We start from the raw sequence: 1,153,433 nt of genomic DNA, 5'->3' as shown, positions 1-1,153,433 counted from the left end.
AATAAAAACATTAGAGACAGACAGAGAAAAAAACATGTTCACAGAGCAACTCTAAAACTGACTTTGGCCTTCTCAATAGACAAGAAGGCAGAGGGAAATGAAATGTCTCGTCAAAGGTGGGAAACAAAATAACTGCAGATCTAGAATTCTATATCCAGCAAAATTCTTCTATACAAATTAGTGTTAAATCAGGAAATTTTGATATAAAAATGAGATAATCAGCAACATAAAAGTAATAAGAAAATACTAAACACTTTTGTCATCAAAAGGAAAATATTTCCAGATTAAAGCAAGAATATGAAGAAAGGAATGAAAGGGGTAAATATGATAAATAAAGAATAATAATTTATGACATGGTAGAGGGTATGATTATGTATTCTTATGCATAAATGGAAAGAGAATTACTACATGGTAAAATTGCATAAAATTTGGGAGACAATGTATGAATTAAAAAATTTTAAAGTCCTTATATTGACTGGGATTAGTAAAGTAAAATTTTCATTATGCTTTAAGAAATCAATAATATGTTGTAATAGATATGGAACTAGTTGTGTATATATTTATATATATTCAAGTTTAGTACAAATACAGAAAAGTATAAAAATCAGAAACATACAGTTTATCAAAAATGGACACAACTGTGTTACCAACTTATAGACAGTTTCATATATACGTATGTAATTGTATATATATATGTGTATGGTTTTCTTGGTGGACATAACTGTGTTACCAACTTATAGACAATTACATATATATAATTAGATATGGTTTTCTTTCTTTTTTTTCTTTTCTTTCTTTTCTTTTCTTTTCTTTTCTTTTCTTTTCTTTTCTTTTTCTTTTTCTTTTTCTTTTTCTTTTTCTTTTCTTTTTCTTTTCTTTTGACTCCACACCCAGTGTTGGGCTTGACTCACAACCTTAAGATCAAGAGTTGCATACTCTAATGACTGAGCCAGTCAGGAATCCCTATATATGTATATGTTTAACATATACATGCTGTTTTTCTCTAAAATGATGTTTTCTGTTTACTGTGTTTAGATTGGGCATGTTATATAAAAATAGGATATATCTCAAAAAAATTCATTTATGTTCTCCCACTTTTTATGCAATTTTACCATGCAGTAATTTCTCTTCACTTTAAATCTAAAACTAATTATTATACCTGTAGTGTGTCATAAATAATTATTTTTATTTTACCTTTTCATTCCTTTTCGTCTTTCATATTTTTGCTTCTATCTGGGATTATTTTCCTTCTGATGGCAAAACTGTTTAGTACTCTCTATATGTATATATATGTTCAAGAGAAACACTAAAACTGACTTTGGCCTTCTCAATAGACAGTAAAAGACAAAAGGAAGTGAATGTACACATTATATCCATGTATAGATGTTCTCCAAAAGCATGGGGAAGATATTCAAGTTATTCATAGTAATGATAGTCACAACAGCCCCAAACTTTAAACAGTTCAAATATCTTTTAATAGTAGAATGAAAAAAAATTGTGGTAGATGTAGATATATAAAATAGGATATTGTACATAAGTTAAAATCAGTAAATATAGCTCCATGCATGGAATAACCTCACCAACATGGTGCTGGTACATGAAGTTTTGTTTTGTTTTGTTTTGTTTTTATAAAGAAAATATATTATTCAATTTAAATAAAGTTCAAAATCAGGTCAAAAATAATCTATAGTGTTATAAATTAGAGTGTTTTCCTGTGAGGAACAGATTAGGGGTAATACATGAAGTGATTTGAAAGGGGCTACTGGTATGCTGGTAATGTTCTATATCTTGATCTGTGGTAGTAACACAGTGGTGTACATTTTCTGATCATATAAGCCACATGCTTATGAAGTTTATACTTTATGTGTATTAAACTTGCATAAGAGTTAAACTTAAAAAGTATACATGCTATTTTCCTGGGCATCTAACATAAAAAATAAAATGGGACATCTCAATAAAAATTCATGGCATGGGCGGCACAGATAAAATCAGCAACTGGATGGTACATCAGAGAGGTATCTAAATTGAAAAGGTAGTATCTTGTTTCATAATCTTTGCTCTATCACTAATTAACAGGAAGACTTGGCATGTCACGGATTCATGAATTAGCAAGTTCTATGTGCCTAAAGTGAAGTGGGGTGGAGGTTGGAGGGAAGTGGAAAGAAAAGTAGAAAGTTCTGATTTATGAGGCTGGGCACTGGATCATGTCACACTTAATGAGAAATGTTCAGGAACTTGTAATTTATCCAAAAAGTCATAAGAAACAGTAAAGATATATATAGTTTTTGTTTTTTTATTTGAGTATAACAATTAAAATATTTTTTTTAACTCTGATGTTATCAGTAACATAATTTAAAAGATTTTCTGACCAGACTGTCAAAGATAGTTAAGATTCTATGTGACGACAAAATAGTCAATATGCTAAGGCAGAAAGCCAAGCAAGAAATAGACTAAGTCAGTAGTAGTAGAAACAATGCAGGAAATGGTAGAGATCTGAGGCATTTTAAGAGATTTAAACTACTGGATTCAATGGTTAAATGTAGGAAGATAAGCAATGGAGAAAATGAGATCAGATTCATAGATTTTTTATTTTTGTGGGCTGAATGATTTTGTAATTCACGGAGTTGGAAAATACAAGAGGAGGAAAGCAATGACTCAGAAACAGAGAATTTCCCTTAATTACTTAACAAACTAGGAATTCCAGTTTGAGGTCTTATATTTTTTTTTCTGAAATGTTCTGATATTTATTATATTGGTCCAATAGAGCCAATCAATTCAGATTTGGAAGGGACTTGTGATGTATTAATGCTTTACAGAAATCTCCATGAATGGAGGAGAGAGCTTCTTAGGAGAATCGAGTGGTTTAAACTAAATATACTAATTTCACAGCTGATGACTTGAATAATCTAACCAGGTTCTGTATGACAGCCTCTTGTTTAACATTTCAAGGGGATCCTATAACTAAAATAAATTTTCTAGAGGCAAGCCGTCAATCTTTCAGTTTTTTTGGCTCTAATCTGTAGAGGGAATCTGATAACCAGAAACACAGGATTGAAAATGATGCATGAAATAAAATGTTCAAAATATATTGAAAAGTGAAAGGGATGATGAGATTGGATGTGCTTCCTAGTTACCAATTTGTTTCCCTTTCTAAAGAATCGCATTCTGTTAGAGGTCTTTCAATGTTCCTTCCACTGTACCTATACTGCCCACCCTAATTCTCACATGCACCTAAAACAAAAGCAATTTTGATTGTTCCAACTCTATTTATGAAAAAAGTTCCATCTTAACTAATTTTTAATTTTCTCTGTGTCTCTTGCGCTGCAGATTTCATGGACACCTGAATATGAGGGGACTCTAATATAAATGTCTGTAAAGAAAGTGTGAGCTTAATTGAGGGAGGCAATTCATCACGATGGAAAGAGTATGGAATTCCACATTAGACACATCTGGGTTCAGATCTACACTTTGGATTTTTGTGGCTGTGTGATGATAATCCTAAATTGACCTTAGTTTCCTTATGTGTAAAATGGAACTAACATTAAATCACTCTAAGAATTAGTGGGTTGTTGAAATTAAACATATACCCTAAATTTAATGATATTAAAATGAAAATAATCTAATTAGAACATTATTAAATGATTGATCTAACACAAATGCTAAGTCAATGTTTTGAAAATTGTATTGTTTATCAAAATGTTAATACCATTAAGCACTTTTACTTAATTCATACTTTTTAAATATAGCATAACTTTATTAGTTTAAAATCTTACCTTAAATGACAAAGAATAATTATAGAGTAAGAAAGTTAAAAGGAAGTTGTTAGAGAAAGTATCAATAATTTAGAACAAATATCATTCTAAATCTTAAATGGCCAACAATTAAAATTACTTTTAACTTTCTTTTTAAGAATAACTATCTAGGTTTAATACATAAGTGAGTTTTGATGTGTATTTTATTTAGAAGTATTGAATAAGAAGTAAAAAATTTCTTAAAAATTGGAGTTATACTCACGTTTCTTTTGCTCTCTTTCAAATCGCCTGCTGTCTATACTATACACCTTCTATAGAAAGCTAATTTGAATTTGTGTGTATTTATGTATGTGTGCTCATGTCTATATATATGGGAAAGAATTCTCTTTTCCCCCAAAATATGTATGCATTTTTCCATTTCCACTTGAAAAATACAAAGATTTGAAAACATACTAGTAATATATCTTAAGTTTGGAGTGTTTCATGCTGCTGTCATTGTTTTTGAAAATTATTATTTTGATGTCATCATCACCTATTTTTTTTTAGTACTGTTGCCCATTAAATAGATATTAAAGAAAATATAACAGGAGAAAAAAATAGTTAAAAAGGAATACAATCACAAGAAAATCTGGAAACTGGATGTAAATAAATCCCCAGGATCAGATGGAATTTCCCCGAGTTTTAAAAGAACTGAAGGGCGAAACTGTGAAATTGTTAACCAAAATGAATTACCTGTTGGAGCAAAAACTGCAGTGTGAGAATACAAGAAGTCTGCCAATGTGACCGATATCTAGAAGATACTCTGCAAACACAGTTGTTGAGATTTGATTCTTTGGTGCCCAAGCTGGTGGAATATATAAAAAAGAGTAGATCATAGATCTTTTTACATTTTGAAAAACAACTTGAATTCTGTAAGCAACAATAAATCATACTAAAATGTTATTTTATTTTAGTTTAGTTTTATTTTAGTTTTTTAAAGATTTGTTTTATTTATTTTAGAGAGAGAGAGAGTGTGTGTGTGTGAGTGTGAGTGGGGGAGGGGCTGAGGGAGAGGAAGAGGGGAGAAGCAGGCTCCCCACTGAGCACAGAGCCTGCAGGTCCAGGGCTGGATCTCAGAATCCTGAGATCATGACCTGAGCTGAAATCAAGAGTCAGATGCTCAACTGGCAGCCACCTAGGTACCACTATTTTATTTATTTTTAAAGATGGACTAGTTTCATTCAAGATCATATTCATTGTTAATAAAATAGGTAACATCAGGGGCGCCTGCGTGGCTCAGTCGTTAAGTGTCTGCCTTCGGCTCGGGTCATGATCCCAGGGTCCTGGGATCGAGCCCCACATCGGGCTCCCTGCTCAGCGGGAAGCCTGCTTCTCCCTCTCCCACTCCCCCTGCTTGTGTTCCTGCTCTCGCTGTCTCTCTCTGTCAAATAAATAAATAAATAAAATCTTTAAAAAAAATAAATTAAACAAAATAGGTAACATCAGGATCAAGGACAGAGGTCTCCTGAATGAACTCTAGGCCTTTACCATTAGCACAGGCATTTCTTGGAGTTAATGTGCCTTTTCCCAGACCCACCTTTAAAAAAAATAGAACATTTTTTTGGTTTGGTTTTAATGATACTTTGATTATTTTCAATTCTTAATTTTTTTTTTGAATAGAGTTGACACACAATATTTGTGGTTAGCATAACATAATGTATACATTTGTTTAATCACTATGTTGTATACCTGAAACTAAAATTTTATTGTAAATTTAATTATCTATTTTGCCAAAGATAATGAAATACTTCTATTTAGGGAGGATTGTTTTTATCATGTATATTCCTTAGAGACAGGAATTAAAAGATTCATATATCTAGATATCAAAATGTCAGTAGTGATGCTTCACAGTAAACCATGTTTTCTTGCCTTATCTATATTTTAAACATTAACAGGAAAATAGACTACAAGTAGTAAAAATTCCACATATTTAATAATTTTAAAAATATTGGTGGCTAGATTTTCCATTAAGGTCGTAAAAGTCATTGTCAAATGAATTTACCCCCACCCCCTACAGTACAGATTAGTAGAACTAAAAGCTCACACTGAAATAAGTACTTATTAGCTAAATAAGACAATAGCAAGTAGCAACCTTAATACTATCAGTATCCAAAGTGCTACTGAAGGCTAAAATATAAACTGGAAAACACTGAAATTAATTCACAAGTTACTTTTTACACAAAGCCGAGGATGCTTGAAAATTATTAAACCATGTAAATTTCCTGGTTAAAAGTAATCACTGATTGAAAACAGGATACCATTAACTGATATATTTATATGGTCAGACAGATACATTTTTCTAATAGTTAATTTTATCACTTCATCACAAATACAAGCATACCTCAGAGATCCAGGAGATTTGGTTCCAGACCACGGCAATAAAGCGAATACTGCAATAAAGCAAATTAAATGAATTTTTTGATTTTCTAATGCATATAAAAGTTAGGTACTACATCTATATAGTTATCTACTATAATCTATTAAGTGTGTAATAACATCATTTCTAAAAAATTAAATATCTTAATTAAAAGTACTTTATTAAAAAAAACTGCTCATCATCATCTGAGCTTTCATTGAGTTGTAATTTTTTTTTTTTTGGTAGAGGGTCTTACCTCAATGTTGATGGCTGCTGATTGATTAGGGCAGTGGTTGCTGAAGGTTGGGGTGTCTGCGGCAATGTCTTTTTTTTTTTAAGATTTTATTTATTTATTTGACAGAGAGACACAGCGAGAGAGGGAACACAAGCAGGGGGAGTGGGAGAGGGAGAAGCAGGCTTCCCACTGAGCAGGGAGCCTGATGTGGGGCTCGATCCCAGGACCCTGGGATCATGACCTGAACTGAAGGCAGACGCTTAACGACTGAGCCACCCAGGCACCCCTGTGGCAATGTCTTAAAATAAGGCAACAATGATGTTTGCCTCATCTGTTGATTCTCTTCCTTTTGTAAACAATTTCTCTATGGCATGCCGTACCATTTGATAGTGTTTTACCCACAGTATAACTTCTTTCAAAATTGGAGTCAGTCTTCTCAAACCCTGTCCCTGCTTTATCAACTAAGTCTATGTCATATTCTAAATCATTTGTTGTCAGTTTCCACAATCTTCACAGCATCTTTAACAGGAGATTTCATCAAGCAAAAAGACCACTTTCTTTGCTCATCCATAAGAAGCAACTTCTCACCTGTTCAATTTTCATCATGTGTTTGCAGCAATTTAGCTACATCTTCAGAGTCCACTTCTAGCTCTCTTGCTATTTCCACCACATCTGCAGTTACATCCTCCACTGAAGTTTTGAACCCCTCAAAGTCAACCATGAGGGCTGGAAAAACTTCTTCTAAACACTTGTTAATGTTGATATTCTGACCTTTTCTCATGAATCATATGTTCTTAATGTGCATCTAGAATGGTGACTCCTAGAAGGTTTTCAGTTTACTTTGCCCAGATCCATCAGAGGAATCACTATCTATGGCAGCTACAGTCTTACAAAATGTATTTATTGAATAATAAGGCTTGAAAGTGAAAATGACTTCTTGATCCATGGACTGCAAAATTAATGTTGTGTCAGCAGGCATGAAAACAGCAGTGTCTTCATTGTCCATCTCCATCAGAGCTCTTGAGTGACACGGTGCATTGCCAATGAGCAGTCGTATTTCAATAGAATCTTTTTTCTGAATAGTAGATATTAGCAGTGGGCTTAAAATATTTAGTAAACCATGTTGTAAACACATGTGCTGTCATCCAGGCTTTGTTGTTCTATTTATAGAGCATGGCCAGAGTAGCTATGTTCTTCAGAGCCCTAGAATTTTCAGAATGGTCAGTGTATATTGGCTTCAACTTCAAGTCACCAGCTGCATTAGCTTCTAACAAGAGGGTCAGGCTGTTCTTCGAAGTTTGAAGCCAGTCATTGACTTCTCCTCTCTAGCTATGAAAGTCCTAGAAGGCATCGTTTTTTTTGTTGTTGTTGTTGTTGTTGTTGTTGTTGTTTTTAACAGAAGGCTCTTTGTCTACATTGAAAACCTCTTGTTTAGTGTGGCCACGATTGTTAATAATCTGAGCTAGATCTCCTCTCCTAGACCTCATGAACCAACCTCTGCTAGCTTCAGATATTTTCCTGAAGCTTCCTTACCACTCTCAGTCTTCACAGAATTCAAGAGAGTTAGGGCCTTGCTCTGGTTTAGGCTTTGGCTTAAGATTACATTGTGGCTGGCTTGATCTTCTGTCCAGACCACTAAAACTTTTTCTGTATCATAAATAAGTCTGTTTCACTCTTATCATTTGCACGTTCACCAGAGTAGCACTTCTAATTTCCTTCAAGAACTTTGCCTTCACAACTTGGCTAACTGTTTGGCAGGAGAGGCCCAGCTTTTGGCTTATCTTGGATTTTGGCATGCCTTCCTCACAATCTTAATTTCTAGCTTTTGATTTAAAGTGAGACATGTGACTCTTCCTATCACTTGAACACTTAGAGGCTATAGCAGAGTTATTAATTGGCCTAATTTCAATATTATGTCTCGTGGAACAGGGAGGCCCAAGGAGAGAGATGGCAAAGGGGTTGGTCAGTGCAGCAGTCAGGATACACACATTTATCAATTGATATGATATGCCAACCTATATGGGTACAGTTTGTGGTACCCCAAAACAATTACAATAACATCAAAGATAACTGATAACAGATCACCCGAACAAATATGACAATAATGAAAAAGTTTGAAGTATTCCGAGAATTACCAAAATGTGCCATATAGATACAAAGTGAACAAGTTCTGTTGGAAAAATGGTGCCAACAGACTTGTTTGATACAGTGTTGCAACAAACCTTCAATTTGTAACAAATGCAATATCTGTGAAGTGCAATAAAACAAGACATCCCTGTATTGTGGAAAGGGAAATCAATCTTAAGGTTTGCCATAATATTGAATATTTAAATAATAGTGTGTTTAATAATAGTTTAGTGTGTTAGTCACTACAGATAAGAAGGAAAGAAAGAGCCCTGTTTCTCAAGGGTCACATATTCAGACATTATAATGGGAACAGATGTGCAAGTATGTATTACTTCTTTCCTTTTATTCATGGCTTCACTAATAACATGGGTCTACAGATACTGAAATGTGAACGAAAGCCCCAAATTACATTTTACCTAGTGTCATCTGGAAGGGAAGAGTAATCTGAGTCACTAGCAATCTGGATCCACTGAAGGGAGAGTCTTGGGCTGGATTTTATCTAGGGCTCATCCAATTCTTGATCTTATACCTTGATTTATCTTTAATCTTAAAGAAAAAGGCAAGCAAAGAGGGCATAAAATAAATTTTGCTGATATAAATGATAAGAGAATGGCATGTTAACAGCTGTCCTCTCTTCTGAACAGAATTTTCTCATAGAATCAAGTAAGGAAACATATTTCAGGGAAATGGGAGAATTCACATACAGAATGAATTTTGGATAAACCTGAGATGGGTACATGTAGTGAAATGTAGCCAGACTGGAAAAAAAAATGGCTTTGTCAGGAGATATGATGGAAAATGATAAGAAAAGAAAATGAAAAGTGAAGCAGATTCATTTTTCTATTATTTTTTGAGAGAAGTTAAATTTCAGCAAGTTGTTTTGTTTTCAAAACATCTGCCTGATTTTGTTCTCCTGTGATTCTTACAATCATTTTTGTAGTTAGCAATGCTTCTGGGTTTGCGTATATGCAACTGATTATTTGTCACAGCAGGAGTGGGTGCATTTAAATTTCTTCCTGGCTGTGGAGAAAAAAATGTGCTGCTTTATTACAGTACAAAGAGGGGTCAAAGAGATCCAAATATTAGAGAGAATCATTTCCAAACACATAGTGCTAGCTGTTTCTTAAATAGCAGGGTGACATTTATTTTAATGCTATTTAAATGCATCTAGATTCTATTACACTGTTTTGCATGCATGTATTTATGAGAAAGTCTACATTTTGTGCATAATGCATGGAATTTTGAGCTAATCATGATCCATTTTTACATAGTTCTTAAGTAGAAAAATATGTTTTCATTAATCATCTGGCATTTAATTAATGTAAAATATCCATTTGATTAAATCTCAATTAGATGTCTATTCAAAACAGTGACATTTCATGTGTTATTGGACAACCTTACTGCCCACACAGATGGCATGCAATAAAAACATTAGCCAAATATTTTACCATGACTGGTTGAACAAACTAAAGCACATCCATCTTAATAAAATACATTATAGACCAGGCCTCTGCAATACAGCCAACAATGAAATTATTACCATAACAGATTGGTGTTCACTCTAACATATGCTGCCAATCGAACATATTTTGCAATTGTGTGTGTAAACAAGCAGATGCAGATGTGTAATGTTCTGACTTTGATCTTGAGCACATTTTACTTAGTATTATGTAATAAACACCAAAACAGATGGGTTATGGTGTTATGAACTTGAGCATATCTGATGACCACTTGGGTCATCAGAATAGCATCTAATAGCATCAGAAGTATTTTATCAGAATTATTTAAATGAATTTTTAATCACATGGATATTCATCAATAGAAGGATTATATCTTTTTTATTAATAGTTAGACATTTGGACAAAAATATATCCAAAACAGAACACAATAATTCTTATTAATAAAGTAAACATTATTTATTAGACTACACAGGTATTATTCTAAGAGTTTTACCTAGATTATGTGATTAAATACCTCAGACAAGCTGAAGAAGTATTAATGTTACACCCATATTTTACTAATAGAGAAAAATAAGTGTAAAGATATGAATTAATCTCCCCCAATATTCAACTAAATTTAGGTGATTATGCTGGTGGGATTCAGATCTAGTAGTTTGGCTTTAAAACCCATAAATTTAAACAATCTGCTGTATTTTCTCTTCAAATACATTCATTCAGAGTCGTAACATCAGTATTGTTCACTGAACTTTGGTGCCACAGGGAACTACTTTATAGAATAGAATGTGAGATAATCAAGTAAAGGGATAATTCTTGTTGATTTCTGTAGTCTAGAGATCTAACCTGGTGCTTAAAATAAGAGTAGACATTCAATATGCTTAAATGGTTAAATGATTAAACCAATGATCTATTGATTGTTGAGTAGCTGATATGCATGATGATATATATGATGATGTATGTTTCCTGAGAAACACTAACATTTTGTTCTATTTAATTTTTTAAATTAAGACTTTTTTAGAGCAGTTTAAGGTTTATAGCAAAATTGAAAAGAAGGTACAGAGATTCCCCATATACCCTCTGACCCCACACATGTGTAGCCTTTCTCATTATCACTGTGCCCCACTAGAGCACTTTTTTTACGTTGATGAACCTACACTGACATATCATAATTACCCAAAGTCCAGAGTTCGCATTAATGATTCACTCTTGGTGTTGTAAACATTGACTTTTTAAGACGTATTTGTTGATCATATCCTCATGCAAATGTGTTGTTTAGATGGGTTGAGACGTGAATAGAAGACTTCTCAGAATCACACATATAAAAATGTATGCACCTACACAAATATTCATGTACATATATACATATATGTATATGTACATATAGATGAAAATATATTTGCTTAGAGGCATTTTACACAGTGTTGCAATGATCACAAAGCTAGATTACACTGTCTACTTTTTGCAAAGTACTCCTGTTTCCTTGGTGAAAGGAAAAACTCTGCTTTGGAATATAAGTTGAGCCTGGGTGCACTTTGGTGAATGAGTGGGGGCAGTAATTGCTGACTCATCACCTTCTTTGTGACAGGAATCTCTTTCATCCATTAGCTGGCATGACAGTATTTGTTTTTTATTTTTCCTTTAATGGTGCAGCCCGATTTTCCTATTTTAGATACTAAGGGTGAGCTGGTTAACATTCATGTAATCATATCATTGTTTTGGCAATGAAAAATTACATGGTACAGTGGGAGATCACATACTAACACTCCATGCATTGTTTTTTAAACACTCAAAATTATCATAAACCTTAAAATTAATTTCCATTTTATTTCCACTTTTTTTTTAATTAGTGGAAAATATCAGGCACAATGTGTCTGATGGCAATGGGCTAGGATGTCCACCAAAACACACTATTCACTGTAGCATTTCTCTAAAATATGATTTGGAAAAATTATAATTTTCTTAATTCTTTGTCATTCAGTGTGTTGTTAAGTCAAACAGTTCCTTCATAAACAGAAGCATTTATTTGGTAGGTACTAGTCTTTCTGATTCCATTTTCCTCCAACCCTGTCTTCTAATTCATTTTCCATATCACCTCTAGATTGACTTGGTTTATTAAATATCTCATTAAGGAACTCCATCTTTCAAAACTCTCATTATTTTATTGCTATAAGAATTAAGTTATTTCTCAAGGAAAGAAATATTCGACAAAGTTGGATTCCCTTTCCCATCATTCTACTTCTGGTCCATTTCTTACGTTTGTTCACTCCGGCTGCAAGTTTCTTCCCTATCAAAGATTGGGGTCTGAGACAAAAAGACCAGTTTAATGGGCTTCACCTTCATTTGTGACTTGGAAGTTCACAGGGGATAAATTCAGATATGGAGTAGCTTCCCAAAATAAAATCAAGAGTGTTATTTCTGAAAGAAAGACATGAAGCTATATTCAAGAGATCTGTGTTCAGAATCAGAAGACAGTTAAGTACAGAGGCTGGAAGGAGGGCAAACAGCAGAATAAGCAGTGAGTGGAGTGCTTTGGAAATATAAGAACACAGGAACAAGGGCAAGGTATGAATCCTATTGAGCAAAATTTGAGTCATTCATCCAGTAGAGATATATCATAGGATAGCTTTTTATAGCATGTCCATGCACTGGATTTCAGTATAGATAGGTCAGTACAATATTTAAACACTGAGTTGGAGTGAGCCATGGAAGGCTGTAGCACATTTCAAAATCCTTTAAGAATGCAAAGTGAGCTGTCCATGATGATGACATCTGTGCTAACATGAGGCAAAAACCACCTATATGGAGCACTCTACTTCTTTCTTATTTTTTATCTTGATTATCAAGACAAGACTGTCAAAACAGAGAATTAGAAAATCTGGGTTCAGAAGAGATTAGTGAAATAAAAATGAATGTACTTGAAGGTAACTATGAGTTCTGAAATTGGAATTGACAGGATAAGATGCTTGGAATGGAACAAAGTGGCATGGTCCAATACTGGAATGGGCTCCTTAGCAAATGATTATTTCACAGAAAGTTCTGGTAGCAGGTTTGGCCTCCTGGAAAGGGACTTTTAGAGTTTTATAAACCTAGAGTTGCTGGCTGTAGGAAACTTTTACCATCATTTAACATTTTAGGACTGTTGGGATAATAATTTCCATAGAGGTGATTTGCAATTTATGAGGGGATTTTCACAGGCAGACTTGATCATGGGGAGAGGGTTACATGATTATTTTGTTGGGAGAAGACATATCATTTAAGGACCTTGCTCAAAATCTTACCAGCATCTTTTATCTGGATTTTGATTTGGAAGTTTTAGAGGCACTTGAAGAGGACTATTAATTGAGAAAAATGTCTAAGAATACAAGAATGCTACAAAAGTTCCATTTATATTTTAAATATTATATTCTTAGTTCTTGAAAATGTCTTTTGTATTTTAAGTTATATTTTTTCTAGATATTTATTCTTATGTTTTAAAATGTACCGGCCCGAAGATTTTTGTACTATTGTCCCAATTTGGCTTATCTCTGCCTTCAATCATTCAGCAATAACACCAGACCCACCTGTTTCATGTGCTTTTGGACATCCATTTCATGCATTCAATTTTATAGTTGTATTGACCTGATGAATGATGCTTTTTAAACATTTTGTACATGTGATATTATTCATGCTAAATTCAGAGAAATAAGAGAAAATGTACACATATGATTCAATGTTATAAATTTTTGAAAAATACATGCATATTCAAAGACTTTAACACTTAGAGTGGATGTAAATGGGAAGAGTAGAAATTAACAGTGAAAAACATTTAACTAAAAACAAGTAAATAAAGTGGGAATGGTACCTCACCCAAACTGATAAATTACCATAAACTGAGAGGTAAGATTGTCTTTCGGAACTATGTGGCTCAAGCGATAAGAAGAGAGAGAAAGGATTATTCTCAGAGAGAATGGTTAAAGCCTGTGACCCTTTAGCAAAGTTAAATTCTTGCGGAAATTCTTGAACATTCTGAGCATTTGTTTAAAAATTTGAAAAGGAAATTGAAGTGCCAAACCAAACACAAATAATAATGCAATAAAATATTTTATTTTGAAATTAGAAAAAGCAATTAGCCAAAAATAAAAAGAAAGTAGGAAATCCCTTTGTTAATTTTGGAAAGCAAAGCACACACTATTCCTCTCCACCCAAAGGAAAGATAACATAGAGAATTCCTTTATGTTAAGCATACTTTCCAGGCTTGTAAATAATTACCTATGCATTCAATTATCAATTTATTGATAAATATTTTCTTCAACATAAACAAAACAATGAAATTATGTAAAATTTTGCATACATCTAAGAGGAGGATAGTGGTCTTTATTACCATCAGATATTATAAATTATTTTTGGAATAGCTTTCTCATTATAAAAATAATACATGTTTATTTTATAAAAAATTAAGATACTCATAGATAATTTGAAACAGTGAAAAACATCTTTAATTCCCAGGGCAGAGATAATCGCAGTTGGTATATATAGTACAGATTATCCTTGTGTGTGTGGAGAGACAGGTCATGTCTTTCCATGTCAATGAATATTAATGACCAAAATAATTTTTATTAAGTAAAAAGTATCCCACAGTCAGGTGATTTATTTAATCTGGGCATTTCTGTTGTTTTTTATTCATCACATGATTACCATTACCATCCTACATTATTTTGGGGGAATTCATTTTCAGAAATGGTATTACTGGAGTGAAGGAAATGAATATTGTTAAGGATTTTTAAAACGATTTGCTAAGGTTGGACTAAATCACACTTCCAAAAGCAGTTTAAGAAAACTCTTTCTCTGTGCTCTTATCAACATTGAGTTTTTTTTCTTGAAATTGAAATTCTAAGAATTACATGTAAATGGATAGATAAATAGATTTCTTTATTATTGCACAATTACCTGTTTGAATGGAGGTTTTCATTATTAAATAAAATATCTTTTTATTGCAATTTAAGAAATTATTAGTCATAGAAGGCAGAATGCTACTGTCATCCCTCTAAAATATGTTTTTCCCTCTGAAATATCTTTTACATATATTTGATTCACAAGTAGGTTTTTCTGTCATAAATCTATGAAGTAGTTCTTTGATTTTTTTGTTCAGTAATTTTTATTTTAACTTTATGAATGTAAGAATTATTGGTTTCCCAGCAATGAATAAATCAGAGTTTACTGAATGATGGTTAAAATAAAGAAATATATTGTAAGCAAGAAGATTGAAAATGCTTCTTATTTTTCAGGATTTGAATTAAGGCAAATCAAATCACGTTTCATTTAATTTAAGAAAAAATCTGTTTTTTTTTCTAGGAATATTATAATAAGATGGAATAAATTTTAGAACTGTATCAAAATTTTAAAATATTTCCCTTATTAAAATATTATTAGAGTTCAAACATAAAGATCACTAAAAATTAGCTTTTAGATATCAAATTTGACATTGTTATTAATCATATTGTTTGTAATATTACATTCATTTGAGATTCATAAAAAGTATCCCATTTAATATGGAAATTAGTAATTTTATATTTCATATTTCTGATTTCAAACCTTTTAATTTTCTAAGGCTAGAGATTAAGGGGCTTGTTGGAACTGCAGTCTGGTGCTTGCTGTAGTTAATCTTGGTACAACAGTTTTATGTTCATGATATTACTAAGTAATTTTATAAGGCTTGATATTCTCTACTCCTGGGGGCAATCATCTCTTCTGAACTACCCCAGCTAAATGAAGGCAACTAACACTCCTCCCATTATATTTCAGCACAGCACTTGTTTTTTGCTTGTTCGTCTTTTATAGGAATTATCACTATTGTAACCACTGATTTATCTTTTAACCATGAATAACTCACTAAACTCTCCGAGGCCAAAGGCATATCTATTTTGTTCACTCTAGAATTCAGTGCGAACAACATACTCTTGTTGTTTAGACTGAGGAAACACTAGAACCATGCTTACCTTTATTTGAAATTATTTCACACTTCTGCAAAAATGAGACCGGAAGTCAAGCTTTCTTTCAAAAACAGTACTGGAAATCATTCTGTCATTTTGATAACTTAAGTGGGACAAAGAACCTAGTGTTATTGTAGGGAAAAACAAACACATTATTGAAAGTTTATTTTAATTACATCTAAAGTCATCAGCTATATAGGTGATTGCCCAGGAAGGAATCAGCCAAAGAGTCTTGACTGAAATTTTTGAAGTCATTATTTTAAATTGTGGGAGTAGAAGAAAAGGTGGGAAGGCAAATTTCTTTTCATATCTGCTGGTGTGGGCACTGCTGAAAGTAGTTGGAAAAGGGGTAGCACAATTTCAAAACACTGGAATGTACTACTCACATTAAGAGGTATAAATGTGGCAATAAAATGGATCTTTAAGGTCTCTGACTGCTCTTATGCTTTTATTTTTATAGCTCTTTGGCCCTTGCAATATTTTCTTCTTAATGCTTATCTTGGAGTTATTGTTTAAAGATTTTCTGCTTTGAAATCAATATTTATAATACACCTTGAAAAAATATAGATACTATCTTGCATATTCATTAATTTAGATATTATCTTATGTATCATCAGTATCATGAATACCTACTGAGGTCCTAGTTTTTTCAATGATGTGATTTGATTAATATTTTTCTTAGTAAACCTTAGTTATCCATGTTAATTTTCTTTAGTAATTACAGAACACAGATGGACTGTAATACTTCACTTAGGATTACCGTTTTCTGTAATTTATTTAATAATAGTATATACAGAATTAATATCTTTAAAATATCTGAAAGCCTAAGACAGATATGAGGTAATTTTGTTAAAAGCAGTCTTTTTTTCTTTTTCCTTTCTCTCTCCTCTCCTTCTATTTTCCCTTCACCCACATCAAATTACCTATGTTAATCATCTAGTATGTACCTTAATGCATTTTTCTACTTGCTCATATAATCTTATTAAGCATTTTATAAATGCAGTGGATTTGGATGTCAGTGCTTAACAAAAATGAGTTAATTATATGAGTTGTTCTACATTTTGTTTCTCTCATTCAGAACATATCAAGCCTTGTAAAACTAAATTATTTTTCGTGTAGTCTCTCACTGACTTCCAAATATTGTTTTATTATTTTGGTACATCATGTGAGCGATGGACCCAACTTTTCCCCAAGATGAATCATCAATTATACCAACACTACGTACTGAGTCATGTGTGGCTGATGACTTGAAATGAAGGGAACCCATGGGCAGGCTACTATTCCTCCATGGAGACATCTGGAGGAAGTCCTACTGCCCCTCAGTCTTCTAGGATTTTCCCAGCCTTCCTGGGGTTCTTGGTGGTCCATGTGACCAGACTTATTCATGTTGAGCAGTGCCAACTTTACCCACAAAGGGTGATGGTCTTATAGGCCAAACCCTTTCCCAAATCCCCAGCATTCCAATCTTTACGTCAGGCTTCCTTAATAATGGAATGTTTTCTTTTTCTTTTAAAGATTTTATTTATTTGTCAGAGAGAGAGAGCACAAGCAGGGGGAGTGGCAGGCAGAGGAAGAAGCAGGCTCCCTGCTGAGCAAGGAGCCCAATGTGGGATTCGATCCCAGGATCTTGGGATCATAACCTGAGCCGAAGGCAGATGCTTAACCAACTGAGCCACCCAGGTGTCCCAATGGAATGTTTTCTAAGCAATTATTTGCTAACCCAGAGGGAAGAAAGTGCTACGTATTTTTTCCCACTGGAATTTCTGCAAAATCCTAGACCTTATTATAGAACAACAGCCAGCAGTCAGGCCCAATAGTTTATTTGGTCTGGAGAGGAATACAAATTAAGAAGGGAGGGGAATGAGAAAAACTCAAGTTTGCCATTGTCGCAAGGATTCTCACCCATGATTCCACTAATTAGAAAGAAAACAATATGAGACAGGAAAAAACTATGTGTTATAATCAAATAATATTTTAAAAAATAATAACAGTTTACTTAAAGTTGGGAAATGTGCCTTTTTCCTTTTTGGGGACTGTATAAATAAGGTGGTGTTATTTCAAAGTATGGATATGTATACACACAGACATAATCCATATATATATATATATATATATATATATATGTGCTGGTACACATCTTATTTTGGTTTTAATGGTTACCATGCTTCTTACAGCCATCAGTCCCAGTGTACTAATGGAATGTAACAAAACAATCTGTACTTGTGTTTGAAATTATTGCCCCATAAACACAGTTGTATGTTCTCTAGAAATAAACCTTTTTTTATTGATTCTTTCAGATGTTTTCTACTGCAAGTTATCAGAAACATTTTTACTAGGCATCTGCATCAAAATTCATGTGCAACTAGTCTGCCTAGTCAAGCATTGTATTCTTTACTTTATATTCAAGACAGTTGAATGATTCTACTTAGTTTGAGTGGCACTCTGCCACACGTATATTACAGCACAAGGAGAAGTCGGAAGAATCACTGAAGCTAACCATACATTACATGCATGGTGCACACCAGATGTCTCTTCTTACATTGTTCTGGTTTCATAAGCTACACTGACACTGTCATTACGTTCAGAAATTTGATTCTGCTTACTTTGCCATCCTTAAAATAGATGACTCTGAAGGTTGTTGCTTTAACAAATAGAATTTGTACACAAAGAGAGTTCTTTCACCAACATGTAAATAATTATGTTATTCCCTTTATTCATAGGAAGTGATGAAACAGTCACTTCAGAACTAAGAAATCATACCAACCAAGAACATGAAGAAATTCTAAAAATTCTATCACTGAGTTTTCTCCCCTACAGTATTCTAATATAAAATAACACTTTCCTATCTCTTACTCACTTTTGAAGCCATTTGTTTTTTATGGTGTGTACTAACATATATGACTGAGACAGATTGGATAAGAATGAAACATTCTCCTCATTGAAGTTTATGTAGCTTGGTTATATAGCTGAATTTGGCTTTGTGGTAAAAGCTAAAAATGCTGATCTTCCCTTAATTATGCCATTGATGGCTTCCTGACATGTGGACCTAATGTCTTAGCCCATATAATGTCTGCAGCATGGGGAAATGCTCCTGTGCTTAGAGCATTGGTTTTCCATCAGGCTATAAATGCTGCAGATATTTCAACTAGTGGCATTTTACAGTAATAAAAAATTCACTTAGATGAAAACTTTGCTGTTTTTAGAAAGAAGCATTGTATAGAAGGGTTGTGTGTTGGGATAATTAAAGGGTTCATATATATTTTTTTCATTTATGTGTTTCTGAATAAATTCACTTTGGGCTTAAATTACTTAATAGTTTCTATATTTATTCCCAATGCTCTGATAACTTTTTTCAAGTAAATTGTGAATTAAAACATACAAGTATTATTTAAATGTGTTTCAGTCTAATTGAGTTATTGCTAGTGTCGCTTAGTTAATTTTATTCTCCTGTACTTATTTTTAGAGATAAGCATCCCAGAGAGTGTAGTTCTTTATTACTAGCCACTAACACTTCTCTTTTTCCCTTCAATATATATTTCTCTGGCATTGGGATGCATTTGAATGATGATTTCTCTTCATGACCAGATTAATGATTGAGTCCCATAGAAAGCGGATAAGTTCATTTGTTTCTATTAATATGTTTTGGTAAATTGCCAATCCTAATTTTTATAGAAGAATAATTTTTATGTGATCTAATATTGATCTCAATCACATCTATTTTTTTAAAAGACTTATTTATTTACTTGAGATAGATAGAGAAAGAGAGAGAGAGCACATGAGTGGGGATGAAGGGTAGAGGGAGAGGGAGACTCCCCACTGAGTACAGAGCCTGACAATGTGGAGCTGGATCACAGGACCCTGAGATCATGACCTGAGATGAAATCAAGAGTCTGACACTTAACCAACTGAGCCCCCCAGGCACCCCTCAATCACTTCTATTTCTTATTGTATTATCTTGCTTCAGTTTGCTTTTCCTTTAGAAGTCACAAATATTTAAAATGTTTAAGATAGGTTGACTAACGCATTTTCCACTTATTTTAATTATCTTTTGAAAATGCTAAAGAAAACCTCTTATTCTTTATCATGATTTATTATTGTAGTATTTCAACTGTACTCACAAATAATAGTATCATATGTAAAAAAGGATACCTAAAACTTTTGATAAGAATTTCAAATCCTCTGTAGATGGCCAAATTGATATTATATTCATATGATGAGGTATACATTTTTAAGATTTTTTTCTACTATCCAATTTTTTTCCCATATAGATAACCTGCCAGATGAAATAATATAGTCATCTTATTTTTTGTGTCTGACTTCCCTTTTATTTTGAGTAAAGAGTTCTTTCTCTGCCCAAAGTCCATGATGCCCTAAGAATCACTGTTCAGTAATAAAGAGTTGCACTTCATTTTGAATCAGAAAAAAAAGTTCAGTTCAATAATTAAAATGTCTACTTATATATATTGATCAAAATTTCCTTTTTGGGGCACCTGGGGGCTCAGTTGCTTAAGTGTCTGACTCTTGGTTTTGGCTCAGGTTGTGATCTCAGGGTGGTGAGATCAAGCCTGCACATCTGCTCTGTGCTCAGTGGGGAGTCTCTTGAAGATTAGCTCCCTCTACCCCTCCCCAACAATGTACACATGCGAGCTCTCTCTCTTTTTCTCTCTCTCTGGATCTGTAAAATAAATAAATAAATCTTTAGAAAAAACAAAAATCAAAGTAAAATAAAACAAAAAAAAAAACCCAAAAATTCCTTCTCGATTTAAAATGGTTTAAAATGGAGGCCTCTCTCATCCCTCAGCATAGAATGCTGCAGGTCAGAAGACTGTAGCTGGAGCAAAATAAGTCAATCAGAGAAAGACATGTACCGTATGACCTCACTGATATGAGGAATTCTTAATCTCAGGAAACAAACTGAGGGTTGCTGGAGTGGGGGGTGGGTGGCAGGGATGGGGTGGCTGGGTGATAGACGTTGGGGAGGGTATGTGCTATGGTTAGCGCTGGGAATTGTGCAAGACTGTTGAATCACAGATCTGTGCCTCTGAAACAAATAATGCAATATATGTTAAGAAAAAAAAAAAGAAGAAGATAGCAGGAGGGGAAGAATGAAGGGGGGGAAATCGGAGGGGGAGACGAACCATGAGAGACGATGGACTCTGAAAAACAAACTGAGGGTTCTAGAGGGGAGGGGGGTGGGGGGATGGGTTGGCCTGGTGATGGGTATTAAAGAGGGCACTTACTGAATGGAGCTCTGGGTGTTAAACAATGAATCATGGAACACTACATCAAAAACTAATGATGTAATGTATGGTGATTAACATAACAATAAAAATAAAAATAAAAGACTAGCTAAAGGCAGGACATGGTTGAATTTTGCTTCTCTAGTGTTTAGACTTATGTTACTTGAAGAAGGAAGGATTGAGGGGAGGAAGGATGGGAGAAGAATAGTTCTTTCCTGGTGAATGTCAAGGTAAGCTGGTATTAATGCCCTCTGAACTTAGCAGATGCTGAAAGATGACATTTTAGGTACTACTTGTTGTCTTCTGATTGCCAAACATTCATTTTTCATCCCTTCTAAACCAGCTTTTGGGTGGAAGTAAGAGGTCATCTAAAGATTAACAACCTTCTTTTCTACTACCTTCTTTTTGAATATATATATATGGAGGAATCTGATATCCCTGTTTGTAACCTGGTATCTATTTTGTTAATGTCTCAGCAGGAACTGGAGCAGAAAGCATCCACTTTTGACATCCTGTTCCATAAATATTTGACTACACCTCTAACTTGTTAGTGTTGTTGCATTTGTTTTATTTCTCCCCTTGAGGGTAGACTTAGAAAGGGTCACTGCCTTAGACAACAATGGATATTTTAAAACTCACAAGATAAATTGGAAGATAATTTTTCAGAAAGTTGAGCCAATTTATAATCCACTAACCATGCTCGAAAGTGCACCTATTAGTAAATCCTAGCCTCCAACATTTCATTATTATTCTTTTGATGATTCCATGAGTGAAAAAAAATGGATTGTCTGGATGCTTTAATTTATGTGAGTTTAATTATGCAAGCTTGATCCCCTGTGCATATGTTTACCAGATGTCTGTCTTCTCTCAGATTTTATCTACCCATGTCACTTGTCCATTTGCTGAGATAGCAATTTCACTTAGTGCTTTAAATACATATGTGCAATATAATGTATAGTACAGTATAACTAACAGTCATAATGTGAAATATAATTAGTAACTAATCTAACCATGACTTAACATAAGAACTAAAGCATGATCTACACATTTGGAGCCCATCTGGTGTGAACCTTCTGCTTTAACAAGACAATTTTTATTAACAATATTTTTATAAGTATTCTAAGTTGTTGCTTTTATTAAGTATTTTTATGTATACTTTTTTAATTATTAGGTTGAAAAAATTAATATATATTGAGCATGTTGTGTGCAAATGAGTTGGAAATATAATTATATTAATAATAATTTATATCTTTGTAATTTCAATCTTACCATCCAGAGCATCTTTACATTTATTTAAATGTTCTGTAATATCTTTCTGTAGTTTGTAATTGTTCATTCAAGTCCTCGATTTTTACTTAAGTTTGTATATATAGAATGTATCATTTATTGTTATAACTAAGAGTTTTATTATTTTTTTAGCTGTTTTGTTCTGGTGCATTTGAAAGCAATTGATCTTTCCAAGTATATTTAGTGATCGTCCTGCTAATTAAAATTTGTTTCATTTCTCAGTGATATGACTTTGTCTCATATTTTACAATAGCTATTCATTTTATTATTGTGTCTTGTCATATTATAATGGGTAAGCTTTCTTTTGATAATATAATCTTATGCCCATAATTTGAATGAAATAGTTTGTATTCCCTATTAATGTTGTTTGTATTATTTAAGGTATATTATTTTCAAAAAGCATCTTTCTTCTTTTGTTATTGAGTATTTTATTATTTTGGTTTTTATCAGAAATGGATGTTTATTTTTTAATAAATATATTTTCCATCTTTCTGCCAATCATTTATCTGCCATTCATGTGAAATGGTGCTGCTATATAAACACTGTTACTTACTTTCTCTATAAATTGGCTTCCTAAAGAATTACAAAAAACCTTTGACAAATCTTATTTTGTTTCCAGATTCTGGCTCACACAAAAGTGGACCCAGGATAGAGGACCACTCATCCATCTTCTGGAAGATAGACCTTCAATATCTAATCTGACAGACACTGTAGAAGGTAGGAAGAGATTTTCTTTTTATTTTCAAGCATGTTTTTTTCTGTTTTATAGCACATAGGGATCTATAATTCTATTTTTTCTTCCACTATTATTGGCTTTGGAATTAGTAAAAAGTCCCTCAGATTATGGAAAAGGACTAATGTTATTCTGAAAATACAAATGGATTTTTTCCAGTGGGACTTGAGTACTTTCACAGAATAATTTTGATTATTGTTTTCTTTTGGAATTAATTTTCCCATTATCAAATTATATTTTTTCTTTTTTTATTATTTATGTTAATCACCATACATTACATCATTAGTTTTTGATGTAGTGTTCCATGATTCATTGTTTCCATATAACACCCAGTGCTCCATTCAGTACGTGCCCTCTTTAATACCCATCACCAGGCTAACCCATCCCCCACCCCTCCCTTTAGAACCCTCAGTTTGTTTCTCAGAGTCCATAGTTTCTCATGGTTCATCTCCCCCTCCAATTTCCCCCCCTTCATTTTTCCTTTCCTGCTATCTAATTTTTTTTAACATATAATTTATTATTTGTTTCAGAGGTACAGGTCTGTTATTCAACAGTCTTGCACAATTCACAGCACTCACCGTAGCACATACCCTCCCCAATATCTATCACCCAGCCACCCCATCCCTCCCACCCCCTATCACTCCAGCAACCCTCAGTTTGTTTCCTGAGATTAAGAATTCCTCATATCAGTGAAGTCATATGATACATGTCTTTCTCTGATTGACTTATTTCACTCAGCATAATTCCTCAAATTATATTTTTGATTAGAGTAGGAACAATGAGGGTATTTCATTTTAAGCGTTTTATGAAATCACACTATTTCTCAATAAATAAATTTATAGGAAAATGAATTATTGTAATCACTATATAATACTCAAGAGGGACAAAAATAATCATACAACACGATGCCAGAAATGAACCAATGATTTTTACCCATTAGGATGTTTCTGACTGTGAATAAAAGAAAACCCAAAGTTTCTTAAATAATAATATGATGTAGTGTTTCATATAAAATGTAGAATGGGCTTCTTGATTGATTGATCTAGTGACCCAAAATAGTATTAAGGGCTCAGATTCTGTCAATCTCTCTGTCTGTTGTCCATATTGTAAATTTCCTTAGCATATTTCTATATCTATTTATAGAAAGATTGTCACTTGCCAGGGATTACAGGTTGCCTAGTTCACCTCTGACAGAAGAGAAATTTAGAACTCCTCATTCCCATTCCTTTCCTTTGATTTAATTATGCCAGCCAGGCTCACATGCCCTACCAAAACAATAACCAGTACTCAGAGAAATTTTTGCACTGATTCTGTGTACTGTGCTAGACCTGGATTCCTGGACTAGCAGTGAATTTGGGATTGCTCGTGATTTTCACTAATCAAGACCCACATCAAGCCCCACTACTGCTAGAAAAAAGGGAGAAACACAGAGTATGTTGGGATGTTGCATGTTGTGTGCTTCCCTAAACTTTATCGTTCACTATCTTATATTGAAATTATCTTTGTGTGTATGCCCGTCTTCTCTTCCAGTGGAAACAAAGCTTTTTAAAAGTAGGAACCATTTCTTATCTGTTAGTGTCCTTTTAGGACTTAAAGTGTTTTAGAATAGCTATTTCATGAAGGGCATAGTTTACTACTTCCCATTTTAATTTATTTTTTTAGTATTTGGGATATAGACCAAGCATTGCTCCTGGCTTTTTTGGGGGGTCATAATCATAGTTTCATTATTTTTTGCTTTGAAATCTGCTTATTCATGGACCGCATTTTTCTATATGATTTTCCTAAACATGGTTCTATAGGTAAGTGCCCTACTTATATTCATTTCTGTAGTAATAATAGGCAAATATAGTATCTTTAATTTTATAAAACTTGCCCTGATGTGCTCTGTTACTTTCAAATGCCTTGCTACCACTGGAAATATAATGTTTCTATATTTCTAAAATATTTGGTGTTTATGAGAGTCTATACTCATATAAAATCCTTAAAACAGAGTTTGTGTTTTCTTTGGACTCAAAGTCATTTTCTCATGATGAAAATAAAAAATATGATTTTTTAAATTTCCATGTGATGCAGGGTGCCTGGGTGACTGTCAGTTAAGCATCCAAATCTTGATTTCAGCTCAGGTCATGATCTCAGGGTCATGAGATTGAGCCCCAAGTCAGGTTCTGTGCTGGGTGTGGAGCCTGCATAAGATCTCCACCCACAAAAAGAATATTCTCTCTTTCTCTCTCCCTCTGTCCCTCTACCCTGCTTTTTCAAATAATAAATAATAAATAATAATAAATAAATAAATAAATAAATAAAAATTTATATGTGATATTAAACTGATTTGTAATAACTTAGGTACTTCATAAAATTATATTTGTGAAGAAATATCCATTTTGTTTTCTATCTGTTGTGGAAATGGATCTACTTGTCTAAGACTAGGGTTTATAAGTTCAATTAGAAATGGCTTATACTTATCGGCATGTTGGTACCTGTATATCCTGTGAGGTAGAGCATGGCATAATTAATTAGGCATATACATTGCTATAGAATTTGTAAGTCATCATGTTTAATTTTATTATTGTAAAATAAATGAACATCATCTCATAAATTCTCTTCAGTTTAATTCTTATTAATTTAATTTATAACAGAGATATGTGAACTATAAGAAATTTTTTATCAGATATCAATTTACTCAATACTTATTAAGCATCAGCAGCAAATGCTCCACATACCAAGCACCATGTCAAGCACAGGGGATAAAAGATGAATGAAACAGTCTCCATATTAAAGGAGATCAAAGTCTACTCATGCAAATGAAAATAATGAGAAAATCTCATACACTAGAGTCATTGCAAAGCTCTAATGATGTGGAAAACCTTACTGAAACACTGAGAAATCTTTGTACAATTCTGGGGGAGTTTGGAAAGCTTTCCAGATGATAAAACCTAAGTTGAAACTTAAATATGTCTGTTTTTTCTTTATACTTTATATTCACTTCTTAAACTAAACAGAGTTTGAAACCACATGACTATTCTGCAGGAAAGACAGTATAAAGTATGCTGGTGAAATCTTGTCACAATGAGACTACAGAGCAAGAGATGGGTTAATAGATTTTCATTTTGTGCAAGAACTCAGAAGCAAAATAATTTCCTAATTTTCAAATTTGTTTGATATTTAGATAAAAAGTCAGACTAACTAATAAATATAAAATGTTAGAATCAGCCAGAAGCAGAAACAACATGAAAGTTCACAAATTCAAGGTGAAATTTCAAAGTGTTATAAAAAAAGACTTTTAGAGTTGAAGAATATTTCCTTTGAGGAGGAAAGGACGCCTAAAATGAAGACAGAGCTGAACAAGAAAAGGCAAATAAATATAAAATAACTAACTTTTAAAATACCATTGGTTCAAGAAATAAAATATCTAAATTGCTACAAAAATCGTTACAAACACTGCATGCCAACTTTGTTTCCTTGGTCTCATTAACTATTCCATGCTTGATCCAAAAAGTTATTTCTATCTTTTGAGGTCAGTTCCCCTATGCTATATTACCATTCATCTACATGTTATTTTGCATCTGTTTTCCTCAAGTCTGCTCAACTTTATTTTAAAAAATCTTTTTAAAAACATTTATCTATTTTGGAGAGAGAGAGAAAGAGACAGCGCGTGTGCATGAGTAGGGGGAGAGGCAGAGGAAGAAGGAGACAACCTCAATCAAATTCCCTGACCAGCTCAGAGCCTGACCTGGAGCTCCAGGGGGAGTTGGAGGCGGAGCTCGATTCCATGACCCTGGGATCGTGACCTGAGCCAAAATCAAGAGTCAGCCACTTAGCCACCTGAGCCACCCAGCTGCCCCAGGTCTGCTCAACTTTAAAGGCAGCAGGTTTGTTGACATCCTGTAAAATATTTCATGTAATGATATCACAGCTCTCAATATGTTCTATATTTAAGTACTTGCTTATTATTGCTGTTATCTTTGATAATCACTATCTTTTATATTTTGCAGAGTACTTTGACTTATGTTTTCTAATTTTACCGCTAAAACATATTCAGAAATTATTAGAACAATTTCAAATGAATGTAGTGATCCATTCACTACATTATACTGCCTCTTATATAGATGATACAAGCAACTTTTCACTTCTGGAACTTTAATTATATTACTTATTATTTATAACCATGTTATCAAGCAACCACGCTTATCACATAAGTACCATATGTTTATTAACTTTCTTCAGGCATGTAGTTCATATAACTCCACAATATAACTTCTTTTGGGGCTGAGTCTGGAAAGACCTAAGAAAATGGGATGGGTGGAATCAAGCTGAACTAAATACTGGTAGGAAAGGAGTAAATGAAAAGAACAGTGAAAATTATATTCTTAGTTTAAAGTAGAAGATTCATTTTTGTTTAACTAAAATTAATTTGAAAGCTCTGGTGATAATTCCAAAAGAGCACTTCTGAATGTTTTAAAATTTGGCAACATGGTTTGAATACGGGATTTCTACTTTTTCGAGTAATTCTCAGCACTCAGGTGGATGGGTACAATTTGATATTATTATTAAAAGAGAAACCCTAATATTTAAAATTCTTATTACAAAGAAAAAATTGTGTCATAGAAATGATTGAGTTACTTTATTAAAAATATCCACATATAAGTATTCTTAATATATTTTAAATATACCTCTGGCTGAGATGGAGACATCTGATTTATTTTTTGTCAGAATGGCAGTTTATAATTTTAAATTATTTAGCCAGCATTGGAAACAAATATGAGATGTTTCAACAATAAAATAAGCAACTTTACACAGGATCAGATAAACAGACCTTTAGGGGAAGTAAAGATTTTCAAGGATTTTAACAGCAGGTGAATTCTTATCCTTTACCATTATAAAATCCCAAGAAGGAGAAACATGTTCTATTCTGTGCCAGTCATTACAGTGGTCAATAAATTAAACTCTATTGCCTGTACTATCATAGGAGAAATTCACAAAATAAAAAAAGAGATCAACAGAAATCTATGAAACTTTCTTTCTCTTTTTTTTGACATCTTTATTTTATTTTTCAAGTTTTTATTTAAATTCTAGTTAGTTAACATATAGTGTAATATTGGTTTCAGGAGTAGAATTTAGTGATTTATCACTTACATATAATACCCAGTGCTCAACACAAGTACGCTCCTTAATACCCATTCATGAAACTGTTTCTAAGTAGCTAACCATTAACCCACCTTGTTTTTTCAAATATCCTTGAGGAGAACAGTTAATGTAAAGAGTTAATTCCTTTAAATACAGGACAAATTATAGCACCTATATCGTGCAGTTTTGTGAAGACTAAATGGGATAATCCTCTATATCTCAAAGAGCTTAGCATATTTCCTGGCAAATAACTAGGTATTACTATTATTATTCCAAAATATTTACCATATGTGCATGTGCATGTATGAGTGTGTGTATTTATAAACATAGAAATGCTGGGATGCCTGGGTGGCTAAGTCAGTTAAGCGTCTGCCTTCGGCTCAGGTCATGATCCCAATGTCCTGGGATTGAGCCCCACAGGGAGCCTGCCTGCTCATCAGGGAGTCTGCTTCTCCTTCCCTCTCCTCTTGTGCTCTCTCTCTCCCCCTCTCAAATAAATAAATAAAGTCTTAAAAAAAACACATAGAAATGCTACTGCCTTGTTTTGACATGTATATTTATAGACATATTTAAATGGAAAACTTAAATTTGGGGTGCACATGCTGGGTGTAAAACTCTTCAGCTTGATTAAACCAAGGCTCACTTAGTGCCATCAGGGTATATGGAAAGAATCATGGGCTAAGGCTTCTGAAATAGCAGCCTTGTTTACAAAGCTAATCGGGGTCACTGCATACAATAGGATGTTTTGCAATGAACAACGATAGGTAAATTTTAATTTTGTAATGAAAAACAGTTATTGATAATATAGTGGTTTTACAACACTTAGGTGATAGTAATCTCAAAATAATTAGATTTGAAATCAAAAGATGGAGATGAAAAATGTTATTAGTAAGATAAAAATGCAAATGGTAGAAAGTGCAATGTTTTTGTATTAAAGGAACTATAAAGGTTAATTGGGAGCAAGAACTGAAGAAAAACTATTAGTGAGAATTTGGAACATAGAATTTGAGTCAAGTACCTAAGTCTACTAAAATTCACATGTGGATCTCTTCCCTGATAATAAACTTTGTGAATATTTCAGAAGTATTTATAATATGCATGTTTTATGGAGAAAGTTAAGAATTTAATAACAGACAATTGAAAATTTAAAGCACAAAAAAGCATTTTGAATGAGTAAGCGTTTGATGAGAATTGACCATAGATACATATCTTTGGTAAGATTAGATTACATTCCCAATATATATTTATCCAAAGCTATACAGGGATTAAAATATCTTGCTTTTTCTTTTATAGAAATGTTCATAAAGATTGGGCTCTCACTCATCTATATGAGAGGAGAAAGCCTTGTCAGGCCCTAGTCCTTCCAGAACAATGTATCTGATATTAGCTTTCTAGCTCTCCAGACAAAATGAGACAAAGAGTATGGACTAAAATATGCCTTTTACTTATTTTTCTCAGATTCTTAAATACACTCTTGTTTGAAAAACTAAAAAATTGTTTTAGTGAAATAGTATACTCTGATAAGAAAAGATCTGTATTTCATTGATTCACCTACCTGAAGTGTGACTCTATGCATCTTATTTATCAAATCAGTCACAAGTAAAATATTCTTACTTTTTCCGTGTAATTTTATAAGCTTTGTGGTTTTCAATAGAAGATGTCAAAAATGAACCAGCTGTTATAATCCTCTATTAGCCTTATTTTTTCTTTAGTGGTAAATAAGTGATAGGAATTTTTTTCCTACAGTATAAAATTCATTATTTTGTTGTTCTAATATGCTACCAACAGGATATATGACTATGAAGATAAAGGAACTAATTTGATGGTTGAATTCTTATTTTCTGAAACAATGTACATCCATATTTAGGTAAAAAAATTGATTTAAATGAATTATAACTGGCTAAATAGCCACTCTGAATTTTTAGGTGAATTTTAATTTTCCTTGTATCCTGATGTTTTCATTCATTTGAATAATTTATTGATTGAAGAAGAATTGAACTAAATTTTGCTATTGGACTTCTATTAAAAGCCCCAAGCCCTATCTTTGACAGTTCCTAGTCATGTGACTTAGAAAGCCACTTTCTAAATCATTATTAAAATTTCCAACATACTGACACCCTGACATAAATTTCTAGCTCAGTTTTGAAATTATAAAAGATTATTTTTCTTTAATTTTCCTTTAAAAAATTTTTAACTGTGATATTTTACATCAAGTTAAAAATATGAATACCCTAAGACCCACTGATTTCGTTAGGTAATATTGTACAGCAGGATACAAGTACAAGAGTGTTGGTAACAGTGCTACTTGTAATTGACCCATACTGGATACTATTCGTATGCAATCAGTAGTAGAACAGATAAAGGTATTGATGCATGGTTCTTCAATTCTAGACAACAATAAGAATGACCAAAGTAGAGATAAGTAGGATAACATGTATAAATCTCTAACAATATTTTAATGCAGTTTTTCATCTATAAAATAAATAATAATATTGCACAAATACAATAATTTATGACACTTTTACTAAATCACAGAGCACTTGATTACAAGAAAACAAAATGATTTCCAATGAGATTAGTATGTGTATTTAGAAAGACTGTAATACCTAAGATGTGTCCATTAAATGTCCTTTTACAAAGATTTTAGAACTATTAGAAATAGTTAAAAATCCTATGGTTATACAAAAGGAAATAGAAACTTAGTCTTCTTAGTTACAGTTAGCAAAATTGGAACTGTTGATTTTACAAACATGCTTTCCTCTCTGGTCTTTGAACAGGTATTGCCTGTACCTGGTATGTTCTGACATTCTTTCTGATTTAATTCAAATGCTTTTTCATGGGATTCTTTATTTATTAAAAATCAATTTCACATGATAATTATATTTTGTTAAAATAAGGCTTACCACTGGTATGTTAGATAAACCCGCATCCATAGGAGTTAATGTAATATCTATTTTGAAATTTCTTCATTGAATCTCATCACATTTCTAGTGCAGAACCATAGTTCTTTTAAGATACTGAATTTGAATTGATCATCAGATTAATAGGAGAGAAAAGAATTCTTAAAATATAAAATTCCTAATTGTTATACATTTCCAGCATGTGAAAGATAGGACTAAAAAATCCTGGTTTTATTTAGTTCCAGAATTTACCAAGTGAGTATAAAGATGTATCTCCAAAATCAGGGACTTGTTTTGCAGAAGGCAATTTTTCTCCCCCCAAAATAATTTATGGAGAGGTACACTGTAGTTTCCCAGAATTTACAAGTATCCTGAGGTTTAACCAGTAGATCTTTCCTATAGAAGTTGAAGCAACTCATGAGATGACCAAACAGTCAGCAGTCTAAGTCTTAAATCACAGATAGGGTCAAACCACATTTACATGGGCATTATCTGCCCTCATACATTATTTTAGAGCCTGGAGGCTACAGGGAGAACACCTTGAATCTTGGATGGCAATTCATGATATTCCCCACTAATCTTGACATTTCTCAGGCCATATGCAAGCTTTTCTTCTATCTTCATGATGGAGCAATGTATTAGAATAATTCTAAACTGGACACCCCTTCATCCTAGTCCCACTTCAGGGTACTCATCTCTTCCTTTTAAGCCCATTCCTCTAATGATCTGTCACAATAAACTGGAAAGTCCATCAAGAGCTTTAGAAAATACAAAAGTACAACCTATCCAGGCAGTGAAAAGGGACACAGTCATTATAAACTCAAGGACAGACTGTCCCTCCCTGCAAATATGCAGAAATCACTATATAACTTCTTTTTGATTCAATCCTCCATCATCCTCTCTTCCAGATTAGTTGTTGACAATGTCAGCAAGAGGAGATAAAAATTCTCAGTGCCCCTGCTGCTAATTAAGCTTTGGAGAGGCGACCGGCTATAAACTCTCTCAGTGTTATTAAGTGATTTTTTGCTTTATCATTTAAAAATTATTTACTTTTGCATGACTACTCCATAATTCAAACAAACTACATCATAAAGTTGGTTCTATAAGGTTGAGATTATTAAAAATATAAATAATGAAATAGATAATAAAAACCCAAAGGACATCTTTAACATCATTAATTTTTTATTTTTTAAGTGTTAAACCCTAGAATTGTGGATAATAGATAAACTATAAAAAACAGATGAATATGAAACAAATATCTATGTATCCAAACAGAATTAACAAACAGTAATAGTTTTACAGTTTTCCTTATAATTATTTCTTTGATTTTTTTTATGTGATAGAAATAAAACATCACAGATAAAGTCAAAGACCTAATTTTTACCTTCCCTCCCTCCCCAAGGCATTCACTTCCCTTTTTCTATAGAGGAAACCACTATCATATATTTGCTATACATTTTTCAGTCCTTTCTATAAATTTTACTTTATATAAATGGGTCTGTGAAAAATATAGTAGTTCTGTGTGTTTAATTTACCTAAATGCTATGATACTGTGAATTGTGTAAATTTTCTTTTTTTATATTTGTCATTTAACAGGATATTTTCAAGATCTATCCAAGTTGGTAAATATAAATCTAACTTCTATATATTATTTTATTGTTTGACTAAATCATAATTTATTAATCTATTTTCCTAGTATATACCTTTGGATTATTCTAATTTTGCCCTATTATAAACAATTCTGCATTGACCTCAGTTGTATTTGTGTCCTCATGAGGACACATCTTAGAGGACCCCAGGCTCCTTTAAGATATATACCCAAGAGCAGTTATTACCCAGTCCTTCACCATTTCAAGGGTATTAGATGACATCAAATTATTTTTCAAAATGGAAATTCGTTTACTTTCCACAAGTTGATTAAGAAAGTTTTTGTCTCCCATATTCTAGCAGATGTTTTCTGTTAAGAAAATTTTGACTTTTGTCTGCAAATGTGGTTTCTTTGATCATTATCTTCGTTGCAACCTATTTCTTTCAAAGTATATTTGCACTGATTTAATATTTTCTAAAAATAGCTCATTAAAACTGTCCAGTGTTGTTGACATAAAATTTGCTACTCTTTCAACAGATATGTATGAAGTGCCTGTCCCATACTGGGCAGTATGCAGAAAGGATAAGCAACTGTTCATAGCCCTGTTTGCAAATATTTCCTCAGGGTTTTTGTTTTTGTTTTGTTTTGTTTTGTTTTGTTTTTGATGGCTCTTTTCTTGGCCTCAAGTATTTTCTTCACATGCATGTACTGATCACAGTATTCAACAAAGTAATTTATTATTAGAAAATTAATAAACTACAGCCACACATAATAAAATAGATTAATTTCACAAACATTAAATGAAATAAACAATAAAGAAAATAATATATGTTACAAGACACAAATTTGTTAATTTCTGAATCAGATCTAAGTAATATTTGTGGTTAAAAATTGTAATATTATTTACATAAGAAGAATTAATGATGGGAAGGGGGTACAATCAAGACTTCTGAGTTGGGAGATATATTCTAGTTATTGGTCAGCATCATAGTTCCCAGGTGTATTTATTTTGTGAAAATCCATTAACATATACCCTTATGATTTATGAATTATTTCTTATTTGTGATACATTTTACACTGTGATTATATTTTATATTGGTTAATAAACCAATAGAAACATTGGAACATGAAGTTGAGAAACAAGTTTTAAAAAATGGATGAAGTAGAAAAGAAGAAAACAAAGAGATTCGAGGAATCAATCCAGGAGGAAAAAATCAGATTAATTGAAATTCTAAAAGAAGTACAAAAAAACTTGAGAAAATAAAATTGTCAAAGATATTACAAAAAGGGAAATTTCCAGAGCTGAAGGAAATAAGTCTTTGAATTAAGAGTCAACCCAGAACCTTGTGTAATGAGTGTGCATTTTGTGAAGTTAAAATTTAAAAAGTTAAAGAGACCACATGAAAGGTCTGTAAATGAAACTTAAAGTACTAAAAATAAGTAAACTAAAACATAAACAAAATAAAAAAATTTAAATACAAATGAACTAGAATAATAATATCAGATATCTCATCAATAGCACTGGACATTAGAGAACAATGGATTGATGTTTTTAATTTTCAGCAAGAAAACAATTTTCTACCTAGATTCTGTCCAAAACGAAACAATTAATTGTAAAGGAAGAATAAAAGCATTTTTAGTCATGTAATATTCACTAAGCTTACCACGACTATATTTGATTGGAAGATTTATTTGATTGGAAGATTTATTCACAACAAAATAAGACACTAAACCAAGAAAGAAGATATGAGAACAAACTTTGGATCCAACCTAGAAAAAAATAAAGAAAAGCTCTAAAACCCCATATATAAACAGCAGCTATTGAAAAGGAATGGCAGGATGAGAATTTAGAAAAACCTAAACTTATGATAAAGACAATTAATAGATAATGAAGATGGAAATTTACTTGAACTTGATGCAATGCATACTCTCTGTTGAATAATATGGGAGTTCAGAATTAGGGTCACAGTAAAACACAATACGATTATATTTTGGAACTACATTGGCACTACCTTGGAACTTACCTTGGAACTACCTTAAAAAATCTTATTTTTGTGGTGAAATTATCTATATAATGTTATTAGTTTTAAGCTTTTATAATCAGTCTCAGAAAACTATGTTTACAAAAAGAAGATATGAAAGTAAAGGTATTGGTGACAATTTAGGAGATGAAAAAATGTGAGAAGTAGAGGAAATGAAGAAGGTGTTAATGTTCTCATCTAATAATGTAGAGAGTCAAAAGATAGTGTTTATAGAACAAGAAATGTTTGAAGTTACTTGAAGTGGTAGAGGTAATTAGAAGAGGGACTATAGATACCAGTATAACTCTTAGGGGAGGTAGGAGTAGAGAGAGTTTAAATCCTGTCTTTTGTCATCAACACCTGCATCACAATTCATACGCACAGAAAAATATGTATCTTTATGACTTCTTAAAATATTGCTTTTACTATAGTTTTACAAAGCTTTTTTTTTTTTTTTTTTACAAAAACCATTGTTTTTATTCCTGAGCCTCCACCTAGCTTCTGATGGTTGTTCGGCCCTTGACAGGATTCTACAGCCATTGAAATGTAGAGTCTGCTTTTTCTATCTCAGCTTGTTCAGAGTCTGGTACTTCTTCCTGGTTGATATGACTTCAGTTTGGGTCCCTCTGGCTGAAACCTCTGAGACACAGCTACATTATGTATGTTTCCAGCTAATTTGGCATACTCTGCCTAGACTGTGGTGTGGATTAGCTAATTTTGGAGTTCTTATGGCAGCAGGTCCATTACATCTCTAGCAGTGGGCTTGGAAAGCCTAACTTCAGACTCCCATCTGCCTGAACAAGATCGTGCAATGTTAAGGTAATATGGTGGGAGGGTGGCCTATAGTCACTTGGGAGGGTTCTGGAGAGATTTGTGTTGGTATCCTATTGCTGCTATAACAAATTGCTGCATACTTAGTGGTTTAAAACAACATAGTTATGGTCTTAAAATTCTCAAGGTCAGATGTCTGAAATATGTTTCACTTTATTAAAATCAGGGTGTCAGTAGGTATACATTTGTTCTGGAGGCTCTCAGAAGAATCTATTTTGTTACCTTTTCTACATTTTCTGGATTATTTAGCTCTTGGATCCTTCCTCTGTCTTCAAAACCAACAGAATAACATTTCACATCTCTTGCTTTCTTCTCTCTGCCTTCACTTATAAGGACCCTTGTCATTACATTGGGTTCACAAAGATCATCCAGGATAATCTCCCATCTCAAAATTTAGCCACGTCTGCAAAGTCCCTTTTACCATTGTAAGGTAACATCTTCACAGATTCAAGGGATTAGAGTATGGACATCTTTGGGAGACCATTTTCCCTGCTAAGGAGCCAAGGCTAAAAGTCCATTCTGTACTAATTGTCTCTACATTTTTCCCTACTAAGGAGTCAAGGCTAAAAGTCTATTCTGTACTAATTGTCTCTACATTTCTAATGTAACTCCTTCCCAGGAAGCATAGTTATCAGACAACCTTGCTTTCCTGCCACCTCCTCAATGTCCCCCTTCTTTAATTCCCAGAATCTAAAAGGGAGATTTCCCAAATGTCATTTGCTCCTTCTTCCTGTCTTCACCATTACTGCTGAATGATTATGATGAACAGGCATACTTTCTTTATGCATTTGGAGAACTCTATATTGTCATGTTAAAGAATGCAAAGGTAGGACAAGAAAGATGTTAAATTTAGGATGTTTTTAGAGACAATGGCATGGATCTCAAGATGATAGTCTTTTTAGATAATCCTATTTGGCAGATAGGGAGCTGATTTTTACCTTAGTCTTTGCTATTTTTTTCTGCAAGAAATCCTCATCTTCTCTATGTTGGATAGATGTCTCTCACTTAATAGCGAGAAGGTTAGATAAGAGGAGGCAAAAAAATGTACAAAAATATCCATATAGTAATGTTAAAAAGTCATTTTCATCTATTATATAATGAGTAGTGGCAAATGTGAAAAAAATATTATTTGATATGATGTTACTTATTAGAAGTGTCAAAAAAACCCACAAAAAACAAAAAACACAAAACCAAACACAGTGATTTAAATTCTCCAGAATTGTAGGGATAGGGAAGAGAATTTCTGTATTATTTGATTCTTTATCTATGTATGTATATGATTTAAGTAGGAAACAAAAAGTTGAAAAAAATCTTAATAAAGTACTGGGTGAATTTTTAAGAAAACTGATTTGGAGAAAAGTGGAAGTTAAACTCTCTTAGTTACAAATACTCAATTAAGGGAATATTTGTACAAAGCAGAAAATGTTACTCCCTCCATGTAAATGCAGCTCTATGGGATACACCTTAAGAAAACAGATATCTTTATGCTAATTCATAAAATGTGCTACTTTTAGGGCACCTGGGTGGCTCAGTCCCTTGAGCGTTGGAGCATCCTTTGCTTGGTTTCAGCTCAGGTCATGATCTCAGGGTCCTGGGATCAAGCCCTGGCACTGCCCTCAGCGGGGAGTCTACTGGAGATTTTCTCTCTTCCTCTCCCTCTGCCCCTCCCCCCCACTCTCTCTCTCTTTCTCTAAAATAGATAAATCTTTTTAAAAAATGTGCTATTTTCTCTGGGCATATGCAGTCATATGCATGAGCTCATAGCTCGCCAAGCAAAATGTCCGCTAGATTTTATCCTTCACGGGCCATCAGCTGGATACCCTCCTAAAGTCTATGGTCAGCCAAACCATATGAGGCATTCCTGCATGGATAATTCAATTGTCCAATATTCCTAGTTATATTACAGCAAATTGGAGAAAAAATGCAATATATGGAGCCTCGGAATGCAAATTGTTGGTGCTTATATTTGCCGTAGTTGAGTTTTGATATTAAAAACATTTATAATTTCAATGGCATTTTTGCTGTTTTCAAAAGTTTCCCTGTTGTATAGCCAATAGCAGTATTGCATTTTTGCGCCAACAGCAAGGCAGTCAAAGTAGCATATCTTGGTGCAAAGAGATGGTCCCTTGTCTGTGGAGAATTTGAGAATAGTCAAATCAACTATAAGTCACTTTGCTTTTTATTATGACCATAAACTGGAATTTTTTTCTTTTTTAGGAACTGGAAGTTCTAAATAATATCCATGAAAAAATACTGCTCCCTGAAAAAAATAATTTTTTAATTCAAGTTATAAAGACAATTGCTACAGTTACTATTGATTTTTAGTGGTATATATACACAATATCAAAGTAGTTTGTTAAATTCTTAAAACTTAATTTTATTATCAATTTATTATTTTATATTTCATTTATTTTTTTATAATTACTTTCACATGTTACCTACTAAGAATCACTGTATCCTATGTGAAAGGTAATATGGAGAATTTGTAGTTGTACATATATTCAATCCCTGACATGCACAGATTCAGCTACATGCATTCATTTCCAGAGCATATTTGGAATTATTCCAGCTTGATTCTAATACACTTTATATCTTCAATTGCTGTAGTACTACCACATTTCACTGAATTTAATTAGTAGTTTTGGAATTAAAAAAACGACTTTCAAGACAGAAAGAAACTGATATGGCAATTCTATCACTCAGTACCATCACTCAGATTTTATATGTTTAAAACAATGAAACAGATTAAAGCTGTAAGATGTAATATTTTTGTTTGATATACACAAATTTTAGGTTATCTGAAAACTTTTACTGAATTTGTGCCTAAACTGTGGTCATTAAAGCAAGAGGGAAGTCTGATACATCAGGCAGGCTAATAGTGTAGGTTTATACCATGCTATGTGTAGGAAGGAATTAGTGCCTTTCTGGAAAAGAACTGATTAAAAGGGAAGAACGAGTTGAGGTGTATAACTTGAGATCAAGGTGAACTGGCAGGAAATAGAAATTTGGATCCAACATTATTAGTGCCTATCATTTAAATTATGGGTTTGTTTTATTCCAGAAGCCCACAGTTGTGTGCTGTAGCAAGGATTTCACAATTGGAATGTATGGACAAACTGAAACATTTATGGGCTGAGCTAAAGTACTTATCTACAATTGCACATGATATTTAAAAAGAAAAAGTAGCAGAATGTGTGGTAGCGTTGTCAGCTGCACTGATTATAAAGGCAGTGGAAAGCTTGATCTTGGCACTGAACACTGGTACCCTTGGCCTGTGTCTCTGGCCCTGGGGATCGATCTCCTCAGCCTATAGCTCTACAGCCATTATCTCAAATAGTATCTCAAATAGTATTCCTTTGTTACTAACAGAAACCATAGATTTCATGTGAGTGAACCAGAGTGGGAAGAAAGAAGTGAAAGTCAGATGCTGTGGTGTCAACTAGTTTCCTTTACTCAGGTAAGGTTCTTCCAGATAACTACTATTTATGTAGAAGTTGGGAAGGGAAGAGAGTACCCAGGTGAAGATAGGGATGGAGAAAATCAGATATTTGAATCCTTATTTTTCTCTTTTGTGCATTTATAGTGATAGGAAACATGTTTTCAGAAAGTTTTATCTCTTTTGATTATTTTAATCATGGGGTAGTTTCCTCTATGTAATAACTACTATATTCTTTAAGGCAATTAAGAGATGTGAATTAATGCTTTAGCACTGTCTGCTTTGTGAGATCCATTACAACAAAGAGTTCTATTTACCCATACCACATTTTTTTCTACTGATTAATGGTTAATTTTATAATTAATGAATCTGAAGAGAACTTTGAATATTATCTAACTTTGAATATCATTTATATTATAAAAATGTAACTAGTCTAAGGTACTTCTAATCAAAGTGAGCTCATTAAGATTCCAGTGTTCAACCCATTTTTTTTTTTCTTGAAGAGAAATGAAAACAGACAAGGTTAATATCCTGTGATACTACAGGTTAAGAAAAAGCAAATAAACATAGCACTGTACCCCTGTTTTTTTAGGACAGCTGGGGCTGGAAGCTTCACAAGTCTTGCAAGAAGAAAATGGTCATGAATTGTTTAGAAGGTTGGCTTAAGTGAATTACAACAGAAGGAATATTTAATCTAAGAAGTGTATGCACATTAAAGTTTCAGCAAAATCAAGTTTATTCCAAAATTCATCATAAAAATGGACCTTCCAGGGGTGCCTGGGTGGCTCAGTCAGTTGGGCGTCAGACTCTTGATTTAAGCTCAGATCTCAGTCTCACGGTTGTGGGTTCAGGCTCTGCATTGGGCTCGTGCTGGGCACTGAGCCCAGTTAAAAAAAAATGGGCCTTCCTTTTTCTTTTTAACCATAGATTCTCCAAATATATGTTTTGATTTTTTAATTTAAATATAGTTGACATACAATGTTATATTAATTTCACGTGTACAACATAGTGATTTGACATTTCTATACATCATGCAGTGCATCACATCTAGTTGCCATTTGTCACCATACAACATTATTATAATCTTATTGACTATATTCCCTATACTATACATATATTCTGTTTATTAATATATTATTGATATTATAGTGCAATATGAAAACTCAATTGGTATAATATATTCCTACCCTCACATTTAGGTCCCTTGGACCCTAATTTAATATTTTGATTAAAATAATATCAAGTATAGACAGGAAATATACACAAAGCTTGCATCTAGAATTCTGGGATGCAATATTAAGTTCAATCCTGACCTAATACACAAGTTTTGTTAGCTTTATCATTATCTTTTTTTCCAATGTGCACTTCTTGCTAGTCATCTGTTTGGCACCCTCTGTCTCTCTGTTTGGGGTCTCTGTTAGTATAGACTAATTTATGCTGTGGAAAAAAAACAATAAAAAATATCAATGGCTCAACACTATGGAAGTTTGCTCTACCATGCTACAGGTTCCACATGGGTGAGGTGGTGCTTAGGTCAACAGAACATTCAGATCCCCAAGAAGTTAGCAGCACCTTATAGACAGGTGATTATGGAATAAGCAGCTTTCTCTGGCATGTAGACATGGAAAAATAAACCTGGAAAACCATGCACAGGATTTTCAATGCCTTACTTAGCTAGGAAGTGTCAAATCACTTTTCCTCATGTGTCATTGGCCAGAACTGTCTACATGACCCCAATCTAATTGCCAGAGAGGCTGAGAGAAGTGAGGGAGGAAATGAGATGTTTGGTGAACACCATTGTCACAGTGCTCTTCCTTATTCTTGCTGGCAACTGAATTTTTGTCTTTCAATATGAGTGCAGTATCTTGGAAGCTGCTCTCTCATATCTCTCCATTCTTGTTTGGATTTTCAAACATTGTCTGCATCTGTATTCTCTAACTCAAAGTTTTGAATGCTCTCTTGATAACCATGAATGGATGTAGGAATTCCTTATTGCCTGTTTTTACAAAATGGCTATACTCATTGAGCATCCCTAGGCTTTTTGAAATGAGGAAAAATCTCAAAATAGGCATTAAAATCAATTTTTAAAATGTGACTCCATTCTAAAATTTTGTCAACTCCCTATTACCAACTACTGCCTCTTGTCTCTATGCCCCAAAGCCTCAGAAGATTTTGAAGTCCTCTACCAATAGATACTAGAGAAATGAATGGTTAGAAAAAGACTGAGTTAACTCCTTTCCCTACTTTTTTTCCACCCAATTTTTCTATTCACAGACCTTCCTAACTGCCCAGAACATTGCTTCTCTATTATACAAAATTTTAAAGTACATTGAGGAAAAAGACCAATGAAATAAGGCAACATACAGGTAGAGAAATGTAGAAAATTTGGTTTGTTGGTTGGTTGGTTGTCCTTAAGGAGATTTGCTCCTGGGATTTGCATAATACATCATGTAATGAAAACTCAGGAAAAATATAAGACAGAGAGATGTACTTTTGAAGCTTACATCATGGGGGATTTCGGAATATGGGTATGCTCCAAAGATAAGCTATTAGGAAAAGAATAGGAAAAAAGAGGTTTGAGTCCCAGCACCTAAACTTATCAATGAAATAATGACCCCTCAAACACTGAGGAAAAGACTGACCTGGAGAGAATGGCAAGGAATTCTATCCTGATGGAGAGCCCTCCATATGAAAATATGAAAGTAGAAATAATATTCCTTACTTTTTCTATTTTTAGTTGTTTACGGTTAGCCATTAAGTCTGTGATGAACTGGGGATATGGTTTATACCTCATGAGACATTCCTTCCTTCAAGAAGCCAACCTCCTTCAACAGCCATAGCCTCTTGTGTGTATTATGTAAGAAAAATAGCAGAAGGCTTAGAATTTTACCTCAGGAGATGCTGAATGACCTAAATAATAAGAGATTAAATTAAATTCAAGAATACCCTGCCCATAGGCAAAATGGATTCCTTTTTTTTGTTTTCTGTCTCAAGTATGACCAGAAAACTTTTCTTTTCACCATGATGGGGTAAGAAGAACTGGATTTACCTTGCCTGAAACAACAACAGCAACAACAACAAAATAGCAAAGGAATAGAAAAAAATGAAATAATTATTTTTAAAATACTGGACATTAAACAATGAATAAAAGGGAAATGTGAAACAAACAGGGTAAACCCTATCATTGCCCAACTCACTGCACTGAAAGAGTTTCCAGATCACAGTGCAGGGAGTGGAAACTGAGGTTGAGCCCAGCATATTCCTAAGGCTGAAGAGAGAGAGCTGAGGGTCTGGAGAGATCAAGGATACTAGAATTCACAGGACAAATTAACAGAGAGGAGAGACAATCATGGAGGGAGAGTCCAAGAGACTTGCAGGGAGTTCTCCTAAAGTATTAAGCAAGCATTTAGTCAGCACATGCATGTGAGGAAAATCCCCACAGGAAAATAACTATCTAATAATAACAAAATAGGAGAACAGTGCCTGATGTTCAAACAAGGCTATGAATAGTGTCCTTTCCTACCAACTAAACTGGAAAAAAATCATTAAGTGATGGAATATTGAACAGAGTATGAGGGAAGGTTTTCATTCAGATGTGGGTGATAAGCCCTAGACTGACCACTGCTCCAGACTCACATAACAAATCATAAAAGCAAAACACAAAAGAACAAACCATTCCCAAGTAACTTAACTACATCTCAGAACAGAGCTTAAGAAGAATTTTAGGAATAAAAATTATCGAGCATGAAACAAAATAAAATTCACAATGTCAGGAATCCTTCAAAGATTATCAGGAATGCAAAAAGGTAGGAAAAGACAACCCAAAATGAGGAGAAAAATCAATCAATCAAGACTCAGAAGTGATACAGATGTCTGAATTATCAGAAAAAGTCATTAAAAATAATATTCAAATTAGCTTATAAAGTAGAGATATGGAAGATATTTTTAAAAGATCAAAATCAAACTACCAAAGATGAAAACAATATCTGAGAATAAAAAACTCTGAATAGGGTAAATGCCATATCAGATATTACAGGTGAATATATTAATGATTTGTGAGGATATATCAATAGAAACTACTCAAAACAAAGTGCAGATGGAAAAAAATGTGAAGTTACTTGTAGGATAACTTCAAACAGATTGCTATATATGCAACTGTAGACTTTCAGTAGGAGGTAAAGGAAGGACAGAAAAAAATTGAATAAATAATGGCTGGTGAATTCACAAACATGATGGAAATTATAAATGTATATATCCAAGAGCCTCAATAAACCCCAAGCATGAGAAATATGAAGAAAACTATACCATCTCATGTCATAATCAAAAGCAGCAATGAAAAAAATTTCTTAAAGCATACAGAAAAAAGATGCTGTATACAGAGAAACTAAGATGCGGATGAGGGACTATTTCTCATGAGAAATAATACAAACTAAATGACAGTGATAAAATGTCTTTAAAACACTGAAAAAAATTTAGGAATGGGGAATAAAGTTGTTTATAAAGACACAGCCTTTATGATGGGATCATTGTTAAAGTGAATATGGTGGTGATAAGGGATTCTACCCATTTGTCAAAGCCCATAGAACTATTCACAACAGAGTAATTTTTAGTATATGCAAACAGCAATAAACACAATAAAAATAAACCAGGCTGTGACAAATGTATCTAACTGCATCACAAATGAATCACATATCAACACTGAAGTGTATGAGGAAGAAAGTAGGTATCTAAGTAACTTTAGAAAACAGTATTTTGACTGCACACTATAAAAAAATAGTAAAAACAAAACAAAAAAATACTGTCTACTTCTGTACTTAATATACAAAGCTTGGCTTAAGTACTCAATAAATGATCACTAATTATCTCTGTTTATGCTTTTTTGATTCTGTTTCATAAAAATGGCTATAAAATCTTCCCAGATTTAAAGGGTATTTGGGGCTTGGTCCAACAAAATAGACTATGAGATAAGTTGCACCCAAAATTATTTTTGAAGAATCCTAGGAAGCTCCCGAACCGAGATGGAGGTGATACAGTTGGGATACAATCTATTGAATGGTAGTTAAGATGGAGTAGAGATGAGATCATTGGTAGTGAGGAGGCCCAGTAATTGAGAGGTTGAGCTATTGGAGGGATGGCTTTAATCACAGTACTATGACATGATTATGACAACAAAAATAAGCAAATGTAAAAACATGTGTAAGTATTAATTGAATAGCTTCAATATATCTTGTTAGTCTTGAGATTTACTTCTTGACCTCTGTTGAGAAAGAGGCGTCAAGTGTTAATATGGTTGTAGTGAAAAGAGGGACCTGAGAGTTAGTGAAGCCTAGGGAAGGAATAAAAAGAACAAGCGACTTGGAAAGATGGAAAAGAGTTGAAGTTATCCAAACTGGATTTATTCATATAGAAAAATGTTACAAAATGTTATTTATTTAAATATAATCAGAATATTACTTTGAACAGTCCTTCTGTTGTCACTATTGGATGATTCTATAGGATATAATTAAGAATTTCTTAGCAAAGCAAAATCTTCAAATCCTGTTGATAAAAGACTCTCTAAAGGAGAAATAATATTTACTTAAAGAGCATAAAATCTGGCTCCAAGGAACACGGTTAACATCCTTGGATATGGAGTTTACCTGAACAGATGCTCTGCTACTTTTATTTGAAGTAGCAAATGAGGCCACATGTATTTGCAGAATTAGCACATATAACAGATGAAAATTGGACGTTGTACCCATTTTCACCGTTATGGGGATTGTGCTATGAGACATCCCAGATGTTACTTTTTGGCAAACAGTTGTTATTTTTTTTGTTTGGGGCTCAGAAGACTATCTTATGATTCTGGATATGTACCAAACTCACTCTCTAAGCATCTGGCCTAATTTAGCCAAGCAGGTAATATAAATGGACTTCCTTACTAACAAGGTAATGTGTAAATGGACAGTTCACTTGGTTTGGGAATTCTTCATGAATAACACTATCTTTCCCATTCAATGTGAGGCACTTCACTATTTAATGAATGATAGTTGTTGGCTGAACAGAAGGCTCCGTGTTCAACATGGAGACAAGTTTCTTAATTTATATTGTGTGTTACAACTTCCTTTGGACTCTACTTGCTTTCATTATAGTATGAAATTTTAATAGATGCTGAAAAGCAGACTGCTACAAATCAGGTAAAAATTGTTAGTTTTATTTTTCTTTATATATTTACAATGTTGCCTCCCTTTTCATAACTTCACTTTGTATTTTTGACATTACTTATTTTTTCATTTATTCATTTAGAATCCAAACTGGTCCTGCATCTTGGCAATGAATCAGATAGGTGATGTCAATATATATGTGTTCCATTATTTTTCTATCTTGGTGAGATGTCCAAAGTTGATTTAATCTAGTCAAAATATGTCAGATGTGGAAACCTTTCTTTTTGCTTCCATTAGTGTCCTAGGTAAATGAGGACCCACTCTTTTGTTGCTTTGCAAATGTGGGAGCCTCCTGTGTGTAATCTGAACCAGCATCTTTATGCAGAAGGCAAGGAGAGACTAAAGAAAGAGTCAGACCACTCCGAATTGGGGTAGGTGGCAGTTTTCATAAGCAAGGGAACTTACATATCAGGCTTGTCTGGGGCAGTCACAAGACAAGTACATCTCGGGCGTGCCTGCCAAATCTTAAAGATTTATATAGAAGCCTTGACTGGACTCAGTCACATATACTTTCTAGAAGGCCTCCACCTCACATCATCATCCAAAGGCTATGCCCTTAGGGCAGCTTCTGGGAGCTGAAAAGGCAAGTGGAACACCTTCCAAGGACAGGGGAGGGAGTCAAGAGCCTCTAGTTGCGTGGGTCAGGTGCGTGGATCAACCATTTTTCACCTCCTCTTAATGGTCTGCCCCCACATCTTCATTCCAAGGACTTAATTTCTCTGGGCTATTGGATGAATGTTTCTTCACTTGGGTCAGATGGGGGGTATTTCCTCCAATCAATAGTCACATTAAAAGAGCCGGAGGGAAATCACAACCAGTGAAATATTCATCATTAAGGCTACCACTCAACATCATACTAGTCCTTCTTAGTCTATCATGATCTATCTATTTTTGCAGAGACCATGCGGGTAAAGTGAACAGGGATATTCTGGGAACAATCACTCTGTATCCGAGCTGTTGAATGTGGCTCTAATCTCTGCAGTGCCACCCCACATGTAGTGTATCTTCTCTTGGAGGAGGAGAAACAAGTTTCAGGCATTTCCACCTAATTCTTAATGTTCTTAATGTTTCTTTTTCTATAGGTCAGGGAAACAAAGTGAGGGTTCTGTTAGCCGCAAAGTATATCTATTCCAATTCCATATTCAGAACACAGATAAATAACCACAGAATGGAGCTACAGGGGTGCCTGGGTGGCTCAGTCGGTTAAGCGTCTGCCTTCGGCTCAAGTCATGATCTCAGGGTCCTGGGATGGAGTCCTCCATCGGGCTCCTTGCTCAGTGTGGAGTCTGCTTCTCCCTCTACCCCTGACCCCTGCTTGTGATCTCTCTCTCTCACACACTCTTTCTCTCGAATAAATAAATTAAATCTTTTAAAAAAGAAAGAGAATGGAGCTACAGATTGATTGGATTCTCTATCAGACAAATTTTGGCAACATACTTTTATTATTCATATTTCACCAGTCTAATTTGGTGGTCACCATAGTGTTTCATATGGTGGATTGGAGTCATTTTGTACATTGTATGCAAAGACTTTCAAAAGATGTGAGTACTCTCTCTGCCCTAGTATACACAGTCTGATAAATAACAGCAAGTACATTTGGAGAAGGATTGGGAGAATACTAACTTGTAGTGGTATTATAAGGTTCTTTTTTAAGGGAAGTCAAATTCCCTTTTAATTCATGTGCTCTGACTCAGAACTGACCAAAACTTGGAAATAGATGGAACTTCTATTCACTAGTTTTTGTTTTTTTTCCTGGTTCTACAATTAAGCTTACACTTGTTGACTATCCACTCATCTTGTACCATGCTTATTAGGGATCTTTGGTTTTCATTTCACCGTTGGTCCAATGATAGCAATTATATTCACCTTGCCTCTGCAATATTAAGTAATTTAAATGCTTTCATTTATTCACTATTCTATGATTCACATTGAACTAATGAGATCTATTACAAGGTATCATCTCATTCTGGGTTACAGGATGCAACCACCACAAAGCTTTGCAAATATGCTGTCACATTAATTTGTTCATTATCGATTTAATAAAGGGAGTGTTCTCTGAGATCTTCTAGTATCTGGTGGATTCTTTGGTCTCAAATAAAAAAATAATTCTAACATATTCACTACCATGAAGCTTTAGATTCCCCCCACCCTATTTTTATTGAAGTGTAATTAACTTACAATGTTAATTAGTTTCAGGTGTACAATATAATGATTCAACAATTCAATACATTACTCAGAGCTCATCACAATAATTATACTTTTAATCCCCTCATCTATTTCATCCATACCCCCACCCACCTCTCCACTGGCAACCACTAGTTAGTTCTCTGTATTTAAGAGTCTGTTTTTTTTCATTTGTCTTTTTTTTTGTTTGTCAGTTTGTTTTATTTCTTAAATTCCACATGTGAGTGAAATCATATGGTATTTGTCTTTCTCTTTTTGACTTATTTCACTTAGCATATAGCTCATAGATCCATCCATATTGCAAATGGCAGGATTTAATTCCTTTTCATGGTTGAGCAATATTCCATTATATATATATATATATACATATATATATATATATATACTACTTCTTTACCCATTCATCTATGGATGGACACTTGGGTTGCTGCCATATTTTGGCTATTGTAAATAATGCTGTAATAAACAAAGGGGTGCATATATTTTTTTTCAAATTAGTATTTTAGTTTTCTTTGGGTAAATACACAGTAGTGAAATTACTGGATCATATGGTAATTTTATTTTTAAGCTTTTGAGAAACTTCCATACTGTTTTCCACAGTAGATGTATGAATTTGATTTGCATTTTCCTGATGACTACTGATGCTGAGCATCTTTTCATGTGTCTGTTGGCCATCTGTATATCTTCTTTAGAAAAATATCTATTCATGTCCTGCCCAATTTTAAATTGGATAATTTGTTTTTGTTTTTTTTTAGTTTTTTTTTTTGGTATTGAGTTGTGTAAGTTCTTCATATATTTTGGATATTAACCCCTTATTTGATATCATTTACAAATATCTTCTCCCATTCAGTACGTTGTCTTTTTGTTTTGTTGATAGCATCCTTCCATGTGCAAAAATTCTTTATTTTGATGTCGTCCCAATAGTTTTTTTGCTTTTGTTTCAGTAGCTTTAGAAGACATCTTTAAAAAATGCTACTTCTGATGACAGAGAAATTACTGTCTGTGCTCTCTTCTAGGACTTTTGTGGTTCCAGGTCTCAAATTTAGGTCTTTAATCCATTTTGAGTTGATTTTTGAGTATGGTGTAAGAAAATGGTCCAGTTTCATTCTTTTGCATGTAGCTCTCCAGTTTTCCCAATACCATTTGTTTAAGAGACAGCTTCATTGCATATTCTTGACTCCTCTGTCATAGGTTAATTAATCGTATAAGTGTAGGTTCATTTCTGGGTTTTCTATTCCATTCCATTGATCTATGTCTCTATTTTTGTGACAGTACTAGACTGTTTTAATTGCTACAGCTTTGTAGTATGTCTTGAAATATGGGATTGTGATACCTCCAGTTTTGTTCCCCTTTTTCAAGATTGCTTTGGCATCTTTTGTCCGTACACATTTTAGTATTATTTGTTCTAGGTCTGTGATAAATGCTGCTGGTATTTTGGTAGGGATTGCATTAAATCTGTAGATTGCTTTGGGTAATGTAAGATATTTTAACAATATTGGTTCTTCCAATCCATGAACATGGAATATCTTTCCATTTGTGTCATCTTCAGTCTCTTTTATCAATGTTTTATAGTTTTCAGAGTATAGGTCTTTCACCTCTTTACATCTTTAATAATACACTAGTGATTAGCACCACAAACAAGGCAGTACTTATTGTCATAATGATGAGTGATACATTTCTAGAGCCCCATCACAGATATTTTCTAAAATAATTTCTTGTGCCAACTCTCTTGTTTTGAGTTTTCCTTAAAACAGAAGCAAGATAAGCACTTAAGTGCAGTTTAAATTATTTGGGAAGTGATTCTGAAAGTTGGAAGGAGTAGGAAGAATGATTAGGGAAGTAGTTAAAGCCTAAGTGCATAATTGAGATAATTCCATTATATAGTCTTTCCTACTATATATATATATATATATATATATATATATATATATATATATGAAAATGTTAATGTTAAGAAATGCATCAAAAGGTAATTTGATTCATTTTCTTACCATAAACATGATAAATATAGCAATGTTACTATCCTTAGCTCTTGGTCTACTCATTTTATGTAGTGGAAAATATTCTTTTTGAAAAAAATTGTAGACAGAAAAGATTTTGAGCTATCAATTATAAGGCTTTAAACATTTACCAAATTTGTTTTTAATCAAAGGATTGTGAACTCCCTAAGAAATCAATATTATGGGCAATATTCAAAGTAAGATAAATAAGTGTTATCTTTTAAAATCTATTTAGTATTATTCCTCAATTTCTGACATTACTTTTACCTTCAGTGATTAAAACATGATTTTCCTGTATGATTTGTGCAATACATTAAGGTTTTAGTATTTTCTATTTATTTTTGTGAATTTACTACGTACATTACTATGAGTCTATTAACTCATAAAGCCATTAAAAACATGAACTTGGTATTTGACATAACTCCTTTGGGACCAGTCTCTGCCATTTATAACCTTGTTTATTTTCCTCTTAAAGCCTCATTTTTCTCATCTGTAAAATGATGAGAATAATATTACCTTGATCATAGCTGGTTAGTATTAAGTGAACATTTTCATGCAAGACACACAGTATAGTATTTAGCACATGTACACACTCAGTAATTGTAAGATATATATAATTATCAGCAGTTACAAGGACATTATTTCTATGCTTATAGTTATAATTTAACCAGTTTACAAATATCCTCATTCTTAGTTCCTTTAAGGTATCAGAATATTTGATAATTCTCACCTGTTACCTGCAACAGATGCCCATGTCTAAACAGATAGCTGATGTAAAACAGTTGTGCAAGACAATTAATTAAAGATTAATTTTAAGTCATTCAATTTTTCCCTTGCTGCCTTTTCTAGTTATTGACCACTTGAGTCTCAGATTACACCAAAATTTCTGATCATGTATTGGGCACTAGGAAGAAGGCTATTCCTAATTGTTGGACTGTAGTTAATTAAGGCAAAACATACTCTTAGAGTTGGAAGTAACTTCTGCTAATTGGAACAGGAACTCTTGTTACTCAGGAGTACACTTCTACTTCCTTCCTTGTCTTCAGGTGAAGCCTACTTTCTCCTATTCCTACCTGGACTTATTACTTGGAACCAAATTTCTTATTTTCTATACTTTTTATCACTCTGACCATTTATCCTGGCTAATCCATTCATGCCTACCATCTCAGTTTGGAGTTTCCTTGCCTGTCCTCCAAAAAATAAAAACTTGAAGTGGCCTAGGCTAACCCAGAATTTATATACACACGTATAATGGTGTGTGTGTGTGTGTGTGTGCATGTGCGTGTGTGTGTGTGTGTGTGTTAAAATAAGCCTCACAATACCAAAGAAACTGGCCTAAGCTCATAGAATGTTGATGGAGGAAAAACTAAGGATCTAAGGCTAGTGTTCAGGTCTACTTCTTTGTGGTCTAGCACTGCATTTCTCTGTGTGATGCTCTGTGATGCATTCATTTCCCACATAACTTTTAGCCCATTGGGCTTATAATAATAGATTTTGAATTATGATAATTTAATTTGAATAGAAATTATAACCACAGAATTTGATGCGGGGGGGGGGATTTCCAGAGATTATTTGATCCGTCTTTTCTGTCGATGCAGGAACTCTATCTAACATGAGATAATTTAAACTTTTGTTTATAGTCCTTAAAAAAGAAGCCCCTCCCCCACCCAAACCTCATAAGTCAGCACATATACTGGGAAAAAATTCTATTTTTAAAGAAAAGTACTTCCCTAGTTTTAATTGTTCTCATTTTTTCTCAGTATATCTGTTATGGGTCTAACTTTTATTTATATATGGGTAATTTGCTAGTACATATGACAGTGAAAGAATATTAAATTATCTATTTATCTATCATCTACCTGTATGATCAAATTAGGTAAGAAAGATGGAAAAGACTGAAAACCCATATCAGTATTAAGCAGACAAGATTCCAAGAACATTAGAAGAAAATGCATGAATTCAAAATTTAACCACATTTACATCAAAAGCCTCATAAACTAGTTTTGTCTCACAGCCTAAATTTGACATACCTAAATAGCTATTTCCCACCTGAAAAATACCAACAAACACCTTTTATATTCTTAATTCTTTCTCCTACATGAGCTTTGAGGTGTTCTCAGCTGTAACAAATAACATTTTGGTTTCTGCCTTGTAATATTTGGAGACATGCTATCAAGGTTGTGCTATTTCCCTTAATTGCTGAAAAATAATAAGCTATGGTGTGTGTATGTATTTTCCCCACAATTTGTAAGACATATTCCTGTCTTTATTATTCCCAAACACAATCTGTTACAGTGTTTATGTTTATCATTCTTATGGCTGTCAATCCTTCTTGCTATTATTACATATTTACCTCAAAAATTTTGAGGCATCACAGACATAACATTCCTAATAGGCCAGCATCAGATTACAAGTATGAAAAGAGAATAATAAAAGATGTGTGTTTTGTTAATGATTTTAAATCAAACCAGACAATGTCATATGGCCTACTATTTTAGAAGTTAAAGAATGCAAAATATATTTTACAAAATGGGCTTACATTTTGCCATTAGGATTCTGAAATTATAGGAATCACTAAGTGAATGCTAGCTTTTCTATTCAAAGAGCACACCAGTTTTTCTGTTCAGATGGTATATTCAGTATAATCTACTCTTTCCTCAGCATATCTAAGGTTTTAAACTTAAAACAGCTGCAATAAAGAGGTAAGGAGACAGGGGAAGAATTGGACATTTTGCCCACACCATGCTAGGGAAGGCAGATAAGAATATAATGGATTTCCTTGCTGCAATTGCATCTCCTCTAAATAATGGAAAAGAAGATCTGATATATTTTAGTTATAAGCATTTTACTTCTTTATTTAAAAATCTCAGCAGGAGATTTTTATATAGTCCAGAATAAAACATTCCCATCAATACTTATAACACTGAATAGAGTGAAGATGTAATGTAATACAATAAATAGTAAGTTAAAGAAAAGATTGCCTTTGTCACTGTTTCTTCCTTTAAAATAATTTTGGTTCTTCTCCAATTGTGTCATCTGCTGAACATATTTCATATGCATAAATAGAAGCTGTTGACCTCCCTTACCCTAAGAATGTTCATTCACTATCTAGTCAAAGCTCCCTTGATGCAATTTATTTTATTTGTTTCTTACTATTTGCAGTTTGTACTTACTATATGGTATCTCAAATAAGATTCTTGTAAAAATGCATATACTATTAAAACTCTATTTGCAAAACAGGCAATATTAATTTGTGGAAACATTCATTTCATTTATATGTTTCAACGAATCAGAGGGACTGAATGCCATGAAACATTTAAATTTCAAATTATTTATAGTTAAAATTGTTTAATTATAAAGTTAACATATTATTGTCATAAAAATAAAACATACAATCTGACCAATGATAGGACTTAATTTATGTCCTTTCATGCCTTTCTCTACTCATACAAACATACTCAAGCCATGTATACTTATATGGGACTTTTGTTTGTGGATTTTTCTCAGAATTGAATTATACTACAAACATTACCTGAATACTACTTTTTTCTGAAAAAAAAATTACCTATTTGAGAGAGAGAGCATGAACAGGAGGAGTAGAGAGAGAGGGAGAGAGAATCTCAAGCAGATTCCACACTGATCGTGGAGCCTGACTCAGGGCTCGATCTCACAACTCTAAGATCATGACCCGAGCAGAAACAAAGAGTTGGACCATTAACCAACTGCACCACCCCAGCGCCCTTGAATACTATTTTTTATCTTAATATGTTTTTTTTATGAATCCCCTTACAAGTTAGTAGATATAGATGTAATCTAGTGTTTTCTTTCTTTTTTTAATTTTATTTATTTGTCAGAGAGAGAGAGAGAGGGAAAGAGAACACAAGCAGGGGAAGCAACTGGCAGAGGGAGAAGCAGGCTCCCCGCTGAGCAGGGAGACCAATGTGAAGCTCAAACCCAGGACCCTGGGATCATGACCTGAGCTGAAGGCAGACGCTCAACCTACTGAGACACTCAGGCACCCCAGTAACTTAGTTTTCTAATTCCTCATGCATGTAATAGGTATATAGGGTATTACATACATTGATGATTTTTTTAAACTTTTTGAAATGGCTCCCCACTTCTCTCTTTCTTGGTCCTCCTTTAAGCCAATTAACTTGAGTTAACAATTTAGTGTAGGGGTGCCTGGGTGGCTCAGTCAGTTAAGTGACTGCCTTCAGCTCAGGTCATGATCTCAGGGACCTGGGATCGAGTCCTGCATCAGGTTCCCTGCTCAGTGGGGAGCCTGCTTCTTCCTCTCCCTCTGCTGCTCCCCCTGCTTGTGCTCTCTCACTCTCTGTCAGATAAATAAATAAAATCTTAAAAAAAAATTCAGTGTATATTCTTTGGTACATTTCAACACACTCATATATCTACACACATAGATACAAACACACTTACTTCTATTCTTTACTGTATAATACCTTATATAAAACAATCTAAGCCCCTATTAATGGGTATAGATTTTTTGGTTAGTTCTACAATAAGGCTAACATATTTCAAGCATAACTTCTTTTTTTAAGATTTTATTTATTTATTTGAGAGAGAGCAAGAGAGCCCAAGGTGGGGAGGGGCAGAGGGAGAAGCAGACTCCCTGATGAGCAGGGAGCCTGATGCGGGACTTGACCCTGGGACTCCGGAATCATGACTTGAGCCGAAGGCAGTGGCTTAGCCAACAGAGCCACTCAGGTGCCCCAAGCATAACTTCTTATAATGAAGAGGCTAAAGAGCTAACACTGCATTTTCCTGAATTCTCTGTAGCTAGTTTTCTGAAATGGGAGAGAAGCTGTGTGTAAAGCAACCCTCTTGCTGACATGTTTCAGGGCAGCGGCAGTGAGCTTTTGGAGTTTGCAGCTTAACAACACTGTCCTGATTCCTCAAGTACTTGATCATGGCTCTCTGGTCTTGCCATTTGAATTGCATAATTTGGGAATCAGTGATGTGCTGGAGCCATCTCACATTACCTGAGCAGGGCTTATTGTGCCTATTTCTTCTCTACTTTATCATGTTGGTGATCGAAACTGGCCATGGTAGGATTGTTTGTATTGCTGCCTACATTGAGCAAGTTACATTAAGGAAATTACTAGACTTGGAGTTATAATTTCTTAGCTTACTATGGGCACAGAGCAAGGAGTTTTTGTTTTGTTTTTAATTACCCTGAATGAAACTAATCACTGGAACTAAAATCAGAAGGAGAGTTTGCTTCTTCCACACACGAAGTTTAATTTCCAGCTTCTGTTTCCTTGTGTGAAAAAAAGGGAAATGAATAAGAAATATTGGAACTCACAGAAATAAAATCATGACACTTGGAAAAACATAATTCTGGATACCTCATATTCCATTACTCCCCCATTAGTGACAGAAGTAGCCCTTCCTCACCCATCTGAGGATGTTAGTCCTTTCTTGCTGGGAAATCAGACAACCACACCTGAGTCAGTAACTTTGCAAGAAGGTAACAACTTTCTTTATGCCTCCCTGACAACACCTACCATTACCTCCAAATTTATAACTGGAGTCAGATGTTTGCATGCCTCAGGAACAAACTACAAGGTATACTTACTTGCAAGGAGGAAAACTCAGGTTCTGCTAACTTAAATCACTCTGACACTGAAGAATATGTACAAAAATGTATTATTTACTAGACAGAAGAGGATGGAATACATGTTTGTTTAGACTGAATTTATTGATATGAATAACCAAATTATAATTACATTTATAAATATTTATTAATATCCAAGACTCTGAATTAACCTAGCTTGTAAAATGGGTCTCATTATTTGTTTTGTTGTTTAGTCAAATCTATACTTATGGTGGTATAGGATGAATGAATTTGAGGTTATAGAATTATTTGGTTTTGTTTTAGTGTAGAACACAAGTCTGCTTCTGTTAAAATCCAGGTATACAAAGATATTGATCCCCTCAGGCCACAGAATGGGAGTGAAGGTGAGATTTAGGGTGGCTGGAGCCCAGTGTGACAATATTATTTTCTATTTGTGCTACCATGATGCGAGAAAGGTTATGAATTGCAAGCTGAAGAATGGATTTACATGGGAATGTTACACTGGATTTATCATGAGTACCTCTGTCCACACTGAACTCTATTCTTTGGAAAACTCAGAGAAAACTTTTCTGTACTAAACCTTTAAAAAATACACTGGAGAAGCATCCTTGAAAGGATCTTCAATGACTTGGAAAAGTGCATTCATCCTCTATCATCTGGAAATAAAGATGGGAGGTGATGCCATTGCAATCAATTTACTGATTCTAACTTGAACAAAGGATGCAGTGTAGGAAACCATCAGATCTTAAGATATAAAGATCCCTTTGAGCAAAGGGGAGGCCAGTTACGCTTGAGATATAACCTTAATAACAACATATCTGCATTCTTTAAATGTTCTTCTTACTCATCTTCAAAGGGAGCTGTGATCTTTTTCAAAGTAACTATGCAAGGATGTAAGAGAAATAAACAAAATTTAGGGGACAGTTAGAGAGGTTATGAATGCCGTGGTGATCTATTCAACCAAGAGGGGGCTTATGGAATTTAAGTAAGTGTGGTTTTAATCCAAGCTTGTCTCACATTGGTTTCATAGTATAAATGAGACTATGAATCCATCCTGTTTATCCTGTTACTGAGTTTTTTCCTCAGTAACAAGCATTATGCATATAGATTTACAATAAATGGCAGAGTACTCACCCTGTCTCCCTGAACCATGGAGTAAGACTCAAGTGGAAATCCCTGGATCATTTCTTTCCTATCATAATAATCATTCAGCATATATATCATGTTCTGTTAGAGAATCAAATAATCATTCAGCATATATATCATGTTCTGTTAGAGAATCAAATCAAAGGGATCACCACTAAAGCAATGGAACATGCAAGTGTTGTGATTCTTATCATATCTATATTTGTCTGTATCCCAGATGTGTTACCCTTATTGGAGCAAAACAACACAACCAGGCTGTCGGTTTCCTACCAAGGCACCAGAAGGAAGCCTCTCTGCTTCCACAGCCCCTCTGGGCTGAAGTAGACTCAACCAGCTTATTTGGTTCTTCCTCGGCTAGTTGGGGAAAGAAAAAGTGGACTTGGTCACTGAAAATAGTCTTTATTTTCCCCAGAAATTTCCCAGGGCTGAGTTCTTCATAGAATCTACCATGTTCTGCTCCTAGTCATTGCCTCCCTGATGTACACCCCTCAATCCCTTTATAACACCTCCTGGGGGCTTATCTGCCCAACAGGGGGAAAGATCTTGTAATAGTTCTCTACCTATACCAAGTGGTCACAGGCACAAAAGTTCTTTTACACAGAATGGGTGAATATGTTGGGTTGGATTTGTGATTGGAATGAAGGAGTTTTGTTTTGCTCCCATACTGCCAAAGTTCATGTAGTATAATAAAGAATCTTTCCAGTCTTTATCCTGAGTTCCTGGGGAGAAACCTCAAACCCTTGGACTTTCCTGAGTGATAGGAGTACTTCTGTTATTGTTAGGCCCTAGGAGTTAATTCTTAGGCTATGAGATGACTCTTGGTTGGCTTTTTGTTAGTTATGCCAAACAGATAACTCAGGGGTGTCAAGTCATGTCACAAAGACCAACCATGTGATTAGAAAATTGAGACTTTGAACAATGTGATATCAGTCTGACCTCCCCACCTCTGGAGAGGGAGAGTATGGGTTAGAATTTGAGTTCAAATACCAGGTCAGTGATTCAAGTCAATCTTACCTGGGTAATGAAACCTTAATACAAATTCTGGACATTGAAGCTTGGCAGAACTTCCTGAGGGTAAATACAACAGTGTACCAAGAGGGTACTACTCCCTGATTGCACAGGGAAAGAACATGGAAGCTCTGTGTTCAGGACCCTCCTAGATATGCTTTTTGTGTCTCTTTGTTTGGCTACGCCTGATTTGTATCTTTTATGATAAAATTGTAATAATAACTGAAGTACTTCCCTGCATTCTGGAGTTGTTCTAATGAATTATAGAAACTGAGAGGTTGTGGGAACTTCTGAGATTTGGTAACAGTTGGTCAGAAGTGCATGTGCCTTTCATTTAGAATCTGGTGTGAGGGAAGTCTCATTGGAAATTTTACTCTTTAACCTGTGGAGTCTAATATTAATTCTTGGTGATTAGTGTATGAATTGAATTGCCTTAGTATTTTATCCTCCCATACAACGTTTTAACCAAATAAAAAATAGTTTTCCCTGCTTGATGCAGAAAATATTTGTGTTGTGATTAATGTCAAATATCAGTTTGTCAAATTATCTCTGTACTATTTAATTTAGTTGGTTCTACTGCCATTCAATGAGACCAAGAGTTTAATTTTGCATGCAACTTTAGGTTTATGATATTCTAATGGTCACATATTATAAATAAGCTAGAAAAACACCTTATGGATGCATCACTATCATGATTTTGTTTACCATTTTAATTCCAGTGACTAGCATAGGGCCTAGCATATAGCATGTAAAGACTCAAATACTTATTTAATGTTGAAAATTGGTAGAATAAGAATGCTTTCTAAGACTATTCAGTTCAAATTGACAATAAATAAATAAAAACAGTTCAGAATGCAGTTGATCTATTGATAAAGTGTAACTGGAATCATTATTTCCTATAGGTTATCTTCTCTTCCATGATTGACTTGCAGTGGACAAAGATAAATATCTATAGAGGTAGATAAATATTATACTGTGAATCAGAGCTTCCCCATTAAGATGCCACAAATATATTACAGGGTTGCCTCTCTTCAAGAGTAACCATAGACCTCGGCAAATTTCTTCTAGCTTTATCAGGAACTTCACAGAGGGAGCCTCAAGCAGAATTTATCACACACATTACCTATAGGTAGAAAATACCTGTAGGCAGCAAGAAGCAACAAACCAGTGCCCACCACTTTGATGCATGGCCAAGGAGGTTCTATGAATTGAACACCTACCTCATCAATGAGTTGTAGATGGTCTCTTGCTTCTCATGGGCAAGGAGTCTACACTACTACCAGAGAAGATATTCCAGGTCCTAAAAACATGAAAAACATGGTGCACTAACCAACTGACTGCCAATGGGATTGAGAGGAGACTAGGGGTAGGAGAACAGGCAGGTATTTAGTGGTACTACTCTACAAATATATGCTGATTCCTTAAGTTAGGTCACCATTATTACTTTTAAAAACTTGATATAAAATACTTTTATTGCATTCAAAGTCTAACCATACTACCAGTATTTAATATTTCTAACTGAATAATAAAAAGAAATGATGTATTTTTATGTACCATTTTTCATTATATTTTCAGATGGTGGCAAAAATTGGATGATAATTTTTTTACCATCTACTTATGCGGAGTTTCTTGAGGGTAGTTACTAGTAAGCATCACTTAAAAATCTGGGTAGGCATTGAATATAACCACTTCAAGCATAAAACCAGATGTAAAAGGTTTATGTTTGCATTGATGACCATTCCAATATGTTTGTATTTTATTTAAAAAATTATTTAATATATCCAAAATGAAATGAATTTTAATGCCAACCACATGTAGACAACTCTTATGGTTCAAGCCAGAGTTAGATACTCTTAGTCATTTTCTCTGTGTGCCGTAATATTTAAAAGTTTGGGAAGCACTGCTGTAGGGAAACTGAAAAACTAGTTTACCATATAAGAGATAGTATAAATTTATGCATAATTAATTTGTTTCATCATGATATAGAGTGGTAATTTATTATTAAAAGGTGTGTATCAAAAATTCCTTGACAACTATTAGATAAGATTTATCAGTGATGAACACATAAAATTATAGGTATATATGTGTGTGAAAATTATATGTAAAATTACATGTGTATATATGTGCATGAATATATATATATATTTACTTATTTTTAATAAATGAATACCTAAGATACTTCACAGGAAAGTAAAAATATTGTCACGATTATGTTTAAAAAAAAACATTAAAAAATCAACCAGAGGCATAGCTTAAGGGCAATAGCACTCAACTTACTGACAATTGAAAATGAATGCTTAATTATTGTATACAAAGACTAAATAAAAACTAATTTATTAATGGTTGCTAGTACATAGCCTGGAGAGAAGGAATCCAAAATAATACTAGGATAATATTAATCTACTTCACCTCAATTGATTATGTAAGATTTGGGCCAGCATAAGGCATGCCTCAGGACTTGCTTAACATGTAAGTTATAGAAGTAAGGTGTTCTTATGTCTGATGAATGCATTAATAAACTCTGTATTTCCTTTCATTTCACAACTTGCTATAATACTATGGCATTTATTAGTCTGATAAAAAAGAAAAGTGATAATTGAAATAGTTATCTACGTGATTCTGGAAAATACATGTATGTGGATATGTGTGTATATTTTGTTTTAGTTTTTTAAATGATTATATTAAAATCCTGAATAATAAATTAGTAATTTACCAGTGGATAAAAACTTAGTGATGGAATAATGGAATCTGAGAACTGAGAGAAATCATCTATCTCAATTCCTCATATGGCTAAAGAAAGCAAGCTGAAAATAGGCTATATAACTTTCCAGAGTCTTTAGTCTAATTTTTATACAGCTTCCCTCCTCATAGCTGAGAATATCAATGAGAACAGATTTAAACCTTTTCCAGTATAAGAACAATAAAAACAAGAGCTAATATTTATTGAACACCATCATATGCAAGACACTGCTCGAGATGCTTTTATCTCATTTATCTCTTTGATATATTTTATCTCATTTAGTGCTAGCAACAATACTACATGTTGAAAATACCACCACTATTTTATAAAAGAGGAAACTCAGTCATTGAAAGGTTGTATACAGTCACTGATTATGTAGCTATTAAGTAGTGGAGACAAAATTTGAACCTAGGTAGTCTAGTTCTCTAGATCTTACAGACTCTCACAACAATTAAACCCCTTTCCATAAGCACAATAGAGTATTAGTGATACTAATATATATATATATATATGTCCCTTTCTATTCCACTGAAGGAAGCATGTCTGAGTATGCATGAGCAAAAGTAAAGTTGTAAGAGTGTGTGCATGCCCACCTGTGTGTGTGTGTGTGTGTGTGTGTGTGTGCTTGTTCATGTGTGTATGTGTGAAAGAGAGAAGGAGAGAGAGAGAAAGAGGGAGAGAGATCCATGATTTGACTTAAAATCTGGGTCTATTTATCAAAATCATTCCGGGTATCTGTTTAAAAGTGAGGAATGTATTTAATTAGAGATCATTGGTTATGCCTGAGTATTTAAAGAACAGGGTTTTAAGGACAGATGTCCTTCTCAAGAGGTGATCTGGAACCTGAATTTTTATGAAAGCTGGGAACTTCTCCCATTTTCACTGAATAACAACTTTTACCTTAGATATCTAAAAGTCTGGTTCCTTACATTTCTGTTCACTTTTGCTATAATCAGAAGCAGGAGTTTCCCAGATCATTCATATCAGAAGGACACTTATTACCATATTGTTTTATATATTATCTAATCTGGTTCTATTAAATTTCATTTTCCATTAGCCTAAATCTTTTCACTCTAATCTCTGAAGTGAATGGTCTCTCATCATTAAAGGCACCATGTGCCCCCAATTTCTTTTCTAAAAGTTTCCTTCACTGTTGGGTCAATTGAACCCTGGCTGTGTTGTGGGTCTCTTTTTCACTGTAGCCCCCTGAAGAGGAGGATGCATTTTCCTACATTCTAGTCACCTTAGAATCTAGTGGTGGAAGATGTGTCCTCGTTTACCCTGTTGCTATTTGCAAATCATCAGGTATTTTGGCACCATAGTTAAGAAGTGCTTCCACAAAGGAGAATTTCAGATGTTTGATGAATGTGACTACATGATAATTAAATGGAATCTCTTTGTTATAAGGCAAATATTTCCAACCACATAGCATGAATTTACCCATAAAATGTAACTCATACTTTTTCATATTGATGTCTTTATACACAAAATATTTGTCCAGTTTCCTCTTCTGTTATGGTGATAGCTCACATCATAACACAATAGGATCAATACAATGACAATTAGTTATAGGTAGTACTATTCCATGCAGACTTACCAACTCACACTTTTTTTTAAAGATTTTATTTATTTATTTGACAGAGAGAGAGAGAAAGCGAGAGAGGGAACACAAGCAGGTGAAGTGGGAGAGGGAGAAGCAGGCTTCTCGTGGAACAGAGAGCCTGATGCAGGGCTCGATCCCAGGACTCTGGGATCATGACTTGAGCCAAAGGCAGATGTTTAAGGACTGAGCCACCCAGGTGCCCCCTCTTGATGGGTCCTAGAGAAATATGTCACTGTAGAGGAAGAGCATTGCAACATAAAAGTAGGATTCTCAATTGTAAATTCCCTAACCCCAAAATGATGGTTTTTTGTTTTATAATGGTAAAAGAGAAATTTCTAAAGTTTTTCTTTCCATATACAATGAAAACTTTGGCAATTATAGAAGAAAACATTGTCCTAACTAAAATATGAATTTCTAATGCCCCCAAATAGTCAAATTGGTCAATCCAAAATTTTATTTTAAGGATTGGCACTTTTTCATGTTCTAACTCTGTCCCATTTTGTGTACACATACACATTCTATTATTTATAGTCAATATATATTTTATATGTTACATTTAATATCATTTTATGTATATTATAAATGAATTATATATATATGTATTTTAGCTATTTGACCATTTAATTTTACTTCCCTCTAGCCTACACAACTGGTAGAATAATAGATCCTGTTATCATCCAAAATTGTTTCATCCCTAAAATCTGTTTCTAAAACTATTCTTTCCATTTAATTTTATCTATCAGTCTCATCCTCATTCCAATTGTACCTGTATACTATCCCCTATATTCTACAAATGGACTATTTTTCTTCCATATCTACAAAAGGCCCAGTGTACCATCAATTTAATGGCTATTTTGATAATAACCTATTCTCCTTAACTCTCTAGTCTTCCATTATCTTGCCAAGGAAAACTTTATCCCTGATTGATTCAAGTTTTATCACTTCTACTTTTACACATAAATATAAAATGCAGCCAGAGACAATTACACATTATCTTTACTTGGTATTATAAAAAATATGATTTCTAATGCCAAAGGGCAAATAGTAAAGAAGATAGGTAAAAACAAATAATCTTGCCTTTGGAAACAGGAAACCACGTTAGTGTTCTCAGTTGCCCATTCATTTCTATATAAAATAGGAGCCAAATTATCTGCTGCAAAAGTGGAAAGAGTGTGAGAAATGTCATAAACAGAAAATTAATATGGGAGAAATAAAAAATATATTTTTATTTTTATAGAAAATAGAAATTTGACTATTTTTATCTCTATTTCAACATACATGTATGTATGTGTATGTGTGTTTTACTGTGTACCATATACTGCTATTTTCTGAGAACACAGCAGAACAAGAAAGACTGATGGCATTTACCCTCAAGAAGCTTAGAATTTATGAGGAGAGATAGATATTGTAATGATAGGAATTATACAAGTAATTATTCACTTATAGTTGTGATAAGTATCTCAAGGGAAAGGCAGAATGTATAGTGAAAGCATGAAATATAGATACTTGTCATTTCCTGAAAACTGAAAAGGTTGGCAGTTATTAAAAATAGAATATCATGGAGTAGGAGAAAATAATATTTCAGCAATAAAGGCTAGCATGTAAGAAGGCAATGAAATAGAAAGGAATTTGTCTTCCGATAACTTAAACAGAAAAGTCTCATGAGGATAGTAAGCAAGAGGAAGATTGTTTCATGATGAGACTGGGGTGTTTGGTAGGAGGCATGATTTAAAAATATGTTTAGACCTTTTAAGAATTTGGAAGATCAGATAAGAAGGCATTTAAGGACTGCAAACAAGTGAGTGAGATGGAAATATCTGCATGTGAGCAATTTAATCTAGTTGTTCTATGGAGAAGACAGCATCATATAGGTAGGCACTAGTTAGTAGGTTATCGAAATACTCCAAATAAAAAAGTGTTGATGGATTCCTTAGAGATAGTGCAGGTAAAGATGGTCTTTCTTTTTCCCCCCGGTTGTGTCAGGATGTAATGCCTGAAATAGTTGCAGTTATCTTGCAACCAGCCTGAGGGGGAAGCCACACCATGGATGGCAGAGGAAGAGTTGGAAAGAACCACAGTCTTTGATAACACATCACTGAATCCTTGAAACAAATAAGTCTGAAGCCAAACCAGTATTTCCTGTTATGAGAACTGAGGCCCAGAGAAAAGACTTCTATGGTAGAGAAGGGACTGTAGTAAAAGGTAATTTCTCAGAGAACAAGATTTCTTCAGGACTTAAGATTCTTTTTTTCCTTTTTTTTTTTTTTTTTGAGTGAGGAAAAGGCCTTGAACAGTTTAAGCAATGCCTTTAAAGTTTAAAGAATAAGAGATACTTTCCAGAGAGTGGGATGTTTTGATTAGCAATTTTGTGGGTGACAAGTTTTGAATACTGATAGAGTGAAAAAGGGTAACTTCACTCAGGACAAAGTGGTCAAAGGGATGAGAGATTTGAATTGAATAAATTATCAGTGTGAAATGTGAACAGACCTAAGATGATAGCCAAAAAAAAAAAAAAAAAAAAAAATGTGGTAAGAAGGAAGAGAATGTGAGTTCAGGATGGAAGTCTTTAATGAGGAAAAGTGACAGAAACTAAATGACAGAAATAAGGAGAATGTAATTGTATAACCACAAGTCTCTATGGAGGAACATTAATATAATTGGAATGGCATTAAAGTCAAGACCTTGATGTATATGAGATGTGAAAGAATGCACTGCTTACACTTGAAAGAGCACAAAGTAAATGATGTTAGTGAAAACCAGTTGACATTTGAGGCTCAGAGATAGAAATAAAATTCAGAGGTAGAAAAGAAAGGGAAGTTTTTAAAGTTCTTTGCAGCAGAAAATCTGCAACACACAAGAGAAGATTTAGCTAGGATGGGGAAGATACAAAAATTGGATACAAAGCAAGAAAGATCAAATCTTTCTAAGGATTACAGTAGACTAGGATATAAAAAATAGGAAGGGGTGTTACTACATTAGTCATTGACTCACGATAGATGCATTAGAATTGTGGTAGATTTCTTCTTGATGATGACTTGGAGGGTTTGATTTATGATAAATTGTCTGCATTCTGAGAAAAAAAGTTCTGCCGTTTGTTATGGAGCAAGGTATCATTTTCTTCTGCAGGAGTTGGCATCTGCCAGTAACTGTGAGTGGCTGGGAAAATATGTGTTTTGTTGGTCACTGGAGGAAATGAAATGTTTCTAAGAATATTAGCCTTAGATAGCAAAATAAATTAAAATGAGATTGTTAGCACTTTACTGTTAGAGGTCTATATACTAAATATTACTGATATGATTGACAAATCATTATATTTCAGTGTAGAATTTATTAATCCTGTCTTGGTGTCTGCTTGTCAGAGGATGAAGATAACAAAGGCATCAATTTCCAATAACATAATTAGACAAAAAGAATCATAGATTCTAAAAATAATGCCATGGACAACATGCCAATAAATTTTAAAATTTAAGTGAAGTTGATAAATTCACTGAAAAAAAATTTTCTCTTACATAAATTGAATTCATGCTTAAAAACTTTCCCATAAATTTAATTCCAAGTCCTCACACCTTCACAGCTTGATCCCAAAAATGTAAAGAAAACCTAATATCAATTTCAAACATTTTTTTTCCAGAAAGTGAAAAAAAAAATCCTTGTGTTTGATTTTATGTGGATTGAATAAACTTGGTACCAAAACTTGAAAAAGATTTTTATGTGAAAACAAAATATATGCCAGTCTCTCTGATAAATTTTAATGCAAAAATCCAAGCAAAATATTAGCAAAAAAAAGCCACTGATAATAAAATACAATTATTTTGGAAATACAAGGTTTGTGTTCATTATGTTAACAGAATATAGGAAAAATTGAATGGTAGCCACAATAAACACAGAATACCCATTCATGATAAAAACTCAGCAAACTAGGAACAGAAACATTTTAACCCCATTACAAATATCTACAAACATCTATAGCAAACATCACACTTAATGATTATTGTAAACTTTCCCCTGGAGAGTACTGGAGTGATATATCATATTTATGTTGGCACAATCAATATTAAAATGTAATTATCCACCTAATTATATTAATCTATAAAATTTATGCATTTCTGTTTTAAAACATATAGGGTTATTTTTTCGGTGGTAAAATTTTTAAAAATTCAAAATTTATACAGAAATTCAAACTGGCCTAGAATATCCAAGATAATCTTGAATACAAAAAATAAAACTGCAGAATAAAATACATTAAAAAGCTAGAATAATTAAGATTATGTCATGAGTGAAGGATAGATAACAAATTGTATAGAATAATCAATCCAGAAACAACACACTCACTTGATATATCACTTATAACAAAGAGAACACTAGTACAGTAGGAAATACATAATTTCTCAGTAATTTTGCTGAATAACTTGCATATTTACTTGTGTTATTACCTCACACCATATGCAAAAATCAATTCCACATAGCTTGTAGATCCAAATGTGAAAGACAGTACAGTAACTGGTAAGGCATTACAAGCCAACTTCAGGACTTTTAAAATTCTGACTCTAAATGAAACTAAACTACAGTGTTAGAAGAGTATTTGCAACATGCATATATTTGCATATATTGCCTATGAAATTGGTATTTATCTGCAATAAATTAATTTTAACTGGAATATATGAAGAACTACTAGGCACTACACAAGAGGGGATATCCAAATAGCCAAAAAAGAAAAAGAAAAAAATGGTGTTCAACATTAACATTTTTGGAAAGAAAATCAAATTAAACTCTCTGTACAACTACCAAAATGGCCAAAATTGGAATAAATTAAAGATACCAAGTTTTGGTAAGACATGGAGAATGATAAGGAAATGTGAAAATAGAAAACTTATTCATGTATGTTTTGTAGAACATGTTTGAATAGTATTATTTGCTACTTTATTCATAATAGCCAAAATCCCATCAACAATGGACTGGATATATTAACTGTGGTATGTTAACAGAATAAAATACAACTATGGGAATGAAAATTTAAAAAAGCCAACAATACAAACCAAAACCCAAAACTATCGTTATGTTCAAAAACATGCATAAATCTCACACTGTTAATCAAAAGAAGACAAATACAAAAGAAATTTATTGTATAAACCTACTTATATAAAGTTCAAGCATAATCAAGACTAATGTATAGTGTTAAAAGTTTAGTTTCTATGTGGTAGTAACTGGAATGAGGCAGAGAAATGACTTCTAGAATACTAGTACTGTTCTAATTTTTGATACAGATGGTAATACCTGGGTTTGTTCTCTTTATGAAAATGCAATCTACTAACCTCATGAATTGTGAACATGTTGTATGTATATATTAATTCAATTTTTATTTAAATTAAAATGAATTATTAGAGCAAAAATTTCCAGAGCTACTTCTAGAGTGAGAGAAATTTATCAGAAGATTCTAACAGAATTACTGTCATCTATAATTGGCCAACATGGTTTTTTATAAGCATTACTAGCCTTGTGAAGGGAATGGATTTATCAGATTAGCTTGGGCTAATCAAAATTCATTCCCTGGGGAATATGTCTAGATGACACAAAAACAATATTAAGGTTCTGTTAACAAGGAAAAATTACTGTAATGGGTTTTCATATATCAAATTTTAAAAAGTTCTTTAATCTCTCTTGGGCAATTTTGTAATAAGACACTAAGCTTCACTCTGGAGACAAAGATCATAAGGCATATCTTAAAGCGATGATCTGATTTAGGAGCATTCACCCTTTACTATTCTCTTTTATAAAATAGCACCCTCTTTATATGATCCCTTGTCTTTGTCTCAATAATCCTTCTTGGAAGGTTGTTTAAAAATGTATTAATATATGTATTTGAATGGAAAAGTGTGTTTGTATTTCTGAAATGAAATTATATTGCCCTGCCTGTACCACAGTTTATTTGTAATACTTTTATAGCTATAGAGATTAATGGCTTACCTATCAGTTAACTTGGTTCCATTTGACTATTTTTCATGTTATGCGTATTTGCTACTTTATTCAGTCAGAACAGACTCTGTTATACACAGGACCAGGTTTGATTCACTTGAGTGGTTACTGAGTGGTTTATCACAGGTTACTAGTTCATTACACACTCAGAATAATTCCAGTATGTTTGCATGGAGATGTATTAACAAAATATAATTTAAAGAAATGTATATTTGTATCTGCAATTCTGATCTAGAACTGAGGATACAATTACTTTTAAATTTTTCTATATTTCATTTATTCAGCAAATACATTGAAATACATTTAGCAAATACATTAAGCAGCTAATACATCCAGGTCCTCAATTAGGTGTCTACGATAGAATAGTGGACAAAAAACAAAAATATCACTGTCTATGTAGAGTTTATCTTTCGATGGAAAAAGGCAGAAAATAAAAATACAAGAATAACACAAAATAGAAATTAGGTAAACATATTACGTCAATAAATGCTGTAGGAAAAGGAACAGGTAGAGTAGGGTAGAGAGCATTTGAGAACACTGGAGAGGGAGTAGAGAGCAATTTTCAAAAGGGTGATCAGGAGAAGCTTTATCAGAAATATGGCATTTGAACTAAGAATTAAAGAAAGTTATAAAAGTAGACACCAAAGTGAATGAGTGAAGAAAAATCAGTCAAAGGAAACAGTGTGGACTCCTCTAAGGCTGGACCATTTCTGCTGTGTTAAGGGAGGGACAACAACAATGCCGTTTTAGATGAAGTGGAGTGATCAAGAGGAAGAGTAGTAAACTATGAGTTTAGAGAGTAATTGGGGCCATCACAGGCCATTATTAGAAATTTGACTTTTATGCTGAGTGAAAGTAATACAGTATTTTGAGCAGAAGAGTGAGATAGATTGAACTCCACTTAAAAATGATCAATTCACCTGCTGAGTTTCATAGAAAGCATGAAGGGAAAGGCAAACATAGGAGGAGCTGTAAGATTATTTCAGTAAATCCAGACAAGTGAGGATAACGGCCTGGAGAAGGATAGGTGGTACTAGGATAAGGAACTGACACATTCTACATGGAGTATTTAGGATAAGGAACTGACACATTCTACATGGAGTATTTAGGATAAGGAACTGATACATTCTACATGGAGTCTTTAGGATAAGGAACTGATACATTCTACATGGAGCATTTTAAGGATAGAGCCAGCAGAATTTCCTAATGGATTGGATATGAGGTGAGAGGAAAAGAAGGAATAAGAAATTTGGGGTGGTAGACCATAAGCTGGGAAAATGAATATATTGTCAAATGAAGTATGGAGTGAAGTATTGGCAGTAAAGTATGAGCTGGAAAAAAAATGGATATAGTCATTGGCCTATAGATGGCATTTTACAATATGATCATGAATTAGTTCATTGAGAACGTGAATGGAGCTTGCTTCCTTTAGTGAATGATTTTTCTGTAGCATGCAATGCTCTTTGATAGCCTTTTACCCACAGTAAAACTTTTTTCAAAATTGGAGTCAATCCTTTGAAACCCTGACACCACGTTATCACTAGTTTTATGTCATATTCTAAATCCTTTGTTGTCATTTCAATAATCTTCATAGGACCTTCACCAGGAGTAGAGTCCATCACAAGTAACCCCTTTCTTTGCTCATCTATAAGAAGCAACTCCTCATCTGCTTGATTTTTATCATGAGATTGCAGCAATTCAGTCACATCTTCAGGCCCCTCTTCTATTTCTCTTGCTATTACCACCACATCAGCAATTACTTCCTCCACTGAAGTCTTGAACCCCTCAAAGTCAACTATGAATGTTGGAATCAACTTCTTCCAGATTCCTTTTAAGATGGATATTTGACCTCTTCCCAGAATCACCAATGCTCTTAATGGCCTGTAGAACGATGAAGCCTTTCCAGAAAGTTTTTGATTCTCTTTGCCCAGATCATCAGAAGAATCACTATCTATGGCAGATATGCCTTACAAAAGTATTTCTTAAATAATAGACTTGAAAATTGAAATTACTTATGATCCATGGGCTGCAGAATGAATGTTATTTTAGGCATGAAAACAACATTAATCTCATTGTACATTTCCAACAGAGCCTTTGGGTTGACATTGTCAATGAGCATTAATATTTTGAAAGAAATCTTTTTTCTAATCATATCTGATTTCTGTCATCCAACACATCTAATTTAGCATAATTCTTAAGGGCCCTAAGATTTTCAGAAAGGTAAATGAGCATCGGCTTCAGCTTCAAGTCACCAGCTTCATTACCCCCTAACAAGAAAATCAGCCTGACCTTTGAGGCTTTGAAACCAGGCATTGACTTTTCCTCTCTAGGTATGAAAGTTTTAGATGACATCTTCCTCCAATACAAGGCTATTTCATCTACATTAAATATCTGTTGTTGAATGTAGCCACCTTCATTGATTATCTTAGCTAGATCTTCTGGAAAATTTGCAGCAGTTTCTACATCAGCACTTCTTCACCTTTCACTTTTATGTTATGGAGAAACTTTCTTTCCTTAAAACCCATGAACAAACCTCTGCTAGCTTCAGACTTTTCTTCTGAAGCTTCTTCAGCTCGCTCAGCCATCATAGAATCGAAGAGATTCAAAGTGATATTCTGGATTAGGCTTTGGCTTAAGGGCATGTTGTAGCTGGTTTGATCTTCTGTCCAGATCACTAAAACTTTCCCCATATTAAAAATTAGGCTGACATATCAGATAAAGGGCTAGTATCCAAAATCTGTAAAGAACTTATCCAACTCAACACCCAAAGAACAAATGATCCAATCAAGAAATGGGCAGAAGACATGAACAGACATTTTTCCAAAGAAGCCATCCAAATGGCCAACAGACACATGAAAAAGTGCTCAACATCGCTCGGCATCAGGGAAATCCAAATCAAAACCTCAACGAGATACCACCTCACACCCGTCAGAATGGCTAAAATTAACAAGTCGGGAAATGAGAAGATGTTGGCGGGGATGTGGAGAAAGGGGAACCCTCCTACGCTGTTGGTGGGAATGCAAGCTGGTGCAACCCCTCTGGAAAACAGTATGGAGGTTCCTCGAACAGTTGAAAATAGAGCTACCCTACGATCCAGCAATTGCACTACTGGGTATTTACCACAAAGATACAAATGTAGGGATCCGAAGGGGTACGTGCACCCCACTGTTTATAGCAGCAATGTCCACAATAGCCAAACTGTGGAAAGAGCCAAGATGTCCATCGACAGATGAATGGATAAAGAAGAGGTGGTATATATACACAATGGAATATTATGCAGCCATCAAAAGGAATGAGATCTTGCCATTTGCAACAACATGGATGGAACTGGAGGGTGTTATGCTGAGTGAAGTAAGTCAATCAGAGAAAGACATGTATCATATGACCTCACTGATATGAGGAATTCTTAATCTCAGGAAACAAGAAGAAGAAGATAGCAGGAGGGGAAGAATGAAGGGGAGTAAGTCGGAGGGGGAGACGAACCATGAGAGACGATGGACTCTGAAAAACAAACTGAGGGTTCTAGAGGGGAGGGGGGTGGGGGATGGGTTAGCCTGGTGATGGGTATTAAAGAGGGCACATTCTGTGTGGAGCACCGGGTGTTATGCACAAACAATGAATCATGGAACACTATATCAAAAACTAATGATGTAATGTATGGTGATTAACATAACAATAAAAAATTATTTAAAAAATTAGGCTGTTTTTCTTTCTTATCATTCAGTGTTCACAGGAGTAGCACTTTTAACTTTCTTCAAGAACTTTTCTTTTGCATTTACATCTTAACTAAGTGGCACAAGAATCTTTGGCCTATCTTAGCTTTTAAAATTCCTTCCTCACTAAGCTTAATCAGCTCCAGCCTTTGATTTAAAGTGAGAGGTGTGTGACCTCTCCTTTTATTTAGAGGTCATAAGAGTGTTATTAACTGGCCTAATTTCAACATTAGGCCAATATGTCTTATGGAATAGGGAGGCCTGAGCAGAGGGAGAGAAATGGGGGACAGCTGGTCAGTGGAATACTCAGAACACACACATTTATTAGCGAAATGTGCTGTCTTATATAGGTGTGGTTTGTGATGCAATTACAATAGTAAATCAAAGATCACTAATCACAGATCACCAAAGTAAATATAATAACAATGGAAAAAAGTTGAAATATTGCAAGAATGACCAAAATGTGACTCAGAGACACAAAATGAACAAATCGTGCTTGGAAAATTGACACTGTTCGGTGCAGGGTTGCTACAAACCTTCAATTTGTAAAAAAAGAAAAAAAAAAAAACCCTCAGTATCTGCAAAGCAAAATAAAATGAAGTATGCCTGTAACTTCCTAGTATGGAGTTGCATAAGTAAATAGGCACACATATAAATATCTGTGTTCAACATCTACACTTCTTCGAACAGATGTGTTTAGAATTGACATGTTTGGCTTTTTATTACTTTCAGTTTATTTAGGGTTAACCCATTTATGAAGATATATAATTTTCAATGTGAGTCTATAAAAAGAAATAAACGGAAGCAATGTAATTAAAATTTACTGTAGAGATTTTTTCGATAAGGAGGAATTAATCATTTATATTTGGATATAAACAAGTTAAATCCATTTTGAAAAGAAAGGTGTGGAAGGTTTCCTTGAGATTTTTTTTATGCATGGTCAGTTCAGTTACAATAAAATATGTATTATACTTTAAGAAGACTTAACTATATTTGATATTATTTTATTAGAGAATGTTGTAGATTAAATTCTAGGAGCCTAGATAATTTTTTAGCTCTGCCTTTTCTTCATGCACCAGATAGAACGAGACCACCACAGTGGTGCCATTGTTCTTGATTTCTTCTTTTACTTGTACTAGGTTAGTATTTAAACACTCTTCTATTCCTGAGACACACAGGATTAATTATAGGGATTGTATTTTCTTTTCTATAGTCAGACACATAGATTAGAAAGTCCTCTTAAATTGATATACACCTACTATCTCAATGCTGGATTCTAGTAAAGCTAGTTATCCAATCTTGGCATCTGTGAAGAGAGATGTATGTCTGGAAAGCAATCTGCATAAAAGTGATCTTTGCTGCTACTAAGCTACTAAGAATTGTGTATTCTGGGAGTTTCAAGATCTCAGAACTTTCAGGACAATGTGTGTTAGTCATAAATTGTCGACTCCAGTTCCACTTCCTTTCCTATATTGGTGTGTAGAACTTGGAAATATTTACAGCATTCTGCAGGTGCTGAGACGGCCCTGAGGGATGTTCTTATAGATTACTACAGTACTTAAGGATGAACTGGAAGATCCTTTTAAAGATTGCATAAATTGGTTGTTGTTTTGTTTTTTTTAGGCCATTCCTTAAGAATCTACATTGCCACCAAATAAATATCATATCAGCTCCAATTCCAGTGATTTTCCTGACATGCAATAGATGCTTTGAGTTTTTTGTTTTTTGTTTTTTGTTTTTTGTCTCACCTGAATGGCAGAGTAGAGGGATTTTTTTTTTTTTTTTTTGTAGAGAACACTTGTTTCAATATTATAAAAGAAGTCTGTTCTTCCAATGAAAAAAAAATGAGCCAAAGAATGAATAAAATATGGCATTTATTTGTTACATGCAGGAACAAGTAATAGTTTTAGCAGAAGAAGGTGACATATTGGAATTGATTTTCTTTTTCTAAAAATACTTCAGATCAATTTTGAAACAGAAAATTATCTGGTGAATTTTACTATCAGTTTGATCCAAAATCACCATAGTTTTCCTAACCCTTGAGTTACCACAGGGGTTTTAAAAACTACCATAGAGGTTTCAAGGGCCAGTGATTTGGAAAGTATTCTGCCATACTGCACGTGAAGATCATGGATATACTGCTACTCATGACAGAAAAGTAATAGACCATCCTAATGACCCTCTGATTTTCCCTGTTGTTCAATCAGCTGATTCAATCCCCAACAGCTATAATTAAACAGAGCAATCTGTCAAGGAAGATAGAAGCTCTTGTTAATTCTATAAACCACCATGTTGGCTTTTCCTATCGTGCTCTGTGGCTGACACATAATCTTGAAAGATTTTGCCAAAGCAAACTGCCAGGGGATAAAACTCTAAACAAGCATTCTATGGAATGAAGCTGAAGTTGCCGGTGACAGATGCTTTAGCATTTTTTTCTTGAAAATTATTATCAGGTACATCAAATTCTGTTGCTAAATGAAGACTTCCTATTCTTATGTGCTCTCCTGGCTTCCCTTCTTACTGGATTGCAGCCCTCACTTATAGTCCATTTTAGTCCGACAGCTTCCCCATGTCTCCTCCATGAGAACCAATTTATATTAAATACAGAAATAGTTCAACTTTATGTGCATATTTCTTAATATATAGCAAAACACTATAAAGCACAGTTACTATGAAATGTTTGTGTTTGGTTCAGGATGGGTAAATAGCACTGGAAATCAGAAAGAAGCTAAATCTCTCCAAGTAGGATAACTTCTAAGAATTCACACACTGTACATATAAATAAATTGCTGAGTTGAGTTTGCAGTTAGTGATTTTATGATATCCCTATATTTCTGACTGAGGACATCACAAATAAAATGAGAATTATAAAACCTGCCTCTTTCTGAGTTCACATAGTTTTAAGAATATGAAATTATTGTGGTGCCTGGGTGACTCAGTTGGTTAAGTGTCTGCCTTCAGTTCAGGTCATGATCCTAGAGTCCCAGGATCAAGCCACCAGGATTGAGCCCTGCATTGGGCTCCCTGCTTAGCAGGGAGTCTGCTTCTCCCTTTGTCCCTCACCCTGCTCCTGTTCTCCTCTTTCACTCTCTCTCATTCTCAGATAAATAAATAAATAAAATCTTTAAAAAATAAAATTATTATTCATATTAATTTACATAGGTTGAGTTAATTTCCATTGTCATTTTCTTGCCCTTCCTTCTCCATGATATTTCAGCTTCCAGGTGATGACAAGTGGAGTGTGATTTAGTCTCCATTTTTCCTTCTACTACCATTGTTTGTCCTCTAACTACCTTTACTTTTGGCTATCTTTAAAATAAAGAGAAACAGGGAATTATTGGATATAAAATGATACTCCACATCTCTTGAAAGATTAGAACTCACAAGCAGAAATTCCATACATTTCTCTTTATCTGTGCAAAGATTTTTGTTCAATTTCTGTGAAAAATCAGAACTTTTTGCCTTGTCCCATTTTAGGGATATTGTCTTATTAAAAAACATATTATTAAGGGCATTCCATTATAGGAAAAGAAAACTGGCCCTCTAAATAAAATATGTGTTTCATAGTTTCACTAGCAATGTAACTGGACAGAAAAATCAATTTTAACGAATATTTTCAGGGCTTTTTTGGGTCATTTTGACCTCACTTTAGTTGTTAAAGCTGGAAAGAAATGTTGGCAGACACAAAGTGACACATGAATTCATTTTTCATAAATAATTTTAGAAATGCTGTGTAAACTTTCATCTTTAGTAAGATAAATCCCTCATAAAACAATTTTATACTATCTGATATCCTGACTGTCCATGCAAAGATTTGTATGAGTGGTGAGTGGCTTATTAGTTATGTCAGTGTGCACTTTAATGTTTCTTAAGTATTCCAGATGAAAAGAAATTTTTTAGATAAATTTCTCCAGAGGGAAAAAAAATATCTGGGAAACACTTGAAAATTATGTGTATACAGCATCTATTTAAAATCCAAACCTGAGCATCTTACATTGCTTTCTATGACCTTTTGAACAAACTCCAAAAGTGAGGATACTGCAGCATTCAAAACCATAATCAATCCAAGTGGTTTACTTGTTTTTCTATATCTTCAATTGTGTTTCAATTTGTTTTCATCATTTTTAGACAATCTTTTCTTTCATTGCTCCAATTTATGGTCATTGTTATGTTATTAATCACTTAAAACTACTCTTTTCACTTCATGATAACCACAAAGCAAACTTTCAGTAGATACACAGAAGAGAAAGAGAAGGGAATCAAAAAATAACTGCTATGGAAAAATCATCATTTCACAAAGGAAGGCAGGAAGAGAGGAAGAAAGGAATAAGGGAACTACAAAACAGCCAGAAAACAATTAATAAGATGGCACTAGTAAGTCCTTCCTTACCTGTCAATAATTGCTCTAAATGTAAATGTTTAAATTATCCGATCAAAAGACATAGAACGACTGTATGGATTAAAAAAAAAAAAAAAAAAAAAAAGACCCACCTATATGCTGCCTGCAGGAGATTCCCTTCAACTAAAGACACATGTAGGCTCAATGTGAAGGGATGGAAAAAGACATTCCATGCAAGTGAAAACCAAAAGAGAGCAGGGATAGCTATATTTATATCAGACAAAATAACCTTTAACGCAAAAGCTGTCACAAGAGATAAACAAGGCCATTATATAATAATAAAGAGGTCAATTTATTAAGATGACATAACAATCATAAACATATATATGCACCCAACATGGGAGCATCTAATTATATTACAGAAATACTCAGAGACCTGCAGGGAAAAATAGACAATGTAATAATAGTAGGGGGTTTCAGTACTCCACTTTTAACAGTGGATAGATCATCCAGGCAGAACACCAATAAGGAAATATAGGACTTGAATTATACTTTATTATTTTTTTTAGTAAGCTATACACCCCATATGGGGCTGGAACTCACAACTCCAAGATCAAGAGTCACATGATCTACTGGTTGAGCCAGCCAGGCACCCCTATGAACTATACTTTAGACCAAAATAGACCTGACAGACATATATAAGATATTACATCCCATAGCAACAAAACACATATTTTTCTCGAGCACACGTGGAACTTTTCCAGAATATATCATATGTTAGGTCACAAATCATGTCTTAGCAAATTTAAGAAGATTGAAATCATACCCAGTATCTTTTCTGACCACAATGATATGAAGCTAGAAATCAAATAACAGGAGGAAACATGAAAAATTCATAAACATATGGAAGTTAAATACACTCCCGAACAACAAAGGGGTCTAAAAACAAATAAAAAAGGAAATCAGAACATATCTTGAAACAAATGAGTGGAAACACAACATACCAAAATTTATGGAATTCACAAAAGTATTCTAATAGGGAAGTTTACAGCAATAAACACCTACATTAAGGGGAAAAATAATCTCAAGGAAGTAGAGAAGTAGGAAGTAGTTCTTCAAGGAACCAGAGAAAAGGGCCAACTATCTGAAATTTAGCAGAAAGAAGGAAATAACAAAGATGAGAAGAGAAATAAATGAAATAGAGACCAGAAAAAAAAAAAATAGAAAAGATAGATGAAGCTTAGAGCTGTTTTTTGGAAAGGTTAACAAAATTGAGCGACCTTTAGCCAAGCTAACAAAGAAAAAGGGATGACTCAGAACAAAAATCAGAAATAAAAGAAGAGATATTATAACTAACAGAAATACAAAGGATCATGAGAGACTACTCTGAACAAATATATGCCAATAAGTTGGATAACCTACAAGAAAGGAACAAATTTCTGGGAACCTACAACAAACCAAGACTAGCTCATGAAGAAATAGAAAATGTGAACAGATCAAAATGAAGAAGGACATTAAATTAGAATAAAAAACCTTCAAACAAAGTAAAGCTCAGGACCAGATGGTTTTTTCATTGGTGAATTCTACCAAAGATGTAAAGAATTAACATATTTCTTTATAAATTCTTCTAAAAAGTTGAAGATGAGAAAACACTTCAAAATTCATTTTACAAATCAGCATTATCCTAACACTAAGGACAGATAAGGATGCTATAAGAAAAGTAAACTACAGGGCAATAGTCCTGATGAATATAGATGCAAAAATTTTCAGCAAAATATTCGCAAACTGAATTCAACAGCACATTAAAAGGATCATACAGCAGGTCAAGTGGGATTTATCCTTGGAGAGCCAAGATGGTTCAACATATGCAAATGCAAATGTGATATTCTACATCTAGAATAAAAGATAAAAATCATACAATTATCTCAATAGATGAAGGAAAAGTGTTTGACAAAATATAACATCTTTTTTATGCAAAACCCCTCAACAAATCGGATATAGGAAGGAACATGCTTTGACATAATAAAGACTGTATACAACAAACCTACAGCTAATATCATGCTCATCAGTGAAAGGTTAAAAGCTTTTCCTTTAGATCAGGAACTCAAGAATAGGGTACCCACTCAACACTCTTAGTCAGCATAGTACTGAGGAACTAGCTAAAGTAATCAGGCAAGATAAAAAAATAAAGCCACCCAACAGAAAGAAAGAAAGAGAAAGAAAGAAAGAAAGAAAGAAAGAAAGAAAGAAAGAAAGAAAGAAAGAAAGAAAGAAAGAAGTAAAATTATCATTATTTGTAGGTGATATGATCTTATACATAAAAAATCCTACAGGCTCAACCAAAAACTGTTGGAACTAATCAACAATTCAGTGAAATTGCAAGATATAAAATCAACAAACATACAGTGTCTCTATACACTAGCAATGAAACATCTGAAAAAGAAATAAAGAAAATGATATTCAAAATAGCATCAAAAATAACAAAATACTTCAGAATAAATTTTATCAAAGAAGTGAAAGATTTGTATGATGAAAACTACAAGACTTTGGTGAAAGAAATTGAAAAAGACACAAACAAATGGAAAAGTATCCCATGTTAATGGATTGGAAGAACTAATATTGCTAAAATGTGTTTACTATCCAAAACTATATATAGATTCAGTATAATCCTTATCAAAATTGCAATGGCATTTTTCAGAGAAATAGAAAAAAAATTCTAAAATTTGTATGGAACAAAAGACCTTGGACAGCCAGAAGAAGTTTGAGAAAGAACTTAGCTGGATGTGTAACATTACCTGATTTCAAAATATACTATAAAGCTATAGTAATTACAACAGTATGGCACTGGCATACAAACAAACACATAGACCAATAGAATAGAATCAAGAGCCTAGAAATAAACCCTCCATATATGTTCAATTAATATTTGACAAGGGAATCAAGAACACACAATGGGGAAAAGAAAAGAATGAAATAGGACTACTATCTCACCATATTCACAAAATTTAACTTTAGATAGATTAAAGACTTAAATGTAAGACCTGAAATTTTAAAACTCCTAGAAGAATCATAGAAAAAAAAAACTATTTGACATTGGTCTTGGCAAGGATTTTTTTAAAGATTTTATTTATTTATTTGACAGAGAGAGACACAGCGAGAGAGGGAACACAAGCAGGGCAGTGGGAGAGGGAGAAGCAGGCTTCCCGCTGAGCAGGGAGCCCAATGCTGGGCTCGATCCCAGGACCCTGGGCTGTGAGCTGAAGGCAGACGCTTAACGACTGAGTCACCCAGGCGCCCCTTGGCAACGATTTTTTAGATGTGACACCAAATGCACAAGTCACAACAGAAAAAGTAGATAAATACATCTAATAAAAATATTCTACACAGCAAAAGAAACAATCAACAAAATGAAAAAAACAACTTATGTAATGGGAGAAAATGTTTTCAAACCATCTATCTAATGGAGGTAATAGTCACCAGAGGTCTGTTAGTGACTTATATATTGCATGACGTTTTGTATTTGAGTTTGACATGTAGAATCATTTTTAATTTTGTGGCAATTGACAGTCCTAATAGTCCAGCTAATTTGAAACTAACAATATTGCTGTGTAAAAGGAAAAAAATGGTGTTTGTGTTCAGTAAATATTTGAAAAAATATATATGTAAGGAACTCATACAACTCAATAGCAGAAAATCAAGCAATCTAATTAAAAAATGGGCAGATTACTTGAATAGACATTTTTTTTCCACAGAAGATATATAAATGGTCTACAGGTGCATGAAAAGATACTCAATATCACTAATCATCAGGGAAGTGCAAATCAAAACCACAATAAGCTATCTCTTCACACTTGTTAGAAGGTCTATCGTCAAAAAGACACAAGATAAGTTTGATGAGGCTGTGAGAAAAAGGGAATATTGTGCACTGTTGGTGGGGATATAAATTGTTCAGCCACTATGGAAAACAACATAGAGGTTCCTCAAGAACTAAAAATAGAACTATTACCTGATCCATTAATTCCACTTCTGGGTATATATCCAAAGGAAAGGACAGCAGAATTTTGAAGAGGTGTTTGCCCTCCATTTAATTGCAGCATAATTCAGGATAATCAAGGCACAGAAACAACCCAAGTGTTTTCTATGGATGAACAGATAAGACGTAGTATGTATATACAAAGGAATATTAGCCATAAAAAAGAAGGAAAACCTATCATTTGCAACACTATGAATGGAAATTAAAGGCATTTTGCTAAGTGAAATAAGTCAGACAGAAAACAGAGAAATGCTGGATCATCTCACTTGTATGTGTTTTGTGTTTTTTTTTTTTCCTAACAGAAACGAGTAGAATGATGGTTCCCAGAGGCTGGTGGTAGCAGAAATGGGATGATGTTGGTCAAAATGTACACATTTCCAGTTATAAGACGAATAAATTATGGGGATCCAATGTATGACCTGGTGACTGTAGTATTGTTAACTACTTTCAAATACTTGAAAGTTGCTAAGAGTGTAAATTTTAAATGTACACCTATATTTAATTGGAATTATGTGAGGTGATGAAGGTATTAACTAGTCTTATTGTGGTATAATTTCACAATTGATGCATATATCAAATTGTCAAGTTGCAGACCTTCACAATATATGTCAATTTTATCTCAAAAGAGTGAAAAGAAAAAAATTTCAATTATAAAATAAATAAAATTACCAGCTAAAGTAATCTTTGATATGTTAACTTAAAAAAACCTATATTTTTTAAACTTAAGTTATCAGGGTGAAACTTCAGAGAATGGATAAAAAGGTTATGGGACCAACTGGGGCAGATTTGGCACAGGAACACAGGTATCTTGAGGAATTTAGACAACTGTTAATTTCCCAACTGCTTCCTCCAATTCTTGCATTATTTCATTCTATAAAAACAGTATTAGGAAAAACAGTCTATTTCACTAATGTCATGTGCCTCCCCCTGGGCTTGGGATGGAAAGGTATCTCAAATATGAAGTTACCATATTTTGACAAGATGAAATTAGAAAAGAGGTGTGATATAAGGCGTCTCAAGGGAATGCTCTATGACCAAATTATCAACAGCAGCGTCCATCAGCAAATATTCACAATATTCTGTTTTTGAGGTGTTGAGCTTACAAATGTCAGATTAAAACACTTAAGAAAAAACACTTTTTGTTTGTAAGGGTGAGAAATCTTTTTCTATTCATTTCTCCATTGGTAGAGCATTAAGCCTAGAGAAGACAAACATCCTTTCCCATTACCCTCAACAAGAATCAGCAAAATACTCTTCAAAATGCATTGGTTGTATGTAGAATGTTTTACGATTTACAAAACATTTAGCATCTATTGTTTATTTAAGTTTCATTGCAACCATAAGTTTAGGAGTAAAGGCATTGTTGTTGTTGTTTTTTTTAATTTTATAGATGAAAATGACTTGAAAATCAGCAAAATACATGAAGGGTGGAAAGGGCAAACTAAGAAGCAGGAAAAATACCATCTCCTTTCCACAGCAGTAGGAAAAAAAATAGCATAGCAGTCGCATCACTTGGCACTCCATATGCAGCTAACATACTATGTACATTTACTAAACTGTTCATGCAAAGACAAATCACAGTTGAATAGAAACTTTTAGGGTGGTTTAGCAAAAAATCAGGACTTTAAATAAAAAAAATATTATGTATTTACCCATTAAATCTCCTAGATACATGGCACTGTGATCCTTTTTCTTAGTCCATGAAGTTCTTGGCCAGGGTTCATTTAACTAACTCTCTGTGTGCTTGATATATTGTGTAGTCTTTCAGCAACTTTACATTTTGTATATTATTCAGGTCATGACACAAAACTTATTTATTTTAAATTTTTTAAATATTCAGTTAAAGTATGTTCCTGGAGAATATTTTCCGTGTGTTAACACGAGTCAATACTCATCATGCTGTTGTGAAAATGTAAGTCCAGTTTACTCTTGAACAATTTGGGGGTTAGAGGTGTCAACCGCTGCACAGTTGAAAATTCACATATAACTTTTGACTCCCAAAAGATTTAAATTAACTACTAATAGCACACTATTGACTGGAAGCCTTACTGATAACAGAGCCAATTAACATATTTTGAATGTTATCTGTATCACATGCTATATTCTTACAATAAAATAAGCTAATAAAAAGAGAAAGCAAAAAATTATTAAGAAGATCATAAGGAAGAGAAAAAACATTTACAGTACTGTACTGTATTTATCAAAAAAAATCTGCATATAAATGGACCCATGCAGCTCAAACCCATGTTGTTCAAGAGTCAACTGTAGTTCCAGATGTCAAGCCCAAACTCAGATGCAATTACTTACCTTTCACTGATTAGTAAATGAGAAAATCTTCCTGTAATATAGAAATGACATCAAAACATTTGCCAGCGTTCATAGAAAACTCATTTTTCATTGATCCTACATAATATAGAACTAAATATAAAACTTTTAAGCATATATGGAACAGATTTTGTGTAGAGAAACTACCTTTCTGATTATAAAGTTTTACTTTTAAAAGTTTTCTAATTTCAATATTATGTCAACACAAAATATTATTTATAAAATTTGTATAACTTAAAAATAATAATGAACAACAATATACTTGCCATCCAGTTTAAATTAAAAGATTATCTTCATCTTCGAAGATACTTTATGCCCTATTCCAATCCATTTCCCTCCTCCCTCAGAAGTAGCCATCATCCTAAATTTCACATATTCTATTCTTTCATTTATCCTTATAGTATTAATATATTACTGTATACAGTAATATTTAGTATTATCACGTTAGTATTCCTAAACACTTTTTTATTTGCATGTTTTTCACTTCATGAAAAGAGAGTCATAATGCATTTATTCTTTAAAATACTTTTTTTCTCTGAACATTTTGAGATTTTTACTTCATGCCATTTACATTTATAATCTGTTAATTTTTACTGGTAGGTAGTATTACATTGTATGAAGGTACTAATTCATTATCCTTCCTTTGTCTGCAGTTATTTGCTAATACAAAGAGGGATACTATGGACATTTTTGTAGATGTCTCCTGTTGCACGTGTGCAGTAGCTCTTCCAAGGCAAATTCCTAGGGGTGCAGTTGCTGATTCATAGATTTGCACATCTTCATATTTATTTGAAAAAGCCTATATAATTTGTGTTCCTAAAAAGCAGACTGTGAGACAAGGAATCAATTACAAGTAGTTTATCTGGGAAGTGATCTAAGAAAGAATTGAAATAAAAAGAAGGCAGCCATAAAGGATGAATTTTTAAGCAAGTTTACCATTGATTGGCAACTGGTGTTTAATTCTGCTGAGAAGCTATGATAACTGGTGTAGAATGGGGTTGGATCTCAGAGCTATCCAGCCTTAAGTGTGAGGGGGCTGGTTGAGGGCTGCTCCTAGAGCCATTAATTCTCTAGCACTTCTGGCCTGCCCTGCATGCATGCTATGCATGCCTGGGGTAAGTGTGGGCAGAGAAAGGACTCTCAAATAAAAACATGGAGATGTTGGCAGCTGAGAGCCAGGCTTACTTATACTATAATGGTGAAGCCAAGGAAAATAGTACATCTGCTAAATGTTAATCTTCACTTTCTCCAAAGCATTGTATGGATTTACATAGCTGCTAACATGTTAAAAATATTCAAGTTATGCCATGTTGTCACCAACATTTGATATTATCAGACTTTTTTTTTCTATGTTCAACCTGTAGAAATGAAATGGAATCTAATTCCTTGATTTCCACTATCACATAAAGTTCTATGGTACAGCGCTGGTACAGATGTTTTCAAGGTTTTCGGTGAAGGGAAGGAACGCTGTGCGCAATCAGGAGAAAGGGATGTGAAGATTTTTATTTAAAGTACAGTCAAACAGGGGAGCCTGGGTGGCTCAGTGGGTTAAGCATCTGACTCTTGATTTCGGCTCAGATCATCTCAGGGTCCTGGGATGGAGCACCCCATCAGGCTCTGTCCTCAATGGGGTGTCTGCCTGGGATTCTCCCTCTCCGTCTACCCCTCCCCACCAAAATAAATAAATAAATCTTTAAAAAAAATAGAGATAAACAATAGTATCTTTGTGTGCTATGAAGAATGACCTAGTAAAATAGGAATATTTATGATGCATAAAACAGAGGAGTCTTAGTGACAAGTTTCCCTTGATGTATTGAAAAGGGGGTATCTAGTGCACTAGCAGAGATTTTTTGTCCTTAGCTAGGAGCACAGACAATTCACCCTTAACAATGGGAGGAAATTCCCCAGTGAAGTAATCTGTGCCTTGATTTTTCATTTTGGGTAAGTTTTTAACTACAAAATCAATTTTAACAAATTTAGGGTTATTCAAGCTACCTAACTCTTCTTGAATGAGCTTTGCGGTTTGTCCCTTTTAAGGAATTTTCCACCAATATGGACATACTATAGTACTATTCAGCTGCAGCTGAATCTTACAAATTTTGCTATTTTGTTTTCATTTTCATTCAGTACAGAGTTCTTTTTAATTTTAATTTCTTTTTGACCCATGTCTATTTAGAAATGTGTTGTTTCCAAATACTTGAGTAATACCAGAGATCTTTCCATTATCAATTTTATTATTAGTCCTGGTTTTGCTTAGAGAATTAATTTGTATGATTTGAATGCTTTGAAATTATTCAGTCTTTGCTAGTGGCCTAACATATGGTCTGTCTTGATAAATGTCCTGTGCCTGTTTAAAAAGATTGTGTATTCTGTTTCAGGGAAAGTTTATGCAAAGACGGATTAAGTTAGGGTCATTGAAACCCTGGTTCAAACCTTCTATATCTTAATTTTCTGTTTATTTTTCTATCAATCATTGAGATGGTGTTGTTGAAATCTCGGACTATAATCAAAGTTTCATCTATTTCTCCCTCCAGTTCTATCAGTTTTTGCTTTGTGCATTTTGAGGATATTCTTTTACATGTTTAAATGTTTAGGATTATGATGTCTTCTAGATGAAATGATCCCTCTATACTTAGGAAATGACTCTCTATGTTACTATACAATTTTTTGCTCGGAAATTATGTTGTATAATGCTAAAACAGCTACTCCAGCTATTTTGATCACTGATTACTGTTAACATAGTATATATATATTTTTTTTCCTTGCATTTTTCAGTATTCCTAAGCCATGGAAAGTCATATACTATAATAGAGCATGTTTTCTTTCTTTTCCCCAGAAATATTTGCTTTTCACAGGGCATTTGTATTAAACCTGTAGCCATTTGCTTTCTTCATGGTGGAGACATTTGCTCCCATTCAGAAGATCAAAAAACAAAGAAACCCACCCACCCCCAAAACACACAGACACACACCCTTCCCTTCCCTTATCTCCCCTGTAACCAAAAGTTTACATTCCAGGTTCCTGGGTTAAGGGACAAGTTTTGAAAATAACCTCCATAGGGATGTATGGACATATTTCCCTCTGTGCTTATATTTCAAAGAGGGATAAAACTCTGTGTTGTAGACTTAGAAGATCTTATCTTCCCCTTAAAGGCATTTATTTAAATTACAAAGGGTAAGAAGCCAGGATCCTCCCCTTTCTCTTCCTGAAGAGAATTTGTTTATATTAGGGAGCAAAGGCTTCTTTGGTTTTATCAGGAGGGGGAGGTGTGAACAGTTGCCCTTCTATCAGAGAGTCATATTTACATTATCTATTATTTCCTATAGTTAAATTCCACCATACAGGTAATTTTATTCCCTGGCTCTCATCATATCACCTTCCTGGTACTAGGCATGGAGGATCAGTTTAATAAAGCTCTGTTCTCTGACTTAGATACCTACAGTTTCTGCCAGTATCTATCACCTATCTATCATCTATCTATCATCTATCTATCATTTCATCTACCTGGTACATAATTTTGCAAATATAGTAACATTTCAGTCCGTTCACAACTTTTGATTTAAAATTAACCTATTTGTTTCTCTCTATTTAATGGGCATTCTAACATGCAGCATATAGTTGGGTTTTGCTTTTTCATCTAATCTGATAATCACTGTTTATACCATCAACATGATACCATATTTTTGCAGCCTAAATCTCTTTGATAAACATTTTTTTAATAATGCAGGTTTACTAGTGTTAAATTTCTTCAACATTTGTATGTGTGAGAAGTATTTATTTTATCTTCATTTTGAAAAGTATTTACTCATGTATGAATTGACAGATTTCTTTCAGTTCTTTAAAGATGCTGCTCCAATATCTTCTATTTACCTCTTTGTTTTCCTGACAAAACACTGCCTATTACCCTTATCTGGGTTCTCTGAATGTAATATATATTTTTTCTTCAACTTCTCTTAACATGACATCTTTTTCTCTCATTTTAAGCATTTTGCTTGTTATGTACCTTATGTAGTTTCCTTCTTATTTCTTATACTTGGGGTTTGTGAGCTTTCTTATTTGTGGCTTTATAGTTTTTTTATCAAATTTGGGGGAAACTATCTGCCATAAGTTTTTCACATTTTTTATCATTCCACTTTTTTTTAGACTTGCCCCCCTTTTAAGGGAATCCTATTACATATACATTAGACGGCTTGATAATTCCGCCCAGCTCACTCATACTCTATTCGCTTTTATTCACACTCTGTTTTTTTCTCTATATTTTGTCTTGGGTAGTGTCTATTCATATGTGCTCAGGTTCACTAAACTTTTTGTTTTTTCTGTAATATCTTATCTGCTGTCAGTACACCTAAAAAATTTTTTTTCTCTCAGATATTGTAGTTTTCATCACTGGAAGTTGGATTTGGGTCCTTTTTTAAATATCTCCTTTTTTTTCCTCTTTAGTTTTTAAATTTTTCTTCTAGCTTCTTAAGCATATAGCATGCATTTATAATAACTCTTGGTATGTCTTTGTCTACTAATCACATCATTTGCATTATTTCTGGGTCTGTTCTAATTGATTGGTTCTTCTCCTCACTATGTTTGCATTTTCTTGCTTATTTGAGTTCCCAATAATTTTTTTGATGATAATAAAGTAGTAATTTATTTTGTGCATAATATGTAACAGGTGCAGTGTCTTTTCATCTTAACAAATCAATGGGGTAAATATTTAGCTCTAATTTTGCATGCAGAGACTGCAACACAAGTTATTCAGTCTTTCATAAAGATCATAAACATTGTAACAAGTAATTTTTGGGATTTGAACAAGTAATTTGGAGGGATTTTCCCATGCTTTTCCTATTATGCCACTTTGTCTCTTTAAATGAAAAAATAACAAATGTAAATGAAGAAAATAGTAGAGGTAATGCTAGTTACCTGCCTAAAGCAAATTGTTTTTAGAACACTAAAAATGGTTACTTTTTCTAATTTTACTTTATTTAAATTCAGGTTAGTTAACATATAGTATATTATTAGTTTCAGGGGTAGAATTTACTGATTCATTAGTTGCACATAACACCCTCTTACACTGTTGGTGGGAATGCAAACTGATGTAGCCAGTTTGGAAAACAGAATGGAGGTGCTGCAAGAAGTTAAAAATAGAACTATGCTACAACCAAGCAATCTCACTACTAGGTATTTACCCAAAGGTACAAAAATACTGATTTGAAGGGGCACATGCACCCCAATGTTTATAACAGCAATGTCCACGATAGCCAAAATATGAAAAGAGCCCAGATGTCCATCGACAGATGAATGGATAAAGAAGAGTGGTATATAGATACAATGGAATACTACTCAGCCATCAAAAAAGAATGAAATCTTGCTATTTGCAAGGATGTGGAGGGAACTAGAGGGTATTATGCTAAGTGAAATAAGTCAGCCAGAGAAAGACAAAGACCATATGATTTAACTCATATGTGGATTTTAAGAACCAAAACAGATGAACATAGGAGAAGGAAAGGAAAAATAAAATAAGATAAAACCAGAGATGGAGGCAAACCATAAGAGACTCTTAACTATAGGGAACAAACTGAGGATTACTGGAGGGGAGGTAGGTGGAGGGATGAAGTAATTGGGGGGATGAGCATTAAGGAGGGCACGTGATGGAATGAGCACTGGGCGCATTCCTGATAATTTTTCATTGAATGTTGGGTAATAGAAAACTTGTTGATACTGGATTATTTTTACTCTAATAAATGCTCCTAAACTTTATTCTAGCATGCAGTTAAGTTACTTGGAAACAGTATGATCCTTTCATGTCTTGTTTTTAAGCACTGCGAGGTAAAATAAGAGCAGCATGTAGTGAGTACTAATTTTCCTTATTACTAAGGCACTACCCTCCTGAGTACTCTACCCAATGCTCTGTAAGTCTTTCCAATTTGACTTGTGGGAAGTGGTATTATTTCTAGCTCTCTGTTGGTTCTGCAGACTTTTCCCTTTAATGATTGTGAGTGGTTCTTCCCTTGGGTGGTTGTTTCCTCAAATCCATAGATGTATTAGTACTCAGCCAAAGACTCCAGGGGGCTGCTCTGCAGATTCCCAGAGTCCTCTATCTGTGCAGCTCACTCTTTATACTCTGTCCTGTGAACTTTAGCCCTTTTGGATTCTCAGGACCCTCAGCTTTAGCTCCTCAACACATATCTCTTCTTAGGTTACCCTGTCTTTGCCCCAGGTGGAAATTTTCTTTAGGCAGTAAGCTAGTGCAATCATAGGACTCACTTCCTACTTCCTATCTCTTAAGTATCACTATCTTTAATTCCCTGATGTGCATAGGCTTAAAAACTATACTTCTATATATTTAGTGGGTTTGTTTGTTTGTTTGTTTCATTTATGAAGGTAAAGTCAGCCCCTGTTACTCTAGCTTGGCTGGGAGTAAAAATCAATGCTCTATTTTTAATAAATATTTTCATTTAAATTAAGAAATTTCATACGATCTATGTAACATGTGGAAATACAATAGAGAGGTCTCTGTTAATATAACTTTCTCTAAAAATTAGCAGAACCTGACTTTAGGTAATCAGGTCCTTCTGTTACTATTCTGTTGTAACTTTCTTATTGGTCATTTTGAACCATCACCATGTTTGAATATGAGACCAAGACTGTTTAGGCAGAATGAATTGATGACTTGTAGGACTGTTGACAACACTAACTCCATCTTGGGCCTCCATCTTGTTCATAACCACACAATGACCTCCCTTGGGGCTAGGTGTTCCGGGTCTCATGGAAGTTAATGTTAACCCTGACAAAATGCAGAAAGGCTTATTCTGATCTTCCCTACAGTGGCACACAGAAGGTGCCACTTTAGATAACTAGTAGAGATCCTCTGGTGCACGGATGGTGCCACATTAGATAACTACCCTTAGACCTCACCACAATACCCCTAGCTGGTAATACCAATACCAAAAATACTAATCCCCCCATGGGTAAATTACCCTGGATAAATGTCTACATAAACGGTATACAGGTAACTTACTTTGTTTTTCAGTCTCAAAGTGCCTTTTCAGTTGGGAAGATACTTTCCTGTCCCTCCTCCAACTTCTAACATGACTAAAGAGTCAATTTTTTGGAAAACTCTTCTCTTTTGGCTTATCAAACAATCACAGTTTTGTAACACTGTGGGATATTTATGTGCACAATAAAGAAAAAAAAGTGATGAGAATTTTCAGACCTGAAATTATATTTCCAATGAAAGGAAAGGTTGGCTTTAAACAGAGATATTATTGCTTAAGTTGCTTCATAACACATTAAAAAAGGTCTTTAAAATGTTAGCCCAAGAGTAATAAAGTATAACTGATCCTTCTACCAGGCACTGCTTGAAATTTTCTTTGCAGAAAAGAACTGAATAATAAAAAATATACTGATGTGATATGTTTTCATTTTAGAAAAGTGTATAAATTAAGCAAATTCATTCTGAAATTTTAAAAGGGTTAAATAATTATTTATTTAATTATATTTTCCTCATAGATCTAATAATAATGCTCTATCTTCTCTCTTAATGTATAATCCAATGCCACAATGTGGGATTAGTTGGCATGATGATATGATTTAAGGAAATGACTGATTTACAAAATATGTTCAAAAAAACCTTTTAAGTATATGTACTAGATGGAATTAGACCCTTCATTAACATACCCAATATTTATTTTGAAAGTCCTAAAAACTAGGATAATATATTACATAGTTTAACTATTTGGATAAAACTTTTATATTCAGAAAAAAAAATAAACCTTAGGAAAACCCAAATTCTAAATTACAAGAATCTATTTCATTTGAGAGTCAACCACAGATAATTGAGCCTTGGGCCACTTGTAATTTTATTAATTTGGAAAAATATTTATCCAGCCATCAGTGAATTAATTATAACTGGGACAAACAGTCCAACAGGACACTTATAAATTAATATGAAAAATATTCTAGCTGTAAATAATTTTACACATTATTCATTCATATTATGCTTATAAAATGGAAAATTTAAATCTGGATATTCAAGAACACATTTCTTGGAAACAGAAATCAAGAAAAAACCAAACTCACATAAAAGTCATATCCCCAGGAATCATTGCACATCCCAGAGTCCAGGGTTTCTTATCTCCAGGAACACAGGGCAATGAATTTGTTATTCTCTGGAGGCAATATTATTTGATAAATGCTCCTATTAATTGATTCCACAAATTAACTACTAATCCAGAGCTTTTGATTATGAGTACAGCTAATCAATTTATTTGATAGCAAGCTTTCAGCAGTTTGTAAATTAAAAATTGCCTACATTTTACTGGGTTGGCTTAATTAACAGATTTACCCTAGTTGTGAGAAAGCAGGATCTTCACTTTTAATTTCCTCTTGACCCGCTTTCTCTCTCCACAGGGCCTCCTTCAGAGGTTCTTCAGAAAGAGAAAATTAAAATGCTGTCAACAGATTAAAACACTATTTAGCCCAGAGGAATTTTTTTCATGGTCTGCATATTATCTGGAGCCATTTTAAGACTGCTTTCATGAGGAAAATCTTCTTTCAGATAGCCAGGTTGTGTCAGGATGGATGAAAATTGTCTTTTGTGCCAGGTCAAAATGCTGACATCATTACTGCTGACTGCATTATCTGTTAGAGAACCAAAGAGCCTCTGACAAACACGCTGATTCTCTGGTTGTTTATTCTTGTGGTTAACACACCTTTATCTACATGGAGGGCCGCCCAAGAACAAAATGTTAGCCTAAATTTTTATTAAATTGTTCAGAGTCATTTGTCTTCAGGAGAAATAAGATTTTAGACACCAATAATTGTGCATCTGTATCTATCATTTATATCCATCACAGAGCTATTTTTGCCTGATTCTTTTGCCATTTAAATCAGCGGAACCTAAGTGTTTCTTATTTATTGAGTGCAAATGACATTTAGAACTTATAACTAGTCAGCATATACTCAAAATTTTATGTGCAGTATAGTGCATGCATACTCACTTTTATCATAAATATTAAAATTTTACATAATTTTAGATGGATGATACTTGAGGTGCTTGCACCAAACATAAACACCCTTGCTATAGGCTTCTCTCTGAAATCTGAAACATAAATAGAAGAGAAATTACTATGAGAGGAACTAAAACATTTTTAAAAATTTACCTTTCTAGACTTTTCAATGTACACAGAATTCTAAAATGATCCAAGATTCCTGTCCCCTGTAGTACATACACCTTCTCTCAGTTATTCAATGGCACACCAATCTAGGGGTTTCTATGAAGTAATTTGAGATAAAAATAAGTTCCCAATTTAAGTGACTTTAAACAGGGAGATTTCCTCAGTGGGCCTAACCTAATCAGCTGAGACCTTAAAAGGTGCTAGGGCTCTTCCTAGTGGAAGAGACTGAGTGACAGACTCAATGAAAAAGAATTCCATTTCTGGATCTGAAGATGGAGGGGGCCCTATGGCAGAGAAGAATGGGTGAACTCTAGCAACTGAGAGCAACACCTGGCTGATATCCCACAAAAAGATAAGGACCTCAGCTCTACAAGCTGCAAGGAACTGGATTCTGCTAACAATCTGAATAAGCTTAGAAGCGGATTCTTTTTTAATCAAGCCTCTAACTGTTAACACTGCCCAGCCAACATCTTGACTTCAGCCCCAAAAATCCTGCACAAGGAAGCTAACCACATCTGTCCCAAACTTCTGACCTACAGAATGTGACCCAATAGATGGATGTTGCTTTAAACCACTAAATTTGTAGTAACCTGTTATGCATCCATAAAAATTCAACACAATATATAATATCTATCATCCTGGAATATTATGAAGGATCTTAGTGGCATGCTACAGAAATAGATGTAAAAAAATTTATAAGGTTGTATTGGAATTATCTGATATTGTCAGTGTAATAGTTTTTCTATAGCTACTGTAACATTTTGCCACCAATTTTGTGCCTTAAAACAAGAATGTATTAGAGCAGAATTTTATATGGGTCTTACCAGGCAAAAACCAAGGTGCTGAAAAAGCTGCTTTTTTTTTTTTTCTACAAACTCTAAGGGTTTCCCATTTCCTTGCTCGTTCGGGTTTTTGGCAGAATTATTTTTTTTTGCAATTGTAGGACCGAAACCCCATTTCCTTTCTGCCTGTAATTTGAGGTCCAATTCCAGTTTCCAGAAGCCACCTGCATTCCTTAGCTATGGCATTAACTTCAACTTCAAAGCCAATAATAGCATGTTGAGTCCCTTTCACCCTTAGAATGTCTCCTTTTCCTTCTGTTTTATTTCTCTCACTCAGTCAGGAAAATTTCTCCACTTTTGAAGACTTGTGTTATTAGATTAGGCCCACTTGGATCATCTAGGATAATCTCCCATCTCAAGGTTTATATCATTAATCACGTGGGCACAGTTCATTTTTTTCATGGGTTCCACAGATTAGTTTGTAGACATCTCTGGGGGGCATTATTCTTCCTACATAGTCCTCCCTTGGGTCCCCAAAGATTTGTGTTTAACCCAAATGCAAAATATATCCACCCTATTCCCAGGTCTCTAAAAATCTCGGTCCATTAAAGATCAACTCAAAGTCCAAAATCACATCTAAATATCTTCAACACAAAAGTACCAATTTTCATTATCTAAATAGTTTAGATCAGATATTGGTGAGACGCTGGGTATAATCTACATTGGTACACAAATCCTTTCCATTTGTAAACATGTGAAACAAAAAAAAACAAGTTCTGTGTTCCCTAAATACAATGATGGGGCATAATATACCATTTGCAGATATTCAGGTTCAAAAGGGGAGAACATTAGAAGGAAAAAGGAGTCATTAGTCCTAAGCAGTTTTGAAATCCTGACAGGCAAACACCATTAGTTTTCAGAGTTTTCAAACTGTTTGGTTCCTTGTTCTGTGCTTTCAGCTAATAGCTCTGCTCTACTTTCGGGGCTTTGTTCTCAGAGTTACCATTCCTTTTTCCTAAAAGGTAGCACATGTTTGCTGCTGAGTGTTTTTATCAGCCTGTTTGCTGCCTGTAAAATTTTCAGAGTTTGAAATTTATCTTTCCCTTTTGATCCAAGCTGGCAATGTCTTCGCTGTGTATAAAATTCTCAAGAGTCTTTTAGATCTCCTGTGTATGTCATAGTGTTCACTAATTAGACAAGAGACTCCTTAACAAATCTTTCCTATTTTTGTCTTTTGCTCAGATAACTGAAGGACAATGCTTTTAAGTTTCTGAGATGCTTTCTGCTTTAATTGAGGAGATTTGTGTGTCATATCCTTAACATCCTCAAAGAACATCTTATGAGATTGGATACCTTGACAATACAAATTTGTTATCTTATAATTCTATAGGTCAGGAATCTGACAGAGGTCTCGTGGGGCAAAATTCAAGGTGTTGGAAGGACTGTGTTCCCATTTTGGAGGATCTCAGGGAAACCTGGTGTCCTTGTCTTTTTCAACTTCTAGACTCCATCACGTTCCATCACGAAAACAGGGCACATGGCCCCTGTTTTCACTTTACGATCAGTATTGAATATAGTTCAGGATACAGTAAATTCCACTGTGGTTGGAGAAACAGTACATCCAAAAAGAGACTTTTAGTTAACAATGTAAATAAGACTTGGGATAAGAAAATCAAGTTAGAAAATCTCAGGAAGAGGCAATTGTTATGATACTTTGGAACAGGATTCTATAGGACTTAGTGACTGATTTAATATAATGTGGAGAAGAATGAATAAAACTGCAGTTTAGGAAATTTATGTTGCTATTAACAATAAACAAGATCATAAAAGGTAACAGATTTGGAATGAGATGAGTGCATTTTTTCATTTTAAGGTGACAGCAAACCACCTAGCAGGCATTTGGATAAATAGTACATTTTGACATTTGAGAGAGATACACCACAAAATCATAATCCTCACATTTGTGAATACCATGATGATACAAATGTCATCTATTTGACTATATTAACCAACACTAGAATATTACAATGTATTTAAATTGTAAATTGCAAGACGGCTATATAGGAGCAAGTCATATTTCTTCAGAATGTGTGCCTGGGTGGCTCAGTTGGTTAAGTGACTGCCTTCAGCTCAGGTCATGATCCTGGAGTCCCAGGATCGAGTCCTGCATCAGGCTCCCTGCTCAGCAGGGAGTCTGCTTCTCCCTCTGACCTTCCCCCCTCTCATGTGCTCGCTCTCTCTCTCATTCTCTCTCTCAAATAAATAAATAAAATCTTTTAAAAAAAATTCAGAATGAATCAGATTATACACGTTAAATCTTGAATTGCCAAAGGAATACTGTAGTGAATGAAAGTATCAATAGGTTCACAAACTTACACATAAAGCTGCTTGAAGTGAACTATGATAAACACATAGTTAAAAAAATATTTTGAATTAAACCTCAACAAACCTATTCTTGATATAAGGGTTAAAATTTTATTAATTTAGAAATATAAAACCTAACAGAATTTTCCCTATATGTTTAATATAAAACTATAGACATAAAAACAAGATAATTATATTACTTTGTCTACCAAAATATTAATATTGAAATACTATCATGTGAATAAATGTATATGCCCCCAAATCCAGTCATGTTGTATGACAGAGAAAGTTAGATTCCTATTTTATAAAACTCTGTTCCTTTAGAAGATTTGAAGGCCTGTTTACCATTTTACTATACTAAATTGTATTTTTTCCATTAGCATAAAATTGGGAAAGTGGGAAAAATCTTTTGGGTACTTTCTTTCTGCATAAATCACCTGAAGGGAATCCTCAGTAATATTACTAATATGAAGATCAGAGTTTGTTTTTCCTAAGAGTCCTCAAAACATTCATAAAGAGCGGGTCAATTGTTCAATATCCTTCTTAAATTACTTTTATATTCTCTCAACAAATTTTTATTATTTTTATTTTTTAATTTTAATTTTATTTTTATATGTTATGTTAGTCACCATTAGTTTTTGATGTACTTTTCCATGATTCATTGTTTTTTATATCACCCAGTGCTCCGTGCAATACATGCCCTCCTTAATACCCATCACCAGGTTAACACATCCCCCCACCCCACCCCCTCGAAAACCCTCAGTTTGTTTTTCAGAGTCCATTGTTTCTCATGGTTCGTCTCCCCCTCCAATTTCCCCCACTTAATTTTTCCCTTCCTTCCCCTAATGTCCTCCATGCTATTCTTTATGTTCCACAAATAAGTGAAACCATATGATAATTGACTTTCTCTGCTTGATTTATTTCACTTAGCATAATCTCCTCCAGTCCCATCCATGTTGATGTAAAAGTTGGGTATTCATCCTTTCTGATGGTTGAGTAATATTCCATTGTATATATGGACCACATCTTCTTTATCCATTCGTCTGTTGAAGGGCATCTTGGCCCTTTCCACAGTTTGGCTATTGCGGACATTGCTGCTATGAACATTGGGGTGCATATGACCCTTCTTTTCATTACATCTGTGTCTTTGGGATAAATTGTTGGGTAGTGCAATTGCTGGGTCATAGGGTAGCTCTATTTTTAATTTTTAGAGGAACCTCCACACTGTTTTCCAAAGTGGCTATACCAACTTGCATTCCCATCAACAGTGGAAGAGGGTTCCCCTTTCTCCACAACCTCCCCAACATTTGTTGTTTCTTGCCTTGTCAATTTTTGCCATTCTAACTCGTATAAGGTGGTATCTCAAAGTGGTTTTAATTTGAATTTCCCTGATGGCTAATGATGATGAACATTTTTTCATATGTCTGTTAGCCATTTGTATGTCTTCTTTGCAGAAGTGTCTGTACATGTCTTCTGCCCATTTTTTGAATTACTTGTTTTTTGGGTGTTGAGTTTGACAAGTTCATTATAGATCTTGAAAATCAACGCTTTGGGCGCCTGGGTGGCTCAGTTGGTTAAGCGACTGCCTTCGGCTCAGGTCATGATCCTGGAGTCCCGGAATCGAGTCCCGCATCGGGCTCCCTGCTCAGCAGGGAGTCTGCTTCTCCCTCTGACCCTCTTCCCTCTCGTGCTCTCTATCTCTCATTCTCTCTCAAATAAATAAATAAAATCTTTAAAAAAAAAAAAAAGAAAAGAAAATCAACACTTTGTCTGTAACGTCATTTGCAAATATCTTCTCCTATTCCGTGGGTTGCCTCTTTGTTTTATTGACTGTTTCCTTTGCTGTGCAGAAGGTTTTTTTTTTTAAAGATGTTATTTATTTATTTGACAGAGAGAGAGAGAAAGAGAGAGAGCACAAACAGGGGGGCGGCAGGCAGAGGGAGAAGCAGGCTCCCTGCTAAGCAAGGAGCCTGATGCGGGACTCAATCCCAGGACCCTGGGATCATGACCTGAGTCGAAGGCAGGCACTTAACTGACTGAGCCACCCAGGTGTCCCTGTGCAAAAGCTTTTTATCTTGATGAAGTCCCAAAAGTTCATATTCGATTTTGTTTCCCTTGCCTTTAGAGATGTGTCTTGAAAGAAGTTGCTGTGGCTGATGTCAAAGAGGTTACTGCTTATGTTCTCCTATAGGATTTTGATGGATTCCTGTCTCACATTGAGGTCTTTCATCCATTTTGAGTTTATCTTTGTGTATGGTGTAAGAGAGTGGTCGAGTTCCATTCTTCTGTGTATAGCTGTCCAATATTCCCAGCACCATTTATTGAAGAGACTGTCTTTTTTCCATTGCATATTTTTTCTTGCTTTGTCGAAGATTAGTTGACCATAGAGTTGAGGGTCCATTTCTGGGCTCTCTATTCTGTTCCATTCGTCTATATGTCTGTTTTTTGTGCCAGTACCATGCTGTCTTGGTGATCACAGCTTTGTAATAGAGCTTGAAATTGGGCAACGTGATACCCCAGCTTTGTTTTTCTTTTTCAATATTTCCTTGGTGATTCAGGTCTTTTCTGATTCCATACAAATTTTAGGATTGTTTGTTCCAGCACTTTGAAAAATGCCATTGGTATTTTGATCGGGATGGCGTTGAAGGAATAGATTGCCCTGGGCAGCATAGACATTTTAACAATGTTTATTCTTCTGATTCATGAGCATGGAATCTTTTTCCATGTTTTTTGCATCTTCTTCAATTTCTTTCATGAGTGTTCTGTAGTTCCTAGTGTACAGATCCTTTACCTCTTTGGTTAGGTTTATTCCAAGTTATTTTATGGGTTTTGGTGCTATTGTAAATGGAATCAATTCTCTAATTTCCCTTTCTATAGTTACATTGTTAGAGTATAAGAAAGCAACTGATTTCTGTGCATTGATTTTGTATCCTGCCACATTACAGAATTGCTGTATGAGTTCTAGTAATTTGGGGGTGGAGTCTTCTGGATTTTCCACATAAAGTATCATGTCATCTGAGAAGAGGGAGAGTTTGACTTCTTGTTTGCCAGTTTGAATACCTTTTATTTCTTTTTGTTGTTTGATTGCTGTTGCCAGGACTTCTAGTACTATGTTGAACAATAGTGGCGAGAATGGGCATCCTTGTCGTCTTCCTGACCTTAAGGGAAAGGCTCTCAGCTTTTCCCCATTGAAAATGATATTTGCTGTGGGTTTTTCATAGATGGATTTTATGAAATTGAGGAATGTTCCCTCTATCCCTATACCCTGAAGAGTTTTAATCAGGAAAGGATGCTGTATTTTGTCAAATGCCTTTTCTACATCAATTGAGAGGACCATATGGTTATTCTCTCTCTTATTAATGTTTTCTATCACTTTGATTCCTTTGTGAATGTTGAACCATCCTTGCATCCCGGGGATAAACCCCACTTGATGATGGTGGATGTTCCGTTTAATATACAGTTGGATCCTATTAGCTAGGATTTTGTTGAGAATTTTGGCATCCATATTCATCAGGGATGTCAGTCTGAAATTCTCCTTTTTGATGCGGTCTCTGCCTGGTTTGGAGATAAAGGTAATGGTGGCCTCATAGAATGAGTCTGGAAGTTTTCCTTCTATTTCTATTTTTTATTTTCCTTCAGGAGAATAGGTATTATTTCTTCTTTGAATGTTTGGTAGAATTTCCCAGGGAATCCATCAGGCCCTGGACTCTTGTTTTTTTGGGAGGTTTTTGATCACTGCTTCAATCTTGTTACTGGTTATTGGTCTATTCAGGTTGTCAATTTCTTCCTGTTTCAGTCTTGGTAGTTTATAGGTTCCAGGAAGGCATCCATTTCTTCCAGGTTGCTTAATTTATTGGCATATAGTTGTTGATAATAATTTCTAATAATTGTTTCTATTTCCTTGGTGTTAATCATGCTCTCTCCCCTTTCATTCATAATTTTATTAATTGGGCCCTTTCTCTTTTCTTTTGGGTAAGTCTGGCCAGTGGCCTATAGATCTTATTAATTCTTTCAAAGAACCAGCATCTAGTTTCATTGATCTGCTCTACTGTATTTCTGGTTTCTAATTCATTGAGCTCTGCTCTAATCTTAATTATTTCTCTTCTAATGCTTGGCTTAGGCATCATTTGTTGTTTGTTGTTGTTGTTGTTGTTGTTTTTTCCAGTTCTTTAAGGTGTAAAGTTAGTTGGTGAATTTGGGATATTTTCTATTTTTTTGAGCGAGGCTTGGATGGCTATCCATTTCCCCCTTATTATTGCCTTTACAATATCCCAAAGGTTTTGAATGGATGTGTTTTCTTTCTTATTGGTTTCCATGAATTGTTTAAGTTCTTCTTTGAGTTCCTGGTTCACCCAAACATTCTTGAGCAGAGTGGTCTTTAGCTTCCAAGTGTTTGAATTTCTTCCAAATTTTTTCTTATGATTGAGTTCCAGTTTTAAAGCATTATGGTCTGAGAATATGTAGGGAATAATCTCAATTTTTTGGTATTGGTTGAGACCTGATTTTTGACCCAATATGTGGTCTGTTCTGGAGAAAGTTCCATGTGCATTTGAGAATAATGAATATTCTCTTGTTTTAGGGTGGAATGTTCTGTATATATCTATGAGGTCCATCTGGTCCACTGTGTCATTCAAAGCTCTTGTTTCTTTGTTGATTTTCTGCTTAGATTTGTCTATTGCTGAGAGTGGAGAGTTGAGGTCTCCTACAATTAACATATTATTATCAATATATCTCTTTATTTGGGTTAACAGTTGGCTTATGTAGTTGGCTATTCCCATGTTGGGGGCATAGATATTTAAAATTGTCAGATCTTGTTGGATGGACCCTTTAGGAATGATAGAGTGGGAAAAGTCTCAGGGGACAGCAAGATGGCGGAGGAGTAGGAGACCTGGATTTCGTCTGGTCTCAGGAATTCAGCTGAAGAGGGATCAAACCATTCTGAACACCTACGAACTCAACAGGAGATCGAAGATAATAAGAGTAACAATACTCTGAACAGAAAAGCGACCACTTTCTGGAAGGTAGGACGTGCAGAGAAGTGAATCCGAGGGGATATTCGGGAGGATAGACGTCGCGGGAGTGGGCTTCTGTCGGCCGCTTCTGGCAAGTGATAGAGCCGCGGAGCACAAAATCGGAACTTTTAGAAGTCGGCTCCGCTGAGGGACGTCGCTCCAGTGGCTAAGCGGGGGGTGGAAACCTCGCGGGACAGTGTGGTCACAGAACTCTCGGGGTCACAGAAAGACCGGGGGTGCCTGAGTGTGGCAGGGCTCTCAGGTATCAGAGCATGGAAGCCGGCTACAGAGACGGAGACGAGGCGCGGGATCTCAGCTCGGGGTTGCCATAAACTGTGATCTATAGTCCAGTCAGGCTACTGCTCCTCCAGCAGGGACCCAACAAGCAGCAGAACCGGGGAGACTCCCCTTTCTCCCCCGGGAGGAGTGGCACGGAAGCACACCGCAGGGATCTGCTGGGTTTGGAGACTCCACACGGGGTCCGATGCCAGACATAGAAACGCTCCATCACAGGCCGGGTGAGCACGGTGTGCGGCCAGAGACCGGGGAGACGGGAGTGACTGCTTTTCTCTGGAGGCACACTGAGGAGCAGGGCCCCGAGTTCTCAGCTCCTCCGGGCGGAGATTGGGAGGCCACCATTTTCACCCTGGTCCTCCAAACCTCTACCGAGAGCTTGCAGGGAAAAAAAGCTCCTGAGAGCAAACCGGAGCAGCTTGCTTAGCCCGGACTCACAAGGGCGGGGCAATTCCACCTCCAGCAAAGACATTTGGGAACCACGGCAACAGGCCCCTCCCCCAGAAGATCAGCAAGAACAGCCAGCAAGCCAAGACCAAGTTTACCGATCAAGGAGAACGGGAGAACTCCAGCGCTAGGGGAATACTGCACATAGAATTCATGGCTTTTTTTTGCCATGATTCATTAGTTCATCAAAGTTAATTTTTTAACTGTTTTTTTTTATTTTTATTTTTCCCTTTTTAAACCAACATCTTATCAATCTGGCCAACAGGCACATGAAAAAGTGCTCAACATCGTTCGGCATCAGGGAAATCCAAATCAAAACCTCAATGAGATACCACCTCACACCCGTCAGAATGGCTAAAATTAACAAGTCAGGGAACGACAGATGTTGGCGGGGATGTGGAGAAAGGGGAACCCTCCTACACTGTTGGTCGGAATGCAAGCTGGTTCAACCACTCTGGAAAACAGTATGGAGGTTCCTCAAACAGTTGAAATTAGAGCTACCGTTCGATCCAGCAATTGCACTACTGGGTATTTACCACAAAGATACAAATGTAGGGACCGAAGGGGTACATGTACCCCAATGTTTATAGCAGCAATGTCCACAATAGCCAAACTGTGGAAAGAGCCAAGATGTCCATCGACAGATGAATGGATAAAGAAGAGGTGGTATATATACACAATGGAATAGTATGCAGCCATCAAAAGGAATGAGATCTGCCATTTCCAATGACATGGATGGAACTGGAGGGTGTTATGCTTAGTGAAATAAGTCAATCAGAGAAAGGCATGTATCATATGACCTCACTGATATGAGGAATTCTTAATCTCAGGAAACAAACTGAGTGTGACTGGAGTGGTTGGGGGTGGGAGGGATGGGGTGGCTGGGTGATAGACATTGGGGAGAGTATGTGCTACGGTGAGCGCTGTGAATTGTGCAAGACTGTTGAATCACAGATCTGTACTTCTGAAACAAATAACGCAACATATTTTAAGAAAAAAGAACAGGAAGAACATAGCAGGAGAGGAAGAATGAGGGGAGTAAGTCAGAGGGGGAGATGAACCATGAGGGATGATGGCCTCTGAAAAACAAACTGAGGGTTCTAGAGGGGAGGAGGGTAGGGGGATGGGTTAGCCTGGTGATGGGTATTAAAGAGGGCACATTCGGCATGGAGCACTGGGTGTTATGAACAAACAATGAATCATGGAACACTACATCAAAAACTAATGATGTAATATATGGTGATTAACATAACAATAAAAAATTTAAAAAAACTTTTTATTTTTCATTTTTAGAGTCATATTTTATCCCTTCATAGTATTTACTCTTATTTTTGATATATATATATATATATAAGTGGTTCTCCCTTTAAAATTTTGAGATACAGTTTCTTCTAACAGATCAAAATATACCCTAAATCACTAGTGTATGGCTTTGTTCTATTCTCCTGCCTGATCACATTCTCTCCTTTTTTTTTTCTTTTTCCTTTTTCTTTTTAAATCTTCTTCTTTCTTTTAAAAAAACAACTTCTTATCAATTCCTTTTATAAAATCTTTTATAATTTTCATCTTTACAGTCATCTTCCATCCCTTCATTGTGTCAACCCTTATTTTGTACATATATAAGTCTTTCTTCCTTTAAAATTTTAGCAGGCACTTTTTTCTAACAGACCAAAATATGCCCAAAAGCTAGTGTGTGGCACTGATCTATGCACTAGCCTGATCATATTTGATCATATTCTGCTTTTTTTTGTTTTGTTCTGTTTTTGTTTGTTTTTATCTTTTTCTTTTCCCTTTCTTTTTCTCTTCTTTCTTTCCCTTTCTTGTCCCCTGGTTTCAGGTCTTTTCTGATTTGTATAGAGTATATTTGCTGGAGATGTTGTTAACCTGTTAGCATTCTGTTGTCTCATTCATCTATTATCCTCTGGACAAAATGACAAGACGAAAAACATCACCTCAGCAAAAAGAAGAAGAGGTAGTACCGTCTGCCAGGGACCTACTCAATACTGACATTAGTAAGATGTCAGACCTAGAGTTCAGAATCATGACTTTAAAGATACTAGCTGGGCTTGAAAAAAGCGTGGAAATTATTAGAGAAACCCTTTCTGGAGAAATAAAAGAACTAAACTCTAACCAAGTCGAAATGAAAAAGGCTATTAATGAGGTGCAATCAAAAATGGGGGCACTAACTGCTAGGATAAATGAGGAAGAAGAGAGAATCAGCGATATAGAAGACCAAATGATGGAAAATAAAGAGGCTGAGAAAAAGAGAGAGAAACAACTACAGGATCACGAGGGCAGAATTCGAGAGATAAGCGATATGATAAGATGAAACAACGTTAGAATAATTGGGATCCCAGAAGAAGAAGAAAGAGAGAGAGGGGCAGAAGGTATATTGGAGCAAATAATAGCAGAGAAGTTCCCTAATGTGGGGAAGGAAACAGACATCAAAATCCAGGAGGCACAGAGAACCCCTCTCAAAATCAATAAAAATCGGTCAACACCCCAATATCTAATAGTAAAACTTACGATTCTCAGAGACAAAGAGAAAATCCTGAAAGCAGCTCGGGAGAAGAGATATGTAACCTACAATGGTAGAAACATTAGATTGGCAACGGGCCTATCCACAGAGACCTGGCAGTCCAGAAAGGACTGGCATGAGATCTTCAGAGCACTAAACGAGAAAAATATGCAGCCAAGAATACTATATCGAGCTAGGCTATCATTGAAAATAGAAGGAGAGATAAAAAGCTTCCCGGACAAACAAAAACTAAAGGAATTTGGAAACACGAAACCAGCCCTACAAGAAATATTGAAAGAGGTCCTCTAAGCAAGAAGAGAGCCTAAAAGCAGCATAGATCAGAAAAGAACACAGACAATATACAGTAACAGTCACCTTACAGGCAATACAAGGGCACTAAATTCCTATCTTTCAATAGATACCCTGAATGTAAGGGGCTCAATGCCCCAATCAAAAGACACAGGCTCTCAGATTGGATTAAAAAACAAGACCCATCCATATGCTGTCTGCAAGAGACTCATTTTCGACCCAAAGACACCCCACATTGAAAGTGAGGGGGTGGAAAACCATTTACCATGCTAATGGACACCAAAAGAAAGCTGGGGTGGCAATCCTTATATCAGACAAATTAGATTTTAAAACAAAGACTGTAATAAGAGATGAAGAAGGACACTATATCCTACTTAAAGGGTCTATCCAACAAGAAGATCTAACAATTGTAAATATCTATGCCCCTAACGTGGGAGCAGACAATTATATAAGGCAATTAATAACAAAAGAAAAGAAACACATTGACAACAATACAGTAATAGTGGGGGACTTTAACACCCCCCCTCACGGGAATGGACAGATCATCTAAGCAAAAGATCAACAAGGAAATAAAGACTTTAAATGACACACTGGGCCAAATGGACTTTACAGACATAGTCAGATCATTGCATCCCAAAGCAATGGAATACACATTCTTCTCTAGTGCCCATGGAACATTCTCCAGAACTGATCACATCCTAGGTCACAAATCAGGTCTCAACCAGTACCAAAAGATTGGGATTATTCCCTGCATATTTTCAGACCACAATGCTTTGAAACTAGAACTCAATCACAAGAGGAAAGTCGGAAAGAACTCAAATACATGGAGGGTAAAGAGCATCCTACTAAGGAATGAATGGGTCAACCAGGAAATTAAAGAAGAATTTAAAAAATTCATGGAAACAAATGAAAATGAAAACGCAACTGTTCAAAATCTTTGGGATACAGGAAAGGCAGTCCTGAGAGGAAAGTATATAGCAATACAAGCCTTTCTCAAGAAACATGAAAGGTCTCAAATACACAACCTAACCCTACACCTAAAGGAGCTAGTGAAAAAACAGCAAATAAAGCCTAAACCCAACAGGAGAAGAGAAATCATAAAGATCAGAGCAGAAATCAATGAAATAGAAACCAAAAGAACAGTAGAACAGATCAACGAAACTAGGAGCTGGTTCTTTGAAAGAATTAACAAGATTGATAAACCCCTGGCCAGACTTATCAAAAAGAAAAGAGAAATCACCCAAATCAACAAAATCATGAATGAAAGAGGAGAGATCACAACCAACACCAAAGAAATACAAACAATTATAAGAACATATTATGAGCAACTCTATGCCAGCAAATTAGATAACCTGGAAGAAATGGGTGCATTCCTAGAGATGTATCAACTACCAAAACTGAACGAGGGAGAAATAGAAAACCTGAACAGACCCATAACCACTAAGGAAATGGAAGCAGTCATCAAAAATCTCCCAACAAACAAAAGCACAGGGCCAGATGGCTTCCCAGGGGAATTCTATCAAACATTTAAAGAAGAATTAATACCTATTCTCCTGAAACTGTTCCAAAAAATAGAAATGGAAGGAAAACTTCCAAACTCATTTTATGAGGCCAACATTACCTTGATCCCCAAACCAGACAAAGACCCCATCCCATCAAAATGGAGAATTACAGACCAATATCCTTGATGAATATGGATGCAAAAATTCTCACCCAAATCCTAGCCAATAGGATCCAACAGTACATTAAAAGGATTATTCACCATGACCAAGTGGGATTTATCCCTGTGCTGCAAGGCTGGTTCAAAATTCTCAAATCAATCAACGTGATACAATACATTAACGAAAGAAAGAATAAGAATCATATGATCCTCTCAATAGATGCAGAAAAAGCATTTGACAAAGTACAGCATCCTTTCTTGATCAAAACTCTTCAGAGCATAGGGATAGAGGGTATATACCTCAATATCATAAAAGCCATCTATGAAAAACCTACAGCAAATCTCATTTTCAATGGGGAAAAGCTGAGAGCTTTTCCCCTAAGGTCAGGAACAAGGCAGGGATGTCCAATCTCACCACTGCTATTCAACATAGTACTAGAAGTCCTAGCCACAGCAATCAGACAACAAAAAGAAATCAAAGGCATCCAAATCGGCAAAGAGGAAGTCAAACTCTCTCTTTGCAGATGACATGATACTGTATGTGGAAAACCCAAAAGACTCCACCCCAAAATTGCTAGAACCCATACAGGAATTCAGTCAAGTAGCAGGCTATAAAATCAATGCACAGAAATCAGTGGCATTCCTATACACCAACAACAAGCCCGAAGAGAGACAAATCAAGGAGTCGATCCCATTTACAATTGCACCCAAAACCATAAGATACCTAGACATAAATCTAACCAAAGAGGCAAAGGATCTGTACTCAGATAACTATAAAATACTCATGAAAGAAATTGAAGAAGACACAAAGAAATGGAAAAACTTTCCATGCTCATGGACTGGAAGAACAAACATTGTGAAGATGTCGATGCTACCTGGGGCAATCTACACATTCAAGGCAATCCCCATCAAAATACCATCCACCTTTTTCAAAGAAATGGAACAAATAATCCTAAAATTTGTATGGAACCAGAAGAGACCCTGAATAGCCAGAGGAATGTTGAAAAAGAAAAGCAAAGCTGGCGGCATCACAATTCCGGACTTCCAGCTCTATTACAAAGCTGTCATCATGAAGACAGTATGGTTCTGGCACAAAAACACACACATAGATCAATGGAACAGAATCGAGAGCCCAGGAATGGACCCTCAACTCTATGGTCAACTCATCTTTGACAAAGCAGGAAAGAATGTCCAATGGAAAAAAGACAGTCTCTTCAACAAATGGTTTGGGAAAATTGGACAGCCACATGCAGAAGAATGAAACTGAACCATTTCCTTACACCACACACAAAAATAGACTCCAAATGGTTGAAAGACCTAAATGTGAGACAGGAGTCCATCAAAATCCTAAAGGAGAACACAGGCAGCAACGTCTTCGACCTCAGCTGCAGCAACTTCTTCCTAGAAACATCGCCAAAGGCAAAGGAAGCCAGGGCAAAAATGAACTATTGGGATTTCATCAAGATAAAAAGCTTTTGCACAGCAAAAGAAACAGTCCACAAAACCAAAAGACAACCGACAGAATGGGAGAAAATATTTGCAAATGACATATCAGATAAAGGGCTAGTATCCAAAATCTATAAAGAACCTATCCAACTCAACACCCAAAGAACAAATGATCCAATCAAGAAATGGGCAGAAGACATGAACAGACATTTTTCCAAAGAAGACATCCAAATGGCCAACAGACACATGAAAAATGCTCAACATCGCTCGGCATTAGGGAAATCCAAATCAAAACCTCAGTGAGCTACCACCTCACACCCGTCAGAATGGCTAAAATTAACAAGTCGGGAAACGAGAAGATGTTGGCGGGGATGTGGAGAAAGGGGAACCCTCCTACACTGTCGGTGGGAATGCAAGCTGGTGCAACCACTCTGGAAAACAGTATGGAGGTTCCTCAAACAGTTGAAAATAGAGCTACCCTACGATCCAGTAAATGCACTACTGGGTATTTACCACAAATATACAAATGTAGGGCTCCGAAGGGGTATGTGCACCCCACTGTTTATAGCAGCAATGTCCACAATAGCCAAACTGTGGAAAGAGCCAAGATGTCCATCGACAGATGAATGGATAAAGAAGAGGTGGTATATATTCACAATGGAATATTATGCAGCCATCAAAAGGAATGAGATCTTGCCATTTGCAATGACGTGGATGGAACTGGAGGGTGTTATGCTGAGTGAAATAAGTCAATCAGAGAAAGACATGTATCATATGACCTCACTGATATGAGGAATTCTTAATCTCAGGAAACAAACTGAGGGTTGCTGGAGTGGTGGGGGGTGGGAGGGATTGGGTGGCTGGGTGATAGACATTGGGGAGGGTATGTGCTATGGTGAGCACTGTGAATTGTACAAGACTGATGAATCACGGATCTGTACTTCTGAAATAAATAATGCAATATATGTTAAGAAAAAAAAGAAGAAGATAGCAGGAGGGGAAGAATGAAGGGGGAGTAAGTCGGAGGGGGAGACGAACCATGAGAGACGATGGACTCTGAAAAACATACTGAGTGTTCTAGAGGGGAGGGGGGTGGGGGGATGGGTTAGCCTGGTGATGGGTATTAAAGAGGGCACATTCTGCGTGGAGCACTGGGTGTTATGCACAAACAATGAATCATGGAACACTACATGAAAAACTAATGATATAATGTAGGGTGATTAACATAACAATAAAAAATTATTAAAAAAAAGAATGATAGAGTGTCCTTCTGTGTCTCTAACTACAGTCTTTAGCTTAAAATCTAATTTGTGTGATATGAGAAGGGCTACCCCAGCTTTCTTTTGAGGTCTGTTGGCATCAAAGATGGATTTCTATCCCTTCATTTTCAGTCTGGATGTATCTTTAGGTTCAAAATGGGTCTCTTGTGGACAGCATATGGATGGGTCCCGTCTTTTTATCTAATCTGCAATCCTGAGCCATTTTATGGGAGCATTTAGGCCATTCATGTTGAGAGTAATTATTGAAAGAAATGATTTTATTGTCATCATTTTGCCTGTGAAGTCCTTGTTTCTATAGATTGTGTCTGTAAATTTCTTTTCTATGTCACTCTTGGGGTCTCTCTCCTTTATAGAACCCCCCTTAATATTTTTTGCAGAGCCAGCTAGTGGTCACATATTCTTTCAGTTTCTTTCAGTCTTGTAAGCTCTACATCTCTCCATCCATTCTAAATGACAGCCTTGCTGGGTAAAGTATTCTTGGCTGCATATTCTTCTCATTAATACCCTGAATATGTCTTGCTAGCCCTTTCTGGCTTGCCAGGTCTCTGTGGATACGTCTGACATTATTCTGATGTTCCTCCCTCTGTACGTAAGGAATCTCTTCCCCCTAACTGCCCTTAAGATGGTTTCGTTGCTTCTAAGATTTGCGAGTTTTACTATTTCATGCAGGGATGTTTGTCTGTTCTCCTTGATCTTGGGAGGGGTCCTCTCTGCCTCTAGGACACGAATACTTGTTTCATTCCTCATATTAGGAAAGTTCTCAGCTACAATTTGCTCAAATATATCTTCTAGTCCTCTCTCTCTCTGCACCCCCTCAGAGATCCCAATAATTCTGACATTGGAACACTTCATGGTGTCAGTTATTTCTCTAATTCTGTTTTCATGGATTTTAAGCTGTTTGTTCCAGGCCTCCTTCTGTTCCTTCTTTTCTATCAGTTTGTCTTCTAGATTACTAATTTGTTCTTCTGCCTCGTTTACCCTAGCTGTTAGAGTATCTAGATTAGATTGGATCTCATCGATAGCATTTTTACGTTCTGCCAGATCAGCTCTCATTTCTGCCCTTAGAGCCTCTATGTTGCCATTAATCATTTTCTCCATTCTAGCTATTGTCTTCATAAACTTACCCTGAAGTCTATTTCCAACATCTTGCTTATATCTATATCCATTTGTTCTGTGGCAGGAGTCACAGTCTCTGAGTCTTTCCTATTTTGGGTCTTCCTCCTGTTAGTCATTCTGTTGATGGGTGGTTGAGGGAATGTAGAGAGTCTAAATTATTGACCACAACCCAAGCAAGATGCACTTGTTTTATAGCGAGTGACCTTAGGGTTGTTGCCCTCTTGTTCTTCCAGCCTGTCTTCTGGGGGAAGGGCCTGCCGTGCGGTTACTCAGGCAAAACTGTTTGGGTAGAGTTGCCCTGCCCCCTCTAGGGGGGGATGGGCTCAGTGAAACTGTTTTTTGGGGGCTTTTGTTCTCTGGCAGCTTTCCCTGGCAGCTTTCTGCATCGCTTCTGAGATTCAGAGCAGAAGTGACCATTTCCAAACCCTGCCTCAGAACAGAGAGATCACAGCCTGTTCTTCAGTGAGCTCTCCAGGCCACACGGTCTCCATTTCTGTTTGTGCTGCTAAAACTGCAGCAGCCTGGGTTGTGCACCCCACAGCGGCACTCCCAGCCCTCCCCTCCAGCTCCAGGCACTTGTCTCTGCTGTTTGTGCTTCTAGAATTGCCAGCCACCCCCAGTTTGCACATGTGCCCCCCAAGCTCCAGGTTTCAGTCCAGGGAGCTGTCCTAAAGTCCTTTCCCCCCAACTACTGGTCTGCGAGTCTGTGCCTGGTCCCCAGAGTGGGAGGCTTTTGTGCTCCTGTGTTATTTCACCTTCCAGCTCAAGTACTTATGGCAGCTCCCTCCCCCTTCCATTTATCTTCTGATATCTGCCTGCGGAATTAGGGCTCCTTGTTTCATACCTTGAGACCAACCGCCAGAGATACTCTTGTTTGTAGAGCTCCAGATATATCTTCTTACATCTCAGGCTGATTTCCTGGGTATTTAGAGTGGTCTCGTAGATATCCAGCTCAATTCAGGGGACCGGTTGAAATACGGTTCCCTATTCCTCCGCCATCTTTGCCCCTCTCTCATCAAGTTTTTAATAGATAATTTTCCATTTACCCAGAGATCGTAACCTAGGGCTACAAAATAGGAGATATAGTATAGAAAAACACTTATATTCCAATCCTTTTAGGTTGAGGATAGAGTGGGATGTCATGGGGGATGTGTAAGGAAAATATTGGTACAAATTGAATAGTACTAAATTACAATTTAGTGGGCCACTTCATCTCAGTAATTTTTTTCAAATCATATTTTATATGTGACAGTATAATTGTATTTCCCACTTATAACATTCCATTCTGAAATTAATTACCTCCAGGGGATTTGAATATCAGCTTGAAATTAGTATTGAATTATGTATTTTTAATTTATAAAGGCATCTTTTAAAAAATGCTAATACCTAGTTTGGGGTTGAAAATAATTTTATGGAAGAAAGTCTTCATTTTTATCCCCTATTTTTATTAATTGTAGATAAAACTTACTAGAATTAATTGTTATGACTATTGACCACCTTCTCTTAATTTTTGCTTATAGAAAAATAAGCAAAGAAATACATGAGATCAATAATATTCAATATACCACTTATTTACTAATCAGTCAAAAACATGAGGGATTACTGTACTTATATTAGGCTAAGATATATAGCACAGTGAAAGTTTGTAGTGTATTCTCACTTGCATGTAGAATTAGTAGAACAATGAAAACAATACACAGGTGCCCCTTGTTAAAAATGGAACCACTCATGGATGCCAGCAGTAATTTTGCATAGACATTAAGGAAATCATATTAACTGTATGAATGACAAATATATCAAAACCCTGGAATGAGTGTTTTAAGTTTTCCCCTAGAGATTTTAGTCTAGATTAGAAAATCAAAGAATTGTAAAAGTGAAGTTACAAAAGAAATTAACAAGGAAAAGAGGAGTTGGTAGTCAGAGAAACCTGCTTAAAATTGAGATTTTTATTTATTTATTTTAAGATTTTATTTCTTTATTTGCCAGAGAGAGAGAGCACAAGCAGATGGAGCATCAGAGGGAGAGGGAGAGGGTCTTGGGATCATGACTTGAGCCAAAGGCAGACACTTAACAGACTGAGCCATCCAGGTGCCCCTAAACTTGAGATTTTGGAGTCAATTGTATAAACAAGAGAGTGTGCAGATGAGAATGGCTGAAGTATAAAGTCATTGGAATAGATGGTTCCTTCTTCAAAACTTCCTCAACCCTTTCTCTTGTTTAATGTGTAGTTATCCTTCAGCAAGTGCCAGGTCTTGTTCATTTCTCACCTAGACTGAGCAAAAATATCCACATTTCTTTCCCCTGGTTTAGTCTCTAAACTCTTATTTATCATCCATACTTCTTCCACAGAGATACACACTTTAAGGAATTGTTCCATTTCATCTAAGTTTTCAAATTTGTAGGATAGAGTTTATTCATAGTATTCTTTCAATATTCCTTTAATCCATGGGATCAGTAATGATGACCACTCTTTCATTCCTGATGTTGGTAATTTGTATACTCTCTCTCTCTTTTTTTTTTCCACCTGTGTTAGCCTGGCTAAAGTTTTATCAATTTTACTGATTTTTTCAAAGAATCAGTTTTTTATTTCATTGATTTTCATTTTCGTTTCCTTTTTTTTTTTAATAATTCCACTTCTTTCTGCACATTGGGCCAATCTTCCTGATGAAAATAATGAAAAGTAATGGATAAAGTATTTAAAAAATATTAAAAGTATTGACTAGCTGACAAGATAGTAAGGAAGTCCCAGGACAAACCTGAAGGGATTGTAGGAACCCAGAAAGATAAGAGAAGCAAGAAAGGGCTTTTGCCCTAAAATTTTTGCTAATAAAGGTAATTTCAACTTTGGTTTTTATGGCTTCTCCAGATAAGAAGGATAGGAATGAAAACCCAGGGCCCAGCAAATGTGTGTGTGGGGACATCTAAGAGGAGACTCTCCCCACATTGAGCTGTGACTGGAAGGACCTGGAACCACATCTAAAGAACCAGTATGAACCATAGGAAAATTGGCCCTGAGTGGATTTTCAGTCCTTATTAACATTATGTACGCAACCCCAAAACAAAAGAAAAAAATTTGAACTATGCATTTCATTCAAAATGGTGAATGTTCCAAGTGAGAGTGAGAAAAATGTGCATTCTGCTGTCATTTGATGAAATATTCTATATATGTCAATTAGATTGAGTTATGGTACTGCTTAAGTAAATTATTACCTTATTAATTTTCTGCCTGCCTGACCTCTATCAGTTACTTAAAGATGGGTGTTGAAGTTTCCAACTATAATTATAGATCTGGCTATTTCTGGTTTTAGTTCTATTCATTTTATCTTTGCATATTTTGACAAACTGTTTTAAGTGCATGCATGCTAAGGATTGTTATGTATCCTTGGAGAATTTATCACAATGTAATTCTCCTCTTTATTCTTGATAACTTTCCTTGTTCTAAAGTCTGTATAGTGTGAAATTAATATAATTACTCCCATTCTCTTCTGTAGTGTTAGAGTAGTGTTTGAATGATACAACATTCTCTTTTTACTTTGTTTAGTTTTTTCTTTTAAATTAAAGTATAGTTGACACAATGCTACATTAGTTTCAGGTATACAACCCAGTGACTCTGCAAGTCTGTACATTATGCCATGCTCACAAATATAGCTACCATCTGTCACCATACAATAGTATTGCAATGCCGTTGACTATATTCCCTATGCTGTACCTTTTATTCCCATGAATTATTTATTCCATAACTAGAAGCCTGTATCTCCCATTCCTCTTCACCCATTTTGTCCAATCGCCCACCCTTCCCTCTGGCAACCATCAGTTTGTTCTCTGTATTTATTCCATCCCTTTACTTTTAAATTCTTTGTGTCTTTATACTTAAAGTGAGTTTCTTGTTGGTAAAGTATAATTGTTTTTTATCTACTCTAACGATATATATTTTTAAGCGGTGTACATAGATCACTAACATTTAAGAGATTTTGAATTAAGGGGCACCTGGGTGACTCAGTTGGTTAAGCGACTGCCTTCAGCTCAGGTCATGATCCCATGGTCCTGGGATCGAGCCCCGCATCAGGCTCCCTGCTCCGCGGGAAGCCTGCTTCTCCCTCTCCCACTCCCCCTGCTTGTGTTCCCTCTCTCCCTGTGTCTCTCTCTGTCAAATAAATAAATAAAATCTTTTTTAAAAAAGATTTTGAATTAATATCTACCATGTTCATAAAGCTTTTCCAGTCTTCACAATTATTGTTTCTTTTTTTCTCTTTTTTTGCATTCTTTGGTTTTATTTGAATATTTTATATAGTTAGATTATCTCTCCTCTCAGCATATCAATTATGCTTTTTGAAATGTTTTTAGTAATTGCCATAGATTTTGATAAATCTATGATGTATCTATGTCTTTTTATAGACTTTAATTTAAATTTTATATGTGTGTAATATACATATAATTAATCTAAATGCATTTTCAGTTAACACTATACCACTGTAAATGTAATGTTAGTACCTTTTAACAGAATATTAATTCTCCTTCCTGTCCCTTATGACATTGATGTCATTCATTTAACAAATCTGTGTCCTACAATTATCTAATACATTGTTACTATTATTGCTTTAAACAGTTACTGGTTAGATCAAGCAAGAATAAGAAAATCAAATAAAACTAGTAAAATATTTTACTTTAACTTTATTCCTTCTCTGATGATCTTTTCTCTATGGTAGATTCGAGTTTATGAGCTATATTATTTTCTTTTGTCCTAAATAAATTTTTAAGCTTTTTTTTTTTTTCACAGCAGATTTCCCGGCAATAAACTCTATTTTTCTTTGGAAAAGTTTTTATTTATCTTTTCTATTTTTTGGAATAATTTCACTAGATGTAAGTATAGAATTCTAGTTGGTGGGAAGATTTTTTGGTTTCTCAACACTAAATATTTCACTGCGCTCTTGTTGATTTTGAATTCTGACAAGAATTATAATTGTTATATAATTGTTATCCTCTTTCCTCTATAGGTAAAGTTTTTTTTTGTTTGTTTGTTTGTTCTCTGACTTACTCAAGATTTTCCTTCTGTGTTTTGCTTAGTGCAATTTAAATGTGATATGTCTAGGGGTACTTTTTTTTATCTTGCTTGGTGTCTCTAAGCTTACTGGAAATAGGGTCTGATGTCTGAAAATAATTCTGGAATATTCTCACTATCATTACTTCAAATGTTTTTTCTGAACCATTTGTTCTTTCTTTTCCTCCTGGAATTCTAATTATGCATATATACACTCTGAAATTGTCCAACAGTTCTTGGATATTCTCTATTTTTTTTCCACTTTCCTCCCTCTTTTCACTTCAGCTTAGGAAATTTCCATTGGCAAGTTTCTATTGACATTTTTTTTAAGATTTATTTATGTATTTGAGAGAGAAAGAGAGAGAGAGAGAAAGTAAGAGAATGCACCCATGTGTGTGTGAGTGGGGGGAGGGAGGGAGAGAATCTTCAAACAGACTCCCAGCTGAGAATAGAGCCCCACATGGGGCTTGATCCCATGACCCATGAGATCATGACCTGAGTCGAAACCAAAAGTCAGATACTCAGCTGACTGAACCACCCAGGAATCCCTCTATTGACATGTCTTTATTGATTACTTCCTCTACTATGTCTAGTTTACTGATATATCCATTAAAGGATTCTTTTCTTTTACAGTGTTTTTTAAAATCATTATTTCTAGCATTTCCTTTTGATTATTCTTAGTTTCTCTCTTTTTACATCACTTTTGTTTTTGAATGTTGTTGACTTTTTCTATTAGAGGCTTTAACATATTAATCATAGTTATTTTAAACTCTGATCATTCTAAAACATCTGTCATCTGAGTCTGATTCTGATGCTTGTTTTGTCTCTTCAGACTATTTTTTTCTTTCTTTTTAGCATGTTCTGTACTTTTTTTGTGGAAACACAGACATAATGTATTGGGCAATAGAAATTGAAATAAAAGCCCTTTAGCATGAGGTTTTTGTATTAAGACTTGGCTCAAAGTTGGCTGTGTTTAATATTTGCAGTAGCTGTAGATATCAGAAGTTTCAGTTTCCTCTAGTCTTCTCTTTGTCTCTCCTGTGGTCTTTTTGTTTTTCCCCAAGAATTCTTTTTTAAATGGAGTCTGAGTCTTACAGATCTTTCATCTATAACCCAATTACTATCCTGGATCCCTGTTGATGTGATGGTAATGTGTGCATTCTATAATCTTCTGATTAAATTATAGTCCCTTAATCGTCATTTGTCCCTGAGCTGTGACTTCTCAAGTTTCCCAAGGCTCCCTTCACCTGCTTGGGTGAGGCAGGAAGGCCAGAAATAGCTGGAGTTGAGGAATTTCCCTCCCACATAGGAGAAATACAGCTCTGGTAAAGCTTTTCTTTTGAAGAGTAGGGCTTTATCACTAAGAAGTCTCTTGTCTATTTCAAAATTATTCTTTTTGCCCTCCCTTTTCCCAGAACCAAAGGAGAAGTTTTCTTGGCTTATCTCTCTGAAATCAGGAGGTAAAACCCAAGTAAGTTTTGGGGCCTCCTAAGATTGTGGCACTGAAGAGTTTCTCACACTTGCACTAACACAAATGAAGCCTCCAGAAGTTCTCAAAATTACCATCTAAGTTTTTGGAAAGTTAATGGCCTAATGACTTTTGTTCCTGGTAAGCATATTTCAATTGCATTTTCTGTATTCTCTCTCTCCAGTGTTTAAGGTGCCACTTCATACTACAATCTCAAATCTCTGATAAGTCCATGAAAGTCATTGATTTACAGTTTGTCCAATTGATTGTTTGTTTGTTTGAAGGATGACAGAGAAGACTTTCAAGGTGTTTATGTGTCAGAGGTGAAACCAGAATCGGTTGCAATAACTATGTCTAGATACAAATTCCATAATTTTAATACATCTATTTAAAATTCTTCAAAAACTCCCCATTATGTATGGTGTACATATAAAAGTCCTTAATATATTATGTACCTATTTAAGATCTGAGCCTTGTTTACCTCTCCAACTAATGTTTTCACCCATAAAGGGCCACTTACACCCTAACCTAATGTACAATTTACAGTTCCATGAATGGTCCATACTATCTCATGCCTGCATAGTTAGATTATATACCATTCTTTTTTCTTCAAACACTTCCACAATCTTTTCACTTGCCTACTTTAAATGCATCTTTTAACTCCAATAATATATTTCAGAGCCTCTAAACTTCTTTGATCTTCAGGTTTTTTCTCTATTATTTGTTCCCAGAGCATTTTGTGAATATTTGCATTGCAGCATTCATTTCCCTACTGTAGTTGACGAGTTAATCTCTCTGTTCATGTCAGAGAATAAGAATCTTGAGGGGAGGCATTCCTAACTTTTAATCTCTGTACCAGAGTAGTAGCTGAATTAGAGCTAATGTGCCAAGAATATATTTTAAGTGAACCAACTGGGAAAGAGCTGCATTTAATTTGGTTATGGAGTTGAGGATTAATAATTAAAGAGCAGGGATTTTGGCTTTTATTCCAAAGTCTAGAAAAGTATAAAGTACATAGTCCTTTCCTCAAAATATGTATTGACATACATAAAAATATACTTTGTTTATTCTGATTGATAAGGCTTGTTTAATCTGGAAAAATAAGTGAAAATCGAAGATTACAATCTTGACACATCAAAGTTAGTGAAGATATTTATGTGTTTTTTTTTCATATCATGGTTCAGCATGACTTGCAAAAAAAGTCTTAAAAACTCAAAGAAACAATATTTTTCTCAGTGTTTTTTCTTAATTACTTTAGCCTTTTTAGCAGTTTCCCATTTCTCTACATTGATTAAAATGGTTTCAGAAATAAATTTTTTAATAATTTGCAGTGTGCATATTAGTATTATTTATCATAGAAAGATTACTTTTTTTTTTCTCTTAGAGCAGAGCAAGTGACTGTGCATAGATTCCTGTAATCCATGTTTTTTATTCAATGGTCTAAATGTAAAGTCCTTTAGGGAGTATAGTGAATGCCCATGCCTTTTCTGAGTTGGGGATTTTGCATTTGACTTACTGAGTCAGCTAGAAGATGTGTTGAATCAAATTGAACATGATTACTTTCCATTGACTATGTATCAACATATGCTCTTACACACCATTTATTCTAGCAAGGACCGCAATAAATTATGTATGGAAGAAAAGTTTCTTATACATTTATTTGAGATGTTTTGGATACTAGTCATGGAGTAGTTTAGCTATTGTGTTGGAATGACTCCAGCAGTGTGACAAGGACCTTATTGTCATTGCTATAAAAGGATATTCTCTTTGGGATGCTGTTTATACAGACGGTTTGAATTCATTTATACATCAGGAGTAAGTTTTAAAAAAGTCTATTTATAGAGATAATATGCTACTACATTTGGTATCACATAAGGTATTATTCTTTTAATTTTTATAAAATCACCACCAATAAGGAAGCATATTCTTTCATGCATATGCATCCACCTTACACTCAGAATTAACCCCAAACCAAGTTTCTGTTTGACATTTCATTCATCTATCTCCCTTTACACCTTGCCTCCTTTGCTAAGCTGCTATTTTACCACTACTCCCTTTTTCTTGTCTTTTCAGAAAATGGCAACTGTTAGATTATGCTCTCATGTTGCTCCTTCAGTATCAAGGTTCTTTGTTAGAGCATTTTTGAAAATGGGGACCTGTTCAGAAAGATGTATTTGTTTGATTTTCATCAGTACTCTTATTATTTACACTTACAGGTCCTTTTCTTCCTTCCTCTCAGACGTTCTAAGGTAGTATTTCAAAGGTTATTTTGTGAATTTGCTTAACTAATCCATGAACTTAATTTATGAGTGGTTTTCAACACTGGGTAAACATTAAAATTATCTGTAGAGATTTGAAAATTACTTATGCTTAGATCCTATTCTATAAATAGATTTTAATTAGTCTAATGTGTTAAAGAAGCATCCAGTTAAAAAAAAAAACTAATCAGGTGTATTATAGAGAGAATAATTTGTACCCCTAACCACCTCCCATCCCTGCCCCACACAAATTCATATGTTGAAACCTAATTCCCAGTGTGATGATATTTGGAGGTGGACACATTTAAGAGGTGATTATTAGATCATGATGGTAGAGCCCTTATAAATGAAACTCCTAAACCTATAAAAGGGACCCTAGAAAGCTCCTTTGTCCTTTCTACCGTGTGAAGATGCAGCAAAAAGACAGCCAACTGTGAATCAGGAAGCAGGTCCTCACTAGACACTGAATCTGCTAGTGCCTTATCTTGGAAACTTCAAAACTGTGAGAAATAAGTTTTTGTTGTTTATAAGCTAACCAGTCTATTGTGTCCTACTGTAGCATCTTGAATGGACTAAGATGAGGTGATTCTAATGTATAGACAAAGTTAAGAATCACTTAACTAATATAACACATCAGACAAAGGCACCCAGTTTGGTCCTTTTTTTTTAAATTAATAAGATATCATTTAAAATATGCCTTATAAAATAATATATAAAGAATTACTATTTTATTTTGCTATTAGAAGTTTGGGCCATGATAGAATTGCTGATATTTTACATGGTTTCCTGTGTTAAATAAAAATAAGACCTGAACAAAATATATAAAACAATTGTTTTGGGGCATAGACCATAGATTCACCCTGGGTTTCTCACTTAGGACATTTTTCAAACATACTAGTGCAGGAAAATAAAGCCCAAAGAGAGAATGACAATTTTGCTGGGCAATGGAAACAGAGATGATAATTCAGGACTACTAAAGCAACTGGAATTTGGGGAACAGGCATTAGAGAGGAACATTGCAAATGAGTGCAGAAATTGCATCAAAATATTCCTTGGATCCTTGGAAAATTCCTAAGCTGTACATGTACAGGACAAGAAGAGCTGCTGGAAAGCTGAGAATGAAATGGAGGTTTTAGAGGTCACAGTGTTGGGGTAACACTAGAGTTCTGATCCAGGCAGGAGTTTGGTAACTATTCTGGATTTTAGTCAATATCTCAGAAAGTCCAAACCTCAAGAAAGGATCACATGCTACCTAGATAGAACTAAATTAGATTCACCTGAAGTAAGTCTGAAAAATGTGTTAGCACAGATAAGGAGGTAAACTTCATGGCTTATAGAAGCAGAGAGCATATATAGCAGAAGTAAGCATATAATATGTAAGAAAGGACTCATTAGAATACCTGCAAATATTTCTTCAGATGAACCACCACAGATATAAAGAAATTTACCTAAGTGTACATAATTAGAAAGGTCTATCATCCATCTATCATCTACCTAATCTATCATCTGAGTTTACATGTTTATACATGCATACATAGACATATAGAAATATACAGAGAGAAAGAATTTTCCATCTACTTCATGTGATAGTCAAAACCTGATCAGACAAAATTAACAATGGAAAGTTGATTTATAAATTTAAATTATAATTCTTATGTGTGATGAATGACCAAAGGGGAGATATATTTATCCAAGAATAAATTCAGTGAATTCAGTTTACCAACAATAATTCCTTAAGTAATTGAAGAAATTAAATAAGAAAGTATACTCAGGGCACCTGGGTGGCTCAGTTGGTTAAGTGAATGCCTTCGGCTCAGGTCATGATCCTGGGGTCCTGGGATCTCCCACATCGGGCTCCCCCTACTCTGTGGGGAGCCTGCTTCTGCTTCTGCCTTTGCCTGCCACGCCCCCTGCTTGTGCTCTCTCTCTCTGCCAAATAAATAAATAAAATATTTTTAAAAAATGAATAAAAATAAAAAAGTATACTCAGCTACCAAATTCCACATTAATAAGTTTTTCCACTTAGGTCCATTTTATATTTTAAGTTTATCAAAGATAAGAATGAAGAAAATAGCTACCATAGGGTGCTCAGTGGGGACTCTGCCTCTCCCTCTCTTTCTGCCTCTTCCCCAGCTCATGCTCTCTTTTGCTCGCTCTCTCTTTCAAATAAATAAATTCTTTAAAAAATAAAATAAAAACCAAATGTACTATAAGTCACGATTTGACGTATACATGTATTTGTGTAGAGACCTCACTGGCTACTATCTTTTCATATATGGTTAGAGCCAAACCTACACTATCTACTTAAATCTGTATGTAAAAAATGGGAGCAAATAAAAATCCTGCCTTTCTATTATTAATGCCACTCTCAGATTTTAAGGTGATCATGTGGTTATAACTAATATCTTCCTTTATGACCTTTATTCATCATTTACTTTTAATAAAGTAACAAAGTGTATCCCAGTGATTGAGCTGCAACTTCTAGAAATAGTGGTACATTCTTTTTATTTTTATTATTTATTTATTTATTTATTATTTATATTTGAGAGGGAGACAGAGAGAGGGCGGGGTTGGGGACAGAGGAGAGGGAGAGAGAATCTTTTTTCTTTCTTTTTTTTTTATTTTATTATGTTATGTTGGGAGAGAGAATCTTAAGCAGGCTTCACACCCAGCTGGAGAGATCTAGTTCGGGCTCAATCTCACAACCCTGACATCATGACCTGAGTCAGAATCAAGAGTTGGACACTTAACCAAACGAGCCCCCCAGGCCCCCCAGTGATATATTCTTTTCTGCAACTTTTTAAGCTTTTCTTCAGCAGATTGATATGTTGGGTCTATTTCCCATCTATATGGCCTAGCTGTGCCCAAGATGTACACCTCCATCTCTGGAGTTACAGGTCTGTGTTCACATAGTCCTTTATTTCCTACAAATGTGGATAAAAGTCAAACTGTCTCATTTGAACATTAGACTCATATTTTCCCATTACAAAATATTTATTAAGTTGTACTCAATACTATACACAATTAATTGTAAATGTAGAGGTAAAAAACTATGCTAGATTCTTGAATTCTGCTGGGGAGGAACAGGTAGGGAGATAGGTAGTCCAGCCCTACTTAAACACTGGGATGGGTAGAAAATGGAGTTAATCACCATTCTTAACTTTTCTAAGTGTACATTATCAAGGTAAATTTCTTTATACCTTACATGAAAATGGGAATGGCTTTATTTTAAAATAACCTGAGTTCTGGCTAGCGGTTGCTGTGATATATATTCAGTGTATGAATTGTTAGATCTATTACTGTGGGCTACTTCTCTGCCCCTCAGTTTTGTGGTTTAAGTTTTATTTTTTAGAAATTTGGCCTATTTTTTGGCTAAAATGTAATGCTTTGACATATTTTTCAAAAGACTTTTTCCATAAGCCTGGCTCCTCCTTCTTAGCTTTATTTCTGTCTCTTAACATAGTTTATTGCACAAGATGCCTAATTATGGATCTTAACATAATTTTTAAGTATCTACTTGTACTCTTCACAGGCTAATTGGCTTTGGGCAGATTATATAACTTTGGTGAAAATATCTCTTTGTCTGTCAAATGGTGGGACTGGATAAGAAAGCTAAGAAGCTTTTCCAGTTCTAGAGTTCAATGATTCTGTTTTCTTCTCATTTTTGGCCAGGCCAGACTCTCTCTCTCTCTTTTTTTTTAAGATTTCTACATGAATACACATCTGTCTCATTAATCATTTAAATTGCTCTTCAGTGGATTTGCTCCAATATCTCTGCACTATTTTGCCTGAGGTGTCTGAGGTTGGTTGCAGAATTGTACATATGCTTGTTGATTTCTAGGAGAATGAGCTCCTAAATTGAATCAGAGGTAACACAAAATAAATATTTTGATGGGAATTGTCACTATAAGCTTGGTACTGATGTTTTCTCCTTACTAAAATTATGACTTCATTAGCATTTTCTTTCTTAAGTTTTTCTCTACCACTTAGATTTAGGTTCTATGAAGTCTAAATAAATATAAGATCTTCCCATCACTTCTATCTATATAACATGAACTTTACTTCCTCACAAGATAAATCAATTTTTAAAAATCCATCACAAGGAGTAAAACTTTTGTCAAAAATTTTCTTCCAATATAAAGAAATTTGCCCTTTTATTATTACTCATGTTTTTAATCCATGGAAAATGGGTTATATTCTGCTTATTTTAAATTAATTTAAAATTAAACACACAGTTTATTGGCTATATAGAATTAACTTGATCAGGAAGCAAGACAAGTATTTTTTCTCTTTTTAAGAATTAAACACAAAATATATGAGAGAAAAAAATTACTTGAAAGGATCAACTGCTTATTAAAAAGTGGAAATTGGTATTAACATGAGATATTAAAGTAGGGCCGAAAGCAAGCCAGAAGAGAGTGGCATGATATACTCAAAGTGCTATTCTTCTCTAGCCAGGAGTATTCTATCCAGCAAGGCTATCATTCAGAATAGGAGACATAAAGAGTTTAGTACACAAACAAAAACTAAAGGAGTTCATGACCACTACACCAGCCCTGCAAGAAGTATTAAGGGAACTCTTTGAGTGCAAAAGAGAGACCAAAAGTGACAAAGCCAAGAAAGGATCAGAGAATTCTCCAGAAACAAAGACGGAACAAGTAACAAAATGGCACTAAATACATATCTATCAATAATTACTTTGAATGTAAATAATGCTAAATGCTCCAGTGTAAACACATGGGGTGTCAGAATGGATTAAAAAAAGACCCATTTATATGCAGCAAGTAACTCCTTTAAGACCTAAAGACACCTACAGATTGAAAGTGAGGGGATGGAGCAACATTTATCACACAAATGGATATCAAAAGAAAGCTGGAGTAGTAATACTTGTATCAGCAAACTAGATTCTAAAACAAAGATTGTAACAAAAGACAAAAAAAAAAGACACTATCTCATAATAAAGGGAACAATCCAACAAGAAGATATAACAATTCTAAATATTTATGCACCCAAAATGGGAGAACCCAAATATATAAAACAATTAATAAGAACTAATTGAAAATAATATAATAATAGCAGGGGACTTTAACACCCCATTTACAGCACTGGACAGGCCATGTAAATAGAAAAAAAAAAAGGTCATGTAAATAGAAAATCAACAAGGAAACAATGGCTTTGAATGACACACTAGACCAGATGGATTTAACAGATATATTCAGAACATCCCATGCTAAAACAGCAGAATACACCTTTTCTTTCCTCTCCTTTTCTTTTTTCTTTTTTTTTTAAGATTTTATTTATTTATTTGTCAGAGAGACAGAGAGAACAAGCAAAAGCAGGGGGAGCATCAGGCAGAGGGAGAGGGTGAAGCACTCACCACTGAGCAAGTAGCCCGATGCAATGCATGGGACTCAATCCCAGGACCCTGGGATCATGACCTGAGCAGAAGGCAGACACTTAACCAGTTGAGGCACCGAGGCATCCCTACACCTTCTTTTCAAGTGCAAATAGGACATTCTTCAAAATAGATCACATATTATGTCATAAGTCAAGCCTCAACAAATACAAAAAGACTGAAATCATACCATGCATCTTTTCCAACCACAAAGCTACAAAATCAGAAGTCAACTATAAGAAAAAATTTGGAAAGACCATGAATACATAGAAGCTAAACAACATGCTACCAAACAATGAATGAGTCAATCAGAAAATCCAAGAAGAAATAAAAAAAAATACATGGAAACAAATGAAAATGGAAACACAATAGTCCAAAACCTTTCAGATGCAGCAAAAGTTGTCCTAAGAGGGCAGTATATAGCAATCAGGCAAGAAAAATCTCACATGAAAAACCTAACCTTAGAACTAAAGCAGCTAGAAAAAGAATAACAAACAAAGCCTAATGCCAGCAAAAGGAAGAAAATACTAAAGATTAGAGCAGAAATAAATGATATAGAAACTAAAGAAAACCAACAGAACATCAATGAAAACAGGAGCTGATTCTTTGCAAAAAAATAATAAAATTGATAAACCTCTAGCTAGACTTATCAAAAAGAAAAGAGAAAGGACCCAAAAAATAACATCACAAATGAGAGAGGAGCAATAACAACCAACATCACAGAAATACAAACAATTATAAGAGAATATGATGAAAAACTATATGCCAACAAGTTGGACAACCTGGAAGAAATAGATAAATTCCTAGAAATATTTAAACTACCAAAACTGAAACAAGAAGTAATAGAAAACTTGAGCAAACTGATAACCAGCAAAGAAATTGAAGCAGTAACCAAAAATCTCGACCCCCCTGAAAAGAAGTACAGGATCAGATGCCTTCATAGGCAAATTCTATCAAACATTTAAAGAAAAGTTAACACTGATTCTTCCTAAACTCCTAAAAATTCGAAAAGGAAAGGAAACTTCCAAATTCATTCTATGAGTCCATCATTATTCTGATATCTAAGCCAGACAAAGACTCCTCTAAAAAAAGAGAACTACAGGTCAATATCCCTCATGAACATGGATGTAAATGGAAATTAGAAATCATGAAAATTATACATTGGTTATAATAAACATGGGATCCATCTGATAAGAACTGCAAATACATAGAATTACAGAAAAATGTTTCATGAAGATTGGATAAGGCCATGTGATGTTTCCCACAATTACATAATTACTAATCATCAAGATTATAGTCAAAGAAGAGGCAAAAAGTTAATATTTCTAGATATTCTGGACTTGATCCCATATATCATTCTTAGAAATCTCTCTGAAGCTCATATGTAAATACTAAACTACAGAAAGTATGAATTTAGCAATGCCATTCTTTAGGGTTTACTGAAATTTTTGTGGTCCTGGAGATGTTACCATACTTTAGGTAACTAGATTATTGGCCAAAATATATCTCAAACTTAACATATTAACACTAAACTCCTATTATTCACCAGCACATCCCTATTCCCTTTTTTACCTAAATGGTCACAGTCTTCTTTACCTCAGTAAGTGAAAACTCTATACTCCAAATGCTCAGGCCAAAACCTCGGTATCATACTCCTCCTTATGTTTTTATCACATCCCCTCATCTGCCCCTCAGAAAATCCTGTTGGCTCTACCTTCAAATTACATCCTGTGTTCACGGGCTTCTCACACCTACCATTAACTTTCACACATACAATCAATACCTATCTAGTCTAGATTGTAGCAATCTACTCTAATTAGTCTGTCTACATATGACTTTGACCTCCTCCTTCCCCAGTAGATGTGAATAAAAATTCATTCTAATATATATAACAACCCCTTACGGCAGGTGATAAATGAAAATTCAGAGTTTAAATAAGTCAGACTGGGAAAGACAAGTAATATATGATTTCATTAATCTGTGGAAATCTAAAAAACAGATGAATAAACAAGCAAACAAAAAGCAGAAGCAGACTTAAAAATACAGAGAACAAACTGATGGTTACCAGAGGGAAGAAGAGGCTGGGAGGATGAGCAAAATAGATGAAGGGGAGTGGGAGATACAGGCTTCCAGTTATGAAAGGAACAAGTCACAGGGGTGAAAGATACAGCACAGGGAATAGTCAATAATATTGTGATAGCATTGTGTGCTGACAGGTGGTAGCTACACTTGTGGTGAGCATGGCATAACATATAGTGATGTTGAATCACCATGTTGAATGTTGTATGTTGTATACTAGGAACTAATGGAACACTGTGTGTCAACTATACTCAAATAAAAAAGTTAAAAAAAATAAAATAAAATAAATAGCTAGTAAGTGGTCAAACCACATAGTTTACATGCAGAGCATGAACTCTGTATCATTACTCTGTATAGTTCTACAAAAAGATAAAATATCAATTCAGTCAACTCAATAAACCCTAACAGAGCAACTGCTATGAATATTTGGCAGAGTGTGATTGAATACTGAAAGCTATATAAGGCAGGTGGGAAGAATCAGGGACCTAATTTTAGACCAGATTAATGATTTGGAAAATATAATATATAAGAATGTTAAATGAAGCATTCTAGTTGCTGAACACCATATGATCTCTGATCTCACTTAATTTAGGCTGACAAGTTGGATCACACAAAGCCATCAGTATACCAGATCTTTTAGGAACAAAGAGAAGTGATTGGAAATTCTGTTCACAATTAGAAATTGTGAACTATGGAGAACATTAAATGAGCTGAGGCAATTTAATCAAAAGAAAAGTGGGTTAATATCTCAGGTCATAACTTATCACACATTTTGGAAACTGGTTGAAAAATCATGCTGCAAATTCTTGGCACAGCCAGAGAGGATGACAGGTGTAGAAAGGAGCTATTGTAAGGCATGACATGTAAGTGGCTGGGGGTCAATCAAAGACAGGCCAGATAAAAGCCATGTAGTTAGTTAGCTGGTTTAGGTGTTAGTCAAGGTCAGGCTGGAGTCTGAGAAGATGGCTCATATCATGCCACAAAGGTCAGAGTTCAGATTTCAAGGTAGCCAGAGCAGTATTCAAGCCCGGCACAGAATTACAGAGAAATTTTTCTAAGAGAAAATATATGCTAAATTAATCAGAAACATTTATTTTATGAGAAGTAAGGTTGTCACACCCTCTCCCCCACCACCCAGAGAGATGTTTACTGAATAGCTATTCAAACCACATGGTTTTCTAGCATTAAAGAATTATATGGAAAAAAAATGTAAATGTTATGAGATAGACTTTCCATTAAAAATTTCAGAGTTGATCAATATACACAGAATCCAAAACAATCAAAATGAAACTTGATAGAAAGAAGCAATATTAGAATTAGGGGGAAAAAAGTACAAAATTTTAAAAAGAGCAACTAATTGGTGAAATTAGGATAAACACAATATTGAAGGATAAATGGGCATCTAATCATGGTTATTTTGGAAAAGGACTATCCAGAGAAAGGAAAGAAAAAGCACAGCAGAGAAAAAAGCATAGGGCATATTTGCAAATTTGAGAAACTCATATTTTAAGTAGATGAGACAATAATTTCTTTCAGAAGCTTTGTTTATTTCTATACAGAGCCCATTTTGAATCTAGTCTATCTTTGAATTCACTTCAGTCTCAGAACTTGTATTGGACTGAGAGGAAGAGTATTTCTCATGACAAGCCAATGGTTCTAAATAAGCCACACTGGGGTGCCTGGGTGGCTCAGTTGGTTAAGCGACTGCCTTCTGCTCAGGTTATGATCCTGGAGTCCCAGGATCAAGTCCCGCATCGGGCTCCCTGCTCGGCGGGGAGTCTGCTTCTCCCTCTGACCCTCTTCCCTCTTGTGCTCTCTATTTCTCATTCTCTGTCTCTCAAATAAATAAATAAAATCTTTAAATAAATAAATAAATAAATAAGCCACACTACTGGCCAAGAAGAGTAAATTTGAACACCTCAGTGAGAACCCAAAGGACTTGTGTTCTGTGCAAATTCTGTCACACAACATAGACAGAAAGGGATTAAGGATTTGACAATGAAAATATGGAGTGATAACATATCTTTTCCATTGCTGTAGAATGAACTAATTAGATTCTAGAAGCTTCTGCATCTGAGACACTTCTTTGATGTCTTTAATCCAGCAGAGGCTTTGAGTTTCCCACCTATGTTTGAAGCCTGCCTGATCATTATGTCTTTAACTTCAGTATCTTCTATACTGCCATACTCCATTATATTCATTTTTTAGGAATCACCAAATTTTTATGATGCTGTGGTGGTATCTTGGCCATTATAGGATGATGCCTGCATCTACAGTGTTAGTTCCTTGAGTGTACCTGAAACCATACTACTTCACAGCCAAAGACTGACACTTAGGATGCTTAATGGGGCATGTTTTGAACTAGTGAGTTTATTACAGAAGTAGTGAAAGCAAAGTTTTGAAATGAAAACCCCATAAAGGGTTACTTGCTCTTCCTTTTCCAATATCCTTTCTTATTTACACCTGCGCATGATTCTAAAATGTTTGATAATTTAAGTAGTTGTAAAAAATACCACTCATTTAGTGTCTATGTAATACTTATGTGGCAGGTAGTTTATCAACAAATTTACATAAATTTGCTGCTCTGATTTGAAATTTCTAAACCAGAATTGTTATCATTTAGAGTAATTCTAGAAGATCCCACAAAATGAATCTCAATATTTGCTGAGAGGAAAATAAACATGCAGTTCAATTGTTATCTCCCCTATGGACATTATTTTTGAGCTTTTACAAATGAATAATGGCATCCCTCAGATATAGGAATAAATATGTTTCTATCGCTGTAATAATCATTTTACCGCTAAAAAGAAAAAAATGACTTTGCTTCAAAACAAAGTTAATAGGAATTAAATAAATATTCATGAGTATTCATCTTCTTTTTTTAAGACTTTATTTAATTATTTGACAGAGAGAGAGAGCGCACAAATTTTATTTAATTATTTGACAGAGAGAGCAAGGGGAGTGGAAGAGGGAGAAGCAGATGCCCTGCTGAGCAGGGATCCCAATGCAGGGCTTGATACCAGGACCCTGGGATCATGATCTGGGATGAAAGCAGACGTTTAACTGACTCAGCCACCCAGGCACCCCATGAGTATTCACCTTCTAGTTAATGAGGCCTCCTCTTTTCAATTATGAGTTTTTGGTTTTTTTTTTTCTGGAGTGACTTAAAGATTGACCTATAAATAGTTTCATTGTTTTATTGATTGTGGGCATTTGTAAATTCCAATTTTAAGCCAGCTGTACAGTTGTAACATTGCTTGGTATTTCATGTTTTTAAAGTGTTTGATTCATGTAATTTTAGAATTTCATCTTTATTTTCATGGTTCCTGTTTGTTTTTAAAGGCCTTCCTCTACCACACTGAGCCACTCTGTAATCCAATTTCTGGATTTGACTCGAGCTTCTTAATCGGTGCTCTCAATAACTCAGCCCATTCTTTCAACACTCTTACTTTCTCTAAGATAAATGTATAGAAGTTATTTTTAGTCCAGATCTTTCTACTTTTCTTTGCATTGACGGTGAATTTTTCTCTACATGACGGTTTCAACTGAAATGTTTTCTTGTAAAAGGGTATAATTTGTAGTCATTATAAAAATTATCTTTTGCTTTCCACTCCATCCTTTATTCTTTTCTTAAAATGCAACTTATTTCAAATTTCAACACTTTTGTATACTTCTGCTAAACAATGGTAGGAAAGAGTATGTGCTTCATATTCTCTTTAGGTCTCACTCATAATTTTATAGAAAGAATCAAGTTACAATTTAAGAAGAAAATATCACCCAAAGATGACAAGAAAACTATTCTTTTTTTAAAAAATTTTACTTATTTATTTTAAAGAGAGAGAGCCAGCAGGGGGAGGAGCAGAGGGAGAGTAACAAACAGACTCTGAGCCGAGCACAGAGCCCAACACAGGGCTTGATCCCATGACCCCGAGATCATTACCTGAGCCAAAACCAAGAGTCAATCAACTGTCTGAGCCACCCAGGCTCCCCTATAAGAAAACTATTCTGTCATTTTAATAAATATATGATGACATTCCAATCTTTGGAGATTATAAAATATGTGCAATTTTACTGGAAAGTCTGCAATTATTCCTATATATTTAAGTATGAATCTATGTATACATGATTGCCCAGAGAAATATGAATTCACACCCACATTTTATAGAAAGTGGCTTATGTACTTGATAGGAAGACCCAATGCTAAGACCTGTAACTGTGAATATCTCTTGTGGAGAATCATATACATCCCTTAAAACACAGGAATAAGGGAAATTTGCAGGTCAATATAAAGAATATGATATAATGTTCGGTAAATAAATGCCCTGTGTATTTGCATATAGCTGTATAAATATAGCATCTATTTGGAAAGATGAATTCTGAGTCATTGTGTTTTGCTTTTGAGTGAACTTGGGATAAATGTGATCACATTTATCTTAGGGTAAAACATAGGCCTATTTTTGTTGCTTAAATCTATTGCCATAAATATGTTTCTTTTGACATTTGAAAAAAGATAAAATATTATAAAAAACTCATAATGATTATTTATGTATTTCACATTCATCTCATTTTTTATGATGTTCCTGGTTATTCTCTACTAAGAATTCTAAAATCTCAGTGGTCTTTTCATTGGGGCGCCTGGATGGCTCAGTCTGCCAAGCATCAGACTCTTGATTTCAGCTCAGGGCATGATCTCAGGGTCATGAGATCAAGCCTCATGTGGGCTCCGCATTCAGTATAAAGTCTGCTTAAGATTGTCTCTCCCTCGGGACCCCTGGGTGGCTCAGTTGGTTAAGTATCTGCCTTTACCTCAGGTCATGATCCCGGGGTCCTGGGATCTAGTCCCACATCCAGCTCCTTGCTCAGCAGGGAGCCTGTTTCTCCCTCTGCTTGCCACTCGCCCTCCTTGTGCTCTCTCTCTGACAAATAAATAAAATCTTAAAAAAAAAAAGATTCTCCCTCTCCCTCTGCCCTCCTCTTGCTTGTACTCTCTCTCTTTCAAATAAATAAATCTTAAAAAAAAATTTAAAAATCTCAGTGGTCTTCAAAACCAAAAGAATGTCCCTTTCCCACACTGTGTGTCTGCTATACATTTTCCAGGATGATGGAATGGTTTGGGGCTGCAGAATATACAATTTTCTAAGCAGAGGACAAAGGAATAATAGCAAATACAGATTTTGTTTCTTAAAACTTCTGACAAGAAGTGACACACATGGGACGCCTGGGTGGCTCATGTTGGTTAAGCTCAGGCCATGATCTTAGGGTCTTGGGATTGAGCCCCTTATCGGGCTCCCTACTCATTGGGGAGTCTGCTTCTCCCTCTCCCTCTCCCTCTGCTGCTTTCTCACTCACGCCCTCTCTCTCTCAAATAAATGAATAAAATCTTAAAAAAAAAAGTGACACACATCACTTCTGCTCATATTTCATTAAAACACGTTATTTTTTCACACCTTAGTTAAACACAGTTGGGATGAATAATCATCCTCTAGGGCAGGACTGTGGATATGGACGTGGAAGTGGGTCCTTTTCTGTATTGCTTCCTTACCCTCTCAAATAAAATGGCTGCTCCTCAAAGGCAGCAAATAGCAGTTGATATTTTTAGCCCCCACTCCCAAACAAAACTTAGTGATTAATTTATTAAATGGGCTCACAGTGTGATTTAGAGTTATTGTGTATGTTTATGTGCATAGTATATATGGCACACTATATGTTTACCATAAGTACATGTAGAATTTCCATTTGCTAACAATTTATTTAGCCAATTAAGAAAAGGTTCTGCTTTAAAACTGATATTTTGGTGTTGTTTAAAATATGTTTATTTAGTCCTAAATTATAACCATTGTTATATAACAAAAGACATCAAAATATACTTTCATTTAGGTAAAATCAGAATGTGGTGAGAACACATCCACCACTCATAATCACATCTTGGATACTGAGGAATGTGGACAAAAGCAAGAGATATATTTTACCCTGAGTAAAGCATATCCAAATTTATGGGTAATTTGTGATATTGTTCCCTAATTTAACATTTCCCCTTTATGGATAATTTTATTCCTCTCAGTATATTAAACAACATGATGAGTTTTAAAATGTACTGCTTCAAAATTTCAAAGGACCATTTTATAACCTATCCTAATACTTATCGAGCACCGAGGCATGAGAAAGTCTGAATTTTTCTACAGTAAAGCTGCCATAATATTGAGGAGCAGTGTATGCACAGCAAAAACAATCACTAAGATGCAGAAATCTAGCTCTGTAACCTAGCAATATTTATATGCTTTTAATAAATTGTTAGTCTGTGCAGATAGAAATTTCTATTTATTAATGCCTTAATTAGTTTTTTCTAAGCTTAGTACATAAAAACTTTTATTGAAATAAAGGTTAGAATGATACTTCCTTTTATTTTCTCCTGCTAAATAAAGTGATTGCTATAGCTAAGGAAATTTTTAGACACCTAGTGATAGACAAACATGGAGGGATATATTTAGAACTGACTGCAAATATGTAACACATGATATAATGGCCCAATAAATAGGGAAAATGTACTATTAAATAAAAAAGCATACGTTCTAAAGCATATTATTATAAGTAAGGAATAAAACACAGTTTACCAACACTTTTCTGGAAGATGATAATCAGAATGAATATTTATAGGGAAGAGACAACCCGTGCTATTTTACATGTTTTGCCAAAGGATGGTAGACTGTGAACTTTGGTGACCCATAGCTAAGTTCATCTCTCATTATGTAAACCTATGCATTTAACTGAGGAGTGCATAGGAAATATACCCTACAGGTAAACTAATACTGAGGTGAGACAAAGAGAGGAATAATACACTTAAAAAGTTTTTCTCATATATGTTCAATAACTCTCTTGAGTGCCTCATGTGCCAGACTTTGGCCAAAGTGTACAACAATGATCACACAGACACGTGACCTGTCATGGAATGCAAATTCTGGTGGTTAACATTTACATAAAAAAACCATAGCCCCCTAAAATTAGTATTTGAAGTAAAAAATAAAGTCTCATGGTTTCCCAATGTAACACAAAATAATAGGATAATGGAGGAATGTTATTTTTATTATATTTTGTTATTCACAAGATTGAAGAGATGGAGGAGAATAAACTGGATTAAAAAAAGGTCAGATTCTTTCAGTATGTATTACATTGATGGTAGGAATGCAAAATGGCACAGTTATGTTAGAAAGCCATTTGGATCGTTCTTGTATAATTAATCATCAATTTAACACATGACCTAGCAACTCTATTCCTGCGTATCTACCCTAAAGGATGCAACTTCTATTCCAACAAAAGCTTATAAGCAAATGTTTGTAGTAGCATTATTCATAATATTTCCAAACTGGAAACAATCCAAATACCTCTCACCTGGAATTTAAAAAATAAAATACAAAATATTCAAACAATGATATACTCTTCAACAATAGAGAGGAAGAAATTATTGATAGTTGCTACAACAAGGATGAACCTCAAGACATTATGGTCAATGAAAGAACTCAAACACAAAAGACTTCATATTATATGATTCCATTTATTGGAAATGTCCAAAAAAAGTAAATCTATAAGAAAATCTATAAAGAAAACTAATTAGTGGTTGCCAGTACTGAGGATGGGAATGGGCATTGATAGCAAAAGGTCATGAGGGATACTCTGGGTTGATAGGAAGATTTTAAAACTGTATTGTAATGATGGTAGCATAAGTCTTTAAATTTACTCAAAAGTTATTGATTTTTTCCACTTAAAATGGGTGAATTTTATAATATGTAGGTTACACCTTATACTTTAATAAATTTGTTTAAAAAAGGAAGTAGGAACAAAAAGTAAATCTATTTTTTAATTACATAATGTAATTGCCATAATATAGGATATTAAATATTTTCAAATATAAAGGTCTATAAAAAACAATCTTACAATTAAATATATCATTGGTATAAAATACAAATAATAAAGTAAATAGCAAGTGGAAAATTCTGATGGCCACAGAATTTGATGATAATTGTTTAAATATTTATCTGGATATTAAATACTATATGTTGCATTTAATTTATAAGATTTAATACTGTTTTTTTAAATTAGTGGCCAAACACAGATTTATTACAGCAATTAATTTTGTTTTTCTCCTAGCTCTTATATATCCTTTAGTTGTTGTAAGAAGTTAGGTCAATAATACTAAACAAGAAAGGAAATGTCAAGAAGCACCAAACTTCAAGTTTGTGATGATAACACATTGACTTGAATAACAGTTGAGGATATGTTGCTACCTGTTTTAATAAATTAAAATTGTTGTCAAAATGCTTTGCTTTTATATTTTTATACCTAGAAAATATCACAAACTATGAGTTTTTCAAAGTCGTTCAATTTAACTCACTCTTCTAGTTTATACTAGTAGTATAAAGACCCAATCTAGTGGTCATTCAAGGTAGTAATTACACTGCTTACAATACTCATCACATAGAATATTTATTTACTTATCTACTAGGTGCCAATTAGAAAGCTCAGTGCTTTATATGAAATTATTCACTTAACTCTCATAACATCTTTGGGAGGTAAACGACAAGATAAGAAAAATGAGGATCAAGTATCTTAAATAATTTGCTCTTGTCCCACAGTTAGGAAATCCAAATTTAAATATTCAAAATCCAAGTGTGTTGATTCTAAAACCTGAATTTCTAGTTAACAGATTGAATGACATATCTACTTCCTGTTGAAATCAGTATTCCTCTGAATTAGTTAAGGTCTAAAATAACATCCCCATTTTAGAAAAAGAGAAGCTACGGTAGATAAGCACTGGAGTGTTTGTGCCATATTTGTGTTATAGCTGATTCATACAAAAGAATAAATGTGATATCTGGGCATATTATGAAGCATAATGATAAAGTCAATGGCAAAACAAACTCAATTAAGAAGTAGAAAACGAATAACAGCTGAAGTTATTGCCCATGTGCTTCTCTCTCACCTCCACCTCTGTATCTTTCTCTTACCTATTAAAATATCTAGAGTTATATGTAACTACATTGCTTAGTTCTTGTGACTGAACTTTATTAAAATGTTACAGGAGAGTAGGTATTCTGCAATTTCTTTTTATTTTTATTTTTTTTAAAGAATGTATTTATTTGAGAGAGAGAGAGAGAGCATGAGCAGGGGGAAGGGTAGAGGGAGAGGGAGAAGCAGACTCCCTGCTGGGCAGGGAACCAACTGTGGGACTTGATCCCAGGACCCTGGAATCATGACCTGAGCCGAAGGCAAACGCTTAACCAAATGAGCCACCCAGGCACCCTGCAATTTCTTTTTAAATTGAACTGTCCATTTCAGAGTACATCAAAGTTGTTACTTATAACTCTATTTTTTCACCATTTAAAAATATTTTATTGTTAGAATAAACCACATTTGATATGTCCATTTTCCCATCACTGGATATCTGAGATGCTCCCAGTTTTTGCTATTATAAAAATGCTGCTTAAAATATACTTGCTGGTTCCTATATTCAAGAGTGTCTCTATATTCCTAGAAGTGAACTACAGGTTGAAGAATAAGCACATTCAGTTTCACAAGATGATACCAAATTGTTTTCCACAGTGCTTACATAAATTTACATTACCACCAGCAGTGTGTAAGAACACCATTTGCTTATTCTCTTTACAAAAGTTTGTAATCTTCAGACTGCCTTCTCTCCCATATATGGTGGTTTTCTTTATGACTTCAATCTACATTATAATGAGGTTGAATATATTTTCATAGATATAGTCTCTATTTCTTTTCCCTCTTCTGTTAAATAATTGGTCATATTTTATCTATTTTTCTTTTGGGGTATTTTCTTCATATTGATATTTGATTTACTTATAAATCCTGAATATCTATTATATTAGTTAAATATTTTCTTCTTTGTAGCTTGAGGCTTTACTTTCTTTATCAATACTTTCTTAGCAAAGTATTTTTTATTTATTTATTTTTTTAAAGATTTATTTATTTGCGAGAGAGCACGTGAACACAAACAGGGGGAGGGGCAGAGGGAGAGGGAGAGAGAGAATCCTCAAGCCGACTCCCTGCTGAGTGTGGAGTTCACCACAGGGCTGGAGTCTAGGACCCTGCGATCATGACCTGAGCTGAAAAAGAGTTGACTACTCACGGTGCCTGGGTGGCTCAGTCGTTAAGCATCTGCCTCCAGGTCAGGTCATGATCCTCAGGTCCTGGGATCGGGCCCCGCATCGGGCTCTCTGTTCCGCCAGAAGTCGGCTTCTCTCTCTCCACTGCCCCTGCTTGTGTTCACTCTCTCGCTGTGTCTCTCTCTGTCAAGTAAATACATAAAATCTTAAAAAAAAAAAAAAGGGTTGACTGCTCAACCGACTGAACCACCCAGTTGCCCCAAACATTTTAAAAATTAAATTTAATAATATTTTCTTCTATGATTTTCCACTTTTACAGATTTAGAAAATCTCTCATTATTATAGATGATATGTCTTGTATTATTTTCCTAAGAATTTTAAACTTAACTGTAAGTCTCATTTCATTATAAGAATGGAAAACATGTTATACTTTTTGCAACATTTTATTATAAAAATGTATAACATTAAGAAAAGTTGAAAAAAATGTAGTTAACATCCATATACAGCATATATCCACCACCTGAATACTATCATCATTATTTTACTTTTGCTTTATCACTTATCTATCCATTAATTATTCCTTTATTCATCCATCAAACCACCTTATTTTTAAATAAATTTCAAAAGTTTCAGGAATCAGTACACATTTTCCTAAATAACTTCACCATCAATACTGTTAACTAGAGTTTAATATTTATTTACAAGTTTTTTTCCTTCAAGTTAAAATTGACTTACAATGAAATTAGCATATTAAAAGTATATTAGTATATTAAATAATTTGGTGAGGTTTGACAAGTGCATATACCTATGTAATAAAAAAACACTTTTTTTTGAGAGACAGAGAAAGTGCATGTGCAAGTGGGGAGGGGTTGGGGGGGAGAGAGAGAAAGAGAGTCTTAAGCAGGCTCAATGCTCAGCATGGAGCTAGACACAGGCCTCGATCTCATGACCCTGAGATCATGACCTGAGCCAAATTAAGAGTCAGATGCTTAACTGACTGAGCCACTCAGGCACCCTATTAAAAAAAATACTTTTAAGATAGACAATATAAACAATACCCCAGAAAATTCTCTCTTGCCTCTTCCTTGTCAATCTTCACTCCTAACATCAAGAAACAACCACCATTCTGATTTTTTCCACCATATATTAGTGTTGTTTGCTCTGGAACTTTATATGAATGGAATCATACAGTATGGAGCGTTTTGTGTCTAGCTTTATTTGCTCAACATAGTACTTTTGAAATTCATCCTATACTGCATAAATCAATAATATTCTATATTTTATTGCTGAATAAAATTCCATTGTATGGATATATCACAATTTGTTTATCCATTCACCTAGTTTTGTCCATGTGGGTGTTTCCAGTTTTTCAATATTATGATTTAATCTCCTAAAACAATTCTTATATAAATCTTTTAGTAGACAAGTTTTTACTTCTTTTGAGTAAATATCCTTGTGTAGAATTTCTGTGCTTTAGGGTACCTGAATATTTAGTTTTATATAAAATTATGAAACATTTTTCCACAGGGGTTGTATCATATTATACACTCACCATCAATATCTGAAAAGTTCTGGTTACTCCACGTGATTATATTAGATCTTGAAATTAGGCAATGCAAGTCCTCTTATTTTTCAGGATCATTTTGGATATTCTAAGTCCTTTGAATTTCCATTAAATTTTAGAATCAGTTTGATAGTTTCTTACAATATGCCTCTGGCATTGGGATTGGGATTGCACTGAACATAGAGATCAGTTTAAGGTGAATTGAGATAATAATAAAACTGAATTTTCTGATCCATGAAAAATTGTATATCTCACAATTTATTTGAGTCTTTAAATTTTATCAGTAATATTTTGTTGTTTTAGTGTACAGGATTTTATATTTTTTCTAAATGTTTTGGGTTTTGATGTTATTGTATTGGAATTGTTTTAACTTTCATTTTCTAATTTTTATTCCTAGTATATAAAATTACAGTTCATTTTTGCATCTATCAGTCTTTCAAAAATGCTGTATTAGTACACATGGTTGTTTTGTAGATAGATTCCTTAGGATTTTCTATGTAAACAATCATATCAGTTGGAAAAAACAAACAAACAAACCAATTTTGATGCTTATTATTTCTTTTACCTGACTCATTGTAAGGCCAAATATAAATGAGATGAGTGAGTGTAGGCATCTTTGTTCTTTATCATTTTTTAAACAGCTTATTAAAGTATAATTTATAGATATAGAACTGCACAGATTTAATGTGTACAATTTGATGGGCTTGGACATATGTTAATATATATGATACTATTATCACAGTCAAGGTAATAGACATATCCAATACTTCCAAAGATTCCTGTGCCTCCCCACCATTCCGTGTAAATACTTAATGTGAGACTTACCCTCTTAACAAATTTTGAAGTGCACAATAACATATTGTTATTATAGGCACTCTGTTATACAGCAGATCTCTAGAACTTATGTTTTATGCATAAACTAAAACTTTATACCATTGAATAAAAACTCTCTGCTTCACCCACCCCTTGGCAACCATTATTATATTTTCTGTTTCTATGAGTTTGACTATTTTATATACTTCATATAAGTGGAATCATGTAGTATTTGTCTTTCTATGGCTGGCTTATTTCACACAGCATAATGTCCTCCAGGTTCATCTGGGGTGTCAACAATGGCAGAATTTCCTTCTTTTTTAAGGTTGAATCATATTCCATTGTATGTATATGCCACATTTTCCTTATGCATTCATCTGTTGATGGAAATAGGTGTTGTTTCCACATTGTGGCTATTATAAATAATGCTGCAATGAACATGGGTATGCAGATATCTCTTTGAGATTTGATTTCAGTTCTTTTGGATAAATGCCCTGAAGTGGGATTACTGGATCATATGGTAATTTTATGTTTAATTTTTTTATGTTTAATTTTTTGAGAACACATAGTTACTACACCATTTTGCATTCCTATCAGCAGTGTAAAGGAGTTTTAATTCTCCACATCCTCACCAACAATTATTATATTTAGCTTTTTTTTTGAATAGTCATCCTAACAGATATGAGGTAACATCTATAATAAGATAATAGGTTTTGATTTTCATTTCCCTGGTGATTAGTCATGTTGAACATCTTTTCATATACCTTTTTGTCATTTGTATGCCTTCTTTAGAGAAATGTCTATTCAATTCCTTTGTCCATTTTTAAGTTGGGTTAATTAATTATTTTTTTGCTATTGAGTAATAGCAGTTCCTTATATATTCCTGATATTAACCCCTTATCAGGTGTATGGTTTATAAGTATTTTCACCAAGGAGATAAAAGCCTTGTATGTTGAAAACTACAAAACACCAATGGAAGAAATTATAGAAGACACAAACAAATTATAGAAAGACATGCTATGTTCATGTATTAGAAGATAATATTGTTAAAATGTCCATACTACCCAAAGCAACCTACAGATTCAATGCAATTATTATCAAAATCCCACTATCATTTTGCAAAGAAGCAGAAAAACAATGCTAAAATTTATATAGGACCACAGAAGACCCCAACTAGTAAAAACAATCTTGAAAGATAAGAACAAAGCTGAAGATATCATACTTCCTGATTTCAAAATATATTACAAAGCTACAGTAAGTAAACAGGATGGTACTAGCATAAATATAGACATATAGATCAGTGGAACAGAATTGAGAGCCCAGAAATCTACTCACATTTATATGGTCTACTGATTTTTGACAAGGGTACCAAGAATACAAAATATGAGGAAAATATCATCTCTTCAACAAATGGTTTTGGGAAAACTAGATATCCACATGCAAAAGAATGATATTAGACCCATTGTTATACATACACAAAAATCAACTCGACGTGGATTAAAATTTTAAATTTAAGATCGAAATCTCTAAAATGCCTAGAATAAAACATTGAGTAAAAGCTTCATGACATTGGTTTCCACAATGATTTCAGGATATGACTCCAAAACTGTAGTCAATAAAAACATAAATAAACAAGTAGAACTACATAAACTAACAAATTTCTGCACAGCAAAAGAAACAATCAACAGAGTGAAAAAGCAATCTATGGAAGACTAGTGTACATCATTTTGGTAACTACAAAAGAAAAATGAAAGAAAATAAACACATACATAACAAGAAAAGGACCAGGCTCTCTGCTCCTTCCCCTTCAACAAACAAACAGACAGATTGTTTCTGAAGCAGAACATTCCACTATACCTGAACAGGAGTGACCCAGGGATGCATACAAGTTTGTATTTCTGTGGCACTTCTTAAGTGGAACATGCCACTCAGATTCCAGGAAAGTAGAAATTTAGAAAGAAAAGACATAGCAGGGATTTAGGAAGGAGTTAATGGGAGCAGAAAAGACCTGGGGAGTAAGTGAGTAAGTCCTATTAAGCAGACACTAGCCTTTGGAATTGGATACTCATCAGAGAATAGTATAGGTAGGCCTCTGAGAGGGAAGAGAGTAATGGATTAAGAGAAAATGAAACTGGCTCTGAAAGGAAAACAGCTCTTGAGAGAGAAGGCCAAGCTCTGAGAAAAGACACAACTAAAGGAAGTGGCAGGAATTCGGAGTTGGTCCCAAACCTGCTGCTTTCCATCAATTTTGAGCCTCCATTGTCCATTAGAGAATTATGTATGAAAAATAGAGAAGCAGGGAGCTCACTGAGGTATTTCACTGAATTCATGGACTGATATTAAAATTTCCCAGGTTAAAAATATGAAGAGAGGATCATTTTCATCTAACTTGCTTCAAGAGTACCACACAATGCTAAACAGAAAAGAACCCATATTTTTAAATTGTGAAAAATTTGTAGATATGGACTAGTTTATCATTTTCCTAAGCATTATTGGTCAAATACAATGTTCAGATAGTCCTAGGTTTCTTCATTAACGTAATGTTACCACATATCTTTTACCAAAATAAGATTATTTACAAATAAACAAACAAACAAAAAACTGGAGTTAAGCCAGTAAACTGCTATATGTCTCATCCAAATATAATTATTTATATATCTGCAACTGGCTGAGAACAGTGAAATAAGGCATTAAAATTTGTTAAACACAAAAATTGAAAGCAACTATATCTTAATTCTATGTAATTTAAAAAATTATAGGTACTTTTGATAAATATGTATTAAGAAGATGTCTTACAAAATAATAGTGCATGAAAAGAAATAATCTGGGGGCACCTGGGTGACTCAGTTGGTTGTGTCTGCCTTCAGCTCAGGTCATGATCACAGGGTCCTGGAATTGAGCCTCACATTGGGCTCCCTGCTCAGCAGGGAGTCTGTTTCTCCCTCTCCCTGCCTCACCCCCTGCTCATGCTGTCTTTCTCTCAAATAAAAAATAAAATCTTAAAAAAAAGAATTTCAAGGTTTAAGAATTATAGAAACAGAAAAAATAAATTTAATAGGTAAGAGAAAATAGCTTTTCTTAAAAGCCATGATTCTGTGGAATATGGATAATAAAAAGTAGTAGAGTTGTGCTTCCTAATTTTGTTTTTTGAAGTCAAAAAGGACTTTGGAAAGTCAAAAAGATATCCATGACCATATGAGCTTAGCAACTGTTGAGTTGAACCAAATCAATAGTCTTGAGTACTTTTCAGAGGCTTTAATGAACAAACTAGCAGTGTATATGATCAAAAACAGATGAAAAAGAATAAGAATGCTTTATCCTTATTTATCTACATAAGTTATGCATTAATTCATTAAACAGCATGCCAGTTAATATTCTTATTATTAGATAATTTTTGCTGGAATCACAATTTGAAAAGGACTGTTGTGAAAAGTATGAATCACCACAGATAACAAACAGAAAAGAACAGGAGTTGGCAAACTTTTTCTGTAAAAGGTCAATAGTAGGGGCACCTGGGTGGCTCAGTCAATTGAGTGTCTGCCGTTGGCTCAGGTCATGATCTCAGGGTCCTGGGATCAAGCCCCACGTTGGGCTCTCTGCTCAGCAGGGAACCTGCTTCTCTCTCCTTCTGCCACTCCCCCTGCTTGTGCTCTCTCTCTCTCTCAAATAAATAAAACCTTTAAAAAAAAAGGTCAATAGTAACTATTTTAGGGTTTGCAAGCTGTAGGTCTTTGTCTCAACTACTCAACTCTGCCTGCTGTTGCAATGCAAAAGCAACCATGGCAATATGTAAACAAAATGAACATGGCTGTGTTTCAATGGAGGTTCGTTTTAACAATAGGGTGCAAGCCATATTTGGTCCCCAGGCTATAGTTTGCTGACACCTGTTACAGAAGATAGAATTTCAATTAAAATTTCTCAATATCTATTTTAGTAAATCTTTAGTTTTTGTATTGGGTTGTGATGATCTAGTTGAAATGTCATCAGTCATATGTGAACATTATAAAAGTGTTCATTGACACAAGGTACTATAAATAATTGGTTGCATAAAAGCAGCCATAGAGAAAACTAACAAAGTTGAATGTTAGTTATTTGAAAATGTAATAAGATTGAGTAACTCTATAAAAAGTGAAAGAGAAAAAAGAAAGGAAATGACAGTAACAAGAATTAAATTGGGGATATCACTGTATGTGAAAGGATAAGAAGAGATACCAAGTACCTTACAGCAATAATTAAGTGAAATAGAAAAATCTCTTAGAAAAACCCAGATTAACAAAACCACAAAAATAAATGGAAAGGTTGAATAGCCTTAATAGCTTTACATCTAACAAAAGACTAGTAAATAAAAAAAAATTCTTACACAGATTTCCACATATGGATACTTTTGCTGGTGAAATGTATATGGAAGAAAAAATGCCAACTTTTAATAAACATTCTTAGAAAATAAAGGACAAACCCCTTTCCAGTAATTTTTTAAAATAAATATGAAAAATTTTTCTTTAACAACTGTCCCTCAATAATCTCTGTTGAACCCCTACTTTTCACTACATGTTGGGAGCCTTCATCACACCATTTTGACACATTCCATAAGATTTCAGTTACACTTGGTTACTACAGTGGTATAGTTTTTGTATTTAGAACTCAGTTTTTTCTATTAAAAATTTCCAATCTTGAGCTTTATTCAGAGATTATCCCTTATTCTCTACTACAGTATGGGTCATTTATGCTTGTAATAAGTTGGTAATAAGTGGTAAATAGGTGGTGTGAACTGGGAGAGATGCCCCTCACCCCCGACTGAGAGCTGGGTTCTTTGCTCTTGGGCTCTGAAGGGGGATATAAGAGGCAAAAGTCTCTCTTCATAACTGGTCAGTCAGTGGTGGGGAAGTATTCCAGAACTCACATGGCTCTGTCTGCTTGGCTGGTAGCCTCTGCTGAAGTAATTGTTTCTACAAAGATGGTGGCGGTGGGTGCCTTTCTTGGAGAGGTACTCAATTTCAGCTCCACCTCTGAGAACTGTTCAGCTTTGCCAGTCCCAATCTCTTTCCTGGATTGGTTGTCCTACTGATTTTGAAGTGTCTTTGACTCCTGTCCCTTCAATAACCTTTGTGTTTCTTCACATAAATGACAGACACCACTAGACTTCTCTTCCACAACCTCTAAGATACATGAAGAACTTACATTTTTTTCCCGTCACAGATTATATTCCCCAGAAAGCAGACACTGAGGAGGGTACTTGTATGCAGGAAATCTACTGGAGAGGGTTTCAGGATCATCAACCAAGATGAGAGAGCTGGTAGGTGCTGACACTATGATTTTTATAATTATCTGACAATAAAATTTGTGCTTGTTCATTTCTACTATGCCCTACTGTTTCCTCAAGTCTCACTCCTTTTTACAGCAAGCTAAGCACTTCCATGTTGTTGGTGAAATCTGTAACGTATGGCCTACAAGGTCTGTTCAGGGGGAGAGGCACCTCTCAATAATATTTACAAATCAGAATATATTTGATACTAAAGCCTGTCATTACAAGACAAGAATCTTATAGACCAATTTTCCTCAGAAATACAGTCTCAAAAAATCCTTGGCAAAATATTGGCAAATAGAATCCAGCAAAATTTGTAATGAAAAATATATGATGACCACTGGAATTGAATCCAAGACATCAAGATTGTTTAATCGTCAAAAATTTAATCAGCATATTTTTCCACCTTAACAAAATTAAGGAGAAAAAATAATTGCTCATCACAAAATTTGGACAAAAATCATCTGATAAAATTAATACTTTATTCATAATAAAAATTTTCAGCAAAGTTGGAGTTGAAAAAAATTTCCACAATCTAAAAAAGTACATCTTTAAAAACAAACAAAAAGCAGCTAACATTGTATGTAATGGTGAAATACTGAATATTTCCCCTTTGTGATTGAAAAGAAGGCAAGGGTGCCTAATATTGTCACTTTTATTAAATATTGTTTTGAAGGGCATTAGCTAGTGCTACAAGGTAAGGATAAAAACATAGAGATTAGAATGAAAGAATTAAAACTGTTTTTATCACAGAAGACATTGTTTTTTTGCATTGAAAATCTTTAAGGAACAATCAAACAAAAAGAAAATCTTTAAGAAACTTATAAAACCACTACTAGAATCAGAGTAAGGGACATTAGTAAGAATATAGGATAAAATCTAATAGAGATTCACCTAGCAAAAAAGAAATGTATTTTACAGAGTTGCAACCATCCAAAAGCAGAGGAACAGGTGTACATCTTTGTCTTTCACCCAAATGGAGAGAGAAATATTTCAAAATTTCATTATTAACCCTGATGTTTATCATAGTTTTGGGGTTTTAGTTTATCAAGTTAAACAACTCACTTTCTATTCCTATTTCTTTATGAGTTTTTATAATAAATAAATACTAAATTTTATCAAATGCTTTTTCTAATTCTAGAGAGATGATGTGATTATCTTCCTTTATTTTGCTTATATGTTGAATTACTTTTATTAACTTTCTAATGTTAAACCGAACTTGAATTTCTGGGGGAGAAAAACAAACTTGGACGTGATACATTATCATTTTTATACATTGATGAATTTGGCTTGATAATACTGTGTCTATGATTTTCCATATATACTCAGTGCATCTCCAAGATTAAGATCAGGCTTTTCCTTTCTCATGCTGACTTTATTGGGTTTTGGTATCAAGTTTATGTTTATTTGATCATATCTCCACCCCCATTTTCTATTATCTAGAAAAGTTTCTGTAGGTTTAGAATTCTTATTTTAATTCTGTTAAATTTACCCTAAAATCCCACTTGTACTAGGGCTTTATGACTACTCAATTGACTATTGAGTTGACTACTCAATTTCTTGAATATTGACTATATAATTCAGTTGTCAACTGAAGACCTAATCACACATTCATGGAACCCAATAAACCTCAGGGAAGACTGAGAAAAATTCTACCCCTAGAAGCATATAGTGAAATTGCAAAAAATGTTAAGATACAAAGAAATTCTCTAAAAGTATCCAGAAGAAAGAAAAGAAGAAAAAAGCCCCTTCAATTGCCTATTGACTATTCAATTTCTTTAATAGTTATAATATTATTCATGTTTTCTATTTCTTATAGGCATTTTTACAAGCAGTATTTGTTCCAAATTTAAAAGGCATGGCATATATATTTGCACAATACATAAGAATGATATTTAAAATATTTCAGGACTATAAAAATAACAAATATATTTATAAATAAATGACACTGAAATATTCAGTTTAGGTAACACGGTAATTTAGCTCCATAATTTAATAATACTTAATATATATGGAACTACTAACCCAGTCATGTAAGTTATTAGTGTAAATTATTGATCAAATCATTCTAATATAATCCAATTCATTTGTTGATTTTTGGAAATATTAGTGTCATCTTTTGTTTACTATGGCTGTTATTAACTAATTCATGAGCCTCATTAAAATGATATTCATACTATCATTTGTAGCCTCTACAGTAGGAATTTTTACTAACAACATTAGTGAAGTAACAATTCCATTTTATAATAACAAAATCTCTTAGAGCTGTAAGAGATATTCAATATCACATCTCTGTAACTGACTACATTACTGTGTTTGTTTGCTAGGACAGCTCTATAAAGTATCATCAACTAGATGGCTTAAAACAACAGAAATTTATTGTTTCATGGTTCTGGAGATCAGAGGTCCAATATCACGGAGTGAGGAGGACCATGCTCTCTCTGAAAACTGTAGGAGACTCCTTGTCTGCCTCTCCCTACCTTCTGATGATTTGCTGGCAAACTTTCTCATTTCTTGGTTTGCAGCTGCATTACCTCTATTCTCTGCCTTTGCTTTAGTATTTTCCTTGTGTCGCTGTATCCTCACCAATGTGACCTCATTTTTACTAATGACATCAGCAACAACCATATGTGAAGATGTCATTGTATCCTTTTTAGGCAACATAATTCAAACCATAACAGTTACCAAATTATTTTTTGGAATGTTTTATGAAATTTGTTTAAACCTAATTCCTCAGCTAGTTGAGATGCACTGTGCTATGGTTTAGATGTGGTCACATTGACTTCTGGCTTCTACCTTCCATTCTGACAGCCAAATTGTCATTCCTTTGAAGGTATTTTTGTCTTTTTTCCCTTCTGAATACTTTTAGAGGTTTCTTTTTTTGTATCTTATCTTTTTGCAGTTTTACTATATGCTTCTAGAGGTAGAACTTTTCTTATCCTTGCCTGAGAGTCACTGGTTTTCATGAATATATGATTAGGTGTCTTCACAGATTCTGTTTTGTTCTTTTTCTTTTCCAGAATTCCTGTTAGACATATGTCAGATGTTCAAACTCCTTCCTCCATAGTCCTTAGTTCACAAAATAGTTCCCACTTCTCCCCTCTATGCTGCATTTTTACATAATTTTGATCAATCCTCCAATTCTTTAATTCTCTCTTCAGCATTTTCTGATCTTCATATCTTTAAATAGAGGTTTTAAAATTTAAATTTAGTTCATAAATTTATACTTGTGATACATTTTCATTTCTAGAAATTGTATTAGTTTCTCTTTAAAATCTGATGATTTCCAGCATTTTCATCTTCCTGTTAATGTTCAAAAGCATGTATATTATTTCTTTAAATGTAGTGACCATGATTATATTATGGTTATCTAATTATTTCTAAAATACCTAAAACATTTTGCTGGTTTATTAGTCCTATCCATTGTTTCTCTGCACTTACCACAATGCTTTGTTAAGAATGTTTATTGAACTTTTTGCTTCCCTTGTAACAATAGTTGTGGAAATTCACCTAGGTACACAATAGGAAATGCATTTAGCATAGACACGCATGCCTTCAGTGTAGAACGACAGGATCACCTTCTAGAAAACTTTAGATTACATTTGTGGCTTAAGGTTTTTAAATGCCAAGGTAATGGCAATGTGGGTGGCAAGTCCTTGTGAGGGCTGAATAGGGGTTATAATTTCATAGCATTTTTCCTCTGATTTTCTTAGCACCTAGACAATTTTCCTTGCAGTCATTTGGAGTATGACTTGTATGGCAAGTTCACTGTCAGATCACCCTTGACCAGAATGTGCACTCCTTTGTACTTCCTATGTAAGCACCTTTGGTTTTTAATCTGGGCACTCAAACTAGTGATTTCTAGGTTCTGAAAATGTTCTCAGGTTAAAGGAGTTTAATACTCTTCCTTACTTCCTAGAACCCTACTTTACATTAGATACTGACACAATTATTTCTTCCTTTTTTTTTTTTTGAAGATTTTACTTATTTACTTGAGAGAGAGAGAGCGAGTGAGAGAACACAACAAGGGAGAGTGGCAGATGGAGAGGGAGAATCAGGAAGCCCTACACGGGGCTTGATCCTGGGACCTTGAGATCATGACCTGAGCCAAAGGCAGACCCTTAACTGACTGAGCCACCCAAGCACCCCTAGTTCTTCTACCTTAACTATAATTTGATGTTGTAAGAAGCTGTTAAAATATATGTAGTTCAGTATTTTAGTTGTTTTCAGAAAAAGGATTAGTCCAAATACTATTTCAGTCTTATTACTAAACATAGGATTCTTGTTTATTTTATTTTTTAGTATATGTGCTGCTGAAGCGAGCACATTGTTTATTTTTTATTAGATAACAATTTTATCTGAAACAAAAAAGTAAATGCATCTGTACCAAGCCATAAACCGTCATCTACATGAGCCTTATTTAATCATTAACCTTTGAATAGTCATACAAGACACCAAACATAACAAAGCTGTAGCTAGATCACACATTTTAATTATTTATATCATTTGTAATAAATAATTTATTTTAAACATACTGAAAGAATGTTTTAAGGAAGATGGTTAAATTTATATATAGAGTTGGCAACAAAGCTAAAATAAAAAATACTCTGACCTTTTATTTAGATATTTCTTCTAACTGTAAATTATAAAGAATATTTTAGCTACATTAGTCATTCATTATATTGTGAAGAGCATTAGTATTTCTAGAGAATGAAAGATGTTTAAATGGGAAAGAACTGAGATGTGGAAGAGAGAAACTTAATGAAAGTAGTTATCCCTTTGAAATATTTTTAATATCATCGACATTAAACACTCACTATATAAATAGCATTGTGAAAATTTTCTGTGAATGCCTTCAATCCATCATTCACCTATTCCAAACACATTTTTTAGATATCCATTTAAGCATATTTTTCAGGACGTTTTCTCTCATCAACCCCTCTGTCTCTCCCACTGTGTCATTCTTTTCTGGTGTTCCTATTTTCTTTCTTTTTTTAAAAAAAAATTTATTTATTTACTTAGAGAGAGCATGCAAGTGAGGGGAGGGGCAGAGGGAGAGCATCTCAAGCAGACTCCATGCTGATCACGGAGTACGAAGAGTCAGACGCTCAACTGACTTAGCCATCTAGGAGCCCTGTTGTTACTATTTTTTTTCATAAAAAACAATCAACAGCCAATAATAACTATTATTGCCTTACTTTTATTATGTCCCAGAAATTTAGTAAGCATTTCATTGCATTATTTCATTTAAAACACAAAGGAGGTCTGAGAGTTAATCCCTTATTAATTAACCCATTTTAAGGTGAGGGAAATGAGTTAAAGAACCAGTCCAATGTCACACAGTTAATGAACTGCAGATATTAACTGAGTCTTGTCTGACTTCAAAGACAGATGCCCTGCTGCCTCCAAAGTAATAGATGTATGGTACCTTTAAGGAGAATTAGAAAGTAAAAAATGAGTTTAACAGCATCACACCAATAAGTTCTCCCTCCTACACACATACATATTCACAAAGATCTGTTTTTCACAACTGTCATCCAATTGAAGCCACCAACCAGTGATCAATGATTCTGTTTTAAGTGGCGTCACATTCCAAGAAACATAGTGCAGAAGCCAGAAAGTAATTTAAAAGGAATTTCAATCTTTACTCACACCTGCCAAAAACATTGTTGGGACTCTTCAGTCCTAATACTGCTAAATACTTCCAATATTCTCTTTTCTCGTCTTCCAAAATTCTCTCACTTTTCAGAGTGTTTCTCCCTTCTTCTCCTTTATTATACAGATTAGCAAAATTTCATTTAGCATTTCCTTGTGAACCCTCCTTCCATCTCTATGGTCTTTATTTTCTCTTTTGTTTTCAAATTCTGAACTGGAATACTTAGCACTAGGCTGTTAGAGAAGGTCTACCTTCTGAGAAATGAGAGAAGCTAGAAAAACATGCACATTTGTGTGTGTGTGTATGTGTGTGTGTGTGCGTGTGTGTGTGTGTGTGTGTGTGAAAGAGAGATATAAAACAGAATTTGGGTGTGCTAATGACTAAAATAGAAAAAAAATCTAGGGTAAAAAGATGAAAAAAATGAGCTTGAAGTTGCTGTGGCCATTTTTCTTATTTTACAGGGAAACCTTATGAATAAATGGAGTAACTGAATCTAAACTACAATTACTTCTCTGCAGAAAGATGACCATGGCAATGGGAGATATGTTCTTTAAGGCATTCTCTTCTGCTAAAACCCTAAAGTATTCTTCCCTCATATTTAACTGAGTAAGCAGTGTCAGAATATGTACAGTTGATTCATAGATATTAAAATGAATATTTTTATTTTGCAATACAGCCACTTCAAAAAATACATTATGGCATTGGGTATTAAGTTAAACATTTACTCACCAAAACCCAGCAGTATCTCTCCTAGGTTTTTAACTAAAAAAGAAAGGAAAATCATTGTCACACTCAAACATATTTATAAATGTTTATAGCACCTTTATGAATAATGTCCCCAAGCTAAAAACAATCTAAATGTCCAACAAATGATGAACAGATAAATCTTAATACTTCACACATTAGAATACTCAGTCATTAAAAAGAATAAGCTACTGATGCATACAGTGATATGGATGAATCTCAAAAGTATCATGTTAAATGAAAGAAGTCACTTAGTCACAGAAAATAAATAACTATATGATTCCATTTAATGACATTCTAGAAAATTCAAAATTATAGAGACATAAATTAGATCTGTATTTCCCAAGGGCTGGGGTTAGGAAGGAGATTGACAACACAGGGACCCAAGGGAACACTTTGGAGTCATAGGAATATAACATATCTTGATAGTAGTGGTGGTGACATAGTTTACATTTGTAAAAAATAAAAGTAATGAATATTTTAATTTGTCACATATATAAATGTGTGTATTAATGTATATGTTCAAACTATGTAAAAATATTTTTGCATGCTATTTCTAGATATATTATAACACACTTGGGAAAATAACTATCAACAACCCCAAAGTTTTCCAAATTCTATGCTATTCCCTGGGATTAACAGTTTAGGAAGCTACATTAGTTTTCTGGTCACTGGGGTTTCATTTAACATATTGTTACTTTAGCGCCCTACTGCTGTGAAACTCTTTTCTTACATAAATTTTTACCATGGAGAGCCCCAATCCACTCTGTGGTGCCTCAGTGGAAGGGTGATCTCACCACACAGGGCTACTGGGGCTTTCCCCTAATGAGCGAAACTGTAGCCATGAAGTAGGATTTGAGGAAAGCGGAAGGCCCTGTCTACTTGGTGAAACTCACTTAAAGTAGAGCAACTGGGAGTTTATTCAGTAACAAGGATCTGGGACATGGGAGGGCTGGGTGAGGAGTGAACCAGGTTGTGGCTCAAATGTTACAGATTCACTGTTCTTAACCAGATTTCATAGGTTTCTTGAATAAATCAAATTGTTTCTCAAATTATTGTATGCACATAGGACAATTTCCAGAGACTTTATATGGCTATTATTATTGTTTAAAATAATTTTCACACACACACACACACACACACATATAGACACACACACACACACACACACACACAAATGGCTGTTTGCTAGGGAAAGGGTTTACTGAGCTCCTCACACTGTCATTCCAGATGTCCAGGGCAAATTTTTACTGATCTTCAGAGACTTCAAAGTTTCGTAATTTGTCTTGTTTATATAGTCCTAGGGGATAGTTGTGGGAATGATTCTAACTAGTTGGCACATATATAAGGAGGAACAGTACTTCTCAACTCTGGTGGCACATGATTCCTACAGGGGGAGGTTTTAAAAACACTGTTGAACACGTCTTACCCCAAGATAGTCTAATTCAACTGTTCTGGATAGGACCTAAGTATCAGTAATTTAAAAATAATTCCTGCGATGATCCTAACTGGAGCCAGATTTGAGAACCACAGAATTAGACATTTTAGAGGGAACTCATGGATTGGATTCATAGTTGAAACTATGTGACTTTTATGCTTTCCTCCAATGCTGAAAATTGAGATTACAAACTTTCTGAGGGAATCTGTGTAGTAAGGAGTTATCCCTTCTTTACACCATTATAAATAAATAAATAATGAAAATAACTCAGAGCATAAAATTTTAATTGCTTTTATTTGATAAAAGCATGACTTGCACAAAATAAAAATTTCTTTCTCAGCCTTCTGATATATATAGTCATCTATGCAAATATGCTATTATTTATAAACCTATTCAGGGATTATAGTTATTACAGCAAGGGACATATGTTGGTAAAATTTAGTAAATTTCATGTCTGCACAATATGGCAATCAGGTATCTTTTGGTTACATCATGACAAGCATTGCCTAAAAGAGATCTAGAAGCATATAAAAGGTTTAAGGGGAAGAATATAGGAAAGCCACACCACAATCCTAGGTAGAATTATTTTCCTGACTTTCTGTAGGAACTCCTATTATCACCTAAAGTGGATTTGACTAAGAGGCTTCCAAAGATTATGGTCTTCATGTATCCAAAATAAAAAGAAAATTAAAAGCAATATTTTTAGAAACCTTGCTGTAATGATTACACCATTCCTCTCTAGAGGATGGGCATTTCATTTTACAATTGCAGCAATTGTTAGTTTCTCCTATGTGATTTTACCTAATTATATAAGTGGACTATGTTTTGTACAAGATTATTATCATTAGTGTGACAAATTTCTTTCCAAGTTTCAGTTTGTGAAGAATTTACTAGTAAAATCTATTGTTTTTTTTATTCTTCAGTCCTTTTAAAAGTGTTAATCAACACTGTGACAAGACTGTACATGAATACCATTTTCTTTTAATATTTGAATAATTACCAGAAACGATTTAATTAAAGTTTAACAAGAAACCAACACATTGTGATCTACATTGTAAGAAATCATTAAAAGTTAGTGTCAAAGGCAAAATATTACTCATCATTCTTGCCACTGTCATTTTGAAAAGGAGGGTAAGGTATTTAATGTGCTGATATCTTGAGGACACATTTTCACTGGGTCTTTTTTCATGTCTCCTAACCATCTCAGGTATGTTGGTAGAATAACTAAGTTATAATAATTTAAATGATATCAAATGTGAAATAAAATAAAAATTTCAATTACAAAGACAGTAGTTTTAAAACAAAAACAAAAACAGAAACAAAAGTAAACAAGCCCACCCAAATTTTAACAACTTGCAAATTTCCTGATAACATTAAAGTCATAAAGTCTCGGGCCAAACGCAACTTTAAGAGGTTGCCTGTCTTCATTCCCTATATGCACATTGTTAAAACATTAGTATGTTTTGATTTCTTGCCTTTTTTCACCCTCACATCCCAAAATACTAGCAAGTTCTTTTGACTAATTCTCCAGAATCTCTTCTAATCTTCTGCCCACTGCCATTATAATTCTTTCTTGATATAGCAGAGTTAACATATGAAAAACAAGAACTCAAATAATTGATTGCTCTTTTTATAAGTTCCTGATGTTGAATTGATCTTTGACAAAGAAGCAAAGACAATTCAATGGAGAAATTTTTCTCAGTAAATAATGCTGGAACAACCATCTATTCACATGCAAAAAAAAAAATCTTGGTACAGACCTTGTATCTTTCACAAAAATTAACTCCAAATGGATCATAGGCCTAAATGTAAAATGCAAAACTATAAAACAGGTAGCAGATTACATAGGAGAAAATTTAGTTGACTTTGAGTTTGATGATGACTTTTTTAGATGTAACAGCAAAAGCATAATCCATGAAAGAGAAAATTTATACATTGGACTCCATTAAAATTAAAATTTTTGTTCTGCAAAAGACACAGAAATAAGAGAATGAAAAGAATCCACTGACTGGGAGAAAATCTTTGCAAACACATATCCAATAAAGGGCTAGTATCCAAAATACACTAAAAGCTCTTAAGTAAGAGTAAATACTTACTCTTAAGAATAAGAGCAAGAAACTAAACGATCCAATTAAAAAGTGAACACAAATTTGAATGGATATCTCTCCAAAAAAAAAATACAGATGGCATATGCTTATGAAAAGATGATCAATATCATATGTCATCAGAGAATTATAAATTAAAACAACAAGATACCACTACACATTTATTTATTTTTTAAGATTTTTATTTACTTGAGAGAGAGAGAGAAAACATGAGTGGGGGAGGGGGCAGAGGGAGAGAGAGAGAGAGAAAGAGAAGAAGACTCCCTGCTGAGCGGGAAGCCCAGACGTGGGGCTCGATCCCAGGACCTGGAGATCGGGACCGAAGCCGAAGGCAGATGCTTAACTGACTGAGCCACCCAGGCACCCCACCACTACACATTTATTAAAGAGGCTAAAATCCAAAACACTGAGAACACCAACTGCTGACAAGGTTATGGAGCAATAGCAATTCTCATTTATTGCTGGTGGGGATGCAAAATGGTACAGCTACTTTGGAAGGCATTTTGACAGTTTCTTATGAAATTAAACATACTCTTTTTTTGAAATTAAACATACTTTTAATGTACAATCTAGCAATTTAACTCCTTGCTATTGAGTTAAATGAGTTGAGGACTTTTGTTCATGCATAAACCTGCCCAAGAATGCTTATAGAAGTTTTATTTATGATTTCCAAAATTTGGAGGTAACTACAATGTTATTCAATAAATAAATGGATAAATAAACTGTGGTACATCAAGAAAATGGAATCTTATTCAGCAATAAAAAAGAAATGAGTTATTCCATGAAAAGATATGGAGGAAACTTAAATGCATATTGCTAAATGAAAGAAGCCAACCTGAAAAGGTTATATAATGTATGATTCTAACTATACAGCATTCTGGAAAAGGCAAAACTATGGAGACAGTAAAATGACTAGTGATTGCTAGGGGCTCTGGGCAGGAGGAAGAGATGAATAGGTAGAGCCTGGGATGTTTAGGCACATGAAACTATTCTATATGACACTATAATTGTGGATACATGCCACTATACATTTATCAAAACACATAGAGTATACAACAAGTATACAACACAGAGAGTGAACCTGAATGTAAACTATGGAATTTAGTTAATAATAATGTAACAATTTTGGCTCATCAATTGTAACAAATACAGCACATGAATTCAAGATGTTAATAAGGCAAACTGTGGGTGGCAGGGGGATTTGAGAGGATATAGGAAAACTCTGTTACTTTCCACTAAATCTTTCTGTAAATCGCAAGCTGTTCTAAAGTCTATTAATTGTTTTGCAAAAAGTTCCTGATGGCTTTTTACTGCTTTAGAACACAATTTAAGCTCTCCACTTTCCTTTAAAGTCCTCCATGCTGTGCTTCCTATCTCTCTTTCATCTTCTACTGCATTTTACTTGTCCCAAATATCCTCCGTTGTGTTAATCAAATATAATAAATCTTTCCAATTCAGCACTTCTATGATAGCTATCCCCTTGGTGATGTTTTTACCATAAATCTTCATGCCTTCCCTTCATTCATATGACTTCAAATAAGACTTTAATTACCAATTTATCTGCCGTTCTTTTTGCATAGGACATCAGTAGATGATATGTTCTTATGTATGTTTCTCATGTTTCACCTACATAAGAATGAAATTTTATAAAACCCAGTGCCTCATTTGTCCTGTCTACAGCTGTCACTTTAGAACTGTTTCACCGTCTATAAAAATGGTCATTTTGTAATATTCACAAAATTAATACTTGAATCAATTAATTATTGCAATTTTATAGGTGAGAAAAATAAGAAATTGAAAGTTTGATGACTTGTTAATGTCTATTCAGTTGGAATGTCATAGGAAGGGACCCTTATTTCCTGCTATCTCTTTGAGCAATGGATGTTCCTCTATAATAGACTGTGAGGCAGTGCTGCATAGGCTATTCCTACCATCACTGGCATAATTTTAGGGAAATAGAGTGGTTTTCATGAAGACTGGCATGAAGTTTTGGTTAATTGGGATGTAATAAAAGCTTAAGTAAGTCACAGTGAGGATGATATTCAATAATATATATTAGGTTAAAATATATGGATTTTTCCTAAAATACACTGTATATTGATTTTCATTTACATACTTTACACATCAAAATAGAATCCCATCATTATGGTCTATAAGTACTAGATCTCCACATTTATTGCTCTGGGTAATGAGCCTTTCCCTATAGCCTCCTAGGTCACCTCTAATCTCTGATGTCATTAGTTAAAATGTATTTTAACAAGAGAAATTAAATGCCCAGAATTTTTTGATCTGAGGATTGAATGGTGCTACATATCAATCAAAAGATATTTGAGACCTCTTGTGGATAAAGTTATTAAACTCTGGGCTATACAACAGAATGAGTGATTCACTTCTTTCTCATGTTTATGCACATTTAGGGCCATTTATTTAATGTTAGAGTGAGATCACAAATTCAAGGGAAAGCATAAAATATATAGTAAAATTATTAGATTCATCCTTAATTTGGTGGGTTTGAAAACTTTTTGTATAATTTTTGCTTTCCTTTAGATTAAATGCCCAGAATTGCCCCTTTTAATAGGTCTAAAATAAATGAAAAATTGGGAGCGTATTTAATTAACTTTAAATCAGTGTTTTCAACAAAATTGAACTATGCATAAATACAAAATGTCAGCTTAAGTGATATCATTTACAGCAAGATAATACATATGGGTAAATTATCATCTGTTACCTATAGTATAATATAGTTCTGTTCCCCCAAATAATTGAAGTTGATTTTATTGAGGTAATAAACATTTATTGATGAAATGAGTGGCCTGTCATACATAGTGGCATACAATTTTAGACTCTTTAAAACTTGTTACTGCTCTAAATCTTCACAATGACATTTGAGTGTCATTGTCATTTCATTAACATTGCATAACATTTTATACTTCAATTAGGTCTTAATGAGATTTTAGTAGTAACAATACCCACTATCATAAAATTTGTGAGCTCTTATGGTGAAATTAAGCTCCAGTGCTTGTATGGAGTTTTAAACTTCCTGAGACAGCTCAAGTAATGGAGACTGGTGCCCATGGCTGACTTAAGGCAAAATTTATCTCATAGAGTTTCATACACTCTTTGGATTCTCTTCTCGTTTCTGTACAATCAATGATCACATCAGTACTTGAGCCACAGGGCATTTGGTGTCCAGGGATCTCCTTTCAGGTTTAGAGGGAGTGGTAATCCCTCAATAATCTAATCTATTTTCCTTGCTTTGTGTAAAAAGACATTGAAGCTGAGAGAGGTTCTGATCAATGACATACAGCTAAGGTGGTACAGAAATAGGCAGAGAAATGGGCTTTGTTGATTCATATTGCCTGTGTATTTGTGTTGTGACTGTTTCAAATCAAAAGTAAGCAATCTGTAACTATATTCCGGAAATTCACTGGCCAGAGGTCAAATGAATGAAAGTTAAAGATATTAAGTCCAATGCCATTTTATAAGGGAGAGAAAGAAATTTTCATGAGATCACTATCAGCAGTGATTATATAACACAAAGAAAGAAATTGGATGATGTGTGTTGGAAGTGATATGTGTATGTTGGGATGGGGGGAGGTCATATGCTTTGTCAAGCTTACCAATATCTCCATATTACTCTATCAATATTAAATATTCATTAAAAACATCATATTACTTGACCTATCAATAACAATTGACAAAACTTATCATTCCCACCCTTAGTTTTCAGGACTTCATACATACCTGATTTTTCCTCTTACTTAAGTGGTTATTTCTACTTAATCTCCTTTGATCTCTCCTCAACCCCCTCATTTCTGGATATTGGAGTGCCCAGGGCTCAATCTTTGGACTTCTCATTCTCTTGGTGCTCACATTTAGTATGGAACTCCTGATTGCTTCTGCCACCCAAATCTGTTCCATCCATTCATCTCAGTCTGTTGAAATAATATCTTTCTAGATGTTTTGACCAAAATCTTCGACATGATAGTCAACTTTTTGTTCTATAAATTACTTCCAATCTCTTAGCAAAAATATACACAGATGTTAAGCACCTCATTGCTGTCTCTAAAGCTCTCAAGTTGGTCCATGCTACAAATATCTCTTCCCTACATTCATACCTTCTTTCCCTGCATCCCCAATTACTTTCTTTTAGGCTGTTGTACACAATACATCTAAGTTATTACATCATCCCTCCACTTAAAGCCCTCCATTCATTTACTTATTTCTTCATCAACTATTTATTCATTCTTCATTCATTCATTGATTTAGTCCTCAAATATTTTCATGTGGTAGACACTCTTTAGATGCTTGGTATCTATCACTAAACAAGCAAAAGTGATGCCTGCCTTCATAAACTCACATTCAAGTGTGGAAGAAACACACAATAAACAACATATATGACTTAGAACATAAATTTTTAATTTTATGAAGAATAGTAAAAGTAGATCAGAGTAAGGGGGATCCAGAATGTTAGGTTGTTAATGGTGGAAAGAGGCACAAGCAGGCTGCAATATTAAAGTGGGTGGTTAGAGTAAGCCTCATTGAGAAGGTGAGATTTGAGCACAGATTTGAGGGAGACAAAAACTTAAGTGTACATCAGGAGGAAGAGTGTTCTGGGCAGAGGGAACAATAGGCACAAAGTCAAAAGGTAGAAGCCTGCCTGGTGTGCTCTAATCATTTTGTTCCTGTAATACTACTCCCTGATACTTGAGTTTTCTTCTCATGCTCTTGCAAGAGGGTCTTCATTTCTGGGGCTCCTTCTTCCTGGAATGTGCTTTTCAGGGTATTTGCAAGGCTCAAGTATGAAACTCTTCCATATCTTTGCTCAACTTTAACATCAGAGAGATCTTCCCCTGACCACATTACTTAATACTGCAACTCCTCTTACCTGGCACTATCCATCTCCCTTCTCTGCTTTAATTTTGACAATTCTCTTCAGCATAATCTATTATACTGTATAATTTATTTGTCTAATCTGTTGTCTATCTCTCAGTCCAAAGGGTGATTTCCACGAGTGCAGGGATTTTGTGTATTTTGTTTATCGTGCTATCCCCAGCACCTAGAACAGTGCCTGGCTCTACTTCTTTGTACTAGTCTCTATTTTTCATTTTTTAAATTTACATTTATTTTTTATTTAAATTTTTTAAAATTTTATCTCCAGTATCATTACTAAAATGTGTTGTATTAGTTTTAGGTGTACAATACAGTGATTCAAAAATTTTATACACTACTCAGTGCTCATCATGATAAGTATACTTTTACTTCCCTTCACCTATTTTACTCATCCCCCACATGCCTCCCCTCTGGTAACAATCAGTTCTCTATAGTTAGAAGTCTATTTTTGGTTTGTCTTTTTTTTCTTTGTTCATTTGTTTTCTTTCTTAACTTCCACATATAAGTGAAATCACATGGTATTTTTCTTTCTCTGACTGCCTTATTTCACTTTGGGCTACTCTCTATTTTAATCTAGTGAATGGAATTATCAAAGCATTGAATAAATATTCAATGAATGAAAAAAATGGATGCTTGGGGCACATGGGTGGCTCAGTTGGTTAAGCATCTGCTTTAGGCTGGGGTCATGATCCTGGGGTCTTGGGACTGAGCTCTGAGTCAGGGTCCCAGCTCAGCAGGGAGTCTGTTTCTCCCTCTCCCTTTTCCCCTCTCCCCTGCTCCTGTATGTGCTCTCTCTCTCAAATAAATAGATAAAATATTTTTTTAAAAAGGATGCTTATTTTAGAAGCCCTAAATCCTCCACTAACATTGCCTATCAAAATAAAACAAACAGATAAATACTATGGTTATATAAGATACTAACATTAGAGGAGGCTAGGTTAAGGGTATACCAGACCCCAACTCATAAGGTTGGTTAAAGTCCTTGCATCTTTAAATATTTAAATGGTAATACTAGATTTATCACAAACTGCAGATCAGCTGGATGGGTAAACTATGACTTCTTGGAAGGGGATTTTTATGTCATTAAAATGTATTGGGATGCTGATCAAACATTTTTTAAAAGATGTTTAATGCTTGGGGTGCCTGTGTGGCTCAGTCAGTTAGGCGTCTGCCTTTAGCTCAGGTCATGATCCCGGGGTCCTGGGGCTGAGCCCTGCATCAGGCTCCCCGCTCAGAGGGGAGTCTGCTTCTCCCTCTCCCTCTGCCACTGCCCTTGTTTGTGCTCTCTCTCCCTCTTTGTCTCAAATAAATAAATAAAATCTTTAAAAAAAGATGTTTAATACTTTATAAAAGTGGCTGCTAATTATAATCACACAACAAAGTTCTGTCCAGCTCCCTTTTCAAATTTGAGACACTTCTTTTCCCCCTAAAGTTTTATAATTTTTTAGGTGGCATTTGTAGTCTTGGTGAAGTACCAGCCTGCCTAGATAGAATGAAACTTCAGGCACTTTGGAGTCCTTTGGCTTGGTGCAGTCCAATCTGCCAGACTATGGGTTTCATGCTAGGACAGTACCTCCCAGAGAAGGTCATTTAACAACTGTGTGGTTATGGTCGAATAAGGGGTAATGCTACAGATAGTACCCATCTTGAATTGATTTTTGTACATGGGTAAGGTAGGGATCAAACTTCATTCTTTTGAATCAGTTGTCCCAAACCCGATTTTCCTAAAACACCCTACTCTTTCTCCTATCAACGTATCTTGGCATCCTTGTCAAAAATCAATTGTTCAAAAATGTAAAGGTTTATTTCTAGATTCTAAGTACTATGCCAGGACCATACTGTCTAGAACACTTTGTAGTAAGTTTTAAAACTAAAGAATTTTGAATATTCCAACTTTGGTCTTATATTTCAAGACTGTTTTAGCAAATTTTTGTCTCTTGTATTTCCACATAAATTTTAGAATGAGCTTGCTAATTTCTGCTACAGATCTAGATTGGGTTTTATTAAGGATTATGTTGAATTTGTAGATCAATTTGGGAAGTATTGCCATTTTAACAATATTAAGTCTCACAGTATATGAACATGGGGTGCCTTTTCATTTACTTAGATCTTTTTAAATTTCTTTTAACAATATTTTGTAATGTTCAGTGTGCAGATTTTATGCCACTCTTTAATTGATTCTTATGTATTTTATTCTTTTTGATGTTGTTGTAAACTAAATGATTTGCTTAATTTTTGGATTCTTCATTGCCAGTACATTGAAATACAACTAATTTTTATATGTTTATCTTCTATCCTGCAATTGCTGGACTTGTTTATTAGAGACATTTTAAGGGCAAAAGTACAATGGGGAGTCAACCTTAACATGTTTACAATGTTTCCTTATTCTGAAATATTATGTTGTGAAAGCATGCAGAGTGTGTCTAGATACAGACATGGGCAGGCTGAATAATGCAAGAAGCCATGCCAGATTCTTATATCCTGAGATCTGGAGGACAAGGAGCCCTCTCCTGCAAGGTCCAAGGCAGTCCTTGAGGGAGACCAAACCCCTGTACTGCTTGTAGAGAAAGTCTTCCAAGTTCCTTGGGGAGACCACAGCTATAAGCACAGACCCTTTGGAAGCCAACAGACTCACTGAGATAGTTGGGTCAAATCAAGTGTTGAGATACTGGTATGGAGGAAGATGAACTAAATAATTCCAGAATCAACAAAATTCCATAGGTATAAAAAGTAAACAAGACAAGGACCTGACTACATTAATTAATAAATTGTAATAAAATTAGTGACTATTGACCTAAATACACACACATTAGATGATGATTAGTATAAGACAAACTTGTCTATGATATTTTAAAATATATCATATAGAAGGACATTTAATTCAACAGAAGGCTTTATAACCTATCTATTCTCTACTCTGAATGACTCTGCCACTTATCAGTTCCTTACTAAAGCATCGGGCATCTAGTGATATATTCTCCTGTACTTTCCCTTATTCATTAGTCTTCAAACTCTTGATAGAGGAAGTCTCTTTTCAAAAATTATTATTCAAAAGCCCAATACTCAAAATACATAAAAACAGATTGAACTGAAAAGTTAAATAAAACTAAAATTTTATACTTCTGTATATAAATGCCATTAGCATGACAATTGAGAGGCAATAGAAATATTACATTTAAAGAAGGAAAATTTTACTGTCATTAAGACATTGTTTCAATCTATTGGAATAAAAATATTCATATATTACTTCTGTAATAAAAATACATTTTGAAAAAACATTATAATACAGTGTGATAAGTATTATAAAATGGGCAGAGATACAAAGTGTGAAAAAGCAAAAGCAAGAGTACCCACCTCAGTCTTGAAGGTTTTCCACAAGTAACATATATATTGTGGCCTGATGACTAAGAAATAATTTGTCAGGTGATTTCTTTGTGGAGGGAAGAGCTGTGCTTTCTCTCAGTAGTCAATGATCACTTCTGCAGATGCATCCTTTTAACATCACCTTTTTGGAAAAATCTCTGTCTTATTTCTTCCAAGGAATTGCAATTGGAACTGGCTGCCAAATAGAGACAGTATTAGTATCTTCCAGAACTTCACCCAGCTCATTCCAATCTCCTCTATTTTTGCTCTACTTGGCAAAATTCTGGAGTTGTTCTGGAAATAATTTCACAAGTAACTCTAGAACAGAGAGAAACAGTCAACTATCAAGATATATGGTATGATAGCTAAGTGGGGAACCCGAACAGAAAAGGTTCTATAAATCATAGTAAGGGATTGGACATTTCTTGAGGAGAAAGAGTAAGATTTTGAATGCTTCAAGCAGGGAAATGTCATCATCATATCCATGTCCTTAAAAAAAAAAAAAGATACTCAGAATGTATAGCCATTTAACAGACTGTGGCATTGAGAGATGATGGTAAATAATTTGAGTTATACAATTTACTATGAGAAAACAAAGGGTGATTTCAAGAAGAAAAATTGTAAGTCAGTTTAAGTGAAAAGTATAGATATTAGTAAAAGGAAGTGAAAAAGACCAGCCAGTTCTCTACAGGACCCAAGAGTAAGGTAATTTTGTCCTTAGCCACACAGTGATAGTCTGATCTGGGTGACTATAAATATTAGTTGTCTGGAACTGCACAAAACATTAATAATAATTAAGTGAGTATAATTATCTTCTTTAAGACTTTTTAAAATTATATTTTTATGCAAATTTGATATTTACCCCAATACCTTACATACTCCTAAATCTTTTGGAGGTTTGAGAGATTTCTGATTTTTTTTTATTCTAAGAAATTATCGCTTACATCAATGAACTGTCATTTCTCAAGGACTACATTAAATTCCAATCAAAAGGCCTGGGGAGTAGAACTATCAATATGGTGTTTTAAGTGATAATCATAGATAGTGTCTTCATATCCAGTGAATAGAGTTACTGGATTATATAATTTAAAAGTGTAAAAATGATGATAAATTTAAAATTTGCCAAATGACATAAAATAACATGAATATTGAAATATTATTTTTACCAATAATTCTGCTTTTCTTTGATTATAAATAGAATCAGAGTGACATACACTAAAATTAATATTTTATTTTTAATTTAACATTTTAAAAGTTATTTAAAATGTAACTCTAAACTCTTCTTTGCATGCCACTGGAAAAAACTGTACTATAACAATTTGCCAACATAGATATTTTAGAAAAACCTTTAGTTATACATGAATTGGACTTTTTGTTTTCATGGAAATCATTGTTCAAAGATAATTCTAGCATTTGTTTTTACAGCATTTCTGAATAACTCCTTTTCCTCAACAGATGGCTATGTACAGATACAGTTGTAAATAAGACATAGATACAGTTATTGATGTGGATATAAATTGTTACCAGAGTTTAATCATATTCAATTATTAGAGTAAATAACTCTATTTCCAAATACCCTAGGTATTTTCACAGAAAAAAGATCATAAAAGATACTTAAGTATGCTTAGAGAATTGTCAAAAGAGCTTGGAGAACATGAGTCAGGGGAATATGTCCTTTTTGGAGATTAGGGGGCTGCAGAAATTACACAAAACTGGTTCTAATGAGTTCCCCTTTCTGCAGTACCAAATTGAGTGAGTGATTCACTCACATAGGAACTTGGGAGTTCATACAAATTTTGTATTGCCCACCACTGCCAGAGGAGGTTAATGGCTTCTCATTTACTTGTCTTTCAAATATTATGTGAGTACTTCTCATTGGTATAATCTAACCCAGAATCCTGCTGACAAGAGATTCTGGGAAATACAATTCCAAGGTTTTTCCCATGCAACGTAGGAGAGAATAATACTGATTTGACAATTCACAATGACACAAAAATATAGAAAAATAAAGTATGGGTATCTACAGATATAGAAAAAGTTAAGTGACAAAGGTTTATATATTTGAGAGATATTATGGCCAAAAAATTGATTTTATTTATTCAACAGCAAGGAATCTCTCAATACACATATATGGAGTAAAAAAATACTAAATATTATTCTTAGGACAACTGCCCAAAGAATTGGCAATTCAGGAATTTTTAATCTTAAAAAAAAAAAACAAGATTAGGAAGAGAATCAAGATTTTTTTTTACTATTTACTAAAAGGGAATAATTAAAACAACATATTCAGGTAATAAGGAAAATAACTGTATTATGTTATACATTTTATTTATTTTAAAGATTTATTTACTTATTTTAGAGAGAGAGAGAGCATGCACACAAGCAGGGGAGAGGCAGAGGAAGAGGGAGAGAGAGAGAATCTCAAATAGACTCCTTGTTGAGCGCGGAGTGGGGCTTGATCTCAGGACTCTGTGATCATGACTTGGACCGAAATCAAGAGTCAGATGCTTAACTGACTATGCCACCCAGGCACCCCTCATGTTAAACATTTTAAATTGGTAATGATGTTTAGTGTTTTCCATTATTTGTTTGCTATACTACCTTTTTATGATAATTTTTCATGCTCTTAATTCTAAAATAATTTTATCGTGATTTAATAAAATTGAAGTCATGTTTACTTAACACATTTTCTGTTACTATGGTCTTTAAAACTATCCTTTTAAGGCAGCATTATATTTCATTGAATTGAATTGTAAGTTACTTTTTTCTGCTATTCAACATTTAGGCTCTTTTGACACTTTTGCAGAATAATAGATTCTAGGCATATAGCTTTTTTTTATTGCTTAGATTGATGTGTTACAACAAGTTCCTAGGAATAGAAAACACAAATATTTTCATGGCACTTGATATATATGACATTATTTTAATTTATATTCACTTTATTACTAGGATATGTTATCTGACTCATTGACATCATGTAATTTAAATTTATCTTTATCTTGTAATTAATATAACAAATGATATTCTGCTTTTTATTATGTACATTACTCACACCTTCACATATATTTTATGGTTCCTGCCTCATCTCAAGGTTCTTGTAGTTAGGATCTTTGCCTTGTTCATTTTTTTACCATACATGGTGATTAAACTGCAAACACTCAGTAAATATATATTAATCCATTTAAATTATGTGATCATAAAATATGAGAAGCTAAAAAGAAAAATTCAGATTATTTGGATGAAGAAATATGCCAAGGAACTCTTTCCTGCTCATCATATATTTCCACATTCTTCTTTTTTTTTTTTTTTAAAGATTTTATTTATTTATTTGAGGGAGAAGGAGAGAGAGAGAGAGCTGGGGGAGGAGCAGAGGGAGAGGGACAAGCACACTCTGTGCTGAGCGTGGAGCCTGACATGGGGCTCAATCATATGACCCTGAGATCACGACCTGAGCTGAAATCAAGAGCCAGACACTTAACTGACTGAGCCACCCAGGTGCTCCTCCACATTATTCTTTTTATGTATTCTTCTAGGTTTTTAGTGGCTTATTTTCTAATATATTTACTTCCATTTTATTGTATTAGGAATCAAAAAATGACCTGTAAACCTTACCTTCTAGTACTCAAATCTGGTAAGATAAATAAGCATTTTAGAAAAGTTAAAAAGAATATTGCTTTAGATAGATTACATTTGAATTTGTTGGAAAAGAAAGGAAAGGAAAGGAAAGGAAAGGAAAGGAAAGGAAAGGAAAGGAAAGGAAGAAAGAAAGAAAAAGAAAATTTGCTTTGTGGTATCTATGAGTATTAATGGCTCTTCCATTTAGATATGAAAGCTAGGTGCAAAATATGACTATTTTACCTTGAAAGTTAATCTATATGCCTATGCTCTCTTCTGCTACTGAAATGCACAACATTTCAAACCTACTTCTCTGATAACCTTATAAACATTAAACTTTTACCACAAAGAATAAAGAGACTATTTTTTAGAGGGGGGAGAGAGCATGAGTGGGGGGAGGGGCCAAGGGAGAGAATCTTTAAACAGACTCCCTGCTGATCCCTGTGGAGGGGGTGTTGCAGACAGGGTGGCTCCATCTCAGAACCCATGAGATCATGATCTGAGCCAAAACCAAGAGTTGATGTTTAACCGACTAAGCCACCCAGGTGCCCCTAGACTTTTAACTATAAAAATTACAATCAGGGTGCCTGGGTGGCTCAGTTGCTTAAGCCTCAGACTCTTGGTTTGGCTCAGGTCATTATCTCATGGGTGGTGAGATTCAGTCCCTCTTCGGACTTGTGCTCAGAAAGGAATCTGCTTAAAGATTCTCTCCCTCTGCCCCTCTCCCAATTCCTTCACAAGTGTTTTCTCTCTAATAAATAAATAAATCTTTAAATAAAATTACAATCTTTTCTTTATGAGTTATTGCCTATGACTGCTTTTTGTTACTTTTCAGAGCTTAAAATTGCAGGTTCATTGCGTAAGTTACTTGATAATCCTAACATATCTAATTTAATAGCCAAACTGTCCTTGAGTTCCATGTGCACCCAAAGTCTGTAATTCATTTCATTCCATTTCATTTCTTCTTAGAGATAAAGAGAAGTTTAAGATTATCACTTTCTGTGACTACATGGTTTTAAATGGTATTAGTCTCTCAGAGCCATATAGCAGACCTTAAAGCCTCTTCTGTGTCTTTAAGGAAATCTCAAAGATATGGACATTTCTGGGGAAATCATTGAAATTCAAGCAAGGAGTTGTTGAGCCATTTTAAAAATGCTTAGATGAAGTCCGGAAATTAGAGTGGACATAATTGACAACTCAGAGAGCCCCACAGATGATTCCGAAGTCTGAAGAAACAGAGGAAAAGACTAGACTAGCATAAAAATGGTTAGACACAGGGGCGCCTGGGTGGCTCAGTCAGTTAAGCGTCTGCCTTTGGCTCGGGTCATGATCCCAGGGTCCTGGGATGGAGCTCTGTATCCGGCTCTCTGCTCAGTGAGGAGCCTGCTTCTCCCTCTGCCTGCTACTCCCCCTGCTTGTGCTCTCTCTCTCTGTCAAATGGATAAATAAAATATTTTAAAAAAATGGTTAGGGTGCCTGGGTGGCTCAGTTGATTAAGTGACTGCCTTCGGCTCAGGTCATGATCCTGGAGTCCCAGAATCGCGTCCCACATCGGGCTCCCTGCTCATCGGGGAGTCTGCTTCTCCCTCTGACCCTCCCCCCTCTCATGCTCTCTCTATCTCATTCTCTCTCTCAAATAAATAAACAAAATCTTTAAAAAAAATGGTTAGACACAAAAAGACTATAGAAAAATTGAAATATATATGGATGACAGGTTACTTCAAGAACAAAGTCTGTGACTATACTCAGTTTCCTGAAGCCTCATTCTTTTGCATAGTTTGCCATCACTAATCTGCATAATTTTCAGAAAGGTGCAAAGCACTTTTTTTCTAAATATATAAAAAGGGAAACCATATTGTATTTCATTTTTTTTAGGGGGTGTAGGGGAAGAGGGAGAGGGAGAGAAAGAATCTTAAGCAGGCTCCACACTCAGTGCAGAGCTGGATCTCACAACCCTGAGATCAAGACCTGAGCTGAAATCAAGAGTCAGGTGCTTAATCAACTGAGCCACCCAGGTGCCCCCCCAAAAAGAAATAATATAAATATCATCCTTATATAACATTTTAAAATGAAACATGTTTATCTAAATTCAACCAGAAGATACTCACAAATTGCATAATATATACTTCCCCTTGTCTATTTTCTGGAATATTCCATTGGAAATTAATTGATACCCCCCAACCCCTTATCTGATTACCCTTATCCGAAAAGCAACTGCTTCATTTTTAGACCTTATTCTTATTTTGTCTGCTGAGAACTTCCTTTTAAGCCACAGTATTATCATTCTACCAATTTTCTTGGGAAAGCACAAAGTTTAATTAGGTGAAAAAAAAAGAATATTTTGGCAACCAGTTTATGTAAATCTGGTCAGTTATCATGAGAGAATGAGGGGTGGAAGAAGACAGAAGGATATAAGATTTATAAAAAGAGCCAAATACTTGCTATTGATTTTCAAAGGTTATCATGTTGATTTTCCTGGAGAGTAAATCAAGGAGAGAGTCAGAAATATCAGACCCTAACATTTTCAAATTCAATATTTACTAGGTGATTTCTCTATTTTGTTTAAATATTGTAATATCTTATAACCTCACATTTATAACATGGGTAAAATCACAAACATATTTAAAGGTAGACATTTATGGTTTGAGTGTTCACATACCTCAAAATACTACTACCCAGGGAATGGCAAAGACTAAAAGAGAAAACTTTTAAATATTTTCATATATTTTAGAATACATTTCTGCTTTTTGTTTTCCTTGATAGAATAAATATTGGAATGGTATCAATAAAATTCTACAAATTATTATTTATTATAATTCCGTACTTTAACTGGAGCAAAAGCTAGCCAATACTTGTACAACTTATTTGTGTCATTAAAAAAAAATTCTCAAGATAAACTTATTAGAATCAGCCTAAGAATTGGATCCTTATTGAGTGGAGGCTAATAATATTCTGTTTAGTGGATCATCAATTCAACAGATTCTTGAGAAATGACATTTACTAAAGTCAAAAATCAAATCAAAACAATTGCTTTGTATAGATAATCAAGAATTGTCTAAGTCATTAAATGTCAGACCAGTCTAACTTTAAGTCTAGATGGATTCCTATTTTAATTCTGAAATAATTTAAAACTTCTTTCAAAAGACCAACATATCTATAGTTGTCAGAAAATTATCCAAGGAAAATTCTCCAAGGGCTTCTCGCTTTTTGCACGTCTTCCAAACAGGCAGTAAGAGCTTCTGTTCTGCATCATTTTCTCATGGATGTTTGTAAAGCAAACCACATTGGAAGATAGAGATAGTGCCTCCTCTGGGGCAAAATTCAGAATTGTTTGCTGTCCAAGATAGTAAAGATAATGTCTTTCCTCTGAGGCAAAGATTGAACAGATTTACCAGTGGTCCCCTTTAAAATATTGGTGTTTCCTCAGTTTAAGTCCCTTCGGCTAGAATGTAAACCCACTTTATGTGCAGCATGCTCCTGAGCCTTCCTCTCCATCACCTTCATGGGATATGAGAAGCAAAGAGAACAAACATTCACATAATGCTCAAATTGCTTGCTGTGCCATGAGTAATAAAGTCCTTTATTTCTGACCTAGAAAACTTAGGACCTCTGCTAATATCCATGCAACTATGGTAGGCCAACTTGTAGCATAGAAGCAGGGTAAAATTTCAGACCCTTTACAATTATTGACAATGGGTAAAATCCAATCTTGTGATTATGGAGATGGACTTTTGACTTTAAGAAATTAGAGTTTTGAGGCTTTGTCCATGATAGTTATTTACCTGTTTCCTACACACACATACACACACACCTATCTTCAGTATAAGAACTTGATAGCATACAGTCTTAGCTGATAGGCAATTGCTCCCAGTGATCTGCCCTTTCGCAGCACCTACCTGATGCCCACAGCTTCATCTGGTGCCTTGCAATTTGCAAATAAATAAATTCACCTAATATATATCGATACTTTAATTTCTCATAATGTTTCTATCGCCTAATTCTATCACATGTATGTTTCTATAAACATGCAAGTTTCTATGAAATGCATCTATATGTATTTCAGTGAGTTTCTAGGAATCATTTTAACATATATTAAATTTCTGTCCATATTGTAGAAAGTTTTTGATTAGTATAGATATTTCTATTTATTTAGAGCAATTTGGGTCTAGTCCTGTACAACAATATATATGTATATTAACAATAATATTTTTTGCTCTCTTTCCAGTAGGAATGAAAACAACTTTTGAACATCCTACAAAAAGCTGATGTAAATCTGTTAGTCTGGGCTTCACCATGCCAAAGCCTGTTGACCTGGCACTGACTTATGCAGTAAAAAGTCTTAGAAATAAATCTTCCTGTGTTAGCATGTTTTCACTCCTACTGCAGAATTATATTAGTCCTAGAGAGTATTTTGAAATCCTATCATGATATCATCAAGCTGTCTTTAAATCTGGTTATGGATGCTTTCTGTGATAGAGATAATTCTATGCCAGGCAATAGTGGCTTCTGCAGAAAAGTTCAGCTATGAGTTTAGAACTACATAATTTCCTCATATTTGCTTCCTTTTTTTGTGATAAAATAATTCTAATAAGAAAAAATTAACTTGTGTTTATATAACAAAGAATAATTTAAAGAAATGTAGTAATTAACTTAATTTTTTATTCAGATGTAACTGACATATGACATATTAGTTTCAGGTGTGAAATATAAGGATTTGATATTGTGAAATGTACAGAATGGTGGCTAATAATGCTGCATTATATATTTTAAAGTTGCTAAAAGAGAAACTTTTAATTCTTGATTGATATTAGCCTTTTTAAAAAAGCTTGATACATTCAAGCTTATATTAAAATGTCTCTCTAGGAGAGACTAAAACGTATGAATTAATGATGCACATAAATATTGTATTCATAAGATCCATCATTTAAAAAACTAAATTGTCTACTAATAGTTAAGGAACTTTTAAAAAATTAAAATGCTAATAACAAATATTACAACCTTACTTCCAACTTTTCACTGTTAATGGTTTCTTATATATCCTATGCTCCAAGAAGAAATCAAGCATTTATATATGCCTTTACTGTAATAGTTGCTACAGCCTAAAATAGAAACACTTATTCACTTACTCTTGTAGAGAGTATGCATGTCTGGCTTACCAAGTGACCCTCAAAACTGCCTACTCAGATCCTGAAAGGATTCTAACATTTTATGTGGATATTAAAAATACCAATATATAATACAAATGATTCCACATCTTGTTTTCTCCCCTCTTAATAATATAACTTGGATGTATTTATTGACTGCATAATAATTCTTTGTGTAAATGTATCATAACCTACCTAACCTATTATATTGCTAATTTCAGTTTTTTGCTGTTCATTCCTTTAAAAAATAATGCCGTAGTAATTTCTCATCTATACTCTCATGAATGTATATTTACATGTACATTCTTCTCTCTGCCCCCCAACCTCATGGGCACATGTGCAAATATTTAGTTATCTTTCTATTATATGATATAATTCCCATTTTTGGTAAAACATACAGTCTCCAATTTTGAGATGTGGGGTTTTAGAATATGTAACACAAGTAAAACTTTACCTTACATTATCTATGTAAAAATATTTAACAATCATAAGATAATCTGTCCATTTTAATTGATTAGTGTGTACTGTTTCATATTGCGTACTCTGCACTAAAGTTCACCCTATTCTAAATTCACTTTCCAAAATCATTATCTGCTCTTAAGAGTATCACCCACATTTCTAATAAAACAGCTTACATGCTTTTTCTTTTAATTAGAAAAGCAAAATTTTGGTGTTGTGATTCTCTGGAAATGTTCTTAATTAAAGTGCAATATGGTGCCAAAAGTGAACAAAATTAGCTATGTAGTGCAGCAAGTGATTTCATTTTATATAGGATAAATTATAGTTACTTTAAATATAAGAGGTAAAAGATTTAAATAAGGTGTATCACAGTTAAATTCTTATACTTTGTTTTAAACATGACAACCATCAAATTCCATCTTTTTTTTTAAAGATTTATTTATTTATTTTGAGAAAGTGAGAATGAGAGAGAGAGAGAGAGTACATGAGAGTGGGGAGGGTTAGAGGGAGAAGCAGGCCCCTCGCCGAGCAGGGAGCCCGATGCGGGACTCGATCCTGGGACTCCAGGATCATGACCTGAGCTGAAGGCAGTTGCTTAACCAACTGAGCCACCCAGGCGCCCCTCAAATTTCATCTTTAAAAATAATAATATTTTTAAACCATCACACTTAACTCTGTTTAAATAAATGATTATATATCTAATTTATTAATCTAGTATGAATATAGTGAAAATAAATATATTCTAAAGTACTTCATATCAAAACATTACTGAAAATGAAAATGTTTCAAATTCACCAGAGGGGCTCACAGTTTCAAGAAATCTAATTTTGTTTTGATTTAAAAGCAAAAATAATTTCACATGTGATAGTCATTGAGGACTTACTACATGCTTGCCAATCCACATTATTTCATTTAACAAGACCATTATCTTCAAATTATTTTTAACATACCCTCTTATAGGTGAGGAAAAATGGTAAATCATCCAGTGTCACATAGATAAAAATATCAAAGCTGATATTTCAATGTATTTTTTTTGAATTAAAAAAATCTATACTCTGAAATAAGCTTCAGGTCTTTTTTGTGGCATTAATTTTACATTTCATTTTTTATCTTTACCCAGCAAGTTGCTTTACAATGCAACTATATTATGATTATAATCTTTCGTGAGTCAATGATAGTCTTTATTCGATTTTCTAGCCTTAATTCATTTTATTTTTTATTTTATTTAGGCAGGGGCAGAGGGAGAGAGAGAGAATCTCAAGCAGACTCCACACTGAGTGTGGAGCCTGAAGTAGGGCTCTAGCTCATGACCCTGAGATCATTACCTGAGCAAAAATCAAGAGTTGGATGTTTAATTGACTGAGCCATCCAGGAGCCCCTAGCCTTAATCCAAATGTCAGTGTCTGGGGCTCCTGGGTGACTCAGTTGGTTAAGCGACTGCTTTCGGCTGAGGTCATGATCCTGGAGTCCAGGGATCGAGTCCCACATGGGGGGGGGGTGGTCCCTGCTCAGCAGGGGGTCTGCTTTTCCCTCTGACCCTCTTCTCTCTCATGCTTTCTCTCAAATAAATGAATAAAATCTAAAAAAAAAGTCAGTGCCTTTATATTATTCTTCAGGCAGTACTAGAACTTGAGATATTTATTCTAGTGAGCAAGTTTTCATTTTTCTGTACTTTTTTAGGTCAAAGCAAATTAAGTTCCATTTAGTAATGCACTGGATCCCAGAAAACATAACTATAATTTTCAGGTGAGCAGCGAGCTAATTTTTTTTAAAATGACAGAGAACAAATGTATTTCATCTCCTGCTCTTGTTATTGGGTAGTAGAAGAATCTACTGACTGATTCTAACAAGTAGTTTGATTGTGAATATATTTCTAAATACATAGAGTGCTAATAAGTAGAGAAAGTAGCCGTTATGTATAAAATGGATAGCACCATTTTTCTTTTATAAGGAAGATTACAAGATCATCTCATTATACAGCACATGAGAAACTAAGGAACCTGTTGCAGAAATGATTGTTTAACGGTTGTTAATATCTAATTCTACCATGTCATTTAGTTGTGTTTTTTTTTTTTTTTTCTGAACTCCCTCTACGTTTACAACTCTAAATCTCCAAACCTGTTAACTTTAAAACTGGTGCATTCTTATTGGCTTGAGGAGAAATACTATTCATCTATGAATAGTTATAGTAGATTGGGAAGTGCTAAGACCATACATATATATATATGATATATGTATTTCTGAGACAGTGTGGATGCTGGAAACAACCATCAGAGTTTTCTTAGTACTATTTCCCCCCACTCCAGGTCACAGGAGTGGACTTAATCATGTAGAGAGAGAACACATGTCAGAATGGAGATACGGGGTTGTCTGTTCACACATTCAGAAAGCAATTAAGAGGTTGTAAAAAGAAATTCTTTTTTCTCTCACGTTTATTCTATTTGGAGCCAAAATTGTTTCCGGACATAATCAATAACAATGATCAAGAGTTTCTAAAAAAAAAAAAAAGCGTTTCTTGTGAGCATGATGTCCTGGAGCACATAGGAAAAGACAAAAGGTAGAAGAAGTATAAAAGAAATAAAAAAGGAAGAGGAGGAGGAGGAAAAAGAGGACAACAGGAAAGAAGAAAAGAGGGAGGGCGCCTGGGTGGCCCAGTCAGTTGGGCGACTGCCTTCGGCTCAGGTCATGATCCTGGAGTCCCGGAATCGAGTCCCGCGTCGGGCTCCCGGCTCAGCGGGGGGTCTGCTTCTCCCTCTGACCCTCTTCCCTCTTGTGCTCTCTGTCTCTCATTCTCTCTCAAATACATAAAATCTTTAAAAAAAAGAAGGGAAGAGGAGGTACAGAAGGGGAAAGAGAAAAGGGAGAGGAACAGGAGGAAAAAGAAAGAGTAGCTTAAAATACACTATCAAAAACCATACATGGGAGCGCCTGGGTGGCTCAGTCGTTGGGCGTCTGCCTTTGACTCAGGTCATGATCCCAGGGTCCTGGGATTGAGCTCCACAGCTGGCTCCCTGCTCAGCGCGAAGCCTGCTTCTCCCTCTCCCACTCCCCCTGCTTGTGTTCCTGCTCTCGCTCTCTCTCTGTCAAATAAATAAATAAAATCTTTAAAAAAAAATTACCTTAAAAAAAAAAACTATACATGGGAGTGCCTAGGCGGCTCAGTCAGTTAAGCATCAGACTTGATTTCAGCTCAGGTCATGATCTCAGGGTCCTGAGACTGAGCCCCGTGTCAGGCTGGGATGTGGAGCCTGAAGATTCTGTCTTCCCTTCCTGCTCATGTGCAAGCTCTCTCTCTCTCTAAACAACAACAACAACAACAAAAAGCCATACATCAAGTAGGTCCATTCATGTAATAAAAATGAATAAATATGGGTTAAACTCATTTATTTTAAAGAATACTTATCAAACAAAATGGAATAAAGGGCTGGCAATAAAGGAAGGATAAAATACATAATGGCACAAAGTAAACAAAAAGAAAGAAGAGATTGCCATATTGCTATCATATAAAAAGAATTGAGATCCAAAGCATTAAATGGGAAAAGGAGTTATTTTATATTGGTAAGAATGCATTTACAAAGCAAAGAGAACATTTTGAATTTGTATGTATCAAATAATATGGGATTGAAATACATTTTTTAAAATCCAGGAGCAATGTGCAGATAAACTGATAAATTACAAATTATACTATGGATTTTAATATAACATTTTAAGCAAAATAATGAAAAAATGAATTGAAGTTTTAAACTATAGCATTATCATTCCTGGTTTAAAATGTATGTAGCATAATTTGTTTTGAAAAATAATTTTAAGCATCTGTAGGGGCATTGTTTATCATAGCAAATATTAGAGGAAGAACTTGAAGTCCAAAAATAGAGGAAAATTTATAAACATTACAATACAACATGCTGGAATAACAGCTTCCTGGAGACCTAATAACATGGAAAAAACTTGCATTTTATTTTAAGAAAAAATGTCAGGTTACTGTTTGATATCCCATTGTGTATTAATAGTATGTTAATACTTTGTAAAATGATTGAAATCCACAGGTAACTTTCAAATTATTTTTAGTCTTTATGTTTTTTTAATTTCTTTTTCTTTTTTTTAATTTTTATTATGTTATGTTAATCACAATACATTACATATTAGTTTTTGATGTAGTGTTCCATGATTCATTGTTTGTGCATAACACCCAGTGCTCCACGCAGAATGTGCCCTCTTTAATACCCATCACCAGGCTAACCCACTCCCCCCACCACCCTCCCCTCTAGAACCCTCAGTTTGTTTCTCAGAGTCCACAGTCTCTCATGGTTCATCTCTCCCTCCAATCCCCCACTTCATTTTCCCTTCCTGCTATCTTCTTCTTCTTTTTTTTTTTTTAACATATAATGTATTATTTGTTTCAGAGACAGGTCTGTGATTCAACAGTCTTACACAATTCACAGCACTCACCATAGCACATACCCTCCCCAATGTCTATCACCAAGCCACCCCATCCCTCCCACCCCCACCACTCCAGCAACTCTCAGTTTGTTTCCTGAGATTAAGAATTCTTCATATCATATGATACATGTCTTTCTCTGATTGGCTTATTTCACTCAGCATAATACCCTCCAGTTCCTGAAAGAGAAATTAAGGGGTCAATCCCATTTACAATTGCACCCAAAACCATAAGATACCTAGACATAAATCTAACCAAAGAGGCAAAGGATCTGTACTCAGATAACTATAAAATACTCATAAAAGAAATTGAGGAAGACACAAAGAAATGGAAAAACGTTCCATGCTCATGGATTGGAAGAACAAACATTGTGAAGATGTCAATGCTACCTAGAGCAATCTACACATTCAATGCAATCGCCATCAAAATGCCATCCCCTTTTTTCAAAGAAATGGAACAAATAATCCTAAAATTTGTATGGAACCAGAAAAGACCCCGAATAGCCAGAGGAATGTTGAAAAAGAAAAGCAAAGCTGGTGGCATCAAAATTCTGGACTTTAAGCACTATTACATAGCTGGAATCATCAAGACAATATGGTACGGCACAGAAATAGACACATAGATCAATGGAACAGAATAGAGAGCCTAGAAATGGACCCTCAACTCTATGGTCAACTAATCTTTGACAAAGCAGGAAAGAATGTCCAATGGAAAAAAGACAGTCTCTTCAACAAGTGGTGTTGGGAAAATTGCACAGCCACATGCCGAAGAATGAAACTGGACCATTTCCTTACACCACACACAAAAATAGACTCCAAATCGTTGAAAGACCTAAACGTGAGACAGGAGTCCATCAAAATCCTAAAGGAGAACACAGGCAGCAACCTCTTTGACCTCAGCTGCAGCAACTTCTTCCTAGAAACATTGCCCAAGGCAAGGGAAGCAAGGGCAAAAATGAACTATTGGGACTTCATCAGGATAAAAAGCTTTTGCACAGCAAGAGAAACAGTCAACAAAACCAAAAAACAACCGACAGAATGGGAGAAGATATTTGCAAATGACATATCAGATAAAAGGCTAGTATCCAAAATCTATAAAGAACTTGTCAAACTCAACACCCAAAGAACAAATAATCCAATCAAGAAATGGGCAGAAGACATGAACAGACATTTTTCCAAAGAAGCCATCCAAATGGCCAACAGACACATGAAAAAGTGCTCAACATATCTTGGCATCAGGGAAATCCAAATCAAAACCTCAGTGAGATACCAGCTCACACCAGTCAGAATGGCTAAAATTAACAAGTCAGGAAACGACAGATGTTGGCGGGGATGTGGAGAAAGGGGAACCCCCTACACTGTCGGTGGGAGTGCAGGCTTGTGCAGCCACTCTGGAAAACAGTATGGAGGTTCCTCAAAAAGTTGAAAACAGAGTTGCCATGCGACCCAGCAATTGCACTGCTGGGTATTTACCCCAAAGATACAAATGTGGGGATCTGAAGGGGTACATGTACCCCGATGTTTATAGCAGCAATGTCCACAATAGCCAAACTACGGAAAGAGCCAAGATGTCCACTGACAGATGAATGGATAAAGAAGAGGTGATTTTATATATATATATAATGGAATATTATACAGCCATCAAAAGGAATGAAGTCTTTATGGTTTTTTAGTTTCCAAATGACCTACAATACAGTGCTTTGGTTAACAAGAAGCCAAAAATGCCAATTTTAAAAATAAACTTAATTTTTTAAAAATAAAATGTCATTTACATACTTCAACATATGATGTAGGGAGTTTTATAAGAGCCTTTTGTTGAAATTTTAATTATATAGATATGAGATACAAAGAATTTAACAAAGTTGTACTAGTTTCATCTTGGTCAGTGATATCTAGCTCTTGGGCAAATCTATTCAAGCAAAACATCTCACACACACATCCCATTATGCATTTCACATTTGGGTCTGGTATTTTTGCTTTAAGCTAAAAGTGAATTTATTTTTTCTTTTCTTGTTTGGTTAGTTTGGGAGAACCCTTGAAATGGATATTTACAAACATTGCTTGACTTGCTTGAGGACCTAGCTATTATTTTAAGAATGGGATTCCTGTTGTTGCCAGATTGAGTTGCTGTGAAGATCAAGGATGAGAGGCAAAATTGCAGCTTTTAAATATTTTTAGAAAAGATGGTGTCGACTTGCTGTCATTAGGCACTGTAATCAATCCCTATCATCTCTTCATTCTTAGGAGTAAGTGGGGAAAAAGACCATTTCAAAGCTAAATTGATGTTTTGCTATTGAACAGGACTTTAAAAGCTATTTGCAGACCAGATTTTTGTTTCTTTTATTTATCTTGGATACTAACAGTAGAGTCAATATAAAGTTGTTTAATGTTTTTTTTAGATTCCCTTGATTAATTTTTCTCCCTGATCTCTTAGAATGCTTTCCCTAAGGATTCTCAATCATCTCCTTCTATTATATTGATGTGGTTTTGGAATATCGGTGAGATTTGGTGGGGTGGGGTCCAGAGCCCACGGCCATGAAAGAATTCCTGAGACATCTATGTGCAGAAAGGTGGTTTTTTTAAAGCATGGGGACAGGACCCTTGTGTAGAAAGAGCTGCTGTACCGGGGTTGTGAAGGGTGGCTGATGATATACTTGGGAGTTGGGGCTAGGGAAAAAGGTTTTCAAAAGAACTTTCATATGCTAAAGAGGACTTATAAGAGGCCTCACCATTGTCAAATTAAGGTTGTTTTTCCCTCTAGTAAAGCAATAACATTAAGACAGTTGGGAGCTTCCTGGAAGAACATCACACATATCCCACCCAGGAGTGGGGCAGGGGGGTGCGGGTAGAGGGAGGCTGCAGGGTGTCAGCTTATGCTTTGTCTTCGGCTAGCCTTCTGCTCCCCACAATGCAATAACCATGTCTATCTTATATGACCATAATAATAATCAGTCTTCCAGAGAGTCATATACTAGTACCATAGTGATCCGGTACTAGATGATAATAACAATAATAATAATAATAATGGTACACCTTTTGGCTAACATTAAAGGAGATATTTTTCATATCAAGAGATTCAGTCTTCACAATAAATGAAATATTTTAAAAATAATGTGTACATGCACTGTAGTGAGTTACAATATCATAAATTAAATCACTAAAGAGCTAATAGTTCTAACCTGGATATATATACTTTTGACTGAAAGTGGCTAATGTGAAAATCAAATGATACCAACAAGAAAGATTTTTAGTATCATCAAAATACATCCTTTTACAGTTGAGTTTCTAGAATGATTAAGCATTGTCATTACCAAGCTGATGGAATGGGGGTTAGGAATTTTGATGAGATGCAAATTTTTACTTAATGGTAAAATATGTAGTAAAGACATTTTGGAAATATATGAGTGTTTTAGGAAGTTATGGTATCTACTGGAAAAAAAACTGTACAGATGTAATTGGAATCAAATGCATAGCAGACAAAATTGAGGGAAACACCATCCTGCTCAAAGTAATTGTACACATTGACTCAGCCATGAAGCAAGCTTTGTTTAGCATTTTGCATGTTTATTTTTTATATATATTCAGTGGGTAGTGGGTAGTTCCTGGCAGTTGGTGATTTCTGGCAGATGGAATAAGTTAAGGTTACCTACTCAGATGACTTAAACTTTTTACCAGTATTTGTGGAGAAGACTTTTTTTTTTTTAAAGATTTTATTTATTTATTCATGAGAGACAGAGGGAGAGAGAGAGAGAGAAGCAGAGGGAGAAGCAGGCTCCCAAGGAGCAGGGAGCCCGATGTGGGACTCGATCCCAGGACCCTGGGATCATGACCTGAACCGAAGGCAGACGCTTAACCATCTGAGCCACCCAGGCGCCCCTGTGGAGAAGACTTTTAAGATTTTTTCATTCACCTAGTTTCCAAATAGGTCTTTCCTCCCTTTGTTTCCTTCTGACAGGAAACCTCCCTGAAATTCATATTCTGACGAGATGGCCCTCAGTTTCTAGAGAAGACTAAGTAGAACATTCACATCTTAAGGGCACAGAGAAACAAGGCAAGTTCCTCCAAGAAGGTCTATTATTTCCTAAATCCAAAATTTTTACAATAGCTATTAGCCTTTTGAAATGAATAGGTAAGATTCTGGAATTGGTAAAAAGGATTAGGTGGGCTTTTCTTGTGAAGGCTCAGTTTGGAGGACAGTTGTTTTTAATTCCTCAAAGAATTGGGTCACAACCTGAATGCTATGAAGGGACTGAGCCAGTCATCCCACTATATTATCTTCAATTTGTTTCTTTATATCAGAGAGAAGATCTTCAACTATGATAGAAATCAAAAGATTCCTATGTTCTAGATCTAGAGCTGTTTGTGTTTGGAATGTTTTTATTTCCCTCTGGGTAAATTGTTTCATTCAGCTAAGGAGAGAAGGCCTAAAAAAAAAAAAATCCTTAAGACTCTGAATATCAGCTTCCAATTTGGTCAAATTTTGACCATTGAGTTCCTTAAAAAATCCTCTCAAATATCTTGTTAGGTTTCAGCTAGAACAAACAGTAAATATTCCTGGCAGTTTTGAATGACCACTTGGATGCAAGAGACATCCCCCCAAAAGGATACAAAGGATACTACCTTCCAAAGATCCAGAGCTACTCCCAAAAAGAACCAAAAGAAAGTCTTAGACAATTCCCCTGAGAGCTAGCAACAATCAGCAGGACCTGATAAAGTTAATTTGTATATCAGGATCCACAAAATGGAGGACATGCCAGTAGCCCTGCCCCACACCACAAATCTAAACCCAAGTCAGCCTGCATTTATGGGAAACACCTGTCAAGGAATCCTAACACTCGTCATAATCCTCTAACTCAGCTTTAGCTAATTTACCTTAACCTAGGGAATAGAGCCTGCTTAGCCTTAAATGGAAATCCCTGACTTGCTAGCCAATCATGCCTTTTTTCTTGTTGCCTTTTCTAAGGTCCTGTAAAATTTACTCGAACAAAATCTCTCAGGAACAGTGTCCTGCTGCCTGTGAAGTGCCATACTCCTCCAATCCATGGATTCTTTTCCCTTGAGTAAAGGGAAACTCATTAGTAAGTTGTGTTCGTTTTGCCATTTGACAGACCCTAGCCACAAACGGGGTGCAGCTCACATTTCTGTCCAGACACATTTTGGACCTGAACCTGATGGTTGAGCTGCCTCCAATACAAGAGAATCAATAACCTACATGCTCCTGACAGAAAGCCAAACCATGTTTCAGGATGAAAAACAAGAAGGCATGGCTGTCCCTAGGAGAGAAAAAGGCGGATAACCAATAAGGAACAATGTGACATTTTACTTTCTCTACGGGGAACAACTGAGATCCAAGGGAGCTGACTCTGGTAAGAATTGTTACCCTTCACAGGCTTCTGTCAGTTTTCCCAGGATCGATGCTGTAGGCTCCAGGGAGAGTGAGGTTTAAGGTAGAGTGTGTAGCTCCAGTATCTCCCAGAATTTGGCAAGGTTCTCCATTAATTTTAATTTTAGTTTCCCCTCTGCTGTTTAAGGGAATAGTTCATGGCAGTTTACCAGAGAATCCCTCAGTGTCTCGTCAGCCCTACAAGGAGGAGGCCATGGGGCCCTTCTTTGAGATATGGGAGCATTCAAGTTGGTATGGAAGGATTTGTATAAAACTTTTGAGGACAATCTTTTTTCCATTGTCCCACTTGATTACAAATGAGACCCCAACTTCTGGGCCAGTGTTTTGATGATGGACCCCTAGCAGGGTGCAAAGTAGGAGGCGCGGGTGTTGGTTTAGGTTTCTGGTCCTAGAGCTTCTGCAGTTTTAAGGCTACTAACTTGGTGGACTTTTGTTTATGGTCTTGTAGTCTCTGCAGAATGGAACGGAAATTCAAGTAGAGTTTTAATAAACTGTGAATACTCAGGTAAAGGAGGCTAGAGAGGAGGAGGAGTCACATCAGTCTTACAGTCATTTGTGTTGGGTGCCTCTTGCGGCTTTAACTTTTCATTAGCCTTTCGCAATATATCTCTTAATGAAGCTCTCTTAGAATCTTGAAGCCTTTTGCAGGCTTCTGCATAGCAATAAAAATAGGTATCCCATTCTATTTGTTTGATTTGGGAACAGTTGCTTTTGAGTGTATTTCTCTAAAGAATGATTTTGGCTAATTGGAATATTTCCCAAAATGGCCATGGTAATTCTAGATTGTCTTAGTAAGATTTTACTGTTTTTGTCAGTATTTACAGCTTCCAGGGAAACCGTTCTTAGACATATAAAGAGGTATGCTGGAAGGAGGAAGGCTCAATTCTTTGAAACTTGAAGATTGCTTCTTTTAGCTAGGCCTTGGGTCTCTTACTGCCAAATTAATGCCTAAGAGGAATGCACCACTGAGTTGGGGATTTTGTGGTGCTTTATGGTGTGCCTTGTTGCATGGAAATCTTCTTGAGGTTGAGAGATGACAGTATCAATTTAACCTTTTCTGCAATCAACTCATCCTACCATAAAACTCCAGGATTAGGTGGCTTGTGCTCTAACAGCTTTTAATGCTTGATTCATGCCCACAAACGTTATGGCTGTGGCTTCCATTAGCAATAGATCTATTGTTCTTTTCATGAGAAGTTTTCTTTATAGTATGGACGACCTGATGGCTTGTAAAAGTGTGACTTGATTCTACTTAGATTTTCATGTGCCATTGGTCAGACATTCTGAATTTCTTGTCTTAATTTATTTCCTCAAGCCCTCCAGTGGTTTATGCTGTGGACTTACCTTTGTAATCCCCGTGATGGATACCACACATTACAGATGTTGGAAGTCCTTCCTCTTAAGTCTCCTAATGGCTACCACTCACTGTGGACTTCTAGTATAATTATTCCAGAGCCTTTCCAGGATCCCAGAAGTTTTCTGGGAACTTTAAAAAACCCTGAACTCTAGGTAGCATTGACATCTTCGCAATGTTTGTTCTTCCAATCCATGAGCATGGAACGTTTTTCCATTTTTTGTGTCTTCCTCAATTTCTTTCATAAGTATTTTATAGTTTTCTGAGTACAGATCCTTTGCCTCTTTGGTTAGATTTATGTCTAGGTATCTTATGGTTTTGGGTGCAATTGTAAATGAGATCGACTCCTTAATTTCTCTCTCTTCTGTCTTGTTGTTGGTGTATAGGAATGCCACTGATTTCTGTGCATTGATTTTATATCCTGCTACTTTACTGAATTCCTGTATGAGTTCTAGCAGTTTTGGGGTGGAGTCTTTTGGGTTTTCCACATAAAGTATCATATCATCTACAAAGAGTGAGAGTCTGACTTCCTTTTTGCTGATTTGGATGCCTTTGATTTCTTTTTGTTGTCTGATTGCTGTGGCTAGGACTTCTAATACTATGTTGAATAGCAGTGGTGAGAGTGGACATCCCTGCCGCATTCCTGACCTTAGGGGGAAAGCTCTCAGCTTTTCCCCATTGAGACTGATATTTGCTGTAGGTTTTTCATAGATGGCGTTTATGATATTGCGGTATGTACCCTCTATCCCTATACTCTGAAGAGTTTTGATCAAGAAAGGATGCTGTACTTTGTCAAATGCTTTTTCTGCATCTATTGAGAGGATCATATGATTCTTGTTCTTTCTTTTGTTAATATATTGTATCACATTGATTGATTTGTGGATGTTGAACCAACCTTGCACCCAGGGATAAATCCCACTTGGTCATGGTGAATAATCCTTTTAATGTACTGTTGGATCCTATTGGCTAGTATTTTGGTGAGAATTTTTGCATCCATGTTCATCAAGGATATTGGTCTGTAATTCTCCTTTTTGATGGGGTCTTTGTCTGGTTTTGGGATCAAGGTAATGGTGGCCTCATAAAATGAGTTTGGAACTTTTCCCTCCATTTCTATTTTTTGGAACAGTTTCAGGAGAATAGGTATTAATTCTTCTTGAAATGTCTGATAGAATTCCCCTGGGAAGCCATCTGGCCCTGGGCCTTTGTTTGTTGGGAGATTTTTGATGACTGCTTCCATTTCCTTAGTGGTTATTGGTCTGTTCAGGTTTTCTATTTCTTCCTGGTTCAATTTTAGTAGTTGATACATCTCTAGGAATGCATCCATTTCTTCCAGGTTATCTAATTTGCTGACATAGAGTTGCTCATAATATGTTCTTATAACTGTTTGTATTTCTTTGGTGTTGGTTGTGATCTCTCCTCTTTCATTCATGCTTTTGTTGATTTGGGTCATTTCTCTTTTCTTTTTGATAAGTCTGGCCAGGGGTTTATCAATCTTGTTAATTCTTTCAAAGAACCAGCTCCTAGTTTCGTTGATCTGTTCTACTGTTCTTTTCATTTCTATTTCATTGATTTCTGCTCTGATCTTTATGATTTCTCTTCTCCTGCTGGGTTTAGGCTTAATTTGAGGTTCTCTCTCCAGCTCCTTTAGGTGTAGAGTTAGGTTGTGTATTTGAGACCTTTCTTGTTTCTTGAGAAAGGCTTGTATTGCTATATACTTTCCTCTTAGGACTGCCTTTGCTGCATCCCAAAGATTTTGAACAGTTGCGTTTTCATTTTCATTTGTTTCCATGAATTTTTTAAATTCTTCTTTAATTTCCTGGTCGACCCATTCATTCTTTAGTAGGATGCTCTTTAGCCTCCATGTATTTGAGTTCTTTCCGACTTTCCTTTTGTGATTGAGTTCTAGTTTCAAAGCACTGTGCTCTGAAAATATGCAGGGAATAATCCCAATCTTTTGGTACTGGTTGAGACCTGATTTGTGACCTAGGATGTGATCTATTCTGGAGAATGTTCCATGGGCACTACAGAAGAATGTGTATTCCGTTGCTTTGGGTTGGAATGTTCTGAATATGTCTGTGAAGTCCATTTGATGCGGTGTGTCATTTAAAGTCTTTATTTCCTTGTTGATCTTTTGTTTAGATGATCTGTCCATTTCAGTGAGGGGGGTCCCTCTATTAAGGTCCCCCTTAAAGTCCCCCACTATTATTATATTGTTGTCAATGTGTTTCTTTGCTTTTGTCATTAATTGCCTTATCTACACATTCAATGCAATCCCCACCAAAATACCATCCCCTTTTTTCAAAGAAATGGAACAAATAATCCTAAAATTTGTATGGAACCAGAAGAGACCCCGAATAGGCAGAGGAATGTTGAAAAAAGAAAAGCAAAGCTGGTGGCATCACAATTCCAGACTTCCAGCTCTATTACAAAGCTGTTGTCATCAAGACAGTATGGTTCTGGCACAAAAACAGACACATAGATCAGTGGAACAGAATAGAGAGCCCAGAAATGGACCTTCAACTCTATGGTCAACTAATCTTTGACAAAGCAGGAAAGAATGTCCAGTGGAAAAAAGACAGTCTCTTCAACAAATGGTGTTGGGAAAATTGCACAGCCACATGCAGAAGAATGAAACTGGACCATTTCCTTACACCACACACAAAAATAGACTCCAAATGGTTGAAAGACCTAAATGTGAGACAGGAGTCCATCAAAATCCTAAAGGAGATCACAGGCAGCAACCTCTTTGACCTCAGCTGCAGCAACTTCTTCCTAGAAACATTGCTCAAGGCAAGGGAAACAAGGGCAAAAATGAACTATTGGGATTTCATCAAGATAAAAAGCTTTTGCACAGCAAAAGAATCGGTCAACAAAACCAAAAGACAACCGACAGAATGGGAGAAAATATTTGCAAATGACATATCAGATAAAGGGCTAGTATCCAAAATCTATAAAGAACTTATCAAACTCAACCCCCAAAGAACAAATGATCCAATCAAGAAATGGGCAGAAGACATGAACAGACATTTTTCCAAAGAAGCCGCCCAAATGGCCAACAGACACATGAAAAAGTGTTCAACATCGCTTGGCATCAGGGAAATCCAAATCAAAACCTCAGTGAGATACCACCTCACACCAGTCAGAATGGCTAAAATTAACAAGTCAGGAAATGACAGATGTTGGTGGGGATGCGGAGAAAGGGGAACCCTCCTACACTGTTGGTGGGAATGCAAGCTGGTGCAAGCACTCTGGAAAACAGTATGGAGGTTCCTCAAAAAGTTGAAAATAGAGCTACCATATGATCCAGCAATTGCACCACTGGGTATTTACCAGAAAGATACAAATGTAGGGATCCGAAGGGATACGTGCACCCCGATGTTTATAGCAGCAATGTCCACAATAGCCAAATTGTGGAAAGAGTCAAGATGTCCATCGACAGATGAATGGATAAAGAAGAGGTGGTATATATACACAATGGAATATTATGCAGCCATCAAAAGGAATGAGATCTTGCCATTTGCAACGACGTGGATGGAACTGGAGGGTGTTATGCTGAGTGAAATAAGTCAATCAGAGAAAGACATGTATCATATGACCTCACTGATATGAGGAATTCTTAATCTCAGGAAACAAACTGAGGGTTGCTGAAGTGGTGGGGGGCTGGGAGGGATGGGGTGGCTGGGTGATAGACATTTGGGTGGGTGTGTGCTATGGTGAGCGCTGTGAATTGTGCAAGAGTGTTGAATCACAGATCTGTACCTCTGAAACAAATAATGCAATATATGTTAAGAAAAAAAGGAAAGAAGAAGAAGATAGCAGGAGGGGAAGAATGAAGGGGAGTAAATTGGAGGGGGAGACGAACTGAGGGTTCTAGAGGGGAGGGGGTAGGGGGATGGGTTAGCCTGGTGATGGGTATTAAAGAGGGCTCGTTCTGCGTGGAGCACTCGGTGTTATGCACAATCGATAAATCATGGAACACTACATCAAAAACTAGTAATGTATGGTGATTAACATAACAATAAAAATATTTAAAGAAAGAAAAACAAAAACAAAACCCTGAACTCTTTTTGGGAAGTAGTTTTTTTTTTTAATAAAAAAGGTAGAATTAATATTTATTGTAACCTAATCCGTTGACAGTTGTGTCTATAGTATTCATGCTTGATCTTTCTGTTTTGTAAGTAAAATATATGTATATATAGTTTTAAACAGCCCATAGCTGGTTATGCTTTAGAAAACATAATGAGATTAATTCTTTAATAGTGGCTTCAAATTTTTCCTTGTTGGCCCTAGAAAATTCACCCACCTTTTTTCCCTTTTTTAAAAACTGGAAAGTTTAGCATTTGATTTCACACTCTGAAAGCAATATATGAAGCCAAAAAATATGTATTTATATAAGAATATAATATTATATAAATATATAAATTAAAAAAATAAAGTTTGTTTGGATCAGAAAGCTGAACATAAGCGAGTGGAGCTTAAATCTCAGAGTGACTGACCCATAGTTCCTGGTCCTGATGAAAGGAACAGTAAGCTCAAAGGATTCAATGTGCATCTCATCATGTCGCAGATAGTTAGCAATCAACTTCTGATCCTACTGCTCATCGCCAAAGACTGTTAAGAAATGATAAAAGAAGACAATTTAGGTGATACAAACAAACTTTAACACTCCATGAATCGGACAGTCTTCATTCACAGAACTGCTGAGAATGTAACTGTCCTCACTGAAGACTGTAAATGGGTAAATATAGAAAAATTATATAATTAACAAATTAGCAATTTACAGACACTAATGTAAAAAATTGATTTAGGCAACTATCTGTAAACAGACACTGAGCCATTGTGTGAATAGTTACTGGGAAGCAGAGATTCGTATAGTTGGAAAGCCTCATGTGAGATTAACCAAGTAGCATTCCCATTAACCATAAAAACTGACCTTATATCTTCCGATATAATGTCAAGGAATGTTTACATTCCTTGTAATATGGTTTAAATGGTTTGTAAATGGTGTAATCTAACTATGATCATGAGATCCCAAAAAGACAGTTAGATTGTAGAGCATTTTATACAAGTGGCCTGGACTCTTCACAAGTATCAATGTTATGAAAGACAAGAAAGTCAAGAGAATTAAAGACGAAAGATACATGCAACCAAATACAATGTATAATTCTTGGTGGAATCTCGTATTAAAGCAAGACTGGCAGCTAATTTTATGAACTATTAGATAATTTAAATATGGATTACATTTCATAAACTATTATTGAATCCAAGTTAAATTCCTTGGTGTGAAAATGGGATTGTGGTTATGTAGGAGGCTGTCCTTGATCTTAAAAGCAACTAGATGAAATATTTAGGAGTGAGTATCATCATGTCAGTGATTTACTTTTGAATATTTAGCAAAGGAGAAAGAGAAAACTAATTTGTCAAATGTTAACAATTGATAAATCCTAGTAAGGGGTGAATGGGTGTCGTTAAAATGACTTTTACTATAACTTTTCTGTAGGTGTGATATCTTTCAAGACAAAAAAATAGGGCAAATAATCTAAAACAAAATACAGAATTTTATACATTTCAAAAAGTTGTATCTTCATGAAACCTATCTATTTTGTTACCAAAGCCTTAGCTTTTATGATTTTAACATAAGCAAAGACCTTATTGGAGTTAAAAAGTTTTAGAAGACATTTAAGTATCTTATTTTCACAACAATCATAAAACAAATCGATTTTCACAAACCCAGAATAACCCCCTCCCCTCACAATAGCCTTTACAAATTACCTTTGCCTGTCTCATCTGAATATGAAAAAGGTTATGGCATCATGCATAATTCCTTTCAATCTTTTAACTCAATTTAAGAATATACCCACTGTTTTTTTAAATTATATGAAAACAGTTCATTCAATAATGAATTAATATTTTCATAGTAGTTTTGGTAATATATGACTGAAATTAGAATTTAGCTGAGAGGGGTGGGAGACAATTCCCAATCTATACTCAGAATAACATATTATTTCTTGGAGTAACAGAAAATAAGAAATGACAAAGAGGAAATAGCTATAAACTTCGAACCATGACACCTTTGAAAATGGCATAACAGTGTTAAAAGTGTAAGGAAAATTGTAATGCTCAGATGTACAATGATAAGTCATTACTTATACCCTTTTGAAGACAGGAAGAGGAGCGGAAAGTTTACTTTGTGTTATGTTTGAAAGAGAAAAACTGGCACTAACCTTTTGCTTACAAATTGAGAGCAAATAATACTCGTTTTACTCACAATTGAGAGATTACTCTGTGAAAAAGTTTTACATGCTCACTTATTTGGACCATTAAAATGATGAAAATATCATCCTTTCTTACAAAACATGCATACACTTGAAGCCACAACTTTTTTTTCCTTCTCTTCAGAGTGGCATAATTCTTAAAAATAGTATCTCTTTCAAAAAGGTAAGTAATGCATCCAATTTTTAGAAAGTACTCACATCACAGAACTGCAATCAAAGTCAACAATTATGTACTGATTGGCAAAAAAGTTTGTGTTAAACTGATTCTCCTGTTGGAATCTTTTGATCACAGCACCACTTGGCTCTGTCAGGCTTTCAAATGAAATGGTCGTCAGTACTATCCTTACTATCTCGCAAAATTCACATTAATCTATTGAAACTAAATATATGCTCATTTGGCACCTGCTGGAGCAGTGCTTTTAAAACTGGGGGTCACAGTCTGATGGCATCAACTTAATGCCTTGAGACTAGTATTTATAAATTATAAAGCAGGATAAGCTAGGACGGGATAGAACAGACCATAATACTTCTACATGCATCACAATAGTAGGCATAGATAGCGTTAGTGAATGACTGTGTATTTATGTGTGTAGTGTTGCAGTATAAATAAAATGTGTTACTCTTGGCCTCAGTTTTTTTTTTTTTTTTAAAGATTTTATTTATTTGACACACAGAGAGACAGCGAGAGAGGGAACACAAGCAGGGGGAGTGGGAGAGGGAGAAGAAGGCTTCCCGTGGAGCAGGGAGCCAGATGCGGGGCTCGATCCCAGGACGCTGGGATCATGACCTGACCGGAAGGCGGACGTTTAACGGCTGAGCCACACAGGCATCCTTTGGTCTCAGTTTAAAAAGTTGAGAGCAATGACTTGAATTTTCATAGGGTAAATAGAGACTGCTACATCCAGGGATTGTAAAATACAATAGCAACTTTTAATGAGAAAAATTTCCAAGTATAGCAAGAATTAAGTTATGTGTTAATAAAATAAAAATCATGTTTGTATAGATATTTTAGTAATATTTTCTCATATTATGTGGAAAGTATACACTTATCACAAAACTAGAAGAATTAGAAAATCTGATTAGGAGTCATATTGAACATCTTATATTCATAAGGTATTTGTATTTTACTCTGGGCTCTTTATGTTATTTAAATATTTTTCTATTAGGTGGTCATTACTTCTCTTACGGATTTGTAAAAATTTAGATATTTATCTATCCTATATTTTGCAAATATTTTCCCAATTTGTCTACCTTGTTTGAGTTTGTTTAGTCAGATGGTTTCAAAGTATATGTAATAAAATTTATTATTTCAGTTGCTTCTGGGTTTCTCTCTTTAGGGCCTTTTCTATGTTCAGATTGTGTATTTTACTTTCCCAACTTACCTATTAATACTTACTATTCAGTATCTATGTTCTGTCTTTCTTAACTTGCCAATATCATACTAGTATAAACCCTATTAAATCATGGTAGATTTATAGGATATTTTAATAACACATAAGGCTAGTCTTTTAGTACACTACAATTTTAAATATATTTCTGGTTAGTCTGCTTATTTTTTTATTTTCTAATAACTAAAAAACAAAATGTTTTTGGAAGTTTAGCTTAAAAAGTAGATAAAATTAAAGATGTACAGTTTTTTGAATGATTAGTCTAAAACGATTCCAGTAATAGCTCAGTAAAGCTTAAATAAAAATAATCAAACCAAGATCAAGGTATAAGTCATACCTTATCCTTATCAGCCCACATGAGAAACAAAAATTCTAATACCTATAATAGTTTAGTTTTGGCTGCACATGAACATTATAAAAATGGAATAATACAGTGTGAATTGGTTGTCTTCTGCTTAACAGGATGTCTGTGGAATCTATATAAGCTGTTGTATCTTGCATGATTTTGCTCATTTTCATTGCTTTATGATACTGCATTGACTATACCAAATGTGGAATAGCCTATGGATTATTTCAATGTATGAATTTCACGAATAATATTGTTATGGACATTTTTGTATATTTTATATTTTCAGATAGTTTCTCCTTGTGTTAATTTTGATAATTTGTGTTTTTCAAGAATGTGTCCTCTTCATTTAAATATACAAATATAGTGGAATTTAGATAGCATTTTAATTTTCAAATCCCAGTGTTCATTACTTGGACCTGTTCTAATCTTCCTCTTCACTCATTCTCCTTTGGTAGTAACTCCCAAATTCTTCTCTAGCCTTGGAATCTTCTTTGCATTCCAACCTCAGATGTCCATCTGCTTATTCTAAATCTTTACTTGGACATATAAGAATCTCAGACTTAACAGCTCTGAATTTAAACTCTGCTATTTCCCCCAATTTTTTTTTTTTTTTTTCCTTTCTGGGACTTCATCTCAGCAAATGGCAACTTCCTTGCAGTTGTTCAGACTAAAACCTTGACGTCATCTCCCCCCCGCCCTGCCCCCTGCCAACTCTTAGCAATCTCTTGGCAATTTCTATTGACTATTTTCAGAAAGTAACCACTACTTCCTCTCTTGCAGCCACTCTGGCCCATGTCAAAGTCCCTTTGGCTGTGATTACTGTGACAGCCTCTTGGCCATTTGTCATCGTCCTTCTCTTTCTTCCATTCTTTTTCTTCTTCACCTTCTCCTGTTCTCCCCTTCCCCTTCTTCCTCTACTTTCTCCTCCCCCTTTCTTATTCCCCCCATTTACATTTAAGCAGCTAGATTAATCAACAAAATGCAGATCATGTATTTCAGCCTTCTACCCAAAACCCTTCAAAGCTTATTATCTTAATCATCTGAAAAGCAAAAAACCTTACAGTGGTCCACATCACGATGATTTCTGAACTTCTTTACTAGTTGTCTGTATCTCTTCTAATGGTTCTTTCTTACTATTCCTCAAAAGACAGGATATGTACTTGCCTTAGAATCTTTTCACTTGATTTTCCTTTGCTCAAAATACTTTTTTTTTATCCACATGAATCAAATGTTTCTTGATGAATTTCCCTATTGGGTTTAAATCATAATCCCACACCAGGCACTCCATATTTCCTTCTGATTTATTTTTTTCATTATATTACATGCTTTAACATACTATATAATATGCTCTATATTATGTGTGTATGTATTCATTTATTTTTTTACTTATTTACTTATTTATATTTTTGTTTATCTGCATCACAAGAATGTGTCATAATAAGAAGGATTTTGGTTGTATTTTCAGGACCTAGAATGGCATGTAATTAATACATAGTAAACAATAAATATGTGGCAAATGATCATTTTGGATTAATGAATAAATTAACTCTTTTAGAATGGTCTGTGGTATAAGGCATTTATACTAAATTCTCTATATTTGAAATCTAGAAATGTCCTTGTTTTACCCTAAATTGTGAAAGAGCATTTCTTCATAGACAAAAAAAGATTGGAATTTACTCTCAGTACTTTGAAGATTTTATTCTACTCTCTTCTAGATTCCTTTTTATATTTTGGAGTTTTTGTGAGTCTGGTTTTTGTTTGTTTTAAGGGATCTATCTTTTCTCTCCAGGTACTTTTAAGATCATCTCATTTAATTGGAAATTTTGTAACTCCATGTCAATATGTTTAAGTACAGATTTTATTTTTTAATACACTTTGCTTCCCAATTTCCACTTATCCATGTCTTTATTACCTAAAAAATGCACATCTATGATCACTTTAAGTTTTTCTTCTGCTCATTCTGTATCTTCTGTTCCTTCTACGTATTTTGATTAAATATACATTAGAATTTTTAGTTCAATACTTAATATGTATTAAAATGACCTTAATATTTTACACCTCTATGTCTCCATATACTGCATTCTGTGGTAGCATAGCACAGAATTGTTGTATCTGGCTACTCTTTTAAGCAAAACAATGCACAATGCCTGGGGGATTTCTCTAGATAATGGGGGCAACATGTTCCTCATTTAGGTGTGTTATTCTGGCCTATTTACTGAATAACCTGAAAAGCTGCTCTATTACAGTGGGGCCCAGAAACATAAGAAGGCTCTGTTAACAGGTCCATCCTGCCTTACAAGCTGCTTCGCCACTTGGGCCCTGTGATCCAGTAGATTCAATGGTGCTTGAAATGTCAGTGGCAGAAAGGGAGGCTCTTGTCGCTTCACTCATTCTGAGTGAACATGGGAGGCTATTCATAGCTTTTGGCAGGCCCTCATAGGTTAATTGCACCACAGGCCCTTAGGATTTTAGAGTGAAGTCCTACTATCGGATAACTTTTCTCCTTTTGAGAAACATTTCTTGACCTGCTACTGGCTCTTAGTAGAGACTGTACGCTTAAACTTAGGCCACCACATTACCATGTGACGTGAGCTGTCCATCATGTACCGGGTCTTATTTCACCTCCTAAAAGCTGGGCATTCACAACAGTGCTCCATCATCAAACAGAAGTTGTATATAACATGATCTGGCCTGAGTAGGTCCTGAAGGCACAAGTAAGTTATATGAAGAAGTGGTCCAAATGTCCATGACCTCCACTTCCACTGCACTACATTTTCTCTCTTGGCCTACACCCATAACCTCCTGGGGATTTGCCTATGATCAACTGACAGAGGAAGGGAAGACTTACATGTGTGTGCTGCATGTGAATGTTCACCACAGGGTGACTTCAGCAGAGGAGGATTTTAATGATCAAGGGAATAGGATGGCCCATTCTATATATACCAGTATCATATCTCTCCAGCCACCTCTGTCATTGACCAATGGGCTCAAAAACAAAGTAGTCATGGTGGCAGGGTTGGAGATTATGCGTGGCTTCAGCAGCACAGACTTCCACTCACCGAGGCCAATCTGGTTGTGGCCACCACTGAGTGCCCAATCTGCCACCAACAAAGACCAATACTGAGTCTTCTACATGGCATCATTTCTTAAGTAGCTTAAGTAGCTACTCAGTGGTGGGTTGATTTATCAGACACTTCTGTCATGGAAAAGGTAGCATTTTGTTCTTATTGGAATAGACACTTATCCTGGATATGGATTTGGCTTCCCTGCCATTCATGGACTTACAGAATGACTTACTCACTATCATGGTATATCACACAGAATAGTTTCTGATTAAAGAGCTCACTTCATAGCAAAAGAAGTGAGGCCATGAGCTCATTATTGTGGAATTTACTGGTCATACCATATTCTCCAACATCTGTAGCTGGTTGAATGGTAGAATAGCTTCTGAAGACTCATTTACAGTCCTAGTTAGGTGCCAATACCTTGGGTAAGATTTCCCAGAAGATTTCCCAGAAGACTTTCCATCTAGTATATGGTGGTGGTTCTCCCAAAGCTACGACTTACAGGTCTAGGAATCAAGGAATGGAAATGGGGAGTGGTACCACTCACTATTTTCCCTAGTGACCCACTAGCAAAATATTTTGCTTCCTCTTCCCAGAATCACAGGCTTTACTGGCCTTAGAGGTCTTAGTAATAAAGGGGTGAATGTTTTCACCAGAAGACACAACAGTGATTCCCTTGAGCTAGAAATTAAGACTGATATCTGGTCACTTTGAACTCCCCATGCCTCTGAATCAACAGGAAAAGAAGGGAGTTACTATGCTGTCTCAGATGATTGCTCCTGACTACAAAGAGGGAATTGGACTACTACTCCACAGTGGAGGTAAGAAAAAATATGTCTAGAATACAGGAGATCCCCAAGGGAATCTCTCAGTATTTCGATGCCCTATGATTAAGGTCAATGGAAAACTACAACAACCCAATCCAGGCAGAACCAATAATGGCCCTGGCTCTCCAGGAAAGATGGGATGGGTAGGTCACCTTACCAGTTAAAGAATCCCACTCAGCTGAAGTGCTTGCTGAAGGCAGAGAATAGCATATCCATATGACAAATTATGGAAATAAAGACTGGAATTTTTATAAGTATTTCATCATTTTATTATGAATGTGTGTATCCTATATCTCTGTTTTCCTCACTCTCTTATTCTCTATCAGGTAACATAAGATGTATTGACTTTATATCATAGTATTGTTAATTTTATAATACTTGTTATGGTTTATCAAGGAGAAGAGTAAACATCACTCAAGCACTTTACCTCTTGAGAATTAGTGTTTTTGGTTGTACGCAGGATAGTATCATGTTACTGTCATGTTAAGAATGGACTTGTGATGGTTAATTTTATTTGTCAACTCACTGAAGCATGGGGTGCCCAGATATTTGATCCAACATTATTACGAGTTTGTGAAGGTGTTTCTTGATGAGACTAACATTTGAATCAGTGGACTAAGAATGGGCTGACTAGAATAAAAAGGCTGAATTTCCCATGAGTAATAGGAAACTCTTTCTGCCTAACTGCTATGAACTGGGGTTTTGGACTTGAACTGAAATATTGGCTTTTTCTGCCTTTGGACTTGAACAGAAATATCAGCAATTTCTGGTTGTGAAAGGGAGTGCGAGCCTCCTCTCACTCAGACTGGAACCACCACATAGGGTTTCTGGGTTGTCAGCTTACTGAGTACAGGTCTTGGGATTTGTAGCCTCCATAATTGTATGAGTCAATTCCTTATAATAAATCTCTTTCTCTCCATCTCTGCTTGTTCTGTGTCTCAGGAGAACTCTAGTAATTCCAATTACAGGTATTTGGGTCATGTGATATTGTTCCACAGGCTGATGATATGCAAGCACAAATATATTTATTTTATATATTATATATATTTATATCTTATATATGTAAACATATTCACCATATATACATATATATATATTCTCCATATTACACAATTTCTGTTGAGCTATCCTCAACTTCAGGGACTCTTTCCTCAGTCATTATTATTGTTTTCTCATCCAGTGAGATTTTCTTTTTAAGATTTTATTTGTTTGAGAGAGAGAGCAAGAGAGAGCATGAGCAGGGGTTGGGGCAGAGGGAGAAGCAGATTCCCCACTGAGCAGGGAGTCTGATGGACAAGGGGCTAGATCCCAGGACCATGGGATCATGACCTGAGCTGAAGGTAGACGCTTAACCTACTGAAGCACCTAGGCACCCCATCATCCAGTGAGTTTTATGTCAATATATTTTGTTCTGTTTTATAATTTCCTAGTGGTTTGACTTTTTCCTTTATACCTTTAAACATAGTTATAATAGTTCCTTTATTAACCTCTGCAAATTTCAACATCTAGGTCACACAGTGTTATCTTGTTTGTTCTTTCTTTTTTGAATTATGTCATCTGATTTCTTTAGATATCAACCAATTTTTTATTGTTTCTTTGGGCATTGCAATGGATATTTTTTAGAAACTACAGATGATTTTATGGCCCTCTGATGACTATTTTTAAAATTTATTTTCAAAGACCTATAACTTGGCTGAACTTGAACTATAAAACTCCATTTTCCTTTTTAGCCTGTTTGGGGTTTTCCCTATGCACAATGTTTCAGAGATTAGCCGGAGATCTGGGCAGAAACTGTACAAAAAATTTAGGGATCTACTCTCACTTTTCCTTGTGGTATTGCTCTGTTACTTTAAGTGGTTGCATTTATATTAAATCTAGCCCTATGTTCCCTCATGTCAGTTGGACTGCAGGGCTCTTGCGAAATTTTAGCTGCATTGAATAGTGAAGGCTTGAGGCTTCTCTCTGGATGAATCATAAATACTTTGACCCCATGTTGTTCCCTTCCTCTGTGCGTCAACTTTCATGGAATATCTGCTTCTGTCCCTCTCCAGTACCTTAAGGAAATTGCTTATGTTTTGTTGAGTTTATAATTGTTATCTGCACGAGTGTTGGTCCAATGGGAGTTTACTTGGCCATGACAGGAGCAGAACTCTATAGGGAATGACAATTATAGGAACCTGAAGATTGTTTGAACATAAAATAACATGATCTTATTAGATCAAAAATGAAATCAATCTTATTTCATTTTTTGCAATGTCTAGGTCTACATCTGAAAGATTTTTTTCAACATGTATTCTTTTGAACATTTCTAAATTTTACTACCACTTTTTACATTTCCTTAACCTAAGATTTAATATATATTGTGAGAAGAAGAATTTTAGACCAGGGAAAGAGGTCTTTAATAGCATCTAGAGAAAAGCTGTCAAGGATTGAGGTGTTATGCAAGTCATAATACATTGTCCAAACAACTTTGAGCCTAACTTAAAAGGAGCTTTGCTTTTTATGTTACTAATATAAGCCACTTAATTGAAAAATCCCTGTGTTCATTGCAAATTCACATTATTGGCACCAGTTAGGCAAGAAAGAGTCATATACTATACATACTATAGTTCTACAAAGAATAATGTACTTTTGAGCCATATTATTTATTTTGCTTCATCTATATTGTTATTTGGGCTCTAACCTTTGACTTATGATTCTCATCATAATCATAATGAATGACTACAGAAAATAACCAGTACATTACAATAATATTTAAAAATAATTTTATTAATGATAAATATTGAATAAGTACCAAATGTACTGATTATGTTGTTTACTGTACATGCATTAGTTTTAGCTATCCTAAAGTATACTCTGCAGGTATATCAATTTATCAACTTCTCAAAGTCAAACAAAACAAAACAAAATACCAACAGTCACAGAATTTTTTTTTTAATTTTATTTATTTATTTGAGAGAGAGAGAGAGAGAGAAAGCATGAGTAGAGGGAAGGGCAGAGGGAGAAGCTGACTCCCCGTGGAGCACGGCGCCCGATGTGGGGCTTAATCCCAGGACCCTGAGATCATGACCTGAGCCAAAAACAGATGCTTAACTGACTGAGCCACCTAAGTGCCCCACAGTCACAGAAATTAAGTAACCTGCCCAAACCATGTAGCTAGTAAGTGGTGAAATCTTGTTCAAGCCAAGCAGTTTACCAGATTTTATTCCCAGTACATTTATTTTCCTTTTTTTTCTTCTTTTGGTGGGACAAGGATGAATGAAGTGCAAGAATATAAAAAAAAAGAGCATAAAATTTAACAATTTATAAGAAACTGACAGACTGAGTTTCTAAACATTATATTTTAAACTGCTAATTTCAAATCAACAAAATGCCCAAATGTGTGTCATTGATAATAATACTTTCAATATTAATGCAGTTATCTTGAATTGGGGGAGTGTATACTTTTATACTTTTTGATTTCCCATCTTTGTACAGCATATGCAGATTTATGATGGATAGCTTCAGGACTGAATATAAAATTCAGAAATTTTAGGATTTAGTGAATTTTGAAGATTGAGAACGTAATCTTTCAACTCAGCAGTTTTACTGCTCATTATTTTATGATAAGGTAGTATGATAATGACTCTTTACACTGGATTATATTCAATTTTTTTCAACTTGATAGTTTACCAAAATAAAAAACAAAGACTTCATTTTATTAAAGGAACTTCGTCTTCTGGGGAAGAATTTGCCCACATGTCCTCTGGCTGTATTTGTGGGTATTGCTTGGGATAATTTTCTCTCTATGGCCACTTATGTATCTCATTAATTTTATGAAGCAACTTTCTAAATTTACTTATGTAAAACAAAAAATTTCTGTTGCCAGAGTTGCCTCTCAGGAATTGAGCTTAGTCCCTCCCACCCTCCTGGTGCCTAACTGCCCAGCTCTGGCATCACTCCATGCCCTGAGGGTCCTGTTCACAGTCACACTGTCACAACCACCACTTCCCCCTCCCCCCCGCCACACACACACACACACACACACACACACACACACACACACACAACTCAGATGAAGTGAACTATTAGGGCCAACTTCAGCCACATGCAGATCAGGATTTATGTGGAAATCTAGCCATCTAGCCGAGCGATGGTTCCTTTTGGGGGAAATGTTTAATGTCACTTTCTTGGGGTGTAGAGTGACACTCAACCAGGCTTGGAAGCAACTTTTATTGTAAAGGACCATATGCATGGAAAGAGAGAGAGGAAATAAGAACAAATTCAAGGCCCTAACTAGCGATCCTAAGTATATCAAGCAATGGTAACATTTTTAAATGAAAATAGTGAAAGTACTACTGTTGAATGGATAGAAAATGGAGATACAAAGGACAAAGATATTGACCCGGAGAGCATCTTTTCACTCAGCTGTGACTCTGTTCCCGATGAAGAAATTGAATCCAGTCCAGAAACACCTCTACCTCCAGCATCCTCAGCCAAAGTATACAAAACTGTAAAGAATCGTCAGACTTCTGATGGTTTCTGTTTAGAATGACCTTCCTCCAACAGATAACAAAGTGGTTGGCTCTGCGTGTTCACGACCTAGTCAACTTCCTGAATAGTCTTCCTCTGCACAACAGAATGCACATAGAAATTCTCACTGTGTGAAAAAAGTAGAAAAAATATGAAAAACAAAAGACAAAAAAAAAAAAACGACTACAACAGAAAAAACTTAAGAGCCCAGGATGTTGATGCTACAAAACCAAATTATGAAATTCTGTGTATGATCAGAGACTTTAAAGGAACTGTAGACCATTGACAACAGCGGATCCTATTGATGAACATAGGATACATGTTTGTGTAAGGAAATGACCATTCAGCAAAAAAGAAACTCAAACGATCTTGATGTCATCATAATCCCTAATAAAATTATTGTGATGGTCTACTTTTAGTTTTGTAAAGAACCAACCATTGGGTTTTGATTCTGCCTTTGATGACTCAGCTTCTAACTGAAATGGTTTACAAGATTACAGTTAGACCACTAGTGGAAACTATATTTGAAAGGAGAATGGCCACACTCTTTGCTGAAAGTGGAAAAACTCAAACAATGGGGCATGACTTCTCAGGAAAGAACCAGGATTGTTCAAAGGAAACATAAAAGACTGTTCAAAGGAATTCATCCATTAGCAGCCAGAGAGGTTTTTTTAATGCCAAAGAAGCCAAATTATAAGAAATTAGAACTTCAAGTAAGTGCAACCTTTTTTTTAGAAATTTATAGTGGAAATATGTTTGACTTGCTAAACAGGAAAGCAAAAGTAAGAGTGTTAAAAGATAGAAAACAGCAGGTTCAAGTGGTGGGATTACAGGAATAGGAAGTCAAATGTGTTGAAGATGTACTGAAACTCATTGACATAGGCAACTGTTGTAGAACATCCAGTCAAACATCTGCCAATGCACATTCATCTTGGAGTCATGCAGTGTTTCAGATTATTCTTAGAAGGAAAGGAGAACTACCTGGTAAATTGTATCTCATCAGTTTTCCTGGAAATGAAAGAGGAGCTGGTACTTCCAGTGCAGACAGGCAAACAAGGCTTGAAGGTGCTAAAATTAGTAAAAAGCCTTATGTAGAAACAAATCTCCTACTCCTTTCCAAGCAAGTAAACTCATTTAGGTTGTAATAGATTCATTCATGGGTGAAGACTCTGATGCCTACACCATAGCTACAAACTCTCCAGGGATGGCATCCTGTGAAAATACTCATGATACATTAAGATATGCAAATAGTGTGAAAGAATTTGTGGATCCAGCTGCTGCTGGGATATTCATCCAATAATGCACCACCCACCAAATCAGATTGATGACTTAGAGGCAGAGTGGGGTATGGGCAATTCCCTTCAGAGAGATGATGTAAAATTTCCTTGTGAACAAAGTGAAGAAGAGGTTTCTCCACAATTGCTTATTTTCCATGAAGCTATCTCACAAAGAGGTAGAAATAGAAGAATAAGGTGTAGAAGATCACAGGAGGACAGTGTTCTATGACTCTATTCAATGGTTAGAAGATGAAAAGGCTCTCTTTGAGATGACTGAAGTAGATTATGATGTAGATTCATACGCTACTCAACTTGGAACTATTCTTGAGCCAAAAAAAAAAAAAAAAAAAGACATTTTTAACTGAGCTATGGGATAAAGTGAAATCTTTCTGTGTAGCTCTGCAAGAACAGGCCAGCAAGCAGATCAACCCCAAGAGACCACCCCATGTCCTACTGAAGGATCCCCAGAACCCCCACTACATAACATATAATGTTTGTGCTATAAGAACCATTTGAAAGTTTGAAATTTTTAAGTGTCTGTGGAAAATATCTTTCCTTCATCTGAATGACATTTCAATTTTGTGAAACACTCCTTTGTCTACAAAATGCTTCTGATCCAGGAGATACGACCAAAATTTGGGAATAATGAGGATTTTGTTTCATTTACCCAAATTGTAATTTACTTTTGGGGATCCTTGCCAATTTTATTTTCTAGATGATGAAATAAGATTGTGGACCTGATCCAGAAGTGAATGGTAGGGGGAAGCCACAGCACTTCCTTTTAACTCTGTTCAGTTTTCAGAGCAAGACTGAGCAGTTTTAAGTCCTTTGTGTGTATGGATACCTCATCAGTGATCGTACATACCTTGCCCATTCCTAGGGACGGCTGTGCTCACCTCTCCCTACTTTGTGCCTTGACAAAGGATATTTAAAAAAAAAAAAGATTTATTTATTTATTTTTAGAGATTGACAGAGAGCAAGAGAGAGCACAGTGGGGAGGAGCCGAAGGAGAGGGAGAGAGAGAATCTTAAGCAGACTCCCTGCTGAGTGCAGAGCCCTAAGCAGGGCTTGATCTCACAACCCTGAGATCATAACCTGAGTCAAAACCAACTGTCAGATGTTCAACAGACTGAGCCACACAGGCGCCCCATGATTAAGCCTACTGATCCTAAATTTCTGAAGCACAGCCAAGATAAATGACATTTCTTATTTGGCATTGTGAATTACCTGTCTTATATATATACGTTTTTACTATATTTGAGACATTTTTGTTTGTGACTGTTTTGTTAATTTTGCACGATGTGCCATATCACTGAATAGAACTAAAGTCTGTGATAGTGAACATAGTTGCTGAACTAGTCCATCTTATAAGTATAGAAATCTGGAAGTATGATTTTAAAACCATATAATACATGGTTTTAATTTTCTTAGCATTTTCTTCGTAAAGAATGAAATTATAAACTAGTTGGTGTGTTAAAAAATGAAAATTTTAAAAATTTTCTAAAAGTACATGTACCTAAATAATGCTCATTTAACATTGAAATGATTTGATCTGTTCACTTTACAGAAAAAAAAATACCATTACAAAGTTGATATAAAAGTTTCTTTTAGGGCATGCAAGCAGATGAAGTATCTTATTGAAAATAAAATATAAAAGCTATCAAATTGTCCTGTAGATTTATTATTTTTTACTTATGCCCCTACTACAAAGTCTAATATGCAATGGTTATTTTGTGATTAATTCTCTGAATTGCAATTTTTGAAAAAATCATATTTGATTCCCTATTATGTACTTGACAAGAATTGATGGTAGAAAGGATGAGTTGAAGAGTTTGAAGTAAAATGATTTTGATCACTACATGTAGGAAGAGAAGATACCCTGTAATTCACATATTAACATGACCTTTCTTCAAAATTTTATTACTTCAGTATTTTATTCACATAGAAATTAAGCCACTTTACTATTCTAAAAATAATAGGTGTTTGGATAATTTATGTAAGAAAATGAAATAAAAGATGTCATATTTGACTGAAGATAAAATAGTTTTTAATAGTTTAGTTTAAAATTAAACACTAAGAAAACACATTCAGTATATTTTATTTTATTACAAAGTGTCTTTACAGTATTGTATCCCTTCATTATGTTAGCTTAAACTTTATCCGTAATTCCTATTTTATTAAACTTAATCAGTAAGAAAAATGAAAGTAACTAGGAAATAATAGTTGTGAATCACATCATTAAAATAAAAGCTAATTCATGAAGAGATTAGATAAAGGAAATGAATGCTATAGTAATAACAGTTGTGTCATATTATTTATCACCAAACCTGAGCCCAGCCCAGCCATTTATCTGTCAGCTGACTGCACATGGAAAACTAAACTGAGCTCTACACAATCAAACTATTGTTAACAGATTCATGAAATCCGTTCAAGCATAATATTTTTTCTAAATTTATCAATTTTTCTGTCCTGAAAAAATTTTGATGAGTAATATTGATCTGACAATATTTGTAATGCTATATTTAATAATCATGTTCATGACAAAATAATCTTCATTAAGGAAAACATAAATATATAGATTAGATCATACATGAAGAATGATGAAAAAATGAGAGAAAACAATTTTCTTTCTCCTATGTTCAGCATAGAAGATAGAAAATAATTTGAACATAGGAAAAAACACGTGCAATAATTCTCTTCACAGATAAAAGAGGCTCTGTGGAAAAATACAGAAATTCTATCAGGAAAGAGATTTGTTGTAAACTCCACATCTTGGAGCCTTTTCTCATTCTGAAATACCATGTTAGTAAAGAGAAAAATATGTGATATACTTAAAAGAACATCTGGATAGTTAACCTGATTGGCAAAATAATTTTTTATATTTTAATTGTCTTCAAAGAAAATGTTTGTGTTATTGTGCATGTGTGCGTGTGCACATGCAAATTAGAGAAACCAACTGAAAATAACAACAATGATCTAGCTATAAAGCAGTCCTTCAGGCTGAAGGAAAATGTGCTCTTAGGGACCAATTTCCTAATTAAGAGCTTTTATTAGGTTTCTATCTCATTATTTTGTTTGTCGAATTTCAGGATCTGTCAGTTAAAGAAAACATCAATTATTAATTATAAAGTTATTTAGTGACTACGACTGAGATAGTGAAAGCAATGTATATTAGGGCGTCGTAACATTTATTTGTGAGAAGGTAGCATTCAGTGAGCCTAGAGAGAATAAATTCTTTTTATTTCCAGATTCTCCAGTGATGTCTTGCATGTAATTTAGGATCTCCATCTCTCAAGCTACTTCTAAAATCTCTTATTTTAGCTGCTGGCATAAGGAATAAAATACCTTATAAACATTTTCCTGTACTCTTCTAAGAGACTACAAAATAGGAAACACTGGGTATTTTTTGTCCTGTTGATTAAAGTGCATTCATAATGATAAAGTAATTAAGGACATTAAAGTAATTATTTAAAACAGATAAATGTCATCTTGTGCCCCAAGAGGAAGGCTCTCACTGTATTACTTGTGCTGCAACTATTCAAGTACAATCAACTTGAGTTTTCTAAATCCTTGCTTCAGGAAAAGTTTTTAAAAGTTAACTAGGTAGTGATTTCTCTGAAATTTGCAGTTTAAAGGCATAAGGACCATGTTTACACAAAAAAATAAGGGCTTCCTTCAGCCTCAGAGACTATCCCTAGTTGATATAAATATGTTGTTGCATTCTTCAAAATTACCACAAAATAAGCAATTTGTGTAACTCGGTAATGTAACAGGAGCTGAACCAAATCAACTGTGTAGTGATCTCAATAACTGTGTGGCAACTGCATAGAGGATAAAACCTGAAAATCACCATAAAATGACTCTTTCCTTTGTGCTTTTTAGACATTGTCCAAAAGTTGTTAACATTATTCCCTGTTTTCATCTGCCACCTCGACTTTCTAGGATATTGGTATAACCTGTTTAGTAGTAAATAGATATTTTTCTATTAAGCAAAAGTTTGGACTCATTGTCTGCTATTATGTAGAAATCTGAAATTCAAACTTGTTTGTTTCCGTATTTCCCTAAATTGTACACCTGAAATGAATATTAAACTGTCTGTTAGCTAACTGGAATTTAAATAAACTCTTTAAAAAAATGGGCAGAAGACTCCAATAGGCCCACAGCTTAAATATGGTGCCTCAGTAAAAATGTAATCATCTTGATGGGCCGCTAGAAAGCGAGGGATCATTCCAATAGCTTTCTGTCTCTTATTCTAGGATTTTTCTCAGTGGCTGTTGTTGGCCCCAAACCATGTCCCTTGCTTCTTTTTATTTTTAATTTTTTTAATTTTTATTTTTTAATTTTTTAAATTTTATTATGATAGTCACCATACATTACATCATTAGTTTCTGATGTAGTGTTCCATGATTCATTGTTTGCGTGTAACACCCAGTGCTCCAGTATGCCCTCTTTAATACCCATTACAAGGCTAACCCATCCCCCCACTCCCCCCAGAACCCTCAGTTTGTTTCTCAGAGTCCATAGTCTCTCATCGTTCATCTCCCCCTCCGATTTCCGCCCCCGATTACCCCCCCCTTCATTTTTCCCCTCCTACCATCTTCTTCTTTTAAACCAGTGGGATTGGGGAGTTTGGATTGAATCAGGAGGCTCACCATGCAGTGCAAACTGGGAACTGCTGTTTGGATAAAGGTTATCATTGCATCCCTCACCCTGCCTTCTTCTCCCTATAAATATGGAAGATTATACAGGAGTAGCCTTTTTCTGTATGATATTTCTCTCAAGGCATTCAGGCCAGCACTAAGCAAAATGTGAGGTAGACCAAACCTGTTCTCAGACTCCTAGCCACCACTGTTGATATCTTTCCTGCTCCACCTTCAGCTCTTGTTTTTAATTTGAGGCCCCTCCTGCAGCTTGGGCTCAGCTGTACTGAGATAATCATACAACAATAAACTTACTACTCTAGATACTGTGTTTTCCCCTTCTCAAGAGTTCTTACATTTTACACAGAACCACACAGGACAATGCTTCATCAAAAGGAATAACTTTCTAGTTGAGAGCTGATAAATGTGACTGAAAGATACTTGGGTCGGTGGGCCACACACACACACCCTTGACTGCTGACGCATATTCTAATGGCTCTCAATGCTGACCTTCTAAAACTCCCATGGTTTCATTTATTTTTTTCTGACTATTTAAGTATAACTTTGGAAATTATGTAAAACAGAATTTTTAAATTCTGCACATCTAAAATTAAAAAAGTGACAAATCACAAGTGAGGGACCATGTCTTTTTTGTATTCTTGTCAAAAATATGTTTTGACAGAATTTATAAAGAATCATACAATGAAAAAAGTACCCATTAGTGTAGCAGAAGTATATGACTAGTTTTATTAGAGTGCCATGTCCTAACCCTTTTTTTATATCAGAAATCATAGTCACACGGGAAAAATGAAACCTGAATTAATATACATTTGGAAAAGCTGCATAACTTAGACATACTATTTCCCAATCTTATATGTTTCCCAGACTAAAGCCTTATGTTTTTCTCCTGGAGGTATTGCCTTATACTACTGGGAAAATCTAATCCAAATTTGCAGTTAATGAGAGTTGATAGAGTCCAATGCCCCACTGCTATTATTTTAAACACCCACCTTTTTTATTAGTATGGTGTAATAGTGTTCAGTCTTTAAATTTAGATGTAGGTCATGTCAAGTTCATAATAAAAATCAGTTTATGGAAACAGATTCATTCTTTTTTTTTAAGATTTTATTTATTTGAGAGAGAGAGAGAAAGAGTGAGCAAGCATGAGTTGAAGGGGCAGAGGGCGAGAGAGTGAGGGAGAATCGGAAGCAGACTCCAAGCTGAGCACAGATCCCACGACACTGAGATCATGACCTGAGCTGAAATCAAGAGTCAGTCAATGACTGAGCCACCCAGGCTCCCCAGATTCATTCTTATTAAGATTATTTTCTTTTCTCTTTTTCCTTTTTGTCTTGTTTATTTCCATGACTTCAGGGTGTTAGTGTACTGATATCTACCGAATTGAACTAGAGATCAGTCATTGAATAATTATCCACTAATTCCCCTTTTTTTAGTTTAATTATTTAAGCCCTGTTTGCAGATCAAAACAAAACCTCAGTGTATGCACTGGACAAAAGTGAGTCAATTTTAATAAGTTCAAATTTTTATATTTATTTACAAAAGGAACCATGAGGCAGTTTTCATTAGCACCAAATTTTGAATGGTGATTTCAGAGGAGAGCAGCACTACTATCTGCCTCATTGTCTAATTTGTCATTGTATTTTTTTGTTGTTGCCAAGTACAAAGAGAATCTTTGCATACATAAGTGCTTATAAATAGAAATTTTTAACTGCATTATATCTTGGAAATATTCTTCTAATTAACATCTAATGAGATGTGTAGTGATACTGGGAAGTCTTGTAACAACAGGTTTGATAAGAGCAGCAAACTCCATTGTTGCTGTGCCAATGTATTGTCTCCCCTGCCATCACTGTAGACCGGTCCCGCACAGTGGAATTACACCCAAAAGACAAATGGGGCTATTGAGTATATGAATGCAGCTAGTCTGAGTTGAAATGTGCTGTCAGTGCTAAGTACACAATTTTATAACTTAGCATAAAAATGTAAGCTCTCTTACTATTAAATTTTTGAATGATTACATTTAAATAAGCATTTTAGATAATTTTGGTTAATATATACTATTATATTTTGTTCATTTCTTTTTATTTTCTTAATGGGACTACCAGAAAAATTTTAACACTTGCACAAATATTATTCTCAACCAAGGTAAACCACCGTGGTAAATATTCTTTCAATTTTTTTTAAATTAAAAAAAATGTTATTCAAGTATAATTAACATATTTTAGATTAATTTCAGGTGTACAATATAATGATTCAGTAATTCTATTCATTACTCAGTGTTCACATCAAGATAAGTGTAGTCTCAATCTCCTTCACCTATTTCACCCATCAACCTACCCACCTCCTCTTTGGCAACCATCGGTTTTTTTCTGAGTCTTTTTGTTTGTCTCTTTTTTCTTTATTCATTTGTTTCTTAAATTTTACATATAAGTGAAATCATACGGTATTTGTCTTTCTCTGACTTACTTCACTTAGCATTATAGCCTCTAGAGCCATCAATGTTGTTGCAATTGGCAAGATCTCATTCTTTTATATGGCCGGGTAATATTTATATATATTCCAGAGGTGTGTATATTCCAGAGGTATATATATGAGATGATGTGTGTGTGTGTGTGTAGTTTATATATATGTATATACATATATACATACACACCACCTCTTCTTTATCCATTCATTTGTGGATGGACACTGAGTTGCTTCCATATCTTGACTATTGTAAATAATGCTGCAATAAACATAGGGGTGCATATATCTTTATTTATTTATTTATTTATTTACTTATTTATTTTTTATTATGTTATGTTAATCACCATATATTACATCATTAGTTTTTGATGTAGTGTTCCATGATTCATTGTTTGCGTGTAACACCCAGTGCTCCATGCAGTACGTGCCCTCTTTAATATCCATCACCAGGCTAACCCATCCCCCCAACCCCCTACCCTCTAGAATCCTCAGTTTGTTTCTCAGAGTCCATAGTCTCTCATGGTTCATGTCCCCCTCCGATCGCATATATCTTTTTGAATCAGTATTTTCATTTTCTTTGGATAAATACCCAGTAGTGGAATTACTGGATCATGTGGTAATTCTATTTAATTTTTGAGGAAACTTCATGCTCTTTTCCACAATAGCTACACTAGCTTGCATTCCAAGCAACAGTACACGAGGTTTCCTTTTTCTCCACATCCTTGCCACTGCTTGTTGTTTCTTGTGTTTTTGACTTTAGCCCTTCTGACTGGTATGTTTTGATTTGCATTTCCCTGATGATTAGTGATGTTGAGTAGCTTTCAAGTGTCTGTTGACCATCTGTATATCTTTGAAAAAATGTCTTTTCATGTATTCTGCCCATTTTCATTAGGTTATTTCTTTTTTGTCTGTTGCATTGTGTAAGTTCTTTATATACTTTAGATATTAACCCCTTATTGGATATATCATCTGCAAATATCTTCTCCCATTCAGTGGGTTGCCTTTTTGTTTTGTTGATTGTTTCCTTCACTGTGCAGAAGCTTTTTATTTTGATGTAGTCCCAATAGTTTATTTTTGGTTTTATTTCCCTTGCCTCAGGAGACGTATCTAGAAAACTGCTTCTATGGTTGATGTCAAAGAAATTATTGCCTATGTTTTCTATGGTTTCAGGTCACACATTTAGATCTTTAATCAATTTTCAGGTTATTTTTTTGTATGGTATAAGAATTAGTCCAGTTTCATTCTTTTGCATGTAGCTGTCTAGTTTTCCCAACACGACTTGTTGAAGAGACTGTCTTTTTCCCATTGTATATTCTTGCCTCCTTTGTTGTACATTAACTGACCATAATATTGTGAGTTTATTTCAGAACTCTCTGTTCCATTGCTTGATGTGTCTACTTTTGTGCCAATACCATACTGTTTCGATTACCACAGCTTTATATTATATCTTCATATCTGGGATTGTGATACCTCTAGTTTTGTTCTTTTTCAAGATTGCTTTGGCTGTTAAGGATCTTTTGTGGTTCCATACAAATTTTAGAATTATTTGTACTAGTTTCATGAAAAATATTGTTGGTATTTTGATAGGGATTGTATTAAATCTGTAGATTGCTTTGGAGAGTATGGACATTTTAATAAGAAAACTGGGGTGGGTAGCAATACTTATTTTGGACAAAATAGACTTTAAAACAAAGAGATAAAGAACACTACATAATGATAAAGGAACAATCCAACAAGAAGATATAATGATTATAAATATTTATGAACCCAACAGGAGAGCACTCAAAACATAAAGCAACTATTAACAGCCATAAAGGAAATCAACAGTGATACAATAATAGTACGGAACTTTAGGACTCCACTTACATCAATGGATAGATTATCCAAACAGAAAATCAACAAAGAAACAGTGGCTTTGAATGACACATTGGAGCAGTTGGATCTAACAGATATATTCAGAACATTCCACCCTAAACCAGCAAAAAAACCACATTATTTTCAAGTACACATGAAACATACTGCAGAATAGATCACATTTAGGCCACAAAACAAATCTCAACAAATTCAAAAAATTTGAAATCATATCATGACTCTTTACTGACCCAAATGCTATGAAACTAGAAAGTAATCATAAGAAAAAATACAGAAAGAACACAAATATATGGAGGCTAAATAACATGCTACTAAACAATGAATGAGTCAACTGAGAAATCAAAGAGAAAATTAAAAAATACATGGATGCAAATTAAAATGAAAACACAATGGTCCAAAATTTTTGAGATGCAAAAAAAGCTGTTCTAGAAGGGAGGATTATAGTGATAGAGACCTACCTCAAGAAGCAAGAAAAATCTCAAATAACTTAACCTTGCCCCTAAAGTAGCTAGAAGAATAAGAACAAAGTCCAAAGTCAGTAGAAGGAAAAAAAATAATAAAGCTTAGAGCAGAAATAAATGAAATACAGGCTAAAAAATTAAAAAATATATATATAACAATGAAACCAGGAGCTGCTTCTTTGAAGAGATCAATAAAACTGATAATCTTTTAGCCAGACTTACAAAAAAGGAAGAAAGAGGACTCAGAATCAGAACTGACAGAGAAGTAACAACAGATAGCACAGAAATACAAAGGATTATAAGAGCCTAATATGAAAGATTATATGCCAACAAATTGGATGACCTAGAAGAAATGGATAAGTTCCTAGAAATATATAACCTCCAAGACTAAATCAGGAAGAAATAGAAAATTTGAACAGACTGATTATTAGCAATGAAATTGAATCAAAAATCAAAAAACTCTCTACAAAAATCCAGAACCAGATGGCTTCACAGGTGAATTTTACCAAACATTTGAAGAGTTAATACCTATTCTTCTCAAACTATTACAAAAAATAAAAGAGGAAAGAAAGCTCCCACATTCTGTGAGGTCAGTGTTACCCTAATACGAAAGCCAGATAAAATCACTATGAAAAAGGAGAACTATAGGCCAATGTCTCTGATGAACATAGATACAAAAATCCTCAACAAAATACTAGCAAACTGAATCCAACAATACATTTAAAAAAATCATTCACCATCATCAAGTGGGATTTATTTCAGTGATGCAAGGGTGATTCAGTATTTGCAAATCAATGTGATGCATCACATCAATAAGAGAAAAGATAAAAACCATATGATCATCTCAGTAGATGCAGAAAAAGCATTTGACAAAGTACAGCATCCATTCCTGATAAAAATTATCCATAAAGTAAGTTTAGAGGGAACATACTTCAACATGATTAAGAGTGTATATGAAAAACTCACAGCTAACATCATTCTTAATGGTGAAAAACATAGTTTTTCCTTTTCCTTTAAGATCAAGAACAACACCAGGATGTCTACTCTCACCACTTTTATTCAACATAGTACTGGAAGTCCTAGCTATAGATAGCATTAGACAAGAAAAAGAAAAAAGAAAGGCATTCAAATTGGTAAGAAAGAAGTCAAACTTTTACTATTTGCAGATAACATGATACTATATGTAGAAAACCCTCAAGTCTCCACCAAAAAACTACTAGAACTGATAAACAAATACAGTAAAATTGCAGGATACAAAATTAATATATAGAAAATGGTTTCATTTCTATACACTAATAATTCAGTAGCAGAAAGAGAAATTAAGAAAAATCCATTTACAATTTCGCCAAAAATAATAGCTGAGAATAAACGTAACCAAGAGGTGAAAGACCGGTACTCTAAAAACTATAAAACATTGGTGAAAGAAATTGAAGATGACACAAACAAATGGAAAGGTATTCCATGCTCATTTCAGTTTCTTTACGTGTGAGGTATGCTATTTTAATTTGTATATTGTTGTCAATATAATTCAAATCAGTTAAAGTATTACTGAGAATAATGTAATGTGTCACATCCTTCCAGCTTAATCAACAATCTAGCTCTTCCCTGCTGCTCTCAAGATATTTCTTTATCTTTAGTTTCAGTATTTTTTTCAAAATATCAATTTTTTTCTTTTTATTAACTTATAATGTATTATTTGTTTCAGGGGTATAATTTCAGTATTTTAATTATGATGTCTTGTCATGAATTTCTTTGGGTTTATTCTGTTTGGAATTTACTCAGCTTCTTGAATTTATAAGTTTAAGTCTTCTGCCAAAATTGAGGAATTTTCAGTCATTATTTCTTGTACTTTTTCAGCCCTTCCTTCTTTCTTCTTTCCTCCTGGGTCTCCAATGACTATAATATTAGATCTTTATTATAGTCCTTGAGGCATTCTTGTTCAGTTTATTTTCTCACTTGTCTGAACAAGTTAGGTAATTTCAAATTACCTAATTTGTCTGAACAAATTAGGTAATTTCTACTGTTAATCTTCAAATTCACAGATTCTTTACTCTGTGCTCCCTATTCTCCTACTGAGCCCAAACTTGAGGTTTTTCTTTCTTTTTTTTTATTTGGTTATTATACTTTTCAATTCTAAAATTTCATTTTGACTCTTTTCGATATCTTCTATTTCTTTGTTGAGACTTGCTATTTTGTTGTTGTTGTTTGAACTGTGTTTGTAATTGCTGGTTGAAGCCTTTTATGATAGCTGCTTTAAAATATTTGTTAGATATTTGTAAATCAGGTTGGTGTTTATTGTCTTTTCTCATTCAAGTGAGATGGTCCTGCGTTTTGGTATGACTTGATTTTTAATTGAGTCTTGGACATTGGGTATTATGAGATTTGGGATCTTAGGTACATCTTTCCTTTAACAGGCCTTTTCTGAAACTGTGATACTCACATTAGAAGGCCAGGGTCTCACCTCATTACTGCCTCATGGGAGTGGAAGTCCAGGCTTCCCACTAGGCCTCAACACTGACATCAAGTCCAGTGGAGACTTATAACCCAGTGGAGGCAGTGAATGCCCAAGGTCCCCACTAGGTTCCTTCTGGTACCTTCCCAGCAGGGAAGCAGGGAAGGAAAAATTTTATTTTTCCTTCTCTTCCCCTGTGTTCATTTGTTTTGTTTGTTAAATTCCACATATGAGTGAAATCATATGATATATAACACCCAGTGCTCATTATTACCAGAGGTGGGAATCTAGGCTCTCCACTAAAAAGAGGGTGGGAGGGGCTAAAGTTTTTTCTGTGGTGTTTGGCTGGAGTGGAGCAATTATAGTCCTGATGTTTTCTGGCTTCCCAGGCAGCAACTTTCTTGGTCCTTTGTCCTTTGGCTAAGGAGTGCAGGCTTTCCTTGAGGTTATTTTTTCTTTTTGTCTGTTTTTTTTTTTTAATAGACTTTCTATGAGGAAAAAATGCATAGTAAACACAACTGAAAATTTAAAAATCCCTTATCAAAAACTGGGCTGCCACTTGAGTATATTTTCTTTTATCTCACAATCAATATCCAGTTTCAAAATGTTCTCCAAAGCCCCCTTCCCCCTTTGAAATGTTTTTATTATTGTTCCTTTACCCAGATAACACTTCAGTTTAGTGTTTGTTTTCTATTCCCCTTCCTGATTAATGTTTGAAAAGCACATTTTGAATATGTCATCCATTTGCCAATAGCAGCAGCAAGCATAAAACCAACCATTTTCCGTTACAATCCCTTTCTTTTATAACCATGCCTGATTTCTGATTTTCCAAGCGCTTGAGGTTCCTTCTTGTCCCAATCTTCCCATAAGAGCCCTTCATTTAGTGGAAATGTGTATAAAGCCCTGAAAATGTTTTGGCATTTATATCCCTAATTGCTCAAGCAGTTAAGCAGGTGTGTCACGAACTCTCCACTCCTCTCTGAATGGTCACTTCTACGTAATTCTGAAAAGTCAGTTCAAATTTCCGTATAGTCTTTCATGCTCATTCTAAAACCACAGCAAGTTTCTCTGCTCTGGAGTTGTAAGGTACATTGTCTCTAAATGTAATTTTTAGTCATATGAGGCTCAAAGCCTACTTTTACAAAAATTATTTCATACCTCTTTCCCTATGTTTTATACATAATATAATTAAGCTACAAACATGGGCGCCTGGGTGGCTCAGTTGGTTAAGCAACAGCCTTCGGCTCAGGTCATGATCCTGGAGTCCCGGGATCGAGTCCCGCATCGGGCTCCCTGCCCGGCAAGGAGTCTGCTTCTCCCTCTGACCCTCCCCCCTCTCCATGTGCTCTCTCTCTCATTCTTTCTCTCAAATAAATAAATAAAATCTTTAAAAAAATAAGCTACGAACATATTTCAAAAGTTAATATAATATCCTAGTTGAATTATATAGAAGAAATAAAATGAGTATAAATTATTTTAAAAATATGATCTCTATGTAATATGTAAGTATTTTGATACTTCAATGCCAAAATGTACTATGAAACTATTAGAGCTGCATAAACTTACTCAGAATAAGAGAGCAAAAATTGCAGACCAGTATAGATGTTTTACACTGGTGGCCCAAATAAATTAAGCCATAATTACAAATGGCTTTGTATTCAGTGACAAAGTTATCTAATATAGTGAACAAGTCTTTATAACATTATAGCTGAAATATGTCTTTTTTTGCCAATTTTTATAGCAGTATGATTCTTGAGTAGTAACTCATGCACAAAATATTTTATCCATTAAGTAAATTGGAGTTAGATTCTAGGCTCAGGTAACTGTAAACAGATTTTGTTTCCCTACCATCCCTGGTCCTTATCATTTAAGTATGCTACACTCTAATAATCGAAAACCGTAGATCGTCCTGCAAATATCCCAAAACCTCTAAGGCGAATCATATTGTAGGTTCTATAATCACAAATGGACTAACAATTTATAATTTTGAATCTTTATTAAGTAATATGTTACTTTTAATTTTGCTCAATGTGTGAGATCCTGTATATAAGTTTTTGGAATGCCTTGTGAAAATGTGCCTTCACAGTGTCTAGTACCATGCTTTCGTGAGCATAGATTTTCAATGCAGAGTTGCCAATTTAAAAGTTGCTAATATTGATGAATTTACCTTCAGAGGAGATGGTATTTATTTTGAAACTGTTCTTAATTATTGGCAAAAACTATTTAGTTTTTTTTATTTAAAATCAATTTAATTAACACATAGTGTATTATTAGTTTCAGAGACAGATTTTAGTGATATAACACCCAGGGCTCATTACATCAAGTGCCCTCCTTAATGCCCATCACCCAGTTATCTCAACCTCCTACCTACCTCCCCTTCAGCAACCCTCAGTTTGTTTCCTGTAGTTAAGTCACATATGGTTTGTTTCCCTCTCTGATTTCATCTTATTTTATTTTTCCTTCTCTTCTCCTGTGTTCATTTGTTTTGTTTTTTTAGATTCCACAAATGAGTGAAATCATATGATATTTGTCTCTGTCTGGCTGACTTATTTCACTTAGCATAACGTTGTTGCAAATGGCAAGATATCATTCTTTTTGATGGCTGCGTAAGATTCCATTTTGCGCACGCGCGCACGTGTGTGTGTGTGTCACACCTCATCTTCTTTATCCATTCATTTGTCAATGGATATCTGGGCTCTTTCCATAGTTTGGCTATTGTGGACATTGCTGCTATAAACATTGAGGTGCATGCACCCCTCAAATCACCATTTGTAACCTTTGGATAAATACCTAGTAGAGCAATTGCTGGGTCACAGGGTAGCTCTGTTTTTAACTTTCTGAGGAACCTCTATACTGTTTTCTAGCGTGGCTGTACCACTTTGCATTTCCACCAACAGCATAAGAAATTCCCCTTTCTTTGCATCCTTGTCAACATCTGTTGTTTCCTGAGTTGTTAATTTTAGCCATTCTGACTGGTGTGAGGTGGTATCACATTGTGGTTTTGATTTGTATTTCCCTGATGCCAAGTGATGTTGAGCGTTTTTTCATGTATCTGTTAGCCATTTATATATCCTCTTTGGAGAAATGTCTATTCATGTCTTTGGCCCATTTCTTGACTGCATTGTTTTTTGGGTGTTGAATTTGATAAATTTTTCACAGACTGTAGATACTAGCCCTTTATCTGATAAGACATTTGCAAATATCTTCTCCCATTCTATAGGTTGTCTCTTAGTTTTGCTGACTGTTTGCTTTGCTGTGCAAAGGCTTTTTATTTTGAAGTCCCAATAGTTAGATATTTCATTATGTATTAATTCTCCTTTAAATGTCTGGTAGAAATCCACTGGCAGGCCATCTGGCCCTGGACTCCTGTTTGTTGGGAGATTTTTGATTATTTATTCAATTTTTGTGTTGGTTTCAGGTCTGTTCAGGTTTTCTATTTCTTCCTGTTTCAGTTTTGATAGTTTATATGTTTCTAGGAATGCATCCATTTCTACCAGATTGCCTAATTTGTTGGCATATAATTGCTCAAAATATTCTCTTATAATTGTATTTCTGTGGTGTTGGTTGTGATCTCTCCTCTTTCTTTTATGATTTTATTTATTTGGATCCTTTCTCTTTTCTTTTTGATGAGTTTTGCCAGGGGTTTATCAATCTTATTAATTCTCTCAAAGTACCAACTCCTAGTTTTGTTGATCTTTTCTACTGTTCTCTTGGTTTCTATTTCATTGATTTCTGCTCTAATCTTTATTATTTCTCTTCTCCTGCTGGATTTAGGCTTTATTTGCTGTTCTTTCTCCAGCTCTGTTAGGTGTAAAGCTAGGTTGTGTATTTTGAGACTTTTCTTGTTTCTTGAGAATTGTATTGCTATATACTTCCTTCTTAGGACTGCCTTTGCTGCATCCCAAATGTTCTAAACTGTTGTGTTTTCATTTTCATTTGTTTCCATTAATTTTTAAAATTTTTCTTTAATTTCCTGGTTGACCCATTCATTCTTTAGTAGGATTCTCTTAAACCTCCATCTATTTGTGTTCCTTCCAAATTTTCTCTTGTGATTAAGTTCAAGTTTTAAGTATGGTGATCTGAAAATATGCGTGGAATAATCTCAAGTTTTTGGTACCAGTTTAGACCTGATTTGTGACCCCATATGTGATCTATTCTGGAGAATGTTTCATGTGCATTCAAGAAGAATGTGTATTCTGTTGCTTTAGGATTAAATGCTCTGAATATATCTGTTAAGTCCATCTGGTCCAGTGTGTCATTCAAAGCCCTTGTTTTCTTATTGATCTTCTGCTTAGATGATCTGTCCACTGCTGTGAATGGGGTGTTAAAGTCCCCTACTATTATTATATTATTATCAATGTGCTTATTTAATTTTGTTATTAATTGGTTTATATAATTGGCTGCTCCAAAGTTGGGGCATAAATATTTATAATTGTTAGATCTTCTTGTTGGATAGACCCTTTATTATGATATAGTATCCATCTTCCTCTCTTATTACAGTCTTTGGTTTAAAATCTAGTTTTTCTGATACAGAGATTGCTACTCCCACTTTCTTTTGATGCTACTAGCATGATAAATAGTTCTCCATCCCCTCACTTTCGATCTAGAGGTATCTTTGTGTCTAAAATTAGTCTCTTGTAAACAGTATATCGATGGGTCTTATTTTTTTTTTTATCCAATCTGATGTCCTGTGTCTTTTGATTGGAACATTTAGTCCATTTACTTTCAGAGCAATTATTGAAAGATATTACTTTGAAAACTATTTAATTTTCTTAAGCACTCATTAAACAAATAATATGGTGGAACTTAGGGATTATTGAAAAATTGATGAGTAAATGTACTTACACATTATAATGGGAACGCTGCATACAGAGACTCAGAGAAATTAGGGATAGAAGCTTACTTAATTAAAATACAGTCGTTTTTCTTAGGTCAATTTATAATTTCAGAATATGATAACAATACTAACAAAGTGTTCCATTAAAATACCAATTTATATGTTCTAAAACATTTTTCTAACATTATCAAATTATAATACTTCTAAATCCAAGTGTCAACCAGCAAGTAGTCAATAGTCAAAGATTTTAAAATAAACAAGAACTGTCTACCCTCAGAAAGTTTGTATCTTTAAAAGTACTGATCTTCAGTACAGCTTTTGTGGCTGTTTTAACAAATGACACACAAGCTGGAGTTGATTTGTCCATGAAAAGAACTGTTGCTCATGAATTGAGAAAAATTATTGGCTCAGTCATGTGTTGGACATGAGAGTATGATCATTACTCCTTGAACAGAGTAGTTCCAGAATAACATTAGTGTACTTTGTAAGAATCAATGTAGCATATTAAAAGGGAATATAGACTTTGGGATTAGAAAATATTGTCTTTGCTTTAATACTGTGCAACTTCCTGATTTGACCTTTGGTGATTTACTTTGCTCTCAACCTGTTTCATCAATTATAAAATAAGAACCAAGTATATTCATGGTTAATAAGAGCATGAAGATGCTTGGAAGCAAAATACTAATATTATCCATGATATGTCTGAAGAAATCCCACTAAAGGTAGAGTGTAGTCAATGATAAAATTATCAGCAGGCTTTACATATTTAATACACATAAAACATCTGTGACAATAATAACCATTATGTAGCACCCGTTGTAAAAATCTGGTGATATCTTACCCTTTAGGCCTCTGACTTTGTGTAGTCCAGATGTCTGCAAATATTTCTGGAAAAGATCAGATAAGCAAATATTTTAAGCTTTGTGATCAATGTGGCAATGATTCCACTCTGCTCTTGAAGCACAAAAGCAACCATAAACAATATGTAAAATGATGAATGTGCTGTGTTTCAATAACATGCTATTTGCAGATACTGAAGTTTGAATTTTATGTAGCTATTATATTTCACTAAATAATATTCTTTTTAAAATTTATTTCAAACATTTAAAAATATAAAACCATTCTTAACACATGGGCCATACAAAAATAGGCAGTGTGCCAAATTTGGCATACAGAACAGTCTACAACTTGGTGTAGACTGAATCAGTAAGATTCAAGAGAAATACATAGATCTGGCTTTGTAAAAAAATGTTCTGGAATCTTTCATTTAAAAATTATTAATAAGACTAAAATAAGTCTCTAATCTTTAAGTTCATTAGCATCTTCATCTCTAGTGAACCTTTTGCTTATTCTACACCAATATCTTATTGTGTGGTCACACTTTTGAGTATGGTCATTACTGAAAACTATTCTTCAGAAATCTGAACTTTAAACACTTTATTCTCTGGTCATTATCATCTGTCTTTCTTATTTCATTATGATCTCTTATTTCATAGGTTATTTCGATGCCTCCACATTTTAATTATCAGCAGAATTATGTCTCTATTTCCTTTTATTAATTTATATCCCATGTTCCATCATTTCAACTAGTCTTGCCTCTTCCCCATTATCCTTTTTCTGAAATTATGTAGAAAATAAAGACCCAATCTTTTACTGATACAATTTTCTTCTTTCATTTACCCATCAGCTAGCCTGCTAAGAGTACTGAGAAAAAAATGAACTGCAATTTTAATGGAAGAAGCATAACAAAAAATTATCTTTAAAAATTTTTTCCAAGATATCCACAATGTAATTAATATGCATAAGAAACTAGTTCTTCCTTGGTTGAGGTAGACAGAAGTGGTACACTCAATGCTTTCCTTTCAATTCTCTATTGATGTAGGTAGATAACACTGATGGAATAGTTGAATAGAATCCTGTTAATTTACAAATGGGTTTACCTTTAAAAATGTACTATTTTACACAGTTTCTATTTTCCTTGTTTTGATGGCAAAAAAAAAAATTCCAGTTATGTGACATTGTTCACAAAGCATAGATATAGTTTACACTTTGCTGCCTTATGGTTGGTAGAAAATAAAATGTTAGTATTGCAATTGCTAATAACTGCAATCAAAATGTTAACCCTCCTAGGTCCTTGATAGTAATTTTCTGTTTAGAGATAGCATATTACTATCAAAAACTCCTCATTTTCTTTTTTGTAAAGACTCAAGAGCCATTTAATTTTTTAAAAATCACCTCATTTAGTTCAGTTTATCAGTTTATCATACTCCCATTTCTTTCTGAGATAAATTTCACAATCTGTTGTATGTAACTGTCAGAAACCTTAAGCTAAAAATGAATGTCAAAGATTTAGCCTAAGGTTATCTTGGATCATTTCCAAAGGAGAGTTATTATTTATGAAGCTCTATTCCAATTTTTTCAAAAAAAAATCCCCAAAATATAACTTGTTTAACAGAAAGATGCCAGCAACCCTTGTATCTTTGTGCAATGTAGGACTTTATTCCTTGGAGCATGGTAAATACTTATTTATAGGGAATTACTTTTTTCCCTTCACTTTCCATGAGAGTCTTAAACATTTTATTTGAGCCAGTTATAAAAAACAAAACACTATACAAATCTTTTAATAAACAAAGTTAACATTTGAATAAACAATGATTAGTGATATGAAAGTCTGTAAAAGCATGAACATAAGAATTCTAGATGGAATAATATAGTTCCTCTGTTATTAAGAATTCTTATGTTAATATTTGGGGGATGATTATGACCATTTATACACCTTTACTTACTTACGTCATTGGAGATAACATTTAAATGGGTGAAATTACTACTTTTTTTGAACTGCTTCTAACTAATCTCCTAAACCTGTCTCATCTATCCTTAAGAATATATCTGAAGTCTATCCCTATCCATGAGGGTTTCCTTATCTGAGCATTCTGGGGTATATTTATCTCTCCCATATTTTCCCTTTCAACATTGTATCATGTCAAACTATATTTTTGTTCTTAAGTATGCTTAATTGTGTTTTATATTGTTCTTTATAGTTTCTACATATGTAAGTCTTTCTCTTTGACTGGATTGTTAGCAACTTGAAGTCAAGGATGGTGTCATCATTCATAATGTCAAACATAGTTGAAACACAAATACTTTTTTGAATTAAATTATTTCATGTTAATGAAGTACAATGATAGGTAAAATAAAACAGCATTCTCTAAAAATCTCAATTTATGAAGTCAATACTTTCATCACTTGTAGCAGTTTATCTTTAATGTAAAATTTATCTTCTTAAACAAAAACATACACATTTAAGTTTGTCTTACCAATATGGCACATCTACAAATAGAATCTTGATTTTTTTTCTTTTTGGCTCTGATACTTATGTTTTATCTAAAATTTTATTGGACTTCTGATCATTTTTACAATAGGGTAATAATTATGCATTATTTATTTATTTTTATTATGTTATGTTAATCACCATACATTACATCATTAGTTTTTGATGTAGTGTTCCATGATTCATTGTTTGCATATAACACCCAGTGCTCCATGCAGAACATGCACTCTTTAATACCCATCACCAGGCTAACCCATTCCCCCACTTCCCTCCCCTCTAGAACCCTCAGTTTGTTTTTCAGAGTCCATAGTCTGTCATGGTTCGTCTCCCCCTCTGATTATGCATTATTAAGTATATTATTCATCTAAATGAAATATTTTTAATTTAGAAAGCATTCTACATATTTACAGTCAGATCAGTTAGAAAAAGTAAACTTTGATCACATTTTAGTTTTGAAGTAAATCTTTTCTTGATTTATGTAAAAAATAATCCTGATATGCACATGATAATAATTATGAACTCTGTCTCTCTAGTATTTTCTTTTGTATTCCATTCCATGTGTTATACTTTTGGAATTCTAGACATGTTGCATATATTTTAAATGATGGCATTGGGATACTATAACATTAAAGAAAACGATAAGCACAAGAAATATACTTCCAACTTGTTTTATGAATGTTTATTTGATATAGTAAAAGTTTTCATACTAAGGAATCAATTCCTACCCTGAAGCTTATGATGGTCACAGGGCACTTACTCTTTGTACTACAAATCTTATAAGTTTAGCCAAAATTCAATATACTCTAACTTGATCAGAAGAGAAAAAATCATTACCCTTTATTTAACCCGTTATATTAAAGTTTATTTTTTACATCTAATTAAATAGTCCTAGTGCTCGTTATTACATGTGTTGCTCAACAAATGTTTATTTTGACATAAATAGTAAAACTTGGTAATTTGTTTTTCTCATTAGAACATGAATTGTCAGGACCCCTGGTTGACTCATTCAGTTAAGCATCTGTCTTTGGCTCAGGTCATGATCCCAGGATCCTGGGATTGAATCCCACATTGGGCTCCTTGCTCAGCAGGGAGCCTGTTTCTCCTCTACCTGCCACTCCCCCTGCTTGTGCACTCTCTCTTTCTGACAAATAAATTCATAAGATCTTAAAAAAAAAAAAGAAACATGAAGTTGTCTTTTTGGTTACTCTAGAACCCGAGACTCTATTTTTCCATGTAAAATAGCAAAATGATGATATCTGCAAAATTTTTATTTATACTAGTGTCTCAGATTCAATAACAGGGGATTAATGTTAAGTTCATTTTATTTTTTTTTCAAAGTTTCAAAGTTTATTGAAAAGATTTTTACAAGTCCATGGTATAATTTAAAAATTGAGGAAAATTTAATGCTACCTGGACACCTTGAAACATTAAAAGAGATGGTCATGATATTGACTTATTAAGTATTATAATTATTTTTTCAATTTCTTTGTTTATTTTTAATGTTTTTTTAAAAAGATTTTATTTATTTATTTGAGAGAGCAAAAGCGAGAGAGATCACAGAGGGAGAGGGAGAAGCAGACTCCCAGTGAAGTGGAGAGCCCAATGTGGGACTTGATCCCTGGACCCTGGGATCACGACCTGAGCTGAAGGCAGATGCTTAACTGACTGAGCCATCCAGGCGCCCCTATTTTTAAATTTTTATTGAAATTACAGTCAGTTAACATACACTGCTATATTCTTTCAGGTATATGATATAGTGATTCAACACTTCCAGAGGATACCCAGTGTTCATCACGGCAAGTGCACTTCTTAATACCCATCACCTATTTCACCCAACCCCCTACCCACCTCCCGTCTGGCAACCATCAGTTTGTTCTCTATAGTTAAGAGTCTGTTTCTTGGTTTGCCTCCCTCCCTCTCTTTTTTTCCTTTTTTTCATTTATTTTGTTTTTAAGTTCCAACACATGAATGAAATCATATGGTGTTTGTCTTTCTCTGATATATTTCACTTAGCATAATACTCTCTAGTTCTATCCTTGTCATTGCAAATGGCAATATTTCATTCTTTTTTATGGCTTCTTTACCCTCTTCTTTAATTTCCTGGTTGACCCATTCATTCTTTTGTAGGATGCTCTATAGCCTCCACATATTTGAGTTCTTTCTGACTTTCCTCTTGTGATTGAGTTCTAGTTTCAAAGCATTGTGGTCTGAAAATATGCAGGGAATGATCCCAGTCTTTTGGTACCGGTTGAGACCTGATTTGTGACCTAGGATGTGATCTATTCTGGAGAATGTTCCATGGGCACTAGAGAAGAATGTGTATTCTGTTCCTTTGGGATGGAATGTTCTGAATATATCTGTGAAGTCCATTTGGTCCAGTGTGTCATTTAAAATCTTTATTTCCTTGTTGATCTTTTGCTTAGATGATCTGTCCCCCACTATAATTGTATTGTTGTCCATGTGTTTCTTTGCTTTGGTATTAACTGCCTTATATAATTTGCTGCTCCCATGTTAGGGGCATAGATATTTGAAATTGTTAGATCTTGTGGGATAGACCCTTTAAGTAGGATATAGTGTCCTTCTTATTACAGTCTTTGGTTTAAAATCTAATTTGTCTGATATAAGGATTGCCACCCCAGCTTTCTTTTGGTGTCCATTAGCATGATAAATGGTTTTGCACCTCCTCACTTTCAATCTGGGGGTGTCTTGGGGCCTAAAATGAGTCTCTTGCAGACAGCATATCGATGGGTCTTGTTTTTTATCCAATCTGACAGCCTGTGTCTTTTGATTGGGGCATTTAGCCCATTTACATTCAGGGTAACTATTGAAAGATAGGAATTTAGGGCCATTGTATTGCCTGTAAGGTGGCTGTTACTGTATATTGTCTGTGTTCTTTTCTGGTTTATGTTGCTTTTAGGCTCTCTCTTTGCTTAGAGGACCCCTTTCAATATTTCTTGTAGGGCTGGTTTCGTGTTTGCAAATTCCTTTAGTTTTTGTTTTTCCTGGAAGCTTTTTATCTCTCCTTCTATTTTCAATGACAGCCTAGCTGGATACAGTATTCTTGGTTGCATATTTTTCTCATTTAGTGCTCTGAAGATATCATGCCAGTCCTTTCTGGCCTGCCAGTTCTCTGTGGATAGGTCTGTTGCCAGTCTAATGTTTCTACCATTGTAGGTTACATTTCTCTTCTCCTGAGTGGCTTTCAGGTTTCTCTTTGTTTCTGAGATTCATAAGTTTTATTATTAGATGTTGGGGTCACCTATTTTTATTGATTTTGAGAGGGGTTCTCTGTGCCTCCTGGATTTTGATGTCTGTTTCCTTCCCCACGTTAGGGAAGTTCTCTGCTATTATTTGCTCCAATATGCCTTCTGCCCCCCTCTCTCTCTTTCTTCTTCTTCTGGGATCCCAATTATTCTAATGTTGTTTCATCTTATGGTATCACTTATCTCTCAAATTCTGCCCTCATTATCCAGCAGTTGTTTATTTCTCTTTTTCTCAGCTTCTTTATTTTCCATCATTTGGTCTTCTATATCACTGATTCTCTCTTCTGCCTCATTTATCCTAGCAGTTAGCACCCCTTTTTTTGATTGCACCTCATTAATAGCCTTTTTGATTTTGACTTGGTTAGATTTTAGTTCTTTTATTTCTCTAGAAAGGTTTCTCTAATAACTTCCATGCTATTTTCAAGCCCAGCTAGTATCTTTAAAATCATCATTCTGAACTCTAGTTCTGACATTGTACTAATGTCCATATTGAGTAGGTCCCTGGCAGTCGGTACTGCCTCTTGTTCTTTTTGTTGAGGTGATTTTTTTCCATCTTGTCATTTTGTGCAGAGGAGAACAGATGAATGAGAGAACAAAATGCTAACAGGGTAACAACGTCCCCAGAAAATATACTCTAAACAAATCAGAAAAGACCTGAAACCAGGGGAAAAGAAAGGGAAAGAAAGAAAAAAGAAAAAGAGAAAAAAAAGAAAAAGAGAAAAACAAACAAAAACAGAACAAAACAAAAAAGACAGAATATGGTCAAATATGATCAGGCGGGTGCATAGATCAGTGCCACACACTAGATTTTGGGTGTATTTTGGTCTGTTAGAAGAAAGTGCCTCCCAAAATTTTAAAGAAAGAAAAACTTATATATGTATAAAAATAAGGGTTAATACGATGAAGGGATGGAATATGGCTGTAAAGATGAAAATTATAAAAGATTTTATAAAAGGAATTGATAAGAAGTTGTTTGAAAAAAGAAAGAAGATTAAAAAAAAAGAAAAAAAAGGAGAGAATGTGATCAGGCAGGAGACTAGAACAAAGCCATACACTAGAGATTTAGGGTATATTTTGATCTGTTAGAAGAAACTGTATCTCAGAATTTTAAAAGAGAGAACAACTTATATATATATGCCAAAAATAAGGGTAACTGCTATGAAGGGATAGAATATGACTCTAAAAATGAAAAATAAAAATGTTTTTTTAAAAAATAAGATGGTTGAAAAAGGGAAAAAGAAAAATTAAAAAAAACAGTTAAAAAAATTAACTTTGAAAGACTAAAGAATCATGATAAAAAAGCCATGAATTCTATGTGCAGTATTCCCCTAGCGCTGGAGTTCTGCCATTCTCATTGATCGGTAAACTTGGTCTTGGTTGGCTGCTCTTGCTGATCTTCTGGGGGAGGGGCCTGTTGCCATGGTTCCCAAACGTCTTTGCGGGAGGCAGAATTGCCCTACCCTTGTCCCTCTGGGCTAAGTAATCTGCTCGGGTTTTCTCTCAGGAGCTTTTGTTCCCTGCAAGTTTTCCGCACAGCTTTGGAGGATGAGAGTGAAAATGGCGGCCTCCCAATCTCCGGCCCCGGAGGAGCCAAGAACTCGGGGCCCTGCTCCTCAGTGCACCCCCAGAGAAAAGCAGTCAGTCACTCCTGTCTCCCTGGTCTCCAGCCGGACTCCATGCTCACCTGACCTGTGACCAAGTGTTTCTATCTCTGGCACATGACCCCATGTCGAGTCTCCAAACCCAGCAGATCCCTGCAGTGCATTCTCGCGCCACTCCTGGGGGAGGAAGGGGAGTCTCCCCGGCTCTGCCGCTTGTTGGGTCCCTGCTGGAGGAGCAGTGGCCCGACTGGGCCGCGGATCACAGTTTATGGCAACCCCGAGCTGAGAGCCCGCGCCTCGGCTCCGTCTCTGCAGCCGGCTTCCCCTCTCCAATACCTGAGAGCTCTGCCACACTCAGGCACCCCCGGTCTTTCTGTGACCCCGAGGGTCCTGAGACCACACTGTCCCGCGAGGGTTCCACCCCCCACTTAGCCACCAGAGCGACGTCCCTCCGCGGAGCCAACTTCTAAAAATTGCGATTTTGTGCTCCGCGGCTCTATCACTTGCCAGAAGCGGCTGACGGAGGCCCCCTCCCCCGCCGTCTATCCTCCCGAATATCGCCTCAGATTCACTTCTCCGCACGTCCTACCTTCCAGAAAGTGGTCACTTTTCTGTTCAGAGAGGTGTTGCTATTCTTTTCTTCTATCTCCTATTGAGTTTGTAGGTGTTCAGAATGGTTTGATCCCTATGCAGCTGAATTCCTGGGACCAGACGAAATCCAGGTCTCCTAATCCTCTGCCATCTTGCTCCACCCCCTGGATATATGTTTTCATTTTGAGGAGTAGATAACTAAAATTAGACTGTGGGTCATATGGTAACTACATGTTTCTTAATCTTTTTAATGATTGCTAGGCTGTTTCCCGAAGTTGCTCCATCATACTACATTTTTATCACGTATGTAAGAAGGTTTCTTCTCCCCTCTATCATCAGCAGCATTTATTTTCTGTCATTTTAGTGAGGATAAAGTGGTATCTTAGTGTGGTTTTCATTTGCCTTTCCCTAATGACTAATGATATCGAGAATATTTTTGTGTACTTACTAGCTATTCATATATCTTATATAGTTAAATGTTCAAAACTTTTGCCCATTTTTTAAATTGGGTTATTTTGTCTTTTAAAGTTTAAATGCCTCTTTGTATATTCTGCATACAAGCCCTTTATCAGTATTTTGCAAATACTCTTTTTCACTCTGTTGGTTGTCTTTTCATTTTCTCCTAGGGCCTTTAAGAACAAAAGTTTTGAATCTTGATGAAGTTTAGCTTATCAATTTTACTTTTCACAGACCATGCTTCTCATGTCATGTCTAAGAAAGTTTTGCCTAACCCAAGATCTGTTTTCTTCAAAAATGTTATCGCATTAACTCTTAGAATTAAGTCTATGATCAATTCTGAGTTAATTTTTATACATGCTATAAGGTGGGAGTCTAAGTTCATCTTTTTGCATGTGAATATCTAATTGTTCCACTATTATTTTTAAAAAGACACTACTTCCTCCAATTACTTGCCCTAGGACTTTTATTTAAAATCAATTGATCACAAATAATAAGGATTTCCTTATGGACTCTCAATTGTTCCATTAATCTCTATCTAATGCCAGTAACACTCTGTCTTAAAACTGAGGATGTATAGTAAGTTTTGAAATTGAGAAATGAAAGTCCTCCAACTTTGTGATTCCTTTTCAAAGTCGGTTTGGCTATGTGAGATCTTGTACTTTTTTATATAAATTTTAGGATTGATATGTCAATTTCCACACACACACCCACTCAAAAGTCTGCTGGATTGTAATAAGGATTTCATTGAATCTGTAACTCAGTTTTGGTAGAATTGCCATCTTAATGATATTGAGTCTTCGAATTCATGAAAAGGAAATGTGTCCCCAGATATTTAGATCTTCTTTAATTTCCTCATCAGTGTTTTGTAATTTTCCATGTACAAGTCTTCTTGCATTTCTTTAGATAAACTTCTTCCTAAGTATTTTATTCTTTTTGACACTATTGTAAAAGAACTTATATTCTTAATTTTATTTATCGATCATTTTTTATATGTAGAAATATAATTGATTTTTGTATGTTGCTCTTGTAACAGGCAACCTTGTAATTGCTTATTAGTTCTAACAATTTTCTTTTGTGAATTTCTTTTCTATGTGGGATTATATCATCTATAAGCAAAGACAGTTTGTTTCCAATCTAACGTCTTTTTTTTTTCCCTCACATGATTGTACTAGCCATTTCTCAGTACAGTGTTGAGAATAATGGCAAGAGCAGGCAACTTTGCCTTATTCCCAAATGTAGAGGGAGGGCCTTTGTCTTTCATCATTAAGTGTGTTATTTTCTGAGGGTTTCCATAGATATCTTTGTGGGGGTGAAAACTTCCCATCTATTCCCAGTTTCTTGCCTTTTTTTTTTTTAATCATCAGTACATGTTGGATTTTGTCAAATGTTTTGTTTGTATCCATTGAGAACATCATGTTTTCTCTTTATTAAAATGGTTTATCATATTAATAGCTTTTTGAAATCTATCTTGCATTCTTGTGATAAATCTCACATAGCCATGGTATGTAATTCTTTTTATGTGTTGTTAGATTTCTCTTGCTAAAAATTTTTTGAGGATTTTTGCACATTGTTCTGTAGTTTTGTTTTTCTTGTGATGTCTTCTTCTGGCTTTGCTATTAGGGTGAAAGAGGCCTTATGAATGAGTTGTGAAGTGTTCCTTTCCTTCTCTATTTTCTGGAAGAGGTTTTAAGACATTGGCATTATTTCATTTTTAAATATTTGATAGAATTCATGACTGAATGCATCTGGGCCTGCACTTTACTTTCTGGGGAGCTGTTTAATTACTAATTCAATTTCTTGTTACATGTATATTCTGATTTAATCAGTTGTAATTTTACTTCCGGATTGATTATTGAGCCCAAATCCTAAGGTTCAGGCAAATTTACTCTGAAGGCCCTAAAAGTACAGAAACATAAGTAGTCACATAGACCTTATAGAAGCTGTGTGGAAGTAGTAAGGGATGATGTCATAGGAAGTTAGTGATGGACCTTGAAGCCATTTGATAGATTTGGCTTTTACTCTGAATAAGATAGAAAGCCATTGAAGGGCTTAAAGTATAGATATGATATGATAACATTTGGTTCTTACAGTTTATATATAATTACATATATTTTAAAAATACATATTATCATTGCTAATGTGCACAAACACAATTGATTTTTAATACTAAAATTTTAACAATGATTATAATAAAATACTTAGATTGCCAATATATTTGCCAATTGCATTGCTCACCAACCATATTGGATTCCTATGCTATCCTTCTAGGTTCTTTTTCCATCTAGGAGCGGGAATTACTTTATGTAGTTTATCTGCTAAAAGGTCTAAGTTATAAAACTGTCAGTCTTTATGGTTAAGTCCTAAACCTGGTTTGAATTCTGTCTGCCCTGCAGATAAGCTACAGAACATTAGGACTTCCATAAGTGCTATCAAGGAATCCTTTGGGTTTAGCATTTGTCTTGCATTAGTGACTAATAAATATGAGTTTGTCATGATCTCTCTTCACTTAATCAGTGCATACAAGGGAAGTCACTGAACTCTGCAGCCCTTTTAGTTACCATTTCCCTCTTACCTCTCAATTACCTAAGATATTACACAAGCCAGTATATCCCTTTCTACCTTTGTCATTTGCCAGTTTATCACAAATGGAAGTTTTAACCATTGTGACTAATGTGTTGTCCCAGGGGTTAGTCATACTCCACCTTCTGAGAGTGTTTTGGGTTTCTCACCTTCAGCCAGCTAAGTGATCAATCTCTAATATGCCATCTAAGAATCTGTTTTAAAGCTCCACTCCTGGTACTAGCTTTCTTGAATTTGGTTTTGTGATGATAGACTCGGCAAAAAAGGGTTGTGTGCAGAATTTTTCCACATGAATGCTCTAAGGATATGACCTATAAAGAAGCTGGGAAGGCAGGATTAATCAGAGAAGAAAGCAGACCTGCAATGCCTTAATCTATTTGCTAAAAAGAAATGAAGTATGAATAATCAAGAGGGCAGCCACTTCAGTAAAGACCCATGTTCCAAACCTGTTCAGTTTCTGGACCTTAACCCTCTTTAGTTCTTCAGTATCCATCCTACAGCACTGGTCATATTAGATTCAGAGGGATTACAGTAGTATTGTTTACTAGGAATTACTTAGTCCACCAGGTATTGGCTCATCTGTTTCACCTCGTCCGAGGGAGGCTTAAGGTTAATGAGTGACTAATCAACAAATACAAAGGCATATCCTTGTGCCTTAATTTGGGGCAACTTGGTCATCCCAGCTCCAAAGCTCTATGTACAACTGGATGAAGCCTCTCACAACTACATTCCAGGTTAATTTTTCCTGCTGCCCAGTTTTGCTTCTTTTATTTTATTTTACAGTTGTATCTCCAAAGGGCATTCCACAATGACCCGTCTGTCTACAGTTGTCCATCTCAGAATATCTATATCAAGTGAACATAATCTAAAATAAGTGGCATATTCCAATAGAAGTCAGGGTGAGTCATTCTGAACAACTTAAGGGCAAAAGACAAAACAATAGCAGTTCTCATCTTCTACTTCTGGAAAATCTGTAGCATTGAGTTTCTTTAGTACACTGGATACCCTAACCTACCTCACTAGTTTTGTTTACACTCATCTCTCTTTTTCCTACCTTAACATGCTTAATTTTCTTCTTGATTCAAGGGTCATGCTTTGTTTCCTTTGGTTGCCTTAACACTTTAGAATCTCATTTGGAAATTAGAATATAGCAAAGAAATCAAAGGAAAAAAAATCTTCAATCCTCTACCATTTTTGTTGTAGCTTTGAATTCTTTGGGGGTTACTCAATGCTTTAGATCATGGATATTAAGTAGAACGATTATGGTTGTAATTGAGGTCTTCGTCTAAAAGATTTATGTAATAGTAAATCTCCCGAGAACTAGCTATCAAGTAGTGCTTATCATAATATACACTTAGAAGCTCTTATGAAGATGATATGAGCAAGGGCTGGGACACTGTAGAGAAATACTGAATGTTCCTTATGCCTCTCTTAATAATTATTCCACTTATTAATTATTTTAAATCCTTTGGTGGTGAGACAGAGGTTAATTAAAAAGGGATTAAAAAGTATGTTGTAATGTTTTTAGGAGAGTAGTAGCTACAAACTTCTGGGAATGTTCAAACCACTGAACTTGGCTTGAGTTTCTGCAGCAGGCTCACACAATGCTGGCAGGCAACTTGAGGTCAGTAGTCTTAATTTTCTATACCAAATTGGTTTTGGTCTCCTGTAAGTTATCTGAGAACCTAAAGGAGGTTGCTGGCAGATGACTGTTATTAAGGTATGTGGTAGAAAGGAGAATGGAACGGTCTTAAAACCCTAACACACAACCTTGGTCGCATTTAACAATTGTGAATTGCCCACAAGATATGTGCGAATCACTTCAAAATAAAATGAAAAAATTAAACACTATGAATTCAATAGGCTATTATTTTTGAGTTTTATAATAAGTATGCAGATTTTTCTAGGCCATGGGTGTGAGTTTGTTGTTGATGAAGATTATGGTGTTTTGTTTTCTTCTTACAAAAGAAAAAAAAAGCAAAGCAGATAATCTCAAATAGTGAAACAAATCAATATAGTTTTCTACTTGCTTAGCAGAAATTCTGACTAACCTTAAGAAAGTTAACTATTTAGAAGGTTAATTTAAGGTCCTGTACTATTTTAGAAAGTCATCATAGTAAAGTGGAAAGGTTGATTGGGAATCGGGAGTCCTGTAGTTTAGTTTCTACTTTGTCACTAACTAGCTGTGTGACCCTGGGCAAATCACTTAACCTCTAAGATCTGTGTTTTCTCGTGTGTAAAATGAGGAGGTTGAACTACATGATCTCTAACAGTGTTCAACTAAATCTTCAACTAAATCAAAATATAGAGAACCTGATAGAAATAACGTCTATAGAACTGCTGTACATAGAAACTAATGGTGAAGACCAGAAACACGGAGTTAGACCAGATCCTTTATATGTGCACATCTCTTCTAAGCCTGGATGTTCTTTGTGGGCCATTCCTAATCATTTCTCCACTGGGGAAGGTCCCATGGAAATAAATAAAGAGCTATTTCTTTTGCATATTTTTAATAGGATCAGAAGACACAATGATATTTTACAAATATTTATTTTATTTACATCTGTTTGACAAACTTAGAGTGCCTTCCTCACATGTTGGTCTTATATTTTATTTCTTTCTGATATCCCATTGATAAAATGCTACTCTAATAGGCAAAAGTGAAAACAACAACAACAACAACAACAACAACAACAACAACAATATGTTGCTTGCTTGGCAGCAGGTAACCAAATAACAGTGTGTCTATATTAGAACCAAGAGATGAAATTTATGTATTTAATCTATCTCTGGGGCCATGTATTGAAAATTGTTACTCCAAATGTTATTAATAAGCAGAGAAAATGGGAGAAAGCAAATGGACACATTCCAAGTTAGCTTTTCTACTCAAATAAAGGTCACTGAGAGTGGTCAAATGCATCCCAAATGTGTGATTAAAAATTAGATAAGCTTCTCCCTGGGTGGCACAGTGTCTCTTCCTCTGATAATAAAGGGCTATAACTAGAACATTCTGAGATTTTAGGACTATCACATCTACTGCTTCATCTAATAGCTAAATTCAGACATGTTGATCCCCTTGGTTGTATACTTGCTAACAAATTGTTTGCTTGTAGAAAATTTCCTTCCACTTGAGTTACTTAACAGAGGCTTATATGCATCATCTTAATCAGCACCATTACAATTTCTATTCTAACCATACATTTTTTTTTTGCTATTCCACTATATGAAATGGTGTCTATTATACACTGAAATGTTTCTTCCATCAAGAAGTTAAACTTCCTCAAATATATTCTTATTTATTATAATGTAAAATGAATTTTCCCCAATTGTGACAGGGTTTTATTTTTTTCCCCAAAGCTTAATTTTACCAAGTAACTGGCAAAGCAATTCAATGACAAAATGCTACCCTTGAGCTAAACTCTCAACCTAGTCATTAGAATAAAGACACAGATAAATGAAAAGGAAAAATGACATATACTACCAAGAGATTTAGTGCAAGGATTTGTACAAGAGCAGAAAAAATAAAATAAAAAACTTCTCCTTATGGAACATTTTTAATTCATGTACAATGATTTATATTTTAAATAAATAATTAAAGTTTTTACCAATTAAAAAGACTTCTAGTAGAAAATTTAAAAAGACCATGCAGTACATAAAAGAAGGAACTTAAATAGCTGACAAACACGAAGGCTCACTAATAAATGAGGCTCACTAATAAATCAAGAAAGAAATAAAAAATGTTAATAAGCCACCAGTCTTTAATGATCAAATCATCAAGAACTTTATAAGTGATAGTACTCAGTGTTGGCAATGGTAGAAGAAATTGGAAAATCTTATATACTACTGACTGGAGAATAAAATAGTATAAGCTTTCTGTAACACAGTTTGACAAAAACACCAAAAACTTTAAAAATGGCTCTATATATCAATTCTCCTTCTGGGAATTAACCTAATGGGTTACTACAGAAATGAACAAAGTTTTAGTTTTAAGGTTATTTATTATAAACCAAAAGCAATATAGGAAACAAACTTCATGCACCAAAAATGATGGTGACTGCATATATACATATATTAATATTTTACATATATTCTTTTTTCACACATATATATTCATATTTCACAAAAAAACTATTAAAACCATAGTGATATACTTATAAACATGGTAGGATAGGTATAATGTATTCAGTGGAACAAGATTATGAGATTACATAGTAGTATTCAGGTCTGATTTATTCCTGTATGGTATTCCAGTATCTAGCAGGGTACTTTCCCAAAAGTGTATATCACACATTCATTGAATGAATGGTGAATAAAACTTTTAAACCTTTTGAATGGATTCTTTATGCATTTATGCAGTGTGATACTTAGATAGCAGTAGATGTCATGATATGAAAATTCCTTCTACTATTTATATTTTTGTTAACCTTCTTGGGATTATGTCCAGAATCAGTATAAAGAGTGTTATTTTTGAAGTCACTTTAACTCTCCTTTACTTATATATTCCCTCTACTTGTATTCATAGACTATTGTACGGTTTTCTTCCATGCTTTATTCTTTATAATTTTTAAATATATTCTATGTTTAAGTTAAATATTGTGGTAATCACCAAAGAAATGATTAAATGATTAAAATTTAAAAGGACACATTTTTAACGTTCTCTAGAATTCACCTTAAGCCATCATAAAATAAAGATTTAAAGGGTTCTAGAAAATGGCAAAGCCTCTTTGTCTTACAAAAATTAAATACCTCTCATTTCTCCTCATTAATAGCTTCTCCATTTGGCTACCTTGGGAAAACCAAAATAACCATAGATGATAATTTCCTAGGCCAAGTAGTCTCAGTCTGGCAATCCCAGATCTGGAGCATTTCTTGGTCACTAACTTCTGGGGCTGTAATTAGTTGCTGTTTTTATGATTTTATACAGCTGTTTGTGTGTGTAATGGTCCTGCATAGGATCTGGTTGATTTGGGGAGAAATATATCTATCTGACTCTTTAATGATGCTGTTATTTCAGTTCCCTTGACAAAACAGATAGGTGGGAGGGACAGAAATAAAATCTGTAATGAGTAAATCAGTGAGCCGAGGTTGCTCTGTTCTCGAAATGCAGACTTTAAGTTTTTCTACACTGAGTGTGATGTCAGCCTTCCATATGGCAGATTGCTGTTGGCACTAGAGAAGGATGGAGTAGGAATCAGGGCTGTGAAGAGGCGTCACTGTGTATGGGCATTTAAGGATATGAACAGGGGAAATTGTACATCCAGCCCTCGAAGAATGTGCATATTGCTATAGAAGAATGTCAGGGAATCATCAGAGTTTATCTTACGATTCCTCACCTGTCTTCCTTTCCATGTTTCCCAACTGCTTATCACCCCCGACCACCACCTTTTTTTTTTGATCTCATGTGTCTTCCAGTGTAGCCTGTAATTTATGGTCAGCCTGGCCCCCAACTGGTCTGTCCAATGCCTAGAAATGTTTTACTCCCTTTATGTCCTACCTCACCTGCCATTCTACTTTTCAGCCCTTGTCATGCTCATGGTTAGAGTTCTTTTTCTTTGATTTCGGCTGTTGAGCATTGCTGGTGAGTGTCACAACAGAATGGTATATAGGTTCTCTGAAAACTTTGTCATCCAACCTCTAATGAGACTTTTCATTAATTCTTTGATAACTATCATATTCACTTCATTCATTCATTCATTCATTCATTCATTCATTCATTCATTACCCCTTTTGACATTTATGGTGTGTGACTGTAATATAGCAGACCAAAACTGCCCATTGACAAAGTAGAAAATTCATGTAAATTTCTGTTTTAATTTTTTGTATTTCTTTATCTTGCTTTCTTCACTATCACAAAATTTCTCTAACCCCTTTCTTCGTTCTCTGGTCTCTTCCTTCTTTCTTGATATACCGTTTTCTTTTGGCATCACTGACCCTCTGCTGGTTGTCCTACTACCTCTGGGATCCAACCCAATTTGTTGACTCCTTTACCTCCTTTCACGTTATCAGTGTGGGAATTCTACATGGTTGGGTCTTTGCTTTTTTTTTCCTTTTCTTTTTTTTCTCTTTACTCTTTTCCTTGAGAACTTATTCAGTCTTATATATTCAGTTCTTACTTTTATATGGATTACACACAATTTTATTGTCAATCTATACTTCTTTCCATACATCCCATCCCATATTTCCCCTGGACCCTCACTAGTATCTAAAACTGTGAAACTGTGATCATCTATTTTCTCTACCCTCACAAATCACATGTCCAGTATACCTGTTCTGTTGTAACTCAGTAACCCTTAAAATAACTAACCTCTATTAAGTGTTTTCAGGAACTACCATGTACCATAGATAAATAATTGAGGTTCATACCTGGGCACAGAGAAACGTCCCATTGTTTTCTGCTCACTCTCCACTTTACACATAAATACAATGTGTATTAAAAGAACTTATCTCCAGTGTCACATTTTGTATTTTAGGGTCTAAAGTCAGTAAGAAAGCTCATCTACCCTCCTAAAATGTGATTTATTAACATTCAATATTCCTCTCATTTTATAAGCATGAATTAAAAGTATAAAAATACAAATTTCCTGGAAGATAAACTTTCTGATTGGATTTCAAAGTAAACAGGGTAATACCAATATTAAGAAGAGGTTACTACTCAATAGGTACTGAGTACTTTGAAGGGTGGAGGATGCCCAGGGACTTCAAAGGTGACACCAAGGGGAGACTGAGACACTGATAATTAATATCTGAACTATTCCAAGTGCTGGTCTTCAAGAACTTCATGTGTACAAAGAGAGAGAACTTTTTGTATAGGTTTTAGTCATGTGCCTTAGCAGAAACTCTGGTGAAATCCCCTAAACACACATTTATGTGACCTGAGGAAGTCTTGCATTATCAGGTAACATAGGCTCCTTTTGAAAGCCTTACTGGGTATTGAGGCTAGTTTAGGGCTTTATAATTATGCAAGACTTTGTAGAAACTGAGACACTCAGAATACCAGTGAATATGATACAACATGACAGAAAATAGTGGTGGTTCTATTATTCATGAAAGTCACATACTTCCTCTGTTTTACTACTCCTGCTGGCATTCTACTTTTATCTACCCCGGTCTACTTATTCAGTCTCAATTGACAGCTTATCCTAATTCAGTCTCAACTCATGTCTCAGGTACCTCTTACTCTAAGTGATGATCCATCTGTTTAAACCATGTTGCAGCTTACACATTATGATGATATTATGTTGATTTTTGTTGTTTTTATATATTTGAGGAACCAAATAACTCTATACTTTTCATTCATAATGAGAACATTGCAACATCAATGATTCTAGTACATATTATCATCTCTATAATCACAACATCAGTGATTCTAGTACATATTATCATCTCCTTAATTACAATTTTCTTCCCATTTTCTTAGTTCTCAGAATTTCAGCCACAACACTGGATACAAGAAAACAATGGAGCAAAAAATTTAAAATTCTGAGGGAAAATGATTTCAAATTTAGAGTTTAACATTTAGCCAAACTGTCATTAAAGTGAAAGCATTTAAAACTTGCTTGAGATTCACCAGAATTTCAAGTGCGTAGCTCCCATACTTGATATTCACCAATATGGATAAATAGTCAATGTCATTTTCATTTTCATACTTGCACTCTTGAATATAGCAATTCTGAGTTCTTAACAGCCCCAAATAACAAGTTAATATTTTCTTGCCCTCTGCCCCATCTCTTAACACCTGATTCTTTCAAGGCACTTGTAACTGTCTAGTCAGTCACATTCTTCCACCCAATGAGCTAATGGAATAAATCTCATATCTCATCTATGCCCACAGAATAATCCCATGCCATTGGCTAAATGGTTGATAGAACAAGAAGTTCCCTACTGGGTTTCAGTAGAGAGATAAATGAATCATAGCTCCTTCTATGTGTCATATTTGCCTGACAGGAGGAGAGGAGTTTAAGGAATGGGGTTGGGGACTAAGAAGTACAAGATGATGAAAGTAGTAGACTGAATGTCGAAATTAATTTTCTTAAGAGTAAACCTTTGAAGTGTGTCGTCCCTGTAATGAAACTGTTCTTGCTCTCAGCACTATTCCTAGCCAGGTCCCAAACCCTGATTCACAATTGGGATATTATTATTATTATTATTATTATTATTATTATTATTTAACATTCACTCATCCTGACAATGTTGTTGCTTCAACTCTTGAAACCGGAGTATTAGCATCAACCTAATGGACTGCCAACAGTTTATATAAGTGTGACACCAGTTGTGTCATTTCCCCAGTGGGTCTCGCTATGTCTGGAGGTACTTCTTTGAGATGTGAGAGAAGATGCTCCTTCCTTCTTGTTTCATCACATGAGACCTTTTAGGCTCGCAGTGGTTGCATTATAATGTAGGGTGATGACTTTTGGACTTGCTCACAGAACCATCTTCCTTGGGCCTTGGTCTATATGCAGGATGGCTAGGGGTAGGCAGGTGCAGAACTGGCTTCAATGCTCTTCTGAAACCTTATTTCAGAGTGTAGTCCTGGCCCCATTTCCTACCACCTCATTGTAAATTATTTTTCAGGGGCCCAACTGCCCTTTCAGTAATCTGCTCTTGGCTAGGTTCCTTCAGTCCCTTTCTGTGATTATGATTGTTTCCCAAATCTGTCCCTGCTCCCAGCTTTGCTGTAGAAACACACAGCTGGCATGAGAGATTGCCACAGTAAGACTTATCTTTTTAAGTAACTAAATGTTTGATTTTCCCCTAAATGTTCTCTGCATTCTTTGAGCCCAAATAGAACTTTACTTTGTACTCTTAAGTAGAAAGGGAAAGGGGAAAAGTGAATTTTCCACATTTTCCTTGTTGACTTCTTTACTGGAAAGGGAATTGGCCAGAAGTTTCTTTTACATCTTCTAATATTAACGCATGCCAACCTTTAATTCTAACCAAATGGCAGGAGGTAATAACTGACTATTCTACCTTCTAAAGCTATCAATCTAGTTTGCTTCATCTTTACAAATTCACATAAAAGATGTATAATTTTCACTGCAAAAGGAATCTGAGACCAGTCGGTGGAGTCAACTTAATTTAAAAATGAGAAAAGGAAGTGCAGGTCCAGTAATGGATTATCAAAGATCATATTAGCTTATAGAAGATGGGACTAGAATACAGTCCTCTATATTCTACAGCAAAATATTTCCCCTTTTTTATTAACTTGAAAAATATTTGAGTATATTTTAATAATTGTACTTAATATATGTCATATTGTCATGTGGGCTATTTGATGTGGCCAAGAATCATGTTGAGTTTTAGGTGATAGTTACTGTCAGTTCAGTTAAGGTGAAACTCAGAAGAATTTTGCTCTAATACTTGTCATAAAAGTTTCAGTTTTAAAAGGAAGAGTATTGTTTCCAAATCCTAATGGAACCACTAAGATTTATGTATTTTTTTAATTTCTAAAATTAGTAGAGAAGAGCTTTTAGATGCTTTTAGAATTCAGGGGAAAAATAGCAAATATAACAATGGGCAGAGTAGGAGTCTGCTTACATATTATAATTTAAACAGAATACAAGGGCCTCTAGCCTGAATACAAATAGCTCCTGCACTGGCCAGCCATGTGTCATTAGTTATAACTTAAGGCACTGCCCTCAGAAAGTCCTTGCTAAATACAGTCCTATTACCCAGGAAGTATACAAAATATGTTGCCTTATCTAACTCATTACTACCTAGCATCACTTTAGCAACAACATGTCATGAAGAGAAGGGGACAAAAAGTGTCTATTTTATTATAGGAAAGTAAAAGTTGCAAAACCTCTTCCATGTGGGATACCTGCCAGTGAGGGGGACCAATTAGAATGCTGCCTTGAGGGGCCTAAAGCAGGAAGAGAAGCTCAGGCCAGCAGAGGAATACTGAAAGGGAGACTAAAATCAAACAGCTACCCAGATCTGCCAATGGCAAACCCATTGAAAACAATGGCATGCTAAGTTGAAAACAGTCAGTGGAAAGGCATCTATGCAACAATTACAAAATTACGCAAAACATTCTTAAAGGAAGTAGGAGTGACAACAATCACTAAACTTGCCTTTAAGGTCGGAGTGCAGCTTTCTCATTCTGAATTCCAAGCTCCATAATGATTAACAAAACACACAGATGGGTATTTCAAAAAACTACCCTAATCTCAAGTGCTAATAATTAAGTGGTAGTCAGACTTCTTAGTTGAGTGCCAAATCTCGGTCAAATTTGGGCCTCACAGGGAAGAGTGGAAAGTACAAGTGGGCTGTGGGCACACTTACTGTGAGGAGCACCACAATAGGATATTTATATTCTAAAAGACCTATAATTTTAATATCTCATTATTTTGCAAAAATCACATAAATTGCATGATTACCCGAGGAGATTTAGAAGATTATATAATTAATATATCAATATAAATATGTTTCAAAATCAATGACTCCACTGCTGATCAAAGTATGCCACATAATTAATATTGGGATCAAAATTACGTTTATGTAATTCTAAAAATGGTATACTAAAAACTGGTTAATCTATTATTTAACAAAACTACTGAACTTCACATTTTTCTAACCTGCAAATACATTCTTGTGTGACTTTTTTTTTTTTAAGATTTATTTATTTGAGAGAGAGAGCGTGCTTGCATGTCCAAGTGGGTGGAAAGGCAGAGTGAGAGGGAAAGAGAATTTCAAGCAGACTCCCCGCTGAGCGGGGAGCCCTACACTGAGCTGGATCACACAACCTTGAGATCATGACCTGAGCTGAAACCAAGAGTCAGATGCTCAACCAACAGTCACCCAGGTGCCTCTGCAACTATATTTCTTGAAGATTATGTAGTGAAAGTAATATTTTTGTTCTTATTGATGAGGAAAATTTCTGATACTCTGTATTAGGATGCCAGTTTATATATATCATATTAATAGTTGTATTTAAAGTCAGAGAAGTTGGGGAGATTGGGGAGAAAGTGTACCGAGTCTCCTCTTGAGATTAAATAAAAGCCTTTTTTATATGTGTAGCTCTGCTGAGCTCATCTTGGGCAGTGTCTCCAGTGTCCCTCCTTAGAGCAGGGACATTCCAAACACATGCTTACAACCTTGCAAGTCTAAGAGCTGTTCTTTCTTACTTCTAACAAAGATCAAAATACAACTATTAATCAGACAAAGCTAAAAGTCCCTTTATGCCAGATCAATAAACAGTTTCCCAAAATGACAACTTACTATTTTTTTCCTTTACTTTTCTCTTCTACTTAATAAAGGAAAAGTTTATAGAATACAGAAGACCTCAACTAAGAATGGTTTCATTCTTGACGTCTCCTTAGGATGACATTTCCCCATTTCTCTGCATCCTTTAAGAAAAGTACAGCAAACTGACTTCACTATTCTCCAAAGCAATTTATTTTCATATACTGCAAATTATTAATTTATTTTAATATAGATTTATTTTCCTAAAATTTAAGACATCTTAAACTGCAAATTCTCTTTTTATTTTTTCACTGCAGAAGTCAGTTACTTATTGAAATATTTCAATCTCTCATACTTTCTGCAGAGGGATTAGCAGAATTCTGCAGAGTGATGCGTAGTGGCATTATCAAACCAAATTGATCTGAACCCAAGAAAGGAGAAAGAATTTTATGTAGGATGCAATTTGCAATTTGGAGCATACAGTCAAATAGCAGTCTCATCAGGATGGTCTTCCTGGAGCCATTGTGCTGATCAGCCACAATGAAAAATCCTATCTGAGCAGTATTCAAAGGATTAGCATATTCTAACATGAGCACACTCTGACTCTTCCTCAGTTCATTACCACAGCTGAAGGGCATGGGTACTTTTCTATTTCCATATATTTTTTCCTAAACTCTCTCTTCAATCAGGTTGATAGTGAAGTTTCAAGCTTTCACTTGTAATTATAGTCAGAAATATAGCTATGCAAACTTATTTTAAAAAATACCAAGTGTATTAAGCAATAAAAGAGATTTTCATTGCTTTAGTCGATTAAGTAATATACATATTCAGTATACATAATATTACTTTTTTTTTACCGTGAAGTCTTCTTATAACTGTGTTTTTGACTACCATAAATAATAAACTGAAATGGAGCTCAAATTACAAGTTTACTATAGTCATCAGATTTGTTTATATTTTATATATTATCACAAATGTGTAAGAATGAAGTTTAATTCATTTGTATTCCTTAATCTGAGGGATGTAAATGTAATTATGTTGATAGAAATTAGGGTATATCATCTCATGAGGACATATTTTTCTGTATTTTTAACATATATATTTTTTTAATTGGGAAAAGCCAAGAACAATTCTTAAAAATAAGAAAATGACCACATTTTGATTGAAACTAATTGGAAAATCAGTGTCATTGCACAAACCATGAAGAAAATGACATGGCAAATAACTCAGTTCATCCCAATGAATAGCAATCATTGGGTGGAAAGAAAGAAAGAAGGAAGGAAGGAAGAAAAATAAAATAGGAAGAGGATGGAAGAAAGGAGGGGAAACTAACCAGGAATTAATATACTAACTGGTAATTGCGGGAGGAGAGCTAGACCTCAAACAAATTCTGATCAAGACATGTAATAAGAAACTGAGAAGGAAAATACGTAGAGATGAGTGGTTAATTATTAACTGACTATGATTTCAAATTTCTAGAGATCAAGTTCTGTGTCCACTTCATCTTTGAATCTTAGGATCTGGCTCAGGTGTTCAAAAATGTTAGTTAGAAAGGAAAGATTACAAAGTAACATGAAATCCACTTTAGGATTTAGGAGATTTTTAATATCTAATGCATTTACATGGGAAGACCTACAACCACTGGCTATGAATGTAGCTCACTATAAAGAAGAATTTTCATTCCTACCCAAAGGTAAAAGAATTTACCTTAGGAGTAGTAAGTTTCTTATCCTAAATTGAGCAATAGGTGTAAAAAAAAATGGGGGAGGTGAATAATGAACATCCAGGTTTATTCAAAGTTGGGATTATAATTCTGTGATTAAAAGTTACAAACAAAAGTCACACACAAAATATAATAAAAGAAAGTTTACAAGTAGTATACCAAAAACAAATTATATCTGGAATGTAAACATGCAGTGTGGTAAAATGTGGGTTTAAATATCTCTCTAAAATCAGTGTTCTAATTAGATTTCAAAAAATTCAAATAATTTTAGCATAATCAATTCATTTTTGACAGTTCACATCCATTTAATATATTTTCCCTTTATTAACAAAATCACAGAAATATATTTTAAGGAGAAATAATATGTATCAAAGAGCAAGTTAGAAATATAACAGCTGTATGATTGAAATGCATGTTGAAAGTCATTAGTTTCTGCTAATTAGTTTCTATAGTTTTAGTAATATTCACTTCATTAAAGTGAAAATTCTTTTCTTTAGCATAACACCAGTCCACACAATATTACAGTATCATATATTGGATTCTTGCATCATAAACACTGAAAACAAATTTTCTTGTATCTAGTTGAAGAGAAAGTTCCATTTTTCACCCAAGGCATCATATTTTCAGAAATATAGTTTTACATTACTAGACTTCATAAAGGTCATCCTCAGGCTAAGCTGCAATTTTGGGACTTAATGTTCTCTGCCATTATAGGTTTTGTAAAATTTCCATAATATGAATTCTCAGAGAATCCTGCAATACTTCTTGGGTCATATCTCTAACTAAAAATTTAAAGTAAGATAAGTAATTTGTTCATTTACACCCAATTAATTTTGTAACTGCAGAAATACGTGAAGTGTAAGAATTCATTAGAAGATAATTGATTTTCATCTTGAGTCCAAGAGGTCCAGTAATCTACCCACTTAAAACCACTGCAGAAAACAAATATGAAAAAAAAATACAAATACCTAAGAATGATAAGAAGCAACTGAGATGTTTTGAAAAATCAAAGACACATACATAGAGTGACATGAATGTTAGGGCAACACATTGCCTCTAACAATCAGTAAATATGTCTTTCATTCACAATTTCTTGATTATTCCAGTTTATGTTCAAAGTGCTTTGTACCCATGCTGTTGTCTTCAGTTTCTGAAGTTCAATGTTTTCTCAAAGTTCAAAAAACTTAACTTTGGTAGCAAAATGATAGCAGCAGGGAATGGAAGGACACCAAAGGCTTTTCTTTTCCTGGGGGGACCAGAATAATTGCTCCAATATTTCAAGAAAAGTGCTTAAATGTTACAAAAGTAAATTTCAATGTTTTATTCCTCAATTTCCCATGCATTCCTATTGCTTCCATTAGAAGTTGCTATGATGGAAACCTTTGCTATTAAATAAATTTATCTATGCAGAATTGTGCCCCTAAAGCAAATTAGAAATCTATACAATGTATTTGAAAGGAAAAGGGAAGGGAAAGGTAAAAAAAGGGAGGGTGGGAGAAAAATTTAAAAATAGATCCCTCTCCCTCAGAGAAACCATAAAAAAAACTTAAAAACATCTGATTAGAATAAAGTAAAACCATTGGTACTTTATAAACCAAATCCTTTTTAGCAATAATTTATAACCAAAACTTCCAAATGGGCTGCTTATTCTTATTGTTCTTGATCATGTATTTACCCAGTGGTCTTCAGTGGAAAGAAAGCTACAAATGTGTGTTTCATACTCTGAAGAATGAATATTTTCACAACTGAACTTCTGCATATGCAATCTCAAAATACGCATTTGCAAAATAAACATTTTTAATATATTGATATTCAGAACTTCCCAAATATTCAGAAAGCAAACATTTTTTTCAAAACATTCACTCAATAATTGATATATAAGATGAACTTTCTATAAAATATGCATTATTTAAACAGAATTAAATGTACCTAGGTATATATATTTATATTTTATTCTTGAACTACTTTATTTAACACTTAACATTGTTTTGTAGAACATAATAAAGTAAAATATCAATACATATATTTGTAATTAATTGCACATTTTCTAAATCTCAATTGTTTTATGCACTCTTAATTTGTTAATACACTAAATTTGCACTAAAACAGCATTGCCCAAAACTGTGATGATGGAAATGTCCTAGCAACATGTGCTATTGAGTATTTGACATGTAGCTAGTATGACTGAGGAAATGAATTTTTTTTTTAATTTAGCTACTTTATATTTAACCACCATGGTTAGTGGCTGCCATATTGGACAACATAGCTCTAACATATTTGAAAGTAATCTAAGGACTATTCTCTTTATCTTCCATAAAATTTCATATACCATTGTCACTTGTTCCTTCACAGTAACTGTGTACTGAGAAATTTAGTGACTTTTTTGTCTTGTTTCATCAGTGAGTGTCAACCCAAAGTATATACATCCACATTTTTAAAAGGAATGAATAAGCTGTGCTTTCTGAGAACCAGAAGAATCGCTGCCATTAGCTATACAATTATAATGGCAGAATGTCTTATGACTCCAAGGAGCTCTCAGCACTACCTGGTGTTCCCAAGCAGAGTGGGGCAGGGCCCAAAGCTCCTTTCCCTGTGGGCCTCATTAAGGAGAACTAAGCATTCAGAAAAAAGGACATTTAGGGAGCCCTCTGGCAAGGGGTGCCAGAATTAGTCCTTAAGGCACAGCTAGGGGCAGACAAGGCACCAAGGCACAACTGGTGGGGGGCAGAGGTAGCCTCCAAGCCGAGTTCCTTACCTCCTCAGAATTCACCTTGCTTACATCAGTTCTCATCTTAAAAAATCAATTTCAAAGACTTCCCCCACTATAATATTTTTTAAAGATTTTATTTATTTATTTTAGAGAGAGAGAGAGTGCATGCACGCACTGCACACAGACACACACAGGTGCATGGGGGAGCGACAAGCAGGCTCCCTGGTGAGTGTTGAGCCCCACACACCCCTGTGGGGCTCCATCCCACAACCCTCAGATCATGACCTGGGCTGAAATCAAGAGTTGGATGCTCATTTCACTGAGCCATCCAGGTTCTCCACCCCACTATAAAAACTTTAGAGCTCAATAAATAAGCAATAGAATTTGTGCACTCACTTCCTCTTCAGAGGCCTCATTTCAGAATTATCTCATTTGCATAAAAGATGAAATTCAAATTTCCTAAGTTTAAGTCACAATTTCTCAATTTTATTGCCCTCATCTACTCTTTACATGAGCCAAACAAACCTCACTGTTCTTCATAGAAGCCTCACTTTTTTCCTTCTCTCTGTTTTCTCATGCTGTTTCTTTTTCTTGGAATTAAAATCTATTTGACAATTCAAAACCCAACACAACTGTCATCTCCATCACAAATCCTTCCCAAATATTTCAATTCACACTAAGAGATCTTTCCTCAGAATTCTGAAACTATACATGGTTTTTTTTCAATGTTTATTGCTATTATATTTTATCTTGTCTCATTATACTCTGTATGTATATCCTACTTCCTCCTCTGGAAAATAAGTTCTGCATGAATATTATCCAGCAACACATTTGTTTTGTACATTATATGTCAGGTTCATATGAATTGACTTGGCTGCAGGATTAGGGTAATATCTTTTAGCCAAGGGTAGAAAAGGTACTGCAAGAAGCGAAGGGCTAATATGGACTTATAACGGGTTTGTCCTCAAGAAGTTGTACAGATTCTTTGAATATAGAGGGAAAAGATAGACCCTGATGTATTAATAGACAATCCTGAGTGCAATTGCCATCAGCCATAGCCATCCACAGGAAACTTGTAATGTTTGTAAAGCCTATTTTGGTTGCCTTTATAATCTACATCCCCCCCCCTTTTTTAATTTCCCGTGATTCTCTGTAATTTCCACCAACACACTTTGGACATTGTGAAACCCTATAACTCCATTCAGTACTTTAACATTTCTCTTTCACAATGTTTAAGAAGAGGAAATTTACTGAAAACATCTACTTAATTTGATAAATAACTTGTACTATTTCTTTAATATGATTATAATCAGGTATTATTTGAAAATTTTAGTCTTCTCCTTGTGGAAAATTTTCACAGAAGTTACCATCATGTTTGGAAGTAGATATAATAGTGTAGATCAGTCCTGAAATATTTGGGAAGTTCTTACCTTTTAGAAACCTTTGGAAAGGTATTTGATATCTTCACTTATTTTTTTCCTCTCTGGCCATTTTTGACATGTATGCAGTCCCTGATTTAAGGGGAGCAGGATTTGCCACATGATCAGCTTCTTGAGTTGTGGATTCTCTACAGGAAACACAAAACACCTATGGTGGATAGGATTGAGCAAAAGTGGAGGGAGGGTAGCCATTATGAGCTAAATTTTGCCCCCCCCACCTTATTTCATCTGTTGAAGTCCTAGCCCCCAGTACCTTCAAATGTGACTGTATTTGGAGATAAAGTTTTAAAAAGAGGTAATTAAGGTTAGATAAAATCATTGCAGAGGGTCCTAATCCAACATGACTGGTGTCCTTATAAGAAGAGGAGATTAAGACATCAAGACAAATGGGGGAAGATGGCCAAGGTGTCTTTCTGCTGTTTAAGCCACCTAGTCTGTGGTACTTTGTTATTAAAGCCCTAGCAAAGTAATACAGTAGCCTTTTGGAGTTAAGTATTAAAATAGAATTAGAATTCTTTTTTAAATAGGTAGTTTACAATTCCAATAAACTGCTGCTTTTATGTACAATAAATACACAGTTGGTGAACCTAGGTTTGAAATAGACAATAAAATGACTGTCCAGAAAAGGAAGCAGTTAGGCAAACAGGCATCTTTATACATGAAATCTAAATAGGATTCAATGTTTTCGTTTAGCCTGACATTGTACCTACTTTTCCATTTACTAGGCCTTGAAAATAAGTCTCACCAATAAAAGTCTTGGAGAAATATCACTGTCCTTCTTGTTGACACCGAGGTCATATGAAATTCAAACACTAGTACTGTTAAGGAACATTCTATCTCTTGGTTCATTCCTCATCTCCAATCATAAATCTGCATTCAATAAACATTGAGTCTTTCACAGCCTGCAAAGCAGACAATCAATGAAGCACAATACAGATTTAGTCATATACTAATAAGGAATTAGGTTAGGCTGATAGGACTTGATTTTTGCAGTTCCTTAGATATGAATTACATATCCTGCAAATTTACCAGGATCTCATTTACTCTTTAGATTCAAACAACAGCAATAACAATGGCAACAACAAAACAAAAATAGCATCATATCGAGATTTTTAAAGATGATGATTACAAAGTTAAACTGGCATAAATATGCTTTATAGCCATGTAATCTTTTGTGTCTATTACCTAAAATATGTGCTATTTAGCATGTTCTTAATTGTTCATCACAAGACATATTGTCTCTGGTACTACCTGAATTTTTTAATTGTAGTAAGAACACTTAACACGAGATCTACCGTCTTAGATATTTAAGTGCAAAAATGCTCAGCATCACTCTTCATCAGGGAAATACAAATCAAAACCACAATGAGATACCACCTCACACCAGTCAAAATGGCTAAAATTAACAAGTCAAGAAACAACAGGTGAGGGTGCCTGGGTGGCTCAGTTGTTAAGTATCTGCCTTCCCCTCAGGTCATGATCTCGGGGTCCTGGGATCGAGCCCCGCATCAGGCTCCCTTCTTAGCAGGAAGCCTGCTTCTCCCTCTCCCGCTCCCCCTGCTTGTGTTCCTTTTCTCGCTGTGTTTCTGTCAAATAAATAAATAAAATCTTAAAAAAAAAAAAAAAGAAACAGAAACAACAGGTGTTGGCAAGAATGTGAAGAAAGGGGAACTCTCTTACGTTGTTGGTGGGAATACAAACTGGTGCAGCCCCTCTGGAAAACAGTATGGAGGTTCCTCAAAAAGTTGAAAAGAGAACTGCCCTATGACCCAGCAATTACACTATTGGGTATTTATCCAAAGGATACAAACATAGTGATTGGTTGGGATACATGCATCCCAATGTTTATAGTAATAATGTCCACAATTTCCAAAATATGGAAAGAGCCCAGATGTCCATTGATGGATGAATGGATAAAGAAGAGGTAGCATATATACACAATGGAATATTACTCAGCCATCAATAAGAATGAAATCTTGCTATTTGCAATGACGTAGATGGAACTAGTGGGTATTATGCTAAGTGAAATAAGTTAGAGAAAGACAAAAACCATATGATTTCACTCATATGTGGAATTTAAGAAACAAAATAGATGAACATAGGGAAAGGAAAGGAAAAATAAAATAAGATAAAAACAGAGAGGGGCAAACCATAGGAGACTCTTAACTGTAGGGAATCAACTGAGGGTTGCTAGGGGGGAAGTGGGTGGGGTGATGGGGTAATTGGATGAAGGGCATTAAGGAGGGCACTTGATGTCATGAGCACTGGGTATCACATGCAACTGATGAATCACTAAACTCTACCCTGAAATTAATAATACACTATATGTTAACTGACTTAAATTTAAATAAAAATAAATACATAAAAATAAATATTTAAGTGCATAATACAGTATTCTAAACTGTAGACACAATATTATACAGCAGATCTCCAGAACTTATTCCTCTCGCATAACTGAAACTTTATATCTGTTGAAAAGCAACTCCCTATTTCCTTTTCCCCCAGTCCCTAGCAGCTATTGGTCTACTCTATGTTTCTATGAGTTTGACTATTTTAGATACCTCATATAAGTGAAATCATGTAGTATTTGTCTTCCTGTGACTGGCTTATTTCACTTAGCATAAAGTCATTCAGGTTCATCCTGTTGCATATGACAGGATTTCCCTCTTTTTTAAGGCTGAATAATATTATAAATATATATGTGTATGTGTGTGTGTATATATCACATTTTTTTGTGTATTTTCCTTTAATCATTCATCCACTGATGACTGATGGGCATTTAGGTTGTTTCCATATTTTGGCTATTGTGACTACATGAATTCTCAAAAATTAATACTAGCATTTTGTGATGGTTCAATTAATTTTAAGAGAGTCAGAATATTTGTTTTAAATATTATTATATTTATATGGCACAATATACATTGCTTAAGTATACATACTGCCTTAGAACTAGGCTGTCTTTGTTCCAAGCCTGACTTTCCTACTTACCAGTTGAGCAAGATACTGAATTTTTCTGTGCCTCAACTGCTGGAGTGATTTATATAGAGACTACTGGATGGCTCAGTTGGTTAAGCATCCAACTCTTGATCTCAGCTCAGGTCATGATCTCATGGTCATGAGATTGAGCCCCATGTTGGGCTCTGCACTAAGCATGGAGCCTACTTAAGATTCTTCCCCCCTTCCCCCCCCGCTCTCTCTCTCTCTCTCTCAAAAAAAGTGTGATTTATATAAATACATGCTATTATTACTTTACTGACATTATTATTCATTCACAGATTTATTTCCTGTGTTCCTAGACAAAAAAGTGCATCACCATAAAAGTAAAGTTATAAAACCTAAAACCATAATGAGAATTCATTTCCTATCAATAATCTTTGCAAAAATATTAAATACTATTAAGGGGCATTGCTATAGATACTTTAATAGAGACATGATTAAAAGCAGAATTATACTCAGATTAACCTGAGTTGAAGCTCTTTCTTACTTCTTACTGTGTGACTGTTAGCAAGTAGCAAGATTTCTCTGAACCCACAATTCCTTTTTATTGAAATTATGGTATACATGGCATAGGGTTGCTGGAGATGAAATAATGTTTATGGAGTCCTTATCATGCCTGGGGTATAGTAAATCTTCAATACATTTTTGTTTTTATTGTTGCTTTATGATTACTATTTTCTGGTTACCAGTGTTTTATCTTCCTTTTTTTTTTTTTTTGTATTGGCTGAGCTCAATGGAGCAGTTCTCACTTGTGGTCCCACATGTGATTGCAATCAGTTGACAGCTGAGCTGGAATTATCTGAAGGCTCAACTGGGCTGGATAGCTAAGATAATTTCTTCTAGATTCACGTGTTTTATACCTCATCTACAATATCGGGAATAGCTTGGTACTATCCAGGCCTCTCTCCTTCCATTTGACCTTTTCACTTGGCAGCTTGACATTCTTGCAACATGGCAGTCTCAGGATAAATGGATTTCTCAAATGGACACCAGCTTCCCACAGGTTAAGTAACCTGCAACCAGGGGATAAGCTATAACAATATTTTAAACTAGCCATTGAAGTCAAACAGCATCATGTGGAATGGATTCTCTTTGTTACAAATGAGTCATAGAACCACCCTAGATTTAAAGAAGGAAACTATATAAGAGTGTGAAAACTCAGGGTGTGACTCTTGAAGGGTGGGCAATCTTGGAAGTAGAGCTGCTGCAGTATTATTATCTCTGTGATTGATATCACAATCCACATAGTCATTACTATCATCATCTACTCTTAATTTAACTACAACTTGTTTCAATCTTTTTGGGAAAGATATAAGGGAAATTGCTAGTACCTTTAAACGATCAATTACCTTTAGCCAAATAATTCTACTTTTGAGAGCTATTCTAAGAGAAAATCCAAGTATTGAAATATAATTTATTCATAGAGATGTTGTCCCTCAGATAAAGTTGGAAAAATGAAAATAACTCAGTAAAAAGAAGTAAATTAAGGCATTTATTTAAGAAAAATATTAAGTAAACATTAGAAATGATGTTTTAAAGGAAATTGTGTGTGTGTGTGTGTGTGTGTGTGTATACATGCACGTATATTATAAATACCTTTAGAATGATATAATACATTGACATTATAATGATACATTTAGAAGCAACTGAGAAATATATACATTGAAGTGTACTGGAGGGAAATAACCAATATAGCAATATTGGTAAATTATTTAGTGAAATTATGAGGTATTTTTTCATCCCCTTTTCAATTCCTAGTTCTACTGTCTTATTTTGGGGGCCAAACTGTTTGTCCCTTTATATCTTATTGCACTGTCATTCAAAACTCTTTCCCACACTATTTCTATCTCATACCCAGTGCTTTAGCTATACTAAACTCTTACACTAAATTCTTATAGCTATACTAAATTCTTGAATGTACCTTATTGTTTTAATCTCATTTGTGATCATTTTTGGTTCCCCACTTCATATCCCTTGGTTCACCTCTAATTTCATCTGCAGATGCCATGGACAATTTTGTCTGGCATTGTTAATAGATTAGGCAAAATGACTCATCTTCCCATCTTACTTCAGTACTTTTTATAGTACCATAGGTGCCACCTTAAGCCTCAAGCCAGCACAGGTGGAAACCCAAGAGGACTGAACACCCCTGCAGCAATTCTCTCTTACTGAGGTCACAGAGGAAGAAGATAAATGCTCCAGCTTCCCAACAAGTAAACAATTTGGGGAGGCATTCTATTCTTTTCTAAGAACCTAGCAGAATCAAACTCCCATTTCTCATAGCAGTTATTTAATCATTGCATTCTTATAGCTTCTTTCTCATTCCCAGTGCCTTGCTTCTGCACCTTGGAATGACTGCCCAAGTAACATGCCTCCTCAAAATTCTTTATCTCAGTCTCTTTTTCTTGGGAATCCCAATTTATGACTGGCTCCCATGCTTTGGATATCCTGTTTTCTCCACTCAGCTTGAAGATTCATCACTGCAATATAACTTTTCCCTTTACCTCCATTGAATGTTGATTGATCCTTAAGAACCCAAGCCAATACAACTTTTCCAGCAAGGACTTTCCTGATACCAAAGGTTTTTAATATTTTCCTCCTTTGTGCCATCACAAAAACTCCTCCATTATAATATGCAAGAGAGTGCATTTTAATTGTGTCCTTACATTTAGCAGACTCTGAGCTTTTGAGGATAATGACTCTTATTGTACTCATATTTGTATTTTAACATTTGATAGTTGATAATATTTAAAGAAATAATTGAATTGATAACAAAAAATACCATTAAGAATCAAACATTTTTTTATCCTAGATTGATAAGAATTGTTAATAACTAAATTACTTAAAAGCTCAAGATCCTATGTTTTTAACTTTGGTGTCAGTTATTTTCTCTGTATGTCTTCTAATCTTTAACAAGATGATGGCATCAGCTATAAAAATTTCTTAAAAATTATCTAAGTTCTATTATTTAAAAATAACTGTACATCTATGTGATAGACATATCCTAAGATGACCCCTTAATGCATCACACCCTTTGTAGTCTTGTATAATCCCCTCCCCTTAGAAATGGGCAGAATCCATAAACTATTTCTACCCAAAACATTAAAAAATGGCAAAGGTGATGGGACACCACTCTCTTGATTAGTTTACATTATATAGCTAAGATGTCATGACTGTGGTTATATTACTGTAGGTAAAATTCATTAGGAGTTAGAAATTCTCCTGCTGGGATTAAAGAAACAAGGAGCGACTTTGTAAACAGTGTCTAGAAAAGGCCACACGACAGAGAACTGAAGACTACCTCTAGCATTTGTGAGTTGCTTCCAGCAGTTGGCCAATAACGATCAGGAACCCTTAGTTATACATCCACAAGTAAATATATTCTGCCAATAATCAGAATGAGTGTATAAATGAATTTTTCCCCAGGAAAGTCATCAGATAAGAACACATCCCAGCTGACACCTTGGTTGCCTTATAAGACCTTGAGGATAGGACCACAATAACTTTCCCAGACTCTTGACTCATGGAAACTATTAGATAATAGATTCAAGTTGTTTTAAGACTTTAAGCAGTTTGTTACATGGAAATAAGAAACTAGTGAAATATAAGTTTAGCGATTATAATTAAAACATTACACTTAAAATTTGTTACCTTAGCTGTTTTTGTGACCCAAATATTGGTTTATCAAAGCAGTTCTCATCCCCTTTCACTCTTAAATACTTTCCCTTTAGTTCTCCTGAACATTTCAATCATTCTCTCTTTCTTCTACTTCCCAACAAGATTTAGAAATGGCAAGATTTTTATACCAGTGAGTCTAATGAGGTGAACATAAAAATGGCAATGAAAAAGATGATGTAGTAACACACAACTCAGAAAACAAGCCTTACTATTGATAAGAGATTGGTATGGTAAGCATGAAAATGGCTCCCCAAAGATTTCCAATGTCCTAATCCCCCCACATCTGTGGATTTGTTGCCTTACATGGCAAAATGGACTTTTGTAAGTGTGACTAAATTAAGGATCTAGAGATGGGAAGATTATCCTGGACTATCTAGGTGTGCTCAATGTAATCACAAGGGTCTTTATAAGTGGAGGCAGAAAGCAAGAGAGATGTGAAATGTTACTCTGCTGGCTTTGCAGATAGGGGAAAGGCAAGAGCCAAAGAAATTCAGGCAGCCTCTAGAAGCTGGAAAGGCAAAAAAGCAGATTCTCCCCTAAAACAACCAGAAAAGTGCAGCCCTACTGACTCATCTTAGACTTTCAAATTATGGAATAACCAAATACTTTAAGACTAATCTGTTAATATATTGATTTAAAAAAACACATTTTTAACTCTATCTATACATTTATGCTTCTCAATAACCATTTTCCCTAGGATAATCTGAATTATTCATATTAATTATAATTTTCAACCAAAGAAATAATATCAATATTTTTAAAAAGGCTCAGTGGTGGTTCATTGAGGAATGGTTATCACATTCAAGCATCTTAGTAGGCTATCAAAATTCATGAAAATTCATGAAATTCATGAAATACATGAATACATATAACACAATTTCCCACTACTACATACATTTATTTTGTATCTGTTTATATATTACCCACTGATATGCTGCAGGGTTACTTAATGTTTCTATTAGAGATGGAAAGTGAGATTTGTTGGTTGACTGAAAAAGATGTAGCAAAGGGTACATTCTTCCTCCATTTTTCTTCAGATCTAAAAATAATATGTTAATTTATATGGCAAATACCTTACATAGCACATACCTTACTGACTTACTCGATCCTAAGTGGCAAATGAAACAGGAAAATGGGGTTGCTATCCTTCCAATTGTGACCATAAAAGACAAGGAAAATGGCTTAAGTATCTGTTACTCTAACACTAAACATCTTCAGATTCTAGACATTATTTTTATTTCCAAGGGGGAAGAAAGGGAGCAGAGCTGTGGGGGACTGGCAAGAGAATATATTACTAAACCCCCATACTTGCTTATAAAGAGCTGAAAAATCCTTTTATGTGAGGAATCCCAAGTGACCCAATAAAATTGACATTAATCTAAACCATTGATTATATATTTTCCTGCACTAAGAATGAAGTGGCCAGGTTGGCCTCTAAATGCTTCTATTTTATAATTAAACCTGTAATTCAGGCTGCTATCGTCAGAAAGCGATAGTCTTATCAGAGCTACATAGCCAGAAAAGTGAATCATTCAAGAAGTTGAATGTTGGATCACTTATTTGTGAATCAGATACCTGATTCTCTTTCTTTTCAAATAAATTTTAAAGAAAACAGTGCATTAAGTAATTATCTAATGAGACCGGCAATCAGACTAATGGTAGCAAGATAAGAGCTTCCTCTATTACTCCCTTTCTGAGTCTTTTCAATATATTTGAACTTGTAGAACAGAACAATTTTTAAACAGTTGCATAGTAGCTCATCCACAATAACAAGTGATAACAATCTTTTTCACTGATTTATTGATTAAATGGATATGTCTGAGAAGAATATATATACTTCACATTAGGGATGTCTGACCTTCAGAGTCCTGATAGTAACATGCTCTAATTCATAGAATTTGTAGTAATTAATTTTTCTTGTAAAAGTATGCCCGTACAGTCACACACACACCTACACATATGAATTGCTGTATATGCAGAACAAGGCAGGCCACTCAGCTACATTATACTGATTGATGAGTGTAAGAGAATAGAATAAGGGGATTATGAGTGTTTGTACTTAATTTATTCTACAAAATCAATCATTGAATTTTGAAAGTTGTTTAAAAATTGTTAGAAAAACTATCAAAAACTTAGAAGACAAAAATGTGGGTGGCACCTCCTTGCCATGTCATACAAAGGCAAGGCTCCCAAAGGTTATCTAGTTAAATATACATAGTGCATTTTTTATTATTGACTGAAGGTCCTATGCCTAGTAAACTTACAACTCAACTAGTAGAATTTTGTCAAGTAGAGATGCAAATAACTTCTATTCAGTAAAATAAATATTACCAAAAAAACAGTTTACGGTCTAATTGACATAAAACAGTTACATTTAGCCTAGCTATCTTTTCCAAACATTTCTTTATTAAATCATATATCTGTACCTCTACCTCCTTAGCTATCTATTGTTCTTTGTTTCTTTCGTTCATTCTATCATCTATCTATCATCTATAATCTGACTTCTCAAACGCTCTTTGGACCAGTTTCAATTTATTCTGGTTCCCTTATTAATTAACACTAAGTAAAATATGTGAAATGTGTTCATTTTATATTTACATGGCAGTCGTGTTATTGAACCATTTGAAAATTAGAGTTTAGCACTTTTGTAGATTCCCTCACTGAAATATGTAAGTGGACTCACCTGATGGGCCAAGTAAACTGCCTTGCTGGAGAAATATATGTACTTAAAGGGATATTTAAACTTGAGAATTTGTTTTTGTTTTTGTTTTTGTTTATGGAATATAATCTGAGTGTAACAGAACTTAAATTTTGCTGACCCTGGGCATCTCAAGGTTTGCTGCTATTGTTTCTACTAACATTATGGTTTTTGTTTGTTTGTTTGTTACTGATTCATGCAGACTGAAAAATTATTTTCCATTGATGGGAACCATGGGTGGAAACTGAGTATGATGGTTTGATGATCTCTATTAGGGGAATAATGGAGATTAGTCCTGTAACATGAAAGATGATCAAGAATCTAGTCTTTATTTTTCTTTGTATATTTGTTTGTTTATTTATGACTTCAGATGAATTAAGACTTTTATAACCACTACCAAGGAGAGCAGTTTTCTTAGTCTAGACTAGGTTTATCTCTTATTTGTGGCTGAATCTGCAGCTCTTCCATGTATCTGGGTCTCTGGCAGAAAACTTTACCTTTTTCTGGTGAGTGTAAAGTATTTTGCTATCTCTGGAGTGAATTAATAAATTAGATTATAACACCTTTTAAATTAAATGGACTATATTCAGATTAACATATAAAGAGTATTACTAAAATTGACAGAAATTAAGGAAATGATTTTTAATATTATAAAATGCTTGGCTAAAACATAAATTCTTCTCACTGAAACTGCTTCCTCAGAACATTTAATGAATCCAGAGTACTATAATTAAAATGGATCTCTGAAAAAATCAGAATGGTTTAATAATTTTTGTCTAAGAAAATAAAGCAAAATTATGTATTCTCTTTATCATTGTGAAGAATAACACAAGAATACATTTCATTTTCATAAGATTTAAGTTTGTTTTATCATACTTTCCTCTTTAGTCTGAACTTCCTATATGTCTTAGATAGGTTTATTTATCAAATAAGCAGACAATACTCATCTAAGTAATATTTAAGAATTTTTAAAGGTGAATTAGTGTTCAACAAAATTGAATAACAATTCTGATGCACGTTTTTATAGCACTAATTATATTTGTTGTGTATCAGCTCAAACATTATTTCTAAGATTTTAAGTAATGTAAAAATGTGAATAAATATTAAATAAAATTAGTATATTAATATTATTTGGATATCTGTTTAATTTCTCAGTAATTGTGAATAGTAAAACATTGACTACTAAGCATAATTTTAAACTTAGACATTTTACTTATTTTTATATGTTTCAAGAGACTATACTTTTGGGTAACGCAATACTATTAATGTCATTTCACCACCTTAAAAAGATAAAAAAATAAATGTATGTAGTAGTGGGAAATTGTGTTATGTGTATTCATGAATTTTGATAGTCTACCAAGATGCTTGAATATGATAGCCATTTTCAATGAACCAGCACTTAGCATTTTTTAATTTATATGATTTCTTTTGCTTAAAAGTTATAACTCATATGAATAATTCAGATTATCTAAGGGAAATGGTTATTGAGAAGCATAAATGTGTAGACAGAGTAAAAAAATGTGGTTTTTTTAAATCAATATATTAATAAAGTAGTCTTAAAATGTCTGGTTATCCCATAATGCGAAAGAAAGCAAAAAGCAAAACTTGAATGAATGATTATGAAAATATTTGCAATGCATGCAGACAGGAAAATTTTACTTGTCTTGGCTTTTTATATCTGCAAATACTGGATCCATATGGACACAAAGGGTCGTATAAATATTTTTGCCAAAGTTGGCTCAGTATGATGTGTTTATTTTTAAAATGTTATGAAGCATTAACTGCCGAATATTAAAGCCAAACTGGAATTTGACTTTCTCACTGTTAAAATGATAAACGATCATCTTTCACCTTCTGTGCAATCTGCCCAGATAGCAGAGTTTCCATGGCCCACTGAAATGATTTTCTCTTGAGATAACTTTATCATGCCCTTCATTAGTAAAAATAAAACAAAGTTTCCTCACATGTGCAAGAACTCAGCTTTCTTTAAATTGTGTTGCTCAGGCATCCATGTCTTAATCTAGGGGCCAGATATCTTATAATAAATATTTTGATTTTGCTATTCCAATATCAGAGCTTCCATTTAGAAAAAATAAAAAAATTATAAGGGAAATATTTATACCTAACACTATCTTTTACGTTTCCCAGAAAGCCTCTGGAAAATCATATGTTTTTTCCTTTATAAAAAGAGGCACTAGAGATAGACTTGCCTGGTATGTTCCATATTTTCAATAAAATCAATACAATTGTAAGACCTGCAGAAGAGTTGTCAAATCAGAAAAGATGCTTAGATTATCCTAGGTTAAGAATAAAATATATGTATTTTTTATTATTTGTTTAAGATTTATTTATTTATTTATTTGAAAGAGAGAGAATGAGAAAGAAAGAGAGAGAGAGAGCACATGAGAGGGGGGAGAGTCAGAGGGAGAAGCCGACTCCCTGCTGAGCAGGGAGCCTGATGCAGGACTCGATCCTGGGACTCCAGGATCATGACCTCAGCTGAAGTCATCACTTAACCAACTGAGCCACCCAGACGCCCAAAAAATATATATTATTAATAAAAATATTTCAGGGTTGGTACACTCTACAAATACCTGGGAGATTTGTCAATGACTGTGCATTCCATTGTTTATTCTTATTCTCATGGAAAACATTGACCAATTTCTTAGGAAATAGTTATATGCTGTACCTCAACAAAGAATTTTACTCTTCTGTATTCTGATGTGGTTAGTGAATATAATAAATTGACCACAGTCATTTAGTATAATTATCAGACAGGTTTTTGCTTCCCTCTGATGGTTGCCTGAAGTCTCTGCTTTAAGCTGCATCTAGGATTTGTATGTTAACCAACAAAAAAACAATCACAATGCATTGTGGAAAGAACTGTATCAGGTACTTTGAACTACTGATAACTCAAAGAATTGACTGCAGTGTATAGGCTCTGAAGCTGATTTCACTTAGGTAACTTTAAGACTGTACAGTGGATTCAGTCATTATATCTAGGTTTCTTTATGGTCCAGAAACAGATGTACACCATGAGAGCACATTGCTGACCCATAATCCAGCAGAACAAAATTAATTAACCAGGACTAAAGAACTGATGAGCAAAATGTAACTATGGTTATCTGTGTGGAATACTGCCGACAAAATTTTAATTCTAACTCTCTATTTTTATGAATATGTGAAGGAGCCACTATCTCTAACCCTCATTTTAGTAGACAGACTATATTTTTAAACTGAAATAAAACACTTTTAATGGTATCTGGTTTGTCACTGACCCTCTTTGTTCTCTTGCCCTTACCCAGAATTTAAAGACAGTTTTTTGATCCTTCTTACATTTTAAGGAAATAGAGACATTTGCATGCATCTAATAAAAACTTTCCTTCCTATTTACTAGTGTGTAATTGGGCAAATGGATTGTGTAGCCAAGGCCTTATCTGAAGCAACATATTTGAGAATGATTCTTATTTAATTAGGCATGGCAAGCTCACTATTAAGAAACAAGGATTGACTTCATATGAGGAGATGATACTTTCAGACAATACTCACCAAAGATTTTGTGAAATGCTTTGCCATGTGGCATATGGCAATGTCACTCTGGTGGCTCAAATAGCTCTGGCTTGATACCTGATTTGCAGAGTATCATTTTTACAAGAGAGAAAAGAAGTTAATTCTTGACAGGTAAGGGACACATATGAGGGACCTCAAGAAAATAGTAATTTACCCAAATTTATGAGTACTGCACATGAAATCTGGCAGAGAAAGTTTCTTGAGTTTGGTTTTCTAGGTTTGAAATAGAAGGGCACATAAGAGAGGTTTTTCCAAGCTCAATCTGAGATTTGGTATAAAAATTTCCAGACAGAAGTTAATTCTTGGACATTTGTATTTGCTCAATACTGAATGGCTCTAGATTTATAGGCATACCTTGGAGATATTGTGAGTTTGGTTCTAGACCACCACAATAAAGCAAATATTGCAATAAAGTGAGTCAAATTAACTTTTTGGTTTCCCAGTGCATATGAGGTCTATGTTTACACAATACTGTAGTCAACTAAGTGTGCAATTGCATTATGTTTAAAAATATATAAACATACCTTAATTTAAAAATATTTTATTGCTAAAAATGCTAACTATTGCCTGAGCTTTCAGTAAGTTATCTTTTGCTGGTGGAGGGTCTTGCCTGGATGTTGATGGCTGCTGACTAATTAGCCTAGTGGTTGCTAAAGGTTGGGCGGGCTGTGGTAATTTCTTCAAAAAAGACAACAATGAAGTTTGCTGCATTGATTGACTCTTCCTTTCACAAACAATGCTCTGTAGCATGTGATGATGTTTCATAGCATTTTTATCCACAGTACAACTTCTTTCAAAATTCAAGTCAATCCTCTCTCTCAAACACTGCCCCTGCCTTATCAAGTAAGTTTATGTCATGTTCTAAATCCTCTGTTGTCATTTCCACAGTCTTCACAGCATCTTCATCAGGAGTTGATTCCACATCAAGAAACCACTGTCTTTGCTCATCCATATGGAATAATTCCTCATTTGTTCAACTTTTTTCATGAGACTGCATAAATTCATTCACACCTTTAGGCTCCACTTCTAATTCTAGTTCTCTTTCTATTTCTACCACATCTGCAGTTACTTCCTCCACTGAAGTCCTAAATCCCTCAAAGTCATCCTGAGGGTTGGAATCAATTTTTTCCAGACTCCTTTTAACGTTGATGTTTTGACCTCCTCCCATGAATTATGAATGTTGTTAATGATATCAAGAATGGTGAATCCTTCCTTAGAATATTTTCAACTTACTTTGCCCAGATTATCAGAGGAGGACAGAGGATCTCTAGGGAAGCTATAGCTTTACAAAATGGATTTCTAACTAATAAGACTTGAAAGTCAAAATGATTCCTTGATCCATGGGCTGCAGAACAGATATTGTGTTAGCAGGCATAAAAACATACTATAGTTGTACACTTCCATCCAAGTTCTTAGGTGATACGGTCAATGAGTAGTAATATTTTGAAAGGAACATTTTCCTGATTAGTAGGTCTTAACAGTGGGCTTAATATAGTCTGTAAACCATGTTGTAAACATATGACTGTCATCCAGGTGTTGTTGCATTTATAGAGCAGAGGTAGAGTAGACTTAACATAATTCTTAAGTGCCCTGTGATTTTCAGAATGGTCAATGAGCATTGGCTTCAACTTAAAGACACCAGCTACTTTGGTCCCTACAATAGAGTCAGCCTGTCCTTTGAAGTTTTGAAGCCAGGCATTGACTTCTCTTCTTTAGCTATTAAAGTTCTAGGTAGCATCTTATTCCAATAGAAGGCTGTTTTGTCTACATTGAAAATCTATTTTTGAGTGTAGCCACCTTCATTAATTATCTTAGCTAGAATTTCTGGATAACTTGTTATAGCTTCTATATCAGCATTTGCTGCTTTACCTTGCCTTCTATGTTATGGAGATGAGTTCTTTCCTTAAACTTCATGACCCAAACTCTGCTAGCTTCAAATTTTTCTTTTGCAGTTTCCTCACCTTTCTCAGCCTTCATAGAATTGAAAAGAGTTAGGGCCTTTCTCTGAACTAGGCTTTGGCTTAAGGGAATATTGTGACTCCTTTTATTTTCTATCCAGAGTACTAAAACTTTTTCCATATCACAAATAAGTCTGTTTTGCATTTTTTAATCATTTGTATGTTAATTGGAGTAGCACTTTTAATTTCCTTCAAGAACTTTTCTTTGCATTCACAACTTGGCTAACTGGCATGAGAGGCCTAGCTTTTGGCTTATCTCAGCTTTTGGCTTGCCAAAGCTTAATCATTTCTAGTTTAGATTTCAACTAAGAGAATTGTGACTCTTCCTTTCACTTAGAGGCTACGGTATTGTTGTTAATTGGCCTAATTTCAATATTGTGCCTCATGGAATAGGGAGGCCCATGGAGAGGGAGAAAGGTAGGGGAGTATCCAGGTGGTGTAGCGATTAGAACACACACAATATTTATTAATTTCACTACCTTATAAGGGTGCTGTTAGTGGTGGCCCCAAATATTTATAATTGTAACATCAAAGATCACTGATCACAGATCACCATAAAAAATAATAATGAAGATTAAAAATTTTGAAATATTTCAAGAATTACCAACATATGACACAGAGACATGAAGAGAGCAAATGCTACTGGAAAAAAATGGTGCCAATAGATTTGCTCTATGCAAGGTTGCCACAAACCTTCAATTAATAAAAAATGCAATATCTGTGAAGTGCAATAAAGTGAAGTACAGTAAAATTAGATGTGCCTGTACAGAGCAAACTCAAGATTTGTATGGTTAATGAATACTCTTGTAATACAGGTCAGCTCACAATCACATTCATGAACACAAATCACATTTTTATGAACAATAAAAATCTTTTCAGATTACTTATGATCACAAGGTGATAAAAAGTCAAAACATATCTGAAACTTATTGGAAAAAGTATATTTCTACTGCTATATAATGAAAAACAACTCAAGAGTTATCTTGGAGATTAACTTAGTATGACATTGTATACTACTGATTTACAGTCCCAGACATTACAATGCTACATGCTAACTTACAGAGTTTTCCATAGTAAAGATGTAATTGATTCCTGTAAGGTGGAACCAGTAATCCCAATGGGTATAGATTATGGCCTTGTTGGACTTTAACCAGTTTTATATCTAAAGGAGCAGTCATACACTGAGTTTTTCATTTACTAATGAAACTGAATACTCACATTCTCCCTCATTATTTAATTAATTGAGCACATTTTAAAATTAATCCATTGTATGAGAGACATGTTTCTTAATATATTGAAAATTATAGTTTAATAAATATTAATATTATATATATTAAAACATCGCCAATTATGTCAATTTCCCACCACTAGCTCTCAGTGGAATGTGATTTTAGACATTTTCCCAGCTGTATGTCTCACAGCACAACAAATAGCCCCACTGAGATATAGCATAGAAGCAGCAGTTTGGAAAATGCCTAAGGCATACAAGAAAGAGGTATGTTTACTAATCTAGAGCATGTGCTAGAGGGGCAGGGATCATTGGAAAACTTCTGTAAGAGTGAAAGAGCTGGTAGGCACAATTCCCTTCCCATGTCCCCCACTCTAGATACATAGACACTGGTGGGAGCCAGCTCAGAATGAACACTCTCCACCTAACTTGTTAACAGCATGCTCCACCCCCACATTCTTCCATGGACAGGCTCCCTTGATCCAAGCCTAAACAGGAGTTTTCCCAGGAAGCTGCAGTTCCCCTCTTTCAGCTGACCAGCACAGACCTTGCTAACAGCATACACCCTGCCCCCCTTCTTCTGAAGACTCCCCAACTTCCAATATACTCTTAGCAACAGCCCATTCAAGGAGGTACCACAATCCTGGTAATGCACAAGCAGCCCTAACAGGGACCAGCACCACTCCAAAGTGATCCTGCCCTGGGGAGAAGGGAAGATAACCATACACAACAGTCCAACTGCTGCCCCAGCAGTGGACTGGGGGCATATATCTTAGTCTAACTGAGGGCCCCACCAACCAATTAAAGCTTCTCAAGGGACAACACAGGGAAAATACCTTGTAATTTAGTTCTATTGCACTACTGGCAAATAGCTGATCTGACTCAAATCAAGCCCAAGGCTGCTTCACTGAAGTTCAGTCAGACTGAACACTAACAACACAAGGACCAAACTCTGCCCACAACAGGCAAAGAGAAACATTACAGAGAACTGCACTGAAGACAAACATGATTCAACCACAACAGTAGGGCACATGTAACATAGTTAGGAGATACCTCTAAAGTACCTGGTTCAGAGCACATTGCACTAAAGGCCACCACAGAACCTTCTTCATAAGGCACTGTTTTCAAGAACAGGAGATGTAGCTGACTTTCCTAAACACAGAAACAGACACAGAGAGTTAGACAAAATGAATGGACAAAAAAATGTGTCCCATATGAAAGAACAAGACAAAATCACAAGAAACCTAAATGAAATGGTGATAAGTAACATGCCTGATAGAGAATTTAAAGTAATGGTCATAAAGATACTCACTACTTAAGAAAAGCGGAGGACCTCAGGGAGACCCTCAACAAAGACATAGAAAACATAAAAAAGAACCAATCACAGATGAAGAACTCAATAGCTGAAATTAAAAATTCACAAGAGGGAATAAATAGTAGACTAGAGGAAGAAGATAAATCAGTGACCTGGAGGACAATGTAATGGAAAGCAATCAAGCTGAACAAGAGAGAGAAAAAATAATAATAAAAAATGATAATAGACTTCAGGAACTCAGCAACACCACCAAGCATAATGACATTTGCATTTTAGGGATCCCAGAAGGAGGAGAGAAAAAACGGTCAGAAAATTGATTTGAAGGAATAATAGCTGAACACTTCCTGAATCTGGGGAAGGAAACCAAAATCCAGATCCAGGAAGCACAGAGAGATCCCACAAAATCAAACCAAGGAAGCTGCACTAAGGCACGTAGTAATGAAAACAGCAAAAAGTAGTGACAAAGAGAATTTTAAAAGAAGCAAGATAGGGCGCCTGGGTGGCTCAGATGGTTAAGCGTCTGCCTTCGGCTCAGGTCATGATCCCAGAGTCCTGGGATCGAGTCCCGCATTGGGCTCCCTGCTCTTTGGGAGCCTGTTCTCCCTCTGCTTCTCTCTCTCTCTCTGTCTCTCATGAATAAATAAATAAAATCTTAAAAAAAAAAAGAAGCAAGATAAAACATTTATATATGAGGAAAACCTCATAAGTCTATCAGCTGATTTTTTTGGCAGAAACTTTGCAGGCCAGAAGAAAGTGGAATGACATATTCAAAGTGCTGAGAGAAAGAACTTGCAGCTAAGAATATTCTATCCAGCAAGGCTATCATTCAGAGTAGAAGAGAGATAAGGTGTTTCCCCGAAAACCAAAAGTTAAAGAAATTCATGACCAATAAACCAGCCAGCCCTTCAAGAAATGTTAAAGGAGACTCTTTGAATGGGAAGGAAAGACCATAAGTAGGAGTAAGAAGAGTGGGAAGCACAAAAGAAGTAAAATTAGGTATATCTATTAAAATCAGTCAAGGGATTCACAAAATAAAAGGATGTAAAGTATTATATCATGTACCTAAAATGTGGGTGAGGGGAAGAAGTAAAAAATGGATTTATACTTAAGCAACATTCAACATAATATAGATGACTGCTATATGCATAAGGTGTTACATATATACTTAATGGTAACCACAAATTAAAAACCAGTAATATATACACAAAAAATAAGGGGAAAGGAATCCAAATATATCACTAAAGAAAGTGAGCAAACTGAGAGAAAAGAGCAAGAGAACTATAAAACAATCATAAAACAAGTAAAATGGCAATAAATACATACTATCAGTAATTACTTTGAATATAAATGGACTAAATGCTCCATTTGAAAGACAGAGGGTAATAGAATGGATAAAAAAAATGTATATAAAAGTAAATCCTATCTGAATGCTGCCTATGAGACTAATTTCAGATCTAAAGACATACACAGATTAAAAATGAAGGAATGGAAAAGCATTTATCATGCAAATGGAACTGAAAAGGAAGCCAAAATAGCAATACTCACATAGACAAAATAGACTTTAAAACTAAGAGACAAAGAAGGACACCATATAATCATAAAGGGGACAATCCAACAAGAAGATATAAAAATTGTAAATATTTATGCACCCAACATGAGAGGACCCAAATACGTAAAGCAGATGATAACAAACATAAAGAAAGTAATTGATAGTAATACAATAAGAGTAGGGACTTTGACACCCCACTTACATGAATGGATAGATCATCCAAACAGAAAATCAAAAAGGAAAGAGTGGCTTTGAATGACACATTGGACCAGATTGATCTAACAGATATATTCAGGAATTCCATCCTAAAACAGCAAAAAAATACATTATTTTCAAGTGCACATGGAACATTCAGATAACATATTGGGGCACAAAACAAGTCTCAACAAATTAAAAAAGATTGAAGCCCTATGATGCGTCTTTTCTGACCAAAATGCTAGTAAGTTAGAAATCAACCATAAGAAAAAATCCTGGAAAGAACACAAATACATGGAGATTAAATAACATGCTACTAAACAATGAATGGGTCAGTCAAGAAATCAAAGAGGAAATAAAGGAATACATGGAGGCAAATGCAAATGAAAATACAATGGTCCAAAATCTTTGGGATGCAGCAAAAACTGTCCTAAGAGAGAAGTTTATTTTGTTATTTATTTATTTTTTTATTTATTATTCATTTACTTTTTTTATTATATTATGTTAATCACCATACATTACATCATTAGTTTTTGATGTAGTGTTCCATGATTCATTGTTTGCAGCAAAACAGGCCTACCTCAAAAAGCAAGAAAAATCTCAAATAAACAACCTAACTTTACACCTAAAGGCACTAGAAAAAAAGGACAACAAAACCCAAAACCAGTAGAAGGAAGGAAATAAACATTAGAGCAAAAATAAATGAAATAGACAATAAAAAACAATAGAACAGATCAATGAAACCAGGACCTGGTTCTTTAAGAAGATCAACAAAACTGATAAATGACTTAAAAAATAAAATCAGAAATGAAAGAGAAAAAACAATCAGCTCCCAGAAATGCAAAAGATTATAAAAGAATATTTGAAAAATTATATGCCAATAAATTGTACAATCTAGAAGAAATGGATAAATTCCTAGAAACATATAACCTCCCAAACTGAATCAGGTAGAAATAGAAAATTTGAACAGAATGATTACCAGCAAAGAAATTGAATCAGTAATCCAAAAAACTCAACAATCAAAAGTCCAGGACCAGATGGCTTCACAGCAAATTCTACCAAACACTTAATGAAGAGTTAATACTCATTCTCTCAAATTGTTGCAAAATATAGAAGAGAAAGCAGAGCTTCCAAATTTATTCTACAAGGCCAGCATTACCCTGATATCAAAATCAGATAGACACAACCAAAAGAGAACTACAATCCAATATCTCTGATGGACATAGATGCAAAAATCCTCAACAAATATTAGAGAACCAAATCCAACAATGCAATGAGAAAATTAATCCCTGCAATCAAGGCAGATTTATTCCAGGGATGCAAGAGTGGTTGATGATTCACAAATCAATCAGCATGATACATTACATCAGTAGGAGAAGGGATAGAAACCATATGATTATTTTAATAGATGCAGAGAAAACATTTGACAAAGTACAATATCCATTCATGATAAAAACCCTCAACAAAGTAGGTTTAAAGGGAACATGCCTCAATATAATAAAGGCCATATATGAAAAACCCACAGCTAACATCATACTCAATAGTGAAAAACAGAACTTTTCCACTAAGATCAGGAACAAGACAAGGATGTCCACTCTCACCACTTTTATTCAACATGGTACTGGAAGTCCTAGCCACAACAATCAGATAAGAAAAAGAAATAAAAGACACCCAAATTGGTAAGGAAGTTGTAAAACTTTCACTATTTGCAGAATACATGATATTATAGATAGAAAATCCTAAAGAGGTCACCAAAAAGCTACTAGAACTAGTAAATTAATTCACTAAGGTCACAGAAGAAAAAAATCAATGTACAAAATCCCTTGCATTTCTATACACTAATAATGAAGTAGCAGAAAGAGAAATTAAGAAAACAATTCCATTTATAATTGCACCAAAATAATAAAATACCTAAAAATAAACTTAACGAAGGAGGTAAAAGACCTGTATAACAAAAACTATAAGATACCTAGGAATAAAGCTTACCAGAGAGGTGAAAGAACTATGCTTTTAAAACAATAAGACCTTGATGAAGGAAATTGAAAATGACACAAACAGAAAGAAAGATATGCCATGCTCATGGATTGGGAGAACAAATATTGTTAAAATGTATACTACCTAAATCAATCTACACATTTCATGCAATCCCTATGAAATTACCAACAGCATTTTCCACAGAACTAGAATAAACAATCCTAAAATGTGTATGGAACCACAAGAGATCCTAAATAGCAAAGTAGTCTTGAAAGAGAAGGACAAAAGTGGAGGCATCACAATTCCAGATTTCAGGATCTACTATAAAGCCACAGTAATTAAAACAGTATGGTACTGGCACAAAAATAGACACATAGATCAGTGGAACAGAATAGAGAGCCCAGAAATAAACCCACACTCTTATGGTCAATAATCTTTAACAAAGGAGGCAAGAATATGTAATGGGAAAATGTCTCCAAAATGGTGTTGGGAAACTGGACAGCTACATGCAAAAGAATGAAACACCAAACACAAAGATAAACTCAAAATGCATTACAGAACTAAATATAAGACATGCAACCATAAAAATGCTAGAAGAGAGCACAGGCGGTAATTTCTCTGACGTTAGCCTTAGAAACATTTTTCTAGATGTCTCCTGAGGCAAAGGAAACAAAAGCAAAAATAAACTACTGGGACTAAGTCAAAATAAAAAAGCTTCTGCACAGTAAAGGAAACTATCAACAAAACTAAAAGATAACCTGCTGAATGGGAGAAGATATTTGCAAATGACATATCCAATAAAGGGTTAGTATCCAAAATATATAAAAAGCTCATACAACTCAAAACAAAATAACAAATAATCCAGTTAAAAATGGGCAGAAGACATGAACAGATATCTCTCCAAAGAAGACACACATATGTCAACAGACATATGAAAAGATGCTCAACATCACTAGCTTACACCTGGCAAAATGGCTAAAATCAACAACACAAGAAACAAAGGTTGTATACACACACACAAACACACACACACACACACACACACATAATGGAATATATGAATAATGAATATATATATTATATATAAAATGGAATATTATTCAGTCATAAAAAGAATGAAATATTATTTGCAACACATGGATGGATCTAAAGGGTATAACGCTAAGTGAAATAATTCAGAGAAAGACAAATATAATGTGATTTTATTTATACATTAGAATTTAAGAAACAAAACAAATGAAAACAAAAAGAGAAACCCCCCAAAACCCAGACTCTTAACTATAGAGAATAAACTGATGGTTACCCAAGGGGAGGTAGGTGGAGGGATGGGTGAAATAGGTGAAGGAGGTTAAGAATTACACTTGTCATGATGATCATTGAGCAATATATAGAATTATTGAATCACTGTATTGTACACCTGAAATAATATAACACTGTATGCTAACTATACTAAAATTTAAAAAATTATGGAAAATCATTTGGGTGGGGAAAAAACCTTTTAGATAAGGTTCTAATTCATAATTATATGAATTGATACATTTCTAAGTGATTTATATTTGTTAAACTTTTCTTCTTTATGCTTGAGAGGATTGTGCTTATTCTCTAGAATTTTTTTCAAAAAATTTCTTTATTTGAGAGAGAGAGAGAGGGAGAGCACAGAGGGAGAGTGAGAGACAGAAGCAGAATCCCTGCTGAGCAGAGAGTCTGATGTGGGACTTCATCCCAGGACCCTGAGATCATGACCTGAGCAGAAGGCAGACGCTTAACTGAATGAGTCACCCAGGTGCCCTATTCTCTAGAATTTTAGGTTCTGGAGATATAATTGAAACTTGAAAACTAGCATAAAATGTTAATTATTATTATTTTATGTTACCAAGTTGATAACTGAAATCTTTTTCTATAATAATATGCTGATCTAGGGCGCCTGTGTGGCTCAGCTGGTTAAGCGACTGCCTTCGGCTCAGGTCATGATCCTGGAGTCCCGGGATCGAGTCCCGCATTGGGCTCTCTGCTTGGCGGGGAGTCTGCTTCTCCTTCTGACCCTCCCCCCTCTCATGTTCTCTCTCTCTCTATCTCATTCTCTCTCTCAAATAAATAAATAAATAAATCTTAAAAAAAATAATATGCTGATCTATTTTTCCATTGCATTGCTAGTAGATTGGTGTTATACATACTCAGAATTCAGCTACTTGAAAGACTGTCATTAATTTTGGGTCTATTTCCAGATATCCAAGAAAAAGTTTTCAACACTAATCTCTAAAGGCTTTTATCTTAACAATGAAGTGAACTTATCCTATATTTAGTCCTTGAGCCTTTAGAAGAATTGCTGTAAAAGATCATTTCTTCAACCATTTGGAGTCTATTTTTGTGTGTGGTGTAAGGAAATGGTCCAGTTTCATTCTTCTGCATGTGGCTGTACAATTTTCCCAACACCATTTGTTGAAGAGACTGTCTTTTTTCCATTGGACATTCTTTCCTGCTTTGTCAAAGATTAGTTGACCATAGAGTTGAGGGCCTAGACCTCAATGTGAGACAGGAGTCCATCAAAATCCTAAAGGAGAACACAGGCAGCAACCTCTTTGACCTCAGCTGCAGCAACTTCTTCCTAGAAACATTCCCAAAGGCAAGGGAAGCAAGGGCAAAAATGAACTATTGGGATTTCATCAAGATAAAAAGCTTTTGCACAGCAAAAGAAACAGTCCACAAAACCAAAAGACAACCAACAGAATGGGAGAAAATATTTGCAAATGACATATCAGATTAAAGGGCCAGTATCCAGAATCTAGAAAGAACTTATCAAACTCAACACCCAAAGAACAAATGATCCAATCAAGAAATGGGCAGAAGACATGAACAGACATTTTTCCAAAGAAGCCACCCAAATGGCCAACAGACACATGAAAAAGTGCTCAACATCGCTTGGCATCAGGGAAATCCAAATCCAAATCTCAATGAGATACCACCTCACACCAGTCAGAATGGCTAAAATTAACAAGTCAGGAAACGACAGATATTGGCGGGGATGCGGAGAAAGGGGAACCCTCCTACACTGTCGGTGGGAATGCAAGCTGGTGCAAGCACTCTGGAAAACAGTATGGAGGTTCCTCAAAAAGTTGAAAATAGAGCTACCCTACGATCCAGCAACTGCACTACTGGGTATTTACCCCAAAGATACAAATGTAAGGATCCAAAGGGGTACGTGCACCCCAATGTTTATAGCAGCAATGTCCACAATAGCCAAACTGTGGAAAGAGCCAAGATGTCCATCAACAGATGAATAGATAAAGAAGATATGGTATATATACACAATGGGATATTATGCAGCCATCCAAAGGAATGAGATCTTGCCATTTGCAATGACGTGGATAGAACTCGAGGGTATTATGCTGAATGAAATAAGTCAATCAGAGAAAGACATGTATCATATGACCTCACTGATATGAGGAATTCTTAATCTCAGGAAACAAACTGAGAGTTGCTGGAGTGGTGGAGGTGTGGGAGGGATTGGGTGGTTGGGTGATAGACATTGGGGAGGGTATGTGCTATGGTGAGCGCTGTGAATTGTGCAAGAGTGTTGAATCACATATCTGTACCTCTGAAACAAATAATGCAATATATGTTAAGAAAAAAAAGAAAAGAAGATAGCAGGAGGGGAAGAATGAAGGGGAGTAAGTCGGAGGGGGAAACGAACAATGAGAGATGATGGACTCTGAAAAGCAAACTGAAGGTTCTAGAGGGGCGGGGTTGGGGGGATGGGTTAGCCTGGTGATGGGTATTAAAGAGGGCACGTTCTGCATGGAGCACTGGGTGTTATGCAGAAACAATGAATCATGGAACACTACATCAAAAGTAATGATGTAATGTATGGTGATTAACATAACAATAAAAAATTTAAAGACAAAAAGATCATTTCTTCTTTTTTACCAATTTCATCTTTGCCCTTGTTCTTTTTAATCTTGCATTATAAATTTTGACTTGCATTATAAATTATGTCTACAGTGATATTATTTTAAATACCAAAGAGATATGAATATGAAGATTATCATCTTTGTTTTAATAATAAAGTATGTATATTCACTTTGAGATTGGTAATGGCAAAAATATTTATTCCATACAGTCAATGTTCACTAACTCCATAATTCCATAAATATTTTTTATAAGAAAAGAATATTTAAGGGGGTCCTGCGTGGCACAGTTGGTTAAGTATTCGACTCTTGGTTTTGGCTCAGGTCTTGATCTCAGGGTCCTGAGGTACAACCCCAAATTGGGCTCTGTGTTCAGTGTGGAGTCTGCTTGAGACTCTCTCTCCTTCTCCCTATGCCCCTCCCGCTCGTGCTCTCTCTCTCTCTAAAATAAATAAATCTTTTTTTAAAAAAAGAAAATTTAAGGGTATCTTTTAAAATCACAATAAAGGAGCCTCATTTCTTGTGATATATTTAACATAATCTCCCTTTGGCGTTTTTTTTTTTTTCATTCTTGGAGATGAATCCTTTGAATATTATAATTCCAGGATATTTCTTTTCTACTCTTTTGAGAAAAAATACATTTATTTTAATAGATATTTTAATATAATTATCAAAATTTTAAGCCAAGTCTTCCATCAAATAAAAAAATAGGTCAGAACTTATTTTCAGCAATGCTGACAATGTCTTGTTCTGGAAAATATCATAAAACTTTATCTATAATGACATTATTACATTAGTCTTATCAGTAATGGTTTATTAGAATGAAAAATGCTATTTAAAAAAGCATTTTTTAAAGTTTCCTTTAAGAAAGTTGTACTTTTTATCATTAATAAGCAATTTCATTATTATAAAATGGCAACAATACTTCCTTTACTCTTTACAAGGACATTTACTTACCATCTGAATGTTACACTTAATTTCAAGACCAATTAAACAAGTTATTTTGAATGCTATTTTCATAACAACATAAAATATCTCAGTACCATATTTTAATAAAATGTAGTATTTGAACCAATCTGTTGGGGAACAGAGAAGACAGGGAACCTGCTGATACATATGATTGCTCTAACTTAAGGGGTTGGCAACCTTTAGCACTTGTGCCAGATGGTGACACACTAGGACACTTGATTGGCAACCAGCCTCTGGCAGTAGCTCAATCCCCTCTGTATTTACTCTATTTGGAGTTATTGCTACCATTCCTGGCCACTGGCATAGGCACGATCAATACCGATCTTGTCTCTCACAAAGTTATCATGGCTTCCAGGTCTTTCTACCCCATCTGTCCTAAACTCCGTAATAGCAAATGAAAGGGAGGAAAAGATGTTATAAATCCTGAGGAGTGGTTTTTATAAACTATTATCATTCTAATGTAGATTATCATAATATCTGAGACATAAAAATTCAGTGTTTCATTGAGCAATATCTTTATCAAGTGGCCATCCTGCCTTGGGGTGACAACCACAATGATGGGGAGCTCACAGTCTATCTTTTCATAGTTGAAACCAAGAGCAAGTAAAACAATTGAAGTTGGGTTTTATAAAGGACTATACAAGATTGGCTGTGATGATGCAGATGAAAACTCTTGCAGGTGTGAAAATTTTATAAACTTGTTCATTATAAAAATTAAATAGAATAAAAAGAGAAGAATGATTTCTGAATAATTTAAGGCACATTGCCAATATTCCTTGCTTTACTAATCTCTAAAAAAATGGACAGAGGATATAAGGGTAGAATTATACACTCACTACCCACCCTTTAATGTCTGATGTGCACATAGATTTCTTTTTATTTCCACTTTTCTGAATTAGCCCAAAATATAGTAGTTTGCTTGTATAATTACCACAACCTCTCTATTTGATGCCCCATTTCTCTTTCTCTTGTTAAACAACCAAACAAAGTTTCTCATAAACAAGTTTGGAATGATGAGGGAAAAAAAATCACTTATTTCACAAAGGAGAAATACACTTAAAAATCAAAGAAATCTTGCCATTTGCAATGACATGGGTGGAACTGGAGGGTATTATGCTGAGCGATATAAGTCAATCAGAGAAAGACATGTATCATATGACCTCACTGATATGAGGAATTCTTAATCTCAGGAAACAAACTGAGGGTTCCTGGAGTGGTGGGGGCTGGGAGGGATGGGGTGGCTGGGGGATAGACATTGGGGAGGGTATGTGTTACGGTGAGTGCTGTGAATTGTGTAAGACTGTTGAATCACAGACCTATACCTCTGAAAAAAATAATACATTATATGTTAAAAAAAAAAAGAAGAAGGAGAAGATAACAGGAAGGGTAAAAAGAAGGGGGAGAAATCGGAGGGGGAGACGAACCATGAGAGACTATGGACTCTGAGAAACAAACTGAGGGTTTTAGAGGGGAGGGGGGTGGGGAGATGGGTTAGCCTGGTGATGGGTATTAAAGAAGGCACGTATCAAATGGAGCACTGGGTGTTATACGCAAACAATGAATCATGGAACACTACATCAAAAACTAATGATGTAATGTATGGTGATTAACATTACATAAAAAAAAAGTGCATCCCTATCCAGCACTACACACAAAGGTGGGCTCTGGATGGATGAAAGTTCTAAATTTGCTAGATAAAACTAAAGTTAATAAAAGAATTATGTGGAAGATTAAAACAAATATATCAAAATCCCACAAGCAGAAAGAGCCAATGATGCTAATGATACCTACATGCCCAGTTCTTTTAAAGCAGCCAACATTTCTTATTGAACACAATTTGGGTCAGTTTTTTATTTCTAGGAAAAAAATCCATATTCAATTGCAAAATATAAGAACATTATTATTTTATGCTGGTTTCAAGAAGGCTTTAAGAATGCTTCTTAAAAACTCCTGGTTCCTATTATCTACGAAGCATTTTAGACTTTGTAATTTAAGGTTGCTTTTAGGAAGATCTGCTACTCTGGGTTCATCTTGAAACATAGGCCTTTAGAAATACAATGCTTTATTTTTTTAGAAATATGAAACGCCTATATTTGAGAAACTTGATGTGTTCAACCTAGTATAGAATTAGACTGAAGGCAAAATGTCACATTTGTTTTCATTTTCACTCTCTGATCACTCTCTTTTTCACTTCTCTACCCAAAACCTAGAATGATATTTATAGAATGCAAGCAGGGATCATTATTCTCATTAAAACATAGTAATGATGATTTTGTGCACTGAACATGTATTTCTCACCATGCTCTACGGGGTATTAAATAAAATCTGGTCCTTTTTTAGTGTATGTGCTGCTGAAAGAAGCACTAGAATCTGGCCCTTTTATTCTTCCAAACTTAACTCATACTGAAAATTTAAATCATCTACATCAGAGCTCTTTAAAGGGACAAAAATGAAGACTAGCTCCACAAACATGATTTCAGTATCCAGGAAGAAAAAATGATTTCACTTGTCTGGGAAGAAAAATAATCTTTGGTTTCAAAAAGTTCTGAAGCTGAAAAGCAGGTTACTCAACTTGCCCTCATCAAGGTGAAGGACTCCTTTATCAGAATGATAGTTCACTCAACTGGCTTTATCAAACAACCGTTTATTCTTCAAAGTTCATTTCAAAACCTCAACTCTCTGTTTCCATCAACACTAAAATTTTATATAAGGAACTTTGTCCATAATCATAAGCTCTACATTGGAACTTCTGCCTTAAATCAGACCCAACAATATAAAAAATATCTTGTCCTTAACCTCCCCTTGGCAATCTGTCAAGGCCAGTGTCTCTCTTCACACAGTAATTGAACAAGGCTCTGCTTGATCAACAGGTTGTTTTGGTGTTGTTTAGGAGGTTGCTCCTTAAGCTACATCATAGTATCCTTCATCTCTGGCTTCTCTCTCTGGCTTTTTTTTTTTTTTTTTAACAATCACATAAGGAAGCATTTATTTGAGGTTTAACATGGAATCATACAAATAAAATTTGTATAAACACAAATCCACATCGAGTCATAACACAGATAGCAAAAGACAAAGTAAAAAAGAAAACTAATTGGCGGCTATATACAGTTGGACAGTTGTGTCTTGTACACTAGAAAGTCTTTTACAAAATAATCATCTTAGATCAACAGAAGACTAATCTTCAATGTCGTCCTGCAAGATGGGTTAACTTTAGCAATCTCCTCCTGTCTTCTCCAACATCCTCCTTTAGTATGGCTGGTAATTGTTTTGGTGATTGCCACCCCCTCGAGATGCCTTGCCGTAAGCGCTCTGTTGCCCACTGTAGTCTGCACATCCCTGTCCATATCCATAGTTCCCATAGTTATACCCAGTATAATCATAGCCGCCATAGCCACTATAGTTTTGATCACCACCATAGGCACTATTGTAATTTCCATATCCTTGATCATAATAGTTATTAAATCCTTGGTTCCAGTTTTGGCCCTGATCTCATCCATGACCCCTAGTACCACCTCCTCCACCAGCTGCAGCACCTCTTCCTCCTTTTTGTTGTTGCTGTTGCTGCCTGTATACCTCTTTGGGTTGTGCAACTTTGATTTCACACTTCCCAGAACCAATTTGATGATACCTGCTTTCTAACAATTTCTTTACTGGCTCTTCATCGGTATATGTAATAAAACAAAATCCTCTTCTTTCATTTGTTTTTGTATTCATGGGAAGTTCAATATTTTCAATCTCTCCAAAGGCTCCAAAATATTCTTTAATTTGTTCTTCAGAAGTATCTGGGCTCAATCCACCCACAAAAACCTTTTTGGGGGGTTCTTTCCCTTTTAAAGCTTTGGCCCTTTTGGGGTCTATCAATTTGCCATCCAATTTGTGTTCTTTCAGTTCCAAAACCTTATCAACACTAGCAGCGTCTTTGAAAAGCACAAATCCAAATCCTCTTGATCTTCCAGTCACTGGATCTGTTTTTATTGTACATTCTACAACTTCCCCAAATCGAGACAAATATTCAGTCAGATCTTTCTTGCTTGTATCCCTCAGCTCAAGCCTCCAATAAACATTTTACCGTCATCCTGCTGATTCTTGCTCCCGTTGATCTTGGATCCCTCTGCGAATTCCTCTATGTTGCTGTACTCGTTCATGTCCTCCATGGTGGCGGAGTCGTCGGCCGTGAGGTGCTGGCACGTAGTCTGGGTCGCGGCAGCAGCGGCGGCGGAGCGTTGTATGGAGCTGGATTTAAAATGGCGGTGGAAGAGATCTCTCTCTCTCTCTCTCTCTCTCTGGCTTTTTATCTACTTGGATGATTCCCTTTCTTCAGAAGTCTATTTAAGTATTCCCACCTCAGAGGGACATAGTACCTGAATTTTCCTTACTTTTCTCTATTAGAGTCCTCTCTCCATTATCTTTATAACTATTTATAACGTAAAATAATGTGATTGCTTACTCAGTTGTGTTTTGCTTGTTTTCACTCCACTAGATGTAATCATGAGGAACTCAGGAACTGCTAGGCAATTCTTTTTTTTTTTAAGATTTTATTTATTTATTTATTTGAGAGAGAGAGAGAATGAGAGACAGAGAGCACGAGAGAGAAGAGGGTCAGAGGGAAAAGCAGACCCCCCGCTGAGCAGGGGACCCCCCCCCCATGTGGGACTCGATCCGGACACTCCAGGATCCCGACCTGAGCCAAAGGCAGTCACTTAACCAACTGAGACACCCAGGCGCCCTAGGCAATTCTAATAACTATATCCTCAATGAATGTGGAAAGAAGGAGAGAGAGAAAGAAAGAAAGGAAGAAGAAAGAAAGAAAAGAAAGAAAGAAAGAAAGAAGAAAGAAAAGAAAAAAGGAAGAGAATGAAGAAAAGAAAGAAGAAAGAAAGAAAGAAAGAAAGAAAGAAAGAAAGAAAGAAAGAAGAAAGAAAGAAAGAAAGAAAGAAAGAAAGAAAGAAAGAAAGAAAGAAAGAAAGAAAGAAAAAGAAAAAAGAAAGAAAGAAAGAAAAAAGAAAAAGGAAGGAAGGAATGAAGGAAGGAAAAAGAGACAATGAGGATACAAAACAAATGAGATACAATTCTTATTCAAGTATTTCTTGGGGGTGGAATAAAGAAAATAGAGAATTTAATATCTGTTTTGTCTATGTACACAGATGCTCCAAAAGTAGTACGGACTAAAACAATTGCTGATGATATTAGGAAATAAACTTGACAGGTCACCGCCAGTTAGAAAAATGATGGGTCTTGAGTGATTGAAAAAGAAGTAATATTGGCCAGAAAAAAAATTTCAGCATGCTACAGGAATCTGACTGAACTCTGAAGCTATCCAATGAAAAAAATAAACACTAGTGGTTTCTGAATATTTAGTGCTGAGTGAAAAAGTTTTACTGTCAAACATGAAACCTGATCCCACTCAGCACCTGACTAGATACTCAGGGATGAGGTTTAAAGGACAAGTAATATTGCCAGACTTTTACAACTAAAAGGCCATACACTATCTCTGTCACCTATTAGGGAAGCAGAGTCTCTAATTTGTGTTAACTGAGTGGTGATAAATGGGTTCATTGACACTGGATTGTTATCAATTGCTGCATAACAAATTATTCCAAAATTTAGTGACTTAAAACAATAAATATTTTCTTTTTTTAAGATTTTTATTTATTTATTTGAGAGAGAGAATGAGATAGAGAGAGAGAGCATGAGAGGGTAAGAGGGAGAAGCAGACTCCCAGTGAGCAGCCCAATGCAGGACTCGATCCCAGGACTCCAGGATCATGACCTGAGCCGAAGGCAGTCGCTTAACAAACTGAGCCACCCAGGCACCCTGTCAATAAATATTTTCTAACTCAAACAAATTCTAAAAGCTGGATTTCTTTTAGAAAAAGAAGTGGAGTGGCTCAGATGAGTGGTTCCTAGGGTGTCTCTCATGGTGTTTGTTAGGACTGCATGAAGGTTTGACTAGGACTGGGGAATTCACTCCCAGGATGTATGTGTGTATGTATGCACACATATACATATACATCCATACATGTCCATATACAACCTACCAGTCGAATATCATTTATTTGGTTGGTTGTTTGCTGGAAAATCTTAACTAACACCAAGCTTCCATAAATTTTGTCAACTCATGAAGCTTTAGGAGGAGTTCAAGTCTGATAAGTTTTCTGTGAAAATGTATGCTAATCTATCAGTTTGTTGGTGTAGTTTGCAGGAATTTGCCAGGGAGAGCCACAAGGGACAATATTTCTAGTACTCCAAATATTTGGGTCCTAAGAGAAATATTTCTGATAAACCTCAGGGTGTCCTGCTGTGAATGTCTTCCTGTTCGAGGTACTCAGAAATTATGTGTGATCTCAATGAAAACTGGTCTGCTTGCTAAAGGAACAGTGAGACTATGTGAAGAAAAATATTGTGCTCTGTCCTATTACAGAGCACGAAGATCAGAAGACATGATACAGAAAACAAAGTAATGGTGGGGAAACAGAGGCAATTAAATCAAATATGAAGAGTCTGTGTAGAGAAAGAATATGCATAGAGAAAAGAAGAAATATTGTGTCCAGGAAAGCTAAAGGTAATGATGCTCTTTCTGAAAAAAACTAATATATACCACTTATCATATCATAGTCAAATAACAAAAAACTGCATTTAAAGATATTAATAGAGAGGAGAAAATCTGTAGCTCTGGAGTGTGGGTGTTGGGGGGAGGGGAAGATTTGTAGTAATTGGTCATGACTAACGTCCTACACAGGAAAAGGAAGGACTGGGCATTGATGGCACTGCAACCCATTCTTCCCATGGATTATATGATTGCAGAGCTACTAAATTTGATTTCTGGAGAATAGTCTATAATATTAGAAGGATGGGCTTTTTATAAGGGTTAAAGTGCATCTTGTCATCGCTGGAAATAATTACCAGGAGACACATCAATGTGAGTTAGGAAAGGTTTCAAACTAAAATATGAGAGTTAAAAGGACAGAAAAGAAATATTCAAATAAAACCATCAACTGCACCTTATGCATATTTAGTAGCATAGACAAATGGAGAACATAAGAAAAGGGCATGCTCAGTAATTCTTAAGAAAAAATAACTAGTATATATAGTAATAGCTATATAATAATACAAGGATTTCAAAATTTTAAAATAAGAATATAAATGAGATTTCACAATTTGAGGAACTCCCTATTCGATTATGACAATAAATTCTTATGATTCATGAAAAGACCCACTTTCAGTGTTTTGGACCCTAGGCTAAGCACTTTATAAGCATTCAGTGATCATTTGTATTGGATACTATAGTTTTCTCCCATTTGGCAATACAGTAAATTCTGTGAGGTTAAATCATTCACCCAAGGGAAGACATCTGAAAAGAGGCAGAACAAAATATGAATTTAAAACTATTTCTATTCAACCTTACTGTTTTAAAAGATAGCTGCTTAGAGATTCATGAGAGGCCTGGGACTGAAAGGGATGTCAAGTATGCTAATTGTCAGAATCAGAATCCATGTAAATAGACACACACATACACACAGTTACATACACATACATATAACACATATTTGCATGCATAAATACATATATGGAAAAATATATTAATGTGTGTGTATCCAATTCAAGATAGCGAACTAGGAAGTTTATTTGCTTACCTCCTATTTGGGGAAAAAAAGATATTGAAGATACAATGAAATAGAACAAAGAAAATGTAGTTAAGGCAATGCTGTGAACAGGAAAATTCATCAGTAAACACATAGCTATATGGTTTTCTGGGCTACTGAAAGTAAGAGAATCAAGCTAACAGCATATCAAATAAATTCTTTCTTATTTTATTTTTTACTGTTAATATTTTTATTATTGATATTGTTTATCTTTTATTTCTGGTATTTCAATTTGAATCATAGTTTCTTTCTCTCTGCTCTAAGACACGCTGTCTTTTCCCACTAAACCCATTAGAATATTAATAAGTTATTTTAATGTTCCTCTGTGATTATAATATCTGAATCAGCTTTGAATCTGTAGGTTTCTCTTTTCTTTTTTAATATAAGTTTTAGATAGTTAACATACAGTAAAATATTGTTTTCTGGAACAGAATTTTGATTCATCACTTACATACAACCCCCAGTGCTCATCATAACAAGTGCCCTCCTTAATACCCATTACCCATTTAGTCCATTCCCCATCCACCTCCCTTCGGTCAACCCTCAGTTTGTTCTCTATTGTTAAGAATCTCTTATGGCTTGTTTTCCTCTTCCCGTTTTTCTCTTCCCCCTTCCCATAAGCTCATCTGTTTTCCTTCTTAAATTCCACTTTTGAGTGAGATCATATGGTTTTTGTCTTTCTCTGACTGACTTATTTCACTTAGCATAATACACTCTCGCTCCATCCATGTTGTTGTGAATGGCAAGATATCATTCTTTTTGATGGTTAATATTCCAGTGTGTATATGTGTGTGTGTGTGTATGTGTGTGTGTGTATACACACACATATATAGTGTAGACACAGCACACATATATAGTGTAGATACAATATGTGTACACAATGTATACACACACACACATACACACACACACACGCTGCATCTTCTTTATCCATTCATCTGCGGATGGACATTTGGGCTCTCTCCATAGCTTGGCTATTGTTGATAATGCTGAAATAAACATCAGGGTGCATGTATCCCTTTGAATCTGTAGTTTTGTATCCTTTGGGTAAATACCTAGTAGTGCAATTGCTGAATTGTAGGGTAGTTATATTTTTAACATTTTGAGGAACCTTCCTACTGTTCTCCAGAGTGGCTGTGCCAGTTTGCATTTCCACCAACACTGCAAGAGGGTTCCCCTTTCTCTACTTCCTTGCCAACGCCTGTTGTTTCTTCTATTGTTAATTTTAGCTATCCTGACAGATGTAAGATATCTCATTATGGTTTTGATTTGTATTTCCCTGATGATGAGTAATGTTGAGCCTCTTCTGATGTGTCTGTTAGCCATTTGGATGTCTTTTTTAGAAAAGTATCTATTCATGTCTTTTGCCCATTTCTTAACTGGGTTATTTGTTTTTTAGTTATTGAGTTTGGTAAGTTCTTTGTAGACTTTGGATACTAACGCTTTATCTGATATGTCTTTCGCAAATATCTTCTCCCATTCCATAGGCAGCCTCCTTTTAGTTTGTTGATTGTTTCCTTTGCTGTACAAAAGCTTTTTATCTTGATGAAGTCCCAACAGTTCATTTTTACTCTTTGCCTTATCTGTGATAATGTGTCTGGTAAGAAATAGCTATGGCCAAGGTCAAAGAGGTTTCTGCTTGCATTCTCCTCTAGGATTTTGATGGTTTCCTGTCTCACATTAAGATCTTTCATCCATTTTGAGTTCATTTTTGTGTATGGTGTATGAAAGTGGTCCAGTTTTATTCTTCTGTGTGTTGCTGTCCAGTTTTCATGACACCATTTGTTGAAATGACTGTCTTTCTTTCCATTGGATATTCTTTCCTGCTTTGCAAAGATTAGTTGGCCATAGAGTTGTGGGTCCATTTCTGGTTCTCTGTTCTATTCCATTGATCTATGTGTCTGTTTTTGTGCTAGTACCATACCATCATGATGACTAAAGTTTTGTAATATAGCTTAAAATCCGGAATTGTGATGTCTCTAGTTTTGTTTTTCTTTTTCAGAATTGCTTTGGCCATTTGAGGTCCTTTGTGGCTCCACACAAATTTTAGGATTTTTTGTTCTAGCTCTGTGAAAAATGCTGGTGGTATTTTGATGCAGATTGCATTGAAATGTGTAGATTGCTTTAGGTAGTATAGATATTTTAACAATGTTTATTTTTCCAATCTATGAGCATGGAATGCTTTTCCATTTCTTTGTGTCTTCTTCAATTTCTTTCATAAGTATTCTATAGTTTTCAGAGTATAGATCTTTTACTTCTTTAGTTAGATTTATTCCTTATATCTTACTGGTTTTGGTATAATTGCAGATGGGATCAATTCCTTGATTTCTTTTTCTGCTGCTTCATTTTTGGTGCATAGAAATGCAACAGATTTCTGCAAATTGATTTTATATCCTGTGACTTTGCTCAATTCATATATGAATTCTAGCGATTTTTTTGGTGGAATCTTTCAGGTTTTCTGCATAGAGTATCATGTCATCTGCAAATAGTGAAAGTTTGACTTCTGCGATTGTTCCAACATCTGAATCAGCTCTGAATCTGTTGATTTCTTTATTGCTCAATAATGGTTTTTTTTGTTTTAATTTTTATTTTAGGTGTATCCCATAAGTTTGATTTCATGTTGACACTGACATTGTCCTATGGGACAGTAGAGAATGAGGTGAATAGTACTTATAGCTCCTCTCTTGTTAGGCTTTTAGTGCAGGAGCTTGTGCCAGTCTAATTAGAAGATGATCTGAGTTTGGGTACCACTGTTGCTATTGTCACCTTCAGGGCACTACAGTTTCATAGTCTTCTGGTGGTGAGCTTCTCTTACCTATGCTTAGAGTGGCAGCTGGCTGCCAGAAAGTTTTCCTAGTGTTCATGCTCTGTTTTCAACTTTCAGGGGTCTGTATATCTAACAGAGAGAGCTCCAACTCCACGCTCTTGCCCCTCTCCAGTGGTGAAATATTGTTGCTCTTCAGTTGGTGCTAGGCAACTTGAGTTCTTTGATGGTCACCAGAAAAATTAAGATTTTGAAGTTTATCTTCATTTTTCTCATTATTATGTAGGAATGATATTTTTTGCAATGCTCTACATTATGAATGGAATAGAAAGCTTACCTTTCTTTTTGAAAACAATTTTCTTGGATATATATTCCTGTGTAAAAATATTTTCTTGTTTAATCATTTAATATGTCGCTCCACTGTGTTTTGGCTTTATTGTTTCTGACAAGACTGATATCATTCTTAACTTTGCTTTTTTGTATATAATGTGTCTTTTTTCTTGCTGCTTTAAGATTTTCACTTTATCATTAATTTTTAGCAATTAGAGAATGATATGGTTCCTTGTCATGTTCTTTGGTTTAGAAATGATCTATCAGAAGTGAGTTAGAGAGCTCACTGGGCTCACCTTGATAGTTTGCCTTCCTTTGTGGATTACTGTCTTGCACTATGGGTGATCCAAGTACATATTTTTTGAAATTTATTGTTTCATACATTGTGTTTAAGTTTCAATTTGTTTAAAGATGAAGGGTAAGTTTAGTCTTTTTTACTTCTCTTTTTATAAAGAATTTATTTATTTCAGAGAGACAGAGAGAGAATGAGTGGGGGTGGGGGCAGGAGCAGAGGGAGAAGGAGAAGCAGACTCCCCACTGAGCAGGGAGCCCAACACAGGGCTCAATCCCAGGACCCTAGGATCATGACCTGAGCCAAAAGCAGACCCTTAACCTACTGAGACACCCAGGTGCCCCTAAATTTAGTCTTTTTAATTTCATCTTGGCCGTCACAAGTTTCAATACATCTTTGACTGACAAAATTTTTAAATTTAAGTTGCTTTGACAATTAAGATAAAATTTTCTTTATTAAGAATTGTTTATTGAGAACTTATATTTTTATATTTTGTAAATTGTTTTCTTTCACTGTTCTTAAACACTTTGATTTTGAATATGCATGTTAAGGGGGTTGGTGGAGCTACTTGTAGTCCTTGTAAACTTTAGATCTGGTATAAAACCACATATTATACATTAAAAAGAATAAGATAAGGGACACCTGGGTGGCTCAGTCAATTAAGCATCTGCCTTCAGCTCAAGTCATGATTCCAGGGTCCTGAGATCAAGTCCCACATCAGGCTCCCTGCTGAGCAGGGAACCTGCTCTCCCTCTGCCTACTGCTCTCTCTCGCATTCTCTCTCTGACAAATAAATAAATAAAATCTTTAAAAAAATAAAAATAAAAAAATAATAAGGTAAAACCACATATTCACCACTTGCCTATAGAGGCCTACTAGGTGTATAATGAACTATGTTGCTAAATGAACTGCCAGGTATTGAGAAACATGCTACATTATAGGCAACAACTTATAAAGGGAGGAATAAAATACAACATAAATTAATTTACACAAAAAATTTTGCCATGATAATTTCTCTAGATTGTAATCATTATCAAGGAGTAAACTATACATACACTTTATACCATATACAGTGAGCCACAGAACAAGAGAATTAACTGTCATTTACTGATTTGTAATTTCTTTCATATGATTAAGACTCAATTGGAATAAAGAAATTAGTGTTTTCTCCAAGGTATTTTTTTATTCTTGTATATATTACCACAAATACATCATTCAAAAATGGAATATGACCTTGTCATAGACTTCAAATTTAAGTTTGAAATCTTTGACTGAGTTATTTGGTTAAAAAATAAAAGAATAGAGGAACTTATGGTTTCCATTTTCACATGTAAAGATCTTGGAAGTCATCACTCTGGCCTAACAACAAGCAAAAAGCTGAACAAATTAAAATCAACAACTCTTCTTAGACTCATGAGGGAATTGAGGTCACAAGCCAAACAACTGTCCCCCAAATTATAGTAACAGAGAGGTAGGGGTGCTTGGGTGGTACAGTTGGTTAAGGCTCTGAATCTTGTTTACCAAGATTGGTTGATCAGGTTGATCAGGTTGTGATCTCAGGGTCATGAGATAAAGCCCCGTGTCAGGCTCTGTGCTGAACTCAGAGTCTGTTAAACTTTCTCTCTCCCCCTCCCTCAGCCCCTCCCTGCCTCCCTCTCTCTCTCTCTCAAATAAATAAATAAATCTTATAAATATTTTTTTAAGAGAAAAACACAGGTAGATACTGAGAATTATAATCTACCAGAGCAGAAACCAGTACTCAGGTACAAATACCTATGCTGTAATTGACAATTTGCTGGAGGCTAGTATGGATAAGCCAGATGATTTAAAAATCCAGGAAGTTGCCAGTCTCACATGGATCCCCACACTTTTGTGAGTTTTAACTACAAGAGTCCTATCAGATTCTCAATTTGTTCAAAATGATAATAGAAACAATGTATTCAATGATTATAGCTTACGTATAAGTGAAATGAATAAATAAATGGTAAATAATAGGGTTAATAAAACAAACTCTTTAATATATGCATGCTCTCCTTCTCTAAGCTTTTTAAAAAGATTGAAAATTATACAAGATAATAAATATAGCAATGTATTATTGGGTTTGTGATATATATATATATAAATTTAATATGTGTAACAATAATAGCATAAAAGGGGAAAGATGGAATAGGGCTGTATAGAAATTACATTTTAAAATCTCACTAGAATTAAGGTTTTTGTTTGTTTGTTTTTTTACATTCAGTGCAGATTCTGAGAGGATGTATATGTAAACCTAGGGCAACCACTAAGAAAATAACTTTAAACAATACAGTGATGAAAAAATCATCAAATAAATCAAAATGTGACCCCAGAAAATACTCAATGAAAAATTACACAATAAGGGAGGAATAGAGGAGCAAACTAGGCATGACACATATATAAAACAAGAAGTAAATATAAATCCAACTATATCCATTATAACACTAAATGTGAGTGGATTAAAAATCCAATTGAAAGACAAATATTTTTATATAGGATTAAGAAACATAGGAGGCACATTTTAGATTTAAATATAAAAATGAATTAAAAGCAAAGGGTGGAAAATGGTATATTATGAAAATAGCAACCATAAAAAAGCTGAAATGCCTATAGTATTACAAAAAGAAAGTAGGCTTTAAAACAGAAAATGCTATAAGATATAAAGAGGGACTTTTAAAACAATACAAGTCTTAATCCATTAGAAAAATATGACAATTATATATGGCTCCTGACAATAGAACCCCAAAATACATGAAGCCAAATCTGACAGTATAGAATGAAAAACTGGTAATTCAACAATAATAGAGATTCCATATTCCACTTTCAATACTGTATAGAACTAGGCAAAAGATCAACAAATATGTCCATGTCAGTAACTATCTTGGTCCAATCTGTTTATCCTTTTCCTTATCTATCACTATCAGAACCTCACATATATTCTTCAGGTTTCTGATAATTATTAGCAAAATCTGGAAATTCTCTTGTCAGTTCAGACTTTAAAAATGTTTGGTAGGGTACTAGATATGGCTCTGAACTAGTGCTAAATACAGCAACATGTGGTAAAAATGGACTAGGTATAGTGTGTGTTCTTTTGCAAGGAAAATACCTACGATAAAGTAATTGCTAAGCCTTCAGACAAGATAAGAATAGTCTTAATAGACAGGGGAAAGCAGAAGCTTCTGTATCCAAGAGGTGTACACTCATTTGAATTCATCAAGATGTCTTTACTACAATTATGTAGGTCTCAGTCTTTCTAATAAATAAGAGAAATTTTACTTAGTACCTCAAGAATGGCTGTGAATTTAACTTATTTGTATTACAGCATTTGTCATATCAAATCAGACTTCGTTGGTTTTTTTTTTAATTTTGTCTTTTTTTTCAGTTAGATTTTCAGGATGTAAGGTCTTGTAGAACAGTCATTAAAAAAGAAATCTGGTCCTCAGAATTTGCCTTGAGCTGAGAAACTAAGACTTAACTTGTCATTTTCCTTCTTCAATCAAGTTCCATTGTGAGCAGCCATTCTGTCTTAATTCTGGTACAAGATACTACATCATTCATAGATCAATGTCAGAAGCAAAAACAACTCCAATTATTTTAAATAGGAAAGGAATTGAAACAGACATGTTGGTGTTTACGATGTTAAGGGAATTCTGAAAGAGAAAGTTCTAGATTGGATCATCTAAGAATGACTCACAAAATAACACAGAATTGCTCTAGGAAGGCTTCCATTAGAGTATGCTAATGCTAGAAGCTACCATCATTCCTGACCTAACTGCCTCTCCCATCTGAGAAGCTAGAGAATGGACACTGGAATGAATTTTGCTACAGAGTGACTTTATGTATTACTTACCAGACCTATCAACCAGAAGTTGTAAGAAATAGTCCTGGGGCTCGACTCCATCCTCCAAATCTCAAGACTATATCTACTTCTTAGAAAGAAATGACTACATATAAATGAGTCTAAAAATGTACTTTATTTCCAATCTCTTCTGATTGATAAAAGTTGGAATGGAGGGTAACTGTATGCCTAATCCAGAATATCCAGAAAATAAATGGAATCTGTGCATCATAGTAATTTTATTCCCATGTAATTCATTTAAAAATACACATGAATTATAACTTACTTAATGGTAATTTCTTTTGCTCCTGGGACTCATGTTTCCAGGCAATTTCCTTCAGAGAATTTGTTTATATATATATTTATTATTTAAAACTTTGTATTAAGTATGCATTTATATTTCTCTGCAATAAATTTATGCATATAAAATGAACTTTAAAATACATACAATTTCCATGATGTTTTAGAGTGTCATATTGAATAATTATTCTGAATTATGTTATTATTACAGTTGTTATTGAGTTCATATTTAATCCAAGCAATAAAACATATCTTTATTTTGAAATATAATTATCAAATCAAGTAAAATTATATAAGGGAAGCATTATAATGGGGCAGGTAGATCTTATTGACAACTTTTTTATGTGTCCATAATTTAGTATTTTTTTAATGTTAGAATGAAACATTCAGTGATCCTTAATAACAAAATGAAAAGAGGGTATGGGCACTATTATGAGTGCTTATGGAAGGCACATTAGTGATTGTTGCTAAGTCCATTATTTCAGTAGAATCCACAATAGTGAAACTCCAACATATTTCTTTTTTTTTTTAAGATTTTATTTATTTGACAGAAGGAGCACAAGCAGGGGGAGCAACAGGCAGAGAGAGAGGGAGAAAAAGCCTTCCCACAGAGCAGGGAGCCCGATGAGGGACTCGATCCCAGGACCCTGGGATCACGACCTAAGCCGAAGGCAGCCGCTTAACCAACTGAGCCACCCAGGTGTCCCCAACATATTTCTATTAAATTAATCTAAGTCAAACAAACTCGTGGTGGGAATGAATAAATATGAGGATAAATGTCCAGGAATGAGAGTGACAAGGTATCTTGTTCCAAAGAGAAAACAAATTTATGTTTCAATAAACTTGTCAAAAGAGTTATGAAAATCTGTCTCCTGTGACTCATAAAAAATGTTAAAATATATTACCACTTATTTGAAAATGCAGTTACAATATTTTGATTTAAATATGGATTTTTTAATCACTTCTTCCTTGCAATATGTAGCAGAAATACAGGTGAATGAAAGTGTTCACTAAACTTTCTCATTACTCAGAGTAGTGAAAATTAAGAAAGGATATATGTTAACAGAAAGCTTTTTACAAATTTTGAATATTGAGGTACTAAGATGGAAAGATACTGTCTTAATCAGCATCACACATTTGTTATCTGATTGACATAGTTGCTGATACTTGCTATTTTATTGGATACATTCATTGCTTTGTCTCACAGAACCAATGCATTGTTTTGGAACAGAGAAGTTCATTACCATAAAAAAGTCTTGGAGTTCCTGGGTGGCTCAGTCCTTAAGCGTCTGCCTTCAGCTCAGGTCATGATCCCAGGGTTCTGGGATTGAGCCCCACATAGGGCTCCCTGCTCAGCGGGGAGCCTGCTTCTCCCTCTCCCACTCCCCCTGCTTGTGTTCCCTCTCTACCTGTCTCTCTCTCTCTCTCTATCAAATAAAATAAATAAGATCTTAAAAAAAAAAAGTCTCTTCTCATGGCCATGGAGAAAGGAAGAGTGTTTGTAAAATACGCAAATGGATTTATGCTCATTTTCCCAGTAAAGTCCTTTTCATTTTATGGCTTACTGTCAGATTGTACCCAGGAAAGCATTTATAGAAAATAGAATAGATGGAATTTATGTCAAGAACAGTAGATGAGACATACTTCTCAAAGCAAATGATTTTAAAAGAAAAGAAACTCATTAAGTATGTTTTTCATCAGAGATTAATGGATATCAGGGTTTTTCAATATACTTCTTAATCTCAAGAAAATCTCTAGACAAAATTCTATTTTGTTTTAGTGTTAGGATTTGCTTCCAGTTCCTAGGTTACATCACGAAATTCTTATCTTTAGAATGTAATAGTTTTAATATTTTGATCATTCTATATGTGAGAACAAAATTTAATTCAGAAATTACAGAAACAACAATTTCTGTTTTAATACACCTATGAAGTTTCCCTTCTGTTTAGAAGTGCACTGCTATTTTTGGCACATGAACAAATATATTTCAGTTCTATAGCCCTTTAATCTTGAAAATGGACTTTCAAAACATGTAGCAGCTGAAAGCTTCATTGTGCAGCCTCATAAATAATCACATAATCCATTGGCAAAGACATAGAAATGGAATAGAAATAGCATTTTGTAGGGTTAATTTAGTTTCTGCTAAATGCTGAAAATTATAACTAGGTATTTTTTTAAGACTGTTTTGAGAATACAATTGCATAGAGTTGAAACAAATTCTTTCCCCTGTGTATAATTCAGATACCTTAGCATCCCAAGGATAGACAAGGTCACATCTTATTTAGAATAACAAATTCATTTTCTTCTCCAGATTCATAAGGGAATTTGAATGGTATCTGTTTTATTGCCCTTTTAATCTTACTTCATATCTCTGCCTCTGTCTCTGTCTCTCACTCTCTCTCTGTCTCTTTCTCTTTCTGCCTTCATGATTTTCTTATATGATTTATGGCAATGTATACTTGCTCAAATTTTGAAATGGAATTAGTGGAAAAATATGTGACTATGGCATATAAAAACTTTAAAAATAGGAAAAGAGATATGTTAAATAAGTCTCCCCAACCCAGACCCCAAATCTGAGCCTTAACTCATTCCTTTCAGGTGGTTCTTTCTCTGCAGGAAAGAACCACTGATAAACATATGTCGTATAAAGTTCCAAAAGTTTTACCTGTAAATACCAATATACACAAGAAAAAAAATGCCCATTATTCTATTACATGTTAATAACCACTCTTAACATTTGGAGGAATATCTGTCCAGAACTTTTGCAAAGAAAATGTTTATTGACATGTAATAAAAATTCACTGAAGATAACAGAAGCTGAAATGAGGAATTTATTATATGGATACAAGGTTTTCATTGCATTAAACTTAAAACTGCAATTAGGGCTCAGATATGGGCTAGATTCATAGACCAGAATGCTTCAAGTTCTTTTATTCAGTCTCTGATCTTTACTTTTCCTGAATGTTGGCCTTGTCGATCTCTTTCCCTACAGATCATCTTTCTTTGTTTTCCAGACCACAAAACATATTATTTCTGACATCTCACAAGTTTACACATTACAGATAAAATTATAGAATAAACTCTGAAGACATTTTGAGAAAGATGTAATTGGTCCAGATTGGGCAGGGTGGTCATGGCTGCCTGGATGTATCACGTGTGGTCAAGCTAAGAGGAAGGTTTTATGATCTAAACAAGGCATCTAAAATGACTCCTGAGGATCTGGGTGGAGTGATATCTAACTAGAAAGGGTAGTTAATTTTCTGCCAAGAAATAATTCAATATATGTCTTCTGTAATTATTTAATTTTTAACAATAACCTCAAAAATATGGAGATAAATAGCATTGTTTTTTCAATTGACAATATATCCTTGACATATTTCTAGTTCAATTAATACATTTTACATCCTTTTAATAACCACACAGTATTTTATAATATAAATATATCACATTAATTAACTATTCTATATTTGGCATTTAGGGTACTTAAAATTTACATCTTTCTAGGTAATGCTTTGTACGTAGCCATGATTATTTTCTTAAGATAAATGCTCAGAGAGTAAAATTGATAGATTAGTGTATGCATAGTGTTACAGATTTATATATTATAAAATATCTCTCCTCCACCTGAAATGTGACAATTTGTTTTCTCACCAATATTAAATAGAGTACCTATCCCTTTGCTAAACATTGACACTATTATTATAAAAAATTCCTTGATCTTACTGTAATATATATCTGTCAATATCTATTTGAAGCAGACATTTTCCTTATTATTTGGCCTTGAAAAACCTGTGTTATTTTTCTCAGAATCTAGAGAAAAGGTATTTTTCCTTGGCTCTTTATCTTATTCCTGCAGACCAATAGTAGGTAACTATTTGGACAAAATATGTACCCATTCAAATAATTGGACTTTTCTCTTGTAGTGCTGTCCAAGATGGTGGAAATACAGAATACAAACTATCTCCCTTCTTTACTATTTGTTAGAGACCAAATGACTTTTACGAGTTTCTTGAATTTGTTAAACATCTTTGTTTAAATACACAAAACCAATTAAGCATTCATGTATGCCTTACTGGTCTCAGTGATAACTTTTGTAGCAAGGACATAATCAGATTTATTTGCTCTTGTCGTTTGCATTTATCTGGAGATGTGCTCTTTCAAACTATTGATTTGACAACTTGGTACATTTAGTTCTGGAATTGGTTTAGGAAAGAGAGTGAGACAAAAATAATACAACATTTCGGAAACATTGATAGATTGACTTAATGCTGTGTTGATATTTTCCCTGTCTTTTGAAATATTGTTATTCCAAATTCATTAGTAAGGGTAGCAATATAGTAAATCATTTACCTTTGTGATATGTATGTAAAAATATTTGTCATATTTATATGAGAGATAATTTCATCTAAAAAATCATTAATCTTTAAAAAAATCCATATAATGGTTACTTCTTAATAGCACAAGTAACATGCTTAGCAATTTTATTAAAATAGCTTTTTTAGACTTGAAACTGAACATGTCATGGAATTATGAATATTAAGATTCACAGTGAGATAGCAGAAGTACCATGCATTTCCATTATTCTATTTCTAAAGATTTTAAATCTAAATTAATTTACAAGTTAATTTTCTATAAAACTTTGAGATTCTGATTTTTATTGTTTTAGCATTGTGAAATGCTTTATTTGAGAGTTTTTTCAAAAGTTTTGTGAACTTAAACCTCCTTTCAGAATTCCAAAAACAATAATTCCAGACTTTTCTGGAGAATTAATAAAGCTGGTAGGCATTCATCTACATGGTGACATTTTGAGAGTTTCCAAGAAGGCTCCCCTGTACCATGCAGTGCTCTAAAATGCATTAAAAAAAGAATCTGATTTGCTATAAATCAGAATTTTGACTTTATGTAGGATCTGAAAAAAATGCTTTAATTTGAGCAATACACCTAAATCCAAAACCTCAGTGAACTCTCTTAACATATTGTCTCAGGCTGCAGGTTAGTGAAGAAGATGGCGTACTACATGAATTCAGAAGAAATTCTAATACAGGGTTTGGTTGGGTCTGGCAGGAAATTTGATAGCTTGACATTTCATTTCTACCACCACTTTGAAAAGTATGTATATATAACATGTGCATTTGTCTTCTTTTTGTATCTTCCTGAGTGTGTTTATTGTTGGTGTCTGTGTATGTGTTTGTATGTGTGCGTGCTAGCAGAAAAACTAGCCATGCCATTGGAAAATTTAGACTTCATCTCCCATGCTTCTCTGCAAGACCAGAATGTTAATGCTCACTTTAGCCTTTTTGTCGCTTTTCCAGGGTGGGAAAATGAATGCAATCTGTTGGCTAATTTATATAATCTTGTGGGTCATGTGATTCATCCCCACAGAGACCAGTAAATCCATTACAAACAAGGCTGGGCTCACCTCCAGATAGTTATTATACCTCTTTGCCAAATAGCAAATAAGGGAAACTGGAGGGAGAGTGAGCAAGGAGTCAAAAGTTGTTTTATCAATGCAATTTATTCTTGTGCATAAAAAATCAGGATATGGTAAGGTATCTGGGTGAAGGGGACTTGGACATATTGTGAGTTCATTAATGATCATAATTTTGTGATTCTGAGTCATAGTGCCTGCCCTGAGTCACGCATGGCAAATAATTAGTAAATGGCAAAGTAGTGTATAATGTTTATACTTAATTGCACTATCAGGCAAACATCTAAAAATAAACATCGTCCATCACTAAGATGTTCTAAAATTGGATGGAAAGAAATTAATGTTTATTTGATTATATGCTCTTTTGTGAGTTACAATGCTAAGTAATAGAGAAATCATCACCCCACATCTTATGTAACACACACATTTTATGTAAGACCTATTTTTAAAAATTATATTCTCACTGCATTACTTCTTGATACTTTTTACAAGTACTTTTTTAATAAACATTTTTTACTTAAATGCAATTAATTAACATATAGTGTATTATTAGTTTCAGAGGTAGAGTTTAGAGATTCATCAGTGCATATACCACCCAGCGCTCATTACATCACATACACTCCTTAATGTCCATCACCTAATTACCCCATCCCACCAACCCCCTCCCCTCAGCAACCTTCAGTTTTTTTCCTATAGTTAAGAGTCTTTTATGGTTTGTCTCCCTCTCTGATTTCATCTTGTTTTATTTTCCCTCTCTTCCCCTATGACCCTCTGTTTTGTTTCTTAAATTCCACATGAGTGAGAAACAAATACAAGTATAACTTTTTGATTAGACAGACATGATTTTTCCCATTTGCTACATATGCTGGTTTCAGTGTGTCATGGAAACAAATAAGAAAGAAATGTCATTTTAAGGTCCCTTTGGATAACCAGCATGGACAGAGGATAGAAGTAAATCAAAAGTCCTAATCCTGGGGCGCCTGGGTGGCTCAGATGGTTAAGCGTCTGCCTTCGGCTCAGGTCATGATCCCAGGGTCCTGGGATCGAGTCCCGAATCGGGCTCCCTGCTCCTTGGGAGCCTGCTTCTCCCTCGCCTCTCTCTCTCTCTCTCTCTGGCTCTCATGAATAAATAAATAAAAATAAAATCTTTTTAAAAAAAAAGTCCTAATCCTGAAAAAAGTAAAATTTTGGTTAAAATAAAATCACAGTAATATCACATTCAAGCTTTCAATACCTGTGTTTATACATGATATAATCATTTTACAAAGTACGTATTACAGCCAAACATTAGTTTTAATCATATTTTTGGGAGGGGTGTTGTGTTTAATTGCCCATTTTATCAAAGACACTCTTCCTATGGCAGTCTCTTGCCTTTCCTTTGGGTTTGAACTTCAAAGATTGACACTGCTGAAATTATAAGGCATCTTTTAATTAGACAACTGTCTTTGTTCTCTATTGGTGCATATGTGTTTCACCTGCTAATTTTTATTTTTATTTTTTTAAGATTTTATTTATTTATTCATGAGAGACAGAGACAGAGAGAGAGAGAGAGGCAGAGGGAGAAGCAGGCTCCCAAGGAGCAGGGAGCCCGACGCGGGACTTGATCCCAAGACCCTGGGATCATGACCTGAGCCAAAGGCAGACGCCTAACCATCTGAGCCACCCAGGCGCCCTCACCTGCTAATTTTTAAATGATTTTTCATATGATACTGAAATTAATAATGCAGGTCCTGGGAGCAACTACTAATTTGTTTTCTGTACTATAGGTTGGTTTGTTTTTATGGAGTTTATAAAAATAAAATTTTATAGTCTATACTCTTTAACATCTGGTTTGTTCTACTCAGGATAATCATTTTAAGATTCATTTATGTTCATGCATGTACCATTAGTTCATTCCTTTGTATTGCTGAGTAGTGTTATACAAAACAGGTTTCTTATACACTTGCCTGTTGATGGAGATTGGGAACTTTATAATTTGGAAGTATTACAAAGGAAGGTGATAATTATGTAAAACACTCCTGCTTAAGTCTTTCTATGGGTGTACACATTCCTTCTCTTGAGTAAATACCTAGGGGTGAATGGCTGAAGCATTAAAAAAAAAAAAACTGCCATTTCCAGTGCTCTCCATTCCTTTGTGTTGATCCATATTTCCTTCTGCCTAACAAGTTATTCTTAACGTTATTTTTTGTAGTGAGACTATACTTTTGATGAATTATTTAAGTTTTTATAGATCTCAAAATGTCTGCATTTCATTTTAATTTTTGGAAGATATTGCAAAGAGTAGAAAATTTAAATTATCAGGTTTTTTTTTTCTTTCAATACTTTAAACATGTCACTGTACTGTTTTCTTTCTTCCATTGTTCATGGAAAAATTTGCTTATCATCTTTGTCTTCTACTTATATGTAATATGTCTTTTTTGTTCTGACTGGTTTTATGATTTTCTTTCTACAGTTGTTTTGAGAAATTTTAATTTGATGTGCCTCAGTGTGGTTTTAATGTGTTTTGTGCTTGGGATACATTGAATACAGTTTTGTTTCAATACATGGAAACTTCTGCCCCTCTCTACGTCACTAAAATTCTTCTTGCTAAGATCACCAGTGTCTTTTTATTCCTATGTCCACTACATAGTTTATCACTTTTCATACATCTTATCTTCTAAGCAGTGTCTGAAAAATATAGAACTTTTTCCTTCTTGATACCCCAATCTCCTGATTTTTTTTTTCCTCTATTTCTCTGGCTCACCCTACTCAAAATCCTTTATGGATGGTTCTTTCTCCCCTTTTCTTCCTTTACATATTGGTACTATTTTTTTTTTTTACTTAGCTACTCTTCCCTTTTCACTCTGATTATTCTTTCTGATCTCCATTGTCTCCCCTTCTTCAATTGCCATTTAGATACCGATGACCATTTCAAACATCTTTACTAAACTCCAGAAACACATATCCAGTTTTTTATTCCCCTTTTCCTCTTCCATGTTTAGCAACATCCTCCTCAAACTCTGCCAGTATCACGTTGAACACACTATCATCCCACTAATTTTGTTACTTCTTCAATGTTTTCTGTTTCTGAGTGCTGAGTAAGTGTATATAATTACCATCTGCCCTTAATTATCCTCTCTGGACTTGCCCATCGAACTACTTGATTTGAATGTACCTGCAAAACCCTTTTATATCTGGCCTAATTCCCAGCTCGTTTTTGTTGGCTAGTACTGTATGTGGTCATCCATAGTTTATAAGTGACCATGAATAAATTTCTATGTTGCTATGTAAATCTATTATCAATATTGCAGAAGATAAGAATTTAATATACTTTTTCAAATTTATCATGCTTATCAGAGTAAAGGTTTTGTAAAATTATAATCTCAGATTTGGAAGGCATGTTAAGAATTCAATAATTATTTCTAACAGTGTAATTTACAGGAACACACATGGCTTAAATTTATATTACAACAAACTCACAAATTGTTGTGTAGTTCTTTTTGAAAATTCCAGCATTTATATCATTCAGCATTTATTTGCCTTTTAGTTGGACTTTGCTGTTTTATTTTTAAGTAAAAGTTTATTTTCCATTTAATGTCATTAACCCTACATTAACATAAGTGACATAGCTTGCCATTCAAATTTGATTCTTTAATCATTGTTCAAAAGAACATTTTATGACATTTAAAGAATATTAAAGTTGTGTGTAAATTCCCTCTGCATAATTGTATTTATATTGCAACAAATAGACTTGGATTAATTATTATTCCAAATTGAGTATTAATGAATTTCAAAACTTTCATATTGTTATATAAGCATTCAAGTGATACCTTTGATGGTTCACAAAAAGCTGTTTTTTTCATAGTCAATTGTCGAGAATAAATTAATGTCTTCTTTCTCTGATTATTATTTTTTATTTACTTTTTACAAGCAAATTAAATTCTCATATAATACAGGAGTATAATGGCAAAAATGATAAATTTCTATTTTTCTACCACTAAAATACTTAATTAGCCTTGAATAAATGTAAGAAGAAATATTTTAGCATAGTGTTAATAGATTCTGTCAAGCAATGGAAACATATTTTAATACCGCTTTTCCACAGGAAGCTCCTTGTGAACATTAAGGGCTTGTTTATTCTACATGATTTGGCAAGTGTATGTAAGATTTTGAAGATTCTTTATGGCAACAAAAGATTGAAACAAAATCATATAAATATCTTGCTTTCAAATAACATCATCTAGAAGTCAGGTTGCATGAGAGAAGAAACACTGATATCTATAATACATGATGCATTATGGTTAACTTGGACTCATAGAATTGGTATAACATAAGGAAATTAAAATTAAATAATATAAAGTAAAAAAATACTTTAATGGACCATTAATATACTGTGGCATAAACAACAAGTCTGTGATGAGGGCTATATGAACAGTTAAAGGTGACACAGAAAAACGCAAAATGGATCACCTCCAATTTAGCATCATCACAAAAGAAGCCTATGGAATAACAGTTCAGATAAATTTTCATTAGGATTTTGTTAGATAAGGGTTTGGGAGTAAAGACAAGAATATATTTATATAAATAGAGATGTGAACATAGCTCAGGAGAGACAGATTACATATTTAAAATATGTAGATTTTAAATTGTTGAATAAATGGAAATAAAGAAAGAAGAGCAATTTGGAGGGATATTAAGATGGAAGCCTGAAATGAGATTTAAATTTGTTGAAAAGTAGAGAATCCACCACTTAGTGTTTCTGAATATGGAGTAAACACAATCCAAATGATACTTTTGGAGTTTAACAAGATAACATTGTGGTAAATTCACCAAAGCATGTAAGAATGGAAAATAATGAGAATATGAATGAGAGTATCAGAATAGTTTACACACAAATTACAGACATGGTCTTCAGGAAGGATGTCTACCAACAAATGGTGTGTATGAGAGTCCCATTAAATCAAAATCCTATGGCATTGAATGAATTTCCTTCTAGGTATTTCCTGTTATCTGAGTTAATCCCAAATGTCCCTATATATATCTACAGATATAGATATGTATTTTCTAATTTTCTCTTTTGAAAGGATAAATAATATTTAGAGCATCATAAAATGAATTAATAACATATGTGGTTATAATACATCTTACACTATAGAAAACAAAAAATGTTTGCTAAATTTTTCTCAAAATTTTAGAGAGCATGGTGGGGTTTTTTTGAAACAATAAAAAGATAAAAAGAATCAAGTAAGCTGACTGTGATGTATGCTGCCTGATTAGTCAACTCAAGTCTTCATTCTTGATGGTTGCCTTGCCTTTGTCAACCTGCCTTGTCAACCTATAGAAGCACCAAAAGATTCCCAGTGAATTCTTCAAGTTTCAGACATATTCTTCTCTGCCCATATTATGTAGCAAAAACTCTACCTCCTCATAATCATGAGAATCCAATACTTCCCACAGTATAGAACTCCTTTCTTGCCCCTTGAGTCTAAAGAGTTATAAAAAATTCAAAGCCTCAGGTTCAGATTTGTGTTCTCTGATGAGAATGTTGCTCTACCGGGAACCAGAACCCCTCACCAGCAGAGCTCAGGTTGTAGAGACAGAGTACAATTTCTACAAGTGAGTTACTAAAAGTGATAGTTAAAGAAGCTAATTTAAATTCCATCTAATTTAGTTCCATCTCTATAGAGAGAACATAGTACTATATATTGAATGTTGCCTTAATGAATATATAACATCCATGGGTCAGTTCCCAACTTGATGCCTTATTTTAATGCCAGTCTCAGCCTGATATTTCCTGGTATTTTGATATGTGATAGAATGGGTTATTTATACTGTGTCCATTCTTGCACACACTTCATATAGAATGACTCCTTTGGTCTGAGGCTGAATTATGTGGGATTCCCTCTAAGTTTTTATGAGTCATTTTCTAAGCCCTTGAATAGTATTGACTGCAGAAACACTTGGCATAGGGAAGGGAATTTATTTTTGGAGTGAGGCATAGGTTGCCAGGCATGTGCCCTACCCAGATGCCCAATAAGGAAAATTGCTGCCCATGCCAACTGGAAGGGATCTAATGTAATCAACTTGCCCCCAGAGGGCTAGTTCTTCTCCTTCAGGGCTCACTGCTGATGAAACACTCAATAGAGAAGTGGTTAGGTCAGCATTGTGAGAGAAAGCACATGCTGTTGGCTGCATATATAGTCTCCATCTCTACAAATATGGGCACGTCATTCATGAGTCTTATTTCACAAGTAATAGTATAGCTGGGCATAGAGGCTGGCTAGCTTTCACTGGATACATTATCTATCTACCATATTGTTGAGTTCCCTTCTGCATTTACTAGGTCCATCTACATGCCTCTTCACAAGAATCTCTTTCCTATGATCTTTTACTTTTGTTTCTCTAGATCCTGGCAAACCAGGCACGCATCCTACCCAGATGCCCATGTATATCTTTAATTAGGCCATATTCCCTTATTGTATATCAGGCCTGAGTTTTTCCCCACGGGGCCATAGGTTTAAGTTATGGAAGAGAGATCACTGCAGTGCATGTAATAAATTTCTGAACCATTGTTCATGTAATTTTCTGGGTCCTCTGGAAGTGCTGGGTCCAATTCTGATAGCACAACTTTCATCATACAATGGATTGTTGATGCTCCTGCCCAAAATGATGACTTGTTGGATTCCACGATACCCATTTCATGATGAGAAGCTGAGGTCACTTGGCTGCTTGATTTCAGTCTCAATGACTGCTCAGTAGCATGCCAGGAAGTGGTTTTCAAATAGTGATCTGTTTCATCTTGAAGATATCTTGCCTTTTGCTAAAACCTAGAAGTTCTGTGTTGAGATTCTCTAATTGGGTTTTGCCAGAGTTTACACAAAGGCACCTTATTAAACTGGGTATTAATTGTAACATTGAATGTGATCTTGCACCACAGCTTGGACCTAACTGGATAAGCTTCCAGAATTTATTGGAGTCTCCCTCAAAATTGTAAAGTTTCCAGTTCATCTGACAAATTGATGAAAAGAATATTCCCACATGCAAAATATGCTTTTTAAAAAGATTTTATTTATTTATTTGACAGAGAGAGACACAGTGAGAGAGGAAACACAAGTGGGGGTGGGTGGGAGAGGGAGAAGCAGGCTTCCGGTGGAGACCGGAACCTGACACGGGGCTCCATCCCACGACCCTGGGATCATGACCTGAGCCGAAGGCAGACGCTTAATGACTGAGCCACTCAGGCGCCCTGCAAAATATGCTTTTCAAAACACATAGAGGTCCACATACTGCTATGACTTTTAATGGTCAATAGTGCAAGGTGCAATAATTTAACCTTAACTTTATTTGGGATATATTTGCAAGAATTTCCTGTACATTTCAAATAAGAGTGACTATTGTAGGAAGGATCAAGTGGAAGTTTCCAAAACTGTCCCTGGTAGTCAAGATATTAAATTGGATCCTTCATTAAAATTGCAAAAAACATTTTCTGGAGATCCATAATAGTGACTACATTTTAAGGAATCATATCAGAAATATTAGTATTAGGTCCAAGTTCTTTGCTAGGACATTACATTCTTAAATCCTAACTAAAGAATTTTATCAATGTTGAATATTAATTATAATTCTACTTCTGGTATTATATCAGAAAATACACAAAATAACATACAAACAAGAAAAAAAATGACAAAAACCAAGCAAATATGTATGCTGCAAGTGTGTTGATTAATTCATCTCAACATTTTGTAGAATATAAAAATTATCCAAATTGAGATTGAAGTTAAAAGAAAAGTCATATCTGTTTTAATTAATACAAAATATTGATCAGGTAGAGAAATTTAAAGAGCAGAATGCATAATAGCATATACAGTCTAATAGGAAATATAGAAAATTCATATCTATAGAGAGTAGGGTTTCAAAGGACAAGTTTCAAAATGTGAATGGGGCTATTTTTTAGGTATTTTATATTATAACTTCTGTTTTCCATTGGCTTTTATCTATGCTGGTCCTAAAATCTTTCTAGAAAAATATTTAAAGATATACTAATAATATATCAACTGGAAACTTTTTTCAGCCTTTTAATTTTTCTTATTTTTTTATTTTTTAAAGATTTTATTTATTTGTTTGACAGAGAGAGAGAGACAGCTCATGCACAAAAAGGGGGAGCAGCAGAGGGAGAAGGAGAAGCAGGCTCCCCACTGAGCAGGACCCAACTTGACACCTTATTTTAATGCCAGTCTCAGCCTGATATTTCCTGGTATTTTGATATGTGATAGAGTGGATTATTCATACTGTGTCCATTCTTGCACACACTTCATATAAAATGACTCCTTTGGTCTGCGGCTGAATTATGTGGGATTCCCTCTAAGTTTCTACCAGTCATTTTCTAAGCCCTTGAACAGTATTGACTGCAGAAACACTTGGAATAGGGAAGGGAATTTATTTTTGGAGTGAGGCATAGGTTGCCAGGCCTAACATAATTTTAGATTCCAGAAAAGCATGTATTCCTTAAAAATGTCAAATATTTTACTGTATGCTCAAAATTACATCTGATAACCACCATTATTTCTAATGGGGGGCTGGATCCCAGGACCCTGGGATCCTGACCTGAGCAGAAGGCAGATGCTTAACCGACCGAGCCACCCAGGCGCCCCTTTTTCAACCTTTAAAAAAATTTAAATCAGTTAGTGTTATATTAGTTTCGGATATACAATATAGTGATTCAACAATTCTATACATTTCTCTGTGCTCATCATAAGTATACTCTTAATCCCCTTCACCTATTTCACCCATCCTCCCCAGCCACCTTCCCTCTGGTAAGTATCAGTTTGTTCTCCATACTTGAGAGTCTGTTTTTTAGGTCAACCCATGTTGTTGAAAGTGTCAAGATCTCATTATTTTTTTATGGCTGAGTAATATTACATTATATATGTATCACCTGTTCTTTATCCATTCATCTATCAATGGACACTTGGGCTGCTTCCATATCTTAGCTATTATAAATAATGTTGCAATAAACATAGGGGTGCATTTCCTCTTCATATTAGTGTTTTCATATTCTTTGGGTAAATATCCAGTAGTAGAATTATTAGATCATATGGTAATTCTATTTTTAATTTTTTGAATAACTTCCATCCTGTTTTCCTCAGTGGTTCAAACTTTCACACAAATGTAATATATTATGCTTTAAAGAGTCAAGGCTAAAATATTTTTATTAATGTTCAAAAAAATTGTCCGAAGTGTTTTTTAAATCATTTTGTGTTTAATAGGATGTATTAATATACAACTGAAGAGAAGAGATCTAAAAATATTTGAAAAATACTTCCAAATTTCTTTCCTTTCCCTGATTAAAAAAAAAAGATTCAAAATTTGATTTTAATACAACCTGATTCATATCCAGTTACCATCCTTTAATTTTCTTTATGTTTATTAACCTTAATATATTATTTTTATACTCTATAATAGAAAATTTCAGCTATTATTAGATAACTTCAGGTCGCTTGCCTGAAGAAATAGAATTTGATCAGAAAAAATGTATAGATAGTGAAGTAATATTTGCTTTAAAAAAACAAAACAAACAAAATTACCCCACTTCAATAAAAATTCAATAGAGCATCAAGTTTATCAGCGATTGAATTAAATGCTGAGGATTTCAAGATAATGTACTCATTATCTTTAGAAGTCCAGTATAAGATATCATTAGATTACCCAAGCTGCAAAGACAACCAAACTCCCAGCATTCCCCTAGTAATGTAGAGAAGTAATTATTCCCAAGTGCTAATGAGGGTTAGACTTTACTGCTTTCAATATGCTTATAGAAGGAGTTTACTCTCCTGACTATTCCCTCAGTTATATTAGGCATGTGACAGTAATTTGAAAAGACAAAGTGAATATCTTATAAAATTTAACATAGTGCTTTAACTGTTAAATTGGCTTCATAAAGTGGCCAGATGGCAGGATTTTCTTAAAGTGATAGGTAAGTAACAAATAATTATAAAAATGAATAAAAGTAAAGTCATGTGTGATGACAGGAGTCAGATAGGTTATGAAGATTCAAGGTCATGCGTGTTGTAGCCAAAGATATGACTACGTTCAATGAAGGCCTTAGCAAGATGAGTAAAAGTTAGGTAAAAAGATATAAAGGAGACTACATTCAATAGAGTTCAATAGGCTCACATCAAGATGTAGCAATGGTTTCTAGCAAGGAGCCTGGATGATTGAAGAAAATTTTCCCAGGTCACACTGAATAGTAAAAGGACTATAAAAACAGTAAAGCAGAAGTAGGATTCCCAGAATAAGGGAAATTATCTCCATTTACCTGGAAAATTTTCCCTGAGTTTTAGGATTTGTCAAAAGTTTTTCACACCTGGAAAATGCTGAAGTCTCCTTACATGTGGCATGGGACTCTGAGATGATTTTCTCTCCTGAGGTAGTAGAGAAGGTCAAGGCCTACAACCTTAGGACCTTGGCAGTAATAAAGAAGCAGAGAGAGGACATTACAAATGTTAGTTAATCTAATCAAACTCATTATTTTACTCCAATAAGAGTAGAGCACCTTTTCTCTGTCCAACCGTCTCTCTTGCTCTTGCTCTGTTTCCTTACTTTTCCACCAGAAAACCTTTGAAAAGGAGACAGATCTTCATGACTCAGGGAAATAGCTACTGCAGCCATCTTACTTAAAGTCTTCTCCCCATCGATTTATGTTGTTTGGAGGTTACACCAGGAGCTGGTAGACTTTTTCTGTGAAGTATCAGATAATAACTACGTTAGATTTAAGAGGCCAACACTTTCTCTTAAAACTATTGAAATCTACACGTGTAACATAAAAACAGCCATGAAAGTATGGAAATGAATGGGCAGGGCTGTGTTCTCATAAAACATTATTTATTTATTTATTTATTTATTTATTTATTTATTTATTTATTACTAAAATAGGTGACAGTTTGGATTTGGCCCATGGGCCATAGTTTGTAGACACTGGTTTTAAAACATGTTAACTGTATCAGTTAGGCCTGGGCTAATAATAATAATAAATAATAACAATAATAAAGAGATCCCCAAGATATAGTAACTTGGCAAGATATACATTCACTTATTTTTCATATAATGTTCCAGAGTTAAGCATTTGAGGGCTGGTAGAGAGGCCATGCCATCCTCAAATCTGAGTCAGTCCCTGTCTCCCTGGAGTTGACTCCTCCTGTTCCAATGATTTATAAATTAATAATTTAGGTGCCTTGTACCTAATATATGAGAGTGGAGAAGAAACAGGATAACCACAAACAGAGAAGTGAAACAAAAAAGTAAAACAACAAAATCTTGCCCTTTAGAAAAGAGAAGACTTTGGGGCACCTGGGTGGCTCAGTCATTAAGCATCTGCCTTCGGCTCAGGTCATGATCCCAGGGTCCTGGGATCGAGTCCTGCATTGGGCTCCTTGTTCGGCGGGAAGCTGGTTTCTCCCTCTCCCACTTCCCCTGCTTCTGTTCCCTGTCTCGCTGTGTCTCTCTCTGTCAAATAAATTAAAAAAATCTTTTAAACAAAAAAAAAGAAAAAAGAAGACTTTGAAACTGGCTGATAACATACAGAGCAGAACCATGAGACCCTTCTGTCACAGACATGGAGTTAAGTTCCTTCTTGAGACCTAACTCCTGCTCTCAGGGAGGAACTTCCTTGTTTATTGTCCTTTGTATTCCTATACTTTCCATCTGAATAAATCTTCCTTTTGTATTATTTCACATATCACATATGAGTTAGATACATTATGGTCTCCTTTGCCATATTTCATGTTTCACACTTTCTTTCCGTGGGTTTGGCCCTGAGGTTATTTCAGAGGTGGAACTATTGGGTTTTATATACTAAATTTCTTTATGGTTAACACTATAATTCTTTTGAAAATTCAAGAACTTTCCAGTTTGTTTACAATCAGTTCTTTGTGAATGTAATCATAGCTCAAGATTTATTTGGACATAGGTTTTGTTTGTCTGTTTGTTTTTTATTATTATTCTGTTCAGTTAGCCAACATATAGTATATCGTTAGTTTTTGATGTAGTGTTCAATGATTCATTAGTTACGTATAACACCCAGTGCTCATCACAATAAATGCCTTCCTTAAAACCCATCACTCGGCTACCCCATCCCTTCTGTAACTGTCGGTTTGTTTCCTGGAGTCCAGAGTCTCTCATTGTTTGTCTCCCTCTCTGATTTCTTCCCATTTAGTTTTCCCTCCATTCCCCTATGGTCCTCCCTGCTATTCCTTATGTTCCACATATGAATGAAACATATATGATAATTTTCTTTCTCTGCTTGACTTATTTCACTTAGCGTAATCCCCTCCAGTTCCATGCATGTTGATGCAAATGGTAAGTATTCATCCTTTCTGATGGCTGAGTAATATTCCATTGAGTACATGAACCACATCTTCTTTATCCATTCATCCGTTGGAGGACATCTTGGCTCCTTCCACAGTTTGGCCATTGTGGACATTGCTGCTATGAACCCTGGGGTGCATGTGCCCCTTATTTTCACTATATCTGTATCTTTGGGGTAAATACCTCATAGTGCAATTGCTGGGTAGTAGGGTAGCTCTATTTTTAACATCTTGAGGAACCTCCATACTGTTTTCCAAAGTGGCTGTACCAGCTTGCATTCCCACCAACAGTGTAAGAGAGTTCCCCTTTCTGTACATCCTCACCAGCATTTCTTGTTTGCTATCCTGTTAATTTTGCCATTGTAACTGGTGTAAGGTGCTATCTCATTGTGGTTTTGATTTGTATTTCCCTGATGGGTAGTGATGATGAACATTTTTTCATGTGTCTGTTAGCATTTGTATGTCTTCTTTGGAGAAGTGTCTGTTCATGTCTTCTGCCCATTTATTGACTGGATTATTTGTTTTAGGGGTGTTGAGTTTGATTAGTTCTTTGTAGATTTTGGATACAGCCCTTTATCCGTAATGTCATTTGCAAATATCTTCTCCCATTCCATGGGTTTCCTCTTAGTTTTGTTGACTGTTTCCTTTGCTGGGCAGAAGCTTTTTTTTTTTTTTATCTTGATGAAGTCCCAAAAGTTTATTTTTGCTTTTGTTTCCCTTGCTTTTAGAGACATGTCTTGAAAGAAGTTGCTGTGGCAGTTGTCAAAGAGGTTACTGCTTAGGTTCTCCTCTAGGATTTTGATGGATTATTGTCACACATTGAGGTCTTTCATCCATTTTGAGTTTGTCTTTGTGTGTGGTGTAAGAGAATGGTCCAGTTTCATTCTTCTGCATGTAGCTGTCCAATTTTCCGAGAACCATTTATTGAAGAGACTGTCTTTTTTCCATTGCATATTTTTTCCTGATTTGTCAAAGAGTAGTTGACCATAGAACTGAGGGGCCATTTCTGGGTTCTCTATTCTGTTCCATTGATCTATGTGTTGGTTTTTGTGCCAAAACCATGATGTCTTAATGATCAGTTTTGTAGTGTAGCTTGAAGTCGGGCATTGTGATGCCCCCAGCTTTGGTTTTCTTTTTCAACATTCCCCTCGTGATTGGGGGTCTTTTCTGGTTCCATACAAATTTTAGGATTGTTTGTTCCAACTGTGAAAAATGTCAATGGTATTTTGATAGGGATTGCTTTGAAAGTGTAGATTGCTCTGGGCAGCATAGACATTTTAACAATGTTTATTCTTCCAGTCCATGAGCATGGAATGTTTTTCCATCTCTTTGTGTCTTCCTCAATTTCTTTCATAAGTATTCTGTAGTTTCTAGAGTATAGATCCTTTACCTCCTTGGTTAGGTTTATTCCTAGGTATCTTATGGTTTTGGGTGCTATTGTAACTGGGATCAATTCCTTAATTTTTCTTTCTTCAGTTACATTGTTAGCATATAGAAGCACAACTGATTTCTGTGCATTGCTTTTGTATCCTGCTACATTGCTGAATTGCTGTATGACTTCTAATAATCTGGGGGTGGAGTCTTTTGGGTTTTCCACATAAAGTATCATGTCATTTATGAAGAGAGAGAGTTTGACTTCTTCTTTGCCAATTTGAATGCCTTTTATTTCTTTTTGTTTTCTGATTGCTGAGGCTAGGACTTCTAGTACTATGTTGAACAATAATGGTAAGAGTGGGCATCCCTGTTGTGTTCCTGACCTTAAGGGAAAAGCTCTCAGTTTTTTCCCCCATTGAGAATGATATTCGTTGTGGGCTTTTCATAGATGGTTTTTATTATATTGAGGTATGCTCCCTCTATCCCTATACTTTGAAGAGTTTTAATCAGGAAAGGATGCTGTATTTTGTCAAATGCTTTTTCTGCATCAATTGAGAGGATCATATGTTTCTTTTCTTTTCTTTTATTAATATGCTCTATCACATTGATTGATAACATAATCTCACCTGGTCGTGTGGTGAATATCCTTTTAATGTACCATTAGATCCTACTAGCTAGGATCTTGTTGAGTATTTTGGCATCCATGTTCATCAGGGATATTGGTCTGTAATCCTCCTTTTTGATGGGGTCTTTGTCTGGTTTTCGGATCAGGGTAATGCTGGCTTCATAGAAGGAGTTTGGAAGTTTTCCTTCTATTTCTGTTTTTTGGAACAACTTCAGTGGAATAGGTATTATTTCTTCTTTAAATGTTTGGTAGAATTCCCCTGGAAAGCCATCTGGCCCTGGACTCTTGTTTTCTGGGAGGTTTTTGATTACTGCTCCAGTTTACTTGCTAGTTATTGGTCTGTTCAGATTGTCTGTTTCTTTTTGTTTCAGTCTTGGTAGTTTAAAGTTTCCAGGAATGCATCCATTTCTTCCAGGTTGCTTAAGTTTTAAGCCAACATTTGACCATCTCTGTCTTCAATATTAAGCACACAGTTAAAGATGATATTGTGTGGCTACATGTGTCTAAGTTCTTGTCTTTAGAATATCTGTGAAGTGATATGTGCCAAATGTGGAAGTTGCCCTCAGAAGAACTGAATGTGTTTTCTTCTAGTTCTTTCTTCCTCCTTCTGAGTATGAGATGGGAATTTGATTTGCTGCCTGGGCTGGCATGCTTACTTCCTAATGATTACATGAGAGAGAAATAAATGGTTCTTTTGTTTAAACCAATGAATTTTTAGGTTTATTTTTACAGCCACCTAGTCCCTAGCTTAACAACAGGGCCATAGTGACTTCAAAGCTTCCTTTTGCTGTTTTATGATTTCTTAACCAGCTAACTGGTTCATAATCTGTTCACTTAATATAAATAGAACTTATTGAAAAAATATATAAATAGAACTTAAAACTGTAGTAGTAATAATCCAAGGCTATAGATATCAAGGGCGTAATGTAAGGAATATGAGAAAACAACTATTTTGCTATATTTGCTTATAATGTTTACAGCATTAACAATAATGTGGTTCTGTTCCAAATGATTTTTTTATATGTAGCACTCTGAATTTTCCATAAAATTCCTCTGAAAACACTGTAATGAGTTAGGAGTTTGTACAAAATATATGTAATTCATTCCTCCTCTTTAAAATAATGGAAAGACTTGAACCCATGTACCTCTAATATTATCCAAAAATTGATTGAAGCCACAAACCCCCTATGTAGGCACAGTGTGAAAGAAACCTGTGTTTGGGTTGTGTTCCTGAGCATATCAGCAGCTTTAAAATCCTATCTTATTGAAGATGACCATATTAATATTTACAACTGATTTTGTTGAGCATTTTCTATGTGCCATATTCTGCAGTAAAAACTTAGAAGATAATTTAAAAGAAAATGAGACTAAGTTTGAGCTCACACAGCTAGAAAGAGGCAAAGCTGAGATTTAAATTTTTAACATTTGAGATGTGGAAAAATTCAATTGACTCAGTCAAGGTATTAACAAGTGCAATACATAGAAGGGTTTTTTCTTAAAATAATTGATCAATATTAGTTATTTCTTCATTCAGATCTGATGATTACAAGTTTATTAATATAGCTGATCTTGTCTGAAGGATTTTTTCCTCATTCAGACTCAGTTTTGCATGTTGTGTGGGTATCCAATTTAGTTAATAATTAAAAGTTATTAACCAAGCCAAGTTATAATAGTTAATAATTAAAATTATTAGTTAATAATTAAAAGTTCCTAGTATGATTTTTCTATTTAAGATGGTATCTTTCTTGTTATTTTTCTCTTGTAATGTTTAGATTTTTTTCTTTATTTTTTATTGTTATGTTAATCAGCATAGATTACATCATTAGTTTTTGATGTAGTGTTCCATGATTCATTGTTTGTGCATAACACCCAGTGCTCCACGCAGAACGTGCCCTCTTTAATACCTATCACCAGGCTAACCCATCCCCCCAACCTCCTCCCCGCTAGAACCCTCAATTTGTTTCTGAGTCCATCGTCTCTCATGGTTCGTCTCCCCCTCCGATTTACTCTCCTTCATTCTTTCCCTCCCTGCTATCTTCTTCTTCTTTTTATTTTCTTAACATATATTGCATTATTTGTTTCAGAGGTACAGATATGTGATTCAACACTCTTGCACAATTCACAGCGCTCACCATAGCACATACCCTCCCCAATGTCTATCACCCAGCCACCCAATCCCTCCCACCCCCCACCACTCCAGCAACCCTCAGTTTGTTTCCTGAGATTAAGAATTCCTCATATCAGTGAGGTCATATGATACATGTCTTTCTCTGATTGACTTATTTCACTCAGCATAACACCCTCCAATTCTATCCACGTCATTGCAAATGGCAAGATCTCATTCCTTTTGATGGCTGCATAATATCCCATTGTGTATATATACCATATCTTCTTTATCCATTCATCTGTTGATGGACATCTTGGCTCTTTCCACAGTTTGGCTATTGTGGACATTGCGGCTATAAACATTGGGGTGCACATACCCCTTCAGATCCCTACATTTGTATCTTTGTGGTAAATACCCAGTGGTGCAATTGCTGGATCGTATGGTAGCTCTATTTTCAACTTTTTGAGGAACTGCCATACTTTTTTCCAGAGTGGTTGCACCAGCTTGCATTCCCACCGACAGTGTAGGAGGGTTCCCCTTTCTCCACATCCCCACCAACATCTGTTGTTTCCTGACTTGTTAATTCTAGCCATTCTGACGGGTGTGAGGTGGTATCTCATTGAGGTTTTGATTTGGATTTCCCTGATGCTGAGGGATGTTGAGCACTTTTTCATGTGTCTGTTGGCCATCTGGATGTCTTCTTTGGAAAAATGTCTGTTCATGTCTTCTGCCCATTTCTTGATTGGATCATTTGTTCTTTGGGTGTTGAGTTTGATAAGTTCTTTATAGATTTTGGATACTGGCCCTTTATCTGATATGTCATTTGCAAATATCTTCTCCCATTCTGTCGGTTGTCTTTTGGTTTTGTGGACTGTTTCTTTTGCTGTGCAAAAGCTTTTTATCTTGATGAGATCCCAATAGTTCATTTTTGCCCTTGCTTCCCTTGCCTTTGGCGATGTTTCTAGGAAGAAGTTGCTGCGGCTGAGGTCGAAGAGGTTGCTGCCTGTGTTCTCCTTTAGGATTTTGATAGACTCCTGTCTCACGTTTAGGTCTTTCAACCATTTGGAGTCTATTTTTGTGTGTGGTGTAAGGAAATGGTCCAGTTTCATTCTTCTGCATGTGGCTGTCCAATTTTCCCAACACCATTTGTTGAAGAGACTGTCTTTTTTCCACTGGACATTCTTTGCTGCTTTGTCAAAGATGAGTTGACCATAGAGTTGAGGGTCCATTTCTGGGCTCTCTATTCTGTTCCATTGATCTATGTGTCTGTTTTTGTGCCAGTACCATACTGTCTTGATGATGACAGCTTTGTAATAGAGCTGGAAGTCCAGAATTGTGATGCCGCCAGCTTTGCTTTTCTTTTTCAACATTCTTCTGGCTATTCGGGGTCTCTTCTGCTTCCATACAAATTTTAGGATTATTTGTTCCATTTCTTTGAAAAAAGTGGATGGTATTTTGATGGGGATTGCACTGAATGTGTAGATTGCTCTAGGTAGCATTGACATCTTCACAATGTTTTTTCTTCCCATCCATGAGCATGGAATGTTTTTCCATTTCTTTGTGTCTTCCTCAATTTCTTTCATGAGTATTTTATAGTTTTCTGAGTACAGATCCTTTGCCTCTTTGGTTAGATTTATTCCTAGGTGTCTTATGGTTTTGGGTGCAATTGTAAATGGGATTGACTCCTTAATTTCTTTCTCTTCTGTCTTGTTGTTGGTGTATTTGTAATGTTTAGATTTAAATGCTGTATGTGAAATCCTTTGTTGATTAAAGAAGCAGTCAGTGGTCAATGAATCCTATTCCCCCATAGGGACCAGTGAGTTATTTTTATTCAGCCAGAGAACGTTCTTTGAAAACAACAAGTAGTGAGTCTCAGCGTGATGGTGAGCATGAGCTGTAAGTATACAGTGTCAGGTTGTGTAACAATGGCATGAGAATGAAACAGAATCCACTTCTGAAATTCTTCAGGTATAATTGAGAGTAAGTCAATGGGTGAGCTCTCTGAAATAGGAGATCTAATATCCCAAGACAGGTTGCAGACCAAGTACATTGGAAAATTGGAAATGAAAGTAGATATCTAGAAAACTAAAAGAAGAAATTATTTACTGCTGGATTTTTTAAGATTTAAAAAAATGGGATTTTTCCATGCATGCCTCAGTGAATGGTCTGTGTCCCATGCATATTCTCCTTTCTGAATCTTTCAACTTAAAGAATTTTGGAACAGCTGTGAAAAATTGGGGAACTGAAAGTATATTCTGTGGCTTAAAGCCAAAGTAGTAAGTTCCATTCCAAATGTGCCCCCAGTCGAGTAAAGGAAAAAGCTGTCTCTTTTCTTGAATTTTGGAGGAGTCTTAACTCTTGAGGGTCTAAATATATTGTTTTTTTTTTTTTCAAATAACCATCTCCAACAATATTCTAATGAAGTCTCCTGTCATACTAGGAAGGCAAAGATATCCTGATGCATATCTTGGCTCCATTTCAGGATTTCTGTCACCTTGTGTATTTCAGTAGTTATTTGGTTACTTTCTTTCTTTTTCTCTTAAGATTTTATTTATTTGAGAGCAAAAACAAGAGATGTCACAGAGGGCGAAGGAGAAGCACACTCATTTCTTTGTGGAAAGCCCAATGAGGGGCTCAATCCCAGGACCCCAGGATCATGACCTTAGCTGAAGGCAGATGCTTAACTGACTGAGCCACCCAGGTACCCTTATTTGGTTATTTTCATATAAAGATTTACATATAAGATTTCATTATTTTCATTTTTTAAAAAGATTTTATTTATTTGACAGAGAGAGAGAGAGAGAGAGAACATACAAGCAGGGAGAGTAGCAAAGGGAGAGGGAGAAGCAGACTCCCTGCTGAGCAGGGAGCCCAATACCTGGCTCAATCCCAGGACCCTGGGATCATTACCTGAGCCAAAGGCAGATGCTTAACCAACTGAGCCACCCAGGTGCCCCATTATTTTCATTTTTTTAGAAGTTATTCTCAATTCAGTTCAAAGTTTGATCTTTCCCCTTACCTGAGGTCAGATTATTTCCCTAGCTGTGGGTCTCTGAAATAAAAAAAAAAAAAAAAAGGATCTGTCATGGCTTTAGAACACTTCTTCTTTCTCTCTTTTCCATGTGTGGGCTCCAGTGTGGGGTTCAAGTTGCAGGGATTGGGGCTAAGCCAAGCCAAGATCTTCTGACATTTCAATAAAGGCCTCACTCTGATTTAGTCTGTTTTTAACTGATCTTTAGTTATCTGCTTATGTGGTGGTCTTCACATGAGTATGTCCTTGGTCTATGCCACCAAATTGAGCATGCCTTTACCTAGTTCAGTAGCTGCCCACAGCCCCTTCTCTGATAAGCCCACTGCTTGGTTGTGAAGTCACAGACATAGCTGAAGTTTTTGTTAACCCCCACTGTGGGCCCCAGACACAAGGTAAATGACCCACCACTTCCTTCCCAGCCATACTACTGCCATTTTGCCTTCTATCACTGTGGCACAGACAGCCTCAACAGTTCTTCCTTGTTCAGAAATCACAGATGGACATTACCCTTTAGTTCAAATATCATGCTGTTCTTTCCCTTGGTAGAGGAGAACTAGTAGGTCATAAAAACCATAATGCCAAACCCCAAAATGTTCTTAGGAGCAGTTTATCCATGCTTTGCTTTTATGCAGATGCCAGAGGTGTCAGCAGGTTCTAAAGCTCAGCAAGCATCCAGATGGAGAACACGATTGTTGATGCCACTGTCTGCAAGTATGCCTAGTCTTTGCAAGTGACTTTTTGGGGGGCCATGTAGCTTTAGACCTCTCATCCATGGACCCTGTACTCCTTAAGAGGTTGAAAACATTCTCAGCCATCTTATGTTAGCTTGAGGGTGGAGATAGGAGCAAGGAACTGAGTTATTAAGACTTTTAATTAACCCTGCGGAAAATTGTCTGATATTACCTGCTCATATATTTTCACCTTAGGCTGGGGAGTACATAGTAATTTTGTCCTCAGCTTTAGGTTATGGCATCAATTCTAGGGCAACAGGACAAATCTCATTTGATATTCTAGAAGACCTCATTAGTCACTTCAAGATAGAATCCTGATGTGACTCACTCATTCTACTAGCTATTATGAACGGCCAGAGAAAATAGATATTTATTCTCTCATACTAACACCACATGAGTAAAATCCTCTTGTTCTCCTACAGAACATGCCGAGCTCCTTTTGATTAGGAGGGAGTGCAGACTTCTGCTCTTCAAATATAAATAATGGAAGAGAAAGGTAGCAGTACAAATCACTTTAATGAGTACAAAAGGAAAGTGCAATTCTTTTGACAGCTGAAAGAGACTGAATTCTTAAAATGAAGTCATCAAATGTCAACACTGGAAGGGACTTCAGAGAGTATGGAAGTGAGCCCTGATTTTCCACTGGAGAAAACCAAGGTCCAGAGTTGAGAAGGGATGTGCTGAATGTTCCTCAGCTATTTTGGAAAGATGAAGACTAGAAACAGATTGCCTGACAACAAGTGATTTCCACAAAATTCTAAAGTTGTTTTGTCAAACTATTTGAATACATAAGATAAACTGTGCATGCTTCATTGGAATAACACTCATAGTTATAACAAGAAAAATAGTAAAGCTCTTGCTGGCATCAGTATTGAATACCATGCAGTTAGGAGAAATCCTTCAGTGCCTCTGCCAGGATGAAATAAGGATGAGTGTCTGTCACCTGCATGGTTTTTCAGGCTTATTCATGGAGCCTCATAGAATCACTCAGGGGTATGCGTCATGTATATTCCAGATGGATAACAATATGAGATTTTCTTTTTCTTTTTTTCTTTTTTTTAAAGATTTTATTTATTTATTTGACAGAGAGAGAGAAACAGCAAGAAAGGGAACACAAGCAGGGGGGAGTGGCAGAGGGAGAACAGGCTTCCCGTGGAGCAGGGAGCCCGATGCAGGGCTCGATCCCAGGACCCTGGGATCATGACCTGAGCTGAAGGCAGACGCTTAATGACTGAGCCACCCAGGTGCCCCAACAATATGAGATTTTCATTTCCTGAGTATATGTGTCCATTACTACTTATCCTCGCCAAGCACTAATAGTCAAGATATTAAAAGAATTACAATGAGAGAAAACATCTGCCTAATTGAAATACTACCCAGCACCAACACAGCTTCAAATTACATAGATCAGGATAAAAGAGAACTGGACGGTCTTTATAAAATGAAGGCATATGTTAATTTTTCTTAAAGTATGAATTTGAAATCATCCTATTAAGCGCTTTGGCATAACTTAGATTTACTTTCTCTTCTCATCCTTCACTTTGTTCTCGTAAGGAATAAATCTCATCCAGAATTAGTTTCAGTGTATATTTAAGGACTTAGAAATAATAATTTAATCATCTGTCCTGTCATGCGAAATGGCTAACTTGAAGATGGCACCTTTTATATTGGTTGTAGTCTGCTTCAAATAATAAGAACTGTGTTCTAATGAGCTGACATTTCCATTGCCCTGAAGAGGTTGTGTAATTAGGCATCTAAAAACAGTGACATTGTTATGCAGTTGTAGTTATTTTTAATTGCTTTATTACTAATGAGGAACCATTTTGGATTAACTTGCAACATTTGTAGTGGGTGAAGTAAACATCTTGATAAAAATGATGTTCTCAAATATTTTCCTCTATCCCAAATATGTAAAAGGATATTTTTCTTCCTTTTATTTTCTTAACCAAAGCTAGTCTATAGCCTTCACTTGGCTACTCAATAACATTATCTAAAAGCAGAAACTGCTGAATCTTTTTTCACTATGTGGGAGCATTTTGAATGACTATATCATTGACAGAAAAAGTGTAGGAGGCCACACATATATTGGGTTGATTATATATATAGGCAATTATTTACCCAAGTTCAAGAATACTGTGTAGAATGGTTATGTCTGAAAATGATACACTTAAGACCTATTTACATTTATACTCAAATCATAAAGTCGCTAAAACTACACATGGATTTAGATAGGCTTCTAAGTGATTTCCAGTTATTGAGTCCCTGAGTTTGTATCGCAGTAACAATTTCAGTTAAACTTTCCTTCTCAGACCTTAAGCTATCAGATTTCTGATGCTCCCTCCAATGTCCTATTAGAATGTCTACTTGAACACCAAGGGGAATGTCTCTCAGTTCCCCCTAAGACTACCACCAGCATGCATGCCAAGGTGGTGGTAAGTTTTGTACCAATAGGAGGATGGGTCTGTTCTCAGTTTTGTCACCTGAGGTCCAGAAGTAGCACTCCTGTGCAAGTGGTTCTATATTAGGATTCTCCAGAGAAACAGAATCAATAGGAGATGTGTGTGTGTGTGTGTGTGTGTGTGTGTAATAAATAAATAAAGATTTATTATAAAGGATTGGCTCACATGATTGTAGAAGTTGAGAAGTCCCAAAATCTGCCAACTAAGGCCTGAGAACCAGGATAGCCAATGGTGTAATTTCTAATCTGAGCCTGAAGGCAGGATAAGATGGATGTCCCATCTTGAAGATCTTTAGGAAAAAAAGGGCTCATTCTCTCTTTTTCTACCTTGTGATCTATTTGGGCCTGAAGTAGATTGGGTGAAGCCTGTCCACATGGAAGAGGGAAATCTGCTTTACTGATTTGATAGATCCAAATGTTGATATCATCCAGAAAAGTTTTCACAGACCCAACCAGAATAATTTTTAACCAAATATCTGGGCACCCTGTGACCCAGTCAGGTTGACACAGGAAATTAACATCGTTCTTTCTTTAAGTAGCCGCTCTTTTGTTTCTAATATCATGTTAGTAACTTCCTAGACTTCAACATCCCACAACTCCATGAGGACAAGAAATGTTTTCTTTTTTCTAGACTTAGAGAAATCTTCATGCTTTTATTATGTAGAAAATTATTTTCTTTCCTTAAAAAGCCTGACTAAAGGGATACAATTCTGCTTATAACATAACTATGTGACCACATCCCACAGAGGCACTTTGACTCTAAAAGCCAGACCTCACAAACTTAGCTTCTTGTCTCTAAAAGACCCAAACATGTACCTAAACTTGTAATAATAACTCATCTTTTTGGAGTAGATTTGAAATGAAAGTCTTCACCTCTTGGAGACTATGTATTCTTAGACCCAGAATTCCTTATTTAGACACAAGAACTTCACTTAAATTCATTTCTTCAAAAAGAAATTTCATCATACTATGTCCTAGGAGTGGAAACTCTGCCCTGAAACAAGAGCAGAGGGAAATTTATTTCCCTCCTAAAAAAATTGATACAGAGGTTCATGATACTTTGCTCCTAAAATATCTTCAGATTATGATTTCCATGTATATCACATTTTAATTTTGAGCTCTCTGGTGTCCTGAAATTCATACATAAATTTTTAAAGGTAGAATGAAATAATTAAGAAAATGAAACATAATAAGATTTCTTTTCCCTTGGTAATATCTCTCATCTTTGCTAATCAACTCCAGAGACAAAGCTGGAATCTAGTCTTTATTTCTAGGCAGTCCATTTCTTAGATTATTTGTTAATGTCTTATTGTCTCTCCCTACGGTTTCAATTTTAAATTAAGGTATGTTTCCCTAGATGGCTTGGCTTGCAGAATTTTCTTTATATAATCACAGATATTCATAAAACCAGTCCAATGCTGATTAAACCATAATAAATTTGCTCAAAGTGCTATTCAAAAAAAAAAAAAAAAAACCACGTTACACTTACTTGCCAAACTACTTCTTTAAACTTTGGAAAAATGTACACAAGAAAAGAACCTAACAAATCATTTATGTCCTTCATTTTATAAATTAGGAAACTGTAATAGCATACTTCTGTAGCATAGGAAGGCTGAAACATGCCCAAGCTATCCAGAGATTGGAGAATGTGGCCAAATCCTAAGAGTTCAGTTTTCCCAAACCATAGTCTCTCCCATGAAATATCATAATTGACTATCCAGATCTTATGACACTTGTTAAGATAAAAGTGTTATAGTTCAAGAAATGTGATGTAAATAGGATTACAAAAGATGAAATCATCTCTTTCACTGATTTTGAACATATATAAAAAGACGAAGTCCTAGCTCATTTTAAGTGCAGAAACAATTGAATTTCAAATATTTCTTAGGCATTCCAAAATATTTTTAAAACATGATTTCCATCAATGTGGCATGCCTAACTAGAGAGTAAACTCTAGCTATTACTCTCTAACTAGAGAGTAAACTCTAGTGTAAATGTGCTGATATAACTTCATTCTCATAAAATAATTGATAAGTTGGAAATACCAAAAAGTAAAATGGATTATTCAATGATAAACTTTTAAATATATATTAAAAATTTCTGTTTTATTTCACTTAGCATAATATCCTCTAGATCCATCCATGTTGTCACAAATGGCAAGATCTTATTCTTTTTTATGACTAATACTCCATTATCCAGAGATGAATATATATATATATCTCACATATATATCACACATATATCACATCTCTTTAACCATTATCTATTGATGAACACTTGGGTTGTTTACATATCTTGGCTGTTGTAAAAATGCTGCAGTAAACGTGGGGGTAGATATATCTTTTCAAATTGGTGTTTTTATTTTCTTTGAACAAGTACCCAGTAGTGGAATTACTGGATCACATGTTAATTCTGTCTTTAATTTTTTGAGCAAACTCCATATGTTTTCACTTTTATGTGGAGTCTGATCAACAAAACAAATGAACAAACAAAAAACAGACTCAAAGATGCAGAACAAACCGGTGGTTGCCAGAGGGCGGGTGGACAGAGGGGGTGGGCAAAATAGATAAAGGGAATTAAGAGGTACAAACGTTCCATTATAAAATAAGTCATGGGGATGAAATGTATAGCATAGAGAATATAGTGAATAATATTGTAATAACATTGCATGATGACAGATGGTGCCTACGCTTATCATGGTGAGTGTTGAGAAATGTAGAGATTTGTCAGATTAATATGTTCTGTACCTGAAACTAATATAATATTTTATGTTAATTATACTTAAAAAAAACCTCTTCAGTCCCTGTAATATGTATCAGTTTCATTTGCTGCAAATAACTGCAAATTCCAACATATAAAGGAAGGGATGTGCTTTAGGAAATAAGGAATAGGGCCCTAGTTTATTTTTAATAGCTGAAAACTTGACCAGTGGAATTGCTTTCCATCATCTGATCTCTCTGGAACAAAAGTGAACAAACCCAGGACAAAACAAATCTGTAGTGGTGAAGAGAATGAGGTCTTACACAAATAAACTAAATTTTTAAACACATTTATGGAAAACAGCAAGTTGGTGGCAGCTAGTTAACAGACAAAATGAAGACCAACCCTAGGCTAGATTACGATAGAAAAAGACTGCAGAGCAAGTGGGCAACAGTTGTACACACACTCACAACCACACAGAATCACACACACACACACACACACACACACACACCACATTTTAAAGAATATTATTTATCTAAGATTGTAACTCTTCATTATTTCTATATTTTATGTTTTCATTCTTTGTGCCTAGTCTTTTTTAGTAATTACTTCCCAATATTGAATTTCCTGTTTTGATTCATCTATCTGGAATCTAATAATATACAAGGAATCAAATATTTTATTCAGAAAAAATTCATGATTAGTTTTCTGATTACTTGCCTATCTGAAAATACCTTTTTGTTTGTTCACAGATAAACTATAGTGTGGTTTCCACACCAGCCCAAGCTTTCTAAATGTTAGAGGTTACTCCATTTTCTTCTGGCATTTAATGGTCATAAAACAGTCTTCAGTCAGTTTGACTTTTATTTGTTTCTAGGTTTGGTACCTTTGCATGTTCATTTTTCTTTTGCATGCTTGAAGGATTATTGGATTAGTTCTTTGTTTTTGAAAGTTACACACATGTATAAGCATGGATCTCTTTCTATAAAATTTGTAACATTGTATGCTGGTTTCAGACATGTTTGGTTTTGTTTTAGATAAGGAAAACTTTCTTCTACCATGTCTTAAATGGTTTTAATCATTTTGTTCCATCTTCCAGAGACATCAAATATTCTAAGTTTTAAAATACACATTTTTGGGGCACCTGGGTGGCTCAGTTGTTAGGTGTCTGCCTTTGGCTCGGGTCATGATCCCAGGGTCCTGGGATCAGCCCTGCATGGGGCTCCCTGCTCGGCGGGAGGCCTGCTTCTCCCTCTCCCACACCCCCAGCTTGTGTTCCCTCTCTCGCTAAAAAATAAATAAATAAATAAATAAATAAAATACACATTTTTTATATATTATCTCTTTTCCCAAAGATTCCACTTTTTAAAGCTTTTTCCTCTCTTTCCTGGGACTGTTTATCAAGTCTATCCTCTGCTTACCTATTTCATTCTTTTTCTTTTCAAAGACATTTATTTATTTGAGAGAGTGAGAGAGAGAGTAAGAGTGCTTGCACAAATGGGGGAAGGAGCAGAGGGAAAGAATCTTCAAGCATAACCCTGCTGAGCATGGAGCTCAACCGGGGGCTCAATCTCATGATCCATGAGATCATGACCTGCGCTGAAACCAAAGGTCAAAAGCTCAACCAAATGAGCTACCCAGGCGCCCCCCCCCGTTTCATTTTCTATGTCAAGCATGATATTTATTTTACATAATGTAGGCTATATTAATCTTGGCATTTCATATACTATAATGTGTTTTCCTTTTTTTTTGTAAAAACACTATTATATCATATTTAGAATAGGTTCTATTTTTTCATTATCAGTGTTTCTTAGATTTCTCTAGTATCAGTACAAAAGAAAGACCAAGGAAAATTTGTTCTTCAAAAAATCATTAAAAATTGCCTAATAAAAAAAGAAGAAACATTTCTTTGAATAGAGCCACTATTTAAGGGCCCTAGTAGACAGTTAAGAAGTTGGGTATAATGAAAGAGGATATAGTAAGAGAAGAAAAAGTGGTAGGTGGACATTTCTAGCTCTCTGTTTGGTGTAGCAATCCCCATGATAGTCAACTTCCATGTACAGAAATAAAAGGAATCTATGTGAAGGGCTTTTTGTGGGTTCAGAGTCACCTTCCTCCATTCTCTGCCCACCACACACTTACCTTCTAGCTTACAGAACTTAATCATCTCTGATCCCAGAAGACTTTCATTATAGCTTAGGGTTTTTCCCAACTGCTTTCTTAATCCTGCAATTTTCATTCCCAGTATAGAGAATTCATGTAAGTCATGGGAAAATTAGGGAAAAAAAGGTGTGAAGTACTATTTCTCATGTTCTCATCTTATCTAGAAATTTGCTTCTTTTATTTATTTCTTAAAGATTTCATTTATTTATTTGAGAGAGAGAGAAAGAGCACAGGAGGGGTCAGAGGGAGAAGCAGGCTTCCCATGGAGCAGGGAGCCCGATATAGGACTTGATCCCAGGACTCCGGGATCATGACCTGAGCCGAAGGCAGTCACCCAAACAACTGAGCAACCCAGGTTCCCTAGAAATTTGCTTCTTTTAAAATAAACTTTGAGGGCACCTGACCAGCTTAGTCAGTAAAGCGTGTGTTGCTTGATCTCAGGGTTGTTAAGTTTGAGCCCCAAGTTGAGTGTAGAGATTACTTAAAAAAATAAAATCTTAAAAAAACAAAAAACAAAAAACAATGTACTCAAAGAGTTTTTCTTGTTGGGGGGGCAATGACACAAAAACTGTGCTAGGGATTCAAGTTTAGGTGTCTTGAAATACTGTAGTTCAGTCTACATGAATACAGCAAAGTTTGTGTTAATCTTTCCTTGTATAGGGGCTATTTATCATCGTCACTGTGTGAATACAATGAGCAATCAGCTTCTGTGATGGTGGGCTGCTTACCAGATGACTCATTTCTAAATACTTGAGGCAATTGTTAGAACACTGGCAAAGTCACATTGGCCCTTCTTGCCAGTCAAGTCTATAAATATCTCTGGCATTCTGGGGAATGAGTCTTCTGAACATATCATCATGGAATATTGACAGAAAATCCAGATTGCTACCCAAACTGTATGGAATACAAATGAAGGATTTCCTATCTGGTTATGCTGGAAAGAAAAGAGTGTGTTGTGTAATGCATATCAATGAATCAGAAGACTGAAAACATAAAACAATTTGAACTAGTTTAGTGCCGAATCAGATTGTAGCAACACAAAATGCAGTGAGACAAGCATGTTTAATTAGGAAATTAATGTCATAAATTTGAGGCTGGAGGCAACAAACATACTACTTGAGAATTCTTGGATTCTGTTGCTGATATGTGGGTGGCCTGGCAATTCATATTTATATGGGCATATACATTTACATTCTCAATATTTACAATTGTCACTGATTATTTCCTGTTTAGTTTCTATTAAAATATGTATTTGTCTAAAATTAGTGCTAGTCCACTTGTAAAGATGTACTATAAATACTCTAATTCCAATATATAATTTGCTTATATATAAAATATAGTGATGTAGCTTTGAGGATTTTCCATTATTTCTGGCTTTGTGAGGACCTTACTCAGTGTTCAGGGGTTATGCCTTAATAACTGTGTTAGAGTTCTCTAGAGAAACAGAACAATGGGCTTTATATAAAGATTCATTATGAGGGATTTGGCTCACGTGATTATGGAAGCTGAGAAGTCTCATGATCTCCCATCTGCAATCTGGAGGCCCAGGGGAGCTGGTGGTATAGTTCCAGCCCAAACCCAAAGTCCTCAGAAGTAGGGGGCCAATGGTATAAGAAGCAGTCTGAGTCCAAAGGCTGAGAATCAGGAGCAGCATTGTCCAAGGTCAGGAGATGGATTTCCCAGCTCAACAGAGAGAATAAATTTGCCTTTTTGTTCTATTTGGCCCTTGGTGGATTTAATGATATCCATTTCTATCCATTCCCAGTTGTGAAGGTGATCTTCAAAGTCTATGAAGGCAAATGCTAATCTTTTCCAGAAACACCCTCACAAACAAACCCAGAAATAAGGTTTTACCAGCTATCTGGGCATCCCTTAGCCCAGTTGAGTTGATATATAAAATTAACTGTTGTCACAAGAGTTGAGAAGTTAAAAAAAAATCTGTGATTTTTGTTTTTACTCATACTAAAACACATAATTTTTTTCTTTATCCTTCTCATTTTTAAGTGTCTAACTCTCTCTCATCTAGCAGTGCTGGTAAAAGGAGAAGGAAGAGGAGAAAAAGCAGGCATGGCAGTAGAAATAACACTGGTAATACCTTACATTAACTGGCCACTCACTGGCTGTCAGAGCACATTCTGGAGGCTGTATATTGACTGCCTTCTTTAGTCTTCAAAAAACCCTACTATTTTTAGAAAACACAGGTGAATTTTAGAGACATCAATTAGCCCTAAATCCAGAATTTCATTTTATCCGTTTTGCTCTCCTACTGAGGAAACTTTCTATACTGAGAGAATCGCTTGAACTGAAAAACCAAACCTATATATTGTCTAATGTTAATTTGTCTACTTATTTAACATATTTTATTAAATTACATCTATGTGCCAGACCTGTGCTAGAGCCAATGGATACAGTTATCCAGATAAAATAGTATCTATCTTCATGGAGCTTAAAGGCCATTATATTTCATTGCAAATTATTCATTCATTCATTTATCTTCTTTTTGCCACATTTACTAATTTATTCAAAAATATATTATTAAACTTCTATAATATTTCGAGTACTGTGCTTGAGAAATAAAATATAAAGCAAAGGTCCTTTTGCTCACAGATTTCAAAATCTAATGATGCAGACAGACAAACTGGTGATTATAAAACACATGGTGTGTGCTATAAATAGGGGAATTCAAAGGCTACTAGGGGTCTTTACAGGGCTCAGAGAAGTTTGCTCAAAAGAAAAGATAAGTGAGCCAAGTCTTCAGTGGTGATCAGGAATTACACAAATCTGAGAGGTAAGAATTGGTAGGATGTTTCAGGCACAATAAATTAATAGGTGCAGAGACAAGGGGAGAAGGGTAACTAGGATGATAGGGCTGAAAGTGGGACCAGTGAGGAAGAGACGTTTGAGTCTGGAAGAGATTTTGCACCACAGTAAGGAACTTGTCCTTGGAATGACAGGGTCAATTGATTTATATCACTAAAGGGAAAGATAAGATCAGCTCTGCATTATTGGAGTCACTGAGAAGATTGGATTATATCCAGGGAATGAGATGTGTTTGGGGGAATTCTGGAGTTCTAGAGAAAGGGAGGGCATCTATTGCAGTTAGCCCCAGTGAAAGAGGACAGGAGTTTAAAGACACGTCAACTAATTTATCATTCATGCTGTTTCACCAGGCCCAGGACAGACATGGATAAACAGTCTGACATAGAAATAAATCAAGCAAATGTTAAAACTGCATCTGGCAATGCTGATTACATTTATCTAGTTGAATATATATGTGTGCAATATTGCCCTCTTATTTTCTGCTTTAAAAAACAAAACTGCCAGATCAGTCATTTATTCTATCAGCTATTTTAAATGCAATAAATAGTACCTTACAGGTTCCTTTTAGGATCAGGGGGAAAAAAACTTTTTTGAAATAATTCTAAAATATGTGTAGATAAATTTATAATAGCTAAAGCTTTGTGTTGAGTCAAAATAACAGGAGATTTTTTTTTTAGCAGGGGATAATTTATAGACTGGTCTGAAATACATTGAAATATCATACTTTATTTGAAAAGATTTACAGAAAATTACATATTTACCATAGCATTATGAAATCATTCCATTATTCTGTATTTTAACAATTTTATTTCTATGACTTTCTTTATTCAAAAATAAGAAGTTCTGATTAGGGCCTAACTGTTCCAGCAAATATCAAATATGTACATGATCCAATCTCTGCCTCATCATTAATTGAGGGGTCACTCTCTGACTAAACAAATAAGCAAAATCTTTCCCTCATGGAGCTCACATGTGGAGCTGAAAGTGTAGAAAATCAAACAATAAACAGATAAATAAGAAAACTCTCAGATGGGGACAAGTGCTATTTAAAAAATAAAACAAATTTATACTTAGCAAGTGGCTGGGTTTGGGGGAATTTTAGATAAGGCATACAGAAGCTTTCCTGGAGGAAGTGCTATTGCAGCTAAAAAGTGAATGACAAGGAGGTGGCCATGACTGGATCTGAAGAACAGTCCAGGTGGAGAGAATGGCCATGGCCCTTCTGAAGAAAGAAAAGCCAATGTGGCTGGAGTAGAGAAAGCAAGAGAGAACATAAGGAAGTGTGAGGAGGGAAAGAGGAGCAAGTAGATACTGGAGAGAGAACAGGACCATGTAGGACCTTCTGGGCTGATTTTATTCTATTTTCAGGGGGAAGCCATTAGCAAGGAAAACCATGATGAAATATGACTCATATCTAGTTCTCTGGATCTATACACTAGTCTTACGATGCCAGCCTTCAGATTTAACTGGTATGAAGTAGTGAACAAATCCCAGAAGAGCTAAATCACAGGCATGACCAAAGGGTATTTACTGTGATCTGTAGTTTGGGCAACTCACAGATTAAACAGATGAAAGTATAAATTGTGTCAAACTTATTTTGCTCCCAAGAACTTCAGTTTACACACACACACACACACACACACACTTCCAAGTTATTTTTAACATGGTGATTTTTATCTTTGTTTTATCATTAAAATAACTCTCAAATTCTTTTATTCATATATGTTTTGATTCATCTCATCATAAGCTCAGGATACTACAAAAGATCTCTTTAGGTGGTTAGGAGAAGGAAATTCTTTTGTGCTTTCCTTTCACATTCTTACGTGTAGCTATGCTTGTCATCTGTCAAAAGACAATATCGGTTTACTTTTTAACAGCCTGGGGAGCTCAGATGAGAAGTAGGCCTCACAAATCCCATTCAGGTCCTCTACATGCAGAGGGTGGCTCTTGTCCTTACTCCCAGGACACCCTCCTACACATGCAATTTTAGATTCGACACACATAATAATACATCTGCAGTTGTGCCTTGGGCAGCAAACCTTTCAAAAGCAGAAAGCACGCAAGGACACCAAATCATTCTTCTTTCTACCATCAAGGGGGCAGCTGGCCACTTATGTTCCTCTTTATGGCATCCACTACACAGCTTTGAGAGATCTGTCTGCTCTACCTATGATTATATTCTCACCCAGAGAGAGGCAGCAGCATGGGGAAAGGAATAGTCAATATCCATTTTCGGTTTGCATTAGTGCTGCTTATTTTCTCATGTACAAAATAGTAGAGTGTATTCTGGCCTGAATGTGGATGGGTGTCCTTGTTAAAAAAAAAAAAAAAAAAAAAAAAAGGTTAAAGATTGTTGACATCCTTCTGACTAAGAAAGTTTGTCGTATTTTTCCCCTGCATGTTCAACCAAAAAATGACATTGGTCACCAAATTAAACATTCCTAACTACTTCTGTTATTGTAAGGTGACAATTTAACATTTAACCTTGTGAGTCTAAGCTGAATAATAATTGATCCATTTTCCATAGTCTTAATGCAGCAACTCTAAAAATGCTAAGGAAAAGGAAACTACCTAAAAAATGAGCTTTGCAAACATGTTTTAGCTATTATTTTCTGCCACCTGTGCAAAATAGAAAAATGCAAAGAAAAAAGAAAAATGCAGATAGTCGATTATCTTATTACTATTATCAATATTTTAAAGTATAAATTATTTCATTTAAAAATTTAAAATATGAAATATATTTTTAATTTATAAAATATCCTTATCCAGCAAGACCTGTTATTTTTTTATTGATGAAAAATAAATGATAAGAGCTATGGATTTTACCTTATACTCATTCAGTGAGTCGTGGTTGATTTCCAGTATACTTCTTATACATTTAAATATTGAGGTTTTTTTTTTGTATTTTTGTGTAAGTTGGGTGAACTATACAGTCATTTCCTTTCTTAGAAATCATAAGACAGTAGAAATTCAACAAAATGTTATCTAGGGCAAGGACACCACAACTGGTTATTTTCCACTTTCCACTTAGAATCCTGCCCAAAAGTGAGTTTCAGAGAGCACTATAAGTTTGAATATGTACCTGGAATGGCGTTAGTTTAGATCAAATAAATCATAACTTATTCTTTCCTTGGAAAGTAAGTGATAGGATTCATGGAGTATAGAAGGGAATTTTGTTTTCATACTGTATCTCATCGTTTAATATAAGAATAATATTTTTAAGGCAAATATGAAAATAAAATTTTTTATTATGTTATGTTAATCACCATACATTACATCATTAGTCTTTGATGTAGTGTTCCATGATTCATTGTTTGCATATAACACCCAGTGCTCCATTCGATATGTGCCCTCTTTAATACCCATCACCAGGTTAACCCATCCCCGGACTTCAAGCTCTATTACCAAGCTATCATCATCAAGACAGTATGGTACTGGCACAAAAACAGACACATAGATCAATGGAACAGAATAGAGAGCCCAGAAATGGACCCTCAACTCTATGGTCAACTCATTTTTGACAAAGCAGGAAAGAATGTCCAATGGAAAAAAGACAGTCTCTTCAACAAATGGTGTTGGGAAAATTGCACAGCCACAAGCAGAAGAATGAAACTGGACCATTTCCTTACACCACACACAAAAATAGACTCCAAATGGTTGAAAGACCTAAACGTGAGACAGGAGTCCATCAAAATCCTAAAGGAGAACACAGGCAGCAACCGCTTCGACCTCAGCCACAGCAACTTCTTCCTAGAAACATCGCCAAAGGCAAGGGAAGCCAGGGCAAAAATGAACTATTGGGAATTCATCAAGATAAAAAGCTTTTGCACAGCAAAAGAAACAGTCCTCAAAACCAAAAGACAACCGACAGAATGGGAGAAGATATTTGCAAATGACATATCAGATAAAGGGCTAGTATCCAAAATCTGAAAGTAAAATTTTGATTTATCAAAATCACAATAATGATTGCATTTTTTCAAAGGTCTTTCTCAATTTAGTGAAACTGAGGTCACTTTTAGTTTTATATTGAAATAACAAAAGCAAACTGTACTAACCTAGAAATTTGAGTTAGATATGGCCTGATGTGATGAATGCTGTGTATTGGGTAAGACTGATGAATCACAGACCTGTACCCTGAAACAAGCAATACATTATATGTTAATTAAAAAAATTTTTTTAAGTGCTATGGCACAACCAAAAGAGAGCCGTGACAGCCGTGTCTAGTCAATAAGAGTGCCTTGGTCAAGAAGATATTCCTAGGCATGCGAGACCCAAAAAGTTTATTAAAATGTTTCTGCATATGTTCAATTATAAAAAGGATGAACCAAGAACATAATGCCTCATCGGTATAGACAGCAATGCCTTGGCAATCTACACTTCACATAGGCACTCTTGAATATCTGGATAGTGTGACCTTCCCCAGTGTCAGTAAGATTATAATGAGGGGCACCTGGGTGGTTCAGTCAGTTAAGTGTCTGCCTTTGGCTTAGGTCCTGATCCCAGAGCCCTGGGATCCAGCCCCAAAGCAGGCTCTCGGCTTGGTGGGGGACCTGTTTCTCCCTCTCTGCGTGCTCCTCCCCCTGCTTATGCTCTCTCTCTCTCTCTCTCTGTCAAATAAATAAATAAAATATTTTTAAAAATTGTAATAAGAAAAATCCTCATATAAGTGAAGAAAAGACAGAGGTGAAGCAGTAGCACATTATCTTGGCAGCTTCACCTGAGAAAAAGATCTGGGTAGGAGTTAGCACAGCAGATGGAAGTTGAGATTGATTATAAACACGTTTTAGGTTATAGATGAAACTGGTAACTGATAGAAACTGTTTTTTTATTCTACTGGCTTAGTAGTTCTTAGTGCAAATAAATCAGTTCTTCCAAATCCACGTTACTTTAACTCCTCTAGTGTCCATTATATCAAATGGGAAAACATAGAACTGGGGGTGTATGAGTATAGATGAAATTCTAGTTATTATAGTAGTTTGCACCTTAGATGTAGCTCCCTATCTCTTATTATGGTCAGAGAAGGATGAGCCCATCTAGTAGGAGTAGATCCAGGAGTCAATAGGTTGAACCCCAGAGTTGTTATCACAAGCATATATTATTAAAAATTAATGAACAATGAAGAGCACTTATAAGATGGAAATTGAAAGCTATTTCATGTGTTGCTACATTTTTATGTTCATAGAATATTTAGAAATGCTTATTTCTCTTTTGAGAATATAATGGTGTTTTACCATAAGTTTTGAAAGAAAATGCATCATTAAACCTTATGCTCAAGGTGAGATGTCTTACTGTCAAAACACACATAATTTTATTTTATTTTCTTTTTGATGTAGTGTTCCATGATTCATTGTTTCTGTATAACACCCAGTGCTCCACGCAGAATGTGCCCTCTTTAATACCCATCACCAGGCTAACCCATCCCCCCACTCCCCTCCCCCTTTAAAACCCTCCATTTGTTTCCTCGAATCCATAGTCTCTCATGGTTGTCTCCCCCTCTGATTTTTCCCCCTTCATTTTTCCCTTCCTTTTCCTAATGTCCTCCATGTTATTCTTTATGTTCCACAAATTAGTGAAACCATATGGTAATTGACTTTCTCTGCTTGACTTATTTCATTTAGCATAATCTCTTCCAGTTCCATCCATGTTGATGCAAAAGTTGGGTATTCATCCTTTCTGATGGCTGAGTAATATTCCATTGTATATATGGACCACATCTTTTTTTTTTTTAAGATTTTATTTGTTTGACACAGACAAGGACAGTGAGAGAGGGAACACACTAGCAGGGGGGGAGTGGGAGAGGGAGAAGCATACTTCCTGCAGAACAGGGAGCCTGATGTGGAGCTCAATCCCAGGACCCTGGGTTTGTGACCTGAGCTGAAGGCAGATGATTAATGACTGAGCCACCCAGGGGTCCCTGGACCACATCTTCTCTATCCATTTATCTGTTGAAGGGCATCTCAGCTCTTTTCACAGTTTGGCTATTGTGGACGTTGCTACTATGAACATTGGGGTGCATGTAGCCCTTCTTTTCACTACATCTGTATCTTTGGGGTAAATGCCCAGTAGTGCAATTGCTGGGTCATAGGGTAGTTCTATTTTTAACTTTTTGAGGAACCTCCACACTGTTTTCCAAAGTGGCTGTACCAACTTGCATTCCCACCAACAGTGGGAGGTTCTCCACAATCTCTCCAAAATTTGTTGTTTCTTGCCTTGTCAATTTTTGCCATTCTAACTGGTGTAAGGTGGTATCTCATTGTGATTTTGATTTGAATTTCCCTGATGGCTAATGATGATGAACATTTTTTCATATGTTTGTTATTCATTTGTATGTCTTCTTTGGAGAAGTGTCTGTTCATGTCTTCTGCCCATTTTTTGACTTATTTGTTTTCTGGGTGTTGAGTTTGAGAAGTTCTTTATAGATCCTGGATATCAGCCCTTTATCTGTAGTGTCATTTGTAAATATCTTCTCTCATTCCATGGGTTGTCTCTTAGTTTTGTTGAATGTTTCCTTTGCTGTGCAGAAGCTTTTTATCTTGATGAAGTCCCAAAAGTTCATTTTCACTTTTGTTTCCCTTGTTTTGGAGACTTTACCTTGTTGCTGTTGGGTTATTAAAGGAAGAATTTTTTTAAATGATTTACCTGGGGTCACGCACATCAGTAGAAATGATAAGGGAAATCCCATGTTTTGATGATTCATATTCAATTAAAACCATGAAAGCATGTCCTCTCGCAAATCATTTTTACTAGGAAGTAATAAATATATTCCTTACTTCATACACAAGCTAAGTTCTTGATGAGGTTAATTTTCTCCACTACATTAAATCTTCGGTAAATGATTTGAAGTCACTGCTCTCTGACAGCAGTTAGTAGTTTATGTCAGTGATCACAATCCAGTTCCTAGTATTAATGTGTCCACATCATGAAAGCTGTCAGGAAAATTGATATTAATGAGAGCTCTTGCTGGAAAACTCAGGACAAAGGCCAAGTGTAAAATTCTATGGACAATGACCTCTGTCTTAACTTCTATAGACTATGCCTTCTTAGCAGAATTAAAATGCACCAGCAGAAAGATTTCACTATGAACACACATTGCACTTTTGGAAAACTAGAGGATTTAAATCTATATTGACAGAGGCTTTCATCTTTTGTGGTCCATGTTTTCATTCAGTGCAGACATTCTTCAGTACACATTTGGTCAAATTATTTAAACCCTACTGGCTTCAGGAACAAAGAACAATTAAGGATACTTTGAAACACAGGTAGTTTATGATGTAAACACATTACCTCTGACACCCACCTCATGGACACGCACAGTATAAAACTCCAAAAAGTGCATAAAAGTTTGCTCTTGTTATACAAATGTTAAGGAAACAAGTAATCAGGCAGAGAAATAAATACACACACACACAGACACACACACACACACATATATACACACACACAAATATATATAGATGAAAGATGAAAGGTGATAGATGATAGATAGATAGATGATGATAGATAGATAGATAGATGATAGTTAGATAGATAGAAATCCTCTATAACCTACTCTTTACACATCTACCAAAATAGATTAGTCATTCTTCTGCAGGGGGTGAAATGTGTTTCCATCCTCCCAAGTGGTATTTTAGAAATAAATTGTCCTTGAGGTATATAAGTGAAATTGTCCCTGTGACAACCTAACCACTGTTGTTTCTATGAAAAGATGATTTTCAATTTCTAAAGTATTTTAAAATGTACTTTAGGAAAACAATATCCTTATAAGGACTACCTGTATTAGTTCTGCCTCTCAATATTTTAAAATGCCAACAACCTGTTTTCCATCAGTAACTTATTGACCATCTGTTTATACTACCTTGTATTCATGTGTGTTGCTTCTGAGACAGTGTTCTTGATGCTGAATCATAAACTTGTGGATGAGCAGGTGTATATTTCAGGTGGGAGTGTTAGGGGGGCTTGGCCATTGCAAAGTTGTTAAAAAGAGCCCTCAAATTCTTATTTGCATCAGACATTGTCATTAGAAAAAATTAATATAGGGCGCCTGGGTGGCTCAGTTGGTTAAGCGACTGCCTTCAGCTCAGGTCATGATCCTGGAGTCCCGGTATCGAGTCCCACATCAGGCTCTCTGCTCAGCGGGGAGTCTGCTTCTCCCTCTGACCCTCCCCCTCTCATGCTCTCTCTCTCTCTCTCAAATAAGTAAATAAATAAATAAAATCTTTTAAAAAATTAATATAGTTCACATGGAATTCATTTACTATTTTCCAAGTATAATTCAGGTTAATTCAATACAAACCTGTCCAACAATGGTCAAGTTTTTAGGGATGCTTTACTATAACTGAATTGTCTGGCAATGAAGCTAGTTTTGTGTGGGATCTACAAAACATTTTAATACTATTCATGTTTTAAAACATTTTGGGAACTCCTGCTCTATGTTATTCCAAACTCTGTCTTCTAAAATACACTCCAGGTTCTCTAACCTAGTATTCCATAAAATAAGTTAGAAAGCAAGTGAAATGACCAGTTTCACTATATGAACATCCCTTCACAATTATCTGGTTTGGGGTTTACTGCTATGTATTCTGGTGTTTCTCTAATCTGATTTTGAAGCATTACATTCATTTAGGGTAAGAATTCATTAATCAAACTTCTCCTTTAAAAGCATTTGCCCTCAGGAATATTCATATAACAAGACCTTAACATCAGTGCATTCAATGGTTTTCTTTCTTCCTAGACTTTAAATAAGTAGAATATGAGAGCAAGACAGGCCCCCAAAAGAAGGGAAACCATACAGAAAGTAGAGATAGGACTTCTGAAGTATTGCGAATCCTATCTATTTTGAAGAATTAAAAAAAAAAAGTCTCTACAAAGTTGAAAGAAAACTCTCCAAATCTTCGGTCTTGAAAATTACAGAAGTTGTCTCAGGGTAAGGAAACCACTGGTTTTGCCCACAATTTTCTTAGTCTTTTGAGAATAACTGAAAACTTTCATTTTTGATTCTCCCAATCTTTCTCTATTAACAATCAGAGATTATATACTTTACACTGGGTATAAAAATAAATCAGCCTTTCAGAATACATACTTGGTTATTATAAAAATTAATGAATGATATAGATGAAGACACATTTTTGAAGTGATGAATTGCTTTCTGAGAGGACTAGTACAAACAGCAAGTGTCTTCAAAGGTAGAAGTAAGTCAGCTTTCGCTCTCCTTCATTTGCTATACTCAATCTGTGTCAAAATGACTCAAGTTTAGTTTCCACTTAAATAACATTTCAGGAAACAAATCACATTAACTTGATGAGATTTCTTTTTACTTCGTACCACTGTTTTTCAAAATTACGAATTGCCCGTCTTGACACTAAGGCATCCATGATGATTAACTTGGCTGTTTACTCAATTATTTCTTTCTAAAATTAGAAACTTCAAAGTGCTTTTATATTTAAATGACTAGCACTCCAGTAACACTGTTGATCAATCATTTCAAGCTAATGATTAAAAACAGTAAACGTTCCTCTACTCTCTGGAGCTACTCTAAATAGTGTGTCAAACACAGCAGGCTCTATTTATTGTCACTGTATTTTAACATGGGCCACCAAGTATTAGGCAGCATAGATGAAACAGTGTTCCAGAGGTTTATATTCTTCACTTCATATATGCTTTAAGTGGTTTTAGAAAATGTCTATTTCTCAAAATATTTTATTTAGTAAGCTATGTTTTTAGGATTTGTTATCTCCCAAGAAAACTTTGTACTTTGAAAAGCTGCATTTTCGGGTTTCTGTACAGCAGAAAGAGGATAATTTCCTAAATGCTTCCAAAAGGTACTTAATTATTTACAGAGAATAATGCATGTAGAACAAAGGGTGAAGAGTTGATACATCTCATTGTAGAAGCTTTAATTTAGATATACACAAATTAACTTACTATTTATTTATTTATTTATTTCACAGTTGAGCAGTGCTTTATTTTGATTTTATAAGATTATATAAACTATAAAGGGCCAGGTAATTAAAACCAGTTCTACATTGATTTCTTCTTAAAGTCTTATTAAAATCATTTTTTATTATTATGTTATGTTAATAACCATATATTACATCGTTAGTTTTTGATGTAGTGTTCCATGAGTCCTTGTTTACATATAACACCCAGTGCTCCATTCAATACGTGCCCTCTTTAATACTCATCACTAGACTAACTCATCCCCCACCCCCCTCCCCTCTCAAACCCTCAGTTTATTTTTCAGAGTCCATAGTCTCTCATGGTTCGTTTCCCCCTCCGATTCCCCCTTTCATTCTTCCCCTCCAGCTATCTTCTTTTTTTTTTTTAACATATAATGTATTATTTGTTTCAGAGGTACAGGTCTGTGATACAACAGTCTTGCACAATTCACAGCGCTCACCATCGCACATACCCTCCCCAATGTCTATCACCCAGTAATCCCATCCCTCCCACCCCCCTTACTTTAATTAAATTTTCAAATCATTAATTCAATCCAAAAATAATAATGGCTCCTTATTTAAATGATACAAAAGAACAATGAACTGCCTGGCTTGAAAAGTAAATTTTCAATAGATTCTTTTTGTCATATTAGCAGCTTCTTGTAATTTAATAGTACTCACTTCTGAGCCATTTTTTTTTTATATTAAGACGGAAAAAGAACACAAGATGTGCTTAATTTGTTCATCAACTGGTTGTTCTTTTCTGATTCTTTTTCCTAGTTCCTTTCCCTCTTCCGACATGTTTGTACTTGAATACTCCAGAGCTCAGTCAACCTATGTCTCTTCTCTGCATTGTTTTCCAAGGCAACCTCAGTTCATTTCCTGGATTTATATTCCAACCAACTCTCATTTTACAACACCTCTATCCAATTTACAACCCAATAGGGTGTTTTTGGTACTTTGTCCTTCAACTTTTAAGAGTTCTTTATATAGTAAAAATATTAGCCTTTCATTTATGGATATGATCTACTAGTTTGTCAATTGTCCTTTGATTTTGTTTATGATTGATTTTGCCTTGTGTTTTAATGTAATCAAATTGATCACTTTATTGCCCCTAGATTTTGAGTGAGAGGTAGAAAGCCTGTCCCTAGACCACAATTAAAGAATAATTTACAGGGGACAGAGTAAGATGGCAGAGGAGTAGGAGACCTGGATTTCGTCTGGTCTCAGGAATTAAGCTGAATACGGATCAAACCATTCTGAACACCTACGAACTCAACAGGAGATCAAAGATAAGAAGAGTAACAATACTCTGAACAGAAAAGCGACCACTTACTGGAAGGTAGGACGTGCGGAGAAGTGAATCCGAGGCGATATTCGGGAGGATGGACAGCGCCGGAGGGGGCCTCCGTCGGCCGCTTCTGGCAAATGATAGAGCCGCGGAGCACAAAATCGGAACTTTTAGAAGTCGGCTCCGCTGAGGGACGTCGCTGCAGTGGCTAAGCGGGGGGTGGAACCCTCGCGGGACAGTGTGGTCTCAGGACCCTCGGGGTCACAGAAAGACCAGGGGTGCCTGAGTGCGGCAGAGCTCCCAAATATCAGAGCGTGGAAGCCGGCTACAGAGACGGAGCCGAGGTGCGGGCTCTCAGCTCGGGGTTGCCATAAACTGTGATCCGCGGCCCAGTCGGGCCACTGCTCCTCCAGCAGGGACCCAACAAGTGGCAGAGCCGGGGAGACTCCCCTTTCTCCCCGGGGAGGAGTGGCGCAGAAGCACACCACAGGGATCTGCTGGGTTTGGAGACTCCACACGGGGTCGGGTGCCAGACATAGAAACCCTCGATCACAGGCCGGGTGAGCACGGAGTGCGGCCGGAGACCGGGGAGATGGGAGTGACTGCTTTTCTCTGGGGGCGCACTGAGGAGCGGGGCCCTGAGTTCTCAGCTCCTCCGGGCTGAGATTGGGAGGTCACCATTTTCACCCTGGTCCTCCAAAGCTGTACCGAGAGCTTGCAGAGAACAAAAGCTCCTGAGAGCAAACCCAAGGAGCTTGCTTAGCCTGGACCGACAAGGGCGGGGCAATTCTGCCTCCGGCAAAGACATTTGGGAACCACGGCAACAGGCCCCTCCCCCAGAAGATCAGCACGAACAGTCAGCAAGCCAAGACCAAGTTTACCGATCAAGGAGAATGGGAGAACTCCAGCGCTAGAGGAATATTGCACATAGAATTCATGGCTTTTTTACCATAATTCATTAGTTTTTCAAAGTTAATTTTTTAATTGTTTTTTTTTAATATTTCTTTTTCCCTTTTTCAAACAACATCGTATCAATCCCTTTTTTAAAAAAACATTTTTTATTTTTCATTTTTAGAGTCATATTTTTATCCCTTCATAGTAGTAACTCTTATCTTTGGCATATATATATATATATATATATATATATATATATATAAGTTGTTCTCTCTTTAAAATTTTGATATACAATTTCTTCCAACAGATCAAAATATACCCTAAATCACTAGTGTATGGCTTTGTTCTATTCTCCTACCTGATCACATTCTCTCCCTTTTTTTTTCCTTTTTCTTTTTCTTTTTAAATCTTCTTCTTTCTTTTTAAAAACAACTTCTTATCTTATCAATTCCTTTTATAAAATCTTTTATAATTTTCATCTTTACAGTCATCTGCCATCCCTTCATTGTATCAACTCTTATTTTATACATATATAAGTCTTTCTTCCTTTAAAATTTTAGCAGGCACTTTCTTCTAACAGACCAAAATATGTCCAAAAGCTAGTGTGTGGCACTGATCTATGCACTAGCCTGATCATATTTGATCATATTCTGTTTTTTTGTTTTGTTTTGTTCTGTTTTTGTTTGTTTTTATCTTTTTCTTTTTCCTTTTTTTTTCTCTTCTTCCTTTCCCTTTCTTGTCCCCTGGTTTCAGGTCTTTTCTGATTTGTATAGAGTATATTTGCTGGAGACGTTGTTAACCTGTTAGCATTCTGTTCTCTCATTTATCTCTTCTCCTCTGGACAAAATGACAAGATGAAAAAAATCACCTCAGCAAAAATAACAAGAGGTAGTACCATCTGCCGGGACCTACTCAATACTGACATTAGTATGATGTCGGACCTACAGTTCAGAATCATGACTTTAAAGATACTAGCTGGGCTTGAAAAAAGTGTGGAAGTTATTAGAGAAACCCTTTCTGGAGAAATAAAAGAACTAAACTCTAACCAAGTCGAAATCAAAAAGGCTATTAATGAGGTGCAATCAAAAATGGGGGCACTAACTGCTAGGATAAATGAGGAAGAAGAGAGAATCAGCGATATAGAAGACCAAATGATGGAAAATAAAGAGGCTGAGAAAAAGAGAGAGAAACAACTACAGGATCACGAGGGCAGAATCCGAGAGATAAGCGATACGATAAGACGAAACAACATTAGAATAATTGGGATCCCAGAAGAAGAAGAAAGAGAGAGAGAGGCAGAAGGTATATTGGAGCAAATAATAGCAGAGAACTTCCCTAATGTGGGGAAGGAAACAGGAATCAAAATCCAGGAAGCACAGAGAACCCCTCTCAAAATCAATAAAAATAGGTCAACACCCCGACATCTAATAGTAAAACTTACGAGTCTCAGAGACAAAGAGAAAATCCTGAAAGCAGCTCGGGAGAAGAGATATGTAACCTACAATGGTAGAAATATTAGATTGGCAACAGACCTATCCACAGAGACCTGGCAGGCCTGAAAGGACTGGCATAATATCTTCAGACCACTAAACGAGAAAAATATGCAGCCAAGAATACTATATCCAGCTAGGCTGTCATTGAAAATTGAAGGAGAGATCAAAAGCTTCCAGGACAAACAAAAACTAAAGGAATTTGCAAACATGAAACCAGCCCTACAAGAAATATTGAAAGAGGTCCTCTAAGCAAAAAGAGAGCCTAAAAGCAGCATAGATCAGAAAGGAACAAAGACAATATACAGTAACAGTCACCTTACAGGCAATACAATGGCACTAAATTCATACCTTTCAATAGTTATCCTGAATGTAAATGGGCTCAATGTGCCAATCAAAAGACACAGGCTATCAGACTGGATTAAAAAACAAGACCCATCCATATGCTGTCTGCAAGCGACTCATTTTAGACCCAAAGACACCCCCAGATTGAAAGTGAGGGGGTGGAAAACCATTTACCATGCTAATGGACACCAAAAGAAAGCTGGGGTGGCAATCCTTATATCAGACAAATTAGATTTTAAAACAAAGACTGTAATAAGAGATGAAGAAGGACACTATATCCTACTTAAAGGGTCTATCCAACAAGAAGATCTAACAATTGTAAATATCTATGCCCCTAACATGGGAGCAGCCAATTATCTAAGGCAATTAATAACAAAAGCAAAGAAACACATTGACAACAATACAATAATAGTGGGGGACTTTAACACCCCCCTAACTGAAATGGACAGATCATCTAAGCAAAAGATCAACAAGGAAATAAAGACTTTAAATGAAACGCTGGACCAAATGGACTTTACAGACATATTCAGAACATTCCATCCCAAAGCAACGGAATACACATTCTTCTCTAGTGCCCATGGAACATTCTCCAGAATTGATCACATCCTAGGTCACAAATCAGGTCTCAACCACTACCAAAAGATTGGGATTATTCCCTGCATATTTTCAGACCACACTGCTTTGAAACTAGAACTCAATCACAAGAGGAAAGTCAGGAAGAACTCAAATACATGGAGGCTAAAGAGCATTCTACTAACAAATGAATGGGTCAACCAGGAAATTAAAGAAAAATTTTAAAAATTCATGGAAACCAATGAAAATGAAAACACAACGGTTCAAAATCTTTGGGATACAGGAAAGGCAGTCCTGAGAGGAAAGTATATAGCAATACAAGCCTTTCTCAAGAAACAAGAAAGGTCTCAAATACACAACCTAACCCTACACCTAAAGGAGCTGGAGAAAGAACAGCAAATAAAGCCTAAACCCAGCAGGAAAAGGAAATCATAAAGATCAGAGCAGAAATCAATGAATAGAAACCAAAAGAACAGTAGAACAGATCGACAAAACTAGGAGCTGGTTCTTTGAAAGAATTAAGAAGATTGATAAACCCCTGGCCAGACTTATCCAAAAGAAAAGAGAAATGACCCAAATCAACAAAATCATGAATGAAAGAGGAGAGATCACAACCAACACCAAAGAAATACAAACAATTATAAGAACATATTATGAGCAACTCTATGCCAGCAAATTAGATAACCTGGAAGAAATGAGTGCATTCCTAGAGATGTATCAACTACCAAAATTGAACCAGGAAGAAATAGAAAACCTGAACAGACCAATAACCACTAAGGAAATGGAAGCAGTCATCAAAAATCTCCCAACAAACAAAAGCCCAGGGCCAGATGGCTTCCCAGGGGAATTCTATCAGACATTTGAAGAAGATTTAATACCTATTTCCTGAAACTGTTCCAAAAAGTAGATATGGAAGGAAAAGTTCCAAACTCATTTTATGAGGCCACCATTACCTTGATCCCAAAACCAAAGACCCATCAAAAAGGAGAATTACAGACCAATATCCTTGATGAACATGGATGCAAAAATTCTCACCCAATTCCTAGCCAATAGGATCCAACAGTACATTAAAAGGATTATTCACCATGACCAAGTGGGATTTATCCCTGGGCTGCAAGGCTGGTTCAACATCCGCAAATCGATCAACGTGATACAATATATTAACAAAAGAAAGAACAAGAATCATATCATCCTCTCAATAGATGCAAAAAAGCATTTGACAAACTACAGCATCCTTTCTTGATCAAAACTCTTCAGAGTATAGGGATAGAGGGTACATACCGCAATATCATAAATGCCATCTATGAAAAACCGACAGTGAATATCATTCTCAATTGGGAAAAGCTGAGAGCTTTTCCCCTAAGGTCAGGAACGCGGCAGGGATGTCCACTCTCACCACTGCTATTCAACATAGTATTAGAACTCCTAGCCACAGCAATCAGACAACAAAAAGAAATCAAGGGCATCCAAATCGGCAAAGAGCAAGTCAAACTCTCACTCTTTGCAGATGATATGATACTGTATGTGGAAAACCCAAAAGACTCCACCCCAAAACTGCTAGAACTCATACAGGAATTCAGTAAAGTAGCAGGATATAAAATCAATGCACAGAAAACAGTGGCATTTCTATACACCAACAACAAGACAGAAGAGAGACAAATCAAGGAGTCAATCCCATTTACAATTGCACCCAAAACCATAAGATACCTAGGAATAAATCTAACCAAAGAGGTAAAGGATCTGTACTCAGAAAACTATAAAATACTCATGAAAGAAATTGAGGAAGACACAAAGAAATGGAAAAACGTTCCATGCTCATGGATTGGAAGAACAAACATTGTGAAGATGTCAGTGCTACCTAGAGCAATCTACACATTCATTGCAATCCCCTTCAAAATACCATCCACTTTTTTCAAAGAAATGGAACAAATAATCCTAAAATTTGTATGGAACCAGAAGAGACCCCGAATAGCCAGAGGAATGTTGAAAAAGAAAAGCAAAGCTGGCGGCATCACAATTCTGGACTTCCAGCTCTATTACAAAGCTGTCATCATCAAGACAGTATGGTACTGGCACAAAAACAGACACATAGATCAATGGAACAGAATAGAGAGCCCAGAAATGGACCCTCAACTCTATGGTCAACTCATCTTTGACAAAGCAGGAAAGAATGTCCAATGGAAAAAAGACAGTCTCTTCAACAAATGGTGTTGGGAAAATTGCACAGCCACAAGCAGAAGAATGAAACTGGACCATTTCCTTACACCACACACAAAAATAGACTCCAAATGGTTGAAAGACCTAAACGTGAGACAGGAGTCCATCAAAATCCTAAAGGAGAACACAGGCAGCAACCGCTTCGACCTCAGCCACAGCAACTTCTTCCTAGAAACATCGCCAAAGGCAAGGGAAGCCAGGGCAAAAATGAACTATTGGGAATTCATCAAGATAAAAAGCTTTTGCACAGCAAAAGAAACAGTCCTCAAAACCAAAAGACAACCGACAGAATAGGAGAAGATATTTGCAAATGACATATCAGATAAAGGGCTAGTATCCAAAATCTATAAAGAACTAATCGAACTCAACACCCAAAGAAAAAATAATCCAATCAAGAAATGGGCAGAAGACATGAACAGACATTTTTCCAAAGAAGCCATCCAAATGGCCAACAGACACATGAAAAAGTGCTCAACATCGCTCGGCATCAGGGCAATCCAAATCAAAACCTCAATGAGATACCACCTCACACCCATCAGAAGGGCTAAAATTAACAAGTCAGGAAACAACAGATGTTGGTGGGGATGTGGAGAAAGGGGAACCCTCCTACACTGTTGGTGGGAATGCAAGCTGGTGCAACCACTGTGGAAAACAGTATGGAGGTTCCTCAAACAGTTGAAAATAGAGCTACCCTATGATCCAGCAATTGCACTACTGGGTATTTACCAGAAAGGTACAAATGTAGGGATCCGAAGGGGTACGTGCACCCCAATGTTTATAGCCGCAACGTCCACAGTAGCCAAACTGTGGAAAGAGCCAAGATGTCCATCGACAGATGAATGGATAAAGAAGAGGTGGTATATATACACAATGGAATATTATGCAGCCATCAAAAGGAATGAGATCTTGCCATTTGCAAGGACGTGGATGGAACTGGAGGGTGTTATGCTGAGTGAAATAAGTCAATCAGAGAAAGACATGTATCATATGACCTCACTGATATGAGGAATTCTTAATCTCAGGAAACAAACTGAGGGTTGCTGGAGTGGTGGGGGGTGGGAGGGATTGGGTGGCTGGGTGATAGACGTTGGGGAGGGTATGTGCTATGGTGAGCACTGTGAATTGTACAAGACTGATGAATCACGGATCTGTACTTCTGAAACAAATAATGCAATATATGTTAAGAAAAAAAAGAAGAAGAAGATAGCAGGAGGGGAAGAATGAAGGGGGAGTAAGTCGGAGGGGGAGACGAACCATGAGAGACGATGGACTCTGAAAAACAAACTGAGGGTTCTAGAGGAGAGGGGTTTGGGGGGATGGGTTAGCCTGGTGATGGGTATTAAAGAGGGCACATTCTGCGTGGAGCACTGGGTGTTATGCACAAACAATGAATCATGGAACACTACATCAAAAACTAATGATGTAATGTATGGTGATTAACATAACAATAAAAGATTTAAAAAAAAACAATCCATAGTCTCTCGTGGTTCGTCTCCCCCTGCGATTTCCCCTCCTTCATTCTTCCCCTCCTGCTATCTTCTTCTTCTTCTTTTTTTTAACATATAATGTATTATTTTTTTCAGAGGTACAGGTCTGTGATTCAACAGACTTACACAATTCACAGCGTTCACCATAGTACATACCCTCCCCAATGTCTATCACCCAGCCACCCCTTCTCTCCAACCCCCCACCACTTCAGCAACCCTCAGTTTGTTTCCTGAGATTTAGAATTCCTCATATCAGTGAGGTCATATGATACATGTCTTTCTCGGATTGACTTATTTCGTTCAGCATAATACCCTCCAGTTCCATCCATGTCGACAGATGAATGGATAAAGAAGATGTGGTGTATATATACAATGGAATATTCACCAATCAAAAAGAATGAAATCTTGCCATTTGCAACGATGTGGATGGAACTGTTTTCCATTTCTTTCATTAGTGTTTTACAGTTCTCAGAGCATAGGTCTTTCACTTCTTTAGTTAGCTTTATTCCTAGGTATTTTGTAATTTCTAGTGTAATTGTAAGTGGGATAGATTCCTTGAGTTCTCTTTCTGCTGCCTCATTACTGATATATAGAAATGCAACAGATTTCTGTACATTGGTTTTGTATCCTGTGATTTTACTGAATTTAGCAGTTCTAGTAGTTTTTTGTAGAGTCTTTCAGGTTTTCTCTATAGAGTATCATGTCATCTGCAAATAGTAAAAGTTGTACTTCTTCCTTGCCAATTTGGATGCCTTTTATTTCTTTTTGTTGTCTGACTGCTGTGGCTAGGACTTCCAGTACTATGTGTTTAGGACTTCCAGTGGTTAGAGTGGACATCTTTGTATTGTTCAAGATTGTAGAGGAAAAGCTCTCCATTTTTCCCCATTAAGAATGATATTATCTGTGGGGTTTTTATAGATGGCCTTCATTATGTTGAGATGTGTTCCCTCTAAACCAACTTTGTTGAGGGTTTTTATCAAGAATAGATATTCTACTTTGTCAAATGCCTTTTCTGGATCTACTGAAATGATCATATGATTTTTTATCCTTTCTTTTATTAATTTGGTATATCACATTCAGTGCTTTGCGAATATTGAACTACCCTTGCAACCCAGGAATAAATCCCACTTAATTGTGGTGAATGGTTTTCTTAACGTGTTTTTGGATTTGGTTTACTAGTATTTTATTTGATCTGTGTGTTTTTTTATGTTAGTGCCATATTGCTTGGATTACTATAGCTTTATGGTATAGTTTGGAATCAAAAGGTGTGATGCCTCCAGCTTTGTTCTTCTTTCTCAGGATTGCTTTGGCTATTTGAGCTCATTGTGATTCCACACAAATTTTAAGTTTTTTAAAAAAATTCTATAAAAATATCAGTGAAATCTTGATAGGGATTGCATTAAATGGATAGGCTTTGGTAGTGTACACATTTTAACAGTATTAAATCTTCCAATCCATGAACATGAGATATTTTTCCATTTGTTTCTATCTTCAATTTCTTTCATCAGCGTCTTGTAGTTTTCAGTGTACAGATCTTTCACACCCCCCTTGGTTAAATACAATAAGTATTTTATTATTTTTGATGCTATTGTAAATGGCATTATTTTTTTTCAGATAACTTGTTAGTGTATAGAAACAACTGATTTATGTGTGTTTGTTTTGTATCTTGCAACTTTACTGAATTTATTAGTTGTAGCAGTTTTTTGTTGAATCTTTAGAGCTTTTTTATATATACAATCATATCTTCTGCAAACAGATACAATTTCACTTCTTCCTTTCTGATTTGGATGCTTTTTTATTTATTTTTTTTCTTGCCTGAATGCTCTAGTTAAGACTTCCAGTACATGTTGCATAGGAGTGGTGAAAGTGAGCACCCTTGTTGTGTTCCCAAATTTAGAGGCAAAGTTTGCAGGCTTTCATTATTGAATGTGATGTTAACTATGGGCTTGTTATGTATTTATATATTTTCATATGCCTTTATATTTTGAAGTATATTCTTTCTATACCCAATTTGCTGATGGTTTTTATCATGAAAGCATTTGAAATTTCATGTCTATTGAGATGATGATATGATCTTTATCTCTCGTTCTATGATGTATCACATTTATTGATTTGAGTATGTTGAACCATCCTTGAATCCTAGGGTTAAATCTCACTCGATCATGGTGTGTGATCCTTTTAATGTACTGTTGATTTCAGTTTGCTAGTGTTTTTTGAGAATTTTTTATGTGTATATTCATCATGGATATTGGCTAGTAGTTTTAATTTCTTGTGGTGTCTTTCCCTGACTTTGGTATCAGAGTATTACTGAAGGTAAGAGGTATTTATGGGTCATGCTCTGATGTCATGGGACAAGAACTTTTGATTAACCCTAGGTCACAAATATTTTCTCCTATGTTTATGTTAAAACATTTCAAAGATAATTAGAAATTTGAGCACCGATTGGGTATTTGATGATATTGAAAGATTATCAAAAATTTAAGCAGTAATAATGATGAAGTGGTTTTGTAAAAAAAAAAAAAAACCCAAACCAAACAAACCAAAACTCTCCCCCCCAAAAAAAGCTAACCATAAAAGAAAGCTTATATTTTACAGATAATTGCTAAATTACTTATTGATCTTGTTCAAAATAGCGTGGTGGCTGGAGAAGTGACAGGGGGAATAGGTGAAGTAAGATAGGCCATAGGTTATTTGTTGAAGTTTAGTTTTGTGTGCACAAAAATTCTTTACACTCTTCATCTCCTTTGGTACATGTTTACAATATTTTATGATTAAAATATTAAATAAAACTCATTATTATATGATCAATAATTTACTTTGATAAACTATAGAAAGAAATAATGTAGTACCCACGTGAGCACCTTGCTCACAGTGGGTGATCAATAAATATGTATTGAATGAATGAATAAATTTATATTAAGAACAGAGAAAACTAGAATATAATATCAGTGTGTAAATTTTATTCCTATGTCTGAATTCCTTATCCAAATCTAGTCATTAAAAGTGAGACCCCGGGCGCCTGGGTGGCTCAGTTGGTTAAGCGACTGCCTTCAGCTCAGGTCATGATCCTGGAGTCCCGGGATCGAGTCCCGCATCGGGCTCCCTGCTCAGCAGGGAGTCTGCTTCTCTCTCTGACCCTCTTCCCTCTCGTGCTCTCTGTCTCTCATTCTCTCTCTCTCAAATAAATAAATAAAATCTTTATTAAAAAAAAAAGTGAGACCCTGTAAGATATGTCATTATTGTCTTGGGTTTGTTTAAATAAGAGATAACTGACGAATTAAACATGAATTTTGTTTCACTTATAATCACATACCCTTTTAACACAATTTTGAATTGTTAACAAAGTCACATAACTTGTACTTTCTAGTCTTTTGTCCCACAAACATTCTTTTCACAACAAAACAGTCTTTAATAAGAGAGGAAGCCCTCTTATCCATTTCCCTTCTGAGGCCATTAAAGACAGTATGTCAACATTCCACACTGCATTCTTCTTCCTATAAAATGTTTTAACTAAAGTCCGTATTTTATCTCAAACGTTTTCAGTCTCTCAAGGAAATGTTTCATGCCATTAGCAGCGATCATGTTACAGTAGTGTATTTAGTTAGGTGTGGAGTGTATCACAAAATCTTAAAGAAAAAGTGTTTTAATAAAATGAAAATGTAATTTCCCCAAAATGAGTTAGGTTTATTCCCTAAAACTAAGAGAGACACTCCATCACAAGAGAGTAGTGGCCAGAATTTCCCAGACTCAATTTGGAAAGATAATATGCCTGAATGGGTATAGAGCAGTATGGACACTGGTGTTTCCACTGACAGTTTTATTAGTAACAAAGTTCCATATGATGTTCAGAGAGTGACCATGACAGCTTCCTACATGTAGCATTGTTTTACAGGGTTACTTTAGATTTTTGCTTTATTAAAAAAAAAAAGAAAGAAGTATATCACTTTGGAAATGTGTGTGTGTGTGTGTGTGTGTGTGTGTGTGTGTTCCCTTTGACAAGGGTAGAAATAGTGTAGCCTTACTGGCCCCTAATTCACTTTGAGCTTAATTCCTCAGTATTTCTGCTGTTCGCAGTAGGCAGATTTAAGTGCTCCATTAGTTATCCATGGAAGCATCAAATGGAGTAATTTGAGCCAGACCTTGTTTCCTAACATCAGGTTGTAGAAATTGCTTTAAGGTTTGCAAACTCATTGCTTTTCTATTCAACAAGACAGATAGATCAGCCAACCATGATACAGTCCCCAAAACTGTATCTTCTGAAAAAGGAAATATACTTTAAGCCTCATGACCAAGATGTAGAAGTCAGTTCATTTCCTAAAATTTGAGTGACACTATGTACCTTGGTGATAGTGGAGTCTGGTTTCTCAGTGTCCATTCTTTCTCATCACCATTGTATAGACTGTAATAAAATGCCCCAGAAGAAAACACCAGTGGAGAAGCATGCATAAGTTCAAATGCTTTAATCGTAGCTTCAAACCCTGTGTTTATATTTTACATTTTTTTTCTTGATTTGCTGGTGGTCCACCCAACTTGTACCGGTACCTTAGAAGCTTAGAAAGACTCACCTGCCAAGTACCAACAAAACAAAACAAAACAAAACAAAACAAAAGATCGTTTCATGTATCATATGGTTACATTTCAGATATCAAATCTGACTTCATGATCCTTTGCATTTTGAAGAAAATAAATCTAAAATAAGATACTACAATTTGAGATACATATTTTATCACAATTACCTTGGCCTATGAGTTCAGTAACATTTTTCCAGTATATTATTTCTGAGCTTCAATTACAAGTGAGTTTTGCAATGAAATATCTAAGAACTGATGTTTCAATAAAATATGGAAACGAGATTTCATAAAATATTATTCAGCCTCTAAAATAATCAGGTTTACAAGAAATCTGGGAAAGTATTTTATATATATTCCTTTATTTTGTATTTATTTTCATATGTGTCTATATGTCTATATAGATAACTTTTTAATAAAAATGACATTTAAGTACAGCAAATTTTAAAGGTAGCAAGCTGAAATGTCAGTTCTTTAGGTATTTTTCCCAATACAGATAATGAGGAGAAAATGTGTAGGGAAGTAGGGGGGACATATAACTTTGTGATTCAGTTAGATACCTATTCTCAGATAGATAGAAGCAAGCATTATTACAAGAATAAATAGAGGTTTAAGTGTATGCCTGTAATTATGAGCATACCCTAATGCAGAGCTGAAGCTGACCTGCATTTTGTAACCTTGGTAATCCTTTTATGGCCAGTCCTAAGTCATATTTAACCTCCCCCCACCCATTAGCACCTTACAACTGCTGCTAATCGGAAAGAAGGAAGATGTAGCTGGTAACAAACAATTCATAGGGATCGGATCTGAGGAACCAGCTTGTGATTTGAAATCTTGTCCTAGTTAAACACATAAATTCCACACCAGATTATCTGAGTTTAATTCCAGTGTTGACACGTCATAGTAAATCCATATCTCTGTCCTTTAGCTTTCTCATTTTTAAATATGTGGAAAACTACAGCCTCATGTTATCAGAGTGAGCAAAAATGTGTGGTTGTTTGTAAAGGGGTTAGAGCAGTGTCTGTCATAGAGTAAGTCTTTATGTTGTTGTCTGTTAGCGTGGTGTTCACCAGTCCACCTTGCCTTTGGCTTTTTTCTTGCAGAAACCACTCTTCTACTTTTTTGGCCTAAGCTTGCCATTCACACCAGGGCCACTTTAATTAGTCAAAAACAAGATTTAAGGCTTGTATTGTATCTCCCCCAACCTCAAATGACGTGCTTAAATCCTAACTCTTGGTAGCTGTGAATATGAAATTATTTGAAAATGGGATCTTTGCAGCTATAATGAAGATATAAGTTAAGATGAGGTCGTACTGGAATATAGTGGACCTTGCGTCCAATATGGCTAGTTTCCTTATAAGAAGAGGAGCAGAGACACAGAGATGGACACACAACAGAGAGAAGATGAACATGTGATGATGGAGGCAGAGATGGACCCTGCAGCTACAAGCAAAGGAATACGAACATTGCTGGCAAATCACTAGAAGCTAGGAAGAGGCAAGGAAGAGTTCTCAGGTTTAGGAGGGAATATGGCCTTGCCAATTTTTTGATTTTGGAATTCTAGCCTCCAGAACTGTAAGATAATAAATTTCTGTTATTTTATACAACCCAGTTTGTGGTTCTCTGTTCCAGCAACCCTAGGAAATGAATGCATATGGCATAATAATTGTCTACATAATCCTGTAAAGAACATCACTTTTTTCAGCCCTTAGAATCAATGTGCCCTCTCCTTAAGACATGTGGGGGTGAGAGCTGTGGGTTTTTAACACAAGTCCACCAGCACATATCAGCATTTTGCCTGGACCACAATTCTAGGAGATATTAAGCTTCTCTCATTTTGATTCTTATCTTTTTCTATTATTGGCCCAGGTTCTGCTTCTTGTGCATAACTCATAGTCCGATTCGTGAACTCTCCTTTTTTTTAAGATTCCAAAATATCTTTTTTATTTATGAAATTTTTATTTTAATTCCAGTATGATTAACATGCAGTGTTATGTTAGTTTCAGGCTGATAGTTATCAGAAGAGAGATGGGTGGGAGAATGGGTTAAATAGGCGAGGAGATTAAGGAGCGCACTTGTCACGATGAGCACCTGGTGACCTATGGGATTGTTAAATCACTATATTGTACATGCAGACTCTCCTTTTAATGGAATTCTTTGCTTTAGTTTGAAGATCTAGGTTTGCATTGACTATGTCCTATATAAATCTGGATCACTAATGGAAAATTTCCTGAATATCCCCTACCCTGCCTATACTCTCCATAGTGTATGACCCATTTGCTTCCAGAACTCTTCCTGGCAGATGATTCAACCCATATACAACTATGATGTTCCTTTGTCTGTTGGCACTGACGTTTCAGAGTGATTGCTGAACATCGTAAAAAAAAAAATATTTACCTAAATTTTCTAGCTAAATTTCAGCTGTTCAGTGGACTGACGTCTTTGTACCATCTATTTAAATGTCATCCTTCTGTACATGTGGAAGATATTATTCAAGTATTCTTTACCTTGTAACTTATAACACTGGTAACTAAAGAATCTCTACTTCTCTCTGTTTTCAGGAATTTAAGCTGTACCTTTCCTGGCATGATATAAAATTACCACTACATAGAATTTTTTATGTAGAGGCACCTGTATATACAATTGGAATATTTGGGGACCAGAGACTGTGTGTTCTCCCAGCCCTTTGTGCATTAATTTAACAAAGTGTTTTTGTGTCCTGATGATAATCCAGGCACTGTGTTAGGTACTAGAAATCTTGATCATTAAAAATGCAGCCTGCAGGGTTTCTGTATTCAGCAAACACTCAACAATTGTTCAGTTTCAAGTTAATATCCCAATATATCAGATTAATTAAATATGTGAGAATATAAATTCTGGATTCAAACATACTGTGGTTTAGTCCACTCATCCAAATGGTAACCTTTAGTATGAGTGATGAACCTATACTTGCTCTGAATGCACGACTATTGTCTGGCTGTAATCTCTCTGATGTGTTCACACATCAAAGCAGAAGTCATTTGAAAGTCCATTTTGAATTAAATATTCGAGACACTATAAAAAATGCCCTCCTAAAAATAATCTGTGCTTACTGAATTCCTTTTATCTAATGCCTTGCTCTGACAAAAAGGTAATCGGGGGGTTTTGCATGATTTCCCCTTCTTGTACTCATGCTCTCTTATGGTTATGACTCTGCCAGACTCTGGATGCCTCTCTTCTCCCATTTTTCATTTTTAGTTGAGACATTATTTTATACAAGTAACTATTAACACTGATGTGTAAGTTCTACTTTATAATAAGGCTCCCATTATATCATTTAATAAATATATATTACAAAGACATCACATTAAGGTGCAAAGTGAAGAATGAAGGAAAAGCATATGTAAAAATAATCGTCAGTTCATTTTTTTAAGATTTTATTTATTTATTTGAGAGAGAATGTGAGAGAGAGTAGGAGAGAGAGAGAGCGAGAGCACAAGCAGCAGGGAGGGGTAGGGGGAGAAGCAGGCTCTCCATGGACCAGGGACAAAGATGAGGGACTCGATCCCACAATGTGGGATTGTGACCTGAGTAGAAGGCAGACACTTAACCGACTGAGCCACCTAGGTGCTCCCAAAAGTTCATTTTTAATGTATCTGAAATATTGAAATATGTTCTAATAAATAATATTCTTTTTTGCATAATCAAAACCTACAGTAGTTATTTCAGTTGTTGGATAAGTCTCCCCACTCCTGTGTCACCTTGTTAGTGACCAGGGACTACCATGAAAACTCCAGCATCCTGTAAAGGCTTGCTGTGGGTCAGAATTAAAGAGCCTGTCAGATGAAATTTCCAGGGCACCTGGGTGGCTCAGATGGTTAAGCATCTGCCTTTGGCTCAGGTCATGATCCCAGGGTCCTGGGATTGAGTCCTGCATTGGGCTCCCTGCTCCTTGGGAGCCTGCTTCTCCCTCTGCTTCTCTCTTTCTCTCTCCCCCTCTCTCTCTCCCTCTATCTCTCATGAATAAATAAATAAAACATTTTAAAAAAAGAATTAAAAAAAAGAGATAAAATTTCCAGGCACTAATGGAAAATTTCTAGTTTCTTATGGAAAACAACACCAATGGAAAAGATACATGTTCTGTTGACAGAATATCATCATCATCTTTATAAAAGCCATCATTCTCCATGATATTTATATACTTTAAAAATTCAACAGAATCATATCTATGAAAACTACTTTGAAGGAGTGTCTTTTGACACTATTGAAAAAACCATAAGTCAAAGATGGGGACACAATAGTAGGCTGACAAGTACCTACAAATATAATCTCTCAAAATATTTCTGATTATGAAAATTATGTGTATTAGACATAAAGCTTTGCATATAAATATGCACATTATAAATTTATATAATATGCAATATGTATTATATATAGGTGTGAGTGTGTTATACATAAAACTGTTACTTTCTGTCTCACTTATTCTTTAATGTTTTGATGATTTAGGGGGGATTTTATACTTAATATTTTTAAGCAAACAAAGCTAAAAGTCTAGTCAAGACCATATTGTAGCTAGTTCTGAGCCAGCTCTAGAAATCTTCTCTGTTAAATCTATTTGTTATTGTGTGAAAGCTGAGACTAATTCTAGGAAATATCTATGTTAATTTAAAATTAGTACCTATTTGGACATCTGGGTGACTCAGTTGGTTAAGTGTCCAACTCCTGATCCCAGCCAGGGTCCTGGGATCAAGGTCCGAGTCAGGATCTGCACTCAGCAGGAGTCTGTTTGAGGATTCTCTCTCTCCCTCTGCCCTTCCCCTGGTTGCACACATGCTCTCTCTCTCTCTCTCAAATAAATAAATCTTTAAAAAAATAAAATAAAATTAGTACCTACTAACAAGCACTGAGATTGTTCAATTTGCTTTCTGTTTGAAAATATCTTCAATTCTCCACTGACGGTTTAGAAAATTTCAGAAATTCAGTCATATCTAATTTCCTTCTTTTGAAAATGAAGTTAAATTATATTTGCTTTATTAGGATCATCCACATACTAATGACCTGAAGATTTTACGTACACACATGATTCATGGGTAAACATCTGCATTTTGGCCACTAGAGTTATGCCAAAAACTGTTTTAGAGATATTCAGATTCAACCTGCAATAGGCTGAAAATTAAAAGGCATGCAGTGTTCTTGATCTGAGGCAAATAAGTAATGACTTTACCTTTACAGAAGTGTCAGCATGGAACTTGCCATGGCAGTAAATTAAGGGTGACATATAATATGCACTTTACATGCCAAGTATCCTTCTATCAATTAAAACCTTACTTGTAAGTGTCATTAAATGCTAATTTTAAATGATTTTAGGGTCTTGTACATTTTTATTGATGACTGTGTCAAAAGGATGCAAGTTCTGAATAATTGTACAAACTTCCCTGTGTTACAAACAAAAGCTGGTGAAGAGAACTTACAAAGCAGAGAGATTGGATATCAGCTTTGGCTCAGTGCCCCATCAGGAATGGATCTCTGGTTTGAATATGTATGATATCTAAGTGTTGTGACCCATGCCACAGCCTTTACTCTTATTTACTTATTTGGTATGTTTGGTATATTATACATTTTTTAAATGAAAAAAAAGATTACTATATGGAAAACAAGCAGAAAAGCAAACATTCCCTCCTACTCGCTGTTGATAGAATTTATGCTGTTTTGTTGTTGCAGGTGTTTTTGTTGTTGGTTTACCTCTTGTTTGTTTACCAAATTTTGAAATTTTTCTGCACTCCACTGTCATTATCCAGAAGTTATTTGCAGATGAAAATGGATACAAATATTTATCTTAAGATGATAGCTTTAGTTCTATATGTATTCCCAACATTACTAAAAAGTTTATCCTCATAAAAATAGCCTCTTTAATATATTATTACTGTATCTACTATAATTATTATTTAGGTAAAATTATTTACCTATTTTATGTTTTTACCTATAGACATTTTATGACATTCTATTAATATCTGAAGTATCTTATATAAGATATTTTTTTATTTTTTAAGATTTTATTTAGTTGAGAGAGAGAGTGAGACAGATCACAGAGGGAGAGGGAGAAGCAGACCTGCCGCTGAGTGGAGAGTCTGATGCGAGGCTCGATCCCGGGACCCTGGGATCATGACCAATGCTGAAGGCAGACTCTTAACTGACTGAGCCACCCAGGCACCTTTGATATAAAATGTTTTTAAAACTCAAATACTGGGGTGCCTGGATGGCTCAGTCCGTTAGGCATCTGCCTTTGGCTTGGGTCATGATCTCGGGGTCCTGGGATCAAGCCCCCTGTCAGGCTCTCTGCTCAGTGGGGACGCTGCTTCTCTCTCTCCTTTGCCACTCCCCCTGCTTGTGTTCTCTCTCTCTGACAAATAAATAAAATCTTAAAAAAAAAACCCTCAAATATACTGAATTTAATTATATGAAAATTTTAAATGCTAAACAAACCAGAATTTTACCATTAAGAAGTAGATTGTTTTTCTAGGTTATTACCTGAAAGGCTAGAAGTGTTTTGCAGATTTGAATGTCCACTTAAATTTTTTTTCATATTAAAGGAAGAGTGATGTTTGACTAACTCAGATATGAGCATACCATTCCCCTACTTAAAATGATTCAGTGGCTTTGATATCTCTTAGGATACAAGCCAAAAGTCAACATATACATTGGGGTCCTTCATGATCTTTCTGTGTTCACTTTGTTTGGCTCCAATGCTATGTGTGGTGGCTCTCAGTTCCTGCATTGCCATAGTCCTTTTTTCTTAATTTGTTTTTAAAGATTGTATTTATTTATTTGACAGAGAGAGACACAGCGAGAAAGGGAACACAAGCAGGGGGAGTGGGAGAGGGAGAAGCAGGCTTCCCGCTGAGCAGGGAGCCCGATGCGGGGACCCTGCAGGTCATGATCCCAGGACCCTGGGATCATGACCTGAGCCGAAGGCAGACGCTTAAGAACTGAGCCACCCAGGTACACTGCCATAGTCCTTTCTGACTCAGGTGATTACCAGCACTGTTCTTGCTGGCTGGACCCTCCCATCCACCAGCCCTCAGCCATCCTTTACTAATTAAACATCTCTCACTCTTCCTTCAGATCTTAGATGTTACTTTCTTAAAAAAAAAAAAAAAAAAAGATTTATTTATTTGAGAGAGAGAGTGAGTGAGTGGGGGAGGGACATAGAGAGAGGAAGAGAGAATCTCAAGCAGACTCCCCACTGAGTTCAAGACCAAACAGGGCTCCATCCCAGGACCCCGAGATCATGACCTGAGCCAAAATGATGAGTTGGATGCTTAACCCACTGAGCCACCCAGGTGCCCCTTAGATGTTACTTTCTAAGAAGCCCTCACTCAGTCTGCTATCCACATTTCCCCACTTTCTGTTCTACATTCAGTCTCAGACATACGCTCCTATGATCCTGTAATTTTCTTCTTGGCATTTGACACCATGTATTTTTTTATTAAATATTTATCTGTATTTTTACTCTCAATTCTATCTCCAGTATCTACTCCAGTGTTATAATACATAGTACTTAATAAATGTGTTGGCAAATGTGTTGAAAATATAAATGAGTGGATTGAAATTACTCAAATATCCCATACACCCTGAGGAAATTGACAGAGTCATTACAAATAGCTGATTTTTCTCATTTCATTCCATCTTGTTTTTCCTCAACTGACTTGCCTTCTTCAAGATACTTTGTTTTCATTCACAATTGCATTGATAAGATGTTCAATAAAGATGAGATAAAATGCTTTGATTCAGTAGAAAAGTTATCAGGGATTCTTATTTTAAAAAAAAATAAGAGGCAATGGCTATCCCTTCACCACATGCTGCAACATTAGTTCCTATATGTTGCCAATTAAGTATTCTCAGTTAAAGCATATAGCAGGGAAGTAGTTGTGCAATAGACTGATAATTTTCAAGTTGAAATAAGTGCTCCTTTATGAATCCTGAGCCTTGCTCAGCCCAAGATTAACTTTGCTTCTTGATGAAAATCACTATTACTATGGTAATAATATCACTTTTACCCCTGCTGCTACAGCTGCTGTCTGTGATCTTGCAGTGAGGTTTTCTAAGCAAAGCAAAAGATAGCTACTCAGAATTAGACTGAACTATTTAGGAAAGTAAGCATTAAATTGAGGTCCCCTCCATTTAAATGCATAAATTAAAAGAGCATGAAAATAGATATTTTCAAAAGAAATCAGACAGCTGATTTTATGCCAAATATTTTATGCCAAAAGATATATTCAGTGATTTTACTGTTTGCAGGTGTCACCACACTACTCACCCCAAACAGGAATAAGGCCTTGAATCTCTTTCATTTTGCTACAAAAGGCCATCTTATCTATGATGTAATGACAGTCATTTCTTAACACTGGTGGACATAATTTAGATGGTCATGCTTTAATAAGGTTTCTATCCCTTGATGCCATCCATTTTCGCTAATGCCCTTGGCACACGAGATTTTTTTAGAGTTTTTAACCAACCTCTCGTCTATCAGTGATACATGATGCGATTTATGTGCAAAAATTCCATTAATATTAATGAGATTAGTTCTCATAAATCTGATATTATTGCTGATAGAGAAGATTCTGGAAACAGTAAAATTCTTTACATTAATTAGAGAGCAAATCAGGTTATTTTGTCAAGTATAAATACATAAAATAGTTAAGTAATTAACACATGAGTAATTAGTCAAAGTCATGAAAATTCTAATAATTCTGATAATAAAGAAGTTCAAACCATTACTATTACATTCTGAAAACTCCGTTTTTATTTCAAGTCAATTGCTCTGAACACTATGTGAATAGTAACAACAATATGGTCTGGCAGGGTGTTGTGTGGAGGACTGGTTATTGCTAAGAGTCTTTATTTATAGGTTATTGGTCTGAACAGAATGCACATGCTACTGTATCTGATCATCCCTGCTCTTTCTTCTTCATGTGAAATCTTCTTTGGCCACATGGCATTCTCAATTCTGAATTTTGAATCTTATATATTCATTATTGATACTGACATTTTTTTTCTCCCTTCATAGTTTCAATGATTTTCTCTAGGAAGATAAAGATATGGAAATGACCACTACAATGGTTATCATTCATTTATCGTTTATTTATCATATTTCATTAAATGTTTATTGAGCATTTATTATTTACTAGTAAATGCAGGAGCTATAGAGAGATTTCTCTCTGCCCTAAAGAAATCACAGTCTATCCAAAAACATAAGCAGAGTAGCAATGCCATTATGTAGTGCTGATTGTACACCATGAATTATGGAAGCATAGAGAGGAGTAACTTCCTGAAGTTTTGAGACAGACAACATAAATGACCTGGAAAGGGTAGCAATGACTGAAAAAGGAATCCCTGTGTATTCTTGCATTCTAGGTAACTGGATCTTGGGGGGCAGTAAGGATTTCACTATCCAGATATGGGAATTGAATTAATAAGATTGTAAAAACTAAAAAGTTGATGCTCTTTTTTAAAAGATTTTATTTATTTATTTATTTATTTATTTGGAGGGAAGGCGCAGAGAGAGAAGGATATACTGACTCCACACTGAGCACAGAGCCCCTCATAGGGCTCGATCCCAAGACCCTGAGATCATGACACTTAACTGACTGAACCACCCAGGCACTCCATAAATTGTTGATATTGTTCTTTTAACTACAGCATGAGCACTTTCAATTTTATTTTTTAAGATTTATTTATTTATTTTAGAGAAGGAGAGAGTGTGTGTGCCCTCGAGTGGGAGGAAGGGTAGAGGGAGGCAGAAAGGGAGAAAAAGTCTTCAGCAGACTCCCCGCTAAGCACGGAGCCCAACGTGGGGAGAGGGGGGAGGTAGACTCAATCCCTCGACCCTGAGATCACGACCTGAGCCAACCAAGAGTTGGATGCTTAATCGACTGAGCTACCCAGGTGCCTCTAGCATGCAGCATTTTAATGATTGACTCCTTGCATAGATAAGAGAAGTTGGACAGGTGGAGCAGAGCAGAAATAAAAAATTATTGGGCCTGCTAAGGGAGACTAGAGGATGGATCTGGCAAGTTAGGTTAAGGTTGCACTGTCTTCACCTTCTAACTGGCCTTCATACTGTCAGGATTATCCCCAGTCCATATTCCCAACTCTTGCCCCTCACACTATCTTTCCATTAGTCTTCTGATAAATGCATCTCCAAGCATGACGCTCCTGGTTAAAACGTTCCCCTCACTCCTCACAACAAAACTCAAGTAACTTGCAAGTCCTATCAGATCTCCAAATTCGAAACCCTGCCAGGATTCAATCCTTTGCCTCCAATTCATACCTTACTGTCCATCAGACAGAATCGTGGGTAATTACTGAGACTGCCATTCTTTGCATGCTGAAGTCTGGGCCATGAAAACTGCTTTCTGTAATTCGCCTCTTTGTTTTACTTCTGAGAGTTGATTCTGCCTTCCAGAGCCAGTTCAAAGGCCACGCTATTAGTTTCCTATTGCTGGCAAAACATGTTACCACAGGCTTCGTGGCTTAAAACAATTCAAATTTATTATCTTGCCATTCTGGAGGTCAGAAGTCTGAAATGGGTCTTTTGGGGCTAAAATCAAGGTTTTTAACAAGACCACATTCTATTTGGAGATTCTAGGAGACAATCTGTTCCAGTGCCTTTTCCATTTCCTCAGGACGACCTGTATTCCTTGCTACATGACCCCTTCCTCCATCTTTAAAACAGGCAGTGTAGCATCTTCAGATTGGGCCCAGTGGGATCATCTAGATCAATCTTCCCATCTCTCGATATTTAACTTAATCTTACACACACAGTTCTTTTTGCTATGTAAGGTAACATTCTCAAATTTCCAGGATTGAGATGTAAATACCTCCAGGCATTGTTTTACGTATCATAGTCACCTTCTCTATAAAGTTTTATATCATTCCCATCCCCCCACCCAGGGTTAATTTTTCCCATTCTATGTATATTACCTTAATCTGCCATAATAAGATATCATAGACTGGCTGGCTTAAACAACAGATACATATTTTCTTAGAGTACTGGATGTTGGAAGTCAGAGGTCAGGGTAGCAGCAGTTTCTCTTCCCGGTTTTCAAAAGGTCACCTCCTTGCTCTGTCCTCACATGGCAGAGAAGGACCTCTGGTGTGTTCCCCTAGATCAGGGCTCCACCCTTCTGTACCCGTTTAAACTTAACCATCCTAAAGGCCCTATCTCCACTACAATCACATGGGCAATTAGGGCTCCCAGAATCATGCACATATGAATCTCTCCTGTACCATAATTAACTGTTTTCACGTCTCCCTTAATGAAGTTCTGAGATTATTAAGGGTAGGGTACATGCCTTTTTAATATTATAAGTCTAGTGCCTCAAAAATTACAAGTGTTTGTTTAACTGAAAATTTTTGATTGAGTTTTTTGATTAAATTTTGATTGAATCATCTCAGCTATCCTTTTGAGAAGATAAGGTTAACTGCATGTGAAGTTAACTGTAATCAGAAATTACCATTGCAGACCATAGGACAGGCCATGATCTGCAATAGCCATGGTAGTGGGAAGCCCACTAGTGGTACATGTATTTGATTAAAATTTTCTCATGCCCATTGCCCTCTGCTATTTCTACAAATCTCTTCCATCTGTCAAAATAACAAATGGCAAAATAATAGAGAATGCTGCCATAAAAGAGCAAAGGGAAAAGTTTTATGATCCAAATGAATAAGCTTTTAACTCACCTTCCAGATTATGGTAATTGCATTTATCAGAAACCATTTGGAAATACAAACCTTCACATCTTGATCTCAAATATGCCTTCCCCTCTGAATTCACTTTAGAACTTTAGAATGTCTGATAAATTCAACATCATAGATATTTCAGTGCCTTAATAAATAATAATTTAATGAACAATTTCAGGAATACATTAAAGTGTTTTTTACTTGATTTTATGAACCAATGTATAAATAGAAATGAAATTACAGCACTAAATTGCTATTGAGAGTAATTATTTCTTATTTATATCTGCTAGTAGCCAGAAGGTGTTTTATATCTCTTATTAACTTCTTTCAATGGACTAAACTTAAATCAGAATTAGAATCAGAAATAAGAAGACTGTCTTTATTTTTATCTTATTCAGAACTAGAAGTAGAAATAGTCATATGAGTAGAGAGATTTTCTGTGAGAGATTTGTAGTATAATACCATAGTCTTCTTCATTTGGGATATTTGAGATAATTAAAACTATAAGCTTTTTATTCTACCAATTCATTATCCATTATAATATTTCATACAAGATAAAATTTGTATCAAGGTAAACATTGACACAACATTCATTATAGAGACATCTTAAAATAGTTGGCAAGTTACATATATGAAGATGTTCTATTTGTTGTAATGTATGTTAACTGTGATTGCCCCCCTATATTTTAATAAATTTTAATAAATTAATTTAGCAAATTAAACCATAATAAATGTTTAATAAATAAATTTAATAAATTAAAGTATAATTTAATACATAAAGATATTTTATTAAGGGATTTTTTTTGCCTTATGGAACAGAAATTTACTTAAAGATTAATAAAGTATTTATTTGACTAGTTGTCCAACAATTCATAACACACTATAGGAAGACATTTGGCTAAGCTTTAATGGAAGACCTATCCAGTTATCTATAACTCTTAAAATGAGGATTTTTGAGAGAATGTTGTTGACTCTGAGCAAAATAGATATGGATCCAATCCTGAGTCAGTCACATAGGGAAAGGGCCAAAGGTTGCAAATATGACTACTTAGGCCCAACTCTGAAGTAGAGATCATGGATGTGGGAGGAAGGAGTCCCATGGGAGGGACAGTAGAGAGAAAATATTGGTTAAATATGATACACAGGACACTCGCCAGATACCTAAGATCCAGTAAAATAACCATAAATTACCACTATCTCATTAGTTCCAAAGTACATACCTATGGACACTTGCTGATTGTATTATATATAAACACATTTTTTCGGATGAGTTTATAGATAGTTTATAGATAAGGATATTGTGGCTTAGAAAATGTGTTAGTTTGTAACTTATAAAAATTAATAAATGGTTTATACATGGGGGTCCAGTATGGAAGACATTATCATTCTTGTCAAGCAAGATGTATTCAGTGCTTGACAAAGATCTGAAATTCAGGTTCTACTAGTGATTTGAGTCTTCTCCATTCCCCATCCCAAATTCCAAAAATATATAGATTCCTGATCATTCACTAACTTTAGACAGAATATTTAACTGTGATTATTCATAAAGATTCATTATAATCTGACCATTGGTTATTTTGGGCACTGTACACAGACAACAAGTACATGCATCCTCTAGCAAAATTATAGAACTGTGCTGCTTTTCCCTATTTGCTTTCAGTTGGTCGAGCTGGGTTTGAAGTTGTCTTTGTCTTATAGTACATTAATGAAGGACTTTCCAAGTAGAAAAGACATTCAGTATTCTAGCATTTGATGGCCATGACCCAGACAACAGAGCCTCACTGGACATGTCTGAGCTGGGGAGAGCCAAAAATAGTGTAACAAGCGGCTTTACTACTGCATAGCAGGGACTGAGAATTCCTGCTGGAAGGCGCCATTGTTTTCACTTACCTCTGCACAACCTAGAATCAAAGAGTTCCATGTTTTTGTTTTCAACAATCGCAACACCCTGATACTGGTCATATATTTCCATATTTATTAAGACCTGTAGTCTTAGAGAAACCCAACCTAAACAAAATTCAAAGAGAAACCCATTAGAGATTTATCTACAAAATCTTTGACAAAGCAGGAAGGATTTTCATAAAACATCCAAACCCATCAGTTTCTGTTACATGTCTTCTCCACTCTTGCTGCCCCTCCTTGAAGTCACCGCTCACCTTCCCTGATCCAGTCCAGCTCACTGGCTCCCACGCTTGCTGCCCAAGTGCCCTGTCTTCCTTTTTGTGGGTCTAGGGTTGCCTTTTATTTCTTTTTGTATAAAGCCTGTTCCTTTCCTGGATGTCATGGTTTTCCTTTTTCTTGTTTTATTACAGCTTTTGTAGATGTAGAGCACATCCTCTAGAGGCTTTCTGAGAAATGGTACCCAGAATACAGTTTTCCAAGTCCTCCCATCTCTGAAAATTTTATAGTAAACAGTCTTAACTTACAGCTTGATGATTAAACAGTAACTAAGTTTGAAATTTTGTTTTTCCTCTGAACCTGAAGACATTTTTGCCTTGTCTTCTAGCTTCTTTTGCAGGTGCTAAGAAATCTGATAACAGTCTAGTTCCTAATTTTTTTTTCCTATATGCAAGCTTTAAGCATCTTTTCTTTGTTCTTTTTTTTTTTTTTTTTTTTTGGTTTCAGGTTGATGGGTGTGTTTGTTTGTGTGTGCACTTCATTTATTATTCTGGGCATTGGGGGAGACTTTCAATTTTGAAACTCTTGGTCTTTAGCCCTGAAAAAAAATTTTGAATTACTTCTTTGATAATAAGGAGATCCTAGTTCTCATCTTTTCTCTTTTCAGAATCTATTCTAAATCAGATGTGGAATCCTTTAGATTAATCTTCTAAATCAACTTATGTTTTTCCTATTTCATCTTTGTCAATTTGTTTCAATTTTGTGACTTTTTTTCAACTTTATTTTCAACATTTCTATTGTTTTTTTTATAAATACCCACTGTTATCTTTTTTTATTTCCAGGAGTCCTTCTTCTTTTATGAATGTTTGCTTTATGGCCTTCTGTTTTTATTTTATGAGCCCAATCTCTTCTTTCATTCCTCTGAAAATATTAAATTCCTTCACGTCTGAATTTACTTCTGCTTGTTCCTTGCAATGTTTCCAACTCTGTTTTTTCAGACAGTACTTTTATAACTGTATGATTTGATTTCTTTCTGCCAGTGTAAGTATTTTCCTCCAATATCTACCAATCTTTGACACTCACAAGCATATTAGAACCTCTGTGTGTGGGTGTGAGTCAAAAACAAAAGACCTTGCTATAAGATCCCCAGTTATAGGTTTCTGTACATTTTTTTCTCTGGTTTTTCTGGGAGTGTTAAGTCTAGTAGTCTATCTTTCTGAAGGACTATAGGGGAGGAAAAGTCAGGTAGATTTTCACATAAACCTGTTTGCAGTACATAACCTCTCCATTCTGCCCAGTGTCTCTTGCTTGGTTCAGATCATCCCTGAAATGGGATGGGAAGGTATTTAGGAGCCCAACACTTCTTCATAAAAAATTTTAACTTTTAACAAAAACTTTTAACTATTTTCAGTTTTTTTGTCTTTAATTCCTGAGCAGTTTAGGAGTTCTTTAGCTTGTATCACCTTGAATCTAACTGACTCCTTGCTGTATAGCTATAGATTTTAAGTTTCCAACATCCTCAGTCAGATATTACTTTTCCATCTACTTTCAATTTTTCAAAATTTTTTGTCATGCTTAGTTTCCTGTATCTACTATTGGTCCTTCTCTGTCCTTTTTGTCCTAGTATTGTTTAGCTCTTTTTTTGTGTTTACCTTCATTTTAGGGTGCTTTCTAGGAGTGAGTGAAAAGTACATTATCAATGTGCATTTTTAACTGACACACATTTGACTTTTTAAACTATGTTCATGTGTTAGTTTGACCAAAAAAAAAATTGAAATAAGAAAATGTCCTTCCTGGGGCACCTGGGTGGCTCAGTTGGGTAAGTATCCAACTCTTGGTTTTGGCTCAGGTCATGATCTCAAGGGTCATGAGATCTAGAGACCCATATGGGGCTCTACGCTCAGAAGGGAGTCTGCTTCCCCTCTCCCCTGTCCCTACCTCCCTCTTGAATACTCTCTCTCTCTCTCTCCAAAATAAATAAATAAATAAATCTTTAAAAAAAATATTTTCTTAAATCATCTTAGTGCAGCAAGTACTAAGCTATTATGATAACAAATATGGTAACAATGGTAACAAAACCTTTGAAAATAGGAACCTAACTTCTTAAAAAATTTGTCACTGTATTTCCCATATTGGTTCTTCAAGTATTTTTTTCCCACAATGTAAAAAGACTTGTAAAATGTAAAAATTTATGTAAAAAATGTAAAATGTAAAAATTATCTTCCTTGAAAGGTAATCAACATCAAAGACACAAATTACCAAAATGTATCCTTGCTCTAAAAAACTTTTCTAAAAACCTTCTCTCTTAGAGCATACCTCAGCCTATTTCTTCATTATTACAGTATCCAACTCTTTGCCTTTGTCAGCTGTTTATTAGAACTAGGTACTTCTCTTTAGACTACCTCTTTCAATACACACACACACACACACACACACACACACACTCCCTCTCTCTCTCTCATACGCAGAAATATGCCAACTCACTATATACACAAAAATACTCATTTTCAAAGTATCTAAAAGAGTGCTTTATCCCAAAACTCCCGTCTCAAAATATTTGTATAACCCTCTTTTATGATTATGAATTCACCAGAATATGTAAGAAAAATAATGTTGTTTTCTAATAATTATAATAAATCTTGGTTCATTAACTTTTCCTATTTTGATTTTAACAACCTCTTTGTAGTAGGTTGAATTGTGGCCCTCAAAATGATATGTCCACATTCTAAACATGGACACCTGTGAATATTTCCTTGAGATGAAAATATTATCCTAGATTACATGTGTGGCTCCTGAATCCAATAACAAATTTCCTTATAAGAGAAAGACAGATTTCAGACCTAAAAAGATAAGACATGGACACATAGAAGAGAAAGCAATGTAAAGACTCTAATGTAAAGATTGGAATCATGTGGCTATAAACCAGTAATGCCAAGGATTGCCAGAAACCACTGAAACTAGAAAGAAGGCATGGAATGGATTCTCTAAGTCTAAGCCTCGAAGCCTCCAGAAGGAATTGAATCTGTTGACACCTTGATTTCAGACTTCTGACTTCTGGCTTCCAGAACTGTGAGAGAATAAAATTCTGTTATTTGAAGCCATTCATTTTGTGGTCGTTTGTTACAGAAGCCCTAGGAAGTTAACTATACCCTTTTTCTTTTTGCTACTTGAGTAAACAAACTGAAGATTCCCACACCCCAAACCTATTCCCCTGCTGGCCTGAAGTTAGACCTCACAGGATGAGGGTGCCAAGATAAGGTGGTGAGGGAGTTAGGATCACTTCCTGAAGCTCTGCAACTGTTGTACTGAAGGAAGGAAGGAAGTGACATGGGTGATTTGAGGAACTTTAACTTCAGAACTGGTGTTATTGGCTGAGGATAATAGAAGTGCAGGATCACTATGATACCATACCATTCTAGCATACTATTAACTACCTTGAGTAAAACCTCCCTCGAGTCTAAATCATAAAGTTGAATTTTCAAGTATCTATTGAATATCAGTACTATGGTTAGTTAGTATGTGAGTCACTCTTTTTTAGATTATGTTTTAATTCAAGCCACTTATGATGTAGAGTGGAGCTATTACAGTTTTAAGCAACACTGAACAAATTATACCATTAGTCTGTTAAATAGATCATCATGAATTCTTTGGAAAGTGTTGATTTATGAAAAGAAAGCATCCTAATGCATTCTGTTTTGTGTAATATTCTTTTCAGATATATTTGCTGCACATTTCTGACAATTGGCTAACTAAATAAAGAAACCTCCTTCACATTTATACTGGGTAAATAGTGTTATGATATTTAACTTACCAATAAACAGTATCTAGCATAGTGGTGTATTTTAGTAATTTCTCTCTTCTTTCAATGCAGCTATGAAGGCATAAAAAATAAAATACTGGCCATTAGTATTATTCAGGTTTAAAAATATATCCCAAGCAGATCTTTACTGTTTTGTTCTATAATGTCAGGAAGTGACATTGTGGTTTTGTAGATATTTTCTATAATTGTGGTATGAGAAAATTTAAGTAGAAATATAGAGAAATTCATTCAACAAATAATTATTTTTTAAAAGATTTTATTTATTTGAGAAATAGAGTGAGAGAGAGAGAGAGAGAGAGCACATGGGGGGTGGGTCAGAGGGAGAAGCAGACTCCCTACTGAGCAGGGAGTCCAATGTGGGACTCGATCCCGGGACTCCAGGATCATGGCCTGAGCCGAAGGCAGTCGCTTAACCAACTGAGCCACCCAACAAATAATTATTAAACATCTTCTCTGAGCCAAGTTTGTGCTCAATGTTGGAGATCTATTTTAATAGTAGGTTTTATTTTCTTTGTAGTTTCTTATCAATCAGTCTCCAAACACTGATAATGAAAACACACACACACACACACACACACACACACACACACAGAAACTTAACATAAATCCATTTTTTTATGAAAGAGCTACATCTCTTTTGTAAGAACAGAGAAGAGAGGACTGCAATGAGATTTAAATGTTAAGGAGTGTTAATTATACCTAGATTTTGTACATTATAATATCTGAATGTATTGGACTAATATAACCATATATGAATTCGAATAATTAAGGATTTTATTTAATTCCTGGGGTATGGTAGTAAAGGTACCAGAGCATGGGAGATATGAAGATGTATGACATGGTACAGTCCCTTTAAAAAATGATAAGGAATAGGATCTTTTTTTTAATCTCTCTAGGAATTTATCTTTAGTTGTAGACACAGTTGGTGTTGTGTGTATGTGTGCAGTATGAGAAAGAAATAGTCTTTTTGTTGGGTAGCTCACTCTTGGTTTGGTGTCACAATCCATACTAGCCCAAATTCTATTTCGCTTCCTTAAATCACTTCCATACCAAAGGTCCAGCTACTTTGTTTTCTGCAATTTCTTAAGAGTTAGATCTATGGAGGAGTATTTACTCTTCCCCAAATAAGCCAGATATTAAATGAAAAAATCTAAAACCTTCCCTTATAAATATTATAAATTCTCAATGATTTTGAAGTGTCAACAAGAAATCTGATCTCCAGCCTTGCTTGAATGCAGAGATAATAACAGGTAGACAGAAAGTGCCACCTATTGTCTATGGAGACAGAACCACCAGTTCAGATGATCACAAGTGAGTGCATTGCTTGATATAACATTAATTTTAATTAGTATTTTTGAGAGCCTATTATGTGCTAAGTACTCTGTCAGTTACTGGGACTGACGCAAATAAGTTAACAAAAATAGCCCTGATCTGGCTTACGCATTAGGAGTGAAAATTCACAATTTAAAAAGAGAACAAAGTAAATGTTGTAATATGTTTATTTGAGGATGGTGGGAGCATTAGTGGATAACACACTTTGGGAACATAAAGGAAAGTTTACAGTGTGAGTGTAGCAGAGGTTCCATTACTATGCCCACGTCCCTAGAGCCATATTACTTCAGTGAGCTATCACTTAGTCCTAATCAGCCAGATTTGTTTTATTTTTTTTCCCTGAAGACACAAAATGGAACACAGCCTTCATGGGTAGCAAGCCCAGGAAATAATCCTCAATCAAAGGCTGGGGGTAGGGGGAATTATATAAAGACACAAGGCCCCTTGCCTTGTCTCTTAGGTCGGTTAATGCTGAGACGTGTGTTTTACTCTGTTTCTCAAGTTTCTCCACATGTCAAGCTCCAATCATTCCTTAATAATGAACCCTTAACTGGCTGCCTTTCCTCCCCTAAATGACTCGCCAACTTTCCTATAAGGTTTCCCTCTACCTCTCAAACAAACTTGTTGTACTTAAATCCTGTTACAGGGTCTGCCTCTGTGGACATTTGATAATATAAGTGGTCTTAGGGAGCAAATTCTATAAATAGGACACTGAAATTGGAAAACTAGTCAGACAAATGTCACAAACCCCACTGGAAGAGAATGCTTAGGGGAATGATAACCCCTGGCACGCTAACATACCACATTAATAAGATTCCCACACGTACTGAACTGGAGTGAGGTGCAGGTATAAGAGAAAGTTTCTTTTGAAGAAGAGAAAGCATTTGAGAGATGTGATGGGGATGGAATTTCTGAGGACTTGGAGTTGGTGGGTTGTTGGGAAGGAAGGTGATCAAACCGATAATTAAAGATACAAATATGATATCCTTATTCAAATAGCAGCCACAATTACATTACTGTGATGGATATGGTGCCATTTTGTTTTGTAAAAATAAGTTGTACAAATACAACCATTTGGGTACCTTAGTAGATTGAATAGTGCCCTCCCCCCAAAAAAAGATATGTCTAAATCATAATCCCTGGCACCTGTGAATATAATTAATTGCAGATGTAATTAAGGTAAATATTGGGGCAGGGTCATACTGGATTAGAGTGGACCCTCGATCCAATAAGAACATCATTATATGCGACAGGAAAGGACACACAGCCATGTGAGGGCAGAGGCAGACATTGGAGTTATCCTGCCACAAACTAGGGAGCCACCAGAAGCCGGAGGAGGTGAGGAAGGATCCCTCGCTAGAGCCATCTGATAGACTATGGCCCTGCCAACAACTTGACTTTGGACTTCTGGACTCCTAAACCATGAGAGCATAAAATTCTGTTGTTTTAAGCCAATACAGAGACTTTTAAATCCCTAGAATGAAAGTGCTGCCTCTGACTTCACTGAAATATCAGATGGGTCTTGTGAATGCCCCAAGGAAACTGAAAATTATCAGTGCATGTGTGTGTGGAGGGCTTGAGATGAGTGCGCATGAAAAAAGCAGGGGTGTGGCTCCTGTCCCAGGGTACAACTGCAACTGGGAATGAAAATTTTTCTTTTATACGTTTGTTAAAAATTTAAATCCTTGAAATTCATGTACATTTTTTATTTAGTTTTAGAACTTAATTTTAAAGTTCTGACACAAAACAGTTATCTAGGGGGAAATTAACTTACTTTTTTTCAGCCTTGGTTTCTTCATACACAAAACAAGAGATTTCAAATTGGGAAAAAGTTTTCTTTCTAAAATAATCTTATTCGAATTTTCTGATAAATTTTAAACATAAATCAATTTAATCATAAAATTAAATTGATCAGTAAAAGCATATATATCGAGAGTTGATCAATTTTGTTTAAGTATTGCCATAAAAATTCATGAGTTAGTTGTCTGCATTTTAATTGTCTCTATTGTCTCTATTCAATCTATTTATTTATTTTCGTTTGTGAGGGAGCACAATGGATTTTGTTAGCAATGGCAAATCAAGGGTTGATTTGACTCTTGCTTCTCAGTGGTACTAGATTATGTTCAATACCATTGATTCTATGACCTATTTTCATAATCACTTATCATATTAACAACTAATTATCACTGTGTATGCTTAATGTTGAGATGAAAACCTTGCCTCTAATAATTAAAGTTTTATTGAGGATCATTAAAATCTCACTGATTTTTTCTTTATTATTAATGGAGTAAAACAAGCTTGCATTTATTTGTATTGGAATACAAAAGCTACTATACACTAAATAAATTAAGAATATCTCAATTGGGGATTCAATGGATGGAACCTATACAAATACATATTAATACATTTGGTATTTTTTAAATTTACTCTCCATTTCCTGTATAAGAAGCTTTTTTTTTTAACCAATCCCCCCTCCCCTCTAGAACCCTCAGTTTGTTTCTCAGAATCTATAGTCTCTCATGGTTCGTCTCCCCCTCTGATTTCCCCCCTTCATTTTTCCTTCATACTATCTTCTTTTTTTTTTAAACATATAATGTATTATTTGTTTCAGAGGTACAGGTCTGTGATTTTTCATCTTCAAATGTTTACCCAATCTTCCTTTTTGCCAGTTCTAACTGATTAAAGAACATTTTGTGTATATATTTAGGAAGTTTTAATTTGGACTATTTTAGATATTGGCTTGCAAATATTCGATGTTCTAAAAAAAAAAAAATCAGTCATGAACCTCAGCATTTTTTTGCCTCAAGTAAAATCTTGGGGTATAGATTGCTCTGTTCAATAAGTAGTCACTAGCCATATTTGACTATTAAAACTCAAATGTTGCTAGTCCAAATTGAGATGGGTTATGTAAAATGCATAGCAATTTTGAAAATTTAGCACATAAAAAATGAAAATTATCTCAATGATTTTATATTGATTTCAGGTTGAACTGATAACATCTTGACTATATAAGTTTAAATTAAAAAAGATATTAGAGTAATTGCATCCTGTTCTTTTTACTTCTTTTAAATGTGGATACTAGGAAATGTATACTGAAATATACTCATAGTTTTGCCTTGTAAGATTTTTCTGTTGGACATTGATGGTCAATTTTATATAATCATTAAAGCTCCTGCAGGACTACAAACCAGCATACAAGGAAAGGAGTTATAAAGGGAGGATAGCACTTACTGAACACATGTAATGCATAGGGCTTTATACTATGACTTTCTATATAATCAAGTCTCACAATAACCTTCTGAGAATGACATCATTATTTTCCCTACTTTGCTGTTAAGACATCTAAAGCTTAGAGTGGTTTATTGACTTATCTTTTAAACAAGACAAGTTAAATTAAGGTCAGAAGCCAGAGCATTTATTACCTGCTCCTTGCAAGTTTCTTCGTTTTAAAAAATTTAATTTCTAGTAGAAGATGTCAGAGACTGCTTGTTGTCTCCAATATCTGTTTCCCCCTTTATCATAGTAATAGAGTCCCTAATTTTGGCTGGACCTTGCATTTCTCAATCCACCTGCAGTTACATATACCGTATGACTAACCTGTGGCCATTGGGATGTAAGCAGATGGGAATCTTTGCTCCTTCCTTTGCTCCCTCCTTTGCTCCTTCTACTTTACCCCTTTCTCCTGGAACATGTGTGACATCTGGAGTCAAAGTAACCATTTTGGACTGTAACACTTTAGGGATAAAAACCATTCCTAGGAGAGCAACAAGATAAACTGTCCTAAGTTTCTGGAGATTTCACCCAGGAGAATTGGCATAACAAAAGTTGGATGGCCTACCTTAAGACTTCTACATGTGAGAGAAATAAAAACAGATAGTGTTGAAGCCACTGATATGTTTGCTATTTGTGATTTTTAAATAAACATAGTCCTGGGACGCCTGGGTGGCTTAGTCAGTTAAGCGTCTGCTTTCGGCTCAGGTCATGATCCCAGGGTCCTGGGTTCCAGTCCCACATCAGGCTCCCTGCTCAGCAGGAGGCCTGCTTCTCCCTCTGCCTGCCACTCCCCCTGCTTGTGCTCTCACTCACTCTGTCTCTCTGGCAAATAAATAAATAAAATCTTTAAAATAAATAAATAAATAAATAATAAATAAATAAACGTAGTCCTACTTGATACAGATAGTAACTAAATAGCCCTTAAAATGGAATGGAAAAAGTTTTGTAGTTGGTTTCAAATTTTTGATAAACAGTTACTGAAAAGCCAAAAGAATAATGATAACTTAGCAGCAAGAAATAGGAATATTTTAACCAAGGGATTTGTAGGGCTTTTCTGGTGATGACAAAAAGCAGAAAGGGAAGTAAAAGGGATAATAGAACTTAACCAAATATAAGTGACAAGCAAGAAGACACAACCTGACACAGCTTCTCTATAATTGTGCATAAAACCCCTTTTCCCTTGTGTCTTTCACATTTTTTTCTTAATTTTATTTATTTATTTGACAGAGAGAGGCAGAGAGCACAAGCAGAGGCTGCTGCAGGCAGAGGGAGAGGGAGAAGCAGACGCCCTGCTGAGCAGGGAGCCCGATGTGTGGCTTGATCCCAGGATCCTGGGATCATGACCTGAGCCAAAGGCAGACGCTTAACCAACTGAGCCACCCAGGCACCCCGATACCTTTCACTCTTAACTAGACCTCAGATCTCTTTCCCAGCATCATCTTGAAATCAGAAATGGCATAAATATGCCTTTAAGTTGGTAGAAATATGCTATAAGCTGTAACAAGCTCAGTACTTTCTCTATTAGCCTAAAGTTATCAGAATGATAAAATAAGCAAAGAAAAATGCCCATTCCTGATCTGTCTCAACCATGAAATCAGGGAAAATATACAAGATGTGTGGAAGAAGTCTCTTCTTATAAACCACTGTTATACAAAAGTGTAGAGCTGAAAACCAATACAAAAATGCCAATAATAATTGATGTCTCCAAGTGCAAAGTGGACAGCTAGAACCAAATGGGGAAGCTATTTATTTTATTTTGCTACATGCTCAAGGCTTGATTTTCATTTTCCCCACCTTCAGGTTGTCATTTTGCCCATGAAGTTTTTCATTAAACTTTCAGCTGACAAGCAAGCGATAGTCTTCAAACCCGGGATTAGTTCAGTAATAGGAATTTTTGCTTGAGGCTCTATCTGCATTTCTGAGGCCAAATAGTGTCCAAGAGTTCTGCCAAAGAGAACTTTTAGAGGTGGGAGCAGATTCTAGATTAAGGACTCTCTCCTCCTGCTTTCCTTCCACCCAAACCCTTCCATTCAGTCTTACTGAATTTATTTAAGCAGTCTTTCCCTCTTGGATTTCATGCTGAGGAAGAAAAACAGGCAGGCATAGAAACTGACCACCAGAGACAGTATCACCTGTCATGTCTTTGTTAAAAATGCAGGTCAGTATGGAGACCAAATTGCCAGATTTTAGGAAGTTTACTAACTCTGTTTACTGAGTTAAATTTATAAGTTACTAACAGTAACTCTCAATGGCCTGCTGAAATTGTTTTTCTCATTTAAATTTTTTACTTATTATTCTAATTACATTATTTTCTGTATATACATTACATACTAAAATAAAATTTCCCCTTTGAAAAAAATGGGAACAAAAAGCAGAGAAAATAAAACTTACTCGAGTTGTTTTTCTACACTAAATAATGTGTTTAGGGCTGACATAATTAAAAAATGGGAATTTTGCTTTAGAAGAGTATAGTAAGCAAAAATCCAAGTAAGATGTAAATCTGTAACTTAGGCAAACTGGGTTAAGGCTTTAAAACTAAGGATCAGACAAAATAAATACAATATTTTTTTTTAAATATTGTTTTTCTTCAATTATTTTAAAGTTTTAAAGGCATTACCTCTGCACAGAAGGTGCTACTGAAATAATCCAGTCAGTTTAAGGATCTAAAATAATCATCGAGTTTCAGCATTCCTGGGATGTAGCTAAATTTCTCAGGGAATCTATAAATATTTCTCAGATGACTTTGAATATATGAAGTGACTCAAAGCTAATGAAAATTGAATGGGGGCTGGAGTTTTTCCCCAAAGCCTAATGTTTAGAATTTTAATCTACCATATTCAGTCAGCCCTAATTAGGGGACTTCGGCACTACGCAGACATCTATCACCATGATGTGACTCTGGGGAGGCATGTGTGTGTAATTAATCACCACAAATACCTGCCTTCTCTCTTTTCCCTTGTGCAGATTAGAAGAGAGAGAGATGAGGAGAGTCACTATGTTGTATAAACAACTCCATATTTTATCAGTTCTATTATTTTACTTTTTTAGAAGAAGAGCTTTCTTTTAAAAAGTTGCTAATGTCCATTTTTCATTCTTTTTAATATATACATTCATGAGCGTTTTCTTCTCACTGGAAAACAACAGAGCTGCTTCACTGGATGGGGCAGGGGGAGGTGGGAATTTAATGACTGTCTTATCAAAAGTGTGCTGTTCTGTCTCAAAGGACAGAGTTGCTCCATGTGAATCCCTAGTGCTTATCCATGAACCACCTGGCTTTTCTTTGGAGATTTTCATCCAAGTATAGAGAGTCTGACCTTTCCTAACTCACGACATAATGACAAGGCTGCCAAACATGTGTTGTCTCATAATTGCTTCTACAGATCTGTGCTATAAGTTATGATTAAATACTAGGAGAAAGGTCATTAAAAGATTAAAAAAAGAAAATGGCTTACTAAGGGAAATTAATGAATTTAGAATTCTGTAGCACCTATGTATAACCAAAAAGAAAGACAGTAAGCATAATGAACTTTAAATGTTGAAGAATATTTTTCTGCTGGGCCATCACAGTTTGGGTATGAGTGGCAGCTTTTACATAGCAAATGCTAATATTTGTACTCTACAAGACAGTAATGAGAAAAGGGTGGTAATTGTCTTTCAATGTAAAGTAGTAAAGAATAAAGGAGGCTATTCTCTACAGTTTCCCAAGGGAATTGTATACTTTGAGTTACTCAACCCTGATGTGTGTCTCATTCAAAATTTGAAATTCAAAAAATTTTTCCATCAAGGCAAATTGGAGTAGGTAGGAACAACGTAGGTCACTGGGTCTAAGGTTCAAAAACCATTGGAAGTATCAGAGTAGACCATAAAGATGATCAGAGTGAAGCTTCTACTGGATTTTGACCAAAGAAGTGGCAACTCTTCTCTGTAGATAAAACAATGCATCTAAAGATACGATGTTTAATTTTGGGAGCCTTTGGTCTGAAGATACATGAAGAGGTTTGTAGAGCTCTGTAGAGGAGCTGATAAATGAGAAAGGTTATATCTGCCAACAGAAACAAAAGACCCCTAATAAAAAAGCCCAAAATGAATGCAGCAAGAGGAAATGTAAACCAGAAATTGTTCAAAGACAAAAGTGATAGTAGCAGAAACAGAGTACTGGAACTTGAGTTGTGTTCTAGAATTTGGACTTAAATAGACAAAGACAGAAGTGAATGAGCCTTGCCCATGAAAAGAAAGGCAAACACAAAATTTTAGAAAAGGATTTAAAAATCAGACCATGAAAAGCTAATGTTACAATTATGGAAAGCTAGGTTAATTTGTGAATTAAAGAATATCTATGTTACCAAGACTCTTGACTTTGCAATTTTGGCCATTTAGGATCCGAAGAAAAAGTCAAGAAGAAAACACTAGTCAATTAATCTTAGCAAATTTTATTTAAATACTGGCTCCAATCCTTATCAGGGAAGCAGATTGTGACTAATTCCAAGTGTGTCTCGGAGAGGAAAATAATTCAGATGATTGTATCTGTTTTTATAGATGTTATTATACCTTCTTCTAACACATCCTCCCAATTTAGCTGCCCACCCACCCCTGCACAACTCCTATTACATACCGATCAGGCAAAAAATATTGGTAAGAGAGTTTGTATTTTGGAGTCTTCATCTTCTTTTCATTTGGTTGAAGCAGTTTTTAACCGAGTCAAAGAATTAAAATACAGTTTGATTCATCAGGCAAAGCAAAAGACCAAAGGAAAACTATGTTAAAAAGAAAAGAAAAGAAACAAACAAGCAAAACAAACAAAACAAACACCATCTGATTACTAAACTGGGTTAAATAAGTTATCATTGCTTTTGTTTTTAAGGGTCCAAATGAAAGAAACCCATTTGTATGTAGTTAAAAACCTTACCCCCAGGTGAAAATTTAACTGTGACTAAGAGCAAAGCCATTTGTAAATATAGTCTCTATTTATAAAACTGGCAAGTAGACAGGATCTTCCCTAACTTGAGTATTTCCAAATAGTTTATTTTTATAGTTATCAGTTTTTTTTTTCTTGATCTACCCTGTATTAGAGAACAAGAAGTAATACTTTCCTGTTGGTAGTGCTTTAAATGAAAATACGTATCTTCAGAGCAGGTCATTAGTTAACATCAGGCGATGAGCATAGTAGTTCTTGCACCCTGGGTTTATATAACTAAAATTTAAATAGAGTAATTTCAGATCATATCAGCAAGGAAAGTTTGCAGATGATAATCAGCAATTTGTTTTTAAAACATAATATGAATTCAGGTTTATGTTAATTAGCAAAAAAGGGGATGATTAAATTTATGTAAAACATGGAAAATGAAGGCATGTGCTAATAATATTTTATGATTTAACTTAAAACAATTTTCCATTTGAATTTCAGGAAAGGATTTAGAAAGGAGTTCATTCCAATTTTTTTTTTTTTTAAGATTGCCTTTATTTGAGAGAGAGAACACAAGTTCACAAACAGGAGAAAGACAAGCAGACTCCCTGCTAAGGAGTCTGGGAACTAAGCAGGGATCCTGATGTGGGACTAGATCCCAGGACCCTGGGATCATGACCTGAGCCAAAGACAGACACTTAACTGACTGAGCCACCCAGGTGCCCCAATTCCAAAAATGTTGTTATAAAATTTTATGATTATCAATTTTTCTTTTGAAACAAGAGAAGAGTACAGTTAACCTTCTTCTTGAGGAAGAGGAATGTAATCCATATATGATTTCTAAGTAAAGGCATCCACAGAAAAATAAATTTAAATAGCAAGAGTAATACTAGCAGTGATAAGGGAGCATTTTATGAAGTGAGGCAAAGCAAAAGCAATGCTTGATTGCCAGCACTGTAAAGACAAAAGTATGGAGAAAGGGAATGAATAATTTTGGCTGAGCCTTTTTCTTTTTTCCTTTGTAGAGTACTCATGTTTTAAGTCATCCTTTCAACCAACAGTGCTGATTCATCAGCTTTGAAGAAATTATTAAATTCAATGTCATGTTCTTTGTGGGAGCTCAGTAAACATTAATCAAGGGAACTGATAAGAATTTACAAAGCAGAAAAAACAGTATCATCCACATACAATAGAAATTGTACTAGCTCTGTAAATTAAATTAAAAAAGGGAGGAACTAAAGTGCCAATGGTTGTATATCCAAATTGTTAACCATCTTTCACATCTTTCTGAATAATAAAAATGATACTGGTAACTTCTTGGTATAAAAGTTGCAATTATTGGATCTGAAGATTTAATATGTTCATAATTATACATTTTTGTAATTCAATAGATAAATATTTAGGAAATTACTATGAGCCAAGATATCAAAAATTAATATCACATCTGTCAGTTATTAAAATTATCATTATTACTAGGCTGAGGGGAGTGGGATAAGGGAGGGGGTGGAAGTGGGGCACAAGTCCAATAAGAAGACACACAGGAAAGGAAAATAATGTTCAGACGTTCTGGAGATACTTTCTTATATACCTCATTTCACTTAGTCTTTAACTTTTACATCATCCTACCAATATAGGAGTACTTACCTATGTTCCCAATATTTTTATTTATTTTTTTCCTTAACAAATGAGAAATCCTTGGCTTAACACTATGTGATTCTCCTATCAACTAAGTTATGTAGCTAGGATTTGAAGCTATGTCTATTTTACTTCTGATTGTATAGTCTTAAACACATTGCCTCAGGGTCAAGGGGGAACAATTTGGCTATAACATATCGCATCCACAGTGTTATATTATTCCTAGCTATAAAACAGACTAATGGCTCCAGGAAACCATAACAAGAAGTTTGAACTAATGGTCCCCTTTTTATTTATTTATTTACTTACTTACTTACTTACTTACTTACTTACTTACTTATTTGACAGAGAAAGAAAGAGAGAGACACCAAGCACATGTAGGGGGAGCAGCAGTGGGAGGGGGAGAAGCAGGCTCCCCACCAAGCAGGGAGCCCAATTTGGGACTAGATCCCAGGACCTTGGGATCATGACCTGAGCCAAAGACAGATACTTAACCGACTGAGCCACCCAGGCACCCTGAGTCTGCTTTGCCCAATGACACAACCATTTCAAATCCCACTGTTTACTGCTGCTTATTGTGGAAAATATTTGTAATTTCCAGAAACCAAGCATCCCAGTTTATGCATTATCACATGAACTTGAATTTCCTCACCATCTTGGACATCTTCTAATTGGATTTCATCTTTTCATCCTTTTTCTGAGAGTCAGGATTAAAACACTGTGCCCTCAGAAGCCCTGAATCAGTAAATTAACAATCCATAAATCTTCAGTCTTTAAATTCTGCTCACCTCCTGATCTTATCTAGAATTTAACTCTGTCCAGGATCATGTTTTTCCTGTATCCTTCAGATCTAGGAGGTAGACAGGATGCGTTCTACTTTCAAAAGCTTTAGTTTAAGCATTCCACTTTCCTACCACCACTTCTTATTTACTGGTCCAACTTACTCTACTGTATTCATCTTCTCCATTGATTGGTACCTCTTTCCTGCACTTTCATGTTCACTCAATTTGTACATATTGACATATTATTAAAATTACCTCCTGGGAAACATTCATGAGTTTCTGGTCCACTCAACCTCTGTCATCCTTGAATGCAGGGTCTTTCATCTCTGCACATGCCACTAAACCACTGGAGATAGCTGTGGAGAAAGGGCAGTTTCACTATTAGTTCACAATGACAAACACAAATAAATGGTACTGCCAAGGAAACCTACTATTTTGCTGTTGTATCTTTTCCTTTACAATTTTTCAAATCTCGCCACCTCCCTTCCCTACCACCTTTTACTTTCAGATGATGATTTCACTTCATATTTCATTGAGAGAATAGAATCTAGCACAGAAAAAGAACCATTTTTTTCCCACCAATACATCTGTAATCCAACACAAATTTGTATCCATCTGTCTTTTCTCTTGTTCCCTTACTCCTATCAGTAATACTCTTTTCCTTGGTTCTGAATAATATCTATTTGATTTAACTCAAAATTTTAGCTTACTCCCTATATTCATCACTTCTGAATCATCAAATTATCCTGCTTCACTGGATTGTTAGCATTTGTTGATGGTCTCCAACTAAATGAATTATAATTCCACTGTCCAACAAACAAACAAATTTCTTCTTGATGACATAACTTCATGAGTGATGGGCCATTTTCAATTCCTCTTTATAGAAAAAATTTCCAAGGCATTTTCTATAATTTGTGTCTGATTTTCTCACTTTCTATTTACTTGTCAATCAATTTCCATTGGCTTTGGTTCCACAACTATCCAGACTGTACTACAGTGATAAAAATCTATCATGTTTCCTCACCCATAAATACATTTCCTTAGCCTCATCTTACTTGAAATCTCATCAACCTCCCCTTCTTTCTGCGATAGTTCTTCTCTTGGATTCCTTGAAATCACACATCCCTGACTTTTTCCCTTTTCTTCTTCCTAGTCTCGTTTTCAGGATAGACCAGTGTAAAACTTTAAATATGGGTGTACCCCAGAGGTCGATTTAGAGTATTTTTTTTTCTTTTCTATTTATCCTCCACCCTGAATGATTGCATCTAGCTGTTAAAATATATATATATATATATATATGTATGTATTTATGTGATGATTGCTTAATTTGTATGTCCAGATGGTTAATCCAGTATTTTATTATACATCTCTAGTTGCATGTCTGATAGGAGTCTAAAATTTAACATGTCCATTATGCATTACAACTTGTGTCTCTTCCCAGGAATCCCTTCTCAGTAACAGCATGGCAGAGCCCATAACGGAACACCCTTTATTTTTCTCACTCATGTTTTCCTCATCCAACCTATCATCATGTGCTTTCAGGAATAACTCAAATATGTCTAAATATACCAACTTTCCTGCCTCAATTTTTGGCTCCCATTCAATCAGTGTTTCATGCAACATTCAGAATGACAGTATTTAAAAAAAAAAAAAATCCAACCAAATAATGTTCCTTTCCAGCTGTAAAAAAATGTTCAATGACTTTGCATTCAAAAATAAATAAAACCCAAACTTCTTACTATAGCCTTCAGACCTACCAGCTCTCATCTTATCAGATTCTTAGCTCTCACAATCATACAGACATTCTGTTTGTTCAGGGATCTAGCACTTGCCCTTTGCTTTCTTTGCCTGAATTGCTTTTCTTAGTGACTTCACAGTACTGATTCCTTTGTGTTTCTTGTTTCTCATCCATAGAAAAGCCCTTCATTTTCGCACCATGTGAAATTATCCCCCATTATTCCATTAAGTCATCCTGTTTATTTATTTCAAGATATGTTATATTGTTTTTCCTTTCCATTTAAATGTAAGGTCAGTCAGGACAAGGATTTTCGCTATTCTGACAAGATGAGATCCAGAGCTTTCTTCTGTGGAACAGTCACTTGCACATAGTAAGTCTCAATAAATAATTGTTAAACTAAAGAATGAGTCAATGGACACGTCAGTTCCCAAAATGACCAGTAAGGGAAACAAAAATGTTTGAAAAAAAAAAATACTGTGATACCCGAAGTTCAAAAGCCCATTGTAATTTTGAAAAGAATTACTCTTGTATAAATATGATAAAGATGTTGCTCTTTCCAAAATATCAACAGAGATAGCTAGTAGTGTAGAATGTGTGCAAGATGAACCTTAGAAGTATAACTTGGAAGGTCCAAAAGAAAGATAATTTTTTTATTTCAGAAATTCTAATATTGTAAAATTCAGTTTCTTACCATTTTTGGAAACCTCTTATGTTTCTTAAAAGAGTAACTGGAATCAGATTCTGTGCCCTAAATCTATGTTTTGATTGAATAGGTATGTAGCACATATGATGGAGATAGGGATAGTTAAATTAATGGACATTCTGTTTTCTTTTAGAATTAGGTAAATATACTTCAGAGATGCTATCCTGCTTTAAACTCTAAATCAATCAATCTCCTTTTACTCATTATAGACATTCCTTTCTTGGTATTTAAAACCTCTAAATTTTGTTTGTTTGTTTGTTTGTTTAAACAAAAATATCACTCTAGAGAATGGATGGAGGTTTTGTTAAGAAAATGCTCAGGTTAAAAGGAAGCTCCAGAAATGGGTAGGTATGTTTCACAACGGTCACTCTTCACCATCCGAAAGTGTAAGTGCAGGTTTATTGATTATTCCAGAATCTAAACTAATTGTTAAGATGCCCAATGGTGATCCTTTTTCAATTATTTTAAAGAGCCATTGTTGAGTTCTTCATGGCTCTCTCATACTTCTGCATGTCTTGTTAGCAAGACACTTACTGCCCTTTTGTCCATACTCACTTTTCAAGGATGTCTATATAGCAAACAACCTCGGGAAATAGAGACAGTGTCTTTCTCTGAAGCAAAGGTTGGGCATGTTTACTGCCCACTCTAAAGATTGGGGTTGCCCATGTCCAGGGTTACTCTTCTGTAAGCAAATACAATGCTTGTGCCGTTATCTTAGGCCATCTTTACGTTGCCATGTGAGAATTTGGGCTTGGGAACTGATGCTAAATGACATATTAAATATATATATATATTTTAATTAGAGTATAGTTGATACACAATATTATATGAGTTTCAGGTGAACAACATAGTGATTCAACTTCCCTGTACATTATGCTCTGCTCACCACAAGTGTAGCCACCATCTGTCACCATACAAGGCTATTATAATATCACTGACTATAGTCCCTATGCTGTGCCTTTTATTCCCATGATTTATACATTCCATAATTGGAGGCCTGTATCTTCCTCTCCCCGTCACCCATTTTGCACATCCCCCAACTCCTCCCTCTAGCAACCTTCAGTTTGTTGTCTGTATTTATAGGTCTGATTCTGATTTTTGTTTGTTTATTCATTTCTGTTTTTTAGATTCTACATGTGAGGGAAATCGTATTTGTCTTTCTCAGCCTGACTTATTAAAGTGATGTACTGCTATTACCCTGAGTAATCAACCCTCCTTTGTCTCTGGCCTAAGAGGTGTGTGCTTTCTACCAGCTTCTATGCAATGAAAGCAGGCTAAATTGTTTGCTCGTGAGCAGGTTAGAAGTTCAGATTCTTTACAGTTCTCGACAGTCATTGGTATTTATCTGGTCATCCACAGACCAATTAATGCCTTTACTTTCCTATGTGTCACAATCTGTTTATCTCCAATTATTAAATATTTGCATAGCACTATGGTACTTTTTGTATTTGTATAGACAAAATACTATTAAAATGAAAGTTCATAGTACTATATAAATATCTACCACTTTCTATTTTCTATCTTTAATAATTAACCTTGACTTTTTAATTTTACTTTATTTTTGGAAATGTAATAGTAAATATATGTGTCTTGATCCAAGTTTAGCAATTATTGTATTGGAGATGTGTTCCCATAGGAATACTAAAATGTTTTCTGGGGAATGTCTTTGGGGAAATTTGAGCATTTACTATTAAAGTAGTGTACATTTGAGAGCCTTTGTACATTTAGAGTCTGGATAAACGTCAGAATGAATTAGTTTAATGAAAAATCAGTCTCTGTTACATAGCCAGCTCACTTAGAACCATATAAGTTGAAATACACCACAAACTAAATTGTCATTATATTGGGAGTTCTTCACAGCTTTCTGAGGTATGGATATTCAAATAACTGCATTGACTGAATTATCACTTCCTGGTTGGTTGGTTGGTTTGTATGTTTACTTATTCACTTATTTTTGGGAACTCTAACTAAAGGAGATACATGGACTTGCACTTTTAGACTTCCAGATTGAAAAATAGATTCTTATTTGTCCAGAAGTACATATATATCTCTTTATATATAACTTTCAGTGTGAACTCACTAGATGTTTTGACATTCACAATTAGTTGACTAAAAATATATTCCAATAACTCATTACATTTAAACAATTTTAAAAAAAGGAACTGTTTTAAGTGTGTACATTCAAACAAAATGTTCTCTGTCCTAGAATTTAGATGATTCATAAAAAGGTATGTTGGAATAACAGAGTGGCCACCTAGAATATGTTTGTCAAAATATATGATTGCCCCAATGGCTTACTAGGAAATTCACATACAGTAAATTTAGCCACATATAAGAGTAAACAATTAGATCACATATGTATAAGATGTCCCAGAATTCAAATAATGGTATTCTAAAGAGAGTGATATTTGGGAAGACAAATTTGAAATTAATAAATCAAAATTTGATTAAGCATATATCAAGCTGTTTTAGTCCATTTGGTCTGCTATAACAAAATACCACAGAATGGGTAGCTTATGAAGAGCAGAAATTTATTCCTCATGGTTCTGAAGGTTGGAAATCTAAGACCAAGGCACTAGCATGGTGAAGGCCCTCTTCCTGGTTCATTCCCAGTGCCTTCTTCCTGAAGCTTTATAGGGTCTCTTTTATAAGAACAGTAGTCCCATTCATGAGACTCCATCCTCATGACTTAACCATCACCTTTCAAAGGCCCTACTTCCTCATACCATAATGTTGGACATTAGGATTTCAACATATGAGTGGGGGACGGGAGGGATTCATTAAGACCATAGCACAAGGCCAGGTTAGAGACTGGAACTTGTCTGTCATTTGTAATATGCAAAAAAATACTTAACCAAATGCTTACTGTGTGTCAAGCATTGTGTATAAAACAATGATCTAAACAGGTAAAAGTTCTGACTTCCTAGAGCTTACTGTTCGGTAGACATTGACAAAGCAATTATTTAAATTCAAGATTTTGCCAAATGCTATGAAGTAACAACTCCAGTGTGATAAAAGAGATATAATTTAGGTTCATACTAAGAAAAGCCTTCTAAGGACATTGGATGGAATCAGTAGAAGTAAGCATAGCAGAGTCTGAGGTTGGTCATGGAGAAGGGGCTTTAAATATGCAGAATCCAACATTAATGCTCCTTTATCAAGGCTTCCCAAAGTGAAAGATAATTTTGTTGCTAGCTAGCTAAAAGAGACTTCTTAATATCTACTAATTCCCTTGTTCTGCTTTCATGATCACCAAGCAAACTTTTGATAATGTGGTGCTTGATATACCTTGCCTTTGGTGTGAGAGAATGAGTCATAGCTCAAATAATTGTGCATTTTAGAAAATATTTTTTAATTATAATTTGACTTTACATGTTAGTAGTCTCTGCAGAAAGAGATGCCTGGGTGGCTCAGTCAGTTAAGTGTCTGACTCTTGGTTTTGGCTCAGGTCATGGTCTCAGGGTCGTGAGATCGAGCCCTGTGTCAGGCTCTGCCTTCTGCAGAGAGTCTGCTTCTCTCTCTCTCTCTCTCTCCCTCTGCCCTTCCCCCCACTTGTGCACACTCACTCTCTCTCTCAAATAAATAAATTTTTAAAAATAATGTGCTCCTCAAATTAGTCTGTGTATATCCAAGACATTACCAGATTTTAGACAGTGATGGATTCATTGAGACAAATGCTGTCTTAGAGGATTCAGGGACCAGTTTGTGTGATCAGAAAGATCTCTTCAGGTTACACATTTTTCTTTGTTAAATAAGAACTATTTAGGACTAATTTATAAAAGTAAGGAAACATCTTATTCTCGCCTATTCAATGATTAGAATTGACTAGGAAAATAACTGAATGGAAGTTATGCTAGATAATTAAAGACCATAATTGATAATCAATATTACTTGTTTACCCAATCCAATGGAGATAGCCTGCATCTAGTTAAAGCATGATGAAATATAAATTTAAAAATAAATAGAAAAATAGGCTGTAGTCATTTTTAACATTCACAGATGACAATTATTAAATACAATAGATTATTGAAAATAAAAGCATTTTAGAAAATTATTATTAACAATAGTAAATATAAATACAAACCAAAATCATTGCAATAAATAAGTGGAGAGGAGATTATACAGATAAAAAAAGAAAAACCTTCAGGAAATGATCTAATTCCTTTGCCTATTAACTCTTAGGAGAACATTGAGACTGAACTTTCCTTGCTATTATTTATTTTTTATTATTACTATATATATTTGCATGCATGTGTCTGTGTGTTTTCTTAACTAGTATAACCCTTACCACATAGACTATATTTTCGGTATTACCAGTGGTTTAACTGCGTATTAACATGTACTGTCTTGCATTATTTACAGCAATGCACTCTACTGTACTTTTAAGCTGACAAAAAATAATCACTGAAAATGGAAGTCAGCTAAACCACAGGTCAGTAACCAATGAATTTGTCTCAGTTAAAATTCTTAAAATCCCTAAGAATCTTTAGGTCATAGAATTTGGAAAGTTTTTCTGACAAAGCTAAATGTGGTAGGTGATATTCTTCTTTGTTAGAATAAATTTGCTAAGGTTATTAATTGGAAAATTTAATCATGATTATTTATCATTAATAGTAATTCTCTGTATAGTAGGCAAGAATTACATGAGCTTACATATTACTTCATGTTGAATACATAAACATTTTATCTTTAATATTGTAAAATATTTTAAATATTACATAAATCATGGTACACTCTTAAATGTTAACTTGCCTTATAGATGTTAGAGAGATGTATAGAGAAAAATACCCTGCAAGAAAGAGCTTAAATATAGAAATATAAATTCCTATAAGCTATATGAAAATGCTGTCCTTTAAATTTTCACATTTAACAAACAGGATTAAAATTTCCAAAATTCATTCATTATTTCCTATATATTATGTTTTGGATTATGTGGCTATATAGACAGGTTAGCCATCATCCTGGTGAATAAAAAACATTTCCTCAAATTTCTAATTATGACTTTGCACCTACTTTTGCTTTAGTTTATGTTTCTAAGTTCATACTTTCAGTCTTTTAAAACATAATCTCTTGTATGCCACTCCTGTACTACAATTTGAATAGACAGAGAAACTTCTCTTTGTTAGAGAAGTTTCACTGCACTTGACACTGTTTAAAAATTATCTCTGATGTGAAACCATTGTTGAAATAATAGCATGATTAAGACTTTCATAAAGAGAAAGCAAACTAACAGATTTTTTCCCATTGGGTCTCCATTGAGTTTATTAACCTTAATAAAGGCAAAAAAATATGCTTACTCTCTTTTTTCAGTCATGGTTATTTTGGTTACAAATGACAACACAGCTCTATCTATCCTTAGCACAAAAAGAACCTAATGACTCAAAGGATGACACTGTCTTCAGACATGGTTGGCTTCAGGAATTCAATTGTTGAGAACTCTATTTCTCCCTTTCTCCGCTCTGTTTGAACTCATTCTCAGAAAGATGCTGTTCAAGTAAGCAACACGTTGCCCAGGCAACTGCCAATTTATACGTTCGTTGAAGATTGGCATGCCAGAGAGAAAAATAAAAAACATGTGTTTTTCCAGATATCTTCAGTGAAAATCCCAACAAAGATTCTTATTAGCCCAGCTTGGGCCATAGGCTGCTTTTGAGACTAATTACTCATTCCTGGAATGTAGAACTGATAAGTCAGATGCATACATACATCTACTGCTGGGGCTTGGAAGTTACGTTCAACTCCAAAACCACTCATTGATTAAGAAAACGGTAAAATAGATCTTTAAAGACAGGCATCCCAAGCAAACAGAAATGAATGCTTCTTGCTCTTCCTAAGCCTGAATCTACACATTAACTATTTTAAGGAAATTCAGATAATGCACTTTTTATAATTTTGTGTTAAAATACATATCTAATAAAATATCTAAATAAAACCTTGGAACTTTCTTCAGCATTTAGTCATTACCAGTAAAGCAAAACATATTCTCAAAATATTAACCTTTTTTAATGAATGAAATCTATGCATTGTACTCTGCATGCTGAGCAGCACTGCAACCCAAGTAGATAGCAATAGTTCTATTTATGAATTGGGGAATAATTCTAATTTGGTGTTAAAATAATCAACTCAAGATTATTTGAAGGGACAAAAATGAGTCTGTGGCTATTCTAATCTGTTTGTTTCTTCTCCTTTAGTCTCCTGTTATCTACCACTAGTTCCTACATCCCTACTAATTTTGCTGTATGATGCCAGATACACAATGAAATAACTGAGAATATGAACTTTGAGATCAGGATGAGAGGGGGTTTGTGAGTGCAATATTGCCTTTTCCTACTAGCTGTATCTCCTTGGGTAAATGTCTCAACTTCTTATAGTAGCAGATAAGAGCAAATAGATTTAGAACGCATGGCCAATCCTTGTAGCCATCATCTTGTCAAGGGTATAATTTACTTTGCTCTAATACCTCGCCTAGAAATCAATCCAGCCCTCTGACTTTTCTGAATCTGAACTTAGGAACAATTATAAACAAAATCACATAGTAGGCACGTGCTGATCTATATGGGTAGACTTCATCTCTACAAAGCCCTTCAACACTTCCTAGAAATTCTCTACATTTTCCAGGGCTTCTTTCTACTCTAATCTTCAATTACTTCAAAACCCATTTCTCTTCTCAGACCTCCCATATGACCACTTTCCCTCTTGTTATATATCACCTACTTCTAGCCTCTTAAAACCTGGGCTTTTCTGCACTCTCATCCTCTGCTTCTTCCTGTCCAGGCTCCACTCCAACTGGCTTCAGATTCCATCTCCTCTTGCTTCTCAGGACTATACCACTATTGATTTCCCTCTTCTCCTATATTTTACATTCTTTCTCCCTACGAATACCTTCTGTATTATTTTCTTATTGCTACTGTAACACATGACCACAAATTTCCTGGTTTAGGAAAAGACAAATTAATTATCTCATAGTTCTGGAGCCCAGAGGTCTGAGACTGGTCTTAGAGGACTAGAATCAAGGTGTCAGCAGAGTTCTGTTCCTCATCAAAGATTTATGGGAGAATCTGTTTCCTTGCTTCTTCTGAATTCTAGAGGCTGCTTGGATTTCTTTGCTTTTGGCCCGCAGTTAGAAAGCATCTGATTTCAATCTCTGCTTTCATCCTTACTTCTTCCTCCCTGGTTCTGGCATTTCTGTCTTCCTCTTATAAGAATCCTTATGATTATATTGAGTACACCCAGATAATCCAGGAGTACCCTTCCATCTCAAGATACTAAACTTAATCACATCTGCAAAGTCACTTTTGCTATGTAAGGATAATATGTTCACAGTTTTCAGGCTTAGGATATAATCATCTTTGGGGAACCATCATTCTCTCTGTCATCATTCCCTATCACCACTGCCCAGTGCTCATTCCTAGTCTTTCTTCTTAACCCTGCTTTATGATTGCCTCATTTCTGACCTCTTCAGAGCCTATCTCCTGGAATTGTCTACTCACAGTTTTTCTCCTCATTATCCTATACACACATACACACACATTCTTGGAAAACAATTCCATCAAGGCCACTGTAAATTTTTTAATCACAAAATCCCTTTCAGTTCCTACCTTGCTTGACCTTTCAGCAACATTTATACCATTGACAACACATTCCTTCTTTAAAACATTTCCATAGGCTTCTTCTATAACACCTACTCCATCTCTGTCTTTCCTTCCTTCCTTCCTTCTTTCCTTCCTTCCTTCCTTCCTTCCTTCCTTCCTTCCTTCCTTTCTTTTTCTCTTTCTTTCTTTCTTTTTCAGAATTTTTTTCTGCATATAATTATCATGTTAGTTTTTCTCTGGGTTCTATTCATAGCTTTATTCTCTAGTCATTGTACATAGTCTCTGTAACTTGTCTCAAAAATACCACCATTCAAATTCTTTTAGGAATACCAATGGCTTCCTAGTTTCTATTTTTAGTATATGTCTCTTTTTTATTTCATAGCATATATATAACTGATTACTGTAATTTTCAATTAAATGGGGATAGCACTTTACACCCTAATCCTTTTCCATTTCTTATATTCCTTATACTCAAACATAAGTCTTGAGATTCATTCTTGAGTTTGCCTCTGTATTTCTCCCATCAATCTATCATAATTCTTGTTTTCTTCCTTCTAAATCCTACATCCTAAAATTTTGTAATTCACTCCACTTTTATGGCCTTTACCATAGTTGATGCCAAGATCATCTATCATCTGAATTATTTTTATAGCTCTCGGGCAAGTCTCCTTGCTTCAAATATGGCTTCCCTTCCAAGCTATACTCTATGATGGAAGCAGGGGATATTTCTAAACCTAAAATGACCTTTTAGTATTCTCATACTTAAAAGCTTTTATAGTTTCCTATTATTCTTAGGACCAGCTTCATGGGTATGTGACATAAGCATACACAGGTCCTGCTTTTAGAAGGGCTTCATATTTGACTTAATGTTCTGTTCTATCATCTTGAAATTTTATTTTTTTAAGATTTATTTATTTATTTTAGAGGATGGATTGAGGAGGGACAGAGAGAGAGAGGGAGGGAATTTCTAGCACACTCCCTGCTGAGTGTGGAGCCCATGTGGGACTTGATCCCTCACCCTGAGATCATGACCTGGGCTGAAGCCAAGAGTCAGTCACTTAACTGACTGAGCCACCCAGGTGCCCCTGAAATTCTTAATCTTTGAACCAAGAGCCCCATATTCTTATTTTGCAAATTATGGAGCTAGTCCTACTCTTAGATAAAATTTTCAAATCTTAATATAGTTTATAAGACTTTCATAACTAGGCCTTTTTCCTCTGTCCCTTCAGCCACTCATATAGCCTTTTGTGTCTGAAATCACACCACACACAGACACACACACACACACACACACACACACACACACACACTCCTCAGGCATTTGCCCTCTATCTCCAAACTTCTATTAAACTACTTTTCGATCTATAGATCTACTTCAAAATTACTTTCTCTGACAAGCCTACCACATACCATCCCATAGCTAGCCCCAATAACAGAGTATCTCTACTTCTCTCCTATGGCACTCTCTCTCTCTGTGGTAGCTGTTACTTGCTTCTTTTTATATCTTCTAGATGATGCTAAGGTCCATGCCACTGTTAACCAGTGTATCCTAGTGTGTTATATAGTTCCTAGATATCTATATGTACTTAATACTGAATTGTGAATGGTAACAAACAGTAATTTTCTTTTCTTTCTTTTTTAATAGAAATACACAGGTAAATACTAAAACTGTCTACTTAATATGGACCTGTACCAGCAAATAAAATATAGTTATTATATTTCTGTTGATCAGATTTGCACATTTACCAAAATTCAGAGAGACACCACCATCTTGGGTTTTACTTCTACAAGTATCCACAAGAAAAGGGAATATTTTTCAAACCAGAGCACAAGTCTTTAAAATTATAGCATTTATCATTGACTACTCTCTTTTTTGACTTTTACAGGAATGGTCTTTTATACTTTTAAAAGTATAATTATTATTCTGAAAAAGCAGTCTATTGCTAGTTAAACCCTATGCTGAAGGCCAAAAGAAGTGAAAAATTTAAGGTCAATTTTCCTGTTACTATGGTTTTTTAAATAACCCTATTTGTTCCATATAAATAAAAGACAATGGGGGAGATGGTATTTTATAAATATAGAGAGGAGAGAGATATCCTAAGGTTTTTGTTTTATTTTATTTTGTTTTGTTTGTAAATGAAAGAGGACCATGGTACACAATGCTAGAAAGGCATTGGAAAGTAAGTGTCTGCAAATGTCTAAAGTGGATCAGGTTGAAGAATACCTCTCCACCACATAATTTTGTCCTAATGCCTATCCTCATCGAGTTCCTCAGAGGTGTTAAGCAGTAGGATAAATCTGAATTGGCTGTAGCTTTGCCAAATTATCTAGACTTTATTAGCATCATTCACTCAATGATGATCATCATCCTCATGAGGCAGTATTTACTAAGAAGCCACAATGCTCAAAATGCTAAGGGAATTGCAATACATAAGAATCAATATAGTATCTTAACTTGATTAATTTACAGTTTTTAAATTTTATTTTAAATTGTATTAAAGAAGAGCTCAGGACCCTCTTCCTTGTTACACAAATGAAAATGTGATTTTACTTTCTTAAGACTCATCATTTATGTTTCTGCAAAGTGATTTTGCTATATGTCCAAGTAACTCCATTAACCTTAGAGCATTTCTCATATATTTAAAGAAGTGAGCAGGAATATTAAGTTAGGTGAAAAGTTACAGACACTATAAGCTTTATTGAAACTAATGCAAAATAGTAAAACATAAAACTAACTGCAAAATGGTGCATAGAAGTCCAAGAAAATCATGTGATCATATGACTAGCACCCAGGAAGAAAAGATCTATATGCTGGGCACACATATGGCACCACCAAAAGAGACAGGTGTTCTCCCTAGCACTGTTCTATAACTGTATCTGTGTACAGCTTGGGGGCAGGGGTGGGGAGCAGGTGAGGGATTACCAGTCAGATCCTGGCAGTGTTCATTAGAGAAGTGGTGGCAAGTGATAACGGAAACTCGTTTTTCCCTTCCAAGAACTATCTGCTAAAGGAGAGTTGTCAGTCAGACTTCGGGAATATTTGCTCATGTGCAGATGTTACTGTTCTCTTGGTGCATAATCAGATCTGTCATTAGCACCTCCACAGTCTCCTATATTTGGGCAGAGAAGAGAGCATTTCCTTCTTATGGGGGAATCTCGGTGTTTTACTATGCCATAGGCAAAAATAAAATGGTAATTCTTTCTGAGATCTCATTTATGCTTTAGATGTTCTAGGGTGAAAATTTATGTTCCTCCTCAACATCATGACAATGTTTTCAATTTGTCTGAATATATCCCTGCCTTAGAAAATGGTAGGCTAATTAGCTAGGCAATAGATCTTTCCTCACCCTGTGCTCACTTTTGCCACCTATTTTTATTATTTATTTATTTATTTATTTATTTATTTATTTATTTATTTATTTATTTAGATTTATCGATTTATTGTTAGAGAGAGCAGGGGCAGGGGTGGGGGGTGTATAGTCCACAAGCAGACTCCCTGCTGAGCTGAGAGCCTGGTGCAGGGCTCAATCCCAGGATCCTGGATCAAGACCTGAGCCAAAATCAAGAGTCGGCCGCTTAACCAACTTGAGCCACCCAGGCGCCCCTTACTACTTATTTCTAATGCTGTCCTACTCTTGACTATGTAAGCTCTCTGTTTGCTGAACTATTTTCCCTTAAAGTTTAAAACAGAAAAAAAGAAAAAAAAATCACCTCAAAGGCCTATTGATTCTTCAAGCATGTTCTAGTTATGCAAGTTAGAGATGGCGTGGCTAATTAACTTAATGGTTGATGTCTGATTTCCTGTTCTCAAGAGCCAAGATAATGTGTTATACTTATTAGTAATGAACAACTTAGAAATTGTTAAACATAGATTCACACTCAGGATATACATGTAGAATTTGAAAGCTGCATAGACGGGGAGTATCCTGGTAAATATGGAGCAGTTTTTATTCCCTTGATGACAAAATGATATGATCACAAATGCCTGGTCCTTCCCTTGGACACATTATTGGATAGTACTCTTCATACTCCTGTTTGAGTCAGGTGTGTTCAGGTGACTGGTTGTTTATGAAATGTGGGGAGAAGTAGCGTGTCATCTTTGAAGTGAGAGCCTAAAGAACCAGTGCATGCTGTATTGCATTTCCTTCCCTATTAATTGCCATATCTCAATCCTGAAAGGAAGAGATAGGGCCTCTGCCAGTCTTAAGGGCCTGCAATTAACAGAACCTCCTGCCAGCCTACCTCAGAAGTATAACATGGATGAAAAACAAGCATTTGATGTTTTTAGCCGTGAGATTTGGGGATTATTTAGTACTGCAATATAACATAGCCATCCTGACTTGGATGAAATGAGATCAAAAGTAGTCTAGAAGAAGGAATAGGAGTTAATTGGAAGAATGGAAGAGGAAGAGTATTCTAAACAAAGAGGGGTATCATAGGCAAAGGGACAGATTTCAAAGTCCATTTTTCGGGGGAGAAAACACAAAATTAGGGACTTGGGTTTGATAAAATCAGCAAGAAAGCTCAAATAGGCTTTTAACCACATATTGAAGACAATGAACAGAATTGGTGAAGTTTTCAGTGGAATATGACATGAAGGACACATCAAGAATATATTGGAAAAAATCAAATTTTAGTTTTCCTAGAAAGCATATGACTCCTGGAAATCTTCTCCATGTTACCCTCCCCACTCCTTTCTGTAGTCCCTGACAATTACAATCTATGAGGACTCTTCAAATCCAGCTTTTGACCTCTCAGAAAATCTGTAGATTTTTTTGATGTCTTTTATAGCCTGCATGTATTTAAAAAGGTGGACAGGAAAATTAAGCCAGATAAAACTTACAGATGCTAAGAGTTTTAGTGAAGCTTAGGATCTTGCCCCAATACAAAACAATGCAAATAAGGTTGAAACTTTTAATGGACTAGAAGTTATATTATAACATATTTCTTTAATATTAATGATCATTTTGCAATATGTAATTATATCAAATCAACATGTTGTATACTTTAAACTTACACAATGGTGTGTGTCAATTATATCTCAATGATGCTGGGAAAAAATAAACAAAAATTTAAAAAGTAAATGTTTTTGAAATATTATATTTGAATAGTAAATATTACATAAGGATGCTTTTTATTTTCAAGCTGAACTTTTATTTAAAATGTAAACAGAGAGAACCTGGGTGACTCAGTCAGTTAAGCATTTGCTTTTGGCTCAGGTCATGATCCCAGGGTCCTGGGATCGAGTCTCTGCATTGGTCTCCCTGCTCAGCGTGGAGTCTGCTTCTCCCTCTCCCCTCCTTTGCCCCTCCTCCTACTTGTGCTCTCTCTCTCTCTCTCTCTCTCTCTCTCTCTCTCTGTTAAATAAATAAATAATAAAAATTTTTTAAATGTAAAAGAAATGGCTCTTGAAAATACGGATGAATAAAGCAAAAATATACAGTGCTCTCTTCCTGCTAGTCAGTCAGCCTGTCCATGGACAGGATAATAGGACCTATGTGCTCATAGAATTTTACAGTAGCTTCATATTAGATAATGTAGAGATTCTCAGCATATGATCTCAGTTCTGGGTTTACACCTTTACTGAGCATGAACAACGACTCCTGCTCCATTGCCATAGCCAATCCCTTGGGCCCAAAGTTCTTTGCATAGTATCCTTTAGAGAAGGAGAAGGAGAAGATTTCATCTTCTTTTTTAGAGTTGTTGATTCAGGATCCTTCCCACACTTGGCACCTAGGAAACAGTTTTTGTGCTAGGGTTTTCCAGCTTCAGTTATCTTCTCAGCATCATATACAGAATCCCCACATGTGGGACATTTCTCAGTATCTCTGTATTCCTGAGCAAATTTAGAAGTGTTTGGGATTTTTGTAGCCATGTGAGGTTGAACACACTTGGGTTTGAAGCCCAGCCTCTCCTCACTGTCCATATAGCCTTTCAGCCCATCCTTCTTTCCATAGCAAGATTTGCAAGTAGATCTCTTCATCATGCATCACTGCCGCTGTGCCATCTAAATTTGCCCTGCAATCCATGCACAGAACACAACAGCCGTGCAACCTTCTCCCAGAACCCTGAACCTCTTCTGCAAGGTTCACAGTGCTCCCACAGGCCCCACACTTGTTTCCAGCTCCCCAGATGAGCATTTGAGTTAGAGGTAGGACCACACACTGCTGGTGGGAGCTAGGGAGGCAGGGCAGAGGGAGCAATGGGGGGGAGTCAGGGAGCCCAGGAAAGTCTTTACAAGTTTGGAAGTGTGGATAGCTATTTCATGGAGCTTTGTATTTTTATTTTTTCCTGATAATCTTATATTATCTCAATACTTATTATGTATTTAATTGCTGAATACTGGTCCTTTAAAAAGCACCAGTTATTTTTAAATTCATTAATGTTATTTGAAATTATTCTTGTTCTTTAAGAACCATTATTTATTTCTTAATACTATGCATGTTCACTTATTTTTCTTTAGATTCTTAAAAAATAATAACTTTATTGGAAAAAAAACAATTCAAGCAAAATGTACAAACTAATTTGGTTACAAATCTTCAAAATAACAGTCAAATTTCATTGACTATTTTGTTGTTCTATAGTTAGTATGGAAATAAATGGGCTATAAATAATCAGGCTTGTGAAATATAAATCTAAGCTTGTCAAGCTTAGCTAGTTAGAAACTGCTTTTTTTTTTGTATTTCCATTAGTCATGAAAGATATGCAGAATTGCTTCCATGTCACTTTTAAGTAGCTGAACATTTCTACATATGCATATTGCTTGATGATATTGGAAATAAAAATTCCCCCAAAGTTAAGTACCAGATTGTCAAGAAGCATAAACACAAGGGGTAAAATTTTACCTTCAGCTATGTTAATGCAAATCTAGTCACAGTCATGAATATATTATTTTTATTCTTCTGGATCTGAGATTGCTATATCAGAAATGGAATTTTAGCCCATTTATCCTGTGGATATAACACATTACATATGTACCAGAGAGCACATCTTTTTTGTTGTTGTTGTTCCTTTTTTCCTGGTTATACAGACTAGAGCTAGTAGCTCATTTTCTTATAGAATCTGAGAACTCTCACCAAACCTAATATGGCTATACCACAAACAGATTATCAGTCCAGTATAAACCGGAGCAGTGCTTGAAGCTCTTGACCCAGGCCAGCTCCCACTCCAGGGCTACAAGATGGCATAAGCTGACTGAATTGATCAGCGAGCTTAGTGAACCATGGGCTAATTCCATGAAGCAACCCTACATCTCATGAAATTGATGAGTTGTTTTACAGTCTTGATCAAATTGAAGAGTCCTGTTAGTATTGTATAGACAAAGTTTGAATTAATCAGACTGCTCAGTGACACTTTTTAGATGGCCATATTTCCCATAAATACGTATTTGAAGGTATAGTATAGTATAGTGTGTGTGTGTGTGTGTGTGTGTGTGTGTGTGTGTGTGTGTGTGTAGAGGGGAATTGGAGTTTGTAGTCCTTAGAAATCATATAATATATTGCATTATTATGTTTGCTTACTCTATCCACTCGAAATACAGAACCCACAGATAACAACTAAACATGATCTCAGACAAGAAAACACAGTATCTTTGAGCTTTTATTTAAAATGGAAATATACCAAGATAATTTGAAACTATGTCTTCATTAATATTTTAGCTTATATTCATATTGCTGATGTACTTATCAGCAATATATCATTTATTTTACTTGTTTTCATGAACTCCACAGCATAATTGTAGATGGCCTACTGGGATGGTGAGATATCCATGTATATACACACTGGACAATCTATAAATTACAATGTACTTAACTTGTCTAGGAGCTGATCTTGAAGAGAGATCATGAGTCATAATAATCCAAGTGCTGGGTCTCAATACATAAAGATAGCTAGCATTTACCGAGTAGGTGCACAGGCCAGGCACAATCCAAGGATTTTACATGAGAATTATGTCATTTACCCTCTCCACAGCCTTGTGAGATATGCATGGTTCCTACCTATTATTTGCACATGAGGAAAGGCCTGGAGAGTTTAAGTCACTACTTTTAACAGTATAACCTGTGGTCATTTTTCTCCCCAGTTTTATTGAGAAATAATTGACATATATCACTATATAAGTTTAAAGTGTACAGCATGATGGTTTTATCTCCATGAATTGTGAAATGGCTACCGCAATAGGTTTAGTTAACATCCATCAGCTCATATACATAAAAGAAAAGAAAACAAAAATGGCCCTTTGTGATGTCCCTTAAGCTTGTCTTCTTAAACAATATGCTGTAACAACGTGGGATTCTCCTCAGTGTGAGAGTTCCTTGAATGGCAAGATGATATTTGTGTTATGACCGGTATAAAATTCAAACCAAGCTTTCATTCTGCCTTTAACACTAACCACACATAAAATTGAACACTGGACGTCTCAATGTTGTTACCATTGCCTCTTTGGTTGCAACACTCATAGGATGAATAACAATGCCATGACCAAAACATAAAAGAGGAAAAGCTGTGGGGGCACATAGAAAGCCGACTAACAATATTACCGAGACTTAGCACATGGCTACACTTGAAACATCAAATAATGGAGTGTTTAAAGAATCAGAGCTAACAGGTCGATTCATTTCTTTACATAGGTGCTCTTATTCTTTTCAGATATAAATTAGCCCAATCATATTAAATATCACGCACTGTGTGTAGAGTTGGGTAATGATCTCCATCAAATAATGAGTGCGGAGGGTACACTTCACTCCGAGTACCTTCTGTTCCAGCTGTTTCTACTTATCTTAATTTTCTTAATTGGGTTACCATTAGGCTGTGAATGAGACGTTAATACGGGAATTGGAGATTTTCAACAAAAGGGTTTACTTTCTTTATTGTTTTGTGGTTCTTAACTTTCAGAGGCCTGTATCTTGCTACATGTTAATTAAAAAAATATTACAAAGTGTTTAAGACAAGCTTATGGCATATAAAGAATAACCTTGTTTACATCTCTACAGCTCTAACAACTTGCCTGCCAGAGAACCACTGTTTGGGAAAAATTCTTCAATTTCTTTAGGGGATGAGATAATGTTTCTTTAAAAACTATTATAATCTCTCATCTATTTCTGCCATTGTCTCTAGGCCTGACTTCACTTACTAATATGAAAGTTCTCAGCTGGACAAGGTTGAGGTTGGGATGGTACAAGTGAGGTCCAATAACATCTTGCTATTCAAGGTGTTACCCTCGCATTACTGGCATCAGCGTCACCTGGGAAATTGTTGGAAATCCAGAATCTTAGACCCAGTTTAGCTTCAATCCTATAGAAACAGAATCTGCATTTTTACAAGATCCCTAGGTAATTCATGTGCACATTAAAGTTGAGAAACCCCGTTAGAGTCTGATTATAGCAACAAATGAAAGGCAATTCCAATTTTTTAAAAAAAGAATTAATTGTCTCATCGTGCATTCTGATCATATATTAAGAACATATAAAATCCTAGCCAGGTAGAGTAGCTTATGACAATTAGATTTAAATTTTTAATAACATCACTACTTTAGATTTAAAAAAATAGGTTAAAAGATTTTAAAAGCATTATGTAAGAAAAGTACAGAGTCAAAGTTGAGTTGGTGTTATTACGTTGGTTCTTTAGGCTGTTGTTCTCTAAGGAAGCTAGACAATCCAATTTTCTTATCCTCTATGGGTCAGCGGTGCTGCATGTTTGAAGACTGACGGAAGGCTGTAGAGTCTGTAGAAAGAATTTCATTCCATCCATAATTTTCCCCACTGTTTTCTTACTCATTTTAATCATTGTAAGCCTTTTTTTATCATTTAATTTCACTTTACCCAATTAAGTGTACCTTACCATTAAAAAAATTAGTCAGTAATATATTTTCAAAACGTCTGTTCCAAAGGAGCAGATTTTTTGAAGAATGTTGTGCAACTATTTATGTGAGTTGCCAACCCTTGATGTCAAGGTGACTTAGCTGAGAGTTTTGCAGCTCTCCTAGGAGAAGCTGAACACACCCGTGAAGGTTTTCATTCAGTCGGTGGTCACTGTTACCTTTCTTCACCTGTTTCTTGGCTGTCCTGAGATTTTAAAATGTCATCCACAGATTTTATCTGTACGTTAATTATTGGATTACCCAGTTCCTGGCTGAAGAGGGGTTTTATAATTTCTGTAACTGGTTTGATGGCTAGGACTGGTACTGTTTGGAACAATTTACCCAGGCTTAATGGCCCTTTCTGCGGCCATTCACCATGTACTTCATTTTATCCACATTATTATCGGCATTCAGAATGTCAGCGTGTGCCTGTCCTTCCTTTTCCTTCACTATCATCATCCAGTATTAACATTCCAGGTAGCTCAGTCATGCAGGGGCTGGGCTTCTGCTGCTTCCATGGCAACTGTAAAACCGGAGAATGTCTCCTGATCTGTAGCTGTATGCTGAGATAACGAGATGGGATTGCCATCTTTCGCATTCTGTTCGCCTACTACATGTTGATTAAGGCAGCAAACATTGGTTCCATGTATTACTGGCCAAGTATGTCATTCCTCATTTCTACATGATCTCTTCACTGGAAGTTTATAGACTCCTGAGCAACACAATCCCTCTCTTTATACTCTCGTAGGTGCTCACTGGTCATTTCTCCCAGTGGATCTCTCTGGCTTTCTGTACTGTTACTGCCCAAGCACCATTTTTGGGGGATAAGGATCTACATTGTGTGTTTACATCAGAGAGTATGGGCAACCTTTGCTCCTTGTTACATCGGTGCCTTTGTGGGTTACCTGTGTAGAAAGTTGAATTTCTAGAAATCTGAAACTCTTTTCTATAGTGGCCCCTCCCTGATACTTTGTCCTTTTCACTGTGGGAACTCTTTTTTCATGCTGATGCTAGACGGGGTGTTTCTACTCACTGCTGGATCTTTTGTGTGCTAATAAACACATTCATATTCTTGGTATGAGCATCAGCCAACAATTTGATCTTCATACTATTTTGTTACTTCCAACAATAAACCCTAATAACACAGGCACACAAATGTCTTCATTGTCTCTCTGATGCTTCTTAAAAGGTGGAGGAGAATCAGTAAAGTACCCTCCAGACTCAGGAGGCACTTTGAAACCAGACCATAATACAAGCCACAACACACTGCTTACACAGAGTTTTATTCAGGATAACTTACTGACAGAGGGGAAGCAGGGCTGACAATCCAGGCCTTACACAGCCATTCTCCACCCCCATTCTCTGAAGCTATTTGCCACCAGGTCTGGACCTTAATCCCCAGCTTCTGTAGGGAGAGGGACATGGTGGTGAGGTCACAGGGTAGTTATCCACAGTGGGGCCATCTGTACGTCAGTGATTTCTACCGGCTAGCTACAGTGGAGACTGCCCTGCTTTCCCTTTAGGGAAAATCAGAACAAGATTTTTCTGCATTCTGGTCAGGGCTCACATTAACCTACCAGGGGGCCTAGAACATGTAGCCCCGAAGGAGGGAGGTCATTGCTTGGATATCAACAAGATGGAAGGCCAAAGATGGAGTCAGTGTTGTCCTCACTCCTAGAGATGATTTGCTCCCTTGAAAGAATTTTGGAGAATGTGGCAAAAATTTAAGATGAAATTTAAATATAAGTGGTGAGTATATGGATGTTTGTGTTCTGTTTATTTTTTGAAAGTTTCCATTGTTTCACAATAATAATTGTTTTAAAATGTAATTTTGTTATGTTGAGATACTTCTACATATTTAAAATGGAGAAAACTGCAAATATTCTATGAACAACTTTATCAAGCTTTTATTGGTTGCTATACTGTGCTACCTCAGGCAGAGCAACCATGCCAGGAAATCTTAAGCTTTAAGCCAAGCAAAGCTGTCCTGTGTTTCCATCTGTCTGAGTACACTTTTCCCAAAAAAACAAAAATTTCGGTCCCTTCTGACCAGATAGTTTATCAATTTCAACCTCAAAAGGGCCTTTCCTGCTCTATAACTAATAATCCTTTATCTCAATCCTTCCTCTTTCTCTATTTTTATCTTTCTCTACAATTATTAACATAATTCTTATTTATGATTTTTTTATTGAATGTCTTCCACCACTAAAATATAAGCTTCATGACACTGCATATCCAGTACCCATAACAGTGCCTGCCACATAGTAAGCACCAGATAAATATTTATTGAATGGGTAAATGAACAAACAAATAAGAAACTTAATACCACATTATATGTCCTTACCCCCTTAGGATGTCTGAGTGTGTGAGAGTTGGGATTCATATTTATTCAAAATCCCATTGAACTCTTGAAAGTTCTCTTTTATTGATATCTTTGCTTCTAATACTTTGCAGCCTCTTGACATCAAGATTCAGGCAGATAAACCCATGGATGGCTCAAATACATAAGAGCATCAATTGAGATTTACTACCAACAGGAATAAAAAGTGTGAATTACCACAGCGATCCAAGATAATTTAACCCTGCATATAGCAGACACTGTGTCAATGGAGAAGATCTTATTTTCAGGATTCTTTATTTCTCATAGCCACTCCACTGTGACTTAGCTGAAAGAAATTGAGATTCTTTCCTCAAGATCTACAACACCCAGAGGAAGGGTAAATAAATTTTATGTTCTTTACCCTCCTCAGTGGTGAGAACTAGTAACAGAAAGAAAAGAAATGATAAGCACTCAAAACATAGAGAAGTAGTAAACTGGACTTCAGAAAGCCCAGAGAAAGTGGATTAGCATTGTAATAAATATTTATTTGAAATGCCAAATTTCTGATTTCTTCTCATACTTTCAATGTATCTTTTAGACAGGGATTTAAGGCAGATGTCTATACTGAGTGAGTGTTGAGCAAGCTACTTCTGCTCTATAATGAGGTGCTTTCAGTTAAGAATGATAGTTCACACCAGTTATTCCAACTTGTGTTGAAATCACAAGATGAGAAGCATGTCAGGCCATGCCATCTCCCGGAGCAAATGTTTATGGCTGCACCACAGCAGTACCATCATGTGATGATGTATATGTCTTAAAATGACAAAGAAGACATTTTAATTGAACTAACAAATAAAAGTGGAAAAGTTAAAGACAACTTTTTATATTTAGAGTTACAAGTTTCCTAGTCTTAGAGTAAAAATATGTTTTCTTTTCAGTTTCTTCTCAAGGACTCCTACAGACTCTGACCCAGAAAACCTGCCACAGTAAGTGCATTTCTTTGTCTGTGAGGTTGATATCAACAACACGTAAGGCTCCAGGGTTTTGTTTTGTTTTGTTTTGTTTTTTTAAAGGAGACAAATGGCTTTATGTTGGAAACACATGGTGTTATTTGCAATAAGGTCAAGAAAAATGAAGAAGTGAGGAGCTATGGATGGGGCTGGGAAGATGTCTTCTCTACTAGGTTTAAATAGTTGCTGTAGAGATTATTCATTTACAATTAGCAAATATTTTGTTTCCTTGATACCATGATTTTGCCTATGATTTTTTTTTCTTTGATAAGATTAAGAATCCAATGAGGCTAATGAGTTCCAAAATGTATAAACCTTCCCCTGACACACATACACAAGAAATGTGTATTTAGTAGGTACCTATATGCACACTATACCCTGTGAAACTAGAAGCTTCACACAGGCGGAGCTGGGTGCTATTGTGAACCAAGATTTCCACTATTGTTTGAGCCCCAGTGAAAACTATCCTTGTGTTTTTATGATAATTCATATTTCTACAATTAGGAAATCACTCCTGGAATTTATGAGATTGTTTCTCATTTTGACATGGATGTATTTGGGGAGACTGCCAAAAGACAAAGATCTTTTATTGTGCATTTATTACTTTGCATGAGTTAGATTCTTCTTCCTCTTCTCTTCTCCCTGTCGCCCTCCCTCTCCACCTCTCCCTCCTTATTTCTTTTACTCTCCTCTCCGTTTCCTTCTTTCTGTTTGCTTCTTTGTCCATGTCTGAAATCACTATGTGATCACTCAGTGTTCCCAGAGAGAATGGAAAAAGCACAAAACCTCTCACTCTTTGCAAAGATCTCTCATTCTAGCCAAAAGAACCTTGCATGTATAGGCTGTTTAATTCTAGCCAAATGTAAATATCAGACTCTTGTTCTAAGAGGTTGTGTGTTCCACCAGAAGATTCATGGCTAGGTGTCATTGGAATGGTTACCAATTCTAGCTCTCTCAACAATAAACTTGAGAAAACTGATCATTGGTTCTGCCTCTGCTTTCTCTTCAATGAAGTGAAGATACTACCAGTTGTGTGTAAGGTAAGGTCATCTTTCAGCTGCAGCTGGTGTGCTCTGTGCTAATCTCCAGGAATGCCTAGAAATCTGGGACTGACACTGGATAGGAATGGAGATGTGTTAGTTACTAATAAAGTGCAATTCACAGTTTGAAATTCCCATATAGTATAGGTGCCCAGTGCTAAATTGCCCACACTGTTTTGGGATGAATTGAAGATTTATACTTGGTTCAATCTGCACAGCCTGGCTTTAGCTACATAACCAGTAAGGTATAAAAAATACTGTTGTAGGGGTGCATGGGTGATGCAGTTAGTTGAGCTTCTGACACTGGCTTTCAGCTCAGGCCATGATCTCGTGTCGTAAGATCGAGCCCTGCCGTGGGTCTCCATGCTCATCACACAGTCTGCTTGAGATTCTCTCCCTTTCCCCTCTGCCCCTCCTGCTGGTGCTCTCTCTCTCTCAAATAAATAAATCTTTAAAAAAAAAAAAGTACTGCTGTAAATTTTTGACTGGGCAACCCTGAAAGCAAGATACCTTGCATGTCTTATTGATTTATAATCTGATGAAATGAACATCTGCAATTGAGAATAAACATGGGACCGCACCTGGAAGCATCAGACCTTCTATGATGGTATGTTCTTCTTTCTCCTAATGTGCCGTACTTTTTACTTTCACTAAAGCTTTTTGTCAGTACACCCTATGGAGACTTGTGAGTCCTACCAATTATCAGGCCCTTTGTAACTGATGCACTTGAAACTTTTCAGATATAGTTGAGAGGTTGATTTAGATTTTTTCTTCTTCCTTGCATTCACTCTGACTAGAGTAAACATATTTGCAAAATGGAACATAATGGAAATAGTAATAAAGGGTTTGTTCTTATCTTCAAAGCTGTTCAGCATGTAAACCACTTTAGAGAAATATCAGATTATAAAATATGAGGGTACATAATTTCTCAAAGAATTTTTTTTGGGAAAAAATAAAACCCTTCAAACACTAGCAAGTGGTGTTTGACATTTATTTTGACTTGGCAAAACAGATTTTTTTTGGCCATAATATATTGTGTATTTTGATGCTTAGTGTTATATTATTGTCTTTCCTAAAAATCTGCAAATAAGACCTTTTAAAATTAAATTAAGCTGTTCCCAATTTATAGGTAGTAATTTTAGTTCATATCTTAGTGAATTTAAGAGTCTGTAAGTGCCTGTTTGGCAGTGCTTCACTAAAATTTGAGCAAATTGAGTGGAGACCTTTTTTTCTTTTTAACAGTAATTTAATGTTTATTACAGCTATAATGCAGGTTATTCTGACTTTAAGGTAGCATCACATGGCATACTTCTGAGTCCATTCCCGAGATACTCTGTTGTATTTATCCCTGTCTGTTTTAAAGATCGGTGCAATCTCTGGCACTAGGAGGTCATCTGGGTTTGGATCACATAGCATTGAACAAATGGATAAATTTATCCCTGTCTGTTTTAAAGATCGGTGCAATCTCTGGCACTAGGGGGTCATCTGGGTTTGGATCACAAAAAGACTTTAGATCTTTTATGGATCTAAAGTCCATAAAAGAACTTTAGAAATAGTTTAAGCAGGGTTAATATCAAGACAAATGCTGCCATTACTGTTAATATTTGGATGATAAATTCTTGTTTTAATGCAACCTTAGGTAGTTTGAAAGGGTAGTCTGTAGGAAAATGAATTGTCAAAAAGAATACCCTCCTTGATATGGGCTGTCATTAGGTCCCATAATTGTGGCTTACCAATGAAACACATCATCCCCAACTGGACCTTCAGAACATTGGCTGGAAGGTCATGGGCCAAATACCAAAATACCCTTTAAGTCAGTCTTAGTTTATAGTTATTTTGTATTCATTCTTATTAAAGCATTTTAAAATAATGCTTTATTTTATTGTTTATTTTCAATGCCTTCTAAAAGAATTATCATTTGCTGTCCCTATCACCTTTCTATAAAAGCCAAAATCACTGAAGGATGCATTTTAGCATTTGAAGTCCTCAGTAGTATTCATAAAATGAATATTAAAAGACACATTGTATTTTTTATTATCCTGAAAAAAGAGGATATTATGACTTCCGTGCCAATTGTCAAACTCCACTTTGGTAAAGAATACATGCATATATTTATAATACATTATACTACACACGCAAGCACACACACATGTTAATTTTTAATGCCATGTTTTCAAACTGGACAACAAAAGGAGAGATACTAATAAAGACTATTTGCTACTTTAAACTTTTCCCTATGTTTTTAATTTTAATCCTGAATCTCTTAAAAGAAATGATATCAGGTGCTCCTGGGTGGCTCAGTTCATTAAGCGTCTGCCTTTGGCTTGGGTTGTGGGTTGTGATCTCGGGGTCCTGGGATTGAGCCCCCCATCAAGCTCTCTGCTCAGCGGGGAGTCTGTTTCTCCCTCTCCCATTCCCTCTGTGCTCTCTTTCCCTCTCTCACTCTCTCTCAAATAAATAATTAAAATCTTAAAAAAAACTGATATCATATACATCCACATTAAAGCTGCACCAATATAATTTCATTTAGGAGACAGTGATTTCTAGCTCCCAGGGTTCAGGACACAGAAGAGGTTTTAACACATTCTTTTCAGTTTATACTACCCTATCCCCCCACTTCACATTTTATATTCCTACGATTGCCTGAATAGAAATACTTGTATCTTTTTCTTTTGAAAGAACACTGTGCTATCCTATTTTCTGAGATAATACTGCAACATTTTCAAAGTGATATTCACTTGCGCTCTCTTGATCTCTCCAATTAAACTGCTTTTACCTTTTTTTACCTTTGAAATCAACTTCACTTTAAAAAATATCCCAAGGAAACTTCAAGCACAGAAAAACTCAGCTGTGATAAATCAGTTTCTAATGATAAAGAAGTTTGGCTCCATCTATAAATATTTCAGTTGTTGTTTGACTAGATTTATCAGTCTAAAGAAAACAGAAATGTACTTTTTCTCATCTTCATTAGATCATAGTTTTTATTAGGCTTGGATGTTGAATGCCAGATGCATTCAATGAAAACAAGATTGATTTATCATCTTCATTGTAAAGTGGTGATATCTAGTGAGAATACAAGTAAATAAATGTTTTGCCTTTGAAGTAAATTAAGGGAATTATAGTCAATATATTCTCTAGAAACTTGTAGTAAACTTGAAGGCTATCTTGAGGAAAAGACCAGATATTGGACACAGTAACCCAAAGAATGAAGAATAAGAGTATCCCTCTACCTACTTAGAAGAACAAGGAGAAATAAGCTTCAACATAGTCTTCAAGCCCATTTTATCATGAAAACAAACAAAGCAAAACAAGAATCTAGTATTTTTACCTTCTACTATAAGTAGACAAACTAAAAGGGCTTATGTCATAGCGTAAATATATGAGATCTCTCATGTCCTGAACATGAAAAATGATATAAAATTTTAATGGTTTATTCAATATATTGTCAAATTTTAGCTGAGTGTGTGTGAATATGATGACTTTCAGAATCCTCCCAGCTCCACAAGATGCTGAGTCTATCAAAGTATCACCTTTCACTGTTTGATGTGGTTATAACTGCAAAACAACCTTCCATCATGTACAACAAAAACAGACTTCAAAAAAACTAGATGAAGCTAGGAATGTTTAATCTAAATTCATTTTACAGAAGTAGAGAAAAAAATAAAATTTTGCAGTGCTTGGGTTTCTTTTTTTTCTCATATAAAAGTAATTTCATTTTTTAAAATAAAAAATGTCATTAGATAATTTTTTACGTCTCAGTGGTTTTGTGTAGCTTTGAGCAATGTACAATATGTTCTCCTTTCCTTGAGGTTGTCTGATATAAGTGAATTTGTGGTGGTATAAATATATTAAGGGGAACGGATGTTTCACTGTTTAAAAATCGCTAACATCAACACTTCCCTAAAAGGCAAGAACAGAAAAAAGGGGAAAAACAGTTTATCTTATGTGTAAATTGTCCTCTTTACCCAAAACAAATGTACCCGAAAATAAACAGCTTCATTTTCATAATAGCCCTATTTAACCAAAATATAACACAAAAACAGCAGATAATTGGTAAATTTTAAGTCTACAGTATATGTCTATATATAGCAATACATTAAATCATTACATATTTACAAAGAAGGAATGGTAGCCTCAAGATGGGCCAATTCCCTTTGAAATGCCCACAACCAAATGGTTTAAAAATTATCAACTTTTTCATATTTATTTCTGATATACAGATTCATGCTTCCCTTATGATAATGAGATTATTACAAAATATCCCTTAATAAAACCTCCCTCTATCAATCTAAAATTTATAGCCAACACTTTATACCAGTTCTTTCAGGTATAATACTGAAACCAAAATAATTATGTCTATATAAGATACAACACAAAAATGAAATTGGGTGTTATAGTGCTATCTCTCAGAATAGTAACACAAATAGCAAATAATAAATATTATAAAAATAATAAGAAAGCTATACATAGGACTTACTCTGTGCCTGGTACTACTGATTATAATATCAGATATATTTATTTGATCTAATTGTTGAGGTGCAGTTATTATTTCATCCACTATAAAAATGAGAAAATGGAGCCACAGATATTAAGCAATTTGTTAGGGTTAACCACCTAGAATACAGTAAAGCTAGGATCTGAAACAAAGTAGCTTATTTCTAGAGACCTTCTGAACTATTCTGCTGTCCCACCTGCCTATAGAAATAATGTTTTTAAAGGCATAAGTAATTTCTGATACTTTTGTAACTTATTTGGACTTAGTAACATATTTCTAGTCTTTTGAATATTTTACTTCATTCTATTTGTTTCTTACCGTTGCTGTAACAAATTACCACAAACAGTAGCTTAAAAAAGCAACACATATATTATTCTGGAGCTTGGAAATCTGAGATAACCTTACTGGCCTAAAATAAAATTGGCAGGGCTTCATGCCTTTCTGGAGGCTCTAGGAGAGAATCCATTTTTTTTTTTAAGATTTTATTTATTTATTTGAGAGAGCATGAGAGCATGAGAGGGGAGAGGTCAGAGGGAGAAGCAGACTCCCCGCTGAGCAGGGAGCCAGATGCGGGATTTGATCCCAGGACCCCAGGACCATGACCTGAGCCGAAGGCAGTTGCTTAACCAACTGAGCCACCCAGGCACCTGAGAATCCATTTTCTTGCCTTTTCCAGCTTCTCAAGGCTGCCCTCAGTCGTTGGCTTGTGGCTCCCTTACATCTACAATGGCCAAGAGAATATTTCACTGCACTCACAGAATAATCCAGAATAATCCCTTTATTTTAAGGTCAGTTGATTAACAACCTCAATTTCATCTGCAACCTTAATTGCCCCTTGTCATGTAGTAGAACATATTCAAAATTTCAGGAGGTTAGAACATATGCCTCTTTGGGGACCATTACTCTGCCTACCATACTCATGACATATTTATACTGGGTATTTTGTATGTGTGCTTGTGTGTGTATGTGTGTGTGCAAAACATCATCATCACAATTTAATGCGAGGTTAAATCAATTATCCCCTTAATTGTACCTTCAACATTTTTGTTTATAAGTCTAAAATTTAGACAAGGTTACCTGTATTAACCACTCATATATTTGGTTTTTGCCAGAAATCGCCGTTTGGTCAGTGAAACTATAGCAAGGCATGGCAGGTTTATCTACTCTCCCAGACTCTTGGGAGCCACACCTGGTAATAATGGTAATTTTAATACTTAACCTGATTCTCTGGTGTAAAGTATAAAATCTTCAAGAGTAGAATTCTGTAAGTATTTGTGAAAACCGATTACATTTTGATGACAAGTCTGTTATTATCCTGGGTCACTTGCTTACATTTACTTTGCTTTCTTTTATTAAATTTTCCTCACGAAAAAGGAAAATTTATATATATATATATATATATATATATATATATATATATACACACACAATTTAAACAAACACATATCCTTATTGTGTCTCCAAAATGTTGGATTTGAACATGATTAAGAAGAGCACTCTTTGTATTGGTATACTTTGTATCTAATATTAAAGAGTAGAAGAAACTGCTCTAAATATTTATTTGGGTAGTAAGTTGAATCATATTTGACTTTTTGCTCCATTTTTAAATCATGGCTTATAATTCAGAACCAACATAATCCAATAATTCTCAACATAAAGAGAACACTTATTATCAAGCTGGAAAATTTTCTCTACATTGTATAATGATTCCTGAGGGAAATTTTATTTAGGGTTCAAGTCCTCTCTTGGAAATAATGACCTAGAGATATATGTATACATACAAACAAATATTAGACAGAAAATAATCACTGTAAACACCCATATGTATGACCCACATTATATGGTGATCATGTGACTATGTGGTGTCAACGAAAAAAGGATTAAATAGAGTTTTAAAAATGATTTTAGCCTGGGTCCATGAATTGAGGTGCATAAATGCATGGAGCAGCTTTTCTAAACTTTGTTGTTGTTGTTTTAAATGATCACTTCCTAAGGAACCTTTCTAAATATACTGGTCTTTTTTTTTTTTAAAGATTTTATTTATTTGACAGAGAGAGACACAGTGAGAGAGGGAACACAAGCAGGGGGAGTGGGAGTGGGAGAAGCAGGCTTCTCGCCGAGCAGGGAGCCCCCTGCGGGGCTCGATCCCAGGACCCCGGGGATCATGACCTGAGGCTCCCAGGCGCCCCTAAATATACTGTTCTTAATCACTTCTTTTCTTTCATGAAATTTTAATACTATGATTTACTGTATATCTGTTTATACCCTTTGAAGGGCCACACACTAAGATGCCATTACACCCCCCCCGCCCGCCATCCCCAAACAATTTTCACATCCTTGGAGATAGTATCATCCCCATTGAAAATACATAAGCATAGAGTGACAGCAATGGAAGGAAGCTCAACAGGCTGTTTTCAAAACCCTTTATTTTGCTGGCAGGAAGTTGGGACACAGAGAAGGAAATTGATTTCTCTAAAATGATACATACTTACTAGGTAGTATGGATAAAATAAATATAAGGCATGGAATATGGCCAATTTGCTTCTATATACAAGTAATATTGATCAAAACAAAAAGCACTATGGGAAAGAAAAAAATCCATAAGTACTTACATGATAACTAAGTGATGTAACTGTCAGGACACTGAAGGTATTACTTCTCAGTCTGATATTCTGATATAAACAGAATGCCACATTATTTGAAAATTCAAAAACTAAGCATTACTTGTTTGATAATGTATAATAGAAAAAAATTCCTTTGAGAGAAGCTCGGCCACAGAGACTTACAAATTCCAATAGAAGGCAAGGCTTGTTTAAAGGTCAATCACACGTATACTCTTGGTATTTTCCCTGAGTTAGAGCTTGTTCAACAAAGTAAGGAGTTCACAACTGTCAGATGCTGGCATTTCAAAGGGTAAAAGACATCTTTATGAAATAATCAGGACAAAAATCTCCTCATGCAAAATAATGTATTAAATATCACCTGGAAAAAGAGTATTAAAATTTTTCTTCCACCTATTTATGAAAAAGTATCTCCTTTCTTAGAGTAATAAAAATAAATAAAAATAAATCACAATCAGGAAGTAAACTGCCATTTGAAGTTAATGTCTTCATATTCTTGATCTAAGTGATTGCAAAATATTTTGCAGAAGATTATTGTTAAGATCAGAGCAATAAGCAATGTACAATGATTAAATTCCAACATGTAGAGAGAGAAAAAATAAGCCATGTTCCTTGGTCATAGGCATAGATTGTATCTGGCAGGCAACTGCATACATTTCTAGCTGGGAGCACTAGACCACTAATTAAAACTACCAGGATTCTTCTAGCCTACTAAAGTATTCTAAATTTCTTCATGCTACATGCTTTAATTTTAATACCTTCCTAAATGGTTTAGGAATACCTGTTGTAAAGTAATACAAGTAGTGTGGATCTCATGGAGAAAACATAATAGTTATAGTAAGTGGTAATATGTAACAACACAAAGCAGGTATTTAAAATTTGAAGGAGGGTGCCAGGGTGGCTCAGTCGTTAGGCGTCTGCCTTCGGCTCAGGTCATGATCCCAGAGTCCTGGGATAGAGCCCCACATCCGTCTCCCTGCTCCGCGGAAAGCCTGCTTCTCCCTCTCCCACTCCCCCTGCTTGTGTTCCTTCTCTTGCTGTGTCTCTCTCTGTCAAATAAATAAATAAAATCTTAAAAAAATAAAATCTGAAGGAAAAAATAAGTTGTTAAGTCTTTGCCTTGGGCCATAACTTTGATCATGTTAACATAATCTGTTCAACTCACCTATCCTAAATGTGTCTCCAGGCCAGTAAACTCAGGCAAACCTCTCTTCACTTTCATTCATATGAATTTCCTAGGCTTTTGTCAGTTTTTTATTATCCTTGCTCCCAAATTAATTTTATTTTACCTGGTCCCTGGTTCCTGATTTGTATTACATCACGGTCTTCCTCCTACCCTTCATTGGCTACACCTTTAAACCCAATAGACTTTTGCCCTAATATTTTACTCCTAGGTATCAACTAGAATATAATACCCAAACCCCAAGTCCAGATACCACATCACCCAAACTGACATCATTGGTTGATACCCTAGCTGAAATTGCCCTATAGAAATCAGACAACTAATTTATTCCCTCATTTATTCTTTTATTCATCTCAAAAGTATTTACCGAACAGTTCAACAGGCAGGGGAACTCTGCTGGTGTTGGAGACACAATGATAAATAGGAAAGGGTGGCTCTTTATTCATGGACCTTAATTCTGAGGAGACAGATATGAAATAAATAACTGTATAATTGCACAATTAATTTTTCCATTATAATTTTGATAAATACTACAAATAAGCTCAGAGAGCATCCACATTATATAACTAAAAACTTGTTCTAAACTGGAAAGTCTGGAAAGATTTCATTGAATAAAAGACATTTAAATCTGAGGCTCAAAAACTACAGTTTTCTTTTCATGGAACAACAAAGAGAAAAACAAAACAATTAAAAGCATAGACAAAGGACCTATGTAAAGAGGGGCCTGGCTCATCAGAGGACATATGAAAAGAATCAGTGTCGTAGAAAGTAAAGGGTGAAAGGAAGTGTGTAAAGATACGGGTGAAGTAGATTGACACCAGATTATAGAGCGCAATTTTAGCATTTTGAATTTTAACTTGAGAGCTTTGGGAAGACATAGGTAACTATAAAGTTGTGAAATTACAGGGTCATACTTGGGCTTTATGAGCATTTTTTGAGAAAGATTATGGATAATGAATTGGGTGTTTATAAAAGAGACTACTAAAAAATCAGATCAAAGGCACAATCAACAGTGAAAAGACAAATGGGAGAAAACACAAATCTATATCTTTAAGGGGTTAGTACCTGGAAGATATAAAGAACTCCTACAACTCCACAACTGAAAAGTGAAATGAACCTATTTTAAAATGGTCCAAGGACTTGAATAGACATTTCTTTAAAAGATTATATACAAATAGTCAACAAGCATATGAAAATGTGATTAACATCACTAATCGTCAGAGAAGTATAATTCAAAACCACAATGAGATATCACCTCATGCCCATTAGGATGACTACCACTAAGAAAAGAAAACAGGAGAAGAGAAAGGAGACAGGAGAGAGAAAAGAGAAAAGAAAAGAGAACAGAACAAATGCTGGTGAGAATGTAGAGAAATTGAAACCCTTGTGTGTTATTAGTGGGAATGTAAAATGTTGCAAATGCTATGGAAAACAGGACAGCAACTTGAAAAATTTAAAAATATAGAACTACATTATCCATTCATCTGTCAATAAAAAAAATATATAGAACTACAGTATGATCCAGCAATCCCACTGCTGGGTATATATACAAAATAGTCGAAAACAGAGTCTTTAAAAAAATATTTGTGCGCTCATGTTTGTAGCAATAGTAACCAAGAGGTGGAAGCAACCCAAATGTCCATTAACAGCTGAAGGAGTAAACGAAATGTAGTATAGGTTATTCAGTCTAAGAAAGGAAAGTAATCCTGTCACATGCTGCAATATGGATGAACTTGGAGGACTTTAGGCTAAAGGAAATGAACCAATCACAAGAGAACAAATACTATATGATTCCACTAATATGAGGTAGGTAAAGTAGTCAAATTCTTAGAAAATGGAATGGTAGTAACTATGGGCTGAGGGAAGGGTCAGGGAGGGGAGCTGCTCAAAGGGTATAGAGTTGTAGATTTGCAAGATGAAAAAGTTCTGGAGATCTGTTTTATGACACTGTGAATGAATATACTTAATACCACCGAACTGTACCCTTAAAAATGGTTAAGATCATCTTATATGTTTTTAAAACATAATAAAAAATCATTTAGGAGCTATTGCTACAGTTAAAAAAAATGAATGGTAGCTTGGATTAGAATTGTATCGGGGAGATCAAGAGAAAGTGATAAATGTAAGAAAGATTTAAAGTAGAATAAACATGCATATTACCTGAAATATGTGGGACAAGGGAGAGGAACCAGTCAAAGAAGTATTGAGATGTTTTGAATTTTAAAGCTTATTTGTGTCAGTATTGTGCCTGAGATACGTATTTAAAATGTGTCAGTATGTAAGTAAGTAAGAAAAGTTATGGCACGAGATGAAATTAGGAAGGGAGAAGAGGCTGATAGTAAAGTAAGAAGAAAGTGAGATATAAAGAGAAATTAGAGCTTTATCTGAACATCTCCAGAGTTTGTAAGTCAAGTCAAGGAAAATGAGTGGACAAGAAAAGGCTGAAAAGAAAGTATATTAATAGATGTACTCCAAATCAGTTAATCACCCAGACTCATATTTACCAATTCTTTGCTCATTACCTGTTAATATTAACAAAAAAGATTACTGTAAAGAAAGAATTCCCCATAGAGTCTAATCTTACACTCTATGATGATCAGTGAAAGAAAGTGCAAGGTTTCAATTAATTCTTTTTTTGCTTTGATTTATGTAAAGAGATGTTTAAAGATGTTATGTAAAGATATGTTAAAGATAAGCAACTGACTTGTAACTTCACAATCACATGCACATCCATATATATTTTAAATTCATGTATAGATTTTTCATTCCTAAACAGATGAAGAAACAAAAACTAAACCTTTTCACTCTTGAGATTACAAACATTAGCCATGATGTATGTAAAAACTACTATCAAAAAATAGCAACAAAGTGTCCTTATTTACAGTGACACACAAAGAAAGGAACTTGAATCAAAATGTACTTATCTTCCGTCCTCAACAACTAAGAGCAATTGGAAATTTTGTGTTCACATTAGATGGCATGTTAAATATGCTTGGGTGTCACATTTTTGTAGTTTACTTGGGGGCAGAAAGAGTAAGATTATGAAGAGGTTATTGGAGGTACATTAATACAATGATACCTTTAAAGGATAGGTTAAGTCAATTAATTGTGCATATTCACTGTAAGCCAACTTACTGTGTAGATTCACCACTGAGTTCAGAATGTTTTGTTATAGTGTAACAGATTGAGAATGTCTGGGGATACTAACCCTTATGTGCATAGTTCATAGACAACTTTTAGCACATAATCATTTCTTGCCACCTGTCATTCAGTACCCTCTGAGCACATTGAGAACACTCAAAATAGCTCCAATTCTTAAAACTAATTGTTAAATTGTAGATGCATTGATGGATCAACTCACTCTTTCTTGTAAAGAAATTAAAATGGGACATAGCTAAATATATTTCCACTGTACTGCTAATCACATTGATGATATGCTATTAACGAGAGGTAGATATCTTATTAATAAAGAAATTTTAAATCTATCCTTGAACCTCTACCTTACGAAATAGTGTTTTAGGGATTGTAAATCACTTACATTTTTATTATTTGGTGTTCCTCTGTTAAGATGACCTAATCTTAGTTTCTCTGCATTTCAATTTACACAGACAAATTTGTGTAAGCCACACATTTTTAAATATATGCAATGAAAAATTTGGTGAATAGGGCAAATACCTACTTGAGTAAAATTTTTCTTAATTTTAAGACACTACTTGAATAAAATATGTCTTAAGATTTGTTTCTGCCTATATTTTGTACTTTATTTTGAGGGAGGTGCAATTGAAATCAGGACTATCCATTCAATAAAATTAATTGAAAAGACATTTTTAAAATACTACTCTTTTAGAAACGAAAATAAACTTTCTTATTCTAATCATCTTGCTATATTGAAATGTAATTTTCAGTATGTTAGTCATTCAGTATGTTAGCGTTGATGTTTGCCTTGGTATGAATCTTGCTTTTTGCAATTCTCTTTATCCCTGGGGTAATTTGTAGATATTTGAATTCACTTTTTCTCTTGCCCTTTCTAAAAAGATTCTATCAGTTACTCTGATATAATATATTGAAAGCTGACAATGACATACTATTTACATTTTATTACAAAAATGTTTTCATTGAGAAGAATTGCAAATACATAAATAATGACCTTAATATTCTTACAGGCTATAAATGTAGCACTGTAGAATAGGAAATATAATTTGAAAATAAAGCTCAATTATAAGGATAAAACAAAAGAACACGAAGGTGTTTTAAAATAGTCTACTTTCAACAGGCATGGTGGGTCATTGCAGGAAATTATTATGTTTTAATGAATTCTGAGGGAAAATATTACCATGATAAAATAACTTTTAATAATATTATAAGGAAATACAAATGTATTGATGGGATCATAAACGTATCAATATTTACTTACATATCAGATATAGGTACATGTGTATAATTTGCAAAAAATAATATACCTTATACATTATTTATAAAAATATAACCAGTAATTGTTTAGCTCTTTATTATATAAATACACGATAATTATATTGAAGATGATAGAGAATAAATGAATACTCATTATATATGTTTTATAGGCTATAATGTTTAAAGTATGATTTTAAAATCATCCTTTGAAAATGAAGGTTAATGGTGAAATATATATATGCATACTATATACACACACATATATATGACACACACCATTATATATAAAATTCTGATAATTTCTTTTATTATTATTATTATGTTATGTTAATAACCATACATTACATCATTAGTTTTTGATGTAGTGTTCCATGATTCATTGTTTGTGCATAACACCCAGTGCTCCATGCAGAACGTGCCCTCCTTAATACCCATCACCAGGCTAACCCATCCTCCCACCCCTCTCCCCTCTAGAACCCTCAGTTTGTTTCTTAGAGTCCATAGTTTCTCATGGTTCATCTCCCCCTCCGATTTCCCCCCTTCATTCTTCCCTTCCTACTATCTTCTTTTTTTTTAACATATAATGTATTATTTGTTTCAGAGGTACAGGTCTGTGATTCATCAGTCTTACACAATTCACAGCGCTCACCATAGCACATACCCTCCCCAATGTCTATCACCCAGCCACCCCATCCCTCCCACCCCACCCCCACTCCAGCAACCCTCAGTTTGTTTCCTGAGGTTAAGAATTCCTCATATCAGCGAGGTCATATGATACATGTCTTTCTCTGATTGACTTACTTCGCTCATAAAATGCTGATATTTTCTATTGAAAAAAACTTATTTCCAGATTTTGAAAATTATATAGAGGTTTGAAAAAGTTATTTCTATTAAGACTTTCCTTTCTTGGAATAAGTTATTACTAATATTTAGAGTCAGGACTTCAGTAAGTGTACACTTGCTTCGGAGAGACAAGTCACTGACTCAGGAGAGAAAAACAGAGTGCACAAACTTCACCTTCTATTTAGAGAAATGCCAGAGTGACTAGATTGTGACATATATCTCTTATCTGCTGACCTTTAGAAGGCACTGGTAGGAGAGTTTTAACAAAGAAAAAAAGAATCAAACTAAATTCTTATATGTATCGAATAAAGAAAGCAAGTAGAAGCAAATTTAGGTATTCTAATTAACCCAGGTGTTGAAAAAAATTAATAAAACTTTTAATCATTACTATGTTGTGTTAAAACTTGTTTAAATGAATATATTTTTTAATAAATTTTTGCCCACATCACTAAAGAGTTAAGTCACAATAATTATTCCACATCATAAAGATCCCTAGGACCATTTAAGCCAATTTTTTATCTGCACTTCCATATCATGGCCAAATTTTAATAGAGATGATTCTTTTTATCACAATGACAAGAAATTCTCTGTTCAGTATACTGAATTCATGATGAAGTGTATACCAATGGAGGAAAATGGAAATCATAAAATAGGCAAGCTTGTAGGAGGAGTCGAGTTTCTAAAATTATGTTGAATATTGAAAACCCAGGGTGCACATACGACACTTAATGATGAGTACTTCCCTAGGTTAACAACTCCCATTGTTTTCTTATATAACAAGGAATTGCATATTGGGCCACAAGATGGTAATGTCTAGTGACACATCCAAGGACATGTAACCTCTAGTCCCTACAACTTTTAGGGATCTTTTGAAAGTCTTTATTGACTTCCACCTAAGGTACCTGTCCCTATCCCTGCCCCTAAATAGCTAATGGTGTCCATAATATTTTCCATTTAACAACTCAAAGGGGAAAGGGAAAATCATAGTATTATTTTTTTCCAACCATCACTCCATTTCATTATGTTTCTTCTTTCTGTAATAATTACCACATCCTGATAGCCTTTGTAGTTATGAGTGACAAGCAGTTCACTATTCCTTTTAAACAACAACAACAAAAAAAATGGAAATGAACAATGGAAGGAAGAAAGAGAACAACTTATTTATCACTGGTTTTTCTCCTGAGAACATAGGACTTTAATTTTATTAAAAACAAATAGACTCCTGGTTTCCAGTCTGGCATATAAAGAGCTTGAAAATTATGACTCCATCCTAACATTTCACTGGATTTAGAATTACTGATTGGCAGTTGTTTTATTTAAATGCTAAAATATATCATCACATTTTGTTCTGTCCTCTATTTTCTTTCAGAAAGTCATATGTCAGACATATTGTTGTTCCCTGGAAGCTGTGTGTGTGTGTGTGTGTGTGTGCGCGTGCGTGCGTGTGCTTCCCTACTTGAATTCATTGGGCTTCTAGAATCTGAGGCTCAATGTCATTCATTGTTTTGAGAAAATTCTCAAAGTATCTCTTGAAATTTCGCTCTTGCATCACTCTCTCCTTTCTTTCGGTTGGTCCCCAAATTAACTATTTTGGTTTTTGACTATGCTCCATTTATCTATTATGCTCTTTTCTTATTTTTTTCTCTTTTTCTGCATACTTTGTTTAAAACTTTCATTTTCCACTTTTACTTATTCTGTCTTCAGCTATGCCTAATCTGTTAAATTTAACCATTGTATTCTTAAATTCATTCACTGCATTTTTTCTTTTTTAAAAAAGATTTAATTACTTATTTGAGGGAGAGAGAGAGAGAGAGCACGAGCAGGAGGGGCAGAGGGAGAGGGAGACAGAAACTCCAACAGATATGTGGGACTTGATCTCACAACCCTGAAATCATGATCTGAGCCGAAACCAAGTCAGATGCCTAATTGACTGTGCCACCCAGGTGCCCCTCGTTGTATTTTTTTCATTTGACTGTCTTTCCTCAGATTGCAATATCTAGAGAAATTACTCATCATTATCTAAAGTATCAAGATACTTAAAGTCTTTGATTACTTCAGTTTCAAGATCACTTATATATCTGTTTCATTTGTTTTTGTTTCCTGTCCTAGGGTTTGGTCATTTCCTTTGTATAAAATGATTGACGAGACTAACTTCAAGATTTGGTTAGTGTTATCTTCTAACAGAGAGGTTTTTCTTTTTTCTTTGTGGTAGGAAATTAGAATAGTTGCATATAAATTTAATTAATATGGGATTTAAGTAGTTTGAAACTGAACTTCTTTCTTTGTAAGAGCTAGCCAATCTCTGCTTTTGCACTTTCTTTGGTAACAGTGTTTCTAAGGTCCTCACTAGAAATGTGCATGGTATCAGGGTGCCTCTTTGTCAATCTCTGAAATACAAATTTTGTCACCCAGTTGTACAGAATTACTTAAATCTATACTTACCTTCTGGTCTCTTAGTCATTTTGTTAGTTTATTGCACTCTAACTCCCTGGACATAACACCAGTAAGAAACCAGCAGATGCCTCAAAGAGGCTCATTTGACTCTCTGAAACTCTTTGGCAAAATTTCAAGCTAATCCAGAGACGTTTAGTTTTCACTGGGATATGAGGCCCCTCATGTCTGGACAGCTTGATAGCTCAGATTACTTGAAACAACTATTGTTTGTTTGTTCATTTGTTTTAAAGTATCATGTCTTTTCTAACTTTCATTGGTAGATGATGAATTGGTTCCATAACATATAACTCTGCCATTACTGTAAATGGGAATTTATATATGCAAATTACCATACATGGAAAATAGGCATATTTTTATGTTAATTATCAAGAGGAAGACTAACCTTATTGTAAAATTATTGAAGGAAGTCTTATTGTAAATAGAGCATAATAAGGTTTGAAACAGGCTAATATTTTAAAAGCAAAATGTTATGAACATCTCCAAAAAATCACACAGCTCGTAGGTTTCACAAAGTCAACTAGAAGTTGGGTTTTCTGATTCCAGACCCAGGCTCTTAACTACTCAGTTTGATAATACAACTTCAAGTTCACAAAATATTTTCTGTGGACTTCATGAGTAATTGTGCAGCTTTTCTTTTCTATCTAGGAAACCATAGCAATATTCTCTGGTTGATAGTATGAAAAGTCAATGTTCCAATATTGTTATATATGTGTATATGACAGCATAACATTTCAGTGGCCTACTTACTGGAAAGCACTTGAAAAAATAGTATTTCTTCAACAATATTTACATAAATTTACTTTTACCTTTTCTTCTTGCCCAAACTGTGTAGTTTTAGTCCCTGTAGCCAAACTGTTGAATCTCTATCTTTATATATGAAAACTTAAAAACTGATTTGGAGCCAAATTCACTAACACACACGAGCACACGCACACACACACACACACACACACAGAGGCATACCATAAAACACATTCCTGGCCAATCTTAAAGGCTTTCTAAGTCTCACACATTCCCACATCTCACCAACACTGCCACTTCAGGAAAGCATGTTTGTGGTGAGATATGTCATGGATCTGTAAGGCAGAAATAATATATAATACGTAATTTTACCTTTCGTTACTGTGTTCCAGAATCCATTATCAATTACCCTCAGGTTGTAAAAACAGGTGTCAAAATCCAAACTATGCAAGTCATTTAATAAGAAAAGCCATACAATATGTGGGAATAATTTACTTCTAAGCCAAACTTTCATAGAAAATAAATTCTTTCCTATAATAGGGATACCTTTCTGTGTAAAAGACTTTGAAAGCTAAAGCGTGGGGGAAAAGAATAAATTATTATGCAATATGTCTTTTGTTTTTTATATTTTATTGAACATTAAAAACTTTCTTACAGATGTTTATTGGAGGAATATTTTTCTCTCTTCTCTTCATATTATATAATATGTCAATTACATAGTATGTCAATTACTTACATTATGTAGTATGTCAATTCCTCTTTTGTTTTCAAAATATAAAAATAACCAAATCTCTTATTTCAAATAGTCTTTAAAAGTATGTGGAATGACTATAACAGGGAGCAAATTTGATTTTATGAGCATGATAAATTTATTGCAGATGTATCACTATTTAAAAACTGTCAATTCACCAAAATGAAAAAAAAATGAGCACAAATGATAGCAAAACTTTGATAAACAGTCATGATTTCTTCTAAATAGTTTGGACAATTTTATTTTTGTTTTCTTTTAAATGGATGTAGATTTTTATTGAGATTAAATTTTAATTCATTCTTGCTGTTTAGAGGAAGCATCTCCTTTAGAAAAAACAAGCTGGAATATCTTGAAGAACATAATTAACTAAAACCCTTTAAAAAACTGAAAATTAGAAGTGAAAAACACTTCAAAAAAATAAAATTCTAAATATGTATCATTGCATGAAACAATGATTAAATGCAGAAGATATTATAAGCAACTGTGTATTTTAGAAAATTTAGATTTGCAATCAAAATGCAGTATCCTTTAGCCATTTATTAACTAGTTATTAACACCAGGACACTGTAACATTTTAATGAATAATGACTATCAAATACTCATTTACCTTTCTGATTCTTTCTGTGATTGGATATTATACTAACTGTAACATTATTTGGTTTTAAAATATCTACTGCTTAAGTATCTTTCTTATGGAAGCTATTCCCATTTTAAGGAAACAACATACAATTATGCTCCCACTGGGTGAGAACCAACCCTGTGCTATAATATCCCCATATTGAAGCCCATTTTCTTTTTTTTCTTATCAGGTCTTTGTATTTCTATGCTAGGAAATGTATCTATGTATTTTAATCACCAAACGTAAGCTGCACTTTAAAATCATTAATGAAGTCATTTAATATTAATGAATTTAAAGGATGCAAAACAAAAACTTACTTTAAATATTTGAAACAGCGAGTTAGATAATTAGTTCTCATTGAAGCCATTAATTTTCACAGTACTATTAGAGGACTTATTAAACTCTTTTGATTACAATTTATATACTTGCTTATTTAAGTGATTCTTAATTACAAAATGACATGGGAAAATCATTCCCATTATATTTTTTCCCTCTCCAGTGCCTTGACTGAATAAATTTCCTTACCACATAAGGACTATAACTAATATTAGCACCTTTTTATTTTAAAGGATATTTGATCATTTTATTTTATTTTATTGTGATATATATGTATATATATATATACATACACACATATGTTTATGTGAAAGAAGTTTTCATTAAAGTAACTACTAATGCAATCTTAATTGTGTTTATAGTTTAGCTTGGTATTTACCAAGACTACCTTCATAATTTAAACAGGACAGAAAACTGTACACATTTAGATCAAACCGTTTCTTATTGAGAGTGGAGACTCAGGAATGATATCTAACAGGTGTCTAGCTCTCTAAGCAAATAGAACTAATGAGGCAAATTTTCATTGTGCAGAGAATAAAAAGAAAGAGTAAGACACATAGCATCAATTAAGAAATATATGATAAGTCATCTGGCTTGATGATGTAAATAGATAATAAGTTCCATATGCAGTTCTCAATATTGGCACCATTGCAAGAATACTAAATGAGCACCAAATCCACTTAAACATCTGTCAGGTCTCTCATGCAGGTAAAGCAGATTTACCTAGCTGATACTTGATTAATCTTGTTGACCAGTGCATCCTCCATTCACAAAGCAAACATCAAGGGAATCTGATAAACTGGATCATACTATGACCAAGACAATTATTAGGCCAAATGTAACTGACAGAGTGGGTCTCTAGAAGTAAGTGGCTGTGAAACTGGAAGGGAACAATATACAGAATGCAATACTCCCAGGTTGTAGAAAAGTGTTTTATAGAATTTAAAGAAACAGCACAAGCTTTCACATACAGATATCTAAAAGGGAAAACAGAATCAAACAATCTGGAAGTCCACAAATATATAATGCTGACTTGCCAGTAACATATTGTACTGATTCATTGATTTATTTAACAAAGACTGTTTATTTCCTTCTAGAATGTTAGGCACCATTTTTTCTGAGGGCAAAATTAAAAAGAGAGAGAGAGAGAAAGCAATGCTTAAATAAATCAATGTATCTTTACAGAAAATTCTCCAAAAGATTCCGATTTTTATTTAATATATACAATGGGGAAAAAAGTTAAGATACCCCTGAGAAAATGCATTGAATCTCAAGAAAAACATTAAGAGGAATTTAATTACCCAGATTTTATATTCAAAATAAAAATATATATACACTGGAAAGGACAATGCTCACTTCTGTTTCACCAAATAAAAAGCAATCTTAGAGAACAATATGGCAAATTGTGTTTTTGTAGCAGCAGTTCCCAAATTTGATGTACTCACCAGTGCACAGTTTAGATGTTTTTCATTAAGAGACAGGAAATATTTGAAATTAGAACCATAATTATTGGTTATCTGATAATATTGCCAATGTTTTCTTAGCAAACAAAAACATGCCAGTTAATGATTGCAGTTGCCTGTGTTTCTTATAGGCAAAATAAATTCTTGCATAATTGGCATTGCTATTGATTTTACATATATTTGTTTATTAGATATGTGAACTGAGTGGTATATATGGATAATATCTTTATTTTCCTCCATATGTTCATTCATTAATCAAATGTTATCAAGTACCTACTTTTTCTAGACACTGGCATATCACTTGTAAAACGTCAGAGAATCAACCAGAGTTGTGGACTTGTGGATATATTTTGAAAGTAGAACCATCAGAATTCCCCAACAGAATGAATAGAGGTTATGAGAAAAAAAAGAATCAAGAATGATTCCGAAATGTTTTTCCAGAGCAAAATTATCTTATGGATTCATAAGAGGAAATTTAAGGAAAAAAAAGTGATTTGAGTGGAAAAAAAGTACTATAAATCAAATTTACTAAGAATGCTAAGGCAGAGCCAATCTTCATAGGACACAGCCATTAAAACTTTGGGACAGCCTTAGATGATTCTCACAGGAACAAAAATAAGTAAATAGAAGGAAATCAAAATGAGGAACAAAAATTGTATTTAAAAACTATGAAAAGTGAGAGGAAGGTGATAGTACCATTAGAGGAATAATTAAGCTAAGAGAAAGCCTCTCTTGTTGGAAAAGAGAAAGAAAAATAACTCTTCCAGTCAAGAAAAGGCATTCCAGTGCAGTCTTGTATATATAACAACCCACATGCATTAAAGATGTCACACTTGAAACAAAGGGTGTTCTAAAATCAGGTCCTTCCTCTGTATTCATAGCTAGAGGAATAGGATCAATAAGAATGGTAGAGGAATACCACTGAGAAGCTGAGTCCTGGGAATGAAGTCACTAAAATGGAAGAAAGAAGTATAGAGAGAAGAGACAGATTTTGTCACCCCACAATCATAGGTATGAACTAATGCATAGTAATATCCTGAGGCAATATGCTTCATGTGCTATGGGAGAAGCATGTCCATGAGAAAAATCATTTTGACTTCCTACTTACTTCTAAAAATAATTTAAATGTTCTTTATTTTTCCCATCAAATCAGAAGACTGGACCTGTAAGAACAACAGATACATGCAACAGAATAATATTTTTGAGATGTTGATTTTTTTTCCTGAAATTGCCTCTTTTTTTCTCCCCCTTCCATCATCCCATTCAATTAAACAGCTATAGAATTATTATCTTGGGGTAAGGGATATAAGTTTGATGGAAAACAGAAAATATTCTGTAAGTCTTTGCTAACTTTTCTTTTCAAAGTACTACAGCCCTTGAAAAAAATCAGAACACTTCTAGCATATTTTAAATGCTTTGGTGAGTGAGATTTGAGGATTGTGTATCATTCTGCTGGAGCAGTGTTCCTCGTCTGGGAGCAATTTCGCGTCCTTCCTCACCGCCCACCAGAACACATTTGGCAAAATCTGGAGCCATTTCTGAATGTCACCAGGAAACTGAAGTGGGGTGGAGTTCCTGGCATCTAGTAGGTAGGGGTGCCTACAATATGCATGAGAGAGCTCCCCAACAGCTAGCCAAATATTACCCAGACTAAAATGTCAAGAGTGCTGGGATTGAGGAGCTCTTTGTTTTGGGGAAACTGGAGAATTATTCTTTTAGTTTTGTAGGAAGACAGAGAATATGGCTGGGTAAAGAGAGTACAGACAGCAGGAGATTTTGAAGGAAGGAATCCATTCACCTGGTAGAGCCCTGGATGCTGTGAGGACATCTTGTCTCACATGGTGACACCTGGAGGCATGGTACAGCTGCAATAAGGGAAGGACTGTGCATTGTGTTCAGGCTGATTTGGCCTGAGCCTGGCAGAAATGCTGGCACTTTTGTATGTCAGGGAAGCTATAGGATGATCTCATGTCTTGGGGCACAGAAGGGGTGGCAAGAGGTGACTAGAAGTAAAAATGCTAGGCAAAGGACTGGCAGGGGCATCTCAGTGGAGAACCTGAGACAGAGGCCCAGCGATGCCCTTTAATCTACCAACTCTGCAACAAAGCTGTGGCATGAGGTAGATACAGAGAGCTGAGCCCTGGAAGAGAAAAATCTCTGTGGTAACTCAAAGAGGGTGCTGTCCAGCAACAGAGGAAAACATTTCCCAGGAAGCCAGTGAAGTTTAGGAAAGCATCCCACAGTAGGAAACATTTTTATAGAAATAAGTTTAAAATCATTCAGTTTTAGGTGGTTATACTTGAGCTTGGGCTGGGCAAACTTAACATTAAAATTTCTAGAGCTAAATTTAAATATGTCAGATTAGGGAATAGAAAAATTCTTCACTTTTCCCAAGTACAGGGTTTTTTAAATTAGGTTACGGATGATTTAAAAGACGTGTTGCTATTGTTCTTTTGCTTTGTTTTTCTTTAATTTTTGTGTTGTTTTTTCACTTAGACATTCTAACTAAAATGGCTGGGATTGAAAACATTTGAAGAATGCCATTCTGCAAACTTGTAGTCTTTTTTTTATAGAATTTTTTAAAATTTCTTATTGTTATGTTAATCACCATACATTACATCATTAGTTTTGGATGTAGTGTTCATTCATTACTTGTAGTCTTTTAGTCTTTTATTATCATTCTACCCTAAGATTTCTGGCAGAGATTAGAGGGGTGGCAGCAAAATACAAGTTTGGTGTTTTTTGTTTTGTTTTTTTTGTTTGTTTGTTTTGCCTGAATAAACTGATCTCTTTATATCATGGATCTGTAAGGATATTAGTGTTATAATTCTCTTAAAGGTTTCACTATTTAACTTTTAAAAATATCAAATATCAAATTTAAGTAACTTTTTAAAATATCAAATTTAAAATATCAAAAATACTTTCTTATGCATATTGTAGGTGTTTATCAGCACCCCTACCTACTAGATGCCAGGAACTCCACCCCACCCCACTTTCCTGGTGACATTCAGAAATGGCTCCAGATTTTGCCAGATGTGTTCTGGTGGGCGGTGAGGAAGGATGCAAAATTGCTCCCAGATGAAGAACACTGCTCCAGCAAAGTGATATCACAAGTTAATAGCCATGTCTTTAATAACTAAATTTACTAAGCACTAAGTATGTGCCAGCCATTCAAACCTAAGCAGACTGACTTCAAAGTGCATTGCAGTGGGTAAGAGCGACCCTCTATCCCAGGATAGAAAGTTCCCAGAACCTACTGACTAATACTTCTAAGACTTAATACTAGCTGCAAAGAGTCTGGGAAATGAAATTTTTATTTTGGAAATTCATGTAGCCAGTTAAATTTGTAATGCTATGAAAGAGGAAAAATCAGATTTGGGAGACAACTAGAAGTCTGTGCCCCTGGCTAATTGGAATAAATAGTTATTGTATCTCCTATAAGAACATTTTCTCCATCTTCCCTCCTAGTTTAAGAATCAATATTGATGAGCTTGTCTAGATGATCTATCCTATACCAGATTCTCTGTATGCTACTTGATTAATACTGAAATATTTGTCTATTAAAATTAATTTAAAATCAAAAATAAAATTCTTCTGCAAAAAAAAAAGAAGAAGATAGCAGAAGGGGAAGAAAGGGGGGGGAATCGGAGGGGGAGACGAACCATGAGAGAAGATGGACTCTGAAAAACAAACTGAGGGTTCTAGAGGGGAGGGGGTGGGGGGATGGGTTAGCCTGGTGATGGGTATTAAAGAGGGCACATTCTGCATGGAGCACTGGGTGTTATACGCAAACAATAAATCATGGAACATGACATCAAAAACTAATGATGTAATGTATGGTGATTAACATAATAATAAATAAATAAATAAATAAATAAATAAATAAATAATAAATATAAAATTGAGTTTTATTACCAAAAGTACCCCTCATTATTCTTAAGTGATGCCTCTAAGGAAATGCCTGACCCTTTTTTCCAAGCATTTAAGTCACACCATGTTTAAGTTTAGGTAAAATAACAGCATCTGTGAAATTAGCAACTAAAGTACTATATATGATTTGTTCAATTATTTTCTTTGTCATATGAAATCTAGTATATTTTATGATTTTCAAAAAATATATGATGTCCTATATTTGTGTGTCCGTTGGCTTGAACTCAGGACTGCTTGAGGGCGGAGTTCATGGCCTTCACTACCATTTCTGGCCATTCCTGTTATGTGGGAAAGCCTGGAAGCCTGATATGCTACTTTTATAAACTGCCAAGTCTTTCCTAATGGGTTTACATGAGCTAATGCTGCTGTTTTTCTCCTTCTCCTTCTTTTTAGGTAGACAACCAAGTTATATTACTGAAGATTGGGATGCTCTTTTCTAATAGATACATGAGTGCCTGTACAAAATTTAGATACAAAATTTAATTCCTTTTCTTTGTCATTGCATTTTTTAAAAAGAGTATTAAGCTGCTATTAAATGAGAAAGGTACTAATGTTACCAATGGGAGAGTGTGTGTTTTGTGAATGGAAGTCTTGGTCCTTGGATTTTCCACAAGAAGATTTAGGTGGGAATCTGGGCCCGAATAAAGACAGGCAGAAGGGAAGTAGCCAGCATAAAGCAGTTTATTATAGTGAAAGTACACTCTCACAGTGGGAAAGTACCATGAGATGCACCATGAGGTGGAACTGGCCCTCGGTTCTTTTGGGGTTGCATATTTGTTGTGTCTGTCTGGGCTGGGAGGAGCCAAGATGTACAGTAGGGTGGTCTCTGATGGAGGCTGCTTCTAATCATTTGGGGAACCCCCCCACAAGTTTGGAGAAGAGAGTTTTTGACCCTACAGGGTTCGCTCCCCAACTATCATGGCAGCATTTTCCATGGGGATGGAGGCTATAACTTCAATGCAAATACATTATTGAGTCTAGGGGTTACCCTGAGGCAGAGGAGGAAGAGGAGAGTGCATGCTTTCAACCAGTGGCTCTTGATCTGTCAGCCCCAAGGTCTTGGAAGCCACAGGTCAGGGTGCTGTGTCCCTGGGCTTAATTATCACCATCCTTGCCTCTAGCAAATATCTCTATCATTCCCCTTCAAGGACTTGGGGCTCTGCCTTGGGGCATTCTTCCCACTGCTCATGTCTAGCTTCTGCCCAACACTAACTGATATTATTTCTGGTTTCTAATTTTAGTGAGATTAAGTCAAGAGTTTAACTATTAAGTTTAAAACTGACCATGGACAATAATATATCTCTGAAATTAGACTTGAAATCTGAAGATTTAGAGACAGAGTTCTGGAGCTCCCTGGAATTATTGTATTAGCACTAATATCAGGAAGAATCTGTCCAGGATCAAGAAGCAAAAAATAGGGGCGCCTGGGTGGCTCAGTCAGTTAAGCGACTGACTCTTGATTTCAGCTCACTTGTGATCTCAGGGTTGCGAGATGGAGCCCAAGTGAGCCCCATGCTGAGTGTGCATCCTGCTTATTATTCTCTCTGTCCCTCTTCCTCTGCCGTCCCCACCCTTGCAACATGCTCTCGTGCTCTCTCTAAAAAAAAAGCAAAAAAATGTTTATCAGAGGCATGTATAAGATTCACCAAATCAGCGTGAAAGGGAAGAGTTTAAATGCTGGAGAAGGACCAGACAAATAACACATTTCTAGGCAAGCTAAGACACAATGGGCTGCCATTAAATCATGAATTAACACTAAAACTACACGCTAGTTAGAATAGATCATTATTTGTCTTTTCTTTCTCAGTGTATTTATATTCAAACTGTTCATACATAATTAATAAAATTCCTTGTCTCTATCCTATATCGTTGTTTATTGTAAACAATCAGATTTAATAATAAATAAATGCATTTTTAAGAGGTAAGTCTTAGATTAGGACACCAATATGACATTGTAATTATCATTCTGGTGAATTTGTTTCTAAAGTGAAATAATAAGACTTTACAGCATTGTTTCCAAGAGAAGTTCTGTCTCGATTACTGCAGCAAATAGATCCACAAGTACACCAGGATATAGAGTCTACCTTCTTGTAGTCCTTTCTGAAAATCATACCACATCATCTTATTACTAGTTTGCTTGTGAAATATTGATAATGTCATGCTCATGGGAACATTGAATATTGTGTACCTTAAAAATAACATGATTTGCAAGCAGTGTCAGAGTTGTTGATTCTTTATCCAAAAACATAATTTCCATATTATGGAAATTCACTACATACAATTTCACATTTTTATTTTTATTTTTTTAAATTTTTTATTGTTATGTTAATCACCATATATTACATCATTAGTTTTTGATGTAGTGTTCCATGATTCATTGTTTGCGTATAACACCCAGTGCTCCATGCAGTACGTGCCCTCCTTAATACCCATCATAACCCATCCCCCCACCCCCCTCCCCTCTAGAACCCTCAGTTTGTTTCTCAGAGTCCATCGTCTCTCATGGTTCGTCTCCCCCTCCGATTTCCCCTCTTCATATTTTTATTTTTGCAGATAATCATGGATAGTTAAGAATAAACAGATTTTTGCCTTCTAAATGGCCACGATAACATATTGGAAAATATATCTTCTGATGTACTATTTTCTTCTTCAACATAGACTTCCAGCAAATCTGTCAACCTGAAATTCCTGTTTCAATTTTGAGTACAATTTTAATTCTTTTATCTTTGGATCAAAAATTACACTTTGGAGCAGTGGACAGTGGTGGCAGAATGTTGCTTCCAGAGTGTTTAGCCTAATTGGCAAGTGAGCAATTTCCACTCAGTGTGTGTAAGAGCACATGGAAGTGCCCTGAAGAATGAAGACTACAGTCTCCCCCAGTTATGTCCACTGGCTATCCCCTGCCTGACGTGCCCCACATCAAGACCCTCTCTGCTAGAAGGCTTTGTAAGAGGAGGAGAGGGCCCCTTGGAGCAGCCTTTCCATTAATGAAAAAGTTGAATTGTACCACATTAAGTTAAACTAGAGCTTTTCTGAAATGAACAGGAGCAGGAAGAAGTGGAAGATGATTGTGGGCACCACCATGATCTTCATGGACTTCCTCACTCTCATTTTGATCTAGGAGAACACTATGTTTATAGCCCCATCCCCGACACCTTGGAAGAGGAGTGGGTAGCCAAGCAGACCAACAGGATGTTGTACATGAACGTCAGCCTAATACATAGCTTCTCAGCCAAGTGGGACTACAACAAGAAGGAGTGGAAGAAATAGGAGCCCGCCACTCACCCATCTGAGCCTCACCTTGTTCTGCCACCTCCATGCATCTCTGTGTATTTACTGGAAACAGTTATGTTACAGTACCAATGCTAATAAATGAGCAATTTATGTGGGAAAAAAATTGCACTCTGATTTCTGTGTAACTCTGAGTAAATGTCTGTCTCAGGTAATAGACCAGACTATGATTGAATGTTTGATCTGCTCAGTTTTCTGGGAAACACATATCACTGCTCCATATAGATATTGTAAGGAAGTTGATGTTTCCGTAACTTTCACTAGTTCTCTCATTTGTTGATCTTGTCTCCTGTGAAAACAGTCTGGTGTCTTTTCTTTTTCAGCACCCTCCTCAAACTTATTTGAGTTATTTGGTATTTAATTTTCACTTTCATATATTCTTGTATCTATTTTAATATTGCTTTGCTTTTATGTCTACACATACAGGATGTTTTCATGTTTAAAGCATCGTTTAAAAATTCATATATTCAGACAGAACTGGAGGGGCAAGAGAAATTTCAATCTGCCACAGGACTTACTTTCTGATTTCCACAATGGCTTCATATAGCAGACACTTCTACAGTGGCTTTCATTTTGTTCCTTTTTATTCTCTGTTGCTACAACTGATGTTTTAGAATTACTGTAATTTCTCTTTAGGCCTCTGATAGGATTTAGCCTCACTAATTTACAAATACGAAAAGGTGAAATTTTTAGGAATTTTCAGTGTAAATTCCAAACATGTTTGTGGAGTTGAACATTGGAAAGTTTGTGAAAGGCCCTAGATAAGATGGAATCAGAAATCACTTTACTTACCTTTTTAAATGAATCATTCCTTTAATGATCAGAGCTGACTAATAGGAGTGATAAGCATTCATTACAAATTTCAGCATCAGATTTCCTCTTTCACAGCTGGGCGCTCTGATATGTTAAGCATCCATTCTGTTAGATTCTGTACTAAGATCAGTAAAAAGTGACCTCTCTGTTCTATGATCATAAAATGGTTAGATGTCCCTCATATGAACTTCCTCAGCAACTGGACCTGCTCCAACTTGACACAAACTCCAAGCATTTGTTGCCCTTACTCTCCATTTATTCCTAACACTTAGATTAAGGTCATTCCATAGTAAGTTCTTGCTTTAAAAATAGTTAAGATGTACATATGGCAAACAAGCATGTGAAAAGATGATCAGCAATTTAAAGATTTTATTTTATTTAGAGAGTGAGCTAGAGTCCAAGCAGGGGGGAGGGACAGAGGGAGGGAGAGGGAGAGCAAGGTTCTCAAGCAGACTCCCGGCTGAGCTTGGAATCCAACGCGGGGCTTGATCTCATGACACTGAGATCAAGACCTGAGCCAAAATGAAAAGTCAGATGCTTAACTGAGCCACCCAGGTGCCCCAAGATGATCAACAATTTAAATAATGAAATACCACTAAAGACCTATTAGACTGACTAAAATCCAAAACACTGACCATAGCAAATGCTGATGAGGTTGTGGAACAATGGGGACTTACATTCATTGTTGATGGGATTGCAAGGTGGTACAGATACTTTGGAAAACAGTGTGGCAGTTTCTACAAAACTAAACATACTGTTACCAGCAATCATGTTCCTTTATATTTATCCAAAGGAGGTAAAAACTTATGTTTACACAAAAACATGCACACGGGCGTTTATAGCAGCCTTATTCACAATTGCCAAAACTTAAAAGCAACCAAGTTGTCCTTCGGTAGTAGATGAATGGATAAACTCTGTTACATAAAGACAATGGAATATTTTTTAGCACTTTTCAGTGCTAAACAAGCTATCAAGCCACCAAAAGACATGGAGGAAACCTAAATGCATATCACTAAGTGAAAGAAGCCAATCTGAAAAGACTGCACACGGGAAGATTCTAACTATATGACATTCTGGAAAAGGCAAAACTATGGAGACAGTAAAATGATCAGTGTTTGCCAAGAGTTTGGGAAGGAAGGAGTGAATAGGTGGAGCATAGGGGTTTTTAGGGCAATGAAACTATTCTGTATGATAATGTAATGGTCGATACATATTATTATGCATTTGTCAAAAGTCATATAATGTACAACACCAAGAGTGAATCCTAATGTAAACTATAGATTTTAAGTAATAATGCATCAATATAGGCTCGTTGATTGTAACAAATGTAGCACCCTGATGCAATATACTAATAATCAGAGAAACTGTGTGTGTGTGTGTGTGTGTGTGTGCATGTGTGTAGGGCTGGTGGTAACAAGAACGTATATCCAAACTCTCTCTATACTTCACATTCAATCTATCTATAAATCTAAAAGTTCTTGAAAAAATAGTCCATTATTTTTTAAAAAGTTGTTGAATAAATAAATGTTTTGTAAAACTTGATTACATTTTAAATCATCACAAGGCATTTTAAAATTAAAAAAATCAAAGTTAATTTTGGTTAAATTAAATTAAACATTCAGTGCTTTCACCTAGAACATCTGGTTGGAAATCTGATTGCTTGACTGCACCTGACCAGGTTTAATTGAAGAATGAACTTTCTCCAAACTGCTGAATACAATTGTGCTCTGAGATCCTTTAATCCTAGGACACACTCTCCTTCAGGTTCATAGGTAACATGGGAAAGTTTACTATTTCTGTCATGTCAAGTCAGTACAGTACCAGACTGCCCCAGTGCTTTGGAGCTGATTCACACTGCCTTATGGTAGTTGATTTGTTGCTTTTCTTTCTAATTCCCTGATACCATGTTGTCTGAATTTGGTAATGATGGAGTATTTACACCATGGATGTCAGCAAATGCTACAAATCAGTTAATTCCTTTTTTTCTTTTCTGGTTTAGCTTAGAGAGCTGGCTTACCAATATACCATTGATTAATAACTTAAACTTATTATAAAACCTCCTCCACAGAAAAGACAAAAAGATGACACTTATTATATAAATATTTTACAGAAAAAGACCATTTTTTCTACATATTTTTATCCTCTCAATTTTCTAGAACCCTAATAGTAGTTTGATTTAGAAGTTTCTTAAACTGCATTGTAATAGCAGAAGTGAATCAAGGGATCATAAAAGCCTATAGGCAATATAGATTGTGCGTTAGCAGAGAAGTCCATAAATGATTAATTGGAATAACAGAAGGAACTGAAGGAGAATCTATATGCACATGCCTGAAGCACTCAAACAATTCTGCCTTAAGGTAATTGTCAAAACCTGGTGATGAAAAGATGATGGGGGAGAATACTAAAGTGTATTTTTTTTCGTGCATGCCTAGTGGACTCCATGTTCTTTTATATTAAGCCTATATAACATTAATGCATATTGAAAGAATTATAATACCAGGTTGTAGAATTTCAAATAGCAAGATAAAGTTTAATGGTAAATTGAGAAAAATAACTATATGGGGACAGAATGCAAAATCAGTAGCACATACGTTACTAATTATTAAAAGCAATTAATACACTAATTTAAAATGCACAAAATTAATTGTGCCAGGCACTGTACTAGGCATAGGAAATACAAAAATCAACTCAGAGCTGGTAAAAGTTCCTAAGTGGTGGTATGTAATAAAGAGACTACAAATTCCTCTGGAAACAGTAACAATGTCTGTCTGACAGTTACTTACTCTGCCTGTTTTTCAAGATCTTGATATTTTTGAGAAATATTTGCTCAGTACCTTGTGAAATGTCCTTTAGTTTGGGTTTGAATAATGTTTTCTCATGATTCGACTGAGGTTATCGATTTTGGAGAAGAATACCACAGAAGGGATGTTGCCTTCTTATAGCATCATATATCAACATGCCTATTTCAGTGATGGTAAACTTGAGCATGTGGTTAAGGTGATGCTGTCAGATTTTTCCACTGTAAAGTTACCCTTTTTTCCTTTCTATACTCTCTTCTTTGAAAATTAGTAATTCCAGCCAACACTCACAGGGAAGAGAAGTCTTACCTTTTAGTGGGAGAAGTATCTTCATATATTATTTGGTACTCTCCTTTAAGGAAAATTTGTCCTTTCTCTGCCATTATTTATTTTCTCAATCATTTATGTATATCAGTATGGACTCACTGATATTTATTTAATGACTTGAGTTATAATCCAATACTATGTTATTTATTTTGATGCTCAATTGTTCCAACTTTGGCCATTGGGAGCTCTTTCACATGGCCTTCTGTATCCTGATATTATTTATTTTTTTATTTTAAATTTTTCCTGTTTTAGCACTTATTAACTTCTAATACTATAAAGTGCTCCATCTCATCACCTATTTTTCCCTCCTTTAGGCTTACTATCAGTAATTTCTTCAAGAATATCTAGTTCCTTTTCCTGGAGAATGGGTATTTGTAAACTAAAACCTGAGTGCTAAGTGTGCTTATTTCTGCTAAGACCTCACTGCTTCTACATCCTCTCTAATATACACCATATTTGTATCAGTCTGTATTCCATTCTGGGATCCTCCAATATCCTGGTTAATTTTTACAATTTTCTTAATTAAAGATCACTCTTTGTGATATACAGATATTGACAAATACAAAAAGTCATGGATCCACCAATCCAGTACCATACAGAAGAGTTATTACATAACCCGCAACATTTCCTTGCACATTTCATTTTTTTACTGAAGTATAGTTGATATACATTGTTATATTAGTTTCAGATGTACAATATTGCTATTGGACAGTTTTTTTACATTACCCAGTGCTCACCACCATAAGTATAGTTACCAAATGTCACCATACATAGTAATTACACTGTTATTGACTGTATTTTTTTCTTTAAGATTTTATTTATTTATTTGACAGAGAGAGAGAGCACAAGCAGGGGGAGCAGCATGCAGAGGGAGAGGGGGAGGGAGAAACAGGCTCCCTGTTGAGCAGAGAGCCCGAGATGGGACTCCATCCTAGGACCCTGGGATCATGACCTGAGCCGAAGGCAGACACTTAACGACTGAGCCACCCAGGTGCACTTGACTATATTCTTTATGCTGTACTTTTCATCCCCTTGACTTATTTATTTTATAACTGCTTCACCTGTTTTCTTCACCTTAATCTCCTTCACCTATTTTTCCCATCTCCCCCACCCCACCCTTCCCTCTGGTAACAACTAGTTTGTTTTCTGAATTAATGAGTCTGTATCTGTTTTTTCTTTGTTTGTTTTGTTTTTTAGATTCTACATATAAGTAAAATCATATGGTATTTGTCTTTCTCTGTCTGATTTATTTCACTTACCATATACTCTCTAGGTCCATTCATAATGTCACAAATGGCAAGATTTCATTCTCTTTTATAGCTGAGTAATATATATATTGTATATATATATACACCACATTTTCTTTATCCAGTCATCTACGTATGGATAATTAGGTTGCTTTCATGTGTACATTTCTTTTGTAGGAAACTTTGCTCTCTTCAAAGTCCAGAAAAAAAATCATTGAACTATTTTCTTTACCAATAGTTTTGCCTTTTCCAGAATATCATATACATGGAACCATACAACATATACACTTTGGGTATGACTTTTTTCTTTCAGCAGAGTGTCTTTAAGATTCATCCATATTTGTTATAAACATCAATAGCTCATTCCTTTTTATCAGTAAATAGTAGGGAATATTATTCCACATGTTGAAAGAAATCTTAGTTACTTCCAGTTTTGGGAGATTATAAGACTGCTATAATCATCCATGCACAAGTTTTTGTGTTAACATAAGTTTTACATTTACATATGTAAATACCTAGGAGTGTGATTATTAAGATTAGGTTACAATATCAAGTAAAATGCAGATACCTTATCACCATTTGCATTTCTTTATCCTCCCTCTTTTATGACATAATTATCTAAAATATTACCTCTACATACAATGAGGGTCAGATTAAACCATTTTATAATTATTTTTGCTTTTAACAGTCAGACACAATTTTAAAAATTCAAGAGAATGGTTTTATTTTTACTAATATGTTTATGCTTCCCATTACTCTTTCTTAATTCCTGATGTTTTATATTTCCTTCCATTGTAACTTATTTCCTGCATCCCCCTTCCAAGCAGGTTCTGTCAATGGTACTCTGAATTCCGCCTCCCTTAGTAATGAGGTGGCAACCCACCCACATTTGAATTGTAGCCCACAGAAATGAGTCAGGAAATGTATTCTGAATCTAAGCAAATAGCTACCTCCTAAAATAGGAGATTTATAAAGGAACCATAGTCTTATAACACAAAATATTTTTAAGGTGGAGTGCAAACTTACTTGTCATTCTAAGAAGTTATATCAGGCAAGATTTAATCAGACAAGGGTCCTGTAGGATATTTATATTAAGAAGTTTATTGCATGGGCACCTGGGTGGCTCAGTTGGTTAAGCAACCGCCTTCGGCTCCGGTCATGATCCTGGAGTCCGGGGATCGAGTCCCACATCGGGCTCCCTGCTGAGCAGGGAGTCTGCTTCTCCCTCTGACCCTCTTCCCTCTCATGCTGTCTATCTCTCATTGTCTCTCTCTCAAATAAATAAATAAAATCTTTAAAAAAAAAGAAGTTTACTGCAAAAAAATTGGCTTATCTGATTCTGGAGGCTAGCTAGACAAGTCTAAAAGTCATAGGACAGGCTGTCAGGAAGAATAAACTGGAGCTATTGGGGATGGGCTAAAGCTGCAGTCCTCAGGGGAATTTTTTTTTTCTATAGGGAAGCCTCAAATATGCTTTTGAGGCCTTTCAACTAAATGAATCGGGCCCACCTAGATTATCTAAAATAATCTTCAACTGATTGTGAACTTTAATCACATCCATCAAACACATTCACTGCAACCCCTAGATTGCTAGGGACTATCCTCTAGTCAATGAACACATCATACTAAACAAAATCTCAATTTGAATTGAGACACTAATTTGAACTGACACTAACACAAAGATGACACAGGTGTTGGAATCTCTGGCAAGGATTTCAAAACAGCTGTCATTTAAAATAGTCTAATGAGCAGTTACAAACACTCTTGAAACAAATTTAAGCTATCAAAAATCTCAGCAAAAAAAAAAAGAGAAGACAAAAAAGATTCAAATGAAAATTTTTGAATTAAAAAGCACAATAATCAAAATTTTAAAAAATCATTGGATGGGTTCAATATCAGAATGGAAACAACAGAAGAAATAATGAATTTGAAGATAAAGCAATAGAAATTTTACAATCTGTATATCAATGAGAAAATATATTGAAAAAGAATAAATTGATATATTGAAAAAAGAATAAGTTGTGAGACAGTAAAAAAATTCTAATAACGGAATTATTCATCAGAGTCCCAGAAGAAGAAGAGAAAAAATTGTGGCACTGAGAAAAAAGAAAAGAAAAGAAAAGAAAAAAAGTAAATATTTGGGGCTACAAACTCCCTGAATTTGGTGAAAAACAAAACATAAACCCTACAGATTCAAAAAGTTGAACAAACTGAAACAGGACAACATCAAAAAAATCTATGCCTAGGCACTTCTTGATAAATTTCTGAAAATTAAAGACAAAAATCTTGAAAGCAAACAGAGTGAAACTATGTGTTACCTGTGAGAAACGACAATTCAAAAGGCAGTAGATTTCTCATCAGAAACTGAAGAGACAATAAGAAAGTGGCACATTATTTAAGTGCTGAAAGAAAAGAACTGTCTGTTCTTTTATTTTCTTTTCATATTCTACATCCAGCAAAAGTATACTTCAGGAATGAACGTGTATAAGATCATTTCCAGATGAAAGAAAGCTAAAAGAATTTTCATCAGCAGATCTGCTCCAAAGAACATCTAAAGGAAACTCTTTAAACTCCAAACTTTTACCAGTTACTATTTCTGAGAATTAGAAGAGCAGGAGAGAGAATTAAAGCACATGGCAATTATTTTATTTTAAACGAATGCATCGTTCTATGATTAATGGTTTAACAATAAGATATATTTCACATTTTGAAACTTTGAAGTATGAATTTTGAAAGGATCCAAAACAAGAGTAAGATTATAGTCCAGATACAATATCTTCAGACAAAGCAAAGCTTGAATTTATAAATTAATAACCAAAAAAAACTACAAAAAATAGGCAAAGAAAATGAACAATTTATAGAAAATTAAATCCAAATGTTACTAAATATATGAAAAGATTTCCAACTTCCCAAGCAGTCAGAAAAATATAAATTAAATAAGAGTAATCATCATTCTATACTCCATCAGATTAAAAACTTTTAAAGGAATGATTCTAATCATAAAGATGTTTACTGAAGCATTGCTTGTTGAGATAAATAGTAGAAACAAAAAGAAGGCCATCAATAAGTGGAGAGTTGAGTAAATCATAATTTACACCAATATCCAAACACAGAACACTGTACTGACATTTATTTCTTTTTAAGTTTTTATTTAAATTCCAGGTAGTGAACATATAGTGTAATATTAGTTTCAGGTGTACAATATAGTGATTCAACACTTATATACATCACCCAGTGCTCATCATGATGAGTGTACTCCTTAATCCCCATCACCTCTTTAACCCATCCTCCCACCCGTCTCCCCTCTGGTAACCTCCATTTTCTTCTTTATAGTTAAGAATCTGTTTCTTGGTTTGCCTCTCTCTCTCTTTTTTCTTTCCCCTTTGCTTATTTGTTTTTGTACTGACTTTTAAAACTGTATATTAAATGTATAACAACTGACTTAGATTTTTATGACATACCAAAAAATGATAAAGCAAAATGCAGAAAAGTGTGTATAATATAAACACACTTTTTAAAACATAAAACAAAAATATGTAGGTGTGTAACTGAATGTATATATGTATGTGTACATGTGAATATATTTGTATATAATTATGACCATGGGGCTCCCTATGCAAGGATTCACATTGCAGAATTAACATTTGTTACCTGTGGTAATATGGGTGGGGTATGCATGAGACAACAATAGAAAGGAGTGTATGTAAAATAAAATGACTCAGTATATTTTGGTGAATTCAACAATAAATTAAGGCTCTGAAACAATAAGGAGACAACTAAGCACAAATTAGGAGCAAACAATATCCAGTGTGGAAAACACTGTAAAAGTTGCAAACCTGTCCTCCTACTGAATATCTTAATGAAACATATGGTATCAACCACACTGGTTCAAGGTTATTAACAGCTCCTTAGAGATAAATATTTTAAAATTAATTTCAGAATATATTTTATATGTACATATTAGTTTGTATAGAAATATGTGTAGTACATTATATGGCATTTTCACTTAAAATAATGAAAATGAAATAAAACCACAAGGAAGCTTATTTTTCTTATGTACTTACCAAATTTATGCCTTTGAGCACAATGCATTTGGGAGTGGTGGAGAGGGAGTGCAGCAAAACAATGTGAAATTCTCCCATGAAAGCATATAATTTCTTTGCTTCTGAAATTGTCAAACTTCCAAACTTGCAGATTTGTACTTAGTTTAAAATGTTTCACAGATTTTATACTCTAGATGGGACAAACTACCTTCTGAATAAAAATTGTATGGAGAAACCCATGAAACCAAATGGGAATCTATATCAAAGCTAATTACCCAACTAAGTGTGCTGAGTGAATGGGGACTCCAGTCAGTTCTTAGCTGATAGAATTACAACATCTGAAATGATTTCCCTGCCAAAATACATTGGTCTGAATTGAATGAAATCTGAGTTAGATGTAGTCTCTGCTGATTCCATAAATAAATAAGTAAATAAATAAATAAATAAATATCTCAGTGCTCAAAATGAAAATTCCTAGTCTCAGTAATGGAAAATTAGGACAATGTATTCCTAAAAAGGAAATTTGAAAGGTTTCTATTATCATTATTGCCCTTTAAAATGAGTTACAATTAAACCTAGTTTGGGGATAAGTTAAAACAACCAGTAAGATACCAGTTTTATGCAAAAAAAAAAATCTTTTCATAAGGACATAAGGTGATATCTTAAAATCTGAATCCTTCCTGAGATGTAAATTCTAAAAATCTTCTAATAAAATAAAAATTCCTTACCACAGGTTATAAAAGTACTCGTGTTAAATTTATACTCGTTTTATCTAAGACTATTTGAATAAACTTAATATCAATTAAATGGCACACAGAATGCATTTAAATAACTTTCTTAGTAAAGAGACAATTGGGAAACTGAGTCTATAGTATGGAGATTCACATAGACTATTAAGGTTAAGACTAATGAACAGTGTTATTTGATGAATAAGTAGAGCTCTGACAACTTGTACCCTGAATTTAACTGGATAAGCTACATACTGAAAACATTTGCAAATGAGAATGGGAAATTCCACCTGAGATTTTATGCACACACTCTTAATCTTTTGGACTTATAAACCTAATTATTATGAGAACTGTTTGGAAAGTAAATCATTAAACAAACAAAAACTTATTGTTTTCCATATTTTTCACTTGATTGCTCCTTAGAGAGAAAGATTAGTTAGATCCACTAGGAGTGTCCTTCCCATGGAGCGGGAGCTGGTAATGAAAACACTGTATACCTAGAACCAGTCCAGTTTGTATGAAGAGCTGAGAAGTTCATGGAACAGGTTAGGGTTAGAAGATAACAAGAAATTGACCAAAATGGTCATAGCCACAAGGAACACACAGAACTGTAATAAAAACAATCTAGGATTTGGAGGGGGGCAGAAAGCAATCCAGGAAGATAAGACATCAGATTGGCATGTTAATGGAAGTGTGATGTTGGAAAAAAATGAGAGGGCCATTACCCATAATCTTTTCTGTGCACAAACTATTTAATAGGCATATACTTGAAAAGTAGCTACAGTTGACCCTTGAAAAATGTGGGGATTAGAGGTGCTAACCCCCATGCAGTTGGAAATCCACATATTAACTTTTGACTTCCCCTAAAACTTAACTACTAATAGTTTACTCTTGTCCAGAAGCTTTACTGATAACATAAACAGCCAATTAACACATATTTTGTAAATGTATTATATACTGTATTCTTATATAAAGTAAGGTAGAGAAAAAATGTTAGAAAAATCACAAGGAAGAGAAAATGTATTTACAGTACTGCACTGTATTTAGTGAAAAAATCCACATGTAAGTTGACCTGCACATTTCAAATTACTATGTTGTTCACCTGAAACTAATGTAACCTTGTGCATTAATTATACTCAAATAAAATAATAACAAAAAAATAAGCAGAATTGCACAATTCAAACCTGTGTTTTTCAAGGTATAATGAATTTCATTAATTCATTATAATGAATTTTTTATAATAATATTTCCTATCTTAATTTCAGTCAGAGGTAGTATCCAATAAAGATTCTTTTTAAAAAGGTGAAATTTCAAGTCATGTTAAGAATGAAGAGTTAGGTATCTCTGGTTTTGTACATGAAGGATAGAACGTCAGGAGAGAAAAACATGAATGAGAGAAGCAAATATTTACATGATGGTTTTTTGATGTTTCAGTTATAAAATGAGATTCCAAGTTCTATTTATTCATGAAATAAATATCTGCTGAATATTTATAATGTGGATTACATGCTGGCTGACACTGTAAAATGTGGTAATGACAATTTAATTAATAGGCAGTAATGACAAATGATTTCTGAACATCAAAAATGCCTTATGATACACCACCATATCATAATTCTGATGCCAGTGACATATAAAAAATGTGAGAATTTCATACTGGGAGTAGAACCAGTCCTTTTCTTGCATTACTGTAATGACAGAATATATTTTCATTAGCAAGATAGAAAAAAAACTATATGTGATAATTAAATCAAAAAAATCTTTTATTTATTTCAATTCTAGTGCCAAAACTACTTTGGTAAAAATATTACAAGCATTTAAAACCATGTCTTTTTATAACCTTCAACTCTAAAATAAGGATTTTTTTCACTAGAATCAAGAGTACCAAAGGAAATATACTCAACAAGAATATAATTAGCCTATTTTAAAGATTTTATTTATTTATTTGACAGAGAGAGAGATAGCGAGAGCAGGAACACAAACAGGGGGAGTGAGAGAGGGAGAAGCAGGCTTCCCGCTGAGCAGGGAGCCCGATGCAGGGCTTGATCCCAGGACCCTGGGATCATGACCTGAGCCTAAGGCAGATGCTTAATGACTGAGCCACCCAGGCACCCCAATTAGCCTATTTTATACCCCAATATTTTTATGAGAGAAGTCATATTGGCTTTATAAAAAAAAAAGTAACAGTGGACGCAAAACTCATTAGGGAGCAAGTGATGGATTTTAAAATACACTAGAAGAATTTAAGTGTAAAACGTTATGTTTTGTTGAGGAAAGTTACATTTAAATCCAGGATTGATTCAAACTGAGAAAAACAGCAAATATAAACATGACAAAGATGTTTAAAGAAAAAAGGTTTGGGAGAACGTTTTTATACATTGACTTTTCATGCTGAAAATAGAAACCACAAAGCAGAGAATAATAAAACAACTGGATACTACAACAGAATTAAATGTAAAATCGGTATATGTGGAATATTTTTATCACATATTCACCTTAGTATGAAATTGAGTAATAATAGAAATTCCTAAAATATTATGAAGAAAGTATTTGGTGTTGTGTATGAAATTCCACATATAGCTGACATTCTCTCTTTTATGAACATAGATAACTACCAATTCCTTTTGAGTATTATTTGATCTTTTATTTTGTTGTCATGATAATGGTCTCAGTGAATCCACTTTAGGACCTTACAATTAACTCAACCGGGACTCAATAGTTTACTAAGATTAGGGCTATAGTCTGTGAGTTAAGGAAAAAATATTTCATGCAAAGAACTAAAAGAACATTTGGCAAATTAAAATAAGATAAAGCTCCAATGACATCATGTCACTTTTATCATGGGTTTGAATTTAAACCACACTAAAATTTAACCTAAAATGTGTAACTTAGACTTAGTGTATTAGTTATGCCCAAGGGCAACATCCAACATTATTTTGTTATTATCAATTATATTTTTTTCCGTTAAGTGAGCATAAACTTAATTCTCAGAAACTCCATAATTACAAACTAAAATGTTCACAAGGAAGTGGCATATAGTGAATGTGTATTGAAATAGGGATAAGACAAGATGACACTGATCCCAACTTTTTTTTTATTTTATTATGCTATATTAGTCACCATACAGTACATCACTAGTTTTTGATGTAGTGATCCATGATTCATTGTTTGCATATATCACCCAGTGCTCCATGCAGTACATGCCCTCCTTAATACCCATCACCAGGCTAACCCATCCCCCACCACCCTCCCCTCTAGAACCCTCAGTTTGTTTCTCAGAGTCCATAGTCTCTCATGGTTCGTCTCCCCTTCCGATTACACCCCCTTCATTTCTCCCTTCCTTCTCCTAATGTCCTCCTGCTGTTCCTTATGTTCCACAAATAAGTGAAACCATATGATAATTGACTTTCTCTGCTTGACTTATTTCACGTAGCATAATCTCCTCCAGTCCCATCCATGTTGATGTAAAAGTCGGGTATTCATCCTTTCTGATGGCTGAGTAATATTCCATTGTATATATGGACCACATCTTCTTTATCCATTCATCTGTTGAAGGGCATCTCAGCTCTTTCCATAGTTTGGCTATTGCGGACATTGCTGCTATGAACATTGAGGTGCATATGACCCTTCTTTTCACTACATCTGTGTCTTTGGGGTAAATAACCAGTAGTGCAATTGCTGGGTCATAGGGTAGCTCTCTTTTTAATTTTTTGAGGCACCTCCACACTGTTTCCCAAGTGGCTGTACCAACTAGCATTCCCACCAACAGTGGAAGAGGGTTCCCCTTTCTCCACAACCCCTCCAACATTTGTTGTTAATTGCCTTGTCAATTTTTGCCATTCTAACTGGTGTAAGGTGGTATCTCACTGTGATTTTGGTTTGAAAATTTCCCTGATGGCTAATGATGATGAACATTCTTTCATGTGTCTGTTAGCCATTTGTATGTCTTCTTTGGAGAAGTGTCTGTTCATGTCTTCTGCCCATTTTTGACTTGATTATTTGTTTCTTGGGGGTTGAGTTCGAGAAATTCTTTATAGATCTTGGATACCAGCCTTTTATCTGTAGTGTCAATTGCCAATATCTTCTCCCATTGTGTGGGTTGCCTCTTTGTTTTGTTGACTGTTTCCTTTGCTGTGCAGAAGTTTTTATCTTGATGAAGTCCCAAAAGTTCATTTTTGCTTTTGTTTCACTAGCCTTTGGAAATGAATCTTGAAAGAAATTGCTGTGGCCGATGTCTCCTGCCACATTACTGAATTGCTGTATGAGTTCTAGGAATTTCGGGGTGGAGTCTTTTGGTTTTTCCACATAAAATATCATGTCATTTTAATTTGCCAAATGTTCTTTTAGTTTTTTACATGAAATATTTTATCCTTAACTCCACAGACTATAGCCCTGCCTATGTTCTCCTCTAGGATTTTGATGGATTCCTGTCTCGCATTGAGGTCTTTCATCCATTTTGAGTTTTTCTTTGTGTATGGTGTTAGAGAATGGTCAAGTTTCATTCTTCTGTATATAGCTGTGCAATTTTCCCAGCATCATTTATTGAAGAGACTGTCTTTTTTCCATTGCATGTTTTTTCCTGCTTTGTCAAAGATTATTTGACCATAGAGTTGAGGGTCCATTCCTGGGCTCTCTATCCTGTTCCATTGGTCTATATGTCTGTTTTTGTGCCAGTACCGTGCTGTCTTGGTGATCACAGCTTTGAAATATAGCTTGAAATCGGGCAATGTGAGCCCCCAGTTTTCTTTTTCTTTTTCAACATTTCTTTGGTGATTCAGGATCTTTTCCGATTCCATACAAATTTTAGGATTGTTTGTTCCAGCACTTTGAAAAACATCATTGGAATTTTGATCGGGATGGCATTGAAGGTATAGATTGCTCTGGGTAGCATAGACATTTTAACAATGTTTATTCTTCCGGTCCATGAGCATGGAATGTTTTTCCATCTTTTTGTGTCTTCAATTTCTTTCACGAGTGTTCTGTAGTTCTTAGAGTTTAGATACTTTACCTCTTTGGTTAGGTTTATTCCGAGGTATCTTATGGTTTTTGGTGCTATTGTAAATGGAATCATTTCTCTAATTTCTCTTTCTACTTTTGCCTTGTTAGTGTATAAGAAAGCAATTGATTTCTGTGCTTTGATTTTGTATCCTGCCACATTACTGAATTGCTGTATGAGTTCTAGTAATTTGGGGGTGGAGTCTTTTGGATTTTCCACATAAAGTATCATGTCATCTGTGAAGAGAGAGAGTTTGACTTCTTCTTTGCCAATTTGAATACCTTTTATTTCTTTTTTTTTGTCTGACTGCTGTTGCCAGGACTTCTAGTATTACATTGAACAATAGTGTCAAGATTGGACATCCTTGTCGTCTTCCTGATCTTAAGGGAAAGACTCTCAGCTTTTCCCCATTGAGGAAAATATTTGCTGTGGGTTTTTCATAGATGGAGTTTATGAACTTGAGGAATGTTCCATCTATCCCTATACTCTGAAGAGTTTTAATCAGGAAAGGATGCCGTATTTTGTCAAATGTTTTTTCTGCATCAATTGAGAGGGCTGTATGGTTCTTCTCTCCTCTTATTAATGTGTTCTAATGATCAATCTAATGATTGATTTGCGAATGTTGAACCACTCTTGCATCTTGGGGATAAATCCCACTTGGTCATGGTGGATGATCCTTTTAATGTATTGTTGGATCCTATTAGCTAGGATTTTGTTGAGGATTTTGGAATCCATATTCATCAGGGATATCGGTCTGAAATTCTCCTTTTTGTTGGGGTCTTTGACTGGTTTGGGGATTAAGGTAATGGTGGTTTCATAGAATGAGTTTGGAAGTTTTCCTTCTGTTTCTATTTTTTGAAACAGCTTCAGGAGAATAGGTATTATTTCTTCTTTGAATGTTTGGTAGAATTCCCCAGGGATTCCATCAGGCCCTGGACTGTAGTTTTTTGGGAGGTTTTTGATCACTGCTTCAATTTTGTTACTGGTTATTGGCCTATTCAGCTTGTCAATTTCTTCCTGTTTCAGTCTTGGGAGTTTATAGTTTCCAGGAAGGCATCCATTTCATCCAGGTTGCTCAACTTATTGGCATATAGTTATTGGTAATAATTTCTAATAATTGTTTTTATTTCCTTGGCGTTAGTCATGCTCTCTCCCCTTTCATTCATAATTTTATTAATTTAGGTCTTTCTCTTTTCTTTTGGATAAGTCTGGCCAGTGGTTTATCGATCTTATTAATTCTTTCAAAGAACCAGCTTCTAATTTCATTAATCTAATCTGCTGTATTTCTGGTTTCTAATTCATCAATCTCTGTTCTAATCTTAATTATTTCTCTTCTAATCCGTGGCTTAAGGCATCGTTTGTTGCTTTTTCTCTAGTTCTTTAAGGTGTAGAGTTAGATGGTGAATTCGGGATTTTTCTATTTTTTTGTGAGGCTTGGATGGCTATGTTTTTCCCCCTTAGGACCACCTTTGCAGTATCCCATAGGTTTTGGACCAATGTGTTTTTATTCTCATTTGTTTCCATGAATTGTTTAAGTTCTTCTTTGATTTCCTGGTTGACCCACATATTCTTGAGCAGAGTGATCTTTAGCTTCCAAGGGTTTGAATTTCTGCCAAATTTTTTCTTGTGATTGAGTTCCAGTTTTAAAACATTGTGGTCTGAGAATATGCAGGGAATAATCTCAATCTTTTGGTATCAGTTGAGACCTGATTTGTGACCCCGTATGTGGTCTATTCTGGAGAAAGTTCCATGTGCACTCGAGAAGAATGAGTATTCTTTTGATTTAGAGTGGAATGTTCTGTATATATTTTTGAGGTCCATCTGGTCCAGTGTGTCATTCAAAGCTCTTGTTTCTTTGTTGCTTTTCTGCTTAGATGATCTGTCTATTGCTGAGAGTGGAATATTGAGGTCTCCTACAATTAATGTATTGTTATCAATATGACTCTTTATTTTGGTTAGCAGTTGGCTTATGAAGATGGCTTCTCCCATGTTGGGGGCGTAGATATTTACAATTGTTAGATCTTCTTGTTGGATTGACCCTTTAAGAATGATATAGTGTCCTTCTGTGTATTTAACTACAGTCTTTAGTTTAAAATCTAATTTGTCTGATATAAGAATTGCTACCCCAGCTTTCTTTTGAGGTCAGTTGGCATGGAAGATGGATCTCCATGCCTTTACATTCAGTCTTGGTGTATCTTTAGGTTCAAAATGAGTCTCATGTAGACAACATATGGATGGTTCCTGTCTTTTTATTCAATCTGCAACCCTGTGCCATTTTATGAGAGCATTTAAAGGCTGTTCATGTTGAGAGTGATTATTGAAGATATGAATTTATTGTCATCATGTTGCCTGTGAATACCTTGTTTTTGTAGATTGTCTCTGTAAATTTCTGTTCTATATCACTCTTGGGGTCTTTCTCCTTTTATAGAAGCCCCCTTAATATTTCTTGCAGGGCTGGCTCTGTGGTCACATATACTTTCAGTTTCTGCCAGTCCTGGAAGATCATTCTAAATGACAATCTTGACAGATAAAGTATTCTTGGCTGCATGTTCTTCTTGTTTAGTACCCTGAGTATGTCTTGCCAGCCGTTTCTGGCTTGCCAGGTCTCTGTGGATAGGTCTGACATTATTCTGATGTTCCTCCCTCTGTATATAAGGAATCTCTTCCCCCTAACTGCCCTTAAGATGGTTTCCTTTGTTCTAAGATCTGTGAGTTTTACTATTACATGCTGGGGTGTTGGCCTGTTTTCCTTGATCTTGGGAGGGGTCCTCACTGCCTCTAGGACATGAATGTTTGTGTCATTCCCCAGATTAGGAAAGTTCTCATCTACAATTTGCTCAAATATATCTTCTAGTCCTCTCTCTCTCTCCACCCCCTCAGGGATCCCAATAATTCTGACACTGGAACATTTCATGTTGCCATTTATTTCTCTGATTCTATTTTAATGGATTCTGAGTTGTTTTTCCATGGCCTTCTCTTTTCCTTTCTTGTCTATTAATTGGTCTTCTAAATCACTAATTCGTTCTTCTGCCTCGCTTACCCTAGCTGTTAGATTATCAAGATTAGACTGGATCTCATTGATAGCACTTTTAAGTTCTGCCACTTCAGCTTTCATTTCTGCCCTTAGAGACTCTATGTTGCCATTAATCGATTTCTCCATTCTAGCTATTGTCTTCACAGTTGCTACCGTGAATTCCATCTCTGACATCTTGGTTATATCTGAATCCATTTGTAAATCTGTGACATAAGTCATAGTCTCTGTTTCCTATTTTGGGGGTTCCTCCTAGTCATTTTGTTGAGGGTTGGTTGAGGGAATGTATACAGTCCAAATTATTGACCACAACCCAAGCAAGATGCACCTGTTTTCTGGGGACCTTAGGGTTGCTGGCCTCTTGTTTTCCCAGCCTGTCTTCTGGGGGAGGGGCCTGCCACACTGTTACTCAGGGACCCCTGTTTAGGCAGAGTTGCCCTGCCCCCTGTGGTGGGGGATGGCTCAGTGGAAACCGGTTTGGGGGCTTTTGTTCTCTGGCAGCTTTCCCTGGTGGCTTTCCATGTCTCTTCCAAGAGTCAGAGAAGAAGAGACCCTTTCCCACCTCTGCCTCAGAACAGAGAGATTGCAGTCTGCTCTTCAGTGAGCTCTACAGGCCACACTCTCTCCATTTCTGTCCGTGCTGCTATAAACTGCAGTGTCCTGGGTTGTGTGCCCCTCAGCAGCACTCCCAGTCCTCGTTTCCAGGTTGGGGCTCGTCTCTGTCCTTTGTTTTTTTAAAATGGCCAGCCATCCCCAGTTTGCATGCACAGCCCCGCTGCTCTGGGTTTCCATCTGGGGGGCTGCCCTAAAGTCCTTTCCCCACCACTACCAGTCTGCGAGTCTGTGCCCCGTCCCCAGTGCAGGAGGCTATCAATCACTGGCAGTGTCGGATCCCCATGGCCACAGGCTCCCTCCCACTGCCGTTTATCCTCTGATATCTGCCCGCGGAATCACAGCTCCCCGCTTCCTACCTCCAAACCAACTGCCCGCAATATTCTGTTTATAGAGATCCAGATCTATCTTCTTACATCTCAGGCTGATTTCGTGGGTGTTCAGAGTGGTCTGGTAGATACCCAGCTCAATTCCAGGGACTGGTTGGAATAGGGTCCCCTACTGCTCTGCCATCTTTTCCTTCTCCTGATCCCAACTCTTTTTAAGATTTTGGCACACACAGAAAATTCTATTTATAAACTACTTTGAAAAAAAAAAGGAATGGACTCTCCAAAGTTGGATACAAGAGCCTGCTGCAAAGTTTACCCTTCCATTTCTGTCCAACTGCTTGATGCCTAAAGATCAGTAATTCAGCATAACTTTAATGTAGCTGCAGTGCACATAGGGAGTGCTTGGATTGTGGTCAACTAGAAAATGTATGCTCAAGCTAAGGTTAATCAGGCTCACTATTTAGAACAATTTTAATAATTAAAAAAACAATATTCCATGATTTTCATTTTGATAATGTTCTTTTACCAAATTTTTTTTAGTAACAAAATTAAATTAGCTTCATAAATTGAAGTGGAAAATTTTTCTTATATTCTCTGAAACACCTTGAATAAGAGAGGATATCTCTTACTTGAAGGTTTGGTTAATTTTATAAAAGTATCTAGGCCTGATGCCTTTTTGAAAGATGTTTTGAAACTTAAATCACTTTCTTCAAAGGCTACAGTTTGATTCAGGTTTTTCTTATTTATATTTATATATTTGTATATATAATTTATATATTTGTAGGATATTTTGCTTCAATTTATTTAAAAATACTTGGAATAGGGAAGCTGGGTGGCTCAGTTGGTTAAGCATCTGCCTTTGGCTCAGGTCATGATCCTAGGATCCTGGGATTGAGTCCCACCTTGGGCTCCCTGCTCAGTGGGGAATCTGCTTCTCCCTCTCCCTCCCCCCCTCCCCCTCCACTAATGCTCTGTTTCTGGCTTTCTCTAGCTCAAATAAATAAAATCATTAAAAATAATAAATAAATAATAAATAACATAAATAAATAAATAAATAAAATACTTGGAATAAAATGTCTCATATATACCATTGTAATTTCTTCATGCTTTGTTGCTTGTGCAAATTGGTCCCTTTTTAAAAACAGTATTCTTAATTTACATCTGATTTCCTTCTTCTTTGAACAATGTTTCTTGAGATTTATCAGTTTTTTAGACTTTTCAATTACTGTTTTGAATTTTTAATTCTAATTTCTTAAATTTGGTGATGCCTGAACCAGCTAGAGTAGTCTAGATTATACACATCAATTCCAAAATCTTAGTAAAATATATGTAAAAAATTATTTGTCACTCATGTTTCATGTCAGTGTTATCTGACATGGTATCTCCTCATACTTCTTTAGCAGTCAGGCTGAGGAAGGCTTTATCCTGACATACATTTCTGCGGTCACTGCAGCAGTAGAAAAGGGATACAGTGTCTCACAAAACTGGTACTTAAAAATTCTGCCCAGACATGACACACTGACTTGTGACTCTTAAAATTAATTGGCCAAAAAATGTCAAATATACCTAAATTCAAGGAGAAAGAAAGTAAAATTCTATCATTGCCCAGGATGGGATCAAAACCAACATATTTGATAAGCTGCACTTGTGAAATTCAAGGAGAAAGAAAGTAAAATTCTATCATTGCCCAGGATGGGATCAAAACCAACATATTTGATAAGCTGCACTTGTGACTTTCATAATTTAATACTTTTTAGTGATTCTGTTTTGAAGTATGCATTTTAAAATTAATTTATAGGTCTCATTTTAGAGATTTCCCATAGATTTTGATTTATAGGGACACTGTGGCCATTCAGTTTCAAACATTACCATAATCATTTCTTCTTTGAACTTACTAGTACTTTTTTGTGTTTTATTAATTAGTTTTGTCTTGTTTCAATTTTCAAACAAGTAAGAATTTCTTAGCTTTCCTTTTGTAATTGATTTCTAATTTTATCACATTTTTTAAAGATTTTATTTATTTATTTAACAGAGAGAGAGAGAGAATGTGCATAAACAGGGGAGTGGGAGAGGGAGAAGCAGGCTTCCCACTGAGCAGGGAGCCCAATACAGGCCTTGACCCCGGACTCTGGGATCGTGACCAGAGCCAAAGGCAGACACTTAACTGACTGAGCCATGTAGGCATCCCTAATTTTATCACATTTAGGTCATATACTATATATTGTAGGATCATGGTTCTTTTTATTTGTAGTTATTTGCTTTGTGGCCTACTACAAGATCTAAATTTATATATATATATTATGTGTACTAAAAATATGTGTCCATTTTTGCAGTGCAGAGTTCTAAGCTATTTATTAATTGTATTGTTAATTTACATTATCCTTACTGAGAAGAATATCCTTAATAATGATTGTGTTATCATTTGTTTTATAAAGCTGAGTTAAAATTGATTACCTGATTTTGTGTACATCCATTTCTATGCATTTTACTTTTATATTTTTGTCATATTAATATGATCTATAGAATAGTGATTATTATAGATTCTTAGTTAAAATTTCACTTTAGCATTAAACAATTTATGCTTAATTTTGATTTTTGTCTTAAAATATAATTCTCTGATATTAATATTGCTATGTTGACTCTATCATTTTCTTGGCATGTTATTTTCTGTCTTTCTCAACTTTCTGTTATTCAACCAAATCACTGTAATTTCACTGAAGGAAAATATTCTAGAAAAGCATGAATTATCAAAAGGTATATGTCTTTAGAATAGCACATGGAAGAGAATTTTTAATCCAACCTGAGAGTATCTATCTATCTTCAAGGAAATTTAATCTCTTTACCATATTTTGTGTATATTTATAAACATTGATGTATATTTAGTATTTTATCTGGTATTTCCTCTTTGACCATGTACTTTATTTTCATCTTCTTCTTATTTTTTATTTTTTAATTTAAATTCAATTAATTGACATATAGTGTATTATTAGTTTTGGAGGTAGAGTTCAGTGATTCATCAGTTTTATATAACACCTAGTGCTCATTACATCACTTGCCCTTCTTAATGCCCATCACCCTGTAACCGCATCTCCCCACCCTCTTCCCCTCCACAACCCTGAATTTGTTTCCGAGGGTTAAGAGTCTCTTATGGTTTGTCTCCCTCTCTGACTACATTTTTTTTACTTTTTCTTCCCTTGCTCTATGCTCCTCTGTTCTGTTTCTTAACTTCCCCATATGAGTGAAATTATATGATAATTGTCTTTCTCTGACTGACTTATTTCGCTTATCATAATACCCTCTAGCTCCATCCATGTCAATGCAAATGGAAAGATATCATTGTTTTTATAACTTAGTAATATTCCATTGTATATAAATACCACATCTTCTTTATCCATTCATCTGTTTATTGACAACTGGGCTCTTTCAGTGGTTTGGCTATTGTGGACATTGGGGTGCTGCTGCCCCCTCAGATCACTATATTTGTGTCTATGGGGTATATAACTGGTTGCATCTTCTTTTTAAATCATTTATTGCATATATTTATTTTTCTTTTCCTCTTTCTTTACATATGTGCTACATGGAAGTTACATATTTTATTTCTGTTATTTTAAAAGAAATTTTAGATGTTTACCTGGCTTAAATATTTCTAAGATAAATCAATTGTACAAATTTCATTTTTCCCCATTTTTTTAAATTTTTATTTTATTATGTTATGTTAATCACCATACATTACATCATTAGTTTTTGATGTAGTGATGATTCATTGTTCGCATATAACACCCAGTGCTCCATTCAGTACGTGCCCTCTTTATTACCCAACACCAGGCTAACCCATCCCTCCACCGCCCTCACCTCTAGAACCCTCAGTTTGTTTCTCAGAATCCATAGTCTCTCATGGTTCGTCTCCCCCTCCAATTTCCACCCTTCATTTTTCCCTTCCTGTTATCTTCTTCTTCTTCTTCTTTTTTTTTTTTTTAACATATAATGTATTATTTGTTTCAGAGGTACAGGTCTGTGATTGAACAGTCTTACACAATTCATGGTGCTCACCGTAGCACATACCCTCCCCAATGTCTATCACCCAGCCACCCTGTCCCTCCCAACCCCCACCCCTCCAGCAACCCTCAGTTTGTTTCCTGAGATTAAGAATTCCTCCTATCAGTGAGATCATATGATACATGTCTTTCTTTGACTGACTTATTTCACTCAGCATAATACCCTCCAGTTCTATCCACGTCGTTGCAAATGGCAAGATTTCATGCTTTTGATGGCTGCATAATATTTCATTGTACAAATTTCTTTTATAATTCTTAAAACTCTCTTAATTTGCCAAATATTTTGTTTATGCCTTGTTTTTAAACCTCTCCCTGTAACTAATTGTTTTATTTATTTAAGTATTTATAGATGTGTATGGTCATTCTTGATCCTTCCATCTCACTCTTCACTTTTTACTAAAGTTTGTTCTTTGGTAGAACTTTTAGTGAAGGTATGTGTGTAGGAAATTGTATTTTGTTTATGTTTTGTTTCATAGTATTTGTATTTTGCAATAAGTTTTGAATGGTAGCTTAGCTGAGGTATAGAATTATTCCTGGGTGGACAAATACATGCCTTTAGAGTTTCTGTGATATTAATCTGTTGTCTATAGGCATTCATTATTGTTTATGAGATCTTTGTTTTCAGACTAATTTTTGTACATTTTATGCTGCCTTTCTGTTGTGTAGCTTTTAAGAATGTTCTGTATATTTTATGATCCATAGAATCAAAATAGTGTATGTAGGTCCAGATTTGTTTTTCTCTTGCTCAGAATCTTTTCTGTTGTTTTTATCTGAAGACTCAGGAATTTTTGTTTTCAGTTCTGAAAATTTTATAACAAATTCCTCTTCAAATAGAACTTCTCTTCCTTTTATTCCATTATATACTGTCAAAAGTACAATTAGAGTTTCTATTATTCTGTTACTCCAGTGTTCTTAGAAGTTATTTAGTATTCTATATTTATTTATTCCTTCTCTGTTCTTGGTTATTTATTCTAATTTGTCAATTGTGCTATCAATTCTCCCTTCAGATATGTCCAATATTTTGTTTAAAATATTTGACTTTTTAATTTTAATGACAAACTTCTAAAATGTCAATTCCTACTTATTTGTTTATTTATCTGTTTTTTTTTTATTAATTTTTCCTTTCACATATTTTCCTTGCTGATTCCCCAGACTGGAGGGAACTATTCTCAGTTCCTTGTCTCACTGGTAGGCGGGCCCACAGGTGGTAGTCTAGATTGTATAGGGAGCTCCATTCTAGCTCTGGCTGCCTTTGTATTGACACTAAACTCTGTCAACCCTGTGGTCAAATTCCCCTGGAAATACCATTAAAGATTAAGTCCCTTGGAACCATTTTCAGACTTTAGTTATCTTTGTCATTTATTGCATCTAGGATTTTCTATTTCTTTATTGTTTGGTTGGTGATATTTACCATTTTTTTAACATTCTAAATTTCTTTGTTTGATGGGAGAAGCATCTGTTCTCAATATCCATTTAAGTTTACCTTATTTAGATTCAGCATATACAATAAAAATATCCATATTCTTGTATTGTTATTCTAATCTCTGATGCTCCTAGAGTTTCTATATTATATGAATAATATATAATCTCTTTTACACATGTAGAAAAAACATGTAGAATTGCAGATATAGGTCAGAGGGTTTAAAACAATTTTTTACTTGGAAGGAATAAGGAAATCCAGTTTGTATATGAAATTCTTGTTTTTATAGTTTACTTGAAAATATTTATATTTAGCCTAAAAACTTTTAATAACCCCAGCTATACTAGATTTTGGGGGTCCAAAACATGCCCATAGTATCTACAGGTTTATATAGAGAAAATGATCAACATTTCTGATGGGAAATCACTAATCACTCTTTCCCACTGAATCTGGATGCATCATTGAAATGTTTTCAATACTATTAGAAGCCACAATCAATCAATCAACATTAGCATGTGAATTGAAACATATTAGTCATCCTTGATTTAATACATCAGACATAAATTGGCAATAATTTTAGTTAAGTGTTATAAAATCTGAACTCCGACCATCAGTCTTGGTGCTAAATTAGTGTTAGCAATTTTAGGCAGGAGAATTATATTTTACGAGACTCCTGTTATGCACTGTATCTTTGTAGTTCTCTCATTCAGTCCTCACAACAAACCTGTGAAACTCAAATCATATTAACTGAGGGAAAAAGATACATGATAATTTCCTCTAAGACACAGAACAATAATTTAGCAAATCTAGAATTTGAACCTAGTTTTGGTCTTGAAAGCCTACACTTTTCAGATATTCAGCCCAAAGCCAAAATAAATTGCTGAGAATATTTTTAATCACATTACTACTTCCTGTTAAAGAAAGTAACATTGGCATCCAATAAAATCTTACTAGCATGCAAAGAAATATAACATCTAAAGAGATTTAAAAATCCATCAATCAAAACTGACCCAGAAATACAACAAATCTAGAATTAGTAAAGAGAAACAATAAATATTATTATAGCTGTATTTCACGTATGGAAAAAGCTAGAGGGATGATGAGTATGGTTTGGTCGTGGAGAGAAGAAACCAAATTAAACATTACAAAATAAAAATTATACCTTGTTAGATGAAAAATTCACTGGATAACATTAATGGCATATTAAACACTGCAGAAGAAAACAGTAAATTTGAAGATTATCTCAATAGAAATTATCCAAATCAAAAATAGATTTTTAAAAAATAACTGTAGTGTTTAACAACTTCAAGCTGCTATACGAGTAATTTTAGTTTCCAAAGATAGAGAGAAGATAAAAGAACAAAAATATTTGAAAAAATTATGAGTGATAATTTCCCAAAGTTGACCACACATACAAGAAGTCTATCAAACCCAAAAGAAAAAAAGAAACCTTAAGGGACAACAGATCAATTCCTAAAATAATATAAATAAAAAGACAAGATGTAAGAAAGGAACAAATTGAACTAAAAAAACCTCTCAAAGAAAATACCGTCTTTCCCGGTGCCTGGGTGGCTCGGATGGTTATGCGTCTGCCTTCAGCTGGGGTCATGATCCCAGGGTCCTGGGATGGAGCCCCCCATCAGGTTTCCTGCTCAGTGGGGAGCCTGCTTCTCCCTCTCCCTCTACTGTTCCACCTGCTTGTGCTCTCTCACCCTCTGTGTCAAATAAATAAATAAAATCTTTAATAAAAAAATATGTTCTTTCCCGCTACTTTGGCATTATACCTTCATAATGACATATATAGGAAAATATGCATAATGATAATTTGTATGTATCAGAAAGTTTGTCGTAGTGCAAAAGATAACTGAATTTATTGTTGGCCATACCTAAGTATTTAGAGGGTGATATAATGATGCTTGGATGTCTAATAAAGACAAACATAAATGATAAATCATTATATATTTTACTCCATAAATTCCTTTAAACTTTCCTAGCATGAAAATGGGTTATGGGGGGCACCTGGGTGGCTTAGTCAGTTAAACATCTGCCTTCAGCTCAGGTCATGATCTCAGGGTCCTGGGATGGAGCCCCACATCAGACTCTCTACTCACTGGGGAGTCTGCTTCTCCTTCTCACTCTCCTTCTGTGTTCTCCCTCTCTCTCCCTCTCAAGTAAGTAAATAAAAATCTTTAAAAAAAGAAAATAGGTTATGAATTAAGTTTTATGAATTGAATATAGAGCAGTCCTCTAAAAATACTTAGAATCTAATCCTTAATAGTATTTCCACAGGTCTAGCAGAAATGACCAAACAGATAAACAGATGTTCTCTAGATCTACCTCCTATTCAATGTAACCAATAGTTAAATGAGTTTGTAATTTGGTGCCACAGTATAAACTAGGTGTAGTCCCCTCTTCATTTGGAGAGAATATATTCTACGCATTGGCTATTTCATTGCCAAAGTCTAATTATCTAATGTAATTGGCTATATGATCTAATTCCTACTCACTTTCTGCCCAAATCATTGGTGATAAGCTATGTTAAAATCAAAGTTATCACTGACAGGTAAATATTTTCTAAGACTGAGATATTTTATAGGTCTATTATTCATGTCACTTTTACTATAAACTAGATTATGATCCTGTTGTATTAACTCTTGTTTATACTATAAATTTCCTTTCTTAACACTTACTACAAACTTAATTATTCATGTAATTTATTGTTTAATATCTATCTCTCTTCCTAGGCTATGAACTTCATATGAACTATGAACTCTTTCACTCATTGTTGTAATTCTGAAACTTAATGTGGAGCTTCATTTAATAAATGAATAAAAAATGATGATTCTAAACTCAAAATTAACTCATTGTATTATCTACATATACATTTTGTGATTAGCCAATATTAGGCACTATTTAAAAACATACTGATGAAATATATTTCTGAATTTACTATAATAATGTAGTTAATTATAATTGCCTCTTAGATCTCACAGGAAAAAATTTTCTCTTGGATCTCAATCTCAGGTGTATATGTTCTCTTTCTAAATTACTGGACTAGTATCTTAAGAACTTTATATATTATAAAATTCACTGTGTTTTTCTCTGTTTTTGCTTTCCTAAAGCACAGAGACAAAACTTCAGCCTGTACACTATGTGCAGGCTGAAATGTGTACATTCTTTTAGTGTGTGTTATGAGGACTAGCTGTAGCCCCAGCTTTATCCTAACTATTCTTTGCTCATTTTTTCCTCTATTCTGGATCTCTGCAGCCACTTACTTTAGTTTTTGTTATGTATGTAGTCTTACAACCCACTTATACAATTAGTGTTATAGAATTAGTACTTCTACAAGAAATAGGTATAAATAACGTAATAGGAAAACAATGATCAAATGATCATATAGATGTTTAGTTTTTAAAGGACTTTGAGGAATTAACTGTGTTAGGAATATAGATGAAAAAACATTAACAAGAAATATTATTCCAAGGAGAATAGAAGATGGGAAGAATCATTAAAACTACCACTATGAGATCAATATCACATATCCATTCTTTCAAAATTACCATTAAAAACTAAACAGAGATAGCCCATGAAGAGAGAATTAAGAATCTAATCTAATTCAGTATCCTGAGACACAGTGCTCTGGTTTACAAGAAAATAACCAAAGGATAAGGACAAGGGAAATGTTTGTTTTGTTTGTTTGTTTTTTGTTTTGTTTTGCTTTTTTAAGGTTTTATTCATACATTTTAAAATGTGGGTTAAAGATCTCAAAGCTAGTCTGCTTTTTTTTACAATAAGGAATCTTTCCCAATACAAATATTTTCAAGACAAATCTTTAGTCTGAAAAGAACTGCTGAGATGGTGGAAAAATTCTAAGGAATTTTGTATGAATCAATGAAATTTTAGGTTCTGCCTATCTTCCTAAAAATTAAGTACAAGTTGGGGCACCTGGGTGGCTTAGTTGGTTAAGCGTCTGCCTTCAGCTCAAGTTATGATCCTGGGGTCCTATGATCAAGCCCTGCATGGGGCTCCTTGTTCACCAGGGAGTCTGCTTGTCCCTCCCCCTCTGCCCCTTCTCTCTCCTTCTGCCTCCCCTCCCAGCTTGTGCTCTCCCCCTCCTCAAGTTCTTGTGCTCTCCCCTACCTCGTGCTCTCTCCCCTCCTCCACTGTTCATGCTCACCACCCCCGCTTGTATTCCCTCTCAAATAAATAAATAAAATCTTTAAAAATTTTTAAAAATTAAAAAAAAAATTAAAAAATTAAGTACAAGGGGGCACCTGGGTGGCTCAGTCGTTAAGCGTCTGCCTTCGGCTCAGGTCATGAACCCGGGGTCCTGAGATCGAGCCCTGCATTGGGCTCCCTGCTCCACGGGAAGCCTGCTTCTCCCTCTCCCACTGCCCCTGCTTGTGTTCCCTCTCTCACGGTGTCTCTCTCTGTCAAATAAATAAAATCTTTAAAAAAAAATTAAGTACAAGTTATCAAGGTGCCAGTGCTAAAAGTTACAGTACAAATTGGCTTCTTGACACTTTTTTTCTATAGCTGAAACTATCCTACCTGTGATATTATTAATGGTTTCATTTTATTATTTTTAATTATTATTTCATTAATTTATCATCTCTCTAACAGTGTTACCAATTAATACTCTTTAAAATCTTGAAATTGAAGGTTAAGATGGAATCCTCAGTATTAATACCTATGAAGATAAAAAACAATAGCTTGAAACTAACTGCTTTTTTGAGCATGCTCTAATTCTTCAAATTCAAATTTTCATTATTAAAAATCTTCATGTACAAAGCAATAGAAAATTGTTTTTTCTATTTTCTATTTGTTTGTTGCAACAAAGCCCGTGAAAATTCTCATAAGTGATTAATTCATACATCAAGCGTTTTGATAACCCAGTAGTTGAAACACACTGTTTTAAGTACTGGGAATACAGAAATAACAAAACAGATAAAAATTTCCCTGTCGTCACAGATCTGTATTTTACTGGATTATATAAACAGTAAACAACATATATAGTGATGTGTGTGTGTGTGTGTGCACGTGCACGCGTGCACGTGCTTTAATACATTGATAATTTCTAAAGAGAAAAATAAGGTAGGGAACTAGGATAAAACAGGTTTTTTAAGGGATATGTGCAATATTAGGAATAGAAGGCCTCTCTGTGAAGTTTGCATCTGAAAAGAAGCTTGAGTGAAGGAATCATGGGTATCTGGGAGAAATGCACTTCAGCAAAGGGAATGTATAGCACATGCAAAGTCCCTGAGGCAGGAACAGGCTTAGTTTGCTTAACAGTCAGAAGGTTAATATGGTTTGGAGTAGAGTAAGCTGAGGAGAGAGTAATTAAAAGATAAGATGAGCTAGAATTGTGCCTGTCGTATTCAGGGCATGTTATGCTATAATTAGAGGGCTTTTTTGATTTCCTTTGTGTTTTTAGTAAGACTTTACTTTTTAGAGCACTTTAAGGTTCACAGCAAAATTGAGGGGAAGGTACAAAGATTTTCCCTATATCCCCTGCCCTCACATATGCATAGCATCCCTCACTATCAACCTTCCCTACCAGAATTGTACATGTGTTACAATTGATGAATCTAAATGGACACATCATTATCAGCCATAAATCCATAATCGTACATAGTCCATTATGGTTCACTCTTAGTGTTGTACATTTTATGTAATGTATGATGACATGTACCCAGCATTTTTATATCATGTGGAGTAGTGTCACTGTCCTAAAAATCCCCTGTGATAATTGGAATTTTTATATGGATAAATTGGAGTACTATAACAACACACTGAATTGTTTAGACTCACATCCCAGCCTTAACCAGAAACATGCAGTTATACAAGGCATACTTTTCTAATATTTGAAATAGATTATCATGATGTTAGCATGAATCTCAATACTTCTAAGAAAGGTAAGGATTTGAATAGATGTTACCAACATCGGTCATTGTAACTGATTATGTGACTTTCTAGATATGCTAAATGTTTGTCATTATGAATCTGGAGAACATGGGAGTTGGGGTAGCAGAGTGTGAAAAAAGAGTATTAAAGTATAAAATAACCTGTGGTTTTACCTATAAGTTTAGGTAAAGAATTAACTAATAAATAATATTTGTTTCATTGAAATGTTATCTATAAGAACTACATTACTATTCTATAGGATTAGACATAATTTGTTTGAATTCACTGTAACTATTGTAGAAGCTGTTGTCTAACAAAAAAATAACCCCTTTAAGAGGCTGTACATGTGATTTATTTCAACATTTATCAAAAATATGCCTAATATCAATCCTATGTTTTCTTGATGATTCTTTTCCAACATAAATTTTACTGGTAAATCTTTGAGGTAGTGATCACATGAAAAAGAGAAAATTATCCAACAATTTCAACAAGAAGCATATTATTTTGTTTTGTGGAATAATGGGAATAATTCTAAGAAACACTATAAAGGAAACATACAAATTGAGTAGTTACTTTTTCTATCAGCAGGGGAAATATTTTTTTTCCTATGTATTTCTTAGCCTATAGAAAATATGCCATTACAGACAAAGTACGTGAAATATTATTTGAAGGCAAATGTATATTTTCTGCCTCTTGAATTTTGATTAATATGGAGGTGAAAATAGATATAAAAGGTGGAGAAGATAAGATCATTTATTGTTAGTGAAATATTCTCCAAAGGATTTAAGAAGATAAAGCATAGATCGTGTTATAATCCCCAGCAATCTTTTTCTCTGGCAGGTCGATTTGGAGCCTGGCTTAAGATATGAAAATTATTTGAAAATAATACTAAAAATGTGTAAAATATTGAACATTAAATGGTAAAAGAAATGAATGGAATAATAACCATATCAAAGACCACACAAACATTTTGGGCTGAATATGTGGTGTAAAATCAGAGAAATCAGAGGGATGAGGAGGTAATTTATAAAGCTACATTCAAAATGAATTCTTCAGGGGCACCTCAGTTGGTTAAGCATCTGACTCTTGGTTTCAGCTCAGGTCATGATCTCAGGGTCATGAGATCAAGCTCTGCATCAAGCTCCATGCTCAGTGCAGAGTCTGCTTAAGATTTTCTCTCCCTCCCACTCTGCCCCTTCCCCTGATCACACACTCTCTCTCTAAAATAAATAAATAATCTTAAAAAATGAATTCTTCAAAAAATAAACTCATATATGAAAGTGTAAATTATTCTATTCACTTATCATCCCTGATGAAGTGATTATTGTTCTAGTAGCCTAATCACTGCCTCTGCTGCTCTTGAGTATCAAAGGTCATTTAAAAACCTATCTGTAGAAATTCAACATCTACAAATTCATATTCAGTTCTGATTCCAAGTCTCTCTCCAGCTTGTTGAGCATTGTTCTTTTCAAATATAAAGCATTTGTACTTATGAATATTACACCACCATTTGTCCATTTTCTTTAGATATATAGATGACTGACAGGTCATTTTATAATTTTTATATCTCTTCTGCCCCTGATTTTCACCATGGTAGGTCTTCCTTTCCTTTGGCCATTTTGCTCCTCAACCTACTATTAAAATCTGTCAGTTTAAAACTACTGGGTGCATAGAAAAGTATATAGTTCTTTTGACCTATTTATACCAAATATAAAAATGTTGTTTGAAATTAGCAAATACAGAATAACTCTAACTCTAATAAGAATGAGGAGATTCATAACTGCCATCCAAGAAACATCATGCATTTAGGGATAAGTGAGACCTTTGGAATAAATGCTACCAATTGTGAAATCTTTACAAACATACTGTAGATTTAGTCTGTTAATTTGTGGTAGGTACTTAATGGTCCAATAGAGTTGAGGAAACAAGTCCAAAGATCTGAGAAGCAACAATTTCTTATGCCAAAAATACTTAGGAGACTTTTGGGTTAGATTCAAGGTTTTTAATTTCTAAAGTAAACTCTTACTGATCTGTAGAGGATCTTAATGATTCCCCTACAAGGAAGCCTAGAATCAGTTAAATACAACTCTTTATAAGATTCACTTAAGCTTAAACAAGTGATCAAAGAAATGTTCAAAGATATTCCAGTCTATCTCCTCCTCAAGGAGCAGTAGTCTATATAACCTAATTATTTCTTCCTCTTATTTGTGGACTTAAGTACCACCACTAGCTAGATTTAAAATCTAAAACTATGGGCAGCTGGTATTTCTTCTTAATAGAGGATTCATTTATTTTCTAAAACCCTTCCTGAACACTGTGCTAAAAGATAGGTATGTGACAAAGATAAAACAAAACAAACAAACAAACAAAAAAACAGTTTTTGAGCATATACTCTGCACTGCTCTCCATCTTAGTAACTTAACTTACATTGTCTCCAGTTCTTACAACAATGCTTTAGTGTAGGTATTATCACTCCCAGTTGATAGGTGGGAAAAGAGGTGAATGATTAGCTTGTGGCTATATAGTTAACAAATAACAGAGCTTGGATCCAAAGTGTTCATTTTTTTATACAATGCTGCTTCCTCTTATCACTTCTCAGCATCCCACTTTCTCAGAGTTCATAAGCTTCAATATGTTTTTACATAAATTTGAACACTATAATGACAATATCTAATGTTTCTATAAAATGAGATACATAAATATTTTAATTTAATCTATTGCTTGTATTCTGGGTTTTACCAGGAGCAGCTATTGCTCCAATATGTGGTCTTTATTTAAAAATGTTTATGATGTTACCTTTTGTCTCTGGGTCACTAAGGTATATTCCTCTTTTTTCTTCTAAGTTCGTATTTTTACCTTTCACATTTAGATGTTTAATATATATAAAGTCTACGTTTCTAAATGGTGATAGGTACTCAGATTTGTTTTCTCCTCATGCAATATAATCAATTTTCCCCCAAATTATGCAATAAACATTCTTTCCTTTTTTAGTCCATTGGTAATTTTTATCAATTTAGGTTCCATGTATATGGGATATTTTTTATTTTATTTTATTTTATTATGTTCATCACCATACAATACATCATTAGTTTTTGATGTGGTGATCCACAATTCATTGTTTTCGTATAACACCCAGTGCTCCATGCAGTACATGCCCTCCTTAATACCCATCACCAAGCTAACGCATCCCCCCTTCCCTCTCCCCTCTAAAACCCAGTTTGTTTCTCAGAGTCCATAGTCTGTCTTGGTGCATCTCTCCCTCTGATTTCCCCCCTTAATTTTTCCCTTCCTTTTCCTAATGTCCTCCATGCTGTTCCTTATGTTCCACAAATAAGTGAAACCAGATGATAATTGACTTTCTCTGCTTGACTGATTTCACGTAGCATAATCTCCTCCAGTCCCATCCATGTTGATGCAAAAGTTGCGTATTCATCCTTTCTGATGGCTGAGTAATATTCCATTGTATATATGGACCACATCTTCTTTATCCATTCATCTGTTGAAGGGCATCTCGGCTCTTTCCACAGTTTGGCTATTGCGGACATTGCTGCTATGAACACTGGGGTGCATATGGCCCTTCTTTTCACTACATCTGTGTCTTTGGGGTAAATAAGCAGAAGTGCCATTGCTGGGTCATAGGGTAGCTCTCTTTTTAATTTTTTGAGGCACCTCCACACTGTTTTCCAAAGTGGCTATACCAACTTGCATTCCCACCAACAGTGGAAGAGGGTTCCCCTTTCTCCACAACCCCTCCAACATTTGTTGTCTCTTGCCCTGTCAATTTTTGCCATTCTAACTGGTGTAAGGTGGTATCTCAAAGTGGTTTTAATTTGAATTTCCCTGATGGCTAATGATGATGAACATTCTTTCATGTGTCTATTAGCCATTTGTATGTATTCTTCAGAGAAATGTCTGTTCATGTCTTCTGCCCATTTTTGACTTGATTATTTGTTTTTTGGGTATTAAGTTTGAGAAGTTCTTTATAGATCTTGGATACCAGCCCTTTATCTGTAGTGTCATTTGCAAATATCTTCTCCCATTGTGTGGGTTGCCACTTTGTTTTGTTGACTGTTTCCTTTGCTGTGCAGAAGCTTTTTATCTTGATGAAGTCCCAAAAGTTCATTTTTGCTTTTGTTTCACCAGCTTTTGGAGACATATCTTGAAAGAAGTTGCTGTGGCCGATGTCAAAGAGGTTATTACCTATGTTCTCCTCTAGGATTTTGATGGATTCCTGTCTCACGTTGAGGTCTTCCATCCATTTTGAGTTTTTCTTTGTGTATGGTGTTAGAGAATGGTCGAGTTTCATTCTTCTGTATAAAGCTATCCAATTTTCCCACCACCATTTATTGAAGAGACTGTCTTTTTTCCATTGCATGTTTTTTCCTGCTTTGTCAAAGATTATTTGACCATAGAGTTGAGGGTCCATTTCTGGGCTCTCTATTCTGTTCCATTTGTCTATATGTCTGTTTTTTGTGCCAGTACCATGTTGTCTTGGTGATCACAGCTTTGTAATAGAGCTTGAAATCAGGCAACGTGATGCCCCCAGCTTTGTTTTTCTTTTTCAACATTTCTTTGGCAATTCAGCGTCTTTTCTGATTCCATACAAATTTTAGGATTTTTTGTTCCAGCATTTTGAAAAATGTCATTGGAATTTTGATCGGGATGGCATTGAAGGTATAGATTGCTCTGTGTAGCATAGACATTTTAACAATGTTTATTCTTCCGGTCCATGAGCATGGAATGTTTTTCCATCTTTTTGTGTCTTCTTCAATTTCTTTCATGAGTGTTCTGTATTTCCTAGAGTATAGATTCTTTACCTCTTTGGTTAGGTTTATTCTGAGGTATCTTATGGTTTTTGGTGCTATTGTAAATGGAATCATTTCTCTAATTTCTCTTTCTACAGTTGCATTGTTAGTGTATAGGAAAACAACTGATTTCTGTGCTTTGATTTTGTATCCTGCCACATTACTGAATTGCTGTATGAGTTCTAGTAATTTGGAGGTGGAGTCTTTTGGATTTTCCACATAAAGTATCATGTCATCTGCGAAGAGAGAGAGTTTGACTTCTTTTTTGCCAATTTGAATACCTTTTATTTCTTTTTGTTGTCTGATTGCTGTTGCTAGGGCTTCTAGTACTATGTTGAACAATAGTGGTGAGAGTGGGCATCCTTGACGTGTTCCTGATCCATTATATGGATTCTATCTGTGTTGACTATTGTATTGCATTGGTTAATTGTTTTCTTTTTTGTGATTAATGTATGGTGTTTGTTTGCTTAACTAAGATCCTGGAAACCCAAGTTCTCTTTCCTCAAATCCTTTATCTATCTATCTATCTATCCATCTATCTATCTATCTATCATCATCATCATCTGTCTATCAACATCTATTAAAGATTTTATTTATTTTATTTGAGAGAGAGGGATAGAGAGAGCAGAGGAGGAGAGTGAGAGGGAGAAGCAGATTCTCTGCCAAGGAGGGAGCTCAATGCAGGGCTCCATCCTAGGACCCTGGGATCATGACCTGAGCAGAATGCAGATGCTTACTTGACTAGCCTACCCAGGCACCCTTCTCAGATCCTCATTTTAAATCTTACTTAGCTTTTTGTGGAACTTCATTCTCCACACATTCTTTTAGAATAAATTTCTCAAACTGTTCTAAAGATCAGTGCATTTTTAATAAGATTGTTTGTATTTATGAATAAAATGGAAGAAAACTGACATATTTATGTTATGATGCCATCCTATGTGAAGGCATAGATTATCCCTTAATTTACCCAGATTTTCTTCTATGTCCCTTAGAAAACTTTCAGTTTTTTCCACAGTCTTCTATTTCTGGATTATCTTTCCTTGATATATCTTTAGTTTTATTCTCTTTCACATTTTATAGTTGTTTATTTAGAACAACAGAAAACTGCTGAGTTTTGTGGATGAATTTTTATATACAGCAAGAATGGAAGCTCAAATTTACCAGAGTTCAGTAAACACACTCCAAATGAACAACAGCTCTGAAGCTTGTTAGCTTGCCTGGGTTACCACATTCCCTTTATTTTCATCCTCTTGGGAATGCTTCTCTTATCTGCTTAGTGATATAACTAAGTAATTATTTTTATACTTTATTTTTCTGTATTTTTAGTTGTTTTCAGTCATGTTTTTCAGAATGCTTAATTTGCCATATTGCCTGAAATGAAAGTTCAGGAAGTTTCTTTAAGTTTTGTTAAATTCTGTTTTGTTTTGTTTTCTATTTCATAAGTTTCTTCTCCTTTTAAAATATTATTTCCTTCTTTTTTATATTCTTTCACTCCAGATTTCTGAATTAAATACAACCTCCTTTATATCTAAGCTTTCTTTTTTTAATAAATGTACTAAAATTTGAAATTTTTATCTCTCAATTTACAACTCTCTATTTTAATGTATAGTATTTTATCTGTACTTTATTTTAAAATATTCAAAAATTTTGTTTCACCTATAATTTTATTTTTTCTACTTCACAATATAAATGCATTGTGTTTGAGATTTTATCCTCTATTATATTAATTCTTTAGAATTTTAAATTTTCTTTGTTCTAATAAGCAATTAATTAATGGAAATGATCATTTGTGATAATTTTGGGGAAAAAATGGTTCTACATTTTAATTGTATACTATGTACTTGTCACTGTTTCAGCCTAGGAATTCAGTATTAAAGATAATGACTAATCCTAAAAGGAGATTATATCCTAGTGTGAGAGAGATAAGAAGGTGGTAAACAAATAACCAAAATCAAAGTGATACATGCATTGAAGAAAAGGGAGCATGATAAAGAAGATAGCCATTGAGTGTATTCATATATTCAAGGAAGAATATTGTGTTAAGTTAAAAAATCTCCCAGTTTTGAAGATTTTACAAGTTTTCCCTTGTTTTTTGTTTGTTTTTGTTTTGTTTTGTTTTTTTGAGAGAGAGATAGAGATAAGGAGAGAGAGCAGAGCAGGAGGGAGGGGCAGAGAGAGAAGCAGGCTCCCTGCTGAGCAGGGAGGGATCCCAGCACCCTGGGATCAAGACCTGAGCTGAAGGCAGATGCTTTACCAGTTGAGCCACCCAGGCATCCCTCCTTGTTTTTTTATTATAATTTTGTACTAATATATTTGAGGCAATAAATTTGGTAGGTTCATATGTGTTTATTTATATCATATATTCTTGGTAGACTAATCTGTTTAATATTATGTGATCCTATAAATGATTTTTGCAACATATGTGTCTGATGTTAATATTTACTTAGGTAAGTATTTGCCTGGTAGGACAATTTTATTCTTTTTCTCCAACATTTTTTAATTTTATGTTCAGTGTATATCTGTTGTGTTTTGATTTTTGAAACTTAATTGCATTGGCTTTGCCTGAAATAAGTTTAATTCCTCTTTACTTACTGGGTTAGTTACTTCTGGAATGTTTTCTGCAATTTATCCTTATAAGGTTTTCCTTGAAAATCTATTTTTCCCCCATTTTTCCTTTGGATCGAAAATTTTTTTATTATTATTTTTCTATCATCCCGCTACTGCCATTGTGATTAAAATAATATGTTTATATTATCTTAACAATTGCTTTGACTTTTTTTTAACTTTAAATTCAAGTTAGTTAACATATAGTGTAGTATTGCTTTTAGGAGTAGAATGCAGTGATTCACCACTTACATAGTAGCACCCAGTGTTCATCCCAACAAGTGCCCTCCTTAATGCTTATGACCCATTTAGCACATCCCCACCAGCACCTGTTTGTTCTTATAGTTAAGAGTCTCTTATGGTTTGCCTCCTTCTCTGTTTTTATTTTTATTTTTCCTTCCCTTCCCCTATGTTCATCTGTTTTGCTTCTTAAATTCTGCATATGAGTGAAATCATATATTTGTCTTTCTCTGACTTATTTCTTGTAGCATAATACACTCTAATTCCATCCACATTGTTGCAAATGGCAAGATTTCATGTTTTCTGAAGGCTAATATTGCATCATATATATATGTATGTATATATATAATATATATGTATATGTATATATACAAATACACACCATATATTCTTTATCTATTCATCAGTTGATGGACATTTGGGCTCTTTCCATAGTTTGGCTATTGTTGATAATGCTGCTATAAACATTGGCATGCATGTGTCCCTTCAAATCTGTATTTTTGTATCCTGTAGATAAATACCTAGTACTGCAATTCCTGGGTTGTAGGGTAGTTGTATCTGTAGCATTTTGAGGAACCTCCATACTGTTTTCCAGAGTGGCTGCACCAGTTTGCATTCCCACCAACAGTGTAAGAGGGTTCTTCTTTCCTGTATCCTCACCCACATCTGTTGTTTCCTGAAATGTTAATTTTAGCCATTCTGACAGTTGTGAGGTGGTATCTCATTGTGGTTTTGATTTGTATTTCCCTGATGATGAGTGACGTTGAGCATTTTTTCATGGTCTGTTTGCCATTTGCATGTCTTCTTTTGGCAAATGTCTGTTCATGTCTTCTGTCCATTTCTTAACTGGATTATTTGTTTTCTGGGTGTTGAATTTGATGAGTTCTTTATAGATTCTGGATGCTAGTCCTTTATCCAATATGCCATTTGCAAATATCTTCTCCTATTCCCATTGGTTGTCTTTTAGTTTAGTTGATTGTTTCCTTTGCTGTGCAGAAGTTTTTATCTTGATGAGGTCCAATAGTTCATTTTTGCTTTTTTGGAGATGTATCTAGTAAGAAGTTGCTGCAGCCAAGGTCAAAGAGGTTGGTGCCTGTGTTCTCCTCTGGGATTTTGAAGGTTTCCTGTCTCACATGTAGGTCTTTCATCCCTTTTGAATTTATTTTTGTTTATGGTGTAAGAAAGTGGTCCAGTTTCATTTTTCTGCATGTCGTTCTCTAGTTTTCCCAACAATATTTGTTGAAGAGACAGTCTTTTTTCCATTGAATATTCTTTCCTGCTTTATCGAAGATTAGTTGACCATAGAGTTGAGGGTCCATTTATGGGTTCTCTATTCTGTTCTATTGAACTATGTGTCTGTTTTTGTGCGAGTACCATACTGTTCTGATGATGACAGCTTTGTAATACAGCTTGAAGTCTGGGATTGTGATACCTCCCGCTTTGATTTTCTTTTTCAACATTACTTTGGCCCTTTGGGTTCTTTTCTGGTTCCATATGAATATTAGGATTGTTTGTTCTACTTCTGAGAAAAATGCTAGTGTTATTTTGATCAGGATTGCTTTGGGTAGTATAGACATTTTAATATTTGTGCTTTCAATCCATGAACATGGAATGTTTTTCCATTTCATTGTGTTCTTCAATTTCTTTCATAAGTGTTCTATAGTTTTCAGCTTTCAGATCTTTTACCTCTTTGGTTAGGTTTTTTTTCAGGTATCTTATGGTTTTGGGTGCAATTGTAAATGGTATTGCTTGCTTGATTTCTCTTCATTATTGTTGCTGCTTCATTATTGTTGTATAGAAATGCAACAGATCTCTGTATGTTGAGTTTATATCCTGTGACTTTGTGAATTCATGTATCACTTCTAGCAATTTTTTGGTGGAGACTTTCGGGTTTTCTGCATAGCATATCATGGCGTCTGCAAAGAGTGAAAGTTTGCCTTCTTCCTTGTCAACTTGGGTGTCTTTTACTTCTCTTTGTTGTCTTATTGCTGGGCGCAGGGGGGCAGGGTTTGGTGTAAGCAGCTCCAGCCTCCACTGGGGCGCTGTTTTGCTCACTGAAGTCTGACTGTGATGGAGGGCGGGAGGGGGAGGGGGAGGGTTTGGAAGATGGCATCACACTGCCCTCTTGGCCCCCTGGGAGGGTAACTCATGGCCACTGTTGTTCAGGAGGTCCTCACAGAAAAGTGAACAATCTCTCCTGTATCCCATGCTTTTGTCAGATCCCTGACCTCACCCTATCTGTGCCAGGGCTGTTGGCCTGACTGGTGCCACAGTTCTCCTATGTTTTATCTCTGGCTAGCTACTGGGATTAAAAACTCCAAATCTTGAAGGACATAGCAAGGCGTGGACCTGCTCCCCTCCCTCAGAGGAGAGCTTCACAGTGCTGTCCCCAGCTCTGTTACGTCCCAGAAAAGCAGTGGCATGGCTACATAGGTGCCTGGACTCTATGGTGGAGCACAGCGAAAAGCTGCGACCAAGTTACCTGTCCTCTGCGTGCGCCTCTGTCTTCTGCTGTTGAACAGTTGCTCAGTGGAGCCCAGCAGTCCGTTTGTCTTTGAAGAGGAAATATACCTTCTTCCAAATGTATTCCAGAAGGGGAGCGTTCTCTCCCAGTGCAACTTAGGGGTTCCCCACACCACAGTATCTTGCCTGAACCCTGCCTGCTGCCTCTCTCCTGCTCTCTCACTCTCTCCTTCTCTCTCTGACTTCTCATTGTGAAAAGGGCTTCTTCCCCTCTGCAGCACCACAGCTGATGTATTCCAAGCTTGCATCTGCCACATTCTCTCTCTCCAATTGTGAAGATTGTTTTCTTAGCCCTCAGATCAATTTCCTTGTTCAAAATTATTTGATGTAGATGTAGCTATATTCGAGAGAGAGGCAAGCTCAGGGTCCCCCTACTGCCATCTTAACTCCTCCCCCACTTTTACATTTTTAATACATATTTTAATAAAGTCTAAATTCAATTAAAATTTTTCTCATAAATCAGAATGTTTTATAAATCACCGATCTTTTCTTCTCACATTATTTTTATCTAGTATTTTAGGCTCAGCTAATTTTTAACACATCCTCACATTTGAATTTATGAAAATGACAATTGATTGGCCAATTTTTCTGTTATTTTGCTCACTGTGACTTTTTGCTAGTACTTCTTTCTTTATTTGATTTCCTGCTTACCGAAGTTTATCTTTCTGTGTTTCTTTAAGTGAGTATTTATGAATACTAAACTTGCAATCTTTCAATGTCTTCAAATACTTTTTTGCCCTCAGTCTTGAAGAATGGCTTTCTTTGATCTGGGATTCTTCAGTAATAGTTATTTCCCATCAGGATCTTGAAGATATAAGCCCATTTTTATCTGGCCTCAAGTTTTGCTATTTGGAAGTTTACGATGGAAAATGGCAAATCAGCATGGGCTTTTGGTTTCTTTTCCCAGCCATTAAATCTAGGAGAATTCTTTGAAGAAAAAGGAAGTTGCTAGTTCTATTTATGTCTGTATGGGTCTGTGTAGGAATGGGAGTGGATGTTGCAGATGAAGTGAAAAACTGCAGTGTATCATGAATGTGGAATAGGCTGTGGATAGTAGTCCACATTTTTCCTTAGAAAATAATTCCTTGCTCCACTTCATGCTAAACAGAAGACTCAGCCTAGTATCAGCTAGAAGCAGTAGTGGTGGTGATGATAGGGACAAGGAGAGGTAGTTAGAGGTAATGCCTTGCATGGCTGGCAAGCAAACCCTTACTTTCCAGCTATGCTGAATCCTAGGAACTAGGCAAGCCCTGGAATAATGAATTGCCCTGACTGGCGGCATGGAAATACTCACTGAAAGGCAGGTACTGGGTAAGGAAGTAATTATTCCCAGGTTGCCACACTAGAATTTGTTTATCTTTAAGTGTGATCCTCTGCTCCCTAAATTCACTTTGATAAGCACAAACTGCACTTTCCTGTGCTTTCCTGTCTTCCTTCTAGTACACATTGAAAGGCAAGTCAGCAGGTAATTCTGTGTGAAAGTCCACTTTTTATTCGTATCAAAAACTGTTTATTGAAAATATACTATAGGGACACCTGAGTGGCTCAGTCAGTTAAGCGACTACCTTCAGCTCAGGTCATGATCCCAGGGTCCTGGGATCAAGTCCTGCATTGGGCTCCCCACTCAGCAGGAAATCTGCTTCTCCCTCTGTCTGCTACTCCCCCCTGCTTGTGCTCTGTCTCTCTCTCTCTCTCTCTGACAAATAAATTTTAAAAATCTTAAAAAAATATATATATATACTGTGGGCTAGATACTCTTTTCAGGTGCATGGAACACATTAGTGAATAGAACATCAAAGGTTTATGTCCTACTAGAGCTTCTACATTAGAAAGGAGGAATAAAGTAAGCAATATATATATTTTTGGTATATATATATATATAATTAGGTAAATAATATAGTTTGCTAGAAGATGAAAGAAGAAAAAATAGAACAGAGTAAAAATAGAATTCCAGGAAATATTATTTATTAATTCCAGGAAATAAAAAGAGTGAAGCAGGTATTAACGGCATCCCAAGCACAGGAAGACAATAGAATAATGTTTCAAAGTCTATTAAAATTTTGAATTATTCATCAAGTTAAAAGTTTATATAAACTTAAGGATAAATAAAATCTTAATACTGAATAAGCTTTATTGACGATCTCTTGGGAGATGTACTTTCACAAGAAAGGAAACTTATGAATCAAATTGTGTTCTCCTCCCCAAAATTCATGTGTTAAAGCCCTAATCCCCGAAGTGGCTGTATTTGGAAATCAAGGCTTTAGGGAGATAATTAGAGTTAAACGAAGTCACAAGGGTTGGGCCCTAATCCAAAAGGACTCATGCCCTTATAAGAAGAGAAACAGACACCAGATATTGTATACATGCAGACAGAAAAGAGGTTATGTTAGAACACAACAAGAAAGCGGTAATCTACCAGCTAGTAAGAGAAGCCATACTGAAAATCAACCCTGGTGATGTCTTCATTTCACACCCTTCTAGCCTCCAGAACTGTGAGAAAATAAATTTCTGTTATTTAAGTCACCTCTCTGTGGTATTTTGTTATGGTAGACCTAGTACACTAATACAGAAATGCACCCAGGAGGAAGTACATATGGGAGATAATTGTGAGTGAATGGTCTTGTTAAATTTATTGTCTTTTAAATACACAGTGATTGAAACACTAAATACATATCAACCAACAAGAATGGCTAAAATAAAACAGATGGAAACCACCAAAGGTTGGCAAGAATTTGACGTAACTGAAATGCTCATACAAGGCTTCAGGATAATTATTAGTACCACATTGGAAAACTGTCAGAATCTACTGAAGCTGAATATGTACATATGTTCAGATTCAGCAATTCATACCTAGTTACATTCCTAGAAAAATAAGTGTATATTCACCAAAGACATGTGCAAGAATGCCCATAGAGGCTTTATTCATAATAGCTATAAACTGGGAAAAAATAAACCAAATGTCCTTTAATATTAGAATGGATATATAACTATAGTAAATTAACATAATAGAATTGTATGTATCAATGAGAATGATTTATCAACAATTACATGCAGTAGAATGGATGAATCTCACAATTTTTAACCAAAGAAATCAGACACAGAAGTATATATACCCTATGATTCACATTCATATAAAAAATAAAAACAAGCAAACTAAATAAACTTTTAGAAGTTAGGAAAGTGATGCAAACAGTTGCAGTTACTAGATGAAAATCTAGGATATGGCTTTGGGAGCTGGTAATGCTGTTTCTTGATGAAAACTTGTTATACAAGTTTATTGTGAAAATTCATTAATCACTTATGATATATAAACCCTTCTGTAGGTATATTATACTGAATAAATTGTGTAAAAATTCAATATAATCTAAAACAAAAAAGTCTAAATTGTCAGAGGGTGAGAGAAATGCATGGATATTAATGAACTAAAGACTGATGGTAAAAGTAAGTAAAATATATGTTTTATGAATTAAGGGTAATCAATACATGAATAAAAATAGAATGGTCATTTTTTAAAAAATATCACAAGGATTTTCTATTTTTCTAATAGAAATTATAGATGAAGAAAGAGAAGAAAAAAAAAACAATTTCTTTATATTTTGACCTTGTATCCTCCAATATAGTTAAATTAACATCAGGTCTTATAGTTAAAAAATTGTTTTGCTTGATTACTTAAGGTTTTTTTGTTTGTTTGTTTGTTTTTTGTTTTTTTACAGAGACAAATATGTCACCTTCAAATAGACATAGCTAAATAGTCTTTCCTTTTATATTTATCATATTTGTTTTGTTTTACTTCATGAGCTGGAATCTCCAAAACTATTTTGATTGAGGTAGCAAAAATATACATTCTTTTCTTATCCTAAATATTAGGGGAATGTCATTTAGTCATTAACTATATATTTTTTTATAGATATCCTCTATTAGTTGAGGAAATTTTCTTTCATTCTTAATTTGGTGAGTGTTTTTTAAATCACAAATTTTCTTTTTACTTTATTAATTTATTGCATAACATTGATGAATTTTCAAATGTTAAACTCAACCTGCATTCATAGGATAAATCCTATTTGGTCATGATGTATTGGTGTTTTTGTATTACCAGATTGCTATTTTTTTGTTGAACATATTTCCATCTGTATCATAAAGAATATTTGGCTATATTTTTCCTTCAATAATGTGTGTGAAATCTGTGGTATCAAGACCATGTTAATCTCATAAAATTAAGTGGCAATATATACAAATCTATACAAATATTAAATCACTATGTTACACACTTGAAACTAATATAATATTGTGTGTAAATTATACCTCAATTAAAAAAATTAAGTGGAAAGCACTCACTTCACTTTTAATTTCTTTAAGAGTAAGTATAATGGTATAATATCTAGTTGATTGATTTGTGAGTTAATATTGTAGTTAATCAATATTTAGGGATTTCTAAATACCTTCTTTTCATTGATTTCTAATTTGACTTCATTACATGCAAAGAACTGAATTTTTTATGGCCATGGTAGTCTATTTTGGTGAATGTTCCATATGTATTTGAGAGGATGTGTATTTTCAATCATTGACTTAGGTGTAATATTGTCTAAATATCAACAGAGGTTAGATAGTGGTGTTGTTCAGATTTTTATTATAGTTAATAATTATTTTGTCCCTTTGTTCACTATGAGCAAAGGCAGTTAAAAGTAAGTTAAAATTTCTCCCTATGTTTTAAAATGTCTATCCTTCCTTCATATCTATTAGTTTGTGACTTATGAATTTTGAAACTCTGTTATTAGGGACATACATATTAAAGACGGTAATACCTTTATAATGATTTACTTCATTTGCCGTTGCTCTTGTAATGCTTCATCTTGAAATCTACTTTTTCTGATACTAATATAACCATACCAGGACTCTTATGTGCACTGTTTGTCTAGTGTATTTTTTCACCCTTTTATTTTCAACCTGTCAAAAGTTTATTTTAATCTTTTTCTTCTATGTATATTTTCAATTGCAATTTATAGTGTTATTTTTTGTTTAAATTGTATTCTTATAAGTATATTCTGAGAAGAAAAATATTAATTTTTTTGTATTTAAAATTACCATTACTCATCATTTCTTCTGGAAGAACCTGGTTTCCATCTTATTACATATTTTTTGACCTAAAGAATCCCCTTTAGTATTATTGTAGGCCTACTGGTGATAGATTGCCTCAACTTTTGATTAACTAAAAATACCTCTTTTGAGGCTTCTACAATTAAGTTGTTTTTCACCAGATTTGGGAAATTTTCAACCATTATTTCTCCAAATATTTTCTTTAGTATTATCTCTTCTTCTTCCAGATCTTAAATTTTATGCATGCTAGACTATTGGACATTATTCTACAGGCCCATGAGTTTCTGTTCTTTTTTCTTCAACCTGTATTTTCTCTGTTTTTCACAGGGGAAAATTTCTAGTGATCTTTTCTCAATATCATTGTCTTTCTATGCTATCTGCAATTGGATGTGAAAGTCATCTAGGATATTTTAAAATCTCATTATTATAGTTTTCAGTTCTGGAAATTCCATTTTTTAAGTTTTCATTTATCATGTGAAAGTCCCTATTTGTTCATTCATTATACTCATATTTTATTTTAATCATTGAAAAAATGTTTTTTGTGGACACTGCTCCTATGAACATTGGGGTACATGTGCCCCTTCTTTTCACTATATCTGCATCTTTGGGGTAAATACCTAGTAGTGATGTCCTTCAACAGATGAATAGATAAAGAAGAATAGATAAAGAAGTTCATGTATACAATGGAATATTACTCAGCCATCAGAAAGGATGAATACCCTCCATTTGCAACAACATGGAACTGGAGGGTATTATGCTAAGTGAAATAAGTCAAGGAGAGAAAGATAATTATCATATGGTTTCATTTATATGTGGAACATAGGAATAGTGTGGAGGACCATAGGGGAAGGGAGGGAAAACTGGACAGAAAGAAATCAGAGAGGGAGACAAACCATGAGAAACTCTGGACTCTAGGAAACAAACTGAGAGTTACAGTAGGGAGGGTAGTGGGGGATCGGGTAGCCGGGTGATGTGTATTAAGGAGGGCATGTGTTGTGATGAGCAATGAGCACTGGGTGTTATACACAACTGATGAATATTTGAACACTACATCAAAAACAAATGGTGTACTATATGTTGGCTAACAGAACATAATAAAAAATAATTAAAAATTGTTTTTTAATTCTTAATCATGCTTATGATACTGTTTTATTTTATGCCTGTGTCTGCAAAATCTAATACCTGCATCATCTCAGGATGATTTTGATTGGCTGCATTTTCTCTTGACCATTCTTTATTGCATTTATGGCAAATGGCAACTCCAAGGACTTTCTGAAGTATGCTATATCCACAGTTCCTATAGCAGTATCTTATGCAGCCCTTCAGTAAATATCTATTGAAAAGAACAAATAGATAAATATGTGCATAATTTTGAAGATACGAGTTTGTAGATATTTTTCATTGTAGGGTGGAATATAGCTCCTGTTTAGTACCATAAAGTTCTTAGAAAGGAGGAACCTGTAGAAATCCAGGCAAGTCTCATAACAATCAGTTAGACAAACAAGAGGAATAAATCCACAGTTTATATATAGATGTCTATCTATTTTGTTTACTTTTGCTCAAATTCCTACTAAAAATTCAGGAAAAGGAAGAAAGTCATCATGCATTCCTCTTTGTCTGAATAAAGCACTAGATTATGTTTGATGTTTAGCCTGTGTGTGTGCATGTAATATACTAACATTGCTAAATAAAGCCAATAATTTTTATTTACTTTTAAGTATAAAAGCTTTATTTAATAATGTCTCACTCTACCAGCCAAACAGATGGCCAAGGCACTCTTTATTCCAGCTTGTTCTTTGTTGTTTTGGCACTCAATGTCTCAGAACATTATTTATCCTCCTAAGAATAAATAGACAGCTACTCTTCCCTTGCTCATTCTTTATCAGCAAACTCCATGCTCATTATATCTTTTCTCCTCCCTTTAGAATAGAAGCAAATGTTGGTATTTTGGCTTTTTCATCTCTTTCTATGTAGCCCTACCACTTGTTTCGGGAAAATCATGCAACAGAAATAAGCTTCTTTCTGTTCAGAAAACATGATATGCCATAACATAGCTTTAATATCTATTAATCAAAAATGACCCCTCGTTATTAGAAATACACAGTAAACGTATCCACTCGTATTTTATTGCCTATCCTGTAAGCAATTTTATATTGTCAATTAGTTAATCTTTTGAAATAGTGCCAAAGGAAATGTCCAATATGAACATAATGAGAATTAAGTAATATTCTCTTTTTTTGTTGCCAATTTAAAGAATAAATTTTACATTAAAGATAGAAGTTTATTTCTTAGTTTTACTGAAAGGAAAATGCCAGAATCTACAACTACTTGGAATTGCATCAACTAGTTTACATAACACTTGTTATTTCATTTTCAGATTACTGACATTCTTTCTATAGTTTTCCCTTTAGTGGTCTCCTTTTAGGGTAGAACAAATATTAAGAATGTGCTTTCATTTATGAAAATAGTATAATGGATGCATTTTTAGTCAAAACTGATAGTTAACTTTATACAATAATGATGAACAAGTGTTTCTAACGAGCCGCCAACAATGTCTTCTGACTACAATTTAAAAAAAAAGTTTAAAAGTATGCTTAGTAAAAATTTGCAGTAACAATGCCAACAGGTCTATTCAGGGATCAATACTTTGATTGCTATTCTGAGGCACCCTGTTCTATGCCTACAATATTTGGCTAAATATCTATTATATAGAAAGCTTGCAGAGCCCCTGGGTGGCTCGGTCAGTTAAACCTCTGCGTTTGGCTCAGGTCATGATCTTGGGGTCCTGGGATCAAGCCCCGTGTAGGGCTCCCTGCTCAGCAAGGAGTCTGCTTCTCCCTCTCCCTTTGTCCCTCCCTCCCCCAATCGTGCTCTCACTCTCTCTCTCAAATAAGTAAAATCTTCAAAAATAAATAAATAAATAGGAAGCTTGCTTAAGTGGCAAAAAGCCAGTTTAATTATGTATTAATGTCAGAACCATTGAAGCCATATGCTACCTGATAAATGGCTTTGTGATGCTCAGGGTACACAATAAATATATTCTAAGCATGGAGTAATTAAAGTGATCCATTAGAAAATTTCAGACTTAGGTATGTATGGCTTTTATTTTAAAAATATACATGCACAGTCTTGGGTCATCATCAGTGACTTTTGACTTAACTGTTGCTGTGATTGAATATACACTAAGTAGGGCTTACTCAGTCTCAGTCCATAAATCATGCTATAAAATAGCCTTATGAGAAAGTCATCTGAGTCTTCTCAGTTTTTCATTTTCTATCATACTCAACTATTTCTATCCTTTGGTGGTTTCCTTGTCAAGAAATTTAGGATGGTGTTTTATTAGTCTGTTCAGGTGTGTACAAGTGTTATTTTATTTTTTAGGCTCTGTGCATTTCCTTTAGGATGTATGATACAATTTGGTAGAGGAAATATGAGAAAATAACTTAATTTGTAAACTAATTTTGAAAGGTGAAGGAAATAAATATGATCTTCCATTTTTTTCCTCTCCAGCATTATTAGACCCTCTGGACACTAGAAAATACAGTAGAATATTTTTGCAGCTCTAGCCATTGCAACACAGTTATGTTTAGAGAGTATGTTTGAAAGCATGGCCTCATCTATAGATCTCAGAAGTAAGCCTTGAGCATCAGCCTGAATCCCTGATTTCAACTCCTGGTTATGAACATGAAGCTATTCCAAAATGTACAGTGGTGTCCAGAAATAACCTGGGGTGTTCCTAAAGTCTCTATCCCCACTGCTTACCAAACATCTCATTACTCTAAATGTTTTGGGTCTTTTGGGTCTTGCTATTCCCTATTATTCATAGAGAAAAGGCAGTCTTGATCTCTACTATCTCTAACTCAACGAAAGTCCTTTGTTTGTAAGATGTAACCGACATGCAGAATAAATTTAAACATTTGTTATTTTGGAACACTTATAAATCTTCAGTTTCAGTTATATGTTAATTATGTAAGCCAGAGATGATAAATATTACTTTAATGCATATACACAAAAACACACACATTCATAAATGTGCTTGTGTGTGCTGTTTTTCTCAAATTCTAAGGATAGTCAGTTTACATAACATTTTCTGATGGCTTATTCCTTAATCTAAGACATTTCAGAAATATCTAAAACACAGTATAAGAATCTTATATTGAGATTAATTTTATAGTGCCATAATAAGAAATTTATATATTTAGGAAGACTGGATTAAAATGTCCATGAAAACCTCAGAGCCCTTCTCAGCCTTTGAATGTTCATTCACTTCATCCATTAAAAATCCTTAAGATGTGTCCCAGTTCTATTGTTCAGACATCAAAGTTCTCAATTATCCTAGAACTTGTCTGCATGCTTGGGCTTGGATATCCTCTCTGTAGCCAAACTAGACATTTCCATGAAGGTTGGATCCTCACTTCTTTTGATCACATAATATGCACTGCCTTTTGGAGGGGTTAGAAAACACACTTAATCCCAAACTCTTCTTTGTCATTAAATCAAGGTCTTGTGGGGGCATGTGAAAACCTCCTGATGTTGCATTATTTCTCAGTGTTATGGCTCAGAAAATGGCAAAACAATCTAGAGTTTGGGATTTTTTTTTCCTTTGTCTGATTCTGAGAATCAAAAAATCACCTGTGTTTCCTATGGAGTCCTGGATGTCATAATCCTCAAAGTTTACTACTATCTACTTATTCTTTAGATTTTACAAGACTCGTGGTTGATTGGACATTCTTTCTTTCCCATAAATACCAATTCTATGATAGAGCTTCATGAGGATTTAGAGATTACCTAACTCATATTTGGAAATTTAGGCTCACAGATACCAATGTTACTTTATGGAAATAATGCATATCATCAAAGGAAGAATTAGAACTAGAATTTATATCTTCTGGCTCCCAGCCCAGGGTTTCTTCTCATACATGTCTTTGGTCATCCGCAGGTGTGTTCAGTATTCCCTTGGCTGACTCTAAAGTTATTAAAAATGTAATATGACAAGGCAATACAACATGATACGTTAGGTAAACTATGGGACACCCTTCAATGACACTCATATCCTAATTCCTAACACCTGTGAATGTATTCTTTTACATGCCCAATAAGAATTAAGGTTGTATATGGAATTGCTGCTAATTAGAAGACTTTAAAATAAAGAGATTATACAAATAAGCTCAATATTTTTACAAGGGTCCTTTAAATGTAGAAGAGAAAGGCAGTAGGTAAGAGCCAGAGAGAGATTTAAAGATACGGCGCTGCTAACTTTGAAGATGGAGGAAGGGACCACAAGCCAAGGAAAATGGGAAGCCTCTGAAAGCTGGAAAAGACAAGAAAACAGATTATCCCCTAGAGCCTCCAGAAAGGAGTACAACCCTGTTGACAGTTTAGTTTTTGCCCAGGGAGATCCATTTCAGACTTCCGACCTCCAGAATTTAAGATAATGAAATCTGTATTGTATTAAGCCATTAGGTTTTGGCAATATATTATAGCCACAGTAAGAAACTAGTACACCTAGTTAAGGAGATAAAGGGTAAACATTTCATTTTTGAACCCTTCAGGCTTACATATATTAGTTTCTCTGGAGAACTGTAACAGTCTTATCCTTTTATCGGTGTTAAAGAACACTTATAGATTCCATAAGGTCACACACACTATGCAGGTGTTACTCCATTATCCTGTGTCAGGATGGCTTCAAATGCTTAACAAGGACAAAAGTCCAAATTTAGTTAGCTACACCTCAGCTACACATGAAGCAGGAGGTGAAGATGAATATTTGTAGTTATGATGTTCATGTATACACATACCTTTGCTGTATATTTTTCCTGTTAATACATACATATTTAAAAATACATTCCCAATTTAGAGAAAGATAAAGTTCCTCTGTAACCAAGTCCAATCCAATAACTACCATTAAGCATTTTTCTTTTCTTTTCTTTTCTTTCCTCCTCACTTCTCTCTTTCTCTTTCTTTCTATTTATCTATCTAACTAATTTATTTTTTCCCACCAGCCTTATTTATTGTTTTTCTACAGTCAAGTGATCAGGTATTCTATTTAAATATTTTCCTTATATTTTCACTTTCCAGAATCATGCATATAAGCCTATTTCCAAAGTCTTCAGAACTATTGTTTTAATACTAAGATTATTGTTTTAATACTAAGCATGCCAAGGGATCATTTATTGTACCCATTTATCCTGTAAATCCCAAGAATGGAGAAAAGGTACATATTCCTACTCCCAAGATGAATAAAAATAACTATGTTATCATGGTATAACTTACGGTATTTTCCATATGAACACTAATGTAATGCTTACTTGGAGAACTGGACTCTAAGCTTCCATTAAGTTAAGCCATTACATTAACTTGCTGACACTAATTAGATTCAAAGAAAGCTTACAATCAAAAAATATGCAAATAACCAATATGGATAGAATAGAAAATAAAATGTGAAAATATCTGTTTCACAGCAGAATTCTCTTGGAAAGGACCTTATAATTCCCCCTTGTACTTGAAAATAAATCTTAAAATTAACAATGTAATATAAATATAATAAAACAGAATCAAGTTCTCTAAGTCATGTAAGTATAAACATTCTCTATGTCAGGTAATAAATTTGTCTAGGACAGAACACTAAAAATGAATGTTTTATTCTCATCATGGCTTTCCTATATGTATTTATTATAAATTATAAATTAAATGTTTTTTTATTAGCTTATGAATGGATTTAAGGAGCAAAACATGCAAATTTGCTTTTGTTTTATGTAATATTTTTTTCAGGGAAGGCTACATAAATTCCCATGTTGCATAATCTGCTTCAAAGGTGGTATTTTATAGGCATTTACATAGCCACATAAATTCAAATACATATCATTTAATTTATAATAAACAGACAAAACAATGAAAATATTAAATAAATGCTGAAAAAGTTAAGTGAAAATATCCACATATGATATTATGTCTAATATTGTACTACCTTGGGAAAAAAACTTCCATTATTACAAATTTTAGTCAAATTTATGATACTCTGAATAATGAGTCTATTGATAACACATTTGATAATTAAGGACTTTCACCATAAATACATCTTTCATTCACATATATTCGTTACTGTTTCTAAAATAATATTCCAAAAATCAGTTAATTTGAATGAGTTAACAGTGGAAAAATATTGATGATTTTCCTGTACTTCACAATATTACTTTTAATTGAGAATATTGAACTATAATTCAAAGTTTATAATATTGTTTTTTAATTTTGCTTATAAAATGTAACAGATATCTCCTTAGCCAAAATTCTATATTTTAAGAAAGAAGATTATCATTCAAAAGATTTTTCTCTCACTATAAAATATTTTCTCACAGATTTCAAATTATATACATTTTCAAATAAGATTTGTATCAGAAATAGTCGTCAATAGACTAAAAGGAGTCACAAAATTTATCTAATCATGTATACGAGGAAATCCATAAAAATTGAGTGGCTGGCTTAACAGCAGCAGCGTCAATAATGGAAGCCATTAATTGCTCTTACAGTGTTATTCCCACCAAACGTTAAGCTTTCCTGAACTGAACAAATGATTGCTCAAAAGAATGGACATTTGGAATTTAGTTCTAGCACAAACTCTGTATAGATTTTCAGCAAGCCATTAAAATTATCTGAATGCAACTGTATACCCAGTGAAATGCTGATATGAGACACATAGGATATATTTTGTGATTAATAGTTACTATGTAAATATTCTAAACAGTAGAGTATAAAAGTATATATAAATAGAAGTAATCGGGGTAACTGATTACTTAAGTAATCAAGTTAAGTAATTTAGTTATACTAAATTATAAACTAAAAAACTAGAATATTCAAGTATTCAATTAACTTAGAGGTACATTTAAAAATACTTAAGGATTAATCTCAAAAAAAAGTTATGAGGTCTAGACTCTTTGACCTCTGTGAGCTACAGAACCATCAAGAGGATACAACATCTATACTTTATAAACTGTCCAGAGTATTGAAAAAAACGGTTCATTTTCTAGATCATTTAATAGGTTAGGATAACTCTCATACCAAAACCAAGCAATGGTGAAATAAAGAAAATGTAAATATAGACTGATTTTACTTACAAATATGTAGGAATTTGTTCTTAAATATTTAAATGTGTATTAAAGAATAAATCATTATCAATTAAGAACTTGTCCAGAAATACAAGGATAGTTCAACATTAGAAAAATGTTAATTTAATCTAGACTATTAATTAGTTGAAGGAATAAAATGGAAGTGGTAATCTTGCTTAAAAAGCACCAGATAAAATTAAACTCCCAAAATTTATGAAAGCTTTTAGCAAGTCTGAAAAAGAAAAAATAATAAATTTCATTTATTAATAGAGTATATATCCTGGAAACATGAAACACCAATAATCTTTCCTGCGGAAATACTAGAAACAGCCCCATGTAAGATAACAGTGAAATAATTTCCTATAATCAAATAAGAGGGAGAAGCTGATACCACGTGTAGTGTACTCATTACATGAAGCAAGTAGATCTGAGTGGCACACAGGATCGAGTATAGTGTGTGCTGTGATGTGCTTCCCAGATGCCACCTTCTGGGATCAAGGCATTCAGTCCCCAGTGGCCAGGAGTATTGTCAGGTAAAAGTTCACATCTCACTCCTTTCCCAACAATTGCCTTTAGCCAAGGTGGCTCCTTCACCTAAGGTTATGCCCCTATTTGAGGGCATCTTGTTTCCAATGACAAATAGATATGGGAATTACAAAAACCTAGTTCTTTTGTATCAATTGGGTATATGTCATGAAGGACCAGATCAAATTTAATATGTTTTGTGGGATTGTCTAAGGCATTTGTTGCAACTGCATATTGGTTCAAATTCTTCCTCTGCCTAATCATGCTTCCACCACCCTTTTATAGGCTTTGTTCCTGAGACTATTGCCCAATAATCTATCTGCAAATGATCTGTGTCAGAATCTCTTTCCTATAAAAAAGAAAACTGACGACAACAGAATATAAATTGGTCGATTCTATTTTTAGAGGGCAATTTAATAGTAATAAAATGTAAATGCATTCACCCATGATCTGGCAATACACTTTTACGAATGTAAAACATACACTTCTTCCACGTATACATACACTTATATGTACACAAATACTTATATGTATACATGAACCTATATGTACACATATACTTCTTATATGTATACAAAGATATGAAAACAAATATACTTATTAAACATTCAATTTAGCACTTTAAAACATAAATCCTTAATGACTAACAATAAGGGAAGATATAAATAATGGTATGCTGTATTATAGAATGCTGGTAAGTAACCATTAGAAACTGAAGTTCACCTGTATTTATTGACATATATTTATAGCACATCGTCTTTGAAAAGAAAATTTCAGAGTAATACATGTAAAATAACACATTAATTTCTGAAAGGTACAATTAGAGAGACTCCTTGGTAATTATTCTGAACCTTTTTTTTTTTCTCAGTCAAATCTTGGTAATACATATCCTAATTCCCAGCAGACTTTTTATGTAGGGAAATAAGGAATAAGCTTAAGGAGAAATCTTTAAATAATAAAACAGAAGAAATCATGCTTTTAAAATGTTTCATTATTAAACCTTTCAAAAGTTTATTTCAAACTAGTATTGTAGTCCCACAGTTGGAGGGGCTGGTCAAGTATGGATAAGAAATGATTGTGCTATCAGTTCACTGGCCAGAAAAAATTAGTTATATGGCTATGGATCAGGCTACCTGATTCTAAATAGCTTTATTTATTATATATTTAAGTTAAACATATTATCATATTTTTAGTATCAATTAGTTGATAATTTCAAACATAACTTAAAACTACATTTAAAAAAAATCATTTTCAAAGAAGTATTGATGGGCTTTAGGTTACATCAATAATGCAGTGTTGAATGCAGTAATAATGATCTACTCTTGTACTTGAAATTTCAGGGTTATGGTTTATTAGAGTGTATTAATGAATAAATATTAATTATTTAAAAATTGTCCAAAACCAACCTCCCAATGTGGCAGCTTATTAAATGGGTTTTTTTCTGCTGATTACTAAACACAACTGAAATGTCATTGTAGCTGCAATTTCTTCTGTGTTAATTAAGTGACATTTGACAAGTCTTGCATTTTTCAAGTTATTTACAAATTATATATTATGTTGTATGTAAACACTATTTACAACTTCACAGAAATGTTTAAATTCTTTTTGTCTCCCAGAAAAAAACCATACTCTGTGTTTCTTAAAAACTCTAATTGCTGCTTTACTATTTTCAAAAAAAAATGTCATATTAAGGTTAGAATGATTTGGTTGATAAGTGAATACAGCTTCTATTAATGTCATGATAAGCAATGTATCAATAATATGTTTTAAACTTATTTTTAAATTTTTATTCCTACACAGTACTGGGGCTTGATTAATGCAAATGTAGAGGAGATCTAATTAAAATTTTTCAACAATACAAAATTAAATAAATAATAAAAGATTACCACAAAACTGAAATAAAGAAACCCCAAATAACCACTATAACTCAATGATTAAATCTAATAGTGGATACATATAAACTGCTACAGGAAAATTTGTGGGGGTTAAAATAGAAAAGGTGTGAAGAGGCAGAAAATACTTTTTTCCCAGAGTAGGATTAACTTCCCTATAGCCTCTGCTTTCTTAAAGCATGTAGTTCATTTAATTCTTAAGATATTTCTAAATCAAACACAGCCAAATGTATATTCTGCTTTATCACAATTTTTTGTAAAATAACAAACACAAAAAGATTATTTCTTAATACTCAACAAACAATAATTTCATTTAAAATAATAAATATTTGCAGTCCAAACAGCAATTACACTGTAGGAAGTTTAACACAAATAACTTGATTTCTCCACCTAATGATTCAAAAGAAATCAGCATTATGGTGGCCTTCAGCTCCTCAAAATGATCTGAACATAATATGTCAAATTTCTGATCTGAACATGAGAATGTCATTCAAAATAAACATATACTTAAATAAATAAGTTATAAAGTTATACTGGAAGATTAAAAAATATTATTGATAGAGTTGAATTTATCTATGAAAACTACAGTTGATCCGGGCTTGGAAGGATGTAAATACTGCCATCTTATCATATTCCCTTTACATCTAGATGAGAAATCTGAGTTCTTTTGTAAGTAAGGAAAAGGTTGGTTTTAGAATTACTTATAGCTGGATTTGAATCCAAGCTAAGATGTGTGTCATTGGATAAATGAGTAACTTTTTTTTAAAGTATTTTTATCTACTTATTTGACAGAGAGAGAGTGAGCACAAGCAGGGGGAGCAGCAGGCAGAGGGAGAAGCAGGCTCCCCGCTGAGCAGGGAGCCCTATGTGGGACTCGATCCCAGGACCCTGGGATCATGACTTGAGCCGAAGGCAGTTGCTTAACCAACTGAGCCACCCAGGAGCCCCAAATGAGTAACTTAATTGAGCCATACCTCAGAGTATTGTTTTGCTGTTTGAGTTGTATAAGACTAGGTAAAACTTTACCTGAGTGCTGTGCTCCTGGAAAATAGTAGTGAGTTAAGAAAGATTGTCTACACTTGTTTATATTCCCTCTCTTCTCATTTACTCATCTATCCTGTAGAATCATATCATCCCTGTCACTCTCTTGAAATTGCTCTCATCAAGGAAGTAACAGTGTCCTTACTAGCTCTAATGGGTCCTTTCAAATCATTATCTTTTGTTTTATTATTTTAAGGAAGTTTCATTTCCTTTTCTCTATTATAGATATTTCTTTTTTTTTCACCATTCCCTCTGCCTTTATTATATTTCCTAGATCCAAAGAAGCATCAGGTAAGTTTCAGAGGTAAAATTCTAGTGTCCCAAAGGGTCTGTACCTACCTAAGGAAAAAATAACCCAACAACATTCTAAAAGCACAAAGGTACAAAGGCAAAAAAATATGTTTTTTTTGGCAGAAGAGGTTTTATGCCAGACAATTATGATCAATTATATTATCTATTCAAGATTATTGTTTTCTCTTGCTTCCCATGCCATACTTCTGTGTTAAAAGAGTGTATTTTTCTTTTGACCTTTGGCTTGGCCATGTGACTTCCTTTGGCCAGTGAAAAATGACTTAACCTGATGTGTGCATCATCCAAGCAGAATTTTTTTTAAAGATTTTATTTATTCATTCATGAGAGACAGAGAGGGAAGGAGAGAGGTGGAGGGAGAAGCAGGCTCCCCATGGAGCAGAGTGCCCTACGCAGGACTCTATCCTAGGACCCTGGGATCACGACCCGGGCCCAAGGCAGACTCTTAACTGACTGAGCCACCCAGGCGCCCTCCAAACAGAAATTTTACTTGCACTTTTATGATTTGTCTCTGTCCACTTTGTTTCTCTTACTCCTCACCATGTCAATGTACATACCTGACGGTGTCTACTCCTTTAGGGTGGGTTTCAGATTTAGAAGACATGGAAGTGAACTTTGCTAAGAACAGCTGAGCCCTGACAACTTAGCACAGCCACAGCCCAGCAATAGTCCTCACATAACATAAGAAATAAATGTTCCCTGTTGTAAAACCTTGAGTGTCTTAGTTCAGGATGGTGTGACAAATTACCATACACTGGTAAACAAACATGATTTGTCATTTCTGGATGCTGGGAATTCCAAGATTAAGATGACAGTGTATATGATGTCTGTTGAGAGCCCCTTTCCCTGCTTGCAGATGGCCCTCTTTTCTTTGTATCTTCACCTAATGGGGATGGGGGTAGGGAGGGAGAGGGAGCCAGAGAGGGAAAGAGAGAGAGAGAGGAAGAGGAGAAAGAGAGAGCTGTCTTGTGTCTCTTCTTTTAAGGGCACTAACCTCATTCAAGAGGAATCCCCCTCATGACCTAATTACCTCCCAAAGACTCCACATGCTAATATCATCACATTAGATGTTAGGATTTCAATACCTGTATTGGTGAGGGGTGGAGCAAACATTTAGTCCATAACAGCGAGATATTGGAAATGTTTACTATTGCTGTGAAGACAGACTAATAAAATATTGAAAGTTAAATGTAATTAAATATAAATAGTTGTGCTGCTCAAACACAATGCACATCTTAAAAAAGCAAGGTTTTTTGCGTGCCTACCATGCACTGAGAATGCATTAAGAATTTAAAATACATTTTCACAATGTTTATAAGATTATAAGGTAGGCACTATTACTAAGCCAGTTTTCAATTTCGGTTTACAGGACAAATCTAAAACAAAATGGCTATGATTGTTTCAACAAGAAAAACATAAACAAATATATAAACTATTAGGAATAGCAGAATTAACTTAATACTCATAAAATAATGCAAAAATCATAAAAACAGGAGCATCATTCTCTATTAATAAACTATATGACATATAGTGAAGATTATTGTGAATATCTGTTATTGGTATAATTATTAGAATAGATAAACTAAAACAACTGAAAATATCAGAAGTAAATGATAGAAATGCAATATTGAGGGAGGACTCTAAAGCAGTCTTACTGTATAACAAGGCAAAATAAACAATAATATATTTAGTAAGTATGTTTAGTATAATATAGACTCATTTTATTTTTTATTTTTTATTTTTTTAAAGATTTTATTTATTTATTTGAGAGAGAGAGTGAGAAAGAGAGAGCACATGAGAGGGGGAAGCATCAGAGGGAGAAGCAGACTCCCTGCTGAGCAGGGAGCCCGATGTGGGACTCGATCCCAGGACTCCAGGATCATGACCTGAGCCAAAGGCAGTCGCTTAACCAACTGAGCCACCCAGGCACCCTATAATATAGACTCATTTTAAAGAGTCCTGGAGAATTAACAGAATCTAAAAAATAGACTTAAAGAAATGAATTCTGAAATGAAGCATCATATAGACCACATTCTCTCAACATAATTTTATGACACTAGAAATGAATATCAAATGTCAATATTTAAATCTCAACCCCTTAGCATCTGTAAAATAGTAATGTTTTAAATAAGAAATGCTAAGTCCAATTATGGACAATTTTTAAATAACAACATATAGATTTTCACCTATATGCTTATTTGGATGCATATTAATACAATAAAAAGTACATGTATAGCTGAAAACATATGAACATATGTATGGTATATATGCAATATATGTGGATCTATATGTAACCTATATGGCTATATATGTACATGCACACACAGACTAATACACACATATGCATATGTATTATGTGTATATATAATTGTAGATATAGATGATATAGATATACATTGGTCCCATTTTTTTGTCCAGTTTAGGGATTATTTTACGAGTCAAATGCTTCCTTGGAGTATTAGCTGTGGATAGCAGCCAACATGGTTATTTTGAAGGCAGGCCAACTTCCTTTTGAAGATAGTAGGTAAACATTATAATAAATATCTATTTCTAAATCCTACATGTTAAAAATTACAGGATATATCCCTAAAATACCTATAAGTAAAAATCCTAACATTGGGGGCGCCTGGGTGGCTCAGTTGGTTAAGCGACTGCCTTCAGCTCAGGTCATGATCCTGGAGTCCCGGGATCGAGTCCCACATTCCCTCCCTGCTCAGCGGGGAGTCTGCTTCTCCCTCTGACTCTCTTCCCTCTCTCTCGTGCTCTCTATCTCTCATTCTCTCTCTCTCAAATAAATGAATAAAATCTTGAAAAAAACCCTAACATTGCATATATTAAGTTGGAAAAAATAAAATACATTGAAAGCATTCAATTTATAAAGTTTGACAAATAAAACCAACATAAAGAAAGAATAAAAAACACCAGAAAACTAAAACCAGAGATGCTTAAAAATTGATAAGAAGCTTAAAGATTGTTCTTTGAGAATAATAAGTAAATATCACCTGGTCTGGAAATTTTAACTGAATGAAGAACAACAACAACAAAAAAAAACAGGAAATAAACATAACTAGGTTCTTTTCAAGTGCTGTGCAAGTTAAAAATAGAATAAATATAGCTACAATAAATCATACAACAAATCTGACAATCCATTTGAAGTAGATTATCATAAAATATATGAATGAACACAATTTACTCACTATGCAATAAAATCCTAAATAGACCAACAACTTTTGTGAATATTTTTAAATTAGCAAGGAATTACATCCACCAAGTTTCTGGAACCAAATAATTTCATAGGAGAGTTATTTGATGCTTTTATGAAGTAGCTAATCCTCATTTCATATAAACTATTATGAAGCATAGAAGATGTAATCAACTCAATTCATTTTGTGAAGGTAGCATATCCTTTATACTTAAACATCAAAACACAAAAAGGAAATCATAAAAGACAACTCACAGTTAAAGAGATGGAGGAAAACATAAATAGGAGCTCCCAAACTAGGCCATCTAATAATGAATTTCAATTTAGTAGGTTTTATCTCTATAATATAGGACAGTTAATTAAATCTAATAAATCTGATACCCCATTAGGTCCCATAAAAAGGTGTATTTTATAATATGCTAAAAAAGATCAATAAAATTGAGCAAACACTGCTATTATAAATTCTTAGAAAAAATAGGAACTCTTAGAAAAAATAAAATATTTTAAAACACACATCAAAAATGGCAGAATATATATTCTTCTCAAGTGCACATGGAACACTCACTAATATAGATGACATTCTAAAAAATGTATCATTTGGGAAGTTTACACAGTATGAAAATAAAAATATAAAATATTAATTTCTATAAATAAAATTCAATTGTACATCTATTGAGAGGTTCATATGGTTCTTATCCTTTCTTTTATTAATGTGGTGTGTCATGTTGATTGATTTATAAATATTGAGCCACACTTGCAGCCCAGGAATAAATCCCACTGGATAGTGATGAATGATTTTTTAAATGTACTATTGGATTTTGATTTGCTAGTATTTTATTGGGAATTTTTACATCCATGTTCATCAGGGATACTGGCCTGTAATTCTCTTTTTTAGTGGGGATTTTGTCTGGCTTTGGAATGAAGGTAATGCTGGCCTCATAGAATGAGTTTAGAAGTTTTCCTTCCATTTCTATTTTTGGAAAAGTTTGAGAAGGATAGGTATTAACTCTTCTTTAAATGTTTGGTAGAATTCCCCTGGGAAGCCATCTGGCCCTGGACTTGTGTTTTTTGGGAGATTTTTGATTACTGATTCAATTTCTTTGTTGATTATCAGTCTGTATCCAAAACCTATGAAGAATTTATCAAACTCAACAACCAAAACACAAATAATCCAAAGAAATGGGCAGAAGATATGAATAGACATTTTTCCAAAGAAGACATACAGATGGCTAACAGACACATGAAAAGATGTTCAACCTCACCCATCTTCAGGGAAATACAAATCAAAACTACAATGAGATATCACCTCACACCTGTCAGAATGGCTAAAATTAACATCTCAAGAAACAACAGATGTTGGTGAGGATATGGAGAAAGGGGAACCCTCTTACACTGTTGGTGGGAATGCAACTGGGTGCAGCCACTCTGGCAAAGAGTATGGAGATTCCTCAAAAAGTTAAAAATAGAGCTATCCTACAATCCAGCAATTGCAAACTAGGTATTTACCCAAAGGATAAAAAATACAGATTTGAAGGGGTACCTGCACCTGATGTTTATGTCAGCATTATCAACAAGAGCTGAACTATGGAGAGAGCCCAAATGCCCATTGATGGATGAATGGATAAAGAAGAGATTATTTATATATATATATATATATATATATATATATATATATATATGTATATATATATATATATATATACATATACACATACATATATAATATTATACATAATATAATATATATGGTGGAATATTACTCAGCTATGAAAAAGAATGAAATCTTGCCATTTGCAATGACAAAGATGGAGCTAGACTGTATTATGCAAAGCAAAATAAGTCAGTCAGAGAAATAAAAATACCATATGATTTCACTCATATGTGGAATTTAAGAAACAAAATAGATGAACATGGTGGGGGTAGAGGGGAGAGAGAAAAGCAAACCATAGAAGAGACTCTTAACCATAAAGAACAAACTGAGGGTTGATGGAGGGGAGATGGGTGAGGGGATGGACTAGATGAGTGAGGAGCATTAAGGAGGGCATTTGATGTAATGAGCAGTGGGTATTATATGTAAGTGATGAATCACTGACTCCTATTCCTGAAACTAATATTACACCATATGTTAACTAACTAGAATTTAAATAAAAACTTGAAACAAAAAATAAATAAAAAATAAATAAAAGGAATATCCAGTTAACGTTTGTCTCTTTGGAGATTATTTTTTCTTGTTCTTTATGAAGAATCTTTTTCTTAAAATCCTTCAGGCTTAAAAAAATTCAATTGTAATAAAATAATTTTATTCATTCTGTGAGATACTTCAGATCAGAGTTGAGTGGGTTTTTTTATTTTTTTATTGTTATGTTAATCACCATACATTACATCATTAGTTTTTGCTGTAGGGTTCCATGATTCATTGTTTGTGCATAACACCCAGTGCTCCACACAGAATGTGCCCTCTTTAATACCCATCACCAGGCTAACCCATCCCCCCACCCTCCTCCCCTCTAGAACCCTCAGTTTGTTTTTCAGAGTCCATCGTCTCTCATGGTTCGTCTCCCCCTCCGACTTACTCCCCTTCATTCTTCCCCTCCTGCTATCTTCTTCTTTTTCTTTTTTCATAACATATGTTGCATTATTTATTTCAGAAGTACAGATCTGTGATTCAACAGTCTTGCACAATTCACAGCGCTCACCGTAGCACATAACCTCCCCAATGTCTATCACCCAGCCATCCCATCCCTCCCACCCCCCACCACTCCAGCAACCCTCAGTTTGTTTCCTGAGATTAAGAATTCCTCATATCAGTGAGGTCATATGATACATGTCTTTCTCTGATTGACTTATTTCACTCAGCATAACACCCTCCAGTTCCATCCACGTCATTGCAAATGGCAAGATCTCATTCCTTTTGATGGCTGCATAATATTCCATTGTGTATATATACCACCTCTTCTTTATCCATTCATCTGTCGATGGACATCTTGGCTCTTTCCACAGTTTGGCTATTGTGGACATTGCTGCTATAAACATCAGGGTGCACATACCCCTTCAGATCCCTACATTTGTGTCTTTGGGGTAAATACCCAGTAGTGCAATTGCTGGATCATATGGTAGCTCTATTTTCAACTGTTTGAGAAACCTCCATACTGTTTTCCAGAGTGGTTGCACCAGCTTGCATTCCCACCGACAGTGTAGGAGGGTTCCCCTTTCTCCGCATCCCCGCCAATATCTGTCATTTCCTGACTTGTTAATTTTAGCCATTCTGACGGGTGTGAGGTGGTATCTCATTGAGGTTTTGATTTGGATTTCCCTGATGCCAAGTGATGTTGAGCACTTTTTCATGTGTCTGTTGGCCATTTGGATGGCTTCTTTGGAAAACTGTCTGTTCATGTCGTCTCCCCATTTCTTGATTGGATTATTTGTTCTTTGGGTGTTGAGTTTGATAAGTTCTTTATAGATTTTGGATACTAGCCCTTTATCTGATATGTCATTTGCAAATATCTTCTCCCATTCTGTCGGTTGTCTTTTGGTTTTGTGGACTGTTTCTTTTGCTGTGCAAAAGCTTTTTATCTTGATGAAATCCCAATAGTTCATTTTTGCCCTGGCTTCCCTTGCCTTTGGTGATGTTTCTAGGAAGAAGTTGCTGTGGCTGAGGTCGAAGAGGTTGCTGCCCGTGCTCTTCTTTAGGATTTTGATGGACTCCTATCTCACGTTTAGGTCTTTCAACCATTTGGAGTCTATTTTTGTGTGTGGTGTAAGGAAATTGTCCAGTTTCATTCTTCTGCATGTGGCTGTCCAATTTTCCCAACACCATTTGTTGAAGAGACTGTCTTTTTTCCACTGGACATTCTTTGCTGCTTTGTCAAAGATGAGTTGACCATAGAGTTGAGGGTCCATTTCTGGGCTCTCTATTCTGTTCCATTGATCGATGTGTCTGTTTTTGTGCCAGTACCATACTGTCTTGATGACAGCTTTGTAATAGAGCTGGAAGTCCGGAATTGTGATGCCGCCAGCTTTGCTTTTCTTTTTCAACATTCCTCTGGCTATTCAGGGTCTCTTCTGGTTCCATACAAATTTTAGGATTATTTGTTCCATTTCTTGGAAAAAAGTGGATGGTATTTTGAAGGGGATTGCAATGAATGTGTAGATTGCTCTAGGTAGCATTGACATCTTCACAATGTTTGTTCTTCCAATCCATGAGCATGGAACGTTTTTCCATTTCTTTGTGTCTTCTTCAATTTCTTTCATGAGTATTTTATAGTTTTCTGAGTACAGATCCTTTGCCTCTTTGGTTAAATTTATTCCTAGGTATCTTATGGTTTTGGGTGCAATTGTAAACGGGATCGACTCCTTGATTTGTCTCTCTTCTGTCTTGTTGTTGGTGTATAGGAATGCCACTGATTTCTGTGCATTGATTTTATAGCCTACTACTTGACTGAATTCCTGTAAGAGTTCTAACAGTTTTGGGGTGGAGTCTTTTGGGTTTTCCACATACAGTATCATATCATCTGCAAAGAGTGAGAGTTTGACTTCCTCTTTGCCGATTTGGATGCCTTTGATTTCTTTTTGTTGTCTGATTGCTGTGGCTAGGACTTCTAATACTATGTTGAATAGCAGTGGTGATAGTGGACATCCCTGCCATGTTCCTGACCTTAGGGGAAAGGCTCTCAGCTTTTTCCCATTGAAAATGATATTCGCTGTAGGTTTTTCATAGATGACTTTTATGATATTGAGGTATGTACCCTCTATCCCTATACTCTGAAGAGTTTTGATCAAGAAAGGATGCTGTAATTTGTCAAATGCTTTTTCTGCATCTATTGAGAAGATCATATGATTCCAGAGTTGAGTGGTTTTAATTGCCTTACTAGATAGTTTTTGCTTGGAGAAAACAGGGTGCACTATAAAGCCAAAGGAAATTCTGCAGTTGAAACAATGGAATCACGTCATCTTTTCCACTGAAACTAACATTTTGAGAAACAAACTGAAAACTGGTAAAGATGAAAAACATGCTGCTGGACTGATATTTGGCAGACCATAGGCATGTTTTTCTATTGCTTATGTGTATTTTTTTGTAGGTATCATTTTTTGTTATGTTAATCACCATACATTACATCATTAGTTTTTGATGTAGTGTTCCATGATTCATTGTTGGTGTATAACACCCAGTGCTCCATTCAGTACGTGCCCTCTTTAATACCCATCACCGGGCTAACCCATCCCCCCACCCCCCTCACCTCTAGAACCCTCAGTTTGTTTCTCAGAGTCCATAGTCTCTCATGGTTCGTCTCCCCCTCCGATTCCCCCCCTTCATTTTTCCCTTCCTGCTATCTTCTTTTTTTTTTAACGTATAATATATTATTTGTTGCTTATGTGTATTTCTATCCAAAAATTCCAAGAATAACAAAGAACAACCGTCCTAAGTAACATTCTGAATATGTCTTGGTTATGATGTGGAAAGAAGCACCAAAATGAAGAGAGGCAAGCAGAGGAAATAGATCACTGACTAAACTGTCACTTATGGAAACTACTGGCAGGAAAAGATACGAAGTTACTTTAACAAGTAAATCATATGAATACAACTGTCTTCATCTTAAATAAATAGATAAAAGCCCTTTTATTCTTGAACCATTCTTTCTTTCCATCTTCTTTTTCCTTGATATTTTTCTCGACATTTTTAAAGTCATAATAAACAGGACAAAATATGGAAATCCTCCAATGGCAAGGAAACTAACATTGCTGGTAATCATTAATAAAATACGTAACAATTATATCACTTTTTGAGTTCTTAAAATGTGCCAGCACTAAGCTGGATGCGTTCCATATATTATCATATTCAATCTCCATAAACAATCCTTGGTAGTATCCAGGAAGTCATTTTCAGAGGCCAGCAAGTAGCAATCCTGCATTGCTCCCTCCCCCTCACTCTAATTGTCTCAAAACACTAATTGCCTCCTGACTTGTAGGCTCCACCTTTGCATGCCTGGGACAGTTGACTAAATAATTCTGTATAGTGATTATTAGTTCATGATCTACATTTTAAGATATCTGGAATGACAACTCCTAGGGTGGCTTGCTTAGATATGGAAGAATCCCCTATGTCAAGGTGGTAGGCGTCATTACTTCCAGCCTACCATTTAGGCTTTTAGAAAGAACTATACTAATTAACTCCCTAGGCACTTCACACCACCTCAATTGCTCTACCTACTTAATACTGCATTTGAAATTATAGAAGGGGAGAAGCATCTTAGATTGGCTCTGACCCAGAAAATTTGTTCAGTATTTTTCCTATTTTTTCCTCAAGATATTTCACTATACAAAAAGCATCTGAATATGCAAATAATGCACTTCTGGGTTTATTTACCCAAATTCTGGTATACACTCATTGTCACACTTTCAAAGCATAACACACAGATAATAGGTCATATCACTAACAGTTACATAGAATTTGTCTTCTAGTAGGACTATATCTCTTATAACCAGGGATGATACTCAACATATTTAACAATTATATGGAGAACAACAACCAATCAAAACAGATACCACAGTGGGGTCCTGGATACCTTTTGGTGTACTAGAAAATCCCCCTGGATAGTAGTATGGTCCTCAAAGTCTCCAGGAAGGAGTCATAGTGAGCATATAGCACAAGGGGCTCTCAGGGACTGGGGACAGGAACTTTGTACCAATCAATAGGAAATAATTTCAGTAGTTAAGAGCTGACATAGAAGATGATGTCTTGAAACTACAAATTCTCTTGATTTATGTAACTGATTTTCTCTAAATTTCCTATATGTGTATTATTTTATTATTTTGCAATCTTAAAAATAGTAAAAGACACAGAAAGCTCATTTAAATAATTGGGAGTGTAGCTTTAGCAAGTTGGCATCAGTCAATCTCTTTTTGTGATTGCATATTGAAAATGTATTTGATTGAAGTCAATATGCTATCAAATACAGGTGTCTAGAACAAATGGTTAACATAAAATGAAGAGAAATACATGTGAATAGAATTTCAGGTATAAGCTGTATAGGAAACTCTAATGTGTGTTACTCTGAGGACAATTGGGAACGATCCCTCAAGTTTAGAAAACTCAGCTGACACCTCACGTCACCTCACCTCATGTCTATGTCAAGGTAAATTCTATTTTTTGAGTGTGTTTGTTTTATGTACTTACTGAAATTATTCACATTTTCCAATATAAAGTAGGTAAAGAACTAAGATACATTTTATTGTTAAATAAGTTGTAACACAAATACTCTGCTTTAGGATAACTAAACTGCCTATCATTCGATTTAAATATATGATACACGAAAGATTTAAGATAATTTTTATTACTCCACATCTTACATGGTTTCATTCTTTACATTGCAAATTAAACAACTGTATAGTATTCTCTTAAAGAGAGTTCAATATAATAGTGCTGTAGCTCTCATGAAATGTAAAATGTGGGGACAATATCACTTCAAAAGAGAAAAAAATGCATAAAAAGTAAAAGAAACCAAAACCTAATTTAATTACTTAAACAAAAACAAATATGCCAGGAGTTTAGGGGATCTTTAATTAAGCCTCAATAGTGATATTCCTGGAACTCCAGTTCCACTCTGAAATAGCAAAGGATGAATGTCAGTAGGTATAAAATTACCATTTACAACAAAATCCGTTAATTTGTGTTTTGGAAAGTGTTCAAATTAGTATGGTCAGGATGCTGCCATGAGACTGTTATGACACTGCCCCTAGAAGTTTTCCAATAATTTACTGTGTCTTAATTTACAGCATCTTATTGCTGAAGAGATATTTCCTATAATCATTTTTTAAATTTATGCTTTTGGAAACTATGAAATTATTTATGGGATGGCTGCAATGGAATTAAATATTTAATTAAAACTTTTTAATTACTTGGCGTTTATCCTACAGTTAAAAAGTAGTAGGGTGTAATTAATAATTAAATTAATAGCACCATAATTGTTTTTATGTTTGCGGGTTCCCAAAGTATGAACACTTTTGAAGATGTAATGTAAGTCAAAACTTGACACACTAACATTTTCTGGGGGAAAAGCAAGAAAATCTAAGTCCAGCATTTGTGGGGTCTCATTTAGTTGACTCTTTTCAGACTCCTGCTATATTAATTCCAGATTGGTTTTATATTTGCAATATCAATCATATCAATGATATCAAATTATCATAAAATAATTGATGTATTAACAAGTTTAGGACAGCAAATCTTAAATAAGACATATTGAAAAATGCAAAGGATAGTGTATTCTTTGATGTCATCTATGAATTACCAGTTAATACAATTTTTCAAAAAGATATTTTTTTCTAACTGGATGATTAAAGTTTCCTCAATCATTAAAATGTTATTAAATGATAGTGAAAAAGTCTTAGTAACTTTTTTTAAAACACTTTTCTTATCATCTAAATGTAAATTAATTTCATTTTATTTTGTTTATATTTGTTTTTTTGGAAAAAAAATGTATCCTTTGAGAAGTTTCCTCAGGATGAATGTAAGAACAAAATATTAACTTCTACAACATTCCAACTCTACATAAATATTTTATTCATACTATGAGATCTATAAATTATATGAGTTTATTTCTCACCACTACAAACCCAGAACTTAGAACATTTCATCATACATGTGGATGCTCCTGAAATAGTTATTGAAAAATTAAAAATAAAAAGACAATACAATTCCTCATCTCTGTACATATACTCTAAATTTGGAAGCATTTAAAAAATACTGGGACTTGGGTGCCTGGTGGCTCAGTTGGTTAAGTGACTGCCTTCGGCTCAGGTCATGATCCTGGAGTCCCAGGATTGAGTCCCACATCGGGCCCCCTGCTCGGCGGAGAGTCTGCCTCTCCCTCTGACCTTCTTCCCTCTCGTGCTCTCTCTCTACCATTCTCTCTCTCTCTCAATAAATAAATAAATAAATCTTTTAAAAAATTTAAAAATTAAAAAAAATAAAAAATACTGGGACTCACAAAATATTGGGACCCTTCTATAAATTGCATTTTATCATTCTTCATAAAACAAAAATCAAAGACTGTCTTGCAAATCATGTAAACTAGAAAGAAAAGTAAGTATTTCTTAAATATCCATATGGATATACACAATTTATTAGTATTTTAAGTTGTAATATTCAAATGTTTCTATTATAATGCTTCTGACATTTCTCCTTATATGCAAAATAGATATTACTAAATGTTTTGTTCAGAATTAGCTATACTTTGTCTAAATGGAGAAATGAAATGTAATGGAAAGACAATGTCCATTTCTAATATTACTGTGAAATAGATGTCTTAAAAATGAATTCAAACCTAAATAATAATCACACATTTTCTAAATGGCTAGGAGTCAAAAATAAGAGGATATAGAAAAGGAAAAGGGTAAGTAGGTCCTGAAATAGTGATTTCTTGGTGTTCTTTGTCAGTTTTAAGAACCTAGATCCTTGAGTTTTAGAGGATACTCAAGAAACAGACATAAGGTGGGGAGTAAAAATTAGACTATCCTTTAAACCCAGGGACACTGGAAAGGACTACATATTCAGTAAAGGGTGCAATCTTGTCTACTGGAAAAAAAGGTGATAAGGAAAATTTCCTAGAATTTGGGTAGAAAAACTAAAGCATCCCTTTTAATAATCTGTAGCCAAAGGTTGGTCCTTATGTGGCTCTTACTACCTGTGGGTTCAAGACACTCAAAGTTGGGAAATTAACTAACACATATCCCAGGTTAATAGGACCAAAAAATACCTGGCAAGAAGGAAAAGAGAAAAAGCAAAAACAAAATTCTAAAACAACAAATGCAAAATGAAGTTATCTATTAGTAGTTTCATCATTTAAATAAAAGGCATGGCTCTATTTTTGATGTTTGACTGATGACAGCTTTTAAGCTTTACTACTTCCTTCTTTCCTCTGCTCCACATCTGGGCACGTATGTAAGAAAGCCTGGGTGTTCTCTCCTTTAGAACTGGCAAGTTCAAGCCACAGGTGAGATCCCTCACCCCGTCCCACCTCCTAACCAGCTAAGAACTTTAAGCCAAAAACATGTATTTCTCTCTCAAGCCATTTTTGAACCTGTTTAGGAGCTCTCCTAGTCTCCTCAGAAAGCCTCATTTTGTTAGTAATAAACCTTTTCATAACGTTTTGTGGTGTGTGTATATGTGTGTGTGGCATCATTAGTATCAATAAATTTAAGTAGAGGTAAATTCTGGGGTTATAAAAAATTAAAGAAAACAAACCAAATATGGGTTTTCACTGACCCAGGGTTTCTCTTGATGAACAAATGACTAATTCACAAATTGCTTTCATAATGTTATTAAAGTTACTTTACCAGTCTATACTTTGTTACATCCATCTTCCTTTGAAAAACTGAAATATTTCACATTTTGCAGACTTTAAGGGCCTTCCTGTTCTATATGATAAATTAAAGATGACCAAAATCCATTCCTAAAATACCACCATACATTTTCCTAGTACGCTCACAGGTAACGAGTTTAAGACATGTGAGTCGCACTCTCCTGTAACTTCTTACCTAGCAGTTTTTATCTTATCATAGGTTCTCATGGGCTCTAAAACTCTGAAAGCTATAAGGTAGCCATTAACAGCAATGACTTCACAGTACATTTGGCTTTTTAAGATTGCTTTATCATTGGTCGTGTAAGCTTGAACACTTTTCTTATCCTTTTATCTTGAGTTTGTCTATAAAATTGATTTTTAATATAGGTCTTACAGGAATACTTTACAAATTATTTTTTAATGTTTCTGGAAACACTGAAGTTAACATAACAATAATAAAATCCAAACCCAACTTACCCTCTAACTAGTTTAAATCAATCTCCGGCATTTACAGCCTGAAAAGAAATATACCCCCTATTAAGAATAAATTCTATTTAGCTTCATCTCTCCTGCCCTACAAGGGATGCCTAACATTCAATAAAAAAAATTGTAAGGCAAACAGGAAAAACAATAAAAACAAAATAATAAACAGAACCAGAATCAGAGGATATTCAAATGTAGGAACCATCAGATAGGAATTTAATAATGACAGTGATTAACATGTTAATGAATCTACTGAAAATGTAAATAACATGCATGAACAGATAAAGAACTTCAGAAGAGAGATATAAACTATATTAAAAGGAAATGCTAAAAATATGATATCAGAGAGATGAATAACTTTTTGAAAATTCTTATCAGTAGACTTACTACAAAAATAAAAGAATCAATAAACTTGAGAATAGATGAGTAGATATCAACCAAAGTGAAACACAAACAAAAAGAGTGGAAAAGAAAAACAGAAAGGAGATCCCAAGAACTGTTGGGACAATATCACATGGTCAATATATTGGAATCCCAAAAGGAAAAGAAAAAAAGAAGAGAGCAGAAGAAATATTTGACTATATAATAGCTGGGAATTTCATGAAAATAATGAAATAATAGAAGATTAAAAATCCAGGAAACACAGAAAAACTAAGCAAGATAAATGACACACACACACACACTTAGGTACATCAAATTCAAGCTTTATTAAAAAAAAAAGATAAAGGGAAAATTATTAAAGCAGCCAAAGAAAAAGACATATTCCATCCAGTGAGACAAAGATAAAAGTCAAAGCAAACTTTTCTTCAGAAAAAGTAAGTCAGAAACAACGAAACAATATCTTTAAAGTACTGAGGATACCTGTGCTTAGGGTAGGTGCTGGATTGAAGATTTAACTTAGAGTTAAAATCCCATCCTTGGTTTTCATCTGTCCCTGCCAGTTAGTGCTTCAGAAAGAGTCTTTTTTTTTATTTTTTATTGTTATGTTAATCACCATACATTACATCATTAGTTTTTGATGTAGTGTTCCACGATTCATTGTTTGCGTGTAACACCCAGTGCTCCGTGCAGTACGTGCCCTCTTTAATACCCATCACCAGGCTAACCCATCCCCCACCCCCCCCCCTAGAACCCGCAGTTTGTTTCTCAGAGTCCATGGTCTCTCATGGTTCGTCTCCCCCTCCAATTCCCCCCCTTCATTTTTCCCTTCCTACTATCTTCTTTTTTTAACATATAATGCATGATTTGTTTCAGAGGTACAGGTCTGTGATTCAACAGTCTTACACAACTCACAGCGCTCACCATAGCACATACCCTCCCCAATGTCTATCACCAGCCACCCCATCCCTCCCACCCCCCACCCCTCCAGCAACCCTCAGTTTGTTTCCTGAGAGTAAGAATTCATCATATCAGTGAGGTCATATGATACATGTCTTTCTCTGATTGACTTATTTTGCTCAGCATAACACCCTCCAGTTCTATCCACGTCGTTGCAAATGGCAAGATTTCATTCCTTTTGAGGGCTGCATAATATTCCATTATATATATATATATATATATATATAAAATGGAATATTATATACAGTATTATACGGTATATATATATAATATATATATATATATATATATATATATATACCACATCTTCTTTATCCATTCATTTGTCGATGGACATCTTGGCTCTTTCCACAGTTTGGCTATTGTGGACATCGCTGCTATAAACATCGAGGTGCACGTACGCCTTCAGATCACTACATTTGTATCTTTGGGGTAAATACCCAGTAGTACAATTGCTGGTTTGTAGAGTAGCTCTATTTTCAAATTTTTGAGGAACCTCCATACTGTTTTCCAGAGTGGCTGCACCAGCTTGCAAGACTTAAGGCTTTTGACAGAGAAGCCCAAGCCGGCGGGGGCCGGGGGGAGGGCTTTGTGTCTTTTTTACAGCAGTAGCCATCTCTTCCTCCTGCACTGACAAAGGGGGTTTCTTCAAATATTCCTTTATTGTTTTTCATTGTATTTCAGCAGAAGGTCTGAGGAAACAAACCTGGGAATGGATGCAAACACCCCTTGTGTCTGCATCTTCCAGAAATTCTATACCATCACAGCCCACAATTGCCCTGTAGCAATTTGTTAAAAATTTTGTTGATTTCTACTTGCCCTTTGTTATTGTCATCATGCTGTGATGACTGACCTCTAGCCACTATATGCCATTAACATTTCCCTAGTTGTGACCATCAAAGTGTCTCCAGATATTGCCAGATATCCTCTTAATGAGAAAAGCACGCTGGTGGAGAACCATTGCTCTATATGTATAAATATGAACCAGGTATCATTCCTCCTCTCAATTTTTTATGGCATATCTACCCTAAAAATCAGCATTCAACAACATTAACCAAAACATGGACTATTATGAGAGGAATCAAAAAGACTTCCTTGATCTAAATGGGTGTCCAAAATTTCACTCTCAGTCATTCTTCAGGACTCCATAGCCTTTTCTGTCTTTAGGAGATCCCTGGTAGTATACCAAACCCCCTGAAACTCACTATCAGATATTACATCTCCTGTGTATACCATAAGAGAATACGGGAGCCAGGATAGCAAATCATTCATACAAAAAAATGTATTTTTCCCAAATACTAGGATGCATATGTGTATCTGAGCTTTCTGTTGTGTTGTGAAAGCTTTCTACCCTGCTATCTGTTCTTGGCATATTGCCACATCTGTTGATAGACATCCCAAATTTCTGGGGGGAATATGGGTTCAGAACTACTGTATAGGCCATCACGAAAGCTAAGATTTATATAATATAAAAATGGGAGTACTGAATCAATGGAAAAAATGAAACAAAACTGTCAACCTGTTGATGAAACCAACAAACTGTCAATTTTTTGGTTTTTTTGCTTTTTTTTTTTATCTTTTATGGCAACATTGCCTTACAGCCAATTAGTGATGTGGTAAAAATATTTGCAGTAAAATGCTTGTGGAAAAGATGCTTATGGCAAAAACACCGTACATGAGTAAAACGGACCCAAGAATTAGATTTTCTAATAGCAAAAGTGGGAATCTGCACTTTAAAAAGAAGAATCACTTAAGAGCAGGGAGGTTGTCCTAATGCCAAGTTTGAGAACTTAAGAGTATGGAGTGCAGGGCGCCTGGGTGGCTCAGATGGTTAAGCGTCTGCCTTCGGCTCAGGTCATGATCCCAGGGTCCTGGGATCGAGTCCCGCATCGGGCTCCCTGCTCCTTGGGAGCCTGTTTCTCCCTCTGCTTCTCTCTCTCTCTCTCTTTCTCCCTCTCTCTCTCTCCTCCTCTGTCTCTCATGAATAAATAAATAAAATCTTTAAAAAAAAAATTAAAAAAAGAGTATGGAGTGCAGTCTAAAATTGGAAATACAATGCAATGTGCATGTTACTTATGAGAATGTCACATTCCCATTTTTAAATTTAATTTCTAAAAGTAGAAAAATAAAGTAGCTTAATTTTTCCATATTGCCACATGTCTGAAAACTTAAATTCAAAGTATGTTTCCTATGTTCGCTAAGATTTCTATATTCATAGAGGTGCTTCCACTAATGTTCACTACTTTCCAGGAATCTCCAGAAAATACATAAATTATTTTTAAATTCTATTAATTTAGTGAAGGCTTCAGAGTCACTAATAAAGTAACAAAATATAGTGGGTAAAGGTATCTGCCAAGTGATTTGGCCTTGATTTCCATGAAAGCATATGCAAATATGCAGACTACAGACAAGGAAGAATATTTTAGGCCAAACCATTTCTGAACTAGAATGAATTCAATTATTCTAAAGCTTATTGTGCAATTTATGGATTATCTAGCCCTGTTCCATTTCTTTTTTCTTTCTGATCCTTGGACTTTGCCAATTTTTCTGCTTATTATAATTCCTCCAAAAGGTGATCCAGGGAAAGGAAAAGAGAAAAAAATATCTGGATCAAAATATGGCTATTTATGGAAAGCTATCTTGCTTAGGAAAAAAATGTAGAGGGTGATATTTTTGCTAAAATTAAATTGAAAGATTATATGTATTTTTAAAGTGTATGTCCCTAATTATTTTAGAAAAGCAAGTTTAAATGATTTTTGGCTGTTTGCTGAGCTCCTTTTACATTTTTCTTCTTTCTTTAACATTGTTTTCCCATATACAAACTTATAAGGAGCTTTATTTTTTTAATTGATTTATTTATTTGAAGTTGGGGAGGGGCAGAGAGCGAGCGAGAGAGAGAATCTCAAGCAGACTCCCCTTTGTGCGTGGAACCAGAGATGGGGCTCAGTCCTGTGACCCTGAGATCACAACCTGAGCCAAAATCAAAGTCCAGTGCTTAACCGACTGCACCACCCAGGCACTGCAACAAATTTAAAAGGAGCTTTAAAAACAAAACAGATGTAATTACAGTTCCTGTCAGTGTAGCATGAAACAGGGTCCTGAAGCTATACTCCTTTGTAACACCTCTTACACATACCCGCGTAAACATACACAGATATGTGTACAGTCGTAAATATATACTGATCCATACACATGTACACAGACACTCATATATACTCATACACACATGCATACACAAACATGCATAGACACACACACACACACACACACACACACACACACACACACACACACACACACTGGCCCCTTAAGAAAGCCCTTTGACCATCTCTGCAGAACTCTGGGACTGGATGCAGTTTGGAAATTACTGCTATCAATCACGATGATTATGTCATGAAAGAAAGTTCTTTAATTGTGTAAGCATCAAAGCAGAGTAGATAGTATGAACATACACAAAAATAATGAGTATCATAATCAGCTAAGGTAGAAGATAAAATTAGTACATTATGTATAAGGAAATACTTATTTATAATTATTATACAAATAAATGGATAGAAAGGGCAGTTATTTGTTACACAAATATTATTAGCATTTTGTTAGATAACTTAATTGCACATATTAATGTGGACACCTACAAGAAAATGAGAAATGGCCAAAGATAGAAATGCTCTACGGCTTTCTGAAGGACCCAGGATCAATAACATATCTAGACCCATACATTTCAACTCCATCAGTAGCAGATAGGTTTGAGCAGAAGGTCATGGAGGAACACTCTTGCTCCTTCTCACTCCTCAGTCTAGTAATACACTTTGGTGGAACAGAAATGTGACTTAAACCTTGTTACTTTCATCACATTTTTTCCCTAGGAGAACAAAGTATTTAACGATATTAAAGCAGATTTTTCAAACAGTAACTCCGTCGATTGTTGATAAACTTTCTATCTCAGTCAGGATAGTTAGGCTGCAAGTAAGACAATACTCAAATGAAAGTAGCTGTAAAAAAAAAAAAAAATAGGGAGGTAATGAGAAATTCAGAGTGTGAGAGTTTTACTATTTGTCATGAAGGTAAGTGTGTAACTTCACTCTTTAGTTTTGCAATTCACCCCCACATTCCGCCCCGAGTGTTGCTTATATTGAAAGCTATATGATTCCACATTTGTAGAAAGTAACCATTATGAGGGAAGAATGCAGGGTCTAACCCCTAAAGGAAAATAGGAGTCTAGCACCATTTCAACTATCCTTCTCTTGTGACCTCTGTAATCTGCCTTCAGAAGTGGGCATTTGGGCCTTTCTGGATATACATTTCCAGAAGGAGCCTAATATTTGTTGTCTCACCAACCCCACCCCAAATCCCCAGAGCTGGCTTAATTCTTAGCTATTCTGTGGTTTGCTAAGGTATTCTAAATTTTTCTGTCCTCTTTGTAGTTTCTAGAATGCTATTATTATCTCTTCTTTTCCCTGATTTCTTATTGGTATAAGCCTTTATTTTGTATTGCCATTTTTTTGTGGCGTTTTGGGAAGAAGGAGGGAAAAATACATAAAATTAATATGTTAGATTAACTGCAGGTAATGTTTATACTATGTTGGCCAAAATGAACTGGAACTTCATAGGTATAAATACCTATAACATTTAAAAAAAACAGCAACAAATAAGTGTTAATATGATTTTTTTTTAGTTTTTTTTATTATGTTATGTTAATCACCATACATTACATCATTAGTTTTTGATGTAGTGTTCCATGATTCATTGTTTGTGTATAACACCCAGTGCTCCATTCAATACGTGCCCTCTTTAATACCCATCACCAGGCTAACCCATCCCCCCACCCCCTCCCCTCTAGAACCCTCAGTTTGTTTTTCAGAGTCCATAGTCTCTCATGGTTTGTCTCCCCCTCCGATTTCCCCCCCTTCAAGTGCTAATATGATTTTAACTCACTTAGACCACACTGCTACCAACTTCAACAATGCTGCTGCTGACATTTGTTGAGAACAAGGAGTGATTTATGTTAGGCTACTGAGGTAAAGTAAGTTAGTGTTCATTAACTGGCAAAACTATAGGATATGACAGGCTGACAAAACAATTTGTGCTGATAAATTGTGTACTTATTTGCAAGGCTGGCATAAATAATCTTATTTTTTCAAGGTGCAAACAATAGATAGCAGGAGACCATTAGATGTCATGCCAAGTAGAGGGCCAACAGAGCAATACAGCAACCTCAGGGCTTATTGCGTGAGGACAATTAATTTACATTTTCTTGTGTGTGGGTTCATGTCTAAGAAAAGTCAAAAGTCCAGTTTCAGTAATTTTCAATGATAAAATAGTAATTGTTGAAAAGAACAGATCTAAATGTCTTTGTGCTATTATTTAGGGAAAAAACCCTTTAAGTTCATAAAATTAATGTATTTTCCTCTGAGTTCTAATGTAAATCAAGAACAGTCATTTTGAGAGGATATTTGTTCAGTAATCAATCGCTATTTTTCATTGATTGGCCCTAATTTTAAAATAGATTCTTTTACATCACTACATCAAAAACTAATGATGTAATGTATGGTGATTAACACAACATAATAAAGAAAAAGAAAGAGAAAAAAATAAATAAAAATAAAATAAAATAGATTCTTCTATTTTTTTAAAGATTTTATTTATTTGACAGAGAGAAACCAGCGAGAGAGGAAACACAAGCAGGGGGAGTGGGAGAGGGAGAAGCAGGCTTCCCACGGAGCAGGGAGCCCAATGTAGAGCTCGATCCCAGGACCCCGGGATCATGACTTGAGCCGAAGGTAGACCTTTGAGGACTGATCCACCCAGGTGCCCCAGAAATAAAATAAATTCTTTTAGATGGAAAATTCATTATTTGTCAAGCTCAAATTTTAAAAATATGCCCTTAAGTAACTCCTACTGCCGTATTCAGGAATGCTTGTATGTGGTAAAACATTAAAATATTTGAAACACGAGGATATTATAACTGTGGTTGAATGCGCTAATGGAAACTATAAGAATTAAAGTAATTCCCCCATATGTTAATACACAATCACAGAGTTATATGGGAGTTTGAACTTTATCATTAATTAGAAAATGAATATAGAATCTATTGCAGATTAGATTAAAAGGAAACTACTCAAACTTGAATATAAAAAGTGTCCTTAATTTCATCCTGTAAAATAGTTCCATCATTCTGAACATGTTATTAATGAAAACATTTTAAATAAAAATACAAATTTCCATTTTATTTCTCAAGCCTTTGATGCAAAAAAAGATAAAACATCTGGGTAGATATGGAATACAGAATATTGGATGTCACACCCACTGAGTTTCATATTGAGATTTATGGGCAGTGTCCCAATTCTGTGGGAAGGCTGAATTCTATTCTAGTATTCTACTCTATGATTAATTCTTCATAGATGCTCTATAGCCTACTTTTTCTCCACAATTTCCAAGCCTTCCCAATAGGTCCCATTCAAGTGGTTAGGCCATTCTTTATTCTTTTAGCAGTTGGCATCTGCTTCTGTTTAAAACATAATAAGTTCAACTCTCATTTCAAAGTACAACCAATAATATGCTCTAAAATAATGATTGAAGATGTCCAACAGAGACTGCCAAATTTAGACACTTTTCATATAAAGTGAATTTGCTATTTTCATAAGGCAATATTAATGCCTTGATGCTTTCAAAATCCTAACTATAGATGAATACAAAAGAAAACAGTACAATATTGGAAGCAAGTTATTATGTAATTCAGAAAATTTTGATAGACTAGAAATACTTACCTACTACTGGTGTTATTAATAATCAATTTTGTGACCCTAGAGAGTTATTTCATAAATCTAGATCTTGAATTATTCCTCTATAAAAATCACTGGGGAAAAAAAAGAAATATATCAGTTTTTATCAGTTTTGTCTGATAAAATCACAGAGGAAAAAAAAGTTGAGAATTTATCGGGTTTACCAGATGTCTAATCAGATTTTATTTCCTTTGCCAGTTCTAGGTAAATGTTATTTTAAGTTATGAATTTACATCAATCCTAAAGAATATACATGATTTGTTGTTAAAAAATATGAATACACAAGGGAAATAAGAAAATTCTTGAGACACATAACAAAAGAATGTACTTTCACAATCTAAGAAATCACTAGGTAAAATGGCTCAGACTCCCCATATTCATAAAAATGTAATTTGTGCTTCTATTCATTTCAAAGCTTTTCTCTTTGAATAGACAACTAATTTTATTCTTCAATGTATGTTCATCATTAAATCCTTCCTTTAGTTAAATATGTATATGAATATAACAAGGTTTAGTGCTAACAAAATCATTTGGGGAGAGAGCAAGATGAAATCTGTTCACTACGAACCATTTATCAAAATTGTGTAGTTGATGTTTAATCTTCCAAGAATAGATCAACTTTTCATCATGACATAAATCTGTAGTAAAAATTACAGCACTTCACTTACTGATTTTTAAAGGAAAAGTAACCCTTATAAATCAAGTGGCTAGGCTATAAAAATTTGGTAGAGCAAAGTGGTTTTTAAAATCCTGATTTGCTACACAAATTTAAAACACCACAACTCCTTCTTAAACTCTGATAATTACATTTCACATGCTCCTTCTCCAAAATATATTCCCCAATATTTTTGGTAGTGAGATTGAGGAGACCCAGATATGTTATATTAATTTAACAATTATGTTATATTCAAAGCATTGGAATTGATTAAAGAATGGCGATATTGAAGAAACCAAACTTAATACAACATTATTATTGGCCTCTATCTTCACGTTGTGGAAGAAATTAGTTCTTTTTTTTTAATTTATAATTTTAGTAAATTTAGTATAAAAAACAAACATCTATGAGTGTTCCTTTTAAGATATAAAATATCCCTTTGATATTAAAAAAACACAGTTATGCACCTATGAGTTTACACATATATGGATACTATTTCTGGGTCCATACACCCTGAACCATGTATGGTGTTTGCCTGTAGCCTGGGGAGACGCTTACTTTTCATTAGGTTTCTCTTTTGTTCTATTTTAATGTATTTTGTTCATGGCATGTATTACTTTCTAAATCCATTTTACTCAGGTGTAATTTACCATAGTAAAGCACAATCAAGTAAAATGTGTAGATCCAGGTGGATTTTTCACAAATAACATACAACTTCATAACCTCATTCTTCAATCAAGCAACTGCTGATCTTATTTACATCACTATAGGTTATTTTTGTCTCTTCTAAAACTTTACATAAATAGAATTGTTTTTGCCTTCATTCACTCTGCATAATGTTTTTTTAAGATTCATTAATTTTGTTACCTGTATCAGGTAGTCTGTTCTTTTTTAATGCTTTCTGTGTTATATTCCATTGAATAAATATACCACAGTTTATCCATTCCCCTTGTTTCTTTTTTCATAGACATATCCAGGTGTTCTAGCACAGTGTGTGGAAAATTCAATCTTCCTAAATTGAATTACATTGGCACCTTAAATCAATTGATCACTTACATGTGTGTCTATTTATGGATTCTATTCTGTGATATTGATTTTGTTTCTAGGCTTATGCCTATATGATACACTGTTTAATTCTGTATCATTACAGTATGTCTTGAAATAAAATAGTATACACCCTTTGACTTTGTTCTATTGTTTTAAAATTGCCTTGGCTATTCTGGGATCTTTCCATTTTCACATAAATGTTAGAATTAGTTATGTAAACAAGCATGTTTGCAAATAAGGATGGTTTTATTTCTTCATTTCCAATCTATATGACTTTTACTATATTGTTTGCCTTCTTGTATTGACAAGGATTTTCAGTACAATATTGAATAAAAGTAATGGGAGCAAATTTTTTCACATTTTCCTGGTTTCCTGATTTTCTTGATTTTAGAGGTTAGAAACCCATCTTTCACCATTAAATATGTTATTTCTGTTTTATAAGAAATGCTTAAATTTCACCTAAGTTTTACAATTTATTTGATAAATCATTCATGATATTCCCCTCTTATCTATTTGATGTCTGAGGATTAGAAGGTTAACAGTGATTCCCCCTCAACTTGATTGAATGTTTTTCTCATGGATCACAGTCATGCATTGATTATCACAACAAGTGTGAAAATAGCTGTTTCTTGAACCTCACTGTTAGACGGACATTTAGATTTGTTTGTCTTCTTGTTTTTTGATCTTTATCAAAATAAATACCTTTTCTTATCTGCTAATATTCCTTTAACTGAAGCCTACTTTGATATTAATAGAGCCGCTTCAGCTTTGTAATGATTAGTGTTTGCATGCTACCACTTTTTCCCATTCTTTTACTTTTTACCTATCTATGTCTTTATATTTAAACTCTAGGTATTTTTAATATCATATTGTTGAGTCTTCCTTTGTGTTTATATTTTAGGATGCATTTACCTTATTGGTAACTCTTCATTCACTTAAGCAGATATATTTTCTAAGTAGAATCATTTGCCTTCAGCCTAAAGTACTTATTATTTTATAGTATAGGTCTATTTTAAAAAAATATATTTTTCTCCTTTTACTTATTCATTGCCAAATACTCCATATCTATACACAATAGAGAATCATGGTAAAAGAATAAAAGTCTTGTGTACCAACCACAACCAATATTAACAATTTAAATAATATTATATTTTGTGGATAGAATGAAGCAATAAAAAAATACTCAAATTCATTTATCCATTTTCTAGCTAATAGACATTTAAGTTGATTCTTTCTTTCCCTCCTCTCCCTCTAGCAAATATTGATATAACGAATATTCTTGTGAATAGTTCTTTGTACAGGTGATTTTAAGCTTCTCTAAAGTGTATACTTTGAGTAAAACTGTAGAACAAAGGATTAGGTACATCTTTAAAACTATTATTCATTGCCTAGTTGATTATAAGGCCATTTTAGCAATTCTATGCACACTTGGGGTGGAATTAGGGATAAGTTAGTATACAGAGTTGCTACAATGTATTATATAAAAGGTCCAGTTTTCAACAAAGTTTATGTAACATAGAAAGAAATAGAAAAGAGTGACCCACTTGATAGGGAAAGAAAAAAAAGACAGTAAAAACTGCTTTTGAGGGGGCCCAGGTGATGGGCTTAGCAAGAAAGACTTCTAAGAAGCTACTTTAAATATGTTCAAAGAATTAAAGGCAACCATACCAAAAGAATATAAAGGAAAATGTGATGAAATTATTTCATCAAATAGAGAACATCAAAAGGCAGATAGAAATTATTAAATAATTAGCAAATAAAAATTTTAGAATGAAATTCCAGAATTCCTAGAATTTTATATCCAAAATTTTTAAAAAATTACTAAAGGAATCACAATAGATTGGAGATAGCAGAAGAAGAAAACATTAAACTTGAAGATATAGCAATAGATATTACACAATCTAAATGGAAAGGAAAAATAATAAAGAAAAAATAAGCGGTGCCTCAGAAAAATGTGGAATATCATTAGGCACAAGATTGTACATATACCAGAGGATAAAAGAACCATAAGGAGAAAAGAGAGAGGAAAAAGAGGGGAAAAATGTTGACAATGTAAAAATAAAAAACAAAAATAAAAAGAGATGCCTGAGTGCATCTCTATCTACATTAGCTATGCTGGTGTCCAGATTGGCAATGCCTACTGGGAGATCTATTGCCTGGAACATGGCATCTAACCCAGACGCCAAGTGACAAGATGCCAGATGCCAAGTGACAAGACCATTGGAGGAGGAGATGACTCCTTCAACACCTTCTTCAGTGAGACGGGTGCTGGCAAGCATGTGTCCAGGGCAGTGTTTGCAGACTTGGAACCAATGGTCATTGATGAAGTTCACACTGGCACCTACGGCCAGCTCTTCCACCCTTAGCAGCTCATCATAGGCAAGGAGGATGCTGCCAAAAACTATGCCCCAGAGCACTACACCACTGGCAAGGAGATTATTGACCTTGTCTTGGATCAAATTTAAAAACCGGCCAACCAGTGCACAGGTCTTTAGGGATTCTTGGTTTTCCACAGCTTTGCAGGGGGAATTGGTTCTGGGTTTACTTCCCTGCTGATGGAATGTCTCTCTTTTGATGATGGCAAGAAATGCAAGCTGGAGTTCTCCATTTACCCATCCCCTCAGGTTTCCACAGCTGTAGTTGAGCCCTGAAACTCCCTCCTCACTAACCACACCACCCTGGAACATTCTGTGCCTTCATGGTAGAAAATGAGGCCTTCCAGACATCTGTCATAGAAACATTAATATTGAACGCCCAACCTATACTAACTTAAATAGGTGGTAGGTCAAATTTTGTCCTCTATCATAGCTTCCCTCAGATTTGATGGAGCCCTAAATGTTGATCTGACAGAATTGCAGACCAATCTGGTCACCTTTCCCCATATCCACTTCCCTCTAGCCACATATGCTCCTGTCATCTCTGCAGAGAAAACCTACCATGAACAACTTTCTGTAGCAGAGATCACCAGTGTACGCTTTGAGCCAGCCAACCAGATGATGAAATGTGACCCTCACCATGGTAAATACACGGCTTGCTGCCCGTTGTACCATGATAACATGGTTCCCAAAGATATCAATGCTGCCACTACCACAATCAAGACCAAATGCAGCATCCAGTTTGTGAATTGGTGTCCCACTGGCTTCAAAGTTGGTGTTAATTACCAGCCTCCTACTAGTATGTGTTGGAAACCTGGCCACAATAAAGGAAGCTGTATGCATGCTGAGGAACAACACAGCCATTGCTGAGGCTTGGGATGGCCTGGACCACACCTTTGACCTAATATATGCCAAACATACTTTGTTCACTGGTGTGTGGTTGAGGGGAGTTTTGGGGGGCTCGGAAGGACATGGCTGCCCTCGAGAAGGACTATGAGGAGGTTGGTGTGGATTCTGAAGAAGGAAAGAAATACTAATTACCATTCCTTTCAGTCCTGCAACACGTCACACTCAGAACTTTAGCTTCAACATTAGCTGACAGGCATTAAAGCTTTCTAGTTGGATTATCTTCACTTTTCACTGTAATCATGTCTTACTTTTCCATGCATACCTGTAAGATTTTTCCATTATGTCTCAAAGTAAAGGCTTTAAGAAAGAAAAAAAAATAGATGAAAAGGGTACATTTTCTAACGCAATCTATGAGGCCGATAGTACCCTGATGTCAAAACAGATAAACACAAAAAAGGAAACTAAAAATTAATGTTTCTTTAGACTATGTATGTGAAAAATCCTCAGAGTACTAGAAAACTAAATCTAACTAAATCTAACTAAAGCAACATATAAAAGGATTATAAACTAGGACCCAGTAGGGAGGCACCTGGGGGGCTCAGTTAAGCATCTGCCTTAAGCTCAGATCATGATCTCAGGGTCCTGGGATCGAGCCCCGCATTGAGCTCTCTGCTCAGCAGGGAGTTTGCTTCTCCCTCTGTGCTCTCTCTCTCAAATAAATAAATAAAATCTTAACAACAACAACAAAAAACACAAAACCAGAACCCAGTAGGATTAATCACAGGAATCTAAGGTTGGCTTAAAATCCAAATATCAATGAATGTAATACACATTTTAGTAAAGTAGTGGCCTTATGAAGAGGTCCTATAATGCCCTGTAGTGTAATGTCCTCTGTTCACCAGACCTGGTGCTTTTTAGTGGTGTTTCCTAAGTGTGTTGCATGTGCCCTACTATTGTGGTTGAGTCATGTTTGCCTTTAGTCCAGTTATCTGCAATGGTTCTCTTTGCCTGTTGTAGGCAGGATGTGGTTTCTGTGTTGTTAGTGGGTCAGTCTGGGGCTGCCTTGAACTTGAGCTGAGTCAGCCCAGGTATTAAGCAGAGCGGCAGTAGCATTGAACCACAGGGGGCACTCTCCCTTTGTTATCCCTGAGAAGCTTTCATTGGTGGGTGGGGCTGCAGTCAGACCAGTTATCTGCCTCCAGCCCCCCGCTGGGGCTGTAGTGAAACTGGTGCATATGGTGATCTTCCCCTCTCCTCAGGGCAGGAGTCACTTTGGAGAGGTGCTTGTCCCTCTCAGGACTACTTGCATACTACCAGGCTTATGGCACCATTTTGGTTGGACTCTTGCCAAAGGTGTATTAAAGGGCATGTCCTCAGAAAATTACAGGGGTTGATTGTGAAGTGCCAGCAAGTTCCTCCCAGGTCCACTGTAGGAAGGGACCTGCAAACACTTGGGAAAACTCCTTCCAAGAACAGCTGAGTTGGAGCAGGCAGATTCACAGAAGTACCGGGGGGCTGGGCACTGTTAGCAAGCTAGGTGCAGAGTGTTGGCGCTGTGCTGGTTCCTGCAGGTGTCCATATATCCAGGCTGGGAGGCAGGGGTGAGAAATGGTACCCACCCTCTCTTTTGTTCCTGGAGAAGTCTCTCAAAGAACCTAGCCCTTCCAGCCCACATAGTGAGATTAGTAAATAAATCTCCTTTCTGTATACCCTAGGTATTTTTCAAACTGTTCTCTCTATGCTATATTTCAGCTCGCTGTTCACTGTGCTATCTCTTTAAGGGTGGAGAGACTCAGTTTCCTATTACCCTTTGGTTCTCCCAGAGCTGAGCCCACTGATTTTTGAAGTTATAGGTGTTAATCCCCACTGATTATAAAAACTCATGAAGCCAGGCCCCTCTGGCCTTCAAAGCCAAATATTGTGGGGGATTACTCTTCCCAGTGTGGTTCCCCCTACCCCCACAATGCCTGGGCTGCCCTGTATGGGGGTCTGCTGTCTCCCATCCCCACACCCCTGGCGTCCCTCCTTCCTACAAATGTCCCATGGATCTGTTTAGCTCCTGACCATCTCTGTCTTTTTTACTCTCTTCGGTGTAGTCTCTTCTCTACATTTAACTGTGGAAAATCTGTTCTGCTCGTTTTCAGGTTGTTTTCTGGGTGTGAAAGGATGTTCTGTGTACTTGTTTCTCACTTATATAGATTTCAAATTTCATACCAGTACAAAGATGGAATTTCTAGTTTTAACTGGATCATATTCCATTCTTCTAAAATCCTTAAACTCAATTCTTCAGTCAGTTACAAGCAAAATGTCTTACCGGTATAAAGATTTTAAGTGCTTACAACTCTAAATTTAAGCTTCAGACCTCTAGTGTTAAATGTCTGTAATTCATGCCAAGTGTCAGAATCAATGTAATGAGAAACAGTGAGACATAGTGCCATTGTTACATGTCATCTGTGGAGTACCAAAAATATCTTCAATGTCAGTGTTAATGCTATAATTGCAGGGGCCATTGGTGACATGTTAGAGTCAATACTTTAATCTGAAGAGGCCATCATCATTAATCGGTTGTACTCACTGGCTAAGAAATGGCTCCATTTTCATAGCTTAAAATCAAAGTGTTTTTGCAGTCTTTGTAACTTTTAAGCCTTTCTTTTCAAAGTCATTGACTAGGCCTTATTTTCATGATGAGTTCAGCATGAAAGCAGAAGCAAGAGTAATTTCATACTCTTAATGACTTTTTTCTTTAATACTTAAACAGGAATTATTGCTTTTTAAAGGACCCTTTGCTTTTATATTAAAATTTGTTAAGCTCAAACATTAGTACTTCATTAAACTGTTTTTGAGTTTTCTAATATAATAAGGTCTGATGGCTTAATTTAATTAAGCAAACATAACATTTAGCTGGCATGCTGTATTTTCTCCAAACTACTGATTTTCAATCTTTAAATTCTTGAGGGATAAGGTAGTTCTGCATTCAGATCTTTTACCACATAACATCTTGCAGCATATAATTAAAACATTTGCATTTGTTTCCAGATAAAGTACCTGATTTAGGCCTCCTTCTTTCCCCTAATAACAGAGATGTAAATGGAAAGAAAGCAGTCAAGAACTAGTGAAAATTTGAAATAGCCCCTATGAAGATTTGAAAGGGGGATCAATTAGGAATAAATAAAATGATTTGCAATTACAGAACAGGTTGCAGAAGTTACAGCTCCTACATTTGTAGCAGAACCAATTGCTAAGACTGTGGGATAGTTGTTTTCACTCTCAAAGCAATCCTAAATGTCACAATAACATGATAAAAACAAGAGGATAGATGCAAGGGATTTTTATGAATAAACAGTACTTGATGATCTGTTGAAGAATCAGGACTATCTAGGATGACTCCAGGGTTTCTGGCTTGGGAAATGTGTGGATCATAATGCTTTCCTAACAGAAAGCTCAAGACAAGATGAAAATGTGGTAAGATGCAGAAGATAATTCACCTTCAGTCTCTTGAGGTCATGTTACTTGAGAGGCTTCCAGGTGGAAAGACTATGAAATTCAGGCACTAAAAATCAAAATAAAATGAAACGTGCTCAGTTTGGGCTGCTAGTTGTTCAGTAAATGGGGCCTTGACAAAGAACCCTTGTTTCCTTAGGAATCAGGTTCTTCATCTTAGACGAGGAAAAATAAAAGGAAGTTATTCTGTAGTACACTCACGACACATTCTCAAGAGAATGATGTTGACAGTTCTATAATCACAGTCTGAAGCAGTTCCCAGAAGATTATTAAATGTACAGGGTCTGATGGAGGATCCATACTACGTTTTCCTATCTAACTCCCAAAAATATGTGATATATGGAACTGTCTCATTCAGTTGCACTCAGCTATAGAGATTGTTAACAGTTATTTAACTTTTTTTTTTTCATTTTTCTAATGGGAATGAAAAACACACATGAAGAAGAGGTATGTCTTCCTATTGGCCAACTCAATTATTCCTCATTTTTGTAACATTGTCATCTCCGTGAATAGGTTGCCACCTGTGTAATCAGGTAGAAAAAAGTTTTATAATATTAATAGAAATTACACTAATATTTATTGCAATATGGGTATATCAAATATATTTTAATTTTGTGTATTTTAGGCCTTAGGGAGTCATAATTTTACCTGAAAATATCAGACAAAAGCAAAAAGTATCTGTAAAGCCATTCTTTCTGAGAAAGATAGAAAGTAAGAAGTGAAAAACTAGCTCTCCAGTTTCTTTTGCAGAGGTGACCACAAGTAACAATTCTTGTCATTATTTCAGTGCTTGCAAACAAACTCAATAGGGTGAAGGAAAGTTATCCCAGAGAGAACAATGTAACTACTGTATAAGAAGTAAAAAGCAGGGCACTTGGGTAACACAGTTGGTTGTGCATCTGACTCTTGGTTTCAGCTCAGGTCATGATCTCAGAGTCCTGAGATTGAACCCCACCTCGAGCCCCAAATGGGGCTCCATGCTCAGTGGGGCATCTGCTTCTCTCCCTCTCCCTGTGCTCTTTGCCCTGCTCATGTGCTCTTGCTCTCTCTCTCTCTCCCCCTAAAATAAAAACAAATAAATCTTAAAAAAAAAAGAAGTAAAAAGCAAATGTAGGAAAGGTAAACATGAAAGACTACCAACTGTTTAAAGCAACAATGTTAACAAATCACTGTGGTGTGGATAACATAACTGACAGTAAAATATATAACAATAGAGGAAAATCAGCCAGAGGAGTTTAAATAGCATTAAAGCAAATGTTTTACATTATACTGGACCTTGTCTGATTTAAGGTACATGGTAATAAGTTATGGATGCCTTTTGTAATTCCTGAAGTAACTAGTAAAATAATGATAATTAAAGTCATAGCAAGTCAAGATAACAGAAGAGATACAATGAAATAATAAAACATATGCAATTAATACAAAAAAATTAAGAACAGCCAAATAAAAAGCCAAATAAAAGATACTGCAAATAAAACAAAATGAGCAAGATTTTATGCCCCCACCCATATAAATACACACACATATATATACCTACATTATATATGCATACACACAGACATATATGCTATGTCAACATGTTATGCAAGCAAAAACAAAGCTGATTTGCTGTACTAATATACTATATATTATAATATTTTAATTTATATTAACATGTAATATTAATGTAGCACAAATGGACCTAAAGGTAAAACGTAAAACAGGAGAGATAAAGAGAGACATTTCATAATGATAGGTAACTTAACAGGAACATATAACATTAATAAATTTATATAAGCTTAATTATATAGCTTTAAAATATATAAACCCAAAAGTGACAAACCTAAAATAAGAAATCAGTAAATCCACAATGTAAGTGGGAGATTTTTAAACATTTCTCTTAGTAACATATAGAAAAAGGAGACAGATACAGCACATTTAAATATCATGATTAAACAATTTGACCTAATTGAGATTACATCCAACACATGCAGAAAAATATATCTTTTTCAAATGTACATAAAACATTTATCAAAATATTCTGGACCATGAATCATGTCTCAACACATTTCAGAGGTTGACAATAAGACAGTGTGTGTTCAGTGAATACTGTCAAATTAAGTCAGAGCTCAATAAGGAAAGAATAACTAGAATATATCCACATTTGTGGAAATGAATCAGAACACTTCTAACTAACCTATGGGTGAAATAAAAAGACAATCACAAGGGCATTAGAAAATATTTTTAACTCAATGGTGATGAAAATATAGCAGATCAAAATGTTGAGGATGCAGCCAAGGCAATAATTAAAAAAATGGGAAACTCCCATTCTATAGTCCTAGCATCCACAGATGGACTTCAAGTTTAGAATGTGAGAGATGGTATGCCTTCAGAAACCTTTTTAAAGCAGCCTGGAGGCCAAGCGTCTGAGAAAATATTCCTCAGGTCCTCTTTGCAGGCAAAATTAATATCATTTCCCATTTATTTCATGGTGAAGACCATTGTCTGGCATTTGGCTGAGTCTTCTACCTTACCTTCCCATCAGGTTATTAACTCTGTCACAGGAAATGGAATTATAAAATAGAAACTTGCCTACTCTGTATTTCGCCATGTAAGATCAAATCACACATATCAACAGAATAAAAGTCAATGCTAAATTTCAGATGCCTATGGTTTGAAGACTAAAACTGATATGATTTCAAACTGAGACAATAACATGTAAAGCTGACCTCCAATCATGGAGTTTAGATGGATCTCTGAAGACTTCCAATCCCCTCTCTGGACAGATGCAGGGTGCTCTGGAGAATTAATCAGCAAAGAACCAAATGAATCCGTCATTTGAGCCAGGCTGCCTCATAGACTGCTGGCCTTTGAACAAAATGGCAAGATCTGTTCCATTTTTATAAATTTAGCCAGAAAGGCTCACTGGTTTTTAAAGAAGTAAGAAGATTAAGGTATTTCAAGACATACAGAAATCAAGTGAGAAACATGGAAAAAAAATTCTCTCTGTTCAACCAGGCATAACAAACATCACAATTAATACAAGCATGTTAAATTATCCTTAATCATTAAAATTAACTTATACATTCTTTCCATTTTCTATCTTTCAAATTACTTCAACTTTAATTAGCACCAGTATTATTTTCTCTTAATCACTTTCATAAAAATGAAAGTTATCTCTAAAGGAGTCTTACATTGGGTTCTCTTAAATTCCCAATCATATTTCATTTGTTAGGCAAATATGATTGATAAACATCAGACAATTCTTATTTTCCTCTGCCTTTTACAGGATTTCAGAGAGTTTCCAGATACTGGTTTTGTTTTCTTCTTAAGATGAGTTTACATTTCAATAATTTAGAAACTAAAGTGTTTATTTCATATCCACATATGGGTTAGGTGTCCCCACATATTCATGCTAGATAAATTGCATACTTTTAGGTATGACAATAATTTCTGGATAGGAAAACCCAGGTCATCTCCTCACACACAAAAGAAAAATCATGCTTAAACTAATGTTTTTCAAACTGTGGTTCTGAATCCACTTGCCCATGTTATAAATTCTGACACTCTGATCCTACCCTAAACCTACTGAACAAAAAGTAGGGGGAGGATCAGACCCCTGTATTTTTAATAAGCTCCTCAGGTGAATTCTTATGTACACTCCAGTGCATAAGAATATTGGAAACAAATATCTAGAATACAGCATTTTAATTTTATATAAATTATATCCTTAAAAAATACAGTGAACTGATAAATTCAATGTCTAGAGTGAGAATTTCTTTAAAAAATGGAATCTATTTATAAAAAGTTTGGAATAGTATCTGAGTTCTCTCATAGAACCAGAATGGTTAAATCCATAATATCCTGATAAACAGTGTAAGTCAGTCAGAATTTGGAGAGAGAGAGAAAAATAAGAGAATAAATGAGCAGAACTGCAGAACTGTTAGTATTCTCATCATTTTAAGAAAAAGTAGCTTCTAGGACATTATGATAACTAAAGATTAAAGCTGTTCTGCACACACACCATTCCTGATTACCCTGGAAATGGGACCTTCATCTTATCAAAATGATAATAAAAACCACATGCAAATAAGGTAAATGAAATCGAGAAAAGGAGCCTCACTTATTCTAGGTAGGCTGTTTGAGAAACGATGCTGAGCCAAGCCAAAATGAGGGCATGAGAAGAATAGGAGTGATGTATAAAACAGTTGGGTCTGCATATCTAAGAAAGAGAGAGACTTTTATCCCATGTATTGCTGAGTTGTTATTTTGTGATGATTCCAGTAGTTTTGGCATTAAATAAGTCATTAAGTCTCAATATGCCATGCTGTATTACCTAGTTAATTCACTGGTCTCCCTACTCTGAGAGGCACCTAAGATTAGACACACTGGCCTTGGAAAAGATAAGTTTAAGTAGCCCAGGCACCTTGCTACTTTACACGGATCTACTCCTTGCTCTCAGGATCCAGGTCCTAAAGTTCTCCTTAGGGGTAAGGGATAAGGAGCTGTCCAAAATATAAATGTTGGTCCGTTCACTCAGGCGGATAGCCTTTATTACCGTGTTTTATTTTCTGCACAGATTTTAAAAATCAAAGTAATATATGTACATTTTAAAAGTCTAACTATAGGGGTGCCTAGGGGCTCAGTTGGTTGAGCAGCTGACTCTTGATTTCAGCTCAGGTCAGGATCTCGGGTCCTGGGATCCAGCGGGCTCAGCGATCAGTGGGGAGTCTGCTTCAGGACTGTCTTTCCCTCTGCTCCTCCTCTCACTTGCTCTCTTTCTCTCAAATAAATAAATAAATCTCTTAAAAAAAAAGTTAACTATAATGAAAAACAATTGACCCTTTCCTCACTTCTTCCTATTTCCGAATCACTCTCCCCTAAATTTTGTAACTATTTTTTCTGACACCTACCTACTTGGTTATAAATGAGAGGGTTATACTCCTATTTCTTGAATTACCAGTTTAAGATATTAACAATTTCCTTGTATTATGCAAGAAGAGGATTTATATTTTCCCTAATTTGTTCTTTTTAAATGCCAGCCTCTGGGAGCACCTGGGTGGCTCAGTCCTTAAGTGTCTGCCTTCGGCTCAGGTCATGATCCCGGGGTCCTGGGATCGAGCCCCACATGGGGCTCCCTGCTCAGCGGGAAGCCTGCTTCTCCCTCTCCCGCTCCCCCTGCTTGTGTTCCCTCTCTTGCTGTGTCTCTCTCTGTCAAATAAATAAATAAAATCTTAAAAAATAAATAAATAAATAAATAAATAAATAAATAAATAAATGAAAGAAAGAAATCTTTAAATAAATAAATAATAAATGCCAGCCTCTTTCCTTCTTCTGTTACACCTTGGGTATCCTTGGGTATAGAGCCTCTAGTTCAATTTCTGCACCAAATAAATTCTATTGTCTTGCGGGAGTAAGAGAGGCAGCTGTGTGCTGCCCAAGATTGGGAAGGGGCCTCAAGATTCTTAGAAAGACTTGTAGTTTACCCGCCTTCTTTTTCACCTCTACTGTACCTGGTCCTCTACTGTGAGAACGCTTCCAGTGAGAACTATCTTGCTTGCCTTTGACATTTCCTTTCATCTTTCATCTACTTTCCAGCTTCTAAAACTATGTTGTCATCTCCTATCTGACTTATTTTGGAGTTTAAAACATATTTATTTTTTTACTGCCACTTGGCCAGGTTTGAGAAAGAAGCAAAGATAAATGCATATGTACAGTACCCTGTGTTTAACCCCAAGTCTCCTGAACAAATAATATAATCCCTTTATTGCTTCATTGGATCACTTCTGTATAAATCAAATACCAGTGTTTGTCTTGTATTGGTTTAGTTTAATTTAATGGAAAATATTGCTTTAATTCTGACAATGCAATGAGAGTACCATAAAACAGGCATTCTCATACATTGATCATGATCATGTAAATTGGTATAACCCTTTTGGAAAACAATATAGTTTCAGTATATATTTAAAAGCCTTTAAGATTTTAATGCTCTTGGGCCCAGTAAAATTCTACTTCTAAAAATCTAAGGAAACAATCTTAAATACGAGAATAAGAAAATTATGCACAAAGTTACTTATGCACTTATTATAAAAGAATAAAAGAGATAATAATCTATCAGTAAGAAAATGGCTAAGTAAGGAAAGGTATACAGATATTTAAACAATTAAGATGGAATGGGGCTGAAGGCCCACTCGAAAGAGTGGTAGCCTCTGTGAGAAAGGGTTTTTCAGAGATAGAACAAAACCTGGTAAATATGCTTATTGAGGACATATTTATATATTATTAGTATGTTGGAGTTAAAAAACCAGTGATTTGGTCTTGGACAAGACATTAAATATTTAAAATACCTTCTAATTCTAAGAATTAGTTCTTAGAAATGTATAAGCTGTGATTTACAAAACAGAATCCAAGTACTTGAAAAACACAAGTCAGTTTGGCTCAAAAGGACTTGGGGTATATTTAAATCAGCATAACTTATTTGTATAGCAGTACTAAATAGCTTCTGAATGTCTACTTTGATAATGATACATGAATATTCTTACTCCAGGGGCCAGTGTAACTAATTACTTTGGAACCCTGATGTTTAAATTTATGCCAGCATTCTCTTTCTTGAGAAAAGTGCAAACCACCTCATACAAATTCAACTCATTTGTTCAGAGTATTTCTAGCCGATATGATATATGAAACAAATAGATTCCCAAACTTAGTAAGCTACAAAGAATATTTGGCATCTTGTTGAAATCTGTATCATAAAATCAAACTCTCCTGTACTCTAAGTCAACTGTTCTTTGCACTGGCCTTCACTGCCATTTCATTAGACTGAAAAAGCTTCCCTCAAGGATGATCAACTGTAAGGCAGAGGAGATTAACCTCTCACTTCCTGGTAATGATTTTAGGGTATTAAAAAGCTACAGTGAGCCTGAAGCAAGTGAGAACATTAATGGTCAATTATGTTTGAACAAAGTTTATGATTGAAATTCAATAACTAAAGCTGTTGTGACATTACTCTAATAATCAGAATGGCTTAATGTCCCATGTCAAAATGGAGTATAACCATATATCATTTATATCATCTTACAAGCACTGAGAAAATAACTAACTTGAGATATTTTATGCTGATTGACTCTTTGCAAGGATTGTTTATTTAAAATGAGTTAAAAGGAAGTTCATCCCTCTTGATTCTACTGACTATTTCAGTCACACTAATCATATGTACTTCACTGCCTACGATAAAAGTCTGACCCATAATTAATATTGTGCCTTGCATGATCCTCCAATGTAGACTGAACTCCATCTTAACGACTACTATCATGGCATTTCATTCTATGCAATGACTATTTCCATTTCCCAAATAAAAGACTCTATTAAAGCTACTTTGGTGCTATAAATATAATACATACTATTAAAAGAAAGCCTTATTCATAAATTTATGAATGATTGTAAGTCCTATATATAAAGCTGTTTAAAATACTACCCTTTTAGTTCATTGCAAAGACTTTCTATGAATGTGTATTAAAAGTTATAATATTAAGTGCATTATGATTTTTTTAGTATCAAGAGGTTCCGGTACCATGAGGGGTAAAGATGGAATTATACAAGGAACGTGGGGGGTGAATAGATCCCTTCCTTTAGTCATGTGTGCTAGTGGCAATACTATAGTCTTCTTCCTTAGACCCAGTCATGTAGTGATTTGGGAAAGGAAAAAAGGAAAGAAATGTGTAACCTTGGGAAACCCCCAGGTCTTACCAGAAATGAGGCATGTTCCTTAATGAAATGTCAGGTCCTTGTGATAAGAAGGAAAAGGGATATAAAGATGCATTGAGAATAAGATTTAAGTTGGTAATTCTACTGTGCTACTAGCTGTCAAATTTTCATAGGACAAGCTCTTATTAAAAGGAAAAATAAGGGCGCCTGGGTGGCTCAGTTGGTTAAGCGACTGCCTTCGGCTCAGGTCATGATCCTGGAGTCCCGGGATCGAGTCCCACATTGGGCTCCCTGCTCAGCGGGGAGTCTGCTTCTCCCTCTGACCCTCTTCCCTCTCATGCTCTCTATCTCTCATTCTCTCTCTCTCAAATAAATAAATAAATCTTTTAAAAAAAGGGAAAAAGGAAAAATAAAATTGTCTGTACTCACAAATCATCAATACAGCATTTTGAAAAATATGCCAAATTTTATTGGAAATGTATTCAAATGCATTTGCTCTCTTCCTTTAAGACTCTAATCAAATAATCAACTCTTGCTTAGAGTTTTTCTTGATATATTTCTTTTCAATAGATTGTTGCTCAGATTTCAGGATCCCAATAGTATTTTGTACTTAATTAATTTTTAGCAAGTAGTTCACTATTGTGTAATAATTTGTGTTCATGTCTATTTCTTCCACTAAGCCAGGAGTTCCTTAATGCCTGGGACTGTGTTACTTATCTTTAGATTCCAAGTAAGGATCACAGTGCTATATGGAGAATTCTAAATAAATGTTTTAAAATAATAATTTTTTATCAACAACTATTTATCAAATCCCTACCATGTGCCAAGAGCAAGGGTAGGCACTGGGGATTCTGAGTAAAAAGGTTAAAACCCTTGATGGAATTTACATAATGTAAGGTGAAATACAATACATAAATATATTATATATTTATATTGATATATATAATCTGTTAATATCAGAAATATTTACTGTCTGTTCCAATCAAAACCTGGTGATAGGCAGTTGGGTCCTGGAACTCCCTCTTAGAGTAGTTACTTTAGGAAGCTTGCAATTATAAATCTTTTCACTGCCTCTTAGAGATGTAAATCTCCTGCCACTCAGAACTGTATTCTCAAGGACCTGAGAACCAGTGTCTCTTTGAAGTGCAAACATTCAAGGAAGTAACTCTCACTCTTGTTCCCAGTCCTTGTTGGAGGGAAAGGACCCAACGTTGTTGCAGCCTTGTTTTATTTCTTTTTTATTTAAATTCAATTAGCCAACGTATAATACATCATTTAGTTTCAGATGTAGTGTTCTTGTTCAATAATTTGTCAGTTACTTATAACACCCAGTACTCATCACATCACGTGCCCTCCTTAATGCCCATCACCCAATTACCCCATCCCCCCACCCACCATCCCTCCAGGAACCCTCAGTTTGTTTCCTATAGTTAAGAGTCTCTCATGGTTTTTCTCCCTCCCTGAGGACTTCCCATTCTGTTTTTCCTCCCTTCCCCTACAGTTCTCTGCCCAGTTTCTTATATTCCACATATGAGTGAAACCATATGATAGAGCAGCCTTGCTTTAACTTGCAACACTGCCTCCAGTCATGAAGCTACAACTGTTTGTTTCTCCTCTGGATAAACGCCAATGAACAAACCCATATAGCCCAGTCACAGGGACCCAGCCCCTCTTGATACTCTCAGTGCCTTTGCCTCAGCATACCTCAGACTGAAAAAAATCTCCTGCCTTTTGTTTCACGAAGTTGAGTTCAGTACCCACTGGATCCTCTTTCCTATAGCAATAGTCATCACTGAATAACATCTATACTCAGCACTTTCGTGTCTGGCTTTGCTTATCTTTGACAGATGTGTATGTGGAGAATGATCTCTTAGGCAGAGGGAAAAGCTCTCAGGTTGAAGTTTGCTTGGTGTTTCTGAGGAACACTAGAGGCCAGGGAGGCTAAATCAGAGTGAGAGCAGACAGAGTGGTGGGAATGAGTTCAGAGTAATACTGGGCTGTATATGCCCTCATAAAACTTTGGATCTTACCTGAGTAAGACAGCCATTGGTGGAACTTAAGCCAGGAATATCATGATCTGACTTATTTTACAAAAATTACTCTGGCTGCAGAGTGGAGAACAGACTGGTGGCAAGCTGGGGACAAAAATGGAAGAAAGATTGCCAACTAGGAGGTGATGGAAATGTCCAGAAGAGAAACAGCATGGATTGGACCAGCTTGCTGGTTGTGATGAAGGTGTTGAGAAGTAGTCAGAGAAATAGATTCAAACAAAGTTCATCTACTATGTAGCAATGTTTTCATAAGCATGTCTTCCTGGTCAGGTGTGGAGAGTGTTCCATGCTCTCCAGTTTTTCATACCTTTTTGATTTAAAAAAAATCAAACACTTCATCTATCAACCATAACTATGGTCCTCTTGATACCAGCTAGGCTAACTACCATCATCTTACTAATGATTGAATGCATGAGAACTTTTTGCACAAGTTAGACATTTTAATTCTGCATTAGAGGCAACTTGATGTGCATGCTTTTGACCCATAAGCAAAAAAATAGTCCATGGTAAATAAACTAGTCTGCTGTACTTAATTGGTAAAAAAAAAAAAAAAAAAAAAAAAAAAAAATTATGACAAGACCATGGAGGAAATTTCTCTGACAGCAAATAAATAAGTACCTCACTCAATGATTCTGCTCCCCTTCACTGGCCATTGCAGACACTATTTTGAATACTTAAGGCTTATACAATTCTGAAAGAATAATAGGAAATATATCCAGGAGAGAACACTTAAAAGTGTTCTACAGCCAAGAATTTTCTAAAGCCTTTGTATTGAATCCAGGAAACATAGAGTTTAGAAAAGGGATTTAAAAAAAGATCTTGGAGTTCAACTAAAATCCCTATGTCTAAAATATAATACCAAATAAAACCACTTAAAAAAGCAATAATCTGGGAACCTGTTTAATAATCCATTTGGGATCTAGGATAGTACCACTCATTCATGCATGCAGTGAACTTGTACTGAGATCCTCCTACATGCCAACCCTAGTGTTGCACAGTGGATAAATCAGTGTGTTCCCTAAAGTGGTCATAACTACTGCACTAACTCCCGGTAGAAACCTCATCTTCTCAGCTGACTGACAAAACCTGACATTAGCTTAATTACTTCCTTTATGGTGCTTATCTTTAGTGTCTGAAGCAATTCACGTTTACATTGAATACAGACACTGACCTCAGATTAGTTTCATGAACTAACAAATTCTTGATTTACTACTGTGTAAAATGGACTGTGGAAGAAATGATACCTAAATCCCATTTTTATATTCTCCTCTCAGAGTGCACTAGCATTTTAGTTTATTTAGAATGATCTTTAGGGGCACCTGGCTGACTCAGCCAGTAGAGCATGTGGCTCTTGATCTCAGGGTTTTAAGTTCAAGCCCCATGTTAGGTGTAGAGATCACTTAAAAATAAAATATTAAAAAAAAAAAATCTTTAAAGATCCTATGCATTTGTCTCTAGCTGATTAGTCACTTCAGAGATAGTCTCAGTTATCTGAAAATGACCACGGGGGACACATAAGGAGGGTGGCTTCCGGGAACTTTTTCAAAGTTATTTTATAAGAATTGTGAAACCACACTTAATCACTCTAAAATAAGCATGTCATAATTTTCTTTAGGGGTTTAAAGAGTTTGTGAAAGTTAAAAATTCCATCAACAGGGTACAGGATAGACTATTATGATCTCCCCTGAGTATAAACTCTCCTACATCGGCTTTTTATCCTTCCCATTCAGTCACTGTGGATAGCTTCTCATTCACTTTGCATTATACTTCTTTCAGAAGGAACTGTGAAGATTAAGATATAGAATACCACTTGTCCTTATGTATATGATCAATCCAGAGTTCTTTCAGTGTTAACATTTGGCCTGGGATTATTGTTTCCAAAGCTGGAAAAGAGAGGGTCTAAATTGTAGTCTTACTTGTTATTTTCATTTCTTTGATTTTGACACAGAAAGTTCCCCTCTTCCTCCTTCACCTTCTCCTCCTTTCTCTCTTCCTTCTTTCTCCTTATTTTTCTTCTTCTTCCTCTTCTTTCACTTTATTTAAAAATTCTAGGCTCCCAGGAGTATTGCTCTATAGAGTTGTACCTAAAAACGGAGATGAGAAGAAATAAGACATTTGAGGTAAAATGTATCTTTTATTCATTTCTCTATCTTCTCTGTAGGGAATGTTAGTAGTATCATTAAAATAATTCTGAACATTTTTTTCAGGACTTTATGAGATATTAAACATTTTGGTTTATAAATATTGAGGAAAACATTAAAAGTAACTTTAGTTCACATTATTGTCAGAATATCATAAAACAGATACATCACATTTATAAAATGTTTACTTTTGTCAGACCACAATTACATATCAATAGTTTTTACCTATTAAAAATCCTATACAAGAAACTTATTTTTTTCCAAATGAAGAAACTTAAGCAAAGAACAGCTATAAAAAATTGCTCACTGAAGATAATTTTCATTTCTCTTTTTTCTTTCCACAATGGGAGACATCATACAACTAAGTGCAGATCTTCAAATGACCTCAATCCTTGATTGCATTAGTATGAACTACTCCTGTCTTAACTGTTTAAAAAAAGCAAAAGAAAATGGTGCCATGAAAAAAAAATCTAAATACTCACATTATCTCCACATTTTTATATGTAACAACCTTATAAAATTGACAAAAGAGGCAAGGAAATAGACAAAAGAAATTGACAGGAAAACCAAATAATAAGGGTAGCAGACACACATAAAACATGGTAATTGATTTTGTCATGAACTTAAAAGACAAAAATGGAGAACTTTCAGACAAGGAGTAGAAACTATGTCAAGAATTAAATAGATATTCTTAAATAATCAAATCTTATATACTGAAGATAATTAGAGAACTAGAAGATAGACCAAAGGAAAACACCCACACTCAATAAGAGAAAAACAGAATTATGGGAAATAATAGAAAATGCTCTGAGAAACATTCACTTTGTGAAATGGTAGAAAGAGTTAACACACATTTAATTAGAATCCAGAAGCGAAAAGAAGAGAGTGCTAACACTTGAAAAAATAATTGCTGAGTTTTCAAAACTGTTGAAAGATCAAGTCAGAGCCTCAAGAAATGCTACAAATTCCAAGCAGGAAAATACAAATAAAGTGACACATAGAAAGATCATAATAAAACTGAATGCATTAAGACCAAAGGAAATGTTAAAAGCAATCAGAGAAAAGACATGTTGCTTTCAAATGAGTGTAACAGATTGCATATCAAGAAAATTAATAGAAACCAGAAAACAATAAAATGGTATCTTCGAGTGGTAAAAATAAATGACTGCAAAATTAGAATTTTAAACCAAGCAAAAGTATTGCTTAAAAACAAAGGTGAATTTAAGGCATTTTTAGACAAACAAAAACTCAGATAATTCAGCATCACCTGAATTATCACACTAAAATATCACAAAATGTTTTTAAAGCAAAAGAAATGGTACCAAGTTATAGTAAGGAATACAGGAAAGAATAAATATAAATACAAAGGACAGATATGTGAGAAAATTAAATTCAAATTGATTATGTTTTTTAAAACACTGGTGAAAGTTATATATAAGATTAAAATACTCTGTGACAATACACAAAAGTTGGGAAGAGAATAGTAGAGTTAGTATTCTTTTTTTATATCAGACAAATTAGATTTTTTTGCACATTTTTTTAATTTTATTATGTTATGTTAATTACCATACATTACATCATTAGTTTTTTTTTCTGTTCCAATTAAATTTAATATACAAAAACAGTCACAGAACTAGATTTAGTTCAAGGGCCTATTTTTTTCTTTCTTTTTTTTTTTCAGTGTTTTAATCAGGAAAGGGTATTGAATTTTTTTTATTATGTTATGTTAATCACCATACATTACATCATTAGTTTTTGATGTAGTGTTCCATGATTCATTGTTTGCGTATAACACCCAGTGCTCCATGCTGAAGGTGCCCTCTTTAATACCCATCACCAGGCTAAACCATCCCCCCACCCCCCTCCCCTCTAGAACCCTCAGTTTTTTTCTGAGTCCATAGTCTGTCATGGTTCATCTCCCCATCCGATTTCCTCCCCTTCATTTTACCCTTCCTACTATCTTCTTCTTTTTTTTTTTAACATATAATATATTATTTGTTTCAGAGGTACAGGTCTGTGATTCATCAGTCTTACACAATTCACAGTGTTCACCATAGCACATACCCTCCCCATTGTCTATCACCCAGCCACCCCATCCCTCCCACCCCCCACCACTCCAGCAACCCTCAGTTTATTTCCTGAGATTAAGAATTCCTCATATCAGTGAGATGATATGATACATGTCTTTCTCTGATTGACTTATTTTGCTCCTCATAATACCCTCCAGTTCCATCCACATTGTTGCAAATGGCAAGATTTCATTCTTTTTGATGGCTGCATAATATATATATACACCACATCTTCTTTATCCATTCACCTTTGATGGACATCTTGGCTCTTTCCATAGTTTAGCTATTGTGGACATTGCTGCTATAAACAACGGGGTGCGCGTACCCCTTCGGATCACTACATTTGTATCTTTGGGGTAAATACCCAGTACGAACTCAAGAGGAGATCGAAATATTCTTTTTTTTAAGATTTTATTTATTTTTTTGACAGGGAGATAGAGAACAAGTAGGCAGAGCAGCAGGCAGAGGGAAGGGAGAAACAGGCTCTCCGCTGAGCAGGGAGCCCGACGTGGGGCTCAATCCTGGGCCCTGGGATCATGACCTGAGCTGAAGGCAGCAGCTTTCCAACTGAGCCACCCAGGCATCCCAGGTTAGTGTTCTAAAGACCTTGCCTTGTCTGGGGTGTAGAGCTGCCAGTGTTTCCAGGGATTGAAGGAGAAAACTAGAATCATTTTGCAATTATTGGACTTAGACTCATTCCAGTTGGACTGATTCAATTGAAGGAAAGAAAGTAAAAGGAAAATAAAAGTGGAACAAATGAGAACCAAATTTAAAATGGTATAGATCAGTAACTGTATTAAAATTACACTGAATCAATAGTTCAAATTAAAGGACAGCAATTGTCAAGCAAGAAATAAACAAAATCTATTCCAACCATATGCTGCTTACAAGAAGCACACCTTAAATATAAATACACTAAAAGGTTAAAAGTAAACAGATGGAAAAGTCATGCCATTCAAGTATTAACTAAACAAAACTGGTTAAAGATACAGGACTATAACAAAAATTGTAATTTAAAGAAATAAGTATTTTTAGGTATAGAGAACTATTATAAAAGAACCAGTCTACCAGGGTGATATGGCAATTCTAAGTTGACGTATCATACCAAGAATATATCAAGTTGGTATATACCATATAATACAGTTTCACAATATCTAAAGGAAAAGAATTCAAAGAAATTCGAGGTCAAATAAAAAATGCAGAATTATACTAAAAGATTTTATATATCCCTTTCAGTAACTAATCAAACTAAAATTAATATTTCAAAAAAGGTTGAACAGGATTTACAAATTAAACTATTATGTATATAGAGAACACTATAATCAACATCTCCAAATTAAATATTTTAATAGATTTTAACTTTTAGAGCATATTTAGGTTCATTGCAAAATTGAGCAGAAGATACAGAAATTTCTCATTTACCCCCTGCCCACATGTGCATAGCCTCCCTCATTATCCACATCCCCCCACCAGAGATGTGGATTTGTTACAATTGATGAACCCACATTGACTCGTCATTATCACCCAAAGTTCATAGCTTACATTATGGTTCACTCTTGGTGGTGTACATCCTATGGGTTTGGTGCATTGTATAGGCATGTATGTACCAATATAGTATCATACAGAATGATTTCACTGTCCTAAAAAAACCTCTATGCTTCACATATTCATCTCCTTTCCCCCAGTCCCTGCAACCTGATCTTTTTAATTGTCTCCACAGTTTTGCCTTTTTTCAGAATTGTCATATAGTTAGAAAACTACAGTATGTAGCCTTTCCAACTGGTTTTCTTCACTTAGTAATACATATGTAAGTTTTCTCCATGTCTTTTTGTGGTTTGGTAGCTCAGTTCTTTTTTAGTACTAAGTAATATTTCTTTGTCTTGATATACAGTTTCCTTATCCATTTATCTACTGAAGGACATCTCAGCTGCTTTCAACTTTTGGCAGTTGTGAATAAAACTGTTATACATATCCATACCCAAATTTTGTCTGGCCAAAATTTTCAACTCCTTTAGCTAAATACCGAGGAGCACTATTGCTGAATTGTATAAGAATATGTTTTGTTTCATTTTGTAAGAAACTACCAGTTTTTCAAAATGGTTGTACTATTTTGCATTCCCATCCAGAATGAATGAGAGAGTTCCTGTTGCTCCACATCCTTGCCAGTATTTGGTGTTGTCGGTGTCCTGGAATTTGGCCATTCTAATAGTTTTGTCATAGTATCTCATGGTTGTTTTCATTTGCATTTCCTGATGGCGTGTGATATGGCGCATCTTTTCATGTGCTTATTTGCCATTTGTATGTCTTCTTCAGTGAGGTGTCTATTAATGTCTTTGGCCTGGTTTTTGTGTGTGTGTGGAGGGGGGTGGTTTTGGGGGGGGGGATTTTTGTTTTATTTTACTCAGCATAATTCCTTCAAGATTCTTCCAAGTTGTGCATACCAATATTTGCCCTGTTTTTTAATTGGATTGTTTGCTTTCTTATTGTTGAGTTCTTAGAGCTCTTTGTAATTTTGGGATAACAGTGCCTTCTAAGATGTGTCTTTTGCAAATATTTTCTACCAGTCTGTGGCTTGTTTTTTCATTCTCTTGACAATGTCTTTTGCAAAGCAGATATTTTAAACAAAATTTTGACAATGGAGCAAAGATAGTCTTTTTAACATATGGTACTGGAACAACTGGACATCCACATGCAAAAAAATGAACCTAGACAGAGACCTTACAACCTTCACAGAAATTAATTCAAAATGGGTCATAAGCCTAATGTAAAATGCAAACCTATAAAACTCTTAAAAATATAACAAAGGAAAAAATCTAGAAGACCTTGGTTTGGTGATGACTTTTTAAACACAACACCAAAAGCATGATCCCTGAGAGAACTGATAAGCTGTACTCATTAAAATCTTTATCTCACTTCACTTTACAGATTTCTTTAGACAATACTGTCCACACTTGTAGTTTCAACTCTCACTTTTTTGTTTGAACTGTAAAGCATATCTTTAATATAGACCTCACTCTTGAGTTCCAGATCCTTATTTTTAATGCCCCTTAGTATCTCCACACTGACGCGCCACAGTCATCCTAAGTAAAATTTGTCAAAGCCAAAATTCCCGTCCTCCTTTTCCAAACGTGATCTTTTCCTTTATTGCCTACATTGATTATGTGTATTACCAATCATCCCATGCTTAAGTTAGAAATCAATTATGTCATTCTACACCTCCTCTTCTTTATCACTGATTAGATATACTTTATATCACTAATTATTACTTTATCACTGATTGTCAATTCTATTTCTTGTGTACTTTCTAAATATTTATTAGGTTAGTCTCTTTCTCATATCCACAGTGTTGGTGTTAGTCAGGCACTCATAAGTTTCTCACTAGGATAATCGTGTTAGCCTGCTTCTCTGTCCCTCTAAAATTCATTTTCCATAGTGCCTCAACAGTATAAAACACAAAATATGAATCTGACCATAACACTCATCCTCCTGCTTTTAATCCAGTAATAACTATCTACAGCATTTAGGATAAAACATAAATTTTATAAGATGATGTACAACTTTCTGTGTTTTCATCCACCTCCTCATCTTTCCAGCATTATATCCTACAACCCTTTCCATCCACTCTGTACTGTGCTCATATTGAACACTTCATTTCCTACAACTCTCCATGCTCTGTCTCAGATCCATATTTTGTTATGTATTGTTGTCTCTACTGAGAATGGAGTCCCTTGTCTCTAACATCTGGTTAATTTCTCCTCATCCTTCCTAATTTCAACATTACTTCTTCCTAGAACCTCTATTTCCCCTAGGCTATGTTTGGATCACTCTCCCTGTGCTTCCATTATCACTCTGCAAACATCAATTTGAACACTTAGCACATTGCATTTTGATAATTTGCGTGTGTATACAGCCTTACTAATGGCTATCTTACTTTTAACCCATACTGGATGGTTAGTGCTCTTTTTTCCAAGTAAATATTTCTAGATGGGATTATGAAATCTAGTATAAGTTTAATATTACATGAATTACATTATTGAGATTTGAAAAGCCTGGGTGCAAGTTAGGTTTTGCTAATATTCTTCCTGGCTGCTAAACTTTGGAGTGTTAAAACACTAAATTGTCAACTCCTCAAGACCAGGAATCTTTCTGTTATTGTCCAAATAGTAATTATTAGGTGATATCTGTTCATCAGTGTTTCTGAACGGCTGATTGTCTGATGGATCTTTGGAAGAAATTGATAGTAAAGGATGGTTCAGTGCCACCGCTCCAAGGTGCAGTTGGTGTGCAACATATCTAGTCTCAGGGCCTGGACATCGTGGCCTGCTCTCTACCCCAGTCTGGAAGGCTCTAGCCTCCTTTAGCCGGCAACTAAGGCAATGTTTGCTGGAGGGTATTCTCAGCCAAAGACTTTTTCTGACAACTATTTTTATTTTTGCCCCTATGTCTTCCTTAAGTAGATGGAAATTAGACGTATTTATTTTATTGGGAATTTTTCTTAAATGTGTATGCAAAGTATACAATTCTATAATGAATGGGACCTAAATCATTGAAAACCATTTAATTCCTCTGCCTCCTTGGGTTTTTTTTTTTTTCATTTACATTTCTCCTTAAATAACTAAACATGTCCTGTTTTTCAGTGATGTTTTTCTATAAACCTGACAAACGACCGTGGGTGTTCTTCTCTGTAGTCTCTCTTTTGCTAGAAAATGAAGTTAAAAGTTAATCACAAATCAGAGTGCCATAATTTTTCATGGTCACAGCACAGAACAACATCAGGAATACATATAAAACTCTTAACTCTGGCCTAGAAATGAATTATCTAAAAGTCACTTTATGCTGAGAGGATAAAGGTAATGATATTTGTGTTTTCTAGGTCAGAGAATGACAAAATACCCTGGAATACCTGAGTATTCCCAGGACAAAAACATGGGCTTCAGACTCAGAAAAAGCTCAGGGATTTTAAGACTTTGTAGCAAGACTGCTATGTTCAAAATTCAAAAAGTTTCAGAAGTCTAAACTTTGGAGCTTGTAGTAAACCTGCAAATAAAAGTTAATGCCTTACTGTACGCCATATTACTCTTAAATCAAACTAGATGGTTGGAGCTTTTTTCTTTTTTTCAAGTAAATACTTTCAGATGAGATTATTAAATGCACTGTAATATCAGCTTAACATTAAATGAGTTACATTATTTTGATTCAGAAAACTCAGTGTTCAACTTAGTTTCTGCCCCTGAACTTCCTGGCTACTAGCAGATCTGTACTCTCTTAGGACTTCTATCACCTAATCTCTAAAATGGTGATTACAAACAATACACATGTCACATATCATAGGATTGCTGGGAATATATGACAAAAGTTGTTATTAGACGGCTATTCATACTATAAAATACTCCATATTAGTATTATACTTTCTTAATCAATATCCTTTCTCTTTAAATTAAGACATTATATATATAGATTATAGATTATATGACCCAAGCATCATATCTGCTTTTAACAGGGGTACTTAAATATTATTCACTAATTGATTCAGATAATAACTAGCAGGGTTTTGTTTGGTGGATCTTATATTTTTTTAAGATTTTAGTTATTTATTTGACACAGGGAGAGAAAGAGAGAGAGAGAGGCAGGCAGAGGGAGAGGGAGATGCAGGCTCCCTACTGAGCAGGGAGCCCGATGAGGGGCTCAATCCCAGGACCCTGGGATCATGACCTGAGCCGGGGGGAGATGCTTAACCAACTGAGCCATCCAGGCACCCCAGTTTGGTGAATCTTAAATGGTAGAATGAGTTTGTAGATGTAGACCAACTGAAATGTTATATGGTCCCAGAAAAAATAAATTATGCAGCCCCTGATCTTCATTAATTACTTTTTGGGCTGACTTTTGAATTTTTGCAGTTCATTTATCCATTCTCTTTACCACTTATACAGCAAGTTTTTAGTAAATCTCATGTCATGTTCCAGGCATTGGATTATGTGAATAAGACAAAATCCTTAAATTTGAAGCAGTCATAATATTGGAGAGAGAGACAAGCAAACAACAACTAAAATGCTATATACAAGTGCTAGGATACATGTAGGCAGAGGGTACTGTGGGAAGATGGCTTCCCAGAGGAGGTGACTTCAGAGTTGAGCTTTTAAAAGTGAGTAGCAGATGCAGTTAGCTCCCCAAAACAGTACAGTAAGGGATAAGGAGCAGTGGGGTAAGGAGATGCCCTCAAGGCAGGAAAGAGCATGTGTTTTTCTCAAGGCAAAAGGAGCATATGTAAGAAGAGAAATAGAAAGAAAAAAAGAGTCTATGTCAGCAAAATCACTATAATCCTCACTGGCAAGGTTCTCTTCCCTGCTGTGGAGAGAAAGAAAAGAGCACATTCAGGAACTCGAAGAGGTTCAGTGTCGTAGGAGCCCAAGACAGAAATCACAACATAGCTGGAGCAAGACTAGGGAGAGAAACAGAAGACAGATCATGAAGTGCAGTATGTACTGTGCTGAGGAGTTTGAATTTTATTACTGAAGGCTGTGAATACCTGTGCAAGAGTTTTAAGCAGGGTTGTGATTTGATTGGTTTAGATTTCATGTGTATTAAAATCTGATGGTGGTGTGGAGTGTGGATTGACCGGACTAATGATCGACACTGATCCCATGATCTGTGAGAGCCAAGAAAAAAGTGTGAACTGAGAACTTGTCAGTGGAGACACACTTAGGGGAATCTCAGAGAGTAAGACTTGTCCCTTACTAAGAACCATCAGTGTCTTTTCGGTTCCAATAAAAATAAAATCCAAACTCCTTATCATGCCCTTAAATTCTCTGCAAAACCTGGCTTCTAAGTGACAATAGATGGCAATATAACACAGGGTCAAAAGAGTGAACTTGTCTATATTTCAATCTCAGCTTACCGATTAGTACATGTGTAAATTACTTAACCTCCATGTGACTCAGTTTCCTAATTCCTAAAATAAGGCTAAAAATCATAAAGTCAATATGAGAATAAAATATGATAATCCACTTCAAATTCTTGCACAATAAATAGGCTATGCAAAGCACTCAATGAATGCCAGCTAATCAACACATTTCAAGCCATTCTCTATATTCATATACTTCAACTTCAATGGCCTTCTTAAAGACTACAGAATGAACTTCCAGGTTTTGGAGGATTGAAACTTTTTGTCCTAAATTTAGCCTGGAACACTCTTTTTCCAATGGGCTTGTTCCCTTATATCCTTCAGCTCATGGCTTGAAAAAACCTTCCTTGAGCACTATGTAAAATATATACCCTCCATTATTCTTTATCATGTCAACCTGATTTTAGTCTTCATAGCATTTAGTGTAAGCTCTAATCATTTAGTTTATTTACTTGCTTACTTGTTAATTGTGTGTCTTCCCAACTAGACTAACAGTTCCATAAGAATTCCTTATTCTCTTGTTTAACTCTGTACCCATTGATCCTAGGTCAGCATCTAGTGAAAAATAGGTTTTAATAAATAAATGTTAAATGTAAACAAATATAGTACAACATCCAGACTTGAAGAGTGATCCAATGTGGAAAGTATGGACTAATGGCAAAGGAGAGGTTCATCGAGCATGATGACTATAAGGGGAGGAGCCACTTGGGTGGTGAAGAAAGATGAACATTTCAGGTTTAGACACATTTGTGGGCACAAGTGAAGCTGTGGAGAAGCCATTTGGATACCAAGGCTGAATCTCCAAAGAGAGGTTTGAATTGAAGATAGAATCGATAGTTGTAGTTATAACCGTGAAAATAGATGCATTCACCTGGAAAGGCTTTCTCAGTGAACAGCTGCAGAAGCTTGGTGAAGAACCCAGGGAGAACCACTCTTGGAGATGCAGATGGAGGAAGTCTGAACAGGAAGAAGACTGATAGGGGAACTTAGGAAAACCACCCACCAAACAAAACAGGTGTGAGTGGTGTTATGGAAGCCATGGGAGAAGTTATTTAAATCCTTAAAGATAGACTGATGGTCAGAGTTTTTAGCTCTTCCTGTAAATGTCTCAGGGACTCAGGAGCTCTTCATGAGGCATCACCACTTATCTCTGGTGTCACTCTGTCCTCAAGCAGGTGCACTGTTTTGGGGTCTTGTCTGCTTTGCTCCCTGGGCATTCCTGATCCCCATCTTTCATTATTTTTCCCTCCATTTCATTAGGCAAAATACTTTTTTTTTCCTACCCTTAATATTATAGAGATTTTAGTTACGTGGTCCAGAGCCCTCACTTTTAGCCCTCGTTTCTTTCACTCTGAATTCACTAGAGAGGTCTCTAGACCACAGAATTGAAGGTGCCGGAGATGCCTTCATGTGGACACTTTCTCAAGTGGGTATGAAAACTGGGTCTTATTACTGACATTCTTCACCTCTTACTAAGAGAACACGGTCATGTACGCAAGTGTATACACTTAGAAAGGTCCTATTTGATGGTCTGTACTGAATGGACCAATTTGATGGCATGCTACATGAGTTAGAGAAATAAGTGAACCAGCATGGGAAGCTGGATGCTGGTTATTTATTTATTTTTTTTTTAGGAAAAAGTAAAAAAAAAATTGTTAGGAAAAAGTAAGATTCTTTCATGAGGAAACTTTCCTGATTGTATGGAAACAAATGTAGTTTTAAAATAAATTTGAAGCAGATTGTGAGGAAAGAAGGGAGGGGTGTTCTCTGGCAGGTTAACTGCTTGTTTTGAATAAAGACATTCTTAGAAATCTATGAACAGACACTCTGGAATGCTAGTGAAATAGAAGATTATTATTAGTAAAAACAAAAACCCACACTGTCTCTCCTATTCCAAATGTGGCAGGTTTTCTGTCTAGCTTCATCACTGGGATTGTGACATAATAACTCTTTGTCTTATGAATGATTTTTGAGCATCATATATTCAACGACGGTTGTTGAACAATAGACCAAGGCACTATGTGATGACTCAGCTGCCAATTCCAATTGGAATTTGTCATCATCCCTAGAATCCCATTTGGATCTACCTAGTTCAGTGACTGAAGGAGTTCACTGTAGTACTTTGAAAAGATCTGGCAGAGGAGAACTCAGTAATTAAAAAACTTTACACAAGCAAGATGATCCCTACTTAAACTAAGACTTTTATTTTTTTTTTTGTTCCTGTGGCTCTCTTTTTTTACCCCTAACCCTTCTTGCATATTTGTGCAGAACAGTTTAATGCTAACAAAGCAATTCTCAAGAAATGACTGTGGCATCAATAGAGAAAGAACAGAATTAGAGGAAAATGGATAGCAGCTAATGAAATTGCACATATGGTTTTTAAAAAGGAAAAGATCAAATAAAATACCTTACATTTATGATTATATGAAACCTGGAGACAATTTTTGACTCAATAGGCAGGAAATTAGACACGAGATTCAGGCATTGTTAATGTGACTTTCATACTTGAGTCCTGGCTCATTGTAATGAGAGTCACCTCTCTGCCTCTCCTAGAATTCTAGCTTTTATGACATTTTTGCCAAACTACCCCTCTATTTTTTAGTCATTCATCCTAAGAGTCTACAGCAGCACAGAGTCCACATCATAAGACACAGCCTTTCTACTTCTGTAAATGAGTTCAACCACTTCAAAACCACTCCCTTTGTTCCTTGATTTCTTTTTGAGCTCCTAGCAACCACCATTGTGTCAGATTCTAAATTTAGATGCATTTCATGCATCTCGCTGAATCTCCAAATTATACTCCATCAGTGAACAACTGAGATTAAACCTGGGGCTCTTCAGTCTGCGTAGAGCTAACTACTATACACTTATTTCTTTATGCATGGAAGCCTTACCAAAAGTAGGTGCACAGGAACAAAAAAGGCAACGCTGAGATCTGTTACAAATAGTGGAGCTACTAAGTCAGTCATTTGCTACTTTCTGAACATCCCTCTTTCTCCTCCTCTCTGTCATTATTAATTCCTCACAGTAAATTCCATACTTAGTTTCTCAGCACCTGTCATGCAAGTTAATAATTTCTAATTAGATTGGCTCATGCAACCTGGTAATTTAAGTCAGGCAAACTCTCTTTAAGAAAGTGAAGAAGGAGGCAACGGGTCTACACAGGGTGGTTGAAGAAGCACTCCTCAGCACTTAAGTCTATAAGAGGATTATGCCAGTTTTTGATAGATTTACCTCCCTTGTCTGAATTTTCATGGTCCCATTAGAGGGGAGAGACAAGGATGCAGTGTGACGCTGAGTTAAAACCTGAAGGAACTGGTATGTTACAAACCAATCAAAACATAAAATGCAGAAGCCGTGAAGGATGTGTTTCCAAACACTGGCTGGGCTTCTGACAAAGTCTACACCAATGGTGTTCGTTATTATTATTATTTCAAGAGTTATATCCTGGAAAAGAATCTGCAAGGCCAATATCTTCATCTTTTTACATCTGGATCAACTATGATCATCTAAAATCTCTGTCAGGAATTTCTCCTGTTTTTAAAAATATTCAAGGAATACATTGTTAGCCCTTAAGTAGGAATTCACTTCAGCATTTCCACATTTAAAGGAATAGAAAACCCACAGGTAATTTCTTTGATCATCTTATTTGAGAAAGTCATGAAGCAAAAGCTAAGAATACATTTTCTGGAAACCTGACAGTATAGCCCCTAGAAATTAGCAACTACAACAGTAAAACACCTCCTTCCCTGGTAGCAAGTACACATTTTGTTCCTGTCAGCTGCTGTGCAAATTCATAATGTGTAGCACATAGTAAACACCCATGAAACATGTACTCACTGACAGAATTATGAAATAAATGCCTACTGGTCACTAAGGCAGCCAAGGGTACATTATAAATGCACACAATCTCTGCTTCACTACCCATCTCTTAATGGACTCCATTGATTTTTTCCTTCCAGGTTGGCATCTGGTCCAGTGACTGCTCGTACCTTCAGTGTGACATCTTTCTTAAGATGTGTGTTCTCAACACAATGGCCAAAATGGTCGTTTTCATTATTTTCATATTTGATATATATTTACTGAGTTCATGTTATGGGCTTGCACTTTACTAGGGTCCGGGGAGAAAGAAAATTATACCCATAAATACCTCATAATCTAAATGAAAGATACATATGTAAAGAAATATAGCAATTGCAATAAAACTAATAACACTGGACTCTTAGCATTCTTGGGTTTATCATTCATAGTTCTGACTATTTGAAAACGTTTCCTAAACGTTTAATAAAAATAAAACTATTTTTATTGGAATGCAGTTAGAAGGTGGAGGAGGGTCAAATAAATTTATTTGGAGATGATCATTATTTTTGACGTATTGGTTTGACCATGAGCTTTAGGAGCCTGGCATGCAGATACTAGTCAGGGATCAAGTGTAGCTGGCTCCAACTGACGTCTTCAGCTCAACAGATCTTTGCTTATCATGGTGGGATCCTAAGTCTTTATGTATGTGAGAACTATCTGAAATTGTGATCTTTGAAATTTGGGGGTCAGATGAGAGCTTTTTTTTTTTCTTTTTTCATCTGTTAGATGAACGAATGAAGGAGAAAAATCAACTCTGTAAAGGAAGCCCGGGGTCAGCTGTATAGTGGGGAAGATAGTTTATCTGCTCATCCAAAGATCAGCAGACCCTTTCCAGGTACTTGATAAGGGAGAGACACTTCAGGGTCTGTAAAACTAGTGTATGCAGACATGGAAGCACAAAACGTCCCCATGGATGACAGTAGTAGCTCACTAGAGCTGAAGCATAGGGCATATGTAGGAAATGTTCCTAGAGGATATGCTTCATTTGTTAAGTTGTGAGGAGCTCATTGCTGAACTTCAGGTTCAGAAAGAACAGGATTAGATGTGTTTTAACATCTGTCATGTAATCAAAAACTACATATATATAAGAATGCATTTTATATTCTATTTTTTTAAAAAGATTTTATTTATTTGAGAGAGAGAGCAAGAGAGAATGCACAGGAGTGGGAGTGGGGAGGGGCAGAAGAAGAGGGAGGAGCAGACTCCCCACTGAGCAGGGAGTCTGACACAGGGCTAGATCTCAGGACCCTGAGATCCTGACTTGACCCGAAGGCACTTAACCAACTGAGCCACCCAGGTGCCCCTTTATAGTCTATTTCTAAGGGAATTTCTTCATTTTGTGTTTCTCTGGAAGCTGACTCTAAAGAAAGATTTGAGTAAAAGAAGTTTTTTCTTAAAAAATATTTGTATATTTATCTCTTTAGGTAATCCCAGGACACCACCTATAGTACTGTGACAGTAATAAGGTAAGGCAAGACAGCCTAGAGTTTATCATGCTAGTTGCCCCTTTGCATACCTGGACACTAATCCCTCTGGGACCCCTGAGAGCCAGGATCAAGTATACATTTAGGAGTTCTTCCCTGCCAGCCATCTGCTCTGGCCTCCTGAGCATATGACAAAGTGGGCGTTCTTGGCCAGAAATAAACTCCAGAGCAACTAACCGTGAGTGTTGGTAGGTGGTTGTCACTGAGGTGGCAAGGGCAAAGGGTATATGCCAGGGCACCAATGTCATCTACTATCAGGAAGGTTCCAGGGATGCGCTGACAGGGAAAAAAATACTGCTTATATTTGTACAAATCCATCAGCAGAACTAGAAAACTATTTTAAGATATATAGGAGAGGGGGCACCTGGGTGGCTCAGTTGGTTAAGCGACTGCCTTCGGCTCAGGTCATGATCCTGGAGTCCCGGGATCGAGTCCCACATCGGGCTTCCTGCTCAGCAGGGAGTCTGCTTCTCCCTCTGACTCTCTTCCCTCTCGTGCTTTCTATCTCTCATTCTCTCTCTCTCTCTCAAATAAATAAATAAATAATCTTAAAAAAAAATCCATGTGTCTATAAAAAAAAAAAGATATATAGGAGAGGGTCATCAGCTTCAAATATCATGCTCCCCTACATCCTCCTCTGCATGGTCACAGTCATATTTTTTTCAAGGAGTTTTCACTTATTTCAACTTTATTTGATTTTCCTCTAACCTCTCAACATGGGTAAGGCTGATACAATTATTCTTTGCTAGAGATGAAGAAACTGAGTTAGGAGGAATTCATTTCGTCATTTAGCTATAGTAAAAACCAAGTCTTCTTTTTCCTATTGTTTTTTTCTCCATTAAACTGCCATAAGAGGAACATTTAGCTTGTCCATATCTTTCTCAATGGTGATTCATTTAAAAATTAAAACTATTTTTATTGGAATGCAGTTAGAAGGTGGAGGAGGGTCAGTAAGGTAGCCTTCAGACTGAGAAGGCACTCTGAAAGTGAAGACGAAGCAAGCAACTACATACCACTTACACAGAATTTTCTTCAGGGTGACTTACGGACAGGGGCGATCAACAGACAAATGATCTGGGGCTATGCAACTACTCTCCTCCCCTATTCTCTGCCAAGTCCAAACCTTAATCCTCAGTTTTTATAGAGCAAGGGGCATGGTGGTGAATTCACAGGGAAGTTATCTAAGTGGTGCCATCTGGTGGTGCCTGGGTGGCTCAGTCTGTTGAGTGTCTGACTCTTGATTTTTGGCTCAGGTCATGATCTCAGGGTGGTGAGCTCAAGCCCCATGAGGGATAGTTCTATGCTCAGCATGGAGTCTGCTTGTCCCTCTCCTTCCCCCTCTGCCTCTCCCCAACTTGTGCTCACTCTCTCCCAACTGCCCTCTAATAAATAAATAAATAAAATCTTTAAAAAAATAAAAAAATTAAAAATAAAGTGGTGCCACCTGTACACCAGAGCATCTTTACTAGTTATCTGCAGTGGGACCTTCTGTGTGCCACTTTAGGGAAGATCAGAGCAAGGCTTCCCTTGTTCCAGGCAGGGTTTACATTAACTTCCATGGGGCCCGGAATACGTAGCCTTGAGGGAGGTCATTGAGCAGGCATGAATAAGATGGAGGGCCAAAGACAGGGTCAGCCTTGTCAGCACTCCTACACAATTCAAATAGTTATCATTTGCCAATTACTTTCCTAGTATATAGGAAGATACCATGCAGAGAACTGAGTCCCTTTCTGACTGGGGATGTCTCCCTTTCATGGGCCATACAAAAGGAGCAAAGCGAACATGTGAAGGCTGAAGGTGGAAATGCTGGATTGGACTTGGCGGGGTCACTAGCTTGGGAGAGGAAGTATGTTACAGTACAGAAAAGTGAATATCACAAAACCAGAGTTGAGTTTCAGTTGGTACTTTGTGTGCAGAAGGGTTACTAAGTAGATCAGGGTAGCTGGAACCAGACACGGAAATATTAAAAAGGTCAGTTTAAATAATCGGTGGGTCAGAAGGCAGGTAGACAAACTGGAACAAGAAGACAAATTACAAAGATGAGATGAGCTGGTCAAAGATCTGGAGCATGAAAAATGAATCTAAATATACCAAAAATGTATGACAAACTCGAAGTTCAGCCATTTAGATAATTAGTCTGGGAAGCAGGAAATGGGAATACATTGCAGAAAGGACAGAACGGGACAGTTCATTGGCTGTAAAACAATAGAACTTAAGTTTCATCACCTTTAGGAAACTTTTAAAAAATCTTCCTGCTTCAGAGGAACCAATTCCATGAATTAGCATTTGGGAAGAAATGGTTCTATTAATGGGCTAAAACATTTCATATATTTTTTCACTGAAAATAGGTCCTATATAGGCATGCCTCATTTCACTGTGCTTCCTTCTATTGTGCTTTGCAGATATTGTGGTTTTTACAAATTGAAAGCCCGTTGCAACCTTGCATCCAGTAAGTCTATCAGTGCCATTTCTCCAACATTTGCTCCTTTGTGTCTCTGGATCACATTTTGGTATTCTTGGAATATTTCAAGCTTTTTCATTATTATTATATTTTTTATGGTGATCTTTGATGTTACTCATTGTTTTGGGGTGCCACAAACCATACCCTTATAATGTGGCAAACTACATCAATGAATGTTGTTTATAAATAAATGTTACTCCACCAACTGGCACTTTCCTCACCTCTCTCCTTCTCCTTGGGCTTCCCTTTGTCTGAGAAACAACAATATTGAAAGTAGGCCAGTTAACAACGCTACAATGACCTCTAAGTGTTCAAGTGAAAGAAAGAATCACATGTTTCTCACTCACTTTAAGTCAAAAGGTAAAGATGATTAAACTTAGGAAGGCATGTTAAAAGCAGAGACAGGCTGAAAGCTAAGACTCTGTGCCACACAATTAGTCGAGATGTAACTGCAAAGGAAAATTTCTTGAAGGAAATGAAAAGTGCTATGAATAATAAGAAAGCAAAACAGTCATTGCTGATACAGAGAAAGTGTTAGTAGCGGTCTGGATAGAAGAGCAGAGGAGCCACAACATTCCCTTAATCCACAGCCTACTCCAGAGCAAGGCCTTACCTCCTCTTCAATTCTACAAAGGCTAAGTGAAGTATGGAAGCTGCACAAGAAAAGTTTGAAGCCAGCAGAGGTTGATTCATGAGATTTAAAGAAGGAAGCCATCTCCATAATATAAAAGTGCAAGGTGAAGCTATAAGTGCTGATGTAGAAGCTGCAGCAAGGGATACAGAAGATATAGCTCAGATCATTAATGAAGGTGGCTACACTCAACAACAGACTTTCAGTGTAGATGCAACTGCCTTCTATTGGAATAAGGTGCTATTCAGGAGTTCATAGCTAGAGATGAGAAGTCAATGCTTGGCTTCAAAGCTTCAGAGGACAGGGTGACTCTCTTGTTAGGGGCTAATGCAGCTGGTAACTTTCATTTGAAGCCAATGCTCACTGACCATTCCAGAAATCCTAGGGCCCTTAAGAATTACGCTTAATCTACTCTGCCTGTGCTCTATAAACGGAGCTTGGATGACAGCACATCTTTTTATTACATGGCTTGCTGAGTATTTTAAGCCCACTTTTGAGATCTACTGCTCAGAAAAAAAAAAGATTCCTTTCAAAATATAACCACTCATTGACAATGCCCCTGATCACGCAGGAGTTCTGATGGAGATGTACAATGAGATTGATGTTGTTTTCATGCCTAATAAAAAAAACCATTCTGCAGCCCTTGGATCAAGTAGTCACTTCAACTGTCTAGTCTTATTATTTGAGAAATACATTTCATGAGGCTGTAGCTGCCATAGATAGTGATTCCTCTGATGGATCTGGGCAAAGTCAATTGACAACTTTCTAGAACGGCTTACCATTTTGGATGCCATCAACAACATTTTTGATTCATGGGAAGAGGTCAAAATATCAACACTAACAGGAGTTTGGAAGAAGTCGACTCCAACCTTCACAGATGACTTTGAGGGTTCAAGACATCAGTGGAGGAAGTAACTGCAGATGTGGTGGAAACAGCGAGAGAACTAGAATTAGAAGTGGAGCCTGAAGATGAGACTGAGTTGCTGCAATCTCAGGATAAAACTTGAACTGATGAGGAGTTGCTTCTTATACATGAGCAAAGAAAGTTTTTTCTTGTGATGGAAATTACTCCTGGAGAAGAGGCTCTGAAGATTGTGGAAATGACGATGAAGGATTTAGAATATGACATAAGCTTAGTTGATAAAGCAGTGGCAACGTTTGAGAAGATTGACTTCAATTTTGAAAGAAGTTTTCTGTGGATAAAATGCTATCAAACAGCATCATATGCTACAGAGAAATCATTTGTGAAAGGAGGAGTCAATTGATGCAACAAACTCCTCATCATCTCATTTTAAGAAATGGCCAGTCACCCCACCCGTCAGCAACCACCACCCTGATCTGTCGGCAGCCATCAATATCAAGGCAAGACCCTCCACCAGCAAAGAGATTACAACTTGCTAGAAGTTCAGATGATGGTTAGTATGTTTTAGCAAGAAAGCATTTTTTAATTAAGGTATGTTCATTGTTTCTTTAGACACAATGCCATTGCACACTTAATAGACTAGAGCAGTGTAAACATAAATTTTATATGCACTGAGAAACCAAAAAGTTTTTTTACTTGCTTTGACTTGCTTTATTGCAATATTCACTTCATTGTGGTGGTCTGGAACAAAACCTGCAGTATCTCTAAGGTATGCCTGTATAAAAGAAATAGGCTTAAAATAATAATTGTTGGCTACAAACATGCACTACGCTTTAAATGAGGAGGGAAGGTATTGGCAGTGTTTTTCAGATCCATTATGAGCAATGACACTCAGGGAAGGTCTGAGCTCCAAGTGGCTTCTCTCTGTAGCCTTCCCAGACAGTTGAAAGTCTTGTGAGGTAAACATTCTGAGGCAGGTGTCACTAACTTGGCCTGTCTATTCCAAATACCATAAGAGTATTGGCTATAACATGCTTTTGAGTCACTTCAGTTCAGATAGGCTTGTTTTAACACTGGAAGAGAGGGATCGTTACCTCAGGACTTAAAGATGATAACAAAAGGAATACTCAAAAACTATTTAACCTAACTTAAAAATGACTTATTCATAGTTCATAAAACAGTTAGCTTCAACATGAACAAACAAGAAATTATAAAGAACATGCAATTTGGTTCTCATGCTAATCTGTAACCTGTCTATATCAGGGAATCGGTGAGACCCTTAGGCAGTTTTTTTACCCTTAGGTAGTAAATGTTCCCCTTCTCTTTCTTGGTCTAGTTTGACTGTAAACACTAGCTTTCTTTGGCCTGGCTTTTGGTTACTCGCTAATTCTTTCTCTGCACCCCATATATTCTGTGCCATCTGTATTAGAATCCTCATGTCATTTTGAATTTGAGTGTTCAAACAAATTGCAGAGACCTCTTGGTGCCCATCTGTAAATCGCTCAAAGATCACTATTAGATATCCTTTCCGTCTCTATGTCTGACCTTCCTTTTCTCTCTTTTGCTTCAGTTAGCGTGGCTTCACTGTCCCCTTCCCCTCTTCACTTTACCTTCCTCTGCTGCTGACACTGGCAGGAGTGGAGAGACCCGAGAAGTGCACAGAAGAAAAGTTTCCACCTACTGGATTTTTAAGTTACTAGTAGCTTTGCTTCTGATAAACTTTCAGGATGATGTACCACCTACAAAAATAGAGTCAATATATAAATATCAAACATGGGTTCTTCGATGTGCACTGCAAAAATTTGTGTGTCTCCCTGACTTGCATAGCAGTGTTGGAAAAGGAGTTTAGTCCACAAATTGCATTTTCTGATTAGGTGTGATCTGATCATTTCCTCTACTGTTCATAGAGCATTGTAATCTAAGGAACCATATAAAAATTTCCCCCCAGTTAGCCCATGACTGTTCTTTGGCCCAATTTGTATAGGTCTCTGGAGTTGTCATGGGCTGAACATAAGTCAGAAGACAGGGAACTACATACTCTGTTAATTTCCAAATTGTTCCTCGTTAAGGGAGATGCCTCACCCAGGAAAAAAAAACCTCCTTACCAGGCAAAAGTTCAAACTGAGTTCAGTTCAGAACCAGCAAAGCAGTTCATCTTTAGTTAGACAAGCCATTACTTGAAAAGACAAACTTAAATTATAGCTAAATGAAGGGTCCTGTATTCATCATGTGGCAAATTTCAGGTTGAGCCTTAATGGTATAGAACTGCTGAAATTGACACAGGGTCACCGAATGGGAACAATGCTTTTAGAAGATGTAGCCCTTGATTAAGAGGTTACAATGTAGTAGTTCCATCACACTATTGGAAATTTTTATGCTGTTTTTCAGCCCAAGTATTTAAAATACATGTTAGCTCTAAAGTGAACATGAGTTGTTATACTTACTTTAAATACACCTCATGAAGCTGAGAATAAGTTAGTTTTCTTAGCAATTTCTCTTTCTAAGATTATTTAGCCCCAATCCACATCTCTTCTTCCCTTGCCCCAGGCCAAACTCGGTATAATGTCCTCTCTTAGGTTTCCCTGTCTTGGACATGACACAGAAATAAATGGATGGTTCCTCCCTCCTTCACTTCTATTTCCTCTCCTAGATTTATCTTTGCTCCATTTCTCACTCTTCTGTGTCGAGTAGTGGCAGACTTAGAAGCAGCGAGAGCCAGGAATTTGGCCACTGAAAGGTTCTCCTTCTTGTGTCTAGAAGTGCATTTGAGGCTGACAATTTGGGTAAAAGCTCTGTAACTCTGTAATGTTTTGACATTGAATAACACATTGGAAAGAAGTCAAAGGACAAAAAAAAAAAAAAAATCCAGAGCAAATAAATATGAGTTAAATTTGAAGGTTTAAATCCCTGACTGCATGGTAGAACCAAGGTTGAAAGATTAAGCTGCTGGTATGGATAAGGAGATCATTCAAGGAAACTTGATTTTCCTCTTGAATGCAGCTAAAGGAACAACTGACAATAAAGGCTAAAGAAAATGTGAGGAGAAGAGGTAGCTGACAGACACACTTGGACTGGTCTCTCACAAAGCCATCAAATAACTCTGATGCCTTCAGATGTTGTTTCAAAAAACCATGTGTGAAAGGAAAAATTATGCATCCTAATAACCTGATAAAAAATATCTTTTTAAATATTCTAATGTTTACATTAAATGCTTTGTCATTTAATACTTAAAGATAACAATTATAATGAGATTAAAAGGGATAAACACCCTTATACTGTATTTTACTATATAGTGTATGGGCCTTTTAATGTGCTGTTGAATTCAGTTTGCTAGTACTTTGTTGGAAATTTTTGCATCTCTGTTCAACAGGGATACTGGCCTATAGCTTGTTTGTTTTCTTGTAGTGCCTTTATCTGGCTTTGGTATCAGAGTAATGCCCATGCTGAGTTAGGGGCTTGCCACTGTCTGGTTATCTCGACTCCCTGGCTGGGTGAGCCGACTGGCTGGGCTCTGTGTTTAAGCAAGCCACTGGGTGGGATGGCTGACCGGCCATGCTGCTAGCTGCACTCTGTAGTCAGGAGGTACCACTACCTGGGATCTGCAATGACCTCTCATTGGGTGGAGCTGCAGACTGCGTTACCACTGTTCAGAGTCTGTGACTGGGTATGTCTACAGGCTACGCAACCTGACCAGATGGTGCTAGTAATTGGACTCTGTGTTCAGGTCAAGGCTACCGGCAGGGTTTTGTAGTCAAATGGAGCTTCAGGTTATGCTCTGCCATCAGGTGAGGCTACAGGCTGTGCCCTAAAGTTGGATGGGGTGATTGGGTAGGCCACTGGTGCTTCTTTGTTGAGCTTTTATGTTGAGGTTGCTGGCTGGGCTCTCTCATAAGGCAGATCCTCCACCTACATCCCATAGTCCATTGGGGCTGGAGACTATGCTCTGAGGTTGGGTAGGTTTGCTATCTAGACTTCCAGGTCAAGTGGGGCCACAGGCTGTGCTTTGCAGGGTGGAGTCACTGGCTGAGCCCCTTTCTGGGTGAGGCCACTGGCTGTGTTCAGCAGGGCTGTAGGCTGGACTCTACAGCAGGGCAGTAACATAGATTGGGTTCTGAGCCTGACCAGGATCATTATTCAGGCTCCCTGGTAATGAGATACCAGCGGCTATGATCAACAGATAGGCATAGGTACTGACTTGGTTCCTTGCTGGACCAGAGCTATAGAATGGGCTCCATGGCTACCTGGGTTTTCTGGCCAGTAGTCTCCCTGTCTGGTGGAACTGGATGCTATCCTGAGCATTTGGGTGGTGGTGTGAATTTTCTTTCCTGCCCGAGCAGACTATAGGATGTGCTTCCCAGCGGCTGGGCATCTGTGACCATGCCTTCCAATGGAGCTTATGCTCAGCCACTGGGCAGGTCTTTGAACTTGTTTTCCTGCCCAGACAAGGCCATAGAATATGCTTCATAGCCAGTATGGCCCCCTGGCTAAGGACCTAAATCAGGCTGAACTGCCATCCAAGCTCCCTGATAAGATTGGGCTACCAGTTTGACTCTGCAGATGGGCAAAGCAGTTGGCTGGGTTCTCTACTCAGGCCCTGGACCCCACAGCAATTGTAAACATGGTCCTCCACCATCTAAGCACTGGCTGCTGTGAGCCCCACCCCCTTCTCTATCTCTGTCTTCCTCTATCTATCTACCTTCTCTATCTGTCCACCAGTGGTGGAGCCCCATGATTCTTCTAGTGATCCCAGTGAGGCGAGACCTGAGTGTGCCTCGCAAGAAGCTCCCATAAGACCAGAAAAGCTGGATGTCCATCGCGGGTTCTCTTTTATCTTTGGAGAAACTGTAGGCCCAGGGTGGGTATCCTTGGTGTGGTTCAGTGCCCGCCTGGGGGAGTGGCAATGTGGTGGAAGTGACACTGATCTTCTTATCCTTCTAATGTTCTTGGTTTCTGTGATCCCAAAGGGTGCTTCAGCCTCATCTCTGGGTTCTAGGATTTCCACAATGGCTTTTTATCTATGGATAGTTGCTAATTGGTCTTCTTGTGAGGGAGACTGAAGCTGGGAACTACTTCTGTTGCTCTCTTGTCCTATATTAAGGATATTTTTATAAGGCCGATTATTAAGTTGTGCTCATTAATTGATTTCTACATAACATTCATCATTTATAGTAGATTAAATGTGATTTCCATGGTTATGTCTATGTTCACCACCTTAATTATTTTATCATTATATGGTCAAGTCAGATTCAACTTGAGTAATTTTAACCTATGATACCTTTCCAATAATTTAACCCTGTGAGGTCTTGGACTGCCTACACCTGAAAAGACCTATTCCACATGACACCACTCGAAGCTCAATCATAAATCATTCTCAGTGAATACATGCTTGAGGAAGCTTAAAGCCAATTAAATAAGAGCAGGTAAATAAGGATATTTTTATAGAAGAGGTGATGTGGGGGAAAAAATCAGATTCTAACTACCTCCATACTAATTGCTTATAAAATTTAAATGTTGAAGATACACTTTTTAGTAGAACCTCTAAAAACATCAATGACTATTAATGTAAATCAATAAATCAATAAATCAATGTGAGGAAATTCCCATGTGTCTTCCTTTGCTCCTCCAGATCCAGATCTGCCAGGGCACCACTGGCCAACTGTTTTCCATAACAGAAGATCTCAAGTCCTGCCAGCCTGTGTATATAGGTCTTTCTTTCATACTATCTCTAAGTTCTGATCATACTCTCCCTCCCTTTACCTTTTCAGAATAATAATAGAAAGAACTTTGATACTAGTTCCCATGTAGGGCATTATCCCTTAGAATTTCCCAACACCTGCCTGTAGCTTTATTGAGATAACTGATATACAAAGAAGGGCACATATTTAATGTATACAATTTGCTGAGTTTGGACATGTGCAAATAGCCATGATACCATCACCACGAGCAAGATTATAAGCATATCCACCTTTCAGAGTTTCCTTTTTTTTTTTTTGGCAAATACACTTAACATGAAAATTACCTTATCAGCAAATTTTGAAGTGTAAAATACCATACTGTTAACTATAGGTACTCTGTTGTACAGCAGATCTCTAGAACTTGTTCATTCAGTAGAACTGAGACTTTATGCACTTTGAATAATTCCTCATTTTCCCGATCCCCCAGGCCCTGGAGACTACTATTGTATTCTTTGCTTCTATGAGTTTGGCTGTTTTAGATACCTCATATTTATCCTTCCATGACTGGCTTATTCATGTAGCAAAATCATCTGTGTTTCTATACAGTAACAATGAACCATCTGAAAGGGATTATTTACAACAGCCAAGATATGGAAACAATTCTTTCCCATTGACAGATGAATAGACCAAGAAAAAATGATAAATGAACCTGGAGGACATCCTGCTAAGTGAAAAAAGCCACATTTTAAAAATAATCATTTTATTAACCTCTCCTTAATTTGTCTAACTTGTTCCTGCCATCTCTTTCCTGCCATAAACCCTGAGAGATACAGATCTTAGGCAAAGTGAGTAGAAACACTCCCAATATTTTAACTTATTAGCTATGCAAATTTAGGTGAATGATACAGCCTCTTTAAAGCCTCACTTGTTTTAAAATTTTATTTTATTATGTTATGCTAGTCACCACACATTACATCATTAGTTTTTGATGTAGTGTTCCATGATTCATTCTTTGCGTATAACACCCAGTGCTCCATTCAATAGGTACCCTCTTTAATACCCATCACCAGGCTAACCCATCCCCCCACCCCCCTCCCCTCTAGAACCCTCAGTTTGTTTCTCAGAGTCCCATAGTCTCTCATGGTTTGTCTCCCCCTCTGATTTCCCCCCCTTCATTTTTCCCTTCCTACTTTTTTTTTTTTAACATATAATGTATTATTTGTTTCAGAGGTACAGGTCTGTGATTCATCAGTCTTACACAATTCTCAGCACTCACCATAGTACATACCCTCCCCTATGTCCATCACCCAGCCACCCCATCCCTCCCAACCCCCACCACTCCAGTAACCCTCAGTTTGTTTCCTGAGATTAAGAATTCCTCATATCAGTGAGATCATATGATACATGTCTTTCTCTGATTGACTTATTTCGCTCAGCATAATACCCTCTAGTTCCATCTACATTGTTGCAAATGGCAAGATTTCAATTTTTTGATGGCTGCATAATATTCCAGTGTGTGTGTGTGTGTGTGTGTGTGTGTGTGTGTATACCACATCTTCTTTATCCATTCCTCTGTTGATGGACATCTTGTAAAGCCTCACTTTTTTTTTTAATTTTTATTTATTTGACAGAGAGAGAGACAGCGAGAGAGGGAACACAAGCAGGGGGAGTGGGAGAGGGAGAAGCAGGCTTCCTGCTGAGCAGAGAGCCTGATGCGGGACTCGATCCCAGGACCCTGGGATCATGACCCGAGCCAAAGGTAGACGCTTAACGACTGAGCCACCCAGGTGCTCCAAGCCTCACTTTTTTTAAAAAAGATTTTATTTATTTGACAGAGAGAGAGAGAGAGCACACAAGCAGGGCGAGTGGCAGGCAGAGGGAGAGGGAGAAGCAGGCTCCCCGTGGAGTAGGGAGCCAGATGTGGACTCAAACCCAAGATGCTGGGATCACACCCTGAGCCACAGGCAGACACAACCAACTGAGCCACCCAGGCGCCCCTAAGTCTCACTTTTTAAATGTGTTAATGAAGGTAACCATTCCTATTTTTAGTGGGCAGCATAATTGACCCTCGAAGATATTTACTTTCTAACCCCCTGCCCCCACAACCTGTGAGTTGTTATGTTCCATGGCCGGAGTGAATTAAGGTTTCAGTTGGGATTAAGAATGCAATCAGGTATACTTAAGGAGAGTAACCTGGATAATCCAGGGAAACCCAATGTAAGTACAAGCTTACTTAAATGTGGACGAGGGAGACAGCAGGGTTAGTAGCAAAGTGACAAGGTGTGAGGAGGTCTTCAGTTGCCATTTCTGGCTTTGAGGTTGGAGGAAGGAGCTACGAGCCAAAAAATGTGAGCATCGAGAAAACAGATTCTCCTCAGAACTTCCAAATGGAGCGCAGCTCCGCTGATACTTGCCTGTAGCCCACTGAGACCCATTCTGGGCTTCCAACCTCCAGAAATGTAAGACGATGAATTTGTGTTATTTTAAGTTGGTGTGATTTGCCGTAGTTTGCTGTGGCAGCAATAGAAAACTACTGTATGGGTTTGTCCTGAGAATGGGATGAAATAATGTAAAACCTAATGTTTTAAAACCTGAATGCTAGAGTTAGATATGTCTGTTTTGAGCCTCTCTCAAAATAGTAAAATTACTGAACCTGAGTCTGGCAGCCCGTTGCTCAAAAGGCCGATACTCAAGATGAGTTTTGATTGAAAGCAATTTGATGCTTTATTCAAGAGGCCAGTAGCCTGGGGAGAAGGCAGACTCTCATCCAAAAGCCAACTCAGAGGCTTCTGCTTGGCTCAGGGGTTTTTAAAGGAATTTAGGGTGGTTAATCAGTGAAGGGAATGCAGTGGTCTGTAATACTTATCACTTGCAGACTAGACAGTGCCAACTATAGACTTTATCTCAGTCCTGGGCAGTTGTGCAAGGGGGTCCGGTTTCTGTTTCATGATGTGCAGGAGGACTCTGTTCTTTATGCAAAGGAGGACAAGGTCCACAGATACTCCGAAGGAGGTTGGTAAAATCATTTGTGTAACCTAAGAAAAAAGAAAAACATTTTGCTTAAAAAATTGCTAGGCTAATCAAAAAACTGAGGTTGCTTCAAGCGGACTTGCTGGCCTCCGCAGCCTGGGAAGGGTTTCGTCCTTCACTCCTCCGGGCGAATAGTCTGTCTGCTACAGATCCAGGGACTTAGGTCAGCAAGTAAGAAGGGTGTTAACGTGAAGGAAGTTAACCCTTTAGAAGGGTGGGAGTCCTGTTATAATAACTGTTACTTTGATTCAATTAACCTGTCTTAGTGTCTTTATCTACATGTAGGGAGATAATATCTGGAAATACAAAAGTTTTGTCAGTTTCTTCTTCATACTTCTCTATACTTAATAATTTCCCCGGTTGGCCAGGATTGTATACATTGTCTCTAGAACTTGCAGTGTAATTCATAAGGATCTTGATAATCAGAAGGGACGGAATAAAGGAAACTAGGAAGAGAATTTATGAGAGAAGAGTACCAATGAAAAGTGAATAGAGTTAGAGCCAGGCCATATTGCCTCCACTCCTAAAGAGTTTAGAAGGGGGGTGGAGTGGGGGCAGGAACAGGTAAGCGTAAGTGCGAGAGTAACAGACTCTTCTCATGCACACCAGTCAGCCACAGGGAGCTGTGGGAAAACTGTACCAGCCCCAGCAGCCCTTCCTTCACCATTCTGTGTAGCACCGTGGGTCAACAATGCAGAAGAAATGAGTTGTTGTTTGCTGCTTTGAATTCTGTGGGAGAAAAGCCTCCCGTTTACAAATACTTACACACGATGACAATCTAGGAGAATGGCCATTTTATTGACTGTTATCTTTGCAGAAATTTATGGAGACCGTGTGGACAGTGTTCCCTCACTGCCAATTTCATTGGCTCAAGATAAGCCCCTCATTACCCCAAACAGAGTGAGGTGTCTCTGACATCTGAAGAGATGGGTACGGAAGCTAATAGGAAAATCCTGGCTTCTATCTTACTGAACAATGATTAAATAACACCAGCCTGTGCTCCATAACCCCCTCACCATATAAAAGGAGAGTCAATAATCCAAATTTCATACGGTTGAATGAAGTAATGCTAAGACCCTGGTAACCACAACAAACAATATAACTTTGTTATAACTGTAGTTATATGGCATTGGTAAGACTTAAATTTATTCTTCCTTTTTCTTTTACAATAAAAAACACAAAATCTAAAATACAGTATGTTCCAAACAATGTAAAAAGTCTCCTTCCTTTCTCTGCTCCCACCCAGGTAGTGTACCCTCCAGGGGGGAACCACTTTCATAGATTCTAGTATCATATCAAAATATTCTGTATATTTGTAAATATTTACCCTTGTTTTATCAAATATGATAGCACATCAGTTTTTGCCCTTGCCTTTTCCACATAACTATCTATGCCAGAGTGTTTTCCACATCAGTAAATACGGTCCTACTTACCCATAATTATGAAAGTGATTTGTAGACTGTTAAGTGTTTATGTAATAGTTTTCATAAAGTCAGTATTTATTTGGAAACTAAACTGGTTCTTAAAATGATTTCTATTTCTAGTAGAATTGATTACTATCCCAAATTTGTATGTAATAGTTTTCATAAAGTCAGTATTTATTTGGAAACTAAACTGGTTCTTAAAATGATTTCTATTTCTAGTAGAATTGATTACTATCCCAAATTAACATTAAGTTTGCTTTCAACTCTGGACTGATGAAGATGTGCTTCAAAGGACAGTCTGTCTATTTTGACAGAAAATGCCTTGTGAGGTTTGGAATAGTTTTCTCTATCCTGGTACTTTTTAACTCTGAAATATCCTCTTCATTGTAGAATTGGCAACAGGTGAAAGTAGACAAAATTGTGTGTGTGTGTGTGTGTATACTTGTGATAACTGGCACACTTCCAATTTCAAATGGACTCTTTAATTGCCAAGCAATGAATATAGACTAGAGGACCTATTTTAATCTGTGCCATCGATGAATGTTCACTCAGCATTTGGGTTTATAGATGCATTTCTTCCATAGTAAGCAGGATGAGCAGACCTGTAGGAGGTCTAACCAGCTGCTGCAAATGTGGGCCCTTAGGGCCTGATTACAGAGGCTGGATGGACTTGCCTGCTGCATGCAGGAGCTCCTGCTTGGCTCTCTGTGCTGAAGTCACTATCTTTTAGGCTGAACTCCAAGTTTGACATCATTTATCTACATGAACAGGTGCTCCCATAAAATGAACCACATAAAAAGCAAATGCTATGGCAGAGCGCAATGATTTCCTACTTAATGTTTTTGTAGAGGGTATGCTTGGAGGCAGGCAGGGTTTCTCTACAGTCTCAAGAAGCTGAACAGAGGAAATATAGAGATCAACATTTTCCAAGGAAAAATAGCTGAAAATTCTAGAAGGCTTTATTTTAAATAACTTCTTTAAAAACATATCCATTCCCCAAGTCCCTTTAATATGATTTCTCCTATATTTCGTGGTGCCAGAATTTGTTAGCATATGGCTGATATTTGGTACAATATTAGAACAAAAGAAAAGGGAAAAAACAAAAGAACAATTGGTGGAATGTATTTAAAAGGGCAAGTAGAAAGCAACATATTTAATTCCAAAAAAAAAATGTTTTTGGGGCTCTCAGTATTGCCAAAGTCCTGAGGTAACTACTGAAGATAAAAATCTCTGGAAAAAGTTCAAGAAATTGAAATGTGTCTTTAAAAAAGATGTGAAATTGTAGAATTTACCTAGTAGTATAAAACAATGGTAATTTGTATGTCTGAACATCAGGACTTCAGAATGGTCCAACTTGTACTTGTTTTAAAATGTCTTTCTGGATTGAAAATTTTAGAAGGGTGAAATCACTTTAAACCTTTTTGTTAGAAATATCTTATGAATTTCTGAGGACCTACGTTTTGAGATGTCTGTTCTCAGTTACATGGTACATCATGTGGTTGGCTTCTGCTATTTATCTAATTATAGTTAAAGAATCTGATTTTAAAAAAAGATTTTGTATAAATTAAATGTCTAGAGTCAACGCCCTCCCTCTCAGAATTGTCCAATGGCAATTAGGGTGACAAATGTAAAAACTGCAAATCTTCTCTTGCTCCAATACTTTTATCTTCAGGTACTGATACACCTCCCACTCTCTCTGAGCGACCTCTATTTCTACCTAAAGAAAAATTTAAAGTTGTCATATATTACACAAAGTTACAATAGAAATATTTTTGATGAAAAGCAAAAACAATTATTTGCACAATGTTAAATATCTAATGCTAGTAAATACCCTTACAATAAGGGTAAATGACCTTTGGAAGTATGCCATTACAATGGAACTATTTTTTTGTTATCTGTTAATGTTAGTATTTTGGTCTTATGAAGTCTTACACTTTCTTGTTGAATCAACCTTAACCAGGACAAAGGTGAGGTGTGGTTTAATGTCTGCTTTCTGGAAGGTGAAAATAGATTATGCTTTAAATATTTACCTAAGAGAGCAGACTGTTTCCATTTCCTCTGTGAATTCCTCCTGATATTATCTATTCTTTTTTGATTTGGGGAAGAACTGGCAAGTCTGGTGTTTATTTTTGTCTCCGAGCAAGAGGCTCAGTTAGCAGCCTCATATGGATAAAAGTGAAGGTGATTTAATATGCTTAGGTGACAGGTTATAAAGTTGACCAGGAGGCATCGTCACCAGGAAAGGAAAAGTTATATATCCAGTAAACATCTTTTCATCATAGCCACTCGTTACAGATTAAAAAAGAGCAATGAGATTGACTTACACCGGAGATCTCTCTGGTATATTATGATCTCGGTGTGGTCGCAGAGCTGAAACTTTATAGTTTATACATCTAACTGCATTTGTTTCTTTTTCCATCTCTGCAGTACTTCCATGGGAACATGAAAATGATTAAAATTCTGATTATTAATATGAACAAAACAAAAAAGAACATCTTCAAAATTAAAATTCAGAGAGAAATTGAATCCCATAACAGAGTATTCATTTATATTCAAAGAATGCTAATAATCTTCAGTCTTTGTACATGAGATCTAAAATTCAATCAGTAAATCACCTTAACAACAGAATCCAAAAACGAAAAAGCAAAGTAGCTTTTTTCCAGCAGGATAACCACTTGCTGCTACTGATCAAAGCTTGATCTAGGTTTATACACTATTGACAAGCTGCAGATGGGATTTTATAGATTTGTCAATGTAAATATATCATCACCAAATGTTTCAGTAATGTTTTCTGTTAGCTATCACTCTTGGTTGTAATGTGAGCAAACACAGTGAATGTTCCCTTTTCTGTTGTGATAATCATGCCCCAAAGAATGAGCAGCTTTAGGCAAGGAGGTGATTCATGTCTTTATTTGCCAGACAAATGCAACTCATTTGCTAGTATGAAGTACATAGGTACTTCCTACCCTGCTGCTTCCTTTGAAGTAAGCCAGCTTCGTTACTATACATGTTCAGTATTAGTTCAGATTTAGGATTTCAAGATACTATTTCAGATATAAAGGTGTCAAAAATAAAATGATGCCAGACAATATTACTTCTAATAGTTATTTTCACAAGGGACCTAACCAACTGTATAGATCAATTCGGACTTACAGTTCTTTACCCCTTCTGAATTTAGGGGCTCAGTGTTCTATCAGTGAACCTCAAAGCTGCAGAAATATCTGGGGCGTTTGAGGCCAAGGAGAGAATCTTTCATGCACTATAAGGTGTCCTACAAGACACAGAGGAAAGGCAGGAACAGCTTTCTTGTCCCGTGTAATTAAATTTTGCTTTTGTTTCCCTGGAGTAAGCTATTCAAATACTTCCAGATGAGTTACAATATAGCACATCAAAAATGGAGGACCCCCCATTTGAGAGACTGTCCTTGCATCTGATGCCCCAACTATATTGTTGTTGTTCCTCCTTTTCAGGGCTCTTATACTCTACCTTTCTTGAAAGACCCGTACACAATCCTCTCCCTTAGATCTCAGTGCTGGTTTCTCCCGAAGATGACTGGGGATCTCTCTAGCTCTAATGGCTCCTCAAAGTGAATTCCAAATGTACACATAATGCACACGTTAAGACCCATCACCTCAGACATAATTCCCACATCTAGTTAAAATTCATCCTGTTTTTACATGCTAGGCATTATAACAGATTTATGTACATGATTATCTGCATCATATAAAAATTGGAGATTCCTGTCTTGACAGCTCTGTAGTGTGGCTTGAAGTCGGGAATTGTGATGCCTTCAGCTTTGGTTTTCATTTTCAACATTACTTTGGCTCTTTGGGGTCTTTTCTGGTTCTGTACAAATTTTAGAATTGCTTATTTCAGCTCTGTGAAAAATGCTGGTGGTATTTTGATAGGGATTGCTTTGAATGTGTAGATTGCTTTGGGTAGTATAGACATTTTAACAATACTTGTTCCTCAAATCCATGAACATGGAATGTTTTTCCATTTCTTTGTGTCTTCCTCAATTTCTTTCATAAGTGTTCCATAGTTTTCAAAGTAGAGCTCTTTTACCTCTTTAGTTAGGTTTATTCCTAGGTATCTTAGAGTTTTTAATGCAATTGTAAATGGGATCTATTCGTGATTTCTCTTTCTGCTGCTTCATTATTGGTGTATAGAAATGCTGTAGACTTCTATGCACTGATTTTATATCCTGTGACTGCTGAATTCCTGTATCAGTTCTAGCAATTTTTGGCAGTCTTTCATGTTTTCTACATAGACTATCATGTCGTCTGCAAAGAGTGAAAATTTGACTTCTTCCTTGCTGATCTGGATGCTTTTTGTTTCTTTCCATTGCCTGACTCCTTTAAAAAGTTAGATACTTAATTAGGCTGATAACTATCCTTATATGGAAGGAACACCACCCCAGAGTTAGGAGGTAAAAGTTCCAAACCTAAACCTTTCCACTAGTGTCCTTCAGCACAGCTGGACCTGTTTCCTCTCAAATTTCCTCTCTGTCAGATGGAGACATTGTCTCGGATATTCTTTTAGGCCCCCCTGAAAACCCCAGAACAAATTTTTTTCTTTCTTTTTTTTTTAATTTAATTTTATTATGTTAGTCACCATACAATACATCATTAGTTTCTGATGTAATGTTCCATGATTCATTGTTTGCGTATATCACCCAGTGCTCCATGCAGAACGTGCCCTCCTTAATACCCATCACCAGGCTAACCCATCCCCCCACTCTCCTCCCCTCTAAAACCCTCAGTTTGTTTCTCAGAGTCCATGGTCTCTCATGGTTCATCTCTCCCTCTGATTTCCCTCTCTTCATTTTTCCCTTCCTTCTAATGTCCTCCATGCTTTTCCTTATGTTCCACAAATAAGTGAAACCATATGATAATTGACTTTCTCTGCTTGACTTACTTCACTTAGCATAATCTCCTCCAGTCCCATCCATGTTGATGTAAAAGTTGGGTATTCATCCTTTCTGATGGCTGAGTAATATTCCATTGCATATATGGACCACATCTTCTTTATCCATTCATCTGTTGAAGGGCATTTCAGCTCTTTCCACAGTTTGGCTATTGCAGACATTGCTGCTATGGACATTAGGGTGCATTATGGCCCTTCTTTTCACTACATTTGTGTTTCTGGGGTAAATACCGAGTAGTGCAATTGTTGGGTGTTAAGGTAGCTCTATTTTTAATTTTCTGAGGCACCTCCACACTGTTTTCCAAAGTGGCTGTACCAACTTGCATTCCCACCAACAGTGGAAGAGGGTTCCCCTTTCTCCACAACCTCTCCAACATTTGTTGTTTCTTGCCTTGTCAATTTTTGCCATTCTAACTGGTGTAAGGTGGTATCTCAGTGTGGTTTTGATTTGAATTTCCCTGATGGCTAATGATGATGAACATTTTTTATTGAGGATTTGGCCAAGAAGAATTCATGCTTCCACAGCTAAGATAAAAAAAGAAAACTTATGTTCCCTGACCAGAAGATGAATCTTGCCTCAAAGCTTCTTTATTTTTAATTTCTGAAGGTATAAATAATATGAAATATTTCATTATAATTCCACTTTAGACCATTAATGAGCATTGGTGTAAACCTCGAAATGTTAGGAACTTTTATCAGCTGCCAGAAACCAATAGTAAGTTACAATGGAAAAACACATTTCCAACCAGTCTGAAACAAGAAATAAAAGCGGTACTATCTCAAATATATAAATCCATTAAAAATATGAACCAACATACATTGTTTGGGGTGTTGTGGAGGCCATTAAAGAGGAACTGGCTGGAAATAAAGTCCTGAAACCTCCAACCGTGTCTATTCCTTTCCATTTCATAGTCAAGAGAATGAGAGTCCCAATGAGGAATTAAATGAGGGAAATAGGGCTTTGGTTTGTGTTTGGAAGGAACTGTTTATGAAGTCTGGGGGCTTTCAAGGGGCACATGGATAGATCTAATCTTATTGATTGGATTCTCTTTCTGTCCATTAGTCTTGGAGTTTTTAATTTGTCTCTTATACCTAGTCTCAAATGTTGCAATTTTTGATTGAACAATTGTCGTATAAATGCTTGCTACCAGAGTGATTATATCCTTAAGCCACCATAGTTATTTTTGCTTTAAATCTATCCTGGGGGGGGAAATGTGGTAAAACAATATTAGTGTCTAGATTTCTCACTTTTTATACCTATAAAGTAGCAGATGAAAGAAAATATTACTTAAGTACCGTGCTATTAAAGTTCCCCATTTTGCCTCTTCTGTAGGAAATCATGAGTTAAGATACACTCAGCATAAGAATTCCTCATATCAGTGAGGTCATATGATACATGTCTTTCTCTGATTCACTTATTTCACTCAGCATAACACCCTCCAGTTCCATCCACATCACTGCAAATGGCAAGATCTCATTCCTTTTGATGGCTGCATAATATTCCATTGTGGGGTGCTCGAGTGGTGGGGGGTGGGAGGGATGGGGTGGCTGGGTGATAGACATTGGGGAGGGTATGTGCTATGGCGAGTGCTGTGAATTGTGCAAGACTGTTGAATCACAGATCTGTACCTCTGAAACAAACAATACAATATATGTTAAGAAAAAAAGAAGAAGAAGATAGCAGGAGGGGAAGAATGAAGGGAGGGAAATCGGAGGGGGAGACCAACCATGAGAGACGATGGACTCTGAAAAACAAACTGAGGCTTCTAGAGGGGAGGCGGGTGGGGGGATGGGTTAGCCTGGTGATGGGTATTAAAGAGGACACATTCTGCATGGAGCACTGGGTGTTATGCACAAACAATGAATCATGGAACACTACATCCAAAACTAATGATGTAATTATGGTAATTAACATAACAATAAAAAAAGATAAACTCAGCATAAGGATATGTAAGCTTTACTTAGGTCTTAGCTCAGAATTATATTGGTTTGGCCAAAAGCCTAGGCAAAACTTTTAGAACTGCTAAAGCAAAGATCTATTTTGATATTTAGGATTACTTATAAAGTCAGAGCAGATTACAGTAATAGTCTGTGAATATGAGAATAAATGCTTCAGTATAAACTTCACCAAATTCATTTTTATAATCAAAAATGGCTGTTTTGGAAGCAGTCTAGAAAAGACCTAATTATTGATATGTAGGCTTTATAGCTTGTAATTGTTCTAAAATTATTACAAATTCCACCTAGGCGTGCCTGAATGGTTCAGTTGGGTAGACATCCGGCTCTTGATTTCAGCTCAGGTCATGATCTCAGGATCGTGAGTTTGAGCCCCATGTCAGGCTCTGTGCTCAGTGGGGAGTCTGCTTGTCTTCCCTCTCCCTCTCCCTCTCCTCCCCTCCCTGCTCTCTCATGCTTGCTCTTGCTCTCTCAAAGTCTTTAAAATATAAAAATAAAAAAATCCAATTAAAACCACTCTCCTGCCCAGAAAACATCAGATGGTTTTAATTAATATAACAAAAATGAAAAATAAAATGTGATGTTCTACAGCTCATGGATTTTATAACTGTAGATTTATAGGGATGGACAACGTCTGCCTTTGTCCTGAAAGGAAAAAAAAATACTGGAAACATGGGTCTGAGCTTGGAAAATATAAAACTTGTTAGGTTAGTGATCAACTATGGTTATTTTTAATCAATATCAATGAGAAAGCTTCTCTTTTCCAATATAGCAAGAATTTCTAAACTATCACAATGATTAATACAATATTTTATTTAGCATGGAATCAGTTTGAAAAACAAAAATTTTATGGTTTATAAAATTCACTAACTGTATATGTCACAATTTTGAAATGATTCTCAGAAGGTTAAGTGCATATGTGTGTGATTTTTAATTCTTAAGATTATTATGGCCATGTGAAATAGACTAGTTGAGGCGGCTTCTTTTTCTACCATAGTGCACAAAAGGGGAAGAAAGTTTTAGAAAAATTTCATGAGGATTCCATTGCATTAATCAACTAATTCGTTCATGTGTTCACTTAAATATTAGACATCACTATGTGTGTATTGCTCTAGCATTCCATAAAAGGTTTTGGGTTTCAGGGCAGCATCAACCAAGTGACTACCTTTTGGATAGCTAAATATCTAAGGGACTAAAACACTATTTGTATATTAGCATCCTATCAAGAATCTTCAATTGTGGAATTCCTACAACTGGTTTTAAGAATTCTTGTAACCTGCCAGGAGCAGGTTTCAGATTGAGAAAGCTTATCAACAGTAGCTAACTTAAATCCCATGGTGTGGTAGAGTTTTCTTACTTAAAAATTCCTTGACTAATTGATATTAAAGGTAGATTATACTTTTTATTTAATGTAATTATATTAACTTTAAAGACTTAGAGAAGATTCAACATTTACAAATTAGTTTGCTAAAAAAACACAGAAATTAAAAAGGTAAACACATCCTTGACACTGGTCATTTTGCAATATTAAATGTCAGTTCAACCTTGGGGATTTTATCTTCCCAGAACTTATACAGAGAGATTAATGAGAATAAAATCACTTTCATTTCTCTTATCCAGTATGTGTAACATGATTTTCCAGGTCAATTATTATTTAATTTTTGAAGGGCATTTAAAAATAGACCTGGAAATAGTAACTAAATTCTTGTAGTTAACTGTAAAATTTATTGAAAAGAAACTAAGAAAGTTGTTAAATACTCCTCAAGCATCTTCATCATGAACATAAGCAAAATATTTTAACTTCCCTTGAATACAGTTTATAAAAGCAGTTGGTTGCTTAACTTATTGAACCATGCAGGCGCCCCAATGTCTGCCTCTTTAAGTTTTCTTCAACAATTCCCGGGCCACTACACTGTGATTTACAGATTGGCCTTGGTCTTGAACTTAGACAAGGCCTCGGTTGCAAAGAGGCTGAGGTACTGGTCAAAAACCAAGACAGGGTTGGGAGCAAGATGGCAGAGGAGTAGGAGACCTAGATTTCGTTTGGTCTCAGGAATTCAGCTGAATAGGAATCAAACCATTCTGAACACCTACGAACTCAACAAGAGATCGAAGAAAAGAATAGCAACAACTCTCTGAACAGAAAAGCGACCACTTACTGGAAGGTAGGACGTGCAGAGAAGTGAATCCGAGGCGATATTCGGGAGGATAGACGGCGGGGGAGGGGGCCTCCGACGGCCCCTCCTGGCAAGTGATAGAGCCCCGGAGCACCAAACTGGAACTTTTAGAAGTCGACTCCGCTGAGGGACATCGCTCCAGTGGCTAAGTGGGGGGTGGAATCCTCGCGGGACAGTGTGGTCTCAGGACCCTCGGGGTCAGAGAAAGACCGGGGGTGCCTGAGTGCGGCAGAACTCCCAGGTATCGGACTGGGGAAGCCGGCTGCAGAGACAGAGCCGAGGTGCGGGCTCTCAGCTCAGGGTTGCCATAAACTGTGATCCGCGGCCCAGTCGGGCCACTGCTCCTCCAGCAGGGACCCAAGAAGTGGCAGAATCGGGGAGACTCCCCTTCCTTCCTCGGGAGGAGCGGCGCGGAAGCGCACCTCAGGGATCTGCTGGGTTTGGAGACTCCACACGGGGTCAGGTGCCAGAGATAGAAACGTTCAATCACAGGCCGGGTGAGCACAGAGTGCGGCCAGGGACCAGGGAGACGGGAGTAACTGCTTTTCTCTGGGGGCACACGGAGGAGCGGGGCCCCGAGTTCTCAGCTCCTCTGGGCGGAGATTGGGAGGCCACCATTTTCACCCTGGTCCTCCAAAGCTGTACCGAGAGCTTGCAGGGAACAAAAGCTCCTGAGAGCAAACCTGAGCAGATTGCTTAGCCCAGACGGACAAGGGCAGGGCAATTCCGCCTCTGGCAAAGACATTTGGGAACCACGGCAACAGGCCCCTCCCCCAGAAGATCTGCACGAACAGCCAGCAAGCCAAGACCAAGGTTACCGATCACTGAGAACGGGATGACTCCAGCGCTAGGGGAATACTATACATAGAATTCATGGCTTTTTTACCATGAGTCATTAGTCTTTCAGAGTTAATTTTTTAACTGTTTTTTTTTAATTTTTCTTTTTCCCTTTTTCCACCAACATCTTATCAATCCCTTTTTTAAAAAAATATTTTTATTTTTCATTTTTAGAGTCATATTCTATCCCTTCATAATAGTTACCCTTATTTTTGGCATATATATAAATAAGTTGTTCTCTCTTTAAAATTTTGAGATACAGTTTCTTCTAACAGATCAAAATATACCCTAAATCACTAGTGTATGGCTTTGTTCTAGTCTCCTGCCTGATCACATTCTCTTCCTTTTTTTTTCTTTTTTTTTAATCTTCTTTCTTTTTTCAAGCAACTTCTTATCTTATCAATTCCTTTTATAAAATCTTTTATAATTTTCATCTTTACATTCATATTCCATCCCTTCATTGTATCAACCCTTATTTTGTACATATATAAGTCTTTCTTTCTTTAAAATTTTAGGAGGCACTTTCTTCTAACAGACCAAAATACACCCAAATTCTAGTGTGTGGCACTGATCTATGCACTAGCCTGATCATATGTGATCATATTCTGGTTTTTTTTGTTTTGTTTTCTTCTGTTTTTGTTTGTTTTTATCTTTTTCTTTTTCTTTTTCTTTTTTCTTTCCCTTTCTTTTCCCCTGGTTTCAGGTCTTTTCTGATTTGTGTAGAGTATATTTTCAGGGGATGTTGTTAACCTGTTAGCATTTTGTTCTCTCATTCATCTATTCTCCTCTGGATAAAATGACAAGACGAAAAAAACCACCTCAGCAAAAAGAACAAGAGGTAGTACCTTCTGCCAGGGACCTACTCAATACGGACATAAGTATGATGTCGGACCTGGAGTTCAGAATCATGATTTTAAAGACACTAGCTGCGCATGAAAAAAGCATGGAAGTTATTAGAGAAAGCCTTTCTGGAGAAATAAAAGAACTAAAATCTAACCAAGTCGAAATCAAAAAGGCTATTAATGAGGTGCAATCAAAAAGGGGGCACTAACTGCTAGGATAAATGAAGCAGAATAGAGAATTAGTGATATAGAAGACCAAATGATGGAAAATAAAGAAGCTGAGAAAAAGAAACAACTACTGGATCATGAGGGCAGAATTCGAGAGATAAGCGATACAATAAGAGGAAACAACATTAGAATAATTGGGATCCCAGAGGAAGAAGAAAGAGAGAGAGGGGCAGAAGGTATATTGGAGCAAATTATAACAGAGAACTTCCCTAATTTGGGGAAGGAAACAGGCATCAAAAACCAGGAGGCACAGAGAACCCCTCTCAAAATCAATAAAAATAGGTCAACACCCCTACATCTAATAGTAAAACTTATGAGTCTCAGAGACAAAGAGAAAATCTTGAAAGCAGCTCAGGAGAAGAGATATGTATCCTGTAATGGTAGAAACATCAGATTGGCAACAGACCTATCCACAGAGACCTGGCAGGCCAGAAAGGACTGTCTTGAGATCTTCAGAGCACTAAATGAGAAAAATATGCAGCCAAGAATACTATATCCATCTAGGCCATCATTGAAAATAGAAGGAGAGATAAAAAGCTTCCAGGACAAACAAAAACTAAAGGAATTTGCAAACATGAAACCAGCCCTACAAGAAATATTGAAAGGGGTCCTCTAAGCAAAGAGAGAGCCTAAAAGCAACATAGACCAGAAAGGAACACAGACAATATACAGTAACAGTCACCTTACAGGCAATACAATGGCACTAAATTCATACCTTTCAATAGTTACCATGAATGTGAATGGGCTAAACGCCCCAATCAAAAGACACAGGCGATCAGGTTGGATTAAAAAAGAAGACCCATCAATATGCTGTCTGCAAGAGACTCATTTTAGACCCAAAGACACCCCAAATTGAAAGTGAGGGGGTGGAAAACCATTTACCATGCTAATGGACACCAAAAGAAAGCTGGAGTGGCAATCGTTATATCAGAAAATTAGATTTTAAAACAAAGACTGTAATAAGAGATGAGGAAGGACACTCTATCCTACTTAAAGGGTCTATCCAACAAGAAGATCTAACAATTGTAAATATCTATGCCCCTAACATGGGAGCACCCAATTACATAAGGCAATTAATAACAAAAGCAAAGAAACACATTGACAACAATAAAATAAAGTGGGGGACTTTAACACCCCCCTAACTGAAATGGACAGATCATCTAAGCAAAAGATCAACAAGGAAATAAGGACTTTAAATGACACACTGGACCAAATGGACTTCACGGACATATTCAGAACATTCCATCCCAAAGCAACGGAATACACATTCTTCTCTAGTGCCCATGGAACATTCTCCAGAATAGATTACATCCTAGGTCACAAATCAGGATTCAACCGCTACCAAAAGATTGGGATTATTCCCTGCATATTTTCAGACCACACTGCTTTGAAACTAGAACTCAATCACAAGAGGAAAGTCAGAAAGAACTCAAATACGAGGCGAAAGAGCATCCTACTAAAGAATGAATGGGTCAACCAGGAAATTAAAGAAGAATTTTAAAAATTCATGGAAACCAATGAAAATGAAAACACAACTGTTCAAAATCTTTGGGCTACAGCAAAGGCAATCCTAAGAGGAAAGTATATAGCAATACAAGCCTTTCTCAAGAAACAAGAAAGGTCTCAAATACACAACCTAACCCTACACCTAAAGGAGCTGGAGAAAAAAACAGCAAATAAAGCCTAAACCCAGCAGGAGAAGAGAAATAATAAAGATCAGAGCAGAAATCAATGAAATAGAAACCAAGAGAACAGTAGAACAGATCAACGAAACTAGGAGCTGGTTCTTTGAAAGAATTAACAAGATTGATAAACCCTTGGCCAGACTTATCAAAAAGAAAAGAGAAATCACCCAAATCAACAAAATCATGAATGAAAGAGGAGAGATCACAACCAACACCAAAGAAATACAAACAGTTATAAGAACATATTGTGAGAAACTCTATGCCAGCAAATTAGATAACCTGAAAGAAATGGATGCATTCCTAGAGATGTTTCAATTACCAAAATTGAACCAGGAAGAAATAGAAAACCTGAACAGACCCATAACCACTAAGGAAACTGAGGCAGTCAGCAAATATCTCCCAACAAACAAAAGCCCAGGGCCAGATGGCTTCCCAGGGGAATTCTACCGAACATTTAAAAAAGAATTCATACCTATTCTCCTGAAACTGTTCCAAAAAATAGAAATGGAAGGAAAACTTCCAAACTCATTTTATGCGGCCACCATTACCTTGATCCCAAAACCAGACAAAGACCCCATCAAAAAGGGGAATTACAGACCAATATCCTTGATGAACATGGATGCAAAAATTCTCACCAAAATACTAGCCAATAGGATCCAACAGTACATTAAAAGGATTATTCACCATGACCAAGTGGGATTTATCCCTGGGCTGCAAGGTTGGTTCAACATCCGCAAATCAATCACCGTGATACAATACATTAACAAAAGAAAGAACAAGAATCATAAGATCCTCTCAATAGATGCGCAAAAAGCATTTGACAAAGTACAGCATCCTTTCTTGATCAAAACTCTTCAGAGCATAGGGATAGAGGGTACATACCTCAATATCATAAAAACCATCTATGAAAAACCTACAGCGAATATCATTCTCAATAGGGAAAAGCTGAGAGCTTTCCCCCTAAAGTCAGGAATGCGGCAGGGATGTCCACTATCACCACGGCTATTCAACATAGTATTAGAAGTCCTAGCCACAGCAATCAGACAACAAAAAGAAATCAAAGGCATCCAAATCGGCAAAGAGGAAGTCAAACTCTCACTCTTTGCAGATGATATGATACTGTATGTGGAAAACCCAAAAGACTCCACCCCAAAACTGCTAGAACTCATACAGGAATTCAGTCAAGTGACAGGATATAAAATCAATGCACAGAAATCAGTGGCATTCCTATACACCAACAACAAGACAGAAGAGAGACAAATTAAGGAGTTGATCCCATTTACAATTGCACCCAAAACCATAAGATACCTAGGAATAAATTTAACCAAAGACGCAAAGGATCTGTACTCAGAAAACTATAAAATACTCATGAAAGAAATTGAGGAAGACACAAAGAAATGGAAAAACATTCCATGCTCATGGATTGGGAGAACCAACATTGTGAAGATGTCAATGCTACCTAGAGCAATCGACACATTCAATGCAATCCCCATCAAAATACCATCCACTTTTTTCCAAGAAATGGAACAAATAATCCTAAAATTTGTATGGAACCATAAGAGACCCCGAATAGCCAGAGGAATGTTGAAAAAGAAAAGCAAAGCTGGCAGCATCACAATTCCACACTTCCAGCTCTATTACAAAGCTGTCATCATCAAGACAGTAGGGTACTGGCACAAAAACAGACGCATAGATCAAGGGAACAGAATAGAGAGCCCAGAAATGGACCCTCAACTCTATGATCAACTCATCTTCAACAAAGCAGGAAAGAATGTCCAGTGGAAAAAAGACAGTCTCTTCAACAAATGGTGTTGGGAAAATTGGACAGCCACATGCAGAAGAATGAAACTGAACCATTTCCTTACACCACACACAAAAATAGACTCCAAATGGTTGAAAGACCTAAACGTGAGACAGGAGTCCATCAACATCCTAAAGGAGAACACAGGCAGCAAACTCTTTGACCTCAGCTGCAGCAACTTCTTCCTAGAAACATCACCAAAGGCAAGGGAAGCCAGGGCAAAAATGAACTATTGGGATTTCATCAAGATAAAAAGCTTTTGCACAGCAAAAGAAACAGTCCACAAAACCAAAAGACAACCGACAGAATGGGAGAAGATATTTGCAAATGACATATCAGATAAAGGGCTAGTATCCAAAATCTATAAAGAACTTATCAGACTCAACACCCAAAGAACAAATAATCCAATCAAGAAATGGGGAGACGACAGGAACAGACATTTTTCCAAAGAAGCCATCCAAATGGCCAACAGACACATGAAAAAGTGCTCAACATTGCTCAGCATCAGGGAAATCCAAATCAAAACCTCACTGAGATACCACCTCACACCAGTCAGAATGGCTAAAATTAACAAGTCAGGAAACGACAGATATTGGCGAGGATGTGGAGAAAGGGGAACCCTCCTACACTGTTGGTGGGAATGCAAGCTGGTGCAACCCCTCTGGAAAACAGTATGGAGGTTCCTCAAAAAGTTGAAAATAGAGCTACCATACAATCCAGCAATTGCACTACTGGGTATTTACCCCAAAGACACAAATGTAGGGATCTGAAGGGGTATGTGCACCCTGATGTTTATAGCAGCATTGTCCACAATAGCCAAACTGTGGAACGAGCCAAGATGTCCATCGACAGATGAATGGATAAAGAAGAGGTGGTATATATACACAATGGAATATTATGCAGCCATCAAAATGAATGAGATCTTGCCATTTGCAATGACATGGTTGGAACTGGAGGGTGTTATGCTGAGTGAAATAAGTCAATCAGAGAAAGACATGTATCATTGCCCTCGCTGATATGAGGAATTCTTAATCTCAGGAAACAAACTGAGGGTTGCTGGAGTGGTGGGGGGTGGGAGGGATGGGGTGGCTCGGTGATAGACATTGGGGAGGGTATGTGCTATGGTGAGCACTGTGAATTGTGCAAGACTGTTGAATCACAGATCTGTACTTCTGAAACAAATAATGCAATATATGTTAAGAAAAAAAGAAGAAGAAGAAGATAGCAGGAGGGGAAGAATGAAGGGGAGTAAATTGGAGGGGTAGATGAACCATGAGAGATGATGGACTCTGAAAAACAAACTGAGGGTTCTAGAGGGGAGGGGGGTGGGGGGATGGGTTAGCCTGGTGATGGGTATTAAAGAGGGCACGTTCTGCGTAGGGCACTGGGTGTTATGCACAAACAATGAATCATGGAACACTACATCAAAAGCTAATGATGTATGGTGATTAATATAACAATACAAAAAATTAAAGATTAAAAAAATAATAAAATTTAAAACACACATACACACACGCACAAGAAAAAAACCAAGACAGGGTTGATCACTGGGAAAAGCATAGTTATTTAGAAGCCAGAAACAACATGGAATGGGATCTGTTAAATAAATCATAAATCCAAGATACAGCATTAAATATAGCAATAGGTTGACTTGGAGGTTGAATGACTGAATTTTAAGCCTTATGTTGCTTTTCTTTTTTTTTTCCCCTGCTTAAAGCCAGACTTTGTTTCAGAGACAAGGCTGGTCTGAATCTGCTAATAGGAGCTGAGCACACTCCACCTATCAGTAAAAAAATGTATGCCATGGTAAGTAATTAGGCAGAGTCTAACATTAAGTCTGCCACCTCTGTTCCCTACCAGCACATTCAGTCCTTCATTATGTGCAGCCCTAATCAGGACTTCATGAAGTGAGTTTTAATAAAAAAAGATTAAATACAAATCAAAAGATCTGTGGCTCAGTTGGTTAAGTGTCTGCCTTAGGCTCAGGTCTTGATCCCAGGGTCCTGGGATCAAGTTCTGCATCAGGCTCCTTGCTTAGCAGGGAGTCTGCTTCTCCCTCTTCCTGCCACTCCCCCTGCTTGTGTGTATGCTCTCTCTCTCTCTCTCTGACAAACAAATCAAATATTTTAAAAAAATGAAATAAAGTTGTGGTTTTGAATGGTTTTTGTGATGTTGCCTTTAAAGTTCAATGCTTAACATATTTTTCTTGAATTTCTGTTATCATCTGAAAAATCCATTTTCCCAGAGGGTGGAGGGGAGAGGGCCTGTCTGTAACTCTCCTCACTGCAGTGTGCACCTCATTTCTAGCATACAGCTACATTTCTGGCTGTGTGGTCTACATGAGCATTGCTTTGTCACCTCTCTACCAGCAGAATGTCAAAGTTTCATAAACCCATGGACTTGGTGGTACTACCATCAGGATGCACAGATTATGCAAAGAAAAGCAGGGATATGCAGTTGCAGTCATCTGCCTCCCTTGCTTTGGCAGCCTAAGTAAATATTCTTTATGATTTGAGAGGAGATCTATTATGGCAACACTACAAACAATCAGCATGGACTTTTTATACTATTTAGACTGTAGTCCGTGAGCTTAGATTATGGGCTAAATTCAAATCTAATCAGAGTGTGTCCTTCATCTTGCAGTTCCATGGCCAGGGGCACTCAGCAGGAAAAACCTGGGAGCTATCCCATCTCATTTCCTCAAGGATGGGACTCTGAGAAGCAGAAGGAAGCTTGCCAACTGCTATAGGGATATGGGTTTCATCAAGCTAAGAGGATTACTCATAACTGAATCGGAGTCCAAACATCCACATACAGTCTACGAGCTAAGTGTTCAAGTTTCCAAAGCAAAGATAAAACATACACAGAGTCCAAGATTTTAAGCAGTTAAGGATTTAGGTTTAGAAAACCCAGAAGGTAACTTCAAATAAGTGAAGTTCAAACAGGAATAGAAAACCAATCTGGGGTCATCCCAGAAAGCAGAATATAATATGGCTTGATAAACCAGAATCATTTTTAGGCCAAAAATGTATAGTTGCCTTGTATTTAAACTCACCTCATGAAGTCATGATTAGGGCTGCACATAATGAAGGACTGAATGTGCTGGTAGGGAACAGAGGTGGCAGACTTAATGTTAGATTCTGCCTAATTACTTACCATGGCATACATTTTTTTACTGATAGGTGGAGTGTGCTCAGCTCCTAATTAGCAGGTTCAGACCAGCCTTGTCTCTGAAACCAAGTCTGGCTTTAAGCAGGGGGAAAAAAAAGAAAAGCAACATAAGGCTTAAAATTCAGTCATTCAACCTCCAAGTCAACCTATTGCTATATTTAATGCTGTATCTTGGATTTATGATTTATTTAACAGATCCCATTCCATGTTGTCTCTGGCTTCTGCATAACTGCTTTTCACAGTGATCAACCCTGTCTTGGTTTTTGACCAGTACCTCAGCCTCTTTGCAACCAAGGCTTTGTCTAAGTTCGAGGCCAAGGCTAATTTGTAAATTGCAGTGCAGTGACCAGGGGATTGTTGAAGAGAGCTTAAAGAGGCAGGCATTGGGGCACCTTTGTGGCTTGGTGGGTTAAGTAACCAACTCTTGATTTCAGCTCAGGTCATGATCTCAGGGTCATAGGATCAAGCCCCAGGTCAGGCTCTGCCCCCAGTGGGGACTGGGCTTGAGATTCTCTCTCCTCTCCCTCTGCCCCTCCCCTTGCTTACATTCTTACACTTGCTTGCTCTGAAATAAATAATAAATAAAATCTTTAAACAGAGAAAGGCAGGCATTGTGTTGACATAGACTTACAAAATATCATTTGGTGTTCTATTTCCCATATAAGAAATATCAAAGCCAGCATATTACCTTGGTTTATGTCTGGATATTTTGTATGGCCTATGGGTCTGGAGTTTCTCCCACCATCTGTACTAACTTCAGTGCTACTTCATAGCTTTTCCAACTGGCTGCATACCATTATGGTTCATTAGGGCATTTCATTCATGTAAGATAGAGCTTGATGCTGCCCTTCCATTTATGTCCCCTTTATATGAATCGAAGGATAGCCTCCTTTCAAATAACTGCACAAGACCAATGTCTGTATGGCCTAACGAATAATGGAATTTATTACATTGCTATTCATAAACTTTCTCATGTTTATTCAAATACTTATTGGGGAACCATTTGTATAATAACAGGGATGAAAAGGTGAATGTTCCCTGTCCTTAAGCAATTTACATTACTGTAGAAGAGGCTTAGAAATAATTATGTTGCAATATTACAAGTGTTTATAAAAGTGATAAGTAAATAGTATAGAGTGGCAAAAGGGGTTTACCAGTTTTCACTGAAAAATGTGGTACCAATAAATGTTAACTATTTTGTTTTTAGCTCAGTTCAATTTTGGGGGAGGTAATCAAATGAATTAAAGAACCCCAGTATGATGTTATAGCTTTCTTTATAAACCTAAAACGTATTGCCTTGCCATGTTTTTAAAGGTGTTTCAGATTTTCCAAAATGACATGCTAGGTTGTTGCTATGCTTGTGATATCCCAGTAATCTTCTCAGTTTTAAATATACCGTTATCAAATATGATTTCCATGCTTCCTGATATTTTTGAAACTATAGTCAAGTCCAACACCCTCAGCTTTTTTATAATGAGTGAATGAAATATTTATAGAAAACAATGATGAACTTTTGCATATTTTAGTCACTCTGCTCAATTTTAAACAATATTTTCCTGACACGGAAGAGATTTATCAGCATAGCATGTTCTGAACCAAGTTGATACAGCAGTTTTGTCCTAACCTTTTCAAAATTGCCTTATTTCTTAAAAAAGTTTTCTTGCATTTCAGGAGACAGGCAACTGTGTGAAGTCATCCTCGGAGCAGACTGAAAGCCCCATCCTAAGCAAGTCGCCTGGTGACCTGAGTTAATTGGATACCCATCCTGAGATCTCTGTATAGTGAAATGTGTTAATTGCATTGCCTTATCACAACATAATGATGCAATTAACTTGTATCACCATATAGACTGTTTGTTAACACAGACTTTATTTCAAAGATATCAATACCCACAAAGGTGGGCACACATTCTGTCTAGCAAGCTTTGACGTATAATTGTGCTGAAATGTGCTTTTTAATGGATATTCAACCTCTAGTGACCCTGATCTTTGGGGAGGGAAAAATGTTCTCAGCATAAGGGGTAAAGAAAGGAAAATGACTCTCTTTTGAAAAATTTCACCAATTTACATCCTTCTTCTTTTTTGATTCATATATAAAATATTTTTTCTTTTATTATGTTAGTCACCATTCATTACATCATTAGTTTTTGATGCAGTGATCCACGATTCATTGTTTCCATATAACACCCAGTGCTCCAATTTATATCTTTCTTGCTCAGCAAATTTACATCCACTGATCCTAGTGTCTGCAAACATTTTCTTCCCTCGTTCAGCACACTCGCCTTCAGGCTCCTGCACAACTGCCTTCTTTACAAGTTATCAGTATCTAGATAATTAGAAGGAAATATATATATATATATACGTGTGTGTGTGTGTGTGTGTGTGTGTGTGTGTATGTATGTATACAGGCTCTTGCCATTTACAACAATGTGGATGGACCTAAAGGGTATTAGCTGGAGGACTTTCATTTTTTTTTTGTAGAACTATAGAGAAAATTAACAAATATCCTGTATTTGTATAGGTAGTAAATTTGCCAGAATTCCAGAATCCTGAATATCTCCTCTCTGTGGGGAAAATTAAAACACAGGTAGAAAAGTCCGTCTTGAACTCATTTCTTCACATAGACAAAAGCATCTGTGTATTACCTGAGGCTATTATAAATTGCCATAATGTCATAGAATTAGCAAGCAAGAAGTTTAGGGTCCATAAGGACTGTTACCATAATGTTCATTCCCTATTGTTTTGAGTAACTTGGTGCTGATAGTAGTGCTAAGGATAGTAATGGCATACTTGAAGTTAGCATCTCTTTGTTCCAGATGTGGAGGAAGATTCTGTAATCATGTGTCTTCTGTACCCCATCCCCCTAGACAGTTTAAGCAACTACATTATGCATTTTCTCCTCTCACTATGATTTATTTTAATATAATGATGTTGATATCCAAAAGTGAGAACCTCTTCCATCTGTTTTGCATGACAACTGTGCATTCAGTGAATAGTCTTGGGTGGCTAAACAATCTAAGGAACAGCTCCATAGATAAGCCTTGCCAGATGCTTGCAAATATCCAGATGTATTGTAGGTACTTGCTATCTCTTTTTATCAGTTATAGATTCATACATTCTTACCTTACAGACCATTTAAATTCTGCTTTTAGGAACACATAATTTTTGGAATTTGTTTGATCAACTTTTCTTTTTTGATTAAAAAAAAAAAACACTTAAAATTGCTCTTGTGATTTGCTTGCTATTCTTCCCAGTCTGATATTTGTCTTCTGTTGTTCTGGGAAAGCATATGTTACATTAGTTGTTGTTTTTTTTGTTTTGTTTTGTTTTGTTTTTCATTCCATCCTTGTTTGTACTACACTCTATAGCATGGGGCTGCATTGCTTGGTGCATGATGATAAAATTAAATGACCCCTTTTGAGAGTAGATAAGTTCATTTTCTAGGATTCTGAAAGCCATTATTTAATTTATTCTGTAAATAGCTAAAAGTAAGCAAGGGAAATAATTTTCTTCACTGTCATACTTAGTCACAAGGTACATATAATTTCATGCTGAGTTATATTTGTTTCTACTCATGAGTACTTAACATAGTAAAATACTCCATTTTTCAGTAATGTTTGGAGGACCATTTCATTACCAATCAGAACTGAAATGGTGGGTGTAGTTAATAAACAACTTGAATCAAGATATTAGGTGATTTTTGGAATAAAGTAAATCAATTATGGTGAATATTTCATATTTTTCCTAGAATAACAGTGGTTTTGTACAAAAATGCACAGAGGATTTGTCTATTTCTGTGTTAACTCCTGGGAGGAAATGAGTATTTTTCTCTTGAGAGAAGGTGGATGCCACACCGGGTTCCACCAAGACTTTCCCTGGTTTTATAGCAGGCAGGGACCCAAGCCAAAGAGAGGTAAAGAAAATCACTGATGCTCTTGGTCTATGAAACTTAGACACTGTCCATATTTATTAATGTCACATGATAAATCTTCTGTCTTTTTTCAATTATGGTTAATAATATGAGGATTTTGATTTCTTGGGATCTCAGACTAACACTGAGATCAAGAGCTTTAAAAAATAATCAGATTTTACTTATATAGAGAATCTTTAGAATATACTTTAGTCTTTATACTGTTTTTTTTTATTTGAGAGAAAGAGAGTGCGTGCTTGAGCCGGGTGGGGGTTAGAGGGAGAGGGAGAGAGAATCTCAAGCAGACTCTGCACGAAGCAAGCAGCCCTACATGGAGCTTGATGAGGGGCTCAAGCCCATGACCCTGAGATCATGACCTGAGCCAAAATCAAGGGTTGGAGACCCAATGACTGAGCTACCCAGGCCCCTATACTTTTAGTATAAATACACATATTTGGCTACATAATATATATTTTATGCATATATAGTCTCTTATGTATATTTTTATGTATATACATATGTATATACATATATGTGATATGTGTGCATATATGTATATTTGTATGATCTCAGGGCTAAGTAGTAAACTGAATGGCAGCATGATCCATAGAACCTATGTAGGACTGGAAAAAATGTGTGTGTATGTGTATATATGTATGTATGTATAGAGAGAGAGTCACAAGTTCTCAGAGTTGATAGCTAGGCTGAATGGCTGAATATATATGTCCCCTTGACAATATATAAGCTTTGCATAGTAATTTTCCTGCAGCTATAGCACCAATTGATCCCGTATGCTTAGGAAGAGCTTCCCTCTATGCATGCTCAATTATTATAAAATATTTCATGGGGAATAGAGATATTACATGGAAAACAAATTTGACTGCACATATTAATGTCACTACTTAGATCAATACAAGTTAATAGGTGTCCTACTAAGTAAACATTATATTTAATTTATGAATAGTCTGTTTTGGGGCAGTTGTTATTAGCTCCAATGTTGCCTTCTTTTTTTTCTTTTCAGTATGTTCTTTGGCTTTATAAGTAAATATTCTGGTCTTAGATTCATTATCTCCTTTTCTTCATTTTGTCCAGTTCAAAATATTAATCTAAGTCATTAATAATGTACTATGATACCAGAAGAATATATTGAGATCACACTCAGACTCTTTAAAATCAATTTGTTGGATGCTAAACAAAAAGACAAACAGAAATAGCATAAGAAAAGATAGGAATTTTAGCATACAATACTTAGCTCATGAGATCATTGACCATCTCTGTTTTTGGTATACAGGCCTGTGTTTTTCTTTGGTGGATGTTTAGCAGCATAGTTTCCTTACCCAAATGAATATTCGTTTCAATATATCCAGTGTGTAACTAAAGAAGCTGACAATCGAGTAGCCATCTTTTGACCTTCTCTTGGGCTGGAGTGGATTTCTTTTTTGTTTATAGTAGTTCTGATACCTTAAATTTATTTTGGTATATTGACCTTCTTATCTCTTTTATTCCAAAATAGTTATTTTATAAAATCTGTTTTTGTCTCCTTGTAAAGACAATATCATCTTTAGTATAACCTTTCTTATTTGAAAGATATTGGTAAAAGAATTCCTCAAATTTTTCTTTGCTCCCTGGGAACTATGAATATCTACCAATCTTCTTTAAGACATAGTACATTTTTTTTTACCTCAAATAGGAGTTCCTAAAGGAGATAGAATGCTTGCTGAAAGATGATGCATATGTGTTCTATTGATTCTGCTTCTGTAATACCTCTCATCCATCCCTCCTTTCTATTTCCAATGCTTGATTTCCAAAATGTCACACGAACTACAACATCAGACTTCCAAATCCTTCTCCCATTCCTATATTACCTTCTGGTACAAGAATTACCTGAAAACACATGTTTAAGATTTTACCAAATTAAAAATAAAATGATGCAGAACAAAGTCAAAACTCCCAAATGTCAAATTTAATATCCTTTATTATTTGGACCTGGCTTCTTTTTTCAAAATGAATTGGAATTACTTATTTTTTTTCTATCCGTTTTAACTCTGCACTAGTACCTCTGGATTCTTTGCACTTTTCTGCATTGGTTTAAATAGCACCGTTGTGTGCAATGGCCTCCTTAACACTTTCTCCTTCATAAATCTTCTTGTCCAACAAGCTTTAACCCAAGTATACCCTTAGCACATGGAGAGCCTTTTAACTATAACTCCTTAACCATCTACAACTTGCCCATTTGTATTATAATTATGCAGATGTACTTTCTTCTTAAGCAGTAAGCCCTGTAGAGGCAGAATCACATATGGATCACCTTTGTATATCCCTAGTATATACTTTGCACTTAATGAGCCCTTAATTACTTGATGAATAAAAATGAATTGGTGATTTAGGTGATGCATAGTGTTCCATTGTGGTCCATACTTAGGTTAGAAACAAAATCCACGGGAAGATCAGGCTTTAGTATCCAGGAAAATTTACCACAGGAAGGGATGTTAATAAGTTCATCAGCTCTGTCCTCCAGATCAGTCTAGTTGGGAAGACTAGAAAGTGTGGTATGGGAAAAAATAATAGGGTCCAATAGGTGGTGTCAAACATAAATGCTACTCAAATATGGAGTGGGGGAGGAGGGAACATTCCTGAGCAGGGGTGGTCAGTTAAGCCTTCACAAAGTTGAATGTTGAATCATGTACAGTTGATAGAATTTGAATAGACACAGAAGAGATGGGAATGACCTTCAGAATTGAGTTCTTGGTTAATAATGGCTTCAGTGAAGGAAAAACAACAAACAAAAACACAGCATAATATGTAGCAGGTCGGTTGTTTCTTCCATGGATTTCTCAATTTTGTTCCAGATAGAGGGATCACTCAAGGTTGATGGTGGATTTGAATAAGGATCAAAACAATTTTGTTTGCATCCGCCCATTTAAACATCATTCAAGGATCTAGAAGTTCCATATAAGGAGAAATGTCCACTCTTTTTTAGAATAAAATCAAATTTTTAGAATTAGAATTTATGTGTCACCTCTGTTCTTTCTAAAAACAATTCAGAGTAGGTATATTTGTGGGAAAGTTCATATCAATAACCAATTTTAGCACCAATAAACTATTGCCCCTTTACCCAATGGACCCTGGGAGTTACTCCAGCAATGTTTTGACTTTGTGATTGGCCCATACCTACATCAATTCAGACTTGTCCTATTTTTAAAACATTGGTGGCATATAAATTCTAAATGATATTAATAACACAGCAAATTAATAATTGATTGCATTTATGATACCTAACATTTTCAGCAAATGTCCATGGCCCTTAAGGAGACCAGTATTAAATGTGCTTAAAGTGTTAAAATAGTGAAGTTTCTGTGATTTGATTAATTAACACCCTAAAGACCTGACCTATTCACCTGCTAAGATGCTAACTATGCAAAGGTTAGAAGGTGTGAGCAGAATTATAATTAGCTGGGATTAGGCCAAGAAAGAGTTCACTATCTTGCAGACTTTCTTTTATTAATTTTGGTATGTTTCATACAATCTATAGTTCCTCTAATGATATAACAGTAAAATTATTACATTGAAAAATCATTGAAAAGAGCCCTTGATCTCTCTCCTCTGTTTCCAAATTTCCACAGGGTGCAGATTTTCACAACTTCACTTACACTTAAATTTTTGTCTTCTGTATTTCTCCTCTTTAAAAAAAAAAAAGACTATGGACTCTGCGAAACAAACTGAGGGTTCTAGAGGGGAGGGGGGAGGGGAATGAGTTAGCCTGGTGATGAGTATTAAAGAGGGCATGTACTTGCATGGAGCACTGGGTATTATACACAAACAATGAATCATGGAACACTACATCAAAAACTAATAATGTAATGTATGGTGATTCACATAACATAATAAAATAAAAAGAATGTAAAAAAAAAAAAAACTTAAAGGGTTCTCCTTTTGTTCCAGTACTATGTGTCTAGGTCCCAGTAGAAATTCTACTCAGCCATAAACACTTTAGTGTTCTGGTTGGCTGGAAGTAGTCTTTCCCCTCCCAGAAACTATTATACTTGATCTTTCCTCTTAGGTTCTTGTGCTTGTATATGTTTATCATTTAGCAGCATTCTTTAATTATACTAATTACATTTTTAAAAATGATAAAGCCAAATATGAAACTTTAGTTTTGATGAATATTCTATGATTATGTAACATGTTAACATAGGGAGAAGTTGGATGAAGTGTATATGGGAAATTTCTCTACCATATTTGCAACTCTTGAGTTAAATTTACACTCTTATAGATCATAGGATTAGTCATTTTACTTGAACAGGATGTTTGAAGTCAGCCAAATGATGGTGTAACGTAATTATAGATTTGCAAAAATGTACAAACAGGAGGATAAATAATAGATTTCAGACCACAGACTTTGTCCGCTTTCCCTGAAACACTAAAATCAAGGTGGGGTTTATAAAAGATCCAAAACATTCCAAAGAAAGAGCGATCCCTCATCTCAATATTTTTGTCAATTCACCACTTCCTTCAGATCATTTGCTGACCAATAGTCTTTTCCCAAGTACTTTTTTTTTTTCCAGGCCAAATTTAGGCCATTAAAATCTTTTTTGAAAGAAATATTTATGAATGCATTGTCAAGGAGTGCAAAAGGGAATTTTGTTTAAATGAAACTCTAGAGACTTGCCTTAACTTTTCCTTGTAATAAATGCCTGTTTAAAAGCAAGTGAGAATTTTTTAAAAGAATTAATTAATTCAAAGAACCTGAAAAACAAAGAAATTTACAAATCCCACATATAGTGAGAAAAAAAATCTGACATCTGCGGTTGATCCATTCATTAAAATAAGACAGTCTGTGCAGCCCATTTCTGTAATTTGTGCAGACCGCCTTAACTTTTCATTCTCATAAAATTGGAGCTGGGCTGTTTGTTTTATTGGTAACTGCGGCAGTAGCAGAATGGTCCTGTACTTGCCAGTCCACAAACCCCATAGATGTTTATCCACTCAGGGCAGTGCCAGCCTGCTGCATTATTTCAGCAAGTGACGTTCCTCCATGAAAAAACAGCAGCTGCTCACTCAAAATAAACTTGTTTTGTTTATGCTGTCAGCAGAAAGCTGTTTTAAAAAATCATTAGATGCATCATGCTGTTGCAGTATGTTAAATTGTAAAGCATAAAGAAACATTTCTGAAAGATAAGTACCATGTTACCTCCACATCTTCAACATGGAGCATTTCTCTCTTTTTTTCTGAATTATTCAAATACAGAGAAGATTAGTGATCTCACATGTTTAAAAACAATGTTAATGATGCCAGGATGATAGGTTGAAGCCCCTGGCAGGTTAGTGAACTTTACACAAAGGAAAACGTGTGGAAAACACGATGCTAAGATCAAGGGACCTGGAATCCAGTGCTGGCTCAGCCAACCACAATCTGTATGACCTTGGATATGTTTCTTGATCAATCGGAGCTGCACTTTTTTTTTTTCATCAATCTAATGGTCCCTTAAGAGCATCACATTTTATCATGCAGTGTTTTCATTGTTAGCAATTTTCATCAGTCGTGAGAGTATGCATGACTGATGTATAATTTACTCAGGGTTAGAATAAATTTCTAAGAGCCTGTTCTATGAAAGCAGTCAATAAAGATATTTTTGTATATAAAAAATGACACCTTTATTTCATTTCTCAACTTAAAATATTTGAAAGTGGAGTTTTGAATTTCTTCTTCTACCAATGGACATGGGTAAAGTAAGTTACAGTGCACCTATAAGATAAATGACTATACCACTGAGAAAGTTGGTTTGCATTCATTAGACTGCTATATGAACTGACATTAAGCATCAAAAAATGTTCTTACTTTAAAAGAAAATAAGTAGAAAAGTAGGTTATATGTAGCTTGTCCCATTTTTGTAAAACAAAAGTATGTACACATGTATATACCCCTGCAAAGTTGCAGGGTAAGATATTATCAAACTATTTTAAAATGGTTTTCTTGTTAAGTGTCTGCCTTCAGCTCAGGTCATGATCCCAGGGTCCTGGGATCGAGCCCCGCATCAGGCTCCCTATTCGGGGGGAAGCCTGCCTCTCCCTCTCCCACACCCCCTGCTTGTGTTCCTGCTCTCACTGTGTCTCTCTCTCTGTCAAATAAATAAATAAAATCTTTAAAAAAAATAAAATGGTTTTCTCTGGGAGAGAGATTAGTATAGGAGATCTCCATTATCATTTTTATGTTTGTAATTGAAGTTTTATAGTTAACATTAACAAATATTTTAGTGAAATGATACTTTTTTTGAGGTAGAATTTATGTGTAAGCTTTTACAAATTTTGAGAAATGGGGGCACTTGTGCCACAGTCATCCTGAAAAGTGTCTGAGAGCCTTTTGTAGTCAAGTGTCCCACACCAACCCTTGGCCCCAGACAACACTGATCCTATTTTTCATTAGTTTACTTCTTTTAGACATTAGCATAAATGGAATCACACAGTGTCTTCTTTGTGTTTACCTTCTGTTGATCAGTATATTGATTTTTTTATTGTACGTATCTTCACTGTGGGATGAAGCAGTAGCTTGTTCCTTTCATATTGCTGATTGTTCTGTGAATATGCCACGATTTGTTTTTGTATCCCTCTCTTGATGGATATTTGCATTATTTCCAATTTTTCCCTATTATGAACAATGCTACCATAAACATTCATGCCCAAGTATTTTTATAGGCAAATGCTTTATTTCTCTTGGGTATATAGCACTAGAATTACTGGGTCATAGGGTAAAAGTATGTTTAATTTTGTAAGAAACTGCCAACAAGTTTTCCAAAGTGGCTGCACTATTTTGCACCACCACCAGAAATGTATGAGAGTTGTAATTGTTCTGCTTACCTGTCAGCACTTGGTATTATCAGCTTTTTAAATGTTAGCTATTTGTATGGGTACCTACAGGTATTTCTCTAGAATTTAAATTTCATTTCACTGGTGGTGAAAGGTGCTTGCTGTCTTTTCCCATGCTTATTCCTATCTTCTTTTGTGAATTGTCTTTTCAAATCTTTTGCCCATTTAAAAAATAATGGGTTCCATCCTCTTATGATGGAGTTGTAAGAGCTCTTACAAATACAAATACACTTTCAGCTGTATGTTCTGCAAACATTTCTCCCTGCCTGTGGCTTGCCTTTTTATTTTCTTAACCGTATGGTGAAAAGTTAAATGTTTCACTTCTCATGAACTCCAAGTTATCATTTTTTTTAAAGTTGGTGCTTTTTGTGTTTTAGAAATCTTTGCCATCCTAAAGGTTGTAAAGATTATCTCCTATATTTTCTTCTAGAAGCTTTTTCATTTTAGATTTTGTGTTTAGCTCTTTTTACCTTTTATAATCAGAAAATACAGGACAATATTTATAGTGAAAATATGGTACTTTTAACATAAAAATGTAAACTTTTACAAACTACTTTCAAATTGATCTCTCCATAGTGTTTACAAAAGGTCTGATTTATAAAAAGATAGGTGTCCATCTTCAGGAGGAAAGCTGCATTTGCTATTATATACTTAGCCTATCTGCAAAGGAGAGATTTTTTCTTTTTGCCTCATCTTATCTTTTCATACAAAAACATCCTTCAGTGTAATAAGTTTCCTTCAGTTGGCAGTGCTCAACACAATCACTTAGAAATAGAAATGTTTTCTGAATTCTTCCCATGTGTCCCACAATTTGCTAGTTGCTAGAAATAATACATTATTTCTGTAGGATTTAATCTATGCTATGGAAAAGCAGGGTCAAAGATAACTAAAGAGATCATTACGATACATGATATAATGGAAGCACTAGGGAAAAAAGGAAGGCTGCCACTGACACAGAGTGGGGCTTATAAACCACAAAACCACAGTATGGTGGGGATGGGGGTCTCCTGGAATGGGTTTCAGCATCTAGGTAGTGATTGATACTAGATGTGCTTACATACTCCCAGGCAGGTTAAACTATTGGGGAAAAAAATGGTTTGAGAGGAGAAAATAATTTTGCTTGGGATGTTTCCAGTTTGTTTTTCTCCTCCAGCTTTGGTTGGTAGACAGGTCATTATGGGTACTAAATCAACCTACCTGTACCCCAGTGTTCCTGCTATTTTTTATGTTTCTGAGTCTCACATGGACAAATGGATCCATTATAGACTGTCTACTAGCAATAAGACACCTTGAATGAATGCACAGGTTCTGTTTGAATTTCCTTTTCCCCTAGGGTTACATTTACCCATCTCCACTTTTATTGTAACTTAAGTCTCTCGGTCCAGGTAAGGAATGCTGTTGATAGCCAGTGAGTTTTGTGTCCGCCTGCTGCCTTTCCTTATGTGGCTGGTCATCTTAATAGGGTCAGGATATGGTTGGAAATGCTTCTCTTCCCAGTATGTAGATTCTAGAATTAAAGAAGACCTGCAGGAATAAAACTTTGGAAGTCTTTTATTGACTAATAATGTTTTAGTTTTGTTCATTTTAGAAGTATTTATTTAGCACTTCCTGTATGCCAAGAACTGTGCTTAGTGCTGCAACTAAACTGAATAAGACAAACACAGCTGCTGTCATAAAGCTGACAATGAAGTGAGAATGGATGACATTGAACATTAGAGGTATGATGAGTAGTGTTATGGACAAGTGTAATGCTATAGTGTATATAACACAGGGCTGAGGAAGTGACATTTCAGTTGACACTTGAGTAGGCAATAGAGCAGAAGCAGAATTCCAGAAAGATAAACTCCTTGCAAAACAACTCTGAGATGAAGATGTGCACAGAGTATTTCAAGAGCTGAAAAAGAGCCAATATGGTTGCAATATCGAGAGGAAGGAGAACATCAACAGCCAAAGAGCCTGAGAAAATTAGCCCCAGATTGCTGTAGGTCTTTAAGCTGACCTACCAGTTAAGATGTCATAGGCCTTGGGGGAGACATTAGAAAACCTTGCCTCCACTGGCTTCAATACAAAGAATTTTTTTTTTTTGTCTTATGTAACAATAAGTCATAAAGTAAAGCAGCTTTAAATTTGGTTGATTCAACAACTCATTATCTAATTGTTTGTGGGTTTTGTTTTGTTTGGCTTTGGTTTTGTTTTTTTTATGGTGCGACTTAGTAAGTATATTTAAGTAGCATGGGAACCAGACCTGAAGACAGAAAGAGCTGCACTTTTGCTGCATGAAGCTGGTGGTTATGTGCTTAGTGTTCAAGGGGGAGGGGATGTGCAGGGAGTATGAGATCATAAATGACCTACTCAGAAATGGAGTAGTATCACCTCATGTCTGCAAGATGCACAGCCTCACATACCAATATCCAGAGCTGTAAGCATAATATATATTTCGTATCTCTTTTAAAGAAAAAAATTATCTTCATAAATACTCAGGAAATTTCCCTTTCATTGTATTGGCCAGAATGGGTCACAGGATCTTTGGTTTTCTGTACTATTGACTGGTAAGGGGAATGTAATCCCATAACTAGTCATTTGAGGAATACATGAGGGTGGGAGGAAGTAGGTAAATGGAGGCATTGAATGTATACAGTTCTTTACACTTATTTGTGTGGAGGGAGATAGAATGGTAAATTGTGTGGAATTAAGCTCCTTAAGGTCATTCCAAACTAGTCATAATGTTCTCAAATTTTTGGCAGCAGTTTAAAATTGGGTACTAGTGTGGTAGGAGGGGCAAATGGTTGTTGGGTGGGCCACCAGCAGTGTGCAGGTTAATGACTTTGAACGTTATCAAAAGGAAGTTGGGAAGCAGTTGAAAGGTCCTAAGCATGGGGGGAATAAACAATACAATTTTTGTTAAAACTATAATTTTCTCCAATATGAAAAATGAGAACTTTTAATTAAAAGTATAATTATCCAACATGAAAAAAGGGGCAAGAAAAAACAGGAAAAACACTTTTGAGGCTATGATAGTAATGCACATGAGATAGCTTGGAGTAGTTAGGGTAGAGGAATAATTATTATAATCTAAACATCCTTAATAACTAACATCAGTAAAAACTGGTAGTTACAATTGGCAGATGAAAGAAAGGGAGAGGTCAAGCTTGACACTGGGAGCTCTGATTTGGACATCTGGTTAGAGAGAAGTGCCATTCATTGAGATGGAAACACTGAGGGGCAGCAGAGTGGTACAATTTGGGTATATTGAATTTGAGCTGTCAATAAGATGTTCAAGAGGAGATAGTTGGTCAATATAGGAGCTGAAGGGAGAGGCTGAACTCTAGATATAATTTTGCTGATATTTAGTATAAAAGTGAAATCAGACATGTGTGAATGAGATGAGCTACCAGAATATAGAATGAGAACAGAGTCCTTAATCTCATCCTAAAAGATGTCAAGCTTCAAAGATCCAGAAAGGAAGAGTTTCTGACAATGGTGACATGAGTTCGTTCTGAGAAGTTGGAGAAAAACCAGTGGAATATTATGTCATAAAAAGAAACCATTTTTCCATGAAAAGGGAATAGACACCTGTCAAATGCCTCTGATAATACTGGTAAGCTGAGGAAAGATGTGCAACCATTAGATTTAGTGATTTAAAGTGGTACAGTTTTATAAGGATAGTTTTGGTAGAATGGTGTCAAGGTTCTGACTAGAGTAAGTGAGTAGTCAATGGACAGTAAGAAAAGGGGTTCCCAGAAAGAAAAAGGATTGGACATAATTATAGGTAGCTTTGTTCACAGTAAGGAAAAGTTGTCTTTGTCTAAGTTTTTGTGCTTGGCACAGTACATATCTTGTACCAGGGAAAAGGGTTTTCTTGGTCCTTAAGTTTTCATACTTGAAATGGTAAAGTGTTAATCCTCAAGAGAGTAGGGCATGCAAAAATGAGATGAACATGGGGCATCTACTGTGAATCACAGTCAGTATGTTAAACCCAACTTTTCTTCCATAAATTATTTAGGCCATAAAGGCAGCTCCTTGACAAAACTTAAATGTAACCTGCCACACAATTGGGGGGCAAATAATATCACATAACAGAAAAAATTTCACTACTGTATTACTTCTTTAGAAACTCTAGCCTGCTTGGATTTCTAAATTAATATTCTTACAAGATGATTAAGGAGACTCCTTCAACCATCAGAAATTACATCTGATAACACCACACAATAGACTCTGGCATTGGACTAGATTACTGAAGTGTGGACTATGAACGGAAGAGAACAGAGGTGAAAGCATCATCATTAATTAAGGTGCTTTGTAGACGACTGGTTATTGGACACACAATTTATATGCTCCTCCATTCAGTTTCATATGAGAAAATATGTCCGTCACTTGATAGGTTGAATTAGCACACTAGAAATAAGACAGACTGTGCCCTCTTTTGAGAACTAATTCTAATAAAACTATTTGTGTTTATGGGTGATTGAAAATGTGCTTTTAAAGTAGTGCATGTTGGCTAGGAAAGTGTTATCTTTTCCTATTTTCACCAAAGTTATCCTAAATGGAGAAACATGTTGGATAAGTTCTTGTTATATGAAAACCCCTTTAAGTGGAATATGTTAGGTGGATTGACCTTGATTATGGAACTAATAATTGTAAATATTCCAGTGACTTCAGTTAAACAGGATCTATCATTTACTTACCTTTGTTCTCCCCTTTTTCCCTGGCTGACCAGATCAATGAATGGCATACCCTGCAGCCTACAAAATAGCTCTAATGAATCAGGCCTATAAAGTCTCATGACTCTCAAATTTTTGAATATCATCTGGAAAGATTACCCTAATGGTTTGTCTTGAATGAGTTCCATCCTTGCCCTTTCCTTGAAGAGTAATAATTGAATTTAAAACTTCCCTTTTCACTTATTTATAGTAATTTCTGCACTTTGAACATTTGCATATGTGTCCAGAATGTATTCTATATTGTCCATCAAGTAAAAACTGTAATGCATTTATTAAGTGCTCCAGTCAAAATTAGCCCAATATTAAATGCAGAATCTAGTCAGCAGTTCCATCTTGATGGATCGTGTTGTCAAGGCTTTCAGTGAGTTGACAATTTCTACTTGTAAGGAGTTTTTGAGGAAGGAAGACAGTAAAAGACCTTAAATAAGTATCTAATCATCAAATTATCTTGTATATACTGTTGTGAATGAATTATAATAAAACCATGCAATTTAAAGTGCAGGTCTCAGGTTGAGTCTATCTCAACATAACTAAAAAATGTCATCGAAATTATTTCATGTTTATATGTATCATTTTCCACAGAATATTCTTAAATGTCCTTAAAAAGTAGTTAGCCAGGACTCTCAAACTCTTGAAGGAAAAAATACAAGAAAACTTGTTTCATGATTATATTAATGTATTCAGATAGTCAGTCATTGAATATTTACTAAGTGGCTGTTTCATGCCAGTTATTGGGCCCGTGTCCTATTAGCTTCTACAACACAAACCCTCCTGGCCCTTGATGTCGATCTTTCTTACATGGTGATTTTCCTTAGACTATGTCTAGGGTCTCTCTTTTTATCCAGCTCTCCAGAGGTGATTTCATCTACTTTCCTCTTTTTGGAGAGAGGAGGTAACACAACACAGTAAGTCTTGAGTTTGGGAATGTTGTGCAACTGGGAAATTAGGCTATGACTAGGAATTAGAACATTTTTATGAGTAACAGAAGGATCTTTAGCACAGAAGTGAGCCAGGGAAAATAGGAAATGTAGGGGTAATGGTGAGAGAATGTCTAGGCCTAACCTGACAAATGCTTACCCTGTGCTACTTGAGGGTGAGATCCAGACTTTAGAAGGGGATTCAGTCAAGGGAAGACAGAAAAGTAATCTCAAATTTTAACTTAGCTAAATTAGAAAAGAGCCTCACATTAAATCAATTTCAGTGATGGAAACTTCGGGTTAATCAGCTCCAGTCTTAATTATCTAGGAAAGGACTGGTCTTGTTCTAAATGCGTAAGGTAGGAGGGTAGGAAGGTCGGATCCAGGGGAGGATGAATAAGCTTATTCATGCATAGTGATTTCCTTGTAGCTATCTCATGAATCAGTTACACTTTGCCCTCCTCCCACCTTCTTGTTCAAGGGCAGTTTTTGGCCAATAGGCAGAATCCCTGTTATAAGATCTCAGAATCACTGCATTGCTTCATCTCAATAGCAGCAGAGATTTATTGGGCAGCTGTTGCTATTGCTTGCTTTCTTCATCCCTTTTTGTAACTGCACCTTGATTCCTTTGGAGAACTATTTCCCTTCATTTGAAATGTTTATGGTGGAATTAATTTTTAGGATACCAAGCCTTTCTTGGCCAGGGTACCTAAGTTCAGCCAATCAGACTCTTCCTCAAACTTGGATATTTCCTGAAGTGATACAAGGAGAGAAAATGGTTGAATATAGTTTATTAGAATAATGGGGCTCTGAAAAGACACCCCATGTTCCTGCTCCCTATTTTGCCAGGACTGCCTTGACTCCTGAACTTTCCAAGGTTTGATTTTTCAGGTTTTCTTTTAGTTCTTTGGGTTAGTTCCATCATATGCCACCATAAAATTATCTAGGTTATAAGCTCTAAAATTTGTTTTTCATTGGTGGCAATTAAACATCACTAATTTTTGTTAGATATTTTTCAAAACCTTAAAGCAAACTAGTACATTTCAAATCTTTTAATAAGTCATCAATTTATTTTCAAAAGAACACTTCTTAATAAATTTATATGGATTTTCACATGAAGACACTGTAGATCATTGAGTGACAAAACTCAGATGTTTTGAGCTTGAAAAGCAATCTGATAAAAAATGATTAAAAAGCTCTCCAAGTGTATCATTGGAATTAAAATCCTAACTCTATCATTAGCAGCAATATGTAAATATAATAACCTTGGAAAATTTTCTTAGCATATAAGTTCTTCAATTTCTTCAAATATAAAATTCATTCATGTGATGTGCTTAGAACAATGCCTACCACATAGTAAAAAAAAAAAAAAAGTTAGCTCCATACTCAAGCTATCCTGCTACTTTATGTCAAAACTTAACTTTGATTTTATAATAAGCAGGGACCTTGTTTCGGCCATCTTGATATTCCTAATTCTTAACCTAGTTGGTGCTCTTTCTTTTTCCCCAAAGGCTACACTGTAATGAAACATTTGGGGTTTATATATGTGTTGTAGTTGTCAGGTTTCTGTGTGAATATTAATACATCAACTATAACTTTACTGAGAACTTAATTATAAGAGTTCAAACCTGTTATCCTCCTACAAAGTACTCTGGCTTTAAATGGTTATAAATTTATATAATATTTTATTCTTTATTTCCTTCCTGGCTAATTGTTAGACTATCTCTGAACAATTTAGACTCCATCAGTGGTTCTCAACCTTGACTATATATTAGAATCAGCTGGAGAGCTTTCAAAAACACTTATTCCAGTTTACCCCAGATTAATAAAATAGTCTCCCTGGAGATGGAACCTGGATATCAGCATTTTTCCCAAGGCCCCAGGTAGTTCCAATGGGCATCCAGAATCGAATCACTGCTTCTTGAACTCTGATAGACTTCCTAGTAAAATAGTTATCAGTAAGTCTAAAAAGTGTAGAAGACTGTTTTTCTTCTATTACGTGTACATAATTTTAGAATTAAGGAATTATGAATTTTGGCTGAATTGTCTATGGTTTTTTCACAACATTAAACAACAAGGTAATAGAGCTCAAGAAAAAGGCCATTTATTCTATTTCTCCTCCCTGTTCCTTTCATCATCCACTTTTAAGAAACAATTGTTTCATTGAGAAAAGATGGAATTATGGGGAGGCTACTTGAGAATTTATTGTATTTTTGGAGTTTATTGTCTAGGCGAATATCTCAATCTCTTAAGAGGCCAGGATCTGTACATTATCTGATTGCATTTTACAGACTACATATGAAAAAGTACAGATTAAATTCTATAATCCAAATGATTTCTTTCTAAATTTGTATCAGCTTAAGACCCTTGTGGGCATGACTTTTGGTTGAGAACAGAGGTGTGTGTGTGTGTGTGTGTGTGTGTGTGTGTGTGTGTGTGTAAAATGGGTTAGCATTTTTTCTTGTGATGAAGTTTAAAGCTTTAACCACTTAACTTTTCAGACATTTATAAAGAGTTATTTCACCTCCAATTTTCCCTTTTCTGTGGTAAACACAGGCTATTCCATGTATGCCATGGTTTCATGAACATTCAGTATGCTCACTATCCCCTTCAATTATAACTGACCTTGAACCAAGCACCCATTATGTGTCAATACTGTTCTAAGTGCTTATTATATGTTAAATCACTTCATTTGCACAGCAACCCTATGAGGGAATAGCTATTATTTCTTTTTTTACAGGTGAGAAAACTGAGGCACAGATATGTTAAGACATATTTAGAAATCTGCCAGAGGTCTCAATTACAATTCTGACAATTCTGGGTCCGCTTTCCCAGTCAGTACGCTATAATGATCTATATTCTATGTAGCAACATATAATTGAATCTGTAAAAAGGCAGCCAAGCTACTACTCCACTGGAAAGTGTGGGCAAAGAAAGGGGAATTTTTCTTAAATTAAAAATAACTTCAGTTTTGATCTGCTACATAAAGCAAGAATTTGTATAGAGCTTTTATGGTATGTCTTATGCAAATTTCCATCCTCTAGCAAATGGTTAAAACTACTGACAAATTCTATTTTGATCTTCCTTCTATGTGCCATCATTGAAAGTCAATACTTCGGGAAGTGACATCTAATGTAAAAGTCCCCAGTCTTCATCATACCTATAGGTTAATCTTTTCTTTAGCCTTGGATACTCACAGTTAATGAGGCGGGGTAAATACAACAGTCCCAGCACGACTGAAGTAACAGGCAAGGGAACTCTGTGCTCAGTGGTGCAATGTGTCAGGAGAGAAGGTAGGCCTACCGGAATGTGCACTACTGAATTTGGGCAGCTGGCCAATGTCTCACACCGCCAAGAGAAGTGCAATTTTATTTTAATCATCTCTTCCTATGTCAAGGCCAGGAGCAGCATTTCCACCAGCTTCTACTTCCCCATCAGTTACAACAATATGCACTCAACAACTCTGAAGGCAAGGAGCTTGGATTTGCATATTAGCAAAGCAGCAAAATATATTTATTCCTTTCATCTTCGGAAGGTGGGATAGAGAGAGAATCATGGAAGCAAGGACTAGACATTTCCAACGCTTTCAGTTCTAAAAACATACCAGCTGAGGCAGATAACATTTTAACCATGGTATCAAAATACAGCAAAACATTGTGGCATTTAGGAATCTGCAGCTTAGAGAAGCAGACAAACCATTAGATGTGCTTTTTTAATAAATAGGACATTTGCATCCATCCTATTCTCTGAAGATTGAAACACAGATTTGTCCCACATTCAAATGGAATAATTAAGGCGGAATCTTAAGTAAAACTAGGGACTGAAACTACCAACTCTACAATCTTGATGGGACTAATTTAAGTATGTGTACAACGCTCTGAGATTTCTTTCAGTGAATCGTCTAGACTAAAATAGTTACTTGTACTTGGTGCACATGTAGCTTTAATTAAGGATAACAAAGAGCAACTCCAACACAACTTGGAAAATCTTCAAGGGAATGAAGTCAAATAAGAACGTATTGACATTTCTTTTGATTTCATCCCATCTTTTGCACAATCCCCCTTTTCTTTTCACTCCAGTATTCTGTATGTCTCACACACAGTTCGATCTTTCATCCCAAGTCAGCTTGACATTCCTGTTCCACATTCTCCAGTTCTGATGAAACCTTCTTCCTAAACGTTAGCCAGGCAATGCCATCTCTCCTTTAATCTCTTTTGAATTTAGTAAATTTCAGTATTAAATTTAGGTGTGTACATACTTTTTCAATCCTTAATTACAACACTTCCACATATCAAAATTTTTTCTTGGTAACTCCAATATTCATGATACCTAATTTAACTTTTGTTTTAAAATCTATCTTGACCTTTGGCTACATAAAACCATGGACCATTAGGACTGATATGAGCCATAGATGTCAGCAGTCAAGTCCTCTCTTTGGTGTTTGAGTCTTCTCTGTAGTGTTCCAGACAAGTGGTTATCCAGGTTCACCTGGATGGCTGCAAGGTGGGGAGCTTACCACCTCACAAACATAGTTATGTTACTTAATATTGTTCATTATAATGAACATATATATGCCTTAAAATTATTGTCAGTTGGTCCTAGTTTCCTTCTGTGATAAAGTTTAAAACCTCATCCACCTTATAACTTTTCAGATATTTAAAACACCCCCGATTTTTTCCCTTTCCTGAGATAGACATGGCAGTTTCCATATATGCCATGGTTTCATTAATATTCAACATAATCACTCTTCTCATTAGTCTCTTCTGAATGTGCGCCAATTTTCCTATCTATGTCATAGACATGTTAATGTCCTACTCAGATCCCTCTTCAAACTGCCTCCAGTTGAGGGGAGTGAGGTCAGAAAACAGCCTTCAGCTGTTAGTTCTCAAAATCAGAGTCAGCTGCAAAGCAGAGCCTTAACCAGGACACTACCCCCCAGGGTATCCTGCATCCTGAGGCGGGCAGATGTATAAAAGCCCAGCCATTTCATTCCAAAGGGGGATGACTGACAGGCAATATAAGCTCCATAGCTCTCCACTCAGTTGACCTATGTTTGCTTCACTTTTTCCTCTGTCCAGTACCACGTCTTCGCCTCCCCACCCCCACCCTGCCTTTCCACATACATTGATCCTTAACAAACATCATATATTTCAAATTTGGTCAATTGTGAGCTCCCAGAGGACCTAATCTAAGACAATATTTCCTTCTGTTTATATTTCTCTTTGCCCAGAATATATTTTAAACCAAGTGCAGACTCTCTAAGATATTAAATGTGATTTTAAAAATACTGAAACACAAATATTGAATCCCAGCTTGTCAGGCTTACTTTGAATATATTTTTGCCCTCCTCTGTGTTTTTTCACCTAAGTTCTTGTCCTCATAACATATGATGACTACCATTTCCCAGAGTTTTTGTTAAAATGTTAACTAAGTTGGGATGCCTGGGTGGTCCAGTCAGTTAAGTGTTTGCCTTCAGCTCAGGTCATGATCCCAGGATCCTAGGATCCAGTCCAGCATTGGGCTCCTTGCTCAGCAGGGAGTCTGCTTCTCCCTCTGCCCTTCACCCTGCTCATGCTCGCACACGCGCACTCTTTCTCTTTCTCTCTCGTCTCTCAAATAAAATCTTTTTAAAAAAATGTTAACTAAGTCATTTGTGAAGATCTAGTCCTATTCACAACTCTAAATTAACACATGTCAATTAGTGCTTATTGGTTATACTTATTTAGTTAAGAATCTGTTTCATTCTGTTTTCATAGTACTAGGGTAACATTAAAGAAGTTATCACTCAAGTAATTTTTAATGGCACTACAAAATACATGTAGAAAGGGGCATAAAACTGCAGTCTAAGATTAATGCATGGGCACACTCATGTGTCCACCATGCTGCTGATGAAACCAAATGCCATCAGCTCAGAAGCCCTTCAGGGCCCTAACTTCACCCCCTTCCCTAAAGGGAACTGTTTTCCTAGCTTTAACCTCATAGATAAATTTGTATTTTATTTTAGTACTTTCATATAAATTGAATGTTGATAGTCCTCTGTGTGTCTGGCATCATTCACCAAATACTAGGTTTGTGAGATTAGCAAATATTATTGTGTATAGCAGTATACACTGATTGTTTTTTAAATTGCTGTATAGTGTCCCATTTTATGAAAATAGCTCAGTTTGTTCCTTTTATAGTAGATGGACAATTTGATTATTTCAAAAACGTCACCTTGAATATTTTTCTATTTTTTACATACTTAGTATGGGTTTCTGTTGGCTGTGTACATAAGAATGCAATCGGTGGCTCATGGGATATACCTGTGTCTGGACAGATACCACCAGTTTTTAAAGTTGTATCAATTTGCACTTCTGCCCACACTGTATGAAAGTTCCATTTGTTCCATGTCCTTACTAACTTTGGTATCGTCACTGGTTTTCATGAGAGCCATTCTGTTGGTGAGAAGGTAGTTGCATTTTCAAATATTTCATTTAGCTTTCGTGGGCATTTATTGACATAGAGCACTTGGGCACTGACTATTTGTATTTCCTCTTCTGCAAAGTTCTTGCAAATGTCTTTCATCATTTTTTTGGTGTGTTTTCCCCTATTGATTATCAGGAAATTTTATATGGCTTAGAGACAAGTAGTGTTGGCTATAGGTCTAAAAATATTTTTTCCCACTCTTGACTTTGTAACTTTGTTACTGTCTAAAAATAAACTTTAAAAAAAAATATGTGGTCCAATTACCAACATTTTCCTTTATGGTATTTCTTTTTTTTTATTATGTTAATCACCATATATTACATCATTAGTTTTCAATGTAGTATTCCATGATTCATTGTCCTCATACAACACCCGGTTCTCCAGGCAGCACGTGCCCTCCCCAATACCCATCAACGGGCTAATCCATCCTTCCAACCCCCTCCCCTCTAGAACCTTCAGTTTGTTTCTCAGAGTCCATAGTCTCTCATGGTTCATCTCCCCCTCCGATTTCCCCCCTTCATTTTTCCCTTCCTCCTATCTTCTTTTTATTTTTCTAACATATAATGTATTATTTGTTTCAGAGGTACTGGTCTGTGATTCAACAGTCTTACACAATTCACAGCACTCACCATAGCACATACCCTCCCCAATGTCCATCACCCAGCACCCCATCCCTCCACCCCCCACCACTCCAGCAACCCTCAGTTTGTTTCCTGAGATTAAGAATTCTTTGTATCAGTGAGGTCATATGATACATGTCTTTCTCTGACTGACTTATTTCACTCAGCATAATACCCTCCAGTTCCATCCACGTTGTTGCCAAAGGCAAGATTTCATTCCTTTTGATGGCTGCATAATATTCCGTTTTATATATATATATATATATATATATATATATATATATATATACACCACATCTTCTTTATCCATTCATCTGTCAATGGACATCTTGGCTCTTTCCATAGTTTGGCTATTGTGGACACTGCTACTATAAACATCAGGGTGCACATACCCCTTCAGATCGCTACATTTGTATCTTTTAGGTACCTACCCAGTAGTGAAATTGCTGGGTCATAGGGTAGCTCTATTTTCAACTTTTTGAGGAACCTCCATACTGTTTTCCAGAGTGGCTGCACCAGCTTGCATTCCCGCCAACAGTGTAGGAGGGTTTCCCTTTCTCCACATCCCCTCCAACATCTGTCATTTCCTGACTTGTTAATTTTAGCCATTCTGACTGGTGTGAGCTGTTATCTCATTGAGGTTTTGATTTGGATTTCCCTGATGCCGAGCGATGTTGAGCACTGTTTTATGTGTCTGTTGGCCACTTGGATGTCTTCTTTGGAAAAATGTCTGTTCCTGTCTTCTGCCCATTCCTTGATTGGATCATTTGTTCTTTGGGTGTTGAGTTTGAAGAGTTCTTTATAGATTTTGGATACTAGCCCTTTATCTGATATGTCATTTGCAAATATCTTCTCCCATTCTGTCGGTTGTCTTTTGGTTTTGTGGACTGTTTCTTTTGCTGTGCAAAAGCTTTTTATCTTGATGAAATCCCAATAGTTCATTTTTGCCCTGGCTTCCCTTGCCTTTGGTGATGTTTCTAGGAAGAAGTTGCTGCAGCTGAGGTCAAAGAGGTTGCTGCCTGTGTTCTCCTTTAGGATGTTGATGGACTCCTGTCTCACGTTTAGGTCTTTCAACCATTTGGAGTCTATTTTTGTGTGTGGTGTAAGGAAATGGTCCAGTTTCATTCTTCTGCATGTGGCTGTCCAATTTTCCCAACACCATTAGTTGAAGAGACTGTCTTTTTGCCACTGGACATTCTTTCCTGCTTTGTCAAAGATGAGTTGATCATAGAGTTGAGGGTCCATTTCTGGGCTCTCTATTCTGTTCCATTGATCTATGTGTCTGTTTTAGTGCCAGTACCATACTGTTTTGACAATTACAGCTTTGTAATAGAGCTGGAAGTCCGGAACTGTGATGCCGCCAGCTTTGCTTTTCTTTTTCAACATTCCTCTGGCTATTCGGTGTCTTTTCTGGTTCCATACAAATTTTAGGATTATTTGTTCCATTTCTTGGAAAAAAGTGGATGGTATTTTGATAGGGATTGCATTGAATGTGTCGATTGCTCTAGGTAGCATTGACATCTTCACAACATTTGTTCTTCCAATCCATGAGCATGGAACGTTTTTCCATTTCTTTGTGTCTTCCTCAATTTCTTTCATGAGTATTTTATAGTTTTCTGAGTACAGATCCTTTACCTCTTTGGTTAGATTTATTCCTAGGTATCTTATGGTTTTGGGTGCAATTGTAAATGGGATCGACTCCTTAATTTGTCTCTCTTCTGTCTTGTTGTTGGTGTATAGGAATGCCACTGATTTCTGTGCATTGATTTTATATCCTGTCACTTGACTGAATTCCTGTATGAGTTCTAGGGGTTTTGGGGTGGAGTCTTTTGGGTTTTCCACATAAAGTATCATATCATCTGCAAAGAGTGAGAGTTTGACTTCCTCTTTGCCGATTTGGATGCCTTTGATTTTTTTTTTGTTGTCTGATTGCTGTGGCTAGGACTTCTAATACTATGTTGAATAGCAGTGGTGATAGTGGACGTCCCTGCTGTTGTCCTGACCTTAGGGGGAAAGCTCTCAGTTTTTCCCCATTGAGAATGATATTCACTGTGGGTTTTTCATAGATGGCTTTTATGATAGTGAGGTATGTACCCTCTATCCCTATACTCTGAAGAGTTTTGATCAAGAAAGGATGCTGTACTTTGTCAAATGCTTTTTCTGCATCTATTGAGTGGATCATACAGTTCTTGTTCTTTCTTTTATTAATGTATTGTATCACGTTGATTGATTTGTGGATGTTGAACCAACCTTGCAGCCCAGGGATAAATCCCACTTGGTCGTGGTGAATAATCCTTTTAATGTACTGTTGGATCCTATTGGCTAGTATTTTGGTGAGAATTTTTGCATCCATGTTCATCAAGGATATTGGTCTGTAATTCTCCTTTTTGATGGGGTCTTTGTCTGGTTTTGGGATCAAGGTAATGGTGGCCTCATAAAGTGAGTTTGGAAGTTTTCCTTCTATTTCTATACCAAAAATAAGGTTAACTATTATGAGGGGCTAGAATATGACTCTAAAAATGAAAAATAAAAAAGATTTTTTAAAAAAGGGATTGATAAGATGTTGGTTGAAAAAGGGAAAAAGAAAAATTCAAAAAAAAAGTTAAAAAAAAATTAACTTTGAAAGACTAAAGAATCATGGGAAAAAAGCCATGAATTCTATGTGCAGTATTCCCCTAGCGCTGGAGTTCTGCCATTCTTATGGATCTGTAAACTTGTTCTTGGCTGGTTCTTCTTGCCGATCTTCTGGGGGAGGAGCCTGTTGCTGTGGCTCCCAAATGTCTTTGCCGGAGGCGGAATTGCCCCGCCCTTGCCGGGTCCAGGCTAAGTAGTGTGCTCAGGTTTGCTCTCGGGAGCTTTTGTTCCCTGCAAGCTTTCGTACAGCTTGGAGGACAAGAGTGAAAATGGCGGCCTCCCAATCTCTGCCCCGGAGGAGACAAGAACTCGGGTCCCCACTCCTCAGTGACCCCCAGAGAAAAGCAGTCAATCACTGTCATGTCCCCAATCTCCAGCCACACTCTGTGATCACCCAGCCTGTGACAGAGCATTTCTATCTCTGGCACCCGACCCCGTGTGGAGTCTCCAAACCCAGCAGATCCCTACAGTGCACTCCCGCGCCGCTCCTCCCGGGGGAGGAAGGGGAGTCTCCCGGGATCTGCTGCTTGTTGGGTCCCTGCTGGAGGAGCAGTGACCCCACTGTGCCGCGGATCACGGTTTATGGCAACCCCGAGCTGAGAGCCCACTCCTTGGCTCCGTCTCTGCAGCTGGCTTCCCCACTTTGATACCTGGGAGCTCTGCCACACTCAGACACCCCTGGTCTTCCTATGACCCCGAGGGTCCTGAGACCACACTGTCCCACCGAGGGTTCCAACCCCGCTTAGCCACTGGAGCGACGTCCCTCAGCAAAGCCAACTTCTATAAATTCCAATTTTGTGCTCCGCTGCTCTATCACTTGCCAGAAGCAGTGGACGGAGGCCCACTCCCCCACTATCTTCCTGAATATTGCCTCAGATTCACTTCTCCACACGTCCTACCTTCCAGAAAGTGGTTGCTTTTCTGTTCAGAGAGTTGCCGCTATTCTTTTCTTCGATCTCCTGTTGAGTTCGTAGGTGTTCAGAATGGTTTGATCCCTATCTAGCTGAATTCCTGGGACCAGACAAAATTTAGGTCTCCTACTCCTCCACCATCTTGCTCCACCTCCCTATAGTATTTCATATATCCTGATCAGAATTCTTAGCCTGACCCCAAGGTCTTAAAGGTATTTTCTTATATTATTTTCCAGAAACTTTATTTTTTTTTAGATTGTTTATTGTTTAGATATGCAATCACCCTAAAATTGACTTTGCTGTATGACTTAAGGTAAAGGATTAATGTTCTTTTTGTTACATAGATACGGAGTTTATTGAAAAGATAGTTTGTTCCCCACTAATTTTCAATGCCAGCTTCTATTTCTAGTTTGCCAAGGATTTTCTTTTTCTTAATGATAAGTAGGTGTTGAATTTTATCAACTGCTTTTTCTGTTTTTAATGAGATGATCATAGTTTTTCTTCTTTATTTTGTTAATGTGAATTCCATTAAATATTTTTTAATGCTAAGCTCTCTTTGCATGACTAGAATTAATTTGTTTAATATCATCTTTTTATATATTACTAGATTCAATTATTTTTTCCTTTTCATGTCGAACTCACATTCATGAGAGATTTTCTTCTGTAATTCATTTTTTTCCTTGCAATATTCTTGTCAGGTTTTGGTATAAGAGCTGTGCTGGTTTCATTATTAGACCATTACCATTGCCTATTTTCCTGAAAGAGTTCAGATAACGTTTTTTTGTTTATACTTTAAAATGTGAGTGGAAAAATTCAACATTAAAGCTCGCCCGGCCTAGAGTTTTCTTTGTGGGAAATATTTTACTTACAAACTCAATTACAAACACAATTACAAACTCAATTACAATTTACAATTACAAACTCAATCAATAACAACTAGAGGGCCCCTGACATTTTTTCTGTTTTTGGACAGTTTTGGTAAGTTGTGTTTTCAAGAAAACTTTCCATTTATCTAACTTTTCCAGTATATCAGCATATAATTTTTGCAATATGTTTTTTAATTTATTTTATCAGTAGCAACTGTGGTGACCATCCCTTTCTCTTTCTTGATGATAAAAGTTTTCCTTTTTTTCTTAACCTGTTTTGCTAAGATTTGCCAATTTGGTTAACTTTTCAAAGAGCTAACTCTTGGCTTTATTGGTTTTTTATTTTATATTTTTCTCTTTCTTAATTGACTGATGTCTGTATCTTTAGGATGTTCATTTTTATACTTAGGTTAAATTTACTATTTTTGTACAACATGGGAAAGATAGCAGCTAGAATTTTGCTTCTTGATATAGAAGTTTATACTATTGCTTTCCAGTGTTATTCTTTTCGAATATATGCTTCGTGTTTTTGTTTTGTTTTTTGTACTCAGGAGAGAATTTATTTTGGGAACTCTTGCTCACAAAACTCTAGAATCTTCCAGATGGCTCCTGTTTGTAAGAAACTATCTTCTTTTCTAAAAAAAAATAAATTCCAACTAGTTAACATGCAGTATAATATTAGTTTCAAGTGTACACTGTAGTGAGTCCACACTTCCATGCACACCTGGTGCTCATCACAACAGGTGCCACTCCTCAATCCCCATCACCTATTTCACTCATCCCTCCACCATCCTCCCTTCAAGTCTACATTTCACTTTAAGATCTGGTATAGTTGTATTTCATAATTATGGCATGTTTTAATTTCAATTTTTATGTAGTTCAAATATTTTTAATTTCCATTTTGATTGCTTTTCCAATATATGAGTTATTTAGAACCATGTTTTAAATTCCAAATATTTTGATATTATCTCTTTACGGTTTTCTCCTTTAGTTTAACTTCTCTCTGGTCAGAGAATATTCTCTAAATGTTTCTTATCTTTGAGATTTATTGAAGACTATCTTGTGTACCCAACACATGGTCCATTTTCCTAAATGATTCATGCCTTCTTGAAAAATATATATCCTGCAGTTATTGGGTATAAAGCTTATAATTAGGTCAGTTTGGTGAATAGTGTTGATCAAATATTCTATATCTTTGTTGATTTGATGTCTTCCTACTGATGTTATCACTACTGCTTTTTATGTAAATTACTGGACAAAGAGTAGTGAAATCTCTAACCATGATTGTGAATTTATTTCTTTTGACTCTGTCAAATTTTGCTTTGTATATTTTGAAGCTGTGTTATTTGATATGTGCAAACTTGGAATTATTGCTTCTTGATGAAGTGACCCTTATGTCCCTTTTATTACTTGGAATGCTTCCCGTTATTAACACATATTTTCTTGAAACGTGGATATTAATATAGCTTCATTAATTTTTGTTACTATTTCATGATAAAGCTTTTTATTTTACTTTCATCCACTTTATGTCTTTTTATTAAAGTTTACCTCTTGTGAAAGCCATAATTGGGTTTTATTTCACATGGATTATAATCTTTATCTTTTAATTGTAGTCTTTAGTCTATTTACATCTTTTATTTTTTTACCCATCCCCCCGACCTACCTCCCCTCTGGCAGCCCCCAGTTTGTTCTCTATATTAAAAGTCTCTTTTTTGATTCATCTCCTTTTTTTGTTTTGTTTCTTAAGTTCCAAATAAGAGTGAAATCATATGGTATTTGTCTTTCTCTGTCTGATTTATTTCACTTTGTTGCAAATCGCAAGATCTCATTCTTTTTTATGGCTGAGTATATTCCAGTGTGTGTGTGTGTGTGTGTGTGTGTGTGTGTGTGTGTGACTTCTTCATTCATTTATTGAAGGACATTTGAGTTGCTTCCATACCTTGGTTATTATAAATAATTCTGCAATAAACATAGGGGTTCATGTATCTTTTTGAATTAATGTTTTCGTTTTCTCTGGGTAAATACCTAGTAGTGGAATTACTGGATCATATGCTAATTTTATTCTTCATTTTTAGAGGAACCCCCATACTGTTTTCCACAGTAGCTATACCAATATGCTTTCCACGAGGAGTACAGCAGCACATGAAGCTTCCTTTTTCTCCACATCCTTGCCAACACTTTTATTTCTTGTGTTTATTTTAGCCATTCTGACAGGTATAAGGTGATAGCTCATTGATTTTTATTGCCCTGATGATTGAACATCCTCTCATTAACTGTTGCCCATCTGGAGGTCGTCTCTGAAAAAAACAAAATGTCTGTTCAGGTCTTCTGCCCATTTTTAAATTATTTTTTAGTATTGAGTTGTATAAATTCTTTATGTAGTTTAGATATTAACGCTTTATTGGATGTATAATTTGCAATTATCTTCTCCCATTCAGTAGGATGCCTTGTCATTTTGTTGATGGTTTCTTTCACTGTGCCAAAGCTTTTTATTTTGGTGTAGTCCCAATAGTTTAATTTTGCTTTTGTTTCCTTTGCCAAAGGAGACATGTCTAGAAAAATGTTCTTACAGCCATTGTCAAAGAGTTTCCTATTTATGTCATCTTCTAGAAATTTTATGGTTTCAGGTCTCACATTTAGGTCTTTAACCCATTTGGAGTTCAGTTTTGTCTATGGTTATAATAAAGTGGTCCAGTTTCATTCTTTTCCATGTAGACGTCCAGTTTGCCCAGCACCGTTTATTGAAAAGACTTCCTTTCCCCATTTCATATTCTTGCTTGTTATAGATTAATTGACTATATAAGCATGGGTTTATTTCTGGACTCTATATTCTGTTCCATTGATCTATGGGTCTATTTTCATGGCCATTCCATACTGTTTTCATTACTACAGCTTTGCAGTATATATATCGAAATCTGGGGTTGTGATACCTCCAGCTTTGTTATTCTTTCTCAAGATAGTTTACTTAAATTTAAATTATCTTTTGTTTTGTTTCTTATGATTTCACTCATATGTGGAATTTGTCTTTCTCTGATTTACTTGGCTTAGCATTGTACTCTCTAGCTCCATCTATGTTATAAATGGCAAGATTTCATTCTTTTATGGCTGAGTAATATTCCAGTGTGTATATACACCACATCTTCCTTATCCGTTTATCTATGGATGGACACTTAGACTGCTTCTATAATTTGGTTATTGTAAATAATGTTGCAATAAACATAGGGTTACATATATCTTTTCAATTAATGTTTTTGTATTCTTTGGGTAAATACCCAATAGAATTTCTTGATCATACAGTAGTTCTCTTTTAAAGTTTTTGAGAAAACCCCATACTATTTTCCACAATGGCTGCACCAGTTGGTATTCCCACCAACAGTGCTCAAGAGTTTCTTTTTCTCCACAACCTCACTGACACTTATTTGTTGTATTTTTGATTTAGCCATTCTGACAGGTGTGAGATGATATCTCATTGCTGTTTTGATTTGCATTTCTCTAATGTTGAGCATATTTTCATGTGTTTGTTGTCCATCTGTAGTTCTTTGGAGAAATGTCCATGTCTTCTGCCCATTTTTAATTGGATTATTTGGGGTTTTTTTGCTATGGAGTTTAGGAGTTCTTTATAATATTTTGGACTCTAACCCTTTATCGGATATATCATTTGCAAATGTCTTCTCCCATTCAGTAGTTGTCTTTTAGTTTTGTTGATAGCTTCTTTCACTATGCAGAAGCTTTTTATTTTGGTGTAATCCTAATTGTTTATTTTTGCTTTTGTTTCCCTTGCCTCAGGAGACATATCTAGAAAAATGTTGTTATAGCCCATATCGAAGAAACTTCTGCCTTTGTTCTCTTCTAGGAATTTTATGGATTCGGGTCTCACAGTTAGGTCTTTAATCCATTTTGAGTTTATGGTGGGTATGGTGTGAGAAGGTGTCTAGTTTCACTCTTTTGCATGTAGCTATCCAGTTTCCCCAGGACCATTTGTTGAAGAGACTTTTTCCCATTGTATGTTCTTGCCTCCTTTGTCAAAGATTGACCATATAAGCATAGGTTTGTTTCTGGGCTTGTATTCTCTTCCATTGATCTATGTGTCTGTTTTTTTACCAGTACCATATTGTTTTGATTACTATGGCTTTGTAGTATATCTTGAAATCTGGAATTGTGATACCACCAGTTTTGTTCTTTTTCAAGATTTCTTTGATATTCAGGGTCTTTTGTGGTTCCATACAAATTTTTAAGATAATCTGTCCTAGTTCTGTGGAAAATTCTATTGTTATTTTGATAGGAATGGTATTAAATCTGTAGATTGCCTTGGGTAGCATGGACATTTTAACAATATTTGTTCTTCCAATCCATGAACATGGAATGTGTTTCCATACCTTTATCTCATCAATTTCTTCCATCAATGTTCTATAGTTTTTGGAGTACAGGACTTTCACCTCCTTGGTTAAATTTATTCCTAGGTATTTTATTATTTTTGTTGAAATTGTAAATGGAATTTTTTTCTTAAGTTCTCTTTCTGCTGCATTATTAGTGTATAGAAATGCAACAGATTTCTATATATTGGTTTTGTAATCTGCTACCTTACTGAATTCATTTATCAGCTCTATTAGGTTTTTTTTTATGGAGTCTTTAGGATTTTCTGTATATAGTGTCATCACATCTGCAAATAGTGAAAGTCTTATTTCTTCATTACCAATTTGGATGCCTTTTCTTTCTTGTCTGATTGCTGTGGCTAGGACTTTCAGTATGATGTTGAATAAAAGAAGTGACAGTGGACAACCTTGTCTTATTCTCAACTTTAGGGGAAAAGCTCTGTTTTTCCACATTAAAGATGATGTTAGCTGTGGGTTTTTCATATCTGACCTTTATTATGTTTAGGTATATTCCCTCTAAACCTACTTTGTTGAGGATTTTTACATGAATGAATGCTATACTCCGTAAAATGTCTTTTCTACATCTATTCAAAAGATCATATGGCCTTTACCCTTTCTCTTATTGATGTGCTGTATCACATTTATTGATTTGTGAATAATGGTTCTACCCTTGCATCTAAGGAATAAATCCCACTTGATCGTGGAAAATGATTTTTTTATAGTATTGTTGGATTTCATTTGCTAATATTTTGTTGAGGAGTTTTGAATCTAGGTTGATCAGAGATATTGGCTTGTAGGTTTCCTTTTTTGTAGTGTCTCTGGTTCTGGTATCAGAGTAATGCTGGCCTCCTAAAATGAATTTGAAAGCTTTCCTTCCTCTTCTATGATTTGGAATGTTTTAAGAAGAATAGGTATTAACTCTTTAAGTGTTAAAATTCACCGTGAAGCCATCTGGCCCTGGACTTTTGTTTATTGGGAGCTTTTTATTATTATTATTATTATTATTATTATTATTGATTGAATTCCATTGTTGGTAATTGGTCTGTTCAAATTTTCTATTTCTTCCTGATTTGATTTTAGGAAGTTATATGTTTCTAGAAATTTATTTCTTCTAGTTTGTTCCATTTGCTAGAATAAATTTTTTCTTAATCTCTTGAGATTCTGCATCTTTTTATTCATTTTTCCATTTCCTTAATTATTTTTAATATATTGTTAATAATAGTCCCAGTTAGTCCCTCAAGTCCCTGTTAGTCCCAAGATGTAATAGTTCATGAATCTTCTCATGTCTCATACTATTGGACAGTATGCTATTGTCCAGAATACCCATAGAGATAGAAGTTAATACCATTTATTACTTGAACATTTTTTCTTTTACAAAGATATTGTGAAAGACTAATACTTCAGTCTAATCAGATGTTGAGCTAAGTTGTGACTGGATTGCAACTTCAGCTAGTTTCAGCTCACCTTTAAAATCTTATATGTGAGAACTATTATATATTTATTAGAGACTCTCCTCATGGCAACTAGGTTTCTTAAGCATTGTATGGCCACAGAAGAATACACTGCCTTTATGCCCTGAGATACAACCCTTCCTGCTCTTAGTTGATTCTGACCATTTGTCTACCTTGTTGAAATTTCAGCCTACTGGATGTTTTGAGGTTAACTCCTTAACCTCATATTTCAGATAATTAAAAATGGAAAGCATGTTGAGAAAGAGACCTATCATACATTTCTTTTTTTTTTTAAAGATTTTATTTATTTGACAGAGAGAGACACAGCAGCGGGACAGGGAACACAAGCAGGGGAGTGGGAGAAGGAGAAGCAGGCTCCCCGCTGAGCAGAGAGCCCAATGCGGGACTTGATCCCAGGACCCTGGGATCATGACCTGAGCCGAAGGCAGACGTTTAACGACTGAACCACCCAGGTGCCCCATCATACATTTCTAATAACTTCTTCCTAACATGGCTTTGTCTCTTTATGGAAAATCTTTCTTTTTTTTAAGATTTATTTATTTATTTTAGAGAGAGCAGGGGAGGGACAGAGAGAAAGAGAGAGAATCTCAAGCAGACTCCCCACTGAACATGGAGCCCAATGTGGGGCTCGATCTCATGACCCTGAGATCATGACCTGAGCCAACACCAAGAGTCAGATGCTTAACTGACTGAGCCACCCAGGCACCCCTCACTCTTTGCTTCTGAACCAGGTCTCTAGCCTCTTATGTCACCCTGGACTCAATAATTATCCTGTGGAGAAAACTGATCCTATTACTGCCAGGGATTCTCTAGATTCTAATCCCTTATGGCAGCCTACTTAGTCATAAATTCTGTTGCTTTCTATTTCTCCCTTTGACTATGTCAAGCCTGATAATCAATGCTTGCACATGCTTGGCAAGAAAGGAAGAAACTGGCTAGTGATCTCAGCTTACCTAGGAAGGGCTCTTCCCTCTCTGGGATTTAAGTTTATTCAGTTATCTTCATTTATATAAATCACTTATGTCTTTAAAATTTATTTTTAAATTTATCTTATCCCTAGTTGTTACAATGACAGCAGTGGCCTATTGCTTCTTTGTGTATGCATAACTACAATCAATTTCAGTGGTTCTGAAAAGTCACAGCCCTTCTTATAGGCACGTGCCACAGTACAACTTATGACTTGGAGATGTAATGTGTTATTTTGCAGGTAGAACACAAAGGAGTTACCTATGTATTTGAAGGATAGTTCTCTGGATATACATTTCTAAATTAATAGATTTTGGGGTTTTTTTCTAGCACTTTGAAGATTTTATTCCAATTTTTTCTGATGACCATTGTGTGGCCTAAATCCAACTGTGGGTGTATATTGCTCCTCTGAAAGCAATGTGTCTTTTTCCATCATTGCCTTTAAAATGTTCTTTGTCCTTGTTTTTCTACATTTTTATTATGGTGTACTTAAATATAATTTTTTTCTACTTATCCTGTTTGGGATTGTGGGCTTTCTTGCATTGGAAGTAGTTGTTTAGAGAATCTCAAGACCACTCTTCTATTTGGTACTTAGCTAGGAGGACTCATGGGATTCAGCATATAGGTGTACTCATGAAAAAGATTTATTATAGTGACACATAAAATGAATAGCTGAATCAGTAAGGAGGAAAATGCACATAAGGCAGAATTTGGAGAAACTCGGGCACATTTTTTTCTGTATTCTCTCTCTCTCTCTCTCTCCCCTAACCCAGGAAGTTTCACACAGCATGCTCTTTTCTTTAGCAGTGAAAATGCAGAAGCATGCATGTAATATTTCTGTCCAGGGAAGCCTGTCTGAAATTCAGACTTCAAGGTTTCTTTGAGGGTCTGGGGACATAAACACACTCTGACCACCAAAATGGGAGACTTTCAGAAGGAAACAGGTGTTCACCATAAATCATGTTGTTTGTACAGCCTAAGCAGGCTGACACAGCAGGAACAACATTACAGAACATTTCAAAAAAGCCAAATTCCCAGACAACAGCCATGTAACAGGCTGGCAAGCAGGCCCTTCGAAAGATCAGTCTACCATATTAACACTTAGCTGCATGGCATCTTCTGTCAGTTTTAGAAGATTCTCAGCCATTATAACTTCAAGTATTTCTTCCTCCATTCTCTTTCTGCCCTCTCTTTCATACTCGAGTTCCATTTGGTTAGAACACTTTGCCATATTCCATCTGTCTCTTATGTTCTTTTCTCTATTTTTCATCATTTTAGTTCTCCATGCTTCAGTCCTGTTTTATTCCTGATTCCTCTTCCATTTGTTCTTATTTCAACTAATTCTGCTACTGCTAAGAACATCTATTGAGCTTCTAATTTTAGTCATTCTTATTTTAAATTCTACAGTTTCCATTCCTTATAAGTTAATGTTCTGCTGAATTTTTCCTTTTGTCATATAGTGTTTCAATATATTAATCACAGGTTTCTTGAATCCATGTCTGATAACTCTCCTATTTGAATTTTTTGTTGGACAATTTCTGTTGTTCTCTTGGTTTGCAGTCATGTGATCCTCATTCCTTTTACTCCTTTTATAACTGGCAAATTTTGATTGAATTTTGGATATTGTATATAAAAAATTAGAGATGGTTTGAGGATTTATTTCTGTTTCTGACAGACCTACAGGCTGTCAGATTACAATACTCCCGTATTGTACAGTACAATACAATACAAACCTACAGATTACAATAATCCCAAAATACACTTACTTGAATCTGGGCTTCATACTTGGTACAGGTAGACCTATTTCTTTTTTTTTTTTTTACATTAGTATTTTTTTTAATTTTATTTTATGTTATGTTAGTCACCATACAATACAGCATCAGTTTTTGATGTAGTGTTCCATGATTCATTGTTTTTGTATAACACCCAGTGCTCCATGCAGTACGTGCCCTCCTTAATACCCATCACCGGGCTAACCCATCCCCCCACCCCCCTCCCCTCTATAACCCTCAGTTTGTTTCTCAGAGTCCATAGTCTCTCATGGTTCATCTCTCCCTCCAATTTCCCCCCCTTCATTTTTCCCTTCCTTCTCCTAATGTCCTCCATGCTGTTCCTTATGTTCCACAAATAAGTGAAACCATATGATAATTGACTTTCTCTGCTTGACTGATTTCACTTAGCATAATCTCCTCCAGTCCCATCCATGTTGATGTAAAAGTTGGGTATCCATCCTTTCTGATGGCTGAGTCATATTCCATTGTATATGTGGACCACATCTTCTTTATCCATTCATCTGTTGAAGGGCATCTCGGCTCCTTCCACAGTTTGGCTATTGTGGACATTGTTGCTATGAACATTGGGGTGCATATGGCCCTTCTTTTCACTACATCTGTGTCTTTGGGATAAATACCCAGTAGTGCAATTGCTGGGCCATAAGGTAGCTCTATTTTTAAATTTTTGAGGCACTAGGTGGATCTGTTTCTTTATTGCTTTTATTCTTAAGGGTAGCCCTCCAAATGTTCAACCTAAAACCTGGGGTGTTTACTAGGTTCTCTCTTCATCTGAGGGTCCAGATGTCATTCTTTGTCCTCCTAGACCCATGGTACCACCACACGCTCTGCTCAGCTTCCCAGCCACTCAGCTTAATTTTGCGTTCAACTTCCTAGTGTCTTGGCTGCTGCTTTAAAATTGGCAAATGCCTTAAGGGGAGAAATTACACTATCTACATTGGCTTTTGTCTATGGACTTTTTTTTCCCCTAGATTTTGGCCCAAAGTAGCAAGGGCTACTTTGCATCTCTCTAACACACACATACAAACACACACAATGACATATCTTAAGAAAATGATTAATGGTGTTCACTCAAAATATAGAAGAAACTTGACTAATTCTGGACAGTGCTTTTTTGCATGATTAACTGAACACAGAATGTATTTCTTTCTCCTACGTCCACATCTTCTCATGTTCCATCACCTAAGAATGCCTTTTCCACTCTTCCAAAAACCCAAATCCACAAGATTCAACTATTGTATCAGTATTGCTAGAACACTTTACCCATATTGTTTCTCTTCTAGTTTCTGTTAGAATTTATTACCTGAACCATATACTTGTTTTCTTATCACACAACTCCTTTTGTGTACTTCAAAATGATGTGTATATATCTTATTTACAATTGTATTATATTTTTATAGATAAATATCAATATGTCTTTCTATTTTAACCCTACTTATTTACTTCAATCTTGCCCATGATTTTTCTCATGGTGGACACTTCTCTCTTCACTTTGTGGCTGTACCTGAGATGCCAAGTCCTGTGTGAATGGGCCTATGAATGAGACCTAACCCTCAGTGTTGACCTCACCACAGAGATCCCTCAACAGGAAAGAGTGGGTTGATTGGGTTGATTGGGATCGAGAGAACAAGTCTAGTTTTACACTGATTTTCATGGTTTTCACCACAGAATGATTCCAAACTAAAGAGTCCTCCAGTTTGATCTGGGTATACATTGGATTATAGCTGTTTTGTGGGTTAATTTACTTCTTTGTGACACTTACTAAAGAAAGCTTGGCCTGTTAGGGTTGTTCGGTATACATTTGTAGTTGAATTGGTGAGCTTCTTTTCAGTGTTCTAATTCGATAGGTACATTCATTTCGTATTAAATATAGGAAATCAGTTGGTCAAAGGTATATATTATTTTAATGTCAGCCTTAATGGAACATCTGATGTACCAAGTCTGCTGCAGCATCCCAAGTCATGCTAAGCAGAATTATGTGTTAGGGGAAAAAATAAATCACATGGGCAAAAAGTTTTTGAAACACTACACAGCCATTTGAATATTTCCAATGCATGTAAACCCATAAAGTCTTGTGTTTATTTTGAAAAACACTTTGTTGGTGCCTGGGTGACTCAGTGGGTTAAGCATTTGCCTTTGGCTCAGGTCATGATCCTGGCATCCTTGGATGGAGTCCCACATCTTTACTGCTTTATAACACTTACTAAAGAAAGCTTGGCCTGTGGAGATGTTCAATATACATTTGTAGTTGAATTGGTGAGTTTCTTTTCAGTTTTCTAATCAGATAGGTACATTCATTTCTTATGCTTCTCCCTCTGCCTCCCTCTTTCTCTTTCTCTTCCTCTTCCTCTCTCTCTCTCCCTGGCTCTCATGTATAAATAAATAATATCTTTTAAAAAAAAAACTTTTTTTCAGAAATATTTGATATTAGAGAACTTTTGTTTTGCCTGAAAACCTATCAATATCTCACAGAACACTAATACTCTAAGGAACACATTTCAAGATAGTTGGCATAAGGTAGTATCTATCTCCTGGTCTACTGTCAATTCCCTTTTGCACACTTTTTTTTTTTCTCTTTCCAATTACTTGGCTTTAACACTCTGGGAGTATTATGCTTAAAGGGCATGAAATGTCTGAATCCTTCTGACCCACTGAAAAGTTTCAAGGAGGTTCATATTATGGTTGGATACAAATTTTGATTCTAAACTTCTCTTTCCTTCATCGAGAGAACTGTATTATTTTCTTATGGCTGCTGCAATAAATTACCACAAACTTCACAGCTTAAACCATATTAGCTTATTATCTTGCAGTTGTAGGTGTTGGAAGTCTGATTTGGCTAAATTACTAGTCTAAAATCAAGGTGCCTTTTGGGCTGCATTTCTTTCTGGAGGCTCTAGAGGAGTGTGGTAGGCAGAATAATGAGCCTTCAAATGTCCACATCCTAATCCCTGGAAACTTGTGAGTATGCTATGTTATGGGGCAAAGGGTAATTGAAGTTGCAGATGGAATTAAAGTAGCTAATGAGCTGACCTTGAAATAATAATCTATTCTGGACTAATTTGGTTGGCCTAATGGCTCATAAGAGTGAAGCAGGAAGCAGAAGAAGAGTACGTGTCTAATTGATGCAGCATGAGAAAGACAACCTGCCATTGTTGGCTTTGAAGATGGAAGAAGGCCATAAGCTAAGAAATGTAGGCAGCCTACAGAAGCTGGAAAAGGCAAGAAAAGAGATTCTTCCTTAGAACCTTCAGAAGGAATGAAACCCTTTGGCACCTTGTGAGACATATTTCTGCCCACTACCACAATCATTATATCAAAATATGAATCTACTAACTTTAGTATTAGAAAACAGACAAATTACATGTTGATTTCAGTAAATGTGCTCGGTCCATGGAATTCTTGTCCTTAAGTTACTCTTGATTTTCAGACATTGAGCATTTCCTGGATGAGGTAGCCCAATAGTTTGAAATTCTGATTTAAAATAAAAGGATGACTCTGTGATCATAATCAGCTAAAGAAGTTAAGCTCATTTTTCATCTATCCACACACCTCTATATAAAATTTTATGCAACTATTCCTCCCATTAAATTCCTTATATGTTAAGTATGAATGTTAATTCTCACATTACATAGGAAAAAATTTTAGTAACTAACTTATTGTGGGAACAGTTGTTAAGAAAGAACATAAAGTGATTTTGCTTTTTAATTGCCAAGGCCTTATCTTAGTTTATCACTTGTCACTGGTACATAAGAAAGATAATATTTTTTTAAAGATTTTATTTATTTATTTGACAGAGAGAGACACAGCGAGAGAGGGAACACAAGCAGGGGGAGTGGGAGAGGGAGAAGCAGGCTTCCAGTGGAGCAGGGAGCCCGATGTGGGGCTCGATCCCAGGACCCTGGGATCACGACCTGCACCGAAGGCAGACGCTTAACGACTGAGCCACCCAGGTGCCCAAGAAAGATAATATTTTAACATACAGGGTATTTAGTATGTACTTTGGCTTTTAAATGCACAAAAAAAGGATTTCATTCGGCTTTGTATTTCATTTGCATAGCTTTTAAAAACCACAAAGACAATACAACATGTTTTTCTTTTCTGAGGCCAAAATAGCAATGAAGTGTTGACAGCACCTCTGTAGCTTAAGGCTTTTACAAGAGTTTTGGCTACAGCCAAATCAAAGGGGGTTTAAGCTCAAGAACAGAAGAGCAGTCAAGCCAGCTCCTTATGACAGATATGTTCCTGAGCTTATACGAGTCCTTTCTCTGCCTTCTAAGAACAACTGCGTAAATGGGTCTTTCTTGCCACCAGCCTTCTCTGCTTGTAGATCCCAGGAAAACAACTATTCTGTGTGATTTAGTATACAATATTTAACCAGTGCTATTACTAAGATTCATGCTTACATAAGATAACTCAGCAGGAAATATTTAGATTGCCATTCTAATATATAAGAATAGATTATTTTCATTAACAAGAATGCAGGCTAATGTAGAATTTAAGATAGGAGTTAAGATAGCAGATGTAGAGGTAATGTTGCATTCAGCTGGTTTGTGTCATTGAGCAAGTCACTCAACCTCTGTGCATACTTTACTAAACCCTGCAAAATGAAGGACCTTGACTATATTATTCCTAAGGTCTCTGCTAGTTCTTAGATCCCATTGTTCTGATTATAAGAAATTCCTCTAACTCCTAAGAATTACACGTAGCTCTCTTTACTGGATTAAGTGTTATGAAAATGGCTGCCTCCTATTTTAATCTAATCATTCATAAGTGTTACTGTATGTCGCTGGCTAGAATATCAACTCTTTTTTAGTAGAAGTACCATGTCTTACATGTCCTTGTATTCACTATACCAAAAAGGAAGCTACTTGGAAAAATAGATATTTGATACTCATTAAAGTGAGATAAACTAATTCCATTATCTCTTACTCATGACTGTTTTTATATTTAAGAGTCATTTTAAGGTAGGTTTTAAAAGTTAAAATCTTAAATATTGTCTGTGTAGCTTGCTTCTCAGAGATCTAGAAATATTCAGTACCTTGATTGCCTACAGTTAGCTAATAGGCATAACAAAAACTTAGTTGTGGGGATTCATAGTGCTCCTGGCAATCAATAGGAACCATAAACTCTACCGGTTTCTCATTACTCGTCCTTTATTGTAAGTGCTATTGGACCTGGGAAGCATTTGAGATGTGAGGACAATCACAAGGGATGAGAGAGAGAGAGAAAGTCATCGAAATGTAAATGCCAGAGATGTGTGCTCCTCCATCTAGAAATCAGTGATTGCTGGAGCCCTGAGGGGAAGCGGTCCGAGAAGACAGGAAAGAATTGTCGAGCTGTGGTAAAGGAGCTGCCGGTGACCAAGCCCTGGTTAGGATGGGGTCAGGAGGAATGAGCAGATAGTGAAATGCCCAAGAACTTGGCACTTTTTAGAAAATAAGTTTGTCGTGGAAGATGGTTTGTAACTGCTGTTTCCTCCACTTCGACTCAAAAGGCAGCTCTAGTAGGTTCTGCTTAATTAATAGAAAAATGGGGGGGTAGGATATATTCAGCCTGCCAGACTATAAATATCTTGAGAAAGCAGGAATTAAAAGTGAATAAAACTTTGTGACAGAAAAGAAAAGAAATCCCTCTATGCTAATTTTTTCCTTGGTAGGGGAGCGATGAGACAAGAACATATCCTTATCACCCTTGCAACAGACCTGAACACAGAGTCTGTCTGAAAAGGCTAGCTGGGGTAACAATTCGTACTTGTTTAACACTAAGAGGACACAGAATGTATAGGTAGACATATTTTGTATCAGGAGGTGCTATGGAACAATTTAAAAAGTATCAGAAACCCTACATTATAGCTAAAATCAAGGAAGGCAACCCCACATTCTATTTGTGGTTGTTGGAAGCTAGTAATACAAGAAAATCTCCAGATGAAATGAGAATTGCTCATGAAATATTTCAAAGGAAACAAACCATCAAGACAAGCCCCACATGCACTATGCAAATTTTGAAAGGTCAAGGATTTTCAGGAAGGAAAAGTAGAGTGTAAAATGTCCTGTGTTTAAAAAAATAAATAAATCACCCCTCTCACATCCTTGCCAACAAATCCACAGACCGTTTCATATATTTTCCCCATATTTTCTGAACTTGGGTAAAGAATCAAAAATCACTTGGGTAAAAGAATCACTTTTCTTTAAAAGTGACAACTTAAAATTAATTCCCTGTTAGCAATGAAAAAGGAAACTCCTAAATATGCAGGTTTTTTTATACTTACTAAATCAGCTGTCTCTTTATTTTCTAGTTGTATTTTTAAACCTGATCTTGGACCACCCACTTTGCATTCAAATCAAACACACATTTATCAAGCAACAATAGAGTTAACATGCTATATTAAGATGAAACAAACACAAAAGATTGAAAGGTCAAAGTTAGCAGTTAACACCATATTTTTATGCCTATTTAAATTTATTTTAGATATATATTTTTAGTGTCACCAGCATAAAGTGCTAACATATGTATGGCTCAATATTTTTTACAGTACATTTCTTAAAATGCCAATTCAATATGTTCTTTTACATTAGTATTTCTGAGGTTGTCATTTTCTATCATAGTTTATTACAAGAGTAAACAAGTTTCTTTTCAACTTTTATTTAAATATACAGGCAAAATAAATATGTGCATTTGAGTAGTCTCATCATTTGAATGACCTGAAATAGCTAAGAGGTTAGAATTTAATAATGCTCATTATTCTGATGCTGGAGATAAAAAATGATTCTAAATGTGACACCATGGATGCAGAAAGTAAAATGTTAATAAATGTACACCTAAAATAACATTTTCTTGGGAATCCTTTTTAATGATTATACAGTGACATATTATGTAAATCAGTCTTTCCCTAAATATTTAAATATTTGTTGAATGAATTAATATGTTAATGAATGGATAGACTCATTTTAAAAACCACGCATACATACTCATCCATTCATTTTACTGCCTAAGACTGAACACACAGTTCTTAGTAGTTAAATAATTAAGGAAATCAATGAAGCCATGCTAATCTTTCACAATCACTTATACAAATGTTTGCATATATAAAATTATTTTGGTATTTAGCACCCATACGTTATGAAATAGAGGTGATAAATTAGAAAATGACTAAACATCCAACTCATAAATCAGCCATGCTGAAGGGCATTTCAGAAAAAAAAAAAAATCCACTGGAGAGTAAACTGATTTTTCTCTCCTCTTTCCCATTCCCTCTTCCACCTTTCTGTTCTTCTTGCTTTCATATGATTTCATTTTATTTTCAAGAATAAAAGCTGCCACATAACCAGAAAGAGTAAGACCTAAACAAAGTGTTGCAGGCTATTATTTGGGGTTAATTGACATGTGAACACCATGGAGTTACTGGCCTGGTGAGAAACTTTCTTAAAGAAATTGACTCTGAACTCTGCACTAATATATTGGTCTCCTCACAGTCCTAGAAGTGTGGCCTAGACCCTCTATTAGATTGTCAGTTACAATTACGAGGAACATTTTTTATGATACCTATGTCATCTTCAATTCTTCTTAGGCTCAACTGACTTGAAAGTAGGACAAAACTGAGAGAATGAAGGAGCAGGCACACTATTAGAATCCAAGGATAAGGAAAAAGGAATAGTCTGAGGCAGATAAAGATGATGTTTGCAATTAGTGCTTGTTATGAATTTTATGTAGATAAAAATATTATTAGTTATTTCAGCACTGTCAAGTAGAGTGGTTACATTTTCAGTTATCTACGGTGAAAATCAGCATGTTGAGAATCGGTGTCACCTAACTAGAAATAGTTATTTTAAAAACTATATATCTTCTTTATACAGTGTCTGTGTTCCATAATGGATGTGTTCAAATTGGTGGTGGTTTTTAAATGAACTCCTACTCTACCTTTAGCACATATTAGAATTGAATGGGTATCCTACTTTCATTTATTACTCAGTCAACAACACTGATTAAATTAATTTTCTTTGATCATTAATTCTGTAAAACCATTTCTCCAGCTTTTCTGACAAGTACCCAGTGATTTTCAAACAAAGACTTACTTCAGAGTTTCCATATAAAAGAATATTTTTGTAAACCATCAAGTGAATATTAACTTCCTAAATTTATCCTGTTATTTTGGAATTATGTATATTAGGTTCTTTTTTAGCAAGACTATGCACTCGTAACTGAGCACAGGAGCTTAATGAAAATTCTTCCTTATGACTAGTTAAGTATTTCCTTAAAAGCATAAAGAAGCTTTAGTGTAGTAAATACAAAAGACTGGCAACTGTTATGAAGTTATAAAACAATTTATCAGAGTATATAAAAGCCGTACTGGCAACAAGAGTGTACTCTTGATACTAATTTAAACACTATAGGGTATGATTAGCTATAATTTTACCTTCTGTTGTTTTTTTCTGAGCATAAGCTATGTAAATTCAAAGTACTCCCATTGTTTAAATGAGTAAAATATAGAAATGCATGCTGGAGTTTGTATACTATGAACTGTGTAGTGTAATTAAAAACCTTAATTTGGCAGCAAATTTTAATATTTAAGGTACTTTGGATTATAGGAAGTCCCCAAAATAGAATTAATTTACTCTTTCACTAAGAATCTGTTAGTTTCCTATTGCTATGGTGACAAATTATCACAAACTTAGCAGCTTAGAACAATACCTATTTGTTATTTTATAGAGCTGGAGGTCAGAAGTCTGAACTGGGTCTTCTGTGCTGAGATCAAGTTACTGACAGAGCTGCATTCCTTCTGGAGGCTCTAGAGGAGAATCTGTTTCCTTGCTTTCTCCAGCTTCTAGAGGCCATCTATCTACATTCCTTCTCTCCTGGCTTTCCTCCTTTTTCAAAGCTTATCACTCCAGCCGCTGCTTCTGTCATCACATCTCTTCTCTAGCTCTGAACATCCTGCCTCCCTCCTAGATTATTGGATACCTACTGTATACCAGACCCTATTCTAAGTGCTGGGTATGTAATGATGGGGGAACACTTTGTTCATGTCAATGGAGCTTGCATTTTAGCTGGAGAGACAGAATATAAAGGGTCAGAGTGAATGCATTTATCCACTGCACTTTGATGTTAGTTTCTATGATTTCTCTAAGCTGCTTGAATTGTGATGAAGATACTTTAAACTGGCAAATTTATCTCCGCAGTCTTTGTTTCAATAGTTTATTTTGAGTGTCTCGGTCTCTTTTCAGCAAATGTGCAGTCTAATTTCTTCCCCTCTCTTTCTCCCTTGGAAGGTGACTGGGGTAGGAGCTGGGAGCTCTTGACCTTCCAGAGATAAAAGAGGATCAGTTGATATCCACCACCTCACTTCTATCTATGGTGGCTCCAAAAGGCATGTTGCCATTATGCATTATCTCTGGAGCCTGGGGTAACTTCTGGGTCCCTTTGGAAGGTGAGGGAGTTTCTCCTTCTCTCTCAGTCTCCCTTACCTTTTTATCCTCCTCTCTATCCATACTTTTTTGCCACCATTGATCTTCTCAGGTTGACATAGGACCATCTAGCTTGACAGACTTGTCCCAAAGTCCTACTGAGAAAATGAGACAAAAATTCCCTCTGCTTTTGCTTTTTTTTCAATCTAACATTTTATTCCTCATTATGCTGATTTCCCTGGGTGAAAGGAATCCTAGCACACACGTCCCATGCCGTCCCTGCCCTCGCCTTACCTTTTTTTTCCTACGTGGTTTAGACAGAACCGTTTTTATCTTCTAATATTATCATGTCCACAATGGCTAGCTTTTGATACACTGACAGAAATGACACAATTTAGAATCTTTTCCTTTGACTAATCTACTTGCTATTTTTTCCATCATGAATTTAAAAAGAAATTATCTTTAAGGTTGAGTGTTGAAATAGGAGCCCTATGTTCTTAGTAGTATCAGTTTCATCCCTGACTCCCATCCATTGATTGCATTAGTGGCAAAATGTAAGGCGAAAGGATTGTCAGGATTTGAAAATACTTTGTAATCACCTCGTTATCCCTGAATATCATATTGTGTGTAATATTTGCAGGTTATGAGTTAATGAGAGAATGATACGAGGAATTATAAAGGGTTACTTATTTTGTGTTGGACCGCCAAAGAATACTTTTCTGAAAAGTAACATTGAGCTGAGACTGAAAAGAAGGAAATGAGCTGCCACTTGAGCATAAGGGGAAGTGTGTTTTGATAAGAAAGAAAAGCATGCGCACAAGTCTTGAGGCAATAAACTGTGCTGTGTGTCCAAAAAAATAAAATGAAGACTAGCATGACAAGAGTTGTAATGAGTCGGAATATATATGGTTCAAGGTAGAAATTGGACAGATAGGTGAGATGAAGAAATATCTTATAAATCATGGTTGGAAGTTTGGATTAGATTTCCAATATAAAAGTCATTTGCAAGTTTTATGCTGGGTTGTGACATCCTCTCTGTGTTCTAACAGTTGTCTTTGTTACTGTGTGGAGAAGTACTGCCTAATAGAAATAGATTATGAGCCACAAATGTGAACCACATGTGTAATTTAAAATTTTCAAGTACCTCCATTAAAAAAATAAGCAGGGAAATTGTTAGTATATTATTTCATACATACTCTAAAATATCACTTTACCACATAGCCATATAAAGTTACTAAATAAAACATTTTATATTTTTATACCAAGTATTCAAAGTCACATGTGATTTTATGCAGATAAGCCATGTTTCAAGTGTTCCATAGCCACCTCTGGCTATTGCCTATTGTAGTGGGAAGAACAGAAGTAAAAAGTAGAATGGCAAAAATGAGATCTGGAGCAGGGAAACTTGTTATCATTATCTGGATAGGAGATGACTGTGGACAGGGCAAGATGGTGGCAGCAGAGATGGAGGTGAAATGGGAAGACTCACGGGGAGTCAGGCAAAGATGTGCCTCAAGGAGGAATCATGGGAGAACTCCTAATATTTTAGTTTAAATAACTGAATAGCTGGTTTTGCCATTTACTAAAATAGGGCTTGGGTGGTTTTGAAGGAAGACTAAAGGCATAGAAGAGAATTAATTCTTCTAGTTTGGGAAGATAAATGAATGGAAGAAATTAGGACTAATACTCAAATCTCTGGGTTTCTAAACTATATTTCAGTTATAATTCAGGTCACCGAAAAGCAACATGAGAAGTAAAAAATAAAATTGTAAAAGCCATCTTTGACCAACCAGAAGATATCTGATATCCTCAACCAAAACTAGTAAATGTCAAACAAGGATGTGAAACAATATACAGAGAGGAGACCCAGGGTTTCAGGCATGCTTAGGATTGCTCAGGAAATCAATACTTATGGTGCCGTCTAGAATTGTGCACCTCAAAATTTGCATAACCATTTTAATAGCCCTGCTTATAGACCTTGTTATGAACTTTCAGTTGGCGTCTGGGTGGTTCAGTTGGTTAAGTGTCTGACTCTCAACTTAGGTTCAGGTCATGATCTCACAGTCATGGGATCCAGCCTTGCATCAGGCTCCATGTTCAGTGAGGAATCTGCTTGAGATTCTCTCTCTCCCTCTTCCTCTGCCCCTCCCCCCACTCATACTCTCACTCTTTCTCTAAAATAAATAAATAAAATCTTTAAAAAGAACTTTAAGGGGCACCTGGGTGGCTCAAATTGTTGAGCATCTGCCTTCAGCTTGGGTCATGATCTCCAGGTCCTGGGATTGAGCCCCATGTCAGGCTCCCTGCTCAGCAGGGAGTCTGCTTCTCCCTCTCCCTCTACTTCTCCCCACTGCTCCTGCTCTCTCTCTCTCTCTGTATCTCTCTGTCTCAAATGAATAAATAAAAAATTCTTTAAAAAAAAAGAACTTTAAGAACCCACTTCTCCAAAGTTAATAGCACACACTAGAGTACAAAACCAATGATTTATTTGCTGTATTTGGAAGGGAGTGTGTAGACTTATGGTGGGAACTTCCTTGGACCCAGTTTAGTTTCAAAAAGAAGCGGTAGAGATAAAGATGAGCAAGCGATTACAAAGACCACCTAGAAAGTAGTCTGTTTGTTAGGCAAACATGAGCATTGTGAGCACTCCAATGTTGATTTTGATCAGCTGGATAGAATTCATACTACCCTGTCTCTCAAATTTGTTAGCCTAGAACATATCCTTTGCTGATTCTGCCCCCAGAACACAGAAACTATGAAAGCAAACAAAAATCTTTGATCCAGGAAGAACTCCCATCATTCAAAAAATGAGTAGTCAGAACAAAGGTAGTACAAGAGAAATGAGAAAATGAAAAAGCAAAGATATTAATAACATCAATAAAATATTTCAAAAAGGATTGAGAGAGATGATCATTATGATATGTTTTTATTAAATCAAAAAATTTGAAAGTCCAAAGTTCAAGGCAGAGATACAAGAGCTCGGGGAAATTACCATAGGACAACAGAAAATGAAACAACCTATGAACAGAAATCAGAAGAGAGATAGGAGAGAAAAACTAAACTATATATCCATGGTAGCCAAATTGGAATCAGCCCCATTATACAGGATAATATTGCAAAAAAATAAAAAATAAATAAAAAAAAAAACAATAAGTGACAAGCACATTTTCTCCTTAGCAAAAATAAAGTTTCAAGCTAAGGAGAAAATTATGGACATTAAAGACAAAGTAGATTGGATACATGTAATTGGTATCTTTGAAGACATGAAAAATAGTAGAATAGTGAAATACTAAAATTTGTTTAAACACTGCAGAAATAAAAGCCAGTTCTCTATAGTGAAAGGGTATAACATATCCTAGGCAAAACTGACACATAATATTTTACAACGAGACATTTTATTCAAATAATCAGATTTCAGACATAAAGCACAAATCTTTGTTGGGCAAACAAAAAGATATATTTAAATGGAAATGCAAAGGCATTAGTTTTCTTCATAGTCTTCTATCACAACATTTGGTACTAGAAGGATTTGAATGTTGCTTATAAAATATTGAGGGGAAAAATGTACACAACTGAAAAGTTCAAGGACAAACACATAAAACAAATATGTATGAACATGTAAGAACTCATGGACTTAAGTTTCTTTGATCCCTTCTTAAAAAAAAAAATATATATATATGTATAGTTTAAAATATCATTCTAGAAAGCATTATTGGAGAACTGTGTCCAAAGAAATAACAATGAGCATGATTTCCATTTAAATATGTGCTGAAATATAATTAAATGTGAAGATAAACATTCTCAAGACAAAGACATATATTTCAAATCCTGATAATGTAAGAATGATATAAATAGCAAAAGTTGGAAGAAAAAAATGCTAGAGGAAGAGGGGGGTAGTAAATTATGCTTATTTCCTCATCTTTTATTGCTAGTGTTTAGAAGAATTCATTAAAATCCAATGAAAAAACAATGGAGATAAAAAAAGTTAAAAGGAAACACTAAGAAATTATATGACCAGCTAAAATTGATTATAGATTGGTAGGAAAAGAAATGCAAAAATGTTTATTATGCATAGACAGGAGTGTGTTAATTAAATTTATGGTTTTAAATGTAACCACTAGACAAAAATATAACCTTTCCAAATTTTCAGAATACACACACACAAAACTAATATAAACCATGTAGTGCAATACTTATAAAAATCCTGCAGAAACAGGAAATAAATAAAATATAGGAACTGAGAGTATATATATTGGCCCTGCCTATAAATGTAAATAGGATTAAAATCACCTATTTTGGGGCACCTGGGTGGCTCAGTCGGTTAAGCATCTGCCTTCAGCTCAGGTCATGATCCCAGAGTCCGGAGATCAAGCCCCACATGGGGCTCCCTGCTCAGCAGGGAGTCTGCTTCTCCATCTGCCTTCCCCTGATAGTGTGCTCTCTCTCTCTCTCAAATAAATAAAATAAAATAAAATTTTAAATCACCTATCTTAAGACTCAGATTTGATCACAAATTAACACCCAGCTAAAAGTAGTAAATGAGGCAGAACTACAACAAAGTAACATAGAAAAGAAGAAATTTAAAATACCAGTCAAGGGAGAAATCAAGGGTTATTTTAACTTAAGATTATATTGCTTTAAGGGTATAGGGGAAAAGAGCTAAAGGAAGGGCTTTCGTAATGAATAAATGGTATGCCAACATGAAGATCTAACTTACAGAGTTTATGGATCAGCATTCACAAAATAAAAATGGCAGGAAATAGAATGTGAAATAAACTGACATACCTTTGTTAAAATGCACAATAATAAGGAATAGTAAACTCAATCATTTGAACTTGTATAACTATTGAATTCTCTGCCTGAATACAGACAATCATCCTTTTCAAGTGTTCATGGAACATCCTTTTCAAGTGTTCACAGAACATCCCCAAAATGACTCATATTAAGATATAATGTTAGAACAGAGTCATATACTATATAGCCCATGTGCCAGATCTAGTCTGCTGCCTGAATTTGTAAATAAAGTTTTCCTGGGACACAGGCATGCTCATTCTTTCATGTATTGCCCATGGTTGGCTTTGTGCTCCAGTTGCAAACCTGAATAGTTGAAATGCAGACTGCATGGACCATAAACTTTTGAAAACATTTGCTCGGGGCGCCTGGGTGGCTCAGTTGGTTAAGCGACTGCCTTCGGCTCAGGTCATGATCCTGGAGTCCCGGGATCGAGTCCTGCATCGGGCTCCCTGCTCAGCAGGGAGTCTGCTTCTCTGTCGGACCCTACCCCCCTCATGCTCTCTCTCTCTCTCTAATTCTCTCTCTCAAATAAATAAATAAAATATTTAAAAAAAGAAAAAAGAAAACATTTGCTCTCTTCCCATTATACAAAAAGTTTGCTGATCCCTAAATTGTTTATCAACATAAATGATTACAAAGTACAAAGGGTGTAAATAGATAACTATGTATATCTATATATGTATATAGTTATAGATATATATGTATATCACTGATCACCATATACTAAAAATAGAAATAAAAAAATTAGAAAATCACCACCAGAACAGAAATCCTTACTACCTGGAAGCTAATTTTATGAACTCAACCTGTTGGGAAAATACACAAACCTTGAATGAATAAGTTAAAATCAGTATAAAAATATCTAAAAATAAAGAAAAATCATAGACTAGGGTCTATATGATATAGTTCAAGTAGGGCTCAGAGGAAAATTCATAGCTGTAAATAATTATGCTAATAGTAATACAAATTCAGGCAGCAGACTAGATCTGGCACATGTGCTATATAGTATATGACTCTGTCCTGACATTATATCTTAATATGAGTCATTTTGGGGATGTTCCACGAACACTTTGTATTATGCTAATAAATAAGAGAATGAAAATAAATGAATTAAAGAGCAAATTCAAAAACTTAGAACAAGGGGCACCTGGGTGCCTCAGTCGGTTAAGCATATGCCTGAAGCTCAGGTCAGGATTCCAGGGTCCGCTGAGCAAGGATCTGGCTCAATCCCAGGACCCTGGACTCCTCTCCCTGAATTTGTAAATAAAGTTTTATTGTGACACAGGCATGCTCATTCTTTCATGTATTTCATGTATTGCCCATGGCTGGCTTTGTGCTCCAATTGCAAACCTGAATAGTTGAAATGAAGACTGCATGGACCATAAACTTTTGGAAAACATTTGTTGTCTTGCCCATTATACAAAAAGTTTGCTGATCTCTAAATTGTTTATCAACATAAATGATTACAAAGTACAAAGACTGTAAATAGATATCTATGTATATCTATATATGTATATAGATACAGATATATATGTATATCCCTGATCACCATATACTAAAAATAGAAATAAAAAAATTAGAAAATCACAAGGATGATTTCTTTTATAAAATACTTATTTTGTAAAGTATCAGCTGTTACTAATTCATTTGGTCAGAGTAGACTTTTATCTTTCTTTTAAACACCTTTTCTATCTCTGCTTATACTCCCTTATGTTTACTTGATTTTAATTACATTACCTAGTAATTATTTGCTTTTCCAAAGAGCCACCTCTGACATTTTTTAATTGATTCTATTTTTTCCTAACTCAATATTTTTACTTCCCATCCCATAATTTTATTGTTTCTTTTCTTTTTTAAGATTTTATTTATTTGACACAGAGAGAGAAAGAGAGAGAGAGAGCGAGCTTCCAGATAGTATGGATTGGTATACCAAAGCACAAATTGAGGTTGGAAATCATAAATTGATGAATACTATTTGTATGCAAATTTGGCTTCAAACTCTAAGAAATGTTCCTACTGTCTCTTAAGTGTGAAGACAGAAGTTTGTTCCTTTATGGAATATGGATTCTTGCCTTTCTTGTGCCAAAGCTAATGACTGTTAGTGTTATTTAGGTTATGATTGCTGGGAATTGGGCTAATATTAGATATCAACCTTAGAGATTATTTTATGCACATCAAAGCATCAGACAATAAACTGTTGTATGAAGAGTTTAAATGATAAGGTTTTATAGAAAAAAAATCAGAAAAACATTTGTGATGTTGTGATTATGACTTCCTTTCTAATAACCTTAAAAACTGAATATTTCACACCTCAGGTAGGAGCCATCTAGTGATTGAATATTCATGTACTATTCCACAGCCCAACAAACAAATGTGGCAGCTTTCTGATTTCAACTATTTGAATAGTAATGGTAAAATGTGGAATTATGGTATAAAATGTAATCAGAACCTTGCCATACTTTTAGAACATGAATTTATAATTTTCTCATTATACCAGTAAATTTGTCACCACCAACAAATATATCCTAAAATAATTCTTTGATAACGGTTTTTGTGTAACATACTGAATAAAGAAGATTATAAACTAGTAGTTTTTCAAAATAATCTGCAATTTTCCCCATCATGAAGTGTTAAATATTTGAATATGTTTTACAAACATCTCGAATATGTTATCCTCACAATTTATGGGTCTATATATTTTATTACCATGCTACAAAGACAGCAAATGGAGCTGTGAACAATTGTCCAGTGTTTTGTATGGGTATGTGAATTTAAAGAGAGAAGTAATTTTACCAAAATCTAATTACAAAACTGTTGCACTCATAATTTTTTAAATAATATCTTCAATTGCTTGAAAGTTGATATCTAATATTAGCTCAATTCCCAAAAATCATAACCTAAATAACACTGACAGTCATTAGCTTTGGCACAAGAAAGGCAAGAATCCATATTCAGTTAAAAAAAAAGGAACGAACTACTTTCTTCACACTTAAAAGATAGTAGGAACATTTCTTAGCGTTTGAAACCAAATTTGCATACAAATCGTATTCATCAATTTATGATTTCCAACCTCAACTTGTGCTTTGGTATACCAATTTGATTTTATTAACCTTATTCAACTCTTCTTTATTATCTGCAATTATTTCAGAAAGTTTGCCACTGCTGTGGATTCCCACCCCCACTCTATTTTGAGCAAAGTCTTTAAGAAAAAAAAAAATCTATCAATATTTCTCTTCCCATTCTCTTCCATGGCAATCCTTAAAGTGTGGACAGTGGACAATTGGGATCCCTGAGATACTTTCAAGGGCCTGCAAGATCAAATTATTTTTATAGTAATATGAAGACATTCTTTGCCTTTTCACTGTGTTGATATTTGCAGTGATGATGGAAAAGTAATGGTGGGTTAAAAAGATGGTACTTCAGTACAAATCCAGGGTGACACCAAACTTACTGTATTCTTCACTGTCCTGTACTTGTAGCAAATGAAATGCCAGTTTGACTGCCCTTGATAAAGCAGTAAAAAAGTAATTAATCATAGTAAATCTCAACATTTTTTTGGGTAAATCTCAACTTTTGATTATATATTTTTAAAGTATCCTAAATGATAAGGACAAATATACATAGAATACTTCTGCATACAAAGTATAGTATTGGGAAAAAGAACATATATGAGTGCTTGGATTGTGAGTTGGACTAGCCACTTTAAGTGAAACACCATTTTTACTTGAAAAGAATAACTGATAAAATAAGATTATTCAGACTTGGGTATTTGGCAGTTATTTTCACAAAATAAGCAATGTGGATCTTAAACTTCAAGGAAACAACTGACATTTGTTGCCAATGAAAAAAATGTGAGGTTTCAAGTGAAAATTAGAAGTTTAGACAACTTGTATCTTCCACTAATGGAAATGAAAACTTCCCAGTATTTAAATATTATTATTACCAATTTATCAGAAGATAACATTTTTATATTGTATAATGAACAAATATTTCTCAAATGACCAAAACATAATGTTAGAAAAAAATCATACTTAGGGGAAACGATCCACTTAAAGTACAAATAGAGTGAATGGACTTAAAATATTCCATTTCATTATATTAAAATAATAAGAAAAGTTTATTAGTATATAGTTTCAGGTTCTACACTGCAGCTCATCTTTAGAAAACTACCACTTGATGAGTTTTGATGTAATATTAAAGAAGACCACTCACAAGTATCTCAAAAGACTATTAAAATACTCTTCTGTGTGAGACCTGCCCTCCTCATACACTTCAATTACAACAGTATATCATATCAGAGAAACCACTGTATGCTAGATACTTGGGTACAGTCTTGGAACACAGCATTGAGCTAGACTGATGAGATATTTGCTTTCAATGAACACACACAATTGTTCTGGGCTGTGTCTCTGGAGCCTAGGACAAACAGGTATCCAATGATTGATGATTGTAATTTTACAAATAGTCCTGTTCTCTGAATTTACATTCACAGCTAATCTTGCTGATTTCTCTTTCATTGCTTTCTACCCCTCCCTTTCAAAATGTGTATTTTTAGGGTACCATTCTTTTCTCTCCTTTCCTTCTGAGTATTTGTTTAACTTAAATGTACTTCCCTGTCACCAAATGTTCTTGACTCTTTAACAGATATTGGCCACTAACTTGAATTTCTAATGATCTACTTCACTCCTTTGCACTGAAATATCAATAACCATTCAAAACCAACATGTCTCAAAATAGTTCAGTTCTCTATCTCCACTTCTTCATGGCAAAGCCTTCTCTTCTACTAGAAAGACCATCTGGGTCAATTAGCCCAATTATATCATATCAGCATAACATCACCATATATTTTTTCACATTAAAACTGAGTAACACAGTCTGATATGTGTGTATGTGTGTGTTATTCCATTGCTGTCCTTTTATGTAATGTTTTATTCTGCTTTAATTTCTAGCATGGTTTTGAGAACATTTTTTGAGATGAAATTCATATATACTAAATAAAACAAACTATTTTAATGTAAACAATTCAGTAACTTTTACTACATTATCAATGTTGTAGAAAGCACCTCTATCTAGGATAGTTTCAAAATATTTCTCTCCTCCCCAGCCCCTGACAACCACTACCACTAATCTTTCTATTGGTATAGGTTTGCCTATTCTGGATATTTCATGTAAATATGAAATGTATTTTTCACTTAGCATAATGTTTCTGAGGTTTATGCATGTTGTAGCACCCATTCATATTTCATATTTATTTTTAAGACACATGATAAAATTTCAGAAACCTCAGTCATTATGTAGAAATCATTAAGCTAGCCTCAGGATTTAGAGATAAAATTATACACTTAGAATAAAAGTAGGAAAAATTGAACACAATTCCTTATAAAATGGACAACTTCACTATCTTCAGAAAAACCTTAAAATGTCTTGGTAAAAGCTATCTTTGGAGATTGAGTGATATCATACCCAATCAAAATAATCAAAATGTGTACCCAGTATACCCCGTTTAAAGAAAAATGGAATTCATTCACTTGTGTTGTCATCTTATCTTCAGAAATAATGATGTGGTAAGCATTAGTATATAGAATTTGTAAGGATTTAGTTAACACAGTCCTAAGGAAAGATAAAATGTATTTGGAAGACATGGATGTTTAATTCACAAGGGAAATCTACTTTGTTGTGAGACAGAGGTAATTTGTCAGGCTTCTCTGTAGATGGGATGAAATATCACTCTGGACAATCTAATTCTGTTTTGATTCTGCGCTCATCAAGAGACCTTGAGGTTATTTATTTAGAAGTTTTATACTAATAAGTACTCCCATGGATAATGGACATGAGTTGAGTATCTCCTTTCGGAAATAAACACACTGGCATTGTGGTATACAAGGAGTCTGTTTAGCATTAATCAATCTGTAGCACCTAGCGGAGTACCTGACACAGAACATATTCGGTAAATGTAATTTGAATGAACTAGTAAGGGAACACAGCATCTATAATACTTTGTGCTTGAAATTGGTGTAGATAGAATAAGTTGAAGAAAATATATTTTGTTAGTCATTTCACCATCTTTCCCTAATGTAAAGCATTTGGAAAGTTGGGATATTTAATCATTACATTACTAGGTCAAAAAGAATAAGTGAATTAACAATATGCTTAGGATAGTTAAACAATTTGGGAAGTTAGAATTATTAATATAGATTTTAATATAGTAAACATCCAGTAGAGATCAGGATTTTTTTTTGGTCAAATGCTATTATTTAAAGATAGGATATTCGGAGATATTGTTCAACAGACACACTAGTTACCTAAGAATGACTCAGACTCTCAAGGTATACAAGGAGTCTCAAGATTCCACTCTGGAAAATACATTCCACTTGGAGAAATTGCTAATATAATTCACTCTGGAAAGCGTGAGATGCCTAAAAGCTTCCTTTTGGTAAGAAATTTCAAGGACAATTGCAAGAGCCATTTTTTTAATAAGATAGAGTTAGATTGCTGATTAGTTTTTGGTTTTCATTTTGGGTGTGGGTGGGGGGTGCACACACAGAGGGAGAGGAAGAGAGAATCTTAAGCAGGCTCCCAGCCCAAGGTGGAGCCCCATGCAGGGCCGGATCTCACAACCCTAATATCATTACCCCAGCCAAAATCAAGAGTCAGTCACTTAACCAACCGAGCCACCCAGGTGTCCCTGGTTTGTTTTGTCTTGTTTTTTTCCAAAGTTACATTTTTGTAATTTTTTTATTTGAAGACATTTCTGCTATATTATAGCAATGTTGCAACTTGCTCAAAATTCAGGAGATTTTGTTCTCCAAGAATCCCTAGCTTTCTTAGTATATTATTCCTACTATTAAATCTTCCTGTTGTGGTGAATCTATTCTAAATTAGTATACATTTAAAGTCTTTTTTTCCCTCTTTGTCCTGATTTTCAAAAGAGAATACTGTTATTTCAAGAGTTTATGAAAATAGTTTTCTGACTATATTGTCTGGTGAGGGTTATGACAGCTTTCAAAATCATCTTATATGGGTGTCTTAGTCAATCACAATGAATGCTGCTTGCAGTGAATCCAGGGAGATTGAGGAGCGGGGCGGGGGGGGGGGGTAATGGTTAAACAGCATTTTCTAGCATGCAAAGTACTCGATTGCATCCTCCAAATTCCAAGAACTATTCCAAAGTGCAACTACATAAAGGGTTGACAACTATATCTCGACTCATTCTCATGCTTCATTTTCTAACAGAATCATCCTTTATTTTGTGGACATCCACAACATTAAGCAGTACCTTCCTCAAAGTGGGATACCAAATATATCTCATCATTATCTCAAAAAGTGTTAGGTTAGAGCTGGCCAAAAACTAAGAAGTCTTTTCCTTACTTTTGTTAATGTAAGAGGATTTTTTTTCACAAGTGTGAAAATTTTAGGGCCACCATGCACTTTCTTAGAAGAAAGAAATTTTCTAAGAAATTTCTCCTAAATTATATATGAACTCTCTCATTGAGTTGGTTGCTTCTTCTGGGAATAATTCGATGCCTAATTTCTATGTTCAGCTGGTGGAATTGAGGGGGGAGATTTCCCCTCATTCCTGCTTAGGGAGGATGGCATGGATTGATGGATTGCAGAGGGCTGCGTTGGTTTCTAAAACAGAAATGTTAACATTGAAATTTGAATCACCTTGAAGTGATTGATGAATTGAGAAGCTAAGAAATGGACTGCTGTATACCTTTAATATCTTTGATTTTTCTATGTCTATTATTCATAGGACATTTTTACAAATTGGCACTTGTAATTTTATGTTAGAATATATAATCTGGTCTTACTTGTTTTTCAACCTCAGCCAAATCTCTTCGCTCTCCATGTTTAGTTAAATTCATAGATTTTTCCTTGTTTGCATTAGTTACTGATGCTTGTAACCAAAATATGCCTGTAGCTAATCAGACAAAACTATTGAGCACAATCCTATTTATCAAGTCAACAAACTTTTATAGATCCTCTGTCATGAGCCAAGTCCCACTGGAAACACACACACACAAACACACACAAATACCCTGCTTCTTCCTGCTCCTAATTTTGCAATGCAGATACATAGGTGTTGATGTCATAGAGGGACAAAACTGGAAGGGTCTGGAGAATCCTCAGAGAGGAGGAAATGTTTGAGGAGGCACTTGAAAGAAAATAGACACTTCCAGGGAGACCAGAGAACTAATGAGAACTATTTCGTGTTGTGTGTGTGTGTGTGTGTGTGTGTGTGTGTGTGTGCGTGTGTGTTTGGGTAAGAAGCAGAAGAGTATACAGAAGCTTGAAATAAACACAGTAGGATTAAAAGTCTGAAAGCCTTTGAGAGGATCAGTAGTGCATAGTTCACATTTTAAGTTAAGAGAGGAGTTCAAGTAAAACTGGAACAAAGGGTACATGATAGCTTTATAGGTTGTGTCAAGGACTCGGGACTTTTATCTTTTAGAAGATAAGTAAGCACCACAGAGTTTTAAGTAGGGAATTTCTATGTTTGAGAAATGTCACTCCCGAAGCATGTGAAGGGTGAATTATGTAGAAACCCAAGAAGGAGAGATTAGTTAGGAAGCTGCTGATATTATCCAGGCAAGAGATGATAAATAAGTACAGGAGTAGCACGGATGGAAGGAGAAGATACAGTCAGGATGATGTGTCTAGCTCAAAGCTAAGTACATAATGAATGCAAAATGCTTTTTGCCCTAAGGAGATTATAAGTTACTTATATATTTAATTGTTGGGAGACAGGGTTAAACACTGATAAAAATAATTACAAAATGATTAAATGTGCTATAAACACACAGTGTGACAAAAAATATATATGTATTTATGCTCTTCTGTAACTTGAGTATTTCAGAAACTAGTAAATCTATGGTAAATGTTGAAGATATGGCTAAGTGGCTACAAAAGATATTTCTAGAATTCTGTAGCCTCCCCTTTGATATGAACTTTCTGCAATCTCATTCTGCTATAGAAATAGAAAGCAGCACCTTCTTGATAAAATTATAGCTTGGGATAATACCAAGGAGGAAGTGGGTATTAAAGGATGGGTGTGTTTTAGAGGGAAAGTAAGGGATTTTTAATAGAGGGCCAGCATAAGCCCAGGTACAGAGGTGCAAAATGATATGGAATATGGAAGAGGCAGGGAGGATAAGGATTTGATTGAAGCAGAAGAAATCACAAGAGAAAACACATTTACAGTGCTGTACTGCAAAAAAAAAAAAAAAAAAAAAAAATCCATGTATAAGTGAACCTGCACAGTTCAAACCCATATTGTTCAAGGGTCAACCGTACATGTTTTATTCAAATCTTTTCCCATATATGTGTTCTAAATGTTTTTTCTATGACTTGCCTACTTTTTTCTTAATGCCGTGTTTTGTTGAACAAAAATTCTACATTTCGAAGATGTCTAATTTATCATTTTTTAAAAATTTTATGGCTAATGCTGTCTATGCCTGTTGAAAAAAAATCTTTTGCCTAAATCACAGGGATACCCTTCAGTTTTTTTCCTTACACTTTATAATTGGGGCTTTAAATTTAGGTGTGTGATCATTTTTAATTAATTTTTCTGTGTGTCGTGAGGTTTTAGTCCATTTAAATGTAATGTAATTATTAGTATGTTTAGATTTATGACTATCATTTCATAGCTGGTTTTATTTTCTTGGCTGCCTTTTTTACTTAATCATATATCTTTTATTATGTTTTAATTTCTCATTTGGATATTTAGCTGTCGCTCTGCATTATTTTAATGGTTTTTATAGTTATCACAGCATGCATGCTTAATTGATCATATGCTACTTATAATTAATATTGCATTACTGCATATAACATCTAAGAACCTTCGGTGGTAGAGTTTCATTTATCTTCATCTTTTGGGCTATTGTATATATCACATCTACCTCAATTTTAAAACCTACATTAAATTTTAGTTTTTATTTAAATCTGTTATTTTAACAAAATGAAGAGAAGAAAAAAATTTTAAGTTCAGCTGCCTGTAGAACGTATGTTCTTTTTGAAGGTTTTTGGGGGCTTTTTGATTTTTGTTTTTTGTTTTTTTTTGTTTTTAGGATGTAGAATTCTGAGTATTTTTTTTTTCTTTCAGCGCTTTTTTTTTTTGTCTATTGCTCTCCATTATTCCCATGTTCATTTATACCATTACTTGTTTCTAGTTGTTTTCTCTAGTTAGTGATTTTCTCTTCATCTTTAGTTTTCAGCAGTTTAATTATGGTTTGCTTTACTGTTGCTTTCATTCTGTTTATTTTGCTTGAAGTTCATTGACATTTTTGGATCTGCAAGTATATACTTAAGAAAAAAACATTTCAGGAAATTTTCTGCTAGTAGTATGTTAAAATATTATTTTTCTGCCCCAATCTCTCTCTTCATCTTGTGACTATAATTTCTTGTATGCTAGATTCCTTGATGTTATCCCTCAGGTCACTGAGGTTCCCTTCTTTCTAACCTATGATTTTTCTCTCTGTTCTTCAAACTAGATACTTTCTATTGGAGTCTTCAAGTTTACTGACCAATCTAGCCGATGTCCAGTCCATCCAGAAAAAACTTGTTTAATTTTATTTTTTCTACTTCTCATTTCAAAGTTCTCATTTGATTCTTTTTCATAGTTTACCTTCTCTGAGGTTCTCAATCTCTTTCTGCATTATGTCCATATTTTCCTTAAATTATGGAATATATTTGAAATAGCTGTTTTTTTAATTTAAATTCAATTAGCCAATATATAGTACATCAGTAGTTTTTGGTGTAGTGTTCAATGATTCATTAGTTGCATATAATAACAGCCAGTGTTCATCAGATCACATGCCCTCCTTAATGCCCAGCATCCAGTTACCCCATCTCCCTACCCACCTCCCTCAGTTTGTTTCCTGGAGTCAAGAGTCTCTCATGGTTTGTCTCCCTCTCTGGTTTGTCTCCCTCTCTGGTTTGTCTCCCTCTCCGATTTCTTCCCATTCAGTTTTCCCTCCCTTCCCCTATGATCCTCTGCACTATTTTTTATATTCCACATATGAGTGAAACCATATGATAATTGTCTTTCTCTGATTGACTTATTTCACTTAGCATTCACTTACCCTCCTGTTCCATCCATGTCGATGTAACAGGCTTGTCTGCTAATTCTAATATGAGTCACTCCAGGGTTGGTCTTTATGGACTGCTTTTTCTCTTCATTATGTGTGACTGTTCTTTTTAATGTTAAAATTTTAAAAATTGCATGCTGGACATTGTAGATGACATACTATAATAGAACTCTAATATAATTCTGATGATGACCATTTTTGTTCTACCAGGCAGATAGCTTGGCCAGACTCAAACTAAACACTGTCTCTCACTGGACAGCAGTCAAAAATATCTGGTTGGCTCCCTTAAGCTACCAGCTGCCTCCTTTCTTAGAGTCTCTCCTGTATGTGCAGTTAAGAGGTATGTATACCTAGGACCTGGTACACCTACACAGATAATCATACATACCCCTTGTCTTTTTCAGTTCTGGAGTTTCCTGGGCACTTTCTTCATGCTCTGGCACCTTTTATTTTTGATATTTTATTTATTTATTTGAGGTAGAGAAGGAGCATGAGTGGTGGCAGGGGGAGCAGTGGGCAGAAGGAGAGGGAGAAGCAGCCTCCCCACTGAGCAGGGAGCCCGATGCAGGGCTCCATCCCAGGACCCTGAGATCATGACCTGAGCCAAAGGGAGACTCTTAACTGACTGAGCCACCCAGGTGCCCCAACTCTGGCACCTCTAAATTCTTACTCTTAATTTCTCAAGATAGTAAGACAGTGGGCTTCTGTTTGAGTCCTAGCATATATAATCCCCTTTTGGTGCATATCAGGGCATGCTTCCAGGTAGAAGGACACATAAAAGAAAATATCACCAAGTGCAGTTTGCTTCTTTAAAAATTGCCTCCTCTCTAATCTGTCTTTAATCATTATACAGTACTTTTAAATTTTAAATGCAGTCAGTTCTGCTCTAACAAAACATGTGTTCCTAAAAAAACAATTAAGACACACAAAATACCACAATAAAAAACATAGTGTTTACGGGGGGAGGGGGGAGGGTTAGAGACACAACATTTAAAAACTTCATCTGTGACATTTAAAAAAAGGAATATTAGTAAAAATGGTACCCCAGTTTTACATATGTTAAATGGTGAAAAATACATAAATATTAGGATAAATGTGGCATTTTACATTGTAAAAAGACTCAAAACTTATTGATAGAAGTAGATGTTGGAAAGATTGCTGCTTGGGAGTTATTGTGAGGTAGTTATCTGAAATCTGACTGAAAGTCATAACACCTGACATAGATGAGTGTAGTTCATAATTTACATGATGAACTGAAAGTAGCTAGTAAATGTGAGGGGTGTATGTGTATGCGAATGTGTGTGTCTGTGCATTTTGTGTGTTCTTATGCATCTAAGCAGTTTGCTGCATTTACATAATATTACTCACAAATGAAATTAAACATAAGCAAATGTGAAATTTTAATTGTTTTCAAATTATTTACTAGTATGTCAGTGGCTTTGGAACAAATTTGCAGTTTACAAATAAGCATTCTATCAGAACTGATTGTTGTTACTTTTTTAGATTTATACAAAATTTATAATTATCATTTATAGGAGAATTAGTCTAAAGCTATTTGCCATTGCTAAAGGCAGAAACTCCTTTTTTTCCATTTTATTTATTTTTTTTGTTCTATCAAGTTTTTATTTAAATTCCAGTTAAGACATAGTGTAATATTAGTTTCAGGAGTGGAATTTAGTGACTCAACACTTATGTTTAACACCCAGGGCTCATCACAAGTACCCTCCTTAATACCCATCACCCATTTAGCCCATCCCCCTGCCAGCCTCCCCTCCAGCAACCCTCAGTTTGTTTTCTATAGTTAAGAATCTGTTTTATGGTTTGCCTCTCTTTCCCCCAACCATGTTCATCTGTTTTGTTAAATTCCACATATGCATGAAATCATATGATATTTGTCTTTTTCTGACTGATTTGTTTCACTTAGCATAATACACTCTAGTTCCTTCCATGTAATTGTAAATGGCAAGATTCCATTCTTATTGGTGGCTAATATTCCATTGTAAATATATATACCACAATTTTTCCATTCATCAGTTGATAGACATTTGGGTTCTTTCTATAATTTGGCGGTTGTTAATAATGCTTCTATAAACAGCAGATAAAAAGCTTCTGCACAGTGAAAGAAACAGTCAATAAACCTAAAAGACAACCTACTGAATGGGAGAAGATACTTACAAAGGACATCTAATGAAGGGTTATTATCCAAAATCTACAAAGAACTACAAGTGAAACTCAACACCCAAAAAAATCAAATAATCCAGTTAAGAAATGGGCAGAAGACATGAACAGACATTTCTCCAAAGAAGACATCCAGACGACCAACAGACACCTGAAAAGATGCTCAATATCTCTCATCATCAGGGAGATACAAATCAAAACTACAATGAGATACCAACTCACACCTGTCAGAATGGCTTAAACTAACAACACAGGAAACAACACATCTTGGGGAGGATGTGGAGAAAGGGGAACCCTCCTACACTGTTGGTGGGAAGGCAAACTGGTGCAGCCACTCTGAAAAACAGTATGGAGGTTCCTCAAAAAGTTAAAAATAGAACTATCCTAGATCCAGCAATTTCACTGCGAGGTATTTACCCAAATGATACAAAAATACTGATTCAAAGGGGTTCATGCACCCTGATGTTTATAGCAGCATTATTAACAATAGCCAAAACTATAGAAAGAGCCCACATCCCCATCGACTGATGAATGGATAAAGAAGTGACAGATATATACAATGGACTATTATGCAGCCAACATAAAAGAATGAAATCTTTACATTTGCAAGGACATGGATGGAGCTAGAGTGCATTATGCTAAGTGAAATTAAAGAAGGACAAATACCATATGATTTCAGTCATATCTGGAATTTAGAAAACAAAACAGATGAACATATGGGAAGGGGGGGGAAGAGGGAAGCAAACCATAAGGGACTCTTAACAATAGAGAACTAACTGAGGGTTGATAGAGGGAGGGAAGTGGGTGGGTGATGGGCTAAGTGGGTGATGGGTGTTAAGGAGGGCACCTTTAATGAGCACTGAGTGTTATATATGTAAGTGACGAATCACTAAATTCTCCTGAAATCAATATTACACTATATATTAACTAACTAGAATTTAAATAAAAATTTGAAAAAATAAAAAATTAAACATTATTTGTACTTTCACTTAGCATCTTTTGTAAGGTTTGTTGATGCTGTTGAATGTAGAAGTATTTTATTTCTTATTGCTGTATAGTATTTCATTTTATAAATATATCACAATTTAGTTTCCATTATATTTGTTTATAGGTTTTTGCTATTTTGACTAAGGATGCTATGAATAGTCATTTGTATATATTTTGGTCTATATGTGTTAAGAGTGTGGTGATAGAGTATAAACATTTATCTGCTATAGATACTGAAAAATATTTTTCCAAATGAATTGTAACAATTTACACTCTCAGGAGCCTTGTTTAACAGGTCCAGTTGCTCTGCATTTTACTAATACTTATTTTCAGTTCTTTAAACTTGAGACATTTTAGTTGAGGTATAAACTCAACTATTTCATTATGGTTTTAATTTGCATTGTTCTGATGACTAGGGAAGTTGAGAACATTTTATATCCTTATTGACCACTTGACCTCATGTGTAAATTGCCTTTATACTTTTTCTGTGCATGTTTTAAAGTCAGGTGGTCATTTTCTTACTGGTTTATAGGCATTCTATATATGTCCTACATCAAAGCCTTTTGTCAGATTATGTAAATTTCCTGTGCATTCAGTCTTTGGTTTGTCCTTTTACTCTCTTAAAGCTGTCTTTCAGTGTTTTATTTATATCATGTGTTTTAATTCTCCATATAATTTAAAATACCCAAGACTATAATTATAATTATTATTGTTTGATCAATATTTGCTCACATATTTATGCTTTGTTTTAATCTTATTCTTTCTTGTATTTTAATGCTTTCATTAGAAATCATTTTTTCAATTGCTTAAAGAACTCCCTTGGAAATTTCTTTTAGAGTCTGTCTCCTGGCAACCAGATTTTTTTCAGTTTTTGTTTTTCTGTTTTCCCAGAAATGTATTTTTTGTCTGTACATTGAAGAATATTATTGTAATTACATAATTTTAGTTTAGCCCATGGTCACATCATTCATTCCTGTGTTATTTAGCATTTATAAGTGCGTTTTTAATATTGTTTTGAAATGTAAGTGACAAGGTCTATAGTATCATAAGGTAGAGGATAGAGAAAGATTATTATGTCTCAATCCTTATTTTTAGAGCATTGGATTTAAGGCACAGAATATGAAATAACTCAAGTATAAACTAACTAAAAATAATAACTAGTCTGATATTCAGTCATCCTGATATTTAGCAATTTATATTATGCTTTATATATGTCCATAAATATTGTATTTATTCATGGAGTTGATTATTATTTTTCCTGTGGGCCTAACACATGCTGGTACTATGCTAACCAATGGACGGATTGTAGTTAGTGAGGTCTTTAGTCTCTTGGAGCTTGCATTCTATTAATGGAAATGATAAAGAAAAATAGAAAATAGAATAAATTGGTATATAAGATAATTTTCATATAGTAGCAAATACTTCATAGCAAACAAAATAGGATCATAGAATAGAAAGTGACTTTAGGAAGAGATGGCAACTTAAAATATTGTAGTCAGTGCAGTCTCTGAGCTGAGACTTGAATGAGTCCAGAGTTGGGCATGCAAAAATTTAGGGAAAGTAAATTTTAGGTAGAGGGTATAATAAATGCATGGCCCTGGTTTTGACACCAACTTGACTTACTTATTGAACCTTGTGTGGAGCAAAGTGAATGATTGTAAAATGGTAAAAGATGAAGTCAGAAGACCATGCAAGGCATAGATCAAGTAAGGTATGTTAGGTTGTAGAAAGGATTGGGCCTTAATTTTAAGTAGATACTATAGGCTTTAACTAGCAAAGTTACATGATCTGATTTGTACTTTTTAAAAAAGAAATAAAAAATACCTTTTCTTTTTAACTTCTTGATGTTTTTCTTGGTATGTCCTATTGTAAATTCTAGACATATTTTCATATGCCTTAGGATTCTACCGAAGAACTCCCTTGAAAATTTCTCACTTCCCTATTCCTATTTAATAGTCTCATGTCTTCTGGAAACTAGCCTTTCACTCTTGAAAGCTGAGGAAAATTACTAAATTCTGTTAAATATAAGCGTACAATTTTAATTGGATTTTGTCTTTACTGATATTTACATATTTAATATATTTTCTTATTTGTATTTTTTTTTAAGATTTTATTTATTAGAGATGGAGGGAGAGAGCATGAGTGGGGAAGTGGGTAGAGGGAGAAGCAGACTCCCCACTGAGCAGGGAGCCCAATATTGGGCTCCATTCCCAGGACCTGAGATCATGACCTGAGCAAAAGGCAGATGATTACCGGACTAAGCCACCAGGTGCCCCTCTTATTTGTATTTTAGAAACATACATTCATGATGTATTTCAGGCAGATTTAAGATGATTGGAATAAACAGCCTCCAGATCTGACAAGTTTGAAGAGTAAGCATTTGTTCTCATGTGTAAATAAACTCTAGTATATATGTTAAAAAATACTGTTTTGTGCTTTAACTTTTATTTCTTTGTTACTGTTTGGTCATAAACTTATGTCAGTAAAAAATGACAATTTATAACATCAGAAAGGTTCATTCACATATAAAGTACATATTAATAATGTGGCATAGAGTTCATATTTGTGCTTTTGTTTATGTCAAACTAAATGTGTCTTCCTCTGTATTTGGGGGAAGACAGGAATTGTCAAAATCTGTCAAAGAAATTGAGTGACTGAAATTAATTCTCCATAATTCAAAGACTTGAATTAGCCTAGAATAGTTAGATGATGCTTTACATGGAAGCACTTTACAGAATTTTGCCCCATTCTACAAGCCAAAGTACATATGTTCCTATCCTTTCTTGGGGGGAGGGAATAGGTTTTTTTTAATTTTTTTAAAGATATTATTTATTTGTCAGAATGTGCAGAAGCAGGGGGGACAGCAGGCAGAGGGAGGAAACAGTCTCCCTGCTGAGCAAGGAGGCTGATGTGGGACTTGATCCCAGCATCCTGAGATCATGACCCAAGCCAAAGGCAGATGCTTAACTGACTGAGCCACCCAGGCGTCCCTGTGGGGGGTAGTTTCAAAATGTCACTGTAATGACTTTTTAGAAAGAAATATTTACTAAGAGTAAATGAAATGATGATAGTTAAAAATTCATTGAATAACTGATTACTGACTCAGGAAATCCCTAAATTTCAGTGTAATCAGTTTTGGTGACTTCATATTTCAGGTCAAATACCCAGTCCTTAAATTAATTCATTGTGGGGTGCCTGGGTGGCTTAGTCGTTGGGCATCTGCCTTTGGCTCAGGTCATGATCCTGGGGTCCTGGGATTGAGCCCCACATCAGGCTCCCTGCTCAGCGGGAAGCCTACTTCTCCCTCTTCCACTCCCCCTGCTTGTGTTCCCTCTCGCTGTCTCTCTCTGTCAAATAAATAAAATAAAATCTTTAAAAAAATTAATTCATTGTATCACTTTAAATCCATTAGATTTTTGTTATGGAAAAGTAAAATGTCAGTAACTTTAGATAAAAGTTATCAAATGGTTATAATTTATCAAATCAAAAAGTTTCCAGCACTTCTAGGTATAAAGAAAAAGAATTCTGGAGATAAAATTGCAGCTTGAAATTCGATCTAGTTTTTATCTCAGATCTGTATATACCCTGAATTAAGATTGCTTAAAACCATTATTATATCAAACTTAATACTAGGAAATGTGCGTGGTGAGTAGAAATTTTGGAGGAATGAATGCACTATGTGAGTACCCATTTAGATTTTCTTTCTGGATCTATGTGAGAAAAAAATCCATAGAAGATAAAGACCTAAAAATATATAGCATTACTAATGTTAAAGAAAGGAAAAAAATGTGAAAGAGATGCAATTTTTTCAAGGTAGCTTCAGGACAAATTTACTTAGTTCTAAGGTCACTGTAATAAATTGGAAAAAGGTACAGTCTACTCTTAATTACAAGGAATCTCTGGGGAAATAGAGATAAATGCAATCCAAATCTTCAACTCATGCATTAGTTTCACCTGTTGGCCACCAATGCCTTTGCCAACAGGAATTTGATGTCACAATTGTTTTTCAATCCATTTCATGTCCTTTCCTTCTGTGAAAATGGTAGCAAGAGAACTAGAAGAAACCTAAATAATCACAACAAATTAGATAACCAAGGCTGCATTCTTCTTTTAGCAGCTCAGTGGTGTAGAAACAACAACAAGACAAGCAAATAGTTTCTAAAAGTCACACTGTTAATGGGAGATCCAGGACTGCCATCCAGTTTCTTTAGAATTTCTAAGATAATACGCTTTCCTTCCTCTAGTGTATGTTGCTATTGGTGTTAATTAGTAAAATTCTGATGCCATAGTGGTTTCTTTGTGAGAACATGGAGTATATTCAAATGGAAAAGACTAACAGAAACCAATGCACGTGTATCTTTTATTTTTTATCTCAAAGAAGAGGAGTTTCACTGCACTTGGAGAGAGAAATAAGTAGAGGACAACTCAAGGAAGGGCTTGATGGATTGCGTGGCAGAAGATCTGACAGAAGAGAAAAAGGCAGTTGCAGGATGAAATCACTACTCTGGTGAGCAGAAAGAAATTAAACTCTTAAATTCAGGCTTATCAGGCCAGATTATTGCCCACTGGTTGGGAAGAGTGAGAAAGAATAACACAAACAGAAGATATAATAGAATTTTTTAAAACTTTACTTGAAAAGACTGGAAATAGGCACTTTAAGCATCTATTGATTTTTTTTCTTAAGCTCTGTATTTGAGAAAGAGCACAAGCAGGGACGAGGGGCAGAGAGCAAGGGAGAAGCAGACCCCCACTGAGCAGGGACCCCCCAGTGCGGGCTAGATCCCAGGACCCTGGGATCATGACCCCAGCTGAAGGCAGACATGTAACAGACTGAGCCACCCAGTTACCCCGCATCTATTGATTTTTAAGGAAATACTGAAGTGATAGTCCCAAACTGAGAAAACCACATTTTTTAATAGAAATATTTGAGCATGGCTTAGTTCCAACATAATGAAGTCCAGTTACTCTAGGTTTTGAGAATACCACAGTTTAAGGGTTTATTTTTTTCATCTTTTTAAGTTTATGAAATGTAGACTATGTTGATAATATATATAGGTATATATCCTGCAATTTCAAACTTCTTCTCTTTGTCACTACTCAGTTAATGTTATTGATAAAAGCTTCTGGAATGTATCTGAGACCAATATGTTTAGGACTCTGATTTTTTAAATATAACTTAAAATTTTGTTCTGACTACTAAAAATATATTTTATTAAAGGTTATTTATTAGATGATTAGTTGAAACTTTTGGTTAAGAAATACCTAGGTCAACATTTTGCTAATATTACTGTTTTGCAACTTATTTTTATGAGTCTTGGCCAATATTTTTCCCTTCATTATTGGTTATGTTAAAACTAGTTTAGTGTACTTCCACTATATTTATCATCCTTTTTATATTATTTGAAATACATATAGGAAGAGCATCCTGCCTCAGAGACATATACAAAAGCAAACTACAGTTGCTTTTGAAAGACTATTAGCATAATACAACTAATTAGTTTAAAACTATGGCCATAAAGAATTTGAGAGAGTAGTTTAGTATTTCAAAGACAGCAATTTTGAATGTTTTCTTAGGAATTTATATAGTTATTACTTATCTTGCTTAAGCATTGTTTTATTAAGAAAATAAAAATCATTGAATATTTTATAGTTAGAAAAAGTAAATCCTTAAATACATATACAATCCAGAGATATATGTACAGTTCCCAAAAAACCAGACAGTTTGTATTTTTCAGGGTCATTGTAATTAGCAAGAAAAAAAATTTATCTCAAGAACTTTTTAGCCTGTCAAATATTATCCTAAATACTTTTTTATTCAGTTTATAATGACCCTTTTACCACTGTTTAATAATATTATTTTGCAAATATATCTATGCTCAGTATACCTAAGATTCTAAAAATCAAGAAAATTATAAAATAATTTTGTTCTTCTTTATTTGTATAGAGAATCAATCCTGCTTGATTTTTTTTTCTTTTTTAGTTAATGATTTAGTTTTGCCACATGTAGTAGGACTTAGAAGGAGCTGCACTTAAAATCAAGCTGTGCAAATGCATTTTCAAGCTAAATTAATATCAATTAAATACCTTCTTTTATTAAAATGATTTATTCTGAAACCAAGTACTTCATAGAAAATTCTATATGCAAATATGAGTCTGATATTAAATATTGTTCATCTGTAGCAAAATTTCTCTGCCAAGACAATAAAATGTAACTATCAGCACGATTATTAGAAGAAATAAGCATGAAATGCTTAAATCTATGCATGCATCAAAGTAGCATGCAGTAATTATTGAATTATTACTATTGTTCCTCCAAAATAACTTTTTAGGCAACCAAGAGTACATTTGATGTGTCAGAATAGTAAAATCTTGAAAACTTTTTCTTGTATTCACTCAGTCACTCAACAACTCTATTAAAGATGCACAATTTGCTAGGCACTGCCCTGGATGTTTTAAAAAAAATGGCTAAGGTGCAGACATTGTTGAGAATTTACTCATCCAGTGGGAATGATTACTGAGTATAAACTTACTTGTAATTGAATAAAAAATTTAATAGGAACACTAGATACCAATGTAGGGTTTGGATTTCAATATATATTTCAGGGCTCACATTTTGGTCTTTAATCTTTGTTGAATCTATTTTTCTGTGTGGTGTAAAAAAGTGGTCCGGTTTCATTCTTCTGCATGTTGCTGTTCAGTTTCTCCACCACCATTTGTGGAAGAGATATTTTTCCCATTGAATATTCTTTCCTGCCTTATAGAAGCTTAATTGATCATATAATTATGCGTGCATTTCTGGGTTTTCTATTCTGCTCTCTTGTTCTATGTGTCTACTTTTGTGCCAGTACCATAATGTTTTCATTACTACAGCTGTGTAATATAACTTGAAGTCCAGAATTCTGATTCTTCAAATGCTTCTGATGCTTTGCTTATCTTTTTCAAGGTTTCTTTGGCTATTTGAGGTCTTTTGTTGTTCCATACAAATTTTAGGACTATTTGTTCTAGCTCCATGAAAAATGCGGTTGGTACTTTGATAGAAATTGCATTTGCAAATGACATATCAGATAAAGAGCTAGTATCCAAAAATCTGTAAAGAACTTATCAAACTCAACACCCAAAGAACAAATGATCCAATCAAGAAATGGGCAGAAGACATGAACAGACATTTTTCCAAAGAAGACATCCAAATGGTCAACAGACACATGAAAAAGTGCTCAACATCGCTCAGCATCAGGGAAATCCAAATCAAAGCCTCAATGAAATACCACCTCACACCAGTCAGAATGGCTAAAATTAACAAGTCAGGAAACACATGTTGGCGGGGATGCGGAGAAAGGGGAACTCTCCTACACTTTTGGCGGAATGCAAGCTGGTGCGGCCACTCTGGAAAACAGTATGGAGTTTCCTCAAAAAGTTGAGGAATAGAGATACCATACGACCCAGCAATTGCACTACTGAGTATTTACCCCAAAGATACAAATGTAGGGATCCAAAGGGATATGTGCACCCCGACGTTTATAGCAGCGATGCCCACAATAGCCAAACTATGGAAAGAGCCAAGATGTCCATCGACAGATGAATGGATAAAGAAGATGTAGTATATATATACAATGGGGTATTATGCAGCCATCAAAAGGAATGAAATCTTGCCATTTGCAATGACGTGGATGGAACTGGAGGGTATTATGCTGAGTGAAATAAGTCAGTCAGAGAAAGACATGTATCATATGACCTCACTGATATGAGGAATTCTTAATCTAAGGAAACAAACTGAGGGTTTCTGGAATGGTGGGGGCTGGAAGGGATGGGGTGGCTGGGTGATAGACATTGGGGAGGGTTTGTGCCATGGTGAGTTCTGTGAATTGTGTAAGACTGTTGAATCACAGACCAGTACCTCTGAAACAAATAACACATTATATGTTAAAAAAAAAAAAATAGCAGGAAGGGAGAAATGAAAGGGGGGAAATCGGAGGGGGAGACAAACCATGAGAGACTATGGACTCTGAGAAACAAACTGAGGGTTCCAGAGGGGAGAGGGATGGGGGATGGGTTAGCCTGGTGACGGGTATTAAAGAGGGCACTTACTGAATGGAGCACTGGGTGTTATACGCAAACAATGAATCATGGAACACTACGTCAAAAACTAATGATGTAATGTATGGTGATTAACATAACAATAAAAATTTAAAAAACTAATGATGTAATGTATGGTGATTAACAAAACATAATAAAAAAAGAAATTGCATTAAATGTGCAGATTGCTCTGGGTAGTATAGACATTTTAACAATGTTCTTCCAATTCATGGGCATGGAATGACTTTCCATTTATTTGTGTCATCTTCAATTTCTTTCATCAGTGTTTTATAGTTTTCTGAGTACAGATATTTTACCTCTTTGGTAAAGTTTATTACTAGATACCTTATGGTTTTTGGTGCAATTGTAAATGGGGCTGATTCCTTAAGTTATCTCTCTGCTGCTTCTTTTTTGGTGTATAGAAATGCAACAGATTTCTCTACATTGGTTTTGATTTCTGTGACTTCACTGAATTTATCAGTTCTAGGAGTTTTTTGGTGGAGTCTTTCAGGTTTTCCATATAGATCATGTCATCTACAAATAGTGAAAGTTTTACTTCTTTGTGACTGACTTGGATGCCTTTTATTTCTTTTTGTTGTCTGATTGCGGAGGCTAAAGCCTTCTAGTACTATGTTGAATAAAAGTGGTGAAAGTGAAGATCCCTGTCTTGTTCCTGACTGTTGTTCCCCATTGAGGATGATATTAGCTGTGGGCTTTTCATATATGGCCCATATTACATGAGGTATGTTCCCTCTAAACCTACTTTCTTGAGGGTTTTTATCATGAATGGATGTTGTGCTTCATCAAATGCTTTTTCTGCATCTATTGAAATGATCATATGGTTCTTATCCTTTCTTTTATTACTGTGGTGTATCATGTTGACTGATTTGTGAATACTGAACCATCCTTGCAACCCAGGACTAAATCCCACTTGATCACAGTGAATGATTTTTTTAATGTATTGCTGGATTCATTTTGCAATATTTTATTGAGAATTTTTGCATCCATGTTCATTAGGTATGAATATTAGGTATATTGGCCTGTAGTTCTCTTTTTTAGTGGAGTCTTCATCTGGTTTGGTATCAGGGTAATTCTGACCTCATAGGATGAATTTGGAAGGTTTTTTTCCTTTTCTATTTTTTTTTTTTTTGTGGGGGGAGATAGTTTGAAAATAAACTCTTCTTTTAATGTTTGGTAGAATTCAACTGTGAATCCTCTGGTCCTGGACTTTTGTTTGTTGGGAGGTTTTTGATTACTGATTCTATTTCTTTGCTGGCAATCAGTCTTTTCAAGTTTTCTATTACTACCTGTTTCAGTTTTGGTAATTTATATGTTTCTAGGAATTTATCCATTTCTTCTATGTTGTCCAATTTGTTGGCATATAGTTTTTCATAATATTCTTTTATGATTGTATTTCTGTGGTGTTAGTTCTTCTTTCGTCTCTCTCATTTGTGATTTTATTTATTTGGGTCCTTTCTCTTTTCTTTTTAATAAGTCTGGCTAGAGGTTTATCAATCTTTTTTTCTAAGAAACAGCTCCTGGTTTTGTCAATCTTTTTTTTTTTTTTTAGTTTATATATCATTTATTTCCCTTCTAATTTTTATTATTTCTTTCCTTCTGCTGACTTTAGGCTTTGTTTGTTGTTCTTGTTGTAACTCCTTTAAGATTAGGTGGTTTATTTGAGATATTCCTTATTTCTTGAGGTAGGCCAGTATTGCTATATACTTCCCTCTTAGGACAGCTTTTGCTGTATCCCAAAGGTTTTGGACCATTGTATTTTCATTTTCATTTTTTTCCATGTATTTTTTTTCTATTTCTTCGATTTCCTGGTTGACCCATTCATTGTTCAGTAGCATGTTGTTTAACCTCCATGTATTTGTGGTCATTCCAAATTTTTTTCTTATGGCTGACTTTCAAAGCATTGTGATCAGAAAAGGTGCATAGTATGATTTCAGTCTTTTTATATTTGTTGAAGCCTATTTTGTGGGTTAATATGTGATTTATTCTGGAGACCGTTCCATGTGCACTTGAAAAGAATGGGTATTCTGCTACTTTATTTTTTTTAAATGTTTTTAAATTTATTTATTTGACAGAGAGAGAGAGACAATGAGAGAGGGAACACAAGCAGCGGGAGTGGGAGAGGGAGAAGCAGGCTTCCCGCTAAGCAAGGAGCCTGATGCAGGCTCAATCCCAGGACCCTGGGATCATGACCCGAGCCGAAGGCAAACGTTTAACCGACTGAGCCACCCAGGTGCCCCTCTGCTACTTTAGAAAGGAATATTCTGAATATATCTGTTAAGTCCATCTGGTCCAGGGTGCCATCCAAAGCTATTGTTTCCTTGTCGGTTTTCTGTTTAGATAATCTGTCCACTGATGTAAGTACAGTGTTAAAGTCCCCTACTATTAATGTATTATTATCAATTAGTTCCCTTATGTTTGTTATTGTTTTATATATTTGGGTGCGCCCATGTTGGGTGCATAAATAATTACAATTGTTAGATTTTCTTGTTGTGCTGTCCTCTTTATTATGATATAGGGCCATTCTTTGTCTCTTGTTGCAGTGTTCATTTTGAAGCCAAGTTTGTCCCATATAAGTATTGCTACTCTGGCTTTCTTTTGACATCCATTTGCATGATAGACATTTCTCCATCCCCTCACTTTCAATCTGAAGGTGTCTTTAGGTCTAAAATGAATCTCTTGTAGGCAGCGTATAGATGGGTCCTGTCTTTTTATTTACTCTGATACCCTTTGTCTTTTGGAGCATTTAGTTCATTTATATTCAAAGTAATTGATATATATTTATTGTCACTTTATTACCTGTTTTGTGGTTGTTTCTGAAGGTTTTCTCTGATCCTTTCTTTCTCTCTTTCATGTTTTGCTGATTTTTCTTTGTAATAATTTGGATTTCTTTCTTTTTATTCTTTTCATGTTTGTTAGTGGCTTTTGATACATGGGTACCATTAGGTTTGTATACAATCTCTTCTTCAAATAGCAGTCTATATTAAGTTGACTGTCATTCTATTTGAACCCATTCTTTTCTCCTCCCCTCTCCACATTTTAGGTATATGTTATCATATTTCCTACCCTTTTTTTGTGTTTGAGTTTCTTGACTGATTTTTACAGAAATATTCATTTTTATTGTTTGTGTTTTCTGCCTTTATACTCTCACTTTTGGTTTTCCTTTCCAGTTAAACAGAACTCTTTAGTATTTCCTGCAGGGCTGGTTTAGTGGTCATGAACTCCTTTAATTTTTGTTTAGGAAACTCTTTATCTCTATTCTGAGTGATAGCTTTGCTGGATAAGTATTCTTGGCTGCAGATTTTTCCCATTCTGCACTTTGAATATATTATGCTCCTTTCTTCTGGCTTGCTAAGTTTCTGTTGAGAAATATCCAGCTAGCCTTATTGGTTTTTCCTTGTAAGGTAAGGACTTCTTTCGTCTGGCTGCATTTAAGAGTTTTTCTTTATCACTATATTTTGCCAGTTTAATTATAATCTGTCTTGGTGTTCGCCTGCTTTTGTTGAATTTAATGGGAGTTATCTGTACTTCCTGGATCCAGATGTCTGTTTCCTTCCCCAGGTTGGGAAAGTTTTCAGCTATTAATCCTTCAAATAAATTTTCTGCCTCCAGAAAAGGAGAGAAAATTCTTCTCCTGGGACTTCTATAATATGAATATGAATATTATTATGTTTGATGGAGTCACCAAGTTCCCTAAGTCTATTCTCATTTTACATAATTCTTCTTTCTTTTATTCAGCTTCATTGCTTTCCATTACTTTGTCTTCTATGTCATTAATTCATTCCTCTGCTTCTTCCAGCCTGATGTCCATTGCATCAAGCCTGTTTCTAATCTCACTTATTGCACTCTTCATCTCTGATTGATTCTTTTGTAACTTTATCTCCATGGTAAGAGTCTCACTGATGTCTTCTATTCTTTTCCCAAGTCCAGTGAGTGTCCTTATGATTGTTGCTTTAAATTGTCCATCAGGCATGTAACTTATATCTATTTTGCTTAGATATCTGGCTGTGGCTTTACCTTGTTCTTTCATTTGGGATAAATTCCTCTGTCTTTGCATTTTGTCTAAGTCTTTGCCACCTTCTCTGTGTTAGAGAAGCCAGTTTTATCTCCTGCTCCTGAAAGTAATGGACTTATGAAAAAGAGGTCATATAGTGTCCAGGGCCTGGAGCTTCAGGGAGTGTCTCTGGTATGCACTGCACATACTCTGCTTTTGTCTTCTGGTTTCTCTATCCTTCAGGCCAGTCATCTTCAGAGACTCTCCTGGGCTGCTGTGGTCATGTTTGTTCCTTAGCCTGATTATGGCAGGATTTAGCTAGATGTGCTCTGATCTGCTTGTGAAATGAGAACTGTCACCATTTCCACTAGAACTGAGGCCCTGCAAAACTCTCTGTTTGGGAGATGTCATGTGGGCAGGGATTTGTGCTCATCTTCTGGGGGATGGACCCACTGCACGGGGACTGAGGCAAGCAGGACTGAAAAAGGCAAGCCCCAGTGGGGCTTGGTGTAAGTAAGTTAGGCAGTCAATGTTGGCACTGCCCCTGTGTTGTTTGCCTGCCTTTACTCTAGAAGCAGCACAGTGCCTTCTGGGCTCTATCCCAGCCATGCCCACTGACCTTTAAAACTCCAGGCTTTAAGCCCTGCTGGCTGCAAGATATTGGCTCAAAATATTCACCCCTCTCATTTTCTAAGCCAGTGACTTTGGGGAAACATTCTCCTTGTGTGTTTCCCTGTGCACTCTATCTATCTATCTATCTATCTATCTATCTATCTATCTATCATCTATCTATCTATCATCTCCTCTTTCCCCCTTTACATTCTCCTTGTGTGTTTTCCCTGTGCACTCTATCTATCTATCTATCTATCTATCTATCTATCATCTCCTCTTTGCCCCTGTGTTGTTTGCCTGCCTTTACTCTAGAAGCAGCACAGTGCCTTCTGGGCTCTATCCCAGCCATGCCCACTGACCTTTAAAACTCCAGGCTTTAAGCCCTGCTGGCTGCAAGATATTGGCTCAAAATATTCACCCCTCTCATTTTCTAAGCCAGTGACTTTGGGGAAACATTCTCCTTGTGTGTTTCCCTGTGCACTCTATCTATCTATCTATCTATCTATCTATCTATCTATCTATCATCTATCTATCTATCATCTCCTCTTTCCCCCTTCTCAGTGACAATGGCTACCTCCCTTCTATAGAAGCTGTGATCTGTTTCTCCCCTAAACCACATCTCTACACTTCCTACCTTCTTTGATGTGGCCTCTTCTCTGATGTGGTTTAGTGGAGTTTGTTCTGTCAGCATTCAGATCAATTTCTGGGATATTTAGGATGATTTGACAGTTATCTATTTATGTTCATGGGATGAGGCGATCCTAGGATCCTCCTGCTTTGCTGCCGTCTTCATTTATGAAAACTTGTACATTTTTGATTAATAGCTCTATCATACACTGCCATTGAGGATTCTATAGACATTAAGTTTTGCAAATACAACAGGTTTTGGAATACAGGTGCAGGCTGTTCCTGCCATGTGATTTACTTGTAACATAGTAATAAAATAATGATGGCTTCACTCTCAAATATTATTGAAGCATGGCCACTGCATTCTTAAAAAGAGAAAGGATAAACAGATCATAATTTTGTTTTATTGTTCAACATCTTGCTTTATCTCAGCATCCTCATACTTTGAAGCATACCATTAGCTGGTTTGATGAAAGGAAAGAAGAGATAGTTAAAATGAGTTTAGTGGAAAATAGTCATATTTTCAAAAAGAGGAGACACATATTAGTAATTATTGGTGATTAAGTAGGTCTAGGGAACAAAAATGTTCATCTGTGTGAAGTGACTATAACTTTTAACTGATTTTTATCAGAAAGCAATGGCTTATGCTTTCAGCCCAGAACTCATCTTATTCCCTTTGTGATTCAAAAAGCCCTCGTAGCTTCATTAGTGATGTATACTTTTACTTTCCATCACCATTTGCTTAGGTAACTTACTTGTGATATCTCCATATGGGAGTGAAACCAAGGAGATTATTAATAACCATATTCAGTCTTAAAGTGGTTAATGGAGCATCAAATATAGAACTAAAAAGTAAGAGAAATGGAAATTTGAAAAAGAATACTAGATGGGAGCTTTACACTCAATATACTTATAAAGATGGTATGATGAGGATCAGAAATGTTTTGAAGAAAAGTTAAGTTTGGGGGAAAGGGGATATTCCACTTGAGGCAGCACAGTAGAGCAGAAAGCACAAAACAGGGCAGTTTGCAGGCCCGTTCAGTTCCCACCGCTCTGCTTATTTACCACATAGTTGTTCCACGATTGGGTAACTTTTAAAATGCCATGATTTTTATCTTAAATTGGGTTACTATTGTCTAATCCACAAGGTTGTTTTGAGTGCTAATGAAAGAATATGTGTACAGTATTTGTTAAATAGTTTTCGCCCTAACAAACATTAACCTTCTCTCATGACAGAGTGATATAATTAAAAATGCCTGACTTTCCATTAACATCAAGACATATATTCTTACAATGAATTTTTATGATATTTTACAATCCAGGAAATTTTTCCCTATATCATAATAAAACACATATACGTCCACAATTAATAGAGTGCCTTTATTGAAGTAATAGTTATTTGAAATCAGGACTGTATCAGAATCTGAGGAGTGTGGTGTGATAAGTATGAATGAAAACCTGCAATCTTTAGAATCAGAAGCATGTATTCAAATCCTATTCCATTCAAATCCTATTCCAAATGAGCAAGAGCTTGTCTAAATTATGTAACATGCAGTGGCCTGGTAATATTATTGATTTGCAGCTTGGGGCAATGTTGGGTTTTGTATACATTTCTACTATAAAAGAAAAATTACTTTCTCGAAGTTTTGTAGTTATGACACATCAGGAAATGTGTGTATGAGTAGCGCCTCATCAACAGACATTTGCTTTATGAAGTTTACTTCTTATTATTGCAATACAAGCTAGAAAAGTTATTGGTCTAACTTTTAGCTTAAAGACCCAGCTCATAACTAGGGTGACCATGAAAAATTTTTTCCTTGGAATACTTGATTGTTTTTGTTAATATGGAAAAAAATGACTTAGAAACATTGATGCTGAAATAGCAACAGGGACTGGAACAGATATAACTCTTGACAGAGAAGCTTTGAGTTATTTTCCCCCTCTCTCCTAATTGGAAAATAGAGCTTTGCTATTCCTTTAAGCCTTTTTCTTCATAGGGGGAGCTAAACTTATTTGGTACATTAGATCTAGAATGAGAGGAAGGAAGCTTTCCAACAGACCTCTGCTGACAAGTAGTGCTTAAGCTAATTTATCCTTCCATGGCAATTACTCTGATATCTCTGACTCTCCATGCCTCACCAAATGATGGCACCTGCCAGTCTACACCTGTAGGCACCTGCTGGCTGGAACAGGAACACTTTGCAAAGTCAGCCCGTGGAGAAGAGCATATCACTTCTGTCCACTACAGGTTTAACTTGTGTTTATTCCAGATCCTACACCCCTAACCCTGTTTCTTACATTGCATTTTCTATGTACTAAAGAAGTATACAGAAGAAAACATTAAGGAATCACTGAAAAGCAGCCTGTAACATCTCATCCCAAGTTCAAGGAATATTCTAGTGGTGCTTAAAATAGAGAAATGTGAACAGGGTGACTTGCCTTCTCAGAAGATGCATAGCCCGGAACAAAATAAAGCTCCACTCTTAGGCTATGTGGTAATCAGAATGTAATTTTTTCTAAGTGGAATGGTGCTATGATTTAACTTTATTGGAACCTGAACACTATTCCAAATATGAGGGGATTTGGTTTAATTATATAGTGATCCATAAGAGGAAGTACTGAAAGTGCACTTGCTTCCATTCAAAATCTCTCTTTCCCAGACTTTCATTACTTGCTTAACCAGATTATGAGTCAGTACATTGTATTAATGAGAAGAGGAATATTGCAATGGAGAATTTTCTACATCTCAAAAAGTTGTCAAACTAATGTTTTATTTCTCTAAACCATATTGTAAAAACAAAACAAAAAGGAAGGAAGAAAAAACTTTCTGCTTTATTTGAGACTTTAAAAAAATCCCCAGCAAATCATATTTTACTTTTTGAGGGGTTAATATTTCATAGGACTTTAAAAGAGGAATGTGGAACATGAAGTTTGATGAAATAGAACTGACAAGAATTGGTCCAGTCTAACCTCTGGGGCACAAAGCATGGCGATAGCCAGCAAGATTGAAGAAAACCAAGCTCTTTTTTGTTCTGCTCAAATAGTATAATACTAAAATCTAAGGCCTTGAGTTAGCCCATTTGGATGGAAATTTCAACTCTGCCACTTCCTAGTGCTGTCCTCTTGGATGAGTTACTTAAACTCTTTGTGCCTTGTTTTCTTCATCCGTAAAATGGGGATGCTGAAAGGAATAAATCAGTTAATAAATGAAAAGAACTAAGAACAGTGCTTGTCACATACTAAGTTCTCTACTCTCACAACTACCACCACTACTTTCTTCTTTTTTTTTTTTTTAAGATTTTTATTTATTTGTCACAGAGACAGACAGTGAGCGCAAACGGGGGGAGCAGCAGAGGGAGAAGAAGACTCCCCGCCAAGCAGGGAGCCCGATGCAGGGTTCGATCCCAGGACCCTGGGATCATGACCTGAGCCAAAGGCAGAGGCTTAATCAACTCAGCCACCCAGGCATGCCCCACCACTACTTTCTTGAACAAACTAATTCCAAGGTAGAGTCAGGGTGATCCTGGGAACTGTTTCAAAGAAACAGTATGTGATGAAAATGCAAACCAGAAGATTAAGGGATGAAAATATGTTTGTCCCTTTTGAAAATTAAGACATGCAAGAGAAAGGACAGAGGAACAAGTTGAATCTGTAAAAATATCTTTGCCTGAATTTAGAGTGGGATGGAGGAGGGGTAGGCAGTGAGATTGGCACAGGAATTCAAAGTTTAAAAACAGCCATGGATTATGAATCCTAAAGCACCCCGGCTAAAGCAAACACTGGGAATGTTTCTAAGGTGGAAGTGCCTTTAACTGGAAGAGTTAACAGTGTAGAATTTAGCTGGGAGTAGAGCAGGGGCCCAGGGGAGCAAGAGCACCTGGCTCCAGGGGTCCCAAACAGACCAGGTTTGGCCACTCACCACTGACAAAATCCAAAAACAGAAAAACAAGTGGTGGTGAAAAAGGGATTTATTTCAGCAAGGCCACTGTCAGGAAGACAGTGGACTAGTGCCTCAAAAACTGCCTCCAAATGCCAAAAATACTTCCCGGTTTATAAGGAAAATGTAGGACCAGGGTGGGTCTGTGAGGGTGGGCAATGATCAAATTGATCACTGTTTTGGAGTCAATCACGGGCTGTACCTTGTCGGCTCAGGGCAGCATTTTTTGCCTGAGGGGCTGGTTTTGATTCTGTCAGGAAATGCTTTGCTCTCAGTGTCTTCCTCCTGAGCCAAGACATGAGCAGGATATAACCCAGCTAGAAAGTTTGAGGTCAAAATGGAGGCAGCTGAAGTCCTCCTTCAAGAGCATGATGGATATGGCAGGCAGTGTCTGTTCTGTAAATCTGGTCTCTATTTGGATTTTTCCCTGCTACTTTTCTACAACCCATCACTCTCCTCCTCCTTACTGGGACATTTCTACAAACTGCTGTCAGTTGATTTCTAAAATATATTTTTATTTATTCTGAGAGCCAAGATGGTACCTTTATAGCAATTTAGAAGGGAAAGAAATTCTTATCCTTTACGAGAATACATCAAGTTCAGCATAGCGTGGTAAGGGAGCTAGCAAGATCTTGGGCTTCTAGTTTGCTTGTTAGATTAGCAGACTGTTTATGTGAAATGTTGGCTTTTCCACCTTGCTTTCAATGTTGAATGAATACATTCTTGCCAAGTAAGTACACAATAAAGACTGTTATTTTGTTAGCAGCTAGGTCAGGGGATGATACTTCTTTTCACTGTTAGTCCTTAGACAGACTGATAAAAGCTTTCCCAACTCAAAATATTTAGTCCTTTAAAGAAAAAATCTGGTTTAGAATAATGAACTTGATATTCTGTTGAAATAAAAAGACCGAATACATAAGCAATTTTTAAAAATGGGCCACAGAGAAATTTAACTGTATTTGCTGCCATTTTTTGTATTCCTTCAAATTATTTAAGCATTCATATTTTATATTCGATATCATAAATGTACATAGCACTTGCCTGCCAGAAGTCAAAACTCCAAATAGCCTAGGCTTACATGGTGAGAAACAACCAATGTGAAGAGAAATAAAATATACAAAATAACATTTAACATAAACAATCACTCATTTTTACCTTATTGATTTGAAGGAGTATAGTGATCCAGTGTTAAATGGGACATTATCTAAAAATTTTAATCATTGATACCACAAAAAGATGTTGTGTAATACGTTAAACTTAGAGTTAGATTATGTACAGATGAGGCATAGTGGAAATTACAATAAGATGATACATCCTCCATCTTTACCTGGAATGGAATACCAAAAAGGAGGAATATGTTGGGCAATGTGGTAGATCATTGGATGCCTGAAAATAATCCATGTGGGTTGGATAGTGGGTTAAAACACCACAGAAAAAAATAATTCATGGAGATAAAAGAGATATTTAAATTTGTTGTCATTGATGAATATAGTGGATTGCATCCCAGCTCCATTTTTACCTCTGTGCTAGTGTGTCTTCATTGTGCAGAGGCTGGAAATCTAACAATTCCATTTCCTGGACTATTTGGCTAGTGGGGTTCTGAATATAATCAAGGGTTGGCCAATCGGATGTACTTACCTGTGATTTAGAAGGCAAAGGTGAGGTAGAGGGTGAGAAGAAGCAGAGCTCTGAGCATTCATTCTGCTGTTACAGATCATAGCAGGTGTTTCTTGGTTATCAAATTTGCAACCACAGTGATTTCCTGATATTGGCAGCTTTATGGTGAGTGTCTGGAGCTGGAACTTCCTGAGAGAGGACTATATGTAGTTCTGAAAGAACTTCTGAAAATCTTAGCATGATTTGTTACAAGCAACATTTTTTGCAGTACAATGATTAAAATTTTTAAAATCCTGAGACATAATTTGTCTTATGCAGATTACCTCATCTTCATCTGGGGGATGGGGAGCCCTCCTTGGTGCTACAGAAATTCCATATTGATTGGTTTAAAACTCCACTCCTGGAGAGGTTCAAACTGCAGTTAAATACTGGTTTCTGTTCTGGGGGTAAGCAAGTTCACCTTGGCCTGTAGTGCTATTTTTTACACAGTGATGACTTCCTTAACATCAGACAATGAGACATTGGTAACTCTTATACTTGGCAAAACAGTTACTTAAATGCGGTTCTCTGGAATGCAGCCTGTATTGAAGGAATATTTGGCAGGCTTGGTTAAGGCTAAGGTAGACCATTTTATGGTGAAAAAGAGGAATATGGTGTAAATAACCTACTGGCTATTACTAACTGTGCTGGAGAGCAAAATAAATAAATAAGCTCGGGATTTTAAATTCTTTCCCCAAGTCATCATCAAAGGTCCAGGGAACTTTCTTAAAATAATTCCATATCTCTTGCAGCTATGGTTGCCAGGATCTGATCCTATGGGTGTGCAAATTACTGTGTAGGTTCAATGAACAAACTGGCTGTGTCTCTCATGTGGAAGTCAGGACATTTGGGAAATGGGATTTCAAGTAGTGGAACCTGGAAAATGTCAAAGCATTTTGATGATTCACATACTCAAAGCATATTAAGACTATCTTGCCCAAGAAGTTGCTTCTTCTTTCTTATGAGGTTGGTCTTACTTTTCTTTAAAGCCCCATCATTATCTTATCTGCAGTATACTTTGCCAGGTGATATGATGGCGTGTCACTTGCTTTATTACCTATGCCTAGACATATACCATGCTGGAAAAGTAAGAACAAATCATCATCTAGGGAACAAAAGATTTGCAAGACTTTTCCTTGCAAATGTAGAAATGGATTCCTAGGGTACTATGACACAGCAGAAGGGACATGTTTTTAAATTGCATGAAGTTTCATGGGTGAGGGTAGACTTGGAGGAAAGCCTGGATTCTATCTGTAACTCAAGAAAATGGAAATAGCCCCAACTGTTTTCTTAGCTAGTTCCTTGACACATGAACCCAATGCTCGTGTGCTAAGTTGAAAAGGTAGAAATTCCTAGGTAACCTGTAAAGGGAAGAACCAAAACACTTAAAAGATAGGAAAGTTATGCAGAATTTGTTATATGAAATCCCTTGGCCACTTTCCACCTATTATCCCAAGAGGGTCAGGAAGACACTTTCTTCAACAAAATATTTAAAAGCACAGTATTCTCTGAATCATGCATTCACTTGAAAATTGGGATGTGAAAATGTGTTCTATATATATATATATATATATATATATATATATATATACGTTTTTTTAAGCACTAAAAATGAGCTTTGTCAAAAAGAGAAATAAGTTTATACCTTTGGCCAGTGGACATGACTTTACTTAAAAAAATGAAAAGAATTTATTATTAATTCTGTCACTGGAAGATAAAAAATGCTTTTAAAATAGGGAATATGGACTCACAACTGAATATGATTAAATTTTGCATTTTCTTGTTTTTATCATTTCATTATTAAAACTATTTCAGAGTACAGACAATATGTATCTGTAGGGCATTTTGGTGCTTATGCATATTTAATCATTAAGACAAAAGCTTGAGTTGGCATATTTAGCTTGGCACAAATAAACTGCAGCCCAGAAAAGATAAAACAGTTTTAGAATCAGCTAATAAATGTAAATCTTAATTCTGTTTCTATGCAACCCTTTTTTAAATGCTTTACACCAAACATAGACCAAAGTCACTAAATATTAAAGAATATGATAAAGAAACTTAAAAACTTTCAGTTGGTTGCTTTGCGGCATAATTTATACACGATACAGTTAACCAATTTTAAGTGTATAAGTCGATGTATTTTGACAGATTTGCACAGTCACATAACTATCACCAAAGTCATGGTACCAAAAATTTCTACTACCCAAAAAATTTGCTTCACAGCATGTTGCATTCAGTCTCTTTCCTCATGATGCCCTGGCCCTGAACAACTACTCATCTGTTTTCTATCACTATCATTTATCTAGAGTTTCACATTCAAAGTACTATAGTATGCAATGTTTGTATCTAGATTCTTTCACTTATTATAATTTTTTAATTCATATCTGTTCTACTAGTTCTCTGCTTAAACGAATACATATGCCTACTTTTCTGAGGATTTTTGTGGATATCAGTAATTTTGTTAAATTTATCCCTAAAGTTTCATATTTCTTGATGCTAATATAAATTGTGTTTTGAATTTCAATTTTCAATTGTCTGTTGCTAATATACAGAAATGGAATTGGTATTTATTACCCTTACATCCTGTAAATCAACCTCCTAGTTATTGTAGCTTTTTGTATATTTGTTAGTTTTTTTTAAATATATAGACAATCACATTATCTGATAATAATGTAGTTTTATTTCTTCCTTTTCAACCCATATTTCTTTCCTGGTCCTTCTTTCTTTCCTTTCTTTGCATTTTATATTTATGCTTTAGGCACTGACCTAGAACTCGAGGAATATGTGGTGAAACAGACAACTTGTCTAGTTCTCCACCTTAGTAAAAAAAAAAAAATACTCAGTGCTTTATCTTTTCAGATGGAGGGGTTTGTAGATGTTATCTGTCAATGTGAGAGTGGTTCCTTATATTCCTAACTTGCTGGAAGGCTTTTTTAAACATAAGTGATTGTTGGAATTTATCAAAAGCTTTTCCTAAATTTATTGATCACTGGCTTTTCTTTTTAGTCTGTTGATATGGCATATTATATTGTTTGGTTTTTTAATGTTAATCCACACTTACGCCTTATATCCCTGATATAACCACATTTGATCATGTAATATTAATCTTTTTATATATGACTTGAGTCAATTTGCAAAAATTTTGTTAAAGGCTCTTGCCTTCATGAGTTTAATACTTTTAGTGTCTCTGAATTGATGTCAGGGTAATGCTGGCCTCATAAAATGTATAAAGACTCATTACCTCCTTTTCTATTATTTAGAAGCGTTTGTAAAGAGTGGACCAGTGAAGCCATCTGGTCCTGGGTATGTTTTTAACTACAAATTGTATTTACTTAACCCATGTAGACAATTTATGACATCTATTTCTTCTTAAGTGAGCTTTGGTGTCATATACCATTCAGGGATTTTTTTTTCATTTTATCTAAGTTGTTGAATTTATTGGTATAAAAAATTGTTCACAGTATTCACCTAGTAGAGTTTTAATGTCTATAGAATCTGTAGTGATGTCCCTCTCTCTCATTTCTTAGGTTGATAATTTTTGTCTTCCTCTCTTTTTCCCAGTCTGGCTAAAGGTTTATTAATTCCATCATCTTTACGAAGAACCAGATTTAGTGTTTCTCGATTTTTTTTCTATTGTTCTGTTTTCTACTGTATTGTTTTCCTCCTTATTTCTTTATTACATCCTTCTTTCTCATTTGGAATTAAGTCGATATTCTTTCTCTGGTTTCTTAAGCTTAAGTTTTAGAAGCTTAATCAAATTTTCACAATTTTTCTTCTTCCTTAATTTAGAAATGTTTAATGCTATAAAATTTTCTCTAAAATACTGCCTTGGATGTATCCCATGATTTTTAAGGTTTTATTTCCATTTTAATTTGTCAAAAATTCTTACCATTTCCATTTTGATTTTTTTCAATAGCCATGGGTTATTTAGAGGTGTGTGATTTAACTTCTATGTGTTTGGACATTTTTTAGATATTCTGTTAGTGATTGCTAATTTGTTATTAGAGAAAATATATTTCAATCCTTTTTACTTCATTTTCATAGCCTAGACTATGGTCTATTTTGATCCATGTGCACTTAAAAAAATGTGTATTCAGAATTTCTATTTTTCATTTTTAATTTTTTTAAGCTTTTCTTTTAATTCCAGTTAACACCAGTGTTAGTTTCAGGTGTACAATTTAGTGATCCAACACTTACTTAACATCACCTGGTGATCATCATGACAAGTACACTCCTTAATGCCCATTACCTATTTAACCCATCCTCCCAGGCCCCTCGCCTCTGGAGACCAACAGTTATCTATAATTAAGGGTCCGTTTCTTGGTTTGCCTCTCTCTCTCTTTTATTCCCCATTGCTTGTGTGTTTTGTTGTTTAAACTCTACATATGAGTGATATCATATGGAATTTGTCTTTCTCTGACTTTTAATGCAATACTCTCTAGCTCCATCCATGTCATTACAAATGGCAAGATTTTATTTTTTATGGGTGAATAATATTCTTGTGTGTGTGTGTGTGTGTGTGTGTGTGTGTGTGTGTGTGTGTACGTACCACGTCTTCTTAATCCGTTCATCTATTGATGGACACTTGGGCTGCTTCCATAATTTGGCTATTGTAAATAAAGCTGCCATAAACATAGGGGTGCATGTATTCCTTTGAATTAGTGTATTTGTATGCTTTGGTTAAATATCCAGTAGTGTGATTACTAGATCATAGGGTAGTTCTATTTTTAACCTAAGAAAGTGGCTCTGTTTCATTCTTCTGCATGTTGCTGCTCAGTTTTCCCAACACCCTTTCTTGAAGAGACATTATTTTTCCTATTGGATATTCATTCCTCCTTTGTCAAAAACTAATTGGCCATGTAATTATAGGTTTATTTCTGGGCTTTCTATTCTATTCCCTTGTTCTGTCTATTTTTGTGTGTTTTGATTACTACAGCTTTGTAATATAATTTAAAGTCCAGAATTCTGATGCTTCCAGTTTTGCTTATCTTTTTCAAGGTTTCTTTGGCTATTTGAGGTTTTCTGTGGTTCCATACAAATTTTAGGACTATTTGTTCTAGCTCTGTGAAAAATGCTGTTGGTATTTTGATAGAAATTACATTAAATGTGTAGACTGCTTTGGGTAGTATATACATTTTAATGATGTTCTTCCAATTCATGAGCATGGAATGATTTTCCATTTCTTTGTGTCATCTTCAATTTCTTTTATCAGCGTTTTATAGTTTTCTGAGTACAGATCTTTTACCTCTTTGGTTAGGTTTATTCCTAGGTGTCTTGTGGTTTTTGGTGCAATTGTAAATGGGACTGATTTCTTAATAACATGCTAAATGTTTTTCTGCTGCTTCATTATTGGTGTATAGAAATGCAACAGATTTCTGTACATTGGTTTTGATTTCTGTGACTTCACTGAATTTGTTTATCAGTTCTAGTGTTTTTTTGGTGAAGTCTTTCAGGTTTTTCATATAGATGATCAGGTCATCTGCAAATAGTGAAAGTTTTACTTCTTTGTTGCTGACTTGGATGCCTTTTATTTCTTTTTGTTGTCTGATTGTTGTGGCTAGGACTTCCACATGTTGAATAAGAGGTGGGGGTGGACATCCTTCTCTTGTTTCTGAACTTAGGGGAAAAACTCTCAAGTATTCCCCATTAAGGATGACATTAGCTATGGGTTTTCCAAATAAGGCCTGTATTATGTTGAGGTATGTTCCCTCTAAACCTACTTTGTTGAGGGTTTTTTTCATGAATGGATGTTGTATTTTGTCAAATGTTTTTTCTGTGTCTATTGAAATGATCATATGGTTTTTATCCTTTGATTTAATGTGATTTATCATGTCAATTGATTTGTGATAGTGAACCATCCTTGTAACCTAGGAATAAACTGCACTTGATCATGGTGAATGATTTTTTAATGTACTGTTGGATTCGTTTTGCTAGTATATTGTTGAGAAGTTTTACATCTTTGTTCATCAGACATATTGGCTTGTAGTTCTCTTTTTGTGTTGTCTTTATCTGGTTTTGGTATCATGGTAATGCTGGCCTCATAGAATGAATTTGGAAGTTTTCCTTCCTTTTCTAGTCTTTGGAATAGTTTGAAAAGAATAGGTATTAACTTATCTTTAAATGTTTGATAGAATTCACCTATGAAGTCATATGGTCCTGGACTTTTGCTTATGGTATTTTTTTTTTTTTTTTGGATTACTGATTCAATTTCTTTGCTGGCAATCAATCTTTTGAATTATCTATTTCTTTATGATTCAGTTTTGAGAGGTCATATGTTGCTAGGAATTTATCCATTTCTTCTAGGTTGTTCAATTTGTTGGAATATAATTTTTCATAATATTCTCTTATAATTGCATTTCTGTGGTGCTGGTTGTTACTTCTCTCTCATTTGTGCTTTTGAGTCCTTTCTCTTTCCTTGTTAAGTCTGGCTAGAGATTTATCAATCTTATTTATTTTTCTTTTTCAAAGAATCAGTTCCTGGTTTCATTGATCTGTTCTATTCTGTTTTTTTTTTCTCTTAGTTTCTATATCATTTATTTCTGTTCTAATCTTTATTATTTCCTTCATTCTGCTGGTTTTAGGTTTTGATTCTTTATTTTCTAGCTCCTTTAGATGTAAGGTTAGATTGTTTATTTGGGATTTTTCTTGCTTCTTGAGGTAGGCCTGTATTGCTATAAACTTCACTCTTAGAACTGCTTTTTGCTGCATCCCAAAGGTTTTCGACTATTGTGTGATCATTTTCATTTCTTTCCATGTGCTTTTTTATTTCTTCTTTTATTCCCTGGTTGACCCATTCATTGTTTTAGCATATTATTTAACCTCCAGTTATTTATGGTCTTTGCAGATTTCTTTTTTTTAATTTTATTATGTTATGTTAATTACCATACATTACATCATTAGTTTTTTTTTAATTTTTTATTGTTATGTTAATCACCATATATTATATCATTAGTTTTTGGTGCAGTGTTCCATGATTCATTGTTTATTCATAACACCCACTGCTCCATGCAGAACATGCCCTCCTCAAACCCATCACCAGGCTAACCCATCACCCCACACCCCTCCCCTCTAGAACCCTCAGTTTGTTTCTCAAAGTCCATAATCTCTCATGGTTCATCCCTCCCCTGCGATTTCCCCCCCTTCATTTCTCCCTTCCTACTATCTTCTTCTTTTTATTAACATATAATGTATTATTTGTTTCAGAGGTACAGGTCTGTGATTCAACAGTCTTACACAATTCACAGCACTCACCATAGCACATACCCTCCCAATGTCTATCACCCAACCACCCCATGCCTCCCACCCCCCACCACTCCACCAAGCCTCAGTTTATTTCCTGAGATTAAGAATTCCTCATATCACTGAGATCATATGATACATGTCATTCTCTGATTGACTTATTTCACTCAGCATAATACACTCCAGATCTATCCATGTCATTGAAAATGGCAAGAATTCATTCCTCTTGATGGCTGCATAATATTCCATTGTACATATATATACATATATATATCACATCTTCTTTATCCATTCATCTGTCAATGGACATCTTGGCTCTTTCCATAATTTGGCTATTGTGGACATTGCTGCTATAACATCAGGGTGCATGTACCCCTTCGGGTCCCTACATTTGTATCTTTGGGGAAAATACCCAGTAGTGCAATTGCTGGGTCATAGGGTAGCTCTATTTTCAACTTTTCGAGGAACCTCCATACTGTTTTCCAGAGTGGCTGCACCAGCTTGCATTCCCGCCAACAGTGTAGGAGGGTTTCCCTTTCTCCACATCCCCTCCAACATCTGTCATTTCCTGACTTGTTAATTTTAGCCATTCTGACTGGTGTGAGCTGTTATCTCATTGAGGTTTTGATTTGGATTTCCCTGATGCCGAGTGATGTTGAGCACTGTTTCATGTGTCTGTTGGCCACTTGGATGTCTTCTTTGGAAAAATGTCTGTTCCTGTCTTCTGCCCATTTCTTGATTGGATCATTTGTTCTTTGGGTGTTGAGTTTGATAAGTTCTTTATAGATTTTGGATACTGGCCCTTTATCTGATATGTCATTTGCAAATATCTTCTCCCATTCTGTCGGTTGTCTTTTGGTTTTGTGGACTGTTTCTTTTGCTGTGCAAAAGCTTTTTTTTTTATCTTGATGAAGTCCCAATAATTCATTTTTGCCCTTGCTTCCCTTGCCTTTGGCGATGTTTCTAGGAAGAAGCTGCTGCGGCTGAGGTCGAAGAGGTTGCTGCCTGTGTTCTCCTTTAGGATGTTGATGGACTCCTGTCTCACATTGAGGTCTTTCAACCATTTGGAGTCTATTTTTGTGTGTGGTGTAAGGAAATAGTCCAGTTTCATTCTTCTGTATGTGGCTGTCCAATTTTCCCAACACCATTTGTTGAAGAGACTGTCTTTTTTCCACTGGACATTCTTTCCTGCTTTGTTGAAGTTTAGTTGAGCATAGAGTTGAGGGTCCATTTCTGGGCTCTCATCTATGTGTCTGTTTTACTGGCACCATACTGTCTTGACAATTACAGCTTTGTAATAGAGCTTGAAGCCTGGAATTGTGATGCCATCAGCTTTGCTTTGCTTTGTCAGCATTCCTCTGGCTATTCGGGGTCTTTTCTGGTTCCATACAAATTTTAGGATTATTTGTTCCATTTCTTGGGAAAAAGTGGATGGTATTTTGATAGGGATTGCATTGAATGTGTCGATTGCTCTAGGTAGCATTGCCATCTTCACAATATTTGTTCTTCCAATCCATGAGCATGGAACGTTTTTCCATTTCTTTGTGTCTTCCTCAATTTCTTTCATGAGTATTTTATAGTTTTCTGAGTATAGATACTTTGCCTCTTTGGTTAGATTTCTTCCTAGGTATCTTATGGTTTAGGGTGCAGTTGTAAATGGGATCGACTCCTTAATTTCTCTTCTGTCTTGTTGTTGGTGTATAGGAATGCCACTGATTTCTGTGCATTGATTTTATATCCTGTCACTTGACTGACTTCCTGTATGAGTTCTAGCGGTTTTGGGGTGGAGTCTTTTGGGTTTTCCACATAAAGTATCATATCATCTGCAAAGAGTGAGAGTTTGACTTCCTCTTTGCTGATTTGGATGCCTTTGATTTCTTTTTTTTTTTTGTCTGATTGCTGTGGCTAGGACTTCTAATACTATGTTGAATAGCAGTGGTGATAGTGGACGTCCCTGCCGTGTTCCTGACCTTAGGGGGAAAGCTCTCAGCCTTTCCCCATTGAGAATGATATTCGCTGTGGGTTTTTCATAGATGGCTTTTATGATATTGAGGTATGTACCCTCTATCCCTATACTCTGAAGAGTTTTGATCAAGAAAGGATGCTGTACTTTGTCAAATGCTTTTTCTGCATCTATTGAGAGGATCATACGCTTCTTTTTCTTTCTTTTATTAATGTATTGTATCATGTTGATTGATTTGCGGATGTTGAACCAACCTTGCAGCCCAGGGATAAATCCCACTAGGTCGTGGTGAATAATCCTTTTAATGTACTGTTGGATCCTATTGGCTAGTATTTTGGTGAGAATTTTTGCATCCATGTTCATCAAGGATATTGGTCTGTAATTCCCCTTTTTGATGGGGTCTTTGTCTGGCTTTGGGATCAAGGGAATGGTGGCCTCATAAAATGAGTTTGGAAGTTTTCCTTTCATTTCTATTTTTTGGAACAGTTTCAGGAGAATAGGTATTAATTCTTGAAATGTTTGGTAGAATTCCCCTGGGAAGCCATCTGGCCCTGGGCTTTTGTTTATTGGGAGATTTTTGCTGACTGCTTCAATTTCCTTAGTGGTTGTAGGTCTGTTCAGGTTCTCTATTTCTTCCTGGTTCAGTTTTGGTAGTTTATACATCTCTAGGAATGCATCCATTTCTTCCAGATTATCTAATATACTGCCATAGAGTTGCTCATAATATGTTCTTATAACTGTTTGTATTTCTTTGGTGTTGGTTGTGATCTCTCCTCTTTCATTCATGTTTTTGTTAATTTGGGTCATTTTTCTTTTTGATAAGTCTGGGCAGGGGTTTATCACTCTTATTAATTCTTTCAAAGAATCAGCTCCTAGTCTCATTGATCTGTTCTACTCTTCTAGTTTCTATTTCATCGATTTCTGCTCTGATTATTATTTCTCTTCTCCTGCTGGGATTAGGCTTTATTTGCTGTTCTTTCTCCAGCTCCTTTAGGTGTAGGGTTAGTGTGTATTTGAGACTGTTCTTGTTTCTTGAGAAAGGCTTGTATTGCTATATACCTTCCTCTTAAGAATGCCTTTGCTGCATCCTAAAGATTTTGAACTTTGTGTTTTCATTTTCATTTGTTTCCATGAATTTTTTTAATTCTTCTTTAATTTCCTGGTTGACCCATTCATTCTTTAATAGGTTGCTCTTTAGCCTCCATGTATTTGAGTTCTTTCTGACTTTCCTCTTGTGATTGAGTTCTAGTTTCAAAGCAGTGTGGTCTGAAAATATGCAGGGAATAATCCCAATCTTTTGGTACCAGTGGATACCTGATTTGTGACCTAGGATGTGATCTATTCTGGAGAATGTTCCATGGGCACTAGAGAAGAATGTGTATTCTTTTGCTTTGGGATGGAATGTTCTCAATATATCTGTGAAGTCCATTGGTCCAGTGTGTCATTTAAAGTCCTTATTTCCTTGTTGATCTTTTGCTTAGATGATCTGTCCATTTCAGTGATGGCGGTGTTAAAGTCCCCTACTATTATTGTATTGTTGTCAATGTTTTTCTTTTCTTTTGTTATTAATTGGCTGCTCCCATGTTAGGGGCATAAATATTTACAATTGTTAGATCTTCATTTCTAGATTTCTTCTTGTGTTTGACTTCTAGCTTCATAGCATTGTGGTCAGAAAAGATGTATGTGGGTATGACTTCAATCTTTAATTTGTTGAGGCTTGTTTTGAGATCTAGAGAATGTCCCTGTGCACTTTAAAAACGTGTATTCTGATGTTTTAAGATGGAATGTTCTCAATATAACTGTTAAATCCATCTTTTCCAGCTTGTCATACAAAACCATTGTTTCCTTATTTTCTGTTTAGATGATATGTCTATTGATATAAGTGCAATGATAAAGTCCTCTATTATTAATGTATTATCAATTAATTCATTTATGTTATTAACTGTTTTATGTATTTGGATGCCTTTATGTTGGGTGAATAATACTTATAATTGTTAGATATTCTTGTTGGATTATCCCCTTCATTATTATATAGTGTCTTTCTTTGTCTCCTTTTAGTCTTTGTTTTGAAATCTAGTTCTTCCGATATAAGTATTGCTACTCTGGCTTTCTTTAGATATCCATTTGCATGATGGAGGTTTCTCCATCCCCTCACTTTCAATATGCAGCTATCTTTAGGTCTAAAATGAGTCTCTTGTAGGCAGCAAGTAGATAGGTCTTGTTTATCATCCATTCTGTCACCCTATGTCTTTTGATTAGAGTGTTCAGTCAATTTATGTTCAAATTAATTATTGATAGATATGTATTTGTTGTCATTTTACTATTGTTGTTTCTGAAGATTTTCTCTGATCTGTTCTTTCTCTTATATGGTTTGCAGATTTTTCTTCATAATATATTTGGATTTTTTTCTCTTTATTTGCGTGTTTACTTAGTGGTTTTTGGTACATGGTTACCATTAGGCTTCTGCATATAGCAGTCTATATTAAGTTGATGATCATTCAAGTTTGAACCCATTCTTTACTCCTCTCCTCCCCATATTTTAGGTATATGCTATTATATTTTATATCCTTCTATTTTGTGAGTTCCTGAAGTGATTTTTTTATGGAAATATTTATATTCCTGCTTTTGTGTTTCCTACTTTTATACTGTCACTTTTGGTCTCTCCTTTACACTCAAAGGGTCCTCTTTAATATTTCTTACAGGTTTAGCAGTCATGAACTCTTTTAATTTTTGTTTGTCTGGGAAACTCTTTATCTTTCCTTGTATTCTGAATGATTACCTCGCTGGATAGAGTATTCTTGGCTGGAGATTTTTCCCATTCAGCGCTTTGAATACACCATGTCACTCCCTTTTGTCTTGGAAAGTTTCTCCTGAAAAATCTCCTGCTAGCCTTATGAGTTTTCCCTTGTAAGTTGCTATCTTCTTTTGTCTTGTTGCTTTTAAATTTTTTTCTTTATCACTATATTTTGCCAATTTACTTATAGTATGTCTTGATGTGCATCTGCTTTTGTTTATTTTTGATAGGATTTTTCTGTTCCTCCATGATCTGGATATCTGTTTCCTTCCTCAGATTAAGGAAGTTTTGAGCTGTTATTTCTTCAAATAAATTTTCTACCCCCTGTCCCCACCCATGTTCCTTGGGACTCCTATAATATGATTGTTATTACATTTGATGGAGTCACTGAATGACCTAAGTCTATTCTTTCTCTCTTTTGTTCAGTTTGATTACTTTCCATTACTCTGTCTTTTTGGATACTAATTTGTTCCTCTGCTTTTCCCATCCTGCTGTTCATTCCATTAAGCATGTTTCCCATTTCATTTATTGAGCCCTTTATCTCTGTTATGTTATTCCTTATGTCTGTGTTAAGGGTCTCACGCATGTCTTCTACTCTTTTCTCAGGTCCAGTGAGTATCCTTATGATCATTACTTTAAATTCTTTATCAGGCATGTTACTTATATCTGCCGTGGCCTCATCCTGTTCTTTCATTTGGGATAAATTTCTCTGTCTTCTCATTTTTTTCTAAGTTTCTGTGACTGTGTATGTTAAGAAAACCAGCTGTGTCTTCTGCTTTTGAGGGTAACGGTCTTATGAAGAAGAGGTCCTGTAGTGCCCTGCTATTTGCTGTCCCCATTCCCCAGGGCCTGGCACTTCCAGAAGTATGCTGCATGTGTTCTGCTATTGGGTCCTGGATGTGTTATCCTTCAGGCCAGTCATCTGCTCTCCTTTGTGGCCTATTGTGGGCAGTGTTTGGTCCTTGGCCTGAATGTGGTGCCTTTTAACTAGGTGTGCTCTGGTCTGCTTTTGAAATAAGACCTGTCACCACCACTGCCAGAACAAAAGTTCCATAAAACTCCCCCACTGGGAGATGCAGTGTGAGCAGGAGTTTGGGCCAGTCTTCTAGGGGAGGAGTCCTCCTCACTGGAATTGAAGCAGGCATGACTAGGAAGGGTGGTTCCACCAGAGCATGAGGGGTGAGGCTTGGTGTAAGCAATTTAGGTAATGAGTATAAGTGCTGTGCTGGTTCCCACAGGTGGCTCTGTGCTTATGCTGAGGGGTGGGAGAGGGAAATAGTGCTGGCCAGTCCCTTTGTTTCTGGAGGGGTCTCTCTGTGAATGCTGTCTGTGGGATGTGCTCTGAGATGAGCAAATAACCTCCCCACTCGGTGCCCCAGGCACTTCTCATATCACTGTTTCCATGCTGTATGCCCATGAATTGTTTGCCTGCCTCCTCTCCAAGAGCCGCACAGTGCCCCTAGGTCTCTATCCCCATGCTGACCTTTAAAACTCCAGACTTTAAGCCCTGCTGGTTGCAAGAACTCACAAAATTCAGCCCCTCTCACTTTCCAACCAAATTGCTATGGGGATTTGTTTTCCCTGTGTGCTAGTCTGTCTCCCACACTTCACAACTATGGCTCCCTCCCCACTGTAGTGGTCACAATCTGTTTCTCTCCCAAGCAGTGTCTCTACACTTCCTGTCTTCTTTGATGTGGTCTCTTCTCTACCTTTAGTCAGGGAATTTGTTCTGCCAGTCTTCAGGTCAATTTCTGAGGTATCTAGGATGATTTGATACTTATCTTGTTGTAATGTTGGTGGGAGGTGAGCTGAGAGTCCTCCTACTCCACTGCCATCTTTCAAATTCTCCATTTTCTCTATTTTTAGATGGAGTGTTCTATAAAGATCAGTTTGGTCAATTTGTTTGATAATGTTTTTTTCTCTGATTTCTGCTTACTTGTTTTATCATTGAGAGAAACAGATGTGTAACTACTGAAACATTACAGTTGTGCTTTTTTGCATTCACCAATTTAAAAATATTAATATGGTAGATAATATAAATTCAATTTAATACCAAACTTATTAATTTTAAATTGTTCTTTAAAAAAATTGTTCTTATAATACTGATAATTCACAAACTTTCCAGAAAAACTTTGTGAGTTCCCCTTAAAATTATTTAAATCCAGAGATATTCAAATAGAATATTGTAGAAAACCTTAAAATTTTCCAGAGGTACATTCTAGAATATTCATATATTTCTACATTTTCAAATAGCAGAGTATTGAATATTTTTGTATTGTATTTACAAAACCATATGCATGATAAATTTAAGTTGCCTCTCATTATTTTGTGAGCAATTCTGACAAATGGAAATATGAGGGGACCAGCTCGTGTAAGGCCATAGTGAAGATCCAGAGTTTTATTCTAAATATAATAGGGAACCATTATTGTGTTGGGAATGAGGAAGTAATATGACTTACATTTTAGAAGAAACACTTAAGCTGCTGTGTGAATAACAGCGTAAGGATGGAAACAAGGTCCCTTGTACTAGTGTAGTAGTGTACAAGCAGTGAAAGGACTGTAAAATGATTGTATGTACCATAAAATTTCAAAGGCATTTCTAAGAGACTGTGGTGATGGACCAAAGAGAGTGTAAGAGGAAAAAAAAGTTAATAATGACTTTCTTAGTAAAAACATTAAACACATGAAAATATACATTGAATTTGTGAGATTCTTCTTTATGGGTTAGAGTATATATTTTGAAATCATCTTCATATAGATTTTGTGTGTGTGAAAGAGAGACAAAATGGGGCAAGGAGATAGCCTACAGATTCAGTAGATTTATCTGAGAAGATAGTGGAGAACTCTAAACTTAAACTTGAGTGAAGAGGTAGATTTATTAAAAGAGACTAAGAAGGGAAGTCAGTGAGATGAGTTAGAAAAGAAGATAATTTTATAGGAAAATATGCAAAAATATTTTTATAAAAATTATTTTTCTGTTAAATGATGCTAAGATGTTAAGTATAATGAGAATTGGCCCTTTTTGTGGACAAGGAGGTCTTTGGTAATCTTTTTAAAAGTGGGCTCAGCAGAGGATATATTCAAAGTCCAATTAAGTTGGAAAATGTGGAGACAGAATTAAAAGAGCTATTCAGAAAAAGTTCTCTAAAGTCTGGCACTTATGAAATGTAATGATATCTGAGGACAAATGTAATGATATCTGAGGACAATTGTCTAAGATCTCTGGTTGGATTGTACACCTGGGTTAAGAACCTTCATCTTGGTGAATACTATTGCTAGTAGAGAACAACGAAGCCATACTGAGATAAAAAGTATTGTAATTCCACCTAGTTGATAATTCCTATGCTTCTTCATAGCAGATTTTTGTGTATAGGATTGAAATATTTGTCTTAGCAAAATACAAGTTGTTAACATGCCATTGACATTTGAACTTGTTTGTGAATATTTAGAAACCTCATTTTTTAAATCAAGAGACCACTGGGGATCACTTTTAACCAGTAGTGCCAATGAAACTCTGGGAGTTTCAAACAAGTTCTGCATAACATGATGTCTACGTGCAGTGGTTTAACTGGGGATTAACTTTGCTTTGTTTCACAGCAAGGAAATTAGAAGTGTTACTTCCTCTTCATTTTTTTGGAAGAGTTTGAGGAGAACTGGTATTAATTCTTCTTTAAGTGTTTGATGGAATTTACCAGTGAAGCCATCTAGTTCTGGACTTCTCTTTGGAAGATTTTTGACTATTGATTCAGTCTTCTTACTAGTAATTGGTCTGTTCAGATTTTTTATTTCATCATGATTTGGTATATATTCCTAGGAATTTATTTATATTTAATTCTTAATTCCTGATGGAAATATGAGTTGTTAAAGCCACTTTGAAAAGCAGTCTGTCACTGTTAATTAAATTAAGAATGCATGTACTCTTTGAAAAGTAATTTCTCAGGGACTCTACCCCATAGAAATAAAACCACCATCGGTTTACCATTTTTGTCCAAGGATAATTTTTGTAGTACTATTTTAAGAAAAATACCCATCAATAGTAGGCATTATGATTAGAGAATCTCACATCATAAAGTATTATGCAGCCTTTAAGAGAATAATTCAGAGCTATATTTATTGACTTGGAAGAATTCCTATAAGATATTTAATATTATCCCATATATTATACATATTATTTATAACATAAAATCTGTATGTTATGCATATGTATGTAAAAGTATATAAAGTGCATGAATATGGAGAAATATGAAAAGGTATAAATTAAGTTTAATGTTGGTTGACTGGATGAGGAGTAGGCTGGATTATTGTGAGAGATACATCTTAAGAATACATGGAAACAGTTTAGTATTGCATAACACAAGGTTCTGTTCTTTATCTTGAGTGGGTCAACATTTTTATTAAGATAAGGTTGGGAATATTCACAAAACACATAGGATGGGGATTTTTTTAGTTGATAGACTCAAGATTCATACATGTCTCAATAGGTTTTGTAAACTTTCTACTAAAAGATTAAGCTTGGGGTGCTTGGCTGGCTCAGTCAGAGGAGCATGTGACTCTTGATCTCAGCGTTGTGAGTTCAAGCCCTATTGGGTGTAGAGATCACTAAAAAAATAAATACACTTTAATTAAAAAATCATAAAAGGATTAAACTTAACAGTATTAGCAATAAGGTCATTTTTTTTCTCTTTTGGTGAGAAACATCTACTCAAAGAATGGAAGTGTGGTGGCTTCCTCATAGTACAAGCTACTTCAAAGTTTTAGAATACTAGACTCTCAGTGAAACTTAGCAATATGCGATGATTTTCAGGACAATGGAAAAAATTAATAGTGCCTTAATAGAATTTCAGCGTGTAGTTAAATACAGTATATAAAGAGGAGACTTGCATTTATGTTATATACTATAAGACAGTATAAGTAGACTAAACTCCAGTTGTGATAATAAGTCTATATAAAAAACTATATTAGTAATGGAGATGGACTAGAGTGTCCTGCAAGATAAATTCTAAGTGGTGAAAAGAATCAGAAGGAACTTTACTGAGGACTATTTGGGATGTTTAATCCTGAAGAAACATCTTCACATATCTGAAGTTTTCTCAGATGGGTGAGATGTGCATTAATTCTTTTTAATCCCTAATTGATAAAAAATGATAAGGAATTACATTTGTTGTTAGAAGATGAACACATTGTTCACAAGATCTGAAAAGGGATGAAATTCCTTAGTAGATAGTATTTTATCATGAGGGACATTCAAGTAGATGTTGAATGATCGCTAACATAGATGGCTTAGAGGGAATCATGAATGTTTTGTAGAGTGAAAAGAATCAGTTGATTTCTGAGATTCCTTCCAATTCTGCAAATCTTTCACTAAATGAGCTTCTTTTGGTATGTCTTAGAGCATATCAATGATAGTCTTCTGAGACGTTATCTGCTGGGAAATGATTTGTGAATTTGCTTTAAACCTGAGAGTAGTAATGAAAACAAAATTAAATTAATTAATTTAATTAAAAGACCAATATTCTGCAAAACAAATATATTTTCTTAAATTCCATATTAAACTAAATTTTTCTTCTCTGTCCTTGTATTATTGTTCAGCAGGCTTAAATTTTATTCTGATGGGTTTAAGAGAATACAAGATTCCTAAACTATGTTTTATATATAAGTCTAATAAAAATAGGATTTTGCTTTCCATTTTAATAGTTTTACTCATTTTTTAAATAAAAATATGTAGTCTAAGTAAAAGGTATTATGTGCCTCAACACATGCATATATTATATATGGTAGCATTATGTAGTATTTATATTATTAGACTAATTATTTACCTGCCTCCTGATTTCAACTCATGCTAAGTTATAATCATTTTCAATAGATAGCAATTAACAGCTTTATTGAATTTAAAAATTTAATGTTGTAAATTTGTGATTTATCACCTGACAGAATATTGATAAATAGAATGTTACACATGGGTATGAGTTGACATATGTAAAAGTTCTTTACAAACTACAAATAGTGTAGGAGATTGATATGTGCAAGACATATAATCTTTTAAAAATTGCATCTATCAGAACTAGAAATGAAATATTAGGAGTGAACAAACTCTAGTATTTCCTTCAAAGTCATGATATGTAGGAATATCTAGCACCATGCTATTATTCATCATTGTACCAAAAGTATGAAAGCATTTGGACATACAGGAAAAAAGAAATGTATACATATTAGAAAGGAAGAGGCAATATTATAATTATCTCTGAGTGATAGAAATGTCTTTCTGAAAAACAAGTCCAAGAAGACAAACTTGAGCACTATTAAAATATTAGAATTAAAAGATAAGTTCAGACAAGTTGCTGGGTACTGTTGAGCAATCAGGCATTGAGATGGCGAATTAGAAAAATGAGTTGAATTGAAAGTAACAATCAAGGCTTTACTCAGTGAAACAGAGCCAACAATAGGCAAAATGAGGTGTCGGCTCCCCAGAGTTCCATTTTCTGCCACAAAATGACACTGTGTGAAGGTTAGATGGATGCAACTCAGGGGGAATTGTCTTGCTACAAAAGAGCCTGAACAAAAGACCCCTGCCTCTATGGACTCATGGACCAAGGGAGAAGGGAGAGAGGAAAGGGCTAAGTGTGAAAAGGTACTTTCAAGTCAAAATGGAAAACAATGCCTCAGCTGAGGGCCCCAACAGAGAGGACTTGGCGTGGTACCTGGAAAGTGCCTCAGCCAAGGTCCTGATAAGGATGACTCTGAATGAGGTGCTTAGGCTGGGAATGCAGCTGTGTGCGTGAACGACACGGTTGGACTGGAGAGTGAGAGGCTGAGTCCTTGACTGAACTCTGTCTAGAAAACTGTAATTCACTAGCTGTGCCCCAAGTCTGGTATGGGGAGGGCAGCTACCCTTCATGACACCTGCCAGACAAAATCTTGTAACTGCAAGTCACCAGGCCTGAATGGTCACACATAACATTTTTGGCCTGAAACCAGGATCCTCAGATAAGTTAAATATATATATAATCTCTTAACATTAGCAGAAATTAACAAGGGTTATAAAAGTTTATTTCATGTTTAATGCTTAGTAACTAAAAATAAACTTAACCAGAAATGTGTGCAATATTCAAATAAAGAATGTCATATATATTTTTTTGGAGAACATAGGGTAAGGCCTAAATGACTGGGGAACACATAATACTCCTGGATGGGAAGACACTTAACATTATAAAACTATTCATTTCCCTAAATTTAATCCATAATATATAAGTAATTCCAATGAAAATCCCCATGGATGCTCTTAGAACACGATGAATTAATTCAAAATTCTTCTGAAGAATACAGTGCTTTAGAAAAACCTCGAATTTGCTTTCCTTATTAAAAGAAAACGCTTAACACCTTAATACAGATCTGATATTTTTGATGTTTGGGATTTTGTTTTTTTATGAGGAAGTCATTGGAAAGAATTCAAGGTCCCAACTACCATGAAAGACAAATTAAAGGAGTGTAGGATCATTAGAAGGAGGAAAGGGATTAGAAATTAATCCTAAAGAAATGTGTAAGGGAGAGTGATGTCACTGGGGGATGTTTAACTTTTGTTAAACTTCATGTTTTGAGAAAGGCTTTATTTTTAGAGAAGAAACTTTTATCATTTGTGCTCAATTATCTGTCAAGCTACTATGTAATATAAAAGATACATTATTGTAGCATTTATTTTATATTATGAAGTATTTCAAATATAATACAAAGTAGGTGATGTTAAAAACTCATGTACTTGATATCAGGAAGTTTCCATAGCTTTCTTCCTTTCTTGATTCACATTTTAAACTAAAACTTCTGTTATATAAGTGTGTGTATGATAGAAAGGAAATACATATAGAAAAAAGAAAAAATATCATGTTAATATTACTCAAAGATGATTACCAGTCTGAATACCTTGTTGTAGATCTTTCCTTCTCTTTTACTATGTGCAGGCATTGGTTTTTCTTTTTCTTTTTCTTTTTTTTTTTTTACCAAAAGGAGATCGTATCGCATATGCTGTTTTGTAACCTGTTTATTTTTCAAGTAATGGTTTCTATTTTTTCTTGAAAATTTTTGACTTGATAATATGTTAATAGTTTGTTTAAACCAATAACTAATTAACCACATATTACATCTTCCTGTCATGCCACTCAAGCCTCTTCTGTCTAGCACTCTAACACAGTTCACTTTTTATTGTTTCCATAGAAATAATTAGAAAGTGAAATTAATTTAAAAATAGTATATATATAGTATATATATATAGTATATACTATATATAGTATATATATTATATGTATATATATTTTATCTGTATATGTGTTAGTGTGTGGGGGGGGTGTATAAATAAATGTCCCAACAGGAAGGAATAAGCGTAGTGAGGGAAAGCAAAATGAGGGCAGTGGTTAGTGAGCTGCTAGTTAATATGGGGTGATCATGGGACTCCTTTCTAAGAAGATAGCAGTGGAACAAACACTTAAATTATATTAATGCCATGTATTTTTAAATGAGATTTTATAGTTACACGTTTCTGATATTTTTATTTTTTTTTTCTAACCCTGTCTTAGAGGTTATGAGGATATTCAGTCTGATGTCTTAATACCGATAACTAATGTCATGAGATAGTATTTCTAAAAACTCTTAATACACGTTAGAAAAAGGAAACATATTGGCCTCCTAGGACTAACCTATAGGAACAGTGATCAGATTATCCTTGACTTACTTTATGTGAGCTCCTATCATTACTTTAAACAAGCTACTTGTATAATTTTATGATTAAAGAATTAAAAGATACTTTGTAAGTGTTTTTCTGTTGTAAGAACTTTAAAATGTAGATTTAGGAGAGTATTTTAAAAATATAAAAAGTTTGGTTTTAAATCCTAGCTTTTTTAATGTATAATACTTTAATATTTCTAGAAGCCAAAAACCAAGTGCTTTTTCACTTTATAGAAAAATTTACTCATAGAACTGGCTTGACACTATTAATGGAGTTAAAATGGGCTGGTAGTTTCATTCTCAATATCTGGTTGCCTTTAGCATCTTGTCCTAAAGAAATTGGATCAACTGAAATACGATAAATTTTTTCTAAGAAGCATTGCAAGACCTTTCCTTGGTCCTAACCGTTTTGACATCTATTTTCACTGGGAAAAGAAATGGAAGCCAGGTACCAGACACTAGCATTAGAGCCTGGGTTAACATTTCCTGCAGGCTATAAAGTCCTGTTTCCATAGAAATAAAGTTTGGATTGTGGAATATAGGAGACAGATTTTAAAGCCAGTGTGTGCTTCTACTAGTCAAAAATTGTGCAGATATATTTTCATGCTTGCAAAACAGGAGTGGTTGAATAATTCTCTGTGATGAGCTCTCCAATGTGATCTGAAAGTCTAACATTGACATATACAATGCTTATTGAATTGCAGAATTTGACAGGTTGAAATCAGAGAATTCAACTGGAAATAATTTCTATAAAATTTAGTTTTAGAGACTTAATGGTGCCTTTTCTTCTATATGTCCCAGTGTTTTAAATAGAATCTTACTAATATTTGTTATTAGAGGATCAGATTAGACATTTTTAGTAGCCTATCGAGTATTAGAGAATGGGAGAGAGAAATTATAAATATCAAATTTTCAGATGATTAACATGAGAGAGCAATAGCGATGATAATCTTAAGACTTGAGTTTTGACTATATACCCTGTTTTAAATTATTTCTCTGAGATACAAAACTGTAGATTTATCCATAGTTCTTCTTTGTTTCATTTCACAAGAGTGGGGGAATTACGGTTGGATGCTTCCTGGAAGTTTTAACAAGAAAAAACATTTCCATAATAGTTTGGGTTTATCTTTGCAGTAATATATACTTCTTTCTCTTAAATAGTAGCCCACTTACTGTACATATTCACTGACAGCCTGTATTTGGTATACTCTGAAAACATAGCAGTCATTCAGTCATGAGTACAAGTGACCTTTTCATTAACATTTGAGACTATGGAACACAGGTCAGAAATAGTTCTGTCAAATTAATGCAAAATTACAACATAAATATTACCCAGTTAAATTTTCTAGCTTCACATTCTGAACTTTATTTAAAGTAATTACAACTCCTATTGTAGGTCTGCTTAAAACAAACAAAATACAACTTACCTGAAGTTCCGAATGTTAGGTCTCAAAACTTCTTAATAATTGCAATTTCCTAAGATGGTATTTTAAACAGCTGAGGTGAGCTAATATTAATAGAGGGAAAATCCATAGCCATATAATATCAACAAGACTCGATGTGTAGGATTCCTTTGACCATTCTACCAGGGTTTTGATGCCAATATGACCTCCCGTTTTGCTTCATGGTGCTACCTCAATCCAAATTATTAGACTTTCAGGAAGGTTGAGGGTATACATTGTAAACCCATAGTTCTAGTACATATAGAAAAGCATAGGTTGAGTGGCTTATGGTTGGAAATTGCATAATGCACTCTCATGTATTTACAACTGAAGCTATCTCACATACACACACACACACACACACACACACAAATGTGTCTCTTGTAATCACTGTGGGAAATACTGAAAGTTATTTCTCTACCCTATTTTCTTCACTAAAGTACTTCTGGATCTTTTCCAAATAACTAGTGCATATCAAGTTTATGTAATGTGCTAAATGATAGATGATAAACAATGCCAAACAATATCTTGGAGAAAAGATATCTAAGATCAAGGAGGAGAAATAGAAATAGATCCTTAAGTGACATTTCTCCTCATCAAACCTTATTAGATGAGTCTTAGTGTTTTACACAAAGCCCTAAATGAACTAATCTCTGCCTCACTCATTGAAATTGCCTCCTGCCATTTATTCCTTGGGTATTCTAAAGATTTCCATTTGTTCATTCAACAAATACATATGTACATATGGAAAACCACATTTGCAGGATACAGTATTGAACAAGGCAAAACTCTGTTCTAATGAAAATTCTTTCCTAATGTTGGGGGGGTGGATCAAGATACAAATTAACATATAAATGACAAAATAAGACAATTTCAAATAGTGATACTAATAAGAAAATAAGTATAGGATAATTAAATAATGAGTTACTACATTGAGGAATGGACCCCAGGATATGAGCCCTTCAGGAGATGACCTATGAATAAAAACTGAATGATGAAAAAGAGGGAGCCATGGGGCATATGGAGGAGAATCAATGGAAAGAGGATGAAGACAGAAAAAAAAGGCCTGAGATTGAAATGATGTTGCTACATACAAGAGAAAAAAGGGCTCAGATGGCTTAAGTATAGGTGGGTCTGGAAAGTTTAGAAGGATACATGTGATGTATGTAGGCATGTGGTCCATGGATGTCAGTGTCAGCATTTTCTGAGAACTTATTCTTGGTCCCCACTGCAGACCTACCAAATCAGAACCTGTAGGGTTGAGCCCAGGAATCTGTTGTACCAAGCTTTCCAGGTGCTGTTCATGCATCCTAAAGTTTGAATCAGCACCTGTATATGTACAATTCTAGAAGTGATTATTTTAGGTGATATTTATTTTGAAATTTAGTCTAATTTAAATGAAAAATTGTTGAGGAAGTGTTATAGCAAGGACATTGTGTGACTTAAAAAAAATACTCCTGTAGGTAGGGAAGACTAGAAGAAGGGAGACAAGTTTGTAGGCAATGAGAGTATGGGAATTGACAAATGATTTCAGCTTAGACTAAGTTGGATTCAATGATGTAAAAAAAAAAAAGTCCTGAAAAGATTAGAGGATGAATGGGATGTTGGGTAAGGGAGGGGAATGTTTAAGCAGTTGTAATTGGATTATTTACTGAGATGGATATAATTGGAAGATGAACAGGGTTGGTGGAGAAAAAAAGCAGATAATCAAAAGTTCAATTATGGATCTGTTAAGGTTAAAATGACTAATACAGTATCTAGGTTATAGGAAGAATACTTATAACTGAATAACAAGAACCCACCAACCAATCTGATTTTTAAAAGAGCAAAAGATCTGAATAGACATTTCAACAAAGAATATATATGCATGGCAAAAACACCTAGGAAAGGGTGCTCCAAATCATTAGTCATTGGGTAAATGTAAATGTAAACCAAAATGCTATGTCACAAGCTACCCACCAAAAAAAAAGACTAGAAATTCTTCTTAGAATGACAGTGCTACGTTTTGGTGAGGCTATGAAGCAAATGGAATTTTCATATATTTTTGGTGTGAATGCAGAACTTCTAAAGAGAAACGAAATTGTCTTCCAAAGGAAAATAAAAGGCAAGAATGACCTCAGACTTCCAAAAAAGAATTTGAAATAACTTTTAATATTGTGAATCAAAATTATTTAAACCTAAAACTTTACAATATATAGCCAAACAGCCAGTTAAAAGTTGTGACTATCAAAGAGAAGACCTATTTCTTAAACACACAGGGATTCAGAAAGTCTACTATGCATAATCCTCTGGAAAAGAAAATTGCTTGTTATAGTTCAGTAAAACAACGAGGAAAAGAATTCCAGAAAAGAGAAAGTAGGGGGATCTAAGACTAACTCAGATCAACAATGAGATGAAACTATGGTGACAGACATACTGCAGGCTAGAGTAAAAGAAGTCCAAGTTTCGTAAGTGCGAAGTGATGTAGGGATGACATCAGGGTTCGAAGCCAATGGCCAAGAAAGAATTCTTGAAACATCTTTGGTGCAAAAAGGTGATTTTATTGGAGACGAACCAGGAGAGATGATGGACTCTGAAAAACAAACTGAGGTTTCTAGAGGGGAGGAGGGTAGGGGGATGGGTTAGCCTGGTGATGGGTATTAAAGAGGGCACATTCTGCATGGAGCACTGGGTGTTATGAACAAACAATGAATCATGGAACACTACACCAAAACAAATTATGTAATATATGGTGATTAACATAACAATAAAAAATTTTTAAAAAGAGAAAAAAAAAAGGTGATTTTATTAAAGCATGGGGACAGGACCCAATGGCAGAAAGAGCTTGCCTGGGTCATGAGGAGTGACCCATTATATACTTTCAAGTTGGGAGGGGGTTAGGGATAGGGTAAGTTTCTAAGGAATTTTGGAAGCAATGTTTCCAGGACCTTGAAGGGGCTAGCTGTTGTTGGGAAAATGTCATTTATTACCATCTAAAAAAACCTTAGTCATGAGACCCTTCAGATGTATATCGCTGGGCCACATGCTTGGGAGATGATTACCGACACATATCTTGGGGAGTTTAGAGATAAAGGAAGTTTCCAAAGGAATTTTATATCTTAAAGTAGACTTACAGGGTCCTGGGGGTTGGGTTAGGATTGCCTTTTGCCCTTAGCAAAGTATTAACATCAACGCAGTTGAGTCCCTAGAGGAATGTCACTCTGCCTGTTTCAAGGACTTGTCAATGGGCTGTGAGTTGTAAGGAAATTTAATAATTTTTCTTCTGCCTTTGTTTCCCACATCAAAAAGGACTCTGTAAGAGTAGCCAAAGGAAAAGAGGGAACAGTGTCATCAGAAGTCTGTTTGACACTACTTTGGAAGTTCTATACAAAAAGGGGTAAAGCAAAGCAAGTACTTTCTTTCCATTATGATTAAGAGAAAATGAAGAAGCTTGTGACCTTAAAACCAGAAAAATCAGTTATGTGGCCTTATTAGTGACATGGAAGTTCATTTCTTAATATAATAGGTAAATTCAAATAATACTTTAAAATGTAATTATTATATTAAAATATAATTTTATGGGACGCCTGGGTGGCTCAGTCGGTTAAGCGGCTGCCTTTGGCTCAGGTCATGATCCCAGGGTCCTAGGATCGAGTCCCACATCAGGCTCCTTGCTTGGCGGGGAGCCTGCTTCTCCCTCTGCCTGCCTCTCCCCCTGCTTGTGTTCTGTCTCTCTCTCTGACAAATAAAAAAAAATAATAAAATAAAATAAATATATATATATAATTTTATTTTATATTCTATTTTTATATATTATATTATGTATACTATAAAATATAATATATAATAATTAAATATTAATTTAAATTTAATTTACTACCATTTCCTTCTTCCACTTTCTAGTGATGGTCTCCAAGTAGCATCTACTTAATGACATAAAATAATAGCTTCTATTTTATGTGTCCAGTCACAGTCCAATCAATTCCACAGGAGATACTAAGTAAGAGCGATGTTTTAAATTGTCGAATGAATTTATAGAGAAAACAAGGAAGTCAGTTATTGTTATAGAAGGGAATGCAAATGTTATAAGAGTAATAACATGAGATGAAGATGGTATTAATCAGGGCTCAACCAGGGAAACAGTAAGACATACCCACATATGTGTGTATGTAAACACATGATGTACATATTATGTATAATATATTAAGGGATGGCTAAGCAAGCCAGAAGTCCAGAGTGCAGGCAGCCAGAAAGGGAAGATCATAAATTGTTGGAATCCCGTGAGCATGAGCTGAAGTTTGGAGTCTCTTTAGTGCACGCTACTAAGACAGAGACTTATCTATACATACAATAAGGCAAGCATCGCAGTATCAGTGCATCATCCTTGTCGTTGTTCATTGATTAGAAAAGAAGCATGGCGGTGAGACCATATTTTGAAGGTGAAACGCCCAGTTAAATGTAAAGTTATTTGAAAATACGATTCTTTTTAGTCCATAAAGAGATTTCTTTGTTTTGGAATCACTGGACTTCATCTCTGCAGTTTAAAGCAAAGAGAGATGGTTAAGTGATGAGAACTACCAAGACAATTACTGATACTGAAAAATAAGCACCATAAAAATGTAGAAATCTAATTTTGCTATTGGAACAGCTCCTTAGCAGCTATTCACTCCTAATCAGCCTCAAGTTGTAATGAATAGAATAATAAGCACCATTAGAATAATTCACTATTCATCAAGAATAATAAACCACTTAGAATAACAAAGCTAAAATAATAAGCCAATGTTTAAATAATGGTAAAGGAATGGGGGGAAGAAAAGGAGTTTCTCAGAGGAGTTGAGATTGTTGCTGTTGTGAGCCACTGAACTCCCCTAATGTACTGAATTCTGCACTGACTTACTCAACTTCCCACCCCTGCATCCTGCTCAGTATCGCTCAGTGTGGTTTGTAGATCACCCATACCAGACACCGAGAGCACTTTTTGTGAGAGAGAGAGGGAGGGAGAGAGAGAGATTTCCAAGGCTTTGCTCTAATGGGGATAATTCTTATTTATAAATCTATCTACTATTCCATTCCCATGCCATTTGCTTCTGCTGTTCTTCCCACATACAACGGGCTTGATTTCTAATTTTACCTGGTAAAAATCTGTCCATCCTTTAAGAATTAGATCAATAGCTATTTCTTTCTTTACCCTTTTTGAATTCAATTCCCCACCTACTTAACCACTCTGGCCAAAGTGGAAGTAGAATTCAGAGAATCTTAGCAACAAGAGAAACTAAAGATCTCTTAGTCCAATCTTAGTCCTTGTTTTACAGATAAGGAATATAGAAGAGAAAAATCTTTCTATCCAAACAAGTAATAGTAAAGTTCTCTTAAGGGAACTAAATAAACTTAGTAAGAGAGTGACTAGAGTTACCATTACAGAGGTAGAATAAAACAGATAAAAAATAGAAAGAAAATAGTGAAATAAGTCAGAAAAAGACAAATACCATATGATTTCTTTTATATATGGAGTCTAAAAACAACAACAAAAACAAACCAAGCTCATAGTTACAGAGAACCTCTGGTGCTTGCCAGACACAGGGGGTGGGGGATGGGAGAAATGGGTGAACTGTTCTTTGCTGATTTTTTTTTTAGTTTAAATTTTTTATTCAATTTATTTAAAAACTAGATGTCACTTTCAATAAGAGATACACAGACATAAAATATAATTTTGTTTGGTTATCCTTACTGTGATGTTATAAAGGAGTATGCACACTAGGAATATTCTGGAATCAGAGGAAGAATTTTAGGTTCTTTTCCAACCCTGATTTTCTATAGATCAATATTTTTCAGTTTTAAGACTCATTCCCTCTCAGCAACTGTGTGAGTCAACTGACTGCTCTGTGATCCTCTAAGTTTAATGCACACGCATAGAATATTTTTATATAATACTTGTGGTGGGTGCCTGAATCAGAAGTTACATAAATTAACGAGGTGATGTCAGCAAAGTATTTTGAATAATGTATTCCGAAGGTACACAATATGAAATATTAGCAAAATAAGCCTCCTCTTCCTCCTCAAATATTTGAGTTTCTTTAAGCATAACACTGTAGTGAAAATGTCAATAATTAGGTGAAGAAATTTTACTTCCTTTTAATTATATTGTGTGTGCATTTCTGAAGAAGATATTTGATAACTCTCTATTCATAACAATACTTGAAAACTGATATTTTCCTTCAAAGGAAACACACAGATAATTTTATCCAATGGAAATCATGACCCTCTGAGAAGCTCCTTTCAATACTTTTCACATGGTTCAATATGTGGGGAAGAAGTACATTACCAGACTGTCCTTTGGCTACAACTTAGATTGAAAAAAAAAAAAAAAACAGATTCTTTTGACAGACTTAATGAATTAATCAGTACTAATTTCTGCATAATTTAACACAACATGGACTACATTTTTAAAAAAGGTGGATTAGCAAAGGAAGAACTTTTAGTAGTTTTAAATTAATATTTATTCTGCTTGAAACTGTTTCAAATGCCAGTTTTTCTTCTTGTAAATTCTTATCCACTCCTTTTTTTTTCTAGGTCACCTGAGGCATGGATGTGTCCAAAAAAATGTGTTTCCAATAATATGTTAGTGACTGCAAGGATTCCAGAAATGATTTGAGAACTTTTTTTTTTTTTGCAAACAGTGCAATTAGATATCAACGCACAAATAATGTCCTTATCAGATGTTAACAACTAGTATGACCTAATAAAGAGAAACATATACTTAGAAAATAGGCTGAGCTTTGATTTTGTTCACTCCAAAAGTGTGTTTTATTTTTTAAGAAGTTTGTTTGTTGGCTGAAGCCCTGAGCAAATATCCTATGAAGCTGTACTCGCAGCCAATGTCAAAAATAAGTCTGCCTACAGCTCCTCATTGTCTGAATCCATTTTGAGCTGAACAAGTCATTGTCAGGACGAAAAACTGTATGCTGGATGAAGTCCATCATTATTAGCCTCCAAATTCCTAAGTAGTGCCTTTTGTCACTATTAGCTTAGATGGAAAATTCTTAAGAAGATTCTGGAAAGTAAAACACCCCAAAATGTTTGGATGTATCCACAAATAGAGACAAGCAGAATAGATGTTCATTCTTCCCTGTCCTCCCTGCCCCCCTTCCCTCCCTTCCTTCCTTTCTTCCCTTTTTCCTTCCTCTTTCCTTCTTTCCTTAAGAATACTATGTGGTATTGTGTATCCCAAATGTAGTCAGAAGGGAAATGTGTAGAGCCCCAAGGAGTAAGAGCAGGACATCTAGCTAGCCCTCCATTCCATCCTGGAAACACCAGCAGTTTGAGGAGCAGTGACTATGAAACACAGTCTCTTGGATTATCTGCCAGGTTAGGTTCTTGGAGAACTATCTTTCCCAAAGATAAAAGCTCTGTGGGAGAAATAAGCTAAATCTGTCTGGGGTGAGGCATTTGCAGGGAAGGGAATTTGAACTGGGAGGGATTTGATAAAAAAGGTAAAGGTAGGGAATCTTATATAGAAGTAACATTTTCAAAGGCAAGGTAGAGAAGTTCTATATAAATTCAGTGTGGCTGGACTCTTGGATGTGTAGTACAGAATGGCAGGAATTAAGATGGCATCCAATCAGAAAGGGTCTTATATATCAAGTTGAAGAGGTTAGCCTTTGTTCTACAAGTAATGCAGAACACTTACACTCTTTCAAAGAAGAAGTCAATGAGTCTAAAAGTTTTTTTGCTAGCTAGGCACTTTTTCCAATTCCCCAGCAAGATTGGAAAAATAATACCTGTACTATCTCTTAATTATTTAAAAAAGATTTAATTTATTCTAACTGTCCTTTAGGTTACATGTTAAGTACTGGGCCCACAATGCTGTAATGGTTTCTGTCATCTGGTGGAGGAGACCTGCAAATGGTCACGTGATGAGTGTGGGTTAGTTCTGCTATGGGTACAACGCTAACACCTAGGAGGGAAATTTAACTTGTCCTGTGGGGCTGGGGAAAGCTTTTTAGGGAAGTTGCTTCACGGTTGGCATCACTTGTCATTACTTATTTAATTATGCAGGGTTTTTATCTCATGGTGTACCTTTTTTTTTTTTTTTAGATTTTATTTATTTATTCATGAGAGACAGAGAGAGAGAGAGAGGCAGAGGGAGAAGCAGGCTCCCAAGGAGCAGAGAGCCCGATGTGGGACTCCATCCCAGGACTCCGGGATCGCGACCTGAGCCGAAGGCAGACGCTTAACCATCTGAGCCACCCAGGCGCCCTCTCATGGTGTACCTTTAATCACTCTCAATAACCTCCCCCTTTTTATTTTTTTATTTTTTTTATTTTTTATTTTTTTTTTTAAAGATTTTATTTATTTATTTGAGAGAGACTGAGAGATAGAGAGCACGAGAGGGAAGAGGGTCAGAGGGAGAAGCAGACTCACTGCTGAGCAGGGAGCCCGATGTGGGACTCGATCCCGGGACTCCAGGATCATGACCTGAGCCGAAGGCAGTCGCTTAACCAACTGAGCCACCCAGGCGCCCCCTCCCCCTTTTTAAAGACTCTTCAGTACTTGTTAGAGATAAACATATGGACAGTCTTTGCAGTTAAGATTACACTGTTTGCTCTCACAAAACTGGATAATTAGGACCTCTTAGAGAACAGTATCCTAATGAGGTTTATCCCCATCTGAGTGAGCTATATCTTGCACCCAGCTTTCTCTTTCTTGAATGGCAGCATGCCTGTCTGTTCACAATTTTGTATAAAAGGAAAGATCTTGTCTAAAAGAAAAACACACACTTCTGTGTCTCTCTTCTACACTTACTACTGTAATACCACTTCATTTCTGCCATTCTGGTCACCAAACATGTTTGGGGTTCCCCATACCATGTCATTCTGTGACACCAGCAAGGTGTCCTACAGTTGAACTTCATTCTGACACAAATACTTGGAGATAGCATCAGATCACAGAGGTGAAGGGGCCATTCCTAAAGACTGTCTCCTACCACATGCATTTCAGACATCAATCACAAGTCCAGGTTGATACCTGTACTTCTGAGCTGTAAATCAAAGATTCCCACAACGCCCTCCTTGAATTGCTTAATTTGCTAAAGCATTTCACAGAACTCAGGAAAACATTTTACCCACTAGATAACTGATTATAACTCAAGCCTTCAGTTTTAAGGCGAATAACTTCTTAGGATCTAAGGTAAAACATAGTGACTATAGTTTATAATACTGCATTGTATATTTGAAATTTGCTAAGAGAGTAGGTCTTAAGCATTCTCACCACACACACACACACACAGGTAATAATTATATGAGGTGATGGATATGTTAATTAACCTGATGGTGGTTATCATTTCACAGAGGGTACATATATCAAATCATGGTGTACGCTTTATAGACAACTGTGTATGTCAGTTATACCTCAATAAAGCTAGAGAGAGAAAAATAATTATGAAATACATATATTACTCAAAGAACACTAGATGGAAAAGATGCATAGGGCAAAGCTGTGTGGGAAGGGACACCGCACTTCCAGATATTCTTCCCTCCCAGTGCCTCGCCATGTTCACCAATCAGGAAGCTCTCCAAACCACAGTTGAGGGTCATGTGTGGAGCCTTCATTATGTATGCATGAGTGGTTGAATCATTGTTCATTGGTGACTGATTCAACCTGCAGCCTCTCCCCTCCCCAGAGTTTGGGGGTGGGACTAAAAGTTCCACCCCTCAAATTACAGTTGGTTCCCCTAATAACAAGCTCTCATTCTTAGGGGCTTTCTTTTTCTTAAGATTTTATTTATTTGACAGAACATGAGAGCACACAAGCAGGGGGAGCAAGGAGGGAGAGGGAGAAGCAGGCTCCCCACTGAGCAGGGAGCCCAATGTGGGGCTCAATCCCAGGACCCTGAGATCACGACCTGAGCCAAGGCAGATGCATAACCCACAGAGCCAACCAGGTGCCCCTCTTAGGGGCTTTCTAAAAGCCATCTCACTCACATAAACAGGGTGTAGTTGAAAGGAGCTTGTTATGAATAACAAAAGACACCTCTATCGCTCTCCTCACTTAGGAAATTCTAAGTATTTCAGGAGCTCTGTGCCAGGAACAGGTGAAGACCAAATATATAAGTCTACTTATATATGACAATATCACACACCATGTTTTGCCCTCTCTCCCGAGGTGAGTTACTAAGCGTATTATTCTCTCTTTTCTCCTTCCAGCATTAATTTTAACAAGACACTATTCAACTTTCTGACTCAAGCTTTCTTTGCCCCAACAGCTGGAATAATGTGCCTCAGTAAGAGTAGGTAACTTGTAATACTTTTCTACCCAAGCAACCTTGCTGAAATTATTTCTTCCCCCAGTCCAATTCTTTCTTCACTGTTGAATGACACAAAAGGAACATGACACAAAAGGAAAATGCTCAGATTCTCTTCAAATGAGCATCAAATGCTTGAAATCTCCAGAATCAAGGATAGCAACAATGTTTCCATTTCAGCACCTTTGACTCCAGCTCACGTCCCTCCTGGTGGAAACACAAGAGCCTGTGTGGTGTTTGAATCTGTGTGTAACTCCAGACCTATAGGAGGTGAGGAGACTCAGGTCACATTAACCATCAATGATTATGAAGAGAAAACAAATTGATTTATGTCATTAATACACAGAATTCACTTCAGAGGTTTCAAATGAGGAGACTATGAAAAGTATTGTTTACAGAAGCACAGGCGAGAGTAAAGGATGTTGTGATATTATCATGCCTGGAACTGAAAAAGGAAGGGAAAGAAACAGTTTTGCCAGAGCCCAGTGAACAGAAGTCACTGGGGGAGTAGCCATCTGGGAGGAGCTCTAGTCCCAAAGGCTTGCAGCTACTGCCAAGACTAGGGCTGAAGCTCGGAAGAAATGCCCAGGCTCCTCCTATTGCCCTCGCATCTCTTGCTGATGCCTCTGTGATGACTGAGTCCCTCAGGGAGCCAGGCCAGGAGAGATCGCCGAAAGCACAATTTGCTCGGTCACTCTCCCAGCAGCATGGACTGGGAAATGGGAAGTGGCTTATCTTAGGTTTCCTGTCCCTTCTCCTACTGCACTGTCTTCCAAGATGCTACCGCGCATACTTTGGTGTCTGGACCATTTCTACAAATGACCAGATAAGTCCTCTACTCAGAACTGTAGACCTGTACATGGTAGAAGCAGGATATTAAATATTTCGTATTACATTTGTAACAGTTCTCATCCCTCCTTTCATTGAAAAAAAAAAAGGCAACAAAAGAGTCTCAGAAAAACAAGCTGAAAATATTTCTTTTCCTGACCATTACAGAAAAACAGACCCTAGTCTGTGTCATAAAACTAGTTACAATAAAGTCATAAATTGACTACATCAATAGATTAATCTATATGCTGTGTTCTTTGTTACAATGTGTACAAAATGTGTCACTGTATTCTATTTTCTGTTAATTTTGCCCTTGCAAATATTATTGGTTAAAGGGAATCTTTTTAGACACCTAGACATGAAGAATCATTTCTCTGTCCTTTACAACATAATGGTAACTTTTTTAAAAGTTTTTCTCATTAGTTAATTTACTTGGTAAGATCTTGCCTACTACTCACCACATCAAAAACTAATGATTTACTCTATGGTGACTAATATAACACAACAACAACAAAAAAAAGAAAAAAAACACTAATTTGAAAAGGAAAAAAAAGAGAAAAAATCCCACTTACAGTAACCAAAAAAAAAAAAAAAAATTCCCATAAAAGGCCCAGGAATTTAAAATGTAACAAGATTTCTATTAGGATCTATAGGATAAAAACTGTGAAGTGCATTAGAGAACATAAAAGAAAATCTAAATAAAGACAATTGTTAATTTCCCTATACCTGTCAATAAATTTGTCACAATCCTTATGGAAACTCCCTGTGCTCTGGCCCCCAGTGCTGCTGCCCTAACCTTGACCTCATGTTCCCTCTCCTGTGTGTTGTGCTACTTTCATGCTGTTCCATATCTCCACCAGAATGTCCTGCTGACTCTTGAAACAAAACATTGAAAGTTTAGTGACATGCTTTTGTGTCTGGCTACAAAGCATTATCTGATTTGAAAAGGGAGATAAAGAAATAAAATCTTGCCATTTGCAATGACATGGATGGAACTGGAGGGTATTATGCTAAGCAAAATAAGTCAATCAGAGAAAGACAACTATCATATGATCTCACTCATTTGTGGAATTCAAGAAACAAAACACAGGATCATAGGGGAAGGGAAGGAAAAATAAAACAAGACAAAATCAGGGAGGAAGACAAACTATAAGAGCTCTTAATCATAGGAAACAAACTGAGGGCTGCTGGGGGGGAATGGGGTGACCGGGTGATGGGCATTAAGGAGAGCTCATGATGTAATGAGCACTGGGTGTTATATAAGACTGATGAATCACTGAACTCTACCTCTGAAACTAATAATACACTATATGTTAATTAATTGATTTAAATTAAAAAAGTAAACTCCAAAAGGAAGATAAAGAAGGAAAAAAAAAAGATCTTGCCCAGGAAATATTTAAACAAACACCTGTGCTTTTCTGAATGTATAAGTTTTTGTATTTTTTTCCAGAAAAGTTAAAAATCTGTTCTTTTGCTTTTAGCCATAAGTGCATAACATATAAATTAGGAGTATACTGGATGCCCTCTCTTAACAAAGAAATTAAGACTGTTTTTCTCATTTAAATCAACAATTTCTTTCATCCATAAAAAAGGAAATTTTGTCATTTGGAACAACATGGATGAACTGTGAGGGTATTATACTAAGTAAAATAAATCACACAAAGACAAAGACCATATGATCTCACTTATATGTGGAATCTTAAAATAAATAAACCAAACTCATAAACACAGAACAGATTGGTGGTTGCCTGAAGTAGGGGGTTGAGGTAGACAAAAATGGTGAAATATTTTCAAATCATTCATTTGATAAGAGGTTAATATCTAAAATATATAAATAACTCACACAAATCAATAGCAAAACAAATCCAATTTAAAAAGAGGATCTGAATAAACATTTTCCCAAAGAACATATATAGATGGCCAACAGGTATATGAAAATGTTGCCAACGGCACTAAAAATTACAATGAGATATCTCACGTCACACCACTTAGAATGGCTAGTATCAAAAAAGCAAGAAATAAGTGTTGAGTAGGATACAGAGAGAGGACAACCCTTGTGCATTTCTGGGGGGGGGATGTAAATTGGTGTAGTCTCTATAGAAAACGGGGGGGGGATGTATTGGTGCAGTCTCTATAGAAAACAGGGGGAATGTAAATTGGCGCTGTCTCTATAGAAAACGGGGGGGATGTAAATTGGTGCAGTCTCTATAGAAAACACGGGGGAAAGGTAAACTGGTGCAGTCTCTATAGAAAACACGGGGGGGGAAGGTAAATTGGTGCAGTCTCTATAGAAAACGGGAGAATGTAAATTGGTGCAGTCTCTATAGAAAACGGGGGGAAGGTAAATTGGTGCAGTCTCTATAGAAAACACGGGGGAAAGGTAAACTGGTGCAGTCTCTATAGAAAACACGGGGGGGGAAGGTAAATTGGTGCAGTCTCTATAGAAAACGGGAGAATGTAAATTGGTGCAGTCTCTATAGAAAACGGGGGGAAGGTAAATTGGTGCAGTCTCTATAGAAAACACGGGGGAAAGGTAAACTGGTGCAGTCCATAGAAAACGGGGGGGGGATGTAAATTGGTGCAGTCTCTATAAGAAAACAGGGTGGAAAAAATTAAAAATAGAACTACTATCAGATATCTGAGCCCTTATGTTTATTGCAGCATTATTTACAGTTATTCAAGACATGGAAACAACCCAAGTAACCATCAATAGATGAATGGGTAAAGAATATATACATAATGAAATATCATTGAAGCATAAAAAAGAAGGAAATCTTGCCATTTGGAACAACATGGATGGAACTTGAGGGCATTATGCTAAGTGAAATAAGCCAGACTGAGAAAAATGAATACTGCATGATCTTAGTTATATGTAGAATCTTAAAAATAGTATAAAAAACCTGAACTCACAGATAACCGAAAAGATTGGTTGTGCCAGAGGCAGAAGGCAGGTGATGGGAGAAATGGATTAAAGGTGGTCAAAAGGTACAAACTTCTAGCTATAAAATAAAACATGAGGACGTAATGTATAGCATGTGACTATAGTTAGTAATATTGTATTTGTACATTTAAAAGTTGCCAAGAGAATAAATCTTGAAAGTTCTCATCACAAGAAAAAAAAATTTGTAACCATGTGTGGTGATGTTAACTACTTACTATGCTGATCATTTTGCAATATACACTTCTATTGAATCATGCTATACACCTGAAACAAATATAATGTCAATTATATCTCAATTTTAAGAAATCGGTTCCTATTTTCCGCTTGACAACTGTACTTGGAATTCTTAATCAGAGCTTAACATGTAATATGTTGCAAAAGTGAGTCCCTCTTCTTCACAAGCAGGTCCTCTCTAAATATTTTAAAATGGTTTTCTATTGTTCTTGAAATTAAAAACAAAACTATTTACATGGCATATAAGGCTCAATGTTAACCCTCAGGTCTTATCTTGTTCTGGTCACAAAGTTGTGTAAATTTCTCCAGCCATGTTCCTATATTTTGATTGTTCAAGCCCACCATACTTCCTGTAGCTTCAGGAATTAGCTTCGCAAAGGCTGTTCGTTTAGGCTTCTTGTCCCTGCCCTCAACTCATTGGCTTAGTGAACTACTCTTCAGATCTCTGCTCAAAATTCATTTTCTCATCAATTCTCTAAAATTCCTATTCTAAGTCAAATTCTTTGTTTTCTCTTATGGCATTATCAGTTTTAATTGAGTATGTATCTGATAATATTTTTGTTCTCTAAACTACAATCTCCATGAAGGTTGAGTTCATGTATTGAATCTAAGTAAATTAGTATAGCAATTAGCTAAGAAAAATATTGAATACATGAAAGAAATTCATGAATAATTTATCTATCAATTCTGGTCTTTGGTTGACAAAGCTATTATCCCATGCAAAACGATGAATGGGCTTTGTAAGAATCATTTTCCTCATTAGTTTTTTATTATTAATTCCTACAATTATTCCAAATACTTGTTTGCTGGGATTCTGATTCCATAATTCCAACATATACTTATGTTATGCATTTTTAAATCATTATCCTGTTAAATAGCATAATTTCTTTAATTGCAAGTCAACTCAGGATAGGCAACTGAATGAGCAGACTTGCCTGTATAAATATGTTCATCATCCTAGCTATAAGTATATTGATCATTGGGTTAATCTATTAGTTTTTATGGGCAAACGAATTAAAATGGGTAGATGGGGGCGCCTGGGTGGCTCAGTTGGTTAAGCGACTGCCTTTGGCTCAGGTCATGATCCCGGAGTCCCAGGATCGAGTCCCACATCGGGCTCCCTGCTCATCAGGGAGTCTGCTTCTCCCTCTGACCCTCCCCCCTCTCATGTGCTCTCTCTCTCATTCTCTCTCTAAAATAAATAAATAAAATCTTTAAAAAAAAGAAATAAAATAAAATAAAATGGGTAGATGGGCCATTATAAACTTATGAAGAGGCAACATTTTGTTTCTATATAACCACCATGCAGCCAATCACATAGTGAGAACTTGATATAAAGTATTCAATTAAACTATGGACTAAATCTATATCTACCTAAGTGAAACAAAGATTTGGAAATATTTGTCATATAACTCCTCAATCAATAAATTTTGGAATTAGAATTCATTTTACATATGTGTAGCCTAACTTTTGCCTTATAAGTAAGGAAAATGAGATCTGTGAGTAAATACCTTACCCAAAGTCACCCACCTGTTTAATAGATGTCTAGATTTAAGACATCTAATTCCTAGCCTTTTGTTCTTCTTAGATATTATCTAATTCTTAGTCTTTTATTCTTTTTAGATATTAACTTTTACCTAAAAGTTTATTTGTACCAGAATAGCATGGATACTTAATTTACTTTACCAGTTCATGAAGTCATGATGATTGCCATCCTTACATCCAGAGTTTTAGCTTTAATCATTTGGCATACAAAATGGTAACTAGCAACTCTCAAATGCATCTTAATTGCAAGCCTATTAAGCTATTTTATAAAAAGCAATTGATCTATAATTTTCAGCATACCATTAGAGTAGATTTTTAAAAATGTGTAAGTCTAGTACTTAATGAGAAAAAAAAACACAAGTTTCCAGTCTGCAAGTATTAGAGAACTCTTGAAAGAACTGAGCATCAGCCACATATAGCTGATAACTACACAGGGTATTAGACAGGAGAGGTACAGATGGGTGTGGGTGAGAGAAGAGGAGGGTATAGAATTAAAGAAAAGAATAGAAAGAAGAAATGAGATCAAGATATAGTACAAAAGCAACATACTTTTATGACTTTGCTAATTACTAGAACAACAACTTCTTACAGTTAGTTTGCTTTATCTTGTGTAATAAAATGGATCAGCTTATATCTAGTAATTTCTCTCTAAACTTATATTGTTTTCTTTTCGTGCATGATTTTAAAATAGATGGTAGGGTATCTGAAAAACTAGAAATAGATTGGATATTCTGGAATGAGAATTAAATAATAGCTTTAAAATATTTTGATATTTTGATTTTTTTTTTAATTTTAGAGCGCCCGGAGGGCAGAGGGAGAGAGAATCCTCAAGCAGACTCCGGGCTGAGTGCAGAGTCTGAAGTGGGGTTCCATCCCACGACCCTGCGATCATGACCTGAGCTGAAATCAAGAGCCTGATGCTCAACCGATTGAGCCACCCAGGTGCCCTTATTTTGATTTTCACTTAGTCTTCTATAGCTCTCTCATATAATGGAACCACTAAATGCAATGGCTATGGCATTTTTCAGCTACAGAGAAATAAGTCTGGTGATTGGATTAATATACTGCACTAGAGTTTATTTATTTGGTGACAATGAAAACAGTAGGCTTGAGTTTGTTGAGTTATACCACACAGTGATTAAAGAGACGTTGGTACCCATAAAGAAAGAAAACAAGCATATTTTCTACTTCCTATACATAAAACCAATAGCAGGTGATTCACTGCTAACAGATCTCTTTCCCTAAGCCTTGTTAGATACTCAGTAATTCACAACTGTATTTTTTGAGTAACAGGAAACAAGACTAAAACAGCAAGTGCTTCATTTATTTTCTAGCCTGAGTTGAAACTAAGCAGCTCCATGCTGGCAGAGCTTTGTGGAGAAACCTGTAATTTTTATTGCTTTCTAAGGAGTTTGAAACTCACTATGGATTGATTACTGGGTTTTTGACATAGAAAGACAAAGGACTCATCAGCTAAGCTGGAGAGTTGTCTCCATTTTGTAAATCAAACATTTCAGGGTTCTCTTGAAAAATATATAAAATGCTTGGCATTCTCAAAATACACTATAATTTTACTTCAAGAAAAGCTCTATAATGTTTTCTGGAATATTCCATACAGAGGCATACCTTTTATTATTGCACTTCGCTTTATTGCACATCTCAGATAGTGTGGTTTTTGCAAACTGAAGGTTTGTGGCAACCATGCATCAAGCAAGTCTATCCGTGCCATTTTCCCAACAGCATTTGCTCATTTTGTCTCTGTCACATTTGGGCAATTCTCACAGTTTCAAACCTTTTCATTAATGTTTGTTACCGTGATCTGTGATCAGTGACTACGCCTCACTGAAACTCTGATGAGGGTTAGCATTTTTTAACAAAGAAGTATTTTTTAATTAAGGTATATACTTTTTTTAGACATGCTATTGCACACTTAATAGACTTCGGTATAGTGTAAACATAACTTTTATATGCACTGGGAAACCAAAATAATCATTTGACTCACTGTGTTGTAATATTTGCTTTGTTGTTGTGGTCTGGAACCTAACCCACACTATTTCTGAGGTATGTATTCCTGTACTCCCTGCCACAATCTTATAGGCTGACTTTGTGTCTGTGTGTTTGTGTGTATGTTGTGTATTTATTTACTTATAAATATGCATATATTGTATTTGTGTATGCATATGTATTTAATATGTAAATAATTCATGTATATAAATATACATATATGAATGTATATGTAAAAATACACACACAAACACATATATATATATATATATATATATATATATATATATATATATATACACTGGCTCATGTAAGCTTTGGAGTTTGACTCCATGTGGTGATGATGGGTGTTAAGAGACCCTTTTTGTCACTTGTAATACCTGTATCTGTGTTGGCTCTCAGACTCCCAGTGCCATTTGAGCTGCCCAAGGGCACAAGTCTGTATTGGAGCAGGCATGTGGGGAGATGAGGCTCAGTGAAATCATGGACAGTATCTTCTAGCCATGGTAGATACAGATTTCCTGATTGAAACTGGAGCTTCATCATTTCTATCTGTGTGATCTTGGGCAACTTATTGAACGTTTTTTGTTTCTGTTTCTTTAGCCTCCAGGTTAAACAAATATGCACCTGGAAGAGGGAGGATAATGTGACTCTATGAAGGACTTTGGTGGTAGTTGACCAAAAATATTTCCTATGGAATATACACGGTATAAAATTAACAGCGAGAAATGCCTCAAAGCTACACATTTTTCATGTAAAGTTGGGATTCTAAAATCAGAGAGTAATTGAGTATGTATGTATGTATGTATTTATTGTAAAGATTGTTTATTTGAGAGAGAGAGAGAGAACTGAGGGAGAGGAAGAAGCAGACTCCCACAGAGCAAAGAGCCTGACATGGGGCTCCATCCCAGGACCCCGAGATTATGACCTGAGCCTAAGGCAGACATTTAACTTACTGAGCCATGCAAGCATCCCAAGAGTATTTGAGTATTTATTTGAGTATTTGAGTATTTAATCTAGAAAATCACAAGATAGCATTTTCTGAATGTCTCCCATCATACCCCCCAGGATTTTTTCATCAAAGTCTAAAGTGACCACAAAGAAGAAGCAATTCCTATGTATCCTGTGAGGCTAAGGGGTGACAGTCTTACTTCATCTCTAAGAATGCACTTTAGTTAATATCATGTCTACTGATTACCCCTCTTTCCTTTTTTTTTTTTTTAGAGTGAGAGAAACAGTGGGGCTGGGGCACAGGGACAGAGGGACAAGGGAAAGAGAGAATCTCTCCATGCAGAGATTCTCCGTGACTCTCCGCAGAATCTCTCCATGCAGAGCCCAATGCAGGGCTCGATCTCGCAACCCTGAGATCATGACCTGAGCTGAAATTGCACTGGATGCTTTAGGGACTGAGCCACCCAGGTGCCCCACTGCTCTTTCCTTCTTATACCCAATCAGCCTCTGTTCAAGTAGATGAAGCCTTAGTAATGCAGTAAAACTCACCTTCTTGTCCCATGCACCAGTTCTCTTACTAAACTCTTTTCTCTTGATCTTTTTCTACTTCCTTGCTCCCACCTCACCGAGAGCCAGATTGTCATGTATAATTGTATAGTTTGTGCATTGCACAAAGGGACCTGCCCTGCAGGAGCAGCTAAAGACCAAAATTCAACTTGCCTTCCTCTTACCAAAAAATATTCCTGGGAGTTTGAGGGGAAAGGGGGACATGTTTTTCTAAATTACACAATTAAATAGAGTAGTAATAACTCATGAGACAACCTAACTATCTTTGTTACTTTGTGGTGGGAGAGAATGACCAGTAAATAAGAGTTTAAAATAAAATTAAAAAGAAATCCTAAAAGTCCAAAGGATAAAAGAGGGTCAATTTGTGTGTATACATATATATATATAATATGTACACACACACATATATGTATAATATATATTTCACATATATCTTTTCCATTCTATAGAATTATAGACATTCAACTTCTATTCCATTTTTTTTTCTCGTAAAGAACCAAGTAAAACCTGGGGAAAGACTAAAACTGACAGGCTGATTTTAAATTTTTATTGTTATGTTAATCATACATCATTAGTTCTTTTTTTTAATTTTTTATTGTTATGTTAATCACCATATATTACATCATTAGTTTTTGATGCAGTGTTCCATGATTCATTGTTTGTTCATAACACCCAGTGCTCCATGCAGAACGTGCCCTCCTCAATACCCATCACCAGGCTAACCCATCCCCCTACCCCCCTCCCCTCTAGAACCCTCAGTTTGTTTTTCAGAGTCCATCATCTCTCATCGTTCGTCTCCCCCTCTGACATACTCCCCTTTTATTCCTCTCCTGTTATCTTCTTCTTTTTCTTTTTTCTTAAAATATGTTGCGTTATTTGTTTCAGAAGTACAGATCTGTGATTCAACAGTCTTGCACAATTCACAGCGCTCACCATAGCACATACCCTCCCCAATGTCTATCACCCAGCCACCCCATCCCTCCCACCCCCAACCACTCCAGTAACACTCAGTTTGTTTCCTGAGATTAAGAATTCCTCATATCAGTGAGGTCATGTGATACATGTCTTTCTCTGATTGACTTATTTCACTCAGCATAACACCCTCCAGTTCCATCCACGTCATTGCAAATGGCAAGATCTCATTCCTTTTGATGGCTGCATAATATTCCATTGTGTATATATACCACCTCTTCTTTATCCATTCATCTGTCGATGGGCATCTTGGCTCTTTGCACAGTTTAGCTATTGTGGACATTGCTGCTATAAACATTGGGGTACACGTACCCCTTCGGGTCCCTACATTTGTATCTTTGCGGTAAATACCCAGTAGTGCAATTGCTGGATCGAATGGTAGCTCTAATTTCAACTGTTTGAGGAACCTCCGTACTGTTTTCCAGAGTGGTTGCACCAGCTTGCATTCCCACCAACAGTGTAGGAGGGTTCCCCTTTCTCCACATCCCCGCCAACATCTGTCGTTCCCTGACTTGTTAATTTTAGCCATTCTGACGGGTGTGAGGTGGTATCTCATGGAGGTTTTGATTTGGATTTCCCTGATGCCAAGCGATGGTGAGCACTTTTTCATGTGTCTGTTGGCCATTTGGATGGCTTCTTTGGAAAAATGTCTGTTCATGTTTTCTGCCCATTTCTTGATTGGATTATTTGTTCTTTGGGTGTTGAGTTTGATTAGTTCTTTATAGATTTTGGATACTAGCCCTTTATCTGATATGTCATTTGCAAATATTTTCTCCCATTCTTTCGGTTGTCTTTTGGTTTTGTGGACTGTTTCTTTTGCTGTGCAAAAGCTTTTTATCTTGATGAAGTCCCAATAGTTCATTTTTGCCCTGGCTTCCCGTGCCTTTGGCAATGTTTCTAGGAAGAAGTTGCTGCGGCTAAGGTCGAAAAGGTTGCTACCTGTGATGTCCTTTAGGATTTGGATGGACTCCTGTCTCACGTTTAGGTCTTTCAACCATTTGGAGTCTATTTTTGTGTGTGGTGTAAGGAAATGGTCCAGTTTCATTCTTCTGCATGTGGCTGTCCAATTTTCCCAACACCATTTGTTGAAGAGACTGTCTTTTTGCCATTGGACATTCTTTCCTGCTTTGTCAAAAATAAGTTGACCATAGAGTTGAGGGTCCAATTCTGGGCTCTCGATTCTGTTCCATTGATCTATGTGTCTGTTTTAGTGCCAGTACCATACTGTCTTGATGATGACAGCTTTGTAATAGATCTGGAAGTCCGGAATTGTGATGCCGCCAGCTTTGCTTTTCTTTTTCAGTATTCCTCTGGCTATTCTGGGTCTCTTCTGGTTCCATACAAATTTTAGGATTATTTGTTCCATTTCTTTGAAAAAAGTGGATGGTATTTTGAAGGGAATTGCATTGAATGTGTAGATTGCTCTAGGTAGCATTGACATCTTCACAATGTTGATTCTCCCAATCCATGAGCATGGAACGTTTTTCCATTTCTTTGTGTCTTCTTCAATTTCTTTCATGAGTATTTTATAGTTTTCTGAGTACAGATCCTTTGCCTCTTTGGTTAGATTTATTCCTAGGTATCTAATGGTTTTGGGTGCAATTGTAAATGGGATAGACTCCTTGATTTGTCTCTCTTCTGTCTTGTTGTTGGTGTATAGGAATGCCACTGATTTCTGTGCATTGATTTTATATCCTGCTACTTTACTGAATTCCTGTATGAGTTCTAGCAGTTTTGGGGTGGAGTCTTTTGGGTTTTCCACATACAGTATCATATCATCTGCAAAGAGTGAGAGTTTGACTTCCTCTCTGCCAATTTGGATGCCTTTGATTTCTTTTTGTTGTCTGATTGCTGTGGCTAGGACTTCTAATACTATGTTGAATAGCAGTGGTGATAGTGGACATCCCTGCCACGTTCCTGACCTTAGGGGAAAAGTTCTCAGCCTTTCCCCATTGAGAATGATATTCGCTGTAGGTTTTTCATAGATGGCTTTTATGATATTGAGGTATGTACCCTCTATCCCTATACTCTGAAGAGTTTTGATCAAGAAAGGATGTTGTACTTTGTCAAATGCTTTTTCTGCATCTATTGAGAGGATCATATGATTCTTGTTCTTTCCTTTGTTAATGTATTGTATCACGTTGATTGATTTGTGGATGTTGAACCAGCCTTGCAGCCCAGGAATAATCCCACTTGGTCATGGTGAATAATCCTTTTAATGTACTGTTGGATCCTATTGGCTAGTATTTTGGTGAGAATTTTTGCATCCATGTTCATCAAGGATATTGGTCTGTAATTCTCTTTTTTGATGGGGTCTTTGTCTGGTTTTGGGATCAAGGTAATGCTGGCCTCATAAAATGAATTTGGAAGTTTCCCTTCCATTTCTATTTTTTGGAACAGTTTCAGGAGAATAGGTATTAATTCTTCTTGAAATGTCTGATAGAATTCCCCTGGGAAGCCATCTGGCCCTGGGCTTTTGTTTCTTGGGAGAATTTTGATGACTGTTTCAATTTCCTTAGTGGTTATAGGTCTGTTCAGGTTTTCTATTTCTTCCTGGTTCAATTTTGGTAGTTGATACATCTCTAGGAATGCACCCATTTCTTCCAGGTTATCTAATTTGCTGGCATAGAGTTGCTCATAATATGTTCTTATAATTGTTTGTTGACAGGCTGATTTTAGATAAAACCTAATCCCTTGGGGCTCTCTTATGCATGCATGTCTCGTATTTGATGGACACCAGCAATACTTTTGCAAAATTTCCTGTCAGACCTATGTATGTGCTATAATGAAGGTAAAATATTTAAATCTTCAGCTGTATGGTGAACTCTCTTCTTGAATCAAATGGTGGGAATCCCAAAAAGATATTTCACACATCCATAAAAAAATGAAAATTAAGCTTAAGCCATTTGATATTCTGAAACGTGGTGTTTGGCTTGCGTAGAATCAAAGGCTAATATCTGAAATTTCTTCTCTTTGGCTGTATTTTTAGATCTTTTTGGAGCAGCAGTGGAGAGCATTTCAAGACTAATAGCCCTAGCAAGTGAGATTCATTATTCCTCCCTCACTCCTTGGTTTACAGAGCACTTACCTCTAGCCACAAGTAGAAAAGGGAATTTTAGCCATAAAACATTGACAGTCAGACTCTAGCACTGAGATTCCTGACAATTTAATAAAGATTTTCTTCTTGTGTATTGTTGCCACTTCTGTGGCTCTGCTGCAGTGACTTCAGAAAGAATGGGTGACCCTGATCAAGGAAACATACTGGCCAAATTGCTGTACCCCTTTCCTCTTCATTTCATAAGCACTGATTGATTTGTAATGTGTTCAAGCAGACTGGCCTTTTAGCTCTGAAATTTTCCCTTTTTTTGTGCTTTGTAATATAGGTGTGGCAGAAATGATTTTTGACATCGGTGTCTGCCATTTAATATGGTATTGTAAGACTGAAAAGCTAGCAAAGACTAAGACACTGATTACGGGGCACTGTTGCATGCTGAATATTTGGATGCTTTACACTTATCCACGTATCTTTCAACATTGAGACAACTAAATAAGTAATGCATCAAAATATTTCCTTTTAATGAAAAGTTACTTTTGAAAGATGAGAGGAGAAACTGCCTGTAAATCATTGACATCGAACTACTCATTATGTTATTGCACAAATCCTTATATCCTTTTTACATTTGTAAAGTTAATCATAGATTGTACCTCCAGAATAGCATGAATATGTATTTCATGGATGCAAAGAGAAATATTTTCACTCATCTTGGCATATTCCTAAAAATGGAAAATTTTGAAAAGGGCTTTTTTATGCATATGCCAGAGGAAGATAATGGATGCTGTTGAAGAATCATTCATATGCATGCTGCTTCATAAAGTGCACACATTATTTTATTTTTCTGGACGCATGGTTCTTCTTCCTTCCAGGTGGCATTGTATATTTCTTAAGAAAACTCAAAAGACATATGAAATTGTCAAATAATTGGAATTGGGTTTTTTCCAAAATTATTATTTCATGAGAGAAATATAAATGCTTTACATTAAAAAATTTTTAATATTTATATTTATTTTAAAACATTGTAATATGAATAGAAACTGTGAAGCAAATGATGGTGTTCAGCTATGAACAGTAGATCTTTTATTGATAGCTGTTGAGCAACCCATTTACCCTCAGAAATCTGCTCTGATCTTTTAAAAAACTCTTGAGTTTTGGGGGCACCTGGGTGCCTCAGTTGGTTAAGTGTCTGCCTTCAGCTCAGGTCATGATCTCTGGGTTCTCGGATGGAGCCCCGCATTGGGCTTCCTGCTCTCAGTAGGGAGTCTGCTTCTCTCTCTCTCTCTCGCTCAAATAAATAAAATCTTTTTAAAAAAAACTTGAATTTTGAGTAAATATGAAACTGATGACAAAGCTATATGGTACTGAAAAAAAGGGAAATAAAGCTATCAGCATAGCTAAGGCCCATAGTAGTATATAAAATATATTGAACTTATTTCATTGCTATCAGTTATGTACAGTGCTCTCTTACTGACAGTAAAACATCCTCTCCTCTCTGTAAATTGTAAAAAATCCACGAGTCTGTACTAAATTTTTCAAATTTTATGGAAGACACTTCCTGACAGTTACTAGATGAGTGAATTTCAAAGTTTATGAGGAGTAAGCAATTCAACTATACAAGGACATTACCTAAAAATCCCTATCATGCCCTGATACAGACAGATGGAATGAGTGACCCATAAATTTTCTTCCAAGCAGAATATCTCAAATTCTATAATTAAACTAGAATATTCTGATTACTATTTATTTTCAAGGTTTCCACGAACACAATTTAGGATTAAAATACTAAAATTTCAATCAAGCTTTTAAGAAGGGAAAATGGAAATGTTAATGCTGACTTGAATATCTAAATTTGACAAGTCAAGAGTCAAACTCAAATTTAGTTAATCACAAAGAGCCTGTGTCTCCCACATGTACACAGCATGAATAAAAAAATCCAGTCTTATAATAAATTCAGATAAACTTTATGTGCCAATTAGTCTCAATTTTTGTTCAAGAAATATCTAGTGAGTGCCTGCTATGTTTTTAGTAGACTGAAAGTTTCAGGAGAGGAACAAAACAAGACCCAAACTTTAAAAGAAATTAGCTTTATTTTGTTGGAAGCTTGTGGGAGATAAGTCGGAATGTATGCAGACATGTATAATAATCAAGTGCTGTCAGAGTCCATATTGGTGGTCCCAGAAATCGTGATTGATTTGCCTATGATATTCAAGGTACTGAGTTTCAAGGATATTGGCACGTTGAAATATAGTAGAATAAATGTGTTGTCTACTTTCTAGTGAAGGGTATAGACTAGATTACACATTGGCTCAGAAGCTGTCATGCAGTGTGTGATAATTTTTGGTCTCAACTTGACTAGCCACTGGGTGCCCAGATTAAACATGATCTCTGGGGTGTGTCTGTGAGGAAGTTCCAGGATGAAATTAGCATTTGAATCAGGCGACTAGTAAAGTAGACCTTCCCCAGAGTTGGCAAACCTCATCCCATCCTTGGGGGCCTAAATAGAACATAAGGTATAGGAAGGAGGAATTTGCACACAACCCCCCCCTTTTTTTCCCCCTGCACTACTAATTGAACTGGGACATCTCCTCTCATCTCATCTCCTCTAGCTCTCAAAATGAGATTTACACCTTTGGCTGTCCCAGTTCTTAGGTTCAGACCAAATTAAACCACTGCCTTTCCTGGATGTCCTGCTCATAATAAATAGACTCCTCAGAACAAATCTCTCTCTCTCTCTCTCTCTCTCTCTCTCTCTCTCACACACACACACACACACACACACACACAGTATCTTCCACTGGTTCTGGTTCTCTGGAGAACACTGACTAATACACGTTGTTTGTACTGAAACGTACAGGGGACGTTGTTTCAACCTGGGCCCAAAATTCCATGCACGCTATCTTCTAAAAAGCCCATGTTCGGACTGTCCTAAATGAATCCCACCTGTAAGAGAGTGCCGCTGTACACTTTCCTAATGTACATTGCTGCTTGTTCTGGTGGAAACTAGGTGGAATACCATGAAGATTCTCCCTGAGAGGTCCCTAAGTGAGAAGAGTACTGTTCAGGACTAAAACAGGACCTAGTCAAGGGGCTCAATACTTACTTGTAAAACAGACCAACACTTTTTACTTTCCTCTCCAAGTGAGGCTCACAAAAGAATTTTGCTAATGAGTTTTGGGAGTACAATGTCAAGGGAATGGGGTGACAATTACGTGTTAGCTACATCCTTGTCCTTGTGTATAAATTTTATTTAATTTTAGTGTGTGACTTCCTCCCTGCCTGTCTTCTTCCCTCCCTTTTTCCCTTCTTCCGTCCTTCTATCCTTTCTGTTGATAGGTACTTCTTTTCTCCTTCCTTCTCCTTTCTTCTATCCTTTCTTTCAATTGGTAGACACTTCATGATTAGTTTTCTGCATAGAATAAGAAAAAGATAAATCTGTACTTCTGAAACAAATAACGCAACATATTTTAAGAAAAAAGAAAAAGAAGAAGATAACAGGAGAGGAAGAATGAAGGGGAGTAAGTCAGAGGGGGAGACGAACCATGAGAGATGATGGACTCTGAAAAACAAACTGAGGGTTCTAGAGGGGAGGGGGGTGGGGGGATGGGTTAGCCTGGTGATGGGTATTAAAGAGGGCACGTTCTGCATGGAGCACTGGGTGTTATGAACAAACAATGAATCGTGGAACACTACATCAAAAACTAATGATGTAATATATGGTGATTAACATAATAAAAAATTAAAAGAAAAAGATAAATCAGTTTTGAATTTAAATTCTCTCCCATTATCTTCCATTCTTAAAAATGGCTCAAAGTCCATCACTTCCAGGACTTTTTCTTGCAGACACATTCCACTTTAACACCTTCACATAAATTGTAATGTAAGTATGCAATATAGTGTTCTTTACTTGGAGAGGTCGCTTCTACGCTACTCATCCTGGAGGACTACTGTGACCATCAAAATGAGAGAATATTTGTGCTAGTGCCTTGCAAACTCTAAAGTGCTGTTCTCTTATTTAGTGCAACTACTTTGTTGTGATTATTTCTTTGTAGCATACCTTGTATTTATCGTGTATAAGATGCCCTTAGAGTAAATATCAAGAACAATGATTCACTATATTTATTTGCTACACTTAACACTATTTTGGGGTGATTGTTTTTCTTTACTGGTTTCCTTGGAAACTGGACTGTGGGTCACTTGCATTAAGGTATGAAAACAAAGTTGCCAGGGCTTGACCCAGCATCTTGATTGACCTCTGTTACGTAGAGCAGGAGAGCCGCTGCATGGGTATGAAACAAACATATTCCTCGGGTTGGTTTCCATGTAAAAATGGCATAGGGACATGAGTACTAGAAATGATATGTAGACTGCAAAGACTTACTAAATCTCTTCAGAATACCTGTCCTGTGATTTAAATACATGGGAACTCTTACTGCTTAAATGGAACTTTAGCTGGTTCAGGAATGCTCACATCTTTGGTCTCTGAAATAGCAAAGGTCTCTGAGAGAATACCACATACAGACCGAGGTTTGCTTCTTGGCTTTGCTGTGGATTCCCTGGATGAACTGATCCAATCTGGGCTTATACGTGTGTTCTTTAACCCAAAGAATAGTTAGCTAACCATTGACAACCACGTAGTTAAAGAGGAGCACTATTTGCAGGTGTTAAGGAGTTACAGTAAATGATTTTAAGGAAAAAGTTGTTTAAAGCCTTTAAAAGCTGATTTATTTGGGGCGCCTGGGTGACTCAGATGGTTAAGCGTCTGCCTTCGGCTCAGGTCATGATCCCAGGGTCCTGGGATGGAGCCCCACATCAGGCTCCTGGCTCAGCGGGGAGCTTCCTTCTCTCTCTCCCTCTGCCTCTCTCCCTGCTCATGCTCTCTCTCTCTATTTGTGTCTCAAATGAATAAATAAAATCTTTAAAAGCAGATTTATTTATTCTACCATAGAAATTTCTAGCAAGCATAAGCTAGAAGCACAATTCTCCTTGAAGAAAGAAAGGAGCACTATGGCAGCCTCTGCCGGCTCACAAGAGGAGACTATTAAATTCGGGGGAATTTTATGAACCAGTGGTAAAATAGTTTGTAGCTTGAAAGTATCCGTGAGGGCAGCATTTGCACCATAGAATCTGGCCAACACTCCCAGTCAGGGCTTCTCTTTCCTTCCTATCTCTTTCTTTCTTCCTTTTCTGGTGGGGGAATGGGATTGTTTTACCTTTTTTGTTTCTAGACAGCTGGTCATTAAACATGTACCAGCGTATTACTGGGCTTAAGTCACTTCGTAGGTAATAGTTTCTTCCATGAAAACTGAAATTAATTTCTGTGTATAGCCAATAGATACTAATAAATGCTTGGCCTAGCCCACTGTCTCTGATTTCATTCTACCTTTGTATCTGTATTTATATAAATAAAAAGGAATAGGGTGACTGGTTTCATAAAAATACTTTAATGAAAGGAAAAGTTCAGCTTTCAGGGTCTGGGCAAGACAGGGGAGACATTTGAGACAAAAGCTCCTGCTTTGAAAGCTGTATCTTTGTGTTGCTCACTGAGAGGAACATTTGCCTACTGAATTACATGGCTTATATCTGCCATTTTTCTACTTTCAAGGACATTTTATTATCCTTATATTCTATTGCTCCTGATTTGCCCGTTCAATTGATTGTGTTCTTAGCAATATATTGTACTAGAGAGAATATGACATACTCTCAGCCCCAAATAAACTCATTATCTAGTAGAGGTAAATGAAATCACAATTTACATGTAGGTATGAGTACATTTATGCAGATATATATATATATATATGACTTTATGATTATCCTGCCATGTTCTAAAAAACTGAGTTAAGATTGTTTAAAGGGATAATACATATTCCACAATTGTAATACAAAGAAAATACTAAAAGGCATATAATTCTGTTGTTCTTGTTATTATTGTTAACATAGTAGTATTAACTCCAATATTAAATTTCAAAAAAGGGCATGACCATCTGGCTCTGTTCTAGGATTATATAGTAGCTAAAGATCTACTTTCCTCAGGCAACTTCCCTCCCACCTCCTGCCCAGGGCTCTACTCTTCTTGACATATGATTTTATTTTAATAATATATTTTATTTAACTCAGTATACCCAAATATGACCATTTTGACACATGGTGAGTGTGATGAGCTATTTAACATTCTTTTTCATACAAAGTCTATTTTTTTTTAGGGTTTTATTTTTTAAAGAATATTCTAAACAAACTCATCTGGAGATATGTAGGTGTTTTTATCTCAGGTACTGAAGCCATATTTATAACAATTTTTGTTTCTCCCAAGGATGACACTTTTTAAAGAGCAAGCTTTGGTGTCTGCTGTTATTCAAATCCTTTTTTATTGTTATTATTATGTTATGTTAATCACCATACATTACATCACTAGTTTTTGATGTACTGTTCCACGATTCATTGCTTACCTATAACCCAGTGCTCCATGCAGTACGTGCCCTCTTTAATACCCATCACCAGGCGAACCCATCCCCCCACCCCCCTCCCCTCTAGAACCCTCAGTTTGTTTCTCAGAGTCCATAGTCTCTCATGGTTTGTCTCCCCCTCTGATTCCCCCCCCCCTTCATTTTTCTCTTTCTTAATCTCAGGAAACCAACTGAGGGTTGCTGGAGCCGTGCAGGGTGGGAGGGATGGGGTGGCTGGGTGATAGACATTGGGGAAGGTATGTGCTATGGTGAGTGCTGTGTATTGTGTAAGACTGTTGAATCACAGACCTGTTCCTCTGAAACAAATCATACATTATATGTTAAAAAAAAGAAGATAGCAGGACATATGATTTTTTATTCACTGACTTAAGATAGTCAACTCCATACTTCATGTCTTTATTCTGCTCAGTCTGAAGGGGAAAAACATCATGTGATTTGCATATTTCTGTTAGTACATCCTCAAGTTTTACCCATGTAATGGTATTTCGCAGAATTTCCTTTTTTTTAAAGACCGAATGGTATATCTATGTATATACCATAGTTCCTTTATCCATTCACCCTTCAATGGACATTTAAGTTGTTTCCACATATTGGCTATTGTGAATAGTGCTGCAATGAATATGGGATTGCAGATATCTCTTCAAGATCCAGATTTTAATTCTTTTGGGTAAATACCCAGAGCGGGATTACTGGATCATATGGTAGTTCTATTTTTATTTTATTGAGGACACTAAATACTCTTTTCCATAATGGCTACACCATTTTGCATTCCCATTCCCAAGAGTTCCAATTTCTCCACATCTTTAAACATTTGTTGCCTTTTAGGGTTTAGTTTTCCAATTTTATTGATATAATTGACATACATCACTGTATAAGTTTAAGGTGTACAACATAATGGTTTGATTTACATACATTGTAAAATGATCACTGCAGTAAGTTCAGTGAGCATCCATCATCTCATTCAGATAAAGAGAGTCTCTCCTTGTGATGACAACACTTAGGACTTGCTCTCTTAACTTTCCTGTATAGCCTACAGCAGTGTTAGCTACAGTCATCATGTTGTACATTACATCCCTAGTGCTTATTTATCTTATAACTGGAAGTTTGTACCTTTTGACCACCTTCCTACCATTGCCCCTCCCCAACCTCCGCTAACCATAAATCTGATCTCTTTTTCTATGAGTTTTTGTTTTTAAATTCAACACATAATTGATATCATACAGTATTTGTTATTCTCTACCGTATTTCACTTAGCATAATCCCTTATGGGATTATGGACCTTTATGGGACAATGGACCTTTAAGGTCCATTGATGTCACAAATGGCACGATTTCCTCATATCTTACTGTATATATGTACCACAACTTCTTTATCCATCCATCCATCAATGGACATTCATTTCCATGTCTTGGCTATTGTAAATAATGCTGCTATAAACAGAAGGGTAAAGATATCAAGTTAGAGTTTTTGCATTTTGGGGGGATATATTCCCAGTAATAGAACAGCTGGATCATATGGTAGATCTCTTTTTAATATTTTGAGGGTCCTCCATACTGTTTTCCAGAGTGGCTGCACCAAGTTGCATTCCCAACGATGTATAAGTGTCCCTTTTCTTCACAAACCTTGCCAGCATTTGTTATCTCTTATCTTTTTTAGGTTTTTTTTAATTGAAGTATAATTAACATAAAATGTTATGTTTCTGGTGTACAATATAACGATTCAACAATTCTCTCCATTACTCAGTGCCCATCACTATAACTCTACTCTTAATCTCCTTTATTTCACCCATTCCCTCCACTTCCCCTTCAGTAACTACCAGTTTATTCTCTGTATTTAAGAGTCTGTTTTTTTTTGTTTCTTTTTCCTTTGTTTACTCGTTTGTTTTGTTTCTTAATTTCCACATATGAGTGAAATCATGCGGTATTTGTCTTTTTTCTACCTGACTCATTTCACCTAGCATTATACTCTTTAGGTCCATCCATGTTGTTTCAAATGGCAAGGTCTCATTCTTTTTAATGGCTGAGTAATATTCCACTGTGTCTGTGTGTGTGTGTGTGTGTGTGTGTGTGTGTGAATGAGAGAGAATCTTTTTTTTTTTAAAGATTTTATTTATTTGAGAGAGAGAGAATGAGAGATAGAGAGCACGAGAGGGAAGAGGGTCAGAGGGAGAAGCAGACTCCCTGCTGAGCAGGGAGCCCGATGTGGGACTCGATCCTGGGACTCCAGGATCATGACCTGAGCCGAAGGCAGTCGCTTAACCAACTGAGCCACCCAGGCGCCCAATCTTTATTGATTCATCTATGGATGGACACTTGGGCTGCTTCCACAGCTTGGCTTTGTAAATAATGCTGCAATAAGCATTATGTTTTCAAATTAGCAATTTCATTTTCTTTGGGTAAAGACCCAGTAGTGGAATTTCTGGATCACTTGTGAGTATACAGAAATGCAACAGATTTCTATGTTACTTTTGTATCCTGTGACTTTGCTGAACTCATTTATCAATTCTAGTAGATTTTTGGGTGGTCTTGAGGGTTTTCCATATATAGTATCATGTCATCTGCAAACAATAAAAGTTTTACCTTTTACTAGTTTGAATGCCTTTTATTTCTTGCCCTATTACTGAAGGTAGGACTGCCAGCAATATTTTGAGTAAAAGTAGCGAGAGTGGACATTCTTGTGTTCCTGATCTTACAGGAAAATTTTCAGTCTTTCCCCATTGAGGATGATGTTAGCTGGGTTTTTTTCATACATGACCTTTATTATGTGGAGGTATATTCCCTCTAAACCTACTTTGTTGAGGGTTTTTATTATGAATGGATGTTGCACTTTGCCAAATGCTTTTTCTGCATCTATTGAGATTATCATATGGTTCTTATCCATACATTGCTTTTTTTTAATCCATAGGTTGTCTTTTTACTTTGTTGATAATTTATTTTGCCGTGCAAAAGCTTTTCAGTTTGGTATCGTCTCCCTTGTTCATTTTTCCTGTTCCTTGTGCTTTAGATGTCATATTCAAAAAAAAAATTGTCAATGCCTATGTCAACACTTTTCCTATGTTTTCTTTCAGGAGTTTCATGGCTTCAGGCTTTACATTTAAGTCACCAGTCCATTTTTAGTTAATTTTTGTGAGTAGTGTAAGATAGGGGCCTGGTTTCATTCTTTTACATGTATATATCCAATTTTTCCAGCAATATTTATTAAAGAGACTGTCTTTTCTCCATATTCTTGGCTGCCTTGTCAAATATTAGTATATATGCTAGGATTTATTTCTGGGCTCTCAGTTCTATTTTGATTATAATAGCTTTATAGTATAGCTTAAAAGTCCAGAGGTGTGATGACTTCTGCTTTCTTCTCTCGGGATTGTTTTGGCTATTCAAGGTCTTTTGTGGTTCCATATACATTTTAGAATTTGTTTTTTCTACTTCTGTAAAAAGTGCCTTGGAGTCTTGATAGGGACTGCATTGAATCTATAGATGGCTCTGGTAGTCCTGACATTTTAACAATATTAATTTATCCAATTCATGAACATGGAATACCATTTGATTTCTTTCATCAATGTCTCATAGTTTTCAGAGTAGATATCTTTCATCTTTTTGGTTAAGTTTATTTTTAAGTACTTATTGTTTTTGATGCTATTGTAAATGGAATCCTTTTTTTTTCAGATAATTTGTTGGTGTATGAAAACACTGCTGATTTTGTATATTAATTTTGTATCCTGAAACTTGACTGAATTTCTTGATTAGATCTAACAATATTTGAAGTTTTTAGATTTTTTTTATTTATAGAATCATGTCATTGGCAAATACAGAAAATTGTACTTCCTTCTTTCTGATTTTTTTTCTCTTGCTCGCTTGATTTCTCTAGCTAGAACTTTTTTTAATTTTATTATGTTATGTATATCACCATACATTACATCATTAGTTTTTGATGTAGTGTTCCATGATTCATTGTTTGTGCATAACACCCAGTGCTCCATGCAGAACGTGCCCTCTTTATTACCCATCACCAGGCTAACCCATTCCCCCACCCACCTCCCCTCTAGAACCCTCAGTTTGTTTCTTAGAGTCCATAGCCTCTCATGGTTCATCTCCCCCTCCGATTCCCCCCCTTCATTTCTCCCTTCCTACTATCTTTTTTTTTTTTTTTAACATATAATGTATTATTTGTTTCAGAGGTACAGGTCTGTGATTCAAGAGTCTTACACAATTCACAGCACTCACCATGGCACATACCCTCCCCAATGTCTATCACCCAGCCACCCCATCCCTCCCACCCCCCACCATTCCAGCAACCCTCAGTTTGTTTCCTGGGATTAAGGATTCCTCATATTAGTGAGGTCATATGAAACATGTCTTTCTCTGATTGACTTATTTCGCTCAGCATAATACCCTCCAGTTCCATCCACGTTGTTACAAATGGCAAGATCTCATTCCTTTTGATGGCTGCATAATATTCCATTGTGTGTGTGTATATATCTTTATCCATTCATCTGTCGATGGACATCTTGGCTCTTTCCACAGTTTGACTATTGTGGACATTGCTGCTATAAACATCAGGGTGCACGTACCCCTTCAGATCACTACATTTGTATCTTTGGGGTAAATACCCAGTAGTGCAATTCCTGGGTCATAGGACAGCTCTATTTTCAACTTTTTGAGGAACCTCCATACTGTTTTCCAGAGTGGCTGCACCAGCTTGCATTCCCACCAACAGTGTAGGAGGGTTCCCCTTTCTCCACATCCCCGCCAACATCTGTCATTTCCTGACTTGTTAATTTTAATCATTCTGACTGGTGTGAGGTGGTATCTCATGGAGGTTTTGATTTGGATTTCCCTGAGGCCGAGCGATGTTGAGCACTTTTTCATGTGTCTGTTGGCCATTTGGATGGCTTCTTTGGAAAAATGTCTGTTCATGTCTTCTGCCCATTTCTTGATTGGATCATTTGTTCTTTGGGTGTTGAGTTTGATAAGTTCTTTATAGATTTTGGATACTAGCCCTTTATCTGATATGTCATTTGCAAATATCTCCTCCCATTCTGTCGGTTCTTTTGGTTTTGTGGACTGTTTCTTTTGCTGTGCAAAAGCTTTTTATCTTGATGAAGTCCCAATAGTTCATTCTTGCCCTTGCTTCCCTTGCCTTTGGCGATGTTTCTAGGAAGAAGGTGCTGCGGCTGAGGTCGAAGAGGTTGCTGCCTGTGTTCTCCTTTAGGATGTTGATAGACTCCTGTCTCACATTGAGGTCTTTCAACCATTTGGAGTCTATTTTTGTGTGTGGTATAAGGAAATGGTCCAGTTTCATTCTTCTGCATGTGGCTGTCCAATCTTCCCAACACCATTTGTTGAAGAGACTGTCTTTTTTCCATTGGACATTCTTTCCTGCTTTGTCGAAGATTAGTTGACCATAGAGTTGAGGGTCCATTTCTGGGCTCTCTATTCTGTTCCACTGATCTATGTGTCTGTTTTAGTGCCAGTACCATACTGTCTTGACAATTACAGCTTTGTAATAGAGCTTGAAGTCTGGAAATTGATGCCACCAGCTTTGCTTTTCTTTTTCAACATTCCTCTGGCTATTTGGGGTCTCTTCTGGTTCCATACAAATTTTAGGATTACTTGTTCCATTTCTTTGAAAAAAGTGGATGGTATTTTGATAGGGATTGCATTAAATGTGTAGATTGCTCTAGGTAGTATTGCCATCTTCACAATATTTGTTCTTCTAATCTATGAGCATGGAACATTTTTCCATTTCTTTGTGTCTTCCTCAATTTCTTTCATGAGTATTTTATAGTTTTCTGAGTACAGATTCTTTGCCTCTTTGGTTAGATTTATTCTTAGGTATCTTATGGTTTTGGGTGCAATTGTAAATGGGATCGACTCCTTAATTTCTCTTCTGTCTTGTTGTTGGTGTATAGGAATGCCACTGATTTCTGTGCATTGATTTTCAGCAAAGAAAAAGTCAAACTCTTACTCTTTGCAGATGATATGATATTTTATGTGGAAAACCCAAAAGACTCCACCCCAAAACTGCTAGAACTTATACAGGAATTCAGTAAAGTGGCAGGATATAAAATCAATGCACAAAAATCTAGGTAGGACTTCTAGTACTATGTTGAATAGATATGGTAAGAGTAGTGGTAACCTTTGTCTTATTCCTGATTTTAGGGAAAAAAAACTTTCAACCTCTCACCACTGTGGAAGATAATACCTCTGGGCTTGTCCTATATGGCCTTTGTTAATTTGAGGTACATTCTTTCTATACCCAACTTGTTAAGAGTTTTCATCATGAATGGATGTTGAATTTCGGCAAATGCTTCTTCCATGTCTATTTGATAATCATAAGATTTTTTTTCCTTTCATACTATTTGATATATAACATTGATTTGTGTGTGTAGAACCATCCTTGAACTTCAAATACAAATCCATTTGATCCTGGTACATGATCCTTTAATGTGCTGCTAAATTTGGTTTGTACTTTTGTTTTCCTTTCCTTTTTTTTTTTTTTTTTTGAGAATTCATCAGGGATAATGACCTCTAGTTTTTTTTATTGCGTCCTTTTCTGACTTGGGTATCAGAATAATGCACGCTTTATAAAGTGAGTTTATACGTAGTCAGTTGAGAAGGACTGACATTAATTACTCTTTAAATGTTTGGTAAAATTCACCATGAAGCCATCTGGTCCTGGGATTTTCTTTTTGGGTGGTTTTTCATTACTTACTTAATCTCTATCTTAGTTATAGGCCTGTTCAAACTCTGTTTCTTCCCAATTTAGACTCGGTGGGTTTTGTTTTTCTAGGAATTTATCCATTTCACTTAGGTTATTGAGTTTTTTGGCATATATTATTGTTCATAACAGTCGCTTATGACACTTTTATTTCTGTAGCATCATTTATAATGTGCTTTTCTTTTCATTTCTGATTTTAGTCCTTTCTTTTTCACTTAGTCTTTCTAAGGGTTGGTCAATTTTGTTTATCTTTTCAAAAAACCAACTCTTATTCCATTATTTTTTTCCTTTTGGAGGGGGGTTTCTTTTCATTTATTTTTGCTTTAATCTTTATTTTCTTCCTTCTGCTAATTTTGAGTTTAATGTGTTTTTCTAGTTCCTTGAAGTATAGTGTTAGGTTGTTAATTCGAGATTTTTTTTAGTGTAGATGTTTATCAGAATGAACTTCCCTCTTGGTACTTTTTTTGCTGTAAACCGTAAGTTTTGGTATGTTTTGTTTTTATTTTTGTGTGTCTCAAGGGACTTTCCCATTTCCCTTTTGGTTTTCCCTTTGACCCAACAGTCATTTAAGAATGTAGTGTTCAATTTCCACATATTTGTATATTTTTTATTTCCATTTCTGCTTTGATTTCTAGTTTCATTCCACCATGGTCAGAAAAAATAAATGGTATCATTTCAAGTTTCTTACATTTTTTAAACTTTTTTTATGGCCTAACTCATGACCTATCCTGGAGAAAGATCTGCGTGTGCTTGAGTAGTATGTATTCTGTTGTTACTGGGTGAAATGTTCTGTATTTGTCTATTAAGTCGATTTGGTCTACAGTATTATTCAAGTCCTCTGTTCCTTATTGATAATCTCTCTGGATGTTCTTCCCATTATTGAAGGAGGGGTATTAAAGTCTCTTGTTATTTCATTGCTTTCTATTTCTTCCATCATTTCTGTCAGTGTTTCCCTTATATATTTAATTGCTCTAATATTGGGTGCATATGATTTATAATTGTTATGTCTTCCTGGTAAGTTAACTCTTTTATCATTACACAATGTCCTTTTTGTCTCTGGTGACAGTTTTGCTCTGAAGTCTGTTTTGTCTGGTATAAGTATAGCTGCTGCTATTTTCTTTGGCTTACTGTTTGGATGGAATATTTTATTTTTCCAAGTCTAGAGTTCTTATAGATGATAGAGTTGGGTCTTGTTGTTTTTTTGTTTTGTTTTGTTTTATCCATTCAGCCACCCAGTGCCTTTGTGGATTGGTCTCATAAAAGAGAAGATTCTTACCAATCAGCCCAGCATGAGATTCTAGAGGACTCTACCAACTCTTTCCCTTCCCAGAGAGAAGTAGGCAACTTTTGTATTGTCCACTCACCATGTGTTCAGCCAGAGGGCAAGATCAATGGAACCTCCCAGCCTAAACTATTGCCTCTTCTTTCCCCTGCACAGGTAGTCTGTGCCAGGCCTGTTGGAGCTCCAAGAATGGCAATTCAGAAGACAAAACTCTTAAATACCCCCTCAGAAATGTTGGGGCACTAGACATGTGAATCAATCTCTCCCTTCCCTTAGCTGAAGCTGGAAGCTAAAGAATCTCTTCCTGATTATATGTCATCATGCCCAGATCTCCTGCCAGCTTTGGTGAGTCTAGTTTTGCATACTCCCAGGGTCTAAGAACCTTTCAATTTTCTAATTGCTTATGAAGGGAATTTGTCCACTAATTTTTGCTGAATCTGTGTATTTTGCAGGGGTAGGCAGTGGTCCAGTACTTCCACCATCTTGCTGACATTACTTCCCATATACTTTCAAAATATGGCAATATGTTGGTAAATTTTCACTGAAGGATAGGATTCCTGAAAATTTAATTTAAAATTATTAACATTGAGGGCATACCTGTAATTACTTAGAAGAGTCAATTATATAAAAGATGGTGAAATCGAGGACTAACCTTGTTATGATGGGTATTTTACTGTTAAAAAGTAAGCAATTGCCATATTTTCATAAGGCTACATTTAATAAGCAATAATCTGCAAGATCAAGGAAAAAAAGGAATAAATCAAACAAGGTACAATGGGATATTATTGTTTGCCAAGCTTAAGCATTGGCTCTTGGAGTTTCATATATAAGCAGAACCACTTGTGTGAAGGCTTTCACCTTCATTCTTTTTCTGTCTCCAAGGAAAACAAAACCAAACCCTCTCTTTGTGTCTCTGTAGAAAATTACCTCAAAGGACCTTAGGTAATGACCTGATGTGACCTATCCTATTTCACACAAGTCTTGTGTCCTTTAGACACAGAGTATAAAAAATGTTTGGATGATCCAAGACCATAAGTTCTTCCTAAGGGAAGGAAATTAAATACTTCTACAAATTGTTATTGTGAATCTAATGAGTCCTCATTGATGGGTGTGAGGAGTGGGGTGGGAGATGTACTGAAAAAAAAAAGATTGAGGCTTTATGAAGATTGTTGAGATAGGTCACTAGTCTGTGCTTATGTTGATGCCTTAAGAACGGAGAGGCTAACCTTAGATTTCAGGAAATTTAGAACAAGGAATACATATGGAAGCTGCACAGCTTTACTATTCCATTTTTCCATCAGATCTCAAGAGGTTTTCTCCCCTTCATTCACTTTGGTAGATGTTTTCCCATCTTTAGTCCAGTGTATGGGCAAAATTGTGGTTGTTGACCCAGAGGCCAGGTGGTTGCTGACTGCTTTATCATAACTTCCTCTACATCTTAACATACATTTGGCTCACAGAAGCCACCCTAAAGAAGTTGCACCACCGCTCTCTTCCAAATAACTTTTCTATTCAAGTGAAGTCATTTGAAAGTAGCTTACCAATGTTATTAAGTCACCATTTCAAGGATTCATTTTAAGGCTTCTAATTTCCCCCAAATTTAAAAATATTCTATCTGTTCATATATTTACAAACCCACTTATATCACCAAAAAAAAAAAAAAGAATCCTCTAATAATTATTATTCTCACCTCCCTTGAGCTGGTATATGGGGTTGTTGAAAGACAAATAATTTCTCAATGAATACATCTTACAACAGGTTCAGGAAAGTATTTTTCTTTGGCACCTTGATAATATATGAAATGGTCACACCTTTACATGAGCATTTTGCAAAGATAGGAATTTAAAGAATGCAAGCACAAGGAAGTGAATTAAATTTCGAATACAAGGGGCACCTGGGTGGCTCAGTTGTTAAGTGTCTGCCTTTGGCTCGGGTCATGATCCCAGGGTCCTGGGATCGAGCCCCGCATCGAGCCCCGCATCGGGCTCCCTGCTCGGCGGGGAGCCTGCTTCTCCCTCTCCCACTCCCCTTGCTTGTGTTCCCTGTCTCGCTGTGTATCTCTCTGTCAAATAAATAAAATCTTTAAAAAAATTTTCAAATACAAAAGGAATTTTAAAAACAAAACACATTTTGTAAATAGAAGGAGCCTCAGAATTTACTATGAAACTTTGTTTTTGAAGTGAATGAAAGTGGTTTTAGAAGGAGCTTACTGAGTTAGAAATTTTTGTTTGAAAAAAAGATATTTAACTCAACAATTCACATGATCAAATCATGGGAATGGTAGAAATGACTCCTGCGGGCCTCCTGTCTTTCTACCTTCCCCACCAAAGGGGAAGTTATCGCCTAGCTCAATCTAGAAAACCCCTTACCTGATTCTCACCAGAATTCCACCCCAGCCATGCTTCTAAAACTCTAATGTGCAAAAAAATCACCTGGGAATTTTGATAAAATGAACATTCTCATTATGAAGATTAGGTAAATATGGGGTAGAGTCTGAGATTCTACACTTCTAATGAGCTCTCAAATGAGGCTGATGCTGCTGCTATTCAGATTTAAAAAAAAAAAAAAAAAACATGCCTGTTTCCTGCTGCCAGAGACTCTGATCCAGTCACATGCAAGAAGGCCTGGACATTTGGCGTTTTAAATTCCTCCAGGGCAAAGTTTGAGAAGCACCACTTTAGAGCAAGATATTTCAAAATTTCCTCATCAGAAGACTTCTTAAAATGCCAGTTGCCGAGCCCTACCCAGACTCACTGGATCTGAATCTCTGGGAGAAAGGCCTGGAAAAGCATACCTTTAACAGTGATTGCTTTAGCATCAGGAAAGATTGGTAAGTGTCCTGGAGTAGTCACTGAGTCCAGGGATGTGATGTGTATTACTGGCCTAATTGGTCATGAATGTGGTTACTCTGTCCTAGGGAGGAAGCGTCATGTGGCATACCCCTTTACATCTTTGTGGAGGGCTGGTAGGAAAGAAAACCAGTTTTTTAAAAGGGATGGAAGAGTGTGAATCATCATTCTGGGAATTCTTGTGAGTTAGGGAGTCTGCCTCTTAATCTGTGCCTATTAGAGTTAACCTCCCAAAGCAGGATTTTTCATGTCCATATATTCAGTTAGTTTTGTAAGCAGATGTTATCTGCTTAGTTTGGGGTTTTTTTAAAAATATATATTCAGTGACATTTAAATTTTGTATATTCTCATTTTCTGTCTTCTTTTGGCACACAAATTGTCTGTAGAAGGGTTTTCAATCAAGTCACTTCTCAAGAATCTAGCAATGTTGATGCTGATTCAAGTGTGTGTGTATATATATATAATACAGAAATATGGTTTCTTAGCAATATCCTGGAAGACTTTCAGTTACAATGATAAAAGTATGATAGACTGCTGAAACTAAAAGTTATTGTGTTTATGTTGAGAAACACGTATTGACTCATAGTAAATGCCAGGCAGTGTTCTAAAGCACAAAATATCTACACAACCAAGATAAGTAGACTTGTCCCATAGGTATTGAAAATATTGGGTGGATCGTATAAACTCCATTCTTTTTCCCTTTCCAATGATGCTGATTCTTTAAAAGGTGCAGAAGTGTGAGACTCAGTTTGAAGGAAACACTAGTTTTGTGGAAATCACTTTTTTTCTGATTATCTTTTTCTCCTATGTTAGATTGTAGATGAATGATATTTTGTTACTATAAAGTGGGATTGGGATAATGTTTTGATTAAGATACAAGACCAGTAGAATTAGTTGCCATTTGGTTTTGTAGCCTTTCTTTCAAAGCACTGTCTACTCAGGAGCAGTCTTTGTGATACTGCAAAAAAATAAAAAATACAATATACAAACAAACACTCTCTTCCCCCAAACCTTGGTTATTTTCTTTCACTTACCTTCATCTCAGTATATATCAACTCTCCTGGGGACATTTAGGAAAAATAGCTTTCATTTCCTTACGGGTCACGTGGAAAGGTGCTTTGTTCATAGCTGTACACTAATGTTTAAATAGCAGGTGGCACATAAAAGGAGCTCAATAAATACTTCTTCAATGAACAAATTAATTCAGTCCAGCTAAGGAAACTGAATGAACAAATCTTGTGGGAAAAATGTTGTGGAGTGTTTTTTATACTTCCTTTTACCCATCCATCTCATTTGCCACTTTCTTCAATTAACCTCTCCTATATCGAAGATAGCCAGATTTGTTTAAAATAATTCTCTGCTTTCCACTAATCCCTCCCTTCTTGATTGACAAATACAAGATTTGAGTTGAAAACAATTTCTTTCCCTATTAATTCTATTTTTCCTTCTGCTTAAACTTATACGGTAAAGAAAATATCTCAATATTGAATCCGGATCTCTGTGACTTGGTGCATTCATCCATGCTGCAGTTAGATGTCTTGTACAATTCCCTATGCAAAGTATAAAATACAATCTTTGACAAGGACAAATAAGAATAGAATATGCAGTCTCTAAATAATTTCTAAAAACTTTTTATAATTTATAGACATTCTGGTGGTCAGTCCAACTTGACAAGAAATTTCTCTGTATATTTAATCCATTGATACACATTGATACATTACTGACATTGTGCTAATTTTTATACAGAACCTGCAGAAAGTTTCTAAAAACTGGAATAAAATTTTTGGGGAAAACCTTCGATTATAGAAAGCTTAAGTGACAGAGCATACTACAGTGTTGTAACCCTACTGTATGTAAAAGGAATTGCCTTAGGCATTTTGTACATTTTTTGTTATGTTAATCACCATACATCATTAGTTTTTGATGTAGGGTTCCATGATTCATTGTTTGTGCATAACACCCAGTGCTCCATGCAGAACGTGCCCTCTTTATTACCCATCACCAGGCTAACCCATTCCCCCACCCCCCGCCCCTCTAGAACCGTCAGTTTGTTTCTCAGAGTCCATAGCCTCTCATGGTTCGTCTCCCCCTCCGATTTCCCCCCTTCATCCTTCCCCTTCTGCTATCTTCTATTTTTTAACATATAATGTATTATTTGTTTCGGAGGTACAGGTCTGTGATTCAAGAGTCTTACACAATTCACAGCACTCACCATAGCACATACCCTCCCCAATGTCTGTCACCCAGCCACCCCATCCCTCCCACCCCCCATCCCTCCAGCAACCCTCAGTTTGTTTCCTGAGAGTAAGAATTCCTCATATCAGTGAGGTCATATGATACATGTCTTTCTCTGATTGACTTATTTCGCTCAGCATAATACCCCCCTGTTCCATCCACGTCGTTGCAAATGGCAAGATTTCATTCCTTTTGAGGCTGTGTAATATTCCATTGTGTATATATACCACATCTTCTTTATCCATTCATCTGTCGATGGACATCTTGGCTCTTTGCACAGTTTGGCTATTGTGGACATTGCTGCTATAAACATCGGGGTGCACGTACCCCTTCAGATCACTACATTTGTATCTTTGGGGTAAATACCCAGGAGTGCAATTGCTGGGTCGTAGGGCAGCTCTATTTTCAACTGTTTGAGGAACCTCCATACTGTTTTCCAGAGTGGCTGCACCAGCTTGCATTCCCACTAACAGTGTAGGAGGGTTCCCCTTTCTCCACATCCCCGCCAACATCTGTCGTTTCCTGACGTTAATTTTAACCATTCTGACTGGTGTGAGCTGGTATCTCATGGAGGTTTTGATTTGGATTTCCCTGAGGCCGAGCGATGTTGAGCACTTTTTCATGTGTCTGTTGGCCATTTGGATGGCTTCTTTGGAAAAATGTCTGTTCATGTCTTCTGCCCATTTCTTGATTGGATTATTTGTTCTTTGGGTGTTGAGTTTGATAAGTTCTTTATAGATTTTGGATACTAGCCCTTTATCTGATATGTCATTTGCAAATATCTCCTCCCACTCTGTCGGTTGTCTTTTGGTTTTGTGGACTGTTTCTTTTGCTGTGCAAAAGCTTTTTATCTTGGTGAAGTCCCAATAGTTCATTTTTGCCCTTGCTTCCCTTGCCTTTGGCGATGTTTCTAGGAAGAGGTTGCTGTGGCTGAGGTCGAAGAGGATGCTGCCTGTGTTCTCCTTTAGGATTTTGATGGACTCCTGTCTCACATTGAGGTCTTTCAACCATTTGGAGTCTATTTTTGTGTGTGGTGTAAGGAAATGGTCCAGTTTCATTCTTCTGCATGTGGCTGTCCAATTTTCCCAACACCATTTGTTGAAGAGACTGTCTTTTTTCCATTGGACGTTCTTTCCTGCTTTGTCGAAGATTAGTTGACCACAGAGTTGAGGGTCCATTTCGAATTCATAGTATAGCTTTAAAGTAGATGTTTTCATTGTAAGCAAGAGAATGCATTCTAGCTAGTTTAAGCAGAAGGATTTATTAAATCACATTATCTCACAGAATCTCTGACAGACCAAAGATTTAGTTTTTGGCTGTAATTCAAATTACACCACCAGGTGGGTCTAGAGGGTTCAGGGGTGTGGTTCACTTTGCCAATCCCTAGCTCCTGGCCCTCTGCCAGGGCTGTCCCTGTAAACAGAGCATTTCTTGCCATCCTCACCACTGTGATTCTTCAGAGAAACTCTTTCAAGTCATTCTTTTCAAAATTAAAGCTGCACCCAGTTCTATCTTGTTGGAAAAGCCCAGGTCACATGCCCGAATTTCACCTGCAAGAAAAGCTGGGTAAGTGAGATTTCTGTCTCTCTAGAAAGGTGACACATATAATGTGAAGTCCCACAGCTGGAATGAGTGCTTAAAAGAATCTGGGCAGACAGAAATTTCCACTAGAGTAACTATTAGAACCACCATGTTACAGATGAAAAACTAAGGCTCACTGAATTTCTCAAAATTCCACAGCAAAAACTGACTTCAAATTCACTTCTACCTGGTTCCAAAGCCTGAAGCCTTTGTGTTTTGCAGCAATGTCTCCTGTATACAGCATTTTTAAAATTGGATATAATTGACATATAACATTGTCTTAGTTTTAAGTGTATAACATTCACCACCACACATATTTACAAGTTGTTTTATCCCCTTGTAATGAGAACTTTTAGGATCGACTCTTTTAGTAACTTTCAAATAGGCAACACAATATTATAGTTATTAGGCTGTACATTACATCCTCAGGACTTAATTTATAACTGGAAGTTTATACCTTTTGAGCACCTTCACCCAACTCCACCTCTGGAATCACCAAGTCTGTTTTCTATATCTATGAGCTCAGTTTTATTTGTTTTTCTTTTTAGATTCCACATATATGTGAGATCACACAGTATTTGTCTTACTCTGTCTTGTGTATTTAACATAGCATAATGCCATCAAGTCTATCCATGCTATTGCAAATGGCAGGATAATCTTCCACTGTATACATGTGTGTAAATAATGCTCAGTGAATATGGAGGTGCAGAGGTCTTTTCAAGATAGTAATTTGGCTCTTTTTTTTTTCAGATAAACACCCAGAACTCAAATTGCTAGTTCATATGATAGTTCTATTTTTTTGAGGATTCTCCATACTATTTTCTGAAGTGGCTACATCAACTTACATTCCCTCCAGCAGTGCACATGGGTTCACTTTTCTCTCTATCCTTCCCAACACTTGTTTTTCTTGTCTTTTTGATAATAACCAATCCATGAGGTGAGCTCTCATTATGGTTTTGATTTGCATTTCCCTGATGTTAGTGATGTTGAACACATTTCATGTGCCTATTGGTCATTTGTATGTCGTCATCTTTGGAAAAATATCTATTCAGATTCTCTGCCTGTTTTTAATTGATTTTTTTCTATTGAGTTGTAGGAGGGCTTTATATATTTTGTATATTAGCCCCTTATCACATGTGGCTTGCAAATATTTTCTCCCTTTTGGTAGACTACCCTTTCATATTGTTGGTTTCTTCTGCTAAATGGAAGTTTTTTAGTTTCATAAAGCCCCACTTGTTTATTTTTGTTTTTGTTGCCTTTGCTTTTGGTGTCAAACCCAAGAAATCTTTGCAAAGACCAACCCTAACCCTAATCCTGAGGAGGGAAGTAGAGGTACTGGAAGGGAGAGAGGGAGGGAGAGAGACAAGTACTTATTGATGGTATATAATTAGAAGTGGCAAAATACTAATATGTCATTAGAATTTAAGTTGGAACATAAATACAAAATATTACTGGTTAATTTTCTTTACATGTGTTCCTACCGTTTCTGAGATACTTCCATAAAGACGGAATATACCTTAAAATTGTACTTACGTATCATGTACTTATATATCTAGTTTTCTTGGGAAATAGCTAATTTTTCTAAATTTTTTAAAAAGATAAAATAGTTTTTATTAGCACATATGTAGAAGCGTTCTTCTTAAAACTGTTGTTTTATTTCAACTCATGAAATGGATTTTTAATGATCTACAAAGTTTCCAACAGAGCCAAATGGGATTTTGAGATTTCTCACTTAGCAAATACTGTTTGTAGAAGGAGCTAAACATGATTTTTAAAATATATTTTCCTAAGTGTGGGGAAAAAAAGTCATTGCAGTGGGCCTATTTCCTTAATGGTTGTTGTTTCTATTAACCAAATATTAGACTTTCAAAATAATTATTTCTGCTTTTGTCCAGACCTCATTGGAAAAAAAAAGGGGGGGGGCCTCTTAGAGATTTGAGAAGCCATTATATTTTCCTAAAATATCACTAAAAAGAAAGAAAGAAAGAAAACTTTATGGAATTTTAAAGTCAAGAGGGAAGAATATTATATTTAGAATTAAAAACATAAAACACATTTTTTTTATTTCTTAGAAGAAAAAAAAATATTTTTAGTAGACTCTACTTGTTCATATAGGTAAATACTGAGTGCCTTAGGTATTCTCTCTCTCTTTTTTTTTAATGGAGGAAGTTTGGGTGGGGGTGGGAAGAATCTTCCTTCTTGCTAGTATCACCCAATGGAAAATTTAGAACCCTGTTCATTTAATGAGGCATGAACAGAGCAAGTAATTATATACTTGGTTTTTGCCTTTCATTAAAATCTCTGTCAAATATGAAAAGCACAGAAGAGTCAGTTTATGGCTCTGATTATCTATACATAGATGCAATTGATGGGCCTACATATAGAATAAATTATAAAATTTGAGAGTGCAATTAGATTCAAAGTACTCCTTCACCAAAATACATAATGTAGTATTCTAAGCATATAATTATGAGACTGAGGTAAATTTACAGTATTGGCATGTGGATAAAAGTCCTTCATTGCAGTGAGAAATTCCAAGTGCCCACAAACTCAGTATTTTACTGTTGATTTTCATGTGTATGCCTGATGCATTACATTTATACTGTATTTAAACGTCTTTTCTTTCCTGTCAACGTCCTTAAAAAAATGTCATAAAGAAATAAAATACCCTCTCCCAAATCATGGGATCTCTGCTCAAGGCTTGTTATACAAAGTCAGGTAAGAAAGATAAACATTTTTTAGTGATAAAAAACAGATAAGTATGGTTAGAACCAAGGTGGTTTTCAAACTGAATCCACAGTTTGGCACTTTTTCCAATGACCTATTTGGTAACACTTCAGAGAGGAAAACAAAACAGAGCAACAAGAACTAGTGAATCATTGAACACTACATCAAAAGCTAATTATGTACTATACAGTGGCTAACTGAACATAGAAAAAAAAAACACCAATAGACTGAATATAAAGAAAAAAAAGAATTAAAATACAACAGGAACCTTACACTTCACATGAATTGAACCTACCTTAACCACATAAGTGGTAAGATATCCTCATTTTTAGGTTTTCTATGAATGCTGGTCTACATTCTTCTGCAACAAAGTAACATTGATCTTGGATGATAAAATAAGATGCGGGGAAGAAAGTGTGTTGGAAGTAAATAGTCTCCCTAGTTAAACTTTACATACTGCATAGAAGAATCTGCCATAGGAGCTAGGTAGCTGGAATATGCCACCTGTTGTCATTGTCATTTTGACTGTCTATTTATTTTGTATTCTTATAGCCACTTTTACTCCACTACCTGAATGATACAATTAAAGACTCATCTGTGTATTTCTTATATAGATTATGCTGATTATATTTTGAATTTAGTGATGAAATTTAATTATGAATTATTACTTGAAATATGTTTTGTAAGAAAAACATTTATAAAGGCTAGTTGGGTGTTTTGGGGAAAGAAAAACTTTATACAGGTAACTGTCTTAGTTCAGACCGCTATACCAAGTAATCACAGACTGGGTGACAACAGAAATTTATTTCTCACAGTTCTATAGGCTGGGAAGTCCAAGATCAAGGCTCTGGCGGATCTGAAATCTGAGTAGTACAGTCTGCCTCATTTGCAGACAGCCTTGTTATCATTGTACACCCTCCCACCAAAGAAAGAGTGTGTGTGCTAGAATTAGTCACATTACCCCCTAATAGGGACACTAATCCCATTCATGGAGGTTCTACCTCATAACTTAATTACCTCCTAAAGTCCCCACCTCCTAATACAATTATATTGGGGGTTAGGATTTCAACATAGGAATTTTGGGAAGCAAAAACATTCAGTCCATAGCAGATAATTATACTAATGGGTGACTAAGATTTATTAAAACTGATTGTAAATACTGGTTAAATTCTAAAAGGATTCTGCCCATAGAAGAGCAAACATACTTCCTATCCTTTTATAGTTTGTCTTGTTTTATTCTATTTTATGTTATATATATTATGAAATTATTATATATGATAAATACATTAGATTTTAGGTTAAAATAAAAGTTTACATTATGTACCTTTATGTACCTATTTAGGATTCTCTGCTTTGACTGGGTTTTTTAAATGCACTGGCAAACAGAATTTCTGTTTTCTCTCTCTCGTTTCATGACTAAGTGTATAAATAATGCCTTCATGTGTGGAGAAGGTAACTTACTGAAGATAGCTAGAAACATGTTTAAAGTGATGTGTTCCTGTCACTTTTACTTTTCTGAACCAAAAAACTCTCTTTTAAGTCTTTCATCAAATGCGTACTAGAACAACAACAAAAAAATAATTATTGTTTGACCACTGAAGTGTATTCTGGCCTTATTCATTAACTAAACAGTATATTTTACTTTTCATTGTCAATTCAAAAATAATAAACTGTTTTTAGATTGTCCATTTACCTTAGAAATGTATTTGCAATTTTCTCAAATAGCATCAGCAGTAGACTGGAAATAAAAGAAAATCACTTACAGGTACGTGCTTTTCTCCTATAGTCATCTACGAATTAGATACAAAACATTTGTCAGTTAAACGAAAGCTTTGTGTAAATCCCACTTAAAGTCAGCAATGGAAATACTTCATCAGGATCAGGAGCCTGACCGTAAGAGGTACAAAATGGGGCTGGGCTAAGCCTGCCCTAAGGAAGAAAAGTTTCTGTGTTTTGTTTCCAAATTCTTACGGAGAGGACTATGAGTTAGCAGTGCCCCTGCAAGGGGCAAGGATTCCATTATTTCTCAGAGACTGGATACCTATTTGGACTGCTTATAATTATAATAATCTTACTGCTGTCATTATTTGTCAAGTTAAAGAAGAGTCCTTTGGGTTCTTCTTGATCTGTGTGCCTATTACAACATACTGCTCATGGACTCTGGCAATAACATCTATTAAAAGTGTATTGCCCATTGATAAATTCTAGAGGGAAAAGCAGTAGTTTATTTTTCATTGCATTTATTCATCTATGCTTTTACATTGGAGAACTTTTCTAAAACTTGGATTAATGGCTTGAAAACTACATCTCAGCATTTGTCCTCAGATCATTTAATCGTCTAGGCGGATGCCTTTTAAGTAGGGCTACATTTTACTGATGTACTTGCAAGATCTAATTATCAATTTTTCCTGCATTGGGAATAGATCAGATGAACAGATTACTCTTTCAATCTTTCTGAGCTTTTTAAAACCTATCCTTTGTTTGTTTGGGTTCTTATCTATTGTTTTACCTTGTATAATTCTGATCCTTCCTAGAAACTCTTAGCTCCCAACTGTCTATGTTTTAATGTACTCATACGAACAGAAAAATAGCAATCATACTAAAGTGGCAACAATTCTGCAAGGGTTATAAGACAGAACATCTTTCTGTAAAAAGGAAAATCAGTATTTAAGTGGGAATATGTGTGCATATGATGCTTTGATGATTTGTTCCTCTAGGACCTGGTTTAAATTGTATGTCCCTCCGAAGGCCAGTTTTTTTTTTCTTCTTCTTCTTCTTCTTTTACCTCTTTGATTTTTATTTTCACCTTTGTTTGTCCTTCAAAGTTTCAAAAATTTGTACTTTATGGCTCCCAATCTCCTGATATTCCAACTGATCGGGTCTAGGAAGAAAGATTAAACATGACACATGCACACAAATGCACACAGCCCCAGTGGGAAGATGTTGCTTGCACGTCGTGCATTTATCTTGGTTTCTGGGAGAAGGCTCTTTGTGGGAGTCCATTTGCTTCATGCCACACATGGAACAACATCATGGGCATCTCAAAATTCTTTCCTAATTAGCCCAGATCAAAGCAGAGAATGTAACTTGCTGACTATGCAGAAAGGCTGTCAAGTAATGAAACCACTCACCAGTGCTAAAATTTGGGGGATTTAATTACCTTTGTCCCTGAGAATATGAGGCCTGTTATGAGTCCAGTAAGGAATAACATCTTTATTTTGACTTTGTAGACCTTTTCATTATTGTATTTTAATGACTTTATATTGTGGAAGATTGTCTACTCTAAATCACTGTTCAGCTCATAATGTTTTAGGGTACTCTTGGTTTTCTGATTAGTTTCTTTAAGAATTTTGTGGGCTTATCTTTCCGGATGTAAAACACCCAATGATTTGGGTCTAGTTTTAGAAAGGTATTGATTAGAAAACAGTGACCAGACAGACCTTTTGTTTTCAACAATCCTAGTTTTTTTCCCCCCTTCAGAGTTACTCACTAGACTGGAGGTTCAGTATTCTTGAGAAGAGACTACTAGTCCTAAGAAGCATGCTGAATTCATTTATCCAGCAAATGTTTACTGAGTATCTACTCTGTACAATTCACTGGGAAAACACTGAAAGGTAGTAGGGGACAGACTGGTTTATTACGAGATTATGGTCCAGTGGAAGATGTAGACATTAACCAATATTTGCAATGTCTGGTCAGTGTGTTGATGAAGTAAATTATTTCCATGGAGGTGGGAGGGCTGACTAAAGTCAGGTAAGGTTTCCAAAGGAATTCACAGTTAGTGTGGGGAGATGACCATTCTAGGCTAGAGAAGAACATATGCAAAGGTTCTAAGATGGGAAGAATGTGGCCCCTCATGAGGGAGAGAAAAGAAAGGATGATAAAATCCAAGAGTTACCAAAAGAAATATTTTTTCTGATTCGAGTACCAACTTGTAAGAACTGTATAGAAAAAAAAAATCATGAGAGAAATAAACTTATTAATATTCATAATCTTTGAGTTATAGAATCCAAATCCATTTGTGAGAGCCTTATAAATTTTGATTTAGTTCAAGTTCTGGATCAACTTGATTTAGGAAACTGTATTTCAACATTGCTGCTTTGACCTTCCTAGTTGTTAAAGTGCCTTTCAGCTCCCACCCTTAGCAATCTGAACTTGTTACCCTTAATAGTTTGTCATACAGTTCAATCCACAGCAAACTAAAAGCTAAATCAATCTTCTCTTATTTGTCCAAGAATTTATCACCAAATAGGGGGGAAAGTTCTGTCTCCATACCCTCTTATGTTCTATTTCCTTTTCTTTCATTATCTTCTAGTAAATATTTTCATTTACCAACACTGCCTTTAGTTTTCAGCTGAGGTTTCTGCTATGAACCCTTTATTTTGCCTGGTCTGCTACTTCTTTAGCTTTAGTCTCCTTTAGCTTCTCATATTCTGGAGGGAAGAATGTTTCCAACTCATTTCATTGTCCCTGCTGCTTAGCATGGTCCCTGGAACATGTTAGATATTTAATAAATACACAACTTTTTTTGAGAAATGTTGGTGAGAACTCTCCCTTCCTATTTTCCTTTGGGAGGGTTATTTAAAGCGGGGCTCCATAAAGGCAAGGTTTTTTTGTTTTAGTCTCTGGTTTATACCTACTCCTTAGAATAGCATCTGACATATAGTAGGTATTATATAAATCTTCATGGAACTAATGATTTAATTAATGTTCATATTTCCTAAAGCATTGTATATAAATTCAAAAAACGAATATTGGTGGTAATGTAATGAAATAATATCAAAAAATATTTTAAGGCAAAAGCTCAAATGACGTGGAATTTACTTTAAATACTTTCCTGTTATTTAGCAAACCATGCGCAGTGTCACTTTTTCGGTACTTGCTACACATACCTGATATACTGGAGGCTACTGTTGGGTAATTAAAATATACCTGAATAAATAACATTTCGATTCAAGATTATCCTGCTCTGAGACCTTTAAGTGACTACATTTACTGATGATGTTGGCTGTGGGCCAAATGCAAAATATCAGGGTTATTAAATGTACTTGTTGGCATTTGATCTGCTAATTATTGTTTAAAGAAAAAGTCCTTGACATTTCAAGAGCTATTTCCAATCATTGCTGTTACAGTGGGCTATATACTTCTTTTCCTTGCCAAAAAAAGGAAAAAACCATATAAAGCTATCATAGCAGAAATTGAATAAATATTGTCATTTGACTATCTAACTTTCTATGACATAACATCCATGCTGGTAAAATGGCAGCCCCAGAATCCCTATGGTATGAGAATCACTCACTATTACGTTAAACATGGGGCTATGCACTCTTGGAGGTACTGCAATCAGGGTGACCACTACAGTGTTTAAGTGAGTGATTAGTGTGAATTTCTAGGCTGCTTAGTTTAAGCTCTCATCTACAAACCAGTGAGGCAGGAATGATTCCTTGCAGAAATCATACTCTGATATCTCCATTTTCTTTCTAGGGTTTTAGCTGATGCCAAATATGTTCTCTAGTATAGGCCTAGACAAGAGTCTTACAATTAAAAGGAACAAATCTCTAGCATTAGAAATTAAGCATGTATCAATGTTTTTGAGATCTCAGTCAATTGCAAATATAAAAACGTTTTTATATTCTGATTCAAGTAAAAAATACTATAAAAATAAGACAACTGGGGCAATATGAGTAGGTTTTGATGACATTAAGAAATTGTTTCCTTTATATAAGTGTGATAATGACATTGCTATGTTTAAAATGTTCCCCTTACAAATAAAATTATGTGATATTTGGGACTGGTTTTACAATGACCCAGCAAGGAGAGCTGGTACAGGTATGAATGAAACAAGATTGATTTTGAGGGACTAACCATTAAAACTAGGTGATAGGTCCATGAGGTTCAATATAGTATTCTCTTGTCTTTTGTATATGTTTTACTTCTGTGATAATTTAAAAACTAAAAGCAAAATTTTTATATATGAAAGAGAAGCGTGAGTAGGGAGAAAATAAGGAGAAATTAAATCCACCTACACAGAGTTCTCTCTTCCCAATCTATGTTGCTACCACTTTAAAGCAAATATTTTCTATTTCTTCTGTAATTTTTTTACCTAACTATATTTTTGGTTAATTAAAGGAAACTGCTTTCTCTTAAGACATTTTTGTATCTTCTACAATATATAGAAGCATATACTACATTAAGTAAAATGGAAATTTCTATTAGAATAAACACAGTATTTAAATTAAGACTAAAAACAATGTAAACGGATGAATACCTTAAGCAGATGAAAACTCAGGAAAGATTTTAGCAAACTACCCCAAACTAGAAGGTGGTCAACAGAATAGAAATCTCAAAAAGAATGATAGTTGGTCAAAGGAAGAAATGTAAGCAGAGTAAATTATGTGGATGATGGGGACAAAATACAAATGGGGAAAAAATACTTAATCCCTACTATGTACCAGGCACTGTTTAAAGAAGTAGATCTAAAGCAGCAAATTCAGTACAGTTCTTGTCTTTATGGAAACTTCTTTTCCTGGGCTTATTGCGGTATAATTGCCAAAGTTATACTTAAAGAATGCAACATGATCATTTGATATATGTATACATCGTGAATGTTAATTAACACATCCATCACTTCTTGTATTTACCTTTTTCCTTTCTTGGTGAAAACATTTAAGTTCTACTTTCTTAACAAATTTTATTTATGCAATACAGCATTATCAACTATGCTCACCATTACATTGGATCCTCAGACCTTATGCATCTTGTAACTAAAAGTCTGTACCGTTTCACCAACCTCTCCCTAGTTCCTCCATCCCCTGGCAACCACTTTTTTAATGTTTTTATTAGTTTGTTTGTAATTTTGCATATACCAATGATACCATTCAGTACTTCCTGTCTGGCTTATTTCACTTAACATAATGCCTTCCAGTTTCATCCATGTTGCTGCAAATGACAGGATTTCCTTCTTTTTTAAGGCTGAGTAATATTCCAGTGTGTGTGTCTCATTTTTCTTGATCCATTCATCCCCTGATGGACACTTAGGTTGTTTCTATATGTTGGTTATTATGAATAATGTTGCAATGAACATGGGAATACAGATAACAATTAGATAATGGTTTCATTTCCTTTGACATATAACACAAAAGGAAGATTGCTGGATCATATGGTGGTTTTAGTTTTTATCATGAGGAACATCCACACTATTTTCCATAGTGGCTGTACCAGTCTACATTCCAACCAGTAGAGTACAGGGTTCCCTTTTTTCCATATCTTCTTGAGCATTTGTTATCTTTTGTCTTTTTGATAAGAGCCATCCTAACATGTGTGAGGTGATATCTCACTGTGGTTTTGATTTGCATTTCCCTGGTGATTAGTAGTTGAACACCTTTTCATGTGCCTGTTGGCCATTTGGATCTCTTCTGTGGAAAAATATCTATTCAGGTCCTTTGCTATTTTTTAATTGAGTTATTTTGGCTTTTATTAATAAGTTGTAGGAGTTTCTTGTCTATTTAAATATTAACCCCTTATTGGATATGTGGTTTGAAAATATTTTCACCTATTCCATAGGTTGCCTTTTCATTTTGTTAAGGGTTTCCTTTGTTGACCAGAAGTTTTTTAGTTTGATGGCTTATTTATTTTGCTTTCACTGTGGCTGTCCAGTTTTCCTAACACCATTTATTGAAGAGATTATTTTTCCCCACTGTATATTCTTTGCTCTTTGGCTGAAAACCAATTGACCGTATGTGTATGGGTTTATTTCTGGGCTGTTCCATTCATATAAATGTTTTTATGCCAATAGCACATTATTTTGATTACTATAGCTTTACAAAATAGTTTTCAAACAAGGAAGTTTGATGCCTCCATTTTTGTTCTTTCTCAACATTGTTTACCTGTCAAATGTCATGTAATAGGTGTAGGAGTGAGCTGGCTCATTTGCCCTTTGCTACAGGCTGACATGTACAAGTGGTTTGTCTCCCTTTATTCCATCCGAGCCTTGGGTGAGGGAGGCAAGAAGAGCATAGCTGAAGAAGTAGACTCAGGCATAAAAGGCCACCCAAGCAAAAACTTATTTTTCAATAGTGGTGGCTCTACCTAGTGTTTCATTACCGGTGGCATCATTACTATGGAGCCTGGCCCATCTACTGCAGCATTTTTCTGTTTGCTTGTCTATAAGATAGATGACCTTCTGGCTTCTGATTCTATGAATCTATAGAATTTCACAATCTCCTGTCAGGCCTGCTCAGGTAATGCCAACATGTAGTTGCTTTGTGTCTTGCCCTCTGTTCAAATAAAGTGGTAATAATGACCAATTCAGCAAATTACTGGGTAACTTACCTCCCAACTACTGAGTTTTCCTCTGAAGACAGACCTCCTAATGGGAAGTATACACCAGTATATGTTAAGTGGGTAGGAAGCAGTTCTTTGTAGAAAGGACTTATGCTTTCTTCTGGTTTGGCTGATTTAGAGATAGGGTATCTGATGCTACACATTGATTTCCCGTACTATTTGCTTCTCTTTGGTATATAACCTGGGATATCCCTGTAGTGCCTAAGGCAATTGGTTAACTAATTAGAGAGAAAGATGATAAGGATAATGACGAAGGAAGAGGAGGCGATGATGACTTTTGAGACTAGATAGAATTTGTACTTCAGAGTCATCTGAGGTGCTTTAAGAATCTTGATGTCTTGCAGCCATCCCAGATCAATTACATTAGAACGTCTTAGGGTGGAACGAGGGGCCCTTGTGTAGCCAGGTTTGAAAACAAATGACAGAGTAAACAACCCATTCATTAACTGAAGTTTCCACTTCTCAGTAAGCTTTAGTGGTTTATCTGGATCAACTGAAATACTACACTTGTTATTTGTTCTCTTATCACCACTTAGAGTCTGTATGAAATTGGCCCGTTTATCTCTCCACTCTGAACATCAGTCTCCCAGTCTAGAAGCTTGAAATGATGCCATGTTCCCCTCAGGGTGGCTCTGGGTGTTAAATGAGTTAGCGCACATAGCACATATCACATTATCCAGAACATACTAATCATTAATGAACAGAGGCTAATGATTTAACGTCTAGAATAGTCTAGTTTTATATCTTGGGAATATTGAAGAAATAGACACTCAAATAATTTTTTGTATTCTGTGGTTCAGATGATAATCCAGTTTGAGAAATACCATTATAGATAAGTTTCCCAGGCTTTGAAATAAGACAGTCCTAGATTTAAACTGACCCATCTATTTAGTAGCTTTGCATCCTTGGAAAAGTTACTTAAACTTGCTGAGCTTCAGTTAGCTCATCTATAAACTAAAGAAGACTCTCATGGTTGTCATGAGAAACAAAATAAATGTATGACCATGACATTGTACAGGGAATGTAGCCAGTTCTCATAACATGTTGGTCATTATTATTTTATAATATGATTTTTTGTATACTTTAATGAAATCTTTTTGGCAAGGTGGTTAATGAAGAAAGATTTGGCAAAAAGATATTAGGAGTACAAGAAAAGGAAGGTAATAAAAGTTGTACATTTTGTCTTTATTTTTTGATGCTTAACATTTTGCTGTTCCTATAATTGTAGTAGGTAAAGATGGTTTGAATTGAGATTAACTAGTTTTAAAAAAAAAGTAATATTTAACCAGCTATTATTGCTGGTGAGGAATACACATCATTTAAGAGATTATCCACCCCATAATAACAGTGGGCATAGAACGCTGGAATGCTGAATGTGTAAAAATGGACAAGTATGATAGGAAAAAAGTGTTCCTGATAGATGTGGATTATCTGTACGTACAACTGACCCTTGAACAATGCAGTCTTAGGGGTACTGACTCCTACACAGTCAAAAATTCACATATAACTTTTTGACCCCCCAAAAAAACTTAATTACTACTAGCCTACTATTGACTGGAAGCCTTACTGACTTAAACAATTATACATATTTTGTATATGTATCATATACTGCTGTCTAAAGAAAATGCATTTACAGTACTATATTGTATTTATTGATCCTGTAAGTTTGTCATTTGTTTACAAGATGAATCCTCTGTCAGTACCTGCATCAATATTGTCTTATATGATACAAAACACTGTAGATGTTATGTATTACTCACACTAACCATCAAAAATAGATAATGTGAAAAAGAAACTGATATTTATTTATAGGTATAATGACTCATGCATTGATAACAAAGAAGCAGCAATATTAATGCTTTACGATAGCTTAATGTAATTGATATGATTGCTTCATGGTAGCCTACCTTGTACCATAAATGAATCATTATAAAAATCTTATGGCATACAGTATTACAGCCACATTCATACTATAGTATAGGAAACAAATGTTTTTGAAAAACCACTTACCTGTGATGATAGGCTGATACAGTTTCTCTAATTGGGGGAGAGACAGGGGCATAACGTATGGTAATATAATTCTTCAAACAAGGTCATAAAACCATAAGAAAACCCATTATTTTATATTAAATATCACTCACCTCATGCCTTTGTAAGGATAGGTGAGCCACTTCCATTCAAGTCTTGCACTGGATGTTCTACATGATGAATATTTAGGCTGGGAAGATAACACAAAAATGTCTCCTACAGTTCTTGCCATACACTTATTCTTTTAATTGAAGACACACACTTATACAAAACATAAGTTTATGAACTGTAATGTACATCTGCTATTCACTAAGTGGAAGTGGATCATCCTAAAGGTCTTCATCCTCATCATCTTCACATGAAATAGGCTGAGAAGGAAGAGGAGGGGTGGGCCTCGCTGGCTCAAGATGGAAAAGGCAGAAGGGGAGGAAGGAGAGGCTGACACACTTGGTCTAACTTCATGGAAATATCTCATAATTTCTGACTTTTTAGCTTTTTCATTTCTCTAAAAAAGTTCCTCTGTGGCATCAAGGCTTCTTCCACTGTTCACTTTCATTTCAGTGCTCATGACCTAGAAGGGTCCGTGTCATAAAAAAGTCAAAAGCAGCCTTGAATAACTGGAACCCTTCTGCCAGCCTGTCCAAGGTCAGTTTGTTGTCTGGCACTGGGCTCAGCAGCACTCCCCTCCCTCAGGTCATCTTCTGTTAATTAGCTCTTGAGTTTCTTCAAGATCCATCTATTGAAACTCTTCACCCTCCACTCTGTTTTTTAACAATATCCACAATCTCTTTTATGATTTCCTAGGTTGGCTCTGTCATAAATCCTGTGAAGTTATGTACAACATCTGGATACCATTTTCTCAGTAGGAACTGGTTTCAGGCTCAACGATTTTCATGGCTTTTTCTACAGCAACAATGACATCTTCAGTGGTGTAATCCTCCCAGATTTTCATGATGCTCTATCAGCGTTCTCTTCCATAACATTTACTATCCTTTCCATAGAGTACCATGTGTAATGAGCTTCAAAGGTCCTTATGACCCACTGATCTAGAGACTGAATTAGAGATGTTGTGTTTGGCGGCAAGTAAACCACTTCAACAACTTCCTATTCTGGGGGGTCAGGGAGGTCACAGAAGACATAGAGTAGTAAGGAAAAGCAGCGAGCACTAGAATTCAAGGCAGGGCTGGATAAGCTAACTCTGCTTTGTGCAAATACAGTTGGGTTTATGAGCAGGACTGCCCTTATCTATAAAGCCAGCCGCTAACCCCTGAGCTTTAAAGGGAAAAGATAAATACCAGCTGCCAGTCTTTTGGTTGTCTAACAAGAAGGCCTGGACAACAAGAACCCTTTTTCTGGATTGGTTCTATGGATGCTCTGTCCCTGAAGGCAGGAAGTACCTTGCAGTAAGGGACAGCCTTTTAAAGTTCTTTTGATATTGGACAATGCCCCCGCTACCCAGAACCCCATGAGTCCAACGTGACTTTTCATCTGCAGTAAAAACCTGTTCAAGCAGATATCCTTTCTCCTCAGTGATTTTCTTTATGGTGTCTGGAAACTTGTCTGCTGTCTCTCTTGGTTGATGGAAGCTGCTTCTGTTATCTTGACCTTTTTTAAGGCAAACCTTTTTCTGAAATTAAACTACTCTTTGCTGGTATTAAATTCACCAGCTTTAGATCCTTTGCTTTCTTTTTGCTTTAAATTGTCATATGATGACTTACTTCTTTCTTGAATCGGGTTAGTGGCTATAGGTATGACTTTCTTGGAGCAATCCTGCTCCCACATAAAAGCTACATTTTCGATGCAAGATGAAAAGTTATTTTGTAAAAAGTGCAAAGTTTTTGCTCCTGCTGGCATAGCTGCAGCAATGACTCCATGATTTCCTTTTAATTTTTATTTTTTTTTTTATTTTTCTAACAATGGTCCTTACCTTGAATTCATTTACCTTGAAATGGTGGGCAACTGCAGCTGCAGACCTCAATCTATGGTACATAGCAAGCAATTCAACTTTTTCTTGTAATGTCATGACTTTTCTGTGCTTCTTGGGAGCATTCCCAGCATCACTAGTGGCACTGTGTATTGGCTCCCTGGTGTTATTCAAGGTTTACGGTCTTGCACCAAACACAATGAGAAATACACAAGAACCATGAGCGATCACTTTTCACTGCAATTTACTGAAGAGACAAACTGCTCATGCAGAGATACTTAGTGTCACACGGCATTTTAAGTGGATCCTTGCAATACTCGAGCTCACCACAATAGCACCAGGAGGTGGCTATGAAATTATTCCAGTAGTACAGTATATATTACAGTTAATTTTATACAGTTATGATTTAATCCTCATCTTTACATTTGTTTACATTTCTCTTGACCGTGAATGGCGCCACGTTAGTGTGTGTTTGCATAAGTTTTGATACATTTTAAAAATTAATAAAGTATTTGTGTATATTTTATGGCAGTAAATAACGCAGACCAGTATCGACATGGATTTTATGTATTCCTGATGTATCTTTTTCTTAATTTTGATATTTCTAGGCCACATGGTTTATCTGCAAGCTTTTTCTCTTCCACTGAATCTCAATAGTTGTTTTTAAGATCCAAAGTTTAATTAAACTATTAAGAGCTTCTCTAATTTTAATTCACAGTTGATATTTTCTGGATATATTATAATTTTGTTTATTATATTAAGGGTGACTTACAAATATTTTTGCCTTTAGAAATAACAGATTTGCTGACTTTGCTAGGTATTGCATAATGTATTTCTAAATCAAATATAACTTCTCATTTTTGGAAATTTAATTGCATCTTGATTTGTCATGAATTGAGTAAACTGTTTCCTATTACAGTGTTAGGAGCTAAGAGTTCTATAGTTCTGAAAAGTTCTGTTAATTGCTCTTAAGCAATAAACTGACAAGGTGGATAAATTTGTTACAGACCAAGCTTGAGCTCTCTTTCATGGGAAGGAGTGGAACAAAACTCCAAAAGAAGTGCCAAGGTGCCAGGTTTCCTGAATAAAACTAACCTGAGTCTGGAGAGTTTGTTGCTCAGCCCTTTTCCTGTACCCTTGCCCTATTTACTTCATTTTATTCTTTTTTATCTTATTTTGACATAATTTCAGGCTTAACGAAGAGGTGAAAAGAATGGTATAGAGATTTCCCTATAATCTTTATCCAAATACCTCATATGTTAACATTTGCTTTTTTGTTTCTCTCCTCTCCCCATTTTCTCTGCTGTTGAGGAAAGATAATTACAAACCAAATCTCTCAACCCAGAAAACCTCTCCACAAAGGTACAAGAGAAAGAAAGTTTTATTGAATAAGCATTAATCTAGAATGTGATGCTCTTCACAGGCAATCTGCTAAAAAATTGCCTAGGCAGGAAGAAATATCACCCATTTATATGGCCCAGCAGGGACAGTTTGTTTGCAGCCTGGAGCAAGGGACCCACTCAAGGTAGACCCCTACCACCTCCACAGAAAATGGGAGATCTCTTTCCCTTGATGATTCCATTTCAGAGATGGTTCCCAGGTCTTTAAGAAAGAACACTGCTGGGTCTTAAAGCTGACAAGAGGCTTACTTAGCTTCTAAAAAGTTTGACATACCTTTCAAAATATTGAGAATACACTTAGGAGTTGTCTAAAGTTCATACTCTAAGACAAGGGAGGAGGAAAGTCACTTATTTTCAATGGAGAGAATTAATCCTCTTATTTTTAATTTCTATTCTTCAACACATACACATTCAACAGGTGCTGAATAAAAATTGTAAGTTCAGACATTTGTATTTACTAACTTGCTTAATCCTAGAATACACAGAAAATAGCTCAAGAACTGCTAACCTATACCATTGAGAAAACATACCTACAAACCAGAGTTCCAGATTTGTTGGAATCCATAACAATTTACAAAAGTTAATTTCTTTTTCTCCCCCCTTGAATGAAGATTCATGTGAAACATAGTTTAATTCATTTCTTTTTGTGTTTTTACAGCTTTTACCCAACCTAGTGAGTGAAACATAAACAGAGTTCCAAAGTCAGAACTGCACTAAAGGTAGGTTTAGAGAAGTGTCTTCAGCACCTCCCCTCCCCACATTTCTTCTTTTTCACTTTGTTCTCTCCCTGGAAGTCACCAGTCTTTCTAGTCTCCAGTTTTTTCCTCATGCATTTCTTGGCACAAAAATGTGCAGATATCTATATATTTTCCTATTTCCTCTTATTTCTTACAAAAAGATAGCATACTAAAGACACCTTAATTACATTGCTTTTTCACCTGACAGTTTATCCTAGACGTCATTCTATATTGATTCATACAATCTTTAGGGGGCTTGGGGGGTTTTTGTTTTTAAGAAATGCAGTACTGCATTGTGTGAATGTACAGTTTTCTCAACCATTACCCAAATAAAGTCATGTAGGAAATCACAATTTCAAAACAATGCTGTAATGAATAATTGTGCTTATATATTTTTGTATTATTTAGCCTATTTAAAAAAAAAAAAAAAGGAAAGCTCTGATTTTATGTATGTATGTAATCTCTATGCCCCGTGTAGGGCCTGAACTCATAACCCTGAGATCAAGAGTCGTATGCTCTATGGACTGAGCCAGCCAGCCAGCCACCCCTTGTTGGGCATATCTAGAAATGGGTTGCTGGATAAAAGATAAAGATTGTGTAAAATTGATTTCTCACCAGCAAGGTATGGGAGTGCTTGCTTCCTTAGAGCTGTGCCTTGCCAATGTGATTAGTAAAAGGAAACCTTTAGTTAGGATAATTTCAATTTTTACTTCCCTAGTGTGTTAGAGGAATTCAAATATTTTCAGACATTAAATGCCTAAAATATAATGATATTTAAGCAATGACAAATTTAAAAAAACTTTACCAATATTTATTTTTTTCTACTTTTAAAAGTTAAACAACATGTCCACTGTTTTGTCCTTCTATGCTCCACCTGGAGAGTATCTCATTTCCTGTATAGGGTAATGTCTTTGGATTTGCTAATGATTTGTCACCTATATACTTGTCTAAATGTCTTAATCATTAAGTTTTTATACTTCATTGCTAGGTATTTGGCTAAATTCTTGGTGTTCATGATCTCATTTAAATCCTCACCATAATTCTATAGTTTATTTTTAAACATGAGAGGTATGTTTATTTCTCTAAGAACAGAAAAATTAAAATACCCACCTTGGGTCACACAGCTGTTAAGGGTCAGATCTGAGATTCCACAGAACTCTTCTCACCTGAGAATGAAGGATTAACCACTGACTATACCATTATGCAATCTTATAAACCCACAGCTGTGGGTTGGGAGTAAACTCCAGGTTAGCTGAAGATGAACCTTTGTCTAAAAATCACATTGTCAATGACAGTGAGCTCTTCAGGAATTAAAAAGTCAGCAAACCCCAACCTCACATTTTTGAGTGATGGGGTAAACCAAATTATAGGAAGTGAAAGCCAAACTAAGAAAAATTGAAAAAATTCCCAGATGTAACATTGGGTGAAACAGAATGCTTTTCTTCTCCCCATGCTATCCACATGTTAACCAATTGTAAGATGTATCTAAATTAGGCTTCATATTTACAGACAGATGATTAAAAAAACCATGGAGCAAGTATTACAACCATGAAATTATAAACCTTAGGAATAATTTTATTAGCAAATAAATGGCTCCTGTGTGACAATATCACAGTGAAATAAATATGCCTCTGAATCATCCTCCATGACTGATTCTGCTACTCTTCAAGGGAGCTGAAATCAGAGTGGGCTATTTTAATCTTTCATATGGCTGCCTTCCCAGGCATGTCAAGTACTCTCAAATTTTAGATTCATCAGTCCAAATCTCTTTGCAGTAGTTATTCATTTTAGGCCTTATAAGCTAACAGAGATGTGCCTGTCACAAAATATGAATGGAAGTCCTTTTCTATCTACCATTTTCTTTCTCTTGTTGCAGCTGTTATTTCTAGAACCTTGATGCATTTAGAATATCAGCTGCACTGATTCACCTCCTACATAAGCCAGTTGCATGCATGAAAAAGCAAAAGGCTTAAAATATTGTAAGTGGAATCAACTTACAGTAAGTATTAAATGCTTTCATTATAGATAAGGTATATATACCAGTCTTGAATCTCAAAAACAAACAAACAAACAAACAAAAAGCCCTAATCTTCTCTTCTTGTCTTTAAATAATACAAATTGCTCATGAAACACAACAGGCAGAGGAAAAAATGCAATCTCACTTCTACAGATTAAATAGCGAATATTTATAGAGTGGATTTTACACCCACCGTAGGTCACCACAAGCCCCCTCTTTGGAGAGTTTAAATTTTCACTCTCATTGTTTTTCAGCCTCTTTATATAGAAAATGATAACCTTGAAAATCCTGTCATAAGACATAGATTACTGGCGCTTATATAAGAAAACTCGGACTATTCATTCTCAAGTATAGTTGGAATTCTGTGTTATCTAAACATTAAATACCATAAAATTTGCATGACTGAGAATCAAGTAACTTTGAATTTAAATTTCCTTAATATCACTTATTAAAAATCTATTTAGTATAAGGAATGATGGCATAATGATTTTTATATGTAATGTATACAGATTTATATAAACATTATTTTATTTTTAATTTAAATTCAATTAGCCAGCATATAGTACATCATTAGTTTCAGATGTAGTGGTCAATGTTATTTTAGAAACATGCAAACTCTCCTTTGAAGCGATACCTCCCCTATCTTGTCCTAAGTAAGCAAAACATACAGATTTCTGATTTCTTCCCCATAATTGAAAAACTAATGGGCAGATTTCCATGCGGTTATGGCTTAGTGAGTAAAACAGTGATATGGGAAATAAAAAAGTTAGAAGAAAATAAAAATTAATTAGAAGTAGTTATTTTTGGTTTTCAATGGAATGCCAAAGGGAAAATTGGGTATTCAACTCATTTTATCAACTCACCTTCTATTACTTTTAGTCATATGTTCCTTTTCAGTTCCTATAGTTATATGCAATAGTTCTTTAGGATTTAACAAGTATAAGTTTAGTTTCTTCCCTGACTCATTTTACCAACCTCCTACAATGTCAACTGCTGACAAGAAAAATGTGATTATTTCCAACTCCCCACCCCACAGGCCCCAGATCAGTACCAAATATTAGGCATTGTGAAAAACACCTTCAGTTCCTTTTCAAAAGCAATTTTAGTCCATTCTTAGAAGCAAATGAAATTTTAGGTAGATATCCATGACATTTTTGAGGTTAGTTCTCTGGAACTCATATATACAGCATATATAAAGTCTTGATAAATATATTTTTATAGAGATTTTTATAAATGTTTATTAAGAGGTTAGAAATTCAATAGGCAACAAAAATATAATTGTCTGATTCTCTATTGCTTCTAAACTATTGTATGGGTCTTCAACCTTTAGGGTTGGGACAGAAAGGACGAATATATCGTCCTAAATGGCAATCTTAATTGGGTTTCTCTAGTAGAAATCTCTTAGATTTGAGTCCATTCCTTTCACTTCTCCAAGACTGACTAAAGCAATTAGAGTATAACTTTGTTTTATGGAATCTCATTGCCTAAGAAAGGGAGTCCTTGGATCCATTTAGTGCCTTTTGTGTTTCTCTCATCTCTATTTTGAATTAATAGTTGGACTGGTGGGTGCTGATGTACTTGGTTCCACCTGAGTGCTGGGGATAACTGTGCAAATTCTGAAATGCAACTGGTTCTACCTGAGTGTTAGGTACAGATGTCCATGCCTCCAGCCATTTCTTACAAGCTCAGAGTGCCTGACCCACCTCTACCTAGGCTACTAGTCCTCTCAGATAGCTATCCAGGGTCTCCACAATGGGGTATGTTGGGACCTGTGGCTTCCTTACCTATGGTACAGAGGTCGCAAAGACAAATAGCCAACACCTATCCAAAGGAACCTGAATTGCCATCATTGCATGCCACTCTGGCAATAGCCACATGAATAAGGCATCCCCCAAAGTGTGCCACAAGTAGAATGTTGTCACCCCCTATTTCCATACTGATGTGAATAATCAGGATATTTCTAAAGTATCCCCACCAACTCAAGGCTTGGATCCTGGAGAGACTGGCATCCTACCCCTTGGCTGCCGTTCATCTTTTCTTACCTGTTTACTTCTCCCTACAGCCCACTAGAAACTAGAGGATCAAGCGTTAGGTGTGTATACCCACTGCATTATGTCCTTCTTTAATGCAGAAAATTTAGTTTTCATGAACAAAGAGATATCCTTTCAACACTTTGAGGAATTCAAATTATAGTTTTTAGTCTTCATGATCTATTAAATTAAAGCTAAGAGAATTTAGGAAATCCTTTCTCCACTAATCTCAGTTTCAAGATGAGTTTCTTACTGCAAAATTCTGCTTTAAATATCAAAACTGAATATTTACACTTTTTTTAAATTTCCCATTTTCCACTTCAACCTCTAACATTCAACCAACCCCAAGGCAGAAAATTTAATGACATAAATTGTCAAAGGAAAAAAGCACATTGGCATAGTTTAGAACTGTTAGATGTGGATGGGACCAACATTCACTTTTCAGAATTATAACAATCATGCATCATAGCTTCATAGAGAAGCCTCTTGTCAAATCCAGAAATGGGATTTTACAAAAATATCATAGAATAACAGAATAAATATTCAAACTTTCTGTCCCAGTAAAAGTCAGATAACAAAAACCATCAACTAACTGCCCATTCTTTGGAAATTTACAGGAGAAATTTAGTATTTCCTCTGGTTATGACTATTAACCAATTCCAGTGAAAACAGTGTCTAGCCCTATACCTGTACCATGGCAACTGCTCAAAAACATTTATTGAATGAATGAACTAAAACATTTCTTTACCCCTGAGAGAACTATTGTTTAACAAACTTGAGTATCTAATGGAACCACATGTCCTTGTTACACAGGACTCTACCAAGTGGGCTACAACAATTGTTCTGGTATTAATGGCAAGTGCCCCTCAAAGCAGCACTAATATATTGGTTGTTTTCAATGATTTAATATTTTTTTATTTCGTTATGGGTGTAAGATTGTCGTAAAACCTGACTGATCAATTTCATCACAGCTAATAATGATACTTCTGGAGATAATACTTAAGTCATCTCTCATCTAGGATAACCAAAGAATAACTTTATTTGGAGTGGTTCAGTTGGTTAAACATCTGACTCTTGATTTTGGCTCAGGTTCTGATCTCACAGTCGTGAGATCAAGCCCTGTGTCTGGCTCTGTGCTCAGCGGGAGAGTCTGCTTGAGATTCTCTACCTCTGCCCCTCTCCCCCCAGCTCACTCTCTCTAAAGGATAGCTTTAATTGAAAATTACTCTTTTCCTAATTTTTGTTTTCCTTTATAAAATCAATTTGGACAATTTGAGAGATGATTCATTACTGGGTTAGCTGTTCATAAATGATGAATTTTTGTTGAAAATGGATTTCCATTCCCAGGGGTAGTCACATATACCTACTCCAAGAACTAACTATTCACTGGAAAATATTAGCTAAAAATACATCTGATTGTATAGACTTGAATGTGATATACAAAATAACAAAGAACCTTATTTAGAAATTATCAACATGGGGCACCTGGGTGGCTCAGTTGGTTAAGTGTCTGCCCTTGGCTCAAATCATGATCCTGGGATTGAGTCCCAGGTCAGGCTCCCAGTTCAGCAGGGAGTCTGCTTCTGCCTCTCCCCCTGCTTGTGCTCTCTCTCTCTCAAATGAATAAATAAAATCTTTAAGAACAATTATCAACATATTTACCATAGCCTACCAAAGTCATCAGCTTTCTCAAAGGATATGAAAAGACCCTATCAAAAGTCAGTAGGGAATTTGCAAGACTATTTCAACATGTTGGTTATGATAGGCTAATGGTTTAAGGGGCTTCTAGTCCAATCTAATTCAAAGTTTCAAGTACAAGAGTTGATGCATTTAACTCAGCTCATTGTAAAGAAATTTTCAACATACTAAAGCAAACATTCATACTGAAAATTTTCTGCAGATCATCAAGGATATCTTGAAGCCAAATATCAGAGAAAAATGACCAATAAGGCTTTTGAGTTCACTTATTGTTCAATATGCCACACTCTAGTCAACACAAATAGTAATGTTAAGAAAGGAGGGTCTACTGGACTAGATGGACTTCACAGATATATTCAGAGCATTTCATCCTAAAGCAACAGAATACACATTCTTCACCAGTGCACACGAAACATTCTCCAGAACAGATCACATACTGGGTCACAAATCAGGTCTCAACTGGTACTAAAAGCCTAGGATTATTCCCTGCATATTCTCAGACAACAGTGCTTTAAAACTTGAACTAAATCACAAGGGAAAATTTGGAAGGAACACAAATACATAGAAGTTAAAGAGCATCCTACTAAAAGAAGATTTAAAAAAAATTCATGGAAGCAAATGAAAATGAAACAACAGTTCAGAACCTTTAGGATATAGCAAAGGCAGTCCTAAGAGGGAAGTATATAGCAATACAGGCCTTTCTCAAGAAACAAGAAAAGTCTCAAATACATAAGCTAACCTTACACCTAAAGGAGCCAGAGAAAGAATAGCAAAGCCTAAACCTAGCAGGAGAAGAGAATAATAAAGATTAAAGCATAAGTCAATTAAATAGAATCCAAAAGAACAGTAGAACAGATCAACAAAACTAAGAGCTGGTTCTTTGAAAAGAAATAATAAAATTGATAAACCCCTGGCCAGACTTATCAAAAAGAAAAGAGAGGGACCCAAATAAATAAAATCATGAATGAAAGAGGAGAAATCACAACCAACACTGAAGAAATACAATTATAAGAACATATCATGAGCGACTATACGCCAACAAATTAGAAAACCTGAGGAAATGGATGCATTCCCAGAGATGTATAAACTACCAAAACTGAACCAGGAACAAACAGAAAACCTGAGCAGACCCATAACCAGCAAGGAAATTGAAGCAGTAGTCAAAAATCTCCCAGCAAACAAGAAGAGTCCAGGACCAGATGGCTTCCCAGGGGAATTCTACCAAACATTTAAAGAAAAATTAATACCTATACTTCTGAAGCCATTTCAAAAAAACAGAAATGGAAAGAAAACTTCCAAGCTCTTTCTATGAGGCCAGCATTACCTTGATCCCAAAACCAAACAAAGACCCCATCAAAAAGGAGAATTACAGACCAATATCCCTGGTGAACATGGATGCAAAAATCCTCACCAAAATACTAGCCAATAGGACCCAATAGCACATTAAAAGGATTATTCACCACAACTAAGTGGGATTTATTCCTGTGCTGCAAGGGTGGTTCAACATCCACAAATCAATCAATGTGATACATCACATTAATAAAAGAAAGGACAAGAACCTCTCAGTTGATGCAGAGACAAAATACAGCATCCTTTCCTGATTAAAACTCTCCACAGGGGTGCCTGGGTGACTCAGTCATTGAGTGTCTGCCTTCGGCTCCCAGGGTCATGATCGGTCATGATCCCAGGGTCCTGGGATCAAGCCCTGCATCAGGCTCCCTCTTTGGCAGGAAGCCTGCTTCTCCCTCTCCCACTCCCCCTGCTTGTGTTCCCTCTCTCGCTGTGTTTCTCTCTGTCAAATAAATAAATAAAATCTTAAAAAAAAATTCTCCACAGTGTAGGGATAGAGGGAACGTGCCTCAATATCAGAAAATCCATATTCAAAAAGCCCACAGCAAATACCATTCTTAACAGGGAAAAACCGAGAACTTTTCCCCTAAGGTCAGGAACATGGCAGGGATGTCCACTCTCATCACTGTTGTTCAACATAGTACTAGAAGTCCTAACCTCAGCAATCAGACAACAAAAAGAAATAAAAGGCATCTGAATTGGCAAAAAAGAAGTCAAACTTTCACTCTTCGCCGATGACATGCTACTCTATGTGGAAAATCCATTAAAACAATACCAGAACTCATAGAGGAATTCAGCAATGTGGCAGGATATAAAATCAATGCACTTTCTATACACCAATAATGACACAGAACAAAGAGAAATTAAGGAGTTGATCCTATTTACAATTGCACCCAAAACCATAAGATGCCTAGGAATAAACTAACCCAAGAGGCAAAGCTTCTGTACTCAGAAAATTATAGAATACTCATGAAAGAAATTGAGGAAGACATAAAGAAATGGGAAAATGTTCCATGCTCATGGATTTGAAAAACAAATATTGTGAAAATGTCTTTGCTACCCAGAGCAATCTACACATTCAATGCAATACCTATCAAAATACCATCATCATTTTTCACAGACCTGGAACAAATAATCCTAAAATTTGTATGGAACCAGAGAAGACCCTGAATAGCCAGAATAATGTTGAAAAAGAAAACCAAAGCTGGTAGCATCACAATTCCAGACTTCAAAATTTATTACAAATCTGTAATCATCAACATAGTATGGTACTGGCACAGAAACAGGCACATAGATCAATGGAACAGAATAGAGAACCCAGAAAGGGACCCTCAACTCTATGGTCAACTAATCTTCAACAAAGCAGGAAAGAATATCCAATGGAAAAAAGACAGTCTCTTCAACAAATGGTGCTAGGAAAATTGGACAGCCACATATAGAAGAATGAAATTGGACCATTTTCTTACACCACACACAAAGATAAACTCAAAATGGATGAAAGACCTAAATGTGAGACAGGAATCCATCAAAATCCTAGAGGAGAACACAGGCAGCAACCTCTTCAACCTCAGCCACAGCAACTTCTTGCTAGATCTGTCTCCAAAGCCAAGGGAAGCAAGGGCAAAAATGAACTATTGGGACTTCATCAAGATAAAAAGTTTTGCATAGCAAAAGACAGCCTATGGAATGGAAGAAGATATTTGCAAGTGTCTTATCAGATAAAGGGCTAGTATCTCAGATCTCTAAAAAAACTTATCAAACTCAATACCCAAAAAACAAATAATCCAGTCAAGAAATGGGCAGAAGACATGAACAGTCCTTTTTTCCCAAGGAAGACATACAAATGACCAACAGACAAGTGAAAAAATGCTCAACATCACTCAGCATCAGAGAAAAAAAAAAATCAAAACCACAATGAGATACCACCTCACACCAGTCAGAATGGCTAAAATTAACAAGTCAGGAAACAACAAATCTTGGTGAGGATATAGAGAGAGGGGAACCCTCCTACACAATTGGTGGGAATGCAGGCTGGTGCAGCCACTCTGGAAAGCAGTGAGTGTGGAGGTTCCTCAAGAAGTTAACAATAGAGCTACCCTACAGTCAAGCAATTGCACTACTAGTTATTTACTCAAAGGATACAAATAGTGATCCAAAGGGACACCTGCACCCCAATATTTATAGCAGCAATGTCCACAATAGCCAAACTATGGAAAGAGCCCCAGATGTCCATCATCAGATGAATGGATAAAGAAGATGTGATACACACACACACACACACACACACACACACACACACACACACACTGGAATATTACTCAGACATCAAAAAAAAATGAAATCGTCCCTTTTGCAACAGCATGGATGGAACTAGAGGGTACTATGCTAAGTGAAATAAGTCAACCAGAAAAAGACAATTATCATATGATTTCACTCCTATGTGGAATTTAAGAAACAAAACAGAGGATCATAGGGGAAGGGAGGGAAAAATAAAATAAGATGAAATCAGAGAGGTACACAAACCATAAGAGACTCTTAATCATAGAAAACAAACTGCTGGAGGGGAGGTGGGCAGTGTGATGGGGTAACTAGGTGACAGGCATTAAGAAGGGCAGGTGATCTAATGAGCACTGGGTATTATATGCAACTGATGAATCATTGAACTCTACCTCTGAAACTAATAATACAATATATATTAATTGAATTTAAATAAAATTTGTAAAAGTGTCTATTCAAACTTAACTGCAAACTTAAATATACAAATAAGAATATGTTATAGATGATGTTATATTTTACATCTTCACGTTATTTTCCCCTAAAATGTTCACTATTTCCTGAGTTTCATGGAGCAACAGAAAATATTTTACCTTTAATTAAGATTAAAGTTTTTAGATTATAAAAGTACAAAACAATCCAGAGGAAAAATAAGGTAGTATGGTATTGCTATCTTTGAGGCTATTTCTTTGCAAACATGTAGTATCAAATTAACAGATTTTTCTATCTATACTTTTTGAAAGCCAGAACCATAATGAGGTAGGTGGTAAAGATAGAACTGACCTTTTTATACCTATTAATAAAAATAGACCCTGTGAGGCTAGCTGCATCTCTATGTAAGATCATACAGGTGTCAGTGGCCGATCTAGAGAGAACTGAACCTAGGATTTTTGGCTCCAAAGTCTCTCCAGACTGTCACACTCATCGACCTATGTCACCTTCAATTCTATTATTTACATCTCCATCATCAGGAAATAAATTCAAATCTCATGCAATTGTGTCAGGCCTTTCCTAATATATACTGATATATTCTATGTTGTCATTTATATAGATTTTAATAGCTACTTGTACATATGAATCTCTCCTAGCAAACAACAATACTGTATATAAAGCCTGTGCCTGTTCCCTCTTGGTGTCATCCATAATACCTGGTATGTGCCTTGTGTATAAAAGACACAAAAACATATTTGCTGAATGAATTGATCATTTACTGAATATCTTAACACATTTGTTTTTTAAATGTGTTAAATGGGACCATGGTTATTTTCTGAGACAAGCTACTATTCCATACTCAAGTATTTCCTTAGTACAAACCTGGACACAGGATTGACTATGTTTTAAGCCTCTACCTTGGTGAGGCTTATTTACTTTCATGAGAGGATATCAGCACCTTTCTCTGTTCAGTTGCACATCGAACACAAGGTTGCACTTCCCTGACAACATAGCACAACTGCACTTCATATTCTTGACATAAAATATAGCCATGATCTTTCTGATGACCATTTTTCCTTAAACCTTGATTGCAAGAAATGATATATATGGCAGACACAGCTGGGTGCCAACAAACACATTCTTTCCTCTTATTAAGAGAATTCCACTTTTTCTATGGTGCAGCCATGTGCTTTCTTTAAACTGCCCACCATCTCAGACATTCTTGCTTCTAGCAGTAGCCATATGACTTAATTCAAATGACTGAAATGTAATACAAATTATAAGATATAACAAGATGGGACTCTTAGAAATTTCTTTTCCAAAGGACAGAATAAGACTGAATCTTCCTTCATTTCTTTGTGTTTCCCTTTTCTTCCTGCTCAAATATGATACATTGAAGGTACAGAAAAATTTTCTGACTGAATGGATGAGAGCCACATGCTTAAGACTGCAGAGCAAGAAGATAGAATGCCTGGGTCCTTGATGATGCTGAGGAACTGCCCTTTCTTGTCTCCTTCACACTTTGTGACATGAGTAGTACCCCTTGTCTAAGCTCATGATGTTAGGTGTTCCACAGTTCCCGCTGAATATAATCCTCACTCATACAATATTCATGAAAGACTGCTTAATGCCATGTTTAAGGTGATTGATATGTGGCCCATAGAATACCTTTAAATAAAGTACTGGGATCTGCAAGTTAACAAAGACCTTATGTGACTGAACTACAGAAAACCCAGAGCTAAAGGATAGGTGTTTTGTTGGTTTTTTCCTTAGATCAAACTAGATAATCAGAAAGCTGCCGAGATAAGTAACACAGTTTTCTTGCCTTGTAGAATTTTCCTTACTGATTTGCTTTGTGTTTGGCTCACATTTTGAGTCCATACAAGAATTACTCAGTTGAAACTTAATACCATGTTTGTCATAGGGATGTTGGTGACATCATTTATTGACTACTTTCTCTCAGGTTTCAAGTCCAACAGTAGTTAAGCCTATTCTTATGAACTGTGTGATTTTATTTCTTGGACACTATAATTCACTCTCCTTTTTTTCTGCCATCAGGAAGTATGATACCAATCTGTTGCTCACTTCTAATGACTATGGACTCTAGGACTTGATAAGGTATATTTTATACACTAATCTCTTAAAATTAAGATGACAGTGTAAAGTTAATTTTGGTCATATTTTCTCAGCTTTTATATCAGTCCATTGTTAGGCTGGTTATATAGAACAAAGCATCCTCTATACCACAGGTGAAGTGAGAAAAAGTCTTCATTACTTCCAGAAGAGGGGTAGTGTTTGGATAGCAAAACTATTTTCTTGTAATAGCCCCACAAATTGCACAAATAATAGCATTCTTTTCCTTTGTGGTCTATCAGTCTTCTCCTTGAATCTGTTTCCTACTGATAAAAAGGATAGTGAAGTACACGTTTTCTAATAATTCGCTAAAGAAATGTCTTTGTTTTTGAGCACTCCCTCTCCATGTTAAAGACCTCAACAATATCTCAGAAAAAGTGTTCATTTTATTCCACATACAGTATCCTAATAATTTCATATACACCTTAGGAAATCCAAACCAACAATTCTTTTTGCCTTTAAGTCAGCTTTCTGAATTGTCTAGACACCAGTCTCCAAATGTTTCAGGCATTTTTCCATGACTGAGCTAAAAATAATCAAGCCGTCAATACATGTTATTGCAAAGGACCTCATTCTATGCCACAAATAATCCATAATTTACTTGAAAGCAACAATAGTATTTCTTAACACCATTGAAATAACTCACCAGACTTTTCCAGAATATAACAGTTTATGGTCAAAATGAAATAAGTTTTGTGTAAAAGTGATTGTCATCTACTTTTTTATTCAATGAAATACCATAATTATTAAAACCCTCCATTAAATTCATTACAATAAGTTGACATTTTAAAGATAAAAGGTAAAATATATTAATTTTTCAAGAAACTCACTAATATACAGAAACAAGTATATCAGCTATTAACATTTTAAAATAAAAGTGCCTGAATAACTATGAACAGGTAAATGGTGAATATTATGCTCCTTTTCTTTAACCCCATACCAGTTTCCAGAATATTCCATTATTGAAAAATGACAAAATATCAGGGAAACACAAAAATGTAGAGAAAATATCCCATGAAAATGGCAGTGGCAAATTTTAAACTTAATAATTATTGAATTTCAAGCATATCATTTTTTTCATTCCCCAATTATTTAATTTCAGTACTACTTTTACAAATTTAAAAAAAAAAAATAGCCTCAATCTCTATTAGCTTGTCTATGCTCAGCATAGAGATAATGTTAGGTTTGAAAACAGCATTTTTTTCTTTATAATCAATTCAAGCCACTTGAACTTGGCAGCAAAGAGGGAAATCCATAGGGGTATTAATAAAAAACATCAGTTTCAATTATGGAAGTTCACTAAATACTCATGGAATAATTAAGTTTATCCATTTGGTAAACACGGTGCTATATTGATGTGGTACTGCTTATTCTTTCATTCTGTGCTATGGAAGCCAGGTGTTACTTTCCTTGCTTTCAGAGACTATCTTTCATGACTTCTTTGTCTCTTATCATTCTGAACTCATCTTTTTTTCATTCTGGGTGAATCTTATTCAAATCCATTTTTTTTATCATTTAAGGCAAGGAAGGTTTTAGAGAAGGATTTTGCTGGCACATACTTTTCCATCAAGTGTGAAAACCTCAGGGAGACTAATTTGTATTATAGAGCAAACTAATCATCTGTTGCCTCCACTTTCAAAGTCCCTTTGTTTTATATTAAAAATATATATTTTAGCTTATTTCCTCATTTTTTTCATTATACAAAGTAAAGAAAATATTGCCTCTGAAAATTCAGGCAGAAGTCACTTTTGGATGTCAGCATCATGGTAGTGTGAGCCATTCCTTTTTTCTCTCTCTCCCTTGATTTACAATTAATTGGACATCCATAACTGACTCTAAGCTCCTCTGCACATTTTAACAGAACACCCAGGATTTTTGCCCACCAGTGCATCCAAAAGTGGGCAGACAAGACCTCAGTGGGAGCAGTGGATCCAAGGGTGTTAGTGAGCCTGCCCTACCCCAAATCAACACAGTCAGGAAAGGGGGAATGGAGAGGGAACAAAACTGGATGGATTCCCATGGAAGATGGAGAATTTGTGGAGATTGAGCCTGCCTGACAGCGGAATCCAGCATGCCATCAGAGAGGAACAAAGACAAGTTTTGAGGCAGGGGAGACAGAACTTGCCAAGTCAGCACTGGGCTTTTGGCAAGATCAGAGGTTACCTCTCCAACAGAGGAGATGGAAAGCAAAAGTGACAAGTGACCACCCAGGTGCCCAAGGTATTTGGGGCACAGATAAAGGGATCCGTTTCTTTACAGGCACCTGAATTGCTGAGGTGAGACCTCTGGTGTTGGTGGAGGGTGGGGTAGTGTGATGGAGGAGTGCAGAAGGAAAGTGAAGGAGGCAGATAATCTTTTCTAAGGGCACTGAAGGAACATATTTCCTGATGTTTGCTTCAGGATTTCTGGGGAAGATATGCCATGAACCTCCAGGAGTGCCTCACTTGAATATCCCCCTACTGGGCCAGTGGGGGACCCCCCAAAGTCCCAGATGCCTCTTTCCTACCTCTATAACTAGCTCTTCCAGGAGGAGAATCCACAAACTTGAGCTATAGCCACTTTCTAATGTATTAGAGAAAGAATTCTAATTGTCAGCCTGTTGAATTGTAAGAAACAAATTCTTAACTGAGGAGAGTCTGTGCTACCCTACATGCAAATGGTTAAACATCATGAAAAATCAAGGAAATATATATCACAAAAAAAATTCTGCAGCAAATGAACTCAAAAGCATGGAATATTGCAATCTAACTGGTAAAGAATTCAAAATAACTTTTATGAAAAAATTCATACAGCTACCAAAAAAATAAAAAAAAAAAAAAGAGTGGTAAAGAACTCCTTTTTATTGAAGAGACTGAAATTATAAAAAAGAACCAAACAAAGTTCTGGAGCTGTAGAATTCAATGATTGAGATGAATACATTGGGAGCATAGGTTAACAGGGCAGAAAGGATAGAAGAATAAGTAAGTGACTTGAAGGATAGAAATATAGAAATAATTCAGTTCAAAGAACACATTTTTAAAAGCGAAGACACCCTATGAAAAGAGCTGAGATGCCCTTCAAGAGATGAATGGATAAAGAAGATGTGGTCCATATATATAATGGAATATCACTCAGCCATCAGAAAGGATGAATATCCAACTTTTACATCAACATGGATGGGACTGGAGGAGATTATGCTACGTGAAATAAGTCAAGCAGAGAAAGTCAATTATCATATGGTTTCACTTACTTGTGGAACATAAGGAACAGCATGGAGGACATTAGGAGAAGGAAGGGAAAAATGAAGGGGGGAAAATCGGAGGGAGAGATGAACCATGAGAGACTATGGACTCTGAGAAACAAACTGAGGGTTTTAGAGGGGAGGAGGGTGGGAGAATGGGTTAGCCTGGTGATGGGTATTAAGGAGGGTATGTACTGCCTGGAGCACTGGGTGTTATACGAAAACAGTGAATTGTGGATCACTACATCAAAAACTAATGATGTATTGTATGATGACTAACATAATAAAATAAAATAAAATTTAATAAAAATAAAAAGGATGTCACTCAAAAAAAATGAATGATCAATGGGTCATAAAAATAAAAAAGAAAACAGAAATTACCTTGAAACAAATAAAAATGAAAATACAACATGTCAAAATTTACAGGATATAGATTGCATCTAGAAGGAACATAACCTCAACATAATAAGGGCCAATATAGAACAAACCCACTTCTAACAGCAAAAGCAGTTCTAACACAAAAGTTTACAGTAATAAAAACATGTATTAAGAAATTAGAAAAATCTCAACCTAACTTTATACCTCAAGGAACTAGAAAAACAAAAACAAATTAAGCCCAAAGTTAGCAGAGGAATGAAATAGAAACTATAAAAACAAAAAGAATCAACAAAACTAAGAATTAGTTTTTTGCAAAGATAAACAAGACTGATGAATCTTTAGCTAGAATAAGTATCAAAATAAGAATCAAAATTAGAAAGAGAAGACAAAACAATTGATAGAACAAAAATATACAAGATCATAAGAGACTACTATGAACAGTTATATGTCAACAAATTAGGTACCTATAAAAAGTGTATAAATTTCTAGAAACACACAAGCTACCAAGACTAAGTCAGGAAGGAGTAAAAAATCTGAAAATACCAGTAACAGGTAAAGATATGGAATCACTAAGCAAAAACCTGCCAACAAAGAAAATTCTCAGACCAGATAGTGTCACAGGCAAATTCTACCAAGTATTTAAAAAAGAATTAATGTCAATCCTTTCAATGTCTTTCAGAGAACTGAAGAGGAGGGAACACTTCAAGCTCATTTTACAAGGTCAGCATTACTAGATACCAAACCCAGATAAAGATACAACAGAAAACTAGACGAATATCCTTGATGAATATGGATGCAAAAATGCTAGCAAAAAATATTAGGTAACAAAATATTAGCAAACCTAATCAAGAACACATTAAAAATGAATAAGTCAAGCAGAGAAAGTCAATTATCATATGCTTTCACTTACTTGTGGAACATAAGGAACAGTATGGAGGACATTAGGAGAAGGAAGGGAAAAATGAAGGGGGCAGAAATCGGAGGGAGAGATGAACCATGAGAGACTATGGACTCTGAGAAACAATCTGAGGGTTCTAGAGGGGAGGGGGTGGGGGGATGGGCTAGCCCAGTGATGGGTATTAAGGAGGGCACGTACTGCCTGGAGCACTGGGTGTTATGTAAAAACAGTGAATCGTGGATCACTACATCAAAAACTGATGATGTATTGTATGGTGACTAACATAATAAAATAAAATTAAAAAAATAGTGCACAAAATTAGAGTGCACAAAACTTACAGTTGAAAAAGTACATTCACATACCCAAATTATCCCAGATATATTTAATAATTTTTCTGACAACTGAATTGAGTCTTTTTAAATTTATGTTAATTAAAATTAAATAAAGTTAAAAATTCAGTTCCTTGAAAACACACACACACACATACAAAAAATGAATATACACATTGACCAAATGGGATTTATCCCTGGGTTGAAGCAGCCTTCAACCTAGCAATAAATGTAATAGATCACCTTAATAGAATCAAAGATAAAAATCACATGATCTTCTCAATTGATGTAGAAAAAGCAATTGACAAAATGCAACATCCTTTTCTAATATATATATAACCTCAACATAATAAGGGCCATAGACGGGGTGCCTGGGTGGCTCAGTCAGTTAAGCATCTGCCTTTGGCTCAGGTCATGATCCCAGGGTCCTGGGATCAAGTCCGGCATCAGGATCCCGCTCTGCCAAGGGGGCAGAGGGCCTGCTTCTCCCTCTCCCTCCTGCTCTCCCTGATTGTGCTCTCTTTCTGTCAAATAAATAAAATATTTTTTAAAATAAGGGCTATATAAAGCAACGCCACAGTTAACATTATAGTCAGAAAAAATTGAAAGCTTTTCCTCTAAGATCAAGAAAAAAAACAAGGGTGCTTACTCTCATCACTCTTATTCAATATAGTACTGGAAGTCCTAGACAGAACAATTAGGCAAAACAAAGATATAAAAGACATATAAATCAAAAAGGAAGAAAATTTTGCTCTTTGCAGATTATATGATTTTGTATATAGAAAATCACCAAGACTCAACCAAAAAACTATTGGAACTAATCAACAAATTCAGTGAAGTTGTAGGATATAAAATCAATATTTGCATTTCTATATACTAATCAGTTGCATTTCTATATACTAATAATGAAACATCTGAAAAAGAAATAAAGACAACTATCCCATTCATAATAGCATCAAAAACAGTAATATCCAGACTTTAAGAAAGTGAAAGATCTGTACAAGAAAAAATACAAGCTTTGTTAAAAGAAATCAAAGAACACACAAATGAAAAGATATCCTGTGTTCATTGATAAGAAGATTATTGTTAAAATGTCCATACTACTCAAGCCAGCTATAGATTCAATGCAATCCGTACAAAAATACCAACGGCATTTTTCACAAAAACAGGAAAAAAATTCCTAAAATTTATATGAAACTACCAAAGACCCCAAATAGCCAAAGCAATCCTGGGGGAAAAGAACAAAGCCAGAGGTAGCACATGTCCTGATTTTAAAATATGCTACAAAGCTTTATTAATAAAAAAGAGTATGGTATTGGCATAAAAAAATAGATACACAGACCAATGGAACAGAACAGAGAGTTCAGAATTCAACACTGTATATATAGGCAACTAATATTTGACAAGACAGCCAATGGGGAAATGACAGTCTCTTCAACAAGTGGTATTGAAAAAACCGGATAAACATACAGAACAATTAAACTGGAGCCCTATATTACACCATTCACAAAAATTAACTTAAAATGTAATGAAGACTTATCAGGTAAGACCTGATACCAAGTTTTTACCATAAAACTTCCAGAAGAAAACGTAGAGAAAAAGGTCCTTGACTTTGGTATTGGCAATGTTTTTTCTGGATAGGACATCAAAATCACAAACAACAAAGGCAAAAATAAAAGTTTTGGCACAGCAAAGGAAACAATTAACAAACTGAAAAGGCAACCTGAGAGAAAAGTGCAAACCATATATCAGATAAGAAATTAATACCCACATCTGTAAAGAACTCATACATCTAAATAAAAAAGACATTATTCCAAAAAAGACATCCAAATGGCCAACAAGTACAATGAAAAGTTGTTCAACATCACTAATCATCAGGAAAATGCAAATCAAAACCACAGTGAGCAGGGCACCTGGGTGGCTCAGCTGGTTAAGCATCTGCCTTTGGCTCAGGTCATGATCCCAGGATCCTATAATGGAGTCCCACATCAGGCTCCCTGCTGAGCAGGGAGCCTGCTTCTCCCTCTACCTCTGTCTGCCACTACCCCTGCTTGTATTCTCTCTATCCTGTCAAATAAAAAAAAAAAAAAACAGCTATCACTGCATTTGTTAGAATGGCTATAATCAAGAAGACAAGAAATAAGTGTTGGAAAGGATATGGACAAAAGGGAACCCTTATACACTGCTGGTGGGAATGTAAATTGGTTTAACTGCTATGAAAAACAACATGGAGATTCCTCAAAATATTAAAAATCAATCTGCCACATGATCCAGCAATTCCACTACTGGATATATAAACAAAGGAAATGAAAACAGAATATTGAAGAGATATGAGCTCCCACATTTATTGCAACATTATTCACAATAGCAAAATCTGGAAACAATGTAAATTCCATGTATGAATGAATGGATAAAGAAGATGGTGTGTGTGTGTGTATAATATTCAGTCATGAGAAAGGAGGACATCCTTCCATTTGTGACAACATTAATGGACCTTGAGCATATTATGCTAAGTGAGATGAGACCACAAAAGACAAGTAGTAGATGATATCACTTACATGTAGAATCTAAAAAAAGCCAAACTCATAAAAATAGAAAGTAAAATGGTTATAATAGAGGATAGGACACATGTTGTTTAAGGGTACAAACTTCCAACAAATAGTAAATAAGTCCTAGAGATCTAATGCACATTGTAGTGAATATAGACAATATTGTATCATAATCATCAAACTTGCTAAGAGACTAGATCTTAAAGATCTTACCACTAAAATGAAAGAACAATTATGTAACTTGATAGAGGTGCTAATTATCTCTACAATAGCAATCATAATCTATAAATGTTTCAAATTAACATGTACACTTTAAATTTATACACTTATGTGTCAACATATTTCAGTAATATAGTCATTTGTCTTACGTGAATTTTTTAAAGACATTTAGTTCTGAATTTGCAGTGTAAATTTTATTTTTTAAAGATTTTATTTATTTATTTGACAGAGAGTACAAGCATAAGCAGGGGGAGCATCAGGCAGAGGGAGAGGAAGAAGCAGGCCCCCTGTGGAGGAGGGAGCCCTATGCGGGGCTCTATCCCAGACCCTGGGATCATGACCTGAGCCAAAGCCAGAAGTTTAACTGACTGAGCCACCCAAGCACCCCTTAATTTTTAATTTTTAACAAAGTCTGAATGAGCAAAAGTTATCCACACATTATCATCCAACAGATTTTGTAATATACAGAATTTGAGATCCTTTTTTCTTCAACTTTTAGCATGAGTAGTCACAGAGAACTAATATTTATTTTTAATGCATAATCTTTCTTTTGGTGTTTGTTAGTTTACTACATGGCCTCAGAATTTTTAAATATTTAGAAATAGAACTATTTCAGGCTAATCTTTTATTTTACATAAAAGAATTTTGAAAATAGTAATTTCTAATGATATACCAAGTGTTTTTTCCTCCTTTAGGAAAGGACTGAGAATAGAATAATTATGTCATGTTGTCCACTTCAATATTCTCCTCCTACACATTGAAATAACTCAGTACTACCCGGACAAACACATCATAACTTATGATTAGAGACCATTAATTAAATTTGATAACAATTAGTTTTGGGAGTTTGTGTGGATTAAAGGGTTGCTGATAATTGATTACTTCTCTAAGTAATTACTGATATAGTTTGGTTTAAGTTGGACATTTTGCCATTTGTTTTCTATTTGTGCCACCTTTTTCAGTTATTTTTCCTTTATCCTACTTTCTTCTAATAATATTTATTATTGTTTTCATCTTTTCTATTCCACTTTATCTTTTATATTGGCCTTGATTATTTTTAATTATAGCACGAAAGATATCTTACAATAGTATATTTATATTTTTACCCATTGCCCTTTGTGCTTTTATCGTCATACTTTTTACTTTTCCCAATCAAAGCAGAAAAAAAAAAAGGGAAAATAGCCTAAGGGACTAATGGGACATCATCAAGCACACCAACATTGGCATTATAGGGGTCCTAGAAGGAGAACAGTGTCAGAAAGGGGCAGAAAACTTATTTAAAGAAATAATAGTTAAAAACTCCTCTAATGTGAAGAAGGAAACAGACATCCAGATCCAGAAAGCCCACAGAGTTCCAAAAAAAAAAAAAAAGGATGAGGCAAAGAGACCCATTCCAAGACACATTATAATCAAAAGTTAAAGAGCTAATCTTAAATAAAGCAAGAGAAAAACAATTTTTTTTCAGCAGAAGATTTGTGGGCAGGAAGGAATAGCATGATTTATTCAAAGCACTGAAAGAAAAACACTGCCAACCAAGGATAGTCTACTTGGCAAAGTTGTCCTTCAGAACTGAAGGAGAGATAAAGAGATTTCTGACAAGCAAAAACTAAAAGAAGTCATCACTAGAATGGCCTTAAAAGAAATGTTAAAGAGATTTCTTTAAGCAGATATTAAAGGGCACTAATTAGTAATAAGAAAACATATGAAAATATAAACCTTATGTGTAAAGGGAAAGATATAATAAAATTTGGAATAATGTAATGTTGTAAAGGTACTAGTCACTTATAAAGATAATATAAAGGTTAGATGACAAAAGTAGTAAAAATAAGTAAAACCACAATAATTTGTTAAGGGATACACAAAACGATGTAAATTGTGACGTCAATGACGTAAATCTTGGGAGTGGGTGGTTAACAAAGCTAGAACTTTAGAATGCGTTCAAACTTAAGTTGTTATGAACTTAAAATAGACTATTATAAGTATGTTGTTTTATGTTGGCCTTAGATACAAAAGTATCTAAGCCTAGCACAAAAGAAAATAATCAAATCACAAGAGAAGAAGGTAAGAGAAAAAATGAACAGAACAAAACAGCCAGAACATCATTAATAAAATGGCAGTAAGTACATACCTATCAAAAATCACTTTAAATGCAAATGGACCAAATTATCCAATAAAAAGACATAGAGTGGTTGAATGGATTAAAAAAAATTCATATGCTGCCTGAAATAGACTCACTTTACATGTAAGGAATTACACAAACTAAAAGTGAAGGGATAGAGATACTCTATGCAAATGTAAACCAATAGAAAGCTTGGGTAGCTACACTTATATCAGAAAAAATAAACCTTAAGACAAAGAACACAATGAGAGACAAAGGTAATTATATAATTAAAGGAGGGGCCAATCTAACAAGAGGATATAATAAGTATTTATGTACCCAACATAGGAGAACCTAAATATATAAAGCAAATATTAACAGACCTAAAGGGAGAAATAGACAGCAATACAATTATAGAGGACTTCAATACCTCACTTTTACCAATGGATAGATCATCCCGACAAAAAATCAATAAGAAAACATTAGATTCAAACAACACTTGAAACCAGATGGACCTAACACATATACAGAACATTCTTTCCATAAGCAATAGAATACATATCTTCTCAAGTACACATGGAATATTCTCCAAAATAAACCAGATATTAAGCCATAAAACAAGTCTTAACCAATTTAAGATTGAAATCATATTAAGCATCTTTCTGGACCACAATGGTATGAAATTAGAGATTAATTACAAGAAGACTGGAAAATTTACAAATATGTGGTTAAAAACAACATGCTACTGAACAATGAGTCGAAGAATCAAAAGGTAGCAAAAAAAAAAAATACCATGAAACAAATGAAAATGGAAAAAAACAACATACCAAAACTTTATGGGATACAGCACAAGCAGTTCTAATGGGGAAGTTCATTGCAATAAATGCCTATCAGAAAACAAAAATCTTAAATATACAACCTATCTTTATACCTCAGGTAACTAGAAAAGGTAGAACAAATGAAGCCCAAAGTTAATAGAAGGAAAGAAATAAAGAACAAAGTGGAAATAACATATAGAGACTGCAAATAGAAAAGATCAATGAAACTAAGAGCTGTTGGTTTTGTTTTGTTTTGCTTTTTTAAAATACAGACAAAATTGGCAAACCTTTAGCTAAGACTCATCAAGAAAGAGAGAGGACTCAATTAGAAATGAAAGAAGAAACATTACAGTAGATACAGCAGATACACAAAGGATCATATGACACTACTATCAATTATACACCAGTAAATTGGACAACCTAGAAGAAATGGATAAATTCCTAGTCACATACAACCTACCAAGACTGAATCAGGAAGAAACAGAAAATATAAATTGATAACTAGTATGGAGAGTTAATGAGTAATCAAAAACTTGCCCCAACAAAGAAAAATGTAGGATTAGACAGCTTCACTGGTGAATTGTACCAAACATTTAAAAAAGAACAATCCATCTCAACCTCTTCCAAAAAAATAGAAGAGAACAATTCTGAACTCATTTTATAAGACCAGCAATACCCTGATACCAAAACCGGACAAGGACACTATAAGAAAAGAGAATCATGGATCAATATCCCTGATGAACATTGATATAAAAATCCTCAAGAAAATATTAGCAAATTGATTTCAACAGTATATTAAAAGGAAAATATACCAGGATCAAGTGGTATTTATTCCAGGAATGGAAAGATGTTTTGATATTTGAAAATCAATCAATATGATGCACCATATTAACAAAATGAAGGATAAAAATTATATCAACAGATGTACAAAAACATCTGACAAAATTTAATGTCCATTTATTATAAAAACTGTCAACAAAGTGGGTATAGAGAGAACATACCTCAACATAATGAAGGTCAAAAAGAAGACAAGCCCATAACTAATATTATACTCAATGGTGAAAAGGTAAAAGCCTTTTCCTTATGATCAAGAACAAAGATGCCCACTTTTGCCACTTCTATTCAACATAGTTATCAGAAGTCCTAGCCAGAACAATTGGGCAAGAAAGAGAAATGAAGATCATCCAAATAAGAAAGGAGGAAGTACAGGACACCTGGGTGGCTCAGTTGGTTAGGCGTCTGACTCTTGATTTCAGCTCAGGTCATATCTCAGGGTCATGAGATCAAACCCAGTGTTGGGCTCCACACTGGGTGTGGAGCCTGCTTAAGGTTCTCTCTCTCCCTCTGCCCCTCCCCAACCCCTCATGCTCACCTGCTCTTGTGCACGCACGCACTCTCTCTCTCTCTCTCTCAAAAAAAGGAGGAAGTATAACTGTGACTACTGCAGATGATATGATGTTATATAGAAAACCCTAGATACTCCACCAAAAACCTGTTAGAATAATAATAAACAGCCAAGTGACTAGATAGATCAACATACAAAAATCAGTTGTGTTTTTTAATGCTATAACAAACTATCAGAGAAATTAAGAAAATAATCCCATTTACATTTACAACAAAAAGAATAAAATACCTCAGAATAAATTTAACCAAGTAGGTGGAAGACCTGTACATGGAAAACTATAAGAAACCGATGATAGAAATTGAAGACACAAATAAGTGGAAAGATTTTCCATGCTTGTATATGGTAAGAATTAGAATTGTTTTGGGTAGGATGGACATTTTAACAATCTACAGATTTAATGCAACTCTTATCAAAATTCCAATGGCATTTTTCATAGAAATAGGAAAATCAAGGAAAGAAAACAGTAATAACAGATGCAAAGACCACGAAGAACTTGGCATGTTTAAGAGAAAGAAAGCCCCAGTAACTGGAACCCAGAAAAAGAAGAGATGACTTGTAGAATGGAGCAGGTAGAAGTCAGAATATGTAGAGTCTTACAGGCCAAGGTTGAAAGTTTGGTTTTGATCCTAAATACAATAATAAGTTATTACAGGATATTTTTATTTACTTTTATTTTGATGTAGTGTTCCATGATTCATTGTTTGTGTATAACACCCAGTGCTCCATTCAGTACATGCCCTCTTTAATACCCATCACCAGGCTAACCCATCCCCCACCCCCCTCCCCTCTAGAACCCTCAGTTTGTTTTTCAGAGTCTATAGCCTCTCATGGTTCATCTCCCCCTCCAATTCCCCCTTCATTTCTCCCTTCCTACTATCTTTTTTTTTTAATATATAATGCATTATTTGTTTCAGAGGTACAGTTCTATGATTCATCAGCCTTACACAATTCACAGTGCTCACCATAGCACATACCCTCTCCAATGTCTATCACCCAGCCACCCCATCCCTCCCACCCCCCACCACTCCAGCAACCCTGTTTGTTTCCTGAGATTAAGAATTCCTCATATCAGTGAGATCATATGATACATGTCTTTCTCTGATTGACTTATTTTGCTTAGCATAATACCCTCTAGTTCCATCCATATCATTGCAAATGGCAAGATTTCATTCCTTTTGAGGTTGCATAATATTCCATTGTGTATATATATATATACCATCTTCTTTATCCATTCAGCTATTGATGGACATATTGGGTCTTTCCATAGTTTGGCTATTGTGGACATTGCTGCTATAAACACTGGGGTGCATGTACCCCTTCAGATCACTACATTTGTATCTTTGGGGTAAATACCCAGTAGTGGAATTGCTGGGTCGTAGGGTAGCTCTATTTTCAACTTTTTTTTTTCATTACAGGATATTTTTATTTTTTTGTTTTAACAGAGAGCTATGAACTCATTTCAATTTTTAAAAGATAATGTTAGTTGCAGTATACGAAGAATATCTTGTAAGGAAACAAGTGTGGGAATAGAGATACCAGAGTTCAGTTTAAAGATGATTTGCATTTGGACTATCACAATGACAGTGGCGATGGAGAGAAGTGGGCCAATTTAAGATACTTTAGAGACAGAACAATCATGATCTATTGAAAAATTAAATATGGGCATGCAGCCAAGAGAAATAAAGGAAAATCCAGGGTTTCTGACTTGGGTGATAAGTCCTAGAATGTTATGGTATATTGCAATATAGCTGTCAAGATGCTAAATTTCTTTCCACTAATTATATCATGCAGATATTTTCCTGACAGTGCAGAGATGATAAAATACAATGTAAGGAGCAATTAATTATGAATCAGAAGACTTTGGTAACATACGCACTTTACAAGGCTTTCTCTCAAACCAAAAGCTATAAAAATAACTACCAAATGATTGTGAGAATTAAATGAGATAACATAGGCAAAGTAATCAGCATAATACTTAGCACATAGTATCTATTCATGTGTGTTGGTTAAATCTGAATATAGATATATTCCAAAAAACTTAATGAATGATGGAAGATATCTTGGTACCCTTGGATTAACTTTTTAAACTTTTTTAAATGTCAGAGACTGAGAAACACCCTATTCTGAAAAGTCATACATTTATCTTTTTTTTTCAAAAGGGTTCTTCAGATGTTAATCTTGTCAAGTTGAATATCAGTCATATTTAGCTATACTTAAAGAAGATAACTTGTAGATGCTATCAGTACATTTTCTAAAATGTGTCATAAACTAACCTGTCAGAAGAGGGTATAAGGAAGACATTGAATAATTTGATGTTAGATTTTTAGGGCTAAACTCTTTTTAGGGGTAAATCATTGCTTATGATTTATGTAAGACAATTAAATCTCTCTACACTGAGGTTTTCATAATAGTAGCAGATGAGCAGGATTTACTACATTCCTTGCTGATAGTACTCTATCAGATGATGAGTTTATAATCATAAAAAATCCTTTTTTTCAATTCTAAAGCATTAATTCCTTCTGCAAATGTTTATTGAGCATGTGTTATGTCCCTAACCAAGCACCTACATTCTTAGAGCTAATAGTCTAGTTATAGGTAAACAGGCAATAGTTGAATTAATGAATCAATCAGTAACAACACAAGTAATAACTGAATTAATGAATGACTCAATAAAAACACAAGACAATTATTAAGAGTCAAAAGGGAAATAAACAGGAAGATGTCTAAGAAATGGATAGTAACTTGGACTAAGTGGGTTACTTTAGTCAGTGTAGGCCCTACTAAGTAAGGAAATATCATTGCAACTGGAATGTGAAAGATGAAAGTAAATCAGCATTGCAATGCAATGAAAAGGTAGAATTCCAGAGCTACATAACAACAAATACAAACGTCTAAACAAAGAATACAGTTAGATTGTTGGAGGAAAAGAAGAAAGCTAAAATGGACAAAGAAGAGGAAACAGAGTAGAGAATAATAGAAGAAGAGGTGAGAGAGTAGGCAGGGGCCAGATTACTCATGACTGCATAGGGTATGGAAAGAAGTTTGGATTTTCTTAAAGCATGACAGAACATGATTATTTTAAACAATAGAGCTTTACATATTTCAAAATAACCAATTGGTACAAAGGCAAGATTAGAGGCAGATCATTTGCAAGGCTGGTAATCATAGACATAGCAATCATAGAGAAGATGAAAAATAATAAAGTTTGGGTTATATATTGCAAGTAGGGTTGACAGAAATTGATGATGGATTAGATGTACAGAAAAGTCAATAGTGATTCCTATGTAACCATGTACATAATATATATCTAATACGTATATATTAGGAACTGGATCAATAATGACATCATTTACTGAGATGTAAAAGACTGGGACAGAAGCAAGATGATAAGAAAGAGGTGGAGCCAAAACAGAGTTCTCTTTGAGACAAATGAAGTTGAGAATGCCTACTACACATTCATATGGAATTGTTGAAAAGGTAAAGATAGTCAAGTACATTGTTTTAGGACCCACAGCTGACAGGAAATGCCAAATAAATATTACTGTTATCAGTGCTAATAGTATGGAATTGTTCTCTTAGTATATCCAATATTCTAGATGCCACTTGGATGTCTAGTACCCACCTGGCACCTCAAGAACAACATGTCTACAGTTAAATATGTAAGATCTTAAACTTGTTAATGCCAAGCCAAAAGAAGAGTATTCCTGAACCAGATCCTAGGTTATAGTTGTCCTTTTTCTCTTTTATTTTCTCTGAATTTCATCAGCAGTAATAAATGTTATACTTCTAAAATGCATTTTAAAATTTGAGATACTATTTTTTGAATTCTGTAAGTTTAATGTGTTGTGAAAATATAAAACAATAATCAATTGAGAAAACATGTTGAGTTTTCCCTTTTTCCCATCCATATTCAAATGAAACATCCTAATTATCTTCCCAACACACTTTTACTTTTATCAAAATTATATTTATGTTTCATGTTTTGGCACAAAAGTCATCTTCTAAATGATAAACCTAAACTAAAATCGGTCAATTTTGAATTATTCTAATCAATTGTATTGGAAAATTTTTTTTAATATTTGGTAAGAAATGTTCTAAGTTTTCTTTTAGCTGTCAGAACATAAATTGATTTTCATTTTCCTCCTCTTCAGTGAAATATAATTAAAATGGTAATATTCCCAACTGAGGGGGGAAAACATTCAATTAAAAATCTACTTTACTAAGTTAGAATTTAATTTCAGGTGTCATTACATGCAGCTGCATTAAAACACACTTCAGCATTTATATCTGTTTTCAAGATATCTACAGAAATACTTGTTTGTCAAGGATGTCACATTGTTTTAGTAAAGGCATGAGCAATCTTAGGAAATGAAATGTTACCACCAAAATTGTAAAAAATAATAATCCCTATCAGCAATTAATGACCTGTAACCAAAATGGACATATAAAAGAATCAAACCTTGGAATGAAATATTCCTTAAGGAGAATATTAGAAAAATGTACTTAGAGGTTATTAAAGTCAGTATTTAATTGAGTAGTTACTGTTGCACAGAAATTTGTATCTCTTTTTAAAAAACTACTTGCTGGAGAAGTAGCTTCCATGCATTTGGTAGTCTTTTAATCAAAAAAGCAAATAGAATCAAATGGTTTGTACGTAGTGTGTCAAACATTGAATACTGTATTACACAGAATCCTAAAACAAAGTTTTCACAAATTTTAATTACTGAGTATCATATTGAGCTTTGGAAATAGTACTTCAAATATATTTAATCCAGACTATTTCTTATATTGACAACACTAGAAGGTAGAAGAAGTGTATTTTCTTTCCTTTTCATTGACACTACCCCTTTTTATATGATAAGCTTTTCAGGAAACCAAGTAAAAACAATTTAAAAATACTCATAAATCTAATGATATTACACATATATTGTCTAATTGCCTTTGTACTGTCTGTCAAGAAGGACTCTGTCTTTCACAAAACAAGATTAGAAAATAGAACCAAATACACTAGGTTGAACCATATGAAATTCCCAATATTTGATCACTTTTTATTTGCAAAACTATTTTTATGATTCAACATAATATATAAGAGAGCAGTAAAGATCTTGATCAGTCTTATACATTTCAGAAACCGACAAGGAGTTACTTTTCCAGTTGTGATGAAGAGTAAGTATAACCTAAGTTTTGTAAATAACTCAAACTTTTAAATAGCTAAAAGCTCCATATGCATCTAACTTTTAACTTTATTAATTCACTTTTAAGTAATCATGTACAAAAAGGGATAAAGAATTTTTTTTATTAAGATGAATTTGAGCATTCAATTTTGGTCTATTATGTAAGAAACAATAGTTTATAACTACTTAAAGGGCATTTATTTTTTCTCTAGTTTCACCTAATCACATCCTCAGAACTTTCCAAAATCCATGTGCCACCTTAGCAGCTTCTCATTAAATGTCAGATCATCTACTGACTACCACACTGGCTTTTTAATACAAGCTTGATATTATCTAATTAGTGAGAACTTTATCTTATGGGAAATGAAATTGTGTGAAAGCTCGTTATTATAAAACTGCTGCCTCAGTCTCAAGGAACTTGTTAAGGAAGCCACCACTCTAGTGTTTGATTTTATCTTGTAACTTCCCAGTTCCCATCTATGGTCTTGGGAAATCAGAGGAAACTCTGTACAGTGAGACGAGCAATTGTGGTTCAACAAGAATCCGTGACAGGTCAGCTGCTTCAGTCTGGTCTTTTAGATTTGCATACATTAAATACAAAATCCAATACTCCACAGATTCAATACTTAAGGCTTAGCAGAAAGAAGACAGTTGGGGAATATTTAACAATGCTACCTCCACAAATTTCCTATATATACTTAAATAGCTCAGGTGACAGGTCTTACCTGTTCTTTACTTATCACACACAGGGAAAAATCCTTGACCCAAAATTCATAAGAAACACTCAGGTCACTAATGGAAGGGCTGCTTTTTGTTCACTAAAATTAAGTCAGAAAATTCTGAGAGTAATTCTATAATTAATATATGCCTGAAATTAAGAGTCCATTAACATCTCAAAGGCAAAGCAGGGCCTCTTCACAAGGAGATAATGTTTTTTCTGTTTATAAAATGTTTTTACTTATGATTTAATTTTACCATTAGTAACATCTAAGGTACATAAAATCCCACTTTACTGTTTAGGAAAAGTAAGCCTAAGTAAATTGGGTTTGCTCAAGTTGCAAGTAGCAGAAATAGAACTAAAATTCTTACTATCTGACTACATACACATCTCTCTTTTATATCATGGAAATTCTTTTTCTATACAATGTTGTATTAGTTTCAGATGCACAACACAGTGATTGACAGTTCTAGACATCACTCATGGCTCATGATGGGTGTAATCGCCATCCGCCACTATACAACGTTATTACAATATTACTGACTATATTTCCTATGCCATACTTTTCATCTCCATGATTTATTGATAACTAGAAGTTTGTACGTCTTGATCCCCTTCACCTATTTCATTATTGTGAAATTGATTTCTATTGCTAAACATATTTATATTGCTAAACATATTGCTAAACAATATTTTTAATGCTAAACATGTCATGAGATATACAAAGAGATCCTCACTAAAGCTTGAAGATTTGCATTTTGCTGTCCTTTATTCCCTGATTTGGAGACCTGGCCACAGTCAATTCCTGTCATCATGTGACATTTTATTGCCTACAGTCATGATCACTGAAGAATCAATGACACCCTTGAATTCAATATCAGTCTAATAGCTGTTAACTATATTTAAGTCCTAAGAGAGGAGCTAGGGGAGGACTCTGAGTGGAACAAACAAAACAAAATCAACAAAACAAAAATCAAAACAAAATAAGACAAAAAATGAACCGTTTATAACAAAACACAAATAACCAAAAGAAAAAACAAAAACTTTTCAAAAAATTCAGGTTTTGCATAGCTATTTTAATCTCTTGTAACAAAAAAAAAATTCTTCATTCTTTTGTGCTATTCCAATTAATGAATTTGGAGGAAAAAAAAAAGATAACACAGCAAGTTTAGTTTTTTCTTTACATGGTTCTCTCCTACCAGTATAAGCATGCATAATTCTTTAGCTTTAAAAGTTTTAAAAAACTTCAGGAAACGACAGATGTTGGTGAGGATGCAGAGCAAGGGGAACTCTCCTACACTGTTGGTGGGAATGCAAGCTAGTACAGCCACTCTGGAAAACAGTATGGAGGTTCCTTAAAAAGTTGAAAATAGAGCTACCCTGTGACCCAGAAATTGCACTACTGAGTATTTACCCCAAAGATACAAATGTAGTAATCCAAAAGGGTACGTGCACCACAATGTTTATAGCAGCAATGTCCACAATAGCCAAACTATGGAAAGACCCAAGATGTCCATCAACAGATGAATGAATAAAGAAGATGTGGTATACATATACAATGGAATATTATGCAGCCATCAAAAAAACCACAGTCTTGCCATTTGCAATGACATGGATAGAACTAGAGGGTATTAGGCTAAGCGAAATAAGTCAACCAGAGAAAGACATGTATCATATGATCTCACTGATATGAGGAATTCTTAATCTCAGGAAACAAACTGAGGGTTGCTGGAGTGGTGGGGGGGGGGATGGGGTGGCTGGGTGATGGACACCGGGGAGGGTATGTGCTATGGTGAGCACTGTGAATTGTGTAAGACTGATGAATCACAGACCTATACCTCTGAAACAAATAATACATTATATGTTAAAAAAAAAGATAGTAGGAAGGGAGAAATGTAGTGGGGGGTAGAAATCGGAGGGGGAGACGAACCATGAGAGACTATGGACTCTGAGAAACAAACTGAGGGTTCTAGAGAGGAGGGGGATGGGGGGATGTGTTAGCCCGGTGATGGGTATTAAGGAGGACATGTATTACATGGAGCACTGGGTGTTATACGCAAACTATGAATCATGGAACCCTACATCAAAAACTAATGATGTAATGTATGGTGACTAACATAATAAAATGAAATTTAAAAAATAAAAATAAAATAAAAAAATAAAAGTTTAAAAAAACTAAAAATCTTGGATGTGTTGTGTTTTCATATACTTTTGCATTGCCTTCTTGTATATGATACTCAGAGAACTAAGCTCCAGAAACATTAATTTTTTTTATTATTCCTTTACCGGTATTATCAGTACTTACTATTATGTATAAGCATGTTTTGAGAAAACTATTACAATTGATGACTTAGCTAATTTTACTAAACGTGTTTTGTTTTTTTTTATAGCAATATAGCGGTAGCATTAGGAATTCAATGAACTTTTACATCATCTTTGGGTAGGGAAAAGACAGATGTAAATTGCAATCAAATTGTTGGGGTGTGTGTGCATAATTGTATTACCAAATAAAGATATTAGTCCATACATGGAATAAATAAAGGGATGAAATTGGCCAGGTATAATGTGTGAGGTCAATTAATTTAGTCTTCCTAACTCTGAAGACATTTGTAGACAATTCCAATAATATTAAAACTTTAGATCTCAGAAAAAATGCAGTGCTGAAGATGTAAACGTTGATACTCGTGAAGCAATGTACAATTTAGCCTTCACTGGGAAGACAAGAATATTGTTGTGCAGTGGACTGGAGGGAACTTGAATTAGCTCAGTCAATTAAGTCATGATTAATTTATGTTAGATCCTGCTCTCCCGAGTCTATAAAAGCCAAGACTTTAGTTAACCAGCAGTATTTAGTTTAATAAAAGTAAAGTCTTTAAAAATGAATTCTAGAGAGAGAAAAAAAAATCTACCACTGACAATCAATAGACAGCAAGATTCCCATTTTAATTTGTGTCAATGGAAGTTAAAATAAATTTAAAAACTATTAAGAACAGGGTTGCTCCCTTCAAATGGATAACCAAATTTCCCAGATAGTTATTAGCATGGCTTATACAGCAGCTCTGCCTGGACGTGTGACAAATCTTAAGTATGTGTGCATGAGAGCAAAGGCTTTCTTTGAAAAAAATTGCTGCCACTAGTGAGAGTTCATGTTCTCTCTGGGTCTAACAAGAAACATTCAATTGCTAGTACCTTTGGTCTAAAATGACTTTACAGGGGCTGTGAGTAGATTTGGATTACTCTAATTAACCATCTGAACATACTGCATGAACCTAATGGGCCTTTGTGTATTTAGGGTAGATTGAGAGAGGGTATATATGGTTATAGACCTAGCTGGGTTCCTAAGCCACAGAGAAAATAACAGAGGCTTATTCAATCTGTTCAAGGGAAAAAGCAAAACGGAATCTTAAGGAAAATGTCTAAGCTCCATTCACACAGCAGCTCAGATAGTCTAAATATTGTGCAAAACATGTGATTGAAGACTGGATTAGCAACTGGAACAGATCTTTCTTTACAAGAAACCAGTGAGGGAAGTATATACCTTTAGGAATATCTCCTTAGCCCATGAAGAAAAATTGTGACTCACCTCACTTTTCTGAAACATTTGAGTAAACCCAACCTATGTAATCTGAGTTCTAGAAAAGACATGAATAATATGAGACTGACATTGATAGAGCAATTATTGTGTACAATGCAGTGAATGTATTCTACAAGTTCCGATATTATGCTCCCTACAACACCATGAATGGCTCTTGCTAAACCAAATAGCAAAGTAGTTGGGAACTTATGATCTGGAGTCAGATTGCCTGGGTTTCAAATCCAATTCTGTCATCTACTAGTTGTGCAGTTGAAACAATTCAACGTCTTTGACCTGTTTTTTGATATAATAGGGATAATAAACGTCTCCACTATACAAGTTATCGTAAGGATGAAATAAAATATGTATCCTTAGCACTTTGCCTGTAGTAGAAGCTCAGGAAATATTAGCTATAATTTTTATTTGTTGTTTTAAGGTCACTTACCACCTTATTTGCAGAATATGTGAGGTGATATCTGGGGGGGCATTATCAGTTTCTAGAACATACAGTTGCATGGTTCTAAGCCCTTTGTTTTGTGCTAAGAAAAAAAAGCAGAATGGATGAATTAGAACTATCTGTTTACCTATTAGTTATTTTCTATCATTTTTAATATGTCAAATAATGCTGTGTTATAAATCTTAAAATCACAGCATGTCATGCAAAATGTTTGAAATCACATTTAATTTGCTTTTTACTTATATACTTTATATATGCCTTATACTTCTATAAATATAAGTATACTTCTATTTATATTTGTACTTATTTATACTATTGATTTTTAACACAGACTCACACAGGAGAAACCACACCTGAGATTTTTTCTGAAACTTAACATTTTTTCTGTGTTCCTAGGAATTCTGGCTAAGGGCACCATGTCAGATATGAAGTAGCTGTCCAAAAAAAATGACAATGAGAAAGACACACTCGCCATGATTATAAATGCCTAAGTGCTCACATTAGCCTTCATGAACCACATGCTTCAAGTAATGATCAAGCACAGCCATCCATCTTTCTCACAGGCACTGTGGCATAAACTAAGGAATCCCATCTTTGTGACACGCCGTGTTTCACTGCCGGCATGAGAGATTTGGGGCTTTTGTTGTTGTTGTTTGTTTGTTTGTTTTGACCAAAGTGTCAATAGATAATGATATAGTAGCTCAAATGTGTCATTTTTTTCATCAGTAACTATCATGGTTTCTATTGGTCTAGAAAACCAACAACGCCTTGTTCACACTTGAAGCATGAACTCTACAATGGAAAGAAGGTGTTTTTGACAACAATGGCACTTGTATTAGGGTCTTGAAAACAAAACCAAAAGAGAAAGGTATAATAAGTGTCCTGTTCTCTGGAGTGGATATGACAATGCCCTTGTATAATGACAGACTGATATCTCCATAGAGGAAAATAACAAAAATGAACTGCTTTCTAGGTCTGACAAAGATGTATCACTAGAAATAAATTTTAAAAATTGGTTAGAAAAAAAATAACACAGAAACATGGAGACCTTGTGTGTCTGTACAAAAGTCAGGTAAACTTTGGAAATTGAGGAAAATGGTAAAAACAATTATCCCATGTGCCTATCAACTAAAACCTTCATTTGAAAAATTAACAAGTTAACTTTCTTATAAAGGAATACCTGTCCATTGTAAGCAACTTGGAAAATACAGATGGACAAAAAGAGGATCATTTAAATAATTCATTATCCCACTACCTGCTTTTGCACCAGCACAACACATTTTATAAAAAGAAACTACTGTGATCTTTCTAAATTGTTAATCTACTCAGAGCCCCCTAATGGCTCCCTGCAACACCTAAAAAAAAAGTATATATTTCCATGCCTACACAGCCCAAAATGACCTGATCTTGGACACTCTCACTTCCTCCCAAATTTCCCACCATTCTCCCACCGGCTCCTTTTGCTCCATCCAAGAATTGAACTGAAATTTATCAAACATGCCAAGCACATTCCTAGCACAGGACATTTTCTCAGCTGCTTCTTGATTGGAATATTCTTCACCCAGACACTCAGCCTTTTTTGTGCACTGTATTCATATCTCTGCTCAGACATCATCCCCTCAGAGGTCCTCCCTGACAACCCCACCTAAAGCAACCCCCCTCCCATGACACCCTCTCCTTTACCCTGCCATTTCTTAGCCTCTACCACTGACCACTACTTCACTTTATATTGCTATTCATTTGTTGATCTCCATGTTGCGTAAATCCACTAACATGTAAGCTGCTTGAGGATGGGAACTTGATCTGTTTTGTTCATCAGAGCATCCCCAGTGCTGATAAAGTTCTTGACCCATAGTGTGCTCTCAATAAATATTTGTTGAATGGGGTGCCTGGGTGGTCGAGAGTCCAATTCCTGGTTTTGGCTCAGGTCATGATCTCAGAGTCATGAGATCGAGCCCTGATTTGGGCTCCATGCTCAGCATGGAGGCTGCTTCTCCCTCTCCCTCTGCCCCTCCCCTTACTCTCTCTCTAAAAAAATAGTGCTTGGGGGTGCTTATTTGTGCCATTCTTTCAAATGCTTTACATGTGTAAACTTAGTTAATCCTCCCAACAATCGGATTAGAAAGGTATAATTTTTACCCCATCTTATGAATGCGGAAATTGAGGCAGAGGGATGTTGAATAAGTTGCCCAAGATGGAGTTAGGAAATGACAGACTAGACTATGAACCCAAGTAGTCTGGCTTCAGAGTCAAACTCTTAGTTACTAGTTCTTCCTTTACTTTCTCTCTCTCTCTCACACACACACACATATACTCACATGCATAGTATGCACACACAGTCATACCAGACAGTGTTTGGGGTATCCTTTCCCACATAATTAAATATCCTCTGGCAGCGTAATGTCATGCCTGTGCCATATCCCACTCTGTGAGTTTGCCAGAAGGTTTTTTTGGGAGGAGGGGGGAGCATATTTCAATTTTATTTATTTTTTAAAAGATTTTATTTATTTATTTGACAGAGAGAGACACAGCAAGAGAAGAAACACAAGCAGGGGGAGTAGGAGAGGGAGAAGCAGGCTTCCCGTTGAGCAGGGAGCCCAATAGGGAGCTCAAGCACAGGACCCTGAGATCATGACCTGAGGCGAAGGCAGACATTTAATGACTGAGCCACCCAGATGCCCCAACAATTTTATTTTTTTTATTTAGATTCAATTTGCCAACATATAGTACATCATTCATTTTTTATTAGTCTTCAATGATTCATTAGTTGCATATAACACCCAGTGCTCATCACATCACGTGCCCTCCTTAATGCCCATCACCCATTTACCCCATCCCTCCACCCACCTCCCTATCCACAACCCTCAGTTTGTTTCCTGGAGTCAAGATCTCACTTCATCAAAAACTAATGATGTACTGTATGGTGACTAACATAATAATAATTTAAAAAAAAAAGACTCTCTCATGGTTTGTCTCCCTCTCTGATTTCTTCCCATTCAGTTTTCCCTCCCTTCCTCTATTGTCCTCTGCACTATTCCTTATATTCCACATATGAGTGACACCATATGATAATTGTCTTTGATTGACTTATTTCACTCAGCATAATACCCTCCAGTTCCATTCATGTCAATGTAAATGGTAGGTATTCACCCTATCTGATGGCTGAGTAATATTCCACGGCATATATGAACCACATCTTCTTTATCCATTCATCTGTTGAATAATATCTCAGCTTTTTCCACAGTTTGGCTATTGTGGACATTGCTGCTATGAACATTGGGGTGCAGGTGCCCCTTCTTTTCACTACAACTGTATCTTTGGGGTAAATACCTAGTAGTGCAATTGCTAGGTCATAAGGTAGCTCTATTTTTAATTTCTTGAGGCAACCATTATCATATGATGGACACTTAGAGCTGTTTTTCCTTCACCACTGTTATAATTAATGTTATTTTCTATAAATCAAATTATCAGATTAAAATGAGGCATGGCCTCCACGGTCTTTAAAAAATTATATTAGTAAGTTGTTCTTCAAAAAATTTAATGTAATATCCATTTTTTTCATATCCTTACATACCTGAGTGTATATATATTAAATTTTAATCATTTTGATAAAAATTTTGTATTTGAATTTTATTATTTAATGTTTGCTTTCTAATGAGGTTGAACGTTTTTTTATAACTTTATTTCTTCATTTTTGGGCTTCCCATTTTCATTGAGTAAAACTTTAAAATTTGGTCTTGTAGAATTCTAGCATTTGTGTATTAAGTAGAGTAATACTTGGTCATATATTTTGAAATCCTTTTCTAGTTTATAATCTCCTTGAAATTTTTATGTCAAAAAGAAATTTCAGTTATATAATTGTGTGTGTGCACATGTGTGTATCTTTTATTCTGTGGTTACCAATTAGTTTTATACATTATAAACACGGCACATTCTTCATGGAGCACTGGGTGTTATGAACAAACAATGAATCATGGAACACTGCACCAAAAAACTAATGATGTAATATATGGTGATTAACATAACAATAAAAAATTTAAAAAAGAAAAAAAAAACTAATGATGTAATGTATGGTGATTAACATAAGAATAAAAAATTTAAAAAAATAAACAAACAAATGTCCTAATGCCTACCATATTCAAGCTACTTCCAAGTCCTTGGTTCTATTTACATGCTTTTATACTAGAATAGAAACCAGGTTTGCAAGCACTGTGTTTTGACAAATGTCTATCTTTGATACTAAACCAGTCATTGGACACATGTGGTATTTCCCCTAAAAGTGAAGAATTAATCAAAAGAAAGCAAATAAAAAGAGACTAATATTTTGGTCTGCATTTCACCCACCTGTTGACTTGGTCTCCTGTCTGTCTGGGACTACCAGAGAGAAGCAAGTTTGTAGATAATGGTATGTGTGCAAAAGAGGAAAAGTGCCAGAGTCATTTTATGATTTTACATTTTATCTTCACATAGCTGGCTACTGAGTAATTTATTGCAAAACTGTGCCAGGCCAAAAAAGAGGCATTTACTTTTTGACAGTGGGATAGTGAGTTCAGAATGAACTTTGTGCTAGGTGCTAAGTGATTATTTGCATGTAAGTATACTCTGTGTACTGTGTGTGTGTATATACACGCACACAGTACACACACACACATATATATACACATGCACACTTACATGCAAATATATATATAGTGTATATATATGTATATGTGTATATATACATGCACACAGTACACATACACACACGTATATAATATATACACATATATTTATATATATCACACATATATTACATATATATCACACAGTATCTATATGTCAATTACAAATATATTGACAGAACAAAGCTATTCTTTCTTATCTAATTCCATGGAGGTTTTCTATAGAAATGCTGGCACTTTTGGAGGACATTTTGATAAGAGGAATACACAAACATTTTTTTAGTGCATTTCACCAGTGCCCAATAGTAAATAAGAGAAATAATTTAGGAGCAGAAATTCAATTGAAATATTCTGAGAACTGAGCTTTGAACAATTATAAGAGTTGCAGAACTCTTTGTATCCACAGCGATATAAAGAAGTCAGCAAGACCTGAATCAGTACAACATTGACTCTCATGGGTCACTGGAGCAGCCTGGAGAAAGAGACAGAATCGGATGACACAAGAAGAGGACATCTAAAAGAGAACAAGAACAGAATCTTTTGAGAGCCTCTCTTGAAGAAGGGTATCCCCAGTTTCCAGAGAAAAGAGATAAAGCCAAACTGGAACAACTACAGAAAATAGGGGAGTATACTACACTGTGGATAAACATTTTTAAAATAACCTTTTGGTAAAATACAGGCCATTTGTTTCAAAGATTAATTTAACTCTTCTCAATAAATAATGACATTGTATTGTCTCATGTTAAAAGAACCCCTTTAGATGCTGAAACTACTATATCCAGCAAGCACTAGAATAAATCATGTTGGTTCCAGGCCTTTTAAAATGTCACTATTACCCTACCTCAAGCCACCATCATCTCTGGCCTGGAACACCGCAATGGCTTCCTAATGGGCTTCCCTGAGTCCACATTTAGTGCCCTCTACACTTTAATTTCCATACAACAGCCAAAGTTTAAGTAGGGTTGCCTTCTATCAAGGAGTGCCATGTTACTATTTATACTAATGCCTTTGTAATGAATGATTCAGGCAACTTCAGAGGAAAGAATTCATTATTTTCATAGCAAAGTGAAGAAACAAACACCATCCCTCTCCATGTCTGCTCATGAACCCTGGACACTAAGTTCAGGTACACAAAACATTAGGTACCTTCTGCTTCTGTGAGCAAAGTTATCTTTTCCTATGTCTCAATAAGACATTACTCCAGGAAGAGATTATTACACCAACCAGTAACAATCTATGATTTCAGGTTACAATTCTGAAACTTGGTGTTCCTTATCTCCCTGGCTAGTCCTAGATACCTATTGATTATTTATGCTCCTCTTCGTAAATTTTGGAGTAGCTGTGTCCATTCTCTCCTCTTCTATTCTGAAATTATCCCATAGCTGAACTCACCCAGCCCCATGACTTTAATATAGCTTGGGTACACTAACAAACTGGAAATATGCATCTGGCCTTGATCTCTTCCTTGAGTGACCATTTCATAAATGCAGTCACATTCAACAACTCTTTTTGAATGTCCAAGGGACAGTTCAAACTTAACAAGTCCAAAACAGAACTCTTGAATTGTTTTTCTAATCCTGGAAGTGTCTGCATTTCAGAAACTGGGCAGCAAAGTCCACTCTGTTGTTCTGCTCTAAAACTGTAGTCATTCTTAACTCTTGACTTTCCCTCATCTACTCACCCATTACCATATCTATCAGCAAATTTTATCTCCACAATCAAAATATATAAAAATAAAGTTCAGAATCCAGACACTTCTCACTACTGCTACCACACTGGTCCAAACACCAGCGTCTCTTTTGTAGATTACTGCAGCAATCTCCTAACTGGTTTTGCTGTTTCCACCCTTGCTCCAAATACCCTCTGTTTTTCACACTGCACCTAGAATGGTGTGTTTAAAATGCAAATTTGATCATTTTACTCTCCTGCTCAAAGTCACCTCAACTGTATTTAGAATGAAATCAATTTTTCTTACTATTTTCTTCATGGCTTAACCCCATGCTCTGATCCCTGACCTGAATCTTATAATTCTTCAATTCTTCTGCTCTAGTATTACTGTCTTTGTGGTTTCTCCAAGCCAGGAAAAATCTCAACTCACAGCCTTTTCCCTTTGGTCACCATGACTCGAAGACTTTTTCCCAAATCCCACCACCTTCCCACATGCACACAAACTTTCACAGGACCAACTTTTAGACATTCAGGTTCTGCTCAAACATCACCCTCTCAGAGAGGTCTTCACTGTTCACACCACTGTTCATTACATCTCCCATTGTTCTAGATCTTTCTGTATTGTTTCATTCATCTTCTTAGTCTATTATATTGGTAGCTGTTCATTTGCATATTGTCTGTCCTCCTCACTGGAATGTAATCTCCATGAAGTCAGGGATATCACTGGTTTAGTTCCTCTACATCCCAAGTGTCTATACGCCCAGTGTCTAGAATGGTACCCAGCACATAGCAAGTGATCTACAAGTTTTTTGGATAAATTATTCTATTAGCTAGCAGTCAAAATTGTCACCTAATATTGCTTTGTTTTTCAATGGGCTTGAACTATTAAAACATATGGCAAAACTAATGCAAAAATTATCAAAATGACTTTAAAAAGAAATTGGTAGATATAAATATATAGAAATGTTACCAATTTCTGGGTATTAATCTTATATCCTGTCACTTTACTAAATTTGTTTATTACTTCTAGTAGTTCTTTGGTAGAGTTTTTAGGATTTTCTTTGTATAGTATTATGTAGCTTACAAATAGGACAGTTTAACTTCTTTTTCTGACATTGGCCATAGCAACATTTTTCTAGATATGTCTCCCAAGGCAAGCAAAACAAAAGCAAAAGTAAACTACTGGAGCTCCATCAAAATAAAAAGCTTTTGCACAACAAAGGAAACCATCAACAAAACAAAAAGACAACTTACTGAATGGGAGAAGATTTTTGCAAATGGTATATCCAATAAGTGGTTAATATACAAAATAGATAGAGAACTTATACAACTCAACACCAAAAAAAAAAATAATCTGATTTAAAAATGGGCAGAAGACCTGAATAGACATGTTTCCAAAGAAGCTTGTTGTATTGTCTATATTAAAAGTCAAAATACAATTAATAGGTTCCAAATCAAGATGGTGCCATATGAGGATCCTGATCTCCATTCCTCCCACAGATGAACTGAATCTATAGCTATATACGGAATAATTCCTCTCAAAACAAAAGCTAGCTGAGCAACTTCTATATATTGGGCAAACAAACAAACATATCAAAGTGGGTAGGAGAGGCTGAGAGATGAGTTTCAAGTCATCTAGCTTTGGGAGCCAATGGGGCCGGCATCCATGAGTGCCACAAGGCTGTAACAAACTGAGAAATGACTCCCAGAGGGCTCATACATGTGGACTCACCTACACAGAGCCCACCGTAGAAGCAGCTGGCTGGCAAAGTGCCCAGAATTTCTGAGAAAGAAGCTTATTTGATTGTTTGAAACATATGGCCTGAGTGACAGGCATCTAATTTAACACTGAATACTCTCCTAGGGATCTACTGAAGTACTCTCCAAAATGGGGGCCAGCAGTTTCCATCTTTGAAGCCTCCCTCTGCCTTCCTCCAGTTCACTGGTATCCCCTAAAAAGGGGCTTATACCCTCATCTGGCTACCTGATTTTTGTGACTACCACCCAAGGGACACCTCTAGGTCACCTGGCTCTGGTGGGTTATTCTTACAGGTCCCACAGGACTGTAACAGAGAGAGTTGGGTTGTTTTTTTTTTTTTAACTTATTATTTTGGAGAGAGAGCAAGAGAGCATGCACTGGGTGGGAGGGGCAGAGGGAGAGGCAATCTCAAGCAGACTCCCCAGTGAGCATGGGGCTCAATTCTAGCACTCCAAGATCATGAGCCAAGCCAAAATCAAGAGTCAGACCCTCAACCAACTGAGCCAGCCAGGCGCCCCCAACAGAGAGAGTTTTTAACCAGCTACCATCTAAAGGGCAGAGCAGAGAGGCAACAACTAAGAATCCCAGTCTTCCTGTGAAACAGGCCTATTAACCTCTCTGAATTATGGCCTGAGGAACAGGCTTCTAATTACACAGAGATCTAAGGGCTAACTGTGATCATCTCCAAAGACCTTGAAGAGTGGCAGTATCTTCATGCTATCCCTCTGCCATGCTCCAAAGTGCCAATACCTTCTAAAAGGGAACTTATATACACATCTGCTTCCCTGGTTTTGTAGCTGTTGTCAGAGAATGCCCATTGATCACCTGGCTGCGGTGGCCAAAGGAGCTTGAGTTCCTGGGCCCATGGGACTATAACAAATGGGGAGACAGTAGTTGGCTGACTACCACACCCAGGGCACACAGCACAGACAGCAGAATGGAACATACCACTAGTCTTTCCATAAAAAGAGGCTGGTTTGGTTGTCCTGGAGCTTTGGCCTGAAGGGCAAACTTCTAGTCTGGCATACATTTAGGAGCCTAATGCGGTGCTCTCTGGGAACAAAGGCCAATGGATGCCCTCTTTTCCCTCTCCCTTTCCTTCATTCCAGGTTGCTGGTAGCTCCCAAAGAGAAGCTTGTATACCCATCTGGCTCCCTGATTTTCGCAACTGCTGCCCAGGAAACACCTCAAGTTCACCTAGTTCTGGGGGCCCAATAGGGCTTACACTCATGGTCCCACCAGACTGTATGCATTTGCATACTTTAAAAGCTGCTGCCATGGGGTGCCTGGATGGCTCAGTTGTTAAGCATCTGCCTTCGGCTCAGGTCATGATCTCAGGGTCCTGGGATCAAGCCCCGCATCGGGCTCCCTGCTCCACGGGAAGCCTGCTTCTCCCTCTCCCACTCCCCCTGCTTGTGTTCCCTCTCTTGCTGTCTCTCTCTCTCTGCCAAATAAATAAATAAAATCTTAAAAAAAGAAGGGTCATGCCAACCATTGTTTCCCCCCCCAAAAAAAATAAATAAATAAATAAAAGCTGCTGCCTGAGGGTCTGGTTTTCAGTCAGCCTGAATAGAGGTGCTGACTGAGATCCTCCCCTTTGGAACACTGAAAGGTCTTAGCATACTCTCAACTACTGGGAGCTGTTGGAAATAAAGTAGGCTGCCTGGAGAATCACAGAGGTTTGAAAGATAACCAAGAGCTAAGACAAGGTTAAATGAGAAGGTTTGTCTTCTACACAGGACACTCCTTCAAGACTGAAATCATATCAAGTATCTTTTTCAATCACAGTGATATAAAACTAGAAATCAGGGTGCCTCGGTGGCGTAGTCAGTTAAACATCTGCCTTCCACTCAGGTCATGATCTCAGGATCCTGGGATCAAGCCCCACATTGGGCTCCTTACTCAGTGGGGAGCCCGCTTCTCCCTCTTGCTTGTGCTCTCTCTCTTTCACGCCCTCTCTCTCTGTCAAATAAATGTTTAAAATCTTTTTTAAAAACTAGATACCAATTACAAGAAGAAAACTGGAAAATTCACAAATATGTGCAGATTAAACAACATTCTATTAAACAGTGGGTCAAAGAATAACTCAAAAGAAAAATCAAAAGATACCTTGAGACAAATGAATATGGAAACACAACATACCAAATTTATGGGATTTAGCAAAAGCAGTACTATGAGGGAAGTTTATGGTGATAAATATCTACAACAGGAAACAGAAATATCTCAAATAAACAACCTAACATTACACCTCAAAGAACGAGAGAAAGAAGAACAAACAAAGCCTGAAGTTAGAAGGAAGAAAATAACAAAGATCAGAGTGGAAATAAATAAAATAGAGACTAAAAAGATAGCAAAAAAGATCAAGAAAACTAAGAGGTACTTTTTTTAAAACAAAGTTGACATTCTTTTAGCTAGACTCACCAAAGTGAGAGGACTCAAAATCAGAAATGAAAGCAGATCAGGTCTCAAGCGCTACCAAAAGATTGGAATTATTCCCTGCATATTTTCAGACCACAATGCTTTGAAACTAGAACTCAATCACAAGAGGAAAGTCGGAAAGAACTCAAATACATGGAGGCTAAAGAGCATCCTACTAAAGAATGAATGGGTCAATGAGGAAATTAAAGAAGAATTTAAAAAAATTCATGGAAACCAATGAAAATGAAAACAAAACTGCTCAAAATCTTTGGGATACAGCAAAGGCAGTCCTGAGAGGAAAGTATATAGCAATACAAGCCTTTCTCAAGAAACAAGAAAGGTCTCAAATACACAACCTAACCCTACACCTAAAGGAGTTAGAGAAAAAACAGCAAATAAAGCCTAAACCCCGCAAGAGAAGAGAAATAATAAAGATCAGAGCAGAAATCAATGAAATAAAAACCAAAAGAACAGTAGAACAGATCAACAAAACTAGGAGCTGGTTCTTTGAAAGAATTAACAAGATTGATAAACCCCTGGCCAGACTTATCAAAAAGAACAGAAAAATGACCCAAATCAACAAAATCATGAATGAAAGAGGAGAGATCACAACCAACACCAAAGAAATACAAACAATTATAAGAACATATTATGAGAAACTCTATGCCAGCAAATTAGATAAACTGGAAGAAATGGATGCATTCCTAGAAATGTATCAACTACCAAAATTGAACCAGGAAGAAATAGAAAACCTGCACAGACCTATAACCACCAAGGAAATTGAAGCAGTCAGCAAAAATCTCCCAACAAACAAATGCCCAGGGCTAGATGGCTTCCAGGGGAATTCTACCCAACATTTAAAAAAGAATTAATACCTATTCTCCTGAAACTGTTCCAAAAAATAGAAATGGAAGGAAAACTTCCAAACTCATTTTATGAGGCCACCATTACTTTGATTCCCAAACCATACAAAGACCCCATCAAAAAGGAGAATTATAGATCAATATCCTTGATGAACATGGATGCAAAAATTCTCACCAAAATACTAGCCAATAGGATCCAACAGTACATTAAAAGGATTATTCACCATGACCAAGTGGGATTTATCCCTGGGCTGCAAGGCTGGTTCAACATCTGCAAATCAATCAACGTGATACAATACATTAACAAAAGAAAGAACAAGAATCATATGAGCCTCTCAATAGATGCACAAAAAGCATTTGACAAAGTACAGCATCCTTTCTTGATCAAAACTCTTCAGAGTATAGGGATAGAGGGTACATACCTCACTATCATAAAAGCCATCTATGAAAAACCTACAGCGAATATCATTCTCAATGGGGAAAAGCTGAGAGCTTTCCCCCTAAGGTCAGGAACACGGCAGGGATGTCCACTATCACCACTGCTATTCAACATAGTATTAGGAGTCCTAGCCACAGCAATCAGACAACAAAAAGAAATCAAAGTCATCCAAATCAGCAAAGAGGAAGTCAAACTCTCACTCTTTGCAGATGATATGATACTTTATGTGGAAAACCCAAAAGACTCCACCCCAAAACCACTAAAACTCATACAGGAATTCAGTCAAGTGGCAGGATATAAAATCAATGCACAGAAATCGGTGGCATTCCTATACACCACCAACAAGACAGAAGAGAGACAAATTAAGGAGTCGATCCCATTTACAATTGCACCCTAAACCATAAGATACCTAGGAATAAATTTAACCAAAGAGGCAAAGGATCTGTACTCAGAAAACTATAAAATACTCATGAAAGAAATTGAGGAAGACACAAAGAAATGGAAAATCGTTCCATGCTCATGGATTGGAAGAACAAACATTGTGAAGATGTCAATGCTACCTAGAGCAATCTACACATTCAATGCAATCCCCATCAAAATACCAACCACTTTTTTCCAAGAAATGGAACAAATAATCCTAAAATTTGTATGGAACCAGAAGAGACCCCGAATAGCCAGAGGAATGTTGAAAAAGAAAAGCAAAGCTGGCAGCATCACAATTCCGGACTTCCAGCTCTATTACAAAGCTGTCATCATCAAGACAGTATGGGACTGGCACAAAAACAGACACATAGATCAGTGGAACAGAATAGAGAGCCCAGAAATGGACCCTCAACTCTACGGTCAACTAATCTTTGACAAAGCAGGAAAGAATGTCCAGTGGAAAAAAGACAGTCTCTTCACCAAATGGTGTTGGGAAAGTTGGACAGCCACATGCAGAAGAATGAAACTGGACCATTTCCTTACACCACACACAAAAATAGACTCCAAATGGTTGAAAGACCTAAACGTGAGACAGGAGTCCATCAAAATCCTAAGGGAGAACACAGGCAGCAACCTCTTCGACCTCAGCCGCAGCAACTTCTTCCTAGAAACATCACCAAAGGCAAGGGAAGCAAGGGCAAAAATGAACTATTGGGACTTCATCAAGATAAAAATCTTTTGCACAGCAAAAGAAACAGTCCACAAAATCAAAAGACAACCCACAGAATGGGAGAAGATATTTGCAAATGACATATCAGATAAAGGGCTAGTATCCAAAATCTATAATGAACTTGTCAAACTCAACACCCAAAGAACAAATAATCCAATCAAGAAATGGGCAGAAGACATGAACAGACATTTTTCCAAAGAAGCCATCCAAATGGCCAACAGACACATGAAAAAGTGCTCAACATCAGCTTGGCATCAGGGAAATCCAAATCAAAACCTCAATGAGATACCACCTCACACCAGTCAGAATGGCTAAAATTAACAAGTCAGGAAACAACAGATGTTGGCCTGGATGCAGAGAAAGGGGAACCCTCCTACACTGTTAGTGGGAATGCAAGCTGGTGCAACCACTCTGGAAAACAGTATGGAGGTTTCTCAAACAGTTGAAAATAGAGCTACCATATGATCCAGCAATTGCACTCCTGGGTATTTACCCCAAAGATACAAATGTAGGGATCCGAAGGGGTATGTGCACCCTGATGTTTATAGCAGCAATGTCCACAATAGCCAAACTGTGCAAAGAGCCAAGATGTCCATCGACAGATGAATGGATAAAGAAGATGTGGTGTATATATACAATGGAATATTATGCAGTCATCAAAAGGAATGAGATCTTGCCATTTGCAACAACATGGATGGAACTGGAGGGTGTTATGCTGAGTGAAATAAGTCAATCAGAGAAAGACATGTATCATATGCCCTCACTGATATGAGGAATTCTTAATCTCAGGAAACAAACTGAGGGTTGCTGGAGTGGTGGGGGGTGTGGGAGGGATGGGGTGGCTGGGTGATAGACATTGGGGAGGGTATTTGCTATGGTGAGTGCTGTGAATTGTGCAAGACTGTTGAATCACAGATCTGTACCTCTGAAACAAATAATGCAATATATGTTAAGAAAAAAAAAAGAAGAAGATAGCAAGAGGGGAAGAATGAAGGGGAGTAAATCGGAGGGGGAGACGAATCATGAGAGACAATGGACTCTGAAAAACAAACTGAGGGTTCTAGAGGGGAGGGGGTGGGAGGATGGGTTAGCCTGGTGATGGGTATTAAAGAGGGCACGTTCTGCGTGGAGCACTGGGTTTTATGCACAAACAATGAATCATGGAACACTACATCAAAAACTAATGATGTCATGTATGGTGATTAACATAACAATTAAAAAATTATTAAGAAAAAAGAAATGAAAGTAGAGCGTTACAATTGATACCACAGAAATATAAAGAATCATAAGACATGAGTATGACTGCTTTTTGGCCTTTTGTCTAAAGTCAAATGAAGACACTACTATGAACAATTATATACCAACAAATTGGACAACATTAAAAGAAATAGATAAATTCCTATAAAACTACAATCCACTAAGAATAAATCATGAAGAAATAGAAAGTCTGAACACACTGAATACTAGTGAAGTGATGAATCAGTAATCAAAACCCCCAACAAACAAAAGTCTAAAACCAGTTGGCTTCACTGGTGAATTCTACCAAACATTTAAAGAAGAATTAATACCAATCCTTCTCAAACTCTTCCAATAAAAAAAAAAAAAAGGAGAAAACATTTCCAAATTTATGTATGGGGCCAGCATTACCCTATACCAAAACAATTTCCAAGAACACCCCAAAAAAAGAAAATTATAGGCCAATATTTCTGATGGATGTAAATGTAAAGGTCTTCAACAAAATACTAGCAAACTGAATTCAACAACACATCAAAAGGATCATACACCATGATCAGGTAGCATTTATTCAGGGATACAAGGGTTGTTCAATATCCACAAATCAATCATGATACACCACAGTAAGAAAATGAAGGAGAAAATCATATGGTCCTCTGAATAGATGTATAAAAAGCATTTGACAAAATTCAACATCCATTTATGATAAAAACTGAACAATTTGGGTATAGAGGGAACATACTGAAACAAAATAAAGGTCAAATATGACAAGCCCACAGTTAACATCATACTCAATGGTGAAAAGCTGAAAGCTCTCCTCTAAAATCATTAACAAGACAAGGATGCCCACTTTTGCCACTTTTACTCAGCATAGTACTGGAAGTCACTAGTAGGAAAGTATCAAAAAGAAAAAAAAATTAAGAAAACAATCTTATTTACAAATTAATCAAAAAGAATGAAATACCTAGGAATAAATTTCAGTGTACAGGTGAAAGACCTGTACACTGAAAATCGTAAGACACTGATGAAAGAAACTGAGGAAGACACAAATAAATGGAAAGATATCCCATGCTCGTGAACTGGAAGAATATAGTGAAAATGTCCATGTGACCTAAAGTCATCTACAGACTTACTGTCACCACTATTAAAATTCAGATGCCATTTCTCACAGAAAGAAAACAAATAATCTTAATATTTGTATGGAACCACAGAAGACAAAATAGCTAAAGCAATCTTGAGGGAAAAAAAAAAAAAACAAAGAAGGCATCACACTTCCTAATTTCAAACTATATTACAAAGCAGTAGTGACCCAAACAGTATCATACTGGCATAAAATCAGACACCCAGATCAATGGAACAGAATAGAGAGACCAAAAATAACCACACACACACACACACACACACACACACACACACACACACAGTCAATTAATTCATGACAAAGGAGCAAAGAATGCACAATGGGGGGAGGTCAGTCTCTTCAACAAATCATTCTGGGAAAACTGGACAGCAACATGCAAAGTACTCTCCCTTTCTTACACCAAACACAAAAATTAACTCAAAATGTATTAAAGACTTGAACGTGAGACCTGAAACCATAAAACTTCTAGAAGAAAACATAGGCAGTAACCTCCTCGACTTTGGTTGGTGATATTTTTGACCCCAAAAACAAAAACAAACAAGTGAGATTACTTAAAAACTTCATATTTAAAAGCTTCTACACAGCAAAGGAAACCATCAACAAAATGAAAAGGCAGGAGAAAATATTTGCATATCATATATCTAAGGAAGAGTTAATATCCAAAACATAGAAAGAACTCAAACAGCTCAAGAGAAAAGAAGACAACCCATTAAAAAATGGGCAGAAGATCTGAACAGACGTTTTTCTTTTCTTGTACCTATGACCTCACTTATATGTGGAATCTATAACAAAACAAAAGACTGAACTCATTGATACATAGAACAGATTGTGGTTGTCAGGAGGGGGAGTGGAGGGTAAGTGAAATGGGTGAATGGGTCAAAAGGTACAAGCTTATAAAATAACTATGTCAAGGGGATGTAATGTACAGCATGGTGACTATAGTTAATAATACAGTATTTTATATTTGCAAGTTGCTCAGAGAGTAAATATTAAAAATTCTTATCATAAGAAAAAATAAATGTGTAACTATGTGTGGTGATGGATGTTAACTAAACTTGTTATGGTGATTGTTTCACTAAATATACAAATATTGAATCATTATTTTGTACACCTGAAACTAATATGCTATATGTCAATTATCTCTCAACTAAAAAAATCTAAGTCACTAATCTGTTCTCCTACACAATTTGAGAACGTTATATAAATGTTTGATTCCTATATATAAGATGTAACTCAGTGTTCATTATTTTTATTAAATCCCATAGCCTTTTACCTTTTTATTGGTATGTTTGTTTCATTTATATGTATGTGATAAATATATCTGATCTTCAGTCTACATACTATGTTTTATTGTCAGCTTTAATTACTCATTTTATTGTTACTGATCCCTTTGATGTGGTCTGTATCTTCTTTTTTTCTTCTCCTTCTGATAATTGTGACCATTTAAAATCTATTCTTAATTTTCAACTAGTTTACCCTCATAATTTTAAATAATATGCTTAAAACTCAATGTTCCAAGTTAAAAGTTTAGAAAGTACCAATGTTTTCCACACAGTATGAAAGATTAGACATACTTCCACTTATTTTAACAACTCTTCTGCCTAGCTTATTACCTTAATATTTTGATCTTTGAGTTTATATTCTGATTTCTAAACATAATATGCCTACACATTTTTACTTTTAATTATATAGTTATGTGAATTCAAAGTGCACAGGCAGTTCTTGATGTTACTCTCTTTTCATAGTGTTGCTATTTTTTCAGTTGTGTGACAGATGGTGAAATGGTCCCAGCACTTTTCAACTCTCCCATAAGAGAGGAGTTTATGCCCTTATCCCTTAGGACATGCGTTGATCAGTAGGATGCTGCAGAGTGATGCCATGTGGATTCTGAGGGGACCCCAAACCTCAGGGACCCTTGAAATTTCAGCTGTTATGGTACTTTTGCTTTGGGGATGTTGTCACCTCCACCTGGCAAAAATTCTGATGTAGTCTTGTAAATGATGAAAGACATGTGACCCAGTTTACTTTTGTTGCCCTAGCCAACAGCCTGCCAACCATCAGATGTTGGAATGAGGCCACGCTGGATTATCCGACTGCAGTTTGGATAAAAAAGCAGATGTAGGAGAATCCAGAGAGATGGATCAAGTTGTCCGGGTCAGAAAAACTGCTCATTCCACTCAAAGAATCTTGAGATAAATAGAGGGTTTTGGCTTTCAACCACTAAATTTTGGGGTCATTTGTTCCATAGCAAAAGCTAACTTATACAGGCTGGTTGACAGAATTCTTTAACTAAGATTCTCCCCCCATAGTCTCTCATGGGTAGTATATTCTGAATCCTTTCTTATTTAAGAATGATTTCCTTTTGCCTTTATTCATGGAACCCAAGCTAGTTATTAAATCTTTGCATCACAATTTTTTAAACTCAAAATTCTGCAGACATGCTCCACTGTGTCTTGACATTGCACACTGCTATGAAGAATCTGAGTTTAGCCTAATTTTTCCCTTTTTGAAGGTAAGTGCTTTTTCTGATGGATGACTGTAATACTCTTATTTAATCTTGAATATTAATATTTATACTATAGTGCTCCTCAGGATTGATAATTCTACTTTTTCTTGGAACATGATGTTCAGCTTACATTTGTAAACTCAGTTCTTTTTATATAAAGTTCTATTGAGTTTTTTGTATTTATTTCAGGCTCTAATACAAAAACAATTATACAAATGTTGTATCTCCACTCTCTAGTCTTTTTTTTTTTTTTAAGATTTTATTTATTTATTTATAAGAGACAGAGAGAGAGACAGGCAGAGGGAGAAGCAGGCTCCCCGCTGAGCGGGGAATCTGATGCAGGACTCGATCCCAGGACTCTGGGATCATGACCTGAGCCGAAGGCAGACGCTTAACCAACTAAGCTACCCAGGCACCCTCCACTCTCTAGCCTTTATGGCTAATTGTTTCGTGGCTTTGTCTATGTAATTTCCTCAAACATATTCTTGCTTCTACATTGTCTAGCAGTGAGAGTAAAGAGCTGAAAAGATTTCACACATACGTAATTTAATTTTACACAGTCTCATAAGAGATATAGCTAGAGCATGCTATCAGAGTCTCAATTTCCTCATCTATAGAACATGGATAATAGTAGCACTAACTAATGGAAGTCTTCTGAATACTCGATGAGCCTATAAAAGTAAGGCCCTCAGAAGAGTTCCTGGTATGTGGTAAGTCAATATTAGCTTTGATTAGCATTGTAAGTTTTCACTGGCAATTTTTTTCATCATGTATTCTACTTATTGCTCTCAATATGGTTCTAATTTTTGTAATGGCTTCCTTGTTACCTTCAATTTCTTTCCTTGGCCCACCTTTTTTCTCCTGTTTTTCTGTTCTCTGTAAACTCTTTTTCATTTTCTTTGGTATTTTTTTCCTTTTTTCTTAGAGTCCATATTCTCTTTTATTTCTATATACTGTTTAGAGTCAAATTCTACTTTTCTAATGTAAACTAAGTTATCCCATGGGCATTACTACAGACCATTCCAACTAGCACTTTGGTGATCCTCTTGCTGTGAAGAAATTCCAACACACAAGGTGAGACAGCCACAGAGTGATTTAGAATTTATGTATTGCTCAAAAACCACAAACCTAGTTTCTGCTTCCCTTCTCTCTCCCTTCTACCTCATCCTCAACTCTATTACACTTTATTGTGTTAGAACTACAGGTCTCATGAGGTAATACTCTCATTTTGGACCAGGCTGGTGACTCATAGCCCCTCCACTTCTGATTTTGGCTGTAGCTCTAGTGGACAGTTCTGTGTGGGCTCAGTTTCACCTCATACCACCAGCGCCAACCTGAAGTGAGAATTGTGTATTGTTCTGCTTTCAGTCTCAAATCCTTCCCAGATGCTTCAGGAGCCTGTTGATTTCTCACAAGTGCTGCTTGGAAGCACTGGGTAGTTAGGACCCCTTAGGCAACCTTCAACCAGCAAGAGATAGGATCCTGTAGATAAAATGTTCTGCTTATGGTCCCTCAAGCAGAAAATTCTGAGAGCCATGCTGTACACTTTTCAGAGGTCCCAGTGGGATCTAATGCTCATTACTCACCATGGCTACTTTGATAACCCACGTGCACATGGCTTTCCTTCCATCCTCATCTCTCCTTCCACCATTGTCCCTCCCTCTCTTATCCCCAGCTCCTGCTTCTGGAATCACTATCCAGTCTCTACACCAGAATCTTTTTTTCAGGCTCTGCTCTGAAGACACCCAAACTAAAACACATATTCATACAATCTCTCTTTAAGCCCTTTATCCCCCTTTTCTTTGCAATGTAGAACTTAACCCCAAGAAATATCCCCAAACTTTCTGATAGCCTATTTCTATCCCAAGTCCTTGTGATTTAGATCAAAGTACTGTTCCTTTGGCAACTCAGGATCAAATAAATGCAAATGTTCAAGTAAATATGTATCCTGATTGAGATTTAAGTTAGATATGATCTTGCCTCATGCAAACAGGGGATTTTCTCCTTTTTTCTTTATTGTTTTCATTCACCTAAGAGGATTTTGTTGAGAGGATTTAAGCAAATTGTAAAACCCTAAAGATAAGAAATCATAGTTCTATTATCATACAACTTTCAAAATAATGTGTGATTCTGGTCCTAAGTTTCCTTCTGCTAAATAAAGGGGCTGGAGTTAACACTAAATTTTCTTTGAAATTTATAATTCTGTGCTTGGTGCTAAACCATAGTTCCATAGTTTATCAATTAGAAAAGGCAAAAAAAAAAAAAAAAGCTTCCATTGTCTGGAAAATTTAGAAACCTTTAGTAACTGAAGCAGAAGAATTAAAACATGGTTTTAATTAGGTAAAGAAGAAGGGAATTTACCCTTGGTTACTCACTATCTCTATCAACAGGGGGAAAGATTGTATGAATAATAATATCTACAAATAGGAATAAACCACATTTAATAGTTTCAAACTTCATTTTCATTTCATTTATTTCATTTAATTTTAACTAGAATTATAAACAAATATAGCTCGCTGCAAATTTATCCACTTTCTTTCCTTTGAAAATGCATTATTGATATTTGCATACTGTTTAAAAAGTTCAAAAAGAAGAAATACTACAATAACAATTTTGCAGTTAGCTAACTATAGATAGTGGAGAATGCTTTGCTTTCCTCAGTTACTAACATTTTGTTATGAGTGTTAGCAGCACATGATGTTGAAAATATTTTAAAATCTTCATTTAAAAAAAATGATTCTACCTGGTTTACCCAATAATACTAGAAATTACTTAAGTGATGTTTAAATATATAAAAGTTAAGTCATGATAATTCTAAATGACTTAGTGATTCGACACCATCACAGAATCTAGTGACTTAAAACTAGATTAAAAACAGCATGTTTTCAATCTAGTTGCTCAGTAGTAGCATTTTTTGAAGGCCTTCTGTCTTCCACACAGGGCTAGGCAGCAAGAAGGTGAGATAAGACCCCTGACCACATCGAACTGACAGCCCAGAGAGATTATCAACGTGTGAACAGGCAATCCCAACACAGAATGAGCATTGCTGTGGTAAGAGAAAAGAGAATGCCCAGGATGGCTCTCTAATCCAGACTTATAGGTTAAGAATTATTTCTCAAAAGAAATCCTTATCTAATTACCTAATAATTGAAATAAAAAGATTTTCTGTTACAAAGCTCGTTCCCTAAAAGAGATCACAAGAAACTACCTGAAAAATTCCATGCAATTTAGAAGTCATTATTTTGCATCTTCACATCTTTGAATAGAATGTTTTCAGTATAAATCTTTGAACACATTTCTTCTGAAAGTGATTTATGGGTTATGACTAGTTCTCTGTAAACATCCTAAAAGAAGAAAGTTTTGATACTTGAAATTATTCAGGAGAAAATAACCAAACACCTTCATTAAATGCACTTTGATAAAGGCAGAACACTGTTGCTAATTCTAATTAAAGCTCTTTATAATGGTCCGAGGGACAAAGAACAGAAAATAATGATCTAAAAGACAGACACTGTGATTGCCTCAATGCATTATTCTGTTAAGAAGATAAATGTTATATGAAGGTAAATCAATATTGGGGGAAAAAAGTTTTAGCCCACTTAACTTCTAATATTTAATATTTATTGAGCATTAACAATATGTAGGAAACAGTTTAAAATTTCAGGTTAGTCATGGTCTCTGGCAAAAGATAGTTATTTTATTCCTAATTGCACTTGGGTCCAAGCCATAACTCATAACACCATGCATCCTCTGTTAGAGATCTAAACGTTAATTGTTATAGGATTGCTAAATCCTTCACAGACGACCTCAGACAAAGCAATTGTTAAGTGTTCATGACCCCTAAACATTAAGACAGTGGTAGATAAAACTATTAGTATAAAATTATTTGAATATATAGAAAACTTAATGTAATCTATTTAAAAAACTAATAGCAAGGTTACAGAATATAAATATGCAAAATTCAATTTCATTGCTATATGGCAATCAACTGAAAATTGAAATTTTATAAAACAATACCACCCTCAATAATCACAAATATATGACATACTCTTTTGTAAGTATATACCTGACAAAATATCGTAAGATCTAACCACTACAAGACAGTGTTGAGAGAAATTTAAAAGACAAAATAAGTGGAGAAAAAATAAATGGAGACATATACCTTGTTCATGAGTCAGAGGACTTGATATTGCTAAGATGATGATTCCCTCAAATTAATCTATAGATTTAATACAATCTTAATCCAAATCCCAGTGGGATTTTTGATAGAAATTGACTAATTCTAAAATCTTCATGAAATAGCCAAAAGAACTTAGAAAATAACAAAGTTGGAGAAGTAACACCAGTTGATTTCAAGCCTTCCATAAATATAGAATAATTGGGACAATGTGGTATTGTTATAAAGATAGAAAAATAACTCCATGAAACAGAATGGAGTCCAGAAATATACCCACACATATATGAAAAATGGAATTCTGATAAATTTGAAAGACAATTCAATAAAGGACAGTCTTTTCAACAAATAGTGCTGGAAAAATTGGAGGTCCATATACCAAAAATAAACTTCCACTTATACCTTACATTTTATACCAACATTAACTTAAAAAGGGATCATGAACAAAAATGTAAAGGCCAAAACTATAAAGAAAAATAAGAAGAAAATATAGGAGAAAAAAATACTTGTGACCTTGGGATAGGCAAAGGTTTCTTAGCTACAGCCCCAAAAGTACAATCCATAAAAGGAAAACTGATAAATTGGTCTTCATTAAAATTAAACCTGAAGTATGACCTCTTAGAAAGATACCGTTAAGGAAGTAAAAAGACAAGCAGCAAATGTGAGAAAACATTTGCAAAATCATATACGTGGTAAGGAATTATATCTAGATAGACAAGATCTTTAAAATTGTACCCTTTAAACATGCAGTCTATCGTGTGTCAGTTATACCTCAATAAAGCTTTTTTAACACTTAGTGAAATATTTCTGCTTCATTAGGTAAACTGCATTCTGTAATGTCACCTTCTGCCTTTCGAGTATGGACTGTTCCCCGTTATTTCCTGGAATAAAATGGAAAGCAGCTTGCAAAATTCATTCTAAGCAGTTTTCAGGCAGTCTTCTGGAGTCAGAGAAACTTTTGCAAACAGGAATGAAAACATGTGTTGTCTTTTCATGAGTCCCTATAGAGGAGCACTTACCCTCAAATGAACAGTAACCTGGGAAATTTATTAACAATCAGATTCCGTTTTTAACCAAGTTCCAGAACAGTTTCCCTTAACTCATTTTCCCCTCTCAGTTTTACCCATCATTTCCTTAGGTAGAAATAACTTCTACATATCCAACCTTTCTCTTATCAATACAATTCTTTTATCAATACTTATCAATACAATTTTGAAGATCCATTTTTCCTAGACTATTTGGTCAATGAACAGAGATTTTCACTACTAAATGTGTAAACTTCCCTTGTGTCAGCAAGGACATTATCAATATCAAATAAAGGCTATAGTCTTCTAATCCATTACCTTATCTGAACTCCTGTACCAGCAAAGATGAAACAACATAACTGTGTGCTGAAAACTCTCCTGTAGACAACCATGAGAAATGGTAGTGTGTCCACTGAGCACCAGGGAATTACAGAGCAAATACAATTGCATCTAAATCATGGATAACTTTGTAAATCTAATAAACCAAGCAACAAATCATGCAACAAAATTGGGAGTCAAACTAGGTGGGAATTGGCTTTAAGTGTCCATGGACAGAAAGATTTATTGTAAGAAAAAGTTCCAGTGTGAGTGTAAGGTATGGTGACCTGAGGACAAATATTATTAAATCTATTCTTATATACAACTTGATGGGAATGCAAAGGGGTGCAGCCACTGTGGAAAAGAGGATGGAGTTTCCTCAAAAAGCTAAAAATGGAACTACTCTATGATACAGTAACTGCACTACTGGGGATCTAACCCCCAAAATGCAAAAACACTAATTCAAATGGATACATGCTTCACTATGTTTATAGCAGCATTACTGACAATAACCAAACTATGGAAACAGCCAGTGTCTACTGATAGATGAATGGATAAAGAAGATACAGGATGTATATACAGTGGAATATTATACAGCCATAAAAGAGAATGAAATCTTGCCCTTTGCAAGCTCTACATGGGTAGAGCTTGAGAGTATAATGCTAAGTGAAATAAGTCAGAGAAAGACAAATACCATATGGTATCACTCATATGTGGAATTTAAGAAACAAAACAAACGAGCAAAGGGGAAAAAAAAGAGACAAACCAAGAACAAACTGGATGGTTATCAGAGGGGAGGTGGGTGGGTGAGTGGGGCGATGGGTGAAACAGGTGATGGGGATTGAGGAGGGACACTGTCATGATGAGCACCAGGTGTTATATGGAAGTGTTGAATCACTATATTGTATACCTCAAACTAATATAACACTGCTGGTAATTATGCTGAAATTAAAAATTTAATTTAAAAAAACATATTTTTAGATGTATATATATATATATATATATATATATATATATATATGGAGAGAGCTCATGTGTTTTCCAAGATGAATGTGATGAGCCATTCCACATGCCAAACATGACAAAGTTTTAACATGTTTGCCCAGCATGACTTGTAATACATTTGCAATATCAGTATTGTCACCCAGCTTCTGTATATAGAAATGAGAGTCAAAGAAAAAGGATCAAGAAAGGGAAGTTTGATGGGTTGGATTATCTAAATGTAATTAAACTTCCATTTAAAATAAAAATACCAATAGAATCTACACCTCAAATCATGAAACATAGAAATAGACTCGTGTTGTGCTTTTAATTTTTCAAAACATGTAAGGTGTAAGGTTTTATTTTCCTGCAATTTGAGGATCCTGTAGGACTGTTCTTTATTAAATGTGTCAAGACATGGTCTAATCTATTAAAGTGTCAAGGAATTTTCAGCACCAGGCCAGAGGGTTAATGTCGTCTCAAGAAAAGCCATAATAACTCAAGTACAATTTTTATGTGATACACTCAAAGAAATTATTATAATGAATGAAACATCATCACCATAAGTACCAGGGGGCATTTTCAAATGAATAATGGTTTAACATGAATGCACAATTAAATCCCAGGCAAAGTGAGTCAAAAATAATTTAACATCATTGTTAAAATATACTTCGTTGATTTGTTCATTCCATTTCATTTGTCATCATCCACCCTGTAAAACTAAGTAAGCCGAACACAATGGCAGCCTTAGGAGAAGCACAACTATTCTGATCACCATCAGCTCATATCTTTTTCCATGGAGACAATGACCCCAAGACATTTAAATCGTCCTATCTATTGGTTAATACAAAAGCAAAGTACCTTGCATAAAAAAAAAGCATTGAATTGAAAAGCCCAGTTGTAGATATAAGCACAGACAAGTCAGAGCTTTCTGAATCTGTTTTTCTTTACATAAAATGCTCATGGAGACCAGGTAAAAATATAAAATCTAAAATTCTGCATTCTTATGGTGCTCAAGAAATACCAACCAAGGGGCACCTGGGTGGCTCAGTCAGTTAAGTGGCTGCCTTCGGCTCAGGTCATGATCCCAGGGTCCTGGGATTGAGCCCCGCATCGGGCTCCCTGCTCGGCGGGAAGCCTGCTTCTCCCTCTGCCACTCCCCCTGCTTGTGTTCCCTCTCTCGCTGTCTTTCTCTCTGTGAAATAAATAAATAAAATCTTGGAGGAAAAAAAAAAAGAAATACCAACCAAGAAGAGAACTGGTATGGGGGAAAAAGACAGAATATGTTAACTCTTACATGGAAGACATTATGGAAATCAAAACCTAAAAATTATAAGCAACAAATCTTACAATATTTGCTCCATACATTATTTCAAGCTCTTGTTCTAAGTTACCTAATAAAATTTACTAGATTATAAATTATTTGGATCTAAAGGCCCACTGATGATATTAGGTCAAGATGTGATTCTTCAAAGTTCTGAATAAACTCTTCCATAGTATCTCTACTGTATACAAGTAAAGACTAAATGTCCTTTGACCGAAGCCCTTACCACCTTTGTAATCCTCCTCTTCTAGCTCTGTTTCCCCAGCACTCCTAACGCAACAAGAACATTTCATTACTGTTCCCCAGATAAACCACACATTTTCATGCTTTTTTCTCTTCTCCATTTAACGAGTTATTTTTCCACTCAGTTGTAACGTCACCTCTGTTATGTAGGATCCCCTGATCCTTGCCTGCAGTTAGTTATCCCCTCTTTGCTTATGGTATAGTGAAAAAAACAGAGAATCAAGTCCAGCATTAATTCAAAATTTCCAGCTTCCACCACTGATCATCTGAACCTGAGTAATTTACCAAATCCCTCTAATCTTGGTTTCCCCTTTGTTTAAAGTAGTTTAGCTCAGTGATTACCTTATCATGTAATGTGAGGACCAAATTCCAGAAGGTACATAAATCCCATAGACCAGAATCTAGCACATACTAGATTCTTAAGGAATGATAGCTATTAGTAGTATTCCATACCACTCTGAGAGTGCCCTGTCTTTATTTAACTGATGTCTATCCCCCATACTAGACCATCAGATAGTGGGATAATATATAATCCTCTTTGAATTCTTAACAAGTAGCATAGTGCCTAGCAGAGAGATCACTAACTGTAGAATGAATAGATGGAAAGATGTCAGTGAATATAAATTGAAGAGCACAACACTTTATTTTATAGTTGAAGAAACTGAGGCCTAGATTATTTAAGTGATTTGCTGTAAGCCACACTTGTAGTTAAGGAAAGAAAGAATGTGATAGAACACAGGTAAAGAGGATTTAGTTATCAGGATCTTTCCTATTTGGGAACTGCATTTCCTTTACTCGGTGCTTTTTGGATGAGGGTGCAAATTAGGTACACCTGCTTTCCTCCAACATCCACAAGTCATGGGACCCAAGCTGACCAATCAGAGTGTTCCACTTCACCTCTGGGTTACTGTGATTTGTTCATGGGTGTAATTGTAGCTCCAGCAAGACCCTGAGAGAGAGTTCTTTAAAAGTCACTATTCTCCTTAGATTGATGCGGCTCTGAAACCAAAATTCAGCTAAAAGATGGAGTGGAGAAAGGGGAAGAGAATTAATGTTGACATCACTGGAAACCATCTCAGGCTGCTGCTGAATCTCCTTGTACTTCTACTGTTTAACCTGTACAAGTTGAGTTTCTAGCATTTGCAATGGTAAGGATTCTAATACAATTTGTTCCTAATTTCTAGACCCATGTTCTTCCTACACACTCTGATGTCCGCTAAATAACAGCCAAATGATGTAAAGTGCCCAAAGACAAGCAGCAGTACACTAAGACAGTTGCTTCATGTCTAATGGCAAACCTGATGCATTTAACCTCAGTATTCACCAGTTAATAGTGTCCCAAATTTGAATAAGATGATATTGCTGAGGGATGCGTGGGTGGCTCGGTAGGTTAAGTGTCTGCCTTCTGCTGGGCTCTGGGATCCAGTCCCATATTGGACTCCTTGCTCAGCGGAGGAGCCTACTTCTCCCTCTGCCTGCCGATCCCTCTGCTTGTGCTCTCTCTCTCTGTCTCTGACAAATATATAAATAAAATCTTTTATTTAAAAGAAGATATTGCTGAAACTTGATATTCACAAATTTTACCCCTTACGATTTATAGATATACTTTTTTTAAGATTATTTATTTGAGAGAGAGAGAGAGAGAGAGAGAGAGCACCCTCCAGTTGGGCAAGGAACCCAGGGAGAAAATCATCAGGCAGACTCCTAGATGAGCACAAAGCCTGATTTGGGGGCTCCATTTCACAACCCATGAGATCATGACCTGAGCCCAAACCAAGTCACCTACTCAACCAACTGAGCCACCCATGCACACTTAGTCATAATTTTAACTAATTAATTACAAGATTTGCCAGTCAGTTGTACTTCATGTACAATGCTTACACAAAAGCATTTAACCCTCCACTAGCAATAACTGTGTTATATTGAAAAACATGGGTCTTTCATACAGTGCTATTCACACAGTTCTCTCCCTATCACTTGTCTTTGTAGAAACATGGCATTAACACAGAGTTTTCAAATTAGAAATATAAAATGGATTTTCCATCAGCAGAATACATTAAACTAGTTTACTTCCTTAAAGACAAATTTTTAAAAGCCAAAATCTAAAACATTCAGTTCTGTAAATTTTTCATACATGGGTCAATTTTATTTTTTTTCTTCAAATTTATCAGGACTGAAATAAATAGAGCAATTTTAAATCTTTGACATAAATATAGTTTAAACTCCTACTAATTTACAGTGCAGGTTGGAATTTACTAAATGTCCTTTATAAACAAGGGTAAGTTAGGTGCACACTTTAATGGTTGATTAATGGTTGATTAAAACAAATTATCCCTAAGTCCCTTATAGTCTTAGTGCTTTATTGTTCTACAAATCTCTTAATTATTTTGTTAAACTACCTTCAAAATTTAATAAAAATGTTCTTTCAGGTGAAAAAAAATAGAAGCCAATGTGTTAAAGTAACATATCAAAGATCACCAACACTTACAGGCTAATTTCCAAGGAAAAACTTAAAAAAGCTTCTTCATCTTTACCAATTATCTTTTCAAAAACTGAATGTTGTGTTAAGATTTGAAAAATCTTAATAAAATATTTATCTTAATATTTGAAAAATATTATGTAACACCATGTTAATTAAACTAATTCTTTATAGGGGTGCCTGGGTGGCTCAGTGGATGAAGTGTCTGCCTTCAGCTGAGGTCATGATCACAGAAGCCTGGGATTGAGCCCCGAATGGGGCTCCCTGCTCAGCAGAGTCTGCTTCTCCCTTTCTCTCTCCCTCTGCCTCTCCCCCTGCTCGTGCTTGCTCACTCTCTCAAATATATAAAATCTTTAAAAAAATAAAAAATAAACTAATTCTTTATCTTTCTAAAACAGCTTTTTAAAAATTTATTTATTTATTTATTTAAGAGAGAGCTTGTGTGTGAGTGGGAGGAGGGCCAGAGGGAGAGAATCCTCAAGATTCTTGACTGAGCGCAGAGCCCCATGCAGGGCTCGATCTCACAATCCTGAGATCATGACTGAGCCAAAATCAAGAGTCAGATGTTTAACCTACTGAGCCACCCAAGTACCCCTAAAACAACTTTGTTTTAAATATCCTGTCCTAGAGAGAATACTTTTACTTCCTCACAGTCATTATTCTAGAGTAATTTTAATTGAGAGAGAACTAGACACTCGTGTTCTTTTTAAATAGCTCCAAATTTACTCTAAAAAAATGCATGGTAAAGGAACATTTAAAGCATTAAAATATAATTATAAAATATATTTTAAACTGTTTAAAGCATTAATTTGTTAGTTTCTTCCCCATAGTCCTCTTCTACCCCATTGTCTTCATTCAGCACCTAATTGTCTTAGGATGGAGTTGTCACAGCAAAAAACAAATGAATCAAATTATTGGCTTTCAATTTAATATCCTGGAATCCAGGTATGAGACAAGTAAAACTGGAAGAATGCTTGCTGTACAGGTTTTTCCAATTCAAGGGGCTGTAGATTTTTCCTGGAAAGTGTTGAAAAGGAAAACCATAGAGACAGATGTTAAAGATCTCTAAAAAAAGGAAATTTATATCCTGATCCTCTCTTGAATCAATCATCTGGTGTGGGGGCTGGAGAAGTGGAAAGCTGAAAATGACAGAAGAGCCTCAAATAAATATGGAAATTTGAGAGCACAGAAGACAATTTTTATTTTCTCTAATAAGTCTCCAGCTCCAAGAATTTTTCCAGCCTTGTAGAAAAATCCCATGTCTAGAGGCTAGAGAACAATGGATTAGAAATACCTGCAGAAGGATTCAAGGAACCTCCTCCTGAGGGCAGCTTCACAGAGACCCCAAGGGCTCAGCCGAGAGAGGCAGGTGGGTGGACAGAGGGATACAGCAGCACATACCAGCATGGACTAGAGAACAGACAGAACTGAGACTATACAACAAAGGCTAGTATGGAAGGCCTGCTCACTGCAGATAGGAACGGGGAGCAGATGATGATGCAGCAGTGGGTCTCTAACCGGGACTGATTGCAACCGAGTACCTGGTGTTATTTCCTGACCTCTCTCCCCTCCAGGACGTTGGCATTATGTTGGCCTATTAGAATACTTGTGCAATCTTAAAGGAAAGAGGATGTTTTAGTTGGCTATTGCTGTTTGGCAAGTTACCACAAATTCAGGGGACTTAGCACCTATTAGTTCACAGTTCTGTGGGTCAAAGTCTAGAGGGGCCACACTGAGTCTCTGCTCAGGGTAACACAAGCCTGAAATTCAGGTGTCTGCCAGGCTGAGTTCTTTTCTAGAGGCTCAGGAAAAATCTGCTTCCTAGCTCATGAAGGCTGTTCACAGAATCAGTTCTTTGTGCCTATAGGACTACTAAGGTCCTTGTCCCGGGCCAGCTATCAGCCAGGGTCTGCTCTCAGCTCCTAGAGACCGCCTTCATTCCTTTCCATTGCGGCCCTTTCCATTTTCAATACAATCCATCTCCCTCACATCAAATCCTTTTCAAGCTTCCAACCTCCTGATTTCTTGGTCTCTGATCTCTAAACCCAGATTTCAAGGGCCCATGCTATTAGTTCAGACTCACCCAGATAATCTCCCTTTCTTAAAGGCAACTAATTTGGGACCTTAATTATTTCTTCAAAATTAATTGACAGCAGTACCTAGATTAGTACTTGATTGAGTTAGCTGAAAGCATATGAACTCTAGAGGGCAGGAATTGTGGGATCTCTCGAAGAATTCTTCCTACCACAGTTGAGAGGAGAGAATTGGCCTCGGATATCTGGAACTGGCTTAGAAAACCCTAATTAAGAGTGTCTATGTGGAACTAAGATGATGTTTCTACTACCAAGTGAAATAAAAGTCAGGATGAAAATTAATCAATATTGAAAATTTTCTTTAAAAACCGGTTTTATATTACACATGCCAGAGTTTGTAACCTATGGGATCTGTACCTATTCAAATAGAATAGAGCATCACTATCAATAATACTTCAGGTCATATGTAAACTTTGCATTATGACAGGAAACCATGTGTCAAAACTCCTTTAAAATTTTATGCACATTCTCACGTTAGCAGAACAAAGGCAGGTACTTGAAATTATAATACTTGGCCATCAGTCTTCCAGCCCTTCCTGCCTTTAGCTGTTTCTATTCCTGACCATTCCTGGCATTATTTACATCTTCGAGTTTCTTTCCCCTAAATCTGGAGCTACCCAATTTTATCCATTTTCTTTAGATCATGCCTAAGACTACTGAGTAGCAGGCTAGGACATCAGGAAATACCCTAGCACATCAATCAGAGTTAGAACAGGACAAGGATATTAGTTTTCTCTCCCTAACCAACTTCTCTACCACTGGGTGATCAAACCCAGGTGAGACCCGAGTCTCAGGGTCAGAAGTGCACCTGGAGAAAATTCAAAGCAGCAGCAGGGTCCTTAACATTGTTCAAAAGCTAAGGAGGGATAAGAAAGACTGGAAGGTGCTTTGAAGAGTACTCTTGAATTCCACTTCCTGTAAGAGTACTCTGATCCTTGTAGACCAAAAGGTTTTCACGGTGAAATTGCTGCTTGAAAGAACCCTCCATTTTGACAGACAGCTGAGAGCCACAGTTTCCCTGAGAATGACAGTCTCCACCCCTGCCCTGTGAAAATAAAGCAGAAAAACACTGAAGACTTCTACACTGAGACTACTTTCCTCAGACACACAAACAATTTACACTAGAGGAGGATTTTAAATGTTAAACTGTTAGTTACAAATATAATCTGTCTTGTATGGAGCTATTGCTTTTACCTTACAAAACAGTGAATCAGATTTTCAGTGATGTCTTTACTTGGCTATAGTTAGGCTCAACTATTACTTGTAATTATTTTGGCTCTGTCCATAAGGCCAAGAGCTCTTTCCATGAACCAAAAATAACCAGTCTCCTTTAGGGATAAAGAGGGATTGAATAAATTGAAGACACTCTTCAATCAGCATCAGGAGCACCAAGCAGCTTCTAAATTTATTCAATTCACACTTTGTTTTTAAAGAAGACTGAGCTATTTATTTCTGTCCTATGGGCAAACTCAGAATATAATGGACAAAATGTCAGAGAAAATGAAGAAAAATTATGATATTCCCCAACAGAATAAATACATCTTTTGCAAAAATCAAGTTAACAGAGTTCCACTAAGCCCCAAGTGATCAGCTGCTGTGAGACATAAAACTGAGCTGAAAGCACTGGGCAAAGAACTTGGGTAAATGAGGACTTACATTTATAATGAAGTAGCATCAGTAAAGACTGATCATCTTTCAAGAGCAGAGGCTCTAGTTCTCAAATCCCTAGATGTTACCCCGATTTTCCTAAAGCCATTTGTATCTTTGGAGCACATTCCCCTCAGGGATCTCAGAGACTCACTGATGGTGCATGTTTTGAGCTCTTATATAGGGAGAAAAACAGCCTTATCCATATGCACATGGAGGAACATTTGGGATTTCTGAACCACTACTCTGACACCTGCCAGAAAATGGGGTATTAGAAGATGCAAGCTCACATTTAATAATTCGTGCACAGCCAGTTTTTCTTAAAAGCATTATACATTAATCACTTAACAATGGATAAATATGGACTGTCCCAAGTAATATTAACCAGATCCTGCGGAACAGACCTCCTTGTTGGCCCCATGTTTATCTTAGACCTCCCCAGCTCAAGGTCTCTGCTTACCATTTTTCCACAAAATCTTTTATAGCCCGGGGCACCTGGGTGGCTCTGTCAGTTAAGCTTCTGCCTTTAGCTCAGGTCATGATTTCAGGGTCCTGGGATCCAGTCCCACATTGGGCTCTCTCAAATAAATAAAATCTTAAAAAAAAAATATTTTATAGCCCTCCCAATGTACCTCGAAATCTAGTTTCATGAAGCTTTCTCTCAAAACCCGAGACAAAATGATTCCCCTCTTTTCTCAATTCTTTTAGCAGTCTTTGCACTATTCTGATGGATGTGTTCCTGCATCCCCCACAAGGCCCCTCTCTCTCTCTCTCTCTCTCTCTCTCTCTCCCTAAGTCCTGGCAGTAGGTTGAATAACAGCCACTCAAAGATATCAAGTCCTAATCCCTGGAATTTGTAAATGTTATCTTATATAGATAAAGGGTCTTTGCAGATGTAATGAAGTAAAGAATTTTGAGACGAGGTAGCCCTGGATTATCCAGGAGAGCTCTAAATGTCTTCACAAGTGTCTTCATAAAAGAGAAGCAAAGGGAGATAGCACAGAGAAAAGAAGGCAACGTGAAGACAAAGGAACTGGGGTGGAATGGTTATGAACAGAGGAATGCCAACGGCTACTGGACCCCAGAAGAGACAAGGAATCAATTCTTCCCTAGACTCTTTGGAGGGATCACAGCCCTGCTAACTATGATTTTAGACTTCTGATCTTCAGAACCGTGAGAGAATATATTTCTGTTGCTTTAAGCCCCTAGTTTTGTCTTGTTATAGCAGCCACAGGAAACTAATACAGTCCACCAAATAATTTTGATAAGTGACCCATTGCTCCTCACAGAGAGAATGTAGTACAGCATATAGCTGAGCTTTGCCCTTCTTAATCAGACACTTGAACTTTTGTAGCTCCATATTTACAGCTGGCCAGACAAGTTAAAATTTGATAGCCCCCAATTTAAGAAAAATGTAACCCTCTCTTTGCCAGGTTATTCAGGTTCTGTTATTCCCAGGTAAAACAGTGGTTTAGCTCATGAACTCTTGAAATAAGACACATGAGTTCCAGTCTCAGCCCTGACACTTCCTAGCTTTTTAGACTAAGCAATTCATTTAACCTCTTTAGGCTTCATTTTCTCATTTATAAAAATTTGGTAACTTATGCCTTATAGGATTTCTGAGTGGGTGAAATAATTCATGTAAAGCACAGTGACTGGCACATTCTAAATGCTTAGTAAATGGCAGGTATTTTCATTTTGGGTTTCCTATAGTTTATTTTTTGAAATATGTACCAAAGGCCTCTTATGAGCTAGGCTGTCTACTAGAAGCTAAGATTACAAATCTAAAAAAAGAAAAACAGATTCCCTCAAAAATTAAAAGTAGAATTATCATATGATCCAGCAATTATACCTCTGGGAATATATCCAAAGGAAATGAAAACCCTAACTCAAAAAGCTATCTGCACCTCCATGTTCATCGTGGTATTACTTAAAATAGCCAAGAGGAGTGTGCATTGACTGATGAATGGATAACTTAGTAGTGAGACACACATACACATGCATGCATAAATGGGATATTATTCAGCTATTAAAAAAATATGGAAAGTCTATGATTTGTGACAATATAGATGGATCTTGAAGACATTATACTAAGTGAAATAAGTCAGAGAAAGACCAATATGGTATGACCTCACTTATATGTGGAATCAAAACAAACCAAAACAGGAAAAAAAGATCAGATTGGGGTTACGGGGGGTGGAGTAGTGAGGAAGGATCTGGAGGCAGGTTATCTTCTAGTTTTAAGAAAAGTAAGTACTGGGGACGTACTTTATAGTACATTATAGTGACAATAGCTAACACCGCTCTAGAATATGTAGGACAGTTGTTACAAGTGTAGCTCCTAAGAGGTCTCATCACAAGAAAAGCATTTTTTTTCTTTTTTTCTTTTTTTATCATATCTGTATGAGGTTATGGATGCTAAGTAAACTTATTGCAGTAATCATTTCACAATATATATGTTAAGCCATTATGTTATACCCTTTAAACTTATACAGTAATGTATATAAATTACATCTCAACAAAACTGGGGAAATAAAGAAATAGACTAAGTCCCCACGGTCATGAAATTTATTTCTAATATGATTAGAATTCCCAACCAGTACATTGTTGTTGTTGTTTTTTTTAACTCCTAAGGTGAGTACTTGATTTCTGTATTTCTCTTTTTTTAAAGAGAGGTCGATCAGTGATAAGACTTAAGAAGACTTTTAAGGCTGTGGAGTATCCCTTACATTTAGCTTTTTCTACGTTCCATACATATGAACTGTTTTCCTTCCCATTACTTTTTACATGGCTCATAATTTCTTTAATTTCTTCACTGATACAAGAGTTACCTAGGTATGTGTTTCCAACTTTAAGTAGTTAAAACATGTTCAATTTCTAATTATTTCAATTGTATTGTCCTATGAACCAAGAGTAATATAATAAAATTGCCCATTTTTTTTAAATTGCAAGTTTTCTTTGCTGCCAAGTACATTTCATAGTCTTATTACTAATGCATCTTCTTCAAAAAATACCTTTTGTATTATGCATTGTCCTTTTTTAATCTTGTGTAGTGCTCTTAATTTTAATATAACTTTGCTACCAGATATAAACTATTACCATTGTTGAGCTCTTTTCTTTCTTTAGCTTTGCATCTGCCCAGTACTGCATATCTTTGCCAAGGTCTCTTTATTGTCAATATTTCTTCATCATTTTCATAGTTTATTTCTTATAAGTAGCATACTGGTAGATTTTTCTACCTCTAGCAGTCTGCCTTTTAGTGGAAATTGGTCCATTCATACTTGGAATATATTTTATTTCTTCCACCTGCTTTATGTTACTTTATGATGATTTTTTAACACCACTGCTTGCCCTATATATCTATTTCTTAACATTTTCAGTACTTCTTTAAAGATTTATTTGAGAGAGAGTGTGCCCATGAGCAGGGGAGAGGGGCAAAGGGATGGGAAGAAGCATACTCCCCGCTGAGCAGGGGAATGGATCAGGTGATCATGACCTGAGCTGAAGGTAGATGCTTAACTGACTGAGCCACTCAGGCATCCATCCTCAGTACTTTTTCATCTACTTTTACATTCTTCCCCTCTTCACTTTTAAATTCAGCTATACTTTTTCGGGCTATTAATTGTTACCTTCTATATTAGTTAGGGAAATGCAAGCTGCTATAATAAATAAATCCCAACATTTCAGTAGTTTAATATACAAGAACTTATTCCTAATTTACATTAACATTTCCACATTGTAGTTACATATAGTAGGGTTCTGCTCTACACAATTATTTTGAAACTTGTGTTGACAGAAACTCTGCACCTAACTCTATACCTTCAACTGGATGTCAACATCAAGCTAAAAGGGGAAGAATATGGAGGCTCATGCCTGGCAATGGGACACATTTCTGCTCAAAGTACAGTCACATGCAGGGGAAGCTGGGAAGTGCATTCTAGCCACGTATAAGCCATAATCAGACACAAATGACTGTCCTATTACTTAACAAGATACCAACAACATACGCCTATCAGGTTTCCCATATTTCTAATGGGAAGCCATTGATCAACCTTATTTATATCACTGATCAACCTTATTTGAAGCCACTGATCAACCTTATTTACATCACTAATATTCAAATAAAAGTATTTGCAGAAAGAAAAATAAAATGGGGGTGCCTGGGTGTCTCAGTTGGTTAAATAGTGGACTCTCAGTCTCAGCTCAGGTCATGTTCTCAGGGTGGTAAGATCGAGCCCCACACCCGTCTCTGTGCTCAGTGAGGTCTGCTTGGGATTCTTTTTCTCTCTCTCCCTCAGCCCCTCCCCCTCACTCCCACACACACTCTCCAAAATAAATATTTTTAAAAAATGGAAATTTGTAAATGATAGTTGTCATACCTATTTTTATAATATGTGTAATTTCATTCTCTAAAAGTAATTCCAAATGTTTGCCATATTAGCTCTCCAAAACACCCATGCTGCTCAGAAACTAGCTGCTTCCTTTTATTAGTACTGAATCTTCCACATGCATTAGGCACTCCAGCAAGCAGAGGCAAGGCTAAGAAGGTTGAACTCGTTCCCACAGTTGTAATGAGCATTCACACAACATTGGTTTACGTGATCTTAAAATGCCCCCCAAATACTCTATTTGATCCTTTCTGAAGTTTTTTTTTTTCATCAAAATAATAATACTCTGGTTTCTCTTCAGATCGCATAAATCTTTCGCCTTTTCATCAAAATAATAAATTTCCTGAGTTTTCCGGTAGATATTTACAAATAATGTGCATCATTTTATCTGGGAAATGGGAAATTATTCAGGGAGAGAAGTAAAAGCTAAAATGCACAACAGTCCAGGATCACCAAATTTCTTCATGGTTCATTTTGCTCCGTAGTCCCAGAATGGAGAAAAGTTCTGGGGTAGAAACCTTGCATCATTCAACTTGGTGACCCCTTGCTGAACAGGATCATAATTCTGTAGCAGCTCAGCTATGGTTGAGGACTGGGTTACAAAGGTTAATTAAAGCACCCAAAGAAGGATGCAGAAGACAATTAGAATGCAGCACAAAGCATCGGCACTACCTTGGGCTTTATGGGATATTTTTTACAACTAGGTTTTGCTAAATGGGGAGCTATTTTTATGTCACTATAAATTACATTTAATTGCAGGTTTTGTTGCATAATTTACTGCATCTTTGTCTTCTTAGAATTTTTAACTTAGCTCTACTTTTGAGAATATGTCTTTCTTTGTACTTTATCGTTACACTAGCTCTGTATATCCATTCCTTTCCCAGTGCAGTTCCAGATTGACTAAGTAGTAGAAATTGTATTTGTATGTCCAGAGTTTTATGGTCTTCACTAAAAGTCAACAGCATGCTCCTGTCTTGCTTCCAGACCTAGGTTTATGCATGGGATAGTCAATATATCCTGCATTAGGGAAACCCACAGACTTTTAGAATAAGTTCTAATTTTTGAAAACCTGCTATTATTTTTTAAAATACTCTATGGTCTTCAATATAGCTCCCCCTTTGTGCAAAATAGAATAAGTTTAAGGCAGGTTTATCCTGAACCCCATCAATGAAGTTAATTATTAAAAGTGCTAGAAGAAACTCATGATAGTAACTTCATCTTAAGAGTTCCACAGCATGAATCAAAGCTACAGTATCATTGTTAGCACCAGAAGACATTAAATCTTATCAGAAAGCTATGCATATAAAAACATCTGGTGTTAAACAGGTAATATCATAAGTATGTTTTAAGATTTTAATAACCTGAGATAAAAATAATGTAGCCCATAGGGAAATCAAAACACACAAAACATATTTAAGTTACTTTTCCAGATGATAAGTGAATCTAAATCAGGCCAAAGATCTCCTAACCATGTTCATATTTATCATCAGAGTTAGTGGGGGATCAAAATGCCAGTTTGATCTTTTTTGCGTCTCCTGGCCTAGAGGGGAAAATGCAGCCCATATTAGAAATTTCAGCAAAGGATAAACTAAACTGTTTTCATTCCACTAAAGAACATTATGGCATGCTTTAAAAAGCAGAACATATAAATCAATAAAGAAAGGACTGACACCAGAATAGAGTCAAAGGCAAACTTTCTGTGTTGAAATATTTTGACTTGCAGGAAGTTACAAAAATAGTACAAAGAATTCTCATACACCTCACCAAAGCCCCCAGATGTTAATATTTTAACACATTGAGGGCTTCTCTCCCTCCCTCCCTATTTCCCTACCCCCTTCTGTCTCTCTGTATTATGTTTATATATGTTTACTTTTTTCTGAACCATTGGAAAGGAAGTTGATGCAATGTGCCTTATCCTTGAATGATTCAGTGTGTATTTCTTAAAAAATAAGGACATTCACTTATATAATCACAGTTGCAATCATCGATCAGAAAATGAATTACAATCTAGTTTAGAAACTGTATTCAAATTTGGCCAATATATCCCAATATTAGATCCTTTATAGCAAAAGAAATCTTCTTTTTCCCTGATTCAGGATGTAATTCAGAGTTAAATGTTACATCTGGTTGTCTTGTTTCTCTAGGTGAAGTCTAGCAGTTTCCTCGGTCTTTGTATGCCTTTCAGGACCTCGACATTTTTCGAGAGCACAGGTCAGTTATTTTCTATAATGTCTCTCAGTTGGAATTTCTGTAATGTTTCCATATGATTAGATGCAGTTTGTGCCTTTGGGATAGGATTATCACCAAGTGTGTGTGTGCTTCTTAGTACATCCTATTAGGAGATATGTTAATATATTTATCTTATTACCAGTAATGTTAACGTCAGGTATTTGGCTAAGATAGAGTCATCTGGTTTCTCTACTTTAAAATTATTCACAGAGATACAGAAAAGAGTAATTAATTAGTTCTTAATGAACACCTTGCTCATCTGGTCTAAGAATGGTTAATATTTAATATTTACATATATCAAAATTTCTAAAAAGAACTAATGGATACTTTTATTAATAACACATGCCCTTAAAAGCTACATCAAAACACACTAATTATACTGTTATTCCTTTGTTTATCTTACTTGTTTTAACAGATTGCCATAAATCAACTGCAGTCATATCAGAATTCTGTAGACACAGCACAAATCAAAGAATGTATTTGATTCATCCTAAAATTTAATTAGAAAAGTGTATCTTGTGACCTTTCTGCCGGTGAGTGTTGAATATTTTCTTAACAAATGTCCCCAGGCAAGAAATAATTATCATAAAATGTGAGAAAGATACATTAAGGTACATAGCAATGAGGTTATTTATCAACTCATAGGGAATCTCGCTGTTTGATATCATGCAAATTTTTATCATTATGGAAATTTAATTTGCACCTTTGATTTCTTTGTGCCTTCCTTTAACCCAGTTCAGCTGTTAGTAGTTACCTTTTATCACAATAATTGTCCCTCTGATTTATTCCTCTTTTTTAGTCAGACAAAATAGTCCTGAAGATACCTGCCATTAAACGACACAGGAGTTGAAGGTTTCCTTAGTACTCAAAGGCAATTTAATTGTGCTTACAATTGCCGTCACAGGAATTTGCAGGCGCTTGGCTTGGTACCCAGCATGTATGCATTCTAAGACGTAGGAGCAACTGCGCTAAGATTCTAATTCTTCATTCTAATCGTCTGACCATTCCTCCAGCTTAATGGCACTTGTAAGTTATCACCTTATTCTTTGGCCAAATCATAAAGCCAAGAACCAGTAGATTTGTTAATCAGAGTTTAATTTAGGATCTGGGCCAGATGTTCATTAGGGTGATTCCATGAACTGGCCTATGGTTTCAGTGACAAATTTCATTTTCATTCATTTTCTCACAGGAACTATGAAACAACATTGCTTTTACACCTTCTCCTACCTCCCTACTGAGATGTCGGAGTTCTTAAATTGAAATCATCCTACAAGTAAGGTGCCAAAACTTGATGACATAGTAAAAGAATATAAAAAGTTTGGGATAGTGTCTTATAATTAAAAAAAAAAGAAAAGTACAGCTGGATAAAATGAGCTTGAAAATCCATGCTGTTGGCAAGCCTCAAAGCCACTGACTATGATCACCTCCTTCATTAAAACCCTGGATTGGAGGCTAGTCTTAGAGCATTCCAGTCATCCCAGTCCCCTGTGTCTGAGCACATATTCTATTGCAAATGTCATTCAGAATCTGGTTTGATCACACAGATCGGGAAACCTCACATGCATGTCCAAAAGTTGTCAATCTAATCTTTGGGGGACATGTAAATAAGAGCAGATGAGTTCAATTCAATAAATATTTACTAAATGACTATATGCTAAGCCAATTTTAAGGATGGTAGAAAATATAATAAAAGCATAGATTGCAATCCCAAGAAATCTTCAATCTAACAGAATAGTTGGCACATACAAAAAAATATGTATGTTATTTGCTAAAAAGTGAGCATAAAACTATGCTTGTTTGACATAGAAAAACTATGTTTTTCTGGCTTTGAGGATTAAAATTTTTACTTATTTAAAAAATATATATATGTATGATACAAGGCCACAGTGGGTAAATTCTGTAAGCGGTGTACAAAGTAGAATGGGAAGCCAGAGAAGGAAGGTGATTCTATTAAAGACATCATCAGTAGTAGAGGCCTTGACTGGATTCTCAGTTGAGTCCACTGTAAAAGACCACTGGCCTCCTACAGGCCTGGCCAAATAATTCTACGCAAGTGACACTTGTAAAGTCTATACAAGCTTAAGATGAAAAGACAGAGATCTCATTCTGTATCCTGTGCACACTGTGCTTCCCGTCTCACTGAATCTTTTCATGAGAAAATATTCAAAATCATGAATAGATCGACCATTAGATTTATAGAAGCTTAGTTTAACAGGCTTCACGTAGTAATAGTAAATATTTAATACTTATATAATCATTTCATTATTTTTTACGTTATTCACAGAAACATACACCGTTCAAAAGAACTCAGGCATCTGATGATTTTAAGCGAAGGATATGTTTGGGATTATTCATGTAAGCCTCCTAATTTACAAAGAGGAAGACAGTTACTCAAAGAGTTTAAGTGACTGACTCTTCCAATGTCACAAGTAGCCAAAACGGGTAGTGCTAACAACTGATTTTTTGTGTGTCCATATACAAAGACTTTTATATTTTGTTGGTCACTGTTTCAGATAATTCACTACCCGTTTTGTCTCAAATCAAGTCCAACCAGTAATTATTCAAGAAAACATTGTTATGCACTTGAACATTTTAAATATTTTCGTTTAGAGCTCTTTCAAAGATTTGTGGTTCTTGCTAAAAGGGCTTTATTGCCCAGGAGCACTCTGTAATTTAGCTTCCAGAGACACAGGGATATAAACAGTGATTGTTCACTCCCTTTCAATTTCAAAGTGGAAACACTACAGGAACATTCTGAAGCTCTTCAGAATGTGGTTCTATTGTATAATTGATCATTAGGTCGCGATTTTATCATCTTCAACAACCAAGGTAACACCGAATAGATAACAATGTCTACAAACTGCCTCACTCCAGAAGGCATTCTTCATGAGAAGAATAATCCCAGAAATGAGGAACATCTGTAAAAGGTTTTAAGGCAAAGCAAGTTGTCAAAAGGAAAGAACTGTTAGACTTCTCCAAATCCAAAATAACGGATACTAAGCGTATAGTTAATATAAAACAGTAGAGAACCAACTGTGTTGCTTTGTGATAGTGCATTGAGAAAAATAATGTGATGGCAGGTTTTTCCCAATATTTTTCTCAGCAATATTTTTATAACAACAATAAGCAAAAAGACCACATAGTGCATATGGAGTGCTGGAAGGGCTGGAAAAGACTTTCATAGGGTAGTTGTCTAATTTCTTAGAAAATACAGAAAATTTAAATAAGTAGGAGCACAAGTTAAATATCTCAAAGATAGCATAAGCAAAGACCTGCAAGTATTTTGTATTATGATTTTTATGAATTTTATTGTTTCTTTTTAAACTGTGCCTAAAAGATAGCTTATCGATCTCAGTAGATTAGTTAATATTTTACACTGGAGTTTATTCTTTATGTCTTTTGTCACATAATGATACCCTGTTGCCAGATATATAATAAATATGACATCCCAGGACCACTTTACCCTATATTTGCCCATAAACTTTCTGACCATCTCCGGGGCATATTACCCAAAAAATTCCTACATTACATAGAGAAGTAAGTAAACTTAGTAGTAGTATGAAAGAAAACAATTTTGGGAAAAAAGCCCACTCCGCTGGACAAAATCCAAATTACTTTTGAGATATACCTCAACCCAGGGGTTTCAGATTACATACACAGGATGGTATAATACGGTCCAATACAATAAGGTTGGAAAGGAGACTCAATATCTAAGGCATCTTATAAATGATAATATTAAGTTGCAAAGTCATATTCTCAATCTGTTTCTAAAGTATGTTGTGAGCATCATCCTCTTTAAAAAAAAAACTGGGATGGCACTTGATATAGTTATGTTGTATTAAATTGAACTGGGCATTGTTCAATTCCATAACATAGCAAGAAATCATCTCCAAGGAGATTTTGACAGTATGAACAATAGGCAGGGAAGTGGGGAGAGTGTTATCTTCTTTTCAAAGATCTTCAGAGAGGGGGGAAAGAGCCTCTAAACAACAAATTGAAAAAGAAAGGCTAAGATTATTTCTAATTCTCTGCAATACCACAACAAATACTAATTTGCATTTCCAAGTACTATCACCAGAGGTTATATGCAACCTATAATAAACAGAATTAGAAAAGCCAGAAATTGAATTTTACAATGTTTCTCACTCCTGAGTTTACACTAAATTCACCAGGAAAAACCTTAGCCTAAATACAACACCATTTAAAATATGAAGACTGTATAATGGAAAAGTGAATTCTGTCATTGGGTTCTTATTTCAGGGTTATATTTTCACATTGGAGGCCAAACCCCAACAATAACCCCTCCCTAGGGTTGAGAAAACAGGACATATGATGGAAAATTCTTTTTGAAATGCTGAGTAAAACAAAATATGTAGAGAATCTCATTCATTATTTACCTATCAGAGAAAAACAAACATAGGTCATTTCTCAACTAATTCTTACATAGTCATTAAGAGATCTGACTAGTCAATTTATATTTAATAAAAATTAGTTCTGTAAATTAAGTAATGTGCTATAATCTTTATTTATGGGGAAAATGTTGACACTGTGAATCACTACCAAAAAGAAGAAGAAAAAAAAAAAGCACCCTTATCCTCTACATAACATTTAAAGAGCACCTGAAAACCTGGCTTTATAAAGTAGTATTAACCGTACATGCATTTTTCAAGCTTTAGATGAGAAGTAGAAAAATGTAAAGAAACAAGATGAAATGTTGAAAAAATAATGTTTTTACATCAATAAAAGCATTTAAATCAGCAATCCTTATTTCTGTTTTCATTCATAAAACCACAGACTGAAGCATAATTCATAGTTCAATAAAAATAAACCAAACATTCTGGAAATGTAGAAGTATCTTTGAAGTAATAGACCTTAATTTGTGTGATAAATAAGGAAAGTAATTACTCTTTTGCCACAGAGATGCACTGCAATTCACTGGTCTTGTAAATTTGAAATTTCTAAAAGGCATATTGAGTTGGTGCTGTTACATGATGCCAATTAAATTATTTTTAGACAACTGTTTTTAATATCGCTTTTGCTTTGCCAAAACTAAAGTCCTCTTTAATTTTATTTGTAAATAAATCATTATGTAAGCTCTTTAAGGTGGTGATTTTGTTTTGTTTTGTTTTAGTAGCATCTCCCTAGATCCTCACAAAATGTCTGGTGTATAGAAGACACTCAGTAAATATTTGCTAAATTAATAAATTCGTTTAAAAGTTGGATCATGGTAAGAAAGTACATAATAATTAACAAAGGTTAACTATGTACAGCAAGAGAAAAAAATAGAGTCCAGGTTATATAGAACAAACCACTATTCTAGCCTGGACAGAAATATAGTATGCCAAATATTAAGTAAATTCAAAAGAAGCCTTCAGTCATCAATAACGACCTTGTAGTCCATATGTAAACATTTATGAAACCTTGGTTTCTGTATGAAGGCAAAATCTGCTTTGCATTTGAGATGATATCACATAACCATTAAAGATGGCATAGATTGTGCTAACGTAGAACTTTCTGTGATAACACAGTAAGATGCCACGATCAACACATTGCAGAGCACCTGCTTTGGAAAACAGCACAGTCTCTTGCTTCAGAAAGAGAGTTCAATACCTTTTTCTTCAGCATACATCACAGGGATTCTAGAAAGTGAACTTTTTCAAACCACATCTTCATGAAGAGTTTTCCATCATTTACACATCTGACCAAAGACATGTGGACAAATACACATATTCATATGGACATATACCCAGACTCATCACTAGCAATCCTGTTGCTGCTGTGCAGATGCCCTGACCATATTGTTGTCAAAACAGCTTCAATGTTGCTACAGTGCCCTAATGAGAAATGACATGTTTCTCTTTACAATACAGATCTTTATATATCTGGCATCTGCCAGACTTCCACTAAATCTCTTGGCCTAACTCTCCTTAGGTGAAGAAAAAGTATCTTCAGATATTCATTGAATATAGGATTTAATTTAATGCTATATGACCAGCATTGTACCAAATGGCTATAGAGAATTCAAAAGAAGTTTAAGACTTGGTTCTTGTCTCTAAAAATCTTAAATTCTAACCAGAAAAATAAGATTTGCATACATATAATGGCCATCTTGTCAAATGTGAAGAAATAACAAATAAAAACATCACAATGGACTGGTCCTTTACTATGAAACACTCACTTTACCAAGAATTTTTCTTGCCTTTTCTGATTTCATTTTCAAAAAATACCGTGAGGTTGATTCTATTATTATTATCTTCACTTTACAGATGAGGAAAACCTAAGTTCCATGAAACTGAATATACTAGCCAAGATCATTGGCAGAATTCAATCACCATCTGTGTCTTGAAAGATGGTGCTACGAAATGCTACAACATCCCAACACACGGCTCAAAATCAGGCAGCAGGAGGGGCATTCTGAGAAGAGACAAGACGTGATTTATAGGTATGGAGGGGGCATTAAGAAAAGACTTTGAACACTGGCCCAAGGAATTACACTGATTAACACAGGAAATGGAGTACTAACATACAAGTCCTAGAAAAGAAACGTGATACAAAAGTGTGTTTAAAATACTGTCCTGGTAACTATGTTAAGGTAGATGATAATTTTGAAAGACTGAAAGAGATTTATGGAAATCAGAGAACATTAAGAGAACTGAGTGAATTAGACCAGAGTAATCATTCTGGAAATGGAGGGAAAAAAAGATAAAAAATCCAAGGAATATTTAGACATAAGAAGGTTTTTGCTGCCTGGCTAAATGTAAATACTTTATAGACGGTGTGAATTTCCTGGAAGGCAAATAACAACAATCATAATTTACAGAGTTTTCATGCAGGAAAGGTATGATGCCAGTTTGGTCAACTCCAAAGGGTAGAATTAGAATGAGCTCAGGTCAGTAGATAAGAAGATAATGCTATCTTCTAGAAATTACTAGGGAAAAATACTTTCTAGTGTGGAGCTTTCAAATGGGAAATGGGGAGTTTAATAGGTATAGAGTGGCAGTCATGTGAACTTTTTTGAAATTGGTTTCACAACAATATGAATATACTTACCACTACTTAACTGTACACTTAAAATGGTTAAGATAGTAAATTCTATGTTGTATGTATTAATCACAATTAAACAATAGAAATAAAAAAAATCTTTAAAGTGGAATGTAAGTGTAAGTTTCACTTGTTTTCCTAAGTACTTTGGTAAGGAACATGATATAGCTTATGTTGTGGAGGGAAGCACTGCATTAAGCAGGAGGTGGAATCTGAGACTTTGGAAGGTTCTTATCACTGAATTTTTCTTTTGGAGAGTTTACATGTCACATCAAATTCTTGTCGGAGTAAGCGACCAAAGGAGATTGACAACTTTAGAGAAACTTTCTCCAAAAAGAGGCAATAATTTAATCCCATAAAAATACTGAACCCCTCTTGCATCAGTTTCCTGGGCTGCCGTAACAAAGTACCACAAACTGGGTGGCTTAAACAGTAGAAATTTATTGTCTCACAATTCTGGGAGCTACAGGTCTGAAATTAAGGTGTTGGTGGGGCCACAGTCCCTCAGAAACCTAGAGAGTTCTTCCAGCTTCTGATAGTTTGGGATTCCCTGGCTTGGAGCTGCACAGCTTCATCTTCTGCCATTGTCATCGCATGGCATTCTCCCTATGTCTCTGTGTCTTCACATGGTTCTTTTTACAAGGACAACAGTAATATTGGATCAGGGACACACCACAATCCATTATGACCTCATCTTAACTAATTACATTTACAAAGACCCTATTTCCAAATGTGGTCACATTCTGAGGTGCTGGGGGTTAAAACTGTAACTTATGTTTGGAGAGGGGATATAATTAAACTCATTATGTACAAGATACTGGCCAGAATAAAATTATTACTAGATGATGACCCTGTGATAAATGGTATTTGTCTTATTCTCCACTGAAGCTCTCGCACCTGACCCAAAAAAGCAATTAAGAAATATTTGTTAAATATATGAATAATTCAATGTGGTCTATGAGCACAGATTGAAATCATAAAGCTGGTAGGTACTTTGGAAGTCTAATGCCATAGCTCCAACAACAAGCTTCAGAACTTACTAATTTAGTAAGTTTAGTGAATCACTAGCATTTCTCACCTTTTTATCTAGCTGTGATACCTGGACCTATCACAGAAAACATTTGCAGGATCCTGAGCATTCACTTGATACCACTTTCTATAAAAAGATGAGCTATAATGAGTTTCTGGAAAAAAGCCCATTCCAGGAGTGGAGAGTTCAGATCCCACCATACAGCTAACCCAAGAAATGATAGCAAATTTCAAAGAAAAAAATGACAGGTTAGCTATTGTGTAAGTGAACCAAAGTGAGGTCATCACAAACAAGCAGTTGAAGAAAGGTTTTCTATGAGCCACTGATTAACACTTTCAAGCAACTTGGCGTAATTGTAGAAAACACCGATAGATCGATCAAGATGACAACCAGCTATAAAATTCTTTAGCCGTGGCTCAGAATAAACTGTAACAACAGACTCAAATTGCAGCCTGCAGAACAAAACAAATGACAAATGTCAGGTACACACAGTGTAGGGGTGACGTAGTTCTGCACTGTCTTTTCAGGCTCATCCACATACAGAAATACTATTGTCACCATTAGAAGGTTGTCTGGAAAAGAATCATAACATGCTCAGAAAAGTATTTCTCAGACACTTCTACAATGTACAAACCTTAGAGGTTTTTATTTCCACATATGCCTAACAAATTGTGGGCATTCACTCAATCTAACAGAAGCTGATAGTTCAGTATCTCAAAATAAGATCCACACGCTCTGTAAGTTTTATGTCAGCATTTGATCCAAATAAAATTAATATGACAGAAAAAAAATCTCATTGTCCTCAACCATCAGGGTGGAGCGGCATAGAAGAACCTAAGCTGGTGTCTTAACAATAGTCAAGAGATGCCCATCCTAACGACAGAGCTCACTGACCTGGCACAAAGGATTTAGACTTTTGATCCTTTGCTTCTTAACATCAGAAATGAGAGACAGTAGGCCAGTCAGTGCCTCATCCTGGCGATGTGCAGAACTGAAGAGATTGTCCTAGATTTGTCAGCTTGTACATCACCCCTGAGAAATATTCTATCCTTTTCTGAATGTTGTGAACAGACAACAAATATTTTTCAGACTTGCCAAGCAGTTACCTTGAGATATTTTGCCCCTCTCTCACATACTACACATTCACCAAGCACAAGAGTATTCTAGGCATACATGCATGATCTTCATGTTTGCAAACACTTGTCTAGGACATGTTCACATTTAAAACATGTTTAATTTTCAAAACAAATGTTAAAGTACAAATAGCAATGAGATACCTAAAAGATAAGCATGTCCTCGTATCATTTTCTTCATTAGATCAGATTGCCAGCTAAGTCTTTAAAATTGTTTTAGAGATATTTTAGTTTAGTGTTACTGGTTAGGAAAGGATTTCAGCTAAAATAACGAGATAGTACCTTACACAATTGCACTCAGCACAAGGTCACATATAAATGACAATATTGACCAGGAATTAAAATGAATCCCCAGAGAAAATCCTCAAGAATTAAGGAATCTAATTTTTTTATCATTTTGTATTGAAGTATATTTGACATGTTGACCAAAAAAAAGACACATCAAGTGCATTATCTGAAAGGTTTTGACATATTTATGTATCCATAAAATCATCACCATAATCAAGATAAAGAACATATCTTGTAACCCCAAAAGTTTCTCGAATATTCCTTTGTAATCCCACCCCAGTTCTTGTCTTCTCCCTTTCCCAGACAAGCACTGATTTGCTTTTCACCACAATATATTGGTTTGCATTTTCTAGAATTGTATGAGTGGAAGTATACAGTATGTACTTTTGGGGGTAGGGGTCTGGTTTCTTTTCCTCAGCATAATTATTTTGAGGATCATCCCTTTTGTTGGAATATACATACAAACATATACATATGCATGTATATGCTTATATACCAGGAACAGTGGCATATTTTTATTGTTGAGTAGTATTCCAAGGTATAGATATACCACAATCGATTCATCCATTCCACTGTTTAATTATTTCCAGTTTGGGCCACTGTGGATATTTGTGTACAAGTATTTGTATGGATGTGTGGTTTCATGTTCTACTGGGTAAAACCTGAGTAGAATGATTGAATCGCATGTAGGTATACTTTTAAACTCTTGAGATTTAACTCAAGCCAAACTATTTTCCAAATTTTCCATTCCTCATGGCTGTGTTTGAAAGTTTCTCTACATCTTCACCAGTACTTGATACGATGAGTCTTTTCCATTTCAGCCATTCTAATAAGCATCTAATGGTGTCTCATTGTGGTTCACGTGGTATTTACCTAGTGACTAAATGTTGAGCATCTTTTCATGTGCCTAATATCCACTGTAAAACCTTATTACATAAAGGGTATGTTCAATCTTTGACCATTTTATATTGATTTTTGTTTACTTAGTGAGTTTTGAGAGCTTTTTCCTTTATCATTTATATGGATATTTGTAAATATTTTATCCCAGCCCGTGCTTGCTTTTTCATTCCTTTAACAATGCAGCTCAAAGAACGAAAGTTTTAAATCTTTATGAAATGCATCTTATCAACTTGTTCTTTTATGGATCATGATTTTGGTGCCATACATAGAAATGTTTACCTAATCCAAGGTGACAATTGTTTATTCATATGATTTCCTTTAGGAGTTTCATAGTTTTAGGTTTATATTTAACCATGATTTTTTTTTTTTTGCATTCAGACTTGGAATTTCCCAAAATCATTTGTTGAAAATACTACCCCTTCCTCCACCGCATTCCCTTTGCACCTTTATCAAGAATCAGTTTTCTCCCCAGTAGTCCCTTTTCTTGAGGCTTCTGGAAGAGTTCAAATAGAATTGGTATTATTTCTTCCTTATATGTTTGGCGAAATTCACCATGAAGCCATCTGAGCCTGGAGTTTTCTGTATGAGCTTGTTTTTATAAATTCAATTCCTTTAATAAGGCTATTCATATTATCTATTTCTTTTTCAGTGAGTTTTGGTAGTTTGTATCATTTGTGGACATTTGAACTATTATATTGTCTGCAAAAACTCATTCATGATATTTTACCTTTATTCATTTAAAGCCGTAGAATCTGTAGTGATATTCCTTCATTGGTAATTTCTATCTTATTTTTCTAATTTGTCTGGCTAGAAATTTGTAAGCTATGATTTTTCTTTATTGTGCTTCTGGTTTCTATTTCCTTGATTTCTGCTCTGTTATTTCCTTTCTCCTGCTTTCATCAATTTCATTAGCTCTTTTTCTAGTTTCTTAAAAATGGAAGCTGAGGGGTGCCTGGGTGGCTCAGTTGGTTAAGCGACTGCCTTCGGCTCAGGTCATGATCCTGGAGTCCCGGAATCGAGTCCCACATCAGGCTGCATGCTTGGCGGGGAGTCTGCTTCTCCCTCTAACCCTCCCCCCTCTCATGCTCACTCTCTCATTCTCTCTCTCTCAAATAAATAAATAAAATCTTAAAAAAAAATACTTTTAAAAAAAATGGAAGCTGAGGTCCTGGATTTAGACCTTTCTTCTGTTCTAACATATATGCTTATTATTATAAATTTCCCCCTAAATTCTGTCTACTCACAAATTGATACATTTGATTTTAGTTCTAAGTATAGCTCAAAATACTTCCTCATTTCCTTTTTGATTTATATTTGACCCATGGTTATTTAGAAGTACGTTAATTTCCAAATATTTGAGAATTTTCCAGTGATCTTTCTGTAATTGATTTCTAGATTACCTTCACTACAATCAAAGAACATACACTGTATGGTTTAAATCTTTTTAAATTTGTTGAGAGTTGTTTTGTGGCCCACAATAAGGTCTCTCTTGATAAATGTTTCACATATGCTTGAAAATAATGTATATTCTGCTATTATAAGGGGTGGTGTTCTTAAAACATCAATTTCTTTATGTGTTGATTCCAAGTTCTTACTGATATTTTGTTAATTGTTCTAGCACTTATAGAAGGGTACTGAACTATCTGACTATAATTCAAGACTTGTCTATCTCTCCTTTAGTTCTCAGTTTTTGCTTCTTTGATACTGTTTTTTTTTAAACATTTTTATATTTTATTTGAGAGAGAGAGAGAGATGGAGAGAGAGAGAGCACGAGCGGGGAGGAGAGGGAGAAGCAGGCTCCCCGCTGAGCAAGGAGTCCGATGTGGGGCCCCATCCCAGGACTCCGGGATCATGACCTGAGCCGAAGGCAGTGGCTTAACCGACTGAGCCACCCAGGTGCCCCTCTTTGATACTGTTTTTGAAACTCTGTTATTAGATGCAAGATTGATCCCTTTGTTATTATGAAATGATCTTTATTTTTTATAATATTCTCAGCTCTGAAATATAATTCCTCTGATACTATACTTAATTTTGATTAGTGTTAGTATGGTGTGTGTGTGTGTGTGTATATATATATATACATATATATATAAGTATATATATATGTATATATATATATATATGCATGCATGGATGCTAATGTTATAACATTCCTCATTTGAGATTTTCCTTTGCACATATGATCATATTTTTTATAAAATGAGGCTAAAATTACATACTTGCCTTTCTACCTACCATGTTTAGAGTAAAAATACACATAGTTTTGTTTCCTATTTTATTTACTAACATTGTTTGATCTATCCTTCAATTTTAACCTACTTGTATTTTCAATTTTATCCTCTTTGGATATCCTTATTCACATCAAAATCTAGGAATATAATTCTTATGAAGTTATTTTAAACCAGAGATGATTATCCTAAATGTCTTATGAAATATCTCTTATTGAATATTTATATTTTTAAAAATATTTGATAAGTTGTCTATGCTACCTTGAGCAATCTACACATTTAATGCAATCCCTATCAAAATACCATCAACTTTTTTCAGAGAAATGGAATCATCCTAAAATTTGTATGGAACCAGAAAAGACCCCAAATAGCCAGAGGAATGTTGAAAAACAAAAGCAAAGCTGGTGGCATCACAATTCCAGACCGCAAGCTCTATTACAAAACTGTCATCATCAAGACAATATGGTACTGGCACAAAAACACACACATAGATCAATGGAACAGAATAGAGAGCCCAGAAATGGACCCTCAACTCTATGGTCAACTCATCTTCGACAAAGCAGGAAAGAACGTCCAATGGAGAAAAGACAGTCTCTTCAACAAATGGTGTTGGGAAAATTGGACAGCCACATGCAGAAGAATGAAACTGGACCATTTCCTTACACCACACACAAAAATAGACTCCAAATGGTTGAAAGACCTCAATGTGAGACAGGAGTCCATCAAAATCCTAGAAGAGAACACAGGCAGCAACCTCTTCGACCTCAGCCGCAGCAACTTCTTCCTAGAAACATCGCCAAAGGCAAGGGAAGCAAGAGCAAAAATGAACTATTGGGACTTCACCAAGATAAAAAACTTTTGCACAGCAAAGGAAACAGTCAACAAAACCAAAAGACAACCGACAGCATGGGAGAAGATATTTGCAAATGACATATCAGATAAAGGGCTAGTATCGAAAATCTGTAAAGAGCTTATCAAACTCAACACCCAAAGAACAAATCATCCAATCAAGAAATGGGCAGAAGACATGAACAGACAATTCAGAAGACATCCAAATGGCCAAAAGACACATGAAAAAAGTGCTCAACATCGCTCGGCATCAGGGAAATGCAAATCAAAACCTCAATGAGATACCACCTCACACCAGTCAGAATGGCTAAAATTAACAAGTCAAGAAACGACAGACGTTGGCGGGGATGTGGAGAAAGGGGAACCCTCCTACACTGTTGGTGGGAATGCAAGCTGGTGCAGCCACTCTGGAAAACAGTATGGAGGTTCCTCAAACAGTTGAAAATAGAGCTACCCTACAACCCAGCAATTGCACTGGTGGGTATTTACCCCAAAGATACAAACGTAGTGATCTGCACCCCAATGTTTATAGCAGCAATGTCCACAAAAGCCAAACTATGGAAAGAGCCCAGATGTCCATCAACAGATGAATAAAGAAGATGTTGTCTATATATATAATGGAATATTACACAGCCATCAAAAAATGAGATCTTGCCATTTGCAACGACATGAATAGAACTAGAAAGTATTATGCTAAGCGAAATAAGTCAATCAGAGAAAGACAAGTATCATATGATCTCACTGATATGAGGAATTTAAGAAACAAGACAGAGGATCATAGGGGAAGGGTGGGGGAAATGAAACTAGATGAAACCAGAGAGGGAGGCAAACCATAAGAGACTCTTAATCTCAGGAAACAAACTGAGGGTTGCTGGAGTGGAGGGGGGTGGGAGGGATGGGGTGGCTGGTGATGGACATTGGGGAGGGTATGTGCTATGGTGAGTGCTGTGAATTGTGTAAGACTGATGAATCACAGACCTGTACCTCTGAAACAAATAATACATTATATAATAAAGTTAAAAAATAATAAGAATAAAGAATAAAGAAAAAGAAAAAAGAACATAAATGGTTAGACTGAAATTCATGTACAAAATAAGACAGTTAAATATATATGTGTTTTAAGGTTGGATGAGGAGTGGGCAGACAAATCTAATATCATAATTTGATAGCATGTTGCTTTTCATTACTCTCTGTACATTTATATTTAAAATTTTAACAACTTATCATTTATCAGAAGATATCATTACTGGAAGTTTAAATCAGCATCCTTTTTTTAGAACCTAATATATGCATATATTTGATACAAAAATTTCATTTCTTGGGTTACATTTAGGGTAATAACAATGGATATACACAAATTTCCTCAGTGATGATTTTCCTCAATATAGTATTTTCAACAACCAATAAATTGGAAATAAATTTTTAAAGTAGATAATTGGTTTAAAAAATTGTACTACATCCATAAAGTAGAATTCTATGCAGCCAATAAACTAATAAATATTTCATGTCACAGAGAAGTATTCAGATTATTCTATTAACTGAATACAAATTGCATTAACAAACAGCCTACACATGATTTTATTTAAAATATGTATAGTAATGAAGGTTCTGAAATACCTATAATAAAAGAAATAGGTTTATTAACATGTCAAAGGTAGTGATTTCGATATTGGATTTGTGGATGCTTTTTTTTTGTTATGTATGTATATATATACTCTCAAAATTGTGTACAATGAATATGTATTTTTATAACCAGATAAAAATTATTAACACTGTTGATAAAAGGAATCCAAAACTTTTTTTTTACTGACCAAACATTTATTGGGAAATGACTTGATGAGCATCATGAATTATGCTGGTGTTAAAAAAAAAACAAAAAACAAAACACAATCCTACCTTCAAGATACTAGTAAAAAATCAATCCTAATAGACTATGGCTCAGGAAAAACAAATATTTTTAAAAAAGCTAAGAGAGTAAAAACTGAACTCAAACTCCCTTTGTGGTTAATCCGCACGAGACTGCACTCAGCTGCTTTGGAAAAATCAAAGGTCTAATTCAAACAGCCAAACTTATAGTTTTCCTCAAATTATGCCTTTTAGAATTTTGTAATCTCTTACTAGTTTTTGCCAAGTAATACATTAAACATGATTATTGTAATAGCCATCACCCAGCCTGATTTTCCCATGTGCAGTGCATTGAAATGTCACAGCCTGGATAGTCTTAAAGTCTGAAAAGCGCAAGTTTAAATGCGTATGTGTATATGACTGTTGTATATCTATATACATAGAGAGAAGGAAAAGAAAGCAGAGAGCGGGAATTTTAATACTTGTTTTGGCTGAAGAATGTGTGAATGTTTGCTGGCTGTTGTTGGGATTACAAATATGAGTCAGACAATGACTAAAACTCCGGTGAATTTTGAATCTTGGGAGGATAAAATTTTGCATAATACAAATCAGAAGTCACATACGGCAAACTAGTATACAGCACTAAGTTGTGAGTTCCCAAACTTTAGATTAACAGAGTATTCCTAGAAGTAATAAATATTTCTGATTGATCTGGATAGGTTTTCTGGTTGAAGTACCATCTGAGCTGCAATTGTGATGATCATTTACTCTCTATGAAGTCAGCAGAAACCCTACATAATGAATATTAAATAACACAATACAATTAAATAATACGTTTTCCTATGAAGGAACCATCTAGTGCACACTGCCACCTATACAAATAATGGAATTTTTCCACACTTGAACTTTAAACTCTGACAAAGAGTCTCCCTTGACCAAACTTTAGTCTCCTCTGAACTTTCTTTTCAACTAGGCCTCAAGTCCTGGCTCCCATCCTGTCTTGAACTGTCTACCCCCGTCTTACTAGGAATCCTGCCATGTCAGTTTAGTGAGAATTCCCCCACACTTGAGATCTGATCAAATTGTTATACATTACTCTTAATGTCTAAGCCCTTGACTCGTCTTCAGCAAGAATCCTATCAAATTAGTTTAGCAAGAATTCTCCCATATTTGTTGTTTCAACTTAGTCATTTTTCATCCACTGACCTCCTCTACTTTGCTCATTGGCTATAAATCCTTAGCTATCTTTGCTGTGTGTGGAGCTGAGCCCAATCCCTTTCCCCTTTGCAAGACTCCCATTGCAAAAGTCTTGAATAAAGTCTTCCTTACCATTTTAACAAATGTCAGAATTTTTTTTTTTTTCTTTTCAGCTCTGAAGGACAATCCGAAAACCAGTCAGTAAAGATAAACCTTGCTTTACACCCGGTGTATAAATTTTTTAAAATTGTAATTCAACTTTGTAAATCAAGTTCTATTTTTATTTTACAGGAAAAACTGTTTAGTTACTCAACCAGTGTTTGTTGAAAACCTATCTATAATAATGGAAGGGTCTGAGCTCACCATATTCCCAAAACAACAACTTAACTTGAAGTTTCAGTGATGCTGGCAGAAGACATGAGACTCCCAGGTCAGAAACAGAGGACTTTTATTATTTATGGAACAGCAAGCAACAGGAACATCATCATATTTGTATCAGTTCCCCTTTCCCCCAACTCCTATGGAGGTGACAGAGATGGACTCAAATGCCTACATGCACAGGGATCTGTAGTAGAAGAGAGAAACTCAGAACTTAGAGAACCCCGAATCTTTCATAGTATGCAGTAATCATACCTGCCCTTTCCTCTGGAGGGAGACGATCTCTTTTTCAAAGCTGTTTACTATTCAGACATCCTTTAAAAGACAGTCTAAAATAAAGACCCATTAGTCCCTCACTCACAAAACGTACAGAAATGTGACAAACCTTGGAAAGAGGTTATCAGAAAAATACAAGATAACAAGAAGGTTATCTTGTTATCAGAAGAATTGGTTTGTTGGGGCGCCTGGGTGTCTCAGTTGTTAAGCATCTGAACTTCGGCTCGGGTCATGATCCCAGGGTCCTGGGATCGAGCCCCGCATCGGGCTCCCTGCTCAGTGGGAAGCCTGCTTCTCCCTCTCCCACTCCCCCTGCTTGTGTTCCCTGTCTCGCTGTCTCTCTCTCTGTGTCAAATAAATAAATAAAATCTTTAAAAAAAAAAAAGAATTGGTTTGTGAGATGGCAAAAGGCAAGAGAAAGAATATTTAATTTCATTCATCAGTTTCAATTCTGCTCTTCATCCTACATTACTTCTCCAGAACTTTCCCCTCTATTCTTATTACCTAAAAGGTAAAAAGAAAGCACTTACTGAGTGTCACCTCCTGTGTCAGGCATTGTAATGAGTGCTCTTTCTGCTCCTAATGATTTAACCATTCTCTCTAGCTCCAAACCCCATATTCAACATATAAACCTACATATAATGCTGAACCTTAGATTTGGCAAAAACAAAGTATCATTCCTCCATCCCATAACACGAAGCCTCTGACTCAAACAGATTTGAATTTTACTGATTAGACATTAGACAACAGTAAAAGATTAGCCATGTATTATCTTTCTAGTTTGCAAACATTGTCACAAAGGAGAGACAAAAAGAAAAGATGGAAGGAATTCATATTCACTTCATTCATTCTCTCTTTCTTTTCTTTATATTGGGATAAATACATCAATGGGAACTCTCAAATCTGTTTTCATTTTCTTGAGATACAGATAAAAACTACTCCTTTAAAGCTTAAATTTTACATTTTAAATCTGAATAAATTTAGAGAAGCAGCTTACTAGATTAACAAGAACATCAACTTTACAGATAGGGCAGGATCTAATAGGTTAAAAACTACTAAGGGTGCCTAGGTGGCTCAGTGAGTAAGCATCCGACTCTTGATTTTGGCTCAGGTCATGATCTCAGGGTCATGAGATGGAGCCCTGCACTGATCATGGAGCGGGCTTAAGATTCTTTCTCCCTCTCCCTCTCCCTCTGCCCTTCCACCCTACCACATACACACTCACACTAGCTCTCTCTAAAAAAAAAAGAAAAAGAAAAAAATAAACTACTACAAACCTTTGCACTTTATTCCTTTTAGTCTATTTTCCAAGTCCAGGATAAAATATGTTTTTCAATAACTGAATTTAGATAAATCTAATAATATAGAAATAATTACTTAAAAGGAAGACTATCTGAATTCTCCACTTAATTTTTTAATCAAATTGAACAACCTCATTTGTGGTTTTAGCATTGCTTAGACTTATCCATCTCTCTCATACCATTTCTTAAACATTCAAAATATTATGTAAATTCTTTAAATGTATTTTTTTACTTTGCTGTTAGTCATTGTACAGAGATTATTTCTGTACAATATGTATGATATTTAAATATTTCCCTGTGATATTGCTGAGAATTGTAACAAAGTTGGATATCAATGTCAAGTTTACAAGATTTTAACAGTCACATATATTACTCATATTAAGGTAAAAATGAAAACTCGTATTCTGCATCCAAGGTACCATCAATAATGTTTTGTTTGTTTGTTTTAAAGATTTTACTTTTTTGACAGACAGGGAGAGCACAAGCAGGGGGAGAAGCAGAGTCTGTCTTCGGCCCAGGTCATGATCCCAGGGTCCTGGGATGAAGCCCTGCATTGGGCTCCCTGCTCCGCTGGCGTCTGCTTCTCTCTCTCCCTCTGCCACTCCCTCTGCTTGTGCTCTCTCTCTCTCTGTCAAATAAATAAAATCTTGAAAGAAAGAGAGACGGAGAGCGAGAAAAGCAAAAAGGGAAGGAAGAAAGGCAGGAAAGGAAGAAAGAGAGGGCAGAACACATTGTCTTTGCCAGGAAGCATCCAGAGCATGGGGCGTAGGCAAGGGTTGCCCCAGTCTACCCTTCTCAAATGCATAGACTTTGAAATGCTCTGAAACAAACTACCAGAGCTCAGCTACTTAACAAAATCTAGCACCATCCTAAAAGTGGAAACAATTTTGATGTGGGATAAATATGAATAAAAGTCCAGGAGATGTGTAATTAAGAGATTATAATTGATTTAAGCTGTGAATAAATTTGAGAATCCTGGAAATCCCTGAATGTTTGGAGAGGTCTTCAGATAGAACGGATGAGAGCCTGTGCTCTCAAGTCAGACAGCCCTGGGCTTGACTTTCGATTTGTAGGCTATTTACTATGGGATGCTAGAAAGTTACTTAGTATTTCTTACACTGCCTTTTCATATCCAAAATGGATATGGTAACACCTTCTACATAGTGCTACTGAAAAGATTAAAATAATATAAAAAGTGCCTATTGCAGTATTTCAAAAATGTTCGCTATTATAATAATGATAATGGTAATGATGACAGAATGGTGTTTTCTGGCCAGTTTGGGGTCCAGGTAAGTAAAGACCTTGTGTATGGTACACTAAAAAAGCCTGATTTTAATTTTCATATGTCACAAGTCTATTGTCTATTTAAATACAACTTCGTTTTTCACTGAATTTATAGTCAAAATCTCCTCTTTGTGAAATGCATCCCAAGTCAGATTTCTGGTTTTGTTTTGTTTACAGATCAGTCACCCGATCTGTAAGTTTCATGTGATCTATAAATAACCCATGAATTTACTCTAAGGAAATAATCAGAGACATTCGCAAAGAATCATGTTCAATAATATTCACATCAATGATTTTAAATGCTTTAAAACAATGTAAATGTATAAAATATGGGACTGGTTACTAAATTGTAGAATATACAAATATATGAGAACATCTTTAAGGTGGTCTCATTCTTGAAAAATGATGTAGATATATAAATATAAAATATAAAATGCTCAGAATATAGAAGTTTTTTTAAGAAAAGGAAAACTTTCAAAACAATTTGGACAGACTAAGTCATATTTCTTTTCATACACACATATACAAGTATATATGTTACATACAAATATATAACACACATACATATATATGGATATACATCAGGAAGTTAGTGGGTTTTTTACTTATAGCTATTGTAGTGAAGAATTTTTATTTTCTTCTTTATATTTCCTATATTCCTAATATAAGCATTACCTTTATTATCAAAAAATAACATTCTTAAGTTGACTGCTGTCCTACTAGATTAGTTTGCATATATTAAGTAAAATGTCCTGGGACACAAAGAAAAATATTTTATAAATAGATCTTTCTAGGTGGAAAAGTTTGATTTGGTAAACCTGTTTCTTCAGGATGAGTCAGTATTGCATTAGGTTATAGATAAACTGTTTATTTAAAAGTTAAATCACTTTACTTACAAAACTATAAATTCTACCTACCAACAAACTGCCTGGCGAGGCTCATAATGAAACATCCATAATTCTCTTCTAACCATCAAACCAAGCAAGCTGCAAGATTCTCACATCTAGTAAAGGGTTGGGGGGAGAAATAATAAAACTAGTTTTGCTCTCTTTCTGTAGCAGAATCCTTAAAGGCTTAACACTAATAAGAGGATAATAATAATGGATACTAATGAGAATTTTCAGATACTATCTTTTTTCATCTCCTCAACTCCATGAGGGAGATATTTACTATCATTACCACTCAACAGATAAGAACACTAGGCTAAGTTAATGTTGTTGGAGGTGACACAGCTAATAAAGAGCAGAGTTGGATTTTGGACCGAGGTCTTTCTAATGCTGAAGCCCATTTTCCATAAACGATATTGTTTCCCTTAATTATTAGCTTATTTCCCAATTATCCCTCCACTTCCAGAATATTTCTGGGAAACTAAATCTTAATGTCTCTGTTACTTTAATGGAGTAATAATCTAAAAGCTAAATCAAGAATTTTAGAAAAGATTATTTTCCTCCCCCACTATATTAGTTTGCTAAGATTGCCATAACAAAGTATCACAAACTGAGTGACTGAAACAACCGCAATGGTCTCAATGTTCTGGAAACTGGAAGTCCAAGAACAAGGTATCAGCAGAGCCATGCTCTCTCCAAAGATCTGTTGCAGGCTTTTGTAGACAATTCCTTAGCTTGTGGCTGCATTAACTCCCATCTTCATGTGGTGTTCTCTCTGTATGTGAGTCCCTTTTTATAAGGACTCCAGTTCATGTTGGATAAAGGTCCACTCTACTTCAGTATGACCTCTTCTTAACTAATGACATCTGTAGCAGACCTATTTCTAAATAACGTCACATTCTGAGGTACTAGGAGTTAGGATTTTGGAATACGAATTTTGAATAAATACAATTCAACTCATAACACTCACTATACTATATCCCATTTCTGCTCTGAATATTTTAGGAACATGTATCTATAAAAGGTTCCAGTAGACTGCCAAAGGGATGGGTACCCTCACACATAGAAAAATTAAGAACAGTGTTGTATAATGTGACACATAACAAAAAAAGCTCCATGGTTCTTAAATTTAGTGAGCCTAAAAATCACCTGGAAAGTTGTACTCAGCTCTAGTAAGTACTTCACAGAGTCATGATTACTCCATGCTATATCTTTTAAGACTTGTTGTCTATATTATCAATATCATCATCCCAATCTCAAAACAAAATTTCAGTAATACCTTATTGAACAAGCACTTGTTTGTTTATACTTAAAATGCCTTTTTTTTTTAGTAGTGACTATCGGAAAGGGGTCATATTCTATATTTTCTATTTTTCACAGTGCTTCATATTAGCACTTACAAGTCCTATGTGATAGAGTTTTATGAATATTTTATTAAATGGATTGATGGATGAGTGGACATGTATTTGGAGATGCTCCACTTGATTCCATCTCTAATGTCTGCTAGCCTTATGTGTAGGAATCCCCCTTGAAAGTGTGGGCCTGGTTCACCATCCCATGGTGACCTAGATTGTTCAAACTAAGTTTTCTGTATTTTACATCATAGATTAGTCAACCATAATCAGATGATTTGTTCCACTTCTAAGTGAAAAATTCATTAGCCTATTAATAGAAATATTTATATTTAACCTGCTAACACTAATAGCAGAGTGGTTGAGTTCTCAGACTTGGAAGCCAGCCTGCCTGGGCACAAATTCCAGATCTATTACTTACTAGCTATGTGAATAGATGATAAGTTATATAATCCCTTTTGATTTCTTTTCCTTATTTGTAAAAAAGGTATAACAATATGCTTACTTCATAGGATTGTGAAAATTATGATTTATGAAACACACATAAGTCAGCATCTTATAGCACATAAGACTTTATAAGATTTACAATTCTTTATAAAGAAAACATCTATAGTGAGAATATATTTTCCATATGAAAGCAGTCCTAAATGCATGATGGCTCTTATCCAAATGACTTAGAAAATACTAACCCAGTTTGTAAGAGTAAAATTAAAATATTTAAAGATATTAGGGCTCCAAAATTTTAAAGTCCAATTCTTTTTTTAAATTTGTATATGAAGAAACTTAGTAATGCTTGTTAGAGTTCGTTCCCCATAGAATAAGACATTGTTGGAGGTATATGCTTCAGTATTGTGACATCCATTTTGCATACAAAAACAGCCCTTTTCTAATAAATGTATGGCCATACTGAAAACCATCTGCCTATTTTGAGGGGCAGAACAAAAGTCTAATACACAAGAAATTAAGACCTTGTTTTTAAATATTACTTTTTATAAATTCCTTAGTATCAAGTATTCTTACAACAATGCAATAACATTGCCAAAGGAGTTGTGCTTTGCCCATCCCAGAGGTTTAAAGATAAACAAGGCAAACATTGTCTGGGCAGTTATAGTTCAGGCTGGAAAAAGGGAGCTAGACTTGACAAATCCCAGAAGTTCTATGATTATTCAATGCAGAACTATGGATTATAGCTCAAATTTATTTTTGTTCTGATCTGACCAGTTATTTGTGTAAACCCAGGAAATCTTAATACTAGAGAGTGTCTTTAATTCAACAAACCAATTCGGTACAGTCATTTCAAGGGCTTATAGGCTAAGCCCTAGGCTACACACTGAATATACAACAGACCCTGTCTCTGTAGAATATTCAGTCAAATTAGGCATACGGTAAACATAAAATTAAAACACATTGGGATGAGGGTCATGACTGTAGTGACCGCAAAGTGCTATAGAAGCACTTAGAAGGGACGGCACCTGACCCAGGTGTTAGTCGTCCAGGAAGTGCTTTCTGGAGGCAGTTATATCTGAACTAAGGCAGGCAGGACAACCAGGAGGTCATAAAGTGAAATGGAGGGTGGGAAACATGGACTGAAAGACAAGAGACAAGTGAGAGTACACGAGAGAGTGTTGGTTTAAAAAAAAAAAATTCCAAGAAGTTTAGTGTGACAGGGGAGTTAAGAATGAGAAAAGAAGTATAAGGAGGTGAGCCTCAGGAGATAAGCAGGCTCCAGGTTATGAATGGCCTTGTGATCCAGGTTGCACATTTTGAGCTTTCGGGGTAAATATGAAGCCACTGAGGGATTTTACTAAAAGAAGTGCCATTATGGTAAGACTAGAAAATTCTACCTCTTTCTCAGCTTCTTCCTTTAGATACTGGGGCAATGGGAAAAAAGCTGCTGAGTATCTTCCTCATACCCATCTTCATCTCCTGGAAAATGGCTATGACATAGGGCAACCGTGAATTTATCATTCACAAATAGTTTTGCTAGAATGAGTATAAACTGGGATGTAGGGTCACCCTAAATTTGAAGTCCTCTGACCTTTTGTCCTACTCATTTTTTTAATCTTATTTAAAATGCAGAAATCAAATCTAGACTTTTCAATAGTCAGCAAGAATGTGTTCATTTGTAAGGCTGAAAGATTACCGTTCTCTTCATAATTAATTGTATCCTCTTTGCTTTTCTAGATACAACCTCCTGTTGCTGGCTCATTTGTAATTTTTATCTCATCATAATTCCTAGGTATTTTTATATTAAAAAGTCTTTATTTAGGGGTGCCTGGGTGGCACAGTCGGTTAAACATCCGACTCTTGATTTTGGCGCAGGTCACGATCTCAGGGTGGTGAGATAGAGCCCAGCATTGGGCTCATGCTCAGCAGGGAGTCTGCTTGAAGATTCTCTCCCTCTGCCCCTCCCCCCACTCTCTAAAATAAGTAATTTTTTTTTAAAGTACTTACTTTGTAGTTGTCTGTCTCAGAATCTTTCCTAACACAATGTATTTTGGTTTTAATGGATCATTTTTTTAATATGTAGAAATCACTTTCAATTATTCCCATCTCTGAGCTATTAGTCACAGAATTATCAGCCAGCAGGTCATAAAAAACAGGAACTATGCCTTTCTCGATGGAATAAGGTACATGTCTGAGTACTTTCTAGGTGAAGGAGCCAAATTATGTTATTTTTATTATTGTTTCCCTTAATTCTCTAACATATAAAGTTACTGTTATTACCACATTACACAAGAGGAAAATGAGAAATTGGACAATGGTAGAAGGACTGAAATTTGTATTCATTTCCAAATTGTTCTTGATTATTTATTATTAGCTACCAAATGAAGTTGCTGCTTAGAAATGAATTTTCTTAATAAAAAACATTACAACAAAATATGGACATTCACTGTAAACACCTGATTTAAAATGCTAAGGTTTCTTTTAGTTATTAAAAGTTTCTGAGGACAAATAGTGGTTTATTTATGAATTAAAATGTTACATTGACCTTGTAATGGAAGTTAGGTCAGCAGACAGGAGCTTTTTTGTTGTGAAGTGTATTTTCAGGATACAAACTGTAAAAATCACTGAGACTAAAACACCGTTCCTGAAATTATTTTCCTTTCCAAATACAGAACTATTATTTAAATCATAAAGCATAGCTGACATATTTTATATTTATCAGTCCTCAAAATCCTTTTAAAGCTTTTTCTATTCTTCCTAAATTTCAGAATTCTGGCTATTATTAATTTCATTTCTGTTTTAAAATTGATACACTAGAACATCCTTCATCTGGGCTTAAGAACATATATAAATATCCAGTTATATGTAATATTGGTTTCTATTCTAAATGTTCTTACATTTGAAGCCACTACTGTGAGCCCCTCCATTTCCTTGGAAACTTCAGTGACTTCTACCCCACTCTGTTTCAGCCATCTGGGTCTATGCCCACAGTCTGATGTTTGGCAGCCCTTGATACTGAAATAATAAATGCAAGCATTTTTCTAAATTTAATGTCTACTTCCAGCTCCCTCACTCAGTTACTTAAGCTTTGCTCAATATTCAACCTCATAGAGACCTCTGAGCCTTGTTCTCAGATTGTTTTATCACTTGACAATGGTTTTGTTTTTTTCTTTCCGTGTGTGTGTGTGTGTGTGTGTGTGTGTGTGTGAGAGAGAGAGAGAGAGAGAGAGAGAGAGAGAGAGATCATTTTCCATTAGTTGTGTAGGCAAAGTGAAAGGAGCACTGTCACTGGCATGTTATGTATAATCATACACTCATCCAGCCCAGCTGAAGACTCACAGTGTCGTAGACTGGAGTCTGGTGCTCGCTTCAGCAGCACATATACTAAGACTGGAGTCTGCACTGCAATTGCAACGTGGATGACAACTGGAGCCCAGGAGTCAGTGATAGACTGTCACCAGCCCTGAGCCCTTAGACCCTCTTATGTCCAATGTGAGAGTGAGTTACCCAAGTCAGCATGTCAGCACCACTCGGACATGATCCCATAAAATAAATACAGCACAGACTGGAAGTGCATTGCTCATTGAGCTGTCCCTTGGAAACTGGACCCAGCCACAGAGCTTCTGGACAACTCCATAGTCCTGAATCCTCTAGTTCCCTATGTATGGAGTAGAAGAGTTGAGAAACAAGTATGAGGGTCCACAAAGGATTCAGTCTAGCCTGAGGCATCTTGTCCAGATAGCACTGCCAGCCCAATCAGTCCCAGGTGCCAGATGGGTCTTAGAAAATTCCAAGGAAGGCATTCCAAAATGTAACAACACCCTAAGGCACCAGGCCTGAAGCAGCCACACTTACACATGTCAAAGGGAAGTACAGGATGCTGGTTTCAAACAGGGAACAATCTAAGAGCACCTGGAAAGTGATATTCCAAGAATCCAAGGAAGCTGTCACACTTCCGACCTGGCCTCAGAAATCCTACAGCATTACTTCTGTCTCATTTTATTGGATACAAGAGTGTGACTGTGGGCAGACCAGAACCAAGGGAAGGAGAATTAGACTCCATCTCTTGATGGGGGGGGGGGGGGGGGTCAAGGCCACATTGCAGAAAAGCATATAGGATGGATGATACTGTTGTTACCACCTTTGGAAAATACACCATAACTTTAATTTTTAGCCACAGCACTTACAGTGTTTACTATAATTGCCTATCCACTTTTCTATATTCTCCACCAGACTGTCAAATAATTGAACAACTAAACACCAACACTTGCCCTTCACTCCCCTTGATCCTATTGATGGAGGTAGTTAGTATGGGAAAATGAAAACAAATGTCTGAAAATTAAGGGGAAACAATAAATAAATTCTACTGACTGGTATGCAATTCATCACATTTTTAAATGAATAAAAAGTACATAGTAAGATTGCTTACTTTTATGAGAAAAATCAACTTCTGTGGAGAACTGTCAAATTCAGCCCTTTGCCATAAAACTTGTGAATATGAAAGCCTCTTCTATGCTTAGTTCAACATAACACAACAAGGAGAACACAGACGATAAAACTTTAAGCAGGGCAGTATGTATGCCAAGAATGGTATTACCTCCCGATGCCCACAGAAAGAATGTGAAGGCATCCTAGAAGTGAGGAATTGAGCTGCTTTAATAACAACAATGAAATGAATAGCTCTAACCTGTTCATCTATTCTCATTCCAGTCTGGTCCAGCTTACAACACCCGGAAGTTTTCAGCCTCAAAAAAAGTACAGTACTTTATGGGTCTGTCATTTTTTGCTAATCTTCAGATGCTGAAAATCATTTTAAACCCATTCTTGTCATTTTGGATTTGCCTAAGTGTCTTGAAAGAAAAGCCTAAAAAGGCAAAGGCTGATTTAGTGTGAATGAACATGCCATAAACCATTTCAAATCTTCTATCATTCATGTCAGTCTTTCATGATTTAAAATTTTTCAGCTTGCCAATAAAGAGCATTCCGGTGTCTGGCTGCATGCAGTAGCAAAGGCTGAGAAGGCACGTCCAGTAAAAGCTTCCTTCCTGAGACACTTACAAGTTTGGGAAAGGGTGGGAAAAAAAGGAACCTTCACTTCCGCTTGGAATTTGCAAGCTTAGTCTAAATACATGATACACTAGTTGAGGGAGGAAGAAAATTCTACAGGTCTTCATTAACATACCAAGGGCAAATACATTATTTGCCAGATGCAGAGATGTTTTTGCTATTTAAATTCTGTCTATATCCAAATCAGTTTGCTAAAAATAGGTTTAATTTAGTCAGGTCATTGAAAAGATCACTTATATACTTGGAATTTAGTTTTACTAAATCAGCCTTATTGGTTTTCAAAGAGAGCATTTTTGTAGACAGTAGTTTTCCATCATAAAATAGAGATTGACAAATCTCTAACTGGGTTGTCAACACCGGGCACACACAAAAAAACCATCTGGGCTCCAAAGTACCATTTTTTATCCAACACAAGTCATCTATTCACAAATTAATCTAATTCACTCCATACCAAAATCTTCACTTTAATTTGTGCCATAAAAAACAACTATTACAATTTCAATTAAATGTTTTAAAATCCCAAGCTTTTAGTGCCTTAAAGGCATCATTCTGACTTTCCCACTATATTGACCTGACCCAAGTGTCGTTCCAATTTTTCAAAAAAAGAGAAATTCCATAAAAGGAAATAACTAAAAAGAAACACTGCAGAAATTTGGCAGATACTAAGAAGCAAATAATCTCCAAAATATATACATAAATGATATTCTTAAAGTTCAACTAAAAAATATAAACTTCTGTCATTGAGGGTGGAGAGTGACAATTTCATTTTTAATGCTTACAACTTAGAGCAGCATTGTGCTATGCTTTTAGAGTTCTTATTGATGGAAGTTGTTTAGTTCCATTTAGTGAAGAGGCCATTAGCTAATGTCCTACCCCTTCTGCAGAGACCACGGTGGGCACTGGAGACACTGGACCTAATAAGGCTGATTTTCACCTCTGACGGTACGGAGAGCGGTCTTCTACACAGTTTGTATTAAGGATCGCAAGAAGGAAGGTGCCCAAAGCAGCTCTTTCACCTGAGAGCCAAAGAGACTACCATTAGTAGTGTATTGTTTGGGATGGATTGTTCCTTGTACCTTTTCCAATGTAAAAACCACACACGTACACAACAAAGATACTACGGTGACTGACAATTCATCTTGTAAATTCAGAACAATCCTTATCCTCTGTCCCTACTCCCAGAGCTGTGTACTATTTCCCCAGAGAGATCTTGGATGCTACTATTTAAAGCGACAAAGCCATGCAATATCTAACTTGAACATCTGTAACATTTAGCAACATATCTAATCCTTTTAGTTCTCTTATTGGCTCTCCCACATAACTGAATTGTCCACAGCACTTGCCTCAAACTTTTCCAGATAATGGTGATAGCTATACAACCTTGTGAATATACTAAAAACCACTGAATTCTATACTCTTTAAAATGGTGAATTTTATGGTATGTTAATTATACCTTAATTAAAGAAAGGAAAGAAAGAAAAGAAAGAAAAGAAAGAAAGAAAAGAAAGAAGAAAAGAAAGAAAAGAAAGAAAAGAAAGAAAAGAAAGAAAAGAAAGAAAAGAAAGAAAAGAAAGAAAAGAAAGAAAAGAAAGAAAAGAAAGAAAAGAAAGAAAAGAAAGAAAAGAAAGAAAGAAAGAAAGAAAGAAAGAAAGAAAGAAAGAAAGAAAGAAAGAGAAAGAAAGAAAGAAAGAGGTAGGACCCCAGGATACAGACAAGAACCATCAACAAATAGGCCAATGATTCTTAGGGAGCCTAAAAATATTTCAATGCCTATTCTACAATCTTGCCATTAGAGTTGCTACTATAGCAAGACTGGCAGGTACCCTAGTAGTTTGCATTTCAACAAGTACCAGTGATTCTGATGGAGGTGGTCTGCAGGGCACCCTTGAAAAATACTAATATTTTTGCAAGAGTGGAAAAGAATGCTCAAGAATAAGAACTGGAGTGGAAACAGAGAAGGACCAAGGATGGAATTCTAGAGTGCGTCACTTTCACTTATAAACTAATCAATGCTTATGAGTTCACCAATGCTTGTTGATTAGTAGGATTTCACTATCAGGGGTTGAATGTTTATATTTAAAAAGTTATTAGGAAAGATTTTTTTTCAATTTAAAATAAGTGATATTAATGAGAAACGGTAGGCATCAGCTTAGCTTAATGGGAAGACATATGTTAGCAGGTAGACCTTTCTTTTCCCCCTCACCACATATGTGGCTTCCTATTTTCCCATGCCTAGGGCCAGCTCTGCAATCACATTAGCCTTTTGAGGTCACAAAGACACAAATCTGACATTCAGAGTTCTATAAAATATTGATTCTAAAACCTTTCATCGAGTAACTAAGAACATCATTAAATCCTTACTAGACTTTGGTGTAGTCTTCTCTCCCTGAAGAAAGAATAAAACAATCTATACAGATTAATGTGTACCGGGCCTGGAAGATTTGAAGTCAGTAACTAGACTTTCACTGAAGACCTGGTATGACTAAGTGGGGTTATTTGAATTATATGTTATGTAAATTTGTCTTAAGAGACATTTAAATGGGTAATAGAACTGCTTTCTTCTTCTTCTGCCATGTAGGGGAATTTTAATTTACCCTTTTAATATCATTACAAAAGCAATGAAGAACAATACATATTCCTGCTAATACTAATGTTAGGGCCATTAAGTTATTAATTACATATCTAGAGTGTATTTAAAATGTTGTTAGCTTGCTTATGTATAGTAAAGATACAATTCTGTCTAAAATATCTAACAGTACTTAATATAAAAATAGAGCATAATTGGTAATTACCTTTACCATATTACCTTTATAAAACACAGTCTATCATGCTTGTTTGAGGTTTCAATTATAAAAGAAAAAAAGGTAGGAACAAGTTTCAAGAAGACAAACCTTACCCTTTCTAAAAAGTACCGAAATCTGACTCTGAACCAGAAAGACGAATATTTTAACACAAAACTTTTTAAATCATACATTAGTTTTGTTCCACTATTTTAAAAGAACTGTATATAGTTATTAAAAGGCATTTAGGATGGAAATTTTAAATACTGTTATCTACTCAAACTCTCTCCTATATTGTTTCCCTACTCCCCTTCTTCCTTGCTGTTAATTGACCCACTGACTATTAATCCCAGTTTGGAATCATGTAACTAACACAACCTATTTCCTTTGTTCTCCTTAGCCATACTGTAGGGTTGAGATGTGTCAATTTTTGCCCTCTCAGATTAAGTGCTACTCCACTTAAATTCTACCATCAGCATTGTGAGCCTGGATTTGAAGTTTTAGCAACCATGATAAAGATATAAACCCCTAGAATGGATATGATATGTGATACTTTTCAGAGTCGTTTACTCAACAGCAACAACTGAGTAGCCTGTAAAAGGTCAGCATTGTACTTGGCATTATACATACCCAGACAGAGAAGACACAAACTCTCTCCACAGGGACATGACCTAGTAAAAATTATTAATGCTTTAGCACCGAGATGTAATAGAGTCCCGTGCTAAGATGGATGTATGTGATAAACATGGAAACAATTAAAAGAGTAGTTTTTCCTACCTGGATTAAAGAGAAGGACTCCTGCAAAGTTATACCAGAAAAAACAATGCTAAATTTAAAAATAATAAGCAATCTCTTGTCCAATGAAGAAGGAGGATGTATTAATCAAGATTCCATAAAGAAGTGGATGGAATATTCCAAGTAAGCTAAAGTGTGGGGAGTTGATTTGCAAAGATCATTCATTTCTGAATAATTTCTACAGTTAAATAACCACCTGACAACTTTCAAGATACAATCACACTTGTATACTTGACAAGATACAATTAAATGATGGCATTTATCATTTAAGCATCTACCCGGGGTCAAGCACTTCACTTACAACACTCTTGTAAAAATAGGTATTCATTCATTCTTCATTCAGTATAAATTCAATTAGCCCCTACCATTTGCCAGACATTGTTTGAACCTTGGAGATACAGCTGTGAAGAAAGCAGTCAAGGTCCTTTCCTTCATGGGAATATCTTGGGAGGAGGCAGACATAAACAAGTAAATAAGATAATTTTGGCTAGTGACAAGCATAAAGAAAAAAATAACAGGCTTAATGTGACCCTGTAATGGTGTGAGGCAGCTATTTTAGGAAAGGCCTCTCTTAAGAGAAGATATTTGAGATAAACATGAGTGATAAAAAAGAGCCCAACTTGCAGGACCAGGAAAGGAACATTCTGGACAGACGGAGAGTCAAAAACTGCAGAATGAGTCTGGCATGTTTCCAGAAAGAGTTCATCGAGGGACGTGGAATAGGCAAGTGAGTTCAGAGTAGTAGGAATGCCACTGGATGATGTCTGAGAGGCTAGCAAAAGCCAGGTCATTTTGGGCCTATGGGCCATGGTTTCTTTATTTCCTTTAGAGGAAAGTAAGATTGTCACTTGCTCTAGTCACATGGGTGGTTTAAGTGGCAGAGTCCATATTCTAACCATGCCTGTCGGACTCAACCTATTTCACTAGATTAGGAGAAAAAAATTCTATCATTTCATTGAGTTTCACCCCTACCGAGTAGGTTAGAAAGTGTAGGCTGAATTTTTTTTTTAAGATTTATTTATTCATTTTAGAGAAAGCGCATGTGAGCAGGCTAAGGGGCAGAGGGAGAGGGTGAGGGAGAATCTCCACCAGACTCCCCACTGAGCACAGAGCCCAATGCAGGGCTCCATCCCAGGACGCTGAGATCATGATCTGAGCCAAAATCAAGAGTCAGACGCTTAACTGACTGAGCCATCTAGGCGCCCATAGGCTGAAATTCTTTTAAGAAGACAGTAAGAGTGAGAAACCATACAGGCTAGTGACTTTTGTATTGGTACATATAACAGTTGTATCACATTCTTGGCACTCAAATTCTACAAATGGAAAAGCTATCTCACTATTTTTATGCAATAGTAAGGAATCATGCCTAAGGAATTTCAAATTGTATTCCAAAATAAATAAGGAAGTTTTCAAATGTGACATATGATCCTCTAGCTCACAACAGAGCTCAATTACATCTTCTGTGATTCAAGTTAAAAAGATATATTAAAACCCTAAGTTATCATTTATGTAATGAGAATTTCTTTTGGTTAACCTGTTGGAATCTGGAGTCTCTAAAATGCACTCATCTGCTTGGTGAATTTTAACACTATATTTGAATTAGGTGATTATACTGAGAAAAACTGTGATTGCTACATTTTCAAGCTCAGAAACATGTTGGGGGATGGATTGGAACGGGATGGATATGGAATGAAAAGGTAGGCAATTAGAGGATATTAAGCAATTGAAACTCATCTGAGTAAAAGCAAAAGCAGTTTTAGTGCAGTGTGAATCATTAAGTCAGTACTGAATGTCACCGGTTACTATAGGAACTTGGGTAATGGAAAATGAAAACAGCTGGATTTATGACATCCATAAATGTGTTAAACAGCTGCCTACTCATTGCCAACGAAGACTATTGAGAGCGGTAAATGGTGAGACTTTTACGCGCAAGTATGTGGAAAGGAAAATGAGTAAATTGATAAATCTTTGTATTTTAATACACAGATTAAATATTTTATTAATGAATGACAAAAAATAATTATAAACAACCAGTTTATCGTGAGAGTTAAAAATCATAAAGCTTCTATGTATAAATTTTTTTAATTGTTGCACTGGGTTGAATTTGGTCTCTTACAGAACAAACCTACAAAGTTTACTGTCAGCTAATCACACTCCAACAACTGCCTCAAATAAAGACAAGAATGTAAAAGTGATGCATAGCATAACATATAGAGCTATCTTGTATACCTAAAACTACTGTAACACTGTGTGTCAACTATACTATAAAATGATTGTATATAATAGTAATTATAACTTAGAAAAGCAAAAGTATCCATTCTAAACCACAAGAAACTACATATGTTAATGTAATCTTAAAACTAACAAATGAGTGTTTATCTCAAATTTGTTATTCTCTTGATTTCTCTTCTTCTCTCCCCAGGATCATGCATTCAGGATCTTGTTTGCTTACCTGTGGGCAATTGTAATAACCACCTCAACTGTTTTCTTTAAGCATTCTCCTCCAGTCCATCCTCCACACTGCCACGTGGGCCATCTTTCTAAAACATAATTTCCTGCTGACCCTGCTTGTGTTCCCTCTCTGTCAAATAAATAAATAAAACTTAAAAAAAAAATAAAATAAAACCTAATTTCCTGCTGAAACCCAGGATCCCAAAACCTATAAGATAAAAGTGAAACTTGCTCACTGAGGTGGACACGTGTTTTGTAACCTGGATGCAACCAAGATTTTTAGTTTTGTCCTTTAAGAGTGAGATGACCCAACAGATGTGAGGTACACGCTAAGATACTTTTGATTATGAAGGAAGGAGCTATTCCTAATTACCCTGGGACAACAAGTGTAAGCAGACGGTCAAGGCAAATCAGGATATAGGATTACCAAAAAAAAAAAAAAAAAAAAAAAAGAGTCCACACAGAAGACTTTTTAATAGTTTCTTTACTTTCCCAGGATAAGTCAATTTCTCTTTCCACTGGAATATTCTTTAATGTAGCAATTTCACATAGTATTGTGGGCACCCTTACCATAGTTATTTCCCCTACTAGGTACATATGTCCAAGAAGTCAAAGATGCATCTTTGCATTTTGAGTACCAAGTATAAGCCATATACTTAAAAGGTATTTAGTAAATGTTTCTGGATGGTAAATTAATACTGAAACAGAGGTCTGACTTAACTAGAAGAAGTAAATATTGAAAAATGAAACGAAGATCAGAGAGAGATCCAATCACCCAGATGAATCTATAAAATTATGTTGCATGGGAACTCTACGAGCATTCATCCTAGAGGAAAATATCATCTATAAATAATCAACATTGCCTGTCCAAAAATATTACATAGGATTTGATCTTTGTGTTTATTCTTTGAGATGAAAGAATAACTTTGCATTCTCCCTTTAAACAGCCATGTGAAAAGACAAAAAATAAAATACAAGTTTAAAAAAAATCTTGGTTTAAGAATGCTTTGCAACATGTTAAATAGTATTTGTTATGGTTCCAAAAGCATCTCTTCCCAGTCACACCAGGACTTTAGCATTCCTTCTCAAATTCTTACTAAGGTATGATCCTGCAATTATTCTGCTCAATTGATTAAGATAATTTCCACTTTACTCATTACAATCATTCCTCTCCTGTGGGATGTTTCCCACATAGGAACATCACAGCTGATTCTGCATAATCACAATAGCAGAAATAAGTGAACAAAAGATGTAACTGGAATGGAAACATCAATGCCCCTAAATAGTCTATCATCAGGGATCCTGATGAAAAATGCTCAGATTTTCAAGTCTCCTTTCTTATTTTGCAGAAACATGTATTTATTTTTAAAATACTTGTTTTAGAAGAATATTAAATAAAATGCTTTCAAATTAGAATATAAAGATGTATATATACAGGCAAGTCTTTTCATTATTAGTTTCAGTAATGTTAGCAATCTTCATGGGATAAATAATCTTTACTAGTAAAATATAAGGAGAACACTCTCCTCCAAAGTCTTGCAAACCCTCATCTATGTGGAGCCCGGGTCCTATTTTAGAAATCTCAGGAGAGCCTCATCAGCTGCCTGGGCTTCAGTCAGACATCACCAGGGATTGTCAGTCTATTACTCACAAACAAATTTTATCAAATGTACTTGAAGCCAATTATTTCTAGTTCATCATCACCTCCAACATTCTTGGTCACACTGCCTTACTGCTCTACACTTTCTCTCCTATTTCCTCCCACTATTTTTATTTTGATAAAATTTGTCATGAAAAAAATATTTATTGCAGACATCTTAGAAAATACTTTAAAAGTAGAACAAAAATCACCCATAGAAATACCAATATCCATAAGGATACCAACATCCAGATACAGTGATGATATATATAGAACATTCATTGCCTCTAGAAACTCCCCCCCCCCCACACCCATAGCCCCAGCCCATGGGGCAGAACCAGAGGCCTTGCTTTACCACATGCTCCTGGTTATAACTGATTAGATCAGGAGGTGAATTCCTGATTCACCAAAAATCAATTTCATTCTCTTCACAGTCTGTCTCAAAAATCTAAGATCCATGGAGACTGACAATGATAATTGTAGTTACTACTGATATTTATGTGTTATATAAGCAGATAAAGAGGGATGGAGACTGAAAGATGCACAGAAGCTAGAAATAAGGGAGGCCATACAGTCCTTGAGAGGCAGAGAAATTAGTACTTTAGGTAGACTTTATTCAAGACTACTGCAATAGGAGAGAGAAACAACTCCACTGAAAAGGAAAATTTTTAAATGCTGGGGTAAGCTAATGGAAAAGTACTGGAGGAATTTAGTTGGGGGGTAGTCAATGTGATTAGACCAACTGTGTTTGCTAGTTGGGGTTTATGGAAGTTAGGCTCCTATTCTCCCACAAAGACTGGGAGATAGGGACACCATCTTTCCTGATGATCACATTTCAAAGGGATGCTCCAGGTTTTTGAGAAAGATAGTCCTAAGTTATAAAACTGGCAAGAGGCTGGGAGAAGATTTATACCCCCAAAAGAAAGAAAAAATATACAATTTCAAGTTTTTGTAAATGAAGAAAAGGAAGGTCAGGAGTCTATAGTCAGGAAGAAACCTATCTAAAGTTTAGTCAAGCTAGGGGAAATGTTAAGGCCACATTGATCACCCTCTACTATGCTTTCTCTTCTTTCCTGCTTTTCTTCTGTTACATCTTCAACGCAGGGCTCCTTGATAGTTATTCTCTTACCCACTGCTCTTTTTACTCACTACCTCCTCCTAGGAAACCTTGACCATCTCATGGCTTCAATTACTACCTGGTATGCATCCTCAACAACTCCTCTCATTCCTTCTCTACCCCCAAATCACAAATTTTATCTCCTATTTCTCAAGTTCACCCTCTCACATTAATTCCTACTATAATTTCTTGCCTCCATCATTGCTACAGCTTCTTAAACAGTGCCCTCCTGAGTCCCTCTTCATTCAGCTGTCAAATATCTAAGATGTCTAATATCTATCTAACATGTCACTCCAGAGCTTAAAGCTCTTCAGATGCTCCACAGAGTCCAAAGACAAAATACAGGCTCCCTGACATGGGCAGCACACAGGCCTCCATGACCAGGTCCCAGCCCACCTCTACAGGCTACTCTCTCAAAATTTTGCCCTGTGCACACTGTGTTGTCTCTCATCTCCAATCTTTGGCCCATATTTTTTTCTACTTATATCATTCTTATTCCCTCAACAAACCAAATCCAACCTGTCTAATCTGATCAGCTTAACTGTCACTTTCCCCATAAGTCCCTGATTCCCTCTAATTGGTTAAAGTGCCCTCTACAATCCAATCCAAAGGTAACATGCTGCACTTAACTATACATATCTCTGTGTGTTTGTGTATTTCCCACTAAACATGCACTCTTTACGAGGGCTTCACTTTTCCATTTTTATATCCCCAGCAAAAGCATAACGGCTAGTAGATAGATGTTTAGTACTTATTTGTTGAAGTATTCATTAAATGAGTAAATAAGTGACCAAGGAAATTAGTAAATGGAAGGATGACTTAGACATATTTTTTTAAGATTTATTTTAGAGAGAGCATGCACCTCCTTGGGGGGAGGGACAGAGGGCAAGAATCTCAAGAAGACTCCCCACTGAGCAGGGGGACCCCCACACAGGTTCTATCTCAGGACCCTGAGATCATGACCTGAGCCAAAATCAAGAATCCAACACCCGGTCCAACTGAGCAACCCAGGCGCCCCTAGAAGTATTTTTAATGCTCACAACCAGATCCTAAAGAAAGCAAATACCTCCAAACATAGAGAAACATGCATTTATTAGCAAGCAGGCATAAAATGTTCTTAAAACCTGTACTATAACGTTAATCCGAGCTCTATGACATTTTAAATGCTTTAACCATACACTGTATAAACTTCTGGATGGAGGGGGCATGTCTGAACATATTCTACAGGTGGAATTCACCAAACCTGATAGTGGGCTCTAGGCAAGCAGAATCCTCCAAAGTCATGACAACATACCAGGCCATTTAAGCAGTAAGCCTCCAGTGCCATTCCCAAAGATGAAGGGCAAAAAATTCACTTCAATTTTACATCCTCTTTCAGCAAGGTGCGGCATGCCTCAAAAACATTTTAGTCAATCTAATATTTTTAAACCAATACTTTCACCACATTTCATTTACATCATCCATTATGCTAATTAATAAGCCATTAATTCTGCCAATGAAAACCCATTGCTAAATGTGCTAATTGGCTAATCTTTGGTGCTAGGGATAAAGAAAAGTAAAGCACTTATAACAGTACCTATGGAGTGTGGCCTTGCTAATTAAATGCTAGCTGACTACCCCTGGAGTGTGAATATTGGATTAGAGCAACTGGCTGCCCTTCCAAGGAAATTAAAGCTAACTAATGCACAATTACATCACACTGTTTACTGAAGTATTATAAAGTAGATTGTAGACATCATAACAGCCGCCACCTAACATAAACGTAAACTCTGACTATGAACAAAAAAACTCCCAAACTCTGGTTTAGCTCTTCCATAGAATGAGAAAATTGTGATCCTAGATTTATTCTCTGATTCTGCATGCACTTTACAAATGTGGCCTCTACAATCAATATTTAAGAAGAGAGAAAAGGAAATATATTTGATGTACCTGTCCAAATGGTTAGCACTACACCTCAGAGGAAAATGTTTCTTCATGTCTTTATTATGTCATCAGCTTATGACCTGAAGTATAAAGATAAATTTCTCCAAAGTGCTTCTTTTTATTAGCAAGAGAAAAAATAAGAACTTTCAGCATTCCAAGATACAATGCTTTCTTCTTTAACATCATATTAATCTTTACCTCTGCAATGGTGATGAAAAACATGTAGCATTATTGTTGCTTAGACTTGAATAAGACATATTAGCAAAGATAATCCAAGGGAGATTGTCCTCTTTCATGAATCTGAAACCTGCAGTATTAATACAGTTCTCAAACCTGGAGGATAAAGATACAATTTTCTTCAGGAAGTCAAAACATCATAGATCAACACATAGGTGCAGCTTATTGAAATACATTTTGATATATTTTCCTTCCATTTATCTTAGATATGAATGCTAGTCAATTTCATATCTCAAATATGATTTTCTGTGTCCTATGCTTGAAATAGTGTAGGTGACAAGGAAAGACTCCTGAATGTTAAATACTAAATCTTTGCTCAATTCTTATAAAGGGAAGGAATGACAAAAAACTAACTCAAGAACAAGAGAAAATGTTGATATATTGAGGGAGTTTTAATTCTCCATATCAATATAACGGTGAATAGTATACACACATAGACACACACACACAAACACAATAGGTTTTAATCATGTTTCAGCTTTATACAATAGGTGTTACACATTACAAATTAATTATTTCATCTCAACTTTGTACAACTTAAATAGAGTTTGGTGGTCAAAACCCTTGAGACTTATTTGTATGTTACCTAAAGCCTTCTTTACTACATAGAGTCTGTTTGCTCTGGAATACTCTATAAGTTCATCAAGCTGGTAAATAGGGTTTTTCCATTCGCAGCTCTCATTAGTGGGAATGACCATCCTAGGTCTCTGTCTAAAATAGTAATATCAAAAATTCAGCTAATCTATTCAGATGAAAGTTGTGATGTAAGCAATTATTTTAAGTAGGATTTAACCTAAGCAAACTTGTTTAAAAAAAAAAAAGCTTAGCTTTGTTTTACAAATGCTAGAACTCTTAGCACTCACCACCTCTTTTGTTCTATTTTCCCATCATTATACTCTACAGCTGCCCATGGGCCACTCATGTAAAGTAAAACCTTTCCTGAGCTTACCCATTCCCAACACAAGGCAGTGTTCATTTCTCATTCCATTGAAATGTACTGCCCTTACCTCATTTCCTCTGGCCCTAGACATCTATTAGGAAAGCAAATGAACTAATAATATTCACTATGCTATTTGCTATAGCTTGAATGGTTGTGTCCTCTCAAAATTCATGTTAAAATCTTAACTCCCAAAGGCGATGGTAATTAGGAGATGGAGTTAGTGGGGAGTGATTAGGTCATGAGGGCGGTACTCTCATGAAGAGTATAAATGCTCTCGTAAAACAGACCCCACAGAGCTCTCTGGCCCCCTCCTACCGTGTGAAAGCATAGCAAAAAGGCACCATTGAGGAAGTGTGCCCTCACCAAACAGAATCTTCTGGCACCATAATGTTGGACTTCCCAGCCCCCAGAACTGTGAGAAATTTCTGTTGTTTCTAAGCCACCCAGTCTATGGCATTTTGTTATAGCAGCCCGAACAGACTAAGACATTGTTAATATAACAGCTTAATAAAGAATCCTCTAGGAAATATATTTGAATATTAATATATTCATCATTCAACAAATATTCATTGAGTGTCTCCAAAGTTCTAAACTTTGTTCTCTTCTAAGACATTAGGGGTACATTCAGTGAAAAATATCAGTGAAGAAAGCAGACAATGATCACAGCTCTCATGAAGTTTACATCTAGTAAGGAGAGAGAGACAGTCAACAGACAGAAGTATATTCATACATTAAAAGGCAGTTAGTGCTATGGGGAAAAAAAAGAAAAGAAAACAGGGCAGGGAGAGGGAAAGAGCTGCAATCAGTGAGTAGTGACTTGAAGGAGGAACAAGCCATTCGGGTATCTGAGGAAAGTGCATTCCTGGCAGAGGGAACAGACACTGCAAAGGCCCTGAGGAAGGAGCATGTCTAGTATGCTTGCTGAACAATGAAGAAGACAGTGCGGCTGAGCAGAGTGAGCCAGGAGGAGAGTAGCAAGAGAGGAGCATAGAAAGAAAAGGGAGAAGGAACAGACACGAAACGCTAGATTATCTAGTGCCCTGTTATAAAAACCTCATAAACTTAACCTGCCACAGTCAGAAATCCTGTAGGAACTCCAGTTATAAATGCATATTTATTTCCTTTACTCATTCAGTGATTTTTGAGTGCCCAGTGAGTGTCAAGCATTATGTGAAGTGCCGGGGATTCACAAGTAGAAAGACTGCCCCTGGAGAGTTTATAATTTACCAGAACGACAAAGCAGGCAATTAGAGCATAAAGTGACAAGTTCTATAATGGGAATATTTATAAGACACATTCAGAATAGAGGAGAAATAGCTCACCATGGAGTGCAGCAGGTAAGACAGGAAGTGGTGAGTCAGGAAAGAGCAGGCAGTACTTGAGCTGAGATGAGTTGAGCAGAAATTTAGGTGTCTTATACATGGGAAGGGCATTCTAGGCAAAAGAGATAGATAAGCAAGTTAGAAAGTAAAAAAGCATAATGTTTCTGGATATTGTAAACAGTTCAGTAGCTTCAGAGCAAGTGAATACATTCTTTCATAAGCATCAGAGTAGAACAAGCTCTTTCCTGTCACAGTGTCCTGTGTTGACGTGCAAATTGGTTGGGGGTCTTTAATAATAGGAAGAATGGGAGAACTAGCCACCCACAAATTTTTTCATTCCAGTTCAAGAACACAAGGTTACATGGTCCCTTGTGGGGTTCTTGCAATTACAAAGGCATCTCACCCGAATGAGGACAACTGTGCAAGACACATCTATGCCGCCCCTGGTCCTGCAATCACAGAATGTGGCAATTCACCAGCATGGCATCCTCCTCAAGGTACTGTTACTCACATAACCTTCCATCCTAACAACAAGACTGCTGGCTAGGTATTATCTTCTCCCATTTTATGTAACAGTGGGGAAAATGGTTTTACATTTCTGCAACAGCTTGGGGTTTTTTGTTTGTTTTGTTTTAGGCTATCCCTGACATTCATCTCTGGAGTAGACAGAATTTAGCTTAAGAAAGTTCAGTAATGGGTCATTTTTAGTATTCATCAAAGGTAGCCATCAGAGCCTAGTCTAGGATTTGAGCTGTTAAGATGAAAAAAGCCCCTGGAAGTATCAGCAGAGTGGAGCTTCAGGAGAAGGACATCAGCAAAGGAGCCCTTATGACGAAATAACCAAAAGTCCCTTAGAACTATGACATCTATTATTCAATTTTAGGCAATTTCCTTAAAATTACAGTAATCCTTTCCCTTCCCATCTCTATTATGCCCCATAAAAGAAAAGAATAGCATTCATTTTATAGGACAAAGCTATGGGGAAAGACCAAAGTTGACAGAGAAGGTACAACAGCAATGAGGGTTTCAAGAAGAGAGCAGAAGAAAGCATTTTCTGAATGTGTGTCTCCACTTCCCCATTGTTACCATCCTGGTCCAAGCAACTGTCATCCTTGGCCTAAATTACTGGCAAAGCCTATCAAGTAATTTGACACTCATTCCTTCCCGGGCCCCAACCCTCAAACCACCCAGTCATCTCCTTAAAATGTTAACCATCTCTTTTCAATCATCTTCACAAAATCATTCCATTGTGCTGGGACTGAAATCCAAAATCCTCACCATGGCCTTTACTGCTTGTCCTGATTTGACACCTGCCTACCTCTCCTATCATATCTCACGCCACTCTTAAGACACTCTAGCCCTGCTGGTCTTTGAACAGAGGCTGGGAGTCTTGCCCTGTGCTGTTTTTTCTCCCTAGAATACAAATTCCATTATTCTGCCTGGTACCTACTCACTCTTCAGGCATCAGTTAAAGGTCTACCTCTCAGAACAGTTCTCTCTGACCCCACCCCTCACTCACATCATTACATCTATATAAAATTCATCATGATTTGCAATCACATATTTGTTATCTTATTTGTTGTCCTCCTAACCCATGAGACTATACACTCCATGAAGGCAATCGTTATGCCTCTCTCCTACTGTAGTCCAAGAGTTTAGCAGAAGGTCTGGTGCACAGTAAGTATGACACAGTCACAAAATTGTCTATACCTCAATGTAGAAAAAAATCCATCTCCTTAATTTTTCCCTAATCTTTTCTTACCATCCCAACTGCAGAGTATACCAAAAAGCAACAACAACCAAATCAAAAGAACAAACAAAAGACACTGTCAATTCTGATAAACGCAGTATGATGAAATATCCACTTTTAGGTAAAGCAAAAACTTTTTAGGCAAAACTGCTTAGTTTCAAGTTTCTATCCCCATCTCCTGGTTATTCTTAAGATGGCTTCAGGGTACAGCTCATGAGGATAGGCATGGTTTATGTAATCTGGAGGTAAAAGAGATGTGGGGTTGTGCTTTTGTTCCTTGGGTATCTGGGGTGATGGTTCCTGCCTCATGGATTGCTGTTTGCCATGCTGATCCTCACAGCTGCTGGTTCTAAAGTTAGAAGCTGGTCTTGGTTAGGATCCTGTAGTGCTCCTTGGCTTTACTCAACTCTGGATGCCCCAGCTGGTCCCCTTGAACCCCTGCCACATTAAGCTAGCCAGTCTGCCTTTTCCTCCCTACATGCCTCTTATGCCCCATGGCAGAACAGACCCCATGGCAGACAGCCCAGCACTCAATCCAGCATCCAAACCATGTAGGACCCTAAAGGAGGAGAGAAAAAATTTAGCAAACCTCCTCTCTCTAAAACACATTTTAATTTCAGCCAATTATCATGCTGCAAAATCCTCTCTGAATGTCAGAAGCTGGCAATTTATTCTCTTTCCATTTCTGTTGCCATCATCTTAGATTTTTTTTGGGCAGATGAATGTTTCAGGTAGACTACGGAGTTAATGTACATGCCAAAAAATGGAAAAAAAATTGCTAAGTGTGTTTGTCCATTATTTCTCCTGCTTAATGAGACCTCACTCTTGTATGAAAGAAATGTATAGGTTTTTAAATTGACACAAGGTGAAAAACAGAAAATGGCAACAAACCTACCAAACTTAACTATCCCCAGAGTCGGTAGTAAAACTCTGCAAAATAACTCTATAGTCTCTCACTCTATAGTCTCTCTTTGCCTTACTACAATTTTATCTTGCAGAAATAACAAGATCTATAAATATAATTTTAAGAAAAAAATTAGTGCTATAGGAGTTCACAGTTGAGGTTTATAAGTCTTGACTTTAGGCTTAAAACAAAACAAAGCAAAAAGACCCTTATTTTGCTCATCTCCTCTCCAAGGAAAATAATCTTCAATGGGTAAAGTAAAAATCACTGAAAGGTATTGAAAACTTACATGATTTGAATGACAATTTCTGAGGCTTAGAAAAACCCTATCCTAGGATATGGAAAAACATCACAATAGTAATTTTGAAGCTGCTGCCCATAACTGAGAAATTTTGACTAATGAGAAAGATACTAGGAAAGCCTTAAGAATAATATTGTTTTGGAACTGCTCCTTGAAAGATAAAAGTAAGTGAAAGTGGTCTTCAAAGGAAAAGGAACAAAGGCTCAGAGTTGGGAAAACACAAAGTAAAATTTAACTAAACTATTGGTATGTGTGAGGAGGCAGTTAAACAGAAGCCTGGAAAGGGTTGACATCAAATCCTGAAAAACCATGAATATCAGGCTAAGTATTGTAGTGATTTTTATTTATTCTTCAATCCTAGGGACACAACTCAAAACTTGTATCTTCTTCATTGTGATTTATTTTATCAAATAAATACTGCCTACCGTAAGTACATTTTTTGAGATTCCATCCTTATGTGGGTAGTCAACGATGATTAATTCAGTCATTTTGACTATGTATAATTTTTTTTAAATCAACTATTCTTTTTTTTTAAAGATTTTATGTATTTATTTGAGAGAGAGAGAGAATGAGAGAGAGAGAAAGCACATGAGAAGGGGGAGGGTCAGAGGGAGAAGCAGACTCCCCGTCGAGCAGGGAGCCCGATGCGGGACTTGATCCAGGGACTCCAGGATCATGACCTGAGCCAAAGGCAGTCGCTTAACCAACTGAGCCACCCAGGCGCCCAAATCAACTATTCTTAACAAGAGACCTTAAGTCAAGGGAAGTAAAGCCAAGTGAATATGTCCCAGGAAGGTTTCCTGAATAGCACTGGGTGTTATACGCAAACAATGAATCATGGAACACTACATCAAAAAATAATGATGTAATGTATGGTGATTAACATAATAATAAAAAAAGATACAAAAGTCCCAGAACAACTCTTTATCCTTGACAAAAATAGTAATTTCCCCTTATTTAAATAATAATCAAACTGGAAAAAAAAAGTCTTAACACTAATTTTGAAGTGAGGTAAACAAATTTTGTTAGAGAAGAAAAAAGAATTTTCAAGGATGGAAAATAGTAAGATAACTAAAAAGCAAGAGGGCCAAGAGACAGAGCAGATTTGTTAGGCTAATAAAGAGAAGTATGAAGGTATATTATAGAAGAAAGAGCTATATTTTACATTGCCTATTTCCACTTACTACAAAGTGCCCAAGGACAGAAAGCTTGACTTACTACCTACAAAAAGAAATTATTATTTCCAAAGATTTGATAGATTTTCCTGCCATGGCTAGTCATGCCAATGTTCTTTCCTTCCTTTATGTGACTCATGATGCTTTCTATGTTTTTTCCAAGGTAAGAAATCAGAATGTGTCTGTTTGACAATATATCTTTTCCATTGCCTTCCAATTTTTACAATCATAAGTGGAAATAATAGATTTCTTCATAGTTTATATCCAACTTTCCAAAGATAGTAGAAATTCACATTCAGTGATCACTTGTGCTTCCCCCCCCCGCCAAGAGGGTAGAAAATCATACACAAAAATATAGTTTGTGTATGAAAGAATGAGTAAGAAGGTAAAAATAAAAGTTTAAGATCTATACAGAAAAATAAATCTCAACTTCAGGTTTACTTAATAAAAAGTGTCAACAATATTCTTTAGAAAACATACTATGAATAAATACTATGCTGCTTAAACCCATTGGACATTGTTCTGGGCATACTCCAGGTACTGAATAAGTGTTTATTAGTTGATTAAAGGATGAAGGTAGGCCCTGAAGAACAAGTAGGAAAGGACTAAACACTGCATTGCTTAGTGTTTTCATCAGGGACCAAAAATTAAGAGACTATTTACAGTCTACAATCAAGGGTAAACATACAATAAAAATCATTTGTTTCATAGTGTTTATAATTAAATTAAAAACAATCTTTAGCTTTTTGTTCCAACTGTGATGAAATAAAACGGATGGGATTTACAACTATAAGACTGGACAACAGGCAGTACAAAGCTTTGATCCCTGAACAGAGGGAAAAAGCAATGGGATCGCTATGATCCCTACCTACTGCTAGGCCACAATGTAAGGAGCAGAGCCCAACCAGAATCCAAAGTCCCACTAAGTTTAAGAGTTTGAGGAGGCCAAGGCAGTTAAATTTGCTACCTAGGATACTGCAGAGGAAGGAACTGCACAGAGATAGTTCTAGAGTCTTTAGCTAGCTACCAATCTGCTCATATAGGGAAACAAACTACACAAGACCAGGAAAATAACCACTGACAAGTGATAGGCAGTTAACACAGGGCTAGAAATTGTTCATATTTTTACCAGATTGGACATACAAGGGCATTATACAAAGGGCATAATATAAAGTTCTGAGCAAGATATCTCCTTAGCAGAGAGGCTAAATTAGCCATAGATTAAGGCTCCTCTAACAAAGTTTAAAATAAAGCTTCAAATGATTCAATTGATTTCAAATAATATAACATTATGCTAGAATAAAGCCCAATATAATTTAAAAGAATACAACAGAATACAAGAGCCAAGAATATATAATTTACAGTAACTACCATCCAATAAAAACATTATTAGGTATATAGAGGAAAACGAATTTATGACTCATGACTAAAAGAATTATCGGTCAATAGAACCAGAAACAGAAGTAAAGAGATGTTACAATTAGCATTAAAGTAAATTTAAATGAGTATTATAAATACATTCCATACTTCAAGAAGGTAGAGAAAAGTCCGAACACGGTGAGGAGACAAATGGATGATACAATGAATGCATACTGAACTTCTAGAGATAAAATACCAATCTCATCTAGTGTTCTTCTCAGGGATTGATATCAGAATAAATACTTCAAGAGAAAAATATGAGATATTAGATAATTAGAATCTCAGAAGGAGAATATCACTAAAACATGTTTGAAGAAATATCTTAAAAGACCTCTAAATCTGATGAAAAATATAAAACCTCAGATCTAAGAATATCAACAAACCTGAAGAAAAAAAATAACACGCACACACACAACCACATCATAATAAAATTGCTGAATACCAAAGGTAAGAGAAAAATCTTAAATGCAGCCTAAGAAAAAAAGAGAAAGATTATAAAAGATAATGATGCTGCCAAATGTTTAACAACTTGATCTCTTGAGAAAACAAAACAAAACAAAAAACAAAAGCATGACCTGTAGTATTTGCTGATTCCTAACATATAAATACTCACATTTGGCCTATTTCAGTCTGTTAATTTGATGTCCCTGAATGCTGAGTTTACAACTGAGGGGCACAATCAGACCTCACAAGGTGGTACAAGCCAGACCCAGCACAGCACTGCATATAGAAGATCAATTAAAAGAATGGTAGCAGACTTCTTGTCAGAGCAATACAAGCAAGAAGACAAAAGCACTTAGTTTAAAATAGTTATAGGGTTGCCTCAGTCGGTTAAGTAACTGACTTTTAATCTCAGCTCAGGTCCTGGATCTCAGGGTTGTGAGTTCAAGCCCTTCTTAAGGGGAAAAAAAAAATAGTTATAGAAAAAAAGTCAACTTGGAAATTTTTATCAAGGAAAATATCTTTGAGAAATAAATGCAATCTAAAGACTCTGTTATTTAAGCAAAAACTTAACTTAAAATTTGATTATCAGCAGACCTATACTAAGGTAATTATTATACTAAGTTAAGGCAGAAGTACAATGACATCAGATGGAAATGTGACAAATGATGAAATGGCGAACATACCAGTAAACATAAAAGGCATATATTTCTCACTTTAAAACTCTTTAAATGACAATTGACTTTTCAAAGCAGAAATAACATATTTTAACATTTATTACACATATGTAAGTAAAATGCATGCCAACAATAGCACAAAGGACAGGAAAAGATATGGAGCTACATGGTTTTAAGGTTCTTACATTCCAGGTAATATAGTATAATATTTGAAGATAGAGTGTAGTAAGCCAAAAGCGTATATTATAAAATTTAGAAAACAAATAAAATACAATCACACAGATTTTAAGCCAAGAGTAGGAATGAAAGTGGAATGACAAAAAATTAATCCAAAAAGGTCAGGGGAAAAAAGAACAAAAAAAAAAATTGGGACAAATGAAAAACCAAATATCAAGATAGTAAAGTAAACCCACATTTATGGATATTATATTAAATATAAATGATCTACATACTCCAATTAAAAAGTAGATTGAAAGATTGAAAAAATGCAAGACCTTGATATATGTCTCAATAAAAAGTCTTTTTTTAAACATAAAGACACAGATAAATTAAAAGTTAAAGTACAGAAAATAATAATCCATGTATACAGTAATTTTTGTGAAAAAGGCTCAAGTGGCTGTATTAATATCAGACAAACTTCAGGACACTAAAACCATGAATTAGCAAAGAAAAAAAAACACATATTGTATTTTATCAAAACTTAAAATGTTTTCTCTTCAGAAACAACAAAAAAGAAAGCATGCCTATAAGAATATATTTTTAAAATATATTAAAAGTTTTGTAACAAGAATATAAGAAAAACAACCCAGCTTTTTAATAAATGAATAAAAAATTTTGATAGACATTTTACCATAGAAGATATACAAATGATCATCATATATAGAAAAAGAAATTCAACCTCTATACTCATTAGGGAAATGTAAATTAAAACCACAGTGAGACACTACTAAACCCCCAGTAAATACCACTTTTAAATTAAAAATACTGACAATAATCAAGCGTTGGTAAAAACATGAAGCCACTGTAAATGCTCACACATTCCTGGCATGAATGCAAAATTGTACATCAACTTTGAAAAGCAGTTTGACAGTGTTGTATAATGTTTAACATTCACTTACATGCAATCCTGACACCCCACTCCTAGGTATTTACCTCCCCCAAAAAAGGAAACATTTGTCTATACAAGACTTGTAGTTGAATATACAAAAAAGTTTTATTCATATTAGACAAAATACTGGAAATTTTCCAAATGTCTATCATTTAATGGCTAGATAAACAAACGATGTTATATCTATATGATGTAATACTATTCGGTAATAAAAAGGAATAAAGTACTGATATATACAACAATATAGGTAAAGTTTTAAAAATACTATGCTAAGTAAAACAATCCAGATGCAAATGGCTATCTACATTTTTGTTCCATTTAAAACTAAATTCTAGAAAAGGCAGAACTATAGTTACAGAAAGCAAATCAGGTTTGCACAGGCCAGGAGCAGGGTTGGGGATTGACTACTAAGGTGCACAGAGAAACCAGTAGGGTGACAGAAAAATGTTCTAAATCATGTTGGTAATTAGATAACTGTGTATATTTTTTTAATTTATTTAAATTCAAGTATAGTATTGGTTTCAGGAATAGAATTTAGTGATTCGTCACTTACATATACACCAAGTGTTCATCAAAAGTGCCTTCCTTAATGCCCAACACCCATTTAGCCCAATCCCCCTGCCCATCCCCTGTGTATACTTTTGTTAAAACTCACTGAAAATAATTTTATTATATTTAAATTATACATCAATAAAGCTGATATAGGGGGAAAAACATTTTAGTTTAATTCTCATCAAAGACCCAAACTCAGTTAAAACTTGGACTCACTGTCCCAATTTATTTCTATTGTCCTGGTGGCATAATTATTAAGGGTACCCTCTCTTTCATGTTCAAAAATGTCCCAATTTGCATAAGAAAAGTTGTGGTTACTATACCTATATAATTCAGCAAATTAGTAACATACCAAGATCTCAAACTCATGGTTCCTTACTTCCAACAACTGCTTCTTACTGAATCACAGAGCCAGCAGTCTGAAATAGGAGACAAGGGAATGTGACCATCTGTAAGTCATCTTGTTAGATTTGACAGATACATAAACACATTCTCCTTTAATATACATTCACATATACTCTTACACTCACATACATGGATGTTTACATATGAATTATACACATAAGTTTACATTCAGAGCCTCCCTGCTTCCCAGAGTTGGATGAAGATCAAATACATTGTGTCCCCAGGAAGAACACCACTACCTCTTAGCATGTCCTTGGCTATTTACTTCAATCCTCTACATCTCAATTCACCCTTCGTAAAAGATTGATGATACCCCTATAAGTTTTAGTTATCTCAACTTAAAATATGTAACCTTAAATTTAAGAACCAACTTACCATGTGTTATGTGTTGAATTGTGTTCCCCAAAAAGGTATGAAATTCTAACCTCTAATACCTCAGAATGTGACTAGATATAGTTAAAATGAGATCACACTGAGTATGGTGAACCCTTAATCCAATATAGCTGCTGTCCTTATAAAAAGAGAAGAGACACAGAGACAAAAACACACAGGGAAAAGATGGCCATGAGATGGAGGCAGAGATTGGAGTGATGCATGTAAAGTCAAGAAATGCTACAGCTTGACAGCAAACATCAGAAACTAGAAGAGGCACAGAAGGACTCTCCCCTACTGATACCAGAGGAAGGCTGGCCCTACCATCACCTTGATTTTGGACGTTTAGCCTCCAGAACTGTGAGACAATTTCTGTTGTTGTAAGCCACCCAGTTTGTGGTAATTTGTTGCAGCAACCCTCAGAAACTAATACAGTAAGTGACCTCCTTAGTAAATGCTCAAATACGAGGATTGCAGAATTTTACTAAAATTTATTTACTTATTCCCTAATTCTGACTGGCTGAATCTTTAGGATGTCTTATTATCCTTTTATCTCTCACCAATATTGCCACTTAGGTAAAGTCCTATCTCAAATCTCACTTTCATAGAAAGTTATATAGCTTAAAATCCTGCCTACTTTACCAATCCTTCCCATTATCCATCCCATCCCCATGACAACTTATGCCTCTTAATTCTGCATTTACAATAAGTAGGGAGACTCAGCAACTTATACTCTGGGCAAGTAGAAGTCTCAGTCTGTCCTGGCTGCTATAACAAAATACCTTAAACTCGGTGACTTACAAACAACAGACATTTATTTCTTAGTTCTGGAGTTTGGGAAGCCCAAGATTATGGTGTCAGTAGATTTGGTGTCCGGTGACAGCCCACTTCCTGATTCATAGATGCTATCTTTTTTGCTGTGTCCTCACATGGTAAAAGGAAGAAGGAAGCTCTGTTGGCCTCTTTCTACGGACAATAATCCCATTCATAAGAGCACACCCTCGTGACCTAATCACCTCCCAAAGCCCCACCTCCTTATATCATCACCTGGGGGGTTAGAATTTTAATGTATGAATTTGGGGGTGACACAAACATTTAGGCCATACAAATAGATCAGCCAAACTAAAAGGCAAGGGGATACTATCGAAATAAATAGAAAGAGAATCTTGAGTCCTTTCCTCTTGAACTTTACATCTTTCCATGAGAAGACCTTTGCCAGTTCTATGTGGTGGTTACTCCTGCACTTTGCTGACATTTCAGGGCATGCAGCACCAACATTAAATATCTTCTACATGAGACAATGAACCCTCAGCTCCAGAGTATCAATACCACTTAAAATGTTGTGTTTTCCCCAAAGGCCAGGAAAAGTCCAAAAACTGGAACATAGTAATGATGTCACAGGTCAAGATGGTCCCATCTCTTAGTACATCAGAATCATTGATGTGGCTCTAACAGCAACACCCACCTTTCTCCTGACTGTATAAAAACCACTACCTGAAGGAAGCACTCTTTTAAGAGTGCCTCAAAACCCTCAAATAAGTTTGAGTTAAAAAAAACAAAAGAGGATAGCCATTACAGATATTCATCTATCACATTCATTTATTGACCTTGGAATAAGTTAAAACCTGTAAAGTTTTTAGAAAAGATGTTTCTGATGGAATGCATAGTATGGCCCCAATTTTTTAGCCTTTTTATTGTGGTAAACTACATAATATAAAATTTGCCATTTTAGCCAATTTTAAGTATTCAATTCAGTGGCACTATGTACATTCACAACATTGTACAACCATCACCACTTTCCGTTTCCATAATTTTTTCATCATCCCAAACATAAACTTTGTACCTATTAAATAATAATTACCCTTCCCCCCTCCCCCAGTATGGTTTCATTTTTGTAATAAAAGTCTAGAAGCATATATGTGTGTGTGTGTGTATCTCAGTGGTCTTTAAAATGATTTTATTTGATCAACAGTCACTAAATATTTGCTCAGCATCTATTTTGTGCCACCCCAAAAAATGGGTCATTAGATTAAAGGTCATTTTTAAACTATTTGGAACTTCATAGTTCATATATATATGAACTCATTTATATATATATATGAACTCACTTATATATATATGAACTCATTTATAGCTATATATGAACTCATTTATATATGAACTTACATATATATATGAACTCATATATATATATGAACTCATATATATATATATATATCTCCCTTAGAAATAGCACCTGGCACCATAGTAAGCAAATATTGGTGTTATTACTATCATTTGTTTCATTAATCTTTATTTTTCTATTTTTTCTCAAGTGATTTACTTTTATAACCAAAATAAAGGTTACTCTGGAAATTTTAATAACTGAAGCCCATGAAGTCACTACAAAATAGGTAAGTATCTAAACCATAAAATACTTACTTAAAAATGCAAAACAAAAATATATGAAGATCTATAACCATGCACAAAAGCAAACCTATCAGTGGAACTGTCCTAAGCTACAGCACTGAAAAAGGATCCAGCCAGCAAAGTAGAGCTCAGGCCAAACCAGGGAAGAAAGTTTTGACAAGGTTTCACAACTTGCAAGTCTGTACCTGAACAGTCAGAGCCCCATGGTCTCACTAGGGTCTACCCATTATGCTCCTGCATTAGCCATGGCCTGATTTCTTTTAGTAGTGATTCATTTCATTTCAACCCTGGGGCCAGGACTAATGTGTTCAGCTATGCAAAGGAATAAAATAACACAAATCCTGATTACGAACTCCTGAAAATGCAGGATTTTCTCTGTGCACAGATCCATAGCATCTAGTTCTGTCAAGAACATAGGCCTGTATCTTGTCTTTTGTCCTCCAAACATTTTCTGTTTCCATACTCATCTCTTACTATTTATGTTCCTCTAATTTACTGCCACTCAGTGTGAAGGTTTGGTAGCCAGCGGTGCAAAGCTTATATGCTCAATAGATTCCTCTTCACTACATTTAAATGACTCCAACTCTAAAATGGAACTCTTTACACACAGAGGTGTTGAACACAGCCATTTGTTTCATTTGTGCTAGTTAAATTATACAGTCTCAGCTTTATCATGAAATTTCCAGACTGCTCAGAAAGTCACTAAATTATGTGTTCTGCTTACCAGAGGAAAAGGATATGTCATCAGGGTCTGATGCTTTAACACTTTGGGGGCTTAATGTCTTATTCAGTCCTTTTTAGTGACTGATCCACACCATATTTGCATTAATGGCCTTCACCCTGGTCACAGGTTTAATTTGTTTAAAACTGTATTTAGGCCTTTGGGAGCCTCTATAATGAATTTCATTAAACAGAAAAATTATATAATGTACTCTTTTATGATTAATTAACTCTGTATAAAGATGGTAATTATAATTAAACTCATAATTTGACTCGTGTGTCATTATCATAATAATTGATCAAGTCATTTTACCCCACAAGCATTCAAAAACTGCAATGCATATGAAACAGAAACAATTCTAAATAAAAAAAACCTGCAACTTTCCCATGTATTTCAGCAACGTTATAATCTTCTGCCAGTACTTTCAGCTAATGCCACTTCCCTGATTCTGCTCCACTTGTTATTACTCAAAAGATGACAATACTTTTATCTCTAATATCCTCATTTCAGATCAGAAAGACTGTATAGCTTAGGCACATATGATGTTTTTGCTTTTAAAAGAGAGGACTTACTACTTTCCTCAGGCTACTCAACTTTGCATGTCTTTGGCAACAACATTACATAAATGGGCAGTATTAACCAGAAACACACATGAAACACACTTTCCCAAGTACGACCTAGATAACCTGGTGGAAACATTGGCACTAGACGGGATAGAATTTCCCCACTTCAAAAATGAGAAGGAAGACAGGATTCTAGCTATTCACAGCAGCCCAGAAAACCCACACAAATGCTCACCAGGAATTATAATTAACCTCAATGAACTGCCACATTCTAGGTTTTCAAATGATTTATCCTAAAATATCACTTATCCTAATGCACCCCTGTATCTGGAGAAGTTTACAATAACAGCTGTGGGCTGAGGAAATGCTGCAGGCAAAACAAACAGTAGCATCATTATGACTATTTTTAGCGAGCAGGATGGAGTCAGCCCAGGGCTGCTGGCTGGGCTCACAGTGGAGGTACTCAAGCACATAGGAGGAGGCTCCTTCAGGAAAACCCTGACTGAGTATAGAATTCTCTCTGAAATTGTTATATTCAGATAAATGTCTTTTTTAAAAAAGATTTTATTTATTTATTTGACAGAGAGAAACAGTGAGAGAGGGAACACAAGCAGCAGGAATGGAAGAGGGAGCAGCAGGCCCCCTGCTGAGCAGGGAGCCTGACGCTCAGCTGGATCCCAGGACCCTGGGATCATGACCTGAGCCGAAGGCAGACGCCCAATGACTGAGCCACCCAGGCGCCCCCTCATAAATGTCTTAAGGGAGCAATACAAGACACAGGGTAAATGAAGGTCTTCCCAACCAAACCACACTCCTTGGGGACAGGGGTGTATAGTGAGTACACATAATGACATTTTGCTTTCTTTAATTTTCTAATCTTAATTATCCTTCAAAATTTAGCTCAAACATTGTCTTCTACAAGAAGCCTTTCATGCTCACCTATCCCAAGCATTTATCATGCTATGCTGCAATCCCTGACTATAAATGCCTTTCAAGTAAAAAACCATCTTTCATTCATCTTTGTAGCCCCAACACCTAGCATGACACCTAAAAGCAGGACCTAAAACAACTGCTTTATTGAATGAATAAATGAATGTCCTTTCCAGTTCTGACATCCATTGAGATAGGTTAGTCAGATACCCAGCACAGCCTTCACAAATGAGGAAAAGGACAGCTAACTCTGGTGGGGGTGGAAAGGCTTAGGAAAGTGTAAAGAAAAATCCATTTGGTTCTAAAGGACAGGCCCAGGATGAGCACCAATTAATAAAAAGAAAGGACAAAAGAAGGTTTCACTTACTCATTTTCCCTAGGACTAACTTAGGGTTTTGTAGAGCACATTAAACGTGATCCAGCTTAGATTTTGTGGAATAAACAAGCAGAATCCTAACATCAGTCAAGATTTTTAAATGTCCCCTATATACTCTAAGAAGGAGGAGGGGCATCAAATCTTAAAGATATACTTTAAAAATACCTAGATTTACAGGTTGTCATGTTGTCAGAGATCAGTTTATTCCACTATGGAAATCAAGAAAAGTTCAAAGGATGTGCTTGAATTTGTCCTTGAAAAAAGAATAGCAGGGAGGAGAGTTCCAGTTCAAGATGGAGAGGTAAGAAGACTGAACTCACCTCCTCCATAGGACACACCAAATTATACCTATTAACAGAGCAATTCCCTCTGAAGAAGAACTAAGGGCTGACAAAACCACCAAACTCAGAGAGAATGGCAAGAGTATAGGAAGAGAGATGGAGATACAGCAACAAAGGGAATCCCCAGCCCCAACGCTATGAATAGCAGCCAGGAGGGATAGTACTGAGGAAGTGGGAACAGATTCCTCTGTCCTTGAAAACAGAAAAAAACAAAACAAAACAAAAAAACCTGAGATTTAAAAGAGCATCTAGCATATAAAAGAGACAACTGTGGGAATGTTCTCTCCCCCTCCACCTTAAAATCCCAGACCAGAGCAGGGCCTGGTTCACAGGGAACTTGCAACCTCAGTGAGTCCAGGGACCACAAGCCCAGCACAGAAAACAAACTGTGGTTTTGGGAAGTTTTTTGTTTTCTGTTTTCTGTTTTACATTTCAAAAATTTGTTTTGTTTTAATTTTTTTCTTTTTGGTTTTCTTTTCTTTATTATTCTTCTTCCTTCTTTATTTCTTTGTTGTTTTGTTGTTGTTGTTGTTGTTACCATCTCTCTGTAAAAAGTCATGGTTTATATAGAGCTGCAGCTCCGGCCAGCCAGCAAAAGTCACCAAGCACATAGTCTGCATAGGAGTTGCCACACACAAGACCACTCCTTCAACTTTAGGAAAAGTAGCCATTTCACCTAATCCATAGAAACATAAAGTCAAGCAAAATGGGAAGACAGAAGAATATGCTTCAAAAGAAAAAACCTCAGTAAAAGAATTAAGTGAAACAGAGATAAGCAATATGCCTGAAAAGAATTTAAAGTAATGATCATAAAGATACTCAGCTGGAGCAAAGAATGGAAGAACTCAATGAGACCTTCAATAAAGAGATAGAAAATATTAAAAAGAATCAGAGCTGAAGAATACAATAACTGAAATGAACATACTAGAGGGAATCAACAGTAGATTTTCAGGAAAATGTATCAGCAATCTGTAAGACAATGTAATGAAAAGCACATAAACTGAACAACAAAACAAGAAAAAAACTTAAAAATGAGGATAAAAAAATGAAGATAGAGTAAGAGATTTCCTGGACAACATCAAGCAAACAAATATTTGCCTTATAGGGGTCCCAGAAGAAGAAGAGAAAACAAAGTAGAAAACTTATTTGAAGGGGTGCCTGGGTGGCTCAGTTGGTTAAGCAACTGCCTTCTGCTCAGGTCATGATCCCAGGGTCCTGGGACCAAGTCCCGCATCGGGCTCCTTGCTCAGCGGGGAGCCTGCTTCTCCCTCTCCCTCTACGTGCTACTTGGCCTTCTTATGCTCTTTCTCTATGTAAAAAAAAACTTATTTGAAGTAATAATAACTGAAGATTTCCCTAACCTAAAGAGGAAAATAGACATCCAAGTCCAGGACACAAAGAGACTACCAAACAAGATGGACCCAAAGAGGTCCATACCATGACACATAATTAAAATATCAAAAATTAAAGAAAAGAGAAAATCCTAAAACCAGCAAGAGAAAAACAAAAAAATTATCTACAAGGGAAAACCTGTAAGACTATGAACTTATTTTTCAGAAAAATTTTGCAAGCGAGAAGAGAGTGGCATGATATATTCAAGGTGCCTGCAACCAAGAATACTCTACCCAGCAAGGTTATCATGCAGATTTGAAGGAGATAGAAATTTCCCAGACAACCAAAAGAAAAGGAGTTTATCACTAAACCAGCCTCAAAAGAAATATTAAAGGGATTTTGTTAACTGGAAAAGATAGGACCATAATTAAACATAAGAAAAATACAAATAGAAGGATGTAAAATATAACAACATATACATAAAATGTGGAGAAGGGAGTAAAAACGGATGAGGAAAAAAGAAATTAGGTTTTTTTTCTTTTTTATGGAATGTGTTTAAAAACTTAAATGACCATCAAATTAATATGGATTGCTATTTACTTATAATGTCATATATGAGCATCATGGTAATCACAAACCCAAAACCTATGATAGACACACAAAAAATAAGGAGAAAGAAAGCCAAACAAAACACTACAGACACTCACTAATCATGAAGAAAGAGAGCAAGAGAAGAACAAAAAATTACCAAAACAAGCAGAAAGTAAATTTTTAAAATGTCAATGAGTATATACCTATCAATAATTACTTTAAATGTAAATGGCCTAAATGCTCCAATCAAAGGACATAGAATGGCAGAATGGCTTAAATAAATAAATAAATAACTCCCACCTATAGCTGCCTACAAGAGACTCAACTCACACCTAAAGAGGCATATAGACTGAAAGTGAAGGGATGGAAAAACATTCACCATGCAAATGGAAGCAAAAAAAGAGCTGGAGTAGCAATACTTACATCAGACAAAATAGACTTTAAAACAAAAACTGTAATAAGAGACAAAGAAGAATATTACTTAATGATAATGGATCAATCTAGCAAGAGGCTATAACATATCTATACACCCAATACTGGAGCACCTAAATACAAAACCAATATTAACAGACATAAAGAGAGAAACTGATGGTAATACAATAATAGTAAGAGACTTTAACATTCCACTTACATCAATGGATATATCATGCAGACAGAAAATCAATAAGGAAACAATGTCTTTGAATGAACATTGGACCAGATAGATGTAACAGATATATATAGAACATTCCAACCAAAACAACAGAATATACATTCTTTTCAAGTGCACATGGAACATTCTCCAGAACAGATCACATATCAGGCTATAAAAGAAGCCTCAATAAATTTAAGATTGAAATACCATGCATCTTTTCTGACCACAATGGTATGAAACTAGAAATACATCACAAGAAAAAAAATTGGCAAGGGGCACCTGGGTGGCTCAGATGGTTAAGCGTCTGCCTTCAGCTCAGGTCATGATCCCAGGGTCCTGGGATAGAGCCCCACACTGGGCTCCCTGCTCAGCAGAGAGCCTGCTTCTCCCTCTCCCTCTGCTGCTCCCCCTGCTTATGTGCTCACTCTCTCTCTCTCTCCCCCCTCTGTCAAATAAAATCTTCTCCAAAAAATTGGCACACACACACACAAAAAACACAAACATGTGAACACTAAACAGGATACTAAACAACCAATGGGTCAATGAAGCAATCGAAGAAGAAATTACAAAAAAAAAAAAAAAAAAAAACCTGGAAACAAATGAAATGAAACACAATTGTCCAAAATCTCTGAGACACAGTGAAAGCAGTTCTAAGAGGAAAGTATATAGCAATACAGGTCTACCTCAAGAAACAAAAAACAAAAAACTCTAACAATCTAATCTTAAACCTAAAGGAACTACAAAAAGAAAAAAAATCCCATGGTGTGCAGAAGAAAGGAAATAAAGATCAGAGCTTCTCCCTCTCCCTTTGCCCTTCTCCCTGCTCATTCTCTCTCTCTCTCTCTCTCTCTCTCTCTCTCTCCCCCTCTCCCTCCTTCTCATAAATAAATAAAAATGTCATAAAAGGAGAAAAAACTGAAATAAGTAAAAGGAGAGAAGTAACAACTGATAGCACAGAAATACAAAAGATTATAAGACAATACTATGAAAACTTATATGACAACAAACTAGTCAAACTAGAAGAAATGGATAAATTCTTGGAAACCTACAATCTTCCAAAACTGAATTAGGAAGAAATATAAAATCTTAATAGACCAATTACAAGTAACAAAAATGAATTTGTAATTAAAAAAAACTCCCAAAAAATAAAAGTCCAGTACTGGATGGATTCACAAGTGATTTCTAATAAACATTTAAAGAAGAGTTGATACCTATTATCCTCAAACTATTCCAAAAAATGGAAGAAGAAGACAAGCTTCCAAATACATTCAATGAAGCCAGCATTACCCTGATACCAAAACCAGACAAAAATACTACAAAAAAAAAGAAGAAGAAAACTATAGGTCAATAGCCCTGAAGAACACATATATGAAAATCCTCAACAAAGTATTAACAAACCACATACAGCAATGTAATAAAAAGACCACTCACCACCCTCAGGTGGGATTTATTCCTGGGATGCAAAAATAGTTTAATATTCACAATTCAATAAATGTCACACTCCCCATCAACGAAATGAAACAAAAATCATATCATCATCTCAATAAATGCAGAAAAAGAATTTGACAAGATTCAACATCCATTCATGATAAAAACTCCCAACAAAATGGGGTTAGAGGGGACATTCTTCAACATAATAAAGGCCATATATAAAAAACCCACAGCTAACATTATTCTCAATGACGAAAAACTGAGAGCTTTCCCTCTAAGGTCAGGAACAAAACAAGGATACATATTCTCACCACTTTTATTCAACATAGTACTAGAAGACCTAGCCACAGCAATCAGACAAGAAAAATAAATAAGAGGCATCCATATTGGTAAAGAAGTTAAAACTGTCACTGTGCACAGATGACGATACTATACATAGAAAATCCCAAAGATTCCACCAAAAAACTACTAGAAGTAATAAATGAATTCAATAAGGTAGGAAGATACAAAAAAATACCCAGAAATTGGTAGCATTTCTATATGCTAACAATGAAGTTACAGAAATAGAAATTTAAAAAACAACACCATTTGCAATTATATCCAAAAAAAATAAAATACCAAGAAATAAATTTAACCAAAGAAGTGAAAGACCTGTAATCTGAAAACTGTAAAACACTGATTAAAGAAGTTGAAGATGAGAGAAATGGAAAGGTATTCCATGTTCATAGATTGGAAGAATTAATATGTCAAAATGTCCATATTACCCAAAGCAATCTACAGATTTAATGCAATCGCTATCAAAATACCAACAGCATTTTCTTGCAAAACTAGAAAAAAATAATACTGAAATATGTATGGAACCACAGAAGACCCAAATAGCTAAAGCAATCCTGAGAAAGACCAAAGTTGGAGGTATCACAATTCCAGATTTTAAAATATACTATAAGGCTGTAGTAATCAAAACAGTAGGGTAATGGAATATTACACAGCCATAAAGAGGGATGAGCTCATGCCATTTGAGACAACATGGATGGACCTAGAAGTCATTATACTAAGTGAAATAAGTCAGACTGAGAAAGACAAATACCATATGATTCCACTCAAATGGAATCCAAAAAAAAAAAAAAAAAACAAAAAGCAGAATCAAAACTATGAATACAGTGAACAAACTGATGGTTGCCAAAACAGTGGGAGGTGGGGGTTGGTCAAAATGGGTGAAGGAGAGAGGGAGATACAGGCTTCCAGTTATGGAATATGTCATGGGAATAAAAGGCACAACATAAGGAATACAGTCAATGATGTTGTAGTAGCAATGTAATGGGACAGATGGTAGCTATACTTGTGGTGAAAATGGCATAATGTATAAACTTGTCAAATCACTAAGTTGTATACCTGAAACTGATGTAACATTGTATGTAAACTACACTCAAAGGAAAGGGGGGGAAAGGATAGCAGGCTTAGGTTTTCCTTCCTTTCCCTTTTTGTTGCCACCTTAAAAAATTCTTTGCAAAGAATTAGATCAATCATAATCCTTTGTCTATAACACACCATCATTAACAGTCCACATCAAAGGATCCAAAGTCTCTTGACCAAGATAAGTTGAAGTAAAACAAAATCTTATTCCAGGATTAGATAACAAAGTCAGTACAGGGATAAAAATCACATAAATCTAATTAACCTAGAAGTTTCCTTATATCAGGCATAAAGTACATGATCTTGATCAATAACCCTGAATAGTAATTACTGTGCATATCAAAGTTTGAGAATCAGTTAGCTAGAATAATGGAGGGAATAAAAACATCATCCATGCAGGCTTCTGATTATTTGAACATTTCTGCTACTATAATATTCAAATGCTTGGCAGCCAATGGGGATGGGTGGATACTTTCAAAATATTGTTACTTTCCTGTAAGATTTATTTAATTGGTTTTTTTAAATCTTTTAAGAGTTCTCAGGGGTTTTTATTTTTCTAATCTTAGAATAGTTTTAGATGTACAGAAAAATTGCAAAAATTGTACAGTGAGTTCCCGTGTATCCCAAACTCAGTTTCTCCAATTGTTAACATCTTATATTTGTGTGGTACCTTTGTTATAATTTATGAACCAATATTTTAACACACTATTATTTACCAAAGGTCATAATTCATGCATATTTCTTTAATCTTACCCATTTTCTCTTTCAGGAGCTCATCCAGTATCTCAAATTATATTTAATTGTCATGTCTCCTTAGGCTCCTGTTAGCTATAACAGTTTCTCAGATTTTCCTTGTTTTTGGTGACCCTGACAGTTTTGAGGAGTTCTGGTCAGGTATTTGGTAGAATGTCCCTCAATTGGGATTTGTCTGATGCTCTTAAGATTGATTGGAGTTATGGAGTTTTAGAAAGAAATCCACAAAGTGTCATTCTCATCACATCATATCAACATGATTTATCACTGTTGATGTTAACCTTGCTCCCTAAGCTGAGGGTTTATCAGGTTCCTTCAGTGTAAAGCTATTCTTTTCCTCTCTTAACATAGGCAGGTACTCTTTAGAAGAAAATTATTCATACTACATCTAAGGAGAGCTGAATTGTGATCATGATCCTCCTCCTTGAGGACACAGTATCTACATAAATTATTTGGAATTCCTGGGCACAGATTTGTCTATTTCCCCAACTTATTTATTTAATCATTCATTTATGTCATGAATGAGTCATGAATACTTATTTTATACTTAGATACTGCTTTATTAACTGTGTTGCTTCAATTGTTCTAGCTTTGGCCATAGCAAGAGCTGTCAGTTGGCTTCTGCATCACTTCGGAGGGTTTTTTCTTTTAGCACTTCCATGCCTTTTAGCACCACAGGACTACAAGACATTCCAGGAATATCTGATTCAAAATTTCATGGATGATTCTAGCTTTCTCCCCTTGCTTGTCTGTAACCTCTCACTCCAGCAGTAACCAAAAAAAAAAAAAAAAAATCACTCGCAACATCAGCCATTTTTCAATTCCAGGATACATACGTGCATAGTGGTTTCAGAATTTTTTTACCCATATCTCAGTGGGAAAAATTTCATCAACTAGAATACATGCTAATGTGCATTTCCAGTTGCCCTCAGTCTTTCAGTCTCCACTCATTTCCAAAGTTACTTAGGTCAGCAGTTTTCCACCTCCATTGTGAGGTTATTTTTTACATATTAAATACAGTTAGATTATTTCATCACACTCTGCATTCCATCCTGGAATCCCCAAACTTCTTAAATCTTTTTTTTTTATTTTGCATACAGTAAATTCACTCTGTGCTGTTAAGTTCTATGGGTCTTGAAAATGTATAGTGTCATGTATCCACCATTACATATAAGAGTTTCCTCACCCTAAAAATATTTCCTCTACTTCACCCACTTAATCCTTCTCCCCTTCCTAAATTCCTGGAAACTCCAATGTTTTACTTTTTTTCAAAAGGTAGTATAAATGGAATGATACAACATCAAGCCTTTTCAGACTGGCTTCTTTCACTTAGCAATAAGCAGTTAAGCTTTATCCATGTTTTTGCATAGCTTAATAGTTCTTTCCTTTTTATTCTTGCTGAATACTTTCTATAGTATGAATGTATCAAAGTTTGTTTATCTATTCATCTATTGAAAAACATTCTGGTTGTTTCTAGGTTTGAGTGGGTTATGAATAAAGCTGCTATAAATACCCACATGCAAGTCTTTATGTGAACATAAATTTTCAAGTCAATTAAGTAAATGCCTAGGAGCACAATTCCTAGATTGTTTGGTAAGACCTCGTTTGGCTTTGTAAGAAATTGCCAAACTGTATTCCAAAATAGCTACACCATATTTTTATTTAAATTCAATTTAGTTAACATATACTGTATTATTAGTTTCTAAGGTAGAATTTAGTGAATCATCCGTTGTGTATTACACCCAGTGCTCACTACATCAAGTGCCCTCCTTAATGCCCATCACCCAATTACCCCAGCCCCCCACCCACCTCCCCTCCAGTAACTCTCAGTTTGCTCCCCGTAGTTAAGAGTCCCTTATGGTTTGCCTCCCTCTCTATTCCCACCAGCAGTGAACAAGAGTTATTATTGCTCTGTATTTATGCCAGAGATTGGTATTGTCAGCTCTTTGGATTTTAACCATTCTAATATATGTGCAGTGGTATCCTATTGTTCTTTTAACATACAAGTAACGTTGAGCATTTTTTTCACATGTTTATTTGCCATCTGTATACATTCTTTGGTGAAGTGTCTGTTAAGATCTTTTGCCAAGTTTTGAGTTTTGGTTACTCTTGAAATTAGGAGTTTTATAGGTTTTAGATGTCTTTTATCAGAGAAGTGATTTGTAATATTTTCTTCTAGACAGTGACTTAGTTCATTCTCTTAACTGTGTTTCATAGAGCAATGTTTTAATTTTAATGTCTAATTTATCAAATTTTTATTTCATAAAAAAAGCTTTGGTATTATATCTTAAAACTCAATTTCAAACCCAAGGTTATACAGACTTTTTTCCTATATTTTCTTCTGGAAGTTTTATAGTTTTGCATTTTATATTTTGATCTATGATCCATTGTGGTTAAGTTTTGTGTGGCTAGGTTCTATGGAAGTTAAAGTTTTGTTTGTTTTTGCATGTGAATGCCCAGTTCCATACTCCAAGCTCTTCTAATGTGCATCTGGGAGTGGAAGAGTGAAGTGGAGGAACAATGCTGGTTGAAGTAATAAACTAAAGCCAGTGTCTGGATTAAATGAATAAATGCTGTGACCCTACTGTGTTCACCATGAGGATATTTTTATCTTTCTCCTTTTACGGCTCCTCCAGGGAAGCAGTGTAGTAAACAAGCTTCAGAAGGCCTCTGAGAAAAATGCCTGCCTGAACTACTTCACAGGGCTGTTTTAGAGGACAAAAGAGATTATGAAAAATTAAGGCACTTGGCAAAATCCAAAGGCCAGTCAGTACAAATGTAATTGGCCAAGCACCACTTTAAATGAACAATCTTCCTTTAAGCTCACTTTCTACACTGTGCCTGGGAGGAAGAATCATTCCCTTACTTACTGGGATCTTTTCATCATATAAACATTCAATCTAAAGAGCATTTCCATGTCAAGCTAAGGCCTGACGGACTCTGACTGGCATTCTCTGCATAATAATTGGATAAGATTAAGCAACCCCAACCCCACAGCTTCCTCCCTTCCTCTTCCCCCTTTCCTTTTCTGCTAATGGCCATGTGAAACCATAGTTAAATACATTTTGTTTAAAAAAAAAAAAAAAAGATGAACTGAAGCATATTAAACATTTATCAGTGGAAATAGGGCAGCGCCAAACCGTATGTGTTTGGAAGTGCTCCACCTACAGGAGCCAAGTGAAAGATTTCATAGAAAAAGGCAGGAGCAAAGCAAGGAAATCATTCGATTGGCTATAATTTAGTGCTTGCCTTTAGGTTTTGATTTCTTAACATTGAGGCATTTACAGGCTTAGGTTTTGGATTGCTGTTACATAGTCTGAAATCTTAAAACCACCTCAGTTTAATGGCCTCCTTGTTTAATTAATTTAACAATTTGCACATCTATTTAGCAAAGAGCCCAGCTGCCTGAGCTTGAGAGTGAACAAGATCCTATTTTGAGCCCTCTTCAACATGCCATGTTCTACCTGGAGGAAGCTGAAATCATCCTTTGCCTCCACCTCCAGGCCATAAGTTGAATGTCAGCCACAGTCCCCTGCCACAGAGTTACCTACCTAGTAGACATCCGCCCTACATCATCCAAATCATCTGCCAACACATTCATCGGGGGCTGGCACTATGAAGCAACATTAATCCTCAAGACTAGAGTTTGGCAACAGAAAACTAATCACTAAGTGAAAAGCTAGCCAATTCTTGAGCTTTTGTCTTCTTTATGAGTTTCCCTCAGCCTCAAATTCCCTTTCAATAAAAACAGAAAATCTGAGTTCCTGGTCCACCTGTGTCCTCAACAGATTGCCAGATCATTCTAGCTTGGAAATAAACTACCATGCCTCCAAAATGTGAACTCTTTCTGTGCCTTCTCAAATTGAAATGAAAAGGAAAATACTTCAAATTAAAGATTTCAAATGCAAGATCTGAATAATGACTCAGTTCTCTCCTCCTTTCAGCAAACTGCACATTTTCAAGTATAAAATATTTCCTAATGAGAATAAATGATTCTTATCTAGAAAAAAATGCAGGTGGGTAGTTTTACAGTCAATAATGATATTTCCATTAGCCTGAAATCCCATTAGAGACATTCATAATTAATTGTAAATATATTTTGAACACAGAAGATTTAACAAGAATACCATGCTCACATTACATTCTAATTCTGTTGATCTGAGTCTTTCTATCTCTGGAAACAACTTATGTAATGAATACCTAACCTCTGCTATGTGAAATGAGGGACTAAATGAAACTCACATTCAAATGTAACTGAAAATGTGTCAAATGAGTTGTAAGTGAATAAAGCATGTCAGAATGATTATTTTCTAAAGGTGACAGACACTTTAGCTGTATTTCCAGGTATGTGGAGAAGCTATTAAAATTCTAGCAAGGTCTATCAGGTTCAGAGAATGACACTGGAAATTTATTACAGGTGCCAAATTCAGTCATATTCTGAAGTGTGTTAATGTTTTCCACTGCAGACTCCTATAAAATTCATTTCAAGATCTTTGGGGGAAAATGTGTTTATAAAAATCACAGAGCTTCCAAAGGGGAAATAGAAAAGTGTGTGTGTGTGTGTGTGTGTGTGTGTGTGTGTGTGTGTAAATTGCTGTATTATCAAACAAAATAAACTAAAAAAATCGAAAATAGCTCTATGTTCCTCACCTTCCAAAGGGTCATATATCCAAAGCATTCAACAAACCTTAAACAAACTACTGTATCTGTAGTCTTTCTTACTTTTGTATAGGCTATCACTGTGGACTTATCTGCTCCCAAAGCACCCAGACTTCCAAACAAGCCTCTTTTTGAACTGTATTTCAAATATCCCCTAAACATACAACCAAATCCCCTCCATCATAAAACCAAACAGAGCAGAAAAGAATCATTGGTAAAATGACTTTTCTTTCAGTTTCTTTCTCTAATTCTTTTCTCTCTTTCCCACTTTTGTTTATTGGTTGGCTTATTTGGTTCATTAGGTGGCTAGATGGCTGCTTGCTTGCTTATGGCAAGTCAGGGCATATCTTCATGACTTAAAGTGTTATGCTTTAAATTGTCTTTAAAGTCATGAATACTATCCATAGTTAGCATAATTTAAGAAATAATCCTCATAGTAGCGCACTTGTCTCCTTAGATATAGGTAACTGATTCTGCACTAATTCAGCAAAAATATTCTGGGAAGAACACATTGAAATTGAATTCATTTGGTTAAAGATTCATCATAATAGGGAGGGTGAACTCTGATGGGAATGACTCCATAGGGCAGGTCTAAAGTATGTGATATAAACCTGCAATTACAATGAGCTATTACATCCCAGTGAAAAGTGAAAACCCTTCTATGGAGTGGCTGATTTGTCTAAATTATGGTGCAATAATTCATTGATTGCAACAACTTATTGATTTGACATAATTGACATAAAGAAGGATGTGTCACTCTGTGAGATTATAAAACATGGAAAAGGTCCATCTGAAATCTAAAAGTGAGAGAGCGGGGGCGGGGGCGGGGAGGAAGGGAGGGAGGTAAGAAGGGCCTGTGAGATTATAAAACATGGAAAAGGTCCATCTGAAATCTAAAAATGAGAGAGCGGGGGGCGGGGAGGAAGGGAGGGAGGTAAGAAGGAGGGAAGAAAAAGGAAATTATAGTTCCAAGTCTTCACTCAATCCCAATCTTAAGGATACTTAAGCCATTTTCCACATTCCACTTATGCAGATAAACTGTCAGAAAATTCATAGCTACAGAGAACTAGCTGGGAAACTGCTTTGTCTCCATCTCAGAAATATAGGCTGAACCATTTCTGAACTGCATCATTATGCTCCTGGCACTTTATGGCCCTGGTTTGGGAAAACCTTGGGTAAATGTGTGGACTCACATTTTCATGGCTCTCAGAGGTTTTTCCATTGCTACTAGTGGCTGAGATTGCTAATTGCCCTAAAACAAGATCAGAGAGTAAACATAAAGTCTCCCATATATGCTTAAATTTCTCAAGTTAATATTTTTTTGCCATATCTCACTGATGCACTTTTGGTTTGGATTTCTCCCCTTGCCTACTTCCCCAAAATTCAAATCTTCTACCCTTCTTACTAGACCTCACTCCTCATCCCAGGGCTACTTTCTCCTCTAGGGCCCTGAAGAAAAAGTACAGAACAGATAAACAAGAAAATTGAGATAATCAATGTATATATTTGTCCATCGAGGGAAGATTATGTCACTGAAAACAAATGTACCACCTAGAAATCACAGAATTCACTCCCAAGAAGAAACTAGAATGGAGAAAGGTGAACAGTTCTCTCAAACCCTTGGAGATTTTCTTTCTAGTTTGCTGAGTAATTTATAATCTGAAAGGTGGTAATAACTGATGGAAACTTGTCAGTAAGTCATGTGAAGGTACTTGTATCTGAACAGCCATATCTTTTTTCTGTCCCAAGTCTGTGACCTATATCAGGAACATATCAATATGCCCCTCTATCATTTACCCCAGGAGGTCTTTCATTTCTACCCACAACAATATTGTTCTGTTGCTCTCTCCCTTTTAGCCTCCCTTATATACCTCTCAGTGTGCTACCTACAAATAGAAGTTTCTCCAAACGAACCCATCCAGAAATAAGTACACCTGCTGTTTGAAGTTATTCTCCTCTAGGATTTTAATGCATTCCTGTCTCACATTGAGGTCTTTCATCCATTTTGAGTTTATCTTTGTGTATGGTGTTAGAGAATTCACCAACTAACTTTACACCTTAAAGAACTGGAGAAAAAGCAACAAACTATGCCTAAACCACACATTAGAAGAGAAATAATTAAGATTAGAGCAGAGATCAATGAATTAGAAACCAGAAACACAGTAGATCAGATCAACAAAACTAGAAGCTGGTTCTTTGAAAGAATTAATAAGACTGATAAACCACTGGCCAGACTTATCCAAAACAAAATAGAAAGGACCCAAATTAATAAAATTATGAATGAAAGGGGAGAGACACAACACCAAGGAAATAGAAACAATTATTAGAAATTATCAACAATTATATGCCAATAAATTAAGCAACCTGGAAGAATGGATGCCTTCCTGAAAACCTATAAGCTGCCAAGACTGAAACAGGAGGAAATTGACAACCTGAATAGGCCAATAACCAGTAACGAGATTGAAGCAGTAACCAAAAACCTCCCAAAAAACAAGAGTCCAGGGCCTGATGGATTCCCTGAGGAATTCTACTAAACATTCAAAGAAGAAATAATACCTATTCTCCTGAAGCTGTTTCAAAAAATAGATACAGAAGGAAAGCTTCCAGACTCATTCTATGAGGCCCGCATTACTTTGATCCCCAAACCAGGCAAAGACCCCATCAAAAAGAAGAATTTCAGACTGATATCCCTGATGAATATGGATTCCAAAATTCTCAACAAAATCCTAGCTAATAGGATCCAACAATACATTAAAAGGATCATCTACCACGACCAAGTGGGATTTATCCCTGGAATGCCAGGGTGGTTCAACATTCACAAATCAATCAATGTGACAGAACACATTAATAAGAGGAGAGAGAAGAACCATATGGTCCTCTCAATTGATGCAGAAAAAGCATTTGACAAAATACAGCATCCTTTCCTGATTAAAACTCTTCAGAGTATAGGGATAGAGGGAACATTCCTCAAGTTCATAAAATCCATCTATGAAGAACCCACAGGGAATACCCGCCTCAATGGGGAAAAGCTGAGAGCCTTTCCCTTAATATCAGGAACACGACAAGGATGCCCACTCTCACCACTATTGTTCAACATAGTACTACAAGTCCTAGCAACAGCAATCAGACAACAAAAAGAAATAAATGGTATTCAAATGTTAAAGAAGAAGTCAATCTCTTTCTCTTTGCAGATGACATGATACTTTATGTGGAAAACCCAAAAGACTCCACCCCCAAATTACTAGAACTCATACAGCAATTCAGTAATGTGGCAGGATACAAAATCAATGCACAGAAATCAGTTGCTTTCTTATACACTAACAATGCAAGTGTAGAAAGAGAAATTAGAGAATCAATTCCATTTCCAATAGCACCAAAAACCATAAGATAGCTCGGAATAAACCTAACCAAAGAGGTAAAGAATCTAAACTCTAGGAACTACAGAACACTCATGAAAGAAACTGAAGACGACACAAAAGGATGGAAAAACATTCCATGTTCATGGATCAGAAGAATAAACATTGTTAAAACGTCTATGCTGCCCAGAGCAATTCAACGCCATCCCGATCAAAATTCCAATGACCTTTTTCAAAGTGCTGGAACAAAGAATCCTAAAACTTGTATGGAATCAGAAAAGATCCTGAATCACCAAGGAAATGTTGAAAAAGAAAAACAAAGCTGGGGGCATCACGTTGCCTGATTTCAAGCTATATTACAAAGCCATGATCACCAAGACAGCATGGTATTGGCACAAAAAAAAAAAAAAAAAAAGATATAGACCAATGGACCAGAACAGAGAGCCCAGATATGGAGCCTCAACTCTATGGTCAAATAATCTTCGACAAAACAGGAAAAAATATGCAATGGAATAAAAGTCTCTTCAATAAATGGTGCTGGGAAAATCGAACAGCTATATACAGAAGAATGAAACTCGACCAAAACCTATATTTTTAAGATTGGGTTGGAAGATGTAGTTTGTGGCAGCATGTAAAAAAGACACTGGGTTTTGGTCAACTATAAATTCAAATGCCTAAAATACTATATATAAAGTGCTTAGCATATTGACTGGTACATAGCCAATATTGAGTCCATGGTATTTTTGTTGTTGTTATTATTTTCATTTTTATTTGTCTCTCAAATAAACTAATGCAGTTTTAGGATAAGTTAATAGAAGTGGAATATCTAACAAAATAGGAAATAATAATTTTAATTTATTGTATGCTGATGAAACCACACATAAATTTTTATATTTAATTATATAATGGTTATAGACATGCTGCCCTTCGTGGTCAACCAAGATGGTAAAGGGACTAATAACACATCATGTGAAGAATGTTGATGAAGTGAGGATGTTTGATCAGCCATAAAAAAGAATGAGATCTTGTCATTTGCAACAACATGGATGGACCCAGAGAGTATAATGCTAAGTGTAATAAGTCATTCAGAGAAAGACAAATACCCTATGATTTCACTCATATGTGGAATTTCAGAAACAAAGGGAAAAAAAACAATCAAAACAAGACTCTTCTATTTAAATTTCCTTAGCCAACATATAGTACATCATTAGTTTCAGATGTAGAGTTCAGTAATTAATCAGTTGTACATAACACCAAAGGCTCATCACATCACGTGCCCTCCCTTAATGCCCATCACACAATTACCCCATCCCCCCACCCACCACCCTCCAGCAACCCTCAGTTTGTTTCCTATAGTTAGGAGTCTCTTTCTCATGGTTTGTCTCCCTCTCTGATTTCTTTCCATTCTGTTTTCCCTCCCTTCCCCTATGATCCTCTGTGCTATTTCTTATATTCCACATATGAGTGAAACCATATGATAATTGTCTTGTCTTCAATAAATGGTGCTGGGAAAATCGAACAGCTATATACAGAAGAATGAAACTCGACCAAAACCTATATTTTTAAGATTGGGTTGGAAGATGTAGTTTGTGGCAGCATGTAAAAAAGACACTGGGTTTTGGTCAACTATAAATTCAAATGCCTAAAATACTATATATAAAGTATTTGTCATTTGTCAACTGCCCATTTCCCAGCAGAATGCATAATTCAGCAATTTTATGAATTATCTGGAAGTTCTAGACTTGCATATCCAATGACATAGTACCTCCACTTGGATGTTTCCCACATTTAGCATATCCAAAATCAGCTCTTGATTTATATCTCTAAAGCCTTCCATACCAACAGTCTCCCCCATTACAAAACCTTCTCTATCCACCCAACTGCTCAAACCAAAACCCTAGAAGTCATCCCTGAGATCTACTTTTCCCTCTCCGTAAGACTGGTTGATTCCTTCTTCATAGTACACATGGAACCATTTCACTTTTTGCAGTCTCCTTGGCCATTTCCCTAGTCAAGGTCACCATTATATCTTTCCTGATCTGTATGTATGTATGTATGTGTGTGTGTGTGTGTGTACACACACACACACACACACACACGCACACCACATCTTAATCCATTCAACTGTCAATGGACACCTCGGTTCTTTCCACAGTTTGGCTATTGTGGACATTGCTGCTATAAATACTGGGGTGCAGGTGCCCCTTCAGATCATTCTATTTGTATCTTTGGGGTAAATACCCAGTAGTGCCTTTGTTGGGTCGTAGGGTAGCTCTATTTTCAACTTCTTGAGGAACCTCTATACTGTTTTCCAGAGTGGCTGCACCAGCTTGCATTCCCACCCACAGTGCAAGAAGGTTCCCTTTTCTCCATGTGCCCAATAGATTGAAGAAGGACAGTTGTATTAAAGTAATAAGGAGATAAATTTTGACTCACATAAACTTTCTAATAGTTTGACTTTTCAATGAAAAATTGGACTCCTGTAACTGGAGATTTATATAACACTGTGGATATTTGAGAATTATCTGATATCCCCTTGGCAAGAGCATTAGAGAGAATCAAGAAAGTTATGCCAGATGACGAGAAAGGTCCTTGTTAGCCTACTGCTTGCCTTATAGGTGCACAAATATTATACAGTCCAGTTTGCTTTTTCTGTTTGGGAGGAAGCAACAAAACAGAGTATCAGTGGTCAATTTTTCAGTTTGAGAATGTCAGAGACAATGTACATGCACACAGGCTCAGTATATGCCATGTATTTGCCAAAATGATACGTGGAAAATCTTTCCCCATGATCAGAGCTGGTGCATATAAAACTTGAAAACAGAATTGGCCATGCCCGCAAACTCCTACCTAAAAATAGCCAGTCAGTGATTTGGTCTTGCTTGTATACATGGCAGAGATCCTACTCCCACATTTCTAGTTAGTAAGTCATCACTGGTAAGATATAGTTACAAAATTTCATTTGATTCATGGAAAAATATTAAGAAATCAAAGTCTTCCCTGAACTCATTATTAAAACAAAGAATATACCTGACTAGATGGCTTTGGAGCCACAAATCAAATCTTATTAAATTTGGTTTATGATTCTAAAAGCATTTGTCAACTGCCCATTTCCCAGCAGAATGCATAATTCAGCAATTTTATGAATTATCTGGAAGTTCTAGACTTGCATATCCAATGACATAGTACCTCCACTTGGATGTTTCCCACATTTAGCATATCCAAAATCAGCTCTTGATTTATATCTCTAAAACTTTCCATACCAACAGTCTCCCCCATTACAAAACCTCTATCCACCCAACTGCTCAAACCAAAACCCTAGAAGTCATCCCTGAGATCTCTACTTTTCCCTCTCCGTAAGACTGGTTGTTTCCTTCTTCATAGTACACATGGAACCATTTCACTTTTTGCAGTCTCCTTGGCCATTTCCCTAGTCAAGGTCACCATTATATCTTTTCTGATCTGCTATGGCAGGCTGCTACTAGTCTCCCAGCTGCCACCTTCACCCACTCCTATCCATTCTTTTCAAAAATCAGAGATATCTATTTAATAAATATTTTCACTTCCCTGGTTAAATTCCTTCAATGACTTCTCACAATCACTTAGAAGATTACCTTCTTACCATGGTCCTCAAAGCCTCAATTGATATGATGTCTATTTGCCTCTCCATCTTTATCTCATGCTTCTCACTCCTTCCCTCATTATGCTTCAGATTTCTTTCAGGTCTTCAAAACCACCAAGCTCATCCCCATTCTAGGTCCTTCAGATATTTTCTTCTGCCAATAATGTTCTGTCCCCCGCTTCTCTCTTGGTTGGCTCCTTCTCAACCCTCAAGTTTTACCTTAAGATTATCCCTCTGACAACCTCTCTAAAGCAGATTCCCTTCCCACCTCTTTCTATCCTGCACCTTATCTCCAGCTAGCTTACCACTCTCTTCATTTCCTCCTTAGCATTTATTAAAATTTGTAATCATTTCACTTATATACATATTTTATTTGTTTTTGTTTGTTCTCATACGATAAGCCCCAAAAGGCAGTTTTGTTTACTGTACCTTAAGCAGAAACATAGAGCATAAAAGTTAAGGGCATAGGCTCTGGAGCTGGACTGCCTGGATTCAAGTCATGCTTTGCCAATCATAACTTTCTGACCCTGACGTCTCTAATTTCAATGACTTCTTATGTGAAATATGACAAGGAAACAGTACTAACCTCAAAGGTTTTTAGGAGGATTAAATAATAGATAGAAAAATGCCAACCATACAGTAAGCACACACTAAATGTCAGCTATGAGAATGTTAGTGCCTAACATTTTTTTTTTAAAGATTTTATTTATTTATTTGAGAGAGAATGAGAGATAGAGAGCATGAGAGGGAAGAGGGTCAGAGGGAGAAGCAGACTCCCTGCTGAGCAGGGAGCCCGATGCGGGACTCGATCCCGGGACTCCAGGATCATGACCTGAGCCGAAGGCAGTCGCCTAACCAACTGAGCCACCCAGGTGCCCAGTGCCTAACATTCTTAAGTGCTGAATAAATATTTATTGATAGAATGACTATCTCAAGCAGTAGTCTTTGCAAGAGATGTCAAAACTAAACTAATTGGGGTAATCCATCACATCAAAAAATAATCCTTACCTGGAAGAGATTTATAACTTCAAGTAAACTTCTGTTGCTGTTTCCTTTTCATTCATTCTGGGTTGACTTCCCAAATGGCTTTTCTAAATATTCATCACTTTTTTCAAGCCCTCAACAGACCACCTCACAGCCTTCATCTTACAGCACATCAAAATAATAAAAAATATTTTGCATAACCATGAACACCCAATTTTCCTCTCTTCCATGTCTAAATTGAACTCCTACTTTAATTACCTCCTTTCCTAGCAACTCAGGGAAAGACCTTCCTTTTTTTCAAGGCTAACTCTCTTCCTATACTTCTTAATTTCCTATTCCTAACTCCTCTAGATGTAATTCTATTTTGTGTGCCTTTCCACTCAACCTCTATCTCTATGCTGACTCTTTGCTCTCAGTCTACAAGGACGCCAATTTCTTCACCCCATATTATGTATTATATTGTTCTCTCTGTATGCATAACAGGCATTCTCACAACTATATTTCTCTATCAAAAAATTGAATTATCTTTCAAAGTCTAGTATAAATGTCATTTCCTTTATTTGGTCTACTCTACTTATTCCTTTTCTTCCTAAGCAAAATTAATCACTTTTTCCTTTGTCTCTAATAGCACTTCATTTATATTTCTAATATATTTCAAATTCTTTTTAGAATAATATGGATAGATGGATGGATATAAAGATAGATAGGTATTCTCCCCACTAGCTTTTGAGCCCCTTAAGGGCAATGCATTCTATCATTCATTTTTTAATCTTTCTTTAGTAATTGAGCACATACAGTGTTTCTTTTAGTACTCACAATGTTTTGGTCACTGTGCTAAGCACTTTACTTTTAATCCTGAGAATATCAAAAGGGAAACTGCATTATGAACCTTAAAGTGGTCAGTTTACTTGCCTAATACACCAGCTATTATTCTTAACTACAGTAGTGTATTTCTTCCCACAGTTTTGGGAAGAGGAGAAAAGAAGGAATGAGGCAAAATAAGAAAAACAAAATTAATATTATAAACGCAATCTCCCAAAACCTCTCACCAACAGTTGAGCTTCTTTTATTATTTCCAGCCACTGATACATTTTTAACAATAGCCATAAGCTAAATATTATTAAGATGAGAGAAACAGGTAAGATTATTTTCTGTTTATTCAAGCTTATTCAACTATCAAACTTTTCTTGGCTTACTTCACTCTAACTCTCCCAGACCATTGTTACTAAGATTCTTTACTTTGAGAGGAAACAGCAGAGAAAATTCAACTCACATTCTGAGTTTTAGAAATGTTGAAAGGGTCTTCATAGAGGGGACTATCAACATTAATATAAACAAATCTGAATAAAATAACCACCACAACTTTCTTTTCTTCTATTAAGTCATTCAGAATTTAGGGATGACTGACTCCTACTCTATTTAAATGAACAGGTGTAGATGATATTAGAAAGATAAGAAATAAAGCAGGAGCCAGAATATATAAATTAAGAAGAGCAAAAAGATAGGATTAGGAAGAGAAATACAAGCAGTTAATCAGGTGGAGAGATAGGGCTAAAGAAAGTAATTTAAATGATGTAATGTATGGTGATTAACATAACAATAAAAAATTTAAAGAAAAAAAAGTAATTTATTTAACTTCTCTACCTAAGTAGCAATATTTTACTTCTCTCTCCTCCACAGCATTGACATTAAAACTACCAGACTCATATGTTTGAAAATTATAAGACACATGCCTTATAACAGGTAAGAGAGTGGAAACAACCCAAACATGCACCCATAAACAAATGCTTAGACTGTTGTCAATAAAAGCAAGCTATGCAATACTTATATTGGACAAAATAGACTTTAAAACAAAGACTGTAACAAGAGACAAAAAAGGACACTATATGATAATAAAGGAGACAAAACAACAAAAAGATATAACAATTGTAAATATTTATGCACCCAACATGGAAGCACCCCAATACATAAAATAGTTAATAATAAATACAAAGGAACTAATCAATAGTAATACAATAGTAGTAGGGGACTTTAACACCCCACTGACATCAATAGGTAGATTGATGAAAATCAACAAACAATGGCTTTGAATGACACACTGGACCAGATGGATTTAACAGATACATTCAGAATACTACATCCTAAAACAGCAGAATACACATTCTTTTCAAGTGCACATGGAACATTCTCATGGAGAAATGACATATTAGGCCACAAAACAAGCCTCAACAAATTCAAAAAGACTAAAGTCATACCATGCATCTTTTCTGACCACAACACTATGAAACTAGAAGTCAACCACAAGAAAAAAAAATCTGGAAATACCACAAATACAAGGAAGTTAAACAACATGCTAAAAACAATGAAAGGATCAACCAGGAAATAAAAGTTAAAATAAAAAACTACAGAGAAACAAATGAAAATGAAAACAACAGCTCAAAACCTTTGGAATGCAGCAAAAGCAGCCTAAGAGGGAAGGATATAGCAATACAGGCCTACCTCAAAGAAGCAAGAAAAATCTCAAACAACCAAACCTTATACCTAAAGGGGCTAGAAAATAAATAAAACCTGAAACCAGTAGACAGAAGGGAATGATAAACATAAGAGCAGAAATAAATGAGAAATAGAAACATAAAAAATGGAACAGATCAATGAAACCAGGAAATGATTCTTTGGAAAAAAAAAATCCATAGAATTGATAAACCTCTAGCCAGACTTACCAAGAAAAAAAAGAGAAAGGGAAAGGAAAATAAATAAAATCACAAATGAGAGAGGAGAAATAACAACAAATGCCACAGAAATGCAAAAAAAAATATGAGAATATTATGAAAAAATATATGCCAACAAATTGGACAACTTAGAAGAAATGGATAAGTTCCCAGAAACATATAACCTACAAAAACTAAATCAGGAAGAAATAAAAAATTTGAACAGACTGATTATCAGCAAAGAAACTGAATCAGTAATCAAAAACTCCCAACAAACAAAATCCAGGACCAAATGGCTTCACAGGTGAATTATACCAAACATTTAAAGAAGAGTTAACACCGATTTTTCTCAAACTCTTCCAAAAAATAGAAAGGAAGAAAAACTTTCAGATTCATTCTATGAGGACAGCATTACCATGATATCAAAACCAGATTAAGATACCAGAAAAAAAAAAAAAAAAAGAACTACAGGACAATATATATCTGATGAATATAGATGCAAAAATTCTTAACAAAATACTAGCAAACTGAATCCAATACATTTAAAAAAATCATTCACCATGATCACATTGGATTTATTCCTGGATTGCCAGGGTGGTTCAATATTCACAAATGAATCAATGTGATACATCACATCAATAACAGAAAGAATAAGAACCATATGATCATTTCAATAGACAGAGAAAAAGCATTTGACAAAGTAAATCCATTTCTGATAAAAACCCTCAACAAAGTAGGTTTAGAGGGAACATACCTCAACATAATAAAAGCCACTTATGGAAAATTCATAGCTAACATCATACTCAATGGGGAAAAACTGAGAGGTTTTCCCCTAAGATCAGGAACAAGAAAAGGATGTCCACTCTCACCACTTTTATTCAACATAGTACTGCAAATCCTAGCCACAGCAATCAGACAAGAAATAAAAGACATCCAAATCAGTAAGGAAGAAGTAAAACTTTCACTATTTGCAGATAACATGATACTATGTATAAAAATGCTCAAGACTCCATCCAAAAACTGCTAGAACTGATAAATGAATTCGGTAAAGTCACAGGACACAAAAATCGATGTACAGAAATATGTTGTATTTCTATACACCAATAATGAAGCAGCAGAAAGAGAAATTAAGAAAACAATCCCATTTACAATTGCACCAAAAACCATAAGATACCTAGGAATAAACTTAACAAAAGAGGTGAAAGACTTGTATTCTGAAAACTATAGAACACTGATGAAAGACCACACAAAGAAATGGAAAGACATTCTCTGCTCATGGATTGGAGGAACAAATATTGTTAAAATGTCTATGCTACCCAAAGCAATGTACATATTTAATACAATCCCTATTAAAATGCCAGCAGCATTTTTCACAGACCTAGATCAAACAATCCTAAAATTTGTATGGAACCGCAAAAGACTTCAAATAGCTAAAGCAATCTTGAAAAAGAAGAGCAAAGCTGGAGGCATCATAAATCCAGACATCAAGTTATATTACAAAGCTATAGTAATTGAAACAGTACAGTAATGGCCCAAAAAATAGACACATAGGTCAATGGAACAGAATAGAAAAATCCAGAAATAAACCCACAACTAAATGGTCAACTGATCTTCAACAAAGCAGGAAAGAATATCCAATGGGAAAAAGATGATCTCTTCAACAAATGCTGTTGGGAAAATTGGAGAGCGACATGCAAAAAAAAAAAAAAAAAAAGAAAGAAAAAGAAAAAAGAAACTGGGCCACTTTCTTACACCATACACAGAAATAACTTCAAAATGGATTAAAGACCTAAATGTGAGACCTGAAACCATAAAAATCCTGGAAGAGAGAACAGGCAATAATTTCTCTGACATCAGCCATAGCAACTTTTTTGTAGATAGGTCCCCTGAGGCAAGGGAAACAAAAGCAAAAATAAACTGCTGAAGAAGATAGCAGGAGAGGAAGAATGAAGGGGAGTAAGTCAGAGGGGGAGACGAACCAGGAGAGATGATGGACTCTGAAAAACAAACAGGTTTCTGGAGGGGAGGAGGGTGGGGGGATGGGTTAGCCTGGTGATGGGTATTGAGGAGGGCACATTCTGCATGGAGCACTGGGTGTTATGAACAAACAATGAATCATGGAACAGTACACCAAAACAAATTATGTAATATATGGTGATTAACATAACAATAAAAAATTTAAAAAAATAAATAAAATAAACTGCTGAGACTACATCAAAATAAAATTTTCTGCTCAGTGAAGGAAACAATCAACCAAACTAAAAGGCAACTTATTGAGTGGGAGAATGTATTTGTAAACTACCTACCTGATAAAGGAGTGGTATCAAAAACATATAAATTTATAAAACTCAATGCTCAAAAAATGAATAATCCAGTTAAGAAATGGGCGGAAGACATGAATGGACATTTCTCCAAAGAAGACATACAGATGCCTAACAGACACCTGAAAAGATGCCCATCATCACTGATCATCAGATAAATGCAAATCAAAAACTACAGTATCATCTCACACCCATCAGATGGGCTAAAATAAACACAAGAAACAACACATGTTGGCAAGGATGAGGAGAAAAAGGACCCCTCTTGCACTGCTGGTGAGAACACAAACTGGTACAGTCACTCTGGAAAATGGTATGGAGTTTCCTCAAAAAATTAAAAATAGAACTGCCCTCTGATCTAGCAATTGCTCTACTAGGTATTTACCCAAAGAATACAAAATCACTAATTCAGAGGGATACGTGCACCCCAATGTTTATAGCAACATTATTACAATAACCAAGATATGGAAGCAGCCCAAGTGTCCATCAATTGATGAATGTATAAAGTGCGTGTGTATGTGTGTGTGTACACACACACACACACACACACACACACACACACACAACAGATCATCATTCAACCACAAAAAAGAATGAAATCTTGACATTTGGAACAACATGGATGGAGTGGGGAGTATAACGTTAAGTGAAATAAGTCAATCAGAAAGACAAATACCTTATTATTTCACTTGTATGTGGAATTTAAGAAACAAAACAAATGAGCAAAGGGAAAAAAGAGAGACAAACCAAGAAATAGACTCTTAATTATAGAGAACTGATGGTTTACCAGGGTGGAGGGATGGGTGAAAGAGGAGATGGGGATTAAGGAGTGCACTTGTCATGATGAGCACCGGGTGATTAAAATAAAAACTTTTTTAAATTTATTTAAAAATTTTTTAAAACCAAGCTACAAAAAAATTATAGAGTGCAGAATTTAGTTTTTTGTAAACAAATTGGACTACATGTTATAGATTGTATATATGCATATATTGTTATATAAATGGTATAAAATTACTTAATATTATCTTTGCTCATTTCTAGAAGATGGATAATAGAACAGAAGTGAAGAACTTCACTTTCTACCACAAAATTTGTATTTGAATATTTTATAAAAAAAATTTTCGAATTTTAATAAGCACGTATTACTTTGATATGAATATGTATACAGATTTATTCTAAAATACAGTAATCTGTCAATGAAGATAATTTCCGATTAATGATAAAAATTTTTAGAACTTTTTTCTTGGGAGTTACATTTAAAAGTTAATCACCAAATTATGAAATGTAAAGTTAAGACTATATCAGTTTCACTCTCCCTTTTAGATGACTAAATAACCATAAAGGGGACAGTGAGGTACCCAAAGTCTCAAAGATAGACTAGCATTAGAACCAGAAGGAATTAATGAATCAATAAAGGGAAAGGAAGGTCCTCAAATAAGTTGATGAATGAGCAGCTAGAAAATGTGTGATAAGGTGCTTGAATGCACAGGAACCAAGAAGACAGGAGTTCTTTCATTTGTTCCCACAAAGAAATCACGCCTGCACTTTGTCCCTCAGTTCTTGAGGGCAGGAGCCAGAGAAACCTCAATGGCTGCAACAAACTTAAGAAAAAATGAAGTGTCTGGTTCGAAGAGAGAAGTCAAAAGAACAATTCATTTCCAACAATATTTATTGCTTCCCTACAGTGTGCCAGGCTGAACACATCTGAGAATGTTATTAAGAATGAGAACAAAAAATGGACAAGGTAAGGAAGCCTCCAGTCATTAAACATTCAGACCAAATTATAAATAAATAGGTAACATTATACCACTCAGCAAAAATAATCTGAGCACATCTTAAAAAAATGAAAGTCATCAGCAAAAATAATCTGAGCACATCTTAAAAAAATGAAAGCCAAACATTTAACGGGATGACTATTACTGTAGTACAAACACTATTAAAGACTGCTTGTATTTATCCTCTTAGTGAAAGTAAATGTAGTCTACTGAATAAAAGGATGCTATTATATTTTTCACTACTGCTCAGGATCAAATCAAAGACTGGCTGGCAGTCCCTTCTGAGTGATGATTGGCAGTAGACTGTTCGAGGTTACCACACACACCACATGTGCAGCTTTTCTTTCAGGACAACAAATACCAATTTCTGCTTTTTTCCATTTTAGACAAGATGTGACTTTTAGGTTTAAAAGCTCTAGATACAGACCATCTAAAGAATTACAATAAAAAAAGAAGAAGAAGAAGATAGCAGGAGGGGAAGAATGAAGGGGGGAAATCGGAGGGGGAGACGAACCATGAGAGACTGTGGACTCTGAGAAACAAACTGAAGGTTCTAGAGGGGAGGGCACGGGTGGGGGGATGGGTTAGCCTGGTAATGGGTATTAAAGAGGGCACGTTCTGCATGGAGCATTGGGTGTTATATGCAATGAATCATGGAACACTACATCAAAAACTAATGATGCAATGTATGGTGATTAACATAACATAATAATAAAAAAAAGAATTACAATAAAATTACAAAAAATTCTAAGAAAACCTCTGTCCACAAAACTGGTAGAATCTGAATAGGCTCTATAGATTGTACCGACACCAGTTTCTCAGCTTTGATATCATCCTATAGTTGTGCAAGATGTTAACACATGAGTGGGGAAGATGAAGAAAGGATGCATGGGACTTCCCCATGGATTTATTTGCAAACTCCTGTGAATCACAATTATTTCAAGATAAAAAATTAAAAGAAATCTTAAGGGACACTTCTAACAGAAATCAAAAATGGGGCTTCCATGACATATCAAGTGGCCAATCCCTTGGTTTAAGTGTTATGAATTGTGTTACCTACAGGGGTTCATTTCCATAGTCATACTAGCTAGTCATACTAACTTCCTCTTAGAGGGTTTTCTGTTTTACAAGCATTCAAATGGCATTCCAAGAGCTAAGAAAAGTTGCCCTGTTGGCAGCTGTAAGACACCTGGGCCACACTTCATCTTGTTAATAGAGTTTCAATGCAGATTTGTCCGTATTCTTACTTCACTGCGGTACTCATTTTCTTTCATTTGTTCTTCATAAAGTACTTTCATCATCAGAAAAGTGATTTTATAACAGGTACTAAATATTTCCTCTAATCATATTTTCTTGATCACATTTCTTCATCTTTCTGGTAAAATATCAATTTTCTTTTGTATCACAACAGCTGATTTAATATGCTCTAATGTTGGAAGGGAAAAACTAATCTGTTTGACTTTGCATGGTATCCTCAAATTTCCAGATAGTTTTTCTCGTGAAATCATTCTTCGCTCTTCTTATTGGGTAGGGGCATGTTAGAGTAGTGTCCCTGAATATGCTGGAGCATGATTACTAACCTAAACAATTTAAAGATGCTCTGGACATTACTATCCACCATCCTGCAGACAGTGAGAACCTAAGAACACCCCTATCTTTAGTTTACCAATCAGCATTGAAAAGATGAAAGCAACCACACGGCAAGTACTATAGACTGGATGTTTGTGTCACCCAAAATGTGTATGTTAAATCCTAACTCCCCAAGTGATGGTATTTGGAGGTGGGGCCATTGGGGAGTGATTAGGTCGTAAAGGCAGGAGCCCTTGTAAATGGGATTGGTACTCTTATAAAAAAAAAAAAAAAAAAAAAGATCCCAGAGAGCTTCCTTTGTACCTTCTTCCATGTGAAGACACTGCAAAAGATGGCCTCCTATGAGCCAGGAAGTGGGCCCTCATCAGACACTGAATCTTTGGTCTCTTGGTCCTGAACTTCCCAGCCTCTGGAACTGTAAGAAATAAATTTCTGTTGTTTATAAGCCACCCAGTCTATGGTACTTCATTATAATAGCCCAAATGGACTAAGACAACAGAAGCAAAAGGAAAAGTATGGAAGCAATAGGATCTTGGTGGCTGAGGCCAGAATGAGAATATTTTAGATGTGGAAAAGCAGAGCTCAATTAAAGATAATTAATTTCTAAAAAATTGCCATGAGATATAGAACCAATATTTTCAATGGTAAACTTAAAAAAAGTGAAACCCATGATCTTAAAATACAGTTGACTGTGGCAATGTCTTTAACTAGAACCTCTAAGCCTAAAGAAGCCCCATTATTATACCCTGATGTTTGGGTATAATCAGCTCATATAGACTCATCTGGCTATCCTGTCATACAGTAGGATGGATGACCAAGTTGTTGGATCTTCCTTGATCATGTGCAAGGTTAATTAGAAGGTTTTATCAGAAATTTTAATTAGTTTTATAGGTAAATGGTGACTAAAAGGAGACAGTAATCCTTCCTCTTCAAATCAATCAAATGGTGAGTGGAAGGGGCGCTGCTAAAAAGGGAGGGATAAAGGGCGAACCAGAGGTGTTATTATGTGTGCTGCTTTCCTTGAGGCAAATGCCAGCGCCAGCTGTTACTCCCTCTCTCCTAAGAAAAATGGATGGCTGTTTTTGTAATTGTAATATATTTAAATCTGTTTGCAAGGGATTTCTTTATATCCTACAGTCAATACATTTAGTAAACTGAGCAAAATCCTGCTTGCAGTGGCAACTTCTTAGAGTGTATTAAGCAGCTTTGTTTCCAGCTCTCGTCAATAGAGGGACAACATGAAACTCCTCTGTGATTTCTGGACTATTTGCCTTTCCTGATTAATTGACTTTGGAAGAAGTTCTTCCCTTCATTGAATTTTGTTGTGTATAAAAGGTAAAAAGAAGGTGTTACCGCTGAGAAAAACATTAGTTACAGTCTTCTGACCCAGTCCTTACCCAACAATGATACCCTCAGTGAGATTATAGGCCCCATCTTGACGAGTAAACAGAAGGATGACCTTCCAAGGATCCTATGGAAGAATTCACTCCTGATAAACTAACTCTCATTAAGAAAAATTAAATACACAATTCCAAATGGTGAGAAATATCAGGCCTCATGGGTCTGTGAAGTTCAACATCAGTGATCTTTCTTGGTCAGAGTCCAAATATCATTTACAGTCAGTAACAGCACTTTCCCACCTTATAAGACAGAAGAAAACCACAGGCAATGAAAGTAAAAACAAACAAATGAGACTACATCAAATTTAAAAACATCTGCTCAGCAGATGAAACACCAACAGAGTGAAAAGCAACCTAAAGAATGGGAAAAAAAATATTTGCAAACCATATATCTGATACAGGCTTAGTATTCAGAATATACAAAGAACCCTTATGACTCAACAACAAAAACAAAATAAACCAAAAAACCTAATTACAAAGGGGGCAAAGGACTTGAACAGACATTGCTCCAAAAAAGATATATGAATGGTCAACAAGCATATGAAAAGATGCTTAATGTCACTCGTCATCAGGGAAATGCAAATCAAAACCACAATGAGGTATCACCTCACACCCATTAGGATGCTACTATCAAAACAAACAGAAAAGAACAAGTGGTAGTGAAGATGTGGAGAAGTTGGAATACTTGCGCACTGTTGGTGAGAATGTAAAATAGTGTAGCCACTTTGAAAAACAGTATAGAAGGTCCTCAAAAAATTAAAAACAGAATTACCATATGATCCAGCAACCCCACTTACGGATGTATATCTAAAAGAATTAAAAGCAGGATCTCAAAGAGGTATTTCCACACCAGTGTTCATTGAAGCATTATTCACAGCAGCCAACAAGTAGAAGCAACCTAGAAATCAACTGATAGATGAATGGATGGACAAAATGTATATACAGACAATGGAATACTGTTCAGCCTTAAAAAAGAAGTTCTTTCATATGCTATACCATGAATGAACCTTGAGAATATTATGCTAAGTGAAATAAGCCAGTCATACCAAAACAAAACAAAACAAAACAAACAAAAAAACTCCATAATTCCACTTCTCCAAGGTATCTAAAGTAGTTAAACTCTTAGAAAGAAGCCTGGTGGTTACCAGGGGGTTAGGGAAGGGAAAAAGAGAAGTTGTTCAATGGTAATGGAGTATTGGTTATGAAGATGAAAATGTTCTAGAGATCTGTTACACAATAACATGCAATACGGTTGACACTACTGTAATTGATTACGATGGTATTTTTTATGTTATATTTTTACCAAAACAAAAAAATAAGTAAGCAATTCACTACACCATACTCAAAACAGAGGTTTTTTTTATTGATGTGGGTAGCAACAGAACCCAAAGAATATTTGGATAATTTTTGTTGCACCTGGCAGTGGAAAAGGGAGAGAGACTACATCCACACCTATAGAGTTAGAGGCTCCAAACTCCAAAATTAGAGATCCAAACCCAGAAAGGCAAAAAAGAAAGGAAGACAAATGATCCTTGGATAAAACCACTTGAGCATAATTTTATTTAGCCTCTATACTAGGCAGATTTCTTTTTTTCATGTAACAGAAAACAGTCTTACACTACGGCAGAATTCAACACTTTACTCCAATGGTACAATCAGCACAGTGAGCAAAATGCATTTCATATCCTGAAATTTGACACTACCATTCACTTCCTTCTTGAGATGAATGCATATCTTCTGAACAAACTTCAACAGCTTGCCTCCAAATATTTGCTCGGAATTCTCCAGTTTTTTTGTGGCACGGCAAGTAGTGCTCTCCTGAGCTGCAAAATCCACCTGCCTCACATTGCTGACATGCTGCCCAAAAACTTAAATTCCCCATGTACAAAATAAATGCATTTTCTACATTCTTCATTAACTAACTCTTCCTCCTGATTTCCTTGGTTCTATTCATGACAACATCCATCCAGGCCTTCTTGCATCGTATCTTGGAATGTTGTCATCTCCTATCCTTACATTCAGTAATTCGGTAAACACTACTGTACTATACACTCAATCCTTTCAGATTCTTCCTCTGCAATTTGTTTCACTTTTCTGACCTTCTTTTTCTCCCTCACCAACCTAATTCAAGACCTCATCATTTCTTGTCTCCCTGTACCTTACCTCCCCACTGGAATTCTATAGAATTTATAAGATCAACCATTCTAATGCCAGTGCTGCCTATCCCTGAATCTCTAGAATCACAGTGTTAAATTCTCTTATTTGTTCCATCTTATCTTGAAATTATTTTGTCACTGAATTTTGCACTTGGGAGAAGAAAATCCCCATCCTCTGTGAAGAAACATCTAGCAGAGATTTGTTCAAAAAATTTTATTGAAAAATGAATTTAATTCATAAAGCTAATTTTGAGAGGAAATATCAGACAGTGCAGCAACCTGAATAAGTTCTTCCTCAAAATCACAAACATGGTAGCCATGACATGATAAACATTACAAAATACTGGTGAGTGGGGGCACCTGGCTGGCTCAGTGGGTTGAGTGCCTGACTCTTGATTTCATCTCAGGTCATGATCTCAGGGTCGTGGGATGGAGCCCTGTGTCAGCCTCCACACTCAGCGGGAAGTTGGTTTGAGGATTCTCTATCTCCCTCTCCCTCTCCCTCTGCCTCTGCCCCTCCCCATACTCATGCTCTGTCTCTCTCACTCTAAAATAAATAAACCTTTAAAAAAATATCGGTGAGATTACCAAATATTGCACAAAGGATTAATGAGTAGGAAACACATGTGGTCATTTCAAACTTTGTTCAACTCTCCATTTCCCTCATTCTCTTAATGATTTGTCCCATGTTTGGTCCTGGTTTTACGCTATTCCCCAAGGAATACCAAAACAAATGTGCACATAGTAGATAACTAAGTGGCGAGAAATGTATTAAGTCTAGTTTTAGAGATGGGGAGCAGTTTCATTCTACCTGAAGAGGGAAGAATCTCTGTTAACTTGTGTCCTCACTCACGTTATTCAACCTGAAATCCAATGGCCGATGAGGGATTGATAGAGTAAACATACATCATGGGGCTGAGGACTAATAATTTTTTTAGAAATGTTATTTCTACAATTACTGTTATATGGAATATCAGATAAAAATTGCCAGATATAAATTTTATTGAGTAAATATATGCATTATTTATCAATATTTGTAGTGTTATAAATATGGCCTTATCACCCATATTTTATTTATCTTTGCGGCCTGGTACTCATGGAGCTTCCTATAGAGAAGGAAGTCAGTAAGCACTTGATGAGCTGAATGTGCTCATTCTTTTCTCTGGTATGCTCTTGAGGAATACAAAGTTTCACTTACAACTCTTTATTTATCTAGGCAAAGATTTTAGTAGCCTGGGTGTCAATGTGTGTTATCAGTGAAGAAACAAGAATTAGAACAAAGAGATCCTAAGGCAGGTGGACTTTGCCTAAAGATTTCTATACAAATCTAGAGTTTACGTGGACCCTGTTACATGATCACAGGATGATTAAGGATGGAAATTACATTTCCATCACATACCATAGATATGCACCACTCAATAGATTATAGCAACTTCATAGGAAATGTTGGAAAGAATAAGAACACCCTGCCACAGACAAGGCAAGAATACTGGGCTTGGGGCGGGGGGACAGATGGAACACTTACAGTCTCCTCAATCCTTCTCCCAGTATACTGCCTGCTCTAGGCTTACTACTAAAGTAGATGGATCATCCCATCCCCATGCCAGAAATGTAAACCCTCAGGCCTTACCCAAGAACTAATGAATCCATCAGTCTGCATTTTAACAAGATATATAGGTGACTCACACAATTAAGTCTGAGAAACACCTTACTCCATTTTTTTATAAGATTTCACAATGCACCAGTAATGAGTAATGGGTAAGAACTAGGACTGGACCATTCTCAATATTAAATAGGACAAAGCTACCTAAACATATCAACACTAATACCAGGATACTCATCCTGCTTTGAGTCATATTTGACTCCATTATGAACATAGCAAAGAACTAAAAAACTTAGTGATATATTAGGTATTTGCTCATCCACAAAGCAATTCCTCAGGGAAGACTTCAATTCTCAACACACAGTAATGCAATAAGGTCTCCATATTAGTGTTCAAAATGTGTGAAAGAGTATGTGTGAATCATCGAGAGCAATTCTATCACTTACTCATAAGCCGTAAATTCCACATGAAGAAAATATCATTGGCAATAGTCAAAGTATGAGCACAAAGTCTATGAGACACTGTGTATTACTGATGCATGGATTAGGAAAAAGTTAAACTAATTCAAGAAATTAGCTTTAGCTTTTTAGGAAAACATAAAATGAAAATGTGTCCATTCAGGATTAGGTTTTTCAAAACCAATTAACTCTCCACCCCTGGGAGACACCAGCAGCACTGCAAGCCTCATGAGCTCATTCACTTAGACCCCCTGACACACACATGTTGGAGAACCTTAGTCCCAAACTTTGCTGCCACCACTGCTCTCTGCTGGGATGAGTGGAGTACAGAAAATCACAAAGACACCTAAGCAGGCTTCATTTACCCAATCAAAGCACAACAGGGGAAAGGAACTCTCCTAGGGAATCCAAACTAAAGCCCCATGGGAAAGGGACATTAAGGACAACTGTGGTTGAGTCTCCTTGGGTATAGAATCAAAGGCCTATGTTGGGCCAAACAAGAGGAATTCTACCCGTGTTTTAAATTGCATGCTTTACCAAATAGTGAAATATCACTCCTTTGGACTCAGTACTTTCCTCAACGTGGTCCTTACTTTGCTTGTGATGCCCCATCATGGTCACTGCAGAGCTGCGCTTATTCATTATGGATTATGTGTACACATTTCAGCAAGGCAGTATCCATCTCTGTCCTCCCTATTGGACATCACAAGGTTAGTGTGGAAAATGCTATCTGAGTACTAATCATATATGAAAACTGCCGCCGAGCGGAAGAGGAGGGAGAGGATTCTGAGTAGCAGAAGAAATGCATTCCCTTGCTGTAACATGCACGTGGCAGGAAGAGACAGCTGAGATGCATATCCTTGCAACTCCAGAGGAAGCAAGAGACAACTTGCCTCCTTTCTAGGACACAATAAGTATTCCTAGGACTCCCATCACATACGTGATGGTGCACGTTTAACCACTTGTGGCCTGGGAGCTTTTCTCTTCTCTAAAAACCAGTGTCTACAAGAGCAATGTACTTTGGGTTTTATCACAAAAAAAGGAGGAGCAGGCTGCTATAAAAATGCCTTTGTTCAATTAAACATGGAGAATTTTTTTTGTTTCAGTGCCACGATGAGAAGAGAAGATGTTCTATTAAAGTGAGTCCTTATAAATGAAGTTTAGTCTCTTCTAAATGTCAGAATTTTTTTTCTTCATCTTAACCACTTCAAATGAAAAGCTCTTTAAATTTTTAGACTACATACTTAACGTGCAAAACTGATAATGTTCGTTTCTTCCTTATAACTCCATTTACCTCTCTGTAAGAGCCCCTGTCTCTTCCCCTTTGTCAACTCGACTCAACGCAACTCAGTCCTTCCAGTTTGAAAGTCACTCTCTTCTGAGCAACACCTCGGTCTGCCCGGGACTCTCTCCCCTCACATTCTTCCCTCTCTTTTCACTCGGTGTCCATCAGGTTCAGGACAAAGAGGAGGGTGCAGGGGAGAGGAACAGGCCATCCATCACCAGTACTGAATGCCCTCTCTTGAGTCCTCCGTGGGTGTGCAGGCTCACCTCAGTCACTTTAAGGGAGCTTTCGAGGGAGAGGGCCATAAACTTTTTTTGGTGTATTCCCACACTACATTGGAGAACTCTGAAAGACTCATGTCCTCAGAATATGGACATATTGCTAACTTTGTCGTCCTGGTGTCATATTAGACACATGGCTTACCTAGGAGTCAGAGTTCCTATTCTATGCCCTGGGCAAAAGACACTGCTCTCAGGCCCCCTAAATCTATATGAGGTTTTAATCCCTCCTGCCCTCCCCCAAGACTCACCAAAGCAGAAAGGGGCACGAGGCCCCTAACAGGGACCTGGGCAGTATCTAAGCGCTCATCACACTGCACTCCAATTCTCTCATCTTCTCTGGCCAGCAAAATCACGTTTACTTCATCAGGCATGCTTCCCACTCTAGGGGTGATCTCCCAAATTCTAGGCACTGGGTTTTCTAGGCTTCAGGCCTTACTATCCAATGCCAAGTTTTTGGAATTCATGAAATTTATTTTTCTGACCTGAGTCTCTGGCTCTTTCAATTGAAAGCTGTAGCTTTTAAGACTTTAACTTCAGCTATAGATATATAAAAGTATGCACAACAGCTCAAGAGCCAAGAATTGGACTCTCTCTTCTTCCTGGACCATCTCTACCCTGCGCTGCAGGACTCTCACACTATTTCGATAAGAAGTGAAAAGGTAGAAGGAAGTGGAAAAAATACACAGTTCAATGTCAAAGTATTACACTGCTACACAGGACTTCTCCTCCAACAGGAGATGCAGAATATAACTGTGCTTTGTCTGCAAAATATAGGATCCTTATTGGCCAGGGTGGTAATTCTATTCTGTCTGTCTCTCCTGCCAGATTGTGAGCCATCACTGCTATTTTGATGGCTGCCTCCAACAGTTTGTTCAGTCTGTGGTTGCTTGTCTGCTATGAGCTGGGAAACCAGATAACCACACTTGTTAAGAATTGTGTGTTAAAGGGAAGTCAATAAAGCCCTGACCGTAGGAGTTAAGTGCGTGCCTTTGTAACCACCATGTCAGCCTTCAAGCCTGTTTTTTCTTACTTCTAAGTTAGGGCTGAGTTCCCAAGGGTAGAGGTTGTCAAAAATTCCACCTCTGAATAAGCGGGTCATTGCTATAATTTAAAGCATAGTATGTATCATTCTTCTTCATAAAAATGACATAATAAAAGCCTTTTAATTTATACCATGAGCATCATGTTTGAACTTAAAATGGGAGTCAAAGCCCAATAGGTTATTTTCAGACATCTCTACAAAAGGCAAGCACACCATTAAGAAGCAATGCATTTTTCTTTCTGTTTTCATTGACTAAAGTGTATTTCCATTTCTCTCTCCCGTGAGAACACTGACTTCAGTTATTCAGAGTTCAGATTTTTGACCCAGCTGCCACTGTGAAGATTGCAACCTAACATCTTAAATTGTGAAATATCAGTACACAAATTGAACTGTAAAACCAAGACATTTCCTTTTAATTGCTTGAAAATATCTGATTAGAAACAACGTAAAAGATAAAGATATAAGGCACTCAGGTTAAACCTTAGGAAATTCTTAAACATCTCAATAAATATATTCTATAGCAATTATCTTCACCCAGAATTCTGATCTTTTGAGGGGAAGAATTTTCCACCTTCAAAGCTGAGGTCTTTCAGCTTTGGGGCTGCTCGGTTTCTCTCCAGTATCAATAACAAAAATGTTCCTGGTAAATAGGTGCCAAAGATCAACCATACAAAAGCAATTTCCCAACCTTCACGAAACCCCCAGGAACACCTAAGGAGGTTTACTCTTCCCAGTTTCCACAGCTAAAGACATCCCATGCCAGCTCACTGGAACGGAAGCCCTCTGTCTAGCTGGTTTTTCTTTTGTTTTTCTTTTTCTCCATCCCTTAGCCGCTAATAGGAGGAATGTGTTACACTAGCAGGTGAAACATCCACACTTACTCCTGTTTCACAAAAGACACCTAATTAACTTAAGTCTTTGTACCCCCCCCCAGATAAGACAGCATTCACACGTTATTACGTGTGCCCAGCAGCAACTGCACAGCTGGTCTCCTGTCCTCCTTGATTTAACAGGATTTCTGTCTCTTGCCTTTGCTTAAGTCGGACACTCTTAATTCTTTAACCTAGTGAATATGTTATAAGCATTGGGTGAATTTGCTCATTTAGGAAATTTTATTTGCACACTGTTAGATGAACAAATGAACACAGTCCCTTCCCATATTAGTTATCCATTGCTGCATAAAAAATATTTCCACAAATTTAGCAGTGTAAAATAACACATTTATTTTTCTCTCCATTTCTGTGGGTCATGGGTCTGAACACTGGCCTCAAAGGCTTTATAATCTATTGAGGGGATCAGTCAAATAAATTGCTACCTGATGCTGTGATGAGCATTACCTACACCTTTAGACCCAGGCAAAGGGGAGGATGAATTGAACCAGTTTAGATGTGTGGACCACAGTATTCATATGCATGCCCAGGAGGCCCTTTGATGTGAGAGAAGAGGTTGAGGGGATGGCAAAAGATGTGGGGCAGAAAAAAAGCTCGCTCTCGTGCTCTCTCTCTCTCTCTCTGCCACCACCTTCCAGCCAGAAACTTGGAGAGGTAGGAGAATTCTAAATATGAATCAGCCTTATCAGGTTATTATGAACATGCCTTTGTCAGCTACCAATATGCTTTGTGGGCCATGACCTGTATTCTTATACCAGGCTCCTCAAACTATAGGGGTGGATCTGGTGACAATACTGTGATAACTAGTTCAGGGGAAGGGGTTCAGGTAAGAGCTACTTAACTCTGACCAAGAATTATGGTAGGAGCAGGATGGGAGGTGCTGGGGGATACAGCAACCATGCAATGAGCCTCTTCAATTCTGAGTGCGGGGAGTATAATTGAGCAAGGGCTGCAGCTGCTACACTCGGAAATTCATCACCATGTTTGCACCAGGACCACTTCTGCCATGGGCTCACCCAGCCCATGACTGAGTGTGGTAGGGATGCTAAGGCAGGCCTACTCTCAGGAGACATGGGACTCCTCCAAAGGAAGACTGGCTTGATGACTCCCCAGTGGCCTTGCTAAGCTCTTTTCAGGATTGCTTTACGGTCTAATACACTTACATTCTCCCTCCCTCCCTCTCCCCCCTCCCTCCTTTCACCCCTCCCCCCTTCATTTAGGGTCAGACCTGCATTGCTCTCTGGCAGCTATCTTAATCTCAATCAGCTTCCTCTCCATTTTCTCTCATGGGGTTTTCTCTAATAAACTCATTACATATTTAATCTTGTCTTGGCTTCAGCTCATCAGAAGATCTGAACTAACGCGGGGAAAAAAGGAAGGTTTCCTAGAATAATCTCATGGGAAGCAATTTACTAAAAGAGAGCATTGTACAAGTCCTTCCAGAAAGGGAGTAAGTCCTAATCAGAATAGAGGGTTTATTGGATAGATGATCATTTAATCCACATTGATGGTTCTTTGTCTTCAACGCCCTCAGACTACCCTTTTTACACCCCAAACTCTAAATACAATGACAGAAGATGTGAGAGGTTTTCATATAACATAGCAATAGGAAATACAGCAATAGAGAATTTCTAAGTAACAACGCCAGATTAAAATATTGGGATATGGTAATAAATTGGTATATGGTCATTAAAAAGATATGGTGGAAGCATATCTATTGACATAACAAGATATGTCAATATATTTAGAGTGGTAGCATTAGAGGACTCACTAGGGGTTATTAGTTTGGCTTCATTCTCTATTTCACACAATGAGTGTGTACCACATACATAATAAAGAAGACAACAGTTGCATAACTGGTCCCAGTAGATGCTCGGAATAGAGCTGCTTTGTGGGCTGACCCAGGCTGGGAAGGAAGGAGACTGGTTCGTACACCCCCTGCTGAGGGCCTGTGAGCAGCAGCAGTAGCAGTAATATGGGGCAATCCATGTAGTACGTACGAGAACCTAATCAGGACCTAATATAGAACTGGGAAGGACAGAGCCAAGGACTCCTGAAGTTACAAGTGTCAAGTGCCCAAGAGTCACCTTGTCTTAGTGCCACTCAGTCAGTGAGGGGCAGAGAAAAAAGATGCGAATTTTTAGGCCAGAAGACTAGGTTTCAAGCCTATAAAACACCCCACTTTCTTGGGGGAACTAGAATTAGGACTGCGATTCCTATGTTTCTACATGGGGGCTGTGCTAGAGAGACCGTTATGTGTTACTACAGTCTGGTTCCCAGGCAAGGCTGCGCTGGAGAAACATGGGAGCTTATCCTCACAAATGCCTACATGCTATTTCCCCCACTCGAAAGGTGGTTCTTATTCTCTGAAACACATTTTGTATAAGTGTGCAAATACCATTGTCTATTTGCTCTCAGGTATGTTCCCAGCCTTTCTCCTACGAGTTCTACTCTCAGGGTCTCTTGTCACTGACTTTGGCTAGACTAGAAAGTGGAAGGAAAGGGAACACAGATATTTCTCTCCCTCTGTTCCTGCCTTAGAAGCATCACCTGGAATGGTCACGTCTCCATAAACCCTGATCCTGCAGAACCAGCTCTGGATTGGCAGGGCCTGCCTTAGTGTTAGCTCCCTCCAGATAAACCCATGGTCTTTTAAGACCATGAGGTAATTGCAGCATCCTGCTGTTGCTAACCCTGAGCTATTCCACTTGTCTTTATTATGTCTAGGCCAATCACCTGTTTATCACACTGCCCAGTATTAAATTCCCTCTGGTTGAAATATCTGGAACGATTTCTGCTTTCCTAAGTCAACCCAAACTAATAAGCCAATCTCCTCAAGTGTATCAACACAAGAACATCGCAACAACGGACTGCTAGAACTTATTGTGATGTCACTGTATTTATGGGTTTTACATAGTAACATGGAAGTCAGTCATCCATCTTAATGCAAATAACTGGTTTTCAGCAGCTAATTAAATAAAAAAAAAGAAAAAACAGGAGCACCTTAAGTGTAGCTAGATCATTCTTTTTGTACAGAAGCAGTAGTGCTAGTAGTAAGTAAGAATAATACAACAGTTACATTGTTTGAAGTCATCCAAAGTTTACTCACTGAATCTGTTTCAGTTTGGTTTCATATCCAAAATGATATCAGACTTTAAGGAAAGTTTCAGGTTTCTTCTGTCACCTTCCAGAAATGCATGCCCTCTCTATTCTTTACACCATTCTCCTGAGATGAAGCTTTCCTTCTTCTCCGCTCAGCAGATTCTCTTTGCTTAGTGCCAAAGGCAAGGTTTTAGCTTTTGACTGTATCCTCGGTATTTTCTAGATTGATGGTATCTTATGGATCTGCTTCCTTTTATCTGTCCTTCCTTCCCCCTACACCAGCCCATTCAATTTTATGGAAGATTCTACCCAATCGCACTGCAAAATAAGCAGTGGCATGTCTATTTTGGAGTGACTCCTCATACCACATGTTCCTGTCATCATCCCAGCAACACATCAGTCAGAAACAAAGAGAATTAGTGGTCCTCAATGGGAGGTGGCACTGCCTACGGGGACAACAAGGGTTCAAGTCCCAGCTCCTCATCTAAAGCTGGGTAACACTGATTATTCAACCTCTATACCTCAATTTTCTCAACTGCAAAATGAAGATAATAGTACAACCTCATAAGGCTGTAGGCAGGGTTACACAAGTTTTTTTCCTATAAGCCTTTAAGGATAGTACATATCTCCATAGGAAATACTCAATAAATAGAAGGTATTCAGAAAAGGGAAAAAAAAAACAACCTCTAAAAACCATAAATCTTCTTCATCTTAAGATCCTTGGCACCTAAAACAAAGCTACACTCACTTTTAATTTTCTACAGGGAGGCTTCACAGAAATATTAACAAATGACTATATGTACTTTATATAAATACATTATACACTAGGATTATTAAAAAGCAATGTATAATTTATTTCAGTGAGACCATGATTCTGTGTTTGCGTTTGAAGATGTGACTAAAATATGGTCACTTTAGAAAGTTATCAGCATCTCATCTTTAAGAGATTTTTTTTTGTAGAAAAATTATCCTTGAGGCAGAGGCATTTGCAGATCCCCTTGTTAGATGTCAAAAATCCATAGCAATCATATTATTATAAGGCAGAATGGATGGTGTCAAATACACTTGCTTCTTTAAGCACTGTTTAATCTACCTTAATACTCTTTTTAAAGATGAAGATGAAAATTGGTACTTTCGTGTAAGTCTGGGTGTCAGGGCATTTAGACGATTTAGAGCTGGCATATCATTCTGTTAAAGGTGACATTCCACCAAATATAAAAAAAAAAAAAGTTACCATCGCAGCCTAATAAACTTTAATGTCCAAAACCAGGCCTTTCAACTCCTAAAATATTGACTTTTGCCTCTTGAAATACAGCATTTGGAACTGTGCCTTTTCTGCAACACTATTTTCTGATGAAGAAACGTACTTACGAAGCACTATAGGCCCAAATGAAATGTATCCTTGTCCACAGTTAGCTCATGTGATAGGAAAATCACACTTAGAAGTTTTGGGAGTTTGCTTTTTATCTGCAGCCAAAACTTAACCACTTTCAAAGTTGTCAGTGCCTCTGCATTTAGAAAGGGAGCCAGAATCACACAGACATTTTTTTAATGACTCTAGCAATTTTTTGTTACCCTTTTTCTGTTACAATCACTTGTGTTCACGATTATTACTTATAATAATTATTTACAAATACATATTGTATCTTTGAGATTGCCAGAAATGAGTCATTATCAAAAGTAAAATATTATTTAAAAATCTTTTTGTAGTTATTTTTATTTAAAGATAGTGTGATACAGCATTTTAGAGCCTGAGATTTCTGGTTTCAAAACATGGGCCACCTGTTATCAGCTGTGTGACTCTGACTTAATTACCTAATATCTCTGAGCCTCAACTTCCTCATCTGCCAAAGAGTGGTGTCAGGAGACTTACGTGAACTATAGTATGGAAAACTTCTGGAAGAATGATTCCTGGAGGCACTCATCAGATATTAGTTCCTTTCTACCTCCCTTCATAAAAACACATTTAAAATGGGAAGATTTGTGACTAATAGGTTTCAGCCACATACACTACCAAATGAACATTATCCAGTCTAAAAAGCACCAATTTGTGACTTCACCTCTCCTTCAGAGACATTTTCTCTCCCCGTATGACTGCAGCCCAACAAAAACACTCCTGTGATAACAATAATTATCTAATAAAACTTCATCCACTGTAATTATCTTCTGGCAGAATCAGACTCTAAGCTAATCTACTTGGAGTAGTCACAGCTATAAGTACCTGCCCAAAGTTAGAAACATTCTGGTTTTTTGTGATCCAAAGGGAGATATCAATACGTAAAATAATATACTAAGTGCAAATTTGTCACAACGAAGAGCAGTTTTAAGCCTTCAATCATTGTATTTCAAGGATCATGGGAAGTCTTAATCACCCTGCTATTTTCCTCATGGCTTAACTCTAGTTCAGGTTGATTCCAAAGCTGGGTATCTGCCATGATCTATGGAGGGCATGCCTAAAATTTCTAAAGATTCCAAGTCCCTCTAAAAGATACCCCAAGCTTCAAGGCAACCTGCAGAGATTTCCATGTATTTTTGCACCTGTCCCACCTAACAGAACCCCTGAACTTTTACAGAAAAACTCATTGAGGTTGAAATGGAACCAAAAAATGACCAAGTCTTAGTCATGAGGAACTCAAAAGAAGCTCCTTAAAGAGGAACTTGAATGTTTTAATACTTCTTGTTCAGCTTTGAGAGGCTTTTTGACAATCAGATGACAACTTATAAATAGAAGTACACTCTTGATAACTGTATCCACATGGACTGGGGGCCAAATCATTAGGCTAATTGTTACAATAAAGTTACTTCAAAGTATGATAGAAGCATAAAAGCAAGTGTGAAAAACTCCAGGAGTAAGAGAAGGGAAACAAGAAGCTTCTCAAGATGACATTTCAGATGGATTCTGAGAAATGGAAATATGGTCACCAAGTCCACCAAGCTGAGAAGATGATTAGAAGGTGTATTCCAGATAAAGAAGACAATCTAGGAAATAGCACAGGGAATATCAAGTACACAGATATCCTGTTTAGTGATGGTCCCCTAAGCAATAATATCTTCTAAAACTATTTGTTTTATAAAACTATTTGTCCCTGGGCTTTCTCCATTAAGATAGGAGAAGGTATACATACATATGTGTGTGTGTGTGTGTGTGTGTGTGTGTGTGTACATGCACTTATATACCTACATGCTATTGCTATATGCATTTTCTACATTCTCAGAGTGCTCTCAACATTCTATCTCAATGAGAATTACCCACCAAACTGTGATTTACACTCTCCATGAGGGTTGGCATACCGTTATGTGACAACTCTCAGCCAATGAGTGCTCTACTGAATAATCCTGGGCTGAGTGAACCTACAACATAAATAATTTACTTTTCTATGACCTCTCTTAATTAATGTTATATTCTGACAAACAGTTTTGACCCATCATGACTGTCAAGAGAGGACACTGCTGGACCTACGGTTAAAACACAAAGGAAGGGGACACATAAGGAAGCGCCAGAGACTACAGCAAGGTACACCTTAAAGTAAATGGTCAAGGAAACAAGATAAAAATCATGAGCTAATATAAAGTACAGAGTAAGCATCACTGAGAGCTCAACAACTGACCAACAAGTTTATGAATGTTAAGTGACAGAAACAACAGAGACACAGCCCCGCGGTAAAGAGATTTGAATCAAGTGTAATAATGAAGAGCTGCTGCCAGAGCACGATGCTGGAAAGGAACTTTGAAATTGCTCTGACTTACTTAGCACAAAATTTAACTCTAAAGCAGGTATGCTTATAGCTCAGTGTGACTGGAGCACAGAGATGTTGAGAGATGTGGCAGGAAGGAAGTTAGGAAGGTGAGCTATGGCCCGTTCATAAAAGGTCTCATGTTAGGGACCTAAACAGTTGAGCTTATTCTCTAGGGCAGGCAACAGAAAACATTAAATGTTTTTAACAACAGGATTTGTGTTTCCAAAATAAAATTGGCAATGAGTACTACCGCTTTCCTAGTACCATAGAAGGACATTATCAAGGAAATAAACAGGGAGATTTACACTGCCACAGAATAGGTTAAGAAATATAAAATACAAGTAATACACAAGAACCCCTAACTCTCAACCCAGCTTTGTCAAATCCAGGGAAGATATCATAATAGGTAATAGGAAGGCTCCCTGGTCTGGAACCAGCTGCTACTTGACCCATCCACTCTTAACTACCTCTTCCCATCCATGTCCATTCTCCATTTCCTTCTATCAGATTCCACCTCCACTCTGAAAATAGGGATGGGCCCCAGAGGATAGAATAAGAGATGCTTAAAATGTCAGGTCACAGGTAAAGGTTACTCAGCAGGGACATAGCTTGCTCCAGCATGCCCCACCTAGCTTGACAGAGGAATTGAAAAGGTTGTCAATGCCTGTTAGACAATCTTACTGGAAAGAAAAGGTCCTTTTATTTCTTTTAACCAAAGGATCACAGGAAACTGAAGGTCAGGCCTTTCAACAGAAGATGAAGGTCTACTTCATCCTGAGTTTCAAACACAGAAGATCATAGCACCACAACAGGAACAAGGAGAATCTCAGAACAAAGCCAACCATCATATTTCCCACAGGGAGTTTTCCAAGCATAATTGTTAGTTGCATAGTTCTTGAGGTTTTGAGATGCTCACTCATTTTCTAGGGGCATTTTTCTTTAAAAATGCAACCCCTAGTCCTTTATCACTTAAGGACAGGAGTGCTTAACACATTTATATAGTCAAAACAGTGGCATTCAGGAATATCCTGTTAGTGTTACAGATAAAATTGGTTGAACTTTCTGCAGTAATAGAGATCAGCCATCATAATTATGGCACTCTGCTGTAAAGACGGCACAACTTATCAGATTTTGTTACAGCGAATGCCCTCAAAAAGGGCTCCATGTCATCCATTTTCAACATCCTTGCAGGAAGAGTGACTTCAGTGGTACTCTGAATGTGACTGCTGTACTAATGATACCAGTGAGAGCATCCATTCAGAATAGCCAGTGGATTGATCAGGTTTATCTGCCTCTAGTCTTTAGGATCCACTGTCATTAGCCTGAATAATGACTTTAGTATCTAGAAATGAATATGGTCCTTTACATGAATAATCACTTCAGAGAACAAGGAAAGGTTAGGAGGGGAACTTAAAGATTACATTTCAATGTGGGAGTTACCCATAATTTTCTACTCACTTCTCTAATCCATCGGGAGAATCTTACAACTTTTGTGCCTAGCCAGAACTAGACGGAAGATGTCAAATAGGATTTACGACTGAAAAATGAGAGAATTTCCTAAATAATGCTTATGTAAAGAATGGAAAATAATAATAAATATTTTGTTTTAAAATTAATGACCCACTAGAAATCATAAGGAAAAAATTTAAATTTTATCTCTAATTTTAAAGAAATTTGTCCACATAAATCTTTGCATTCTAAAGTAGATTTTAGAAATTTTAATGCTTAACTAACACAAAGATACTGAATATGAGAAGTCATAATTTCTGTAGAGTAAACTGTAGTTCATTTCATAGCAAATAATGCCACTTGTCATGTGAGTCTTTATTAGTCTAAACAAAAGTGTCAGCTACCACATGGAAATTAATTAATTAGCTTCATAAATAGCATTTGTCTTATAAGAGAGTGCTCTAAGCTACATAAATGCATAATAATTTCTGTATAGATGCTGATTTGCAACTGACACTAAATAATTTTTTAAATGTGTCCCAGGGAGGAAGATATGCAAAAGACTTCTGAAAAAGCCTCATTGTAGATTGGTTTGTTAGCCCCAAAGAATTCAGAATTAGCCAGGATGGCTGATCACATCCAAAGCATTCATAGAGATAAGAGCTACAGATCAGAAAGTGCCCCTACAATAAGAAAATCACCTGAACAGATTCACATCAACAAGTGAATGCCAAGGCCTTCACAAACTAATCAAATCAATTGCCACTCCTCCCCCCACCCCACCCTTTGTGCTGTTTTCAGTTGGGTGAGATATTGAACTAGCTGAATTTTCAAATCCAGAGTATTCACTTTTAAGTATTATATACTCCACAAGAGAAAAACATTTTCACACATCATTAGGATATATTCTTTTCTTAGGACAAATACATATCTCTTGATAAGTGTGTTTTATTCTAACTCAGTGAAGATATGCCCTTCACTTTCCTTGGCTCTATAGATGCACCCACATAAATATGATTTAATTATCTTTCTAAAAATGTTGAATTCTCCAGCCTTTTTGTCTACTTACTGCTTTTGAATAATTCATGTTAAAAATTAAATTAATTTTTTTTTAAATTTGCCTTATATGACACTGCATTTCTTAGCCTTAAAGACTACTTACTGGCACTAACTTCATGGTAGGTTTGTAGCTCACTCTTATGATGTTACATTAGTTTAGATTTGGCACAATTTTATATAAGAATTTAGAAACTAAAGATTTATTTTATAGTTAAAATAACCCCTGTCAAGTAAGGCAGTACTGAGTTCCACCCATAGCATTTAATATCATGAACCATGTCATCAAGAGTAGAAGAGGACATGGTTCCTATGCTAGAATGCTTAAAATCTGTTGCCCTTATCAGAAGTTATTTCTATGCACAGCTTTGGGGAATGAATGAAAATGGTGCAATTCAGAAAATTCACATTAATTTTTAATCAACCCAACGTGTTTACCAGATAATTTGTACATTAAGTTATATATTATAGTAATTATTTTCAAACTACTCTTAAATACCTGGAAGGCATCTAATTTATATGTCTGCCTTTTATGTACAGCATATTTCAGAGTAAGGGAAATTTGTTTTTATAAAATACATTTTAAAAATTAATGATTTGTATTTCTGTGCCCAGCTATCATGAAATAATTAGCCCCAAACTTACCCTCCTGACAACTAGTGCAATAAGACCAGAATTACTCTCTCGACAACCAGAAAACTGGATCGTACGACAAATAGTAGGGGACTATGGTACCTGAGAGGAGAAAAACAAACAAGATGAGCCCTATCATCATCATGGCTTTTTTCCTAGATCCATTTATTACACTACATGTAGGAAGGGGGACCATAAGCAGAATATAGCAGCTCTGCTGACTTGGAAGAGAGAGAGTTAAAACTTCAGGAATGCTATGGTGATGGGAATTGGATCCATTTAAGATTGGTCAAATGTACACTACACATCCATGTAGCCTTGCAAAGGACATTACCCGGGAAAGAACATAGGGTATGGAGATATAAGATGTAAATTCCTAAAATCTGAAAAGGGTTAAGATATCTCTGAATTTCAATAAGCCAGAGTAGAGAGGCTTCAGTGAACACTTAGGTCATTTAGTACAAACTCTGAGAGGATCAGACATTACTAGAAGGGCTAAACTATCACCACAGTACAAACTACTCTAGGGTCTCCTTTAAAAAACCTTAAAAAGAATCCTTGAAAAAATGAAATTGGACTTCAAATAACTTAACTGTCAAAACAAAATGCAACACTCTTTAAAGGAGGAAAACAAAATCTAGATGGTCAGCAATGGAATACTGACATTGTTCAGTATCTAAATGATTACTAGACATTCAATGAAGCAGAAAAATAGGATTCATAACCAGAAGTCATTCAGTAGGAAAAACTGATATAATAAATAAAAAGTGATAGGAACTTGAAAATAGCCATTATATTTCCAAGCATTTAAGTTAAAACATGAATATAATGAGAAAAATTGTATATATTAAAAATAGTCAAATGGAACCTTAGAGATGTGAAACTCAGTATCTGAAGAAAAAAAAAAATCACCAAATGGGTTCAACTATATATACATATATAAAAGATTAGTGAGTAGTGAACCTGAAGATATAGCAGTAAAAATTATCCAAGCTGAAACACAGAGAAGGGGAAAAAAGGCACTAAAAGGCAATAGTCTCCGAGACATGTGGGAAAATATAAAAAATCTAAAATATGACCATGGGAGTCCAAGAAGGAAGGGAAAGAGTAAAAAAAAATATTTGAAGAAATAACAAATGTTCTAAATTTGGTGAAAATTATAAAACTACATATCAGACAAACTCAATGAATCCCAAACATAATAAACACAAAGAAAACCCTACCAAGCATGTTAAAACCAAATTATCAAAAACCCATGAAAAACAAGTGAAAAGTCTTTAAAGCAGCCAGAGATAAAGACAAATTACAAATAGGGGGACAAAAATAAAATTATTACTGATTTCTCATTAAAAACAACACAAGAAGACAAGCAACGTCTTTAACATGCTGAAAGGAAAACTCATTAATCTAGTAATCTATATTCAGTGAAAATATCCTTCCAAAACAAGTACAAAATAAAATCAATTTCATTCAAAGAAAGCCTGATTGATTTTGTCACCCATAGATATGCACTCAAAAATTTTAAAGGAAATTTTTCAGGTTGAAGGAACATTATAACAGATGGAAACTTGGATCTAAACAAAGAAATGAAGAACGATAGAATGGTAAATATCTCGTAAATATTAAAAGAAAGTGTTTGGTTTTTTTTTTTTTTTAATTTGATTTAAAGACAATGGACGGAGGGCACCTGGGTGGCTCAGATGGTTAAGCGTCTGCCTTCAGCTCAGGTCATGATCCCAGGGTCCTGGGATAGAGCCCCGCATCGGGCTCCTGACTCAGCAAGGAGCCTGCTTCTCCCTCTGCCTCTGCCTCTCCCCCTGCTCATGATCTCTCTTCTCTATCTCTGTGTCTCAAATGAATAAATAAAATCTTTGAAAAAAAAATAACGACAATGGACCGTTTAAAGTTAAAATGTTAACAATGTAGGTGGCAGGATATTAGCCCCCAAAGCTGTCCAGGCCTTGATTCCCATAACCCATGATTTTGTTATATTGCCTGATAAAGGGGGCTTTGCAAAGGTGGTTAAGGTTATGAATCTTAAAATGAGATTAGTCTGGATTATCCAAGTAGGCCTGATATAATCCCACAAGTCCTTAAAAGCAGAGAACCTTTCTCAGCTGTTGTTAGAACAATATAATGGCAGAAAAGGGTCAAAGAAACTTGGAATGAGAGGTAGATCAGTCATAGATCAGGAGACTAGCAGCAGCCTTCTCTAGAAGCTTGAAATGGCCTTTAGCTTATAGCCAACAAGAGAATGGGGACTTGGATGCTACAATCTCAAGGAAATGAATTTGTCAGCAATCCAAAAGAGCAAAAAATAAATTCTTCCCCAAAGTGTCCAGAAAGGAATACAATCCACTAACACTCTGATTTTAGCCCAATAAGACCCATACCACACTTCTGACCTAAAGAACTGCAAGACAATAAATTTTTATTGGGTGAGTCACTAAATTTGAGTCACTAAATTTTTCTATGGCAGCAATAGAAAACTAATACAAATATATTTTAGGGGTAATTATAGAGAGGCAAAGTGTATAACAATAATAGAAGAAAAGAAGGAAAAAATCTAAAATTTTACATTATACGTTCAGTAATATAATATAATCAGAAAGTAAAGAGTAATAAGTTAAAGATGCATGTCATAAATGCTTGAGCAATCACTTAAAAATTAAGGGAGCTATAATTGATATAAAATTTATATAAAAATAATCAGTTGATCCAAAAAAATAGGAAATGAGGGAAAATGTCATATGGAACAAACAGAAAACAGAAAGAAACACAGTACACTTAAATCTTACTGTATCAGTAATTACAATAAAAGTAAATGGCCTGAACACTCTAATTGAAAGGCATAAATTTTGAGTTGATAAAAAAACACCAAGACTTAACTAAAGACACAGATATGTTAAAAATAAAAGGATTAAAAGTGATAGATCCTGAAAATATTAATAAAGAAAAGCTGGACTGGTGATGTTAATATCACACAAATTAGATTTTAAGACCGAGAATACCACCAGGGAAAAAGACAAACATTTTGAAATGATAAGAGTTAATTTATCAATTCAAATGATGTGCCTGCACCTAACAGGTTTAAAATAAATGAAGGAAAAACTGACAGATCTGAAAGGAAAAATAGATAATCCAAAATTATAGTTGGAGATTTCAAGACACTTCTTTCTTAGGACAAGCAGACAGAAAATCCCTGAGAAAATACAAACAACACTATTGACCAACTGGACCTAATTGATATTTACAAAACATTACTGCTACAATAGTCAAATATGTTTTTCTAAGTGTACAAATGTATTAGCTGTCTATTGCTGTGAAATAAGTGATCACAAATGTCTATTTAGTACCTCCCAGTTTCTGTGGGTTAAGTGCCAGGCAAAGCATAGCTGGGTCCTGAACCCGGGTCCTGAGTCAAGTTTTCACAAGGCTACAATCTTAGAGGTCAGCTGAAGTCTGTTCCTTTCTGGAGCTCAGAATTTCCTTCCAAGTTCACACAGTATAGACACCTGTGCAGTTGCTTAGATCAAAAAACTAGGAGTCATTCTCATTTCCTTTTTCACAATCAATCCTCACATCTAATTCTTCCTCATGTCCAGACAACTCTACCTCCAAAACAGGCCAGTGTGTACCATCAAAAATGCTAAAGCTTTTATCCATTATATCATCATCTCTCACCTGAATTATTTTAAAATCTTCTGATTTTCCTCTTCCTTTGTTGTTCCCTTCCTCCCTTCTTTATCCACTCAATGCACAGAAACCCAGGTGGATTTTTTTTCCTAGTATTAACGCATACCTTATTACTCCTCCACACATTGGGTATCAAATTTAGTGGCCTAGGATAAATGAAAGTTTTCATTTACAATTTTCTTACACGTGATATTGAGGAACTTTTCATATATTTGTGCTGCTGGGCCTCACCTACTGGTACAAATTCTTTATATATTTAGGAAATTAACTGTTATAATGCAAATTGTAAGTATTTTCCCAGTTGTTTTTCTTTTGTGATATCTAGGTTTAGAAACAAACTTAAAAAGGACTTTTCTGCCTATAGATAATAAAAATATGTGCCATAATCTCTTCTAATATTTTCATAACTTCAAAAAAATTTAGTACTTTGATAATGTTTCAGTTTTTTTCTGAATTTGGGGGAGGGGGAAAGGGAGAATTTTAAGCAGGCTCCACACCCAGCACAGAGTCCACTGTGGGGCTTGCTCTCATGAACTTGAGATCATTACCTAAGCTGAAATCGAGAGTCAGATGCTAAACGAATTGAGCCACCCAGGGTCCTGGCTATCTTTAATTATTGTAAACTTAATACATGTTTTAGTAAGTAAAACACTAGTGCACAAAGACACACACACACACACACATTTCTAGCTACTCTTATTTTTTCATATGAACTTTAGAATCCACTTTTTCTAGCTTATAAAAATATCCCATCACTAGTTGCACTATTATCCTATTAAATGTATAAGTTAACTCATCCAAGAGGAACTGTCAATTTAGGAGATAAATTCTTTTCTCCAAACATACTAGATTTCCATTTCTTGGAGTCTTCTATGTATATATAATTTTAGGGTGAGAAGTGGAAGTAGTCATCTACAAAATAACCAGCAAACAAAGTATTTATTGGGTGGGTGCCTACTCTTTGCCAGGCACTGTGGTATGTACTGGCCCACATGTTACTTTGTTTAATGTCAAGCAACAAATGACTTAACCATGAAAAGCAGTTGTAACTATTAGCACAAAGAGCTAATTTTTCTACAACTTTTTGAGAGAGAGAGAGAGAGAGAGAGAGAGAGACCTAAATTCCCCTAGCTGCCACAAAACATCCAGATACTGGATAAATCATAATAAATTTAAATGCATTTTCTAAGTTCAATTGAAAGTACAGAAAATCTCTAAGAGCCAGATAAAAGCAAGACTAAGATAAAATCAAAGGCACAGAACTCTGCTGACTTTGTGACCAAGTAACTCGGAAACTTCAGTTTAGGGAATTTGCTCCAGAAACAAAAGATTAGGTTTTGGCATCAGCAGAGTGAATTGTAGCCTGAAACCACTGTTGAAAGAAGCCCACGCATTTCACCAGGCTTTGACTTCAGAGAAATGTTTAATGGTAAAAATTTTACTTTACTACAAAGCAACCTATTTATTTCTGCTATTATTCTTGAAGTGGGTGTATATAAGGCAACAGTGCTTAAGAAAGGCATTCCAGTGTGTTTCTGGTAGATACCATTCATTAGATTTATTCTTGGTGTGATAAGAGATTTTATCACTAATGATATTGAATTTTTTCAAATGTTTTTTCTTTATCTATTTAGATCATATGAATGGTCTCCTTCGAACTATTAACAGATTTGTTAATTATCCTTGCATTCTTCAAATACATAATAATACATCACTATCAGGCTGGGTTTAACATCTGCTGAAAATGAATTGCCAAATGTTCAGTTTAGGAATTTTCCATTTAGATTAGTAATGTTTTGCTCATAAATTACCTTCTCGTATTATCCTGGTCTGCTTATGTTATTGTCATGAGAAAAAAAAACCACTTTAACATGTTATTTTTTAAATGAGAAATCTACTAAACCTATTAATCTATTAGCTTGCATTTATATTCAGAGGCAGAAGAGACAAAAAATTCCTGAACATATATGTAGAGAATGGAGTTAGATCGGATGTCATCTTCCATGAAAAACAATTGGTTTGCAAAGATTTGAGATTAAAGTTTACATTCTTCAAAAGATAACATTATACTTCCGAAAACACAATGTTTCACAAAGGACTTTCTACAGATAAGAACAGAAGGACATTTAAATGGTTGTAAGATAAAACAGGAGAACAAATATAAATTCTTATACACGGGTCTATACCTAACAGGTACTAAAGTGTGATCTTACCTTTCATTTTTACCTAATAGTCTCTTTGAAAATACACCTAAAGTAAAAATTCTATTTCCTTATACTTCATAAACAGCCCTTATTTATCCAGAAATCCTTTTTATACCAATTGCTAATTAGAACAGCTAGAAGTTTCAAGGCTCCATACAGAATTTCTGGGCCTAAATATGCCTAAAATTAAATAGAAAAGCATATGCACTGTGATACACATTTTTTTGAAGATGAGATTAACAATGACCTTCTCCCAAAGAAGATGCTGAATAGCATCTGTTTCTTGAATGCTTGCCAGAACTCTCCAGTAAGACCATTTAGGCCTAACATTTGGGGCTTGGGTTTATAGAGGGTAAATTTTTATTTTTAGTACATTTAGGTAGGTTTTCCATTTCTTCTTGAGACAGATGGAATAAACTTTCTTAGAAAAACACACCAAAGTTTTCATACTGGCATAACATTTTTCATAAAATTCTAACTTTTCTTCTCTATTATGCCTATAATTATGATGTCATTATTTCTAATAGTATTTGTGTCTTTATTCCTGATCAAGCATGCCAATAATTTGATTATTTTCAAAATAACAGCTTTTAATTTTGTTCATCTTCTCCGCTAATTCTTTAATTTCTGTTCTAATAATTTCTGCTGTTGTGTTTGAGCCTTTTTCTACTGCTTCATCATTTCCAGATACAGATGCTTAGCTGACTAATTTTTAGTCTTTCTTCTTAAGAATTTAAAGCTACCCATACCAATTAAATCTATTTTTTCTATATCCCTCAAATTTGATTTGCAGTATTTCTACTATCTGATATCAACTGATTATAAAATACTTTATAATGTCTATTTTCTAATATTTATTCAAGTAAATATCACCCATGAGTTATTTAGAATGTGTTAATTTCCAAATATCTGGAGGCTTTTAAGTTACTCCTTTTATGGTTATTAATTGTACTGTAACCAAAGAATATGGTCTGTATGATACCAGGTTTTTTGGTGTTTTTGAGATTTGGCTTATAGCATAAAACATAATTTCTATAAATTTTCTGTTTTGACATGAACTCTTCTTTTAATACAAGATTCTATATATGTTAATAGATCCATTTTATTAGCTGTGCTATACAAATTCTTTATAACCCAACCAAATATTTGGTCTGCTTCATCTACTAATTATTTAGAGAAGTTTATTAAATTCTCTCTCCATGACTGACTTTCTAGATCTGCCCATATTTTCATCAATTTTTCTCTATATATTTTAGGATTATGATATTAAGAACATGAGATACCACTTCATCTTCCCAAGAACTCTTTCTTATATGCCAACCCTCTATTATCCTTAAAGTGTATTTTTTTTTGTAAAAATAACACAAATTCACCAATCTCTTTTTTTTTAAAAGATTTTATTTATTTATTTGAGAGAGAGAGAGAATGAGAGATAGAAAGCACGAGAGGGAAGAGGGTCAGAGGGAGAAGCAGACTCCCTGCTGAGCAGGAAGCCCGATGTGGGACTCGATCCCAGGACTCCAGGATCATGACCTGAGCTGAAGACAGTCGCTTAACCAACTGAGCCACCCAGGCACCCTCACCAATCTCTTTTTAGTTCATACTTACCTGGTACAGTTTTCTCATACTTTTACTTTCCCTCTTTCTGCAACTTATATGTTAGGAAGTTAAGAATTTATAACAATTTTATTTTTTTCAAACTGAAAAGCTCTGTCTTCTGTGAGTTGAATCCATTTGGATCTATTTTGATATGAATACATTTAGAGTTATCACCATGCTGTGCTTTTCATTTACCTTCCTTTTCCATGATTATTTTAGTTTTCCTCTCCTGTATTAAGCTATTTAAGTTTATTTTTCCCTTAACTTCATTAGAAGTTATTCTGTTATATTGAACTGTATGAAATTGCTAGTATTTGACAATCTTTTCCTGACAAAAATGGTAATATATGGTTTTATAAACTTAATAGGCTTAACAAATACATTTGATTTCATATCTAAAATCAGTCAATCTCTCTAAGTACTCTGAATAATAGGAGGACCCTAGAACACTTCTCATTCACCATCTCCTGCCTGGATTACTGCAAAAATGTCCTAAGTCTCCTTTCTACCCTTTTTCCTCTTCTCAACAGTTAATTGCCAACATAGGATCCAGACTAATCTTTGCAACACATAATTCTTGTCCCGTCATTCTTCTGTTCCAGACTTTCCCCCAATGCTCTTCAGCTTCACCTCCCAATACTCTCCTAGTTTATTCGGGTTCAGCTCCTTCTCAAGCATGCCAGGCAAATTCTTTCCCTGGGGCTTTTGCATCAACTCTTCCCTCAGCCTGGAAGTCTTGCTCTCTTTCCACCTCCAAACTGTTGCTCAAATGTCTCTCTCTCAGTGAAGCCGATTCTGACCCCCTCTTTGAAATTATAACTCATCCAATTTAGGAATCCTTATCTCTGCTTTGTTTTTAATTCTAATATGCATCATCCCCCGAGGCAGTATATGATTTTGCTTTGATGGTTGCCTGTCTCTCCTCTCTAGAATGATATCTCCATGAGGGCAGTGACTTTTGCTATTTTGCTCCCTGCTGTAGCTCTTGGACCTTGAGTGTGTGCCTGACCCACAAATACTTATTAAATGAATGAATTGGTGGCCTCTCTTAGAATGCTAACATTACAGTAATGAGGCCTATTTCCATCTTGATTTGTACCCCCAGATAAACACTTATTACCATTGTTTTATGTAACCAAAATGTGCATTTTGATTGACTATTTGTGTGATAATTTCTTTGCTCACCGTTCCATGTTTCTTCTCATGCCTCCTTCCTGGGTATGACTCCTTTTTACCTCCTATAGTACATTCTTTAGTTGTTTTCCAAGTGTCTCTTAGTAGTAAACTCTCAATTTTTGTCTGAATGGGTGTTATTCTGCTTCACCCTTAAATTATAGTTTACATGGATATAGAATTCCAGATTAATAACCTTAAAGATCATTCTACTATTTTATGGTTTCTCTTATTGGTATTGATAAATTACATACAAAGAGGTGACAGATGGTCATCTAATTGGCCTTTATTCTCTGGTGCTTTTAAAATCTTCTCTTTGTCTCAGGGTTCTTCAACTTCATTATAATGTTCCAAATGGGAATTTATTTTCATTGATCTTATGTTGGGATTCATTGTAATTCCTGAATATCAGAAGTCGTGTCTGTGAAAAATCTGGAAGATTCTGGAAAATTCTCAGCTATTTTCTATTTCAATAACAAAATATAAATTTCCCAATTTCTCCTTCTAGAACCCTTTTAGATATATAATATTCAATTTTAACATTCAATGATCCATGTTTCTTAGCCATATTTTCTCTCTCTTTATCTCTCAGGGCTGCATTCTGGATAATTACCCCAATTATGTCTTCTAAATCATGAATTCTTCTTAAGCTATCTCTAATTTTATCTTTAAGCCCATCTACTGGAAAGTATTTTTAATTTCTAGCAACCAATTATGCCATTTAAAAAATTTTGCCTGGTAATTTTTTATCCTGTCCTTACACATGTAGTTTTTCATTACTTTGATAATTTAAATGTTTATATTATGATTTATGAATGATATTTCTAAATGTTTATGGGTCATATCTGTATTTGCTAGGTCTTCTACATCATTCTTGATTTTTTTTTCCTTGCAAGTTTGGTAAATTTGGGTCATTAGCTTATATTGAGTAGGGCTTTGTGTGCTTCCATAGAAACATTTGGTATCCCTTGTCAGTTATCCCAGGAAAATTTTTATGTTAGTTCCCTAAAATTACAAGATACTTCGTAAATATAAAGCCAATCCACACGAAGGCATATAGACTGACTATAAGTTCTGGCTATAAGTTCTTCTGAAACAGTTATTTCTTTATGATCTACCCAGTATCAAAACCAAGTTTGGCCAACTTGTTTTGTCACATTTCCTAGCCAAAAGGCTTTTTTTTTTCCTTTTGCACCATTTCATGAGGGTACAGCTCTTTGAAGGTATTGGCTTTTTGTAAGAAACTTAGTTCCAACTGCTGTTCTTTATCCAAAGCCCTCTCTCACTACCTAAAACTTAAAATTATAGGCTCCTCATTTACTGCTATTTCAGAACTATGCTTCCTGAATTGGTTCCCCTCTTCATTTTAGGAGCTGGATGTGTCCTTCACTTTTTATGTTCCTAGTTCTGGAATTTAAAAGACATTTTTTATATTTTAAACATTTATAAATATTTTATAGTGGAAGTATTTTTACGTTGTCTACTACCACATTCCTGGAAACCAAAGTCCTTTTGAAGGGTTTCAGACATGGAGTGCACCTCAAGAAAATCTACATCAAAGAAGTTTGACTTAAACATGGTACAGGAAGCAGGGCCAAGTCTTCCACAGCATCTGGGTGATCCTAATGAGATCTAGCCCTTGAACACTTCAATATCATGTGCTGCAGTGTGAAGGAGCCTTGAAGAAGTGGTCAAGAAAAAAGCTACTCATTTATAAATCTCATTAGAATTCTATGCAGTCCATGTCCATACTCCTTATGCAGAAGGCACGGTCTTTGAGAAGCATTTTCTTGCACCTCCAATTCATTATGTCACTTATCAACCCTCTCAAGTATATGTCCCACCGTCCCTTTCTTTAAGCAAGTCTTAAATTTTAAGTATTCACAAGGGAACACAGTGAGAGTTGGATACATAATTACACATGGTCATGGTGACATTGTTCTGAAGCTATTTCAGGTTCTGAACAAACATATTCACTAGTAATTAAAATAGACACTAATAATACTCTCACTCTCAGATTGGATATATCCAATTATTGTTTGTAAATATATTGTGCTATAAATTGCATCCTTTCTAGGAGTGTTTTCATTTTGCAGAGTATATTTTCCTTGTAACTGTGAAAATTGGTTGTAACTGCTCATTAAGTGGGACACTTATTTATATAGTATGGCATAACTTGGAACATTAATTAAGACAGTATGTGTTTCAAATATACATGTCCTTTCCAATAATTACTGAATTGGTTGGGAGAGGGGTGCCTGTTTGGCATAACAAAATTTATATACTCTGTTCCTCTTTTGGTGATATGACATGACTTCATAGATATGAGGCATTATGTTTAGTAAAGGGATATAAATAGGCCCATAGTACTTCATCTACAATTCCAAAATTCACAAAGGCTCTGAAAACTGGCAACCTTGTTTTATAATTCATTTGTCAACAAAATCTGACCTGAATTCTTTTAGTGGGAAAATATGATCTGAACTGATATGAGCTCATTTAACCCACTTAGTGTGACTATTTACACATTTTACTGTATAAATGTCAGGTAAAATGCATTGTCCCAGACCACAATATGGTTTAATATAATGTATATATTATGTAAAGTTGGCACTACACTACTGGATTAAAATCCAAAAAGATTCTAAAACACATTTTGTTTAATATTTTCAAATAATGGATTGTGGACCTACAATAACCTAGAATAAACAACTATCAGCAATGTTTTTTAAAATGAGTAACATACCCATGAAATTGGGAACCAAACAAATTGACTCAAGAACGTTCGTGAATCACATTTCCTTGTAGAAAGCTTAACAAAAAAGTGAATGTATGTGGTAATATATTATCAAAATGTAATGCAAATAAGTTATAATGCTGTAGTGAATACTATTTTTAAGCATATTTTGAATCAAAGCATAATTTAAGTGACAAATATAGCATTTATAGCCACTAAAGAATGGTTGAAAAACTAGGATAGTAAGCCTCTTCGAGTTATGGAAATGTTTGAGGTTTTAAATTTTTAACCCAAAGTTTCTCAACAGCAGTGCTATTGATCTTTAGGTCCAGGGAATTCTTTGTTGTAGGGGACTGTCCTGTGCACTATAGAATGTTTAGTAGCATCCCAGGCCTCTACACACTAGAACTGGTAGCACACCCTCTGCCCCAAGTTCTAACTAGTAAAAATGCCTCCTGACATTACCAAGTGATCCCTAGGGGACAAACTGGTTGAGAAACACTCTCTTAACCCAACTCATATTGGACATTGTTGTTTGTAAAAGTAGTTTCACATATATATTATTTTCAAAATATCACGAAAAAACTCTTAAGTAGGTATGATCATACCCAATTTGCTGATGATGGAATTAGGGCCCAGGGGAGTTAATCAACTTGCTCAAACCACAGAGCTAGTAAGTGATCATCTAGGACTCATCCAGTGGCTCAACCGCCTGTTCAACCAGGTTCTTCCTTCAACATCACCCTGAAAAGATTACTGAGTCAATGAGACATGATGCAGATCACCTGATTTTTTTTAAGCAGAGAATGCATTTGGGGGCATGCATTAAATTATTTTAGCATACATAGCGGATGATTGCTTATGAAAACCACTCACCTCTGGGTCTAAGCCATAAACTGATCAAAGGCATGCCAAATGGAAGCAGGTGTTTTCATATTTGTAAGTCTTGCTAGGCAATGACTCTTGGAGGTAGAAAAACCAGCAACATAAGCTGGTTTTAATAAGCTCGTGCCATAGAAATCACTTTGCAGCTTCTTCCTAATAATTCCAACTATAAAATAACTTGAAATAATTCCAAATTTATATTTTAAAATGGAATATCATGATGAAGTATAATAAGAATGATCCAGGAAAATTAGCGTTTAACCTCGGAAATTAGTTCCCAATAGCTCCAGCTGTTTAAAATTCAGTTTAGAGAACAGGTAGTATCACATCGCCTTAAGTGAATAGGAATGCATTTTCAATTGCATGCTTATCTCCAAGGCTTTAAATCTTCATGAAGTTTATTTGACACTGCACCTGATAAGGAACAGCACAGCTACTGAAGCGAGTGCACAGCCAGTCCAAGCTCCCTTCCAAACCACTATCAACAATTCCAATGAAACCGACAGGAGTCGCCACATTATTGATGCAATTTCATTCTCAAGTGTCACATTTGTGTCAAACTGTTTGCTCCCAAGTGATTTTTGTAATTCACAGTTCAGAGGCATAATTTTCTTATCCAAACTAAAATGATTAAGCAGTATCTTGTATGACAGCTATATGCTACGTTGTATTCTTATATAAGCTATACATAAGCACACACATCCAGCATTCTGTAATAATCATCAAAATTATAGCATTTCATTTAAAAGTCAAAAGTCAGTTGATTGGATCCCCCATCTGCTGAGAAATAACTCTTTTCACCTATTTAAACTTTGAATAAACATAATGTCAATATAAAAATACAAGTATGTTACTTAAAACAGTTTTGTCAGTTACTCTGGACATTTCCTACATCTCTGGTTTGTTTTTTATTAAGCTTTTATTTTTAGAGCACTTTCAGGTTTATAGCAAAATTGAAGAGGCTACCGAGATTTTTCATTTACTCCTGACCCTACCCAGGCAAGGCCTCCCTCATTGTCCACATCCCCCACCAGAGTGACACATTTGTTACAACTGATAAACCTATACTGACGCATCATAATCACTCAAAGTCCCTATTTTGCATTATACTTCACTCTTGTGTTGTACATTCTACGAGTCTGGAGAAAGGAATGGCGGCATATATCCATCATTATGGTATCATACATCCTTTTGAACAGCCCCCCAGAAAAATTGGATCTCTGGACATTCCAAATCTTTCCCTCCCCACAGAGAAACTGGGAGCTAGAATTTTTCATCTGTTTGCTCTTCCTCTTGCTGAGCCAAGGGGAGGGGCAACGTCATTTGCCAGCCCAAATCTCCTATCTCTGTACTCACTTGTCCTCAGACAGCTGGAGCCTGCAGGTCCCATCAGCACTCTAAACAGACAAGTCAGAAGGCAATCCTTTGGCCCACTCCAAGAAGAGGTGGTGACATTAGATGCCTGGACAAACTTTTTCTCCCCAGAGAAAAGGCAGCCATGGGTTTTGGCTACTCATTCTGTAGTGAGCTGAAGGGAGGTGCTATGTCATCTATCCGCCCAAGCTGTCATCTTTATTCTCCCCAGGCAACTAGACTGTGCCAGACCCTTCACATCTCCAAGACTAGCAAGGCAGCAGCCAGTCCCTAGGAGCACCCTCAGAAGAGTCAGGATACTGGATGTGTCAACCAACTCTTTCCTTCCCCTTAACAAAGCCGGTAGCAGGGGTCTGTCTCTTCGTGATTGTATGGCACTGTGTCAGGGATAGGGATTCTGGGGAGAGGGTCTTCTAAAACCCCCAGCTGGCTTCAGGGAGTCTGATCTTGCATTTTTCAGGGTCTAAGAGCCATTCAGTTAGTTTGTGGATTTCTCATAAAGGGAATTTATCCATTAATTGCGGTCGAATTGATGTGTTTGTGGGGGAGAAGGGTCTAGGGCTTCTCACCCTGCCATCTAGCTGGTACCACTCCTTCATAAATCATTTTTATGACACTTTATTGTATTTTAAGGAGTCAACAGCCTTAGTATATATGCTTATTTCCAAGCTTAAAGGCACACTAATCACTATCAGATGGCCCATCTCATCCCATTTTACTCCTCCTTCACCATCACTGCAACCTCACTCATAGTTGGAGTTTATAAACTCCGAGTAGAAAATCTAAGAAATCCAATGTATTGCTGTTCTAGTAAGCTTGTCAAAATTCATTATTGCTGGTCTTCCTAGAATAATTTTCCTACCCCATAGTTCATCCACTCAGAATAGTGGAAGCAGAAATGGACTGGGTGTGCAGAACGGACCCAAACATCTTGACTCCACCATCAAGGAGTTATACGAGGTGATTCTGAGCCACAGTGTCCTTAAACTGAGAAGTGCACTTAAAATTTGGGCCATTCTACTTTCCTTGCCCAGTTGTCAGAGAGATTTTATTAAAAACTTGCTTCTAAGCACATTTTGAAAAAATATATACACATACACATACATTTATGTATATATACGTTATGTACTCATAACGCTCAAGTTTATACAAATACAAGATTTTTTTTACTTAACATTACTTTCATCACATTCCAAAATGAATGGTTTTTAATCTCTTCCAACCAATGATTTTAAATCAGCCCCCAAAAAGCAATTTCCAAAACATATTAGAAGAGTTGCATCCTCACAATAACCTAATTCTAACAAGTAGCAGAAACTTCATTAATGCATTTTGACATTGAAAATCTGAATCTAGACATCTATCTAGAAATCAAGATTTAGAGGAAACATACCTCAATGTAATAATAAAGATCACATATGAAAAACCCACAGCTAAACAAACCAACCACACAGCTAACATCATCCTCAATAGTGAAAAATGAAAGGTTTTCCTCTAAGATTAGGAATAAGAAAAGGATGTTCATTCTTGCCACTTGTATTCAACATAATACTGGAAGTCCTAGCTGCAGAAGTCAGACTAGAAATAAAAGATATCCAAATTAGTAAGGAAGAAATTAAACTGTCACTATCTGCAGATGACGTTATCCATAGAAAACCCTAAAGACCCCACCAAAAAAAAAAAAAGTAAAAGTGAATTCAGTAAAGTTGCAGGATATAAAATTAGTACACAAATTGGTTGCATTCCTATATATTAATAACAAGGTAGCAGAAAGAGAAATTAAGAAAACAATCCATTTATAATTGCACCAAAAAGAATACCTAGGAATAATTTTAACCAAAGAGATGAAAGACCTGTACTCTGAAAACTGTGAAACATTGATGAAATTGAACACAAATAGAAAGACATCCCATGTTCATGGATTGGAAAAATTAACTAAAGTGTCTGTATTACCCAATGCAATCCCTATCAAAATACCAGTAGTATTTTCCTCAGAAGTAGAACAAAGAATCCTGAAATGTGTCTCAACCCACATAAGACCCCAAATAGCCAAAGAATTCTTGAAAAAGAACAAACCTGAAGGTATCACAATTCTAGATTTCAAGATACACTACAAAGCTGTAACAATCAAAGGAGTACAGTACTGGAACAAAAGTAGGCACATAGATCAATAGAACTGAAAATAGAGCCCAGAAATAAACCCAGGTTTATATGGTCAATTAATCTATGACAAAGGAGGCAATAGTATACAATGGGGGAAAGACAGTTTCTTCAATGATGTTGAGAAAAGTGGATAGCTACATGTAAAAGAATGAAACTGAACCACTTTCTTACACTCTACACAAAAATATAAACCTCAAAGTGGATTAAAGACATAAACATGAGACCTGAAATCATAAAACTCCTAGAAAAATAGAGCCAGTAATCTCTCTGACCTCAGCCTTAGCAACATTGTTTTTCTGGATAGACAAGGGAAACAAAAACAAAGATAAACTATTGGGACTACACCAAAATAAAAAGCTTTTGCACAGCAAAGGAAACCATCAACAAAGTGAAAAGTCAACCTACCAAACGGGAGAAGATATTTGCAAATGATATATGTGGAAAGAGGTTAATAGTCAAACCATATAAAGAACTTGTACAACAACAAAAAACAATCCAATTTTAAAATGGGCAGAGGATATCAATAGACAATTTTCCAGAGACTATATACAGATGGCTAACAGACACATGAAAAGGTGTTCAACATCAGTAATCACCAGGGAAATGCAAATCAAAACCACAATGATATATCACCTTACATCTGTCAGAATGGCTAGTATCAAAAAGAAATAAGTGTTGATGAGAATGTAGAGAAAAGGAACCCTTGGACACTGTTGGTGGGAATGTAAACTGGTGCAGCCACTGTGAAAAACAGTATGAATGTTGCCCCAAAAATTAAAAATAGAAACCCTATATGATCCAGTAATTCCACTACTAGGTATGTACCCAAAGAAAATGAAAATACTACTTCAAAAAGATATGCACCCCTATGTTTATTGCAACACTATTTACAATAGCCAAGATACAGAAGCAACCCAAGTCTCAATAGAAAAAATAGATGAAGAAAATGTATATTACATATGTAATATTACATATATATGTAATATATATACACATACAGACACATACAATAGAATATTACTCAGCCATAAAAAAGAATGAGATCTTGCCATTTGAGACAACATGGATGGACCTGGAGGGCATTATGCTAAACAAAATAAGTGAGACTGAGAAAGACAAATACCATATAATTTCACTTATATGCGGAATCTAAAAAAACAAATGAACAAACAAAAACAATAACAAACACACTAATAAATACAGAGAACAAACCGAACAAATGGGTGGTTGCCAGAGGGGAGATGGTAGGGGATTAAGAGGTAAAAAGTTCCAGTTATAAAAAGAAATAAGTCATAGGGATGAAAGATACAGCATAGGGAATATAGTCAATAATATTGTAGTAATGTTGTATGGTGACAGATGGTGACTACACTTGTCGAGGTAAGCACTGAATAACGTACAGAACTGTCAAATCACTATGTTGTACCTCTGAAACATTGTAGACCAACTATATAATAAAAATTTTTTAAATAAAATTATACTAAAAATTTTAATGGTAAAAAAATAACCCTTCAACTGTTTACTCACTGAGTAAAAAGTGTCAGGCTAACCAATGAATAAAGGAAAAGAGGAAATGTTGAAAATATCCGATTTTTTTTTTAGTACCATAGTCTATTAGGTCTACAGGCATATACCTTGACTTACAAGCTCTATTGTAAATTATACTGCAAATATTGGCAAAAATATTGCCGGTCTTTTTTGAATAATGCCATACATGCTTCTTGAAGGTAATATCCGTATTTAATTTCTGTGACTATCACAGTACATGTAGGATTAGGGAATATTTGACAGCCCTATTCCAGTAACTGATGGGTACTGAAAATGTAGCATGTCCAAAACTGAATTTGTGCTATTTCTATCTAGTCCATATCTGCTTCATCATTGCAGTGGTCTTTATAATTGCAAACATTTTCTACAATTATCCAAATATGTAAATTAAGAATTAGAGTCATTTTTGACAACTTCCTTGCCCTCAAATCTAACAAATTCCCATTAACGGATTCCTCTTCCTAAATCCCTCCTGGATTTATCCTCTTTTATCCTTCACACAAGCCATGCGTATAGGTCATACTGATTCTTTGAAAGGACTTGACCTTCCACCAATGTGGATACTTCTAGATTAGATTAAATTCACAAATTATTATTCTGGGTTCTCTGTATCAAAGGTTTCTAAGATACACTGCCTTAAAATTTTAAGAATTCACCCAGGAAAATAGAGTATATAGAAATATCTTGTGACCTCTCAACTTACCCCATTTAAAATATTAAAATTCTTTTCCAAAATAGGGCAATCAGATTCTATTTCTAAAGATACTCATAAGTTCTAGTTTTGGTTAATACCTTGAACATTTCTTCTGTTCTCAAGATAACTAAAGAGACAGAGTTCAATATGGTGAAATTTAATATTGTAATTGCATTTTTCTCCTGTCATTTTAGCCAATAAAACTGTCCAATCGGTTTAACTGGCACAGCTTACTTGTAACTGGTAAGAGCTTGGGAAGGAAAACAGAAAAATCTATAAAACCTAATGTTTCAAATAAATGTTTTCTAGAAGCCAGTAAAATTATGTTTAAGATGCCAGTTCTTAAATTTCAAAATCTATAGTTCTGTTTAATAAGTTTATATAAGCTTATTTTTTTCTAATTTCCCAACAATGGCTGCATACAGCTTATCTCTTTAAGGATCATTTTCTGTAATAAACTTTACTGATGTTGTCTAGTGTACCTCTCTTCCTCATTCCATTCTTAAGAATTATGTTTTGGTATACCATCCTCCTCTGTAGGCCATGTAGGTCCAATCAGGCTGTCACTGGAACTACACATTGGGACTTCCAATTGAGAGTAGCCTCACTCACTTCTGAGTTATTCCTTCACCTGCCTCTTCCCCCCAAAAAGGGGAAAAAAGCTCTCAACACTTAATTCTGCTGCAATACATTTCCAACTGTTGTCTATATTGTGCTCAGTCTCTGGATCAAATTAACTTATTTCAGTTCTAGGGTCAATTAGATCGTTATTTTTCTGTTGCAGTTAAAACTTGTTTCAATAGAATATTATAAACTTCAGTTCCTAAATGAGAAGTTTGCATAGCCTATTTTAATTCATTGTGAATGGATAATATTTTAACAATATAAACAAAAAGAATGTTCTTTTCTTCATTTCTCAGAATTTTCCTCTTTGATAAGCATGCACACCTGGAATACCTTCATAAATGTATTTTTGTAAGCATAAAGAATAAAATTTCCATTAAATTTACATAATAACATTTCCAGGCCTATACTTATAACCAAGGATGTTTTCATTCATTATTCACCAAACATGAGTTTTCTGCAATGCCTACACCCAAAAATCTATTTGGGAGTAAGTGGGCTAAATTTGAAAAACTTTATATGAACAGGGAGTCTTAACACATAGAAATTCATAAACACCTTAGAAAAGAAATGTGATAGAGTCAAAATAAAAAGTGAACTGTTCCTTCTTTCCCTGAATTTAAAGTAAAAAAAAAAAAAGTAGTTAGGACTCCAGCTTTCCTCAGATTAACCCAGTAATTTAAACACTAATAATTCTACCCCTGAAACTAATAATACACTGTGTGTTAACTAACTTGAATTAAAAAAATAAAGTGCTAATGATAGACTAGTATACAAAGAATATTTTCAAACTAAGAGCTTACCAATGCTAGGCAAAGTTTCCTTGGAATAAGCCTACATCCCCAGAGGCTGTAGGATATCAAGATCTGGAAGCTTTAGATCCTTGAACTTAGGTTCAGACTCCTGCTCTATTACTTAGAGTCCCATGACCTTTGGCTAATCACTAAACTTCCCTGAGGCTCAGTTCCCAAGCTATAAAATGGGAATAATAATGCCTACCTTCACTGCAGACATAAAAAATTAAATTTATGTAACAATCCAAACACATAATACACCTGAAGTAGTAAGTGTTAACACTTTACAAGTACAAAAAGAATTTCCCAAGGTCTACAGGCATATACCTGTATATGGACCTTCAGGGTACACCCTGAAGGTAGTAAGGTACTTCACTTGGGTTTACACATTACTTGGAAAAGGTCATTTCTCTTGAATTAATCAAACCAAGTATATCAATTTGCTAAGTCCTACTCTAATCAAAATATTCAATATTTTTTAAATCAAAAATGCCAACTTTCCTAGTAAGTGAAACAAAAAAAGCCCATTCAAGTATTCAACGAATACTTAGTATGCACTTTTATCTTGCCATTCATGGCTTATCGTTCTCCCCGTCCTTTGAGAAGTTCTCTGTCTTGCTAAAACAGGGCTTTGGGCTTATAGGATACAAAAATGAGCAAAGGAAAAAGGATCAGAATCAGTCCGTCTCAAGCTGGGGAAAAGGTAGAGGAGAAGAATGTGTGTGAGCAGGAATGTGAGGGAAGTGGACTGGGGAGAAAATGTTGCATTAATAAGTAACTTCATAGTTACGTGTTCCCTAGCATGGCATTCAAGAAAACCAAGCAAAAATCACTAACTGGTATTACTTCTGGATTTAGGACTGTGTTGGTTCCACAAAATGACTTCAACATATTCTTTTAAAGGCCACCATAAGTGTGATGATGTAGTTGAGTACTCAGGAAAAAGAGCCTCCTCTGAAGGGGGTGGAGTGGGGAAATACACACAGGACTTCCTGGGAAGAGGTGAAAAGTTAAGAGTGTGGAGGGAGTGACAACAAACATTTCTGTGGTTAACAAGAGCAAGCCCATACCTAAGGCTTACTTTGTACCAGGCTCTGCTCTGAGCAGTTGTCAGGTAACGACTTTTAATTTTTTCCTAACAACGCTATGAGATAGGTAGGATTGTTTTCTGCTTTTTACAAATGAGGAAACTGAGTCACAAGGAGATTGAATAATTCATACAAAATAATGAGCCAAAAAGTGACAGCACCAAAATTCAGATCCAGCCAGTCTGGCTCCTTATTTTTTGACTGGTGTTTCATTAACCGAAGTTGAACAAATTTAAACTTCCTAAGCAATCTGTCCTTAACTTAAATTCCTTTCAAGATTTTAAACTGGATTTATACATTTGATATATTGGTTTTGTAATCACTCCATCTACCTGATAATGCTTTCTTAAGCACTTAGTCCATATAAATCAAGTCAAACACTACGTATGCACTTAAATATTGTACTTCCTTATATTATCAATATTTTTAATGACAATGATCAACCCAAATAGAGCACAAAAATACATCATGGGTTTTCTTTGTTTTTTATTTTCCTCAGATTTTATATAGTCCAACTGTAGGGGGTTGCAAGGGGGGTAAGGTGCAAACTACCATGTTAGTTAGGCAGGCTAAGATTTTTGAGTCAAAAATTTGATCAAACAATTTCTCTATGGTTAAAGATTTAAGACTGGACGAATTTCCTAAGGGATAATAGCTTCCAATATGATTCTACTTAATCCTTTGGTATAGCTGCTATGTTAATAGGGGCCTCAGAATTATGTTTATTAGAGGAGATTCATTTGATTCCCTATATCCCCTGAATTAAATAGTTTTATCCATACACAATTTTAACTTCTTTCAATTTTTATTGTCTAATTTGTATAGACAGGATTTTCGCCCCCCACGAATGTTGTTTCTAATTTCCTTCACATTTACATTCCTTTTATATTCTTCTTTTCTAGGGATTTCAACCACAACTCTATAATCACAATGAAGTTTTTGCTGAATTTTTCACTTTGCATCCCATTTTAAATAGGGAAGGCCTGGGGTGCATCTCAGTGGTATTTTGACCAAAGGACCTAGGTCTGCCCCCAGATCACAGCCCTTCTTCTATAGGGGACCCCAGAAAAAATATATTTACGAAATAATGACAAGGAAATTGAAGACACTTCTTACTCAAAGGCTTAGTAGACCTGGGGAAATGTGTAAACCATGCCCACATATGCCACATTTCTAACCCCTATGAAAGTCCCTCTTCCAGAATTGGAGCAGAATCAGTGAACTCAACTAGGTCAACTCATCACTGTTTCTTATTTTATGGAGGAGTCAGAGAGGTGAAAAAGCCCATAAAGAGACCTTGAACTAATTCCCCTTGAGGCCTCAACTATCCTTATTTGTATTCTTCTTAAAGTTCAAGACTTAAAACAATAAAATGAGCATCATGCCTCTTTTCATAAACATTCTCTCCAGAATCAATTACATATCATCATTCACAAAAGGCACTGATAGACTTTAGAGACCAACAGATTGGCATTTGAAATCCCTCTTTTTACTAGTTCCTAGCTTTCTGATCTTGGGCAAATTACTTAAATTTCCTGAGCTTCAAGTTCACTCATTTTAAAATAAGCTCAATTTTACCTACCTCCCAAAGCTATGATGATGATAAAATGAGATCACAGATTTAATGTATTAGACATATAACACCAATAGAGATTAGTTTCTGCATTCAGAAAATACCTCATCTCTTCAACTTAAATGCATTATTCTCCTTTTCCATTGTTCTCCTAACCTAAAGAATATTAGTTTGATGTAATTTGGCTTACCCAGTTTATAACATGAAGCCATGTAACTACGACCTGCCAGTAAACAGTCATGAATCTCCAGCTATTCTACCTATAATGATGACTATGTCTCTAGGACTTACTTCCTGAATTCCAAACTTGTATCAATTACCCAAGACTAGTTCATTACTCTAATTTCTAAAATAAGGCCATCTACGTCCAAAGAGAACTGACATAAACCATTCTTACCAGAATTTGAGATTTAATTAATGTTAGCTATAGCATATGCTAATAGCTGAGTGATTGATGCTATACATCTTTGTCAAATGTGATTCTGTATTGACAAATCACAATTCACAGAATGATTTCATGTCCTTCTGTAGCCATGTGCAGACCTACTTGTGGATAGCATTTTTCTTAGATTCTTTTCTTGTTTCTAATCAAAGTTAAACAAAGGTTTCACTCTCATGAGAAAATATTTATATTCATCAGTTTTATGTTTCAAGGGCTTTAAAAAAATTATGTCAGACCAAAAGAGGGCTTATTTATGATAGAATCATTGGAAGTAAGGCATGAATTGCTCATAATTTTAAAATACAGTCCCATCTTAATTTACTTCCATATCTTGCCATAGGAATACTCAATTACCATTGAGTAGCACAGATTTCTCACCATTTAAGCTGCAATTTGCTATAAGTAGGCACTCCCATGGCTTCCCTTCTTGGCTGGATGCCTTCAGAAAAGAACAAAACTCCTAACATTGCCCTCATCTTTTAAATGAAAAGCCAAATGCTGGAGGAGAGAAAAGACATCAATGCAGAGAAAAAGAAAAGGTTCTATTTTATTTTGAGGACTCTCAAATTCACAGCCCCTCCCTCCCATATATAGTTAGTGATTATTCTTAAATGCAAACTTCCATAAATACAGAATCATCAGTCCATATTTCCTGGTGCCTTACTTTTGTTGTTAAAAATGTCGAACATGGGTACAACTTCTCCTTGGAAAGAAGCAAGCACACAATTAGCTATAGAAGACCAGGTTACCATAGCGACATAGCAAGGATAAAATGATCTTTCAAACTTTTTCAGCACCATGTGTCAAAGGAAAGTTTGAGCTCTTTCATCCTTCTTCCTGGGATGGAAAAGGCACACTTTGTTTTCATCCAAAAGGAGCACCTGCTTCTATATATCCTTTCCAAGTGATTTTAGCTGCTGAAATCAAGCTACATAGAGTAAAGACTAAAAGGTACGGAATATTCTGGGTACCACAGGTATCAAGCTCACCTCTTAAACAGCCTATCCTGACCCAGCCTCAACCAGACTGACTTTCCTATCCCCCGAGCCTCAAAATCCTGTTGTGATACACCATCATCATAAACTAAAATTGGAACAGAACATTTCAGTCTTTTATGAACTTTTCCAGAGCATAGAACATGTATTTATGAAACTAGAATAACCATGAAATTAAACATTTAAACATAACTAAAGAAGAAAAAAAAAAGAACACCAGCTTTTCCTCATTAATACAGATGTAATAGGCTAAAGTGCTTGCAAATTAATCATGACAGGTTAAAAAAATAACACAATCCAGGAAAATCAATACTTGGTTAACATTACACATTAGTGGAGGTCACAAATACGGCTCAAATGAGAAATACTGGAAATTTGCACCTACAGTCTATAATTATTCAAACTAAAAAACAATGATCATCTCCATAGGTCCTGAAAATTATTTTTAAAAAGTTTGGAACCATGTCTATATACAAAAGTCACTCTTTGAAACCCAGAAGAATAGAGCTACTTCCTAAACACAATGTTAAGCAGAACTTTGTGTAGTTTCATAGCTATTGCTGAAGTCAAAACCTGGAAATAAAAAATGTAGTGTGCACACATTCTAAAGAGGGGTGCCAGGATATCCCCCCTTCCTACATACTCTCCAAACATGAGCCAGAGGAGGGTGAGGAGAGCTTCAGACATTATTTATCAGGAGAGATTAACCTTTCATACTAAGCTGGTTGCTTTCTGTGCTTCTCCTTCCCCCAGTACTTTTGTTAAAGACTCAGATGAAGAACTGAGCAAAATGCAGACCTCTGCCTTATGCTCCTCAAAAAAGAGCCAGAATGTGAATATTTGCCTCATCAAGATTTCAAAACGAGATCACAGTTGAACCAAGCAAGGGAAAACTCTCCTGTCCTTAACTTTGTCCTCTCTCCCTATCTCTAACCCACATCAGGATGGGGAGAGAAAGGCAGAAGAATGAGGGAATTAGTGAAGAAATAGCAACATCAGAGTTGTTTCTTTTTTTTTTTTTTTAACCTAGACCTTCTTAGACATTTTGGTCCTTGAGAACTCCCCTTCATGTTCAGATGGATATCAAAATTGAGTATCTCTTACATAGCAACAGGGCTCTCTTCTGTAGAGTCTTACTCAGTAGGTCTAGAGTGGAACTCAGAAAACTGAACTTTTAATACCACTCTACTACCAAAGTATGGGAAATATTATACTAGGGACAGAGAAAGAAAATAATGAGTTACAGAATTTTATCAGTTATTTCTGAGTAACAGATGGGAAAATGCAGGCTGCAGGATATAACAATGACCATCCATAAAGAATATCAATCCTGGATGCTTCGGTCGGGAGCCCAGAATACTCCCCAAGTCCAATGCCTACCAGTAGTGAACAAAAACACAAAATTATCACACAAATTCTGCCACCACATTAGATCACCCTGTGAACACCAAGTTATATTAGAATTGCTCTTGGAAACAAAAGCTATGGGCACCATCTCAAATCAAGATCAGATTGGAAATCTCACCTATAGCCAAATCTTAAAATAAATTCTGATAAGGAATCCTTGTATTCTTATCCACCCAACCCAAGTTTGAGCCTGTTCCAGGTCATATATCCAGAGATGATTAAATAGGAAGAACAGGCTGAAGTATGTTTGCACTTGTAAAGTTACTTGTGAAGTATGTGAATACCTGGGTGAAACCCAGGATTTGCTGCTTTAATTCTAAAAGAAGTTCAACCTTGTAAAAATGTCTAACGTTTCAGCTAGCAGAACAAAAGTTAAAGTACCAATTTTCCTTTTACCCATGAATTTTCTGCATTTTCATCCAAAAATATTATCATCCTTCCAGGTGTGATCACCACTTTCTAACCAGTATGTCCTTGTGTAGGCAGCTCCCATATGCCCTACATTTCTAAAAAGCTATTGTCTTCAGTTTATTATGAATTGAAAATAAACATGGGGATAAAATTAAAAGGCTGCTTTCTCATCTTCTATTATCCATCTTTTGAGAAAGGGGGAAGACTGGTTGAAAAGAATAAAACCATCCTCATCTTCCTATTAAGGAAATATAATGGGGTATGCTATTTGAGACCACAATTTCTGATAGTTCTTTCCAAACAGAGTCTTTTGTCCTGAACACCTTAATGAATTTTATGAGGAGGAGCTGAGAAAAGGTACATTGCTTTACGGAGAAGGCTAAGAAGAGTTTGGAGTTACCAGTGCTCTCCAGGGACAGGAGGAGTTAGAGAGCAAAGATGGAAATTGTGAAGGGAGAAGCAATCAAGATGGTATGTGGCCAGAATCCACATGAGATGAGGCCACCGATGAAAAATCTCAGGTTTCAGAGGATCAAGAAAGAGAAAGATTTTCTGATATAATTTAAAGTTACATTGCTTCCTGATGAATTTGTCCATATCCCTTCCCAAAGTTGCCAGTATAATCTATTACTTACACCTGCCCTGTGAGAATAGGGTTTTATGGAAATTGGGTAAGGGCTCAAGATTCATCTTTTGGACTCCACATAGTAGCATAAAGGCAGCAAACAAGGAATTCAATCCCTGAATTCAATGAATTCTGAGGAAATAGGAACTTGGAGTCAGACATGAGCAGCAAAATAGAACTCCCCACCCAAGAAATCTTTGGAAAACCACATTGTATGGAGTTGAACACTCTGGGCAATCTTATCTAGATTTTAGAAGGAAGACCCATGCTAACATTTCAGTTTCAAAGAAACAAAATTATGATAAGTGGGAAGAAAAAAATTTAATTACTCAGCCATAAGGCCACACGCAGAGAAAGAACTGTGTACATTTGGGTGTCCATCCTTTGAGTGTTATTTTTTCCTTTTCTCTGTATCTCTACACACACACACACACACACACACAAATTTAAATAGACTCATGCAATTTTGTGATGATAAATATTGTAATTCCCAGTCCCTACATCAGCCTTTACCAGTTTTTCTCCAAATGCTACATACTTTGACATAAAAAAAAATTCACTACTATGTCAGAACAAACTAACAGTCATATCACAATCTGGGAAACACAATGATTTGGAATCTTATGGAGTTGGATTTAGGTCAAACTATTTGTATCTCAACACAGGATATATTCTGAGTTTGCTTCGTGAATCAGGGATTACCTAAAAAGGATAGAAAGATGCTTTCTTCCCCCACCAACTGCTTTAACACTGAAAATGAAGAGCCTAAACCAATCAAAGATCTAGGGAGCCAATAGGCTAACACCTTGACTCCCATTCTTTTTATAGGTCTCCCCTTCTTTATTGAGGTATAATAAAATTATATTTAAAGTTTGCAATGCAGTATATATACATTGTGAAAGGAGTCCCCCACTTGGCTAATTAACACATTCATCCTTTCACATATTTACTTTTGGTGGGGGTGGTGATATTGCTTGAGATATCTTAGCAAATTTCAATTATACAATACAGTGTTATCAACTACAGTCACCATGCTATACATTAGATCCTCAGAACTTGATCAACTTATAACTGAAAGTTTGCACCCTTTTATCAACCTCTCCCTATTTCTCCCATCCTCTGGCTCCTAGCAACCACAATTTTACTCTGCTTTTAAAAGTTCAATTTTTTCTAAGATTCCCCATATAACTGATACCCTGTACTATTCAGCTTTTCATGCATGATTTATTTCACTTAATATTCAACAGAAATATATTTATATATTTATTTTCTTTCTTTCTCTTCTATATATCTTCTTTATCTATGTATCTATGTATCTATGTATCTATGGACATTTAGGTTGTTTCTATATCATGGCTATTGCGGATAATGCCACAATATACATGAGTGTACAGATTATCTTTTGATATCCTGTTTTAATTTCTTTTAGGTATGTATCCAGAAGGGGGATTATTAAATTATGGTGGTCCTAATTTCCTAAAAAGCCTTTATACTGTTTTCCATAGTAGCGGTACCAGTTTACATTCCCACAAACAGTGCACAAGGAATCCCTTTTCTCCACATCCTTACCACCATTTTTATCTCTTGTCTTTTTGATAATAGACATCCTGACAGGTAGGAGGTGTCATCTCACTGTGGTTTTGATTCACATTTCCTTGATGATTAGTGATGTTCAACACCTTTTCATGTACCTGTTGGCCTTTTGTATGACTTATTTTAATTCCTATTAATTAACATATAGTGTATTAGTTGCAGGTGTACAATATAGTGATTCAACAGTTCCATACATCACCCCGTGCTTGTTGCAAGTACACTCCTTAATCCCCATCATCTGTTTAGGTCTTTTTTGAAAAAAAATGTCCTTTGTCCATTTTTTAATTGGGTTTTTTGTTGTTGTTGCCTTGCTGTTGAGTTGTATGCATTTCTTATGTCTATTTTCCTCCCAGAAGTTTTATAGTCTCAGATCTTACTTTCAAGTCATTAATCCATGTTGAGTTGTTTGTTTTGTGTGCATATAAGATAGGGGTCCAATTTTATTCTTTTGTCTGTGGCTATCCAGTTTTCCCAAAACCATTTATTAAAAAGACTACTCTTTCTCCATTATGTATTCTTGGTATCTTTCACAAAAATTAATTGACCAAAAATACATGGTCATGTATGCATGGTTACTTCTGGTCTCTTTATTCTAAAGATATCTGTTTTTATGCCAATATCATAATGTTTGACCCTGTCATTTTGAACGAGCATTTGATTATCCTCTCACTTCCGGGCATGTTGACATGGTCTCCTGCTGACACTCGTGACTTCTGCCCCAAGCTTCTTAAGCAACTATGTTCTCAGACAGCCCCCTCCTTAAGAGAAATACTGGTATTATACGTAAGGATAACAAATTGCCCATTATATTACCAAAATCTAAGAGTAAGAACTTCCCTCTAAGAAAAGAAGGGAGAAGAATTCTGAGATGTAAAGATAAGATATCTTCTGCAGGGTGTTCTTCTAAATATTCTAGAGGGGAAGTATATAATGAAGTCTCTTGACTCTTCAAGTGGAAGGTTACTGCTAGTATTTGAAAATGTGTCTAAAATAACCAGTTAATGAATTCTAAGTAGCATAAATATCTTAATACTTTTAAAAACAAGTACTCTATGAAGAGGTTTATATCTTGCCTTTTTGGACAAGAACAAAGGGACCTGGAATTAGAAAGGAAAAAAACAAAGATTCACTATGTATTGAGCATCTTCTACAGGACTAAGAAATTATAATCAGCAAAACACACCTTTCTTCGGATTTTCAGAATTTTGTTTCCTAAAGGGACATACTATAAATTGAGATAAATTTATAGTTAGAAGTCAAAAACTGTACATAAATAAAAATAGTAAGAAAAAGCAAGTGGAAGTCAAGGGAGCAGACTAAAGGTCAATAACAATCACAATCAGAAAACTGAACTATAAAGAACACTACCAAACCAAACCTTCATCATCCTATTCCCATTTCCCTCAGAGGAATAAGTAATACAAGATTTTATTAACTTTGGGCCAAATACTTAGTGTCATACTTCAGGACTGCCCTGAACTCATCCTTCGTTCTTCCTCTTCTCTTCAATCATATGGGCTCAAGTACGTCCAAAAACCACACACAAAAATAAGACCCAAAAATCAGCTCTCAGCATTACTATGAAGAATCGGAAGCTGAACACCTCATTGCAGCTTTGTGAAATATCTTAATGCAAATTACACCTCAAGGACATAAATTTAACTGAAACAAAAGTTCATCCACTATAGTTGCATTGTGTGCTTGGATTGGATTTTTTAAAGATATTTCTTCCAGAGGCAGAAGGCTTTCAAATAAGAATAAACTGATATCACATTTTCTGCTTTTAACACTCACAAACATTTCACAGCATTTTCTTCTCTAAGTTGTTTTGTTAATTACACATACTTAGTCATTATGATTACAAAATCATAATTATATCTAAGTGATTTGACAGTGGCACATCCCCATTCTGAGAGTGTGAATTCTGAGCTTGTTTTCTGAACTATTAACCATCATTAGATAGGAGAAATTGCAGTCAATTTTCACTATGTTATCCAATGTGTCACTCAAGGATTTAACAAATGCTTAGAAATGTGCTTAGATCATAATCTCAACACCAATTTCTTTGTGAAATTTCATTATATCAAAACAAATACAAGCCTGCGTGTAAAATACTTATGCCTGTAAGTATGCGAGGTTTTGATGCTATAATTAAAGTCTCTTTCATCACACCTTTAACACACAATTTCTGTTCATGAAAAGTTAAGGTCTTGCAAAGAATTACTGGTTTATTCACTAAGGAAAATAAATCTTCCAGTTAACTTGCGAAATTTGATTATTTTGTTTATAGCTTGGTAATCTCCAAAGCCAGAAAAAATAGATAAACCTTTAATAAACTTAAGTCTATTTATATGTGCAGTTTTGATGAAACTATCAAAAAGTTTACATCATATACAGTTCTACCTTCTTTAAGAGATAAACAAAAACTTATCCCAAAAAATTAAGTAAAACAACTAGCATTGTAAAGAGAGTCTTTGCTTTTCTAACAGACTGTACAGTGACAATTTAGAAAGGCAAGTAACAGACTAGTAGAGCACAACATGATCTCTTGGGAACTTGATAAAAGAATTCCTCAGGTCAATGTTTAAAAGTAATAACACTTTATTCAAATGAAAGCTCTTGTAGATGTCCAACATTTCAAAGATTTAGAAGGTAAGTTGTTTGGTTGAATAAATGGTGGCCACGACAATGCACTTTGCCTTCCCCCTCCCTACTCTCCTCCCTGAATTCAGCCCAAGGTTTCCAAGACCATATTTAGAAAACTTCTAGTGAAGAGTACTTAATATTTTAAATCAGTGTGGAGGTGGGGGTGTCACAGTCTTTCCATAGCATACTTGTTAACCAAAAAGAGGAACATGTTTCTTGTGCTGAAAATCCAGTAGGAGTCCTAGGAATTGAACATGTGGTGACATTTCTTTATTGTCTGGGTGGGTAACAGTGCCATCCCAAGACTGTGCTATAGTATTTTACATTATCTCCAGGGAAGGTCTGCATGGTTGGGTTAGTGACAGAGAGCAACTAAGAAATCATCTGTTGCTCCCCCCACCCTTGACAGCACATAAAAACTAAAGTGGCTCACCAGTTTATTTATTGGGGTAGCTTCATTTTTGTTTTGTTCTGTGTTTAATGTTATACTTAGAAAAAATTGAATCAGTGCATTTTCATTATTCTTAAAAGTATGTCGGTTGCAAATTCAAAAAAAACATTTTATTGCTCTCTGACACTGCATGTAAAGTCAGTAGGAAGAGGGAACACAATGCTACTGCTCGTTATGGGATATGTAATAAAAAGAATCCTAAATTCAATCTAAGGCTGCACAATCTGTGGAGTTAAATAAAGTTCCTTTAGTGGGTAAAAACAAAATCAATCAAACTACTTGTTTTCTGAGTGGACCAGATGTTTATATTAATAGTCCTGAAAGTATACCTCCTCCTGCCGGCATACAAAGGTATCAGCACTTTCCTGAGACAAGGCAAGCTAGCAAATACAAAAATTCAGCTAACTTATAGGACATAGCTCAAATATCATAGCTAGTAGGAACAACAACAAATTGTCATTCATTTAACAAATATGTGTTGACACCCTAATACAGCGTCAGACATTGTTCTAGACATGTGGGACCCAGCAGTGAGGCAGACAGAATTTTTTTCCCCAGTAGAGCTTATATTCTGTCTGAGATGAATGACAGACATAGAATAAGAAAATTCTATGATATAAAGGAGGTGTTAAAAAGCTAAAAGCTATGGGAACAAAAAATGAAGCAGGCTATGAATTGGGAATGTGTGAAGTCAGGTAAGATTGCAATTTTAAGTAGGAGGGTCAAGGTAGTTCTCCATGAGGTGGTGGCATTGATGAAAGACTTGGAAGGAGAATGAAGAGTGAACCAGACAGACATCCATGGGAAGAACATTCCAAGCAAAAGGAAGAGACAAGGGGTGCCTGGGTGGCTCAGTCGGTTAAGCATCTGCCTTTGGCTCGTCATGATCCCAGAGTCCTAGGGTCAAGCCCAAAGTTGGGCCCCTGCTCAGCAGGGAACCTGCCTCTCCCTCTGCCTCTCCCCCAACCCAGGTTGTGCTTACTGTCTCTCACTCTCTTTCAAATAATTTTTTTAAAAACGGGGGGGTCGGGGACAGCCAATGCAAAGATGCCTATTCATAGAGCAGCAAAGAGACCCATGTGCCAGGAGAAATAGGAGTGACAAGAGGTAGCAGGAAATAAGCTCTGAGGCCTGGCTCTATATGAGGTGGCCTCCCAACCAGCTTTCCACTCCATGCAGAACCAATTCTTGGCCCACTGTTTCCCCGCCTCACCCCTACCTAGCACCAGTCAGATAGAACTTCTTTATCTCTAAGTACCCCTTGGACACCCTCAGAGTTATAGCAATTTTGAGACTACTTTATTTTGAAAATGCATATTCTCACTTAATTTTATTTTGCTTGCTTGCTTTTAAAGTATTTCCTCTAGTACATTAGATATTTTGTAGCCAGATAACTTGGGGAACTCGTCTGCCATCTAGTCATAAATATTAAGCTAAATGATATGAAATCGTCATGTTTATAGGTTAAAAATCAAATACTGACACCTTCAAATGGTTTGACCTAATAGAAGTATTCTTTAATTACTTTCATTACTTTAGCAACCAGAAATATATACTCCATATATTTCATAATAAATGTGGAAAGACTGCTGGTTGCCTATGCAGTGGCCACTTCTTCCTTTTTTGGTAACAGAATCCTAATTTTTTCAAGATAACACAACCCAACACTACAAGAACATATTCCTGGTCTTCCTTGCCGCTAGGTGTGGTCTTTGACTAAGATCTATCCAATGACATATAATTGGAAGTGTTATATGGGGCTTTCAGGGAGATTTCTTATGGAGGAACATATTTGACTGGGAGGTTCTTGGTGTTTTGTGTGTGTGTGTGTGTTTTTGTTGTTGTTTTTTGGTTTTTTCTTTTCTCCTCTTCCCCCCCTTTTTCCTCCTTCCTACTTCCTGGAATGTTAGTGTGATGACAGGAGCCACAGCAGCTATTTAAACCATGAGCTATCATTGAAGATAGAAGCCACAAGTAAAGATGACACAAGAAAAAGAGAGAACAGGGCACCTGGGTGGCTCAGTTGGTTAAGCGACTGCCTTCGGCTCAGGTCATGATCCTGGAGTCCCGGGATTGAGTCCTGCATCGGGCTCCCTGCTCAGCGGGGAGTCTGCTTCTCCCTCTGACCCTCCCCCCTCTCATGTTCTCTCTCTCTCTCATTCTCTCTCTCAAATAAAATCTTTAAAAAAAAAAAAAAAGAAAAAGAGAGAACAGGATAGCAGAGTTCCTGATGACCTGTGGAGCTTTCACAAGTAGCCTTGGACTAACTATATCCGGATATCCTCCATGGAATAAATTAACCATTATTTTTAGGCCACTGGTATTTCTGTGTCTTGTTTTTTTTTTCTCGGTTATGTGAAACCATATCTAATTTTGAAGAAACACAACAGAAATCACTTTATTTAAAAATTTATCTAAAAGTGGTGGAAAATAAAACATTTTAGATCCCCCCCCCACTGTTTGTTCCAACACTTACTTATATAGGAAAAAACTGTCTAGCCATCTGGAAATGTATAAGCCAAGTAAGCTTTTAAATTTTGTTTTCCTTTGGAAAATATTTTAAGTCATGGTATTTTAAGTTTCTGATTTCACTGTTGGTCATCATCTTACCAATGTTAAATGTATGACATAATTTATGAATTACATAGATGAAAAGCTTTAATATTTCAACTTACTCTACACGAAAATATTCAAGTTTTCCTGAAAAACTGTTATTTTTTTATTTGCTTTACCAAATTTAATTTAATCAAAGTTACATAGCACTACAATTTAAAAAATGTTTCTGAGTAACATGTGGCTACTAAGATTAGAAACACCATTACAACAAAATTCAAACATTTTTGAGAACTATTTACTATAACATTCTAATCCTTAAACTATCCTTATGTATACACCACTACGGAGAAATTTAATGTACAATTTATTGCTTCTAATTAATATTTTAAAAGTAAAGAAGAAATAAAAATACAGATTTGAGAACATATATCAACATTTATACCTCAATAAGCCAAAGAATAATTATAAAATTTGTAATAACTTTGAAAAATTTAACATGCTTGCAAGTTTTAAGGTATAAGAGTAAAATGGCTCTCATGAATTAATGAGATTTAAAAACACATTAAGACAGTCGTTGTCTAACTATTTGAATCAGTGACTCTCAAATCCATTCTGGGAAATGATGCCATCCATTATAGTTTTCAATGGTCAATAGTGAAATAAGAAGAATAAAGACAATGTAGTGAGTTTTTAATAAAGCTGACCTAACTCGATTTAAAAGAATGTTCCTTATTCTGAAAGGATGCCCTTTGTTTCTGATACGCTATCGATCACAGATGACAGTTTGTTGTTGTCTTTTTTGTCTTTTTTTAATGTCCTTAGACTCTACTTTTGGTAACTTTAAAACAAATTTTGGGAACCAGTCTCTTAAATCAAAAAGTGAGAGGATCCATAATTTAAGTGATTTCATTTTTTTCATTTACTACTTTTTTATATTTTCCTTAGAGATTATATTACAACTATAACTTAATATATTTCCCTATAATTATAACTGAATTTTTAAGGTAGTCATTACTTGGAGACTAATTCCAAAAAAAATAGCACAGTCTTCATTGATTTCCTATAACAGCCATGTTTATTACTATCCAGATTTTTTTTTAACTGATCCAGCCAGGAATGCAATTTAGAAAGTCTCCAACAAATGACAATTATTTCTAAATATTTTTTGCACAAACAAATGTAAAGGTAAAGAAGAAATATGACAATATCATTTCTCCTTACTAACATGTTACTCCTTGAAAAATCGGACTATCAACTACAGATAAAACATGGATTTCCCTTTATCTACATAAATAGTAATTCATGCAATAAGCACTTTATTACCACAGAGACCAGGTATAATAAGTGTGAAAACCTATTTTCCTTGTCTATAAAATGGAAATTTTTTTTTTCTGTAAAATGAGAAGCCTAAAGCAGATCTGTCCAACAAAAGAATGCATGTGTGGCTAATATGCATTCTTAAGTTTTCTAACTGCCACATTAAAAAAAAAGTATATTCTTAAAACTAATTTCAGTGTTTTTTAATTTAACCTAATATATCCAAATCTTCTTTCAACATGTAATCCATATAAAAAATATGACATATTTTACAATCTTTTGATACTAAATCCTCAAAAATTCAGCTGTGCATTTTGCACTTGAAGTGCATCTCAGTTCAGACCAGGCACATTTCAGTTTCTCTAAAGCCACATTTGGCTGGTAACTACCATATTATACAGCACAGGCCTAAAGGTGTATTTTTTTTTTAAAGATTTTTATTTATTTGAGAGCGAGAGAATGAGAGAGAGCACATGAGAGGGGGGGGGGGTCAGAGGGAGAAGCAGACTCCCTGCCGAGCAGGGAGCCCGACGTGGGACTCGATCCCGGGACTCCAGGATCATGACCTGGGCCGAAGGCAGTCGCCCAACCAACTGAGCCACCCAGGCGCCCCTAAAGGTGTATTTTTAATCCTGACCTAATTAGGATACAGAACACAGGTCTGTGATTTTGCAAATCTAAGATAAAGTAAGATATAAAACTGAACTGCAACCCAGTGTTTCCACCCACGTGGACTCTTCAGAAGCCTACAAAACAAGATTAACCCCAATGAATAGGAATGATCCATTCACTTCTCATAACTTTAAAAGTAGAACCAGGGGACGCCTGGGTGGCTCAGTTGGTTAAGCATCTGCCTTCAGCTCAGGTCATGGTCCCAGGATCCTGGGATTGAGTCCCGCATCGGGCTCCTTGCTCAGAGAGGAGCCTGCTTCTCCCTCTGCCTGCCGCACCCCCACCCAACTTGTGTGCGCGCTCTCGCTCTCTCCGTCTGACAAATAAAATAAAATCTTTAAAAAAATAAAAATTTAAAAAATAAAAGTAGAAGCAGTTTAAAAATAATGAAAACCCAATTTACATACTATTCCTAACATAAATAGAGGGAGATAAACTAGGTAAGGCAAATAAATCTGGTGTGGGTTTGAGGACTGGTAAGAATGAAGTTCTCATCTTGGTCTACTTCCAGCCAGCAAATAATCAGACAAAAGACACTCATGAAATCAAGGATATGGGTGAGTGGGCAGGACTCTAGTTCCTCAGGGAGACATACTCAAGTGGGAATTACACAACCAAGCTTGATCATTCATATCATTTCATTCATATCATTTCACTGGGGCCATAGGAGTGATTAAGGACCAATCCATTTACAGCATAAGGAAATTCTTGATATTATATAGACATGTTTCTTGCTGTGTCTTTGTGCTGACCCAGGGCTCAGTGCTGCAGGCCTAACAGTGACATCCATAGGAGAGATTGCTCTTAAACCAGCAACTCTAAAAGACAAGACACAATTTCCCCACAGACTGCTTGTTAATTGGAATGGGAAAAGAAATAATGCCATGAAGAAGCCAGACAAAACTTTGGTCAGGTAATCAAATTAGCATCCCCCATGAGGGGCAGGAGGACACCAGTTACTCCAACTGTGATGCCCTGAGAAAGACTCATCATCACTTCCATGGTATTCTGGGCAAGAATGCTCAACATCAAGCTAATCATGAGGAAACATTAGAAAAACAAATTAAGGCACCGTCTATAAAGTAGACTATATTCTTCAACAACGTCCACATCATGAAAGACAAAAGGCAGCTGAGAAACGATTCTAGATGAAAGAACACTGGACGCAGTGTGTGACTTTGGGCGGGATCTGGTACTGGAGGGAAAGCTTTGATGGAGGACGTTAGATTAAGTGACCAAATTGGAATATGAATGGTAGATCAAAGTATTGTATAATGTTGAATTTCCTAATCTTGATAACTATAAATCATTACATAAGAAAATATTGTTTTTAGGAAATACCCACTGGAGCATTAAAAACTGAAGTGATGAGTACAGAGTAAGGTAAGAATTGTTGAATCACTATATTATACACCTGAAACTAATATAACACTATATGCTACTTATACTGGGATTTTTTTAAGAGTAAAGAAGTATGATGTACATGACATAGCTTTTGAAAAAAAAAGTGTGTGTGTGTGTGTGTGTGTGTGTGTGTAGACACATGGAAGGGAGAAGAGAGAAAAAATAAGGGGTACCTGTTGGCTCAGTGGATTAAGTGTCTACCTTCAGCTCAGGTCATGATCCCAGGGTCCTGGGATCGAGCCCCACATCGGGCTCCCTGCTCAGCGGGAAGCCTGCTTCTCCCTCTCCCACTCCCCCTGCTTGTGTTCCCTCTCTTGCTGTGTCTCTCTGTCAAATAAATAAAATCTTTTTAAAAAGAGAAAAAAATATGGGACGCCTGGGTGGCTCAGTTGTTAAGCGTCTGCCTTCGGCTCAGGTCATGATCCCAGGGTTCTGGGATCGAGCCCCGCATCGGGCTCCCTGCTTGACGGGAAGCCTGCTTCTCCCTCTCTACTCTCCCTGCTTGTGTTCCCTCTCTCACTGTCCCTCTCTCTCTCTGTCAAATAAATAAAAATAAAATCTTAAAAAAAATAAATAAAAAGAGAAAAAAATAATAAAACAAATATAGCAAACTCTTCACACTTGGTAAGTTGGGTAAATGGTATTAGAAATTCTCTGTTGGCTGTGTTTCTCTGGTTTTCTCTGGAGAACCCTAAGTAATAGTCCCCAGAATATCAGATGGTCACATGGCCATATACCTACAGGCTATATATTCTACTATCTCTTACAGTGAAGTATGGGGGTGTGACTAAACCTAAAATCAGTAAGATATGAAAGGGAGTGGTTGACATAACTTCCAGTCATTTCCTTAATTCTTTCTGCTTGGACTTCCTTTTCCCTCCTTCCTACCGGCTGGGAAATGCCACTACAGGAGCCACCAAAGTTTTACCTTGGGTAAAAAACTTTACCTCTCCAGCCCTGGATCACTTAGCTCTGGACTGTTACGTGAAACAAAAATAAACTACTTCTTCCTAGTCTCTTTGTTTTAATAGCTTAGCCTACCGTTAACTTATGGATGTTTCATCTAGCTTTGGAGAACCCTACTATAAAATAATATTTGACATCCTAAGAACAGCAATAGGAAAAAAATGCCTATTTTGGAAGAATATGAACAGTCTGCATACTCATAGCTTCTGTAAGAACTAGAAGTTGCAATCTTCCCCAAAACCATTCACAAGAAAATAAATTTGCCTTGCTAAAGCTCAAGTTACATTTAAGCCAAAACATACAGGCATTATGTTGAATGCCCACATGACCAAAGAACAAAGCTGCTTAAAATGAGTGAACTTGTTAATAAATAAAACAAAGTCAGAACACAAGAATTTCACTGTGTAAAATATATACAGAATTACAACTACACTTCTCTTTCCCAAATATGATGGTATGCCACATGAAATTGTGATTTTGTATGTGGCAGATCATTATGATATAGTTTAACTCTGCGCGACAAATCACACTAAAATAATGATAAATGCAGTAAATAATGGTGCATTTGAAGAATAAAAGTTATTTTTCTCCAGTAACTACAGTGAGAATTAAGGTTAATAATCAGCCTTTTAAAGAAATCACACCCTAAATTCCTGGAGATAAAAAATTATTCTGAAAGTACCTCTATACCTCAATAGTGCTTTCTTCAAGGAAAATACTAGAAAATATTTTAACAAATTTTTCATATTTGCTCTTAAGATGTCACATGAATCTCCAGTCTTATTAGTGAATATACTATGCTTTTCTTTAAACATCTTGCATAAAACAAAGAAATCCAACAATACATTTAAGCTATATAAATATGTGTGTGTCTGTGTGTGTCTGTGTGTGTGTGTGTATTCTGTCACAAGACAAAAGAGGCTGATGAGGTTTGAGGATTTTGACTCAAACAACCCAAGGATATATAAGAACACTCCAAAGGGAAGATGACAAGGTTATTTTTTACAGAAATGTCAATAGATTAAATTTGGAGTCACTCTGCCCTTAATATAATAGTTGTCATAAACAAGGAGGCATGAGTTATCAGTTGTTCACATAAGCAGCTTTAGAGAATCATGGAAAAAAGATTATGTGGATATAATTTATAATCCAAGCTCTCCAAAATCCTAGGGCTGTCAGTACCAGACTTCCACAGAGTCTCTGGCTGGGCCTCATTACTGACTTTCGCCACAACACTGACTTGTGTGGTCTTTGGTGCTCACCTGTTATTCCTCAGAAGAGTAATACACACTAATGCAAACATAATTTCATTGGATTTTCAACCCATTTTGATAGGCTTTCACTTTAAGAATCAATAAAAAAGAAGAAATAGCATCTCATTTCCTACTTCGTAGGCACAAGAAAAATTTATCATACTTTGATGTTGTATTGAATATTTTTCATATTCAGTATCCAATTCCTGTTGTGTATGTGCACTGTATGTAAATATATACAAAAATATAAAAACATCTATTTATATCAGGTTCTTTTTCCTGCCTACTACATGATATAACAAACCAAGATTAACAAATAATTCAATGGAAAACACTAGCAAATTTTACTATATTTAGAAATGATTTTAGATAATTTTTTAGATAATTTCTTAAATCAAATTACATATTATGAGCTTGTGTATCATAGGCATCTCTTCCAGAATATAGCATATTATTTTAATTTCCTAAGAGTGAATTTTTGTACTCACTTTATGAAGTTTACTTATACATGTGAATGGTACCTGAACAGAGAAACTACATTAATCCAAATATAAATTCCTATTCCTTGAAACAACTATTTTGGAGTATAAAGTAAAACAAAAACCAGTAGTTTTAAAGTCAAGCTTCCTAGATTTGAACCCCAGCCTCCCCATCTATTAGTTGTGTCTAGGCAAGTTCTTAACTGCCTCTCTCGATTTCATTTCTCTCATCTGAACAAAGCTCATATTAATAAAGTCTACTTCTGTCTTGAGGATCAAATGAAATGAGGCATCTCAATTAGCAAAATGCTCCAGAATTAGCAAGTTCTCAAGAAGGGTTAGCTATTATTATTCATATGTTTACCTTATTATTCCCACACCTAAAAAATGAAGGTCTATTGTTACATTCAATCCCAAAGAGTTATGTACCCAGTCTGCAATGGATTGAATGTTTGTGTCCCCCCAAAATACACAAATTGAAACCTTAATCCCAATGTGATAGTATTAGGAGGTAGAGCCTTTCAGAGGTAATTAGGTCCTCAAGGTGGAACACTAACAAATGGGATTAGTGCCTTTACAGGAAGAGTCCAGAGAACTAGTTGGTTCTCTGCCTTCTGCCATGTGAGGACACCAGGAAAAGAAAACCATCCCCCAAGTCAGGAATCAGGCCTCCCCAGACACCAGATCTGCCAGCGCCTTGATCTTGGACTCCCAGCCTTCAGAACAAGGAGAAATAAACGTTTGTTTAAGCCAATCTACAGTAATTTGTAATAGCAGCCCAAACAGACTAAGACACCATCCTACAAACTGACAAAAAAGAGGAATTTCTCCTCCTTTATCACCACTGAGCAGAACCAAAAAGAGCCAATTATTATATATGTACATATATATAATTGCTGTGTGAGATAAAATATATTTTAAGACATCCAATTTGTCTTCAAGGTGCTATGCGGCTGAAAAAAACAGTGCATATAAATGTTTACCTTTACTTTGGGGCCAATTTAAGCATAACCCTATATCAGTGCTCTGCACGAAACAAAGTAAACCTCTTTTCTGTAGTTGCTCATTCCCACACTGTCCTAAGAACCTTTGCATATGGGATAGTCTATGTCCTACCACACCCTTTCTTGCTTTAATATTCTACTTTAAAATCAAGCCCTAAAATACTCTTTCCAGAATAATTCATTTGACTCTCATCACTGTGCAAACATTATCACCCTACACCCACGGGCTCTCTTTTCCGATGTCCTTCCATGACAAGATCATGCCCCTCACTCACCCAAACTGGAAAATTTAGTCATTACCCCAGCACACTTCCTCTTCAAGTTCAATCCAGTCCATTGCCAAAAACTTGCTTAATATGAGCCCTACCTATTCAACACCCACTCTCAGGGAAACTGCTATTATTAAATTAAGTGTTTGTTCTTTCTTGAAACCATGAAGTATGTTCTAATTTTCTTACCTTTCAATATAGGTCTCATTTCTTGTATGTCTTTTGTTTCATGATGTTTAGCATTAAATGTATACATCACAGCAGCAGTTGTATGATTGAATTTATATACTTATAATTTATATTTCCATCACATCCCTAAAACGCTACAAGAAAATGATCAAAATTATTTAGTAAAAAAAGTAGCCTCTGATGTTAAGCCTTCTTATAAATAGGAGCTGTTATGGGTCAATTCTCAAATGTACTTTAGCAAGGAATCAGCCTGTCCTCAAGCACATTACAATATGCTCCTTTCTTATTCAGTTGGTAGAGATCTTGCATACGAAACTGCTTAATAGTCAACTTTCCATTTGGATTTGGATTTTTAAAGGAGTTGGGACTATTCCTAGCCATATATCACACCGTATTTATCTTTGGTGAAATTTTGCTTTGAAGAAGTGTTCGACTCTCAGATGCAGAAATTCAGAGAAGTTAATATTTTGTAACTGACATGAAGAGCTGGTTTACTGCAGTTTGATAATTTTAGAGCTGTTCTCCTGAACAGAGTCCATCTCCTTCTGCATTAGTATCATTTATAGCATCCAAAATGCATTTGAATTCAGCAGGTTTCCTGGAACCCCAGAAGGGATTCATTATATATCTTTTCCAAAGTTAATGTCTGTTTGCATAAAAATATAATTTCATCACAGCTTCCAATCAGAGGCAATAGGAAAGTATTGTGGATGTCTAAAGATTTTCATATCTGAACAGATCATGAGGATGGAGCTTCACATTCATTGTTGACCTTTTACCTCTTATCACGGAATTATACACTACAAAAGAATACACAAGCTTAGAAAAATCATCTCTCACAAAGATGCAGGAGCTTATCTTTAAAGAGGACAGATCTTGTGATGTGTTTTGTAACAAAATACCATCAGCCTTTTCTTCAAAGAGAAACCCCTACACAGATTCCAGTGATGGAAAGTACTCTAAAACAGGACGATTACATTTCTGCTCTACATAATTACTACAGCTCCCCCTTTTCGGGGATTGAATACAGTTGGCAGTCACAACACTTTGATCTTGCTATTGTTCCACACTTTTAAGAAGATGCAAAGTGTTTAAAGTGATGAATTCCTAGATGAGCCATCCAACCGCAGGCCCCAGAGCAGGACTTTTTTGGGTTTCCTAAACTTCAGTCATAGAACATTAAAGGGAGTGAAGGGCATTACGGTCATTTATTCATTCAGACATCCTTTATTGATAGGGTGACCATGTATCCTGGTTTGCCTAAGATAGTCCCTGTTTATGCCTATTGTTTTGGTATAATTATCAAGAGCATCTCCTCAAAGGGCTCTTTTTAGATAATAAATTATGGGGGAACTATTTTAACTGAAGGCAAATATATATATATAATATACATATATATATATATTATATATATATATGCCAGGTCTATTTTAGGTTTCAGGTAATGGAAAAAAATCTGGTCAAGGAATAAAATCCCTTTCCTACCTAAAATCATGGAAGCAGTAGTCTATCACAAAGGAGTATAATCCCAGGCACAGTGTAAGGCAGTACCCGATGGTACCCAATGTGCCCAGGTGTTCTCAGCAAGGAGAGTCAATGAACAGCAATACAGAAAAAACAACTAGGCTAATGTGTATTAAGAAGCCAAAGCAGCTCGAGGCAGACTGGGATGACTGGATTAAGCCTAGTAAGAAAATTACTTGTCTAGTTACTCAGATAAAAATTTTTGTCTTGTCAATACCCTAAAGATGATGGGTTAGTATTTAAGAAAAGAATCACACTCTGTAATTATACCTACATGTTATTAGTATCTCATTTAGTGTATGTGTGCTTCCATGAAATATTACCCAACATGCACCTCATCTGGTTCATCTGTGTTTAGTTAGCTCATTCCAAAGATCTTCCCTGCTGCTTTTTTTCCCATTAAAGTTATTAAACTCCTAAATCCTTAAACGTAGGTCCATGGTTAAGCTCAAATCAGTAAAGCAATCTTCTCAGATACCAAAACAGGCCAAGTATGCAGCCCTCTAAAGGCAAAAAGGACACTGACATGGTCAGGGCATGTCAGGTCAGAACCATGGGAACCTGGGCTGTTCTTTGAGGGGGATCTAGAAGGATAGTTTTACCCCTAGACACTTCCAATAGGAGCAGCTGTGTCCATGTAGTAGAAAACACAGGGGGGTTGCAATCAGAAGATAGGAACTTGGGTCATACATATGAACGAAATGGGCTTAATTCAATCTTTTACCTGTCTGAATATCACATTCTCTTAGAGAAAATGCAGATGATAATCCTACTGATTTCACAGGGTTATTTTTAGGATCAAATGAGTTAAAGTATAATCATGGAACAGAAGATGCTGGCAATGAATCTAGCACTACTAGAACTAGTACGCCCTCATTTTCTTCATCCCATTTCTAAAACTCCCTTCAAATTGGTCAGATTTCAAATGTTTCAAAATTCTTTCTTTGCTCATTTACTTTATCAATACTGGCATGTAGGCAAAAAGAAAAGTGGGCATGTCAGTATACGCAATTTTTTTAACCACATCCTGTTCTTTTTTTATTGAATCCAGTTAACTCTGCCCTTGGTTTTATTAATAATATAATTGATGACACTTGTCTAAATACTTCACTTCTCAGCTATTTGTTTTATTGCCATGAGGAAAGAACCATAGTTTATTTTTATCTCCTTGCTAAGAGCAAAGATTTTTCAAATAATCAAACCAACCTAGTAGGGCTCTGTAGTCTAAGAAAATCATGTGTCTTTCCTGAGAAGCACTGTATAATTAGTGACTGCTCTCAGAGTAACTGATAGTTAGTGCATTGATTCACACTGTTCATGATTATCTGGCCCATATTTCATTAAAAATGACATCTACACCTCCTAATAAATAGTCCTAGAGTCTTTTTATGCTCTATTCTAGAAAACACCTTTTCAACATTTGAAAGCATTCACAGTAGAGAATGAATTTTTAAATAAAAAAATTAGAAGTTAGAATTGGGGGATGCCTGTGTGGCTCAGATGGTTAAGCGTCTGCCTTCGGCTCAGGTCAGGATCTCAGTGTCCTGAATCGAGCCCCGCATTGGGCTCCCTGCTCAGTGGGGAGCCTGCTGCTCCCCCTGCTTGTGCTTACACACTCTCTCTCTGCCAAATAAATAAAATCTTAAAATAGTAAAAAAAAAAAAAAAAAAGAATTGGAATTAGAATTTATAATTCAGTTCAATATCTGAAAAAGAAAAGAATTTCAAGCCACTCCTCTCTAGAAAACAAAAAACTCCCTTTCACAAGCTTCCTTTCTAGACTATTATTTAACCAACAATTAGTACTCAGTGCCCGAATTTCTGAAATGGTTGACAACCTATACTCAGCTACTCTGAAACCAGTCTCTCAGAATGCATTTTTGATTATTTTTCTGAAAGGCTCAAGCTTTTTTTTTTTTAAGATTTTATTTATTTATTTGAGAGAGAGAGAATGAGAGATAGAGAGCACGAGAGGGAAGAGGGTCAGAGGGAGAAGCAGACTCCCTGCTGAGCAGGGAGCCCGATGTGGGACTTGATCCCGGGACTCCAGGATCATGACCTGAGCCGAAGGCAGTCCCTTAACCAACTGAGCCACCCAGGCGCCCAGGTTCAAGCTTTTAATACTTAGTGTCTGGTTCATCCTTAGCATTTCTGTGGGAAACCGATGACCAACATCAATGCTAACATTTCACAAATATTATAAAATCATTAGGACAGTGACACAATTATATAATCACTAGTAATTGGATCCCAACCAGACCATGGGAACTTCCCTATGTTGCTTTATGCCTTAGCCACCATTTTAAATTTAGAGTTTACAGTTACTATAGTCATTCAAAAGTATCTAGGAAGTGATATTAAGCTACTAGGACATAACTAGCAATAAGCAGATTGAGATAAATTTGAAACTATAGTTAACAAAGATACAGACCTACTATAAACTTTGGTTTTACTCATTTATATGTTCTGTCACCCACTTATTCAACAAATATTAAAACACCAACTCTGTGCCAAAGCAACATTTTAGATTATAAATCTATTAGGATATACTGGTTAGCAAAATTTCTGCTTTCAAGGAGCTCATATTCTAGTAGATAGAGACTAACAATACACATAATTAAGGAAAAAAGTATATAGTACCTGGGAAGTTTATAAGTGCAATGAAAGTAAAAATGAAGCAAATCAAGATTGTGAGATCGTAGGGGGAGGAATATCTGTACTTTTTTACTCAATATTTTCCTGTGAGAAAACAGCTAATGCTTAAAAATCACGAATACAGAAGTATTTGCTCCTCTTCAATATTTAAGAGCCTTTACAGTAGAAAATTGTTCATTTTTCTTGCTATCCCTTAAATGTGTGCATCACTGTAGTAAAAAGTTCAGCTAAAACAGAAGAGAGAAAAAGAAATGTGTCATCTTAAATCTGATGTTATCTATTTAGTTCCCAAGGTGAGGTCACATCAGTCGTATCAGTACAATTGTGTTCTGACACTGTACACTAAAAACAGTATCTGTAATTACTCCAGGAAAAGCAGCTGCTCCCTGAGAACAGCTGTCGATCTAGTAGAGAAGCAACTTTTTTCAGTTGATGTCATAACTATGATAGGCTCAACCATGTTCCCGCGTAGCTGTACAATGTTTATTTGGTAGGTTACTGTTGCTTTTACTGAAGAATTACATTTTGTTTTACATGTCTCTAATGACCCTGTTACCAAAAAATGGGTGTTAACAACATCAAGAAGATATTAGCCACTAATGCAGTCAACAAAGTAACATGCATATTCTCAATCTCTCAGCAACATTGCATTTGTCCCTCATTGAGAACTCAATTCAAGAAACATTAATTGAATGCTACCAGATGCCAGGATTCTTGCAAGTTACTGTGAGGAAAATGATGAACTCATGTACCCCATCCTTCAGGAGGCACCCCTATTAAGACTTTGCAAAGTATATAGCTATAAACTTAAAAGAGGTCTGTATTTGAATATACATGCTAGGTATTTTGAACTGTACTCTGATTTGGCCCTTGTTAATTAGCATTTTCTAGATCTCAGATTCTACGACTCCAACTTCTTGGGCCGTATTTTCAGCTGCTTATTTTTCCCATTTGAAATCACATGTGCAAACGTAAAATTTGCAACTGTGAATCAGGACTATTCAAGAGATGTGCTCACATGCAGAAAAGGCAGGCAGGGCACATCTTTGAAAAGAATGTCCCTGAGGGTTCTAAAGAGCCAGGATTTAGAAGAAAGAACCTGATCGTGGTCTGGCAAGAACCAGGGCATCTACCAAAGCAGAGGATCTGAACTTTTTTATGCCAGGAATTTAATGTTTTAAATACATGAAATAAAATAAATAGCATAGCCAAAGAAATCAATGAAATACAAATAAAACTTTTTATTGTCATATAGTAACGTGTCTTTTATTAATGCACTACATTATAAGAGGTAGCAGCGCATAATGCCTATAATTTCACAGCAGTGCTGAGTGCAAAGAATATTTTGAAATATCTGCAACAACTATGATGGGATATAAAAACATCTGTGATTTCTATTGATGACAAATTCCCAGGTGCTAATAGAGTGGTTTGTTGCCTTCATATATAATGAAGGACATGAAAAATTTTATAGGTTGTATTTTACTGATTACAAAATACACTGTCACCCCCCCACCCTCCATCACTGGCCCGTGGTAGAGACCAAATTCCTACCAATGCTTAGTGTCATTCAGCAGTTTAATTGCCCAATGCCTCACAAAAGCAGCATCTTATCACCCTCACACATTTCCCACCAACACATCAACCTCATTATGCCCCTCAAACTTCCCTGTCGTCAGTACTACTGTGCTCATGGGAATGTGCACTTGGACAAATAGTTCTATTTACCAGTCTTGGGTCTGATAAATGCAGCACCATTAACTGTCATTTTCCCAAAACCACAAAAAGCGTGTAATACTAAGCATTACTGCAGCCTGCCAAAAATGCACAAAATACAGGATATAGCACCAAGACAACTCTATTAAGACCTATGATCAAGTTTAGATGCTTTATAAAGTCAAGACATTATCACCCAAACAATGTGTTAATGACTGACAACAGCAACACAAACAAGGAAGCTCCCTGAGTTCTGTTATTCCGAGAGTCGGTGGTCAGAGCTGGTGCTAAAAAAAAGAATCATGAAATCTGTGTCAACAAAGGTAGAACATCTGTTGGGAGGCAGACAGAGAGCCTGACTTTGGAGCTCCAATAAAGGCAAGATATGCTGTTTGATCCATGTGTGGGTATGAAATCACGTGCTCTTCAGGCTCTGGAGTAGTTTCATCGGTGACACCTACAAGGAACATTCATCAAATGACAAAGTAGAGTCACTCATTCACTCCCTGAAAAGAACCAGACATACGATGCACATTTGAGACATTCTAAATCCACTCAGGAATGTTAGCAACATACAGACCCACGAGCACAGTAATGTCAACGCCAGCTACTTCTCGCTATGTGGAAAAAGTGCCCTTGAGGACAAAAAATGGCAGGAGTGCCTTTTAAGCACCTACAGGGGACAACAATTTCCACAAGAAAAGAGGTGGGAGAAGAGTAGGAGAGGTGGACCCACGGTGCTTAAGGAAAAGATTCTCACAGAGGAGTCAAAGTATGGCTGCGTGGGTCCTCGGCCACAGGGCCCCAATACTTCAAAGCTGCCTGGTACCCTAGGTGTTGGTCACAAACAAAAAGCTATAAAGCTTCCAAATCCAAACCCCGTTATAAGCTTGGAAAAGGTAAACATCTTCTCCCCCTTTTTACTCAACTGCAAGATTCCCAGATTCTGGTACAACCTCATAAGGAAGGAAACTGAATTTTCTATTTAAAGGAAATAAATCTATCAAAAATTTCTTGCTCCTCCAATTCTTAAAAATGTTTTTGCTAGGCATTTTTGATAATGTACTACACTTATTTATGCCTTCTAAAACTGAACGATTTAGGCAGTCATTTCAGTGAAAACAAATGTTAGAAGCCCTACAATGTGTGAGACACTTGAATATTAGAAAATCCAGACTATGTAAAGACACTCTGAATAAACCTAAAATAACACCTTCCAACTTATTACCTGATAATTTTTGATATATAAACAAAGTTCTTCCAGCTCTACGGTTCTACTATTAGCTCATTTTTAATTTGAAATCCATATATTTTGTGTGTGCGTGTCTATATTCATTCCTTAGTGTCTTTGAGCTGAAATAATTCCCTTTGGAGCCAAACTTCCCCTCAGAAATGCGTGAAGTTATTGTTGTATCTCAAGATTTGAGTTGAAATTTTTTTAAGATTTTATTTGAGAGAGAAAGAGTGCGAAGTGGCAGGGGGAGGGGGAGGGGCGGAGGGAGAGGGAGAAGCAGGCTCCCTGCTGAGCAGGGAGCTGGGCATGGGGCTCCATCCCAGGACCTGGAGATCATGACCTGAGCCGAAGGCAGACTCTTAACTGACTGAGCCATCCAGGTGCCCCTTGAATTAAAATTTTTAATGTGCAAGGATGTGAATGGCTAAGATTGCACAGATATTATAAACAAAGTAAAACAAAAAGAATGATGAGCTCATTAAGCCAGATAGGCACTGATGAGCTCCGTGTTCTTTCCTAGACTGAATTTCAGAGCCGACGGTCATGCTGGTGACAGTCACTGTGAACAGAGACACCCATGAGCCAGAGCCTCCAGCTACTGCAGTGGCTGAATCCCCACCAGCATCCTGACCCAGACAACATCAGGATAATGATCTCTTCCAGGAAAACAGAGCATCCAAGAATGTTCATAGAGAAACTGGCAGAACCCAGAAATACTTTAGTTGGTAAGTTCTTAAAGTCCACCTCGCCAATAAAAAAAAAAAAAAAACAAACTTCTAAAACTTAAATGTGACCTCATAAATTAGCAAAAAAACTTGAGAAGATGGAAAATGAGAGATAATGTTTTCCGCTCAGAACAGCAAAATCACTGCATAGAATGAACCAGAATTAAAAAAAAATCAGTGGGTTTGGGGTTGATAGAGAGGGGAGCTTGTGGTGAATCCTGTTTTTTTTTCAAAATAGTCTTTTCCCTGTGATAAGATTATAGATCTCCACCTCATTAATGCCAGCCTTAGTTATGGATCTTATGTGGCTAATGAAACTGAAGCAAGGAGATGAATCCCTCCCCAAAAAGAATCCTTAAGTGTCATGTTCTTTCATGCCTGTCATGAGCTCAGCATGCCCAGATAAGGAGTGCTTCTTCAGTCTGGATCCCGCAAGGAAGCAGACACCAAGCATGATCACAGTTGATTCAGGGTAAGTGGATAGCAGGAATAAGAAATAAACAAGATCTGGGGTTAGCTGATTACTGTAGCATAATTTAGCCTAAGCTATCATGGGATTGATAAAATTCCAAAAGCAGAACCAGTGAGCATATTCCAATAAAAACAAATGTGCTGCAGCTATTTGTTATCTCCATCCCAGAATCCCAATATAGACATGCTGCTTCATCTCTGAACCAAGAGAGCACCTCCAGGAGACTGCAGCAGACCAGGACTACAGGACACAGCCCAACGTCAATGGCTTCTGCACTGTTTAACCTTTCTGGAGCACACACCTATAACTTTTTATTTCATTAGCTTTTAGAGCTCTCGTGATTTGACCATCTAGCACTTCCATCCTGCTGAAACCAGTAATCTTCCAATGTTTGTAAACGAGATTTTCCCCTTTTCTGTGTTACCAAAGAGTAGAAAGCAAGAAGAAAAAAAGCAGGTAGTGAAGAAGAGTCAACAGTCTACATACTCAGACACAAAAAAAAGTGGAACTTCATTTTCTGAAACAATTGGATCTGTATTTAACTTGTATTTTGGGGGTTCCTCTCACTTGATCAAGCCATAGTTCTGAAATTTGATATAGGGGTTTGCTAAGTCTGGGGAGAGGTCCTAGGTCATCGTAGAGTCCCCACAATTTGTCACTGAAATATTTACCACACTGGTCATTAAGGTTCTTTTCCATTTGTGACTGGAAGATGCTTCTGTGGCACATATTCAATAAGCGTTCATGAAGTGGAGTCTACACCTCTTTGCCTAGATAAACCTGACAGCATTTCCAGCTCAAGGAATTTGCTGCCTCCCTAAATGAACTACCTGGGCAGCAGGTCTCTGCTCTCCTCCCACTTGCCTCAACCTCAACTGGGAAGCTCTAGCATGACAGAATATCCTGCATCCTTTGTGCTTGGGGACAATTTTTTTTATATATAGCCAGGCAACTTCTACATACTCTCTCCAGCTTAAGTTTCTCAAAATCAATGCCAAGAAGAATCACAGTCAATTTGTTTTCCATCCAGCCACATCTCTACTCTGAGGCAACAGGAAGGTGGCAGATAATTTGGTTGTCTAGGAAGAAAAGCAAAGAAAGACAGGAAGGTAAATTTTTTAGTTAATCTTCTGATACTACTTCCTCAAAATTACAAAACTACTGTGGTAAGCAGAATTTCTAGAAAGAGCCCCTAAGATTCTATAACCTTATCACTAGAACTTATGAATATAATGAGGTATCACTCCTATGGTGTGTTGTAGTACATGGCACAGTTTACCTTATAAAAAGGGAGATTCTCCAGTGGTCCTTTGTAATCACGTCAGCCTTTAAAAGCAAAGAGATTTCTCTTGCCATGGCTGAGAGCAAGTCAGGAGATATTTAAAGTAAGAGAAGGACTTGATGCACAGTTGCTGCTTTGAAGATGGAGGGACCTCAAGAAGCTGAAGGTGTGCCCCCACAGATAGCCAGCAAGGAAATGGGTACCTCAGATCTACAGCCCCAAGTAACTGGGTGCTGCCAACAACTTGAATACACTTGAATGCAGACTCTTCCCTAGAATCTCCAGATAAGAGGCCAGCCCAGCCAACACCTTGAATTTTGACCTTGTAAGCAGAGAATCCAGTGAGCCCACCTGGACTTCTGACCTATAGAACTGTGAACTAATAAATTTGTGTTGTTTCAATTAGCTACCTTTGTGGTAATTTGTTACACAGCAATAAAAAACAGAGCCATATTCCCCATACTCAACTTCACTCCTACAAAATAAGGATCACAAATTCCCTAAGCACTGTTAATGGCTCTTCAAGAACCATTTCCCCTCGTATTCAGATTGTTTGACTAATAATGGCTGCTTCCCTTATCCTTCTTAGAGCATTAAAATGCCGTTTATTAAACCCATATGGTGATTGTGTTTTCTTTTTTAAGCTCTCCATATGTGCACACATTCATTTTATATCCTTGCTTGGGCTGAAACAAAAATGGTAATTTCATATGGCTAACCTAATAAACTATTTCATCAAGGACATTGGATTTTCTCCAATGTTGGAAAATACTCTAACTCTTCTAACTGTGCTTAGGGATCTAAGGATGTGGTTCCCCTTAATAGTTATGGAGTTGAGATTACAAAAAAAATTTAAACAATTTTCACCAGTGGTACCCCTCTAGAAGATGTACTCTGATCTGAATTGCTTTTTGAGAATTCAATTTAGAATATTCATTATATCCTTAGTAGTTTAACTCTATAAATCACAAATTTCAAGAATTACAGGATATACTTCAACTTGGGGTATAAATCAGTTCATCTTATTTTATAGTGCATTTTGCTCTTTTTAAATATACCTGAAAAGGTAAACTTTTTTACAATTTCAAAATACTTGAAAAAGTAAAAGCCGATTGGTATGGTTTCCGATTTTTAGCCAACAATAAAGTATAAAGGTCAAAATAGTTATTTCTATCCTAAGTCACTATTATACACTTAGAGTTCTTAAGTACCCCTTCAAACAGGATTTTTAGTTTTCATCTCCTAAAAAGGGCCAGCGTTTGGAAGGAAGTACCTCATTCAAGGAAGTTTTAAAGGCTCCAAAACCTGTATACTATAACTCAGGGACCTATCAAAACCCTAATAAGCTGTAAAAAATGCTTTTTGATTCTTAAAATGTTGCTTCTATGTAATTCTGAGTCCCTCCTGTCAGTTTGTCAGCAATAAAAGCATCACTAAGTTGTGTTCATTGAAGTTTTGATCTTTAAAAAAAAATGTCTTCAAGACACAAAGTGCAGGCAGTATTCCATTATATTCTTAATGATTTCACATCTGGGCACTAGCTAACATCCTCCAAAGACAGTTGTAACTGTCCTTGCTGGATGGCTGTAAATGGATTGGTTAATATACACTAAAACATAATCAAGTAGGTATTTGACTAAATGCTTTACGGTGAACAAGGCAGACCCTTTTCTCTTATCAGATTACCAAAGAGTCTGAAGCGTCACTGCCTTGGCCCCTTTTCTACAAAAGCATTCACAGCCAAAATTGAATGGCTGAAATCTACAAGTTAATACCCTTTGGGGGATTGCAATTCCTGGGAAACAGGAGTAGGGAAAAGAAAATGAGGCAAGAAAGGAGGGAGAGAAAATGGTGGGGAGTGTTTCCAAGTTACTCCCAGCTTTCCACCAAACGCAATTACATGCTCCATCTCATGAGAAGTCTTCACAAAGGAAATACGAACTACTGTTTGTCCTAACAGTCCATTGAGACATGGAAGGGACAGGATTTAGCACAGGCTCATTTGCCCCATGGAACACCAAGTCCCTGACACTTCCAGGTTGCACCACACCAGCCAACCTGGTGGTCCCTAGAATGACCCCAAGACATCAGTGGCAGCACCTGTAGTGCTTATGGGACACCTGCTAGAAGTCAGCAGGCAGGTGCAAATTCAGGCATTCCCCACCTTCCCACCAGAAGCTACTTGGGCTCAGCCTATGAGCACATGAAAACTCAGCAGGTCCCATGGCATCTGTGCCTCACCAGCAATAGTGAAGGCCCAGGGAAAGAGGTAAGAAGCTCTTAGTGGGACACTTGAGGGAAAATGATGCCAGGTCATCATGAGGATGACCTGAGAACATGAAGACCTGAGAACAGGCAATATTCCTGGAGATTCATCCATAACATCAAGCAGAAAGTCTTGGCCAAGCAAACCCAGGGGTCTGATTAAACTGATCCAACACAGTTTACCTCTTGTGGAATGCAGATTCTCATTCATCTTCTTCCAAGGGAAAAAAAAAATGCCTTATCCCCCCCCCCCCCCGAGAGAGGAGCCACTTATCCCAAAAGGTGGCTTAATTTCAGTTACCAAAAAGACAAAAATAGTTTGCACATTGAGTTCTAGTCCCCACTACCATAGCTGGTCCCAATGCTGCAATTAAAGCTTATTACTTCCCTCCTCCACTAGCCATTCTATGGCTCCTTTGCCTTCAGCCAGCACTTTTGCTTGTCTAGGCTGTTTATCTGGTGAGGTGATCCAGACCTTTATCACCAAAGGGTCTGACCCCTCAGTTGCTTTATCCTTAGCAGACCATGATTGTTGCAATTGTCCATTTATAGTTACCACTGAGCACAGGAGCACAAACATCTTACCCTTTGTCCTTTATTATGTATCATTCTGTATCAGGAGGGAGATTCATTTTATATGTGAGAGAGAGAGAGAAAGAGAGAGAGAGAGAGGTGGAAAGTCATTGAAAAAAACTCAGCATATTGCTTAACTCCCACCATCATCACCACCAGCAGCAATAACAAAATCGCATTGTTAAAATTAAGAAAGCCTGAGATAACCAACCCAGTGGTTCCATTAAGTACAAAAAAAATCAAACACATACAATCACTTAACCATAAGCAACTTTGTTGTAAGAACTGGTATAGCCTACTTATAGAAGGAAAGATATTATTTGGGATATTAACAGTTTTTATACCTTACTCTTAGATTTATAAATAGTACACCAGAGCATCATCATGATACCATCTCTGCAATTCTTCTTGTAGTATTAGGATCCAAATGAAACAATGTCATGCTAATATCTTCATGTTTCTACCCCCCGCCCCACAAAAAAAATCTTTTAGATCGAATATAAGACTCTAAACAGATATCCGCTATTACAATTCCATAGTACGGTGAGAATTCATGTTTGCACACCCAGATACAAGAAATAAGGGCTATAGTTTTGTAGAAATCCAGATTATTTCCATGTAAACCATTACAGACAGAACGTATTTTACTGTTTGAACCTTTTTTTTAATTTCATCAAGTAGATTATAATACAGCCTTGATAATAAATTTTAGGAACACCCAAGAACACCTTTGGAAATGGTTGAAATGGACTTTGGTGACTTGACTGGCACAGACTGTGTAAAAGGAAAAGATACACAGAGGGTAAAGGAAGAAATAAAAGCATGTTCAGCAAACTAAGGTAAATTTTTCAGAAATAGTTAAGAATCATCATCCTGGAGCCGGAGCCCTTAATCAGAATTCTAATCCAAAACCAAACACATCTGCTTTTCTTAACACTAAGATATGAATGCTTGTCTTTTGTTCCAACAAACTTCCACCCAACAATTCAATGTTTTATGTGGAATCATTTTCTAATCCACCGTGTTGTTGTTTTGTTTGTTTGACCACTTTATCAACTTCAAGTTTACACAAAACATCTAGAAAATCCAAAATTATTTAAGAAAAATAATCTCAAAGGCAACCATTACCAAATACAACATGCGGCTTTTCCCAGATGCACAAATTTTATTTGTGATGAGAGTGCATGATTGGCCATTAAAGAAGAAAAAAATACCTGGAACAGCTACAACAATTCTACACTGTAACGGTTTTATCATCGTCACTCCACCAACTCACATCTGCGACTATATTGAATCTGGTACTAATTAAATAGGGACATCACAGGAAATAAAACATCTGGACCAGAATCATGGCTGAGGCACTCATCACAAACATTCTCAATCCCTCACACTTTCTTCTCGCTTGACAAGGCTTTGTGTAGGAATATTTTTCTTCCTTAACACACTTCTGAAACAAGGAGTTTACTCCCATAAATATTTACGTTATCCATCTCCTTCCTCAATGGGATATAATAATATTTTAAATTTGTTCTGTTAAAATATTTTTTCCTCTGGTAATTTAGAAAATGAATCTCTTTTCACATCTACCTCTGGGGACAACATGGAGCTTTTTTCGTATTACAATTCCTTTAGTTCTAATCACTATAATTTTCAAGAAGGTTCTTCCCAGGTCATTTCTTTGGCAGCCTGGTAATACAAACATCATAGAATATCTTAAGAGTTTTGAAATCATCTTATCCAGCACAATAAAGAAGGTCACTAAAGGTCTATATTAATGTCCAAAAAATCACACACATACATACACACACACACACACACACACACACAGAACGTATTCAGTGTTAAAAAAAAAAAAAGTTTAAAAAAAACACTGAATTTTGTAATTATTTTGTACTGTGAAAAGATTCAGAAATAGAGAAGAGCTTGAAACATTTCATGGTGGTGGGGAGAGGTGCTACCTCTCAAGCCAGTCATTCAATTATGAAATGTCAAAGTCCTAAAAAAAAAAAAAAAAAAAAAAAATCGGCAAAGGGGGGACTGTAACCTCTGCTATCAGACTTCTCAAGGCAGACGTTTCATCAGGATTACTTTAGCTAAAGGTCAGGTTTTATCTATTCACTGAAACTACATGGGACTCCAAAGTCCCGACATTGCTCTGGATGTACCCCTCAACGAAGCCTGCTCTACCGCAGTTACATAAACAAAGAACCAAAGAGGTCTAGAGTTTGTTGTTGTGTCTTCCTGCTTGAGACTAAAAGAGTTTAATGAAAAAGTCTAAACTTAGGGAGTTTACATTCTACCTGAGAACAGACTCATAAATTAAATCACAATGTGATCCAATGAGAAAGGAATTTTGTGTTAATGTTCAGAGATTTATGGTTAACATTGAATTTCAATAATCAGTTATTTATATTGGTATATAATCACTAAATATATAAGCCTATAGAAGGAAAGGGCAGAAAGTAGGTCTGTTACCCTTTGAGATGTTACCTTTGGTTTCCACCCATAGTTTTAGGGTGTTTTATTTTCCCTGGAAATACAACATTTAAATACTTGATTTGGGTATATCATATATAAGACCAGACAAAATCCTGTTTTCAAAATGAGAGCAAAGTACCAATGTACTCGTGGACATATATAACTTAATATTGTGCAGGAGAAACCTAAAAACTCCAGTAGAACTTAAACCTTTTCTAGGGGTACATATTTACTTCAGTTTCTGTTGGAGTTTTTTTTTTTTTTTACATATATGTGTAAGATACAATAAAAACCTTTAATATTGAAGCATGAAAACATGACCCCAAATAAAAGGGGGAAAAGTGTCTATAGACCCAAAGAAAACCCAGATCGTGAAATTGGCAGACAAGAATTTTTAAGGTAAGCTTGACAAATATGTTAAATACGCTTATGTGGATAAAATAACCACCATGTGTGAACATATGAGGAATTTCAGTAAAAAAAAAAAAAAAAGGAAACTAAGGGTGACCAAATAGAAATTCTAGAAGGAAAAATGTGGCATTAGAAATAAATCATCAGATAACCTTAAGAGAAGAAAATTTCAGTGAACTCAAAAATAGGTTACAAGAAAATATTTAAATAATAGAGGGAAAGAAATGGGGGAAAATGAACAATGCTTCTGATATTGGTAGGAAAATATCAAATAGCATAACATATATGTAACTGAAGTCTTCGAATGAGAGAGAATACCAATCTTCACAAACTTCCATAAAATAGAGGAAAGACTTGCCGTTTTACAAAGCTAACATAACTTCTGACATGACAAGAAAATAAAATAGAGCAGTATTCCTTATGATCAAAGATAGGAAAATCCTTTAAAAATATTAGCAAATGAAGCAAAACACTGTGTGGGAGGGGCGGGGAAGGACAAAAAAGAAAAAAAATCATGTGATTGTCTTAACAGATACAGAGAAACGTTTGACAAAGTTTAACACCCATTTGATAATTTCTTAAAAAGAATAAACATTCTCAGCAAACTAGAAATTGAAGAAACCTCTTCAGTCTGATAAAGGACACCTAGAGATAACCTCACACTTAACGCTGAAAGACTAAATGTTTCTCCCCTGAGATCAGGAACAAGGTGAAAATGTCCACTCTCGTCATTCCTATTTAACATGGTACGAGACATTCTGGCCAATCAACAATGCAAGGAAACCAAAAACAGGTATCGGGAAGGAAAAAGTAAGATTTGTATTCACAGATGACACAATTGTGTACAAAGAAAATCTTAAAGAATCTTTTAAAAACCTAGTAGAGTTACTAAAGAACTTAGCACATTCTCAAAAATCAACTGTATTTCTATATATTAGCAATAAACAATAGAAACATTCAAAACACAATTGTTTTTTGTACAACTGAACAATACATTACCAGAAAATATAGAATATTTAGGGGAAGAGATATTAAAGACTTCTGGCAAAAATTTGAGATGGATCATAAACATTAAAGCCATACTCTTTTTTTTTTTCCAAGTTTTATTTGAATTCTAGTTAGTTAACATATAGTGTAATATTGGTTTCAGGAGTAGGATTTAGTGATTCATCACCTACATTCAACACCCGGTGCTCATCACAACTGCCCTCCTTAATCCCCATCCCCTGCCCACCTCCCCTCCAGCAACCTGTTTGTTCTCTAGTTAAGAGTCTCTTATGGTTTGCTTCCCTCTCTTTTCCCAGCCACCTCCCTGCTTCCCCATGTTCATCTGATTTGTTTAATTCCATATATTCTTTCTAAAAAAAAAAAACTATTTTGGGGACCTTGGTGAGGGCAACGATAGAGATGATAGAAAATCACTAATCATAAAATTAAAAATATAATCAGACTCCACAAAAACTAGAAAATTCTGCTTACCAAGAAACTTAAACTACAGACTGGAGGAAAGATTTTTTGTATATAGGACAAAAAATAACATCCAAAAATATATTTTTTAAAAGCCCTATGATTCAATAAGAACAACCAATTTCAAATGAGTAAAATATTTGCACATACTTCACAAGATACAATAGCCAATAAGCATGAAAAACTGCAACAGCATTAGTTATCAAGAAAACACAATCTAGGGCCACAATGATATGCCATTTTTACTTGTTAAAATGGCTAAACTACCAGACAATACTGAACGCTGGCAAGCAATTGGAATGCTTACACATTGCTATTGGGAGTGTAAAATAGTACAACCACTTTGGAAATACCATATGACCCTGCAATATTATTTCTGAATATTTACCCAAAATATAAGTATGCTTACAAAAGCAAAAAAAAAAAAACTTGTACAAGAACAATCATAGAAGTCATTCATAAAAGCTACAAACCAGAAACAACTCAAAGGTTTTCCAATCCTTGCATAGATTGTGATCTAGTCACACAATGGAATACTACTCCCTAAAAAAAAAGGAATGAGTCCTTAATACATGCAACATAAATTAACATTAAAACACCATGTTAGACAAAAGAAGCTGGATCCAAATGAGCACATATCAAATTATTTCATTTGTATGTAGGCAAGGCCAGACAGAACTAATCCGTGGCTATGGAAATTGGACACTAGTTTATTTCGGGGACCAGGGAATTGACTGAAAGGGTTGCAAAGGAATGAATTGTTCTAGATCTTGATTTGAGTGGAAGTTACATAGCTCTATAGAATGGTCAAAGCCCACCAGACTCTACACTTAAGATCTGTGAATGCCATTAATGTAAACGATAGCTCCCTAAAAGAAAGATAAGAAATGTATAAGACAAGTGTTAGGAAAGACCAATTTATCTGAGAGTGTGCCAGAAACAGCAAAAGTCATCACTCAAGGTTTAATAAATGGCCACCATATGCAAAGCATTCAGAGAGGTAAACAGTAGGACATTTGCTGAGATTAAGAAATTTAAACTATAATGGGTGTTCACATTTAGCACCAAACTATATTTATATTCATGAAAGGGTCTTTTCAATTAGAAATATAACCAGTGGAGCAGGAAAGTAGTAAGAACAATGCTCATTAAGTGGAATCAGTCAAGACAAGGCTAAAGCCAGGCAAGCAATTAGTCCCATACCTCATGAAAAGAGGAAGCCAGTCCAGGAAAAGACTGAGCTTACCGTGCTGGGTGAAGGAGGCAGATTCCTCACCAGAGTGTGGGAGAGAAATCCAAGGACTGTGAATTGCACGAGACCAGAGAAGCACAAAAAGCAGAGAAGGGTTTTTATCAGGAAGCTGGTACAGGTGGCAAGCTGGGGTCTGCTTTAGCAAAGCCAATGTGCACACCTGATTCCACTCAACTTCCTTCACACCCACAGGGGCAAGACCCACAGTTGTACACAAAAACTTACCAGCGCAGACTTACCTTTCAGAATCTCAAGGCCTGTTAGGCCATCGCCTCTACTTTCCTCCTTGATTCTTGGCTCCAAGTGGCTGTTTTCCCAGCGTTCTTCCTGACTCCAAACCTTCACTACATCTTTCTGGATTCTCCTGGAGCTCTCTGGCCTTGCCTATAACCTGTATATATGATAGCTCTCCCACGGACAGGGCTTCTCCACACAGGCGTCGCTCTCTACCCGTCTGGGCCAGTCCTGGGCCTGCCCCACCTGGAGATAGTTAATCTGCATTGGTCTGCCCTCAGCTGGGCCAGCGTCCCTTAATGTTCAAGGCTCCGTTCACGATAAGGAACTCAATGTTTTCCAGACATTCTTAAAGTCACAATGTGGAGCCTTAAATGAGTTTGCCCTAACAATTTACCAGAAAAGCCTACTCCTGCATTTATCATTCACTAGTATTGAAAAATTAAACAATCACAGCCTTGTGCTAATTTTACCCCTCCTTTCCCTGAATCTCTGTCTTTAAGCTTATTTACCATTCTCAGCTAGAGTCAGAATGGCACTTGGTGGGATTGAGGCAGTGAATCTCCCGAGAGACCCTGAAATCCTAGCAGGTGCGAGTCTTCCATTGTGAGAGAACAGGCCTTGGCCTTCACAGAAGCTTCCTGAGAACAGGCTCTCACCCAGCCAGTCCTCTCCCTGGACCTCAGAGGAGCCCGGGACCACACCCAAGATGTCCAGACCAGGACAGGAGCAGAGATTACTCTGCAGGCTCAGTAACTGCTCTTGGCTATGTGTATTCGACAAATTTAATCTTGCCCCTAGTAAGTCAAGGCCTTCCCGTGTGTTCTTAAATGGATTAAAAGGCTCCAGGTCTTTTTCAGAGTTGTTCACATTGGTGGATGAGGAGGCCCAGCCCCTGCAGCTTTAGCCCATTTCTCACCAGCCACGCAGAATTTTCCAGGTCCCAGCAGTCACTGGTATGATTCTTTGTCCTGTTTCCATAACAAGGCCTTCTGATTGCTGGCTTTATTTCTTGACAGAGTTCATGACTCTCCCCACTTAAAAAGGGGTACCAAGTTTTCTAATAATACCACTGAAGGAAAAAGATTGAGAGAACTAAAAGGAAAAAAGAGAGGGAGAAAGAAAAGTAAAGCCTTTAAAAAGAAACTTACAATACAGGTGGCTTTGCAAGAAGAAGGCCCACCACCCTGCCGGACATACTCTTATCAGCCTATTACAAAGGCAGGATGAGTCTAAGTCTCCAAACTCGTGTGCAAGCCTGATAACTCTACTTTTAAATAATTTAATATCATTTCTCTTCCTACTAGGAAGGCAGGAAGTTAGTCTCTCTCCTAATTTGGGGTCCCACACTCCCCTCCAGGTTTATATCAAGGTTTCCAGAGGTATTCAGGATATTCAGACCCTGAGGATGGCCCATCTATCGGTTCTGGAGCCAGGCTGCATGCTGGCCAGGGTATATCTGCTGAGGCCTCCAATTCAGGTCTTGCCCATCTTTCTGTGGATCTTCACTTAATCTGGCCTGAAAGGCATTTCTGGTCCTGTGGCTTCCTTTACTAAATCTATGCCAGCCTTGGGGCAGGGACTAACTCTGTTGCTTCCCTGCCAGGCTGGAGCACAGGCCCCTGGGTAAGACTGTCTAGTACAGCCAAGGAGATACTCTCTACCTGGCCCCTTGTCCTCTCCAGAACCCTACCCCAGACAAAGCACACACAACATCTCCTCCCCCGCCCACCCCGCCAACCCACCACGCCTTCTGCACTCCTCATCCGCTGATGTGCCATTTTGCTCAAGGCAGACACTGACATAGAGGAGGAGAGAAAATGAAGGAGGAAAACCTGAACAGTTGCCACTTCCTACTGTCATAGTGGGTCAGACTTTAGAATGCATGCCAACGTTGAAATTGCCGAATGTACAAACTGCATTGCATAGGGAAGATTTAGGAAAACTCTGCTACGATGAGTAAAATTTTATGTGGGTCAATTGGCTTTATAATTATATACTCAAGAATCGCTTTCAAACAACATGGGTGGGTCCAAAGGTTGGAAATAATAATGGGAGAAGTAGGAACTCATTAAGGACAGCTCTGTTGTGGAAAGAAAACAAGAGAAAGGTGGAGAGAAAGAAGGGCAGGGCCCCCAAGAATCCCAGAGTGGGGAAAAAAAAAGTCCCACTCCCCAGCAGGGCAAAGTGGCTCAAATCATGCACAGAGGATTGGCCCTTATGCCTGGCTTCCGTCTGATCTCCTGAGCCCCAGGGATTTATGTGGGCTTTTCTCCCCTCCACTCTTGCCTCGTGCAGAAGCAAGAGGAGGAGCCACAGGATTAACCATATCGGAGTGATTTGCTAAAGGATATAATGTTTTGGGAAACAGACTGGGAAGGGTGATTGTTAGTTTTGTTAGAATAAGCAGTTGGGTTTTAACAGGATGCCTGGAGGCCATTTTCCAGCAAAGGGGGAGTTCAGGGTCAGCTAACAGGAGAGTCAGAGGCCTATCCTGATAGCACTCCCAAAACAAAGCCACAAGAGAGCAAACCAGACAGGCCTGAGACAAAGAAGGCCAGAGACTCTGTCAAGTAAGAGAGAAAAGCTCAAAACCTGCTCCCAAAGAAATCTCCTCCCCAAGTAATAAATACTCCACCCCCTGGACAGCACTGTCAATAGAAGATAGAGACCCAAACCCTAGGGCACACAGTCTCCCTGGAGCTTCCCTGCTCTATCTCCCAGTGAGTAGACTCTCACTGTCATCAACTTTCCCCCTTTGTGGGCTCCATCCTTGAATTTTTGCTTGCAAGGAGTCTAAGAGCCTTCAGGGACATCTCAGGGACAGGCTGGGCAAAGGCCTCAGGGCCCGGGGTCTCCCCCAGTCCACCTGGCAACAGTTTCCCTAGACTATTTCTGGTGATTTTCACTCAATAAAGAATATGAAGGGGAGTTAAATATAGTAACACATACGTCATACTTATCAGACTTTTATGACAAGAATACACATACATACATTATATGTTTAAAAAAAAAGAAGATAGTAGGAAGGAAAAAATGAAGGGGGGAATCAGAGGGGGAGACGAACCATGAGAGAGTATGGACTCTGAGAAACAAACTGAGGGTTCTAGAGGGGAGGGGGGTGGGGGGATGGGTTAGCCTGGTGATGGGTATTAAAGAGGGCACGTACTGCATGGAGCACTGGGTGTTATATGCAATGAATCATGGAACACTACATCAAAAACTGATGATGTAATGTATGGTGATTAACATAACATAATAAAATTAAATTTAAAAAAATAAAAGAATACACATACAACTTAAACTTGGTCCGGAGCTTCAGCAACGCTTTCTCTGCAGAGGGCAAGAAATGGCTGGAGCTTGGCTCTGCCAACCATTTGCCACAGTGTGTGACTGCCGGAGCCAGGTTTTCTAACACAGCTGAGCACGCACAGCTCCAGATAGCACTGAGAAAAGACCACCAAAGGCTGGGAGGCTCTGGCTTGCCCCTGGTTAAATAATGACTTCTCTTTGTTCATCCATCATTTCAGAGTTTGATCCAATTACTGCACCATTTCTGCTCTCATTCAGAAAATCTACAATGCCGATATCATCTCAAATGGACAGGATGTAGGGCTACTCTGCTCTGCAAAGACCTAACAGGTCTTTACTTCTTTTCAAGCAGACCATTTTCTGATTAAAAACTTTTGAATTTCTGGTTAAATACTCAGGAAATATCTTCAGAGAAAGACTGTAATGTAACCGGTGCCATTACAGTGGCTGTGGATCAGCTCATTGTTGGTAGAGCTCCTTGGGGCTCAGTTAGAAGACTTTTTTTATTTTCTATACAAACGCTCAAGGCTTATGTTTGCACACAGTTAATTTGCATTTTTATGGGGATGAACCCATTTTGTATGCCAGACAGTCATCTGTGGATTTTGCACAGGATACTTTTTTTTTTTAATGCATTTAACATAATGAAGGATAGATTGCTCGATATTAAAGCATAGAGGTTAGTACAAAATATTTGAAAATGTGTTTCATCTAGACATATTAAACTGAGGAATATTATGTCTTTCTCCTTGAAAACTGAAATCTATGCAGTTCGGACAGAGTATATATTTATATAAGTGTGTGTGTGTGTGTGTGTGTGTGTGTGTGCACGCATGTAGGACTCACATACTTGGTTAGTTCTTTTATAAAAGAGTGACTTTTTCTAAAATTCAATACAAAATAATGAAGTTATACAGGGTATGCAACAAGAAATGTTAAAGTTGCCAGAATTCTACAACTGCTGTAGAAACCCCGTAACTGAAGATATTTAAAATTTAACCAGAAAACATCGTAAGCAGAGATAACACAGAGGAAATTAGCGTGGATTCTTTTCCAAAAGAAATGGAGGGAAAGAACTGGGAAATAAGACTGTGGCTCCTATGAGGAAGCTAGAATTTTTTTAAGTAGCCTTACAGTATTAATCATAAGGAATAATTCATTCATTTAAATATATATAAATATATATATAAATATATATTGAGTCCCCATCCATACAAAGCACTGTCAAGTCAGTGCACAAATGCAAGGATAAATAAGACACAGTCCTTATTCTAAGCTTATAAAAAAATGGAAAATAACCAAGAAGAATTGCCAATGTTTTCTTGGCTCGTGAGTCTTGTTTTCTAGCTCCAGTTCTCCACATTAAAAAAAAAAAAAACCTCTCTGAGCAGTGGTGCTTCGCTACTCAAAATGGGATCCGTGGATCAGCAGCATCGCCTGGAAGCTTGTTAGAAATGCAGTCGCAGCCCCCACCCCAGACCTACTGAATTAAAATGTACATTTTAACAAGATCCCCAGGTGATTTATATGCATAGCAAAGTCTGAGAAGCACTGGTCTAGTGGTCTGCTCGCCAACATGTCTAATTGTACCAAAGCTCTCTTTCAAAGGAATTAATTTCCAAATTAAGTCTCTTTAAAAAAAAAACACTTTGATTATGCTCTTCCTAGTTCAAAATCCTTCAGTAGTTTCCTAACATTTTCACCTTGGCCTTCCTGGCATCCCCCCATCTGACCCCTACTTACCTTTTCTTCTAAAAGACGGCACACCTGTGGGTACGTACACACACACACACACACACACACACACACACACACACACACACACACACACACACACACCCGCCTCCCCCCTCCCCTGAGGAATCTGGTATCACCATCCCCAGACACTCCTTGCACTCATTTTTACCGGGCTTCTTTATTCATTAGATTACCTCTAACTCAAACGATGTTTCTTAATTTTGGTTGCCCATTAGAATCCCTTGGGAAAGATTTAAAAATCCTGATACTCAGGCTTCACACCAGACCAAGTTAATCAAAATCTCTAGAGGGGCCGCCCACAGCACACATACATTACTATCTTGACAGCTCCCCAGGGTGATTCCAATATGCAACCGCGGCTATGAACCACTGGCCTAGAAAATTTTCCCTCCTCCCCATTCGCCTTCTGAATCCTACCTATTTTTCACGATGGAGATCAAATGCCCCATGTGCAGCCTCCTGATCATTCCAGCCTGCTGGGATCTCTTCCTTACAACCCCTAGACATCTTTCCTCGGTGCTTTCTCTTGGCAAACTGCAACACAGCAAGTATCACAGAGTGCTTGCACATAGTACATACTCAATATTATTTTTATAATTAAAAATTTATTCAGTCTACATTTTCCACTGAATACCTGGAGAAAGACTGGGGGCAAAATGTGATTCCCATATCCCACTAATGATAAACATGCATGATAACAACAGAGCATAGCAGGGAGTGGGGCCCTGGACACATAGGAATATGACCATTGAGAAGAGGTAAGGGAAAAAGACGGGGCCGGGGGATGTCCTTCTAGGTTCTGATCTCCCTCCTACCTTGTTAGGTAATGGCAGGTCACCACACAACCTAGTTGCCAAAGTCAGGAAGATCCCTGTTCTTCATTCTTATTTTCTTTATTATTTATCTCTCTTCAGTATGTAAAGTCAAGGAGGGCAGGGAATTTTATCTGTTTTATTCTTCCCCATTGTGTGGGAGAGTGTGTGGCACAGAGAAGGTGTGATGGTTAATTTTATGCATCAACTTGGCTGGGCTATGTGTACCCAGATATTTACTTAAATATTATGCTGGGGGTGCCTGTGAGTGTTTCTGGATGACAGTAACATTTGAATCAGTCAACTGAATAAAGCAGATTGCCCTCCCCAATGTGAGTGGCCTTCATAAAACTTGTTGAGGCCTGAACAGAACAAAAAGGCTGAGTAAATGATAAGTTGTTTTATCTGCCTGTCTTCAAAGCGGGCATTGATCTTCTGCCGTTAGACTTTTACTTGAACCAGAACTCATACCGTCAGCAATCCCGGTTCTCAGGCCTTCAAACTCTGACGGGAATGACACCATTAGCTGTCCTGGGTCTCCAGCTTGCCAATTTCAATCTGGGGACTTCTCAGCCTCCATAATCATGTGAGCCAATTCCTTATAAAAATCATATTTTTTTGGCTGTGTTTCTCTGGAAAATCCTAATACAGATTTTGGTACCAAGAGTAATTCTAGAGGAATAGAATGTTAAAGATGAGTTTTCTGAATTGGTTCTGGGGTTCCTGGAATTGACTCTCAAATCTGATTAGATTTAAAGACACTGATGAATGTATTTCCAGTAATAAAGAAAACACTGATAGTCCATGCATCAAGTATTTAGAGAGATATGCAAAATATCTGCATTGGATACTCTCAACCACTTATAAGAAGCAAGAAGCTGGGTGACTCTGTATATGATACTTTTGAACATTTTTGGAAAACTAACAAGTATAATGATGGTCAGTTGCTCCTAATGTCATTGGACAAAACAGAAAGAAAAGGATAAGCTCAGAGATTCCAATTCCCAACTCATGTGCTGCATAAATGGCCTCAGAGCTTCCGTGTGTGCCCTGAAATAGATCCATATCTCCTGTACGCACAGGACCGAAACTGCTGCTAATCAAATGCAAAACTTCATCTTGTGAAGGGGCTGACGCACAATGCAAGTCGAACCAGCCCCATAGGGTGCCTACTGCTAAAGTGAGGGATTGGCTGGGAAAGAGTGGGATCCCATAAGCCAGGTTGTAGACATTTGGAAAGTCCCCGATGAAGCTGGGGACATTGAGCCCCCAAATTCTGATGCGTCTTTGCCAGGGGAATCGGCACCCTCATCCCCAGTAGAAGTAACCTCCCCACACCCAGTAGTGGTGGCTCCTTCAACTCACAGGGATGTCTACCAGTCTTTCCACACCACTCTGAGGGGATTAACCCTGCATGGACTGAGGAAAATGGAACAGCCTCCTCTGAAGCAGTTACCATGCAAGACAATGCTGATTCTCCCCAGGACCCACCCCACTCCCAAGCATCTTTGCTTCTAGACCTCCAACTACACACAAATCCCAGCAGGTCCTAAAGGTGAGGTACACTTTTAGGAGGTGCATTACACTCCCAGAGAACTACTTGAGTTTTCTACTTTATATAGACAGAAATCTGGGGAACATGTGAGGGAACAGATACAGAGGTTGTGGGGTAATGATGGGAGGAACATAAAATTGGATCACACCAAACTTATGGATATGGGCTCACTAAGCAAAGATCCTGCATTTAATGTTGAAAGCAGTCTGAGTTATTAGGAAGGGCTCTAATATTTTGTTTGGTTGGTTGGCTGAAATATGGACCAGAAAGTGGCTCATGATGAGCAAGTTAGAAATGCCAGACCTGTCTTGGTTGAATGTAGAGGAAGATCTTCAAAGACTTACAGTGGATTTGTCACTTAAGACCTACTCACCCCACTAGGAGGGTCCAGAAATATCTTTCACCACTACTATGAGGAATAAATTTGTAATTGGAGGCGTGGCATCCTTGAAGAGTTCTGTGATGACTTTTCACGGTAGACAAGATCTTATAGTGAGAATTACAGTCGCTAAATTGGGAAACATAAATGCAATGGGAGTAATGGGATTCTGGGGTGACAGGGGCTGAGTGGCAGCCCTTAATCTTCAAAGGCAAGGTGAATATGGTTCCTGTAATGGACAGGAGGATCAAAGCAGCAATCAAAATAGTATGACTTTTGTAGATCTATGGTACTCGCTCGTTGATTATGGTGTCCCTAGAAGTGAAACAGGTAGGAAGCCTACTAAATTCTTACTTGATCTATACGAACAAAAATACGAGGCCAACTGAACAAAAGCCTTACCTGAATCATAAAAACAGAAAGTCATGGCCCCTCAATTCCCACACTTGAGCCAGTTTACTGATCCAGTACCCCTTCAATGAAAGGGAGGCCGGTACACAGGTATGCAGCTGTTGATCTGGCAACACATTTTTCTTCATACCTCTTAATAAAGACCACCAGAAGCTGTTTGCTTTTAGCTAGAAAGAATGGTAATACGCATTCACTGTCCTACCACAAAGGTATATTAACTATCCAGCCCCGTGTTATAATCAGCTTCTAGGGATCTCAATTGCCTTTTTCTTCCACATGATATCACACCGGTCTGTTATAGTAATGATATTACACTGACTTGACCTGGTGAGCAAAAAGCAGCAACTATTCCAGACATTTTGGTAAGACATATGTGTGCCAGAGGACAAGGAATAAATTCAACAAAAGTTCAGGGGTTTCTACCTCAGCAAAATTTCTAGGGGCATACTGGTGTGAGGCATATTGAGATACCCTTCGAAGGTGAAGGATAAATCGTTGCATCTGACCACTCCTACCACCAAGAAAGAGGCACAATGCCTAGTGGAACTTTTTGGATTTGGGAGACAACATATTCTTCATTTGGGTGTGTTACTCTGACCCATTTACCAAGTCACCTGAAAAGCTGCTAGTTTTGAGCAACACTTAAAATAAGAGAAAGCTCTGCAACAGGTGTAGACTACCATGCAGGCTGCTCAGTCACTGGAGCCCTATGATCTGACAAATCCTACAGTGCTTAAAGTGGCAGTGGCAGTCAGGGGTGCTGTTTGGAGCCTTTGGCAGGCCCCTGTAAGTGAATCATAGAGCAGTCCCTTTGGATTTTAGAGCAAAGCTCCGCCATCTTCTGCGAATAACTATTCGCAGTAGCCAGCTATTGGCTGGCTACTCGGTGTTAGTAGAAACTGAACATTTAACCAGGTTTCCATGCAACCTGTGCATCATGAACTGGGTGGTATCTGACCCAACCAGCTATGAACTTAGGCATTCTATCAAGTGGAATTGATATATACTAGATCAGACATGAGTCAGCTCTGAAGGCACAAAGAAGTGGCTCTCACTACATTGCTACCTCTTCTTTCTCCCAGCCTGCCTGGAAGGCTTCAGGAGGAATTCCCTACAATTACTTGACAAAAGAGAAGACTTGGGCCTGGTTTACAGATGGGTCTGCACACTGTGCAGGCACCACCCTAAATTCGATGCTGCAGCACGACAGCCCCTTTCTGGGACACCCCTGGAGGACAGTGGTGAAGGGGCAGAACTTCAAGCAGTGTACTTGGTTCTCTACTTTTCTTGGCAACAGAAATGGCCAGATGTGCAATATATACCAATTCATGGGTTGGGACCAATAGTTTGGCTGGATGGGCAGAGACCTGGAAATAACATGATGAGAAAATGGGTGAGGAAATTTAGAAAGCAGTATGTGGAAACCTCTCTGAATGGACAAAAGACAAAAGACATGAGGATATGCACATCCCATGTGAATGTTCACCAAAGGGTAACCTCTTTCAAGGAGGATTTTAATAAACAAGTAGATAAAAGACCTGTTCTGTGGATACCAGTCAGCCTCTTTCCCTAACCACCCTTGTCATGGCTCGATGGACTCAGGAGCAAAGTGATCATGGTGGCAGGGATGGAAGTTATGCATGGGCTCAGCAACATGGACTTCCACTCACCAAGGCCAACCTCTGTCCTATCTTGCCGCAGCAAAGACTAACACTGAGTCTCCAATATGGCACCATTCCACAGGGCGATGAACCAACATGGTGGCAGGTTGATGACACTGGACCACTTCTTTCATGGAAGTTTATTTCTTCCTGGAATAGACACTTACTCTGGATATAAATTTGCCTTCTCTGTGTGCGACCCTTTTCCCAAAACTACTGTCTGTGGGCTTTACAGAATGCCTTATGCAGCATCATGGAATTCCATACAGCACTACTTCTGAACAAGGAACTCACCTCATAGCAAAAGAAGTGTAGCAATGGGCCCATGCTCATGTACTTCACTAGTCTTACCATGTTCTTCAGCACTCTAAAGTAGCTGGTTTGACAGAACTGTGGAACGGCCTTTTAAAAGCTCAGTTTCAGCTCTAGCTGGGTGGCAATACCTTGCAAGTCGGAGGCAAGGTTCTCCAGAAAGCTGTAGATGCCCAGAATCAGCATACAATATATGGTGCTATTTCCCCCATAGCCATGATTCACACATCCAGAAATCAAGGGGTGGAAATGGGAGTAGCACCACTCACTGTTACCTCTAGTAACTCACTAGCAAAATTTTTGCTTCCCATTCCCGCAATCTTATGACCTGCTGGCCTAGAGGTCTTAATTCCAAAGGCAAGAATGCTTCCACCAGAGACACAACAATAATTCTATTAAATTGGAAGCTAAGACCACTGCCTGGTCACTTTGGATTCCTCATTCCCCTGAATTAATAGGCAAATTAAGGAGTTACTGTGTTGGCTGGGATGATTGATCCCCACTACCAAGAGGGAACTGGACTACTACCTCACAGTGGAGGTAAGGAAGAGTATGTCTGGAATATGGGAGATCACTTACAGCATCTCTTAATATTGTTGTTGTTGCTGTTGTTTTTGGTTTTTTTTTTTCTTTTATTATGTTATGTTAATCACCATATATGACATCATTAGTTTTTGACGTAGTGTTCCATGATTCATTGTTTGCGTATAACACCCAGTGCCGTCTTTAATACCTATCACCTAGTATTACCAAGCCGCTGTGATTAAAGTCAATGGAAAACCACAACAACCCAAACCAGGCAGCACTACTAAGGGCCCAGAACAGGAATGAAGGTTTTAGTCTCTCCAACAGGTAAAGAACCACAATTAGCTGAAGTGCTTACTGAAGGCAAAGGGAATACAGAATGGGTAGCAGAAGAACATAGTTATAAAACCCAGCACCAACAAATTGCTTTACAGTTAGTTTTTCAAACATCCAAGAGCCTCACTCATTCCTGCCCTTCCAGATTGTCCTGCCTACTCAGAATGAATCCCTTACTCTCTTCCACTGGGAAAACTTTCATTGTTCAAAATCAAGTTCAGTGACAACTCCTCCAAAAGCCTTTGTTTATCTTCCAAAAGAGGGTCACCTACATCTTCTTAATATTAACCTTGTAGATTTAGCTTACTTCTGCATTCTCTTTAATCCTCCTTTTTTATACTTTTACTGGTCATGTGAGTTAGGATGCTCTGGGCTACAAAAATCAGAATTCCATTACTGTCTTCAACCAATCACAATTCATCGTCTAGGGCTTGACAAATTGCCACATGAACAAAATTGGGATTCTATAAGCTGAAGAAGGGAGAATGACTATAGAATAAATAACCAACAGTGGTAGCACATTGGTCTATATCTCTTCCTCTCCATTGAAATGTGGGTGGTTTGAAGGCAAAGTCTACATCATTTCATCTTCCAGCCAAAGTCCATAGAACAATTTTTCCCACAAATTGTATATAATTGAATTCTGAAGCTTATCTAGGAAAAACTCTAGTTAAAATAATTTTATAATGACTTCATTATAGTTTGATTACCTCTGTAACACTCTCCCCAAAAAGGTCACATTCTGTGCTACTGAAGTTTAGAACTTCAAAATACAAAACTTAAGGATGGATACCCATAACACATGCATCATTTTATCCTCACAATAATTCTCTGAGGTAAATACTGTTATTATCCTCATTTCACAGAAAAGGACGTTATGAATTGATGAGATCAAGTGGGTTTCCCAAGGACACAAGAATTGGTAAAGCAGGCTCATTTTATTTTGTTCATGAGCAGGATTTCATTTATTCATGGCAGGATTATTCATAAAGTACATGCACTAATTCTGAAATATTTGGTAACAGCATCTAAAATATCTATTTTCATTATATTTTGGAGGCAAATGGTATTATACTCAGGAATTATAAAGCTAGACTTGGCAGTTTCCCTGGCATTTATTGAGTTCAATTTATTTCATACATGTGAAAACCAAGGCCTGAATACATAAATTTACTTACCTAAAGTCACATAGCATATTGGTAGCAAGACTTAACCAGAATACAGGTGTCTCAGCCTAAAGTACTTTCTGTACTTTTGACTCATGAAGCATAAAGCAGGCCGGTCTTAAAGGAGGTTCCCTGGGTTGCTACTAACAAACATATAGCACTGATTAATTATACTGTTGTTCATCCAGCAGATATTTTTGAGAATCTACCATCCACAAAGGAGACAATATACATCATGGTTAAAAGCATGAGCCCTGGGACCATATCACTCAGATCCTGATACTGTTAATTACTAAGTAACCTTGGGAAATGAACTGAACTTCCTATCATTCTGACTCCTCATTTGTGCAATGGGGATCATGATAGCTCTTAACTCACAGAGTAACAAGAACTAAATAAGTTAACACATGCAAAGGACTTAGTAAAGTACCTGGCATATAGCGATATTCAGCAAATGTTAGCTGTTAGATCTTATTCTGTGCCAAGACCTGTGCTAGCCATTGGAGACACAGATGTTAAAGACAAATGCAGGGACAGACAAACCAGTACATAGAAATTGCACTAGAGATCAATAAGCATAATATTATAGGCCCGTCAAAGAGGCTGTGGGAGTCTTTTAACTGGCCTGGATAAATTCTATCACATCACGTGCTAGGCTAATATGGTGGGACACTAGAAATCATGTCTGGTTAAAATTTTGCACTTTTCCAATTAATTCTACCAAGCCGGTCAGGGAAGGCTGCCCAAAAGAGTTGTTATTCGAGCTGTGTCTATAAGCTAAGTAGATAAAGAAAAAAAGAGGAGCATTCCAGACAGAGGAGAGACATCCTCAAGAACACGTAAGCGCTTCACTAAGGCTAGATTTTGAGGATTCTTGGGGATGGGAGGTGGGTAGGGGAACGGCAGGGGATGAGGGTGGAGAAAGAAACCAGATCAGACAAAGGAAAGTTGTGCCAAGATGTTGGGCATTGAGCCTGACAAAAATGGAAAGCCTGGAAAGGATTTTTAAACAGGAAAGCAAAGTTGTTTAACATCTGTTGACCTCACTTTCTACCATCTATTCGTCTCACTTACCACACTCCCCGTAAGATGACCAGGTTAGGCAAGATATTTCAGACATTAGATGTCAAAGGGACTTGTCCTTTCTAGTTCCAAAATTTCCTTTACTCTGTGACAAATCTCTGTAGATCTCAATCCAAAGAAACTTTAGATTCATTTGGCGATAATGGAAGCGGAATGGTTGATAGTACCAGGGCAGCTTAATGTAGTAAAGAAAACCCATTTTACTATGTGACACCCAAATTGAAAATTCCTGTCCTCATTATAAAGCATGTCCTGAGCAATATACAACGATGTTACAGATCATCTGCAACAGCTATAGCCATGTTGCTTTCGAAAATGAAATAGTACCGAGTACTACAGTAACGAGAACAGGATGCCACATAATTAATAAAATATTATTTCACAACAGGATTTGCAAAAAGGCAAGATCAGCTCACTGGGATATGAGAAGTCAGGGACTAATGATAGCGTACTTTAAGCCTTCAACTAGTCCCCCCACTGTATATCTTACGGCCCATCCATTAGTGTTTGCATAGCTGCAAATCTTTGAAACAGGGACTTGTCTGAATATGAAACATGCCCCTGTTGGGCAGGGGGGGAAGGTGGATTGGCAACAGCTGCAATTACTGTGATAGTAAGCTGGCAGTTTGATTCTTTGAGGATTTATTTTTTATTTTTTTTAAGATTTTATTTATTCATTCATGACAGAGAGAGAGAGAGGCAGAGGCAGAGGGTGAAGCAGGCTCCCCAAGGAGCAGGGAGCCTGATGTGGGACTCGATCCCAGGACCCCGGGGTGATGACCCAAGCCAAAGGCAGATGCTTAACTATCTGAGCCACCCAGGCACCCTGAGGGTTTTATTTTTTATTTTTTAACACATATTCTGAAACACTGACCTAGCCCCAATTGACCAGCATCCAACTTACCTATTTTTCTTCATATAACTTAATTTCATTACATATGTATGTCATAAGTTTTCACAGTTAAAACTGCATTTAAATTGAGACCAGCCTTGCTTTCTAAATTGCTTCCTTAATAAACATTTTACTAATGATGACTGGTGTATCCAGTACACAAAATTACACTCTGTGAATTTAATTTTGTGGAATAGTAGAAAAAGCAACACCATCTAATCCTAAATCAAAAGCGCGTAAAAGGATGGAATGAGTTTTGTCCAAGGCAAAACTTTAGAGAAAGCTAAAATGAGCTAAATTGTAATATAATGGCAAAGAGGGGTGGACATATTTCCAGCCCTACTAGCAATTCTCTTGATAACCAATATATGCCAATTATGTAAAAGTTGTGTCCGAACAGCCAAAATGGAAACTCCTTGAGGGCAGATAAAGTAGTTTGTCTTTATACCCACATCTCAACACAGGGCCTACTACACCACAGATGCTCAGAGAATGTGTGCCAAATTGTGAACATTAGGATGCCTTAGAACTCAACCAATCATTTATACTTCTGAATGCCTTCTCTTCTCAATGGAAAGCAACACCTCATGGAACCACTGGAATATTTTTTTAAAAAGATAACCCTTGCCTCCCTCTCTGTGGAGCTTCCGATACATTTAATGGAGTTATCACCCACCACAATAAAACCTTATAACTTCAGACCAGAAGCTCCAAGTCTACCATATATTATGTGTCTCTCATTGGTATTTTTTATTTTCCTGGATTATATTGCCCTGAATGGCAGGGGCCACATTTTTATCTGCCTCTTTTTCAATCACCCCCCCCCATAGCATCTAACACAGTGACTTAAGCATAAGAGGCAAGGAAATGTTGAGAAAATGAGTTAAAACAAATCAAACAAGCTTAGTCATCCCTTCTTCCTCTCCACACACTTAAAGCTCATCATTTTACATATAAGGAGATTGAGGCTTTGAGAAAGTAACTTAATTGTTCAGGGAGACATAGCCTATTTCTGGCAAGGTTTCCAAACCATGCTGCCTTCCTTGTACTGCTCTTTCTGGGAGAGAAAATTGTAAAAGAAATACATTAAGAGAGAAAAGCTTATTGATATTGAAAGTTGTAAGTAATGTACTACAAGGGAAAGTCAAGCCATTACACATGTAGCAACAACATTGTCATTTGATCAAGGCATGGAAACAATCTCCTAGAGCCCCCCTAATGCCAGTCCCATTTCCGTTTCTTACAGAGTTAACATTTACTGACTGCTTATTATATGTCAGGCCTGTGGTGCCAAATAAACACTTTCAGAGATTATTTCATTTACTTTTCAAAGCATTACTCCAAAACGGACATCAGAATCCACATTTCTATGGATAAAAAAAACAAAAAACAAAAAGCACAAAGGCTCCAAACGCTAGAATGACTGACTCAAGATCACAGAGCTCGGTGTGGTAGACCTAGCATCTAAACCCAGGTCTGTCAACTCCAAAGACCATCTTCTTTCCATTAGGCATTTTTCCTTCTTGCCAATAAAAATTAATGAAAATATTTTAAAGATTTTCCAATGCTATTTGCAACATGCTGCTAAATATGAAGTTTTTCCACTTTTATCACAGAGGATATGTTGCCCTTTTAACCTCCATCTATAGCCTCCTCTGCACTGGGGAGGGGAAGCCAGGCACAGCCTTCTTGGAATCCCTTCCTCACCTGGTTCTGGCTGAGAACTAGCTGTGTGGGGCCCCTGATGTGGGAGACAAAAGGCAGGAGGTGAGGAAAGGCCACTATTCCCAGACAGCTTCAGGTAGGCACATGTGAGGTCCGTAGCAGCTTCCAGGCTGTGGGAGGTGGCCCAGAGAGTGGGCAGTAGACAGTGGAGATGGTGGCAAGAGCTTTCTAGAGTCCTTGAAATTCACAGAAGGTGCTGGGAGACCCCTGGGAAACAATCAGTGGCTACATCATCATTGGTGGCTTCCTGTTTCTTTGCTTCTCTTGCCTATTCAACTACTGTAAACCTGCAATCCCATGGAAAAAGGCCAAAGCCTCCATACTTGGAATACATTAATAGTTCTATTCTGCTGTCCTGGCTGAACCCCTGACTAATTTCGGATTAAGTCAATTTCAAAATTCTGAGTCAAAATAAAATCAGACATACTAAATTTACACCTAGCTTGTCAATACACTAATCTTTCCCCTTCATCTCTCCCCACAACAAAGCCTCAACAGTTTTGTATGTAAGACTTTTCTCTCTCTGTAGAAATTCCAGTCACTTTTTGTGGAACCTAATACGAGTTGGTGAAGGAAACTGTAGACTTTCTCCTTTCGATTGGTTTAGATTAAGACAACCATCCATTTTGATATTTCAGGGTATTGTTTATTTTTTTTCTGGAATCAGGATCTGTTCAAGGAACATTTAAGAGGTCTTCTAATATTACCATTTTGTAATTCCCTCTGGCTGGTGACATAAAAACAATAATGCTGCAGAATACTGGATGTGTGTGTGTGTTTGTATAATGTATTTCTATATTTTAATCACTAAGAATGTTCCCTGGGGAAGACATCTGTTATGCCAATATAAAAAAAATTAAATAAACACAATCTAGCTGTTTTAATTCCAAAATTAAAACTGCCAAATTCGTAATTTGATGGTGAACTGCCTCTGAATTCTTAATTATTCCTATTTTCTTCCAAGGCCACTAAATGGTGGCTCTGCTATGGAAACCCTCATAGTCATGGAAACTTTCTCCATCTCTATTACAGCATTATTGGAGCATACACCGTGAAGGGAAAATCTATTTCTAAAAGAAATGAAGACATAGTAAAAAGAGCCAAGGAAACTTCTATTGCTTTCACTGACATATGCCTTCAGGATCCTGGGCTAATGGATGTATCACCTCCGGCCTCTAGTCCAATCCCTTCTGGGTATGTGGAACTAAAAAAATCACATGGAGTGGCTTTTCTAGTAAAGTATGAAGCTAAGTCCCTCTCAGAGGTAGCATTTGGTAAGCCCCTACCTGCTGGAGTTGAGGGAGATAAAATAAAAATTCTATTGTGGCTTTTAGGATTTGAATGATCAATGGTATCATTAAGCAAGATAGAAAACAAAGGGAGAGAATCTAGGGAGAGGAAAATACTGAGCCACATATATGATATGGTGCATCTAAGGGGCCACTGGGACTCATTCAGGGATTGGCAGGAGATGATGCCAGAGAAAGGTAAAACATGAAGGAATTACGTAGCTCACTAAGGAGCTTAAATTTTATTCTATAGATACCAGGGAGCCATTGAAGGAATTTAGGGAGAATAACCTGATCAGACTCAAATTTTAGATAGTTCATGTTGGTGCCACTACAAAAAAATATAATGAAGAGAAAGGAGAGAGAAGACTCATTATCTACTTCACTGTTTCTTCAAAACCTTCGTCGTGAGGCTACATAGGACTCTAGTCTCTGAGCTCTCTCCTTGCACAAGACATCCACTGCTCCTTAGATTCCATATAACTGAGATTGCAGTGTTTAATATGAAAAATAGCTAAGGTAGTTGAGGAAGGATAGGAAATGGTTTCATGCCTGTTTCTGTAAGGTGAATTAGCTCTGCATCACTCAGGGACCCACAGGAAACAGACGGCACATTCAGAGTAGTTTAACTGAAGAGATTAAAAATGAAGGGAGTATCAACAGAGACGCGGGCCTGATCAAGGAACCAACAAAGAGAATGGTGAAGCAACCAGGGGCTGGCAACAGCGATCAGAGACAAACCATGGTATTTTAGCCCATCGAAAACGGAAGCCATGGGGCGCCTGGGTGGCTCAGTTGGTTAAGCGACTGCCTTCGGCTCAGGTCATGATCCTGGAGTCCCGGGATTGAGTCCCACATCGGGCTCCCTGCTCAGCGGGGAGTCTGCTTCTCCCTCTGACCCTCCCCCCTCATGCTCTCTATCTCATTCTCTCTTTCAAATATATAAATAAAATCTTTAAAAAACAAAAGAAAGAGAAAGAAAACGGGAGCCATGGAAGAGCAATCATCTAGCAAAAGCTATGTATGGCTACACAGGACCATAGCCACAGCCAGGGGAGGAGTGAGCGCAATAGATGCATGACCTCTCTTCTCCTGCCCTCTGATCTCTAGCCAGTGCCTCTGCCTGGCCAAACAGTAAGGAACCCCAGGTGATACAAGCCATAGAGGTCAGCTTTCAGAGCATAGAGCAGGGCAGGAACGAGTATAGATCTCCGGAGACAAATGGACAATAACCAGCACAAATGCATGAGGGGATGATGTCAGTATAACACAGAAGGCACATTGGTGACTTCCCAGTACATTTATGTGTTAAGCCATCCAGTATTAGAAGCTAAATATACGGAAAATATGAAGTGGCCAAACCCACTGGCACAAGAGAATTTATTCAGTGAAAAGGAAATTATCTGGGATCAGTATTCCACCTAAGACCAATACTAAAGGGGTGGGCCCAAGGAAAGGAATCCATCACAAAGACTCAGGAGAAACAGAGATCAAGTGAGCCAAAGCCAAAGAAGAAAAGGGTTTTAAAGACAGATTAAGCAATAGTAAGGTAGCTTCTGGCATATGTAGCTGAGTTTCAATTATTTAACCAAACCCAAGTTCCATGACAAGTAACAATTTGAAATCTTAGTGAGGACACAAACCTGAGTTCTCAGCTGGTGTGGAGAGCACATCACTTAGCAGGGAGACCCACCTCTCTAAGTGGCTTCACTTGCTTCTCCTTATTGTCAAGGACACATTAACTGTCAAGGACATTAGGCATCTGAATCAGCAAAATCCTTTAGCAGCAATCTATTGCAAGTTATCATGGCATTGTAGGCTATAGTGATAACTCGAGAATCTAGGGTGCATAATGTTCTGGAACATATTTCACCCAAGGGTCAAGGGTCTACTATGCCACAGAGGAGGTAACTACAATGAATATTTAAATTTTATCTACTGTATTTGGCAATTAGAAATCATTGGAGATTTTGATATGGAAGTTTCCTGAAATATTGAAGTGGAGGCCAATGGAAGGTGGGTTGGGGAGATGAGGAGAAGCCAGAACGTAGATGATTAGGAAATGAAGGGGAGGTGAGGAAGTCAGCAGGGAAAGTAATGCATCCTGTCAAACAGGATATGAAGAAGAGTAACTTGGCTGTCATTTCTGGGTACAGAAGGCTTCATCAGAGTTTGATTAATGAAGAAAGAAAATATGTAGGACGGAAGCATCATACTAGAGTTATCTCCCTTATAAATCTTGGAGAGCTAGATAATAAGAGAACTGGAAAGCTAATATGTGATGTGGAGTAGGGGTGTGAGGGGCCAGCCAGTGCCTGTGTTTAGAGTCATGTCCATGTGAGTATGAACCCTGGTTTGTTTCTGTTAACTAGTAAATCGCCAGAGGGAGCTCAGCACCTGTAGAATAGGTGCTTTGTTCATTTGTTCCACGTGAGGGAGGAAAGTGGGATGATCTGAGGTAGCACCCAACGCATCCCATTAGCATTTCAGACATAAAGTGGATGGGCCCATGGCAGAGATACAGGTGGCTACAGCTAGTAGTCAGATTTGGTCGTCCTTATGATCCATTCACCTTGAATGAGAGCAGCAGGAAGACTGCATAGCTGGGGTCCTCTAAATGTGTTCATTTTCTCCATATCACTGTAATGTTTGCAGTAGGGCAAGGAATAACACTAAACCAGAAGACAGTAAACCTGGGTCTTAGCCCCAGTTTTTCAGTAACTGAGTGTGTGGCCTTGGACAATTCATTCACTACACATCTATTGAGTATCCAGTGCACCACAGTATCCAGTGCACCATCCAGTCTGGTACCACATCAGGCTCCAGGTGTGGGACAATGAACAAGAGAGGCAGTATGGAACTTGTGAAAGAGACAAACAGGTAAACAACCACAATACAACATCCTAACAACTGAATGGAGTGTAGTGAATGGAGCGTATCCTTTCAAACGAGGTGCTGTAATACCCCTGTGGCATCAGGGGAGGCTTCACGGAGGAAGCGATAATTAATCCGAGCAGTTAGAGACAAGTCAGATCGAGGCAGTCCCTTCCCCTCTCTGAACCATGGTTTCTATAAAAAGAAAATGGGGGTGGTTGCTAAAAGATCCCTTGGATCCCTTCTGGCTGTTACAGTTTGTGATCCAATTTTTCTATGATTGAACAGAGCTGGGAGGGGGGGAAAAACCTTGAAATACTGTCCATAAAAAAGATAAATGCTGTGCTTAAATTGCAGGGGGGGGGGAAATGAGAAAAAGAAGTGGTAGTGCTCAAAAACAAGAGAGAGACAGAGACAGAGAGAGAGGGAGAGCACATTTTCTAGGGCATTAAGGATTTTTGTTTATTTTTTAACATAATACACCAAAAAATAAACACAATTATCCCAATTTCTGCCCACAGTTTTCAGCATTGTGCAGCCTTTATTTAATGATACATCAAAACACATTCTCTGCCAATTCCTCTGTTGCTTAGGAACCGCAGTCAAGAGCCTAAGCTCAGAGACTCCAAAGTCGTCATTAAAAGGCTTTGTGCACTGCTATCAGGAAAATGCTAATTCCGTAAGCCTGACTGATATCCTCCTGTTAGCAAGTTCCAGGAATGAGAACCCAGATCCTGCTAATTTGGCTAGTTCCCCTTGATTCGACTAAGCGTGGTTTGTGCACATACATACATACATACATACACACATACATACGTACATAAAGGGCTGTCAGCCAATGACTAGGAGCATTTTATTCTGAAAAGCCAGTTCTTGCTCAACACACTCCATGTTCTTGTCAAACCAGGATAGGAAAATTATTTACCTGCTGCCTGTATTCACTGAGAGCTTTCTGCTATGCAAGTCAGACTATTTCCAACGGCATCATTTCTCTATATCCTTTTCAGACGCCATTCGGTTTCATCATCCTTGACTTGCGCTTGAAGAGGAAAGCGAAAGGAAACCTTTCTTTTGTTGGCATGTGCACTATGACAGGTGCCTGTTCATAGTGTTAGGAACGGCAGCTGCCTCTAAGAGATTCCCCAGCTGTGGTCCTGTTAGAACCCTGAGCCCCCAATCCACTCTCTTCCCTGACTCACACCCAGCCCCTGTCATCACCACTCTCCTTGACTTGACCTCGGATCAGTGCTCCTGCTCCACATTTTTGGTCACTGCAGAACCACAACGTGGCCCTGCCACCACAAAAGTCACCTCCTCCAGCCATCCTCTTCTCTGCTGTGGCTGTCACTCCCCTTGTGGCAACCCCGCCCTTTGCTGGCAGTGCGGTTTCTCTCTGCTGGCTCCGTGCTGGGGCTGGGAGAAATCTCCCCCTTCCACAGTAGGTTCCTTGCCTCTTCACCATTTGCCGGAGGTCAGCATCCAGTGCTGCTTCTTCCTCCTTCTGCTCTCAAAGCAGACACTTTGGAGAGATGAGACTGCCTTCTCGTTCACTGGAGAGAACAGGAAGAGTCCATGGTGCTCAGACACATAGCATCTCTCCTCCCCTCTTTCATAGCGATAGTTCCGCTTCTGTCCGGGCACGCACATGCCTGATCCAATATGGAGTCCTTGACTGTAGCAGCTGAGGGGACGCTTCCCACCTCTACCTATAAGGAATGTAATTGACCTAGACCCCCAGCTGCTGGGCTCCAGAATCCATCACTGTGTCTACAGCAAGGCCTTGCTTCCTGGGCTGCTCCCACTGGATACCTGCAGTCACAAGGATGGGGAGGCAGACCCATGCCTGGGAGACCCAGGACCTCTCCAACGGGCACCTTTGATTCCAGGACTCCCCCAGAGGCCTCACAGACATTTATTAGATCAAATAGATGTGATGCTTCCACCCAACTTTCCTTCCCAAGGCCCATTATAGTCCATCAGCTCCCCTGCCTCTCCCCGTTCCCTCCTTACTTTCTCAAGGGTCCCTCTAATACAGCCCTGTCACACTGCATTCTGTCTTGTAATCTGCTTCTTGGGGGGCCTGAACTAACCCACTTCTTCACCATTTTACCTCCTCTGGGTCTGCAGACGCATAGCCTCCCGGGTGAGACCCTGACTGGGACTGCTCACTGGCACTTCCACCTGTGAATTCTTCGGGAAAGCTTTGCCTTGTGATACTCGAGTGCTTTCATGTGGCTATGTGGTGAAGGTGTTAACTGCAGCCTCAGGGCTGGTACACATCTAGAATACCTGACTGTCCAGTAAGCCCTTCCTTCTCCAACGGTACACCCCAAGCAGCGTCGAGCATTGATGGCCCCCATGCATACGGCCAGCTATCACCCAAACAAGTTTTAGGGGTTTGGTCTTGAGTGCTTTTGGTCTCAGGAGACTATTCTAGTCCTAAGCTATACCAAAAGGATTTTTTTCCTGACCCTTCTAGCCTTTCTCTGCCACAAAATGCTAGATCTCCTTTCAAGCTTGTTCATGTTTAAGAGACCCTAAGGTAGGCTAGAGAGTGCTCAGTGAGAGCACAGATCAGAAAGGTTCTCTGAGTTCTGCCCTAGAAGGTTCTGAAATCCTGAGTGCCCTGAAATCAATCCAGTTTTGAATCCAGGAAGAAACTGCATCTTAAATACATATTACTAACCAGCCATGAACCAAGTTTGCCTACAGGGTTGAAAACAGTTAAGGGAAGATACAGGAGTAACTATAGCCATTTTTTTCTATCAGTATTGGGGTTCCACACAATATGGGTGTGTTACAGCAAGAAATCTTAGATCCAAAAGAGGATTTGTAACATGGAGGTCAATGCCTCTGAGGTAGAAACTTTTCAGTGTCAACAGAGGAAAATATAATAGCTACTAAACTGCTTCTTGATGCCCCAGAAATGGGGCTTCCCTGCCTTGGGACAGCTTATCTGTTCCTTACCACGTCCATGTGGAGGGGCCCAGAGAGAGGACAAAATACGGACAGGCAAAATGATTTCCCCTCCTCTCATGGATGAGGAAAGCAATGGGTAGGAACAAATTCATGCAAAACAAACTGCAATGGCAGAAGACTAGAGATGTCAAAGACATCTAAGAAAAAACACATCATGCTCAAAGACTGGCAGAAAATGGAGCTTTGAGAGGACACCAATAATGGAAAGAAAACACACCTTTTACTCTATCAGGTTCTCTATCCATTCCAAAATGAATGCACAGAGCAGCAAGATTACAGCCCAGAAAGGATGCTCTTGTTTGAGGAGCTGGGACCAAGCAACTCCATGGAGAAGAAAAGGTTTACCCTTTGAACAGGAGCTGAGCAGATGTGGCTTTGATGTCTGCTCGGCATTAGAACTTCAGTGTAAATCTGATGACCTCATCTCCCCGCAGCCAGTGATTAATTCTATTTATAAAATACAGCTCATCAGATCAAAGTTAATCTTTTCCATATCAGGCAGGTGGTATACAGTGATGGGTGGCTCTGTCAAAGGGTATGAAACTAAATCAGACTGCTGTTCTTCATAAGGGATTAGTACACAGGGTTTTGACCTTAAAGAGGAGAGATTTAAAGACTGTTAGACTGAAGGACTTTTAATACCTATTAGTTGATAACCTTAAATTCTACTCCAATTTTCTTCAAAAACGTAAAGCTCCTCAAATATCATTGACTTCTAATTTACTGTCATCACACACTTGCCAACGCCGTCACAAATACATACACACATACACACACCTTTGTAGATTCTATGCCATTGAAATATCTCTGCCTACAGGTGAATACAAGCACTAAGAATGTGTACGGCCTCTGGAGTAAGAGCTTGGCTTCTGGAGCCAGATGCCTAGGATCGAATTCCACTTCTGGGGCCACCTGTGTGGCACAGTTGATTAAGCATCCAATTCTTGGTTTCAGCTCAGGTCGTGATCTCAGGGTCGTGAGATTGAGCCCCACCTCTGGCTCTGCACTCAGTGTGGAGCCTGCTGAAGACTCTCTCTTCCTTTCCCCTCTGCCCATTCCCCTGACACTCCCTCTCTAGAATAAATAATTAAATCTTAAAAAAGAAAAAAAGAATTCCACTTTGTCATTTATCAGTTCTGTGATCTTTGGCAACTTTCTTGACCTCCTTGTGTCTCAGGTTCCTCATCCTTAAAACAGAGTTAAAGCAGGACCTGACTCATCGTATTGTTGTGAAGACTAAACAAGTAAATCTATAAAGTATTTTAAACAGTGCCTGGGTCCCCACACATCAGCTGTAGCCTGACCACAGAAGCTCAGGAGGATGACTTGTACCCTAGAGCATTCCAGCTTGAGGCAAGGGGGCTGATTTTTGGTTTCCCCATGTCAGTCAGTTAAAAATGTAAACTTAGAAAAGAAGGTGTTCCACAGTGTTGGAGAAAGACTGAAGAACACCACACACACCCCCACGCCTCACCCTACACCCCCACACCTCACCCCACAGCCCCCCACCAACAACCCCATCACATAGGTAAACTGCCATTCAGCTTGGGGCAAAAATATCTTACTCCCATCATAGACATACCTAGGCGAAAAAAGCAGCAAGTTCAAACATTTTCTGCCCTTCAGCAACATTGTTTGACTAGTTCCCCTAATTTTCTTTCACAGTTAGATCTCAGTATGGTTAATATTAGGTCTCTGTGGCATTAGGCCTCTGCAACATTAATACTCTTTAACTAAATGATTCTCATGAGTACCTTGTGAACCAAATGCTGATTTGAGGACTCTAATTTCCCAGGGTGTAAATGAGGTCATAGTAACAGAAATAGCTCCGATTTCACTGGCTTATAATTTTGCTTGTCCTTAACACCCCCAGCCCTTTAACCCCTCCCACTACCAAGTACTCCAGGAGTCTGCAGGGACTGAGTCACGAGTGTTCACGATGAATCTGTCCCTTCTGGGTATGGGACCTTCACTGCAAGATTCCTCTAGACACCACCATGATCTCCCCCACTGGCTCTGTCCCTGCTCTGGGGAACACTTCAATATGGGCTTCCCAACCTGGGTCCTGCTGGGCCTCTGATGTTTTTAAAAGCATCTTTTTAAGGATTAAAATAGCTCTTTCACTTTCACTTACAGTGCTTCTGCCCCAACAAGATTCAGTCATGAATCCAACGAGGGGGTCAGGACTGGCAAATCCAAAGGACAAACTCAGTTCTGTGCTAAAACTGCTTCTCTTTTGCAATGACTAAGGCTTGCAAATTGGGTTCCTAAGATAGATTTTCCCAGAGGCACCTCAGTTCTCATGCTAATTGTTGACTGGTTGAGTCCAGATGTGCATCTATAAATTAAACCTGACCTAAGCCAGAATCTTGACCCCGCAATAGTGAAAGTCAGTGACCAACACACTGGGCCATAAATACAATTAGGTTTATTGTTTTCCTTAAGGAAAATCTGAGTAAATTATTGTAATAAATGGGGCTCTCTGGAGAGACAGAACTCATAGATTCTGTTCCATATCTCTCTCTATGTCTCTATCTATATATGTGTGTAACTATGTATATCTAGGTAAATAGATAAATGGGTAGATGTCAAGAGAGAGAGAGAAATTTATTTTGAGGAGCTGGGTCACAAGAATGTGGAGGCTGAGAAGTTCCATTACCTGCCATCTACAATTTGGAGACCCCGGGAAGCCAGTGGTGTAATTCAATCCAAGTCCAACGGCCTGAGAGCCAGGGGAGCAGACGGTATAAATTCCAGCCCAAGGGCAGAAGATATGTCTCAGCTCAAGCAGTGAACAGGTTAAAAAATCGAGGGGAATGGGCGGTTCCACATATTCCTCCTTGCTGGGCTTTTCATTCTGTTCGGGCCTTCAGTGGATTGAATGATGGTCACCCACATCAGGGAGGGCAATCTCTGTCACTGAGTCCACTAATTCAAATGCTAATGTCAACCAGAAACACCTTCACAGATGCGGAAAGAATGTTTAATCCCAACGCTCCATGGCAAGTCGAGTTGATCAAAAATTAACCGTTATAAGGACTAAACTCTTTAAGTGTTAACCAAGAATACAGCACTCTGTAGGAATCAAAGTTTTGGGCTCACAAAGCCTTTCTTGTTGCTTGTTATGAAACCAACACATCTCCTTCACCAGAAAGAGCCAAGCAATGCTTGAAAATTTTACGGCCCTTCAAATATATAACAACATCCCACCATTTTCATATTTTTTTCTTCCTAATAAATGAGATACAACACGAGTTCAGAGGCAGAAAAATGTCATGAGGGATTTGGGTTTTTTACCAGTGAGAAGTGTTTCAGGTATAACAGCCTAGAGCCTTTCTTACTACCACCAACAGATGGGACACAATATCCACCAATGAGTCATTATGGTCTTTGGTTGTTATTTTCCCTCCCGTTCAGCTGGAACGCATTCAGAAAAATAATACACATTTCTGGGGCAGGTTTGCATTATAATTTTGGAGAGTAATCCAGGTTTTTTTTTTCCCTTTGTTTATTTTTCACTGCATTGAAAACTGAACCTCTCTCTGGTTCTATTTGGACTTCACTGGGAGGACGCAACTTGGCAAAACACAGTGACACTGGGCTACAAATGGTTTATAAAAATGTCAATGGTCCCACATGGGAATCAGTACATCTGCCATTCGAACTAGATTGTATTTGCTCTGTTGGCAGTAATGTGGGAGCATATATGCAGTTATCGCTAAAAAGCTTTTCATACTGTGACAATCAGATCCCCTGATGCTCAGATCTTGAGTCCATTTTCTGACTCATTCATCATATGAATGAAATGAGAGAATAATGAGATCTGTTCCTTGTAGTTACCTGTCATTTAGTGAGGATACCGCGTTCCATTTTTTTGGATGGAAAAAGAAAGACAAATAAAAGACCTTCTCAGTCCTGATATCTGACAGTCCTCGTAACCCATGAGCCCTATGTCTCTCGGGAACTACAAGGCAATAACAAGGCCTTAAGAAAGTAGGAGCGTGACGCTGGCAGATCTCACCTGGCAATTCCAAGCGGGTCTACCTTCAACACGCTCCTCCTTACCTTATCACTGCCTGGGTAAAATTTGTAGCTAAATTTAAGTGTTCTTAACTAAACTAGAATAAGATTTCATACTTTATAAGACTTCAAACTCTATGACACTATGAATCCACTTTCAAGAATTTATTCTAAAAAAAATAATCAGAGATGTACATAAATAGAAACATTCAAAAATATTCTTTGCTGTGATATTTAAAATAGTGAAAAATGGGAAACAATCTAAATCTCCAGCAAGTATAGATTACTCAAATAAATTATAATGGAGCACCCCTCATAGACAATGTATATGAAGAACATTTAAATAATATGGAGAAATTATATCAAGTGAAAAATCAGATTACAAAATAATAGGTACACAGTACTACAAATTATGTAAGAAAAAAGTATTAGCAATGACTCTCTCCAGGTAGTAGAATTACAAATAATGGCATTTTTCTTTTCCACATCTTCTGTATCTTTTAATATTTCAACAATAGACATATATAAGAAAACTATAATTAATGATATTTTTAATAATTCAAGAGTGATAGAACAGCTTTCTGCCCTACAATTACATTGATTTTTCTTTCTTTAATATAGAAGAAAATAACCAAGTAACTTTAGACCAGAAGAAATTACCAGTATTTGGGAAGTAGACAGAATTCAATGCCACAAAACCACTGAGACAAAATGAAGAAGGGACTACCCCCTGCTGAGTTTCCTCTTTCAGTTAGAATACACTGCCTCTTGCCACAGCAACGTGGCAACATAAAGACTTCGGCATGTAGCTTACCACATCTGAGATGTCCATTCTTTGGTTCATTCATTCAGCAGGCAGTTGTTAGAAATCACTGTGAAGTCTCTGTTACTGCTCCACATAATGGAAAGATAGTGGCAAACAAGCTAGAAAACTTCCTGATTCAGTGAAATTTAATTTTTTCTAATCTTTGCAACCATCGCATGAGATAAGCATGCTTATTCCTTGAGTACAGGTTAGAAAACAGACTCAGGGGGCGCCTGGGTGGCTCAGTCAGTTAAGCATCTGCTTTTGGCTCAGGTCATGATCCCAGGGTCCTGGGATCAAGTCCCGTACTGGCTCCTTGCTCAGTGGGGATGTTCTCTCTTTCATTCTCCCTCTGTGCCATTCCTCCCTTCCTCTCCTCTCTCTCTCTCTGACAAATAAATAAATAAAGTCTTTAAAAGAAAAAAGAAAGAAAGAAAGAAAACAGACTCAGAGAGATTATGTTGCATGCTACAGCCAGTCAGAAGAGCCAGTACTCAAGCCAAGACCTCGGATTCCCCAAGACCAAGGTTCTTTTGACAACACCAGAGGTTTTCAAATGTTTTCAAACAGTGGAATACATTGTTTAAGTGAAATTATATTTGCTCTCTTCCACCAGTTTCTGATCAGTGTTTTTCACATTTTAACTTCAAAACGTGAAGTGTCTCATCGATGCTGCTGGCCAGGAAGTAGGAGAGATGAAATTCTGGTAGCCTGCACATTTGCATCCAGTCTTGCAAAATTGGTATCAGCGGCCAGCAAAAAAATCTCAGAGGTGGTAATGGAGTATTCTTTCAAGAAATATTGCCCTACCAACACTCTTGATGGTGCAGAGAATGATAATGTGTGAGAAACATAGACATTAAAGATTCAGACTCCAGATATAAAGAAGTGTTAAGGAATACCTTAACCAATTAATATTGTTTATGCTCTTTCATTAAAAATAAAATTTTAAAATGTCAGAGAAAAACAAATACCATATGATTTCACTCATATGTGGGTTTATGAAACAAAACAAATGAGCAAAGGGGGAAAAGAGAGAGAGAGAGAAACAAACCAAGAAACAGACTCTAGAGAACAAACTGTTGGTTACCAGAGGGGAGAAAGATGGGGGGATGGGTTACATAGGCAATGGGGATTAAGGAGTGCACTTGTGATGATCAGCACCAGGTGTTGTACTGAAGTGCTGAATCACTATATTGTACACCTGAAACAAATATCACACTGTGTTAACTGGAATTTAAATTAAAACTTTAAAAAACAGAATAAAATGTTAAAATCCAAGTGATAAGAAAGCTCTGTGACATGGTTATTTTGGCAGTTTCTCTCTTAGCGATGTGATGAAGACGGTGCATCTTGCAATCCATGTCTTCTTAGATTCTCTGCCACATGCTCTAAGCCCCCACTTTGAGCCCCACATCAGGCTCCACGCTCAGGGAATTCTGCTTGTCCCTCCCCCTCTGCTCCTCTCCCCTGCATTCGTGCCTACTCTCTCATTCGCTCTCTCTAATAAATAAATAAATTCTTTAAAAAAAAAAAAGCATTCACAGTTGAGAATGAATTTTTAAATAAAAAATTAGAGGTTAGAATTGGAATTAGAATTTAAAATTCAGTTCAATATCTACTTGAGATTCTCTCCCTCTCCCTCTGCTCCTCCTCCTGCTTGCACTCTCTCTCTCTCTAAAATAAATAAATAAATCTTTAAAAAAAATCAACCTGATCATTGAAATTATGTTTTGTAATCCTTCTAAAGGACCAAATATTTCATGGAGTACAGATTCTTGATACTTACACCCTGAATTCCGTTCCAAACTAGGCTCAGATGAGATGGGAGTGAGGCAAGATGTGCAAATATTAAGACACAGGTTTTAGAATCAGACTCCCTTGGTTTCAAAATCTAAGCTACCTATTTATTGTCAATATGACCTTAGATGGATTATTTAAACTACCTGTGCCTCTGTTTCCCCCATCCATTAACAACAGCACTAACTTTATAGGGTTTGGAAGATTAAAAAAAAAATTCATGTCAAATACCAAATACATCATAAGCCTTCAACAAATGTTCCCTATTTTATTATGGGGGAGGGGATAGGCCTAAAATTATAGGTTTACTTCTGAGACTTTGCCTCCAATCCTCCAACAAAATGTGATCTATCATCTGTTCTCATCAAGGACAGATATTTATTGAGCACTTGTTCTGTGGGAGGCATCCTCTGGGAGTTTATCATCTATTAGATGGATGAGATACAGACAGCACAAAAATAACTACAATACAGGACAGTAAATTATGAGCAGTGTGGAAAATAATACTTTAGATTTCTAGAAGAGAGGGTATTGACTTTTTCAAGGATGGGAAGGAAGGCTTCCCAGAGGAAGTAGGATTTGGTCATTCACTCCAGATGCTATTCAGAAAAGCAAATGAGAAGTCACTGGAGTTTTGTGAACACAAGTGACCTACTCAAGGTCATGTTTTAGCGAACATTCTTCATAGGTCAGCAGGGATATAGATCAGCTCCTATTTGGAGGAGAGGTGCCATTTTCCTGAGCACGTGTCAAGTGTATTTAGCAATAGGTCAACTCAGAAGGAAAGCAAGATTTTCAACAAAGAAGATTAAAAAGCCATTAAAGAAGTAGGTGAGATGAGAGGAAATGGTTATCAGAATAAGACTAATATACCCAGATTGCAACAAAAAAAGAGTTTTAGATTAAAGTTACTAGTGGAAAGTTGAAGGTTAAACAGATTAGATTAATCCAGGCTAGGGAGGAATTTGTTAAATATAAAATATTCTAAATATATATATATTCTATATATATTCTATATATTTAAGAATTATTATAGAATATAATATGTATATTCTATGTAGAGAATATTTTATATATAAATATATAATATATAAATATATTACTTATACATATATAAAATATTTATTTCAAGTTAGGTCAATGACTCCATGGCAAGTAGAGGTGTAATTAATTTGTGACTTGACTAAAAGAAGAAATTGAAAAGCTGAATTAAATAAACTGCATCAATCAGAGTGAAACTCAAGAAAGCCACCATGGCCATTTTCTCCATGGTTACCAAAGACCCTGAACAATGGCATCTCATAATAAAGGATACATTCATCACAGAGTGGGAGAGAAATTATTCCAGGAACCTGAGTTGATTTTTATTATCACTATCATAAAACTGTTAAAGGATTATTAATATTGATGTTTGTTCGAGGATTTCACTTCACCATTTCATGCAAGCCGCTTAAAATCTGCCTTCTGTGAAGCCCACCAAGCTGTTTACATAACCCTAAATGCATGGCAGGAGTTCAACTGGTAATTGTGATTTCAGATGTAGTTTGTATTAGTTGCTCTCCCAGTGTCTAATCACAACAGTTCATGGGAAACAATAAAAGACAGGCAAGTGTTTTCAGCCAACAGTTCCCTGAGACGACCTACTTGGGCATTCAATTTCACAGATCAAATAGGTTATTATAAACATACACACAAGGGTTTTATTGAGCCCATTAAACAACTAAAATTATACAGCTGAGGGTCCAAAATATGTTTGTTTAAACACTTTGTTGGAGATAGAAAAATTAGGTCAGACACAGATGGGAATTATTTAGGTTTACTTTTAAACCCTCTGAAAATCATCACTGTTGGCTGCCTCCCAACCTTTGTCCGTATTTCTAGCTCAGGACACATCTGTTGTCATTTTCCTCCTGCTAATGTTTCTACATTTGGGGTCAACAATTCTCCCAACAGGAGCACAAGAAAAATAACATTTCTGGAAGAAGTGGCTAAATGTCAACCCAAAAGATTCTACCTAACTTGAAGCCAGCTACCTAAACTAAGGCAGAGCAGTCACAGAGGGCAGAGTAATGCCTAGAGCCCCAACTTCCAGGGAACAGCCAAAAGAGAGATGCTTTCACAGTTTAGGGGGGACATCCCAAGATCCCAGGAAATAGGTGGCAGGGATAATCCTGCACATTGACCCACAGCAAAGTTCTGCCAATTCAAACAGTATGTTCAGAGGCGGACAAGGGCCTGAAAATGAGTGGCCTGTATCAGAAAAGAGAGAGCTTCACTACTGAATGGGGACAGGATATGAGCCAGAGCCTGAATGTTGCATGAAACAAAGAGGCCTACCTAGAAGTCAGGATCATAGAAACACCTTTTAGGAATGACATCATTGCCTTTGGGAGCCACATAGTTGACATAAACAAATGAAACAGACCCCAAATTTTTCTCAGCCTTTGTTGCACATTGGAATCACCTGAAGAGCTTTAACTAGTACTGATGCCTTGATGCCACCCCCAAAATATTCTTATGTGGTTGGTCTGAGATGCAACCTGGACATCCAGATACTTAAAAGTGCCCCCAAGTGATTCTGACGGGCAGTGGACAACACAATAGGAAAAGGTGGGCATGCAGATACAAGTCATTTGTATACTTTAAAAGTATTCAAATTCTTTTGTATTTAAACACTCTGCAGGCCAAACACTTCCACTGTCAAAAGCCCAGAGTTTACAAAGAGACCAAGAAAGACCCAATTTAAACCAATTCTGCTCTACCAAATTGTGCTGATAAAATAAAACCATGCTTTTAAATGAATTAAGAGAATGATGATAGGGACTATGAATTATCAATTACTGAGCACCAATGTTGTGCTGTATAGCACCTTTTTTTAACCCTAAGAACTTAAAATATCACCTCAAGAACAATGTCCAATATATAGGAAGTACTTGATAAATATCTGTGAATACATATTACAGATGAGGAAACAAAAGTTCAGCTAGGTTAAATAATGTATCCAAAGTAACATGGTTACTTGGTAACACAGAAGTGAAGGAGTCAACATTTCAACCCAAGTCAATCTGAATCTTTCCATGTGGCTATGCAGCCTTAAACTTTGAGAAGTCTGAATTATCTAAAATCTCAGAGACAGTTTTAAAGATCTGGTATGGGGTCTGTCCAAAATACCAGTTGTATCTGAGGTACATAGCAGCACCAGATCTCACTCTGCAGTAACAACACCTTGTTTGCTAATTTGAAAAAACACAATAGTTTATATGCCCAAATAACTGAGTCATTTAAACAACTTAATCATTATAATATATGCATAATATTCAAACAAATTCCAAGAATTAACCCACTCAAAATAAACGACTAGAACATCTGCTATATAAAACAAACTAGCATAGCAAATTTAAAATATCAACAGAGGGCACCTGGGTGGCTCAGTCAGTTGAGCGACAGACTCTTGATTTTGGGTCAGGTCATGATCTCAGGGCCCTGGGATGGAGCCCTACATCCAGCTCTGCACTTCAGCAGGGAGTCTGAGTTTCTCTCCCTCTGCCCCTCCCCCCACTCGCACTCTCTCTCTCTAATAAATAAATAAATCTTTTAAAAAAACAAAAATAAAATACCAACGAATTCCCAGGAATGTAAGTAATTCAATGAAGAGATGTATGAATGTCTAAAAGACAAGCCATAATGGGGAAGGAGAAAAAAGAGAACAGTAAAAATGTATACAAAAGCCATTGTTGTGTATATAAGCCACATAGCAAAAAATTGGAAAGGAAAACGATAACACACACAGCCAAGAGCAGAAACACAAGCTAAATATAAATAGGTAGCCTTGAATGCTAAGCTAAGGAGCTTAACTTTATTCAGCACATCCTGTGTTCACTACATAGAATCCTTCCCCCTTGTGAGTATCTGGAAAAACGTCTGGTTCTATCTAAAAAATGTCTATTCAATTCCCTCTGCCCACTTTTTAATTGGATTGTTTTATTGAGTTGAATGAGTTATTTTTATATTTTGGATATTAACCCTTTATCCAATATATGGATTGCAGACATTTTCTCCCATTAAGCAGGTTGCCTTTTCATTTTGCTGAATGTTAATTTTGCTGTGCAGAAGCTTTCTAGTTTGATGTAGTCCCACTTACTGATTTTTGCTTTTGTTGCTGGACTTTGGCTGTCACACCCCAAAACCACTGTTGCCAAGACTCTTGTCAAGGAGCTTTTTCTCCATTTTTTTCTAGGAGTTTTAATGTTCAGATCTTATATTTAAGTCTTTCATCCGTTTCAAGTTAATTTTTGTGAGTGATAAAAGATAGGAGTTCAATCTCATTTTTCTACATGTATGTAGTTATCCAATTTCCCCAAAACCATTTATTGAAGAAACTATCCTTTCCCCATTAGTAATGTTGGCTTCCTTGTCAAATATTAATTGACTGTATATGGGAGGGGTTATTTCTGGTCTCTCAATTCTGTTCCATTAGACTCTACGTCTATTTCCATGCCAGGACCATACTATTTTAATTATTATAGCTTTGTAGTGTAGAATGAAATCAGGAAGTGTGCCACCTTGGAAGATAGGCAGCGCCAGTCAAGTTCCTCTTTTTATCTCCTCCAAGACACCCAAACTCTTGTGTTTTTTTCCTCCAACAAAGTTCTGGAATATTTCCACAGAAAATCTGGACTTCTGCAAAGTGTCTTTCATCTGTGGCCATCTGCCCAAGCCAGCATTCTACAGATGCTCCCCAACCTCAGCCAAGAGGACCTAGAGCCTACCTGCAGGTTACTGCTGGTTCCATGGCTCATACTGAGGTCGGTCTGCCTTGTATCCAATGCACAGATGGCTGAGACTCCTCCTGGCTCCCTTGGCAAATGGTGCCCAGTCCCAAAACTTCCACAGAGGCCGTTTTGTTTGGGGGTAGATACCAAATTTTAATTGTTAAAAGGGGGACAAAAAGGAGAGATGTCTTCTGCTGCCATGATCCTGACCTCCTTCCCTAAAAGCACAGGTCTTACACAGCTAAATTAAACTATTAGTTAATGTTTACAGAATCATAAGAGTGAAGGTTCTCTGTAGCAAAAAGTAAAAATTCACTGTTCTATAAACAGATTTTGCTTTTTAAAAAAATCTCTTACAGAAACACCACTTTTAAATGTTTCAGACCAATTCAGTAGTTTAGTATTAGGCAATAAATACATAATGGTGATACAAGAGGACTCTGAAGACTTGGGAAGATACATTAACTCTCAGCCATGAGATTAAAATTTAGACTCAATCATCCAGAAAAGAGCTCATGTCAATCACCTTACCCCATCCAATCCCTAGGAAAGACCTTGTGAAAAAGATCTATCTGCAAGAATTTACTTTGCCTTGAAGAGAAACATTTTTAAACTGATAGCCAGGGCAAGGCTCACAGACAAAATACTTGACCTGTGAAATATCTCTTGCTTACTTTTAATGACTATTCTCAACTCAGGAGTTTGTCATAATCACTCCTTCTTATTGATGTGATGGTAAATTAATCTTTGCACTCTGTGGGGAAAAAAATGAATGCACCTGAATACACCTTTAAAGTTATGTTCTGAAAATCAATTTTTCTTGATGAAAGATGGTAAGTCACTCTTTAATAATTTATATATTCTCCAGTGTGAAATTTTACTTAAGATAGAAGATATTTCTAAAAGCTGGCTTGATGGAAATAAATGAAACAATATATAATAAAGCTTGGTCCATGTCCCATTATAGACACTCTTCACTTTATATAAAGACCATGAAGGCTTCCCTGTTATAGATGGCTAGATAGGTAGCTGGGAGTGGGAGGAGGGGTAAAGGAGAGTACAAGAGAGGAAGAGAGAAAGAAAAATAGAAGGACATCGATATTATTGAAATAACAATTGACTGCTATTATTTTAGTTGCTGAGAATAACCCGATGAAATCTTTCCTTTCAAAAGCCAATCTCCAACTCTAAGTGGATATTCGACCCTGTGCTGGTCATCCTTGGTAAAACACTAAATGCTTCCCTCACCAATTCCTAAGTATTATGGTAAAAAACATAAACTCTCAAGATACAATGTTTGGGTTCAAAACTTGGCTTTTGGAAACTTCCGTTCATTTCTTCACTTTCTAATCTTCAGTTTCCCTATATGAAAACTGGTAATAATAATAGTGTTTATAGCAGGTACTATATATACATGTACGAGAGCATACAGTTATAAAGAGTTTAATTCATAAGTACATCATCAATGTTAGTTATATTACATTTATTTACAGACTAAAGACGCCACTAAATAATACTGATGATATCTAGAATGTGTTAGAGAGCTAATGAAAATAATTGCTATTTATTAGGTCTTGCTAAGCTTAGACACAGACGTAAAAGCTTTAAATGCATTAATTTATCAAATCTTCACAACAGTCCTGTGATATATGTACTATTATTTTTTCCATTGTTACAGAAAAGGAACTGAAACTTCAAAAGGTAGTGAGAATGGTTCACAGTCACTCAGGCAGCAGCAGAACTGGGAGCCAAGGCCAGAACTATTTTTACCAAAAACAGAGATTTAAACATTTTGCATGTACATGAGCCTTATTCCCAAGGAAATATAGATAAGAAAATCTTATGTTTTGCTATTATGTGCCCAATATTAACCAGTTTTTGTGTACCTAAAAATATTCCTTTCAGATGTATGAATAGAAAAGGGTTTTTTAAACCAGTGATCAATCACAATCATGCAATTTTTCAATACTAAAAACAATTTTAATGTATGAGATTAATGGAACGCCAGTTCATTTCTTATTGAAAATATCAATTCATTCAATTATACCTACCAATTTTAAAGAAACTTAAAACCAATTTTACTTAATTTTGTTGTCAAATGTCATTAGATTTCAAATGGCCATAAAGACTAAAGAAGGGATTATTAAAACATGAGTTATATATAACCTATAACTGGAGTCAAATGCAAGTCATTCTTTGTATAGGTATTTTTCATTATTTAAGCTCTTCAAAAGCATTTTATCACTCTTTCTCCATGAAATACCAATTCAAATTGTAAGATGATAAGCATATTTAAAAAATTGAAACTGAAATAAGTTTGGGGATGACCATTATATTAGAATGTTCAAGCTTTTTGCCTCTTTCCTCTCTTTGTAACAGCAACTACTATGTATTGAGTATTTTAGTAGGTGCCAGATATTGGTACATATAATCTCACTTATTCAACACAAACAGATCTATTTATTTCATGTTACAGATGGAGAAAGTGAGGCTTAAAAGTGTAAGTAATATGCCCAAGGCCAACCAGCTAATTCATCAAAAGCTTTATTGGCTGTGCTTCCTTAGCAGCCGCCAAAATCAGTCCTATGGAGTCCCTGACTATGATGTTTATCCACCCACCTGGAAATTATCAGACATGTAAAAACAGCACTGTCTGTCTGAATATTCAGAGACATGCTATAAAATATTAGAAACATGGCAGTGGTTTGCATCATGTCCTCGATTAGGGGTTCACAACTTTAGTGCATATGAAAATCACATGCAAATCTTATTTAAAATGAAGAGTCCTAGGGACCACTCCCCCCAAGATTTTAATCTAGTTTGAGGTAAGGCCAGACAATCTGAATTTGTAACAAGTAATTCTGACAATCAGGTAATTCTGACACAAGTAATTTGCAGATCCCACTTTAAAAACCAGAATTCTAGATCCACAAATATAATGAAAGATTTTAACATACCGCTATCAGAAACCAATGGATCAAATCGGAAAAATGTGTAAGTGGTTGAAGTATGTGACCACAAAATTAACAAGTTTTATCTAATAGATAAAATAAATAGAAAATATGCATTCTTTTCCATACGGAAAATGCAGAGCATTTATACATATTGACCATGTGATAAACCACAATGGCAGACTTGACAAAATTTCAAAGGGCAGCATGTTTATCCTATTTTCTGTCAATATCTAATTTAATATTAGAAAGTGAAAATAAGATATAAAAGCACATGTTTATAAACTTTTTTAAATTTTTTTATGTTATGTTAGTCACCATACAGTACATCATTTGTTTTTGATGTAGTGTCCCATGATTCATTGTTTGCGTATAACACCCAGTGCTCCATGCAATACATGCCCTCCTTAATACCCATCACCAGACTCACCCATCCCTCCACCCTCCTCCCCTCTAAAACCCTCAGTTTGTTTATAAACTTTAAAGGCATTTAACATAAACTGCACTAAAGAGGAAATGGCAATAAAGTTATAAAACATTTAGAAGTGAGTAATAATGAAAATGCTACATACAAGGAATGGCATACAGTTAAAGGAATAGCTGGAAAAAAAAACATATAGCTTTAAAAACATTTATAAAAAAAGGAAAGATGAGGAAAAAAAAGCCAAGGTTTTAACTTAATGAGCTATAAGAGAGTAACAGACTAAACCCAAAAATAAACTCAAAAATTAAAACCTGAAAAAAGGAATAATGGGCATTAACAGAAATTAATGGAACAGAAAAGCAACAACAGAGAGCAACAAATCAAAAGTTGATACTTTTAAAAAAGATTCTAACAAAAACGGATTTAAAAAGAAAGAGGGAGGGATGGAGAGGAAGGGAGAAAAAAGGAGAGAGAAAGCACAGCAAACATACTAGAAATAAAAAGGGGGACATAATTAGAAATACAGTTCGTATTTGAAAATCACAAGTGAAATCTATTAATGAATTTATGCTAATAAATTTGAAAATATATATAAAGTAAATCTTTTTCAAGAAGATTTACTCAAGAGAAATGAGAAAACCTAAATATACCAACAACTATTCAGGAATTTGAATGAAAAAATCAAAAGACTTATGGATGGTAAGACAGATGGTTTTATAAATTTTCCAAACCTTAAGGAAATAATATTTTTTAAAGTTTTATTTATTTGAGAGAGAAAGAGAGCACATGCACAAGCATGCGAGTAGTGGGAGGGGCAGAAGGAGAGAATCTCAAGCAGACTCCCCACTGATCTCAGGACCCCAAGATCATGCATGACCTGAGCTGAAATCAAGAGTTGGATGCTCAACCAACTAAGCCCCAGGCGCCCCAAAGAAATAATATTTTTTATTACATAAAGTGTTTCAGATAATAGAATAAGAAGGAAGACTAACTCAGCTACTTTATGACAGTAGCATATTCTACCTAAATCAGACTAGGTAAACACAAGAAAAAGAAACTTGTAGGCCAATCTCATGATTATAGAAAAAAAAAATCCTAAATAAACTTTAGTAAATCAAATTTAGCAGATTATTTTTTAGATGCACTACAAGCAAGTAGAGTTTATCTTAGGAACTCAAGGATGATTAAGCATCACTGAAGCTATGAATCTGATACTTGACATTAATAGATTATCAGGGAAAATAGTAGCATCTCAATGGCAGAAAGCCATGTATTAATGTTCATCATCTCTTCGTGAAACTATGCTTAGCAAACAAGAAACAGAAGAAAACTTGATTAACCTGATCTTGATAAACAATGTTTAATAAATTTATAGCAAACATTATGCTTAATAAATAATATTTTAGTAAGATTCTCATCAAAGACAGTATCAGGACAAGAATATTCTCTATCACTTCTTGTCCAAAAAAATGAGAAACTAGAATTAGAAAGAAAAAAATTGACTCTATCTGAAAACAGGGTTATTACAGTATACATAGAAATTCAAGAGAAACTATGGACATAGTATTAGAAATGTTAATACAGACTAGTAATGCTTTTTAGTATAAGACCAACCCACCAAAGCCATTAGCATTCCCATATGCCAGTAATAACCAAATTGAAAATAGAATAGAAAAATAAATCCTGTTCACTATAGCAACAAAACATACAAGGTATCTAAAATGAATTTAACAAAAATTGTGGAAGATTTTTATAAGAAAAATATGAAATAGGGGTGCCTGGGTGGTTCAGTTGGTAAGCGCCCAGCTCTTCATTTGGGCTCAGGTCATGATCTCAGGGTCCTGGCCAGGCTCCACGCTCAGTGGGGAGTCTGCTTGAGGATTCTCTCTCCCTCTCCCTCTGCCCATCCTCCTGCTCACACATGCACTCTCTCTCTCTCTCTCAAATAAATAAATCTTTAAAAAAATATGAAATAGTATTTAAGGACACAAAAATGATGAAAATAGAAAGATATACTAGCTACATGGACGGAAAGACTCAATATTATTAAAATGTCTATCCCCTCCAAATTAATCTAGAAACTCAATGAACCATAATTGCCCAAAGTTAATATAATATCAATATGGAAACAGACATATAGACAAATACAGAATCTTAGAAACAGACTTTTTAAATGGACACAATATATGACAGAGGTGGCAATCATGTCAGCAGAAAACTAATGAGCCATCCATTAAAATGGTGCTGGATAAATTTGTTCCCTGTATTGGAAAAAAACAAATAAAACTAGGTTCCAGAGAAAATAAATAAATAAAACTTCTGCAAAAATATTTCCAGAAATTACAAAAATAATTTTCAGGAGGATTAAAGGGCTAAATTTAAAGGATAAAAAATATCTTTTGAAGACTAAGAAAAATATCTTTATAACTTCAAGATAGGGAAGGATTTCTTAAAATAAATAAATAAATAATTTCTTTATTAAATAAATTTATTTCTTAAATAAAGATAAAGACAATTTCAAAAATTTGAAAGTATATCTTTAACATTTGAAATCATGTTTATCAAATATTTATCAAAAATATTGATATATTGCTGTTGATAAACAAATAACATCAGAAGATAAGAAATAGAATGGATGCATAAGAATTTTAGGATAGTTTTTTTCTATTCCTGTGAAAAATGCATTTGGAATTTTCATAGGGATTGCACTGAATCTGTGGACTGCTTTGGGTAGTATGGACATTTTAACAATATTCATTCTTTTAATCCATGAGCATGGAATATCTCTCCATTTGTGTCTTCAATTTCTTTCATAATATCTAATATTTTTTAGTGCACAGGTTTTTCACCTCCTTGGTTAAATTTATTCCTAAGTATTTTTTGTTTTTGATGCTACTGTAAATGGGAATGTTTTCTAAATTTCTCTTTCAGATGGTTTATTGTCAGTGTGTAGAAACACAACTCATTTTTTTTATTGAAGTATAGTTAACATACTATGTTATATTGATTGCAGGTATACAACATATTGATTCAACAATTCTATATATTACACAATGCTCACCATGATAAGTGTAGTCACCATCTGTCACCAAACAACATTACTACAATATTATTGACTATATTCCCCATGTTGTACTCTTCATCTCCATGACTGACCTACTTATTTCTTTATTATATAGAAGCATAATTAATATACGTTATATTAGTTTCAGGTGTACAACATTCTTATACAACAGTTCTATACATTATTACAGCATTATTGACTATATTCCCTGCGCTGTACTTTTCATCTCCCTGACTTATTTATTTTGTAACTGGAAGTTTGCGCCTCTTCATCCCCTCTACCTTTCTCATCACCGCCCCCACCCACCTCCCCTCTGGCTATCATTGGTTTGTCCTCTGTATTTAAGAGTCTGGTTTTATGTTTCTTTTTTTCTGTTTCTTTCTTCATTCACTTGTTTTGTTCTTTAGTTTCCACATATAAGTGAAATCCTACAGTATTTGTCTTTTTTCTGTGTTAGAAGGTGGAGGAGATACAGTAAGGTACTCACCAGACAGAGAGGGCAATTTGAGACTGAAAAACGAAGCAAGCTAAGGGCGGGGGTGGGGGGTGGGGGGGTGGGGGGAGGGATTTGGCAGGAAATGACCCACAGCAACTATGTGGCTCTTCCCCACCCCTACTCTCTGCCACGTCCAGACCTTAACCCACAGCTTTTATAGAGTGAGGGGCATGGTGCCGAGGCCACAAGGTAGTTATCTATCCTGGGGCCTTCTGTGTATGAGTCATCTCTACTAGTTATCTAAAGTGGAGCCTTCTATGCACCACCATAGGGAAGATCAGAACAAGTCTTCCACATCAGACCCAACAATTGGAATGATTGTGAACTTCAATGTAAGTGGTAGCCCATGACAGGGAAATATTTCCTTATGCAACAGGAAGGAACATCAGCAATGTGAGGCTAGGGGCAGCAAGACAGATGTTTTATAGCCAATAGATAAGGCAAACCTTCACTTAGTTCACAACCCAGTAGCAGTTTGGTCCCTGTGAGCCAAATACCACCCCTGGCTTAGGTATTTTCTCTGAGGGATGATACCATATATTATGCCCCTTAATATCACAGGAGGGTGTATCTATATTGTATGGAGGTATTTTGCTCGGTACCATATTAACAACCCTACCTCAGTGCCGAGCATCAGAGGTTCAGAAGCAGTTGTTTGCATGTATGTTGGGCTCTAAACTTGTAGAACGAAGTGTTAAGAATAAAAATTGAATGTGAGACCTTGACCCCAAAGGATTAGGACACCAAGCCACCTGGGGCAGGTGGGAGGCACTCCAAGCTAATTTCCAATAAACTAAAGTCTTATCTTGTGGCAATTGCAAAACTCCTGCCAGATAGGCCTCCAGCCTCCTTACAGTACCTGCAATAAGGCTCATCCACAATATATATTCAAAATTTGACCACTACTCACTCCTCTACTATGCCATCCTGATCTTAGCCCTCATCGTGCCTTCCCTAGACTTTTGAAATGCCTCCTAATTGGCATTCTTGCTTGTACCTTTGTCCATCTATAGTCTATTCTCAAATCAGCAACCGGAGGAATCTTATGCAAAGACAGGATGATTTTGTTACTTCTCCATTCAAAAATCCCACAATGATATTTCGTCTCACTGAGAGAAAAATCCTCACTATCACAAAAACCTAAAAAATAGGTTATAATTGTAACCATAATTGTTTTCCTAAATACTGTTATCTGGGATGTTTCACAATAAGAAATAAGTCAGGGTCCCTATTCCTTCTCTGACCTCTTATCGTTTGTCCCTCATTTACTCCTCTCCAATCACACTGGCTTTCTTGCTATTCCTTGATCCTACCAAGAATATTTTCACCTTAGGACATTTGAACTTGCTGTTCTCTTTAGCTGAAATGCTTTTGCCATGAAAGGCACATGACATATTCTCTTACTTCTCCCTAGTTTATATTCATATGATGCCTTCTCAGTGAAGCCTTGACTATTCAACTTCTTAAAAATTATAATACCACCCCTCCAGCACTCTCTACCCTTCTTTCATGCTTTTTCTCTGTAATACATATCACTTATCTAAGATACTACACTTTTTAATGTTTTCTTTTATTATCTGCCCTCCCACACTAGAATCTGCCTTCCACAAGGATAGCTCTAGCCCCAGCACCTAGTATGGTGTATGAATGCACAAACAGTGTCACCTTTAACAGCAAAAAAACTAAAATCGTACATGGGGAGAGTAAACAAAACTCAAGACAATCTTAACTCTGAGATAGAAGAATGACATGAGAAAACTAAACAGGCATTTTGTTTTATCTGTAATTGTTTTCTTAGATAGGCACACATACCACTTGCCATATTTGAAATATTTAAAATAAGAACTATGCCCCTGATTTGTTTAAAACCATCTCTGTGTGTGTTCCTTCCTGTCAGTGTTTCTGAAATTATTCGCAAACTGTAGATCTCTTATGAAAAGAAGATTTTCAGATGGAGCTATAGGATAAAATCCAATCTATGATGTCACTCAATTCAGAACCTGCATTGATTCTACTTCAACAGGTTTGAGTGTTAAGTCACACTGAAGGATTCCAAGTTTTGCTTGCAGTATGACATTAATCAATCTTCAGCCAACTATCCCAGACCTTCACAGTTTCATAAACCAGCTCTTCTTATCCTATCACCCACAGACAGCCAGCTCGTGCTGTAATTGAGCACAAAAATTCCAGACAATCTCACCACACACCCTGCTGAGGGCTTGATGTGTTTTCAACATGCAGCTTTTCAAAGAAATAATAATTTTTAAAAAAATACATGACTCCACCCCTAAAGCTTATGAACTCAAATTTTATCCTAATTTTTAAAAATCCACAAAGTGTGGATGTCGGAAATTGTTTTTTATCTGCTACGAAAATCATTAGAATATGCCTTGTTATTCTAGATAAAGTAGAACTGCTGTTCTTTAGGATCTCTATCAGCTCTCTTTTTGATATTAAGTTCCACCTAAAAATTAATAGCAGCTTTTCTTAAAAATTAAGACCGCTTATCTTGAACTAACCTCTTTAGTTATAAAGGAAGCTCACAGTCTATCTTTATAGGACATCTCTTGTTCCACCTTTAATAAGGGAACATTTTGAAGGTACAAATGAATTAATTTAGTATTTATTGGGAGGCAAACCCTTAAATCCATAAAGATTTAATAGTCTCAGGTATTGTTTTGAAAGAAAGCTTTCCTACTTGCCTAGATAGAGGAAACTGTCATACCAAATCAATCATCCTTACTCCCACCCACCAGCCTTCTTATAGCTTTGTCCTGTGTTTAATTCACCTTTGTAATTTCAGCAATAAGGTCTTGATTCATTAATCAGAAGTTTCTTACCTGAATGGTCCTTACCTGAACGGATGAGGAATAACTGCGGCTTAATTGATCTTAAAATGCCTAACTGAAATCAATACTTACAAAATTGTTTTTGAAAAGCAACCCACCCTACCCTCCACCCCCAAAACATTTGGCCTAAAGAAACCTTGTCCATGGCATTCACATTGTAACCTAAAGGTAGGGACTCCATATCTAAATGGGCAATGTTCTAACATCAACGAACCACCCAACCAGCTTTTCTGTTGCCTGTGTCAAATCCTGACACAAGGTTAACAGGTGGCTCAGATATCCAGCTGGCTCTGCTCTTCAGCTAGATGCAGAGATCATAGCTGTCTGTTATTATGCATTTAGAGATATGGATTTTAAAAATTAAAGAATAATTAGTAGTGTCCCTTATGATATTGCTGTAGGATAATGATTGACACAACTTGGTCCATCCTCCTTAAGTGAGAACCTAACAGAAATAATTCACATTGTCATTTTGGTCATCCTTAGGCAACAAATTTGTTGTAATTTATAATTTTAAAATTGATTTGAATTATGGTAGAAATAACCTCATTGTATATACCATTGCCTTGCTTTCACTCTTTGCCCCCCTCCAAAAATATTGTACCTTGGTAGGAAAGTTTTGTTTGGAAGGATTTTTAGATGAGTTCAGCATGCTTCCAAGGGCTTTCTAGGAGCCAACTACAAAGGTCAGGAGATCCCCGTGGTGCTCATTATATACACATCTGTATTACAGGTTGAACAATCATTGAGCAATTACTGTTTATCAGGTATTTCGCCAGCGCTCAGATAACGAAATGAATAAGATGCTGACTTTTGCATCAAGAATGTCTAATCCAAAGCTATCTACTAAGATAAGTAGGCAGGCAATTACAATACAAGTAATCAAAACTATAAAAGAATACTAAAGGAAGCAAACTTTTCCCAGTTGCAGGAAAGGTACCTATTTGAGGCTAAGGCAATCAAAGAAAACTTTCCAGAAGAATTCACACCATAGTAAGTCAATAGAAATAAATGAGATTTTTGCATCATGTGGATGAAATGGGTAAAAACATACCAAGCAAAGCAAGTGTGCATGCAGAGAAGCACAGATACATAGACTAACATGGAGGATCCAGGCGGAAGTGGAGGGTGAATGTGGGACTTTAACCAGAAGGCAATGGGATCCTTTGAAGCACTTCAAGCAAGGAAGTGAACTGATCATAAATGTGCTTCAGGAAGGTCACTATGGCAGCAGCATGAAAAATGCATCAGAGGAGAGCCATAGGACAGGCAAGAAGATAATTATGTGTCCAGCAATCTACAAAATGTATCAGATGTCCATCACATCAGGAAACATGTCAGGCTAATTTGGCAGTCAGTTGTACTTGGATGGCAAGAGGGAAATATTTCCAAGTGTTGCTGGAACATCATTATCACTCTATTTCCTATACAAATAATAGTGAAATAGTAATTAAATAACTCACCACCATTAATTTCTTCAATCCTCACAACCATTGTGCATGGTAGAGTTTTCCCCCATTTTATAGTTTTGAGCCAACAAAATCAGAAAAATTAGGTCAATTACTTCAAGCCACATAGCTACATAATGGAAGAATCATAATCCAAACCCAGGTTACCTGGCTGCAGAACCCACACTCTTTCTATGGCACTGATTCCTCTTACATCCTCCATCTCAGGTATTTTATCACTGAAGTCCCTAAAAGACTACTTACTGTGGTCTCTTGGAAAATATTCCAAAAGAGTTACTATAGAAATTTCTCAATTGTTTTATTATTTTAGTCTTCCACGTGTTAAAGTTTAAAACATTACTCTGAGAAAATGTACTAGATAGAAAACTGGCCACCATAGTGCTGATCTAAGCCACATGGGGTTATTCTCAAAACTAACAACTTCTCAGAAAGAAATACTTATACTAAATTATGCTAAAAGTATTTTTGGCTCTTACTAAATGATGCATAGAGAGAGGCTAGTTTAAAACAGTCACAGATTTAAGTGCGGAGAGGAATGATACCTCACCACATCACCCTTTCTTAAATCACCTAATTAGTCATGCAAAATGCAACCTATATGCAATGGATGAGTTAATATTGCTATCACAACCTTCACTTCTCCATTATCTGACTTTTATGAGTTTAAATTTGCAGTCTTAAAGGTTGCTCTACTCTAGGATTTTTTTTTCCACTTGAGGGTTTTTGCATTTAATTAAACACAGCAATGGAGAAAAATCACATTTTTCAAAACAAGTGTTCATCATCTTAAATCTAGCAATAAAAAGATGAGTCATCAATATTCTCAGAGGAAAGCTTTCAACTTTCCTTGTTACTGTACTATTACTTTTCTTTTTATAGCCAATATGAGATCTGCCAAAAATATGTGGATATAACATCTATAAAAGACAATTATTGTACTTGTTTTCAAACTTTCCCATACGTTATTCTGTCATAGAGTGCAAAATCAAATATCCTAGCTAGAATTTATCAATTATGCCTTTAATAGATATAACTTTTTTTTACTATTATTCTAACATGCCAAAGTAATTTGTCTCTTCAAAATCCCAAGAATACAACATTCTCTACAACTTAAGCTAGATATTCTCAAGTCATATGAAGTACCCCAGACACCAATATCACAAACCAAAGAAACAAAAGCATGTTTCTTCCTAAAATTGAGCAGGGAAAGGGATTCTTAGGGTATGTTAGAAAGATTAAAAATTACATCATTCTTCATGGCATCTCAGGGAAGCATTTAAATCTGTGATGTATGCTTTCTGGTGGTCATTAAAGCATCCACTTAAATGGAATGTGGCTATTGTAGTATTAATTTTAAAGGAGTCTACATGCAGATAAAAGTTGAAATTTCTGAATAAAGAATCTTCCATTATTCAGTCAATAAATATTTATATAGTATCTTCTAAAGCCAGGCACTATATGGGGCCTCATCTTCTCAAGAAGGTGACTGTTGGGCCCATGAGATGGAAATTTTCACTTTTCACTGTACCTGCATTTCTTTTAAAGAATCTCTTCAGCCCCACAGTACATCAGTCCTTGATGATTCATTTTTTAATCCCCACAGGGTCCCTTAAAGCTTCTGCTTTTTTCTCTGACTTGACTATTATGGTTACAGAGAAATGAGGTAGAAACCTGATCCTTCCCCACAGTAGATCAGCTGGTTACGTGGGCCTCCTGGAGAGATATTGTTGTGCTATGGTCACCAAGTCCCAGCATCTGCTCCCTTCAAATTCAAAGAGATTAGGAGTCTCAAGGAGGATGAGTCATGCTTACCAGATGAGGACTGATAAATAAATTAGAATGCCAATTAATTACATTACAGTGGGAATTGTAACAAGCCTTCAAGTATACTTGAAATCTTTTGACCAATGCATTCTATCCCCTTAGGCAAACCTACTTGGGAAGCCAAATTATAATCAGGAACTGGCTTAGTAAACAGGAAATTTAGTCAAAGCGAAGTGAGTATTATTGAAGATGTGTATTTGAGAAAGAAAGGGGATCAAGAAGGAACCTCAGAGAGATGCAAGGAGAGCCAAGAGTACAGTGATATCTCTGATGGGATAAGAGGCAAAGGAGGTTTTCAAGGTGAAAAAGGTCAGCACTAACAAAGGCTGTGAAAGGTGACATTAAGTGTAAACAAACAAACCAGAAAAAAAGAGTCTGAATTTGTCTTTTAGAAGGTAGTTGATCTCTGCCTAACAGACTCAATGGGCTCGTGCGGCTGGAAACAAAGTATGATGGGCTGCAGAGAATGGTTCCTAAAAAATAAGACAGCAATTGTGGGACATTGTTTTAAAAGCCTGATAGTGAAGGAAATAACAACAAATGGAGGGACAGGGTCTATGAGGATTTCTTAAACTGGAGTACTCAGCCATATCTATACTTCGAAGTGTAGTGAGTAAGAGAGAAGAGAGTAAACAATGAAACAAGAACCAGCACTGATGAAATTAAAGACCACCAGTGGAGACATTATTAATTGGTCTTAGATAGAATGGACATCTCCAGATTAAAGGAAAACTAGGTGCTTGAACAGAAACACATAAATTGGTGTGGATGGAGACATAATTTGACAAGGCATACACCTGTCCTGACAGACACATTTTGGTCCATATGGGGAAGAAAGTTTGCTGAGAGAAAAAACAATAGTGGTGGGGTAGGTATTTTGAAGAGGGTGGTAAATGTTTGGAAAAGATGATGTGGAGAAATAGAAGGCGACCCAATGAAGATAGTACTGGGTTATAAATCATAGAGGTGACCATCCATTTGATATCAGTTCCTCAACTCTGATTTCGTCTAGCATCTTTTAGCATCTAAGACATAGGAGTCGAAAAGGCAGGAGGCCGATCCAGATTAGAGTTAACAGAATAGATCTGGTAGAAATACAGGGAAACGTTGATGTCAAGAATGCTGGAAGAGAATGAATGGAGTGAAAAACCCCATGCTTCCAGGCAGTAGTTGGAGGAAATGAAACCATGAGTGGGCAGTGCACAAAAGGGAAAATGGAAAATGGGTAATCTAGAGACCCTGATGAAAACTATCATAGTCTGTGTTTCCTGGAAGCAGAGCTTCAGACAAAGGCTTGTCTGTAGACAGTTTAAGAAACTCCAGGGAACCAGAATGAGGATCAGGGAGAGTTAAACGGGAAAGAAAGGAAAGTCAATACAAGGATGTGTTATCACGTTAGTTGCTGATACAGAAAAGGGGGTGCTTGATCCTATCTGACCTTCTGAAAACTATGCAATGTGTCCATAACTGCTCACCCAGGGAACAAGAGGATAAAGTATTTTCCACGCACGTTCAGACGCCACTGGTCAAGGATGATCCCATGAGCACTAACTCCGTCACGTTTCCAATTTGCTCATGCATGAGTGCCAAATAGGTTCCTGAAAACATCCCACGCTGCAGCATCAGAGAAGCCCTGGAGCAGGAAGTGAGGCATATGCAAAGCGGGACATGAGGTGAGATGCTGCCAGGTTGTATCTTCAGAAATTTGGTCAAATCCTCACCAAAATTTCACCATAGCAGTGGCTGGAGAAGGAGGTGTGTGTATGTAAAGTGGTACAAGGCCTAAGATCAAGTGCAAAGTAAGAAAGTGAGAGAGCTAGAAAAACAAAAAGCTAAGGACTCCAGATTCATATATCAGCATTTAATATTTTAGAGTTGGAATTATTCCAGACATGTATAAACATCTGGATGTGGCCTTAAGAATAAATTATTGGAATTGCGGTACTCTGAAAATTCTAAGAAGGTATTAGATAGTTTATACTGCAATGACCAGTGAACCTAAAATCTCGAATCTGTAACAAAAATGGCTTGTTTTGTGTTCAGACTACCTGTCTACCTCAGATCAAAGAAAAAGTCTGCTCTACTACACTGTACCCCATGCTAACCAAGCAACCCTTATCTGGAACATTACCAGAGTTTCTGGTAGGAAGTAAAGACAGTATGGTAAACTTCAAAACTTCTCCTCAGAAGTGACACTTGTCACTTCTTTTCACACTTTCCTGGCCAAATTAAGTTATACATCCATGCCTCACCTCCACAGAGCAGGGATATATAATTCTTCCACAGGGAGGATCACCAGTAGGAGAAGTACCAAATATGAGTGAACGGTAATATAATCTACCACTAAGGCTATGTTGTTGCATGACTCATATGAACACTTGCTGAAAGTAGGATTGAGGTAGAAAAGAAGAACAATGTCCTCCAAGAATGAAGTTTGGAAAGTAACAACAATAAGGAGCTCTGGAAGGTAATTCAGTGAAGAAGAAAGCAGCAATGGTGATCTTGGAGAATATTCTGGAGCCCTTGGCATGAGGGATCATGGTGACAATGAGCATAAGCTTCAGGAAAGTGCTACAGAAGCGCTATCCTTGGGCGAGAGTTGACTTTTAACTAAAGTGGGGAAAAAAGTTCTGTGATGAGGATGCAATGGGAGTGACTTACAAGCTTGTTCTTTTTTTAACCTCTTGTTTTCCTAAAGCCCAATCTTTCTCTGAATTATAGCCTTCACTTCCATCATTTCAACTAGCTCTTATATCCAAACGGCTCTCAAATCTTCACCTTAAGCCCAGACCCTCACCTGATACCAAACCCAGATATTCAGCTGCATGTCATCAAAATTCAAGATGAACAAAACTAAACTCACCATCTACTCTCCAAACTCCTCCTTCTATGGTCCTTAAGTAAATGGAACCATCAACCAAGGACACTGAGAACTCTAGAAATACATTTAGGGAAGACAGAAATTATATCAGAAACTTCTCATATACCACTTCTGGCAACAGTTAAGGTATCGTGGAGTTCCTGGCAAAAAAGATGGACACCAGACCCGGATTACAATATATATTAACTTGTATAATAAATAAAAAACTGAGAGCTGGCCAGCAGACATCCGCCACCATAAGAGAAAAATGTGGTTCCCCATGTGGTTCCTAGATCTAAGTCAGTTCATAGAGACCACTGATTGATGTGGAGGCCAGGTTCTCTGAGGAAGGATCTGTCAATGCTACTAGGAATACATACTGTAAATATCATCCTGATTCTTCTCCAAAGGGACATGTTACCATTTTCCAGGGTAACTATGCACTGAGGGATGGGGAATAATCACATTTTTCAAGAACAGTTAGATATGGAGTTTGAGCAATACCTGGGAACCCAAAATTCCATTGTCATCCTCTGTTTAGAGATAGGAGTTTATGAAACCAATTGATCAATGAAGTTTTGCCCCAGTATTTCTGAGAGTTTGTCTAATGGGTTTTATACCCAGGTAGTAGTAAATTCCTACTACCATATTCTATAATGGAACAGACATACCATGACCGTGGAATAAGACATTTGGTAGGAAGAGCCTAATAGAAAACCCTAAAATGACCCCTCAACAATGTTATCTCTGACCAACGGGCCTATTATAAAGCTAAAGAAGTCTAACAGAGGACAGAACACAACAGAAGCCACTGGTATGACCATGTATTCCATCACCCAGAAGTAGCTAGCCTAATAGAGTGGAATGGTGGTGGCCTACTAACAGTATAACTAAGACACCCTCTTAGAGACAACACCCTTCAGACTGAGTTGTTATCACCCAGGATACAATGGTTGATATGTGGGGCTGTGTCCCCAAAGGCTAGAATACACATCTGTGATCCAAGGGATAAAAACAGAATTGACAATTCCCACCATTTCTCCCGGTGAACAACTTGCAGGATATGTACTTACTATCCCTGTAACTTTTGTCACTGGCTGGTCCAAGGTCCTGGTCCTGAAGTTGGGGGATGGGGGGGAGAGGAAGGTTTGCAGGGAATTTCTGCCAAAAGCCACATCTATGCTCATCATCTTGTCTCTTGTCACTTTGGCTTTCTTGTTCCAGGAGACTAGGAAGAAAATAAAGGGGTGGCTGTACTGGAAGAGATCGTGGACCCTGACTACCGAGATGAGCTAGTGTGTCTGCCAAACAATGGAGCAGGAAGCAATACATTTTTGTTAGTGTTTGTTTGTTTGTTTTGTCTCCAAATTTTTATTTAAATTCCAGTTAGTTAACATGCAGTGTAATATTGGTTTCAGGTGCGGAATTCATTGATTCATTTCATCACTTACATATAACATCCGGTGCTCATCACAAGTGCCCTCCTTAATACCCATAACCTGTTTAACCCATCCCCCCACCCCACTCACCACCCCCCCTCCAGCAACCCTCAGTTTGTTCTCTATAGTTAAGAGTCTGTTTCTTGGTTTGCCTCTCTTTTTCCCCCTATGTTCATTTGTTTTGTTCCTTAAATTCTACCTGTGAGTGAACAGAATAGAAAACCCAAAAATGAACCCACAACTATGTGGTCAATTAATGTGGACAAAGTAGGAAAGAAATCCAATCGAAAAAAAGACAGTCTCTTCAATAAATGATGTTGGGAAAACTGAACAGCTACACGCAAAAGAATTAAACTGGACCACTTTCTTACATCATACACCAAAATAAATTCAAAATGAATTAAAGACTTCAACGTGAGACAGAAAACCATTAAAATCCTAGAGAAGAACACAGGCAGTAACCTCTTTGACATCAGCCATAGCAACTTCTTACCAGAAACGTCTCCTGAGGCAAGGGAAACAAAAACAAAAATAAACCATTGGGACCTCAACAAAATAAAAAGCTTCTGCACAGTGAAGGAAACCATCAACAAAACTAAAAGGCAACCCATGGAATGGGAGAAGATATTTGCAAATGATGTATCTGACAAAGGGTTAGTATCCAACATCTATAAAGAGTTTCTAAAACTCAACACCCAAAAACCAAATAATCCAGTAAAAAATGGAAAGCAATGCATGTGGAACTCAGGGGCATCTCTACTGTTTCCACACCCAGTACTGTAGCAGTCAGTCGACTGTAACCACCATAGCCCAATAAGGACGAGGCAACCAAGTACTCAGACTACTTGGGAAAGAAGCCTGGGTCATCCCACCAGACAAGCAATTCAGATCAGCCAAAGTCTTAACAAACCCTAAGAGAAATCAAGAACACACGGTAGAGGAATGGAAGGATACCTATAATGCTTGTTTTACTTTCTTGCCTCAGAGAATGTAGCTAGCCACCACTCTGAAGGAAGCTCTGTGACTTGTACCTCGGCCCTGGGGAAGAAGTGAGGGCACCCTGCTGTCCCAATACTAGAGGTCCCCTATTGTGTTGGGGGGAAGGACAGATATAAGAAAAGGATGTGAATAGTTCAAGGGTGAATGGTATCAGATTTCTTTTATGTACCATTTCCGATCCTCCTGGCCTTCTCTCCCTTGTTCAAGCTGCTGCTACAAAGAGCCAATCCCGGAGAGTCTCTCACTGCCTTCACAATGGTGTGACCTGCAGGAACATCCCCACGTGCCTGGACTAAGTGCCTCGCTTGCCTTGCTTCCCTTTGATACTTACTCAGGACCAGCGAGACGGGAGCCAGGGGATAAATTATTCCCCTATGAATTCAGGAATAAGAACCCGAGACAAAAGCTTACGTCCAAGTGATTTACTGAAGGAACACTCTCAGGAGAAAGGGAGTGCAGAAAACAGGTCAGAGCAGGACAAGCAGCTAAGCCACTATTTGACCAAAGCAGAACAGCTTCCACCTGAACCCATAGGGCAGTTTAGGAGGCATGAATTGAGTCAAGGGGTCAGTACTTTGAACCTCCTGTGAGTCAACCGTTGGCTACAGGCTGTCTCTGGGGCTGCAGTCATAACTTCCTTGGTCCAGTGACTTTCTGGCAGTCCTCTGGGAAGAGGGCAGTGTGATAAGTTGCTGGCAATCAACACAGAAGCTGGGGGATGGGTGGATAGACCCAACAAAGAAAATCTGGTGGGGGCACCTATAGCATCCTTTCCACCCTCTGAAGGAAAGCTCTGGGAAGCTGTTGACGTGGCTGCTCAGGGAACAGCTCTCAGGATCAGATAATCATTTGCATTTAGTAGTGGCCAGCTCCACAGTACACCCTTGTTTGGGGTCTTTTTCCTCCTCGATCACACTGCCCATGTCCCTCACTCCTGCTTCCTGGGACTGTAATCCCTAATAAAGCAGTAACATAAACCCACTGCCTCAGTCTCTGCTTTCTGGAGAACATAAACTATGACCATTAGAAAAGGGAGAAACAAGGGATATGGGACCGAGAGGATATTCAATAGTTCAATATGTTGCAGCAGGTGGGGAAGGAAGGAGAAAGAATAAAAAGACCTGATTTTTAAGCATGTTCTCCACATACGCAGCATGCTAGCTAGATGTGTTTTGTCATAATTGTTACACATTTGGCATGGATAGCACATAGGTGGAGAATGTGCTTAAGAATCCACTACAATGGGGGGCGCCCGTGTGGCTCAGTGGGTTGTGTCCACCTTCAGCTCAGGTCATGATCCCAGGGTCCTGGGATCCAGCCCCAAATAGGGCTCCCTGCTTAGCGGGGGGTTTGCTTCTCCCTCTCCCTCTGCCCCTTCCCCTGCTTGTGCTCTCTCTCTCTCTCAAATAAATAAAATCTTAAAAAAAAAAAAGATTCCACTATGATGGAAAACATTTTATTCTTTAGAAAAAACTATTTTTCTCTTCTTCCTGTCATTGGTAGTTCGGAACATTGGATATTTTTTTTTCCCAGTGGGGCCAAAAGGTACCTAAGTATATGATTGCAAGTGGAAATATAGGGGACAGAAATTAGGTATTGGCAGTTTTTCCATTTTCATTTGTGTGTGAATTTTTAATCTACATACGGGGACCTAAAGCATTCATGCAAGTCATAATGTTTCAGTGAACACATTTCAGCAATTCAACTTTATAACAATTATCAGTAAACCTGTTACATTTTTCCAGACAATACCAGAATTTGGATTTTTCTTAAACAAATAAATTTTTCATTGATGGCAACTGAATGGTGTTTGTAGCATTTGTATCATCCAGTAGATTCTGTCCATTCACTATACTTTTCTAACTGACTTGTGCAAGTACGTGTTCTGAATGTTTGTCTTCTGTGCTGTTCCTGTCAGTTTGCTATTAAAATAAAAAAACTATAAAAATATTTTTAAAAAGACCTGATTTGACTGAGGCCTGTACAGAATGAGGCATCTTGTGTGTGGCCCTGGAGGCCTGATGAAGGCTGGAGTCTCGCTCAACATTTATGCAGTATTTTGCTGAGAAGTTAATCTCCAGAATCCCCACCTAACACAGCCCAAGGCAAGAAAACCTCAAGTACTCAAAGATTTTGGAAGATGGACATCTCTCAAAATACAAGACAGTTTATGATTTATCTACATAGTTCATAAAGATTTTTACTTTATAATTAAAAGTCAAGGATGCCTAGAGATTGACAGGTGACAGGGAAAGCGTTGATTATTTGACTTCCTAAATGTTCCCTCACAGAACTCATGAGACTTCCCCGGCAGGAGAGAAAAGACCTCCAGCCACCTGGGGAAGTTATCAGTTTAAATCACAGTTCTTAGGAATAGTGTAAACTCCTATATGTTTATTACATGGGCCTTTGAAATATTCCTAGCTGTTGAAGTATGAACAGACTTTCATATAGGAGAGAAATAAACATTTTCATAAAGCCACATTTGAATTGCTTCTTTACTAAAAAGTTACATAGATTACTACACCTAAGCAATTGATTTACTTCACATTTATAGCACATTTAATAAACACTCCATTATCAAAAGGCTCCTTAATCCTCTTCAATATGAAAAGCAAGAATTCACTTACCAGCACAGGAAATAAGATTACTGTGCCTGGCAAAACTATTATCATTAATTATATTTGTTAACTTTTTTTTGTTTCCCCTGTTTCGAATGAAACAATGCCATATAAAATTGGCTTATGAAAAAGTACCCTGTCACCAAAGGATAAAAAATGATGAGCCCAAAGCCATTCAGTAAAGATGGCAGAGACTGAAAGTTGAAATGCTCTGTCATTTCCAATAAGCAACCATTAGACCATGCTCTGTGAGTACACATAGGAACCATCTATGAACTCAGGTTTGGACACCTTAGTTATAAGCATATAGCTAGCTATACAAACAAATATCAGATTTCATATATAACTCAGGTGCTTTTTTAGGGAATTTGAAAGTTTTTTAAAAATATGACACAAGTTAGGCATAATAAACAAAGATAAACCACTACAAACGAAGAGGGAAAATGCTGAAAATATGAGCAATTTTGGAAAGCTCATAACAAAATGTTACACATACCTTCTGATAAATGCCCGCGGGTAGATATTTTTAAAAGCTTAATTCCTTTGTTATCTAAAGTCCAAAGAACCCACACACCTTAGGTGCCTGAACATTGTCACAAAATGCCTAGAAAAGGGGCTGCTATGTGAATGGGGTGCACATTTTCTCAGAGTTGTAAGATTGTGAACAGGTATATTTGGTGACAAATCTAGAAGAAGCTATTAAACAGAGTTTTACTGTGAACTCCCCTGTCAAATCAGTGACCAGATTTTAGTTTTTCCTAGTGCACACAAGCGAACCCTTGGAATATAGAGCATCAGTAGAAATGCTGCATATTTCTGAGACTCCTAACACCTATTTTAAATTTTAGCTTAGCATCCAGTGACATCCTAATACTGCTCCTTCATTCAGCATTGGTTGTTGAGAGTCTACTCTGTGCCATGCACTGGGCTGGGGACAGGATCTACAAAGGGAAGTAAAAATACTTTGCATTATAATGTATTATGTCTCTCAGGATTATAGAGTGTAAGATCCTTAAGGAAGGGAACCATGCTTTATATCTCCCACGGAGAGTACCAGGCAAGGATTGGGTACTCAAAACTCACTGGTTGGGTTTTTTTTTTTTCCCCTATGATAACAGCCACTGATTTATTAAATCCCCCACACTGATGGTTGGATCACTCAGGGCATTCCCTTGTGTCCTCATGTGATATTTTTATCTTTTTTAAGTTTTAAGTTTAATTCCAGTTAGTTAACATAGTGTGATATTAGTTTCAGGTGTACAATACAGTGATTCAACACTTCCATACAACACCCAGTGCTCCTCATGAAAAGTGCCCTCCTTAATCCCCATCACCTATTTCACCCATCCCCCCACCTTCCCACTGGTAACCATCAGTTTGTTCTCTAGGGTCTGTTTCTTGGTTTGCCTCTCTCTGTCTCTTTTTTCCCCTTTGCTCATTCGTTTTTGTTTTTAAATTCCCACATGAGTGAAATCATATATTTGTCTTTCTCTGACTTACTTCACTTATCATTATACTCTCTAGTTCCATCCATGTCATTGCAAATGACACCATTTTTTTTATCCTGATAGTGACTACTGACATATGGAACAACTCATTCTTACATGCTGAAATAGATCATTCCGTAGCACAAAAAAAATACAGAGTAATTCTTGTAGATTATGGCATAAGGTGCTTGTATATTGAGAGACAACCTTGCCTCTCAGACATGGGGTCTCTCCTTTCCTAAACTGTTAGGCGGCTTGGACTGTGCTAGCAATGTTTGTTCATCTCATGAATATAACAAGTGCCACAATGCCCTCCAAAGGAATTCTTCTACCTCTACTTTTGCAGCTCATCAATTTGAATTTATCAAACATACTTACATTTCTAGTCTTATTACATTAGACACTCTTTGGACAGGTTCCTTATTGCATTGCGTTACTCCATTTATTATTTATATTCTACCTACTTCCTAAAAGGAATGGAGATGACTTAAAATATTTAGATGTATGACAGACAGGACCATTAAAGTTAAAAGGAAGATCAAAAGCCAGTTCAGAATAATGAATAAACATATCAAAAAATGAAAATGACTTACTAGAAGAGGGTACTAAATTTAGTTTCAAGTTTTCTGAAAGTCAAGGAGAAAGGGGAGTTTATGATATAACAGATGGCTCTCCTTGACAGATTCAAGGAATTATATAAACTTATCCATGGCAGGGACTGGTAGGTATCCACCAAAATCTGTTCTTCTCTTCTTCTGTGGTGAGAGAGCTGTGGCCAGGCCATGAGTAAGGACCACAGTTTTTCTTCTTCCCTCATAATGAGGAATAGTCATGTAACTCACAAATGGAATGGCAGCAAGATTGATATGCACTATTTCTGCATCTTGTGCTTAAGAGGAATTATAATCCTGGACGTCCAGTGTTTTCCCATCCTACCAGTATACCAGAAGAGAAATGATCAGTGTAGCCTTGGAAGCCAAAAGTTAAAAATGGTGGAGCCTCCATTGGCCTGGATCCCTGATTGATCACAAAGAAACAGAGAAGTAGGCTTTCTCTTAGGAAATTTGGGGTGCTTAACTTCAACAGTTTCCTAAAGTCATTTAAACACCTCAAAAAGGTAATCCAAAGGTGGTATCTTTGAGCCAAATCAAAAATCCCACTAAACATCAAGAGAAATAAAGCCTGAGGTCATAGCTAGTATTTACGGTCAGACTGGTTAAAGAATTAGAAAAACAGTATCAAGAAACATAATGCATTCTAGCTGCTACCTGGAGTCCTATGATAGCACAAATGAGTGCCAGGAAAGCTTGCCCCAGTGGCCTGGCACTGCCTAGTTCACTACTGCAAAGTTCATTAAAGAGCCACTCACCGTACCTTTGGGCCAGAAAACCCACTTGACCATCACATCACTCAAGTGTGCTCCTCAGAAAAATTTTGAAGTTAGTCAAGTTTCATCCTTCCCCTTCCTTCTCCCGCATCCCACTACCCCAAAGAACCCCCAACACCCCATGTCGATCCCTACCTCTGCACAGATTAACCCTCATATCAGCATCAGACATCCTTCTGATTCCCTTTCCCAATCAAGTTTTACTGATCATGTGCCTCATCCCTTTAGATCCTCACTATGGAATGAGTTTCCAATCTGTCTAATACCAAAGTAGTGTATACAAAAATGTGTGTTACAGCAACTCCTTCTTAATATTTTCCCCTACCAGATATTCTATTTGAAATATAAATAAGTTTCCAATGTCAAAGGATGCACATGGGCACACACGTGCATGCGCACACACACACACACACACACACACACACACAAACACATACACAATTAATTCTTGGAGTTTAGAGCATGTTGGCCATTGGGGTAATAGTTTGGATTCAAAGAGAAGAGGGGAAAATGGACAAGCCAGACTGTTATTATTAGTGTCAAGTTTCCACTACGGTGTTCTCAAATGATAGGACAGCTTAAAACGGGATTAAAAAAACTGTCTGTTTCCTGAAATTTGGGGAGATTAAATTGAGGTCATAGATGGCTCACAGAGCTGTGGAACTATCTCTTGGCTGACTTCTGACATTCTAAGAAAAATCTATTTCACCATGCAATCTTAATTTTTGTTCTTAACTAGATGACTGTCATCTGTTTTCCTTCTCAGATTCTGATAACAGGTAGTTAAGTACTTTGGATTTGGGGTTCTTCCCCCAAGTCCTGCATCATTAGATTGGATATATATAACAAAATTACAGATACTTTATATGATCTGTGAAAGCTGAAGGCAAAGTAGTCAATGATGAAAGAGGGAACAAATAGCTCTGTTTGACAGGTGATTAATGAAAGGATGTTTTAAAATGGAGGGCTACGATACTGTTTAATCCTGGTACACAATGGGAAAGAAATACTAACTAGAGAGCATATATCTGCATAGGACATGGGTTAAACAGCCCTCCAATGACAGCCTTAATGTATATATTGCATTTTTGATTCCCATGACAATCCTGCCAAGTAGATATTATCAGCCCACTTTGAGTAAAGGAAACAGTTTCAGAGATCGGTAAAAACCCAATTCTGTATTTGCCAGGACTCTGCAGCTGTATGAGATTGAAACCAATTCAAAATGTCTTAAGTGAAAAAGGGAAATTACTAGTTTACACAACCAAAATGTTGAGAGGGAGATCTGGCTTGAAATATGACTGGATACAAGTGCTCACATGGCATCTCCAGGACTGTGTTTCTCTCCATCCCTTAGAAAGGAGATGGGCTTGGTTGAAGGATAATGGCCATCAGCAGCCCAAAGATCACATCTTTAGAGTTTAGCAAACCCAGCATAAAAAGAGTGTTTTCCCCAAAACTCTGGTTGACATTGTATACTCTTTCATGAACCAAGCTCTGGGGCCAGGTACATGACTATTCAGGCATGGAACTATTCCATGCACATTTGATAGAAAGAGGAGGCAGATTAAGCCCCCTCTACTGCGACATAGAATGGTCCTCTTTACATACCACATACACAGAGTTTTATCTTTTTAGAGAAAGAAGAAAATGGATTCAAGCAAACAAAACCAGGAGATAATCTACTAAATTCATCACCCTTGACCTCCAAGTATATTGCAATCCTTTTTCTTTTTTTTTTAAAAAATTTTATTTATTCATTTGACAGAGAGAGACACAGGGAGAGGAAACACAAGCAGGGGGAGTGCGAGAGGGAGAAGCGACACGGGGCTCGATCCCAGGACCCTAGGACCATGATCTGAGCCGAAGGCAGACGCCCGATGACTGAGCCACCCAGGCGCCCCTATTGCAATCCTCTTTCTCATATAAATATAAAATTATTTCATTTGGCATAATAGAAATATTCACATACAACCAATAATGCATTAACTCTTTTCTCAGGGGACATGATCCAACTTCTCATAAACTCAGAATTTCTGAATATTATGCATACATTCCCATTAGGTTTGGATGAAATTTCTCAAGATGTAGCAATCTGTGGCCAATTGAAATCTAACCTCCATTTGCAGACATGGGAAAAAAACAGAAAAATGACAAATGATGTCCGTTTGAGAAAGGAGGGAAAGGAAGGCAATATTCGATGGTTAGCTGTTGACAGCACTGCCATTCTGTTGGAGAAGGATAGCAAGGACTCACTGCCTCAATGGTAAAGAGAGTTCCTTCATCATCTGGGTCACTCTACCATGCTCACCTGGAGGATTTCTGCTGTCCATGGTCCTTCACAGTAATACCTGAGGGGGCCATAGAAGAGGAGTCCCCTTTTAGAGTTTGCAAAGCTTCAGGATGCTGCTTGTTTGTATGGTCTCTCAGACCTGAAACATAGAGCTTAGACAATCACATTCTTATGCTAGGCATAGGGGTTTCCTTGCTTAAAAGGCTCTGAACTCTCTGGGACATATATTTTTTTTTCTCCGAATGTCTAGTTGAGGCTTCTCACTCCTAGTGAACAATACAATGCAGTTTTTTTAAGATTTTATTTATTTATTCATGAGAGAAAGACAGAGAGAGAGAGGCAGAGGCAGAGGGAGAAGCAGGCTCCCCAAGGAGCAGGGGGATTGAGCAGCACTCAATCCCAGGACCCCAGGATCATGACCTGAGCCAAAGGCAGATGCTTAACCATCTGAGCCACCCAGGCGCCCAGCACGATGCAGTTTTATCTCAGCCCTCGAAGAACTGGACTGATGACCAACTCTCAGAATCAGAAAATAGTACCATAATACTGATTTTTTTCTTTTGCATCATTGAATACAATTCTTGAAACTTTCGTAAGTACTGATTATAAAAGTTACAAGAGAATAGTAATATCCAAAAACTTCCTCCAAAGTTCACAATACTTTTTCTGTTGTTTGAATGAATTTATTACATTATTTTGTCATTATCTATTTTTGTTATCTCTTTTTTATTTTTAATTGAAGTACAGTTGACATACAGTATTACATTAGTTTCAGGTATACAACATAGTGATTTGACATTCTATACATTACAAAATGCTCACCATGATAAGCATAGTTACAATCTGTCACCATAGGTTACTACAATATTATTGATTATATTCCCTGTGCTGTACTTTTCATCCCCTTGACTTATTTTATAACTGGAAGTTTGTACTTCTTAATCCCCTTCACCTATTTCACCCATGCCCCTGAAATACTCATCTAAAGCAATTGGGAATTGTTAATTAAGTTGACTTTACTCCTGAGAAATGAAGCCTGAATTTTAGTTTGAGAGCCAGGTCTTCCCTTCAGCCAGACCATTGCTTCCCTACAACAGGGAGCTGCTGGTTCCCAAAAGTGAGTGCCAAGGTGATTTTAATTAGGGTTTGTCTGGTAAATTACTTTCCCCTCTACCCTAAGCATACACACACACACACACACACACACACACACACACACACACACACACACAGGTCCAAAAAGCCTTATTTATATTACTGTAAAATAGACATAATTTTGTTTGTTTGTTTTGCTTTTCAGAAGCTGTCACCTCTGGAATCATCACTGAGGTATTTGGCTTGGGAAACATGTGTTTTGCCAGTGAGTTAATAGCAGCTCTTCTAATTCTAGTCAACAATGTCTGCATACACACCCCACTTTATAGTACCCCTACTTGGAGGCAGTGAGCTGTCTTTATACTTCCAACCCATTTCTATTATAACTTGTTAAGTTGCCACATTGAGGATAACTGTTTGGCAAAATTGCAATTTTCCTTATGCACAGTAAGTGAAAGCTCTCATTATATGTTTCTACATAGGGAGCAGATGAAAATGTTATTTCAGAAAAAGAAAAAGGAAGATATATAAGCAAGGAGAAACCATTTCTAAGTGCGTGCTCAACAATTACATTATTCTTTCAAAGTTATCCAGCACTGTTGCTATGCAGAGGGAAAGTGTTTCCAGTGCTAGTATTTAAGTTATCTTTACGAAATTCCAATAATAGAAAAAAATATATAAATATTATCTCTCTCTTCTTATGGGTTATAACTAAAATAAAGCAACAATTATTTCAGAGACCCCCAGAGCAGAGTTAGTTAGAAAGTTTGCCTTGATTTGAAGAAAATGACTTAGGATTGAAGAAAAAAAAGAAAGAAAAAAATTGGAAGTAGAGGTGGGTAGCGGGTACAAAAGTTGAATGTCCATTCTGTTGTGTTTGGCTTTATAACTAGTATGTAACACTGGGGTTAGAAGTTGTGCAGTATAGGGTTCATTCATCAAGTCCTGGTCCTTCAAAGCCCATACATTCCCAAGAAATGTCTGTCTTTTTTTTTTTTTCTGTCTTTAAGAGAACTGGTCCTTGGCCAGCTCCTGGCAGATAATCTCAGATCCCTTTGGGAATATCCCACTTTATAAGACTGTTTTTGCATTCCTGAGTCTTTGGCTACCCTTTGTCAGTTTGATCAGATGGTTTATGCTAACATCGTGACTTATTGTGAATGCTTGTCTGATATGACTGAGGCCTTGGGACATGCTGTATTAGTTTGACCTCTAGGTGTGGGGGGAGGGAGCTAGACTCTGAATAGCCAAGGTCTGTCACACAGATGCTCCTTTCCTTATGTGGCTGACCTCAAATAAAAACCCTGGACACCAACGCTCCATGTGAGCTTCTCTGGATGACAATACAAACACATATTGTTGCACACACTGTTTCTGAGAGAATTCAGCACATCTCTGTGCAACTCCATTGGGAGGAGACATCTGGAAGCTTACATCTGGTTTCTCTGGACTTCACCCATGTGCTTTTCTTAAAAAGAGTTCATTTATTTATTTATTTATTTATTTATTTATTTATTTATTTGAGAGAGAGCATGAGCAGGGTAGGGACAGAGGGAGAAATAGAATGTCAAGCATATCCGTACTGAGCATGGAGCCTGACAGGGGGCCTGATCTCACAACCCTGAGTTCACAACCTGAGCCAAAACCAAGAATTGGATGCTTAACTGACTGAGCCATCCAGGCACCCCAACCCACTTGCCTTTTTAACTCATGTTGATTTTGATCTGTATCTTTTCCCTATAATAAACCATGAGCAAGAAATCAGCATTTCTGAATTCTTGAGTCCTAGGAAATCATGAGACCTAAGGGCGGTCTTAGAGCCCCCAGAAGTGACTGAAAGAGATAGTTGGAGAAACTTGTCCCCTGAATATTTATCAGAGCTAAATATTTTGTGCTGTTCAAATAGAAATAGACATACTCAAGGGTCTATTGATAAGTGCTTCCTTGAAGCCAGAGTCCTGGAATCAAACCTTTCCTCTTTATAATGACTGGTCAGAAAACAAATGCATCACTGACCATAGCAGGCTTTCTCAGGTTAGTCTAATCCCAGAGAAGCAATGTTAGCAGAGGCCTTTCCCTTTCTTCTCTACATTGTAGAATGCATAAATGTTCAGTGCTCTCAAAATCCAGAAGCCATTAGATCATAAGTAAAGAAAAGGACTGAATTCTGTGGTACTTCACAATTCCTGCACTATTTTTTATAAGACAACTTTAAATAATCATAAAGTTTACATAAGATACAATTTTGACTTTTTTTTTGATCTGTAAGTTAATACTTAATTTATTAGAAAAGAGTAAAACACAATTATCCTTCCTGGATGCCAAGTGCATTACTCAAGGAGATAAAAGTTGCCATATCAAAAAAGTTACTTGGTGAAAATTTTATGATATTCCCTGAAATGATCACACCATTAGGAAATCTTTCAGGAGCACATGGATTCAAGCTGATGTGAATAAAAGACACTTTTGAGTATCTAATTTATTTTGTATTTTATTCTTACACGAGAAGTATTAAACTTTCCAAAATATTGAAAAATCAGAATATGCAAAATTAGATCATTGTCCTGATTGAGTTAAATTTTAATTACATTATATTTAAAAGAAGGAATGAGTAAAGTGAAGAATGAGAGCAATAAACTCCTAGGGTACCAGTGTCATAAGTGAGTTCAGACACAGAGAGAAAGTGTCATGTCTGGAGAAGTCCGGCGTGCTTCTCTCCTAAATAACCAGGAAATGAACTCTCACACTTCAGTGCATTAGAATGCCTATACTGGCTCTCTCGTTTCTTAAAATCCTGCTTTGATATTGTAAGTGTCCTTTAGCTTTTAAATCTCCCTAGTTTCTGACTTTCTCATCTTTGTTAGTCACAAACTTCTTCTTAGGATGGCTTTTGCCTAATACACAGTTCAAACCACTATCTCCCAATGAACACAAAGTATGAAAACACCATTTGACTTGGCATATCCCATAAAATGTTTTACTTTAGCCTGAGGAGCATAATTCACCAAGAAGAGGCTATGGAAGGCTGAGGAACCCAGTCTCACCCAGGCCTGGCTCATCCAGTCTACCTTGGATTAACACGAGCAAAAATCAAGACAAGTATTTCACATTAGAAATATAAAACACGACTGTTTCCCAGGTGGAAAATTGTACTGGGTCTCTTTTTAATTTTCATGTGTAAAGGACACAACAAATATCTCAAAACCTTTTTTCTAAATTGTCCCACCAAAGTATAATAATATTCTAGTAAATTTATTGAGCCTGAAAACTCTGGGCAGTATAAAAAGGTTTTCCATCCTAGCCTTGCATAAAAGCAACAAACAAACTCTGTGCTTGAGAAGACTGTGAGTCTGTTTTACAGCCTCAATAGGAACAAGCAGCTAAACCAATCTATAGGCCCATTACCACCTAATAAACTTACATTAAAAAGCACTAAACCTAAGGCTGAAAAAAACTGCCTCTTTCTATTGTGCAGTTTCTGAAAAATCACAGCTGTAGAGCCCCATCAGCTAATTTGCCTACAATCACTCCCAAAAAGACTTTCCCTGAATAAACTGAAAATCCAAGGTGCAGAGAAGCACCCCAAATTCTTTAGATACAGGTAAAGAAGCAAGTTTGGATTTAAGGGGTATGCGAAAAGCAGCAGGCACCAAGAACTGCCTGATTGGAATAGAAATACTGCAAGTCTGTTAAGGAGTTATGGTTGTAAAAGTTTGATGTTACTGGGGCCCTTTGGAAACCATAGAACAGCTCAACATTCAAACAAGAACTGAAGTGGACAAGGAGTGCAAAAAATTTTTTTAAATCTGCTCACTCAGATCATGGGCAAGGTATGTGATATCATGTCCTCAAGGCAGCATAGCCTTAACTGTCCATATATTTGCATAATGACTTTCCCCTGTTCTTTTTGTTCTTTCTCTACTCATTGCTATAGAATACTTCTGCTATTTCCAGAAACCCTTTAAAGGGAACTCAGGTCCCTGGAGGGAAAATTTTGGTAACCTAGGACCTTCAAAACACATTATCTAATTTATTATTGGTGTTAGAAATCCTTGAAATATTAAAGGAGAAAAAGACTCTGGATCAGATACAACTCTCTTTTTTGCCTATCATCAGGATTGTGGAAATGGAATAATTGGGTAGATATGGGAGCATATAAAATAATGCTGAAACTTAGAAAAGTGTGGTGCTCTCAAAAATGGAGATGTAAACCATGTCCATGGATTAGGAATCTCAATATTGTTCAGATATCCACTCTACTGCAAGTTATCTATAGATGAAATCTTAAAAGATTTTTGGAGTAACATCAGAATCATGACAGCATCGACATTGCAGGTTTTTGTCCTCCCTCAAACAACAAAAGTCCATGTCCATTCATGAACAAAAGTGCCCTGTGGAAGATGTGGGACTCAGCACCATATGCCAAGGGACCTGAAAGGAGTCTTGTCCACCTATGCATTGGGTCATATAGAGAGAGGCCTCATCACCAGCTGTGGTCACCACAGTAGCCTGTGAACTGGTTTCAGACCCTCTCAGCTGCAGTCCAAGAGTACCTAGAGAACACTGACATGGATAGTCACCCACAGATGAGAGAGCTTTTGTAGAAATCCAGGTTTCCAGAAATGTTCCAGAACTCCAGTGGAGGGAAAAAAAAAAAAAATGACTGTGTATTTTGATGCACTAGAGTGGATGAGAGGAATAGTTTGACTTAACCCACATTACCTCTCCTCCAAGGCAGAACAACTTAGGGCAAAATGAAAACCTCTTGGCCCACGATTTCTCCCATGGGGAAAAGAAAGGGCAAGTGCGTGAGCACTCAGCTTCCTCAGCTGTTCAGTATGCAGCCAGAGAGATTCATTTTTCTCTCACAGCATCCAGAATACTAAATCAGAAGCCTGGGGGAAGGGAGATTAGGAGAGGGCAGAAAACATATTCAGAGGGCATTAAAAGGACATAGTTCTTACCGACTGCTTTATGGGTTCCATCAGGAAAACTGCCCACAAGCCACTGAGAAAACATCACCCAAAGATTTCCCCTGATTGGCCCACAGCATCACCCAGTACCCTGTGGGCCTCACCTATACTTCCCTCCACTCTGTGGCCAACACTCTGGGCACACTCCTGAGGGTGGTAGTAAGAGCAAGTTTTGGTAGATGGCTAGGTAGCGTGCACAGAAAGCAGTCCAGAGTCTGTGGGCCAGAAAGCAACTACAAGTGAACTGTAGCACCACCTTCAGGAAACAAAAGAGAGGCTATCAGCAGCCTGCTTGATGTGTGGTAGCATTGAGAAAAGATTTACAATCTTAAGAATTTAGTCACAAGAGAGCACAAGAATCATGGAACAGGTGTATCCATATGAAGTCTCAAAAAGCTTCAGAATCTCAAACAGCACTGGCAGGGGCATTTCTACCCTGAAGGAAGTTAGGAAAGATTGGAGGAAGTGACTGCTACTTCAAATACAAAGATACAAATACAAAACTCCAAGGAACATGAAAAATCAAGGAAACATGACATCATTAAAGGATCACAATAATCTTAAGGTATCCAAACCCAAAGACATGGAGAGCTATGATTTCCCCAAAAAAGAATTTTCGAAATAGCTGTTTTAAAACTGAGGGTTCTAGAGGGGAGGGGGGTAGGGGGATGGGTTAGCCTGGTGATGGGTATTGAGGAGGGCACGTTCTGCATGGAGCACTGGGTGTTATGAACAAACAATGAATCATGGAACACTGCATCAAAAACTAATGATGTAATATATGGTGATTAACATAACAATAAAAAATTAAAAAAAAAAAGAAATAGCTGTTTTAAGGAAAGTAAATGAGCTACAAGAAAACATAGAAAGACAATCCAACAAATCAGGAAAACAGTACAGAAACAAATGAGAAAATTACCAAACTCATAGAAATCATTAAAAAAAATTCTGGAGCTAAAGAAAAAAATGAATGAATTGAAAAATGCAAAAGAAATTATGAACAACAGAATAGACCAAACAGAATGAGTGTGTGAGTTGGAAGATAGACACTTTGAAACTTCCCAGTCAGAGAACAAAGAAAAACAAATGAAAAAGAACGAAGAAAGCTTGCTTGATCTGTGGGACACCATCAAAAGAGCCAATGGGTGAAATATTAGAGTTCTAGGAGAAGAGAGGAAGAACGAGAGCAGAAAGGTTATTAAAGAAATAATGGCTGAGAACTCCCTTAAATGTGGGGATAGATTTGGACACTGAAATTCATGAAACTAATAGGTCACCAATAATTTCAATCCAAAGCTATCTTCTGGAAGAACCATTATAATAAAGCTGTCAAAAATCAAAGACAAAGAATTCAAAAGGCAATAAGAGAAAAGAAGACTGTAATCTACAAAGGAATCCCCTCCAGGATATCAGTGCATCTCTCAGCAGAAACTTTACCAGGAAGGAGCAGAATGACATATTCAAAGTGCTGCATGAACAAAACACACCAGCCAAAAATACTCTATCTGGTTAAGTCATCCTCCAGAAATGAAGGAGAAATGAAGACTTTCCCAGACAAACAAAAGTTGAAGAAGTTCACCACTAGGTCTGCCTTATAAGAAATGCCAAAGTGAAAGGATACTAATTAGTAACATGAACATAACATGAATATTTACAACATACTGGTAAAGGTAAATATATAGTCAAACTCAAAATACTCTACTAGTGTAACATGGTGCTGTATTAACCACTTATCTATAGTACAGAGGTTAAAAGATGAGTATTAAAATAACAATAGCTACTATAATTTGTTAACAAATACCCACAAAAAAGAGGAAAATCGTGACATTAAAAACAAGAGGGAAGAGTAAGAGGATGAGTTTTTGTATGTGGTAAAAGTTAAGTTGTTATTTGCAAAAAGAAGATGATTATTTCTATAAAATGCTTTATATAAGCTTCACAGTAACCACAAAGCAGAAACCAAAGTAGATTCACAAAAGATAAAGAGAAGGGAATCAGAGCATGCCACCACAAAAAAATCATCAATTCACAAAAGAAGGCAGCAAAAAAGAAAGAAAGAAGCAAGGGAAGAACAAAACAGACAGAAAACAGTTATTAAGATAGCATTAGGAAGTCCTTACCTATCAGTAATTACTCTAAATGTAAATGGATTAAATTCCCCAAGCAAAAGGCATAGAGTGCTGGATGGATAAAAAAATAAAACTTAACTATACACTGCGTACAAGAGACATACTTCAATCTAAAGGACACACATAGACTCAAAGTGAAGAGATGGAAAAAGATATCCCATGAAAGTAGAAACCAACAGAGAGCAGAGGTAACTACACTTATATAAGACAAAATAGACTTTAAGCCAAAAAATGGTAACAAGAGACAAAGAAGGTCATTATATTATGGTGAAGATATCAAGTCATCAAGAAGATGTAACATTTATAAATATATACACACACAACACCAGAGCACCTAAATTTATAGAGCAAATACTACTAGATCTGAAGAGAGAAGTAGAAAAAATATAATAGAGGATTCTACCTTCAATAATGATTAAGTTATCCCAACAGAAAATCAACAAGGAAACATTGGGACTTGAACTGTACTTCAGATCAAATGGACCTAACAGACATATAGAGGCATACATCAGAGATACTGTGGATTTGGTTCCAGACCACAACAATAAAGCAAATAACACAAAAAGTGAGTCAAATGATTTTTTTGGTTACTCAGTGCCTATAAAAGTTATGTTTACATTATACTGTAATCTATTGAGTAATAGTGTTATGTCTTAAAAAAAAAGTACCTGCTTTAATTAAAAAATACATTATTGCTAAAAAATGCTAACCATCATCTGAGCTTTCAGTGAGTCCTAATCACTAATCACAGATCATCACAAATATAATAATACTGAAAACCTTGAGATATTGAAATAATTACTGAAATGTGACACAGAGACATGAACAAAGGCTGTTGGGAAAATGGTACTGATAGACTTGCTCAATGCAGGGTTGCCACAAACCTTCAATCTGTAAAAACCACAATGTCTGCAAAGTACAATAAAGTGAAGCATGTTAGAATGAGGTGTGTTTATACAGAACAGCCCAACCAACAACAGAATAATACACATTCTTCTCAAGCACACATGGAACATTCTCCAAAATATGTCATATGATAGGCCACAAATGAGTCTTACCAAATTTAAGAAGATTGAAGTCATACCAAGTATTTTTTCTGGCAACAATGGTATGAAACTAGAAGTTAGTAAAAAAGGAAAGTGGTGAATTTTACAAATAAGAAGAAATTAATACAGTCCTGAACAGTCAATGGGTCAAAGAAGAAATCAAAAAGGAAATCAAAAATTTATTGAATAAATAAAAATGGAGATACAACACAATAGCACCTACAGGATATGGCAAAAGCAGTTCTAAAAGGGAAGTTTATAGCAATAAATGCCTATATTAAGAGAAAACAAAGATCTTAAACAATCAAATTTTACAACTCAAGGAACTAGAAAAAGAATAAACTAAGTTCAGTGTTAGCAGAAGAAAGGAAATAACAAAGATCAAAGCATAAATAAATGAAATAGAGACCAGAAAAACAATAGAAAAGATCAAGGAAACTAATAGATGATTTTTTGAAAAAAATAAACAAAATTGGCAAACCTTTAGCTAGACTACCTAAGAAAAAAACAGAAAGACTCAAATAAAATCAGAAATGAAAAAGGAGACATTAAAATGGCACCACAGAAATATATAGCTAATAAGATGTTCCTATGCACAACTAAATGGCAACAAATTGGATAACCCAGAAGAAATGGAAAAATTCCTAGAAACATACAACTTATCAAGACTGAATCATGGGCGCCTGGGTGGCTCAGTAGGTTAAGCAACTGCCTTCGGCTCAGGTCATGATGCTGGAGTCCCGGGATCGAGTCCCACATCGGGCTCCCTGCTCAGCAGGGAGTCTGCTTCTCCCTCTGACCCTCTTCCCTCTCATGCTCTCTGGCTCTCATTCTCTCTCTCTCAAATAAATAAATAAAATCTTTTAAAAAAAAAAGAGACAATCATGATTAGAGAGAAAATCTGAACAGATCAATAATGAGTAAGGAGATTGAATCATTAATCAAAAACCCCCCAAATTAAAATTAACAACACAGGAAACAACAGGTGTTGGCGAGGATGCAGAGAAAGGGAACCCCTCTTACACTGTTGGTGAGAATGCAAACTGGTGCAGCCACTCTGGAAAACAGTATGGAGCTTCCTCAAAAAGTGGAAAATAGAACTACCCTATGATCCATCAATTGCATGACTAAGTATTTACCCAAAGGATACAAAAATACTGATTCAAAGGGACACATGTACCCCAGTGTTTATGGCAACATTATCAAAAATAGCCAAATTATGGAAAGAGCTCAAACGCCCATCAACTGATGAATGCCTAAAGAAGATGTGGTATGTATGTACACACACACACACACACACACACACACACACACACACACACACACGATGGACAATTACTCAGCCATCAAAAAGAATGAAATCTTCCCATTTGCAATGACATGGATGGAACTAGAGGGTATTGTGCTAAGCAAAACAAGTCAGAGAAAGACAAATACCACATGATTTCACACATATGTAGAATTTAAGAAACAAAACAGATGAACAAAGGGCGGAGGCAGAAAGAGAGGCAAACCAGAAAACAGACTCTTAATTATAGAGAACAAACAGGGTTGCTGGAGGGGGGGTGGGCGGGGTATATATTTCCACTTATAAAATAAATAAGTCATGGAGAAGTAAGGTACAGCATGGTGATTATAATTAATATTACTGTATGCATATTTGAAAGTTGCTGAGAGTAAATCTTGAAAGTTAACATCGCAAGAAAAAAATTGTAACTATGTATGGTGATTGACTATACTTATTGTGGTGATCATTTTGCAGTATATACAAATACTGAGTCATCATGTTGTACACCTGACACAATATAATGTTAATTTTACTTCAATAAAACCTTAAAAATAAGAAATAAAATTGGTAACAATACTGTATTATATATTTGAAAGTTAAGAGAGTAGATCTTAAATGTTCTTGCCACAAAAAAAGAAATGGTAATTCTTTGACATAATAGAGATGTTAGTTAAAACTACTATAGTAATAATTTGGCAATATATAAGTGCATCAAATCAGCCCATTGTATACCTTAAACTTACACAATGTTATATTTCAATTATATTTCAATAAACCTGGAAAACAAATATTTGATATTTGTTCCAATGATAATAAAACAAATATTGTAGTTTTTTTTTAATCAACCAATCTCATGCTTTTTTGGAAGAAAATGATAAAATTATTCTAAAATTTATATGGAAATGCAATAGATTAGAACTGCTAAGATCCTATATTGCTTAAGTTTTGTGATTATCAGAAATATATTTTAAGGCAAAGGATCTGTACTCAGAAAACTATAAAACACTCATAAAAGAAATTGAGGAAGACACAAAGAAATGAAAAAACATTCCATGCTCATGGATTGGAAGAACAAATATTGTTAAAAAGTCTATGCTACCTAGAGCAGTCTATATATTCAATGCAATCTCCATCAAAATACCATAAATTTTTTCCCTTTTTCTAAAAGGGAAGTTTATAGCAATAAATGCCTATATTAAGAGAAAACAAAGATCTTAAACAATCAAATTTTACAATTCAAGGAACTAGAAAAAGAATAAACTAAGTTCAGTGTTAGCAGAAGAAAGGAAATAACAAAATCAAGGCATAAATAAATGAAATGGAGACCAGAAAAACACAGAGCTGGAACAAATAATCCTAAATTTTGTATGGAACCAGAAAAGACACCAAATAGCCAGAATAATGTTGAAAAAGAAAACCAAAACTGGTGGCATCACAATGCTGGACTTCAAGCTCTGTTACAAAGCTGTAATCATCAAGACAGTGTGGTACTGCCACAAAAACAGACACATAGATCAATGGAACAGAATAGAGAACCCAGAAATGGACCCTCAAACTCTATGGCCAACTAATCTTCAACAAAACAGGAAAAAATATCCAATGGAAAAAAGACAGTCTCTTCAACAAATGGTGTTGGGAAAATTAGACAGTGAGACAAGAATCCATCAAAATCCTACAGGAGAATACAGGCAGCAACTTCTGTGACCTCAGCCACAGCAACTTCTTGCTAGACACATCTCCAAAGGCAAGGGAAAACAAAGCAAAAATGAACTATTGGGACTTCATCAAGATAAAAAGCTTTTGCACAGCAAAGGAAACAGTCTACGAAACCAAAAGACAACCAACAGAATGGGAGAAGATATTTGCAAATGTCTTAATCAGATAAAGGGCTAGTATCCAAAATCTATAAAGAACTTATCAAACTCAACACCCAAAGAACAAGTAACCCAATCAACAAATGGGCAGAAGACGTGAACAGACATTTCTCCAAAGAAGACATACAAATGGCCAACAGACAGATGAAAAAAATGCTCAACATCACTCAGCATCAGGGAACTACAAACCAAAACCACAATGAGATACTACCTCACACCAGTCAGAATGGCTAAAATTACAAGTCAGGAAAGAACACATGTTGGCAAGGGTATGGAGACAGGGGAACCCTCTTATACTGTTGGTGGGAATGCAAGCTGGTGCAGCCACTCTGGAAAACAGATGGAGGTTCCTCAAAAAGTTGAAAATAGAGCTACCCTATGACCCAGCAATTGCACTGCTGGGTATTTACCCCAAAGATACAAATGTAGTGATCTGCACCCCAATGTTTATAGCAGCAATGTCCACAATAGCCAAACTATGGAAAGAGCCCAGACGTCCATCAACAGATGAACAGATAAAGAAGATGTTGTGGATATATAAAATGGAATATTACGCAGCCATCAAAAAATGAAATCTTGCCATTTGCAACGACATGGTTGGAACTAGATGATATTATGCTAAGCAAAATAAGTGAATCAGAGAAAGAAAATTATCATATGATCTCACTGATATGTAGAATTTAAGAAACAAAACAGGATCATAGGGGAAGAGAGGAAAAAATAAAACATGACAAAATCAGAGAGGGAGACAAACCATAAGAGACTCAATCATAGGAAACAAACTGAGGGTTGCTGCGGGGAGAGAGGATGGAGTAACTGGATGACGGACATTAAGGAGGGCACGTGATGTAATGAGCACTGGGTATTATATAAGACTAATGAATCACTGAATTCTACCTCTGAAACGAATAATACATTATATGCTAATTAGTTGAATTTAAATTTTTTTTAAAAGAAAATCAAATTTTTTTAAAGAAATTTATCTTAAGACTTTTCAGGATACTGTGGTGAAAAAATAAAACCAATCAAACCGTCTACAGATAACAAGTGATTATACAAATTATGTTATATCCAACTGATAATATACAACAAATAAATATGATGGTTTATTATAGCATAACTTTAAGTGAAAAAAAGCTTTATATTGCATTAAAATTATATATAAAATTTACCTATAAAAATGATTTTAGCAAATATATACGAAAAGGACTAACAGATGATGCTATGATGGTAGAATTATAAGTGATTTTTTTTTGCTCTTCCTTTACGTCCCTAAGTTTCCTAATAATATAAAAAAGAAACTAAATTTCCAATAGGAAATCCCGGTTTTAGTCCTTAAACCTATGGCCAGAATTTCAGGGTAGGCAATATGATCTAGATTGATTATTCTAGATCAAGGTTGTTTTTTTTTCAAGTAGACACTATGACATTTGGGGCCAGATGATGCTTTGTTCTAAGGGCTCTCCTGTGCATTGCAGGATATTTGGCAGCATCCCTGGACTCTAGTCACTAGAGGCCAGTAACATCCCCCAACCCTGGCTGTGACAACCAAAAATGTGTCCAGAAATTGCCAAATGTCCCCTGGGGGAATAAAACTCCCCTAGTTTAAAACCACTGTTACAGATGCTTTCCAAAAATATTTACCATCTACCACTTTGGAGGGTCTGTGCTAGTAACCGTGAGGGGAAAAAAATGCTTGGTCATCGTCCCTGTCCATGTGTTATAGCGGGAATGCACACAGGTACCGTATGTATTGGGAGGATTTTGAGACGTGTGCCCTCAGCTGGGGTAGGACAGCCAGCAGGGAGCAGGACAAGGATGCAGGAGGACCATGTTCCTGGCAGAGGTTGGGGCATGGTCAGACTAAGCACAGAAAAACCCAACCGAAGTTGGGAAATTGCAAACACAGAGAATTGGTGGCCATCTAAGATTTCCTCCTGTGAAAATGGAAGAGAAAGTGAGAACAGGATAAGACTTGGTTGTAGAAGGTTTTGAATACCAGGGATGGCTTTCCTAACCCAGAGTTCTCAACTGTGTCTGCTCGTTAGAGTCATCTGAGGAATTTCTTGATATTTCTTGAAAACTCCTATGCCCAGGCCCAGGTGATGCTGCTGCACAGCAGGTTAGGAGCACCAGCCCTACACAGTGGCTGTGACAAGACACAGAGTAAATCCAACCCTTACAACTTGAGAGGAGGAGGAGAAGGCCGTCTCTCCCTCTGATCTTCCATCTTTAATAGTCACCTTGATCCACGCCACCAGCACATCTCCCGTCTCTGGGTTTGAAGCTGCATCTTGCAGCAGAGGTTACTGCCCCCTCCACCCCCAGAACAGCCCCTCAAGTGGCCATTCCACCTCTGACCAGATGCCACCTCTGGTAGCAAAAATCTCTCCTAAGATACTTTGTTCCAATTTTGAGAGATCTAGCTATTAGATTACTTCCTGGTATTCAGTTGAAATTGAGAACCCAGAAATCTTTACTGTCTGATCCTGGTTTTCTTCTCTGAGGTTATATAAGACAAATTAAAACCATTTACCTCACAAAAACTTTAAAATAAAAAAAAATAAAAATAAATAAATAAATAAATAAAAATAAATAAATAAATAAAAACTTTAAAATACCTGAACACAGCTAATAGGTCAGCCATCTAACTCTACTCGAGAGGTTAAACATCTCCAATTCTTTCAATTATCCCTCCTGTGATCTGATTTCCATTCCTCTCATCGTAGTGATGACGCTATTCTGAATACATACCAGTCTGCCATTGTCTTTCTTGAAATGTAACACCCAGAACTGGATAAAATACTGCAGATGCAGTGAGACCAATCTGATAAGAAAAGCACAGATGGCTCTTTTAATCTGGACATTATTTTAATGCATCTGAGGTTGAGTTGGAGGTGCTGCTGGGACAAGCACACTGAGGGGATGGAGAGCAAAGGAGGAAAGATCCTCTTCCCTTACCTGTTAAGTCCAACATTCTAAACATGCATCTCTTCCAGAAGATTCTGATCTCTCTGCTGTTGGGAAACATCACACCATATTTGAAACTCCTGGCACATGGTTTTTCTCTGACTCAGTCTCTTCCCTCCTTCTTAGTCCTGGTTCTCATTCTCCTGTCCAGCCTCAAAATCTTCAATTTCCTGGCATTTTAAAAATGATTTCCTAAATTATCTTCATTCTACATAATAAGCCAGAAAGTAGAGAACTTATTGTGGAATATTTTTCACTTTCTCCTCAAGCCAGGAAACCAAAAAGTAAGTATACTTTAGTATACATAGTATCCTGTGTTGTCTGTTCTTCTTGGTTAGGGCCATGTTCTATAACCACCCTATTTACAATTACAATTATTATTACAATTACAATTATTACAATTACAACCCCACCCCCAGTGATCCTGAAGCCATCTTAGCCTGCTTTATTTTTTTATCATCCTTATCTAACTTATTGAATATTTTACTCACATTGTTCACTATCTGTGTCTCCCTACTTGAATGTAAGCTCCATGAGGGTAGGGATTTTCACTATGCTGTTCGTCCTTAGACCCTAAGTGTCTAGAAGAGTGCTTGCCCTATTTTTAGGTACTCACTATTTGTTAACTGAATGAATGGCACTTTCTTTGCTAGCTCCCATTGATGTCTGCCAGGACAAACTGCCTGTATTTTTCTCCTTTGTGCTCAGAATCTCTATTTCTGAATACTTTGTCACTTCATATTTCATTTCAGGCTGGGTAGGTTGGACTGCCAATTGCTAGTAAGTCTTTTATCATTAACCACCATTCTGATCCTTCCAACACCCAGCAGACAGCAACTCTATCAAGGCATGCCACGGACAAGGCTGGAGAATTATTCCATGTCTTCTACCTTTCCATTTATTCATCTGCTTTAAGGTTCAACCACACCAGTTTACCCAAGGCTCTGATCAAGCCATTGTCCCCACACATGGTCAACTTGGGTTGCAGTACTTTGTCATTACTGTCAAGTTGCAAGGCCCATGGATTCTTATAATTAAGACATTAATTCTCATAAACCTGTGTCATGAGCCTTTTTTCATTTTATGGCTTACATTAATCTGGATCTTCTGGGAATTCCATCAGTTCCATTTCAAGATGTTTGAACTTAATCTGATCTCTTCCCTTATATTTCAACACTGCGTATGTCTTATGTGAGTGTCTGTTGCAAAGTGTACTCTTGGTATAAAGGGTACGCTCAGATCAATAAGCTACATAAGACAAATTGAAAGCAATTCCCAGTCCCATAGGTGTTGACAGTCCAAGTTATCACCCTGATTCATTCTCCAGGGAGCCAATTCAGTGACCTCTTACCTACCGTGGTACATTCTGGTGACCCAACTTCTTGAAAAGTCAACAGGAGAAACACTTGAAGGACACACAGGAGTCCCAAGGCACTTTTCAAAAATGCAGTAGGAGGGCAAAAGACAGAGTAGGCAACATCCATCTCCCATCTCTCTTAAAATACTTAGGATGTACCTAACACAGGGTCAGAGATAAAAAAAAAAAAAAAAGAAGAAGAACAAGAGCTGTAAAGTAGAGAGAACCTTTAAGGGAGATGTGTGTATATTCGGGGAGTGGTGGTCAAGTACAGTAAGAAAGAGAATGAACATTTGATTGCTCTGTGGCTAGTAGAGAAATATGATTAATCTGCATTATCTAGAAGTGTTAGCAATATATTATATTATAGTATATTATAGTATTTTATATAGCAATATATATATTGTTTCAAGCACCTTTCCTGATTTTTCATAGTCATGACAGAAAGGAAAAAAAACTATGACATTCTCTCCGTAAGGAACATAAGCTATGCTTGACCCAGTTTTCCCAGCAGAGCTAGGCATTTTACAAGCAGCACTTGAAAGGCTCAGAATTACACAGCCTTGACCACAGTGCTGATCAAAGAGCAGCCCTCTGGTAAAACTGGACCAAACACAAGAATCTAAACTGAATCCTCCCATGGTTCAGTAGCCCTGGAGCAAAACTGTGCCTGAAGTCCTTAGTTTGGCCACTCCTGAGGTTCAGAATATGAATCTGAGGCTGCCAAACAGCCGATAATTCTGGGGAAAATAATAAAAACTCCAATGAATGGAAGTCGTGTCTCTCTGCCTTCCAAAAGAGGGCATGGTGTGCTGTCACCTTCACTGGAGTTGGGGGGACACTGGCCAGCTGACTCAGTGCTTTGCCTGTATTCAAAACACAGCTCTTTCCACCATGTCGGAATTCATGACTGCTCTTGCCTTCTCCTCACCAAGTGATCAGCCTTCACTATGGCACAATTACCCCCATCGTCTCTCCGGAACACTGCAAAACCAGGTTCCCTGCGCGCTTCCACTGCTCTCGAAGTCAAGCGGTTACCTGTCAGTGGTCCGTGGCACCACTTTTTGCCTTTGTCTTAAGGGGATCATGAAATTTTTGGAGAATGAGGAACATACTGATGAAGGTTAAAGAGGTAACATGTTAGATCTATAGCAAAAGAAAATTTAACTCCGATTCCAAGTACTAGCATTTACTGAACCACAGGCACTAGCTTTCTATAATCATGCTCAGAGTTATTAATACTGGAATGCCACTGCTGTGGTTTTACAATTATCACTGAAATGTAATTTCACTGCTCATGATGATGTAATTGCTGGGAAGCCATGTGGTTGGTAATTACACAATGCAGTGTATGAAACCAAGCTAATGCCCTGCAATCTATTTAATGTTTGACTTTTTTTCTTCCTTCTAATTAATTCCACTGTCTGACGTGCAGTGTCTGGTTGTCTGCTTGTATGGTTTAAATAAAATAAACTAGAGCATCCATATTTGCTTGCTTAGCCCCTGGAGAGTGGAGAAGTGTGGGAATGGAGGTAGAGGAAATATAAGGGACTCTAGATCATTCTGAGTTATAAGACAGCCCACACTGAAGTGGTAACACATTACACATTGGTCATTTCTCCATTTCTACTGCCAGTAAGCCATAAGCACTAAGTGCAACTGCATGTTAAATGCATTTGGTATATATGTACATGTGTGTATGTATATATATTTAAAAGATAGAGTGGCTGTTATCACTCTTATTTCAGAGATCCTAAATAGACTCTCATTATAATCCATATAAAATAACAGAAAGGAAAATTAAAAGCAAATATTTTTTAAAATACCATAATAGGCTACCATTAATTACTCTTCTATTTTTTTAATTTGACTTTATATGCAAATTAAGGCACATGTCTGCGTGTCAAAAGGACGGTAGTTGTAAGAGTTGCAGAAAGACCCAGATTCCATGCGGCACTAGCCCCTGTTGCGTGCCTAGACTTCTATCCTTGTCTCAGTCATGTATGTGTGCATTGGTCAGAAGTGGTACAGGGAGCTTAAAAGCTGGGCTTGGAGCCAGTCTGTCCGGGTGAGCATCCCGGCACGGCAACTTACTCTTCGTGTGATTTGGAGAACATCATTTAAAACCTCACTGTATCATATTTTCCCCGTAAGTAAAAAGAGGATTATAATAGTATCTTTCTCACAGCATTGTTGTGACAATTAAATGAGTTAATATATGCAAAGTACTTACAACAGCGGCTGGCACACAGGAAGCACCATTCAAGTGGTGGCTATCATTGATTATAAATAGAAATGGTCTTTGGCTAACTTGGACAGAAGAGGAATATATTAAAAGGAAATAACTTGCAGAACTGACAGGAGAGCTAGAGAAAGCGCATAAATGGGCAGGAACAAAGGCATCGAGGCCTCAGGATGCACGAGCACTACCCCCATCACCAAAGGGACACTGCTACCCTGGTACCACACTTGGCCGCCATTGCAGTGGGACAACTGATGGTGCCTCAGATAAGTCCTAGACCATCCTTTCCATTACCTGTTCAGGGTCAAAGCCCCCAGACAGGGCATTCAGTATTCAAGCCTACATCACCAGCCATATCTTACCAACCACAAGTGGGGAGAAGGAGTATCTGCTCCCTTCAGCTCCTCAACTGAGAGGTGCAACTCTGTCTTCTTCCAAGATTCAACAATATGGGATCTTGCCAACAGGAAGGGAGTTGGGGTTTGGGGCACAATACAACAAAACAGAACAGAAGGCTACTTCCGTGTTAAGTTGCCCAGAAGAGAACTTACCCAAGATTCCTGACCCATCAAGGAAGAAAAAGAAGAATGAGTGTGAGACCCAGAAAACAGAGATCAACCCAAGTCACAAGTGTTCAGGGAGAAAGTGGAAGAAAGTCAGAGAAAAAGAGAAGGAAGCCAGAACCTGGCCACTAGGTAGTAACTCTCAGTGTAGCAGTCAAAGAAATTCCACTTAGTCTAGGTAGTATCCTCAAATGTGTTGGTCTCAGAATTCGTTTTTAATCTTAAATTTTACTGAAAACTTTAATGAGCTCTTGCTATATGTTTTGTTCTGTATTTACTTGCCATGTTGGAAATTAAACTGAGAAATTTTGAAAATTATATTAATTCATTTTAAAAATAATTAAAATAAATCCATTACATGTTAACATAAATGACATATTTTATGAAAAACAATTATATTTTTCTTTAAAAAATGTAGTGAGAAGAGTGGCTCTGCTTTATATTTTTGCAAATCTGGCTTATTAGAAGTGTCACACTTGCTTCCATATATTCAATCTGTTGTGATATCACAAATCATATAGCCTTTGGAAAACTCCAGCTGTGAGAGAATGCATACAAATAGTGAATAACACGTTAGTATCATTATGAAAATAGGTTTGACCTTGCGGACCACCTGAAAGCATCTTGGGGACCCTGCTAGAGTAGACCAAGGATAGGAACAAAATGAGCTGAAAAGACAATACAGGCTTTACAAGGAGCTACAAAAGATGGTCTGTGGTGATAATCATCACAGTACACTCTCACCTCACATTAATATAGCACTTTGTTATTTTCCAAAGCATTTTCACATACACGTTATAGCTGATATTCATCACAGTGTTATGAGGCATAATCCCCATTTTAGAAATAAGGACTCCAAAATTCCAAGAGGTTAGCTGACATGCCCAGGATCACACAGTTTGTAAGTAGAAAAACTATACCCTACATTTCCACCACTGGCTCTTATTGAAAAAGTAATTTTTATCATCAGGGAAGTATGGAAACACTGAGGTAGCTTTCTTCATTTTCTAGACAGGAATCCAAGACCAGGAGTTTAGAAAGTGACCTGCCTCTGATCTGTAAGCAAGAGCAGAAATGGGTCAGGATCCCAGGCTTGCTGGCTCTAACTTCAGCAGCTGAAGTTAGAACATATACCAGAGTTCAAAAACCTCTGTGGAACATTTTTTGGGTTTTGTTTTGTTTTGTTTTTTGGTTGTGTGTGTGTGTGTTTTAAAGAGCTGGATTCTAATTCCATTTAGTAGATGAACACTGCTTGGCAGATAATAGGCAATGGTTTTGTTTGTCCCTTTGCCTCTTAAACCTATTCCCACATTAAGAAGTGTTTTAGGACCTTCAACAATTGACCTAAAATAAGCGATGGGTAGAAGTTTCCAGCTCCTAGGTGGCAGAAGGAAGGTAGAAAATTTGATAAGATACTTACTTTTATAGTCCGATTCCCAGATATCTTTCTGAATCAGTCACAATCCCTTCGGTTGCAGGTGACTGAAGGAATGAGAGAGGGGAGGGAGGGAGGGAGGGAGGAAGGAAGGAAGGAAAGAAGGAAATAACGATTGAGCTAACTTAAATAACAAGGACATTATATTAGCTTAGATATTAAGAAATACCAAAGTGGGCATCTCCAGGATAAGCTAATTCAGAAGCTAAATGATCTAATCGAGATGCATTTTCTTTCTCTCTTTCTACTCTGCCATCTTCAGCATGACAGCTTCCCTCATGACCTCAAGAGAGCTGCCAGAGTTCCAGGTGTCACAAGTAAGCACAACAACCTCAAAAAGAGAAAGAGGGACTATTTCTTCTTGTGCTTCTTTATAACAGCAAAATAAACTTGCCCCAAAGCCCACATGCAGACTTCATCTCACATCCCACTGCCTTTGCCTAAACATTCTGGTGAGAAGAATGTGACCCAAAGACAAGCTGAGATGTTTAATTTTACAGCTGGAGACAGACCAGCTTTCACTGAGACCATTTTGGGAGGGTCTATCAGAAAGGAAGAAAGGTGAAATGCATATCAGTAGTTGCTACAATTTAGGGTTTTCTCACCTAAGAACTCACTCACTAAATTTCGTGTTGTTGCCCCACAGAAAAAAAGGAGCCCTGAAGCCTGGTCTGCAAGCCATGCTTTATGAATGTAATATTTATAAATATAGGTGACTGCTTTTGATATAATGGAGCTAAGTAATTGCTAATTTACTAAATGTAACATGTTAATTTTTCCAGGGTCTTCCATATAAAAGTTGTCACTAAACAACACTCCAGAGCCCCATTAAAATCACTGAATGCAAGCAAATTCAATTAGTGCTCGCTTTCAAGGCAGAGAGTGCTATTCATATTAGGTCTGTAGATGTAGTAACGCAAGCATTAAGGAGTGCCCAAAAGCAATTTGGAGAATAAATGACTGAGAATAGGGCAAATAAGAATGGGGAGAAAATAGATTGTTACAAGAGAAAAACCATCAAAATAAAGTTAAGAGCAGCATTCCATGAGCCAGCCCCTCAGTGGGCAATATAAGCCACTCTCAGATCCTTAAGTGGCTAAATCATCATCATCTTGACTATAAATCAACACCAGTTCTAAAGAGCTTTCGGTAAAAAACCTCCTTGTTCCTAGGGTCAGTGAATTTAGTACGTTTGATTGCAACGAATTATCACTTTTTAAGCAAAAAGAATACAAAATACAGTACATGTACAAGACGTTGGCTGTGTGGCAGGGCATACATCTGAGGAAATCAGTGTGCATGAGTTGCTCACAGTAGCTGAGTAAGGATTACACTGCCCGTAGAGAATATCAAAGTCCCTTTGCTAGAGCTTTAAAAGAAGACCTGTTCTCCTTACTCTAAGAAAAATCTCAAAGAGATGGAAGCAATCTATGGCAGTTTTTAGTTCATTACAACTCCCTCACCCAACAAAACTTCGACAGATAAACCAGCAACTGAAAATAACAAATTCAGATTTTAAACAAAAAGGCTAAAGAATAAATGTCTGCTCCACCACCCAAAAAGGGCCCACCAAAAATCTGCCTAGGTGACACTGCAGAGAGATCATTATCTTGCAGACATTTTCATGCCCTCTATGGGGGTGATTTCTATTTCTCTGTATGACTCAAATGTCCTGACTAAATGTGGCAAACAGGCTCTACAGTGGCCCCATGCTCCTGCCTCACAATTTGCTTGTGCTTATGTGATCTCCTCCCGTGACTGCTTCTAATCAACAGACGGTGGCAGAGATGATGTGATATCACTCCTGGGATTATGTTATATAAAACCACATCTTGCTAACAGACTTGCTCTTACAGACGTGCTTTCTTTCTCTTTTGCTGGCTTTGAAGACACAAAGTGCCATGTTGTGAGAAGCCCTACAAAGAGGGATGTGTGGTAAGAACTGTGGGCAACATCTAGGAGCTGTGGACGGCTTCCGGACAACGACCAGCCAGAAAGAAGTCAGGGCTCTGAGTCTTCCTGTTGCAAAGAAATGAGATTTGTCAATAACTTGAGTGAGTTTGGAAGCTGACCCACTGCCCCCAGCCAACACCTTGATTGTCTTATTTCTGAGGATCCCGCTAAGTCTTGCCCAGATTCCCAACTCGTAGAAACTGAAATGATAAGTGTGTGCTGTCTTAAGCCACTAAATTTGTTATTTGGAGATGCCAAACCAGGATAGTTACACCAGATTTCACCAGCAGTAACTTGCTCTCCACTCCCTGTTGAGTCTTCCTCAAAATCTTACTACCTCTTGGATTGGTGGCTTAATTTGGTCTGCACATTTTGTAACTTACTCTTATAGGTCTTTCTTTTTTCCCAGAGATGCCAGTACTCTCTCCAGCTAGTGGGAAACCATTCTATGCAATGAAACAACATGTATTAAACTGTGTCCAAATGGCCTGATAGAATTTATGCACCACCAAAATGAACCAATTTATTCCTCATTTAGACACCTCATTTTCATTGTCTCTACATTCATTGATATAGCATCCTTCACTGATGTTTCACTGGCTTTAAGCGGTATCAACCACTTATAAGACTTTATGATGAGAAAGAATTCTGAGGAAAAAAAAAACAAAGATGACTTCTTATAAATTTCTTGCATCTTTTTTAGGCTGGATAGATAGATAGATAGATAGATAGATAGATAGATAGATAGATAGATGATAGATGATGGAACCATTAACAACAGCTTTATTATAGATGTAGCAAAAGACACATTGTTGGCATTTATACTGTATGTCCCTTTTATTCAAACTGCGTTTATGAGTGATAAATGAGGCTGAATTTTAGTCTCAAAAAAAAAAGATGGGCAGTAGACATAGAAAAAAATATGGGTATCTTGTCTCCAATTCTGCAAGTAAAATAGCTTATGTAGGAATTTTAAGTTAGAAGGCCAAATACAGCCTAGGACAGGGATGGTAGGGGATGGAAATAAAAATCTTTGGAAAGTGGAAAGTAAAATTTTGATAACCTATGTATTTTAGAATCAATTTCTTAATATTGGGGGGAAAGACTAAAGTAAAATTCACAACAAATCAATACATCTTTTAATTGATCTATCACTGAAATTTACTTTGCTCATTAGCAGAGTCAGAGCAGTTCATTCCATTAACACAGCTATATCACCAGGGCTCACCCAAAAGCAGAGAAACCCAGAGGCTTTGTAATAAAGCAACAATGTTCCAAACATCAGCTACAAATTCATCAACACCTACTTCTTCCACAGTAACTGAATAGGGAAAATTTAGCTTTCAAAATACACACTGGGGCACCTGGGTGGCTCAGATGGTTAAGTGTTTGCCTTCGGATCAGGTCATGATCCCAGGGTCCTGGAATCGAGCCCCTCATTGGGCTCCCTGCTCAGCGGGGAGCCTGCTTCTCCCTCTCCCACTCCCCCTGCTTGTGTTCCCTCTCTTGCTGTGTCTCTCTCTGTCAAATAAATAAAATCTTTTAAATAAATAAATAAGTAAATAATGTACAATTGTCATAAAATATGCTTATAAAAAGTAAAATTATGAAAATAAGAAAAATATCATTAAACTTACTTCATTAATTTTCAATCTGCCCCCTCAAAAGTAAAAATTTTAATTTTTGTCTTTAGGAACCAATACAACCAAGTTCTAAAAATAGTAATAATACAACAATAGTTATAAAAACTCAGACTCCGCCTCAAACAGATCAAGTAAAGATGTTAAGGACAAAACCTCTCTAATGAAGGTAACACAATAATTTTTTAGGCTGAGAAGTCAAAGAAATCAAATGTGAAATGAAAGAAAAAACACTAATGGACACTAAAAATATATTGTTTCCTAGAATGACAGCCCTGCTATGGGAAGAAGATGAGCTTTGGAAGCAGGAAGACTGTAGTTTAAGTTGTGGTTCTAGCACTTGGAAGCCATGGGTCTGGGCAAGTCACTCTGTCCTCCCTTACAAAATGTAGATAATACCCACCTCTTTTTCTGGGGATTGACAATAAAGCATGTAAAGCATTTTAAAAATTACAACCATTTATGTTGTATTATATGCCAGGCATTGTTTTAAACACATTGAAATATATTTAATCCACACAGTGTAGACAATATTATTATTCCCATTTTGCAGATGAGGAAACTGAGACCCAGAGATGCTCACTCGCCCACAGCCACAGAGCAGGATTTAAGCCCAGGCAGTCTGAGGTCAGAGCTTGTGGCCCTTAACATGGACTCCACTAGACTGCCTCTCAAAGCATCAATAATAAAATCAATAATAACTAGCTTTTATCAAGCACTTCCTTTGTGTCAGGTACTACGTTAAGTATCTCACCTGCATTACCCCATTCCACGTTTAAAACAACCCCATGAGGTAGGTACAGCCAGAATCACCACCACGCTATGTCATATTGCTCTGTGTTCAGCCCCTGGCACAATACAGTAATTCCAAAGAGGGTGGTAATTCTTATTACTGTCCCCAGTTGTGTTCATCTGTCTTCAAGCATGGAGCAAAGGAATGATCCTGAGCAAAACAACTGACGTCAGAAATAAACTTACTTTGTGGAATAACGTTTTCTCAGAGTGTCAAAACACACGCAGACCATGTCAATGTCTTCTCCAGCTTCGCCCTGTTGAAGTCACCTCAGGAACTAGGCAGACTCTTTATTTGCCACCAAACAAGTATGGCTGTTCGGTCAGGGCTGTTTTCTGCCGTCCTTTGGAAAATGAAATCTCTCTGCCTCTGTTCAGTGTATTGAACTCTCTAACCATGGCATCAATACCCACACACTTCCCAAGCTCCATCTTTTGTGTTAAAAATTAGGGAAGGATTGTGAGAAGCTGCTGCCTTTGGAGGCAACTGATGGATAAAATGAAAAATTCTCTGCTTGGTTCACCGAGAAAATTCCTTTTTTAACATTGAGCCTCTGCTACCGCAGAGCAACAAATAGACTTGGAAGGGCAGATTTCAGAAATGCAGTTTCCTGTTCCACACCTGAAACCAGCGGACAGGGTGGGGAGTGCCTGGTCAGGGTGATAACACAGCAGTGAATACGGGAGGTGGCCTCCTGGGCGCTCATCCAGCTTCCCCAGAGGGCTGGCTGCTGGAGCCTGTCCTGGTGCAAGGCCGGGTGGAGAGCTCACCAGATGAGCAATGTTCCAATCTGCAGGCTAACAGAAAGGAGTGTATAATCCAAAGGTAAGATAGACTTTTGATCTAACAATGAGTCCTATATGATTTTTAGCAGCACAAGTGTTAAATTACCATGAGCTAATTTTAGAATTAGTCCACATTTTTAAAATACAAATGCCAATTACTGGCAAGAAAAGGTATACTGAACAGCAGAAGGAAATCAGACTGGGATTAATACGGACAGCTGGCTCACCTTAGCTGCCTTCTTCAACTGAAAAAAAAAGTGATTATCAAATACAATGTACATAAGAATCACCTGGACAGTTTTCAAATGCAAATATCCAAGCCCCAGCCTTGCTGATTCTGATTCCACTGGCGTGGCACCTCCCTCCAGGTAGTATTTTTCCCAGCTTTATTGGGAAAAATATAGCATTGGGAAAAATATACATGACATATAACACTGTGTATATTTAAGGTATACAATGTAATAATTTGATATACCTATACACTGAGAACTGATTAGCACTATAAAGGCAATTAACAAATCTATTACCTTACACAGTTACTGTGTTTGCGTGTGTGTAGAACATTTAAGATCTCTTAGCAACTCTCAAGTACACAGTATAGTATTGCTAACTACAGTCACCATGCTGTCCATCGGATTCCTGGGACTTACTCTTCTAGAACTGAATGTTTGCACCCTTCTGATGAAGTTCGCTTGTGGACCAGTGCTGAGGTACAATATTAAGTGCCTCTTGGACGTTGGTTATGGAGAACCTCTGCATGAGTCCGTGGAAGTGGCTCTGGAGGAAACTTGAATCATACTTCCCTGGGCCCCTGTACCTCGGACTTATCCCAAATGCCGAGGGAGAGCCCACCGAAGCCCCCTTCAGGACCTCCACTCTTCCATTCTACCTTCTGACTTTTCCCTCAAAACTGTTTTAGATTTTAATATATCATCTGGCTTTATCCCCACCCAGGAAATGAGGGGTAGACTCAGAGAAGGATTATAGAATTTTCTTAAGTTCACATAAAAGCCATATAATAACACTAGCAGCATTCAAGCTCACACCGTATGCCTCTCCATTTTGCCTCCCTACCACCGCCTCCCTGTTGTTTGGCCTATAATATCTAATAATAGCGAATGATCATTGAGCCCCTTCCGTGTGCCCCATGCTGACTATATGGTAGAGATTATTATATTTAATTCCAGTAAATGCTAACGAAAAATGGGAGTCTGAAAGCTATTGAAAAAAATATTTTGAAAAATAAGTTTAAGTAAGAATCTTAATATGGCAAAAGAAAAAAAAGTTAAACAAAAAGAGGCATTCTGGGGCACCTGGATGACTTGGTTAAGTGTCTGACTTGGGCGCAGGTCATGATCTCAGGGTCCTGGGATCCAGCCCTGTGTGGGGCTCCCTGCTCAGCGGGGAGTCTGCTGCTCTCTCTGCCACCCCACTCCTGCATGCATGCCTGCTGTCACTCTCTCTCTCTCTCTCTCTCTCTCTCTCTCATAAATAAATAAATAAATAAATAAATAAATAAATAAATAAATAAATAAAATATTTTTTAAAAAAAAGAGGTATGCTTACTCTGGCCAATTGCTGATGAAATACAAGCAACAGGAATCTCCCTTAGGTAGCCTTTCACCTCCCTTTAGTTTAATGCCAAAACATATTAAGTTGCCATCAAGCAATGGTAGAGCCTATGGGTATGTAGCTTCTGCTCCTACTTCCTCCATCTAGGCAGACTTCCCCCAAGAACAATAAAGAAGAGGGGCAGGAATGAAGAGTTCTGAGCAGGTGTGAAAGCTTGGAGGCAGATGACAGGAGAAAAAGTCAAAGGCTCAATCAAATGTTCTCAGAAGAAAAATTTAGGAAGTACTGACATTAGCCCTACATGGTATATTATAAAACTGTTAAGTTGCACATAATGATAACTAACATACTATTGTTTAAATAGTTACCTCTTTTATCTTTTAACATGGACAAGAAAATTAAACTGACCTCTCTTCAGGTTTCCTCAGAGGATTAGAAGAAAAATATATTAAAGCCCATTGCGCCATGCCTAGCTCATCAGGAGTCCTCAGCACAGGTTTGCTGTTCTAATTTTTCATCACCCAGGTGAGGTGAACAACGGTGCCTAGGCTATTTTAGTAAAAATTTACTAATCACCCAATGGCAACTAACACAGAAGAAGATGCTGGGGAAATAGAACTGAAAACAAAACCTCCTGCCAACCTAAAAAAATACCTCTCCACAAAGGTAGAAAAGAAAGAAAACACTTTGATTACTAAACAAGCATTAACCCAGAAAAAGATGTGCATCACTGGTAATTTGCTAAAAGATGACAAAGACAAAGAAAAATCTCACCTTTTTATATAGGCAACTAGATACAACTCATTACATACATGTTCTCAAACTAAACAACTAGTCAAGTAAGAAGACTTGAGAGCACCCTTTGTCACAAGCTAGAGTTCATCCTAGCTTCACCTGGTAATTGAGGTGACCATTTGTGTTAGCTAGAAGGCTTTATCCAAAGGAAGAATAAATTTCTCGTATTTTTATGAGGGGAGGTAATTTTGTAGGCAGGCAGCCTCCGGAGTGAGCCTCTACCCTCCCGTAGAAACTGGGAGATGGGGTGCTATTTTCCTTGATGATTATATTTACAAGAATTGATTCCCAAATCCTTAAGACGGTCTTGGGTCATAAAAGTGATAGGAGACTTACTTAGCTTTTAAGAAGGTTTACATGCATTTCAAAGAGACAGAAAAGGAACTTAAAATTACAAGTTTTCTAAAACAAGCCCTCTAAGAAAAGGGAGAAGAGTCTCTTCCTTTATTTTCAACAGGGAGAATTAAGCCTCTTATTTTTAATTTGCATTTGCCTTCACAAAAGCAGATATCTGGGAGGAATTAAAAAATCTCTGTGGGATCCTTCCCAGACGTGTCAATTATTTCCTAATGAGGAAAACCACACAAACATAAACAAAGGCAATAGAGGCATTAGAAATTTCCAGAGAACATATGGGCACTACAGGGGACATATAACATCTATTTTTATTAAGCCAGAGGAGAGAACTATTACTTCTGAAAATAAAAATACTAAGTTGGCAAGACATTAAGAGACAGTGTTCCATCAGTGGCCGTATAAAAGTCAAGCACTGACTTCAAAATCATCACAGGCTTGCTGAAACCTTTTGAAGGACATTAATATTGGTGTGCCAGTCAAATTGGGCAAATAGATTATGTTGCTTTAAAATTAACATCTGGTCTGATTGACTGTTATCATCACCCTTGTCCTTGGTGGGTACCACACTGCGGTGACCTTACGGGTGTTGTTGCTTTCTTAAGAAATGGCTACAACACAAATCCATTCCTGGAGACATATGCTCGGAAGGCACTCTGGGACCCTTTATGATGAAAGTGCCTTGTAAATGTGAGATACTGCCACCATTAGGAGTGAGATCTAACCCTGGACGACGTCTTAAACTTAATAGTGGGAGTTAAACCACCATCGTTTCCAACTATTCCAACCAATGTGTATTCTTGTCATAGCTCAAAAAGCATGGGCTGTTATTATCAGGATATCTGCCTGCAGAGCCCAAAACATGTTTTTCAGATCATAAAAACACAGGACACGATAAGTTTAGCTTATCCCTACCAAGTAGTATGTTTAAAGTATTACCCTTTAGAAAATATATACATATGTATATATATATCAAAATGATTTTACAATTCCACTTAAGATAGGCAAAGAAATAGTATTGATGCAGTAGCTCTTTTTAATACAATACTTTGGTTTTTATTAATGCCAAGTACAATAAAGTGGCATTCACTTTCCCTTACTGATAACCAAACTTACTTTTGTTTATTATTTTATTTCAAAAGATGAACATTTGAATGTTAGCAAGACACTGTGCCCAAAACAGTATCGTGCCTAAAATAAAGAGGTGATATATTGTAAAATAGTCTCCCTACATTTTTAGGGCTCATCCTGATAAAGACACCAGCAGGCTTCCAGTCATGACAAGGCAAAAACTACAACAGACACAGATGACCTAATAAAAGTGTGCACTGGGTAAAATTGCCAAACTGCTCAGTAATCTACAAAGTCATACTTCTGTACCTCGTATATTACTTTACTGCATTCACCAGCTTCTAAGTTCAACTCTTGCCCAAGATTATAGTGTTCCAACACTTTGTTCACAGGTTTTTAGAGCTTCAGATACCACTGAGGTTCTATTGAACAAGTGCATTCTTTGATTCCTTCTACCTGTTAAAAACGGCAAGATTCAAGCAGGGCTTCATGGACATGGGTTTCACAGGGAGAATGTCTGCTCACAGGAATACATGCTCTTGTTTCTGAGACAGGCTGTGAGCTCTCCCATGAGCTCCCCTTTGTGACCCTTGCCAGCCATGCCTCGTCTGCATCTTAAATCCTTGCACATCTGTACTCCTTGCTTATCCTGTACTTCGCACTCCACATTTCTATCCCAGACCAATTGCCGTAAGCCATTTAGAATGGAGACAAATGTATCCAAAATAATCATCAAGTTCTATCTTATCCCAGCGCCTCCATGTGTATGGGTTTTTTTTTTTATTAAAAAGTAGACAAAAACAAGATTTCTTGGGTAGAGAAAAAATTTCTAGTCAACAAAGTTGTGTTCAAGTTCTGTAGAACAGCAACGGGACCAACCATTCAAACTCAAAATTCCACTTCTCAAAATTCCAATACCCCCTGAGGCAGTAGAGCTTTCTAATTAAGAAGATGCAGTTAGGAATTGGACAGGCATGGATTTGAAACACACTCCCATGAAGGCTTACCTGTATAATCATGAGCAAGACATTATCTCCCCAGCCTAAATCGACTCGTTGAGTAGAATGGCAATAACAATCTATATCTATTTCATAGGGGTGTGAAGATTCAAGGAAAGTACTTAGAATAGGGCCCTGAGTAATATTAAGTGTCTATAAGTGTTACCTGCTATTGTTAATATTATTATCAAGTGGCTCATTCAATGCCAAGTAAAATGGGTAATCTCCCATTTTACTCTCCCACAAGACCTTTAATGGCATATCTGACCACAGGAGAACCATGCACATAAACTCATGATCTCTTACCCACCCCGAATCTCATTATCTTCAACTGGCAGAAGCAATGAACTACACCAGTTGCTCAACAGACCTCACTAAGCTTTGTGAAAACACAGTGTCAGACCTCAACAGAACCCCTTTAATCAAAAACCCTCTATACATGCATTTCTCTAGAGTGTAGCCATCTGGCAGATCCACATACTTACGGTCCACTTACCCTAGTGGGACCACATGGTCTGCATAAAGTCCTCTTCTAGGTTTTTGGTGGACTTCAGGTGATATCAAATCCACCACAATGGGTTACTTCCTTGACTATAAAGACCATCTTGAGACATTGCTTCAGGGCCCAAGGCTCATGGTTAGGCTCTTATCAATAGGTAACCATTTCTGAGAAGGAGTTTGATGCAGGAGAAACCCCCTGCTCTGCACGCCAGTCAATCAGGGGTACTTCAAATACATTACTCTGGTTATACACGCAGAGTCAACAAGCAGGGGAGACTCTACAACCAGCCTCACACCAAACATCTTCAGAACAGAATGACAGAACCTGAAAGAAAATCATCCAAGTGACTGCCACCCTCAAAATGCTTAAAGAAGGTGAGAGGAGATTCTAAGGGTCACAGGTGGGATTTCCCTATAGCCTTCAACACAGCCTATAGAGCCTTTAGTGAACTGACCACACATTGTCTCATGCCTTCATCACGCAGTCCCCCCTGCACCCTAGGACCCTGCTTTGTGGAATGAATGACCTGCCCTTCCACACCTCGACACTATTACCCATCATCACTCTCTATACCTGAACAACATTTCCCTATTAAAACTCACCAAATTCATACTTTTCCTTTAGAATCCAGCCAGAGCATCTTCATCCTGCAGGTTACCTCTGTCCTAGCACTGAACGCATCCTATTGTGATTGCAGGTGTGCATTTTAGTCTTGCCCACTAGAATTTAAGCCCCCAAAGGCAGGGACATTATAGCTCAATGTGGTCCATAGGAGGCTCTCAAAAAGTTTTTTTTATATGATGGATATGGCTGTTCTTAGTGGAAACTTTACTGTATTTTTACCTATTGTATTTCAATTAGTTATTACTGGTTTATATGAAATCTATTAACTTTCCATTATTTTCCTATCTTATTTCTAACTAGTTAACTGGAATTATTTACTAGTCATAATAGTTTCAACTGGTTCTCTTAGGCTTTTTCTGACCAAAAAATCTTATCATCTGGATATGATGATATGTTAATCTTTTATTTTCAAGTATTTCTGTCTCTTATTTCTATTTTGTAATTCATTGCATAGCCCCAAAACTCAAGAATATGGTCAAATAATAATGGCGATTTTAGAGTCCTTTTTATTTCTGATTTTAGGACAGTCACTCATATTTTCCCATTTTAAATGTGATGTTGGCTATTAGTCTTAAGCGGTTAATTCAATTAAAAGACAGCATTTCTCAAAATAAAAAGCCAAGGCCAACCTCTTTAGAACAAAATTACAAAATTAAAATAAACAGACAGGAAGGCAAATCAAGCAAATGCAAACAAAGAATGTATAGAGATAATATTAATATCAGACAGAGTGGACAATGAAGCATTTCATTTGTACATCTTTCTTGGACATGGGATACAGAGGGGCAGTTTTTTAGCAGCAACTTCTAGAGAAAGGATTTTGAGGTTTGGGGTTAATTGCTTCTAAAAAAAATACGATAGTGGACTGTTGAGAAAGAAAAAGGAAAGATTCTGCTTGGGAGTATGAAAAAAGCATGATTTAAATTTTTGTTTACACTGTCCAGGATCTGATTTTAAAACCTGGTCTTTGTTTCATATGATTGAAGTGTTTTCACAGGGATATGTTATGCCAAAAAAATGTTTTTTGTTGTTTTTTTCTTTGAAGATTTTTTATTTATTTGACAGAGAGAGACACACCGAGAGAGGGAACACAAGCAGGGGGAGTGGGAGAGGGAGAAGCAGGCTTCCCACAGAGCAGGGAGCCTGATGCGGGGCTCGATCCCAGGACCCTGGGATCATGACCTGAGTCTAAGCAGACGCTTAATGACTGAGCCACCCAGGCGCCGCTGTTTTATTCACTTTTATCTCCCTGTCAATACCTAATCTATTTGTTTTTTTTTTCTAAGATTTATTTACTTATTTGAGAGAGAGTGAGCGTGCAAGCAGGGGGAGGGGCAGAGGAAGAGAGAAACAAGCAGACTCTGCACTGAGCAGGGAGCCCAATGCGGGACTCAGTCCCAGGACCCTGGGATCATGACCTGAGCCGAAGCAGACGCTTAATGACTGAGCCACCCAGGCACCCCCCCAAAAATGTTTTAAACACAAAAATTCTTAGCTAGTTTATAGGTTTCTCTAGGAATTGAAGATGATGTGATCCAAGCTGGGCTTCAAGGTCATGAGTTTCTGAAAGTGAAGGATTTTTATGGGAGCACTCTTCTCTTCCCTACAAGTAGATGTTTGAAGGCCAAGCCTGTGTTTTATTCTTTGCGTGACAAGGCCGGGCACAGGGCAGTCTTGAGTTGTACTAGCAAATCCTTCTTCTCTTGCCTTAACCTCATTTGTCCCATGCCCAAGAAGGGGAGGGGAAGTGGAAGAAAAAGATAATCTAAAAAAGATATATTTACAATTGTTATTTATTCTATTTCTATATTCAACACTGATCCTATCCTAATATACTAACTCCCCACTTCTGAATCTAAATTTTGATTCCTCTCTTGGTTATCTACAATGTTTTCAAGTAACTTTATTAGGAAGTATACCTAGGTAGTGAGCATTTTTATATAGATTTGAAATATTTAAGGAAGTATACAGGGCCACAAAAAATAAGGTGAAATATTAAAAACAAAACAGAGGAAGAAAAACAATGATGCAGATATGAATTGAAACTAGCCCTGAGACATTTAAATGGATTGTATACATGCTTTTTATCTGTATTAAAATTAATGTGTCAGAAAATAAAATAGCAATGGATTTATAAGATAGAAAATAATTTCTCTGTCACATAAAATTCCAGAAGCCAGGTAAGGTGGGTCTGCTCTACATAATCTTCAGAAGCCTAAGCTATCTCGTGGTTTTGCTGCCTCTCACACATTGTCCACATTCATATAGTTCAAGATGGCTGACGCCTCACTGCACCTGCATTCCAATTGCACACCTCAGTTTCACTCTATCGCAGTGGCTGGAATGTATTCACATGGCCACACAAGGCAAGGAAGATTGGGATGCATAACTTTTATGGAGGCAGTCATGTACTCAGGTAAAAGTTCTATCACTGCATAAGAAGTGAAGAGAAAAACTGATATAATGAACAACTAGCAGTTTTTACCTTATCACTAAGGCCTTATCAGTGGGCCTCAAAGATATTTGACTCTTAATATTCTTACAATCAACATAAAAAGAAAAACCACTATGACTGTATAATTCATGGTGAATGTAAAATAAGAAAATGATTTTTCTTAGGAGAAGTACAAATGTTTTTACTAGTAGAATTTCTCCAATGTGCCATATGTTCTGAAACTTTGCCTATCAGAGAAAGTCTTCCAGCCGCCATTATCCCTGAACTCCAACTTGGAGAGACACCATTCTGAAGCCACACTTTTAGCCCCAAAATAAATATCATCACATGATATTTGGTGTTTGGAGGGAAAAAAATGTGATGCCAAACTCATTTTTATTCCTTCAGTTTATGTGCTTAGCTATGTGAAGAAAATTGATTTTTACTGGAATAAATTCAAATATAGCTTTCTTTTCCTTAACTACACATAGATTATGATGAAACTTTATTCCCAAGCTCAGATCTTCTAGTTCACAAGTTTCTTCTGCTATTTCTTTATTTGCTCCATATTAATTTTTCTGAATTATTCTTCAAGAATACTTATTATGTATTCAGAATACATAATAAAAATAGCTTGAATTTCCTACTTGTTTTATCTTTTACCATGTTTCTCTCTTTATTCTTTTCCTTGCATTATGATGGTATTCCTCCAGTTTGTGTCCCATAACATGGTCACAATTTTTCACTAAATGAAAACATTTCTATTACTTAATGCAATTATTATTTATAATTAATGTCCCTTGTGAATTCCAACTTTTAGCATTAAAAAGAACTAGCTTTACTTCATGTAATAGTATTTGACCGAAATTTTATTTTGTCTGTTACTAAAATCATAATCTCTGCTTTTGTCTTCATTTCTGTAATAGTTTTATGTTTCCTTCAACCTCTCTCTCAGGATGCTGGAGAGGTTCTCATTCTTTTTCTATTTGGAAGTGTCACCAAAGTGTATATTAATTGCTAGTTTTTTCACTCCTCTATGGCTAGAGACAATCAACCAACCCACCAACCAAATAGTACATGTTGAGCATCTACTATGTCTCAGGAACTGTGCTAAGAATTTGTCAGTTGGTAGGAAATGAGAAAAACAAGATCCTGGCTTCCATGGAATTTACTATCCAGCAGCAAGCAGGGTGAAGCGTAGTGAATTTCACCAACAAGAAAGCATGTTTGCTATGGGAACTCATACGGCAAGGGACTTGGTCTAGGCTAGATGGTGGAAAAACACCTCAAGAGGTGGCACTCAGGCTGATATTTGAGCCCTGAATGGGAGTTGAGAGTTAAGGAGTAAGCCTGGGACAAAGGACAGAGAGTGAGGAAATGAGAGCAGGGAAGTGACTCCATGAAGAGACTCATGTACAGAAGCCAGCAGTGAGAGGAAAGAGCGTAGCATCCTCGAGGCTCTTCTCCCAGATGGCTGGAGCTTGAGGTGTGAAGGGTCAAGTGGAACAAATTTTATCTGAGTGATAAGCTGTGCCTCCAGAGCGGGGGTGGGGGGGAGTAGCTATATGATATAAGAACTAATGACTTTTAAGCCCTCCAACCCCAAGATTTTATAACATGATCCTATCTTAGTTAAGTCACCCAGTACCAATGGAAGAAGGCTGGGCTATCACCCAGAATTTGCCTCTGGTGTAAGTCAGTATCTTACCTGAGAGAAAGGTATCACAACAGTTACCTGGGAAAGCCTAGGGCCAAAAATCATCCAGCACAAGTCAATTTTAGTCTGTGGCGATGCTCAATATTGCTTGGTTGGTTAGTTGGTTCATTGTTTCCATATGCATAGAAATGAAGTGACTAGCAATTAAAATATACCTATGGGTTAAATTTTAATTTAATTTCCAGACTTGTCTAAGATCTTTAACATTAACATGAAAGTGAAAGTTGGTTAAAGGGGTAATATATGCATATCTTACAAAGGATTAAGAGAAGCTGTAGTCTTTCAACAACCACAAAAGTTTATCTTCAATGGTCACTGAAGAGAGAAAAGAAAGATGGTCAAATGTCAGTGCTTCCTTTCCAAATATGAACTGAGGGTACAATAGTGTGATTCATTACAAGTAAAATCAAAGACATTTTGGACTGAATCAAACACACGAATATCAGATTAATCCTCCCTGTGTCAGTGACTTACTATGGGATGCTTGTGGCCCCACTTAACCTGACTGAGTCTCTATTCCCTAATCTGTAAACCAGGGCTAATAATTTTAACCTGCTTCTCCAAGATAGTAGGTGGATTAACCATAATAACAATACACTGATTAAAAACACAAATCATTAGAATGTTTTAGCAAGAGCTATAATTTCTCATAGTAAGAAACATGAATTTCTTTTTCTCTAAAATTGTTCCAAATGCGTCAATGCTAATAATTTATAAAAATGAAAAATACAAGTGACCTTCTCCTTCAGTGACTGAAAATACTCTCTGGAGTGAGTCTCTTTTTTAAAAAATAAAAACTTAACTTTTTTTAGGTGTAAAAAATGACTTTGATCCTATCTCAGCCATGTAATTCAATGGATGGCAACTCAGCCAAGGAGATTTAAGAGCACTGTTCCCAACTTACAAGACTCCACTGAAAAATACTCATTTAGCAGTTTGAGCGTTACCCTGACCAAGAATTTATGCCAGAAACAACAAGGGCATAAAGATAAAACAGCTTTAGCCCACTAATCAAAATAAACGTATCCTAGAGAAATTTACTGAAAAAATACGGGGCTAGCCAATTCAATTGTCTACCCAAACTTCACACTTACAAGAGTATAAATATCATGCACCTAATGCTATTCCTAAAACAATTAAGCTTACTGTTTCTCCAGAAATCAGAATTACAGGAAAACACTGAAGTACATTGTCAAGCCCTGGTCATAACAGTTACTGAACAGTCCATCTGCTTTTGTACTTTATGGAAATGTTCACATTCCCATCACCTCCAGAATGCTGAAATTCTGGTGCAGAGAACAAGTTAGGCAAACATTAAAGGAATCTAAATCTACACAATACATATCAGTGTTAAATCCTGGCTGACTACAATTTATTAACACCCACAGATAGATTACTTCTGTTGAAGTTGAACAGCCTGGGGGAAAAAAAATGGATTTTCTATAATCTAGCTACCCAGTTTCCCTTCAATTTTCAAAAGATTACAGCTTCCATTTTAGGACACGACCACATTTCTTCCACCAGAGGGCGAAAGACAAATTACATTGTAAATGATGGGGGTGGGATCTCAGGACTGGAGGGTAATAAATCCCACCTCCAGAGGAGTTGTGAACTCTCCCATTTTGTGATGGAAGCACTACACAGAACAAGGCTTCCATCTAGCTATATGGCCACATGACTTGCACAAAATAAGGCAGAAATGTCCCAAAATAGCAGCAAGTTAAACAATGTTTCCAACCTCACAAAATTGCACGACTTTCTATTGCCCCCCCCTTCTAAATCACAAAGGAGAACTACCCAATTATACTAATGTAGTACTTCCTTCTGGAGCTAGTCTGACCTACTTCGATGAAGGTTTTTCCAGTGAGAACTTGAAATCCGATGAAGGAAATACAAAACAAATTAAAAAGCACAGAGTTTCTTAACTGGATTATTTTCAAGTTGTTAACAAAAGTGTAACATTTATCGTTTTTAAAGTTTTCATCCTTAAAAATATGCTAAAATAAGGCTTTTAAGTTATAAAGTGGTGGGTTCTATTGCCATAAAATGCTAGATTACTCTAACGAGCTAGGTATCATCATTGTTTCTGGAATAACTAGCATTAAGTTGAGGGAAAGTTTGAAGTAGAGTAGCATTAATCATGAAATAAAATTATATTCTTGTTATTCACACTAGATATCCAAGAATAATGAAAATTTGAAGAGAAAAGGAAAGGTTTAGATTAGTTTGAACTATTCATAAAATTGAGGAAGTAAAATAATTCTTTTTAATAAAAATAGAGCAACCTTTCCACTGGTACTCAAACAATACCAGATGGTCTTCATTGGTACAAACCTCCCTTCCACATACATTTTAGAGAGGAATTTTTATACTCACTGGGCCAATTTAAGATATATAAATGGATATATGTAGTCAAAGCAGAGTGGAGATCAGAAAAATTTCCAAGTCCAATATTAAAAATGAAATTAGTATAATATTAGACTGTCCCTAACCTTCAGACTTCCTATTCTGTCTTCCGAATATCTAACCAGTGTTTCTTTTGAGGTCCCTGCTACAAGATTTATCAGAAAAATGTATCCAGATGAAGAATCTTTTCATTTTCCTAGGGGAATGTTTGACAGTTTTCTACTGCATAAGATAAGTGTGAAAGTGTGTTAGCAAATATGATGGAAATGCTAATTAGAACATTAAGGCAATTTATTCAATGCAAAATGAACATAAAAATAAGCATTATAGGTGCTGGAACATTGAAAGTTCTTAAATGACATTGCACATTTGGAGAGAAATGTGAAATATGTGTTATTTCCTTTATTTCTAACTACACTAGGTGCATAATTAATTTGGATAAAATTCTAAATTCATTGATCTCCAATGAATAATCAAAAGCCACTGGAAATACTGAATAAGAAGCAGTCCCATAATAAAAGTTTTCTAATTTTTATTTTCAATTTCTAATATGTATAGGAAGAGATGCTACCCACAAAAATCAGAATCTGAGCATCTCCTCTGTCCTGTGCAATGTAAATGATTAAATTTCCAGTTTCAACTGTCAGTGTGGTAGAAACTGACAAGCCATGAACCCCCCCTGCTCTGTCCCCACATACAGATTCAGCAGAGTTTAAAAATTAGACTTTCAAAAGAAAACAGAAATGCTTTGTTCTTCACACATTAAGATGAAAAATAAATTCTGCCAGAGGAAGGATTACTATAAATTTTAAAGTTCTAGTTCCAAAAGGTTTTATTACAGATATTGCTTCTTTCACTATTGCAACTAAAAGAATTCATAAAAGACCTTGATCTTAACTTTGAGTGTTTTCCCTGGATATCCTGTGGGTTCAATCTGAGTACTGTAGGGGTTTAAGTCTGATTCCAAAATTTGCTCAAAAGTTCAGCAAGCTATTGTTTATGGATATAATAATCATAATCATATATTTTGGTCAGTGAATTCCAAAAGGGAAGCATTCTCCTGCTTCCCTCCTTCGAACAAGGTCACACTCTTCTGTGGCACGCAAATGTATCAATAGAACCCACCGAATTTTTCTTTTTTATATGAATGTGCTTTTTTTTTAAGTACTGATATAAGTTAACATTCCATTTTCCCTCCTCTTTTTTTGCACATATTTATGGAATAAGTTCCTATTCATTATGAACGTTCATAATCTCATCATTACATTGCCAGTTGCTACAACTATATGTTGATTACCTCCTGCATGCAAGGAAATGTACTAGAGGTCGCCCGTTATTATAGTTCTCACAATACATTGGCCAGTTCCTTTCTCCCACATTTATATCACCACCCACCTTTCAGACCATTTTAGAATGTTGACAGGGAAGCCCAGCCCCTCATACTTCTAGACTTGTAAATATGTTCATAAACCAAAGATCTCTTGATAATAGCAACAGCCATTTCTTGAACACTGCAATGGTCGATTCACTAACCTTCTCTGCCCCTCTGGGCCCCGTGAGGCTGATCTCTTTGGACTGTATGACTCAGGCTCTGAGCCTTTGGTTTCTAGTTCAGCCTGGCCCCTGGGAGCCGCCCACAGATCAGAGGCAGGAGGAGAAAGATAGGGGATTTCTTCTCTGTTCCCCTCCTGCCTCAGTGTAAGATTCTGCTGTGACTGCCTTATTCCAGGGTACAGCTTTCCTCCACAGTCCAAACTCTTCCCAGATTCTGGTAATGACTGGTAGTGTTCTGAAAGTCTCTGGCTGCTTCACCATCCCTCCTTTGCTCCCTGTACGCTGCCCACACCTCTGTACACAGCTTCCTCACGAACATCTATTAATCTGAACCGTTCGTGGTAGGCATACTTCTGAAGTGGTTCCTCGGGTGTGGGTGAGTATAGCCCAATCAGGTGTGCCCTTATGTAGGTTTAGGGGTGAGAGACAAAAGAAGTCAGACAGATTCAAAGGTGGAGCAGATACTCTCCTGAAGGTCCCAAAAGAGTAAACTGCCATATTGTGGAGAAGGTCACATGGCAGGGAATGGCAGACAGCCTTGAGGAGCTGAGTGGCCCCGGCTAACAGCCAGCAAGAAAATGGGGACCTCAGTCCTGCAACCACAACCAGAAGAAGCTTGGAGGAGGAGCCCAAGTTCCAGATGGCCAACACCTTAATTCCAGTTTTGTGAGACTCTGAGCAACAGACCTAGCTAACTCACACACAAGTGTCTGTCCTACAGAAACCTTAACATAAATGGGTGTTTACACCATGATCACACAAATATGTCACACCAATTTACTAAATAGAAATGCTAACACTTTGCTTTAATAGTTGGAGTAATTTCAACTTAAAAGAAACAAATACTTTTTCTTTTTCATATCCTTTCTCCTTCCAGGAAGAATTTAAAGTAGCTAACACAGCTTTGCATATAGTGTATAGTTCAAATTTTTTAAAAGATATCCACTTCTTAAACTTTGTCAGCATTAATGAGTTTGTATTGTCTTAAAAGCTGATTTCTTAACTTCATTTGAATGAATTATGACTCTGAATATTAAAAAATCTTCATCTTCCTGGGGCATCTTGAGAACTTGCAAGTTGTACAGTTCTGGTTCGATATCCTTTCTTACCTCCTATTCCTGTCACTGTTTCAAAATTAGGTGAATGGCTGACTAACTCCTTTCATAAGTCAAATAACATTCTTCCTGTGGTTTCAATGGAGTAAGTCAAGCTTCAGAAACCAGCACAGATACTTACAGTAGCACTGTTCCAGGGACCCCAAGGAATGAAAGACTCAATGAAATTGCTCTGTATAAGTCACAGCCCCACTCAACATAATCACAAGCTCCGCTGCAGTTGCAAACAATGGAGGTTTGAATTCTAAATCAGTCCTTCAATTATCAGAGCTGTCACTCCTTCTCCTTGATGGTTTTTTCTGCTCCAGCAAAATCCCAGTCACTATTGCTATTGCTTCAAAGTTCTCAAATTCTTACCCTCAGAGTTTTTCTAGAGAACAGAAAGTTTCCAGGAAGCAATGACTATTGGTGAATGTTGACATAATGGAAAGCTTCTCTCTACAGTATGTTCAACGTCTCTCTCTCTAGCTCTCTTGAGTCTTCTCCCATAAAAATTGAAACATCAGGTTGCTCTGATTAAAAAAAAAAATCCTCCCTCACACTCCTATAGACCTTTTATCTCATATTCATTTCTCAGTCAAATTTCTAGTGTTATCCATATTTGCTATATACCTTTCCTCTTGACCCATTAATTTTGGCTCCCGCCTCCTTGCTTTACTGAGCCAATACTCAGTTAAGGGTACCAATGATCTTCACATCGTTAGATCCAAAGACTGGTTCTCAGTCTTCATTTACTTACTATCTCATAAACATTCTTTTTGAAATCTCTCTTCCCTTGGCTTCTCCCTATGTGTAAATACACTTACATATATTTGATAGAGAACATGCATTATCCTTTTGCTCTACCTTAAAATTCTCTAACACAGTCTCTGTGCATCTACCATTGGTGAATCCCATTAAAGAACCTCTGCATACGGGCACCTGGGTGGGTCAGTCAGTAAAATGTCTCCCTTTGCCTCAGGTCATGATCACAGGGTCCTGGGATTGAGCCCTGCATTGTGCTCCCTGCTCAGCAGGTAGTCTGCTTCCCCCTCTCCCTCTCCCTCTGGGATCTCTCTCACTCTCTCTCAAATAAGTCAATAAAATCTTAAAAAAAAAAAAAAGAACGCCTGAATAAATAATTGTTCATCAAAAACACTAAAGACAATCTGTTGCAAGTGAATATAAAACTGCAAATAAAATATATCCCAAACTAGGAAAACAGGACCAGAAATGTTTTATTCTCTGAAATGAGAAATTTTAAAAACCACCCTAAAAAGAATATGTATTTAAATTAGATTAGGACATTTTTCATGTTTAATAAGGTGGTCAGGGTTGACATCATGCAAACAACTGACAGGTAATTTTACTAAATATTTAATCAAGGAAGAATTACCTACTTGCTGGGACTTGACCTTGATGATGTGATATAGAGCTATGTAAAACATAGAAGAGAGGTCTGCATGGGGAGAAGCAAAGGAGATCCCTGAAGGAAGAATTTGTCAGTTTCCACTTATGCTTGGGACAGAGAGCACTCTTTTAATAGGCAGAAATATCCCTGGTGTGTAGAAAAGCAATCCACCCTACTGGATCGAATCATTGTAGATCTGCCTTGCCATCATCTGATCCCCATGGTCTAGAATCATACATTCATTCAACAGCTCTCTGTTAAGTGTTGAGTTTGTGGCAGGCACCGCAGCACAGGAAGCAGGTTCCAGGAATAAGCTACTCCAGGAGAGGCCAGTCGAGAGAGAGGAGGAGGCTAGTATGTCAACAGTTACAAAGTGGTTGGAGCACTCTGTTCACTGAGTTCCCTGTTGATGTATGTGCCCTTTCCTAACAGCCTACCAATGTAGTCCTGGCTCTTGAATCAGGCATTAACTTCTGCCAAAAATCAATAAGGCAGTACTCTGGTTTATCAGCAAGTCTTTTATGAATTTACTAGCACAAGTCAGCTCTCTGTAGGCAAACATATCCAATTTAATTTCTGTAAATGCAAAGTTGAGGTCCAGGCCCCAAAACCAGGAAGATGCTATCTCATGAGACTCTGTCTGACACAGCCAACTGATAACTTTTTGGCAACTCTTTGATACAGGAAAAACCATTTATCGGCAACACTCAGCCCTCATGAGCCAGGATTTCTATTCCACAATAACATCTACCTAGGTTATGTTCATTATAAAAGTACTCAGACATTCGGCTTATTCTATACAAGTGATTCTCAGACTTTGGTGAGTATAGGGATCCCCCAGGGAGATTATTTTAAATGTCAATTACTGGGCCCCACCCTAAGAGATTTAGATCCAGAAAGTCTGAGAGAGGGCCCAGAAATATACCTTTTTTTTTCAAGCACTCTAGGTGATTCTGATGTGGGTTGCATCCAAGACTACACTTTAAGAAACATTCTTTAATACTGACACTAAAAATGGTTTCCATAAATTTAAGGTATATGCATTAATGTGGAAGTATTAAGTGACCTCCATAATCTTATTTTTAATAGTAATTACAGACTCATTACTATTACAGTTTTAAAATTCAACTCACAGAATTGCAGAATAGGGTCTGCTTAGTCCCATTGCTTTACCAAGGCCTCCCTTGCCCCTGTCCCCAGGACTCTCTGGCCTACTCTGTGCTCTGCATCCTAAATACACTTAACACTTCCAAGAAGCCCATCCAAATAACCCACACTCATGGTAGCTTTTCCTTATATCCTGCTCATCTCTGGTCCTTGGTGCAGTCATGTAGATTACTTCACATAATACACATTTGCATGTCATTTTATTGTTGTTTTATTTTTGTATCTTGTATGGATATTAGAAATAACATGCAAACTTATTTGCTAATTTTTATATCCAAGTGATGGTTGGGCACAAACAGAAGCGAATCCACTCTCCCTCTGACACTGGGCCAGAGTGCATCCCCATGATCTCCTGAGAGTTCTCCCTCTGCTAACTAAATCAATCCTATTCACATCGGGTGTGCGTTTCATTTGGATGTGAGCAAGCTTAATACCAAGAAGGGATCATACGTGACAAGAGGAAGAAATAGAACATGAAAAGCAACCAGGTCTGAAATTGTAGATACAATACTAGTATTTTTAATAGAAATGATAGGAAACCTCAGAGCATCTGGGTAGGACAAGCAAATATAACAAAATATTGATTGAGAACTTACACTGTTGCCTCAGAAACAGTGGCACAAGACAAAGCTAATAATAGAGACAGCAGATACTCTACCTTTTAAAGAAGTCTGCAGAAAACTGAGGGCCAGACACCTCCTCCATGGCTTACTAGGAGAAAGCCAAACCAGTCCTACAACTCTCCCCCAGCCAGTGATCACTCCAATCCCCAGACCCTCCCCCCAACCCAACCTTAGAAGCAATACACTCAGGAGAGGAAGCGTCATGCCTAGTAAGCATCATGCCTAGCAAGGAAGGGCTCCAGCTTTCAAACAACCCACTTGCTAATTGACTTATTAATTGCCCTTTGTATGCTGCCTGGTACTTAATAGCTCAGTGGAGGACATTTCAAGGCATTGTACAAAGGTGCCGTGCCACCTAAGAGCCAACAGTTCGATTTCAACTGAGCTTCCATCTTTGTCAAGACAGTATGGCAGTGACTGAACGCTCATTTCCAGAGCCTGAAATACAATTTTCTTTTACACAAATTTGGTAATGCCGTGACTGTGAGCCGAACATGTGAAAGTTATTTATACTCTTTATTAATTCTTAAACAAAACGACATCCTGTCTCGGTAGGGGTCAGTCCTGAAAATCAAAATACCCTACTTGCTTAGTAAATTAATTTCAGGTCTGGTGCTGTCAAGGTGAAGCACTCCATGGAGAAAGAGAGACACTGCAGGGCACTCTTCCCAGATGTGCCTGCGGAGCGATTCCGGAGGTTGAAGCAATGTTAACCCTCAAGTGAACTGGAAAAAGAGTCTGCTGTTTTTACCATTGCCCAGAAGTAATTCAAGAGAGGAGTAGGAGAAAAGCCCCAAATTTCTGCTGTGCAGTATTGGATGGAGAAAAAAATATCCCAGATTTAGTAGCCTAGTAACTCTGAATGAACCAAATGACTCAAAAATTCATTTTGCACCATCCATTACAATAAAATGATACTCTTCAGCCTTCAGACGCTATGCCAGTCTGTCATTGTCATCTACACGTGCTGAGAGCAAGACTCCATTTATTTCCAGAGTTTCTTTGATGAAAGATGCTGTGACGTGTACATGATATTTACTGATGCATCAATTCACAATTGATTGTGATTGTCACAAAAATGTAAAACTTCAAACAATGCAAAATGGAGATGGATCTGTGCCATAAATTACAGATGAGGATCATTCATCTGAGTGTGTCTCTGCCTTCCCACTTTCAGTAACTCAGTATGTGGACATGTCTAAACCACATTCCATTTCCATCCAGACCTCAATCTGGACTGTATGAGCCCAGATACTTTACGTTATGACAGCTGTAACACCAGGGAAAGCCACAGGGGACTCTGAACAATCTAGACCGGGTTCACAGCCCGCTGTTGTCACTCACCAACTGGGTGGCCTTGAGCGCATAGTGTAAAAACTCTCAAAGCCTCAGTTTCTTTGCATGTGAAATATGGACAATGCTTTAACTCTTTGGTTCGTTAGGGAGTTTTAAGTTAGATGATACTTATGCAAACACCTAGCACAGATGTTCCTGAGCACAAATGCTCCCTAATTAATCTTCTCAAAAATCTATTAATAATGGTATCTTTCTAAGTTATCCTCCACGTGACTCCTCCTTTTTCCTTCCCTGCTACTTGTTATAGCTGTGGCCAAGTTTCCAAGTACAAATGAAGTGACCCTCGTCAAGCAATAAAGAAACAAATCCTCGAACAGCTATTTCCTGTCTGACAGTTGGTATGCATATGCTTCACTGACTTTACTGTTTAGCCATGAAACCTTCATCATAAGTGTCATTTGGCTTTAACTTTGCAATAAGGTAATTATAGTGCTGGGCTTATTAAAAACAGACTCCATCACAGAAGACTTTGACGGATGTTGGTTGAAGTTCTAACGTGACAGGCAACTGGGATGAGCAAGTACATGGCAAAGCCAAAGACATTATGTTGCAAATGCTGTTTATTTTCTGTCAACTATAAACTATGCGGTAAATAACACATTATAAAAGAGATCCAGAAATAACATTAAGCTAAAATGGAACCATCAATTATTCTCTCTTCTTTAGCTTTCCAAAGATTTTTTTTCCCCTTCACTATTGGTACTTTTTTCTTTATTCGTTAATTGCTTTTTTCCCTGACTCCCCTGTTCTGCTCCAGTGCCTATAAATCATTGTAAAAAAGATAAAATGTTACTATTATGAAACCAGTGTAAAAATGGTATTTAAATAAATTTGCTTTTGCCATCAAACCAACTTTCTGTAACCTTTAAGCAAAAGTTTAAAGCTTCTACTGAGAATGTTGTAAACCCTTTTTGGCAGAGTATAGGTATTTTTAGCTCTCACACTATTTTACACTATTTTAGGCACTGGGCAGAGTCCAGAAGTGAAGCAGACACTTCACAGTGAGTTTTGAGATGTAAATTTAAAATATATGAGGGGAAGTTCAAGGTTTTACTGTAAGGAGAAACTTTGAAACATATTCGACTATAGTCCTGAATCACAAATGATTCTGGATTAGTCTGCTGCAAGAGCAGAATGATAATGAATGGAATAAGTGGGGAAAGAGGGAGGAAGAAAAGAGTGAGTGAAAACTTAACATCTAACCTAACCTGGATCCGCACTGGCCGCCACGCCCGCTATCCATGCCTTAGGAAGTCAGTCCAGTTTCACTAGCTTCCTTTCCCCATGTGAGAGTCCAGGGTCACATCTAGATCAGTAAGCAGTTTCTGAAATGACACTAAACACTGCTTTCATAAGTAAGCTCATCATTCAAAAACTGTGAGTACCTGTTACCTGTCACCCTGTGGGATCCAACTGTGCATGAGACAGAAATGGCCCCTGTTCTCAAGGAGCTTCCACTTTACGTCTAGATCTACTCTTAAGACAGTCGGGCTTACTTCTGAAAATTCTATTTTCTCCAGCATCATGCCCATTGGATAGGCCTATGTTGCCACTACGGAACCTCTTTATTACACAATCTTTGATGAGTATATCATTGTTAAAGGTAAAATAATATGGGGACAGGAACCTTCAGTGACTCCAGTTAAAGGCACCCACATATGCGGGTCTAGGCAGAGAACTGAACAGAACCGAATGAGATGGAACTGAAGAAAATTCTATAGTGGGGCTAATGTACATATCTCGATTCCATCAGTGGGTTACAAATTACTATTTAGTAAGCAACACTATGAATAATGGAAACCAGAAGTACAAAGACACATACAATAAAACCCATTGAGTGAAGTCCATAATCCAGGTTCTCATTGAAAATATTACATAGCTCATGTATACAGTGATGTAAGCGGCAGTGGGCACAAGGAATAGTGGCCAAAACTACCTGTAATCAGAGCAAAAAGGACCACTGGTCCCCCACTAATCTTTTCAGCCAGATAAAGATAATCCATTCCAGGTTAAAAACAATAATAAACAAATTCTAGTACATTTCATTAGAGAAATTTAAATTCTTTGCCCCCCTGCAGGTAACTGGAGATCATCTACAATGTCTCAAAACTCCATGACTGGCAATCACTATCTGGCTATCAAAGCGCTATGTGAATTACAAGGCTTTGGGAAATTTTAATTGAAAAGAGTATGTGTCTCTTCGAGCTTTTTTGGCTAGCACAAAGTACCATGGGAATAACTGGAAAGTATTTGAAACCACTACCCATTACCACAATTCAATAGAAATAAGATATAAGAACCACAAAGCTGATGTACTTAGTTAGATAACAGGATTAAATCTCACTGATAAAGTGCCACCACAAAATCCCTACCATACCAGGCCAGCACAGAGATGTGACGCCATTTCTTTAACTGTCTGATCACTAAAATTCTCTAAAACCGTCAAATAAAATGTTGACAATTCTATTAAGTACTGCAAGGAAAGTGAGCACATTTATTAAACAGATGTTTCTGTTCATGAAAGGAAGTCATAGGAAAGTTCTACATGGCACTTAAGACACAAGCCATAGTCACTAAATCCTCTTTGATCTTGGGAGTTTCTTAGAGCTCTCGTTTCTCTAGAACGCATACATTTGCTGCTTGTCGATTTTGTCACTTTTCCAGCAGCGTATTTTGGCGCATATGTCTCTCCTACATCCTAGAATATAAATTTATTTAAGACACATACTGGTGATGTGGGAAGGACACATGGACAATCCAAATCAGAAAGACTCAAATAACGACGTCCCTGTGTGATATTTCATTCACGATGCTTTGGTTTCCTCAACTAATAGGATAACGGCAGAGTCTTCTGCCTCCGCATGTTACAGGAGTAAATGAGAGAACCCATGCCAAGGGCTCGGCACTATGCCTGGCATGGTAGTTGCTATAATTACTATTATTGGTGGTGCTGATATGTTTATAATATCTTTACCAATTGTATAACTGATATGTATATATCAATATATTTGTGTGCATAGGAAAGACAGACAGCCAGACAGAAAGAACTTACACAGAATGGGTAGGAGGGATTTGGGGCCAAAAGATGGTAAATTTTTGAAATAACCGAACACTGTCTTTCAGACGTCAAATCATTTCAGAATTTCTAAACAGTAACTACACATTCTTGCAGAGCTCCAGTGTGTAGAATCCTATCCACGTACCCCAGGGCTCCCCTGGCAGCCCGTCACTTCCCCATCCGGCCCATCTCAGTTACCCTTCCAGAGCTAGTTGCTGTGATGTCTGTGCGTACCTCCATTGACTGCCCTTTCTAGGTCCTGTTGAAAGGACCTCCTTCCTCCCACAGAAATCTACTCCACCCACCCATCAGCTCCTGAGAACTGCTCTTATCCCTGAGTCCTGCAGCCCTAACACAGTGCCTTGCTCCAAGCCTCGAGGAGGAGAAAAGGAAAGATAACAGAGAGCAAAGAGAAAAGGAACAAATAAAAAGCGATGGAAAGAAAAGAGGCAGAATGCGCACACGCCAATCTCCGTGAAACAGTTCAAAGTTCTCTTCTCAGATGAATTTGGTTTTGATTTCAAGAGCCTCCTCTGGAATTCTTGGGCTTTTTGCCCTGGTCTGAATCTACGTTCTCAGAGACAGTGCTGCTGCCCAACAGGTGAGACCCATGAAGCCTTGAGAAAAAAGGTGAGAGAGAAAAGCCTTCATATAAATAACTCAATCTTATCTTAACCTCTACATACAGCCAGAATTTTTAAGAAATTATAAATCCCATACCTTTTAAGAAACTCTGATGATCTTTGTTCATGAATTCCATCACTGTTTGTTACTTACATTAACCCAGGTACTTCATTCATTTGACAAAGATTTATTGAGCACCTCCTATGTGCCAAGCATTCTGCTATGGGCTGAAACCTGCCTTCTTGACATTTAAATTCCCAAAGGCAGAGACAGACAAAAAAAAAAAAAAAAATCCGTAAGTAAATTATTACCTGGTATATAGGTAAGGGGAAGACAGAAAGGATGGGGGAATCAGAGTGCCTGGTTCCATTTTAAATAGGCTGGTGGGGTTAGGTGACAGAGTGGGTGACATTTGAACAGAGTCTACAGCAGTTATCAGGGAGTATTTCACACAGAAGGGAAAGCTGATGCAAACGTGCCCAGCACCCCTGAAGGACAGCAAGAAGGTCAGCGTGGATGAAGCACAGTGTGCTGGAAGGAGTGGAGAAGAGGTAGATGAAGTCAAGGAGGTCATGGGACAGATGGGTGGCAGATCAGCCATGGCCTTTAGCCACTGCAAAGACTACGATTTTACTCCGAGTCACACGGTGACCCCTTGGAGGGTTTGCCTTGAGTGACCTTTCTCTTCCTATAAGCAGCTTCCTGGAGTTGCCATCCTCTCCCTCACTGGACAGTTAGGGGTTTTCACAGTTAATCTAGCTGCTCATAATTTTTGCAGACTTTAACCACCAAGGGCAAAGTCAGTCTGATATCAAATCAGATCAGTTCAACCCCTGTCCTGGGTCCCCTACGTTGACGATCCTCCCCTTGTCCGGCCCTCTCCTGGATATGCCTCTCCCCAAGGGACTTTCTCACCCAGGCCTTCCTCCCTCTTTCTAGACAACACTCCAGTGCCCAGGAACTTTCTGCCCAAACAGGAGACTGTTACCCCAGGGCCTGTGCAGCTCTTTTCTCCCGGCCCACCTCCCCTAGCCAGGCCATGCTCCCCTGGTATGGAAGCCCCTCGGTGAAGCGTGGCCTGGTGTCAGCTGCTTATAAAAGGGACAGAGCTCAGTCTTTCAGGCTGGGGGAGGGGGGGCATGCATTGCCTGGAGGCCCCCTGAGATGTGGATGGGCTAGAGGGGGCGGGCTAGGACCAGCACCCTGTCCACATGCAGCTCCCTCCCTTCAAGTGCCCGTTGGACTAGGTATCGAAGCATTGGAACCATCAACTAGAAGACTAAAGCTTTGCTGCCAAAAGTAAGAGCAAGAACTCTCCTCTCCACCGGGTTCTAACAGCAACAAGAAGCTGTTTCCCCGTGGAGTTCTACTTCCCGGCTCCCCTGGCTTAGTCACTTTATCAAAATGGATTTCCAGATCAGGCGGAGATATGAATTCCCACTGTCACCGGAGCACATTCCTCTCGAGTCCCCTTGTTCCCAGGCTGCCAGCTTTCTCTGAGATAAGAGTCACCCAGTCACCCCCGAGGTTCTCCTTCCAGCCACAGGTCATCAGACACACCGTGGAAACGGATGACTCCACTCCCTTCGGCTGGGGGTGATAACCGTCCATCAAAAGGGCTATGGCCGGCTGCACTTTTTAAAGGGACTAAGCACTTATGAGCAATTTTAACTTGAACATAACATATTTTCAACAGTTAAATAGAAGCTTTCTCCATAAGAGTACTTCTTTTTAGAAGTGCTTTCAAATCTATTATCTCCTTTCATTATCTTAACACCTCTGTGAAGCAGGTAAAGGAGCTGAAGGAACAGAATCCCAGGAACAGAATGAAGGATTTGACAGCGGCCTCTTACAAGGAAGAGTGTTCCTACTAAGTCTAAGGCTTGATCTAGACCTCACCCTGATAACCTTTCCAGTGCACCATGCAGATCCCGATGCTGCACCTGCCTTTGGAACCTCTCTGTCCCCACCCAGACAGTCCTCGATTTCTTTGGCCATTTCCCAGTCTCCTGTGGTAACTCTGCTTTTCTGCCGTGTCCGTGTTACATACTTTAGAATAAAGTAAATGTGAAAGGCTATCTGTTTTCCAGTGAAACTCCATGTCCCTGCCCCAGGCACCACGTGGGGAACTCAAAACAGTCCACATGCTGTCATGGAGCTTACTTCCAGAGGCAGGGGAACAGTCAAGAATCTGGAACACGCATGACGAATGGGAGGGTTCTGCCTCAGTGCTCACTACTCTCACGCAGGCCAGTCCAACAGGTTCCTACTAGAAACACCTGTGCCTCCCACCTGAGACTCGGTCTGCTCTGCCTGGTCCTCACAGAGGGCAGGCTGAAAGCACTGGGGACTTGATAGCCCCAGGAACAGCCCTCAACCAATGACAGGTGAACAGTTCGTGGATAATCACAGCAGCTTCCTCACCTCTCAGGTGGGACACCTTTGAAGCAGACTTTTCTACACTGTCACTCGGATTCCCCATGGCCATGAGCCTCAACTCCCCACAGCAGCCACCTGCTCATTAAAGTACCCTTTTCTGAAAGGTTATTTGCAAGGTCTGGCTGCCGTTAGATCCTGCGCCCTCCAACCCAACACCAAACAGTACATGGGACACATAACCAGCCCCTTGAGATGGCTGAGTTGGAGAGCATAGGCAGTCTAATTAGAGTAAATGTCAGCAAAAAAAAAAAAAAAAAAAAAAATTTAATGATCCAAGCATTTTCCTATAGCTAACAGAAAACTTCCCAAATCTGTAGCTCCCCACACATACCCCCCCAACATCAAAAAACGTTTTCATCAAGCCCTCTGTGAAGAAAGTCATGGGAAGTACGACTGGACATTATTGCTCCCAAACATGCTTCAAGCAGCAACATGCTCAAGAGTGCCGCGTCACATACATAAAAGTTTCGAAAGTTCTGTCACTTTCCTGATGAGTCATTTTGGAATTAAAAAGAAAAATGTCTTTTGCTAATAGGAGAGAAATGAAGGTCAACATAGCTGACCATCTGGCCGCAGGTTGCAAAAGAGCACTGCTTTTAAGTACTCCCTGTTCTTAATGGTGCTGTACAAATGCATATTCCTCCTGAGAGGAAGGACTTTGCCATTTTGTTATTTAATGCCGATGCCACAGCAGCAAAGATTAGAATCTTGCACCTTTTAGGGCAAAAAGATGAGGATAGTTAGGCTGACGCTTGACAAGCAGTCAGAATAAATTAGTTTCCCTTCTCTGAAATGTTCCTTTGTCAGCTTTGCAGGGAGAGGGGTCAGTCACTACTTTCGCTCAGCTAATGCCACCAAGAGCAGAATATCAAATGAGATGTAGAGAAGTTTACTTCAAAATCACTGCTTAGAGCTAAAGCATCTTGATATCTGCCAGAGGGCACGTGGGTGGCTCTGCTAGTCTGTCACCCTGCCCTCAAAGTTGATTCTATTATTCACCACTGTTCCCAGGAGTTATTTACTGGGAGGCAGATTATTTTGTGGGAGAATGTGTTACTAAATTTTTGAATCCATGTACTTCCTAAAAGAATTATATTAGGGAAAACTTCTCCCAAAATTAAGCAAACAAAAGCAATCTCCCACATTTTTTAGAAGGGAGATTTTGTTTAAAAGATGGTAAGTAGCAGTTTTATTCCCTTTAATTCTGGATATTTTCAGGAAATTGCGTATCGCAACAGAATCACTTCTTGGTTGTTTTATTTTTTTTTTCAATTTCAGTTCTCACAGCATTATCATCTAAAATTTGAGTGTGATGTCACTCTAAAAAGCAGTACTTTGCTGGAGAGTTGAGATAGCAGGTCTCTGATTCCACGTTTTTTTTTTAATTCTCAAAGTAATTATCCATTTTGCAATATTCACTTGTCAAGTGTGTTTGTGAAATAAACCCCAGTGAAATCATTGGTTTTAACTTATATATGTGAATGAAGTAGAAAAATAATGAGCTACAATTCCTATACTATTAATATGCGTAGGTATAGTCAAAATAATATGTGAAATTCATTCATTCCACAAATTTTAGGGGGTGCCTACTCTGCGGCTGGCACTGTTCTAGATCCCAAAAAAGCAGCAGGGAACAAAACAGACAAAACTCTCCACCCGTTAAGTTTACATCCTAATGAGGAACTACAAACCAATCAACAAGCCAGACATATGTATGTTTATGCCAGAGTTAATAAATGCAAAGGAGAAAAATAAAGCTGAGATGAGGAAGAGGGAAGCCCATGGGAATGGGGTCACTATTTTAAAGAGAGGGTCTGGGAAGCTTCCCTGAGGAGGTGAAATTTGAACAGAAACCTAAAAGTGAAAAAAGAGCCATTTCCAAATCGAGGAAGATTCCAGTCTAAAATAATAGCAAATGCAAGAGGCCTGAAGTGGGAAGCAGGCTTGAGGTTTATAAGGAATATGAAGGAAAATGTGACTAATGCTGAATGAGCAGTAAAAAAATAGTGGGAAATGAGTAAGCAGAAGGATGGAGCAGATCATGCAGGGCCTTGTAAGTGGGTGTAAAGAACTATTTGTCAAGTATCTGCTATAAGGCAGGCACTGAGGGTATGGCAATGGACCAGATCACACATTCCCTGCTATACAGTTTACTTCTAGTAGATACACACACACACACACACACACACACACACACACACACACACACACACACACTCTACTTCCATCTCTTACCCCCTTCCTAATCCTCCAGCCATTTTATAATTATTCTCCAGTGAGTAGAGGAAGCAAGACCAGATCCTATGGGAAATAAAATTGCCTGCCCCCCATTTTGCCCTGAACAAGGCCGATCCTGAGTCTCATAGCTCAAAGGGAGCCAATGGGATGCAACAATTGTATTTTAACAGTAATGGCAGCAAATTACATCTTAATATCAAGAATTTTTACTTGTTTTAGGGGCACCGGGGTGGCTCAGTCGTTAAGCGTCTGCCTTCGGCTCAGGTCATGATCCCAGGGTCCTGGGATCAAGCCCTGCATCGGGCTCCCTGCTCAGTGGGGAGCCTGCTTCTCCCTCTCCCACTCCCCCTGCTTGTGTTCCCTCTCTCGCTGTGTCTCTCTGTCAAATAAATAAATAAAATCTTTAAGAAAAAGAATTTTTACTTGTTTTAAAACAAGAAATCCTTAGCAGAATTAAGTCAAACTTCAAATGCAAAAATAACTCTTCTCTGGAGTAACTTTTTAAAAAGTAAATCCACAAAGTCTAAGACACAGACCATTTCCAACAGCTCCCAGGACTGCTGGTCATCATCTTATTTATAATTCATATTAATTAATTCTAAATTTTAACTTGGAAGCAAGCCATTACTCTCTGCTCTAGCTTTTTCCTTGGTTTAAGTGAAGACTTCAAAGCCCCCAGTGTTTCTACTTTGTTCCTCTCGAGAGCAAATTCATCTGCCATCCTGTGACACTGTTCTGATGGCAATTAGCACTGCAGACAGAGGGCCCCCCGCTACTTACCACTCACCTGGACCCCGCAGCGCTGTGTGCTCTTCACCACCACCACTGGAATTAACTAACTCTTAGCCATCCAGAAATTTCACAGCTCTCATCCACCCCCACCCCCCCACACACACACAGTTAAAAGGGCCCTGTGGCCACCTCTAGGTACTAACCGATAGCTTATTTCCATCTCCTGGCTTTGTTTTATTCCCTTTGAAGGCTCTTTCCTCTGCAAGTGTCCTGAGTTCATCCTCAGTTCATCCTGAGTGCCCTGCCTCCTCATCCTCCTCCCCTACTAATTCCTCCGACAAGTTACTAGATTTTTGCCAGGAAAGGGAGGTGAAGTGTGGGCGCGAGGTCGAGGTCGAGGTCGAGGTCGAGGCCAGGCTGTTCTCCGCCACGCCCTAGAGCAGCAAAGCACTCCCACCTGCCCGCCTGCTTTCAAGCCAGGACTCAGTGGCTTAATCTGTCCACGATGACAGAGTTTAATTAATTGACTGACTCTGCCCTGGTTGCCCTTAGCAACTGGCTTGGCGCCTAACTAAATCCCAACTAGGGGCAGTTCTTAAAGAGATTTCGTTAACTTATACTGGAAGAGAAATTTGATCCGAATTTAGAGCAGAAAATTAACTGGTTGTCAGAGAAACCCTTCCCCCTGATTGAAATCTCTAACTCCCCATCTTCCAACAGTGGTTGTGTCCTCATGACTCAAGGTTACAGTAAGAAAAGTCCTGATTACATGCTGTTCTACCACATTAAAGAAACAAACATCCATTGGCCTTTAAACCAATCAAAAGCCCCTCCTTGCAGGGTCCTGGAACACCAATAGGAGTACCAAGGGATCCGCCGTGGGAACCAACAGGCATGCGTAATTCCCGCTGGTCAGAGAGTTATCGACTGATGGACACACAGCCCAACCAGCCAGCCTCCGTCGGCCGCGTTCCGGAAACCGCTCTGCGCCACGGCCTGCACTATTTGTGCCTTTTCCGGCCCATTAATGTCTCTGTATTTAAGAGGAACAGCATTTCCATCTCTTCGATTAGATTTTGTTCATTAAACCCTCATCTCACTTCCCAACCTGCCAAATTGTCATCACTAGAGATCTGGGATTCAGACACCACAACCCATTAAGCACAACATCTTGGAATTGACAATTTTGTTTTTACAAAGCCCTCTCCAGACGGTCTATCTCACATATATTCGCCTAGCAAAAGATTAAGTATAAATGAACGCTTTCTAAAGCATTTTGAATGCATTATTATCGGCTTCACACTTTACAAACTATTTCCATTCTGCCGAATATTCTTAATCATATATAATACACAAAGAGCGGAGACTCCCAAGTTCTTGTTCATTTTTAATTATAACTATTTGAAATAACCATTCGTTAACTTCCTTTTTTAATTTTTATTTTAATTTGTGAGAAAGGGAAACATACACACACACACACACACACACACACACACACGACGCTTTGGGAGCATGTATCAAAGTCTTTAAAGTAGAAGATTTTGATGATCAAATCATATTATGCCAGAAAGGAGGAGTTAAGTGGAAAAGCCTGAACCCTTGGAGGGGAAACCCCATAGTTCGTTCAGTTTCTCCAGATGTGACCTCTAGGATTAAAGGAGGCTGTTTAAGAGGGAGTGGAAAAGAGCCCCAGGGGACAGCTGGGCAACATTAAGCTGTACAGGTCCGACCTCGGGCTTCTTCCTTATAAGCAACGGGGTATCTCCTGCCAAAGAACCAGGCCGACAAGCCCCCCTAGGGCTGGTCCTGCCTGCAGAAGCCAGAGGTGGGAGAAGCCCCCTCCCCGGTGGGGGAGCGCAAAGTGCCTAAGAATACAGTTCTGCTCCCAAGAGCTGAAAAGACAGCCCGGAAAGGGGCGGTGGGGGGGGGGGGGATGGAAAAGTCACAAGCCTAGACACCTTGGTCCAAATAAACAAGGGTTTAACCATGGGAAGCAGCAATGTCAGCAGTTTTACAAACGATGTCTCAGCCTCAGGAAACCAAAGCGCGGCTGTCCTCTGGGGAAAGTCACACTCTGGTTTAAATATTTGGGACTTGCCGCCTAATGTGGAAGTGAATCATGTCAGAAGTGAAAAAAATTCAGACACAGTTTCTCAGGTTTCTTGATCAGGCTGTTCTACAATGTGATTAACACTGTGATCACAATAAAAATGTTTTATTTAGTGGATAATTGTATGTACCGGTATCTACCATTTCCAAATGTCTCCTTTTATTACCCTTGTTCAAGAAAGTCTTAATATTTAAGTGATTTACTGATCACTTAAAATGCCAGCCTTGCCATTAGGAGGTACATTCACTATACGTTGCTTAATTTTATAGTACATTATTTCTTTATAAACAGACACATTACTGTAGAACATTAATTAAATCTTTTCCCCATTATGCACTGCATTTCGAGGACAACAGTGTAACCAAGTGTTGGCCTGACAGATATGCCTGGGCCTCCATTTCTTGACTCACAAAGGAAGCACACTCCCTGAGAAGAGGTGCTACTGGGATTCCAGGATTAGGCAACAGACAGCTCTGATTTGGGAAAGACGCACTTAATGAATAATGCATGGCAGATGCGCTTCAACAACCCAATTTGCTGAACTATTTGGCATCCATAACCTAGCTATAATAGAAACAGAAGGCCTTTTAGAGCTAGGTTATGAGAAGAGTTTTAATACAATGATATCACTCCAATCATGTGCATCATATTTGCATTTAGTAGAACCTGGTGTTTAGATTGGTATAAAAAGAAAACTTTTGAAGCCGCAGTTTTGTAAAGGCCTCGCTCAGAAATATGTTGGCAGATGGGTGCAGCCTGAGGCTCAGCCATCAGGGAAGGAATTGGGAAAACACCAAGCAGGGTCTTCTCCCTGCTCATCACACAGTATTCAAAAGGCCAAACTCTGATTTCAGAATATCCTTCTGGTTGAAAAAAATAATTCTAGTGAGAAGCACAAAGCTACAAGCTGATTTTCTATTTGCTTTGAAACTAAATGACAAGTATTACATTAAAATTTCCTATGGAATAACGTATTTTCTCACATTAATGAAAAAGGTCAGGAGTAGGGTCAAGAAACAAATCTTCAGTAAATCATTTGCTAAACATATTTGAATTGTGTATCTTATATTTCTCCGTTGAGGCCCTACTCTCCAAAATTAAAAAGCAAGAACAAACTCCCATGGCCTATTACCTGAGAAAACATGCAAATGCTCTGTGCATGGTATTCAATTAGCACACTTTACATAAAAATGTATAATTTAGTACCTTCCCATTGATAAGAATAAGAAAGCTACAGCGATGTCCAATTTCCCATACTAATATGATATGTAAAAAGCAGAACTAAATCTGACATCAGGAGCATTTACTGAGTGAACAGAGGTGAGTTCAGCATTCATTATTATTAGTAGTTACCTAAAGACTTCGGAGACATTTTCTCTAACCAAAGACTGATCTGGATCCCACGCTCCATACAGGATGGCCAAAGCCATCTTCCAAGGGGAGCTCCTTAGAATCCCTCCTAAACCCAGCCATGTTGTACCCCTGGAAGCCTTGAAATCCAATGACATCTCTGAAGCCAAGTAGTTGGCCAAACAGATGAAGGCATCCCAGCTTCCAAGCAGAATCTCAGTAGGGCTCAAGATCTTCTACCATTTGCAAAGGATCTCACATGAATGTCAGACCAACTGGGGGACAAAAGCTCTGCTCCCCAAGGTGACTTAACTGCTTAATCAGATTTGAGCAACTGGGGCCTCAGAGAAAGTCATTGTCAATGCAGGATACCCAGCTTCTGCTGAGAAGAGAACTAATGATTGTTGAATAGCTTCTACTTGCCAGATGTTGAGCAAGGTGACCCACGCACTGTGGGTAATGATTAGAAAAGATGAATATTGGAATTGACAAAACAAAACGAAGGTGAAGTGAATGGAAAAACCAAAGTACATATTTGTGCAACACAGCTTTGGGAGAAAGATAAACTGAAGAAAAATTAGACAAAGAGGGGCCTATTGGGACTATGCTCTTTCTTCTTTTTTATTTTCCTTTTACATTTTTTACTTGGACACATTTGATCCATGCAAAATAATCTGTATAACAGTTAAGTAAGTTAGAGGGCATGATAATGAATACTCATGAATCCACTACCCAACTGCAGAAATTGAATGTAATCAGTTGATGCCCCCTAACAGTCCCTTTGGGACTACACTCTTGTCTGTCCTGGAAAAAGTGCTAAATGAGCAGGCTGACAGGTTCTGCCAGATCCTGGCACGGAATTTTCCTGAGCGTAGAGTCATATATCCCTGAGTACTAGGGAAGAAGATAGAGAAGTAGCCCACAGACATGTTTCTCCTTAGCAACCCTGACCTAAGTGGGTGTATACAAATCCCCCCAAACTTTTCCTGAGTCAGGCATCCAAACTGTTCTGCCTATGGAATCACTACTTCAGAGGTGAGGCAAGATTCCTGCCACAGAAGTTAATACATATATTATCTCATGGAGTCTTCCACTTTATAAGAGAGAAAAACCAAAGTTTAAAAATGTAAATTGTCCATGTCATAAATAGCCTTGGGAGTTAGGTATGGCTGTCCCCCAAAGCCCTGAAATAGCACCTCTCAGATCTGAACAGAAGCAGAGCATCCAGGGAGGGACTCCACAGGACCCAAATACTGTGGCTGAGTCAAAGATTCTCATCTATACTATAAATTAACTTCAAATCCCAGCTTGAAAAAGGAATAAAAATACTGCAAAAGTCCCTTAAGTTCAATGTGTCCGAGAACAACTCATGACTTTCCACTTCGCACTTCCAACAAAATCTGTCCCCGCTCCTGTTCCCTTTCTTGGTGAGTGGCTCCCACGCTCAGCTAGTTCTGCCAGCCCAGCATGTGGAAATCATTTCAGGCCTTTCCATCACCCCCCCAGATACACACACACAAACACACACACACACACACACACACACAAACACACACGTACCACATACCGAGCCCATCACCAAAGACTGCCAACTCTCCTTTCTAAATATCTGTCAGAACTATCACTTCTCTCCATGCTGCTGCTACCGCTCTAATCCAGGCTACTATCACCTCCCCCGGATAATGGCAGCTTCCCACTCCTACCCCATATCAACCATGGCCTCACACAGCCCCTTCCACTCTGTATATTGTAACCAGAATATTCTCTCAGAAATGTATACATGATCACATCGCCACTCCACTACCCCTTCTTTCCCCAGTTTTTAAAACATACCAAAGGCTGGGGTGCCTGGGTGGCTGCTGCCTTCAGCTCAGGTCATGATCCCAGGGTCCTGACATCGAGCCCCACGTTGGGCTCCCTGCTCAGCGGGGAGTCTGCTTCTCCCTCTATCCCAGCCCTCCTCCTGCTCTCTCTCAAATAAATAAATAATTTTTTAATAAAAATAAAACATACCCATGGCTTCCCATTGTTAATAAATAAGATAGCGAACCAGATTTTAGCATGGCCATGTATGGACTGTCTCTTCGGATTCATATCAGATTATTCTCCTTCTCTCTGTGTGTTCCAACTACTTATAGTCTTATTTGCAGTTCTTCAAATATTCCATGCTTCCTCCTTTCATAAGACCTTAACAGGCACAGGGAATCACCCAAAACATTCCTCCCCACTCCCAACTAACTAGAAACTCTTATCTGTCCTTCAAACCTCAGTTTAAATGCCCCCAAATTAAGACATGCCCTCTTCTTTGTTTAAGATTTTATTTATTTATTTGAGAGAGAGAGAGAGAAAACAAGCTGAGGGGAGAAGCAGAGGGAGAGGGAGAAGCAGACTTCCCGCTGGGCAGGGAGCCCAATGTGGAGCCTGATCCCGGACCCTGGGACCATGACCCAAGCAGAAGGCAGATGCTTAACCGACTGAGCCACCCAGGTGCCCTGAGACATGCCTTCTTGTTAGACACTCACATAGCATCTTGTACCTTCCCTCCCTGGCATTTATCAAGGTTTATATGATACATGTATTTATATGGTTATTTGATTCTCTCTTTGACTCAGTTGTAAGCTCTATGATGGCACAGACTGCATCTGCATTCTCTCCTCCGAATCCCTAATACCAAACACAATTCCTGATTCCTAGCAGGTACTTCGTAAATACTTGCAGATGACAGAAGGAAAGAATAACAGAAGGGAAGGAGGCAGGAAAGAAGGAATGAGGTAAAGACTACTAATTCACTTCCTAGGGTTGGGGACTGGCTTGGGAACTGGGGGGGGGGGGGGGGTGCGGTTTAGCCAGCCCAGCTGCTAAGAGCAAGAGGAACTGGTTATGAGGAGGGCTGCCAACAAATCTGCTTCACACTCCCTGGGAATCGACTTGCTTGGCCACCTTTAAGACCGACTTTTGTAAGCCAGTATTTCCCTAATGGGATTTCTTCTAGCATTTGTCCTACTTTTCTTTGAGGCAAAATCAGAGTGGGCAGGATCTGAGAAAACATTAATACCCCACATTGACCTAAAACTCCGACCACATTTATGTAAGCGTTACCCATCTGTCCAAGCAAGGTTACTACAAAGTACCCGGTCCAGTTAGCACTGTGTTGCTTTTTCCCATTCAGATGTTCAACATTAATATTTTCTGTGTTTGTGCATCACCTGGTTGGTTACAGAATGTTTCACTCCTGCCTTCCAGTTTCTCCCTGCAGTATTATCTTTCCCCTTCCCTTATTTCCTGTAGAGTCCGCTATGAGCTGACCTCATCTAGCTTCACTTCTAACTCCCCCTGAGTTGCTTTCTAGCTTACACCCCTTCCTCTGTGATGTTGGCACCTGGTGGTGATTTTAGAAACACTGACTCGCGTACGGAGCATAACAAGCCTCCGGGCTGCCAGGTCTGCATCGTGTCAATCCTGCTTCTGTGCTCCGAGGATTCCTGCTGGTTAGTTACAGCCCCAACTCTGCAATCCTGTGTTGAGCACAGAATGAAAAGAGTGTCCAAGTCACACTCTGGCTTCAGCTGCCCCTGAGCGCCTTCTCCTGCCCAATTCAGAGGGCCACTTGGCTACTGCAAGTGGCTTCCCTGCCCCCGGTGTGGTGAAGCAGCACCACATTTTAGATGCTCAAAAAGGCTCAAGCCACTGGCACAAAGACAATCTTTCTGGGAAACAAAGAGCAAGAGGCTGCAATGATGTTGACAGCACCATGGCCCTTCACTTATCTACTGATTGCAGAACAAATGAGGGCTCAGGAGAGAACACACACTGAAAAGTCTATTTGATCCACCCGTTCAAGTGAAAATGAAACCTCTTCATTTTGGGCGGCCACAGAAGACTGACCCCATCGGATTATAGCACCACTTTCCTACACCCACCAGTACAAGTTGCAGGTAGATTACTAAGAATAAGACCACCTTCCAACTGACCTCCCATCCAGAAGCACTGGCTTGACTAGACAAAAAAAGGGAATGGCAGACGCAGCAGCTAAAAAGAGTCCCATTTCTCCTGCACCAGAGGCTCGAGTATGTTCATACTCAATGGGGTAACTCTCAGGTATGACTTGGGTGGGGCCGCTGCTCAGTTCTGGAGGTGAGACTGCCAGTGTGACATATGCTAAGTAAATGTGTCCCCACTCCACATTGGTCTGTAGCCTGGTGCTTGCTCCATCAGTCCTTAAAAGGTAGGATTAACACAAAAGGGCCGAAGCCACCCCAGGACACAGTTGGGTTCAACAGAAGCAGGAACTAACAGAGCCTAAAGATGGTGTTGGCGCCCTCTAGTGGCCATGACCTCCCTGCCAGGGGATGTCCAATCACCCGTGAGTGAAGAACCTCTAAGTTCTCAAGGAAAACTGGATGGGGTGCAAACATCTAGCAACCCTTCTCCAGAGGAAGTACTTTCAGAGGTAACACCTTAACAGGAATCACCATCAGAAAGCTCATTAAATTGTCCAAAGAAGAAGAAAGAAAAACAAACACATCCAAAAGAAACAAACACGGGGATAGAGAATCCATATTCAAAGACAAAGGAAAAAAAGCAAAAGCCAAGATTTAACGTAAAGGATGAGAAGGGAAACCTTGAGGAAGCTTCTGGCTTCCTAGCAGACTGGGACAGCCATCTTGTCCAGCGTTTCCAAGCCAAAGTCCGGCCATGCTGTGAAGACTTCAAATCTAAAGTGGATGACTTCTTGCTGGGGTATCACAGTAGGTATTCAAGCTCTGGGTAAGCAGTGGGACTGCATCAGTTTTCAGCTGCAATTGCTAAACCCTCAAATTGTATGTCATATTTTGTGCATACAGACCCATGTACTTTCATCTGGAGAGAGACTTAACAGCTTATATCAGATTCTACAAGGTCACACACCAGTTTCAGATAAACTTCAAGGCATCTTCAAGTTCAATCTGCCTGTTCAACATCAAATACTTGGATATTTGGAAATACTCATAAATGATTAACATTTAAAGGTGTAATATTAATTCTTGCTCTTTTGAGGGGCTGAATGTAAAATAATAAATATTCCTCCTCCTAAATGATTCTACTGCAGATGGTATTCAGGTTTTAGAGTTTTTTGGAGTAGTCCCCACAATGCTTATGTAATGTAATATATGTAATAAATGTAATATAATGCTTATCTATTAAGTCCAGGCCAAGGAGGGATTCGTATGGTACGTGTAGCAGACATTTGCCCTTGGTCTCCTCAAGCTCCTTATCCACTTCTGGCAACTGCCTCTGTTTTTGTTTGGGGATATGCCCCTCCCACTCTCAAATACCGTGAGGCCCTGGGTGGGCCCCCTCTGCGGCTCCCACACACGAAGTTCGGGGACTTCGGTCAGAGTCAGACCTTCCCTGGTCACAATGATTGGTGTAAGCTAGGCAGGTAACCTAATCCAGTCTAGTCTTGGTGACATGCTGGACATTTCCTGGGAACACCAAGCCAAAGATCCTGGCTTTTTCACTGTAGATTTAAAACTCTTGAGTTGCTGACGGGCACCTCATAACTATGTGAGGTTGCAATATAAAGTCAACGCCAAGTAGCGGATCCAAGAAATGGATACCAGAAACTTGGTTTTTGGTAATGTAGTTTGTGCCATGAATCAAAGTACACTTGAAGCTTTATCACATCTCACTCAGATGTGCCAATAAACCCCCTCTTATAAACAACCCAAGCCACTCGGGCTAGGTTGCCTGTCACTTGCAAACAAAATAATTCTGATGAAAATAGTAGGTGAAAATGCAAAGCTACAAGTTAACAGTTATTATGCAGAGTCCCCATAAAATACACCTCTATCCATTAGTACGGCTTTCACCTCAGCACACCTAAATGTGTGCTTCCGCCTCACGTGGGTCTCTGTTTCCTCTCCCCTCTTCTAAAGTACCTCCAAGATAACACAAATTCCCTTAAGGACCCATATTTCCATTTAAAGCATGCTTTGAAATGCAATCAGCTCTTGAAATCATTTCACAGAAATCTTAACAAGGCAAAGCATCAAAAGGAATGTAAAATGTAATATGGCCATGGTTTTTGAACAAGGGGTATTATAGTATAATGAGGAAACAGACCTCCTTCCAGTTTCATTTATCCCAAGAAGCTAAAATCAGTGTGAAAGGTAATGACACCTTTTTCACAGAAATAAATTAATTTTTTCATGAGGAAAGAAATGGGTTTTACACCTTGAGACCTAATCCTCTGTTTATAATTTGTGAAATTATAATTCAAATGGCAATTAGCAAGTGACCAAAAACCAAACTTTGATCCCAGAAGACTTGAAGGCTACTTATAACAGACAATCTTCCCTAGATGTCTTCAGCCTGAACACAATAGCACACAAGAAAGTAAATATATGCAAACCTCCAAATGTCTAAGAACTTGTCTTAGTTGGAACATTTTCCCAGACTGACTTACATACTCTCATTGTAGAAGTAAATAAAAACATATCCATTGAATGGGTTCTTGGGTTTTCCCAGGTTTGTCTAGAGACAGTTATTCAGATGAAATCAAGAGTTAATTCACCCAAGTGAATTAAACTCAAATAGGTTTCTGAATGCTCCAGGTCTAAGGATTCTCTTTTGTATGACACTTAATTGCAGAACTTTTGCTTCATAAAATCATCTCACTATTCCTTTAAAAAGACTAGTTCAGGGGGTAACTGGGTGGCTCTGTTGGTTAAGAGTCTGACTCTTCAGCTCAAGTCGTGACCTCAGGGTCACAAGATTAAGCCCTTGCTTCGGGCTCTGTGCTCAATGGGGAGTCTGCTTGAGATTTTCTCTCTCCCTCTCCCTCTGCCCCCCCCCAACCTGGCTTCAAATAAATAAATAAATCTTTAAAGAAAAAAAAAGACTAGCTCAGAGTTTTATTGGTTCCAATGGCCCTAAGCCTAAAGATTTAGCAAACTGTGGTAAGGATTTTGCAACATCCTTGCTCTTCCCATTTCCTGTGAATTCTGAAGCATTCAAATTGAATTCAAAGTAATTTGATTTTAAACCTTTTTTATGACAGGTTTTAGGATAATTGGACAGCTGTGCCCTCTGATCAGAACATCAACATATGCAGAGGCCTCTCAAAGCAGCCCTAACTGTGCTTCCATAGAGACACCTGGGCTGTCCTGGTCTTGGGGCCAGGTTCCACCTGATTGAAGAGCTAATGCCCTTGGAGTCGACTAACTCAAAATATGATGGCTGAAAGTAATCATTTTAAGTCCTTAAGAAATACTTAATTGGGAACGCCTAGGTGGCTCAGTTGTTAAGCATCTGCCTTCAGCTCAGGTCATGGTCCCAGGGTCCTGGGATCAAGCCCTGCATCGGGGTCCCTGTTCAGCAGGAAGCCTGCTTCTCCCTCCCCCACTCCCCCTGCTTGTGTTCCCTCTCTCACTGTGTCCCTCTGTCAAATAAATAAATAAATAAATAAAATCTTTAAAAAAAAAAAAGAAATAATTGTGTTTAGACTAAGTACAAAAGCTTATGAAATATTAGACAAGAACATAGCAGCTCTTTATATGGCTCACAAATTTACAGAATATAATAAAAGAATATAAAGCTAAACACTTGAGAGATAACATGGCAATGGGAGTGGGGTATTGGTGAAAGGCAATGCAAAAGCATTCCCAAAATATTGAAAGCACTGAAAGCAGAAAATATGCTAATCTGCAAATATAATATTTTATAAATAAGCTTTCAAACCTAAAATAAAATGGAAATACAGTGAAGAATAAATTTGGAGCATAAAACACAGTTCAAATAAATTATTTCATTTTCAAATGCATGCATCTCTTAAGTAGTTTGTTCCATGAAATAACCCTCATAAATGAAACTGTCTTTTCTGGAAAATAGTAATAGCTAATTAAAGCTACCAATTCACACAGCTGGAGCATGAATTATTAATGAGCATAAGGGTTGGTAATAAGATAGCATAAGAGGCAGCTTAGCACTATAAAATACCATAGAAATAGGACAATCAAGGGAGAGAAAAACAGCTCTCTCGAGGAAGAGGAATAAAGCAATCACTAAATTACATTCCAAATATTCATAAAGCAAGAAAACTAGTGATTCCTGGTAAAAGTAAAAAACCAATAATATAAAATTTCTATTAATGAACATTATTGATGGAATTAACTGCTAGACAGAATAATAATTATTCTACAGTCAGCACAGCATAAACAGGTTTTTCTTTAAATTGGCATGGCTGCCTACTCATTAAAAAATGGATGTTTGAAGAACTATTTTTTAAACCATCATATATGGGTAAGCAGCAAGTGAGCCAAAAAGGCTAGCTCTGAGTTACAACTATTTAACCCTCAAATTCCTATCTGGAACATCCTTTTAGAAACCAGCACTCTCAGAAAGAACTCAACCATTAGCAGCACAGGAAGGGATATGTACACACCAAACAGAGCCAAAAGTGTAGTAAAAAAGGACAATTTGGAACTATCAGGCAAAAAAATAAATAAATAAAAGAATAAAAAAAAAAACAGCTGTCTTTCATCACTGCCCTACCTTCCAGAAAGTTCCCATTTGTATGGATTTATCAGCAGTTCCCATTCATCAACTCAGCAGTGCAGAAGAAGCCAAATTCATCATCCAGGTTCTGACATCTACTCTGCTTCTGGTTGTGTTCAACCAGAGTGTGCCTCCACAGCTCTCTTAGTTGAAAATTTCTAAATGAGAAAATGGGGACAGAAACTTCAAGCAGGTAATTCATAAAGGTACTAGCAGGAAAGAACCAAAGTTTATTACTATTGCATTCCCACACTGAAATTCAGAAAGTCAGTCAGTCTTCTGGAAGAGTCTTGTTTGAGAGCCTTAGCTCAGTACATTGTTATTCACTGTGGCCCTATCTCTACTCCACACACTCTGTGAGGGTTAAAATAAGATGCATGCCTTTTCCATTCATTCATGTGTTTTTTAACTTCCCTGATTATTGTAGATCTTTGAGCTCCATAATCAAAACTCAGGAATCCTTGAAAAATAAAGGCAATTATTACCTGCCCATACAGAATTGCTATCTGTGTGTGTGTGTGTCTTATATACATGTATTTGTGTATATTTGTGTGTATATTTGCACATGTGTATATTTCTGTATGTGTGTGTATTTGTGTGTGCACATTTGTGTGTTTGTACACATATCTCTTGGGTGAGTCACCAGCAGAGATGGTGGAGCAACATTGGGACATTGGAATGCGCTCACTGCCACAGATCCTGACAGAGACAGTGGCTGTGTCCTGCCAGGGAACAATAGTGGAGGGCTTGGGGTCCTAAGGCAGTGGAGGGACACACCCACCCTCCTGCCTCTTCATTAGGTTCACACTTAAGTGTCAGGGCTACAGTTTGTCACCTGGCAGGTTGAGCTCCAGCCTGAAATAAACATGACAGGAACATTTCAATGTGTGATGTTTCACAGAAGAAGAAGAAGAAGAAGAAGAAGAAGAAGAAGGAGAAGGAGAAGGAGAGGGAGAGGGAGGGGGAGGGGAGGGGGAGGGGAGGGGGAGGGGAGGGGGAGGGGGGAGGAGGAGGAGGAGGAGAAGGAGAAGAAGAAGACGTCAAATTTGGCTTAGACTCCCTCCAAGAAACCCTCCAAAAGGAGCCAAGTCAAGATGGGCAGGATGGCAGTTCCGTGAGGAGGAAATGCTGGGAAACCTAGAGAACAATGGATTTCTATAGAATTGTACATTGTTAACGTTAGTTTTTTAATTATCACAAATGTGACAAAATACTAAAAGAGGTAGAATAAAAAATAGGTCTCCTCTCCCCTTCCCCCATCACCCTGTTCCCTTTCCAGAGACAAGTGTTATTATAGTTTTCTTGTGTCCAGAAGTGATATTTAACTCAACTGTAAATCAGTTAAGCTTTACCTAGGGCTTACTCTGACACACAGCATTAACAGGAAACATAATGAATGAGAACACAGAAAATTCTAATCACAGATAATTCCAAAACCTGATTTTATGCAAAGTGGCAACCTGATCACTAATGAATTTTCTTTCCCCGACCTGCCAGTGTTGGTAGGAGTTCTCATCTTCCTTTACGTCTTCCACTTCCGGTGTAAGGAATCACAGGCTGTGGCAGAACTTAAAGTTAGACCAAAGAAGGGAAGCAAAGCAGCAGGATTCTACAGATCACCACCCATCATCTCTCTCTGGAAAAGTCTTGTCTTGAACTTTATCCACTGGTGATAAATATTGTATTTGATAAGACCAAGCTAACTTGGGGCAAAACTCCCAAGGTAATGATTTTATTGTCAGAGCCATATTTGCTTCTTTCAGCTTGTCTTTTTATCTACAGCAGTGACTGGCTCTAACCCAGCACATAGCACAATGTCTGGCCTAGAGGAGGTGCTCAATGAATATTTGTAGCATCAACTAATTGATTAATTAATTGGTTGATTACATTCATGGAGTCCTTGGCCACCATCAGGCAAGTTCTATGCCACCAATGAAACATGGCCTCCATCCTTGAACACCTTATCACACTAATTATCCTGAAAAGTCATCTCAGATTAAAAAGGCACGTACTGAATGGAGCACTGGGTATTATACGCAAACAATGAATCATGGAACACTACATCAAACAAATAATAATAATTAATTAATTTTAAAAAATAATTTTAAAAATTTAAATTTATAATTTTAAAAAATGCTCACAACAGGGAGTAGGCATTCAAATTTTAATACTCCAGGATAAATCAATCCATAACTTTCCACCTGAGAGCTTCCACAAATACAATGAATTTCCAAGATTAAATTTTCATACATAATCAAAATTTGAGGCCAGGCGGATCCCTCAGATCACAGAACAGCTGCCCCTAACATGGCCATATCTGGAGCCGAGCACTATGACCTTTGCTGGAGAAAGGGAAAAGGGGGAAATCTGTTCACTTCTATATATTTTATTTCTGTATATTTTCTGTTATGCTCCTCATTACCACCACATGAATCTGAAATAGATATGCTAAAATTGTTTTAAAACATACCACAAAGCCAACTCAAGAATGATAAAAATGATCTCCCTTGTTTATTATTTAATATATACGTTATTTACACAGAGGCACAATAGTACACTGGTTAGCAGCACAGACTCTAGAAGTCTTACTAGTCTTCCTAGTTGTGGCCTTGGACAAGATGCTGTAGCTCTGTTGTCTCATATTTCAGGAGGCAATAAAACATCTTCCTCATAGAGTTGTCATGAGGAAGAATAGTGCCTGGTGCCAACTGAACACTTGGTAAGTAGTAACAACTTTTGTAATTTTAAAGAAAACTAAACAGCAATCAGGCAGGCTAATGGCCATTTTGACTTTTACAATATGATCACAAACCTAGGAAAGAAAATAAGCACTGGACGTTCAAACAGACGAGCGGAGACTTGACAGCTGAAGCTTCAAATTAAAACAATAACAGAGGAATTCACATTTTATCAGTGCTCAAATATTTTAAGTTAGCATGAGTTATTGGAACTATAAATTCAGGTGTCAACTAACAAATAGAAATTTTAAGAGGCAATGGCCCTTCCAGAACTTCTAAAGTATACTGCAGGGGGAGTCAGACTCTATGCAGGGATGATCATTAGCTGGAAAAGATATTAAAATATTAAAATGCTTTCCTACCAATTGATAAATAGTCTCTGCCATCACGTATGTTCCCAGGCCACTTCACCAAGGGGTCCCCAAACAACCCCATCAGATCAGCATTAAAGGGCTAAGCCCTGACATAGCTCAACCAGGAACCTCCAAAACCTTACTCCAAGGCTGCAGCCAGCATGCATTATAGCACATACCACTTGTTATGGGTTGAATTGGGTCCCCCAAAAATGATATGTTGAAGACCTCACCACCAGTACCTTATTTAGAAATAGAGTCTTTCAAGAGGTAATTATTCTGCAATGAGGTCATTTTGGTGGACCTTAATCCAATAGGACTGATGTCCTCATAAAAAGGGGAAATTTTGACACAAAGATACACATAAGGGAGAACACACACGAAGATGACTGCACAGATTGCAATGATGCATCTATAAGCCAAGGAACTCCAAAGATTGCCAGGAGACTACCAGAATTGAGAAGAGAGGCATGGACCAGATTCCCCCTCTCATCCCTCAGAAGGAACCAACCCTACTGACACCTTGATCTCAGACTTCTAGCCTCCAGAACTGTAAGACAATAAATGTGTGTTGCTTAAGCCACCCCAGTTTTTGTGATACTTTGCTATGACAGCCCTAGCAAAAATAATAACACCACTTCTGACTATACCTCTCCAGGAGGTCATGTCCATTCCTGGCCTTTTCATAAAACATAAACATGGGTTTTCTGAAATCTTGGGAAGATAAAAGCAAAATTGTTCTGCAGCTCTCTGAGTATATCCTCACAACCCAATTGAAAGTTCAGCCTTTACAAGTTAGGGGGGATTTGAGAAACAAGGGTAAAAAAGAAAGGAAAGGAAAGGAAAGGAAAAAGGGAAGGGAAGGGAAGGGAAGGGAAGGAAAGGGAAGGAAAGGAAAGGAAAGGAAAGGAAAGGAAAGGAAAGGAAAGGAAAGGAAAGGAAAGGAAAGGAAAGGAAAGGAAAGGAAAGGAAAGGAGGAAGAGAGGAAAGAGAAAAAAGAAAAAAGAAAAAAAGCTGGATAACCATGGCCTCTCAAAGTCTGGGACAGGTTAGCTTTCATGTTTCCAAGCTGAAGCTGGGTTTGACTAACAGGGATTACTTGCAGCCCCACCTGCTTTTAACCCTGGTCAACAGTGTAAGTGAGACCTGGAAAACATGAGCAAATCTCCTGAGAAACTGGAAAACTGTAGAAGGCCAGAATAAAGATTCCTGTGGAATTATTTGACCAAGCATGCCTGGAAGAAAATAACAAGAATGACTGCTTCTGAAACTCAAGCCAGGTTCGCATTCTTCATCTTAAAACCTCATGATGTAGATTAAGAATGCTCATAGTAGAGGTCTCAGGATATCATGGATTGATCTCATATACCTGTACTTGAATTTCCACCCCCCTTTTAGAGGCAAAGAAAAGAAGCCCAAAAACCCATAGTTAATCAAGGAAGAGACTGAAACTAGACTCTAATCAGATTTTCCACCAAGCCACTCAATCCATTCAATCATTATTAAGCACCAGTTATGTGCTGAGGATACAGAGGTGAGAGTGTAGAGGGAGGCAAGGAGTGGGGACAGAGTCACCTAAAGAACTCAAGTAGAGAGAATTAATATGGTGAGTAATGAAAGTAAAAGGCACACAAGGGAAATGCCCTTTCAGCTGGACCTTTGAAAATTAGTCCGTGTTCACCAAGCCAATGCAGAGGCCAGGAAAAGAGATGAAGAAAGACCCTTCCAATCAGAACAGAAGGAGAAAAATCACAAAGCATAGGGTGGGAGGTCCCCAGTGGCAAGTGTCTGGAGGAGAGCAGACCCCACCTTGGATGTCAGTAGTTTGGAGCTTTATCTTATGGGCAGTGGACAGCTACTGAGAGTTTATACAGGATATGATCAGTTGTGTGTTTCAGAAAGCTTGCTCAAAATAAACTAGGGCTGGAGATAGGCTGGACACAGGCAGACTTATTAAAAGGGTTATTTCGTGAGTTTTGGAGAAATAAGGGGTACTTACGAGTCATTTCAGAAAAGGAACTGACAAATCTTGGTGGCCAGATGAACAAAGGGAAAGAAAGTGAGACCAAAGATGACCCTGAAACCCTGAGGTCAAATAAAAGGCATAGAGGATGATGTTATTCACTGAGAAAATAAACTCAGGGAGAGTGAGTAATCCTTGGGGAACTTCCAGTTTGTCTCTCATAGCATCTTTCTGACACTAACAGGATCATGAAGTTGTGTGGAGTTGTCATAAAACTTTGTGATAAAAATCCTAGCCACTAACTTAAGGTAAAGAAAAAAACTTTTAAGTGTTCAGCATTGACAATACACACATTTCAAATGCTTCCCTGGGAAATATCTATATATAACCTAATTGTAACACAGATAATTACTGTGACTTTGGAAGACAATTCTCAAATGAGAGAACTGCTAAGTATTTCTTCTTGTAAGCTATATTAGGTGTCAACAAACCAAAGACAAATCATTGATTTTAATGATTCGGTATTTCTATTTTAACACAAAGAAGTACAATATAACTCCAAACTAGATTTATGTCTGAGTGTATAGAGGTATTTATTCAATCAATGGGAGGACACAGGAAGACATTCAAGGATAAGGAATGGTTTAACCCCATTCTCAAGGAAACCCCGCTCTTGTTTTTCATGAGTTTGAACAAAATAATGGACATACATGCGTTTATGTCCAGTAGCACTTGTCAAAGTATATCAAGGGCTGTGTAAGACCAGTCATCAATGTAGACTTTGCAATTATTCAGAGAAGTAGTCTCAAGTCCTCCCATTTTATACACTACCCTTAGACCATCCCCCATGCAACTGTTGTCTGATGATTCCAAAAACAGTCCTCCCTTGTGGACTCTAGATCTTCTTCAGCTGGATACCACGTCTCTCAACACAACCAAAACTGAAGTTAAATCTTTTGTCACACCAACTCTCCTGGCACCTCATTCCTTACTGTCTATCTTGGCTAATAGAAATGTCATCTGCCTAGGCTCCCTAAGTGTGAAGTTTCAAAGTCATCCAGGATGACTTATCCTAAACACCCCAATCAGTCCCACATCCATTTTCTAGCTAAGTCTGCCCTCTCCCCTTCCAACCACATTGCCACTGCCATGTTTCAGGATCCCATAATTCTTGCTTGGATGATTGCAATATCCCTCTAGTTTTTTCACCCTGACTCAAATATCTACATTTTGAATAATTCTAAAGCATAAATCTCTAAAGCATATTCCTTGTCTAAATATGTAGCAATAACTTCTCCTTGCCTTCAGGATGAGTTCAAACACCTTATGTAGTAAGCAAAATAGTGTCCCTCCAAAGATGTCCCTGTCCTGATCCCCAGAACTAGTGATGCAGCCACAAGCCAAGAAATGTAGTTAGCTTCTAGAAGCTGAAAAAGGCAAAGAATGGGTTCTCCTCCAGAGCCTCCAGAAGGAATATAATTCTGCCAATACTTTAATTTTAGCCCCGTAAAACCCATCTTGGATATTTGACTATAGAATAATAAATCTGTGTTGTTTTAAACTAACCAAGTCTGTGGTAATTTCTTACAAAAGCAATAGGAAATGAATACTCCTTTGTATGGCACACAGAGCCATTCACAAACAGTGCCCTACCTCCCACTAGTGCCATGCTTCTCCACTCAAACTCAAAACAGCCAAACTGAAGTCAAATCTTTTGTCATCCCAGTCTTCTGGTACTTCCTTCCTTATTTTCTATTTTGTTCAACAGAATCACTGTCTGTGAGCATGCCTTCCAAGTTTGCTACTCTTCAGCCAAACCAAATATTTATTTTTCATGGTTCTATACCTCTGTCTAGTCAGGGCTTTCTACTTTCTCTATTCGCCCTTCATGAGTCTACTAAAACGGTACCTGCTTTGAGAAACTTTCCCGGTCATTGAAATGGGGTCACATGTCTCCACATTCTGTGTCCTTCCGGTCTCCTTTACATAACACGTCTTTCTATTTATCACAATCTACCATGTTGGTTGCCTGTCTGCACCTTCCACTAGACCATCAGGTGCTTGAAAACAGACACTGTGCTAACTCATTTCTTCATCCCCAGTACCTAAGACAGTGCTTAACTCATAAAGGCAAATAGAATACCTTTGATAGTAAAAATAAAAATAAAACCAAAAGGAAAGCAAGGTAAAAGAAGGGGGTTCCAGGATGATGAGAAAATCTTAATTTATTGTAGGTAAATGGCAAAGGAGCCACTAAAGAAAGAGGGATTAAATATGCAAATGTAACAGGGGAGAGAAATTTATTTCACTACCCTGAAAGTAGTCCAAATAAATGAGATCATTGGCAAAAATAGAGGAACTATCCTTGAAAAGGAGGAAAGATTTTTTTTCCTCTAAGTAAGAAAAAAAGCAACAGAGTAATACACAGATATTAATTTAGTAAAAGATTAATATACTGATGTGAAAAAGAAAAATGTATCCTTTCACGAGGTTAAGGACTTAATTTTATTTTAAGGCATTATGTTTATGTAGTCCCCTATATTATCTTTCTCCAAAATCTCTCAGCCATAATTTTAATAGTAGCTCAAATAGCTATTAGCTCTTGTGAATTTCTGAGGTCATCAGATTCTTTTCCAAGTCAGGAAAGCATCTGAGTATTTTCAGGTGCTTCCTTCCACCAGAAAAAAAAAAAAAAAAAAGTATATTTCCAACCAATTCAAGTTCTGCTAACACAGCCCATAACAAATCTCTGTTCGGCCAAGTCAAGGCCAGAGTTCCTCTACCTTGACGTCTAGATCACAGTACCTCAGTTATATTCTCTTAAATGTATTTTTCACAAGCAAATTACACTGACCTTTACAGAAAATCCCATTCCTATTGAAGTCAGTGGTGACAAGACGACAACCAAAATGCTGCACAAATGAAGGAATATTGGAAAACCTTTACACAGACACCTGCCTCAAACGATAATGATGCATGGGGACCACTCACAACCCCACTTTTGGAGTTAAGAAAAGCCTTTAATGTTCACAGATTTTGATGGCAAAGACCGCCTTGCAGAAAACTGTGCTCCAAGTAGGCAACACACTCACCTGGCCTGGAACATAACTGAAAACTCACATAGAAGTGCTCCTTGACACCACATTTCAGAGAGAGCTGCTCTCCCTTAGACACAACCCATCAAAGCAGCATTGCCCTTGGCTGAAACCACTGGGTGAGCATTTTTAGGTTCTATTCCCCGTCACTTTCTCCAGCAATGCTTACAAAGGTTTGTTTTTACCCAAATGGGTCAAACTCTTAAAACCTAATTTTAAAAACAAGGTCCAGGGGCACCTGGGTGGCTCAGTTGGTTAAGTGTCTGCCTTCGGCTCAGGTCATGATTCTGGGACCCTGGGATCAAGCCCCGCATCAGGCTCCCTGCTCAGTGGGGAGCCTGCTTCTCCCTCTCCCTCTGCCTGCCATTCCCCCTGCTTGTACTCTCTCTCTCTCTCTCCCTGCATCAAATAAATAAATAAAATCTTTAAAAAAAAAAAAAACACAGTCCAGTTTCAGGTATGGGATGAGAAAGCCAAGATTCTCAATCAGTGCTTCCATTTCCCACACAGTATGGGTCTGAGCAAGTCATCTTGTCCCTGTAAGCAGAAATTTGCTACCAACCTACTTGCCCCCTAGTTAAAGTGTCCTACATAGCTGTCTCCCACCATACTTGACCTGTTCATCCACAAGGCCCACTCCATTTCAGACAGGACTTATGCCATTTCTACAGCTTTTGGCCTTCCTTAAGAGACTGTCTCACCTAATCCAATAAACAGACAAACAAAGAATGATCACATCCCATCCATTATCTCATTCATTTATGCAATTTTAAATTCCTTGTGCATACAGGCTCTGGGCCTTCCCAGAAAGGAAGCTGCCACAGACTGAATGTTTGTGTTCCCTAAAATTCATATGTCAAAACCTAATCTCCAATATAATGATATTTGAAGATGGGGCCTTTGGGAAATAACTAGATCATAAGGGAGCCCTCATGAATGAGATTAATGCCCTCAGAAAAAGAGACTTTAGAGAGATCTTCGCCCCATCCACCATGTGAGGACAAAGTGAAACGATTGCTGGTGTGAAGCCAGAAGCAGGTCCTCCCCAGACACCCAATCTGCCAGCACTTTGATCTTAGATTTCCCAGCCCCCAAAACTGTGAGAAATAAATTTCTGTTCTTAATAAGCCACCCAGTCTGTAATATTTTTGTTTTCAGTCTATGGTATTTTTGTTGTAGCAGCCGAGCTAAGACAGAAGCCAAAGGTGTAAGGAACTTAATACCACTGCTCATATAGGGGCCAGGACAGGCTAGTCCTTGGAATAAAGATCATTTCCTGAGTATCTACTCTGTTCCCAGAATCACAGATTTACAGGAACTATTAAAATATGGTTCCTACTCCCACAGAGTCTACAGAGAAGTCAGAAAATCCAAACACATAAACAAGAAAGAACTAGAGAAATAGTAAGAGCCAGTGAGGGGCTTCTTTCAAAGCAGATAAGGGTTTACAAAAAGAGAAGAAGTACTTCAATGTAGGCTAAATCAGATAAGATGTAGAAAGTCCAGAAGCCCTGTCACCTGCTCTGAGTGTGCTGTCTGGTACAGTTAAGTTTGGGATTACATCGCAAGAAAAGGAAACACACGAGCCAGGTGCTGAGTTGAAAATTTACACAGCATTTTGAATGCTGCCTAGAATATTCCCCGCTTTACTCAAAGAAACTGCTAAAGATAATCTCCTCAAACTAAGAAAATACAGAAAATATCCTGTGGATGTGGGGTGGGGGAGAGACATGAAAAATTATTCATGGGGCAACTCTTGGAATAGAAATATTACTTTCCCTTAAAGGGGAGACTATAGACATTATCAACTCTCATTCTATTATTTTAAAAAGCAGAACCACTTTGGACTTTTAATCAACTATCTTCCTATAAACTATCATAAAAACACATTCTTTTCCATATGAAAAAAAAAATGTTCCTTTTACAGATATTTACAAATTACATTATGTGTAGAAACAACAGTACAAATAAGATGGCCTGGCTTACATTGAGTGAACCCAGTAGGAGACACCAGACACCATGCCTCAGATTGTTCAAGGCTCATTTTCATGATTTTGAAGATTTATCATTTCTATAAATATAAAACAATCTTTATAATTCACATAATAAAAGCATCCCTGTCAGATTCTTGTGGGTGTCAAACTAATAGCAACATCACTGCTACATTTTCAGTAATGTGTGAATTTATACTTCCAACATTAAGAAATAGTTTAGAAAAAACAAATCAAGCATAAATATCACAACAAACAAAAAGAGAAACAGAATTCATAATATTCAAGTGGTGTCACATTACCAGCTGAAAAAAATGTCCAGTCTCAAATTGTGGCACTTTATTAACCCAGGGAGAATCAGAGCGGGGAGACAGAATCACTGAAGAGGAAGTTAATGGTTCTAACATTCTATTCAAACAAGAAGTACCCTTCTCCTGAGAGTTGCTTTTTTTCCCCTTTCAGATCATTTTGGTGACCTTTTATTAGTCTCCTAAATTGATCTTTACTAATCTGGAAAGAGTGAATGAAGAGTTCTCTAGGAAGAAATTATATAATAGCCAAAATAAACCATACATTGACAATGATCTGTTGGAAAAGAAAAAAATATCTTATTCAAAGGTTGGACTCCAAACACTGAAAACAAATCTGCACCACTGCAAGCAAAGAAAGCATGGATTTTTTTTCTTTGTTGCCTAAAGACAGCACTTGGCAAGACTTGCTGTTTTTATAAGAAAAGAAATGCATTGCTTAGCTAAAAGTTCTTTGGACATAGAAGGTGCTGAGAAAAAGCAAACAGCGAATGAATTAATTAATTTTTAACTGTGAAAATTTAAAATAAAAAGAAACTGATTAATCGGGCCAGCCAGGCCTCTACAACAAAGACAGATCTTTTTTAGATGGAATTACTTTCCTTTATCATCTTCTTCACCCCTTCCGCCCCTAATTTTAACCAGGTCTGCCAGGCAGTGTTCCCACTCAGTAAACAGGAACAATGCCTTATTATACAATTGCTTGCTGTTGCTTTTCCACAGAATTTCAAAAAAATGGTAGGATTGAGCCCAGATTATATTTCATACTCTTCCTCTTGGCAGAAACCTATGAAAGCAGATGGAGAAATGGTGGTGGTTAAAAACAAAAAACAATACACATATAATCTTTTATAGTCTTTTTATAAAATTGGAACAGTTCTGCATACAAATATTTAATCTGTCTTGGTAGACGCAATAAATATTCAACAGACACATTGAAGAAAAAGACACCCCTTGATATAAAAGAATATCAAGTGACATGTGATACCCAACAAGCTAAACTTTGAATGCCTGAGCCTTCCCAGGCCCTCGAGTAACACATTTTTTTTGAAAAATGAAACTCGAGTTTTGTTTGGGGCACACTCACATCTATATTCTTCCTTATGGGTCTAAAAGATGAGAAAACAGAAAAAGGGTAACATAGCATTTTCCAGTCTGCCTAAGAAAAACAATGAATATGTGCTAAATTTTGATATTTTTTCCAGTGAGATACTTTTCTAATGAGAGCCTCCTACAAAATTAAATCTTCCTAAAATTGTTGAGAATAATAACTACCTCTTACAATATTTACCAAAGGCTCATTTCAAGTCCTGAAATTTAGAATATGTCATTTAAGAAAATTTTTTGATCAAGAACCTACTTCATCATCATTACTACCATTATTACTTAAATGAAGCAGTATTTCCAACAACAAAAAGACACTCTGGGTTGGATGTAAGAAAACCAAAATTCCATATTATATAAAATAATATTGGGGAAGGATATGTGTTACTTAACAGTGTTGACCATGGTAATAAAATAATGTCAAAAAAAGTTAAGCATAGCTGCTTAGTTCAGTAAAACTTTTGGACTTCTTGCTGATTGAATGTAAAATTTCTTAAATGGCAGGAGATTCAATGTAAATTTCATGGCTTAAGAAGAGAGCACTAGAGCCAAAAACCTATTGAATTCAAGGTATTGAGAAACTTCAGATCACTCCATAACAGGTAAATCTTCTTCAGTTTATTTCATTGTCAACAGATTAAAACATTTGAAATTTGAAACCTACACGAATACACACACACACATATACACAAAAACACACAGATTTACTCATAGAGTTAAGAACTGTGAAAATCTGAGGATTTAACCTACTTGCAAATTAACAAATTAGCCTGCCACAGCTTCATGACTGGTGACAGAAGAGAAAAGACTCCTAGGTCGGAGACAAGGGATGTTATTACTCATTGCCCAACAAACATGAGTTTCACATTTATGTTTCCTCTACCCACCCCCAAGTCCCATGGGTGATCCTGAGCAGCCCAGGTGAATGCTGTGCACATGGTGGGTTTTCATCACATCCAAGAAACACCAAGCTAAAGGAAACCCAATATTTTATAATAGGAAGCAAGCAAATGTGTCCTACTTTTGCCCCAGAGGAAAATATTATCTTTATTATACTGGACAGTAAATAAACCTGCCCCCTGCTCCAGAGGAAGACATCACTGTCTCCATATTCCAAGTCTGTTCACTATACAAGCATCCTGCAAGATTGTCAATACTATTGCTTGTGAGGATGCAGAAATACAAGGGACCCATGAAGAATTGTCTCCCAAAAGATAGTATTTGATATATCTATCTACCTATCTATATAGATAACTTTATATATATATATATATATATATATGTATATATATATGTATGTATGTGTATGTGTTATATATACATATAAAGATTCTTCTATCTCTTTAAATATTCTATTTTAATATGACTCTAGTTGTAAGAACTTTAGTCTCCTAGAGTCGTGCCTTTCTTAATAATGCTGAGGACGCTAGGAGTCTATTTGATGCAAAGGCCAGTTGTGGTTGTTCTCACATCTTCCCTGGATCTAGAACTCATATTCACCCTGCTAATGCTAGTTTATTCATGCTCCCCTTAGATGTTAGTTGCTCTAGATTACCTTACATATTAGTTTTCTATTTCTGCCATAACAAATTATCTCAAATTTAGCAGCTAAGCTAATACCCATTTATTGCCTTGTAGTTTCTGTGGCTTATAATTCTGGGCACAGAATAGCTCAACTGGACTCTCTGTTTAGGGCTCACAAGACTAAAATTAAAGGTTGGCAGGGCTGCATTCCCTACTAGATGCTCTGGGAAAGAATCCACTTTCAAGCACATTCAAGATGTTGGCAGAATTCATTTCCTTCTTATACTTTTCACATGGCTTTTCCATCTTTAAGCCAGCAATAGTATGCCAAGTCTTTCTCACATATGGAATCTCCCTGACCTCCTCTTCTCTGCTTTCTGCTTTTAAGAGTTCATGTAAGTATACTGCACCCACACAGATAATCCAGGATAATCTCCCCATTTTAAGATCAATGGATTAGTAAACTTAATTACATCTGCAAAGTCTCTTTTTCTGTGTAAGGTAACATACTCATAGTCCCAGGGATTAGGGTATAGAATCTTCTTAAGGGCTATAAATCTACCTACAACACTCTGCTACACAAAATGTGGTCCTTGGACCAGCAGCATTAAATTAACCTGGGATCTTGTGAGAAATGTAGAATCTCAAGATGCACCTATATCCAATGAATCAGAACCTACACTTTAACAAGATCCTCAGATGATTCATATACACATTTAATTCTGAGAAGCAGTAGATATCTATGGGTCTAGAACACACTGTCAGATGCTGTTGCTATCACTAAACAAGTTAGAAACAGTCAAAATTTGGGTAGTCAGAAGGGATACCTCCATTTCTCCCTGCTAATGCCAATTGTTCTAGCATCTTCACTTAACAAAACCTGGAAAGCTGAAAAGTTGCAGCTAGAACTAAGATTTTTGCCCTGGTCATTACAACCTGCAGCTGGTCCAGACTCTGTCCAGGTAACAAGTTTCCCCAGAGTGCAGAAGGAGACTGTTCCTTCCCTAGATGTTATCACATTTCCTTGAAAATATGCACAGCCAGTTTTCTCAAGGCATGCTCATAGTAAGGTGGATTGGTAAGAAAAAAGCTTCACATTCTTAGCCTCATCATACCTAAAACCATTCCTGCTCCTTAACCCCAGAGGACCTAAAAAAGATCCCAAGTCACTAGTCAAGAACAGCCTTTGCATTATAGTGAGTTTTTCTTAGGAGCTGGTACCTTCTTACAGTTGACCTTAGTTGGGGCTACTTCCATCCATCAGAGATATTTTAATAATTTTGAATCTCAAAAGGAGTATCCTTAGTCCCTATGCAATTTTGCAAAACTAAATCTGATTCCAATAAATCCAAGTCTCTGTCATTCCATGTAATTTCATATCACTCACTATTAATGGAAATAAAAACTAAATTAGAGTTTAGAGTCAAAGTCCCATGTCACTTTCAATTGGAATTAAAATGGCTTTATTAACTAATAATATTATAATATTCCTCATTCTTTAATATACAGAAAGCTAGAAATTGCATTTAAATTAAGACTTAAAGTAGTGATGTCATTGTTGTGGCAGAATAAGAGTTTTCTACTGTCTTCTCCCCAAAAGAACACTGATTTAGACAATCATTCACAGACAAGAGAGTCTTTGTGGAAGTCCAGGAGTCCAGCAGAGAAGTTCCAGCACACCACTGGACCCAAAAAAATCTGAGACTGGAAATATTGAAGAGGGTAAGAGGAACAGTTTCACTTTACCTGCATTACCTACCTCCCAAAGCAGCACAGCTTAGTGCTAAGAGGGACCTTCTTGGTCCATAACTTCTCACATAGCAGAAAGTGAAAACATGTAAGTGAGCACTCAGCTTCCGCAGCTGTGCAGCACACTGTCCGATAGACAAACCTGTTTCTCACCCCATCTAGAATACTGAGTATGAACTGCAAGACTAGGGGGCAGGGAGAAGCTGGGAGAATAGCATCCAGGGGTCGGAACAGAATGTATCAAATGTGCACAGATCCTACTGAGTGCTTCACCTGAGGATTCCCCCATGTGGCCCATGGGTACCCCCAGGGCTCCATGCACCAAGCCCATACAAAACCCAACCTTGTGGCTGGCTCCCTGTGTGCACTCCCAATAGTGGTGAGAGCAAACTTTTGCAGAAAACTAATAAACATGTGCAAAAAGCCTAATCCTACAGACCTGGGAGAAAAATCACACAAACTTGAGCATTCAGTATCACTCTAGGGAAAGCAAAAGGGAGGCTGTCAGCATGCAGCCTGCCTTTGTAGAATCAAGAGAGGATATAAAAGCTTAAGAATTCTGCCACAAGGGGCACCTGGGTGGCTCAGTTGGTTAAGCATCTATCTGCCTTCAGCTCAGGTCATGATCTCTGGGTCCTGGGATCGAACCCCACATTGGGCTCCTTGCTCAGTGGGGAGTCTGCTTCTCTCTTTCTCTCTTTCTCTCTCTCTCTCTCTCTCCCTTGCCCCTCCCTACCCCACTCATTCTCTCTCTCTCTCTCTCTCTCAAATAAATAAATAAAATCTTTGTGGAAAAGAAGAATTCTGCCACAAGAAGGAACAAGAAGTGTGGAGCAGGTATATTCACAGAAAAAGTCTGAGAAAGACTCAGATTCCCTAGCAGGGCTAATGGAAGCCAATCAGTGATGACAGGAAGAAGAGACTGTTCAAACACAAAGACGGCAACACAAGACTTTCAAGAAACATGAACGATCAAGAAAACGTAACACCACCAAAGGAACATCACAATTTTTAGTAATTGAGCCCAAAGAAATGGAGATCTGCAATTTACCCGAAAAATAATTCAAAATAGTTGTTTTAAGAAAGCTCAGAGAACTAGAAAAAAAAAAAACACACAGAAAGACAATTCAATGAAATAAGGAAAACAGTACACAAACAGGATGAGAAATTTAACAGGGAGATAGAAGCCATAAAAAAAGAACCAAATAGAAATTCTAAAGCTGAAGAATACAATAAATTAAGGGAATAATGCAAAAGAGAGCATTAGTATGAGCTGGATCAAGCAGAAGTAAGAATCTGAGAAGTGGAAGACAGATCCTTTGAAATAGAGAAGAAAAAAGAATAGAAAAGAAAGAAGAAACCCTATGTGAACTATAGTGTTCCATTAAAAGAAACAGTCTATACATTATTGGAGTACCAATGGGAAAGGGCAAGGAGAAGGGCAGAAAGCGTAACTAAAAATATAATGGCTGACGGCATTCCCCGATCCCAAAACCAGACAAAAACACCACAAAAAAGGAGAACTACAGGCCAATATCTCTGATGAACACAGATTCAAAAATCTTCAACAAAATACTAGCAAACCAAATCCAATAATACATTTAAAAAAGCATTCACCATGATCAAGTGGGATTTATTCCCAAGATGCAAAAGGTGGTTCAATATTGCAAATCAATCAACACAATACATCACATCAATAAGAGAAAGGATAAAAGCCATATGATCCAAAAATTATATGATCTTCTCCAAGAGACATTATAATAAAACTGTTTAAAACCAAAGACAAAGAGAGAATTTTAAAAGCAGCAAGAGAAACAAGGTCACAGACAAGGGAACCCCATAAGGCTATCTGTGGATTTCTCTGCAGCAACCTTACAAATTAGGAGAGAATGGAATTACAAATTCAAAGAACTGAAAGAGAAAACTGCCTACCAAAACACTTTACTCAGTAAAGTTTTCCCCCAGAAATGAAAGAGATATAAGGATTTTTCCAAACAAACAAAAGCTGAAAGAGTTCATCACTACTAGATCTTCCTTACAAGAAATGCTGAAAGGAGTTCTTCAAGCTGAAATGAAAGGACATTAATTAGTAACATAATAGTATAAAACACAATGGTAAAGATAAGTATATAGTCAAATTCAGATATGCTGTTGAATCTAAAGATGTTTTATGAAAGCATCATGGTAACTACAAAGGAAACACCTACAGTAGATACACAAAAATAAAGAAAAAAGAATCGAAGCATACCACTACAGAAAATCATAAATTCACAAAGGAAGAAAAGAACAAGGAAACTACATACAGTCAGAAAACAACTAATAAGATGGCATTGGTAAGTCCTTGCCAATCGATAACTATTTTAAGTGTAAATGGATTAAATTCTCCAATCAGAAGGCATAGAGTGGCTGAATTAAAAAAAAAAGACCCACCTATATGCTCCCTATAAGGGAGTTAACACTAAGGTCAAATGGAATTAACAGACAAATAGAACATTCCACATCCAACAGCAGCAGAATACACATACTTCTCAAATGCACACAGACCATTCTCCAGACTAGATCATATATTAGGTCAAAAACAAGTCTTGGCAAATTTAAGATTAAAATCATAGCAAGTATTTTTCAGACCACAATGGTATGATACTAGAAATCATGATGCCTAGGTGGCTCAGTTGGTTAAGTGTCTGCCTTCAGTTCAGGTCATGATCCCAGGGTCCTGGAATCAAGTTCCGCATCGGGCTACCTGATCGATGGGGAGTCTGCTTCTCCCTCTCCCTCTGCCCCTGCCCCCTGCTCATGTTCTCTCTCTCTCTCATGCTCTCTCTCAAATAAATAAAATTTAGACATCTTAAAAAAAAAAAGAAAGAAATCAGCAACAAAAGGAAAACTAATGTGGGAGTTAAACAACACACTCCTGAACAACTCCATCGGGTCAAAGAAGAAATTAAAAGGGAAATTAGAAAGTGTATTGAGACAAATGAAAATACAACATACTAAAACTTCTGGGATGCTGCAAAAGCAGTTCCAATAGGAAAGCTTATGGTGATAAACACCTAAATTAAGAAAAAAGAAAAACCTCAAATAAACAATTTAATTATACACCTCAAGTATTACAAAAAGAAGAACAAATTAAGGCCAAAGTTAGCAGAAGGAAGGAAATAACAAAGATCAGAGCAGAAATAAATGACATAGAGACCTGAAAAACATTAGAAAACATCAATGAAACTAGGCTGATTTTTCAAAAAGATAAACAAACCTTTAGCTAGAGAAACGAAGAAAAGGGAGAAGTATCCAATAAATGAAATCACTAATGAAAGATGAGACGTTACAATTAGTACCACAAAAATACAACCTTAAAAACATACTATGACCAATTAATTATACACCAGTAAATTGGATAACCTAGAAAAAATGGATAAATTCCTAGAAACATACAACCTACCAAGACTGAATCATAAAGATATAGAAAATTTGTAAAAACCACTAAAAAATAAGGGAATAGATTTAGTAATCAAAAACTTGCCAACAAATGGTTTCAATGGTGAATTCTACCAAATGTTTGAGGAAAAATTAACACCAATCTTTCTCAAACTCCAAAAAATAAAAAGAGAGAGAACACCCCCAAATTTGTTTTATAAGGCCAACATTACCCTAAAGCCAGATAAGGACACTACAAGAAAAGAAAACTACAGGCCAATATCCCAGACGAATATAGAGGCAAAAGTCCTCAAGAAAAAAAACCCAGCAAACTGAATAGCACAATAAAAAGTTTACACACCATGGTGAAATGGAATTTATCCCAGAGATGCAAGATTTGTTCAACATACATAAATAAATAAATGTATTACCTCACATTAATAAAATGAAACATAAAAATCAGATAATCATCTCAATAGGTACACAAAATACATTTGATTAATATTCTTTCATAATAAATATCTCAACAAATTGGGCATAGAAGGAACACACCTCAACATAATAAAATCCATATGTAACAAGCCCACAGCTAACATACTCAATGGTGAAAGGTTGAAAGTTTTTCCTCTAAGATAAGGAACAAGGCAAAGTTACTCACTTTCACCACTCCTATTCAGTATAGTACTGGAATCCTAGCCAGAGAAATTAGTCAAGGAAAAGAAATAAGAGGTGTCCAAATTGGAAAGGAAGAAGGAAAATTATCTCTATTTCTGGATGATATGATCTTATATATAGAAAATCCTAAAGATTTCACCCCCCAAAAAACTGTTAAAACTAATTCAGTAAAGTTGCAAGACATAAAATCAAAATACAAAAATCAGATGCATTTCTGTACAGTAACAGTGAAATACCTGAAAAAAAGAAATAAAACAATTCTACTTACAATAATATCAAAAACAAAAAATATTTAGGAATATATTTAAACAAGGAAGTAAAATATCTGTACACTGGAAACTATAAGACATTGATGAAAGAAATTTAAGTAGATACAAGTAAATGGGAAACTATTTGCATTCATGGATTGGAAGAATTATATTTGTTAAAATGTCCATACTGCTCTAAGCCATATACAGATTGAAGGCAATTTCTATCAAAATTCCGATAACATTTTTCACAGAAATAGAAAAACATTCCTAAAACTCATAATGAAACCACAAAAGACCCTAAATACCTAAAACTATCTTGAGTGGAAACAAAGCTGGAAGCATCATACTTCCTGATTCCAAATTGCACTACAAAGCTACAGGATTCAAAACAGTATGGTACTAGCATAAAAATAGACATATACACAAATGGAACAGAATGAAGAGCCCAGACATAAATCCATGCATAGACAGCCAACTAACATTTGACAAGGGCACCAAGAATACCCAATGGAGAAAGGACAGTCTCTTCAATAAATGGTACTGGAAAAACTGGATAATCACATGCAAAAGAATGAAACTAAACCCCTTTTAATTAAAATTAACTCCAAATGGATTAAAGACTTAAGCATAAGACCTGAAAACATAAAACTCCTAGAATAAAACACAGGGGAAAATCTCCTTGGCATTGATTCTGGCGATGATTTTTTGGATATTACAGAAAAAGCACAAGAAACAAAAGAAAAAATAAACAAGTGGGATTACATCAAACTGAAAAGCTTCTGCACAGCAAAGGAAACCATAAACAAAATGAAAAGTCAACTTACAGAAGAGAAAATATTTGCAAACCGCTTATCAGATAAAGGATTAATTTCCAAAATATTTAAGGAACTCATACAACTCAATAGCAATAATAATAATAATAATTCAATTAAAGAATGGGCAGAGGAACTGAATAGACATTTTTCCAGAAAGTACATCCAGATGGCCAACAGCTACATGAAAAGTTGCTCAACATCACTACTCATCAGGGAAATGCAAATCAAAAACACAATCAGATATTACCTTACGCCTAACAGAATGCTTAGTATCAAAAAAAACAGAAATAAAACAAAGCAAAAACAAGAGATAACAAGTGCTCATGAGGATGTGGAGATAAGGGAACTCTTTTCCACTGTTGTGGGAATGTAAATTGGTACAGCCACTAAGGAAAACAGCATGGAAGTTCCCCTAAAAAATTAAAAATAGAATTACCATATGATCCAGCAATCCCACTTCCAGAAAATGGAAAAAGGAAATGAAATCATTATCTCAAAGAGAGATCTGCACTCCCATGCCCACTGCAGCATTATTCACAATAGCCAAAACATGGAAACAATCTAAGTATCCATCAACCAATGAACGGATAAAGAAAATATGAGATAGATATAGATATATGTGAGATATATAAATGAGACTTATATATGAGATATGTATTTAGGTTGATAGATGGATAGATAGACAGACATATATATGAGTATTATTCAGGGCATTATGCTAAGTGAAATAAATCAAAGAAAATTAGTGTATGATCATTTATATGTGGAATCTAAAAAAGCCAAACTCATATTAAAGAGAGTGGTTACCAGGGGCGGTTCTGTGGAGGAAATAGGGAAATGTTAGTCAAAGGGTACAAACTTACAGTTATAAGATGAATAAGTTTGGGGACCTAATATGCAGCATGGTGACTATAGTTAACGATACTGTATTGTGTACTTGAAAGTTGCTAAAAGGGTAAATCTTTTTTTTTTTTAATATTTTATTTGACAGAGAGAGACACAGCGAGAGAGGGAACACAAGCAGGGGGAGTGGGAGAGGGAGAAGCGGGCTTCCTGCGGAGCAGGGAGCCCGATGTGGGGCTCGATCCCAGGACCCTGGGACCATGACCTGAGCCGAAGGCAGACGCTTAACGACTGAGCCACCCAGGCGCCCCAAAAGTAGATCTTAAATTTTTGTTCTCACCACAAAAAAAAAAGGCAATTATATGAAGTGATGATGTGTTAACTTGCCTTACTGTCGTAATCATTTTACACTATATACATACATCATCACATTGTATACCTTAAATTTACACAATCTTAAATGCCAATTATATCTCAATGAAGCTGGGGAGAAATTTAATTAAAGACAAATAATAATTACACCATTAATTTAGTTATACCTAAATTTTACCCATTTCCAGATTATTTCTAATGTGATCCTCATACTAGCTTTATAAGGTAAATAAGCAAATTTATCATTATCCCAAATGAATGGATTAGAAAACTAAAACATAAATAAATTAGGTAATTTTCTTTAATTAAGGCAAACTAATATGCAATAGAAGCAGGACCAGAATCAATGACTTATGACTCCCAGAATCACATCATATAATTTATGGTGAATTCTTTGGTTAAAAAAAAAAAATGTACCTAGTTTATGAATTCATATTTTTAAAACATAATTTCTTCATCAAAATCATAACCATAAATCAGCACATGTTTTACAAACCTCAAACAATAGTACAAGAAGAATAGATATGTGTTGGGAGAGAAAGGTAGATACCATTCCACACATCCTGAATGCTACCGAAATACCTAAGTTTCCTTGCGTAATATTAAATATTCTTCATAGTACATGGATCTTTAAAATGTTCTGTGATTTCAAATATGTTTCAGTAAAAGAAAAAACTGTTAGTCTTGATATGTTTCAGCTATAAGACATATAAAATTATATTGTTGGTATAGGCATGATCTATAGAGAGTACCTTTACTGGGAAGTCAATGAAATACCATTAACTTTTTAGTGAAAAGTGGTTGATATAGACAAGTAAAGCAAATTTTGAGCCTTTGTAGAGGGAATGCTGGCTCTGTACATACTCTCAGGTGAATGTGATTTATTAACCATTAAAGCACATTAGATGCTTTAGGAATAAACACTCAATAAGATATTTCAAAATGTCTCCCAAACAGCTCAAATTGTATATCACAAGACTCCTTAGCTTTACTAGGCAATTACTCTTTGGAACGAAGGGAAAGCAAATACTTCCAACAATCTACTAGGATGGAGAGAGAAATAAAGAAAATCAGTCATTAATATCAGAGCTTTCTACAAATGAACCAGAGCTGTTGAAAATCAACTTGTAGGATGTCATCTGTGCGGCCACCTCTTATCCACATCCCACTGCTTTTCTGTGAGAACAGAAATAGTATGCTGACCCTTTCCATCATGACAATGCTGTTTCACTCAGTTATGTGCAAATTAGCAGGCAACGTTTTTACTCACAATTTAATTCCATGTCTCCAAATTTAAAAGTCACCAAAACAATAATTATGGCATGCTATTTGTAATTGGCTTGTGTATTTCATGTAAAATGCTATTTCATAATTGTGATGGACCATAAAAGATTACCTAAATTAACTGCACAATGTCTAGGGAAGTAAGGAAATCTAAACTAACCATATCACAAATTATTTATATTCTTGAATATTTCCAGGGAATGTTCTCTAGAATCCACTAAATGCTAGAGATAATAGTTATCGCTTTCTGACCAGATACAAGGTGACATGAACAGAGCTAGGCACTAAATTGTGCATTTTACTTTTATCATCTCAAGCTTATAATAATCCTGCAGGATAGATATTCCCCTTGTTGCAGATGAGAAAGCTGAGAAACAAAAATCCAAGACCGTAGAGAAAGTAAGTAGCAGATCAGAATTCCAACCAGAACTATACGCTTTCAAAGTCTTGCTACCCAACCAGGCCTTCCCTACATTTACTTCATTCAGTAAATACTCAGCCTCTAATTATCAGTCATAAAGTCCCCGTATTACTTGGAAGTTTTTAATCCACTCCTCCTAAAATTGCAAGTTAATTACTCACCAGTTACATTATCTTTCTTCACTTGTTATGTCAAACATGCCTAGGCAGGCAACTTATCTATTCATTCAACAAATGTTTATTCTTTGTCCACTGGGATCCTCTCTGTTTGACCAGCAATATGCCAAATCATTAATTCCATCCAGATTCAGATGACTTTACTATAAACAAAATCAAATGGGGTTTCACATTTACAATTTTAGAAAGGAAAAGAATCAGCTAAGTGCACATTAAGTTTAGCCCAGAGTCACTTGAAGCAACCAACCTTCCCAAACACACAGATCCCTCCTCTCACCCATTACTCATGGAGGTAAGTATATGTACTCCTCCAATACCTCCCTTTCCCATTCTTATTAAGATAGATTCTGGAGAAGAATCTGAATATAAAGGTGAAGTTCTAACTTACGTTACTAATTCCTCATAACTATGGAGTTGATAATGATCAGTTAGCCTTCAGACTCTATTTGTCAAAGTCCCTTTCTTGGAAATAACAACTGTTTATCAAGGGTAGCTACAAGTTTCATAACTGGTCCCATGCATGAAGTTCTTGATCTACAGAGGTATGAGCAGAGCCTAATGGAGACAGTGATAGAAAAAGTAATTTGGGGCTAAGTGGAGTAGACCTTTAATGTTCAGCTAAGGGGGATGGACTGATTTTCCCCCCACAGGCCTGTCTTTTGAGCTTTCCTTTAAAAAACAAACAAAAAGAAGGGGAGGGGCACCTGGGTGGCTCAGTCAGTTAAGCGTCTGCCTTTGGCTCGGGTCATCATCTCAGAGTTCTGGGATTGAGTCCCACATGGGGCTCCCTGCTTGCAGGGAGTCTGCTTCCTCCCTTCCCTCTGTCCCTCCCCACCCCCAACTTGTGCACACACAAACTCTCTCTCTTTCTCCCAAATACATAAAATATTTAAAACTAAATAAATAATTTTTTTTTTAATTTTAAAAAGAGGGGAATTCTAGTAGTTATCCATAACAGATATAGCTCAGGAAGAAGAAAAAGAACAGAGACCATTTAGGAAGCTTTTGCAAAAATCTCAGCAATCAGCAACAAGAGCTGAACTAAAGTTATGGGGCTGGCAACTCAAAAGAATGGTGGAACTGGAGACATCCCAGGGAAATAATCAACAAGATTCCATTCATTCATTCACTCAATAGATATTCATTAAGAACTACTAAATGCCAGGCATTGCACTAGGAGCTGGAGATAGGATGTTGAGTAAGGTAGATATTGTCCCTCATCACAAAATTCACATTTCAGCAAGGGAATACATAAGTATGTAAATAAGCAAATAAATAAGATATTTACAAATTGTGAAGAAAACAAACAAGATACTGAAAGAACATCAGGGAGGGGCATTAAGATGGTCAGGGCAATGGGTAGGTTGTGGAGAGAAAGACAAAGGATAGAATCAAAAATTCCACTGAAGATTCAAGCCTGGATGACTGAAAAAGGGTGGCATCATCAACAGAAACCAAGGTGAGCTGATTTGATGGAGGACACAACCAAGAAGAGGGCTTGAACTTCAGATGTGTTAGGTTGAAGATACTTAAGTTCAATTAGAAATGTTGGCCCCAGGGTTCCTGAGTAGCTCAGTTGGTTGAGCGTCTGTCTTCAGCTCAAGTCATGATCCCAGTGTCCTGGGATTGAGCCCCGCATCAGGCTCCCTGCTCAGCAGGGAGTGTGCTTCTCCCTTTCGTACTCCCCCTGCTTATGCTCTCTCTCTCTCTCTCTTGCTTGCTCGCTCTCTGTCAAATAAATAAGTAAAATCTTTAACAAAAAAAAGAAAGAAAGAAAGAAAAGGGGCCCCTGGGTGGCTCAGTCATTAAGCGTCTGCCTTTGGCTCAGGTCATGATCCCAAGGTCCTGGGATCAAGTCCCATATCGGGCTCCGGGCTCAGCGGGAAGCCTGCTTCTCCCTCTCCCACTCCCCCTGTTTGTATTCCCTCTCTCACTGTGTCTCTCTCTGTCAAATAAAATCTTTAAAAAAAAAAAAGAAAAGAAAAGAAAAATGCTGGCCTGAGTTTAGAGAAGAGTCAGGGCCTTGGATACCAATTGGGAAGCTATGTATGAAAATATGGGTGTCAAACAAGTAGTTAAAAAACATTAAGTTAGATGTTTTCATCAAGCAGGAAAATAGATAGGGAGAAAGTGCCCATGAATAGAACATTAAAGAATGTGCACTCTTGTGGGATAAGAGTAGAAGAAGTCAGTGAAAGATGAAAAAGCCACAAGGAAAAGCAAGAGAGGGATCATTGAGATAGTTCTCTGCCACATACTAAAAGAAAGGATATCAAAACAGAACATCAACAACTGTATATTTCTGCAAAAAGTTCAAGGGCAGTGAGATAAGAAAATTATTTTGGATTTGATGCCAGAAGACTTTCAAGGACTATTAAGGAAGCATTTTCAATAAAATTGTGGGTGGACTTAGTTCATAGATGGGAATCACGCAGTAAACCCAAACTCTAGATTTTCTGGAACATTCTCCAGAAAATCACTGGATGTTCTCAATTTCAATTTATTCTGTCTTGTTATAAACCACGTGTTTTGATTTTTCCATTTGAGACTGTGGTAACATTGTGATAAAGAGATAAGAACAATGCAGTTAAAGTTTTCAAGATGCTTGTCAGTGAAAGGAAGGTGAGCAGTAAGTCCTTATAATTGGAAGGAGAATCAAGAGGTGTTTTAGGAGTAGGAGAGTCCTCAACACATTTGTAAGCAGGAGGAAAGTGAGTAACTAGTGAAGCAGGAAACTAAGCTTTGACAAACAAAACGGCAATTATTGACAGCACTAAATTTCAGAGGAAGACAGAAGAAGTTGGGATCAATAGCACAGATGGATGGAAAAAGGTGATTTAGTTCTTTTAAGTAGTAACAGGTAAAGAAAATAGATTAAAACATTAGGTGATGGATGTGTTAATTAACTTGAGGGGGTAACACTTTCACAATGTATATGTATATCATATCATCACATCGCACACTTTCAACATCTTACAATTTTATTTATCAATTATACCTCAGTAAATCAGAGCAGGGGGAAAGAATAAAGATGAAGACATTTTCAAGAAGAAAGAAGTAAGGAAGAGATAATGACACTAGAATATAAGGCCACTAAAATATAAGCTCCAGGAGATGAGGATTATTTGGTCATTCTGTTTGACTGGCTTTCAATAAATATCAGCAGAAAAAAAAATAAATAAATAAATAAATAAATAAATAAATATCAGCAGAATAAATTCTGTGCTCTCACACCTGCCAGGTTAAGAAATCTTGAACTCTTAAAGGTAAGGACTTGGCAGGAGCTTAAAGAGGGATTTGGAAAAGTTCTGTAGTATGAAACACTGAGTCAGAATGAGATGGATAAAATAATGGCTGCTAATGGTGCCCAACAGAAGTCATAGCAATAATCTGTTCTTCACCTCCTCCACAATTAACTCAAAAGAGTCAGTAAGGTCTTCCCTGGACAATCTATCTAAAGCAGCAGGTCCTTCTTCACCCACCTCTGTTATCCTAGTGCCCTGCTTTATTCTTCTTAGTACTTACTCTCTGCTGTGCTATATTTTACTTTATTGCCTTATTTATTATCTATCGCCCCCCACCAAAATGTAAGCTAGGGCAGGGATTTTTGTTTGTTTACTCACTGCTCTCTCTCCAGTGCCTAGAACAAAGCACATTAAATGAATGACTGCCTACGTATGAGATAGAGTCATAGGAATTAAATGACTTTCTTCATTGATAGAGAGCTACTGCAGGGAGGGGGGGAGAAGGAATCAGAAGAAAAAATAAATGATGGAAATATTCCTTTCAAAGGAAAAGGGGGGGTTTCTAGAATGCTAACAATTAGTGGAAAGTGAGGTAATTGGGATCAGTGAGGTAAAATGATGAACCACACAGTAATTACCATTATACCAATGGTAGCTCCAGATACCACCTCTCTCTTAAGATGACCACAAAGCAGAGAGTAGAGAGGTACAGGGTATCAAGCTACATGATCAATGTAAAAAAAAAAAAAAAAAAAAAACAATGCTGCCTGGCACAAAGTTAAGTAACAAGTAGATGTTAGTTAGTGCTATTTTTATATTTTCACAATGCTCTGGTCCAGAGCCACTGAGGGCTAAGACAACTTCATCATTCCTGAGTCCACATCATATTACCAACTGGTCAAAGGGATGAGACTGCAGATGACAGGGAAATCCTCATCTCCTCACTAATGAGGACATCTCAAGCATAGAAGACACTTCCACCTGAAAAATCTGGATTCGCCAGGCTTGTCAAGATATAACTGTCCCCCATCTAACTTCCGTGGAGCCACACCATCCTGGTCCACACACACATATGCATATCCCTTTACTGGATCATTCACATTTCTCCACAGCTTCAAAATTATATGACTAAACCTAGATTGGGTTCACACCCTACAACAGGCCTGACACATGCAGAGTGCTGGAAGGAACACTGCTGTGCCCTTTTATACCACACCACGGCTGACACATTCAGGTAACAGCCAACTGTAACGCAAAGATGGGGTTGGCCCATTTAGCCTTTCTCCATATTATGTTTGTATTATTGAATTATTAGCCTATAACAAAACCATGCTCTTTTGCCCCTACAGTTTACCTCACAGCAGGGAGGGCGAGTTAGAAAGAGAATCATTTTTCCAATTTGAAGGTCATTTTAAGGACCAAGCTAACAACCCATCTCTGTGTGAATTGGTTTCAGATACAGTGCATTTTTCCTCACTATCATCCTTGTCCACTGGAATGTTAGAGTGGATGAATGGGAGAGTTTCCACAGCTGGGAATGCCAAGGGTCAGTAAAGCTAAATCATTTGCCCAAGGTCACATAACTTATAAATGGTGAGACCCTACTCTGACCCCAAAGCCAACATCACCACCCAGGTTTAAAACAGATGAATTCATCAGTATTTTCCATTTCTGAATGCTAGGAAAGAGATCACGGCAAAACAAGCTCTCAAAAAGAAATTATACACTTTTCCTTTAAGATTCCAAAAGAAATCTGGATTTAATATCATTTGATATTTCTCATTCAAATTTAGAAATGTCTTATTTATGAGTTAAAAGAAAGTATATTTCTGTACCAAATACTTCTGGCCAGGAGTTCATTAAATCCCCTTTATGGAAAGACCACGTTTTCAACAAATTTTTAAGAAAAAATATTAATTGATTGTGAAGCAGTTTAAATCTGCTTTTGTACATGTTTTCAAGCTCTTCTCTGAGTTTTAAAAGAAGCGATAACATGATTGTTAGAGGTTGTTTTCTGTCTCACACACACACACACACACACACAATTGTTAGAGGTTGTTTTCTGTCTCACACACACACACATACACAACTGTTAGAGGTTGTTTTCTGTCACACACACACACACACACACACACACACACACACACACACACACACAGCCATGTTTCTTCATTCCCCAGATATGACAAACAGGGATCCATACAAATGGAACTGAATAGAAAAAGGGAAGGACATCCTGATGTAGAAACTGCCCTCTATCCTATTGGAGAACTTTATCATAAAAATGTAAAACTTGTCATCATCATTTATTAGCCATTGATAATGTGCAGGATAGTAGGCATTGCAAGATGTAAAAATGTGAATATATGGTCTTCTCAAAAAAAAAAAAAAAGAGACCAAAGGGAAACAGAAATAAAAATATGTAGGAATAAACGTATACATTTCCAGTCATGTAGTATTTCTTTACTCTCCCAGGGAACAGTTTTATGAACTATTTCTGAGTGGCAGATTCCTCCTGATACAGCTATCTGTTGCTGCATAGCAAATTACCCCCCAAACATAGCGACTTAAAGCAACAAACATTTATTATCTCAGGTTTGTGGACCAGGAATGCAGAAGCACCTTAGCTGGGTGGCTCTGACTCGGGGTCTTTCACAAAGCTGTGAAAAAAAAAGACACTAGTGAGGGCTGAGGTCTGCAGAAGGCATGAGTGGACTGGAGGACGGGCTGCTAAGCTCTCTCGTGTGCTTGCTGGTAGAGGCCTGAGCTCTTGCCAGCCACGGCCTCTCCACAGAGCTGCTTGACTGTATTCAGGACCTGGCAGGTGGCTGTCCTCAGGAAGAGCAAACAGGGCGTGAGCGAACCAGAGAAAGAACAAGGAAAAAGCCATGATGGTTTTTATTATGGCATAGCCTCAGAAGTTACACCCAATCGTTCTGCCTTGTCAGTTTATTAGAAGTGAGTCACTAAGTGCAGTCCACACTCCAGGGAGGAGAATTAGGCTCCACATTCTGAAAGGAGGAATATCAAATCATTTGTGGGCATCTATTTAAACCACACCCCTAACACTCACATTTTTTTCTGCCCACCCCCAGTCCTTCCCAGACTCTTGCAAATTTTGGACTTCCAGGGCCAGCATTAACCACAATTATGCATAGTTGCATTTATTTCAGGGGTGCCTGGGTGGCTCAGTCAGTTAAGCATCTGCCTTTGGCTCAGGTCATGATCCTGGGGTCCTGGGATTGAGCCCCACGGCTGCTCCCTGCTCAGCGGGGAGTCTGCTTCTCCCTCTGCCTCTGCCACTCCCCACCCCCAGCTTGTGCTCTCTTGCTCTCTCTCTCTTAAATTAATTAATTGATTGATTGATTGATTAAAAATGCATTTATTTCAGTATCCACTTGTGCAGGTGCCATCCTACACACATAAATAAATGAAACCAAGAACGTCCCTGCCCCTTCAGAACCTAGTAGAAGGAGACCAACAGTAAACAGATAGATGCATAATATGGTGGTGATAAATGCCACATTTAAAAGGTATAATAAAATAGGCCAAGGAATTAGAGCGTTATGAGTACTTAAATAATGAAAGTGCTCTATATCAACATATCATACATTTAGTGCATACACTTCTCAGCCTTGAGAATTCAAGTGACCTCAGTCTGCAAAAACCACTAGCTTTATCCTTGACCACATGCTTTTTTTTCCCCATAACATTTTTGCAAGATATGCTTCTGTGTTCTTTTTCCCAGCTTTGCCAGGACTCTACTGTATATGCCAAGTCTTAAAAAATAGCCAGAAATTCTCTCTCGGCTCTTCCTCAAACAACCATTTCTTCTTTCTTCTGTTGCTGGCTCTCTTCCATGAAAACTTGGTCTGTAACGCCTCCCCTTCTGGAAAACCACAGGCTGTACTGGAAGTAATGTCTGCTCTCCACCTGAGCTATATCAGCAACCAAACCCTCCCCGCTATCAGGAATAGGGAAACCCGCTCTTTCTGTTGGTAGAAGCCATCTTGGCTCTCATTGTCTCACTATCAGTTTATCCAGCTTGGCCCAGGATCCACCTTCTCATTGCTAGAGCCTCAACTTTTCCCCTACCCAGGCAGGATTCCAACACCTCTCTAGACAATGGACAATAAAAACTACAGATGAACCTCTCTAGATACCAAATAACACAAGGGAACTTTATATTACACAACTTTGAGGTGTTATTTCCTATTTCTCATACTTACCACCATTTGGACTTCTAACAACTCTTGTAGTTGGTAAACTATGAGCTTAGAGAAGATTCAGATTGGGAAGGGACTAGTTATTTGCAATTACAGATTTTGAATATTGGGTTACAATTGAAAATTTAGTTAAAAAAAAATAAAGACCTAAAAGACCAAACCCTCTAGCCTATGTTTTATTTATTCAGTTATTTTTTCCCCATTCCATCTGTGCCCTAGATGTTTATTTCTATTTAATAGCACCCAAGTGGTGGGATACTGATGTAATATATTTAGAAAACCAACTAGGTCTCTTTTTTATCTGCCATATTATTCCAGATGGAAATACACATTGGCATATCACATAAGCCTTCTTGGTTACCTTCTGTTCATAGTTGCTGTGCCAGTGAGGAATATGAAAATTGGAACTTTCTACCAAGGGCAGACAATATAATTGGAGTGTTCCAAATTTTCTGAGTGGCACTGGGTTGCGCTTTGCTTCCTCCTTCCTTCCTTCCTTCCCTCTTTCCTTCCTTCCTTCCTTTCTTGTTACGCTGGCCTGAATCTGCCATAGTAATGTCTTTACAATAAAAAAGTACTCGGTATACATCTTGGGGTTTAAAGAAAGGACGTTCATTTCCTAGAATCTTCATCAATTTCTTCTTTTGGCATCTCTTTTTCTCACTAAGTATACCTTAATCTTCTAACCTGTTGTACTAGTTAGAAAGGCGATTATTTTGCTTAAAATATCACAGTATCCAGTAGATGTTAGGAATAAAACCATAAACACATAGGGACACCATGTCTTAGTTTAACCCCTCACTCGAGGAAATAGAGCAATGGAATCACCACAGGGGCTCCCAAACACCTCTACCCACAGCTCTCTTTTACAAGCTTCTCTGATGGCACCTAACCACATGATGCACATGAAGGAAAATTCAAGAATGGCTGAGTTAGCTCCCGTCTTTGAGGAGTATGCCTCAGTCAACTCAGGCTACTACAGTAAGTTACCACAGATTGGGAGCTGAAACAACAAAAAATTTATTTCTCCTAGTTCTAGAGACTGGGAAGCCTGAGATCAGGTGCCAGCATGGTCAGGTTCTGACTAGAGCTCCCTTCCTGGTTTGCAACTGGCTGCCGGCCATCCTGCTGGGTCCTCATTTGGCAGACAGAGAGTGTCAGAAAACAAGTTCTCTAATGTCTCTTCTTATGAGGACACAAATCCCCTGAGGGGGACTCCACCCTCATCACCTCATTACCTCCCAAAAATCTATCTCTAAATACCATCACATTAGCAATTAGAGTTTCAACACATGAATTTGGGGAGCACACAAAAATTCAGTCCATAAAAACATCATTGGAACGAATTAAAAATATTGTACCAACTATCTCAATTTCCACATATAACTCCTATGTTAATAATGAAATGGAAATTGGCCTTACTCCTTCCAAAATAATGACCTTAGGTGAAATTTCTTAATAAAATTTTTAAAAAATGGGGGCACCTGGGTGGCTCAGTCATTAAGCGTCTGCCTTCGGCTCAGGTCATGATCCCAGGGTCCTGCGATCGAGCCCCGCATCAGGCTCCCTGCTCCACGGGAAGCCTGCTTCTCCCTCTTCCACTCCCCCTGCTTGTGTTCCCTCTCTCGCTGTGTCTCTCTCTGTCAAATAAATAAATAAATAATCTTTAAAAAAAATTATTAAAAAAAAAACACTTGTCAACAGCACCAACTGACCTCTATTGAGTATTTTTGCAGCATACATGTACATGATCCCCAATACAACTATAAGCTATACTAGCAAACGTCAGCTGGATAGTTACTTAGGATCAATGCTCTCAATCAGCTGAAACTGAGCAAACACTCAGTGGCATAGTGCAATTTTCAGGATACACATCACTCATTTTATTATCCAAGTTCTAAACATTTTATTATGTCTCCCAATACATTGCCTTGTTTGAAAAAATACCACAAAAACCTGCAAAGTAGAAAAAAAAAAGGAGAAGAAGAATTACAGGAAAAAAAGAAAAAACATTTTCTAACACGAAATCCAGAAAAAATATTCATTTTTAAACATTTTCAATTATGGTAATATTTTGAAAATTATCAAGATGGTTTTTCTTCTGCCTTTTTGAGTACGTAGTCACCACCTTAGTGGGCATTTGGGGACAGAGAAGGATTTTTTTTCACTGAAAGAATGCAAACAGAAAGAATGAAGTAATATCCAGCTTCTAATATGCAAAATAAAATTATGCGGCAAGAAATAACCTTGATCATCAGACTTTCATTCTGATCCCTGAAAGTATTTTCTGTGTTTTGTCCACTGCTGCATTCCCTCTGAACAGAGCCTCGTACATATCAGACATCCAGCAAATATTTAGTAAATGAATGAATCAATGAAGAGTTCATAAATTCTTTCATCTTTCCTTGAAAAATCAGCAACCAAACCTGGAGTTTCCAATATAGCCTGGAGTTGGCTAACTCACAGCATTTTCCCATAGGGTAGAAAATACAACTTTCTGTAATAATGAAGGCTTGTAGCTCACTGTTCTATCAAAGGAAGAGAATGTAATGCTGGGGGTGCTGGAGGGGAGTTTCGCCCTCAGCTCCCCAAGGAGATTGCAGAAGAAGAAAAGAGGGAGCAAGATAACAAGAAGTGGGTGCCCTGATTTCTATGCATTAGATGAGTAAGAAAGGATAGCATGGAAGGCAGAAGGGGCACCATGTCATGGGTAAAGTGGTCTAAAGCAAGACCTGGAGCAAAGAAGGTTAGGTCCTAGGGAAGGAGAAGCTACCTTCAGAGGCATGAAACTGCTGGTGGGAGGGTAGATCCGTCCAGGTGTATTAGTTTTCTATCACTGCGTAACAAATTACCACAAACTTAGCGGCTCAAAGCAATGCGTGTTTTTTTATGGCACAGCTTCTGTGGTCAGGAGTCCAGGCGTAGCTTAACTGGGTCCCCCGCTCGGGGTCGCACAAGGCTACAATCAAGGTGTTGGCAGGCAGCATTCTCATTTGAAGGCTCAGAGAATCAGCTTCCAACCTCACTTAAATTGTTGGCAGAATTCATGTCATTGTAGCCACAGAATAGAGGGCCCTAAATTTTTTACGGGCTGTCCGGTTGAGGCCACCTTCAGGCCCAGAGACCACCCACAGTTCCGTGCCACCTGGGCATTCTCAACATAGCTGCTTACTTCATCAAATCCACAAGGAGAGTTTCTACTGCTTGGATCCCTGACCTCTGGAGAGCCAGTCCTTTTAAGGATCTTCACCTGATTAAATCAGGCCCACCCAGGATAATCTTCCTTTTGATTTACTCAAAATCAACTAATTTGAGACTTTGATTGTATCTGTAAAATCCTTTCACCTTTGCCATATAATGTAACTTAGCCAAGAATGTGACATCCCATCACCTTTGCTACATTCTGTTGATTTGTAGCAATTTATAGGTCTCACCCCAGCAAAAGGGGACTACATAAAGATGTGCACAGTGAAATTATTGGGGTCACCCTAGGGTCTGTCCTTCATACCAGAAAAACTAGTGTGGAACTCCCTCTACCCAGCAGAGGGAAAAAGCAAACTGTGAGTCATGTGGGGCAGACAGCAAGCAGGGTGATAATGGTGGTCATCACCCCAGAGACCATGGGAGCTCATAGACACCCCCACCGCACATGGTCATACCTCCTTTTCCTCTCCCCAAATACCCAGATACAATCTCAAAAGGAGACGAGGAGGGGAAAGGGGACTCAAAATCTGAGCTATTGACCCTTTTCACCTCTAGCAATTGAGATTTAACTAAACAAACTATGTAAATCATGAGGGCAGAGTTGAAAATCAGATGGTGTTAGCAGTTAATTATTTAACTGTTAAGGACCAGATGACTTAGAGACAAAATAAAGGCATACACTTTTGTCCACATAGCCCAGACAGATGTGTAATGAAAAATCATTCTGACTGGCTGCGCATATATTATTATGAAGATTTTCTAACTAAACCCATGGAAGTCATCTCTGTCCTGGTGAATATGGATAATGCTCTCCACTTATAAATGTTGGAACACTGCAAAATAAGACCATTTTAAATAAATTTAAATGTTGTGTAATGCTCAGTGCAAATATATCCTCTTACTTTGAACAGAAAGAACAAGGTATAAAATTTTTGCTAAGAGGAAGTCCACTTCTGCTAAAAGTCAGTTTTTCCCTATCACTACTAAATACATGTTGAATAATAAAAAATGCCCACTTAAATTGTTGTCAAAGAGTAAGCCAGTCCAGCACAAAGACAGGTCTCAAGCTGGCCTTTCACCACCTCATGTGGATGCATCTTACAACAGAAGTCGTCATCAGTCATTTGTTGGAATTTAGAATACATTTTACCGTATTAACTACCATTTTAACCATTTACTATATGCTAGACGCGATGCTTAGTGTTTTGTATATATGATCTCAGCAAATCATCAGAACACTATGAGGAACATATAATTATATGCATTTTAGACGTAAGAAAATGGAGGCATTGAGAGGTTAACTTGCCCAAGGTCCCACAAAGAGCAAGTGGTCCTACAGGAATTGAAACTCATGGGGCGCCTGGGTGGCTCAGTCGTTAAGCGTCTGCCTTCGGCTCAGGTCATGATCCCGGGGTCCTGGGATCGAGCCCCGCATCGGGCTCCCTGCTCAATGGGAAGTCTCCTTCTCCCTCTCCCACTCCCCCTGCTTGTGTTCCCTCTCTCGCTATGTCTCTGTCAAATAAATAAAATCTTAAAAAAAAAAAAAAAGAAGAAGAAACTCAAATCCACAAGGTTCCAAAGGCCATCCCTTAAATCTTTATACAATACCTGTCAGACTGGTCTACAAAAACCTAGTAAACTCAGAATGTAGCTGAATACAATATTGCCGTTGCACCTACAACTTTCAGAAGTGGTCCAATGGGAAAATGTATTCCAAGTTTCACCTTGGGCCAGAAACTCCCCTCTCCTTTCTGCAGCCCTGCAGGGGATGAGGGCAGAGCCTCTCCCAGCCCGTGGTGGTTTCCTACAGGACTCCAGGACAGAAAGAGGACTCCTTCAGCTCCAGCTCTGTGCTGGCCGCTTTCACAAGCTGAGGCAGAGTTAATGATGGACACTTTCAGGGCTCTGGGCGGGTAAGCCTGGGAGCCCCCACACTCCTGCCACATTAAAGCCCCGGGTCACTCCTCAGTCTGGGACTGTCCCCTGTCACCCTCTTACTTCCCTCCTCAGGCCCCAGGCCTATCTCCTCCTCCCTTTCCACTGCCACTATTTGTCGCTTCCAATCAAGATTTTTCTGTTCTCCAACCTCCTGCAAAACAGAAGCTGGTCTCGCATCCTCCGAATTTTAATCCTCTTATCAGAGAAGAAGCAAATCAGAAGTCCTCCATTCATCCTCTCCTTCCTGTAAGATGTGGAAAGCTCACATTTGCATGCAATTTTCAGTGACCAGACTGAGAGATTCAGGTGAAAAGGAGGTGATTATAACCAGTTGCTATGACAACAGCAAGATATAAAATGGCATAGCAATTCATAGGACAAGCTTTTAAAATTACATAAATTTGAAGTATTACAAGAAACCATTGAAAACTACACATATAAAAATGACTGGCCAGTTGAAAGAATGAAGTATATCACACAAATAAACCACCCTGAATTAATTAGGCAATTAAAGGTACATATACAATTTTCATCCTCAAGAGACTGTAAGAAAGAGGGGGAGTTACAATTCTGGTGCCTCTGTAAAGTTACCTGCCAATCAGACTGATCCAGCTGCTTTCATGTTAAAATTTTCCACGTCTATCACAACTCTAAGAATTAAGTCACAGCGAAACTACAAGGCTAACATCACGAAACTGAAGTGTTCGCCTTCAGCATTTAACACTGCTGACCATTCTCCCCCTTAAAACTTGCTCTCACTCGATTTCCTGACACTGCACCCATTTACAACCTTTCCTGCTCTCACACTGGTCCTCTCTTTCTCCTGGTTTCTCCGACGTTTTGTAGCTGAGTCTCATCCCTTTGAGATGAGATCGATCACATGTCCTCAATTGTTATCTCTTACCTGATGACTCCCAAATCTACACATCCACTCCCAAAACCCATCCAAAGATGCAGACCCTAGTTCCAATTGCATGAAGAAGTCTCCTAAAGGCATCTCAAAATCAGCACTTTTATAGTCAAGCCTCAAGACCGTTTCCCTAATGAGGCTAATGGCCCAACATCTTCCAGAAATTCAGGCAAAACATCTTTTTAGTCATTGTCTCTTCCTTCTCTCTCCTATCCAGGCACTAAGCCCTCCTTACTTCTACCTCTGTCATAGCTACTGAGTCTTTCTGCTCTGGGAGAATCATTATGGGCACCCCCAAGTCTGTACACTTCTTCTCATCTAAACTACAGCAATGGGCTCCCAACTTCCCTCCCTGCCTTCAAGCTTTCCTTATTTCAATGTTGCCCACACACTGCTGAGCATGAGAATCATGAGGGTTTTTTGTTTGTTTGCTTGTTTGTTGTTTTATTTTGTTTGTTTTGTTTTGTAAATAATGGTTTCCAGGCCTTGCCCAAGACCTACTGAATAAGAATCTACCCAAGAGGGGCTTGAGAACTTACATTTTCCTAAGTATTCCAGGATGATTCCTCTAATCAGACAAATGCAGTTTACTCACTACTCCTGACTGACTGAATTCACCGCCCCTAACCAAAACTTCCCATGGCTCCCATTGCTGGTAAAATTAGGTCCAAATTCCTGCCTTTACATTTAAGGCCTTCCACCACCTAGTCTACACACATCCTTCCAGTCAGCTTCCCCATTATCACTTCTCACATACTTCATGCCCAATCCACACTCATTGTCATGCCAGAACTTTTTCTGCATTTTTCCATCATGTTTTTCATCCCATAGTTCCCTGAGTCTGGACTACCTTATACCCGTGTCTCTCTGTGTTCAAACCCCAGCCATCCTTCAAAGTTCATCTTGGTTTTATTTGTACCCCTTTTTTGTAGCCTTCCCATAGCGAGCAGATACATCCACCACTGTGCTGTTGTTCGGCTGTGTGTATGTGTGTGTGTGTGTGTGTGTGTGTGTGTGTGTGTGTGTGTGTCCGCCCCTCCTTTATAAGATGAACTCCCTGAGAAAGATGACTATGCCATTATTCATCTTTGTATTCCCAAAGTGCTGTAGTAAGCAGCACACAGTTGGTGCTCACATGGTTGGAGAAGTAAGTAAATGAAACAACAACCATCAGAACTGACTACTTGGGGCAAATCGGTCTGCTATTCACCTACATGGACCACATTATAACCATATCACTGCCTGAATGCCCTGCTTTTTCTTCCTTTTTACTCATCAAATCCCACAGTTTTTAAGACACTCTCTCTCAAAGTATGGGCCACTAGCCATTATGTGCCAAAACAACAGACCTGGGTTGTTTTTAAAAGGTGAATTCCCAAGTTACTACGCCCAGATCTGAATTACAATCTTTAGGAGAAGGAGCCCAAAGATCCACATTTCTCACCAACATCACCAACTAATTCTTTTGTACAGGGATATTGAGAACATGTTTTTAAACCTGGCTCAAGCCCCATCCTCCCAGAAAACCCAACAATTTTAGAGCTCACTATGGGCTTGATGCTATACTGCTCCTTATGACCTTGTTTACTATGGCTTATGATTTTATTTCATTTTGTAAGCTATCAAGTAATTATGATCTGTGTGAGGTGTGGATACTAAACAACACTATAGAGAAAATGTCATATAAAACATATGCCGATTAACAGTAAAGAATGTGCCCCTGGAATCAACCTGCCTCCATTCATATCCTAGGTGTAGCACTTACTGGCTACATGACCTTGGGCTAGCTGGTTAACCCCTCCATGCCTCCACTTCCCATCTATGAAATGGAATCATGATGCTACCCAAATCATAGGACTGTCATAAGGATTACATGGGACAATTCATGGAAAGTACGAGTACCTCAAGAAATGTTAGTCATTATTATTCTGCACGATTATCACTGCCCAAAAAGCCCTTTTATTCTACCTGGACAAATAGGGCACAAAACTAAAAAAGACTAACCATCAACTCTTTTGCGGCTTTTTGTCTTTTCTATCTGTTTTCCTCTCAGGCTACAGCTATCTTGTACATGGAATAATGGGCAAAACACTGTTAGACAGAGAAGAAAGGGCCCCAAATTTAGAAGGATCCAGGAATGAAACATCATACACAACTCTAACGTTCAAAGCCTTATTCCAGGAAGCACGATCTACCCGATGGTTCTAGATCTAAACAACACAGAGCAATTCCTATCTAACCCATGACAAATGTCAAGAACTGAGACTCTACCTCTGTTTAGAGATTTCATCCGCCAATCTCATAGTGGGCCTTGTCATTGTCCCAATGGAGGAACAGTAACTTTTCAGCTTGTGATTTCTCTACTGTTAACCCTGTGGCAGTGTTTTTTTTCTACTCAACACCATTTGTCAAGTAACTAATAGATATTTGATGGCAAGTAAGTAATTTATTTAGTGGTCAGAGAATGGACAAGGGGAGCTTATGCTGTAAAGGCACATTTCTCCCCATTAGGTCTCACGGTCAGGGTTTTATGGGGTTAGGGTAAATAAGGGGGCTGGTAAGCAAGCTGATCTCAGGGTTTTTCCGGGAAGGGGCGGGAGACATGAAGAATCAAAGTGTCACCTCTTTTCTTCCCTTGAATGGGCGCTGTCCAATCTATCGGTGGGTTGGTTGGTGTGTTGTTTTTTTTTTATTATTATTACAATTAGATGGTAATGATCCCAAGGTCATCTGGAGGATTGGCACGGCATCAGAACTGCATCAGACTGGTGGAAACCTGGGTCAGGGGGGCTTGCTTGGAGCTTGCAGCTTCTGGCATCTGGCCTTCGCTGCTGGTGGCAAGCAGCACCTGTAAGCAGGGCCAGAAACTGGGTTGTTGTGGCTGGTTTGGAGCTTGGTAGCGAGGCCCTGGCGACGATACTAAGGCAATCTGACTGATGCTTCTTTTCGGGGGTCTAGACAACCTCACCTCCCACCCGACTTCATTGTTTCTTTGTTTTCTCATCATCTCAACTATTCCTTTACTGCAGAAAATCTTCAAGAAGATATATTCTCTGAAAGATTTAACAGGTCCTTTCATGAGCTTTCATGAAACAGTCCAGTGGGAGTTACCTTTCCCAGCACACTTTTTTATCTTCTTGTGGAAAGAGATAAGAGGTAAAGTAAATTCCATTACTCTCTTATGTGGGCCTTAAGGCTCTACGATTTTCTATAATCATTTGTCAAGTGTTTTTAGTCCGAAACAGGATTTCTGTTTCAGTTTCTTTGTCTAGTCCATATTTTAGGTCACAGCTTACGCACCGGCAAAGATTCTCTGGGGACCAGTGTTTGTTGTGTGTAACTCCCACAATGTTCCATATGAAAAGCCAACCAAAAACCAAGGTAGTATGTTGTCTTTTAATTCATTCTCAGAAGTGAAATGTTTGTTTTTCTGTACAATTTAAAGGTCAAGTTTTCTTTTCTTTTAAATTCTTTCAATTCTAATAGTCTTGTTGATAACAGCTTTATTGAGATATAATTCACATATAATAAAACACACTCTTTTTTTTTAGACTCACCTTTCTAATGTGTGCAATCCAGTCTTTTTAATATATTCAGAGTTGTGCAGGGATTATTATCTAATTTTGGAATATTTTCATCACTCCAAAAAGAAAGTCTATACTCATTAACACTCATTTTCCACTCCCCCTACCCCAGCCTCTAGAAACTACTAATCTAATATCTGTCTACATAAATTTGCCTATTCTAGACATCTCAGACAAATGGGAATATATAGTATGTGGTCTTCTGGGACCGACTTCTTTCCCTTAGCACGTTTTCAAAGTTCACCCACATTATAGGATGTTTCAGTACTTTATTCCTTTTATCATTGAATAATATTTCATTGTATGAATATAGCATATTTTGTTTATCCATTCATCAGTTGAACATTTGGGTAGTTTCCACTTTGGGATATTGTAAATAATGCTGTTGCTATGACTATGTGTGTGCAAGTTTTTATATGGTTACGTTTTTATTTCTTTTAGGTATCTGGCCAGCAGTAGAATTGCTGCATCATATGATAATCTCTGTTTAACATTTTGAGAAACTGCAAAACTAACTGGAAACTGCAAAACGAGAAAACTAATTTCCAAAGTTGGTGTACTATTTTACAGTCCTGCCAGCAATAAAGGTTCCAATTTCTCTACATCATCACCAACACTTACTTTTCTTTCTTTCTTTTTTTAATAGCCATCCTAGTGAATGTAAAGTCATATCTCATTGTGGTTTTGATCTGCATATGCCTCATATGCAGATGCATAATGAAGTTGAGCATCTTTTCACATGTTTATCGGCCATTTTCTGTATAACCCTTGGGAAAATGTCTATTCAAATCTCTGCTCATATTTTAATAGCATTCTTTGTCTTTTTTTATTTGGGGGTTTTAAGAGTTCTTTATATATTCTTAATATAAGTCCCTAATAAGTTTTAAGATTTCCAAATATTTTATCAATTCTGTGGGTTGTCTTTTGATTTTCTTAATGGTGTCAAAGAAGCTTTTAATTTTGATAAAGTCCAATTTGGTTTTTTTTTTTGTCATTTGTCATATCTAAGTAATCATTGTCTAACTTATGGACACAAAGATTTCCTCCATGTCTTCTTCTAAGAGTTTTACATTTTTATCTCTTATGTTTAGCTTTATGATTCATTTTGAGTTAATTTTTGTCAATGGCTGTTAGTTAGGGCTCTAACCTCAATATTGTGCTTGTGAATACCCAGCTGTCCCAGCATCACATATTCAAATGACTATTCTTTACTCACTGAATTGTCTTGACATACTTGTCAAAAATCAATTCACCATAAAAGTAAGGGTTCATTTCTGGGCTCTGAGTCCTCCAAATTTGTTCTTCTTTTTCAAGATTAGTTTGGCTATTCCAGGTTGCTTTATTTCCATATGACTTTTCAGATCAGCCTATCAATTTCTGCTATAAAGGCAGCTGGGTTTATAAATAAATAAATAAATAAATAAATAAATAAATAAATAAATAGTATTTCTATCTTTATAATACTTTTTCAGTCAATGAACATAGGATGTCATCCCATTTATTTCGGTTTTCTTTAATTTCTTTTAATGATGTTTTATGGCTTTACGTATACAGATTTTACACTTATTTTGTCTAATTTATTACTAATCATTTTATTCTTTTTGATGCTACTGTAAATGGAATTGCTTTCTCAATTTCATTTTTGGGTTGTTTGTTGCTCATGAATACATAGAAAAACAATTCATTTCTGTATATTGTTCTTATATCCTGCAATCTTGCTGAACTCACTATTAGTGCTAAATTGTGTGTGTGTGTGTGTATTCCTTGGAATTTTCTATACATAAGATTATGTCATCTATGGCATCTGCAAATAGAGATAGTTTTACTTCTTCCCTTCCAATCTGCAGGTCTTTTATTTCCTTTACTTGCATAATTGATCTGGCTGGAACCTCCCGTACAACATGGAATACACATGGTGAGAGTGGACATCCTTGACTCATTCCTGATCTCAGGGGGAAAGTTTTTAGTTTTTCACCATTGACTATGATGTTATCTGTGGGTTTTTCATAGATCCCTCTAAAAGACTACGGAAATTTCCTTCTATTCCTCATTTATCGAGTGTTTTCATCATGAAAAAGTGTTGGATTTTGTCACATTTTCTGTATCTACCAAGATGCCGTAGTGGGTTTTTTGTCCTTTTTTCCACTAATATATAACATTAGTTAATTTTCCCTTTTTACAGTTCTATTGAGGTACAATTGACATACAAAAACTGAATGTGTTTAATGTATACAATTTGTTGAGGTTGGGTATATTCATGTACCTATGACACCATCACCACAATCAAGGTAGTAAACTTACTCATCCTCGTGTCCCTTTCTTTTTTGTTTTCTGGGGTTCATTGTTTTTGTTTTGGGAGGTTGCTATTATTGTTTGTGGTAACAAACTTAACATGACATCTACTCCTTTAATAAATTTTAAGTGCACAATACCACATTGTTAACTAGAGGCACTACATTGTATAGTGTATCTCTAGAACTTACTCATCTTGTCTAACTCTAACTTTATTCCCAGTAAACAACTTCCGATTTCCCTCCGCCCCCATTGCCTGGAAACTACTATTCTATCTTCTGATTCTATAAGTTTGAATATTTTGAAAACGTCATATAGGTGTGTGTACTTGCAGTCTTTTATGACTGAATTGATTTCACTCAGCATAATGTTTTCTAGGTCCATTCATGTTGTTGTAAATGATAATATTTCATTTTTTAAGGCTGAACAATGTTTCATTATATATTTTACACTTTTTTAGTTTTTTAGAGACCTTCCTGACATTTTCCACAGAGGCTCCACCATTTTACGTTCCCATCAACGGTGTATAAGGGTTTCAATTTCACCACAACCTTCCAACACTTGTTCCCTTTGGGGTTGTTTTTTTGGTTTTTTTGTTTGTTTTTTTTTTAATGGAAAAGTGTCATCTTGTTTTATTACTAATGTAAGCATTTGATGACAAACGAAGATAATTTTACAAACTCAGCATGTTTGCAAGTACATGAAGTTTCCCTTTTATTATAGTTTTATAGCACACTAGCTCAAATACGTTTCTCTACAACTACTCCAACATAACAACTCCTTTGGAATGAATTATTTTAGTCATCCTTAACATGTAACTCTGCCAAATACTTTAAAATAAACATATAAAAATTTTAATTACTAATTTTTAGATGAATAGGGTAAGAAAGTCATCAGGTGATGGTTGGGACTGTTACTATCCAACAAGAAACTGCTTAAGTGTTTCTTCTGATACAGGAGTTATTAATCAGAATTTTCAAAAAACAAGGGCAGAACAAAAAATACCAAAGAAACTTCTGCAGCTTAGGCCTCCCATAGTCCTAAACCTCTGAGAGAAGCAAGGCAAAGCACCTTTCCTGCAATTTAAGTGGGTTTCCAGTATTTCCATGTAGTTGAGCTTTCAGAGATAGACATGACATATATGTCCTCTTGGCTCTGGTTGTATTAATTATGCCTGAAGAGTTTAATACCCATCCAAGTCCAAAGGTGGAAGAACACATAAACTGGTATGGTAATGGGCAGGAGCAGACTATAAAAGCGCAGGCTGGCTGTGTTAGTGCAGCCCTGTGGGAAGTTTTCTTCCACGGAGGCTGAGTAGGACAGTCCTGCTAAAGAGACCAACGGAATAAGGACAGTCAACGTTGGAAGAGACAGAAACATTCTTCTCCCCCACTTAGTACCTGCCACTCTGACTTTTAAAAAGGTAAGTGGTATTAAGAAAGTTTAGTTGTGTGTGTTGCTGTTTTTAATTATGATCTAGTGCCGCTCCATTTCTTCTTGCTTCTTATTTTGATGTGTCATCCTAGCTGCCTGCGGTATCATATTAGGGATCCCATCCGTCATTGGATAGGCTATTCCCAACTCTTCATTAATCAATTCATTTGTCGATGCTTCATATCTGAGCGGCTTCTTGGAGAGGGGGCACACCAGGAACTCGAGCAGCGCCGGGTCGAAGGCGCGGGGCGGGTTCTCCGGGCCTCTCGCTCTTGTCCGCGGACCGCTGTGACCCCAACGCGTGAAGGCACCTCCGGGCGACTGCGAACGGCGGCACGCGTGGACCCTGCAGCGCTGAGGCGAGCCAGCCGCACGCTCCGCTCGGCATGGTCCAGCAGGCCGCAAGCGGGCCGCTTCAGCCGAGCCCCGCGCAGTCAGCCCCACAGCCTACCAGACCCAGCCCCCGGTGCTGTTTTTTTGTTTTTTCATAATAGCCATCCTAACATGTGCGAGGTGGTATCTCATAGTTCTGATTTCCATTTCCTTGATGATTAGTAATGTTGAGCGCCTTTTCATATACCTGTTGACCATCTGTATATCTTTGGAGAAGTGTCTATTCAAGTCCTTTGCCTTTGAGCTTATTTGTGGTTTTTTGTTTTTGTTTTTGTTTTTGTTTTGCTACTGACTTGTAGGAGTTTCTTATATATTTTGGAAATTAACTCCTCATGAGATACATGGTTTGCAAATATTTTCCTCATTTCACAGGTCGCCTCTTCACTCTATTGTTTCCTTTGATTCATTTTCATACATTAAACAACTTTGCAATCCTGGGGTAAGTCCCAGTTGGTCATGGTACAGTATTCTTTTTATATGTTATTGAATTCGGTTTGCTGGTATTTTGTTGATTTTTACATTTTATTCATAAGGAATATTGATCTGTTTTCTTTTTTTTATGTCTTTGATTTTGGTAACAAGGTAACACTGGCTTTATAGCATGAGTTGGGAAGTGATCCTCTTCTATTTATTTTTTTGGAAGAGAGTGTGAAGAATTTGTATTAATTCTTCTTTAACATTCATAGACTTCACCAGTGAAAACTTCTGGGTCTTATTAAGACATATTTTATGGCCTAACATATGGTCGATCTGGAAATGTTCCCGTGCACTTGAAAAGAATTTGTATTCTGCTATTTTGGGGTGGAGTGTTGTGTAGATGTCTATTTTAGGTCTAGTTGGTTTATAAATAGTGTTGTTGAAGTCTTCCTCAGAAATAGTTTCCAATGGCTCCTTTTTTCCTGTGAATAGGCCATAGTATCTGTCTCTTGTGTGTCTCGTAATTTTTTGTTGAGAACTGGACATTTTAAATAATATAATGTGGCAACTCTGACAATAAGATCCTCCACCCCACAACACACACACACACACACATACACACAGGGAGTTTTGTGTTTGCTGCTTGTTATTGTTATTGCTGATATCTGTTCAGTGATTTCCCTGGACTATAAATCCTGTAAAGCCTATATTCTTTGTCACGTGCAGCTACTGAAGTCTCTGCTCAGTGAGCTTAGTGGTCAGCTAAGGATTGAACAGAAATTTCACTGAATGCTTTGAACCAATAAGTCTCCCAGCCTTTGCAGAGGGGCCTGAGTGTGTGTGTTGGGGCATGACTTCAACATTCTGGCAGTCTGAAATCTACCTCAGCCTTTACTTCCTGCTTGTGCAGAGGGTCAAGGTCAGCCAGGGGTGAGAAATTAGGATGTTCCCACATCTCTCCTGGGCACCGCACAGCCCTGCACATATGCATAGCCTTCTATAACCCCAGGAATATGTCAGAGCTTTCCCAAACCCCCCTATACATCTCACTCCCCATATTTTACTATTAAGTTTTTATCCAGCCTCTTGTTTGCCCCAAATGGCATTATTATCTCATGCAGCTGAACATTAAACAATTGCTGCTGATTATTTTGTTTTTGACAAACATCCTAGAGAAAGGATTTTTTTCCACTAAATGAGCTCAAAGTTAAATCAAAGAGAGACAACTTCTGTGAAGGGGTCTTTTACAAGGAGCTGCCAGACAAGTCAAATACTGACAATTCTCTGGAGATGGGCTTTTATTCTTCCTCTTCAGTGCACTAGGCTGCATTTCCCTAACTACCATGCTTGTGAGGCTGCTGGTTTTCAAGGCTACTGCAGAGCTTGGAAAGGGGATGGGAATAGAACAAGTCAAAATACCTCAGAGCTTGCTGTTCTTAACAGAGATCCAGCCATTTTTCTTAAATAAATGGCCCTCATATTGTTGCAAGCCTTTGGTTCATTTTCAGAGTTCTAAAAATGTTGATTTTCACAATTGCTGCCAGTGTTCTTGCTGCTTCTATGGAAGAGATTTTTATAGGTCTTACTACACCACTCCCAAAGTGCTTCTCTTTAACAGCCTTTTCAAAGAGTGGTGTTTGAAATGATATAGCTCAAATAACTCTCAAAACTAAATAATAAAAAAAAAATCTCATTTTTAAAAATGGGAAAAATTTGAACAAACAGTCCATCAGAAAAGATATCTGGAGGGCAAAAAGTGCATAAAAAGATGCTCAACATCTCTAGTCATTAGGGAAATACAAATTTAAGCCACGATGAAATACAACTACACGCCTACTACAATATCTAAAATCTTAAAAGAAAGGAAGAAAAAGACTGACAATGCTAAGCGCTGGTGAGGATGCAGAGCACCTGGAACACTCATACACTGCTGGTGGTTGTGCAGAATGGTACAGTCACTGTGGAAAAGTTTGGCAGTGTCTTATAAAGTAAAAATACCGTTAGCGTGCAATCCAGCAATCCTACTCCTAAGTTTTTACCCAAAGAAAATAAAAATATATGTCCACATGAAAACTTATATGTCAATGTTTTTAACAGCTTTATTCATGATCACCAAAAAAAACTGGAAACAACCCAACATCTATCAACTGGTGAGTAAAGTAAAAAAGAACAAGCTAATGAAACATACCATGATGTGGATGAATCTCCAATGCACTGAACTATGAAAAGAAGCCAGACTAAGAAAGTTACATGCTGGATGATCCCCTTTACATGACATTTCAGAAAAAAACAAAACCGTATTATAAGAAAATTAGTTAGTGGTTGCCAGGAGCTGGGGTTGCAAGAGAGGCGTGGTTACAAAGACACATGAGGGAACATTTTGGGGTGAGGGAAAGGTTCAATAAGGAAGTTACCTATGTGCACTTACTGATATTCATAGAACCATACACCTGAAGGAGGTAAATATTTCTGTACTTGATCTGTACTTAATCTGCACTTGACCTAAAAGACAAAAAGAATCCTCCCTGCTCTAAACATCATTTTTCTTGGTTAAATTAGCTTTATTTTAGACTACTCTCTACCAGTAGCCAATTTCTAGAAATTAGTTGCTTAACAGACTGTCTAGAGTTACACTTTATCCTTCATGAAGCATCTAACAATGTCATTACGTCTTGAGTTGTTTGTTCACACAAAATGTGTAAGAGAATTTGGTAGGAGAGAAGAAAGAAATTAATTTGACAACATAGCTAGCTAAAGGTATAACAGCATTTTTATAATAACAAAAAGATAAAAATAACAATCTTGATCAATAGCTGATAGGCTAAGTGGTAGTATAAAACTATATAATAGAATATTACATAGCAATTTCAATAATTATGTAATTATAGCTCAATATTTATTAACATGAAAAGGTATCTCTAGTATTTTGCTAGGGTAAAAACAAATTACTAACCAGTATCCTTGTATGATTTTGTTTGGGAAATGCTTGGAAAAATACCCCCCAAAATGTAAATGCTGGGCATCTCTTAGTGAAGTGACTATAGGTAGTTCGAATTCTCCTCTTGGTTCATGATGGACATGTGCATGATAACCCTACTACTTGTCTCAAGAGCTGTTAGCCTGAGTCTGGAATGTCTGGGTAACTGACCCCAAGCTTGGTTTGCAGCTCTCAGTTCAGAAAAACCAGAAGTTCAGGCTGTGAGGGCCTAGGGAGCTCGAGGATAATAAATGAGCATTGTGTTCAAGCCTAAGTGTGCTTTACTGAACCACACATAGGAGACCTTCTGTATTTATATTTTTTTCCTTCTGTATATTTTTTAACATGAGTGCAGGTGAGATTCACTTGGCTCAGTTGAGTGGTCCCAGTTCATAACCCAAGTACTCAGCAGAATTGCTCCATCCTCGGGTATAAAAGTCTGGGCATGGAAAGAAGAACTGAGCTTCCAGAAGTTTTCATGTAACCAACAGCCACTTGAACTTCTCATCCACAATAGTGTGCCTGCTGGGGAGGTCCTTTTTAGGTGACCTGAATAATGTTGCTATGCCCTCTTTCTAGAACTTCTAGATAAATAAACCTTGTTGGATGTATCCAAATGTGATCTGTGTCTGGTCAATCTGAACCTACTATATTTATTATTATTATTATATAATATATTATTATATATTATTAACCCATTTATTAATTCAGTTAGTTTCCATTTGTAAAAAAAAAAAAAGAAGAAGAAAAGGAAACCTATTTAGTGAATCCATAACATCATTCAAAACAAATAAAATGAAAAAGACAACCTGCTGGTTATAAGTCAGAAAGTCCTCATGAAATTAAAATTGACACTTCTCTTTGAACGATGGATTCTGTGCCTCAAGCTTATTACTTGTCTAGTATAATTCATTGTGTTTTTCTACTATAGAATTGATTAAGTTATACAAAATTTGCTTAACAAAGAAACTTCCACTGTATAAAACAATCTCTGGAGAAAATGTTTTTTATAATAATATCCTTTCTAAGACATCCTAAAAGATAAGTATAATCTAGGGCGCCTGGGTGGCTCAGTTGGTTAAGCAACTGCCTTCGGCTCAGGTCATGATCCTGGAGTCCCTGGATCGAGTCCCGCATCAGGCTCCCCGCTCAGCGGGGAGTCTGCTTCTCCCTCTGACCCTCTTCCCTCTCATGCTCTCTAACTCTCATTCTTTCTCTCTCAAATAAATAAATAAAATCTTTAAAAACAAACAAACAAACAAACCAAAAAAAAAAAAGATAAGTATAATCTAAAAAGCAGATGTGGAAGACCGGTTGTAAAATAAACAACCAAAAACTATTGAAAGGACTACAATAAATCAGCTGGGAAAAGGCAGGAATCTGAGTTAGAGAAACTACTTACATCCACACCCAGAGCCATCATGGTAGGATGGAAGTTATCTTCCTTTTTAGTGTCTGCTTACACAGTCTTGGGAGGAAAACACACAAACATCCACATAAAAACACATGCACTAAAACAAACACACAAAACCAAATTACAGATGCCTATCCAATTACATTTCCTAGTGGAACTGAAGAGTAATCAACTCTAATCAAATAATTAAGAACATAGGATGTAAAACATGCCAAATTTGTCTTGATCTCAGATCTAGCACCTTTTAAAGTGCAGACACGATTACTGCCTCATTTACATATTGTGAGTCATATTCCAACTGAACACAAGCCTGGAAAACTGGTAACCACCACACTGAAGTTTAAGTGCATGCCGTGTTTAAAGAGGCAACACAGGGAGACCATCGTTCCACATAACCTAGTACTTGAGAAGAGTCTTGTCTCAGACAATCAACAGAATAACCTGGAGCTTTTATTTGCCTAGCATTCATTATACCAAACACTATTAGCCATCATGCATCCCAGATTTCAAGACATGTCTGGTTTTCCATGTTCCATGATTACATGCCTTGTCATGCTTTTTAGACTGAAAAATGTAGTCCTCCTAATGATAGCATTAAAGAGAGGGGCTGTTGGGAAGACCAGAACAGTACAAGCTGGGAGAGAAGTAAAATGGAAGTGATCCAGTGCCTAGAAGCTCAAAGGAGCAAAATCAAGTTAGCTTCATTGTAGTCAAGGCTTCAGAATATACGTGGAACTTTCTCTAGCAGAACTGAAAGTTGTAGATTTAAGTATCTTAACAACTTTAGATAGACGTTAGAAGATTGAAAAGCATGCTTGTAGTATTCATGCCACAGAAATCATCAAGAGCAGCAATGTCCAAACTTTGATCACGTATCCATCCCCTTGGGAAAAAATTTTGAGTACTCACTTCCAATATGTGTATATTTATTTATAAATATATACATGTACTACTGTCCTTTGATACTATTAATTGGCATAATGTGTACTTTGGATGAGATTGATCATTAACAATGTCTGTTTTTTAAACTCTTCTTGATCGTTTCAAACTATGATTGTTTCTTGATATGACTGATAAAGAGTTAAAATTAAGACTAGGAGCATCAACTGCAGTTTCTTGGTAGTTTCCTGGTATCACTAGTTTATCTCCAATCCAAAATTCTTTGCTTAGAATCTTTTTAAGCCACTTGCTCACTTTGTGAGAGTTCTTATTTGCATCTAATTAATCCATTTAATCCATAGATTCATTTAACCATGGGCATCTGAACTACAAAATACCACAACGTGCTAGAGAGGGCACGAGAGTGAGGGCACTGAACCGTGGAAACCCAACGCCACCCATCTCATCCACTTGTGACATATGACAGGATATATATAAACTAACGAAAGGAGCCAGTGCCAGTCTGCTTATTAAATATTAGTAAAGCTTAATTTCTTTCTCACATATGTAATACATAATAAATGTGAATGGAAGTTCTAGTATTTTCTACATGAATCCTAACAGATTATCTCGTTTAACTCTCCCTCTCCCACAATGTACACCAGAGTAACTCTCAACAGAAGACTCAAAATAACCAATATACTAATAATCAGTATTAATTGATTAATATTGAGTTCCAGGTAAGAGAACCTATATAAGTATTATAAGGAAAGGGCAGGTCACTAGGTTACCTCAGACTAAAAAACAAGACAAAAACACTCAAGTACTGGAGAACCAGCCTCTATATGAGGTCAGTCCAATGGTATTTAATCTTTACACTTTCCAGAACCATTCTATAGGAAACATAGTAATGGCCCTCCATGGTGTTATCCTCAGTTACATCTCAATATTTCTTATTTACCTTCATTACCTTCTATTCTCCCCATTGGTACCATCTTTTTCTTAAACAATGAATATTTTAAAAAATCCATTTCTCAACAAACAGAATCCCAACTTAGTACACTTTGGGACACTCTCCAACATCACTCTAATAGACTGTCCATAGAACTCCCCATCAACCTACCCACAAAGTCCTTGATCATCTGCTCTCATACAATGACACTGTCCAAAGTGGTCACCTATTACCATCTAATTTAGGTCCATCACAGTCCTCTGAATTTTCCCATTTCCCTCAATCCTCCATCTGTCATACTCTTCAGTCTACCAGACATCTCAGACAGGCTAATTTATTGCTTAAACAAATTCAAAAAGATGCAGAAAGCCACTCAGGCTTACTTTTACATCCCTTTCCAGTGCCCTAAGAGCATCACCGCATGCCACTGGCCTCAGAAAGGATAATTCATCCCACATCACTGTCTGCACACATCATGTAGTTAAGAATGCTGCCAGCATGTTGCTAACTTTGAAACACCTGAATCTGCAGTGCAATCAGTGTACTTGGGGTTTTTTCCAGCCTTATCCAGGTATTATGGACAAATAAAAATTGTATATGTTTGAGATGTACAATGGGATGATTTATGTATATATTATGAAATCATTACCACAATCAAGTTGATGAACACTTCCATCACCTCATGTAATTACCTTTTTTTCTATGTGGTAAGAACACTTAAGATCTATTCTGTTAGTAGATTTCAAGTATAGAATACAATATTGTTGACTATAGTCACCATGCTGTACATTAGATCACTGAATTTATTTATCTCATAACTGTAAATTTGTAGCATTTGACCAACCCCTAAACTCCAACTCCTGGCAACCGCCATTCTACTCTCCACTTCAGTGAGCTCAACATTTTCAGATTCTGCATATAAGTGAGAGCATATATCAAGTATTTGTCTTGCTGTGTTTGGCTTTTTTCACTTAGCATAATGTCCTCTGACTTTATCCATCTTGTCACAAATGACCAGCTTTCCTTCTATTTTTAATAACTGAATAATAGTCCACTGTGTATATATATAAAGAAATTGTGGTAGGGACGCCTCATTGGCTCAGTTGATTAAGTCTCTGCCATCAGCTCAGGTCATGATCTTAGGGTCCTGGGATCGAGCCCTGCCTTGGGCTCTGCGCTCAGCGGGGAGTCTGCTTCCCCATCTCCCTCTGCCCCTCCCCCTGCTTGTGCTCTCTCTCTCTCTCTCTCTCATATAAATAACAAAATCTTTTTAAAAAATTTCTTTATTCACTCATCTATCATTGGACATTTAGGTTGTTTTCATATCCTAGGTTTATGAATAACGCTGCAATGAACCTGAGAGTACAGGTATCTCTTCGAAATATTGATTTCATTTCCTTTGAAATATACCCAGAGTGGGATTGCTAGATCATATGGTTGTGGCATTTTTAACTCTCTGACAAAACTCTATATTGTTTTCCATAATGGCTGCATCAATTTACATGTTTGTATGTGCTATGAAACTGCCTCGATTTTTAATTGTCTCCCTCAGTCACTCAGCACAGAAAACTCTTATTTTCCACAAAGAGAACCAAGACCTCAGGGAGAATCCAGTCACAACATACTGAGTCTCACTGAGGCATTGTCATTAACAAGTAGTTGTTTTTCCCATTGCCTGTTTAATGGAAATAAAATCTTCTAGAGGAATCCCCTGATTGATAAGTGGTTCACTACTGTTTAAGGAAAGCCCAGGACATAGTGATAAGGGGCCTGAAGCAAGAGGGAGATGGAGAGGCGGACAGCCCAGGACATAGCACTGGAGCACAAAGAAAGGATCTGAACAACACAGAAGAAACTGTATTTTTAAATCTATGGTTCAGAATTATCACCTCCTCTTTATGAAGAAGGAGCTAGAAATTTGTTTCAAAAACACTACCTAACCTTATACTGTGTCACATATAAATGTCTATGGTAGACTGTTTATAGATCACATTAATTCAGTCAATCTCGACAAATGTTTTATTATCAGACTTAAAGAACCCTTCCAGATAGGATGATCCACAGAGTTACATAGTGGATGAGCCTGTGCCCTATTATATTTCAAGGCTGGGCAAATCCGGTCAGGGAGAAGCCTTCATGAGCATGATCTTAGACAGGCTAAATTTCATCTAAGGGTGCTACCACTTACACTTAGAAAGTAACTTTCAGCAAATAAACTGTAGGTGTAAATGGAAAACCAGTACAGAAGTATTTAACACTGAGAAAAGTCTTTTGACATTGGTTTCAATGTATTGGTGACATACGACAGAGTTATGTATATAATTCATGTTCTGGTAAAAAAAAAAGTTCATGAAAAATGTATCTTTAAATAGCAACTGTCCTCCACCCTCAGGAAGGGGCAGGAAGAAATTTTCTTCAGATGTTATAAATTATATATTGCTCATCTTGATCTCAAACAGATCGTGTTTGCTTCAATTGAAATAAAGACATCTTTTTAAATTTAGAATCAGAAGCATTTACTTTCAGAAGAAATAAAATCAAGAAACAAAACAGACATTAACTCTCTACTAGCTACTGCAGTAGAGTAGTAGAGAGTTCATTCATCTCACCTGGGACACCCTGTCAGGACAGTGGGACCAATCTTACCTGTTAGGCCACCAAGATGGTCAGTCCAGGGCTTTGGGAACCAGAAGCACAACCTCTTCTGGGACTCTCTTCCTCTCAAAGACTTTACTTGGGTATCCTTCTCCACCAGCTACCCTCATCTATAGCAATGCTAGAGCATTCTTCACCCTACTGCACCAGCTGCAACCGAAAGCTTCAGGAAATAAAAACGCTCATTTTAAAAGAAAAGATGGAATCTGTATGATTTAATGACTTAGTGATTTAATGGCTTAATGACTTAATGTTTAAATTTAATTTAATGTCTAAGACCAGTCATAAAATTAAGACTTTATAGAAAAGAGATTTTCAGTCTACACTAGTTGGATCTATATACTAAACACTACCAAAACATACACAAGAAAATATTTTTTATAATGGGTTATGTTAGAGTGAGACACACGAGTACTTATAACTGGAAATTATTCCCAAGGACATCTAAATTAGCAAGTCTTTTATATTGACTTATAAGCAATTTGAAAGGCATGTTGTCAAATCCCTACTGTCTTCTGGAAAATAGCCTTCAAGACTGTGTATGATTCAGAGGTCTCTTGGTTACAA

General features: G+C 36.2%; 1 protein-coding gene and 6 pseudogenes across 1 annotated transcript; 2 read left to right on the top strand and 5 right to left on the bottom strand.

The window, feature by feature from the left end:
• Positions 1-197,207: 197,207 nt before the first annotated feature.
• Positions 197,208-199,212, top strand: LOC114206322 (kinesin-like protein KIF2A pseudogene; annotated as a pseudogene).
• A 74,241-nt stretch (positions 199,213-273,453) lies between these two features.
• On the bottom strand, positions 273,454-285,306 carry LOC114206329 (heterogeneous nuclear ribonucleoprotein D-like pseudogene; annotated as a pseudogene).
• A 104,015-nt stretch (positions 285,307-389,321) lies between these two features.
• LOC114209298 (cysteine and glycine-rich protein 2 pseudogene) lies at positions 389,322-389,881 on the bottom strand (annotated as a pseudogene).
• Positions 389,882-399,232: 9,351 nt separating this feature from the next.
• Positions 399,233-399,705, bottom strand: LOC114207876 (ubiquitin-conjugating enzyme E2 D3-like; annotated as a pseudogene).
• Positions 399,706-423,305: 23,600 nt separating this feature from the next.
• Positions 423,306-425,083, top strand: LOC114206361 (cytochrome c oxidase subunit 4 isoform 1, mitochondrial pseudogene; annotated as a pseudogene).
• Positions 425,084-1,142,739: 717,656 nt separating this feature from the next.
• LOC114205930 (phosphatidylinositol N-acetylglucosaminyltransferase subunit Y-like) lies at positions 1,142,740-1,143,195 on the bottom strand. Its single transcript, XM_028099536.2, has one exon. The coding sequence runs from the start codon at positions 1,143,123-1,143,125 to the stop codon at positions 1,142,910-1,142,912; it is 216 nt and encodes a 71-aa protein (XP_027955337.2). The 5' UTR covers positions 1,143,126-1,143,195; the 3' UTR covers positions 1,142,740-1,142,909.
• A 23-nt stretch (positions 1,143,196-1,143,218) lies between these two features.
• On the bottom strand, positions 1,143,219-1,143,567 carry LOC114205921 (protein preY, mitochondrial pseudogene; annotated as a pseudogene).
• Between the last annotated feature and the right edge of the window lie 9,866 nt (positions 1,143,568-1,153,433).

This window comes from Eumetopias jubatus, unplaced genomic scaffold (genome assembly GCF_037043125.1).
Source record: "Eumetopias jubatus isolate StellerSeaLion01/CBP00866 unplaced genomic scaffold, mEumJub1_p1.0 scaffold_7, whole genome shotgun sequence".
NCBI lineage: Eukaryota > Metazoa > Chordata > Mammalia > Carnivora > Otariidae > Eumetopias > Eumetopias jubatus.
Note: the sequence above shows the minus strand (reverse complement) of the source record. Positions and strands in the feature narration are given on the sequence as shown.

Excerpts from the sequence above, each read along its gene's own strand:
- LOC114205930 (XM_028099536.2), bottom strand. The coding sequence starts at position 1,143,125 with ATGTTTCTGTCTCTTCCAACGTTGACTGTCCTTATTCCGTTGGTCTCT.